Raw genomic sequence first — 1,153,433 nt, forward strand, 5'->3', positions numbered from 1 at the left:
CGTATAATACCAATTCAAAAAAATATATAAATTGTTTTGTTTGTTAAATGTATTGGAAATATTTAAGGCTTAGTTTCCAATGAGAAAAGGCAATAAACTTTAACTTTCAAATCAAGAATGTTCTGTGTGTCTGTCTTCAAAAACCTAAGATTATTTCCGTTATCTATCTAGCTTTCTATCTTCTGATGAGCATTCAACAACAGCTTTATCTTTTCAATTAGTGACACCGTCTTAAATCACAGCAGCTCTTAGAAACAAAACTGGCACAAATACCCTCGCCTCTCAATGGATTTACATACTATCTTGATGTTGAAAAAAGTTGTAGACATGGAAAACAGCACAGTACAAGGGTGATGCTTATTTTATCTGGGGTTTATTGCATGGGCAGAGGCTGTCATTTTCCCATAGTGTCTTCATTTATTATGCTAATTGAGTTTCCAAGCTCAGACTGGAGGGTGTCTGCCGAATGAACTATTCTCAGTTGGAGGGTTTTAAAAGCAAACCTGTTTTGTGCCTGAATGAAACCAAAAATCAATGTGTTTCTTTTCAAAGAGGGAGGGTCAATACCGTGGTTGTTTTTGTTCCCATCCAGTTATGTAACCGTGGGGACTTGTTTCTTTGCTTTCAGGATTTGTACAAAACACATTAAAGTTAAACAATAGCGGAGGCTTAGGAGTAACCCTCGAGCTGCGCCTTGGAGTGTGTGTCCCTGGGATTGGGAACCTCCTGTGAGTTCCATATCAAGTGCTGCTTTGTGTGTGTGTGTGTGTGTGTGTGTGTGTGTGTGAGCGCGTGTGTGTGTGTGATTAGCCAGTACGCAGCACTTCCCCAGGGTTGTGTTTCCTTTTTCCTGAGATTTGGCGAAGGGTAAAGGGTCGGAGTCACATGGATACAAAGCTTTTGATTAATGTCCAAGTCACTGCTGTGGCTGCCGAAGCCGCTTCCCCTCCAGCCCCGGCCGTGTGAGGCCAGAGCAGCGGGGCCGGGCGCGCAGGGCCTGGCCGGAGCCCCCACTCCCAGGAGTTTCCTCTGCAGAGCCCCGCGCCCCACGCGCCGGGATTTCAGCCCGATCCCCTCCTCTCCCGCGCCCAGCCTCTCCCCAGCATGTAAAGTCTTCTGTCTCTCCTCGGAGTTGGCGGAGGCGGCAACTTTCCATTCTCGCCGCCGGGGGCCGGGCAGCAGCGGGCGCGCGGGTCAGCGCTCAGCACGGCGGGCAGCGCCGCGCACCGCCGCCGACCATGAGCGAGGACAGCCGCGGAGACAGCCGCGCCGAGAGCGCCAAGGACCTGGAGAAGCAGCTTCGCCTGCGCGTGTGCGTGCTCAGCGAGCTCCAGAAGACCGAGCGGGACTATGTGGGCACGCTGGAGTTCCTGGTGTCGGTGAGTGTCCCCGGCAGACGCAGGGGGACGTCCGGGCGGCGCGGGGCGCGGGGCACGGGTCCCGGAGTGGCTGCGGGAAGCGCGCGCGGCATTGTCTGTGCGGGGACCCGGGACGGGCCGGGGCATCACAGGCGCGGGAATCCACGTGTGGACGCTGCGTTCGCGGGCGCGGTGACCCCCGCGGGGATTTGTTAGTGCCCCGAGACTCACTGAGTTGCGGGGGCCTTGGAGACCTCCAGGTCTGAAAAGTTAGCTCTAGAGAAGAGAGCTCCAGTCCAGGGAATCCCGGCTGCCCCATCTTCCCTCACTTTTCTTTTACCCGCCTCCCCAGTCTGCTCAAGTGCGCTGTGTAATTGATTTTCCTTCTTGTTCTTTCCTGGAGACTTTGTTTTAAAGCTTTGGTTTAGTGATTAAAGGTCCAGTCGGCTACATTCAGGTACAGTAAGTTAAAAAAAAATCCTTGAATGTGCTCGAGCTTGAGTTCGTTACTCAGATAACATGGCAGTGGCTACTTTAGTTATGATCTTTGAGACAGAGGATTCTGGTGTAGGGGTACAGAGAGAGCAGCGGGGTGATGATCTCTAGCAGCTGTTGGATATTAAAGCCACATGTGGCGCTCACCCCGTCCTAGTCTTACAATTCCCCCCCTCCCCCCCGGCTTAAATCTGCCTTCTGCTCAGTTTCTGGTCCCCTGTTTACATGGCCCATGAGAGTGCTGTAATCAAGCTTCGGGACTTCGTGGAAGTGGGGATGTACTTACATTCCACGTTTCTGCTTGACTCACTGCCATCTGCTTTGAAAACGTTTCATTCATTTTAGGGCCGAAGGGGCAAAACTGAGTGTAAGTAACTGCTGAGATAACACTCAAAAGTTGAATTTTTCCTATTCACTGCTGAAAAGACAAAGAATTTGAGCCTTGGCTTCTTTCCACCCAGATTCCTGGGAGAGCATCATTCAAAGAACCAGGAGCTTTAGTTTTTGTGATCTCATCCAAATCCTTCTGCTTCCAACAACCAATTCCATGCCCCCTTGGTCTGAAGGAAAATATTTCAGGTGCCAAACTTCCTGCTTAGTGTTCTGAAATCTGTCAACTTTCTGCTTATAATCATGACAGATAAAATTCACTTTTTGGCTGTGGCAAGAAGGAAAGAACAATGTCTCAAGTGATGTAAAATGTACAGGCTGGGTTATGGTTGACTTCTCAAAATCAATATACTTGACTTCCAGGGGCCACATTCTCTGCAAATATATAGGTATTTGAGAATATCCTGGTAACTGGTGGTTTATAGAATTATTATATACTTCCTTGTAACAAAGATTGCCAAAAAAGTATGTTTTTAAGATTTGATTTTTAATAGCTTTAAATTTGGCTTTCATGAAACTTTTTTGGTAACAAAGTTCTTCGTCTTTTGAAGAATCTGAGTCATTTCTTACATAATTACTCTTTAGATCTGTGAACAAAGTACTTTGCAGAATGCTAATTTGCAGAGACAGTTAATCTAATTATATTAAAAACCAATTTGTTGATCTTTATTTAAAATATCAGTTTTTCTTCTAATCTTAAACCTGATCATTACAACAGAAAACTTACTATCAGTATATAGAGTTAGGTAAGAAAGTATGGAATGTATAAAATAAATTTTCCCCTTTTATAAGGAGAACATAATTTCATGATTTCTTTTTATTTCTTTCAGAATTTATGGGCTCTTCCACTTTTCATTTTCTTTGTGCATCATTTGTGCCTGTTTATGTTTATATGCACAAATGTACTAATTAGTCTGAATGTCATCCTAAATAAAAGTTTACTCTGGCTTACAAAGCCTAAGATCTATTTATAATACATTATTAGATTTTCTTTTTAGGGTGTTATTTATAGCTACATTTACTCCCCATGGAGTTTTCTTTGTTACCTGAAGTTGATGTAGTCACTCTGGTTTTGATATTAGACTATGCTAATATGTACCAAGAGCTTTTAATCTATTCAAACCCTTTGGCCTGGTAATTCCTCTTCTAGGAACCTATGCTAAGGGAATGATCAGAGATGGAAACAAGCAATAGAAGTTATTTTTAAAAGTTACCATAGTATTAAATAAGTCGAGTGGTAAATTTGTTGCCAAAAATTGATAGTTTCCTCCTAAGTCAAATTAAATATTTGTTAGATTAGTCATTAATCATTTCTATTATTGCTTTAAGCCATTAACATGGATGAAGGTTGACTAATCTTTATTAGGAAGAGGAAGAAGAGGTAGAAAACATATTTTTAGTTTTACTAAGAACATATTTTTACTTAACCACCCTATAAATAAGCAAACAAAATGGTATTATTAGCTTCATAAAAAGATCATATGTCCCAGCACTTTTGGGGGCCGAGGCGGGTGGATCATCTGAGGTCAGGAGTTCAAGACCAGCCTGGCCAACATGGTGAAACCCGGTCTCTACTAAAAATACAAAAAATTAGCCAGGCATGGTGGTGGACACCTTTAATCCCAGTTACTCAGGAGGCTGAGGCAGGAGAATCACTTGAACCCAGGAGGTGGAGGTTGCAGTGAGCCGAGATAATGCCACTGCACTCCAGCCTGGGTGACAGAGCGAGACTCCATCTCAAAAAAAAAAAAAAAAAAAAAAAAAAAAAATCATATGGCTAGAGGGAAAAGCTTTTCTAAAATCTTTCCTATTTCTGAGCCCTCTCTCTCCTCAATTCCCACACTTTGGCCTTTAAGGAAAGAGCATCTTCCCCCACTGCCATCCCCAAGACAGCCCATGAGCATTGCCTCTCTTCTCTATGCCATGGTATGGGTCTATGTGCATCTTCTCTGTAGTTGCCCCCAGGCACACACTGCTGTTTGAACAAAGCTCTGTGCCTTCACCTGGCTACTCTTTTCTTGGTGGGCTGTGCTTCCTCAGGCCTCTGCCTTTGTTCTTCCTGGGGCCTTCCTTTTGTACCTGGTGGATTCCCACCAGGCTTTCAAGGCTCAGTTAGCCCCTTCTTCCCACGTGCTCCTTGCTTTGTATCCACTCAACCCTGCATTTCCTTCTTCTATAGTACCCAAAGTAGTTGATGTGTGCATTTGTTTACTTTGGTCTCATTCTGTTAGACCTCCTTGAGGACAGGGACATACCACCTTGTGTGCCTGTGCTTTCCGTAATTGTGTGCAGTGCTTGTGACATTGTAGGTCCTCAAGAAACGCTTGTTGAGTGCATGCATGAACCAATGAGTTGACCCATCCTCTATCCTCCCACTCCATTTTTAAGGATAGTGCCTCAATCATCCTGAACATTTTGATTTCCTGTTTTCTTCCATTTGGTCTAAATAAATAGTAGAATTTTCAGTTTTGCTCAGGCACATATGAATTTATGCGGCAAAAAATTTCAAATTAAACATGTGGTACCTGCCTTTAAAACAGAAACATGATTTAAATCAGGTATTGAGGTATTAAAGACTTTGTGTGCACTATTGTTCCATATATTTTAAATTTTTGTTTGAGATCATGGATAGGTTACACTATCTAGATTAATTATTTTCAGGTCACAGATAAAATGGTAGAGAGTGACCTAATTTGCTTGAATTTATGTTTTTGTTTTGCTTGGGAAATGAAATTTTGTGCTTTATTAAAAATATTTTCAAACATTTCTTCTAAATAAATGATTACATGAACTTAACATCCAGTATTTAACATCCAAAGTCTGGACAATAGTAAGTTACAACCTGTTTCCTGTTTGCAAACCTGTGACAGAGCCTGCCGAGAGGACAGACTCATGTGAGTGGACAGAGAAAAGGAAGACCCAGGTCTGGCTTCATGGATGCACATCCTGTGCAGTGGCCCACGGTTCTGAGCTGAGAAGGATGCCCAGCTTGTTTTAATGCTCTGCTATTGCCATCTTGAAATTCTTGCCAATTTTATCTTTGACCTTGTGTTTTGCAAATGAAGTCTGATGGGATGGTGGACGTGAGCAGAGCAGACACATGGAAGAAAAAAGCTTTATATTTCAGTACCTTTAATAGCATTCCCCCACAGCCCCCTGCTTTTTGAACAAGAAACCTCACATTTTTATTTTGCACTGGGCCTGGAAAATTGTGTAGGCCAGTTACATTGTGGGTCAGTGGCATTGAGGCAGGATGACCATATAATTTACTGTCTAAATTGGGACACTTCTGAGAGTGAAAGGGAGGGCTATTAATAATGACACTGGGAAACAGATGGAAACTGGGATTGTTCCTGGCAAACCAGAATGCATGGCTAGTCCACATTGTGGGCATATTAAAACAATGACTTCAAGCTATGCGTCTTGTGATAAACAAAATATTTTCAAGTTTGTTGCCTGTCCAGGCTTTGACCTTGGATACCTTAGTATTTGAGTCCCATCTCTAATTTGCTTTGTGATTTTAAACACATTCCTAACTTTTCATGCCCCTTTTTCTTCATTCGTAAAATGGAGAACAATAGCATTTCTCAGGGGTATTGTAAGGATGATAAGATATATGCATTAGGCTTGTCCCATCTGGCTCATAAGAGGGTCCTATAAGTAGTTACTGTTATTTTGCTGATGCTACAGTTGTTATAAAGAGCCATGCCTATGATCATCATTAGATAGAATTTTTGTTTCTGTTATATTCCTCTTCTACCCTTTCTATATGTCCCCAATTCTCTTGTTTCCTCCTTCTTTGTTTTCCTTCTGTCAGTATAGTCTTTTTAATGATATTCTTATAAATGCTTATTAGTTGATTTTAAGACAGTGAGAAAACTTTATATTCCAGGTAACAACAACCACAGTTAGTATGGCGCCTTGGAGTTTAAACAATTGCATCCTCACTCTATTATTCAGCTTAATATATGCGTGTCTCTTAGATCTTTCAAATTGTGCTCCCCGGAGCAAGGGCTGCTGGAGAGCTAGATTTTATGGCTTCAGGGATAGCCACCCTGGCTTCTCTGTGCATTGGCTCTACCTTTCTCAGATTTGTGCTTTCGTAAAAGCAGTTAGAAAAAACATTTGTCTAGATGGCAAATTCCCAGAGAAAAGGGGATTTGCATTTACTTCGTATGTATGCTTTTCTTGGCCTAAACACAGGGCTTTGTAAATAGCAGGTGCTCAAGAAAACAGACAAACAGGCAAACAAAGCAAAAGCAAACAAAGCAGAATTTGAATGCATCTGAAATCAAACTCTTTAAGTCATGACCTGACTCTTCCAGGCAAAGATGATTGATTCAGCACATTATGCTTAAGGTTTATGTTATGGACTGAATTGTGTCCCTCCTCAGGAGTCATATGTTGAAGTCCTAATCCCCAATACTTAAGAATAGGACTGTATTTGTAAATAGGGCCTTTAAATAGGTGATCGAGTTAAAATGAGGTCATAGGGTAGACCTTAATCCAGTTTGACTAGTGTCCTTCAAAGAAGAGGAGATTGGACACACAGAGAGATACTGGGGTGTACAGAGGAAAGGCCTTGGGAGGACATGGGGAAAAGGCAGCCCTCTGCAAACTAAGGACAGAAGCTTCAGGAGAAACCAAACCTACTGACACCTTGATCTTAGACTTCTAAGCTTTCAGAGTTGTGAGAAAATCAATTTCTGCTGAAGCCATCAATCTGTGGTATTTTATTATGGCAGCCTGTGCAGACAAATGCAGCTTATGTTAGGTGCTGGGTCATCACAATACTCTATGAGAGCTATGACACTAGAGCCATAAGCAAAGTCACATGGAGGCAATAGAGATTCTTTCAGTTGGGGAGTCAAGGGAAGTTTTGGAAAGAGTTGATGATAGAGCTGGCTTCTAAAGGATGAGGAGGAATGTGCTATACTGGGAGAATTATCCATCCCCAAAGTGCAGCATGTGCTATGTGACCTCAGTGTGGCAGATCTTGACATTTGGGGGTCTGAAACAGTCTTATAATTATATGCTATTATAATACCAATTACTTTAATATAAAAATAGTAGCTATTGCGATTAGATTTGTTTCTTAGCGAGAGAATTCTGTTGACAAGGTTGAGGAACAAAGATTGACGTCTAGTTACCCATTAAGAGTTTGTCATTGCATTAGTCCAGGTAAGAAATGTGGAAAGTCTGATCTGGGGTAGAAGCATTGGAAAATATAAAAGAACAATAACAACAAAAATCCCAAACCAAACCATAAACAGATCAAACGCCCAACTATGAGGGCTTTTTTTGGGTAGAAGCTTTAATATTTTATGTACTCTCAGAAGTGGAGGTTTAAGTAGAATGGAGAACATAGGATGGGGCTAGGTGTCTAGTTTTGAAGACTAGATGGGTAGTGTCATTGACTGAGAATTGGAATGCAGGGGACAGAACAGCACTAGCAGAAGGAAAATGAATTTGCTTTTGGACATGTTGAGCTGAGCCACAAATACTACTATGATTTTTGAAGATAAGAATGTGGAACTTGAGAAATAATTTGGGCCAAAAGTGAGAGATCTAAAAATTAACTAATCATGTATTTTGAAACCATCAATTGAGTGAGATGACACAAGGAGAGCAATTAGAGGAAGAAAATACACAAACAAAAGGTAGGATGTTGGAGAGTCAATATTTAAAGGATAGAGGAAGAGTAGAGTGTACAGGTGACTTTGAGCTATCAAAGGCTGAAACAAAGAACTAGGAGAAGGTGGTACTTTGAAAGCCAAGGAAGGATCTAGTTTTCAAAGAAAGGTCTCTTTAAGTGGCAGGACTTGAGGGAAGTGGGGTGTGTGAAGACTGAAGAGGTCGCTGGATCTGGCAGTTAGAATGTCATTGGGGTTTTAGCTTCAGTAGAGCGTGTGAGCAAAAGCCAGACTGTCAGAACCAGTTGAGACATGAGTGGCAGCTGAGGATGTGAAGGATGATGGATAAACTATTCAAGGAGTTTGGTGGTAACTGCAAGGAGAGAAGGGGATGATTTTGTCTAGGGATGGTAAGGTAGATGAGCCTAGCCAAGGGGAGAAAGACAATAAAAAGGGAACTAAAGCAGCGACAACAGAAAGTGGCAGAAGGCAAATGGCATCTTTGGGGCAAGCATAGCAAGCACCCCCATGGCACTGGGAGATAAGACAGGGCAAAATTTTCTGAAATTTTCTGAGCCATCTTGCTGTGTAACATACCCATAGTAAAACATAGTAAAACTAAGAATGGGCAAGCTGTCACTTGTGTATTTTAAAAATTCTGCTGCTTCTCCAGTGTACAGCTAGTGGACCTGCCTGGGATGGTCTTTGTGGCCCCTTGTGAACACATACCAGAGGCTCTCCCTCCCACACTGGGACAGTGAGGTGAACTGCATGGTACAGAATCTGATGAACTGGTTTAAAATCCTCGCACTGAAACTTACAAACTCTCTCTTTGGGCAAACAACACAGCCTCTGTATGTCTCAGTTTCATATTTGGAAAACACATTTGATAATACCTCACAGGGCTGGCCTGAAATTCAAATCAGCTTCTGTAGGTTAAGTCCTGAAAGGTAGGAAGTGTTTCTTCCTTTTCTTTTCTTTTATTTATTTATTTATTTATTTCGCTCTGTTGCCGAGGCTGGAGCGCAGTGGCGCAATCTTGGCTCACTGCAACCTTCCCTCTTCCAGGTTCAAGCGATTCTCCTGCCTCAGCCTCCTGAGTAGCTGGGACTACAGGCGCATGCCACAACGTTCGGCTAATTTTTTCTATTTTAGTAGAGACGAGGTTTCACCTTGTTGTCCAGGCTGGTCTCACACTCCTGAGCTACGGCAGTTCCCCCACCTCCGCCTCCCAAAGTGCTATGATTACAGGCGTGAGCCGTGGTGCCTGGCCAGAAGTGTTTTTTTTTTTTTTTCCTCCCTAAACTCCAAGCTTATATCCCTCTCCTCTGTCTTGTCTGTCCACAGACTGAGCTTGGCACGTGCTCAGACCAGCTTGAGAGTCACCAGCCTGGTCTGTCAGTCACCCTGTCTTTTCCAAGCCTGGAGGCATAAGGGCAAATTTAATAGAAGGTTCTGAGAACTCCAGCGGGGCCTAGGGAATGCAGGACAGGGAGTGTTCTGGGAGCCACCAGGGAGGGATGGCTTTCCTCCAGAAGGAACTTATGAGTATGGACAAGGGCCACTTTAGGGGAAAGGCAAGTATGGAGGTTGCTTGCTACCCGATGGTCGTTCTTCCTCTATGAAGTTGAACTCTGGTTCTCTGTCTGATGTTCTGTTTTGTTTTGTTCTTGTTTTGTTGTTTGTTCTTGCTGAGAGGGCAGTGCCCTGAAAAGAACAGTAATGATTTGGACACACACTTTCAGGAATAGAAAAGGGAATTGAGCTTGGACATCTGAGGGTGGATGTATGATACGCTTTGTTCAATTGTTCTTTTAAATGTGATTTTCTTAAACACAACATATAAATTTAGAAGCTCAAGTAGAGACGTAAGCACTTCTGGTTTATTACATCTAGTGTGAATAGGTTCAAGTCTCAGAAATAATGGCAACCATTTTTTAAACCATGGTGCAAATAGTATAAAACTTCTATTTTACATTTAATGCACATGTCAGTCATTAGCCATATAAAAAAAAGAAAATGATTTATCTGACATTTTAGTGTGATTATAGTTTCTTCAGCACTTGTTTTAAACAGCGTTTTCTTAAGTATTCTTTTAGTGTATACCTGGTATTATATTTTCATACCAAATGAAATTATTATATCTGTGTTTTCAGCACTATTAGTTTGACCTAAAAATAATTGTTTTAGTTTGCATTATTTCTTTAAACATTTTATTTATATTTACTTTTCATGAGATGGATTTTTGTTCTTCATTAAAAGTGTTATTAAATTTATTAAAATTATTCAAATGTGAATTTATTAGAATTATATTATTAGCTATGTTAAAATCAAGATCTTTGATTTAATTATAATTGTAAATTGAAGAATTTAAAATTTATTAAAATTGTATTAGCTATATTAAAATCATCTTTGATTTATAAAATTGTAGTTGCCTCAAACAATAAAAAATTCAGGAAAAGCATTCCGTAGTAAATGTTTCATTGATTAAAAGTGTGGCTGGGTCACTTTTTCCCTGGTATTGAACATAACTATTCACATGATGATACATCTAGTAATAACTGCTTAAAAAAATTTTTCCCCATTTTCATAAATGATTGCATTTTATCCAAGAGTTCAATGATTGCAATTTTAAGAAAATGATATGTTAATTTGAAGTTATGATTTTTAAGCACTTCTAGTTAGTATCAGTGATTTCAGACTTTGATTTATTGAATAAATTTGTTGTATAGCCTTACATATAACGGAGCATAGTGTACAAAAAGGGATCTATTTTGCTCGAGAATATCTTAGCCAAGGACATTGTGTTTTGTCATTAATGTGAAATGCATATTTTCCATTAAAAGGCAAGCCCTTCATTTGAAAGGTTAAATTGTATAGTACTTAAGAAATGACTCTATCTGATTAAATTTAGAATACCAATATAAAAATATTCTCTGGTTTTACAGCAAAAATATCACAATATAGAATATAGATGGATAAACATTTTTATTCATCTGAAAACTTTGTTTCTCGGAGCGAGTCAAATATGGATTGATATCTATGTTTGATTTTGCTTTGCCACTTTTGTTATTTTAATTATCTATTTAAGTTGTCTTCTTGCCAGTAGGAGAGGCTTTATAGATGGTGACACATTTTCAGAGATTGTGCAAGAAATGCTAATGTTTTCCCTTGGTGCCTTGTAATGCCTCAACTTGGCCTTGCTTTCATGCTTCCTAGGAGTTCCAGCCTTTTCTTATTTGAGACTGTTGCCCCAAAGAAAGAAATCTTAGGATTCCAGAAATAACATCTTCCATTCCAAAGCCTTATTTCTATCAGTAGCACTAGGAGAAAATCTATGGAAAGGCATTATTATACTCTATTAATTGACCTAAATAATTGTTCTGCACCCACATACTCCAAGATTATTTTAAGAATTCATTATTTTCCCAGAGGTATGTGGATGAAGGGGGCTTTCATTTTCTATACTGTATAACTATGTCAAATTTGGCTTTCTATAATTTTCTATATAAATATATTTGTATTTATATATTTTATTATTTTTTTAATTTTTTTTTGAGATAGAGTCTTGCTCTGTTGCCCAGGCTAGAGTGCAGTGGCATGATCTCGGCTCACTGCAATCCCTGCCTCCCATGTTCAAGCGATTCTCGTGCCTCAGCCTCCCAAATAGCTGGGATTATAGGCACCTGCCACCACGCCTGGATAATTTTTTGTATTTTTAATAGAGATGGGGTTTCACCATGTTGGCCAGGCTGCTCTCGAACTCCTGACCTCAGGTGATCTGCCTGTCTCGGCCTCCCAAAGTGCTGGGATTACAGGTGTGAACTACCATGCCTGGCCAATTTTATACATTTTATATATTCACAAAATGTATCTTGAATATTCTAGACATAACTTCATCTCAAGTTTTCTTGTACCACTTCATGATGAAACCTCTGGCAGAGACTTCTAAGTGTCCCCAATACCCAATGTTCTTTTCTTCTATAGTGATAAAAGTTTTAGGTCCAGCTTAAGACTACATTTCTCAGCCTCCCATGCAGATAAGTGTGGGCCTATGTAAAGGTTCTGGGTAGTGGGGTGTGAGCAGAAGTGGCCTGAGTAACTTCTGCAGTGTGCCCTTATTGTGAAGAGTATGCATTCTCTTTTCTCCTTTCCCTCTTCTCCCTGGCTGGTATGAGGATGTGATGGCAGGTGATGGGGCAGCCATTTTAGAACATGAAATGGAGGGTACATGTTCAGGGTGACAGAGTAACAAAATAGAAGGAGACTGTATCTTTATTCTTTCTTATTAAGACCATGTCTTAAAGCAGTCTAACCTATGTCCTGTCAAAAATGGGCCTATAAGAGAAATCAATGTTTATTTAACTCTGTCCTAAAATCATCACATTTTGATACCAAGGCCTCATTGACTTATGCAAATCATTAATGAATTGGCCAACTTTAGTATCTTTTTCCTGTCTTTGTCTAATAGTTTTAGTTTATTTTTTGTTTTTTCTTTAATAAATGTCTAGTTCAGCCATGATTTCCCTGGATTATGCTAAAACTGCACTTTTTTGTTTTCAATAGTTATACTTTAGTTTTTCCTTTAGAAAAAGAATAGTGTTTTTTCTTACCTGTACTTAACATATTCTTTTTTTCCTGAAGGCCAGAATTTTGTGTTTATTTGTAAGGATATTTGTTCAGCTGCTTTAACTGAGACCAAATAACAGTAGTTTGAACAATGCAGAAGGATTGTTTGTGGCTAGGAAAGCCATATGTAATGAACATGGCCTTTTTTGCATCCTCTCTTAGAACTCTGGTTATTTAATTTTTAAATTAAATATACCCCAGCAGTGTTCCAGTGGGGTTAGCAGCTCAGCCACATCAGGTCATTCAGAGACTCCTGCTGCTTTTATCTTATTGCTCTACCAGCCCCTAGGACCAATGAAATCTGAGTATGTGGGGGTGAGAGCCAGGCCTCAGTATTTATGTAGATTCTCTAGGTGTTTCCAATGGGTTAGAGAAGGTGGGAGAACCAGTATAGTAGGGTGTTGTCCTTTTCCCTATGGTTGAAGCTGACTTACCAGTACACTTTTCACATTCCAGCCCCAGGGGAACAGAGGGTGGGAGATAAAGTGGAGAGCAAGCACTCCCTTTAAGGATATGACCCAGAAATGACACACATCACTTTCACTCTCATCCCTACGGCCAGATCTTTGTAACATGGCTAATCCAGCTCTAAGGGAGACTGGGAAATATGCTGACTGGCTGGACAGCCACGTGCCCAGCTGAAACTTAGGGAGTTCTACACTGAAATAATGACATGGGAATAAATATTGAGGGGCAAAGGGTCATCTCTGCCACATTTTGAATCCACTGATACTTTAGTCTCCTATCCTCGGAAAATCATTTATATTAATTATTGGATTCCTTTACTGTAAGAACCTATTGTATTTAAAATATAATTTGGATTATTTCCTTCTAAAATAATATATTCTTTCCCACATAGCAATCCATCTAACATTTATCTCTTTCTTCATATATATTTGTAAGAGCTCCAGAGCTCTCAAGGTTGTTTTTTTTTTTTTTTTTTTTCCATTGGCTTTCACTACAGAAAGGCTTTGGGGTATTTGGTGATTTTATGTAATTTAAAAATTTTGTGGAAGTTTCCAGAAAAAAATATTCCAAGATAATATGGAAATTCTGTTTTTGTTATGTGTTTCTTATGTGTTAGGCACTGCATATTCATATTTAACTCACGACTTAGAACTACCTTCAAGGTTCGGATCGTTGTAAACTCACACCTGGGGACATTTTGGTCAGTTCCTAATTGGGAGAGTGGGGATTCTGAAAAGATCCACTGCAAAAGTTGTATAGCTCTTCCAAGATGTTCTGCTGATGAATCACAGGCCCGGACTCTTCTGGATTGTGGGAATGGTGTGATTAATCGGGACTAGGAAAACCAAGGCAGATGCTGGAGCAGGGACGCAGAACTTGTTGACTCCGGAAGTACACAGAAGCTAGAAATCAGGAAGGAACAGTAGTTCATTTCAGGCAAACCATCAAGCGCAAGAGAGCAACAGGAGCTTATGGTCAATCCAAGACAGAGTTAGAGCCAGGCAAGCACTCAGGAGCCAAAGATTACCCAGAAGTCAGGAGTTTCCCTCACAGAAATAAGGAAACACATGAACCTTTCAAAAATAGAAAACCTTAGTTCTCCCATTGGCATATCTGTTAATATATGTTGGTACTGATGCTATTTTCAGCTTAATTTAAGTCCTCTGGGATCATTTTGGATCTCTGTGTATTTACAGTGCTTCCTAACAGGTTTGAACCCTTGACTTTGTGTTTAAATATAGCTCATGTGTTTATCCTATACATGATCAAATCACAAGACATTTGAGGCAAAGATATAAAATTAGTTTGTGGGGGGAGGAGCCAAGATGGCCGAATAGGAACAGCTCCGGTCTACAGCTCCCAGCGCGAGCGACGCAGAAGACGGGTGATTTCTGCATTTCCATCTGAGGTACCGTGTTCATCTCACTAGGGAGTGCCAGACAGTGGGCGCAGGTCAGTGGGTGAGCGCACCGTGCGCCAGCCGAAGCAGGGGCGAGGCATTGCCTCACTCGGGAAGCGCAAGGGGTCAGGGAGTTCCCCTTCCAGGGGTGACAGACGGCACCTGGAAAATCGGGCCACTCCCACCCGAATACTGTGCTTTTCCGACGGGCTTAGGAAACGGTGCCCCAGGAGAGTATAGCCCCGCACTTGGCTCAGAGGGTCCTACGCCCACGGAGTCTCGCTGATTGCTAGCACAGCAGTCTGAGATCAAACAGCAAGTCGGCAGCGAGGCTGGGGGAGGGGCGCCCGCCATTGCCCAGGCTCGCTTAGGTAAACAAAGCAGCCTGGAAGCTTGAACTGGGTGGAGCCCACCACAGCTCAAGGAGGCCTGCCTGCCTCTGTAGGCTCCACCTCTGGGGGCAGGGTGCAGACAAACAAAAAGACAGCAGTAACCTCTGCAGACTTAAATGTCCCTGTCTGACAGCTGTGAGGAGAGCAGTGGTTCTCCCAGCACGCAGCTGGAGATCTGAGAACGGGCTGACTGCCTCCTCAAGTGGGTCCCTGACCCCTGACCCCCGAGCAGCCTAACTGGGAGGCACCCCCCAGCAGGGGCAGACTGACACCTCACACGGCCGGCCAGGTACTCCAACAGACCTGCAGCTGAGGGTCCTGTCTGTTAGAAGGAAAACTAACAGAAAGGACATCCACACCAAAAACCCATCTGTACATCACCATCATCAAAGACCAAAAGTAGATAAAACCACAAAGATGGGGAAAAAACAGAGCAGAAAAACTGGAAACTCTAAAAACCAGAGTACCTCTCCTCCTCCAAAGGAACGCAGTTCCTCACCAGCAACGGAACAAAGCTGGACGGAGAATGACTTTGACGAGCTGAGAGAAGAAGGCTTCAGACGATCAAATTACTCTGAGCTACGGGAGGATATTCAAACCAAAGGCAAAGAAGTTGAAAACTTTGAAAAAATTTTAGAAGAATGTATAACTAGAATAACCAATACAGAGAAGTGCTTAAAGGAGCTGATGGAGCTGAAAACCAAGGCTCGAGAACTACGTGAAGAATGCAGAAGCCTCAGGAGCCGATGCGATCAAATGGAAGAAAGGGTATCAGCCCTGGAAGATGAAATGAATGAAATGAAGCGAGAAGGGAAGTTTAGAGAAAAAAGAATGAAAAGAAATGAGCAAAGCCTCCAAGAAATGTGGGACTATGTGAAAAGACCAAATCTACGTCTGATTGGTGTACCTGAAAGTGACGGGGAGAATGGAAACAAGTTGGAAAACACTCTGCAGGATATTATCCAGGAGAACTTCCCCAATCTAGCAAGGCAGGCCAACATTCAGATTCAGGAAATACAGAGAACGCCACAAAGATACTCCTCGAGAAGAGCAACTCTAAGACACATAATTGTCAGATTCACCAAAGTTGAAATGAAGGAAAAAATGTTAAGGGCAGCCAGAGAGAAAGGTCGGGTTACCATCAAAGGGAAGCACATCAGACTAACAGCGGACCTCTCGGCAGAAACCCTACAAGCCAGAAGAGAGTGGGGGCCAATATTCAACGTTCTTAAAGAAAAGAATTTTCAACCCAGAATTTCATATCCTGCCAAACTAAGCTTCATAAGTGAAGGAGAAATAAAATACTTTACAGACAAGCAAATGCTGAGAGATTTTGTCACCACCAGGCCTGCCCTAAAAGAGCTCCTGAAGGAAGCGCTAAATATGAAAAGGCACAACCGGTACCAGCCACTGCAAAATCATACCGAAATGTAAAGACCATCGAGACTAGGAAGAGACTGCATCAACTAACGAGCAAAATATCCAGCTAACATCATAATGACAGGATCAAATTCACACATAACAATATTAACTTTAAATGTAAATGGACTAAATGCTCCAATTAAAAGACACAGACTGGCAAATTGGATAAAGACTCAACACCCATCAGTGTGCTGTATTCAGGAAACCCATCTCACGTGCAGAGACACACATAGGCTCAAAAGGATGGAGGAAGATCTAGCAAGCAAATGGAAAACAAAAAAAGGCAGGGGTTGCAATCCTAGTCTCTGATAAAACAGACTTTAAACCAACAAAGATCAAAAGAGACAAAGAAGGCCATTACATAATGGTAAAGGGATTAATTCAACAAGAAGAGCTAACTATCCTAAATATATATGCACCCAATACAGGAGCACCCAGATTCATAAAGCAAGTCCTGAGTGACCTACAAAGAGACTTAGACTCCCACACATTAATAATGGGAGACTTTAACACCCCACTGTCAACATTAGACAGATCAACGAGACAGAAAGTCAACAAGGATACCCAGGAATTGAACTCAGCTCTGCACCAAGCGGACCTAATAGACATCTACAGAACTCTCCACCCCAAATCAACAGAATATACATTTTTTTCAGCACCACACCACACCTATTCCAAAATTGACCATATACTTGGAAGTAAAGCTCTCCTCAATAAATGTAAAAGAACAGAAATTGTAACAAACTGTCTCTCAGATCACAGTGCAATCAAGCTAGAACTCAGGATTAAGAATCTCACTCAAAACCGCTCAACTACTTGGAAACTGAACAACCTGCTCCTGAATGACTACTGGGTACATAACGAAATGAAGGCAGAAATAAAGATGTTCTTTGAAACCAACGAGAACCAAGACACAACATACCAGAATCTCTGGGATGCATTCAAAGCAGTGTGTAGAGGGAAATTTATAGCACTAAATGCCCACAAGAGAAAGCAGGAAAGATCCAAAATTGACACCCTAACATCACAATTAAAAGAACTAGAAAAGCAAGAGCAAACACATTCGAAAGCTAGCAGAAGGCAAGAAATAACTAAAATCAGAGCAGAACTGAAGGAAATAGAGACACAAAAAACCCTTCAAAAAATAAATGAATCCAGGAGCTGGTTTTTTGAAAGGATCAACAAAATTGATAGACCGCTAGCAAGATTAATAAAGAAAAAAAGAAGAATCAAATAGATGCAATAAAAAATGATAAAGGGGATATCACCACCGATCCCACAGAAATACAAACTACCATCAGAGAATATTACAAACACCTCTATGCAAATAAACTAGAAAATCTAGAAGAAATGGATAAATTCCTCAACACATATACCCTCCCAAGACTAAACCAGGAAGAAGTTGAATCTCTGAATAGACCAATAACAGGAGCTGAAATTGTGGCAATAATCAATAGCTTACCAACCAAAAAAAGTCCAGGACCAGATGGGTTCACAGCCGAATTCTACCAGAGGTACAAGGAGGAGCTGGTACCATTCCTTCTGAAACTATTCCAATCAATAGAAAAAGAGGGAATCCTCCCTAACTCATTTTATGAGGCCAGCATCATCCTGATACCAAAGCCTGGCAGAGACACAACCAAAAAAGAGAATTTTAGACCAATATCCTTGATGAACATTGATGCAAAAATCCTCAATAAAATACTGGCAAACAGAATCCAGCAGCACATCCAAAAGCTTATCCACCATGATCAAGTGGGCTTCATCCCTGGGATGCAAGGCTGGTTCAATATACGCAAATCAATAAATGTAATCCAGCATATAAACAGAAGCAAAGACAAAAACCACATGATTATCTCAATAGATGCGGAAAAGGCCTTTGACAAAATTCAACAACCCTTCATGCTAAAAACTCTCAATAAATTAGGAATTGATGGGACGTATCTCAAAATAATAAGAGCTATTTATGACAAACCCACAGCCAATATCATACTGAATGGGCAAAAACTGGAAGCATTCCCTTTGAAAACTGGCACAAGACAGGGATGCCCTCTCTCACCACTTCTATTCAACATAGTGTTGGAAGTTCTGGCCAGGGCAATTAGACAGGAGAAGGAAATCCAGGGTATTCAATTAGGAAAAGAGGAAGTCAAATTGTCCCTGTTTGCAGATGACATGATAGTATATCTAGAAAACCCCATCGTCTCAGCCCAAAATCTCCTTAAGCTGATAAGCAACTTCAGCAAAGTCTCAGGATAGAAAATCAATGTGCAAAAATCACAAGCATTCTTATACATCAATAACAGACAAACAGAGAGCCAAATCATGAGTGAACCCCCATTCACAATTGCTTCAAAGAGAATAAAATACCTAGGAATCCAACTTACAAGGGATGTGAAAGACCTCTTCAAGGAGAACTACAAACCACTGCTCAAGGAAATAAAAGAGGATACAAACAAATGGAAGAACATTCCATGCTCATGGGTAGGAAGAGTCAATATCATGAAAATGGCCATCCTTCCCAAGGTAATTTACAGATTCAATGCCATCCCCATCAAGCTACCAATGACTTTCTTCACAGAATTGGAAAAAACTACTTTAAAGTTCATATGGAACCAAAAAAGAGCCCACATCACCAAGTCAATCCTAAGCCAAAAGAACAAAGCTGGAGGCATCACACTAACTGACTTCAAACTATACTACAAGGCTACAGTAACCAAAACAGCATGGTACTGGTACCAAAACAGAGATTTAGATCAATGGAACAGAACAGAGCCGTCAGAAATAATGCCACATATCTACAAGTATCTGATCTTTGACAAACCTGACAAAAACAAGAAATGGGGAAAGGATTCCCTATTTAATAAATGGTGCTGGGAAAACTGGCTAGCCATATGTAGAAAGCTGAAACTGGATCCCTTCCTTACACCTTATACAAAAATCAATTCAAGATGGATTAAAGACTTAAATGTTAGACCTAAAACCATAAAAACCCTAGAAGAAAACCTAGGCATTACCATTCAGGACATAGGCATGGGCAAGGACTTCATGTCTAAAACACCAAAAGCAATGGCAACAAAAGCCAAAATTGACAAATGGGATCTAATTAAACTAAAGAGCTTCTGCACAGCAAAAGAAACTACCATCAGAGTGAACAGGCAACCTACAAAATGGGAGAAAATTTTCGCAACCTACTCATCTGACAAAGGGCTAATATCCAGAATCTACAATGAACTCCAACAAATTTACAAGAAAAAAACAAACAACCCCATCAAAAAGTGGGCGAAGGACATGAACAGACACTTCTCAAAAGAAGACATTTATGCAGCCAAAAAACACATGAAAAAATGCTCACCATCACTGGCCATCAGAGAAATGCAAATCAAAACCACAATGAGATACCATCTCACACCAGTCAGAATGGCAATCATTAAAAAGTCAGGAAACAACAGGTGCTGGAGAGGATGTGGAGAAATAGGAACACTTTTACACTGTTGGTGGGACTGTAAACTAGTTCAACCATTGTGGAAGTCAGTGTGGCGATTCCTCAGGGATCTAGAACTAGAAATTCCATTCGACCCAGGCATCCCATTACTGGGTATATACCCAAAGGACTATAAATCATGCTGCTATAAAGACACATGCACACGTATGTTTATTGCCGCATTATTCACAATAGCAAAGACTTGGAACCAACCCAAATGTCCAACAATGATAGACTGGATTAAGAAAATGTGGCACATATACACCATGGAATACTATGCAGCCATAAAAAATGATGAGTTCATGTCCTTTGTAGGGACATGGATGAAATTGGAAATCATCATTCTCAGTAAACTATCGCAAGAACAAAAAACCAAACACTGCATATTCTCACTCATAGGTGGGAATTGAACAATGAGAACACATGGACACAGGAAGGGGAACATCACACTTCAGGGACTGTTGTGGGGTGGGGGGAGGGGGGAGGGATAGCATTGGGAGATATACCTAATGCTAGATGACGAGTTACTGGGTGCAGCGCACCAGCATGGCACATGTATACATATGTAACTTACCTGCACATTGCGCACATGTACCATAAAAGCTAAAGTTTAATAATAATAATAATAATAATAATAATAATAAAAGAAAAAAATTAGTTTGTATAATTAACATGTAATTATTATGTGTGTATATATATATGTGTGTATGTGTATATATATACACACACTGTCCAAAATGTGTGTATGTCTGCATTCAATGAATATTCTATTGATTGCTTAGGTGAAAAGCATTAATGTAGTTTAAACATACATTAAATCAATCCATTGTTAAAAATGATCATTATTCTTGAGAGTGTTCTGTTTGCCAGACCTACTTTGTTTGACAGGATAGAGGAGGGAGAGTAAACGGCCTTCTGGTAGTCATAGAATGAAGTTTGGTAAATGGGTCATGTTATATAGCTAGAGACATTTTCCTCAGTTTCTAGCAAGGACAATTAGCACAACCATATGATTTTAGGGTCCAAAAGGGAATCGTGTTATTGATGGAAGAGCATAGCTTTCAATTAAAATAGAAGTTGATGTTTCGCCTGTATAATTTTTAGTGCGCTAGTAATTCTCACATGTAAGTTGGGTCTTCTCTGTATCATTAAATGTTTTGAGGGTAGCAAATATTCTTTGGGATTTAAGATGTTTAAAAAATTTCTACTTATGGTTGACTTCATTGTGAGGAACATGATAAGTTGGATTGTCAGAAAATTTGAGAGCTTAGTACTTGACTGGATCTTCAATTTTAAATATATGTATTTCTATAGATGAGGATTTGGGTCAGATTCATCTTTGATGATGTTGTGAAAATATAAGCAAACCTTAATGAGAGATCTAGGTAGTCAGCTAGGATATTTGAATAAATTTTTTAAAAAGAAAATGTCTGCTACCATTTAAAGAAAATAAATTGCCTATGGTTTTACTATGTTATACTATATATCCTTCCTACAAATTATTTCTTTTCCAGTATGTCACAATTCAAGTTACAACTCCTCTATGATATTCTGTAATTTCCCTTAGTACTGAATATGTGTTAAGTAAAATCTATAGGTTTTTTTTTTTCAAATAATACAGAACTAAAAAATCTGTAAAAGAGAAAAAAGGAATTACCATAAAATGCATCAATCTGGGTGGAGCTTGGAAGGCTGAAGTGGGAAGATCTTTTAAGCTTAGGAGTTCAAATCTAGCCTGGGCAACATGGTGAGACCTCTGTCTCTAAAAAACAAACAAACAACAAACAACAACAACAACAACAACAAAAAGAAAATGCAACCAGAGCTATTTATAAATTAATGTGCAAAACCAACTTTATTAAGTGAAAAACCTTATTTTCAGCATTGTGTAATTTATGAATCAGGCAACCTAAAAAATAACCCCTAATATGCTAAGCATTGTGATTGATTCTCTCCAATGACTGCTTTCAAAATCCAGATATTTTTATTCTTCATGGTCCAAGGCATATTTATTGAGCACCTACTGTGTGCCAATCACTATTCTAGGTTCAGAGGATATAGCACTGGCAAGCATTACAAATTCCTGCTTTCATGGAGCTCCGACTCTAACCCAGGAGCTACAAGATAAATGAGTAAAATACATGATATATTAGCTAGTCTAAGTGCCTGGGAGAATAAGTGAAGCAGAGAAGAGGAATAAGTGTGCATGTGTTTTGACATTTTATGTAAGATGAAAAAGCAGGCATTCACTCTTTTCTGTCACTCTTCTTTTTTGTAAATCTCTAAAAATATTTGAAAGAATTTTTATTTTTTACTGTTAACCTTAACAGGCAATATCCAGGAGGAAAGTGCCAATTGATTTCTTGTTTAAATCTTCAGTGTAGTGATAATTCAGAGGTGAGATTAAACCCAGATGTACATTGCTAATAAATAAAGTTAATAGAACAGATTAGAAAAAGCATGGTGACACTAAGACTTAAGGCTTTAACTAGTGTCATTCTTTAGTTGTCATTTTTCAGTCTATTGACTTTAATATAATAGGCATATATTTTTAAAGGTGCAAACTTTAAAATCCACTGCCTTAGTCTGTTCTGTGTTTATACCATTGAGCAGCTTATTTTGTGGAGCGTTTTGTCAATAAGCTTTCATGCCCAGCAGCTCCGTGTCTAGTGGAACTGCAGCCAACATTCAAATTCATCATGGATGGGAACCCAGCACGCTGTGCAGTTGGGGCACCATTGGCTGAAAAGCTTCTCCTGGAAATGAAGTATCCTTTAGCAGCGAGGGGACGGAAGCATTGAACAAGTGGGGCAGGGGTGGGAATTGGAGATCGTGAATGTGCAGCAGGCTTTAAAAGCCATTTTATGACCATTGCCTTAGATAATCCCAGACGTGAGTTAAAAGCTAAGGTATGAGGTGCCTTCATACATTTTTCTTATTTAAGGCCTTTCCCTGAAAGGGGATAGGAAGGATCAAGAGTACCTTGCATTCTGAGCAAACTATTGCAAGGACAGAAAACCAAACACCACATGTTCTCACTCATAGATGGGAATTGAACAATGAGAACACTTGGACACAGGGTGGGGAACATTACACACCGGGGCCCGTGGTGGGGTGGAGGGAGGGATAGCATTAGGAGATATACCTAATGTAACTGACGAGTTAATGGATGCAGCACACCAACATGGCACATGTATGCATATGTAACAAACCTGCACGTTGTGCACATGTACCCTAGAACTTAAAGTATATATATATATATAAAAAAAAGAGTACCTTGCAAACCCTCCCTGGCTTTCTTCCTGTGGTATTGTCTCTCTGATTGCCCTATAGAAATGACTCCCTTGAGACTTGTGGACAGCTGGAAGAGGCCCCTATGTGGCCTGTAAAGTGCTATTGGAAGCCTCTGCCAGAGACTGTGGGGAGGGGAAAGGTCACTTGAGGACTGTGGAAAATATTCCCTTTCTCCTTAGCATCCTGGAGCCTCGGCTCTTGACTAAATTGTTAATAGAATCTGGGAGCTCAGATTCTGGTGCTGACATTTTTTTCAGGGTTAGTTCTAGAAATGATATTTCTTAAGCAGCCTTTTGCGGAGCTTCATTCCTTGGTTCACTGAATTCGCAGCACAAAGAAAAGGAAATAGGTTTATTACCATCATCATTACCAACTTCAGAATAGGAATGGGTGAATAATTATATTGGGCTTTTAAAAAGTATAACCAAAGGGAAGGAATTTAGCTGTCTGTATTTTTTTGATAAGGTTATGTGCTTTCTTCTTCCTGTTTCTCTTTAGGAGACCTTTCTGTGGCTCATACATCATAAAAGTTAAAAGGAAGTGCAAACACAATTACCACAGAAAGTTGAAATCTTTTGCATCCACTTCTCTTTTGTGCTATTTGTGACCTGTCTGCCTGATTGTTTCAAAGTAAGGAAAATCCTGGGTTTCTTATCTATGCTTTTCAGGGGAACTGGTTTTGACTGTGGTATGAATCTGACAAAATGGAGACAATCAGCCTTAACCTAATAGCCATTGTACCAAACTAACCCACAAGAATGCAAAGGATACGTGGGTGAACTTTAAAGGCAAGACTTGCCTAAGGAAATAATGCAAGATACAGTGCCTAGGAAGGAAATCAGATATGTAAAACTCCTTGAACTCTGTAACAGAATTTTCAATCCATCAGTAGCTCTTACTTGGAGGCTTTGAGATTTTCTGCCGCACTCTGCTCAGCGTCTTAATGCTCATGCCAGTCATCAGGTTGTTGTGTGGCTGGGGTCACCGTGCCAGAGCCTGACCTGGAGGCCCTGAGTGCTGACAGTGCTCATTTATCAAGAGCACAGTGTTTGGTTGGGGTTATCACTGGGGAGCGAGGCCACATTTAGAATTTGGTCTAAGACAATGTCTGAACATGGCAGGGGGTCATAAAGGAACCAGGGACAAGGGTTAACCCAGCTCAGTTCTCTCTCTGTGATCTATGAATGCCACAGCCAAAGCAGCAGCTTCAGAGATCTCTGCTACCTTTTAGAGAAATGTCGTTGCTGTTGCTGAGCCCACTCTCAGGTATTCTGGTCTCATCCCCCCCTGTATCTTTTCTCATGCAGGAGCCTCTGGCACTGACTGTGTAGCTTTGAGTGTGGCCTTTAGGCTTGTGGTGACGCTGAGGGATGGACCATCCCATAATAATAAAGATTAGGACCAAAATTATAACCCAAGGAGAGGTAGATTTTGATTGCTTTTAAACTTACTTCCTGAGATGATTAGAGTAACATTTGAGATGGTTGGTTTGTAGTTACTCCCTCAAGTCCATTTTTCACCTAGGAAGGTTTATTAATGTTTTATGATTATTGTATAATTTAGAAGAATACTTACCAGCTGCTGGGACCTTTCCTAATACATCAAGTCTGGTCTGTTCTGGAGATGGAACCCTCAGGAAAAACTTGAAATTCTTCCGGACGGCTTGTTCGAAGGTTGCTATTTATTTTGGTGAGTGGGTTCATTTTGCTACCACTGTGTAAAAATGGGAAGTCTCTTCCTTCAGCTTACATACACTCCCAGGTGAGCACAGGTGAAATGGGTTGCTACAAACAAAAGGAAGAGAGTTAGAGAATCTTATGCCCATCATCTGAGTCTCACTCCGGTCTGAAAATTTCTATAATTTCTAAAATTTCTATAGCCCAATTTGCTCTAATTCCCAGTACCTTCCATATTTTTTCCTCCTGGTTGTTTATGCTGTAGTTATAATCTGCTTAGAGATTCCATAAGTATAGGACATAGTAAGAGAGAAATCAGCTATCTCCTTTTTGGGAAGTCAAAGTGTGAAGTGGTTTTGTTTATTGACCTGATGGTGTATATTTGTGTAACAGTTGTTGAAGGTGAGTTAATCTCAATCTGTTAATCTAAACAGATCGAAATCTGTTCCTTGGAGTCATAGCCTCTAAATTTCATGTAAAGCAGTGTAAAGTTCAGATACAGTTTAATCATCAAACTACTGCCCCCACACTAAAAAATATAATAAATAAAAAGGCCCAAACCCCAAACCTGAAAGGAGAGCTATTCCTATTCATATGAAGAAATAGTGTAATGACCATCAGCCTTTCAACAACATGGTATTAATTATGCCAGCAAAAATAACAATACCCGTAATCTATTTTTATGGTCCTATGTCTCTGATGGAACTAATTTTCAAATAAATCCTAATAACTTACTTGGCAGTTCTTAGCTCCACCAGCCTCCTACAGAGATTCTGTTGGGCTGCTAGTTTGGGAAAATATACCAAACATAACTTGGAGTTAGAGTTCTCACACTAATAGCTACAGACTCATGTTTTCTTGATCAAGAGGTAATCCTCTTGCAACTTCAGAGTAAGAAATATGAAATAAATCAGGAGAAAATCATTTTCCTCTTCTGCGATTGTGAAACAACTGATTATCATACAGGAGCCTATTCCAAGTGCATGTCAGGAGGCTTGAGGGTCAGGACAGAGACTGGGGGTGCAGGGCTCACTTCACCCACCTGCTAACACAGCAGCAGAAAGGTGCTATGGGCAGCTATTTTGCAATTATTAATCTGATATTTATTTACCCAATGCAAACAGATTCCCTTTCATCTGTTGTTCTAGTAACAAAGAGTAAAGGCCTGTGGCTTTTGACTAGATTTTACTTTTCACAGGAACTGTTGAAAAGGCTGTCCCGTTTCTTGGTGTTGCTTTTGTGGAGCAGTGATTAAAATGGTCCCATTGAAGAGTAGGTGCAGGGGTGTAGAGTGGTATAGGGGGTGATAAAGGTAGCTTGGGGCCAGATGGTGGATGGCCTTGAATAACAGTAGAGGTAGTTTAGAACTAATTAGAAGACAGTGTGGGAGCTAGGGGAGATTTTTGAGTAAGGAAGTCAAACACTGGGCCTTGGTTCAGGAAGGGTCATCTGGGAGGCCCGCTTCTAGTCAGAGTGCAGGAATGGCTCTATTGGGCACAGGTGAGACCTGAGAGAGATCCATTCATTAAACTCAACAAAAGTCAGAAAGACTAAATCGGTGAGGAATATTGCTGATGCTTGGACCTCGGTCCAGACCAGCTTAATTAGAATCTCAGGGTGCTGGGAGAGAAGGTGGAAGTCAAGAGTTTCTATTTTTAAAAAGCTCTCCAGGTGATTCTACTGTGGAAGTACGGTTCAGAAATACAAGGAAATAAATACATGACATTAATATATATATTAATCAAGGATTGAGATACATGCTTTCCAAACTGCCCCTAAAAAATAGATAATATCATAATAGAATGAATGATGAGAAGAGATGCATTGACAAAATGCACTTATAAAACTAAGAAGTAACTCAACATTGAAGAGGAAACTAAAGAGAAATGAAATGAGCTAGGAGGCTGCATTTATTGGAGATACAGTTATCCAGTAATACTTTTCAATAGTAATGAGAAATACTGGTAGTGGAAAAGATATAGTTAAAGTTTTGATTTAACTTAGGTAGAAAGCAGTCAACAAATCATTTTCCATGTGTCTGAGCAAGGCAATAAGACAACAGCGATTAGTGGGAAGTACTCCTGACATGGGAAAGGAAGTATGCTACTTTGGGAAATAAGGATGTTGTAGAAATTAATATTTTAAAGTCTTTGGAGAATTTCCATGGAGGACTTATGTATTTTCCAAAGTTCTTTGTTGTGATGAGATATGGAGAATTATTTTCTAAGTGCCAATTTGTGAACATAAGCATATGCATGCTAAGGGAGATTTAAAGTGCAAGAAACTGATTTCTGTAAAGCCACTTGTTTGATGTGACGTCCTTAATGGTTTTGTTTTGTTTTCATATTTTCCCTTATGTCTAAAGATATAATTAAAGTTCACTGCTGTGAGGGGCTCAGGTGTCTTTACTTTTGGCTGAATGAGTAATTGCCCTTGATTTCTGATTGCAGTAATTTCTGTAATAAAGCCCATTGGTGATCTCCATAAAACTTATTACCTCTACATATGAGTAAGGAAAAAAAGTGTAACTTTGATTTCTTCCTGTTTATGCCATCAGATATAGTCAGGTATTCTGTGTTGAAAGTACGTGAAATCTCTTCTGAATCTCATTGCCTCTTGCAGCTCCTGTATAAATTTTGTCCCAAAGTTTCAGGTTCCCTGACTGCATCGTTGTGTTTACTGCTGGATTTACTGAATTCTCTTCCTCTTTAAACTGCTTCCCAACCTGGCTTTCAGACCCTTTTTTTAAGAAGCTAGGCCCCCGAAGGTTCCTCATGACTATCTTTTAACCATACCTCTTAATTCTGTCACCGGTTTTGAGCTCCCTTCACTTCCCCAGCATTGTTCATCAGTGTTAGTGGTTTGAAATTCCCTCCCTGTAGGGTCTCCCTTAGGTTCCCTGATGAAACTCTACAGTTACCCACTTTTCTTCTAACTTTCATTTCTTACCTTTGCATCCCTTTGTACCTACTTTAATCCCTTCCAATAAGCTTATCAACTGACCATGGCCTCTGCAATTACCTTTACATAAACCAAATTAAATTGTATTGCTCTAGTGAAGATTTTGAATCCCAAAGTCATGTCTTCTATGTAAGGACATTCCACTGTATGTCTCATTTTTGCCTCAAACTCAACATGTGCAAAACTAGATTCATCATTTTCCCTTAGAGGACATGTAACTCCTCTTTGTCCCTTCCCTATTTTTCTATAATTGGTCTTCTCTGGTCTCCCTGGACTGGAAGGCTCAGTGTCATCTTTGTCTCCATATCTTTCATCCCTTGTTCAGCCACTCTCAATGCCCTGTTGATTTCTGTTTCTAAGTGTCACTAGATATACCCCTTTCTCCAGGCCTCCCCTGCTTCTTCTCTGAAGTAGTCTCCTTTACTTTAGGGGTGATACGGCAATAAAAGTATGGGCAGACTGATATCCATTCAACAAACATGCTCAGATTAATCTTCCTAAAAATGTTTTCATCTTTTTATTTCATTTTATCATAAACTTTGTCTCCTTGATGCTCAAACATCCTAATTTATCAACTTGTCATTCTAGAGCCTTTTTATAAAAAAGGGCCCTTGGCATATCTGTCAAATTAACTTGCTGTAGCTACTCCTGAAGAATCTCTCCTATAGGGTTCTCAAGTAATCCATCAAACATCTTGCTGACCTGCATTTCTGCCTCTACTTATGTATGCTCTTCTTTCTTCTTGAATATCCATACTTGAATATCTTTTCTTCTTTCTTCTTGAATATCCATACTCAGGATCCCATTCAAACATCACCTTTCTGTAATGACGTCTCTTTCTAGTCTGTTTCATACCACTTTTATCTTCTTGTCACTTCCTATATAGGTTCTTGTCACTACTAACTATAGGTTTTATTGTTGGTAACACATATCTTAGCACTTCAGTGTTATTGGTCTTTCATTACTATGTATGTGGGTTTTGTAATAATTTTTTTGTGTTGTATATCACAGTTTATAAAACATTATCATATTTGGGCCTGATAGTAAAGCAAGTCAGGCATTTTACAGCTGGGAACAGTTGTATTAGTAGTAGCCCCAGAACACATGGATACCAAGAGTTAAATGTAAAATGTGAAAGTGGAACCTAAGAGTTAACATCAAGAACAGTGCTAGTTCAATTGTTCTAACTTTCAGGGTCCTTTCACTTATCGCAAAACTTAATGCACATATTTCTCCTTGATATATTCTATAGAACCTAGCATATGTCTATTACATATTAGGTGTTAAGTATCTTATTGGCTGAAGTAGAGTAGTATATGCTATAAATAATCAAGAAAATATTCTATGAATTATAAAAATGTGCCATATACCTTTCTTCACTTAGATTGAAAATTGGAGAAAGAGTGAATTATTACTAAAAATTGCTTTGATGTGTTCTGATAAACAGCTTTCTTAAGATAATGTGAATTATAGGAACCTTGTGTTTGAAAGCTTTTCTTTCAGTGGTGCCTTGGTGTACTACTTTGGACTTAGACTAACAAGATACAATTTGCCAGTATCTTGGTTGAGAAGAAACAACATGATTGCTATGAAAAAAAAAAGAGAGAAAGAAAAGTAAAAGAAAAATCTATAGAGTTTTTAAAAAGCATTCTCATAAACTTGATTTTAAAAATGAAAATTGATGAACATTCTTCATGTTCTGAAAATATATTTTAATAGGTATTATATATTATAACATGACATCAATTAGCTAAAATCCTACCTAGAAATATGCTAGTTCATTACATTTTGGAGCTAACTTTTCCATATAAGGGATAACAAAGGATGCATGAAAGGGAGTTGACATTTTTATTGTTTTTGGTAGATTAAAATAATTGGGTTGGCCAAGTATAAGGGTGAGAAAATTTTCCTACATTTATCATGCAAATTCTGAGAATTTATTTGGAACTGATTGTACAAAGCTAATAACTAAGAAAAAGTTACTTAACTTTTGCTGGAATGAATAGTTATGATGGTCCTTCTAACCTAGAGATGATGCAGTGATAGCATTTTAGAAATAATTTTGTTTCAAATTCATTTATTGCTTTGATCTCTTAAAGTTTTATTACCTTCTTCATGTAAGGATATAAACAATTGGATATTAAGTTAGTTGTAAAACCAGGTAGAAAAATAGACAGTTTTTGTGTGCACATCCAGTCTCTGCTGCATCCTGACTGTGGTGACTCAGAATTAGCTCCGGAATCCATCCTTGCTGTGTGTTCCTCATACCACTTCTCAGTGTGGGCTTGTGCACCTCTCTCTGGAGAGCTCTGGCTTCTGCCTTTATTATTCTTCTTCTCAAGCCTTCCTGCACTGCTAAGAAACTAGTTTTCCCAGCGAATGGATGATTTTTATTTTGTCCCTCACTTTCTCAAAACCGTAGCTCACCCTGACCTACTGAAAACCAACCAAAGTTCACGGTCTCCTCTAGTCGGGGCCTCTCAGTCTTTTGAAATTATAATGAACCAGTGGATCTGGCTGATGTTACCTGCACATGGCCTGTTTTTGTGTGTGTGTGTGTGTGTGTGTGTGTGTGTGTGTGTGTGTGTGTGTCCTATTCATTGTGTTGTTATATAAGTACCTGTAGGCAGGAACTGGGCCTTTTTCAGATTTGTATTCTCTATAACTAATTTCTAATGCAGTACCAGGCCTATAGTGAACCTAAAGAATGAATGAGTGAATACATGCTTTTAAAGTGAAACAAATGTTAGTATGTATCTTTTTTTATTGCCTACATTTCCAAGTATATAGTAATATCTTAATACACTGAACAAAGGAGAAAATGAGAGCAACAGAATTCAGCAAATATTACTGTGAACAGCTAGTGTGGCAGGGAAGCAGTGCCTAAGTATTCTATGTTAGCATGTCTTTTTCAGTTAATATACTTAATATTTATCAGGATAGTAACTGATTTTTCTTTCTTTTTTTTTTGTTTTGAGATGGAGTCTGGCTCTGTCGCCAAGACTGGAGTGCAGTGGCACAATCTCAGCTCACTGGAATCTCCGCTTCTCGGGTTCAAGTGATTCTCCTGCCTCAGCCTCCCGAGTAGCTGGGACTACAGGCATGTGCCACCATGCCAGGCTAATTTTTTTTTTTTTTTTTGTATTTTTGGTAGAGACGGGGTTTCACCATGATGGCCAGGCTGGTCTCGAACTCCTGACCTCAGGTGATCCGCCTTCTTTGGCCTCCCAAAGTGCTGGGATTACAGGCGTGAGTCACTGTGCCTGGCCAGGATAGTAACTGATTTTTGATTAAAAAAATGCATAGATTCTTCTATACTTTTAAGCTTTTGATGAAGTTATAACGCACTGTTGCAACTAGTCTCCAAAGTTGTCTTCCTAATGAACCAAACCCCCAGCAGTTGCCCCTCCTGTAGCAGCACCCTTTCTTTGATTCTGAGCTAGCTCTGAAATTTGCAATTGATTAATGTCTCCCAAGGGTAGGTCTTAAGGGCTCTCGAAATTTTATCCCTGGACCTCTTGGAAAATGTGCTTTTAGAATAGCTCTCTCTTGAAGATAGCTGCCATAGAAGCAGTGCCACTATTCTGAGACCAACTTGCTGTGAGATGCCTCAGCCATGTGGAGAGACCCTGGAATATGAAACACTGAGAGAAAGAGAGAGAGAGACAGAGATGGGAGAGAGACAGAGAGAGAGAGAGAGAGACAGAGACAGAGAGAGGGGAGAGAGAGGGAGAGAGTGAGACAGAGAGAGAGAAGCCAAGGTAACACCAGGACACTAGACATGTGAGGGATGAAGAGATGGAGCCATCTTAAAAATGGATCGTCCAGCCACCCCAGCTGGTACAACATGTAGCAGAATGTCTAGCTGAACACTTCCCAAATTCTTAATTCACAAAATTATGAGCAAAATAAATGGTTATTGTAAGCCACTAAGTGTGGCGTAGTTTGTTATGCAATATAATGGATTGAATGTTTGTGTCCCCCGCAAATGTATATGTTGAAATTCTAACCCCCCAATGTGATGGGATTAGGAGATGTGGCCTTGGGAAGCCATTGGGTCATGAGTGTAGGGCTTATGAATAGGATTAGTAAGCTTATAAAAAGAACTCCACAGCTCTCTCCCCCTCTTTCATTTACAGTAGGATATAAGGAGAAATCAGAAGAGGGTCCTCACCATAGCCTGTTGGCACCCCAGTCTTGGATTTTTCAGCTTGCATAACCATGAGAAATAAATTTCTGTTGTTTACAAGCCACTCAGTTGATGGTAATTTGTTTTAGCAGCCTGAACTATGACATGCAGTGACAGATAACTGAAACAACATACAGGAACATGTGTAAATTATTAATAAATTTCACCAGTTAAACCCACCTGTTGTGATACTGTGATTTTTTTTCTTATAATAACATAGATATATTTGGCCTTCATCCCCATTTCGTCACATACAGCTCCTACAGTTTTTGGAATCCCAGGAGTGACAGAGTGACCTTTGTATGCTGTTGGTTTGACTGATGGCTGGAATCCCCTAGGTAGAATGAGGAAAGGAAAGGCCAAAGCATGATTAGAGGGTTGGGACTTTTCAGCCCCACACTCAACCTCTGGGGAGGGGAGAGAAAGTGAAGGATAAGCTAATCACCAGTGGCCAATGATTTAATCAATTGTATCTACATAATGAAGCTTCCATAAAAACCCCAAAGTACTAGGTCTGGGGGGCTTCTGAATAGCTGAACATGTACAGTTTCCTGGAGGGTGGCATGCCTAGAAAAGGCATGGAAGCTCTGCATCCCCTCGCACAAACCTGCCCTATGCATCTCTTTCTGACTGTTTATCTGTATCTTTTGTAATATTCTTTATAAGAAATCAGTAAGCGTAGGTGTTTCCCTGAGTTCTGTTAGCTGCTCTCACAGACTAATCATACCCAAGGAAGGGTGAGGGGAACCCCGGTTTTTAGCTGGTTGATCAGAAACACAGGTCACAACCTGGGGCATGTGATTGGCATCTGAAGTGGGGGTTAGTCTTGTGGGACTGAGCCCTCAACCTGTGGAATCTGATGCTATTTGTCCACCTGGTGTCCACTGCAGAATTGATTGCTTACTTGGTGTGTGGGGAAAACTCCCCCCTCCTCTACCCCCGCACATACACATTTGGCTACAGAAGCCTTCTGTGTTGTGAGAGTACCATAGGAGAAACTGAGTTTTTTTTTCCCCATATCCTTACACCTGTGTAACTAACATCCAGAGCAAGGGACAGAATATTGCCAGCACCTCAAAAGCCATCCTTGTGTTCCCTTTCAGCAACAGCCTTCTCCAAGGGTAGCAACCACTTTGACTTCCAGCACCATAGATTGTTTTGTCTGGTTTTAAAATTTCATATGAATAGACTTATCCATTATATAATCCATTATATACTCTTTTCACTTATTATGTTTGTGGGATTATCTATATTATCGACTGGAGCTGTGGTTAAAACATTAGCATTGCTATGTAGTATCCCATTATATGAATGTAATACACTTCATCTATTCTACTCTTGATGGATATTTGGGTAGTTTCCAGTTGTCGACTATCGTGGATAGTTCTTCTAACAGTATTCTAAATGTCTTTGGTAAATGTATGCACACTTTTCTCTTGGGTGGTTTTTCAACGGTTTTATGATTGCTTTGAACTTGTTAGTTTTATATCTATAAGTAGCCTATAAGCCACTCTAGAGTATAATGGCTAGGTTTTATACATATATATATATTTATATATATATTTATTCTTATGATAATGCCCAGTAAACAGAGTTTATAGCTTAGAGTAGTTATTCAAGAAATATATGCTGATTGATCACTTAAAAGTTTTACAGCACATATGCTTGGTTCTCTAAAAAGAAGTTCTAAATTAATCATGCACTTTACAGTATGTATGTATAAAAAATAGGAAATGTCCTTTCAATTAGACATTCTTGTTGAATTAATAACAGCTTATTGGAAAATATTTCATCTGCTCAGAGCTATTGTTTTGCAAATAGCATGAGAAAGAAAATCACTTTGTTTCTTACAATGATAAAAGACAGGATACTAATAAACAGCTGAAGTTACTGTGTACTGTTATACTGAAGGGGTTTAAGCTTCAGTGAATCACTTGTTAGGATAGAAGTAATAAATTATGTTGGTGTGTACAACTGAAAAGCATCTTAGGGCACTATTCTTCTTTTGTTGAGTTATGTCCTTAGAGCTCTATCATATCATTTCTGTAAGGTAAATTAATGAGTACTAAAATTACATTTTCTTCACATCTAATCAACTTGAGGAATTTCCCTTTTCGTTGCTTTTTTGGTGTATCACTGGGGCTATTTACTTTAAAAATTGCAATGAAAAAACGGTTCCAAATAAGCCAGGTCTGATTATTTTCAATCCCAGCACACTTACTTAAATGCCAATATCATATGGAAAAGTTTGACTCCAAAATGCCAGACTCTTTTTTTCTCTTTTTTGATAAAGTGTAGCTCTTGGACAAAAATAAATGACATGGAAATTCAAATTAATGTCAGATGGTTTTATGGTTTGTGGTTTGTGTTTGTGGTTGTTAACTCTGAAGAATCAGGACATATAAAAGATTAAAGAGTCTTTCAGCTACTAAGCTTAAAATATGTACGTTTACAAACAAATGCCATACACTTTCTATCTTGATTTATCCTTACTTCTTTAGTTACTAGCATGCTTTTAAAAAAATACTATGATGTCTTTTACATCTTCCCATTCATTTATTTATGCAGTAAATATTTATTGAGTGTTTTCCGTGGAGCAGATACTACTCTGAGTACTTCAAGTTTCATAGACCTAACTCTTCCCTGGAGGAGATGATGGTCTACTGCAATACCAGACATGTAGACAGACACTTACAATATGCCATCTCATAGACAGACAAGCAAACTAGGTTCAGAGCAACTCCTTCTGCTTAGGGGAGTCCAGGAAGTTTTACAGCACAGATAAAACTTAAATTGAGACTTAAAAGAAGTATAGGAATTTGAGCAAAGAGGTGAAAAAGGTTTTCTATGCAAGAGAGTAGCGTGATACAAAGGCACGGAGCTGAGAAAGGTTTGGCATATTCAGAAATCAGTGGCAAGTTCCCTTTGCTTAGAACTTAGGGCATGTTGGGTAAAGAGGAGAGGGGAAGAGTGGGGATGAAGTAGGTTACCGTTTTCATTGTGAGAAACTAAGAGCCTAGCCTTCCCCCAGGATCTCCCCTCTACTTTTTAACTTGGAATATTGCAGTAATCTGGGACTGGTAACCCTTTGTGGAATTGATAGGAGTTGAAGAAAAGGTAGACTTTTGAGCAGCACAAAGAATAGGATTGGATGTTCCAAAAATAAACAAAAAGGATATGTAAAATGGAGGTGTGGGGGGCCGGCAACATGTTCTCAGAACAAAAAGTAGTTCAGTTGGCCATTCCTAAAGGAGAGAAGCTACAGTTTAAATGGGAACAGTGTTTGGAGGGAACCTCCATTAGAGTACTGCAGAACATTGCTGATATGGTTTGGCTGTGCCTCCACCCAAATATCATCTTGAATTGTCATAATCCCCATGTGTCCAGGGTGGGACCAAGTGGAGATAATTGAGTCATGGAGGTGGTTCCCCCATACTGTTCTCATGATAGTGAGTGAGCTCTCACTAGATCTGATGGTTTATAAGGGGCTTCCCCCTTCGTTTCAGTCTGAATTTCTTGCTGCTGCTATGTGAAGAAGGACCTGTTTGCTTTGCCTTCTGCCATGATCGTAAGTTTCCTGAGGCCTCCTCAGCCATGCTGAGCTGTGAGTCAGTTAAGCCTGTTTCCTTTATAAATTACCCAGTCTTGGGTATTTCTTCATAGCAGTGTGAGAATGGACTAATACAGCTGCGCGTGGCTCTCTTCATCACTTTGTTCATTCAACAACCTGGTGTAAGTAATCTAGAGGGCAATTGGATGGAATAGCAGCAAATGTGGTAAATAACAGGAGCAAACAACATAATTATTTTTGATAGGAAGTGTCATAGCCTGAAAATAGGAAAGTACAATTTAAAGCATAAATACAGTGTCCTATAGTTCACGGTTATTGGGGAAAAGATGTTGGGTGTTTCAAACAAATGCCTAATATAAGGGAACAGCCTTATGACATTGATAAAGGAAGTGAATGTCTTGTCAGGAAGACCTGGATAAAGGAGGGTGATAGCACTGCTCCACACTCTATCAAGGGATTGCAATTTGTTCTGGATGCCATCTTTTAAAGAGACAATTACACAGAAAAGAATGGCCAGAGGAAGGAAACCAATGTAGTGAAAGTCTGAGAACAATATTGCAGGCAAAATAGATAATGAAACAGGCTATTAACCCTCTAATTGAGTAAAGGAGACATCACAGTTGTTGAGAGCAAGAGGAGAGACAATAATCACTAGATAGAAGTCCAGGGAGGTAGGTTTAGCTCTGTGATGAGATGATCCTTCTAATGCTTTTCCTTGTGAACAGGAAACTAAACAAGACCAAATAGATATGTCTAAGTGACAAGTTCGCTGTGTAACTGGGAGTGTTTCAGCTAAGGGTGGTGCTACCTTGTTAGGGATACCGTGAGCTGTCAGTTTTACTTCGATGAACTTTAACACCACTAGAAGACATCTGAGTGTAAAATACAGATACTCTTGATATCCTTAAAATATGTATTAATCAGGCAGCCTGAGCTGCATGCACTTAGGAGCTCTGAAGCCAGCGAGCCCTCGGCATGAGGTAAGAACTATGTGCTGTGAGGTTTTCTTAGTGGTTTTACTACTGGGAAGTGACTTGGTTGCTCAATTGAGAGGCTTCCATAAGAATTGCAGCTACCAGGAATTGAGTGCTTGTTAGTGCCTGATGCTCAGCTGTGCACTCTATACACTCTATCTGGTTTAATCATCACAACAGACTTGGATAGTTGGATTGTTTTAATCCCCTGTCTCCTTTTACCAGTGAACAAGTAGAAGTTAAATAACTTGAGTCCAGCTGCAACATTTTGTAACTGTGTGACCTCAGGAAAGCTATGTAATAGCTTTGTCCCAATTTCCTGATTTAAAAGTGTGGATAGCCTCTGCATGCGGTGGCTCACACCTGTAATCCCAACACTTTGGGAGGCCGGAGGATCACTGAGGCCAGGAGTTTGAGAGCAGCTTGTGCAACATAGTGAGACCCTGTCTCTATAAAAATTAAAAAAAATAGCTGGTATAGTGGTGTGTGCCTATAGTCCCAGGTACTTGGGATGCTGAAGTGGGAGGATAGCTTGAGCCCAGGAGGTTGAGACTACAGTGAGCTATGATCCATGCCATTGCACTCCAGCCTGGGCAACAGAGCAAGACCCTGTCTCTAAAAAAATATTAAAAGTGTGGAAAATAATAATGCCTGCCATGCTGTTTGCAATTGTAATACCTGGACTCCCCCTCAGGTAGTAAGGGATGGGAGGGAATTTGACCACTAACAAAAGATACATTGACAAGTATTAGAATTGTCATTGTTTACGGGTAAAATATTTAAAAAATATATGTATTTCATTTGGAAATTTGGCAGAGAGCCTAATGAGAACTGCTGATCACTTGCGTAGACATATTTTTATGTATAAGAACAGCTGATAGTATTTTGTCTTTATATTTCCTTCTTTATGCATACAACCTCTCAAAGCCAATCTAAAATGCTGCCTACTTTATAAAACTTTTTCTGACCCTCATGATGGAATGGGGTTACGTTTCCTTTAAACCGTCATAGAATATTCTGACTTGTGTATGACATTAATGATTTCCCGCCTTAACATTATATTTGCTTGTTCAATTGTCTGACCCTCTCCAATAGACCTCATGCTCAGTTCTGGCATGGCCTTTAGCATCTTCTTTGTGGTATGTCTTGGAATACCTCAATTTCGGTATGCAGGTCCTCAAATCTTTATTTGATTGAGTTGAACCACATTGTTAAGCTTTAGTTTTTATCTCTTTTTCCTGATTCCTTTACACAATATTGAAAGACATTTGCAGAACATTTACTTTATAGGGGGCATAGTGGTGGTGGTATTTTTTTAAGCAGATATGCTAATTTCTAAAATTTTAAGTTTGTGTGCTTCCTCAAAAGCGAACATTACTGTGATGAAAACAGATTCTGAACCTTTGTTTGGTATCTGCATACTGATGATGGTGGATCAATGGTGAAAGAAACAAACTATGTTTTACCTTGGCCCTGCCCCGCAAGGCCTTCATGAAAAGAGATTAAATGCTCCCTCCAGCTGACCCACCTCCACCGACCTGCAGATGCAGATTCTTCCCTGCATTGCCCAGCTGTGCTGGCTGAGTGATGTTCGAATATGTAAGCACTTTTTCATTTCCTTCATCTCTGCATCCTCCTGTCACTTAGTTTGTATGCTAAGATTCTCACCTGAGTTATCAGAATAGCCTCCTAATTGAGGTTCCTGCCTCCATTCATTCTTGACTCAGATGAGTTCCCAACTCTGCCATGATAGTGAACTTCCTATATAGTTCAGTCACCCACAATGGCCACAGGGCAAGTTCCAAGCAGTTAAGCTGCCCATGAGGGCCTCCAGGATCCCAAATTTCTTGCAATATCCTCTTCCTGCCCTCTTCCTTCTGCCAGACTTCATGAAATTTTTGCTCCAGAATTGAGCATTTAGTTTTCTTCATTTATTTACCACTCTTTGATTCTCCATTAGCTATTGTTATTATTGAGTGCTTCCTTAGTAGTGATTAGGGTTGTGAGCTCTTTGTGAGCTCTGGGTCCACATGGCTGGGATCAAAGCTGTGTGATCCTAGAAGTTCTTAATCTCTGTCTCCTTCCATTTTCACATCTGTAAGATGGGGTGATATTGGTCCCAGCATCATAGGGTTGCTGTGAAGATTGAGGTGATACCTGTAAAGAGCATAGGACAGTGCCTGGCACATAGTAGTGCACATCAATCTAATGCCGTGCTTGGTACTGCTCTGGGAATTTGTATTCTCATGCCTCTGATCCTGCTATTCTCCCTATGTTGAGTGTTCCTCCCATTTCCTCCCCAACTTGAATTTCTGTCCATTCTTTAGAATCGTTCTAAGGTGTCAGCTTCTTAGTAAAGCTTTTCCATATCACCCTTTCCACCTTCAGAAAGAAGTGATCACTCCATCTTCTGTTCTACTTCTGAACCTTGAAAATAAATATTTGTGCAGCAGACTTTCATGCAAGTATTCATATACACATCCGTGTCTCCTACTGGATCATGAACTCATTAAGAACAAAGAGTATGATTTATTCAACATTGATTTCTTAGAAGCTAGCTCAGTGCCTGGCACATAGTATTCAATAAATAATTGTTGAACTGTGCTTTTTGAATTGAACAGGAAAGCACTTTATCACTTAATGTTTTAGGCATGAAATCCAGAGCATGTTATTGCAGTGTCATGGTGATGTGCATACATACATGCATGTGTATATATGTGTGTGTGGTTTGATTAGTACATGCCTGATTAAGGAAAATAATTACTGTGAGTTGTTCATTTATTTAACTACTTCTGGTAGTTTATAAGAAAGGAATTTCTTCAACTTCCTAGGTAGAAATGCAAGCCAGGACTTGTGGTGATTCCGTGCCAAAGATCTGTTACTGTTAGCCTGGAAGACTGCATGTCTGCCGGTTCCAGCTGTGCTTTAATAAACAGGAGCTCAAACACTTCATGATGGGAAGTACAGCTGAGGACTCTCGAATGCACAAGCTGATCATGCTGAATGCTTTTCTGGGTCATGTTCATTTCATAAAAACAGCCAATTCCCAGCCTTCCCAGAAGAGGAAATGCTGAAGGTCCTAGCTGCGATGTGGGGTGAGGAGGAAACCAGGACAGAGAGGGAGAGGGGGCCTCACCACCTCCCCTTTCCTTGGCAAGGAAGCCAGCCCAGGCACCCAGCCCAGTCGCACGGGTCCCTGTTAGGACTTTGGGCTGTGCTTAAGTGCACAAGTTTTTTTTTTTTTTTTCTTGCCTTTTGTAGCGACCACGTTGTTCCAGTGACCAGAGCAACATGACATAGAAGCAGAGAAAACATACCAAGTTCTTGCCAGTTGCTAGGCAGAGAAAAATGCTTTTGGATGTTTGAAGTATGCTTCCCATGTTGATTTCCTAACCATGACTTGTTTTCCAAGCCAAACACAATAGCATCGTGAATACTCATCAGCATTTGGTAGGCTTTGCTGCCAACCTAATTAACAGATTTCAATTTAGAGGGATGAGAATAAAGGGGATGCTTTTGGTAAAGAAGTAGCTTCGTGAGAAATGTGATTTTTCTCTAAGGATTGTTTCTTCGAATTTTTTTGATATAATGTAATATTTAATTTCAATGACCATATTTGTCTTAATTTTAACACAAGCAGTTTTTAGATTAGACTTAACGTTGATGCTAATATAGTTGCAGTGGATTTTACCCAAGTTTTCTTTTTAAAAACCTAATGAAATATGGAAAAGGTAGTTCTCTTTGGTCTAAATGTCAATATTAGAGCTGTGAGTGTGATGATTTACCATGCACTTAATTTTTCTTATTGTCAGAGATAGGAAAATGATCATTTGTTCTGGGACACCAAGCTCTCATTGTTAAGTAGGGCAGCTGGTGAATCCTGAACTCAGAGGCAGAGACTCCTCAGGAGAGCCGCAGAGTACAGTAGGCTGGAAGGGAACTAAGAAGGATACTCTTCCCTGCATGGCCAAACACAGTTGCAGAGGACAGTTTCAGGGTGATGTTGGGCAAGTCATTGGGCTTGGCTGGTCCTAGGGGCAACTGTTCCCCTGTGGGCGATGGGGCTGCTCCATCCATGCAAGCGACCTGTGTTCCCCACCAGAGCTATCCAGAGTGGTGTCCCTTTAATTCTATTATCAGACCATGTGGTTTCTAGCAGGGAACATAGATCTAGCTGAAGCTTTAAGGAAACTTTATGAATAGGAAGCCACACATAGTTGTAGAAAGATCTCAGGCCAGCTGTCACTTGGGAGATGGAAGTTCAAGGTTAATTTCACTTGATTGGCAAAAGCGTTTTGAGAGAAAAGTTGGTTTTTGTAATCTTTCTTTTGGTTGGAGACAGGAAAAATGGGGGAAAAATTAATATGCCTTTCTACTGTCTCTTTTGGGATAATCAGGTTATATTGATGAAAATGATTTTATGTACAAGGCACAGTATGTATATATAAATTCTTTTAATCTCCACCATAATCCCAGAGAGTGGGCACTCTTATAGATGGGGAACTCAGGTACAGAGAAATTAGAGAAATTCCCAGAATCACCCAGCTCGGAAGTAGCAGAGCTTGGTTTTGAACTGAAGAAGTCTTGTGATGGAGTTCCTGCTCTTGTCCAGTACACTACATTGCCTGGGCATGCCGGGAGCGTAGGGCTGCTCCATCCATGCAGGCATCCTGTCTACAGGCATCCTGTCTACCGGTGGCTTGACTACAGGTGGCTTGTCTATGTGCAAGTGACATGCTTGCTTGCTACATGTAGACATCTTAGCTGGATTGGCCTCTGAGCCCTCTGTAACACTTTCATGGAGATTTATCTCATTGGATTTAAGCCATAGATTTACATGTGTATCACTTCCATCATATAGTGAACTTCTAATGGCAGGGGCTTGATTATGAGTTGCTGGCACCCAGCATGGTACCTGTCTTTCAAGAACCTTATGGAGTTGAAGAACACAGTGCCAGCAACCTGGGGCAGAGAGTAACAGTAAGGTCAAGAGCTTCAAGTGATCTCTAGGACTCTTTGGCTCTTGTCAGTACTAATAGAGATAATGTCTTGTGTTGCAATTTAGAATTCACTAAAACCAAACTTAAAGATGTTTTAAAAAAGATCATCACTGGCCGGGCATGGTGGCTCACAGCTGTAATCCCAGCACTTTGGGAGGCCAAGGTGGGTGGATCACGAGGTCAGGAGATTGAGACCACGGTGAAACCCTGTCTCTACTAAAAATACAAAAAATTAGCCGAGCGCAGTGGCAGGCGCCTGTAGTCCCAGCTACTTGGAAGGCTGAGGCAGGAGAATGGCGTGAACCTGGGAGGCGGAGCTTGCAGTGAGCAGAGATCGCACCACTGCACTCCAGCCTGGGCAACAGAGCGAGACTCCATCTCAAAAACAAAAAAAACAAAAAAAACAAAAAAAAGAACACCACTAATTTCTGATGTATTTCTTTGCTCCTTTTTCAAATCATTGTTTTCATTTTTTTGGAGCTATGTAAAGCCAGTCAACTCTTTTTTAAAGTTAAGCTAGCAAGGAATTTGGCTATCAACGCTAAATAAATCAATTCAGAACCAGTATTAGCACCATAAGGCTTAATTCTTTTTCTTTGTACTGTCTGGGCACCTTTAGAATAACTCTTATTCCTCTTCAATCTGCTGGATTTCTGCACAGGTCCGGGGGTTGTCTTTCTGTGGGGAGAGTGATGTGCATTGGGGAAAAATTTCAGTTACCAAGTGTGTCTAGCATGAAGTTGCAGCTGGCATTGAAAGGCATCCACCATTCTTCTCCAGGTACATTTCAGATTCATCTCCTGCCTTGCTCCCCCATGTCCCCATCACGTGTGCTGGAATGATCATCTGTCCTCACACAGATCTGGTAGCTTCTGCCTCTGGATCTGGCCTCAAATGGTTCCCTTTGCTAGAAGTGCCTTTCCCCCTGCAACCTCGCCTGCCTGCTGAAGCCGTTCTTGGTCTGTAATGCTCACACTCCATCTTCTCTAAGTATCTGTCTAGGATACCCCCCAGTTCCATTTAATATCTCCCTTCTTTGTGCTCTGTTAATTCCCATTTCTAGACTGTCACTTGCTAAGACAAGCCCCACATCAGGTATTTGTGGATGTGTCTGTCTTCCTCAGGAATTCCAGAAGCCAGGGAGTATGTGTGTGTGTGTGTGCGTGTGTGTGAACACACGCACACATACACACAGTGTCTTTGCAGTCTCCATAGGTAGAATAGCAGGTATGCAAATATAGTTTTTCAGTGTGAATAACCCCTTTCATTTTTGTTCCCTCACAAAATGAATGCCTCATCCTTGTACCATAGAAAATATCTGAACACCTCTACCTTCTAGTCATAGACTTTTGGATTGCCTCTTTCCTATTCTTTTAATTTTTAAAATATGCCAGAGCCCACAGTTACCTTACTATCTGCCTTTCCTAAATTCTGGTCAGCCTCTTCCCTCACTCTGGCATGGAACCAGGCTTAGAACAGTAGAAATGATGTTGATAAGAAGTTGAGTTTGACTGCACGCCACGGCTGAAGCTCTGCTGAAACCTTTATGAACTGGACTTTGAAACCAATTTCTCTAACCAAAGTCCCTATTGCTCCCTGAGTCAGGTGAGCTCTGCTATGTGCCTGGCAGAATGCATCCATCACTTTACTTAGTCCTCCTCACAGTCCTCATCAGAGATGAATGAAAGTGCCATTGTTCACAGGGAAGCCAGGCATCCACTGAGGTCCTACAACTGAGAGTCCCATGGCTGAGCCCCTGATGGAAGCTCAGGTCTACCTGACTCTTCTCTTTCGTAATAGAACACTGGCTCCTGAATGCCTGAAATGGACACAGGAGACTTTTCCCATCTTCTCTGTTTCCCAAGGCTGGTGCCCACTGCTCACTTTCACCTTGCAGGCCCCCACCCTACCTGTGGAGTTTTAGGCGTAAGTTAGGGGCCTTCTCCTTGACCAGCTCAGCCTTTTGTGAGAAAGTTGGGAAGCTCCCAGAAGCTTGACAGGTCACGTGTACATGACAAGAAGGTGGTGGGGAAGGTGACAAGGTGGAGAAAGCCTGTGCCCTACCCCATGGACTGTGAGACTCAGCTCCAGCCAACTATCGCCAAGAGGCAGCGTGGCCCCAGTGATCCTAGAACACCTGATTTTCCAGAATAAGTTGGAATTATATATTTTCATCAGAGTTTTCTAAATGTTTTTAAAAGCAAACCAAGCACGTGTATTGGCCAGATTCACAGGCCACTGTTTTGTGACCTCTGCCTGGGGACATGAGCACCTGCTGTCACTTTGCTCATTGTGTCTGTCTGCCCTGGAGCCATTTGAGTGTGTGACCCCCCAGTTTAGGAGAAAGAGAGAAAAATTAATGAGGAATGGATGTGAAAAAAAAAAGATAGGAAAAGAAAGCTAATATTTAATAGAAAAGAGTGATGCTAAAATAAGTAGAAAAAGTTCCAAATTTACATTTAAATACAAAAGACATTATAATTTAGTGACTAGAAAGAATACTAGATTTCCTTATAATAGTTTTTTCAGATTAAATGGTTCTTTTTTTCTACCTAAATTTTGCTTAAGAATGGTTTTAAATGTATTTTTAAAACTTCTCAATCTTAACTATTCTAAGAATTTAAAATTTTCAGATCCGGTTAAATGAAATATTAGATTACTAAAGAATAATAATGCCATTTATCTTCTCAATATTGAATGAATAACTTGTGTTTTTGTTACTTTGTCATTCTTGATACATTACTATAATTTGATAAGATTTTGAACTGTTAGCCAAATTAGCACAGAGATTACATATATGTAGTGTTTTTTTAATAATGTTTCTCTATACTTATACAAAACTATTGATGATTTAGCCATTTTAAGTAGAAAGTTTATGACTTTACCTTAGCAATTTAAAGTTGTCTCAGTATTACGTGAAAATAGCTTTGTTATTCTTTAATTATTCAATGTGTTATTGCTAAATTCAGTGACCTTCCGAAGACTCAAAATTATCCTCTAGGCTGTGGAAGTGTATCTAAATAAGCATTTAAAATAACCTGTCTAGAGACACACTTGAAGAAATGTCACATTTCTGTAAACAATTGTCTCCATATGTTTCTAAATATGCAGCTGATAGATTCAAAATGCAGGCATGTTTACAAACAAAATATTTTCTGCTAGATGGACCAATAATTTCTGAGTTTTAAGGCTTTGTAAACTGCTCATCTGTAAAAATGTAAACCTCTGGAGTGAATCTTTTTTTTTTTCGAGACAGTCTCTCTTTGTTGCCCAGGCTGGAATGCAATGGCACCATCTTGGCTCACTGCACCCTCTGCCTCCTGGGTTAAAGTGAGTCTTGTGCCTCAGCCTCCCAAGTAGCTGGGATTACAGGCATGCGCCACCACACCCAGCTAATTTTTGTACTTTTAGTAGAAATGGGGTTTCACCATGTGGCCCAGGCTGGTCTTGAACTCCTGCCCTCAAGTGATCTGCCCATCTTGGCCTTCCAAAGTGCTGGGATTACAAGTGTGAGCCACTGCACCAGGCCTGGAGTGAATCTTAAGAGTCCTGGTGTTGCTGGGTATGGGTGATACTGTCTGTGCCATAGGTCAGTGGCTCTCAAGCCTGTCTGTGTATTAGAATCACCATGGGAGATTAAAAAAAAAAAAAGAACCTAGGTCAACTCCAGTGGATTCTGATTTACGTGGTCTTGGATAGGGCCTGGGAATTGTTTTGCCTTTTAAAAACGTGCTCCCAGGTGGTTTTATTTTTTAATTTTTTATTTTTTTTGAGTCTGATTCTCGCTCTGTCACTCAGGCTGGAATGCAGTGGCATGATCTCAGCTCACTGCAACCTCCGCTTCCCGGGTTCAAGCAATTCTCCTGCCTCAGCCTCCTGAGTAACTGAGATTACAGGTGCCCACCACCATGCCAGGTGGTATTTTATAGTATTTTTAGTAGAGATGGGGTTTCACCAAATTGGCCAGGCTGGTCTCAAACTCTTGACCTCAGGTTATCTGCCCACCTCAGTCTCCCAAAGTGCTGATTACAGACGTGAGCCATCGTGCCTGGCCTCCCAGGTGGTTTTAATGTGCCGCCAGGGATAAAACCCATAATTAGCCTTAAAGGAGAATGTTAGGCATTAGTGATAGGGTGTCAGTTTCAGCACTAAGCTCACCTCACCCAAGATCTCCAGCAGCCTACCTAGATTATGCTACTGGGCCCTTGGGCCATCCACTTTATTTGAGAGCTTCCCAGAGGTCACAGCTCTATACACACAATGCCACGGAGGGATTCTGAGCTAACCCAATTTGTGTGTGTCTGTGAGTTTTCATTAATCATAGTAATATTTATGGAGGCACTGGGCTATATGCTTGATTTTAAAATGATGTTTAATTCTTCCTGAAACCCCACAAACTAGTTATTATACTTTTATTAGGAGAAAACAAAAGAGCAGTAAGAAGAAGGAAAGAATACACCCAAGCTCATACAACTGTTAAGTAAGTGGTATAATTTAAACCCAAGCACTCAGACTTCAGAGTTCATATGCTTCATCTTCATACCTGGAGGTTCAAATAAAACACTCATGGGGCAAGGTAGAGAGCAAAAATGAGTGCATTAGTCCATACACACATTGCTATAAGGAAATACCCAAGACTGGGTAATTTATAAAGGAAAGAGGTTTAATTGACTCACAGTTCAGCATAGCTAGGGAGGCTCAGGAAACTTATAATCATGGCGGAAGGTAAAGGGGAAGCAAATGCCATCTTTACAAGATGGGAGGAAGGAGAAGTGCCCAGCGAAGTGGGAAGAGCCCCATATAAAATAATCAGATCTCATGAGAATTCACTAACTCTCATGAGAATAGCATGGGGGAAACCACCCCCATGATTCAATTACCTCCACCTGGTCTCTCCCTGGACACGTGGGGAGCATGGGGATTATGGGGATTAAAATTCAAGATGAGATTTGGGTGGTGACACAAAGTCTAACCATATCAATGAGCAGAGCTGTTCAGGGGTAAACATTAGGGAGTGGTGATGACTGAGGAACACAGATGACCACTGGCATTCAACTTTAGCCAATTGGTGCCAGCCGGGAATGTGGCCCCAGTACAGTCAGGATATTTGATGTTTCAAAAAATAACCTAATAAACCTATATTTTTAAACAGGAATCCTTCTCAATTTTTAAATCATAGAAGTCATTTAATCTTTATTAGAAATTATACTATCTTCACTGTTTTTCATCCTTGTTCATGTGAGCTCTAGTCAGGACAGAGGTACTGAAAAGATAGCCCAAGCAACACATTAAGTGCTGAAGAGGGAGCATGTAGATTCCCTCAGTGGAAGACTCTGGTCTTTCCCATGGACAGTCCTGTGTTGGCCTACACTTGCTCTTTGTCTGGTGTACACCGCTCTTCTGTGAAGCCAAAGCTAGGATATGAGTGCTGGAATGCCATATTGGTCTGAAGGTTCAATCAAGGACGTCTGCTCACTTTTCTTGCTATCTCTGGTTCTGCAAGGATATGGGTAGTATGATGTCATAGATGGACCATTTGTTAAGACACAACCCCCTAATCAACTTAACATTCCGGTTTTGCTCTATTTTCATGGATAAATGTCTAATTTGTATGTATTAATTAGTCTCAGCTGAGAAGTGTAATTAAGATTTCTTTAGTATTTACTCATTCAACAAGCATTTAGGCTGAGAGGCATTTAAGAACTTAGAGAAATAGAGCATTTTATAATTCTATGGGATATTACCTAAAATCTGACTTGATCAGGTATTGAACCTTTAAAAAAAAAGTGAGACTAAGGAATTATAAGTGATTTTTAAGACACAGATCTCTCCTTTAATGTTCTAGTACAGCATACAGTGGTTTAGGGGTTCTTAAAACAGTGCAGTGTGTTGCAAGAAACATCATTGTCAATGGCACTATGACTATAGGATCTGAATATTGGCACTGTGACTTAGAAGCAGCCAAAAGCTTAATTTCTATAGCCTCTGTAGCAATGGTGCAGATTCCTTTAGTTTGAGTTATTCATCTGAACATAATAGGAACTGTCTTCTTGTTAGAGGAACCAAGCTTTGTTCTTTCAGAGGGTGTAGGGGGTCATAACTAGTACCCAACAAAAACAGGGAAAACGTAGTTAGTAATTTTTAAGGAAAAACTTCAGCTGAACATAATTCAATGGGAAATTCTAAGATTATTAGAAATTGCAGTTTTTACTTAAAAAATAGATATTTGAAGATTATGAACTGCTTATTTTAGAACTTGAACCACTTGAAACTATCCTTGGTTTATGTTTGTAAGCGGATTTCAAAATGTTCTTATTTTTTAAATGATGAAGAAATGGTTATTTTAAATGGGTCTAGATTTAGGTGTATTTATAGGTGGTATTCTATTTTCTAAGCATTTGTGTCTGTTTCTTTTAAATATAAATAGTTTTCTCAAGTTAAAACCTTGCTTCAATTATATCATCTGACTATACTCACAGGATGTTTTATTAAATTGTGTCTCTTTTCCAGATAATAGCATCCATTTGGAAATCACAAGATGACTAAAGAAGAAATGTCAAATTTGTAGTTATAATTCTAGTTTCTTTGAAAGAATACTACATCTTGCAACTGCTTTTAAAAATCTTACAATATTACTTCAGTCTTTTTTTTTTCTTTTTTTTTTTTTTGAGACAGGGTCTCACTTTGTCACCCAGACTGGAGTGCAGTGGTGTGGTCTCAGCTCACCACAACCTCTACCTCCCAGGCTCAAGCAATTCTCCTGCCTCAGCCTCCTAAGTAGCAGGGATTATAGACGCCTGCTGCTACTGCCCAGCTAATTTTTGTATTATTGGTAGAGATGGGGTTTCACCATGTTGGCCAGGCTGGTATCGAACTCCTAACCTCAAATGATCTACCTGCCTTGGCCTCCCAAAATGCTGGGATTACAGGCGTGAGCCACAGCCCCTAGCTTTACAATATTACTTCAGTCCATTAACTATTTATTGAGTATTTTATCTAGGGCCAATCACCATGGGAATACCCACCACATATAAATATTAAATGTCAAGCATTCTATCCAATATGTTCTATTGGGAATCTAATTAGGAAAAAAATATATGAGCCAAAGGATTGGAAGAAATCTTCATAGAGAAAGTGGGCTTTGATCTAGGATTTGAAGGATAGGTTGAATGTTTGTAAACAGGCAGATGAGGTTCTCATCATTAATAACACTGATAATTGAAGAGAGAAGTGATTGGAGTCAATAACTGGAGCAACTATAGGAAGATAAATAGCTGAGAGATAATATTTTAAAAAGTAAATTTTGCAGGAATGATGCATAATAATTATATGTAACTTTAAAATGATTATTACCTGTCTACTGTTATCTGGTCCTAGGAGATTCCATTGGTTAAAGCATACGTCTAATGGAAGCCAGGCTATGTTTTATTCTGGTCCGAGGTCATAGGCTAAACTTAATTCTCAGAAACGTGTCCCATTGGTCATCAGCTGGTGGGCTGGCTGAGATCACAGCTAACACTTAAGAAGAGACAGCTTATATTAGTCCAGCCCAAGAGTCATCTTGTTTGCGTTTGACAGGCATTTCACACTGGCATGGACAGTATAACAAAACCTCAGTTGGAATCACCTTAATATTGTATTGTTACTGTGTATTCTAACTTTGGGGATAGAGAAGAGAAGACAGGGGGTTCTTTCAATGATTGCAGCCTTTTGATGTCAACTGTTTTGTTAAATCTTAAATAGATTCCTTGTACTTGAAGACAATGATATGCTGCTGATTTATTCTCCCATAATAGTAAACGATGGTTGGGAAAAAAAGAATTCATAAAAGAACAGTGGAGAAAAGAAAGTTATATCCTAAGAATTAAACATGCCTTGTTAAGCATCTATATAATATGTTATCAATCTGGTCCTTTGCTAGATTCCATGGGAGAATCAGAGAAACATATTTGACCTGGTCTTCAAGAATTTTATCAATAACCAGCTTTCCTGACTAAATTTTCAGAATGACTTCGCCATGAGGTCCAGGCAATGAGTTAACACATATTTATTGACCTAGTGCTGTATGCCAGGCAGTGTAAAATCCAGGGGAATATGAAATCCAAGAAATATACTTGGAGAGGAGGCAGGGGTTAGATTCTATAAGACATTTTATGCTAAGGAGTTCTACGTGGTTTTAGTATAATTCAGGACGTTTATATTTCTATTCTAAAACCAAAATTTTAAGCATTTTTAGGAGAGAAGTTCTATTTCCTTTCGTTCTTTTCTTTCCTATTTTCTTTTTCTCTCTTCCACAGTATTGTTCTCTACTTTCCTTTTCTTGTTTAAGACTACATGGTGTACCTTTATATTCACTGCCCTTCGTACATAATGGTAAATAATAACTGTTCTATTAATAATGAAAGTATACGTTTTAGAATTATTGTAAAGCCACAGAATTGAATCACTTGAGGTTTCATGATTACATTTTTTGTGATAATAGCAGTTTCTTATATCTTTTTATTTCTGGTTTTAATTGTTTATTTTCACTAGTATGTTATCACAAACAACATATGATATCAATCCCTGTTTTGAAGATAAGTGATGGGCGCTTGAACTTACTTTTAAATTATCATTTGTAGTCATAAATAAAGCCAGATATATGGACTTGATTATGTAATGCTGTAATTTGAAAATAGTTTTCTTTGCCCAACAGAGAGGCAGAATTAGTTCCTCCTTTTAGTGTACTTCATTAGTCAAGATACCACACCATGTGGAACTTATTTATTTTGAAAAAACTGTATTTACATTGAAAACTTTCATATTGTTAACGTGAGTGAAAAACTGTTGAGTTGTTTCATCAGCTATGTAAATATTTACTTCATCATTTTTAACTGAAAATACATCTTAATGGATGGTATTTATGGGAAGCATTGATATGCTCGTTGTGTTTATAGCTCCTAATGAAAACGTAATTTGTTTATCCATTCACTACTTGATAGTCATTTAGGTTGTTTCCAGTTTGTATCTATTATGAATGAAGTGGCCATGAATGTTCCAACATGAGTCTTTGGGTTGACATATGTTTCCATTTTTCTTGGTCAAATTCCAAGGTTTGGGATAGTTGGGTCATATGGCAAATGTATGTTTAACTTTATGAGAAACTATTTTTCAAAGTAGCTGTGCTTGCAATTTTACATTCTCTTCAGCAATGCATAAGGGTTCCAGCTGTTTCATAGCCTCACCAATACTTGGTATTGTCATTATAAATTATAAATTTATAATTTTAGTTCATGGTATTTAGTTAATAGTATTTTATTCTAATTTTAATTTTTATTTTCCTGATAACTAAAGATCTAAGTACCCTTTTATGTACTAATGGACATTTCTTTATCTCTGTTATGTCCAATTTTTTACCCATTTGAAAATATTGGGTAGTTTTTCTTTTTTCAGTATTAATTTTTTATTTATTTTTTTTGGAGACGGGGTCTTGCTCCGTCAGCCATACTGGAGCGCAGTGGTGTGATCACAGCTCACTGCAGCCTCGACCTCCCAGGTTGAAATGATCTTCCTACCTCTGCCTCCTGCGTAGCTGGGACTACAGTCATGCACCACCATGCCCGGCTAATTTTTTTTTTTTTTTTTAAATAAATGGAGCCTCACTATGTTGCCCAAGTTGGTCTCAAATTCCTGGCCTCAAGTGATCCTCCTGCCGTGGCCCCCCAAAGTGCTGCTATTATAGGCAAGAGCCACCACACCTGGCCTTTTAGTATTGATTTATAGTGTTCTTTATATATTCTGCATAAGGGCCCTTTGTCAGGTGTATGTATTGCAGATATGACTTCCCTGTCTTTGGCTCACCTATTAATTTCCTTAATTGTATTTTTGATGGGGACAAAAGTCTTCAATTTTGATAAAATCCATTTTACATTTTTTACTTTTATGGTTAGTATATCTTTTTGTCTTAAAAAATATTTGCCTCTCCCAAGATCATGATATAATTTTCTATCATTTCTTTCTGGAAGTTCTCTATTTCTACCTTATACATGTAGGTCTATTGATAAAACTAGGATTAATTTTTCTGTAAGGAGCGAAATAGGAGTTGAGGTTTGTTTTATTTTCTCCATAGGGATGGATGGTTCTGGCAACATAGTTAAAATATTTCCTTCTCTGTTGAATTCAACTGGCATCTTATTAGTTTGGTGCAAAAGTAATTATGGTTTTTGCCATTACTTTTGATGGCAAAAACTGCAGTCAACGTGAGTGAAAAACTATTGAGTTGTTTCATCAGATATGTAAATATTTACTTCGTCATTTTTAACTGAAAATACATCTTAATGGATGGTATTTATGGGAAGCATTGCTAAGCTCATTGTGTTTATAGCTCCTAATAAGCTCCTAATTGTGGTTTTTGCCGTTACTTTTGATGGCAAAAGCTGCAATTACTTTTGCACCAACCTAATAGTAATAATTCAGTTAACCCTCATGTTTGAGTCTGTTTCTCTCTTCTTTTTTTTTTAGCTCTACAGTAGTCCCGCCCCTTAACCATGGAGGAAATGTCCCAAGACCCCCAGCAGATTTCTGAAACTGCAGATAGTACTGAACCCTATATGCTGTTTATTCCCCCCATGCATACATACTATGATTGTTTAGTTTATAAATTAGGTACAGTAGGAGACTAATAACAATAACTAAGAAAATAGAACAATTATACTGGGGATAAAGGGGGACTACTGCATTTGACCATTTTATGCTCATTCTATTTGTTTTGATTACTGTACCTTTATAACAAGTCTTGAAATCAGGGAATATAAGTTTTCTAACTTTCCTTTTTTTCCCCCAAGATTGTTTTGCCCATTCTAAATCTTTTGTATTTCTCTATAAAATTTAGAACCAGCTTGTCAGATTCTTCAAAAGAATGTAATACTGATATTTGATTGGGCTTGTGGTGAATCTGTAGATCAATTTTGGAAAACTCAATATTTTTAAGATATCAGTTCTCAATATTTTAAGATATCTTAATTAATATCAGTTCTCAATATCTTAAAATATATATTATCATACAAAACATTTACTTCTCCCAAGATCATGATATATTTTTCTATCATTTCTTTCTTATATCTTAAAAATATTGAGCTCTTCAATCCATGAACGTGGTAGCTCTCCATTTAGATGCTATTATAAATGATAATATTATTATTTTAAGATCTTTATCATGGTATTTTTAAAAAGTTTTACCTTTTATTCATTTGTTCACCACTAGCTTCAAATGTTTGAATGGGGGAGCAGGACTTACCCTTCTTCTGCTGGGCTTGGGATTGGAGTACTGCTGAGGATCAGGAAATCTTTTTTATGTTTTATAGCCTAGTTGTCAAACTGTGAGAGATCTCATTGGCTCTGCAGCTGTGTTGTTAACTTTTTGCATTGCTGAGGAGTTTTCTTAGTGCCTTAGTCCCATCCTGGCTTTCTACACCTCAGAAGTTCTCTTTCTATCCTGCCACCCTGAACCCTGGAAGGTCTCAGAAGGATGCCTCTAAGCTCCTCTGCCTGGCCTCCAGTTTTTAGTGAGTCCTGCCTTATAGTGGGGAAAGTTCTGTGTGCCCCATGGGGGACCTTTCTTATTTCTCCTGCCCTGTCCCCAACCTTCAGCGTGCTTTAGCACTTGGTGAAGGCTTACTGGCTGGTACATGTAAGCTTGGCTTGTATCTAGGACTCCTTGGAATTCTAATTTCGTATGCAGCCTCTAAAAGTTCCTGAATCCAGGTATGTTGACTCATGCCTTGTAATCCCAACACTTCGGGAGGCCAAGGCAGGAGGATCACTTGAGGTGAGTTCAAGACCAGCCTGAGCAACATAGTGAGACACTGTCTCTAGAAAAAAAAAACAAAAAATTAGCTAGGCACGGTGGTGCATACCTATAGTACTAAGTACTCAGGTGGCGACGAGGTGGGAGGGTTGCTTGAGCCCAGGAGTTCGAGGCTGCAGTGAGCTATGACCATACCATTGTTCTCCAGCCTGGGTGACAGATTGAGACCCTGACTCTAAAACAAAAACAAACAAACAAAAATTTAAAGTTCCTGAAAACTTTAGCTGATTTCTCTGTGCTCTGATCTATAGTGAATTCACACTCCTGCTGCAGCTACTGCTGCAGGTTTGAGAAGAGCCATAGGTACTTTTTCACTTATGAAGGGCTTGACACTTTCTGGAATTTATTTCCTTTAGGTTTCTTTGCATCATTAGCTTTCTGAAAGAGAGCGATTTTGTAACTTATGTAGCTTGTTATGCTTGTCAGAGTGGGAGCAATGGTCTCTTGCAACTTTCCACATCTCAATTGAAATACATAAATTCTGGGTAAAGCTTTTAAAAATATTCACTTAAGATGCCTGGAGGAAAAATCAGAGCTAAACTGAAGGAGACTGAGATACAAAAACCATTCAAAAGATCAACAAACCCAGTAGTTGGGTTTTTGAAAAAATTAGTAGGATAGATAGGCTGCTGGGTAGTCTAATAAAGAAGAAAAGAGAGAAGATTCAAAGAAACAGAATTAGAAACAACAGGATGTTACCTCTGACCTAGAGAAATACAAACAACCATCAAAGACTACTGTGAATGTGAACTGGAAAAAACTAGAAGAGATGGATAAATTCTTGGACACACCCATTCTCCCAAGACTGAACCATGAAGAAATTGATTCCCTAAACAGACCAATAATGAGCTCCAAAATTGAATCAGTAATAAATAGCCAACCAACCAAAAAAAAAAAAAAGGCCCAGAACCAGACAGATTCATAGCCAAATTCTACTAGACATACAAAGAAGAGCTGGTAGCATTCTACTGAAACTATTCCAAAAAAATCGAGGAGGAGAGACTTTTACACAACTCATTCTGTGAGGCCAGCATCATCCTAACAAAACCTGGCAGAGAGACAACAAAAAAAGAAAACTTCAGGCCGATATTCTTGATGAACATTGATGTAAAAATCCTCAACAAAATACTTACAAACTGAATCCAGCAGTACATCAAAAAGCTTATCCACCATGATCAAGTAGGCTTTATCCCTGGGATGCAAGTTTGGTTCAACATATGCAAATCAATAAATGTGATTCATCACATAAAACAGAACTAAAGACCCAAACCACATGATTATCTCAATAGATGCAGAAAAGGCTTTTGATAAAATTCAAGACCCCTTCATGTTAAAAAAACTCTCAATAAACTAGGTATTGAAGGAACATGCCTCAAAATAATAAAACCACCTGTGACAAACCCACAGCCAACATTATACTGAATGGGCAAAAGCTGGAAGCATTTGCCTTGAAAACTGGTGCAAGACAAGGATGCCCTCTCTCACCACTCCTGTTCAACATAGTATTATCGGAAGTCCTGATCAGGGCAATTAGGCAAGAGAAATAGCAAGAGAGGAAGTCAAACTATCCCTATTTGCAGATGACATGATCCTATATCTATAAAACCGTATCGTCTTAGCCCCGAAGCTCCTTAAGCGGATAAACAATTTTAGCAAAGTAGCAGAATACAAAATTAATGTGCAAAAATTGTTAACATTCCTATATATCAACAACAGTTAGGTGAGAGAGAGCCAAATCAGGAAGCAATTCCATTCACAGTTGCCACAAAACAAACAAACGTAGGTACACACCTACCCAGGGAGGTGAAAGATCTCTACAATGGGAATTACAAACCACTGCTCAAAGAAATCAGAGATGACACAAACAAATGGAAAAACATTCCATGCTCATGGATAGGAAGAATCCATATCATTTAAATGTCCATACTGCCCAAAGCAATTTACAAATTCATTGTTATTCCTTTTAAACTACCAATGATACTGTTCACAAAACTAGAAAAAATGATTTTAAAATTTACAAGGAACCAAAAACAAGCTTGAATAGCGAAGGCAATACTAAGCAAAAAGAACAAAGCTGGATGCATCACAGTTCCCAACCTCAAACTATATTACAGGGTTACAGTAATCAAAACAGTATGGTACTGGTACAAAAACAGACACATAGACCAATGGAACAGAATAAAAAGCCCAGAAATAAGGCCACATACCTATAACCATGTGATCTTTGACAAAGATGGCAAAAACAAGCAATGGGAGAAAAAACTCTCTCTTCAATAAATGGTGCTAGGATAACTGGCTAGCCATCTGCAGAAGATTGAAACTAGACCCCTTCCTTACACCATATACAAAAATTAACTCAAGATAAATTAAAGGCTTAAATGTAAAATCCAAAACTATGGAAACCTTGGAAGACAACCTAGGCAATACCATTCTGGACATAGGAACTCACAAATATTTCATGATAAAGATGCCAAAGCAATCATAACAAAAGCAAAAATTGACAAATAGGATCTAATTAAACTTAAGAGCTTCTTCACAGCCAAAGAAATTATCAGCAAACAGACAACCTACCCAATAGGAGAAAATATTTGTAAACTATGCATCTGGCAAAGGTCTAATATCTAGCATCTATAAGGAACCTAAATTTACAATAAAAATGAACAAACCCATTAAAAACTGGGCAAAGGGCATGAAAATACTCTTTTCAAAAGAAGACATGCATGCAGTCAACCAGCATGTGAAAAAAAGCTCAACATCAGTGATCATTACAGAAATGCAAATCAAAACCACAATGGAGATACTATCTTACTCCAGTCAGAATAGCTCTTATTAAAAAGTCAAAAAATAACAGATGCTGTTGTGGTTGCAGAGAAGAGGGAATACTTACACATTGTTGGTGGGAGTGTGAATTAGTTCAACCCTTGTGAAAAGCAGTGTGGCAGTTCCTCAAAGAGCTAAAAACACAGCCATTGTTCAACCCAGCAATCTCATTACTGGGTATATATCCAAAGGAATATAAAGCATTCTACCATAAAGATACGTGCACATGTATGTTCGCTGCATCACTATTCACAATAACAAAGACATGGAATCAACCTAAATGTCCATCAAGGGTAGACTGGATAAAGAAAATGTAGTACATACATACCACCGAATACTATACAGCCATAAAGAATGAGATTATGTCCTTTTCAGGAACATGGATGGAGCTGAAGGCCATTGTCCTTAGCAAACTAATGCAGGAACAGAAAACCAAATACTGCATGTTCTCACTTACAAGTGGGAGCTAAATGATGAGAACACTTGGACACGAAGAGGGGAAGAACAGACACTGGGTTTTACCTGAGGGCGGAGGGCGGGAGGAGGGAGAGGGGCAGAAAAAATACTAGGCTTAGCACCTGGGTGATGAAATAATCTGTAAAACAAATCCTGTGACACAAGTTTCCCTACGTAACAAACCTGCATATGTACACTTGAATGTAAAATAAACTTAAAAAAAAAGAAAGTGCATGGAGAAGATACTAATTTTCTCTTTTTCTTTTTCTTTTTTTTTTTTTTGAGGTGGAGTCTCGCTGTGTCATCTAGGCTGGAACACAGTGGCATGATCTTGGTTCTCTACAACTTGCACCTCCTGGGTTCAAGTGATTCTTATGCCTTAGCCTCCCGAGTAGCTGGGATTATAGGTGTGTGCCACCACACCCAGCTAATTTTTGTATTTTAGTAGAGACGGTGTTTTGCCATGTTGGCCAGGCTGGTCTTTAACTCCTGACCTCAAGTGATACTCCTGCCTCGGTCTCCCAAAGTGCTGGGATTACCCCCACCTCCATCTCACAAAATGCTCTCCCAAAGGTATGAGCCACTGTGCCTGGCTGGAAGATACTAATTTTCTTAATATGATTGTCCCTGTAGTTCTTTGTCCTAATAGAAGCGTTCAGTGTACCCGTTGTAGTATGTGAACTTATTGGTAATTTTTTGTAATATGGGAACTTACGAAATTCAGATGATATTCTTAGGTTGATGTTTACATCATCCCAATTAATTTTATTTGCTTTTTAATTCATTTTTTTTTCAGAGCAGAATTTCCTTAAAAATGTGCTGCGAAATGTGTGTGGTTCTTCCTAAATTTAAGAGGTTTGGGAAACATCATTAATGCATTTAAAATTCTAATGCCTACTACATGGTGGAAAACAGAGTTTGTTGACCCAGGAGCCTCAGAAAAATATAGATATTGTAGTTTGCAGACTGGTTAAATCAAGTTATATGGCTGTTTGAATCTTGAACTTTGGAGCTGTGGTAGTAGGGAAGTTGTGCTGTTTGAGGAACTCGTATTTCAATATTGTACAGGGGACAGAAAGCTCTCTGGAGGATGAGTGCTTACTATAATAATTATAGTTAATTTTTATCATTAACTTCATTGGACAGTTTCAAAGGAGATTTTTATGCTACTTTGTATTGATTTGTACATTATTTTTAAAAGATTTCTGAAGACTGTTTCAGGGTTTGGGATTTATTCTAACTAAATCCTAAACTTTTACAAGTCCCTGTATTTCTCCATATAATAGTTTCTTTGTTTTTTTTAAGGTGGTGATGTATCTCTTTGTTGCCCAGGATGGACTCAAACTCCTGGGCTCAAGTGATCCTCCCACCTCAGCCTCCTGAGTAGCTGGGATTATAGGTGAATGCTGCTGAGCCTGGCTTGTATAATAGTTTCTTAGTATAGTATTTTCTGATTAAAACAATGTGACTCTCAGTATCTAAGTATCTCAGGCGGCAAAAGATTATTGGAGGTTAAGGGTCTGGGGTCACCTTTCTTGGGTGGAGCTAGTGAGTACTATAGACCAGGAAGACTTTAGCTGGGCCCTGGTAACACCTGGAACTTGTTAACTGAAAGTGGGTGCTCAATTGTATCCTGTTCTGTAATGTGGTCATCTTAAGTTACTTGCTGTAATTAGGATGAGAGGAAACGAGTTCTGGAGAGTTTTCTTCAAGGAGCAATATTCTGTTACAGAAATATAAGATTACTCAAATTCTGTGATTTTTATTCAGTTAGGAAAAAGTCAGTACCATTAGCCGAGTTAACGTTAAAGAGAAGAGAATTTCTTTGCTAAAAGATATGAAAGAATCCTTTTCCATTCTTTTCCAAGGCAGGAATGGAAACTTTGGAAATCAGATTTAGAAACTGACTGAGTATAATTTGGTTCCTATTTCAGCCTCCACAGGAGGTCTTCTGGCCTGACTTTTTTTTTTTTTTGAGACAGAGTCTCACCCTGTCTCCAGGCTGGAATGCAGTAGCGCAATCTCGGCTCACTGCAACCTCCGCCTCCCCCGTTCAAGCGATTCTCCTGCCTCAGCCTCCCAAGTAGCTGGGACTACAGGCGCATGCCACTACGCCTGGCTAATTTTTGTATTTTTAGTAGAGACAGGGCTTCACCATGTTTGGCCTGACTCTTTTAACTCACCTGTGGGGAAGTGTGGGCACAATATATGCAGCTTGGCAGTGAGAGAGCTGGAGCTGAGTCAAGTCAGGATTGAATCCAGGCTCCTTCATTTCCTGACTGTTCCACCTTGGAGAAGCTACTTAATCTCCTTCAGACTCAGTTTCTCCATTACTAAAATGAAGCTAAGATTACTCCCAGCCTCACAGGATTACTGAAGCATGAATTGAGTTAATTTGTATGGCTGGTGAAAAAATGAATACTGTATCAGCTTTGCTGTGACTATTTATGATAGAAAAAGTAAGTTCGAATGGTGACCTTCATTGTTCTCTCTCTGCCTTTCTTGATTTCACTGACCTTCTGGCAATGGGTAATTATTTCAAGTTCATTCTTTCTTGTGTGCTTTCATTTACTATTTAGTGAATGGGCATCACACCTGTGTGCATCTTTATTGACTTAGACTCTGTTGAAAAATCAAAACTGTTTGTATTTCTTGCCACTGATAAAAGGACCATGTCAACTGATATGAAACATTCTCCTTACTTTAGATAAGCTTAGTATTGATGCAAGTAATTTCTTGCTTAAAATACTTTTTAATATTTTTCTTAAACATTTGTAATCTCTAAAAATATATAATGCTTTTAATGTCTGAATCCATATTCTCTCAGGTATGGGCATTTGACATTGAGAGGTTTTCATTTATTTGTGTCACATTGGAATAAAAAAGAATTATAAACCAAGCATGGCCACATCTCATTTATTCTTAATTTATTAAATAGAACATAATAAGAAATCAATTGACATTATTTCCTGCTAATATTTTTTGATGGCTTTCCTAATTCAGCCCACAGAAAGGGAGATTTTAATGAAGTAACAGAAAATGGAAGAAATAGCCATGCAGCTGTCCCGTAAATGGTGTTTTAAATAATTTTGAGACATGGAAAATAATTCTTTCGATAAGAGGGGATTCCTTATTGATTGAAATTGCTTTTGTGTTGATTGAATCTGTCCTGTTGCTTTATGTATTGCTTTGATAAGGTCCATTGCTGTGTTTCTTTCAACCCTGTCCTCCCCAGGGTCTCTTCCATACCAGTAAATGCACTGGTGTTCATGCAGTTGCTTGGGCCCAAAACTTAGGCAGCAACCTTGATTTCTCTCTTCCGCTCACAATTCACAGTCAATCCATGAGCAAATCCTGCCAGCAATAACTTCATAACATAGGCAGATTCTGACTGCTCCTCACCACCTTACCCACAGCACCATCATCTTTCACTTGTCTTATTTCAGTGGAAACCTAGGTGGCCCCCTCCATAGCCAGTTCTCCACGAAGCAGCTGGAGTGAGCTTCACACCAATTCTGCTTGCAAACTTTCAATGGCTGCCCATCAGACTGAGAATAAAATGAACTCTCCACTGCCATCCCCCAGGCCATCCATGACCTGCCCTCACCTAACAACCACTTCTCAGATGTCTCTTTTCCTCCCTTTTGCCAACACAGTCTCTCCTTCCTTTGGGTCGTACATACCCCTCCTTCACTCCAATTGTTGGTGCGTTTGTCCACGGATCCTTCCTAGATATTCCCATGCATCGTACTCTCACTTCCTTAAAGTCTCTCCTGAAGTGATGTGTCTTCTAAGAAGCCTTTCCATTGATTTGTTTTATTTTTCTTCGTAGTACTTACCACCATCTGAACTTGCATTGTCTATTTAGTGGTTTATTCATCTTTGGCACATCCATTCCCTAGAATGCACACTCATTGAGGGCAAGGAACTGGCCTTTCCATTGTTATTTACCTAGTGCTGAGAACAGAGCCTGGCATAGAGTGGGTTCACAGTGACTGTCTCATGCAATAAGGATATTATTCCTTTTTGTCTGATGACAAGGGGTAAAAATATACAGATAATTTCAGGACATATGCATTAGTTTCCCAGTGGGACACTTGCCCTCAGCTGATTTTGGGATATATTGTTGAATATGCATTTTGAAATTCAATTCCTGCCATTATTCTTTGGCCAAAATGTACAATTTTACAGTTGACCTGCAGAGAGCAGCTCATTAGCAGTTTGCTGGTCCCCTAAGCTCCTGTATGCTCAACCTCCCCAACTGCCCTGGTGCAGCCCTGGCTGAGCCTGGAGGGTAAGAAGAGCCTCCTCTTCCCCAGCAGGCATGGTCTGGAATTAGTTTTGCTGTCCTAAATTAGGTATCCTGGGATGAAGGGAGGCACCAGTTTCCCCACTGAGATGCAGTATAACCTGTCTCAATAGTGTACATCCACTCTATACAATTAGATTCTATCCTCAGTCTTGATTTTTATTCCAGTTTTTTATCAGGCCTGCGGCTGAAACCTAAATCCCACTGCATTTGGAAGAAGTCAATTATATCCTATTAGATGCTAACCTTTCTTCACAACCATTTTTATTCCTACTCCACCTCAAGCAGCATCCCATCAGGGTCACCTTTACACCAGTGACCAGCTACTATATGCCATCTCCCTAGAGTGAATCCTGTCACTGTTGCCTGGAGTCTACTCACTGAGCCTCTTAGGGCCTCCAGACTACACCCCCCAATATTGGACCTAGTTCAGATTTCAGTTTACCGTGACCTTTTACATATTATGTGCACATTCAAGCTTTAAGCTCTGCAAATAATTGCCCTAAACCAGATTAATTATCACACCCAGCCTAGGACAGTTTCATTTACATCCCCAAAATGTTGGTTCTTGAGGACCTAAGGTGATTCAGATCCCGTGAAACAAGAAAACTATTGATGTTAGGGGGTATTTGGGATTTTGCAGTAGTTGAACAAATCTGCTGCATCTTTGTGGTTATGTAACAAAACTCATAGACAAAGCTATATAGACAGACACTATATTTTTTTGATGGTAATTTTCATAACCCAGGTCAGAAAAAAAGTGCTTAAAATATTTTTTAGTTATCATAGCTTTTCTTTTTCCTGTGGAAGGAAAGTTTCCTTGTTTATTTGCAGCTAATTTGCCTCATGAATATTCAGCTGTCAATGGAGCTGCAAGCCAATATCCATAGAAATGAACTCATTAGGAGCATTTTGTTGGCAGCTATTTGATTCGTGGAGTATGTAGAAGTATTTATGATATTTCATATTTTATTTTTTCTTGATTTTTGAAACATAAAAGGATTATTGATAATAATTGTTATCCCAGGTTTTCACAGTTGAGCTTATTTAGTTTTTCTCACATTTCTTGAATTTGTAAGAAAACGCTTTCAGATATTTGACCACTTACACAGATTTTTACAAAGTAGATTATGAATAAAAAGTCATGAATGACTTAAAAGCAGTTTAAAAATGTTTTACATATTTATACATGTACAATACTTGCTCCTCCTGTTGGTTATTGTCATTGATATAGCTTGCTATGTGGGTGATGTAAAAAAGAATCGTTCTCCTTTTTGAAGGTCTTCCTTCAGAAGTTTTGCTGTTATTTAATGAAAACAGCATTGAAGAATTATATTTGGTTATAAGAAATAGAAAAAAATAGTAATAACAGCAAACATAGACATTGACACTCGATGTACCAGTTACTTTTTTTTTTTTTGAGACGGAGTCTTGCTTTGTCACCCAGGCTGGAGTGCAGTGGCGCCATCTTGGCATGCTGCAAGCTCCGCCTCCTAGGTTCACACCATTCTCCTGCCTCAGCCTCCCGAGTAGCTGGGACTACAGGTGCCCGCCACCACGCCCGGCGAATTTTTTGTATTTTTAGTAGAGACGGGGTTTCACTGTGTTAGCCAAGATGGTCTCCATCTCCTGACCTCATGGTCTGCCCACCTCGGCCTCCCAAAGTGTTGGGATTACAGGCGTGAGCCACCGTGCCCAGCCCTCAGTTACTTCACGTATATTAATTTGTTTAATGCTTATAGCAAGTCTATAGGAGTAGATACCATATTACTCTTATCTTACAAATATGGAAGCTCTGCCTCAGAGAGGTAAAGTTACTCGTATGGTCACACATCTAGTAGCTGGCAGGGTTGGGATTCAAATCCAGGCAGAGTGGCTCCAGAAAGCTCTTCACCACTTCATGTTGCTGAATTCTGTCATATTTTGGTAAAGACTAGAAATTGGACTGCCTGTTGTCCCAAAACCTGGCATTCTTTCCCCACTGATTTGAAGTGCCACCTGTTTCAAATAGTAAATTCTAAATACTCAGGATATTTTCTGGACTGTTCCTGTGCCATCGATCTATTAATACTTGTCCGTATCAACCCAGCACTAACAGTTTGAGTTACTTTGTACTAATTCCCTTTAGGAATAGAGTATGAGTCAAATGGAAAAGGAGAGGAAAGAAATTGCAGACTAAGGAAGGGGTGATATGTTGAATGAAGTGGGTAAGGACAACATTTGGTCACGAGAGGAGAGAATATGGTGAGTCAGAAAGGGCCATAGGATACTGACATGTATTTTAAGTCATGTGTGTTTTAAGGATGATGGTGGGCAATTTGAGAAGTCAGTCTTAAAGAAAAGGTAAAGTAAGTGCCTAAGTTTCTGAGGTATAAAAGTTGGAGACAAGTTGATATGGTTTGGCTGTGTCCCCACCCAAACCTCATCTTGAATTGTAGCTCACATAATCCCCATGTGTCATGGGAGGGACCTGGTGGGAGGTGATAGAATCATGGGGGCATGTCTTTTCTGTACTGTTGTTGTGATAGTGAATAAATCTCATGAGATCTGATGGTTTTATAAAGGGGAATTCCCCTGCACACGCTGTCTTGCCTGCCACCATGTAAGACGTGTCTTTGCTTCTCCTTCGCCTTCTGCCATGATTGTGAGCCCTCCCCAGCCATGTGGAACTGTGAATCCATTAAACCTCTTTTTCTTTGTAAATTACGCTTTCTCGGGTATGTCTTTATAGCAGTATGAAAACGGACTGACACGCAAAATAAATGTGTTTAAAGAATAAAACAAATTCATGTTAATTGAAATAAATGTTATGAAACCAATTTATAAATCTTCCTTTTATACCTCATGGATTGCACAGTGAGTTAGATCAGAATGTGAGATGAAGGAGGGGAGTGGCTGTCGGGCAGCAACAGATCTTCAGGTTGGGATCCTCATTCATTTCTCTGGGTTTTCCAGCACTAAATACGTTTCCTTCTACACTGCTTACATTTCCTTTTCATGGGAACTGCATTCTTGAATAACGACTAAAACAGGAATAGTGTTCTGCACTTTAAATTCAGGAAATGACCAGTTTCCTGTGCCAGAGAAAAATATGCGCCTGAGAATATTATCTATACAACGTACTTTGTACTTCCCACTTACCCTTTTCTTTCATTGTGCTGTGTTGTTCAAGTGATCTGATATCAACGTAAATTCCTGACCAGCACAATATGAAGTATTATTATATAGGAGACATAATAGTTTACTGGCATCTCTATATAAATATTTGTATAATATTAAAAATAGGGCAATTTAATAGAGACATTAAGAAAAAAGTTGACAAATATGTTCATGTAAGCTTCTGAACTGCATTTAGAAATCCACTTTATTTCACGTTTTTCACCAGCTGACACCATGAAACATACTTTTATATGAAATGATACCAGAAAAATGGTGGAATATTTGAAATGTCTTTATTTCTTTATTATAATTCTGAACCTCATTAAAAGTTTATTTGCATCTAACATTAAGTTTCTTTACAAATATAATGACTTATGATACATAAATACATTTTAATTTAAATTTTATAAACCAGTCTTATGAATTATTTTTGTTTAAGTGTTCCATTGGTGCTGTAAAGAGTTGATAGCACCTAGAAGAAGGCAGCTTCCAGAGGAATAGTCTTCTTTTTCGAACCTGGCTTTTCTGTAGAGGTCTTGTCAGATCAGACTGTCATTTTACTTCCAGCCTGTGTGCTTCTGGCCCATGCCCTGATCTTGTGACATCTCATTGAAATTAAAGCTGTGGTTTGACCAAACTTCACTTGCATTGTTCCATTTTTATTAATACCTCGTGTTCTAAGTTCTTTCAAGGATTGAGGACATAGACAACAATCCCTATTAGCACTTTAGAGTTTGATCCTCAATAAACTTTTTCTGTCTTCTACTCTTTGTGAATCTCCAAATTTCTGCAATGGGTAGAAGATAAATGTATGATTAGAGAGATTGACATGTATACCAAGCAACTGGGAGCTAGCCTGGGATCCTGAGCAGAAAAGATCCACTACATTGTGGAAGATCCAATAGTTAAAAAATAAACAGAATTTTTGCCTCAATACCTTGAATTATAATACTTGTTCTGATATCAAGGACTTCTCCAGAAAGTAGAGTCTGTTGGATTGATTTACTGTTAATATAGGAGCAGAGAGGAGGAGAAAGGGCCCTTAACTTACCCTTTAGTTCTATTCTCTCTAGTGTTGGTAATACATAACCACAGTAGAAGTAATGGGACTAGGCTGTGGATGTAGTAATAGTGGATAGTGATAATAGGCGCAGTGGCAGAAATATCAGATAACATTTATTGGGCCCTATTTGTGTGCTAGCACTTTGCAAAGGGCTACCTATCATTACCTGCATGTAATCTTCTCCACCTCTCTGTGAGGCACGTATGATTATTAACCTGATTTAATGGGTGAGGAAACTGAGACTTAAAAGCAGCTGGCCTCTCATAAATGCTCACCACAGAGCTGAACTCCACCCTGAGGAGACATCCTGTATCTGTATGTGTTTGAGCGGGTATTTCTAAGTGTGTAGGGGAGGAAGGTGGTGGGTTAATTTTGAAGGCTTCCAAACAGCCCACTATAAACATCATACATTTCCTAACCTTCGTTCTTTTTGAAACTGATTTCTCTCTAGGGTTTGGTGTATCGCTGACCATTCAGGAAAGAGACATCAATCACCCAAAACAATACAAGGAACACAAGATCTTCATGAATCAAATGATACTTGGAATGAATACACCAATAAGAATTTATTGCCAAAAAGTTACTTTATTAAAACAAATTTTAAATAAAGAACATGGAGTTGTTTCAATCCTTGAGAAAACTAGCTGTATACATGCCTGCCAGAGCTATCTCTAACAAAAGATATCACTTCTAAGAGTAAATATCTCGCTTAATTTTAGATTCCTTGGGGAACTAAGAGTTAAGTAAAACATGCACCAATTTTCTTAGGTTTATTTTTAAGTATTTTTGTTTTAGCTTTTTTTTTCTTTGATCATGGGAGTACATTTTCACTCAAACACTTCAAGATCAAATGCTATTTTAAAACTTAGAACTCTGGAATGATCAGTATTAAAAAGTTGTGAGTCAAAAGGACCTTGACAAAACCTTAAGACTGTGGCTGGAAATGGAAATGGCTATGGCTACAAAGATTCCCAAGTCAAAAAAAAAATGAGTAAAATGGGCTTTGTATTAAAAAAAAAACAACATTACTATTAGAATACATGGCAATTAACATTCAGCTTTGGTGTACGTGATGATAGGGAGTAGTGGTGACTGTGGCAAAATGAAGGGAACATGTGGCTTCTTCAGCTCTAACTTACTATTATTCAGGTAGATAGGCCCTGTGTTAATTTTCTCCAAGTGTTTGAAGAGAGGCTGTAATTATTGAATTTTATATGAATACTCTTTTTTTTTAAATGTTAGCAATTGAATCAATGTTTTAACCACATAGTGCTGTGTTAAAACCTACCTCTACTGTTTTTGACCTCTGCTTTAGACCAACTCATTGCCTTAGGCCAATGGAAGCTAAATATCCTGTTAAAATAATAATTTTATAGGCTGAACTGTGAGATGAGTTTGTGGGAATCACGACTGCAGAAACAAACTAGAAGTTAAATGCAACAAAAAAATTAAACATTTAAGAAATTAACAAAAACCACACTTAAGAAAAGATGGCATTTATTATAGTATTTCACTGCAGTCATCTCAATAAATTTTGTAACTTTCACCTTCAATTTTAGTAATTTTATGCATAATTGTAATTCTTTCAGTAATGGTCCTGAGTTCTGTTTCATCCTCTGTCCAGTTTTACTGTTGACTTTCCTGTCACCCAAGTATTAAATATCTTCAAAACTCTGTGCCTTGTATGTAACGTACCAATCATATGCTGACAAATGGTGAATTCTTTCCCCTGAAAATTCCTGAAGAACGCAGTTCTTTCATATTTATTTTTTGTTATATTGAGGTCAAATAGAATACACTATACCAATGTGGTAATTATCTTCACATCTTGGTCAAGTTCCAGCCAAGGGAGGTTTTTATTTTTATTTTTTGATTTGGATGGTATAATGAAAAATTATCTTCGCCTAAGCTCTGAGATGATAGTGATGTTCATTTTGAATTAATAATTGGTCTGAAAAAGAGTAAAACAGCTTTTGGTGGGAAATTAGGCAGATATTAAAAGACTGTCAATAACTGACACAAAAAATCCTTTTGTTTCGAATCACAAGGAAACAGCAACAATCGAGGCTTTCACTGAGGATTTAGACATGCTGTTTGGGAATCACTGCAATCTCTTTAGGCATTTATTTGAGTAATCCAGGTGTGGGATATTTTAATGATTTGTAGAGTGATAAATGCCCACGAGGCTGAGTCTTAGATACTACTGGACTACTAACAAATGATTTATTATTCTGTCAGTTTTTGGAGTTTTGCGTGGATTGAATGTTGTCATGGAAGTTTAGGAACAAACCATGATCTATTTCAAAGATGAAAAGATGCTGCTCATATTCTGTAGGAACAAAGTAACATGATTTTATAATTATCGTTCATTGTATCTGAGTGGGAAAGAGATTACTAAACATCCTGTGAGCACAGGACAGTCCTTCACTACAAAGTTTTATTTTAAACAGAGGTTTAATCCAGCTTCAAATGTCAATAATGTCAAGACTGATAAACCATGTCATATGGTGATAGAAGAGGAAAAGAGTATGTGCTATCCTATATTCCAAGTTGCTAATGAATATTTGGGAAGCTAATACACTAGGGAAATTAATGCAGTGCAGTCTGGTGGTCTTCATAAATGAAAACCATTGAGTTAAGAACAAAAGTCGTCAGTCTTTGCAGAAGTTTATTGAGCACTTACCAAGTGCCAGATATTGCTGTAGGTGCTGGGGATTATCCCAGTGAAGAAAGCAGGTAGGCTCTGCATTCATGAAGCTCCCATCCAAATGTGGAAGACGGACAGTAAACAAATAGATAAAATGATTCTGTCCTCGTGTGTTTTGTCTTCCCCATCTCCACACTGTCTCCAATGGACTGGGGCTGGTCATTTTTTCTTTATGTATATGCTTTCCCTAAGTTACGTCTTTGTGCCAGTGACAATCAACTTTTTACTGTAAGCCCTGATCCCTCCCTTAGAACCTCAGATTGGAATGGCTAACTCCCTACTCATGATTTCCACACTGGTGCCCAATAGAAATCTGAGACCCAACAGGTCCAGAACAAACTGATTCTCCCACCCCAAAACCTTCTTCACTTTCAGTCTTCTCCATTCCAGTGATGCCACTACCAACCAGGTGTTCATGCAAACCCAAATGACAAACTTCTTTCATTTATTAGGACCAAACAAAGCCCTTATCTTCCAAAGAATTGTGATGTGATAATATTGTTTTAAGTTAAAGGGTAAAAGGAAAATATTTACCCTTATTGTTTTTTTCTCATTTATTTTCATGAAATTAGTACAGTCTTTTTTTCCTGCAACAGTGGAGTCCCTCTTAAATTTTTCCTATTTCGCCTTTATATATACAATTTACCTGTCTGTATCCGTATTAAATAGCCAAATCTTTAAGGTGACAGGGTGCTGCTAAATAGTCTACATTCAGAATTTTGAATGTAGAATATTTGTTGGAGTAATAAGGTTTAGTGCTGTATGATACGAAATTCAGATTGGCATCGGGTATCTAGAATTAAAAGTATAAATTGTTAAAATCTGCGGGACTTCTGAAAATGATCTACTGTGTGTGCCTGGACTGATGAAAAGAGTGGGAAGAGCAAAAATATGTTGAAAGAGATCATTTTGTAAGTTGAAATTATAAAATAAGAAAATGCGTTCTGAGAATGAAGCCCATGGTGAGCTTTGCTTTACTTTTGAACTAGCAACAGCACAAATGGGCAGACACGGATAAAGGAGATTGCTGTCATCTTCTTATTTCATCTTAATGAGTTTCTCCCTTTTGATTCTTGATAGCAAATTTGCGACATTTTTAGGTTTATTAAACTTTAATTAGTGGATAATATTTATCATATGCATTTACCAACAATACAAGATAATATGGAGCAAGTTAAAGAGAAAATAAAGAGTACTCTGGGAAAAAGCCCATAACTAGAGTGATATCTAGGAATATTTTTTGTGGAGCCATTGTTAGGGGAATGCTGGTGAGCGGAGCACATGCTCACACACATACAAGCTGAAAGGTCCTCAGGGGTTGGAGGGGGCAGCATCTGCGAGAGCCTCGCTTCCTCTGAACGCAACTCAGCCTGTCTTTGACTCACCTGTGTAGTGTCTGCATCTCCCTACCCTTCAGAGATTATTGTGACCTGTTATATGCAGTCTTGATTGTGATTTTCATGGGTGGGAGGCGCGTCCTCTGTGGGGTGCCAGCATCCCAAGTGGTTGGGTGAGAGGATGTTGTATAGAAACAACCACTGTTTGACATTGAATTGAAAGTCAAAGTGAAATAAGTAAACTCGATTTTCCTATTAAGACTCATTTATTTCTCAAAGTCTGCTTTTTGTTTCAGTCTTTGAAAGAATAAACATAGAGAATTGTTCATCAGAAGATGATCTCTGGACCAACTACATCAGAATCACCTAGAAGTCCTGCTCAAAATGCAGATTTCTGGGTCCTAAATTAATCTGCTGAGTCACACCTCTGGGGATAGGAATCTGCATTTGGAAGAAACTCTCCAAATCTTAAACACAAGAAAAAGTTTGAAATCCACTAGCATAAAAAAGCTATTTTCCACTGCTTGATTTCAAATATATGTATGTCAAGATGAAGATTATCTGATTCTGATGAAATTTTGGACAAGTGGGAATGAATGCAGAGATAAAACAATGTATAGAATCCTTCATGTATTTTTGTGACTAGGCTACTAATGCTTCCTTGATTGATATAAGAAGGATTAAATATGACAACAGAGTCTGAAAGGACACTATAGATGCTGGTTGTTAAAGGATGATTTTGAAATTACCTATTTATTCCTAGCTTTAGGAAGGAAGATTTAAACCTCTTATAAAAAATGTCAAAACGTTTTCATGATTTTGCGTTCTCAGCAAACATCTAAAATCTGCCTTCACTGTTGTATAAAATGAGGACCTTGGGAAAAAGAAATGCTTGGTCAGAAATGCTAACAAGTTCCAGATTTCCTTTCATATACAATTAAACAAAAAGTTCCATATTGTCACGGAGGATAAGAAGATAAAAAGTCAGATAAAGACATGGTTTACTTTCTTAGTTTGTATGTTCCATTCTAACTCATATTTTGATTCATTGTTACTACTTCCTCACTTTAATTTATCCATTTCAGAATGTGACTGAGTTCAGTTTATGAAGAAAAGGTTTATAAATGTAGAGGTGAAGTTTAAGCTTTGCTTGCACGAGAGGTTACCTGTTTACTATGTGGTCAATATGAAATGTAAACTATGTAAACTAGGGAAATAAACCACCATGTTGTTTTAAGAGTAAATGGAATGAGATAAAGAACATATTTGCGATGAGTATGTGGAAAATATTCAAGAAAAACAAAACTAAAGCAAAAAATTAAACAGAATAATACTAATAAACTGAGCACTTAAAGTTAGAAAATTCTAATTTTTTTCACCAATTATCCTTAACTTTAGATATGAGTTCAAAAATTATATCACTTGTTCCCAATAGACAAATTAGATTGACATCCAATACATGTTCATTTTATTTATTTCAGCTGATGTTGAAAAGTTGAGGCTAGTCCTTCTGATCTGACATTGTAGTTACAGAATCTGAAACATGAACTGGTTGAATCAGGAATAAATGTGGTTCTGAAGGTCATGCTAGGAGTGAGATCTTGTGGCTCATTAGTTTTAATTTAAATAGTCTTGTTCCTCTTTTGATATAAGTTATAACATGCTTATAGCTAAATATTACAAAAATTAGAAAGTGTACAAAGGTCAATTTCCTATTACCTAAAAGGAACTACCCATTGCGTTTTGGCAAATGCCACCTACTTTTTTCTCAACATTAGCACACACCGATATTATCCATTTGTATATATCTGTATATATTCTTATGCATCTGCATATATGTATGTATGTAGCAAGTATGCCACTTAATACATTTTTTCACCAGACAATATTTTATAGACATCTCGTATACACATGTATGTGTCTATGTAGTTTTCATCACATTCCATTTATGATTGCACTTTTGCTATAGTAGTCTATAATTTGAATATATCATAATATGTTTAATGATTCTTTTATTGATGGTCATTTAGATTGTTTCCAATTTTTCCATTTTGGTAATCAATACAATGAATCCCCTTGTTTGAATATTTTTCTTAGAATGAAGTCCTAGAAGTAGTATTTCTGGGTTCAAGAAAATGCCCATTTATTTTTATTTTTATCTTTTGAGATAGGATCTTACTCTGTCACCCAGACTGGAGTACAGTGGCGCGTGTGACTATGGCTCCCTGCAGCCTCAAACTTCGGGGCTCAAGTGATCCTCCTACCTCAGCCTCTTAAGTAACTAGGACTACAGGTGTGTGCCACCATGCCCAGCAAACTTTAAAAATCTTTGTAAAGACAAGGTCTTGCTGTGTTGCTGAGGCTGACCTCAAACTCCTGGCCTTAAGGGATCCTGCCTGGGACTCCCAAAGTGCTAGGATTATAGACATAAGCCACCATACTGGCTGGAAATACCCATTTAAAAATTTGAGCTATATTGTCAATTTGCCCTCTGAAATGTTGTACCATTTTATACTCTTATTAGCCATGTCCTGAGGGTGATAATGGATGGTGTCTTGAGGACATAAACCAAATTTGCTAGATGGAAATTCTCTTCTTTTTCTCCCCTAAACTTTCTTTTTCAAGGCTCAATATAATGAAATTATTCTACTCTTTTTTTTCTTTGTGAAAATAATAGCCTATTTAGCCATTGGTCAAAACTTAATGACCACTGAGAAGAGTCCAAATCTTTGAATTACTAAAGGGCTTATTTGCCTACCATAGAGATATGGAGAGCCCGGACCTGAACCCAGAAATTTAAATTCTGGCTTCTTAAAAGGCTGGGGGTGGGCGATAGAGGGGAAAGGAAATTCTTTCATTCCTTCTTGAAGTGTCTTCCTGGGAAATAGTGGCAGGGATATCTATCTATCTATCTATCTATCTATCTATCTATCTATCTATCTATCTGTCTATCTATCTATCTATCTATCATCTATTTTATCAATCAGTCAACCTACCTACCTATCTTCTATCTATTTATCTATCTCTAATTTCGAAGAGGATCACTTCAGAATCTCTGGCCCTTTTGTTGTTTTATTAGAAATGCCATTTTCCATTAAATTTTGGTCTTCTTGTGCTTTGCAAGTCTTAGAAGTTTAGGAAACATCTGACTCTAAATGCTTACTTCACAACTTTGAGATCCTGGTGGATAAATTTAATTTACATATACTTGATGATTTCTGGCCCTACCCCAACATTGTAATGGAAGTATAATTCCCAGAGAGGAACAGCAATGCACAAGGGTTTCTGTGTTACAACAAAACTATTATACTCAACAAATGGAATTTTACACTTTGGTTTGTTGTAAAAAAATTAGTTTAATTCTGCTCAACACCCAGTCATTTTATTAACCTAACGTTACCTTCATAATGTCTTCTTGTTTCATGCAGGCATTCTTACACCGAATGAACCAGTGTGCAGCATCAAAAGTTGACAAAAATGTGACAGAAGAAACAGTGAAGGTGAGGAAGTACAACTGGCCTTCAACCTGAGCATGAGTTTCCTATAGATAAATTTTGCTGGTGCCATGGTACTTCGCAGCCCTTCAGTTGATCAGCAGTTCAACTACAAGTTGCTGTGCCAGTCAGTTGTATTGGTAATAATTTTAAAAAGGAGAAATAGGGCTTAGGAAAAGAGATGGAAGATTAAGAGAATGGCAGAGAAGTCATAGAGTTTTTTTTTTTTTTTCAACCAAGGCCTTGGGAACATTTGAACAGAGGAAGAAAAATAAATTGGAGGCGGCCGGGTGTGTTGGCTTATGCCTGTAATCCCAGCACTTTGGGAGGCCGAGGTGGGAGGATCACCGAAGGTCAGGAGTTTGAGACCAGCCTGACCAACATGGAGAAACCCCGTCTTTACTAAAAATACAAAATTAGCCAGCTGTGGTGGCACATGCCTGTAATCCTAGCTACTCTGGAGGCTGAGGCAGGAGAATCGCTTGAACCCAGGAAGCGGAGGTGGTGGTGAGCTGAGATGGCGCCATTGCACTCTAGCCTGGGCAACAGGAGTGAGACTCTGTCTCAAAATAAATAAATATATAAATAAAATAAATTGGAGGCTAAGAACCTCAATGTCTTTGAGAAGGAGGGAGCTGAGCCATGTAAGAGGGTTGCTAGAGGTGGCTCAGGAAGGCAGGGTGTGGGCAAATGTGACTTCCAGTCTCTGTGATCACTGAAGAACAAAATATTTCAATGGTTCACTCCACATAATATCCTAAATTCAGAAACAGACGTATAATCGTTTCTTTTAAACGGCAAGGAAGGAAAATTGTGAACAGTCTTGAAAAAAAAGGATGGTGAATGAAAATTAATCATACTATAATGATTAGTCATTTAAATTATATGTACTATTCCTGATATTTATGATGCTAACTTACTGTTTTATTTTGCTGGAAATATAAAACATTCTAAGGATTTTTAAAGGTTCTTCTGACTCTATTTCCCCATGAGTAAAATACCTAACTTTAAAATTTTCCTCCCAGGAGAGTATTTTAGTTAGCTTGCTTTTGGTTGTAAGCTAAAGAATCCTCTTACTGAAATTGAATTGAAGACACTTTGGCTCACATATCAGGGACTCCAGACAGAGGAGAAGGTTTAGCACCTGTGACCCAGAGAGGCCGTCAAGGTCGCTACATCCTCTCCAGCTAATCACTGCCACCCAGGTTATCAGCTTTGTGCTCAAGCTGGCTCTTCCTGTAGCTGCAGAGCTGTCCCAGCTTTTACTTCTACATGGGGCACCTTCCAGAGGGAAAAGAGGACTGTCCATTCTGGTATGCCCTTCTTAGGAGCATAGATGCCCTTCCCAGAAAAGCCTGCCAGCAACTCTGCTGATTTCCATGCAGCCCAGCCTTGAGAAGGGAGTGGGATACCTGGCTTGGATTGGGCAACCGAGGCCTTGCCCTGAGAGCCAGCCGCGGGCTCCTCGTTCCCAGAGTTGTGTCGGCGGCGTGGAGGGGAAGTCCAGACAAAACTGAGGCTCTGCCGGCAAGGTAGAGGAAGGCATGGATGTGCGGTTTTCAGGTTGGAGAGAGAATACTATGCTATCATAGACTTAAAAAAATTGCTTCACTACTGAGCTTACTTACACATTTGTTTATTTACAGATGTTGTTCTCAAACATTGAAGACATCCTTGCAGTACATAAAGAATTCTTAAAAGTCGTGGAAGAATGCTTACACCCTGAACCTAATGCTCAACAAGAAGTGGGAACCTGCTTTCTTCACTTTGTAGGATAAATTTCTTTTTATTTTAAAAGTTCTTTTCCCCTGGATTTTGAGATTTAGCTCTTGGCATAGTGGTATGTGTGAATTCAATATTAGAAGTAAAATCTGACACCAAAAGTTTAGGGTCTTTTAAGGCCAATGAAATCTTCCACTTAGAGCTAGAAAAGGGGAGAGTGCCTCACATCATCCATTTTACTGAAGAATAAACAGCCTTTTCTTTTCCCCGACAAGTTAGTTCTTCGCGTCCTCTGTAGCTTTGAATTCTAATGAATATTCAGGCTGTTCATAATGAATGAATTTTTATGTTTCTCTCAAACATAGAGCATTTTTCTTTTGAGACAGAAAATCCTCATTCCTATAATGGCACGATGAGCCTTTTATTAGTCAGAATGTTCCCTTGTTAATCAACTTGTGACAAACCTGGAGTTAAATAAACCCAGTAGCAGGAATTTTCCCCAAGGATGTTTTCTCAGAAGGTTGTACTGAGCAGTGCAGACACAATAACCAGCCAGTACTCAGTTGTTTCAAATTACACATCCTGTGCCTATATGATCATTTTCATCTCTTTATAAATGATGCCTGAAATTATTTATGCAATTAATTTGCAAAATAAAAAGACAACTGTGTAGTGAAAATTGTTTTCAGAACTAAAGGGCATTCACACCAAAAAAAAAAAGAATGCTGCTATGTATACCGTTACGCTGATGCTAATTTTGAGAATACCAATATGAATCCATGTATTTATCAAAATGCTAGACAATTAATGTTTTGTTTAAAAATGTGCAAGCGTATTTAGTGATAGAAATCAAATTTTGTATATTTTTAATTTTCCATCTAGTCTTTTAGAAAGGTTTTGATAGTAGTTTCAAAATCTGTCTTTATGTAGTGAGCAGACTCTGTGTTCTTTTTATAGTCAGAAAATATTTCATAAAAATAATTGTATTAAAAGGAGAGTCTCATTGGGTATAGGAAGATCAAGCTGTGTTTTTCTTGGGCACAGCTGGAAGCCACGGGTGTTTGTGTCCACTCACTTAAGCCTGCTTTATTTCATGAAAGAATCAAAAGAATCAGAATCTTCTGCCAGCTGGAGTAGTTGCTATCTCAGTCCAGGGCTGTGCCTGGGAATCTTGCACCCTGACATCCATTTCCTTAGTAACACTTTATGAATCTGTCATCTCTGAATTTAGCTAAACTATTTCTGAAGTTTATTTTTTTTTCTGGCTCATGTCATTTCTTGAGATAAGTGATTCAATACATTTTCTGCTGGTTGTATAAAGTAGCACTTAATGTTTCTAAATGCATGCCTTTAAAATTTCAATGGGCACACTTTTGTTCTAACATTTGATCAATAAATTTTTTGTGTCTTTCTTTTATTGGTACTCTTTTGATGATAAGGCACTTTGAGAAAATCTTACAAATAGAAGGGAGCTTAGAGATCATGATGGTACAAATCTTGTTTTAAAAGAATATCTCCTATTTATCTATGAAGGCTGTTTATTTTGTTCCTACTTTAGTGACAGCTCTAACTGTTAGAAAATCTCTATGTTGATCCCAAATCTGCCCATCACTGCCCTTGCAACATCCACCTAAAGGTCCTAGTTTTATATTTGGAGCTACATAGGACCGTCAGTCCTTTACAACATAACGCTGTTTGAAAGTATTCATGATTTCCTGACTTTTCTATACCTACAAATATGACTCTGAAATAACCTCTCAGATGTGGTGTCTTCAGGGTCTGTCATTCTCTTAGTTGCTTGTTGCTAGATATTCTTCAGGCTGTCAGTGTCTCTCTTAAGCACAACTGTCTAGACTGGTGTATATGAACTGCAGGGTCCTGTGCTTCTCCATTTCTATATGATCTGGCACTTGCTTTTGCCTTCACCTAAATGACTTTATTCCGTCTCCCTGCCTAGGAATCATGGATTCATATACCTGGACCTTGCTCAGATTGATTGACCTTTCTTCTACATACATTCCTTATTCAGTTTTCATAAATAACAGCAAGAATATGTATGTAATTTCTTCCTCTTTTTAAGCTGTAACTGAATCCTCATGGCAAAGCTCAGCCCTCTCTTTTCTGTGCTTTGCCACCCTTTGGTTCCTTTGTCTACTTGAATTCATCACGATGGAGTATAACTGATATATGTCCATCTCCCTTTTTAGGCTATTCTTCATGGGCCAAGGAAAATAAATAAAATTTATATATAGCTGTATACACGCAGTATAGCTCTTAAAACATAGTAAACACTCAGTGAAGTTTCTTTACGCATATCACATAGGTTAAAATTGCAGAATGGTGAATAAAATGACTAATTTATTCTTACATGAATTCACAGAAAGACAAGTTTCGTATCTATGATGAGTATTGTAGTAACCATGAGAAGGCACAAAAATTACTTCTTGAACTCAACAAAATAAGAACAATCCGGACGTTTCTTTTGGTAAGTGTATATTTATGTGTTAGTGTATGTTGAAATGTGTTGCTAGATCCATTGAGAACCAAGGAATAGCATCAATATGGTGTAAAAATCTGTGGGATACCTCTGTTGGCATCCCCAGGCGAGGAAGCAAGAGTCCTTTGATGAAAATAAAAGTGAGAGCTGGGATCAGCTTGTATTTGGGGAAGTACTGCTAATGCCCCCTCGTGGTTGATTATGAATTATCTGTGATACCCCACAGGTTCTTAGCGAGAGAGGAGCTTCTGCCAGAGTTCAGCACTGCTTTATAGCTCCAGTTCCCTAGGGCGTCCTTTACTTCTGCTGAGGGAGCTGTAAGTAGGGCAGTAACAGGAAGGAAGCAAATCGTAGACATGGTAGAAAATAAGTGTAAAATTTAACCTTTCTCCTACATACATTTCTTATTTTGTTTTCATAAAAACAACAAGAATATGTGTTTAATTTATTTAGGTTAGCACAAATAAATTCATATTTTGGCTGTCACGGGCAAACTAATCGCTAGTGAGGAGCAGATTATAATTGTGCGATTCAGTGATATTTAGCAGAGGGTGGAGTTGCACAGCCATCCCCCAAATTCAGTTTTAGATCATTTTTGTCACCTCAGAAAGACCTCCATGTCCCTTTACAGCCTATCTCTGTACCCACCGTTAGCACCAGGCTCACACTGATTTGTTTTCATCCCTATAGATTGCCTTTTCTGGATATTTTATATAAGTGGAATCATACAATGCAATCTTTGGTGCCTGACTTCTTTAACTTAGTAAAATGTTTTCAAAATTCATTCTTGCTATAGAATGTATCCATTTTCTTTCATTTTAATTGCAAAATACTGTTCCATTGTATGGATATGCTGTATTTTGTTTATCTATTTGCCAGTTAATGAAAATTGGGTCTGGATCCAGTTTGGGCTCCTATAAATAATGCTGTTATCAGCATTTATGTTCAAGTCTTTGAGTGGACATAATGTTCTTATTCTTTTGGGTAGACATTAAACGTGGAATTGATGCCTGTGTTGTATGATAAGCTCGTGTTTAACTAATTAAGAAACTGCCAAACTATTTGTCACTGTGGCTGTGCCATATTTACTGGCAATGCATGAGGATTCCAGTTTCTCTATATCTTTGCCAACACTTGGCATTTTCAGTTTTTCTGATTATAGCCATGCTAGTGGGTGTGTAGTGCTGTCTCATGGTGGTTTACATTTGTATTTTGCCAGTGACTAATTACATTAAGCATGCTTTCAAGTGCTTGTTAACTCTTCATGTCTCCTTTAGTGAAATGTTTATTCAAATCTTTTACCCATTAAAAATTGGGATGTTTATTGTATATTGATCTATAAATGTTTGTTATTTCAGATATAAGTCCTATATCAGATATATAATATGCAAATATTTCCTCTCAGTGTTGTTTGTTTGTTTTTAAAATATCATCTTTTTAAAATCAGAAGTTTTAAATTTTGATGAAGTCTAATTTATTACATTTTTCTCTGTTATGACCATGCTTTTTTTGTCATATGTAAGAAATCTGTATTCAGGTCTTGTACTCACTTTTTTTTCCTTTGTTTTTCCACTTTTGATGCTATTGTGATTGAAATTATCTTATGTCGTTTTAAAATTGTTCATTGCTAATATATGGAATTTTAATTGAATTTGTTTATTGATCTTGTGTCCTGTGATCTAAATTTATGTATTTGGTAAGTAGTTCTTTTGTAGCTTGTTAGGGTATTTTGCATATAGGATCAATTATCTGATAATAAAGATGATTTTACTTCTTCTTTTCCATTGTGGATGACTTATTTTTTTTCTTGCCTTATTGCACTGGCTAGAACCTTCAGTATAGTGTTGAATAAAAGTGGTAAGAGCGGGCACCCCTGCCGTGTTTCTGATCTCAGTAGGAAAACATTTAGTCCTTCTGCATTAAGTATGATGTTTGCTATTGATTTTTTTGGTAGATGTTCTTTCGTATGTTGAATAACTTTTATTATATTTCTAGTTCATATGATATGATGTGAATAATATTCATATATATTGACAATGCTATGAATTGTATGCATTGACAATGCTATGAATTACTATTCATATTATTCATATTGTTTAATGATTCAATTATTGAGAATGAGATATTGAAATCTCCATGTATAATTAAATTATCTATTTTACCCTTTAACTCTGTCCATTTTTGTTTGCTGTATTTTGGGACTCTGTTAGATATGCACGCATTCATAATTGTTATATTCATATTTCTATTTATCATCATGAAATGGTCTTCTTTGTCCTTGTGGCATTTCTTCTGTTAAAGTCTATTTTTCCTAATAATATTATAGTTATGATAGCTCTCTTACTGTTTGTATATCTTTTTCTGTCATTTTACTTACAAGCTATTTATGATCTTTAAAATGTCTCTAGCAGATGGCATGTTGTTGGGTCTGCTTTTTATCCAGTCTGACAGTCTCTGGGGTCCTCAGTTTGTTTGTTTTTAATGTAATTATTGATATGATGGTATTTACATGTGCCATTTTATTATTTTTTCCTACATGTCTTTTTTGTTTGTTTCTCTGTTCCTGTTTTACCACCTACTTTTGTGTCAATCAAGCATTTTTTATGTACCATTTTGATTCCTCTCAATTTTTAAACTATATTATTAGGAGTGTTTTTGGTGATTGCTCTAGGAACTACAATATGCATCTTAACATATCAAATCCATATTAGGTTAATGCTGACCTAATTCCAGTTAAAAGCAGGAGAAATTTGGCTACAATATTTCCTGAGTAGAAATGGAAAATGTTCCATTTCATCTCTCCTCTACTGTGCTATTATTGCCATATATATTACATTATATATGTTATAAACTTCACAACACAGTGTTACAATTATTGCTTTCTATATTTTTCTACAGTCTTTTATAGTTATGTACACATTTACCATCTCTGGTGCTCTTATTTCTTCCTGTGTATTTGACTCTGATATTAGGCTTTTCAGCCCTTAGTACTTCTTCTTCTTGTAAGTCATTTCTACTAGCAATAACTTTGCTCAGTCTTTTTTTTATTTTTTTTAAATCTGCGAATGTCTTTATTTTGCCTTCATTTTTGAAGGATAGTTTTACTTGGACATAGAACTTTTTGACTGATCGATTTTTTTCTCAGTCAGCGCTTTGAATATGTCATTCTGCTACCTTATGGCTTCCGTTGTTTCTGATGATAAGGCATCTGCTATAATTGTATGGTTGGTATACTTCATATGATGGGTCATTTTTCTCTTTTTTGCTGCTTTCTAGATTTTCTCTTTGTGTTTTTCTTTCAGTAGTTCAATGATTTGTTTAGGTGTGGGGATGATTGTACATTTCTTATTTATAGTTGAGCTTTTTGAATCTATAGATTAATTTTTCATCAAATCTGGGAAGTTTTTAGCCATTATTTTAGAAATATTTATCTGACCCTTTGTTTTCTTCTTTAGTGACTCCAAGTTACACACATGTTGGTAAGCTTAATGTTTCCTCTTGGTTCCTGATGTGCTTTTCATTTTTCTACAATCTCCTGGGCTCAAGCGATCCTCTTACCTCAGCCTCCCAAAGTGCTGAGACTACAGGTGTGAGCCACTGTGCCTGGTCAGGAAACATATTCTTCATGTATGTATAAGGAGCTGGCTCTCATAAGCCAGTCTAAAGTGGTAGCTAACCTATGGTATTAGGAATTGAGTTCACAATCTATACAGTATTAATACACAAGGCAATAAAAGTGGGCTAGACAGCCCTGAGTGATTTTAGGGCACTTCAGTCCAGAGGTAGGTGAGGGGATGGCTGCTTTACAGGGATGCTAACATACTGGAACGGAAACATCACTGGAAATATAATGAGATGTGGATAGTTGTGTTTCATAGGATTCCTCTGGGGGAAAATACCATATATAGTTTGAAAGAATATTTTGATAACCCGATTGCAGTAGGGAGTGAAACCCCCAAAGAGCATGCTTGTGTAAGAGCATGTATTTACTGCTATGCCTTCTGAGGTGTCTGGGTGAAGTTACATTCAGAGTGCTGATTTTGCTGACTTGGACACACATATTGAGGCTGATATGCAGTTGCTCAGGACAGCAGAATATTGTTCTGCTACTATCAGTCTTCCTTTTGCATCCTTTCCTGATCAACACTCAGCCTCTCCTCTCAATGAACCTGAAACAGTATTTTAAAAATTGTAGTATGAAGGTTGCTAACTTAGTTTGATATTTGAGGGGCTCTCTCTTCCCTCTGTTAGATATTTATTAAATAGTTTGTCTGTTTCAAGTCTGTTTCATTGCATGTTGTTTATGAAGGTGAAGGCTTTTTTTTATCAGAGTCAGTTTTCTCTTGACCACCACTTTATCATCAGTGAAAGCTGCTTCAGTTTCACCCCACTCTGATTCCTGATTTTGAGATTTCCTCATTCATCTTGCCTCTGTGGAAATCCTATCTGACCTCCTTCTCTGACACTGGCTGCCCAGTGTCTTTGGTGCAGTGTGATAGCAAAAAAGCGACTCAGAGATCACTTGCTTAAAACCTGTCCTATTTATGGAGAGGAAAACTAGAATTCTGAAATCAGCCAAAGTTGTATCACTTGTCAGTTGTAGAGCCTGAGTTAGAACCCAACTGTCTTGATACTTGCCCTTCTACAACATAATATAGCTTTCTTTATAAGCAAAATCAATCTATCTATTTATGTGTCAACCATCTGTTTATCCACCACTTATCCATCCATTAATCCATCCATTCATTCATCTCTCTATCTCTTTCCCATCTCTTTTTCCTCAGACTTCATACTCAGGAGAATATAGGTGCATTAATTTTTAAGATGCAGATTCAAAACACAGTTCTGTAACTAGTATTTCTCTTTGTCTCTCTGTGAGTGTTTGTGACTGAATATGCTCTTCTTAGAGAAAGAAAGTATAGGAAGACATGTGCTTTCACTAGTTTTCAGCATTTTATGGTAGAAGAAAGTTTCACAGCATGAGATTTTTAAAAATGTAATTAATTTTGATTATTTTCACCCCAGAACTGCATGCTGCTTGGAGGACGGAAGAACACAGATGTTCCCTTGGAAGGATATTTAGTAACACCAATACAAAGAATATGCAAGTACCCTCTTATTTTGAAGGTATTTTATGTGCTACCTCATTGTAGCCATTTCCTTGTACCTACATATTTTGCTGATGATCTTTTTAAAAAATTATTTTAACAAGTCTGATATTCTAAAGGAAGGGTAGACCATAGGCATTGGAAAAAAGTGGCCATTTTGTCACAAATTTATATATAGTGTAGGAAACAGATGTTCAGTGGAAAAGCCACTGAAAGAGCTTTTGGTGCTCTTTGTATAAAACATACTTGTTTAAGTTTTATTTAGAGGAAATGCATTAGCTTCAAGATAGATCCCATTAAGTTCATTATGACTAGTTTATATAGCATTTTGCAGAGCCTTTTATTTTAAATAAATCCACTGCTGGTATATTTTTGATTTCCTTAAACTTTGATGACTTTGTGATGCTAATGGAATTAAGGTCAAAATTATATAATTGCATAACTAGGATTTAAAATTATTATTCAAGGGAATAGTGTGGGTCACATGAGACAATAAGTGATAGAATGTGGAATGAGATTGCTAAGAAAACATTGCCTTTAGAAGATGTAAAACATCCTACTAATGGTTGTAGGTTTGTTGCCTCATTATAGTAACCACAATTTTTATTATGAAAAATACACTGTAAGGTGCCAACTACTGCCCTTACTACAAGGGACCTATGAATAGGTCAAGATAGCAATTTTTGAAACTGCATTTTTTGGAACCATAACATCAGGATGGGCAGCCTGGGATAGTGGTTAAGCACATGAACTCTGAGTTTAAATCCCAAGTATTGTGCTTACTGGGCATGTAATCAAACCTCTTAATGCCTTGATTTTTCATTTATGAAATAGAGATGATGATTATGATGATGATGAAATTATAGCACAGACCTATGGGAATGTGTGTATGTATGTATGCATGTGTATTCTGAATACATATATATGCATATATGTAGGATTAGATAATGATAATGATTAATTTAACTATTTTATATAAATCAATTAGCATAGTCTGTGCTTTGTAAGTATTAGCCATTATTATTCATATCTATTTGATTCTGATTTATTTTAATATATAAATTACTACTTGGCATCTAAACTTCACAAAATACTCAGAAATACTAGAGGCATATTAACTAGTATTTTTATTGATTTGCTTTTTAAGAAATAAATGTTGAATTTGAACTAAAAATATAGTTTAATACAACTCTTGTCAATTCCATAGATTGGGTATCTGTGTAAATTTTATTTGAAAATATTTGTTCCTTATTAAAGAAATAAAAGTCTAGCATTGCTTGCTTAAGCCATAAAAAGCCACAGAGAGGCTGACACAGGAGTCCCCAGCTCTGTAGAGGGAGTATTGTTGCAAATGTATCTCCTTTCTTTCTGAGAATCCCTACAGACCTCTGACTTGACTCAGTTTGCATGTGTACTCATAACTGCAGTTATTCCTGACCCTGATTTTGGAATCCCAGGGGATTTAAGAAGGGATAGGGAGATTAAAAGGTTACATCACGACAAAGTGGTTATTCTAAACTACCATTTCTGATTAGGGATGAACTCAGGTATTTGAACTGACCTCCCAAAAGCAAGCATCCTGGATGCATCCTTTCTTAGCCAGAAGGTCAGTTTAGAGCCCCTTCAAGCAGTGGATGGATGACCTCCTTTCCCTTTTCTGGTAGATTATCTCCATAAAGCAACATGAAAAAACTGTTAACCCATGTAGTAGATACATTGGCATTGATATTTGTCTCTGTTGTACCATAGGCTGAAAAATTCTGCTGGAATTTTCTTTGATTTAGGGTGGTTTTATTTATTCAGAAAAGATATTATATGGATTAGGCTGTAGTGTTAGGAAAAGATACATTGATGTTATTTGTGGAGCTTGAAATTATTGAGTTGGTCAATCAACATTGAGTTCTTAGCAAGTAATGGCCAAGGGATTGTGAGTGATGGTTTTCTCTCACTATTTCACATTATGTAAATTCATATCCAACTCCTTAGATAATTGGACTCCAAATTATGGCCTGCAGACTGACTTGACCACTTGACATAGAGGCATCTGTGGTGCCTCTACTCTTTAGAGTTTCTGGAGAAGCCTGCATGTCTCACTTACGGATTTGTGATCCAGCATAACTTTTAAACCTTGTCTTGGGAGTGATATAATATGTATTCCTCTGGTGTTAGCTCTGCAGAACAAGGTGTGAACATAATGAATTTAGGGTCCAAGTTTGTGGCAGAGTTTTCAACAATAACAGAACTCAAAAGAATATAACAACTGCATATTTTCCTACTGTTTGTTGAGAATTTAGAAAATTCTTTTCAAGACTTGCCTCAGGATTTCTGTAATTGTGTTAGTTACGTGATGATGGTAACCATAGTAAGGAAACACATGACTAATTAAAAAGCAATGTGGTCCCAACTGTCTAGACAGTGGGTGAAGATGTTTAATTTTGTGCTTTTAAACAACTAACAAGGGCTTTCAATATGTTTAAGAGATTAAAGATTATTCTAGTTTTGATGAATGGGAAAAATATAAATAAAAAGACCCTCCAAATCCCCTAAATACCAAAAACAAAAAAGGAAGCTATTGAGGGGTATATGGCAGTTCATTTGTCACATAGAATAAGCCTGAGTAATTGGGGAAAACAGCATAAATAGCTCCTTTAATGATGGAGTATTGTAGAATTTTTAAATTACCTTGTTGTAGTATAAGACATTATTTTAAAATTTTACTTTGTTTATGACATAGTTTTATAGTTTCTCAAGAATATTAGAAAATAGGATTTCTAAATTATTTTTGAAATTATGACATACTTAAAGATTTGTTATTCTGTTAAAGACTAGAAAAATGAAATTAACTTATAAAGATGTGCTTCTGCTAGAACAAAAGTCAAATTATTAAAAACATAAAAATTTATGCTCCCAGTAAGATATTTGACCATTTGAAAGGAGGAACCTAACTTAATTTTTAAAAACAAAGTAAGTTTGAGGAAAAATTAAAGTGACTGCAAAAATGTGCATTTGGGTTACACTTACTCATTGATTCAAACTTTTGTTTTTGATCTTAATCTTAGAGGAATTTGTGCTGTCACTTATAGAAGTGGCTCTCATGATCTTTGCAGTTTTCATTTCCTGGTCAGTCTGAATCTGCTGTACCAGAAAGCTGAAGATCAAAGGGCGATTTGTTTTTTTGTGTATAAACAGGAGTTGCTGAAGCGGACTCCACGGAAACACAGTGACTATGCAGCAGTGATGGAAGCCCTCCAAGCCATGAAAGCTGTCTGTTCCAACATAAACGAGGCCAAGAGACAGATGGAGAAGTTAGAAGTTTTAGAGGAATGGCAGTCTCACATTGAAGGCTGGGAGGTACATTCACTTTGCTTGACAATCGAGCTTAAGATAGTTTTATGTTGCAGGCCTTGTGCAGAATTACTGGTGTTGGATGGAACCATAAATGGTCATTTTCTCAGATATTACTTGAGGACTATAGTCAATTCTGAAAAGTGCTCACTTTCATCATTATTTTAAAGTATCTTTAAGGTGGTGGTTAATTGACTTAACCTTGATCCAAGAAGTTTGTGATGGAGCCAATAGATACTATGTGGGCTATAAGCTTTAATATTTTAGCATTTATGCATCATGATGATCCTGTTCCTCTCTTAACTTTGGCCATAAGTACATAGCCTGAATCCTGGGAGAGTGAAGAAGGGAAGGAAAGTTCAGTAGGTGTGCTGTGATGTTACTTTCAGACTCTAAATTAGGTGTTCACTTAACCTCTTTGTTTTGATTTCTTCATTTATAAACTGAAGGAACTGGCTATGATCTTATTTTTAAGGTTTATTCAAAATGAAAATGTTATGGTTTCCTGAGTCATTAAGGAAATTTTTTTATGCCAAAAAAAGAGTATAGTTCAAAATCTGTAAAATGTTTTCAGCTAATGGTAACTTTGATTCCCAGTTATTTCATGCGGTTGGAGTCCTATGTTACTTTACTACTATACAAAGAATGAACTAAAATTCTGTCATTACATTGCCTTAATTTATATGAGTATAAGCTTTGGACTAGGTTAAATTTTTTCTTGTTATAAAGTAAGCAATTAAGATAATTTTTAAGTGTAGGAAAGATTGAAAATGCTCCTAGCCAAATACTGTATCACATAAAACCAAGTGGATTGCTTTTATCTTTAAGGCTTTAGATGAATTTGTTTCATACCTTTGATATGTTATTTTTCATTTGGACCTAAAATTATGTTCACCCAGATATGCAAAGAAACCTCAAACATTGACCTTAAGGAATTCTTCCGTTTGTCCCTTCTCTCCTATGAATCTTTTAAAATGCTAACTCGGGTTGACCTAGCTGCTTCTTTGTCCAACTCTTTCCATTTCAAGTGTCCGGAGTGCCCTCACATTCAGCATGAATGCTGCCTCTTTCAGGCGGCTAAAATGGTTGTGTGTTTTACAGTTGATTCATGATGATAATTTCTTTCCTGGGGAGCTGTTGTCCTGCTGTGATGAGAAAAATGGACTCAAGTTTGCTTTTTGAATTCTGTTGTCACTCAAACACTGGAAGAAAAACCGAACTTGCTTTAAATTGCAGAATTTGTCAGTGAAATGTGCCAGGCCTTTTACTAAAACAAAAACTTCAGAGATTTTTTTCGGCACTCTAAGGAAATGGAATCTGTCATAATTTTGTTTCATCCTGGTGTATATCCTAAAAATTGAGTGTACTGCAGAAATGAGAGATTCCTTAAAAGTTATTGATATTGTTTACACAGTATACACCAGTTACTCAAAGGAAGAATGAATGTACGTGGAACTGTATCATATGTAGCCCACAACCGAGGGTGCCTGACTTCATCAACTTTTGTGGTTTTACAACATTCTGAGTGCAAGAGAAAATGGGGCATTGAGACAGAGAAAACTGGATGGAGTTAAGGAATTCTGTTGTGTATTCAGAGAGATTAGAGAGAATTTTGCCACTTGTTAGGTATAAGAACTTGGGTAAGTTAAATAGCCCTTGTTTTTAAACTCTGTAGTCAGAGTTCCAGGAGGCACAGGAGAGATAATATGAAAGTTGGGTTCCAAGAAAGTGGTTCCAAGAAGAAGTGGCAACATAAATTCTGCTTGAGTAGGATTTGACAATGATTGCGAAAGACAGCCATACAGAGATTGGGAGTTTTGGGACTTTGAGGGAGTGCAGCTTGGAGCAGGGCCCAGTCAGTGGGTTTGGCAATTTGTGAGAAGAACTCCATTGCCTGTCCCAGTCCACCACCCCATCGAGGGGGGGATCTTGGTTTTAAGGCCTGGTCCCTTCTGGGGAGTTTAGGAGAAATTGCTAGTCTCATAGGACTCTCTGTAAGGACATAGAGTCACACAGGCTGAATTCAGGCCCTGGGAGGAAGCTGTAATGAGTTAAAGAGCTGTCTTTGACTTGCTAATGGGGATCCTTGCTCAGCCTGCAGAAGCTTTGTGTGTCTGTGGAGAGGCTACGTTAGGGTTAGGACAGGGAGAAGTTCAGATGTAGGGTGGCATGACAGTTACAGAATGCAGAGTTCCCTGACAAGTTTTTGAGGTTAGGAGCCTTGGGCTCATGCTAGGAAACAGCTCCCTCTCCAGCTCCTTCCACAGGCTCCTGCAGACCACCTTCAGGGCCTCCTTAGGGAGGACATTGTTCCTTCAGTAACTAAAATTCTATTTGATGGAATCCAAGTCTGATACACCGTGAATTTGCATTGTTTCTATTATAGGTGGATTATTCTCTCACTTAATTATCTGGGGACTTACTTCATTGTTAATCAAATGAGAACTTTTGTTTTAAACAATAAAATCTCTTAGGCACAATGTTCCTGTCTAGTATTTTGTTCTACTAAACTATTTACATTCCTGAATGTTGAATTTAGGTAAACAAGCAATTGAAATTTATTGTTTGCAAAACATATGACAGTGAGAAAAGCATATCTTTTGAGCAGAGTTGGTTTTTAGTCTGGACTCTAACCCTTTGTTTGGGGATGATATATAATACCTCCCCTACATAGAGTGTGGATTATTGCAGAAGTCAAATGAAATAAGTAAAAGTGCTTTGAATACTGTAAAATGCTATGCAAATATGAGGTGATATTTTAAAGCTTTAAAAAATTCCCCTCATTTGTCTAATATATGCATCTATCTACTGAAGGTATTATGGTACTTAGGGTTATATGGTTCTAAGCAACAGAGACTAAAAGAAAAATTAGTTTAAAAGATTGGGTAGCTTGCAGAGTCAATACAAAAGCTACAGTGTCAGACCTGAGAAGGGTGTCTAGGCAGCTGAAACTATTTGACAGTCTCATCCATGCCCTAGCTAAAATGAATAGGCTCTAATAATTTTTTCCGTCTTTATATGACTACACTCAAGACTGAAGATCAAAATCCAAGATTCAACTAATCTTGCTTGGGTAAATTTGCTAAGGGAAGGGCAGAGGATCTTGACTGCCGGTCCTCCAATTTCTTTTTGGGGAAATACTGATTCTCCATTGTATGCATTATAATCACATACAATGAGTTATAATCATCTCCACAGTTGGCTGAGATGCTATACTCTCCATTGAACAGATTTAAAATATGAAGGCTATTTAACGTACCTGAGTTCTTATAACTAACAAACAGGTGACAACATTCAGATCTGAAAACAGGCAGCTTGATTCTAAAGCTGATATTCCTTACTACGTGCTATTATATCCACTCAGATACAAATTTGGCAAATTCTTTGGATTAAGTTTGTTTTCCTGCTTGTCTTTTAAAAGTAAGTTGATTATCAAAATTAGGTTTTTGTCAGCATTTATGTAGTAACTGCCACCACAGAAAATCTATAGTGTATGTTTTATTTGTTCATTTTTGAAGTTATGCCTTTTATTAGCGTAATTTATCATATCTCAGTCATATAAGTTATGCAACATTCAGAACATTCTACAAGATAGTCTACTGAAGGTAATTGTGGGGCACTGATTAATATGCCTTGGAAAAGAAGTTTATTAGCTGTTTAATCACTGATTCATTTCATAGAACAGGATCATTCTCTGTCTGTGTGTTGGTTGATTGATTATGTTGTAATGATAACTGTAGCCTTTGGAGCTATACTGAAGTATTTTGAAAAGGGAGTATCAATAAACATTACGTTGTCATTAATTCAGCTTTAAGTCCTTGATATGCCTGTTTGGAATTGATCTCTCAAATACGGAAAACACTATTACGATAAAAGATAAGAGAAGGAATTATTAATATATGAAGGTGTTGGGATAAATGAGATTCAAGATAAATATTGTGTTTTAGAAAGTAAAGAGACACAGAAAGAAATTGGACATTTCTTTATTACCTTTTTACATGGAAAAATACAGTGCTACAGGACCATTTAAAAGTTACTTCTTGTTGGTTTTGGAATCTGTTTGCTGCTTCCATTTGATTGAGTTTGTGCCTGACAGTGTATTGATTTCAAGTCATGTTTCTTGTTATTTCATGGATGTGAGTCTTCCAGAGCTTAGTGCTGGGACTTGTTTCTTTTTGTCCTCTGTACAAGGTGATTTGGCAGATACAAATTCATCTTCTACCTTGAGATAGAATTGATTTATATATAGTCTTTGTTACTTGAGGATAAGTGGGTCTGGAAAAAGACCACTGAAAATGAATCCAGTTTAAAAGAGGCACAAAATTTCAATGAAGTGGAAGCGGGGACGGTTTGATGGGACTTTATCTTAGTAAAATGAAAATTTATATTATTTGTTTTGTATGTCACAGAAATCAGATTATAATTTTAGTTAATAGTTTTAACCTCAAAAAGAGCAAATCAAATGCTGAGTCTTTTTTGGGGAGGGTCAAACATTTTATGATAAGACAATATAATATTCTTTATTTTATGTTTGTTTTCTTTTTTTTTTTACTACAATAAGTAGAAAGTATTTTATGTTATAAGCAGCCAGTAAAATGGAAATTACAAACATAATAGGAAAATGCTTATATTATATGAGTAAAGCAAAATAGCAAATGTAAAATATAATATACATAGTATTTTTTAAAGATTTATCTTTGTAAGAATGTTCAAATGCTTCATCAATTTTTTAAGAGACTCCTTTGATATCAAAACTATTCTCTTTGAAGCACATTCCAGTTGTCAGTCTTGTCAATTTTCTTTTCTTCCACTGTGAATGGATCTAGCTCTGTTAGATCTTTGTCTGCTGATGCATTGTATACGAGTGGGGATGTTTCAAGGCCTCCTGTCATCTTTCATCTTTTCCAAGATTGTAATTTCTCTCTGCAGTCAGTTCATACGTATATGTGGTTAAACAGTTCTTAATGATTTTTGCCTGCCATTATCCTAGAGATAATGCACAGATTTAGATCATGGGAAATCAGAGGCATGGTGGGTGTTCTTTAGAGTTTAAAAGATAAATGCAGTATAAAGGAAAATGCTGTAAGCTGCTGTGTTAGGATAATATTTTTAGACCAATCTGCACATTTTGACTTAGAATCCTTTAGTACATTAACAATTCTTAGGGAATTATTTAATTACTCAAGGAAGATATTTCATGCCATGATGGTAGATTACTGTGGTAGAAGATGGTGAAAGGTGATATTGCACTAATTCTTGAAGCCTGCTTTAAGTGTTAAAGGTACATCATCTCAGTGACAGAAACGTCTCAGTCAGATTCAGTAAAACACAATCTGACTGAAATTATGTGTATGTTGTGAGATACAGTTTGCGGCATAACCGTGAATTCTAGAAGCTGTCAGTGGTTGTGCTTGTCCTTGTTTACTAAAAATTTGATTAATAATTGACTAAACTGATGATTTGGGTTGCTTATAAAAAGAAATGTTGACCTTGAAGAGGTCAGTCAATCGTACTCTGTTTTTTGATCAGGAGTGAGGAGCTGATGGGGACTTATAATAATGCCTTAGATAGAATAGGTCTGTATATTAGCAAGGGGCTTGAGAGTTTCTTGTATCAATTTGGACAGGTGATTCAAAAAGTCAAACTAATGAACAGGATGGAGGAAAAAGACCTAGTGGTTTGATTGATTGTAGCAGCACTTTCAATCAGTTGTAAGATAACGATGTCATAATAGTTAGCTCAATTTTATATAAAATACTCCTTGCATTTATTAAGAAAGATAATTATCAACAAGTCAGGAAATTTTTTGTTAAGAATGCATCTACTAATATCTGTATATGTTAATTTGAGGTACTCAGGAGATTTATTTAATGTGAAAATTAAGATGATATCTGCAGTAACCCTTTCATAATGTAACAACTTATCATCCAGGGTTGGCTTATATGGGTCATCATAAGAAATGGTCTAAGGGAGGGCTATTCTGTACATTTTGTGAAATTGCTATAAATTAAAACCACTTTGCTTAATGAACACATGATAAAGTACATGAAATTCTGTAATTTTTTTTTTTTTTTTTTGCCAAATCTTCATTTGTATATCCACTTTCAGGATAAAAAGAAATAATAAAGGAACAGCCGGGTGTGGTGGCTTATGCCTGTAATCCCAGCACTTTGGGAGGCCGAGGTGGGTGGATCACCTGAGGTTGGGAGTTTGAGACCTGCCTGACCAACATGGAGAAACCTCGTCTCTTCTAAAAATATAAAATTAGCTGGGCGTGGTGGCATGCCTGTAATCCTAGCTACTTGGGAGGCTGAGGCAGGAGAATCGCTTTCCAGGAGGCAGAGGTTGCGGTGAGCCAATATTGTGCCATGGCACTCCAGGCTGGGCAACAAGAGCGAAACTCCATTTCAAAAAAAAAGAAGAAATAATAAAGGAAAATGTCTAAAATTTGCAATATAAAGATAATCAAATTAATGTAAAAAAACTTTCTTAATTAATTCCCCATTTTGGAAGTTTGAGTTGTCATTATAGCTATTAGTTGTCATTTTAATTTAAATTTTTACAATTGACCAGAGAAACTATTATCAGTGATTATTGTGGAAATATGAAATTTAAAATTAATGTTCTAAATTTTAAATATGAAACATTAAAAGTAGAAACATTGAGTTAAACAAAAATTAGAATTTACTCCAGATTTAAAGAATCTTGATATAATTGAAATTGAAAGTCTCTTGCAGAGCACACATATAGATCTTTATGGAAAATGTCCTTTTTCTTTTTTTTCTTTTTTTGGTCCAATTCAGTGCATTAGTTATGATAGATTAGGTTGTAGAAACAAATAGACTATAATATTTATAATGGCTCAAAATAGACATTTCTGTGCATCTCCCACCACAATCCGATGCTCGTGTCCAACTCAGGGGGAAGCTTTCCTCTGCTGATGATTCAGGGCCCAGGCTCCCTCCATCTTGTGGCTCCTCTTCAGTTCTAGTGGCCAGGGCTTGTGTTAAGAATTGCTTTTGTCACTAGTCATGTAATCTTGATGGGCATGCTATAAACACTTATTTAATTAGCTAGTGTGCCTTTGCCAACTTCTAATAAATAGGGTGAAAGGCTCTGTGGAAAGTCGCTCCCTTTAAATAATTTTTCTCTTTTATTTCTTTTCTTTTCTTCATCCTAGGGGTGGATATATAAATTGAGACCTGCTAAAAATTTAGACAATTTCATGTACTTTGTGCCTGTGGAGCCCGTTTTTCCCACATACTGAGGAAAAAGAGAAAAAAGAAAGAGAAATTCTAATTGTTAACATTATGAATTAATTTGAAGTCATCTCCTTTCAACATGACATAGGTGACATGTATTCTATATGCTTACACAATACACCTGGAAGGAGACACAGAATCTCTTAACAGTGGTTCTGTCAGCTCAGACTGATCGGGGGAAGCTGGGGGGTTAGGGGCCCTCCAATCAGTGTATAACTATGTCTGCTGTTGGCACTTTAGCCTGTGCATAGATTGCTTCTTAAAATAAAAACAACCATAATTGTAAGTAGAAAAATAATTATATACAGAAGTGTCAACCAAGTAAGCAGACACTAATTGCATTTCTCCTGACTTAGGGGTCCAACATCACTGACACCTGCACTGAAATGCTAATGTGTGGAGTCTTACTGAAAATTTCTTCTGGAAATATTCAAGAACGGGTGTTTTTTCTTTTCGATAATCTTTTGGTGTACTGCAAAAGAAAACACAGGTAAGATCCTAAGCAGGTCAAACTTCAGAAGTGGTCACAGTTTCTACCTTTCCCTCTGTGCTTCCCAGAACTCATCTATCCAGCTCACAGTTTCTACCTTTCTCTCTGTGCTTCCCAGAACCCATCATCCATCAGTGCATTTCTTCACATATATTCAGTCTGCTCTCTGATTGTTCGCTTCACCTTCTTGTAAAACCTAAACTGAAATGTCACTGTCATCTGATGATGCTGGGTCCTCAGAGCCCTCTTGAGGAGAGGTGCAGTTTGTTCCTAACCCACATATCTCAGGCCCTGGAGGAGAGGCTGGTGTGTCTTCCTTGCTTCCTAATCTTGTTTCCCAATCATTTCCCCCTCTTCCTTCAAGAATCCCAGCACATGTGAAGTTCATGCCATGAGTCTTTCCTCTCCACTACCTTTCCCTCATCTCCCCTTTATAGAACACGTAATATCTCACTGTCACACATGAATTTAGTGATTTCTGTAGCTCTTGCATCATTTTCTTTCTACCCTACTCCTGTTGCCATTTTGGGGGTGTTCAAAACTCACATGGATGATCTATCCAGAATTTGGACCTGAAAGCCCACTGTCTCTTCACCTGCAATGAGTCTTTCTGCCATTACACCTGAGTCTCCTGTCCTAGGGCCATACTTTTACCTTGTCAATACCAACAGTCATAAAATTGAAATCTCCATTTCAGGCAGTCTACTCTGAATATCATCCTCCATCCTCCTAGCTCTCTTCCTCTGGTGTTGTCACTTCAGCTATTCTGACTCCAAACATTGTCGAAGATCTCCTATCTCAAATTTTAAAAGTCCTTTATCTTGTGTCACACTGTCACCCTTCATAGCAGACTTTCTTGCAGGAGTTTTATGTTGTCACTTTTTCTACTTTCTCACTTGCTGTTCTGGCATGAGCAACATTCAGCAAGGTCTTTGTTCACTCTCCTCCACTGAGCTACTCCCATCAGAATCTCTGTAAGAAGCACTACTGTGCTTCTTACTCCAGTGGTCACTTTTCTGCTCTTTAAGGTGTTGCTTGTTTTTGCAGCAGCCTGTAACTTAGCTGAGCAATCCTACCTTCCCAAAGCACTCTCTTCTCTTTAATGTTATTATACCCCACTCTCTTGGCTGGATATTGGAGTGCTGTGGGGCTCTGCATTTGACTCCTTTTCCCTCTTCATATTCATAGACTCTTCCCAGCTGATTTTATCCAGTCCCGTCACTCATGTCCCACATCTGTGTCAGTTGCTCTCAAATCTCTATCCTTAGCCCAACATTCTGGACTCCTACATCCTGCCTGTTGTGATGGCCATGAGGAGTCTCAACCACAGCATGGAAGAAATTGGATTCTGGGTTCCCCTTCCTAAAGTCACTCCTCTCCCAGCTTTCCCTTTCTATTGTTTTCTCAATTCCAAAAATTACGAGTTAACCTTGGTTCCTGTTTTTCCCTCAACATCCCACATCCAATCCATTAGAAAATCTTCCTGCATCTGCATCGAAAACTTACAAACATCTCTCCACATCTCTCCATCATCATTACTACTCTGCTCCAGGCCACCAGGATCCCCCCTTTGGTGACAACAGTTGTCTCCACCATATCTTTTCTTACGCCTCCATAATTTATGCTCTCCACAGAAACCAGAGCACCTTTCATAAAATCAGATCATGTTGTCACCTTGCTCAAAGACCTCATTGGCTTCCTAGACTAAAGTTGTTTTTTGTTTGTTTTGTTTTGAGACAGAGTCTTGCTCTGTTGACCAGGCAGGATAGAGTGCAATGGTATGATCATAGCTCTCTACAATCTTGAACTTCTGGGCTCAAGCAATTTTCCTGCCTCAGGCTCCCAAGTAATTGGCACTATAGGCGCATGCTGCCACACCCAGCTGATTTTGTTTTTCAGTACAGACAAGGTCTCACTGTGTTTCCCAGGCTGGTTTTGAACTCCTGGCCACAACAATCCTCCCATCTCAGCCTCCCAAAGTGCTGGGATTATAGGCATGAGCCACCGTGCTTGGCCCCACCTAGAATAAAATTCACACTCCTTACCCTAGTTTACAAAATTCTGCCTGGTCCAGCTCCTGCCTGCCTCTCACATCATCACATCCCATTTCTCCAAACACAATACCTCCCTCCTTCCTTTAGTCTTCTCTTTCTCCCATCCCTTGATTATGCCACATGTGCTCCCTTCTTAGGGCCTTTGTACTGGCTGTTTCCCTTCCCAGTGTGCCCTGTCCTTTGAGTTTTCCATGGCCAGATTCTCTGTGGCTTTCAGATCTCACTTAAAAATCACTCCCTCTGTAGTGTCTTCCCTGACCATCCCATCTAATGTGGCCTCCGAGTCACTGTCAATATCGGGAAAGCACTTGTCACTTGCTACTTCTTTCATTATTCGTTTGTTTACTTCCTGCCACCTTTACTAGATTAGACCACAAGGTTCATGAGAACAGGGGCCTTATTGCTCTTTCAATGCAATTTCTCTGGAAATTGGAGCAGACCTGTGATAAACAGCTAAGAAACACAGAATCAATGAATGAGTGAATGGAACACAAACTAGTCCCCTGTAGAGCTTAGCCATCATTAATGTAAATAATTTGTGTATTAATGTTATTGATATAATGCTATTTGTTTTAAAGCATGAATATACTTTTTTCTTGAGAATGTTCTTACTTTATGGGATGTTTTCTTAAACTCTTGGGAAAATTTTTTTGCATGTTGATTTTAAGCAAAATAGTAGAGTGACATTTAATTGAGAAGTTTCCTGAGCCTTTACGTACTTCACCCTAACCGTATATAGGACACATTTGTTTTAGTGAAATGGTACCAATGGGTTCATTCAATTTAAAGGTAAAGCAGTAGTTGAAAGTACAGGATTTTAAATGGCTATTTATTCCAGGTTCAGCATTTAGAAAACTATAGTCAAATATTTTCTGGTGGAGTGAGAATTAGAGACACAAAACAGACTGATTTATAAGACAGACTTAAGGGAGAGTTATTCTTCATCTCTTATAATGAGTCTTCTTAAATCAGTTATCAAGATGCCCAGAGCAAGTTAGCAAACATTTGGTAGCTATCATGATGATATATGGTAATTCTGCCATGTGGATTGTAGTATTAGAATTCCCTAGTAAGAGACATTAATTCAAAAATGCCATGATATAAGCTGAGAAAACATAGGAATACAACATGTATCTTCATGAGAGGGAACAGATTAGGATTAGAGCCAAAAAATAATTAAATTGTTGACATCTCTATTCTAATGAGTTTTTAAAAATTCCTTTTTACCACATGTGAAAATGAATCTTTTATTATGCTCTTCTAGGTTCTCTGTGTTTGATAGCAAGATTGAGATTAATAGAAATTGGCTTTTGGAAGATGTAGGAGAGGTTGTTATTTTACTTGTGTGTTACTCATTAAGAAACTGTAATGTGAATCAAGGTGTTTTAGTGCAATTATTAAAGGTCTCCATTTGAGAATGAAATCTTTTTTAATTAAAATTGATCCCATCTTTATCTATGCCTGCCATCAAGACCCAAATCTTTTGCAAAATTAACATTAGTGGACAAATCATGATATTATATGGTCTTATGACTGCTGTTGCACATTTAACACAGGAAAAGTTTAACAAAATTAAAATCCTGCTATTTAGCCAATGCCCTTAATGAATGTATTATGTGGACCAAATACAGAGTGGTTAGAAATGGGAATAACAAAATAGTTCAACATGTCCATTCCCTTCCAGGACTGGAGAAACTGCTTGAGCAAACCATCTGTTCCCTTCACTTAGAATACTTCACTCCTTTATGAACGTCACCTCAGCATATACTTTCTAAGATATAGAGATCTTTCAGAAAATATGAGTAAAGGGAGCCTTTTACAAACTTCCATAATGTTGTAATTATATGAACTAGAGACTTAATGAATTTAATTCTAGAATTACATTCTTTAAATAACAGAGTGCTAGATTAGGCATCCTTGCTCTGGATATTTCTAATATTATTAATCTCAGGAGAAACTAGTTTTTAAAAAAGTTATGATGTAGTATTTGATACGTATAACATGATATTGCTTAGTTTAGCTTGTTTATGAGTTTTAAAAAATAGTATCATAGTGTTTTTAGTTTCTTGCAATTTATAATTTGTATTCAACATAGTTTCTAAAAATATATATCCATTTTATGTGTAGCAAACATTTATTCATTTTACCTGCTGCATAATATTTCATTAGTTGAATGTATCACAATTTAATTATTCATCCTCTTATCAGTGGGCTTTAGGGTTGTCCCGAGTTTTTCTGCTATTGTATACATTCTTGTATATGTGTGCTGGTGACCATTACAACACATAATTAGGAATTAAATAATAGAATCAAGACATTTAAATTTGCAATATTGTAATATGCAGCATAATTATTTTCAAACTATAGGCTTTTCAGTCTTTAAGCTTCAGTAGAGCCATTTTCTGAAGAGATCAAAATCTATCTGAGCTAAGAATTATAGAATTGATCAAACACTTACTGGAATTTTGTGTTGAGTATTAGTGTCTGCAGCCTAAGAGAAATATACAAAACCCATACAGAGTTCACAGTAAGATCATAAAAATTGATATGTTGAAAATAGAACTAAGTGATGGATTCTTACATATAATCCATGATTATTTTGCCTATGGCTAAAACTGTTAAGGATATTAAGTCTTTTCAATATGATTGGTTTTAAGTTAGATGTACCAACTTACAAGAAATTCTATTTTTCAAAACACCGTGATATTATTTTCCAGCTGGAAATAATACCTGCATATTAGTTACCTGCATATTAGTCTGATCTGCATTCCTCTCTATAGTCAACCTCCTGTGAGGCCAATTTTCATAGCTACCTAGGATGAATTCCTAATTTATAGCATTGATTTATGCTTACTAATGAAGAACATTTAGATGTTGCTTTCAAAATGAACATGGGGAGTGCAAGGTGGTGAAGTTCTGGGGCTGACAAACAGACTAATGAATCGATTTGTTTAGTTTTCTTTAGCAGAGATGAAGGACTACTAAGTTTGGATGAGGCTTGAGGACAGCTAAGTCAGGAATATGCAATTTTTTTCCAAGGAAGGAGCCCAGAGAGTGTGATAGCATCTGGAGATATGTCCCTGGCCTACCCTATCCACACCAGGGCAGGTATCTAACTGCACGGGAGAGGAAGTGGGGGCATTGCAGTTTGTGTACAGCTACATCTTAACTTGCGCTAGGTGTGTCTACGTAACACAACACATTAATCATTATTCGACTATATTCAATTATTAGCCAGATTTTGTCACTGAGTCCCATTGAATAGTCTAGGTCAATGGAAATCTCTTGTGTGACTAGGTATTTTTTAATCCCCTTGAATCATTTCTTAGAATTTTTCCTGTTTAATTTAATGAAAGAAAAACATTGAAAAATATTTTTTCCTGTGTGCTTAATGATTCAAATACAAACATATACAACTTCCTAATTCATTGTTAGAAATGGTCATCTGTAAACCTGGATTTTTGACTTTGTGTTACATACTTTTTAAGATTGAAAGCTGGCACTACATGTAATATACACACAATTTTGAAATGTTTTGGGTATTTTAGAAATCAATAAGGCCTTTATGAAGGATTGCAAAGGTATTAAGAGACTTGTTCAACAAGTATACAGTGATTATATTATAAAAATATGATAGGAGAAATATTTTCATAGCGGGATATCACTGAGCTTAAGAACCTCCAGCACAGCCAATTCTTTGAAGAGGGATCATAAGTACTAACCGGAAATTACTAGCTAGTTACTGAAAAATGAGTCATGAAGGTGAAAGAAACTCAAATGAAATTTTAAAATGGCCAGTTGTTAGTGTCTGTCAGAGTCTGATTGGGCACCGCTAATGTCTTATATTGAGCAAAAGCACATACTCACTCTCCCACCTGTGTACTATCCTTAGCTTAAAACTTGAATTTATTTTTAAAAATTAGTATGCAAGTTGCATACTTCATTAAAGCAACCAGTGCTGTTATGAATGGGAGGACAAATGGAAAGATCTCCAGGAGTCTAATGTTTGATATTGTCGATTGAATTGGTGTCTTTTTTCAAAGAATTGCCTAAAATATATTGTTTTGACATTGTTTTACATTGTTTAGTAACAAAGTCTTTGTGATTTAATTCCATCTTAAGACGGTTGAAGAACAGCAAGGCATCTACAGATGGACATCGGTACCTTTTTCGTGGCCGGATCAACACGGAGGTGATGGAAGTGGAGAATGTGGATGATGGCACTGGTAAGTGATTTGTAGATTTTAAATGGGATGCCAATAGTAAATAGAAAACTCCTTTGTAAGACAGATTTCTCACTTGGATAATTCACCTGCCATGTATTAGAGCTTAGAAATACTTTGTTAGGTAAAGTGGTTGGGTAGAGGAAAGAGAAAGGTGAGATAAGGGAGGGGAGGACTACTGCGAAAGTGGAAAATTATGTATAGCCAAAACACACTAACATGAAACATAGATACAGAGAAATAGCCAAGTAGTGTCCCATGGCATTCATGGGACTGGAACAGAGAGCACTGTGCAGAAAATAGTTAATGAATGAATTTTCTTTAGTTATACTGTTTTATAAACATATCAATGATGTTTTGTTCCTATAATATATTCACTGTGGAATATAGCAAACTATAGATTTGTCTTAGCTATGTAGTTGTTTTTCATATAGACAGGTTGTCAATTTTCTTGTAAGCAAACTGTGGATGGAGGTGGTTTGTGTAATTTTAAGTTCTTGTTTTAAATATCTTATTACTCAAAGATAGTAACTTTTTGCTTCATAGATTTGAAAGTATGGGATTTAATAAGCTAATTTATGAAATCATGATTAGTCACAAACATTAAGTAAAATAAATTTAAAATAAATTGTACTTTCTATTTGAAAAAAAAAGTTGTCTCTAAAATAAATACTTAGTAAAGTGAATTCCATTTTTCCCCAATGATTTTAGTTAGAATTTAAAAAATATGCTCTACGAGAAAAGACAAGATGAAATGCAGTATACTAACTGTTGCCAAGTTTTGGTAATATTCATTATACATATGGGATTGGGACACAGATCAGCTCCCTCCACCTCTCACATACCTTCGTTGTCACTCTGGGGTCCCAGAGGGGAGAAGAGTTATTTATAATCTGTCAGAAGCACAGAATTTCAAATGCTCACCTGTAGGCAATTTCTCAATACCATTGTTAGCATCTGAATAAATTGTCAGGTACTCAAAATAATGAACTGTGATTGCTGTAGGTAAGGGAAAAAGGAATGCAATGAGCAAAACTCAGGTGTTGCCTGAGACTGAGCACTCAGCTTCGGAGCCATGCTATTGTGTTCATCCAGTAGAGAGGTTCCTCCGTGGCCAACTGTGGGGTGGTGTGGTGTTGCCAGACAGTTGGTACAGGTAGATATCTCATTTCAAATCCCTTTCTATGCTACAGACTGTAATGCAGTTGCAGATACTCCCATGCTAACATGTGGGACCTAGTCGGCTATCTTTCCATAGCAGGATGTACACATTATTTTTTACAAGGTAGCAGTAATTTATTCTGTGCTTTCTAAGAAGACTATATAGTGACATTTAGAAATGTTATCTAACATGCTAAGAGCTGTCTTGCCTCTGTAACCTGCATGTTCAAGAGACTACCCAAATGCCCAACTTTGAACCTGAGTTGGGAGGAAGTCAGATAGTAAAAGAAGAACACTAAAAACTTCTACTCTGTTCTTTATTGGACCTGATTACCCATAATGGGACCATCTCCCCACTGTTGCTTAGGCGCTTCCTTTATTTTCTTCCACTTTTAGGCTTTCCCATGGGCATAGAGTCCCTGGCCTTATTTCCTGAGAGATTGAATATCCACCCCTTATGTCCCACTTTCTCCCTTCACCCCCCGTGATGTGAGTGCCACTATTAGTGCGATCTGCATTGGTGGTCTGACTGAGTTGTGATAGTGATTACTATGATTACTGTGCTTTTGGGCAGCTGGAGAACTAGATAAAGAGATGTAAGAGCCCAGGACCTTTGGAGGCATGGCCATAAAATGCTGTCTTCCAGTGTATCTGCGCCAGATTGTAAGGGAATGAGATCCTATGAAGGGTGACTTGAATTACACAGATGGTTCTTGGATTCAATTCCACCTAGAAGTTTTGTTGATGCTAGTAAGATTCCAGCCTACAGGTCCCCAGTTCCTGAGGGCAAAAGCATTGTAGAAGGCAGGGCCTAAGACCTTGTATATGAATTAGAAGAAAGACATGAAATTGCAGGATATTTAGTTGTCATAAATTAGTTGTCCGATGGAACCTCTTGACACAAATTCGCAGGCTTGATTTTCTTTAAAGTAAGATGAAGACATTTATTAGACTTTGTATTATTCAACTGGGGCTTTCCCCCTCTTTACTTTCTCTTGAATATATATAAGCAGCATGTAGCAGGAATTTGGGTGTACCTGGTCGCTACAAAGTCACTTAAAGAATTTTCAGCCTGCAACTGGATACCATACCCTAGTTTCCTGCAAGGACAATTTAGTTTTTTCATGGCTATATCCACTAGGTTTCTGGGGGGTCTCAGACTTGGAAATTGAATAATAGAAATTTTGAAGATGGATAGGATCTTGGTGATCAATTAATGTAGCCCAATAGCATTTCAGATGATCGAAATGAGGCCAGGTTTAAGAACTAACTTGTCCATGTTTACCAAGCTGACTAGGACAGAGATGGAGCTAGAGTTAAGTTTGCTGGGCTTCCATGTGCGTGCTTTGTGACATAGAGAAGGACCAAGTGGAGAGCAGTGAAGGAACAAGGCATCAGTGTATGGAGGTTGGGTTGGTTGCACCCAGAAATGATCTGGGTGCTGCATGAACTTTCTCCCTTTGTTGTTTCCTTGGTCATTTCCAGCATAGCATCTTTATTTCTTTTTGATGAGCCCAGGTTTTAAGTCTGCTATATTTTCTACTTTACACATGAAGCCCTGATGCAGATGGATCTCAGCAGAGCTGATTAATGCCCTATGCTAAGTACTCCCCATACTTGGCCCCTGGATAAGTTAAATGACGGATAAACAGATACTATCTGGCTCGTCTGTCATTGCCAAAAGAAAAAACAAGCACTTATACCATATTTAGTTATAAATAATAAAATGGATGAATTTTTATATATATATATATATATTTTTTTTTTTTTTTAAGCATGCTTAGAACTTTTTCCTTTTTTCAAATTGAGATGGGGTGGTGGTGAGGAGTCTCATTATCTTGCCCAAGCTGGACTTGAACCCATGATTCTCTCAACTCAGCCTCAGTAGCTGGGACTACAGGCATGCAACACTGGGCCTGGCACTTAGAACTTGTGATGGAAAATGGAATGGAAAAGTTTTCTTCCATTTGAATTATACAAATACTGAGTATTTTTCTATACTCTATGTATAATAAAATACTTTTCTAAGGAAGAAGCTCTGTAAGGTGACTAATTGCATTGATATAGCTCAAAACTTGCAGAAAACATAATTGCACTTGGGATGAGACTAAAGTTTTCAGCCAACATGTAAACATCTCAAATATTTTGATAAATAATATTATTGTAATTTTATTCATAAGACTTAATGACTTGGTTTATATCATAGTTATATTTTAGTATAGAAAGAAATTTAAATGATGGTATGATGTGCAAAAGTGCAAAAATTTGTATATATATTTATTTAAGTCTGTCCATGTTATTAATTAATTCCTATATTCAAGGCAGATGTTGACCTTTGCATTTGTGGCCAAATTTCCATTCAACCATTCTTCAGATTTCAACTCTCAGTGAATCTAAGTTATTCTTCGAAGATTCTTTCTGGGACTACTAGTTTGATCATGATGCTATAAAGAAAATTCAGCTTAAAGGCAATAGTAGGAAAGCTATTGAACTTCCTAGAATTAATTTTCATGGTAATTTTTATAGTGCATGCCTGGAAAGCCATTCAGAAAGTAGTACCAGATCATTAGTATTCTCTCTTATGCACTAGTTTATTTCTGTGGTTGGACAGAGGGCAAGAATGTTGACCTTTAGAAAATGTGGTCTGTAGTTCAGTGTTGGGCATACCATAGATTTCAATATATTCGTCAAATTCGAATTGGATAAGATGAAAAATTTTTATTCTTAAGGTGTTCTTTAAAAGTAAGTCAATTAAAAAAAATTAGCTCTCCCTTTAGATATAAATATTTGAAACTGTTCTAATATGTTGAATACATTATTTTTATAAAATTAAATTGTGCTTATTAAAGAAACTTTGGACATTGCAGAAAAACAGAAAGGCAAAAAACAGTAGATAATAATGTCATGCAAAGACAAACACATAAGACTATATACAAAATATTTCCTGCAATTTTCCTTTTAATGCATAGATTTAAAAATGCTTGAAAATGTGAACTTTATAATTTTGTATCCTTTTTCACTTAAATCAAGTACCTGTATTATCTCAATGATCGTCATCTTTATCTTCATGCCTTATCACCAAAAATAGCATTTATTGTTGCATACCAGTCGACTGACTAGATAAACCAGTTGCTTTCACAACTGTAGTATTGTTGCATAAGCTGGATTGAATATGTTCTTAATTAAAAAGTAACAATGGCTTAACAATGTTGAAAAGAATATAAGAATGTAATAGTTTTTTTTTCTAATACATTTTCAATGTTATTAATTTAAGGGAGTATATTTGGGAGTTCAGAAAGGTCAAGGGATGAACTACTTTTTAGATTTTTAAAAGGAAAAGTCAATTAGAATCTTTTTCTTTTTTTTGCAAAAAATAATATCATATGCTATTTGGGATGCTGGAAATTTTTCTTCTATCATTTGATAAAAATCAAAGGTTTATTCAAAAAATTTTTCTCAATGTTAAATATTTATGAACAAATTATAAGTTTTAAAGTTTCCCTTAGAAATTTATGCATCTACAGTGTTGATCTCTAGGACAAGGATTGAATACATTATTTAGACATCAGTTTCTTGATGTTTTCAATAATATAGTCTGGCAATTTCTTCTGTTTCTTAGCCTGTTTATAATACTTGGATATTTTCCATCTTATTGAAATGCAAATTTATTGAAAGAATACTGGCACATCCACTGAGATTTACAGTGTATCGGTTTTGGAAAAATCCCATTTCATTATATGAAACTGTACTGAAATAAGAGCAAGGAGTTTGCAAACTGTATAGCTTCAAGTAATTAGTGACTTGTTCAGGTCTGTCCCTTAGATTTTTCTGTTTTTGGAAGAAATCAGTGACTAAAGACTGTTGAATTTGGATATTCCACATTTAAAGAATGGCAATTTAAAATCTATTCTTCCTATAAAATTAACATTTTAGATCCATTGATACTTGGAAATTCCTGCATTTGCCATTTAATAAATTATTTTTCCATTTAAATTTTTTAAACAAAATTCTGACTAAGCACAAAGCAATGTTGGACTTTTTAATGACTTTAGTGAGGGTATTCTTTAGGGATAAGTTTAATTTTTATTTTGATGTATGAAGATATTGAACAATGTGCTATGATTAAAATTGTGAAGCTATTATATGTCACTATCTTTTGAAAAAAATGAGAAGCAATTGCTTATTTTGTATAATATTTGGTAATTTTGATGCTATTATGAAGTATGTATACTACATTTTGAGGCCTGTTGTATGTATATTCAATTGTATATGTGTGTTTATGTATGTGTATATGTATATGTTTACAATTACTTATGATTTTTAAAATTGGTGTGATAGAAATTAACTAGCATATAAACTTTAAAAAGGAACATCATTTCTTCATTTAAAATTATTTGACACAAGCTGTTCTTTTAAAATATTAGTGCAGCAATTAAGCTGTTATTTGAGACAGTGGAGGTATTAGTCCATTCTTGCACTGCTATCACTACCTGAGACTTGGTAATTTATAAAGAAAAGAGGTTTAATTGGATGACGGTTCTGTGGGCTGTTTAGTTCATGTGGCTGGGGAGGCCCCAGGATACTTAAAATCATGGTAGAAGGTGAAGGGGAAGCTGGCATGTCTTCCTGGCCAGAGCATGAGAGAGGGGTGGGGGAGGTTCTATACACTTTTAAACAACCAGATCTCATGATAAGTCACTCACTGTCATGAGAACAGCACCAAAGGGGAAATTCTTCCCCGTTATCCAATCTCCTCCCACCAGGCTCCACCTCCAACTTTGGGGATTACAATTTGACATGAGATTTGCACAGGAACACAGACCCAAACCGTATTAGTAGATTTTACAGTCAGCTGATGATCTTGGTTTCTGTACATTGAAACAATAGCCACGTGTGATCAATCACATGCTCACTTATCTGATTCTGAGTTGAATTATGTGCTTTCCAAAAGAAATTTGTATGCACAGGCTCAATTGGTTAGGCCAGGCTTCATGGAGGAGATGGGTCCACTTTCAAGAGGAGTAAGAATCTGTGAGGCAGAGAGGAGAGTGGGGTAGCTTGATGAGAAACTCAGCCTGGGGAATATATAAGTATTCACAGGACAGCCAGGAAAGCAGCAGACAAGAAAAACATGGTGGGACATTAGAACATAATGGAAAATAGAACGAGTTAGAGTTGAGTTATTTTGGGAAGAATCTTTAAAGCAAAGTCTACATGTAGTTTTGACTTGATTCAGTGGTGAGACACCCAATGGGTGGCTTTTGAGCTAAGAAGTGGCCTGATGAAAAATATTTGAGGGAGGGCCAGCAGGTGTGAAGAGGCCAGTGACCAGACTCAATCCAGGAAAGAAAGGAAGGAAAACCCCCTGTTATAGAGATGACTGGCTCCGGGGTACACCTGTGCGGTGGCAGGAGCATGACCTGGATGATTTTGGCACATGAACTTGTGTTCCCTGTGCTCTGTGGGAGGGCTACACTGTGTTCATTTTAGAGTAAGTCCAGTGTTTATGACTGTAGGCTGCATTTGGCTACTGTGGTTTTCTTTATCCAGAGTAATGGTTAAAGGTATAATAACATGAGTGGCCACGTGGGATCTCTTAAGCTGCAGGTGCAAGGTTCACTTAGCTAATCATGGCCTGACTTGAACAGAGAGAAGACAGCCTGAAAAAAAGCTTGGGCTTGTATGTGATTCTGGTCTTGTTAGGTCACAAGTGATTAGGGTTGGGGGAAGAGTTCTAAATGTGTAGAATTTGAGAATTTCTGAATTTTTTCCCACCAGTTTATCATAATTTCTCAGTTGGTTATTTTTATAGATTTTAAGGAGGGATTGCAATGTAAGTATGAAGTAATATTCTTATTTTCCTACTAATGCCCATGAATACTTATCTGACATGAATTATGAAGTTCTTTTACTTTGTGTAGGATGGGAACATGAATTAAACACATAAAGGTAATAAAAGTACAAAAAATCTTTTTAAAAATTGCTTGTAATTTTTAGGGAGGGAAGTACCGGCCAGTTTAAATCTCTATAGTATCAGAAGTCATTTTTGATTATTCATGGATTATGGCACCTATATAAAATACAGACTAATGTCTAATGTCATTCTATTTTGACTCAAAAGTAATCTGGAAGCTTTAAAGACTCCACAACTGAACAGTTGATAATGGATAATCCATTTGATAATGGATTTGTGGTATTATTAGTCTGACCTCATATAAAGTGTAGTGATTTTGGAGCTAATGAAAAAGACTATGGGAACCAGATTTTGGGAGAATGAGTGCCAAGCACATCTGTTTCTACTCAAAAACTTAATAAAATAGATCAGAGAAAAAAAAGAACAAAACAAGCAAAGTGCCATAAAGTCATTTTCAAAACCACCTTTAACTTTCTTATGGCTTACCTCCTCAACACTGGCCTTTGCTGCTGAATGACTTTCAGGAGAGACACATGAAAAGGGTCACTGTAATTGGTGCAGGTGCTGACTCAGGCGTCTGTCATAGGTTTTTCCATCTCGGGATCTTTGCTTTGCAGGGACTGTCATGCCAGTAAAGGCCGTTTGCAAGTTATGTCACTACTCTCTACCTGCTGTTAGGCAGAGAGCTACTGTATAGGGTTTGCTGTTGACATTTTCAAACCCAGCATGACAGTTTACCTAAAATTATAGTGAGGTATCAAAAAAGACAATTAAATGTCAATTTATCTTCAAAATTTTTTTATAAGTTTCTATTTATGTGACTTAAATTGAATGAAGTGGCTTTAAAGAGTGTATGTCTTGACCACGTACGATGATAATGCTTTGGCGTTTGTATGTTTCCATTTATTGCAGTTTTTGGTAATTACACTCTTAGTGTGTTTCATTGGTCGATCCTTAGTGTGCAGTTCATTAAATAATAGAAAATTGTTCCATGGGACATAGACTGTCTCTGAAACCTAGAATGCTATTTCAAAGAAATATTAGAAAGATAAAATAAATAAGACATCTTGAATGTTTGAGAAGAAAATACCTTGCATGTTATTCTTTTATTGCTTTAGAAACTTTGACAATTTTTGAGCATAGAGCATATAAGTGTTAATTAGTTTGTAGTGTTTAGTTTCATGTAATGTATTCATGTAATGTATTAACACTCTGAGCTAGAAATGTCCATTATTGAGCAGTGACTGCATCCAATATAAAAGCATTCTTAAAGTTTTAAATGTTTATGTTTTTCAATATACATATGTAAAGCAAGGATATGTTGAACAATTCAGTGGTTTTGGAACTTTTGTGTATTGAATGATAGTGTTGATATAATAATATTGTGTATTACATTTTGTTCATTTGCCTTTACCCATTAATTTACAGCTGATTTCCATAGCAGTGGACACATTGTTGTTAATGGATGGAAGATACATAACACAGCAAAAAATAAATGGTTTGTTTGTATGGCAAAAACACCTGAAGAGAAGCATGAATGGTTTGAAGCTATTTTGAAAGAAAGAGAACGGCGGAAAGGTGGGTGTATGAATAGGGCACTGTTACACTTTGTGAAAATTCTGACTTAGCATAGGAGCAGATAATGGGAAAACATGAGAAAATGGAAAGGTATATGATAGTCGCTTGATTTATTAGGTTGGTGCAAAAGTTATTGCGGTTTTGACATTGAAAGCAATTACTTCTCCACCAACCTAATACTATGTGACGTGAGCCTCATACTAAAAGACTTATTAGATACTTACAAAATTGTTATGTAATACTTATATAGTTAGCAAAATAATTATGTTATGGCTGGTAGTGTCTTTTAAATAATTTTTTTAAATAGAAAATTTGTTCAATTTTCTTTGCATTTTGTTCTTGCTATTTCTAAAGCAGCATTACCAAATTTTTCTTTAAGTGACAAGCTTCAATAACATGCTGCAGTGTTGTAAAGCCTCCAATTGTTCTCTGTATACTTAGCAGAACACTAAAATTTCTTAGACCCAATATGTTAGCTTCCTAATTATAGATTAAAGCACTTTGGATTTATACAAACTTTTAAAAATTGTTAGGTCTTTGAATATAGTATAATGTAACCCAGTTAGTTGCTTGTTCATATGAGGAGGCCTAGTTCGAATTTGTTTTATGCTTTTAGAAAAATTTGCAAAAGGAATTTGGCCTGGCTATATTCACTTGTGTGAAGTTTATCTGCAAAAAGGCGTATTTCTATAATTCAGCTCAGAAATAGAAATGCTTGTATTTCTACTAATTAACAATTGATTTCTTAATTAAGAAGCGTGACATTGTTGATTACTTCTGGAGACCCAAGAATAAAACACCTCATTGGTAATGAAATTTCAGAACACAAAGAACTCTTTCTTCCATCTTCAGATGTTTTCCCCTGAAGAATATGCAACGTTGCTACCTTGATTGAAATATTCATGGTACATACTTGTAGAATTTCCAAAGCATTTTCAAATACTCCTTTGGTTGATCTTGGATGAAGAAACAGATAGAAAATTTTAAAACAAAGTTTATGAATATATGACTAAGTTTTGTTGAATGTAGCAGTCAATTCAAATAGCAAACAAATAGTTAAGAGGTGAATCAAGCTTTCAATCAAGTTGAACCTTTTTTTTTAAGCACCCAAGACAAAAAAAAAAAAAACAAAATAAAAACCCCCAAACAAAGAAAAAGCACATTCTCTAAAACTGCTTATGATCTTTATCTTTATATTTATCTTTATTAGACTCCATTCTTAAGGGATTATTTATGAATAAAGACAAATGATAATGGCTCCAGCATTGTAAAAAATAAAGGTCTGGTAGGAAATTTTGCAGCTAGACGACTAAAAATAATACAATATTTCTCCTTCTTCTGCAACAGTTCATCATCAGTCCTGATTAAGTGCCAGTGTTCGTAGGATTTTAGCTTGGCACTGTTTTTCTCTAACTAGATTCCTTGCCTGGGTTATCTATTCCATCAGATTAACTCCCACTCCTACACTGCCGATTTGTTCAACTTTATGTCCAGCCTTGCCCTCTCCCCTGAGCATGCTCATGTTTTCACCTGAGTCCTGGACTCCCACCTGAATGTCCACACTAGGCATACTCAGTGCCCACCGGACTCCTAGTTACTTGGATGCCTTTGCCCAATACGCCTCCCTACTTCTATTCAGTCACTCTCATCAGAAGCCCGGAAGGCACTGAGTTCTTCTCTTTCTTCCATGTCCACATTTAACCAATATCTTATCAATGGTGCCTCCTAACTATTTCTCAACTTCATCCTCTTTGCCCTATGGCCCTACCCTTATTTGCAGTGAGTTGAACTTGCTCGAACTTTTGAGGTTTCTCCTAACAGTGTCACTCTTTTAAAATCTTTCCCTCTTCAGTTTGTTCCCCCACACTGTCCTCTGAGCTTTGTTTCCAAAGCAACACAATTTTCTTTCCTGCACTACCCTTTCTCCTCCCACTAGGTAAAACACTTAGCTGCATGCCCAATACCTAAGGAATGAAATAAATTGAAACTGCAGGTTGAGCAAGGATCTTGGCTATCCTACCAGCTCATCTCCTATCTTTTCTCTTAAAACCCATGGCTCCGGGCCTCCAAGTTGCTTCAAATGAGTTAGCTCTGCTTTCTCTAGAAATCCCCATTCACACCTGTGCATTCAAGACAGGTCCCTTGTGTGAAACCTTTCTTAACATTTCTCAGGGAGAGGTGAGGTAGGCTGAGTATGCCTCTATTATATCGCATTATTTTTTTCTACCAGAACTGTCTCTAGGGCTACTCTGTCCAGTTCTGCTGATCTAACCCTGAGCAAGGGTGCCTGGTTCAGGGCTCAATGGAAGCTGAGACTCAGCTGCTCTTCGTACTCCCCTGGCTAAAGCTTTATGCCTTTGGGGGCACAATTTGCACAAAGGTGACATATACCCTGGGGATCTTGCCTTGCAGGTCTCCCTAGCCCCTGAGCTTCTTGAACACCAGGGCACTATTATACAGAGCTCTGTATCCACAACCCCCAGCACATGGTAGACCTGCAACAAATGCTTGCTTAATGAAGCTATAACTGAATGAATGAATGAAGAGAATTTTCAGTTACCTCTCCTTTCTCCCATTTTTGATAGGTTTAAAATTAGGAATGGAGCAAGATACCTGGGTCATGATCTCTGAACAGGGTGAGAAACTTTATAAAATGATGTGCAGACAAGGAAATCTGATCAAAGACAGAAAAAGAAAACTGACTACGTTCCCTAAATGCTTTCTTGGAAGGTAGGGTTGGGAGTTTGGGTGCATGACTTTCTTTTACATTCTCATTATCTCACCCGTTAACTTTCCTTCAATTAGTTTTCCTTTAAAAATATTCCCTTAGGCACTTTTGAAAACTTCTTTACAGTTGCCATTTCCTGGGCTGTAGCAGGATGAAGGAATGGACAGAGAGCCAGGATCATGACCAGGAAACTTAAGGCATCCGTCCATTCATTCCTGACTTCTGAGATTTCTGATATGTCATGATCCCGGGGGAAAGGGAGGTTGGGGCCCGGGAGGGAGTGGCAGGCAGGTAGGTTTGCCTGCAGGGTACAGGATGACTGGTTGGGCACAGACATGTATACACATGGGCTGGAAAGTCAGAATCAGAAAGACAGGGAAGATAAGAAACAGTCTGAACTACCAGTTAATTTAGAATTTAGGCAGCTGGGCTCAGGATGAAGGGTGTAGGTGAAGAGTCTGAAAATGTGGGTCATGTGAAGAGACAGGCAGCGAGCAATAGGCGGAGAGGTCACTTTGGTTTTTGGAGTAGAACAGAGTGACTGAGTGTTGTTTGGTTCCTTTGGACAACATTAAGTGGGATTCCCTGGCTGGTTTAATTAGTGCAGGGCCAGAAGGAAGGTTAGCTGCCTTCAGGTAGCTCTTTTTAGGCCAGACTCTGCTGGCTTCTTCCTATACATTATTTCTAATGCTGGAATACATACTTAGGTAGGAGTTAAATACCATTATACTTTTTTAAAGATACAGAAACTGTGGATCAGGGAGCTTAACAATTTCATATGGTTGGTGAATACCAATGCCCAAGTTTATAAAGTAGACTGGAGTCATAGTTTACAGTCTAGACTGCAGTCAAACTTATCTATTCACTTCTTAGTAGTACCACCAATTTGTTGTGTGATTTGGGATAGTTAAGTTTCCATTTGCTCTGAAAACATGGAGATGATGGTAGAGTTTACCTACAGTGCTCACTGGGATGCCTTTTTAACCAGCGATGGGAACACACAACATAATCATAGGCTACCTCTTCCTCCCTCATATGGTTTGGCTGTGTCCCCACCCAAATCTCATCTTGAGTTATAATCCAAATTGTAATCCCCACGTGTCAGGGGAGGCAACTAGTGGGAAGTAATGGGATCATGGGGTGGCTTCCACCATGCTGTTCTCATGATGGTGAGTGAGTTCTCATGACATCTGATGGTTTTATAAGGGGCTCTGCCTCCTTCACTCGCCTTCTCTCACCTGCTGCCATGTAAGGTGTGCCTGCATCCCCTTCTGCCATGATTGTAAGTCTCCTGGAGCTTTCCCAGCCATGCAGAACTGTGAATTAATTAAACTTCTTTTCTTTATAAATTACTCAGTCTTGGGTACTTATTTATAGTAGTGTGAGAATGGACTAATACACCCAGTCTCAGGGAAGTTCTTTACAGCAGTATGAAAAAGGGCTAATGTGCTCCCCAACCCCCAACTCAGAAATCTATAGGCCAGGAAACCCTCTGTCTGCAGAGCAGCATCTGGCTTTCTTCTTCACTAAGAGTGATCCTCCCACCAAGCTACCCATCTGCCAGTGAGCTATACTGTTGCTTGTAGGTACCTCTTAGGTGGTAGTAGCTCTTGTGCAAGGGAAAGAGAAGATGTGAGTTTATCTTGGCAAAGAAGCCCTGTGCAGCAAAACGACAGTATCTCTTGTACTCACCCCATGAGCATAACTTTCAGGGTCCTCACTGGGATATGCCCATTGGCAAGAGAGTGACTTCAAGTTATGGCTTCCCAGTAGGTTTTAATAGGTATGCAAATTAGCCACCAGGGGTCATTTTTACCATTGCAATGCTGCCTAGTTTAGTAGTTGACACCCTACCTTCTTCAGGTGTCTAGGGGAGCATAGCTATTATAGAAAGTTAGCTCAGGGTCAAATTTGTTCTTATTGAAGAAGAATAGGTTTTGCTAACCCTTCACTTACACTATGTCATATGGGAATAGTGCAAGTTCCTTGTGATGCTATATGAAGCTTCTCCCAGAGCACCTGATAGGTAGGAGAGACTCAGTAAATATTAGGTTACTGTGGCCTTTTCCATAACAGCACACTACTGCTGCTTACAGCGCAAGTTTGGGATCATTTCTGAGTGGATCCTTGTCCTTTAGCAGAGTGTTGATGGAATTTCCCCATTCCCTGAGTAGGCCCAATGATAAAGCCACTCATTGGGTTCCTTTATTCTTGACCTCTCACTCTTAAAAATATTTCCAATTTATAGCAATATTTAAATTGGCTCTTTCCCTCATTGTAATCTGACATTTTCAGGAATCTAGTGCCATCAGACTAGAGAATTATGCCTTAGTTAAATAACAACCATCTCAACTCACTTGTCAACCACTGAGTTAGTAAAGCTCACTATGTGCCAGGCCCTGTGCTGAGTTCCTGACATCTGTCATCTCATTTAATCCTTTGGCTGCACTATGACATTGACATTCTTTTTTTTTTTTTTTTTTTTGAGATGGACTCTCACTCTGTCTTCCAGGCTGGAGTGCAGTGGCACAATCTTAGCTCACTGCAAACTCTGCCTCCCGGGATCAAGTGATTCTCCTGCCTCAGCCTCCCGAGTAGCTGGGATTACAGGTGCATGCCGCCACACCTGGCTAATTTTTTTTTATTTTTAGTAGAGACAGGGTTTCACCATAATGGCCAGGCTAGTCCCCAACTGCTGACCTCAAATGATCCACCTGCCTCCGCCTCCCAAAATGCTGGGATTATAGGCATGAGCCACTTGCCCGGCCCGACATTCCTAATATTATCTCTGTGTTAATGATGAAGAAGCTGGGGTTTAAAGAGCTAAATTCATGAGCTCACGGTCATGCAAGTAGTGGAAACAGAAACAGGATTTCAGTCCCCATTGTCTTATGGCAAAGTGAATGATATTAACTGCTACACTTTGTTTCACCTTTTCTTATATTTTTCTTTTGAATTTGTTATGCAGCAATAGAAAACGAATGGTTTTTGAATGGTTCTTATTTAATAAAAGAATAAAAAAAAATTTAACAACTTTTTCTGCCTTAAAGTATTTTTGTAGTCTAGACAACCCATTTTTAGAATTGTGTGTCCCTCAATTATTTGACATTAGCCATTTTTCTTGCTTTTGTTTTTGAAATTAATGAAGAAATAATTTCCTGATGCAGTCCATAGCTTTGTTTTTCTAGCCAAAAAAAGAAAACCAGTCTACAACAAATTCAATAGTTTATATAAAAGTTCAAATGTTAGACTTTTAAAACATGAGCAACATAATATTTTTTATTTGTAAAATGTCTCTGTATTTAGTGTTCGCTTAATGATACCACGTGACTTTTTTTTTTTTTTTTTTTTTACATAGCTGAGGCTCTCCTAAGTGATACAAAACATCATCCTTATTATCTATGATGCCTGGGGCTGCCCTGCAATGGTGACAGATGTAACCTATAATCCACTGTGGCATTCACAGCCGCAGCAGTGTGTGGTAGACAGTTCTGATGGATGGTTCTGTGCTGGAGTATTCCTTGTGGATGACAGATGAGATACAATAATGAATTTACCAAGTAATTTAACATTTTCAAAACAATGTAGTAAAACTTTTCTATGTCTTTTGGTGTACTTTAGTTTCCTATTGCTGTATAACAAATGAACATATACTTAGCAGCTTAAAACAACACCAGCCAGAAGTCCAGGAGAGCTCAAGTGGGTTCTCTGCTTAGGGTTTCACGACCCCAAAATCAAGGTGCTGGCCAGACGGGGCTCTTATCTTGAGGCTCTGGGGAAAAGTTCACTTCCAAGCTTATTCAGGTGGTTGTCAGGAATCAGCTCCTCATTGAGGCTGCAAGAATGAAGTCCTTGTTTCCTTGCTGTCAGCCAAGGGTTGCTGTCAGCTTCTGCAGGCTGCATGTCTTGGTACCAGGTCCTCTCCATCTTCAGAGCTGGCAGTGGCACATTGAATCCTTCTAATGCTTTTAATTTCTCTGACTTCCTCTCATGCCACTAGCCTGAGAAAACTCTGCTTCAAAGGGTTCCACTCCCTGAATCAGGCCCACTGGGATAATTTACATATTTTAAAGTCTACTGACTTGGAGTTTTAATTACATATGCAAAAATCCCTTCAGAGCAATACCTAGATTAAAATTTAATTGAAAAACCAAGGGGAGGGAATCTTGGTGTGGTGGGAGGGCAGTGAGAAGATTTCTGTAGAATCCTACCTACCACATGGTACATGTGGTTTTCTTTTGTTCTTCCTTCCTGGATCTTTAAACTCACTGGTTCTCTGTGCCTGGGAACCACAATAAAGACCGTTTAGCTTTTTATATTAAGTTATTACTACTCTATTCAGTTCTGACTTTAGCTATCTATAGGATCTGTTGCAATCCTTTAGTCCCACATTTGCCTTTATGTTAATGGTAACCTTTTAATTAAAGCTACTCTAAAATTTTCACTTTGTGTTTATTAGAGGCCTCAACAAGTTGAATAGTTTCAAACTAAGTATAGTTTAGTAATGTCTGAATGTACAGACATGGGTTTTCTAGAATAGAGTTCAACTTAAATGGCTGTAGGCCTTACATATGTGAAAAAATAATCTGTTGAAATATGTTGCAAATATTCCTTTATATTTTGAGATTCCTTTCATCATTGCTTCATGACTGGATGGTATAGAAAGACTTGCTGGGGAAAAAATTAACCATTTAGCTTTTTCACCGGCTTTCTGTTGCAGCGAATTTGTGTCATGGCTGTTGGAAATTGGAGAGATTCACAGGCCTGAGGAAGGCGTGCACTTGGGACAAGCATTATTAGAAAATGGAATCATTCACCATGGTAATTACTTTATTAATTACTTATTTAATACATTTATTTGCCATATGTGTCTTAATCCCATTCATCAGTTTAGTTTACAGTTCCCCACATTATAGGATGCTTATTGTTTTTAACAACATTTTCAATACCTAATACGTGTAGAACAGTGTCTCAGGGAGTGTGGGTTTATAGGGCTATATTTGTTAACTGTAAAATGAAGAGCTTCAATATAGGCAAGTGTTAGAAAATAGAGAAGTGGGATTGTGGAGGAAGGGATGGTTAGTTCTATAGTAATTAGAGTATTTGGGAGTGCTTCATGGAGGATGGGACATGACAGTGATGCTGGGCATTGTAGAATGAATAGAACTCTGCCAGGGACCACACAGCAGAAGGGCATTCCACCTGGAGGAAATAACAGCACTCTGGCACCTTGGCGGATGAGTTTGTGGTGGTTTCTTTGGGCACCAGCACAGAGCCTTACGTGGGTCCATGGATGAACGTACTGGCAAGGGGAGGTGTGGCAAAAAGGCAGGCAGAGCCTGGATTCCAGAAGATCTGAAGTCTCCTGCTGTGGCATGTGGGCTTATTCCGAAGGGGGCCAGGAGCTGATGAATGCTTTTAAGCAGAGCCGTGATCAGAACTCAGGTCCACAGCTATGAGATGCAGCAGCATGGAGCCTGAAGTGGAGAGGTTCAAGACTGCGAGCACCAGGCCCCTCAGGGGGCCCTGCTGCACCCAGGAGTGGTGGGACAAGGGCTTTAGCAGGTCTGCGTCCATGGGCATGAAAAAACCCATGGGGAGATGTTGGCGAAGCTAAAATACCGTATTTTATAACTCTTTGGATGTGGATGATGAAGAATGAAGAGAGAGATTAGAGTATTCTGAGCCTTCTTCTCTGAATGACTGAGATAGCTAATTCAGGAGGAGGAGCAGGGTTGAAAGAGAAGATGCAGGCTTTGCTATGAACTGTGTCAGACAGCCAGTGGGGAGTGGCCAGCAAGCAGTTGAGAATTTGGGGTGAAGCTCAGGATAGAAATAAGGTGAGAAACACATTTGGAATCATTTCAAGGGAGTACTAGACTCCTGGGAACACTGACAATGAACAAACAGACCAAAACCAAGAAAGCAGTGTTAATGGGACTCAGGACAAAGGCTTAAATAATTTCTATGGTAAATTGTGGGGGAGGAGAAAAAGCCAGGGAATTATTAATAAATATGGATGTTTGGCTATGGTATTTTGATGTTCATTTCCTTTCTTAGATGCTGTGCAAACAAACCAGATATTTCTCATCTTTTCTTATCACACTGGGTGTTGCCTACATGATGGTACTACCATCCACCCAGCTAGGAATCATCTTTAATTCCTTTCTCTCCCTCATGCCGTCAAGCCGTATGAGCTCTACCACCAAAATAAGTCCCTAAACAATGACTTCTCTCCCTTTCAGCATCCTTACCTTTTTTCTAGTCACCGTCATCTCCTCCTTTGCTTCCACTTTTGTTCTCCACTCCTGTAGTACACTCTCTAGGTCACAGCTAAAGAGACCTTTTAAAACGGGGATATGATCAAAGCATCCTTCTTTTTATAACCATCTAATCTAATGCTTACAATCAAATGTAAAGAAAAGTTCAGACCTATTACATGCCCTAAACTTCTTACCATGACCTACAACATCCAATGAGATAGGGCCCCTGACTTCCTCTCGGAGCCTGACACCTCTCGTTATACCTAACTTGTTGCACTGTCGCCACCCTGACCATCTGTCTCTTTCTTCAACACTCCAAGATGATTTCCTATTTAGGACCTTAGCTTTTGCTCTTCTCATTCAACAGTTATTTATTAATCCCTAATATATGCCAGGAGCCTTTCTAAGTGGTAGAGACAGAGCTGTGAGTGAAAAGACAAAAATCCTTGTATTCATGACTCATGTCTTCCATGACCCTTTGACTTTTAGAAGCCCATCCTGTCCTGTGATTCCAATGTCCTATTTTTTTTTAACTTTGAAATCTTTCTTCATGTACTTATCACTCTGAAATTATTATATTGTTTAACTTGTGTCTTTGTTTATTACCTCTTTATCTCCCTATCCCTTCCCTGGCCTCCAATAAAAATATAAGCACCATCCGAACAAGAGCCTCGGTTGTTATTATATAGCAAATGCCTGGCATTCCCATCCCATACAGGTGCTCAATAAATATTTGCTGAACGAATGAATAATTATATTTTGAGTGAACAGATGATACTTATAAATTGTATATGATTTTGTGCTTGTTTCATTAGCATCATTAAAACATCTAAAAGCATTATATGGCTGCTTTTAGTATCTGGTAGGCTAAAAGCATCATTTAAAAACTTAAAAGTAAAAATAACATTATGACTATTATATACTAACACCATAAAATGCTAATAAACATATATGATAATTACCCTATCTTTAATAGGATTGCATAGATCTTATATTGACCTGGGAACTGTGCCTCAGTGGCAGAAATTGAGTAGTTGTTTACCAAATTGGTTTAGCTTTTGTTTTTTGTGGGTGTGCATACATTGCACTTCTTAGTTTTCCTTGCAATCAAGGGGAGGCTGTGAAATTGAGTTGCAGCCAAGGACATGTACACAAAAGTGATGCACAAGGGAAGTGTACAGGCTATTTAAAAAACACAAAACACAAGGTGACCCTGGGAGCCGTGCATTAAGGATGGCTGAGCCTCTGTCAGACCCTAGACCCTGCATGAGGAGAGCACCATCACTCATCCTCCGCCACCGATTGGATTTTACCTCAATGAAAAATTAGCTTCTACAACATAAGTCACTATATTAGGGAGGTTTGTTTGTTACAGTAGCTAGTGTTAACTAGTGGAAAACCAGCTAGTTTTCCTTCCCAATATTTCCTGCAAAAATGACTTATCCCATCCTATCCTAGCATATTTCTGCCTTTCTAGAAGGAAGTATGAGAGCAGCTGGGTTTCTTGATGGACAGAGTAAAAAGACAGACTTAAACTACTAAGAAATAAAGGTTGCTGGTTCATGTTGACATACAAACTAGGGGTGAGAGAACATATTATGCAATTTCACATTAATAGAATAATTCTATTAGAAGGAAGAGATATGAGCCAAGTGTGCTAGTATCATTAGTATGTGGTTCCAGCTGCATTTTGGTGAAAATAGAATTCCTAAAATAAAGTTGAATGAACCATCTGTTTTAAAGAGAGCAAGCAAAAAAGAAGTTGGCTATTATTGCTATTATTCACATTGCAAATATGATTGAGAACTTTGCCATCAGCAAAGCCTTGCTATAGCAGGAACTCTAGGGTTGAGGCAGTGTATGCTTTCTCTGTGCTATGCTGACAATATGCATCTTGTCTAGTGCTACTCTTTGTAGTAGGAATGCTTATGTGAGAATTCAGAGACCTCATATCTTATTAATATTTGTTATATCCCATGGTGTGCTGAAGTTGGCTCATACAAGCTCCCGAGAGCCGATAATTAAATACATTTAGTAGGCTTGTTAGTTTTTAAACACAATTATTATTAATTCAATTATATAAACATGTAAGTGCATAAATTATGTTGCAAAACAGGTAAAACACTCTTTTGGAGGGTTGGGGGGCAGGGTCTTGCTCTGTTGCCCAGGCTAGAGTACAGTGGTGCGATCATGGCTCACTGTAGCCTCAACCTCCTGGGCTCAAGCGATCCTCCTACCTTAGCCTTGTGAGTAGTTGGGACCACAGGTGCATGCCACCATGCCCAGCTAATTTGTTTTTTTTTTTTTAATTTGTAGAAATGAGGTCTTGTTATGTTGACCAGGTTGGTCTTGAACTCCTGGGCTCAAGCAGTCCTTCCACCTCAACCTCCCAAAGTGCTGGGATTACAGGCATGAGCCACCATGCCGGACCTGTAAAACATTCTTAAAATGTATCACCTTCTTATTATTTTACAATGTTTTACCATTATCTATGCTGTCAAGGTTATTTGTATCTATTGCTTGTGTATAGTGGAAATACTGTGTAATGAGTGCCACCACACCTTTAAATCCATGTTCAGTGACTTTAGATTGGAAACTTGAAATTGGCCACAGTGGGAATATTTACACAACAGAAATGGGCAAATGCTACAAATCAGAACTTCTCCTCTACTCCCCCCACCTTCACCATCTAGAGAGCCAGTTGTTAAACATTTGCACTACGTTCCTGGTTCTCTCACACAATTATTTAAAAGATTGCATTAAGCAACTTTCTCCACTAGAGGACCTGAACTGTAGTTTATACACCCATTTTCCATGCTAGATAAATTGGGAGAGCAAATTTGAATGCAGAACAGTTCAGCGTTTTTCTAAGGCAACAGCTGAGAGTTGCAGATTAACCCAAGGTTCATTATCAAAGGCAGAAGCATTTGCCTTACAGCTAAGCTCTCCCTGTCGAATAGGTTAGACTACACTTGTTTCATTGTGGCAAAAACATTTGGGCTCAACTTCTTGAGTTTTGGAATATCAAGCCAATCTATTTCAATGACTGTTAAGGGATAAAAATGGGAATAGGTAGATTGCATAGGAGGAAAAAATTCTGATCTTAAAACAAGTTGTAGAGTTTCACATTATTTCTCTTGATTTTATATTTCTTTCATATGGGCTTTTTAACGTATGACTTGGCTTGGGGAAAAGATACCAAAAAGCTGTATTGTCTATGTGTTTTCAAAAAACAATTTTTGGTCATAAGCCATGTAGAACGTTTGGATAGGCTTGGGTAAAAGAGCTGAAACTTCACATATGTGTGTGTGTGTTTATGTGTATTAACAAGTCTTTTGACTTTCTTCTGGATGCATCAAATGTAGTTAATGAAAATTCTGACAATTTTCTATCCTCTTTCAACATTTCTAGCAAAAAATAAAGGTCAGAGTCTTTCATCTAATCATAAAAATGTAGCTCTTTGCAGCAAATTATCTCTTCTGCAAATGTTGCATTCCCTGTAAAGAAAATATTTAAATATAAACTCTTTGACTTCTACTTTGAGGTTTTCACTTTCTAAAACAGACATTTTTTATTAGACTGTGTATAAAACAACTTAGCCTGAAAAAGAGAAAGCATAGAGATTTAGTAGGAGATTCCCTCCCCTTCCCTCCAGCTTTATGGAGGTATAATTGACAAATATTTATAGTGTACAACATGTTTTGAAATATGTGTAAATTGTGAAATGATCACCACAATCAAGCTAATTAGTGTATTAATCGCTTCACATAGTTATCACTTTTTTGTGGTGAGAACATTTAAGATCTACTCTCTTAGCAATTTTCAAGTATGGAATACATTATATCATATTTTCTGTATCTATCCATTCATCCATCCATGGAAACTTAGGCTGATTTCTTATCTTGCTATTGTGAGTAATGCTGCAGTGAACTTGGGGGTGCAGATATCTCTTTGACATATTGATTTTATTTCCTTTGAATTACACACCCAGAAGTAAAATTGCTGGATCATATGGTAGTTCTATTTTTAGCTTTTTGAGGAACTTTCATACTGTTTTCCAAAATGGCTATATGAATTTACATCTCCACCAACAGTGTACAAGGGTTTCCTTTTCTCCACATCCTCACCAACACTTCTGTCTTTTTGATAATAGCCATCCTAAGAGGTGTGAAGTTATATCTCATTATAGTTTTGATTTGCATTTCCCTCATGATTAGAGATGTTGAACAACTTTTCATATGCCTGTTGGCCGTCTTTATTTCTTTTTCTGAGAAGTATTTATTTAGGTTCTTCACCCATTTTTAATTGGGTTATTTTTATTTTTGGTATTGCATTGAATTAATTTCTTATATGTTTTGAATATTTGCCTCCTATTGAATATATGGTTTGTAAATATTTTTCCTATTCCATAGATTGTCCTTTAATTTTATTGATCCTTTCAGTTCCTGTGCATACACTTTTTAGTTTGATGCAATTGCATTTGTCTATTTTTATTTGTCTATTTTTGCTTTTGTTGCCTGTACTTTTGGGGTCTTCTCCAAAAAATTATTGCCAAGACAAATGTCAAGAAGCTGTTCCCTAATCTTTTCTTCCAGTAGTTTTATAGTGTTACATCATATGTTTAAATCTTTAGTCTATTTTGAGTTTATTTTTATATGTGGTGTGAGATAAAGGGTCCCATTTAATTATTTTGCGTGTAGATATCCAGTTTTCCCAACATCATTTATTGAAGAGACTGTCTTCCTCCATTGTGTGCTCTTGGCACCTTTGTGGAAGATCAATTGACCATAAATCTGTGAATTTATTTCTGGGATCTGATCTCTATTCTGTTCCATTGGTCTATATGTCTGCTTTTATCCAGTACCATGCTGTTTTTATTACTGTGGCTTTGTAGCAGAGTCTGAAGTCAGTAATATCATGCCTTCAGCTTTGTTCCTTTTGTTCAAGGTTGCTTTGGCTATTGTGGGTCTTTTGTGCTTCTACACAGATTTTAGGATTGTTTTTTCTATTTCTGTGAAAAATGCCTTTGGAATCTTGATAGAAATCACATTGAATCTGTAGATGGCTTTGAGTAGCAGGGACATTTTAACAATATTAATTCTTCCCTTCCGTGAACATGGGATTTCTTACCATTTATTTGTGTTTTCTTTAATTTCTTTCATAGTTTATAGTTTATTATGTCTTTCATGGTTTACAGGTTTCAGTGTACAGATCTTTCACCTTCTTATGTTATTCCTAAGTGTTACATCTTATTTTTTTGATTCTATTTTAAATGCGATCATTTTTAAAATTTCTTTTTTCCATAGTGCATTGTTAGTATATGGAGACACTACTGATTTTTTTAATGTTGACTTTGTATCCTGCAAGTTTACTGAATTAGTTTTTGGTGGAAGTTATATGGTTTTCTGTATATAAGATCATGCCATCTACAAATAGAGACAATTTTACTTGTTTCCAATTGAATGTCTTTTATTTCTTTTTCTCCCCTAATTGCTCTGGCTTGGACTTCTTGTACTATGTTGAACAGAAGTAGAGAAAGTAGGCATCTTTGTCTTATTCTAGAGAAAAAGCTTTCACCTTCTGACCATTGAGTATTATGTTAGCTGTGGGCTTGTCATATATAATCTTTATTATGTTGAGGTGCATTTTGTATATGCCAAATTTGTTGAGAGCTTTCATTATGAAAGCTTGTTGAATTTTGACTAATGCTTTTTCTGCTTCTATTGAGATCATCGTATGATTTTTATCTTTTATTCTGTTAATGTGATGCATCATAATTATTCATTTGCATATGTTGAACCACCCTTAGTTCTCAAGGATAAATCCCACTTGATCATGGTATATGATCATTTTATTGTGCTATTGAACTTGATTTGCTAGTATTTTGTTTAGGATTTTGGCATCCATGTTCATCAGTGATATTGGTCTGTAATTTTCTTTTCTTGTAGTATTCATATCTGGCCTTGTAAAATAAGTTTTGGAAGTGTTCCTTTATCTTTTATTTTTGGAAGAGTCTGAGAAGGATTGGCATTAATTCTTCTTTAAATGTTTGGTAGAATTCATCAGTGAAGGCATCAGGTCCTGGGAATAGGAGTCTTTACTGATATGAAAGTCTTATCTTGAGGATGGTAATAAAGAATGAACACTCTTGTTTTCCAATAAGAAAAAAAATTAACTGACATGTAAAAAGCAATTCTTAATGTAAGCACAGTTACAATTTTGGCATCAGTTAGATACTAAATTGATTTAAGCTACTCTGGAGGTCCAAACACAGGATAAATGGTCAAGATTGGTGTATGTGTGGTCTTGGCCTGATCACAGTGTGATAAAACAAATACGTGGTAAAATTCATTTGCAAGACCGAGAATCAAATCACAATGCACTAGTTTGAGTATCTGCTCTTTGAAGGGCACTTTTTGCTCAGCTTTGTAGCATTGTGAAGAAACAGAAAACACAAAATCATATATTTATATAAATGTACACATTGCGTATACCTTTATACATACTATATACTTATGTACATATATAAATACATATATTATGCTAGCTGAATGTTGCAAATGTCAATTTATTTCTCAAATTGTTATATGGAAATTGTAATATTTTAAATAAAATATTATCATGAATCTTGCTGTTAAAATACTCAATTGGTATTGCTGTGTTAGAAAAGCAAATACTTTTTGTAAAACTAAAAGTTTTAGTATTTGGGAATACATATTTAATAAATTTATTTGCTGTTTATCTGCCCCTTTTTAGAGTATCGTTATTTTAATATAGTGTTTCTATGTTCTTAGTTACTGATAAACATCAGTTCAAACCAGAACAGATGTTATATAGATTTCGCTATGATGATGGAACATTTTATCCAAGAAATGAGATGCAGGACGTGATTTCAAAGGTAACGACCTCTCCCACAACCTCTCCAATAGTAGAATGCATGTTGTCATTCTTCAGAAGATAAAAGATAGTTGAGAAACAAAAGATTTTTCTAGTTTAGAAAATTCTTCGACAATATATGCAAGCAAGCCTCTTTATTTATTTTTGGTATTTCAAGAATTCTAATGTTCAATTGTTTTTTCATTCTCTTACCTAATTCTAAATGGTAGTAGTACTGCTGCATCACTCACAAGGTTATATCCATGGAAAACCCTTTTACATGTGGCAACATGTCGTCAAAATACTTGAATTTAAAAAAATACAAATGTGTAAAATAAATGTAATGCCAGTTTTTTGTACAGTTGACAATACTTTGTTGATATATGATGAACAATTATTATAGATGTATTACTGTATTGGTATATTTTGTTTAATTTATGTGAGAAATTTTATATTTTAAGAAAGATAATTTAGAAAAATATTTGTGTATGTCATATATGAGGAATTTATAGCACAATTTTAATCCTATTCTTTAATGATTTAAATCATATTATTTTTATGATATATCATGATATTTGAATAATTTTTAAATTGGATTAGATTTTGTGATGATTCTAAAATATTGACAGTGAATTAATTTGTTACTTCAAAATTTCATTGAAATGTCCCTTGGGTGATCTCACTTGTTTTTGATATATCTCTATTTTACGTAGGGTGTAAGATTATATTGTCGTCTTCATAGCCTTTTTACTCCAGTGATAAGGTGAGTCTGGTTTTTAAGTTCTGGGAAACTTAAATGGAAATATTTGTACTATGTTTTAGGTAACTATTATTCGGCCAGAACTTGTTGGCTTATTTTGTTTTTTTTCACTTTACTTTAAAATATTATTTTAAGGAATAATTTATTGTAAAATATCCCTACATTTTCTTAAGATTCTAATTATACAGTGTTTTCCACTCTTTGTTATGATTTCTAAAATTATTTTGCCATTAGTTCATAGTAAATTATACACTTGAAATAATCCACTTTCAGTTAATATTTAATAAATTATAGTTGATTGATTGGGAGAGGATTTGGAAATACTGTTTACATATTTGCCATTATTATTACTTGTATATTAACTTTTTACGTTAAATTGTATAATCAAATATTGAATATGTATTTTATTTTATAATTTTCCTTCTCATAATCTTTTTTCCCAAGAAAATATTTTGTACTTGGAAATTAAGAATTATTTTGAAGTTAATAAGTATAATTTTATAATTTTATTCTTTATCATGTTTTTCCTTCTGAAGAGACACACTTGTTTTAAAAGAGGAATCAGGATTAATTTTTAGTTTATCTCTTTAGAAAGACAATAGAAAACTTTGAGGTTTGTATTATGATTACTAACAGAGTAGATCTTCAGGAAATTGTACTTTTGCAATATACACTGATATACCTTAACTGATAGAATGTTGAACTAATTTGAAATGGTCAAATATTATTTGGAATTTACTGACTAAATCATAGTCCACAACAAAATATGCCTGTACCATTTTCAGAATAAATAAAAATGCTTTTCAATCTTGGCTACAAAATCCAAATGTTTAGTGTTTCTATTTTTCACTTTGGTTTGTAATTCCAAGAAAATGCAAAGCTTAAAAAAATAAAGATTCCAGATGTTGCTAAGTATATTGGAATGCCCACTTATACTGCATAGAGAACACACTGTTTGCACGTCCTGGAGGAGAAAGCAGGATCTTACCCACATTCCTGAAAGTGCCCTATCTACTTTCATAAGTAGGCTTCACAAAGTGGAAAAAGGTGAAAAAGAATAAATATTTGTTGACTCTGCCATAATTCTTTCACGGATACCCATAAATATTTTGGATAACTTAGTATTAAGTACTTAATAGCAATTGGGTACTTAAAAATTCTTTTCTGCCAAACTAAGAGAAAACAATAATGTTTAGTGCACCATGTAACCTGTGTATATGTAGGTTTTATATGGGCAAAAATGTGTTCTGAAAATATATTTTAGCCATATGAGATTTCTTATCAAGAAAGCTGCATCTGTAAGAGCTGATAAGGAATTTTTCTTTGGCTAAAAATGACAATTGTTTTTGTGTTGTCAAGAGAAAAGTTATGGGAAAAAACCATAAAACAGAGGGAATGTTTGATAGTCATGCTTTTAATATGTGTGAACTCAGCTTACAAAAAGAAAAGTTACTTAGCATGAAGAGCCGCGTCTCACATGTGGTCTGTAATAGACTATGCTTTTTCTTCTTACGATGCTTATGGAAACCAAGATGAAATGAATGATGAGGTGTCAGAAACGTGGAGACAGATTTAAAGAACAATGAATATAGCTAGTAATTATTAGTCACTTCAAGTCTTTTGCGGTTTAGAATTTTTGACATTTTATAAAGACTGCCACTTTTTCATTTTAATGATCCAGGTCTGGAAAATAAATGAATTATAGATTTCTGCCCTTGGGTATTCAGTTCTGATCATGAAATTTGGTTGGTATCTGACGGAACTTTGAATGGTTTCTCAATTCTGGGAAATCTACTGAACGGAGAGTCTGAGGTGGAGAGCCAGTTGATCCTCTTGGTTCTCTGGGAATGTGGTATCACTATGTCCATGATCTGATCAGGCAAAAAGAATAACAGGTTCTCAGTGTGTCTACTTCAGGACAGACCTGCTTATTTTCCACTACAGCAGAGCTGTGTGAATAATACTGTAGAGCAAATCCAGCCTTCCTGGAGCATTCAGGAGCAGGAATAAAAGGCATTTCTTTACAGATTTTGAGATTTTTAGTATAATCTATTGTGATTTAAAGAGAAGAAATTCTATTTTATTATTTTATTAATACGATGTACAGTAAGTTCTCACTTAATGTCATCAATAGGTTCCTGGAACCTGCAACTTTAAGTGAAATGACGTATAATGAAACCAATTTTGCCATAGGCTGATTGATATAAATAAGAGTTAAGTTCCTACAGCATCCAGTATTTCATTTCACTTAAAGTCACAGTTTCCAAGAACCTACCCACAATGTTAAGTGTGGACTTACTATATTTCCAGCTAAATTATTTCCAGCTAATATAGCAGTAATAATCTATTTGGATATAAGAAAATGTGAAAGAAGAGGTGTCCTGTTTTGATAACATTGTGGGTCTCTTCCCTTGGTATAAGCTGGTGGAGGATTTTTCAGGTGTTCTACATGCATAATAAACTCTTATTTGCATGTAATTTGGGCAATTAACTCAGGTTACAATGGTAAACTTTTCTGTTGCATATTGATACTAAATGAAAATATTTTCTTGTGCTCACATATCCCCTTGCTTAATTTTTGCTGTTTGTTTTTATTTTTTCCTTTATAGAGATAAAGATTACCATTTAAGGACCTACAAATCTGTGGTCATGGCCAACAAACTGATAGACTGGTTAATTGCACAGGTAAATAGATAAATAGAAGTCGCTGAGTTTCACTTGCTGCTGCTTTAAACTTTGAGTATGTGAATTAAGACCTTTACTCTTTTTCATCTGTGTAGCAGGCATTTAAAAAGAGAAGTACATACAGCTAATAGGAAGCAGAATTAGGATTTGAACCTAGATAATCTGATTTTAGAGTCCCCAAACTTCACTTTTATGTTATCCTGTGTCTCAAAAGGAAGATGTTCCTATTTTTAAAATATCAGATGAGATCCATCAAGAAACACTAATTTGAGAATCTGAAGAATAGCTGTGCTCATTTACTAAAATTTTTTTTATGTTTTTTACACTTTGTTTTAAAGTATCTGTTTATTAATGCTAGCAAGTTATTCTAATCTCCTTGTACCTTTTTCCCTTTTAGAAAATAATTGTGTTTTGATAATGAGCTTTAATGTCTGCCTGTGTCCATTTTAAAAAAGAAAAGAATTTATTGTTGTTATTGTTGGCCTGCTTCTCAGGTTTTAGATGCTGACTGCTAGAATTGAGAAAATGTCATTCGCTTATAAGTAAAACAAATTAGGGCATCCAGTCTATCATAACAGACATTCAACTATAAATTATTCAAATATTCAAAAGTTTAAATATTGGTATTCAAATATTTAAATGTTTTATCATACTAGATCAACTAGTAAATGATAAAATGTGTTTCACTGATTAAAGAAAAGATGAAGAAAACTGATACCCACTTTAACTGAACTTACTATTTTGGGGGAGGGGATATTGCTTGGTTGAAATGCAAGTCATTATGTTTAGCTATGTGAGTCAATTTCATACACACCTTTACTTTTTCTTAAGGGTGGCTTGCTTTCTTTGTTTCAAGTAGATAATAGTTGATAGTTTGTCATAAAATGTTTATTTTTTGTTTCAGTTATTAATACTTAATCCACATTTGGTTCATCTGTACACATATATTTTGATAATTTATATTAGTTAATATTATTTCTTGAAAATAGTTCTTGAACACCTATTTTTATATTTCATAGCACTTACATTTATTACATTTAGAAGTTAAGATTTTAGATGAAACTAAACAATTACCTTTAGATAAAACATCAATTTATATTTTCAGTGGCTTTTCTAGCATCAGAGTCTTTCATAACACTGTGGTCAATGTGTGTCATTTGAATTGGTTTCTATATTCATTATTGGAGTTGGACTTTCACGTAGAAATTACACAGTTCTAGAATTCATGTGAACTTGTATGATGTGTTGATTATGTGAGAAACTTAAAGAAAATTTATTTGAAGCAAAAACTGATGCTGAGTAAACCTTTAAAGTTCTAGCTCAGGAAATCAGGTATCAACTTTTTTTTTGGCACTTTGACTTTCCAAGGTTTAACATTAGAAGAATATATTAAGGTGCTCAAAAACGACCAAGTTGCCTTTTTTTTTTAGACGAGTCTCACTTTGTTGCCTGGGCTGGAGGGCAGTGGCTCAATTTCGGCTCACTGCAACTTTCGCCTCTGGGGTTCAAGCAATTCTCCTGCCTCAGCTTCTCAAGTAGCTGGGATTACAGGTGCGCACCACTACGCCTGGCTAATTTTTGTATTTTCAGTAGAAACAGGGTTTCACTGTGTTGGCCAGGCGGCTCGAACTCCTGACCTCAAGTGATTCACCTGCCTCAGCCTCCCAAAGGGCTCGGATTGCAGGCGTGAGCTACCACGCCCAGCCACAATTTTTTTTTCTTCAGTTTTTCTTCGTGGTTTATTATGACAATGTCTGCAGAAATTGTACATAATAGAAATTGCATTGGCTGGGACTCACAACCTAGTGTCTGATGCCAGCTCCACTAGTAACTAGTTATATAAACTTAGACAAGTCACTCAATCTCTATAGATTTTAGTTTTTACAACTGTTTACTGCTTACTGCAATAGCTGTACATGCCATCTCTTTTCTATCACTGAAACTTTATGATTCTGATATTGTAAAACATCCTAATGTAAGTATCAATATAATCAACTCTGATTGCTTAACTTCCGATTAGGACCACATAGGCTGCCTTGGAAAAGGAAGAAATAGGAGGGATAGCTTTAGGAGATATACCTAATGCTAAATGACGAGTTAATGGGTGCAGCACACCAGCATGGCACATGTATACCTATGTAACTAACCTGCACATTGTGCACATGTACCCTAAAACTTAAAGTATAATAATAAAATTAAAAAAAATTAAAAAATGAAATAAAATAAAAATTAAAAAAAAGAGAACAAGTTAAAGTTCTTAATCTAACATGAAGAAGAGATTTTTGTTTGTTTGTTTGTTTTTTGTTTTTAAAGCAAGGATCTCTTTCTACCAAGACTCTGAAATGATAATACTGAATGTCCAATATGGACCGGGACACTGAATTGATTTGGACGGTTTTAGAACAGAGTAAAAAAACTGGCTCTACTATGATTGGAGTATATTCTAGAGCCTATAGTTTTTCTCTTATTCTGCAATATATTGTGTGATGTCATCTTGGAAAACAAAATGAGTGTTGTGTTCTTCTGAATACATTTTTCATTCACTGTTGTTGTGCAGCTTCTATTATAGTATAATGGTTTGTAATAAAATACCCTATTTCACAAAGTTAAATTCTTATTTGGCATGTCCAGTAATATACCTTTAAAACATCATTCAATTCCTGTACATTGTGATTTGGGTATGGATCACTCATAGTTCATAATTAAATAATGCCTTGCTTCTTCACATCCATGCGGTCTTACTGTGGTTTTTCTAAATGCTCATCAGGTGCATATGGCACAAGTAGGATTTTAAAAAAGCATAGGAAACCCAGAACATGTTAGGCTATGTTTTTTACACCATTATGTTCAATAATATTAGTCTGGCCAGTGTTTCATTTGAATAATTAATCAAATAAAGCAATCAAATGTCAGTGATTATTAAACAAGCTTTTCTTGTAAGCTTAATGTTCAAGCAAGTGCGTTGATGATAGAATACACAAACAAAGCAGGAAGCAGTCATGATTTCTGCCTTGAAGTGATGTTGGTCAATTGGGCTAATATTCATGTACCCTCTAAGGCTCTGCTGCAGCGTCATCGCCCCCAAGAAGCCTTGCCAGATTCTCTAGCCTAGGCTCAAGGTCACCTTCTGTGGTCCCAGATCCCCAGGTATATCTGCCTCATTGGGAATATGGATTAAATTGGTTATTAGTAAAGTACTTACCTTTTAATGACCAAATCCTACCCTAGATTTGAATTACCTCAGAGCAGGGAATTATTTTGTGCTTGAGTGGTTTAATATATTTTTTCTATCACTTGGCACAATGTGTAGAAAAAATAAGTATCTTTTGAATGAATGCGTAAAAATTACAAAACAGCTCGGTTTTTGAAGAGGGCCAGATGCAGAGCCTGAAGTTACAGATTATGTGTTTTGGTAGTTCTTAGGAGGATTAGTGAGGGTTGGATTTGTCACAGCATGAGGTAGGATCTTTATTTTTCTCCTTTATAGACAGGTAGAATGTGAGTGAGTGGAGGGTAAAGAGAAGGGCATTGCAGCTATGAACAATTACATGAGTGAAAGCAGGAGAAGAATGAGCACAGATTTCAGGCAACAGCAGGGAGGCCAAGTTGCCTACAGCAAGAGGTATGGTATTGAGCTTTGGAGAGTGAAGCTGGAGAGAGAGCATAAAACCAAGATATGGAAAGTTTTAAAAGCCCAACAGAGAATTTCGATACATTATGATTCTGAAAGAACAGTCTGTTGAAAGTTTTGGAACCGAGTTTCTGTGTAAGAAAGTTTAATTCTGGCCAGACACAGTGGTTCACGCCTGTAATCCCAGCACTTTGGGAGGCCGAGGTAGGTGGATCACCTGAGGTTAGGAGTTCGAGACCAGCCTGGCCAACATGATGAAAGCCCGTCTCTACTAAAAATACGAAAATTAGCCGGGTGTGGTGGCATGTGCCTGCAATCTCAGCTACCCAGGAGGCTGAGGTGGGAGAATTGCTTGAACTGGGGAGGTGAATGTTGCAGTGAGCTGAGATCAAGCCACTGCATTCCAGCCTGAGTGACAGAGTGAGACTCCATCTTAAAAAAAAAAAAAGTAGTTTAATTGTTAGAAAGAGTCCAGAAAAAATTATGGTAATTTAGAAGGGAGAAGAAGAAACACCATAGAAATGGAATAGAAGCCAGAGAGGAGAGAGTAGATTTGTTAACATACCTAAGTGCTAAAAGATAGGACTGGGGAAAAATGAGATAATATGTGAGAAAAAAGCTGCTTAAACTGTAACAATACAACTCTAAGGTCACACACAAACACACACACACACACATGTTCATATACATGGATCCATACTTAAAGGAATAAAATAGGTGTTTTCTAAATAAAAACCAAAAGATAAAGGTTGCTTTGGGATATTTTGTTGGATTCAGTTAAATGAATTGATTTTTTTTTGGCAAAATATGAAAGAGAAGCTTGTATTTGCTAGCTCAGCCAAACGATTTACTCGTAAGGTCTTACAAGTCATCGTAGATTAATAGGTTTCTTCAGGGGTCCTCACAGGGCAAGGCCATTTGGTGGAAGGGAATAGTTAGTGACTGAGGTCATACATAATGATTGTTTAATTAGAGTGTTGTCAATTTACAGGATATTTCCCTGTTGCATAATTGGAATATAAAATCTAAGAAATCTAATCTAAGAAATAACAGGCATCATTTATGGTAGCAATAAATTTTTGTTACTTACATAGTTTTGTGTATAATAAAGTATATTTATTTCTCAAGAAATATTAAATCTTTGTTTTACTTAATGCCAAAAGAGTTTTCATAATCAACTGAATGTTTTGTAACAATTAGATGCATTCTGTCTTATAAAGCAATGCATGCTTTATAAGCGAAGCTTTGTCTGAATTTGGTGCTGGGAATGTTAAATGGAGCAAAGCTGCCACAAAGACTTTAGTTGCTTATTAACTCCCACAGTGCTTTTTCGGTTAACAGGGAGATTGCCGCACCAGAGAAGAGGCAATGATATTTGGCGTTGGACTCTGTGACAATGGATTTATGCACCATGGTAGGGATTTTTTATCCTGGGAGCTTACAGATGTATTTCATCACGTTGGTTCTTAGGCTACTGCAACACCCGGTGCTGCAGTGAGGTTGTTTAGAGATGAGCCAGCAAGACTGTCTGGGTCTTGCCATGAGTTCAGGTTGGGTCACCACAACTGCATTCAGTTTTACTGCTGGTGCCATTCCTATGTCTAATTGCTGTTACCTACCAATTGCCATGACTACTATCCTATTTTTCTAGCCTATGCTGATTCTAGAAGAGCAATGGCTTAAGCTAGAAGTTTTTCTGTTTTGTTTTGTTTTTAAGCTCATAAACCTCTTTGAGACTATTTCAGATTAGACTTATGGTTTTGTTTTGAATGCCAGTATATATTAGAATGATTAAATGACAGCATATGTGGTTGACTATTTACTGTTATTTTTTAAGAAAAATGTTTTTAAAATTACCTCAGAGAACAAAATTATAGATCTCTAGGAAAAAAATTATTTTTGATCATTAAATGTTAATTTTTTTTCTTGTTTGATGATTTCAAGTAAGTCACCACAAAACCTCTTTCTACTATGCCCTGGGATGACTTCAAGTAAGTCATCAAACAAGAATTTTTAAATAAAGTTCTTAGATTTATCACGGTAATGAGAGTAAGCTTTTCCTCTTTGTAACATCATATAGAATCCATAAACCCAAACAGTCTTCTCTCTCTTTTTATTTATTTATTTATTTTTTGAGACAGGGTCTCACTCTGTCACCCAGGCTAGAGTGCAGTGGCATGATCTCAGCTCACCACAACCTTTGCCTCGTGGGTTGAAGTGATTCTCCCACCTCAGCCTCTGGAGTAGCTGGGACTACAGGTGCATGCCACCACGTCTAACTAACTTTTGCTTTTCTTGGTAGAGATGGAGTTTCACCAAGCCAGGCTGGTCTTGAACTCCTGATCTCAAGTAATTTGCCTGCCCCAGCCTCCCAAAGTGCTGGGATTATAGGCGTGAGCCACTATGCCTGGCCTCTTTTTAATTATTAATATAATATGCTTATAAACATGTATTTGATAGCACTTATACCTATTTGTCAGTTACTTTCAGAGTATCTTTACATTTTTATGAAGAAGGAAGTACAGCAAAGGTTACAGTGATTTTGAGAAGATCCTTGGTTATCATTTTTTTGGGGGAAATTCCATCCTGTTTCCCTATCTCCAGATCACTCTGTGAGTTGTCGTGGAGAAATATTGGTCCTTGAAGAACAAACTATGAATGGAAGAAATTACATCATGTTAGGGGATTAAACCTGTAATATCAAGCTGAAAACCTGCAAAAGTTTCAATTTTTTTTCTTTAAAGTAAAGCACCAACACACAGTAATTTTATCTAAGCGTTTATTACAAAATGTTGAGTTACATCAAAAGTTTTTCATACAAAAGTCTGACAGTAAAGCATGAACAGTGTGGCTCATGCCTGGCTTTATTGATGCCCTATCATGCTCCTTTTAAAAGACAATTTGGTGGAGGGAAACAGCTGTAGCAGAAACATTGTGTGAGCTTTGGGAAACTGCTTAGATCATTAAGTCAATCTAAAATAGGTTCTGAGCTAGGCGCAGTGGCTCACGCCTGTAATCCCAGCACTTCCAGAGGCCAAGGTGGGAGGTATTGCTTGAGCCTAGGAGTTCGAGACCAGCCTGGACAACATAGCAAGATCCCATCTCTACGAAAATTTAAAATAGTAACAATAAAATAGATTCTCACTTCTGTTGCTAATTATGGCTTCCGTTGTTTTTTAAATTTGTGGTTGATAGTTTTATTTGTTAACTCATGTTGCCATCCAGTCTTTCAACCAAAGATCAATAAAGCCATTCATCCAGTCAACAATTATTTGTTGGAACTCTGTAAAAATAATGAAACCAAATAGCTATCCCTTTTGACTGCTTACTATATTCCAAGTTATTTATGTTTATTACCTTATTTTGGTTTTATGCAACAATATGTAGAAGGTTTTATTGCCCCCACTTGACAGATGAGGAAACTGAAACTCAGAGGGATTAAGTAACTTTCTTATCTCACTTCCAGACCTGGAATTTAAACTCAGGTCTGTCTCATCACAAAACCTAACTTTTTCTGCTGTGCCCTGGGATCACTTTCTTTTAGTCTCTGGCTTAATGAATCAACCTTCAAGGTATTAAGGACAGACAAATAAGAAATAGAGAACTTTTCTTTTGTAAAGTATTTTGACAGCTGTCAGGATCTCACTGAATACAAATTCTTCATATCAATATTTAGCCTTATTTTTTAAAATACTAACAAAACATAAACTTTATTTCATCAGTGCATTCCAAGAATCTTAGGGGATTTGGGGGAAAATACTAATGTTCAGATAAGGGGGAAAAAACAGACCTTCCTAGAAATAAGGTTATTTGAGAATATTGCTTTTAAACAGAAAAGGAATTCGTGGAAACTAAAATCACATTTCACCCAGAAGACATATTTCTGGTTTTAAGTGTTGGAACAAAAGTGAACACAATGGGAGTTGTTCACACACAGAAGGCAACACTTAACCCATTTGAATTTTCCCATAATTGTGTTGGATATTAAAAACATGCTTAAAGTGTTTACTACAAATTGAAAACACCATAAATTTCTATGTTTTGGAGGCAAGCATTTTTGGATTCATTATAATCTTTTATTTAAATTTGGATTTTAATCTGGAAAGCGAAGGACTTGGTTAAATTTAAAAAAGTTAGCCTTAGAAGAAATACTATTTGTTTTAAAAAATTCAAAATCCTGTAGGTAAAAGTAATTGAAAGGAGACATTGGCTTGAAATTATAGAAAGAAAGAGAAAAAAAAAACAAAACCCGGGGCTACTTGTGAATATAACTAGTCCTAGGAGTATAAAGTTGAGGTTATGGGTGCAGGTATTAATTTATAAATGTCACTGCTATTGAAAATGAGTTTGATTTTTGAATTAGTGAAATAATTTGAATCTGTCTTTTTCTGTAGTCCTTGAAAAAAGCGAATTCAAAGATGAACCCCTACTTTTCCGTTTTTTTTCGGATGAGGAAATGGAAGGATCAAATATGAAACATCGACTTATGAAACATGACTTAAAAGTTGTGGAAAATGTTATAGCTAAGTCATTATTGGTAAGTTTATTGATATGTTATGAAAGTTTTCCTCTTGATTAGACATTAGCAGAAGACTGCGTTCAACATGTTTGACGGTGATGCACATTACTTCATTCTGTTTGACTTGTAATTTTTTTCATAGTTGCTTTATCAATAATGTTAATATTTTGCATTTCAGATTAAATCCAATGAAGGCAGCTATGGCTTTGGGCTAGAAGACAAAAATAAAGTTCCAATAATAAAGTTGGTAGAAAAGGGATCTAATGCTGAGGTAATGTAAATTAGCATTTTAATTTAAATTTGTTGTCATGACATAAAAATAGAGAAATTCTAAACAAATTGAAATCTGCCTTTAAAGATAATCAGCCTTGAAATTATCTTTATCGGACATAATGTCTCTGGATAATCTTACAAGTTCTACTGAATACCTTTGGGATTAGCAGCAGCTGAGTCCTGTCTGGCCACTCAGGGATAATAGGGGCCGGGAGGTGGTGGGTATTCTATAGCAGCCGTCCCCAACCTTCTTGGTACCAGGGACTGGTTTTGTGGAAGACAATTTTTCCATGGGTGGAGGGTGGGGGATGGTTTTGGGATGAAACTGTACCACCTCAGATCATCAGGCGTTAGAGCGTCATAAGGAGTGGTCAGCATAGATCCCCCGCATGCGCAGTTCACAATAGGGTTCGCGCTTCTATGAGAATCTAATGCTACTGCTGCTCTAACAGGAGGTGGAGCTCAGGGTTTGTGCTCACTCGCCCGCTGCTCACCTCCTGCTGTGCGTCTGGTTACTGTCAGGCCTTGGAACCATACTGGTCTGCAGCCTGAGGATTGGGGACCCCTGTTCTAGAGCTCTTCAACTGTGAACTTCTTGACCTTCTGGGAGGCCAAGTGGCTCATTCTTTGTCCCTGGAGCTTCACTAATCACAGACTCCAACCTGGAGCCCCATGGAGACTGCATAGGGTAGCACTGTATTATGCATGGCAGATGGTTCTTCCTTTCTGTCAAGAGCCATGTCTTCTGTTTTCCCATCACCGTTGAGTCTTTTATATGAGTATAACTTTTATCACTAAAGGACATGCTGTGACTCTTTTCTCATTGGATTAATGCTCCTGATGTTCTCTCACTTCATCAGCCTTTTTTTTTTTTTTGAGACAAAGTCTCCCTCTGTTACCCAGGCTAGAGTGCAGTGGCGTGATCTCGGCTCACTGCAACCTCTGCCTTCTGGGTTCAAGTGATTCTCCTGCCTCAGCCTCCCGAGTAGCTGGGATTACAGGCCTGTGCCACCAGGCCCAGCTGATTTTTTTTTTTTTTTAATAGAGACGGGTTTTACCATGTTGGCCAGGCTGGTCTCAAACTCCTGACCTCAAGTGATCTGCCCACCTCAGCCTCCCAAAGTTCTGGGATTACAGGCATGAGCCACAGCACCCAGTGACTTCACCAGCCTTTTAAACAGAAAAACTTTCAGTCATGCATTCATTCATTCATTCAGAAGTATTTATTTAGTGCCTGTTATATACTCGGCAGTGTTCTAGGCTCCGGGAATACAGCAACAAACAAGACACAAAATCCCCCACCCTCATAGACCCTACTTTTCAATGCTATAGCCCAAGTATATCTAGTTTAAAGTATCCTCACCTTGGTGCCCCTGGTTGGAAGACACTTAATCCTCAAGCAAACTTCTCAATATTTAGATCTTTAATGAATGTGAAAATTAACAAAGTATGGTGTTTACCTTTGAATCTGTTTAAGTTAGTGGTAAACTGTCACCCATCCCCCTCTCTGCTAATGCCCAAGGTCTCTGTTTTATAAAAACACAGGTTCATGTAAGACAAAGCTTTCTGTACAGCACACTAATTTCAAACAAAATAACTCTGATCAACGTATGCACTGTTAGTGGACCTGGCCAACGAATGACCATTTTTAGCAATTGTCTATGAGAAGGAAATAGTTTCTCCCAGGTATTTTCAGAGGATGTTCTTAGAGCACAGCTGCATCTGACTATGCCACTAATAAAATGCCCTCTCTCAGGCTTTCATCATTTAGCTGATAGTCAAAACAGCGGTAGTTTATAGGCAATAAGGCTGGTTGAGAAGTGCGTGCTGGTTGGCGTGGAGGAATAATATCTCCCTTGTCCTCTTTTCAGCAGCTTGCACTGTTGACAACTCTATGCTGGTTGGAGCTCTCTTCTTTGGATTCCAGGCTCCCTCTGTCTCCTGCACTGGAGCTGCTTGAGCTATGTCAGGCTAGAGATGCATATTTTGGTGTCATTGATGTAGATACAGAAGTTGACACTTTCTGAGTTAATTGGCTATAGGTGGAAAACACAGTAAAAAAAATTAACCTGGGATTTGATTATAGTTAAAAGGATGAAATAAGCTAAAGAACAGTGAAATATAACAGAATAGGGAAGTAGGATGTTAAGTCTGGGAGGGAAATGGGGATAATTTTGGTAAAGTTCTGTGTTCAAATTTAAAACTAGGCCAAAGAGAATGATAACCATGTTATCCACAGTTCTGCTTTGTGAATTTGTATAAAAACACTGCAGGTGTGTTAAAATGTCAATATCTATAAGCTCTGAAACTTTTCATATTCTAATTTTGTGAAAAACTCACATTTCTTATTAAAATATACTTTGACTTATTTTTTGTAATTTCTCTCTTAGATGGCTGGCATGGAAGTCGGGAAAAAGATTTTTGCTATTAATGGTGACCTAGTTTTTATGAGACCTTTCAATGAAGTGGATTGCTTCCTGAAATCGTGTTTAAACAGCAGAAAACCTCTAAGAGTTCTTGTGAGCACAAAGCCAAGAGAGTAAGTTGTATGATTTATGTGTGATTTTTTAAAAGTTATACATAGATAAGTAACACAGAAAAGATAACTAAGTAAATGCTTAGAATTAAGCATCTCATTGCTTGGAATGCTTGAACCTACCACTAATAATGGTTTACAGATGATGGGAGAAGCTACCTCGCTTACGATGCTAAAATACTTGTTACTTGAATCATGTAGTTTTAGTAGAAATAATGCTTTTCTTTTGCTGCCCAGATTTTCCTGGTCTGAGTTGAATTGGGTTTTACTATGAGTGAAGAAAACTAGTAGAACATTTGAGAATAAAGAACAGTGTTTCTCCATGTTCGGCTATAAGAATTTCTGGTGCTATCAGATGATTAGATACCATTTATAATTCAACACTCATAAGAGATGCAAAAAAGACTGAAAAATAATCCATGCTTGCATGTGCTTAGTAATTTGTCCATTTCTTTAAAAAATTCTATTATCTATCTACCTATGATTAGAAAAAAGTTATGTTTATTATAGAAAATGTAGAGAATACAAATGTTTCTAAAGGGAGACTTTTTTTCTTACAATATCACCCATAAATAGCCATTGTTGTTCCTTTGAAATTAAGTATTAACGAAAGTTTTTAAAGTATTGGTACACATATACACAATCAGGTACCCACAAAATGAGAGCATGCTCTGTATGCTACTTTTTAATAATATACCATGCATATACTTGCAAGACATGGGCTTTTCTTGTGCAAATCATTTCCATCAATGGTTTAGTATTTCCTTATCATATTTACCTTGAATTGTTTAACCAATTAATTAATTGAGATAATTTGTACAAACTAGCATAATATATCAAAATTATTGTTTAAATTTTACTTGTATCATTTGTCAATCATGAGAAAAAACTTCATTAGTTTTAAAGCAAATGAAGTTTAGCACTTCAAAAATAAGATTTTTTAAATTTTAACTACCTATTAAAATATAAGTATATGCAGTATTCTTCCCTGCCTTAAATATATTTTAATATGTAAAAATACATATTTATATGTAATATGTTTATATGTTATATATATTCAGGAATAGCTGGATGTACTTCTGCAGTGTTTATCTTAAGAGCCAAAGTGCAGTGCAGTGGGCTGGGTTCTCCCTAGTGAGTCTCTTCAAGGCAGTGTGAATTCATTAAAGCAGATGCTTTAGCTTCTACCAATAGTTTACCAAGAGGTCTGAAAGAGTGAGCATGACACTCACTTTTTACTAACATAGGAAGACTGGGCTAGAGGGCAGGAAAGAAGCACAGCAATGTCTTCCCTCTAAACCTAATTATGGTCTGTTCCTCTCCCTTTATTCAACTCTGTCTAGGAGAAGACTGTCCTGCTTGCCCATCTCCTGACACTTTGAGGGCATTTAAAAGGAAGAAGACAGATTGGAAAGGAATAAGGGAGCAGTATGCAAAGCAATCATTAGGTCCTCCCTAGGGCCCCCTGATTTAACCCTACAAATACTGATCTACTGATCAGAGACATTCCAACAATTAGAGACTTTGAGGTCATCAACTTCAAAACTGAATAAATAGGAGCAAATCCTCAGTCGTAGACTTAGTTGCTAGATGAGCAGAATAGCAATCTGTGTCTTCTGACTCTTCTTAGTGTTCGTTGCGCTGTGTCTAGAACTCTAGATTCCAGGTTCAAGCCTCTCTTCCACTACTTGCTAGCTAAGTGTATAACTTCACGTCCTCATCCATAAAATGGGGATAAGAGTACCTGTGCCATGGAACTGCAAGGAATGTTGAATAAAACTAGGTTTGTAAAGAACTTAATGAAGTGTCAAGTACATAGTAAGTACCCAGTGATGCTATATATGATGCTGTTGTCTTCTCATTTTATTATGTTTCATTGCTACTTTATTATATCGAGATCATATTTTACATTGTATAGCATACTCATTTTTTTGAAGATGGCATCCTCATTTTTAAAAAATTTGTTTGAAATAAATGACTTTTCCTTTATGTCCTTATTCTAATGTATGAGTTCTATAAATCACTGTCATATTTTCTTACAATAGCTTCTTGGAATTTAAGTAGTATCCCATTTTGAGGAAAAGGGAAAAATATGAGAGATAAATGCAAAAGAATTTTCTTTTGATTCTAGCTATATTTCATACTAGATAACATTAAGGGATTTTTCAAAATACTTTGTAGCAGATAATTTAGTACACTCATTTTCTGTAGGAAATAGAACATCCATCTTGTATAAATGTAATTCTTTTTTAATAGGGAATATAATGTTCTCACCAGGGAAACATGTTTTCTAAAGATCATTTTACTAAGGGGGTTCCAACAGTTGGACCAAAATGCACATCATGGTGTTTTGTACAATTTCGATTAAGGAAAAAATAATTCTCTTAAAGATTAGAGTCAACCTTCCATAGCAGTGTTAGAAGGATAGAAAAACCTTGCTCAGTAAGATTGAGAGGCCACTGTGAATTACTCAAAATCCAAAAGCAACAATAATTCACCGCGGCCTGAAAGTTCTATGTTGTTTCAGCAGAAGTGAACTCTCATTCATAATATATAGAAGCATGAACTGCTTCTGATTTTGTTTCAGGCTCACCAAAATATGTATTCATTCCCTTTTTCTTTCTTTGGTCAGTTATCTTTCATTTTCAAGTGAAACTTTGACAAACACTGATAACTATGTGTTATTCAAAGGAAATGAATACAGCCCTGTACCCCAAAAACTATTTAATTAAGGATAAAGGATTCATTAATTCTGTGACCTTGATCCCACATATGTACAGATAACTTCATAGTGTATAACCTAATTTATAATAATACTTTCAAGTTTTCCGAGAGCAGAAAATCTTCATTTCTATCCCTGAATGCCTGCTTAGATTATATTTGAGATTGCAGTGCCAGCCTCTCTGCCTTAAGCCTAAATGTAGCCTATGGCTTTCTGAAGTGTTTGAGCCCTTAGTTTTGTTCAAACTGTCTCCCACAGCGATTTCATAAGCTGCAGATAAGTCCTGCTGTATCTACCTTCAGATTCTGTTTAATATGCCTTTGAAGTGCTGCTGACATTTATTTTATGATTAACTCATCTTTTGGGAAACACTTTTGTTTCTTGGGCATCAAGGGCTATCTATCACAATTTATTGCGTTGTATTCATTTGTTTTTGTTCCCGGCTGCGATATCATACTCTTATTGTTATGATGTTCCCTCGCATCTTGCACTCTCTGCTATCTGATTCATTGTTGCTATCTGATTTCTGGCTTTCTTCTGTGGAGTATCTTATTTATGAGTGCCAAATTGGACATCCCTGACTGGTTTGCCATGACAGCTTGCTCAAGTTTCCCATCTCTTCATATTCTTTTTTTCTTTTTTTAACGTAGATTCATTGGAATGATTTCTTTTCTTATTCAGGTTTGCCTTCTGATGTATTATTCTTTTAAACCTTCATTGCATAAATACTACAGTGAATCATTTTCTTAAAATATTTTGATACCATGTTTGACAGATCTGTTCTTTATAACTAGCTCTTTGTTGTTCTTTGATAAAGCTCCCAATAGGTAGAAATGTATTAACTCTGTATTTCTGTTACATTAATTTTTATAAAGAATTTCATAGGTCCCTCATTTTTTTCTTTGTAACAGTAAACTCAGGAGAAAAGTTTCTGTTTTATTAAGTACCTGTATAGCTCATAGCACAGTACAGGGCAACTTACCAAGGTTATTTCTTTTTAATTGCCACAGATACCCTGCAGAGTAACTTTTAACAATGTTATCTTTCTGTGAAATTTTCTGTGTCAGAGTAGTTAAGGAGCTTATCCAAGTTATCCGGCTACAAACTGACTATGTGAAGATTCAAGGCTAGGTTTAAGCAGGTGTGGTGGCTCACACCTGTAATCCCAGCACTTTGGGAGGCTGAGGCAGGAGGATCACTTGAGTCCAGTAATTTAAGATGAGCTTAAGCAATGTAGGAGACCCCATGTTTGTGAAAAAAATAAGGTAAAGTAACCAAGCATGGTGTCACCTTGTGCCTGTGTTTGTCTCCAAGGATTTCTAGCCAAACATCTTTCACACTGTAGACCCTCAATATGTATTTATTGAGAGGTGTAAAGGTGTACACGATGATTATTTTAACCAGTTGTGATGCTTACGATTCATCTTACCTTATTTTCTGATCGATTTAGGACAGTGAAAATTCCAGATTCAGCTGATGGACTTGGCTTCCAGATCCGAGGATTTGGCCCTTCTGTTGTGCATGCTGTAGGAAGAGGTAGGAAATTCATCTTGCAGGGAAACAGCTTTCCAGCAGGTTTGGGATGTGCCCGACAGAACAGGAATGTGTTTAAAACAGGCAGAATCATGTTGTTATGGTTCTCAATTATATTTTCACTGTATTAACTCAATGGTAGCACATTCCAGAAACATTAAAAAAACGAAAAAATTCTAAGCCATATTTATCATTGTTAAAAAATTGATATAAGAATTATGCCTAAATCTCACTTTTCTGCATGCTTTAGTTTATCCAAAGAATGTAATAAATTTAAGATTTTCTATTTGTATTTTTCTTGATTTCAAGTAATTGTGTTTCTTTGTCAGTAATCCAAAGTTGTGAGTTTTTAGGTTTAAAGTTGATCTGTGGACTTTTTAACCTATTGCTATACACTTCCTTCAGGTACTTTTATAAATCGTGGTTAAATCTCATCATAAGATGCGTTTTAAATTCAATAATTTTAGTGACTAAAAAGTTATGTTTACACTTATTCTTTTTTCGTTTGATTATTGACATCTCTTGTTATCATATGTATTTTTTAAATTTTAAATTGACACTAGCAATAATTGAAGGAAATAACTGTCAGATCCCACATTGCTAAACATAGTAAGTAACTTGCGCCTATAGCAAGAAGTGTCACTATTAGCGTAAGAAGTCATGTGTTTATCTAACAAGAGACATACATGCTTTTTATTACTAAAGAATGTAAAGTATCTTGATGTGATCACCCAAAAATTTGGCAAGAAAATTTTAAGAGGGCATTTTTATCAGAATCAAATTTATCAAGGACATACTAGCTAGACCTTTATTATATTATAACATCACTTTCATTATTGTATGTATGATAAAAACATCTGATTTCAGAAAGCTGTCTTTTCTCTCAGATTTCTAAAACATATAGATGGATAGACAGTTAAAACCTTCCCAATAACTCATTAAATATTGTCAGACTAAAATGGGATATTGAGGCACCAAATATCTTCTGCATTTTCACAAAGCCAAAAAGTAATAATTCACATTAATGGTGCTATAAAATAGCTTAAAGCCTGAGTGAATCAAGCTGTACCTCTTCCCTTATTACAATGTCATTTAAAGAGCAAGGTTCTATCTTTGGAGCTTAGTAATGGGGTTGGCCTACGTCTGGTTTCTGTGCTTTTTGCTTCTGAAGGGTAAAAGACAGAAATGCTCCAGTGCTTTCTCTTTCAGATGTATATGAAATGAAAAGATATTTGGTTATTTTTTGGCACTGTAATTTTGCCACAAGAAAAAGATATTTCTCGTGTGGGTCACTGCAGTCATGCTTGCCAGCATCCCCAGGCTCCCCTGCCTCCCACCCTCAGCTGCATTCTAGCTACTGCACTTCAGCCTTGGATCAACCTAACCACTTCTTCTCTCTTTCTCCCTTGTAGCTAGAAAAAACTGTCATGGTTATTGAATTAGTGTCTCCCAATTCACTGTCTTCTACTGGGCCCGTATTACTACTCAGCATTTTTTAAAATGTGTCCTTGATTAGTTTTTTTTGCTCCTCAAAATTGCTTCCTATATCCCAAGATGAACTTGTTCCTGCTTTACAGACAAATTCAGCCTTTCAGACAGGAAGCCCTTGGAGTCTTCCATTTATAGCAAGTTTGAGACTCTTAGGCAAGGTGAGGACTTCACAGTCCGGCTCTATTCAACTCTCCAATCCTGTCTCTTCCAGCCACTCCCATTCTAAGCTCACACAAACAGAACAGCTTGGATGCTTCCAAGTGGCCAGGTGATTTCACGAAGCAAGGCCATTTTTCAGGCTGTTCTTTCTGCTGATAATTTTCCATTTTCCCCTAAGACTCAATTCAATGCAGAAAACCACTTAACATTTCTAGGAATGAATTTTATGGGGATTAAGAAGAAATGCAAAGATATATACTTGAATGTAAATTATTTTCTTAAAGATGTTTAATAATTTCTTTATGAGAGACATTGTTGTCACAAAAGAAGTCTCTTCTAACATATTTACAAGTTTATAATCATTTGTATTAATTATTTGCATTGTATTTGTTACATGTATTTATTAATGGTACTTTGTTAATATTGATTTGATCACACTATCAAATAACAATAATTGGAAGGTTCTGAGAAATCTTAGCTCACTGGTTAGGATATGTTACTTTCATATTTAAATCTATATCAATGCAAACAAAATGACTGGATGAGTGATATTATCTCATTAATTCTGTTCTCTACAAATTCCCCTGTTTCTGACTTTTTGTATATGTGTCAAACTCTTATTTTTCTTGGAAAAACCAGTCCGATCATAGTTGCTCTTGACTTGATTTTTCTCTTAAGGATTTTCTTTTTTATGTGCGTGTTAAATTGTTGTCATTTTAAAAAACAGAAGTGAATACTATTTGAATATTTAGAAATATTGTAGAATAAAGGAAGATAAGTAAGGCATATGTTTCTGGTCTTCTCATTTTGCCATTGTATATGCATATTTAGAAAGATTGACTGGACATTTGGAAGGAAAAAGAACTGATTAGTATTATAAAGGTCACTTTGCAACATCCCTTCAAACTAATTCTTAGGGAGGTGAGAAATATTCTATTGATCACAGTTTGAAGGTTAAGTTAAAAAGCAGAAAAGTGTTGAGAGGGCATTGCTCTCAGAACCAAGTTTATCGAGATTATACTAGCTAGACTTTGATCATATTTTAAAATTGCTTCCATAATTGTATATATCATACAAATGAATCTTATTCCTGAAATTAGTTTTTGGTTATTTTCCCATTTGTATTTATAGGAACTGTGGCTGCAGCAGCTGGCCTTCACCCTGGACAGTGTATTATCAAGGTGAATGGAATCAATGTCAGCAAAGAGACACATGCCAGTGTCATTGCACACGTTACAGCCTGCAGGAAGTACAGGCGGCCAATGAAGGTAAGTGGCCCTTCGGATAATCTGGATCTGAGTGACTACTTGCATAAAGACCTAAGGGGCGAGGTGGGATAGTGCCAGAGATGTTTGTGGTTTCCAATTTTAAGTTTAAAATTAAACACAGCATTATAAATCTCATAAAGATTGCTTTATCTGCATAATTAATTATAATTGATTGTGTTTAAATGGTTACATTTTATTATTACAGTACTGCCATCTGTTTAAAAAGTGATCTGGGGTATTTTCATTTTCATCGAGATACGAGTTTTATCAAATTGAAATCCAAAGGTTTGAAGTGTTTTCTTGGCCCTTGTGATTGCTTTAGAATATATAATCATTGTGTCTGTGTCTGTATGTATGAACTATAAATACGTATACTCTTTATTAGAAGACTTCTGTGAAAAAGCAAAAATTGTGGGTTTTATAAGCTCCGTGATTGATTTCGAGGTATATTTATTTAGGTAACCGGATTTAGCTTTTAAAGGAAAATACCAAAATGTATTTAGGTAACCGCATTTGGCTCTTAAAGGAAAATACCAAAATGTACTTGGCGTTATCTAAAATTGTAAAACACTATCCTTTGATCTACAAGTGCCACAAAAAACTAAAATTAGAATCATAATTCATAAGCAAAGCTATTATCTCATGAAGAAAATGTGAGTATTGGCATATAAGAGAAAACTCCTGCAATGTAATCAGCTAGATGCAGGCAGAACTTTACGGAAGTCTTGTATTTTCCTGTCATGCATAATGAAGTACTCATTTCTGGATTTGAGGATGTGACTATGTCCAAACCTGGAAGATGAATGGCCATTTTCTCATAAGCCAGGGCTGATGGCCTGCAAAATACTGAATCTACATGAAAATAACTGATCAGTTTTACTTAATGAGAAGGTCACATCTAGCATAGCAAATTGGAAGTTATGCATAGGCTCATAGGTTACTCTGGTTGATAGTAGCTTGATAAATATTTGTTGAACTGTATTATTGAATGAATGTTTAAAGTCTCCTCTGAAATGATCAAATCTTTTCTCTTCTACCAGAATGTTAATAAGCAGAGAAATCAATTTGAGTTTCATTTCTTTTTATTTTCCCTGCCTACCCTCTTATAGAGGTGTTGATCAGTGAAATAATTAAAGAAAAGCAATAAATGGGCAGAAAAATCCACTAACATGCTCTCCCAGATATCCATTGCCACAAAATAGACCACTGCAAAACTTAGTGGCTTAAAACAATGATAATTGACTATTTGTCTTGATTCTATGGGGCGGCCGTGGGGTGGTTCCTATGAGGTTACTGATGTGGCTGCCTTCTGCTGGGACCCGACTTTTGCTTCCCCTGTTCGTGGCCTCTGTTTCCATCTGGCAGGTCACCCTCCAGAGCACCTTTGCATGGCCTCTCTTTCCAGTCTCTAGCAGGGTTTTCTTTTCAGTGTGTGTCTGGATTTTAAGAGGGAACATTACAAGTGATAAACGTTCTACTTAGATTGTACTTGCTAGTATCCCTTTGGACAAATCAAATCACGTGGCCAAGCCCAGGGTCAATGTGGGAAACTAAGCGGTGTGGCTCATTGGTGGCCACAACAGGGCACCAAGATGTAATGGAATGATCAAATATTAGCATTTTAATGATTTGTAGCAATATATTAATTAGACACACTTGAGAAGCTAATACAAAAAATAGATAATACATATTGTATCACACTTCAATAATGCAGTTTAATTTGATTTAACATCTTATCTAGAAAATCTATAACCCTTAAAGTAATGTAACCCTTGAAGCATTTGTTTGGTAGTCATCTCATCTCCCTCATTTCTCTAAATAAGACTGGAACTGCTGTTAAAATATAAGATAATTTTTAAGGAAATCACCCTTAAAAATAGGATGTTTTTTATTTGGAGGGATTAAAAGATAGTTACGTTACTTGGGAGACCAATGAAATGAATGATGTCCTTCCAATTTTCATATTTGATTCTAAAATAGCAGTAAATGTATTAGAATATATCTGACTATTAGGAGAACATGTAATGATTTGTACAATTATAGATAATTGATTCATCAGACAACTGTCCCTCTCACAATTGTTTTATTTTGTTGTCTTATTAAGAAGAGATGGGGTCTCACTACGTTGCTCAGGTTGGTCTTGAACTTCTGGGCTCAAGCGATCCTCCCACCTCAGCCTCCCAAAGTGCTGAGATTATAAGTGTGAGTCACCATGCCCAGCCACATTTGATTATTTTAAAATGTGATTTATAACCTACTTACGATATACTTGAAGCATTTAAGTAAGACACTTGGGAATATATCCTATTTAAAAACATACATCTTTGGAACATATCTTGGAAGATAAAACTTGAAGCTTTAAAAAGTCAGTTTGTTAGGCCAGGCGCAGTAGCTCCCGCCTGTAATCCCAGCACTTTGGGAGGCCAAGGCAGGCGGATCGCCTGAGGTCAGGAGTTCGAGACCAGCCTGACCAACATGGAGAAACCCTGTCTCTACTAAAAATACAAAATTAGCCAGGCATGGTGGTACATGCCTGTAATCCCAGCTACTCGGTTGGCTGAGGCAGGAGAATCACTTGAACCAGGGAGGCAGAGGTTGTGGTGAGTCAAGATTGTACCATTGCACTCCAGCCTGGGCAACAAGAGGAAACTCCATCTCAAAAAAAATAAATAAATAAAAAAGAAAGAAAGTGTGTTTGTTAAACAATATAATTGTCCTTGAGTTTTTATTAGTTTCTGATGTTAATTGTATCTCTCTTTCAAACTTTACTATTTTTAAAGAAACTAGAGGAATAAATAAGGTCAAGTCTCCAAATGGGCATGCATTTTAGGAAGCACTAATACCTCTGAGGTTTCTTTCCCCCCTCATTTCCAGCAAGATTCCATACAATGGGTTTATAATAGCATTGAGAGTGCTCAAGAAGACCTTCAAAAATCTCACTCCAAGCCCCCTGGAGATGAAGCAGGGGATGCTTTTGACTGTAAAGTAGAAGGTAGGTTTCTTATTTTCCTCTTCATGTGCTTATAGTATTCTTTTCCACTGTGCATGTGCCTACTCCCAAATATTGAAGGTCCTGTAATGTTGAAGCCACATTCTTAAGTCGTTATCACCAAACAGATGTCTGTCAAATGCATAAGTAATAATAGCTAGTAGCTGGCAAATTCTATTTGTTAGGCATTTTATGAAGTGTTTTTTTGGACTATCTCACTTAGTCATCAAAAAAGAAAATCTTATAAAATGGAAATGAGTATCATCATTCTTTTTTGAGTGGAGAAAACACTAAAGCCTATATAGGTTAAGGGACTTGCTCAAACTAGTTAAGTAGTAGAGTGAGGATTCAAACCCAGGTTATAATGTGTTTCCTTGTTTGGAGTTTCAATGTTGTTTAGACCTGGCCTCCAGTGTGCCTCACAGAGCAGCATTATCAACATCACCTGGGAGCTAGACTGAAATGCAGAATCTCAGCTGTACCCCAGATCTACTGAGTCAGAATCCGCATTTTAACTAGATTTGATTTGTATGCATATTAAAATTCAAGAAGTCCTGCTCTAGAAGATGCTTTTTTACTTTTACTGTATTCTAACATTGACAGTAAAGAAAGGAGCAAACTAGTAGTGTGAAAATGAGAGAGAAAAAGAGAGAGAGGGAGAGAGAGATCTTTTGATAAGGACAGTTATCATTTCTGTTTCCTCAATGGAGTAAACCAGCAAATGGCTCTATTCAGCGGCTTCTTTGCCAAGGGTGACTGAGGCAATTACGTTTATGTCTGCAGTTGACAAATACCTTAAATTATTGTTTCAAAACTTTTTCACAGAAGCCCATGAATCACCTCTTATATTTTCTTGGTGTCTTTCCGCTCATATTATTGGTGAATGTCTCTGGATATTTTTATTACACTGTTAGGTTCCTCCCAACCAGCACAGCTGGAGAAGAATTCCCTATTCTGAGGTGTTTTCATTCAAAACCCTTCTGACACCCTATATGTGTGGGGTTTTCCCCCATACCAACCAATTCCCCAAATCTCCTAACGCCAACTGGGTGTCCTACAATTCAGTTTAGTTGTAAAGCCAGGTGTTAGCACAGACACACAGGTTAGGGGATCAGCCCCACAAGGTTGCCCCCATTTCAGGCGCCTGTCACATGTTCCAGGCTTTCACCTGTATTTCTGACCAACTGGCTATATATTTAGTGGGTTCCCACATCCCTTCCTCGGGTTCAGTTATTTGCTAGAACAGCTCAGGGAACCCAGAAACTTACAATCACTGGTTTATTATAAAGGATAAGAAGTGAAAAGCCTGATGAAGAGATAAATAGGGTGATGTCTGGAAGAGTACTGAGCACTGAACTGTGTAGTGGGAAGCTCTGTAAGGGGTTGGGGTGTACCACCCTCCAGACATGTGGGTGTGTTCACTCACTCAGAAGCTCTCCAATCCCTGTCGTTTAGGGATTTTTATGGAGGTTCCATTCCTTAGACATGATTCATTAAATCATCAGCCATTGGTGACTAAACTTGAACTCTAGCCTCTCTCCCCTCCCCAGAGGTCCAGGGGTGGGACTGAAAGCTCCTACCCCCTAATCGCATGGTTGGTTCCCCTGACAACCAGCCCCCATCCTGATGCTAGCTGTGGGCTCACCAAGTGCCACCTGATTCACATAAACTCAGTTATGTTCTAAAGGGCTTGTTATAAATAACAAAAGACATTCCTGTCACCTCGATCACTCAGTAAATCACAAGCATTTAAAAGCTTTATTTCAGGAACGGGGCCAAATACATACATACATACATACGTGTGTGTGTGTGTGTGTGTGTGTGTGTGTGTGTGTGTGTGTATCTTTCTTTCTTCCCTTCCTTTCCTTTCCTTTCCTTTCCATTTTTTGTTTTTCAGAGTCTTTCTTTGTCACCCAGGCTAGAGTGTGGTAGTGTGGTGGTACTATATTATAGTTTACTGCAGCCTCTAATTTCTGGGCTGAAGTGATCCGCTGTCAGTTCCCTACCCCTTCCAGTAGCTGGGACTACACGCGCGTGCCACCATACCCAGCTAATTTTTTAAATTTTTGATAGAGACAGGGTCTTGCCATGTTGCCCAGGCTGGTTTCAAACTCTTGAGCTTAAGTGATCCTCCCATTTGACCTCCCTGACTGTTGGGATTATAGGCATGAGCCATGGCGCCCGGCCTATATTTCTTACTGTATATTCCCTATAAACACTGATCATATGGGGGGTACTTAGGAAAAGCTATTTTCTCTGCACTCCTAGAAGGCCACTTGGTTGGATGCTACCCAAGTCACGGGTAATATCAGAAACATCTCAACTCACTGGAGCAATAAGATTGTTATGGTAATACATAATATTTATTCAAAACAGGACAAATCTCAGGACCTTATTCTGAGGTTTATATTCCTAATTTGGAATAAATCAACCTTGGTGCCACATTGAAAGGTAGATTGGTTGCTATAATGCTCTGGAAATTGATTTGTAGCTATTCTAGGACTTAGTTACTTTAAGATAAATCAATATTCTACTTTTGCCTATTTAATATTTACTGTTTATGCTATTTTCGGGCTTTGTCGTTCTAAGTAAACTAATATTCTAGTTTTGTTTATTTAATTACTATTAGGTTTCCCAGGAGTTTCTTACTTGAGATTTTAGGTATTTTTCACCAGCTGATGTACTGTATGTAGGCTAAAAAACTATAGGCAGACATTTTAGATGGAAATTTTATTATAGTGAACAATGAGAAATTTTCTCAATGAGCACTCTCTGTAAGTTGCTGTTTGGGAAACTGCAGGCACCCTGTCTGCCAAAATAAAATGATTCTTGCATCTCCTTTCTGCTTCTTCAGTATGGCTTGCTTTATGGATTTTTTTCCTGCTTTAAGAAAATATTCATACAACATTTGAGGCAGTTTTAGAAATCCTGACTTTAAGTCATACATGTCTTTAATAAAAAACTTTATGTATAGTATTTATATTGATATAAATAGGTAGACATATGGTCCACAGATTGAAGTAGATATACAAAGATAAGACTAGTCATGTTAGAGTGCTGAGGTTTGGATCACTCAAGCATATGCTTTTCTCGAAATGTTATTTTTTAAAATGTTAACAAGAATAGATGCTTCATTTAACACATCAGATTTAACTATCCCTTAAAGAACTCTTTAAAAATTATTTAAAGAGACACAAAATTATTTGAGGAGATTAACAAACCCTTCATGAATTTACTGAGTTACAATTGTCTTTATTCCAGAGGTTATTGACAAATTCAACACTATGGCCATCATTGATGGGAAGAAGGAGCATGTGAGTCTGACAGTGGACAATGTCCACCTGGAATATGGTGTCGTGTATGAGTACGACAGCACAGCTGGCATCAAGTGCAATGTGGTGGAAAAGATGATTGAGCCCAAAGGTTTCTTCAGCTTAACTGCCAAGGTAGGAGTGATGCTGAAGAAATAAGATTTTTTGTTCTAAATAAAGGAACTGAAATCCTCCCCCTCCTTCACTTAAAAAAATTAAAATAGCTATACATGTTGCAGCTGTCAGCTCATTCAAACTTCTTTTTTTTTTTTTTCTTGAGACAGAATATCATTCTGTCACCCAGGTGAGAGTGCAGTGGTATGATCTCGGCTCACTGCAACATCTGCCTCCCGGGTTCAAGCAATTCTCATGCCTCAGTCTCCCAAGTAGCTGGGATTACAGGCATGCACCACCATGCCCAGCTAATTTTTGTATTTTTAGTAGAGACGAGGTTTCACCATGTTGCCCAGGCTGGTCTCAAACTCCTGACCTCAAGTGATCCAGCCACTTTGGCGTTCCAAAGTGCTGGGATTACAGGCGTGAGCCACTGTGCCCAGCCTCATTCAATTTCTCATTTTTCTCCCCCTCCTCCACTATTTGGTATGCATACAACTTCCTTTTATTGATCCTTTTGGAGCACAGTATTAAGTTAGATGAAACCCTTGCTTAGGCAGGTGTTCATTGATATGGCAAAGACTTCACAGCATTTAAGTTTGCTGTGTCTGTGAATTCATTATTGTGAATGCAATTCAGATGGTTTTCATGACAGATGCTACTTTTTTTTAAATGTACATAATCCTCTGAAGAGTATTCAAAGTCGTGAAATACATTATAAGAAATTTAAAATTTGGCAAGTGCCATGTTTATTTCATAAAATTTCGGGAACTGTAGAGATAGTTTATGAATAGATCCTCTGATATTTATGTAATTCTCATTTGGAAAGGACATCACCTTTGCAAAGGTCCTTAGGCTGAAACAAGATGGAGAGGAAGGAAGGGAGCCTTTATCCAAGTTAATAAAATACATGGTAAAGAGGCAACTGCTGGCTTTTCATGGCCTGCCTACAGGGTAAATCCATCAGACTCCTACTGTATTCTCCACAGGTGTTAGATTTAGTGTTTCGTACTGCTCTATATTCTATGAGAATTCAGATATCACAAGTAAGAAAAATGAGATGTAGCTTTCCTACCTTTATGTCTCTGTTTGAATTGTTGTTTAAAATATGAATGGTTGAGATAGATGTAGCATTTCTAACATGTATTTTTAAAATTTTAGTGGGAGGAAGTAATATAGACATCTAAATGAACTATTTTAAAAGTAATTATCTTTTGGTTTTATATTCTGAAAGTTAACTTTTTAAAAATCTCATCATTCTGATGCTATTGTAGCTCTCTATATATCTACTGATATCTAAAACATATATTTTTAAAATGCAGTCTCTTTCCATCTACATTATAGTATTAATGGGATCCATGTAAAAGTTTGGAACCAGGTTATTATAATTATTTTCTCATTTTCCAGCTATTTCAAGTTTGCAGAATTACATGGATTATTCTATATATGACAGCATATGAACTAGTATTGCAAATATCACTTGGGTTTTACACATGAAGAAAAAACAGTCAAGAAAGAAATGTAGCCAAGGTCACCCTGCTAATGATAAAGTTAGCTCTAAGTTCTAGACTAGTGATTAAATAAAAACTCATACTCCATAGTCTGCATAAAAGGGAAGTGGAGGTGGTGAGGGAGCTCAAATAACCAGAACATATATACATTTTATGTTTCACAGAATATTATAAAATATTGATAATGGGTATAATCAATTCTTGCAATGTCTGATTAATCAGAAATACTACATATATATGTGTGTGTATATATATATATCTCACATAATTAATTCTCAGGTCACTGGAAATTCTTAGTGATTGATGGTACACCTTCCCCATCAACACGTATTATTACAATTGATTCAAATAGTCAAAAGAATTTACTAATTGAAAACATCACATAAATACTTTTATCTAATGCTTTTATCAGGAAGAGCTCAGATGCTGCAAGTAACATTAATTTCTACCTTACTGAAATAACTTTTCATTTATTCATTTCTTAAGCAAGCAGTTGTCAAATATATTCTTTCTGCACTTGCCAGACTCTAAGAAACAAGTAAGAATGATATTGGATTCCTTTATGTTTTTTTGTTCTACCAAATTGAGAAAAAAAATGTTCTGCGTGACTCTAACTAAAATATAGAAGTGTCCCACAGCAGAATGTACTGATGTATCCAGCAGGGAAGTCTTTGAAGTCCAGTTACCTCACCAAGCAGGCTCCTATAGTTAGCAGAAGGAAAACCTGAAATTTCAAACAGACAAGTCAGATCACTTCACTGACAGTGCCTCCTGACTGAAGGTAGAAATTCCCTGGCAGCTACCCAGAGAACAAAATAGGAAAGTTGCCCTGTATTGTTAACGAAGATTTGATGTGACTACTTTTGAAGTTTTTCTTCTTGTTTTGTTTTGTTTTTCTATGTGTGTGTCTGTATGTGTGTTTGTGTGTGTGGGTGTGCATGTGTGTTTGTCATTGCAGATTCTTGAAGCCCTGGCTAAAAGTGATGAGCATTTTGTACAAAACTGTACCAGCCTAAATTCTCTAAATGAAGTGATTCCTACTGACCTTCAGAGTAAATTCAGTGCCCTTTGCAGTGAAAGAATTGAACACATATGTCAGAGAATATCCAGTTATAAAAAGGTAAGGGTTCTATTGATTTTATGCACAATTATTGTTGAAATTATTATTTAAATGTCAAATTTAAATCAATTTTTGATATTTTCTTTGCATATTTGTTAGGTACCATTTTACTGAAATGATAACATTATATAACATTTTAGAGTTTTAAAATGGCTTAACATCCATTACCTCATTTGATCTTTGCAAACTTGTAAGTTATGTTACTGTCCCACATCTTCAAAATATAGTAACTGAGGCCTAAAGAATTAAATTATTTTCTAGTAAAAGATAGAGCTGGGTATTGAATGCAGACCACCTAATTCTGAAGTCAAAATTTAAAATTATACTATAGTTCTTCTTTTCTTTTCTCCCAACTAAGAGAATGAAAACTCTCAATCAGAAAGTACATGGACTGTAGGCTTTTAAAAATTAATTGATTAAGTCATTCATTTGACATATATTTATTAGGCACCCTCTATGTGCCAAGTACTGTTCTAGGTTCCAGGAATATAGCAGGGAAGGAGACAATTTCTCTCCTCTCATGGTGCTCACATTCAAGTGGGAGAGACAGCAAATAAGTAAATAAATCCCTACAAAGTGAGGGGAATCAAATATTGAGAAGAATTATGAGGAAATCAAAATAGGGAAGTATGGTTTAAGTGCCAGGTTGATCCTTTTGACTCTGTGGCTAGAGAAAGCCCCTTTGAGAAGGCGTGTATCTGCATGACAAGTGGAACTCTCCCTTTCAACTGGAGAGAGAAGCCTCCAGGGAGAAGGAACAGCTGGTACTGAGGCCCCAAAGCAGAAAGAAGGCCAGGGTGGCCAGAGGTTGGTGGCCGGGCTTAAGGTCAGAGGCTTAGGCAGGGCCAGTTGTGAAGAGCTGTGGCAGCTCCTGTACGTTTTGGAACTTGGGAAGGAGTTTGGATTTTATTCTTATATTAATGAAAACCAGTTGGAAGGTTTTAAGCAGAGGGGTGACTTCATCTGTTAGGCTTTTGAAAAATCATGCTTTTGTAGGAATGGATTGCAAGGGGGCAGAAATGGAGAAATAGAGACTGGTAGGAAGCTGTTGCAATGGCCCAGTTGAGTGATGTTGATGGCTTGGACTACATTGAAGATGAAGAAGACAAAAAACATTAGATGAATTTGGAGACATATTTTAAAGGTAGAATTAATGGGAATTCATCTCTAAAACACATGCTAAAACAAGTTTAAAAATTGTTTCTATTTATACCAATAAAAGACTAATTGATTAAATTATTTCCATCCAAATGAAGTTGGTTGCTTAAAATTCGGTGCAGCCATACTAGATAAAGTTCTTTATCTCAATGTATATGAATATGTGTTAAGTATATGTGTTTTATGTTCTTGATATGGTAATTAAAATAAGCCCATATATGTCTATATTTGGCTGCCTGAGAATAGGGATGTGCATAAATTAATACCCAAAGGACTCACAACATTGGTTACCTAAACTAAATGAGTCAAGAGAAAAGAGATCGTGATTTTTTCCTTTAAACAATTCCTGTAATGTTTGGGTTGTTGAGTTGAGATTGCATTACTATTGTATCTTTTAAAAAGTTATTCACATGAAGAAAACTAATGTTCTGAGTCGCTGCTTACCTGCCACATTTGTTAATCTGCTTTTTCATGACTGCTGAGTTCAGTTCACCTATTTGAGTTTCGGGAAGATTCCATGAATGTACCTTGTTGGAGTTGAAGGACAGAAGATTCTTTTCTTACTTCTCCTTTCTCTATAAAACGTGACAGTGCTTTGAAGTAAAATTGAAGTAAGAGGTCTAAACAAATGCAAACAAAAATGCTAAACAAATGCAAATCAGTATTCTCCTTTCAAAGAAATTTTGAAAAAGAGTGTTGTTCTACTTTAGAAATGGATCTGTACAAGAAGGTGTGATACAGGTTCAGGCAGATTCTGGGTGTCAAACTGGTCACTGTGCCTGGGACATTTCTCTTTTGCTTTCTTCCTGTTTTCCTCTCTTCATTCTTTCACGCAATAAAAAAGTAGAAGTAGCTTAAATAAGTATACATGGAAAATGGTAAACTATATAAACAAACATAATCTTAGGATCAGGGTATATTAGGTAGCAAATTGATGCAGCTGCTTTAAGAATAAGGACCAAGAGAACACAGGCTTAAATAAGTGTCGGAGATCCTCAATAGTCACCCTGGAAGGTGAGAAGTATGTTCCATTTAGTCATAGGTAACTGAGATCCTAGAAGCTTTTAAGGCACAGATGGGCAGGCTAATGGGCAATGATGTTAGATGATAAAAATAATGTCACCGAATTATAGAAAGCTCTTTTATGTACATTAGTGTTAGTTGAGTCTCAAAACAGCCATGTGTATGAACTCTTCTCTCATCCTGCCTCTTTCTTCGGGAGATTAAGAATTTGCTTAAGGTCACGTAGGTGCCAACTAACAGACTAGGTTCCTATGGAATGTAGTCTCACTTGTGTTTACATTTAATTTAGAAATAAAAAAGAGACGTGTAGTCACCTAGGGCCTATGTGCTTTAAAAGCTCTCCTTGTCATCATGCCATTTGGCCATAAACATATTTAAAATAACTGGTTTTCTCATTAGATAGAGAAGCAAGGTTAGCAAGAAAATATTGCAAGGATCTTTTCAATTTGAATAAGATTTAGGGGCCTAAGATGGTAGTCCTAATAGGTCATGTAAGATTAGCTCCATTTATGTATCAAATGCATGTCAACAGAACCCATAGCATTTGTGAATATAGATTTTTAATTTTCACACATGTACTTTAAAACTATTATTAGCAACATATTTTTCTTCCTGATGAAGGCTTCAACACTCTTCTTTATGTGAAATAAAATGTATCCATAGAAACTAAAATCTCAAAGATGCTGGCTTTAACTTATTTTGACTCTGAAAGTTTTAGGTTTTAAAAATAGAAACCAGTTGATTGCTATAGTTTCTGTAGTAAGACTGTTGCAATTATAATAGATTTCCTGACTGGTTGTACAGGCCACAGATGTTTTTTGGCACATGTGTGAAACCTGGTCAGACCTTACTGATGACCTGGATGAATCCTAAGTGAGATGTTTTTCTCTGTGAAGCAGGATTTGGGGGCAATTCAGAAGTAAAATTATGCCCTGTTGGGAGGAACACTTTCTCCCTAAATTGTCCTGGAAACGCTTCTTTGTTTTACATTCGTTCTTCTGCTTTAGAATAATTCCATAATTGGGCTTATTTTGGGTATTGGGAGTACTTCCTAGATAGAAATATTTAACATATATTCAAGAGATAGTTCCTGTTTACACAAAAATATTACATGCAGGAACTGGAAGTCTTCCTTTGAATGTCTGAAGTCCCTCCTTACTTATTAATGCCATGTAATTCTCACACTGATATATGGACTGGGAAAATTGCAAGAAAAAATCTTCCCCGTGTCCCCTTCCCTCAAAAGGGTGCAATACAAAACTTCTATAACCCCATGCCAAAAAGATTTTATGCTTAATTGAAATAGGAAGCTGTCTGCAAAATAATAGCTTACCATTGTATTATTTCATTTAGTTAAGTGACTATAGTTGGATTAAAATATGCTGCCATAGTCAATAATTCACGAATTAGCTACCAATGCATTAAAAACCTGAAGTTCCATCTTCAGAAATTGTTTATTCCTGTCAGTGTACAAATATGTTTTATATCACCTACATTAAAAAGAAATAGCCGAGAGGAGCCAAGATGGCCGAATAGGAACAGCTCCGGTCTACAGCTCCCAGCGCGAGCGACGCAGAAGACGGGTGATTTCTGCATTTCCATCTGAGGTACCGTGTTCATCTCACTAGGGAGTGCCAGACAGTGGGCGCAGGACAGTGGGTGAGCGCACCGTGCGCCAGCCGAAGCAGGGGCGAGGCATTGCCTCACTCAGGAAGCGCAAGGGGTCAGGGAGTTCCCCTTCCAGAGGTGACAGACGGCACTTGGAAAATCGGGCCACTCCCACCCGAATACTGTGCTTTTCCGACGGGCTTAGGAAACGGTGCCCCAGGAGAGTATAGCCCGCACCTGGCTCAGAGGGTCCTACGCCCACGGAGTCTCGCTGATTGCTAGCACAGCAGTCTGAGATCAAGCAGCAAGTCGGCAGAGAGGCTGGGGGAGGGGCGCCCGCCATTGCCCAGGCTCGCTTAGGTAAACAAAGCAGCCTGGAAGCTTGAACTGGGTGGAGCCCACCACAGCTCAAGGAGGCCTGCCTGCCTCTGTAGGCTCCACCTCTGGGGGCAGGGCACAGACAAACAAAAAGACAGCAGTAACCTCTACAGACTTAAATGTCCCTGTCTGACAGCTGTGAGGAGAGCAGTGGTTCTCCCAGCACGCAGCTGGAGATCTGAGAACGGGCTGACTGCCTCCTCAAGTGGGTCCCTGACCCCTGACCCCCGAGCAGCCTAACTGGGAGGCACCCCCCAGCAGGGGCAGACTGACACCTCACACGGCCGGCCAGGTACTCCAACAGACCTGCAGCTGAGGGTTCTGTCTGTTAGAAGGAAAACTAACAGAAAGGACATCCACACCAAAAACCCATCTGTACATCACCATCATCAAAGACCAAAAGTAGATAAAACCACAAAGATGGGGAAAAAACAGAGCAGAAAAACTGGAAACTCTAAAAACCAGAGTACCTCTCCTCCTCCAAAGGAACGCAGTTCCTCACCGGCAACGGAACAAAGCTGGACGGAGAATGACTTTGACGAGCTGAGAGAAGAAGGCTTCAGACGATCAAATTACTCCGAGCTACGGGAGGATATTCAATCCAAAGGCAAAGAAGTTGAAAACTTTGAAAAAAATTTAGAAGAATGTATAACTAGAATAACCAATACAGAGAAGTGCTTAAAGGAGCTGATGGAGCTGAAAACCAAGGCTCGAGAACTACGTGAAGAATGCAGAAGCCTCAGGAGCCGATGCGATCAAATGGAAGAAAGGGTATCAGCCCTGGAAGATGAAATGAATGAAATGAAGCGAGAAGGGAAGTTTAGAGAAAAAAGAATAAAAAGAAACGAGCAAAGCCTCCAAGAAATGTGGGACTATGTGAAAAGACCAAATCTACGTCTGATTGGTGTACCTGAAAGTGATGGGGAGAATGGAAACAAGTTGGAAAACACTCTGCAGGATATTATCCAGGAGAACTTCCCCAATCTAGCAAGGCAGGCCAACATTCAGATTCAGGAAATACAGAGAACGCCACAAAGATACTCTTCAAGAAGAGCAACTCCAAGACACATAATTGTCAGATTCACCAAAGTTGAAATGAAGGAAAAAATGTTAAGGGCAGCCAGAGAGAAAGGACGGGTTACCATCAAAGGGAAGCCCATCAGACTAACAGCGGATCTCTCGGCAGAAACCCTACAAGCCAGAAGAGAGTGGGGGCCAATATTCAACATTCTTAAAGAAAAGAATTTTCAACCCAGAATTTCATATCCTGCCAAACTAAGCTTCGTAAGTGAAGGAGAAATAAAATACTTTACAGACAAGCAAATGCTGAGAGATTTTGTCACCACCAGGCCTGCCCTAAAAGAGCTCTTGAAGGAAGCGCTAAACATGGAAAGGCACAACCGGTACCAGCCACTGCAAAATCATACCGAAATGTAAAGACCATTGAGACTAGGAAGAGACTGCATCAACTAACGAGCAAAACATCGAGCTAACATCATAATGACAGGATCAAATTCACACATAACAATATTAACTTTAAATGTAAATGGACTAAATGGTCCAATTAAAAGACACAGACTGGCAAATTGGATAAAGACTCAAGACCCATCAGTGTGCTGTATTCAGGAAACCCATCTCACGTGCAGAGACACACATAGGCTCAAAATAAAAGGATGGAGGAAGATCTACCAAGCAAATGGAAAACAAAAAAAGGCAGGGGTTGCAATCCTAGTCTCTGATAAAACAGACTTTAAACCAACAAAGATCAAAAGAGACAAAGAAGGCCATTACATAATGGTAAAGGGATTAATTCAACAAGAAGAGCTAACTATCCTAAATATATATGCACCCAATACAGGAGCACCCAGATTCATAAAGCAAGTCCTGAGTGACCTACAAAGAGACTTAGACTCCCACACATTAATAATGGGAGACTTTAACACCCCACTGTCAACATTAGACAGATCAACGAGACAGAAAGTCAACAAGGATACCCAGGAATTGAACTCAGCTCTGCACCAAGCAGACCTAATAGACATCTACAGAACTCTCCACCCCAAATCAACAGAATATACATTTTTTTCAGCACCACACCACACCTATTCCAAAATTGACCATATCCTTGGAAGTAAAGCTCTCCTCAATAAATGTAAAAGAACAGAAATTGTAACAAACTGTCTCTCAGATCACAGTGCAATCAAGCTAGAACTCAGGATTAAGAATCTCACTCAAAACCGCTCAACTACGTGGAAACTGAACAACCTGCTCCTGAATGACTACTGGGTACATAACGAAATGAAGGCAGAAATAAAGATGTTCTTTGAAACCAACGAGAACCAAGACACAACATACCAGAATCTCTGGGATGCATTCAAAGCAGTGTGTAGAGGGAAATTTATAGCACTAAATGCCCACAAGAGAAAGCAGGAAAGATCCAAAATTGACACCCTAACATCACAATTAAAAGAACTAGAAAAGCAAGAGCAAACACATTCAAAAGCTAGCAGAAGGCAAGAAATAACTAAAATCAGAGCAGAACTGAAGGAAAGAGAGACACAAAAAACCCTTCAAAAAATAAATGAATCCAGGAGCTGGTTTTTTGAAAGGATCAACAAAATTGATAGACCACTAGCAAGATTAATAAAGAAAAAAAGAGAGAAGAATCAAATAGATGCAATAAAAAATGATAAAGGGGATATCACCACCGATCCCACAGAAATACAAACTACCATCAGAGAATATTACAAACACCTCTATGCAAATAAACTAGAAAATCTAGAAGAAATGGATAAATTCCTCAACACATACACCCTCCCAAGACTAAACCAAGAAGAAGTTCAATCTCTGAATAGACCAATAACAGGAGCTGAAATTATGGCAATAATCAATAGCTTACCAACCAAAAAAAGTCCAGGACCAGATGGGTTCACAGCCGAATTCTACCAGAGGTACAAGGAGGAGCTGGTACCATTCCTTCTGAAACTATTCCAATCAATAGAAAAAGAGGGAATCCTCCCTAACTCATTTTATGAGGCCAGCATCATCCTGATACCAAAGCCTGGCAGAGACACAACAAAAAAAGAGAATTTTAGACCAATATCCTTGATGAACATTGATGCAAAAATCCTCAATAAAATACTGGCAAACAGAATCCAGCAGCACATCAAAAAGCTTATCCACCATGATCAAGTGGGCTTCATCCCTGGGATGCAAGGCTGGTTCAATATACGCAAATCAATAAATGTAATCCAGCATATAAACAGAACCAAAGACAAAAACCACATGATTATCTCAATAGATGCAGAAAAGGCCTTTGACAAAATTCAACAACCCTTCATGCTAAAAACTCTCAATAAATTAGGAATTGATGGGACGTATCTCAAAATAATAAGAGCTATTTATGACAAACCCACAGCCAATATCATACTGAATGGGCAAAAACTGAAAGCATTCCCTTTGAAAACTGGCACAAGACAGGGATGCCCTCTCTCGCCACTTCTATTCAACATAGTGTTGGAAGTTCTGGCCAGGGCAATTAGGCAGGAGAAGGAAATCAAGGGTATTCAATTAGGAAAAGAGGAAGTCAAATTGTCCCTGTTTGCAGATGACATGATAGTATATCTAGAAAACCCCATTGTCTCAGCCCAAAATCTCCTTAAGCTGATAAGCAACTTCAGCAAAGTCTCAGGATACAAAATCAATGTGCAAAAATCACAAGCATTCTTATACATCAATAACAGACAAACAGAGAGCCAAATCATGAGTGAACTCCCATTCACAATTGCTTCAAAGAGAATAAAATACCTAGGAATCCAACTTACAAGGGATGTGAAAGACCTCTTCAAGGAGAACTACAAACCACTGCTCAAGGAAATTAAAGAGGATACAAACAAATGGAAGAACATTCCATGCTCATGGGTAGGAAGAATCAATATCATGAAAATGGCCATCCTTCCCAAGGTAATTTACAGATTCAATGCCATCCCCATCAAGCTACCAATGACTTTCTTCACAGAATTGGAAAAAACTACTTTAAAGTTCATATGGAACCAAAAAAGAGCCCGCATCGCCAAGTCAATCCTAAGCCAAAAGAACAAAGCTGGAGGCATCACGCTACCTGACTTCAAACTATACTACAAGGCTACAGTAACCAAAACAGCATGGTACTGGTACCAAAACAGAGATATAGATCAATGGAACAGAACAGAGCCGTCAGAAATAATGCCACATATCTACAACCATCTGATCTTTGACAAACCTGAGAAAAACAAGAAATGGGGAAAGGATTCCCTATTTAATAAATGGTGCTGGGAAAACTGGCTAGCCATATGTAGAAAGCTGAAACTGGATCCCTTCCTTACACCTTATACAAAAATCAATTCAAGATGGATTAAAGACTTAAATGTTAGACCTAAAACCATAAAAACCCTAGAAGAAAACCTAGGCAATACCATTCAGGACATAGGCATGGGCAAGGACTTCATGTCTAAAACACCAAAAGCAATGGCAACAAAAGCCAAAATTGACAAATGGGATCTAATTAAACTAAAGAGCTTCTGCACAGCAAAGCAAACTACCATCAGAGTGAACAGGCAACCTACAAAATGGGAGAAAATTTTCGCAACCTACTCATCTGACAAAGGGCTAATATCCAGAATCTACAATGAACTCCAACAAATTTACAAGAAAAAAACAAACAACCCCATCAAAAAGTGGGCGAAGGACATGAACAGACACTTCTCAAAAGAAGACATTTATGCAGCCAAAAGACACATGAAAAAATGCTCACCATCACTGGCCATCAGAGAAATGCAAATCAAAACCACAATGAGATACCATCTCACACCAGTTAGAATGGCGATCATTAAAAAGTCAGGAAACAACAGGTGCTGGAGAGGATGTGGAGAAATAGGAACACTTTTACACTGTTGGTGGGACTGTAAACTAGTTCAACCCTTGTGGAAGTCAGTGTGGCGATTCCTCAGGGATCTAGAACTAGAAATTCCATTCGACCCAGCCATCCCATTACTGGGTATATACCCAAAGGACTATAAATCATGCTGCTATAAAGACACATGCACACGTATGTTTATTGCCGCATTATTCACAATAGCAAAGACTTGGAACCAACCCAAATGTCCAACAATGATAGACTGGATTAAGAAAATGTGGCACATCTACACCATGGAATACTATGCAGCCATAAAAAATGATGAGTTCATGTCCTTTGTAGGGACATGGATGAAATTGGAAATCATCATTCTCAGTAAACTATCGCAAGAACAAAAAACCAAACACCGCATATTCTCACTCATAGGTGGGAATTGAACAATGAGAACACATGGACACAGGAAGGGGAACATCACACTTCAGGGACTGTTGTGGGTTGGCGGGGGGGGGAGGGATAACATTGGGAAATATACCTAATGCTAGATGACGAGTTGGTGGGTGCAGTGCACCAGCATGGCACATGTATACATATGTAACTTACCTGCACATTGGGCACATGTACCATAAAACCTAAAGTATAATAATAATAATAATAATAATAATTACAATAAAAGAAAAAAGAAAAAAAAAAAAAGAAAAAAAAAAAAAAAAAAAAAATAAATAAATAAATAAATAAATAAAAAAAAAAAAAAAAAAAAAAAAAAAAAGAAATAGCCCTCCCCTACCCCACACTGTTCCCTTTCTTTGATCTTTCTCCTGGAAAAGGCTGTCTATACCTGCTGTCTCACCTTCATTACCCTCAACATACTCCAGTGGGCCTCTTCTTCCCTCTATGTAACTGAAATGGCTGTATTTTGCCAAAGTCTATTGACTGTCTTGATAGCATTCCTTGTCTTAGTGGGATCTGATGCAGTTGACCGTAAACCTCTACTTGGTGGTTCTCTGTGACCCCACATATGCCTGGTTTTTGTCCTTTCTTGTGGGGGCTCCTTTGTGGTATCCTATGCTGGCTCCGCCTTTTCTTCCCTCCCCTTTCCTTGGTAAAGCCCCAGGGCTCAGGACTCCGTCTTCTCCTTTTCTTTCTCCATTTTCAATCCCCTGGCGATCTCATTCAGCGTCCCGGCCTGTTTGACCTCTGCAACTGCGTTTAATCAATATCTCATGCTTCACGTGTTCCAAATCAGCTCTTGATCCTTTCCCTGCCCCACCCCAGTGCCCCTGCAGTTTGCCTTTTCTGCTGTCTTCTCTGTCTCGGGCTTATGCCCATCCTCCCCATTGCTCAGCCTAAAACCTCGAATACACTCTTCACTTCCCTTTCTCTCACACCATTCTTGTGGCTTTACCTTCAAACATGCAGCCTTTCCTCCCTACCTCTACTGCTGGTGGCCTTGGGTGAGCCACTGCCATCTCTCCTGTAGGTGGTCTCTTTGCTGCTCCCGACCAACCTACAGATGTCCTGAGTGGCTGTACACTTCACTCATGGTCAAAGCCAAATCCTTTCAATGGCCTTCAGGATCTGTGCCCTCCCTCCCTGCATTGCTTCTCCAATCCCGCCTCCTCTGCCTCCCTCTCACTGCCGCTCTGGTCACACTGGTTTTCTTGATGTTCCTTGGACACACCAGCCCTGTGGCTTTGCACTGGCTGTTCCTCTGCCAGAAATGACCCCTTTCCAAATGCTCACATTTCTAACTTTCCACTCCTTCCAGACTGCTTAAATGCCAGCTTCAGTGAGGCCTGTTCTGATCATCCTGGTTACAACTGGTAATCCATTCTTCAGTTCACCTCTGAAACTTCCAACCCTCTTACACTGCTCAATTTTGTTTTCAGTTACATTTACCATCTATCAACATTACATAATTGACTTACTGTATTCGCTGTTGACCTCTCCTCTCACTGGAATGTAACCTCCCGGAAGGCAGGAATCTTTGTTTTGTTTACTGACATTCCCCAACATGCTGAGGACAGTACCTGATGCACAGAGAGCCTTCCACAAGTCATTGTTGGGTAAATGAATAAAGGTGGCAGTAAGTTTCGGCTTGTAGTATCCATAGTAGATCTAAAGTCCCGTCCCTCCCAATACACCTCTCTCCACACCCACCCTGTGTATTTTTTTATTGCAAAATTGCAGTTTTTATTTGGGGAAAAGATCTTTTTGTTTTTTTAACCTTTCCCTGGGAGTTTCTCCAAAGCAGATTAATGAGTTCAGTGTTTCCTTTGATGTTGCTAAAATGATAGGCAGGTTGATGTTTACAGGGCCATTTACACAATCAGAATGTTCTCATGCATGGACCACCATCAGTTCAAGAACTGTACCTTCCATATTTTAGGTTCAAGCTTCAGAAAGGTCTTACAGTTTCACAGCACGGCATGCTGTCTGGGAGCACAGTTTTGATCTTCACAGTGTAAGCAGCACATTTCCAGTACCTGTGACTATGGGGTTCCTCCTGCTGCCTCCTCCTCTCTTAGGAATATCCCAGGATGGAAGACAGCACTGCATTCCTGAGGATCTTCCTTCTCAAGAAATGCTCTTAGCAGAGAGGGCCCCTGTCTGATTCTTACCCTTTGGGACAGTTCAGGCACCTTTAGACACAGTACACAGCCCTTCCTACCATATGGGCAGGGGGACATCCTGTATTCACAGGCATTTGTATTGAGCTACAAGTTGGAAAGTCAGTCCCCCTAGCAAGGGAATCTTCTGCCAGCTCTCCCCGATTACTCCATTAACACTTCTTGACATCAACCTATTCACTTCCTTTTCAGCTTGTACCAAAATTTCTAACTATCTGGCTTTTATGTGTATTATATAATTGTATATATACAATCATGCACTGCATAACATTTCAGTCAATGACAGACCGTATATATATGTATATATATACACACACATATATATACGTGTATACATATATACGTATATATACATATATATACACACACATATATATACACATATATATGTATATATATATAAAATGGTGGTCTCATAAGATTATACTACTATATTTTGACTCTACTTTTTCTATGTTCAGATAGATGCACCTACTGATGTATTTTTCAGAATACATCCCCGTTGTTAAGCAATGCATTACGGTATTATATATATGGCACAAGTATTATATATATGGCACATTGCCATTACTTTTAATGGCAAAAACCGCAATCACTTTTGCTCCAACCTAGTAATTGCAATAAACAATTGTATATAGCAATAGTATTGCATTGTTTTTCCTGTGGTGCCTACTAGACCATGAACTCCAGGAGGGCAAGGGCTATATCTCCAGCATTGAGCACAGAGTCTGGAATAGATGCCTCTCTTCTTGCTTTTGAATGGATGAATAATTATTTAAAATGGAAGAAGGCAAGAGAAGCATAACTTCCTATTATGGTGGATGCTGTTACCTAATAACATTGATTTCAGTGCCTTTATTTGTGCCATGGGTGCCTTGTGAGACCTTTATCCTGCAATAACAGTGGGAAAGAACTTTTGACTGAAAGTTTTTTGCATCTAGCCTTAAACTCTATGTCCCATATAAGCCTCCAAGTCACCGTTTCTTTGTTAGTAAAGTGATGGGATAGGTCAGGAGTTCTCTAAATTCCTTTCTTTAAAAAATGTTTAGGATAAATTTTCACTGTCCATTATTATTAAATTTGCTCATCATTTTGTTAATAATTTCCTGCATTTCAATTCAGTTCCATTTAGATTCCTACTGTGCGCTGGCACATGGCTGAGCTACACAGCTTCTGACACGTGAATTGAAGACATAGTTTAATACACACATTATACATGTGTATGTATATATATCACATATATATAATCTACACATATACATATAAGAGAGTCCCTGTTCTAATGGTGAGCTTATATTTATGCAATGTGAATTTTGATATTTATTCTTGAATTTAATCTAGAAAAGTTAGATAGTGACCAAAGTCTTAATTTTTATTCTTATTCATGCCAAAATTATTACTCTACTAGTAGAATAAATAGATAGGATCATGGTTATAGTTTTCAAGGGAGAAGAGAATATAGACGTTATTTAATCCATGTCCATTGTTTTACGAAGAATGCAGAAAAGACACTGACTTGCCTGACATCATATCAGTTATTGTGACAGCTGTGACTAAGACACAGGTAGCTAGTGACTCTGAATCCTTTGCTTTTGAGACTACAATTTGGTCTAACTCTACGAGACTCTTACTGATGGTACACAGAACACACCTACGTATTAGCCTCATGGGGTTTACCATCTGCCAGGGGAGCTAGAAATAAGACAATTATTTATACCTATATAATAGGAAGGTTACAGTGTGCTGGAACTTAGCGGTAGTCAGGGAAATTAAACCTAGACTAGGAGTCAGGGAAGGCCTCCTGATGATTTGATAGAAATTGAAGTTGCAAAGGAAACAGTTTGGCAATGAAGGAAGAAGAACATTCTAGGCCCACTGAACAGCCTGTAGAAAGGGTCATAGGGAGTAGATAGTGTGTGAGACGAACTAAGTGAGGGCCAGAAGGAGCTTAGGGAGCAAGGGGAAGAAAGCTTGCGATAGAGAAGCTAGGTGAGGATCTGACTTGGGCTGCTTTGGAGACCTTGATGAGGAGTAGATGGATTTGAATGGAAACCCATGGCAAGGTTTGAAGCAGTGGAGTGGCTACCTTGGAAGTCATATAAATCATGTGAGTATCACTTTATTCTCAAACCATAAAGGCAGAGTGCACACTAGTCTTCAGTTTGATCCTGACTCAGTGATTAGCAGGAGGCTTGGGAAACAGATTTGTCCTGCCATTCTGGGCCTCAGCCTCCACACCCTACTGTCTGACCTGTACACAGACTGGTGCTTTGGATTACCTTTATGCTTGTGTTTGGGACATCCCATCTTCCTCCACCCTTGACCTGGCAGCTACCCTGTTTTGCCATTTTGCCTTGTTTGGAAGATCTCCATTCTCTCCTGGTGTCCTGGGATGCCACTTGCCCTGTCAGGCTCTTTCAGCTGCTGGGAGCCTGTGGATTTGAGTCCAAGTGTATTGTGCTAGCCACAGAAATTCATTTCTTTTAACACCTAGGTTGCAATCACAGTTTCAAAGGAATCATATGCATTTGCTGCTTATATTGCTTGGCTTTATTAAGAATGCTTCAGTTTTGAAATCACAATGGAATTTCTAACAACATATAATTTATTTCACTCATTCCAGTTGACATGATTTAATTTGCCTTTGATTTTGTTGTCAATGATGCAAGTGAAAAAAAGATGCCTGAGTTATTACTGTGTGTTCAACTGCTTTTTATGTTTTCTTTAATTTGCAGTTTTCTCGTGTGCTGAAGAATAGAGCCTGGCCTACTTTTAAACAGGCCAAATCTAAAATCTCCCCACTGCACAGCAGTGATTTCTGCCCTACCAACTGCCATGTCAACGTGATGGAAGTTTCTTATCCCAAAACATCAACCTCTTTGGGAAGTGCATTTGGTGTTCAGTTGGATAGTAGGAAGCATAATTCTCATGATAAAGAAAACAAATCTTTGGAGCAAGGTATGCTAGCTTTTGCAACTTTATCAAATCATGAAAAGCAATTTAGGCAATCATAGCTATTCGTGCATCCCTGAAATTCAATAGATACCTGGTGTGCAAACAAGCATGAACTTTTATAAAGGAAGGATTTCTTGCTGTAATCATTTGGATAATTATGCCTAAGTGTATACTGAATGAAAATGGAGTTAGGCATTTTTGTTATTTTTCTTCTAAGAAGGATGATTGCTCTTGCTTTCCTTATGCATATGATAGGCACAGCTCATCTTGCTGTGAAAGCTGCTGATCTGAAATGGCCCTGAAACTTTGAGGACAATACCTGAGGAACAGCTGCAGCAATGCATAGTGCCATTCTGTACCATCACAGTAGGACAAGGGATCAAACTGTCCTCTAGTTTTTAATTACAACTCCCCACAGGCTCTAATTTCTGAATTAAATTCAGCATTGGATCAGCATTTTATTTTATGGAATCTCGAATTTAATTTGACTGGATAAAGAAAATGGGGTATATAAACACAATGGAATACCATTCAGCCATAAAAAGAAGTAAATCCTGTGATTTGTGACAACATAAATGAACTTGGAAGATATTATGTTAAAGTGAAATAAGCCAGACACAGAAAGACAAATACTATATGATCTCTTTTATATGAGGAATATAAAAAAGTTGATCTCATAGAAGTAGAGAGTAGAATGGTGAGTACCAGGGCCTGGGGTGGTTGGGTGGGGGATTGAGAAGATGTAGGTCAAAGGATATAAAATTTCAATCAGATAAGAGGAATAAGTTCAAGAGATCTATTGTATAACGTGGTGAGTATAGTTAACATATTGTATTCTTGATAAATCCTAAGAGAGTGGGTATAAAGTGCTCTCAGCACCCACATGATAACTATGTGAAGTAATACATATGTTAATTACCTAGATTTAGTCATTGCATAATGCATATATATGTCAAAACATCAGGTTGTACATGTAATACATTTAATTTTATCTGTCAATTAAAAAGTAAATAAAATTAATTGGACTGGATTGTTATCGTAAGTTAAAGGTGATACATATTACTAAGGAATGACTTTAATTCCTCAGGGAAACTGAGCCCTATGGTGTACATTCAGCATACCATCACAACCATGGCGGCCCCTTCAGGTCTGTCTCTGGGACAGCAGGATGGCCATGGTCTCAGGTATCTGCTAAAAGAAGAAGACTTAGAAACCCAAGACATCTATCAGAAACTGCTGGGCAAACTTCAGACTGCACTGAAAGAGGTGGAGATGTGTGTTTGTCAAATAGATGAGTAAGTGTTTTGTACTACACTTTTAAGTTTGCCAAATAAAATAGCCGTAAAAATGTGGCTTAGAAAAATTCAATCATTCTCTCTTTAGTTATTGGAAATTTAGGAGATTTGTGCTGATTATATAGATCCTCTTCATTCCAAAACCTTAAAAATGTTTTTTAATGGAAAAAATACATATAGGTATATATTTTAAGTAAGCATTTAATACTAGGGAAGAGAATGACAAAATTCTATCTTATACAAGGATGCTAAATGTGTCTCAGTGTAAAAATATTACCTTGAAAGATATATTTGAAAGAATACCAGTTTTGTATGAGGATTTCCTTGTATTCTTTGTAGTTCAGGGTGCAAATTTTGGTGAATATGCACTCGATAGATATTTATAAAAGACATAAAGTATAATAAATGCTTAACATACTTGTTAAATGAGTAAATGCAAAATTATGTATCTCTAGGACAAATGCTTTTTTCTGTTCTGATTGAATTCATGGCCTGCTAAGCAATAACCCAAATACCTGTGCCAGTATTTTTAACCAAGAGAAGGTGGAGGCAGTTAATGAGCACTTTTCCAAATAAATCAGTTCTAATTCTTATTTAAGAATCTGATGGTTGGAGAATTGCCTGAGCTTGGTAGGATGGTTTGTCACATCATGGTATAGGATGATGCTTCACATCTAGTCCAGACAGCTCTGTATAGTCAGAACAGCATGGGGTTTGAGGTAGCTCAGTTTCTCATCTACAGAAGTGAATGAGTAATAATAATGAATTACAAGTTTGTGGTCATGAAAATTATACAAATTAATATAGAAAGTAATCAGCACACTGCCTAATATAATGCTTGCTCATCCATTCAGGGAAATTATTGAATATATCCCAAATTGGCAGATTCTGAAAATAATAGAAATACCGTTATCTTCTTTTTATTGTACTCTCTTCATGAAGTTGTTGATTTAAATGGCTACAGATGTGACCTCTTAACTTCACACACACACCTATTATCCTGTACTTCATGGATAATTCAGTTTTGACACAAAATATTTAGAACTTATTCCAAGCCTTTGTTGTAATTAGACATTATATGGATGAAGTCATGATTGACATGATCTCTCATTTTACACATTTTTGAAATTTAGAGATCAAAATCATATTAGGTGCATCATATTTTAAAAATTATCCTCAATATTTAGTGTTTACTTTGCTAATTTTCTGAAGTTTTATGAGTGATTTAGAATTAAGATTTTGTTTTCCTATTTCTAATATACTAGTTTTGTATATTATACTGTGACTTTTCCCATTTGCAGATGAATTAAACAGTTCAAGATTGCTAAGAGAAAAGGAGAGTATTTTTTAAGCAATTGCATGACATTTTTGAATTGTGTTGGAATCCTTGTGACAGCAGTTTATATTTTAGGATATGATATTTTACTTCATTTAATAAATGAGATTTTATTGCATGATATACTTTAGAAACCAGTTATTGTCTCCCAGAGGTATTTATGAAGTATATAGAATTTTTATTAATAAGGCAATAAATAGTGTCATTGAATCATAGCTCCTAGGCCTCAAAGGGATTTTAAGAAAACATCTGGACCAATCCCATACTTTCAGTTCCAAGAGTTGTTATTGCCATTTTGGGATGAGTCTTGTCAATGGCAAGATTATTGATGTGCCTCAGCTGACACTGCTCAGGGACTAATCTTTAATGCATTGACGATCTAGCACTGCCTTGCAATCCTCCAGACTTTGTTTTTGTTAATTTATTGACTTTTTTTTTTTAAGGTTCAGGTAATGTAGAAATATTTTCAGGAAAAATATGTAAACCCAAGGAGCTCCTTTTACTTGGTTTAAAATATTTATATTTAAGGCACTAGTTGCAGACTATTTTTTTATTAACTAAAACTACTTAAAATGATTGTTTTTCACTGAAGATTTCCCCACCCTGTTATTCTAAAAACCTGTACCCAACTGAGTGTGTTTATTAGAAAAGTGGCACACAGTGAGCAAATGATTGGAGAAACCACCTTGGTCTCCTTTGGGTACACCACATAATTTAATTCTAAGTATAAATAGGTTCCACACAACTTAATGTGCAACATAATCCCTGTAAAACAGTACAATTATTTTAAGTGCCTGGATTCCCCCTTGCCTTTAATATTCAGAGATGCTGCCATGCAGTCGAGGTTAACCCATTATTTAAAAATCTAGTATCTGAACACTTTTCTCACCCTATAGTAATTGTTCCTGGACAGAGATGTCTTTGCAAGTGAAGAAGCAGATCTCGGATGTGTTGCCAAGTTTTAAGAGAAACTGCCTGATAACACCTCAGTGTTAGCTTTTCTAGAAGTTATTCATCCCTGTGAAAGGTCCTGGGGTTGAGCTTGTCTTATCATAAAGTCTGGTTGTTCTGTCACCTGGGAATACCTCTCTTAGAAATGAAGTTTCCTTTAACACAGAGGCATTTCACTAAATCCTCCTACTTAGCTTCAGAGCCAAAGATGGAATTAGAGGTGAATTAGCTGTCTAGTAACATGAGGTAAGATGATGTAATGAATTTAATCAAGGATTTGTGATTCCAGTTTCACTTTGGAAAGTTAAAGACTTTTGCCCTGCAATGGGCTGTTTACTGGGTAATGACACTTAAGTACAAGAAATAAGTAAAAGGAAAAATAATTAATGTCCAAAACCTTTGACAGGGTTTTCAAATAGAGGATTTGTGTATTCTCACAGGGAGGAAAGAGGACTGGTAAACATAGAGGATTTGAGAACAGACTTCATTTTGCAGGTGCCAGATGCCTCAGGATTGAGTGATGAACAAACCACACTTTAAGACAGTTAGTAACCCGGGGGTTACAGATAGGAATGGTGGTGGTGGTGGTGGTAGAGTAATCACTGAGGTTTCCCCAAGCATTTTGCTACTAAATGTACAAAAAGAGGGGTACACCATAAACAACTTTTTTATAGAGATGCTTATTTGCCAGGCAAGATTACACTATTATATACATTGGCTTATTTCATTCTCACAGTACTTCTGTGAGTTGAGTTATGAAACACCGGGATGCACCCTACTCCCTCCAGAGTGTGCAAGTTAGATGCAGGGAGAGGAAATCCTGCTTAATTTGCACAGGATATGTATGTAACGATATGTCTTGCCTACCCCCCCTCTAAAATGGGGAAAATAATAATACCTACTTCATAAGGTGGTTTTAGAGATTAAATGAATTGATACCTGTTAAGGACTTACCATGGTGACTGTCATGAAAGCTGAACAGATGTTAGCAATGATGATGATGTTTAAAAACACACAGGTCATTGCAACATACTGTGTACAAAAATCTTTCTTATCAATGGCACAAGGAAGAGATTCACCTGGAATTGCATGCTGCTGAAGGTTTTAATTAATGGATCTCTAATAGGTAACTTAATATTTTATACGAATGAAAGTGAAGGGATTTCTGCAAGCACAAATATTATGGTTTGATGCCTTGTTGCTTTTCAGAATCTAGAAATTTTATGCAAAACATGTTGTTAAAAATACAGTTTTTCTATCATTTGTTTATAAGCCTAACACTTGTTCCCACAGGGTCAATGCAAGCATGATTGCAGCTGTTTTAAATAAAAAGCAAATATCTGAATACAATTCATGTAACTTTGAAAAAAATTATGCTTAGCCCCATGACTTCTAATTGAAAAGATAACATAAGCACAGAGACCTCTTGGCCAAATGAGAACTCCCGCATTTTTTCCCTCTTTGGTATTCAGAGTTCATCTGTCTGTGCAGCATGGAGCTTGGATAATTGGAGTTAGTCTAAAGTTTTAATCTTTTGGGTGGAGAGGGTGAATAAATAGACAGTCTGCCTTACAAGACATAAAAGTATCTTTCCAAAGAGAAAAACTGTGTTTAAAATCATCCATAGCTTTTGGTTATTAAAAATGTTCACAGGGCCTCAAGCAATGTAACATAGCTCCTTCAATTTTTCACTGGTGTCTAAAAACTATAAAATGTCAAAATATTATTCAAATCTCACCTCACTGTGAGACCTGACCTGACTGCACCACTGTTTGAAATGGCAGCTTCACGCTTCCTTCCCTGCTTGCTTTTTCTCCTTACCATTTGCTGCCATTTGATATACTAGAAAGTTTACTTGTTTTTACTTGTCTTCTCTCAGTAGAATTTGAGCTCCAAGAAGGCAGGGGCTTTTGTATTTTGTTTTTGTTGTTGTTGTTTGTTTGGTTGGTTTTTGAGATGGAGTCTCACTCTGTTGCCCAGGCTGGAGTGCAGTGGTGTGATCTCTGCTCACTGCAACCTCCATCTCCAGGGTTCAAGCGATTCTCCTGCCTCAGTCTCCTGAGTAGCTGGGACTACGGGATTCCACCACCACATGCAGCTAATTTTTGTATTTTTAGTAGAGAAGGGGTTTCACCATGTTGGCCAGGCTGGTCTCGAACTCCTGACCTCACGTGATCCACCCGCCTCAGCCTCCCAAAGTGCTGGGATTACAGGCATGAGCCACCGCACCTGGCCCTTTTCTGTGTTTTATAAACTACTATATCCACAGCACCAAGAACAATGCATGGTATAATAAATGTGTTTAGTGAAATCACTTAACAGGTATTTATTCAATGCACAGCATTGGGTTTGACATTATGGAATACGCGTAAGAGGTATAAGATATCTTCACCATCTTGAAATAACAAACATTACATTGCTATGGAAAAATGAGAATCAAGATATGTGCTACTGGTTGGAACTGAAAATCACAGGTATTTAGTAAATGCGAAGATGGCTGTTGGCTTGAGAAGCCCTATATGAGTCCTTTGTTTAGACGGTTTAATTCATTTTGCAAGTTTTTTAGCATGCTGTTTGATAATAAAGTTCAATTTCATTTTTGCCTAATTTTGAGTTAGTTGTAACAGAAACATGCCACAGCCAAATGTTCAAGCCTAGAGTGTTGGAGTCAGCAGCTACTCAAAGTCCTCAGCAGGTTTCACACAGTTCAGTCTGACTGCGGCATTTTAGCCTGGAGCCAAGTGGAGGAGCTCTTTCTGTGGGCAGATTTGGGACATTTCATCCTGGCTGGCTTGCAGATGAGATTGTAATTATCCCATCCTCACATTGTATGTAACTCTGTTTAGTGTCTTGTAATCCCCAAGGCCAGGACTCCTGTTTGTACGAGCAGGGAGACGGATTGACAATCCAATATTCTCCCTGCCAAATAGGGAATGCCTGGGCAAAACCCAAGGCACAGATAGAGGGTAGGTGGGTTTTTAATACTGAATATGAGCCAGTGAGGACATTAAGGCCCATTTATAGTTTGGGTTTAATATTTGGCTAGCCCTTTAAAGATTACTGAGTATTTTCTTTTCTTTTTTTTTTTTTTTTTTGAGTTGGAGTTTCGCTCTTGTTGCCCAGGCTGGAGTACAATGGCACGATCTTGGCTCACCACAACCTCCGCCTCCTGGGTTCAAGCGATTCTCCTGCCTTAGCCTCGCGAGTAGTTGGGATTACAAGCATGCACCACCATGCCTGGCTAATTTTGTATTTTTTAGTAGAGACGGGGTTTCTCCATGTTGGTCAGGCTGGTCTTGAACTTCCGACCTCAGGTGATCTGCCTGCCTCGGCCTCCCAAAGTGCTGGGATTACAGGCGTGAGCCACAGCACCCGGCTGATTACTGAGTATTTTCATAAGGTGGTGATGGTTGTGCTAATGGCCAGGGGCTAGAGGTAACACCCATTATGCACCAGGAATATTCATTCTCACAGCAGTCATGGAAGCCAGTTATTCTCATTATCTCCATTTCACAAATGTCAAATAAAACTATCACAGCTTTGTTTTAGCTGTAGTCATACATGGCACAACCTGGATTTCAATGAAGTTTTCTGGTCTAAATTGTATGCTGTTTGTGTGACTTATTTTGTGAAGAACAAGTAAACTTTGACATGCTTTTTATGCAATAGAATATTTACTTGATATGAAACATTGAAGCACTCTAGAAATATTTGTAAGCCTATTGTATTCAACAAATAAGGTAGTTATATATAGCAGACAGTTTGAAAATGTGCATTTTTTTTTAATATTACATTGCAGCCTTCTGTCTTCAATAACATATTCTCCTAAATTAGAACGTAAGACATCAGAGGGCATAATACCAACAGACAGTGACAATGAGAAGGGAGAAAGAAACAGCAAACGGGTATGTTTTAATGTAGCAGGAGATGAACAGGAAGATTCTGGTCATGATACCATCAGCAACAGAGACTCTTACAGGTAATTCACTAATTCGTCAAACTCATTTTCTTAACAAAGTCAAATATGATGCTGGATTTTCCACAAAGATCTTGAAAAAAGTTTTTGATTGTTTTTCTTTTAATTGGTCTTTCACAATAATCACCTGTTATTACTGACCTCAGACAAAGCATAGTGGGACAGCGTAATATTTCAAATCCTTCCCTTTTCTAATATGAGTAGCTTGGAAAAAGCATTTTTTCTCTGGTTGTGTGAGCCTAATTTGGGAGAGTTGTTCTGTATATGGATTGTGAAACACAGATAGCAGGTAAGAAAATTGTGCCTATACAGGATTAACATTTTTTTCAATTATCTGTTTCTGTCACTGGGTTATTGGGTAGTGAATAGGAGTTCTTTTGGCCCTTTTTTCTCTCTTTTCTTTTCATTTTCTATGTTCCAACCTAATGGAACTAATGTTCCTTGCCTACCTCGGAGACAAGGCTTATGGTTTTTACTCTCTTGGATACCTTCTGTATTAGTTTTGTAGGGCTGCTGTAACAGATTACTACAAACCGGTCAGCTTCAACAACAGAAATTGTCACACAGTTCTGGAGGCCAAAAATCTGAAACCAAGGTGTGGGCTGTGTTGGCTCCTTCTGAAGGCTGTGGAGGAAGGATCTGTGCCAGGCCTGGCTCCTTGATGTGTAAACGGCCATCTTCTCCCTGTGTCTCTGCACGTCATCTTCCCTCCATGTGTGTCTTGTGTCCAAAGTTTCCCTTCTTATGAGGACATTTTATAGGGTGGCTTAAGGTCATGCCCTAATGACCTCATTTTAACTTGATTACCTTTGTAAAGACCCTATCTCCAAATAAGGTCACATTCTGAGGTACTAGGGATCACTTTTCAAACATATGAATTTTGTTGGGAGACCTAGTTCAACCCAAAATACTTTCCTTCCAAACTCTGTTATTGTTTTCCTACTAGACTTTCAAATGATGTCTCCTCACATGAACTTCCTTAATTCAAACTGCTTTTTGTTCCTTGAATCCATGTATCACCTGATACCTCACTGAGGACTGTCATAACCAGCCACATAAGCTGTGTATACAACTTCAACATATTTTTCATTTATATTAATTGAAAGCAAAAACTATCTTCTTCATTCATTTATTATGCAGCGTTTTGCAATGAAAAGATATTGATGAAATAGTAATCAAAGTTCTCATCAGAGTATAACTAGCTACAAACTAGGAGCTAACATTAAAAATATACTTTTATCAAACACATGGGGGAAGAGGAGGATTTTACATAATCCTCACCGCAAGCCTCGGTGGCAGGTTCTGATAGGAACTCCATTTTACATATCAGGAAGCTGAAGCCCAGAGGGCTGATACCATTTACCTATGAGACCAGGTGGTCTGGTTTCCCAGTTTGTCTCTTAACCACTCTACTATTCCAATTTCTGTGTTTCCAAAAAGGATCTTAATGAACACATAAGAGTTATTCTAGAGATTTAATAATAGATCAGACAGATTAACCACTTTTATCACTTCATTTACTTTTCACTTCTAAGCATCCCAACCTGCTCTTTAATAGGAATCTGTAGGGTTTTTCCCAGTGGGAAATTACATGTCTAAAAATACTTTCTTACCTCAAGTTCTAGTTATCAGATAATTAAAATTACCCTGACAGTTTCCCTCTAGGCTAAGATAGAAATTTTAAATGTAAATTTAAAGTTAAGGACGTCCTTTTTACTTATTCTGAGAGGAAAGAAAATATTTTATCTCCTGCACTATTTCTGAAATTTGTCCCTGTTCACACACAAACATATTGAACCTTTCTTTCCTTGGGCATTCATCGTTATCAAGCACTTCCCTGTGCTAAAAGCTCTGAGGTGGAGATAGACAAGGTTCCTATCCTCCCTAAGGAAGCTCAGAGTGTTACCAATAAGTTATGATTTAAGCTACCAGAAAGGGACAGAAATCACAGAACAGTATTTTGTCTCTATTAGCAAGTTATCTAATTACCGGCATGTATCATGAAACAGATTATAAAGAATTTTAAGTTTGGTGTGACTCCTAGTTTTATAACTAACTGCCCTTAAAAAATCATTTAGGATTAGATTATATGATACAAGAAAATTTGAAATATAATTGAATCAAAAATATGCCATCTTTGTCCGGGCCCGGTGGCTCACGCCTGTAATCCCAGCACTTTGGGAGGCTGAGGCGGGCAGATCACAAGGTCAGGAGATGGAGACCATCCTGGCCAACATGGTGAAACCCTGTCTCTACTAAAAATACAAAAAATTAGCCTGGTGTGGTGGCAGGCGCCTGTAGTCCCAGCTACTCGGGAGGCTGAGGCAGGAGAATGGCGTGAACCCTGCAGGCGGAGCTTGCAGTGGGCCGAGATCGTGCCACTGCACTCCAGTCTGGGCAACAGAGCAAAACTCCGTCTCCAAAAAAAAAAAAAAAAAAAAGACAGAAAATATGCCATCTTTAAAAAGTAAGATAGACTGAGTTGAACAAGTTTATCTTTCTCATAGTTTTCTCTAAAACATACTAATAAATATAACTGATAGAAGTTTATGTCATAAGAAATTGCAGGGACACCTGGGCAGATGCACTCTTACAGTAACATGAAACTTGTTGTTTTCAGTGACTGCAACAGCAATAGGAATTCCATCGCCTCCTTCACCAGCATCTGCAGCAGCCAGTGCAGCTCGTATTTCCACAGTGATGAAATGGACTCAGGTGTGTTCATTGGTGAAGGCCTGTGGGCTTTTTGATGTTAGTCTTATGGGAGATAACTTTAAGGTTTTAATTTCTTAGATCCATATGAATTTTTATTTTTACCTTTTATCAGTCACTCTCTGTGGCCACACATATTGCATTTCAGTTTTATGAGCTTGATAGTCTATTTCCCAATCCCATTTTAAAGGGAGTGAGTTAAAAAGCAATGACATAAGCAAACTAATTGTAATCTTCAGATATGCTCCATTATCTCTCTATGGTTCTATGAAAGATTATGGGTACACAGGAAATATACTGAAAGTATTAGGCATTGTTGATGGGGATGGGCAGGTGTGGAGTTTGAAGCATTTAAGACAGCAGGTTCACCTAAGCTAACTTTATATGTGGATGTTGAGGATTGAGGGTAATGAGAGAAACACATTGATATAATTATCTTATAAATATATTATCTTGTGTGTGTTAAGAACAAAGACCTTTCATTCCAATTAGGGAAAATCTTAATTTTTGATTATGCAGTTTATGTCAACTCTTCAACCATTGGAGGAACATCATTTGAAAGAATCTTTAACAAGTGTCCTTTCTGGGAGGCACTCTGCCTTCAGAAGAAATAGCAACATCCCAGGAGCTATTAAATCTTTTGGAACTCTTTCTCTGAACATGAGAACTGTGCATGGAATAAGAGCTTGTGTTTAATTTTTACATTTTATTTAATATTAAAATATTTTGGTACGTTAAACATAAGATGAGTGATTTTTGTTTTTGGTTTTGTTTTTGTTTTGATATCTAGGTGATGAACTTCCCCTAAGTGTTCGCATATCTCATGATAAACAGGACAAGATACATAGTTGCCTTGAGCATCTTTTCAGCCAGGTACAATCGGGCATTTGTGGGGCTTTTGTTCCACAACTAAACTGTGAGGAGTCCCTTTTTCAGATGCAGTAAAAGGAGTTCAGAGTTAGAACAGAAGGGCCTCAATCTGTCCTTCTACCTCCTTTACCTCAATTTCTGACATTTAAACTAGGAATAAACATTCCTTCAGCCAACTAACCTAAAGGATTTTTGTGAATATCAAGTATTTTACAGTTCTGGGGAAATTACTGTTATACACATAGGAGTTACCCTTTTTAGTATTTTTTTTGTTTGTTTTTGGTTTTCAGAAAGCTTTATGATATTTCTTGCTCAACATTATTTCTAATGTTAAAAAGCACAAGATATTGCCTTGGATGCTAATTTTGTTGTTTTACATTAACAAAATTTATAGCCATAACCAAAATTTGTAGTAGAAGATTTTACCACTTTGAAAAGGATTCCAATAACTTACATAGTAAATTTATATTTTGTATTAATATATGGTAAGATAGTAAGAAATGTCATTGCAAATGTTATCAGGTGCATTTATTTCAATATTTTATGTAAAGATCGATTTCACAAGCATCATGGGGTTTCAAAAATAATTGTTGCTTTAAGAAAAAATATTTTATAAGATTTACTTTTAGAAATATGTATCATGTACTATGAGAAATATGTAACTCAGAAATCTCTACTATTGATAGGTGGATTCAATTACCAATCTCCTAAAAGGGCAGGCTGTTGTGAGGGCCTTTGACCAAACCAAGTATCTCACTCCAGGCCGAGGATTGCAAGGTAAGCCTTGAAAAATTAACTAGTAGAAGCAATTGAGAAAAACAAGGTGGTAGACAATATAGTCGTGAAGCAAGCAGATTGCATAAGAGGAACAATTCCAGTTACTTATGTTTCATAATTCACCAAACACTACTTCTATTCTGATAATTTTTGAATATGTAAAAAAGTCAGCATAGGAATTTTTACATGTCTGTTTCTTTGAAAGTTTAAAATGTTTAATGCCTATAGGGGCCAGGCTGAGCAAAAATGAGTTAATTGAAGATACATAAACATGAAGTTGATTTTGCTGAAACCAAATGTAATGTCTTCTTGGCTGTTTACCAGTGGTGAGGAAAGGATGTGGGGAATGAGAGTTGATGAATGGAAAGGATGGAGCTGCCACTCTGACAAGTAACTAGTTTGGGATAATGAAAGTAGAGTTTTCATCTAAATTTGCTTTGTTTAAACATTTATAAGAAAATAACATTAAGGTTTGACTTTTTAGATTTAACGGATTTTCTGATGGTGTGGCAAAAGAAATGACCACCATATCAATAGTCTAGGACAACAGTGACAGAAGAAGGTTTTGAAGCCGAAAGGCTTCATTGTTTAGGAATTAGTTGAGACTTAAGAGAGATTTTCTGTGTTTATTTAGAATTTCAACAGGAAATGGAACCAAAGCTGAGTTGTCCAAAAAGGCTACGGCTTCATATCAAGCAAGATCCTTGGAATCTTCCCAGCAGCGTCCGGACTCTTGCTCAGAACATCAGGAAATTTGTTGAAGGTCAGCATGAAAATCAAAGAACGTTGCATGATATTAGCAGTAATCAATTTAAAACCCACTAAAACCAAAAGTGTGGTAATGCCTGATTACTTTTTGCAGTGTTTCCTGTTGTGAAGAAAATAAAAGTACTGAAAATGGTGAGGGAGGAAGAGGGCAAGAAGGAATAAGATTATAGGGTCTTGTGTCCCAAGGTTATAAACATCATGGAGAATATTCTCAGTGAATAAAATAAGGGCTCAAAGTTATGAAAACAAATAGAACATGAAGAGAATTTAAGACTCTTTAATAGGAGACAATATCATAAACAAATTCTGAAGGATTTACAAAAAGGCATGAAGCAAAAGTTTATCCACAAAAAAAAATCAATTGTGAAGCTGTATGAAAATCAAAATAATCACGTAGGTTGCATCATTAATTTTTAAGTTTTTATATCAGAAGTGTTTGTCTAAGTTGATTGCTATTAACTACCATAACATTATTTACATGACATTCTATAATTGGTAAAACCTGTAAATTGGAGATATATAACTTTGAGACGACTTCATTGAGATAGATTGCATGTTGTTTAGAATCAGTGTGATTAAGTGAAAATTCTGAGAGTTTCAAAAATGATTACGGTGAAAAAGATAAAATGAGAATTCATCTAGATATATAACTCAGCAATTTTCTTCCCAGTGATTAGACAAGTGGTTGGCAACATCTGGAGGTATTTTTGGTTGTCACAATTGTGGGTGTGCTACTGACCTCTAGATAGAGGCCAGGGATGATGCTGAACATTCTAGAATGTACGAGACAGTTCCTTACAAGGAAGAATTCTCTGATCCAAAATGTTAATAGTGCTAAGGTCGAGAAACCCACACAATAAATACTATTCCTGTGTTTATATATTTATTCCTCAGTCATTTGTATGTCAGTCGGATGTGGTCAATAGTATTCAATGGTATTTAGCAGAATTACAGTGTAACTGCAGTTATTACCTTAAGTGGGGCAAATTAAAGAGAGCTGTAAATTTTGCTGACAAAAGACAACCCCTTATATCAAATGGAGTCTGAGTTAGTCACTTAACTCTTTTAGGCTTCAACTTCCACATTTATTAAATGACAGAGATGGCTTAAATGTTCTGTGATTACTAAGTCTTCTGCATAGACTTATACTCAAATATAACAACTTATGTTTAGAGATTAGTAGAAAGGAAGTTTGTACAGATATGGACTACTTCCCCAAATAAATCATAGTGATTCTATCTTGTGATAAAATCTTGTATTTGACAGCTGGTTTTCTTGGCTATATTTTTATTTTATGGCCTAATGTAATGTTTATCTGTGATACTTCATAACATAATATTTAATGAAAAGTCTGAATTTAAAATTCCCCAAAATATGAATAGCATAAATGTTAAATGCATTTTTGAAAAACAATTATGTTTTAGAAATTTAAGTATATACTTTACTGAATAAAAGACATTTCTGCTGAATAGATGCCAGTATTATGACACTACTAGAAATTATAATTCTGCAGTTGTTATCATCTTTGAGATTTTATATTTGTTTTAAGGTAAATGCATATTAGCTAGGAATGGAGAAATCCTTAAATCATCTCCCCCACTTTTTTGTTTTGAACAATTTTGTCTTTCAGATAGAAATTTCTAATGCTCTCATCAGTTTCAAAGAACTTCTTGGCTTCTGCGTTAATTTTACTATTTATCCAAAAGTTATTCAAGGGCAGGTTATTCAATATCCATGTAATTGTATGGTTTTGAGTGAATTTCTTAACCTTTGTTTCTAATTTGATTGTGCTATGGTCTCAGAGAGTGATCGTTACGATTTCACTTGTTTTGCATTTGCTGAGAAGTGTTTTATGTCTGATTATGTCATCGATTTTAGTGTATGTCCCATGTGGTGATGGGAAGAATGTATATTCTGTTGTACTGGTATAGAGATATCTGTAGATGTCTATCAGGACCATTTGATCAGTGCTGAGTTCAGGTCCTGAATATCTTTGTTAATCTTCTGCCTTGATGATCTGTCTAATACTGACAGTGGGTTGCTGAAGTCTCCAACTATTATTGTGTGGGAGTCTAAGACTCTGAAGGTCTCTAAGAACTTGCTTTATAAATCTGGGAAATTAATGAGAGCAAAGGTAAAACATACCAGACTCTCTGGGACAGAGCTAAGGCAATGTTAAGAGGAAAATTTGTAAAACTAAATACCCATATCCAAAAGTTAGAAAGATCTCGATTTATAAACCTAACACCACAACCAAAAGAACTATAGAAGCAAGAGAAAATCAAACCCAAAGGTACCAGAGGACAAGAAATAACTAAAATCAGAGCTGAACTGAAAGAGATTGAGATACAAAAAACCGTTTAAAAGATCAATGAATCTAGGAGTTGATTTTTCAAAAAATTAATAAAAGTAGATAGACCACTAGCTGGGCTAGTAAAGAAGAAAAGAGAGAAGATCCAAACAAACACATTAGAAATGACAAAGGAGATATTACCACTGACCCCACAGAAATACATATAACTATCATGTTATGTGCATTTACACATAAATATCATAACTATGGACACCTCTATGCACATAAACTACAAAATCTAAAAGAAATGGATAAATTCCTGTACACATACACCCTCCCAAGACTGAACCAGAAGGAAATTGAATCCCTGAACAGACCTATAACAAGCTCCAAAGTTGAATCAGTAATAAATAGCCTGCCAACCAAAAAAAAGCCTGGGACCAGATGGATTAACAGCCAAATTCTACCAGATGTACACAGAAGAGCTGGTACAGTTTCTATCAAAACTATTTCAAAGAATTGAGGAGGAGGGACTCCTCCCTAACTTATTCTAGGAGGCCAGCACTATCCTGATACCAAAAACTGGCAGAGATACAACAACAAAAAGAAAACTTCAGGCCAATAGTCTTTATGAACATCAATGCAGAAATCTTCAACAAAATCCTGGCAAACCAAATCCAGCATCACATCAAAAAGCTTACCTACCATGATCAAGTAGTCTTTATCCTTGGGACACAAAGTTGGTTCAACATACTCAAATTAACAAATGAGGTTCATCATATAAACAAAGGAATATAAATCATTCTGTCATAAAGATATGTGCACATGTATGTTCATTGCAGGACTGCTCACAATACCAAAGACATGAAATCAGCTCAAATGCCCATCAGGGGTAGACTGGATAAAGAAAATGTGGTACATGTATTCCAGGGAATACTATGCAGCCATGAAAAAGAATGAGCTAATGTCCTTTGCAGAAACATGAATGGAGCTGGAGTCCATTATCCTTAGCAAACTAACACAGGAACAGAAAACCAAATACCACGTGTTCTCATTTGTAAGTGGAAGCTAAATGATGAGAACACATGGACACAAAGAGGAACAACACATACTGGGGCCTATCAGAAGGTGAAGGGTAGGAGGAGGGAGAGGATCAGAAAAAATACTTAATGGGTATTAGGCTTAATTCCTGGGTGATGAAATAATCTGTACAACAAACCCCCATGACACAAGTGTACCTATATAAGAAACCTGCACATGTACCCTTGAACTTAAAAGTTTAAAAATATATATTTCTAATGCAGGATAAAAAGTTTAATTTTTCAAAAAGTACTCATTTTAAGAATCTTACATTTTCATTTCAAGACCTGCTTTTGTATTCTCTGTAACTCATGTCACAATAAGAAGCTATAGGAATGATAACTATATACATACTGATTGGTGGATTGATTGATATGTGTTGTGAATTTGGGTGCCACTCTTGGTCATGGGAGTCCAGTGTTGAGTGTGGTTGGATGGGCTGAGAGTCTTATAGTCAATGGTGTGGGGAGGGCTCTCTGTAGAATTTAAGTTGCATCTCTGGTTGCAAATTTCAGTGAGTTTCAGTGAGCTGTTTGGGTAAGAGCTGTGATTGTCACCATGTTAAGTGAGTCTTTAAAAATGATTACATTTTGCTTCATCTCAATGGACTATGCAAGCGAGAGGGCATGCTATCATTTCCTGGTAATACGTGTGATGTCCGGTCCTGTTAGGAGTTAAAAAAGCTTCAGGATCATTGAAATCAGTTGCTTGTTATGTGGAGGCACTTTGAGTAATTTCACTAGTTCAGCATGAATTTATCCTATTCAACTTAAGTCATTTTCATTCTGCTTCCTAGACTGTCTTTATATAGTGAATGACTTAATGAAAGGTTAGATCTTGGGACTTAATTTAACCTGGCACTACCAGACCAGAATTTCTTGGTTTATATAAGTAGCTGGGATGACCCCATTTCTAGTGCTTTTCCTAGTCTCCAATTTCAAAATACCCCATCCGTTATATACCACATGTGATATCGAGGTGTCATAATTCTATGATCTTTATTTAGAACTGTTGCAGTGCTATTCAAAAATTGTATCATTATATACTCACCCATTCATAGCAGATTAAACTGTGTGTAGAAGAGAGCAGAGAAGATAGTGAATTAAGTGAGGACAGATTAATTGTATGGTGTCACTAAGACGATGCCTGTCTCCTGCTTAAACTCTGAGGTAAGTTATGGCCTCATATTATCAGCTGAATGAAGATATTTTTATTTGAGTAGCCCACCATCACCTTAAATTCAGATGTTTATTAGTGAACACATTTTCAACTTTCTGTTCCCTGAAAAGAAAAATGCTTTATTCTAAATCTCATATTTTTTTAGCAACCTATATTTTAAAAAATTTTTTCCCTGCATTTGTCCCAATATTCTAAAGAGTGTCTCTTCAGTTTTTCCCTTTTTCATCACACTTCAGTAACTGCAATGATTTTTCTGGCTAACCTCCCTCTCCCTATCTTTTTCTGATTCTTAAAACCATTACGAGATTTATCTTCCTAAAATATCGTGTTCATAATTTCACTACTGTGTCACAGAGTCTTGCAGTGATTTTCTGTTAGGTAAGACTAAACACATTGATCTGTTAGAAGCCATTTTTCAGTGGGGCTTTCTAATCATATCCCAATCTCAGTCTCTTAATGATATAATAAAATCTCTGTATGCTAGATTGTTAGATAATCGTTATTCATTCTCTACTATATTCCTTTGCTAGCAAAATCTTTCAATCTTAGAATATGTATCTCTTTTCTTGACAGTGATAATTTAAAGTTTTATGAAATATTTTCTAGTCTCATTTAGAATTCTATACCAACTTGGGCCAGATTCAGATTACAATAATAACAGTCTTCACTTGTATATAGGATTTTAAACAATTTTCAAAGACTTTTCATACATATTCTCACTTATATTTTACACAGACCTGTAAAATAGATAAGGCAGATGTTATCTTCATTTATGAATGAGTTAATTGAGACTCAAAGTAATTTAGCAATTTTCTAAAGCCACAAAGCTAGTATATAACAGCAGTCTTCTGACTCTTAGCTTATTGTACTTTGCTGCCTCTGAAATCCTTTTCTGCTTTCAGTCTCACTTGTGAAATGTGGTGCCCTTTCAAGTATTTCCTGCATTTCTTTTCAGTCAATTCTGTCTTTCTGACTCTACTGTGAATCTGTCTAGAATAGGATATAACTTAATCTTTTTTGTTTCCCATAATCTTGGGCATTTAGCAGGAACTTTGTAAGTTTTTAAATTTACCTATTGCACATAAACTATAATTATTTATTAGTTGGAAACAAATGGACATGTAACTCATTGGACACATAGCAATTAGTATGAAATTCATACACATTTATCAAACATCTGTGATTGACCCTGTGTGGGTTGGAGTTGGAAGAAGAGTGTATATATATATATATGTATATATATGTATACATATATGTATACATATATATGTATATATATACACACACACGTATATGTGCATATATGTATACATGTATGTGTGTGTATATATATACGTATGTGTGTATATGTATGTGTGTAATATATATATACATATATACGTGTGTGTGTGTATATATACACACATGTGTAAACTTTGAAAGTTTAAATAACAGTAGCAAAAATATTGTTTGACAGTTTATTGCTAGTGATTACAACAGTTGTAGCTTGCAGAACACCAAGCAGGCTAAAACAGCTAAGGATGACCTAAAAAGCTGCCAGGATTTGAATGGTGTTTCATTGACTGATATAATTCAGAGACATTTCAGGATCTTGAACACTGGTTAGAATTTGTGTAGGCAAACAGGCAAGAGTAACATGTCAAGTGAATGGATTTTTATTATCTAATATTAGGTTGGTGCAAAAGTAATTGCTGTTTTTACCATCCATTGAAAGTAATGGCAAAACCACAATTACTTTTGCATGAACCTAGTACAATAAGATCGTACTAATTTTGACTACACAGTTAAAATATGGTATTTGTGACAGAAAGAGTGAACAATTAACTGATGTGTTTTCTTTCTCTGCAGAGGTAAAGTGTAGGATACTCCTGGCTCTTCTTGAATATTCAGGTAACATTTTGCATTTTATTTTATTTTTTTGCTATTTAAGTGATTGTGGCCCAGGATAATAAAGCCTTGAAATTTGAGGACAATGCCTTCAACCATTTACAAAATAGAAATATGATCCCTACCTTCTCCAAACCTTTGGAAAGATTAGAAAAAGTACTCACATCATTTTAATAAAAATGCAAATATATATATATATACACACATATACATGTACACAGACACTTGTATTCTCTTATAAGCGAAACCATGAAAACATATATGCATATAGATTTAAACAAAATATTATTAAACAGGAGAAAGGGAGTAGGTTTTGCTAAAGTTAATTGTGTCTAAATTTTGTTTATGAACAAGAGTGAATGTATGTAAACATTTTACAAATCTTACATTAAAACACTTTTACCATGCACTTAGTGGGAGCTCAAAAAATATTGGTAATGGAAAATGACACCAAAGGAAATTAAATATTTGATGAGATTCTAAATTGCAGATGATAGACTGTAAATGTCATAAAGGCAGGCACTATGTCTATTTTGATCATCAGCAAATGCCTAAAATAGTGGCTGGCATATAGATATTCAACAAATATTTGTGGCAAAAATGAATGAAAAATTATATGAATGAAAAAAGGAAAAAATGTATGAAATATTTCAACAAGGTTTTCATTCAAAATGCATTTACAAGGAAATAGATCGTAAAGATTGGGAAAACTCAACTACATGCCATTTAATTACAGTGAACAGTTTGATGTTAGCCTGCTGTGCATCTCTTTCTGTAGATTCGGAGATATATAGATATGTTGAATGAGTTACTTTTATTATTTTAATCTATTTCCCATAAAGTATGTGTATGTGTATACACAGAAATTCTATTACATTAACTAGATGTTGATAGGGATTTGTTCCTAAAAAATATAACCTGAATGATTACTTGTGACAGCAGTTAGCTTTTGTTGTGTTAAAAAAAAAAATCCCCAAACTTTGTGGCATAAAACAATGACCATTTCTTACTGCTTACCTGTCTAGTGTCATCTGGGCATTTCTGCTGGTCTGTGCCAGGTTTTATTGATCTTGGCTGGGTTTGCCCATGTGTCTGCAGTCAGGTGGTGGGTTGGCTAGGCACAGGTGACCTAGGGTGGCCTTGCTCACATATGTAACATTTGGCTGGCTGTTAGCTGAGGTAACAGGGCTGCCTGGGCAGCCTGTCTCTCGTCATCTATGAGACTAGCCTGTTCTTGTTCACATGGTGGATTTGCAGGGTTCCAGGAAGACAGTGCGAATGTCTAAGAGCTTGCCACCTTCTACTGGCCCCAGCATGTAACTGGCAAGGCCAGACTTAAGGGGTAGAGACATAGATTCTACTTTTGAAGGAAAGGGTCTCAAAATTACATTACAAGAGTGTGGATACAGGGAGGGAAAGAATTTGTGACCACTTTTCCAAAGTACCACACTTGGAAATTTTAAATTATGAGTGAACCAAGTTAACCAACAGGGCTTTTTTATTTGTCCATTGGTTTTTTGCCCTAATGAAAAATGTTTTTGATTTGCTTTTTGACTGATTAATAATAATGACAAAAATATCTGACAGTTTCTGAGTTTTACTAATAACACAATTCATGGACCTCATTTTCTTGGATTTCGTTGGGTCCCCACAACCCACCATGTGAGAATATTATTGTTTCCACAGTTTTAAAGGTGAAGAAATTGACATTCTGGCAGATTAATAATAACCAGCACATAGTATACAGTCAACACTGGCATTGGAGCATCTAGAAGTTTAGGCATATTGATGCCTTATTGAATAAATGAATAAATAGTAGGTGGCAGTTTTGAAATTCAAACTTAGGTTTGCCAATTCCGGAGGTGATTCTGGGATGCTTCATTTTATTCATTAATGCTGAAATGGATGCTGTGGTAGATTTTTATTTTGATTTCAATTTTATTTTTCTATTCCTCTTACAATTCTTTATTTTCCTGCTTTATTTGCTCACTCTGTCTCCCCTCTTCTATATAGGATGACACCAAAACAGTAGCCAAAATACTTCATATTTTTGGCTATGAAATTGTTTATTTGAAAAGGGTAGACTGTGTCTTTTAAATATTCTTAACCTCCTTTTATTTCTACCTTTCTCTTTCTCTAATCTCCTTTTTTTGTTGTTTATTTTGCTTTATTTTCCCTGCAATCTCTGTGTTAGCATAATATCTGAGATTGCTTTTGTGTGTCTAGAAACCATCTCATTCTTTTTAGACCAGCTAGCTAATTACAGATCTTAAACTTCTAAACAGCCAAGATTAAATAGTGTAATTTAAAACATGTGTTAGAAGATGAGTTTAAATAGGTGCTTAAATACTGAAATGAAACTGAAGCCTTTGATAGGTACAAAAACCATTTCTTTTGAGTGTACTCTCACTATAAGAAAAATATTACTCTATGGTAAAAATAAATAATAAAAATCTTACTCTACAATAATAGTAAGCAAAAAAAAAACCCCTCAAAATCTCTGTTTTTCTTCTTTTGCTAGTAGCTGAAAGCAGATGTGATTTTTGCTGTACTTCTTTCATATTCATAAAAATAGGAAATGAAGGCAGTGTGTCCTGGTCCACGTTTATAATCCCAGCACTTTGGGAGGTTGAGGATGGAGGATTATTTCAGGTTAGGAGTTTGAGACCAGTCTAGATATCATAGTGAGGCCCTGCCTCTACAAAAAAAAAAAAATTGAAAATTAGCCAGATGTGATGGCACACACCTGCAGTCCCAGCTATTTGGGAGGCCAAGGTAGGAGGATCTCTTGAGCCTGGGAGTTTGAACCTGCAGTGAGCTATGATTGTGCCACTGTACTCCAGCCTGGGTGACAGAACAAGACGCACTCTCTTAAAAAACAAAACAAAACAAAACAAAAACACACACAAAAAACAAAAATACCTTTGGTAAAGGATGGATAGTTGTAAATTTTGAATGGTTGCATAATTGAAAGAAAAAGACCTGGATGTTTTTGCTGAGAGTTAGTAGATTTTGTTGTATTTATGTAACAAATTGTTCCTTCTCCATGAGAAATAAAGCTGAGCACCTACTCAGTGCCAGGCACGGTGCTAGATGCTACACAAATAAAGCTGAGCACCTACTCAGTGCCAGGCACGGTGCTAGATGCTAAACAAAAAGAAGAATCACAATGATAATGCTACACCACTTTACTTTGTTAAGTGCTTTAAATACTTTTTATCTCATTTATCTTTACTGTAGACCTAAGAAGGAGGAATGAACCCCATTTTCCACATGGGGATCTGATACCTAAAATATGACTTAGAATGGGTAGTTGAAAGCAGATGATATGCCTCTAAGGAGTGTGAGCCTAAGTCACATGCCACTTCTCTGGCCTTGATGTGCTGATGGTTCCTTGGGAACACAGACTCATAAATGAATGCCCACTGTGCTATATAATTAGCCCTCCAGTAGAAGGATACCCCCAAGTCTATGGTGACCAGAAGAAGAGCCCCAGTACTTTCTTGGGGAGAGGGGAATTTCAGAAGGGGAGATAATCTTTCAATGAGTTTCAATAGTTTGATGAGTTGACTCTTAAAGATTGATTTAAAGTTTCCTAGGCAGAAGAGAAGGACAAGGGCATGCAATGCATCTGGAAGAAAGGTATAGGCCCAGTGTAGGCCACAGGGCATTTGGTATTTGAGGACTGCTGAGCAGTACTGTGTGGCTCAAAGAAGACAGGTCTGTGTACCCCACACTTCTGACTGCTTTCAGATATGTTGTTTTAATGTGCTCTCCCAATAATTCTGTGAACATTGTTGCTGTAGTGTGGAATGAATGGAGGGAAGTGGTATGTTGAGAAGCTGTAAATATGTCGGGGATAGGTCACAAGGTCCCGCTTATGCCACTGTTTTCTAACTTTGTTATTCACTGTGAGATGATAGTTTGTAAAAAGTTAACTTGAAAAGCTGTTGATATAATATGTACATTTTGAATCTGTGCAAACAATTCATCTACTCTCTGTTGAAAATAGGAAGGTGGCAACAGAAAATCATCTCATGAAATATGAATTTTTATTCAATATGGCTGAGGCCCCAGCTTGGATCCTCTAGTAGTTGTTGCAGCTGTCAATTCCTATAGGGTATTCATTCAGTGTTAAACATTTGAATTGATGAATGAAAACAACTTCAAGTTATCAACAGGTTTTGCACATTGAAAAGTTGACTGTTAATTGCAATCAGTTCTGATTTGATAAAAAGGTTGAAAGAAAAATCTTATTTTAGCTTAAATGCAAATGGTATATAGTAGCAGAATATAGAATAAACATCTAAGTATTCTTTTTAGGATAAAAATAGAAAAGAACTTTTTCACAAAAGAAACTTGGAAATAATTATTTCTACCAGTGGCAAAGTTATTAATCCTGGTGATTTTTGTTAAAGCTTGCAGTGCAGATCCTTCTTTCTCTAGATTTTTGCTTTTCACTCAATATCCATAATTTCTTTCCAATTAGATTTTTATTAAATCATTTTCAAGGTATGGGTGGGAGTATTTCTGCCAAATCTACTGAAGTATTTTTAAAAATTCACCCAGATTTTCTGCTTCACTGTAGAACATCTGAAAAACAAAGTAATAATGTACAACAAAGACATAGGGCAATTTATTTTACTTATTTAGTTTCTGTTGTGAACCTCAGTACCCTAGCTGCACACTGGAGCTAACAAGCTATCTGAATTAGCCTCTTAAGTAAAATTAAATCCAGATATTTCAAGAAACCAGAGAATGAACTCATGTCTTCTCATTTCACTTTTTTATTTATTTTTAGTGCCACTGACTCTTTATTTTAATCATTGATTTAGTAAACATTTGTTCAATGTCTACTGTGATAGAAATTTTGCACAACAAAATAGGTGTTTAGTTTTTTTTCTTCAGGATTGGACAAAGTTCATTTCCAGTTTAAAGATTTTATAGTTACCTATAAATGTCCTTTCCTATCTAGTAGCATGGGGCACATGATATAGACGCTTAACACATGTTGTTGGTTAAATTAGTAAGTTGAGCCATATGGAATGGCCACATTCCGCCATTTTAACCTACCAAAGCAGCATGTTTCTATAGTTGAGCCTAATAAATGAAAATTCAGATACAAAATTAAATATTTTAAATATTTAATTATCTTTCTAATAAAATTTTCAAGAGTAGGTTTCACAGTGAAACCAAGTAACATAGAAACTAAATTACGTGTACACATGCCTTTGATGGTTATTAAAAACAGATGTTCAGTGTTCTTGGTAAATCTTAAAAATTATGGCTTTTTTGTCAGACTATAGAACGGGAGCTCACCACTGAATAAAGTCAGCATTTATCTCTGTGTTATACACTAATATTGAGAATGCTTCTTTATTCCAGAAGAGTCTACGAACCCTTGAAATATTTAGTACACATTTGAGAGGAGGTTATTTTTCCCTTTGTTGTTTCCACTTCTAGTGGAAGTGATTTTTCAATATGTGGAATGTGTAGCTTTGTGTTTCTGTAGTTTGTATATATCGAAGCACCTGAAGAAATGAACTCTGTGTGTTAGCTTCTTTCCATTTGAAAAATCTCTAGTTCAGAATTTCACAGTGGAAACATATCTTCAAAGTGGGTGTATTAGTCTGTTTTCTCACTGCTATAAAGAAATACCTGAGATTGTGGGTACTTTATAAAGGAAAGAAGTTTAATTGACTCACAGTTATGCATAGCCAGGAAGGCCTCAGAAAACTTAGAATGGGAGAAGGCAGAAGGGGAAGGAGGCATGTCTTACATGGTGGCAGGCAAGAGAGAGCAGAGAGCATGTGTGTCAGAATACAGGAAAAACTGCCATGTATAAAACCATCAGATCTCGTGAAAATTCACTCACTATCACAAGAACAGCATGGGAGAAACCACCCCCATAATCCAATCACTTTCCACCAGGTCTCTTCCTCAACACCTGGGGATTACAATTCAAGATGAGATTTGGGTGGGGACACAAAGCCTAACCATATCAGTGGGTTAACCAAAACTCCAGTCAATTGCAGTATAAGAACCCTGGTGAACATATACAAATCAATACATACTAAAACTATAAATATATTACTTATTTGAAAGAATTATAGGAATTCATATTCTTATATATTAGCACATACTTATAGCTCATGAAGTTTAATAACTCCATTCAGGAGAGACAGATTTGCTTATAACTGCAAACAATTGAACATCGTATACTCTTTTCCCCATGTGTATTTCACATTAATATTTGAGTAGGTTTAGTTGTTAATTTTAAAAATTGTATTAATACTATTGTATTTAATTTGCCAACAAAAACTGATGAATTGGACTTTGAGTTTTGTTTAGGAAAATGTGATTGCAGCAAATGCAAATTGTGTCCCATAAGGTATAGAAAATATAAATAAATGAAGCTTTATTTCTCTCCCTCAGATTTTATCAAACAATTTAATGATTCTAGAATAGAGTCACAATATTGATTAGGAAAAAATATTTTAATATTTCTAACATTTTTTGATATTTAGTGTTTTCTGTAAAGCATATTTGCTAAAATGTGTGTGGTCATTTATAGAGCTCAAATTCACATTTTTCACATGTGTGAGTTTAGTGAAAAGATGAAATGCTAGTGAATGTAGATGCTTAACGCATTGGTTTTCACCATCTGCAACATTTTTCAAAGCATTCTCTATGTTCTTTTTGATCACAGATAGTGAGACACAGCTCCGTAGAGACATGGTTTTCTGCCAGACTCTTGTGGCCACTGTCTGTGCCTTCTCTGAGCAGCTCATGGCGGCCTTGAACCAGATGTTTGACAACAGCAAGGAAAATGAGATGGAAACTTGGGAAGCCAGCAGGAGGTGGCTGGACCAGATAGCAAATGCAGGTGTTCTTTTTCACTTTCAGTCACTTCTGTCACCAAACTTGGTAAGGAAATCACATGACTCCCACTGTCTGTGTCAACTGTAACCTGCACTGTAACATGTTCTGAAATAAGAAGTAGTTATTTCTTTCCCCCTGGTTATCTCTATGAATGTGCATGCATTCAGCTACTTTAAAAATATACATTTTTCTGTGGTCCTTCAAATTTTAATAAGTATGTAGAATGTATTCCTTCTTTCCTGATTTGTATCTCTTCTCTGTGGCTGCTAAAAGCTGAGAAAGCCTCCATCTGTTACTAATTCTTGTATCCCTACACACTGACTGGAGAAGGTCATCAGAAGAAAAAGGGTCTTTCTGCTGCTGTTCCTTATTCCCAGTCCAAGGACACAGGCTGCTGTGAAACCAAAGCTCCTATTGAGATTGATGTCCTGGAGTAGACTTGAGAGCCAAGCTCAGAGAGCTCAAATACCATACTGCCTGACAATCTGTTTAAAATTTGCATATGTTAAATAATTTTAGTTCTTTTCTTTGTATGCATGTTTGTCCTGTTAAATCAAAGAGCATTGCCTTAATTACTGTAGAATATTCTATGTTTATGCATTGGGTTTCCACAGTGGATATGATGAAAGCATCTTGAAATATTTGAAAAATAAAACTGTGGTGAACTTAAGAGTTTTTTCACGTATACCTCCTGTGGTTTGGACAGTTATCATCATGTTTAAAAGCAAATGTGTTCACTTTAATATATAAATGTTAGGTGATCACTGAATAGAACTTGATTTTAAACATGAGAGCCTATTTCATCTGTTAAAGTACACATAGAAAATGTAGCTACCAAGTAACATGTTTGAGCTTAAAAACAAATACGCGTGTGTGTGTGTGTGTGAATTACATATGATAGGAAGCCTACTTTTTAACACATGGTAGGCATCAATTATCTGTTGAATGAATGTGTAAATGAGTAAGGCTTTATTTCTATTCTATTTTCCTTACTTTTAAACTGCCATTGTCTAATCAAGTGCCGGTGCTTTTACTTTAAACTTAATTTTATTGGAAATCTCAAAGAATATGAGAAAATATTTACAAATCATATATTTGATGAGTGACATATGCAGAATATATAAAGAACCCTTAAAATTCAACAGTGAAATGACAAATAACCAATTAAAAAGTAGACAAAGGATTTGAATAGGTATTTCTCCAAAGATATAAAAATGTCCAAAAAGCACATGAAGAGATGATCAATATCATTAGCCATTAGAGAAATGCAACTCAAAATCACAATGAAATACCACAATGCGTGTGATATGGATGACTATAATACAAAAGACAGTACCAAGTTTTGGGGAGGATGTGGAGAAATTTTGTCACCCTCCTAAGTTGCTCGTGGGAAGTGGCACAGCCATTCTGGAAACTGGTTTGGCAGTTCCTCAAAATATGAACCATAGAGTTTCCATATTACCTAGAAATCCTATTTCTAGGTAACATCTAAAATAGATGAAAACTTACATTCACACAAAATCTTGTATGCAAACATTCCTAGCAAGATTATTCATAGTAGCTAAAAAATGGAAACAACTTATATGTCCATCAACTGATGAATGGATAAACAAAATGTGATGTGTCCATATAATGGAATATTATTCAGCAATAAAAAGGAATGGAGTACTGATACATGCTACAACATGGATAAACACTGAAAGCATTATACTAAGTGAAATAAGCCAGTCACAAAAGACCTCATGTAGTTTGATTCCATTATGGTGAAATGTACTAACTAGGTACATTTTAGAGGCAGAAAGTAGACTAGTGGTTGCCTACAGCTGATGGTTGGGGGCAGGAAAATGAGGAGTGAATACTATTGGGTGTTGGGTTCTTTGGGGGATGATAAAAATATTCTAAAGACGATGGTGCTAGCTGGACAGCTCTGTGAATATACTAAAACCCCTGAGCTATACATTTTAAATGGGTGAATTTTACAGTATGTGAGTTATAGCTCAATGAAGCGGTGTGGTTTTTTTTTTCAGCTGGTCTTGTGAAACCCTTAAATTTATTTAAGGAATTGATTTTAAAAAGAAAATAGAGAGATTGCTAAGGAAAGAAAAATTCAAGAAACCCATAGTCTTTCTGCTTCTGTCACAAAGGCAGAAAGAAAACATCCACCCAGGAATGTGAATGGCTCTCTAGGAGCAGCGCTCTGGTGGTCTGTGTGTCCCTGAGTGCGAGGCACAGCCAGTGGTCACTTGGGCCTGGCTTTGGCAATGTTTGCTGGAACACCATGGCTTGTGCTGTAGCTCTCAGAGGCCACGCTGTCTGGAACATTTCTTGCTTTGTGAATTTCTGTCTACCAGAAAATACACTGATTCTTCAGTCCTGTCCTTTCTTTCTAGGGTCATGACATTTTTTTGCTGCTTCAAAAGGATATTTTTAAGATAATGGTTTAATAAACATTTATCCAGTACTTACTGTGTACTGTGCACTATATTAAACTACACCAAGGTACAAAGGTGACAGTTCTTCCAACCTCTTTGTGTCTCCATGCTGCCCTCCTTTGGGATCTGGGGCTACCTCCATGGATTCTTTTTCACAGAATGGAAATTCTTTACCACCTCCTTCATATTCTACTAATGCTGCCCCCAGATTTGGCTACGAGCTTACAGCAATTTTTTTTTTTTTTTTTGAGACAGAGTCTTGCTCTGTCACCCAGGCTGGAGTGCAGTGGTACAATCTCGGCTCACTGCGACCTCTGCCTCCCAGGTTCAAGTGATTCTCCTGTCTCAGCCTCCGGAGTAGCTGGGATTACACACGTGTGCCACCATGCTCAGCTAATTTTTGTATTTTTAGTAGATACAGGGTTTCACCATTTTTGTCAGGCTGATCTTGAACTCCTGACCTCAGGTGATCCACCCACCTCAGCCCCACAAACTATTGGGATTACAGGCGTCAGCCACCGTGCCTGGCCTACAGCAACTTTTAAAAATGCTGTATACAACATGTTAAACTAACTGTTTAAAAGGATCATTGACATTTTATTTTTTTAAGAGATGGGGTCTTGCTCTGTCGCCCAGGCTGGAGTGTAGCAGTGCAGTCTTGGCTCACTGCAGCCTCAACCTCCTGGGCTCAAACAATCTTCCCACCTCAGCCTCCCAAGTAACTGGGACCATAGGTGCATGCCACCATATCCAGATAATTTTTTTGATTTTTTGAGAGACAGTGTCTCACTATGTTGCCCAAGCTGGTCTTGAATTCCTGGGCTCAAGTGATCCTCCTGCCTCAGCCTCCCAAAGTGCTGGGGTTACAGGTGTGAGCCACTGTGCCTGGCCATTGACATTCTTAAGGAAACAAATATTACCTTTAGAAGATAAGCTATGTATGACAAAGTTAATTATATTTTCATGACAAAACTATTAAAAGACCCTGTAAATAATGCATTAAACTGCTAATAGGAAGGCCAGAATCTAGTACCAGAAAGATGACATCACTGAGACACACACTGACTTTGTTAGTGTCTGGGCCTTACTTGCCTTAGCTATAAAACTATATGCTATAAGAATGAGATGAGTGATTAAAACAAACCAGATCTGATACTCAAAAGATTCTAGACTAAGACTCCATAAAGACAAGTGAGGTGAAAATGATTCTTGCTCCGAAGCTCTTTGGAAGCCAAATAATCACACATTAAAATTGATTTTAATCACAGTTACTAAAAATAGCAAATTGAATATGAATAAGTTATCTTATTATAAAATAGGATGGCCATTATGTAGTTTGTCTTTTAAATAAAACAACATTTTTGCTTTTCAGATGTTATATTTATAAGATTTTAGAAGTTTAGAGGCAAATAGCATGCTTTTTGTGTTTTGTAAATAATAAAAGAAATCAATATGATTAGAATCCAGCTACAAAATAGACTGAAAAATGTGTGTATAACAACCATTTAAACAATAGAGAAAAGGGAAAATATAAAACCATAAACTTGCAACTTTGAGAGATTTGTTCATTTCATTTTGGGCAGTAAATTATTAGAGAAGTCTTTATAATTTTGTTTTGTACCTGTATATAAATAAAACACAGCAAAGTTATTTTGGTCTGAATTTACATTATGTCATGTTATGTTATATTGCTTTATATCATCTTATATTATATATTGTTTTTCTTTCTTTGTAGACAGATGAACAAGCCATGTTAGAAGATACACTGGTTGCACTATTTGATTTGGAAAAGGTTTCCTTTTACTTTAAACCATCAGAAGAGGAACCCCTGGTTGCAAGTAAGTTATTAGGTATTTAAAAAATTTATTTGGCATGAAATAATTATATGTGATATAACTCTGATATTAATATATTTGATAAGTATTTTATGAACTGAATGATTGAAATGTATCCTTTTGATTTAGCAATTTTCCATCATTAAATCTGACAAAGGCAGTATTTTAAAAGTTATATATTCAGAGAAGTAGCAATATGTATGGTTTAATGTCTGTATCTTTTACTTTCTGCAAGTTATCATTATCTACTATTTCCACATTCCCATAAATACCGTTAAAATATATCTGTCTAAGAAATCTTCAGTAGTTTATTATTTTTATATGTCTCTTGTTTTTTCAAAAGTATGAGTATCGTATATATTAGGCTAGAAGGTGTAAGCTTCTTCAGGTTTTATTTCTCACATTCCTAATGTCTAGTACAATAAATAAGGACTCCATACATTTTCATTTGATTAATGATCTGACTTAAGATGATAATCATTCATTTATTCATGTATTGAAAGCTCCTTAAATGCCTATTTCTTGCCAAGACTGTTCTTGGTGTTGGATTCAGTAGAGAACTAAACAGATAGATATCTCTAATGGGGATTAAGTTAAGGTGAGGACAGATAAATAATAGGCAAAATAATTTTATAATAAATTAGAAGGCAATTATGTGAAAGATATATAGGGAAACAAAAGAGAGCAAAGGATACCAATGAAGGGGCAGGTGAAAGGTTGCAGATAATGAATGGGGTAGGGAGGAATCTTTACCTAAAAGAGCAGAGCCCTGAAGAGGTTGAGGGAGGGAGTTGTGGAGGTATTGGAGGAGCCGTGTCCCAGGCTCACTGGACTCTGAGGCTGGGAGCAGACATAGCATGCTCTCAGGATAGCAAGTTGGACTGTATAGGTGGAGTGGAGCGAGTGAGGGGAACAGAAAAAGAGATGGAAACAGCAAGGAAGCCAGACTATGCAGGGCTTGCCAGCTGTTGAAAGAGCTTTGCTTCCTAACCATGCCATTGAACAGATGAATTATGGGGTGTGGCTTCCATATTAAAAGGCTGTCTCTGACTGCTGTGTTAAATAGACTATTCTGGGACCAAGGGCAGAAGCCCAGTTATCAGTTAGAAAGCTACTGAATGACCCAGGTGGGAGAGGATGGTGACTTGGCCTGGAGGGTAGCTGTGGAGATTATTTAAAAATAAAGCAATGTCAATGCTGTTTAATTTATGAAAATAGAGAGGACAGAATATTATTTAAGTTTCATTTTCTCTGATGAATGAGGAAGAGAACAAGCAGTACAAAGTTAGAAATTTAGGTTATATTTATTCAAGGACTTTTCTGGCAGAGGGTATTATTTGATAAGGATAATATTTGAACAAATTGTGTGGTTTTCTGTGGATATGTATATAATAGGATATATTTTCATTTACTTGAATAATGTGGGCATAGTTTTGCTGAAGGCAGAGAGAACTCTATTTTCATGATATAACCCAATATGTTGTTTAAAGCTTTGCCTGAGGAACTGTAAGTTCACAGGAATACTGTTTTCCATGGTTCTTCTATGACATTATTGGCAAATGGTCTGTTGAACAAGTAGGAGAAGAACCAATATCATAAGCTTGATAAAATACTTCCTTATTGCTTATCTACTGTGAAAGATTTAACTTTGGAACACATACTAAATATAAAAAATAATTGAGACCATGTAAGTAATAATAGTATGTAAATGTAGATGTCACTATAACAGACACAGGCATTCTGAATATATTTGGCAATACATTTTAATGTATCTCTTCAAAGTGTAACCTCAACTTCTGAAAATAGTTCTCTAGTGAGGGGCTGGTTCCAATGCTGCACTATTGAACACTGAAAACAGTGACAATAGGAATATAATTCTTATTTTAAGTTGGTGCAGGAAATAAGAAAATTATTCTCTATTCAAAGGTCATCACATCTTATTTAAGTGGTGTAAGAAAATGAAGCTTTATTATGCATTGCATGTAGTTTGATCTTTCTGTTACTTAGATGCAGAGAAGTCAGATTCACTAATTAATTCCGTATCACTGGGATGGAGACTAGTTGGCTGCATGCCTTTGAGGGAGGACTAAGTACAGAGAAGGGGGACGCATGAAGGTGTAAAGACCCCATTGGCTTTGAAGTCAAGAAATCCAAGTCCAAATCTTGGCTCCATGCTTATCTTTAAGCATGAGAACTGTAGCTTTCCCTAACTCACAGGGTTAAGGGACTTAAATAAGATAATATATTTGAAAGACTCTAGCATTACATATGGCTGTGCTAGTATTCAGTAAGTATTTGAATCCATCCTTCTTACTTTATTACTTTGCATTCTTCTCAAAAGCTATATGTATAGCATCACCTATAATCTCACTTTTGCATGAAAAGAATAATGAGATTCTGAAGAATTATGGCATGCCAAGCAAGTAGAACTCAAATGTCTTGATTAAAGACAGTTCATTTTCATTGAAGAAATAATTATTAAATATATGTAACACGCTAAGTACTGAACTATGTTCTAGGGATATCATGGTGTGCAAATGAAACAAGCCTTTTTTGGCATGGAGCTTAGACACTAATGTGAGATACAAAGAAGTAAATGGCCAATTTGACCACTTTGGTAATAAGGGAAATACGAGGTGCTTCCCATGTCTTATTACACAATCAGTGAAGGAGTAATAAACTAGCTAAATGGTAAGCTTGTCTATAATTAAATTTATTTTGTGGAAAATCTGCATCAGTTTAGGAGAATAATGTAATGACAGCAGGTCTTCTCCTTTTCAATGGTGATATAGGTCATTTTATAGTAGTTCATAATTAGGAGAATGAATATGTTTGAGTCCCCACTATCCTTATATGGGCCAGGCATTGTGCTTGGTGGTGTGGGTGCCATCATGGATGAGACAGGCATGGTTCCCGTCTTCATGGAGCTGACAGCCTAGTTGGGAATAAGGAATTAGGAATCAATAATGAATGAGGAATGAATAATCAACAATCAATAAGAAATCAACATAAAGATAAAACTGTGATAAATCCTATGAAGGAAATAAGCAGATACATAAAGAAAAAAGGTGAGGCAGCCCTTCAAGGAGTGACTGGTAGAGGATTCTCTGCAGAAGTAGCTTTTAAGCTGAGAACTGAAGCATAAGAAAGACCCCACCCTGCAGAAAGTCAGAGAAGAGCAACCCAGGCAGAGGGAACTGACAGCTTCTTAGTCAAAGACTTATTTTGAAACTCACGGGCCCATTCAATGATTGGAGGCTGTGTTTACAAGGATGGGTTGTTGAAACTCCTCTCTGGGATGAATCCCTCTATGGGATGCTACCAGAGACCTTTTCCTCTTGCAATATTGGTTTTGAAACTTTTAAATATTATACAGTCCTAATTATCAAGTTTGTTTTTTATAGCTAATACATTTCCACAAATAAAAGGCAACAATTTTCAACTCCACATTAGTATTATGCACTTTTTAAAAAGCCTTTATATTTTTAGAGTAGTTTTAGGTTCACAGCAAAATTGAGAGGAAGGTACAGAGATTTTCCATACCCCTGTCCCTACACATGCACAGCCTCCCCAACTATCAGTAGCCCTCACGATAGAGGTACATTTCTTAAAATCAGTGAACCTATATTAGCACATCAAAATCACTCAAAGTTCATAGTTTACATTAGGATTCACTCTTGGAGCTGTACGTTCTCTGGATCTGGACAAATGTGTAATGACATGTATCCACCATCATAGTATCATACAGAGTATTTTTACTGCCCTAAAATCCCATATGGATTGCCTGTTCATTCCTCCTCCCTCCCACTCTGCACCCAACCCCTGGCATCCACTGATTTTCTCTACCTTCTCCATAGTTTTGCCTTTTTCAGAACATCATGTAGTTGGGATCATACAGTAAGTAGCCTTTCAGATTGTCTTCTCTCACTTAGTAATATGCATTTAAGCTTCCTTCGTGTCTTTTCATGGCTTGATAGTTCATTTCTTTTTAGCACAGAAGAAAATTCCATTGGCTGGATGTACCACAGTTTATCCATTCAAAGGACATCTTGGCTGCTTTTAAGTTTTGGCAATTATGAAGAGTGGCTATAAACACACATGTGCAGGTTTTTATGTGGATATAAGTTTTCAGCTCTTTTGGGTAGATACCAAGGACCATGATTCCTGGATCGTATGTTAAGAGCTTCTTAGATTGGCAAGAAAGCGTCAAACTGTTTTCCAGAGTGGCTATGCATGTGGAGACTGGTGAGAAATACAAAGGCATAACTGGGCAATTTAACCACTTTAGTGATAAGGAAACTACAAGGTACTCCCATATCATATTATTTAATTAGTGAGAGAGGACTAAACTAGCCAAAGGGTTAAATTTTATATAATGAAATTTATTTTGTGGAAAATCTGCATTTTTCCCTCCAGTGATGAATGAGTGCTCCTATCACTCCACATCCTTGTCAGCATTTGGTGTTGTCAGTGTTCTGGATTTTGGCCCCTCTATGAGTGTATAGTGGTGGCTCAGTACTGTTTTAATTTGCATTTCCCTGATAACAAATGATAAGAGCATCATTTCATATGATTATTTGCCATCTCTATATCTTCTTGAAAGAGTTGTCTGTTGAGGTCTTTAGCCCATTTTTAAAATTGGTGATATAGTTTGGATGTGTGTCCTTACCCAAATCTCATGCTTAATTGTAATCCCCAATGTGGGAGGTGGGGCCTGGTGGAGGTGATTGGATTATGGGGGTGGATTTCTCATGAATGATGTTGTGCCTTCCCCTTGGTAATGTCTTCATGATAATGAGTTCTCATGAGATCTGGTTGTTTAAAAGTGTGTAGCACCTCCCCGCTTGCTCTCTTGCTCTTGCCATATGATGTGCCTGCTACCCCTTTCATCTTCTGCCATGTTTATAAGTTTCCTGAGGCCTCCTCAGAAGCTGAGCAGATGTGAGCATCTTGCTTCCTGTACAGCCTGCAGAACCATGAACCAATTAAACCTCTTTTCTTTATAAATTACTCACTCAGATATTTTTATGGATTAACACACTTGGATTGTTTGTTTTCTTATTGTTGAGTTTGAAGAGTTATCTGTGTATTTTGGATGACAGTTTTTATCAGATGTGTCTTTTGCAAATATTTTCTCCCAGTCTGTTGCTTGTTTTCTCATTCTCTTGACAATGTCTTTTGCATTTGATGGGATCTAGCTTATCTATTATTTCTTTCATGGATTGTGCCTTTGGTGTTCTTTCTAAAAGTCATCAGTATTTCCAAGGTCATCTAAGTTTTCTCTTACATAATCTGGCAGGAATCGTATGGTTTTTCATTTTATATTTAAGTCTATAATTCATTTTGGGTTAATTTTTGTGGAGGATATAAGGTGAGTGTCTAGATTTATGTTTTTGCATGTAGATGCCCAGTTCTTCCAGAAACATTTGTTGAAAAGACTTATCTTTGTTCCATTGTATTAATCTTTGCTCCTTTGTCAGAGATCAGTTGACTATATATATGTTGGACTGCTTCTGAGCTCTCTGTTCTATTTCGTTGATCTATTTGTCTGTTCTTTGGCCAATACCATGCTGTCTTCATTACTGTAGTTTTATAGTAAGTCTTAAATTAAAGGAGTATCAGTCTTCCAACTTTGTTCTTCTTTTTCTATGTTATGTTGGCTATTTTGGGTCTTCTGCCTTTTCATATAAACTTTAGAATTAGTTTGTCAATATCCAAGAAATAACCTGTTGGGATTTTACTTGGTGTTTCACTGACATTGTGGATCAAGCTGGGAAGAAATGACACCTTGACAATAGTGAGTCTTCCTATCCATGAACATAAAATGTCTTTCCATTTACTGAGTTCTTAAAAAATTTTTTTCATCAGTTTTTTAGTTTCCTTATATAGATCTTGTAATATTTTATTAGAGTTATACCTAAGTATTTTATTTTGGGGAGGTGCTAATATAAATGGTATTATGTTGTTAATTTCAAATTCCACTTGTTCACTGCTGGTATATAAGAAAGGAATTGACTTTTTTATATTAACCTGTATCCTGCAACCTGGCTATAGTTGCTTATTAGTTCCAGGAGCATTTTTTTGTTGATGTTTTCCTTTCCCAATTATTATAGTTTCTTTTTTCTTGTCTTGTTCTATTGCAATAGCTAGGACTTCCAGTATGATGTTGAGAGGAGTGGTAATGGGCTGCGTGTGGTGGCTTATGCCTGTAATCTCAATGCTTTGGGAGGCCAAGGCTGGAGGATCACTTGAGCCCAGGAGTTTTAGTGCTCTTAGTTTGAACTTCACTTTAAATTAATATACTTTATAATTTTCATTAAGTTTTAGTTCCTTGATTCCTAATATAACATCTTTATTTGTTCTATGTTAGTTCTGTAATATGAAACTCCAACTGTTGTATCATTATCACCATTTTTCTTTCAATAACATTATCCATTTGTTAGCATAGAGGTTGCCTATATTGATGCCAAAGATGAAGGGTATGGAATTTAACACAAATTAAAATATATATGTGAGACAGTGTGTGAAAAGGGGAACTAGAGGATACAGATATTTAGTAGGTATAAATCTGTATTTTCTTTAGTGTCCATAGTTCTTTTAGTCTTTATTTTAGAAATCAGAAAAAAAGGATTTTCCCAATTATTAAAATGCTATTAATTTTCAACCCTTTGGGTGAGAAACCTGTTCATTCTCTTTTCTAAATCAAATGCTTCATGTCTTCATTTAAAAAAATAGTAACAAAAATAAGATAAGTACTTTATATGGCATAAAGGAGATAAATAGATATTAATGACATGTTTCCCATATTGGTGTGCAGAATTAAATAGATAGATTTAATAAGGAGCCTGGAATCTGTGATCATAAATGCCATTTAACCTTGAACTCTACTTTTATATATAGTTTTATTTCAAGAAGCAGGTTAGAAGTTATAAATACTGAGTGAGGAACATGTATTAAATGCCGATTACATTTGTTTGTCCTTAATTTTTAAGTGGTTATTGTGACTGTTCAGCCTTTTAGGATGATTTTACATTCTTTTCTAGTGAGACTGAAATATTTGTCATGGATAAGTATCATAAAATGGGAGGATTTATGATAGCATTGTGAAATACTCCTACTGAAATTTAGTTTTCAAGTTGATTGGGTTTTTTTTAAGTAATTAAACTTAGGATCTTTGAAAATAGCTACAAGACTTGGGACAATTTTAATGACTGTGGGGCATCAACAAAGGATAATATATTTCTGATCTGGTGCTCGGGGAATAGAGCTTGCAGAACCCATGCTAATTTTGATAGTGGTTGCTATGTACTCAATTTCTTGCACACTACTTAAGAAGTATACCCCAAGGACTCATTCTGACTACAATGTGAATGAAGAAGCTGCCCTGGGAGATTCTGAATCCAAACCATGTGCAGCTAAACACCTCATTTAGTTAAGTGAGACATCTGATATGTCAAAGTGTAACAAAGTTTCCTATTATGGAATTTTTATAATATAGTAACACATGCATTGCTTTAACTAATGAGAACTGATTTAATACTCTTTCACTGAATAGCACTGTATGTCGAATCCCAACTTGATAAACATGATCACGTTTAATATATTGGTGTCGAGTAATTCTCAGGATTCTTTCTGAAGGTTAACAAAAGTACCATCTAGCATATCCTTATTTTAGGAAGTAATATACTATTAAATATCATTTTAGATGTTCCTCTTACATATCAAGCAGAAGGAAGTCGGCAAGCTCTGAAAGTTTACTTCTACATTGATAGTTATCATTTTGAACAACTTCCTCAACGGTTGAAAAATGGAGGAGGGTTTAAAATTCATCCTGTTCTTTTTGCACAAGGTAAACTGTTTTTCTTTTGATTGCTGCTATACTTAAATTATTTTATCTTTATTAATGCTTTTATAAATGTGATTTTAACAGTTGGGATTTTTAAATTAATTTGAAAATATTATTTAGCTAATATATTTGCTTCTGGGAATGTTTATTAAGGAAATAATGCAGGATTTAAATATTTACCAAATACAATTGCAGCATTATTTATAATGGAGAAATAAGACATCAGTGGTGTAAATAAAGATAAAATAATTTGGGTTAAATAAACTGCTTAAGTAAGTTAAATTATGGTAAAATCATTACAGTTTTATGGGTAAAATATTTTATGAGATAGAAAAAGTTAATATATGCATGCAGATTATTAAACAGAATTTATACTTTAGTCTCAATTATATCACACATTTATGTCTATACCTACATATATGTATGTTAAATGTTTTCAGTATCAATGCATGGTTAAATTGATGCTTTTAAAATTCTTTATGTCAACTTTTCTTTTTGGTCAGAAAATATATATTCCTTTGTCATTTTGTTTTTTCGAAGAGTGACTATCAACATCTGCAGTAGAATAAATTAAGGTTAGCATGAGCAAGAAAATTATTGTAGTGAACTCTGTTTCTGAGGGAAAGTCTTGAATCTTTCTTATTTTGGGGTCATAAAATGCTACCCAAAAAAGATCAGAAGTCTTGATTATTGTGGCGTGTCCTCTAGTCTATTATTTCCCTCCACATTCTAAAAAAAATGAGTGTCATGTCACAAGATTGTATCAGTTTCTCTGAATGATACCATAGGGAATTTTATTTTTTTCTTCTTTTGAGTTTTCAAGAACTACATTGGTTTTGCTGTGGAATTTCAATGCTCTAATAAAAAATGAGAAGAGTAGAGGGAATAAAATCCATCTATCTGTATAACTAAAGAATGGACAGGCATATGAAATCTAAATTCACTACTAAATGAAAATTTTGCATTATACCATGATATGGTTTGGCTGTGTCCCCACCCAAATCTCATCTTGAATTTCCATGTGTTGTGGGAGGGACCTGGCGAGAGGTAATTGAATAATGGGGGCAGGTCTTTCCCATGCTGTTCTTGTGATAGTGAATAAGTCTCACAAGATCTGATGGCTTTAAAAATGGAAGTTGCCATGCACAAGCCCTGTCCTCTTGTCTGCCACCATGTGAGACTTGCCTTTCACTTTCCACTATGATTGTGAGGCCTCCCTAGCCATGTGGAACTCTAGGTCCATTAGACCTCTTTCTTTTGTAAATTGCCCAGTCTTGGATATGTCTTTATCAGCAGTGTGAAAACAGACTAATACGTACCACGTGCATATTATTTTAAAACCCTGAATTCAATTACCATAGTTTAAAAACTGTGAGTACCTCAAACATACTTGGCAGGAATACATTTTAACAGATGAAGATTGCAGTGAAGAGATGATTTTAGGAGTTATTAGAAGGTATTTTCATTTCTCTTTGGAGGACTGTGATTTATAGACAGGGTCAGTATAGGTAATCCAGATTCTATGATAAAAAGGAAGAAGAAGAAGAAAAAAAAAGAAGCAATGGGCAAAAATGGACCTTTGGAGACAAGTTAGAAGAATAATTTAATCTAAAATATGTTGGGCTAGTTGCGGTGGATCACACATGTAATCCTAGCACTTTGGGAGGCTGAGGCAGGTGGATCACCTGAGGTCAGGAGTTAGAGACCAGCCCAGGCAACATGGTGGAAACCTGTGTCTACTAAAAATATAAAAATTAGCCAGGTGTGTTGGTATGCACCTGTAATCCCAGCTACTTGGAAGGCTGAGGCACAAGAATTGCTTGAACCTGGGAGGCAGAAGTTGCAGTGAGCTGAGATCATGCCACTGCACTCCAGCCTGGGCAACAGGGTGAGACTCTGCTTCAATAAATAAATAAATAAATAGCCATTACAGGGATAGATAGTTTGAGAAGATAGGGATGGACGTTAGTCTGGAATGTTAACTTTTACAGGGTTTAGCCAGGACTTAACAATTGTTAAAGACTCTTTTCCTTTATTTCTCTCTTCTTAAAAATTTTGTCTTTGAAATTATTACTGAGATGACAGATGGCACTAAGCATCTTTAAAAAAATTATTGCATCTGTGACACATCAGCCATAAATAGCTGAATAATCATATCCAACAGCAAATGTACATATAGGCAAAAAATTATTTTGCAAGCAACCTCTATTTTATAACTTTGGCAAAAGCCAATTTAAAAATAATCCCTAAATATGTATTATTTCAGTGAATATACTATAGCTTTTAAAATGTAATTTAAAGAAAAGCTATAGCAAACATTAGGTTTTGGTATGCTCACAGCAGCAAAATATGAAAAATGATTTGAATAAGTAACCGTAGAAATACTTCTGCAGTTGAGGTCACAGATAGGTAAACAAGATGGGAAACATTCTGTACCATTAAAAATCTGTCAGTGATAAGGTTGTTTATTTAAGGGGTATGCAGAAGTTCTTCTGCCTTTATAAAACTCCCACGAGGAATCATTAGTAGCTTAGTATTCATCAGATTGAGAGAAGTACAGGAAAATCAGACCTAGTTTGAGTAGAGATTACCATCTGGTAATTGAAGGCAGTGGTAAATGAAAGAGATTCCAAATGTCATCTCTTCCTGGAATGAAAGTTTATTTAAAGCATTTTAGTTTTGTATATACATGACTCTTTGCTAGCAAATAAAAAAATAGAAGAAATGGATGAATTTAAAATTTTCCTAGGAAATTTACCAAAGTCAGCCCTCCTAAAGTTGTCTGTGGTACCATATACTTAGAGTAGAACAGGAAGCAAATGTGTCACCCTTTTCTCATTTTCCTTGCCTCCATGGATCACTGGGAAAAGGAGGGCATAGTAGTTGATGGGGCATCCCGCAGAGATGGGACCAGCTATTAGATCAGGAATTTCAGGGTTGGAAGTGAGCAGGGTTGGCGGCCAATGTGTATTGCTGAAGGCAAGAACTGCAGAAGAACAGGAACCTAGGCAGACAAAAGTGATACAGATTTTCAAGGTAAGGAACACAGAAACAGCTGGACGGGAAAGTAAGTGCAAAGCATAACCAACCAAACTGCTAGAATGTGCCCATCACAATAAAACAGTCTTCTGGCTGGTATTCCTAAGTGCTTCCTACAGGACAGGGAATGCTGTTGGGATCCATCAGCTCTTGGTGAGATAAAGCAAGCAACAGTAAGTTGGCAGAAAATGAGAGTACAAAGAGGATAAATATTCAGGGCCACTTCTCTACACACTCCCCACTGACTAAATTTCCTGATCTGTCAGTGGTTTTTAGTACTTAGCTGCACATTATCGATCTTGGAAAGGTTTTAGAGAATACCCAGGCTCTGCCCCATGCAAAATCAATTAAGGCAGAATCTCTGAGAAGTGGAGCCCAAATACCAGGATATTTTAGAAGCTTTCCAGGTGATTCTGGAGTCCACCAAAGTGAGAAACCACTCTAGGCCTGTGTGGATTATGAAACACTGTGCAATTATCCAGCTAGTCTTTATTTAATTAGACTAATTCATCTTACAAATGTTCAGCATGTCTAGATTCTGGGGAGCTGAAGCAAGGGGTCCAGGAACAACGTAAAATATTTCTGCATTGTTAGGTCGTTAGGATGCGGGCTGTCCTTAGGAGGAGGTGTGATCCTAGTGGGATAGTTTTCTCCAGGAAAGGCTGGAGAGTGAACAGCTGAGAGATGTCTTCTGCAGCTATCACAGCAGCCGGGCAATGAGCCCATCATTTCTGAGAGAGGATCCGAGCCAGTGGCTCTTTGAGCATCCTCTGTAGTCCATGCTTTGCACCTGTCAGACCCATGTCTTTGTGTAGGGACTGGGAGAGGCTTTTCCAGGACTCCCCTGGGCTTCCTTTCTGGATGGGGGGGGGGGATAATTTAGGAGAGAAAAATTAAAAGGATTTGCTATAGCCCTTGCAGCCCCAGCTTGTCTACAGCTGCCACAGTCTCATTTTCCCTCTTCTGCTATCCATTGTAGATTAGCCTCACCCCCTGTCTGAACCTCTGCTGGTCTCTGTGGCTAATCTGTGGCATGACCAATACCTTCATCCCCTAAGGGGCTTGATCCTCTGATTACGCTACCCTTCTCAGACCAGGATTGCTGCAGTTGTCCATTTATCATCAAATTTGTGCAAGGAAGTACTAAGAGGGACCCCAGTAGATACCTGGGTGCCAAACATATTCCTTCTGGCTCCCATTGTGTAACAATAGCCCTACCTGCTTCTAATGATTAGGGTGGAGCAGCTTTGCTGAGGTGGCGATTGATCTTCTTGGCTGTGGGTGTCTTGGAAACCCACAGACCAAGTGTTTCAGGGATTGGAAGCTCACATTACCCAAGTGAGTCATTGGAAATGATGCGTTCATTTCCCAGTGCTGCCCTAGCAAGTTACCACAAGCTGGGTGGCTTAAAACAACAGAAATGTATTCTGCCACGGTTCTGAAGGTCAGAAGTTGGAAATCAGGATGTCTTCAGGCCATGCTTCCTCCTTCCTCTTTTGGCCTTTGGTGTCTGCCAGCAGTCCTTGGCATTACTTGGTTTGTGGCAGCATAACTACAATCTCTGCCCCTATTCACACACAGTCTTCTTCCCTCTGTGTGTGTCTGTCTCTGTGTTTCTACATACAAATTGCCCTCTTCTTATAGGGGCATCAATCATTGGATTTGGGCCTATCATAATTCAGTAGGACCTCATTTTAATTTGGCTACATCTGCAAAAACCCTATTTCAAAATAAGGTCAAGGCTGAATGTGATGGCTCACACTTGTAATCCCAGAACTTTCTGAGGCCAAGATGGAAGGATCATTTGAGCCCAGGAACTTGAGACCAGCCTGGGCAACATAGGGAGACCTCACCTCTAAAAAAAAAAAAAAATTAGCTGGTTCTGGTGGCACACACCTGTAGTCCTACCTATTCGGGAGACTGAGTTCCGGAAGGATCACTTGGATCTAGGATCACTTGAGTCTAAGAGGCCGAGGTTTAGTGAATTGTGATAGCACTACTGCACACCAACCTGTGCAACAGAGTGGGACCCTATCTCAAAACAAACAAAACCAAAAATAAGGACACATTTGTAGGCCCCAGGGGGTTAGGACCTTGTCATATCTTTTTGTGGGCACATACAACCCTCGACAGATGTTAAGCACGGTCATTTCTGCTTTCACCCTTGGTTCCTGGAACCGGGTATTCTACCTCTCAGGAATGTGGCATCATATACAGGTCTTTGAATATATATAGTGAATATAAAGCATCCTGAAGTATAGCATCCCTTTCTTGTAAAGTGTTGTTAAATACCTATTTCCTGGGTCTCCTGATGGTAGTTTTCCTTAAACCAAATAGGATATGTGATGCTGGTCTTGTCTCTGCCAGCACACTCTTGAGTATTCTCGTTTTTTTACCTCCTATGAAAAAAAAAAGCTGCCACCCAAACCAACCACCCCTAAGTCTTACCTCTTTACAAGGTATCTTTCTTTGCTCCGAGAATAATAAAAATCACATAGAAACTTGAGTGCTTTCTCTTTTAAATGAAAGGGAGCGTTTTGTTATAAACATTGTCATTTTCTAAGTGCCCTTTATTCAATTTTTTTTTCCTCCTAAACTCTTCTTAAGGCTCTTTAAAAGATAAATCTTGGCCAGGCACGGTGGCTCACGCCTGTAATCCCAGCACTTTGGGAGGCCCAGGTGGGTGGATCACGAGGTCAGGAAATCATAGCCATCCTGGCTAACACGGTGAAACCCCGTCTCTACTAAAAATACAAAAAATTAGCCAGGCGTGGTGGCAGGCGCCTATAGTCCCAGCTACTCAGGAGGCTGAGGCAGGAGAATGGCGTGAACCCGGGAGGCAGAGCTTGCAGTGAGTCGAGATCGTGCCACTGCACTCCAGCCGTGGCGACAGAGCGATACTCCCTCTCAAAAAAAAAAAAATAAAAAGATAAATCTTTTAGTTTTCCATTTGGGTTTTACACAATATTTATAATTGAAACAATATAGCTTTTTTACAAAAGAAGAAATCGTTTCTAGGATGGAGATTTCCAAAATGTTAGGAGTCTGTGTGAAGGTGTAAACCCACCTCTCTTCAGACAGCACGGTTCCAATCAGCTTAGTTGTGCCAACTCCTATTGGAGGAGGATGGGAGGTTTCATGATGACTCAATGGCCAATTAAATGCTGTCAAATTCATGGTTTATTGCAAGGCTTTCACACACCAACAATCATGCAAATATACTCAATGCACACAGGCAGACATAAAAGAGAGGGGAAACAAACCATGGTGAGTAGCTCAGGAGGCCCGCAGGCTGGCTGAGGCATAAGGAAGGCCTGGATTTCCCTGGAAACACTGGCCAGCAAAGGGATGGCGGTCCCTGCTCGTCTCCTGGCAGAGCTTCTAGCGGCCACTGCCAATGGTGAGGAGGCCTCAGAGTTCTCCTGGCAAAGCTTCTGCAGGCATCTCAACTATTGTCAGTTTCTTGCTGTTTTTATGGCCCTCCACAGGAGTGTGTCCGTAGTCATCATCTCAGCCCCTTTGGCTTCACTTTCCTGTGGTGTCTCAGAGGTGCCTGGCCACGGCAGGTGTCATCTTATCACCTCAGTCCACCATACATACGCTTATCACTTTGAAGGGTCAGCAGTTTCACTGTGGGCTGAGTGAGTTGTCATAAATGACTCCATTTCGAGACATTTAGAATCACAAAACATGATTATGTATCACACGGCCATTCTCACATGTCATAATGGGATCAACAAATCTTGCTTCTCTCCCAATAACTGGGACCAATTCTGAGGAATTAAGACCCATGGTGACCATTTCTGGGGAATTTAGCAGTGCATGTGCCGTGTCTTATTTAACCAAACAAGTGTGCTGTCAAAGGAAAGTGTTAGCAGACTCACACTATTCTTAAAATTATTCTTCAGAGATTCTATGTTTTTACTGATTAATCCCTTTCTTGGGAAAGCCTTGAAAGGTATTTTGAGTAAGTGGAAATGTAGCTCGCCTCAGTCTAAGAATAATTTAGTCTTTAATTTTCTCTAACATTCATTAGGTTTTCCTTTTTTGCTGACTACCTAAATTTAATGGAATGTTTTTCTTCCTCTACTTGAAAAGTAGTAGAAGTAAATAAACTAAATATTCAACCAAGTATGTTGATACTGCTTTTGAGAAATATTTTATGGATGAGAACTAAGGAAATTAGACAAGGAAATGCCAAATTTAACATGTTTGAAATTAACATGTTATTTAATTTGGTAGAATGTTGTTCTGGGTTTTTTATAACAATAAATAAACAAGTTGTTTAGCTAAAATAGGGAATGTTGTCATCTCTCCTCTTCTCTGTCATACAAATTTTAGTTTTTAAATATAAAACTCATCTTTTTTTTGTTCATTCCCCACAACCCTATACATGTGACACAGAATTCTTACTAAGACTCTTGGCAAAATCGTTAGGCACTTTTCCAATTTTTAAAAAATTTTATGTGATTGCGAATTTTAACTGCCTTGTTAATTTGGAATAATATTGTCAAAAATGTAATGAAAATGGAAATTTATGAGATTGTAGAAGTATTCATTAAAATTATATTAAATTATGTTTATATACTTGTTCTTATATAAAATTTGGGACAGGACTGGCCATTCTGGCCAAAGTTGAACCATCAAGATCTTTACAAAAATTAGTTGCCAGGTGGTTTCCCCCAAGCCCTCTCCCCTCACAGTTCCACTGCTGTGCCATCCCACTGTTCTCCTTCCTGTCTTTCTGGTTTTAAGTCACAAATCAAAGTGTTTTTGCATGGACCCTTCTCTTAGTCCTACAAACTTTGTGTTTGGCTAAGCACATTCTGCATAATCAGTATCTCATTGGAATTAAATTAGGTAATACCTGTACAGCATTTGGCATGTTGCCTAGTAAATAAAACTCATTCAATAAGTAAGAATACTCGTGAGCTGTCTTAATACTATTATTTAATTAAATTCTTTCTCATTAACCATAATTAGTAGGTACTTTTATGTTGCAAGTCAAAAATGCAGAACCTGAGAATCTCAGATATTAATTAACTTGACCAAAGTCACACAGCAGAAACTGGAATTTTACTCTAATACATCAGCTTTCCAGCTGGTAAGAGTAATTTATCTTGAAGTATGACTATTGACAGACTGAATTCTCCTCGGATATTTACCTTTCACAAATAGCAGCTTGTGAACATGGCACGTATTTAAGGATTATTTTATCAGGGAGAGTTTCTTTTATTTCCTGTGTGTATTCAGGACCATAATTTTGTTGAGCCAGTTACAACTATTCTAATTAACGAAGATGTAGGCTCTAAGAGAGAAAGCCTGTCCTTTTCTCTTTGAAGGTTTGCTGAAAATGAACTTGCAGTAGGCAGATTAATAAGGAAACAAAGCATACAAAATTTATTTAATGTGCATGGGGCAAAATCATGGGAGAGTGATTACCCAATACCTCAGTGAGGTCCAGATACTTATATACCCTTCTTCATAGGCGATGGGGGAGGTGGGGAATGTAGGAGGTAGTAAAATGTTTATTAGGGAGAATGAATGGGCCCAGGAGACAGAAATTAACTTGTAAATGATTGTCTTGGAATTTGAATGAGCTGGAGAAATAGATATTATCTTGTGGGAGAAGTCCTTCTAGGTGGGTTACATTCCACAGTCTTCTTTTCTAGGATAGATAATGAGATTTCCAGGGAGGGTAGGGAAAGCAATTGTGTTTTCTTTTGCAGGTCTAGTCTTAAGGTAGATAGGGCATATCAGAGAAAAGCCTCATCCGATATCTGTTGACTTGCAGAAGCCTTTAATTTAAAGTAATCAGTATACCAGAGTGTCATATTTTAAGGGTAAAGTTTCCTGGGCTCCTTCCCAGAAGCCATAAGAAATAAACAAATTAAAAATCTGTGAAACAAGCACACAAATTTCATTTTCTGTACTGAAGTAAATGTAGTATGTTTTCTCCCTAATCTTCCACAATTGCTTTTCTCAAGTATAAACCAATTTTTTAAATTTCCATTTAAAAAAAATCTGGAAATTTGACATGGATCTTTAAAATTTTATTGTTTTCTTCAGTGTTCTGGAATTCTGACTAGTTTAATAAAACTATAGCACAGATAAAATTAGCAGTCAGTTTCCTATTTTCCCCCCTCAAAATGGTGATAGTTTCTTTCACTTTAAAGAAATCTCGTGATTTAGTTTAGAAACTAGTGCATTTAGCAGTCTTGAAAGAAGATTGTTTTGAATTTTGAAATTGTTTATTAAAAATTGAGGCTCATAGGTAGTGATGCAGTTCAAGGGAAAATAATTTACATTTCCAACTTGGATCCACAGCCATTCCTGTTACTGGCAACCTTTCCACAGGAAATCTTGTATTTCTGGGCCCTTGTCCTGTGATTTATTTCCTCTCCAGAATTTTTTAAATGATACCTCATAAAGGTTAAAGGAAAAATACTGAATCAAAAATGTTACTAAAAAGGAAATTTATATGCTATTCAAAATACATTTAAAATTAATGAGATATTATAACTAAATTGACAATTTGAGTAGAGGTGATTTTCTAAGATTTCAATTTATACTTTTTATTACATTAATATTTCTTAATTAAGGTTATACAAGAATGTGAATATGCATGGGGAATGAAAATTTCCATTTTTTTACTCTGACATGTTTTTGTTGTTGTTACTGTTGTTTTAAAAGACAGAGTCTTACTCTGTCCCCCAGACTGGAGTCCAGTGGCACGATCCTAGCTTACTGCAGCTTCAAAGTCCTGGGCTCAAGTTATCTTACCACCTCAGCCTCCTGAGTAACTAGGACTACAGGTGCATGCCACCATGCCAGGCTAATTTTTTAACTTTGTTTTTTTAGAGACAGGGTCTCGCTATGTTGCCTAGGCTAGTTTTGAACTTCTGACCTCAAATGATCCACCTGCCTTGGCTCTCAAAGTGCTGGAATTATAGGCATGAGCCACTGTGCCAGGCCTCTGACATACATTAATGCACAGTTCTTCCTCTCATACATATGTTGCGAATATGTACATATATGTGTCATATGTAATAGACGTGTGTGTATAAATATCAAATACATCGGAAGTGTGAGTTTAGCTTCACAAAGAATGTTTAGAAGAGGAAAAATAATTTTCTCTCTACCTTTCATAGTTCTTAGTTGGGATGGTCCCCATAGCAAAAGACAAGTTAACAAGAGAAAAACAAACAGAGGTTTAATAACAGGTTTACCTCATGTATACATGGGAGATACCTAAGGAATAGTGACTAAATCTGAAAGAGGTAGCTTTGAACTTAGGCTTAAATATAACCATTTTCCACTGAAACAGAAGAAGGGTCTAGGGAAGACCTAGTTATGGGGAGGTGATCAGGAAAGCACTATAAAAAAAGGGTAAGATTTGTTGTGCAGATAAAACTATCTGTGATCATCTTCCTTCTCTTCCTAGTACAGAGGGGGAGACACTCTTACAAGTAGAGGTTTCCTTTATGGATGTAAATTTTCCTTATCAAAGGGAAACTTCTACTGGGTTTTCAGAGTTTCTCCTGTGTCTGTGCGCAGTTTCTCAAAATAACAAGATCAAAATAATCCTTATGCCAATGAGACATATTTTGGGGTGATATATTCTGGTCTCCTACAGTTATATTTTGGAGTGGCATATTTTGGGCTCCCACAACATATACAAAATGTTTTAAAAATAGAGGACAGTTAAACCAGAAATTTTCTTTGCCCATTGGACAGAAAAATCACCAAATGTTTGATATTTATTTTGAGAGCAGAAGAGTTTTCATTCATTTTTGGACCTAACATAGTTTTTTTGCATATATGTTGATAATTGGTCCTATTTGCTAAATTTACTAATAATCAATAAAATTATACTACATGTGGAGAAACTGAGTTATAAAATTGCTTGTAAAATAAGTTTACTTGTTTACACAGCACTGGAGAGCATGGAAGGATATTATTACAGAGACAATGTTTCTGTGGAAGAATTTCAAGCTCAGATAAATGCAGCCTCACTGGAAAAGGTCAAACAGTACAACCAGAAGCTCAGGTATGTAACAATCCAACTGAAAAATAATGTGTCTATATTTTGATAGAAATGTATTAATAGGACTTTTGATGTTATTTATCATATTAGATTATTAATGACATTTCTTTTGATATAAAGTCCTCATATTTAGGGTTTAATATTTTAAATATTCTAATTTGCTATACTTTTTCCAAGTAAAAAAATAATTAAGTAAAAGTGTGTTGAAATTTTTATGCAAATTTTAAAATTTCTGAAGAGATAAAAGAGAAGGGGTTAAATATATAGTAGACCATTTCCAAGAAAGAAAATCACTGACATATGTTATAGTGGTGTCCCCTGTGAGATTTATTGGATTAAGGGTAAAATAGGTTTCTCTATGTACCACTAAATAGCTGGCACCCCCACACAGAGAGAAGAATATATGTTCAGCATGGAAGATATGATTGATCACGTGCTTGGTATTGGAAAAATATTTACTTTCAAATGTGTCCCTTAATGCTTGCATTTTACTGTCTTTTTTCCCCCCCAAAATAGTGTTACTGGTACAATGATAAATGACAGGGAAAATTAACCACAGTAAGTGAAAGGAAATGTATTATAATTCAAAAGCTTTATTTGTCAACAAATTATTAGTGTATGTGTGTGTGTATATATATATACACACACATATATATATACACACACACACATATCTCCTTCTTATCTTATGAATTACCCTGTTCACAGATCACTTTTAAAAACTTAACAAATTAAGGCTTTTATTTTTAAAAGAAAAAATATTTTTGTTCTATCTTGAGCCTTAATAAATCAAAAATACTATTTTGACATTTTAAATTTTTTGTTCTGTCAACTTAAAAGGAAGAACCTGAGGCAAAATTAATATAAGTAGAGAGTTTATTTGGGCCAAGCTTGAGAATTGCAAGCCAGGATCATAGATTCAAATTGCTCTGAATCTTCACTCAAATTAGCAGCAATTACAAATAGATTTTTAAAGGAAAAAATGGGAGACAAGGAGTGAGCTGATACAAAGTTGTTTGTCAGGCATTCTCACTGATTTACAGAAATAACATTGACAAGTGGTTGGCTATGCATTGTTTAGCTCTAGGGTGTGGGTTATAGTGTCCAGTGTGGCATCTTTATGTTAAGTTACAGCTACTTATGGTGATAGCAAGCAGTTTCAAGAGATAAATACATAGCGCAAAGGGACTAGGAGGATGTAATTGCTGTTTCATTTTAATGTCTCTCTGGGCCTGTTAATTAAAATAGCTTGCATTCCTCAGATAAAAGTGATTTTCTTCTCTCATTTCCCCCTTTTGATCAAAAATCTTTCTTCTTAACAGCATTGATGATCAAAATTTGAGTATCAAGGTGTCCATCATCAGGAAGGCTCATTCCCAAGTAGTTCTGTCAGAGTCATTGATTTATGGCTGCTGTTGCTTGTTGAATCGTACCTAGACTTCAGAGTATCATCAATTTAGTTTCCTCAGAAGAAGGAAAACAACCAGAGATAGTGGAAATATAATCCATGTATGGATTATAACTAAAAATAAAATTGAAATGCCAGAACAACAACAAAGGCAAAACTATTCCATTAGGGAGTCAACTAAAAATATCATGAAGAAAATTAAATCCAGGTTCTTCTTTAGAGACTCGTAGCCAGGAAGTAATTCAAGATTTAATCCAAATTGTAGGCCAATAATAAAACTCAAAAACAATGGACAAGACTAGAATCTAATAACAGGCATACTATAGTTTTTTTCTGAAACATTTTTTCTTTATCCAGTTCTCCATTTTTACCAAAGACAAATCTTAGTTGAACCAATTTATTTGCAAAACAAGTTTTAGTGTTGTGATACTTTGCCTGCTTATTTGCCTGAAGTGCAAGAAGAACAGTGAATGGCCATATAGTCTCTTTTAAGTTGGCTTTACCGGGACTTCCACAGTAGCTTTAGATTCAGCTTTTAAAAGCCCCAAGGCCAGCCAATCCAGGATTTGCCATCAGACTGTCTGCAGTACTTGTAAAAAATGGCTGAACTCTGCTCTTCTTGAGATCCCAAAATAACCTGAGGTTCCTGGTCCTGTCAGAAAGTGACATTCTTTAGTTACCACAAGGACAGAAACCTTATAAAGGAACTGTGCAGACAAAGTACCAGACCAGTCTTTCCAAGGGTTTTTTTAATTGGCTCTATAAAGTCCACATCAATTCCTCAAAGCAGTCTGATTATATCTGAAACTATGCCATTCCAGTCAAAGTTTCAGTAAAAGAACCAGTATATCTAATTATGTATCTTAAAAAAGAATACAGATTTTTGTTGAATTTATATAAACAACTACATTGCTAGAAATTAAGAGTACTCACAGATAGTTCCCAAATTTTGGAGAAATGTGATAGAGAGAAAGTCGATTGTTTTGGCTTTACTCACAAAAGTATACTTCACCCAATTGCTAGAAGCTATAAATGGCTCACAAAGAAAAAAAATAGTTTTCTTGACTCTAGAAAATAAAACATAAAAAGCATCAGCAATGTCTCAAACAAAAAAATCATTAAAAATTATTTTAGTCCTCTATTAGTTTAGTCTCATGGAATTGATTCTTGTTCCACTTGATGTTAGGTTAGCAATTCTCATGAACATATCAGCTCTTCAGTTAGAATCCTGGAAGTTTTTTCTTAGTCCAATGGTATGATCTCCAAGTAATCAGAAACCTATATTCACGTCAGTCTTTTCCATCCTTGCATGAACTTCTTTGAAGACACAACACTTTAGAATTTTACTTGCTTGTAAAGAGCTTTTAGAAAATGCATCAGAATTAAGTAATTAACTGTGCAAATGACTTAAAATGATCATAGTTATATATACAATGGAAAAGTAAATTTGTTTATGTCTGTGGCCTATAATAATTTAACATAATAAGCATAATTATCACTGATAACATATATCAAGGCAAATCAGAATTTTAGAAAGCTCATAGAATTTTGGGACACATATTACTAACACATTTATATAAATATACCCAAAGAATGCTAAACACCATTTCTTATTTGACAGTACTTCCTGTATGAATATACTATACCAAATAAGCCTAATATGTCTGTCTTGGACTTACAGGGGTTATTTTGGAAAACACAGTTTTAGAATTTAACATGTGATTTGAGGAAGTATGTCAAATATTAAAGGTTTAAAACATTTGTTCAAAATAGGATTGTAAGTAACTATAAAATGAGATTCATTTAGCCAAAGTGATAATTCCAAGATTTCAAAAAGGCAAAAATCTTTATTCTTTGATAGAGAGAAGACTTAGTTTTTCAAAAAATCAAAATACCTAATAAAGACAGTATGAGACCAACAGAATCTTTCTCTTTTTTGACAGTTTACTCAAAAGGTAAACAAAAGATTTTTATTATCTCTTTAATATTATATAAAAATCCTATTCAAAAGAAAATACCAAGTTCTACCTTTGCATCAGTATATTATTAATGAAAAAGTTATTTTAATAAAACCTTGTAAACAAATCCATCCAATCTTAATCAGCTTTGACCACGCAAGATAAGATTTCCATAAACCTTTTATAACCTTTTAAAATTTTCTTTTCTTTTCTTTCTCTCTTTCTTTTTTTTTTTTTTTTGAGACAGTCTCCTTTTGTTGCCCAGGCTAGAGTGCAATGGCATAGTCTTCGCTCACTCCAGCCTCCACCTCCTGGATTCAAATGATTCTCCTGCCTCAGCCTACTGAGTAGCTGGAACTACAGGCACTTGCCACCACACCCAGATAATTTTTGTATTTTTAGTAGAGATGGGGTTTCACTGTGTTGTCCAGGCTGGTCTCGAACTCCTGACCTTGTGATCTGCCCACCTCGGCCTCCCAAAGTGCTGGGATTACAAGCGTGAGCCACCATGCCTGGCCTAAAATTTTCTATTAGAGAGCAGAACAATGCTCTAAGAAAACCCTGTTATTCTTATAGGACACCCCAGATCCTGACCCTGCATCAGTGTGCTTTTAATATTAATGATAAGTTTTTAGAGAAATTAAATAATCCCCTTTTAATTTCAGCCAACTTGATCACACACAAAATTTCTTTCACAAGATCCATCTTTCACAAACCTTCTACAGCTTGCTTAAAACATTAGCTGTATCTCACATTTTACCATAGGACAAAAATTTACTTTCCCTTCTCGCTTATTATGACCATACAAAGTTCTCTCTCAAGTAAAAAAAAAAAAAAAATTACTCTATCTTTTCAACTTTCTTTACATCGTATTTTCTTTATATGTTCTGTATATAGACATGTTTCTCTTATATCTGGTAGTTTTAGTTACACATACTGATTACAGTTTGCATTAGTTTGTTCTCACACTGCTAATAAAGACATACCCAGGACTGGGTAATTATAAAGGAATGAGATTTAATTGACTCACAGTTCCATATGGCTGGGGAAGCCTCACAATCATGGTGGAAGGCAGGGAGGAGCAAGTCACATCTTACATGGCAGCAGGCAAGTGAGAGAGCATGTGCGTGCAAGGGAACCCCCAATAAGAAAACCATCAGATCTCTTGAGACTTATTCAATATCATGAGGACAGCATGGGAAAGACTCACCCCCATAATTCAATTACCTCCCACTAGGTCCCTCCCACAACATGTGGGGATTATGGGAGCTAGAATTCCAGATTTGGGTTGGGACACAGCCAAACCATATCACAGTTTTAACCTAGTAACTAATTTTCAGTGAAAAACCTAAAAAGTAAGTAATTTTGAATTATTTTATACTAGTATTTTTTGATGAAAACCATTTTATAATTCCTTAGAAAGAGGTTTTCTCAATTTCTGTTTACTAACAGATCTAAATATATTTAGTTTTACTATGCCATATAAAAATATGATGTTAAAGTATATAAACGTTAATTTATGTTTACCTATTAATGTTTCAATATTTTAACTTACATAGCAATGACTCAGACATTTAATGATTTGCTATTACTTAATTTAACATAACACAATTTTTTTAATAATAAAGAGAATTTATTGCCTAAGATACCTGGAAAATTCTAGTTGTTATCACTGGAATTCAGGAATGGCTTGATCAAGGCTTCGACTCCATTTTGGAACTGTTCTTTCAACTCTGCCCTCCCACATGGGTTGGCTTCACACTTGGACTGGATTCTTTCTTTTTTTAAAATTTTTTTTATTAAAAAAAATTTATTTTATTTTATTATTGTTATACTTTAAGTTTTAGGGTACATGTGCACAATGTGCAGGTTAGTTACATATGTACACATGTGTGATGCTGGTGTGCTGCACCCATTAACTCATCATTTAGCATTAGATATATCTCCTAATGCTATCCCTCCCCCCTCCCCCCACCCCACAACAGTCCCCAGAGTGTGATATTCCCCTTCCTGTGTCCATGTGTTCTCATTGTTCAATTCCCATCTATGAGTGAGAAAAGTGGTGTTTGTTTTTTTGTCCTTGCGATAGTTTACTGAGAATGATGATTTCCAGTTTCATCCATGTCCCTACAAAGGACATGAACTCATCATTTTTTATGGCTGCATAGTATTCCATGGTGTATAAGTGCCACATTTTCTTAATCCAGTCTATCATTGTTGGACATTTGGGTTGGTTCGAAGTCTTTGCTATTCTGAATAGTGCCGCAATAAACATACGTGTGCATGTGTCTTTATAGCAGACTGATTTATAGTCCTTTGGGTATATACCCAGTAATGGGATGGCTGGGTCAAATGGTATTTCTAGTTCTAGATCCCTGAGGAATCGCCACACTGACTTCCAAAATGGTTGAACTAGTTTACAGTTCCACCAACAGTGTAGAAGCGTTCCTATTTCTCCACATCCTCTCCAGCACCTGTTGTTTCCTGACTTTTTAATGATTGCCATTCTAACTGGTGTGAGATGGTATCTCATTGTGGTTTTGATTTGCATTTCTCTGATGGCCAGTGATGGTGAGCATTTTTTCATGTGTTTTTTGGCTGCATAAATGTCTTCTTTTGAGAAGTGTCTGTTCATATCCTTCGCCCACTTTTTGATGGGGTTGTTTGTTTTTTTCTTGTAAATTTGTTGGAGTTCATTGTAGATTCTGGATATTAGCCCTTTGTCAGATGAGTAGGTTGCGAAAATTTTCTCCCATTGTGTAGGTTGCCTGTTCACTCTGATGGTAGTTTCTTTTGCTGTGCAGAAGCTCTTTGGTTGAATTAGATCCCATTTGTCAATTTTGGCTTTTGTTGCCATTGCTTTTGGTGTTTTACACATGAAGTCCTTGCCCATGCCTATGTCCTGAATGGTAATGCCTAGGTTTTCTTCTAGGGTTTTTATGGTTTTAGGTCTAACGTTTAAGTCTTTAATCCATCTTGAATTAATTCTTGTATAAAGTGTAAGGAAGGGATCCAGTTTCAGCTTTCTACATATGGCTAGCCAGTCTTCCCAGCACCATTTATTAAATAGGGAATCCTTTCCCCATTGCTTGTTTTTCCCAGGTTTGTCAAAGATCAGGTAGTTGTAGATATGCGGCGTTATTTCTGAGGGCTCTGTTCTGTTCCATTAATCTGTATTTCTGTTTTGGTACCAGTACCATGTTGTTTTGGTTACTGTAGCCTTGTAGTATAGTTTGAAGTCAGGTAGCGTGATGCCTCCAGCTTTGTTCTTCTGGCTTAGGATTGACTTGGCGATGCGGGCTCTTTTTTGGTTCCATATGAACTTTAAAGTAGTTTTTTCCAATTCTGTGAAGAAAGTCATTGGTAGCTTGATGGGGATGGCACTGAATCTGTAAATTACCTTGGGCAGTATGGCCATTTTCACGATATTGATTCTTCCTACCCATGAGCATGGAATGTTCTTCCATTTGTTTGTATCCTCTTTTATTTCCTTGAGCAGTGGTTTGTAGTTCTCCTTTAAGAGGTCCTTCACGTCCCTTGTAAGTTGAATTCGTAAGTATTTGATTCTCTTTGAAGCAATTGTGAATGAGAGTTCACTCATGATTTGGCTCTCTGTTTGTCTGTTATTGGTGTATAAGAATGCTTGTGATTTTTGTACATTGATTTTGTATCCTGAGACTTTGCTGAAGTTGCTTATCAGCTTAAGGAGATTTTGGGCTGAGACAGTGGGGTTTTCTAGATATACAATCATGTCATCTGCAAACAGGGACAATTTGACTTCCTCTTTTCCTAATTGAATGCCCTTTATTTACTTCTCCCGCCTAATTGCCCTGGCCAGAGCTTCCAACACTATGTTGAATAGGAGTGGTGAGAGAGGGCATCTCTGTCTTGTGCCAGTTTTCAAAGGGAATGCTTCCAGTTTTTGCCCATTCAGTATGATATTGGCTGTGGGTTTGTCATAGATAGCTCTTATTATTTTGAGATACGTCCCATCAATACCTAATTTATTGAGAGTTTTTAGCATGAAGGGTTGTTGAATTTTGTCAAAGGCCTTTTCTGCATCTATTGAGATAATCATGTGGTTTTTGTCTTTGCTTCTGTTTATATGCTGGATTACATTTATTGATTTGCGTATATTGAACCAGCCTTGCATCCCAGGGATGAAGCCCACTTGATCATGGTGGATAAGCTTTTGGATGTGCTGCGAGATTCGGTTTGCCAGTATTTTATTGAGGATTTTTGCATCAATGTTCATCAAGGATATTGGTCTAAAATTCTCTTTTTTGGTTGTGTCTCTGCCCGGCTTTGGTATCAGGATGATGCTGGCCTCATAAAATGAGTTAGGGAGGATTCCCTCTTTTTCTATTGATTGGAATAGTTTCAGAAGTAATGGTACCAGTTCCTCCTTGTACCTCTGGTAGAATTTGACTGTGAATCCATCTGGTCCTGGACTCTTTTTGGTTGGTAAGCTATTGATTATTGCCACAATTTCAGCTCCTGTTATTGATCTATTCAGAGATTCAACTTATTCCTGGTTTAGTCTTGGGAGGGTGTATGTGTCGAGGAATTTATCCATTTCTTCTAGATTTTCTGGTTTATTTGCGTAGAGGTGTTTGTAGTATTCTCTGATGGTAGTTTGTATTTCTGTGGGATTGGTGGTGATATCCCCTTTATCATTTTTTATTGTGTCTATTTGATTCTTCTCTCTTTTGTTCTTTATTAGTCTTGCTAGCAGTCTATCAATTTTGTTGATCCTTTCAAAAAACCAGCTCCTGGATTCATTAATTTTTTGAAGGGTTTTTTGTGTCTCTTATTTCCTTCAGTTCTGCTCTGATTTTAGTTATTTCTTGCCTTCTGCTAGCTTTTAAATGTGTTTGCTCTTACTTTTCTAGTTCTTTTAATTGTGATGTTAGGGTGTCAATTTTGGATCTTTCCTGCTTTCTCTTGTGGGCATTTAGTGCTATAAATTTCCCTCTACACACTGCTTTGAATGCGTCCCAGAGATTCTGGTACATTGTGTCTTTGTTCTCGTTGGTTTCAAAGAACATCTTTATTTCTGCCTTCATTTCGTTATGTACCCAGTAGTCATTCAGGAGCAGGTTGTTCAGTTTCCATGTAGTTGAGCGGTTTTGAGTGAGTTTCTTAATCCTGAGTTCTAGTTTGATTGCACTGTGGTCTGAGAGACAATTTGTTATAATTTCTGTTCTGTTACATTTGCTGAGGAGAGCTTTACTTCCAAGTATGTGGTCAATTTTGGAATAGGTGTGGTGTGGTGCTGAAAAAAATGTATATTCTGTTGATTTGGGGTGGAGAGTTCTGTAGATGTCTATTAGGTCCACTTGGTGCAGAGCTGAGTTCACTTCCTGGGTATCCTTGTTAACTTTCTGTCACGTGGATCTGTCTAATGTTGACAGTGGGGTGTTAAAGTCTCCCATTATTATTGTGTGGGAGTCTATGTCTCTTTGTAGGTCACTCAGGACTTGCTTTATGAATCTGGGTGCTCCTGTATTGGGTGCATATATATTTAGGATAGTTAGCTCTTCTTGTTGAATTGATCCCTTTACCATTATGTAATGGCCTTCTTTGTCTCTTTTGATCTTTGTTGGTTTAAAGTCTGTTTTATCAGAGAGTAAGATTGCAACAACTGCCTTTTTTTGTTTTCCATTTGCTTGGTAGATCTTCCTCCATCCTTTTATTTTGAGCCTATGTGTGTCTCTGCACGTGAGATGGGTTTCCTGAATATAGCACACTGATGGGTCTTGACTCTTTATCCAATTTGCCAGTCTGTGTCTTTTAATTGGAGCATTTAGTCCATTTACATTTAAAGTTAATATTGTTATATGTGAATTTGATCCTGTCATTATGATGTTAGCTGGTTATTTTTCTCGTTAGTTGATGCAGTTTCTTCTTAGCCTCAATGGTCTTTACAATTTGGCATGATTTTGCAGTGGCTGGTACCGGTTGTTCCTTTCCATGTTTAGTGCTTCATTCAGGAGCTCTTTTAGGGCAGGCCTGGTGGTGACAAAGTCTCTCAGCATTTGCTTGTCTGTAAGGATTTTATTTCTCCTTCACTTATGAAGCTTAGTTTGGTTGGATATGAAATTCTGGGTTGAAAATTCTTTTCTTTAAGAATGTTGAATATTGGCCCCCACTCTCTTCTGGCTTGTAGAGTTTCTGCCGAGAGATCAGCTGTTAGTCTGACGGGCTTCCCTTTGTGGGTAACCTGACCTTTCTCTCTGGCTGCCCTTAACATTTTTTCCTTGATTTCAACTTTGGTGAATCTGACAATTATGTGTCTTGGAGTTGCTCTTCTCGAGGAGTATCTTTGTGGCGTTCTCTGTATTTCCTGAATCTGAATGTTGGCCTGCCTTGCTAGATTGGGGAAGTTCTCCTGGATAATATCCCGCAGAGTGTTTTCCAACTTGGTTCCATTCTCCCCATCACTTTCAGGTACACCAGTCAGATGTAGATTTGGTCTTTTCACATAGTCCCATATTTCTTGGAGGCTTTGTTCATTTCTTTTTATTCTTTTTTCTCTAAACTTCCCTTCTCACTTCATTTCATTCATTTTATCTTCCATCACTGATACCCTTTCTTCCAGTTGGTTGCATCGGCTCCTGAGGCTTCTGCATTCTTCACGTAGTTCTCGAGCCTTGGCTTTCAGCTCCATCAGCTCCTTTAAGCACTTCTCTGTATTGGTTATTCTAGTTATACGTTCTTCTAAATTTTTTTCAAAGTTTTTAAGTTCTTTGCCTTTGGTTTGAATTTCCTCCTGTAGCTCGGAGTAGTTTGATCGTCTGAAGCCTTCTTCTTTCAACTCGTCAAAGTCATTCTCCGTCCAGCTTTGTTCCGTTGCTGTTGAGGAGCTGCGTTCCTTTGGAGGAGGAGAGGCGCTCTGCTTTTTAGAGTTTCCTGGTTTTCTGCTCTGTTTTTTCCCCATCTTTGTGGTTTTATCTACTTTTTGTCTTTGATGATGGTGATGTACAGATGGGTTTTTGGTGTGGATGTCCTTTTTGTTTGTTAGTTTTCCTTCTAACAGACAGGACCCTCAGCTGCAGGTCTGTTGGAGTTTGCTAGAAGTCCACTCCAGACGCTGTTTGCCTGGGTAACAGCAGCGGTGGCTGCAGAACAGTGGATTTTCGTGAACCGCGAATGCTGCTGTCTGATCATTCCTCTGGAAGTTTTGTCTCAGAGGAGTACCTGGCCGTGTGAGGTGTCAGTCTGCCCTTACTGGGGGGTGCCTCCCAGTTAGGCTGCTTGGGGGTCAGGGGTCAGGGACCCACTTGAGGAGGCAGTCTGCCCGTTCTCAGATCTCTAGCGGCATGCTGGGAGAACACTGCTCTCTTCAAAGCTGTCAGAGAGGGACATTTAAGTCTGCAGAGGTTATTGCTGTCTTTTTGTTTGTCTGTGCCCTGCCCCCAGAGGTGGAGCCTACGGAGGCAGGTAGGCTTCTTTGAGCTGTGGTGGGCTCCATCCAGTTCGAGCTTCCCAGCTGCTTTGTTTACCTAATCAAGCCTGGGCAATCACAGGCGCCCCTCCCCTAGCCTCACTGCCACCTTGCAGTTTGATCTCAGACTGCTGTGCTAGCAATCAGCGAGACTCCGTGGGCATAGGACCCTCCGAGCCAGGTGCAGGATATAATCTCCTGGTGCGCCGTTTTTTAAGCCCGTCGGAAAAGCGCAGTATTAGGGTGGGAGTGACCCGATTTTCCAGGTGCCGTCTGTCACCCCTTTCTTTGACTAGGAACGGGAACTCCCTGACCCCTTGCGCTTCCTGAGTGAGGCAATGCCTCGCCCTGCTTCAGCTCGCGCACGGTGAGTACACCCACTGTACTGCTCCCACTGTCTGGCACTCCCTAGTGAGATGAACCCGGTACCTCAGATGGAAATGCAGAAATCACCCGTCTTCTGCGTCGCTGACGCTGGGAGCTGTAGATGGGAGCTGTTCCTATTCGGCCATCTTGGCTACCACCACACTGGATTCTTTCTGGTAAGAAAAAGTAGGGCCTAGGTGTGCACAGTGGCTCACACCTGTAATCCCAGCCAACATAACACAATCTTAGGACTTTTAAATTACTGAAAAGAATTAGGGAATTATGAAACAGGTACCCTCTATAATGTCTTCCCCAGTTGTCCTAGGTCCCTAATATTTACATGGCATCCAAAGATGGCAATGAAGAGCATGGCCCACCTGGGTCCTGAATTTCCACGCCAAGTACAGAGCAGAACAGAGGAGAGAGCTGTGAAGAGTATGATTGGAGGATTGGACCGCTCCCAGCATGGACAGGAGGAAAAGCTGGGCAAGGGAGAAAGAGGACATGTTAAGCTTGATTCTGCTTTTTAGTTGGTGGGCTAGGCTCTGAGGACTTGTCCCCAGGCCTCACTGTGGCTATCTGTCTAGATCCCAGATCTACACGCTCAAATCCAAAGACATAAGGTCACAGACAAATTAAGCAAATATTTAAAAATATCATACAAGCTACAGTTTTGTGACCTTAAAACATCCAGCAGAGATAGTATAAACTTGTCTGACCAGCAAACACAGACAAAAATGTCCAAATTATGAAGCTCTTCCTATTTTATTTTACCAACAATTTTTAAACTATCTTTATTTACCAAAGATTTCTAAAATCGTGTGAATTTGAAAAGCATTTGGTCTAGTTATTTAATTTATGGGTACACTTATGTACAAGCCAATTTGGTGTTATAGAGAACATACAAAAAGATGTGTACACATGTATACACAAAAATACAGGCAGTCATAAAGATCTTATAGCTTTAGTTTTAAAACTTTAGCCATGAGTCAGATAAAACTCTCTAGTTTAAAAGGACAGTTGTATTCAAACTGTGTCTTTGTAAATGGAAAAGGTTAAAGTTTATCTGTTTCATGTGGCTGAAGCCCTTACCGAATTTTAGAGAAACAGGGTAGCAAATTTGCATCTCAAATCAAAGACAGAAAATGTAATATTTTTAAAGAATGAATTTGGGTATGTTAGAGGAAGGTTAAAAATGAATTTCAAGGTAACACAAAATCATAGGAATTTACCGTAGAATTTCATAAGGAGGCCAATTTCATTTAGATAGGTAGCTTTTAATTTAGTGTCTGTTTTCCAAATGGGCTCAAGGTGGAGCCCATTAAGGAACAGGGTCAACAAAGCATTTGCAGTTTTTAAAGCTGAATAATTTAAATACGTGAAAAGCAGGCACTGTTGGAAGGCAGAGCATTTAGATTTTTTAAAATCAAGCATTCTAATTTTGCACTGAATCCTGGATTCTCCCCTCACAAAAAAAGGGAAACACCATGGGACCGGCCAAGCAATGCTTCTACAGTGCACTGTGCTACAAAGACATTTCTCCAAGGTTTAAACCTCACCTGTCTCATCTAAACTCCTAAGGAAATGAGTAGTGTCCTGTAGCAATAACCATTTATTGTAAACAATAGCCCTCAGCCACCTCCAAAACTGCAGCTCTGCCAGTGATTCTCCAGTCATCACATACACCAAGGTCAAGTTCTCTCTCAGTACAAAGTAATCTCTGGTACTCCTGAAAGCCAACGAGATCAGGTAACACAGTACAAAACACGGCAGTAGGGTATGAGACCTCAGACGAATCTGTCCATGACTCTCTAGACTTTACAGGAAGACAGATAACCCAAAAAAGGGGTCAGTGGCACCTTTTTCTGTGTTTCTTAAACAGTCTGAGTCATTAGATATCTCTCCCAGATCATTTTATGTGGTACCTAAGATGGCAAAGAGGAAAAAGGAGTCAGGAAGAATAGAAGTAAACAATGGAACAATTTTTAAGAAAGAAAGTAAGCAGAGGGAACAAGCAGATAATTAATGAAGGATTTCCATCCACAGGAAGATAATAGTCCCCAAAACAGGATCCAAAGAGAAAAAGCAGAAAGGCCTTAATATGTATTTTTTATATATATATATATATATACACACACACAATATATATTAATATATGTATATAATGTGTTTGTGTGTGTGTACTTGAATATCAGCTTTTAGTCAAGCTCACTTCTGACCATGGCATCCTTTTAAAAAAATACATTTTAATAAATCTTTTATTATCAGATTATAGCCAAGAAAAACAGCTGGTAATCTGGCTTTTTTTTTCTTTCTTTTTTTCTTTTTCCTTTTTTTTTTTTTTAGACGGAGTTTTGCTCTTGTTGCCCAGGCTAGAGTGCAGTGGCACGATCTTGGCTCACCTCACCCTCCACCTTCTGGGTTCAAGTGATTCTCCTGCCTCAGCCTCCTGAGTAGCTGGGATTACAGGCATGTGCCACTATGCCAGGCTAATTTTGTATTTTTAGTAGGGGTGTGGTTTCTCCATGTTGGTCAGGCTGGTCTTGAACTCTCAGCCTCAGGTGATCTGCCCACCTTGGCCTCCCAAAATTCTGGGATTACAGGTGTGAGCTACTGAGCCCGGACAAATTTTTTTTTTTTTTTTTTTTTTTTTTTACCAAAGGCGCTCTCCTGAGTAGCAAAGTCAAAAGTCACAAAAATATTAAACCAAAAGGAGCTGATTCCCTAATCAGAAATAAAACCCAGGCCCTGGTGGTAAAAGCACAAAATCATAGCCACTAGAGCACAGAGTGCAAGGCTTTCTTACTTTTGCCTTTTTTTTTGGTTTTTAAGTCTTGCTGGGTATTCAAAGCAGCCTGTTTGAGCATTTAGAGGATTTTAACTTGATTCAGATCTAATCTCAGCAGGGGTGCTGCCTCAGCTCATTCCCTGGATGTTAGCATTTCAACATCAGCATCAATAATTAGTCTTGGTTTAAAGAAAATGGTCGGATCTACATGTTTATAATATCAGTAGTTTTATTTTCATCCAATTCTCCATTTTATACTATTAATCTTTTAATTACCTGTTATATCGACCAAAGCAATTGTCAGCTAGGCAACAAAGGTGTATTTTGGAGACCCATCTTGTTCATTGGGTGATGTTTTTATTCATTTATTTATTTACTTAAGTTTCTCTCTTTTATCCCCCATCCCTTCGGTGTTTTCATGGACGGGTTTTTTAGTTGAGCAAAGAATAGTTTGAGAACTAGGCATTCCCCAGAACCAGAAGTTGCTCACAGCGACTCCAGGACTGGAGTCACTATATCACAAGAGGAGTTTCAGGGAGGGAGTCAAACACCTAGGGAATTCCCTGTGGTGGTGGTGATGGGTATGTACTGTTTACCTCCTGAATGGAGGCAAGTGTCTCAGGATTTCTTTTAGAAGTTTTTTTTTCAGTGCCATTGGAAGTAGGTCTTTAATTATCTGGTTCCAAAACCAGCTTTTTCTTATTGTGCACAAAAATAAATTATTTTAGGTATTTCAAAAGATCCCCAATTTTCGCAAGGTTTGTTGTTTGACTATTCCATGTTAGGTGGGTCCACTTTCCTAGATATTTACAAGAAGATGTCCATAGTGTTATACATAAATTCAGCTGATGTTTAATAGGAGTTGGTCACAGATGAAAAATGAAGCCCAAATTTCAAAAATAGGAAAGTATCTGCAATGTTTTAAAGCATGCTGTGTAAAACCAGACCACTGGTGCCTAACTGGCAATCCTTACCCAAACCTCTGCTGTAGACAGCAGAAAAACTTTGACCTGAAGCCCTGGTCCTGAGACAGGCTGAAGGAAGCAGTTCCCTGCAGAACTCTTTGCCTGAATCATCTGTCTAAAGACAGAGACTGAAGCCCTCATTCGTAAAGGAAAGAGAGAGGGTTTGAAAAACAGCCCAAATAAAGTATAGACCTTCGACCAAAGACTGGGAGGTCTGAATTCAGGTGAACTCACCTGAAACACCCAATAGGACTTCTGAAGATGGAATGTTTGTGCTGGTACCAAGCCCTGCTCTCAGAGAAAAACACCAGGTGGTCCGGGGGAGTCACTCTGAAATCTGCCAAGTTATGCCAAATATGTCGACCTAAAAGGAAGAAACGAAAGCAAAATTAATATAAGTAGAGAGTTTATTTGGGCCAAGCTTGAGGATTGCAACCTAGGAGCATACATTCAAGTTGCGCTGAATACACACTTTGATTAGCAGCAGTTAGGAGTGGATTTTTAAAGGGAAGAAAGGGGGTTGGGGAGTTAATCTTGACTTCTTAAGAAGTATGTCCACTGACTAAGAAACATTGATTTAAGAAGTTTAAGTCCAATCTTGCAAAAATCTTTCAATTGTCAATTGTCATCACAGGAGAAATTTTGCCTTGATATCTGACAAAATATATTCTTCTGTGGCTGGATGCAGTGACTCATGCCTATAATCCCAGCACTTTGGGAGGCTGAGGTAGAAGGATCACTTCAGCCCAGGAGTTCAAGACCAGCTTGGGCAAATAGGGAGACCTTGTCGCTACAATTTTTTCTTTTTTTTAATAGCCAGGTGTGATGGCCCAGTTATTCCAGAGGCTGAGGTGGTTGGATGCCTTGAGCTGTGGAGGTCAAGGCTGCAGTGAACTGTGATCATACAGCGCTGCGCTCCAGCTTGGGTGACAGAGAAAAAAAATTAAAGTTAAAAATTTATTCTTATGTTAGTTTTAAACAAAATACAAAATTAAAGCATTTGTAGAGAACTTGTAGCTCTGAGAATATAACTCTCGACTCTAGTTTAAGAAAATGGGTCTACATCATTGCTGTAGCAATTTAATCTCCTTGTTGGGAAGAACCAGAGTTGTTTGAATTTACTGAGAATTTTGCTTCCAAATAATAATTTTAAGCCACGATTCGCACTGTGTCACTGTCCTGCTCAAAGCACTTTAGTGATGTCTTATTCCCATCCCCTAAAAAAGTCACAAACTCCTTAGCATGGCAGTTGGGATCTTTCATGACTTGGCCCAAGATGGCTTTTGTCTACTGTCTATGGATGCATCAGCAATGGTGTGTTCTCCTTTTTTTTTTTTTTTTTTTGGAGACAGAGTCTCACTCTGTCACCCAGGCTGGAGTGCAGTGCAGTGGTGCAATCTTGGCTCACTACAACCTCTGCCTCCCAGGTTCAAGCTATTCTCCTGTCCCAGCCTCCCCAGTAGCTGGGACTATAAGCACGCCACCATGCCCAGCTAATTTTTGTATTTTTTGGTAGAGACGGAGTTTCACCATGTTGGCCAGGTTGGTCTTGAACTCCTGACCTCAGGTGATCTGCCCACCTTGGCCTCCCAAAGTGCTAGGATTACAGGCATGAGACACCTTGCCCGACCCTCATTTCTAATCATGTGCTGTACTTGCCTTCTTCCATGACTTTTCACCTCTCACTTAGCATCTGCTTCCAACTGTTTATAAAACTACTCTTGGTGTAAATCAATGTCCAGTTCTAGTAAAGTTCCCTTTGTAAAATATTTTTCATTTAGTATTGGACTGGAATAAAACCTGGACACTAGAATTTTAGAAAGCTTCTTAGGAGATTCTACTCTGCACCCCAAATAGAAAACAAATCCCCTAAAGTAGTTCTTAAAATATGATCCCGAGACAAGCGTCATCTGTATCATCTGCAGACTTGCTAAAAGCTCTTGGATGGGCCCAGCAGCCTTTGTTTTAATAAACTTGATGGGTGATTCTTATGCACATTCAAATTTCAGAACCATTGCCCTTGGCCAAAATGAATATCAGATCATTCTACTAGTCTTTCAACGTACTTTCTTTATGGTTACTACAGAATTCAGTGTTCCTCGAAAATGATACAGCTACGTTTACAGATTTCTCATCTTTTTCTTCTAGTATAAGCTCTTTGATACATGTACTACGTTTATCTTGGTATCACCCATTGTGTTTATCAAAGTATTTTGCCTAAGAATCTCTCCACAAATGTATGTGTAGTGCATTAAAGCTTTTAGGTATAACTAGCAGGGAGAAATGGGAATGTGACATACCAGTCACACTCCTGTGGATCTTTTATTAAAAAACAGAAACGTAATATATACTCATATAAAACAGATAACTGACAAGAAGTTTTTAATAATGATACTTTATTAAGAAAATAGCATGAGCATTAATTACATGATACCCTGTTCTCCTAAGAAAACATTTTAATGTGTCTTTCTTGGAGAAAGCATTTTTAAATGTACAACCTCTAGTACAAATTAGGTGCCTTTGTCAGAATTACCTGCTGTATATCCTCCTTGTTGTGTATTAGATTTCCTTTGCACAGGAAGACAATTATCTTCCTTTTGACTTTCAATAATGCCTTCTCATTTTGCTTGCTTCTTGGGTAAGTTGTTGATTTCTTCCTTTATTTTTCCTGTTAATCTGTAACCACAAATACTCCTAAATTGCTTTTGGGCAATCTGCTCTTGGTTTTACAGGCCACAAGCCCACACTGACCAATTCTTTATAGGGGCTCTTACTGCCTGTGTTAAAAAGTCACCCTGAGGTGTCAGTCTTTCCTTAATAACCGAGTGCCTTTTTCACACTTTCACTTCATACCATTTCATTCTGGAAAGTAATTTGTTTTCTTACTAATTGGACCTCAGAAGATGACTTTTTTTTTTTTTAACTTACAACAAACTGTTTATCATTGTCTTAGAAAGCATTCTTTAGATTATAAGTTTCAGAAACCAAACTCAAACTGGCATAAGTAAAATAATGACTTGGCTCATCTAACAGAGATATCCAGGCTGTGGCCACTTCAGGCACAGCTCTATCCAGGGGGATTACAGGTCCTGAAGATACCATTTCTCTCTCCATCTGCTGGTGTTTCTTTCCTCTGTGTGGCCTTCCTTTTTGGGTAAAGATGGTTCCTACAAACCAGTGTTCTATTCTCAGAATAAGAAGAGAAGGTGAAACCACCATTCCTTTCTGAGAGCCCCAGTGAAGGACCTGCGGAGGCAATCAGCCAGACCCAGGCCATGCACCCATTCCTGGGTGGGCTTGGCACTAGATAACACCAAGGGACTGTGACCAAGAGTGAGGGTCAGACTGCTGGACAAGCAAAGTCAGTGAATTTCACTACAATTATGGAGTTTGCTCCAGAGATGTGGAACAATCTCCATAATTGGAGATGGAACAGACGTGGAACAGACATGCTGTTCCAGAACAGCAAAGAGGTGGAAGTCATTTTGTACTTAAAAGAAAAAGATAACCACAATACCTACCAAATTTTAAGAACATATTGAGGAGCCAAGATGGCCGAATAGGAACAGCTTCGGTCTACAGCTCCCAGCGTGAGGGATGCAGAAGACGGGTGATTTCTTCATTTCCATCTGAGGCACCGGGTTCATCTCACTAGGGAGTGCCAGCCAGTGGGTGCAGGTCAGTGGGTGCGCGCACCGTGCACGAGCCAAAGCAGGGTGAGGCATTGCCTCACTCGGGAAGCGCAAGGGGTCAGGGAGTTCCCTTTCCTGGTCAAAGAAAGGGGTGACAGACGGCACCTGGAAAATCGGGTCACTCCCACGCGAATACTGCGCTTTTCCGAAGGGCTTAAAAAACGGCGCACCAGGAGATTATATCCCGCACCTGGCTCAGAGGGTCCTATGCCCATGGAGTCTTGCTGATTGCTAGCACAGCAGTCTGAGATCAAACTGCAAGGCGGCAGCGAGGCTGGGGGAGGGGCGCCCGCCAGTGCCCAGGCTTGCTTATGTAAACAAAGCAGCCAGGAAGCTCCAACTGGGTGGAGCCCACCACAGCTCAAGGAGGCCTGCCTGCCTCTGTAGGCTCCACCTCTGGGGGCAGGGCACAGACAAACAAAAAGACAGCAGTAACCTCTGCAGACTTAAATGTCCCTGTCTGACAGCTTTGAGGAGAGCAGTGGTTCTCCCAGCACACAGCTGGAGATCTGAGAACGGGCAGACTGCCTCCTCAAGTGGGTCCCTGACCCCTGAACCCCGAGCAGCCTAACTGGGAGGCACCCCCTAGCAGGGGCAGACTGACACCTCACACGGCCGGCCAGGTACTCCAACAGACCTGCAGCTGAGGGTCCTGTCTGTTAGAAGGAAAACTAACAGAAAGGACATCCACACCAAAAACCCATCTGTACATCACCATCATCAAAGACCAAAAGTAGATAAAATCACAAAGATGGGGAAAAAACAGAGCAGAAAAACTGGAAACTCTAAAAAGCAGAGTACCTCTCCTCCTCCAAAGGAACGCAGTTCCTCACCATCAACGGAACAAAGCTGGACGGAGAATGACTTTGACGAGCTGAGAGAAGAAGGCTTCAGACGATCAAATTACTCCGAGCTACGGGAGGATATTCAAACCAAAGGCAAAGAAGTTGAAAACTTTGAAAAAAATTTAGAAGAATGTATAACTAGAATAACCAATACAGAGAAGTGCTTAAAGGAGCTGATGGAGCTGAAAACCAAGGCTCGAGAACTATGTGAAGAATGCAGAAGCCTCAGGAGCCGATGCGATCAAATGGAAGAAAGGGTATCAGCCCTGGAAGATGAAATGAATGAAATGAAGCGAGAAGGGAAGTTTAGAGAAAAAAGAATAAAAAGAAACGAGCAAAGCCTCCAAGAAATGTGGGACTATGTGAAAAGACCAAATCTACGTCTGATTGGTGTACCTGAAAGTGATGGGGAGAATGGAACCAAGTTGGAAAACACTCTGCAGGATATTATCCAGGAGAACTTCCCCAATCTAGCAAGGCAGGCCAACATTCAGATTCAGGAAATACAGAGAACGCCACAAAGATACTCCTCGAGAAGAGCAACTCCAAGACACATAATTGTCAGATTCACCAAAGTTGAAATGAAGGAAAAAGTGTTAAGGGCAGCCAGAGAGAAAGGTTGGGTTACCATCAAAGGGAAGCCCATCAGACTAACAGCGGATCTCTCGGCAGAAACCCTACAAGCCAGAAGAGAGTGGGGGCCAATATTCAACATTCTTAAAGAAAAGAATTTGCAACCCAGAATTTCATATCCAACCAAACTAAGCTTCATAAGTGAAGGAGAAATAAAATACTTTACAGACAAGCAAATGCTGAGAGATTTTGTCACCACCAGGCCTGCCCTAAAAGAGCTCCTGAAGGAAGCGCTAAACATGGAAAGGCACAACTGGTACCAGCCACTGCAAAATCATGCCAAAATGCAAAAACCATCGAAACTAGGAAGAGACTGCATCAACTAACGAGCAAAATAACCAGCTAACATCATAATGACAGGATCAAATTCACACATAACAATATTAACTTTAAATGTAAATGGACTAAATGCTCCAATTAAAAGACACAGACTGGCAAATTGGATAAAGAGTCAAGACCCATCAGTGTGCTATATTCAGGAAACACATCTCACGTGCAGAGACACACATAGCCTCAAAATAAAAGGATGGAGGAAGATCTATCAAGTAAATGGAAAGCAAAAAAAGGCAGGGGTTGCAATCCTAGTCTCTGATAAAATAGACTTTAAACCAACGAAGATCAAAAGAGACAAGGAAGGCCATTACATAATGGTAAAGGGATCAATTCAACAAGAAGAGCTAACTATCCTAAATATATATGCACCCAATACAGGAGCACCCAGATTCATAAAGCAAGTCCTGAGTGACCTACACAGAGACTTAGACTCCCACACATTAATAATGGGAGACTTCAACACCCCACTGTCAACATTAGACAGATCAACGAGACAGAAAGTCAACAAGGATACCCAGGAAGTGAACTCAGCTCTGCACCAAGTGGACCTAATAGACATCTACAGAACTCTCCACCCCAAATCAACAGAATATACATTTTTTTCAGCACCACACCACACCTATTCCAAAATTGACCACATACTTGGAAGTAAAGCTCTCCTCAGCAAATGTAAAAGAACAGAAATTATAACAAACTATCTGTCAGATCACAGTGCAATCAAGCTAGAACTCAGGATTAAGAATCTTACTCAAAACCACTCAACTACATGGAAACTGAACAACCTGCTCCTGAATGACTACTGGGTACATAACGAAATGAAGGCAGAAATAAAGTTGTTCTTTGAAACCAACGAGAACCAAGACACAACATACTAGAATCTCTGGGATGCATTCAAAGCAGTGTGTAGAGGGAAATTTATAGCACTAAATGCCCACAAGAGAAAGCAGGAAAGATCCAAAATTGACACCCTAACATCACAATTAAAAGAACTAGAAAAGCAAGAGCAAACACATTCAAAAGCTAGCAGAAGGCAAGAAATAACTAAAATCAGAGCAGAACTGAAGGAAATAGAGACACAAAAAACCCTTCAAAAAATTAATGAATCCAGGAGCTGGTTTTTTGAAAGGATCAACAAAATTGATAGACCGCTAGCAAGACTAATAAAGAAAAAAAGAGAGAAGAATCAAATAGTTGCAATAAAAAATGATAAAGGGGATATCACCACCAATCCCACAGAAATACAAACTACCATCAGAGAATATTACAAACACCTCTATGCAAATAAACTAGAAAATCTAGAAGAAATGGATAAATTCCTTGACACACATTCCGAAGACTAAACCAGGAAGAAGTTGAATCTCTGAATAGACCAATAACAGGCTCTGAAATTGTGGCAATAATCAATAGCTTACCATCCAAAAAGAGTCCAGGACCAGATGGATTCACAGCCGAATTCTACCAGAAGTACAAGGAGGAACCAGTACCATTCCTTCTGAAACTATTCCAATCAATAGAAAAAGAGGGAATCCTCCCTAACTCATTTTTTAAGGCCAGCATCATCCTGATACCAAAGCCGGGCAGAGACACAACCAAAAAAGAGAATTTTAGACCAATATTCTTGATGAACATTGATGCAAAAATCCTCAATAAAATACTGGCAAATCGAATCTCGCAGCATATCCAAAAGCTTATCCACCATGATCAAGTGGGCTTCATCCCTGGGATGCAAGGCTAGTTCAATATACACAAATCAATAAATGTAATCCAGCATATAAACAGAACCAAAGACAAAAACCACATGGTTATCTCAACAGATGCAGAAAAGGCCTTTGACAAAATTCAACAACTCTTCGTGCTAAAAACTCTCAATAAATTAGGTATTGATGGGACGTATCTCAAAATAATAAGAGCTATCTATGACAAACCCACAGACAATATCATACTGAATGGGCAAAAACTGGAAGCATTCCCTTTGAAAACTGGCACAAGACAGAGATGCCCTCTCTCACCACTCCTATTCAACATCGTGTTGGAAGTTCTGGCCAGGGCAATCAGGCAGGAGAAGGAAATAATGTGTATTCAATTAGGAAAAGAGGAAGTCAGATTGTCTCTGTTTGTAGATGACATGACTGTATATCTAGAAAACCCCATTGTCTCAGCCCAAAATCTCCTTAAGCTGATAAGCAACTTCAGCAAAGTCTCAGGATAGAAAATCAATGTACAAAAATCACAAGCATTCTTATACACCAACAACAGACAAACAGAGAGCGAAATCATGAGTGAACTCCCATTCACAATTGCTTCAAAGAGAATCAAATACCTAGGAATCCAACTTACAAGGGACGTGAAGGACCTCTTCAGGGAGAACTACAAACCATTGCTCAAGGAAATAAAAGAGGATACAAACCAATGGAAGAACATTCCATGCTCATGGGTAGGAAGAATCAATATCATGAAAATGGCCATACTGCCCAAGGTAATTTACAGATTCAATGCCATCCCCATCAAGCTACCAATGACTTTCTTCACAGAATTGGAAAAAACTACTTTAAAGTTCATATGGAACCAAAAAAGAGCCCACATCGCCAAGTCAATCCTAAGCCAAAAGAACAAAGCTGGAGGCATCACACTACCTGACTTCAAACTATACTACAAGGCTACAGTAACCAAAACAGCATGGTACTGGTACCAAAACAGAGATATGGATCAATGGAACAGAACAGAGCCCTCAGAAATAACGCCGCATATCTACGACTATCTGATCTTTGACAAAGCTGAGAAAAACAAGCAATGGGGAAAGGATTCCCTATTTAATAAATGGTGCTGGGAAAACTGGCTAGCCATATGTAGAAAGCTGAAACTGGATCCCTTCCTTACACCTTATACAAGAATTAATTCGAGATGGATTAAAGACTTAAACGTTAGACCTAAAACCATAAAAACCCTAGAAGAAAACCTAGGCAATACCATTCAGGACATAGGCATGGGCAAGGACTTCATGTGTAAAACACCAAAAGCAATGGCAACAAAAGCCAAAATTGACAAATGGGATCTCGTTAAGCTAAAGAGCTTCTGCACAGCAAAAGAAACTACCATCAGAGTGAACAGGCAACCTACAAAATGAGAGAAAATTTTCACAACCTACTCATCTGACAAAGGGCTAATATCCAGAATCTACAATGAACTCCAACAAATTTACAAGAAAAAAACAAACAACCCCATCAAAAAGTGGGCGAAGGATATGAACAGACACTTCTCAAAAGAAGATATTTATGCAGCCAAAAAACACATGAAAAAATGCTCACCATCACTGGCCATCAGAGAAATGCAAATCAAAACCACAATGAGATACCATCTCACACCAGTTAGAATGGCAATCATTAAAAAAATCAGGAAACAACAGGTGCTGGAGAGGATGTGGAGAAATAGGAACACTTTTACACTGTTGGTGGGACTGTAAACTAGTTCAACCCTTGTGGAAGTCAGTGTGGCGATTCCTCAGGGATCTAGAACTAGAAATACCATTTGACCCAGCCATCCCATTACTGGGTATATACCCCTAGGACTGTAAATCATGCTGCTGTAAAGACACATGCACATGTATGTTTATCGTGGCATTATTCACAATAGCAAAGACTTGAAACCAACCCAAATGTCCAACAATGATAGACTGGATTAAGAAAATGTGGCACATATACACCATGGAATACTATGCAGCCATAAAAAATGATGAGTTCATGTCCTTTGTAGGGACATGGATGAAATTGAAAATCATCATTCTCAGTAAATTATCGCAAGAACAAAAAACCAAACACCGCATATTCTCACTCATAGGTGGGAAGTGAACAATGAGAACACATGGACACAGGAAGGGAAACATCACACTCTGGGGACTGTTGTGGGGTGGGGGGAGGGGAGAGGGATAGCATTGAGAGATATACCTAAAGTATAATAATAATAATAATAATAATAATAATAAATAAAATAAAATAAAATAAAAAGAACATATTAAGAGTCAGTCACAATATTAGGTGAGTTGTGTGGACTGTTTGAAAACCCAGTGAATTCCATATTATTATTTCCATTTTAAGGGGAATTTAAGGTTACCCAGATAATCAGTGGGAAAATCAGGATTTAAATCAAAGACATTTTCTCTTTATTATCCATATTGTTTATACTATATTAGGCCATTTGAGTCAATGGAGTGAACAGTAGATGGTGAGAACAAATTATGTGTTCCTAACCTTTGGTGTCAGATATTATCAGTTGCCCCCAACTGCCCTGATTCCGTTCCATCAGGTATTTATTTATCCAGTCAATGTTCAAGAAGTCTTCATTCTTGTGAGAAGGAGAAAGACAGAAAATGAACAAGTAAACAAGTCCATAAACAAAGCCTTTTAGATGGTAGAAAATGCAGTGAAGAAAACATAAAACAAGCTGATCTACTAGGAGGTTAGTAATTCGGAGGAGGTAGTTAAGGATGACTTAAATACTAGGTGATATTTGAACATTAGCCTGAATCATAAGGAGACAGCTTTTCTAAAATCTTGGGTAAGATCTTTCCAGAGCCAGTGAATGGATGCACTCAAGTCATAGGAATAAGCTTGTCATGTTTGAGGAAGACAGAGAAGGCCAGTGGGAGTCCAGCACATTGAGTAGAAGGGTGTGTGTTGAGAGGGATGGACAGAGCCCCAGTCATGTAGGGCTGTATGTAGGCCATTGTAGGACGCTGCAATTTTATTGTAAACACAATGGAGAGGCCAATGAAAGGTTTTATTGAGTTATTGCTGTCCATTTGTATTTCATGCATCGATTATCAGCAGTCCTGAAAATAGTTAAAGTTCGCACAAAGCAGTAGTGAAGCCAGCCAAGGCCACATGGCTGGCCTGACCATTTTCCCCCAGTCTCCTGTGGAAACACGAACAGAGACAGGCACCTGGAGAGCCTTTGCCACATGCATTATAGCCTTAATCCTAGTTGCCTGGAGAAAATCTGGTTTACTTTTTGTCCCCAGTGAGTAAACTGAGCTAGCAGAAATGCTTAACAGCTGTTTCCACAATATAACCTCCTCCTGGGCCAAGTCAGTTGATTGATTTCTTTCTATTTATTAAAGAGTAACAGCATGTAAAGTGTTTAACTCTGGAATTCTGACAAAGAAATTCAGCGGATGGGGCATTTTTATCCCCTCCATTCACCATTCTCACCCTGTTTTGTTCTCTCTTTTCTCTCTTACCTAAGTCTTTCCTTTTTAGTCTCTCTGGCCATGAGCTATCATCCCTATCAGCCTCATTTTTCCCTGCCCCACTTAAAGGTAGTATATCTTTACCAAACCCATTCATTTTAATGTATTCTGCTTATTGGCAGGAAGCATCAGTGCATGGTAAAAGCACAACTGCACTTACATTTACAGATAAAATGTAAATGTGAACAGTGTTCTTTGTGTCAAAGTATTCCTTTCAAATTTGAAGGGTTTAGATTATTATGTTTATAATATTATTTTCAGTATAAAATAGTAAAATGAAATAAAAATCAGAAAGAGAGACAAGTTATATGTTAGCTACTGAGATTATTTTTGCATGAAGTGACAACTTTATACTGAATTTTGGGGGCTTATGATTTGGCATATCTGAATGTAAATTCATCGTCTTTACTGAAAGGAAAGAAGAAACTTTTTCAAAGCAAGTATTCTCTGATGGTGTGCCTTCATTGATAAAGAATGGCACATTTTCTTTAAAGAAAGTTTTAAAAGCCAAATATATTTTATGTAATAAGTAGAAGGAAGATAGATATTTTATTCATGTTAACAAGAAGTGCTACACAAATACTAATCTGAGAGCCATGTATTTTGGACAATTTTTTCAACTGAGAAATGTCTGGCCAGAAGTATGTTTTCACTGTTCTTATGATAGTCTATCTATGAAATGTGTCACTTCTCACTACTTCTGCAGGAAAAAAAAATCAGTAACTATGCTCTCCTGAAATGGGATGAATATGAAGAATGCCATGGACTTACTGCCATTTCATGTCTTTAAGTACAGCTGAGGAACAGCATGAGAAAGTGAAGGGACGGTGGGACTTCAGCTTCCATACCCTGTCTCTGAGTGTCGGCACATCTCCCCATCCCCTTCTCTTTCTTCCCTGAGCCCTCAGCTCTGTGTCACATTCCTTGTCTGACAACAAACAGTATATATAAATAGAAAATTTTGTGTTCTATTCATAAGGATCTTGGAAACTACCTGAAACCAACAAGAGTATAGCTTAAAATCTGAGAGCGAGAACAAGAGAGAGAAAGAGAGAGGGAGAAAGAGAATATTAATTAGCATGTAAAGAATGCCTTTGTCATTAAATTGTTTTTATTTATAGAGCTACAGCTTTTAGAGATATTACGTGATGTGATTTCTTTTTAAATTAACGAGAAACATTCCAGATGCATATTTATCTTCTCTATAGCAGTTTTATTTTTGTTCTCCTCTCTTTTAGCAGAATTTCATTTTTTAATATTTTAAGATGCATTCATATTTTGCTTTCTTTAGGACTAGCTGTAAATCAAATGTGTATATTCATATTCAATTCATTTCTGTGTGCAGACTTGGAAATCAGAGTTGTCATAGTTGTATGTTTTGTTTTATTTGAGAAGTGATTCTCCCCTGGCAGGAGAAAACAACTAAATCTACAAAGAATTTGAATTAGTTTATAATGCCTAAAAGTTTTGTGGATGTCTTTCCTACACATGAAATTTATGAAAGATCTACCATTTACAAAATATGTTATACTCAAATGCCAAATTCTTGCACAAAGTAAAACTAAAGAACTGCAGGTACTTGCATGTATTCAACAAATACTGTACTCCTATCAAGTACCAAGGACAGCACCTCGCACCCCAGAGCCTCACAAGAGTTAAATTGCTGCTTGCCAAGAACATTTTGTCTGTAGGTTATGATAAATATTAAACAAAATTTTAACTAATAATTTATAGCAATATGTGAGACAAATTATGTAGGGAAAGTGTAAAGTGCTATGCATGTGTACAAGAAGTTAATCAATCTTAAGCCATTGGGGATGTGGTGATGTTTGAAGGTTTCAGTAATGAATTAGAGGAACCGACCTTTAATCTGAGATCTGAAAGAGGAGTTAAGGTTATAGTATTTGGGGGAGAAGGGTATTTTCTAGCAGAGGGAACAGCATGGAGGGAAAATCCTAAAGGGTAAAGGAGAAATTGTAGTTATGGAAGCTGGAATTCAAGAGGAAGAGGGACCTGGAACATACTTGTGACCAGAATCAACATGTTTTCTTTTACCTCCTTTGCATGCACCTCTTCCTCAACTCCTTTTAACCCAGCCTTCACCCAGGACATGCTTCAGCTCCATTTCTATTTGCTCAAATAGTGTGATTATTTACGACCGATTTCACATGTATCTTCTTGCAGAATGCCTCTAGTTATAGCTTCAGCTGGAATTAATCAATCACTCTCTTCTTTAAAACCTAATAATCTCTTTGATTTCGTGTGTTTTAATTGGACTTGTTGGTTATTTGTCTGACTTCCTCGATACGTATTGAAGGCAACCATGTCCTAGTTCCTCACTGTGCTTGGTACAAAGTTATTACCATAAAAATAGTTGAATTGAATTGGAAACCAGATTAGTCATAACACATTGGCCATCTTTTCTGTGGTATTATCATTTTATTGAATTTATTCCAGTATCCAGCCTACTTTGTTTTATATCCAAAAAATTCCAGCCCATTTGAAAGGTGCAGATGCTGACTCTGTTGGAGACATATCAAGAAAATTCATCAGCATAGCCAAGGTTCATAAATTTCACATGAGGCAAGATCAGATAAAGTTGAAATCGTAGTGATACTTTGAAAGCAATATATATCTTCTTAATTTGAAAAATACTATAATTCTATGAAACCTTGCCGCCATTGCTTTACTGAGAATGTGATATAACTGCACGTACATTTATGCATGTAGTATTATGTAACTTACCTGGATTGGACTTATTCTTATTTTAATTCAGACTAATTCATTTGCCCTTAAGAAGTTGTAATTATAACTAATATCTATTTTACTTTCATGTTAGAAATTTTTAATGCAATTTTTAGGTAAGGGCAACAAATGAGATTAGAATTGTTTACCTATGGGTTTTTTATTTGTGTGATAAATCCTTCGTTGTGATAATATTTTTAAGGATGAATAGATATTCTGGCTGACAAGTAGAAGCAGATGAAATCATCTTCAAAAAGAATTCTTTGAAGAGAACCTCTTCTGTCTCAAAGCTAATACAAGCTATTGTTTTCACCAAAGCAAAGGGAAGATCAAAGTATTTGTGCTCTGAATTTCCTTTGGAAATAAATGAAAGTTGGAAGTGTCAAAGGAAAAATAAGCATACCCCAAAAAGATAGTTAGGGAAATATACTCAGTGAGGAAAAATTGTCAGTGCTTATGGAAGCAAGATTGGTTTTTATTTTTAACTCTGCTGACTTTTCTATCTGATCACAAGGACAATCCATCTTAAAAATATATTCAAGGCATCTTAGTCAAGCTCCTTCAGTGATTTTTTTTTTCCTATTGCTTTTGTTCAGCTCCTTTTTGCTGACATTTCAGACTTCTTTTGTTTTGTGGATGTACCATGCAGGTGAATGAGTGATTAAAAATTATACTTTCAAAGCTTTATCCCTGCACCAGTCAGGAAATTTAGCTTGCAGCCAGAGCTTTTGATAGAAAAGCCATGATTTTAACTTAGAAGAAATTAATATGGATTTACTGAAACTCATGATTTGTGTAAAGAATAGAGCTTTAGATTTATAAAATTAGCTGCCTGGTTAAATGCCGCCCCACCTCCCCCCTACACCAAACTTCAAGTTAGGGGCACAGTTCTATGTTATGTAGATTCAAGTTTCTGAAATTCTGTCAGTCATTTAGGAAAAGAGTCAACACATTTTGGCTTGGCTTTTCATAATTTTAGTTAGAATGACATCCATTTCAATTTCCTTGGCCAATTCCTACCCATCTTTTCTCACATGCCCCTAAATTTGCCACCACTTTCCCCACTGAGGTCTTCCTACTCCCCTATATCAGTCTTTTAAAAATGATCCTATTCCATGATTCTATTATAACACTTAACTCATTATGCTTTATAATACTTTTTGTGTCTGTTTCTCTTTTCACCTTGTCTTTTTTGTTGTTGTTGTTTGTTGCTTGTTGACAAAGCAGCTACTAATAGATGATGATTAATAAATGTTTGTATGTATGTAAATACTCAAAAGCCAGGGCAACCAAACCAGGACACAAGATATAAACAGAGGCGGGTTCTTGACTCACATCATGATGACTTAGCAGGTGGGGTCTTCCTAGCTCCTTCCATTCTGTTTTGTGAACTATTCTTTATGGCTTAACAATATTGTGCACCTGTATGCAAGCGCAGGAATGTGCACAGCACTGAGGATACAGAGATGAATCGGACAATTTGCTCTTGAGAATTTTAAAAGGAAGAGTCAATGAAACCAACAGGTTATTTTGAAATACTGTACCGAATGCCATGGCTGGTATAACAGGATGCCTGAGATGCCCGAGGAGCACAGAACAGGAGCATTTAGGAAACACTGAGGAGTCCGGGGACTGGGGGCAGTTCTGACAGATGACTACTGGTGGGCCAGGTGGAGAGAGGTGGAGAAGCTGTTTCAGAGAGAGAAAACAATACAATCCAAGGTGTTGTGGGACTATAATATGTGGGAAGGGGCTGAAAGTGAAGTTGGAGGATTGGGGGGCAGGAGCTGGCCACAGAGGACCTCAGATGCCAGCCGAGACACTTCAGCAGAAGCCTGTAAATGAGGCAACTGGCTTGTGACTTCTAAATGGGGCAGGCCGGGGTCGGAGAGGATGCATATTCAACTGTGCACCCTGTGGTACCATTGAGGACAAATTAGGGGTGAGGAGAAGATGAGCCAGAGATACTGGTTAGGAAACATAAAATATTTCAGGCAAGCGATAATAAGAACCGTAATTAGATACAAATGGAGATGGAGTGGAAGAAAAAGGCAGAAGGAACTGAAATAGTTGGAGTCTTATTGTTACTTGAAAAAAAATGAAAGTATTTCTGGTGTGAGACTGTGAATCAGGCCCACTAAAGTGTTCCTACTCTTGTAATGAATGTTCCTCATGCAATATTTCACATGGTCAGGGAAGAAGGATTCATCTGTATCAATTTTAAATGCCATTGAAATGCATTACCAGCCATATTCTTTGTATCAAATTCCAAAAAAAGTATCAAAATATATAGTACATAATATTATATATGGTAACATATAATTTTAACTGTATAATGATAAATATATATGTTTAAACATAAAATGTTTTAATAGAATAAAGCAGAACTTAGTATATTTTCTTTTGTCTATTTAAAATTAAGACATTTCAATCAAGCAGAATTGAAAGCCTATAGTTCTATTCCATTCATAATATATTTCATGTGATTGTAAAGGAAATCCCAGAACTTTGTGAGATTGTGTACACATTAATTCATAATCCCAGAACTTGGGAGATTGTGTACACATTAATATTTGAAAAAAGTCTGGGATGTGCTTCAGTTTCTGTAAACTTTGAACTTCATGTACTTGAGATATCAGTGAACTCAGATGTAAAATTAGATGCATTCAGAAAACACAATGAGAGATGACAGATGAACAAATCCCTTTCTAGTCTTAAGGAGAGGTATTTTCAGTAGATCTAATATGACTTTCATTGCATATCTTCTGAGCCAGGTAAGAAAAAATATAGAAATATGCTTAATAGACCAAATGACATTTAGGTTATGGGGAGAAAGTTTTCAATTTGTTTTGGGTAAATATGAAATTTCTGCAGTGGGGTGAGTGAGAAGACACAGAAAGTTAATGATGCGGAATTGCTGCATTAATATACTGGAAAATGGAGAGTTGGCCAAACTTGGATTCCAATCCCTACCCTTCCATTGACTAGCTTGAAAATATTAAGAAATTGCCCCGAACAGGCTTGATATTAGTATTTTCAAGCCTGTTTTCTAATCTGTCTATTCAGGCTAGTGATGCTTCACAGACTGTCACGAGCATTAGCTCAGAAGAGGTATGTATCATCCTCAGTATTTGCCTAACATATAGAATGGCTAACCACAGAGATTTGTATCTGAAGATGGGTTTCATGGAAGGTAGCTTTCGTGGGTTTTTCTGCGGAGCAACTTACTCAGAGAACAAAATTAACATCAAGAGTTTCTCCAGGGTGCTTGGTGTTGAGGCAACAGGCCCCACTGAGTAGAAAAGACATAGAAGTAACTTGCATGAAATAGCTATGCAAAATGGAACTGGAAGAGTCTTGTTTGCATGCAGAGATGTTCCTGAGAATAATGTAGATACTGCATTTGATTTCACACTAGTAAACATTAAAAAGATAGAGGCAATTGTTAAAAAAAAAAAAAAAAAAAAAACTATCCAGAGGAATGTACAGCTTTAGCTGTGCATCCAGTCCTGGATTTAGCCCAAAGACAGAAAAGATAGTTGCCCAGATCTGCTGACAACAATGATACAAAAGGCCTGCAAGTACCTCCAACGGGAGTATTTGAAGTAGGAACTTTTTATGCAATGTGTAATTGAAAGCTATTTGAAAAGCATCACAGTCAGGTCTGTTTTACTATGCCTTGAATGCTACCAGATTCTGTAGGCAGTTAATAAAGAATTGCTATTAAGTCATTTCTGTTATTTTGCAATCAAAAATAAAAGTTGTGGCCAGGTGCGGTGGCTCACACCTGTAATCCCAGAGCTTTGGGAGACTAAGACAATAGGATCACTTGAGGGCAGGAGTTTGAGACCTGCCTGGGCAACATAGAGAGACCTTCACCCCTCATCTCTACAAAATTTTTTAAAAATTAGCCCCATGGTGGCACATGCCTATAGTCCCAACTACTCAGGTAGGTGAGGTGGGAGGATCACCTGAGCCCAGGAGTTTGAGGTTATAGCGAGCTATGATTGCGTCACTGCACTCCAGCCTGAATGACACAGTAAGGCCCCATCTCTTAAAAAAAAGTAGTGAATGAAATAGTAATTCCCCAAACTCAACATCTTTCCATGTACTTTTTTTTTCTTCAACTTTTAAGTTCTGGGATACATGTGCAGGATATGCAGGTTTGTTACATAGGTAAATGTGTGCCATGGTGGTTTACTGTACAGATTATCCCATCACCTAGATATTAGGCCCAGGATCCATTAGCTATTCTTCCTGCTGTTCTCCCTCCCACAACACCATACAACAGGCTCCAATGTGTGTTGTTCCCCCCACCCCCTTGCTCTATGTGTTTTTAGCATTTAGCTTCCACTTATAAGTGAAAACATGCAGTGTTTGGTTTTCTGTTCTGGCATGAGTTTGCTGAGGCTAATGGCTTCCAGCGTCATCCATGTCCCTGCAAAGGACATGATCTCATTCCTCTTTATGGCTGCATAGTATTCCATGGTTTATATATACCACATTTTCTTTATCCAGTCTATCACTGATGGACATTTGAGTTGATTCCATGTCTTTGCTATTGTGAATAGTGCTGCAATGAACATATATGTGCATGTATCTTTATAATACCTTTGGGTATATACCCAGTAATAGGATTGCTGGGTCAAATGGTATTTCTGCCTCTAGGTCTATTAGGAATTGCCATACTATCTTCTGCAATGGTCGAACTAATTTACACTCTCACCAACAGTGTAAAAGCGTTTCCTTTTTCTCTGCAACCTCGTCAGAATCTGTTGTTTTTGACTTTTTAATTGCCATTTTGACTGGTATGAGATGGTATCTCATTGTGGTTTTGATTTGTATTTGTCTAATGATCAGTGATGTTGAGCTTTTTTTCATAGGCTTGTTGGCCATATGTATGTCTTCTTCTGAGAACTATCTGTTCATGTCCTTTGCCCATTTTTAAATGGGGTTGCTTGTTTTTTTTTTTCTTTTAAATTTGTAGAGTCTGGATATTAGACCTTTGGCAGTTGGATAGATTGCAAAATTTTTCTTCAATTCTGCGGGTTGTCTGTTTGCTCTGACGATCATTTCTTTTGCTTTGTGGAAGCTCTTTCCATGTATTTTAATAAACACTGCATATGCCAATATTTAAAGTTTTTAATAGAGAAACTAATAGCTAGTTTCTTGCTTGGTAATATATCTAATCCAGGTTGGAATGACAACATAGTTTACAGGGAAAAGTTGACATTTAAACTTTTATGTTTGCTTTAATAACGCTCTTGGTAGAAGAAAACAAATCTCATAGAGATATGTTTACAGTAAGGAAGGAAGAGATTTCAAAGCAATTTCTCCATAAAAACCCAGTGAAGTTGTATTGCAATCAATAAATTACATATAAAAACATCAATTTTATTTCTCTAATTTAGTTAATAATGTTAAACTATCATTTTTAAAAGTCTGATTAAAAATTAAAATATTGCAGAGATGACAGATTTTAAATAAAGATGGCTACTTAAGTTTTTTTTCAGTTTTTATACACTTTTGGTTTATAATTAACAAACATTACTTCTTGTGATGTGGCCCTACTGTGCATGATGATCGTGCAACCGCATGTGACTTGTTGCTCTAGTCTCTACTCTGGTGAATAAGACAAAGGCTTTTGAATGTTTGTATGTCAGGGCAGTATAAATTGTTATACAGTTTGCATTGACCAAATCTAGTTTTTAAATTCAATTTTAGACTTTTTTAGAAATCTAATTTGTAAATTCTCACTTACAATTTCTTTATTGAAGCCTGCAAGCTGTATTTTGAGTGACACTGAGCTAGGGGACATAGGTTGGGATTTTTTTTTAATGCTCCTGAGAGATGTAGCTTTGGCCTATTATGTATCTGTGTGTGTTCTTTAAACAGGGAAGGAAATTGGAAATTGAGCTGAGAGCAGATTCTGAAAGAGGGAGAACAAGTTTGCTTTATGCCCAGGTGAAAAAATGTCATTGAAAACAACACTGGGGAAGGGGTCACCCTATAGTAGAAAAGCAGGTGCAGAAAGAGCCAGTGTTAGCAGTTTCTGTTTTCCCATAAAGGAAAGGCTGCACAAGTTGGGTTCATCCAACACTTGCCAGGCAAAGAAGGACACGCCCCTGCCTCCTGAGTACTAGATGCATATTTCCTGCAGGAAGGAGCTTTGTCTCTTGTCTGCTGCTCTACAGAATATTGCTTTGTACCTTAATAGATGCTCAAAATATATTTGTTGAAATAATTGAATGAAAGTATTAAGAACACATCCTTATGTCCAGAATTCATAATGTGGGATTAGTATTTTTTGTTATTCTCATGTTTCTATTGTTGAATGCCACAGGGTTTCAGGAAGGTTAGACAGATTTTACAGTAGTTTATCAACAATAAGAACAAGTGAAAAAAAATCTCTTAAGTCTAACATCATTTACCTCCTCACTGGCAGAATCAATGATAAATAAGATTCTCTCTATTTCTCCTCTTCCCACCTTTTGTCTATTTTCTCCTCCTCTGTTTTCTTCTTTCATCAATCGTTTCTTTCATTCAACTACTATTCATATCTGCTGAGTAATCTCCCAACTGCTATTTCTATTGCTCATACCTCCCCCTCTTTTCAGGGAATTAAATACCTTTCCAGACTTAAATTCTATGATCAAAATGGGACATTCCTTTTCTCACCCTTAAGATTCTCCTTATGTCTTAAAGACTCTTCATTCACTTTGACTCTCTAATACGTCCTTGTCCTAGGGTGTTTTTCCAGCACTCTGCTAAACCTTTGTAGATCACTCACTACACTGGATTATATCTTTATTTTCCTCTTTTCTAAACCACACCATTTGTTCTTTACAGATGAATATTGTCTTATTTTTACCTTTTTATCCCTAGCACTTGGCACTGCCTGATTTACGAATTATTTGTTTATGAACAAATAAGTGAATACACAAATCTGGAGTTCAGACTTACGAGTTTACAGATTTGGGTCCCTGAGAGGAAAGCAAGATGGCCTGGGAAAAGTTTCAAAGTGTGAATAGTGAGGCAAGCAGAACCTAAGAAAACAGATGCTTATGGGATAGGCAGTGAAGAGGACACAGAGTAGGTAAAGCAGGGAAAGTAGGTGAGCACCAACAAGGCACCAGGGCAAAGTCAAAAGGGCAAGGGAATAGAGAATTTGAAGGAGTGGGTGCTACATTTAAGAAGAGATTCAGGACATAATATCTAGAAAGTGTCCACTGGATTGGGCCAATGCAGTCATTGGCGTCCTTAGAGGGAATGGTTCTCGTAGGATGACAGTCCGCTGAGGAGAGTGGGTTGAAGATTTGGAAGTGGGATTAGCAGATTGGACTTCTTCGGGAGAAATTTTGAATGGAAAAGGAGAGGAGTTATTGGACTATGTCTAGAAGGGGCAGGGAGTGAATGAATATTTATTTCTTCACTAGAATGAACTTGGTCAAGCTTACATTTCCTTGCAGGGAAGACTCAATATTGCATGAGATTGTCCCTTGTTATTCATTATTAATTTTCATTTTGTCTTTAAATTATTTACTTTTGATTCATTAACAATATTTACTGAGCAACTGCTCTCTGTGGGGTAGTTTCCTAGGTATTGAGCTTATGGCGATAAACATGACAAAGTCCCTGTCCTCATGCAGAGTATGTTCAATTCCAACTATTCCTTTAAGATTCACCTTTGATCGGTCTGTTCATCTGAGGAGTGAAGTTACCAAACAGGTATCAAGAGGAAGCTTCAATTATTTGATATATTTCTTTTGCTGTATTCACAATGTCTCTAAATACTGCTAGTGACATCTTTCTAATGTCTGTATATCTATAGTTCTAGCCATATTCCATTTTTCCTGGCTTTCCCTTTGTAGCAGATGTCTACAGTTATTTATAAGATGAGACTCATTCCTGAATCGTCTGCCTTAATATCTTAGAAGATGGTGACAATTCCCTACTGCTTCAGCTGGTTTGAATTAAGCACTTTGGAAGTTTAAAATAGGGTAGAGACCTGGTTTGTCTTTCTCAGTCAGCTATCTTTTTCCTATTATAGCTACAATTTATAAGAGAAATAGTGAAAAGGGATGTATGTTTTTTGATGGAGAAAATTTATTATGCTTGGCAGGTTTTTTTCTTGAGCAACAGCTACCATCCATGTGGATAATTTTCTGTATTTTTTGATATGAAATCTTACCTGAAAGAAGATACATTGTCCTTGGAAATCGTTTGGCGCTATTATTCATCAATAAATTTTGGAAATTAATTATGCATTTAATTTATTCAACCAAAATATGTTGACCACTTACTGTGTACCTGGTGCTGTGTGATGGGATAAAAGAGAAACTGTACATTGTCTCTGTTTTCAAGGTACTTATGGTTTAGTGGGGAAAGAAAAATGTAAACAAATCCTTAAGGCACAGCAGATACTGAAGCAGTAGATACTGAAGTTAAGGGATGTGCTGGGTGCTGGGGTATAGGGAAAAACTACTGACTTGAAAGATACAAAGTTTGAGTGAGGAGGTGATGTGGAAGATGAGTCTGGAAGAATGAATAATAATAATAAGCAATGTTGAGTGACTTACTGTACTTAAGGACCTTGAATTTTGCCAAATAAAGGAAAGCTCAGCCTCTTATTGATTCTAGTGCAAAAGTATATAAGCTAAGAGTTAAGCACTTAAAATCTCAGTATAATAGCATGCAACCATATTTAGTCTTTTCTTAGTTAGAACTGAACAAGAATTTTGCTGTGTCATTTCTTGCTAGAGTAATTTATAGGTAAAATGGTGCTATTGTCATCACACTTATTGTGTGACTTGCAAGGGACCCTGACAATATTTTTCTCTTGACTATAGTTGTCTCTCACTGAAGGAGAGATTGGTAAGCATACTCACTCTCTAATTTTAAGTTCTGACGATGGTTAAATACCTTCCTTTAAGTATTATGTTTCAATGTTAATGGAGTTGTAGCTAATATTTATAAGCTTAAGAATAATTCCTCCTGCATATAAAGGATCCTCTTAAAAATGTGCATAATGATTTAATCTGTCTTTAAAATTAAACTTTGTAATACATTTTCCTCTGTTAGATTTTATATATATATATATATATATAGTTTCATAGTGTAAGTATAGTAACTTCAACACTTTCTAGCTCTCATGAAATAAAGTTCGATTCAGTTCAATACTACATTAAGAAGTATTAGGTACATGCCATGTTTCAGGCACTCATTGCCTTGCATTATGGGATTACAAATTTAAAAAATGGGTCTCTGCCCACTGAGAGTGCATAATTTAGCACAAGGAACAGGATGAGTGCAACTCAGTATAATAGAGCTGGATAAATTTGTTTCAGTGGAGAAGTTCTCAAGATGTCACATTTGAGCTAAGTTTTGAAGAATCAGTAGAGTTTTGCCAAGCAGAAGGAGGTGAGAGGGAATTCCAGGCAGGAGAGAACCATAAGCAAAAAGGTGGGAAAACTTACATGTGGATGGTGTCATGGGGGAAATTGAGTAAGGACATGGCAGGGTATGGTGTTGAGAGACGGAATGGGAAGTTTGTTGGTAAATAATTAGGAAGGCCCTTGAATGCTTGGCTAAAATGTGAGGCTTTTGGCACTGGAGAAATTTAAATTATATTAAAGCAAGGTAATGAAATGATTATATTTATGCTTTACAAAGGTATTTTTAAAGATAGAGTCGAGTTAAATAGGGTATACAGAGAAAGGACGTGGTGGAAAAAGAGCCAACCCATGAACTTGCTATTCATAGTGTCATTGTAAGAATTTTATGATTTTAAACCTAAAAAGTTATTCTTTGGTATGAAAATGCAGAATTGTCTTGAAACACAGTTATCAAATTAAATAAAATTATTTTGAAATAATTGGCTTGACTTTAATGTTTTTGTATATGACTTGACTTTAATGTTTTTCCTAGGTATAATGAGATGTTTTGAAAGGATTTACTTCTTTTCCTGTCCATTTCCATGGAGATAATATTCCCTAATGGCAGGACATGGTGTTGCCATTGGAAAATATGTGTATATGCAGTATTTTAACAGTAGGTGACATCCACAGTGATATGTACATATCGCAGGAGCAGGAGAAGGAATGTCACCTTAGCAGAATCATAAAAGAGAGAGCAAAAATCAAAGTGGAGTGATGGAGCATTTGGAAAGCAGAGAATAGGATTTCACTAGTCAGGTCACTAATGGAGGCTTCTCAAAAAGGAGAAGAGTGAGAGTATTGACAGCAGTGAAGACTAGAGAGGTGTGTCTCCACTACCTCTCACAACATCATTACATTTTCAGGGTATAAAAGAAGTCAGGGAAATGCTTTTTTAAAAAATATGGTAAAGTCTTACTTTCTGTAGTCACATTTATTGTCTTGTGTTAATATTCTAGCAGGTTTTTTAAACACTCAAGTAGAAATGAAGCTGTTAATTGGTAATAGGCAGTTCATTGACAACTGTGACCTTAGGTGCTCCATTTTTGACAGGCCAAAAGACATCCAGGAAAATCAAAGATTATCTCATTATTCAGAATTTCTCTTCACGTAACTTTAAGTAAAATGCGTTCCAGAGAAGTCAATGCTGATGCTTATGGGCATGGGGAAGGTAGGTGGGATAGAGGTGCAAATTAATATTCTCCCACCTTCCCACTCATCATCGTGTATTCTTTAACCACATGTGGCCACAGGTTGAACCTGTCTGGTGATTTTCATTTATACAAGAGACCAGTGTCTCTTCATGAGAATTTTTTATAGATTTATATTTTCCTAATTTAGGTGCTGTAGTAGTCAAATTCAGTTTAACAGTGAAACTCATAGAGATACACAGTCACACCTGTAGTCAACTGCTGTACCATTATAATAATGACATATCTAATCATGTTTATAAATGATATCTGTAATTGATTAAACACTGTTACCATTCTTTTCTGAAATACAGAGTACTTGATCAAATCCAAAATACTTGTAAAATGCATAAAAGCAACCTAATACAGTTTAGAATATTTTGGGATAGGAAGCAATATCAGAAGTATATATCTGTCTGACCAAGTGAGAACTTTCTGTAAATGATTATAAATATGGAGAATATCTCATAAGCAATGATCTAGAGAAGAAGCAAGAGTATAGCAGAAATCTGGGCTGAATAGTATAGTTCCTCCTTATTTACAAAGCACGAGACTCTTAGGCCTTAATCATCTCTCTGAAGAATTGGATATTCTCCACCATGCCAAGAAAAGGGGGGAAAAGTTTGCCAGATGAGAAGAATGCCATTTTTGTCATTGATTTAACTTCTGTATATTTCCCATGACAAAATAAATTGGTTTAAATATTTTAAATAAGGCAAGTGCATTGTCTTTCCTTGTGTGAAAAAGTGAACATCCCTAGAACACCAGCTTAACCCTATTGAGCTAGGATTCTCATTACTTACCCATTTGATAAAGCACTTTCCTAATTCTTAAATTAGTATGTTAACTTACATAACTGTCTAAACCATTCTCAGCGTTCCTCAGACTCCTTTACTCTGTCTCATGGCAAACATCAATTCCCTATTTATATCACCACAGTCTTGTTTTGAATGCTGAATGATTCTTTCCTTTTTAGGGTCTCTTGCAGCATTCAGTTCTCTAAATTTTCATATTTGATGAGTCATGTATTTCCTCTCTTTCATCCTTTTGTTTTTCCTTTTTCTGCTGATAGCTAAGTGTTAATTTTGTAGTGCTTCTTCACTGCTTACCAAGTTAATTACAAATCTTTGGTTTGATATTTAATTTCCTTATAATGTGGATTCAGCCTACTTAGCCAGCCTTCTCTCTCTCTCTACCTTACATGAACCCAGTCTTCAGTCACATTGGCTCCACTCGTTCTGTACCTGCTCTGTTGTTTAGGGCATTGCTTCCACTTGAAATACAGCTTTCCCAGTTTGACCTGTCAGAATTCTACCCATGCATCAAAGTCTAACTCCTATGCCATATTCTTATGTGGCCTTCCTTCTATAGACCCAATGACTCTTTATACCTTTAATTTCACCTGTCACTTCCCTGCCTTGCATTATAAATACCTGTGTTTTTGTCTTCTTGATTAGATGGTATGCAATAAATGCCAAGATTTGTTTCATTGTAGTTTTTTGACCGGATATATTTATACCACTGCTTACTATAACTTACATTTTACCACCTCTCTCATTGGTATTTTATCCTATAGGGACTAAATGAAAGAAATAGTGTCATAATATATTTATTTTACATGGTAGAGTTAACCGACGAAGTTATGACAACGAGGCCTGCTGTATGCCAGCATGAAAGGAAATGTACTCTGCAGCCCATATAAAATAGTAGCCATACTTTCAAAATGTCTTAATAAGATTTTCTATACTCAAAGGACCATGATGTCATTCTTACTAACCTCAGAAGCATAATAAAATATGGTTAGTTTTGGCATTCATCAAATTTTGCCATTAACTTTTCCCATAAAATTTGATTAAGGGGCATTGCAAGACTTTTTTAATTAAGGAAAGTGCTTTGGAAATTTATGTCCTGTCCACAGTTTGTCAAATTCTGAAAGATACTGAAGTTCTACAGATACCTGTAAACATTATGATTGGTAAAATATCTGAACAATTTTTTCTGATGAGGAATACCTGAAATTAGTTGTAGCCTCAAGCATAAATTCTTATTTTAAAAAATAATTGAATTAAAAAATTATTGGCTATTTATATTACATAGGAATATCAAAGTGGCTTTATTTTCTGGTTATTTCTCTGGACTTCATCCGTGCATAGATATGCTTTATAATATTTTGTTGCTTTCCATTATCATGGATTAACAAATATTAACTACTAGCACAAGTCTGGATGAGCCAATATATCTAATTCTAAATTTTCAGTAAACATTTGTCTTTTAAGAGTATTTTAAATGTTTAAAAAAATGTGTAAAAAAAGCTTAATAAACATTGGATGTTTTTCTGTCTTAGTTCTGCTATATAGCAGGGTTTTTTTGTTTTGTTTTGTTTTTTTAGATGGAGTCTTGCTCTGTTGCCCAGGCTGGAGTGCAATGGCGCGATCTCAGCTCACTGCAACCTCTGCCTCCTGGGTTCAAGCAATTCTCCTGCCTCAGCCTCCTGAGTAGCTGGGATTACAGGCACTCACCACCACACCTAGCTAATTTTTGTATTTTTAGTAGAGACAGGGTTTCACCATGTTGGTCAGGTTGGTTTCGAACTCCTGACCTCGTGATCCACCCACCTTAGCCTCCCAAAGTGCTAGGATTACAGGTGTGAGCCACCGTGCCCAGCCTATAGCAGTTTTAAAAAGGCAGATTGTTGCTAAATAAAGTTTCACTTGATGTGGGCTACACTTTAAACCTTTAAAAGTTATTTCTGTAACTTATTTTTTCTTTAAACATTTGCACCATTGAATAGTTGAAGACTTGTATCAAGTCAATTTAAGTGAATGTAGCAGAATCAGATCAACATGATCTAAACAGCTCTTAACTGGCTGAATCAATGACAACCTTTTTTTTTTTTTTTTTTTTATAAGGAACATCTTTTTCAGAAAGAAGAGAGTGCTCCATGCAACCAGCTGTTTCTGTAGCAATGCTTCCCTTAGGTGGTACTGATGAGCTATGGGCTGCTTTTACAGAATAGTTTTCTTCCCAGATAATTCAAGGTTTAGAAGAGCTGCACCTAGTTAAGCCGTTTAAATGACAGTCTTCTTTCCTTTACCCTGAAAAACATTCTTTTCTTTTTAGGCCTAAATTCTACTTGCACACTGATCATGAAATTACATAGATTCCAAATATCTACCTTAATTTTTATTTCTTAACATGTGTCATAAAATATTTTAGATTACCCCCACAGAAAGCAGGAAGGCTTTGGCCTTAATGTTATGCCTTATCATGGCTAAAAATTGTCCAATGATGCTTCCCACTGTGTGTACTTGAGTTATAGTTATTATTGTCTATTGAATGAGTCCTATATGCTTATCACACTAATTTCATATGCATTAATTTAATCTTCAACATCATGCTATGTCAGACAATTCTAATATCCATTTTGAAAATAAGAAAACTGACAGTATGACAGGGTAAATAATTTGACTGTGACCTGTATACTATTTTTTACCACATTGCTTTTTCTACCAAGTTTACTTGAGAAAAGGCATGAGGACATCTGATCAAGGTACTTCTGTGGGTTCCAGCTTTGAGATGCTGCCTCTGTTCCAAGCATGTAACAAATGCTAGATAAAATATGAGGATAGAAAACGCAAGAATCACAGCTGGGCTCAAAAACAGTTTGTTATCTCTGTGGCCCAAGAATGGAAATGAAATGCAAGTGATGAGTTGTGGGCTACGCTGAGGCCTCTGGCCTGCTGGACTCTGGAGGTGGACAGAGGGGGCTGGGACAGTGTCTGCAGGGTAATGGGACATGAACGTTATTGTACACTAGGTGGAAAATCCAGAGCTAGCCTCACCATTTGAAACCAGGTAGTAGAGAACTCCACTTCTGAATGAAGTATGACAGTATGAAAAATCTGCTGATCACTGTTGCTTGAGACTAGCTTTTGTGATGCTTGGTGTTTAAGATGGGAAGAGGAAGTTGTTTTAGGCATGGCCCTAAACTACTGAACCAAACTCAACCAAATCATTCACTAGTTCAGGGACATGACTGGTGATAATCCAGATGTCAAAACAATGTCATAGATCAGATATACAACTGCTTACAAATGTGTGGTCCTGGGCAAACCATTTTTAAGAGAAGGATGATGAGAGAGAGAGAGGATGGAGCTATATCAAAAAAACTAAATAAAAATAATTAAAAACCATCCCACTTCAAATGAACTTACAAAACATAATTCGAAAGCACATGAGGAAACCTAGCAGTAAGAAAGATAGCCAACAAAATGGACCGTTAAAATGAATTTTCCCCAGAAGATTTAATAGATTGAAACAGCCTTGCAAAGTCTATTTTGGATGCCCAAAGGAATGCCATTGTATTAGTCTGTTCTTCTGTTGCTAATAAAGACATACTTGAGACTGGGTAATTTATAAAGGAAAAAGGTTTAATGGACCCTTAGTTCCATGTGGCTGGGGAGGCCTCACAATCATGGCTGAAGGCAAATGAAGAGCAAAGTCACATCTTACATGGAGGCAAGCAAGAGAGCTTGTGCAGGGGAACTCTCATATACAAAACCATCAGATCTTGTGAGACATACTCACTACCAGGAGAACAGTATGGGGGAAACAACCCCCATGATTCAATTATCTCCATCTAGCCGCACCCTTGACATGTAAGGATTATAACAATTCATAAGATTTGGGTGGGGACACAGCCAAACCATATCAGCCATCCATAAAGAAACAAAAATGTCAAATTATTATTTATTTACAAATATTTATTAAGATCATACTATGTTCCACATACTATTACAGGTGCTAGAGATGCAGAAATGAATAAAAATAAATAAAATCCGTAGCTACTAGAGGATTTGCATTCTAGTGGGGAGTTTACATTTTAGTGGCAGAAATGTAATAAGAATAGGTGAACAGGAGGCTTCCACTGTATCTGTAATATTTTATTTATTTAAAAGGTGAAGCAAAAGAGCATAATGCTCAGACTTGTTAAAGCATGGTGCATAAGTGGGTTTTCACAGTTTAATCCTACATAAGTACCCGTACAATTGAAATGAAAGGACACACAGACCTTTCAGTAGAACATGAATTGTTGGACATAGCAATAATATTTAAAACGTCCAGTCTTCTGGCAATGAGGCAAGTTCCATGGCCGTTTACCTCTATGGCTCCCAACTTGCTTCGGGTAAAACCTTATCAGGGCCTGTAAGGTCCTGGGGTCTACCTTTCTGGCCTAACTTGCTCTTTCACTCTGCCCCAGCTCCTGCCCCATTGCATGTACCTCACACAATTCAAGCTCATTTCCTTTTATGATGATATCACTCTTCTTGGATTATATCTCTTTCAGATATTGGGGAAAATCTTGAAAATTTTAAAATGATGTCTCAAATGAGACCTTTGATTTTCATCATGGAAATAATCCCTCAGTCTTTTATTTTGCTCTCGATCTAGTGCTTTTAATAGACACTAATTCACTCAGCTAGATAGAACTGTATTTCATGGCACTTGATGGATGTTCCACTTTGCAGTGGCTCATGTCACCGTGACCCAGTCTGGTGGGTTGCTGCCTGGGGTTGCTGTAGCCCCCACACTCCCATCAGTGTTGTGTGCTTAGGCTGAGGGAACTGCAGATGGTACCTGGAAATCTCTTAGGAATGCAAAGAGAGTTATAATGAGTAACAGCCAATCTTGGATGCTGAGTTGTTTACAAAACTTTTTGAGGAGGGTTCAATATGTATTTTAGACAAGAAGGAACTGCTTCTCAATAAGGATGAGCATAATTGGCATTTTGGAAGTTAGTCTTTAGAGCTAAAGCATTCGTAATTTAAAGTGTAAAGCTTGACTAATCCATGTTACTTTATTTTAAAAAGACAAAACACTATTGCTAGTAATGGGAATATCACTCTGTGTGGGTGTGAACACATATGTTCAGTGGGACTCAAAAAACCCACGCAGGGTATAGCATTGTCCCTCACTGATTTTGCCCAATTATACTGTGAATTTGATAATAATTTACCAACACTTTGAAGTCCTACAGATGCTCTGAAACAACAATATAATCAGCTTTTATTTGAATATCTAATATGACAACTCACTCTAATATCATGGGACTTATTTTGTTCCACCGACATTAAAATGTCACATTCTAGAAATGTGAAGTTTGTCACCTCATCAAAAATAGATACTAGATAGTCAATTTGAATGTATTTAATGCCATTGAACTGTATGTTTGAGAATGTTCAAAATGGCATAATATGCAGCTATAAAAAACAATGAGATTATGTCCCTTGTAGCAACATGGATGGAGCTGCAGGCATTATCCTAAGTGAAATAACTCAGAAACGGAAAATGTAATACCATATGTTCCCACTTACACAGAGATAGAAGCAATAGACACTGAGGGTTGAAAAGCAATAGACACTTTTCATAACCCCCTTCCCAACCTCTTCCCACTTGTGGAGAGGTTAGGAAGGAGATGAGGGTTGAAAACTTACCTATTAGGTACAATGGTCACTATTTGAGTGATGGGTACAGTAGAAGCCGAAATCCCACCATTATGTAATATATCCATGTAAAAAACATGTATGTATACCCTCTGAATCTAAAATAAACTAAATTAAAAGAATGGTTAAAATGCTAAATTTTGTATTATACTGTGTACATTTTACCATCACTAAAAAAAATAGATACTAGGTCAAGTAAAATGTAACTATTTTATCTCCATAGATGATTCCCTTAAAATTTCTGATTAGTATTGAGCTACAAGCAAAGCAAACACAGCGATAATTATTTGGAAATTGCTGTAATTATTGCAGGCCACTAGGATTCCACTTTGCATATTAAAATGGCTATTTTAATACACAAAATGGCATGGAATACTATACAGCCATAAAATAGAATGAGATCATATCCTTTGCAGTGTGTCCTTTGTTTTTTGCACAAAGTGTATTAGGCCACTAGCATTCCACTTTGTGTGTTGAAATAGTCATTACCATATTGTATCCTGGTAATAAAAAAGAGCCATTGAACCCTCAGAGAGAGTTTCACTTCTAATCGGAGCATAACTTGGTACTGGAAAGAATTGCCTCAGTGTTCTGTTTAAAATTAGGTTTTTATGAGCATTAGTTTCATAATCTTTCTCACAATAAATGAAAATTGGATAATGTTCTTCAATAGTCACAAAAATGTATTTCTTCAACTTTTTAATAATATTGATCATTATAAATATTAATAAGCACTTATTCTGTGCTATGCACTGTTCTACATATTTTATCTGCATTAACTCATTTAATCTTGGCAGTCTTATGAAGTAGAAGCTAATGCTTTCCTCAAATTACAAATGAGAAGACTAAGCATAGACAAGTGATCTCTCCAAGACCACACAATTTGTAATAGACCCAGTGGTAATTTTAACCATCTTTTTAAAACGGAAACCTATTGACATTTGTGCAGCCCCAACCTTCTAATGTTCAATGCTTTTGTTTATTCACTTGTTTTTAAAAGGAAGTCAGTGATTCTTGAACATCTTCATGCATATTATGTCTTTTCCTAACAACAAATGATAATTTATTTCTTGGATTCTTACAGGGCATTCTACTTGGACAAGTCAAATTCACCACCAAACTCCACATCCAAAGCTGCCTATGTAGATAAGGTAAAAACAGATGATTATATTTATTGGTGCTTTTTAATTTAAATATCTCCCTTATTTAATTTTCTGCTGTTGTTCTGCAGAAAAATTGATCTAAGTAGTTTTAATCTAAGTAGGGAGCTAGTCTGTCATGAGACAGTCTCTTCTTCTATTTATTTTATTTATTTATTTATTCATTTATTTATTTTTATACTTTAAGTTCTGGGGTACACACGCAGAACATGCAGTTTTGTTACATAGGTATACATGTTCCATGGTGGTTTGCTGCACCCATCAACCCGTCACCTACATTTAGATCAGTTTGATTTTGAGGATGATGTTTACTTATTTATTCAAGTTTACTTGGCACTGAATCCATGCAAAGGATTGCAGTTAGTGCTATTGGCTGTGTAATATCATAAAGTGTTCAGGTCAGAGACATATGAGTAATTAGAAATTTTTGTAGTCTCTAATTCCGTTACCACCAAAACAAAATGATATTTTAGACTATTCTTTAACAGCTATACCAACTGTGAATTTTAACCCATCTAACAGGATTTTACTAAACATGTTGAACTTGACGTTCATCACTTTTTTTCTGCAGCTAATGAGGCCTCTCAATGCTTTGGATGAACTTTACCGACTGGTAGCCTCGTTTATCAGATCCAAGCGCACAGCTGCCTGTGCAAACACAGCTTGCAGTGCCTCTGGGGTTGGACTGCTGTCAGTTTCCTCGGAACTGTGCAACAGGCTAGGCGCCTGCCACATCATCATGTGCAGCAGCGGTGTGCATCGGTATGTGACCCTCCCGCCTTGCTTGCCTCTTCGTTAGATCACACTTTATTTGATGGTTTTTGTTTACATTTTGGCTTCACAAAATTAAAACTGGAAACATTCGAAGACTCAGGTATATTTGGAATAAGATTTTGGACGTTTTCTGGTTTTAATTCTTGTATTTTCAGTGACTATTTAGTCATACACATGAAGGCAATCCCACGTTTATATCATTGTGGCCCAAAATCTTATCATAGTTGCATTTATATTAACATACTTGCATTTTAGGTAAAAATGTGCATTCATTTTATTCACTAGAGAAATTAGTAGGAGCTGACTCATCCAGCTCAACAAAACTGGTTTTCTCACTGCCTTTGATAGACATTCCACTCTTCAGTGGTTCCAATCCTTACACCCCAAGTGTTGTGAGCTAGATGCTGCTTGGAGTTGCAACTGCTTTCTAACTACTGGTAAAATTATGGTCCAGGAGCTCACACAATGTGCTGTTCCAGAAAATGTAAGGGGAAATACTTGATGGGTTCTTTTCAGGTGGTTTATCTTAGGCAACTGTGGTCTGTCTGGGGCAGCCAAGATAGGCATATAAATTCCTAAAGATACATCAGACTTAGACTCAAAGTGCGAGTGGGAATCCCTGAGTCAAGTCCCTCTTCATAATCATATGCTGTCGCCTCTCCATTGCCACAAGGAAATAGAATCAAGTAAATGGAAATAATAGGACAGAATTTTAGTCTTTGCTTTAATCTAAGTAGGGAGCTAGTCTGTCATGAGACAGTCTCTTCTTCTGTTTATTTATTTTTGTCATACTTTAAGTTCTGGGGTACATGCACAGAACATGCAGTTTTGTTACATAGGTATACATGTGCCATGGTGGTTTGCTGCACCCATCAACCCATCACCTACATTAGGTCGGTTTGATTTTGATGATGGTGTTTACTTATTTATTCAAATTTATTTGGCACTGAATCCATGCAAAGGATTGCAGTTAGTGCTATTGGCTGTGTAATATCATAAAGTGTTCATGTCAGAGACATAAAGCTTGAAGAGCAAGCAAAAAAATTTTCAAAAATATTAACAAAAATAACATAACGATAAAAGTACACACACATACAACACACACAACTCAAGAAAACATAAATGGCCTAGGGAAGCTACAGCTAAAGAGTAGGATTCAGAGGGAGAATAGATTTTGAGATGGTTAGATATGGGAACTCTTCATGCAGAAAGTGATATTTGAATTGGGTTTTCATGGATCAGGTTATAGAGGCAGAAAAGAAAGAAAGGTCATTGAAGGCAGCAGCCTCTCCATCTGGGAAACTCCATTTTGACTTGAGATGGCCACATTCTAGTTTTCAGGCCCTATGCAGCATGAATGTGCTTATGAAAAATGGCAAGAGTATTTCTCTTAAAAGAACGTTAATTTTTTGTGGTTGGCAAAATATGCAGAATTTTTCACTTTAATTTTCTTTTCTTTTATATTTATTTATTTATTTATTATTATTATTATACTTTAGGTTTTAGGGTACATGTGTGTAATGTGCAGGTTAGTTACGTATGTATACGTGTGACATGCTGGTGCGCTGCACCCACTAACTCGTCCTCTAGCATTAGGTATATCTCCCAATGCTGTCCCTCCCCCTCCGCAACAACAGTCCCCAGAGTGTGATGTTCCCCTTCCTGTGTCCATGTGTTCTCATTGTTCAATTCCCACCTATGAGTGAGAATATGCGGTGTTTGGTTTTTTGTCCTCGCGATAGTTTACTGAGAATGATGATTTCAATTTCATCCATGTTCCTACAAAGGACATGAACTCATCATTTTTTATGGCTGCATAGTATTCCATGGTGTATATGTGCCACATTTTCTTAATCCAGTCTATCATTGTTGGACATTTGGGTTGGTTCCAAGTCTTTGCTATTGTGAATAATGCAGCAATAAACATATGTGTGCATGTGTCTTTATAGCAGCATGATTCATAGTCCTTTGGGTATATACCCAGCAATGGGATGGCTGGGTTCACTTTAATTTTCATTGCTGTGTACTTTGCTCTCTATTGCAAGCTTATTAAAAGCTTAATTGAAAATATCATCTGTATCTGAGTGGATCAAAGCTTTGAAAGTTTTTTTGCTAGCAAAGAAATAATATCTTCCTTCTGATAAACTTATATTCATATGGTCTGTTCCTATTCATTCATTCATTATTCATTCATTCAATAAATATGCATTGAGCACCAATCATGTGCCAGCACTGTTCTAGTTGCTGGGGATACAGCATTGAGAAAATAAAGTCCCTACTTTCTTATAGTATGTACTGCATTGGGAAGAAATGGTTGATAAAGTAAACAAATAAATATGTAATGTGGCAGGTGGAATAAATCCAAAAAAGAACAGAATTTAAAGGAATAAAGGAAGATAGGGTAGCGAAAAGATAGGCAGATTGAATTAGCATTAATATCTAGATATTTTAATGGCAACCTGAATCAGATGGGGAGATTTGTGATGGGGGATTTCATAAGATACTGGTATAAAATGAAGGAGTGGCCAGGCACAGTGGTTCATGCCTATAATCCTGGCACTTTGGGAGGCTCAGGTGGGTGGATCACTTGAGGTCAGGAGTTCGAGAGCAAACTCATCAACATGGTGAAACCCCATCTCTACTAAAAAAAAATACAAAAATTAGCCAGGCATGGTGGCAAGTGCCTGTAGTCCCAGCTACTCGGGAGGCTGAGGCAGGAGAATCGCTTGAATCCAGGAGGCGGAGGTTGCAGTGAGTGGAGATCATGTCACTGCACTCCAGCCTGGGCAACAGAGCGAGACTGTGTCTCAAAAAAAAAAAAATATATGAAGGAGTGGGTCATGCAGATATCTCAGAGAAAGAGCATTGAGACCATAGAGACCAGCAGCTTGAGTGTCCTCAAGTGGGAAAGTGCCCAGTGTGTTCAAGCAACAACAAGGAGTCCATTGTGGCCTCAACAAAATGTCATTGCCTTGAGTATTTGTGCTCTTCTCTTACCCTGGTACAAGATCATAGTTATCAGAGGTCTGGATACACTGGAACCAAGGGGGTCCTTCAGACTTTGAAACTATAAGCACCTACTCTTAACTCCACATTAATTTACTGAAAGGTAATTCAGTTAAATCTGCCATTTAACCCTAGAGACCATGACTAAGTTGTTCAAATTGTTCTCTCAGATGTTTCATGAGCAGTTTTAGAATTAGACTGGTATTGTATAAGAGAAATAGATTGATGTTCCACAGCTATTACTTACTATATGCATTGATTAGTGTGTTAGAATCACAAGGGACATTGACATTTTTAAATACTTTTACTTTCTTGATTTCTACAATTCAAAATAAATATAGCTTTAGTTAATTCACTTCACGAGACATTTACCAAGCTATAGGCACCAATGCCCCATAACAGGGGCTGAATTTAAGATCAAAACTATTTGAAAATTGTATAGTTTTATTTTTCCATTATGCAGAATAAAATGGGGAATGTAAAACAGTCTTTAATTTTTCAGTGAAGGCTATGCTTAGATTTTTCATGATAAGATATGTGTTAATTTATATTAGGATCCAAAACCCCACAGAAGGCTGTTCCTAAAATAGTCCTTTAGTAATTCTAATTTAGACAGCTAGAGAGGAACCCAAGCCAGATCCACACCTGCACGCAACATTAAACACAGAGGTTTACCCTCAGGTTCTGACAGAGGGGAGAAATTCACAGCGTGAATCAGAATAAATATTACACAAGCCATTTTTATCATTTACTTTTTAAATCAAGATGAAAAAAGTCAGCAATATGGTATCTACATTAGATAGTCAATTTCCTGCCTTTTCTGATTTCACTGGACAGAAAGAGGATCTAAAATGTTTTTTAAAACTATTGAGTTGTATTGCATGTGTTTGATATTAAAGGGAAGAATGTGGTTTTTCAGAATGAAAAGGTAGATTTAATTAGCATTAATGTCTAGATGTTTTAATGCCAATCTGAATCAGATGGCAGACCTACATACAACGGTGAATATGAGGTTAGTAGGAATAGAATTCAGGATGAATTATTAAAATCTTCCCAAAGCATTTAGCCTGGTTTTGTTTTTAGTAAATTATCTTTTCTAGAGTACTGTTTTGTGTGAATGACAAGTCTCCTGATGGACTTCCTTGTCTGTACTCTGTTCAACCATTCGCTTACGTTTAATGTCATCATTGCTATTAAATAGTGGCAGAGGAGTAGGCTGGACTCTTTTGAGTTGATCAGATTTTTGCCTTTTAATTAATATAAATACGATTAAAAGGTAGTTAATTATATAGAAAAAAATTATATTCTGACATCCTTTTTCATTTTCATTTTGCATTATCTCTAGTAACTTCTATCAAACAACACACATCTGAACATAGCTTTATATATTATATTTTTATATATGTAATTAAACGAAGACACTCTCTCTCTATATATAGTGTCTTTGTTTATTTGTGCTGCTTTAAGAAAATACGTGATGCTGAGTGATAGGGTTTGGATCTGTGTACCCACCCAAATCTCATATTGAAACGTAAACCGTAATGTTGAAGGTGGGGCCTGGTGGGAGGTGATTGGATCGTGGGGGTGGATCCTTCATAAATGATTTAGCACCATCCCCAGTTTTAATGAGATCTGCTTGTTTAAAGATGTATGGCACCTCCCCCCCAACTCTCTCCTCCTCCTGCTCCAGCCATGTAAGAGGTGCTTGCTTCCCCTTCACCTTCCACCATGATTGTAACCTGAGGCCTCCTCAGAGGCAGAAACCATGTTTCCCATGCAGCCTACAGAACCATGTGCCAATTAAAGCTCTTTTCTTTATAAATTACCCAGTCTCAGGTATTTCTTTATAGCCATGCAAGAACGGACTAACACACTGAGTAATTTATAAAGAGCAGAAATGTATTTTCTCATAGTTCTGGAGACAGGGAAGTTCAAGATCAAAGTACTGGCAGATTCGGTGTCTGGTGAGAGTCCTGGTTTCTGCTTCCAAGATAGTACCTTGAACCCTATATTCTCACATTACAGAAGAGCAAAAGGGAGGGAAGAGCTCCCCAAACCTATTTTGTAAGGGTGTTAATCCATTCACAAGACCCCCACTCTTATGACTGAATCACCTCTGATATGGTTCGGCTCTGTGTCCCCACCCAAATCTCACCTCAGATTATAATCTCCATAAACCCCACGTGTCAAGGGCAGGACCAGGTGGAGGTAATCGGATTATGGGGGCAGTTTCCCCCATGCCGTTCTCATGATAGTGAGTGAGTTCTCATGAGATCTGATGGTTTTATAAGTATCTGGCATTTCCCCTGCTTGCACTGACTTTGTTCTGCTTCCCTATGCAAAATGTGCCTGCTTCTCTTTTGCCTCCTGCCATGATTGTAAGTTTTCTAAGCCCTCCCCAGCAATGTGGAACTGTGAGTCAATTAACCCTCTTTCTTTTATAAATCACCCAGTCTCAGGTATTTCCTCATAGCAGTGTGAGAAGGGACTAATACAACCTCCTAAAGGCCCCACCTCTTAATATTACCACATTGGTGATCGAGTTTCAACATGTGTATTTGGAAGGACACATTTGGACCAGAGCATATAGTTTAATAATCTGCCTTATACTTGTGGCAGATTTTATATATATAATATATCTATATAATCTATGCTATATATACAAATATATGCTATATATATGCTATATATGTGCTACATATATACATATGAAATGAGCACATAGACTTTCTTATTCTCATTTTTATTTGCTGCATAATATGTAAACCAGTTTTATACCACAGTTAACTAAACTATTAGTTTAGTGATTTATCTTCTTTCTCAATTGTATATAATAAACTACAGAGCGGCATCTTTCTATATGTTACTCTTCAAATTTCAGTTTTATTTTCCATTAATCTAAAAGAAAAAAGCCAAACGCTCAGATAAAATCACTGTGTCAAAGAGTTTAAACCTTTTTGGTTAATATATTGTTCAAGTTCCCAAAAGAGTTGTCCTCATGTACAATACACCAGTGGAATAGATAGTTGTGAGGCACTTTCACCCTTGCCGTGTCTGCAGAAGGTATTAGAATCCATTTATATATTGTACTTCTTTACTAGGTGTACAATTATATTTCCTTTGTTCTTTAATTTGTCCTTTTTTGATGAACAAATAAAAGTATTTGATATCTTTTGAATTTGTTTCTCTACTAAGACTTGTGCTATTTATATTTATATACCTGCTTTGTAGGCAGAGTTACTTTTTGCCAAATTGAATCTTTTTAAGATATTGAGTCAGCACTGTGGCTTTTCAAATTTGCTTTTGTACCCATGCCAGTTATTGTGGCAGGCAATCAAAAAGCTTGCTACTGGGATTTCTAAATTTCCTTTATTTCTTATTGCAGCATCCTTCCATTCAATGTTGTGTTTTAATTTGTTTTGGTTCTTTATTCCCACCTTGCTTAATAGCTGACTGTTTTTCTTTAACCAATATAAATCAGTATACAGCAAATGTTATAAAGCCCGAAGCATGCGTCTTACTGAGTCCAAAAACAAAAATGCCATTTTCCTCCCTCCACATTAATTTCTGCCTCCTTAGCCAGTAGGAACAAGTGAGTAGAAATTTGCAGAGTCTACCTGAAAGAATAAAGGATATGTGTGAGAAATTTCTAGTGAAGGTGAGAAATCTGGAATTACAGTTTTCACCTGTAATGACTTGATCCAGAGAGTTTTTGTCTTCATATTCTCTTCACTCTATATTTTTAAATAATAGGTTATCAGTGGTGTCAGAGTCTTGGTCTGGCCGTGTGGAAAGGTGGGTGACTTGAGTGCAGGCCTCATGCTCTGAATAGTGTGTGATGTCTTCAAATCAAAACACTGGAGGTCTGTATATATGAGTTACTTTTTATCTTCATGCTTTGTTATGAGGGTGAATCTCTTCCAGGAAACAGGGTCTTGGATTTTTAACTAGCATACCCTGTGGTCCATCATCTGGTGGGGGTTGTTAGTGGCACCATCAAGAAGGCCTTGCTGCATTGGCATGGGGGTCGTCACCAGCACCCAGTTCCAGGTGGCATCATAAATATCCTGTGTGCAGAGCCCCACACAGGTGTGAGAGAAAGTCTGGCAAGACCAGCCCGTTACCATTGGTAAAACACATAATAGTGATGACCATCAAGCTAGCTACTATCCATGTAATCCAGTGTTAGGCTACTTGAATATGTAGTAGAAGTTAGCTTTAACATATGTAAAGTTTTTTCCCCAAAATGCACTTATTAGTTGATGATTTGGAAATTGAGGTATATTTTCACATTTAACAATGCTGTAGACTGGGGTTGAATTACCAAGGCTCTACCGAGCCTTCTCCCACCAACAGAAACTAATGTAAACCATCTTCTAACTAGAACACAGGACCTAAAATATGATTGTAAGCCTTTGTTAAGAAAGTGAAATTTATAAGGGAAAATATAAAAACAACTAACAAGAAATTTATATTACCGATATGGTTAATGGAACAGTTTTTATTTCAAATGAAGATGAACAGTATAATGACTCTCACTTCATATAAGCAATGTAAAAAATCTTATTCAGGTAACTATCAATTAACAATTTAAAAACCCACTTTTGTTGGAACTTTTAAAGGACTCTTTCTTTGTAATACTTTATTCTGTCATTACCCTGACATCAAAGGACAAATTGACAAATAGGCCCAGATTAGGTAATGCAGAATCTTTTTAAAGTAGAGCATTCAAGGTAACCTGTCTTAGGTAATCAAAGAGTTCCCACAGGGCAGACGATGAAGCTGCATCTTTTCTCTACTGCACAATGAAGACGTATTAAGTAAAAGGAATAGGTTTACTCTGGGGATTTCTATATGTAGGTTAGATTCTATGTATGGGACAGAAAAAATAACTTCAATAAGCAAATAAAGCTTTCAAATATATTTATTTACTTTTGGTGCAAAAAAGTTTTGAAAGACCCAGTAACAAGATTAGAGGAGACACTTGAATTTTATATCACTAGAAAGATGGCTAAATAGATCAGAAGAAATATTTTTTCTAGCTTATGACCCAAGGATATTATATAGCCCCCAAAATAAGTAATAAAATATATGCTTTAATTTCCCTTTGGAAGGGAAAAAAGAAAATACTACAATAACAGGGGCCTGGCAGAAAGACAAAATATATCCTACTCATGATAAATTGGTACCACTATCTTTTCATAAAGATAAATCTTAATTACTCTCAGATGTTCCCTTCATTATAAATAAGTACAGAATTTGAAATTTTACTGAATTGTAAAATAGGCAAATAAACATTAAAATTTATTCTAATTTAGTCAACCAGATACATAATACAGGTAAATTGTTAAAATTATAGGAAGAAATTAGGTATTGTAAATATGAAAAGGTTTCATTGTATTACTTTTTTCCATTATCTGTAATAAAATTTCTTTGTCCTTAAAAAGGTGGTCATATTTGCAGGTGGTATCATTGTCTCTTTTTTTTGCTTGATTAATATGTATCCTAATAAATTAGTATATTGAATCATTTTATTTTAAAATGTACATTATTTTCTTAAAATTAGATGTACGGTGAGCAAGGAATAATAAAACAGTATATGAAAGGGTGACATCTTACTGCAGTGTTTTCTAGTTCTGACATCTAGGAATCATGTGATATTGGCCAAACAGGCCTTGCTTTTGGTGCATATAAAAGGAGAGGATGTGACTGCCTTTCATTATTAGAATAGGAAAAGCCTAGGTCCTAATATGTCAAACATATGAATACATAAATATTAGTTATATTTCATCTGTATCTGCCAAACCTAATTTTACTATTTGAGCATATTAATAAAATGTATTTACATTACTACATTTTATTTGCATCGATATAAGGATAAATACAGTATCTACTTTAAAAATGATTAAACAGAGCATGGTCCTTTGTTTCAAATAAACTGAAGTTATTATCTTTCCTAAATCTACCAAATTATATTATAAATAAAAATTCCAGTCATTTTCTGGAATATATTACTGAGATCTCCAAGGTTAGGGGTTTTTTTAACTACTGTAATAAGTGACGTAAGATAAATTTTCCATCTTCCAGAGGAGGGAAGAAATATGAGTATCTCACCGATGTAAATGATTCTCTTTTTTCTGCATGTTAAGAGAGCAGGAGAGCAGGTGGTATGGAGGGTGTTTGTATTAGGGTTCTCTAGAGGGACAGAACTAATAGGGTAGATATATATATAAAGGGGAGTTTATTAAGGAGTATTGACTCACAGGACTAGGTGAGGTCCCACAATAGGCCATCTGCCCGCTGAGGAGCAAGGAAGCCAGTTCAAGTCCCAAAGCTGAAGAACTTGGAGTCTAATGTTTGAAGGTAGGAAGCATCCAGCATGAGAGAAAGATGTAGGCTGGGAGGCTAAGCCACGTTCTTCTGCCTGCTTTTATTCTGGCTGTGCTGGCAGCTGATTGGATGGTGCCCACCCATATTGAGGGTGGATCTGCCTTTCCCAGTCCACTGCCTCAAATGTTAATCTTTTTTGGCAACACCCTCACAAACACACCCAGCCATAATACTTTGCATCCTTCAGTCCAATCAAGTTGACATTCAGTATTAACCATCATAGGGCTGAAGGAAGGAAGCAGCATTCCTGCCTTTGTGATGTTAATCGTAAACTGGCACCAGGTCTTCTAACATATTCAGGAAGAGTATGGGGGGGTGAGATTTAAATACCCAGGAAGGGAGTAAGGTAACACCTATTTTTTTTTTTTTTTTTTTTTTTTGAGATGGAGTCTCGCCCTGTCACCCAGACTGAAGTGCAGTGGCACGATCTCAGCTCACTGCAACCTCCACCTCCTGGGTTCAAGCAATTCTCTGCCTCAGCCTCCCGAGTAGCTGGGATTACAGGCACTCACTACCATGCCTATTTTTTGTATTTTTCGTAGAGACAGGGTTTCACCATCGTGGCCAGACTGGTCTTGAACTCCTGACTTCGTGATCCACCCACCTCGGCCTCCCAAAGTGCCGGGATTACAGGGGTGAGCCACTGCGCCCAGCCAGGTAGCACATATTTTTAAAGCATAACCAGCACTCACCAGGCAATGAAGGTGGAGAAGTAACTACGTGGCTGGAGGACACAGGAAATCCTGTGCTTTTGCTGGGTGGCCAAGTGAGGGAGAAGCAGCGCTGAGAGGAAAGGGTAGCGAATGGACAGGACTGGAGAGTGGAAGGCTCTGGCTGCTGGGTGAAGGATTTGTGACTCTCTCCTGGAGGACTTAGGAAGCCAGTGAAGGGTTTTCAGCTAAAGAATAACATGATTAGATATTTTTTTAAATATCAACAAAAATAAAGATTACTATCATGGTCTGTAATGGGACAAGGACGGAGGCAGGGAGACAGCAGGATTTTACAGTATTACAGCAAGAGAAGATGAGACCTAGCACCGAAGCATTGGCACAGAGGTTAGAAGGGAAAGGCTAGATGTGAAAGGTATTAAATGGCAGTCAACAAGACTTGGTGATTGGTGAAAAATAAAGAATAGGGGAGAGGGAGAATGTTCAGTCACAGTTCTGCAAAGGGACAGAACTGATAGGACAGAGAGAGACGAAGAAGGGACTTACTAGGGGATTTGGTTCACTGCACTGTGGAGGCTGAGAAGTCCCAGGTAGGGTGTCTGCAAGCTGGAGAACCAGGGAAGCCAGTAGTGTGGCTCAGTGCAAGTCAGAAGGTCTGAGAACCAAGGAGGCCAATGCTGTGAAACTCCTGGTCCAACTACCGGTCACACTCCTGGGGGCCCACTGGTGTGAGTCCTGGAGAACCAGGAGTTCTGATGTCTAAAGGCAGGAGAAGAGGGGCATCCCTGCTCTGGGAGATAAAGCATAAAATTTACCCTTCCTCTTCCTTTTTGTTCCATGTGGGTCCCCAGCCAACAGCACAGTGCCCACTCACATTGAGGGTGAATCTTCCCCACTCAGTCCATGGACCCATATGCCAGTCTCCTTCAGAAACACCCTCACAGACATCCCTGGGACAGCTCAATCATTCTAATCAAATGCCACACTACATAGTTTTCCCTCTCAGCAGAACGGGCTCAGTGCCTACTGAAGCACTGAAAGGAATTAGTGCTTTACCAGCTGTCTGGGTATCTCTGAATCCAGCAAAGTCGACACCCTGAGTCAACCATCGCAGAGGAGTATCGATGATTCCGACTCACCAGCTTGGAAATAAATCAGGATGGAGGGCCACCACAGGAAGAAAATATGCATTCATCTTTGAGGGGATTGTGGAGAGGGCGTTGAATTAATCTGTCACACTGTTCCATGTTGAATTTTAGATGTCCTTTGATGGGTTCACAGTTGACAAGGACAGCCATCAGGAGGCTATGGAAAAACAAATGTGGAGGTGATTAGTACAGAGAGAGAAAGGGGGATCATGGCAGAGAAGGCTTTACAGAGATATATTTGAGCTGGGTTTAAAACATGACTAAGAATTTTTAGGGAACACTTTGGGTTTTAGGAGCAGGTATTCCAGGAGCAGGCATGGAAATGTGAGAAAAGAATAATCAGCTGCCAACTATAGAAGCTGAGAAAAGAAGAAAGATCCCCAGGCAGCACATATAGAGTATTAATATTCCCTGGTGCCTCACATCCCCGTCCTCTGTGCACCCTGATGAGGAGCCTCAGGGTAAAACAGAAGGATCCACTCAAAGGTGTCAAATGCGCAAAGTTCTGTTCAGTGTCTCAGATAAACAGGCCAAAGAGAAAACAATTATGGTCCAGTGTCAAAGAACTGGAGATATGGATGAAAACCACATACTAGACACCTCTTTAAAGTATTTATGTCATCAGAGAACCTATGAGGAGTAAGGACAAAAGTCAAATTTGAGATCTAGAGAGCGAATGAGAATGTTGAGGAACTTCGGGTAGCGGGGATAGGTACCCAACCTATTCAGTTAAATTCCCCCCGCCCTACCCACCAAAATAGAAATGAAATAAATTGGTGAGTTAAATCCAGGCTGAAGAATCTAAAATGTGGAGAAGCAGATTCAAACCTGGTGGCTGCAGTATTTAAGGTCCTAACACACTGCTGTTTCATAGTCATATACATTCCTGGCAGAGCAAATACTTCTCCAAGTGCCTAAATGCTCATTACCCAACCCCAGAAGGTCCCCAATCACCTCTATGCTAACCTCCACAATGAAACTATGTCAAAGAAGAACATACCTTAATGGGCTTGCATAGAAAGTAATGAGGGATGTGGAATGTTTTTGCCTGGCAGTTGATTTTTAAGCTTAGTTTAAAGATAAATGCTGAAAACTTTCAGAGAATGTACTGAAAGTGGTAATAGAAAGTCCCATTATCTTTAATGAGAATTTCATGGCTAATTCCCTGTGCAGCACTGAAAATGCATCCCTTCAATTCGATTGCTTTTTTGCCCTAAGATAGATGGAGTGAGTGGAGTATTCAATCAAGTTCTGCGTCTGCGGCCAGGATCAGATCTTACCCAGCTGTTGCCCATCTCTGCTGCATTCTGTTCAGTTGTTTTCCACAGGGCTACTTTCTGCCTGCTTTCCCTCTGCTTTCTTTTCTTTTTACTTTTTTTTTTTTTGAGACGCAGTCTAGCTCTGTTGCCCAGGCTGGAGTGCAGTGGCGTGATCTCGGCTCACTGCAAGCTCCATCTCCCGGGTTCACACCATTCTGCCTCAGCCTCCCGAGTAGCTGGGACTACAGGCGCCCGCCACCACACCCGGCTAATTTTTTGTATTTTTAGTAGAGATGGGGTTTCACCGTGTTAGCCAGGATGGTCTTGATCTCCTGACCTCGTGATCTGCCCGCCTCGGCCTCCCAAAGTGCTGGGATTACAGGCATGAGCCACCACGCCCGGCCCCCTCTGCTTTCTTTTAAGCTACTCAGAAACCCTTGTCTTCCAGCTCTCGGGCTATGAATCATAGAAACCCAGTATGGTCGTAGGAAGATTTCACCAGGGCTGTCCTTTTGACGAGTCAAATGATCAATAATATTGAAAGTATCAATAAATATTGGGAGGTTATTTCTATAAATTTTACTAAAAACTTGCCTGAGTAACTACTGGCTTTCGAATTGCAGTTGTTATCCTGTCATTCAAAGTTTCCTAAAAAGAGAGTATCAATATTTAATAATTTATTTCATATATATGTGTATATATATGTATATATATATATATGGTGTGTGTGTGTAGGATAAGAGAACTCGTTGCTGAAACAAATAGTCTGTTTGTCCTTTTTTTCTGCACATAAAAGTATTTATGTGTTTCATTTAAAAGCTGCTTCCGTCCTACAGGAAAATAATAACTTAAGTGTTTGGGTTTTTCACATTCCCACTGACTTGTAGCAATTTTCTCAAGACTTTTGCTTGTCACCAAAGCCTTGCTCAGGATGAATAAGGTGGGAAGGTCAATAGGTCAGCTGCAGGCCTGTCCGTATTTATTTTGCAGAGACTCTGCCTATGTAGAACCGTACCAGCAATGTGGGGATTGATCAGTATTTAACAGACTGCATTAGTCCTCAGATGTACAATTCTTCCTCCATGGAAGGTAATGAAAGGGATCAGGGAAAATATAACTGCACAACCTTAGAAAATTAGTTTCTTCAATCAGGTGCTTCATTCTAGCTGTCAATAGACTTTCCACAGTGGTACTCTGTAAAAGTAATTAGAAGCCAGAATAAATGTGATCATTACAGGAATGAACACACTTTACACAGAACAGTGCATTTTATATAGAAAAATGCAAATCTTTAGTCAAGAAGGAACACATTCTCCCTTCAATTTATTTTTACTACTTGATCACTTTACAATCGATATACTTACTTAGCATGCTTCAAATCTAGTTTCTTTTTAATCATGAACTTATTTCAGTTTGATGAAGTCTACATTCACAGTGAAGTAATTTGGACTGCCTGAATTGATCTCTACCTAAACAATGCATTTAAAATATAAATGCTGAGACCAAGCTTGTGATTGTTGAATTATGGATGTTGGGAGCTGGAATTCTCTAAATATATTAATCTACGTGATTCGAATTTGGTAGAATAGAAAGAGTCCTAGATTTTGAATCCAAAAATGGGTTTTGAATCCTGTTGTTTACTCGCTGTGCAAGGGAGTGAGTGATTCTATCACCTTGTCTCTTGGGGACTTATTGGTGAAATGGGAATAATGATTTCTTTCTCACAAAGATGGCTTGAGGATTAAAAGAGCAGTGTATGTGAAAACAGCTAGTACAGTTCTAGCATTCCTGACTACTCAGAATGTTCAGTCTAAATCTGTGTTTTTGATAGCAAATCCATCTTCTCATTGCAGAGCTAGAAATATGAAGCACATCTGTTTTAAATGAGATTGTACCTACTAAAGACAGGATAACCCCTGTAAAAGCTATTAAAAATCACAGTAATGGGTCACCAGAGGATGATAGGGAGGACTATGAAAAACACAAAAGTTACCTCTTCTGATCTGTAAGAAATAGAATACACAAAGTGCTGGGTCCTATTAGAGCTTTGAAAAAGGCATTCAAGAGCAGCAGAAGAGCTACCCTTGAATTCAAGGATAGGGTTTTAGCTCCTAGTATCAAAACCCAAGAGCGTATGGCAGAAGACAAATGTTTAGGATTTAAAAAGAATTAGACATTTATTCATCTGTTTGTTCATCCATTTATTTGTTGAGCAAGAAAAAACTATGGTGCACTGCTATGTGTCAAGCACTTTGCTGCACCAGCCTGGAAGACCCCAGGATGCCTGCTCTCATTGCTCTTAGAGTCTGATGTCTTGACAGTGGAGCCACATTGGGAAGCCAGACAGCCATACTATGCAGCGTCAGTTCTTTTTAATAATGAAAATGAAAACAGGAAAATATAGTCCAAGGATTGGGTTTTAAGTGACCCAAAGGAGAGCATACATACTTTTCCAACTACAATGAAGAGGAAGAATATATACTTGTCATTTTGACAGTTCTCTTGAGGTTTCAAAAGTGTTCTTCTGACTTCGGGAACTATTGATAAATAAATGGACAATTTTGATGATATAACAATTAATAAGATAATTACTATAAGACTAATCAGTATGCTATAATATGTATATTTCAAGTATTACCATAATTCAAACAGAGTTGTTAACCAGCAGATGTGGTAGGAGCAATTGTTAAAATCCAGAGAAAGGGAAATGCAAGGCACTGGTTATGAAAGAAGAATCATATCCCATTTAGAAGTCATAGGAGAATCTGTGATTTCTTTTTGCTAATATTTGTTATCTCCATAATGCATTTATCACTTCCCAGAATATATTTAATTAGTGAACACTTCTTGAGCAAATACGTGGAAAGCACAGAGTATAAATAAATAAATCTAGTCTTTTAGGGACATGGATATAATATCATTGGCACACATTAGGAATTCATGTAATTTTTAAAATAAGTATGTATTGAATGCTTACTGAGTCCTAGGAAGTATGCTAGGGTCTAGAAAAGCTACAGTCAATATAGATACCAGTACAGCCTAGTGGTGGTGGTGGTGGTAATAGTAATGAAAATTTTGAACATTTACTGAGAATAAATGACACGCTACACTTCATACTAAGTATTAGACATGAATTATTTCATATAATCCTGAAAACAACACTGTGTGTTGTATATTATTATTAAATTCAATTTACAGAGGAGGAAACAGAGTTTGAGGAGCTTCAGTAACTTGCCCAAGGTCACACAGTTATTAACAAAGCCAGGGTCCAACTCAGGAAATTATCTCTCTTGCCCATGTTCTTAATCCCTACACCTTCCAGATGAGTATGAAACAGTGGGGTAAGAGACACTGTGTGTGACTTCAACCAGGGCATATGAGATCATACAAACATGGGAACTATAATAGTTGATGATTGCAGAAAACTACAAAATCATTTAAGTATGGAGTAGAAGTGAGGAAAACCAAGGGACCATATTGTGAAGATCTTGTATTTCATGTGAAGAAATGGGAAGCCATTCCTGTGTTTGTATTTATATCTGCATTTTAAAAAGGTCACCTTCACTGTGGAGGAAGACCAATGGGAAGGGGCCAGACAGGAAAGGTTAGAGTGAGGTTGCACCAATCTAGGCAGGAGATGATATTAGTGCAGCTAGAGAGGAGATATTTGAGAGATAGTATAAAATATGAAATTAATAGGCATGAAATGTGCTATAGTGGATACATTAACACACTGAACTGCACACATGCATTAATCTCTTGTAATGGATGAGTTTAATTTGATAACTTGGAGGTTTATAACATTCCTTACTCTAGACATGAAATAAGCCATAAATCACGAAGCAAAGATTTTCGGAAAGCAATAATTTTAATCCTGACCACACCCACTCTGGCAAGGTTTTAAAACATGGGAAGGTTGAGGCCACTGAAAAAAAAAAATCATGGTACAGAAATTTGTAAGAAATTAAATAACTTCTATGTCTCATTTCTTTTAACTTCTCTCTTATCAGGGTCGGTGAATTTCTAACACATATGTTTCATGCAGATGCTTGTTTTTTAATAGCTGAATAAAATGGGACCATGAGAAAAGCAGAGGAAGAGGTAAAAAGCATTTGGAAACTGAGCACAATCATTTACATTCTTCCAACATGTAGAAATGTATCTTTAGTTCAAAGATTGCTGAAACTAATCTGCCTCAGGCTTTCCAGGATGGGTGTTCAGATGTTGCTTTGGAGTGCATAAAATCACATGATCAGCAGTGTCTTGTATCCGTCAAAAGAAACTTCTGAGCTGGGCATAGTGGCTCACACCTGTAATCCCAGCACTTAGCGAGGCTAAGGTAGGAGGATCACTTGAGTCCAGTTGTTTGAGATCAGCCTGGACAACATAGCGAGACCCCATCTCTACAAAAAATTTAAAAAATTAATGGCAGTCACCTGTAGTCCCACATACTCAGGAGCCTAAGGCAGGAGGACCACTTAAGCTCAGGAGTTTGCTGCAGTGAGCCATGATCCTGCCACTGCACTCCAGCCGTAGTGACAGAGCAAGACCTGGAGTCATTAAACAAGAAAAAAGGAAGCTTCTGCTTATAAAAGAGTAGTGTGCAGATTGGAGGAGTAGCTGCTTTGTGCTATGTTCCAACTTATTGCATTTACTTAGTTCTCTTGGGGTTGAAATAGTCATTATTCCTCTCTAAAATTTGAATGCTGCCCAGGTAACTTCAGCTTAGTAAAGTATCACAGACAACCACATCTGATTAGATTACTAATAACTTGTTTGCTATAGTCATGTGAAAAAAGATAGTGACCTGGCTTTTAATTAAAGAAGGAAAAAGGAGAACTCTCATAAAGTGGGGGAAGTGATTTTATGTTCTAAGAACTAAATCTGTAAGATTCTAAATATAAATCTATAGCTATCCAAAGACATAATTCATGTGAAGAATATTATCACACTAGTAGGTTTCTCAGACTGTCCTTATATATATAAACTCTGAAGCATGCATTTTCCCCAGGGGAATTGAATCCCTCTTGTTTCCATGACTAAAAGTAGCCTCATAGTTATAAAGAACAGTGAAAATGAGGTAATGCACATGGAAGTCCAAACTAAAAAACAAAATCAGACTGTGATCATTGGATAGAATTCTACATTGGGGAAAAACTTAGTGATTTCAAATTTGTTAATAAATATTGATTTCCTTTTATATTTAGTACAACATCAAACTAACCTCCATATGAATGCAAGTGAATCAAAATGAGTTTCAAGGGGTTGTAGCTAGTACACGGTTTCTACAGTTGATCAAACTATTGTTTGGACCATGATCCCTTCAACTCAGAAAACCCTGACACATGCCTGTGGTGTGTTTGCCAAATATCATAGTTTACTAACAGGAAATTATTCTGCTAATTATAAAACTGCACTAACACCAAAAAAAATCATATTTATCCAAGTGATTCAGTTGTTGTTACTGTACAAAAGAGTTAAAAATTGCCGTTCAAGTAACTTTCAAAGTCTAAACATGTATCCCTAAATTCAGTGATTTCAGTATATTTTTCTTTCAGGGATAATTTTTAGTGGTACCTTTGCAGGTAACGTTATTGAGAACAATAGAAGTTTTCAAATTAATGTTTAATCCCACCCTTGATTTTAAAAATGTGGGGAAATAAAAAGTATCCCTTACTAAAGATTACATTTCCCATTTGTAATTACTTTAAAAAAATTTTTTACTGCAATATCTACATAATGTCAATTTATGGCAAATTGTTGTGACTACAAATTCAGAGATCATCATCCTAGATTTTCATGTGTTTTATTTAATGTGTTGGGGTCTGAGTAACCCTCCTCCACTAGTAATACAAACGTTTGGGGTTGCCCTTAGGAAATAGCAATATAATGATTGGCTACCAAGCAAAATATCAGTGTTCCTGACAGTGAGCATGCTGAGAGCTAGCAAATAAATCCACGGTAGGAAAACAGAGCTCAGAACCATAAACCTCGAATTGTTCTGGTTTCCCATGTCGTTTCATTGTGAGTTACTGAATCACCCTTGTGGCCCAAAAGAGGTGTTACAGCTCCCCAAGTGCTCAATAAAATGCATTTCAGTCCTTGAGAGATTGGCTTCCTTGCTCAGTACAGTTTGAATCAATATTAAATGAGGCAGTAGTAGGCTTCTGGAGGTTTTGAAATATAGAAGTGATTTTAGAATAAAACGGTTGTTTTTGTCTGCAATCATGGTAAATGACCAAATGTAGGAGGCCCGTAGTTTTCGAGAGACTCTTCCATCTAATTTATCATAGAAATGTTATGAGTCATCTTAAAGGGGAAGGTTAACATGTAAACAATATCCACTTTAGGTAAGAACTGATATCTTAAAAAGTGAACTAAATATAGTATAATGAACCTAAGTTAGAAATGGTTGAAATACAATATTTTGCATGTAAGCCAATTTAGGAAATGAAGCTTTGTCTCTCCTCTGAGACAGTTGAGGAGGGGACGGGAGACACACCTCTGGCATCTAGAAATAGGTTTGGGAAAGAGGAGACCAGTTCACATGCTTTTCCTGACCTTCCGTTAGTTCTGCAGTTTGCTGTATAAAATAAACTCAAGATCTGATGTCTAAGATAAACTGGGACAAACACCTGAAAAAAAAAATCACAAAGAATGTTATCAGCAAATGCCCAAATTACAGTCAGGTGGACTCTACTTTAACTAAACTCGGTTTATAAAAGAAATATTGGCATACATTTGTCTTTAGCTTCATGTAATTATTGTAATCTTATAACATCATCATTTACTCGAGGGTTACTTTAATGAGCGTCTCTTTAGAATAAAAAGGACTATGAAAGTATAAAGTAGAAACCTTTCAAATAGTGGAAATATGATGAGATTTGAGAAACTGGGATTTACTTGTGTTCCTTAAGTTTTTCCAAATAATGTACTGCCCATAAAGAGGAGGCTCCTCTACACAGACTTACCATGGGCAGGGATCACACTCATCACTTCAGGTCATTCTTGCTGCACTTTATGAGGTCAATACGCCTGCTTTCCTCAATTCACAGAGGAGATGCAGCCTGAGAGTCAAAGTAACCTGGGTACAGCTCCATAAGATTGTCTTCAAACCCTTCTGTTGTCAGCTGCCATTTTGCATTCAGAGAGAGGTTCCAAGATAGTTTGAAAGTAGTGAAAGACAGAGAAAAAATGGACACGGGATTGGGGGAGGGGTTTGTACAATGGTACTAAGATGCTGACTGAAAGTGGAAAGAAGTCGTGGGTTGTGGGGAGTAAGTAGGATACTGGGACAATGAGGTGGAAAGTGGGAGAGGATGAAGAGTTTGCCTTTGAAAATGTTGCCACTGGAAAGCAACTGAAGATGCTTTGAATACAGTGTTGATAAACTGTTATGGTTGGGTGTTTAGTAAATTACTTTGGTAATTTACTTAACAAATTGTTCTTTGATATCATGTAATGTAAATATAGAAATTTTTTCATGTCAACCAAAGAAGTATCTAAACCCACTGACTCCTAAACTCTGATGCCCAAGGCTCTGCAATGTTTGAGCCCAGGCTGTTTCCCCACCCTCATCTCCTTCTCCCTGTGTGCACCAGCATACTGAGCTCCACACTTGTTCATGAGCAGACTGAACCAGCATTAACCTCAGGGCCTTTGCACTTAACTCTCCTTGAAATGGTCTTCCCCAAAACAGTACTTCCTTCTGCCATTATACCCTTTGCTTCTAAGCAAGTACTAAGTGGAATTAGTACTATTCCACTTTCTAATCTGCCACAAAATTTATTTTTATTGGTAATTCATTCCCACCTGATATTATCCATTTGCTTCTTTATTTTCTTTGTCCTCTCACTAAAATTTGATCATCAAAAGAGATGGGACTTGGCTTTGTTCACTGTTGCAACTCCTACACACTGGAGTAATGGAGATTTGGGGGTCTGAAGTTAAGTAAAATAAAGTCAGAAAGAATTTGGAAAATTACAAAACAAAATAGGAATGAAAGTTAATATTCAGAATGTAAGAAAAATAAATTGCAGTGTTTAAAATCTGATAAGTAACACAAGCATTATAAAATCCACAAAACAATAATTTTTGTTACTTTATGAACTGACCCGCTTCGTATATTTTTTCTCCACAATTTTTGTAACATACTCTTTGCCTCTTCAAATTATAACAACTTTGCAATATAATTTTCTATAGAGAGAATAGAACAATTATTTTGTCTTTTCTCTAGCATGGATGATCAAATTTAAGTTATTAAGAGTTTATAAAAGCTTTCCAGCATCAAAATTAGTTATTACTAATGTCTTATGCATTTTTAAATTGTTGTCAAATGCAAATAAAGAAAAAACTTCTCTAAGTTTCTTTAGCATATGAACCATAAATTTGAGAGAATATGCCACAGAGTAGTTTCTGGCTGTATACAGTTCCAACCTTTTTGTCCTCCAAAACATATATATTTCCCATCCTGGGGGCCTCAGGATATGGATGTATTACATCATGACCTCTGGCCCTGCACCTCTTTTCCAGCATTGGATGACTGTCTACAATGGGCAGTAGGAATACTCTGGATGCCATTTCTACACAGGATACTACAATAACCCAGCCATAAATGAAAGTAATTATTGTCCAATAAATACATCCCAGCAAACCTAGCCTGACTGCATCCCAACTCAACTTTCTTTAGCTCAGTTTCAAAAATAACCAGTGAATTGAACACTACCCAACATGACAGAAGGAAGCTGGGATGTAAAGAAGACAGCAGCCATATCATTTGCAGTTAAAACATTTTGCTTTTGCACATTTGTAAAGGTATGTGACTATGTGAACACAGTGCTAAGGCCCCTCCCAGAACCTGGAAAGGGATCCGTACAAGTAAGGGGGCTTGAAACTCAAGCTTTTGTAGCTCCACAGTAAATCCACTCCTGCCAGAAACTTATGGTATTTGTAGGTACAAAGTAGACAGTCAAAAAATGTTTGGCAGATGAATAAATGAAAGAATCATGCAATAAAATATATTTTAATACATCTTCCTTAGCATTGCCAAATCAAAGTGTCCTTCAAATTAAATGGGACCCGTTAGCTGTAGGTTACATTTATCATATTAAAACTGTGCTAAATATCTGAGTGATTTGGGATCTATTCTCAGTACGAAATATGTCAAGGAGATTTATTAATTATAAGCACAGATATATTGACCTTTTCCTTTTTCTTCCTATGGGGAAATTAAACATTTCTGTATAACTTTGCTACCCTATCAAGTGTGCTTCCTCACATGTATACTCTAAGCAGAGCCATTACTTGGAATGTCATATTACTAAAATTAAGGACAAACTTTCTTCATTGCCTATGTTACAATTGCCTTTTTATGAAGGACAAATACTACTCTGTGACATTTATTTTGTTATTTTGTGGCTTCTGGGGAAAGAACTGTGTGAATATTTTTTAAGTGATGTTGTAGTAGAAGGAGCTGAAAAATTGAAGGCCTGTATTTTCCAGGTGGGGCAAAAATGTAGATTTTAATTTAATTGTAAAACAGAGTTCATGTTAGAAAGAAGATTGGGGCATCAGGTAAGAAACACCATATTAGGCTGGGCATGGTGGCTCACGCCTGTAATTCCAGTACTTTGGGAGGCTGAAGCAGGTGAATTGCTTGAGACAAGGAGTTCAAGACAAGCCTGGGCAAAATAGTGAGAACCCATCTCCACAAAAAATACAAAAATTGGCTGCATGTGGTGGTGTATTCCTGTAGTCCCAGCTACTTGGAAGGCTGAGGAGGTAGGATCACCTGAGCCCAGGAAGTCGAAGCTGCAGCGAGTTGAGATGGCGCCACCGCATTCCAGCCTGGGCAACAGAGTGAGACCCTATCTCCAAAAAAAGACAAACCTCCTATTGAATGAGGGTTCCTGGCCTTTAATATGCTCCTTTCTTTCTTTTGCCCATGGCTAGCATATCAGTCTCTCTGGTCATCAGAAAGTGCCTATAAAATCAAATCAGCTCTTGTAAACCTGACTCTGAGTATATATTTATGTACCACTGAAAAACTGTGTGCCACTTTCTGGACCTGGAGTCCATCAGAGAATGCCAGCATCAGAATGTTTCTTGCAGATGCTGATTTTTTCCACTTGACATTCAAATTGAGATAGTTGGGAGAAGATGAAAAGCTATGGGGCAAATAATGGTGTACTGACAGAAAAGTGGCAGCCTTCCTGAGAGGCTTTCTTTCGCATGCCTAGTTTAGGAAAACAGAATTCTGTGATACTGTGAGTGGAAATACAAGGCCTTGGTTGGACCCATCAACCATGAATCAAATTACAGGCAATATTTCCCACCTTTATGTGATTGCCTCTTTTTAACACTTTTTACTTTTTTAAAATTTGAAATTAATTTTGAGTCCTAATTGGAAGATACATAATGGTTAGCATGAAAAGACAAATAAAGGTGCAGCCATCTGTTTTTGAAATGCTGGGGAAAGAAAATACACATATCCATTTGAAGATAGATTTTTCTCTTAGGTATTGTGTGATTGGTTGCAAATCACACTTTGAGGTATCCTTTCAGAGAGCATGTTCCTGGACACATTCACTTCCTGATTGCAGTAAAATCTTTTAAAATCTCTGGCGGGTAATTTGCTGCTGTACTGCTGCTTACTACAACTTGAGGTAGGGAGAAAGAAATCTGTTTAAAAGGATTAAGAAAATGAATAATAATTGTAGGCTGTCTGTTAAAAACCCTTCACAGTGTGTAAGTCTTGTTTATAAGTGAGTACACGAGAGATAAAGCAAGTTCCGCTTTATCAGTAAAGCACAGACATATTTCAGCACGATTAGAAACAGATAAAGATTTTTTTTCCCTCCCCTTGGCTTCGTTCAGCTAGTGTAATGAACATTATTGATTAAAATGTTAGGATCAATAAAGATTTAAAATTGCAGTGGAGGAGACCTTAATGAGGAGAAAAAGGTTATGGTCTGTTGAGTAAGCTGTTAGTTAAATGCTTTGTAGAAAACTGATTTGTTTTTCTTTTTTTTGAGACAGAGTCTCACAGTCGCCCAGGCTTGAGTGCAGTGGCGCGATCTCTGCTCACTGCAAGCTCCGCCTCCTGAGTTCACGCCCTTCTCCTGCCTCAGCCTCCCAAGTAGCTGGGACTACAGGCGCCCACCACCACCACCTGGCTAATTTTTTTTATTTTTAGTAGAGAGGGGGTTTCACCGTATTAACCAGGATGGTCTCAATCTTCTGACCTTGTGATCTGCCTGCCTCGGCCTCCCGAAGTGCTGGGATTACAGTTGTGAGCCACCGTGCCCGGCCGAAAACTGATTTTTTAAACATGAACTGTTAGTTATTACTGCTTGGCCTTCATTGGCATCGGCTGTTCTGCAGCTTGCATGTACATGTAAAACAATATGCATTGTTATCGGACCCACACACTAAAAGTTTGTGAACATCATGTACAACTAGAACTTAATGATGAAACTTGAACATGTGTTAATAATAATAATGAATTCTCTGTAATGAGAAAGCTGCCTCTCAAGTCATTTAACAGCCAATGGAACTTACACATTTCTCCTTAGAATGCAGTAATGTGTAATCACACAGTTGCACTTTGTGAGGTTCTAATATTATAACAGGAATGTTTTAAATCCCTCTCTCCTCTTTTTCTTAATTATCAGTATCAAAACCTACCAAATGCATTGGACTTCTGTGTTAGAGCCTCATAACCAAGAACTTCTGTGTTAGAGCCTCATAACCAATGAGTTAGATTTTCCTCCCATAGAAACAATTGCATTGTAGAGCTTACTTTTATTTGCAGGGAAAAATACTAGACAGATCTGGGAAAATACACAAATAAAACAACAAACTACAGGGAGGTAAATGCAAAATAAGGAAAAGGCTAATTAAAATACAAATATGTTGGAAAAAACAAGTAAATTAAAATCCATTAATACAATTTTAGGAGAAGCATCTAAAATTGACAATTTTTATGAAATGTATGCAAAAGATACTTTTAAAAGAACAGTTCAGAGACCAGCACCTGAAAATGTTAACAAATAAACATAGGCTTTCAGGGGTACTGTAGAGATCAATGTGGAGGAACATAAAAGAATACCTTAAAGAAAAGGAAAAGAACAGCCGGGCACAGTGTAATCCCAGCACTTTGGGAGGCCAAGACTGGTGGATCACCAGGTCAGGAGATTGAGACCATCCTGGCCAACATGGTGAAACCCCGTATCTACTAAAAATACAAAAATTAGCTGGGTGTGGTGGCATGCACCTGTAATCCCAGCTACTGCTACTTGGGAGACTGAGGCAGGAGAATTGCTTGAACCTGGGAGGCAGAGGTTGCAGTGAGCTGAGGATGCGCCACCGCACTCCAGCCTTGCAACAAAGCAAGACTCCGTCTCAAAAAAAAAAAAAAAAAAGAGAGAGAAAAAGAGAGAGAGAGAAGGAAAAGAACAAAGGCTCACTAGTCACTAAACGCTGGTTAGAACACTTTTCTCAGGGCTACTCTGGGTATCACATTTCTATATAACTAGTTATGAGTTCCTTTTGGAACTTTTACAAATACTCTTTTAGATTGAGTCCAATAAACACATTTAAAAAAAATCAATTCTGACCTCAGTAAATAGTAATTTCACCATTTATTCTTCTACTATATTTGTGCATAAATCAGTATAAATCTATTAACTATCAATATGTAGAAGTTAATGATAAATATTCTTTAGTCATTTCTTCTAAATTACATGAAATATCATTAAAGAATAATATTTAGTAATAAAACTTGTTCTAATTCTGGTTATTTAATTTTCTGTAGATAAGTGCTCTTATAAACAGTTCATCATGAGTTTGTTTTAAATTTAAATACTTAATTTCTGACCCCTGTAATGTACCTTTATAATCTATTTTTAAACTGGTACTTTATGTAGAAAAATCAGTGGTTCATTGTGTAGCTGCTTTTATTTTGGCTGGTGCTGATTTTGTGATTAGTAATCCACATCATCTCAAAGGGTGTATCAGGAACCATGGGGTCTGACTTGCCCTTGCCTTGGCCCCCAGGTGCACCCTGAGCGTGACGCTGGAGCAAGCCATCATTCTGGCCAGAAGCCACGGACTGCCACCTCGTTACATCATGCAGGCTACAGATGTGATGCGGAAGCAGGTAGGTCTCATGCAGACTCGGGAAGAGTTGTTTTGTAGGCCCTGGACTTGAAGATTCCTTTGTTCATTTATCAGGGGTCTGACAGGTGCCTGGATGTGATGGACAGTTTACTAGGTTCAGAGGTAACTCATGAATGAGAAATGCTCCCAGGGAGAAGATGCTGCAGGCACCAGTCTGAGGTTCTGCAAGAATCTTAGACAACTCTGGAAAAAGGGAAGTCTATGCAGTAATCTGCAGGCAGAAAGGGACTTGACTAAGTGGAGTAAGGCAGCAGTGAATTTGGCGTTTATGTAAGGAACAAGTAAAAGGACATATGGCATTTTTTGGCAATTGTTAGCTGTAAAGCTTGGGGCGGATAGGGACAGCAGCAAGGAAGAAGAGGAAAGAATTGAGGGTCCTGCTGGCTCCTGGTGACTGCCAAGGGACTTTCATGCCATACTTAGTGTGTACATTTTTCTGAGGATAAAGCACTTACCTCAAATTTTCCCTTAGGGGATAAATAGCAGTCTTTGGACTGTCTTCGGGTCACTGGAGTACTTATAGGTGAGAATATACTGTCTTATAAATAGAATGAACTTTATTCTATACAGTAGCCCAATAGTATTCTAAGTGTGGCGGTTTAGTTTTTAACCCTTAAAGTTATTTTAAAAAATGCACTAAGCTCCAATTTACTAATTAAGAAAATGTGCTTAATCTAGCAGAAAATATACTTAACCTACAGAATGACAAAAGAAATCTAAAGACATAAATTTTATATTTTATTCTACCACCTTTTCTTTGGGCTACCACAAGAAATTGATTTAACAAATTTCTCTACTTGCTGACTTGGTTTGAGTTGCCCAGTGACAGTGAGTGATTTAATTTTTAGGATATGCTTTGTAATTATGACTACTTTGTTTATTGGAAGCTTAGTGTCTAACTCACAGGCAAACATATAAATCCCTCTGGGCTTGCTCCCAAGACTGCATTGCAGAATGCCAACAAAGCCCATGAAAAAGTCAACTGAAGAGGCAAACATCAAGCTGGTGTCTGCAATGTGAAGATCAGGCACAGAGAGAGCATATACATTGGTACTTCTGGTTAGGGCTCAGGAGCTGAAGATTGAAAACCAAGATCTTAGAAGGTCCAAAAGAGATTTGTTAAGTAAAGTTTAGAGCTAAGAAGCATGTGACATACTGTGGGCCAGCTGGAAAGGGTAAACACAGATGTGATTTGCCAGCAGGTTTAGGAAGGACTTTTTGGATGTATATACAAATTATGTTTTAAAAAGTAGATCCAGGTAAACTTATGATTATCCATATCAGAGTTGAGATTTAGGTTGCTAAGAAATACAGAAAGAAATTAATTGCCTTTCTGTTTGATTATGTTGCTTATTAGAGTAAGTTTGTAGGAAGACTTGGGAAGCGCCATCTCAAAATTATAGCTTATGACAAGCAAAAGAGACTGGAATTTACTTTCTTTTAGAATATTCCACTAAGGAGGTAGTTATGAGTTGGTGACATATCCATTTCTACTGTATAGATTTGAATAGTCATAATTATATCAAACACTTTAACTTCTTAAAACTAAAAGTGGGAATAGAGAAAATAGAGAAAAAGTAATATTGATATTATGCAGGCCCCGATGACTCACTTAACTGGTGTAAAGCTCTTTAAAATACAATGTAAATTATATTTATATAGTATTACTATATTGATGTGCATTATGGAAGTATAGTATAATTTTAAAACTCAAAAGCCATGAGTTCCTTATAAAATTTCTGTTGATACATAAACTGCACTATTTTGTCAGTATATATCACTTGTTCTTCCCCCGAATTTTTAAAAAAAATGAATACATTTGGAATAGGTAGCTTTCTTCCTTTGTTATTTGTTCCTCTGCCCCAAGTTGTGACATCCCAATGGCTATGAGAGGCAACGAAATAAGGTTTAACTTCTTTGTGAAAGATCATAGAGCCTGGGACCCTCTTTAAGGAAACTGGGCAGACTGGTGGCCCCAGAGATTTCTTCAACAGTCCCCTATCACGGATTCTCTTTCCAGTATTCAGCAGTAGCAGACAGTGAGATTTGCGACTGAGGTCCAATCCACAAGCCAACTCTTACCTACTTGTGATTTGAGCAGTTAGAATGCAAGTCTGAATCAAAGGTCTAGCTTGGATTTTCTCTCCTTTTTACCTTTCAGCCTCAGGGACAATTACTTAACCATTTAGGCTCAGCTTTTTAGAGACCAAGTGGTTAGATATTTGTCATCTTCAGTATATATTGAAGTATTTGCATTATTGCATTATCGAATTTGTATTATGATATATTAAAGAATAATATTTACTATCTATTAAAGTTTTACAATATATAAATGAATAATATAATGAAAAAAACTAAGATTTTTTAATTTTTTGGGGAATAAGAACCTTTTTGTCATGATTTATTGTTCTTATTTATAATTTCAGTATTGTTTTCCTCTACAGATTTTGTGTATATACTTTCTGTGGAGTTGTTATTTTAACTCACTGCTTGAGTTTGAAAGAAAGACAAAAGACAGGAGAGAAGGGTACTGTGTCTTTCACGATGCTTTGCTAATGATTATAACAACCTTAGGCAGCACTTTATGTAACCAGCTGATTTGATTAATAAAAGGCTTGCAGTAGAAACTGTCATTTACATTATAAATTTAAAGTTTTCTATTCCATAAATTATATATTCCTAGTGTTCTTTGATGGCAGCCTAGAAAAAAATGTCTTTTTAACCTTTGTAATAAAAACTGGGATTCCAAAGTATCCTGACCCCTTACCTTCAGTATCAAAGCATCACACTGGACACAGAGAACAAAGACATGAGGTCGATGTGGTCCTTGCCTTATCTCATGGTGGACACATCCAAAGGAAAATCACCATGCCATGGGCACAAGCAAGCAAGTTTCTCCAGGGTAACCAACCCCAGTGTATCAAGACTCAGAACAGGGAGCAAGTGAGTAGACTGAGCTCCTCCCTGGCTGGGATAAGTCTTACTCATTTTTGTATCACAGTTTCCCAAAATAGTACCTAGTACAAAGTAAATACCAAAAGATATTTGTTCAATGATTTCATTCTAACTAGGATAGCTGGCGAAGGGCTTCATGCAGAAGATGAATTTATGATAGCAATTAAAAGCACAGAACAAGTTTTTGTTTTTAGATTTAAGGGGTACATGTGCAGGTTTGTTACATGGATACGTTGCATAATGCTGGGGTTTGGGCTTCTATTGAACCCATCACCCAAACAGTAAACATAATACCCAATAGGTAATTTTTTAATCCTATCCCCCTTCCTTCCTCTCTCCTTTTGGAGTCCGCAGTGTCTGTCGTTTCCATCTTTATGTCCATGTGTACTCATTGTTTCGTCCCCACTTAAAAGCGAAAGCATGCAGTATTTGATTTTCTATTTAAGTGTTAATTCACTTAGGATACTGGCCTCCAGCTGCATTCAGGCAGCTGCAAGGAACATGATTTTATCCTTTTTATGGCATATAATATTCCATGGTGTATATGTACCACATGTTTTTTTATCCAACCCACTATTGATGGGCACTTAGGTTGATTCCACGACTTTGCTATTGTGAATAAAAGAGAACAGACTCTTGAGCCAAGCAGCTACAGTTTGAATTCCAACTCCAGTGCTGACTATCTGGGTGATTCAGGGGAATATTCTTAGCCTCTTTAATATTTAGTTTCCTCCGTATTAAAACAAGGATAATAATAGTACTTGTTTCATAGTGTTGTTGTGGATTAAATAAGTAAATATACTTAATGCATTTAAAACAGTACCTGATATGGTTGGTGAGTGACCAATCAATTATTAACTAAGATGATATTTGATTTGGAACTTGGAAGATAAATATGATGCAGACAGGAAGGGAAGGGGACAGGAAGAGTATTTAAGTAGAGGGAGCAATAGCAATATAAGCCAGAGTATAAAAATGCAAGTAGCTGGAGTGTTGAGTTTATTAACAATATAGATGAATTTAAAGTGAAATGTGCCAATAGATGTCTTCAGCATGACAAGCATCAGTTTTATTTGAAACCTTTTAAGAAAGCAAACATTTTTCTTAATGGAATTACTTAATGGAAATATTATAAGACTATAGACAAAAAGCATTGTACACAAATACTTCACACTAGTTAGTAAATCTATTTTTCACAGGGTATGATTTCGGAATTCTAAAACTAATTTATGTGTTACTAAGAATGAACAAATAAGATATTGTAAATAACGAGAAGCTGATTTCTCACTGTCTGAGAAAAAAGTTACAAATAAGGAAAGGAAGAAGGCTGGAATCTGGAATGAACCCTATGCTACTGGATTGAAATCACATGTATCAGTATGAACTGATAAATACACACACATACAAATATGGATAGATGTAGAAATGAATACAGATGTATGAGTATGTTTGTATTTGTAAATTAGCCCTGCCTGCTAGAAAGGCCTAGTTGCAGTTATTCTCCCAGTAGTAAAGAGCACACTCAGTGTCCAAATCTTGGCTTCTAAATACCATTCTCCAATAAAAATAGCCAGGGCCCCTTGGAGAAATGGTAAATTACCAGATGAGACAAGGAAGACAAGTCTGGAACATCTTGAGGTGCCAGAAAATAAAGGAGTACTAAACAATGATGGCAGCATATTAAAAAGGCACAAGAAACAACCAGAAAGAGCTCCCAGTGGCCAAAACTGAAACAATTTTAGCAAAAAAAAAAATACATATATAAGTATTAGATTATATCTCATGGAATAAAATAATTGTGAGTCTACTCTGATTTAAATATATACTTGAATAAATAAATAATTTGGGGAGAAGAGATTACTCTTTTTAACAGAATTCCAGTCCATAAACAAAACAATATTATTGTTGTAGACAAGATACACCAACAGAGGCTAAAATCAGTGAGTGAAAGTTTGAAGAGAAACAGGATATTGCGTAGTCTCATAGTATATCCCTAAATATATTTATTAACTACAAAAAAAAAAAAGCAGTGAGTAACTTTACAGTGCCAAAATCTGGCAGACACCAAAGTGATCAAAGTTAATGTCAGCAGTGATAAGATATGCCAGTATCTTGTATCCCCTGATAGGATGCACTGAGAAGGGCATGACATCACTTCTGTAATTTTCTTGCCCAAAATGCATTTCTTGTATCTAATCTTGAGCAAACATCAGACACACCCAAACTGAGACATTCTGCAAAGTAATGACCAATACTTATCAAGAGTGTTAAGGTCATGAAAGTCAGGAAGGACCTCAGGAACTGTCACAGATTGGAGGGGAGTAAGGAGACAGGTAAGCGAAAGGCAATATGGGATCCTAGGTTGGATCTTGGAACAGAAAAGAAACCTTAGTGGGAGAAAATGGAGAAATTTGAATAAGATGTGCAGTTTAGTTACTAATATTGTACCGATGTTAATTCTTGGTTTTAGTGATCACACTGTGGTTAAGTGAAGGGTTAACGTTAGGGGAAGCCACATGGAGTATGTGAAGTCTCAGTTCTGTCTGCATTTTTCTCTAACTGTAAAATTACTTCAAAATAAAAAGTTTTCCTTGTTTTGTTTTTGTTTTTGTTTTTAAAGGCTGGTTAAGTGTAGTGGTGAAAAGTGGGGAACGAGCAGAACAATGAGTTCAATTGATCTGTAACTGCCTATGAACAGTCAACTGAGAAAACTGCTTTTGGATTAGCCAAAATAGTTTTTCTTAAGTCCTTAACTGCAATTCCTAAATTTCTTCCCACCTTTCTTTTTGATGCCACACCCCCTACCCTATTTGTTTTCCTATTTTATGTCCTTTTTGAGAGAATATGTTCTTTTTTTCCTTCTTTTTATCTTGTTTCTTTCCTTAGTTCAGAATGTAGTAGCTGGAGAGAGAATTTCAGAGTTTTTGAACAACTCTCCTTAACCTTTTCCAAACCCCAAACTCTGGTCTTTGGTCCTATGTAGTAAGTAATTTTCATGAGGAACTAAAGTGATTATAACTTCAATCATGAACTTGACAGACTGTGAAGAATTTTTCATTGCCAAAGTAGATTTTATTATAAAGTCTGAGGCAGAATTACTAGATTTCATAAATCCACATGGACATGGCTTTTCCAAAAATTGCTTTAGAAGTAGTTAAGAAAATTTTTTTTGCTAAATACTAGTAAACTTAATGATTCAGGTAAGAGAAAAACAAGTGCACAGGTGTGATAAAACTGTGATTTCTGTTCCAGAAAAGTGGTAACACAGTGCAGGTATTTATAGTCTGCTCATTTACTATTTTCAACATCTTTTTAAAATTTTTATTTATTTTTATTATTTTTCTTTTTTTGTGAGAGAGGGTCTCATTCTGTCTCCCAGGCTGGAGTGCAGTGGCACAAATATGGCTCACTGCAGCCTCAACCTCCTAGGCTCAAGCAATCCTCCCACTTTAGCCTTTCGAGTAGCTGGGACCACAGTTGCGTGCCACCATGCCAGGCTAATTTTTGTATTTTTTGTAGAGACAGTCTCACTATGTTTCCCAGGCTGGTCTTGAACTCCCAGGCTTTAGTAATCCTTCCACGTTGGCCCCTCAAAGTACTGGAATTACAGACATGAGCCACTGTGCCTGGCCTGTTTTCAACATCTGAAGTATTGATTGCTTCTAGGAATAAAGACAAAGCAACATAACAGCACATTTTTATTAAAAGCATTGATTTTGAAAATGCTCAGACAGCGATATCTGTCTTTCTCTTAGCTAATCTCCCTTGATGTTAAAGACGTTGTTTGAATAAGTTTCCTACACGCAGATGTTAATGGTATGTTAAATTATTACTAACACACTCTAGGGATAAAAGTGATTTTCCTGACTTTCAGGGAGCAAGAGTTCAGAACACAGCGAAGAATTTGGGAGTCAGAGACCGGACCCCACAGTCTGCACCAAGGTAAGTGCATCCCCTGCTCTGCCCTTGCTCAAAAGATTTGCCAGCATTTTCCCTGGCAGTGTCCCTCCGCTAATGCAACTGATCTAGGATGTGCCCCGTGTCGTACTGATTGTAATTACAGAGATTGCCCTTGAAACACCCAATGGCTAAGTGTGATTACACATAAATGCTCTCAGAAATAAATGGATATTATTCTATTTTGCAAGTTCTATCATGAATTCAAAAAGAAAAGCTCACTCAGGCACTACTAAAATTTGAAATCCAGCTGTGCCAAACAACCAAAATGCCATTTTCATTTATACTTCTGTGACTGTACATGCTGTTCCTTCTAGCATGATTGCCTTTCCCATATGTGTTTGTATGGGAAACTCCTATTTCACTGCAAAACCTAGCTTAGATGTCATTTTCTCCTTGGAGTCTTGCTTGAGTTTCCTTCCTCTCTGTACTCCCTTAGCATCTTGTCATATTGACCTATGATAAACTTTATCATATCTTGTTGCAATATATTGTCACATGTTCCTTTGCCAACCTGAATATGAGTTTTCTGGAGGCAGAGAATATTTTTTTGGATTTTATTTATTACTCATCATAGTAAACATCAAATATCTGAACAGATTTCAAGAATGTCTGAATGAAGAAATGAATGAATGAGATTTTTGTTTGTTATCTCAAATATTTACAGTTCACACAGCATCGTAAGAAAGGACTCCCATTGACTTTAAAATAAATGAACATAAATAATAGCCATCAGAGAAATGCTCTGGTTTTGATTTCCCTGGTGATGAGGGTAGGCAACCATCTATCTTGAAGTGGGGAAAAGCTAAATAATTTCTTTTACATTTGATTGCTTTTACACATTTGTATTTTAACAAAAAATAGGTTCTTCCAAACACTGCCACAGACAAAACACTATTTCTCTTTACAGAGCAGTTACCAGAGTGGGAATGATGGCTGCAGCATTTATGAAGTAATATTTCATTCTGAAAAACCATGCGGGTAGTGAAAGTGCTTTCAAAGGGAAAACATACCTTCCCCCTGAAAATGGATGGAGCACTCCTGTTCTAATTGCACTTATTTTTAGTGCTGACTCCTAATTCTATTTAATCCTCAAGTTTTGTTAATGTTGTCTTTCACAGTTGATTAGGTTAGAATCTAAGGCTTTCTATTGCTAGAGGATTATTTTTACATATGCATTCTCCATCCAGCACCTTGGGAGGCATGGTATATTTGGATAATAGACCCAGTGAAGTGTTAAAATTCCAATAAGAAAACAAGATCATGGCTCAGCAAGGTGTTCTTAGCTAGACCTGTAAACACTAATAAACAGTGGGGTGGGGATCAGACTTCAGCACGCTGATCAATAAACCAATATGCAAGCTGAACACAAGAAAAGAAACCAGTGAACTAGCTTTTTTTTTTTTTCTTTATTGGGTTATGTTAAAAACACTTGAAACGAAACGCAATAAAATGAGCCAGCCATAAAGTTGACATTATCTACAAGGGAGTGATAGGCCTGAGAGAGAAAGCAAGAGTAATTTTTAAAATTTATTTTATTTATTCTTTCATTCATTCTGCAAATATTTATTGAGGACCTCAGAAATGCAAAGCACTCTACTATGCCCTAAGGAGAGTATAAACCTGAATTAGAAATAGCCCTGGCCCTCACAGAGTTTTCAGTTAAAAAGATGAGGTGAAGAAGGCATAATTACAAGGAAAGGTAGAAAACAGAAATCACCCTGTGGAGGGTGCAGAGAGAATGCCAAGGAGCACAGAGGGGCTGGGATCTCTCCCAACTGAGAACCTGGACTCCAGCCCCAAAGAGTGAGTTGAAGAACACATTTGGCAGTCAAGGTAAGGCCATCCATGGGCAAAGCTGGGATAATATTTCTGGAAACATCTTCATGGAGCTGAAGTTTGCTATCTCTGTCTGAGATACTATTTGATTCAAATCCTCAACCCATCCCTATCAGAGTTTTCCTCTTACCATCCACTTGATGTTTTAAAAAATTTACTCAGAGCATATATATTGAATTTCTGCTATGTGTCTATAGGTGCCAGGCCCCTTGCTAAAAGCTAGAGGACTAAAGACATAGTGTTCTCCACCAGTTGTTGAAATGTAGTAGAGTAACAATGGAATAGAATGAAAATAGTACCCAGTGGGTGGTGGAAATAGGCATAGATTATCATGAGAACACAGAGAAGGGACATAATGCAGCCTAAGGACAGAGAGAAGAGGTCACAGAATACTCCTGGGCCTGTCAGCATTGTAATGCATGTCCCATACGGGGGATGCAATAGTACCAAGGACCACAGAAGAAATGATGTTTTGAGAACTATGCCTAGACCTCAATGACTGGTGGTTGAATGTGATTCAAGTATGATGTGAAGTGAGGCTGGAGATATAGGCCAGGGCCAGATCAGAGAGACTTGTAGGAGTACAGAAGAGTTCTGATTTTAACTTGAAGACAATAGGGAGGCATGCATAAGCAATCTTCTTATCTGGATGATTTGAATTTTAGAGTTTATCTCTGGCAACGTCAGGAGGGCCCATTTGAGGACAGCTAAGACTGAAGCAGGAGCTTAAAAAAAATTATTAGTATTGAGGCCAAGATGAGAGGATGGGTTAGAGAGATGTTTAGAAGACAGAATCAATAGTCTTTGGACACTAATTGGGTAAAAGAGTTTAGGGAAAAGGAAGATTCTAGGACGACCACCAAATCTTTGGCTTGGATAATGAGGTGCTGGTGGTTTTTTCCTCTGGGACAGTGGGTGCAGAAGGGAAGCACACGCACAGGGAGGAGATGGGGAGCTCAGCTTGGTAGTACTGAGATTGAGCATCAGTCATCATCCCTGGAGAAGACATTGTGGACAGTGGAATATACTGGTCGAAAGCCAAGGAGAAAAGAATAGTGGCGCTATAGTCCTATGAGTCTTTGATATTTAGGAGGTAGGTGAAGACACAGAAATCAATTTCGTTATGACAATCTATGGGTAAGAGAGATGAGAGAAGGTCAGGACACCCTCAGGGGATGTCAGCACTGAAGACAAAGCAGAGGAAGCGGGGCTACAGAATCTAAAGTGAGTCATGGACTGGAGATGGTTGTTCTGGAATTCAAAAAGGAGCAATCAGCCATAGTCACACTACTAGGAGAGTGAGTATAATAATTTAGGAAATCAGAAAGCTAGAAAGCAGAGTATCAGAGTTTAATAATTCTGAGGTAGGTAAAGCCTGCTCTGGGGAGGGATGTTTCTTGGACACCCTTGGCTCCAATGCATTTTGCATCCTCCCCTTTAGCAATCTGTGTCTAAAAGATGTGTCCAGAACTGCTTTTGGCATTGGGGTATTAAGATGGATGAGAAACACTTCATGCACTCAAAGAGTTTGCAGCCTAGTAGAATACAAACACAAAATAAATTTAGAGAATCAAGTGAATGGGTATTGTGATAGGATAGAATGGGTATGTGAGGAGGGAGTACAAAGGACCTTCCCCCTCCCAGCTTCATACATTGGCTCTTCAGGGCAATAAGCCCCTCTTCCTCAGGAACCAAATATTATATTCCAGATGGCGGATTGCACATCCAGCACACTGGCTTTATTCACAAAATAAAGTTTTTGTTATGTCACAAAATCTGGAACTCTTGTGCTACGAAAACCTGATTTTCTTTACTTGGTTAATCAGGAGGGGGCATTCTATAGTGGTTAAAAGTGAAAAAAATTGGCCGAGCATGGTGGCTCATATGTGTAATCCCTGCACTTTGGGAGGCTGAGGTGAGAGAATTGCTTGATACTGGGAGTTCAAGACCAGCCTGGGCAACAAAGCAAGACCCTGTCTTTACATAAAATAAAAAATAAAAAATGGCCGGGTGCAGTGGCTCACGCCTGCAATCCCAGCACTTTGGGAGGCCGAGGCAGGCGGATCATGAGGTCAGGAGATCAAGACCATCCTGGCTAACGTGGTGAAACCCCATCTCTACTAAAAATATAAAAAAAATTAGCTGGGCATGGTGTCATGCGCCTGTAGTCCCAGCTACTCGGGAGGCTGAGACAGGAGAATCTCCTGAACCCAGGAGGTGGAGGTTGCAGTGAGCCGAGATTGCGCCACTGCACTCCAGCCTGGACGACAGAGCAAGACTCCATCTCTAAATAAATAAATAAATAAATAAACAAGCCAGGCTGTCTGCCTGTGGTCCCACCTACTCAGGAGACTGAGATGGAAGGATAGCTTGAGCCTAGGAGGTTGAGGCTGCAGTGAGCTATGGTCTTACCTCTGCACTCCAGCCTGGGAGACAGAGTGAGACCTTGTCTCTTAAAAAAAAGAAAAAAAAAAAAAGAAAGAAAAAATGAAAAAAATGGCTATGCGACCTTATTTAGTCAGGAGTTTTTTTCTCTCTGAGACTCAGTTTTCTCATTTGTGAGATGGGGAGAATTGCCCTGGGACAGAGTATGATTGATGCTTTAACCTTGAAAGAGGCGTTTACTTTGTGGTCTCCTTTCACATAGCTTTTATTTTTGCTATGTAGAAAGTTGAAAGGCACCATCTATAGCATGAAGTTGGAAAGTTCTGCTCTTGGCAGATTTGCATTTGGGCTACCTGAGGTTAAACAAGAACAGCAGAAAGAAGGCCAAAACCAAACCTTTTTCGTGCAGGGCCACTGATGTGAGTGGAATGAGAATACAAAAGTGCCCCAAATGATGGGCAGACCAAGGCCTCACACTGCCCAACAATTTATCTGCCAAAAAATAAATGCTTCAGTGCAGGATGAGAGTCCAACTCTTACCTATTACATTTCACTTAGAAACTTCATCTGCCTGTTCTAAATTCCCAAAGCTCTGCAATTTCCATTACAAATGTGTCTGAACTCAAATAACCCTGAGTCACTTCCAAGAAGCCTCACAGAAGCTGAATCTGCCCAGTTCCACCATACCCAGAGCTATTATGTCATTAGGTGATCACAGGGAGTAGCCTTTTCTTCAATTTGCAAGGCAGACATTTCAAAGACTCGTCTACCCAGTGCTATTAGTTACATTACGTGGAAACATGCTGAGCAAGGTAATGGAATGTGATGGCTCAGCCCAGATCTCATGGGGTAGGACATTCGCCACCCATCTTCCCATTCCTGTCCTACGTGACTAAGCCCATTGTGCCTTTTCAATCATTAGGCAGCACTGTCAGGGAAATAAGAGGAAGGAAATTAAGAAGAAAAAGAACCTTCTTATCCTTTCATTATCCCAGCCCTGGCAACGCAATTTGAAGTCACACCATATTCTTCAGCTGCAAAAGAATCTTTGAAGTACATCGGGTCAATTGAATGTATTCTTTTCTCTGGGAAGGATGAAATAAGCTTTTTCTGATGTGAGATGTCTTTATTTCAGTATTCACCTCTTGCATGGAGATAACATGTAGCGCATAAACCACCTTCCGGACTTGAAATACATTTTGCAGACCTCCAAAGTCAATAGCTTCTTCTACATGTTCTCACACTAGGAAAGCTCATTTTGTTAACCAGGAGTTATAACTCAATATTAAGTCTTGCTCATTCTTCTCCTTTGATCTATAATTAGCATGGGATTAAATGTCAAAGGGAGAGGAAATTTATAATTTGCTAAACTGGTCAACAACATTGAAGCTGTTTTCAATTTAGTCGGTAAAAGGGATTGAATCACCACAGCTAGTCCTGGGTTGTAGTGCTTTTATGAAAAGATGCCAAGTGGAAATCTGCACCTTATATTTTGACATCATTAGTCCAAGCTCTGCAGTGGGACCAGTGTGGCCATGGGTGCTGTTTAGAGAACAGGCATAGTCCAATCCAGCATTTTAGTTCAGCCAATCAATCCCTCAGGATATGCTGTAAGTAATGTGCATGGCCTTGGATCACTAGGGCTATCAGGCAGCTATTATGTTCCCTTTTACTTTGGTTCTGCTGTTATCATTTAACCACTCAGGAGAACGTGGAGCACCAGAACTTGTGTGACCCTAGTTAAACCCCCTGAGTTTTCCTTGAATGCTGCATAGTCTTGAACAACTAGACCTGGGCTGCAATGGGAAGCATTTCCAGGCATCTCCATGGTTTAAGTGGATCCTTGACCCACTTGGAGAGCCCACAGTCGGGTGAGTGAGCCCTGGGCAGAGCTGGGTAATTCATCCTTAGGAAACTCTAGCCAATTGTGCCTTTGAGATTTAGGTCTCAGGAATCTTGCCATGTCAGCCTATCCACAGCCAACTGCCTGCACTCTGGGGATAGTACAAAATGAAGCACATTTCTAAAACAAGTCAGAAAATTAGTAGACCCCTATGAGACAGGTGCCATCTTGCTACAAAATAATCATGATAGACATAATGGTAATTATCATAATAATATCATTTCCTGGAATCTAGAGAGTAGGTTTTACCATGAGTGTGGTGAACAGCCTGGGTGGTTGGCATTGGAGAAAAAGCAGCAGGTTTAAAAAATTCAGGATTGCTTCATCCACAGCCATCAAGATGTGCAGAGGGGCACTGGTGTTTTCTAAATCATAGAATCTAATGTTTGGAGTTTGCTAATTCATATGTTATTTTTAGTGAGATAGACAATCTGATCATGACTCACGAAACAAGAAATTATCATCAATGTATTTGTTCTACCAATAAAGACACCTCATGTAATGGTAATACACTAAGTCACTGTCAAACTTTCCCATGCCTTTTCTAGGCTGTACAAGCTGTGTGAGCCCCCTCCCCCAGCTGGAGAAGAATGAAAAGAATTCCCAAGAAACCAGGCAGGCAGAAGCTCCTGAATGCTGGACTAGACAAACTACATACTGTCTAAACATTCTCCACTGAAGATAAATCAATGTTTTGTTTTGTTTTTCTGTAAATCTTTCTCCCTATTGCAAACAAGTAGTGTTCAGTTTATACTTGAATATTTATGCTGGAAATGGATAGAAGTTCAATCAGACAGTTCAGCTTCACAAACTGATGTCTCTCTGTATTGACATTAAGTATTCACTTTTAGAGTAAAATCCATCCCTGGAACATAAAGAAAAAAATATTAGAGATTTAAAAATTAACCACCATGCCTCCTCTCCCATTCATTAAAATTGTTTTATTATGTTTGTTTTCATCTTTTCCAAGTGGACACATGTAATAATGGAGAGTTCCTCTTGAAGAAGGCTATTATTGAAGAAACCTGGCGACATCTTGCAAATCATAATGAAAAATGTTAAGGACAATATAGACTGTGTAGTATACATTTTCAGTCCCCCATTTGCAAGAGAGAAAGTCATTAATGTGTAAAAGGTGGAAAAGCATGCTTTACTCTTTCTCCTAAGGGCTTATTTCTTGTTAGAGGAGAAGAAAGCTGACTAAGGCCTCCAGCAGGACTCACTTTCTTCTAGCTGCCTTTGGGCATCCTTTATTCTTGTGGACAGCTCTAGCAAATCAATGCTATTTTTGGTGTCTGCAACGGGCATGGCTTCCTTGGGCCATGAATACTGGGTGCTGTGCCATAATGGCCCTGGGGATCAGGGAAGTGCCCTGGGGATCACGGAGGGGAACCAGGATGAAGAAGGGTACTGTAAGCCTATTTTAAAACTAAACCTTTAAGTTAGATACCTAAAACTCTTAATTTTATGAAGGCTCTCATATGAGAGGTCAGACTCTTCAAAGAATACACCATCATGAGAATTTTTCTGTCAAGATATATGTATAAGATATGAAAATAAGGCTTTATTTGTACTTTAAAAGGACCATTAGGGGACTTGGTAATTTGTGGATGCACAAGGTGTATTCTATCCTTATTCTAAAGTATATGTAATGTTTATCATTTCTACATTGATGCAATAACATTGTTTTTAGCATAGTAAATACAGTAATATTTCTTTTAAATCCATAATTTTCAAACAAAACACTCATGATTGTGATAATTATATGAGTTTACGCTAATTTAGTATGTGAAATGCTTTTCATATCTAAAGTATGTGCAAACTATTATTAATTTTTTTTTTTTTTTTTTGAAACTGAGTCTCACTCTGTTACCCAGACTGGAGTGCAGTGGTGTAATCTTGACTCACTGCAACCTCCACCTCCCAGGTTCAAGCCATTCTCCGGCCTCAGCCTCCCAAGAGCTGGGACTACAAGCATGCACCACCATGCTCGGCTAATTTTTGTATTTTTAGTAGAGATGGGTTTTCACCATGTTGGCCAGGCTGGTCTTGAACTCCTGATGTCAAGTGATCCACCCACCTCAGCCTCCCAAAGTGCTAGGATTACAGGCGTGAGCCACTGCTCCCGGCCCATTATTAAATTTTAATTTATGAAATTTGATCATGGTTTTCAAACTATTATTAAAAACCTTTATCATTAGCCATTATGTATTGAATAACAAAAATACCATGTTACATGTGTAGGCAATATGTGTATACTACTAGGTAAGGTAATAATAATTGTTATTTGGCACAGAAGCTCTTGAGACTTTTGTGAGAAGTCCATATACAATGAAAAACAAGGAACCTAACATCAGAGTTTTCAAGAAAAAGTTGAACATTTTGAATTTAATAAAGATATCATTACATAAATAACCTTCAAGGATTTAACATTCGTAGGGCTAATGAGAGAACACAGCTGATTAGCTAGCAAGTCCTTTCATATTGTCATGACTGTTTTCTCATCACCATCCTGGAAGCAGTAATCCTCATTAGAGGCATGCAAGGGTTATTAAAATGATTTCAGTTGTACTTTGCCATATTTCATGGGGCAAATTATCAGCTATTGTGGTATTTATAAGCTAACATATTTTATATTTTTAAGGATCTACTTTCTTCATAATAGAATGTGCTTCATATTATTTTTAGGGTTAAACATAAGTGTATCGTCTATCATGCTTGGTACTTACTAAATGCTCAAAAATTAGTAATGATTTATATTAACATCAGTCGCTATAACTTCTGATTATAATAAAAATTGTAGCTAACACTTATTAAGGGATTACTATATGCCCAGTAATACCTCCAATTGCTTTGCCTGTATTCTGTTGTTATTGCTTCACTTCATCCTCATAATAATGACGTGACATGGTACTCTTTTTATCGCGCCCATTTTTAGAGTTGAGGAACCAAAGCAAAGAATAGCCCAGTGACTGGCACAAAGTCACATGATTGACAAGGGGTAGAACCAAAATTTGAACCCAGGAAGTCTGCCTTCTTAATGCATTATGCTACTTTTCCTTATCAGTATAAGAACTATTGTAATATTACAATGATTTGTAAGTAAATTTGGAGTTATGCGGCATGTGTTGTCATTAAATTATACACTTTGTATTAAAAAACGGTGAATGGAAATATGTAAAATGCTTTAATTATATGAAAATTATAGTATTTCCTGGACATTTTACAACTCTGGATGCACATTTTGAGGTAACTCAACACTGTTGCAATCTGAAAAACTATTTTGTATCATATTCCTCCTCATCAAAAATAACAGTTTTAGATAGTACACCGCATAAAACTTTATTATAATTCCAACACAGTGGTAACAGTAAAAAACATACCTAATGGATGAATGAATAATGACAATTTTTTCAATGCCATATGTACCTCCATGTGACATTGGGCATTAAGTGGCCTTGAGGTTTTAGGATATGTTTACCTTAATGCTACATGCTCCTCTATAACCAGTGCACCTTCAAATACTGCTAAAACCTGCTAACTTCTTCCAGGTTCTGAGCATGGACAACTCCCACTCCCCCTCAACCTAAAAGGGAAGGTCATGCATAGAAATTTTGGATCTAAACTTAGGGCCTGACTCAAAAATAATTGTGAACTAAAAATTCATAGTCAATACATCTTAAGCATTCTATTATTTCCTATAATTTTTTCTAATATTAATTCCAAATATTACAAAACTTAATGTGATATTAAAGTATGAAAAATTTGAGAAGATTAGAATTTTACATGTATTTCCATTCCCATTTAAAGAGAGAAAAGGGGGAGAGAATTTCTATGCTAGTTTTACTTACATTGGATATATAATATTGAATTTATAGTATAAGCTTTATTTTATCAATTCGCAAACCTGAAGTCTCATACTGTTTTCTATCTCTTTAAAACACATTCTTCTGGTGGCTTGGATTCACCGTGCATTCATTGGCCACTCTTCTTGCAGCAAATTTTAAATCAATTTAAAATTAGGTAAACTTTTTATGATACTAAAATATATATGACATTGAAATGACATTGGTTCTGAGTCTATTAATTTAAATTTTGGGATCATTACATTCAGAATGAAATGAAATTGACCTTGACACTAACTTTGAGAGCCAAGAAAATGAATGGGTAAACAAAGCCTAAGGGTCATGTTAATTTAACAAAACAAACTATTTTCAGTCCTTTGGGCTTGTACATTTTATAGACAAAATTAGTATTTATTGATTTGGAAGTGTTCAATTGAGAGTAAATGACTCTGTGTTTTGAAACTAATACCTTTGCATTTAAAATACTAAAGTATTATTTTGTTAGTTCAAGTAGATCTTTTCCTGTGTAGCATGATTTAATGCAGAGCAGTGGGTATATTTTTATTCACTTATACTTTTGAAAAGCCATAATATTGAAATTTAAAATGAGTAGTCTTACTTTAAGGTCATTTTTACTTTACATTTTACTTTAAAGGTCGTTTTTAGACTTTATGCGCTAGTGGTATTGAAACTAACCTTTAATACTTGACTAAATTGCTTGTGAATTTTTGGAAACTATGTTTAATTTTTAAAGACATTATTATGTGAATTATCTTACTAAATTATCGCTTAAGAACTCTCTCATAGCAGTAATTTCATTAACACGTATATATACTAACCAATTTGCTAAATGAATTGTCGGTTGTCCTGCTTAAGTACTAGGGCCAAGCTTTGAAATGACTTAAAGTGATCTGAATTTTGATTGAGAAAAATAATCTGTCTTCTATCGAATGTTTGAACTTTTAGTGATGAGCCTCAGCAAAGTTTCACCCTGCATGAAGCAGAACAGGTGGGGGAAAATTACAAGAGGGGTCTGTACCAAAAATGGCCCCAGGATATTCCATTGAACAAATATTGACTATTATCTTCCTAGGTGCTACAACTCCATATTAGTCATTACAGTTAGTCTTTGGTTTCACAAAAATGTTACTGCTTCAAAGGCTTGGCATTAACAGTGAAGTCAGCATTCATATTGCCAACCATCTGCTGGTCATACATGGAAGACTGTTAAAGTGTGGTCTGTGCATCATTGAGCAATTGTTATATAGACACAAGGCCTGCTTCACTCAGGATAGCTTGCTCCTCTCACTGAGAAGAGATACCTGAAGTCTACTAAGTCTACTAAATGAGATATATATGTGTATGTATATGCCTATATATATTATTATATTTACTAGTTTTTGTGATAATGTTATAAAAATTAATAAGATTGTTTTGTTTTGTATGAATGTACAACAAATTGAGTTGTTCGATGTATTGAATGAATGTCTTACCCTAGGCATTGGAGCTGTCCAACCATGGGTAAATAAATGTACCTGGTCTTTTGATCACTGACACTACTTTGCTATTCAATCTGGAATCAACTGACCTGGCTCTGCCATTGAGAAATAACTAATTAAGAACAAAATTGTTAAATTTTAAAATTATATTTCTACTAGAAATAGCTTTGGAGAGTTAATTTTAGGTGCAAATAACAGGATAAATGCTATCTGATCAAGCATTCATGTGACAAATGTTTTTGAGAATTCACTTAGTGCAAGGCACAGTCATTGGGGCTGGTATATGTGTGGATATGTTTGATTTGAAAACCTTCGTGGTGTCTCTGGGTGTTATTGATCATCTGTGTCTTTTGCTTAAAATGGCATTATTTGTAACACAAACCTAATATCATATATACAAATATACTGTATGTAGCCAAGAACACTAAATTGGTAAAATGCTTTAGAAAATATACATTTGAATTTGAATATCTAATGCCTCAAGCAAATTTATTAGAGTTTCAGATGAATATATATTTTTGTAACTGGCAAGTAAATGAGTAGAACAGAGCTTTTTGCCTAAAAATATTTTTATAAGTACTCATTTACATAGTATTCATTATTTTAAATGACGAAATATCAAATTTGTTCTATAAATAGTAATTGTTTTGAATATATCCATATTTAACATCATATGAAATCCAAAATTTAATGATAAATTTCATCTGGATGTGTTATTATAAAAGTCATCTTTTTTCCTTTGTAAAATATCCATGTAACATAGCTTCCATTACTCCATATTTTATGTATGGTTAAAATTATCAAAGTGCATTATGTATTTTATATCGTTTATTTTTGTCTGCATAAAAGATTGGAATAGTAACCATGTATGATAAATGTTAATAATAATAAAGTGAAATGTAGTATGGCCCATTCAGCTTCTTTCCATTTAAACTTAATTCCTATTATGTCCTTACCTATTTGGAGGACAAAAACCGTTAAACACAGATTTTCACCCTTCAAGAGTTCACAAGCTCGATAGAAGAAACTTGACACACGTATGAAACAAATACTACAAATATGAGCTGGAGGGACAGTAACTGCTAGGAAGGAATGAGAGAGAAGCTTAATATGGGCCACGGCATAGGAAAACTTCACGAGAGAAAAGAGACTTACGCTGTCCCCTGAATTAACTAGCCAACCTATCAAGGTTTATTTAGTACTTATTATATATCAGCCACTATCCTAGTTGCTAATGGTGTACAAATGCACATAATTCCCAAACTCTAGGGTTATAGAGGGTGGTATATTTAAGATGATTAATGCAGTACACAATCCAAAATGGCAACTACCAAGACAAAGCAGTGGACACTAATGCAAAATGAGAGAGAAGGCAATGAGAAACACAGACTATAGAATTCAAAGAATTTAGATTCAATCCAACATCTCTTCATGGAACATCTACAGATTACTTGTCATGTACTGAACTAAGATGGATATTTAGTATTTCGGAACACATGTGTAGTCATTACCCTTATGAAATTTACAGTCTAAAGAGGAAAACGTTGATTCAAAAAAAAACTACAAAAATAATGAGAGAAGCCTGGGTCAGGAAAGGTCATCAGCATTCAAGATGAGTAAGATTAAGCAACAGAAGAAGGGAACAGCAACCTTGTTAACAAAAACAGGATGAATACATGCACTGAGATGACAAAGCACGAGATATTTTGGTAGGATGGTGAGTGGCTCAGTCCGGACAGACGATAAAGATCTGTGGATGTGCTTAGAAAGAGACATGGATAGAAAATACAGCTGGATCTGGAATGCCAGGCTAAGAATTCGGGACACTGGACATTATGAGCATTTAAAAGATGAGATAAATAGTTGATAATAATGATAAAAATTATGAAATCCAAGTGGGGAGTTTGAAGAATGTATACGTTGTTGATTGTGCAGGGTACTTCAAAAAAGTCAAATCAAATAATAATTGGAGAAAACCAAAATCAATAACTGGTTTTACTTTTTGGAGATTGCTGGTATACGCTGAGATTGCAAATTTAATACAGTAATATGAGTGAGAAAATAGAATCAGCAGGTGTAGCTTATTTATTTCAGAACAGCATTCCAGACATTTATGGTCCAGAGATGTTATTCAGTGAGATACACACACACACATACACACACACACACATACCCCATGCAAGTATTTTGTGGTGAAAATGAGTTTAAGAAACAGGATCAAGCAGGTTTCTCTATTATAGGACTTTTCCAACCTGCTAATGTACTGTTAACCATGGTGACTTTGGAGGACAATGATGGTATGAAATGTTTCCCAAACGCACTAGAATATAGGACATGTTTTATGGAAGATTTGTTATCATTTCCTTGGAATACAAATATTCATCAAAGCACAATATGGGAAAACTATTCTAGAAACTGCATAACATGAAGAAAAAAATGGTAAGCACATTGATAGATGGTGGGGTCTTTACCTGATGGAGGTGCCATTTGGGCTTAAAGGAAGAAATGAACAGTAACAGTGAAATAGAATTAAAAGCAGATTGTGATACTGTAATTTTTATTCTCTCACCATTCATCTAGGTTCAGGGTATTAGAGGCCATAAAAAGCACATTCCATAGAAAAATGGAAATGTTTCCTCTCCTTTTTAATCACTTCAGCCTTCTAATATGATGACATATTGGATTAGAAGACACTTTATTATGTCAAAACTTGGCTCCAATTTACCATGATTTCTGGACTAAATTTGTAAGGCTTGATGGCCATGACCAGGGTGACATGAGTTAGACAACTTGAAGGTAAAAGACTGATTTTTCTTCACAAAAAGTATTAAAAAGATATATGCTAAGTGTGGAGTTTTGTAACCTGACACTGGTTGGGCATTTTAAGATGATCTGAATGCAGTGGTATAAACAGCTCATTGATTTCTGGAAGCCAATTGATGATATGGACCTCCAGGTCTGGAAAAGTATTTGTCTCACCTAGGGTCAGCCTCAAGATTCCTTGAGATCAGGACATTTCCAGATCGAAATGTGGACCCATTTGCTATTAATCAAAGTGAATATACGGGAGGAAGTTTCAGTACAAGACTCTCTAGATATTCATCAAGTCAGAGGCTTCTTAGACTTGCTGCCCTTGACTCACTATGTTGCTCTCATTCAGAAGAGGCCTGTAAACTCTTTGCCAGAAAGTGATAAAATAAATTATTCCAGAGCTGTGTGCTCTAAGAAAGAAGGCAGTGTTCATCACATGATATAAGAGAGTGTTCTGTTTAGGGCACTTTAATTCAGAGGGATGAAGACAAGTGAGGATATAAATAATGGTCAGAGAATGACTAAGGACATGCAGGAATTGATTGCCAGGAAATATTAGGTCTGCTAAAAACTGCTGCTGCTCTTAACTGCCCACATGTTGATTCACTTAAAAATGTTTACCCCAGAGATTAGACATTAGAATGTTACCTAACTTTAGCAATGAGGGATCTGGAAGCTGTAAGTGAATACAGAGGAAAAAATAGGCTGTATGATGATATAAAAAATGGCTGTATTAGTTTGCTTTCGCTCTGCTGATAAAGACATATCTGAGACTTGGCAATTTACAAAAGAAAGAGGTTTAATGAAAGGACTTACACTTCCACGTGGTTGGGGAGGCCTCACAATCATGGCGGAAGGCAAGGAGGAGCAAGTCACATCTTATGTGGATGGTAGCAGGCAAAGAGAGAGCTTGTGCAGGGAAACTCTTCCTTATAAAAACATCACATCTCATGAGACTTACTCACTATCACAAGAACAGCACAGAAAAGACCTGCCCCCATGATTACTTCCCACCACGTCCCTCCCACAACACGTGGGATTTCAAGATGAGATTTGGATGGGAGCACAGCCAAACTATATTAGAAGATTTTAGACATGATCTTTGAAAAACTTTTTTAAAAATAGATTTAGGGGCTACGGTGCAGTTTTATTACATGCAGTAGTGAAGTAGTGGTGAAGTTGGGGCTTTTAGTGTAACGATCACCTGAATAGTATACCTTGTGTCCATTAAGTAGTTTTTCATCCCTCATCTCCCTCCCACCCTCCCACTTTTCTGAGTCTCCAATGTGCATTATTTCCTGAAAAATTTATTTGAATTATATAAAACATCAATTGGAAAGTTAGGATAAGCTTTTCCACTTTTTTATTGAGATGAAATTCATATAACATAAAATTAACCATTTTAAAGTATACAATTCAGTGGCACTTAATAAACTCACAGTGTTTTGTGACCATCATCTTTATCAAATTCTGAGAAATTTTCATCACCCTCAGTTTTTTTTTAATTAAACTTTTATTTTGAGACAATTGTAGATTCCCGTTTTTGACAAAGGTACAAAAATAATTCAATGGGGGAAGGATAACATTTCAATAACTGGTGCTGATGCCACTGGACAGCCATAGGCCTAAAAATGATACTCAAACTAAAAATTGCTCCTTATACAAAAATTAACTCCAAATGGATCATGGGCTGGGCGCGGTGGCTCAAGCCTGTAATCCCAGCACTTTGGGAGGCCAAGGCAGGCAGATCAAGAGGTCAGGAGTTTGAGACCAGCCTGGCCAGCATGGTGAAACCCCGTCTCTACTAAAAATACAAAAATTAGCTGGGTGTGGTGGCGGGCGCCTGTAATCCCAACTGCTCGGGAGGCTGAGGCAGAAGAATCGCTTGAACCCAGGAGGGAGAGGTTGGAGTGAGCTGAGATCGTGCCACTGCACTCCAACCTGGGTGACAGAGTGAAACTCCGTCTCAAAAACAAACAAACAAAAAACAAAAAAAAAGGATCATGGACTTAGACATAAAACAAAACATACTATTACAAAACTTTTAGGAAAAAATATTTTAAAATTCTTCAGAAGCTAGGGCTAGGCAGAGTTCTTAGAATTTACACAAAGACCATGATCCATAAAAGGCAACGTTGATAAATTGGACTTTATTAAAAATTTAAAACTTTTTCCATTTTAAAGCCTATGTGAAGACAATGAAGGTAAGTTATAGACTGGGAGAAAATAGTTGAAACTATTTACCCCATAAATTATTAGCATCATAGAACATGTAAAGAACTCAGAAAAAAGTTGTAAAAGGTTTCATGCTGTCTGCTTCCTTTTGCATAACATTCTTGAAATTGCAAAATTGTAGAAATTGAGAACATATTAGGGAGAAGGAGACAGGAGAGAAGTGGGTGTGGCTACGTAAGAGAAACAGAAGTGATCCTTGTGGGGATGGAAATGTTCTGTATCTTGATGGTATTCATGTCAGTACTGCATTCTAGTTGTGAAACTGTCCTACAGTTTTGCAAGACGTTACCGTTTGGGGAAACTAGACAAAGGGTATACAGGATCTCTCTGTATTATTTCTTATATCTGCATGTGAATCTATAATTATGTCAATAAAGATCAATTGAAAATATAGAATGAGTTTTAAATGCCTTTCAAAGTGGAAGTTTTAAAGGTAGCTTTATTAATAAGGAAAATATCTTTCTGAAAATGAAATCACATTTAGTAATTTCTCATCCCTCATTAAGTAATTTCTAATCCCACATCTCCCTCCCACCCTCCCACTTTTCTGAGACTCCAGTGCGTATTATTTCCGAAAAACTTATTTGAATTATATAAAACGTTGATTGGAAATTTAGGATAACCATTAGTTATCCTAACCAAAGTTATCCTAACTAGCCAAAGTTAGTTAGACAACCACTGTATAGGCTTGATGTTGGACTTTAGTACCCTGCCTGACAGTTGGGCTCCTGAGGAGCTCATAGTTCAGAGGCAGTGGCAAGCCTGTAACAAGATGTCCATACTCTGATTTAAAGTCCACTCCAGCACTTAATAGCTGTGTGACCACAGACAAGTTATTGAGCCTCAGATCCTCTGAGCTGTAAAATTATAATAACAATGCTGCCTACTTCATATGGCTGTAGCATCAATTAAATAAGATAATATAGATAAGAATTTAATACTGAACTTGGCAGCTAGAAGGACTTTATAGTGTTCCTTAGATAATAATACATTGTGTTCTTATGAAGTTGAACTGAATTAAAGGTAGAAGAAAAGACCTATTCTCCAGAGACATTTTCTTCAGATTGCTTACTTAAGGCGTAGAGAGATGGGATTGGAGCTGCAGTTTGAAAGCATGGTATGCCATATTAAGGAGTTTGTAATTTATCTTTGTGGGCAGATGAACAAAGTTTCAAGCAGGTGAACAAATTATCAGAATAGTTAACATCCACAGCAGCACAGTTAGAAGGCTGTTGCATTAATCCAAATAGTGTTCTCAAAATGGGATTCTCAAACCAAATCTATCTCTCAGACCAAGTCCATCACAGTCTCTTGAAAAATTATAATTAGAGATTTTATTTTTAATAAACTTTCTAGGTGATTCTTTTTGCACACGGGTTTGGGAATTGCTGGTCTAGAAGAGAAGTAATAGAATTCTTAAAAGAGTATCAGAGAGAAAAAAGAGGAGGAGGAGTTTTAAGAAATATTTAGGAGGTAAATTAACAAAATTTGTTAATCCATAGGATGTGGAGAAGTGAATTATAGGAAAAAATCAGGATGTTGCCAAAGTTTTTAGCTTGGACAATTGGTTCAATTAAAAAGGGATGGCAGAGGAAGTTGTAGTCTAGGAAGAAAAGACAATAGATGCACTTTGGGGCATGTTGAATTTGAGCACACCCAGATGGAGGGAGCCAATAGGCCTATCCTATAGGAAAATCCTGTCTGAACTTTAGGTAAAAAATGGGGACTGGAGATCTAGGAAATGTACATGAATAATTAAGGCCACCCACAAAAAGCACATGGAGTTAAAAGACTAGAGTGCTGAGGATAATGTTCTGGAACACTAAAATTAAACAAAAGAAAAGAAGCTGTAAATGAAATCTGGAAGAAGTATTGGAAGTGGTTGGGAGGAGATCCATGAAATTGTGTGGTCATGGAAGTCAACAAAGTAGAGTTCAAAGTGGGAAACGGATAATGATGCAGTGATTGTTAGTAGACTGAGAAGTAAAAAGCACATTTGGCCCTTGTATTGCTTTTATTTTACTTTTTTTGTATTTTTTCTAATTTTTAGATGCAAAAGTCTTACATTTTGTAAGATTAAAAACTTAAAAAAATAATAGTTAACAATCCCACTAGAGTGTCTATTGCTCAACACTGTGATATCTCTGTTCATCCGGTTCTTTCAGTATAAATGATAGCTAGAAACCAAAGTCTGACTGGCTTTAACAACCAGAACAAAAGGTAAAAACGTATGTAACAAAGCTATTGAGATGCTGTAGGTGGATCTCCTGGGCAAGATCAGCTCCTTTGGTTAAAATGATATCATTAAACATTTCTCATCTCTTGACTTTCCTGCCTTCTGTTTTTGTAGCAAATTGATAACCTGCATCACTAAACTTACATTTCATACACCAACTGCAATGAAAGAGAATATCCCAAGAGTTGTGGCAAAATCTCTGCATTGCTTTAATTGGTCTAGCTTGAGTCATGTGATTTTTCCCTTAAGCAATCATCACTAGAGCCAAGCAATCATCACTAGAGCCAAACTGTATCTTATTGGCCAGACCTGGATTACACTATCTCCCAATTAACCATGGGGCTGTCAGAAGTTTCTAGAAGAAAATCAGGGTGGTATTACCAGAAGCAGGAATGGATTCTGAGCAGGCATAAACAACAGATGGCCAAGAGAGTAGCACCAGTGTATTTACGTGCCAATCTTAATTACCTCCTTTATCTTACATTGACATGCTAATCAGTGTATTTTCTCTTCTGCAAATTTCCTGATCTTTAAAAACTCAAACAGGAAAGTTATTATCTTTACACAAGATACTTGGTCCAGAGGCCAGGTTACCATAGGTTATAAATTGAGCTGGAGAAGAGGAAGACAAAGCAACTATAGATCACTTTTCTTATAAAGTTGCCTGAAAAGGAGAGAACTGGAGCTGTAGCCTGAGTAGAAGGCAGTGTAAACGATTTTTTTTTTTTAACCTTAAAGATAGGGATCAATAAAGATTGATTTCTTGGTTAAGAATGAAAAACGCTTAGATATTTTTTTCATGTAGCTATTTTACCTAAAATGCTTTTCATTATAAAGGTATGTAAATATTTATGTCTTAGATTTCTTTTCCTGCCCGGTTGTATTTGACTTTGATCCTTGGAGATGTGTTACACAACTGTAGATTTCCATGTAATGTTAACATTGGTAGAGGCCACTATTTTGTGGGAAAATGGGTTTAAGGGTTTCAATGCATATTTGGCAGTGACAATCCAAACATGAGTTTCATGTTTTATATGAGGCATCCTTCAAGAATAGAAAAGCAGGCCAGGCACGGTAGCTCTTGTCTATAATCCCAGCACTTTGGGAGACCGAGGTGGGTGGATCACCTGAGGTCAAGAGTTCAAGACCAGCCTGGCCAACATGACAAAATCTCATCTCTTCTAAAAATACAAAAAAAAAAAAAAAATTAGCTGGGCGTGGTGGCGCATGCCTGTTATCCCAGCTACTCAGGAGGCTGAGGAAGGAGAACTGCTTGAACCCAGGAGGCGGAGGTTGCAGTGAGCCAAGACTGTGCCATTGCATTCCATCCTGGACAACAGAGCAAGACTCTGTCTCAAAAATAAATAAATAAATAAATAAATAAATAAATAAATAAATAAATAGAAAAGAAAAGCAGATGATTGAAATGATGCAGGCTTTTATATTTAAATTGCACACACCATTGTACATATAATAAAAGTATTCTTAATAAGCAGAGTAAAAGTCTTTGGCATATTATTTTGAATTCATATTTAAGCAATGAATGGAGTGTGTAACTCTGAACTTATTTCCTGACCATTCCTTTTGGGATAAAGTTAAAATTCAGAGGTAGAAGAACTTGTTAACTAGATCATTATTAACAGGATAGTAATCGCTGCATAAATTAAAAAATAAATATCAATGGCTTTGAACTTCAGCTTTAAAGCTGAAATCTTGAAAGAGATGTCTTGTGCCATTCTGAGTAAAAGGAGATGATCAAAAGCCATTACTCAGTGTTTGCACATCTGACACTATAAATCAGCAAAGACAAGCAAGAGGCATTGCCTGCGGCTTTTCTGGAGCTTCTAGGATACATTTCAAGCATCTTTTGAAGCATACTTTTCAAGCATGATTTTAGCCCACTGTTATTTTAGTCCTCAACCAGAGGGGAAAAGGGAAAGGACTGTGATTAAGTTTCATTTTACTCAGGACAATTTCATCCAAGTTGGTGACATAAACCAGGCACTTATTGGATGCCCAAGTCCACGGCAGCAGATTGCCCTGGATCACATGTGAGGCCAACTTTGCCTTTAGAGAAGAGGCAGAGTGAAAAGTGATCTGAAATATCTGTTTAAATGAACATGTATATGGACATGCATCAGTGAGAATAGATTGGGAAAAGTCAGTTCTTTGAAAAAACTTAAAAAACAGAGCGTTGATTGTAACGCCTGCCAGTACTCATGGGAGTGGCATTTTCTGAAATGTCACAGTTGAATCACATCTCTCTTTACAAAATCATAATTATCATTATGTTAAATATGGACACAGTGGAAAACGGCATGCCAGTGAGGAAGGAGGTGGTATTAGCAAGCAGATGTATTTTCTTCATAAAAGGCAGTAGCTAGGAGATGTATTTTCTTCATAAAAGGCAGGACCAATCCTATGATTGGCAAAAGAAATGTTCCTGAATCTGGCAGAGTGTGGTGGCGCCTGGGGGAGTTGTATTAACCATGGCTTTTATTTTGTGTATTCTGATGCTTTGACATTTGGCCATTGCTGATCTTGGAGGGACTCCCAGGGCTACCTTATCCATAGAGATAGTAAACAGCTCACCCCCAAGTGTGATTTTCATATGGAAATCAATCAATCCAGAGCCCACACTACTGGCTACCTTCTCTGTTGGGCTTTCACACTCCAGGCCACTGTCCAGATGACCTACTCACTGCAGGGCCACTTACCAGGTGACAGGGAGCAGTCCCTCTGCTCCAGAGCCCACTGAAATTATTCAAACTGTCTAATTTTTTTAAAAAAATAATTAATTTATTTTTTATTTTAATAGTTTTGGGGGTATACAAAACTATTCAATGAGTTATTTCGTAGTGAATTCTGAGATTTTAGTGCACCTGTCACCTGAGCAGTGTACCCTGTACCCAATATGTTGTCTTTTATCCATCATCCCCTTCCCAATCACCCCCACCTCACACCCCACAGTCCATTATATCACTCAGTTTGTTGTTGCATCTTCATAGCTTAGCTCCCACTTAAAAGTGAGAAGGTACAGTATTTGGCTTTCCATTCCTGAGTTACTTAGAGTAATGGCCTCCGGTTTCATCCAAGTTGCTGCAAAAGACATTTTTTTTTCCTTTTTATGACTGAGTAGTATTCCATGGTGTATATATACCACATTTTCTTTATCCTCTCATTATTCAGTGGACTCTTAGGCTGTTTCCATATTCTTGCAATTGCAAATTGTGCTGCTATAAACGTGTGTGTGTGTGCCTTTTTCACATAATGACTCCTTTTCCTTTGGGTAGATACCCAGTAGTGGGATAGCTTAGATATTTTTAGTTCTTTAAGGAAACTCAATACTGTTTTGCATAGTGGTTGTACTAATTTAAATTCCCCCTAGCAGTGTAAAATGTTCCCTTTGCACCAGATCCACACCAACATCTATTGTTTTTTTGACTTTCTAATTATGGCCATTCTTGCAGGAGTAAGGTGATATCTTGATATCTCATTGTGGTTTTAATTTGCGTTTCCCTGATGATTAGTGATTTTGAACATTTTTTGATATGTTTACTAGCCATTTGTATATCTTCTTTTAAGAAATGATTATTCATGTCCTTTGCCCACTTTTTGATGGGATTTTTTTTTTCTTGCTGATTTGAGCTCCTTATAGATTCTGGCTACTAGTCCGTTGTCAGATGCATAGTTTGTGAATATTTTCTCTCACTCTGTGGGTTTTCTCTTTACTCTGCTAATTATTTCTTTTGCTGTGCAGAAGCTTTTTAGTTTAAGTAAGTCCCATTTATTTATTTTTGTTTTGGATGCATTTGCTTTTGGGGACTTAGTCATGATATGTTTGCCTAAGTCAATGTTCAGAAGAGTTTCCCCAGTGTTATCTTCTAGAATTTTTATGGTTTCAGGTCTTAGGTCTAAGTCTACAATCCATCTTGAGCTGATTTTTGTATAAAGTGAGAAAACGGTGTCCAGTTTCATTCTCCTACATGTGGCTTGCCAATTTTCCCAGCACCATTTATTGAATAGGGTGTCCTTTCCCCAATTCATGTTTTTGTATACTTTCTTGAAGATCAGTTGACTGTAAGTATTTAGCTTTTGTGGTATTTAGTATTTGTGGGTTCTCTATTCTGTTCCAATGGTCTAAGTGCATATTTTTATACCAGTATCATGCTGTTTTGGTTATTATAGCCTTAATTTGAAGTCCAGTAATGTGATGCTTCCAGATTTGTTCTTTTTTCTTAGAATTGCTTTGGATATGTGGGCCCTTTTTTGGTTCCATATGAATTTTAGGATTTTTGTCTCATTCTATGAAAAATGATGATGGTATTTTTATGGGAATTGCACTGAATCTATAGATTGCTTGGGTAGTATTGGTCATTTTCACAATATTGATTCTTCCCATCCATAAGCATGGGATGCATTTCCATTTTTTTGTGTCACTTATTATTTCTTTCAGTAGTGTTTTATAGTTTTCCTTGTAGATATCTTTTGTCTCCTTGGTTAAGTATATTACCAGGTATTTTATTTTATTTCCAGCTGGTGTAAAAGGGATTGAGTTCTTGATTTGATTCTCAGATTGGTCTTTGTTGGTGTATAACAGAGCTGCTGATTTGTGTACGTTGATTTTGTAACCTGAGACTTTACTAAATTTGTTCATCAAATCTAGGAGCCTTTTGGATGAGTCTTTAAGGTTTTCTAGCTATACAATCATATCATAGGTGAACAGTGATAGTTCGACTTCCTCTTTTCCAATTTGGATGCTCTTTATTTCTTTCTCTTGCCCGATTGCTCTAGAGAAACTGGCTAATCTTAAGCCTGCTTACCATGCCTCACCATTTCGCCTCCATGGAAACCACAATCAAGCTTCCCGTCCACATTTCCCACCTCTCACTTGGCCTTCTGCCTGACCTGGTGCTTACTTGTGGGGCCCTTTATGTGTGGCATGCCCCTTTCTCTTGGGATCTGCGAGTACATAACAAACATCTTTTCAATGGCAGTTGTTTCCTGATCTTTTGTCCCCACGATACCCGAATAATAATGAAACCTATTTTAAAACACAGATGGGTGGGCAAAAGGGGGCAGGAGTAAATTTCTTCTAAGAATATCTGAGAATATGACCATAAAGTTACATTGGATGGTCAGATCACCTCTGAAGCTATTTTGTGACCATTCTAGGGAAAGACTCTCATTTTCAACTGCTTGAAGAAACTTCCATAGGGGTCATCTGAGCTCATCATCTCTTGTACTTCAGAGTCCTTAACTCGGTGTGCTGGAATATACTCAACTCTCATATAATACTAACAGTAACAATAATAGAATTGATTTATTCAAATGGTATGTATTGGCATATTAGCACCTACTATGTGCCAGCACTGTTCTCAGCCCTGGGGCAATGGTGATAAATTAAAACACAAATTATTGCTATCATGAGGGAGATAGCAAATGAAATAATAAACTTTATGGTATATAAAATACTTCATAGAAGATTAGCACTTTATTTATTTATTTATTTTTAAGATGGAGCCTTGCTCTTGTTGCCCAGGCTGGAGTGCAATGGGTTTCAGCTCACTGCAACCTCCACCTTCTGGGTTCAAGTGATTCTCCTGCCTCAGCCTCCTGAGTAGCTGGGATTACAGGCATGCACCACCACGCCCAGTATTTTTAGTAGAGACAGGGTTTCACTATGTTGGCCAGGCTGGTCTTGAACTCTTGACCTCAGGTGATCCACCTGTCTCGGCCTCCCAAAGTGCTGGGATTACAGGCCTGAGGCACTGCACCCAGCTAATTAGCGCTTTAAACAATATAAAGCAGAGTAAAGAGATAGTGTTTGAGAGAACTGCTGATGAGTAGAGCAGCAAGAACAACAACAGCAACGGTGATAATAGAACAGCTACCTTGTGAGGAGCAGTGTTTACAAGCCATGTGGATACCTCTTACTTGGATGACCCTGTTCCTTCTTACAGTGAATCTATGATCTATTTACTATTGCTATCTTCATTCTACAGTGGAGAAACTGAGGCTTGCAGAGATTTAACAACTGTGTTTTTAAATATTTTACTTTTAGTTGTGGTAAAATATATATACCATAAAATTTACCATCTTAACCATTTTTAAGTGTACAGTTCAGTGATGTTAAGTACATTCACCCTATTGTGTAACCAATCTTCATAACTCTTTTCATCTCACAAAACTAACACTACATACTCATGAAACAACTCCCTATTCCTCCCTCCTCTCAGCCCCATCACTCAAATTACATCATATAAATGGAATCACACAGTACTTGACTTTTTGTGGTTGGCTTATTTCATTTAGCACAGTGACCTCAAGGTTCATCCATGTTGAGCATGGGTCAGCTTTTCTTTCCTTTTTAAGGCTGAATAATAGTCCACTGTAAGAATAACACCACATTTTGTGCATTCACTCATCTGTCGATGCACATTTGGGTTTCTTCCATATTTTGGCCGTTACAAATAATGTTGTTACGAACATGGGTGTTATAACTGGTCTTCTTGCCTACTGTCAAATGCACCAAACTCATCAAGGTCTTCCTTGTCCCAGGGCATTATTACTCTTTCCTCTTCCAGTTAGGTGCTTCCCCAGATATTTTCGTGGTTTAGTCTGACACTTTTCTCAAGTCTGCTCAAACATTACCACCTAGAAGAAGCCCTCCTTTTCAACTCCATCCCCAGCCATGGCTCTCTGTGCCCTTACCTTGTGATACCTGTGTGCCCCTTACCTTGTCAGTACCTGAAATTATATTATATACTGTATGTATTTATTGCCTGTCCCCTCCTTCTTTCAAATGTTACCTTTAAGAAGACAGACTTTGCCTGTTTCTGTAATGCTCTATTGTCAATGCCTAGAACAGTGCCTGGCAATAAGTAGATGTAAATACGTATGAATGAATGAATGAATGAAGTGGTAAAATTTTTATTTGAATCCAAGCCTTCTGCTTTCAAAACCCCTGCAACAATGCCACCCTATCTTATAGTTGGAGAAAAACTTGTGGTTGGGATGGGTGGTATCAGAGACGAAGTCCCAAAAGTATTAACCAAACTCTGAAGGTAAGTGGAACAAGTTCCAGGCATAAGAAATCACAACTGAAACAATATCCTTATAGTGGGTCGAACAGTAGCCCCCAAAAGATATGTCCTTGCACTAACACCTGAAGCTATGAATATTACCTTGGAAAAAGATCTTTGAAGATGTAATTAAGTTCAAGATTGAGATGAGACTGTCCTGGATTATCTGGATGGAACCTAAATCCAATGACAGATGCCCTTATAAGTAAAAGGCTAAAGGAGATTTGAGACATAGAGGAGGCCATGTGAAGACAGACAACATGAACGAACCTGGAAGACTTTACGCTAAGTGAAATAAATCAGTCACAGACAAATACTGCATGATCTCACTTGTATGTGGAATCTAAAGAAGTCAAATTCAGAAACAGAGAATAGAAGGGTGGTTGCCAGGGGCTGTGGGAAGGGGATGGGGAAAATGGGCTTTCGGTCAAAGGGTACAAAGTTTCAGTCATAAGATAAGTAAGTTCTGAAAATTTAATGTACAACATGGTAACTGTAGTTAATAACAGTGTATTGTATACATGAAATGTGCCAAGTGAGTAGATTTTAAGTGTTCTTACCATTTAAAAAAACAAGTATATGAGGTCATGAATATGTTAATTGGCTTGATTGTGGTAATCACTTCACAATGTATACAAGTATTAAAACATCATGCTTTCTACCTTAAATATATACAACTTTTGTCAACTACACCTCAACAAAGCTGGAAAGAATAAAGAGACGAAGCAGAGATCAGAGTTTTGCAACTGCTAGTCAAGGAAAGTCTGCAGCCACTGGAGACTGGAAGAGACAAAGAAAGATTCTCCCCTAGAGACTTCTGAGGAAGCAAGTCCCTGCTAGCACTTTGATTTTGGACTTCTGTCCTCCAGAACTGTGAGAGAATAAATTTCTGTTGTTTTAGGCCACCAAGTTTGTGATAATTTGTTACAGAGGTCATAGGAAACATACAATTCTAGACTTAGTGAACTGGAGCTGGGACCCAGATTAGCCAGCATGAGACACGTCTTGGGGCAATACACGATATTGTGGTCCCCTGCTCATCTGCAACCAGACTGGTTCTAGCACTGGGCCGAGGCAACATCGTCACTTCATGCTGCTGGGAGGGGTAGGGTGTATAGAGCCAGCAAAGGCCGACAGCACAATACACTGGGCTTAGCAAGCTCTCTGAGCTGCTGGGTTCTGCAATCTGTGTGGTTCTGCATGGTTTAGCCTCCAAATGGCAGAGGATTACAAAGTGCTAAAGATGCACAGCAAGTAATAAAATATTATGGGGATTGGAAACAGCCCCAAAAACTGAATTCTTGCCCAAATGATAGAAAATTTTCCATTTCTAAGTCTTTATCAAGTATATCAATGCTTTGCTAAGGAAACACGTCTTCCTTCCTTCTTTTCTTCCTTCCTTCCTTTCTTCTTTCCTCCCTTCCTTCCTTCCCTTCCTTCCTTCCTTCCTTCCCTCCCTCCCTTCCTTCCTTCCTTTTCTTCTTTCATTTTCTTTCTTTCTTTCCTTTCTTTCTTTTTTCTAGAGACTCTGAAGAACCCAGAGAAAAAGTTTATTGGGATACGTTTAAATAAGTTCTTCCCCCAAGCAAGAAGATGAATTTAATAACCTATTGAAGGCTCTGACATCCACATACTTCTAACATTTGCTCAGTGTCCATTTATCCGAAATCACTATTTCATATAAAATGTTCTGGGTTTTTGGAGTTATAATCACATCAAATAAAACTATGTGTTCTGCATAGCCTTACTTGGTATTTCATTTGATAGGTTTTAATTCCAGAACTTTATATTTACTATTAGAAATAAATTTTGATTTACTTTTATGCTTACACTGGCTTAATAATAGTGTTGGTATTATAAAGCAATACTAAAGGCTAGTTACTATTACTATCAATACTAAATGAAAAACTTGTGAAATTATTCCAACAATTCTTCTTCAGCAGGGTAACAATCTTGTGTTGTGACTGCTCTACTTGTTCAAATATATAGCAAAAGCCCTGCACATCACTCCAATTCCCACGTAGTCTCTGTTGGTTTTCTAGAAAAGTAGTGCATTTTGCATCTTCATGCAGCCAGTGGGGAGTAGTGGAAACAATAAACATACATATCTATAACAAAAGTAGTTGGTACAAATGACAGCTAGCTAGATACTCCAGCCAAGTCACCCTCTTTCACCTATGGTTGTATGAATGAAATAAAATGACATAAAGTACTTAACATAATTCCTTACACACAGTAGCATTTAATACATGCTAATTTTCTCTGATATATCTCCTTTCCCTTTTTCCATGACAATTTAATTTCTGTCAACTTCTGGGAAAATAACCCTCATCCTTGTGTTACTTTATCCTTGTGTTAGCCTGCTTGTGTATCCAGTGTTTTTACAAAATTTAGTTTTTACATTTTCTTAGCTCAAACTTTTACCTAATATCAGCTAGTTGCCAACTTCATAATTATTAGAAATTTCCAGATTATCAACCATTCTCATCTTGGAGTGCTGGTTATACAGCATTAGTAGATTTTCTTCTTTTTTTCCACTTACTATTTCAGCAAACTAGGTAGCAGCAAAAGCAGATTCCACCAGTCTCCAAATATTTATGTGTATTCATACTGCTCTTGATCCAAAGGTCTATCTGTCTCTAGGATCCAGCAGATGGAGTAATCACTGCTGACAGATTTAAGAACTCTCGAGCTGGCCATGAACTTGGCTGGGCCTTGAAAGATGAGTATGATTCTGCAAAATAGAGCTAGTAAGGAAGAACAGACAGGGTATGTGCTAAGATGGCCAGAAATTATATATTAAGAAAAAAAAAACCAGGGCTTTGCTAGAGCAATGCTACATTGACTATTGTTACTATGTTCTCTTTTATGAAAGGCTCCAAATCAGTCTTTACTAATAATGGGCATGGGGACCACAACACATGTTAATAGGTTAAACCAAAAGATCAGGCAGCAGGATGGCAATGGGAATGAGCAGAGCACTGTGGAGGTCATGGACAAAATCTACTGCAGCACAAGCGCCTCTTCAACCTTTGGTAAATGTTTCAACCATAAAAGCTGAAAGTTGCAGTTTAGTTTAGAAAATAATTGCAATTCTAGATTCTAGCTGAAGGGCTCATAAAAGCTTCTCTTTGGAGATTAATATCACCATGATGTATTTGGCTTTAAAGTGCTTTTTAAAAAAAGAAAATCTAGAATCTGGGTGAAAATATTCAGCTTGCATGAAGGTAAGAAATACTCTTCAAATGTTATACTCATTAATACGGATGGATTTTATTGTGAAAATTTCTGATATATGAAATGAGATGTTGACATATGAATATCTCAATTTACCAAAAACTTATATTGAGGGAGCATAAGTAATTGTTTCCTGAAAGTTGAAAAGCATTTTTTAAATTGTGAGAATCCTACTGTGATCACTTACACGTATTAGATACCCATGCATCCATCAGATGAATTAGAACTCTTGGCTAATAGTGGTAAGGTGGACCATCTACTTTAGGAAGGTGGTATTGTGCAGTGGAAAGAACACAGGAGGTGATTTCTAAGCTCAGGTCCTCAACTGAGTAGAATCAGCTTGGGGAGGGTCCTACATGTTGTAAGACTCTGTTTTTTCATATGTTGAATTAGAGTTGGACCAAATGAAATGCCAGGTTTCTTCCAGCTCAAAAAATACAACCAGGAAGTGACTAAATGTTCAGGAGTTCCAAATGGAAAAAGAAGATTAGGAACCGCCTCCTGGAGAGAGTAGAATCGGAAATGGACATTGGAGGATGTATCCTCAAAATGGGTATGTTGAGTTTGTGTTCCAGGAGAGCAGTTCAATCTACTGTAAGTCTACAACTATGAAAGCTGGGAAATGTGGAGCCTTTAGGGGAACAGCAAGCTACCTAGTTTGGCTAGAACAGGAAGAATATGTAGAGAACAGGTGAGGACTTGCAGGTTGGGAACACACCGTTCATTTACTCAGCAAATATTTGTGAAGCACTTGTTTGGTGCCACCACTCTCCTAAGCATAGGATACCATGGTGGGCATGACAGACAGGTCTCTTAGGGGAGTTTATAGTCTATTGGAGAAGAAAGGCTGTTTAACAGCTCTGATGGGAGCGTACAGCAAGAACATCTAATCAAGCCTGGAGGTGGGCAGCCGTTGAAGAAGTCCTGTTTAAACTGAAACCTAAAGGTTGAATACATGTCAGCAGGTAGTATTTAAAAAGCTATTCCAAGCAGTGAAGTAACTGCCTTACTTAACCCTTTATATCTAAATATTGTTAACCAAATTTTGCACCTTATGTCTAGCATTGATATAGTTTGGCTGTGTCCTCACCCAAATCTCATCTTGAATTGTAGCTCCCATAATTCCCATATGTTGTGGGAGGGACCTGGTGGGAATTCATTGACTCATGGGGGTAGTTTCCCCCATACTATTCTTGTGGTAGTGAATAAGTCTCATGAGATCTGTTGGTTTTATAAGGGAAAACCCCTTTCACTTGGTTCTCATTTTCTTCCTGGCCACTGCCATGTAAGAAGTGCCCTTCACCTTCTGCCATGATTGTGAGGCCTTACCAACCACGTGGGACTGTGAGTCCATCAAACCTTTTTTTCTTTAAAAATTACCCAGTCTCAGGTATGTCTTTTTCAGCGGCATGAAAATGGACTTATAGAAGTAGCCAGTAAAAATGAGTCTCTGGCCCTTCAAATAATTGAAATTGGCATGCAAAAGAATTGTATTTACCATTGTCTAGGAGATACTATGCCAGATACATCATGTTATCTCTTTATTTTTAAATACACAAAAACATATAATTATGCTTTTAAAAAGGCTCACCAACAGTACTTGTTAAAGTCAACAAATAGAATGCCAACAACAAATTGTTTAAGCTTAGCCAATTTTTAATAAAATGAGTTTGTTTTTTAAACTAATATATGGAACTTATGTGGTGAAGCAGCTTCTGATTATGTTTTCAGTGCATAATGAGAGCCCAGAGGTAGAAGGCTATCCATTTTACGTTGTGAGTTTCTTTAGCAAGATTTAAGAGCTGGGGTATCTAATGAGAAAAGTCTGATGGTTGGTTTCATCTAAGATTAAAGTTTTACAGGAAAAATTGAATTGATGGCAATTGCAAGAAGGGATCTAGGCTAAATAGAAAAGGATGAAAGGCAGAGAGAGAAATATCATGGGAGAAATAGGAGATATCCAGGAGCGAACAATTTCAACGAGAGAAGATTGAGTTGGAGAGAGAGCAAGAGGAATAAGAAACAAGCATAAACAGAGAAGGTGGCCGAGAAGTGGGATGTTAAGCTTTAAAGTGTCAGGAAGGGGATATTTCTTGGGGATGGCAAAGTTTAGGGTGAAGCCATGGGAGTGAGTGGCTGAAAACAACGGCAAACAGCAAGTAGCTTTGAGGATGTGATGTTACTGAATCCTTACATGGATAGATAGGTCATCCAAAATGATGGTGGAAATAGGGGTGGGGTCAAACCTTTAAGCCATATGTGAGAATTTTCAAAGGATGCTGGCAATTTTCTTCCAACTGGAAACCAAAAAGTAAGTAAGCAAATCCCAGCAACAGGGAGGATGCAAGAATCAGATGTGATAATCAGCCTAAAATCCCCTGAGGAAGGGAGAAGAAGATTGTCTAGAAATAAGAATAGAGAGTGTTAGAAATATAGGCACTTGTTTCCAGGATGAAGATGTGTAGAGGCGAAGAGGTAAGATGAGGCAGAGTCCTGAGGAAGAGGTGGGTTATACTTAAGGAAAGATCTTCTGAATATGGAGTGAAGGGCTTGAAAGGGTAAGGTGGGAACAATGGAAATAAATGACTAGAGACTCAAATCACAAAGATGGATTTGGGAACCCAGAGACTAGAATGGTAATGCAGAAATGGAAGAAAAACTGCAAAGTTTGAGCCAACAACAGTGGTGAAGGATGGCAGGGATAGAGGTCTTGGTGTTAATTAGCTGATTTTAAAACTCTTTTTAGAATTTGGAGGTAAAAATATTTCTCAGTTGATCCAGACAGGAACACTGAGTTATGGCTGAAGCTAGACAATGATCTCTGCCCTGTGGCCGACTTCCTGTCTTAAAAGATGAGCTGCCTCATGTGGTAAGGTGGACATGCTGGGCAAGAGTCACGGTGACTCAGAGGTCTATGGAGACACAAACAAGTTTGTGGATAAAGAAGTGGCACCTTATTTAAGAATTACTAAGTGGGGTCAGTTTGGCATTCACTGCATCAGCTGGAATGAAAGTGTTTATCTGGGCTCAGATTCAGGATCAGCTGCCATTCTCAGCATGCAGCTAGAGTGGAAGCCAAATGAACCAGGCGGTGGTGAAGGGAGAGCTGGGGGTGTGTGGGAAGAGAAGATAAATCTTCCTACAATTTGTTGCACACACAGGACACAAGAATTCTGTGTAGCCATGAAAAGCCATAATACTGGGACCAGACCCCTGTCACTTTTGGCGAGAATTCCTAAAACATTACCCAGTCCTTTGATTGCATAACTGGATATGATTAAGGCAGCAGGACAAAGAGTGGTATGAACTGATACAATCATGACTACATTCACTTTGAGAACTTAAGCCACTTAGGTGCATGTCCTTTAAAGATTAGTTATTAAACAGTGTATGAATGTCAGCAACAAACTATTATAACTACTCAAGAGAAGCAAATCCCCTTGACCGCAGCCAAACACAAAACCTACGGTGAACACATTCTACCTGTTTCTCCTCTCTCCTTAGAGCAGCAATCTGAAGAGGCTGGTGGTGAGTCGCTAAAGGGGAGAGCCATGTCCTGAATTGATGAAGACATGTATTTCCTTTTCTTTCTTTCTTTCTTTTTTGAGACAGAATCTCTCTCTGTCATCTAGGCTGGAGTGCAGTGGTGCGATCTCAGCTCACTGCAACCTGAACCTCCAGGGTTCAAGGGATTCTTATGCCTCAGCCTCCCGAGTAGCTGGAATTACAGGCGCAGACCACCACGCTGGGCTAATTTTTGTATTTTTAGTAGAGATGAGGTTTCAACATGTTGGCCAGGCTGGTCTTGAACTCCTGGCCTCAAGTGATCTGCCTGCCTCAGCCCCTCAAAGTGCTGGAATTACAGGTATGTGTCATGGCCCCTGGCCAAAGCACGTATTTTCAACATATAAAACAGCAAGCCAACAAGACATGTATCCTTGAAGCATCCTTAGTGTTCAGTTTTCCTCTCAGCATGGAATCTTTCAGACTACAGCAAACCAAACAAATGTCTCACTGAATTCAACAAAAGATAAGAAAAGGAAACCTGGAAAAACCTCAGATCACAATTGACCTTTTAAACTAAGAAAAGATGACTGTACTGTATAAAGGCTAAATAATAATAATGCAAATAGCAACCAAATGTTACCCTCTAGAGGACAATGGCATCATGACATTAATAATACACATAACAGACTGGGAACATAGGGCAGGTTTCCTTTGCAGGGAGTGATTTTTCCTTGGCTTTCATACTGCAAGAAGATGAGTACGTAATTCTGTTTCTCAATGGTAGCCTTTTCTCCCAAACCTATTCAGTTATTTAGTGTGGTAATCTATTCAGGTATTATTCAAACAGTGCAAATAAAGGTAGGCGAGAAAATGTGATGGTAAAGCTCCAAAATTAGATATCAGAATAAAGTTGTTGTCCCCATTTTGGGGTCTATTTATAGCTTTTTTTATTTCATTTCAAATTACAGCTGCATGAAGCTTGTTTTTTCAATGATAATAAAAATGTATTTAGTACTTTTTATTTTTCCTTTTAAAAATAATACCTGAAAGAGAAAGTGCTCAAAGAAAACCACTTAAAGGAGATGTCATATTTTCCAGGGCCTCTCATCTTGTAAGATAGATGGCACACATCCCCCGTCTGCCACCTTTAAGATGGGTTCTCACAAGAAAAAAGGAGAGGATTTTAGTAAAATGAAGTGAGAATCTGGGTCAAGAAACGTCCTTAGCCACCAAATTCAGTGAATGTCTAACTTCAAAATTTTCAATTTTATCTAAAGGAATCATGATTACCAAAATTATGACCTGTTTCAAAACATTTCCATGGAAATGTTTTAAATATACTATACATATATATAAAGTCAAATATATTTTATCTAATATGGAAATTTTTCCTTATATTTAATTTAATAGACTACTTTTCTCTTATTCTTGATCATTTTAACTTAATCCTTCCAGATGCAATTAAAGCCCATTTCTTCTACTTTGGTAATTAGTAAACAAAGGGAACACCCGACAATATTTCTTTCCTAGGTTGTGCAACTTTTTCTTATTAGTTATATGGTAATGTGAATGAAAACTCAAATGGGAAACTTAGCAAACATGAAATAATATTGCCTAAACCTTGATTTGTCTTTGATGCTTTACTCTGTCTCCATTTTTATACTGTCAATTAGGAACATAATAATGAAAATAAATTCTAATTTCTATCAGCTCTCAAGGTTGGTGTCTTAAGGTCCATTGAAGCTAGTATTGTGACTATCCATATTCAAAAGTAGTTGATTCTTATCAACCATTTTCATACTAGACACAAAACTTTATATAATACATTTTTGTTTTTCATCTGCCTTTTACAGCAGTAGTTATTTTGAAGTCATCGGAGATCTCAGACATCTGTTTTTCAGGCCTTGAAGCTAGGATTGCAAAAGCGTTGATTTTTGGAGAACAATTATTTTCTAAACCCTGGTTTTTATCCAAGAATTATTTTCTCCATGAAACAGTAATCATGAAATACTTTTCCCAATAAAAATTGTTCAATAATATATCAGGAACTTTATAACCATTTATTACTATAGAGGGGGGCAATTTAAAACAATGAAGCACCATCCTCACTTAACCTCTTTTCTAAAGATGATTCCACAATTATAAAACGTCTTTCCACATTTGGACTTAGAAAATAATTATACAAACAAATACAGATAAGGATTAGTTAAGAGCATGGGTTTTGCATTCAGAAGGTTTGAATCTTTTCTGTTTCCTTTACTAAGCTGCCTGATCTTAACTTCCTTCATCAGAGAAATGAAAGAATATTGGAAATCCAATCGTGCTGGCAAGGAAAAAAATACCATAAAGTGTATAAAACACTTAGCCCAGCAGCACAGTGAGCATTTAACAGATGGTAACTCTTTATGTCAATTGAGTTATATTGGTTCAGTTGTAATCATTACTTTTTTTTTCTTTTTTAGTTTCACTTATAAAACTAGCCCCATGCAGTAAGAACTTTAGAAATGAATACAGAATAGAAAAAGTGACTCTCTAAAATGACAAATCCAAAGAATAGAATATTTATAAGAGCTCTATTAGGAAATGCTGAGGGCGGAGCAAAGAAAAGCAGAATCTACAATCAAACCCAAAGGGTGAAATGCAAGCCAAAGAAGATGCAAAGTCTGATGAGGGTTAGCAATGGTGCACCAGGAATATGGCAATGAGCAAAGCTGGTTTGAGTCTAGCAAATTCAGTCTAGCAGGTTTATTTGCTACAAGCAGACTGGAAGGCATGTTGCTTTTTCATTTTTTCTTCCTTTTAAATAAAAATGTTTATTGGACATTAACTGCATTGTGTATAGGCATATTGGTCTATTTTAAAAGTAAACACTGAAGAATTTGAGTTTTATTCTGTCACAATTTAAATGCACACACAAAGTAAGTCTTGAGCAAGAGAACATGAGATCAGAACTTCAGAAACATTCATTTGGCAATAAGGTATAGGCGTAATGTAAGGCCACGCTTCATTAGTTAGAAGCAACAATTCAAGACAGAAGGCATGAAAGCCTGACTTGGGGAAGTAAATATAGAAATGAAAAAGAAGAAAAAATAAGGAAATTTATCTTGAAAGCAGAATTGGAATAGATTGGCAACTGGTTGGATATAGAGATTTCTGATTTATCTGATTACCTGATTTATCTGATTTATCTGATTTATTTTTTATAATTCTTAAAGACACATTCAATAACTGTGGAATATTTTGTCTTTTACATGCTTTGCCTAACTGCTGTCCTTCCTGGTTGCGGTTCAAAAGCCAAGATTTTGTGGTGTTACACTATGACCAGGTATTGCATATGCCCCATATACAAGTACCAATGCCATGAGCAGAGAAATCTAGAAAGAAAAATAATCAACACAATATACAATTTAATATTAACTCAGCAAAGTTTATATAGTGTTTTCTTTGTTCCTCCTTTTCCTTGAAGTAAGATTTTTGGTTTTGTGGTGCCCTGTCAATCATTTGGGGTTCCTGAAAATGAGGATCATCTTTCTATTAAACTTTTGCAGCCTTCCTGTTATCTACCTGTGCTGTAGTGGGCTCTGATCTCCAGGGCGCTGACCCCTGAGACACACAGCTATTCAGTTTCTAATCGATTTCAGCAGTATCCACCCAATACTTTAACATCCCTCAGAATGTTGTTGATTTCTATGTTGTGAGCACGAGGGGATCTTAGTTTCATTTTCTCATCATTACTGTATTTCCTCCCATCTCTCCCTATGGCTTTTTCCCTTTTGAAGACTTTTGCTCTCATTTAAACCTCCAAAGATTTCTCTGCCCCATAACTTCCATTCCCACTTCTTTCTAACCTCTATAGTCTTCTACCATACTCAGATGCAACCATTTCCCATGTCATTTACAAAAGTCTAGTAAAAATCATTTGGACTTGAAATCAAGTTTGGACTTGAAATGCTGATTTAAATCCATGCAAAACATGTTATGCTTCATAGGGAAATCCTCCAGCAAAGGGATCGAGTCCAGAGATCAGAGACAGCTGCCTGAAGTTGCATGGCCACTTCCCAGGATGGTCATGTTGCCTGCAGATGGTGCCTTGATAGATGCGTGCTTACTTTAGTGGAATAAATGTGGGCCCTGAACCACAGGCAAGTTTTGATTCCTCTCATTTCTGAAGTGACAAGAAAATGTTTTCTGTGTCTCAAAACAATGCTGCTGGTCCCCTGAGACTAGTTGGAGAGTGCAACTCTGGCCACTTTAGATTTTCATTCTTAAGAAGTGTAACTGCGGGGTTCAGAAGAGACCACTTTATGTATTTATTTATTCATGCCTTCCTTCATTTATGAAAGCCATCACCCAGTTCTGCCTAAATGTATTAGCCTGTTTGAACTGTGAAATAGTTCATGTTTACTGGCCGAATGGAAAAATGAGAACAAAAATAAGTAAATAAATAAAGATTTCATTAGTAGAAATGGGTTTGAATTGAACTGTGATTTATCTTGGCCATGAACAAGAGACAATTATTTTCTAAACCCTGGTTTTTAGTCACCTGTCTCAAACAAGTGACACCAAATTCTGTTCTAGCGGAACCTAGCTAGGGAAGCCTCAACAGGCAAGTTATGGCTTTAAAAACAGAGTGTGTTTGCTACCTTTGTTCCTTCTCTAGGGTAATGGCCTGGGATCGTATAAAGAGTGCTGCTAGGACAGTTTAGTTTCCTGGGTGACGGAGCCCAGGTCCCTTCCATTTAAAATACTTTGTGGATAATATTTCACACAAAATCTTCTGTTTCTCAGGATTCTCTGAAAAATACTCGACAGCAGCATAGCTAGGCGTTGTTTATTTTTATCTTCAGACACTTCAGTGCAGAGTGAAAAGGAGGGCCACAGCTTCAGATTTAGGCTCATTGTCTGTAGTAGTGATAGTTTTATTTGTTTATTTTGGAGAGTGTAGGCCAAGCTATTCCATAGGCTTTCCTGCATTTTCTTCCTTGTCTCCATAACAGAATATTCTGTTTCTGTGCCTGTATGCTTTTATTGCTTTATACACAAGTCACCTACAGCATCTATCACATCATGTTCTAGTTATCCACTTACACAATACAGAAAAGCCTTACTGCTGATTCATGTAGCATGGAATTTACAAATAAATGAATTCTCCATCCTAATTACAGTGTGCAAGATAATGATGACTAAAGAATATGTTTCTTCATGGTTCAAGACTAATAACTGGGGTCTGTGCATTCAAATTTAGCTGTAGAAAGATATTGTGTTTCTCTTTATTAAGATGTATTCGACTTCAGGTGCACATCTCTCCATTTTTCAAAGTAAAGAATGCAATATGAACTGATGTCTGCTCCATAATACAGATTGGAATTTCTCAAAAAATTTCTATCATAACAGTCATTCTCCCTGAAGAGCACTAGAGTTAATAGAAAAACTGAATCCAAATCTCAACTATTATATTTTGGAGCTTTGTAATCATGGATGAGTGTTTGAATCTTAGTTTTCTCATCTTTAGAAGAGATCTGCAACAGGAACTGGCATATAAGATTAATATAAGGGTCAAATAAGAGTTTACATGAAAGTGCTTAAAACCATAAGGCATTACATAAGTATCTGTTGTTAAAATAGTTGAGCAAGCATGGGTTTTTAGCATCATGCTCTGCAAAAAGTGTCTAGTTCTTGTATCTTCTGTGATATGCAAATAAAAGTTGATCTTTCAGGATACTACATTTCCAAAAACTATGTTTATTCAGAAAAAAATTTAGATAAGCATTCAGAAATTTTTAGGAAGGGAAAGGGAATGTCAACTTTATTAAAAATATTTAGTAATGCTGTGATTCAATGGTTTATATATTCTAGCTATTGTTATCTTCTCAATTTCATATCCAGAGTCAGACATTTAGCAAACTAGAAGGCCTGTTTGTTTCTTTTTGAATTTTTTAAAAGGTAATTTTTCTCTATTAAAGCATTAAAAATCTGATTTAATTGGTTCACAAAATGATTTCTTTAAAAAATAGAAAAAAAAACTGGGCTGGGTGTAGTGGCTAGCGCTTGTGATCCCAACAATTTGGGGGACAGGAGGATCACTTGAATCCAGGAGTTCAAGATCAGTCTGGGCAACACAGCGAGAACCTGTCTCTACAAAAAATTTAAAAAATTATCTGGGCATGGTTGTGTGTGCCTGCAGTCCCAGCTACTTGTGAGGCCGAAATGGAAGGATCACTTGAGCTCAGACGTCTGAGGCTGCAGTGAGTTATGAATGCATCACTGCACTTCGGCCTGGGCAACAGAGTGAGACCCTGTCTCAAAAAAAAAGCTGTGGTGATTATATTTCGTATATAATTCAAACACTGAATTTATGTTTGAAATTTTTGAGAATACATTTACCAAATTTAAAACCAAAAGGTATCATAACTAAGAATCTTTCCTTGGGCATCCATTGCTGGAAAATGGCTTTATTTATTGTATATATGCACATGTTAATTTGAATTTATTTTAAAATCATTGTTAAACTTGCATAGTATGTACTTACCTCTAAGTGGTGAACAAAAGAAATGGCACTTGGTTTTCACCGAAAGATATTGCGAAGTAGAACTTCTTCCATAAATACTTGGAACTATGTTTCGCTTTATTCATGGCATTTGGACTGAGCTCCTGCACTAGGCCTCAAAAGACCAAACTGAAGCAAAATGGAGTCACTCACGCTAAATGCCACATAATCAAATGGAAACTTTAAGGTATCAAATAGATCCCTAAACACATCAATTTTTTTCCGGAAACAGGAGACCCTAGTTTACCTGAATAGGTGTAATAAGGAAGTCCCCTCTGCTTAAACCCTTACCATAAAGTAACCTGAAGTAACTTGACATTTACCAATCAGCTTTTTTTCTTTTGTTCTATTTCTTTGTTCCCACCTTCCAAACTCACTGCTCTGAAATTGCCCAGTGGGAGTTTTCATTCTATTTTGTAGAATGGAGGCTACCCCAATGCATGAATTGCAAATAAAAGCCAGTTAGATTTATAACTAAATTTGTTGTAATTTTGTCTTCTGACAGTTCAGAGGGTGTTCCTTTTGTGAGTTCAGCCTGATGTTACTTTCCTTCAGCCTTGCTGCTTGGTGAAGAGGTGCTCTCTTTCTTATGCCTTCTCTTCTTAGCAAGAGAGTGAAGGGCAGCAACACTGATTACTGTTACTCAGTTTGTGAAATGCTCAGAGTTCCTCTGAGCTGGGAATCACATTGCAAAGAACACCATGACCTTCACAAAAGTCCCAGACACAGAGCATGGCACCACCGTGGAAACCAAATGAAGCCCAACCCAAGGTCCTCAGAGAGTGTCCCATGTTGCCATAGCAATCTGGTTTTCCCCATTCTGAGGTGACCCCCACTGTCCTGATCCCACTTCAGCCTTTGTCTTCATTGACCCTGATATTTATGGGATAGGACCCTGTGGAGTGGCTTCTTTTTTGAAATTACTTTGTCACCAATCTTTCCAGGTATTTAGCTTCAAATTTTGCCTAAGAGAAAACTTTCAAATCAATTTCCAAGATGATTCTTTCCTCATGTTCAGTGCAATTGCTTCCTTTACTTTTCTTTTTAACAAGTCAAACTCCACCTGTAAAAAAACAGATACAGATGTAGCTCCAAGTCTCAGCCATGTCTTTTCTATCTGTTGTCATGGTTCCATGTGTAATCTCTTCATGATTTCTGCCTAAGTTATTAACATTTCCAATTTGGAGTCATTTTCCTTTTTTAAACTTAAACATTGCTATCAAAAGGATTTTCCTAAAACACATAAGATCACTTGTTAGTCCTTATGTAAAAAATTTTCCATGGCTCTCTGTTTTGCTTTTTGAGTTAATTCAAGGCTTTCATTCTCTAATCCTTAACTGGCTTTACCTTGGTTAATCTCCTACTGCTCCTCTATAGAAATCCTATGCTGATACCAAAGTCGACTGTCTTTTGATGCACGTGCTCTATGCTTTCCCACCCTCATTCCCTTAGGCATTATGTGTTTCCCATGCTCTCTGCCTAATATTATACTACCATGTTGATGACACGATCTCCACAAAGCCTTCCTAATTCCCTTCAGTCATTCTCTCTTCTGAATTCCCATGGCTTTTTGTTTGAGACTCTTCATAGCACCACCATATGCTCTTCCCTTAAATGTATTGGTACATACATCCCATAACACTACTACATTGTAAGGCCTTGGAGGGTCAGAGTTGCTTTCCTCACTTGGCAGCTCCAGAAGCACCCATCACTATGTTGTGCTCTGGACACTGTATTAGTCCATTTTCATACTGCTATGAAGAAATACCCGAGATTGAGTAATTTATAAAGAAAAAGTGGTTTAATGGACTCACAGTTCCATATGGCTGGGGAGGCCTCATTATCATGGCAGAAGGTAAAGAAGGAAGAAATCACAGCTTACCTGGCATCAGGCGAGAGAGCTTGTGCAGGGAAACTGTCCTTTATCAAACCATCAGATCTTGTGAGACTTATTCACTATCATGAGAACAGCATGGGAAAACCCATCCCTGTGATTCAATTACTTCCCACCGGGTCCCTCTCAGGACACATGGGGATTATGGGAACTACAATTCAAGATGAGACTTGGGTGGGGACACAGCCAAACCATATCAGACCCTAATCCCACAAATGCAGCTTTTCCCAGGGCACTTGGAGCTGCTCTTTCAGATTATCAGCTGTGACAGTAAGGCCCTTCTTTTACTGCTGAATATTTGCTTTGGATGTTTTATTCGATTTCATTTATATATGTTAAGCAGTTCCTTATTTTTCAGTCCTAGGGAAAGGATTCTAGAGGTTCACTTCAGGAAGGAATGGGATCCCAAGGAGAAATGGAGGGAGACAGGGTGGATAGAGACAAAGAGTTGGAGTGGAGAGTTTAATATTTGGGGGCCAGAACTGATATAGACATTCCTAACACAATCTTTTAACAAATAAATCATTTACTTTTTAATGATTCTTTTCTATGTGCCAAGTTCTGATCTACACTTGGCATTTTAGATATGGTAATATATTTAATCTTTGCAATTTTCTGTGAAATCAGCATTACTTTTCCATTTCATAGATGATGAGACTGAATCTTAGGGAGAAAAATAATCAATGAGGCATAGCTATGAGGTTCTAGAAAACAAATTCAGGGAGATAATCTTAAACTGTAGAGTCAGAAAGTAGTGTACTATTACCATTTGTACTGTGTTCAGCACTGAGAAATGATAAAATAAAAAAGGTAGTCATTAAGTACATTAGCCACTCATCAGAAGACAGTCTTTATGTACAAATAGTGCTTATATCTGTTCTTTTAACTTTGCTGTCAAAAGCCATTTTCAAACACAAAAAGAAGCAACATTCTTAAATGCTCTGAAGTGAAGGAGTGTTTGGCATTTTCTTATGACAGAAAGCCTAGGTCAAGGTCAATTTTTGGTATTAGCCTAAGTTGAGCTGATGGTGAGTCAGGGTTTTCAGTAAATGGCACACAGAGAGTGTCTGACATAGAGATATTTTTCAGTATGTTCTCTTCGTTACTTCTCCATGTAAGATGTATCTGAAGCTCTTAGAAAAAATGATTTAGTTATCTAATTTCTCACTTCATTGGAGGAATGTAAAGCTTTTAGAAAATATAACAGTATTATTCCCTCCAACCAATACAAAAATCCATGTGACTATGATCATTTAATTAATATATGATATGTGGATAAATTCTAGCAACTTACATGTATAAACTATAAAATTTGTAATGTCTTTTAGCTGGAAGGTTTTAAAATGCAGTCAAGACTAAACTATTTTCTGAAATACAATTCAATTATATTTTATTGTTTACAAAATGAAGAACAGAAAACTGAATATAAATCCAGATAATGGTTTTATCTCTAGGAAAGTATAAATTTCTTATTATCAAGCAACTGCAAAACCCTTTTATGTGTTTAATGATGTGGCAGTTATAAAACTAGATTGAATAAACTGCTCATTGTTTTATGTTTTCTTGTGAAGACAGTTTCATTAAGAACAGTTGGGCTGGACGCAGTGGCTTACAGCCTGTAATCCCAGCACTTTATGAGGCTGAGGCAGGTGGATCATCTGAGGTCAGGAGTTCAAGACCAGCCTGGGCAATGGTGAGACCCTGACTCTACTAAAAATACAAAAATTAGCTGGGCTGGTGGCATGTGCCTGTAATCCCAGCTACTTGGGAGGCTGCAGCATGAGAATCACTCGAACCCAGGAGGCTGAGGTTGCAGTGAGCCGAGATCACACCATTGCACTCCAGCCTGGGTGACAAAATGAGACTCCACCTTCCCCCCCAAAAAAACACAAAAAACAAAAACAGTTAAGTTGCATTGTGTGAAGATGTGATCAGAAATGTTTCTGCATTTAAATCATAAAATATTTGAACAGCATTTTGGGATTGAGAGAATTTGGGAGAAGTTCTTCTATATTAGTTAGAAGCCTGAGTTTCCACTTTTAGATTTTTAGCAAAAATATGTTTGCTGTCTTAACTTTGCCTTTTCTTTCTTTCTTTCTCTTTCTTTCTTTTTTCTTTCTGTCTTTCTTTCTTTTCTTTCTTTCTCTCTCTCTCTTTCCCTTCCTTCCTTCCTTCTTACTTCTCTTTCTTTCTCTCTCTCGCTCTCTCTTTCTTTTTTTTGTTCAGAGTCATTCTGTTGCCCAGCCTGGAGTGCAGTGGCAGATCTCAGCTCACTGCAACCTTCGCCTCCTGGGTTCAAGCAACTCTGCCTCAGCCTCTCAAGTAACTGGAATTACAGGTGCACACCACTTACCTAGCTTATTTTTGAATTTTTAGTAGAGATGGGGTTTCACCATGTTGGCCAGGCTCTCCTCGAACTCCTGACCTCAGGTGATCTGCCCACCTTGGCCTCCCAAAGTGCTGGGATTACAGGCGTGAGCCACCGTGCCTGGCCACTTTTTCTTTATAATAATTTTTTTTCTACTGGGCTTATTATTAAAGACTTGAGTTCTGAAAATTTGTGAACTCCAAGTTCAAACTGGCCTTCAATTAAGTGGAAATCTTCTGTTTGTTTCTTGAAAATTCCCTTTCTTACTCCTTAAAACTGTTTTTTCTGAATATTACCATCTCCTTAAGTTCCCCTTCTTGCCCATCCTCGTGCCAGTGCTGTGTGATGTGTTTACTTTTAACCATCTGTGTCTTTGTATTTAAAATGCATAGTTGGATCTTGGTTTTTTGTTTTTTGTTTTTTTCTTTCCAGTGTGGTAATTTTCGTCTTTTGAGTGTTTAGTCTATTTACACTTAAATTAGTTACTGCTGCAGTAGGTTTAATTCTATTACCTTACTATTTGTTTTTTACTAGTTCCATCTGTTCTTTATGTGGTGTTCTTTTTTTCCCCTTTCCCGACTTCTTTTGTATTAGTCAAATATTTCTTATTATGGTATTTTTTTTCTCTTTTAAGTTTTTAGGTCTACACTGCATGCTTTTTAGTGGTTATCCTTGGATATGCATTTCAATATGCATCCTTGGAACACACATACACAAAACAAAATAGATTTCTAGTTCTAGGATTACTTAGGTAAAACACAATCACATCATTTCTGATATTACAGAATAATTTTAAAGATAGGGACATGTGCTCCAAATTTAACAGAAATTCACTTACTGATGGTAAGACTTTGAAACTGTTAGTTTCACATAGTCACTGGAAGAACATCTTGAAACACACGAGTTTTGATTCCTGCCATGGTCCTCCGTCACAGTGCCAATCCCTCTGTTATATGCAATAAGATTTAATGTAGGCTCAACAGAGTTTAGAGTTTTATGCCAGCATTTCATAGTGGTGATACTAATCATCAGTTTCATAAAATAATGATGTTGGAAACACAATAGTCAACAGAAGTGAATCCAATACTTTGCTCCATGTGCTAGTAGTCACCATATAGGAGTACCCTGAGAGAGTGGGGAGAGGCTTCACTGTTGAGCAATCGTTGGTGATTTTAGTCCACTGGTTTTCAAAATCTGTAATGTAGTTTACAGCTGCCCTCAAGTAAAGCCAGAGCAAAACAGGCCTTAAAATATGGAAAGAAAAGTAGAATACTCATTCAATAACCTCCAATAAAATAATTTATTTCTGATATATAGTGAGAGGAACCATGGCCATGTGAATTTGGAAAAATGTTACAAAACCATTAAGGCTTTTTGTTGATTTTCTTACAGTTGGGAAATTTGTGAGGTTAACCACCTAGTCTAGTTTTTTTTTCAGTAATCTTTTTGTTTTGTTTTATTTTTAAGTAACTATTACCTATTCTTTTTAATTAGAGATAATAGCTTAAATTAAACTGTTTTTTAAATAAATGTAGTTATTAAAACTTCTGAGTTTTTCAATGAGATTCTATTACATACAATTATTTAAAAAATATTTTCATCTGAAATTATGCGTGTGATTTTATTTGAGGCATCACCTGAAATAACATCTGTTTTTAAAATTCCCAGAGCAGTAAAAGATATTTGACAGAGCATGCATTCATTTTGATTCAATTCCAAAACCTTGCTATATGTTGAACCTTAAAGTAGGTGCTGTTGCGTTTACAAAAAAATTCCATTTTAGACTCAATAGGCAATACTACATAGTCTCTGAGCTTGAACAGTTAAGCTACTTGTTTAGAGACATGAACAAAAATATATGCCCTGATACTAGTTATGAATTTTTTAAAATTGGACTTGGGATATTAATAAAAAAACAGATCAGATTTTCCTGCTAAAAGAATATGAATGAACAGGATGAAGGAGCAGATTTCAAAAGACAGATCTGCTGGAATAATATGAGGAGACTGAGTAGAACACAATATCATCAAGAAGGCAGTTTTCCACCTGGGTATTCCGGAGAGGAATGTTAATGTTCCAGCAATAATCATATATGATAACTTTTTAAAAAGTAATCCAATGTAACAAATAGCAATGTTAAGGCAATTTCTAAAAAGCAGTTGTGTCAGAAACTACTCACTAAGCTAATTATAATTCTTAAACAAAAATTTAGGGATTGAATTTGTATACCTAAGGAAAATAAAAATATTTAATCTTTATGCAAATCCCTAAAGCTCAGTGCCGATTCATTTACAAGGAACCCATATGGTTCTGGCCTTTCATTGAGGTCCACAAGCCCCTGTTTCTATAAATGGACATGTAGGGTGGTTCCAGAAGGGGGCAGTCATTGTTAGGGGTATCTGGCAGTAGGTAGCAGGGCTCTAATTCCTAGAAAGACCTCAGTGAAAAAAGAAGTTGAAAGACCCTACACCTAGGGAAACTAGAATACCTGCCAGACACCAATGAATGAACAGATTCATGTGCTCAGGGGACAGAAATTAAGAACAAAGTTTGAAAAACAAATATTCCTGGGTTCCAATCCAGACATGAAGTTCTCTACATGAATTTGGGAAAGTCACTTTACCTCTACTGGCTTTGTTAGCTAATCAGCAAAATATTGAAAATTACAATACGTACTTTATCTGATTCTTTTGAGAATTAAATAAAATAAGTGAATGTGGTGCTTGGCACATAAACTGCAAAAAATGCAGTTCGTTTTTGTTAAAGTTGACCTAGTGTTGAGCTGGTAGAGCTAAGGAAAAGATTGAAGACAAAGCTTAGGGCAGAGGGCAGGAAGGTGAGTGGGTATTTATGAAGAAGGTGTGATTGAGATGAATAGATTAACTTTGGCATTTATAGAAAAAAGATTGAGATTCAAAATCTGTGGTTTCAATGGCAATGAAACCACTGAAACATTTATGAAACTTAAAATTGTTTTGCTCCATGAGTACATGAAGTACTCACGTAGCCAAGTAAAGCTACTTTAATTTGGTAAAGTCAGGCATGGACCCTATTTTATTACTCTGCTCAAATCTATTCAGTTCAAGAGGTTGAATGCCCCTTGAAAGGTGAAGATGTTAGTTGGACCTACTAGCTTCAGATGCCTCTGGAAGGAGCTGGGTGTCAGTAAGCAAAAATAAACATAGTTGCACTGACTTCTATTTTGTAGAATAGAAAGAAGTTTGGTTTTGATATGTTGAACTGCAGCTTCTAGTTTATGACACCACTCCTCAGTTTTAAGTCCACAGAAATTTTCTAATAAAGGAGACCGGCTTTTATCTTTTAGCTAATACATAGTTTACTAACATATTTCAAAGGTTTTAGAAATAGTATTTTTATACTTTTTATGCTATTGGATGTCAATAGGTGTGAATTCCATTCAAATGTGAAATAACTCAGATTATTGCTGATAGTGGTCATTTTCTTTTCAGTGCCACAATTCGAGTTTTGTTTCTCCAAAACTATGATATCTCTGCTAGCTAAAGCAATCAAGGGTGAAATCAAATCATGTCATCCGGCTCAGGGTTAAATTTAGATGACATTTGTTTGTAATATTTTGACTGAAAATTATACAGTATAACATCCTAATAGTGGTTAGTATAGTGAAAAGCTCATTACCCTTTATCAGAATGTATAACATCCAAAGAGGACTCACTGATTTTTGTGCATTTTTATTAAATTAGCACCTTTGACTCAAAGGTTCAAGTATACAAATGAACAAGAATAAGAATATTTTTGCACAGTCAGTCTGCATCCCTTCATACATAATTGGTCAGTAATGTTTCTTTCCTTTTCATTAAAAAATTGTTCATTCTTTTACAATAGTATGTTTTATTTGGGTAGCTTTTTCATATAAAGGTTTAAAGTTAGCAAAATCCTATTTATTCAAACTGGCAGGAAGCTCAAAGAAGTTTTACTTTAATTCTCTGTCTTATTGACAAAGGGAACATTGACATCAAAAAAGTGTCACTACAAATCCAAACTAAGTCTCTTACAGCCTCTCCATCTATAATATTATTCATGATGAGTAATGTGATTATTGATGAGCCTGGCACAATGTAAGATCTGAAAGTCTTTCTGAATCATCAAGAAGTGATTAAGTTATTGAGATACAGTGGATAGAATATGGAACCAGAAGAGTTGTTTTAGAGTACTGACTGGGCCACTCACTGACAATGCTGTGACAGTCCAGCCTTTTCATGTTTCTGTGCCTAAGTTTTCTCATCTATAAAACTGAATTAATAATAGCATTATCTCAAAGGGCCAATAAGAATCAGATGGTACAATGGATATGACTAAGCTGTATAAATTATATGAAGAGCTATTTAAAGTTATTTTGTTCATAATTTAGGGGTAAAGATTTCTCATATTCCAATATTTTGAAATTAGTATCCTCCTCCATCACTAATGTGTTCTACATTTCCAATTTTTGTCATCTCAAAAATGTTACATAAATAGAACCACACAATATGCAACATTTTAGGTTTGGCATTTTTCACTAGGATAATTCCCCAGAAATTCACCAAAGTTGTTTGTATCAGGAATTACTTTTTATTTCTGAGTAGTATTACCCATGAGATACTTAGAGTTCGCTTAACCATTCAAATGCTGAAGGACATTTGAGTTGATTCCAGCTTTTGGCTATTATGAATAAAGCTGTTATGAGCATTCATGTACAAGTATTTATTATTTATGAGAATATAAGTTTTCATTTCTGTGGGGTAGATGCCCAGAAGTGCAATTGCTGGATCATATTATAATTGTCAAGCTATTTGCCAGAGTGGCTGTGGCATTTTCCATTCTGATAAGCAATGTATGTGTGATCCAGTTCCTCTGCATCATCACCAGCGTTTGATGTTACCACCATTTTTAATTTTACCCATTCTTATAGGTATGTAGTGATATCTTATTGTGGTTTTAATTTGCAATTCCTTGATGGCTGTTGATATTGAACATCTTATTTACCATCTATACATCATTTGGGAGAATTGTTTTCTTTTCATGACTTTTGCCTATTTCTTAGTCAATTATTTTTTTACTGTTGAGTTTTGAGAATCTTTTCTATGTTCTATATACCGGTCTCTTGTAGAATATGTGGTTTACAAGTAGTTTCTTTCAGTCTGTGGTTTGTCTTTTCATCCTCTCAACAAGGTCTTTTGTCAAGCAAAAGCTTTACATTTTTATAAAGTCTAATTTATTATGTTTCCCTTTGTCTTTGAATTCTTTGTCTTGCTCTAGATTCTGAGGATTTTCTCCCTTTTTCCCAAGATACTTTTATATTTTATACTTAAATTCATGACCTATTTTGAGTTGATTTTTGTATAAAGTGTGAAGTTTTGGTCAAAGTTCTTTTTTAAATCCTTCCTCCATTGAACTGTTTGTGCAATTTTGCCAAAATTCAGTTGTGCATATTTGTATGGATTTATTTCTGGGTTCTCCTTTCTGTTCTATTGATCTATGTGTCTATTCCTTCAACAATATCACTCTGTCTTGTTTACTATAGCTATATAGTAAGACTTTATATCCAGGATAGTGACTTTGCCCATTTTATTATTTTTCAAGATTATCTTAGCGATTGTTGAGTCTATATTTTGCCATACAAATTTTCTCCTTTTTTTTTGCGATTGAGTCTTGTTATGTTGTCCAGGCTGCTCTCAAACTTTGAGGCTCCAATGATCCTCCCAGTTCAGCATCCTAAGAAACTGGGATTACAGGCTCATGCCGCCATGCATCACTAAATTTTATAATAACTTGTCCACGTCTACAAAAAACACTGCTGGAATTTTTATAGCAATTACATTAAACCTAGAAACTAATTTGGGGAGAATAGATGCCTTAACTACATTGAGTCTTCTATTCCATGAACATGATTTGTATCTCTGTTCATTTAGGTCTTTTATTTCTTTCATCAGGATTTTGTAATTTTCAGCATACAGATCTAATACATGTTTTCTTAAGTGTATACCTAAGTATCTCATTTTCTTTCGAGTGATTGTAAGTAATTTTATGTTTTTCATGATAGTTTCTGTATGTTCATTTTTACTATACAGAAAAGTGTTTAATGTTTGTGTGTTAATCTTGTATCATGCAGCATTACTGCACTCACTTATTAGCCCTATGTCTTTATTTGTAGATTTCTTAGAGTATTCTATATAGCCGATGATGTCATCTTCAAATAGGGACAATTTTCTTTCTTTCTTTCCAATTGGTATGCCTTTTATTTATTTTTCTTACTTTATTGCACTATCTAAAACTTAGAGCACTATGGTGAATAGAATCATCCATTTCTACTCAATTGCCAGATTTTGAAGTGAAAAGTTGTTTGTGGCAGTGCCATTTTATTCTTATAATAGCTTTAGGATCTTTCTGTGATACTCCTTGCTTGATTCCTGATGGTGATAACAAATATTTTTGTCTTGTTCCTGTTCTTAAGAGAAAAGCAATCAGTGCTTTACTATTAAGTCTGATGCTAGCTGTAGGGTTTTTGTGATGGTAGTTACTCTCTATACCTAGTTTGCTGAGAGTTTTTTGTCATGAAGGTTGACTTTTGTCAATGCTTTTCTACATCAACTGACAGTATCATAAAAATTTTCTTCTTGCGGTGGTTCCAAGATGGCTGAATAGGAATAGCTCCAGTCTACAGCTCCCAGCATGAGTGACGCAGAAGACGGGTGATTTCTGCATTTCCAACTGAGGTACTGAGTTCATCTCACTGGGGCTTGTAGGACAGTGGGGGCAGGACAGTGGGTGCAGCCCACTGAGCGAGAGCTGAAGCAGGGCAAGGCATTGCCTCACCTGGGAAGCGCAAAGAGTCAGGGAATTCCCTTTCCTAGCCAAGGGAAGCAGTGACGGATGGCACCTGGAAAATCAGGTCACTCCCACCTGAATACTGCACTTTTCCAACAGTCTTAGCAAACGGCACACCAGGAGATTATATCCTGTGCCTGGCTCAGAGGGTCCCACGCCCATGGAGCCTCGCTCATTGCTAGCACAGCAGTCTGCAATCAATCTGCAAGCTGGCAGCGAGGCTGGGGGAGGGGTGTCCTCCATTGCTGAAGCTTGAATAGGTAAACAAAGTAGCCAGGAAGCTCGAACTGAGTGGAGCCCACTGCAGCTCAAGGAGGCCTGCCTGCCTTTGTAGATTCGACCTCTAGGGGCAGGGCATAGCTGAACAAAAGGCAGCAGAAACCTCTGCAGACTTAAATGTCCTTGTCTGACAGCTTTGAAGTGAGTAGTGGTTCTCCCAGCATGGAGTTTGAGATCTGAGAACGGACAGATGGCCCCCTCAAGTGGGTCCCTGACCCCTGAGTAGCCTAACTGGGAGACACCGTCCAGTAGGCGCAGACAGACACCACACACGGCCAGGTACCCCTCTGAGACGAAGCTTCCAGAGGAATGATCAGGCAGCAACATTTGCTGTTCAGCAATATTCGCTGTTCTGCAGCCTCCACTACTGATACCCAGGAAAACAGGGTCTGGAGTGGACCTCCAGCAAACTCCAACAGACCTGCAGCTGAGAGTCCTGACCGTTAGAAGGAAAACTAACAAACAGAAAGGACATCCACACCAAAACCCCATCCGTACGTCACCATCATCAAAGACCAAAAGTAGATAAAACCACAAAGATGGGGAAAAAACAGAGCAGAAAAGCTGAAAATTCTAAAAATCAGAGCACCTCCCCCCCTCCAAAGGAACACAGCTCCTCGCCAGCAATGGAACAAAGATGGATAGAGAATGACTTTGATGAGTTGAGAGAGGAAGGCTTCAGAAGATCAAACTTCTCCAAGCTAAAGGAAGAAGGTTGAACCCATCTCAAAGAAGGTAAAAACCTTGAAAAAAGATTAGACAAATGGCCAACTAGAATAACCAATGTAGAGAAGTCCTTAAATGACCTGATGGAGCTGAAAAACATGGCATGAGAACTATGTGATGAATGCACAAGCTTCAGTGGCTGATTCGATCAACTGGAAGAAAGGGTATCAGTGATTGAAGATCAAATGAATGAAATGAAGTGAGAAGACAAGTTTAGAGAAAAAAGAGTAAAAAGAAACTACAAAGCCTCCAAGAAATATGGGACTATGTGAAAAGACCAAATCTACGTCTGATTGGTGTACCTGAAAGTGACGGGGAGAATGGAACCAAGATGGAAAACACTCTGCAGCATATTATCTAGCAGAACTTCCCCAACCTAGCAAGGCAGGCCAACATTCAAATTCAGGAAATACGGAGAACACCACAAAGATACTCCTCAAGAAGAGCAACTCCAAGACACATAATTGTCAGATTCACCAAAGTTGAAATGAAGGAAAAAATGTTAAGGGCAGCCAGAGAGAAAGGTCGGGTTACCCTCAAAGGGAAGCCCATCAGACTAACGGCGAATCTCTCGGCAGAAACTCTACAAGCCAGAAGAGAGTGGGGGCCAATATTCAACATTCTTAAAGAAAAGAATTTTCAACCCAGAATTTCATATCCAGCCAAATTAAGCTTCATAAGTGAAGGAGAAATAAAATCCTTTATAGACAAGCAAATGCTGAGAGATTTTGTCACCACCAGGCCTGCCCTAAAAGAGCTCCTGAAGAAAGCACTAAACATGGAAAGGAACAACCAGTACCAGCCTCTGCAAAAACATGCCAAATTGTAAAGACAATCAAGACTAGGAAGAAACTGCATCAACTAACGAGCAAAATAACCAGCTAACATCATAATGACAGGATCAAATTCACACATAACAATATTAACCCTAAATGTAAATGCGCTAAATGCTCCAATTAAAAGACACAGACTGGCAAATTGGATAAAGAGTCCAGACCCATCAGTGTGCTATATTCAGGAAACCCATCTCACGTGCAGAGACACACATAGGTTCAAAATAAAGGCATGGAGGAAGATCTACCAATCAAATGGAAAACAAAAAAAGGCAGGGGTTGCAATCCTAGTCTCTGATAAAACAGACTTTAAACCAACAAAGATCAAAAGAGACAAAGAAGGCCATTACATAATGGTAAAGGGATCAATTCAACAAGAAGTGCTAACTATCCTAAACATATATGCACCCAATACAGCAGCAATCCGATTCATAAAGCCAGTCCTTAGAGACCTACAAAGAGACTTAGACTCCCACACAATAATAATGGGAGACTTTAACACCCCACTGTCAACATTAGACAGATCAACGAGACAGAAAGTTAACAAGGATATCCAGGAATTGAACTCAGCTCTGCACCAAGTGGACCTAACAGACATCTACAGAACTCTGCACCCCAAATCAACAGAATATACATTCTTCTCAGCACCACATCATACTTTTTCCAAAATTGATCACATAGTTGGAAGTAAAGCACAGAAATTATAACAAACTGTCTCTAAGACCACAGTGCAATCAAACTACAACTCAGGATTAAGAAATGCACTCAAAACCGCTCAACTACATGGAAACTGAACAACCTGCTTCTGAATGACTACTGGGTACATAACAAAATGAAGGCAGAAATAAAGATGTTCTTTGAAACCAATGAGAACAGAGATACAACATACCAGAATCTCTGGGACACATTTAAAGCAGTGTGTAGAGGGAAATTTATAGCACTAAATGCCCACAAGAGAAAGCAGGAAAGATCTAAAATTGACACCCTAACATCACAATTAAAAGAACTAGAGAAGCAAGAGCAAACACATTCAAAAGCTAGAAGAAGGCAAGAAATAACTAAGATGAGAGCAGAACTGAAGGAAATAGAGACACAAAAAACCCTTCAAAAAATTAATGAATCCAGGAGCTGGGCTTTTGAAAAGATCAACAAAATTGATAGACCACTAGCAAGACTAATAAAGAAGAAAAGAGAGAAGAATCAAATAGATGCAATAAAAAATGATAAAGGGGATATCACCACCGATCCCACAGAAATACAAACTACCATCAGAGAATACTATAAACACCTCTATGCAAATAAACTAGAAAACCTAGAAGAAATGGATAAATTCCTGGACACATACACCCTCCCAAGACTAAACCAGGAAGAAGTTGAATTCCTGAATAGACCAATAACAGAATCTGAAATTGAGGCAATAATTAATAGCTTACCAACCAAAAAAAAGTCCAGGACCAGACAGATTCACAGCCAAATTCTACCAGAGGTACAAGGAGGAGCTGGTACCATTCCTTCTGAAACTATTCCAATCAATAGAAAAAGTGGGAATCCTCCCTAACTCATTTTTATGAGGCCAGCATCATCCTGATACCAAAGCCGGGCAGAGACACAACAAAAAAAGAGAATTTTAGACCAATATCCCTGATGAACATTGATGCAAAAATTCTCAATAAAATACTGGCAAACTGAAGCCAGCAGCACATCAAAAAGCTTATCCACCATGATCAAGTGGGCTTCATACCTGGGATGCAAGGCTGGTTCAACATATGCAAATCCATAAACGTAATCCAGCATATAAACAGAACCAAAGACAAAAACCACACCATTATCTCAATAGATGCAGAAAAATCCTTTGACAAAATTCAACAGCGCTTCATGCTGAAAATTCTCAATAAATTCGGTATTGATGGGACGTATCTCAAAATAATAAGAGCTATCTATGACAAACCCACAGCCAATATCATACTGAATGGGCAAAAACTGGAAGCATTCCCTTTGAAAACTGGCACAAGACAGGGATGCCCTCTCTCACCACTCCTATTCAACATCGTGTTGGAAGTTCTGGCCAGGGCAATCAGGTAGGAGAAAGAAATAAAGGGTATTCAATTAGGAAAAGAGGAAGTCAGATTGTCCCTGTTTGCAGATGACATGATTGTATATTTAGAAAACCCCATCTCCTCAGCCCAAAATCCCCTTAAGCTGATAAGCAACTTCAGCAAAGTCTCAGGATACAAAATCAATGTGCAAAAATCACAAGCATCCTTATACACCAATAGCAGACAAACAGCCAAATCATGAGTGAACTCCCATTCACAATTGGGGGGAGAGATAGCATTAGGAGATACACCTAATGTAAATGATGAGTTAATGGGTGCACCACACCAACACGGTGCATGTATACATTTGTAACAAAACTGCACATTGTGCACATGTGCCCTACAACTTAAAGTATAATAAAAATTTTAAAAAGGCACTATCCCAAAATAAATAAATAAATAAATAAAATGCAAATAAAATAATTTAATTATGCAACAGATATTACCTGCAAATAAAATGTGTAATTATCTACCAAATGGAATTAAGTATGGTATAAATCAAGTAGAACACCAATTCCCACATACACCAGCCAAGATGTCTGCCAAGATGCGTTATTCTCATGCATTATGACTAAATATAATTTATATAAATCTTAAGAAAACTCCAAAAAAAATTTTTTTCTTCTTTAGCCTATTGCTGTAGTGGATTACATGGATTGATCTTTCAATGTGGAGTTAACCTTGCACATGCAGAAAAAGTCCACTTCGTTATGTTATATTATTCTTTCAATACATTGCTGGATTTAGTTTGCTAAAATTTTGTTGAGGGTTTTGTGATTAAGTTCATGAGATATATTTATCTGTAGTTTTTTCTTTCATGATAGTTCTGTATTTTTTGGTGTCAAGGTAATACTAGTCTCATAAAATAAATTGGGAAGCATGTCTTCTTTTGTTCTTTGGAAGAGATTGTGTAAAACTGATGCTAATTCTTCATTACATCTTTGGTAGCATTCTCCATTGAAACCACCTGGGCCTGTGATTTTCTTTTTTGGGAGCTTTTAAATTATTATTTTAACTTATTTCATGGTTATGGGAATATACAGATTATTTCATTTTGGTTGAGATTTGGTAATGTTTTCATCACTTCCCATTTGCCCCATTGGTAAAGGAAGATTTCCCACCCCAGTGTTACGGGGATGGTCAACCACACAACACCCAACACTGGAAAGATGAGATTGACAACAGTTCATTAGTCACATATACTCACAGCCTGTGGGACAGGGATATCACATGCCACACAGAGGCTCAGGATAGAACTCAGGAACAGAGTGAACAACCAGGGGCCATGGAAGGCAGGCTTTATAATTTCAAGAGGATGAGGCACTTCTTGGTTCCCAGAAGAAGATGTGATTGACTCATTTGAACAATCTGTGGCCTGGCAGGAAACGGAAACCTGCAACTCAGGGATAAACAGCTACAATGCCTGGTCCCTTTAATAAAAAGCGTTGTTTGGTTAGAGGACCTTATCCACAGGATCAGAATGTAGAGAGGAAATTGCAGGTAGGTCATTCAGGGCCATCCCAATTTCAGCAGATGTTAAGGCCAACATATTAGGCCTTAGTTTTAGGACTACCACAAGCAGTTCATAGTTTTTGAGGAATGGTCTATTTCTACTAAATTGTCAGATTTGCAAGTGTAAAACTGTTTGTAATATTCCCTTACAATTAGTATAATAATTTTAGGATCTGCAGTGATACCCTCTGTTTATTCCTGATATTGATGATTTGTCTCTTCTCTCTTTATTTTTGTAAACCTTGCATGAGGTTTATAAATCTTGTTGATTTTTTTGAAGAACTTTTAAAACAGGTTTTTTCTTTTACTTTCAATTTTCAACATTAATTGTTATTCTTACCTTTATTATTCCCTAGCTTGTACTTGTTTTGGGCTTAGTTTGCTCTTTGTTTTTCTAGTTTCTTGAGGTACAAACTTAGATTATTGATTTGAGGTTTTTCTAATATCGAATGTACTGATTTCATGCCATAAATTTTCCCCTCAGGACTGTTTTAGCTGCATCCTCAATATTTTGATATGTTGTATTTTTATTTTTGATCAGGTCTACATTGTAAAATTTTCTTTGAGACTTACTCTTTGACCTATAGATTATTTAGAAGCATGTTGTTTAATTTTAGTGTTGATACGGTTTGGATCTGTGTCCGCTCCCAAATCTCATGCCAAATTGTAATCCTCTATGTTGGAGGGGGGGGCCTGGTGGGAGGTGATTGGATCATGGGGCAGATTTCGCTCTTGGTGCAGTTCTCATGATAGTGAGTGAATTCCTATGAGATCTGGTCATTTAAAAGTATGTGGCACCTCTCCTCACCTCTTGCTCCCACTCTAGCACCATGTAAGATGTGCCCACTTCCCCTGCCCTGATTGTAAGTTTCCTGAGGCCTCCCCAGAAGCAGAAGCTGAAGCTGGTTCTGCATATGCTTCCTGTATAACCTTCAGATCTGTGAGCCAATTAAACCTCTTTTCTTTATAAATTACCCAGACTCAGGTATTTCTTTGCAGCAATGTGAGAAAGGACTAATACAAGCTGTGTTCAGAGATTTTCCTATTGTGTCTTATTGATTTCTAGTTTGATTCCATTACGGCCAGAGAACACTGTTTGATTTCAATCTTGAATTCGTGGAGCTTTGCTTTATGGCCTAAGATAGGGTCTGTCTTGGCGAATGCTCTGTGGACACTTGAGAAAATCTATATTCTGTGTTTGTTGAATTGAGCCTTCTTCTATAAATATGAATTGAATTCTGTTGGTTGATTATGTTGTTCAGAACTCCTATAATTGTGCCTATATTCCACTTGGTAGTTTTATCAGTTGCCAAGATGGATAATTGGCCCCTAATTTTAATTGTGATTTTGTCTATTTCTCTTTTCTGCTTTGTCAATTTTGTTTCATGTATTTTGAAGCTCTGTTGTTGGATGTGTACACATTTAGGATTCTTATGTCTTCATGGTGAATTTATATTTTTATCATTATGTGATATTTTTCTTTATCTCTGGTAATTGTCTTTGTTCTAGTTTCTACTTAATATGCTATTGATATAGACACTTCTCATTTTGTTCAATTAATATTTGCATGGTATATTCTTTCCAGCCCTTTACTTTAAATCTACCCATGTCATTGAATTTAAAGTGAGTTTCTTGTAAAGTGCATATCCTTGGGTCACATTTTATCATATATCCTGCCAATTTCTGTCTTTTATTTGGTATATTTAGATCATTTACATTTAAGTTAATTATTAAGATGTTAGAGCTTAAGTCTGTCATTTTATTATTTGTTTTCTGTTTGTTCATTCTGGTTCTCACTTGTTTATCTTTTCTTGCCATTTTGTGAATTACTTAAACATTTTTTAGAATTCCACCTTTATTTATTTATAGTGTTTTTCAGAGCGTCTCTTTGTATAATTTTTCTAGTGGTTGCTTTGGGCATTACAATATGCATTTGTGACTTACCACAGACAATTTGGATGAACATTTGCCACTTTAAGTGCATGGAAACCTTACTTCTATTTCCCTTCCTCACTTTTAAATATCATTGTCTTGAGTATCAGATGCTGTTATAATTTTTGTTTCAATCATTAAACATGATTTCTATAACTCTTGAAAGGGATAGTATATAGTATGTACCCATGTTTCTGTTCTTTTCATTGTTCTTTCTTCTTTCCAGATTCTCCAGATTTCCTTTTTTATCATTTTCTTTCTGTTTGAAGAACTTCATTTAGGGCCCCTTTTTAAGGGTAGGTCTACAAGCAAAAGCTCTTTTAGTTTTCCTTTTTCTGAGAATGTCTTTGTTTCCCCTACATTCCTGAGAGACAATTTCATTGGATATAGATTTTGTGGTTTACAATTCTTCTTTTCCAGAACTTGAAAAATGTGCCACTTCCTTCTGTTTAATTTTTTCCAATGTATCTTTGTTTGAAATCTTTGGGTTTATCCTGATTAAGGTTCATTCACTCTCTGGGATCTGTAGTTTTGTTTATTTCACCAAATTTGGGAAAACTTCAGTCATTTTATTATCAAATACTCTTTTAGCCCCACTCCGTTTTTTCTCTCATTCTGAGACTTTGATGATACAGATGTGGGAAATTTCATTATTGTCCTACAGGTTGTAAGGTTCTGGTCGGTTGGTTCTTCAGTCTATTTTCTCACTGTTGTTCTTATGGAGTAAATTCTAGTGATCTGTCCTCAACTTTATTGGCTTTATCCTTTGTCATCTCTCCTCTACTATAGAACCCATCCAATAAGTTTTTTTATTAATTTTGTTTCTATAATTTCTATTTGTTTCTGTTTTTACTTCTTTTATTTCACTGAGATTTTATGATGGCTGCTTTGGTCAGGCCAGGCACCGTGGCTCATGCCTGTAATCCCAGCACTTTGAGAGGCCTAGGTGGGCTGATTAGTTGAGGTCAGGAGTTCAAGATCAGCCTGGCCGATATGGTGAAACCCTATCTCTACTAAAAATATAAAAATTAGCCCGATGTGGTGGCACATGCTTGTAATCTCTGCTACTTCGGAGGCTGAGGCAGAAGGATTGCTTGAACCCAGGAGGGAGAGGTTGCAGTGAGCCAAGATCGGCCACTGCACTCCAGCCTGGGTGACAGAGTGAGACTCCATCTCAAAATAAATAAATGAATAAAATCCTTGGTCAGATCATTCCAACATCTGACTCATCTCAATATTGACATCATTGACAGTTTTACTTATTCAAGTTGTGATTTTTTCATTGTATCTTTGAAATTTTGGTTATGTTAGAAGATTCTGGGTCCTATTTAAATATATATATACACATTTATATATTATATATACACATATATAATATATACATATATATATGTATATACTATATATATATATATGAAACTACCTGAGCTGTCTCTTCTATTGCTAGGTTGTGTGTCATATATATATATATATATATATATATATATATGTAAAACATATATACATATATAACATATATACATATATACACACACATTGTGTGTCATATATATAACATATATACATATATACACACACATATTGTGTGTCATATATATCACACACATATTGTGTGTCACATATATATACACACACATATTGTGTGTGTATATCTATATATAGATAGATATACACACTTTTTTTTTTTTTTGAGACGGAGTCTTGCTCTGTCGCCCAGGCTGGAGTGCAGTGGTGCTATCTCTGCTCACTGCAAGCTCCGCCTCCCAGGTTCATGCCATTCTTCTGCCTTAGCCTCCTGAGTAGCTGGGACTACAGGCACCCGCCACTATGCCCAGCTAATTTTTTTTATTTTTAGTAGAGACGGGGTTTCACCACGTTAGCCAGGATGGTCTTGATTTCCTGACCTTGTGATCTGCCCGCCTCGGCCTCCCAAAGTGCTGGGATTACAGGTGTGAGCCACCGTGCCCAGCCTTAAATATTTTATTCTAGCAGGCAGTCATCTTGTTTGGATTTAGCATGCAGGTCCTAGTCTAATTTTGTAGGCTGTGGTTCCAATGACAATTTAATTTTCAGAGCCTTTGTGGTGTTCTTTTGGTCTTTTGGTACCACTAGGGCCCTCACTTGCCCCTGCTGGTGTTGCCTGGTAGGACAAAATGAGTTGCCTCAGGCCAGATGCCTGGTGTCTTTTTATGGAAAAAGGAAGTGTTAGGCCCTTGATGATGAAGTTGTTTGCTGGGCCAGGTGTTTGTTGTGATAGATATCTTCTCTCAGGGCCTCCTACTGAGTCTGGATTGGGAATGGGAGTTTTGAGTCCCTTGGAACAAAGAGGCTTCTGGGGCTGGGACACTTCTTGTGGTGGGGTTCTTCTTGCAGGTGACACCCCACTGACCCAGAATGTCTCAGTGAGAGTGAGAGAGAATCAGGCCTGTCAGGGAATAAGAGTCCTCCCACTGGCCACTCTCATTCGCCAGGCTCCTAATGAATTTCATTTGCCAGTAACACAGGGCTTGACTAGTTTTCCCGGTTTTGTTGGAGAGACTCCCATTTGATTTAGGGGAGGAATGAAAGTACCTGAGCTGTCTCTTCTGTTGCTACGTTGTGTGTCAGAAAATACAGGTTACATTCTTCTGTTGGGGTGGGGTCAGGAGACGTAAATGCCTTGCAGCTCCATTGTTCCTCCATTCCTGGGTCACAATCCAGTTCTCCTTCCTCTTACTGCCTTTCAGAATCCTGCCTTTGGTTGCCTAGTGTATTATTTCTAGCATTTGTAGTCATACTTAGCTGGGAGGAGTAGAGAGAAATGAAGTCTATGACATCTTGCCTAGGCTAGAAATCCTAAACTAACTAAAAACATGATTTTTATAACTTAGAGGGTGGTATGCTTCAAAAATCAGATGACTTTACGTGTGTGCATGTGTTTCTGGCTTCTATTCTGTTTCAAGACTTTATGTTTTGATTAATCAAGTGTGTCTCTGATCTTCCTCAGTGTAAGCTATAACTCTGCTCACTGCACCGTAAGTTATAGTTGTTTAGGTATAGTTTTGCTGCTGCTGCTGCTGCTATTGCTTGTCTATATTCAGCTGATATTTCATGATATTTTATGGCTTATTTTTCCATGTGTAAAAATAGGGAGATTCATCAAAAATCTGTTTCTGAAATCTGTTACTAAATAAACCACCAATGACATGGAAAATATAAACTAGCAAATGAGGGAAATAGTTTGGCAAAGATTCTCATGAGATTTTGAACAGAGGTCTCTTCAAGTTCATCAAATCAATAAACACTTACTCAGAATATCTCACCCTGTGACTTTAGGCTTGACCCTTCGATCTTCTCCCTGTCAGTTTCCTACTTTATAATTCAACTATTTTTTCATGGTTCTCTAATTGTTCTTCCAGTTTTCTTTAACTCTGTGTTTTGTAAGTCCTATTCTGGGCATTATGTCTGATGCAAAAGTTGAGGTTGTAGTATAACTTCCTGAAATATAATTACAGACATAAGATCAACACATGTATAAATATAATTAGCCAAAGCATATTATTGGAATAGAATCATAGTCAAATGATGTGAACAAAAGCTTGCTAGACTATAAACTGTATGAGAGAAAAGACTGGATTGATTTTTATTTTTTTATTTTTTATATTTCTGAGACAGGGTCTCACTCTTTGGCCCAGGCTGGAGTGCAGTGACGTGATCACAGCTCACTGCAGTGTCGACCTCCTGGGCTTAGGTGATCCTCCCTCTTCAGCCTCCTGAGTAGCTGGGACTACAGGTGTGTGCCACCGTGCCTGGCTATTTTTTTTTAAATTTTTTTGTAGAGACAGGGTTTTGCTATGTTGCCCAGGCTGCTCTTGAACTGCTGGGCTCAAGCTATCTGCCCACCTTGGCCTCCCAAAGTGCTAGGATTACAGATATGAGCTATCATGCCCTACATCTGATTTTTTATTCCATTTTATCCTCAGTGTCCAGAGCAAAGGCTCAGTGAATATTCATTGAATTAAAAATGAATCACACAAGGAAAATGTTAAAAGTTACATTTGGTACAGTGTGAGAAAGTGTAGCTAACCAACAAGAAAGAAAAGTATAGCTAACCAATCAGAATGGGTACTGGCTGGGGTATTGCATTAGTGTGCACCATTGATTATGAGGCATGAGTGCAGAGGCAGGAGAGGGAGAGAGAGTTGTGTAGTTAGGGGAGGTGCCACTTGATCCAGGCTTGAAAGATTTGTGGACTTCAGGTTGGGGTGAGGGAGGAGGATGGTATTTAACTGGGGCAAATAATTTGAGTAAAAATACAGAGGTGAGAATTCTGGAGAATAGTAAGCAGAACAATCTGGTTTAATTGGAGATGAGAAGTTTTTACAAGTCGTTTAGAGTCCAGATATTGCAGGGTCTGATATTTGTACTCTCCTTTTGTGCTCCTCATTTTGTACTCTCATGTATCATTGCCGTGTGTGTGTGTGTCTCCAGAAGAATAAGGAAGCTGTCCTCACAGGGTTAACAAGAATTCTGGACAGAAATATAGCTATAATTGAGCATTAATCAGGGTGCACTTTGACCACAGAAGTCATGTAGCACTAGATATTTACCACTTGCATCCTCATTGTTCCTATAATAGATATGATTTCTGACATTAGAATCATAAGGCTTTTGTTTAAGAGTTGCTTAAGGTTTTTTTAAGATTCTGAATTCCAGTAAATATAGTTTCTTCAACTCCCTGTCCCATAACTTCACCTGCACTCTTTGATCAATCAAGGATCTTCACACTTCGGCCTACTCCAAAACCCTTAACAACTCTAGCCTCAAACTCTTGGGGGAGACAAATCTGAGGTTCTCTCCCATCTCCTCATTTGGCAGCTGTATGATTGAACCTCTTTCTCTGTTGCAACCCCATGTCTCAGCATATTGACTTGCCAAGTGCAGTCAACAAAGCTATTACAGTTACAATAATAACAATAAAACATTTCTGAATATTATTTTTCTGTCATCTCCCCTTTCATTGTTGTTTAATTAATTTAACTAAATTTTAGAAGTTTAGTTTTAGAAACCCAGTGAATCATCAACCTTTAACAAGTAGCATTAAAATTAAAAACGCTCAAAATGCACATTCTTTCATTTATTATAGCAATACTTACATGTTCTCATAAAATCAGATTGAAACTTATTATCAGTATTCAATGAATGAAAGAAAAAATAGTATATTTTGGCCATGTAATCCTTGGAGCTTGCCTCTTTGGCTCTCTCTTTTCTACAGGGGAAAATAAAAACAACCAGTAAATTTTTTATGTGGCGTGTATAATCACAAGAATGGCAGGGTCACACTACATGCTCTTAAATAAATCATTCTAAGGCTCCCTCATATGTATTACACTCTCCTCAACCTTGTTCTGATCTAGGAGGCACTGAAGAGAAAGTAAGGCAGAAGCATCATTTTGTTATAGAGAAAACAAGGCTAATAAATACTGAATCCACTACTTGGACTCTCTTTGGTCATTTTTTCCCAGCACTATTGACTGGGACACAGACTGTCTTCTATCAGAACCTGAAAAAGTAAGATAGATTTAATCATTGATTTAAAAAAAAGATCAGAAAGAATTATTGTCTTATTGTTATAGAAATAGACCAAAACACACGTTTTATTATTTGACTTGAACGTGGAATCTCATCGGATACACTGTATACACTGGAAAAGAATGCTCATAATAAGTGAGTTATCAGAATGTCATTCTGACTTAAGTAATATACGAAAAGAGATTTCAGTATTGTACTGTTGTGTATTCTCCTATCAAATAGCACAAATGCCTCTTTCTAGGAAAATAAAGAGATAATGGGATGAACACTTAGATAAAATTAAGGTTACTACAATAAAAATCTTAATACCATATTTGCATTTTCATGATATGAATTTGCATTTCATATGAGAAATAACATTTCATATAATGAAAATGCAAATATGGTATTAAGACTTTTATTGTAGTAACCTTAATTTCTTTCTTTCTCTTACATTAAAAAAATTGAACCCACCAATGTAAAACAAAGGATTCACCTTAAGAATTGGTTTTATGCCTTTAAAATATTAATTGATTATCTCTTAACTAATAAAACTTCTGAAGAGACTTTGCAATTTTTTTTTTTTTTTTTTTTTTGAGACCCGTCTCACTCTGTTGCCTAGGCTGGAGTGCAGTGTTGCGATCTTGGCTCACTGCCAGCTCCACCTCCCGGGTTCACGCCATTCTCCTGCCTCAGCCTCCCGAGTAGCTGGGACTACAGGCGCCCGCCACAATGCCTGGCAAATTTTTTTGTATTTTTATGGTAGAGATGGGGTTTCACCGTGTTAACCAGGATGTTTTCCATCTCCTGACCTCGTGATCTGCCCGCCTTAACCTCCCAAAGTGTTGGGATTACAGGCGTGAGCCACTGCACCCGGCCCCCTTGCAATTATTGAATGAGCATACAGAAACATTCAGATTACTCCCTTTCATTAGTTTTAAAAAGATGCTAATCTCAATGATCTGCACAGGCCAATTTGTTAAAAGAAAAAATGGTTTAATATTTGGTGAATACAACCTCAGAGCCTAATCAGTTCAGCACCAACTTCATCGTGGTGATTGACTAGTCAGAATCATCTTCACATTTAAATCCTTTTCTCGTCTCCTGTATTTGCCAAAGCTTTTCAGCATTCTGTGATTTCCATTATTATTCATTCTTCCTTGCATCTTTATATTTGCTACATTACAACTTACACTGTTCATGTCATTTTTTAAAATTTTAATATTTTAATTTTTCCAAATGAATGTAAACATTGTCATTTCAAAATATAATCCACATAAAAATGGTGAAAAAATATATTTTATACTCTTGCTTTAAACTGTCTTCAAAATTTAGTGTATAATTTTACACTTACAGTGCATCTCAATTTGAAAGTTAAATTTTATCAGATATACTTAGTCTGTATTTAGATTTTATAAGATGTACAGTTGAAAAAGATTTATATATCCAACTTGTTCCAAACATACCTTAAAATTTTTCCAATAATTAAATCAAATGTCAGTTTTTAAAGCTAAATTTACACTAATTAAAATTGTATTTTAAAATTCTCCATTTTTTAATTGCTGAATGGTATTCCACTGTATGGATGGACCACGGTTGGTTTATCCATTCACCCAATGAAGTGTGTTTGAGCTGTTTCTAGTTCCTGGTAATTGTAATAGAGCTGCTATGAATATTTCCGTGTAGGTTTTTATATGGACATAATGTTTCACTCCTCTAGTAAATGTCAAAGAGTGGGAATTCTGGGTCCTAAGGTAAGTCTATATTTAATATTATAAAAAAACTGTCAAACGGTTTTCTGGAGTGGTTGTACTATTTTGCATTCCCCTCTGCAATATATGAGAGTTGCAGTTGCTCTGTATTCTCACCAGCACTTGGTATGGTGAGTAACTTTTATTTTAGCCATTCTGTTGTGTGTGATATGGTTTATTTCTCTCATAGCTAGTGATGTTGAATTGTTTCAAGTGTGTAACTATCTTTAGTATATCTTTTTTTGGTGATATACCTGTTCAAGTATCTATACATGTTGTAGAATTGATAACCTGTATCTCTGTGGGAAATAACTTGATCAACTAGAGTACAATGCTTTCCTAGAGGTTCGTTTGCCTTTGGTCTGACACCCTGTTTCCAGCTACTTAGGTCAGAACCTTTTCCCTGTCTCTATCAGGGAAGTTGTTTCATATACATGTAATAAAGTTAGATTATTTTGTCATGTTCTGCATTTTATCCCGTGATCCCTAAACCTTCTAAAACATTTTATTAAAAATTGCATGTGGCTGGGCACGGTGGCTCACACCTGTAATCCCAGCACATTAGGAGGCTGAGGCTGGCAGATCATGAGGTCAGGAGTTCGAGATCAGCCTGGCCAACATGGTGAAACACTGTCTCTACTAAAAATACAAAAATTAGCTGGGTGCGGAGGTGGGCACCTGTAATCTCAGCTACTCGGGATGCTGAGGGAGAAGAATCACTTGAACCAGGGAGGCAGAGGTTGCAGTGAGCCGAGATCATACCACTGCACTCCAGTCTGGGTGACAGAGTAAGACTTTGTCTCGGGGGGGAAAAGAAGGAAAAAAAAGAAACTTTGAATGCATTAAGGTTCATTTTTTGAGCTAAGTTCTATGGGTTTTGGCAAATGCAGAGCATCATGTATTCACCACAATAAATAGTTTTACTGCCTTACACACATCCTGTTTTTCACCTATTCTACTCTGCCAACACTTAATCCAGCCCAACTACTGATCTATTAACTGTCTCTATATTTTTGTCTTTTCCAGCATATCATACAGTTGAAGTCACAAAGTATGTAAACTTTTCAGACTGGCTTCTTTTATTTAGTAAAATATATTTCAACTCATTCAAGTTTTTTTGTGGCTTGGTAGTGCATTTTTTTTTAAGGTAATTTTAGAACTTTAATTTGATGTATTTGAGGATCAGCGGTTAGTTCTCATCCACACTAACTGTAGATTTTTGAAAGTGGTTATCCGTGATGGAAGTGACCACTGCCATCATTCTGGCTGCAGGAGGGAGGCGGGGCTGGGGCTGCACACTCCATGGAGCCAGTGGGAGTCCCGCCCCTTCTGAGTTGGGATGAGAGCTCCCCAGATGACTCTGCAGCCACCCGAAACACAGCTGCAGACCCAGGTGTCCTGCTCTATGGAGCAGGCAGGAGCCCCATCCTCCTGGGCGGGGTTACAACCACCCAAACTGCAGCCATGGCTCTGAGCCTCCCTGTGTTCTTATGGGAGGGGCAGAAGCAGGCAGGATCTGCCCCGCTCCCGGTGCTGCTGCGGCCATCCTCCCGGGAGCCGGGCGTCTCTGCAGCCTGCACTCTCAATGGCCCCAGGAAGGATGCCCCGCCATCCCTGCAGGTTCAGGGGTGTCTGCTCCCACTGTCTGGCCTCTCTCCACTTCTGGTGCCTGCTCCAATCTCCTAGCAGGGCTTGGGATGAGCCACAGGGCCTTGACTGGCAGCGGGAGGCAGACAGAGTCCTGGGATGAAGGGGGCAGGTCCCCAGTAAAGCCCCACCTTCAGGCCAGGGAGGGCCTGCAGGCTGGGGGCTGGGCTGCCAGTCCCGTGGACCTGAGTGGGGACTCATGGTGCCTCTTCTGGGCTCCCTATGGCTGCCCAGGGACCAATTGGCAGGCACTTCCTCCCCTCTGAGGTCCAGGGCAGAGGACAATGGCCAGAGGAGAACACAGCAGAGAGATGACAGTAGAACCAGCTGCAAAGAGGAGTACCCTCTCGCTGAGAGCTACAGAGATGAGCTGATGGTGGAGAGGAGCTACCTTCCCTGCTGAGAGCTTCAGAGACCAGTAGAGAGGAGCTACTGTCTCTGCTGAGAACTTGAGGGACCTGCAGAGACAAGCTACTCTCTGCTGAGAGTTTCAGAGACCTGCAGAGATGTCTGAATGACTTACCTGTGGACAGGAGCCACCCTCTCCAGGGCCTCCTCTCTGCTGAGAACTGAACCTTGGACGAATGACCTGCCTACAGAGATGAGCTACCCACTGCATGTCTCCTCCGAGTTGTTGTAACACTTAATAAAGCTTATCTTCATCCTGTTTACCCTTCATTTGTCTGCATACCTCATTCTTCCTGAACACAAGACAAGAACTCAGGCAAGGGTGCCACCAGCCACAGAGGTTTCTGGGAAGAAAATCAACACCCCAAAGATCCCAGTACACAGGTACATAGGTAACGAAAGTATAGAGCTTATCTGATGAATCTTCATCCACATTACTTTTCCTGGACAACCACATATGGATACGATATGGGACATTCTTTATTCCTTTGGCCCAGACAGCTTTGTTGAGCCTGGTATTAATGCACACATCTGGAGTTCATGTCTTCTTCGTGGCAAATTTCCAGATCTCTTTGAGTGCTGGAGGGGCATGCTTCTTTAAGCCCACTCCATGGATGTGCTTGTGAATGTTGATGATATATTCTTGTCACCACCTCGTTGATGGGAGAACAGCCCTTTTTCTTCTGGCCACCCTTCTTTGTGGGAGTCATTCTGCTGGGCCCAAGTTGGAAAGGCCATAGTGCATTTCTTTTTATCATCAGATAGTATTCCTTTGTTTGGATATGTTACAATTTGTGTATCCTTTCATCTATTGAAGGATATCTTGGTTGGTTCCAGTTTTTGGCAGTTATAAGTTGCTATAAACATTTGTGTGCAGGTTTTTGTGTGGATATGTTTTCAAATCACTTGGGTAAATAACTAAGAGTGCAATTGGTGGCTCATATGATAAGACGATGTTTAACTTTGTAAAAAATACGCCAAATGGTCTTCAAAGTGGCTGTACTGTTTTGTATTTCCAGCAGTAATGAATGAAAGATCTGTTGCTCCGATCTTCTCTAGCTATTGGTATAGCCAGTTTTAATGAACTTTAGGGTAGGCACTTATCCAGTGTGACTGATGTTCTTATAAGAAAAGGAAGAGACATCAGAGATGAATGCACACTGAGAAAGGACCCTATGAGAATACAGCAAGAAGGCAGCCATGTACAAACCAAAGAGAGAGGCCTTAGGAGAAACCAAATCTGCTAACACCTCGATCTTGGACTTTCAGCCTCCAGAACTGTGCGAAAATAAATATCTATTATTTAAGCCACCAAGTTTGTGGCATTTTGTTATGCCAGCCTGAGCAAACTAATACACAAGGTTTCAAAGTTTTTCTTCTATGTTTTCTTCAAGAAGCTTTATAGTTTTTGCATATAGATGTGGAATTTTAGCAGTACCATTATTAAAAAGGCTGTCTTTTTCCGTTGAAGTACTTTTGCAATTTTATTAAAGATCAGTTGACTATATTTGTATAGCATTATTATTCTTTTATTATTTAGATGAGTGAATGTGAATTAATATTTAAAACAGTATTACTTCCAAATAAGGCAATGATTCATTTAGCTTAATATTAACTACAAGGCTATAAAGTGATCTGTATGACTCATTAAATCATTTGATTTTTTTTTTTCTAGATGAGGTCAGACAGATCTATTTCTTAGAAGAGAACATTTCAATTTGAGGAAAATGCCAATGATTTATTTTGGCATTTTGGGAGTCAGCCTCCAGGCCAAAATCTTATGTGTGATCATTCAGATCTAACCATGGGCAATGACAAAGGTTTTACCTGGCTGCCCCATTGGGGCAAGCTGCCCCTCTCACCCTAGGCTTTCTGCACAGCCAGTGCATTGCAGCCTCTGGAGAGAGTTGCAGTCAGAGACTCAGCTCCTGTTCAACTCCCCTCTCTCCTTTTAACACCCTTTCCCCTGCCTCCGGCTGACCATAACATTACCATATCTACATTCCTAGCCTAGGTGTCTCCATTTTAAGACATTACTTGGGGCAGCAGGGATACTCAACTGAAACTGATTAGGCACCTCTGTTGAGACCTACTTATGGGAAGGCCTTGAAGAAACTTTTCTCTATTCTAACTCAGTACTTTTGTACTCCTAGCCCTCCCTTCTCAGGATTTGTAAAATGGCAGGAGCCTTTTTTCCAGAACTTCCTGGGCAGTGAAAGGATCCTGCTGCCACTCCTCGCACCTGTGCCAATACATCTCTTCCTCTCTTGGTGCTGTTCCATGGGAGGAAAAATGGAAGACTGGGAAAGCCATCATCTACTTTCTCCTTTTGATCTAGTCCTTACACTGTCAGAGTAAGGGATTAAAGGCTTCATTGTTACCTATTTGACCATCCTGACACCTACAGCTCTCTACAGCATTTATTACAGTTCTTTCCTGACGCTTAGAGTCCTCAGTTCCTCCCAGTAATCTTTTATATATCTATCTATCTGTACATCCACCTATCACTCTATCTACAAGATATTTTAATTAGTTTTATGGATTATGGCTAGAAGATGAGACCACAGTCTGAGAGCTTCCAGGAGCACTGAAATCTAGGACCTTCCACATCTGAAAATAAATGACCACTTTCAACTTTTAAAGTCCAAAATGTCATTCTTGTGATAGTCATGAGACTATACTTACTAAATTGGCTTAAGAAAAGCAGATGATGGGCATCCACTAAATTTCATCTAGAATTATGGTGTATGTCACAACGTTTCTTAACTTCTCTAATGGTTAGGTTTTTATTTTCTTCACTTTTCAGGTGAGTAAATTTGTATCAGGATTACTAATTAAAATCAGATTCCTGGCTCTGGAGTAGGTAGCTAGTCACACATGAGCAGGGCAGGAGAGGGCTCCTCACCCAGGAATGTTAGGTGACCATTAGGTGATGGTCAGGCAGTTGTTAAACTGTGTCTCTGAAGTGATCATTGGTCATAGCCAGTGCCACGGAAAGGCAGTCTCCCAATAGATGGAAAACACTTGGAGGTGGTGATCAGCGGCTTCCTGATAAGATCTCAGGAGCTGGGCAAGTGGGCTCAAGCATTCACACTAAGAGGCAAAATAGTGGATGTATGACCTTCTTTGGGAGTGTTAGATCAGTAAAAGTGAATCACCCGTAGAGAGCATGTGCACAACCTCAGTAAATGCACTACACATACAGTCACCCTCCCAAATGCTGACCAACACTGTGCGAGTGGCAGTTAAGCAACAACCTGCCCCAAGGGAAGGCTCAAGGGAGGAGAAACACAAACCCTGGAACCATGCCAATATAAAACCCCAAGTCCAGGGCTGAACAGAGCACTTGGATCTCTCAAGTCGCCTGCTTGGTCCTCTTCCAAGTCCACTTTGATTCCTTTCGCTCCTGCTCTAAAACTTTTAAAATAAACTCTCACGCCTGCTATAAAACTTGCCTCAGTTTCTCCCTCTACCTTATACCCTACTTCTGCCCCTCAGCCGAGTTCTTTCCTCTAAGGAGGCAGGGATTGAGTTTGCCACAGACCAGTACTGATTCACTGCTGGTTACACTAGGGGCCACCAAGCCAACTAAAGTAAGGGTTTCCAGGGGAGTTATTATAGTTAAGTGCCTGGGCTCATTCTAGTCATCAAAGAAGTTTGGTAATCCTGGCCAGACTTGAAGGTGAAAAAAGGTTTACAGTAAGTATCCTTGTCTTCCTGCCTTCAATTTATTAAATTGTCATAAAATTTATTGTTTGCCAGCAAAACCTTTATCATACTAGCATTGTTTTGATTCTTCTTCACCCTTTATTCCTTATTCTTTGATTCTCCAGACTCCATTTGGTTTAAGGAAACATTCTCAAGGTTAAATTTTTATTTTCTTCACTTTTTGGGTGAGTAAATTTGTAAGAATTCTCTGGAAATTGGTGTCATCTAATTTTGGGAGATGTATTTTATTTGAGTGTGATTAAACTTACACTAGACACATTTAAAATAAAGACAGACACATATAATTACACTTGCATGTATTTTCAGTATCTCTGAAGTTGTTGCATAGGGCAATCTCATGATATCCATAAGAGCACTTGTTTATTCTGTTGTTTCTTATAGCTATGATTTATTGTATCTATTCGCAATCCCTAAAGAATTCTATAGAATTTTAAGTGAAATTTACATGGAGAATATTTTTTTTTCTAATGCTTCAGCAGATTCACACAACAGCTGCTGGATTTTCCTTCAAATAGTTCAGTAACATGAAGATCTGGAAGAGATTTGGGCTTACTCTATATAACAGGCCCAGAGTTTGTCACTTATAATTGAAGCATAAGCTTCCCCATATTACAGTACTCCTTCCGTCTCCATCATTAAGTAAAATCTATAATACTTAAAAAGCTGTTATATATGTTTATCCAGCTGACACCTGCACACATGAATACACTACTTTTCGAAATAGAAACACATATTTGCATATTCATTATAGAAACAAGCATCTCACTCATATTAAATTTCACAACAGAAATCACTGTAGCATAAAGGGTAACAGACTCTGTGTTACCTATAATGAATGCATTTGAGTTTACAGAATGAGGCTCTAAATTACCATAACTTAGAATTTTAAATACTTGAATATAAAATAACTTTAGTTACTACTTTCCCAAGATGTTGATAAGGAGCACCCCTCTACACACACACACACACACACACACACACACACATATAGATACACACTTTTCAACTAAATGCTATTCTATAATAATAAAAGTATAAGTTTCCAAATGGGGCAACCTGACTCTTGCCACAGATAGATTGAATGTGGAATGTGACTGGTATGGATCTTTTTGGTCATAAGTGAAGATTTTTTCAGTTGGTAAAGCAGTTTCATAAAATGTGTTAGCCCCTGCCTTTACAGAATTCACAAGCTAGTAAGGGAGACATATATATAAAATATTAGAAGGCAAAACAACAAGTAAATACTTGTTGGAGGTAAATGTACTATTTGAGGTAAGCAGAGAAGGGGTGAGTCAGCGTGAGTTTGTCTGAAAAAGTCAGAACCACTCACAGAAGAGGAGATGAGTGTAGGGAAAGTAAATAAATAGAGAAAGAAAGGGACGTTTTAGGAAGAAAGAATATTCTGTGTCATGTCATGAAAGTGTGAAAAACTAAGATCTATGTGACAAGGTAGATGTCACTGGTATGACTGTAACATTGAATATGTGTATAAGAAAGAAGCCTGTCTTACCAAGGATAAATAAAGTTCCAGTGAAAATAAAGGTGATTGGAGTATCATGCCATCATCTAAGACTTAAAACAACTTCTAAGGACTTGAAGGATTTATATTTAAACTGAAATATCTAATTTAGTCAACAGTAAGTATTCACAGAGAAAAACACATGTACTCAAAGCATATGTAATACATTTGAAGAAGGAACTTCATTAAAGATCTGTATCTATGTGATTGGCAATCACCTTAGTTAATATATTTTCAGTATAAGCATGGTAACAGGAAATATATGACCAGGTACTGACCAGCCGCCAAGGACTTCTAGGTATGCACATTTGAGGGCCTTTCATCAAAATAATCAGAAAATCTTAGCAGACCTGCATTTATTACTACTTAATAGGCTAGTCACCATGGCAGACCTTCTAATCTGCCTCTTAGTGCATTAATTTTGAAAATGAAAGGGTAACTCATGATCAAGTTTTTAATATGAAAGAGGGTCCAAAAGTAATAAATATGGTAAATTTTTCAAAGGAAAGAGAGAGAATGCAGAGTAGTGGAAAACTTTAAAAATAAATTACCAGAGATACCACTTCCAGTGTGGGCCCAAGGAATTTGCTACTAGGCTGAGCACATATAATATATAATTTATATGTGTTAATGTAGTTGATAGGTATCATATGATACCTATAATCCTTGGACAAAATATGGAAAACAACTACCTGAAAACAGTAGAGAGTGAACAGAAGTAGGTGGATTCCACAGGAGAAATGACATTTGGAAGAAGAGACTCTCCTCTCTACCTTTTTAAAAATGTTTTTTACTTAAGGGCAATCAGAAGTTGGCAACACACTGAGTGGCTAAAACATCAGAAAAAAAAATTTTTTCTGGCTTGAAGAAACAAAGAACAGAGTTCAGATATATGAGAGACACTGGAAAGTGAAGGAAAAATCCTGGAAATGTATGAGTAAAGGAGGGGATCCCCAAATTCTACATACATAAATTTTGAAAAAAAAATGATGGTCACCATATCCATGCATACGTAAAGAAAACTGTAAGCAGCATATGTTCAGTTTGAGACAAACCAAGTCAATTCCCTACAAATAAAAACTCAACACCTTTTGTAGAAATTTAGAAGAACCCAGAGTTTCTAAATTACAGAATTCATGATGTCCAGAATGCAATCCAGAATTACCGAAGCAAAACAGGAAAATATGACCCATTTTCAAAAGAAAAGGCAGTAAAAAGGATTGAACCCCAAAGTGACCAAGATGTTGGAAATGGTAGATAGGATTTTAGAATGAATGCACAACCACACTGAATGAAATGAAGGGAAATCCACTCACGATAAATGAAAAGATAGGAATCGTTAGAAGAGAGATAGAACCAAATGGAAATTCTAGAATTGAAAATATATTTGAAATTCAAATTTACTGGGCAAGTTTGGCAACAGAAAGGAGATGGCAGAATAAAGGGTAAGTAACCCCTGAAGATAAATCAGTATAATTTATATAATCAGAAGAAGGAAAAGGATAAAGATAGAAGAAAAAGAGGATCAGCATTTCAGGGACCTATGAAACAATAGCAAAAGGTCTTAGATATGTATATTGTTGTGTCTCAGAAGAAGAACGGAAAGAGAATCAGGGAAAAGAATATGTGGAAAATAATGGCTGTGACTGCTACTTCTGGTCAAGATGGGTAACAGAGACCAGATCTACCTCTTATCTAAAGCAACCCCCCCAAATTAGACAAAATATGCAAGACAACACTTTTTAAGACACTGAAAATCAGGCAATGATAACAGAAAAGAAATGAGGTCAGTACTATGATTGCTCCAGCTTACTGACTTGAGAGCACTTCCAGGCCACGGTGAAGGAGAAGTGACCCATTTGGGCCCAGTGGTCTTCCTAAGTTGCAGGGGAGAGGAGGACAGGGGGAGTTGTTCAATAAGTAAAGAGTTTCAGTTTTGCAAGATGAAAAAATTCTGGAGATTGGTTACACAACAATGTGAATATACTTAACACCGAATTTTATACTTAAAAATGGTTAATATGGTAAATACTGTGGTATGTGTATTTTACCATAATTTTTTAAGTGAAAACCCAGAAACAACCTAAATGTCTGACAATGGGAACCTGATATTATAAAATACAGCATTGCCATGTGACAGAAAACTCTACATCCTCTAAAGATAAGGCATAGTGGAATAATATTTCATGACCTCAAGAGTTCATGATTTAGTATTAAGAAAAAAGTAGGTTTATAAAACAGCGTGTGATCTAGACTCTACTTTTTAAAAGCATCTATATCTAAATAAAAAGTCTAGAATGTTCACAAGCATTATGACTAAGTGACACAATTACAGGTATTTTTTGCATCATTTGATATTTTTGAAATTTTCTATAATACATTATTTTGTGATCAAAATTTAAAGTTATTAAAAACAGTTTCAGGCTGGGCACAGTGGCTCACTCCTGTAACCCCAGCACTTGGGAGGCTGAGACAGGTGGATCACTTGAGTCTATGAGTTCAAGATTAACCTGGGCCACATGGCAAAGCCTTGTCTCTACAAAAAATACAAAAATGAGCCAAGCATGGTGTGCACACCTGTAGTCCCAGCTTCTCAGGAGGCTGAGGTGGGAGAATTGCTTGAGCCTGGGAGGCAGATGTTGCAGTGAGCCAAGATTACACCACTGCACTCCAGCCTTGGCAACAATATGAGACCCTGTCTCACAAAACAAAACAAAACAATTTTAATACATGAAACTACACTGGCGATAAAATCGTATAGAACTGTTAAGTACTATTAAGTTCATTTTTTCATTACCAAGGTGAAAATAAAGACTGCCCATACCAAATGCTTGTAAGGATATGAAATTACTGGAACTCGTAAACACTTTTCTTGGGAATGTAAAATGGTACAACCTGTTTAGAAGCAATTTGGTAATTTCTTAAACAGTTAAACATACTTCTACAATATGGCCCAGCCATTCCACTTGTAGGTATTTACCCAAGAAAAATAGAAAGAGTGTATACGAATGTTCATGGCAACTTTGTCTGTAGTGGTCTCAAAGTGGACACAACCTCAATGTCCATCAGCAGGTGGATAAACATATTGTAGTACATCCATACAACAGAATACTACTCAGCAATGAAAAGGAACGAACTATTGATACACACAATAATGTATGACTCTTGAAATAATTGAGTCTCAGTGAAAGTAGCTAGACAAAAAGTATACATAATTTATGAGTTCATTTCTATAAAATTCTAGGAAATGCAAATGTATAGTGTCAGAAAGGAGATAAGTGGGAGCCTGTGAATCAGATGGAATGTGGGAGGAATTACTAAAAGGCAGAAGGAAACATTCTAGGGTAATAGATATGTTCATTGCTTTCATTGTGGTGATGATCTCCTGAGTGTATATGTATCAAAATCATCCAAATATACATTTTGAATATGTGCTACTTATTGTATGTCAAATCTACCTCTCAATAGGCTTTTTAAAAAATTAGCAAACTTCAAGTTGAAAAATTAAAAATAAAACGAAATTTTGGCTCATCCTAATGAAAGCACTGAATACCAAAAAAAGAGGAAATCTTGAAAGCATCCAGAGAAAAACAACACATTCTATAAAGGTGAACAATATAGCAATACACCATAATTACAGTTCTGAAAGAACAGAAAAAAAAATCTAACAACCAATTCTCAACCAGCAAAGATGAAGAAGGCAAAATAAAGGCATTTTTAGAAAAAGAAAAGAGAATTCTTTACCAGTAGACTATCTCCTTGAGAAATGCTAATGGAAATTCTTCAGGTTTTAGGTAAACGATAACATATCACACTACTGATCTTCAGGAAGGAATTCACACTGGAAATAAAGACACACATTTCATAATGCCAAAAGGATCATCAGTTCATTTAGGAAGACAATATTCATAAATAGTATTTTTTGGTCTCTGAATAGCTTCAAAATTCATGAAACAACATTCATTAATCAAAGGGAGAAATAAATGATTCTAAAATCATAGTTGGCAATTTTTAACAAAATTCTTTTAGCAATTGATAGAGCCAGATAAATAAAAGTAATGAAGACATAGATGGATTTAAACAAACTATCAACCATCTTGACCTAAATGATTTTATAGAACACTACACTGAATAACTGCAGAATACACATCTTTTCAAGTAAATACAGTGTGATCACTGAGATAGATTATATGCTGGACCCTCCAACAAGTCTCAATAAATTTAAAAGTGTTGAAAGCATACAGAATATGTTTTATGAGCATAATATAATTAAATTAGAAATCAATAACAATGTGGCATCTAGAAAAATCCCTAACATTATAGCAAATCCCTCAAATTTCTTTAGTAAATAAATCAGCAAAAAAATTAGAGAATATTTTGAGATTAAAAATACATAAAACCATATAATTTTTGAAGGAAAACATAGGATAATGTTTGTGATTTGTGAGAAAGCAAAATTTGGGACCTGAAACATAAAGGAATAACCATAATAAAAAATGAATAAGTTACACTTCATCAAAATTAAAAACTGCTTAACAAAACACCACTAATGAATTGAACAGGCAAGCCACAGATTTTAAGACAATGTACATTGCAAAGCATGTATATAACAAAGGTCTAGTATGCAGTATATATAAAGAAATCCTACAACTCAATAATAAAAACACAGCTCCATAAAAATGGTCAAAGGAATTGAATAGACATATCAACAAGTACATGAAACAAGTACACGAAAATGTGTTTAACATCGTTAGTCATTAAAGAAATGCAAATTAGAACTACATAGAGATACCACTACACACCTATTAGAATAACTAAAATTAGAAAAACTAATCTTTGGTAAGGATGTGCAGCAACTGGAAATCTCATACATTATTGCTGCGAGTGTAAAACGGGACAACTATTTTGGAAAAAAGAGCTAGCATTTTCTTCTAAAACTAAACATATATTAACCTATGATCCAGTAACATAATTTCTGGGTATTTACTCAAGGAAAGCATATATATGCATAAAAAGCCTGTACAACAATACTCAAATCTATTTCATTTCTAATAGCCAAATGCGGAAAAAATCCCCCAGATACTTTAATGTGGGACAAGAATGAATAAACAAGCTTTGGCATTTTTATTCAATGAAATATGCAGCATTAAAAAGAACCAACTATTGACATGCAGCAATATGAATAAATCTCAAAAACATTATGTTGAGCAAAGGAAGCTAGTCGTAAAATTGTACATAATTTACTACAGTATTTTATTTTTATGAAGTTCTAAAACAGTCAAAGCCAATCAATGATGGAGAATAATTTGAACAGTAGTTTTCTTGGGGTGTGGTCAGGATTGGTGATTGAGAAGGGACACGAAAGATTTTGCTAGGGTGATGGTAATGTTCTATAATGATGGGCTTTGAGTTATAAAAGTATATATATTTTTCAGAACTAAGTAAACTGTGTGTGTAAATTAATTGTATATTAATTGTACATCAAAAGGAAAAAATTGAACATTGAACTCTAATTAATGGCAGAGCATGTGGAAAGATCTAGGAGAAGCATGCACTTGTTTGCAGTTTACTTTAAAAAGCATATAAAAAGTTAAATATTAATTCAGGAGTAAATACATGAAAAAGCAAGAATATAGGTGCTGGGTGTATATTAGCATTCATGCTAAAATTCTTTCATTTCAGGTATATGTTTCAAAAGTTTGATTAAAAAAATTTGGAAAAACTAAAATGCTACAATCAATAGCTTTACAGAGAAGAGAAAACATATCAAAAAGACAAGAGATAACCAGTGTTGGAGAGGATGTGGAGAAAAGCAAGCACTTATACATTGGCGGTGGGAATGTAAATTAGCACAGCTATTATGGAAAGTAATATGGAGTTTCCTCAAAATACTAAAAATAGAACTGCCTATATTCCAGCCCAATTCCACTTCTGGATACATATCCAAAGAAAATGAAATGAATATGTCAAAGCAGTATCTGCACTCCTATGTTCATTGCAGCTTATTCACAATAGCCAATATATGGAATCAACCTAAGTGTCCATCAACAGATGAATGGATAAAGAAAATGTGGTATATATACACAATGGAATACTATTCAGCCTTAAAAAAGAAAGAAATCTGGTCATTTGAGACAATATGGATGAATCTGGAGGAAATTATGTTACATGAAATAGGCCAGGCTTAGAAAGACAAATACCACATAGAAACAGAGGGTAGGCAGGGTTCAGTGGCTCGTGCCTGTAATCCCAGCACTTTGGAAGGCTGAGGCAGGAGGATTGCTTGAGTTCAGGAGTTCAGGTGTCATGGAGCATGCCTGTGGTCTCAGCTACTTGGGAATTTGAGGCAGGAAGATTGCTTGAGCATGGGAGCTTGAGGTTGCAGCAAGCTGTGATCAGGGCACTATACTCCAGCCTGGGCAACAAAGTGAGACCCTGTCTCAAAAAGAAACAAGAAATAGAGAGTAGAATTATGGTTACCAGGAGCTGAAGGAGGAAGGAGTTGAGGAGATGTTGGCCAACAGATCCAAAGTTTCAGTTAGCAGAAATAAGTAGAAGAGAGCTATTCTACAACACAGTGAGTAGAATTAATAAGAATGTATTGCATACTTGAAAATTGCTGAGAGTAGATTTTAAATGTTCTTTCACTACAAAAAATGGCAAGTATGTGTGGTAATAGATATGTTAATTCACTTGATTAGTCATTCCACAGTGTATACATATATCAAAATATCATGCTATATATCATAAATATGTACAATTTTTATTTGTCAATTTACAAAAGAAAAGGCAAAATAAATAAGGAAGCTTATGACAACAAAATGCTCTCAAATAGTAAATCCCATCTCCTAAATACACACAAAATCAACAGGAGGATGGGAAGTTTAGGTTGAAAAAATCTGCCCAAAAGACAAAGAGATGGCAAAATAGAAGAGTGAAGATAAGAAAATATAGCATTAGGCAAAAGGATTCAACATCATCTAAGTAGTAATCTAGACGAGGAGAATTGAAAAAATGTTTCTGAGGAAATTATCAAAGAAATAACAGAAGAAAATGTCCCACAACAGGTAGGAAAGAATGTGCTTTCCTAGATTGAAAGGACTATGTGTCTATTATTAGAGTGGACAGCCAGACAGACATGAGCAGGGCAGGAGAAGCCCCCCACCCCACCAGGAACGTCAGGTGACCATCAGGTGCTAGTCAGGTTGTTGTTAAACTGTTTCTCTAAAATAATACTGGCACCAGGGAAAGGCAGTCTCCCAATAGATAGAAAACACCTGAAGGTGGTGATCGGCAGTTTCCCAATACTATCTCAGGAGTTAGTTGAGTGTGCTCAAGCATGCACATTAAGAGGCATAATGGTGGAGTTTAACTGGCATATAACCTTCCTCCAGGAACACTTGGCTGATAAGGGGGAAAACACCTCAAGTGAGCATACACACAACTTCCAGTAAACATACTGCTCATGGGGCCCCTCCCAAGTGCTGGCACATACATGCAAACAGCCCATCCCAAGGAAGAATCAGGAAAGAAGAGATGCAAAGCCCTGCAAGCATGCCAACATATAAAAAGCCCACGTCAAGGACTAAATGGCACACTTGAACTCTGGAGTTGCCCAGTGGGCCCTCTTCCAAGTGTACTTTACTTCCTTTCATTCCTACTTTAAAACTTTTAAATAAACTTTCGCTTCTGCTCTAAAAATTGCCTTGATCTCTCACTCTGACTTATACTCTGTGGATGAATTCTTCCGACTAGGGAAGAATTGAGTTGCTGCAGACTCGTATGGATTCACCACTGCTAACATACTTTGGTGCTGTGATTTGGATAAAACTGTGTGGGATGGGTTTTGTGAGAGCACCAGCTATACTGAGGGAAACTTTGGAGGGAACCAGCTACTAGATGGTTCAATGCGTCTTTCATCCCTATATCCCGGTTGGACAATTGATTTGCCCATCAGGACCATTGCAGACCTCCACCAGTTTCCTCTGGCTTCATCTTGCCCAGGCATAGTTCACCATCTTTCATTTCCTAACATCTGTGCTCATGCTCCACCTCCCCAGCGTGGCAGGAGATACAGACCAGTGGTAGACTGGTGGTATTCCCTCAGTAGACTGGAGAGTCCTTGGGATCCCACCTTGGGTGATGAGTGCTCCAGTCTTCACCTTCATTGCACCATGGTCCATGGCAGTCCTGATGTGCAAATTAGGTGTCCAACCTGGGTATAGGAACAAAAGACTAATCAAACCATCTGGTAGCTGGTTCCCTCCAAAGTTTCCCTTAGGATACCTGGTGCTCTCACAAACCCATCCCATGCAGTATCCCAGTCATGGTGAACCTGACCCAATTGTCCCATAGACAGTTCTTGATAAACATAGGAATTGACACTTTTGGTCTTAAAACTTAAAACTTATATTTGTTTTATCTGAGTTCCTTCCTCAGGAAACAACTTTCAGGCCTTTCAAAAAAAAAAAAAAATCAAGGAACTAAAATTCACCAGATCACCACATCCAGATAATCAGATGCCAGGACCTGTCATTCATCGTTATTGCTTCCTTGCCCCTCCCTAGTTCCTGTTCTCTTACATTGTTACATTTCTTCCCTTCTATATAAACCCCTAGTTTTAGTGGGTCGGGAGATGGATTTAGACTGAGCTCCCATCACCTCAGCTGCAGCACCTGATTAAAGCCTTCTTCCTTGTCAATAGTTGTCATCTTAGGGCCTGGCTTTCTGTATGGCAAGTAGCAGGACCTAGATCGAACCCCTGGTGTTTTGGTAACAACAGCACCAAAGTATGTAAGCAGGGATGAATCCATATTTGTCTGCAGTAACTTGATTTTTGCCTTTTCAGAGGAAAGAATTCATCTGAGAACCATAAAGCAAAGTGAGAGACCAAGGCAAGTTTTAGAGCAGGAGTGAACGTTTATTAAAAAGTTTTAGAGCAGGAATGAAAGAAAGTTAAGTATACTTGGAAGAGGGCCATGTAGGTGACTTGAGCGATCCAAGTGTGCCATTTAGTCCTTGACCTGGGGTTTTATATGTTGGCATGCTTCCAGGGTTTTATGTCTCTCCTCTCCGATTCTTCCCTTGGGATGGGCTGTCTGCATGTGCAGTGGCCTGCCAGCACTTGGGAGGCACCACATGTGCAGTGTGTTTACTGAAGTTGTGCGCATGCTCACTTGAGGTGTTTTTCCCTTACCAGTCAAGTGTTCCTAGAGGAAGGTCATATACCGGTTAAACTCTACTACTGTGCCTCTTAGTGCGCATGCTTGAGCCCAATCACCCAACTCCTAAGATCTTACTGGGAAGCTGCTGAGCACCAGCTTCAGGTGTTTTCTATCTATTGGGAGCCAGCTCTTCCTTAGTGCTGGCTGCTACCACTTATTATTTTAGAGAGTTTAACAAACACCTGACTATCACCTGATAGTCACCTGACATTCCTGGTGAGGTGCGGGCCCTCTCCTGTCCTGCTCATGTCTGGCTAACTACCTACTCTAACACTATCACAGTGATTGAGGAAAGATATTACCCCTACCAAGGCATTTCAGAACCCGGGGACAGAGATTTTATTTGGAAAGCTCCCAGAACATGGAGTAGGGGATGGGAAGATGGAGTAGGGCAGAGTGGGGAGGGTGGGTGAGGAGGGGGTGGAAGCAAGTTGTCAACAAAAAACGGGATTGGAATGGTGTTATAGCACTATTGTCAAAAGATGATGGAATTATGCCTTTCAAATTCTGAATTATTTCCAATTTAGCATTGTATTATCAAATAGTCAAGTGGTGGGATTATAATAATAAAACATTTAAAAAGATGCAAAAGTCTCAAAAAATTGATCTTTCATGCACACTTTGTCAGTAATCTGCTGTGATGCTCACCTGAAGTAAACTTGTAAACCAATAAAGAAAGAAATATGAACTGTTTTCTGGGAAACAGGAAATCTGACTTTAGAGTGGAGTGAAGTGAATTCCTGAGATGATGGTGGAAGGAAATCCTAGTATAATGAAGAGGAGCTGGCCCAGGAAGCACATTTTCCCAATTAGAGCAAGGGTATTCAAGGACTCTAGAAGGATTGTTCTAAGAAACAAAACAATCACATTTGCTTGTTGTTTATGAACAGGTTGTGGGGAGTTTTATTTAGATGAATGGGTGGGAGTTTGGGCAAAAATCAGTGGAAGGTACATAAGAAAGGAATTAAACAAGTAATAAGACTTGATTAAAGTGAAGCAACAAAAGTGTTACACAAAAAGGCTTCCTTCATTAATGAGTGTGTGGTTCAGCTATGGATTATTATATGCAAATCATAATGTCAAATTGAATATTAATAAAAAAGATCAATAACTACAGTGGGTGACTATAGGAAAGGGTACATTATAGAACTCAATCCTCATCTTCCATAGTATGAAGTCAGTAGATACTAATATTGAAAAAACGAAGAAACAATATTCTCTATTATCATTGAGGAATTTGATAATAAATATCAGAAAAAAATGAGTTGAACATCATTTCCTCTGGAGATCACAGATCGGGCTGAAGAAGGAACTAGGGGATGGCTGCTTTCATCATGTCTTATAAAGCTGTTTGACTGTTTAATGAATACGAAAATAAAATTTAAGTGTAGTTATATTAAAGAATACCATCAAGCATGTTCTCTATTGTTGGGAAAGAACATTCATTCTTCTAGCTCAAATTGAAACTGTCTTTGCAAAATTATGATGGAAAGAGACATCTGACTCCATCTTGCTTCTAGCCTTAGAGCTTGGCCGTCTTTGTCCATTTCTGCATGTGGGCCAAGCTAACTTTGTGAGAAATTTAGTTTATAGTTTAAATGATAATAGCCCTTCCCAAAACTAAACTGTTCTTATAAAACAAATGAAAGACTACCAAGTTAGGAGGATAAGAGGGGCTTAAATTCTCAATAATTATCAGCCATTATTCTGGAGGTCATAAGATTTGCACTTTCTCCAGTAAATCCTGTGGATAACATCACTGTTGTAGAATCTAAGATTGGCCTTTTGAGATATCTTTTCAGATTTTTGCAATTCTGACAACTGGACGGCCCCACCTAGACCCACCAACCAGCCCTGTGGCCCCCACACAAGAACTGACTCAGCACAAGAGGACAGCTTTCATTCCTTTGATTTTATCTCCAACCCAACCAATCAGCATGCCCCCTATCCTAGCCCTCTGCCCGCCAGACTATCTTTGAAAAACCCCTAACCTCCAAGCCTTTGGGAAGATCAATTTGAGTAATAACTCCATCTCCCGTGTGGCATGGCTGGCCTTGCATCAATGAAACTCTTTTTCTTACCGCAATGCCATAGTCTCAGTGAGTTGATTTTGTGTGTGCAGTGGGGAGGAAGAACCCATTGGGCAGTTACAAAATTCATGTCATAAAATATAATAATCGTGATTTTTTTCCAATGGAAAAGTTAAGCCTACTAGTCATAAACTTGTAAGCATAAAGTTAAGTGAAGCAATGTATATTTTATAATAATTTTTTTCATGTAAGAAAACTCAGTGTATTTTCTAGATCTCTTTCTCCTCAAGGAATTGACTTGAGAGTAGTGAAAATATGAAAAGTACACAAGTAAGTATAGAATAAATTTTTATGGAGTACTGAATTTATTTAGAAGAAATGAAATGTAAATGTGCTATATTGTGTTGTGTATAGATCAAACAAAATATATCAGGGACATTAGGTGTTACGGGATTGATTTCCATAAAACTCAAGTCTGAGCAGGTCACCTTAAGCTGAAAAACATCACTCTGTTCCATTGCTTACAAAATAAAGCTTAAACTTCTTTTCTTGATGTATGATGCTATCTGTGCTCTACCCTGAACACATATTTCCTAAATAATTTATTGCCATTCTCCCTTGCTGTACCCTTCAATAGAGTCAAAGTGAGATTGCAGCAGTTCCTCATAATCAAAACTTTGTTTCTCTCCTCCAGGACTTTTCTTTTTTCCTATTATAATTTAAAAAATTCTTTTATCATAAAACATAACGTTGTATCTTAAAATTATTTTTTATTTAAAGTATTAAGTAAAATCAAATTTAAATATATTTTGTATTTGAAATTAGTCTTAAAATTATTATTTTATTTTAAAAATTAAAAAGATTTAAAAATCAACTGTCCTTTAACTTTACATCTCTTTTTAGCCATAATCTGATCTTTTATCTTTTAGAGATATTTTCTTGAAAGTGAAGTGGCATCGTTGTCTGGGGTAAATACCCAAGTTTCACTGTCTCACACCAAAGGAATCAAGGACACGAACACACAAGAAATGGTTTTAGGAGCAGAGGTTTAATAGGCAAAAGAAAGAATGGAGAATAGCTCTCTCTCCTGGGAAAGAGAGGGGCGCCCAAGTGAAACTTCAGTAATGGCAGAGTGCACTGGGTTTTACAGATTGGCTTGAGGAGGTGGTGTCTGATTTACACAGGGCCCAAAGATTGGTTGGACAAGGTGTGACGTTCTCTTTCTTTCTTTCTTTCTTTCCCTCCCTCCCTCCCTTCCTTCCTTCCTTTTCTTCCTTCCATTCTTCCCTCCCTCCCTCCCTCTTTTCCTTCCATTCTTCCCTCCCTCCCTCTTTACCTTCCTTCCTTCCATTCTTCCCCCCTCCCTCTTTTCCTTCCTTCCTTCCTTCCGTTCTTCCTTCTCTCTCTCTCCCTCCCTTCTTCTTTCCTTCCTTCATTATTTCCCTTCATCCTTCCCTGTCTCCCTCCCTTCTTCCCTCCTTCCTTCCTTTCTTTCTTTCTGGATTGTGGGGCATTCTATTTCTTTTGTAATAGCTCATGAAGAAGCTGGCCACCCTATCCTAATCTTTTATTATGGAAATGTGTTTTCTACCAGGCTGGCACCATGTTGTCTGCTCCTTACTGTACACATGGTTGGCAAGAAAAAGGGAAGATGGAGTCGCCATGTTGAACATACCTGGCCCCCAGGTTAGCCTTTTCCCATTGGCACAGCTGCCAGCATTCACCTGTGCAAGCTTCCAGCTTGCTAATCTATGTCTGCAGCTTGATTTTACATGCTGCTCTTTGTTAGAAAAGAAATTATTTTGGGGCTGCTTTTCATTAAAAGGAAAACATTACCGAGGACTTCTTTACCCTCACTATCTGCCTAAATAATTTCTTTCTAACTCCTATATCAAATGGACTGAAAGATGTTTATTAGGTTTAGTTAGGAGGTCTTAGGCCACCTTAGCAAAAGCAGTATCATTGGAGTTCTAGAAAGTTATACAGGTAACAAGATAAATAAGAAATTAGAGTAAACACATGGAGATATTTCCAGGCTAGCAGTCAGCACACTTCCGTAAAGGGCCAGATTTTAGCTAGGCTCCCTCCTTCCTTCCCTCTCTTCCTTTCTTTCCTTCCTTCCTTCCTTCTCCATCCCTCCCCTTCTTCCTTCTCTCTTTCCCTCCTTCCTTGTTTCCTTCCTTCCTTCTTTCCCTTCCTCCTTCCCTGTCTCCCTCCCTCCCTCCTTCCTTGCTTTCTTTCTTTCTGGCTTTGTGGGGAATTCTATTTCTTTCATAATTAGTCAACTCTGCCAGTGTACAGTGAAAACAGCCATGCACAATACAAAAATTAATAGCACGGCACAGTTGTGTACCAGTAAAACACAGATTTGGCTCAAAGGATACAGTCTGCTGACCTTTTTTCCTAATGTCACCACATAAGCCTCTTCCAGAAGTTACTTAATTGCAGCATAAGCATAAGGGGCACTATCTTCTCGCGGAAGAAAAGATTAGAAAAAAGGAGATCTGGAGCAGAGGTGACGTTGGAAAACACACTTGAGCCCAAGAAATAAGCCAAGTGAGCACAAAGTAATACTATAATAATGTTAAAATCACAAAATTAAAAATCCAGTCAAATTCTCTAATTCTATAGTTGCTAAAACCAAGGCCCAGAGACAAATGTGACAAAGACACACCTGGGACACAGTAGGTGCTCAACACATTTTCGATGAATTATTAACTTGCTCAAGGCTGTATCCGTAATAAGAAGCACACCTAAGAATATAATTCAGTTTTGAGATTCACATGTAGAGTATTATTTTCACTCTGACAGGTCAACATCACAGGGAAAGTATTTCCCACATGTATGAGCTAGCATGATTATTAACAGCATAGGCTAAGTTATACTGTGCTTAAAAAAACAGCCCCAAATAACCTTTTTCTTTTCTGTGTAATCTACATACCTACAGGGTGTGGGTGAGGACTCCCCCCATTTTAGTCTTTCAGGGATGCAGATGAAGGAGGTTCTATCTCCGCCGGTCCATCTACAATCACTACTGCAGATAAAGAGCACAATTCAAAGATCTTGCTCCCACAGTTAAATGTTCCACCCTGGAATCGACACATAACACATCCTCCCACAAACCACTGGCCAGAACTAGTCATATGCCCATACCTGATTTAAAAGGGCCAGGATCCCAGGCCAGGTGGCTCACGCCTGTAATCCCAGCTACTAGGGAGACTGCGGCAGGAGAATTGCTTGAACTCCGGAGGTTAAGGCGGAGGTTGCAGTGAGCCAAGATGGAGTCACTGTACTCCAGCCTGGGCAACAGAGTGAGACTCCATCTAAATAAATAAATAAATGAATAAATAATAAAAGGGCCAGGATTCACAATGTTCTTGTGTGCCTAGAATAATAGTGAAACCAAGTATTTCTGAATCCTGAATGCTGTGTGGTAGAAATGAAACTGGCTTTGCAAAAGTTACAACAGCAAGAAAATTATGGCAGTGGAGGAGATCTGATCTAGCCAACCCCCATCTTGCCTTTAGCATTCAAGCTGCCCTTAAATATTCCTGGGCGTGGGCCAAGCTAACTGTGGGAGATGTTTAGTTTATAACATCTCCTAAAATGTTATAGGGAAATGTATATGGGGAAATGTATATGGGGAAAGTGAAAATATGTACATGGAGATAAAATGTATATGGGGAAAGTGATAATAGCCTTTCCCCAAAATTCAGCCACCTTGTAAAGCTAATGAGAGACCACCGGGCTAGAAGGATTAGAGGGGCCTGAATTCTGCTAAGGTGTAGACATAAATGATTGCCAGCCATTCATTATTCAGGAGGTCACAAGATATGCAACGTCCCCAATTACTCCTGCAGATAACATCACTATTGTAGAACTTAAAATTGGCTTTTTGAGATGTCTTTTCAGGTTTTTGCACCTTTAATAACCAGCGGCTCCACTGAGACCCACCAATCAGTCCTGTGGCCTCACCCAGAAACCCACTCAGTGCAAGAGAATAGCTTTTACTCCCTATGATTTCATCTCTGATCCGACCAATCAACACTCATAGCCTAGCCTGCTGCCCACCAAACTATCTGTGAAAAACCCCTAACCTCCAAGCCTTTGAAGAGATTGATTTGAGTAATACACGTGGCATGGCCAGCCTCGTGTCAATTAAACTCTACCTTTATTGCAATGCCATGATCTCTGTGAAATGATTTTGTTTGTGCAGTGAGCAAGAAGAACCTTTGGGGCAGTTACAGAAAAACTATAGAAAAAGAGGTTGATAGGTCCACCATATAAATCAAAACAGGTTTCTGTTTTGTTTGGTAAGAATTTTCTTTTTTCTCTTCATAAAGAAATAGAGTAACACTCCCCACCCCTCTGTAAAACTATAAGTGAGGTCCAAAAGTTTAGTCAGGGAAAATGACTAACCATGTTTGCAAAAAAACATATTTTTTTCAAGGCAGAGTCTCACTCTGTTCCCCAGGCTGGAGTGCAACAGCATGATCTCAGCTCACTGCAACTTCCACCTGCAGGGCTCAAGAGTCTCCTGCCTCAGCCTCCTGAGTAGCTGGGATTACAGGTGTGCACCACCACACCTGGCTATTTTTTTTTTTTTTTTTGGATTTTTAGTAGAGAAGGGGTTTCACCATGTCGGCTAGGCTGGTCTCAAACTCCTGACCTCAAGTGATCTGCCACCTGGGCCTCCCAAAGTTCTGGGATTAGTGTTCAGCCACTACACCCAGCCCAGTTTGCAAATCATTTTTGCAAACAAAATTTTCTAGTCAGTTTTCCAGGTATGGTGTGAAAAAAGAAAGAAAATGATATTTATTAAATTTGCATATTATTAGAATAATGCCCATTTCTCTGTGTATGAGAAAGTCCAGAACAGTCATGAGGTAATCACTTCGTCCTCCACAGCCCCAGGAAGAAAACTGAACTTGGCCTTCCTGGTTTGAGAATGGGTGCTGGCTGAGGAGGGGGCTAATTGCTTATCATGTTACATCTAAATTCATATTATTGTGAGGCATTATCAAGTTTGCTGTATGGGCTGTGTGGTGAATCTTAATTAAGTTCATTTCAGTTTAAATAAAGTATATTGTACACCTGTGAAGTACAAAATATTAAGGTGTGTATGGCCTGAAAGGGTGGAAAGAGGATAATGACAATACATGACACAATAGCAGAATAAACAGTCATATGGATTATTTTCCAATATTTCATTCTTGTGTTGGGTCACATCCCTGAGGCATGGGTTTCTCACAGCCTGGACACCCTCAAATATGGAAATTGTCTACTCTAGGCAAAAAGAAAGCTTTTTGCAATATTTTGCCCCAATTGCCTCTTTGAACCTAGAGAAGCAGCGGGGCACATGTGGCGAGGGCAGAGTTGCTGTGACTGAAGCGCGGAGCTGCGAGGAGTAAGGGAGGGAAGGGGCTCCTTGGACAGCATCCTGCCACTGGCAACTGGATGCCACTGGGTTAGGAGGAAGAACAAGTCTGCATTTTGTCTTGTCCTTCTTCCTCATATTTATTCATTTCTCCCTCTTACATTCCTAATACCCTTGCTTCCAGGCTGTATAACAGCTTGGTTTGAGCAGGGAATTCTTTCCACGATGGAAAGAATTTTCTGCAATGGACACCAGCCATTTTGCTTATATTCAAGGACACAGAGATGCTTTTAGGTAAAAGTGATTTATCATTAGAATCATTAAACATGAAAAGTAGTGCTGTGATGTTACCAACCTTAGATCACTGATGCTAGGGATTGAAGGAAAAATCATTATTAAAATATTCACATAATATATAATACAGGTCATACAAAAATGTATGTCTAATACTCATTATTCGATTTTATTCATGCATCAATTGATTACATAGCATATGCTGTGTGTCAGATACAATTCTAAGCGTTTTTATCACTAGTAACTCATTGAGTCTTTACACCAACCCTACCTAATAGGTACTGTTGTCATCATCCTCATCTTGCATAAGAAGAAACTGAGGTCCAGAGAGATGAAGTATATTGCCCAAAGTCAAACAGAGTTGGGACTCAGATCCATACAACCTGACTGCAGAGTCCTTACCATTAATTGTTATGCCATGCTGCTGTAATAGTGACTAATGAATATTTGGGAAAAGAGTTTCATAGCTCATTGTAGCTGCTAATTTGATTCCACTTACTTCATGGTATCCAACATTTGGGGAGTGTTTAAAGAGTGGTCAGGTACTGAAAACACTGGTAGGGATTTAAAGGCCTGGTAGTACAGATAACTTGAAGACCCTCCAGCTACCAACACCAAGAATTGCTCAATAAGTTATAACTAACATCCTTATAAATACGGGGCTGAGCTGCTAAGAAAGGCAGAAAAATTGCCTTGGGCCAGAAATGAAGAAGAAACTAAAAATCAGGACAATAAACTGCAAGGCTGACACTGTGTCTGCTCCGGGATATTTATTGCTCTAAGTAACATAGGTGCTGAAACTTAATACTAGTGTACAGATGGGGAGAATTGGGACTGAGACTCGCATCTTCTAGAGTGTTCTTTCTTTGGTATGAGGATTTGAGCAACAGGAACCCTCCAAAGTTGTGGGAAAAATGATAAATTTATACAACTGCTTTGAAGAGCAATGTGACAATGCCTGATGAATTTGAACACGTCCATCCTTATGACCAAGCAATTCCTTTGGCAGATTAACACCCCAGATAAAATCTAGGCCATGCAAAAATTCAGACATGAACAAGAATTTTATTGCAGCATTGTTTGCTTAGTAAAAACTTGGAACAGGAGAATGGATAAATGAGTTGTGCTCTAATCACACAATGGAATATGCAGAGCAGTGAAAATCAATGTACCACAGGCATGTATCATCAGGGGTAATTCTCAAAGCTTCACTTTCATGGAAAAAGCAAGACAAGCTGCAGAATATTTGCAGCATTGAGCTGTAGAGGTAAAAAGCATATGATATCTTTCTTCACCCCTCATAAGGGTCCCAGCCAACACTGCTATAACAAAAGACAACTTAACAGGAGAAAAGCACACACAAAAATGACTTAAAGTTTTATGTGACATGGAAGCCTTTGGAATGAAGATCCAAAGGTACAGGAAAAGATATCCATTTTTATGCTTAGGTTGAATGAAGAATGAATAGCTGTATAAAAACTTCATTGGAAAAAAGGGTATGATCCAGTAGACTGAGATGAGAAAACCCAGTAAGGCGTGTCCAGATTCCTCTTGGCCTCTCAGTGGCATTCCCTCCACCTGAGTATGGAGCAAGAACCCTCTACAATAGGAGTCTTATGACCTATTATCAGACAAGGGTAGGTCAGAGAATTCCTTTATGGCCAGCTCCTAGACAGAAAGGTAGGAGGGGAGAAGGTTAGCCTTGTATTCCTTGTAGGTTATTCCTTGTATTCATGGCTGACTTGGGCAATAGGGGTTCTAGTTTCTATGACCTGCCTTGGTGAAGAGGAATTCTGGTTTCTGTGACTTGCTTCCAGGGAGACTCATGGATGAGAGGCAGGAGGGCAGGAGAAGGTCAGAGTGACCTTGGTCCTGAGACTGCTTCTGAGGCCCTTCAGATGTCCTTTAGATCAGTAGTTCCCCTCCTTTTGGGACCAGGGACTGGTTTTGTTGAAGACTATTTTTCCATGGACTTGGGAGGGGGTGGTTTCAGGATAATTCAAGCACATTACACTTACTGTGCACTTTATTTCTATGATTATTACATTATAATATATAATAAAATAAGTATACAACTCACCGTAATGTAGAATCAGTGGGATCCCTGAGCTTGTTTTCCTGCAACTAGACGGTCCCATCTAGGAGTGATGAGAGACAGTGACAGATCATCAGGCATTAGATTCTCATAAGAACCTTGCAACCTAGACCCTTCTGCATGTGCAGTTCATAACAGGGTTTATGCTCCTATGAGAATCTAATGCCGCCACTGATCTGACAGGAGGCAGAGCTCAAGTGGTAATGCAAGTGATGGGGAGTGGCTATAAATACAGATGAAGTTTTGCTTGCTCATTGCCACTCACCTCCTCCTGTGAGGCGTGATTACCAACAGGTCATGGACTGGTGCTGGTCTGTCGCCTGGGAATTGGGGGCCCCTGCTTTAGTTGGAAGTGCTCAGCAGGCCAAAGTGCTATACTTTGGATTATCGTTTTTTGAACCCCAACAAAGTCTAATGCGGAACTGTAGAGGATCAGAAAGAATTAAAAAAAAAATGTAATCCTTAACCTCAAGAAAGGAAGAAAGGACAAAACAAAAAGGACTTTTAATTACTCCTCTCAAAAATGAAAGCAACACCAGTGTTGCAGATGTAATTGGCTTCCCTTTGGCCCAGCTCCCACTCTGCACACAGGCAGACCCTCAACACAGAGCCCACGCATAGCAAGAAAGACAGAAGGAGTTCTTACTGAATATTTCCCAAGTACGGGGGGAAGTAAACTAAGGCAAAAATTACACAAAATTGTGTTTATATATCTTGTTTATTTCACCAAAATTCAAATCAACTCAACATAGCTCTCTTTCTCTTCACAGTGCATTTTTGCTTCTTTCTGGCCTCACCCAGTGTCTCATTTTCTGAAGCCACACAGATGCACATAGCTCCAAAATAATGCATAGTTATTAAACTCCCCTTTGCTTTTAAACTGCATTTTTGCTCCATTTTGTGGCTCACTAAATGAAAGCTCCTTTTTGAAATCTTTTTATAATTGTGTGTGTGTGTGTTTCATAACAACATATTTTTTTCACAGTTAAAAAAAAACTAGGATCCAAGAGGACCTTAGAATCAACAAAAATTAACAATTACTGTTAATACTTTTTTTTTTTTTGAGACAGGGTCTCACTCTGTCACCCAGGCTGAAGCGCAGTGGCACAATCATGGCTCACTGGAGCCTCAACCTCCTGGGTTCATGTGATCCTTCCATATAAGCCTCCTGAGTAGCTGGGACTGCAGGTGTGCGCCACTACAACTGGCTAAATTTTTCTTTTATGTGGAGACAAAATCTTGCTATGTTGCCCAGGCTGGTCTCAAACACCTGGGATCAAGTGATCCTCCCACCTCAGCCTCCCAAACTGCTGGGATTATAGGTATGAGCCATCAAGCCCATTTTGTTAATTCTTAAAATAACATCTTTATTGAGATATACTTCACATACCAGACAAGTCACCTATTCAAAGGGTACAATTGAATAGCTTTTAGTATATTCACAGAGCTGTGCAACCTTCAGAAAAATAAATTTTAGAACATTTTCATCACACCAAAAAGAAACCATAAGCCCATTAGTAGTCATTTCCATTCCCCCACCCTGTTACTGTCCTGCCCTCACACCTGTCACCCTGCAACACTTTCCTGCCTTCCTACCAGCCCTAGGCAACCACTAATCTACTTTCTGTCTCTACGGACTTGCCTATTGTGGTTATTTTATATCAATGGAATCATACAATACATGGTGTTTTGTGACTGGTTTCTTTCACTTGGTATAATGTTTTCAAGGTTCATCCATGGTGTAGCATGTATTGGTACTACATTCATTTTAATCACCAAATAATATTTCATTATATAGACATACCACATTTTATATAGCCTTTTATCAGGTGATAGATATTTGGGTATTTGGATTGTTTTCACTTTTTGGCTGTTATGAATATTGCTGCTACCAACACTCATGTATAAGTTTTCACGTGGTCATGCATTTTCATTTTTTTTGGGTATAAACCTAGGGGTGGAATTGCTGGATCACTCAATCAGTCTACATTTAACCTTTTGAGGAACTGCCAGACTTTTTCAAAGCAGTTCCACCAGCAGTTTATGAGAGTTCCAGTTTTTGGACACTTTGCCAGTGCTGTCTTTTGTATTATGTAGTGCTATCCTAGTGAGTGTGACGTGGTATAACACTGTGGTTTTGATCCGCATTTCCCTAATGGATAATGGTGTTAGGCATGCATTTATGTGTTTATTGGCCATGTGTATATCTTCTTTGGAGAAATAACTATTCAGCCACGTTGACATTTTTTAATTGGGCCATTTGTCATTTTTATTATTGAGTGATAAGAGTTATTTATATATTGGAGACACAAATTCCTTATCAGATACATGATTTGAAAATATTTTCTCCCATTTTTTTATTTTGTTTTCACTTTCTTGATGGTGTTCTTTGCATAAAAAGGTGTTTATTTTGATGATATCCAATTTATGTTTTTGTCATTTGTTCTTTTGGTATTATATCTAAGAAAACATTATTTAACCCAATGTCACCATTATGTATGCCTCTTTTTTCCTATAAAAGAGTTATAGCTTTAGCTCTTAGATTTAAGTCTTTGATCCATTTTGAATTAATTTTTGTATCTAGTGTGAGGTACAGGTTCAATTTCATTCTTTTACATGTAGATATCCAGTTGTCTGAGCACAATTTGATGAAAGTATTATTCTTTCTTTATTGAATTGTCTTGATACTCATATCTAAAATCATTTGACCACACATGTGAGACTTTATTTCTAGACTCTCAATTCTATTCCATCGATATATATGTCTGTCCCTATGCCAGTACCACACTGCTTTAATTGCTGTAGAACTTGGTAGTAAGTTTTGAAACTGGAAGTGTGAGTCTTCCAATTTTGTTCAAGATTGTTTTGGTTATTCTGGGTCTTTTGCATTTCCATATGATTTCAGGATTAGCTTGCCAATTTCTGCAAAACAATCCAGTTGGAATTTTTAAGAGAATTGTATTAAATATGTAGATCAACTCGGGGAGCGTTGCCATCTTAACAATAGTAAGTCTTCCAATTCATGAACACAGAATATCTTTCATTTTATCTTTTTTTTGAGACAGAGTCTTGCTCTGTCACCCAGGCTGGAGTGCAGTGGCACAATCTCGGCTCACTGCAGCCTCTGTCTCCCTGTTTAAGGGATTGCCTTGCCCCAGCCTCCCAAGTAGCTGGGACTACAGGCACCTGCCACTACACAGGGCTACATTTTATCTTTCATTTAGATCTTCTTTTATTTATTTCACCAATGTTTTGTAGTTTTTGGAGAATAAGTTTTATACCACTCTTTTTTTTTTTTTTTTTTTTTTTTGAGACAAGATGTTACTCTGTTGCCCAGGCCGGAGTGCGGTGGCACAAACATGGCTCACTGCAGCCTTGACCTTGCAGGCTCAGACGATACTCCCACCTCAGCACTGTGCCCTGTCCCCTTCACCTTTCCTCATCTCCCACCTCCCCACCCCTGCTCCCAGGTAGTTGGGACTCCAGGCATGCCCTACCACACCTGGCTAATTTTTTGTATTTTTTGTAGAGACAAGGTTTTGCCATATTGTCTGGTCTGGTCTTGAACTCCTGATCTCAAGCAATCCTCCTGCCTTGGCCTCCCAAATTGCTGGGATTACAGTCAAAAACCATCGCATCTGGTCCATGCTACTTTTGTTAAATATATTTCTAAGTTTTTCACTTGTTTTTGATGCTGTTGTAAATAGAATCATTTTGTTAATTTCATGGGATATTTTTGTTCATTGAAGATGTGTACAGATACAGTTGCTTTTTGCATGTTATCTTGTATCCTGCAACTTTCCTAAACTCCTTTATTGATTCCAACAGTTTGTTTTTTTTGATGGATTTTTTAGGATTATATATACACAAGATCATGTCATTTGCAAATAGAGATAGTTTAACTTCTTCCTTTGCAATCAGGATGATTTTTATTTCCTTTTCTTGCCTAATTGCCCTGGCTAGAACCTCTAATACAATGTTGAATAGAAGTGGTAAGATGTCATTTTAAGCCTGTGTTTCTCCCAGATTATTTTCTTGCTTATGATTTGTTGTAAGGTAGTAAAATAAAAGAGCTGTGTCTTCTTTTCTTAGGAGCAGTAAAAGAAGAATGAGTGTGGCAAACCACACACTGCTCTACAGCCACTGTCTGAGAAAAGTTAAAAGGGAGAAAGAGTAAATGGTCACCATGGGCAACAGGAAAGCAAGGAAAGCAAACGGGGGCTCTGGCTCCTCTTTCAGAAACCAAGAGGAGTGCAGAGACTGGTTGAGCCTGAAGCATGGTCTTGAGAATTAACAATATGAAAGTTTGTGTCAGTTCCTTTTTAAAGTGTCAAGCTGATTCTTTCTAGAATATGCACCAACTTATACAGGATTACCACACAACCAAGGGTGTTTAGATCACAGAAGTTTGGTCTGGAGAAAAAACATCATTAAAAACACTCAAACTTTTGTTGGTTGTTTTTATATAATCCACAGGCATTAAAAATCAAATTCATCAACATTGGGTATTAAATGATCTTAATTATAAGAATATATTTCTTTAAACTAGGCTTAGGAAGTTTGTGATATGTTAATGTCTTTTTCTTGAGTTTGGAAATAAATATGTATCATCACTTTTAAATGTATTAGGATGTCAACAATTACTTTCAAGCTAGTTTTTTTTTCTGTTTTTCTTCTCCTTTTTTTGATATTGGCATTTGAAGGCCATCAGCTTATTAAATAATAACCTTTTATTCAACTGGTCGTTTAAATCCCCAATTTTTCTTGAGTGGCAGAATGGTGAAATGGAAGCTATTTTAGACTAGAGATAAGACTAATGAGAGAGTCAGACCAACGTTTTTCTGGCCAGACTTTGCTTCCCTTTAAATTGGGGGAAAGGAAGAGGAGGAAATATGAATAACTTCTGAAACATCTTCCAATGTAGTCAACAATGACATAGGTAATATTTACTGAGCATTTACTCCTCAGTAGGCATCGAGCTACGTGTTGACATATTCTCAACAAACCTCACAACAACTCCTTGGTATAGGCCTATTAGTATTGTTTAATTTTCTGTCAGAGAGAAATGAAGCTTAGAGAGGAACCTGCCAAAATTCAAAGCTGGTATGTACTAGAACCAGGATTCAAACTCATGGAAGTCTATTCTGTGTTGTTTTATGTAATGGTTACTCATCGGTGGGCCCTAATTTATATGGGTAGGCTCTAGAAGCCTAGCATCTGACCCTGGGACGATTGAGGCAGAGGAATATTGTCTCCTGGAGTGTGCTGGTCAGACAGATGAGATGTGACCCTGGACTGGTTATTTTTTACATCAAAGACGATGCTTCCTGAGCTCTTTGTTGTCTCTAAGAATTGACTAGGCCAGGCACGGTGGCTCACACCTGTAATCCCAGCACTTTGGGAGGCCGAGGCGGGCAGATCACGAGGTCAGGAGATTGAGACCATCCTGGCTAACACGGTGAGACCCTGTCTCTACTGAAAATACAAAAAATTAGCCAGGCATGGTGGTGGGCGTCTGTTGTCCCAGCTACTCGGGAGGCTGAGACAGGAGAATGGCATGAACCTGGGAGGAAGAGGTTGCAGTGAGCCGAGATTGCGCCACTGCACTCCAGCCTGGGCGACAGAGCAAGACTCCATCTCAAAAAAAAAAAAAAAAAAAAAGAATTGACTAGCTCTGGAAGGGGCAGTCTCCATAGCCAGAAAGGTTTTAAGATGTTAAAACATTATATTCCAGAGTCTGTAAGTTTTAAGTATTCTCCAATATCACTTCTTGTATTCTAAAAAAAATTGTCAGGGAGAAATTAGTAACAAAAAGTATATTACAATGTGCAAACACCTTTTCATGTTGTTGGAATGTATGAGATTGATCAGTTGCATTACGAGTCCATTAAACAACATTATTAACTATGCTTCTAGATGCAAATAGCTTTGAATGTAAAAACATTACAACAATAATATAAAGAAATTGAAGTGTTACTGGATCCTGACAGAGTCTCTCCTTGACCATACTTTAGTCAGGCTCCTCTTAATACTCTTCCCAACTAGACCCCAACTTTTGGGCTGCTTTGTCCTTCTTTGCATTGCCCAGTTTTAACAAAAATTCTGCTAAATTGGTTTAGCCATAGTCCCCCGCTTATCCCTAATGTTTCCTCTTAATAATTTTTCATCCAATGACTTCTACTCTTCATTTTGGCTATGAAGTCTCACTTTTTCTTGTGTTTTGAGTTGAGCCCAATCTCTGTCCCTTACTGCAAAACCCCATAGCAGTAGTCTCCATACTTACTTCAATAGTCCTGAATAAAATCTACTTTACATTTTAACAAGCGTCATGAATAATGTTTTAAACAGTATTCAAAACAGTAACAATTGAAATTGGCCCTGTGTAATAAGATAACATATATTTTGGAATCAGACTGATTTATATTTGAATTTTGGCTTTTCCATCAACTAGTTTGATATGTTATTGAATGCTATTGACCTCAGTTTTCTCATCTGTAAAATGCAGAGTGAATTGTAGGCAATTGTGGGTCACACACTTGTCAGCAAGTAACTGACCCGTATTTCAATCTCAAGTTTCACACCAAAGCCATTTCAGATGTCTTAGAGAACATTACACTCCAAGCGAGATAAAAATGTCAAAGGGCACCTAAATATTAGCACAAGTTCTGAACAAATGTAAAGAAAGATAATTTGTTGTGGGGAGCAGAGAGAACACACTTTAGAAAACTTTTATCATATATTTCATCCATGGGATGCCATTCTATTGCTGCCTAATTTTAATTTATCATTGGAGGGAGACTATTTTGAAATTAAATATCAGTGAAATGTATAAGATTTACCATATTACCTTGTCCTGTTTGAATCCTGAAATATCCTTACTGTCATTGGTTTATTAAAGACATGTGTTTAATATGATGTTATTTTATTGAAGCTAATGATTGAAAAGGAGAAAAAATGATTTTCTTTTGATAATACTTTTGGCAAATCACATCATATGAGTCAATATATGTTGAGAGTGGAGAATACCCATCCTAAGATATATAAAATCTTGGGTTTGGTGACAATGATTTGATATAAAAATATGCCTAGAAATATGAAGGGTCAAGGGTAAGCTATTACAGACAAAAGAATGTTAGAATATGTTTTAGAAACTGAATGTAGCAGAAAACATTTTTCAACTTCAGTAGGAACCTTAGTTTGTCTTTAGACATCACAATTGTGCACAAATGTTTCAGGCTTAGGCTGCAAGGTAAGTGAAACTTCCTTTAAAAAAGACAGGAAGGAAGGAATAAAGGAAGAGAAGGAAAGAGAAAAGTGACAAATTGAAGAGGAGAGGCTGAGAGAAAGACATAAAGGCAAATCAATCCTGTTATCTTACTGAAACATTTACTATATTTAAGTACTTCAAAAATACTCAGGTTTTTTAAACAAAATTAATTATACTTCATTATGCACTTAAAAGGAACTTAAGTATAAATGACTGAGAACTTGATTATGCCTCTGAGTTACCTAATAAGTTACCTGCACTTTACTCATTCATTCTTTCTTTAATTCGTTTATTCTTCTATCTCTCCACTCATTCATCATTCATTCATTGAATATTTGGTTTCCTAATCCTCCCAGACAAAGCTAGTACGTTTAATTCCTGGTCTTTATGACCCCATCTTAAATCTTTTGTGGCAGATATATGATAAGTAAGTGTATTTCCCTGACCTTTGTGGAAACTTAGCATATCCTTAGACATCACAAAATTATCTCTCTCCCAGGACTGAGACCATCTGAGGGTTGAGGGGTGGGTCTTATCCATAGGTAATGGGCTAACGCCATCTGCTTTGGAAGAAGAGTTTTGCTGACTACATTAAGTATTATAGTTTCCAGGGTGTTTTTGCAGAAAGCTAAGTCATTCTTCTATTTTATTTTATTTTATTTTTAAAATTTAAATTTCCTCTAGGTAATGGTGGTTCCACTAATTCTGCTAAAAGTACCTTTAACCCTTAGTGAAGAGTTTGTTGTAATGTGCTTCATTATGAACAAGCATTAGCTGGCATTTACAGAGATCTGAGTTTGAGAAATAGGTCCCATGTTGCTTATTCCTTGATAGTGAGACTAGAGCAATAGTACATCCTGTCCTAAGCAGAGTGTCGGGCTCCCCAGGGTGCACACCAAGTAGAATTGTTTTGCCTCACGACATCATCTTTTGTTTGCTTAGTTGCTCTTATTTCCTCCTTCTTTCCAATAAATTCAGTATCATGTTACAGTATCCTATAACAGTTTTCATGGCTCAAGGTTTGTTTTTTTCCTTCCAACAAAGACTCTCGAAAAATCAAGACAATATGCTCTTGGAAATTACAAGCAAAAAGCATATCAGGTTTAACAGACTATGGGCAATTAATATCAAGGGTATCTGCATAGTCTGATATCTATAGATTTCCTTTAAATGATTCATAACAACAAAAATTAACATGTTATAAAATGCATTTACATAAAGTCTTTTAGATGGAGATTGCTTATATACAGTCCAAATATACAGTCCACATATTAAAAAATTAAAAAATAAATATTAAAACCTAATAAGTAAAGGTAGAAATTAAAGAGATAGAAATGTAATTTCAGAAGGCTGAATGGCAGGATTTCACAAGCTGGCACCATCATTTGAGTTGTCAATTTAGCAGACCCAGTAAGTTGATACTTTCCACACAGTTAGAATCAGGGCAAGGCTCATAGCCTCATGCCTGTAATCCTAGCACTTTGGGAGGCCGAGGCAGGAAGATCACTTGATCTTCCAGGGGTTCAAGACCAGCCTGGGCAATATGGTGAAATCCTGTATCTACAAAAAATACAAAAATTAGCTGGGTTTGGTGATATGCACCTATAGTCCCAGCTACTCAGGAGGCTGAGGTGGGAGGATTGCAAGAGCCTGGGATGTCGAGGCTGCAGGGAACTACAATCATGCCACTGCCCTCTAGCCTGGGGGACAGAGTGAGACCCTATCTAAAAAAAGAAAAAAAAAATCAGTTCCAAGGTGGTTGATTAGCTATTATTCAAACTCACAAGAGACAACATATTCATTTAGTATGGAGCCAGAAAGTTACCCTGCTATCTGCTACCCATACTACTTCCTTTCCCATACCCACACACTGGGGAAGTCGAACTAGACATCAAAACACAGCTTGGTCAGAACTAATCCAAAGCAAAGGGAATCAGACTGATTTGTATTTGAACTGGTACTCTTGCAACCTTGACAGTGGGGGTTTAATACATCATTGGGGTTCAAGATACTCTGCTACTTACTAGCTATGACCTTGGGCAAGTTACTTACCTGGTAAGTGTCTCAGTTTCCTCATCTAAAAAAATGAGAATAGTAGTACCTATTTCATGATGTTGTTTTGAGAATTAAATGAGTTGAGGGAGTGTATAAAGTGCTGTTATCAATACCTAGTACATAGGAAATGCTGTATGTGAGCTCATTTGCATTAGTTGTGGGAGGCATTTCGGGCAAAAATGAAGAAAACTAACTCTCTATGTACACTTCCCTTTTATGGCCGGATTATTCATATGCACTGGGTTCCTTGGAACGATATTTTTCCCTTTTTGTTACAAAGTGGCAAGGTGAAACAGAAACAGAAAGGATAAGCATGCTTCAGGGATAGAAGTCTAAATTCAAGAAATCCATATAGAACATCTCTGCTCTCTGACTTCAATATTTAATTAATTTCAGCAGATTACATTGCTAATACTTCCTAATTGGGTCAACTGGACTTCACCATTGTTCCCTCATCTCTCCGAAACCTATTTGTGTAAGGAACTGTGCAAGGTGTCTTACAAATGGAGTTGGACAATGGCTTTAGTGCATTCTATAAATTGGATTCTGTACATCTGTAAATTATGCTGACAGGCACTTCTATAACACAATGAGGTCAAAACAGTCTCACCGAAAATGGCCTTTTCATGCTGTATACAAGCCAAAAACAGGGAAAGGATCATAAAGGTACCATGGCATATGTGCAGAAAAAGTTGATAAATTCAATCCAAGACAATGGTTACCTTTCAGCCAATTTTAAAGGGACTACATAATACAAATCTTAAAACATATAGTAATAGTATCTTAATTAAAGATATTTTATGAAGAACCTACTATGTGAAAATATACTGTGTTACATGCTGTAAAGTATAATAAAATTATTAAGATACAATTCATGATTTTAGAGAGTTTGCAGTTTAAAAGAGGGACCAAAATATGCATGCAATTGACTAAAGGAAACAAAACAGAGTATAAATGCCATGAGTCAGAGGCAAAGTTTAGAATGAAAGAACATAGCTGGACTGAATTTATATTCTAAAATTCAATTCATTCATTTAATTGCTATTTCTGGAGTATCTATTATGTGTCAAGTCATGAGACATAGCTGTTCCCACAAAGGGGTGCTAATATCTATAAACTCAATTTTTGACTAGTTTCCAGGTTACAGGGTAGAGAGAAGAAATAGCTTCAGCTTTAGAGTTAGAAAAACCTGAACTAAAACCTTGCCCTACCAATGATACATTGGGTAACTTGGGTAAATAATTTGTCATCTCTTAGCTTCATGTCAGAAATCAGAGTGTCAACTTTGATTTCCTCCTCTAACCTCATCCTTCATTTAGTTAATCAACATTAGTCCTTCACTATGTCTGGAATCCATCCCATCCCCTTTAACCCTACATATTAAGTCCTAACAATAACCCCATCATTTGTTACAGATTCTGTAGCCTAACAAGTCACTTCTCATTATCCACAAGATGTAAGTCTGTTGTTCTTAACAAGGCATTTAAGACTTTCAATGAGCTGAACTCTGCTTACATTTTTAACCTCACATGAAAATAATACTCCTCCACATATACTTTACATATCTTTAACTACCAGCCTGTTGTGTGTCTCTGTGCCTCTGTACATGCTATCTTTTTTTAAAAAGAAATAGAATCTTGCTTTGTTTAGGCTGGAGTGCAGTGGTGCAATTACTGCAACCTCAAACTCCTGGGCTTAACAGATCCTCCTATCTCAGCCTCATGAGTAGCTGAGACTACTATTTTATTTTTAATAGAGACGAGGTCTCGCTATCCTGCCCAGGCTGGTCTCAAATTACTGGGCTCAGGTGATCCTCCTGTCTTGGTCTACCAAAGTGCTGGGATTACAGGTGTGAGCCACCAAGCCCAGCATCTGATGCCATTATTTATGTATATGCCGATTGCCTCAACAAGACGAAGCAACTGAGGACACAAAGCCTTTCACCTTGGAATTCCCAGTCTTAACATAATGTCTGCCATTGAGAAGCTATGCAATAAATATTTATTGTAGTAATGAACTCATGTTTAGAGATAAATAGAAAGAACCAAGAAGTGCTTTATGAAGGAGGTAATATTTAATGTTGGCCTTGGAAATAGTCCCTGAATTTTAAATGTGCAATTTTGGGATGCTCAGAGTTTTAACATACATAAATGGGTGTGCATATCCTCATGATGCTCTTCTTTCTTTGTCCCTCTCTCTCTCTTTCTTCCTTTCTTTCTCTTGACTGAGTCTTGTTGTATGGCCCAGCCAGACGCAGGGGCGCACTCATAGTTCACTGCAGCCTCGAAGTGCAGCTCAAGGGTCCTGCTGCCTCAGTTTTCCCAGTAGCTGGAACTATAAGTGTGCACCACTATGCCCAGCTAATTAAAAAAAAATTTTGTTTTAGAAAAGGGGTCTTTTTATGTTGCCCAGACTTGAATTGCTGGCCTCAAGTGATCCTTCCACATAATTGGGATTACAGACGTGAGCCTTTGTAGTTGGCTTCATTCTCTCTTTAAAACATACACATTTTGCCAGCTGAAGCTTTGTCTCTTCTATGCAAAGCCCTAAGTGCAATAGTCTGAGCATGGTGAAGACTTAATAAGTGTCTTTATTTCATTTAAAGAAGCATCCTCCTGATGCCTCTTAAAAGAGAAAGACTCTTGATTTCAGGAAGGGTACCATCTTGGTACCTTATGTGGTATCAAAAATAGCAGACTTTTTAGCTGGGTCATAGATGACCTTCTTTATGGCTCTACGCTATACCTTTTAGCAAATAGAAATGTTGGTATTCACTCTGTGTATTTAATTTCTCCTGGACACATTAAAAAATACATAAGTAAATATACCTTCGAACCACAATGGAAAGCACGAGGCAACTCTGGACACCTCACTGCTATTTAATTTAACTCTCCCTAGGCAGATCATATGAGTCCAATTGTAAAAGTATTAATGTGGACATCTTTCCACTCTGGATCATGTCCATTTCAGGTTATCAGGGATGGTTAAGCTCCTAGCTATTCTAGCAGATTTCTTATGTCTTAATGCATGAAATTAATAATAGTTCCTGGGATATTCCACACTTATCTATTACATGTTTCCACATATTTAAAATACAGATGGAAAACATGAACACCAATAAAGAAACTATGAGTAACAGAAATCCAGAACACAGTGAAGAAAGAAAGAAAAAAATATATACTGCTGCAGTCAGCTTTTAGGAAAACTGTTTCCAACATTCTGAAAATTTGTATTTATTAGAAATAAATCTAATTTTGGCAGCACATCATGGTTAGGAGCCAGGGAAATTGTCACTGGGACCTTAGTATTGTATTTCACAAGAGAGCTCTGTGAGGAAGCTTGGGCTATCTGCAAATCTTCGACTCGGAAATCCCTGCATAATAAGAAAGGTATTGGCTAAATTTGAGCAGCTCACGCAGTATCTAGAGGAAACATTGTGAGGTGGGATAGTGTGGTGTCTGAGATGCAGTTATAGGTATACAGACATGACTCAAGGCGTGGATTAGGAAGGCCAGCTTTGGAGGGGAGGGTTGGCTCGCTCATTTCTCTTCTCCCTGTCAAATGCTGAAAGGCTGGTTCCAGCCTTTGAGCTCCTGCACTTTGAGAGTTTTCAGCTGGGTTCTCAGGCTGCGTTCATCCGTCCACTTGCTCCAGGCCAAACCAGACTTTGAAAAGGAAGGCAACTTCTTTTTCGCGGCAAACCCTTAAACCCACGCACCTTCTCACAACTCTGCCCTTCTCAACCCCTACGCTAGAGTAGGCAGGGCAGAAGGTGCTGAGGAGAGGCTCAGAAGGGGCGGTGGGGATGATCCCCTTTCGAACTGCATTTGTAGCTGCCAAGGAGTAGCCAACAAGCACCAGATTTATGTGCACTTTGAAAGAAGCACCTTCACCATTGGCTTTTTAAGCGGCGCTGTCGCTAGGGAGCGGCTGGTAGGGCGAGCAGCCTCGGGGAGCAGTCCGGGCTGTTTGTTCCCGTCACCTGGGAAAGGAGGCACACACAGTCGCGCGCGCACGGACACACACGCACGCACACACGCCGGTGGCGAGTTCGAGCCCCGCGACCCCTGTCCGCCCGCGTGCGCCCCTCGACACAGCTCGCCTCCCGCCCCCCGATTCCTGCTGCTGCCGCCCAGAGGAGAAAGGAACCTCTGCCTCGAATTTCCCCACTGCGCCGGGCGCTGCGGAGAGCGGCGAGGGTGGGCGCGAGGCGGAGAACGCGATGAATGAGTTCTCCCCTCGCCTCGGAGTTGTCTGAGTTGGCGGCGCTGCGCCCAGGCTTCCGGCTCTCAGCGCCCCACGCGCGCGTGGCTCCCCGGGCTGCCACCCACGCCCGCGGCCGGGGCCAAGCCAGCCACGCAGGGCAGCCGAGGCTCCGGAGCTCCTGTCCCGGCCCCAGTCCGGGTAAAAGGAAGGTTGTCCCCAGCGGAGGCGCACAGCCGCGCGTTCTCCCTGCACTCTCTCCGCGGTCCCATCTGTTCCCCATGGCGTCTCATCCGCAAACCCGGATCCAGGCTTACCTGGAGAAGAACAAGATCGGTCCACTGTTTGAGGTAAGGCGCTGTGGAGGAGGGCAGTCCCCTTGTCTTTAGGGGAAGGGGTGCAGTAATGAAAACAGAACACTCCCAATCCCACCCCTCCCAGGGAAGGAGGGCTAGAGAACGAACGCGCGGGAGAGGGCGCCCTGGGATTCACTGGCATTCGCTCGGTCCCGGCCAGGTGTCCTGGAACGCGGCCGGGCGGGCACTTAGCCAGTTACCTGAACGCGGACAGGTGAGCTCGGGAGGGCCCAGCCTCAGCCTGGCAGGGGAAGTTTTAGCCCTCTGACTGTCCTGCACCTCTCAGCTACATGTTCAGGACCCGGACAGGCTGAGGCAGGCGACGCATACGGATGCACACACTCAGACTGTGTTGCACACGCACATTCTTTTTTGAATTCACGCTATCTTGCGTGTTCGTGTTGGATTTTCTTTTTCCTTTTCTTTTCTTTCTTTCTTTCTCTTCTTCTTCTTCTTTTTTTTTTTTTCAAATGAGGGCGGTAATAGAACCCGAAAAGGTGGAGGAGGTGCTTAGCAGTTAATACGATTAACTGGAAGAAAGCTGAACTGGTGAGGAGTAGGCTTCAGTCGGTGTGGGCGTGATGAATGAAATTGGCAAACTGAGAGACTGCCATTTGGTCGCTGGACGAAAGGAGAGTCCTTTGCACTGCAGACCCCACATGTGTTAGCAGGAGAAAGGTTCTGGAAAGCACACACGTATTTGTGGAAGAAGACTATAGCTCTGAGCTGGTTTTTTTTTTTTTTTTTTTTTTTTTTTTCTCTCTCGCCATTAAAGAATTGAAGACAAAAATACAGTAGAAGGAAGAGCGCGAGGACACGAGAAAATGAGAACAAGAGGTTGAAGCCTGGCACCAGCAAAGTGTCCCGCGGGTTGCCAGAGTACTGGGCAGGGGTGGGGCGTGCGGACCGTAGTCAGAAGTGGAGGCCTTTGCGGAGGGACTCCCTTGGTCCCATCCAGTTCAGGGGGCACTGACCGGCGGCGAGAGTTCGCGGGAGGGTCGAGGTGCTTCCGCCTTGCCCCCGCCCCCCACGTCTCCCAGAAGCAGTTGTAGCTGTTCTTAACAGCTTGGTTTGGGGTGAGGGCTTGGTATGGGGAGGAGGTTACGTGTCAGTGTCTGAGAGAGGCAGAATCGCGGCAAGTGGAAGGGGCTGCACTGGAGATCGCGGAAAACCTAGCAAAGACTGAAGAGAAGCAAGTGAGAACTGCGGAGAACAAAAAAATAATGCGAGTTAATGACCCTGCAAAAAAAGGGCGCGGAGAACAAAAAAATAATGCGAGTTAATGACCCTGCAAAAAAAGGGCGCGGAGGACAAAGGTGTGGTCCAATAGGTCTTTTGGGAGGACGTGTTTCACATAACAAGATTTGCAAGATCTCTTAAGTTTTTTCTGCCCAACTTTAACGATGATCTGTCTTGGACGATATGACCATTGTTTCAATTGAAGCTCGCATTGTGGGGTGCAGTGTCCTACAATTGCATTGATTGTTTTTTCTGCCAAACATGTTAACAAAGGCAATCCATGCAAGAGCGAAATAAAATTGATGAAGCTACCAGATTTCTTTTCTTTGCCTTTAGTTTAATGATTATTGATTATACATAATCCTATATAATTTTTTTAAAGGCAGAAGCATAAAACCTTCTGCAACGCAGTGTATTAATTATATCTAAAGAATCATAAAATAAATACATTTAGAGTGTGTGTTTTCTCGCTACTCTCCTAGAGTATAAAGTACAATTAGCCTGGGAGAATAAATGAATTGTTTTTAATAAATACTGTTTTAATTTATTATTTTAAATTCTCCAAGATTCTTTCCAAGTAATAATAATAAAATTAGGAATATATGTAAACTTTCTACAGAATTAGAAAATAAACTCAAATGGATATTTATCAAGTGCCCCCTAACCCCCACCTTTTAATGCTCACCAGCAAGTTCTGCGCTGAAGAATTTTAAGTGATAGCAACATGTCTCATAAAAGCTTTAGGTCCCCTCACCAAAAAACAAGTACCACCATGCTTCGTATTTTATTGAATACATATGACATACACTGGCATTAGCTTAGATTGCAGTGATGAGTAGTGCATTTTTAAGGTTTGATGTTCACTTTAAATATTTGAAGGGAGAAAAATGGATAACAAATTCTCTTTTAATGAAAGCTGGATGTAACACAATTCCTTATGCAACAATTTTGATCATGATAGAGCTTGACTTTGAGAGTACAATTATAGGTATTTCACAAAATTGGAAGATTTTACTAGCGTGTAGCCTGTTTCATGTTAGAAAACCAGTGCCACCTGTGAAATGGACATTGTTGACCTAGAGACCATCCATTCTCTTCTAGAACCTTACTCAATAGTTTTCACAGGAATTGATTTGGGTCAGAGGAGGTGCCCAGCAATCTGAACATATTAAGAAGCAGCACAAATGTTTGCTACAATTTTAATTTCTGGGCCACATTTTGAGAAAATGAGCTAAAATCTCCTTTTGCCACTCACAAATTGAAATTGGCAGCTCCATGTCTTGTCATCTATGCTTTGTTGTGTTGAGTCAGTGTAGCTGACACAGGCTTCTTTCAGTTTGGAAAATATGTAGTATCTGATAATATGTCCCCCTTGTGGATAGTTTAAGTTAGGAATGTTTTAAGAAAACTTAATTGGTATGAGATACTTTAAAGATAATCCATGAACGTTATTTAAAACAATAGCAAAAAGTAACCTATTCACTGATATTGAGAATACTTGTATCCTCTTCTTTACCTGTAGGGCTTATTTACCTAGTTTGTTCACTTGGTTTATTTCTTACTTAGTTTATTGCTAATATTTTATGATTTGAGATGTTTATGAAAGTGTTACATGCAGTATGGTGTTTCAAAATTTATTTTAAATTGAAATTAATTTTGTTTCCAGCTGACTCAGGTGAATAAATTTGTACTACTTTTAAATTTCATTGAAGATGTTTTGAAGCATTACAAAACTATGCCTAAAAATCATTGCATTAGAATTCTGGGCAATGATATTCTGATTAGATAATATGAAGGTGTAAGATGAAAAATACATTTCACAAACTTTCTAATTTTTGTAAGATGTAATGGTTTACATCTTACAAGATATATATTTGTAACATATATAAAATATTATATATAGTGGAATATATATATTCCATGTGTGTTTGTGTACACACACATTTTATATAAAGAAATAGAAACTTTTTAGTTTCTCCCAATATCATTGATTGGAAGAGTACTCAGGGCAGTTATATATCTTGGTTCAGGCCTGATCACACTCACAAGAGTGTGAAATCTTAAGTTATTAAGAAGCCAAATAGCGGGGATCTTCATAAAATCACCATAGAATTTTTAAATTTGTGTACTGAAGATGTGGCAAACCAAAGTCACTACATTTCTGTTAAGTGTGGTATGACCCACTCCAAATAGAATGGAATCACTCTATCACCTTCTCTGTTCCACTCAAAGTGCTTCTACTCACATGGTGTAAATTTGCATTAACTGATTTGGCATATATGTTATGAAATGGACTTATCAAACTTATGGTCAAAGCCTGCATCACTTATGTATTTTGCTGTTGCCCAGCTTGCTCTTCTCTGGTACCACACTGCACATCTTCCAGCCAAGTATGCAACCCTGAACTCCAATTTGCTGCCAACCCTCAGCAAGCCCATTATTTCACTTTATTGACCTCCCTGATCATATCTAAAAATTGCCCCTTGCTTTTATCAGAGAGCTGTAGTGTCTGCGGAGATCTCCTTTAGTTGTTCCCCCTCTCATAAGGATCACAGCCTTGGGCTACCTGTTGTTTAATACATGAAAAGAAATATTTTTGTCTAATTTAGGCAGGCTTATGATTGTTTAGGGCAGTGGTTTGGGGATAAGAAAGATACTAGTTACTCATGGCCAGAGGTAAAATTCCCCTCCAGAAAGATATTTTAATGTTTAAAAATAATTTGTCGTTAATAAAGGTAAAAGTGTCATTTTAATAAAAATGATTAGGAAAATGCTTTTATTAGGGAAGTAATAAAATATAAGCTTGGTAGTTATAATACATTCAACTTAAACATTGTAAATATATTTTTTGGAGTGATGATTGTCAGGTGATCTTCCCCAGTGCTCAAAGTTATGAAGACTTTTCCTATATCAAAATTTGCATTAATCTTTATAATCTCAGAGCATTTAGAGGAGGCAGAAGACAAAGAAAGCAGTTCCATTTCATAAAATTTTGCCTAGAGTCCAAGTTAAGTGTTGTCATTGATTTACTTGAAAATAGTTTTTTAAAATGTTATTTTAATTAACATGTTTCTATTACCAGCCCATTTATTTTTCATTTCTGCCTTAATGTATTTTATTTTCATGCAGCTTTTAAATAGCTTAATAGAGTGACCCAAAATTCAATTCAATAAATCACTATATAACCTTAGAAATAATAATATGTACATATACCAATATAGTATCAATAAATTTGAAAAAAGAAATAATATTTTGGGCAGGCATAGTGGCTCATGCCTGTAGTCCCAGCACATCAGGAGGCTGAGGCAGCTGGATCACTTGAGATCAGGAGTTCAAGACCTAAGACCAGCCTGGCCAACACAGTGAAACCACATCTCTACTGAAAATTCAAAAATCAGCCAGGCATGGCAGTGCTCACCTGTAATCCCAGCTCCTCAGGAGGCTGAGGCAGGAGAATCGCTTGAACCCACGAAGTAGAGGTTGCAGTGAGCCAAGACTGTGCCATTGCACTCCAGCCTGGGCAACAGAGTGACACCCCATCACAAAAAAAGAAAAAAATAGTATTTTAAAGTTTGTGGGTCTCTCTTAAGAGAATGTGATCAATGGAAATATGAGACTACAAAAATAACACAGGCTTTCCTCCCTTTTTTTTTCATAATTCAATTAAGAAGCCATGAACCATACAAAGAGAACAGCTAAGACCCATAAGACAAGGAGAGCTAAGTTGGGAGTTCACCTGGAAAGTATCAGAGCATGATTAAAGAAAGGGGCTGAATGGGCAGTGGCCTGGCAGGGTCAGAAGTTTTGTTACATACAAGGTGGGGGCAGGGTATTCAGAAAATAATTAAATATATTGAAAAATATATTCAAGTCAGCCTTCTTACTGATGGACATAGGAGTCACAGAGATAGTATAGGGAATGCTAGAATGAACCTTGTTGTGTTAGATTGAAATTGGAGGTGTTGGTGTGGTCTCATGACTTTCAATAATAGAAATAGGTATAGATGTAATAGAAACAAATATAGATTTGTATGTATTTACATATACTTAAGTGCATATACCTACATTTACTTCCCAACTCTGTCTACTGGAAGGGCCTGGGAATAGCAACATCCTGGTAGCAATGAGCACACCTAGCATCCACATTTTGGTTTCTAAATACCATTCTCCATTAAGTAGAACCAGGTGTCCTTGAAGAAATGGTTGATTCCAGGTTTGGGGCTAAGCAAGGTTTGGAGTATCATATGTCAAAAAGTAAGGAAGAGCTCAAAGAATAGTAGGTATGTATCAAAGTACACAGAGGATGTGCCTACCCCTAAGACAACTTGAGGGTCAAAATCAAGAATGATAGTAACAGATTATTTTACTGAATAAAATAGGAATATTTTACTTCACTGGGATCTAATGGAATGTGGAAAGTGCTCAATTCATGGGGAGAAGAGAAAGCTTTACCTTATAATAGAATGCCAACTAATAAAAGTAGAAGGATGATGGAATTAGAAAATTACTACTTGGCAACCATCTGAAAGATAATTCAGGCAAGAAACATGAATCGGTACTAAAATTAATGGGTAAAAGTTGGATAAACAACAAGATGTTACATAATCTCTAAGTATCTTTCTACAAAATACTTGTAAATTACAAAGGGAAAAAGTGACTTTACAGTAAAGAAACCGGGCAGACACTACTTCGTTCAAGTGATGGGATAAAGCAATATTGTATGCCCATAATAGGATGCATTTAAAACAACACAGCATTGTTTTGTGATTTTCCTGACAATTATGTATAACCTGAACTGAATAATGAGAAAATATCTCATAAAACTAATAGAGAAAATCTACAAAGTAACTTTTCTAGAGTTTGCAAAAATGTTAAAGTCATGAGGGTCAAGAGAGGCCTCAGACTGAAGGGACATGGCAACTAAGTGCAAAATATGGTTCTAGATATAATACTTCTGTTATAAAAGAGATTATTGGGAAAGTTGACAAAATTTGAATGTGGTCTCTATGTGAATGGAATAAGAAATTATTTGTATTGTTCCTATACTTTTTCTATAATTTAAAATTACCTTAAAAGAAAAATTACTAAAAATAATTTTAAAGGGCACCTAGGAAATCAGTATTTGCAAAATAGTTCACCTATTGGGTTTCTTTAAACAGTAAATTATGTGAACGTAGTTAAGAATTTCATCAATGTTTATACAAGGAAATGGCTTACACAATAAATAGCTAAAAATCTGAGTAAAGAAAATTTGCAATTCTGGTTAACTAAGCATATGCATTTTCCTCTTCTTCTCAAAATCATTTTGAAATATCTGAAAAAAATATTTAAACAATAAATGCATAAGAGTGCTGGAACATAAGAAAGAGTGCTGAGGGAGACACTTTCTCCTTTGTGTACAGAATTTCTTTATTACGAATGGTGGCATCTTCCTTGCACCTATATATAGTCAGTGACACAGAGTCAATGATGTGTTTTCTTAGTTTTTCTGCTGCTATTACACAATGCCTTTATTTCTCACAGATCGGGAGGCTGGGAAGTCCAAGATCATGGTGCTGGCATTTGGTCTGGTGAGGGCCCTCTTACTTTGTCCTCATATGGCAGAAGGCAGAAGGCAAGCTAGCCCAACACTGTATGAAGCCTCTTTTAAAAGGGCTCTAATCCCATTAATGAGGGAGCAGCTTTCTTGGTCTAATAATCACTTAAAGAGCTCACTTATAAACCCCTTCAGACTGGCAACATATGAATTCTGAAGGGGCCACATTCAAACCACAGCATGTGTAGTGAAAATATTGTTTGGAATTTCCTGGAAAGTACCTTAAAATGCATTGTCTCTGTTGGAACAGGCTCCTCATATGCCCTTCCTACTGTCTAGAAGCCTGTTTGTAATTCCTCTTCTTCTTACTCCTTCTGCATCTTCAGGCAATGACTGATCTCCTTTTTGTCACTATGGATTAGGTTTCATTTTTTAGAGTTTCATGTATATGAAATCACACACTATGCCAATTTTTTGGTATATCCTCTTTAACATCTTTAAGTTAATAATTATTAACCTAATTATTTTAATATCCATGTTGTAGCATGTTACCAATTTTTTATTTCCTTTTATTGCTGAGTTGCATTCCATATGGCTATGTGCTTTCATTTTTCTTGTGTAAGTACCTGGAGTGGATTGACTGAACTATATGGTAGGTATATGTTAAATTTTTAAATAAACTAGCTATTAAAGTGGATGTACAATTCTACATTTCTGTGAACAGTGTATAGGAGTTCCAGTTGTTCCATATCCTCACTTAAACTTGGTATTGTCAGTCATTTTAGCCAGAAACCCATTAGCCATTCTAATAGGTTTGTGATGCTATCTCATTGTTATTTTAATTTATACTTCTCTGATCTCTAATGCAATGAATTTTCTTTTCTTGTGATTATTTGCCTTCCATATATCTTTGGTGATGTGTCTGTCCAAATATGTTGCCCATTTTTATTTGGGTTGTTTTGGGGGTTTAAGAATTATATGTTCTAGATCTTTTTCATTTTCATATAAATTTTAGGATCATTTTGTTAATTTTCATATAAAAATGCCTGCTGGAATTTTGATTGGGATTGTGTTGAATTTATAGGTGCTGTTAGGCAGAATTGACATCTTAACAATTTTTAGTCTACGTAGAAAATTAGAGGGGATCTACAAAAAAGATACAAGAAATAATAAGTAAGTTTATTAAGGTTTTAGATGCAGGGTATCTTTTACAATTACCTATTTATGTAATAGGTAATCAATTACATATTTATGTTCAAGCAAACAACCATCAGAAGTTAAAATAGTAAAAGTACCATTTATAATGGTATTAAAATATGAAATACTTAGGAATTAAATTTAAAATGATATATAAGACCCCTATACTAAAAAATAAAAAGTCTTAAAAAAATTAAAGAATATCTAAATAAATGAAGAGTTGTGTTCTTATTTATGCATAGGAAAACTCAATACTATCAATATGTTGAATTATATATGCTATCTGACTTCAACAGTCATTAAATCAGTTATAAGTAAAAGAAAAGGCAGTGCAGCATTGGTGTAAATGGAAATGGATTATTACCTAAATGTAAAACCTTTTTTCTTCCCAAAGAGAGTGTAGGAGATAATTTTTGTGAACTTGGGTTTGGAAAATATTTCTTAAATATGACAGAAATATATAAACTGTAAAAAAATCAATAAAATGGACTTATTTAAAATTAAACATTTGTTCTTCAAAAGACATTGTTAAGAAAATGAAAAGACAAACCAAAGACAGACTATATATCTGAAAAAGGACTCCTGTCTATTATATATAAAGAATACTTTTCTTAAAACACTATAAGAAAAGAAAAAACAATTCAATAAATAAACAACATAATTGAATAGACACTTTTCATAAGAAGATCTACAGATGGCAAAGGGAATGAATAGCTGCTCAATATCATTAGGGAAACACAGCTAAACCCACTACCCATTTATTAGAATGTCTGAAGTTAAAAAGACTGACTTCAAAAAGTGTTGCTGAAGATTTGGAGCAATTAGAACTTTTATATACTGATAGTGGGAATGCAAAATTGTCCAACCACTTTGGAAAAAAGTTTGGCAAGTGAGGTTTATTTCTAGTAGCCCAAAATTGAAAATAGGTGGATTGATATGTTATTGGATAAAAAAATTGCATACATACATATAATATAATACTATTCTTAAATAAAAACATGAATTAATGATGCACGTAGTAACACAAATGAATCCTGAATTATGCTGAGTGAACAAAGCCAGAGGAAAATGAGATGAACTAAGCAGAAGTTTATTCACTGAAAGATTAATAAAATTGACCAAGCTTTAGCAAGACTCATAAAGGAGAAAGAGAGAAATCTCAATTCAAAAACAGGAATGAAATGGGAGATCACTATGGACTGCAGACCTCAAAAGAATAATAAGGGAATACTAGGGATGACTCTATACACAAAATTGACGACTTAATTGAAATAGACAAAGTCTTTGAAAATACAAATTGGGCAATTCATGGAACATGAAGTACATAATTGAATTGAATTTGCATTTTGAAAACTCCCCAAGAAAAGATCTTCTGGCCCAAACCAATTCAATGAAGATTATCACCAAATATTTTAAAAATAATCAATACTAATTCTGTACACTCTCTTCCAGAGAGGAGGAAATACTTTCCAGTTTATTTTATGAAGCTAGTTTTACCCTTTTGCCAAAACCAGACAAAAACTGTACAAAAAAGGAAAACTACAGGTAAAATTCATTGCATTATGAATATAGACACAAAAACCTTAACAAAATTAACAAACAGAATTCAGAAATTAAAAAAAAAAAACTTATGCACCATGACCAAGTCAGGATTCTTACAGAGATGCAAGGATAATCCAATTAGAAAATCAATGTAATCAACTGTCTTTGTACCTTCTGGCTGCTATAATGAAAATACCATAAATTAGGTGACTTATAAACCATAGAAATTTATTTCTCATTGTTCTGGAGGCTGGAAGTCCAAGATCAAGGTGCCTGGCAGATTTGGTGTCTGGTGAGGGCCCACTTTCTGATTCATAGATGGTGGCTTCTCTATGTGTCTTCACATGGAAAGAGCAAAGGAGCTCTCCTGGGCCTCTTCTAAGGGTGCCAATCCCATTCATGAGGGTTGTCAAAGTACAGAAGTAGTTCAATGGAGGGAGGATAGCTTTTTCAACTATCAATGCTGCTGGAGCATTTGGATATCCATTGGCAGAAAACCAAAGCTTGACCTCAGTCTCACACCTTGTACAAAAATTAACTTAAAGTATATCACAGATTTAATGATGTCACATATATGGGAAATCTAAAAAAATTGAACTCATTAAAGCAGATAATAGAATACTGGGTACCAGATAATATAGTGTGGATGTCCCCTGCATATCTCATGTTGAGGTGTAATCCCTAGTGTTGAAGGTGGGGCCTGGTGGGAAATGTTTGGGTTCTGATGGCAGATCCCACATGGCGTGGTGCTGGCCTCACGATAGGAGTGAGTTCTCATGAGATCTGTTTAAGTGGTGTGGCACCTACTCCTGTGTCCCTCTGCCCATCCTGCTTTTGCCATGAAACATGCCTGCTCCCACGTCACCTTCTGTCATGAGTGAAATCTCCCTGAGGCCATCCCAGAAGCTGAGCAGATGCCAGTGCCACGCTTCTTGTATAGCCTGCAGAACTATAAGCCAATTAAGCCTCTTTTCTCTATAAATTATCCAGTTTCAGGTATTTCTTTATAGCAATGCAAGAATGGCCTAACACATCAGGGGTTGAGGGTGGAGTGTGTGAGGAGAAAGATTGGGAGATGTTGGTCAAACGATATGAGGTTTCAGTTAGACAGAAGGAATAAATTCTGGGCTCTATTTTATAGCACAGTGGCTATAGTTAATAATAATGTATTGTATACTTGAAAATTCCTAACAGTAGATTTTAGATGTTTTTACCACAAACAAAAATGATAAGCATGTGAGGTAACAGATGTGTTAATCAGCACGATTTAGTCATTTCACAATGTATAATATATCAAAATATCCCATTGTACATCATAAATATAATATTTGTCAATAAAAGTTACAGATGTAAATTTTAAAAAACAAATTTTAAAAAACAAAACTTAAAAACAAGGAAATTCTAAGGAAAGTTCTTAGAGATCTAGAGTTACACTTAGACTTGACACTTAGACTGTGACACTTGGCACAGTCTATAGGAGGACATAGTGATAAATTGGACCTCAGCAAAATTAAAAACTTTTGCTCTGTGAAAGACTATATTAAAAAGATTAGAAGACAAGTTACTGGGTAGGAGAAAATATTTTCAGAGCACACATCTAACAAATGGGTAAGATCTATTTATAGAGCTCTCAAACTCAGCAGTGTAGTAGCCCCCTCTTATCTGTGGTTTCAGTTACTCATGGTCAACCATGGCCCAAAAATATTAAACAGAAAATTCCAGAAATAAACAATTCATAAGTTTTAAATTGCATACCGTTCTGAGTAGCATTATTAAGTCTAACACTGTCCCACTTGATTTGGGTGAGGTGTGAATCATTCCTTTGTCCAGCGTCCCAACACTGTCTATTCCACCCACCCACCTGTCAGTCAGTAGCAGTCTCAGTTATCTGATTGACTGTTGTGGTATCTCAGTGCTTGAGTTCAGGTAAACCTTATTTGATTTAATAATGGCCCCCAAATGCAAAAGTAGTGATTCTGGCAATTCAGATATTGAAGCCTTAACGTGCTTAAGTGAAAAGGTGAAAGTGCTCTCCTTAATAGGGAAAGAAAAAAGTCATAGGCTGAGGTTGCTAAAATATACAGTAAGAATGAAGCTTCATGAAATTGTGAAGAGGAAAAGAAGAAATTTGTGTATAAGTAGGGTTTGGTACTGTATATAGTTTCAGGCATCCATTGGGGGTCTTGGAATGAATACCTGCAAGATAAGGGGAGACTACTTGTGTAAACAAAACAAAACAAATTAACCAACACTCCCTCTAATAATCTAAATGCAATTGGAAAATGGGTAAAAGACAAGAAGAGACATTTCACATAGGGTGTATACTGATGGTAAATAAGCACATGAAAAGATGTTCAAAACCATTTGCCATTAGAGAAATACAAATTAAAACCACAATGAGAAATCACTACACACCTATCCAAATGGCTAAAATAAAACTGAGACCACCAAATGATGGTGAGGATGAAGAGAGACTGAATCACTCATGCATTGCAGGTGAGAATATAAAATGGTCCAATCACTCTGGAAAACACTTTGACAAATTATTCTATTTTATTTTTACTTTTATTTATTTATTTATTTATTTATGAGACAGGGTCTCACTCTGTGGCCCAAGTTGGAGTGCAGTGGCATGATCTTCACTCACTGCAGCTTCTACCTCCCTGGACTCAAGGGATCCTCCCAATTTAGCCTCCCAAGTAGCTGGGACTACAGGCACATGATGCTCTATGCCTGGCTAATTTTTTTTTTTTTTTTTTTTTTTTTTTTAATACAGAGTCTCGCTCTGCCGCCCAGGCTGGAGTGCAGTGGCACAATCTCAGCTCACTGCAAGCTCCGCCTCCCAGGTTCAAACGATCCTTCTGTCTCAGCCTCCCGAGTAGCTGGGATTACAGGCATGCACCACCATGCCCAGCTAATTTTTGTATTTTTGGTAGAGACGGGGTTTCACCATGTTGGTTAGGCTGGTCTCGGACTCCTGACCTCATGATCCGCCTGCCTCGGCCTCCCAAAGTGCTGGGATTACAGGCATGAGCCACCACACCAGCCCCATTTTTGTATTTTTTGTAGAGATGGGGTTTCACCACGTTGCCGAGGCTGGTCTCGAATTCCTGGGCTTAAGCAATCCACCTGTCTTGGCCTCCCAAAGTGCTGGGATTACAGGTGTGAGCCAACATTATTTGAAAGTAGATATGCAACTACCAAATATCAGTGTTCACACTCCTGAACATTTATCCCAGAGAAATGAAGATTTAGGTTAACACAAAAACTTGTACATGATGTTTCTAGCAGTATTATTTACAATAGTAAAAAAAACTAGGAACAACCCAGATATGGCTGAATCATTAAACAAATGTGGTACATCCATGACATGGAATACTATTCAACAGTTAAAAAAATAAGCTATTAATGCATGCAAAAATCTAGATGAATTTCCAGAGAAATATGCTGAGTGAAAAAAGCCAAATGAAAAGTTTACGTATTATATGATTGTGTGATTACATTTATAAAATAGTGACAAAACTTTTATTTGTGATTTCTGGGTGTCAGGGATGGAGTAGGGAAATGAGGAAAGTGAATGAAACAATATAACAACATCAGGGATTCTTATTGTAATCGAAATGTTCTATATCTTGATTTTGTCAATATAAATACCCTGGTTATGATATTCTTCTATAGTTTTGCAAAATATTACCAATGGGGGAACATGAATAAAATGTACATGGGATTTCTTTATATTATTTCTAACAACTGAATATGAGTCTACAGTTACTTCAAAATGTAAAGTTTAATGAAAAATGTTCCCAGCCCAAAATACAGTTTTTTAACTTTCAAGAAAGTAGACAGGGTTGCATAATAGAAAGAACAGAGCAAATTAGAGAATTAGTTAATTGGAAGGTAAAGTAATTTGAATATACAGATAGATTGGATAAAGATAAAGAAGTGAAAAATCTAAGAGCAAAATATGTGTTAAGCAAACTTTTTATAATTTTTATGGGGGGGAGTAACATGGGTAGTGGTCTGTGATATTGATGGAAAAGTATTAACATATATGTTGAAAATTTAAGAGTAATCTCTAGAATATAAGTGTGTTGCTTCCAAATAATTAGAAACATAGTACCAAAAGTAATATTTAGTTAAATTAACAAGTTAAGAATAGCACATTAAAGACATCACATGAGAGAGCATGAGAAATGGAAAACAAAAGGAGATACCAGAAGCAAGTCCAGACAGAGCAGGAATTTTAATAAATATTAATGTATTAAATTATTTTATCAAATCAAAGGTTCCTAGATTGGCTTAAAAATCTTTGCGTGATCTGTATAAAAGACACACCAGGAACAAGATGATACAGAATGGTGAACACAAAGAAAAATGGAAAAATATTTACTAATAAAATAATAATGAAACAATTGATATTGCATTGCTAGTATCTGAAACAATAGAATTTAAAGTGAGGTACATTGTATTTGTTACAGGGATTTTTAAATATTTATTATGTATAAGTACTCCATGATATACTTTAAAAACTTTTATGCCCATAAAGTAAAGCTTTGAAATATATATAGAAAAGCCAAAAAGTACAAGAAAGAATTCATAGTAGGCAGACTTAAAATATTTCTCTTAGGAGTACACATTAAATTGGTAAAATAAGGAGGAACTAAATAACCAATTTATAGGCCTGACAGTCAACTATATAAGCTTAAAAATACAAGGAAGAATCAATATTCATAGTAGGAAAATTTAAAATATTCCTTTCAGGAGTACACCTATCAAATTGGTAGAGCAAGTAATTAATGCAGAAAGGAATTGAATAACCAATTTAGAAGCTTGACTATACATACATACAGATATATACATACATACATGTGTGTATTTATACATATATACATATAAGTGGATATATATATTTTTTTTTGTGTGTGTATAATATATATATGTGTGTGGTGTATGTGTCAAGGTACAGAAACATTTTCATCAAGTAAATTTATACATTTAAAAAATACACACATAGCATTTAGAAAAAAATTTACCATGATTTAAGCCACAAAGAAAATACTAACAAATGTATTAACTTAGAAAACTGTACAGGCCACATTTTCTGACCACAATGCCCAGTTGTATTTAACAACCAAAGCACACCTTCCTGAATAACACATCTTGCTCCACCCTGTCCCCTGCATCTATGTTAACATTGTCCTACGTTAGTAATCAATTGTTTCAAAATTGTATTGAATGAAATAGGATATGTTATTTATTTCAATATGTATGTAGAACTGCCTCAATACCACTGATTGAATGTGTATTCTTTCTTAGCTGATTGGAAATATGATATATTTTACGTACTGATTTCCCGTATTAGAGACTTTCTGAGAATCCCAAATCTCTGCATTGAAATAAACATATTTTAATAATCTCCCTACTTTTTTTTTTTTTTTAGAAGGATCATATTATTAGAGAGGATTTAGGTTCACAGCAACATTGAGAGGAAGCTACAGAAGTGTCTCATATGCCACCTGCCCCATGCAGGCACCAACCTCCCCCATCACAACATCCTCCACCAGAGTGTAACATTTGTTACAATTGATGAACCTGTATTGATATATCCTTATTACACAAAGTCTATAGTTTACAGTAGGGTTCACTCTTGGTGTACATTCCATGGGTTTGGACAAATATATGATGATGTATATTCACCATTATAGTGTCATACAGAGTATTTTCACTGTCCTAAAATCTTCTGTGTTTTGGCCTATCCTTCTGTCTCTCCCCCGTAAATCCTGGCAACCCCTGATCTTTTTACTATCTTTGTATTTTTGCCTTTTCTCAAATGTTACATAGTTGGAATCATACAATCTGTAGCCTTTTCAGATTGGCTTCTTTCACTTAGTAACATGCAGTTAAGGTTCCTCCATGTCTTTTCATGGCTTGACAGCTCATTTCTTTTTTAGTTTTGAATAATATTTCATTGTTTGGATATACTATAGTTTATCCATTTCCCCACTGAATGAAAGAGATTTTAGTTCCTTCCACGTTTTGGCAATCATAAATAAAGCTGATATAAACATCCATATGCAGGTTTCCTTTTTTTTAAAAATTTTTAAATTTTTTTTTTGGTGTATAATTTTCTTTTGTTTTTATTATTATACTTTAAGTTTTAGGGTACATGTGCACAATGTGCAGGTTAGTTACATATGCATACATGTGCCATGCTGGTGTGCTGTACACATTAACTCGTCATTTAGCATTAGGTATATCTCCCAATGCTATCCCTCCCCACTCCCCCCACCCCACAACAGTCCGCAGAGTGTGATGTTCCCCTTCCTGTGTCCATGTGTTCTCATTGTTCAATTCCCACCAATGAGTGAGAACATGCGGTGTTTGGTTTTTTGTCCTTGCGATAGCTTACTGAGAATGATGATTTCCAATTTCATCCATGTCCCTACAAAGGACATGAACTCATCATTTTTTATGGCTGCATAGTATTCCATGGTGTATATATGCCACATTTTCTTAATCCAGTCTATCATTGTTGGACATTTGGGTTGGTTCCAAGTCTTTGCTATTGTGAATAGTGCCGCAATAAACATATGTGTGCATGTGTCTTTACAGCAGCATGATTTATTGTCCTTTGGGCATATACCCAGTAATGAGATGGCTGGGTCAAATGGTATTTCTAGTTCTAGATCCCTGAGGAATCGCCACACTGACTTCCACAATGGTTGAACTAGTTTACAGTCCCACCAACAGTGTAGAAGTGTTCCTATTTCTCCACATCCTCTCCAGCACCTGTTGTTTCCTGACATTTTCATGATCGCCATTCTGACTGGTGTGAGATGGTATCTCATTGTGGTTTTGATTTGCATTTCTCTGATGGCCAGTGATGATGAGCATTTTTTCATGTGTGTTTTGGCAGCATAAATGTCTTCTTTTGAGAAGTGTCTGTTCATGTCCTTTGCCCACTTTTTGATGGGGTTGTTTGTTTTTTTCTTGTAAGTTTGTTTGAGTTCATTGTAGATTCTGGATATTAGCCCTTTGTCAGATGAGTAGGTTGCGAAAATTTTCTCCCATTTTGTAGGTTGCCTGTTCATTCTGATGGTAGTTTCTTTTGCTGTGCAGAAGCTCTTTAGTTGAATTAGATCCCATTTGTCAATTTTGGCTTTTGTTGCCATTGCTTTTGGTGTTTTCGACATGAAGTCCTTGCCCATGCCAATGTCCTGAATGGTAATGCCTAGGTTTTCTTCTAGGGTTTTTATGGCTTTAGGTCTAACATGTAAGTCTTTAATCCATCTTGAATTGATTTTTGTATAAGGTGTAAGGAAGGGATCCAGTTTCAGCTTTCTACATATGGCTAGCCAGTTTTCCCAGCACCATTTATTAAATAGGGAATCCTTTCCCCATTGCTTTTTTTTCTCAGATTTGTCAAAGATCAGATAGTTGTAGATATGCAGCGTTATTTCTGAGGGCTCTGTTCTGTTCCATTGATCTATATTTCTGTTTTGGTACCAGTACCATGCTGTTTTGGTTACTGTAGCCTTGTAGTATAGTTTGAAGTCAGGTAGCGTGATGCCTCCAGCTTTGTTCTTTTGGCTTAGGATTGACTTGGTGATGCGGGCTCTTTTTTGGTTCCATATGAACTTTAAAGTAGTTTTTTCCAATTCTGTGAAGAAAGTCATTGGTACTTGATGGGGATGGCATTGAATCTATAAATTACCTTGGGCAGTATGGCCATTTTCACGATATTGATTCTTCCTACCCATGAGCATGGAATGTTCTTCCATTTGTTTGTATCCTCTTTTATTTCCTTGAGCAGTGGTTTATAGTTCTCCTTTAAGAGGTCCTTCACGTCCCTTGTAAGTTGGATTCCTAAGTATTTGATTCTCTTTGAAGCAATTGTGAATGGGAGTTCACTCATGATTTGGCTCTCTGTTTGTCTGTTATTGGTGTATAAGAATGCTTGCGATTTTTGTACATTGATTTTGTATCCTGAGACTTTGCTGAAGTTGCTTATCAGCTTAAGGAGATTTTGGGCTGAGACAGTGGGGTTTTCTAAATATACAATCATGTCATCTGCAAACAGGGACAATTTGACTTCCTCTTTTCCTAACTGAATACCCTTGATTTCCTTCTCCTGCCTAACTGCCCTGGGCAGAACTTCCAACACTATGTTGAATAGGAGTGGTGAGAGAGGGCATCCCTGCCTTGTGCCAGTTTTCAAAGGGAATGCTTCCAGTTTTTGCCTCATTCGGTATGATATTGACTGTGGGTTTGTCATAGAAAGCTCTTATTATTTTGAGATACGTCCCATCAATACCTAATTTATTGAGAGTTTTTAGCATGAAGTGTTGTTGAATTTTGTCAAAGGCCTTTTCTGCATCTGTTGGGATAATCATGTGGTTTTTGTCTTTGGTTCTGTTGATATGCTGGATTATGTTTATTGATTTGCGTGTATTGAACCAGCCTTGCATCCCAGGGATGAAGCCCACTTGATCATGGTGGATAAGCTTTTTGATGTGCTGCTGGATTCGGTTTGCCAGTATTTTATTGAGGATTTTTGCATCAATGTTCATCAAGGATATTGGTCTAAAATTCTCTTTTTTTGTTGTGTCTCTGCCCGGCTTTGGTATCAGGATGATGCTGGCCTCATAAAATGAGTTAGGGAGGAGTCCCTCTTTTTCTATTGATTGGAATAGTTTCAGAAGTAATGGTACCAGTTCCTCCTTGTACCTCTGGTAGAATTCGGCTGTGAATCCATCTGGTCCTGGACTCTATTTGGTTGGTAAGCTATTGATTATTGCCACAATTTCAGAGCCTGTTATTGGTCTATTCAGAGATTCAACTTCTTCCTGGTTTAGCCTTGGGAGAGTGTATGTGTCAAGGAATTATCCATTTTTTCTAGATTTTCTAGTTTATTTTCATAGAGGTGTTCGTAGTATTCTCTGATGGTAGTTTGTATTTCTGTGGGATCGGTGGTGATATCCCCTTTATCATTTTTTATTGCATCTATTTGATTCTTCTCTCTTTTTTTCTTTATTAGTCTTGCTAGCGGTCTATCAATTTTGTTGATCCTTTCAAAAAACTAGCTCCTGGATTCATTTATTTTTTGAAGGGTTTTTTGTGTCTCTATTTCCTTCAGTTCTGCTCTGATTTTAGTTATTTCTTGCCTTCTTCTAGCTTTTGAATGTGTTTGCTCTTGCTTTCCTAGTTCTTTTAATTGTGATGTTAGGGTGTCAATTTTGGATCTTTCCTGCTTTCTCCTGTGGGCATTTTAGTGCTATACATTTCGCTCTATAGACTTCTTTGAATGTGTCCCAGAGATTCTGATATGTTGTGTCTTTGTTCTCATTGGTTTCAAAGAACATCTTTATTTCTGCCTTCATTTTGTTATGTACTCAGTAGTCATTCAGGAGCAGGTTGTTCAGTTTCCATGTAGTTGAGCGGTTTTGAGTGAGTTTCTTAATCCTGAGTTCTAGTTTGATTGCACTGTGGTCTGAGAGACAGTTTGTTATAATTTCTGTTCTTTTACGTTTGCTGAGGAGAGCTTTACTTCCAACTATGTGGTCACTTTTGGAATAGGTGTGGTGTGGTGCTGAAAAAAATGTATATTCTGTTAATTTGGGGTGGAGAGTTCTATAGATGTCTATTAGGTCCACTTGGTGCAGAGCTGAGTTCAATTCCTGGGTATCTTTGTTAACTTTCTGTCTCGTTGATCTGTCTAGTGTTGACAGTGGGGTGTTAAAGTCTCCCATTATTATTGTGTGGGAGTCTAAGTCTCTTTGTAGGTCACTCAGGACTTGCTTTATGAATCTGGGTGCTCCTGTATTGGGTTAAGTTTAATTAGATTTCATTTGTCAGGTTTTACTTTTGTTCTGATTGCTTGTGGTGTCTTTGTCATGAAATCTTTGCCCATTCCTATGTCCAGGATGGTATTGCCTATGTTGTCTTCCAGGATTTTTATAATTTTGGGTTTTACATTTACGTCTTTAATCCATCTTGAGTTGATTTTTGTGTATGATGTAAGGCAGGAGTCCAGCTTCAATCTTCTGTATATGGCTAGCCAGTTATCCCAGCACCATTTGTTGAATAGGGAGTTTTTTTCCCCATTGCTTGCTTTTGTCAGCTTTGTCAAAGATAAAATGGTCATAGATGTGTAGCTTTATTTCTGGGCTTTCTATTCTGTTCCACTGGTCTGTGTGCCTGATTTTATACCAGTACCATGCTGTTTTGGTTACTGTACCCTTGCAGTATAGTTTGAAGTTGGGTTATGTGATGTCTCCAGCTTTGTTCTTTTTGCTTAGGATTGCCTTGATTATTCAGGCTTGTTTATAGTTCCATATGAATTTTAAAATAGTTTTTTCTAGTTCTATGAAGAACATTGTTGGCAGTTGGATAGGAATAGCATTGAATCTATAAATTGCTTTGGGGAGTCTAGTCATTTTAATTATATTGATTCTTCCCATCCGTGAGCATGGGATGTTTTTTCGTTTGTGTGTGTCTTCTCTGATTTCTTTGAGCAGTGTTTTGCAACGCTTGTTGCAGAGATCTTTCTCCTCCTTGGTTAGCTCTATTCCTAAGTATATTACTGCTTTTTTTTTGTGGCAATTGTGAATGGTGTTGCCTTTCTGATTTGATTATCAGTTTGGCTGTTGTTGTTACATAGGAATGCTAGCGACTTTAGTACATTGATTTTGTATCCTGCAACTTTGCTGAAGTTGTTTGTCAGTTGAAGGAGCTTTGGGGCTGAGGTTATGGCATTTTCTAGATACAGAATCATGTCATCTGCAAAGAGAGAGAGTGTGACTTCCCCTCTTCCTATTTGAATGCAATTTTATTTATTTCTCTTTCCTGATTGCCCTGGCCAGGGCTTCCAATATTCTGTTGAATAGAAGTGGCAAGAGAGGACATCCTTGTCATTTGACAGTTTTAAAGGTGGATGCTTCCAGATTTTGCCCATTCAGTATAATGTTGGCTGTGCATTTTTCATAGATGGCTCTTATTATTTTGAGGTATGTTTCTTTAATACCTGATTTACTGAGAGTTTTTAACATGAAGGAGTATTGAATTTTATCAAAAGCCTTTTCTGTGTCTATTGAGATAATCATGTGGTTTTTGTCTTTAGTTCTGTTTATGTGATGAATCACATTTATTGATTTGCATATGTTGAACAAACCTTGCATCCTAGGGATGAAGCCTACTTGTTCATGGTGGATTAGCTTTTTGATGTGCTGCTGGATTCAATTTGCAGTTATTTTGTTGAGAATTTTTGCATTGATATTCATCAAGGATATTGGCTTGAAGTTTTTCTTTTTTTATTGTGTCTCTGCCAGGTTTTAGTATCAAGATAATGCTAACCTCATATAATAGATTGGGGAGGAGTCTCTCCTCCTCAATTTTTGGGAACAGTTTCAGTGGGAATGGCACCAGCTTTCCTTTATACATCTGGTAGAATTTGGTTGTGTTTATATCAGGGTCCAGGCTTTTTTTTAGTTGGTAGGCTGTTTATTATGGATTCAATTTTGGAGCTTGTTATTGGTCTGTTCAGGGAATCGATTTCTTCCTGGGTCAGTCTTGTGAGGGTGTATGTGCCCAGAAATTTATCTATCTCTTTTAGGCTTTCAAGTTTATGTGTAATAGTTTCTGATGGTTGTTTTTATTTATATGGGGTCAGTAGTAACATTCCCTTCATCATTTCTAATTATGTTTGTTTGGATCTTCTCTCTTTTCTTCTTCATTAGTCTAGCTAGTGGCCTATCTATTTTATTAATTTTTTCAAAAAAAAAAACTCCTGGATTGGTTGATCTTTTGAAAGGTTTTTTTGTGACTCATTTTCCTTCAGTTCAGCTCTGAGTTTTGTTATTTCTCATCTCCTAGCTTTGGGGTTGACTTGTTCTTGCTTCTCTAATTCTTTCAGTTGTGAAGTTAGGTTGTTAATTTCAGATCTTTCCAACTTTTTGATGTGGGTATTTAGTGCTATGAACTTCGCTCTTAACACTGCCTTAGCTGTGTCCCAGAGATTCTGGTATGTTGTATGTTTGTTCTCATTATTTTCAAAGAACTTCTTGATTACTGCCTTAATTTCGTTACTTACCCATGTAACTGCATGATTTTGAGTGATTTTCATAGTCTTGCTTTTTTTTTATTGTGCTGTGGTCATAGAGTGTGTTTGGTATGATTTTGGTTATTTTGCATTTATTGAGGATTGTTTTATGTCCAATTATGTAGCTGATTTTAGAGTATGGGCCATGTGGTGATGAGAAAAATGTATATTCTGTTGTTTTTGGGTGAAAACTTCTATAAATGTCTATCAGATCCATTTGGTCCAATATTGAATTCAGGTTCTGAATATCTTTGTTAATATTCTGCCTTCATGATCTGTCTAATACTGTTAGTGGAGTGTTGAAATCTCCCACTATTATTGTGTGGGAGCCTGTGTCTCCTTGTAGGTCTCTAAGAACTTGCTTTATGAATCTAGGTACTCCTGTGTTGTGTGCATATATATTTAGGATAGTTAGGTTTTCTTGTTGAATTGAAGGTTTTCTTGTTGAATTGAACCCTTTACAATTATGTAATGCCCTTCTTTGTCTTTTTTGATCTTCATTGGTTTGAAATCTGTTTTGTCTGAAATTAGGATTGTAACTTCTGCTTTTCTTCTGTTTTCCATTTGCTTGGTAGGTTTTCCTCCATCCCTTTTTTTGAGCCTATGAGTGTCATTACATGTGAGATGGGTCTCTTGAAGACAGTACACCATTGGGTCTTGCTTTTTTATCCAGTTTGCCACTCTGTGCCTTTTAAGTGGGACATATAGTCTGTTTATGTTCAAGGTTAGTATTGATATGTGTGGATTTGATTCCGTCATTTTTCTGTTAGCTGGTTATTATGTTGGCTTTTTTGTGTGGTTGCTTTACAGTGCCACTGGTCTGTGTGTTTTTATATTAGCTGGTAGCAGTCTTTCCTTTCTATATTAAGTGCTCCTTTCAAGATCTCTTGTAAGGCAGGCCTGGTGGCAATGAATTACCCCAACTTTTGCTTACCTGAAAAGAATCTTTTTTTTCATTCACTTAAAAACCTTAGTTTGACTGGATATGGAATTCTTGGTTGAATAATTTTTTCTTTAAGAATGTCTAATATAGGCCTCCGATTTATTCTGGCTTGTAAGGTTTCAGCTGAGAGATCCAGTTAGCTTGATGAGGTTCCCTTTGTATGTGAACTGCCTTTTCTCTCTAGCTGCCTTTAACATTATTTTTTTCATTTTGACTTTGGAAAATCTGATGATGATGTGTCTTGGAGATGATCTTCTTGTGTAGAATCCAGCAAGAATTCGCTCTATTTCCTGAATTTGACTATTGACCTCACTAGCAAGGTTGAGGAAGTTTTCATGAACAATATCCTGAAATATGTTTTCAAAATTGCTTTCTCTACCTCCCTTTCAGGGATGCCAGTGATTCATAGATTTGGCCTCTTTAAATAATCCCGTACTTCTCAAAGGTTTTGTTCATTCCTTTTATTCTTTTTTCTTTATTTTTGTGGACATAAGTTTTCAATTCCTTTGGGTAAATACCAGATAGCATGACTGCTGGACTATATGGTAAGAATAGGTTTAATTTTGTAAGAAACTGCCAAATTGTCTTCCAAAGTAGCTCTACCATTTTGAATTTCCACCAGCAAAGAATGAGTTCTGTTGCTTCACATCCTTGCCAACATTTGGTGTTGTCAGTGTTCTGTATTTTGACCATTCTGATAGGTGTGTAGTGGAATCTCATTGTTTTAATTTATAATTCCCTAATGGCATATGATGTTGAACATCTTTTCATCTGATTATTTGCCATCTGTATATCTTCTTTGATGAGCTGTTTGTTAAGGTTTTTGGCTCATTTTTGAATCAGATTTTTTTTATTGTTGAATTTTAAGAGTTCTTTGTATGTTTTGAATAACATTCCTTTATCAGATACATTTTTTTGCAAATATTTTCTCCTACTCTGTGGCTTGGCTATTCATTCTCTTGAATATTCTACCAAACATTTAAGAATAATTTTTGGTATTCAAAATACTAGGAAATCTGAATTAACAGAGCTTGAAGAGGAAACATATATGTAACTCTTTATTCAATTCACTGAAAAAAGTTACTTTATTATATTAAAATGTGGGCCTACTGGGAGTTCAGAGACATGAAAACTATGTCTGATATGTCATTTTGAAAGCAAATCATGGAAACTGGAAACATGCACCCTTGCTAAGGCAAAGATGTTGTTTTGGTCATTTTTCTTTTTCTTTGTAGACATTCCTAAACAATAATTTTTATAGACATTATGCAAAGTTATCTTCAAATTTCAGTCAGAAACTGCTCCATTTACTTGCCCTGTTATGCAGCCTCCACTCCTGGCTGTCAAGTTGCTGGGGAAAAGTGATCCAGCTTTCATGAATGCACTCCTTTAATTACTCACATGATTGTCTCAGGGACCCTTCCTACACTTTTTTATTCTGGACTTTCATTCAAATTTGGTAATATTGCAAATTTAAAGAGGCTTTTGGGTTTGAAATGTGTTAAAATATATCAGAGTGAAAAAGAACTCTTTAAACCAGCAATTTCATTGTAGGAATGTATTTTAGAGAAATATTTGCACACATGCAAAACATTTACAAGGATATTAATTGCAAATTATACAAGATGGTCAGATGTTGTGAACAATAAGTCTCTACAGATAGTAAAGTAGCATCTTTTTGAACACATATAGCTGTTAAAAAGAATCAGATAAATATCCATATACTGAATGCCTATACTGACATGGAATGGTGTCTATATTTTTAAGGGACTGAATCTTGGAATGCTTATATCTCTTGCAATATAATGAAGTAGATAACTGACAATGATTCCTTATTAAATCACTTAGAAATTACCTCCTTTTAAATGTACAGAAGTTTAAAACACAGTAGGGAAACCCATGGGCTAGACATAGGTAGGAAATGGGTCGTGCGACTGGGAGTTTGACATTGAATCCACACCTGCTGAGCATGTGTGCTTCATCTCTTGAATTTTGAGCATAGGGTCTTAATGGCTATGTAAGAGACAGAAAATGTGGCCTTGGACCTAAACAATGAAGTATTAGAACTGCACTCCCCCACAAGGGACTCCCACATATATAACAAAAGTCTAAATAAATGGATGAGGACTATAATACAGCTAAAGAAAGTGGTAATGTTTTGGAGGGATTGGGGAAGATTAACTATTTTGGTAATATTTTCCAGTAGTTTTATGAGTGATTCATAGATGATTGTTACATTATTATTTATATATTTTTATGTCTCAACTATAATAAAAAGTTATGGATGTGTGGATGTATGTATTGTGTGTATATATATGTGTATTGTATGCATATAATAAGTATGTGTGTGTGTGTATATATATATATATATGTATATACAGTTGATCCATATTCTTGGGTTCTGCATCTGTGGATTCAACCAACTGTGGAATGAAAATATTGGAAAAAAATTGCATCTGTAATGAACATGTACAGACCTTTTTCTTTGTCATTATTCTCTAAACAATATAGTATAATATCTATGTATAGAGCATTTACATTCTATTAGATATTATAAGTAATCTAGAGGTGATTAAAAGCATACAGGAGGATGTGCATAGTTTATATGAAAATACTATGCCATTTTATATAAGGAACTTGAGATCTGTGGATTTTGGTATTCAAGGGAGGTCCTGGAACCAGTCCCCTTCTGCACTGAGGGACAACTGTATATATCAAAATAAGATGTCTATATGTGCTTGTATTTGTGTATGTGTTTGTTGTTTGGGGAATTAACATCAAGTTGTTTACAGTGTTTACTTATACGTAAGGAGAGACAGGAGTAGTCAGAGGGTGACTTTTAATTTGTGCCCTAAACTATTTCACTATTTAAAAATATTTATATATTATGTGTATATTTTTCAATAAAAACAAAAGTATGAGATTAGTTAGAATTGCAGATATTTTATTCATAATATTGTATAGTTCAATTCTGCAGAACTCACTGTTGTAGAAAACTTATACTCAATTTTATTTGAAAGATAACAGACCCAATAATCATAGTACTATTCTAGGCAATTTATTCTTACAGATTTTTTTTTGTTTTTAGAGACAAGGTCTCATTCTCTTGCCCAGACTGGGGTGCAGTGGTGTGATAATAGCTTACCGCAGACTAGAATTCCTGTGCTCAAGCAATTCTCTTGCCCCAGCCTCTCAAAGCACTGGGATTGCAGGTGTGACCCACAGCACCTAGCTGAGATATTTTTATTTTGAAATAAAATAATGCTAAAGGCACTTGGGCTTCAGAGTGATGGGGCTGCATCATCCTTCCCTGATTGACTGCCAGAGTTTAGTGGATGGATATGACTAGTCTAAGTAGGGCTTCTCTTTCTATGTCATTCCTCTGTGTCTCCCAGAGGTCACAGTCTTATTGAGATAGAGAGGGCTTACCTACCATCAGGGGTGTGTGATTACCAGATATCTGCAGACAAAAGATATTTGTTCATACATTATATCATGCCCTGTATCTCAAAGTAGATCGTAAAGTCTTGAGGGTGGAAAACAGGTGTTTTGCTTCGTGCTTCATTGTGCATATGTGCAATAGCCCTGTACAGATGCACAGTGTACAGATACTGTAGCGTCTAGGGGAGCATGGGCTGTAAAGCAGGAGCTCAGCAAATATCTGTTGAAGTAAACCAAGCATTGACTTGTGTATGCTTTCATCCTATTTGGAAAAAAAAAAAAAACATTGAAAATAGAACCAGTTAGCAAATAGCATCTTAATATTTATTCTTTTAAGATCTAGAGAAAAATAACCCCCATCCCATTAAGTTACCTTTATGTACAGTGGATATGTTTTAATTATATACTTAAATACACAATTAGCTTTCAGCCATCTTTTTCTCTTTTAATATTTGCTTTCAAGAGAGGGGCTGAGAAATAAATTCACACTGAACTGAATCTCAAAGTGTAATGTATAACCACCCTGCCCCACCACCAAACACACACACAACAAGTGCATTTGCCTTTAATAGGGAGGAAGTTGCACGACACAGCTATATCTGGGAGATAATCTTTGGGAACAACTCAGGTTTGGCAATCTGTGTGCTTGACCCTGAGCAAGTGATTTAATCTCTGTTAACATTGGAGTCTTCATCTGCAAAATAATACCTAACAGGGACACTGTGAGGAATTTATGAGGTGAAAACAGTTTGAAGAGCCTAATTCTGTGACTGGCATTTGGTGGACACCCAATACATTTTGGCTAGCAATAGAGTAGATGCTGTTGCTTCTCTTTTCTATTAATATTAATGGCCCAGTGACAGACCAGGTGGAGAGATCTTTTGAAGGCTGCCTTCTGGTATCCTGAGATTAGAACTCAGAGTGTGCATCTGCTCTTTTAGGTTGTAGCTCTGGTATCTATAGAAAAGATCTTGGTGATGGTGTAAAAGAGAGCAGTACTGGGCAGGGCAAAGTGTATGTGTCTGTGTTCGTCAGTGGGAGCAGAGGAAGCCTAGCTTGCTCCTGCATCTCCACAGTGACAATATGCTTTGGCAAACTTTGAAACATATCATATAATTAGAAAACAATCCAGAATATGTCCTATCATCTCAGAGAGGCAACTTGGATCACCCTTAAATAGCACACACAATTCCAACTCCCCTGTTGCTCTGTAGTATAATTGTCCTTGTTTTTCTTCACATCATCATCTAAAATCATCTTGTTGGATGTATTCCTTTGATTACAGTTTATATTCTGTTTATTCCTGCTTGAATATAAACTCCTTCAAGGTGAATATTTTGCCAGTCTTTTAAATTGCTTGTATCTTCATGACCAGAAAATGTCTGCTACACAGTAGATGTTCTTCTAAAGAGTTGTCAAATGCATTTGTGAATGAAAAAAATCAGGACAAGCCTATCAAATCTGAAATGTGTGGTTTATGTGTGAATATCATTTGTCACTACAAGTTTGAGAATATTCTTAGCAGTTTATGGGAGACTTTATTTTCTGGAAAATTCATTCAGACTTGGATATCTTTTCAATAGCTATTAAGTTCTTTGGTGCATGGTATTGGAGACTTCATTTACACCAATTGGTACATATTTATTGGGTACTATATTATCTACTGAGAAAAATAAACACAAAGACTCATATGTATGTAGAAACTACTGGTATATTTGGGACATTCCCTACTATTATATCCTGACAATTTTACAAAAGCCTACCTTGATTTTCTGTTTATATGCCTGCTCAATTTTCATACTCATCAATACATTTCATCATTATATTAGAAGCAAGAAATTCATATTTAAATTATGATTTAGATTTGGAGATTAGTTTTCAGAGATTCAGAGATTAATTTTCAAGAAATTTGCCATGAAATTAAGTATGTAAACTGGATAAGGTAAAAGATTTATTAAATAATCCAGTTTCTGTTGTTTTGTTCCTGGAAGTTCTTAGCAACAATAAAAACATCTAAAGATAAATTACAAAAATTATGTAAATGAGCTCATTGGTATATGTAGTATTCTACATGAAATATACTGATAATTTTGGATTGAAAGTTTTCCCTTTAATATAAAAAAGAAAAGATTCCTTTTGAGGTATAGCCCAGCGAATATAGGAGCATATAACTCCTGCTGTTCCTTCACTGTTTGGAGATATTGATCTAAATTCATAGTGACAAGCTAGATTGCAGTGAAGACATTTTATTTGTCTGTACATTGAAACAATATATCTATTTGTATGAAGTGAATTTCATAAGATTTATCATAATTGTATGTTTTTGAGATATCTTTAATTTTCTTTTATTTCTAAGAATTCTCTCTAGAAAAGTTGGAATTGTTTTGGCCATTTTATTTTTTTCCTGTTGTATGTTTTGTTTAAAAAATATAATCATCTTAGTATTATATAAAATGGTAACTAAAATCAGCTACAGCTTATTAGGTATATAATATTCTATTCTGCTGAAAATATTTATTGAGACATTCTCTAGTATCTTTCCTCTTAGTTGTATAGTAACGATATAATATGCAATAATGTTAAGTAGGTGACAATGTTAAGTAGATGATAAATACTCTACTCTGAGGAAGCTCTCAGACTTTCCATAGCTTCATAAAAAGTTTCAGCTTTTGATTTTAATTATAACCTTTATGAAGTGTTTGGCTAAGACATTGAAGTTTGTGTGCAACTGGCAACATTCCACTCCTATAATCTTCAGATTAGTAGGGAACACAGAGATCAGCATTACTAGGTTCATCAGTAGTTCAGTTTTAAAAAATAATACTCAGGGAAGAATTTATGAGGTTCATTTACATCAACTTCTAAGTTATTAAAAAGTATATTTTTGGATAAAGTTTGTTAAACAATGAGCTGGATATCTATTCTGCATAAGGCTGGCCTGTTGAGGAATTACTTTCACTGAGTTGTACGGTGGAGTGATGGAAGAAGCCTCTCTAATGATTCTTTATTACAAGAACCACACTGATTAAAATGGCAGTTTTGTCTAAGGAAGAATGTTGAGGGACATGTTTATTAGATTTGGTAGCAAACACTTATGAGAACTACTGCATAATTTGATACTGTCAAAAATATTTACATAGATATTTTGAATTATGCAACTAATAGCCTCCTCCCCACTTTTTTTGCATGGGCTTCTGGAAAACTCATGGCCCCTGACATAGCCAGACGCTAGCCCATTATCATGGGCATTTATACCCCCATTCTTTTTCCCACATTGTCTTCACATTGTTTTACTTTATCTTTTTCACTCCTTTGTTTATTTATGCTATTTGAACATAATTTATGCTTCCTTGGAAAATGCCTTAAATTCTTTCTGAAATAAGGATAAATATAAATATTTTAAATAAATCATAAAGCAACACACTTTCGGCCCACATCATTTTGGTACATTATGAGCTATAATCTGTTTCCTGTTGATCCATGCTATAACTGGCTTTCTTACTAAAAATATTTGTTTGGCTCATTCTGGATTGCTTAGTGAGAATTTATTTGTACATGATGTCTCCCCGGATTAGTCTTATGAACAGCAAAGATGAAGCACCAAACAAGGCAAGATTTGAGCCTTAGAGACTTTGCACAGTCTGTTTTCTTCTCTTGAAAGTTTTCCCCATTGTGTGGCCAGCTCCAGCTTGCCATTTGGATCTCAGGTTAAATATATACTAGATAGACCCGCACAGATGACTCAATCCCAATAGCCTCCTTCATGCCACACTAGTTTATTTTCACCACATCACTCATCAGTCACTGACATTTCCATGTTTATTTGTTCAGTGTCTGGCTCTGCCTCCCTAAATAGAGCCTCCACTAAGAACAGGACTTTGCCAGCTTTGTCTCTGACACATCTTCGTCATGGACCATAGGCCAATTTCTACAATTGGCAATTTATTCTTTTTTTTTGGAGGGGGGATGTTTATTAACGGATTTATTTATTTATATATATATATATTTTTTTTTTTTTTGGAGACAGAGTCTCGCTTTGTCACTTGGGCTGGAGTGCAGTGGCATGATCTTAGCTCACTGCAGCCTCTGCCTCTCGGGTTCAAGTGATTCTTGTGCCTCAGCCTCCTGAGTGTTACAGGTGTGTGCCATCACACCCGGCTAATTTTTGTAGTTTTAGGAGAGGCACGGTTTCACCGTGTTGGTCACTCTGGTATCAAATACCTGGCCTCAAGTGATCCACCCACTTTGGCCTCCCAAAGTGCTGGGATTATAGGCGTGCACTCCCACGACTGGCCTATTTATTTATTTTTTTAAAAAATTGACAAGTAAAAATTATATTGCTATTCATTCTTATTTCTCTTACCAAACATTAAAAAGGAGTAAACTTTTCCCCAGATGAGCGATAATGAAGTCATTAAAAATGTGGACAGAGAGAGTGCAAAATTATATGCACAATATTATTATTGCTGTGTAAAGTATGCAAAAAAAAACAGAAAACAAGAATGATTTATAGCTTTTATGTGATATACTATGTTAACAAGCTATTTTTTATATAATGTACTATATAATGAGCTATTTTTGCTCCTGAGCAACCCATTCAATTTTCCAAGCTGCCTGTATTGCTGCACTATTGCTTTTAGTATTGTTAAGTCATTGTTTTAGATGATTTAGTCTTCGAGAGGCCCCTACTGACTCCTACATGGGTACTGTATTTGCATACTAATACTGAATCTCTTGTCAATTAAAACCTTAATGGGGATTTCTGGCAGAGGGTGAGAGAAGAACCCTAATTGAAGAGACCAACCCAGAAGTGCTGGTGATAAGAAGGCAGGAGTAAGTAGAATAGAAATGAGCATCAGGTGAGTTGAGACAGTGCCAGGTGGGGAGGTGGAACGAATGAGCCAACATTTTCAGATACAGTTCTCCTATCACTCTATACCCACCCCTCTCTCTTTGTAAGGCTCTCTTTTAAAGAGCTGAAAAAAACGTTGATAATTGTGGATAGTGCGTGCTACCTGGATTCACAAAGTTTTGCATTATTTCATCCTGCACCCTTGGTCTTTGTAGGAATGTAAAGGAATGAAATACCATAAGCACAAAGGGACATGAAAATTGAGGTGATCTCAAGAAGGTGACTGAAAGAATTGTGAAGGAACTATGTTGAATCTCATTCACACATGTCTAAAGCCAAGCTGGAATCTACTCTAATATCATTGTATCAGCAGCTGCTTTCACAGCATGCCTATTTCACAAATATTTTTGAGTGAATAGTATTTGAAGGACATTTCATGGAGGTGATCTCATAGGTACCCAAAACTCAAAATGACAAAAAGGAACCAAAATAACACAAGATGTTCCACTTCCCTTAGCTCTTTGTTTCAGCTGTGGCTTAATTCTTCCCAGGGCCCAATTACCGTTCTTTCTTTTCTCTCCTTAAACAAAAATTCTGTCTGGTAAATCATCAGATCCTTCTAAAGAGTTCTGTGAAATGTCTTTTGTGTCCTTCCCTTGCTTTTCTTGTCTTTGCCAAATTAGTCCTGACACTCAACCAACCCCATGAAATGGTCCCAACCCCATTCATTTTATATGTGGCTGATACATTGACCATTCCAAACAGTGATATTTATCATGTCATGTCTCTACTAAAAAAATAATCACACATTGTTTGGCCACATCCTGTGGCTATACTTTTTAAACAGGAGTATGCATACGTTATTTGACACATGCCGATACTTGTAGACAAAATGCAGAGTTCATGTAAATTTTAAAGATAATCAAACTTTAGAGAATTTTCATGCTTGCATTTTATCACTTTTAGTCCTGCCTCCAGACATCCGGAATTCACAGCCTTGGGCCACTGAGAATGCACTGAATTACGGGATTAATTCCAAACTAGGGCAGTATTCAAGGACCTTCAAAATCTGCTTAACTATACATTGCCCTCACACACTGCCTTTAGTGTCAGCCAGACCAGCTTGTCCAGTTCTCCCCAATACATATAATGTCACCTTTTTGCTTGGTAATGTCTCTACATGGAATATTTCCCTTTTCCTTTTCTTTCCTTTTTTTTTTTTTTTGTCTTGAGCCTCACTCTGTCACCCAGTCTGGAGTGCAGTGGTGTGATCCTGGCTCACTGCAACCTCTATCTCCCAGATTCGAGTGATTCTCATGCCTTAGTCTCCCGAGTAGCTGGCATTACAGGCGTGCACCACCCCACCCCCACCCCTGGCAAATTTTTGTATTTTTAGTAGAGACGGGGTTGCACCATGTTGGCCAGGCTGGTCTCAAACTCCTGACCTCAGGTCATCCACCCACCTCGGCCTCTGAAAGTGCTGGGATTACAGGCATGAGCCACCGCATCCGGCCTCCCCTTTTTTCTATAATGTCCTAGAACAAGTTTCTTGGGATACAGACTTTGAGATGGAGATTTGCAGGCAGAGGGTTAATTGTGGAGTGCCCATGAGAACAGCACCTTGAAAGGAGTGAGGGAAGAAGGTTTCGGTAGAAGATGTTGAACTATGAGGCAGTTGCAGTTGTATCCACAGCCAATTACATAGAGAGAGGCTCACCTAGGGAGCCCTGCAACTGGAAAGCACTGAAGGGTTGCTCCAACAGAAGATGGAGTAAGGCCTTTGGACGCTGCATGGACCAGTCTTTAGAAGCAGGCTTCCTCCAGAGAGAGACTGTAACCTCGGAGGAGGCAGCTTTTGTGGAAGGAGGATTCTAGAGGAGGCCTCTGAGAGTCTTCAACAGCCAATATTCCTGGCAGCTGGCACAATGAGCTCTGAAGGAAGGATCTGGACATGTGCCACTATATCTACCACATTACTCTATCCAACTCTCGCTCATTAGGGGAAAATTCATGTTTTGCCTGTTGAATTAAATATGTTCTGACTGCTCTAGCTTCCTTACATTTTCCATTTCTGTTGTGCTTGTGAGCTATTGCACCCATTTCTGTGGTTAACCACATTGTTACTTAACTACTTTCTGGGTTATGGATTGTCTTTCTAACTATATTGTTGGCTTTTTTCTACTACTTCTCTCAAATATTTAATTTATAGTAAATGTATGCATCATAAGGATTTAACTGAGTACTTGTTGGGTGAATAAAGGCATACAAAATAGCGTGGTCTACAGAACTGTGAAATAATTTTTGTTTTGTACACAAAGCAGGCTGAAACTTTCCATGATTTCTAAGCTTTACAAAAGAAAAATAGGCAAAGAACTCAAAGAAGGTTAAAGATCTACTAAAGTAAGTGGAACTACAATCTCTATAGTCAGTTATGTGAGTTGATGGATCCTCTTTTAGGTGTAAGCCAAACTGATTTGGATTTTTTATTTGTAACGTAAGAGTCCCAAGTTATCTGTGTAGTTGCAAATGTGATCTGTGTAAAATGAGCTCTTGAACTGTACAAATTTATGTGACTGCATTCAATTCATGCAAGAAGTAAGAAAGATGTAGTTAAAATGAATGGTATTTCCTTAATTGATTGCTTGCTTTCTTGTAAAGATTATAAATTTGAGGTTCGTGAATGAAGGGATCTTTTTCATGTTGGCTACTATTGACTAAGTAATGAAGATTATTTATTAAAATCATAGAGTTTATACACATTCTCAATTTGATGTTTTCATCATTAAAACCAAGATCACATTTGCTTAATATTTAGCAGAGTCCACTGTCAATGAAAAAAGTGCATCACTGGGCTGAAGAAAGATAAATTGGTAATTTCCACTCTACTCTGCACTAGTGAAGGTGCTGTAGAATCTATTAACTATATCTATTAGTTTGCTTTCTTCTGTATTTTAAAGTATTTAAAAGCATGATGTTGGAGAATCTTTCAGCTCAGCAAAGTCATTATGCCAGCCTCCTAAGTGAATTTAGTTTGTAGGGAAGTTTTACCACAGATTATCCTCTGAAATTGCACCAGAAAGTAGATTTAATTATGATGCAGGAAAGTTTTTCACTGATTTTAAGTGTGCATCTAGAAACATGCTATATTCCCTTATTTATTCTTCCTTAGATTGACATTATTTTGAATTTTCAGTGTAAAGAGGCACATTGTTTGTAGAAATGGCAGTTTTGTTTCTTTCTGTCTAGTTGCTATAGCTTTTATTTCCTTTTTGGCTCTGTATTATGGCTATTATTCATGAAAAATATGAAAAATGACAGTTTTTGTTTCTTTTCACTCTATACAGATTTTATTTATTTATGTTCCAGTCTTACTTTGCTAGTTAAGACCTTTAATATGATGCTGAAGAGAGTGGTAAACTTCATAATTTTTGTGTGGGTCCTGATTTTAAGAAGAATGATCATTGCAATATTAGCTTTTTTGTGTTAGGTACCTTTATAAAGTTAGGAAAGTTTTGTTCTCTCAATAGTTGGCTAAAACCTTTAATTAAAAGTTGAGTCCAGTAATATTTAAAGGTTTTTCTTTATGTATTGAGATTACCATATGATTTTTTTCCCTTTATTCTGCTAATGGGAAAGATTACATTACTGGAGTTATTAAATGTTAAACCAACTTTGCATTTCTGGAAGAAATTGATTCAGGTTAAGATGTATAATCTAGTTTTTGCATTGCTAGATTTGGATTGCTATTATTTTGTGTAAGATTTTTTTCCCTCTACTTTTGGAGGGTTCAAACTCAATTTCTTTCTTTTGTTGTTGTCCCAGAAATAGTAAGATGTATATGTAACTTAAAATCTGAAGTTGAGCATTATCTTCACCTTTCTCCTGGATAATGCAAGGATTTTAGAGTGCTTTGCCTCTAGCTAACACTTATTCTAGTTTATATGCTGTTGTTCATTATTTTCAATTCTATCTTCTTTTGGTTCAGATTCAAAAGCAGACAAGTAATAAATATTTTCATCCTTTATGCACATTTTAAGCAGTGCTTCCACATCACTATTCCTAGACATCCTTGAAACCAATCTTCCAGTTCTGTTCTTTTCAAATCTCTGAGCCATTCCATTATTCACTGCCCATAAATCACTGTATTCCTGCATTTGGCAACAGGCCAGTCAAGTGGACAACCAAATATGCTTACAGGTTTGCTTCTTGGGAGCCTTTCTACATGCCTTTTTAGCAGATGCCTGAGTGGAACTGTAATGCTGTGATAGTCCACCTCTATTTTATGCCAGAATGCCATGCCGGACTAGGTCTAAACCAGTCCCACATTTGCTGTTTGCCTCTTCTTTCTTTTTAGTCACTGGTCATAATCAATTTTCCATGAAGGACATAGGTATGGATTGAGGGAAAGAATATCATGTATCAGAAGTTGGTACTGAAGGAGTTTGAGCTACCTGACATGTAACTTACCTGTGCATTCTGGATTGCCGCTCTGCATATCCAGTCTTACGGTTTGGTGAGCCACTTCAGTCTCATGAGCAACTGATGTCCCATAGTAAGGCATTGTACCAGGGCCCAGTAGCAAACCAGCTGTGTCTCAGAAGAAAACTGGTCATCTGGAGGAGCAGACAGGACTTTACTAAAAGCCCCCAGGGGTCTGCACTGTAATTCTCTGCACACTTGCCAGCCACTCAATGTAGCATCCCCCTTGGCACAGGCACTTTGAGTGTCGTTGGATCTACTGGAGCATAAGGGTTGAGCACTAGAGCAGCATGTGCTGAGCTGTACTGCCTGCAGAGTCTTCTCTTGCTTTGGATCCCCCTCATGCAGGGAAGCTTTATGGGTTGTCCAAGACATTATGATATAGAATGCCTCCAAAATCCAAAGAGGGCATGCTCCTTTGTGGTGTTAGGTGGCATAGGTGCAGCAACTTTGGGAAAGATATCCTGATTAATGGGCCCTTGGAAACTTTACCAACTTGGCTGACCCCTAAATTTTCCCTGGGGCAGACTCTCCATTTGTGGTAATTCAATTCAGGTTTTAGCCTACCAGACCTAGATTTTTCCTGTGATATGGATTAAGTTATATTTCTGTAGGCTGCCCATCTATTCCCCTTCTACAGACACCCTGATTGATTATCAGGCAATATTAAATACTCCTGTCGGTCAAAACATTTTGCTTATTATTTTGTCTCTGTTGCCCATTATGGTAAATATGTCCATTTTGGCTATGGAAGTTAAGCACTGCCACCCGGACTTTGCTTCTCTGAAATCCATCATCCCAGCTGAAAGAAGAGCCAATCCCAGTGGCAACATCTCTCACTGCCCTCCCTGGGCTTCAGAAGGCAGCCAGTATGGAGCCTATCAAGGAGACTGTCTTGCTCTCCTCACTAATGTATTTTTAAATTCTTTCATGAGGGGAATGTGCTCTGGGCCTTTCTAGAGTGGGCAGTGGGTGAATGTCCAGTGTGCACATGATAAATTCACTCCACTATGCTTATCTTTCCAAGTCTTTGGATTCTTTCCTTTATATCATGATTTACTGTGGCATGTCAGCCTCATTGTTTGCAGGACTCTGCTGAGGCCAGGTTTCAGTCCTCCAACACAGCAAACTGTTAGTACCTGAGAGCTAACACTTTACATGAAGAATCTCTAGCTTCGCTCACATTAATATCCAGCTCAATGTTATATTCCATTCACTTTGGTCTAACACCCTTAGAATCCGTTTCTGCACATATTTCCCAGATTTAAGTCAAAATAAAATTGGAGGAATTTTACGGAGTATAAGCTATCTCCTACAGGGTCACATTTTTTACCCGTCTTCCAGGAGCAAGCTGGTATCTGACTCTTAAAAAAAGTGGTGGTTGGGGGTGGGTCTTAAGGGAAAGAGGTATCCCATTGCAAACAATGGCCCAGATGAGGTTACTCAGGGCCCTTGATCAAGGGAAGGTGATTCTCCTCCAACACAGGAGAGTAAGCTGCTTCTCCTGGCAAGAGAAGCCCAAAGAGGCTTGTGGTCCAAGATTTTCAGTTTCTTTTACTTCCATTCGGCTGTCCTCATTCAAATAACAGGTTCCCATTCTTTCTCACTCAATGCCATAACTTTTATATTTGGGAAGCCTGTGAATTCAAATTTCATTGTAATGGTACAATATTGCAATGTAATTTATGAATTCAAATTATGTTAAAATTCTATAATTTGACGATTTTTGATAATTCCATAGTTTTGGCAAATTATAGAATTGCAACATAATTTGAATTCACAAACTCACAAATTGAAAATTTAAGTTAGATATTTTATGACATCCTATATGACATCTTATAAGAAACAAAAGATTATTTTATTTATGACATCCTATATGACAAGTATAAGAAACAAAAGATTATTTGATGACTAGTGTTGAAGTTTTGTGATTCTCTGACTATGACTTGGGCTGAGAGTTTAAGGCTCTGAGCTTGCCACTTCTTTCTTTTTTTTTTTTTTTTGATATGGAGTCTCGCTCTGTTGCCCTGGCTGCGTGCAATGGCACGATCTCAGCCAATCAATGGCACTGCAACCTCTGCCTCCTGGGTTCAAGCGATTCTCCTGCTTCAGCCTCCTGAGTAGCTGGGATTACAGGCGTGCACTACCACACCCAGCTAATTTTGTATTTTTAGTAGAGACGTGATTTCACCATGTTGGTCAGGCTTGTCTCGAACTCCTGACCTCATGATCAGCCTGCCTCAGCCTCCCAAAGTGCTGGGATTACTGGCACCACTTATTTCTATAAGCTACCCTACCTCACAGTCCTTATGGTCACCAATGCTACAGTAATGGTCAAATGTAACAGCCACTTGGTTCCCCAAAATACTGGCTTCTGTAAGAACCTCATCACAATCAAACACAGGCTATAATATTTTTAATCAAGATGCCTCTGCATGTCACATAATTGTTAGTATTATAATTTCCACTGGCAAAGAGTTTCACATTGTGGTTCAAGGCCAAACATGACCAAGCTAATCATAAAGTTCCATCTCTGAGGTTCTTGATCCTAAATACTTTATCAATCAGGAGTCAGTTAGAAAACAGAAACCACATTTGGTAGTTTAAAAGAGATAATTAATTACAGAGAATTGATGGCATAGGAGTTGGAAGACTGAAAAAGCAAACAGGGAAAAAGTGGGATAACATAAGGTTATTAATAACTTCAGGAAGCAGCTACCCCTAGAGCCCAGGGAAACACAGGAAAGAAACTGAGGTTGTCAGAACTTAAATCTCAGAGACCCGGTCCCTCCTGCTGAGAAGAAAGCTTAGCCTAGATGTTGCTGGTCCCTCCGAGGACTTGTAATGAGAATGGTTCTCCAATGCCAAAGAAGCTAGAGATGGTTCTGTGGTGGGCCAAGGAGTTATATTAATAGGAATAGCAAGCAATCAAGAGGGAGTAAGTCCCTCCTCTCCTCTTCCTGTTTTCCTATTTTCTCAACTCTCCCTATGAGCATAACTTACTATTATTATATCTTAAGTTCTGGGATACATGTGCAGAATGTGCAGATTTGATACATAGGTATACGTGCTGTGGTGGTTTGCTGCACCCATCAACCCGTCATCTACATTAAGTATTTCTCCTAATGCTGTGCCTCCCCTAGTCTTTCACCCTCCGACAGGCCCCAGTGTGTGATGTTCCCCTCCCTGTGTCCATGTGTTCTCATTGTTCAACTCCCACTGATGAGTGAGAACATGCGATGTTTGGTTTTCTGAGCATAACTTTAACAGGAAGTCAGCTGACAAAGGAAATGAGTGTGCAGAGTACCAGCCCCTTCCTTACAAAGCACAGCATAGAAGTATGGGTTTGTTAAGAAATGATCATTTCTTTTTACTTTTTTGTTTTTGTTTTTGTTTTGTTTTTGAGACAGAGTTTTGCTCTTGTTGCCCAGCCTGGAGTGCAATGGCACAATCTCAGCTCACTGCAACCTCTACCTCCTGCATTCAATCAATTCTCCTGCCTCAGCCTCCCGAGCAGCTGGGATTCAGGTGTGCGTCACCATGCCTGGCTAATTTTTGTATTTTTAATAGAGACAGGGTTTCACTATGTTGATCAGGCTCTTCTCGGACTCCTGACCTCAGGTGATCTGCCTGCCTCAGCCTCCCAAAGTGCTGGAATTACAGGTATGAGCCATTGCTCCTGGCCAGAAATGGTAATTTCATAACTGTCAAAAAGACATTCATCTTAACTTACAGATGACCACAGATAGGGGAAAAGGGAAGAGATGAAACAATCCAGCTCTCTCTACTCATAGGAATTCTCTCCAAAGCATTTTCCTCTCTTTCTCTTATATTGGCTACTGTGGAAATGATAATTGAACTGGTTTGTCCCCCTCAACAAACAAGCCCTGTGCAGATGTATGTAGAGCCTCATATTTAATGGGGTTTATTTCTCATCCTCTGTTCTCAGCTTTAATGCTTTAGCCAAGAGTTCTGAGACAGCCAGAACTGTCTCATTCTATTTCCCATTACTATGGTTAAGTTAATGGTAAAATTTATTTCTTTAAGTTACTATATAATTTATTTATAGCAGCATATGGCCAAAAAAATAAAGCATGTTTTCTCTATGTTGATTTTGAAATAAGTGAATACTTTGGAGTTTATTATCAAATTAGACTCTTGGTACATCACATACTAAGACTTGATATATCATATACCAAGACTTGGTAACTACGTATCACATGTGGTTAAAATAAATATAACCACAAGGCATCCTGATTATTTTCAAAAACAAAAGGTTATATTCTAATTCTTTCCTTTTTTATGTTTTTTTGTTTGTTTGTTTCTCAGATAGGGTCTTATCTGTTGCCCAAGCTAAAGCGCAGTGGCATGATTATAGCTCACTGTAACTTTGAACTCCTGGGCTCAAGCCATCCTCCTGCCTTAGCCTCTTGAATAGCTAGTACTACAGGTGTGCACCACCATGCCCACCCCATCTTTTAATTTTTGTAGAGATGCAGTCTCGCCATTTTGCCCGGATGGTCTTGAACTACTGGCCTCAAGTAATTCTTCCACCTCGACCTCCCAAAGTGCTAGGATTACAGGCACGAGCCACGACACCTGGCCTATAATTCTTCCTTACAATGATTGTACTTTAGAATTTTTTTTAATGTGAAGCTTATATTAAAATATGTTTGTATCTCTTATGGTGTGTTTTGGATACATCTACAGCTAAGGTGAGATGGGAGCTTTTAATCCTTCATATTCAGCTTCTCCTCTCATTAAATCCAGTTTAAAGTTTTCCCCAATGCTGACTAGGGCACAGTAGGTGCAAATGAATTTTATTATTTACATTTGACAGGATTCATTGTAGTTCAAACTTACCAGACACAGATATTGTTTGAGGTTTCAGCTGTCCACCAAACACAAATGAAAATATTTGAACTTCATTGTAATTATTCAACGCAAGCTTTGGAATTAGGAGAGTGAACCCTTGTGGATACCATATAGATCCTAAAACATCAATGTATTTCTCCCAGTGCTACAGAGTCTCTAAGTAAAATACACTAACCAACCAGAAAGTAGTTATTATTATCATTTTCTTTCAAAAAATAAAAAAAAGTAAAGAGTTTAAATAATTGGCCCAAGGTTGTATCCAAGTACTAAAATTATTATTTTGTCTTGGGGGAAAATGCTTGGAATATGCAATTAAAAATTATTCAAATACCAGTTTCTCTTTTTATTAGAAGTGTAACATTAGGGAATTCTATAACTCTCTGAACTTTGATTTACTCAATGATAAAGTAAGGTAAATATTCTCTACCTTAATGTGTTGTTGTGAAGATTAAATAGGGATTTATGTTTTGACATAGTGACTACTGCAAAATAAGATGGCAATAAATAGTAGTTTTTACTTCTTTCTTCATGTAGGAAAAGATGTGATAGAATCAACATTAATAAGATTTTCTGAGATGTTTTCCTAATTCTTTAGCAGAGATGGATCTGTGATTACTTATCCACATCCTCTTATTGGACTAGCTCAATTTTATGCCCTATATAAGAGGCATCTAATTTATGTGCAATAAAGTGACATAGAAAGTTGACTTTTTGACATGGGCTTTGCTGTATCATGTTCTAGCTCAGTAGTTTCCAAATGTTTTGATTGTGCAGTCCTATTTATAAAACATATTTTGTTATTCACAATATTTAGGTGCATGTATAAATTATATGCATGCATAAATCTATTAATAAATTTTACACATAATAAAACACATGTAAACAAGGGCATGTTCAAAAGCTGAAACAAAAATTAATCTAAGTAAAAGTTTTGATAATCCCTAACGAATAGTCATGTACACCCCATTGAGAAACCACAGCCGCAACCATTAAATGGACATGCAGAAGCATCGTTGCAATAGAAACTCGTTGTATAGGATGTTCAAGTATTTCTGCTTTTATTGATATACTGGCACCTTTCACAATTTTTTCAAACCTCAGGAAAAAACAATGGCATGAGCCAAGACAAGACAATCTTTCAGTCATGACAGACCAATTCATGAAGTATTCGTTAGAGAATGGGTCCTTGGGAATATTATCTTGTTTAGAAAAACAAAACACAAATTACTTAAAATATGTGCGTGTCTTACCTTGACCGATTGTACTCTAGCAATTAGTCAGCATTTATTTAGGGAGTACTTATATGCCTAGAACTGGGCTAGATGTTGTGTGGTACCAAAAGTATGATTAGACTTGAAGACATAGATGCATATTGCAGTGAAGCCAAAATCATTAAAATAATAGGCTTTAGACTCAGGCATGTATATAGGTTTGAGTCAAGTCAAGAAACGGAACCTGTATCTCTACTTCCTTCCATCAACCCAACCGTTTGTCTATTCTTCAAATTTTATGGAGTGACTACAATATACCATGACTGGGTTAGGTACTGAGATGCTAAGGACACATGATGCTGAGGGAGGTAAGTTCAGTGTCCCTGTCCTTTTCCTGTTCTTTCATATTTGTATCTCCATGGCCTAGAACAATGTATATATTTGTTGTATGAGTGAAGGAAGGAATAATCATATGGCCTGTCAGAAAAGGCAGACATAAAATAAAATAAAATAAAATAAAATAAAAGTCGATAAATAATGTTGATTGTATTGAGAAGAGAAAGAAAAAGTGCAGCTCTTCTGAAAGCTTATAAATGCGGGGTCTCATGAAACCCACATAGACTAGGAAAGCAGTCCAACAGAGCATGGATACAAATAGGTTTAGAATGATGGAAGCTGAGCACAGGATTTGGGCAAAGGAATAACATAAGAAGAATTCCCTAATATGGGGAGATGTTTGGCCTAATTGAAATGGGAATAAGATTAGTGTTCTTTGAAAGTAGAGAATGAAGGGAGAAATGATATAGGATGTGGCTGGACTGTAGTCAGGACCCAGATAATCCGAAACCTGTAGGGTCATTATACTCCTTCCTTTTGGGCCTGCCTGCCTCCCTTTTATTTTATGTTCTGTGCATCTTTCTCCTTTTTTTCTCAATCATTTTACTTCTCTTTCTCCAGGCCCGTTTATTCAACTATATTCAAACTTAATAGATCAAAACAAAACAAAGTTTTGTTTTATGTCCAGTATGTTGTATGCCTTTTGAAGGAAACCCATACTGATTTCTTTGTTACTTCTTGTATCCACTGACATTGAGTAGTCAGTGGATAACTACCCTTCATCTAGAATCTGATCAACCTGGCTCATGACATTTTATACAGAGTCCTCTGTTTCCAGTTTCTAGTGAGAAAATATCAACAGAAGGGCCATTGCCTTAGGGACAGAGACCTAGTGGAAAAGTTGTCTGTAATCTAGGGATTTGGATCTCAGAATTCCAAATTTCCCAATGGAGCAATGGATGCAAGAAATACACTGTTCAGTTTTGTTTTGTTTTTGTTTAAAATGTCAGCATTAAGTGCTGAGAGGAGGAACCTTCATGGGGGCCTGAATGTGAGAAGAGCAGAAGCAAGAAGCAAGAAGGGGCTGGGCATGGTGGCCCACAACTGTAATCCTAGCTCTTTGGAAGGCTGAGATATGAAGATCACTTGAACTCAGGAGTTCAAGACTAGCCTGGGCAACATGGCAAAACCTGGTCTCTGCAAAAAGAAATAAAAAAAAATTAGCTGGACGTGGTGGCATGCACCTGTAGTGTCTCAGCTATTCAGGGGGCTGAGGAGGGAGGATCGCTTGAGCCCAGGATGTTGAGGCTGCAGTGAGCCATATTCATGCCACTGCACTCCAGCCTGGTGACAAAGGGAGACCCTGTCTCAAATTAAGAAGAAGGAGAAGGAGAAGAAGGAAGAGAAAAGAAGGAAGAAGAGGAGGAGGGGGAGGAGGAAGAAAAGGGAATTGTGGTAAGCCTACTGTTAGGAGTTAAGGTAGAGGTAGAGGTTTCAGTTATAATCTTAGTAAGAATTTTGTAGGATTCTGCTACTCTCAGTAATATCAAATGTTTTGAGCATCATTGGACAATATCCTGTATTAAATGTGAATCATTAGGAAACAATTCACATGACCATTTTTTTGGGTAAAGCAATTTAACAAAAGTTTTTTTTCTAAGGCTTGGCAATCTCATTTTTTTTTCTAGGTCCTATGTGTGAGTATGCTAAAGCAGTTTATTAGTTCGTTCTCTCACTGCTATGAAGACATATCCAAGACTGAGTAATTAATAAAGGAAAAAGGTTTAATTGACTCACAGTTCAGCATGGCTGGGGAGGCCTCAGGAAACTTACAATCATGGTGGAAGGCAAAGGGAGAAGCAGGCGCCTTCTTCACAGGGTGGCAGGACAGAATAAGTGCAAGCAGGGGAAATGCCAGATGCTTATGAAACCATCAGAAACCATCAACCATCAGATCTCATGAGACTTACTCACTATCACAAGAATAGTGTGGGGAAACTGCCCCATGATCCAAATACCTCTACCTGGTCCCACCCTCAATACAGGGGGATTATGGAGATAATTCAAGATGAAAGTTTGGATGGGGACATAGCCAAACCATATCAGGCAGAGACCTGACAAAACTCGCTTGGAATCATGTTAATTTATTTCTTCATTAATTTGTTCAACAAATGTATATTGAAAACCCCATTTTCCATGTTCTAGGCTTGAATGATGATCTTCAGAAAAAATTCCTTGCCCATGCCTTGATTTGTTGGCCGGGTTAAATTTAAGTTTCTCCTACAAGAATGTAAGGAACTTATTTTATTTTATTTCTTTCTTATTTTTGAGACAGGGTCTCACTCCAGATTAGAGTGTAGTGGTGCAATCTAGGCTCATTGCAGCCTTGGCCTCCTGGGCTCAACCTTCCAAGTAGCTGGAACTATAGGCACATGCTACCATGCCCAGCTAATTTTTGTAGACATGGGGTGTCGACATGTTGCCCAGGCTTGTCTCGAACTCCTAGGCTCAACTGATTCTCCTGCCTCAGCCTCCCAAAGTGCTGGGATTACATGCATGAGCCACTGTGTGTGGCCCAGAGCTTATTTTAGGATGAGATCCAAAGCATGAATAACAGAGCAGAAATAACCAAGTCCTTGGTGATGTTCCTGAGCAATTTAACCAGTCAACTGGAAGTCTGTCCAAGCTGAGAAATTTCTAGCTAAATAAGCCATTAATTCTTTTTTATTTAAGCTAGTTAGAATTGAGTTTCTTGTTACTTGTAAGCCTGAGCATCTTGAAACAATACACATATGAGATACATAAATTTAAGGATAAATGATAGAAGGGTTGAATGCCTCTATTGTAACTTTATTTTTAAAGTATGAAATTTGAATCAATATATAAAGGCTGACCCTAAAAACGTCCAGTTAAGAAGAAAGGCCTAATATTATAAATTCCAGAAAGTGAAGGAATATCTTTGAAATGAAAAGGGAAAATGAAACATCAAACATTTATATGAATTATTTGTATATTATTAAGTGCTTTTCAAAGCTCATCCTTTAGGATCTCGAAGAGGGAAGACTTACTATATGAACAAAATGAACATTTACATGCATATTACTTATATTAATAAACTACATATAGAAATCAATTAATTACAATTGGACATGGCATTTATTTGTAAACAACCTATAACTGGTCATTGTTTGAAGAGAGAAAAGATGATGGAATGCTTTAGCAACTGGTAGATATTTGAGAGTTGAAGATTTTTGCACCTTTAAGAAATTCCAATGTCACTTCAGTTGTTAATTTCAGGTCCACTTCCTTCCTGGTGGCAAGAATCAGGCCGTCTTCTGAACAAATTCCATGAAGGATCTGTTTCCTTTCCCACAAAGAAAGAATGTCTAATGTAGTTTCACATTCCTACAGGTACATTAACCAAGCATGAAGTTTATCTATCTTCATGGCCCACTCCACAGCAGCACTAACTGAGATGACATTTAGATGATCTGAAATACCGTTTTATTTATTGTTGCTACTCTTGTTTTTCTTTCTGACTTGGTTCCTCTCTTGCTGTTCTTACGACTTCATCTCTCATTCCTTTCATTGCTTCCGTGGCTTTAACTTTCCTTTTGTTTCTCTTTGCAATATTATCTCATTCCTACAACAAGTCACTGATTCCTATTCAAACAAGCAAACATGTACAAAAAGCTCAACTAAAATAAACCCTGTCCAGTGTAGGCCACTTTGTAGAAAAGAAAAAAGTCAGGATCATGTCATTGTCTCAGATAAAGACGTGCCAGGACATCCTCTGGTCACATGTGTATACATCTCCACACTTCTTGTTGCATGGTTTTTGTTTATTTGTTTGTTTTTTGAGACAGAGTCTCACTCTGTTACCCAAGCTGGAGTGCAGTGGCACAATTATGGCTCACTGTAGGGTCAACCTCCCAGGCTCAAGTGATTCTCCCAACTGGAACCTCCCAAGTAGCTGAGACTACAGGAGTGCGTCACTACACCCTGGCTAATTTTATTTTTTAATTTTTTTGTAGAGATAGGATCTCTCCATGTTGCCCAGGTGTATCTCAAACTCTTGGGCTCAAGTAATCTTCCTGCCTTCACCTCCCAAAGTGCTGGAATTATAGGCGTGAGCCACCACACCCAGCCTTCTTGTTGCATGTTAATCCCAGGCTCTGCTTATGGTTAGAGAAAATGTCTTTGAAGCCATTAAGACTCTAAATATGGCTGAATATGCCTTTAAATTAAATTCAGTTGATAAGTTAAAAAGAAATGGTAGCTCCATTTAGCCATGACAGGAACAAGATGTACTTGAAAGAGAAACTGAGTTCAGCCAGAAAAAATAATTGGAGGGAATAAAAGAGGCTTGAAGAGAAACCTAGCATTTAATTATGCTTAATTGTCACTGTGGAAATTACTGTTTACAGTATTGTCATTTTTAAAAAAGATATTTTTAGAGGTGATATTTTGATTAGGAATAATTTCCTGCTTCCAATGTAATACATTTTTATCAGTATTTGGCTCCATGGCTGTCAAGCCAGCAAAACTGTTGACAGGATTTTTTAGATTGGATGAATGCAGGCCCAAGATGTCTTGGTTCTTAGCTGGAGTTTATTGAATGCATCAATATTGCACTGACATTAAAAAACTCTTAATGCTACGCTAACTGAATTCAGTTATACAACTTGGTAGACATACATAAGACAATGATGAGCTCAGCAAATATTTCATGTGTGCAGACAATTTGGAAACAAATTCAGGATTGAAACTCAGGCTTAGAAGAGCTAATATATATATTACATTCAACTCAAGGCAATCAAATTTACCACACATTCATGTAGATTGTTTTGGGAAAACATTAACTCCTTTCTATGTGTTCAATTATGCCCTGAGGCTATATTCTAATTGATAGTCCATATTAATAAGTTAGATGATAAGATATAAGCAAAAAAATGACAGTGAGATAAGTTGTCCTAGAGAAAAGAAGCTTTGAGGTGACAGAATTTACAATTCAAAATACTGGAGGAAATCATCAGAAAGCACAGCTTGAAGGATTTCAATTATTTTTTACAAAATAAGGTTAATGAAGGAATACTTCAGTATTTTTTCCTGAATATTTTAAGAAGTACAAGAAGCTTGACTATAGTATTATCTGAAGCAAGAAGACTAGATTATTTTTCTTTAAAAAGGGAAACCAGCAAACTTCATTGATCTGCATTCAAGTGCTCTACTCTAAGTTTATTCCAAAGAACCTGTAGAGGTTAACTCGAGCATGTTCTAGTTAATCCACTAAATGCTCCATCTCATATATGGCTAGTATTGTATTTTTGGGTTTGCAAATGTTGCTTTTGGAGTACTCTGTTATCATTACAAGATTCCCACCACTTGTATCTAATGTTTAAAACACACAGCATTTAAAATAGGTATATTAAATGGGTTACAAATTGAGCATGATGTGTGTGCATTCCATTTATTTTTTCTTTTAAAATGACTTAAATACCTATAGATTAAAAACAGAAAGTAAAAATAATCAACAAAAATATAAAAGTTCTCCAGTGCTCCTTCATAGAAATAACTTTTGTTAACATTTTGATACATATTTTCCAGTCTTTTAATGCACATACATATTTGGTATTCAACAAAATTGAATCATATGCAAATAGTGTTGCAACCTGCAATTTTCAATTAGAAACATAGCTCACATAAGAAATTTCATTGATAAGTTTGGTGGTTTTCCATTCATGATGTATTCCATAAATACATGATAACATATTTTATCCATTTCCTATTGTATTGAATATTTATATTTTACATCTTTGCAGTTATAACCATTGTAGTGGTGGATAAATACGTAGATCTGATTACTTCCTAGTAATTCTTGTTGATAGATTTGCCATATAAAATGATGTGCACAGTTTAAGACATTTCACATATATTGCCAAAATGCTTTCCAGAGAGATTTTTACAGTTTACAATCTTGACAGTGTTATAGGTTGCTTTTTTCTCTGTATTTTTGCCTCTGTTTCCTCATCTGTGACACATAAATAATTATACAGTGAACTAAAGTAAATTAAATTAGAAATTCAGTCTTCATTCTCACTAGCCAGATTTCAAGAGTTCAAAAGTAACGTGTACCTACTGTGTTGAACACAGCAGACCTAGAGTACTGCTCTCATTGCAGATTATTTTTGCTGGACCAATGGGCCTTAGGTTCAGAAGCATTTCTATTTCCCATCATTCCTGGCCTCTCATCTATTCCACACAGTAAGATGCTGCCATCCCTTGGCCCCTGTGACACCATGCTCCCTTAGTTTTCTTCCAGCCTTTTCAGGCCATTTCTTCTCAGTCTCCCTTAGGAACTCCTCCACCTCCACCTGCTCTTTAAAAGTTGAACATTCTCAGGACTCAGTACTAGATCTCCTCTTTTTTTATTTTATACTTTCTTTTAGAAAGATTCTATGGATTCCAACACTTTCTATTTGGTGGCAATTCTGAATTTTATATTTATATTTATATCATATCTTCTGATAGGTCTACTTTGCATCCATGCACTGGCATCCATGCCAGTTTCATCCTCCTGGGAGAAAGGGGGTTCCTCAGACAGGAGCTAGAAAATGAAAGCTCCACTCTCATGATCAGAAGAGTGCTTTCTTTTGGCCTAGACATTGAGTCTGCATATCTAGGAGGTTATATATTGTAGCAGAGGTTAAAGATAGTGTCAGACCAAGAATTAGGAAATCTGAAAGTCAGGAAGATGTGACCATCATCCTAGGTCCAGTACACACTTGAGAGTGAAGTTATCTGGGGCCATTATCATGGCCATGTTTATATTCTTTATTTACATCCTAGTTTCTAGTAAAATTTTATTGAAAATTCCGAATTTATTTCAACTGTAATATGTAGAGCACATTAAGAAGGGAAACGTTTGCCTAAATTTGGGCCAGGATGTTAACCATAAAACTGTGTCCTCTAGCCCCATTTCCCCGTTTCCTACTTGACACCCCTGTGATGGTGACTGGTAACGTATGAGCTGTTCCACAGGTCTGTCTTGCTTGTTCAGACAATTTCCCTATCATGAAATTTTTCTTCCAGCGTTAATGTTTAAAGTTTCTAGTTTTCATGTGATTAAAATACATATTCCCTTCAAGGTCCCTGCTGGGAGAAAATATACTTGGGTCTAGAATGTTTCTCTAAGGTTTCAGGTCCAGTATATACATCTGCATCTACAATGTAAGAATGATGAATAAGCTTCTAAGTTATCACATCCTGATTTGTGCTTCTAGCTGTACAGTGTGCAATAGTGCACCCTTCTGGAAAAATATTAGAAAAAAAACTCCATCCTCCACTGCAGCCCACCCTGATGCTTTATTTTGACTTCTGCTGAGAGTTGCTCATTTCCTCTCTGCAGTCACTGGCATCTCCATGACTGTCTTGTGCCAGTGTGTCCAGGAGAATAGCCTGGCACTGGCCAGATGCTGAAAAAATACTCCTTAAGCTAAGGAACCCATGTTTGTATCATTAAGCAGTCTAAATGAGACAATGTAACCTCCCTAATAGGGTGAGGGGAGGAGGATTTCTGTTCTGCCAAAAGAAACATCAAAATTTTGGGATAGATACTGGTGAATTTCAAGCTGTCTGCCATTCAGATGTGTGTCCTATTTAGGAGATACTTAACCATACTACCCTTTCTCAGAAGACATGATAGGAAGGAAAGTTTTACCCTTTTAACAAAATGAACTAAAATGAAATGCTTTAGAGGTGAAAATTTGGCTCTTTCCAATTCTATTTTCTAAAACTATTATTTTTAAATTTTGTTTACATCTAAAGTCAATGTCAATATAGAGTTCTCAACCCTCTCTTTTGAAGTTTCAATAGGTTCCTTCGAGAGTAAAATGACAGCAATAGCAAAAACAGTAGGTCAAAAGAACATGTATCAAAGGCTTTTGCCAGTTTAGTGTTGAAAGTACTAGTATCTTGCTCTTTGCATCACTTCTTGATTTGCTGTCTGGCCCAACAATATGTTTGGAATGCAAGGCAGTCTGTTTAATATATATGGCGCTGGCCTCTGCTTCTGGGTCTGTGCTTTTGTTGCCAAGATATTGCTTTACTTGTTAAATAAAAGAAGACAAGATTAATTGGTTAATAGTAAAACTCTAGGCTGTATGATTAAATATTGTACAACAACAAACATTGTGTTTTTAAGAAGTGAGGAGATATATAGTAAAAGCCAGGGTGAGTTTATTCCATAAGGGCACGGTTTGCCCTCTGCTGTTGCTGATTGCTCTCAGATTAATCAGGCTAAAACTGGTTGTTTAAATACATAAAATGCTTTGACAAGAAAAGTGATCCAGTTGATACGTGCAGACTTAACTGTTATCTCCACTCAGCCAAAGGTTTTGTTCTCTCTTGCACTCTGCATATATTTTGAAAGATTGGAAATGTAGGTTCTAATAATAACATGATGGAACCAAGCTCATGGTGGGAGCAGATGGTGAAATTTTAACAGATGACATGAGAGTGTAGAGTGATTCAACCTTTATTTTGCTGATAGATTTTCTATCAAAGAGGATTAACTTTAAACACCAGAAAACAGGGTGTTCTTGATTAAGAAGAAGCTGAAAATGAAGGAATGAAAAAAATATGCAATATGCTTTTAATGAGTTTAAAGTCTCTTGGCTCAGTGCAGTTATATTCTTGTGAATGTAAACAACTTGAATTGAGGTCACAGAACCATGGTGTGTCCTCTTTAATTAATAAGCCAATACCTCACCACAATTACTATGTGACAGTCATGGTCTAAGCACTGGGTATTATTTGATCCTTACCACAACCTTATGTGGTAATTTTGTCAGCCTCATTTTAGTGATAAGGACATGGAGGCACAGAGAGGTTAAGAAACTTGTCTAAGGTCACACATCAAACAAATGGAGGAACAAAGTAGCAAACCCACATATTTTGATACCAGTATTCACGCTCTCAATCCCCACACTATACTTGCTAAGCTGACAGAGGTGCCTAAACACTGGAAACAGGAATAGCATTTTTAGTTTTCAACATAGTAAACTAGATATATTCTGGAATCAACAGAAGATAAGATTAATTGGCCTATAGTAAAATTATAGAATTTGTGATTAAATGTTGAATAATAAAAAACAGTGAGTGAGATGTATGCTCCATTGAATCCAGTGTGAGTTTAATGAGAACAAATCATTCCACACTAGCTTAATTTTTGTTTCTGATAAGATAACCAGGCTCACAGATAACATCCATGTATGAGACATAGCTTATCTGAGATTTTTTTTCCAGACAATTGGAAAAGACTTTCATATACACAACACAGATTTGTATAAGATGGAGAAATGTGGAATTAGTGATAGTGCAGCCATTTGGATCTTATTGAATCCTCCTGCCCATGAGGATGGATTGATGATTGGTATGAGCCTGGAGGACTGTCCCTAGTCGTTTGCTAGTGCCAGAACATGGCCTGTTCAGTATTTTTACCAAAAACCTAGATGATGAAAAATCAGCTTTATTTTACTTATTTACTTATTTTTGAGACAGGATTTCTTTCTGTTGCCCAGACTGGAGTGTAGTGGTGTGGTAATAGCTCTTTGTGGTCTCAACCTCTTGGACCCAAGTGACCCTCCCACTTTACCTCCAGAGTAGCTGGGACCACAGGCATGGCCCACTAGTCTACCACACCTGGTTAAGGTTTTGACTTTCTATAGAGATGAGGTCTCATTATGTTGCCCAGGCTGATCTTGAACTCCTGGGCTTAAGCATTCCTCAAACCTCGGCCTCCCAAAGTTCTGGGATTACAGGTGTGAGCCCCCAATACCTGGCCTATTTATTTTGAAATACATTAAAACAAAACAAAACAGAGCCTGAACTTGGCATGAATAATATGAAGCTTTATAGGGATAAATCTGAAGTTCAGCATTTAATTTAGAATATTCCAAATGCAATGGTCATTTCAACAATGACCAGCATAATAAAAAAGCTTTGAAATATTTAGCAATATTAACCTTAAGAAGGAAGACTTAAGGGGAATAGCACATATATTTCAAATATATGAAAGACTGTTACATAAAACATATATTTATTCTGTATCTGTTCAGGAGATACAGAATATGGTGGAAACAACATAACACCATTCTGATGATATTAACTGTTTAAACATTGAATGGGTTGTCTTTTCTTCTATAACCTCCTAAGTGTCTATGACATAAGAAGCTGTCCTTAGGTAACTGCTAGTTCTGCTTAGATCTGTGTTATGATTTGAGAAATATTAAGGGATTTTCTTCTTCTCCTTTCAAAACACCTTTTACCACTAGGACTTCTGCAGACCTTTAGACGCCCACACTGTGTACAGCATTAGAGCAGGGTTGCTCAACCTCAGCTCTGCTGACATTTTGGACCAGATCATTCTTTGCTGTGGGGGCTGTCCTGGGCACTGTAGGATGTTTGGCAGCATTGCTGGCTTTTACCCACTAGATGCCAGAAATAGCCCTCCCCCAGCCGTGACAATGAAGGAAGTCTCCAGACATTGCCAAAAGTGCCCTGAAGGACAAAATCACCACAAATTAATAACTACTGCTTTAGGGAAAGGCATTAAGTTTCTTGCTAAAATGCAAATGTATTTTAACTGAGGTATTCCAAGCTGAAGGATGGCATGATACAAAGATGGGCATGATGGAGACCCACATGAAGTGTTTTCTTGGAGAAGTAGTTTGGTGTATCTGGCTCATGGTGCATGTGTGCGAGGAAGGTGAAAGGTGGTGATGGGCAGTAGCCTTATTCTGCACATGGACAAACTTCAGTGTCAGGCAGGAAGTGGGTACTAACTTTGGTAGGCAAGTGAGTATCACTAATGACATTTGGGTAGGAGAGTGCATGTCAAATTGCCACTTTCGGAAGATACATCTTATGGTGGTGGGTGGGGTGACTGGGATGTGTAAGGTATTAGTTAGCATTTATTACTAGCAGAGAAATGATGACCTAACCTAGGGTGATGGTTAAGTGGACCTGGGAAAGGAGGCAGCAGGTAAGGACTATTAAATAGGAAGTATAATTGAATAGTTATAGAGTGTGAGCTATGGGCAAGGGTGATCCTGAAGTTTCAAATACGGATTAAAAAGATGAAGTTAATTTCCTTACAAATAGAGAAAGAAGGAGCAGCCATGCTGGTGGAGAGGATGACAGAGTCATGAATAGACACCGAGTTCCTAGGGAAGAAGAAACAGAAATGGATGGAGATTTACCATTGGCAAATAGAGTTTCCTTCATAGCACTGTGTGTCTGAAAAAAAGAAAAAAACCTTGTAGAAAGCCATTATTAATGTTTGTGCAGAGCCAAAAGTAGTCAAAATAGCTCATTCTTTGATCTACCTATCTCATCATTTATTGAAATCTAAAACAATACAAAATAGGTAATAGAGCATGAATGTGACAACTCTACAGTGTTTTTTTTTTATTTAGCATATATGTAAATTGTGATAAATAATGTCATTTCCCTTCATCCAATGTTTGGACATTTAGCCTGAGTTAGTAAAAGGTATTTACTTGCTTTCAAACTTGAGCTATCTTTTCTTGTTGCAGGACTTCACTGCTGCTTAGGGAGCTACTTACTGATTAGCACTGAGTGTGCATTTCATGGTAGTTGTGTTACAGTGGTTCTTGATTGCCTTCTATTGTTGGTGGTAATTTTCCACTGATCTTTTCCAATTACGAATTCCATGAAGATTCCTTCCGGTTTTTGTTCCCAAGACCAATTTTGGTCTTATTCCAGATAAAACAGACATTCAGTTTACTGTTTACCCACTCTTCACTCACTATTTTCTATGGAAATATTCTTCACAAAGCCTATATGAATATTTTTGGGATAAAGTGCAATTACTAATATTTTGTATTTGGCAAACTCAGTCCTTAAGCTGTTTAGTCTCTGTGTATTTCTGCAGAGCCCCAGTGGAGTCTGACATAGTTTTCTTTCTCTAGAGTTCATGAAAATTCTTGCCTGATCACCTCAGCTAGCTGAGAATCACCCCTTTTCTGATGTGTAAAGTACATGTAACCGCTTTCTATGTCATTATGGTACGCATTTTGATACAAAAATTTCTCTTCTATTAAAAAATCTTCTATTAATCTTAAGCTCCTTGGGAATACAGATTTTTATCTCCCCTCCTCCTCCACTCTTCCCCCACCCCTTCAACTCACACGCATAGTTTAGCCAGCCTGAGGCAATATGGCATCATGATACTACTCTGATGAGAAATGAACAAGTGGATATTCATCAAGTTACTTTTTTAAGTTGATCTTTCTTGATACAGATCAGTTGCCCAGTGCCAAAACACAAAGTAGTCAAAGCCATGTTATAGAGGGGTAAAATAACAGACTGTGTTTAAGACTATTTACAGTAGTAAAAGTAATTTGGTAGATGTAAAGTGGTACCCCCAAATTTGCATTTCTGTTTCCCAACATGCTGATGCTGCTGGTCCAGGGATCACATTTTGAGAACCACTGCCCTAAGCTGAGTTTTACATGAGTGATGTAAGTTTCTCATTAGCCTTTTCTGTCACATAACTGTACTGCAACTCTTTCGTATTGTCAGTTGATGAAGAATGTGTGCAAAAATATGGATTACAAGGTATGCTACCCAGGAGGTATTCAGTGAATTGAAGCTTTATCATTGCTAGTAGGGTCTGGCATTAGTATTTTTGTATGCATTCCTTTTGCAGAGATTCATTAAATCTGCTGTCTGTGCTAGAAAATGGAGATAGAATAGTGAGCAAAATATTGTCCTCATGGAGCCTGTTATATATTGAATAAAAAGCACAGCAAGTGGGCAATTATAAAGTTCAAAGACCTGGTTTCCATGTCAGTTTTGCTTCATGATCTATGTTCTTGGACAGGTTCTCACTTTCCACATCTGTGATGTGGTGGTGAGAATAATACTTGCATAGTTGCCAAGAGTTAAATGGAGCGTCATATATATAAGTGCTATGTATGCTATTAAGTGCTACTCAAATGTGAGGTACAAAAAAATAAGAATCTTCCCAGTGCTTGTAGGAGAAATCATGGTAGCTGGAATGAAATAGATGATTGGAAGGCCTTGCGATGATTACTTATGGGCACATTTTAAGCACCTACAACACCTAAGTATACTTACTATCCACATGGTACATTAGCCTCCCTTGTTAAGAGGCAGGGGTTTAATTTGTAATTATCATATTGTAAAGGGCATGGGTGACTATCTTTTTAAATTGTTGCTTAGGAACTCAGAATTTATTAGACACTTGGACACTTCTTCAGCCAAGAGGTTATATATTAAAAGCATGAAGGTGCGACCAAATAAAAGAAGGTGATTTTTTGATATATATGAGATGATTTGACAATTTCTTTTCTATTTACTTTCTGAAAGCCTTAGTGAACTTATCTGGGGAGAAATATATTTGCTTTTCACAGAAAGCAAAATCTAGTTCAAGGACGATTTCTTTAGATGAAAATTATGTTTAGGCTTACATAATCCTAACGATGACCACTTTTCTTTTGACCTCTTTTCTAAGGTGTTATGTATTAAGGCATGTGAGTAAGCATTTTGGTGAGCTGCAGTTACTCTTGAAGGGATCACCACCACCATCACTATCGGCAGAAAGGTGACTTCCATTACCCTGGATTTATGAATCGTATTTCAAATTTGAATGTTTTGCTTTTCCCCTCACTGTTGTATCTTGTGGTGTGGGATGTTTTGCCATGGAAAGAACGAGAAACAAGCAGGATGCAGTGGGCATACACTTAATAGGGGCTGAAGGATGTGAGGGCCCCTGTCCAGCCCACCATTCTGTGCCCTGGACAGCCCTTTAATGTGTTAGCGCCTTGGGTTGCATGTCTGAGTTGAATACCATGAAGTGAGTTTCTTTTCCTGAGAAAAGAAAAGTTTGAGAGAGAATCAATTTAACTGTTTAAATTCATGAAATCTTTTGAACGAAAGGGTAGTGGCCACTTGCTTTCTAAATATACCCTAAAGGGGTCAAGAGGAAGTAGCTAGCAATAAGATAATATATGTAATGACAAATGCCTCGGTAGTGGAAGTTAGTACATATCAGGACAGACTATGAATGGTTTATGTATCACATACAATTCATTAAAACTAGAACAGACTCTTTCTTTCCATCTCTGTTACTTCTATCCTTTTTTCTTTGGCTATGGGAATTTTATCAAGTTTAGATGGTGCAGGCTGTGTACGTACCCCAGGCATGGGTTTTGGAACACGGGGGATCTGACTTTGGAATCAAGTTCCATCTCTTAGAAGCTCAGATTTTTATCTGTAAAATGGAGATGAAGGTTACCTTTGAGGGTAGTCACAGTCTGCATCAGTCAGGGTTCTCCAGAGAAACAGAGCCAATAGAGAGTTATTTTAAGGAATTGGCTCATGTGATTTTGGAGGCTGGCAAGTCTGAAATCTGCAGGGCAGGTTGGCGACTGCTCAGGAAGGAGTTGGTGTTACTGTCTGGAGATGGCATTTCTTCTTCAGGAAAGCTCAGTTTTTGCTTTTAAGGCCTTCAACTAATAGAATGAGGCCTACCTGCAGTATTAAGGGAAATATACTTTTCTTAAAGTCAGCTGATTGTAGTTGTTAACCATAGCTACAAAATGTCTTCAGCAATAACTAGATTAGTGTTTGATTAAATAACTGGGTACTATGGTGTAGCCAAATTGACACATAAAACTAACCATCAGATAGTCATCATATTAATCATAGCTAGTATTTACTTACTACATGAGTAGTAAGTAGATGCTCACATGGATTCTTTCATTTAACATTAATAAAACCATAGGAGGTGATATTATAATCCTAAAAAGAATGATACTTGCCAATGTCCCACAGTAACTTACACAAGCCCAAGAGCCAAGCCATGTCTGGGACAACCAGAGTTCTGTCACAAAAGTTTACAAATTCAAATTGGAAGGAGATTGTCCTTTTTTTTTACCAGCTCAGATCCCAAGGCTATACTGACATGTTGGTGGCCATGTCCCCCACCCCATGAAGGAGGCAGGTTTAGGACCATGAAGCCAACATGCTCAGAGAAGCTATAATGAAAGTTGGATAGAGGTAACCATGAATGGTCCAGAGATCTTTCCTCTTCTGCGATTTGTTCTTGTTATATTTATCTTCTTTCCTTAAGCGATTTTGTGTTGAGTTTCTGTCACTGCTATCAGAGTCCAGCAAGATACTGTCACATTGCTGTCAAGTGACAGACAGCAAACAACCCATAAAATCTCAATAGCTTAAAACACAAGGTTTATTTCTCACTCACACTCCATGTCCATCTGAGTCAGTGGTAAGTTCTGGTCTTATCAGAACATACCTAAAATATGGCCAGCCACCACAGCAGAGGGACCGGAATATGACAGATCATTCTCTGGCTCTTAAAGACTCCTGCCAACTGTGACATAAATCACTTTTGCAACATTTCATCAGCCAAAGAAATCACATGGTCACCCAAACACTTAAGGAACTGGGAAAGTGCAATTCCACCACATGCCCAGAAAGAGGACCACTAGGAAAACCAATGAACATTGCTAATGAATGCTGAATTGTTCATATAACTTTCCACTCCTGGGAAATACTTTCGATGCCTTTGTTGGTAAAAGGTAGCTGACTTTATGAGAATATAAATTCTGATTTTGAAATTACTTTTCATTTTTTGCCATGATTTTTATTCTTATCTACAAAATATTTTGTTTCCCTGAGGTCAAAAATATTTTCTCCTATATATTCTTTTTATAATTTATTTTTCATTTAGGCCTTTAATAAATCTGGAGTTTACTTTCCAATGGGTTTGAATTAAGAACCTAATTTTATTTTATTTCTATCTATAGAGAAAATCATCCAAATGCCCTTTATAAAATAGTCTACTCTTCTCCTTTGATATATAAAGCTGTTGCTAATATATATCAAGTTCCCATATTTACTGGGAGCATAGAGGATTTCTATTTTCTTAGCAATGTCCTATTTATTTTATAATTTAAAAACTCTGGAAGCAAAATAATATATTACCCTTGAGTTGCACGTACAAGAATGTTTGCTGGATTATTCTTAGTAACTTTTTGTATATTTTCTCAGAATATAAAAAAAAAGTTCTGCCTAGACTATTATTTTTTTCTTAAAGTTTTTGTAGGTACTACAGATAAAATTCTATTATAAAATAATTTTGCTTTCCAAATAAGTTTTATACCCACATATGCTTTACTTTAACCAATAGTAATAAAAGAATATTCAGATTAAATATATAAAAAATGGATAGCCTCCAAGAATTTACTTGAAACAAGAGTGACCCCAGTTCATTCTCAATCTATTCTTGGTTTGAAGAATATGCTTATGGTAGGGACTGGAGTCCTATTTTCTTCTTTCATAAGTTATTATGATTTTGAAAAGTGATAATATCATGTTCTTGGCTTCAGGTAATAAAGGCTATGTTTTGGAAAAAGCCCAAGGATTGAATGCTGACCTTGGAAATGTTTCCTAAGGGAATGTATTAGAAAAACACATTATCTTTTTAATTTTGTTTAATCTATTAGCCAAAATTTTCTTTCATTTGTAAAACAGTGCTGTAGTTCTCACTCATACTTTAAATGAATTATTTGGGGCTGGTGAAGGAAGGAAATGCTGAAGACTGAAATGGATGTATAGCTTGTATTTGGTGAATTTCATAAAACTGAATAGGCTTTTTGTGAATAACGTGAATTCAGGTGTAAGCAGGATTGGTCAAGTCTAGATGGTCTGAAACCAGGGGAGAGTTTTAATCTATGACACTCTCTTAAAGTCTTAATCTTTTTCTAATATTTTCCACACATTACAAAAAATGTTGGCTATATTCATATGATTTGATTAAATATAAAAATGTAGAGAATCAACACATTCTTCTTGGCAAAGTTGTTCACTGTTGGAGGAAATGGATGGAGGACATTGTGAAGCAAAATAAAATAGATGGACATTCCATAATTTTGGTAGAACAAAGCACAGGAATGTGAACAGATTAGTGAATAATGAGGAATTTGACAGTGAACCTTCCTAGCAGCGTAGTGCAACAGCACTAGGCTGCAGTGACAAATGGGGAAGCTCTGTCACCAGGTCAGGCTTTAGCATTGCTTTTTCTGCACTGGGCTTCCTAAGAATGGCATGGGGAAAGAAAATGACACCATGGCAAAAAAAAAAATAAAAAAGAGAAAAAGGAAGCTTTAGAAGAAGATTTACTAAAGGAAACATAGAACTTGAGAAAAGAGAACTGACAAGTGATGAAATTAGAGAATTCAGCAACATCAGTTCATGCAGGTCCATATAGTCATCTTTAGGAGTTTGGACTTGATTCTGAAGGTGATAGCGAATCATTGAAGGGTTTTGAACAGGGGAGTGAAATAAGTTGTGAGAGCTTCACAAATACACTCTTGCTTCAGTTTGAAAAATGGATTGGAGAGAAACAAGGTTGAAGATAGTAACACCTGTTAGCAGGGCATTACAGTAATCTAGGGGAGAGATGATGGTGGCCAAGACCAGGGAGTGAAAACTGAAGAGAGGACTGGCTAGATTCAAAACTAAGTAATGAAATGTTGCCAGTAAGACTTAGTAATCAAATACCTTTGGGGGCTTCGAGTGGAGGAGAATTCAAGAATAATGCCACAGGCAGCAAAATTGAGTGGGTAGGCATGCCATTTTTAAGGGAGGAAACATACATCCTTTGGCAATTATTGACTTGTTTTTGATTGCCAAATATTTTACAAAGTAATTTGTTTCTAAACTTATACTATTTTCTGTGATTTTAATGATGAATTTCATCTTGATTTGGAGTCATATAGTTTATAATAAGCACATAATTTCTTAAGTGAAGGAAGCTAGCTCCATAATTTAGTGCTAAAAATAGTGACATTTCTGCTGTTGCCATCTAGTGGCCACCATTAGTGATGGTGTGTTTCATTTAATTTTGTGCTCAAGATTTCACTCCAAAAGACTATACTATAGTAAATACTAAGGAATAAAACCACTTTCTTTGAAAATGTAGTAATTCTAGAGATAGTTCTAACTTAATGAATCATACATTGTAGAGTGCTAGTGATGAGAAGATACTGTTCAATGTTTGCAGTTTAAATTCTACAGTTTTCCTAGAGTATGACTTTAAGTAGTTTATTTTGGCAGCTTTGGAAGGAATTTAGCAAGAAATTTATCAGTAATATGAATTTCTCCACAACATGTCAAGTAACAGAACATTTCTAAATGTCAAATATGTGGAAAAAGTACAAAAAGTATTTTTTTAAAACTACTATCAGTATGTAAATCCCTAGTGAGCAACTTTTATGTGCCTAGGGATTAATATTGTCACATTCTGGGAGACACAAATAAAGAATAGAACAAGGGTTTTTTTTCCTGGACATGTAACTATTGGGGAAAGGTCACAAAATATATTATGTTTGTTTCCACCTCTCTCTGAATGCAAGCTACACACACATGCACTCTCTCTCTCTCTGTCTGTGACACACACACACACACACACACACACACACACACACACACATATTCTGGCTGTCATTAGTCCAAGATTCCAAACATCTGGAATGGGACCCCCTGTTTCTATTGAGAATCACTGGTCAGTACTAATTGTGAAATCCTTGATGTCAAGGGACATGTTCTGTTTTATACTTCTTATTTCTGCCTCACCATGTCAAATAACAATGAAAAATAAAATTGAAAATATACTGACTTCATCAATAGATATCATTAATATGGGCAATAAAAAGTTTAGAATGTATAAAAGCTAAGATCCTTGTGGTTTAGGAGTTCATAGTCTATGAAGAAAGTGGCACGTAGACAACTGTTACATTAGGACTATATTATAAGAACAGCTAGAAGGCAGTCAAGGTTGATGGGAGATGGGTACTGGGGAGGGCCAAGTAGGAAACGAAATCAACTTCAGGTGTCTATGCTGGAGTTGTGATGTTGTGGGGTAGAAGACTAACGTCTATATTCTATCTGAAGTGTTCAATGATAAGAAAACCTACAGAACCTGAAGGCAGGGAGAGGAAGTAAGTGTGCCTAGTAATAGCACTTTACATGTGATAAAATCAAATACTTTTTTTCTAAACTTATTTCTAAGGAGGCAGTAGATATAGAAGTTTGGCAACTCTTACATCAAATGGCATATTATTATACCCCACACTTTGGAATATTTTACAGTTATTAAAGAAAATAAAGTCATTTATTTATAGCACTTCAAGCATATTTTGGCATATTTTTTTCTCAACCCCATACCCTGTGACCCCACCTCCAAACAATAGAAGACATATTTTATTCATCCTAGTATCTCCTAGGCCCTAGCATTGAGTTTGACATACGATTTTAAAAAAATGGCTAAATGCTTGTTTATTGAACTGACCAGCATGTTTTAAAATTTATAATATTTCCTAAAATTTTAATGAGGAATTAATTATTAATGATCATTATAATAAATTATAAATCCCATCTTGTACCATATATAGCACAACTCTTAAGGCTTTGTAAACTTGGGCAAGTCAGTTTATTCCTATGGTCTTCAGCCCCCTCACCTGTAAAGCAAGAAAGCTCTACCACATCATTTTGAAGGCCCTTCCAGTTCTAGCAGTCTTAGACTGTCACTCTTGTTCCCCACACCTGTACCCCTGGTTATAGTTTTGATATCTGTCCCCTTCCAACCTCATGTTACAATTTGACCCCCAATATTGGAGGTGGAGCTTACTGGGAGGTGTTTGGGCAATAGAGGTGGATCCCTCATAAAGGGCTTCATGCTATCCTTCCAGTAATGAGTGAATTCTCATTCTATTAGTTCCTGCAAAAGCTGCTTGTCAAAAACAAAACAAAACAAAACAAAACAAAAACCTGTGCCTCCTCCCTCTCTCTTGCTTCCTCTCCTGCCATGTGATCTCTGCACAGCCAGCTCCCCTTCACCTTCTGCCATGAGGGGAAGCAGCTTGAGGCCTTCATGAGAAGCAGATGCTAACACCATGCATCTTATACAGCCTGCAGAACTGTGAGCCAACTAAACCCTTACAAACACCCAGCTTCAAGTATTCCTTTATAGCAACACAAATGGACTAAGACTCCCCTTCATTGCTTTTGTTTTAAAAAAATTTTTATTTTATTTATTTTCTTTTTTTGAGGTAGAGTCTCACTCTGTTGCCCAAGCTGGAGTGCAGTGGCACGATCTTGGCTCACGGCATCCTCCATCTCCCAAGTTCAAGCGATTCTCTGCCTCAGCCTCTTGAGTAGCTGGGATTACAGGACTGACTAACTTTTGTATTTTTAGTAGAGACAAGGTTTCCATGTTGGCCAGGCTGGTCTCAAACTCCTGACCTCAGGTGATCCAGCCCTCTCAGCTTCCCAAAGTGCTGGTATTACAGGCATTCATTGTTTTTACATTGAAGCAATCTTTCTTCTCCTAGTCTCCAAAATATTTCTCCATTCTTTCAATTCCCATGTTTTCCTAAATGCTATCCTAACTAGGCTCCCAACTTCCACTTTAGTGAACAATTACCTTAAAAATCATAAACTAATAAATTAACTATTTAAGTATATTTTTACATTTAGCAATTTAATGTGGAGAGAAATCTATATGAGTATATATAAAGTTCTTTATTTTGTTTAATAATTGTAAAATATTCCAAAGTGTATGGTATAATAATTTATTTAGCCGAAATATTATCAATGAACTTTTAGGTGGTTACCAATCTTGGTTATTATAAATAGCACTTGACAATATCCTTGTGCATTTATCATTTTAGAGTGGCTAGATTGGGATGTACATTTTTACATTTGAAACAATCTGTTGAATAGTGCTGCACTGCATGAAAGCCATTCCTTTTGTCCTGTGAACTGACCCTATTTTTTTAATTTTTATTTTTTGAGACGAAGTTTCACTCTGTTTCCCAGTCTTAAGTGCAATGGCATTATCTCAGCTCACTGCAACCTCCGCCTCCTGGGTTCAAATGATTCTCTTACCTCAGCCTCCTAAGTACCTGGGATTACAGGTGTGCACCATCACACCCAGCCAATTTTTGTCTTTTCAGTAGAGATGGGGTTTTACCATGTTGGCCAGGCTGGTCTCGAACTCCTGGCCTTAAGAGATCCACCTGCCTTGGGCTCCCAAAGTGCTGGGATTACAAGCGTGAGCCACTGCAGCTGGCCTGTCTCTATTTTATTTTCTATTGATTTGTTATAGTCTATTTTTTCCTTTCATTCATGACATATCTTCTCAGGACTGGCAAAATACACATAACACAAGTAAAGCAATGTAACAACCCTGAGGCATAGATTATAGAAACACAAACATACTAAAATATATCCTATGGCTTTTATTTAGTCCTTTAGCCAACAGAAGTCTTCAGGGCCTCTTAATTTAAATGCCTACTAAATATGCTAAAATAAAGCTAATTAAATTTCTCTTACACTTGAACCTGTGATTAATATCTGTGAAGACTATCCCACTTATATTAAATATATGCTCATAGGTTGATTTACATAAGCCTGAAAGGAATTTGTAATGGAACAGTTATCAGGGACAAAATACAGTTTACTAACATAATATTTTGAAAACTCAGTAGTGTTATAAAATAAAGTGTTTTTTTTGGTGTGGTAAAAAACACACACACAAAAGGTAGCTATTTGAAATGATAGATATGTTAATTTGAGTGACAATAGTAACCATTTCACTACGTATTAATATAAGTATATCAAAGTATTATGTTGTACACTTTAACTTATACACTAAAAAACTAATTATTTGGACATAGAAGAATTCACATATATAACTCAGCCTCCTTATCTAAGACATGATTTTATAGCAGTTTGAAAAAGTTTCAAGTACTCTTGAGATATTCATGCTATATTTGGATTGTTTTGCTAAATATGCAATTTTAACATTGGAGAAATTTACTGAAAAAGCAGGTGACAGCACAGCAGTGTCTGACTCAGCAACTCTTCACATTCCTTTTGTCAGGGCTGTCTCATGGGTGTGTGACCTGTGCTGTCCCTCAGGCCACTATTCTCAGAGGGTATCCTTCTTGATTTAACACTCTGCTGTGATTGTCTTGAAATTCCTAATCAGTTTTGAACAAGGGACCTCCCATCTTCATTTTGTACTGAACCCAGAAAATTATGTCACCCATCCTATCTTTAATATTTTTCAGGATGAAACTGTATTTATTAGAATGCCTTAAGTCAGTGCCAATTAGTCCTAATAATAGTGAAAATTTATTTATTTATATGAGTTTATATTTCTCTAAGTTTATGGGGGTACAACTGTAATTTTGTTACATGAATAGTGTGTGCTGTGTTGAAGTCAGGGCTTTTATATATCTATCACCAGAATAGCATACATTGCATCCACTAGTTTCTCATCATCAACCCCCCTGTTCTACCCTCCAACCGTTCCAAGCCTCTGTTGTCTATCATTCCACACTTTATGTCCATGTGTACAGATTATTTAACTCCCACTTAAAAGTAAGAACATACAATATTTCTCTTTCTGTTTCTGAGTTGTTTCACTGAAGATAATGGCCCCCAGTTCCATCCATGTTGCTGCAAAAGACATGGCTTCATTCTTTTATGGCCAAATAGTATTCCACTGTGTATACATATCATGTTTTCTTTATTCAATCATCCGTTGATGGACATTGAGGTTGATTTTATATTTTTGCTATTGTGAATTGTGCTACAATAAACATATGAGAGCAGGTACCTTCTTGATATAATAATTTCTTTTCCTTTGGGTAGATTCCCAGTAGTGGGATTGCTGGATCAATGGTAATTCTATTTTTAGTTCTTTCAGAAATCTGCATACTCTTTTCCATAGAAGTTGTAGTAATTACATCCCCACCAACAGTGTATAAGCATTCCCTTTTCTCTGCATGCTCACCAACATCTGTTATTTATTTTTTTTACTTCATTTAATAATAACCATTCTTAGTGGTGTAAGATGATATCTTATTGTAGTTTTAATTTACATTTCCCTGATGATTAATGATGATGAGCATTTTTTCATATGCTTCTTGGCCACTTGTATGTCTTCTTTTGAAAAATATATGTTCATGTCCTTTGCCACTTTTTACTGGAATTATTTGGGGCTTTTGTTGTTGCGGTTGAGTTGTTTGAGTTCCATGTAAACTCTAGGTATTAGTTTCCTGTCAGATGCGTGGTTTGCAAATATTTTCTCCTATTTGGCAAGCTGTCTATTCACTCTGTTGATTCTTTCTTTTGCTATGCAGAAGTTTTTTAGTTTAATGAAGTCCCATTTGCCTATTTTTGTTTTTGTTGCCTGTGCTTTTGAGGTCTTAGTCATAAATTCTTTGCCAAGACCAATGTGCAAAAGAGTTTTCCCTAGGCTTTCTTTTAATATTTTATAGTTTCAGGTCTCAAATTTAAGTTTCAGTCCATCTAGAGTTGATTTTTGTATATGGTAGGAGATAAGAATCCAGTTTCATTCTTCTGCATATGGCTATCCAATTTCCCCAGCACTATTTATTGCAAAGTTCCCCAGCACTATTTATTGAAAAGGATATCCTTTCCCTAATGTATGTTCTTCTCAGCTTTGTCAAAGATCAGTTGGTTGTATGTGGCTTCATTTCTGGAATCCTCTTTTCAGTTCTGTTGATCTATGTGTCTGTTTGTCTGTCTGTTTATTTTTATTTTTTAGAGGCAGAATCTTGCTCTGTCATCTAGGCTATGGTGCAATGGTGCGATCTTAGCTTACAGCAGCCTCCAACTCCTGGGCTCAGGTGATCCTCCTGCCTCAGTTTTCTGAGTAGCTAGGACTACATGTGTGCACCACCATGCCCAGCTTGTGTGTCTATTTTTGTGTCAGTAACATGCTGGTTTGGTTACTATACCCTTGCAACATAATTTGAAGTGAAGCAATGTGATGCCTTCAGCTTTGTTCTTCTTGCTTAGGATTGCTTTGGCTATTTGGCCTCCTTTTTGATTCTATATGAATTTTAGGATAGTTTTGTCTAATTCTATTAAAAAGTGAAAATGATGTTGGTGTTTTCATAGAGTTTGCATTGACTCTGTAGATTGCTTGGGCAGTGTGGTTATTTCAATGATATTGATTCCTTTGGTCCATGAGCGTAGGTTGTTTTTCCATTTCTTCATGTCATTTTCAGTTTCTTTCATCAGTGTTTTGTAGTTTTCCTTACAGAGATCTTTCACCTCCTTGGTTAAACATATTCCTAGATTTTTTTTTTGTAGCTGTTGTAAATGTGAATGCCTTCTTGATTTGGTTCTCAGCTGAATTATTATTGATGTATAGGAACACCACTAATTTTTGTAGGTTGATTTTATATCATGAAACTGTACTGAATGTATTCATCAAAACTAAGAGTTTTTTTGTGGAGTCTTTAGGATCTTCTAAAAATAAGAGTATATCCTCAGCCAACAGGAATAATTTGACTTCCTCTTTTCCAATTTGGATGCCTTTTATTCCTGTCTCTTGCCTAATTGCTTTGGCTAGGACTTCCAGTAAAATGTTGAATAGGAGTGGTTAGAATGGGCATCCTCGTCTTATTCTAATTTATAGAGAGAATACTTTCGCCTTTTCCCCATTCACTATAATGTTGGCTGTGGGTTTCTCATATATGGCCTTGATTATTTGGATGTATGTTCCTTCTATTCCCAGTTCGTTGAGAGTTTTTGTCATAAGGGGATGCTGAATTTTTATCTTTTCTTCAGCTCTTGAAATGAAGCCTTTACTTCATCTCTTGAAATGGCCATTTGTTTTTCTTCTTAATTCTGTTTATGTGATGTTTAACATGTATTGATTCATGTATGTGGAACCATCTTGGCACCCCTAATATAAAACCCACTTGATCATGGTGTGTTATCTTTTTAACATTCTGTTGGGATTCAGTTTGCTAATGTTTTATTGAGGACTTTTTGCATCTATGTTCATCAGGGATATTGGTCTATAGTTTTCTTTTGTGTGTGTGTGTGTGTGTGTGTGTGTTCATATCTGGTTTTGGTACTAGGGTGATACTGGTATCATAGAATGAGTTAGAGAGAATTCCCTTCTCCTTGATTTTTGGAACAGTTTCAGGATGACTCGTATTAGCTATTTGTAGGTTTGGTAAAATTTGGCTACAAATTCACCTGGTTTTGGGCTTTTATGTTGTTGTGGGAGATTTTTATTACTTCAATTTTGTTACTTGTTATTAGACTATTCAGGATTTCTGTTTCTTGTTGCTTCAATCCTGGGATGTATGTTTCTAGGAATTTATTTCTTTCCTGTGGGTTCTCTAATTTGTGAGCATATAGTTGTTTCATATCAATCTCTGATGATCTTTTGTATTTCCAAGGTATCAGTTGTAATGTCTCATTTTTCATTTCTGATTTTGTATATTTGAATCATCGCTCTTCTTTTCTTGGTTAGTCTGGCTAGCAGTTTGTCAATTTTGTTTATCTTTTTGAAGAACTAATTTTTTCTTTCATTGATCCTTTGTATTTTTTTTTGTCTCAATTTCATTTAGTTCTGCTCTGATCATTGTTATTTGTTTTCTTCTGCTAACTTTGGGTTTGATCTGTTGTTTTTCTAGTTCCTTGAAGTGCAACATTAGGTTGTTAATTTGTGATCTTCCTACTTTTTTTGATGTAGGCATTTAATGCGATGAACTTCCCTCTTAGCACTGCTTTTACTGTATTGCACGGCTTTTGCTATGTTGTATTTCTATTTTCATTTGTTTCAAAATTTTAAACATTTATATCTTTGTTTACCTGAAGATTATTCAGGAGCATGTTGTTTAATTTCCATTTATTAATTTCCAATATTTGTATGGTTTCCAAAGTTCCTCTTGATATTGAGTTCCAATTTTATTCTGTTGCAGTCTGGGAAGATATTTGATATGATTTTGATTTTTAAAAATGTATTGTGACTTATTTCAAGATCTTGGAGAATGTTTCATGTGCTGGTGAGAACTCCATATGAATAAGTCTTTTCCATTTGATAACAATGGCCAATGAATATGATTGCAAATAAAATCTTCATTACCGCAGGGGCTGTGAGAGGAAGCCCCATGCATCCCAGTGACTGTACCTCTCCTCAGTCACTGGGAAGCAGCAGGCAGGGAAACTCCTTGTTGATGTTTCCTGCTGTTACTGGAGTTTCAAATTCATGCAGTGCCGTGCTTCCAAATATCAAATTACTTCTTAAGGATTCCAACTTGACCTAGAACAGGCATCAGTAGGAGCTTTATGATGTTAAGTTGATAGCAGTGGATATGACAACTCTTCCATAATGTACACTTATGCCCATAGGGGAGGCCACCGGGAGGCAGGAGTGCCTGAGGACTGGCAGTGATTCCTGTGTCATGCTCCATCCCTTACTGTCTTGCTCATTCTTTCCATTTGCTGCTCTTCTTCTTAACCTTCTGTGCTTTCTTCCCCCATCTCTTGGAAACCTCTGAGTTACTACACATGAGTGATTCAGTTTATCTTTTGTCTCTGTACATTCTTTTTTTATTATTGTAGTTTAAGTTCTGGGGTACATGTGCAAAACGTGCAGGTTTGTTACATAGGTATACACGTGCCATGGTGGTTTGCTGCACCCATCAACCCATCATCTACATTAGGTATTTCTCCTAATGCTATCCCTCCCCTAGCCCCCCACCCCCTGACAGACCTTGGTGTGTGGTGTTCCCTTCCCTGTGTCCATGTATTCTCATTGTTCAACTCCCACTTATGAGTGAGAACATGCGGTGTTTGGTTTTCTGTTCCTGTGTTAGTTTGCTGAGAATGATGGTTTCCAGCTTCATCCATATCCCTGCAAAGGACATGAACTCATATTTTTTATGGCTGCATAGTATTCCATGGTGTATATGTGCCACAATTTCTTTATCCCATCTATCATTAATGGGCATTTGGGTTGGTTCCAAGTCTTTACTATTGTGAACAGTGCTACAGTAAACATATATATGCATGTGTCTTTATGGCAGAATGATTTATAATCCTCTGGGTATATACCCAGTAATGGGATTACTGGGTCAAATGGTATTTCTGGTTCTAGATCCTTGAGGAATGGCCACACTGTCTTCCACAATGGTTTAACACTCCCACCAACAGTGTAAAAGTGTTCCTATTTCTCCACATCCTCTCCAACATCTGTTGTTTCCTGACTTTTTAATGATCGCCATTCTTACTGGCGTGAGATGGTATCGCATTGTGGTTTTGACTTGCATTTCTCTAATGACCAGGGATGATGAGCTTTTTTTCCTATGTTTGTTGGCTCTATAAATATCTTCTTTTGAGAAGTGTCTGTTCATATCCTTTGCCCACTTTTTGATAGGGTTGTTTGTTTTTTCTTGTAAATTTGTTTAATTTCCTCATAGATTCTGAGGAAATGTCAGATGGATAGATTGCAAAAAGTTTCTCCCATTCTGTAAGTTGCCTGTTCACTCTGATGATAGGTTCTTTTGCTGTACAGAAGCTCTTTAGTTTAATTAGATCTCCTTTGTCAATCTTGGCTTTTGTTGCCATTGCTTTTGGTATTTTAGTCATGAAGTCCTTGCCCATGCCTATGTCCTGAATGGTATTGCCTCGGTTTTCTTCTAGGGTTTTTATGGTTTTAGGTCTTATGTTTAAGTCTTTAATCCACCTTGAGTTAATTTTTGTATAAGGTGTAAGGAAGGGGCTCAGTTTCAGTTTTCTGCATATGGCTCGCCAGTTTTCCCAACACCATTTATTAGATAGGGAATCCTTTCCCCATTGCTTGTTTTTGTCAGATTTGTCAAAGATCAGATGGTTGTAGATGTGTGGCATTATTTCTGAGGTCTCTGTTCTTTTCCATTGGTCTAGAAATCTGTTTTGGTACCAGGATCTGCTGTTTTGGTTACTGTAGGCTTGTAGTATAGTTTGGAGTCAGGTAGCGTGATGCCTCCAGCTTTGTTCTTTTTGGTTAGGATTGTCTTGGCTATGCGGGCTCTTTTTTTGAGATTTAAAGTAGTTTTTTTCTAATTCTGTGAAGAAAGTCAATGGTAGCTTGATGGGGATAGCATTGAATCTATAAATTACTTTGGGCACTATAGCCATTTTCACAATATTGATTCTTCCTATGCATGAGCGTGTAATGTTTTTCCATTTGTTTGTGTCCTCTCTTATTTCCTTGAGCAGTGGTTTGTAGCTCTCCTTGAGGAGGTCCTTCACATCCCTTGTATGTTGTATTCCTAGGTATTTTATTCTCTTTGTAGCAAGTGTGAATGGGAGTACATTCTTAAGGTGGTTTTATGATCATTTGTTGATTGGAGCCTGATATCAATGTTAGCTTAGATTTAGCATTTTTGGCATAGGGCTCTTAACGTTGGATCTTTACAGACAGTAAAGGAATTCTAGGCCTTTTAGGGTACTTGAATCCTTAGATACTAGAAGCCACCTCAAACCCTAAGAATTTGGTTTATTCTCAGATCACTGGACTCACCTAAGTCCTAAAATAAAATATTGTTATATCTGTTACCCAGCCAGATCTCCCTAGGATATTGTAATTTCATAGGTGTGGACCAGGCTGACCATTGCATATTAAGACAGTTCTCATGGACTCCCCACCAGAAATGGTGGATTCAGCTGGACTGGCAGACAGCTCATAGCTGTGGGATAGGTTACAGTTACTGTGTCACCTAAGATTTTGTCCAGAGAGTATCCACTTATGTCTTATATCGGACAGTATCCATTTTATCACCATTTCACATGGTTGTGAATTATTTTCCTCTTCCTGGTAAACAGTGCCTGTGCAAACATACAGAAGAACAGGTAAAACACACAAGACAAAATCTATTTACCACTATTAAAAAACTAACTCAGAAGAAAATACACCCTTAATTTTTGTTTCTAATCTACCTCCCTCCCATAATTCTGTGAGGAACTAAAGACGAACAAACTACTTAAAAGGCTCTGTCCTGTTTTCCTTCTATAATGAAACTGTTAGTGCTTTTATTGTTGAATCTCAACTTTTAGATTTCCTGAATTTTTCTGGTGTCTTAGGCCATGAAAAAGTATCACAAAGCACACAAAAAGAGTTTGCTATTAGAGGAAGAAAACAAAGGTATGGGAACATTCAAAAACCATGTCGCCAAATAAAAGGCACAGATTAAGATTTTCACAAGGAATTTTCATTTATAGGGTGGAGAGTTGAGTGTCAGGAGGAGGGTTGTGTGGTCCTGAAATGCAAAGCAGGATTGGTTCTGGGGACCTGACATGGGGCTAAGAGCCTGCAGGGAAACAGAGAGGAAACAAATGGAAGGGCTTACGGTAGACAGACAGTCGATCTGCTGGTCCTCTGGGGGCTTTGGTTTCAGTAAACATACAAGTAGTTTTGGTCTTTCTTATATGAATGAAGGGTTTGGAATTATCAAGAGTTGAAGATAGATTGGATTTGTGAACTGTGGGCTTGACGGTCTGAGTGGTGTACTAGAAGGCTTTTGTTTCTGTTGATGACCCAGTTGGGAGAGATAAGAGGCATTCTGGGAGCCTTCTAAGAGTGCGTTAGGTGAAGGGAGCTGATCAGCTCACCCTGGACTGGTAGTTTTTTATCTTTTTTTAAATTTTTATTGATTTTAATTAATTAATTATTATTATTATTGAGAGAGAGAGAGAGAGTCTTGCTCTGTCACCCAGGCTAGAGTGCAGTGGCGTGATCTCAGCTCACTGCAATCTCTGCCTCCAAGTTCTAGTGATTCTCGGGCCCCAGCCTCTCAAGTAGCTGGGACTATAGGCACCGGCCACCACACCTGGGTAATTTTTATATTTTTAGTAGAGACGGGGTTTTGCCATGTTGCCAGGCTGGTCTCAAGCTCCTGACCTCAAGTGATCCACTCACCTTGGCCTCCCAAATTGCTGGGATTACAGGCATGAGCCACCACGTCTGACCTAGACCAGTAGCTTCTAAGGCAGCATTATTCTCCCCACAGATCCTAAATGGATTACAAAGGACTGCTATCTTGAGTAAACTGAAGCACAGGGTGATGCTGTGAGAGCCTCTTATTTCTGGTAGGGCTGTGCTCTGGGTGGCTCACAGAGAGGAGAGTAAACCAGGAGCATGAAGCCAGGAGCTGTCTCAGAAGCAGGATGCTGAGGAGGTTGGAGCATGAGTTACGTGCATATGATCTGCCTCAGCTTTGCAACTATCGATCTACATAGAGCAATCATACCCATAGAACTGGATAAGTAATAACATTTTATTAAAGTATTATCACTTGAAGGACTTACAAAATGTCAGGTTCTATATTACAATTTTTTTTCTAGCATTTCACTACATTTTCATATACCTGGCTACTTTTTCTTAGGTTCCTTTTTTTTTTTTTTTAATCGTTATAGAGTAACTCTTCTAAATATTTTTTCTTTTTTTTTTTTTTCAGGAACAATAATTGTAGTCTTTACTTGATTTCTCATTTTGCTAGTTTCTCTCAAGATTAAATGTGAAAAATGCATCTAACATATATTTACTTATTTATTTATTTTATTTTTCTATTTTTTTTAAATTTTATTATTATTATACTTTAAGTTTTAGGGTACATGTGCACAATGTGCAGGTTAGTTACATATGTATACATGTGCCATGGTGGTGTGCGGCACTCATTAACTCGTCAATTAGCATTAGGTATATCTCCTAATGCTATCCCTCCCCACTACCCCCACTCCACAACAGTCCCCAGAGTGTGATGTTCCCCTTCCTGTGTCCATGTGTTCTCATTGTTCAATTCCCACCAATGTGTGAGAACATGCGGTGTTTGGTTTTTTGTCCTTGCGATAGTTTACTGAGAATGATGATTTCCAATTTCATCCATATCCCTACAAAGGACATGAACTCATCATTTTTTATGGCTGCATAGTATTCCATGGTGTATATGTGCCACATTTTCTTAATCCAGTCTATCATTGTTGGACATTTGGGTTGGTTCCAAGTCTTTGCTATTGTGAATAGTGCCGCAATAAACATACGTGTGCATGTGTCTTTATAGCAGCAGGATTCATAGTCCTTTGGGTATATACCCAGTAATGGGATGGCTGGGTCGAATGGTATTTCTAGTTCTAGATCCCTGAGGAATCGCCACACTGACTTCCACAAGGGTTGAACTAGTTTACAGTCCCAACAACAGTGTAAAAGTGTTCCTATTTCTCCACATCCTCTCCAGCACCTGTTGTTTCCTGACTTTTTAATGATTGCCATTGTAACTGGTGTGAGATGGTATCTCATTGTGGTTTTGATTTGCATTTCTCTGATGGCCAGTGATGATGAGCATTTTTTCATGTGTCTTTTGGCTGCATAAATGTCTTCTTTTGAGAAGTGTCTGTTCATGTCCTTCGCCCACTTTTTGATGGGGTTGTTTGTTTTTTTCTTGTAAATTTGTTGGAGTTCATTGTAGATTCTGGATATTAGCCCTTTGTCAGATGAGTAGGTTGTGAAAATTTTCTCCCATTTTGTAGGTTGCCTGTTCACTCTGATGGTAGTTTCTTTTGCTGTGCAGAAGCTCTTTAGTTGAATTAGATCCCATTTGTCAATCTTGGCTTTTGTTGCCATTGCTTTTGGTGTTTTAGACATGAAGTCCTTGCCCATGCCTATGTCCTGAATGGTAATGCCTATGTTTTCTTTTAGGGTTTTTATGGTTTTAGGTCTAACGTTTAAGTCTTTAATCCATCTTGAATTGATTTTTGTATAAGGTGTAAGGAAGGGATCCAGTTTCAGCTTTCTACATATGGCTAGCCAGTTTTCCCAACACTATTTATTAAATAGGGAATCGTTTCCCCATTGCTTGTTTTTCTCAGGTTTGTCAAAGACCAGATAGTTGTAGATATGCGGTGTTATCTCTGAGGGCTCTGTTCTGTTCCATTGATCTGTATCTCTGTTTTGGTACCAGTACCATGCTGTTTTGGTTACTGTAGCCTTGTAGTATAGTTTGAAGTCAGGTAGTGTGATGCCTCCAGCTTTGTTCTTTTGACTTAGGATTGACTTGGTGATGCGGGCTCTTTTTTCATTCCATATGAACTTTAAAGTAGTTTCTTCCAATTCTGTGAAGAAAGTCATTGGTAGCTTGGTGGGGATGGCATTGAATCTATAAATTACCTTGGGCAGTATGGCCATTTTCACGATATTGATTCTTCCTACCCATGAGCATGGAATGTTCTTCCATTTGTTTGTATCCTCTTTTATTTCATTGAGCAGTGGTTTGTAGTTGTCCTTGAAGAGGTCCTTCACGTCCTTTGTAAGTTGGATTCCTAGGTATTTGATTCTCTTTGAAGCAATTGTGAATGGGAGTTCACTCATGATTTGGCTCTCTGTTTGTTATTGATGTATAAGAATGCTTGGATTTTTGTACATTGACTTTGTATCCTGAGACTTTGCTGAAGTTGCTTATCAGCTTAAGGAGATTTTGGGCTGAGACAATGGGGTTTTCTAGATATACTATCATGTCATCTGCAAACAGGGACAATTTGACTTCCTCTTTTCCTAATTGAATACCCTTGATTTCCTTCTCCTGCCTAATTGCCCTGGCCAGAACTTCCAACACTATGTTGAATAGGAGTGGTGAGAGAGGGCATCCCTGTCTTGTGCCAGTTTTCAAAGGGAGTGCTTCCAGTTTTTGCCCATTCAGTATGATATTGGCTGTGGGTTTGTCATAAATAGCTCTTATTATTTTGAGATACATCCCATCAATACCTAATTTATTGAGAGTTTTTAGCATGAAGTATTGTTGAATTTTGTCAAATGCCTTTTCTGCATCTATTGAGATAATCATGTGGTTTTTGTCTTTGGTTCTGTTTATATGCTGGATTACATTTATTGATTTGCATATATTGAACCAGCCTTGTATCCCAGGGATGAAGCCCACTTGATCATGGTGGATAAGCTTTTTGATGTGCTGCTGGATTCTGTTTGCCAGTATTTTATTGAGGATTTTTGCATCAATGTTCATCAAGGATGTTGGTCTAAAATTCTCTTTTTTGGTTGTGTCTCTGCCCGGCTTTGGTATAAGGATGATGCTGGCCTCATAAAAATGAGTTAGGGAGGATTCCCTCTTTTTCTATTGATTGGAATAGTTTCAGAAGGAATGGTACCGGTTCCTCCTTGTACTTCTTGTAGAATTCGGCTGTGAATCCATCTGGTCCTGGACTCTTTTTGGTTGGTAAGCTATTGATTATTGCCACAATTTCAGATTCTGTTATTCGTCTATTCAGAGATTCAACTTCTTCCTGGTTTAGTCTTGGGAGGGTGTATGTGTCGAGGAATTTACCCATTTCTTCTAGATTTTCTAGTTTATTTGCATAGAGGTGTTTATAGTATTCTCTGATGGTAGTTTGTATTTCTGTGGGATCGGTGGTGATATCCCCTTTATCATTTTTTATTGCGTCTATTTGATTCTTCTCTCTTTTTTTCTTTATTAGTCTTGCTAGCGGTCTATCAATTTTGTTGATCCTTTCAAAAAACCAGCTCCTGGATTCATTAATTTTTTGAAGGTTTTTTTGTGTCTCTATTTCCTTCAGTTCTGCTCTGATTTTAGTTATTTCTTGCCTTCTGCTAGCTTTTGAATGTGTTTGCTCTTGCTTCTCTAGTTCTTTTAATTGCAATGTTAGGGTGTCAATTTTGGATCTTTCTGCTTTCTCTTGTGGGCATTTAGTGCTATAAATTTCCCCCTACACACTGCTTTAAATGTGTCCCACAGATTCTGGTATGTTGTGTCTTGGTTCTCGTTGGTTTCAAAGAACATCTTTATTTCTGCCTTCATTTTGTTATGTACCCAGTAGTCATTCAGGAGCAGGTTGTTCAGTTTCCATGTAGTTGAGCGGTTTTGAGTGAGTTTCTTAATCCTGAGTTCTAGTTTGATTGCACTGTGGTCTGAGAGACTGTTTGTTATAATTTCTGTTCTTTTACATTTGCTGAGGAGAGCTTTACTTCCAACTATGTGGTCACTTTTGGAATAGGTGTGGTGTGGTGCTGAAAAAAATGTATATTCTGTTGATTTGGGGTGGAGAATTCTGTAGATGTCTATTAGGTCCGCTTGGTGCAGAGCTGAGTTCAATTCCTGGCTATCCGTGTTAACCTTCTGTCTCGTTGATCTGTGTAATGTTGACAGTGGGGTGTTAAAGTCTCCCATTATTATTGCATGGGAGTCTAAGTCTCTTTGTAGGTCACTCAGGACTTGCTTTATGAATCTGGGTGCTCCTGTATTGGGTGCATATATATTTAGGATAGTTAGCTCTTCTTGTTGAATTGATCCCTTTACCATTATGTAATGGCCTTCTTTGTCTCTTTTAATCTTTGTTGGTTTAAAGTCTGTTTTATCAGAGACTAGGATTGCAACCCCTGCCTTTTTTTGTTTTCCATTTGATTGGTAGATCTTCCTCCATCCTTTTATTTTGCGCCTATGTGTGTCTCTGCACGTGAGATGGGTTTCCTGAATACAGCACACTGATGGGTCTTGAGTCTTTATCCAATTTGCCAGTCTGTGTCTTTTAATTGGAGCATTTAGTCCATTTACATTTAAAGTTAATATTGTTATGTGTGAATTTGATCCTGTCATTATGATGTTAGCTGGCTATTTTGCTCATTAGTTGATGCAGTTTCTTCCTAGCCTCGATGGTCTTTACAATTTGGCATGATTTTGCAGTGGCTGGTACCGGTTGTTCCTTTCCATGTTTAGTGCTTCCTTCAGGAGCTCTTTTAGGGCAGGCCTGGTGGTGACAAAATCTCTCAGCATTTGCTTGTCTGTAAAGTATTTTATTTCTCCTTCACTTATGAAGCTTAGTTTGGCTGGATGTGAAATTCTGGGTTGAAAATTCTTTTCTTTAAGAATGTTGAATATTGGCCCCTACTCTCTTCTGGCTTGTAGAGTTTCTGCCGAGAGATCTGCTGTTAGTCTGATGGGCTTCCCTTTGAGGGTAACCCAACCTTTCTCTCTGGCTGCCCTTAACATTTTTTCCTTGATTTCAACTTTGGTGAATCTGACAATTATGTGTCTTGGAGTTGCTCTTCTCGAGGAGTATCTTTGTGGCGTTCTCTTTATTTCCTGAATCTGAATGTTGGCCTGCCTTGCTAGATTGGGGAAGTTCTCCTGGATAATATCCTGCAGAGTGTCTTCCAACTTGGCTCCATTCTCCGCTTCACTTTCAGGTACACCAATCAGACGTAGATTTGGTCTTTTCACATAGTCCCATATTTCTTGGAGGCTTTGTTGGTTTCTTTTTATTCTTTTTTCTCTAAACTTCCCTTCTCACTTCATTTCATTCATTTCATCTTCCATCACTGATACCCTTTCTTCCAGTTGATCGCATCGGCTCCTGAGGGCTTCTGCATTCTTCATGTAGTTCTCAAGTCTTGGCTTTCAGCTCCATGAGCTCCTTTAAGCACTTCTCTGTATTGGTTATTCTAGTTATACATTCGTCTAAATTTTTTTCAAAGTTTTTAACTTCTTTGCCTTTGGTTTGAATTTCCTCCTGTAGCTCGGAGTAGTTTGATTGTCTGAAGCCTTCTTCTCTCAACTCGTCAAAGTCATTCTCTGTCCAGCTTTGTTCTGTTGCTCGTGAGGAGCTGCATTCCTTTGGAGGAGGAGAGGCACTCTGCTTTTTAGAGTTCGTTTTTCTGCTCTGTTTTTTCCCTATCTGTGTGGTTTTATCTACTTTTGGTCTTTGATGATGGTGACGTACAGATGGGGTTTTGGTGTGGATGTCCTTTCTGTTTGTTAGTTTTCCTTCTAACAGACAGGACCCTCAGCTGCAGGTCTGTTGGCGTTTGCTAGAGGTCCACTCCAGACACTGTTTGCCTGGGTAACAGCAGCGGTGGCTGCAGAACAGCGGATTTTTGTGAACCGCGAATGCTGCTGTCTGATTGTTCCTCTGGAATTTTTGTCTCAGAAGAGTACCCGGCCGTGTGAGATGTCAGTCTGCCCCTACAGGGGGGTGCCTCCCAGTTAGGCTGCTTGGGGGTCAGGGGTCAGGGACCCACTTGAGGAGGCAGTCTGCCTATTCTCAGATCTCCAGCTTGGTGCTGGGAGAACCACTGCTCTCTTCAAAGCTGTCAGACAGGGATATTTAAGTCTGCAGAGGTTACTGCTGTCTTTTTGTTTGTCTGTGCCCTGCCCCCAGAGGTGGAGCCTACAGAGGCAGGCAGGCCTCCTTAAGCTGTGGTGGGCTCCACCCAGTTTGAGCTTCCTGGCTGCTTTGTTTACCTAAGCAAGCCTGGGCAATGGCGGGCGCCCCTCCCCCAGCCTCACTGCCACCTTCTAGTTTGATCTGAGACTGCTGTGCTAGCAATCAGCCAGACTCCGTGGGTGTAGGACCCTCCGAGCCAGGTGCGGGATATAATCTCCTGGTGCGCCGTTTTTTAAGCCTGTCGGAAAAGCGCAGTATTAAGGTGGGAGTGACCCGATTTTCCAGGTGCCGTCTGTCACCCCAACCCCTTGCGCTTCCCGAGTGAGGCAATGCCTCGCCCTGCTTCAGCTCGTGCCCAGCGCACTGCACCCGCCGTCCTGCACCCACTGTCTGGCACTCCCTAGTGAGATGAACCCGGTACCTCAGATGGAAATGCAGAAATCGCCCGTCTTCTGTGTCACTCACACTGGGAGCTGTGGACCGGAGCTTTTCCTATTCGGCCATCTTGGCTGCCCTCCTAAATATTTTTTTCAAGTAGAATGTAAGGGAGATAAAGTGTTTGAAGTTCATGTATGAAAATATCCTAATTCCCTGGCCCCCCATTTGATTTACAATGGGACATATTCATAAAACTGTAAGATAATTTTCCCTGCTCCCTACAGGCTAAGATCTATAGTAAAGGTCCTGCTGTTTGTTTTTTTAATATCCAGTTTTACTGATGAGAAATTTGATATATCAGATTCTTTTTACTCTGTAGGTAGCATTTTTCCCCTCTGAAATCTTTTATTATATTATTTTGTCTTTGAACTCACAACATTTCGTCAGGATGTTTACTCATGGGTCTGTTCGTGAATTCTGAGCTCTTTCAGTCTGTTGCTGTGGGTCTATCTCTTCAGCTTAGGGAAGTATTATTACTTTTTATTTTCTCATCTGCGTTGGCCACTGAATTTATCTCAAATCCTTCTTAAAAATGTTAGGCCTTTTGTATCTTGCTAACATTTCTGTTAATTTATACTTTCCCATTTTTTTTGTTATTTTGTTTCATTTGTCAACAGATTTATTCAGCTTAAATTTTTAAGATCCTTTGAATTTATTACTCAGTCCTTCCACTTATATCTTGATTTTGGCAATATATTTTAAACCTCATGGATTACTTATTTTCCTAAGATTTCTTATTTTTCATGACAGCAAGTTCCTGTTTTATAAAAGGAACATTCATTCCCATCCCACTGAGCTGCTGTCCCCATCCCCAGGCTGTGGACTGATACAGGTCCATGACCTGTTAGGAACCGGGCCACACAGCAGGAGGTGAGTGGTAGGCAAATGAGCAAAGCTTCATCTGTATTTACAGTTGGTCCCCATTGCTCTCATTACCTCCTGAGCTCTGCCTCCTGTCAGGTCAGCAGCAGCATTAGATTCTCACAGGAGCAGGAACCCTATTGTGAACTGTGCATGTGAGGGATCTAGGTTACATGCTCCTCATGAGAATCTAATGCCTGATGATCTGTCACTGTCTCCCATCACCCCCAGATGGGACCATCTAGTTGCAGGAAAACAAGTTCAGCTATATTATGATGGGTTGTATAATTGTTGTATTATGTATTATAATGTAATAATAATATAAATAAAGTACACAATAAATGTAATGCTCTTGAATCATCCTGAAACCATCCCCGCCACACACCCGCAGTCCTTGGAAAAATTGTCTTCTGCAAAACTGCTGCCTGGTGCCAAAAATGTTGGGGACTGCTGCCACTGAGGATCCCAATTTTCATAGTTTTCATTACTTTCCTGAAATAGCTCTATGTTTTTCTTGGCTCAGGTCTTCTCTTTGTTTATACACTCATACAACTTTTCCTCAGATTTCTGGTTGTCCATTCATAAATTGTCATGCACCACATAGTGATGTTTCAGTCATGATGAACTGCACATATGACGGTAGTCCCATAAGATTATAATGGAGCTCAGAAATTCCTGTTGCCTAGTGACATAGCCCTCATAACATCAATTATGCATGTGTTTGTGGTGATGCTGGTGTGAACAAACCTACTGAGCTGCCAGTCTTTTGTTTGTTTTTTGTTTTGTTTTGTTTTTTGAGATGGAGTCTTGCTCTGTCACCCAGGCTGGAGTGCAGTGGCGCAATCTCGGCTCACTGCAACTTCTGCCTCCTGGGTACAAGCGATTCTCCTGCCTCAGTCTCCCCAGTAGCTAGGATTACAGTCACACGCCACCATACCTGGCTAATTTTTGTATTTTTAGTAGAGACGTGGTTTCACCATGTTGGCCAGCCTGATCTTGAACTCCTGACCTTGTGATACACCCACCTTGGCCTCCCAAAGTGCTGGGATTACAGGCATGAGCCACTGCACCCGGCCTGAGCTGCCAGTCCTATAAAAATATAGCACATACAATTCTGTATGGTGCATAATACTTGATAATGATCATAAATGGCTATGTTACTAGTTTATGTATTTTCTATATTTGAATAATTATTTTAGAGTGTACTTCTACTTATTTTAAAAAAGTTAACTGGAAAACACTCTCAGGCAGGTCCTTCAGGACGTATTCCAGAAGAAAGCATTGTTGTCATAGGAGATGACAGCCCCATGTATGTTATTGCCCCTGAAGACCTTCCAGTGGGACAAGATGTGGAGTTGGAAGACAGTGATATTGATGATCCTGACCCTGTGTAGGCCTAGGCTAATGTGTGTGTTTGTGCCTTAGTTCTTTAACAAAATTTTAAAACATGAGAAATTAAAAATTTTAAAAATAGAAGCTTATAGAATAAGGGTATAAAGAAAATATTTTTGTACAGCTGTACAATCTGTTTCTAAGCTAAGTGTTATGAGAAAAGAGTCAAAAAGTTAAAAAATCCTTAAAGGTTTATAAAGTAAAAATGTTACAGTAAGCTAAGGTTCCTTAATTATTGAAGAAAGGAATGCCTTTTTGTCAGTTTAGCATAGCCTAAATGTACAGTGTTGATGAAGTCTACAGCAGTGCACAGTCATGTCCTAGGCCTTCACATTCACTCACCACTCACTCACTGACTCACCCAGAGCAACTTCCAGTCCTGCAGGCTCCATTCATGGTGTGTGCCCTATATAAGAGAACATTTGAAAAATCTTTTATATCATATTTTTACTGTACCTTTTTGATGTTTAGATAGATTTAGATACACAAATACTTACCACTGTGTTACAATTGCCTGAAGTATTCAGTACAGTAACATGCTGTGCAGGTTTGTAACCTAGGAGCAGTAGGCCATGCCATACAGCCTAGGTGTGTAGTAGGCTAGACCACGTAGGTTTGTGTAAGTGCACACTGTGATGTTCCCACAATGACAAAATTGCCCAACAACACATTTCTCAGAATGTATCCCTATTACTAAGTGAGACGTGACTGCATAGAAATACAATATAAGGTTGCATATATTCATAGGTAGCTTGTTTAGGTTTCTCTCTACTTGAATAGATACCCTCATTTGAACTCTTCCTTGACTGGGAAAGCTGGGTGAGTTGGGTAGAGAGGTTAGCAATCAGGCTTCCTTGTACAGTACAGTTGGCCCTCTGTATCTGTGGGCTCTGCATCAGCAGACCAAAAGTATTTAGAAGAAAACCCAAAACAATAAAAAATAACAGTACAACAATAAAAATAATACAAATGAAAACAGTATTATACCTATTTACAGAGAATTTACATTGTATTAGGCATTATAATTAATCTAGAGATCATTTAAAGTATATGGGAGGATATGCATAAGTTATATAAAAATACTACAATGTTTTATATCAAGGACTTGAGCATCCTCAGACTGTGGTATTCAGGAAGCAGCAGGAGTCCTGGAACCAATGCCATGTGGATACTGGGGGATAGCTGTACACAGGTAGAAAGTCTAAGTGCCAAAGTAAGGAAGGCCTTCCTCTGGAGGTAGAGCGCTTTACCGTAGTTAAGTCATAGGCACCTGTCCTCATCTTCCAGGAGATGTGGTGTCCAGCATTACAACTTTGCTTTACTGCTTCTTGGAGTTCAATACCATTCCAGAAGAATTATCAGGCAGATGGCATTGGAGAAGGGTTCTTTGACTTTCTCCTGTGGGTAAAAGCCGCAAATGCCAACAGCACCCCTTCCTAGAGGGAGATAGGATATCAACTAGTCCAGCTGCTCAGAATGCAGTTCTTCAATGAATAACACTGATGGCTTCCCCTCGGTTCTGCTCCTTAGCCTGAATGTTCTCTCTGACCCTTGTAGTAAGAATAGAACTAATTTTGGTGTCTTAGGCTGTAGCAGCTCTTCTGCTCTGTTGTAACTGTCAGTCTTACCTCACATGCTTCATTCTTCATACTTCCAGAATTTGTGAGAATTTCTTGTTTTCCCATGCTATTGTGTTTTCATTCTTTAAGTAATACACGTTCTGTTATTTTAGTAGAAGTTTGGAGCATGAAGGAAGGGCTATTCAGTGTATATATGTGTAAGCTCATTCCACTATATTGCATAAGAAGCCAATATCTATTCAGCTTGTTGCACAAATGTTAAAGAATCATGAACTGCATGGTTTCTAAGTAGTATTTCTGGTCTTTATTTAGTGTTGAAGAAAATTATTTTTGGTCACATAACAAATATAAGCATATATAATATATTTCATATGTAAAACTAGTCATGAAAACAAGCAGGTAGGATTGTCCATTGCCTCAGCAGAAATTAGATTTTATTGAATGACTGTGAATCTTTCTAAATCATCTTGTGGTTTACTAGCTGCAGTGAACTCATTTGGACTCAGCAAAGGTTTGTAGAAAGTGATTCCTATTTGTTGTCCATCAAAGAATTAAAGTGATTGCTGTGTATTGTCCATTGAATAATTTTGGTACTAAGCAGATACTGTGTTTTTATCAAACATATATAAATCTTCAGAACCTTATGTACAGTGTATACGAACAGAGTTCAGCATATAGCTTCTGCAAATAGGAGGTATTCATTGTCTGAATTAGAACTGTATTACCAGCAATTACATCAATATGTTCTTTTACTTTCATAAACCACTGGGAGTATGTGAGGTCAGCATGCTGCTAAATTATACAGATTTTTTTCTATGCCTAATGCTATGGCTTTTATTTTCATGTGTGTTTAGGGCTTGCTGTTGACTGAATGTTTGTATCCCTCCAAAATTCGTATGTTGAAAGCTAGTCACCAAGGTGATGGTATTAGAATGTGGAGCCTTTGGGAGGTGATTAAGTCATCAGGACAGTGCCCAAATGAACGGGATTAGTGAGTCCCCTTAAAAAGGACCTGAAGTAGCTTTAACCCCTTTGTCCTGCCATGTGAGGACAGATAGAAGGTGCCGTCTATGAGGAATAGGTCCTTACCAGACACTGAGCTTGCTGATGCCTTGATCTTGAATTTCTCAGCCTCCAGAACTGCGAACAATAAATTCTGTGTTTATAAATTACCTAGTCTGTTATTTTTTATAGTAGCCAGAACAGACTAAGACAGGACTAGATACCTTATCAGTTAACCATTTATGCACACTGACTTGGTGCTCTGCACATTTGGGATAATTTCTCTTTGAAAAGGAATATGCAAATTTAAATATTAATGTAATGTTTTATAATTTTTTATTTTAGTAATAGTAGTATAGTTTTCCTAGCTCAGAAATAGTTCTAATATAGAGGAAAGGTTACTTCTTAAACATTTTAGACTTGCTAGATATAAGAGATATTTTAAAAATAGACCTGTCTTTGAACTCCATGCCATCAGATTACATTTCCCACCACTCCTCATTGTTACTTTTCTCTACAGGCTCCTGGGTCATTCTCCAAAATTCCTCAATAGTTTCAACTCTGAATTATTGCCCTCTTTACCTACTAATACTACACCTATATTCATTCTTGGCAGTTTTTGCATACAGGTAGATGACCTTTCCAACATCCTGTCCTCTTTATTGAACTCCTCTTATCTAGCGATTTTTACCTTATTTCCTGTCTCTGCCATTCCTGTTGCTGTTACCAATAACTCTCTCAATTTTCTCATCCTCTGTAGCCTCACTTTCAGCCATCCTTCTCTCTGACCATCTTGGCCTATCTCTAGCTCTCTGCCTCGAATATCCCAACCCCGACTTTTTGACCCTACCTGGACATCCCACCCATTGATCCTACCACTTCTTTGTTGTCCCTTATCACCTTAGTGTCCTCACTCTGTGTCCTATCAAGCTTAAATTCTGTGGTCAGTGACCAGTCATTATAATAGCTTTCTTGCCCCTCTATCAGTTCATCCTACTCAATTAGCTAATCCATAACCCTACCTAAGTACACATTTCTACCTTTTTCATTCCTACACCTGTGCAGCTGAACACAGTTGGGAGGAAAATACACTACCTACTATACCGACTTGTCTTGCTTTAAAATTGTGACCACAAATCTCAAGTGGCCAGACAATCATCAGATTCTTAGTTCAATTGCTCTTGCAGACCCCTGGATCACTATTTCACGTTTCCCTTTTCTCAAAACCCCCAGTCCTCATGTCTCATCTCCTATTTCTGCTGTTGCCATTGTTTCCTACTTTACTGAGATAATCAAAGCAATCTGAAGAGGAAATCTACAGACAAACACTACCAACTGCAGAGCAGAAGTATCTTTCTATTTTGTTCACTGACTATCTGCAGCAAAGTGCTTGAGTTATATAATGTGAGTGTTCAGTACATATCTACTGAACAAATAAAAGCACCAGTTATTCTAAAGGAAGCATTAAAACACATTAATTTAATAATTACTGTAGGGCACTTTATCTCTCATCTATCTGGCTACTTTACAGCTTTTCTTATCATGCCCAAATTGGAGCTCTTGGTACCCATCCCTAAACAATCCCTTGCTCATTGTCCCATGCTATGGTGAATGGCATCAACATCAGCCCAGTCATTCAAGCCTGACACCTAGGTGGTGTCATTCTTTAGCTTGCTTTTATTGACTCTTTCCCCAGTCAAGTTTACTTGTGTAATTTTTATAAAGTCAGGCCGCTGCTTTCCACCCTCACTTACACCATCACTATAGTTCACTAGTTTCTGAAGAGTTCTTCCTTCTTCCTCTCTTGACCTTTATATAGTAGCCTGGTCACATCTTTAAAAGGGAAAATGTATGTCACTAGCTCTTCCTTCACACCATTCATTGGCTTTGCACTCCATTTAATTCAAAAATTGGACTCTACACCTTTGCTCTGCAAGGTTAGACATCCTCCTACCTCTTTAGCTCACATGCTATTTCATCCCTGTGAGCACTTTAACAATTCTTTTTAATGTATCAACCTCTCCAATGCCCTGGAGCCTTTGCATGGACTATTCTCTCTGTCTGGGCTGCCAAATTTTTGAATGTCTGATTCTAGTTTTTACCTTCAGGCCTCAGATTAAATATCACCCCCTCAGAGATGCTATCTTGATCACCCTATGTAATATATTCCATCCACATTTTTCTCTAATTTTTACTCTGCCTTCTTTCCCATAGTGCTTTCCAGAATATGTATTTATTTTACTGATTGATTTGATTATGTATTTATTGTCTGCTTCCTCCCAAGAATGTGAGCTTCTTAAACTCTAGACCATGCCAGCCTTGTTTATTATGAGATGAGAGACTACTATAAATATGTTGTATGAAAGTGAAAGATGTATCAAGGGAACCTTTGCTATCTGTAGAGTGTACAGCATATTATCATAAGAAATGAAACTGCAGGTTGAGAACAATTTTTAGTTAGTTTCAAATGCCATGATAGGAGGAATTTTTTTCAGGTAATATACATCTATAAAAAGCTTTTAGTAACACTATTGACATAATTTATTCATTCTTTCTTTTAGCAAATGTGCCAGGAATTGTTCTTTGATCTTGGGAAACAGAGATGTCTAAGACATGTTTCCTGACCTCAAGAACTCCTCAGAGAACGGAATGGGTAAAATAAACTGATTTCATACAGTAGGATGAGGGTTGTCTAGAATTATTCATGATGTTATTCAAACACTTATTATGCCTAACTAACTCTGCTTGGGAATATTGAAGATGATCAGAGTTATGTTTTATTAGGTGTGTTTCCTATTGTGATGATCTCTTTTGTGAAGCTCTATATAGTTGGCACCTGTGATATCAACTTGTCCACCATTCCCTCTTCTTCTAATAAACTGCCACTTCCAGCATTCATATGGCTCTTGAGAAGCTGTGATGTTCCTCACGGCATCACTGCCTGAGTTACAGCCAATGGCTCCAGCTGGGCACCTGATCAGTATGTCCACTATGTCTTCTCCCTGGGAAATTTAAAATTTGAGACCCACAGTGTCAAAGTTCATTTCTGCCTGTTGACCTGAGGTGTGGGAGCTAAGTAGGTCAGCCATGTGTGGTCAGACAGCAATGTGGCCCTGGAGACTAGTTTGTTCAGAAGCTACAGGAATCGTGTTTTCCATCGTGTGGAGAAAACTGGGTATAAAGAAAGATAAAAGTGTATGGAGAGGCTGGGCACAGTGGGTCATGCCTATAATCCCAGCACTTTGGGAGGCCAGGCGGGTGGATCACCTGAGGTCAGGAGTTTGAGACAAGCCTGGCCAACATGTCGAAACCCTGTCTCTACTAAAAGTACAAAAATTAGCTGGGTGTGGTGGTACATGCCTGTAATCCCAGCTACTTGGGGGGCTGAGGCAGGAGAATCATTTGAACCCAGAAGGCAGAAGTTGCAGTGAGCCAAGATTGTGCCATTGCACTCCAGCCTGGGCAACAAGAGTGAAATTCCGTCTCAGGAAAAAAAAAAGAAAAAAAGTGTATGGAGAGATAAAAGACAGACATGGGGTTCAGGAGCTTGCATGCAGTAGTTTCTGAAATCCAGCCTCATTCCTCCACTGTGTGTAGATTAGTTATTTAACCCACTCTGGAATCCAGAAGCCAATAGTGCCATTTTTGCCTAAGCTAAAGATTTGACTTAGCCATTCATATTAAAATATTAGCTACTGAAAATTCTCCACCTGTCTAGTTTGTACTTCACACAGAGTGATGCTCAAATCCGAGACTTGATCTGTCTTCCTTTCAGCGATAGTAAGAAGACTTGTTCAGCAAATGCTGTCTACAGCCACCAAGTCTGCCCCAAATGGCTTCTCTATTTATGCTGTTATATACGTAGGGAGTCCTGGATTATGTTTAAGAAGACTTGCTTTTTTAAAATTTAAAATCTTATGGAAGGAACTTGGCAATTTTGTGGATCTTGGGAAAGTTACTTAAAATTTATTTACCCCAATTTCCTTATTCTAAAATGAGCAAAAGAATACCTGCTTCACAGATTGTTGTTGTGAGCATGAAAAAAATATATTGAAAGCACCTAGGACTGTGCATTGTAGATTAATTATTTTACTTTCTTCTCTTAACTAAACTATGTGAGCAGAAGGTGGTGTTTTATAGACTTTGAGTTCTACTAGGAGGAAGAACAATGTTAGGTTTACAAGTAATCTTTAAACAACTCCCAGCTGGTTAAAAATTAATTAATTTCCAGTGTTTTCAATGCTTAACAATCCTCACTCATGGCAGCATGTGATCCCCTTCCCTGATTTATTTCTCTCCATAGGACTCATCATTTATCAATATGTTCTATAATTTGCATATTATTTTATGTATTTTTGCTGCCACTAGAATACAACCTTTCTAGAGCAGAGATTTTTAAAAATTCTATTTTGTTCTCATTCATATTCCAAGATCCTGGAACAGAAACTGGCACATAGTAGATGCTCAGCAAACATTTATTGAATAAACATATGAATTAGTATTTTATTTTATGTATTTACATATATTTATTTATTTATTTATTTATTTATTTATTTTGAGACGAAGTCTCTCTCTGTTGCTCAGGCTGGAGTGCAGTGGCACGATCTTGGCTCACTGCAACCTCTTCCTACCAGGTTTGCGTGATTCTTCTGCTTCAGCCTCTGAGTAGCTGGGATTACAGGTAGATGTCACCATGCCTGGCTAACTTCTATTTTTAGTAGAGGTGGGGTTTCACCATGTTGGCCAGGCTTGTCTCAAACTCCTGACCTCAAGTGACCCGCCCACCTCAGCCTCCCAAAATGCTGCGATTACACGCATGATGCATCGTGCCTGGCCTGAATTAGTATCTTTAAATATTATGTCTATTATCTGTATGTATTTATTCACATAAACTTCTAAAACAATTATTTATAAATGTTCCTCCTATGTATTTAAGTATTACACCATTACTTTCCTCTAAGTAAACATCCTAGCACCTCTTAAAACCCAGAAAGAGAAAAGGTTGGAGTGAAGATTTAGGTATTATATGGGTTGAGCTTCTCTGTTGATAAAAATGACCCATGGTTCTCAGCAACTGCTATTAAAACTATTGTATAGAGTTTTAATATACCTGGCAATTCATAACATCATTTTAGAGATACCAAAATACTTTAATTGAAATATTTCTAAATAAAGTTATTTTTAAGAAGTTAATGGGCTTTATTTCTTAGAGCATTTTTAGGTTTCTAAAAATATTTAAAATTACAGAGAATTCTCATATACTCTTTTTAAATTAAATTTTAAGTTTACTTTTAAGTCTCCTGGGAACTTATTCTACAAATATATTGGCACATATGCAAAATGGACCATATATTGCAGTTTGTAATAGCAAATTAGTGCCTACTGATAGACACTAATTTTAGTGTCTATCAGTGAGACTGATTAAATAAACTTGTACAGCACCCAGGAGAATATTGAATATTATACTGCTGGTTTTCACTGTATGTCCTGATATAAAAATATCTAAAGGATATGTTATTAAATGAACAAGTAAAGTATATAAAATTGTTACTTTTATGAAAACGAGAGGAGAAAATAAGAACCTATATTGTTCTTGAACACATTTTTATAAATAATACTGGAAGAGCTTAGTATTGGTAGACTGGAAACTTTGGACCAAGAATGAAACTAAGAAAAACTAGAATACCTGGTCAAAATAAAGAAAATATCTGAGAGCTTCAAAGAGCTAACAGATTAGTGAAGGATGACTGGCCTGAGATCCAGGAGAAGATAGAAATTCAGGAAAGTGAGCATTGCATTTGGGGCTACTTTTTCCTTGAGATAATTAACCCTTTTTAAAGAGACTGCCGAGAGGCAAAGTGGTGCTTTTTATAGCTTCCCAGCGAGAGGGGCAACAGTTGGAGACTAGGGACTGCCAGGAGTAAGGATACCAGCAACTGCCCTTCTCTTTGGACTGGGACCCAGAAGAATGTCACACTAATAATAAAGATACAGTAAGTTAATTCTCACAAAAGCTACATTCTATATTTGGGTCATCTGGAATTCCAGAAAAAAAATATAAATTTTGAAATTGATTCAAAATGATTGTGGATTTTGTGGATTGTTAGCATCCACAGGTACCAGGCACTACTTTCTACTTTCTGGAGGAAGGTAACATCCTCCTAGGCCACAAATCATTCCCCAAAACTAATGAAATGCAACATGTGACACACACACACACACACACACACACACACACACACACACAAAACCAGGTACAACATCAAGAGAAGCCAGTAGAAATAATAAACAATAGAATTAAACAAGGACAGTCTAGGGATATAAGAATTATCAGACACAGACATTAAAATAAGTCAGCTTACTATGTTCAGGGGATAAGAGGCAATATTAAAACTTCAACAGATAATTTCTATATAAAAATCTAAAATAAAAAATACATTAACAGAAATCAAGAACTCAAAATACAGGCTTAATAGCAGGATTAAACATAGCTGAAGACAAAACATGGAAACTGCATCATAGACCAGAAAAAAATATTCAGAATGAAGCAGATAGAAACAAAATCATGGAAAAAAAAGAATAGAAATGGAAGCAGAGTTGATGCAGTGAGAAAGTCTAATGCAGTAAGAAAATTTAACTGAGGTCCCAGAAGTAGAAGACAAAGAGAAAGGAGCAGAATAATGATTTGAAGAGATACTAGCTGAGGATATCCCAAAATTGTGAAAGGCATTAATCCATAGATTTAAAAGCCTAATAAGCCATAAGTAAGGAGCTTAAAAAAACCACATGTAAACATATGGTAAAATTGCAAGTTACAAAAACAAGACAAAGCTGTGTTTCAGGTTCTGAACAAGATGGCATAGACTCGCTTTCCCTGTTCCTCTATCTAAATAAAATGAAAGACCTTGGGCATTATTCAACAGGAAATGACAAAGAGCTCTGAAATCTAGAAAGAAGAAGGTAGACTGACTAAAAAGAATAACTATGTGACGAATTTCCTGAATTTTCTTTTTATATCTCTTATACCTCAAATTGGGAGCCAAAGAGGCTTACAACCTGGAACTACCAACAGGTATAGATAAACAAAACAAAACAAAATGAAACAAGAACAAAAGCTTGCTTTCTCTTGCCAAAGGACCAGGAAACCCTAGAAAAAACCTAGTGGCAAGCCCCAACTCCTACTTTACATCCAGAGAACATGTGAGCCATTTGATATGTCAGTAGTATCATCATCATGAGCCATTTGATATGTCGGTAGTATCATCATCAAAACCCTAGGCTACTCAGCCCCTTCTATACAATTGGGGAACTGGTGGGTCGTCTGATGTTTCCACAGTGGCAACAGCAAGGCCTGTGGCTGAACAAACCCTGGCTCTACAAATAGGGCACCAGCAGGCAGTCATCAACAGTGTCTGCAGTGGCAATAGAAGCAAAGACCTGTTGTATTGGTCTGTTCTCATACTGCTATGAAGAAATACCTGAGACTGGGTAATTTATAAAGAAAAGAGGCTTAATTGACTTACAGTCTGCATGGATGGGGAGTCCTCAGGTAACTTACATTCATGGCAGAAGGCACCTCTTCACAAGGTGGGAGGAGAGAGAATAAATGCAAACAGGGGAAATGCCAGATGCTTATAAAACCATCAGATCTTTTGAGACTCACTCACTATCATGAAAACAGAATGCAGGAAACCACCCCCATGACCTGATTACCTCCACCTGGTCCCACCCTTGACACATGGGGATTGTAGGGATTGCAATTCAAGGTGAGATTTGGGTGGGAACACAGAGCCAAACCATGTCATTCTGCTGCTGGCCCCTCCCAAATCTCATGTCCTCACATTTCAAAACACAATCATGTGTGTCCAACAGTTCTGTGAAGTTTTAACTTATTTCAGCATTAACCCAAGAGTCCAAGTCTAAAGTCTCATGTGAGACAAGGCAAGTCCCTCCCATCTATCAGCCTGGAAAATCAAAAGCAAGTTAGTTACTTCCTAGATGCAATGGAGATACAGGTATTGGGTAAATACACCCATTCCAAATGGGAGAAATTGGCCAAAACAAAGGGGCTACAGGCCTCATGCAAGTCCGAAATCCAATAGGGCAGTCATTAAAACTTAAAGTTCCAAAATAGTCTCCTTTGACTCCATGTCTCACATCAAGGTCATGCTGATCCAAGAGGTAGACTCCCACGACCTTGGGCAGCTCTACTCCTGTGGTTTTGTGGGGTACAGCCCACCTCCCAGCTGCTTTCACAGGCTGGTGTTGAGTTCCTGCAGCTTTGCCAGGAGCACAGTGCTAACTGTTGGTGGATCTACCATTCTGGGGTCTGGAGGATGGTGGCCCTCTTCTCACAGCTCCACTAGGCAGTGCCCCAATGGGGACTTTGCGTGGAGGCTCCGACCCCACATTTCCCTTCCACACTGCCCTAGCAGAGGTTCCCCATGAGGCCTCTGCTACTGCAGCAAACTTCTGCCTGGACATCCAGGCCCTTCCATACCTCCTCTGAAATCTGGGCAGAGGTTCCCAAACCTCAGTTCTTGTCTTCTGTGAACCTACAGGCTCAACACTACATGGAAAGTGCCAAGGCTTGGGGCTTACACCCTCTGAAACAATGCCCTGAGCTATACTTTGGCCCCTTTTAGCCATGGCTGGAGCTGAAGCAGCTGGGATTCAGGGCACCATGTCCCGAGGCAGCACAGAGCAGGCGGACCCTGAGCCTGGCCAAGGAAAACATTTTTCCTCCCCATAGGAGTGGCTGCCATGAAGGTCTCTGACATGCGCAGAGATATTTTTTCCTATTGTCTTGGAGATTAACATTCAGCTTCTCACTACTTAGGCAAATTTCTGCAGCGGGCTTGAATTTTTCCCCAGAAAATGAGTTTTTCCCTTCTATCACGTTGTCAGTCTGCAAATTTTCTAAGCTTTTATGTTGTTTCCTCTTGAATGCTTTGCTGCTTAAAAATTTCTTCTGCCAGATACCCTAAATCATCTTTCTCAAGTTCAGAGTTTCACAGACCTCTAATGCAGGGACAAAATGCTGCCAGACTCTTTGCCAAAGCATAGCAAGATGGGAACTTTACTCCAGTTTCCAACAAGTTCCTCACCTCCACCTGAGACCATCTCAGCCTGGACTTCAGTGTCCATATCACTATCAGCATTTTGGTCAAAGCCATTCAACAAGAATCTAGGAAGTTCCAAATTTTCCCACATCTTCCTGTCTTCTGAGCCACCAAGTCTCTAGGAAGTTCCAAACGTTCCCACATTTTCCTGTCTTCTTATGAGTCCTCCAAACTGTTCCAACCTCTGCCTGTTACCCAGTTCCAAAGTTGCTTCCACATTTTTGGGTATCTTTACAGCAGCACCCAACTATCTTGGTATGAATTTACTGTATTAGGCTGCTCTAACGCTGCTATGAAGAAATACCCAAGACTGGGTAATTTATAAAGAAAGGAGGTTTAATGGACTCACAATTCCACACGACTGGGGAGGCCTCAGGAAATGTACAATCATGGCAGAAGTAATCTCTTCACAGGGCGGCAGGAAACAGAATGAGTGGAAGCAGGGGCAATGCCAGATGCTTTTAAAACCATCAGATCATGTGAAACTCATTCAGTATCACAAGAATAGCATGGAGCAAACTGCCCCCATGATCTGATTACCTCCACCTAGTCCTGCCTTTGACACATGGGGATTATAATTCAAGGTGAGATTTGGGTGGGGACACAGAGCCAAACCATATCACCTGTGCCCCTGCCTTCCATGAAATGACATAAGAAGACCAAGGGCCAGAGGCTTCTTGCCTCCCCACTGCCCAAGTTCACCCACTGATACCAGTTGCCCAGGAATGGACTTTAAGTTCCAGTGATTCCAACAGCAGATATTGAGTGGGAGTTCCAGCAGTACTAGAAAAGTGAAGCAGACCAGAATAGCATTGCAAGGGCTTTAAAAACCGAGCTGTCATTGAAACTAAAGCCCACAAAAGTAGGCCAGAACCTACATGCTCAACCTAAATGGGGCAACTGACTACTAAAATAAATGATAGGATATCATTAAATAGGATTTTGAGTCTACTAACATATTAACCAGAATGCCCAGGATATTTAAAAATATCACTTATCATACCAAGAAATAGGAAAACCACAATTTGGATGAGAAAAGGACAATCAACAAAAACCAGTATCAAGAAGAATTGGATGTTGAAATTATCAGGCAAGGATTTTAAAGCAGCTGTCATAAAAGTGGTTAAACAATCAATTACAAATATTCTTGAGATAAATACAAAATAGAAAATCTTAGCTAAGAAATAGAGATTGTATAAAAGAACCACCTGTAATCCCAGCACTTTGGGAGGCCAAGCCGGGTGGATCACGAGGTTCAGGAGATCGGCACCGTCCTGGCTAACACGGTGTAACCCTGTCTCTACTAAAAATACAAAAAATTAGCTGGGCATGGTGGCGGGCACATGTAATCCCAGCTACTTGGGAGGCTGAGGCAGGAGAATGGCGTGAACCTGGGAGGCGGCGCTTGCAGTGAGCTGAGATCGTGCCACTGCACTCCAGCCTGGGTGACAGAGCGAGACTCCGTCCCAAAAATAATAATAATAATCATCATCATCATACACCATGATTGAGTGAGATTTATTTCAGACATGTAAGACTGGTTCAATATTTGAAAATCATTTAATATAATTCAACATATCAATAGGCTAAGGCAGAGAAGTCATATCATATTAACTGATGCAAAAATAAAATCATTGGACAGTACCCAATAGCCATTAATGATAAAAACTATCAGTACATTCAAAATAGAGGGGAACTTCCTTAACCTCATCAATGCATCTACAGAAATCCTACAGCTAATATTATACTTAATTGTGAAAAACTGAATGCTTTTCCTCTAAGGTTGGGTTCTAGACAAGGATGTTCACTCTAACCATTGCTATTCAACATATTTCTGGGAGTTCTTGCCATTATGGTAAGGCAATAAAAAGTAATAGAAGGCATACAGATTGGAATGGGATAAATACAACTATTTCTATTTGCAAATGACATGATTGTCTACAGAGATGATCCCAAGTAACTCCTACAACTAAGTGAGTTCAATAAGGTTGTAGGATACATGATCGATACATAAAATCAATTGAATTTCTATATACTGACAAAAAGTGAAAGCCAGACTAGAAATATAATATAATTTACAATTGTTTCAAACAAAATAAAATCATTATAAAACTAAAGAAAAATCATGTACCAGATCTCTACGATGAAAAGTACAAAATGCTGGTTAAAACATTTAGCATCTCCATAAATTGATGTGTATAAAGCATTCCTATCATAATTTCATCAAGGCTTTTTTAGACATAGTCAAACTTACTCTGTACTTTATGTGAAAAGAGCCTAGAATAGCCAAAACAGTTTTGGAAGGAAAAAAAAAAAAGGAAGTAGGAGAAATCACTCTTCCTGATTTCAAAGGATAAGATATGCCTACAGAAATCAAGACATGGTGGTGCTGGTAGATGGATAAATACATAGGTCAATGGAACAAAATAGAGGACCCAGAAATAGATATACATACCCGATATGTGAATTAATTTTTGACAAAGGCACAAAAGTAATTCAATGGAGAAAGGATACTCTTCTCAATAAATGATACTGGATAAAGAGCATTCATAGGGAAAAATTGAACCTTGACATTAAACCTTGCATCTTATGCAAAAATTAACTCAAAATGGGTCATTGACTTTAATGTAAAGTATAAAATTATACAACTTTGAAAGATAACTAGAAAGAAAATTTTCAGGACCTCGGACTTCCCGAAGATGACATATCTTCATATCTCTTGTATATCTTCATATCTCTTGCTACCAAATTATGACTAATAAATAAAATTGATAAATAAGACCACATCAAAATTTAAAACTTGAGCTTTATGAAAAATCCTGTTAAGGGGGCAAAAAATGGCCTGGAGCCTTGGCTCACACCTGTAATCCCACCACTTTGGGAGCCCGATGCTGGTGGATCACTTGAGGTCAGGAGTTCAAGACCAGCCTGGCCAACATGGTGAAAGCCCATCTCTACCAAAAAATTCAAAAATTACCTGGGCACGGTGGTGCACTCCTGTAGTCCCAACTACTCACGGGACCAAGGTGGGAGAATCGCTTCAATCTGGGAGGTGGAGGTTGTAGTGAGCCGAGATCTTGCTGCTGCGCTCCAGTCTGAGTGACAGAATAAAACCCTGTCTCAAAAAAAAAAAAGAAAAAAGAAAAAAAAGGCAAAAAATAAAACTACAAAATGAGGAAAAATATTTCCAAATTACATATCCAACAAAGCAGTAGTATAATGCAAATGAACTCTCAAAACATATTAAAAAAAAAAAAGCAATTCCAGGCTGACTAAAATGGTGAAACCCTATCTCTACTAAAAATACAAAAAATTAGCCAGGTGTGGTGGCAGGCACCTGTAATCCCAGCCACTTGGGAGGTTGAGGCAGGAGAATCCCTTGAACCCAGGAGGCAGACATTGCAGTGAGCCGAGGTCGCGCCATTGCACTCCAGCGTGGGCAACAGGAGTGAAACTACATCTAAAAAAAACAAACAAAACAAAACAAAATCCTATTTGAAAATAGACAAAGTAAGTACAGACATTTTACTGAAGAAGATTTATAGATGGCAGATAAGCACATCAGGGGGCATTCAACATCATTCTTCATTAGAGAAATGGAATTAAAATTACAACAAGATATCACTGTAAATACATAAGAATGGGCAAAATTACATATATATTGCAGATGTGAATGTAAAATTGTATAGTGACTCTGAAAATAGTTTGGTGGTTTCTTTGAAAACTAAAAATGGCCCTAACATGTAATGCAATAATTGTACTCTTAGGTACTTATCCTAAAGAAATGAAAACTTATGTACACAAAAAAGCCTATACAGGAATGTTTATAGCAATATTATTCATAACATTAAAAACAGAGAAACTAACCAAAGGCCTTTTAAGGGTTATTAATGAATGGTTAAACACACTGTGGTACACCTATATCATGAATAATACTCAGCAATAAAAAGGAATAAACCATTTATATGCATAACAATGTGGACAAACCTCAAGGAAATTATTCTTAATATTAAAAGCAAATATCAAAAGGATATATACTTCAATATATAAGATATGACATAACTATATGTTATATAGCTATAGAGATGGAGAATAGAGTACCAGTTGCTAGGGGTTAGATATAGAGGGAAGAATGGGCGGATGTGACTATAGAGTGATAGCATGAGAGTCTTTGGATTATAGTACAATTAATCATCTTGATTGTGGCAGTGGTTACATGTAGTCACACTACAATAAAATTGCATGGAACTACACACACACACACACACACATGAATGCATATAAACTGGGAAATCTGAATAAGCTCTACAGATTGTACCAATGTCAGTTTCTTAATTTTCATATCGTATTATAATTTTTCAAGATATTAACATTCAAAGAAGATGGCTGAAATGTATATGGAACCCCTTTGTGCATTTCTTTGCAACTTCTTGTGATTGTATAGTTATTTCAAAATTAAAATGTTTTAAAAATTTCTGTTTTTTATTTATGCAAAGAAAATAAGAAAGATTATTATTTCATCCTTATTATATAATAAGTAATATGTAAAATGTATTTATATAAGTATGTTCTATTATTAAAAAATGAGATTTTAGAAAATAAAAATCATAATATTCCCTAGAAAAAGTCAGATGTTCTTTAAAGAAATATAGCTGATTACTCAAAAAAAGGAAACAAAAGAAAATGGAGAGAATGTAATCTCGGTGTATAATTAGATACAATGAAAATATCTTCAAGTTTAAAAAACAAATAAAGATATTTCTGTGCAAACTGAAACACAGAGAATTTGTCACCACTAAAATAAAAGGTTTTCCTTATGCTGCTGAAAATGATCCCAGATGGATGGTTGGAGATCAAGGAAAAAATGAGAGCAGTAAAAATGGCAAATACGTGGGTACATCTAAATGCATGCTAATGGTATAAGATAAAAATTAAAAATATTTTGCGGGGTTTAAAATATATAGAGAAAGAGTTATAAGACACAACAATAAAAATATAAGCCATGCGTGATAACTGGAATCAAAGTATTCTAAAGTCCTTATAAAATCTGAGATGGTGGTAAAGTAGTAATAAACACTTAATGTAGGTAAATGAAGTGTTAGTCTATAATCTCTGGATAACCATTAAAAGAATATTAAAAAGTCTGTCTGACTTAAAACTAATGAGAGAAAATAGAAAAAAATTCAGTCAAAAAAGATAAGAGAAAAATGAACATAATCTTGGCAGAATAAATAGGAAGACGATAGAAACAAGATTAGGATGATTTTTTTCCTCAAGATACCAGAATTCATTGTATAGCTGTGGTCATGAAGATGTTGTAATGATGGCATAAGACTGACAAATAGATTAATGAAACAGGCTATAAGGTCTAAAAATAGGCCTGTGAATATATGGCCACTTGATTTATGACAAAGGCAGTCCTTGTAGCTATATGTTAATGCTTTTAAATGAATGAGTATGGGATGATTGGAAATTCATATGAAGAAAAATTAAATAACACCTACCTCGCCCCGTAATATATGCTAACTGTAGATGCTTTGCAGACCTACCTGTGCAAGGCAAAAACAGTGAAACTTTAGAAAATAATGTAGGATAATATTTGCATGAACATGAGATAGAGGATTTTAAAAAATAGGACACAAAAGCACAAAGCATAAAATGAAGAATTAAGTTTGGCTTCATTAAAATAAAGAACTTTTGTTTATCAAAAGAAACTATTAAGTGAATACAAAGGCAATCCCCCCATACAGATCTTATATCCAAAATACACAAAGAACTTCAACAGACCATTATGAAAAAGAAAGGCATTAAGTAGAAAAATGGCAAATAAATTTAGACAGGTGCTTTCAAAACAGAGGGTATCTGAAGGACCATTGAATATATGAAAAGGTGCTAAATTCCATTGGTAATCATGGACATGCAAATTAAAATCATAGGGATTCTTTTACACCACCAGAATAGTTAAAAAATTAAAATGACAACATGTTGGTGAAGATGTAGAGAAATGGGAATGCAGGCGGGAGATAATTGTTTACAATCATGTTTATAAAACTATCTGAAATTATTTAATAAAGTTGAAGACAAACATGTTATTACTCATGAATCCCTCTGCTAGGGATAAGTCCAACAGAAATTTGTGCACATGTGCATACAAGACTGATCATAGCAGCCCTATTCATAATTACCAACAAATGGAAATACTCAAATACCTTTAATAATAGAGTGGATGAATAAAGTGTGGTATATTCATACAGTGAAAACTAAACAGCAATGAAAATGAATCAGACTAGAGCTATATGCAGTATATGCATACATCATGGGCAAATATGGAGTAATGAGTAAATCTCACAAACATAAGAATGAGCAAAACAAGTAAGACTTAGGTAATAGATATTGTATGTGCCTGTTTATTTTAACACTGACAACAGGCAAAACTGAACTGTGGTGCTTAGTGGTATGGTATCATAGAAAGATAGTTGGCCTTTGTCCCTAGTTCCTGACACATAGAACCTAAAACCCTTGGAATTTCCTTGTGATAAGGGTGAAAGGAGCTTCTTTTGTTCAAATGAGGTGACTTGTCAGGCTTCTAGATAGCCTCAGATTGAGGGCTGCTTACCAGACAGACCAAACCTTGATTAGAAGCTGGGAACTTTCAGTCCCACCCCAAAACCTCCTAAGACGGGAGAGAGGCTGGAGATTGAGCCAATCACCAAAGGCCAATGATTTAATCAATCACGCCTGTGTAATGAAATCTCCATTAAAAAATAAAAAAAAAAAATAAAACCTAAATGATAGGATTCAGAGAGCTTCTTAGTTGAGGAACACATTTCACATGCTGGGAGGGTGGTGCACCCGGACCCCACAGGGACAGAAGCTCCTGCACTTGGGATCCTTCCAGACCTCACCCTATGTATGTCTTTATCTGGCTGTTCACTTGTATCCTTTATAATAAACCTGTAATAGAAAGTAAAGTGTTTTCTGGAGTACTGTGAGCTGTTCTAGCAAATTATCAAACCTGAGGAGATCATAGGGACTGCTTATTTATAGCAATTGGTCAGAAGTATGGGTGGCCTAGGACTTTTTAGTGGCATCTGAATCTTGTGAGACTGAGTCTTTAATTTGCAGGATTTGATGCCAATGCATACATAGTGTCAGAATTGAATTGAACTGTAGGACATATGATTGGTATCCGGAAAACCAGAGAATTGGTTTTTGATGCTGGATGAAAAGCAAAACAGGTGACTACCATAACTGGAGAGTGATGAATTTTAGAAGACTAAAACGGTCCTTGTGAATGAGGAAGGGCATACTATTTCCAGCTTAGCAGCTCTAAAGATTTGATCATGCAATTGCCTGGAGATGAATACTCTCTTGGAGGATGACTTGCAAGACAATGTGACAAGTTGTTTCCTTATCTTGAGAAATATAACATTGAGAGAGAACAAACAGGCAACCCCTCTTCTCTAAACATTTTTTTCTTATACGAAACAAAATGGGAAGGCACATTGCTATGAAATCTAGTTCATATACCCCATGTGATAAGTTATATGCAGTTTTTCTACTCTTACAACAAACTGATAATGGAGATATTGTCCTACCGACTTTAGGGATGAGAAAATGGAGGTTCAGAGAACTAAGTGAGTAGCTTAAACTCATATGGACAGTGAGGGATAGAGCCAGGCTATAAATCCAGGTCAGACACCAAAATCTGTACCTTCCTATTAAACCACACTATCATCCCAAATTCTCTTTTAAGGTGCATGGAATTAAAGTAAGGTCTGTGTATGTATTAGTGTTCAGGTATGATGGTACAGTGTATCCATCACCAGTTTCTCATTATTCTGTCATTCTGAGTACCTCATTTTAGGTACACATTCTTTATAAATGATAAAAGGCTAAAATAAAGTAATTTTTATCGAACTGAGGGACATTTTCTTTTTTATGGGAACTTCTATATATATCTGCTACTTGCATCACAAATTTATTTAATGTATTTGAGTTTTTTGAACTGCTTTGCTCTTTCCACTGTCACCTATATTGTAGTCCTACAGAGGTATTTTCAAGTAAGACTGTGTGAAGTCCTACCTAACACTAAATCAGTTGCTTCGATAGACTATTAGTTGAGGAGTGTAATCCTTAACTGAAAGTATTTCCATAGGATATGCTAATTTCTCACTGGAAACCTTGGTGTTTGCCTGGAAATGTAACTACAAGCTTGTGCGTTTATATGAAGACTGTTTAAAACTGCATACTAAATGTTCAATTATTAACCTGAGAAGACATCTCTGTATTAGTAGGCATCAGACAAAATATTGCATCATTTGTCATAATTGGATAGTTCTGCTAGTTAGATTTATTACTTGCCTATATTATTAAAAGTAGAGAGAATTCAGTGTCTATGATTCAGCTTTACAATTTAGAATGTTTAGTTTTTAGTTGTGGTATTTTCATCATTCCTAATCTTCATTATTCAAGCAATTTATTCTTTTATTTTTCCTACCTTTATCTCTGGATTTTATTCCATAGTATACAACAAGGCTAATTATGCTTTTAAAATTTATGACAAATGGATATGATAAACCTAATTTTACATTAAATCATGTTTAAGAAAGTCAAGAGCCTTACAAATCAGGGATGCAAAAGATCTTACTCCTGAGGCCTATAGAGTTGTGGATGTGTGGCTATGACTGTGTGCATTGCTGGGTTGTTGGTGAGGGTCAGATGTGATCTGGAATAAGCAAGGAGTTAAGAAACAACTTTTAACAAGCACCGTTGTAAAAGTGCATATATGTTGTCTGAATTATGCATCTTGTATGCAATTCTTAAATGTATAGTGAATTATTAAATCTATGTAAAATACCTGATACTTGTGCCTATCAGACTCAATAAATGACTGATATTTTATTTTATTTGTTTTTTGAAACAGAGTATCTCTCTGTTGCCCAGGCTGGAGTGCAGAGGCACGATCTCGGCTCACTGCAACCTTTGCCTCCTGGGTTCAAGTGATCTTCCTGCCTCAGCTTCCCACGTAGCTGGGGTTACAGATGCACACCACCATGACCAGCTAATTTTGTATTTTTAGTAGACAGGGTTTTACCATGTTGGTCAGGCTGGTGTTGAATTCCTGAACTCAAGCGATCCACCTATCTCGGCCTCCAATAGTGCTCAATAAAAGACTGATATTTTAAATCATTACTATTCACATTGCTTTCCTACCTTCCATTGAAATCACAGTTTTGACTGGGAATAAGATAAGTAGATTTAGGGCAGGTGTGGACTTGGATCTGAGGTGGAGGAAGGTTGAACCACTAGGGGACAGTCTGAGATCTCTGAATGTCAGGGAAGAATCTGACAGAAAGAGATCAGAGAGATGTCTGTCCCGTTCTCACTGTGCATGGAAACCTAGATACTGCATTAGAACCTATTTCTTACCAAAGCCAAAACTTGTAACAGAGCTTAGGGGTGTAATGAGGCAGAAAAAACATGCTTACCATTCTATTGCCATTCAAAAAAAATAGAATGAGAGAAAGGGCATGCATAGGCTATGAGTGCGGGTGGAAACCAAGTAGAATTTCATCCACTGGGAATGGTGACATCAATTTTAAATGGGGGCGATTTGAGAATAAAATACATTTTTGGAGGCAACCAAATATCAAGTGGATATTTTCTCATGTATTTATTGTCAATTCCACGCTCATTACCTGCCTATTTATGAAATACTGTTGGGAAGTGGTGGTGGGGGTGAATGTTTGGAAGGCCATGATCTCAAATGCAAATTTTTAATAGAGACCTAATTAAAAACAGAAAATTGAAACAGATGCAGATTTAGAGTAAATAAATTCAGTCATCAGATTTTAATCCTAGTTGTGAACTAAATAACATTCTACAGCTGATAACATGCCATATGCTATTAATATTTGAGATAATTTATGAGTGCTGAATAAAAAACATATCTGATTGGTACCACCTCCATCATTAATAGAGTACAATGCCCTGCATATGTATTGATTTAACAAAAAAGGCCATGTAGTAAAAAATTCCTGGGATTTTGGAAATGGTTTTAACTTTGTTTCCTAATAACTTTCTCCTGAAGTTAAAAGGGATACAAGCATTACTTTCCTGTTAGGGAAATGAAGCAAAAAGTAAGTTAGTCCCAAGTCACAAATTTTTAGGCAGAGTGCCATGCTGGCTGTGTGCTGTGGTACCCAGAGCCAGGGTTTTTAACCTGAAGTCACTGAAACCTTAGAGGCTCAGTACATGAATGGGTAAACACCAGGAATATTGTGTACAAATTGAAGTTTCTGTGCGCCCAAGTGCTCTTTTGTTTTATAATCAAGGGATCTTACAGGTTCTATCAAATGAAATGGATCTTTTACTAATAATTTCTACTGTTGCTTAATGACTCATTCCAGTTTTAATAATAAGTGAGTCTATGATAAGTTACCAACTTACTTACGGCTTTGCTTTTATCTAATGAAAATTAACATTAAAATGCATTTTGAGAAAATCATCGTTACTAGTTAGTATTCATTCTCCAGCTCAATCATGCTAATTTTCTAAATAGTAGCACAAGTTTATCTGTTACTGGTTATTAGAACCTTAAATTCCGGTAGCCCTTACATGTTGCATAATAAACATTTTCACTCAATAATTACATAATGATTTATGTTCTCTAAGTTGCTTTTCAAAATTTGTAAAAAGGAATTTTGTCTTCGTATGCATTTCTTTCCTTTTTTTCTTTTACTTTAAGTTCTGGGGTACATGTACAGAACGTGCAGGTTTGTTACATAGGTATACATGTGCCATGGTGATTTGCTGTACCTATCAACCCATCAAGTAGGTTTTAAGTCCCGCATACATTAGGTATTTGTCCTAATGCTCTCCCTCCCCTTACCCTCAGGTGTGTGATGTGAGGTCCCAGTGTGTGGTGTTCCCCTCCCTGTGTCCATGTGTTCTCATTGTTCAACTCCCACTTATGAGTGAGAACGTGTGGTATTTGATTTTCTGTTCCCGTGTTAGTTTGCTGACAATTATGGCTTCCAGCTTCATCCATGTCACTGCAAAGGACATGAACTCATACTTTTTTATGGCTGCATAGTATTCCATGGTATGTGCCACATTTTCTTTATCCAGTCTATCGCTGATGGGCATTTGCATTGGTTCCGAGTCTTTGCTACTGTAAATAGTGCTGTAATTGTATGTATTTATAATTTTAAAATAAAAGTATTTGTTCCAGCAACAAAATTATAATTAACAGTAAAGGAAACAGGTATTAGTGCAGGGAGTTGTCTCACTATGTAGTATAGTCATGAAGTTAAAGATTCTAGTTGATAAAAAACAATATTAAGAGAACATTGAGGCCGGACGCAGTGGCTCATGCCTGTAATCCCAGCACTCTGGGAGGCCGAGGTGGACGGATCACAAGGTCAGGAGTTCAAGACCAGCCTGACCAACATGGTGAAACCCCATCTCTACTAAAAATACAAAAAAAAATTAGCTGGGCATGGAGGCACGTGCCTGTAATCCCAGCTACTCAGGAGGCTGAGGAAGGAGAATCACTTGAACCCAGGAGGCAGAGGTTTGCAGTGAGCTGAGATAGCACCATTGCACTCCAGCCTGGGTGACAGAGCGAGACTCCATCTCAAAAAGAAAAAAAAGAGAACATTGATTCATTTTATTATCAGAAAATATAAGTCCAATAAAATATGTATTATTCATATGTAATATTACAAGTGTATATTGATAAATATTGTAATAATAGTAGTAATAATAAACATAAATATATAATATAAATATATAAAATATATGATAAATAAATGTAGAAAAACAATAGTAAAAATAAAAATATTGGCTAAGACTTTTTGGGAGTATATCACTAAGAGTTAAGTCAGGAAAACGGAAACTACTCTATGTACCTGTGCTAAATAGGGTTTATTAAAAATGGGTTTATGATAGAGAGTTAGAAGGCTGGGCCACAGAGGACGTGGAAATGCTGCTGAAGTTTGAGGGGGTATCACCAAAGGTCATAGGAGCTGACCCTGAATATACCAGCCTGCAGCAGGGAAGCATGTGGTTCTCAGATGCTTGCCTGGAAGCTGCGGCAATTCTTCAGTGTCTTTGTGGAACTCTCATAGCTACCTCAGTCAGCAGTGGAGGTTTCCACAAGCTTGCTAGGAAGCTGCTGTGAATCTCTCATCTGTTCTCACATCTGCCTGCATTCAACTCCGAAGATTAATATTTTTGTGCTTCACTCTGCTTTCTGAATCTTCTACACATTTCTTTCACTGGGAAACTCTAACTCAGATCATATGGAGATTCTGAGAATTCATTCCCAGCCTTAGAAAGAGGTGTTAGTCCATCACAGTAGGCTACATATAGCTCAAGCACTTAATGAGTGCTTTGCAGTTGTTATCTTATTTAATCTCCATGGCAACTGTATGATGTAGCTACTATTGTTTTTCACATCTAATAGATGGAATATGAATGTTAAAGTAGGAGATGAAGGATTCAAATAGTGGATATTAGGCTGGGCACGGTGGCTCACGTCTATAATCACAGCATTTTGGTAGGCCAAGGCAGGTGGATAACTTGAGGTTAGAAGTTTGAGACCAGCTTGGCCAACATGGAAAACCCTATCTCTACCAGAAAATACAAAAATTAGTCGTGTGTGGTGGTGCACACCTGTAGTCCCAGGTACTTGGGAGGCTGAGGTGGAAGAATTGCTTGAACCCAGGAGGCGGAAATTGCAGTGAGCTGAGACTGTGCCACTGCACTGTATCCACAGCCTGGGTGACAGAGTGAGACTCCCTCTCAAAAAAAAGAAAAGAAAAGAAAAATAGTGGCTATCAGATTTCAAAGCCTGAGTGTCTAATCACTAGTTTCCTGTATCTTCAACTGCGTGTTGTTTGTATTAATTTTATTGATATAAGTGTGAACTAAATCTCCTGTTGGTGACAGCTGCTAATATATTTTGTTTGCAACTTGTATGTCCCAGTTTAACTAGCCTGTGAGTGCACAGAGTATCATATTAAAATGAAAACCTACATTTTATCAATCCCTGAGTACTTAGTCTAAAATGTCCACAAACATTTTGTTTCAGGGCAGGAGTGCTCTTACCACTTTGTTGTTCTATTAATTTATATACACCCACAGCCTGAAAAATTCCTTTTCTCCCAGGGAATCTCATGTCACAACTCTTGCACTGATGGTAAGAATTGAAGGTGAGGCTCTTCTCTCTCCCTGGAAGTGCCGTTTCCTACTGGTGTTCAGCTTATGTACCTGAAACTGGCTTGATGCTCTAGAATACTTTTTTCCTATGGTGAATGATTCCTGTAAAACTTTCTGCAATTGACTTCTACTCCAAATTAACATACTAGCTGTGCAACTTGATTCTCACCTTTCCAAATCTATCGGTCCCTCAGGTCTACCTCTGTGGCTCTAATTTCTAGTGGTGGAAAGAAATCAATCTTTTTATTGCCATGATTGGCAAATCTAAGGATTTAAATTTTCATGTCTGGAAAAGGGGTTTCTGTCAAGTTCAAGTCCTCAGAATCATTCAAGTCCAGCAGATAGATGGATTAAGTGAGAAGCAGGGTAATTACTCTTGTAAATACAATCATTTAAAACTAGACTCTTGTCCAATCAAGATACCCAACATACCCTATTGCAAACATCAACTATGATCATTTCGCTCATGACTGAACTTGTCCTATGTGTTTAATCTCATATATTCCTTAATACAATACAAATGTATCCAAAATAGTTAATAGACTGATACTATTTTTAAAACTTAATAGTGATTACTTGGTTTATTATGACTGTATAATCCATCTTCTAAAGAAAAATGTAGGAACACTTCAGTTTATTAAAAAAAGAAATCTAGAAACTTTCCATCTACTTTGAAAGGTAAATTCAAAAACAAAACAAAAACCATGAGATTTTCAGAGGTGTCAGGATAGAAATGGCTGTGGCTTTAAAGTTCCATTACCTGATTTAGTTTTGCTTTATCTGAGTGTCCAGACATTCTGTGACAATAGCAATCCAGTTGTACCTTCTATTTATTTTTCTTTTTATTTTCTGGAACCCTTTATAATGTAAAATTAGTTCAAATAAAGCATAATACATAATAGAGGTAAAATCCAAAATGTTTTAGATTGCATTCCACAGATGTATAATTAGGATTTAACTGAACTCTGCATTACTTTACAATTACCTTCACAACAGTAGCAGATGGCCTTTTTAATTTATAACTATAATTGAAATATTAAATAGCATAAATGAATAATACCCGAGACAACTGATTGTTTGCTTACTTGTTTTTCAGAATATAAAAAGTATTACACTTGTCTAATAAATATCTTGCATCATAATGTATTTATGGTAAAAATCCTTTGCTGTTTTTACTTCTAACTCTGTGTTCAATCTATGCATTTTTTAAATATGCAGAAATATTTAATCCATGACTCTATGATCAACTTGGGATCTTGTTATCTGCAAAATCCATTTAGCCTCTGCCCAGGTAAAGCCATGTTTTCCTAGATTTAAAAATGTAGATAAATATCCCTTAGATAATCTGGACAGCAGTTTCTTATATAGCATGTCTGAGCACTATATTTTGCTGGACTATAAAAGGTTTAATTGTTGTTTATTGGTACAATAAGGGATTCTAGTTACTAATATCTACCTGTAGTCAATAAAGCAAACATTGATTGGTTGATTGATTCATTGATTCATTCATTCAATAGGTATTGATTCAGCACCAGCTATGAGCTAGGCAGAGTTCTAGGCCCTACAGAGAAAATTGATATCAAACTAAGCAAGTGTTTTTCCAAGTGCTACAGTAGGGGTGGCGGAGGAGAGAGATAACAAACAGGTGAGCAAATATTAAACAAAATAATTCTAGAGAGTGCTAAATACAGTGAGGAAGATAAAATGATAAAATAATAAAGACTTCTGAAGATTAGTTAGGGTAACCTCTTATAGAAGTATCATTGGAGACTGAAGGATGACAAACTAGCCATCTGACCATAAGAGAACATCATTCAAGGCAAAGGAAACAGACCACCACCAACAAAAAAGGATGCACTGGGGAATTTCCAGTAACACTTTTGTTAGCTCTCTTAGTATCTGATTTTTTGAGCACTAGAACACTGCCTCTCACAGAATCCTAGCTTAAAACAGCAATGAACAGACTAGAATTATAGGCTAAAACCAACAAGATGAAATGTGACTGATATGAATGTAAATGGTACACATAAGTTCACAAACCCAATTACACGGCACAAAATGATATCCACGTGGCTTGACAGCTGTTCATATTCAAAAAATCTAGGGATTCTAATGGACTACATATTGGAGATTGCTCTTTGCTGCTCCTGACTGGAAAAAAAAATATGTAGATATTACCCTTGGGCAGATTTCAGCCCAATTTAAAGTATCATTAGAGCTGTCCAAAATGGAACAGCCTGCTTTGCACGTAGAGAACTCACATTGCTCAACTCAAAAAAGAGCAGAAGGAAGGAAGAAGGAAGGACACATAACAGGGATTTTTACAAAAAGAGAATTCTGTATTTCTTGGAGACTACTTTAAGACAGTTTTTGGTTTCTGTAAGCCTTTGACTTATTACTTGTTTCTTTAATTCCAATAAAATTTTCTTCATTTTTGTTACTTTTATAACATTGAGAACAAAAAAATGACATTGATATAAGGTAGATGGTGAAGTTTAGCAAGTTTAGTTGATAATGATATCTCTCAAAATAGCAAACTGAAGTTTAAAATTCTTAAGCTATAATTTTAAAGGAATTTAAACTTTTAGTATGTTGTTGGCTAAGTATAATACAAAATAAAAACTAAAAATACCTTGATTTTGCCACATATTAGCTGTGTAATATAGACGATTTACTTCTCTGTTATTGTTTCCTCAGAATGAGGGCAGTAACTTGTAGCTGTCTGAAAAGATTGTTATAAGCATGAAGTTAGTTGCTGTATATAAAGCAGTTAGACCAGTGCCGGACAATATTACATGCTAAGTAAGTGCTTGCTATTACTGTTGCTGTTATTATTAATTATAATTGTGCGCTCTATTCTGCCTTCAGGAATTAATGACCAAGTTAATAACTGAGACACCTGACCAGCCAATCCCATTTCTCATTGACCATCTTCAGTCTAAACAAGGGAACCGTGGACAGCTTCAAAGAACTTTGTCTGGATCTGCAGCTCTATGGGCAGAAAGCGAAAAATCAGGTAAATGAAGAATGTCTATGCAGTTAATTTGGGATTCATTTAATGTCAAAATTTCAAAACTCTTTTTGATACTAATAAGATAAATCTAGATAGATAGCTACCAAAAGTTTCATGTGTTCATCTCTGACCTTACCTAGATGCTAAAATTTCTCATAAATTATTAAATTTGAATATATCGTAATGTATTATGTCTCAAAATACAAGAATCAGCATTTTGCATTTTAATACAGATAAGATTCAGATTTGCATCAAAAGATTTTATCCTGTATAAATTCAAACTAGTTGTCCTAAACTTATTTTTTAATGAATAATTTGAATTAAATGCTTATAGCTTATCTATATAGAAAGACAATAGTGGAGTTCTACAGGATTACTTTTCTTGTTGCCCAAACTGATGATTGTTCTTTATTTCTCCATGCCCGAATTTTATCCTTTGTAGTAAACCTTAGGAAGATTCACTGACTCTTTACATCAGGGAACTAGTTTTCCGAGTGTATCATAGCCTCCTCTCCCCAGTAAACACTGGTGAAAGAATTAGGTAGACTTGACCTCAATCTTTGCTCATAAAATGTGTTTACACATTGGTCTGTTAGTTTGACATTTACTTTCAAATCCAAATCCCCTCATGGCCATTGCTTGGATAACCAACTTCTTGTCTGATTCCCGTAGAAATCCGACTGTACTCCAAATGACTTTACTTGGATGGCATTATCACTTCTCTCCACCTCTTCATGCTTTATGGGATCCCGTGAAAGGATTTTGGTCTTCTTTGGCTGTATCTTATATGAATGCCTTCTTGATACCAGGTCCCAAAGCTACACTAAAGTGTGTAGAGAGTAGGGTGTCCTCTGAAGAATGTAGACATCTATGATGTCATTTATCCACACAAAAGTTATTTGCATCATACAGGAAGTTAGAATATGAACTTTTGGCATAAAAAAGAAGAAACTCTTACTTTTTCTTGGCCTTAACTTTCTGGGGTTTAGATTCTAAGTAGAATGGTTAGGTAGGCAGGGGCTTTGGTTTGTAGGTACTAAGACGTTACCTACCACATAAACGCAGATCAGATGAGCATCTGTGAATTTACTGTAGCTCATGTGAGTCCATATTTTATAAGTCAGTATCTGGAGAGATAGGAGTATATTAAACTTTGCATTTTTTTTTTTTTTTTTGAGATGAAGTCTTGCTCTGTCACCCAGGCTGGAGTGCAGTGGCCTGATCTCTGCTCACTGCAAGCTCTGCCTCCCGGGTTCACGCCATTCTCCTGCTTCAGCCTCCCGAGTAGCTGGGACTACAGGTGCCCGCCACCACACCCAGCTAGTTTTTTGTATTTTTAGTAGAGACGGGGTTTCACTGTGTTAGCCAGGATGGTCTCGATCTCCTGATCTCGTGATCCGCCCGCCTTGGCCTCCCAAAGTGCTGGGATTACAGGCATGAGCCACCATGCCCGGCCACCTCTGCATTTTAAATCGCACACGTTAAGTACCTCAGTGTTTATGTGTCAGAAGTCTGTGCACGGTTTAGCTGAGTCTTCTGCTCAGTCTCACAAGGCTGCAAATCAAGGTATTGGCTGGGTTACATTCTCATCTGGAGGCTGGACTAGGAAAGAATCTGCTTCCAAGCTCATTTGGGTTGTTGGCAGAACTAATTTTCTGCAGCTATATGGCTGAAGTCCCTATTTTCTGACTGACTTTCAGCCAGGACCTACTGTCATCTCCTAGGTGCAACCCAGAGTCCCTGCCACATGTCTCTCGCATAGCGGCAGCTTACTAATTCTTCCTCCTGTTCTTTTTCCTCTTCTTATTCTCCTCTTCCTCCTCCTCCTTCTTCATCTTCCTTCTTCCTTCTTTCTTCTTCTTTAAAATGGAGTTGGGGTCTTGCTCTATTGTCCAGGCTTTAGTGCAGTGGCATGATCATAGTTCACTATAACCGTGAACTCCTGGGTTCAAGTGATCCTCCTGCTTCAGCCTCCCAAAGTGCTGGGATTACAGTTGTGAATCACCATGCCCTGCTGGCAACTCACTTCTTTAAAGTCAACAAGGGCATTTCTCTCATTCCAATCTACTAAGATGGATCTTATATACTAGAATGTAATCATAACATTGACACCTCATCACCTTTGCTATATTCTACTGTTTCAAAGCAAGTTAAAAGTCCTGTCTGCATTTGAGGAGTAGGGATAATGTGGGAGGAAACACCATGGAAAAGAGATCATGATTAAGAACTACCATGTTATTCTATCAGTTCTCTTAGTACCTACTGGTGAATTTTAATTTCTTGTGGCACACTTTAGTAGATAATTACAGCAGGCTATTGGATGTGAGTCTAAAGCTTTGGGGATGGGTCAAAGCAGGAGTCCCAGATGTTACCTTCAATATCATACAGATAATAATAAGAGTGAAAGAATAAAGGAAGATGTGGGTAAAATTTTTAGTTAGAGTATGGGATGGACTGGGAGAAGGCAAGTATGAGATGACTTCAGGTGCCCTAAATTTTGTCTGTTTATTCTGTGGTGAGGATATTTGCCAAGACAAGTGGTTGGGGGGTCAGATAGGGAAGATTGAAGTAAGGGCACCAATTATGGAAAGTCACCAAGAGAAAGGAAAAAAGAGTTGGCAAAGGAAAATTTAAAAAAAGATTGTCATGCAGTTCTGGGGCCTAACAGAAGTCAAGGACATGAATTAATTATTATTAATTAATCATGGAAACTATGAATAAGATTGTTAATTTACTCTAGCAGTGCCCAGAAGTTCTGGGAAGGAAGAGAGAAAAAAGTTTGAGGGACTTCGAGAATTGTGGTTGTGTTACTACAGCAAGGGTGAGAGAACAGTTTTGCCGAAGGAGTTGAGGGTATTTGTGAGCAAACTCCAGGTGATCAAGCTGTCTAAGAAGTAGAGAGCAAGTGGATGGAGAGGTTCAGACAGAGAAAGCCAATCAAAACTTTCAGGAGATCAATATAGCGAAAATATGAGCAATGCAGAAGGATACAAGCTGTGCTGAGAGATTGTGATATTTGAGATCAAGATGTTTGATGTGGAATGATTCCATATAATGAGAAAATTCTGTGGGCAGCTTTAGTTTGCAGGTAGCAGAAATATCAGGGAAGTGAAGCTCTTCAGAGTTGAGCAGGGCAAGGAAGTATGAAGCTTAATGCATGGTTTGTCTAAGAATAAAGAGGTCACTATAGTTTCTTTCAAGTTGTTGAAAGGACAAGAGACAGGAAAAGACTATGCCACTGTCTGAAGTAAGGCTGTGAGATTAATCAGAGGCGAAAAGATGGTGATAATGAGTGATAATGAAGAGAAATGAGTAGTATAGCTAAGTGACATTTCCCATAAGAGAACAGACACTTTTACTTTACTGTTGAGGCTTCTATCATAGAAGCATCACTGAACCAGGAGATCCAGCCCTGCTTCCACAGCCTGTGGTTGGTGGAACATGGGACATGGGGCAAGAGCATCCACCATCCCAGGAAGCTGTAGAGGAGGGAAGGCTATTGTGGGAAGAATGGGGGCTGTGCTAAGACATGAAACGGGATATTTGAGGATGGAAGAGTGTTTATGTGGAAGGAAATGGCCCAGAGGAAGAGGAAAAAATTTAGAGGGAAAGTATGGCAGGAAGGAAGAGAAAAGCATAGATGAATTTTTGGATACTAATGAAACTGAAGAGGTTATAATTGAATGATGGTAAATAATACCAGTTTAAAACCTGACTGTATTTTTGAATTATTGATTTTGGTGAATCTTTTCTTTGTTTTTGTTTTTGAGATGGACTCTCACTCTGTCACCAGGCTGGAGTGCAGTGGCATGATCTCGGCTCACTGCAACCTCTGCCTCCTGGGTTCAAGCAATTCTCCTGCCTCAGCCACCCAAGTAGCTGGGACTACAGGCACACGCCACCATGCCCAGCTAACTTTGTTTTTTTTGTATTTTTAGTAGAGATGGGGTTTCACCATGTTGGTCAGGATGGTCTCGATCTCTTGACCTCGTGATCTGCCCACCTCGGCCTGCCAAAGTGCTGGGATTACAGGCGTGAGCCTCCACACCCAGCCTGGTGCATCTTTTAATTAGCCAGAAAACGTCTCAATATTCAAAGTACATGGGTATCATACTTTTCAGAAATATCTGAAGATATCCTCTTGTTGCCTTTAAATATATTTAGCAACATGGGACACAACATTTTCTCCTTAAAAGTCTATCATTTAATATTGTGGAGGAGAATCTTGAAAACAGCCTTGTTTTCATTCCTTTGTGGGAATAAAAGACAAATTATTTTTCTTGAATACTTATGAATTTTTTTTTTACTTCTGATATTCCAAATTTTACTGGAATGTCAACTATGATTTTTCAGGAAAATCTATTATGTGTAAGTTGAGTCTTATTTACTGTTCTCTGTTTTTCTCATTTCATTTGGCATTGTGTTTGCTTTTCTTTGTTGACTCTCTTTTAGAGAGGTGTATCAAGCAAAGTGTTTTCTCTGTGTCACTGATTCAATTTTCTACGCTATCTGTTTTCTCTTTCTGGCTTTGAATGCAAATTTAAATATTGGTATTGCATTTTAGTTTCCTGTTGCTACTTCTTTATCTCATCTTCTTTTTATTATTTCCGTACACAGTTATATTTTTATTCGTAGGTTGGTTAGCCTATCTCCTCTCTAATTTCTTTTTGCTTCATTGAGTCCACTTTCTTTTATTTTTGTTGAGAAGACAAAATAGTCACAGTCACATTCCAACATTTAATAGCTTTCCATTATAAATATTTTTTAAAACTATGATTACCTCTCCATTGTGAATACTGTATTCTTGTTTTTTATTAAATGATTCTTAAAATAATATTTTCTCTTTTTATTCAAACTTCAATGAGGAATGTTCTATCTAGTTCTAGATTTATCAACAAATAGTGTAGGTGGACTCTTCTTTGTTCTCTCTCCATATAGCTTGGAACTATTTGGATTCTTTTCAAAATTTTAAAGAGGTGAAATCATGGTTACTATTAAAATTTTCAATATTAGTTGAATCCTTTAAGTTTCTGCAAAATTGATGCATGACTTACTATCTTATCTCTTTTCAATGAACTGGATAAAAATATCATTGCTAAATTATTTGAATTAATATGGATTTTTTTCTTCCTAGAAGCAGAGAATAAAGAAAGTCACAATATTCATTTCATTCCTCTCTGGCTCCTTTTAATATTCCTTTATATAAAGAGATGCTATATTTTATGACCAAGATTTTTTTCTCCCATTACCTATGTTGCATTAGAAGAATTTATAGTCCAAGAATGGATATAGAAAGACAAATTCTGAAAGACTGTGAAACAACATAAGGAGATGACTCCAAGGTTGGGGTGGACACCTAGAAATCTTCCATTCTCTTTTTGACTGGCCTATATCCTCTCTTAACCTTATCTATGGAAATAATTCCTGGGTTCTAGCAGACCATGGACAAATATTTATGTTCCTAATGCTTTAGAATTTTCATGCCTTTTTGGTATTTAATGGGATTTTGGAGGTGAACAAATTGGGTAACAGCTAGTTAAGTACAACCTTAACATGAAAGTTTGAGGAATCCATTAATGTGTAATGGTGTATGTTAGTTATTTATAAGTGAGTGGCCAGAGAAAAGACTTATGAGTCCTCCATAAAGCTAGGGTGGTTTTTAAATTTGTAAATTAAGACAAGAAGGCATAAAGAAACCCTAAAGAATGCCACATAGATTAGAGGAATGGAAGATGAAGAAGGAATAAATGAGTTGAAGAAAGAGTTATCAGGTGATATGGGGATGAGGAAAAAGATTGTTCTGTGTAAAAACATGAAATTCTTGTAAAAGAAGTCAAGAGGGATGAACTCTTGAAAGACCCTTTAATTGTGGAATGGGCAAGACAGTGACCACCTTCTAAGGGGAATTTTAAAGTAACAATGTTGGTTGATTTAAATTTATCTTTCTTGCAATAGAGGATAAATTGATTTAGGTGAATATCAATGATTTTACATGTCATAATAGATAAGGTGGCATCAAGTGAGTGAAATTTACTGAAATGTTTGTTTTTATTTACAACAGAATACAATGCTTTATTCCATGACATTCACAGAATGTTATTTTAAGTGATCGGAACCCCTGCCTGAAAAACATTTCAAATTAATTTCCTGGTTTTTTTTGTTTTGTTTTGTTTTTTGTTTTTGACAGAGTCTCTATCACTCAGGCTGGAGTGCAGTGGCACAATCTCGGCTCACTGCAACTTCTGCCTTCCAAGTTCAAGTAATTCTCCTGTCTCAGCCTCCTGAGTAGCTGTGATTACAGACGCCCCCGCCACCATGCCCGGCTAATTTTTGTATTTTTAGTGGAGACAATGGGGTTTCACCATACTGGTGAGGTTGGTCTCGAACTCCTGACCTCAGGTGATCCACCCACCTCGGCCTCCCAAAGTGCTGGGATTACAGGCATGAGCCACCACGCCCAGCCAATTTCATAGTTTTATATGATATAATCTTAATCATATGCATATATAAACTGATTCATATCAGATTTAAAAGTCTAATTTACAGATGAAATTAAACAAGAAATACTTTTGCGTGTGTACATTATTTTTGATATGAGGTGACCTATATGTTTTGCCAAGTATGTTTAATGACTTCATGGACTTGGTTTTTGCTCAATCTTGAAATCACTTTGTTGCAGTTTTATATATATTTTGTTTTAACAGAATCCAAAGGAACAAGAAGGGATTTCAGAAGCTATGATAAACCTTGGCAATTAAATGCAAAGAAGCCTAAAAAATCAAAAAGTGACCTTGCTGTGTCTAATATTTCTCCACCATCACCGGACTCCAAATCATGTAAGGAAGTCTCTTATTCAAATGCTATTCAAAGCATGTAAGTTTATGTTGTTAAGAAAATGTATTGTTGTTAAGAAAAGGTATTAATTGAAGCTCAACTTTTCATCTGATATTTCTGGCCTTTAATCTTAGTGAATTTCACTTTTACTCCACATTTACATTGATCTTTATTCATATGTATGCATTTGCTTGCTTATATTCTCAAACATGTGTAATTCACTTGGACCTTTTTGAGTATAATATTCCTTGAAGAATATAAACTGCATGGAGCAGGTCTCTTGCCTCTCATAGACAGTTGCAGCATTACATCATATTGAAAGCAGTAGTTACCTATATTTAATGAAGTATGTAAAAGCAAATTAAATCTCTTAGGATAGAAGCAAAGAAGATTTCTATTCAAAACATTTAATAAAATTTTTAAAAAAATATTTCATCTGGGATTTTCCTGAAGTCCTACTCATTAATTTGTGATTGAAGTCCCTATATTCTCTTCACTACTACTTTAATGTCTTTGTTTTTATGTTACTACAAAGGAATAACTGAGGCTGGGTATTTTATAAAGAAAAAAGGTTTATTTGGCTTACGGTTCTGCAGACTGTACAAGAAGCATGACACTAGCATCTGCTTCTTGTGAGAGCCGCAGGAAGCTTCCACTCATGGCAGAAGGTGAAGGGGTGCACGCATCATATGGCAAGAAGAAGGAGAAAGAGATAGGGGAGGGAGATGTCAGGCTCTTTTTAACAGTCAGATCTTGTAAGAACCAATAGAGTGAGAAGTCACTCCTTACCATGAGGGCAGCACCAAGCCACTCATGAGGGATTAACCCCCATAACCCAAATACCTTCCACCAGGCCCCACCTCCAATATTGGTGATCAAATTTACCATGTGATTTGGAGAGGACAAATATCCAAGCTATACCACCTGAGTATCCCTTCTCTCTCAATGGCCCACTGCTTTGGTAGCTACTGGGATTCTCCAGTGCTCTGCTATCCCCACATATGTATAAACATGTCAAAAATCTCAGGAGCCTCTAGTAAATCACAGCTATTCTTGGAAGAAAAGAGAACTTGCAAGCTGTTCTTCTTATACATCAATTCCTTGTGCTTGTTACAGGGTGAGATGTTTGATTTTAGTTTCAACAGAGAAAGGAGTAGGCAGAAAATATTTATCTTTGTTTGAAAATGTTTGAAAAACCACTATGTGCTAACTGGAATCTGCATCTGGGTCATTTGTGAAAGCAACTAAATTTAACTTTGTGAGCAGCTTCATTTACATAGTGGTACTCATAAAAAGTATTGCATTAACCACACCAAGTTCTTGTGAGAATTATATGAAGTGTTAACAACTTAAAATGTTCTTCAGAAATTGTGATTGTAACCAAATTGTCCTGCTTCATCAGTTTGGTATATAGAATTAGGTCCCAACATCTTTAAAAATATACAAGTTTAAAATTTGCATGTCTTTTTTACAACAGTATAGCCAGTAATATCCAACACAGTGCCTGTTTCAATTAATAAATGCTAAATGATAAAAATGAATAAAGGAAGAAATAAAAAATGAAATGAATAAAGTCTCAGTATCCCTTTTCATCATGGATCCCTACCTCTCTCTCTTTTTACTCTTGCTTTCTTCCAATGATAAGTTCAAAACCTTAGGAGATTAGTAAATTATAGAATCAGTTCTGAATTTGACCACTTCATCAATAAGGGGAGAATGCCTAAAGGTCCACTCACTGTGCAGGTCCTGTGTTCTTTGTAGGATGCTATCTAGCCACAGGGTGCTGCTGGTGGTCTGGCATCTGAATATATTCCTTTTTACTCAGGTAACCTACTCCCAACCTCTGGTTTCACTAGACTGTTACCAAGCTTTTTAAAGCAAAAATAATAATAAAATAGCATGATTTTTTAAAAAATAGCATATGTAGAATTAATATATATGACAATAATACAGCAGATTTAGGGTTATTCTTTGGAAATACTTGTTAAAACAAATTATTTCTGAAGTAGTAAAATATCTCTACATAGATTGTGATGAGTTAAAGATGCATTTTTCATCTCTAAAGCGTCACTAAGAACTAGCACAAAATGCTTAAATTAAAAATTAGTAGACACATTAGAATAGGATGTGAAAAAAGTATTTATCCTCACAAAACAAAGGCAGGAGAAAAGTAACAGAGAAACAAAGAACAGATTGGAAAAATAGAAATTGGACACCAATATTGTAAGTTGAAGTACAGATGTGCCCACAATTATAATAAATATAAATGTGCTAAACATTCCAATTAGAGCAAATATTGTCAGACTGAATAAAGAGTATAGATTTTTTTAAATACAAGAAACGTACTTAAAATATGCAGATACAAACAGTTTGAAACGCTAACAAAAAGAAGCTTATATGGCTAAAGTAATATCAAACCAAATAAAAATTTAAGATAAAGGATATTACCAGAGATAAAGAGACCATATCATAATCATAAAAGGTTATTTAATTAAGAAGACATCATAATACTAAAGGGTTATGCACCCAATAACAAAAGTTCTCAATACATGATGCAAAAATTTATAGAACTAAAGGAAGGTATAAACAGAATAAATTGACTGAAAAAATTTAGTAAGAATATAGACAATTTGAACAAGACTATCAACTGCATTGACTTAATTAATATTTATAAACACTATGCTCAACAAAGTCACATGGAAAAACAAACAAACAAACAAACACAACTTTGATCCTTACCTTAAATCATACCTGAAGAGAGGCAAAAACTTTTTAGAGATGTTCCAGTTACTATGGTTTATAACAAATCACGCCAAGACTTTTTTTTACATAAAATTAACATAAGATTAACCATCCTAAAATGTACAATTCAGTGGCATTCAGTACATTCACAATATTATGCTACCTAGCCCCTATCTAGTTTGAAAACATTTTCATCATCCCAAAAGGAAATCATGTACCCAGTAAGTAGTGACTCAACATTCCCACCTCCTACCAGCCCCTGGCAACCTGCTTTTTGTCTCTATGGATGTATCTATTCTGGGTACTGGCATAACTTGGAGATATTGTGGGTTCAGTTCCAGGCCACTGCAATAAAGTGAATATTACAATGTCAGTTGCACAATTTTTTTGTTTCCCAGCACATAAAAAAGTTATATTTATACTCTACTGTAGTCTATTTAGTGTGCAACAACATTATGTATAAGAAAACAATGTACATATTTTAAATAAAATACTTTATTGCCAAAGATTCTAACAATCATCTGAGCTTTCAATGAGTCATAATCATTTTGCTGGTGAAGAACCTTGCCTTGACGTTGATGGCTGTGGATAGATCAGGGTGGTGGCTACTGAAGGTTGAGGTGTCTGTGGCAATTTCCTAAAATGAGACAACAATGAAGTTTGCCAATGGACTCATGGAGCCAATAGACTTCTTTTCATGAAAAAGTTATTCATAATATGTGATGCTATTTGGTAGCATTGTACACAGAGTAGAACTTCTTTCAAAATTGGAGTCAATCCTCTTAAACCCTGTCACTGCTTTATCAACTAAGTTGATGCAATATTTTAAGTTGATGCAATATTTTAAGTTGATGCAGTATTTTAAGTCACTGCTTTATCAACTAAGCTGATGTAACATTTTAACAATGTTCACAACATCTTCACCTAGAGTAGATTCTGTTTCAAGAAACCACTTTTTTCCACTCATCCATAAGAAGCAACTCCTCATCCATTCAAGTTCTATCATGAGATTGTGGCAATTCAGTCACATCTTCAGATGCCACTTCTATTTCTAGTTCTCTTGCTATTTCCACCATATATTCAGTTACTTCCTTCACTGAAGTCTTGGACATTTCAAAGTCATCCATGAGGGTTGAAATTAACTTCTTCCAAACTCCTGTTAATATAAATATTTTGATTCCTCCCATGAATCACAAATGTTCTTAATGGCATCTAGAATGGTAAATCTTTTTAATGGAGTTTTTCAAGTTATTTGCCCCCAGATCCGTCAGAGGAATTACTATCTATGACAGATATACCCGTATAAAATGTATTTCTTAAGTAATAAGACTTGAAAGTCCAGATAACTTCTTGATTCATGGACTGCAGAATAGATATTGTGTTAACAGACACAAAAATATTAATCTCCTTGTACATTGCCATCAGTACTTTGGAGTGACTGGGTGCATTTTCAATGAGCAGTAACATTTCGAAAGGAAGATTTTCTTCTTAGCAGTAGGTCTCAAGAGCGGGCTTACAATGATCAGTAAACCATGCTGGAAACAGATGTGCTGTCATCCAGGCCTTGTTGTTTTATTTATAGAGCACAGACAGAGTAGATATAGCATAATTCTTAAGGTCCCCAGGATTTTTGGAATGGTGAATAAGCATTGACTTCAACTTAAAATCACCAGCTGCATTAGCCCCTGATAAGAGAGTCAGCCTATCCTTTGAAGCTTGAAGCCAGGCATTGACTTCTTCTCTCTAGCTATGAAAGTCCTAAATGGCATCTTGTTCCAGCATGAGACTGTTTTGTCTACATTGACAATCTGTTTTTTAGTGTAGCCACCTTCATCAACTATCTTAGCTAGTTAAGATCTTCTGGATTGGTGTGGCTTTTCCGTCAGCACTTGCTACTTCATCTTACACGTTTGTGTTTTGGAGATGGCTTATTTCCTTAAACCTCATGAACCAACATCTGCTAGCTTTCAAATTTTCTTCTGCAGCTTCCTCAGCTTTCATGGAATTGAGGAGAGTTAGGACCTTGCTTTGGATTAGACCTTGGCTTAATGGAATGTTGTGGCTGATTTGATCTTCTATCCAGACCACTCAGACTTTCTCCATATCAGCAATAAGCTTCTTTCACTTTCTGATCATTCGTGTGTTTACTGGAATAGCACTTCTAATTTTCTTCAAGAACTTTTCATTTGCATTCACACTTGGCTAAATGTTTGGCACCAGAGGCCCAGCTTTCAGCCTACCATGTCTTTCAACATGCCTTCCTCACTAAGCTTAATCATTTCTATCTTTTGCAGAGACCTGCAACTCTTCCTTTCACTTGAACACTTAGAGGCCATTGTACGGTTTTGGATTGGCCTAATTTCAAAATTGTTGTGTTTCAGGGAATAGGGAAGCCCAAGGTGAAGGAGAGAGGTGAGGGAATGGCTGGTCAGTGGAGTAGAGAGAACACACACATTTATTGGTTAAGTTCACCATCTTACATGGGTGTGGTTTGTGGCACCTGAAAACAATTACAATAGTAATATCAAAGATCACTGATCACTGGTCACCATCACAGATATAATAATAATGGAAAAAATTTAAAATATTGTGAGACATACCAAAATATTACACAGAGGCACAAAATGAGCACATGCTGTTGGAAAAATTAAGCTGATAGACTTGTTCAATGCAGGGTCTCCACAAATGTTTAATTTGTAAAAATACAACAAAAAAATTATCTGCAAAGCATTATAAAGTCAAGCGCAGTAAAGCAAGGTATTCCTGTATATCATACGAGTGAAATCACAATGTATGACCTTTTGTCTCTGACTTACTTTACTTGGCATGTTTTTGTGGTTTATCTACATTGTGGTGGTATGTACACTACTTCAGTCCTTTTCGTGGCTGAATAATATTCCATTGTGTGGTTAAACCACATTTTGTTTATCCATTCATCTGCTGATGGGTATTTTGTTTGCTTCTATCTTTTAGCTATCTTGAATCATATTGCCATGAGCATTCATATACAAGCATTTTTATTACCTTTTTCATTATTTGGATAATAATTGATATTATATAATATAAATAATATAATAATTTATATTACTGTGTACTTGATTTGCTGGGTTATATGATAATTCTATGTGTAACTTCGAGGAGCTGCCAACTTTTTTTCAAAGAAGCTGCACCATTTCACATGCTTACTAGCAATATACAAGGGTTCCAATTCTTCATGTATTTACCAAATCTTGTTATTTTCCTTCCTTTCCTTTCCTTTTTTAAAAAAATTTACAGCCATCCAGTTGGATGTAAAGTGGTATCTCATTGTTGTCTTGATTTGCATTTCCCTAAAGGCTAATAGTTTTGAGCATCTTTTCAAGTGTTTCTTGGCCATTTGAATATCTTCTTTGGAAAAATGTCTATTCATACACTTAGCTCATTTTTTAAGTGGGTTGTTACTCTTTATTCTTGGGTTATGAGAGTTTTTGTATTCTGGCTACTAGATCCTTATCAGAGATATGATTTATGAATATTTTTTCCATTTGGGGGATTATATTTTTACTTCATTAATAGTGTTATTTTATGTACATCAGTTTTTAATTTTGATGAAGCTCAATTGATCTATTTTCCTTTTTTTTGGCTTGTGTTTTTGGTGTCATATCTAAGAAAGTCTTGCCAAATCCAAGGTCATAATGACTTATCTCTATAATTTCTTCTAAGAGTTATAGTTTATGCTCTTACATGTGGGTAGTTGTTCCATTTTGAGTTAATTTTTGTATATAGTAGATGATGGGTGTCCAACTCCATTTTTTGCCATGTGGATAATCAGTTGTCTCAGTACCAATTTTTTGAAAATACTATTCCTTCCTCATTGAATAATCTTGTCACCCCATTGAAAATCAATTAACCATGAATATGAGGGTTTATTTTTAGACTCTCAATTCCATTCCATTAAGCTACATGTTTATCCTTTTGTGAGTACCACACACCTGTTTTGATAACTGTAGTTTTGTAATAAGTTTTGAAATTGGGAAGTATGAGTCCTCCGACTTTATTTTTCTCTTTTTCTCTCTCAGGGTTGTTTAGGCTACTCTGAGTGCCCTGAAGTTCTATATGAATTTTAGAGTCAGTTGTTTAAAATATTTCTGCATAAAGGCCATTTGGATTTTCTTAGGAAATGCGTTGAATCTGTGGATCACTTTAGAGAGTATTGGGAACATAACAAGGTTTGCAATTCATGAGCATGTAATGTCTTCATTTATTTAGATCCGCTTTAATTTCGTTAAACAATGTTTTGTAGTTTTTAGTGTACAAGACTAGCATGTCCTTGATTAAATTTATTCCAGAAGATCTTATTCCTTCAGATGCTGTCATAAATGGAATTGTTTCTAATTTTCATTTTTAGATTGTCATTGCCAGGGTGTAGAAATAAAACTGATTTTTGTGTTTTGATCTTATTTCCCAAAATTTTGCTGAACAAGTTTATTAGTTCTAACACTTTATTGTGAATTCTTTAGGACTCTCGAAAGATCAAATTATGCCATCTGAATATAGAGATAGTTTAACTTCTTCCTTTCCAATTTGGTTGCCTTTTATTATTCTTTTCTTGCCTAATTGCTCCAGCTATAAATTCCAATACAAGGTTGAACAGAAGTGATGAAAGCAGGAAGGTATCCTTTTCTCATTACTCATCTTAAGGGAAAGACTTTTGGTCTTGTATCATGGAGTGTGGTGTTAGCTGTGAGTTTTTCCAAAATGCCTTTTATCATGTTGAGAAAGTTCTCTTCTATTTCTAGTTTGTTGGATATTTTTATGATGGAAGTGTGTCACATATTTTTCCAGTGCTTTTTCTCAATCAATTGAGATAATCATGCAGTTTTTCTTATCACTCCATTAATATGATGTGTTACATTTTATAATTTTCTTAAGTAACCCTTGAATTCCTAGGATAAATACTTGGTCGTGATGTACAATCCTTTTAATATGCTGCTGGATTTAGTTGTTAGTCTTTTATTGAGGATTTTACATCTACATTCATAAAATATATTGGTCTATAATCTTCTTTTCTTGTAATGTCTTTATCTTTGGTACTGGGGCAATGGTGGCCTCTTAGAATAAATCAGAATGTGTTCCCTGTTCTTAAGTTTTTTTGGAAGAATTGATAAAACTTGGTGTTAATTCTTCTTTAAATGCTGGGTTGAATTTACCAGTGAAGCCACTTTATTCTGGCCTTGTCCTTGTTGGGAGATTTATTTATTACTGAGTCAAAGTCTTTACTTGTTATAAGTCTATTCTGATATTCTATTTCCTCTTGAGTCAGTATTGGTAGTTTACATGTTTCTAGAAATTTTCTAAGTCATCCAGTTTGTTGGCATACAATTGTTTATAGTATTCTCTTATAATACTTTTTAATTTTCTTAAAGTTTGTAGTAATGTCTCACTTTTATTTCTTTTATTTCTAATTTTAATAATTGGAGTTTTCTTTTTCAATCAATCTAGCTAAAGATTTGTTAACTTTTTCATCTTTCTAAAGAACCAACTTTTGGTTTTGCTTATTTTCTCTATTGTTTTTCTATATTCTATTTCATTGATCTCTGCTTTAACCTTTACTATTTTCATCCTTTTGGTAGTTTTGATTTATTATGCTCTTCTTTTTCTACTTCCTTAAGGTGTAAAGTTAGGTTATTGATTTGATGTCTTTCTTCTTTATTAATGGGGACATTTACTGCTATAAATTTCTATCTGAGCACTGCTTCCACTGCATACCGTAAGGTTTGGTATGTTGTTTTCATATTTTTTTGTCACAAAGTATTTTCTAATTTATCTTGTGATTTCTTCTTTGTCTCATTCATTATAAATGAGTATATTGTTTAATTTTCTCATATTTGTGAATTTCCCATTTTTCTTTTTCTTTTGACTTCTAGTTTTATTCTTTTGTTGTCAGAGAAGATACTTGGTATGATTTCAATACTTTAAAATTTTTGAGATTATTTTGTTGCCTAACATAAGATCTCTCCTAGAGAATGTTCCATGCACACTTGAGAAGAATGTGTATTCTTGTTAAGTGGAATGTTCTGTATACATCTGTTAGGTCTTATCGGTTTATAGTGTTGTTCAAGTCCTTCATGTCCTTATTGGTCTTCCTTCTATTTTCTCCATTATCGAAAGTGGGGATTTTAAAGTCCACTACTATTATTATAGGGCCCTCTAACTCCTTAAATTATGTCCATATTTCCTTCCTATATTTTAAGGCTCTGCAGCTAGGTGTTTATATGTTTATAATTATTATATCTTCTTGATGGATTATCCTTTTTATCACTATATAATGCCCTTCTTTGCCTCCTATAATGATTTTTGTCCTAAAATCTATTTTGTTTGATATTAGGGCAGCCACCCAGCTCTCTTTTCATTAATATTTGCATGGAATATCTTTTGATCATTATTCCTTTATTATTCTTTCTCTTCTGTTCTTTTAGTATTACCATTATATGTCAGCACATCATACATGTTGATCAAGTAAAAAAACTATTGACTCAATCAATAACTGAATGCTATTCGATACAAATTTACATCTATTTCTTATTGTAAATATAATGAGGTTAAAACTCTTTAGGAATAGAAGGATATTTTCTTAACTAAAATATTACCTGGAATAAATATTTATAGGATAAAACCAAAAAGTTTTATGAGTATTATTCATATGTTTTAAAGAAAAAAGGAAAAAGACATAAATATTTTAATAGTAATTAACTTCTGTGGGTAGAAAAAAACAGTTATCAATTCATTAAAAAAAAATTTCTGTCTAGCCAGGCGTGGTGGCTCATGCCTGTAATTCCGGCACTTTGGGAGGCAGAGGCAGGCGGATCATGAGGTCAGGAGATCGAGACCATCCTGGCTAACACAGTGAGACACAGTCTCTACTAAAAATACAAAAAAAAAAAAAATAGCAGGGCGTGGTTGTGGGTGCCTGTAGTGCCACCTACTCGGGAGGCTGAGGCAGGAGAATCACTTGAACCCGGGAGGCGGAACTTGCAGTGAGCCGAGACCGCGCCACTGCACTCCAGCCTGGGTGACAGAGCGGGACTCTGTCTGAAAAAAAAAAAAAATTCTGTCTAAAATTTACTTAAAATAGCTACTACATATTAATCAGAAGAACTTTCTGAAGAAAAAAGCAACTTCTTAGCCCATTCAAAAGATTGTGAGCTTGGTAGAATGTAGTATCTTCACTGCAGAGTGTTTTGTTACCTTAATCCCCATGTATATAGAACAGTGACAAACACATAATTTATGCTGTGTGAATGAGTGCATAAATGATTGAATGAATAAATGAATAAATGAGGATAATGTAAAGATGGATTTTTACTAAAATGCATTCTAGCCTTTATGTAATATTAGTTTAGAAATTGTGCATTTTCAAATGCACTTATACAAACCAAAAAATAGCACTTATACAATTCAAACTGGCATAGGGACAAAGATCTGCAAGATAACATTATATTATCAATCTTCAATAGTTATGTGTCATAGATAAGATAAGTAGGTTTTGATGAAGGTTTCGCCTTGTAATGTTTTGGCATTTTCAAATAACCAGAAAATAGCACTTATACAATGCAAGCTGGCATAGGAACAACGATCTGCAAGGTAGCGTTATAGTATCAATCTTCAATAGTTATGTGTCATAGATAAGACAAGTATGATTCGGTGAAGGTTTTGCCTTGTAATATTAACTATTTCCACTGGTTACCTATTGTATGGAATGGTTGCAGATCATGAGCAGAATTTTGGCAGAAATGACAAGCAAGACATTTTCTATCAATATTCTGTGCATGATAGTGAATGCTGATCCTTTATAACCATTTCAAATTTATAATCCAGACGAGAAAATTGAGGTAAATATGTTGGTTTAGGTTAAAACCAAAAATTGATATCAACTCTCAGTTGTTTTGTTTATGCTTCTGCATTTAAGGGAGGCTTTCTTAGGATATTTCTTTAAATGATGCATTTAGCACAGAATATACAAAGACAAATAGCTGCATATTTATAGGCTGTCATTATAATTTTAGGGAAAAAAGAGAGTATATATGTACATATATGTATAGAAAGTACAAACTACATAAATATAAAAAAGTAAAGACAGAAGAACAATAGCTGAAAAATCATGATATGGAAATACAAAAGGCAGGAGACATGAAGTAATTACCTCATTATAATCAGTTTTCAGTATAATTGTAGTACTTGGGATATTTCCTGGCATATTTAAAATGAAAGTAGAGTACTTGGGGAGGACTTTCAGATAAGAACATTAGCATTTATTAAATTTTAGAAAACAGGGTTGAAAGTTATTTTGGTTCAAAAGAAATATATAGACAGTATCTCAAATGTTATGTGGAGGAAACAGTAAATTTATTTTAAACTTATAAAAATGATTGATGGAGGTCATATTGAATTAGAATTTGATGACTATAATAAAGAATTGTTCAAAAATTAGCACTCCTTAATATACAATAGGCTGCTTTGTAGCATAGTGTCCTCAGGGAAGACTGAGGAAAAGCCATTTGCAAGGTGCTGTGGGTGGCCTCCTGCACTAGAGTGAACTCTGCGTCAGCGACCCCAAAGACTTTCTAATCTCAGATTCTGTCATCTTCTATAGGTTTTATTAGGTAGTTGACACTGTTCTTCTGTTTTTCATTTTCCCTGTGGATATTTTTTAAAACATTTTTAAATGTTAACCCTTTACTTTTTAGTGTAGTATGACTTAAGGTTTTCAATCTATCAGAAAATTTTAGATACTCATCCAAAGGCGGTATACCGGACAAATGACTTCCCAAATTTCTTTCCATTACTTATCAAAACAGCTTTTGAAATCACCCAGCATGGCTGATTAGATCCTGATTATACCATGGCTTTGGTTGTCCTACTTTGATTCCTATGATAAGTTATGCAAGATTTATTATATGTATCAAATTGTCACAAGCTACAAAAATATCAAAAGAAATTGGTCTCAGTTCCTCTCAAAAGTCGCCAAGGAAATGTTCTTGGGTATGGTATTAATTAGTTCTCTATTGTGCAGCATATAATTTTCCCAAAACTCAGTGGCTGAAAACAGCAACAGTTTGTCGTTTCTCATGATTCTGTACGTAGACTGGCCAGTTCTTCTGCTGGCCTCACCTGACGTGCCCATGTGGTGCATTCAGTGTAGGTCTGCAGGGCTGGGCTCAGCTGGGATGATGGGAACCTGGGCTGTGTCTGGTAGATATCCAGGGATATTGACTACAATTTTTTAAAAAAACCTGAGTTCTTATTTTGTAAATTAAAAAGAAAATATAAAGAGAGACCTTGATAACTTATAATGATTAGCAGAAAATCAGATAATGTAGTGATACAGATTGCAGATTAAAGAAATTATTCAAAGAGAGTTAACAAAATTGCCAAAGTTTTGAAGAATCTGATACAAATATTGTTTTTTCCACTCCCTCATCTGAACTTCTCTCTCTCTTAAACCTGGGTTCCTCCGTAGGCTTCCCCTGGGGAATGGTCTGTGTGGTAGCAGTCTTGGGCCTCGAAGTGTTTTCTGGATTGATCATGGTTACTGTGTCTACTCTCTGCTGGTAGCACGCTGGCGTGTTAATAATTTTAGCTGATATACCTGTCCCAGGATCCCTTAAACCAAGAAGCTCAGATAAGGCAGCTGCATTCATTTTTTATTTTTAATTTCTAGATTTATTTAAATTACAGAAGTAACATTTATTTATTTTGACAATGTAAAATATACAGACCTGTAGAAAGAGAAATAGTCTCCTTCACTTGTCTCCCCTCAAATTCTACTCCCCTAGAAATAGTTTGTGTCTTTGTATATTCTTTCCTTTGTACACATTAGCAGATATGATATGGATGGGTTGGTTTGCTGTATAAAAGTGACCTTAAACTGTACCTATTCTTAGGCAATGTGTTTTTATTATTTTTAAATGCATTGTCTGGCTATTATTAAAAAGAAAAATAATAGATGTTAGGAAGGATGCAGATAACAGAGAACTCAGGGAACTCTTGTTTTTTTTTTTTGTTTTTTTTTTTCTTTTGAGACAGAGTCTCACTCTGTCACCCAGGCTGGAGTGCAGTGGCGCAGTCTCAGTTCACTGCAACCTCTGCCTCCCGGGTTCAAGTGATTCTCCTGCCTCAGCCTCCCGAGTAGCTGGGACTACAGGCGCCCGCCACCACGTCCAGCTAATTTTTGTATTTTTTTTAGTAGAGACGGGGTTTCTCCATGTTGGCCAGGCTGGTCTCGAACTCCTGACCTCGTGATCCACCCTCCTCGGCCTCCCAAACTGTTGAGATTACAGGTGTGAGCCACCGTGCCCGGCTGAAAAGGGAACTCTTATACACTGTTAGTAGGAAGGTAAACTAGTACAGCAACTACGGAGAACAGTATGGAGATTTCTCAAAAAACTTAAAATAGAACCACTATTCAATCCAGCAATCCCACTACTGAGTATCTATCCAAAGAAAAGCAAACAATATATCCAAAAGATACCTGCATTCACATATCTATTGCAGCACTATTCACAATACAAAAGATATGGAATCAACCTAAGTGTCCATCAGCAGATAAATGGGTAAAGAAAATTTGGTACGTATACACAATAAAATACTGTTTGGTCATAAAAAAAAAAAGAATGAAATCATGTCATTCTCAGCAACATGGTGAAACTGGAGGTTATCTTAAGTGAAATAAGCCAGGCACAAAAAGACTAATATTGCATGCCCTCACTTATATGTGGGAGCCAATAGAGCTGATCACATGGAGGTAAGGGATTGAAAGATAGATAACAGAGACTGGGAACGGTGATTGGGGTGTGGGGGAAAATGAGAGAAGTGGGCTAAAAGGTAGTATAAGCATACAGTAAGATAGAAGGAATAAATTCAATGTTTGATAGAAGAGTAGGGTGACTATAGTTAACACAAGTGTACTGTACTCAGTCGATGCACACCCTAAGTGTTGGTTAAATATGTACTCTATGTTGATATTATTATAATTAATTAATTAACGTTGTTCACAATTAAGCCATGCAGTGACTTGATCACTACGTGTTATATACATGTAACAAAATTTCATGTATACTTTATATATTTGTACAAATAAAAATAAAAATAAAATGCACTGTGGAAACATCTTTATGGTAATATACTTAGATTTAACTTGCCCTTTTAAATAATTGTATACAATGTGAATGTGAGATAATTTATTCAGCAATTCCTTTGTTGAAGGACATTTAGATTACTAACAGGGTTTTGCGGCCATGAAATATTTGCTAAAATAAGCAAAGTCTTGCACTTTCTGTGAAAATAAACAACCTTGTACATATATATATATATATAGATGCTTTCATTTCTTTATGATGAATTTACCAGACATAAGATTGCTGAGTCACAGGGTCGGTGCATTTTTCATCATAATAGATATTGCCAGATTACTTTTTAAAAAGGTGACAGAATGATATATTTTGTTAGTTGGAGACTATTTCCTATGTCCTTACCATATAAATATTTTTAAATTTATTTTATTTTTATCAAAACATAATGGTACATGGTTTAAAAAAGTTTAAGTAGTACTATGAGATAGTGGTGTCCTTTTTTTCTACCCAACTCGGCTCCTAACCTGCAATCACTTTCACCTCTTTTAGATGTTGCTTCTGGTTCCTAAATCTACACAATCAAACATAAGGTTCTCTTCCTTTTTAAATCTGAGGCATTATCTCTTGACATCCTTCATACTTTGTGCTCCAAACTCTAACCCCCATCTCATCCTGGCTGTATAGTAATGCGGTTATTTCAAATGTTGATTAAATATGTACTCTACATTGGTATTACTATGACTAATTAATTAATATTGTTCACGGTTGAGCCATACGATGTCCAACTATTCTAGAATTGACAGTTCTCTTGCTTGCTTTTCTGTTTGCTTTGTTTACTATGTACCCATCACTAATGCTTTGCCAAACTGTGCCCAAAGAATTAAACCTTCTCAATATGATCAGAGACAAGTAAACTTAACTTCTATTTTATAGTTATCCTTTATTTTAAAAATTTTTAGAGACTTCTCTTCTGTAGCTCTCTGTCCTCTTGCTCCCTGCTTGACTCATTGATTTCTAGACTTTTTCTCAACTGCCTTTTGAGAGTGTCTTTCACTATCTTCCTGAGAATTCCTTGTTCCTTTTCCGTATTGGGAGAGTGGGAGGTCACCTGTTTCCTGAAATCCAAGTCTTGCCATTTTTTGATTTACTTGGTCATTTTGGTAGAGCACCTCCAGTAGGAGCTTTCTGAAAAACAATGCTTTTGCAAGATAAATTTTTCAGTCCTTCAAAGCATCCTAATTGGTTCCCTAGTTGGGTATACAGTTCTAAGAAGTACTCTATAGTTGGAATTTAGAAGGAATTGCTTCTTGTCTTCTTAGGCCAAGTGTTGCCTTTGAGAAGTCTGGTGTCAATTTGATTTGCTATTTTTGCCCCTGAAAAGTTTTACAATGTTTTCTTTATTGCCACTATTAAAACATTTAAAAAAAATATGCCTTGACTTGTGCTGGACATTTAATGGGCCCTTTAAATCTGAAAAGCAATTAAGTTCTTATATTATTATTACTTTGAAATTGTTCTCCTGGATTGAAGCTTTAATATTTAAATAGTGTGACATGTTGATTTTCTTGGCATTCCTCTGTTCAGAGACTTAGGTTTCAGTTTTCTTTGCCTTGCAAAATCCAGTTACCACTCATCCATCTATTTTGCATCTTCTCTCAAAATATATTGCTATTTCTTGCCTAATAATGTCTTCTATGCTTGTTCAACTAATTCTTTGAGGAAAAAAATCCCTTCACTGTAATGTCATTTTAGTGGGAATTTGAGGAGGACATGAAGATAAATACATATATTTAGCCTTCTATGAATGTCCTAAAAATATTTACTCAATAATTAACAGTTGCTGTTGAGGGAGTTAGTGCTTTTTTTAGGCTAATGACATAATACAAAATACACTTCGCCTTTGTGTTTATCCCTGTGTTATAGAAATGATTAGTTTTAAGTTAATACCTGAATTTTCTTTTTTCTATAAACTCCACCACACTTCCCTTTACTTTTTCAGTTAAAATATTTTCTTTAAGCCTGGCTTCATATCTTCCCCTCTTTTTTCTCACAAGAAAACCATCTTCAAGATAAACACTTTTTATTCTGTACATTGATCTTGGTACAATCTTTCACGTGATGATGAATAGTCAGTTTGTGTCATTATGTAGCATGCTTATGAAATTACCATTTTTTTAAACATAGTGCCAAGGTCAGTAGAGCATCCAAAGTGGAACTGGAGGACTAAACCACAAAGCCGTGATTTTGATGAATTGAATCACATCCTTCAAGAGAGCAAGAAGCTGGGGAAAGCCCTTGAGAATCTCTCTCGAAGTAAGTTCATTTACTTGATTATAATTGAAACTCCTAACCAATATTAAAGCCGAAGCATTCATTACTTGTGCCAATAACCCATTTCTAACATCCTCATTCTAATTCTGCAAGAGGCTGAGTAGTTCTAAGGGCATGAGATTGGAAAGGAACTTGATTTTGCATATTATACAGATTCTTGGGTAGACTGATCACATGGAGTAGAAAGAGCTGTAGAACCCCTCATAGCTGTTTGGCTCCAACATTTCTACACGGTTTCTGTTATCCAGTTTAAATGTGCACCTAATAGTAGCTTCTTCATTCTTTTCTTTGGAAACATACTGTTTTGCATCTTTCTAATTAATAAACATACCCATTGCCTCTGTGAGTTTTTGATGTCTCTAAACTTCTTAAGGATGGTAACTGGACCAAATTCTTCTTAGAATCTTTTCAGAGCCTAGCACAATGCCTAGTGATTTTTTTTTTTTTTAATGAAAGCAACATCTCTGTAATCTCAGGGCCTAGGTTATGGTTTTTCTCTGCCATCTATGACATAAATCATAATAAATCAGTTAAATCATTTACCCTCCGTGTGCCTTGGTTCGCTCATCTCCAAAGCAGAAAGACATGATTATGCCTCCTTCTTCTGCTAGGTGTGAAGGTTTAAAAATGATACATTTCAAGTAAAACCTTTTAAATAACTGTTATTGTTGTAAGAGTAGGCAATTAAATGATTATTTTGATTTAATAAATTCATTTATATATGCAGCCATACATATACACTACATGGTTTTAGTAGTGAGTTAAAAGTATTCCTACATTTCTTTGGTTCCCTTAAGTTTTTCTCAATTTTTAAAATTAGACTCCTTTAGAAGCACATTAATGCCATGGCCTCACCAAAATTTTCTTCTATTGCCATGGAATACTACAGATTTTTCAGTGGAAAGTAGTTAGAACACTAGCAAATTCTAGTGGATTGTATTTTAGGATCTCTATTTTTATTTAAGATTGCAGAATTTTACTAATTTCATGATTTTTATCAAAGGCAAACATTGCCTTGGTATATTTTGAAAGAAGTTTATATATATATATATGCTTATATACGTAATTATAATTATACATATTTACATTTGGTATTTTGTGTGTGTGTGTGTGTGTGTGTGTGTGTACAGCTTTAGTTTTTTCACACCTCTTCTTTAGACCCTTCTATATTTTTGTGCAGTGGACCCCTTTCAGAAATTAAGCTGCCTTATCACAGGATCTTATGCTTTGCCATTAGTAAAAACCCTCTGAATGGGATTCAAGAAATCTTCACGTTTGGTTAAATTTCCTTCTGTAGAAAATAAGAGTAAAGTGAGTTTTTGGCTTATGATTATATTATGTTTATGAAAAGAGCCTGATCCTCTTCATATGGCAAAGGCACATATTCATATTTATGCATCTTATCATTTGGGGCAGAGCTTCAGGGCTCTTTATAGTCTCTCAATTTACCTAATAACATGAACTAAAAGAAGGATGATTGAAGAATGTGCCTGATCATTGTAAAGACTTTCAAATACACGGTCAATCAACTTTTGTCCTTTAAAATGTGACACCTGCCTTTCACTTGTTATACTGTTGTTAATTTGTAAAATGGTATTTGCTCTGTTCCCCCAAATTTGTAATATAGGGATTTGACTGCATTTCAATTATGTAGTTGCCCACTTTTGTAGCAGAAGTGTCAGAGTTCAAGCTGTGGACACAGAAAACCTGGCTGTGGCCTTCCAGGTTGTCTTACCCCGTTTGGGCTGCTATAGCAAAATACTGTAGCCTGAGTGACTTATTAACAACAGAAATTTGTTTCTTATAATTCTGGAGGGTGGATGGTCTAAAATCCAGGTGCTGACACCTTTGGTATCTGATGAGGACCTGTTTCTTGGTTCCACAGATTGTATATCCTAGCTGTGTCCTCACATGGTGGAAGGGGCAAGGGAGCGCTCAGAGGCCTCTTTTATAAGGGCAGTAATCCCAATCATGAGAAAGGAGTCCACATGTCCTAATCACCTCCCAGGCTCCACCTCCTAACACCATCACATTGCGGATTAGAGTTTAGCTTATGAGTTTTGGGAGGACACCAACATTCAGATCATAACACAGGTGGAGCCTCACAACTGAGTCCAATGATCAGAAGCTAGTGGGGGCCATGTTTAATACTTGCAGGCCAGCCTGGTAAAACAATAAAGACAGTCCTTGGTCATCAGAGTAGAAGAGATGCAGGTATAGGAAATTACTCTTGGGATAAAATAAGGGCCAGAAAAGCTATCAGGTGACTCCATAGTGAGGCCAGAATGAAGTGTCATAGTCAACTCCTATAGATATAGTAGAAGGTTGCTTTTGGCTTCACTTAATGGTTTTAAGGGACTCTACCATTTTAGGGTATTCTGGTGGGATTTATGTGAGTTAAGAGGATGGTTGGTTACATAGGGAAGAGTTGTTCTTTTCTTTGACTATTTTTCTGAGCAAAATTATACTTTCTTGGAATGACTTGAGTTTCTATGATTTTCTGTATCTAAGCTTTATTATTGAATTATCTTAGGCACAACATGTTTACTACCAAGTTATCAACATGCCTGCCCTGGTCAGTATACATGAATACAAATGCAGCTTTACTGTTTGCTGATGATTGTTTATCAGTCTAGTTGCCCAGAGTTTAGCTATGTAATGGCATTCCTACGTCCTCCAACTTGAACCAGGATGTAATTCATTTTTATTTGACTCATAATAGTTTCAACTTGTTAACTCTTTTTCTATGATAGCAACTTTATTACCCATTGTTTTAATTACTAGGAAGACATAGGGGATGGGATTTTCCTCCAGGTACCTTCGTAAGGAATATTCCATGTTTTGATATTGTGGACCTTTCTTTCCAGTGGCATAATCATTGATGCAAAAGGCTGAAAGTTTTTAGTGATCTAATTTTAATGTAGTCACTGACGAGAATTCACTTTATCTTAGTTGTACGGTCTGAAAAAATCCTACATATTTTAGAAGTATTATTTTTTTAGTTGAGATTGACAGCAAATAATCATTTATATCTCTCAAAATGATAGTTATTTCAGCTCATCTACTGCCAGCTTTTAGAGACTTAAATGAACACACATATACATGCACACACACACACACACACACACACACACACACGACTCAAATAATACCAGGAAAGACTAGATAGTCTCTTCAGTTTGCAAACATGATTTCTGTTTCAGTAACAACTGTACCATGCTCTTTTTCTGGCTTTTTTTCAAACCTTTCAGTGTAACATTTTATCTTAAAGTCAGTCATAAACGGTGGCAATCTGCATGATATTGGTCTCTTGGAAAGGCAGATGTGTTAAAATGACTCCAACAGCAGCTTGTATTGCCACATAGTCATGACGAAGTAGGCATAGTGGGTTTTTGGTGCCTTGATCCCTCACTTTGTAGCATTTCTGTACTTTCCTCAAACATTACTTTTTTCTTCCCAGGAGCCTGGGCTTTTACCCATTCCTTCAAGTGTTTGCCCTCATCTCAATAGTCATTTACTGCTTCTTCTTTGAGGCCATGATGGAGTAGCTGTCTGATTCTTTACCTTCCTTTAAAGGGCACGCCTGATTAGGTCAGAGCCATACAGAGTAATCCCCATTCTGATTTACTCCAAGTCTCCTGGTTAGTATTCTATTTGAGGGTGTGATAACCCTTCATGCTCAGGAGGTCCACTCACACTCAAAGAGGAAAAGATGCCACAAAAGTGAATCCTGAGGGCTATCTTAGAATTCTGCCTGACATAGATATTATTATTGCTATTACTATTTATTCACCTATAGCATGCTCCAGCTAAGCATTTTCCAGTAGAAATGTAATGTTTGCCAGGTATGCGTTTTGTATTTTCAAACAGGCACATTTAAAAAAGGCAAAAAGAAACATGTGAAAACAATTGGAATAAAATGTTGTATTTAACCCAATATATCCAATTATTATATTTCATTGTATTCCATATACAAAATTTTTGAGATATTTTATGTTCTTTTTTTCTCATTCTAAGTCTTCAAACTCTAGTGTAAATTTTAATTCATGGCACCTCTCGTTTTGGAACTAGCCACATTTCAACTGGTCAGTAGCCACAGGACAAGTGGCTACCACACTGGATATCACTGCTCTAACTAATGTTAACAAAAAACCCCACAAAATCTCTTCTCTTGAGATTAACTCCAGACATCACTGGTTTTCCTTCTTCCTCCTTCATACAATGTTTGAAAGAGTAGTTATGAAGCGGCATTGTTGTCTGGGGTAAATACCTGAGGTTCATTATCTCACACCAAGGGCACTGAGGGCACAGACACAACAAGAAGTCGGTTTAGGAGTGGAGGTTTAACAGGCAAAAGAAAGAAAAGGGAGAACAGTTCTCTCTCTTGTGAGAGAGAGGGATGCCCAAATGGGACTTCTGGCCCACTGCAGAGTGCATCGGATTTTATAGACAGGCTTGAGGAGGTGGTATCTGATTTTCATAGGGCCTAAAGACTGGTTGGACCAGGTGTGATGTTTACATAACATGCCAGGAAGCTGGCTGCCCCACCCTAATCTTATTATGCAAATAGACTTTCCACTTGGCTGGCGCCATGTTGTCTGCTCCCTACCGCACATGTGGTTGGAAAGGAAAAGGGAAGAGAGAGCCACCATTTTGAACATCCCTAGTCCCAGATAGCCTTTTCCTATTGGCACAACTGCCAGCATTCACCCATGCAAGCTTCCAGCTTGCTTGTCTATGTCTGCAACTCGATTTTACAGTCTGCTCTTTTGCTAGAAAAGAAAATGATTTTGGGGCCGCTTTTCATTAAAAGGAAAACCTTACTGAGGGCTTCCTTACCCTCACTACCTGCCTAAATTATTTCTTTTTAACTCGTTTATCAGTTAGTGCTCACTGTCTCTACTTGCTCATCTTCCTTCTACTCCTCAAAGCAATTATATAATCGCACCTATACTTCTGAAACTTATCTCACACTGGTCACCAAGTGATTTCCAAATTGCCAAATGGAATGAGCAGTTTTCCAGTCTTCATGTTACAAAATTTCTCTGGTAGTTGTAACCCCGTTGATTATGCTGTCATTCTTCTGACTCCCTGTTCACCTCCTTTCTGGGTGCTGGCCCTCCATCCTCTTTGGATGCCCTTTGCATCACTTCCTGTAGGCCTCATTCAGGAGTTTATCTTTCTTCCTTGCCACACTAAATGCTGTTCCTATGGTTCGTGATTCATCCTTTGCCTTTGTTCTTTCAAGTGCTCTCTCCGTTCAGCCTCATTCACCCTCCTCATTTATCACCCCTACACAGCTAACTCAAATGAGTGTATTTCCATCCACACCTTTTATGTGTTTTTACAACATGCCAAAAGCGTATCTCCACTTGGCTATCCCAATGGCATGTTAAACTCAATGTATCTAAGTGGACCACACCTCCCTCTTCAAATGTGACCTTTCGGCTGCATGCTGTGTGTTAGGTGGTGGTACCATAACTTGCCTATTCTTCCAAACTGGAACCCTTCTAGAGTCCTCTTTCTTCCTTACTGTTCATAACTGATTAGTTATCAAATCTTGCTAATTTTTCCTCTAAGGTATGTTTTGAGTCTGGTTTATATCTCCACTCCTATCAATATCTTCTAGTTCACCCTCTCAACATCTCTGACCAGATTATTGGTTTATCCATTTAAGGTATTTCATTCCTGCCCTGTGTCAGAAAAAAAAAAAAAAAAAAAAAAGGACAGCCTCTGCCCTTATTGAGCTTATGGCTGGCTAGACTGTCATAAATTTATGTTTAGGAGAGTTTCATGGCCAAAATCTCTGTGGCTTGATACAATGTAAATATTTACTCACTCAGAGAATAGTTTCACGTGATGTTCTGGGAATGCAGACTCCTTCCATCCTGTCATTCTACCATGTTCAACACATGACTTTTCAGTTTGCTGCAGAAGCAGAAAGAGCCTGTGGAAGATCATGGGGCAGGTTTCTAATGCAAATCATGGAAGTGACATACATTATCTTCCTACATTCTACAGCTAACTACAAGGGAGCTGGATAAAGTAGGCTAGCTTGGTGCCCAGGAGAAGCAAGGAACACACACTATTGATTTGCTTCTCCATTCTGCCAATCGGCCTTCACTATAAGTGTAGTGGCTCTAAAGTGAAAGCCTGACATTCACTTGTTTCGGGTATTCAGTGCCTCCATAGAACTTCAGAGAAAGTGCTCCAGGATCTGGCCCTTTATTGGGTCTCCAGTACCATTGCTTATGACTTTCTTTATGCACCACAATCCCTCGAGGTTCCTCCTTTCCATGCTTTTACTTATGTTGTCCCCATGCCCTGAAGTCTCACCGTCAGCTCCTTCCACTGCTTCCCTCTTCAGCAAGCCACATTTACTTTTCTCTTCAGCTTCAGCTCAAATACCACCTCTTCCAAGATTATTTCTCTGTTGCTGTCCTCTTCTGGGGTGGATTTGCATCCCCTCTCTTTGTGCTTCTATACTTTTCTCTGAACACACTTACCTGCTATGATCTGTTTTTATTTATCTCCTTTGGACCTTGAGTTTCCTGAGGGCAGAGCCACTTTGCTCTTGCACTCCCTAGGACTTGGCACAAAGATTAGCACATAACTTGGTTACGGTTTGCTTGAAGAGGGCTACTTCTGGTTCCATTTCATCCTGATCCCTCTTTTCTGAGACCTCCCCCTACTCTGGCTTTCTTCACTCAAACAAGGCTTCTGCTTTCTAAAATGTGAGCCTTTGGGATAAGATGACATGGGTTTGGCTGTTAGTAGATTTGACTTTTTTGCTGGGATCTTTGGCTTTGACTATGATGCTTAAAAATAAATAGATAGCTAAGTAAGCACGTAAACAAATAAATAAACAACCCAAAAGCTAAAGAGCAGCAGTTTTTTATTTCATGCAATTGGCCAACAAAACCTTCTACTTTGTGAGGCACTATTCCCAGGGTGGCAGGGTTTCCAGTGTTCTCTGGGTCTAATGCTTTTGCTGCTTCTGACAGCTCCCTGTGATGTGAGGCAGTGGTGGGATGAGTATCTTTAGGCCATCCAGACATTGGTTCACGGATTTCAGTTCATATGAAAACACTGGCTGGAGCCTTTCCAAGGAAAAGAGGCCAGCTGCTGGGGGAACAGAGGACAGATATTTATGCTCTGTGACTGCTAATAGCAACCTGCACTCAGCCAAGAGAAAAAAATAGCAAAGGACTTTTTTAGTGAGTCAGTCAGGAATGTACCCAAGAAGTCTTTTCTGACAAACAGACTAAGGAGTGATAGAATAACTATGCATGAGAGAAAATAGAGATGGATAATGTGGCAATTACTTGTTCATTCATTCCCACATTCATTGAATGTATGCAGGAATGCAAAGATGACTAACATGTGGAACTAGACTTCAAGCTTACATTTTAGTAGTGGAGACAGGTTTGGAAATCATAGTTTCAAAGTCTTGTACAAAGTACTTTAAAAGAGCTGAGGAGGCATAGAAGAATCTCCAAAGGGGTTTAGGGACAACTTGATAGAAAAGTTACCCGCATCAAATTTGGAAGTATCCAAAGGTCAAGGTACAGTAGGAGGAGAGTAAAGATGTGTCGTGGAGACAGATATTCCTGGAAGAGAGAAGCATGTGTGTAAGGATGTATTTCAAAGAAAGAGGAAGTTTTATCATTGAAAAGTCCACAAGGATGACTGAATAGTAAAAAGGAGAGTTTTATTGCTGATACCAGTTTGCAAACCAGTAAGAGATAGTCTGGTATGAACTAAAAGTGCTCTTTTTGAAGAGGGAAAGGGAGAGTTGGGTTTTATGCCTTACAGGGCCTGTATTACAAAGATATCATGCTTATTCAGTAGATTTTGGAGAAAACCATACATGTTTATGTGGGCAGTTGAGTGCATGCACAATGGGCAAAGATATATGTAACATACATCCTATGTTCACTTTGGGGTGTGGTTTTAGCATTAAAATGAAGTGGAATATCACTATGTCAAAAGGTGAATCATAGGATATAAAGATAGTTTATGCACAGTCTCCGTAAGTTGGCTGAAACTGGCTTAAAGTCTGCAGTTGCTTATCATGAAAGAATGTTTGTAAGGCTGGTCCTGTTACTTTAGTGGTCTGGGTTGTAATTCAGAGTTAGGGAGGGGGTATGATAATTTTCCTGATAGCTCTTATTGCTAGAGAGTTTAGCAAGTGTACGGATTTTCTTGTAGCCATAGGAATTTAGGAAGTTGCCATGTCAGCTGGGCCTTGAAATCTGAACCCCTAGGTAACCTTTGTTTCCTTAACCTTGAGGTCCATCCTAGTTGATAAAGGGGTGTCTATTTTGATCTCTCAGATGACATGTCATATTGTTGGTGCATGAAGGGTGAAGCAAATAATAAAGGGAATGAAGCTAGAAATCTGGGTTACAGAGAAGTCAGGAATCAGGGGTAGGGACTTCTATGCTACAAGAATCTTGTCAGTAGATTATGATCCTAAGCAAGTTTGCATTCTTATTTTACCAATCACTCTTGGAGGCAACATGGGGACAGAGTTGATATGGCCCATGCCTGGAGGCAAGGACAGAAATGAATAGAGCCTGAAACAAAGCAGAGACTCCTCATGGAGAACCTCTGTGAGGGCAGTGCAAAAGGGAAATGTAGGGTTGGAGCCTCCACACACAGTTCCCACTGGAGCACTGCCTAGTGGCACTATGAGAAGAAGGCCACCATCCTTCTGATCCCAGAATGGTAGATCTACTGACAGCTTGAACTGTGCTCCAGGAAAAGCCACAGACACTCAATGCCACCCATGAAGGAGGGATACTTGAGGCTGTGGGAGCCAACCCTGCATTTCCCCTTTGCACTGCCCTAGCAAAGGCTCTCCATGAGGGCTCCACCCATGTAGCAGACTTCTGCCTGGACATTCAGGCATTTCTGTACATCCTCTGAAATCTAGGTGGAGTTTCCCAAACTTCAATTCTTGACTTCTGTGCACCCACAGGCCCAAAACCACACGGAAGCCACCAGGATTTGGGGCTTGCACCCTCTGAAGCAACAGCCTTTGGTCCCTTGTAGCCACCACTGGAGCTGAAGTGGCTGGGATGCAGGACGCCATGTCCTGAGGCTGCACAGAAGCAGCAGGGACCATGAGCCTGGCCCAGGAAACCATTTTCCTCCTAGGTCTCTGGGACTTTGATGGGAGGGGCTGCCATGAATACCTCTGACATGCCCTGGAGACATTTTCCCCATTGTCTTGGTGAATAACATTCAGCTCCTTGTTACTTATGCAAATTTCTGCAGCTGGTTTGAATTTCTTCCCAGAAAATGGGTTTTTCTTTTCTACCACATAGTCAGCCTGCAAAATTTTCAAGCTTTTATGCTCTGCTTCCCTTTTAAACATAAGTTTCAATTTTAGATCATCTCTCTCAAGCTCAAAGATCCACAGATCTGCCCTACAGATGCCACCAGTCTCTTTACTAAAGCATAGCAAGAGTGACCTTTGCTCCAGTTCCCAGTTGCTCAAGTTTCTCATCTCCATCTGAGACCACCTCAGCCTGGACTTCATTGTCCATATCATTATCAGCATTTTAGTCAAAACCATTCAACAAGTCTCTAGGAATTTCCAAACTTTCCCACATCTTCCTGTCTTCTTCTGAGCCCTCCAAACTGTTCCAACCTCTGCTTGTTACCCAGTTTCAAAGTCACTTCCACATTTTCAAGTATCTTTATAGCAGTGCCCCAAACTCCCAGTATTAATTTGCTGTTAGTCTGTTTTCACACTGCTATAAAGAAATGCCTGAGACTGAGTAATTTATAAAGGAAAGTGTTTTAATTGATTCACAGTCCCACATGGCTGAGGAGACCTCAGGAAACTTACAATTATGGCAGAAGGAGAAGCAGTCACCTTCTTCACAAGATGGCAGGAGAGAGAATGAAAGTGAAGGGGGATGAGCCTCTTATAAAACCATCAGATTTTGTGAGAACTCACTATCATGAGAACAGCATGTGGAACACTGCCCCCATGATCCAATCACCTCCCTTTGCCAACATGTAAGGATTACAGGTTTCTCCCTCAACAAGTGGAAATTACAATTTGAGATGAGATTTGGTTGGGGACACAGAGCCAAGCCATATCATATGCATACAATATTATTTGAAAGAACACTGAATAAGCTATTGTCATTAGTTGTCTGTAAGTGGGGGCTTATTTTATTTTTCCCTATTTTTTTAATGCTAAACATGTCTTGATTTGATAAAATGAGATATAAAGGGTGTATATTTGCAATAGAAGAGAAAAGATGCAATTTGACTTGATAATCAGGATGTGTATAGTTACTTTATAGAGAATAATTTTAAGAATAATTAAAGAATAATTTTTAGAGACTACTGGAAGCAGAAGCTGGTATGCAGTAGATGGAAGAAGGAATGGACAGCAATGAAGAGAGATGAGGAGTAGAGAAAGGAGGAGTACATCCTGCAAAAAGTTATGATGGAAGAGGAGATGTGAAAGGAGGCAGCAATTAGTGGGGAAATTTGGAATTTTTTGGTCATTTTGGTCTGATTTCCTTTAGTTTCTTCTGTGCATGTATGAGAGAGAAATAGAGAGAGAGAGAGAGAAAGCGACAAAGAGAGAGAGAATATTTATGTGTCTGTGTGTACATTTAATGGTTTTTAGGGTGTTAGCGGAAACCAAGATAAAGAACTTGCAGATTCAGGAGAGGGAGAGAAGATAATAGATGGAGCAAATACCAGAGATGGAGGTTGGGGATGGAGCCAAGAAAACAAATGGGTATAAGTGCACTTTGACCTCTGAGACTGAAGAGAACAGCATCCATGGCTTTTTGAGGGGGAGGAAGGGTCAGGAAGTCCAGGAAGTTCAAATCTTATAGTTTTCAAGTTTTCAGGATATTAAACTTTGAGGTCCTATACAGTAAGAAGGAGGAAGAGATGGGTAGAGGGGCCTGATGAAAACCAACACCATTTGAAACTATTCTTGGAGAAATGAATGCACTGAACCCTGCTCAGCAAACTCTCGTCCATGGGCCAAATCTAACCTGTGGCCTGTTTTAGTGGCTCATGTTCTAAGCATGATTTTTACATTTTAAAAGAGTTATTTATAAAGCAAGAACAAGAATGTGTGAGTATGATATGATCTATATCTAGAATATTTACTATTTAGCCCATAACAGAAGATGTTTTCAACTTTTGTTCTAGGATAACCAATTAATATGGTTTGGCTATGTCCTCACCAAAATCTCAACTTGAATTGTATCTCCCAGAATTCCCACGTGTTGTGGGAGGGACCCAGGGGGAGGTAATGGAATCACAGGGGCCGGCTTTTCCTGTGCTATTCTCATGCTAGTGAATAAGTCTCACAAGATCTTATGGGTTAATCAGGGGGTTCTGCTTTTGGTTCTTCCTCATTTTCTCTTGCCTCTGCCATATAAGAAGTGTCTTTCACCTCCTGCCATGGTTCTGAGGCCTCCCCAGCCATGTGGAGCTGTAAGTCCAATTAAACCTCTTTTTGTTCCCAGTTTTGGGTATGTCTTTATCAGCAGCGTGAAAACTAATACAGTAAATTGTTACTGAGAGTGGGGTGTTGCTGAAAAGATACCTGAAAATGTGGAAGCAACTTTGGAACTGGGTAACACGTAGAGGTTGGAACAATTTGGAGGCCTCGGAAGAAGACAGGAAAATGTGTGAAAGTTTGAAACTTCCTAGAAACCTGTTGAATGGCTTTGACAAAAATACCGACAGTGATATGAACAATAAGGTCCAGACTGAGGTGGTCTCAGATGGAGATGAGGAACTTGTTGGGAACTGGAGCAGAGGTGACTCTTGTTATATTTTACCAAAGAGACTGGCAGCATTTTATCCCTGCCCTAGAGATTTGTGGAACTTTGAACTTGAGAAAGATGATTTAGTGTATCTGGCAGAAGAAATTTCTAAGCAGCAAAGCATTCAAGAGGTGACTTGGGTACTGTTAAAGGCATTCTGTTTTATAAGGGGAGCAGAGCATAAAAGTTTGGAAAATTTGCAGCCTGACTTTGCAATAGAAAAGAAAAACCCATTTTCTGGGGAGACATTCAAGCCGGCTGTAGAAATTTGCATAAGTAGCCAGGAGCCTAATGTTAATCCCCAAGACCATGGGCAAACTGTCTCCAGGCCATGTCGGAGACTTTCATGACAGCCCCTCCCATCACAGGCCCAGAGGTCCAGGAGGAAAATGTAATTTCGTGGGCCAGGTCCAGGGTCCCTGTGTTGTGTGCACAGGGTGCCCTGTGTCCCAGCCGTAGCTGAAAGGGGCCAATGTACAATGTGGGCTGTGGCTTCAGAGGGTATAAGCCCCAAGCCTTGGCAGCTTTCATGTGGTGTTGAGCCTGCAAGTGTACAGAAGTCAAGAACTGAGGTTTGGGAACCTCTGCCTAGATTTTAGAGGATGCATGGAAATGCCTGGATGCCCAGACAAAGATTGCTTCGGTGGCGGGGCCCTCATGGAGAACCTCTGCTAGGGCAATGTGGAAGGCAAATGTGGGGTCAGAGCCCCCACACTGAGTCCCTACTGGGGCACCACCTAGTGGAGCTGTGAGAAGAGGGCCACCATCCTCCAGACCCCAGAATGGTAGATCCACCAACAGCTTGCACCGTGTGCCTGGAAAAGCCACAGACACTCAAAGCCAGCCCATGGCAGCAGCCAGGAGAGAGGCATACCCTGCAAAGCCACAAGGGCAGGGCTGCCTAAGACTGTGTGCACCCACCTCTTGCATCAGCGTGAACTGGATATGAGACCTGGAGTTAAAGGAGATCATTTTGGAGCTTTAAAATTTGACTGCCCTGCTGGATTTTGGACTTGCATGGACCTTGTAAGCCCTTTGTTTTGGCCAATTTCTCCCTTTTGGAATGGCTGTATTTAACCAATACCTATACCCCAATACCTGTACCCCCATTGTGTCTAAGAAGTAACTAGCTTGCTTTTGATTTTACAAGCTCATATGTAGAAGGGACTTGCCTTGTCTCAGATAAGACTTTGGACTGTGGACTTTTGGGTTAATGCTGAAATGAGTTAAGATTTTGGGGTACTGTTGGGAAGGCATGATTTGTTTTGAAATGTGAGGACATGAGATTTGGAGGGGCCAGGGAAGGAATGATATGTATTGGCTGTATCCTCACCCAAATCTCAACTTGAATTGTATCTTCCAGAATTCCCACGTGTTGTGGGAGGAACCCAGGGGAAGGTAATTGAATCATGGGGACCAGATTATCCTGTGCTATTCTCATGCTAGTGAATAAGTCTCATGAGATCTAATAGGTTTATCAGGGGTTTCTGTTTTTGCTTCTTTCTCATTTCCTCTTGCCTCTGCCTTCTAAGAAGTGCCTTTTGTCTCCCACCATGATTCTGGGGCCTCCCCAGGCATGTGGAACTGTAAGTCCAATTAAACCTCTTTTTGTTCCCAGTTTCAGGTATGTCTTTATCAGCCATATGAAAACAAACTAATACACCAATTGAGGATTGAATTCCTCAACTTCTAGCAGGAATGCTCTTTGCTCTAAAAGCAATTAGCAGTCTATATAAAGGGTGTTTTTTAAAATTTATTTTAAAATATAAGTAGAAACAAGGTCTCACTATGTTGCCTAGGCTGGTCTCAAACTCCTGAGTTCAAGTGATCCTCCCACCTCAGCTTCCCAAAGTGTTAAGATTACAGGTATGAGCCACTGTGCCCAGTCTAAAGGGTGTTTTAGTTGACTAACTGTCAGAGGTTGTTGATCACCCATTTATTGATAAAAGTTTTACTTACACAGGTATTTGCTTTAACATTACTCTTTATACTCCATGGCATGCCAGTAAGCTAACTCTGAAAATAAGCCCTGATTTTCAGCATTTGTCAATTTCCATGGTGTAAATATTCCCACTATGGCTAATTTCAAGCTACCTATGTGACATTACTGAATGAAGTGTTGGGAAGGAATGTGGGAAGTTGGTTTTCACAAGCCAGTATGGGCCAGCTCTAGCATAAAACTAATATGTCCAAGTTATATGCTCTATTTTTGTATTGAATTTTATTTCACAGTTGAAAAAAGGCTTAAAAAAAGAAAGAATTGGGGAGTCTAATTTTCTACATTATAATACAATTGGCATTTTTTTCCAATAGGGAAGTAGATTTTGGAGAAATAGTACTATTTTATATTATATGAATCGAACCTACTTTTGTGAAATGAATTACACTAAGGTGTAGAGAATTTTGAAAAGTTGCTACTTCCATTTCCTATAACTACAACCTAATTCTAACTCTGTGGCTGAGCAGATGCCTAGAAAGATGGAAGTCTGGAAGGAACCTATTGCTCTTATTTCCCTTATAGAAGGCAACTCACATATGAGAATATGAGAACTGTGTTTTCAAATAAGTTTCCGATACTAATGTGTTTTGTGCTGTGCTAGTTTATGCAAATGTACCCCCAAAAGTCTGAGGAAGCTGAAAGGCTGAAGAAAGAGACTGCAAGTTGAATTTAGAAAGAAACATTTAATAGGGACTAATGAACAGAAGCCGTGTGTGTCCGGGGAGGTTGCAAGTCAAGGTGACTCCCTGCACCATTATCTTCCAGACCCAGGGCTTATATATCATAGGGAAAGGGCGTACATGATTTAGAAGGGATATGTAGGATAACTGACGTATGATAGCATCAAGGTTGTTTTGACCTAATGGCAGGATTTATGGTAAGTACCTGCTCTTAAATAAGGAATAATAGATAAATGAGAAATCTTAGAGGCATTCCCAGAACTGGGTTGATCAGAAGTCAACATGGCAGATTAGCATCAAAGATGGAGTTGCTTTAGCCTGTGCACAGTGAGACCTCTTTGGAGTTGAGAATAAATGGAAAGGCCTATAAATTAAATGATGCAAATGGAGGCCATCTAGATAGGTTTGCTCCACAGTGAATCAGAAAGTTCTACCTGATTCATGTCTACCTCTGACATGCCTGTGGGAGCCACTGCTTCTTTATCCAGAAGAGAAGCTCAGTTTCTGAAAGAACTAATTTTTCCCTTCACTTCCAGGCAGCTCACTCCTACAGCTGGACATTATTGCTACACTAAGCAATGGTTACTTTGTGTATTGGGCCATTCTTGCATTGCTATGAAGAAATACCTGAGTCTGAGTAATTTATAAGAAAGGAGGTTTAATTGGCTCATGGTTTTGCAGGCTGTACAGGAAGCATAACACCGGCATCTGCCTTTGGGGAAGCCTCTGGAGGCTTAAAATCATGGTGCAAGGCCAAGCAGGAACTAGCAGTCAAATGGCGAAAGCAAAAGCAAGAGCAAGGTTGGGGAAGGTGCTACACATTTTCTATACATTTTCTATACATTTTCAAAGGACCACATCATTTGAGAACTCACTCACTATTGTGAGAGCAGCAGCAAAGACATGGTGCTGGACCATTCATGAGAAATCCACCCCCATGATCCAGTCACCTCCCACCAGCCCTCACCTCTAACATTGGGGATTACAATTCAACATGAGATTTGGGCAGGACACAAATCCAAACTATATCACCCTGATAAGATATTTCCTTTAAGCTCTAGTTTGACTTTTACGAGGACCATGTGTTCCAGTGCTCATTAAGAGTTCTACCCTCAAGTCCTGGGCTTTTCTTTCTTACAACATATCTTAGCAACCCACTTCATTTTCTCTTGCATATTTTCTGTTTTCTGAAGATCCCCAGTCTTCATAAACTTAAAAAAGAATCTCAATTTAAAATATGATACCTTTTAAAAGTTAATAAAATGCCTAAAAGTTGTTAATCTCTTCTCAGGGAATAGCTGTGGATGTTCTGCTAGACACTGGGAGAGATATCCTGGCTATTCAGTATAAATGGTTCCCATTAGAGCTTCATGCCTCTGTGAAGCATTTCATCAAAATTCTTTCATCTGCTTTTAATCTGTTTAAGCTTTGATTAAAAATGAAATAACAAGAAGTTTAAAAAAATGCCCTAGGCAATTTGACATTGATAATAGAAAGCTGAAAGAATTATGGATAATAGAGTGGAGATTTATTTGGATAATTTCTCAGGCAAATCATCAAAATATGTAAATTTTAAGAAAATATGATAATAAGTGTTTGAACAAAATATGGTCAGACCAGAGAGTTGGCATAATTAAAGGCATAATTCTTTCTCCAAACCAAGTTTTCCATTTAGCTAGTTTGAGTTTTATTCTGGGGTCCATTACTTCTTAGTACTGAAATACATCTTCAAAGCAATGTTTCTCTTCATCTCTATTTTCAACTGCTAAAATTTTACAGCCCTGAAAAACAGCTCATATGTTTGCTGAAATTGAGAGGAGGTAGCCCATGAGTAATGTGCCAGTTCTGTGTGACACACATTTTGACTATTCACAGGGCTTTTTTACTTACTTGCCAGTTCTTTCTTCTTTCTGGAAAAGTGATATATTGCTGCTATCTTTATGAATAATGGACTCATAAATATGAGGCATAAAAGAAACTTAAAGATCAACTGGTAGCTTTCCAAAAGTTAAATGAGAAAACTCTTTTTGTAGGCCTGAGAGCATGATGCAGGAAGTTAAAAAAAAATCAAGAGATCGGGCCGGGTGCAGTGATTCACCCCTATAATCCCAGCACTTTGGGAGGCTGAGGCAGGCGGATCACGAGGTCAGAAGTTTGAGACCAGCCTAGTCAACATGGTGAAACCCCGTCTCTACTAAAAATACAAAAATTAGCTGGGCGTGGTGGCGGGTGCCTGTAATCCCAGCTACTCGGGAGGCTGAGGCAGGAGAATCGTTTGAACCCGGGAGGTGGGGGTTGCAGTGAGCCAAGATCCAGCCATTGCACTCCAGCCTAGGAGACAAGGCAAGACTCTGTCTCTAAATAAATAAATAAATAAATAAATATAAAAATAAATCAAGAAGTTAAGAGAGTTTAAAAAATCCCAAATAATTGAATTATGGATTATTGAATTTCAGATATCTAAGCTTTATGACTTTGGGTGAGAAACAATTTTGTTTCGTATTATCTATGCTCTCTCTTTTAAAATAGACTAAGCCCTTTAAAATTTTATATTTAAGATATTCAGTCTTAATCTTGAATTCATATTGGAAAGGAACTTTTTTTGTAGAATTATATTACATGTAAATATAAGCATTTAAAAGACATGTTTGGATTTTTATAAATTGTAATAATGTATTTTAAATCTATAGACTGTGACATAAGCCATTTAGTATCCCATAAATGTCCTATCTTTTCTTAAAATCTGAGTTATTCTAAATGACCATTTGTAATTCTCTACATTTTTTAAGCCCAAAAATTCCACAAATGTATGATTTATGTTAGGTCTTCACAAATGTTTATAATTGCGCTCTGAGAACTCTTAGTCTCACGTCTTCCCCTTGACTGTGGTGCCATCATATCTGAGTTCTCCATCACGCTTCACTCAGCAGTGATACAGCCCAGCTCCAATGCTAGCCCTCCTTAAAGCTTTTTGTCCTTTAACTGTTTGAAGGCACTACCTTCATAATACAGCAAGTCCTTGAATAATTGTTAAGCTTTGGTCACCCCAAATCCCTGAAATGGTAGTTAGACTGTCTTTTAATGTGTGACACATAAAAATTCTTAGTTACCAATGACTTCTACCAAAAAAAAAAAGAATTTTATAAAATATTGAAGAATAAGCCCCAAATGTACCTGTGTTTCTAGTGTCATCTACAAGGGGATCTACAATGGTGCCATTTACTGAGATGAAGTTGTGCGTACTTTTTCAGCTTTGTGTATAATTGATTCATTAGGTTAGTGGTGTGGGAGATGATATAAGAACTAATGAAATATCATTTACACCCTCCACATCTATACCCGAGGCAGGCAGGGGATCTGAACCCTGTAACACGCTCTTTCTACTCAGGTTCATTATCCTGAGGCTGTTTTCAGGTTCTTTTTTCCAACCCAGCTCATTCTTTCTTGTTCTTTGTAGCCTGCTGAACTTCAGCTTCAATTCCTGTTCTTATTTTCTCCAAGTTCTCCTGGGCTTCAAACTTTAGACCTTTCCTTATCTCTTGGCTCATTCTCTACTGGGGTTTGACACCAACCCCCCTTTGCTCTGTGCCCTGAATCTGAGAGCTGGCCACACCTGCTCCAGCGCCCTGCCACAGTGCTGAAGTTCAGCCCCATTGTTCAAAAGAATAAAATGCAGTGTGAGTTGGGGAGGATGATGTCTTTAGTCTGACAAGTTGAGAATGGAATGCCCACAAGAATTCAACAATTAGCTCAGGAAGAAAGTCTGTGCAGGCAGTAAAGTTGTGCAATATAGAGAAATAAAAATATCAAAGGTATGGGGTAGATTATCAAGAGAAGCATATCAAATGAGAAGAAAAGACAGCTCAGCAAAGAGCCCTTGCCATTTCAGGAAAGCACCCCTATCCCTGCAAAAAAGGGAATTCCTGTGAAGGAGACAAAGGAGAACAGAAAAGAGAGGATAGCATTTCAATAAAGTGGAATTGATAGTGTATCATCACAGAGAAATAAATTAAGGACTAAACTTTTTACATTGCTGACTTAGAATAGTTTTGGAGAAAGGATAAAGACAGAAATTATACTGATGTGCAGTGAGAAATATGTGGATGGTGGGGAAGGAACTTGTGAGGAGGAATCATTTATGCATTGGCTCAAGGAGCTGTCAATCTGAGGGACTGTGGGAAAATTCCTTAAACTTTCTCATCTATTTCCTCATCCACGAACTAAAGACATTAGAATAAGTCATCTTGGACCACCATTCTGCCTTAATATCTAATTATTCTGGGAATCTAAATTCTTAACAAGGAGCAAAATAGTAACAGGCTAAGTTATACTTTATTGTCATCATAACATAAAAATGATATCTCTACAATCACATTCGCAAGTTTGTTCTACCTTTAACCACCTACAAGGAATATGGCGCTGCTTTGTTTTTGTTGCATCATTTGCATTGCTTCAGCAGTTCATGGCTGTCATAATTGACTTAAATTCCTAATTTGTTTTCATTGGTAAAAAGGATGTGTCACATTATTTTGAAGCACTAATAAAAAGAAAACAAATAGAATAGGAAATGCACTACTTTTACAAATAGAAAGTTTGTTTTGAACATTAGGTTACTGAAGATTGCTTCTAAAACTTTTTTTTATAAATCTCTTTTAAATCCCAGGTATTGCAATTTCAGATGAACTCGATAAGGTAAGTTGAACTATACATCCGGTGAAAGGAAAATGTAGAACTTACCTTTTATTCCACTATCTCAATATAAATAAATTTTCTGAAACATATAAAATGTTCAAATATAATTTATTTGGTGCTAACATTTTAAAACTTTGAAAGTTATATGCATATTGTTTTATGAAAGCTATTCCATTAAATATATCATTAAATATATATCACCTACTCTTTTGAGTCAAGGCCTTTAGAATTTGGTTAGAGAAAATGGAATCACTATAATCACTGAATCACTATATTGCAAAATAAAAACTCATAACACTATATATTATGTAAATTATTTTATTCCACTTGTATCTAAATGATAATGATATGGAAAACATTGTATTTTTTGATAGCTCCTCTTTGGAAACCTTACCAATAAAGCTTTTTGTTTGTTTATTTTAATTTTCCAAGATGCCAAGAGACTGTGATGGTGCTTTGAAGTGGGGTAGTAGTTATGATGGTGGTGAGAAGTGGTGTGATTAGGAAAATATTTCTATAGTTGTGTCACTGGAACTTGCTAATGGATTGGATGTGGGGAATTGCAGAACAAATCAGTCAATGATGGATTGCTAGGTTTGGGAGATGAGCAACTAGGTCAATTGTGGTACTACTTACTAAAATTAGAAAGACTAGGAAAAAATCAAATTTGTCAGGTTTGGATACATCAAGAGTTCTCATTTAGATTATTTATTTTGAATTGCCTTTTAAACATGTTTATGTGAGTTGTTGCTTATGAGAGAGATTTGATTTATGACTAAACATATTCTCATTTTTCTAGTCTCAAAAGCCCTTTACATTGTTAAAAATTGGAGAGGACCCCAAAGAGCCTTGATTTATATAGATTATGTCTATCAATATTAGATTCTTGTGTTGTTAATATATTGATATTAGATATCTAAACGTTAAAAATTTGAACTGATAACAAATTTATGTTTTTTTTTAAATAGCAGTGATTAAACCATTACCTTAACACAAATAACAGTTTTAGGAAAAATACTTTTATTTTCTAAAACAAGGTATTAGTAAGAAAGTTGCATTGTTTACATTTTGAAAATCTCTTTAATGTATGGCTTAATTAAAAACTGCTACATTTTTATATCTGCTTCTGCATTCAATCTGTTGTGATATGTTGTTTTGCCTGAAAAATCTCTAACATCAGATGTGTAGCTGGAAAGAGAGGAGCACGTAGAAATAGCCATCATCAATATTTGGTGAACACTGCTCTAGATATCTTTTGAGACAGAAAATATATTGAAATTTGGCTTGGGGGCTAGATACATAAATAAAAAATGATAGAAAGTATTGTACAGGTTGCATACACCTTATCCAAAATACTTGGGGCAAGAAGTGTTTTGAATTTCAGGTGGTTTTTTGGATTTTGGAACACTCATATATACCCAAAGAGATATCATGGGGCTGGGACCAAAGTCTAAAACAAAATACATTTGTGTTTCATATACATCTTATACACATCACCTGGAGATAGTGTTATTCAATATTCTTAGTAATTTTGTGCATGAAACAAAGTCTTGACTGGGTTTTCACTGTGACTCATCACACGAGGTCAAATATAAAATGCTCTACTTGTGACATCATGTCGATGCTCAAAAAGTTTCAGATTTTGGAGCATTTCAGATTTTCAAATTAGGGATGCTCAACCTCTACAAAAAATGGTATCATAAATCCTGACATTTTAAAACAATAGGCTACTCTGTAATAATTGTATTATTTTTACAAAAACCATAAAGCTAGTATTCTAGTCCGAATATAATACAACACCTTTTGGACTTTGTACCAGAAGAATGTATTTCTGACTCACTAAAAAAATATATAATTTATGAATATATTCTTAAATGTCTATTTCCTTTAATAAACAAACCATCACAATATTTTAGAATTAGTTTCATCGTCATGTGTACCGACTCCAGGCAGAACTCCGTGTTACTCAGTGGCAAGTGCATAAGTGGTAGGCATGGCTTTCCGGCCTTGTTCTGCTTTTCTAGTCCCCCTCTGTGTGCCTGTCATTGTCTCACCCCAGCTGGTCTCCTTCTTATGCCATGAGTTTCCTTACAGTTTGCAGAAATGTAATAATTCCTCCTCTTGCAGTTATGGTGTATGTTCATTTTAAGTACAAAGATATAACCATCACCATTTCTAGGTTCATTTGCTCCTTCTAATACATTCTGCAAAACCTTGGCTGCCTGAGCCATAAATTAGCTTGTATGCGGTTGTTACTGTGCTTGGCTCTTGTCCTTCTCTTTTTTTCGGAGCTCTGACTTGCAGCGGCTTTGGTGTCCACACCTTTGTTGATGAGCTAAAGAATTTTAACTGTTCTTGGAACTGAAACAGATACAACCCTCACAGGATAAATTATGGATGCCCTGACACCCAGTTAAGTGTTAGCCTCAGGACATGGCCTTCTCCTTCACACCCTCTCTCTTCCCAGCACTAGCTCAGGGGAATATCCATTTAACTAAATTGTATGACACTGCTGATTTTCATTTACTTACCTCATATTCCTATTTTTTGAAGACTTTGTGGAAACTGCTGAATTTTATTGCACATTTATTATTTTTCATTTTTATTGAGGAAGATGCCAAAAGTTGTCATAAATAACTTTTCATTTAAAAAAAAAACATTTCAGTGCAAAAAAAAAAAAAATCGACCCCACTTTCGCATCTGATTTTTGGAGTGCCAGATAACAGAAAGGAGTCACAGGCTTCCAGAGCCATTGCCACCATTCTTTGCCTGTCTGGCAGTCACCCTTGGAGGAGCGGGAGAGCCTGTCCCATAGCACCCTCTGGTGACCATGAAGCTCACAGTCCTGAATTTTCCTGAATAAGAAAAAGTTAATCTTAGGGAGGCAGCCACTGAAAAACAGCCAATTGGAATGGTTTGCAGTTAGTATTCACCTGGTACCTATGTCTTTAATGTAATAGTAAATACAGCTTCTTCCTTTTACTCTTCCCTTAACAATTTTGGGAATTCACTAAATATATGTTTTTCCCAACCTTTATAAAATATGGAATTTTTTAACCATCATTTTCTAATTCAGTTATAATTTCATTGAAATCATTTTTTTCATGGCCTTTTACATTACTTTGTGAACTCTGAGAAAGGTAAAAAGAATCATTCATTCTATATAAAATAAATAAATAAAGTGAAACAGAGGTTGTTATTTTTTAAGCTTTTTTTTTTAAGTTGTGGGAATTCTATCAATTCCTTAGTCACTAACCTTTTTCTTTCTCTTCTATGACTACTGTATTGGCTTTCTATTGCTGCTGTGACACCTCAAAACAACACAAATTTATTATCTTACAGCTCCGTAGTCTCAAAGTTGAACATGAGTTTCCCTGAGCTAAACAAAGTCAAGGTGTGATCAGGGCTGCCTTCCTTCCATTCCAGGGGAAATCTGTTTCCTCATCTTTTCCAGCTTCTAGGGCTGCCTGTATTCCTTTAGTGCATGGCCCCCTTGTTATGCCTTTAAAACCAGCAACATCTCTTCTGTCTCTAACTTCAGCCAGGAACAACTCTCCCTATTTATGGAATCATGTTAGGTTGAGGCCACCTGGCTAATGCAGATAATCTCTTCATCTCAAGATCTTTAATCTTAATCACGCAAAGTCCCTTTGCATATTTATACAAATGTAATTATGTAACTAATTACATATAGAAATGTAAATATTCATTCATTTGTAATGGAACATATTCACAGGTTTCGGGTATCAGGACATGAACGTCTCTGGGAAGTCATCATTCTGCCCACACTGCCACTATCCAAATTCAAATGGTAGTACCTTTATATCTGTATGTGGTTCTTCAAGCTCCCATGATTCCAATTCACCCTTCAAAATGCCACATAGTAGACATGATTGGTGCCTGCCCAGTTTCCCTCCAGTAGGGCGGTGTGACCTATCCTTCAGCTGCTATGAATGTTGGGTGTTTACACGCTTCTTTCCTCGTCTTCTCCTGGCTCGCTCATCCTTTTATAGGTTTCACTTGAGAGAACTCCTCAATAAATCACTTTCTCAGCATCTCATTCCAGGGAAACCTACCTAAGACATGCCACAAGAAGATTCTTCCTAAAGCAAAATCTTGTTGAAATTTTTTTCTTGACTCTCTGGTATCTACCAAATTAAGCCCAAATTTCTTTTTTTAGCCATTTTTCTTTTATATATTTTATTTTTAATAGAGACAGGGTCTCGCTTCATCACCCAGGCTGGTGTGCAGTGCTGCGATCATAGCTCACTGCAATCTCGATCTCCTGGGCTCAAATGACCCTCCCACCTCAGCCTCTTGAGTAGCTGGGACTACAAACGTGTGCCACCATGCCTGGCTAATTTTTTAATTTTTTTAGAGACAGGGTTTTACTATGTTGCTCAAGCTTGTCTCAAACTCCTGGCCTTATGTAATCCTTCCTTCTCAGCCTCCCAAGGGATTTTGTGCATGAGCCACCATGCCAGGCTCAAGTCCAAATTTCTAAAACTAGAATTAACAGTCTCCATGTTGTGGCTCACATCTATCTCTTATGCTTGATTTCCTTCTTTTTTCCATCCAAATTGTATTGCACTCAACAAGAAATAGGGTGAAGTAGCCAGAAGACAGTACTTCTAGGTCATAGTTTTATTTACTTTCGCATTTTTGTTCACGTCATTCCCTTTTCTTTCTCTGGCTGTGATCCCTCCTTCAAGTTCCAGCCTCCCTAGTCAGCCCCGCAGAAAGTGAGCTCACCCGCCGAGATCCTTTAGCGAGCACAGTGACTGCATCACAAATGACACAGTTTGTGTTCACTGCTTCAAGAAGTAGCCTAGTATTCTGAAAAAATCCACAGAAAGGCTTTGGATTGAATCTTGGCACCTGCCATTTACTAACCACATGGCCTTCAGGAGGTTACTTCCAGATGCTGAAATTTAGTTACCTTCCCTGTAAATTGTAGATGGTTTTAGTGACTATTAAAACTAACATTAATTTCCCATGGAAAGTAATTTAAACTAAAATATCCACAATATAAAATATTTCCAAGAAGTATATGGGGAAGCATTTCAAAGGGAAGAGAATGGAGGATCACTATAACCTCCTGCTGAAAAAGATGCTGTGTAATGTAGGCATTGATGCCCTCAAAATATCATTACACTTCCGTGCATCAAAGGACACAACACTCACAAATTACACATCTGATAAGAAGTGAATATCCAGAATATATGAATAACTCCTATAACTCAACAACAAAAACTAATTACTCAATTAAAAATGGACAAAGGACTTGAGTAGACATTTCTCCAAAGAAGATGTACAGATGACCAACAAGCATCTGAAAAGATACTCCACATCACTAATCACCAGAGGGAAAAAAACACGATGAGATACCCTCTGAGACCCATTAGGATGGCCACTATCAGAAAACAAACAAACAAAATGAAAAAATAGCAAGTGTTTGTGAGGATATGGAGAAAGTGGGACTTTGTGCACTGTTTGTGGGAATGTAAAATGGTGCAGCTACTATGGAAAATAGTATAGCAGTTCCTTAAAAAATTAAAAATAAAATACCATCTGTTATGGTTTGAATGTTTGTATCTTTCCAAAATTCATATTGACATGTAATCCCCAGTGCAACAGCATTAAGAAGCAGGGTCATTAGGAGGCGATTAGGCCATGAGGGATCCACTCTCATAAATGAGATTAGTGCCTTTATGAAAGGGCTTGAGGAAACCTGTTTGGTTTTTCTGCTTCCTCTCCACCATGTGAGCGTGCAGCAAGATGGCACCAACTCAGAGACAAAGAGCATGCTCTTACCTTCAGATTCAGACACTGAATCTGCTAGCATCTTGATCTGGACTTCCCAGTTTCCAAAATTGTAACAAATAAATTTATGTTATTTATACATGACCTAGTTCAAGTTATTTTGTTATAGCAGCAGGAATGAACTAAGATACCATATTATGAAGCCATCCCACTTCTAAGTATATATCCAAAAGAATTAAGAGCAAGATCTATAGGAAATAATTGGACACCCATGTTCATAGCAGCGTTATTCACAATGACCAAGAGGTGAAAGCAACCCAATGTTCACTGACAGATGAATGGATAAACAAAATGCAGTATATACATACAACAGAATAGTGTTCAGCCTTCAAAAAGAAGGTAATTGTGTCCCATACTACAACATGGATGAACCTTGAGGAACTTATGCTAAGTGAAATAAGCCAGTCATAAAAAGACAAATACTGCATGATTCTACTTATATGAAGTATTTAGAGTAATCCAATTTACAGAAACAGTGTAACAGTGGTTGTCATGAGCTGAGGGGAAGGGGAAATGGGAAGTTATTGTTTAATGAGTGTAGAGTTTCATTTTGCAAGGTGAAAGATGTCTGCCCAACATTGGTTCGCACAGAGATTGGCTGCACAACAACATAAATAAACTTAACATAGTTGAACTGTACACTAAAAATGGTTAAGATGGTGAATTTTATGTTATGATTTTTCTGTAACTAAAAAATATAGTCTTTTGGGCTGGGTGCAGTGACTCACGCCTGTAATCCCAGCACTTTGGGAGGCCGAGGAGGTGGATCACTTGAGGTCAGGAGTTCGAGACCAGCTTGGCCAACATGGTGAAACCCTGTATCTACTAAAAATACAAAAAATGAGTCGGGCATGGTGGCGGGCACTTGTAATCCCAGCTACTTGGGAGGCTGAGGCAGGAGAACCCCTTGAACACAGGAGGCAGAGGTTGCAGTGAGCCGAGGTCACGCTACTGCACTCCAGCCTGGGTGACAGAGTGAGACTCCATCTCAAAATATATATATATTATATGTATCTCAAAATATATATATATATATCTCAAAATTTATATATATCTCTCAATATATATATCTCAAAAAATATATATATGTATATTTGTGTGCATGTATATGTATATATTCTTTATAACATCAGTACATTCACAGGAGCTCTTAGAATAATGTCTACTGACCTAGGCAGATGTCATAAAGCAAAAGTAAACTTCAGTTAGAACAATTCCACTGGAGGTCTCAATAGTGAAGTACAGGATAGTCCTCCCTGATGTTCTGGCTTTAGTGTGGGGTATATTTTAGAGTATTTAGAGCAATAGGCAGTCTGTATATCTTTTAGATAACTCATCAGAAATACTGCTATCTTTAGCTCTTATTACATGTTGAGTGGTAGTGAGTCTGTTTCTAGTCCTTGAAACTTTAAATAGACATGTAACAATAATATATATATGTATATATATATATATAATAACAATGTACTATTTAGTGCATACTAAATTCTAGACCTTGGACTAAGCATTTTATATAGATTATGCCATTTTATCTTAATAAACATAGTTAATATTTATTGAGAACTTACTATATGCCAGATAGCATTCTACATTATTTGCTTGCATTATCTCATTTAGTATTTACTAGTATCTTGGGAAATAGGGAGTATTATCCACATTTGACAGGTGAGGAAATTGGGATCCAGAGGTTAATAAACTTAGCAGAAGTCACATAAAAAGAAAATAGAAGTGGAGCACAAATCAAAGCCAGTTAGCTCCAGAGCCTATGGCTCTTAACAATTATATCATATTTATGAGACAGGTGCTATTATTCACCAGTTTAACAGATGGAATAACAGAAGCACTTGGAGTTTTATAAACTTCTCTTTGTCACATAGTAAGTGGAGGAGCTAGAACTGAAACCCAGACAGTTTAACAGACCAGAGTCTACACTCTCAATCTTTGCAATTGGTTCTGTCATTACATTTCCTATCTTTGTGCCTAGTGCAGAGTAATTATTCAATTAATAATTGCTATGTTTATTACTAGAAACTTTTTGTCCACAATGGGTACTATTGTATAGCCTACGCTGAGCTTTTGGTAAATAATTACTGGGTAAATAACTAGCCAGAAATTACTAAAAGTTTATTTTTCTGTTTATATTGTTCTGCCTTTTGTGGCCTTTTGCTGGTTTTCCTACCACAAGACATTTTCTTTGTTATTCTATTACATTAAGAGCTCTGGTTGTTTTTATAAAGTAGTTGAGAGAGTTAAGACAGAATAATGTCTTAAAAAGAAGACATTTTTCCTCTTAAGAAATAGACTTCAGATAGTATAATGTTCATGCTCACAAAAATTGCTTTACCACGCAAGATAAATATATATGAGACCATGTAATAGACTCAATAGGCAGTTCATGAAGACTGTATTTATCAAGCACGTAGTGTGACAGGCAGTGTGCTAAGTGCTTTGAGGACACATTCTCACTTATACTCACAACAACCCCGTGAGAAAGCTCTCGTGATCTCCATTTTACACATAAGAAAATGAAAAGCCCAGAGAGTTTGGTGAGTTGAGCAAATTTAAGAGAGAGGTAATACAATGCACAATTCAAATTTGAGCATAAATTTACCTTCAAAACCCATTTACTTAATTGCTATGTAATCTTGCCTTCCTAAAAAGTTAGGAAGCTCAAGGAGGGCCTCTTTTAAGTTGCTTCACACTGGCTGTATGTGTACCATTGACATCAGCTGTAGACAGTGTGCCATGGGCTGTCAGGCCGCTTGACGCTTGCCTCACTAAGTACACCCATGGAAGGGGCAAAATCTTAACTCCTTCCAAGTGAGAATGTCTTTTCACCAGATAGCTTTGTTTTGCTATTCACTTTCTATTTCTGTTTATTTCTCCCCAGGCAGACAAATCTGAGTTTTATTGCTTTTTTTGGTCAGTAATTGGAGAATGTTCTGGGGATTTCCTGTAACAAGCAGAACATACTGAAATTGCCGTGATCCTGTTGTCTTGCTTCTGTGTTCCAGAATCTCTTGCCTACTCACATGTGACCTACATGTGCATTATATGATATTTTGGGCAGTAGGAAAATATCTGTAGAGCTGCTTTATATGCTATGTTGGTCGTATGTTTGATGTTTATCAGGTAAAATTTCTAATACTAAGAAAGATAGCCATGTAAACTTCGCTCTAAGTTCTCTCAGCATGGTTGTGGTCCATGTTTGTCTTAAAAATGTGGTCCATGTTTGTCTCTCAAAAATAAAACTTGGAAAGTGACAACCCAAGAAAAATATTTGCAGTTTATATCACAGACAGAAGTTAATATTTCTAATTGTAGGGAGCTTCTAAAAACAGAGAATAAAAGACCTAAATTCCGTATAAGCCATATAAATTCCAAATGAGCCATATAAGGAGGTTATTTATAGAAAAAAAATCCTCTTAACTATATAAAAAGATGCTCAGCTTTGCTCAAAATGAGATAAATGCAAATTAAACATTACTGCTTACCTGGCAGATTAACAAAAATCCCCATTTGTCAGATACTCTGTTGGTGAGGCACTGGAAACACAGACAATTTCACACATTGCTAGTGGGAATGCAAAATGCTACAAACACTATGCAGGGAAATTTTACAATATCTAGTACATTGTATGTGCAATTATTCTTTGATGAAATGATCCTATTTCTATGAATCTACTCCAAAGACACACTGGCAAAAATACAAAAAGACCTATATGTGTGGCTGTACCTTGTCATACTATTTTAATAACAAAAGAGTAGAAAAACCAAAATGTCTATTAAAATAAAAATACTGGATAATTACAGTATATCCACACAAGACAGTACTATACAGCTATACAAATGAAAGGATATCTCTGTGTATTAAGGAATGACCCCTGGGATAATATATTGCTAAATGAAAAAAGGAAGGGAGAGAAATGTGTTCTTAGTATGCTACCATTCATCTAAGTAAGTGTAATGAAAATATAGATACATATTTGCTTCTATTTTTGGGGGGGTGTGGGGGGAAGGGAGTTTCGCTCTTGTTGCCCAGGCTGGAGTGGAATGGCGCGATCTTGGATCACTGCAACCTCCGCCTCCCGGGTTCAAGCGATTTTCCTGCCTCGGCCTCCCGTGTAACTGGGATTACAGGCATGCACCACCATGCCCAGCTAATTTTGTATTTTTAATAGAGATGGGGTGTCTCCATGTTGGTCAGGCTGCTCTCGACCTCCCGACCTCAGGTGATCCACCCGCCTCAGCCTCCCAAAGTGCTGGGATTACAGGCATGAGCCACGGTGCCCAGCCCACATTTGCTTCTGTGAAAACTAAAACAACAATAGCAAAACCTGCCCTCCTGTAAAATACACACACCTACATGCATATGCACACACATCAAATTGTTTTTAAAAGTTGCCTATGGCAGAAGAGATGGTATGGGGGTAGAAATAAAGAAAGGTAAAGATAGGAGAAGATAGGGATAGAAGCTTGCCCTTTTAGAATTTTGAATATTTGACTTTGGAACAACTTAAATATTAAATCTTAAAACAGTAATTTATTATTATCCAAAACAAAATGAAACAAGTGAGCACAACTGCATTTCAATTTTTTGTCATGAACATGCTGAGATGAATTACTCTAAGCCATTATCAACAGTGATTTGATTGTCTCTAGTGGGAGGTACTCTAAGGACAGGGAGAACAGCACCACAGTCTGAAAGTGTTTTTAGTAATCGTGTTGTTAATGATAGTGCTGATATAATTATAATGAGACTGTTGTGTGTACTTTGCGTGATATACAGAAGAAGTAATTATGTTGGTATCTTTAAGAACTAGAATTTTTGGCATGGGGAAAAGAAATATATATATATATATATACACATATATTATACATATATATACATATATATATACACATATATATATACATATATATATATATGTAAGGTCAATAAATTTAAGTAAAAATATTATAATCCTGATTTCAAATCAGAAATATAATTAAGAACCCACTATTTTTTCTTTTAAAAAATGAAATGCACATTCTAGTGGCTGTCAGCACAACTACAGCCCAGAGATTGTTTTCTAAATAGCATTTGCTTTTAAAAGGAACCAAGTCTCCTTGGAGAAATGGCTGAATCTGGGACTGTACTAAGAAAGTACAAGTTGAGTCTGGAATATCTTTTTTTAAAAATAACTTCGGGGGTACATGTGCAGGTTTGCTGTATGAGTGTATTGCGTGAAACTGAGGTTTGGGGTATGAAAGATCCCATCACCCAGGTAGTGAACATAGTATCCAATGAGTAGTTTTTCAGCCCTTGCCTCTCTCTCTCCCCACAATAATAGTCCCCAGTGTCTATTGTTCCCATCTTTATGACCATGTGGGCCATAGCTAAGCTAATGCTTAGCTCCCACTTATAAGTGAGAACATGTGGTATTTGGTTATCTGTTCCTGCATTAATTCGCTTAGGATAATGGCCTCCAGCTGCATCCATGTTGTTGCAAAGGACAAGATTTTGTTCTTTTATATGGCTGCATAGTTGGAATATTTTTTAGTGCCAGAAAGCAAAGATACATTCAAATAATGATGGGACTTGTCAAAAGGACACAGGAGCCAGATTATCCGGGCTTCTCCTGGCAAAATCTGGGAAAATTCAATCATAAAAATAAATAATAATGGAAATGTGTTATAGCCCATTAAATAAAATAATAATCCATATGTCCATACTGATATACATACAGCCATACATCCATACATTAGGTGAAGGAGGATGCATAGTACACTACCAACAAATAAATTTAGAAGGAATGATGGAATTAGAAAGCCACAAATTGGCAACCGTCATAGTAGTTGATGCAGTCAGGTGTCAGCAAAGGATGTTAAAATTTGTAGGTAAAATTTTGGTGAATTCCAAGATATTCCCCAGAACATACTTATTAATTAACAAAAAGAGCAACTTTTCACTGGAGAAACCTGGAAGATACCACCTGAACCAGGTGATCAAGGTTAATACCTTCAGTGAGAGGAAAAATCAACATCATGTGTCTTTTGATATGAAAAGAATATTGATATAGGATGTTTGTCTCCTCCAAATCTCATGTTGAAATGTAATCCCCAATGTTGGAGGTGGGGCCTGGTGGGAGGTGATTGGATTGGGGGCGGATCCCTCATGAACGGTTTAGCACCATTCCGTTGGTGATGTTAATTCTTGTTCAGTTAGTTCATGTGAGATCTGGTTGTTTAAAAGTATGTGCGACCTTCCTCCTCACTCTCTTGCTCCCGCTCTGGCCATGTGAAATGGTGGCTCTGCATAGCCTTCAGCCATGACTCCTGAAGACTTCACCAGAAGCAGATGCCAGCACCATGGTTCCTATACAGCCTGCAGAACCATGAGCCAATTAAACCTCTTCTTAAAATAAATTACCTAGACTCAGGTATACCTTTATAGTAACAAAAATGGCCTAACAGAAATATATCACTTCTGTGTTATTCTTTCCAAAGTGCATACTTGAATATAATCATAAGGAAACATTGGAAAACACCAGTTGAGGGACTTCTAAAAAATAACTGGCCCATACTTTTCAAAAACATGAAGGTCATAGATCAAAGAAAGCCTGAAAACTTTCGGGTTAAAGGAGATTTTTAAAAATGACAGTTGAATGCCACGTGGGATCCAGGATATTCTTTTACTATGAACAACAGTATTCCGATAATTGGGGAAATTTAAACAAGGTAGGTGCATTAGTATTGTATTATTATACTTTGACCATATAAGAAAATGTCCTATACGCTAAAGTGTTTAGGGACAAAGGAGCATCATATCTGCAACTTACTTTCCAGTGGTTCTGAGGAAGTTTTATATGTAAAGAAGAGAACACTCACCCACACACATCCACACACACACACACCCACCCCTCAACACACACACAGATGAGACAGAAAAAAATGGTAAGGCAAAGTGTCAACCAAAATAGTAATGCAAAATACGAACCAACAGTGTTGACATTACTACATTAACCATTAACATTTGGGCAAATCAGGGGAAGGGTATACAGAATTTTTTTTTTCTTTTTGCAACTTTTCTGTAAGTCTGAATTATATTAAAAAATTTTTTTAAATAGATACTTCTCGATCTAAGCTGTCTGCACAAACCACTGTGGACAGGGAGGCAGGGGGAGAAGCTTGGGAATAAGAGACATTTGCCATGGCTGAACACTTCAAAGAAATAATTAGATGTCCCATCTGTCCAAATGATCTTGAAGAACCTGTGCAACTGAAATGTGGATATGCCTGCTGCCTCCAATGCATCAGTTCATTGTAGAAGGAGCCCCATGGGGAAGGTTTACTGTGCTCCTTCTGCTCTGTGGTCTCTCCTAAGAATAACATCAAGCTCAAGTTCAAGCTGAGGGCGCTGGTTTCCATGATCAAGGAACTAGAGCTCAAGCTGAAATCTATTCTAACAATGAACCCAAGGATGAAGAAGTTTCAAGTGGATATGACCTTGGATGTGGACACAGCCAACAACCATCTCACCATTTCTGAAGACCTAAGTAGTGTCCATTTGGGAATTTCAGCCAGAATAGGAAGGAGCAAGCTGAGAGGTTCAACTCTGCACTGTGTGTCCTGGGTGCCCTGGCTTCACTTCCAGCCGCCGTTACTGGGAGGTGGATGTGGGCACCAGCAAAGTATGGGATGTGGGCATTTGTAAGGAATCTGTGAATCAACAGGGGGACATTGTACTTTCTTCAGAACAAGGCTTCTGGACTGTAGGTTCCAGAAAAGGAAAGATCTTTGCTGCCAGCACTATGCCTTTGCCTGTTCTCTAGAGGTGAGTCCCCAGTTGCACAGAGTGGGAATTTTCCTGGATATAGGTATGAGTTTCATTGTTTTTTAATAATGTTAGTGATAGGTGCCATATCTACACACTCAACAAAATTTCTTTTAGCCACTGTGTCCATTTTCTGCTCATAAACGTGAAACTCAAGATGGAGCTTTGTGAGTATCTGTCCTGTGATCAATCCAGACAATGCCAGTCCCCCAATTTATTCTGGGGAAAGTAAATAAACATTTGAATATAATCATCAATAGGAAGTTTCTGTATGCTCATAGTCAGAGCTAAGAATTTTCTGCTAGATACACATAGGTACAAAGGGTAGAAGGGAAAGATCAGTCAATTTTGTTGTCATATTGCTTTCTTCAATAAGTAAATATTTTGACATTTCAAAAAAAAAGATATTTCTTAGTTTATCCACTTATTACCAACCCAACAGAATTAGTACTCCGTGTGTGTGTGTCCAGATTCTCGTCTTTAAGGATGTTTTTTGTTTGTTTGATTGTTTGTTTGTTTTTTGACAGAGTCTCGCTCTGTTCCCAGGCTGGAGTGCAGTGACATGATCTCAGCTCACTGTAACCTCCGCCTCCCAGGTTCAAGTAATTCTCCTGCTTCAGCCTCCTGAATAGCTGGGATTACAGGCGCATGCCACCATGCCCGGCTAATTTTTGTATTTTTAGTAGAGATGGGGTTTCACCATTTCACGTTGAGAGGAATCAGGTCCCTTAGAATAATGGTTGATTCCAGGTCTGGAGCAAGGAATATATAAAAAGTGCCTGAAATAGCTCTATCTTGTACCAGAAGGCAAAAACACTACCAAAGGTCACTAAGATTTTGTCAAAAGAGCTCGGAGTTAGCATAAGTAATCTTCCACTGGGAAGAGTTGAGGATTTAAAGATGAGTAAGAATAATAACCCCAATATAGCGAGTTATAGCAAATATTTTAAAATCCACGTGTTCATTTAAAAAAAAGCCATCGTTAATCATTTTCAGGGGATGTTAGGGGACCAAGTTCTTATTTTAAAAAATTAGTAAAAGTAGAGGGAAAAAATCAAACATTTGATCTGCTTTTCCTATACAAATTACACTTAAAGGTAGCCAAATATTTGAGGACAGGAAATTTCTCTTTACAGAAGTATTCCAGTATATAAATGAATGTAGAATTATGAAATTAGACAATTACCATTTGGCAATGGTAGTACATTAATGGATCTAGCAATAATTATCAATGCTGCCAACATCACTGAAGAATCAGTGGGACATTATGTGCCTCCAGATGAAACGATAACCATTCTCTCTCAAGTAGTATTGGCAAAAACAAAAACAACAGAAAACTTTAATCCAGATCTAACTACCAGTTTATGGAAATTACAAGGAGCAGAGGAACGTTTCAAACCACATCACAAGAATGTGAAGGGGAAAATACAGACTGTGGAAAACTTACAAGATAAAAAGCTCAAAAGGCCCAGGTTTTCTGAACAACAAAAAGCATAAGAGAAAAATGGAAGCAGAGGAACAGAAGCTATAGATTAAGGAGAAATGTAATAATTAAGAGAAATGTAAAAGACTGTCCATCAGTTGCAGTGTATGGAGTCTTGCTTAGCCTGACTTGTCCAGAGATAATTTTCCTAGATAAACAGGGATATTGGAAAACTAATTAAATATTTGTTTATATTAGAGTATTATTGTTATCTATGTTAATACTATTACATTTGTTTACCAAAAAATGTACTTTTTAAATAAGTACATACCAGAATATTTACAAATGATATGATGAATGAGATTTGCTTTGACATAATCTGGGCAAGGAAGGGGGAATGTAGAAGGGATGTGCCAGGTGGGGTGGGGGTTGCGGATAAAAACGAAGTGAGTTTACCCTTGAATTGATGGTTGATGAAAATGTGTGTGGGTACAAAGGCATTCATTTATCTTTCCACTTTTGTATTTGTATGAACATTTTCATAATAAAGAGTAAAAAGTTTTAGATCATAGGTAGGATGCAGAAGATAGGAAAGAAAGGGAGAAGAGAGAATATTGGGCACCTGTTGGGAAACATATGAGGTGCTTTTTTGATGTGCTATTAAATTTAGTTCTCAAAACGGTCCAATGGAGTAGTTATGCTCTTTTATTTCTTTTTTTTTTCCAAATAAGGAAACTGGGGCTAAAGTGACTCAGTGATTTGCTCAAGATCTCAAAACCAGTACTTGATAGATGTGGAATAAATATACACCTCCTGGGTTCTGATCCTTCATTTGTGTCACTTCAAGTCCATACTATAGTGTTAGACCCAGTTAGATCTGGATTTAATTAATTAGTCTACTGTAAAAGGGAAAATGAATTTCATGTATTATTTTAACAGCTTTATTGAAATATAATTCACATATCATAAAATACATCCTTTTAAAGTATATGGTTTGGTAGTTTTTAGGATATTCACAGAGTTGTGCAATCATCACCACAACCTAAATTTAGAACAATTTCATCATCCCCAAAAGAAACTCTATCCATTGCAGTTACTCTCACTCCCCAGTCCCTCCAACTCCTCAGCCCTAGACAACCACTAATTTATTTTCTGTTTCTATGAATTTTTCTATTCTGGAAATTTCATATAAATGCAATCATATAGTACGTGACCTTTTGTGACTGTTTTCTTTTACTTAGAATAATGTTTTCAAGGTTTGTCTATGTTGTTGTGTCTCAGTACTTCACTTCTTTTTATTGATGAATAATATTCCATTGTATGGGTATGCCACATTTTCTTATTCATCAGTTGACGGATCTTTGAGTTGTTTCTACTTTTCAGCCATTATAAATAATGTTTCTATGAATATCTGTGTACAGGTTTTTGTATGGACATGTCATTTCATTTCTTTGAGTTATATACAGAGGATAGGAAATGCTAGGTCATATGGTAACTCTGTGTTTAAAATTTTGAGGAACTGCCAAACTGATTTTCTTTGTTTTCTTTTTTCTTTCTTTTGAGACAGAGTCTTGCTCTGTCACCCAGGCTGGAGTGCAATGGCACGATCTTGGCTCACTGCAACCTCCACCTTCTGGGTTCCAGCTATTCTCCTGCCTCAGCCTCCCGAGTAGCTGGCATTACATGCATGTGCCACCATGCCTGGCTAATTTTTTTTTTTTTTTTTTGAGACAGTCTTGCTCTGTCGCCGAGGCTGGAGTGGAGTGGTGTGATCTCAGCTCACTGCAACCTCCACCTTCTGCATTCAAGTGATTCTCATGCCTCAGCCTCCCAAGTAGCTGAGATTACAGGTGACCGCCACCATCCCCGGCTAATTTTTGTATTTTAGTAGAGATGGCGTTTCACCATGCTGGCCAGGCTGGTCTCAAAGTCCTGACCTCAGGTGATCCACCTGCCTCAGCCTCCCAAAGTGCTGGGATTACAGGTGTGAGCCATCGTGCCTGGCCTAATTTTTGTATTTTTAGTAGAGACGGGGTTTCACCATGTTGGTCAGGCTAGTCTCGAACTCTTGACCTTAGGTGATCTGCCTGCCTTGGCCTCCCAAAGTGCATGGTGAGCCACCATGCCTAGCCCAAAATTGATTTTCACAGGGGCTGTGCCACTTTACATTCCCACCAGCAAGTATGGAGGGTTCCAATTTCTTCACATCTTGGCCATCATTTGTTATGGTTTGTCTTTGAAATTATAGCCATCTTCATGAGAGTGAAGTAGTATTTCATTGTAGTTTTTATTTACATTTTTAAATGACTATTTATGTCGATAATGTATTATTGAATATTAGATCGTTATTACTTGAATTTTGTATCATTCTTTCATTCACTCAAAGAATGCCAGTAGGTAGTGGGTTTGGTGGTGAGAAGTTGAACAAATTCTCTTCTGTTTGCTTTCATTTTCTCACTGAAAGAATGAGCAACATGACTGGCTGAGAATCAGGCAAGGGAGAGGTATTGAAGTTAACTGAGGAATAAAAATATATCTGAACCAAAACTGAAAAACTGAACTAGTTGGAATTCAGTTAATCTAGCAAATTTTTTTTTTTACTTTCAAAAGTTGTTATGACTGTATCATGCATCAAAATATATAAAGAATAATATAATGATCACCTAGATAACTACCACGTAGCTAAAAATAACTCGTCAGTGAAACCAACCTCTATTGGATGGTAGCCAACTCCATCTCTATTCTGAATTTTAACTTTATCCCCTTGGAGTTTTTCTTTTTTTTTGGTTTTGTTATGTTACTACACACACACACACACACACACGTGTGCATGCACACACACACACTCAGATACAAAATTAGAAGATGACTTTCTCAGCAATATGGCATTTACATCATGTACATTTTATTATTAGATAATGCAAGATTTCTCTCTAAAGAGATTATATCAATGTATACTCCCACCAACAGTTCATAATTTTTTTAACTCCTGATCCTAGCCAACATTGTCTGTTATCCAACATTTTAATGAAAATTGCTTCTCATAGATTTAATTAGTAATTTTATAATTATTTTATGAGATGGGGTCTCACTATATTACCCAAGTTGGACTTGAACTCCTGAGTTTAAGCAATCATGCTGCCCCAGCCTCCTGAGTAGCTGGGACTACAGTCATGTGCCACTGCATCTGGCTATGCAGTTTCATAATTTTTAACAACAAAGTTAAATGCCTGATTATTTTTTTGCCCATTTTTATTGCTCATTTTTTTCTTTTGAGTTTGTGTGAGTTTGTTATATATCCTGGATGCCAACCTTCGTTAGTATACATGTCTCAATTATTTCCTAATTTGGAGGATTGTCATCACTTTTTAAATAGTGCCTTCTGTTAACATAAATGTTTAACATTAACTTGTGGTATTGATGCTTTGTTTTAGAAATCCTTTCCTACTTGGAGTCATAAAAATACTGTTTTTTCTTTTCTTCTAGAAGTTTTGTTTTTCACATTTTGGTCTTTAATCTACCACATCTGTTTTTTAATATGGTGAAAAGTTGGAATATATTTTTCCTCACATGGATGATAAGTTTTCTAGAGCCATTTTTGAAGTTTGTCATTTGTCCATTGATATGCATGCTTTTTCTGCCACTTACATTGTTTCTGAGCCCTCTGTTTTCTTCCATTGGCCTAATTGCTTATTTCTGTTATTCTATTGAGTTTGGAGTTACATTGTGTTTTAGACTGTTATGGGAGGATTGACATCTTCACCTTTCTGAGTCATCCTACCTATGAATACAGCATAATTCCATTTAATTAAATTTTACAAAATTTTACAATAAAGTCATGCAAATTTTTATTGAATTGATTCCTTGGCATCTTGTATTTTTGGCTATTATTATAAATTTGCTATCTGTTTCATAAGTTACATTTATTGGCAAATAGGAATAAAAATGGTTTTTGTAATTTTATCTTAAATCCAGTAAACTTGCTGAACCCATTGATTTATTACTTGTCTCTGAATTCTCTTAATTTTTCTATATTAAAAAAGACAGTTTTTTGTTTGTTTGTTTGTTTCCATTAGATGATGAGACTGACATGAGATAATCAGATTAAACACTACCATTAGAAAAGGGGAGGTTCATACAAACCACTGTCTCATAGAAATTCTGAAATCTTGCTGGGCAAATGTCATCAGATCTTTTTACCCAGGAGTGTGGGGGTATTCCTTAATTGCACCCAGAGAGTGGGAACTGGATTCCCTGAGAGTCTCCATTTATTCTTCTCCACAGCTCTTGGCTTTACCCTCTGGAAGTTTCTTTCCTTTTTGTTAACCTCTTTGGCCACTTCTAAGAGGGCATTGGAAAAGATGCCTTTGAGCAACTTCCTCAGCTTACTTACTTACTGTAGAAAACTGGGGGCCCAGAGGGCTTTTTATATCTGAAACAGTTTCAGCCGCTTTAACTCCAGGCTGATGCTTTTGTCAATGAAATTGTCCCAAATAATTTATGGATTTCCTTTATATAGTTTGATTCCTCTCCTCTTCTTATGTGAAAAACTATATCCACAATTATTTTTAAGACAAGCCTGTTTTTCTAGATTTAATTACTGGTAATTTAGGTGTTGTGAAACACCTTGAATAGGCACCATTTCAGTTTTTTTCAGAGGTCTTAACAAAGGGTCTTATAGTTACATCCTTGATCTCTTCTTTACCCGAAGGCCGTATCTTTCTGGCAAGGCCGTGAATTTAATATTTTCACAAAGATATATATCAATCTTAAACTATTTGTCTAGAAAGACCAGAGATAAGAAACTCAGCCAGACTCTTCATGTTTTTTTCTGAGTTGTGCTTGCAAATTGACCAGTTATTTTCTAAGCTCATCTATTTATTAAAGACACTCATCATATGTAGCTAAAATCAAGTGGATAATATTTGCAATACTTTTCCTTCTTGCCCAATTTTGAAAATTTATTAGGTTCTCTTTCTATCTTCCAAGTTATCATAGATGATAGTTTTACCAAACACTTTAATGGCGCATAACACTGGTCTCCATTTTTCCAAACTTTCATAATAATTTTCTTACATTTTTATAGCCTCCCTTGCAACTATATCCCAAAATCAATGGCATATATTTTGGGCTTTTATTAGTCAACACTCTACTTCTAGGATAAATTTCTACCTCATTTAGCCATAGCTACATACTAATTTACTCCAAAACTCAGTGGCTGAATACAATAAATATTTCTCCTACTTTCCTGGGGTTTGGCTGATTTAGGCTGGTTCTTGGCTGGATGGGCTCAACAGGTCTCAGTTGGGCCCTCTCATGTGTCTAGAGGTTGGCTGGCTGTCGGTTGATATAATCTGGGCTTGTCCAGAGTGACTTCAGTCTGTTCCAAATATTTTGCATCTGCCTTTTGAGACTGGCGGACAAGCATAGGTGTGTCTTTCTCAAGAGGATGACAGAAATGCAAGAGAGCAAGTAAAAAAATGCACGGCATCTGGAAGCCATGGCAACAAAAATTCAGACTTGCAGACAATTTGAATGGTGAATAAGACAGGGTTTTATTGGGTGAAAAAGGAAGAAAAGGGGGAAACAGGGACTCTCGCTAGGCCAGAGTCCCTGCTAGAGTGCTTCCTGCCTCTCAGTTCGAATTGCAGTTTCCACACAGGAAGAGGAGGGGCCAGGTTCCTCCCTGCTGCAAATGTTGTGAACTTCTGGGTCTCCACCCCAGTGCTCAGGCCAGATGGAGTTTTTCTGGGGACCTCTCTCCCACCTGGCTGTCTTCCCCCCTCTAAAGAAGTACATCTAACTGCTGTTAAAATAAGGATAAGGATAAAGACCAATCTTAACTGCTTCCTGCTGACAGGGGGCACTGTGTTGCGGGAAAACGGCAGTCAGAGCTCCCTCAGAGGCCAATCTAAGGGTTCCAGCAGAAGGGGCCATTGTCAAAGGCTCTGGCTGCATGACTGCTTGGAGTTTGATTGCCTGAAGGCAAGAGCAGACAAACTGGGTTATTAGAAAGCATGTATCAAAGCAAAACAAGGGGAGCTAAGGACAGCTCAAAAATCCCAAGGCCTTTTAGCAGTGTGCACAGGGAGAAGGAAGACAAAAGCCTTCTGGCAAAAAAAAACTTTATCCTTTTGCTGGCATGTTGGGCTTCTGGGTTCCCTTCCCCTGAGCTCAATCCTAAGCCAACCCATTTAAGACTTGGGAAATTAAGTTCTCCCAGTTTGGAGGATGCACTGAAGTGTGTGTCTCATAGTACAGAGACACAATTACCTGCTTGTGAAGAGAGAACCATGGAGGAGAAAGAAAAATGAAGGCATTTTTTAAAGGAGTCCCAGGGATTTGGGATGCATTTGAAGGGGGTACAGACTGAAGATGAATGGCTAACCCATCTAGAAAGAGGGGAGCAGGCATCCCTGGTTCCCTTCTCTTCCTAGCAGATACCTGGGGTAAGTGAGGGAGAGAAGGAAGAGCATCTTCTTTCCCTCTTTCATCCTTGCGTGCCTGAATCCTGGAGACCATGGCAGATGCTGTCATGGGTGTCAAAGTGACTTGCACCCATGAAGCAGGGGGCCAAGGGGGTGGAATCATCTGCTTTTATCCACATACATCCTATCTCCCCTGCTGTCAGTAGCCTCAAATTTCCTAGGACTCATTTATGCCATAGATACTAACGTGGCCTTTATCCATGGAACAGGAAGCTTGGGCTTGGCTTAATTGGCAGGAATCAGCCATGCTCACCTGTGCTGTGCCTTTTAACATCTGTCGTTGTCTGCCTCTGGATCCTGTAAATCCAGTTTTTTTCTTAGGGCTTTGACCCAAAGCTTGGAATTGAGTCTGGGACAAAATGTGCCTTGAGGAGTTGCATGCACTCCCTATTGTAAGCCAAATACCAAGGTGAAATTGCAGAACTGAGTCCTCCTCCCCCAAGGGAGAGGAAAGGATGTCTTATGATAGACCCAGAAAACTGGTAACTATAGTTATGCTTGTAGGATTTGGGTGGATGGTGCTTGGCTTTGGTTAGCTCCCTTGGTCTTACTTTCCCAAAAGGAAACCTCTGAGGGATGGGCATCCTATTTATCCCATCACCTGGCAGGATTTGCAGGATAATTGCTCAGAACTAGAATATTAACCCAGGTTTTTACATTAGCTATTCCTCTTATTCTTTTGGAGCTGCCATCAGAGATTGCTGGTTGGTTCACAGGAACAAGCAGGGTTAGTCTAAAATGTAGGTAAAAACTGAAAAACAACTAGTGAGTTTAGAACTTAATGACAAATGTATGATAAGTTTTGAAACATGATTTCTGTCTTTCCTGTCCTCATTTATATTGAGAAAAAAATCATAATAGAACCGAGTTGTTTGCAAAATAGACTTTAATCTTATACTTGGCCTGATTATTTGCATAAAGTGCAGCAAGAATAATTATTTCTACATAGGCCTTTTGGATTGGCTTTGAGGGAACTCTGTTCCCCCCAAGGAATCTCAGATAAGGCCTTTAAAGCCCATCCAAGCCATGGGTTGGGTATTCTCCAATACCTGTGAGTTGTGTGATCCTCTTCCCTTAAGGTCTGAAGATAAACTTGGATCTCCTCGGCCTGTTAGAAAGTAACATTCTTCACTGACAATATGTCAGGAACCCTGTACAGGGACTGCATAGATGAGGGTATGAGGCCAGTCTCCCCAATGGGCTTATATTGGCTCTGCAAGTTGAGATTGACTCCTTAAAGGGAAGCATACTTTTCCAGTCAAAGCCTTGGTAAAATAACCACTTTCTCCAATTGTGTCCTGTTGCAAAAGAAAAATGGATTCTTATGGCACTGATGCAAACAACTATATTGCTGTTATAAATAATTTTTGGTGCTGCCAAAGAAATAGCACTCAAACATAAATTTGATTTTCTCAGCAAGGCAATTTTTACTTCTATAGAATGGTGCACCTCATGGATGGAGCAATGGTGAGAGCACACCTGAACAAGGGAGGAGAATGGGTTTTTATTCCTGATGCAAGTAGCTCCTACTGCTGTGTCATTCCCCTATTGACTAGGGTTGGGCTGCACAGTCTAAGCTAATTTCGAATGGCTATTTTAAAGAGAGCAGGGGTGCTAGTTGGAGTGGGGGCAGTGAGTAGTTTGGCGGGAAGGACAGTTACAGAACAGGTGACTAAGGATGAGTCAGGATGGAGCAGGTGAGCAGCGGTGACTCAGGTCAAAGCAGATGACCAGGGGAACAGATATGAATTACTGATTAGAACTGGCAGGAAAGTTTTTTACTGAAACTAGAGGCAAGGGGTGAAGAGAACCAGGAAGTTAAATTTTAAAATGGAGAACAGAAAATAAGAGGGCTGAACATACTGACATGCTGATTCTTTGAAGAGAAACTTGGGGTTCACTATATTCAACAATGCCATAAGTTAAGAATACTCATGGATAGTTTCCAAATTCTAGAAGAACCAGGCAGAGAGAAACAAACATGCTCCAAATTTTGTTTGTAAGAGTATAACTTACTCAATTATTAAAGGCTGTAAATAGTTCAAAATAAGCTTCCTTGACTCTGAAAAACAAAATATGGATCAGCAATATTCGAAGCAAAAGTCAAAAAGGTTGCTTCAGCTTTCTGATTTTAGTCCATTTAGTTAACTCTGGTTTTGCTTGATATTTGTGAACACTTCATCTCTTTATGAAGTGTTTTTTTTCTTTATTCAAATGTCACAATCTTCAAAGTTATCAGAAGCCTGTATTTGGGAGCACCTGTTAAATTTCTATAGCTTATTCTCAACCATCTTTTGAAAAGGATTAAAACAAGACAATAATTGTCTGTGAATAGCAAAATGTCCAGGATAGTTACAGTTAGAAACACAACTGACAAAGAAGTTTGGTTATCTTTGTGGTTTACCATAACTTAACATAACAATGTTAATTATGATTGATAGCATATACTTAGACATTAGAATTTTAGAAATCCCATACAATTTTGGAACATACATTAGCATTATTCACAAAAATATAACCTAAAGAAGATTGAACATCATTTTGGCAATCCCGTGTACCTAAACATGTTAAATAATCCTGTTTACCTTTCTTTCTGGATGTTTCAGGGGCCCTTTGAACCATTCAAAAAGCCAGGTGTCAGGGAAAACAATTCTGAAAATGAAGTTTGATTTGGGGAAGGCTGTCAAATATGTTCGAGATTTAAAACACCTGATATTATGAAATAGAATTCCACATTATCATAAATTATTTTGCCAAAATGATGAATCAGAAATTTTAAATAAGTAAAAACCTTTTCTAACCTTTTATAACTAAATATAACATATTTAGTCAATATGTTCACACAGAGAACCTCTTCTGCAAGATTAATTTTCAGAGTTCTTCCACCACTTGTTTGAACTTTTAGCTTTTCCTATCTAATTTAAAGCAGTCCTTTAACCCTAGGCAAACATTTACGTTTCCATACCTTCTTATAACCTTTTACCAAAAAAAAAACCACCACCAACAAATTTTACTGTTCTTACACACCTTGCATGTATATCTGTTTCCAGTAGTCTCAATTACATGTTATCATTGTAACTCCTAGCAATATTTCACTTTAAGGTAAAACTTGGTAAGTTGCTTTAATTGTGTGCTAAGTGCAGCCACGGTTTGACTCCAGCATAATTAAGGGAGTGATTAGTTCCGTATGTCCCCAGGCCTTACCAATTGTGAAGCCGGCACATCAAATAGTTTCAAAACCAAAAAAGCAGTTTGTAACCTCAAAACACTTAGCAAACCTTTCCTCTGACCTGCATATTTTAGTTCACCTCCATTACATTTTAATGATCCCTGCATTTTACCAATAACCTTTAAGGCTGTTTTTATTTCTGAAAGATTAAAGTCACATGAACTGAAAGGTACCGCAGCTTTTAGCTTCCCTTGAAAAAATACTTGATCCAAGCACTTGTCTTTCTTTAGGCCAAATTAATTAGGAGCTCTTATTACAGACATCATACACAGTACAAAGACATGAAGAAGAAAAACTAGTTGCTGGGTGGGATCCTTGAAGAGACAGGGCTAGGAGTACCTGCAGATGTCAAACCAGAAAGGAACTTATTCTCAAAAGTAGGGTTGCTAAACAAAGCCTTGCCACCGGAGTTACAAGCCATGCCCTCAGGATGTAAAACAAGACAGAGGCTTGATTTCACAATCAAAACTTTGCAGAGAATATAAACAGTGATACTTGTGGGGCCTGGCCTAGTAAAAACGTCTTCTAAAAGGAATAAAAAATAAAAGTTAACTGCTGATGGGGTAGAGAAGGAGAAGAAAAAAACAAACAGCTTAAATATGCCTGGTGAAGAACCTCTTATTCTTATGCAAGTGGTTCCTCCACCAGGAGAAATGCTTAATTACTGTCCCATGAAGCTGAACCCCTTGTTCAGGGAAGGGGAACGCAGTGGCAGCACATGGCTGGGAACCAGCCAGCTGGCTGTGTGGGACCTTTGGGCCATGTGATCCCAGCCCTAGCAGGGAGCAGGGAGTGGCAGGGAGCTGCTGCTTGCCGGTCTGTCCCAGAAAAGGAAGGAAAAGGCCATGAAAAAGCCCGGGAGTGATGAGGGGTGGGGGTATGGTTTCCGCTACCCTCAGAAGTCTGAGGATGAAAAGGCTTAGAAGCAACAGGAAGAGATTTTGAGTCCCCATTTTACTCACCATTTCTCAAGCCCCATGATGGGCATCAAAAATGTTGCAGGACTTTTCCTTAGTTCAGTTAAAGATGAGGTTCTTTGTCCCACAGCCATGAAAATTCAGGCTCGCAGACAATTTGAATGGTGAGTAAGACATTGTTTTATTGGGTGAAAAAGGAATAGAAGGTGGAAACAGCGACTCTCGCTAGGCCAGAGTCCCTGCTAGAGTGCTTCCCACCTCACAGTTCAGATCCCAGGTTCCACACAGGATGAGGAGGGGACAGGCTCCTCCCTGCTGCAAATGTTGTGAACCTCTGCGTCTCCACCCCAGTGCTCAGGCTGGTTGGGGTTTCTCTGAGGATACCCTCCCATCTGGCTGTCTCAGATGCAGGAAGGTGAAGAATCAGGGCCATTAAGTCTATCATTCTGCCACCCACTAATGGTATTATCATGCAAGGCAAAGGCTCCAGGCAACCAGGGATCTGTCAACGTGTACAGGGCAGCTGCTTGCATCAGCTCCCTCTTATTTTTAGTCTGGACTTGGATTTCCCTTCTGATGGTTTCCCTTCTTTTCCCACAAGTTCTTTTCTCCTAAGCTTTGCATTCAAATGATGTCTTGTTCCATTTCAGCTAGAAGTATTAAATATTTTGAAGAGTGAGTGCTTTCAGAATATCCAGCCCATAATATGAGGAGAAATAGCAGTGCAAAAATTATTAAAATTATTTATTAAGATAGCGTATAATTTGCTTTTCTAGCCTATAGGACATGGCGACCTGGCTTTTGTGACTGGGCTTTTGTAGTCCATAAAATTTTTTCTATAATGGGTCTTATTTTCATTCAACAGTGTTAACAGTTATCCAAATAGTTGGAGTTGGGGTATTTGTGGACCAGGCAGAAACACAATAAGAGAAATATGAGAAAATAGAAGTTCATCAAGGAGGGGAGTGCAATTTTATAGTAGGAGATAATTTTAAGGATTATGGGAATCAGCAAACAAAATGAACAGACGGGAATGGAACAGAAATGAGTCAGAATGAGAAAGCCAGCATTGAAACAATTGAATAGTGTATACATGTTCAATATACTAAGTGCACATGATAAAAAGTAGTTTAATTCTTTTAATTAGCTAGATTATTATAATCATTTCATGCTATATATGTACATTAAAAAATCACATTGTACACCTTAAATACATACAATTTTTGTCAGTCATACGATTTTCAAAAAGTAGTTTAATTATTTGGGAAGCCTTTCTAAGTAATGTAGGAATAGAACCTGAGTTCTGAGATCTGACCTCACTTATTTAGTTTTTTTTTTTGTCTTTTTCCTGTAATGCCTACAGCCTTCCCTTTTTTCCTTCTTTCTCCAGCTGCTCTATGTAAATTATATGCTATGAGATATAGAAGATAATTTCTCATCTTCACCACTTAAGTGTGGGTAGATACAAATCAGCAAGATTGGCCTGTGTTTCATAAACTTTCCAACATTAACCATCTTAAAGCAGTGTAAACCCAAATGATCTTATGTCCTTGCACTCCATTTATAATTGATATTGTGAAAAGTATATGCAAACAAAGTTGAAACTTAGTAACAAAACTCGAGAGCCACAATCATCTCATTAATATGTTCTGAGTAAAATAAAAGCAATTTTATCCTTTTACATTATTCATATTACAGTTTTAACATATTGACTGGTAAGACACAGATGGTTCCAGGTTTTTCACTGAATGTAATATAAAGTTTTTGGGAAGAATGTATGCTGTTAAGTAAATATCATTAAAGATTAAAAATTCTTTGAATACTCTTTTTAACAGCTGATGTGATGTACTGGCCTTCAGCCAGTACACACAAATTGTACTATGTGTGAATCAGTTCACACTAATTATTACAAAGAATAAGAGCTAGTGGGAAACGAGCTAACAGTCTGCTTACATTACCATCTTTAATCCCTAACTTGAATTCAATGTGTATATTATTTTAAGGATGTTTATTATCTATTCCAAACATCTAATATGTTTGTGTAACAGAATTGTGTTCCAAAAACTTCCTTTTTTGAAATAGCAGGATCAAAATAATTTATCAAACCTTAAGAGTTTATAAGAAATATTTCATTTAAAAAAAATGACCATCTTGTAGACATTCTTCTGATATGGCTTAAAAATTACATTAATCAGTGTTGTCTGGGAATCATTTACATGATTTTGGTTAGATGTAGAAATACTTCGTAATTCACTGCATATGCACTGTTTTTCATTCTTGAGGATTTTAAAAATTCATTCGACACATCTTTTTGTGTTTATTTTCATGAAATCAGAATTATGCTATTTATTATGAGGGGAGCAAAGGAGTTTAAGACATGATCTCAGCCTTCCATAAACATCCAGTTTTATTAACAAGAGGAAATAGAGTCACATAACTTGGAGTATAATCAAGTGCTGTGCTGAGAACCAGTGGTCATAGTAGTTGAACTCTTGGAATAACCACTGAAAGCTGACTTCTTGGAGAGAGAGCCTAGGACAAGGTAACTACTTCCTGGATAGGTGAGCTTCTTGCTGATAAGCCATACTGCAGAAATTTGTAAGCTTTGAGAGAATTTTTGACTTGGAATGCTATTTATTTATTTATTTGAGATGGAGTCTCACTCTGTCACCCAGGCTGGAGTGCAGTGCCATGATCTTGGCTCATTGCAACCTCCTCCTCCCAGGTTCAAGTGATTCTCCTGCATCTGCCTCCTGAGTAGCTGAGATTATAGGCATGTGCCACCACGCCCAGCTAATTTTTTTTAATTTTTAGTAGAGATGGGGTTTCACAATGTTGGTCAGGCTGGTCTCGAACTCCTGACCTTGTTGATCTGCCCACTTTGGCCTTCCAAGGTGCTGGGATTACAGGTGTGAGCCACCACGCCCTGCCTGCTTTTCTTATTAAAGTTATGCTGACTTCCTTAAGAACCTCAAAACCTAGGGACCTCTATACTTGAAAGGGCAAAGGAACATGTATTTTTACATTACTAAAGAATAATTAGGATTTTAAAAGTTTATCTCTGAAATTTTAAATGTTTTTAACCCATGTATTTAAAATATTTTCAAAATAATTTTTAATTCATTTACATTTTTAAATTACTTTTGCCCTGGATTGCTGTCTGTGATGTGTTATATGAAGTGTTTAGAACTGCTTTCTTCACTAAAACCCTTTCATAAAGATCTATGGAAGGAGGTTTACTTAGCTTGATCAAATATAAATAATATAACCAAAACTCTGCTACTTTGATCTACTATGTGTAAGAAGACTATATTCAAAATTTTTCAGAGATATATACATTTTTAAAAGGAGAAAGTGCTCTTTGCTTCCATTTTTTCATCAGCACTAGAATGGGAGGAATATAAAGAGCTTTGTGAATTTAGAAAAATAAAAATAGTAGAGCCCCATTTTTCACCTGTAAAATAGTCACTTCCTAACTCCTCTGACTCCATTTGCAGCTCTTAGTATTGCTTTGCTTGTCAGCTATTTCTCACTAAATTTCTACACCAGGTGGAGTTAAACATCCCGAATATCACACCGTTTATTCTCTCTCTGTGCTCTACTTTTCAATAGCAATACATCTACCATTGCATTTGATTTCCTAGTAAGCAACCAGGAAGTTAGTTCTGATTCTCTACTGCTCTCAACTTTCTGATCATAACCAACTCTAAAACCTTTTTCACTCTTTGGCTTACAGTGCCTAAACTCATCTATTTCTGTTGTTCCCGTGGTCAATTTCTTTGTTCATTTCTTTGTTTCAAGTCCCATCTACTTTGAGCCTATAGCTAGACAAATCTCCAAGCCCAATTCTGCCCCATATGTAAATGAGATTAATAACATTGAATTAGTAATTCAACCTTTTAAATATAACATCTATAAAATAAAACTTTATAGGATGAAAATCTGCACTGTCAATTCCCTGTTCTGTTACTCTGCCCTTATTGACTACCATGTATCTATTCTTACTCAATTTGTCCATTCCACAGGGATACATCAAATATATAGAAATGACTTGAATACAGTCCACACTCTTAAATAATTGTATCTGGCTTATACACAGAATTTTATGGTTTATCTGTATCCCAAACCTCAGCATTACCCAATATACCCATGAAACAACCCTACATGTGCACCTCCTGAATCTAAAATTAAAAAAGGAAGAAGGCACAATTTATAGTGAAGTTTGGTCATGTCCCTTGGTGAAACTACCACTGCTGTATCCGGTCCATGTTGAGCTTCAGCTTCCTCTTCTCTGAACTGGTATATTTAATTACAAAACACACATGTGGGGCCATTTATATATATATAAATTTATATATAATCTTATTTTGTACTTACATGTTTGTATCTCTTCCCTCAAAATAAACAGAATAGCAATGAAAAACCTTTAGAATATGGATCATAGACTTAATACATTTAATGTGCTTCCTCTGACCCTCCCTTTAGGGCCCTAAATAACAGACAGCCTCTAGTATATCAAGCCAGAAAAAGATGCCAACTCTCCATACTCACAGTCCAAGGTAGATTTTATGAACATTCTGTTGTTGGCTTTTGATTTAGCATTAAAATTTGTGGCCGGGTGCGGTGGTTCATGAATGTAATCCCAGCACTTTGGGAGGCCAAGGTGCGTGGATCACAGGGTCAAGAGATCGAGACCATCCTGGCCAACATGGTGAAAGCCCATCTCTACTAAAACTACAAAAATTAGCTGGGCATGGTGGTGTGCACCTGTAGTCCCAGCTATTCGGGAGGCTGAGGCAGGGGAATCGCTTGAACCTGGGAGGTGGAGGTTGCAGTGAGCCGAGATTGTGCCACTGCACTCCAGCCTGGCAATAGAGCAAGACTCAAAAAAAAAAAGGCAAGTTTGCAAAAAAAAGTGGTAGATACAGGGGAACATGTTACATAAATTGTGATCGAAAGAACAGTGGGAATCAAGGGTCTGGTTTTATTCTTTTCTCATACATTGTATGAGGATAAAATGTGCTTCAAAATGAAAAATTTATTGTAAAACTATGATGAAGCATATTAAAGTAAGAATTAAAAGACACAGATCTAAGGCTTAGCTTTCCCATTTAATGGAAGTGACTGTTCGAAACATCAGATTCTTTAGCTTCCTTTGGTCTTTATGTATGATACCTTGACATTTAAAGTAATAGTACTCATTGTCGACTTAATTGTAAACATAAACACAAACTTGGGCACTTACATCATGCAACTCTACTTTCTGGTCAGTCAGGAGATGCAGAACACACCTGTATTACTTTTGGAAAGTTATGAAAATTAAAATACAAATTTTGTATACATATGTGTGTATATATAATAGTTTTTTCTCAGAGACCTCATCACTCACTGAGAATACATCCACACACAACATTTAATATACAGTGACACACAGCAATTCTATTTTAAAAGCCTGCAAAGCAGAGCCAGTTAAATTGTTTTTGTTATTCTCCAATAAAATAAGTATAGAAATTGAGAGTATTTAGTGAATTTTATAGCAATCTGATATTTGTTGAATGAAAACAGATTTAAAACCCTTGGCTTATATTTTATATGATTTTGTTTTGTAAAGATTGTTGTTTATGATTATTGATTTTCATGGTATTTTATGAAAATATTAGTCCTGAGGGTTTGAAAATTAAAGCAAAACAAATTTTTAAAAAAATGATCTTTCACCTGGGGGTGGGGGGGAAGAATTTTATGGTTTAACTATGTTATTTACTAATTCATTTGATACAATAGGCTTTATAATTCTTATCATCCCCATTTTATAGTTGGAGAAAATGAAATTCAAGGAATAAGTAACATTGTAAAGTCTCACAGATGGAAAAGTATTCTGAAGTTGTAAACATGTTTATAGATTTTTAAATTCAAAAACGTGTTCACAATCATCTGCTTTTAAAAGTAAATACAGATTTAAAATTGAACAGTATTGTTAATTTTAATTTCTGTTCTTCAAATAATATTAAATTGTGGCAGATGCATATGCCCTTCTGATTATTTGAAAACATTCATTTGATTGCATTATTTTACAGCTGAAATCCATTGTAGTGCTTTAATTTTCTGATGTGAGGAATATAAGTATAGAAAGAGTTCAGATTACTTGCTAAGTTTTACAAACACTGGTTCTAAAATGTATCTGCCAAATTTTCATGTAGGCTGGATCAATATTAAGATATCTAGTTCCTTTCTGTCACTTGCTATTACTTGGAGAAATGCTCATCAAATATGTTCTAAATCATATTTCATGTGTTGCTTTTGGTATTATATTTGTATGTTGATTATATATTATGTTGTATGTATTGTAAGATTATATTGCATTATATTCTGTACTGAAATGTAGAATATGTTGTGAAGTCTGAAGACTCAGAACACCATCTGAATTTTTATTGTTTTTATTTTATTTTATTTTTATTTTTAAGACGGAATCTCGCTCTGTCGCCCAGGCTGGAGTGCAGTGGCGTGATCTCAGCTCACTGCAAGCTCCACCTCCTGGGTTCACACCATTCTCCTGTCTCAGCGTCCCTACTAGCTGGGACTACAGGCGCCCGCCACCAAGCCCGGCTAATTTTTTTTTTTGTATTTTTAGTAGAGATGGGGTTTCACCATGTTAGCCAGGATGGTCTCCATCTCCTGACCTCTATCCACCCGCCTTGGCCTCCCAAAGTGCTGGGATTACAGGTGTGAGCCACCGCGCCCAGCCTACCTTCTGAATTTTTAAAGAATTGTTCAAGACTATTGTAATAGTAAAATTTATCACTAAACATATTTAAGCAAGGCCTATATTTTTCAGCTGAAGAGGCATTAAAAATATATTTTTCTCATTACATATTTACTGTAGAATATAGAAATGATGTTGCAATGCAAAAAGAAGAAACTAAAATTACCTGTAGTTCCTTCATTCAGATAAAGGCACTATTAAATGTTGATCTTATTTTACCATTGTTTTCCTCAGCATATCAAGCAGTTCTTTGCCCTTAGCAAGTCTTAATAAATATTAGAGAATGAAGAAATGAATGAATTAGTGAACAAGAAATGGATATACACTCATATGAATTTTTTAAACAAAAACTAGATTATACTATAAGTATTGCTTTTTAACTTGCCCTTTTTTTCCACATAATAAAAAATCCCTGGCAATACATGTATTCAGTGTTCTACTACAATAGCATTTTAATAGCTGTATCATATCCGAGTCTATGAAAACAGATTACTAACATTTGTTGAATTAGCATAACATATCTGCCATTGATATTGCCCTGTTTCGAATTTCTACTGGATCCTGAAATGTCTAAAATGCTTTGCAGTTGGAGGCAATACACCCTTTGAGTCCTATCTCTTCTTGTCCTTATCCCCTGACCCCAACTCAGTTTCCACCTGGGCAATTATTTACTATTTCCCAGCAGTGACACCAAACTCTCTCCCTGTGTGGGCCACCCTGTTTAAACACACTTTTCCTTCCGCCTTGAATGCTCATCCCACGCCTCTTTCCTGAGAGCACACATGCAGCCTTCCAAATTCAAAGCAAAGATTTCACTCCCGGGTCCTTTATCACGGTGACCTTAGGAATTAGCATAAATCACTAGAACAACCTGTCTAGTAGAGTTGGAGGAAACTGAAGTTTTTTTTATCAATTCAGAAAGACAAAAAGCATTTCACAGTCAAATCTCTAGGCAACTTTATTTCCCTGTTGTCCTGTTAATAAGAAAAAGCCATCTAAGACAGCATATTGTTTTCTTCTCTTCAGGAAACAGTGACATTTAATTCTTCTGTTCTGAGGCCCCGTGTGATTGGAGAATGGATTGGTAGAGAAGAAAATGATGCTGATCCCCTAGCTGCTGAAATGCTACAGCCTCCAATTCCAAGAAGCAAAAATGACCAGTGGGAAAGTGAAGATAGTGGCTCTAGCCCTGCAGGAAGGTGAGATGAGCTGTCTGCTGAGATTCTATATTACTAGTCATTAAAAGGTAAAGGGAAAATAAACCCAAGTTCATGGTTTTTATGAAATCCTTTTTAGTAATTTTTTATAGAAAATTATGTTAGTCTATACATAGGATAAAAACATCAATTGCTGTCTCTTAAAATGAGAGTTTCAGACCTGCTTTGGGGTTTTGGTGTTGATTTCTTTTTTTCAAATCTAGATCACCATATCTTTGATACTGAAACCAAATAGAGAATTAATTTCAAGATATGCTGCCAGTCAAGAGCTACTATAATATTGGACAGAGAGTGGCTGGCTGTTAAGAATTGGAGAGGAGGGACTTCTGATGTACCAGAAAGATATTGTTAATCATCAGGGATAATAAAATTATTAAATGTATAGTAGACCATAGGAGGCAAAGTTAATATTGACCATAAAGAGAGAGAAACCTTAGTTAGAACCATTTAAGTTTAGAGTTGATAACTATGATTGAATATATTTATTAACATTTTGTTTGTTTAATTTTTGAAACTGCTATTATTTGTAAATGTCAAAGTCCATACTTTCATTTTACTCAGACCCCTGATGCTCAAAATGGTGGCAGGAGATTTACCTTACGTGCCCATGTGCTGGTAATAGTGAATTAATGTTGAAATGTCCAGATCTTATTTATTGGAAAAACTATATTCAGAGTAATTTTTTTGGTAATACCAGTTGCAATGAGTAAAACTCAAAACAAAAATGAAAACTTCTGCAAAGTATCTGGGGTAAAAAATATCATGGGAGGCATGGCTTAGACAAGATTGCAAAAACAAATACTCATGAATGGAAATGTGACAGGAGCTTAAGCTTTCTGTGAGTGTTACCAGCTGCCCGTCACAGAAGAGTTTTTCCTATGCATAGCATAGCCACAGTAACTTGGCATTTTCTATGTTAAATTTAGCAGCAACCAATAACTATTCTTTCTCAAGGAGAAAATTGCATTTTCTACAATGTAATAGCTTTCAGGGGTTCTTTGCGGTGACTTATCACTTGGCTGGAGGGAAGGAAATTCAGAATACTCATTAATGTGCTTCAGGCCTATAGAAAATTGATTCTATTTCCATGAGAAATAACTTTTAAATTATTTAAATAGTTGAAGTGTCCTGTGTGAGGAGAAGAAAACCATTTGTAAAGATCCATTTGCCTTCTTTGTGAGATGCCAGATCAATTTCATCTGTCAATGAGGGTAATTTTTTTAACAGCAGGCTTATAAAACCTACTAGACCTTTATATTTATTCATTGGTAGATCTTTAGTTCTTAAATGTAAAATAGAGAAATGTCAACTTTCATTTTACTTTCATTTAGTCATAATAATAATCAGAACTATTTATCGCAAGTGTTAGTGCTTCTATTTTCTTCCTAGCTTCAGTGAGCTCTTATTCCCGCTTGAATACTCAATAAGGGAGAACTTTTTCTCTGATCCTAGTGGACTCCCTTACCTAGAAAACTCAGTCCATGAACATGTCTCTTAAATGTTTGTCTTAATTTTTTTCAGCTTTATGTTGCTCTGTCTTTAAATTATAAATTGAGGTATTACACTATGACAGGAAAGAGCTGGTGAAATTCTGCCCAGATGCCCCCATTAGAGTAGAAAGAATACATGCATATCTGAATTAAATTTCAAGAACAGCAGTAAACTATGGGCTAGAAACTATATTTTCTCCATCTTCTAATACAAAACAGGATTTTTGAATTTATACCAGCAACTCACACAGCATTAGATTTGATTTGGATCAAGCAGAAAGGGTTGGAGAAAAACTTTTAATGGCTTCAGAGTCTGTAACTATAGTATTAGCTTTTACCCTTAAATAGAAATGAACCTGAACTACACTTTAATGACCAACTGACAAAATCATATCCTAGACTCCTGAAAGAGAAAACTTAATTTTCAAGCATGACTCCATCCGTTTTTCACCCCACCCTCTCCACTGGGGCTGGCATATTTTTGTTGTCGTTTGACATCTGTTACATGAGTGACAAAGGCACAGGCTGACGCTAGGCATCTGCTAAATAAAGCTTATTCACAAGAGGAACGGTTTATAGTCTTATCTTTATTTCTTGCAGCCTTTCCTATCTCAATTTTTCTCTATTGTGTATTAAGTCTTACTCAAATGGCTGCTACAACGCTCCATCTTTGCTACATAGCCAGCTTTCCTTTTCATGCAGAATAATAGATACATGATAGGCTAGAGTTTCACCATTAGATTAGAGGGAATTAAATAAATGGCATAATAAACCTTGAGAGTCTTATGGGTAGAAGCTTACCCCCTTTTTTTAATGATGTACTGTATGTGAACTTCTTTCCATAAGTCCCCCAAATATGACATTGTATGAAGAGGTCAACAAGTATGTTACAAATAGCTTGATACAAATGACACCTGAAGCATTAAGTGCTGGTTAGAAAAGAAATTGTGAGGGTGGTAAAGGGAAACTAACAGACTAAGACAAGAGATACTAACATGGAGTCCTGCCACATCTCTCTTAGATTCTCAAAGCAGTTCAGAATTACGAGTACTTAAGAAAGAAATTAAAGCATTTGAGCAAGAAAAGTGAGAGGAATTCACCGGAGAGGTGAATGTGTTGGGAAATGATTGAAGGCTTTCTGTGATCGTCAAATCCTACCAATTGGTATCAATTGCTATGACTTGCCTAGCTATTTAGTGGGAAAACATATACATTCATTGCACATTTAGAGTTATTAAAAATAATCCCACATTTATAATATAAATGTAAACAAAAATTGAATTTAATAAGCCTATATAATCTTATTTTAAGCCATCTTAATTAAACTTTGCAATAGCTGAGTAATGGATTTTCTAAAATTACTTATTAAATTGTAATGTGAATTTATAAATACGTTCATCAAGCCTTGAAGCCTAATGAAGTTCCTCTAAAGCCCATCACCTTATTAAAACAAAAATAATATCCATAAATACTGTAGATCTGGTGAATTGGCTTTATTTCTTAAGTGAACACCGTTGTTAGATTGAAAATAGGTCATAAAATAAAGAGAAAATTTTATAATTTAGAAATGTGTATGAAATATTAAAATAAAAGCTAAATTCACTTCCCATTAAGAAGTTTTCTTTCCATTAAAGCTCATAATTACTTCTAACATACCTGTGAATAAAACCTGGAAATGGTGCCCTTCCTCTTAGAATTTTTTCTATTGGCAGAAAGAGACAAGCAGTAAACAAGTGAATATACAAATATATGCCATAAACTCAAGTAGTGATAGTTATGATGGAAAATATATCAAATTTAGTAATTTAGAAATAATCTAACATGGAAATTTTAAGCATAAATAATTTTGATTGACTAATATGTAATCTGCCCAAGAAACCAAAGAACAGAAGCCTTGAAATATCTAAAACACACAAAAATTATACCTCATAACTTATAAATTTCTCAATTTCTTTTTTCGTACAAGTTTAATCCAAAACAAATTTCTTTTTGGTTTCCCTCTGAGGCATTTTATTTATAAGCATGTATTACATCCCTAGAAAAAGAATCCCGGGATTTTCCCTCCTGTGTGTCTTCGTCTTACTTCTTTGTGGTCCACGATGCCAGCTGAGGTTGTCAGTACAATGAAACCGAACTGGTCAGATGGGAACAGATTATGCTGCCATTTTTCTAGATCTTTGAGTTGCACATGAAACCCGGGGCTGATCACTCCACACTTGTTTAGCCTGCCTGTGAGGTTCACAACAATCTTCCCAGCTCTGTGATCATCAATGATTTCAGATTTACCAGTGTAACCATGCTTAATCATCACAGTGAGAAACCGGATGACGACTCTGGAGCATGGCTTGATAAGAACCTAGTGTTTGTCTCTCTTTTTAGCATTGTGGATGCTCCTGAGAATATCAGCCAAGACATTCATGTGCACCATTGTGGCAGCATGGAAAGATGGCAGCTGAAAGAGACAAATTTCTTTCTTTCTTTTTTTTGAGACAGAGTCTCACTCTGTCACCCAGGCTGGAGTGCAGTGGTGTTATCTTGGCTCACTGCAACCTCTCCCTCCCACCTTAGCCTCCTGAGAAGCTGGGACTACAGGTGTGCCCCACCATGCCCAGCTAATTTCTTTTAAATTTTTTGCAGAGATGGGGTTTCACTATGTTGCCCAGGCAGGTCTTGTATTCCTGGATTCAAGCAATCCACCCATCTTGGCCCCCAAAGTGCTGGGATTACAGGTATGAGCCACCAGGCCTGTTTAAGACAAATTTCTTTTTAAAGCCAAAAGAGCATTTAATTTCAGATCATTGATGAAGTCATTTGGACAGGTTGAAAGTTTTCTTTTTATTTATTTAGTATTCATTTGCTTATGTTAATACCAGGTAATGTGCTAGATATTGGATAAGACTGACATGACAAAAAATCCTAGACTCAAAGGAGTTGCTTAAAAGTGGAGGAGAATGATTTTTAAAAAGTTTTATTTCTGCTCAGTTCACACAATGCTAGGTATATGACAATCACTTAAGTGTCTGCTAAACTGATTCTAAAACATCATATTTATATATTCTTAAAAATAGCTCTTATGCATAAAAATCTATATGCAACAATTGAGTGTGAAACTTTTCATGACCTCTTCAACTTCCAAGGCCTTAGTGCAAAGGGCACCCTTTAATTAATGACTGGAGTCAAAAAAAAAAAAAAGGACACAGGTTCAGCCTACAAGATTGTGAGGGTGAACTCAACAAGCTTAGGAGATAGTTCAAGAAATCATCCAATTTTTCACCAAAAAGAACACATGGAATCAGATCAAACTAATGTTTACCAACCTATGCTTACCAACCTATGCTCAGAAAGTGTGAAACTAAACGGAGCAAGCTCAGGCCCATGAGTGAGACAGGAGTCAAGAGGAGGAGGGCCAGTGGTCAGAATGAAGGCTCAGGAGGCTCCACCTGCTCAGGCAGGCCCACAGCGGAGGGTCTGTGGGGTGACCTCTTTAAACTGTTCCTTTCCATTTGATCCTGGTTTAGAAATCACTCTTTTAAACCAAAGAAAAATGGATTCCTTAAGTATATGAACACCAAATTGAAATATTAACTGCTAGTCTTTCTCATCAGGCCTCTTTTTGTACACTTTCTCTTGATGTGGGATATTATGGCTCAAGAAGAGGCGTTCACATATCCAGGATGCCCCCCTTGTGTTCTTTGAACACATAATGATATTAATTACCACTTAGAGGCTGCTCTATGTGCTTTGCGTATCTTAACCCATTTCATCCTTATGAAAACACTATTATTCAGAAATGACAGGCCCGGTGCGGTGGTTCATGCCTGTAAGCACTTTGGGAGGCCGAGGCGGGCGGATCACAAGGTCAGGAGATTGAAACCATCCTGGCTAACACGGTGAAACCCCGTCTCTACTAAAAATACAAAAAATTAGCCGGGCGTGGTGGTGGGCACCTGTAGTCCAAGCTACTTGGGAGGCTGAGGCAGGAGAATGGCGTGAACCCGGGAGGTGGAGCTTGCAGTGAGCCGAGATTGTGTCACTGCACTCCAGGCTGGGTGACAGAGCGAGACTCCGTCTCAAAAAAAAACAAAAAAAAAGAAATGAGAAAACTAAGTCCTGGAGTGGCTACATCCCCATCCCAAGACTGATAGCCATTAGGTCACTGAGCTAGGCTGCCTTGCTTCAAATTCTGTGCATTTAAATCCTTTGCTCTACAGTCTCTCTTCAGAAAGCTGTTCTAAGAACCCTGTTATTAAGCTTTAGGTTCAAATCTGGGAAAGAGGGGCCTCAGAACCCTAAGTGCTCTTAGAAACACCCCTCTTGTTCTGATCTCACTCAACACTGTCTGTATGAACACTCCTGCGTCCCTGCAGCAGGCTGCTATTTTTTCTTAATGGCTGTAGGATCCACAGGCTGTGGGGCTGGAGAAGAGGGTGGTGTCATCCTTTATCGTCTGCTGCTTCCAGATCTTGCTGTCTCCTCCGTAAAACAATCCCCAGTTCTGCATCTTGTTCTGAATTTCCCAGTGTGTTAATTTCCCATATCATCTTCTAGCAATAATTTGCTAACTGCCAGCCATTCCCCTTTCTCTGAATATTCAAATATCTGGCTCCTGTAACTCTCCCCAGTAGCTTTGCTGCATTGGTTAAGTCAGCGTCAACATCATCGGTGATCCTTCCCCAAACCTGGCCTTTCACTTCCTTTGCCTACTCTTTGCCACTTATCTTGAATTCCACCCTACTTCCCCATCACTCCCTCTGTCATATCCCAGACCTTCTCATTCTCATCATCTGCAAATCTATGATGTCAATTTCAGGCATCTCACTTTCTGACTACCACCTCTCGTCTTTCTAGTTTATTGCCTCTGACACTCAGCTTTAACTGGGACCCCCAAATCACTGAGACTGCCAAAGTTTTATTGTTCCTCACCCACCTTGTTCTTAATTTTTCTCCTTAGTCAGGTTTATCTATGCCCCATCATGGTAATTGGTCCCTTGGATATGCCCTCAAGTCTTCTGCTCCTCTTTTCCTGTTTTACTCTCCCGGAAAAACTCTACCATGTTTAAATCTAATTGTTTCCCTATTCTGTGGCTGAACCAACCTAGGCTAGAGAAGGACACATGGCCACACTGGCCAGTGTCAGTGAATTCACGACCACCAAACTCCAGGGGCACACTGGTGCTACCCGGTGATGCAGCTGCACCTGCCTCTGCCATTCACATATTCACTCTCCTCAATGATGACTTCACATTTTTCCTGCTCTCCCCCAATCTCCAACACTTTTCCCCCATCCTTATTCTTAACTAATGACTCTGTTTCCTGTTTCAAAGAGAAAATAGCTGCAGTTGTAAAGAAAACCTCCATAAGCTTCCTCCAGCAGACTCTCTGTGCACCTGGCTTATCTGTGCTCAGGTTTTCTGCTCTTCCCTATGGCTATGGGTGAGTCACTCATGCTCCGCCTAGGGCAAGCTCCTCCACTCAGTGCTAGATCCTTACTCTAACTCACCCATGTAAGCTCATCACTTCTCTTCATTCCCTGCACCATTCCTTTCTCCTAGCTCATTCCCCTCAGCATGAAAGTATGATGGAACTTCTCTCTAAAAAGTGAAGCCTCCCTGGCCCCAGAGATTAATTGTTCTGTGTCTTTCAATTTATAAAGAAACTCCTCAAAGTAGTTTACTTGTGTGCACTGACCCCTCATTTTGCAATCTTTTCCAAATAGAATGTTATTCCCACCACCTATTGAAAGCAACCTTGTCAATGTCACAGGACGACCTCTTGTCCAAGTTACCCAGTGTCAGTCAAATGACCTCTGCCTTCTGAAATTCCAACCTCAAGTCTCAGCCCCCATCTTACTTGACCTAACAGCAGTGTTTGAGATTTCATCTCTCAGTTATTTATTCAAATATTTTCCTCACAATCCTTATCTGTAATTGTGAAATTCAAAATGCTCTGACAACCAAAGTTGTTTTCATAATTCATTATAGCGAAACCTGATCTGAACCCCGCAGATTCTTTATTTATCCCACTCAATGGGAATGCTGATACATAATGATGTGGAAATACTGAAGTATTGGATAACAGGATGAGGCCACAGACCCTCTGGAATGTATTATATAATATAGAGTTTATGCAACAGAACACATCCAGCCCCAAGGATTCTAGAAAAACAGTTATGGACCTGGAATAAAATTCTAAGTTTATATTTGGTTATATATACTCTTTTTCTGTAAGAAGGCATGTTTTGATGATATGTTTGCCTTTTAGAAATGATTATATTATGTTTTATAAACAGACAAATGATTTATGCTTATTCATATAACATAACATTTCAAGATACAGTATATATTAATTTTGCATAAAATATTTAATATCTAACCATCCTATATGTATATTTAGGTACACAGTAAGCAGAAGCAGTAGTCAGAATGTACATATAACATCTGCTTCAAACAGTTATACTTTGTGAATTATTATTTAACTCCTAAGGGGGAAAATCGCCTTAAAGCCGTAACTGTCTTTTTACATGAAAACATAAAATATATTTGGTAAGCATAGAATATTATAAAGTATCATATTCTATTACCTTTTGTTAAATTTTTTTTTATTATTATTATTATACTTTAGGTTTTAGGATACATGTGCGCAATGTACAGGTTAGTTACATATGTATACATGTGCCATGCTGGTGCGCTGCACCCACTAACTCGTCATCTAGCATTAGGTATATCTCCCAATGCTATCCCTCCCCCCTCCCCCCACCCCACAACAGTCCCCAGAGTCTGATGTTCCCCTTCCTGTGTCCATGTGTTCTCATTGTTCAATTCCCACCAATGAGTGAGAATATGCGGTGTTTGGTTTTTTGTTCTTGCGATAGTTTACTGAGAATGATGATTTCCAATTTCATCCATGTCCCTACAAAGGACATGAACTCATCATTTTTTATGGCTGCATAGTATTCCATGGTGTATATGTGCCACATTTTCTTAATCCAGTCTATCATTGTTGGACATTTGGGTTGGTTCCAAATCTTTGCTATTGTGAATAATGCTGCAATAAACATATGTGTGCATGTGTCTTTATAGCAGCATGATTTATAGTCCTTTGGGTATATACCCAGTAATGGGATGGCTGGGTCGAATGGAATTTCTAGTTCTAGATCCCTGAGGAATCGCCACACTGACTTCCACAAGGGTTGAACTAGTTTACAGTCCCACCAACAGTGTAAAAGTGTTCCTATTTCTCCACATCCTCTCCAGCACCTGTTGTTTCCTGACTTTTTAATGATTGCCATTCTAACTGGTGTGAGATGGTATCTCATTGTGGTTTTGATTTGCATTTCTCTGATGGCCAGTGATGGTGAGCATTTTTTCATGTGTTTTTTGGCTGCATAAATGTCTTCTTTTGAGAAGTGTCTGTTCATGTCCTTCGTCCACTTTTTGATGGGGTTGTTTTTTTCTTGTAAATTTGTTTAAGTTCATTGTAGATTCTGGATATTAGCCCTTTGTCAGATGAGTAGGTTGCAAAAATTTTCTCCCATTTTGTAGGTTGCCTGTTCACTCTGATGGTAGTTTCTTTTGCTGTGCAGAAGCTCTTTAGTTTAATTAGATCCATTTGTCAATTTTGGCTTTTGTTGCCATTGCTTTTGGTGTTTTAGACATGAAGTCCTTGCCCATGCCTATGTCCTGAATGGTAATGCCTATGTTTTCTTCTAGGGTTTTTATGGTTTTAGGTCTAACGTTTAAGTCTTTAATCCATCTTGAATTGATTTTTGTATAAGGTGTAAGGAAGGGATCCAGTTTCAGCTTTCTACATATGGCTAGCCAGTTTTCCCAGCACCATTTATTAAATAGGGAATCGTTTCCCATTGCTTGTTTTTCTCAGGTTTGTCAAAGATCAGATAGTTGTAGATATGCGGCGTTATTTCTGAGGGCTCTGTTCTGTTCCATTGATCTATATTTCTGTTTTGGTACCAGTACCATGCTGTTTTGGTTACTGTAACCTTGTAGTATAGTTTGAAGTCAGTTAGTGTGATGCCCCCAGCTTTGTTCTTTTGGCTTAGGATTGACTTGGCGATGTGGGCTCTTTTTTGGTTCCATATGAACTTTAAAGTAGTTTTTTCCAATTCTGTGAAGAAAGTCATTGGTAGCTTGATGGGGATGGCATTGAATCTGTAAATTACCTTGGGCAGTATGGCCATTTTCACGATATTGATTCTTCCAACCCATGAGCATGGAATGTTCCTCCATTTGTTTGTATCCTCTTTTATTTCCTTGAGCAGTGGTTTGTAGTTCTCCTTGAAGAGGTCCTTCACATCCCTTGTAAGTTGGATTCCTAGGTATTTGATTCTCTTTGAAGCAATTGTGAATGGGAGTTCACTCATGATTTGGCTCTCTGTTTGTCTGTTATTGGTGTATAAGAATGCTTGTGATTTTTGTACATTGATTTTGTAACCTGAGACTTTGCTGAAGTTGCTTATCAGCTTAAGGAGATTTTGGGCTGAGACGATGGGGTTTTCTAGATATACAATCATGTCGTCTGCAAACAGGGACAATTTGACTTCCTCTTTTCCTAATTGAATACCCTTGATTTCCTTCTCCTGCCTAATTGCCCTGGCCAGAACTTCCAACACTATGTTGAATAAGAGTGGTGAGAGAGGGCATCCCTGTCTTGTGCCAGTTTTCAAAGGGAATGCTTCCAGTTTTTGCCTCATTCAGTATGATATTGGCTGTGGGTTTGTCATAGATAGCTCTTATTATTTTGAGATACATCCCATCAATACCTAATTTATTGAGAGTTTTTAGCATGAAGTGTTGTTGAATTTTGTCAAAGGCCTTTTCTGCATCTATTGAGATAATCATGTGGTTTTTGTCTTTGGTTCTGTTTATATGCTGGATTATAATTATTGATTTGTGTATATTGAACCAGCCTTGCATCCCAGGGATGAAGGCCACTAATTGGAGCATTTAGTCCATTTACATTTAAACTTAAGATTGTTATGTGTGAATTTGATCCTGTCATTATGATGTTAGCTGGCTATTTTGCTCGTTAGTTGATGCAGTCTCTTCCTAGTCTCGATGGTCTTTACATTTTGGTATGATTTTGTAGCGGCTGGTACCAGTTGTGCCTTTCCATGTTTAGTGCTTCCTTCAGGAGCTCTTTTAGGGCAGGCCTGGTGGTGACAAAATCTCTCAGCATTTGCTTGTCTGTAAAGTATTTTATTTCTCCTTCACTTATGAAGCTTAGTTTGGCTGGATATGAAATTCTGGGTTGAAAATTCTTTTCTTTAAGAATGTTGAATATTGGCCCCCACTCTCTTCTGGCTTGTAGAGTTTCTGCCGAGAGATCCGCTGTTAGTCTGATGGGTTTCCCTTTGAGGGTAACCCGACCTTTCTCTCTGGCTGCCCTTAACATTTTTTCCTTCATTTCAACTTTGGTGAATCTGGGAATTATGTGTCTTGGAGTTGCTCTTCTCGAGGAGTATCTTTGTGGTGTTCTCTGTATTTCCTGAATCTGAATGTTGGCCTGCCTTGCTAGATTGGGGAAGTTCTCCTGGATAATATCCTGCAGAGTGTTTTCCAACTTGGTTCCATTCTCCCCGTCACTTTCAGGTACACCAATCAGACGTAGATTTGGTCTTTTCACATAGTCCCTTATTTCTTGGAGGCTTTGCTCATTTCTTTTTATTCTTTTTTCTCTAAACTTCCCTTCTTGCTTCATTTCATTCATTTCATCTTCCATTGCTGATACTCTTTCTTCCATTTGATCGCATCGGCTCCTGAGGCTTCTGCATTCTTCACGTAGTTCTCGAGCCTTGGTTTTCAGCTCCATCAGCTCCTTTAAGCACTTCTCTGTATTGGTTATTCTAGTTATACATTCTTCTAAATTTTTTTCAAAGTTTTCAACTTCTTTGCCTTTGGTTTGAATATCCTCCCGTAGCTGGGAGTAATTTGATCGTCTGAAGCCTTCTTCTCTCAGCTCGTCAAAGTCATTCTCCGTCCAGCTTTGTTCCGTTGCTGGTGAGGAACTGTGTTCCTTTGGAGGAGGAGAGGCGCTCTGCTTTTTAGAGTTTCCAGTTTTTCTGCTCTATTTTTTCCCCATCTTTGTGGTTTTATCTACTTTTGGTCTTTGATGATGTACAGATGGGTTTTTGGTGTGGATGTCTTTTCTGTTTGTTAGTTTTCCTTCTAACAGACAGGACCCTCAGCTGCAGGTCTGTTGGAGTACCCGGCCGGCCGTGTGAGGTGTCACTCTGCCCCTGCTGGGGGATGCCTCCCAGTTAGGCTGCTCGGGGGTCAGGGGTCAGGGACCCACTTGAGGAGGCAGTCTGCCCATTTTCAGATCTCCAGCTTGGTGCTGGGAGAACCACTGCTCTCCTCAAAGGTGTCAGACAGGGACATTTAAGTCTGCAGAGGTTACTGCTGTCTTTTTGTTTGTCTGTGCCCTGCCCCCAGAGGTGGAGCCTACAGAGGCAGGCAGGCCTCCTTGAGCTGTGGTGGGCTCCACCCAGTTGGAGCTTCCCGGCTGCTTTGTTTACCTAAGCAAGCCTAGGCAATGGCGGGCGCCCCTCCCCAAGCCTGGCTGCCGCCTTGCAGTTTGATCTCAGACTACTGTGCTAGCAATCAGCAAGACTCCGTGGGCGTAGGACCCTCTGAGCCAGGTGCGGGATATTAATCTCCTGGTGCGCCGTTTTTTAAGCCCGTCGGAAAAGCGCAGTATTTGGGTGGGAGTGACCCGATTTTCCAGGTGCCGTCTGTCACCCCTTTCTTTGACTAGGAAAGGGAACTCCCTGACCCCTTGCGCTTCCCGAGTGAGGCAATGCCTCGCCCTTCGTCGGCTCGCTCAGGGTGCGCGCACCCACTGACCTGCACCCACTGTCTGGCACTCCCTAGTGAGATGAACCCGGTACCTCAGATGGAAATGCAGAAATCACCAGTCTTCTGCTTCGCTCACGCTGGGAGCTGTGGACCGGAGCTGTTCCTATTCGGCCATCTTGGCTCCTCTCCCACCTTTTGTTAAATTTACAATATAAAATTTAAGTTATGAAGGAAAATTTAATTGATTTATTAAACAGACCTAAATAGAGCTATTTGCCAGGCACTGTTCTACATTTATTAACCCTTTTTAATATTCCAACCACTGGATTATTAAATATATTGGAAGTACTACAGTAAGCTGCATTATGGATAACGAAACTGAGGAAAAGAAAGTAACTTGCCCCAAATTATTCATCTTGTAAGTAAACTATGTTCAATTGTCATTCAAAGCAGTATCTATATCCCTTCTAGTAATCAAAAGCGAATGGGGCTAAAATAATACATGAATATTGTTATTTTAAATGAATTTAATTTAGATAAAATAATTTAGGTGTTAATTCAGCTTAACCTGTTAGATCTATCAGCTAAGAAATCCAAATTAAAATTTTGTTTTGATTGGTTTTGTTTACTTCTCAATGAATAAAGTTGGTCAACGAAGACTTTAACATTGTTACATTGTTTCTCAGTTTAGAAGGCACATAATTCAATGATGCAGAGGACAGATGCCATGGCAAGAGACTGGAGCTAAATAAACTTCTTCCTTCCATTTTCAAGTGAATATTTATGTTTTATTTCCACTACTAAAGAGTATACATGATTTTCTTTAATTATTTGGAATGATATCGAGGGTTAGTCAAATTAAAAAATTGCTTAAAAAGGGGTGCATTTTTACGACATCTTAGCAACAATCCTATTTCTGTTGGGACCCTAAGTTGGGATAGAAGATAAAATTAAAATAAATATTGCCAACATGTGTATGTTTTCATATATTTGTTCTTATTTTTTCCCTCCCTTTTTACTTTTAAAAGTTTCAAACCACAGAATATTTAAAAGTAGTAATATCAAGATCCACATACCCTCCACCTGTATTCACCAATGAACATTTTACCGTCTTTATCTACGACCTATTATCTATATATCTATCGTATATCATATTCTATTTTTTGCTGAACCATCCGAAAATAAATTATAGATTTTATAAAATGTTAATTCTGTTATTCTTCAGCATGTATTTCTTAGGAATAAAGATATTTTCTTATGTACCCATAATATAATCATCATATCAAACCAATCCCACCATAAAGTTATCTAATGTAGAGTCCATTTTCAAATTTCTTCCATTTTTCCAGTAAAGTCCTTTATGGATATTTGTATACTTGTTTATTTCTTTTTTATCTAGCATCTAATAAAGGATCATGTGTGGAATCTAGTTGTCAAATCTTTTTAGTCTTCTATAATCTACAACAGTCCTCTGCCTTTTGTTTCTTTTTTATGACATTTACATTCTTGAAGACTATGGGCCAGTTATCTTGAAAAATTTCCCCAAATCTGCATTTGTCTGATTGTTCTCTGATTAAATTCAGATTAGACATTTTTGGAAAAAAATTCTGCATAGTTGATGGGATGTACTTTCTTATTATATCATATTAGGAAGTACATAATGTCAATTTGCCCAGTATTATTGGTGATGCTAAGTTTGATCACTTGGTTAAGGTGATGTCCACCAGATTTTTCCAGTGTAAAGGTATCAGTTGCCCTTTATAATTAACAAGTCATGTCACTTCTGCTTGGACAAGTTGGCACAGACTAATTACTTTCTGCTGTCCCTCACTACATATCCCTATAAACCCTGAAATAAAGCAAGAGCCACCAAAAAAGAACTGTGGCAAGGGTAAAGAGGAAGGTGGAATGGTTAGGAACCTGAGGGCTGGAGGAACAGCTTAGCAGCAGGGCTCCTTGCAATTCCCCGCTCAACAGAATAAGGGGCATTTCTTCGCTCCCAAAGTAGCAAGAGAAGGTGGCCCATATAGGTTAGTTCTTCCCCTGATGAACAGTAGCTACACCAACAACACCAAGAGAAGCCAGAGACACAGGCCAAGGGAATTGACGATTCTCACTGGCAATACATGGTTAGGGGACATGCTTTCCTTCCCTGCCAGACTTGAGACTCCGTATCTCCACTAAAGATGCTAGGAGAGCTGAGTGGCAACAATGAATCTACCTCAGTGGCAAGAAAGAATCTACTTCAAAACATCAGGAAGGAACACAGAAAAACAGAAAGAGCAGAAATATGGGTATATACAATGGACTAGCCTCACGAGTTTTAGAAATGATATTTAACTATTGAAACAAAAATTATAACACCATCTGATGCTCAATAATATTTAAAAGTAGGGAGACTCTTAAGGTATCTATACTTCACTCCAAGTGGTAAATGTTGATATTAATAAAACAGTCTGCTGAATGTGTTACAATATACATATACATATTGTAACAGGAAGAGCAGTCACTAATAAAACTATACAAAGAGATAGACTCAAAAGTACTATAGATAAAAGCAAGACAATTCAATGAGGGAGAGAATAGTCTTTTTAACAAATGGTGTTCAGACAACTACATACACATATGCAAAAGAAATTAAAGTTGAGTATTTTTAAACATCTTAATATAATATTTTAAACTATTTATTCCATTGAATGTGTTTTCCTTAATATGCATTTGCTTTGTAAATCGGGGACTAATAATCTGGACTTTCTAGCTCTTCTTTAAAAATCAGAAAATTCATCGAGTAGACTTTAATTTCCACTGGGCAACAATAGGTAGGAGTAAATTAGCACCCTCCCTCTTAAGTGAGCCAAATTTCAGTTTCCCCATACTCACTTGGGGATTCCTTAGCGAGCTACAGATGGGTGTCCAAGAAAGATGATATTTCTATTATCCTTGGGGAAAACTTTAGTAACATGTCCATATATGTGTGTAATGAAATAACCAAATGGAAATTTATTTGTAGATTTTCTTTACTTATCACAGCTAATTAGCATTTAAATATTTCTTCAGCTTAAAGATGGAGCCTAAGAACAAAGGATTAAAACAGCAGCAACAGCAACATAAGAAACTCCTGGCTGCAATGCTCTCTCAAGATTCTTTTGAGTCCATCCACAGCCCTACCCCAACTGTAACAGAAGAAGATATTGATAATGAAGATGATGCAATGGAATTGCTGGGTAATTTTAAAAATTAATAATTTCTCATTTTCTTCTTTGACATTGTAAAAAAATGTGTAGTGATTAAGAGATTTTAAAAGTTTTGAATAGCCTTGTCTTAGGGAAAAGAAACCATTTAGTGCATATTTTATTTACATTAGACTCCCATAAAGCTGCATGTAAGAACTAAATTGAAATACCCTAAGCATATGAATATTTATTAGACTGTATTTTGTGCTTTGTGTACGCTGCACTTTACCTTCTGACTACGTAATGAAGCGTTATTCTGTGTGCAACTGTGATCAAAATTCAAGTCTGTCTGCTTTATTCTCTGATAATAATTGCCTTGTTTACATCTATTGTCTATAAAATATACCCAAAGTACATGTTTCAGCTCTCACTCCAAAATGTCTCCCTGTTATTTTGAGGATGCTTTAGAAAAATAGAATAAAGTTGAAAGGGGCAGATAGTAAATTCATGTTTTATGTTTTCCATAAATGATGGGAAAGTTTGCAGAGATTTCAAAGTTTCTTCAGGCCTGTTACTTTCATGAAAACCTTATTAATCTTGTATATGTAGGATATCTTTTTATATTTTTTAATGTAGTATATGTATGTTTTTGCTTCATCAGAAATCTCTTCATATAAATTTTTAAACTGAACTTCTCTTTGGAACATCATTTTTCGGAAGAAAGAGAATGAAATGTTATTTCAGAGTGATCCACATATAAAACAACAAGTTTTAAAGTCAGTGGTATCAATTATTCTGTTAAAAATAAAGAGTATAATTTTCAAATACTTTGTGACAATATGCTGTTGTATTTGATTTAGAAAGAGAATAAATCATATAATTATTTGAAAGCCTTAAACATGTTTTACATATAGAATATGGAATCTCAGAAAAATATAGGCCATTTTCTGAAGTTTTTGTTAAAAATGAGATTCCTTGGTTTTAAGTGTTTATGGCAGTAAAATACTATCATTATAAAAAATGATATATTGCATATCATTTTTGCATAGGCCTACAAAGGTGTTATTTAGTCAATGGTGACAGGTTTGAAAGATGTTTTCTGATGCTGTAAAAACTGCATTCATGCTAGCATTAAGGAGATTGTATCATGGCGTTTTCATTACATGCTCTTGGTCTCTTCCAACTGGGTCTTTTCCTCACCTCCAAATCATTAACATGGCAGACGTGCCCTATGTGGCAGTGGTAGCTTAATTCAACAAACATTACTATATGCTTACTATATGCTAAGCACTTGGCTGGGGCCTGGGAGCATAAACATGAAATGTGATCTGTGTTTGAAGGAATTTTACATTGTAATGTTCAAGATACAAACGTAAATACGTCACTACCTGCGCTACCTGCGCTAATTGGATGAAGCACACAGTTGTATATAGGGGTAACACCTAAAGCAGAGGTAAGGGACAGTGACCCAGGAATGTTTCCTAGGGAAGCCGATTCCTCTGGCTAGTCCCGAAAAGCAAATAGATGCAAGCTCAGCAGGTGAGGTGTGGTCATTGTAGGTTTGCTCATGTAGGTATGGGCTGTTTTGTGATTGTGCTCCATAACTACACCTGTAAATGGTTCCTCTGCTTTGGACAGTAACAGGGAAGGGGCAAGTGAGATCCAGGGTTTCTTTCAGGAGACACAGTTGTCCACTCCATGCTGGTACTCCCTAGATCTCAGCTGCCCTGACTGAAGGTTCTAGTCTCCCAAGCTGAAGACTGAGGATTGAGTCTTGGAGACTATGTAATGATGAGCAATTAATAACTAGTCCTCATTAATTCTTTTTTTCGACATTTTAGCCTGTGGTCTGAGCAAGTTTAATAATAAGAGATAGTTGAAGGTTTGGACTTTCTTCATGTAATTCCACATGTCTCAGCACAGGTGGCAAGCAGTGTAATAATGTTGGTCTCTAGGTTATGAGATTATCCTCTTATAGCTTGGAATGTTACAAGTCCACTGGACTTTCCCTTAAAATAATGTCATATTCAATTTCCTGTTTTTGAAATGGATTCCAGCAAAATGTATGTGATTGTGTCTATTTCAGAAAAATACAAATGCTAAGTTCTTGGAAATTTATGTGAAATCCAATTTTATAGAGTTTATATAGAATCATTGTAAGATGCAATAGAGACATCTGGTATTTAAAATCTTTTTGAATCTACAACATTTTGTAGATGAGTGTGCTATAGCTTATGTGTTTGTAAATGTTTAACTTGTCTTTGTTATCTATACCAAGATATAACTGGCTGAAAAATATTTATTATGCATGGAAAGCACTCTGTAAACCTTGTGAAGTGATAAATAAGTGAAAGGTATAATTGTTAGTTGACATTAATATAAAAAAGGATTATTCTTCAATAAAATTGGTTGATTTGAAGGGAAACAATCCTTTTAGTTGAACTAGTAGAAGTTAGTAATAACTATTGACTCTTGTTTTGTTTATTAAGGAAACTAGCATTGTTAATATATACTGATTAATATTTAATTATTCACAGTTGTTTATATATTTGTGGATTTCTTTTCTAAATGTTTTAGGCATATGAAAATATTATAGTACAACACCTGTAATTTTTAAGTAGATCAAATATTTTCTGTAAGATTGCTTTAAATGCTCCTTATAAATTCACATTGCAAAAGTAACTTAGTAGGGAATTAACACTTGTCAGATAATAAAACAGCCAAACTCGTGAATTTTTAAGATATAATCATTTTAAGCACCTCTGAAATTGGTGCTGTAATTATAGAAGATATTGAGTAAAGTATCTGCCAAGTCATCTTATGCTCAAATATAAGATATTTTCAAATATTTTAGTACAAATATTTTAGTCATTGTTCTGGCAATTAATGACCACTATGAATAAAATGTTATAGAAAATCTTCACATATTTTTTAAAATTAATAAAATAAGTAATTTTCAAAAATGGAATGACAAGTTACAATGGTAGAATGAGAGATTTATTGCTGGGCATAGTGGCTTAAGCCTGTAATACCAGCACTTTGGGAGGCTGAGGTGGGTAGATTACTTGAGCCCAGGAATTTGAGACCAGCCTGGGAAACATGACGAAAGCTCATCTCTACAAAAAATACTAATATTAGTTGAGTGTGGTCATATGCACCTATAGTCCCAGCTACTGGACTGAGTCTGGAAGGTTGAGTCTGCAGTGAGCTGTGGTCATGCCACTGTAGTCCAGCCTGGGTGACAGAGGGAGACCCTATCTCAAAAAAAAAAAAAAAAAAAAGAAGAAGAAAAAGAAAAGATCTATAAAAATCCCTGTATATTTTACTACATTAATTATCAGAGAACATTTGAGGAACTTCATTAGTTTAAAACGTATTTCACCTTGGAAACATGTGCCCATTTTTCTTACATTAGATGCATTTTCATCTTATTCTTGTTGAAAGGCGAGTTTCAGTCATGTTTTTGATTATTCTCTTTATGATTGATATTCATTTAAAAATATCAGTATTATTTGAAAGATATAACTACTTTTCTTATACATTTTAATATGGGTATTACTATCCCATACAATTTGTAAAAATTTTTAAAAAATTTATTAAACTTTCTCAGAATTGATGATGAGGCAAGTATCTAAAAATCAAATTCCAAAGATGCTAAAAAGGAAAACAATATTAATTATGTTTTATACTTTTTGGTCTTAGCCTATAATTATATAAAATCCAAAATCAAAAGTAAAATTACATTGCAACAAGGTGATTGCAAATACATTTTATCTATTTTAAAATGAATAATCAAGAACAAGTATAATTATACTGGGATTCTTTGCTGAATACAGTCATTGAGTTTCTATTACCTCAATATGTTACCAAATTTTGTAAAATAAAAACAATTTACTAGAAGGAGTTAATACATTAAGGTGATCATTTGACACTTTTTTTCTTACATTCTGATCAACCTTTATAAAGTAAATATTCACTCTTTGTTCTGTTTTTTAAATTGGAGGCTTCTTAAAGAAGAATGCGCCCACACTGGCAAAATAAGAACATACATTTTGCCTAATGAGAAATGAATGCTGTCACTGAATGATGTAAAATTTCTTTAAAAAGGAGAGAGAGGGAGCACTAAATGTTCAAAGAAAAATCTACCTACCTATCCATGTACCTATATTTTAATAAAGTATGTAAAATAATCTAAAACACAAGGGACTATACATAGAAACTCTTTTTATCTCTTTGTTTCTTTTGATCTTTTGAATATTGCTCGTTGGAAGTAATCAGGATAACAGAAAAGTTATCACCTTAAAATGAATGTTCTTCATAAAAAAGATTATTCATAAGAAATCTAAGGACTTTCTTTTTATTTTCTTTTTTTTTTTTAAGAGATGAAGTCTTGCTTTGGCTAATGCAGTTTGTATCACTTTCTTATGTCCTCCTTCCTGGTATATTTTATGGGAGCACTTGAAAAATGAACTGCATAGAGTAGAAAAAATCACATAAATTATAAAGCAATTCGAGCATAGACTTAAGAAAATGGTTTCTTTATGATTCATTTTCATCATATTGTCATGTTAAAAAGCTTTATTTAGGATTCTTTCTTTGTTTTTGCTAAATGTGACTCAGTCCCTTTTATTACCTTCTAGATTTACTTGTTTTGTGTTTAGAATTGTTTTGTTTTTCATACCCTTCATTCTTCACTTTTGTTTCTTTTCAGCAAAATATCAAAACATTTGCAAATGATAGAGATTATCCTTTAAATAAATACAAATCTGCATGCCCCCAAAATATATACATCATCCTATGTGATTTACTTTTATGGTGTTTAGTAAGAAATATTACTTTATTTTCTTGTAAAAAATTTCCAATGGTAAAAATAAATCAACATAGTAGAATAAATGTCAATAGTTTGAAAATGATACCTAAACTCATAAACAAATTATTGACAAATGCCTTTTGTCTCAATTATACACCTATTGGAAAATTTCTTTAAGACACAGCCGTTTCCAATATATTTGTGAAAAGAGTTGTTTAAAACCTATTTATCACTTCGAATAAGTTCCACGTTTTTTGACACATACCAATAATATAGAATAATATATTTTTTCATGTTTATGTTATAGCTTTTCACTGAGTACCTTGCAAAGGCATGAGACACAGTGTGATTGGCATATGTGGTGGTGTTAGTGGTATATGGCCAAAGCACCGGCTTATACTCTAATGACCCAGGTCCAGACCTCATGCTACCTCTTGCTAATATTGTCAACTCAGGTACAAGTAATTAATTGTAAAGTGCTGGTGACTACATATGACCTTCCTACTCCACAGAGATGTTGAGAAGATTAAAAAAAATGAGATATTTCTCTAAAGTGCTTTTACTTTTTTTCTTTTTGTCATGGCGAACAGGAATATTTGACAAAAGACACTAGAATTTCTATACAAAACTTTTCTTCCAGATCAATTTATATCCTCGAACCCAAATACATTTTGTATGCTACAGACAAAGGAAAAAAAAAGCTCTCTTTAGCTTTGGGAAGTTGCCTACAAACAGCAAAAATGTATGTTTCCCACAACACAATAAAATTAAAGGCTTGAAAAGATGAGAGGTAAAGCTATATATGTTTTTGCAAGCCAAAATGTTGGCTATATGAATACAAACCACTAAATTTTTCATTTTTAACATGGATATTAAAGCAAGGATAGATGATTTGGTTAAGGATGTATAGAAAATTATTCTACTGTGTTTCATTTTCCTCTGTGTAAGTATATAATTCCTAGGAGGAAAAGAAAAATGTTTTCTGCCTACATATGTATCTCTAGTAGCAAAAGCTGGGCTTAGGGTAGGAATAAGGTGGAGAGACAAGGAGATATAGAGAAATTAGAAATTTGTACTATATGTTTACATGCTTTATGTAAATAAAATTATAAAAGTGTTGAAAATCTGTAAGCTTAAAAACTTCTTGAATTATATTTATAAATACGAAAATGTTTGAAGCAGCACAATTTGATGGTTTCACATTAATTCACTGTGTAAAGAAACCTCTACTAAATTGAAAAGCAGTGTTACATATTATTAAGGTATTGTTGCTTTTGAAATAAACTTGCCCACTTCAAATGCTTTATAAAATGGTGATGCTATATTTCAAGATCATTTGTTTAGCCATAGTAATAATTTTCATCTAACTTGACTGAGTTTAAATTTTGTACTCTATTTAAAAGTCATTTGAAAACAGTGCAAAATCATAACTTTATTGTAGTTTTATTCTTGGTTGAAAATGTGCAAAGAAGTGTAATTAATTCAGCAATTAGTTGCATTTTAACATCAAAACCAACAGATATTAAAGAAGCATTAAAACTCTTGACGAACTTAATAAAAATCGAATGTATAACTATAGGAATCCATTTAAATTTTCATATATCACAATATTCCCAACAACTTATTAAAATATCTCTAAATAGAAACCTTAAAATTATTGTAGTTGGCCGAGCACGGTGGCTCACGCCTGTAATCCTAGCACTTTGGGAGGCCAAGGCAGGTGGATCACCTGAGGTCAGGAGTTTGAGACCAGCCTGGCCAACATGGCAAAACCCCATCTCTACTAAAAATACAAAAAATTAGCCAGGCGTGGTGGCACATGCCCATAATCCCAGCTACTCGGGACACTGAGGCAGGAGAATCACTTGAACCTGGGAGGCAGAGGTTGCAGTGAGCCGAGATTATGCCATTGCACTCCACCTTGGGCAACAGAGTGAAACTCCGTCTAAAAAAAAAAAAAATAATTATTGAAGTTTAATACTAAATACATGTTAACAGAAGAGTGGACACAAAACTTGTCAATTATTTTCAACATCTGAAAAATGGCAGCTTTTATGAGGTTTTATTCAAGTGTTTTTAAAAAGAATATTATAAACACATTTTCAAAATCCCAAATGGTAAACTAGTCCTATGTGTGAATTATTTTTGAAATGAAAATCCTATGATTTTTCTTTTAAAAATGTCTTATGTTCAACAATTTCAGAGAGAAAATAATCATAACAATATTACATATTTTTTTAAATTGCTCTGAAACTATTAAATAGAGGAGCACTAAAGAGCAAAATGGAAAAAATATAAGTGCTCTAATTAAGGTAAATCAAAATCTAGTGATTTTATTTTACTTTTCAATTTTTTGGTTTATTTCTGCAAAAGATAGTTGAATGTCTTATTTTAATAAATGATGTATTTCTTATATCTAGTATGAACTTAAAATTTCATGTACAATTTTATGTATTTATTTTTTATCTCTGGCACTTAATGACAGAAAAAATTTCATATATAGTTTTAATTTCTTTAAAACTTTTTCAAGAATTGTCAAAAGAGGATTTGTTGGACTAGCGCTTTTTCACTTCTTAAGTGCTCTCATATGCTGTCATAGTTACTTTTTGATTACTGACATTTTGAGAGGACTCTGTATTTAAAGAATTTAAAATAGAGGCCAGGCGCGGTGGCTCACTCCTGTAATCCCAGCACTTTGGGAGGCCAAGGCAGGCAGATCACAAGGTCAGAGTTTCAGACGAGCCTGGCCAATATGGTGAAACCCTGTCTCTACTATAAATACAAAAAAATTAGCCGGGCGTGGTGGTGTATGCCTGTAATCCCAGCTACTCAGGAAGCTGAAGCAGGAGAATTGCTTGAACCCAGGAGGCGGAGGTTGCAGTGAGCCAAGATCGCGCCACTGCACTCCAGCCTGGGCGACAGAGCGAAACTGGGTCTCAAACAAAAAAAAGAAAGAAAAGAAAGAAAGAATTTAAAATAGAGTATTATTAATATGGTAAAACAAAGTTTAAATTTATTGCAGGAAATTAATTATATGGAAGAGAAAATAGCATGGTATTAGAAGTAATAATAGCGTGACCTTTGTATTCAGATAGCCCTTGTTTAAAGCTTCACCACTGACCCTAATTATATGATTTAGGGAAAGTAACTTTCTTCCTTCAAGTATCAGTCCATTATCAGAAAAATGGAAGTAACAACAATACTCTTATCTTAGGGTTTTGTGAAGATGGAGTAAAATAATGCATGGAAGGTACTCAGTATATCTGATAAAGAATTAGAGCTAGTTCCAGGCATGGTGGCTCACACCTGTAATCCTAACACTTTAGGAGGCATAGATGGGATGATTGCTTGAGTTCAGGAGTTCAGGACCAGCCTGGGCAGCATAGAGAGGCTTCATATTTACTAAAAATTAAAAAAAAATTACTTAGGTGTGGTGGTGTACATCTATCGTCCCAGCTACTTGGGAAGCTGAGGGGAGAGGATCACTTGAGCCCAGGAGGTTGAGGCTGCGATGAGCTATGATGGCACCGCTGCACTCCAGCTTGGGCAATAGAGTGAGACTGTCTCAGAAAGAAAAAAAAAAAAAATTAGAGATAGAGAAATGATATAATTCATATCATTTTAATACCAACTCCTCTCCTGTCTTTAGCATGTAAGTTTCATGCATGTTATACAGTAAGACCATAGAAGTTTGGCCTTAGGGGTTTAAATGCTTAGTCTTATCCTAAATATCTCAGTTAGAAATGCTCCACGTAGTTAGAAATTATTTCAACAAGTACCATCTTCTTGATAGTTAAGTCTTACTTCTAATTTCTTCCCTTCTTTTAAAGATCACGGACAACTTTCTGAAAAGATCATGGCATAGAACTTGAATTTTCCCTAGTGTGTTAGAATGAATCTTGGCCTATTCGCTTATTTAAAGACAGTACACTCATTATAAAAGAACATTATCATGTTCAAATTTTTCATATAGTTTGAACCAATTATTTTAAACAATTTGAAATATTCAAGCTTTTTATTTAAAAAGTATCAAAAGGTAAAATGATATATCTGATTTTCTATTATATGTATATGCATTTGTTTTTGTTATTAGGTGGGTACAAAAGAAATTGCAGTTTTGCCACTACTTTTAATGGCAATTACTTTTGCACCAACCTAATACAAGGTTACTTGTCTCCCTAATTTATAGTCATAGACACTCTGGGGTTTTCCTGTAGCGTGGAAAAGATGGTATTGGGCTTGTAGAAACATACAACTTTACTGGCCCCCGTGAATTCCAACTTATAGTGGGAATGGAATGTGCAGAATTCCAAGCCTGCCTCAAAGAAATAAACATTTTCCAAAGCTTATACAGGCTGTACACTACCTGTGTATTACAGTGCATTCTCTTATCTTCTCACAATACAGAGAATCCACATCTAATAATATAAGAAATATATCAAGAGATGTCAGGGAAAAGGGACAAAACTTTTCCTTTCTTTTCTTTTTTTCTCCCAGATTACATCTGATTTGCTTATCTTTTATTTACGGACTTTTTGGCATTTATGATCTGAAACTTTCACAGTTAGCATTGGTAATATTTTGATACCATCTGAGTTCTACATCTTGGTGGCTGAGTTAAGGGCATCTTTTATAGAAAGTAGTTTAAGATACGAAAGATATCTTTATTCATATATATAGTCTAAACACAAAAGGGCCAAGCAAGTTCTGTGCAACTCTATTTTGATAAGGAAAATTGAGACTGTGAGTGGAATTATTTTCCAACATAAAGCTTTCAACTGAGAGATAGAAAGTCTTGAAAACATACATTTTATTTATTTATTTTTATAATCAGTCTCTGCTTATCCAAAAACATACATTTTTTTAAAACCCAGCAAAATCACAAAAGCATATTTCTTTTACAATAAGGTTTAGATTATTTGCTCATGGAGCTATTTCTTTTTCTGCCAAGTAGCAAACCTGATTGTTCCTTTAGAAAATGCCATTTTGTTTAAAATATACTTTCTAATCATAAAGAGTAATACCATCATACTATACATATTTAAAAACTTATTATTTATTTTGCAAGTTGTATTATTGCTTTCTCTAGTAAGCAGCAGTTTAAGTAATTTTTCCATAAACAAAGAAAACCAAGTGAGAAAAGCCATATATGGTCATTACTGATCTTAAAATTGTTTCAGGATCTTAATATTCTTAGTTCTTTCTGCCACTTCGATATTCAAATATGCATACTATTAACACGCTTTCATGGTTTAATACCTTCCTAATAAGCAAAAAATTTTAGACATTTGAACAAAGAATGATGCTTTCTGAAAAAACTATTGGCATTTGTAATTCAATATAGGCTAATTTCAGGGCCTTTTAATGTCAAATCATCTGAGATTCAAATTTCCTTTTAAATAATATTAATTTCGATTATGAAAAGATATTTAATGTAGAAAGCACAGAAATACAGAAGTCAAATGAATAAATATTACCTTGGAATAATTACTGTTGATGTTTTAGTGATGTGCTTTCTAGATGCTTTTGCATATAGTGCATGTAGAAGAACATTAACATTTATGTACATTTATAATATACAATGTACTGTGCTAAATGATTTCTGTATATTACTTAATCACAAAAATACAGTGGGTCAGGCAATATTATTCTCACCACAGAAAAGGACACAGATTCTTGATAAACAAAATTTACCCAGATTACATAGTTGGTACTCAGGAGTCAGATTCCAAAACCTGCAATTAAACACTAACTATGCAACACGTAAACATTAAAATACAAATTCATATTAATATTTTATATTTACATAAGTATATATGTAGTTTTCTTCTGATAAACAAAGTTTTTGAATTTAATATAGGGGGCTCTCTTTCCAGTCATGACAGAATAACTGGTCATAACTGGCTGTAACCCTCCACATTGAACAGTCATAAAACTGGACAAAATATCTGAACTTGACTCTTTAGTCTCCGAACAAAAGGCAGCACAGGTGTTTAGTTCTTGAGAGTAGGGAAATAAACAAGGCGAGCTCTGTGTTTCACCCCGCCTTTCCTCATGGTGACACTCCCCTGGCTAACTTGTTTGAAGGTGGAACTCAGGTGTAGAATGAAGAGTGGTGATCCCACAGATCTAAGGAGCAAGAGACTGGCATTTGAGATTGCCAAGGTGACTGGTGTTTGTTGAACCCCAAAAGAAGAAAGCTGAGAAGAGGGTGTGGACATAGTCTACAGAGGTGCTCCTCTTGGGTTCTTAGCTCAATACTGGGATGCTCTTACAAGAGCAGGACCACTCAAGACCTGAGAGAATGGTTATTGTGTCTGAGAAGTGAATAGAGAAACAGAAACCAAACTGAGCTGGGACACATCAGAGCTTTTACCCAGCAAGAGAGAATAAATCTCCCTGAATTTCTTGGTCACTCAGAGGAAACCTTGGAAAAGTCAAACATTAGGGACACACACTGAATTGACAGCCATGCCTAAGAATGGGAAAAACGTTTAAATAGACCCAACTAAACCCATGAGTACAAAGGTGAAGTGGATCTGTCAATAATTTAATTCCTGACAGAACAAAACTCAAAACTCAACATCCTTTAGAGAAGACCACATAAGCCAGCATCCTTAAAAAGAATCAACGAAAAGTAAACAATAGAAACAGACCTCAATATATGCAACTGTTGTAATTAGCTAACAAAGACTTGTAAAAAGGAATTATTGTACATATTGTATGCATTTAAAGGAAAAGAACACAAGGAGTAAACACATGGAAAATCTCAACAGAGAATTTGAAACTAGAAACAGAACCAAAGAAGAGTCTAGAACTGAGAAGTTTAGTATCTGAAATTTTAAAAACCATTTTGTAAGATTAATAGCTTATCAAATAATGCAGAAAAAAAAATCAGCAAATTTGAGATAGGTCAACAGAAATAATTGAAATTGAAGAGCAAAGATTAAAGAAAAAATAAAACAAGCTTCACTGGTCAGTGGAACATACAAAATAATAAGAAATTTTACCAGAATTATGCAGATAATGAAAGAAAAATAATGGAAAAAAACATTTTAAGAAATAATGTCCATTTTATCCCCAAATTTGGTTACGAGCATGAATCCATAAGAAGTTCTGGATAAAACAGGATCAGAAAAATACACCTAGCCATATTGATATGGTTTGGCTGTGTCCCCAGCCAAATCCCAACTTGAATTGTAGCTCCCATAATTCCCACCTGTTGTGCAAGGGACCCAGTGGGAGATAATTGAATCCTGGGGGCGGTTTCCCTCATACTGTTCCCATGGTAGTGAATAAGTCTCATGAGATCTGATTATTTTATAAGGGGTTTCCCCTTTCACTTGGCTCTCATTCTGTCTGTGTGCCACCATGTAAGACATGTCTTTCGCCTTCCTCCATGATTGTGAGGCCTCCCAAGCCAGGTGACACTGTGAGTCATTAAACTTCTTTTTTTCTTTTTATAAATTACGTAGTCACAGATGTGTCTTTATTAGCAGCATGAAAACAGACTAATACACATATTATAGTCAAACTGCTAAAATTCAGTTATAGGTAGAAAAACTCAATAGCATTCAGAGAAAAAAAAGATAGTACGGTAGTGGAACAATGATGAAATATCAGCTGATACCATATCAGGAATAACTACGACCAAAACACAATGGGATAATAACTTCGAAGTGCTCAAAAAAATGCCTTCCAAAATTTTACATCCAGTAAAAATATTGTTCAAAATGATGGCAAAATAAAGATAGTTAAGCAAAAGCTGAGAGAATATGTTATCAGCAGACCTGCATTGAAAGAACTGTTAAAGCATCCCTCAGGTTAGAAGGAAATGATACCAGAGGGAAAATCAGATCTATAGAAAAGAATGAAGATTACCTGAAATGGTGAATATGTAAGACTATCTTACTTTTCATTAATTTTCAAAGACAACTGCTTAAAGCAAAAATACAAACAATGTAGTATAGAGTTTATAATAAACACAGCATTAAAATTATGTGATAAAACAGCACAAAGAATGAGAGTAAACGAAATTACAGTGCCAAAGCTTCTACATTATTATATATAGAAGATATAATATATATCATATTATACATTATTATAAGAGGTGATCTAATATTTTTTGTAAGTAGAACATAATAAATAGGGAATGCATTTCTTTAATCCCAAGAGCAGTCACTTAAAAATGTTAAAAAAAATACGAAGAGTTTTCCCTAAAAAGCTAACATAAAACATCACATAGAATACTAAAATATATTTGACTAAGGAGGAACTAATGCACACAAAACAGTTGGGGCAAATAGAAAATAGCAGAATGGTAAACTTAAACCTGAACATATTAATAATTACATTAAGTATAAATGAATTACACACACCAATTAAAAGGCAGAGGTTGTCAGACTGGATAAACAAGCAAAATTTGTAAGCTCACTATAAGATTCACACTCTGAAGGCCAGAGAGGTTCAAAGTCTAAAGTTAGCAAAAGAATTATATGCAAAAAGTAGGCAAAAGAGAGTTATAGCTTAATGATAGAAAGTATATTCAATAGGAAGACAAAACAATCCTAAATGTATATGCATTTAAAACAGTTTCAAAATACATAAAGTAAAAACTGACAAAACTAAAAAAAAAAAGACAAATGGGATATCATAGGTGGATATTTAAACACACTTCTCTAAATAATTGATAGAAAAGTAGAGAAAAATCAGTAGAGATATAGAAGATTGGAATAACAGTATCAACATTTACTGTAGATTGAAATTTATAGTACAATACGCCAAACAGCTGCAGAATACAAATTATTTTCAAGTGCAGATGAAATGTTTATAGAAATAGTCCATATACAGGGTCAACTTTCTATACTTTTATAACAACATGATTAAATTAGAAATCCATAATGGACATTTAAGAAAATGTCAAAATATTTGGAAATCAGACACTTTTAGTAACAAATGGGTCAAAGAAAACTTAGAAAATAATTCAAACTAAATGTAAAAATACAATGCATAAAATCTGTGGAGATATAGCCAAAACAGTGGTTAATGAGAAACCCAGAGCTTTAAACAAGAAAGTTTTAAAATCATTGATATAAGTTCCTATCTTAAAAAGCTAGAAAATAAATTCAAATTGTATCCAAATAAGTAGAAAAAATGAAAAATACAGATAAGATGAATCAATGAAATCAAAATGTGTGAACATACAGAATATTAGCAATGCCAACACTGAAAAATTCTTAGTAGTACTGACAAAGAAAAAAGTAGAGAACCACAAATTACCAATACTGGAAATGAAAGACAGAAACTGATTTTACTACAGATCTTACAGACCCAAAGGATAATAAAAGACTGTTACAAACAAACGTATGCCAGCAAATGTGCCAAGTTAGATATAAGGAAAAATATTCTGGCAAAACACATCACACCAGATGTAAAACAAGAAGAAAAGTATGTCTAAATAGTCCTATGTAGGTTAAAGAAGTTAAATTTGTAAGCAAAATGCTTCCCAAAAAGAAGACTTCCAGTTCACATGATTTCATTGGTGAATTCAATCACATATTTAGAGAAGAAATAATGCCAAATGTAACAAATTCTTTCAGAAAATAGAACAAGGGAACACTTCTCAGATTGTTTGAAAACCACCATAGCTGATAACAAAACCTGGCAAAGACAATAAAAAGAAAAAAGAAAATTACAGATGAATACCCCTTATACACATAGGTATATACACTTAAAAAATATTGTTAAATTAAATCTCTATGACACAGTACAGTCTCAAATGAATTTCTAATAGGCTTAGAAAGTTGACATTCAAATTCTAAAGTTTATTTGGAAATAATGACGTTGAATGGCCAAAATCATCTGAAGAAAGAACAATATCATCAGTGGAATTACAGGATCTGATTGCAAGACTTACCCTAAGGCTATAATAATCAAGACAATGTGGTATTGACATAAGACTAGAATAACAGATTAGTGGAATGGATTACAGTCCAGAAATAGATCCACACATATGTGGTCAATTAGTTTTTAACAAAGCCACCAAGGCAATTTGATACAGAAAGGAAAATATTTTCAACCATTGGTGCTGGAACAATTGAATAAATGTAAAGAAAGAGAATGAACTTTGACCCTCTACTTTATGCTACAACAAACATTACTTTGAGATGAATTATAGCCCAAACTTAAAAGCAGAGACTATGAAACTTCCAGAGAAAATGTATAATATATTCAAAACATTGGCCTGGCAAAAATTGTTTAGAGATAACAAAAATCACTAAAGATGAAAGAAAAAATGGATAAATTAAACTTCATTAAATGACAGATTGCTCCTCAAAAAATAAAAAGAAAAATTGTAAATGCATGCCACTCACTGACTTAGATAAAATATATACAACATATTAAAATCTGACAAATGTGTATCTAAAATATATACGGAACTCCTACAAATCAGTTTTTTAAAAAGACAAATAACCTAATTAAAATAGGCAAGAAAGTGTAATAGGCAATTCTCAAAAGAGATAAACAAATGGGAAATAAGCACTTGAAGAATGTTTAACATAATTAACCATCAGGGAAATAAAAATTAAAACAACATTGAGATACCACTTCCTACCAACTAGAATCAGTAAAATGAAAGATTCTCAACATGAAATGTTGCTAAGTATGTGGAGCAGCTGGAATTCTCAAACATTGCTAATGGGAATGCAAAATTTTACAATCACTTTGTATGAAGTGTTTAGCAGTGTCTCATAAAGTTTAATATCTACTTGCTGTATGTCATAGTCGTTCCTAGATATTTTCCCAAAGGGTGATAAAATATATTTTCACAAAAATATTTGCATAAGAAAACAATTTTATTCAAAATAACCCGAACAGAACACAATCCAAATGTCAATCATCAGGAGAATATGTAAACAAATTGTTGTATATTCATACAATAGAATACTGTTTAACAATAAAAATCAATTAAATACTGATACGTGTAACAATATGGATGAATCCTATTGCTATTGACTAAATTTTGTCCTCCCACAATTCATGTTGATGCCCTAACCCCAGTGGGATTGTATTTGGAGACAGGGCTTTTAGGAGGTAATTAAGGTTAAATAAGGTTATAAGAGTGGGGACCTAATCTGATAGAGTTGTTAGCCTTTAAAAGAAGAGCAAGAGAGAGAAATTCTCTTCATGCACACATAGAGATAAAAGGAGTGAGGAAACAGTTAGAAGGCAGCCATCAACAACCCAAGGAGAGAGTCCTCATTAGAAACTGACCCTTTTGGCACCTTGATTTTGAAACTTCCAGCCTCCAGAACTGTGAGAAAATAAGTTTCTCATTTAAGCCACCCAATCTACGGCAATCTACAGTATTTTATTTTGTCACCTTTAGCTAACTAAGACACTCATAAATATGTTTGTTCACAAAGGAAACCAGACACAAATTGTTATATCCTATATTAATTTAATCATAAGAAATTTAAGAACAGGCCAAAATAATCTATAGTGATAGAAATCAGAACAGGTGGGGAGTGAGGGATTGACTTGATATTAGCATAAGGAAACGTTCTGTGGTGATGGAAATATTTTATATTGATACATACATTTACCAAAACTCATAATATTATACACTTAGTATCTGTGCATTTCGCTGCACATTTTACTTCTAAAAAATAAAATAGTGATTTTTATATATAAAAATCATGTCTGCATGATGTTACATCATGAGAATATATGAGAAGTCAAAATTAAACTTGAAATTTGGTCTTGCTTCTGAAGTGAAATGATAATGATGATATTGAGATCTCTAATTATAATAGTAGATTTATCTATATTTCCTCACAGTTCTGTCAGTTCTCATCTTGTGTATTTTGATGCTTTGTTGTTAGGCACATAAATATTAAGGATTGTGATGTATTCTTGACTAATCAGCTCCTTTATTGTTCTAAGCCCCTCTTTTATCCCCGATAGTTTTTGTTGCTCTGAAGTTTGCTCTGTCTGAAAATAATATAGCTACTTCATCTCTCTTGCTTAGTGTTAGCATGGTATATCTTTCTCTAACCATTTAATTTTGTCTTTACACATGTTTATATTTAAAGAGAGTTTCTTGTAGACAGTACGTATTTTGGCTTTGATCACTTTGGCAAACTCTTTTAATAAGCATATTTAAACCATTAACATTTAAAGTAATTATTGATGTAACTGGATTAATATCTACCATTTTTTTCTTGTTTTCTATGTATTATTCTTGTTCTTTGTTCCTACTGTTGTCTTCCACTCTGTTTCTGCCTTTGTGGTTTTTACTGAGCATTTTATATAATTCAACTTTCTCTCCCTTCTCAGTATATCCGTCATACTTCTTACTTTTTTTAGTGGTTGCTATGGAGTTTGGAATATATATATTTATAGCTATTCCAAGTCCACGTTTAAATTATACTATATTGCTTCATGGATAGTTCAAATACCTTATAATATCAAAATACTCCTAATTCTTCCATAATATTCCTTGTATTATTGCCATCATTTACTTCATATATACATATGCATACACACACGTGTAATTTAATACATTGTTGCTATTATTTTGAACAGCTATCTGTTAGATCACTTAAGATTAAGAAAAACAAAAGTTTTTATTTCACCTTCACTTATTTATTTTCTAATGCTCATTTTTTCTTTATACAGATCCAAGTTTCTGACCTACATCATTTTCTCTCTCTCTGAAGAACTTCTTTTAACATTTGCTGAAAGAGAGGTCTACTGGCAACAAATTTCCTCAATTTTAATTGGTCTAAGAAAGTCTTTTTTTCTCCTTCAGTTTTAAAGGAGATTTGATATTTTCATATGGTACAGGAATCTAAGTTGGTGTTTTTGTGTGTTTTTTCCCCCTCAATGCTTTAACTATTTCACCCTACTATCTTCTTGCTTGCATCATTTCTGAGGAGAAGTCAAATGTAATTCTTATGTTTCCTCCCTAATGGTAAGGTTTTTTGTTTTGTTTTGTTTTTTTCTGTTTATTCCCCCCCTCTGGTTTCTTTCAAAGTTTCTTCATCTTCAATTTTCTTCAGTTTGCACATAATATGCCTAGGTATAGGTTTATTGACATTTTCCTACTTAGTGTTCTCAGAGCTTCTTGGATCTGTGGCTTTGTGTCTGACATTAACTTAGGGGAAATTCTCAGTCAAAATTTCTTGAAATATTACTTCTGCTCTTTTCTCTCTTTCCTCTCTTCCTGGTATTTTCATTATGCATATGTTACATTTTATACAATTGCCCCACAGTTCTTGAATATGCTGATGTGGTTTTTTTACTTCTTTTTTTTTCTCTTTGCTTTTTTGTTTTGAAAGTTTTATTGACATAATCTGAAGCTCCGAGATTCTTTTTTCAGCCATGTCCAGTCTACTAATGAGCTATCAAAGGTATGCTTCATTTTTCTTACCATGTTTTTTATCTGTAACATTTCTTTTTTAATTCTTTCTTAGAATTTTGCTCTCTATGCTTTCATTGCTCATCTTTTCTTTCATGCTATCTACTTTATCCATTAGAGACTTCAGTGTATTAATCATAGTTTAAAAAAAAATTCAGACTGATCATTTCAACATCCACACTACATCTGAATCTGGTTAATTCTTGTTTCCTCTCTCTTCAGGCTATAGGAGGTTTTTTGTTTGTTTTGTTTGTTTGGGGCTTTTTTGTGCCTTTTATTATGTCTCATAGTTCTTTCCTGATAGGCAGACATGATGGACTGGTTAAGAGAAACTGCTGTAAATATGCCTTTAGCAATGTGTAAGATGGGGATGGGAGAAGAAGTGTTCTATAGTCTCATGATTGCATCTCTGTCTTTTAGTGAGTCTGTGCTTCTAGACTTTGAACTTCACATGTACTCTCCACTCCCCTCTGCCTCACCTTAGCTAAGTCAGAATGTCTAAAAATAAACTCATGTTTTCTTCTAAAGGTTTTAAAGTTTTAACTCTTACATTTATGCCCATGATTTCTGTTGAGTTCATTTTTATTTATGGTGTGAAGTATGAATCCAATTTCATTGTTTTGCATGTGGATATTCAGGAGTCCCACATGCAAAACACCAATTTGCCAAAAGATGAATTTTTTCCATTGAATTTGTTTGGCATTCTTGTTGAAAATCAATTGACCATACATGTTTGAGTTTATTTCTGGACTCTCAATTTTATTCCAATGACTTACATGTCTGTCTTTATGACAATACCACACTATCCTAATTACTCTAGCTATGTGATATGTTTTGAAATGAGTAAATCTTCCAACTCTGTGCTTTTTCAAATTTATTTCCCTTGCATTTCTATCTAAATTTTAGAGTCAACTTAACTTCCTCAAAAACATCACCTCAAATTTTAATACAAATTTCATTAAATCTGTAAATCAATTTGGGAAGTATTACCTATATTAACTATTCTAATTCATTAACATGGAATATCTTTCCAATTATTTAGATCTTTAATTTTTTAAGAATATTTTTTAGTTTGTCAGAGTACAAATTTTATACTTCCTTTGTTAAATTTAGTCCTAAGTGTTTTTTCCATGCTATTGTCAATGAAGTTGTTTCTTAATTTCCTTTTTGGATTCTTCATTGATAGTGTATAGAACATAATTCATTTTGTACACAAATTTTTTTATTTTGCAGTCTTACTTAATGTTTGTCAGTCGTCATAGGTTTTTTAGTGGTTCTTTAGGAATTTCTATATACAAGACCAAAATAGAAGTGAACAGAGTGGGCATCCTTATACTGTTCTTTAATTTAAGGGGAAGCATTGAGTCTTTCAACATTAAGTATATGTTGGCTGTAGATTTTTTGTAGATTCTCTGTTAGCTTAAGAAAGTTCTCTTTTATTTCTAGTTTGTTAAGTTGTTGTTGAATCATAAAGATGTTGGATTTTTGTCAAGATTTTGGCATCTACGAAATGATCATGTGGTTTTTATTCTTTATTCTACTAATATGGTATATTGTATTAATATTTTAGTTATATGTTACCTCAACCTTGTATTTCGGGGATAAATCCTTATTTGTTGTGTCTATAATTCCTTTTATATGTTGCTGAATTCAGTTTACTAGTGTTTTGTTGAGGACTTTTGTATCTACATCTATAAGAGATATTGTTGTTTTGTTTTATTTTCTTTTAATGTCTTTATCTGGTTTTGGAATTATGTAAAACTGGTCTCATAGCATGAGCCTGAAAACACATCCTCCACTGGGGCCAGGCATGGTGGCTCACACCTGTAATCCCAGCACTTTGGGAGGCTGAGTCAGGCAGATCACGAGGTCAGAGGATGGAGACCATCCTGGCTAATGCCGTGAAACCGTATCTCTACTAAAAATACAAACAATTAGCCAGGCATGGTGGCATGTGCCTGTAGTCCCAGCTACTTGGGAGGCTGAGGCAGGAGAATGGCGTGAACCCGGGAGGCGGAGCTTGCAGTGAGCCGAGATGGCGCCACTGCACTCCAGCCTGGGCGACAGAGCGAGACTCCATCACAAAAAAAAAAAAAAAGCAAAAACATATCCTCCACTCATTTTTTGGAAGAGTTTATGAAACACCAGTACAAATTATTTAAATGTTTGGCAGAATTCTCCAGTGAAGCCATCTGTATCTGGAGTTTTAAATTCCGATTCAATCCCTTTACTTGTCAAAGGCCTATTCAGATTTTATATTTTTTAATTGGGTTAGTTTTGATAATTTGTTTGTTCCTAGGAATCTGTCCATTTCATCTGTTATTTAATTTGTTGACGTACACTTGTTCAGAGCATTCCTTTTTTATATCCATATGGTCAGTAGCCCCGTTTTTTATTTCTGATTTTAGTAATTTAAGCCTTCTCTCTCTCTTTTTCTTGGTCAGACTAGCTAAAGATTTGTAACTTTTGTCAATATTTCAAAGAACTAACTTTTGGGTATATTGATTTTTCTCTTCTCACATTCTTGACTATGAAGTAATAAATATGTTTATTATATGCCACAACAAAAGTTTTATGAAAAAAAATGAGAAGTTTAAAGTTGTAGAAAACTCTTCTGAGTTTAATAAGTTGAAATAATGGGGGGAATTCAAATTCAATGAAAGTCAAAAAATGAGATAGTATAATTAGTAACACATCATATTTCAAGAAACTTTTAAATGTGCTCTTTTCTATGTGTGCCTCAAGACAAATTGGTTAGCAAATTGAAAAAATCCAATAAAAATATCTACAGGTTTGTCACCTGAAATTTAACATTTTAAAGGTTTTATAGTCTAGTTATATAAAGTTTACATTCATATAGCAAAAGTTTGAGATGTATGATGTACTTACAACTCTAGTTTATATTTTTCAGTAAGTTCTTCATTGAAGTTCCTACCTTTATTGACAATATGAGGTAAAGCAGCATATTTATTAATGCATAGGTGGTCTTCCGTGAGAAATTTTGCTTTGAATTAAGTTTAGTGGATGACCCTGGCTTTATTTGATTTCTAACAGTTTCTTTAATTCTTTTAGGTATTATGGAATTAACCTGTATCTAAACAGAGAATCATATTTAATTAAATTTAGCCAAAAGAAAGAAACTTGTTAAATGTGATTAAGTGACTTTTTTATATATGAGGTACAGTCACTCTTTTTTTCCTATCTCAGCTGCTATTCATGGTCCTTAATATAATCATACAATAGTTTAAAAGAATAACTTTGAGATTTTAATTTTCTTAATAGTTTATTAAGCATTGCTACAGGTTAAGCCACCATACTAAGTGTTTTATCTGCATTATCACATTTAATTTTCATAATAACCCTATAGTGTGATTGGTATCACTCCCATTTTACAGACAAGGGAAATGAGGCTTAAAGACATTTAATGACTTGGACTAGGGCAAATGTCTAGTCATTGGCAGATCTAAAATTCAAATGCGGTGTAACAAAACATGGCATAGAATTGTGTGTACACACCCACATATCTTTTTTAAAAAAATTATTTTATGTGCCATTATATTTTAGTTTTGTCCCTTGTTAAACAACCTTAGATTGCTCTTCTATTTTTCAAAATTAACCTCAGAGACATGTTCTCTATTTGGTAGCTTTACTCTGTTTACATTTATTGTGGATCTGAAAATACTTGGCTTTATTTTGCCATTTTTTTGTGTTTACACTTTTAATACTTTTTTATGTTTTAAAAAGTTTCTGTTTGTTTTCTTACCCTATTTCCTTTCCTTTACTGATTTCTATTGTTTTGCAAGTTTTATTGAATAAGCCCAAAGGGATAGTGTGGTATAATAAAGAGAACAAGCATTGGAGACAGAAAGCCATTGTTTCAGCCTCTCAAGTTCATTACTAATTGTACAACCTTGAGCCAATTATTTTAGCTTCTCTCTTAGTTTCCTCATCTGCAAAATTGGGATACTATTCAGAGGACTGTTGTGAGGATTAAGAGAGTAAATATATGTATAATAGTGCTTGATGCATAGCAATAAGAAGCATTTTATGAGTGTTGGCTATTTTCCACCTCTCTTTTGTTCTTTTTTCTTTTACCCTGGTGAGATTCATGCATTCTACTTACATTCTTTAACTTTTTTAACATACGTATCTTGCAGCTTTAGGCTTCTCCTTAGCAAGACTAAGATTTTAGAACACTCTTATACTATTAATTTTCTGCCTTTCCCTAATTTCAGTCTTCTATCTCCATCATTTCAGTTCCCTCCCTTCTCCAGAGGTAATTATTATACTGATGTTGGTTTTGGTTTTTATTCTATTATTTCACAGTTTTACATGCTCAGGGATGTACCAATAATAATGTATATATTTTTTAAATTTACATCTATGATATTGTACTATGCATACAATTCAGTTTCTTTTTCAATTAATTTTGTGTTTTAGAAATTTATTCATGTAGGTATATGTAGGTATAGTTCATTTACTTTACCTGCTACTTAGCATTCTCTTGTATCCATATGCCAAAATGCATTTATCCATTTCTCTATTTACCAATTTCCAGATTTACACTATTACCCTAGGTACCAGTATGAATATCCCTGTCCTATTTTCTTGGACAACTTTGTTTGAGTTTCTTTTGGGTACACACCTGAGAGTGTCTAGCACTTTTGTATTTGAAATGGCAGAAAGCATTTTGTGACAGTCAGCCACATTAGTAGCAACTTACATTGTGTAAATTAATCAAATCCACATACTAGTACATGAAATACATCCAAATTATTAGCTTTGAAAAACAAGTAGCAAACATTATGTATGTCATCTTGTTTTTGAAAAAACATTATGGCCAAAAAGTATATAAATTTTATTAGCTATAGATATATAAATATTTATATTTATCTCAATCTCTATCTAGTAAACCAAGCTACTATCTATAGTTAAATTTGGGGAACAGTATTAAGGAAGGAGGGAATCTTTTTTTTTTTTCTTTATATACTTCCTTATTGTTTGATTTTGTACACAGCCATTTTAAACAAGAAGAAGATACTAAAACTACTATGAATTTTAGGATGAAATTATTTATTCTAAATAATTTTCTGTGATTATTCTGTCATTTCCCTGATTAGTATCTTGATAATTTTGCTAACAGTGCAAACTCTGTAGGCTTGAAATGCAGATTGTGAGCTTGTTTTGAAGACTGTATGTAGTGCACAAGTCAGGAGGCATAGCCTGACTCAGCAAACCTCAGGATCCGGGCACAGGAGCAGGCGTGGAAGTGATAAAGAGCTGAGGGCACGTCTGAGGGCTGCTGGAGAGGACGACCCTGCGAATCAGACCATTACCCAGGGATCCTCGGCTGATGTACTCCCTGGTGTCAACCTTATGGCATTTTAAGTTTGTTAGAAAGAACTGGAAAGTTCTTGTGGATTTTAAAACATTGGTAGTAATGTAGGTTGTAGGTATGATAGATTTCATCCACAAATGGCAGTTAATGGTGATTGAATTTCCCTTTCACAGCTAACACAAATGTTGATTCTAGTAGCCATATATACTCCCTTTTTAAATTTTTCATTCTTTCGCAAGCCATATTTGCTTTCTCATAAAATAAGAAATAAGAATGCTTATAATAAATTTTTTAAGCCTAAGTTTTCTTAACCTATTTCTGAGTCTACTTACAGACCATCATTTCTACCATACATACAACCTAAGTTATTCACATTGCCAGTGAAAATATATGTATTTTATTGAATTTTGGTATATTAAAAGAACAGCAGAAAAAATTCTTGCTGGATCTACATAGCGATTGAGTATTGCTTCAGACTACATTATTTTCCTGGAGGGTAAAATAAAGTTTGTTAGCTCCTGTGTTTTGTAATTAACTTCTTACCTATTTATATTTGGCATTTTAGTTGGCACTTAGTCCTAGGCAAATAATTTTACACTGAAAAATCCATTAACCTTCCCTGTGGGGGAATAATTTCTTGTAAATTAAATTGCCTAATTAGCTAATCCTTTGGAAAACTGATTCTAAACTTGAGCCCCAAAATCTTAACAAAACTGTTTCTACTTTTAAAATAAACTACTTACAAATTGCTTCCTAAAGATACCAGATTCAAATTACTATTTATTAGACAATAATAAGGCTACTTATCCCAGAAATTAAGTGACTCATCAAACAAAACCGTTATTATATTTCATTGCTATTTATTTGCTGTATGCCCACCCAGATCTTGCAGGTAAGTAGCAAAACCTCCACCTTGCATGTAAGCTATCAGAATGTGCTTTGGTTTCCCTACAAATTGCCTGCCATAGAACAACCTTGTAACAAAAAATGTGCCTTTATCAAATCAGCTCCCTACACCAATGGGGAATAAACATCCTTCCCAAAGAGTAGTTGAGATGTTTTGGTATTCTGAGAATATGGTGATTGTCACTGTGGTTTCTACTTAACATTCACTCTGTAATAACAAAGATGTTTTCCTATATGCTGTTTAATTATAAGGGATATGACTGATGGAATCTTTCCAGACCAAGTGCCCACAGCGTAAACATCAGAATAATGGACAGCCACGACTATTGGCAGTCAGAGATAAGAGGCTAAGAATTAGAACAGATGTGAGTTAGTAATGAAATAGTTTAGAACATTCTCTACCTTGATTTTTGGCCAAAAATGCCCTTATAACTGGAGAAAGAAAACGTGGAAATGTTCCACCTAAAATATGAACAGATGCTCAAACGCCTGTGGTTCAGGAGGTACTTCATCTGGCTCTCATCTGCTGATCCTCATTTATTAGTTCTGAACCTTTTATAGATAAAAGATATAGGATAATAGGTGAAAACTATTATATTAACCCTCAGCATTTTTATTCTGAGTCAACACGGACCATAATAAAATGGTCTATTAGGCAGTGAAGCTAGCTTGTGTGAACACCATTTTAAGAATAGCATTGGGGAATGAACTATTCTTCACCTCATTTTAGGTTTTGAATCTAACTTTGATTACTAATCTTAAATAGAAATAATATTAAATTTTTCCATTAAAAAATGTTGGAAAGTAAAAGTATGTTGATTTTTTAAATTAATGAAATATAACTCTCTTACAATAAGTTAAATTGTTTTTACCAAACAGAAAAGAAAATCTCTAACTATATAGTTTCTTTTTTTCTCACAAACTGTACCAATATGGAGGATTTAATTAATTGAGAAATGTCTATAATTGTTAGTAATATGCTAATAGGAAAAGGATGAAAGAGAGAAAGAGATAGGGAGAGTGGGAGAGAGAAAGAGAGAGAGATCACAAGCACAGGAAGAAATTTCTGGTCTTCTAGCAAAAAATATGTTTAGATATAAAAATGGGATAATTATTTTTGTGATTGGAGTAGGATATCAGTGCTAGTGGAGGCTTACGATTCCATTTCTGATTAGCTGTTGAGGTCATTGATTATGCTATCCCTGTGCTAGGAAAATACCGAGCCAAATGAGGTACAGTCACTACCCAAATAGTAGAGAAAAAGACAAGAAACAAAGAAGAAAAAAACCGAATACAAATCCATGTTGTATAAACAACTTGAAAAGTATGTACAAAGTAAGACATGCAGGGGAGAGAATAGGTGATTAATTCTATTACTGAGAGAATCAGAGAAGGCATCACAGAAGACATGATTAACAAGATCTTGAGTGAGAAAGGTGGGTTTTCTTGTGAGATGCTTTAGTGGGATGCAGGACACCAATGAGAGTGAACATGAAGATAAAACAAGGTAAGATCATATTTGCATTTTAAAAAGTGATTCTGCTGGTTGTAGGAATGATGAAAGGGAGTTATCCCTAGATTTGGAGACCAGAGGTCACTGATTGCAGGAATACAGGTGGAAGATGATGATTATGCTATGGAAGTGAGAGATGGAGGAGCCTAAAGTAATTTCTGTGTCCAGCCTGGGTGAAGGCTGGTATCATCAACATAAACAAGGAATTCAGGAAAAATAATTTTCAGCTTTGGGATAAGAAATGACTATATTAGTATAGTTTTTAAAATGTGAGTGTTTTTTTACATGTCCTTTAAATGATAAGACGTGTGAGTAGGTCTGTAAGTTGAGAGTGGAGTTTCTGAAGAAGGCAGGACAGGAATTTTAGTTTTGCAAATTAAAACTGATTAAAGAGAACTTTAAAATAAGATCAGAAGGGATACAGATGGAAACTTGAGAAATGGCACATGAGCCTATGGCAAAAAACCATTTTCTTTTGTTGTCATAAGAATACGTGTGACCTGTCTTAATACAGAAGATTCATCTACATGGAGAAATTACCTGGATTTGCTTTTGTTTATAGATGTCTAAAAACACCTCAGCCTAAAAAATTAAATCTGAACATGATGTAGGTATGAAATTAGCATGTAGCCAGGAACTTCAAAATTTCAGAAGGGAGTGGGTTAGATGAACAGTTAAAATATACTCAGTGATACATGCTATGATGTAGCAAGAATGTGACTCCTAGGGACATGTGGGTGGGCTCCACCTGAATGGAGAAGGGTGGGCTGTGAATAGAAGATGCATGGAGTTGATGGAACACAGTCCTTGAAAGTCAAGTAGGTACAGAGAAGAACATTGGGTTTCAGATGGGGACAACAGACAGCATGGAAGCATTCCTACTAGGTGGTTCACCAGACAGAGGTGGAATACTGAGGGTGATGAAGCTGGGAAGATCTGCTGACGTCAGAAGGGGACTTTGCATTCCACATTAAATGGTTTGGAAATCAGTGGAAAACTATGGAAGAGGATAAGCAAGGGAGTCACCTGATTCTGTTTTTTTTTTTTTGAATGAAACAGTGTCCGAGTGGCAGACTGGAAGATGTATTGGAGAGCATTATGCACCTACAGAGGTGTCGAGAAACAGTTCACACACATGCAGTAGGGGAAGAAGGAGGAGCTTTCATTTCTGTTCATTTTTTATTGTTGTTCACTTAGTTTCATATAAAAAATATACTATCTTATAGTCACACATCCTGAACACACATCTGAACACACATCCTGAACACACATCTAAGTATTTGCCTTCCATTATCTTGTGCTGTTTCCTAGTTTGCTCTAAAACCAGGACTTAAATTAGTGACAACAGATTTACCTTCATTTGGTTACAGTCATGCGTCACTTAATGATGGAGACACTTTCTAAGAAATGCGTCCTTACCAGATTTGGTCTTTGTGTGAACATCATAGAGTGTACTTACACAAACCTAGATGGTACAGCCTACTACAAACCTAGGTTAGATGGCAGAGCCTATTGCTCCTATAAACCTGTACAACATGTTATTATACTGAATACTGTAGGCAATTGTAATGCAATGGTAAGTATTTGTGCATCTAAACTTATCTAAACATAGAAAAGTACAGTAAAAAATGGTATGCAAGATAAAAAATGGTACTCCTGTAGAGGGCACTTACCATAGATGGAGCTTGCAGGACTGAGAGTTGCTCTGGGTGAGTCAGGTGAGTGGTGTGTGAATGTGAAGGCCTAGGACATCACTGTACGCTACTGTAGACTCTGTAAACACTCTACATTTTGGCTACATTAGATTTATCTTAAAATTTTTCTTTCTTCATTAATAAATTAACCTTCGCTTACTATAACTATTTTTTTTAACTTCACACACTTTTAATTTAATTTTTGTTTTTTTTTTTTTGAGACAGGGTCTCACTCTGTCTCCCAGGCTGGGTGCAGTGGTGTGATCACGGCTCACTGCAGCTTCCACCTCCAGGGTTCAGGTGATCCTTCCAGTGTAGTCTCCTGAGTAGCTGGGATTACAGGTGCATGCCACCACACTGGGCTAATTTTTGTATTTTTTGTGGAGGCAGGGTTTCCCCATGTTGCCCAGACTGGTCTTGAACTCCTGGGATCAAGGAATCTGCCAGCTTCAGCCTTCCAAAGTGCTAGGATTACAGGCATGAGCCACCACACCCAACCCAACTTTTAATTTTTTTTTTTAACTCTTTGACTCTTTTTTAATAGCACTGAACTTAAAACACAAACACATTATACAGCTATACAAAAAAATCTTTCCTTTTTATATTCTTATTCTATAAGCTTTTTCCTATTTACAAAATTTTTAACTTTTTAAAAAGTTTTAAAACTTTTCTGTTAAAAACTAAGGCACAAGTCCGGGCACAGTGGCTCACGCCTGTAATCCCAGCACTTTGGGAGGCCAACGTGGGTGGATCGCCTGAGGTCAGTAGATCAAGATCAGCCTGGCCAACATGGTGGAATCCTGTCTCTACTAAAAATACAAAAAATTAGCTGGACGTGGTGGCGGACACCTGTATTCCCAGCTACTTGGGAGGCTGAGGCAGGAGAATCACTTGAACCTGGGAGGCGGAGGTTGCAGTGAGCCAAGATTGCACCACTGCATTCCAGCCTGGACGACAGGGCAAGAATTCATCTCAAAAAAAAAAAAAAAAAACCAAAACCAAAACCAAAAAAACAAACCAAAAAATGAAGGCACGAACACACACGTTAGCCTAGGCCTACACAGGGTCAGCATCATCAATGTCACTTTCTTCCACCTCCACATCTTGTCCCACTGGAAGGTGGGTAAATGGAGCTGCCATCTCCTATGATAACAATGCCTTCTTTTGGAATAAATCCCAGCCTGAGGCTATTTTACAGTAAAATTTTTTAGCTAGTAGAAGGAGTATACTCTATAATAAAAAGTATAGTATGGTAGATACATAACCCAGTAATATTTATTCTTATTATCTAATATTATGTACTATACATGACTGTATGTGCTAAACTTTTATACAATTGGCAATACAGTAGGTTTGTTCGCACCAGCATCACCACAAACACGTGAGTACTGTGTTGTGGCACAATGTCAGGACAGCTATGACGTCACTAGGCAATAGGAATTTTTCATCTTCATTATAATCTTATGAGACCACTGTTGTATATGTGGTCCCTCATTGACCAAAGCATCTGTATTTGGTAGGGTGAGATCATGAGCCTAAAATGAGTCTGATACTTGGGAAACTCATTATCTTGTATGACTTTTCATCTGTTTCAGCTGCTCTCTAAGTCTAAGAAGGGATGTATTTTCATTCAACATTGAGCAAATCATTTCTGCAGTTTGACTCTACAGCTGGCATTGTGTTAGACACCATTTATCAACCTCTGAGATTATTTGGAAGTTGGAAAGAAAGTGTTCCAACAGTTCCAACACACACAGTTACTTAGAACAGTGTTGGAGGGGTAATGGGAGGAAAATACAGCCTGATTTATCCTAAAGACACATTATCATAGAGATACATTGTAAGCAATTTTGTTGTTGTTGTTGTTTGTAAAAGGACTTATTGCATGAAGGCAAAGAAGAAGAAGAGAAAAGCATTTTGGGCAAAATCCCTTGATGCATAACTATATTGCATAACTTACTGGTTCACATGTACAGGCACTTGTCTGTCATCAGATTGGGTGATCCTTAAGTGGTACGACTTGTTCTTTGCTATTTTTATACCCAGTAATTTAACATGACATTTAAAACATTGCTGATGTTCCTAATATCTATCAAATGTTGAAACATTAATATTTCCTGAAGAAATTAGAATTTCTACTCATACCCTAACCTTGGTAGTTGTCCATAATTCCTGGATCTGTATCCAAAGCTATATTTTGTGGCACAGCACTACAATTTTTTAAAACACACACCTAAATGGCACAGTTTACTACATAGAATGTGAATGCACCATCTCAGGCTACAGTGGCTCTTTTCCTCATCCTACCACCGTTAACCTCCTAATACTACTAACACTGTCACATCCTTGATACTTTCATTAATTAACAAAGTTTCAGAGAAATCACCTAACCTGGTTAGATAGCCAGGAAAATGCTTACAATTTTTTTTTAAAACAGTAATTAAAATATTGATTTCTTATTCAAAGTAAGGATGTATGCAAAGATACATGAAGCATGCCCTGGGGCCATAACTCTCTGTATTTTGAAAAGCTATCCTTTCAGATTTTACAGTTGTGATAGCTCTAAATATATCTAGCTCTGTTTAGCAAAGAGAGGTTCAGACTGAGTCAGGAAAATAAAGCATTAACGGAAAGCCATGTGCATTGGAATCGTCATAAGAAATGGTGAGTGGCCTTAACAAAAGCCAGTGGAAGTTTAAAATAAAAACACAACTTTTAAAGGGTTTTTAAAAGGTGTTTTCTTTTTTCTCAAATGGAATGGCCCACAGATCTCAGTGCTACAAAGGGAGAAGGAGAGCTCAAATAAAAGCTAGCTAGCAGATTTTGGAGGGCTCATGTTTCAAGTTTGGGATTATCTGCTTGAAAGAGTTAAGATTAAAAAAAAAAAGACGTGAACTCCATCAACACTCAGTTTGTCCCTGATGTTATATTATATTGCAGTGGTACTTAGATAAATAAAGCAAGGTTTTTGTCCTCAAAATTTTCATAGATTAGTGAGGAAAGAGATATATAATTGAAAAGTGACATTTTTAGTGAGTGACATAACAGAAGCATGTGCAAATTTCTAGGGAGAATAAAGAAAGGAGCAAATAACATTGAAACAAAATCAGATAGGCAAAAGAAAAGGAATTACTGAACACAATTTAGCTTCAGAAAATCACTAGGAGCTTTTGCACAATATTCAGTATGACTAGATAAGACAAAAGCATGTCTGAAAAAGAAATATCTGTACTTTATTTAAATTTCAAAATAAGAAATGGTATGTTGTATAACTACAGAGTCTGCATATCCTTAACTACATTAGTTTGCTGTCAATAGTTTCTTAGTAAGGAGATATCTTTATGCCCTACATTTGCTAAGATGATAAAAATGCCATATACCTCTTTATTTCTGAAATTTTTAACATTTACAATTGAACAAAACCTCCAGTTTCTGTAAATCTTGCAAAATGGCATTTGCAAACAACATATTTCTCCAAAAAGAGTGACCATATTATTTTAAAAGAACAAAAATGAAACAAAATATAGTTGATGATTGTAACTTCAGCTTATTGAAACAGATAAGATGGGAAAGAAACTCTGAAAGGAATTTTCTAGTCAGGCCAACTTGGATAGTTAGTCATATCATTGGCAAATAATTTTAAGTTGTTTATTTCTCTATTCAAGCCTGAAATGGGTGGCCTTATATAATGAAGAGTTGGATAGTGCACCCTTTTTGCATAAACTTCTTTGCTCCTGGTCATATGTGGGTAGGACACAGGAGGCTCACCCTGGACTAGGTTGCTGCTTTTTGGAAGAGTTGGATAGTGCACCCTTTTTGCATAAACTTCTTTGCTCCTGGTCCTATGTGGGTAGGACACAGGAGGCTCACCCTGGACTAGGTTGCTGCTTTTTGGAAGAGTTGGATAGTGCACCCTTTTTGCATAAACTTCTTTGCTCCTGGTCCTATGTGGGTAGGACACAGGAGGCTCACCCTGGACTAGGTTGCTGCTTTTTGGAAGAGTTGGATAGTGCACCCTTTTTGCATAAACTTCTTTGCTCCTGGTCCTATGTGGGTAGGACACAGGAGGCTCACCCTGGACTAGGTTGCTGCTTTTTGGAAGATTTCTACCCAAGCACAGCACAGATCCGGGGTGGCAGCAACTTTCAACCGCTTCACTTGTCTTTCCTCCTGGTTTGTGATCTGCAGGCACCAGGGCAAAGGCAGAGAGCAAAAGGGAGCCAATGTCAGGGGACGGGAAAGAAAACAGAGAGGTTTGTCAATTTCCCAGATGTCAATTTCATGGATGCTATAAAATATAAGCCAAATGTTTGGATTTAATGGAATCTATAGGGTTGGATTGTTCTTCTGAAGAGAGAGAGAGAGTTAAATTTTAGCAGGAACATCGAACGACAAAAGTGCCAAGGAACAAATGAGGGTATCCTCCCTGTGCCCACTACTGGAGGAGGAAGCTGACTCTGCTGTGCATATACTCTTGGAGCTGGATTGAGAATAGGGTGCCTGGCATTTCCAGGCATCAGAATTATTCCCCTAAAAATATCTGAAGTGTCTTCGTTCTTCCATTTGGCCCCATAGGAGCAGGTAGAAACAATTGCAGTGAATTGCTCTTTTTTTTCTCCTTAATTTCTTTTCTTTGAGTTTTCAGACATCTTTTTCTCTGCTTTATATCATGTCTAACCCCTTTCTACTTTGTTCTTTTTTGCCCAGATTGGCATCATTGCTCCTGTCTTTTTGGGTTTGTCTCTAGCACAGTAGTAGTGATGTTTTTGGAATTGGATCGTTGTTCCCCTGAAGGATGGGCTTTTGTCAGTTGTAGGCCTTAGATCCCACTTGGTTAACTTATTCTCACTACATGTTAAGAAGCATTTCAATCCCTCCTGAAGATAAAGCTGCTTGTCCAATGGTTACAGGTCAGCGTAAAGCTAAAATGAGTCAGTGCTCTTATTCCCCAACTATCTCTGAGGATATGCAAAGTAGGCCTTTTTTCACCCCTGTTTCCAAGGAAGAGAGGGAAGGAAAAAGCAAAGAGGAGTGCTGGAAGAGAAGAGAGAAAGGGAATGAGCATTTAAAAGACAACGTAGGAGTGCAGTGTGCACTTTAGAAGCTAAAATAATGGTGACAGCAGAATGAGTCCATCTTTTGTGTCGCGATGCTGAGAGTTTTCTAACCTCAGTGAAAAGCAGTGATGGAGTGTGCAAAATTCATCATAACGTTGCTTAAGCTATTACGTTATGTGATCTGGCAGTGTGTCTAAGATTTATTATTTTATTTCACCTCTAAATAGAATGTTTGAAATGAGATTTAGAGAGTTTGCCTAATTCTAGTCTAGTCTAATTCTAGACTTCCTGGAAATTTTTCTAAATGGAATATAGCTATGTAGCTACAGGGTTTATTTTAATAGAGGTGTAGATGTATCCAAAATGAGTAATCATTTAAGAAACAGGAATCGCTTGAAGGAAGATACAAATTATACATAAATATGGTAAGAATGAAGTTGGCTAAATAAGAGTTTTACTCAAGATGCTGTTATTAAACATCACAGCATTGTTTTTGTAAAGTCTGGCTTTTGATTATATTTTTGTTTCCTATGTTAAGCATTTCAGATATTTACAATTATACATCCATGGTTAATTAGTTGTAAAGTTGTGTTTTTAATTTTGGATATAATTGTATCAAACACTTTTTAAAAACTTATATTTTAGGTTTGGGGGTACATGTGAAGGTTTGTTACATAGGTTAAGTCATGTCACAGGGCCTTGTTGTACAGATTATTTCATCACCCAGGTATTAAGCCCAGTACCCAGTAGTTATCTTTTCTGCTCTTCTCCCTTCTCCCAGCCTCCACTCTCAAGTAGACCCCAGTGTCTGTTTTTCCCTTCTTTGTGTTCATAGGTTCTCATCATTTAGCTCCAACTTATAAGAGAGAACATGTGGTACTTGGTTTTCTGTTGTTCAGTGTAGCCACCTTCTTCAATGATCTTAGCTAGATCTTCTGGATAACTTGCTGCAGCTTCTACATAAACACTTGCTGCTTCACCTTGCACTTTTCTATTATGGAGATGGCTTCTTTCCTTAAACCTCATGAACCAACCCCTGCTAGCTTCCAGCTTTTCTTTTGCTGCTTCCTCATAGAATTGAAGACAGTTAGGCCTTTATAGAATTGAAGAGAATTAGACCCTTGCTCTGAACTAGGCATTGGCTTCAGGGAATGTTGTGACTGCTTTGATCTTCTTTCCAGGCCATTCAAATTTTCTTCATATCAGCAATAAGGCATTGTGCTTTCTTATCATTCATGTGTTCACTGGAGTAGGACTTTAAATTTCCTTCAAGAACTTTTTCTTTGCCGAGAGTTTTCATCATAAAGGGATGCTGGATTTTGTTGAAGGCTTTTTCTGCATCTATTGAGATGCTCATGTGATTTTTGTTTTAATTCTGTTTATGTGGTGTATCACACTTATTGACTTGCGTATGTTAAACCATCCCTGCATCCCTGGTATGAAGCTCACTTGATCATGGTGAATTATCTTTTTCATATGTTGTTGGATTCAGTTAGCTAGTTTTTGTTAATGATTTTAGCATCTATGTTCATCTATGTTGGTCTGTAGTTTTCTTTTTTGGTTGTGTCCTTTTCTGGTTTTGGTATAGAGTGATACTGGCTTCATACAATGATTTAGGGAGGGTTCCCTCTTTCTCTGTCTTGTGGAATAGTGTCAATAGGATTGGTACCAATTCTTCTTCGAATGTCTTGTACAATTCTGCTGTGAATCTATCTGGGGCTGGACTTTTTCTTGTTGGTAATTTTTAAATTACCATTTCAATCTCACTGCTTGTTATTGGTCTGTTCAGAGTATCTAATTCTTCCAAGCTAGGAGGGTTGTATCTTTCCAGGGATTTGTCCATCTTTTCTGGCTTTTCTAGTTTATGTGTGCAAAGGAATTCATGGTAGCCTTGAATGATTTTGTATTTCTGTGTTGTCAGTTGTAATATCTCCCATTTTGTTTCTTATTGAGCTTATTTGAATTTTCTCCCTTCTTTTTGTGGTTAATCTTGCTAATGATTTATCAGTTTTATCTTTTCAAATTTTGTTTCATTTATCTTTTGTATTTTTTTTTTTTTTTTTTGAGACGGAATCTTGCTCTGTCTCCCAGGTGGGAGTGCAGTGGCACGATCTTGGCTCACTGCAAACTCCGCCTCCTGGGTTCACACCATTCTCCTGCCTCAGCCTCCTGAGTCTTTTGTATTTTTTTTGGTTTCAATTTCATTTAGTTCTGCTCTGATTTTGGTTATTTGCTTTCTTCTGCTGGGTTTGGGTTTGGTTTGTTCTTGCATTCGCAACTTGGCTAACTGGTGAAGAGGCCTAGTTTTCAGCCTGTCTTGGCTTTCTACGTGCCTTCCTCACTAAGCTAAATCATTTCTAGCTTTTGAAAGTGAGAGACATGCAACTCTTCCTTTCACTTGAACACCTAGAGGCCATTGGAGGATTATTAATTGGCCTAATTTCAATATTGTTGTGTCTCAGGGAATAGGGAGGACTGAGAAGAAGCAGAGAGATTGGGGGATGGCTAGTTTGGGGGAGAAGTTGGAACACATAAACATTTATTGGTTAAGTTCACCATCTTATATGGACAGAGTTCATGGTGCCCCAAACCAATTACAATAGGAACACCACACATCACTGATCACAGATCAGCAATAAGGCTGTGGTGCTTTCTTATCACTCATGTGTTCGCTAGAGTAGGACTTAAAATTTCCTTCAGGAACTTTTTCTTTGTATTCACAACTTGGCTAACTGGTGAAGAGGCCTAATTTTCTGCCTGTCTTGGCTTTCCCTGTGTCTCTCTCACTAAGCTTAATCATTTCCAGCTTTTGCAAGTGAGAGACTTGCAACATCCTTTCACTTGAACACTTCAGTATTTTTCAACACTGAAAAAGTTTGAAATGTGAGAATTACCAAAATGAGACACAGACACGAAGTGAGCCCATGCTGTTGGAAAAATGCTGCTGATAGACTTGCTGGATGCAGGGCTGCCACAAAGCTTCAATTAGAAAAAAAAAAATCTGTGAAGTGCAATAAAATAAAGCACAATAAAGTAAACTGTACCTATAGATGACTAATATATGGTAAGTGACATTATAACTAGATCAGATTTTATGAAGGCCCATAGTTTTCATAACCCTTTGTTGAAACATATTTATATAAGAAATTCTAATGATATAAGGCTTCTTAAAATAGAAATCGATAAATTTTAAAACTGAGCCACTAAAAAGCATCCTGTCTTTAAGTTCTAGAATAGGATAAGCAAAATTGTTTCTGGCAAGAGCGAGATAATAAATATTTTAGACTTTGTGGGCCATACCGTCTCTCTTGCACTACACAACTCTGCCATCATAACTTGAAATTAGTCATAGATAATAAGGAAACAAGTACGCATGGCTTTGTTCCAATAAAACTTTATTTCAAAAACAGACATTGGATCGAACTTAGCAATTTGGCTTTTGTTTGTCAATTCCTGTTGTAGACTGTTTTCTCTTCTTTTCACCCACGTGTCTTTCCAAATAAATAACGTCCTGATTTATTGACTCTTATAGAAGTAAGGTACGGGTTTCTATGATAAAATCTTGAATCTTCACACACTTTCCCTTACTAAGAAAAGAAAACTTAAAATTAAGCCAGCATCGCTAAAAATTTGCCTAAAGAAACAAAATATTGTGTGATACAGAATAAAGGATTTATTATAGGAATTCACCACGCACATGGTGGGAGCTAATTAAATAATTTGAGTGAGGCTGTCGCTTCTACATCTGGTGTTAGGCTCAAGTCCACAGAGCAGGAAGTGAAGAAGCAAAGAGGACCAAGAAGTAGGAGACAGCAAAGACAAACCGGAACCCACGGAGACCAAGGGAATGCTTGTCGGCCCCTCCCCACCTCCAGGCCTCCACCTTCATTGATGCCCGGGACTCCCAGAAGCTGGGACACTGCCCTATGCCTGGGTTGCAGATCTCATGGCAGACATCTGCAGTAGCTGTGTGGATCCCAGACAACCAAAACCATACCCGTGACTGCCTGACCTCCCAGCCTAAACATGACTACTGCTTCATATCCTCTTCCCAAATCACCTGCAAAATTCCCTTGTGGTCATCCTTAACCCTGAGCTCTACAGGAAAGGGAATTCAGGGAAATATTTTAGTTTAGCTAAGTTGTCAGAGTACTACAAACTCTGTGCTGAATTAGAGTATCATCTGTCAAGGAATTCACAGGACAATGTCACTGTCATTAAAGTTTAAACATACTACCTTTACCTCAGCTTCTAAAATTGCCTTGAGGACAAATACTACTGACTAATATTTTAGAAGCTGTCTCTGTAGAGCACCTACATTATTCCCATACTTACAACCTATCTGAAGGATTGAATGAACTGCTAGAAAAGAAAAAGTGAAGTGATCGATGAAGTCCCAGCACCAAAGTCTCTGTTCAGGTTGCTTTTTGACTTCAGCCTTCCCCAGACTGAGTCTCTTCTCATTGCTCACTGCTCTCTTTTTCACGCTCTTATATTCCCTAGTAGCCTCAAAATAATTGGCTGGAAGCCCATGCTTTTCTGTACTGAAGACAGTTTTCTCTCTTCAGAGTATCAAAACCATTCCTACAGGGCACACCTGAACATGACCTGAACATTGAGTTACCAGCCACTGCATATAGATCTGAAGCTGAATCTGGACTAAGAAAATTTAAGTTTGGGGATGATCTTCATTGTTTATCTTTGTTTCCATATCTATATATATATATTTATATATATTATATAATTTATATATATTTATATATTATATATATTATATATATATATTTGCAATTACTCTTTCCTACTCATCCTGAGAAAGCTTCCTCACTTGTTCTTATGAATCTAGCTAATGTGCAAACACAGTCAACCATGGGAACAATCACAGGAAACTTGTGTTCAACCTAGATAGAGTAATGCAGTGATTGTGATTGTCAGTATTCAACAACATAGACTTGGTGCTCTCCTGTGGTTAGAAAGGCATTCCTTATGCTAATAAAACATTGTAAACCAATCTCATTGTGAATATGATGTATCAAATATCATAATAGTCACAGTTCCCCTATCTAATTTCTACAAACTTGAAATGTACTTGGCCTAGTATCGGTGGCACAGATTTCAAAACTAGTACATTGGTTCTGATATTCCCCCTGCTAAGTAAAAGCCCTGTGAAATAAGTCATTAACCTCCTGCTACTCAAAGGGTGTTCCAAAACCAGCAGCACAGCCATCATCCGGGAGCTTGCAAGCAATGTGGAATCTCAGTGCCAACCCCAGAGCTGCTGAATTGTAATCTAAATTTTAACAAGATCCCATTGTCATAAGTGTGCACATTAAGATATGAGAAGCACCAACTTTATTCCTGGAGTCTTCTAATTAAATTGGAAATCATAGTGTAATACTTATACAAATGGTCTAAAGTACAAATGAGATGGTGCATGTTAAGTGTCTGGTACAGACACTTGGAGTAAGAGGAGTGTACTCTATTAAAGAAAATGGAATAGGCAGTTTTGTTCCTCTCTTATCATGAAGCTGATGGAAGGAGCTTTGACCACTGAAAGAAATCACTGGGAAATGGCACTATTCCTCCATGGAGGAGAGGAGAGTAGGACCCTGGAGGAAGGAGTTTGTCTATTCTTGGAAATAAAACATCTAGAACACGCATACAGCCAACCTCAGCAATCTCAAGAAAGCCATGCCAGTGAGCCTTTCCCTCCATGGAAAGGGAATGCTCTTTGCCTGTAGCTACTCCTAGGCCATTTAGTTACAGTGTCAAATTCATTTGCTGGCCTGTCTCTTTCCTGCATAGTAAGGCACTTTTTAAAATCTCTGCTTAATTTGTTTATAAGTAAATCCCCAGAAGGAAATTACCCATTGAGAACTTTGTAGTCCAGGCAGATTCCATTTCAATCTTCTTGCTCCAAAGTTGAAGATGACTCGGAGCAAGACAACTTCAGAGAGGATACAAAGTCAAGTCTAGCAGGAACTATCATTCCTTTCATCCAAAAATAGGTATTGAGAACCCACAGTCTGTAAGATACTTTTAAAGTTGTTCTTAAGCCTGCTGTGCTTATTGTGTTGTTGGTGGGTGAGTTCAGTGTAGGTGGGTGCCTGTGAATAAGTATAAAAAAGAGGAGGAAAAATTCTTTGGTGTGCAAGCTTATATATTATGGTTTATAAACAAGTGGCATTTACAGAAAAGTAGGAAGAAGCATAGAGAAATTGCAAATGGCCTTCTTTTTATATTTTAATGCCAAAGATAAATAGGAGTTTAGTTACATTGCTCTCACTGATTTCAGAATATGAACACAGTGACTTAGCCTTCTATTTGATATGAAAACCAAATGTGAATTTTTGAAGACTAACAATAATGACACATGTAAAATAATGTATATAGTCATGTGTTGCTTAACAATGGGGATGCATTCTGAGAAATGTGTCATTAGGTGATCTGATCATTATGCAAGTATCATAGAGTGTACTTACACAAACCTACATGTTATAGTCTACTACTGTGTATGTAGGCTACATGGTGTAGCTTATTGCCTCTAGGCTACAGACTTGCATAGCATGTTACTGTGCTGAATACCATAGACAATTGTAACATAATGGCAAGTATAAGATTTGTGTATCTAAACATACCTAAACATAGAAAAGCTGCAGTAAAAATATATTATTATAATCTTATGGGACCACTGTCTATATATGGTCTATTGCTGACTGAAATGTTATGTGGATGTGGTACATGACTGTATAGACACACACACACAGACACACACACACACACACACACATAGTATTTCAAGCAAAAAATTTGTCAAACTATGCTTTCAATAATTGGTCTTCTTAAATGAGATTACTTGTCACTTTAATGTTTTCTATTGAAGACATTATTAACACTACATACTAGCTAGGCATATTACACTCTCCATATGACATTCCCACTCCATGAATACATAAGCATTTTTGGAACTGTGTTGCAGTTTTATTGTAATTATTATTTCCAGAATATATATATTTTAATATAATTTATAATATAATTATCAGAATATATATAATACTCAAGTATTTATAATCTTGATACTGATGATCCAGAAATAAAATTCCCTATCATTTCGATCAGTGTGTATGGTATTTTTGTTTCTTATAAGGTTTCAGAAGTATTGCACTGCTTGAAGTTATACCTAGGGGGACTCTTAAATGTATTTTACTCCTATTTGCTGAGATATGATTACTGTGCTTTAGTGTCCCATAAACAGTATGTTTAGATTTTACGCCTGGTTTCTGGTTCTTGAAAGTGCTAAGTTCAGCAGGATTGGAGTGTGATGGTCATTGCTTTGAATTTGATGGATTTTATGTGTTTCAAATCATTATGGATAATGATAAGGCACGTCTTATTTTTGTGTTAGAGCTGGAATTTGCCTTTCCATTATTTCAGTGTCCTGAGGCATCTCTCAATAATTCTGAGCTCTCTTTCACACTCAGCTCTTCAAATACTTGAGTAGAGAATCATGGTTCTCCCATCTTCATTCCTCCTGCTAAACATCCTCATTTTCTTCAACTACTCCACAATGCCCTGGTTTTTCAGGCTCTGTCTATCCCTGGCCTCTCTTCATGACCGACTCTAGTTAAACATTGTATTCTATTGAACATTGATTTTGGGTCTTTACCCTCTGCTGTATCCATACCCTTAGCTGTGTTATTGTATAGTGCCTCCTACTGAACAGAGTATACGGCTCCCCCAACACTTGAATTTAAGTTGTGCCTTGTTACTTGCTTCAGTTGATGAAATGTGGGTGGAAATGACAGGGTTCTGAGATGAGGCCTTTGAAGTCACCATGTTTCTACTTCTCTTGTGCATCTCTGTCATTCCCATAAGCAGAATGTGCACCAGCTAGACTGCTGGTCCAAGGAGGAGTGAGAAATATACGGAACCAACCCAGATCTAGTCTGCAGCTTAGAGCCAGGCTCCCAGCTATGCCCAACTGAGATCAGCAGAGTTGTCCCAATTGACCTGCAGATGCATGAGAAAGATTTATTCATTGTACAAATAAGATTTTGCAGTTGTTTGTTATGACAATAGATGACTGGTACAGGCCTGCTCTAGTTAAAAATGGCGTCCAGGAAAAAATGTGATGGCCTGACCAATATAATGCATTTACTTCTATTCTTTGAACACATAGGGCTGGTATTGCATAACCACATTTTTACAATATCTAAGGGCATGCTTCCACATAGAATACAACAATGTGAATTCCCCTGGAATTGTTCAATGCAGCAGGATTGTGGAGTTCATATCTTGGATGTTGTTTAGTGTTGCATTTAGCTTTTTCTTTGTTCAAGTTTAGTCATTTGGCATTTGTATTAGACTATCAAAAGTACATCTCATGAAATATTAGTCCTATGTGATGTTCCTTAAAAAATATCTATGGTGAAATAAATTTGTGAAAGTATTTATACATATTCTTGTCTTGCACATTTTCAATGAGCATTAAATGATCAAAAGTTTTGCGAAGTTCTACAGTTAAGAAACTGATTTAAACTTTACCCATTTCCCAAATTTATTTGACTACCAAATTATTTTTCAAGTAATACTAGTGACACACCATAAAACTATCATATGTTATGAATTGTTAACTTAGTCTATCAGATCTTTTTGATTTTGACTCAAATTTTTAATAATATTAGCTGCTATTTCAACATCTGTATACATACGTAAGTATTAATATTTGATAGGCGAAATAATTATCTTAATTCAAATACTGAGAAAAAATGAGAAAAATATTAACTTTTGTGAGTATTATCATACTACAAGAGATTTTACCTTAGCTTATTGTCTATCTCATGACTATGTGATGTTCTCTGAACATCATTGTTCAATCAGAAATTATTCACCTACCTGACATATTATCTATTCTACCTTATTTCACTTTGCTCGCAAAATTAGCATAAGATTAGTGTCTTGAAACCAGTGTATATTCCCATTTTTAAAAATTTAGCATATAGCAAAGTCATCTCTGCTGTACTTCACTGTGCTTTAAAATTTTTGGAACTGCAGAAGAGACAATACTTCTTATAGATTATATAGAATTAGTTAAGAGTTATCTTACCCATCATGGAAACCAGCATAATAGAACACTAGTTGCTGTTTTTGTCTTACATGTAGTAGTAACTTAATGCATATATTTGTCTTCCATTTCATAGAAACTCGAAACACATGCATAAGAGGTTACTATTCTACTTATGGAAGATCTTATTTGAAGTTCTACTAGATTTTATAGCTTTATTTGTCAAAAATCTAATAGCAATGTAGTTTCTTCAAAAGTAGAAAATAATCCAAATTAGTCCACATTGGGAGATTTTCTGTGCTTCCTAGGGCTTTCTCAGTAAACATGTGTTCTTTAAAAAAAAGCAAATAGGGAATGTCTATAAAATCATTCATTTATAGACACTCCCTATTCCTTTCTTTCATATGTATAGAAATCAATTCCTTTTTTTATATGTACAGAAATTTTAATAAATATTAATGCCATGGCTAGAAACTATTTTAAAGTAAAATAATAAGTTTATGTAAAATATAAACTCAAAAATGACATATCTATATTAATTATCCTATGTCTGCAGAGGAAGAAATACAAACCATTAAAAGTTGGAAATGTCATTAGGAGAAAGGCACAAAGATGTCATAAATTTATAATTTTTGCTTATATGTATGCCTTGTACTTAGCTAATGTGATGCATTCATATTCTGGGTGAATTATATTAAAACTCCAATAAAATTGTTGTATACCTAAGTCGGTGTAAAAATAAATATCTAAAGCTAAAAGTAATTTATACCAGCTATTTCCTAATCATTCTTTTTGTCAGGCTGTTATTCTTCAGTTTATATTGCAACATTTAGCTCTATAAACCGTCTAGTTTTCTAATCCTTCATACTGTCACTTCCTGACGTATTTGTGTTACATTACTGCCTACTCATGTTTTCAAACTCATATGTGCTACAGATTGCAGTGGTACATTGGGTAAGAAGTTGAGTTTGCCATTAGAGATGGATACCTGATTTTCATCTTCTAAAATAATTGAAGTAAAAATAAATATATTTTGTCAGTATAAAGGTGTATAATCTCTACAGCTCATACACAGTGATAACTCATCCTAAACCTGTTTTGAGGCTGACATCCCCAGCCCTTACTATGGACCCTGCTTTTAATGGAGTCCTGTGTTGAGAGCGAACAGGGCCAGTATTCTGTTTGATCTAAGGGGCTTACCTGCATTAAAGAGCTGTGGTTCCTGGTCTTCAGTAGCATATCATTTTTGTTGAGATTTAATCAAGTATTATCATTGGCTCCTAGTGACAAAGTAAATTATTTACCTGTTTAAACTTTGATTGATTTCCTAATTTGGACAAGTTGAATGATAATATATGCTTACTTTTTGGTATGATGAGCTGACATAATGCTAGTAGATGGTTGGCTTTTGTTTTTTTTTTTGCCTTTGCTACTTACCTTTTTTTAATACAATTGTGTTATTTGGACGTCAGAAATGGCTGCCAATCACAAAGATTTTTAGGACCTGTACAATAGTCTTGCTTTTATTCCTATCCCAATAGTCAAGATGCTAGATCATTTACTTACCACCAATTAAATGTTCTTTTTACACACACACACACACACACACAAACACATCATCATCATTCTGTATGTTATCCATCTGCTTATCTAGAAATAATGATTATTAGACTAACATTGTAATTATGTAGATGTATTTAAAAAAACTAGCAACCTTTCCTTGAGGATTTGGGACTTCAAATACTCTGTGGTAAGGAATAAAACACAAACAATAAATGTATTCAGCTAACATTCAGACAGCTTTTTCCTTCAACTATGGTGCAAAATTAGGAATGGAAAGTTATCAAAACCAAGAGTCTGTTTAATGTCACAGATAATAGGCAGAGTGCCCCCTTTGCAGAAGGAAGCGCCACTTCTTAGTTACTTTTTCTCAGCTACAATTCTTTCAATATTATTGTCTATAAAATCATTAATAAATTTATTATAGGCAAAGGCTTTCTTTGAGTTTGTATTTGATGGAATGATAACTTAATGGCAAAAATTTATAGTTCTTATTGTGTGCCAAGCACAGTGCTAAATGCATTGCTCCTTGGAATTTGGTGCTGATGAAAGTTCTGTGGTCAAAATTCATTCTTCTAATTGATTTTTAACACAGCAAAGATTTCTGTGAAAATCTGTCAGATAAGAAATATTTAAATTTAAAATATATATAACAATAACTTTTTCTTTCCACATTTGTAAATCAAAAGGGAATAAAAGAAACAGATTAAATTTAAGAGTGAGTTTATTAATATAAAATAGCATATTAAAATGCACACAAACCAATTAATTTACTAACATATTTCTCTTCTTAAAGAGAAATTATTTCCCAAACGTTTATATCCTTATATTTATTACTTAGCTGATTATGTATAATATTTGTAAATATTGGAAAATGCTTTAAACAATAAATTTAAATACCTCTCCACCTAACTACTACTCCTCAAAGTGTGCTTTTTTCGATCAGTAATATCAATATCTTCAGGACATTTATTAGAAATACAGACTCTCTTAGCTTTGTGCCGTGGCAGTAACCTAGTCAATGAGGTTTCTCCAAGGCGCAATTATTGCTAATTGAGAAAAAATAAGAAATACAGACTCTTGAGCCCCACCCAAACGTATTGAACCAAAATTAGCATTTTATCAAAACCCCAGCTGATTCATACACATATTCAGTGAGTTCTATATGCTTCTTAAAGTTTAAGTGATTTAAACGTAGACTGTTATCATCATAAGGGAGAGAGAGGAATTATCATATAGGTGCTGATATTTAAAATATGTAACAAAAGTTTAAAGTTCTCTTTAAATCTGTATATTTCTTTTACCATTTTTTAATTGCCTTATGTTACCAATTTGCACTTGGAAATTGCCAGAATGTATTTGAAGTTACATGTTACAAGTAGGATATTTAAAATTATTATATGCATTATTAAAAAGAGAATAAATGAAAGTAAAATTGACCCAAATGTAGATAGCACTCATTTGTGCTTAAAATTTGTTATACCACTAGGGGGTGCTAATGCCTTTGATTTGCAATTTCAAAAAATTAAATCTAGATACGATTAAGTTTTTGAAAAGAAATGAATATGTGTAACATATAAGTAAACCCCACACAAGAAAAAAATGATGTAAGCTATTAAAATGAAAACTTGGATTGTAAACTAAACGTGGTATACAATATGTTTTTATGTAAAGACAATAATTCTAAAAGCCTTACTCTGTATTTCTACTTAAAAAAAAACTTTCTGTGAAATATAAAGAAAATATTTAGCATACAAACGTGGAAAAAAAACATGCTGAAATGTGAACAGTGGCTCTCTCATGAGACTTACATTATAAGAGATTGTTGTCCTCTTCTGTGTACTTATGTGTATTTTCCATTTCATTTTCCACCGTAGTCTTGGGGGATTTCATTTATAATAAGTTAAAAAAAAACTTTAAAAAAGAAGGAGGGAAGAAGTAGGTAAAAAAATAAAGGAAGGAAGAAAGAAAGGAACGGAGCGAGAGAAGGAAGGAATAGGCACTCACTTGCCAAGATTTTTTGGGGCTAATACATTTTACTATAGACTTAAAAATAATTTTAAAATATTAGGGTACAAGAAACATGGAATTTGATGTCTTGTGAATAGGATTAAATAGTATTTATGATGCCAAGATACACTCTAAACCTCCTTTCTTCATGTAGTTCATAATGAGGCTATAAGGAAAGTAACATGACTTCATTTCCGTTTCCTGCTTAAATCAGTCTAACATTAGACATTATTTCAGTAGGAACATCTTATTGATTTCAACTGAGCCTAAACTACTGCAAATGTGTTCCTCTGGCAAAATACACAAATTTTTTTAGATCAGGAGGGTACCATTGATGGGGTTGCCTTGTTATATATAGAACAGCCTTGGTGACCCATAGAGATGGGTTTCTTAAGAAGCTTCATTAATATGCTTATAAGCAATTGAGGCCAGGGAGATAAAAACCAATTACAGCAAAATATTTAGTGAAAGATATCTATAGTTCATTGCAGATGAAATTCTATATAGATATATATTTCAATATTGATCTATATTCTGAGGAAATTAACTGATAGTTAGCAGGTTTTCTCTTCATTTGCCATTATTTTGCCACTAGTACATAACACATACTTGAATGCAACTAGCATATGTGAATTTCAAACAGTTCCATTTCTAATCAAAATGTGGTCTATTATACTTGCAATTATGGCAAAAATTTTGCTGAAAAGGAAAAAATGCTACATTGTTTAAGAGTTAAAAGTAAACAATGACAATTCCTAGCCATACTCCTTTTGCTTTCCAATTTGGAGAATTTACAAGTATCAGTCCTCAGTGATTTAACATGCAAAATAAATAAGGCTCAACACAGCACAATTTATCCAAAATTGAGTAGAAAATAATTTTTCATATTTTCCACATAAGAATTAGGGATTGACACCTACTTAAATGGTTGCTGTTTTAGACTCTGTCCTTCTGAGTTCTTGTCCTTGTAAAGTTTTGAAAAAATTTTTTTAATGGCCACAATTGTGCACAATGCCCTGATACTCCCAGGTAAAGAAACTGCTTTTCCTCGGTTCATCTTGACATAAGTGAGAGAAGTCGATATTTCTAAAAGACCTTTATCAAATTCTATAGAAGCACAAAATGAAAATAATTGATGGAGCAGAATTTAAAAATTTGCTTTTCTAAAGCACTTTCATTGTTTAAAATGCAGATAGAAACACCAAACAGGTACTTTTAGACCTAACTTAATTTTTCTTATTGTAATATAAAGAAACATTAATTCCAAAGGATTTCATCCTCTTTTAAATTTGGCCCTCTTGGCTTTGCTGCTCCCTAGACAATACCTGTCTCTTGGCCAACTAAACCTTGACTACTATTTTGTCCTTTATTGCCTTAAGGAACTAGTCTGATGGTTTATCTTACACCTGTAGAGAAAACTTGCAAAGTAAACTTTCTATTTCTTTTTATTTAAGTGTTCCCTACCTTCCTATTCCAAGTGTGCTCTGCAGATCAGCACTTGGGAGCTTGCTAAAGCTGCACACTTTCATCTCATCACCATTTGTGGTCCAAAGGCTATGCCTAGCTGCAAGTGCCGTCTAAGGGAGGGTAACAGAATACATGAATTTTAGACTAAGGATGCCAAATGTATGGCATATGTGCGGCTACTTTCTTATACTGCAAACTATAGTTTTAACAGTCATCGTTAAATGAGAATGTCACTTTTCTTTCTTGATCTCAGACTGCCTGAAACACATTCTCAACCTAGCACTCCGAGTAATCTCTACTCTAGATTCAGATTAAATCTATTCATTATACCTTATCTAAGCCATCCAGGCTCAGGTTATCAATTTTGTTCACTCTTAAAGAAACCTAAGACAAATGAATTACTTTATAAAAGCCTGCTCATAGGGGTATTACAATGCAAATTCATAGTAAGGACAGAAACAGAATAAACATATAAAGAGTAATAAAGTATACATATATATAGTAAATGAGAGAGAATTATTCATTCGCAGAACCATAAAGATGATTTTGGACAAAATCTCTGCAGAACAAGAGCATGTCTCTTCTTCAATAGAGGAACAGAATGTCAGAGCTTTAAGGGGTATACATTTTTAAAGCCCTGTCTTTTAAATATATAAAAAGAAAAGAAGATTAAGTGAAAGGGTCAGGGGTGAAGGAGATGGGGAGGAAGAGGGGAGTAAAAGAAGATGAACAGGAAAGGAGACCTGAAGTGCTTATTTAATTTATTAATAGTTATAGTTGTTTACATTATACTAATCTTTAATCATTAGATTTGGGTTTTTTAATTTAATTGGAAGTCATTTAAAAACCCAGGAAACTTTATAGTGAATGCTCTCAGTACAATGATAACATTATACTTATGGCCCCTATCAGGTTGATCCAAGTTCAAAGTGTGTTCTAGCTGTAACAAGTAGATTGCACTAGAGGATGGAGGTCCTAAGACTGTTAAGTGGTAGAAAATTCTAGTTGTTAGCTTCTGTCTACAAGTATGATCAATGCCTATTACTAATCATAAGGAGATAGGAGATAAGCTCAATTACTTCCAAGAAAATGAGAAAGTGAAGAATTTGTACCAAAGTTATTAACTTAGTATGAAATATAATATTCTCCAGAGAGATAGCTTTTCTTGTGAACAGTGAAAAGATGCTGATTTTCTCATGATGGCAGTTCCCTATTCCCTAGGATTTGACATTGTTGAGATCAGAAAGGAAGTCTTTTTCTACTTTAATTCCCAGTGTCTAGAACATGCCTGGAACCCATCATGGTAGATTACTCAAGGTTCAGTGTGGAAAATCCCCTAGCTATTTCAAGTACGGGGTGATTTAATACAGGAATTAAGTGTGTGCTGGAGGAAAAAGTCTTCCTCAAACCTCTTAGGGGTGCTGGCTACGTCTGAAAGGAAAACTGACAAAGACAGATTAACAAGAGAAATGCATATACATTTATTTAATAAGTGTTATGGGACACGAGGGCCTTCATAAGGAAATGAAGACCCAAAGAAACTGGTAAACTTGTGTATTTCTTATACAAGTTTTGAAGAAATGGCGAAGTGGATGTAGTTGTGGAGAAGTATGATTGGATAAAAAAGTATAATCTAATGGTCATAAATTTGGGAGAACTTAGCAAGGCCTATTTGTTTAGATTTGTCTCTGTGTCCATGTGTCTTTAGAAATAAAGATGTTCCTTTCTTCTGGGTACTGGGAGGGCACCTCTTGAATGAGAGTCTTATGACCTGCTTCAGGGGAAGGTCAGAAAAATGTTGTTTAGGTTTTATGGCCTGCTTAAGGGGAGAAGAGTGAGTGAAAGGTGAGCGTATCCTTCTGAATCTGCTGTTTTCTCCAATGACAAGGGACCATATTTTGGGGTAGTACATCTTGAACTCCATTGAGTGCTAACAAAATTATTGGAAAAGATGGAAAAACAAAAGTCAGGGTTTCAAGGTCTATTTGTATTTTTATTTTTGCGCATACTGCTGTGGTGCAGAGTTCTTGAAGCTTCTGCTATGATCAGGAAGCATCATGAAACTACTGCCAAGTTAGAGCTGTCCTGCAGCCCCAAAGCTGGTCGCAGGCAGTGGAGGACAGCCACTGCCACAGTTCACATTCCTGAAACAGGCTGTCTGGCATTTCTGTTGCAGGGGCAAGAATCCTTTATCATTGTCCCACCTTCCAAATTTCTTGCCAGTACACCTCATTGGCAGAACCAAATTTCATCCAGAATTGTAGATGCAAGAGAGTCTCAGTAAAGTATTTCTAAGTCTTCCAACTCCTGTGATATTTGGGAAAGCACACACACACAAAAGGATAGGAATTGGCACTGAGCAGTGTAGAGGAGGTAAAAACAAAATCATTTTCCTCTGTAGGGGTGGAAAGGATGTGATACCTTCCATCAGTCATAAGAGTTACAGGTGACACTCCTATGACAAAAGTCAGGGTAACTGGAGAAAGTCATATCTTACTTAATCAGAGTTTTATGTGACACAGGAACCTTCAGAATGAAGACCCAAAGACCCAAGGGAAAACTTCATTTGTATGGTTAGGCTCAATGAAGAATGGAGAGCTATGTAGAAATATGATCAGACAAAGAGGGAATGACCTAATGCAACAGACTGAAGTGGGGGAACCCAGCAAGGCCCATCTGTTCAGATTCTTCTTGGCCTCTCAGTGTGGCCTTCCTTCCCTCCAGGTATAGGATACGACCCCTCTGGAAAAGAGTCTTATAATCTACTATAGGACAAGGGTAGGTTAGAGAATTTCTTTATGGCCAGCTCCTAGACAGAAAGGTGGGGAAGGTTAGAGGAATAATTCTAGTTTTTATGATGGGCTTTGGGGAAAAGGCGTTCCAGTTTCTATGACCCACCTTGGAGAAGTGGAATTCTGGTTTTTATGACTTGCTTTAGGGAAGATTGAGGGGTGAGAGGCAGAAAGGCAGGAAAAGGTCAGAGTGACCTTGGTTCTGAGGCTGCTTCCAAGGCCCTTCCAATGTCCTTTAGTTCAAAGTACTCAGTACACCAAAGCACCATATTTTCGGTATTACTCGTTTTCTGAGCTCCAATACTCTCAACCTTTCTAAACACTCTGCTGGGGCCCCTGTAAAAAAAGACAGACTAACAAGAGAAAAACAAACAGAAGTTGATTAACATGCATGTCACATACATCCATGGGAGACACCCAACTTGGACTTACATAGCATCTTCAACTAAAACAAGGAAAGGGTGTGAGGAGGCAGATGATGGAAAGATAACTGGGAAAATCAGGGTAGATAAGAGTAAGGTTTTGTATAAAGGTTTTGGCACCTCCTCCATTGATAAGAGCCTTTTGTGATTTCATCCTTCTTTTCTTCTTTGTACAGAGTGGGAGATACTCTTACAAATGGAGATTTTCATTATAAATGTAAGCTTCCTTTACAAAAGGGTAATGTATACTGTTTTTAGAGCTTTTCCTGTGTCTGCTGTTTCTCAAAATAATCACCTCAAAATAATCCTTATGCAAAAGAGCCATATTTAGGGTGGTATATTTTGGTCTTTTACAGTTATATTTTGGGGTACCATATTCTTATCTCCTACAGCAGAAATAGATAATAGCCAAACATATGGAGAGAAAAGAAATGATTTGCAGGAAGATAAATAGTACATATATTAGATGACTACCATGCATGAAAAACTTCACTGGGCTCTACTTATTTAATTTAATGTTTCTAACAACTAATTAATATCTCCACTTATACTGAAGCTTAGAGAATTTAAGTAACTTGTTCAACTTCACATAACTACTGTATGACAGAGCAAATATTTAATATTTGAATCCAATTCTCTCTGAATCTAAAACATATTCCCTATTCACTCTATGGTGCTAATCTCAACAAATTCTTCAGGTAAGTAATGACCCAGATACCTACTTAAATTATTACCCATTTTCAAATCCCCAGACTGATATATTTCAATGTATTAATCCACCTCCATTTCTTTAAAAGTCAATAGGTCATGTAGATAAATTGTTCTCACCAAGGGCATAAATCTACACTCATGTCGTCAACAGCTGTGAAGACTTGTAATTTTCAACTACAAATATTTAAATGGCGAAAGAGTATAAACAATGATTTTTTTTTCAAATTAGAGCAAATTTGAAGTTTTCCTAAAATAATATCATGATCTCATTTTCATTTCAATTTATATTCTTGTGAGGGAGAATTAAAATAGACGTCATGGGACTGCTGCATGAACACTGTCACCTATTGAACCAATCCGTACTCCTTGTGAGTGGATTTTACTGATGGTTATGAATCTTAAAGCATGCTATGTAATCACAAAAATTTTCAAAAAATTCTGGTTATATCTATATATGTTATCTGCCATGTGAAAAATTACATTTTTATCATGGAAGAAAAATGTTTGAAAATTGTTAATGTAGGGTATTGAGGACAATTTCTCTCTAGCTGTGGGTTCACAGGTTATGGAGGCATTAATTCTCTTTATTCTTCAACACATATTTACTTTTATGTGCCTACTGTTCATAACGCATTGCATAGGTAGTATTAGAATATCTGTCCCTAATTTTGAAATGGTACCTTCAGACTGATCCACTCCATTTTGCCCCCAAACTCAACTGAGATTTTTGCAAAAAGCCCTCCATCCTGATAGCGTTCTCTGAGAAAAAAAAGTTGGATGGAACCTGATCAAAGAATGACTATAAACAAGGAGAAATGAATAAAACAGTATTCCATATGGATATCCACTCTCCTCAGTAGGTGAGTGTTTTGTCCCACCATCTGAGATACATAGCTTTCTATGGAAATGCGTCTTGTATGCATATAAATATCCATTTTGATATGTATATTTGAAATATATTCATATATACATGTCCATACCTTCAATGTTTTATCTCTTAGGCCCCAAATGCACATAAAGAGCAAATGCACCACAAAGGGAACAGCTGGGAATCATTAGTCATAATCATAGCCAGGATCAAGGGAAAACCCGGCAGGTGGAGTGTTCTCGTTAACAAAATTGTCCAGAAATCTGGAAAGAGAAACATTGTTTAAAACATGGCTCTTAAAATAAATCATGACTGTAACTTCCTCTGGTCTTGGTTTTCTTTATTTTCTTTTTCTAAAACCTGGTTCTTATTGCATAAAAATGGAATATTTGGCATGATAAAAATAATAAACATGAATTGAGTTTTGATGAGACTTAAAGGATTCCATAAAGAACATGGACTTAGATACAGCCCTTTTCCCTCTGGCTCCACAGCCTATTAACTGTTGCACCAATATCATGTGTTGTTTTACCATGGAAATGTAGTGATATGACTACGTGAAGAACTAGAATTCCTGGACTCTAAGGCAGGCTGGTCACTGTGTGGGCTTGGAGAAATTGCTTACTCTCTCTGAACCTCAAATATTAGGACTTGTAAACTAAGGGTCTTTTTAGTTATAACATTCTGTCACTGAATGCTGATGCTCAGCACTGGGCAGCCTGAGAAGTGAACTTTGATTGCCCCTAGGATGCTTACATTTCAATCCACTGAGCAAAATGTTAAAAAATTAGAAGTATGATGAGTACATCTGTAGAACAGAGAGAAAGAAAACCACAAACATAGCTTCTTGGAAGTGATAGAGTGATGAAACAGTAAAAAGAAAAAAAAAAGCTTTGAAAGGTAGGAAGGAATTTTATGGGATAATCTACAAATTTAGTTTGGTGAAGAATGGGATAAAAGACATTTTCAGTATATAGTTAAATAAAAGACTAGATTCTCATGTTGGATAAGAGGCATATATTTGGTAAAATATTGAGATAGTTATGCAATAGTTTGTAGTTTATTTTGCTGTCAGTTATGATATTAGTTATCTATGCTGCATAACAAATTCTAAAGCCTAGTGGCTTAAAATAATAAACATTATTTCACAGCTTGGGTGGGTCAGGAATTTGGGAGCAGCTTATCTGGGCGGCTTTGGTTTAGGGTCTCATGTGAGTTTGCAGTCAGTGTGTCAGCCAGGCGTGGCAGGGCTTGAGAGTCTATTTCCAAGAAGGGTTACTCACATGGCTGCTAACAGGAGGCCTTAGTTCCTCACTGCATGGGCCTCTCCCTAAAGCTGCAGAAGTGTCCTCATGACATGGCAGCTAACTACTCCCAGAACAAGCAATCAAGGAGGAGAGAGACAGAAAGAGAAAGAGAGGCAGACAGACCCAAGCGGAGGCCACAATGTATTTTATGAGTTAGCCTCAGAAGTAACATACCATCACTTCTGCCATATTCTGTCAGTCACCCAATTCAGCCCTGGGACAATGCAGGTGGGGATTACATGGGAGTGTGAATACCAAGATGTGGACCTTTGGGACCATCTTGGAGGCTTGTTACCACCTATTAATACAAAGTATAATATTAAGAACTGAGGAAGGATGAGATTTTGATTCTAAGTATATATATATGTAAAAATGAACAGAAAACAGAGGAAGATATAGTCTAAATCTGGCTTTGATTACACACCTTTCTACATTAGAGGGGGAGAAAAAACCTCAATACATGTATATTTATTTAGTATGCATTAACAAATTGTCTACATCTTCCATCATCAATATTTCAAAGAAAATATGCACTTACATAAAAAATCTGCATTTATTGTTCTATGTGATTTCTATTCTTTCTTTACTGCTTAATGGTTGACAAAGATCTTGTATATATGAAGAAGGGCTAGTTTGGCCACTTCCTTGTTGTTTGCTTATGATTTCATTATTAGTATTATCTTTAATCTGTAACTTCTATTCAGAAATCTCTTAAGCCATCTCTCTACTTTGTGAGGGCTAGTTAGTTAAAACTGGAGAATCAAATCTATTAATCCATTTAATCAGTCCAGATAAACTGTAACGCAGTGCGGCTCACTGAGAACAGACGAACAAAGACACACTGCTCTGTTTCCTGGAAATCCTACTCAACCCTTCAGGCACCTCACATTCTTTCCCTGTAAAGTGACCATAAGATACAGAGATAAATTGAGGGCACCAATGTTGGTTTGTAACTGAAATAAAGATTGATTTCTTTCCTTTTTTAAAACAAATAGCAAGCTTCATATTTTCTTCTATTTTATGGCTAAGGAGCTTCTCAAAACTTCTTTTGCTTTGATGAGCAAAGAGATAGGAACATGCCACCTAAATCAGGAGTCAGTAAACTATAGCCCAAGGGCCAAATTTAGTACTTTGTCTGTTTTTATAAATAAGGTTTTATTCAACTAAGCCACAGACATTTGTTAACAAATTTTCTATGGCTACCTCCATGCTATGACTAATTGTAATACTCTCTATGGTCTGCTAAGTAGAAATATTTACTACATAACCCTACAGAAAAAGTTTACAGCCCCTGTTTTAGGGGCTTTAAATTAATGCTGAGACTCAGGTAAATTTGTTGACAGGGAAGTCTAGTGATTAAAGGCACAGACTTTGGTTAGTCACATCTCTTTTTCTCATCATCTCTGGCGTGATGACCTTGGGACAATTACTAATTTCTTGGGGTCACACTTCTCCAGTAATCTATCATAGGATTTCTCTTTTGAGGATGAAATGTCATGTGTCAAACTGCCAAATTCAGTGCCATATTTAGGCACTAAATAATGGCAAAGCTTTAAGACATATTATTGAACAGACAATCTATAAGTAATAGAAATAAATAAATAAATTCAATGCAAATACCTTTGAGCATTAGCATTGAACTTGCTTTTTCATCTTGTTATGTTATTAGTTTATAGAATCTGTGTTGGTTAATAGATTTCAATCTAGACCTCAAGTGGAGCTCTCAGGGATTGGCTCTGGCCCTTTTTGAATATTTTGCCAAAATTTGAATGACAGATGACAAGTTTAGTATCTTTTTGAGTGACACAAAGATAGGAAAGATAGATAAGCATTGTATAAAAAATATAGATTCAAGAAAACTTAATAGAATAAAACTAAGAAAATGAAATTAACAGATATAAATTAAAGAGTATATTTAATAACAGGATTTGTGTTGAAAATATTAATATTTTAATGCATATTCCTTTATTCTTCAACAAGATTTATTTAATAACAACAACATTTAACTGCTGCTTGTGTGACAAAGAATAACTAACTGAATAACATGGCTACATGGAAAAAGTACTATCAAAATAGCATGGCTGTTTAAATAGGAGAAAGAGAGAAGAATGTGAGAAAGGTCATGAGACAGAGAGAGAGAATGTGAATACAGATGTGAATGCAATCTCAGGCTGCATTCAAAGCATAAAGTATATGTACAGATCAAAGGATGCAAATCTGGCCAGTTCATATTTTAGGCATTTCTGTTTAATTTTAGATGCCATATTTTTAAAGAGACAATACAAGACCTACAATAAAGACCTACAATAGGAAAAGTCAAATTATATTTATTCAGATCACTTTTATGCTTATAGCTATACCTACATATGCCAGTAATTGTACTAATAGCCTTTACATGTGATGACTACAATAGCTGCCCTTCCCCATCCAAAATTTTGAGTGCACTTAAGGGAAATCTAGTTGTCTTTTAGCTCAAACCTGTGTATATATCTGAAGTAACTATTATTATTTTTCTTTTACATGTTAAGACACTGAATTTCATGTGGAAAGATAATTATGGTGTAAAGATGGATACATTGCAGCAAAAATCATGATAAAAAGCAAATAGTATAAAGCATATAGTATATAGTGTGGTGTTGATGCATGATAAAAGAATAAAGGAATATGCATGAAAATATTAACATTTTCAACACAAATCTTCTTGTATTCATTTAATCAATAATACATATTGCACTTGCATCAGACACTATTTAAGGTCATAGAGATGTAGTGGTAAACAAATATTCTGTGAATGTTGGGGAAAAGAAATTTACAGTAAAATGAAAGGAGAACAGGACACTGAAAAGTCTAGCAACCCAGTCGAATGAGGAAAGACCAAAAGAACTGTAGGTATTAAGTTCATGTGACAAAAGTTCAATGTGTGGTCATTAGATAGATCTTCATGCATTTGAAGTGGAAAATTGGATAGTTTCATTTTACATGGCACTCATAATTAACACTGATGACAGAAAATTGATAAAATATTGATCCCATCTCCTCACTAAGAATGATTCAGCAAGACTAAAAGTTAGTCCTCTCTAAAAATAGGCTAGGTCAGAAGTCAGTAAATTTTTTCTGTAAAGGATCAGTTAAATATTTTCTCCTTAGCAGGCCATATGGTTTCTGTTGCAGACTCCTCAACCCGGTTACTATAGTTCAGAGCAGCCACAGACAGTATGTAAATGAGCGGGTGTGAACGTGTTCCCAAAATATTTTATTGGTGAAAACAGGCAACAGGTTAATTTTAAACTGCAAGCCACAATTTGCTCACCCTTGGACTAGGCTAATTCCCAAGGCTATGAACAGCAAATGGACAGGCACAAATAAATCAGCTACCAATCAATCACATTGACTAGGAATTTTGAGGATAAACTAGAGAATATGACATAAAATTCCTTCAAAATCAAGGACGAAGTAACAACAGTTTATTTAATATTATCTTTCTATCTATCCATCTATCCATCTGTTCATTCAGCTATTCCTTTCTTTCATATTTCATTGTGTTTGACTTCTATTTAGCCAGAAATATTTGTTTATATTAAGGATGCTAAGATTAATATAGTAAGAATACAGAGAAAGAAAGAACGGGAGAAAAAGAAAGAGGGGAAGGAAGGAAGAGAGAAAATAAGAGGTGGGAGAGAAAATAAAAGAAAGAAGGGGGAAAGAATGAAAGAGAAAGAAAGAAGAAAGAGGAAAAGAAAGAAAGAAAAGAAAGAAAGAGAGAGAATGAGAGAGAGAAAGGGAGAGAGGGAGAAAGAAAAGAAAGGATGAAAGGAGTGAAGGAAGGGAGAGAGAAAGGTGGGGGAAGGAAGGATGAAGGAAGGAAGGAAGGAAAGAAGGAGAGAAGGAGAAAGAAGGAAAGAAGAGAGGAGGAAGGAAAGGAGGAAAGGAGAAGGGAGGAAAGAAGAAGAAAGAACAAGGGAAAGAGAAAGGAGGAAAGGAAGGAAGGGAGAGAGAAGGGAGAGAAGAGAAAAGGAAGAAAGGAGAGAGAGAAATAAGGAAGATGGAGGGAGAAGGGAATCAGGAAGGAGGGAGGGAAGGGGAAGGAATGAAGGAAGTAAAAAGAAAAAAGAGAGAGAAATGAGTGAGGGAGGGAGAGAGGAAAGGAAGGAAGAAGAAGGAAAGGAAGTAAGAAAAAGATGGGGGAGGGAGGGAAAGAAGGAAGGAAGGAGGAAAGGAAGAAAGAAAAAAAGGAGGAGAATAGCAGCGTCCATGGTATAAAAAAATAAGAAAAATTTTTAAAAAATGAAGAGAGAGGGAGAAGGGAAGGAGGGAGAAAATAAGAAAAGAAAGAAAGGAAAGAAAGAATGAAAGAAAGAAGAAAAAGAAAAGAGGAAGGAAAGAAAAGGAAAGGAAAGGAAGGAGGAAAGACAGGAAGAAAGAAAGGAAAGAAAGAAAAGGAAAGGAAAGGAAGGAGGAAAGACAGGAAAAAAGAAAGGAAGAGAGAGAAAGGGGGAGGGAGGGCAGGAAGGAAGGAGGGAGACAAAAGGAGGGAGAGAGGGAAAAGCAAAAGACGGAGGAAGGAAAGAAAGGAGGAAAGGAAAACCGTTAAAAATCTATAGTACAACTTTTCAATTTTTCAGAAACAATTATATTAAGAAAGAGATATTTCTTAGTCCCTTTTATTTTCATTAACCTAACAAATCTGACCTTTGAAGCAGGTCATAGGGTTTTACTTTAAGCCCAAAGTACAGAGAACTCAGGATATTAACTAGTGATAATTCCTGTTGTACTGGAACAGGAGGAAAATTTAAACATGTTTGGCAGAGGAGGATGGTGGAAAGGAGAAGAGAGTGGGTAGACGAAAGAGTCCTAATTTTTATCCCCTGTCGAAACCAACTGCAAGATATTAAAATCATTAAACTTTTAAAAATGAAATCGTTTAAGTTCTTAAAATATCTAACTACATGTGGAAGTCCCCCAAGATTTGAGTCTGAGTCTATCTAATCAGTATGAAGCTTGAGGCCTCTACGAGACGCACAGCGTTTAGCTCAGCGCTTTATCAATGTGATGTGAGAGAAGCAGAGCTACTCTGGCAGAGGCAAGTGTCTAGTGAGAACTGAGACAGCTCTGAGGCTTCCCCTGGCCGGCGATATCAGGGATGGGCCTTGGACCAGCTGAGACCACACATGGACTAGCAAAGACCCGGAGTTAGAAGAAGACGCTATATTGTGGAGGAACTCTCCTTGGAGGCCATGGGCGCCATTATGGCATTCTGAAAAACCCAAATGAGACCATCTCACCACCAAGGAGGCCAGAATCAGGCCAGCCACACTGCATGAGAAACCCATGTCGATTTGAGGCCCTTCCTCTATTGCTGCCACAAGGTCGTCAGGTCTTGTGAACTCCTCTGCATACCCTGCCACCATCTTGGAAGGGAGGAAAATCTGATAAGCTGAGATAGGGCATGAAAGGGTCTAAGTCATTCAGAAGAAAATCGCCAAACTAAAGGTCCTAACTCTTTTACTTGGCAAAATAATGTTATTGATAGCTTCATTGCTTCTTCCATTAGTAGGGTAGAGACCATAAGAGGAAGATTAGATTTAAGAGAATATTCATAAGCTACATTTTCTTTGCATATTTGGGCGGTATCAGGTCAAATTTTAATCATTTAATAGGAGTCTGAAAAGATCTCTTATTGCTGCTTTAAAGGTAACTGAGCCCCACCTCATTAATGTTATTCATGGAATTAGTTTCACCTTCATAGTGAGACAAAGAAGACAAGGAAAAAGGAATGTTTAAGCGTGCTTAATATTTCATAAACAGTAGGTCCTGTAAAATTGGTAGGGAGGGAGAAGAAGAAGCTAAACTACAGGCTAATGTAACATAGTTTCTCTACACATTATAATGTATTCTCAGAGATAATAGAGTTGGCTAAAACTCTATCTCATTCGACGTTATGAATGATTCTATTGTCTATGAGAAAATACTATTTCCCAAACACATGTCATGTGACAGGCACAACTTTAACTGCTCTTACATGACATGTATATGCTTGTGATATTCTCACTAACTTTAAAAATACATGCTATATTTTGCATTTCTCAGATAAATAAAACGTGATTTAGAGAATATAAGACTTAAAATGAATTGCCCGTGATCAGACTGTTACTAACGGCTGGCCTCAGATGCTGTATAATTTCATGAACTCCGCTGTCTTTCATGAGTAAAATATTTTGTTTGTTCTTAAATTGAAATTATATATATGCACTGGGTGACATTACTATTAAAAGAAACCCCCCAAATAAGATAATCTTTTTATGAGTAAAATCACAGCTATTTGCGCTTTAAAAAAAATTTATAAACTTACAAGTGTATAAACTTACAAGTCGACCTTTGGCTTCAGTTTATAACACACTCATACATAGGTCCCTGCAGTGTCTCCATTTATTTTATAGAGATATTTTTTCTTTCATCCTCTATTCACATTTTCTTTCTCCATACTCTCCATATACACATCTATGGTAATATATTTAATTTTTTAAATTATAATTTTTTAGATTCACAAAAATTTCCTTATGGCATTTTGATTGGAATTATATTTAATCTGTAAATCAGTTTAGCATATCTATTTATTCAACTTCATGCATAACTTGTAATGACTTCTTACATGTTTCTTCATAAAGATCTTGGGCTTTTTCATTAGGTTAATTCCTGGATATTGTATTGTTTGGGCTTTTATTGTGATTGTATCTTATTTTCAAAAATCTGGTTGGTTATTGCCAGCATAGAGGGATGGTTTTGAGTTTTATAAGTTAATATTTTATCTTATAAGCTTTCTGAATTCTATTATTTATTCTAATTTTGTGTTACTTCTGTTAGTTTTTTTCTGTAGCATATCAGCTGAATAACTGCAGTTTATCAGTTTATCTCTTCTTTTTTTCTTTTGAGGTGGAGTCTCGCTCTGTCGCCCAGGCTGGAGTGCAGTGGCATGCGGCGTGATCTCGGTTCACTGCAACCTCTGCCTCCCAGGTTCAAGCGATTCTCCTGCCTCAGCCTCCTGAGTAGCTAGGATTACAGTCATGCGCCACCACATCTGGCTAAATTTTGTATTTTCAGTAGAGATGGGGTTTCACCATGTTGGTCAGGCTGGTCTCGAACTTCTGACCTTGTGATTTGCCCACTTTGGCCTTCCAACGTGCTAAGTATCTCTTCTTTTTTAATCCTTCCATCTTTTGTTCTTTTTCTTCTTTTATTCGATGTGTTGAGCAGTGGCTTTTGTGGTGGGTTTCATTGTCTTGTTCCTAGTCACAAAGGGAATGCATCTCAAGTTATCTCTGTTAAATGTGAAGCTTGCTGTAAGTTTTTGGTGTTTAACCTTTATCAAGACATGAAGTCCTCATCTATCGTTATATTTTCCTGCGATTCATCAATTGGAAATATTTTCTAAATGTTATCAAATGCTTTTACTATGTCTGCTTTGTTTATGATGTGATCTTCTCTTATTAGTCTATTAATGAAATCAATTGCACTAATAGATTTTTGTGTTGTAAGAGTATTGAAATTAAACCTTATTTGATCATGTATTTATGGTTGTCTTAGTATAGTGTTATAATCAATTAACTCATTGAGTATTTTTATATCTATATGTGAAATTTAGATTGTACATTTGACACTGTTTTTAAGTATTGGTCTTAAAATGAAATGAAAATTTTTTCTCCTATTTTTGGAGACAGTTTTTTAATACAGAGGCTATTTAATGTTCCATCAAAATATGCCGGGTCCATCTTTAAAACTTAGTCTAGGGGTTTTTGTTCTCATTTGCATGTAGGACTTTATTATTATTATATTTTTCAATCTTTTAGCACTTACTGGTCTAGCAAAAATTTTTTCTACTAATTTTAAAAAATGTTTTCACTGGTGGTGTATATTTTCTAATAAATCCTCTGGTATTTTTATATTTTCCTGTTTACATTTTGTATTTTGTTCATTTACAGCTTTTCTCTTATTTTTCTTTTTCTGTCTTGCCAAAGATTTAGCTATCTATTAATCTTTTCAAAAAAGTATCTTTTAGTTTTATTAATCATTTGTTTTTTATTGTTTGCTGTTTTTATTCAGTTATTTCTGATCTAGCCTTTGTCATTTTATTTCTTTAGTATTCTTGGCTATATTACCTTAAAGTTCTTATTTTTTAATAAGCATGTTCAGCTCTCTAATATTCCTTCAGTGTTGATTTAGTTGTGTCCCACAAATTTTGATATATGTTTTTCATTTTAATTTAGTCCTAGCTATTATTTAAATTTCCCCAAATGTTCTTTTTAAGGTAAGAGATTATTTAATACTGACTCATTTTGTGTACAGACAGAAGTTTTTTTAAAAATAATTTTTTAGTTATACTTTTATGGGGGCCATAGAGTATTCATTGGTATTTAATGAAAGTCTTGTGGTCTTGGGATACTTTTTAGAATGTTTAAACTGTGCCTGTCTCTGACTGGTGATCTAAAGTTCTATATAGCTGGAACTTGGGTATAGTAAAGGTGTTCTCAAATGTGCTCTGTTTATTTTTTGTCCCCTTGGACCATGGATATCTGCATTTATCTAACTCTTCCTATAATTGTCTGGTGTTGCTTTATATTTTTAAAGACAAGGTTAGATCCATATATGGGAATGATGGTTATAGCTGCTTGATTTAGTGTTCCCTTTATTTAAATATGATTCCTCCTTTCATCTTATGATGTTTTTCTATATTAAATTGCCTTTTATCTAAAACATATGTATTTTTACTCCAACATTTTTTTGATTCAGCAGATAGATGTCCAGATTTGTTACATGCATATATTATGTGATACTGAGGTTTAGGGTACAGATGATCCCATCACCCAGGTAGTGAGCATAGCACCCAATAGGTAGTTTTTCAACCCTCCCTAAAAATATTAAAACAACTGTTCTAGAATTCATTGTTTATATCTTCATGGTTCATCAGTTTTATATTTCTATGTTCTACTATTCTACATTTTTCTGTTTTGTATTTATTGCTTTTAGACATTATAATTCTGGGTATTTTAAAAATTAAACCTGAGAGTGTTGGACTTTTGAACAGTGACCTTAGCCCATGTAACTTTATGGAAATTACTCTCCCATAAGGGACTGTTTCTGCTATTCTGTTTCAAATGTTCTGTTCTTTGCTGCTTTATTTTTTTCTGCTTTCATACCTTTAATAGGATAGATCAATTTTAATCCTGCTGGCTTTCTGGTTTAAAATTTACAGATTTATTTTTACTTTATGGTATTTTCTCCTACTTTTTTAAGATCAGTGCATATTTTTATCTTTTCCTATCACTTTTGAGCTAAGGCAAGTGTTTTTGCTTGCTCTCACTCCCCTTTGGGCGCCCAACAGCATTCATTGGCTGACTTCATCTAGAGTTTTAGTTCTGGGGTTTTACAGTTAAAAATGGTAAAAAAAAAAAAAAAGAAAAACTTGTTTACAATAATAGACTTTTCTAAGTAATATACTCATACTTACCCCCCAAATACTTTTAGCATCCTCTTTGATTCATTTTTGTCTTTATGGGCTATTTTCTCTAATAGTTCTTTCAAAGTTGTTGATCTTTAAACAATTGTCAATTGATCTTTGATACAAGTGTAAGGGCTTATTTATATGTCTAAAAATATCATTTTAAAATTTTCCCCTTGCATTAAGGCAGTGATGGATAAAATTCTAGTTTGAAATATTTTTCTTCAAAAATATGTAAATATTGTTGCTATTGAAAAGTCTGATGTTGTTTTGGTTTTTTTTATAGATAATCTATTTTTTGTCTCTGTATGCTTTTAGAATTTTCTTTGCTCTCAGGATTCTTATATTTCCCTATAATGTTTCTTCTGGGATGTGGGAGGAATTTCTTTCTTTTAATCCATTCTTTAGATATTCCCCTGATAAATCATTTGAATCTGAGGACTTTTATGTTTAAGGGATATTTCAAGCATTATTTTTTCAAATATTGGCTCCATTTTTTATTCTTTTCTCTTCACCTGAGACATCTATCATACAGAAATTAATACTTTTGTGTATATTATCTGTATATCTTTCTCTTAATTTTTAAAAATTATTTTCATCTCTTCATTCCTCCCTGCTATGTTCAGGCAGAAATGCTTAAAATTATTTTCCAGAATGTGAGTTGATTTTTTTTGCTTGTATCTATGCTTGTATTTAACAATTTCAGTTATTTATTTCAAATAATGCCTGTTTTGTTTTCTTATCCAGTATCTTCAAGTGGTCTTTTTTCTTCTAATTACTCATTTTTGCTATATGTTTCCAATATCACCCTTTATGTCTCTGAAGACATCCATTATGATTATTGTTCTATTGGTCTTTTAAGCCTATGTCCTTTGGTACAGACTATTCTGTTTGTGTGTTTCTTTTTATTGTACTTTTGCCCCTCGAGTGCCTTAGGATTTCTTTCTCTATCAGTGTATATTCCCTTTGGTGAGTTTGATTGATCCCTGGGCAAATGGAGAAAGCCTAGTTCTCATCTCCAGGTAAGTTTAGGAACTTGGAGATGGAGGTGAGACAGAGAACCTCTGGGGGAGTAGTGTGAGCTCAACTGCTACCCTTTCTCTCCCGTCTCCACTGGATAGTCATATTCCTCACACTTCATTTCCTAGGGCCTCTTTCACATGGTGGTTAAATAGTATAATGCTTACGCTCAACACGCTTACCTTTAGAAATTAATATATTATTCTAAAATGCATACATGGGTGTCAAGGACTATGAACAGTATGAGATTTTTACTCTACTTGCAAGCCAGTAAGATAGTCTGCTACAATTTTGCGGGTTCTGGCAGAACACATGAGACTCCTGTATTAGAGACAAAGGCCAATTCTTTATTCACAGCAACAGCCATAGCCAGAGTATCAGCTTTTTCTTAGGCAGGTTACTCATACCTCCATTCCAATAGGTACACGATGGGGCCAGGTGACACCTGCATATCTGTGGGTTAGTGCAGTATATTAACCACAAACCTAGGAAACCTCAGTCTTTCATAAGGGGCTGGAAGTAAACCTGCACAACTTTTGTCGTGAAGGTTGACGTTATCTGCGAACAATCCTGCCCTCTGCACCTTAGCGAGATACTCTAAGTTCCAAAGCTATCCACTCTGCAAACATTCATATAGAGATAGTCCAGAACAAAAGGCTGACAAGGCATGCAGAAACACAAGAGACCTACAGAGAACTGTTTCCTGTTATGGGAAGATAAACTATTTTAATAATTTAAAGAACTTCTCGAAGTATATGTAGTATGGATCTTCCATGTACATGCAGTTTCTTTGAATCATTAAAGACTTTTAAAATTTTCTACTTTTTAGCTGAGTGTTGAAACTTGATTTCTTTATTTTTAATTAAAGTAATGTTATGCAGTCACATTGCTCCTGGGAAATATTTGCATGTTCGAAGCCACACTTCACATGGTGGTGGGAAGTTTCTGGTTTTTGACAGGGTGTCAGATGAATCTCCTCTCATGCTCCTGAGCATGCTCCTGAAGGCAGGATACCCCCTTGGAACAAGCAGCGCAGATGGGACCAAGAGACACCTGTGTCTCACGTGTGAGGGTGGGTCACATGTACATTCTCATGTGTCCTACGGATTGGTGTCCAGACTATTCTTATGGCTGGGATTTTTAAAATATGTATGAAGTAAGGTGTTACTTATTTTTTAAAATGATTTTGTAGGGAATATCTTCATCTTCTAAACAAAGGACCTCATCTGTGTTTTTTTAGAAAAGTGCTTAAATTAGAAAGCATGAACTTTACATTGAAAACTCATCTATTTTTCTAAAAGCAAATCCTAGAAAATTAGAGGAACTTAAATGCATTCATCCTGCAGTTCAGGTAATACATCTGCCAAATTGTGGTGGGGTGTGTGTGTGTGTGCACTGACGAAGGAAATTTAAGGGGATTATTTCCCTCATTATTTTGGTGACCAAGGAAGAACCTCAAAGGGACTATCTTTACCAGAAAATTGATACTGTAAGAGCCATTTTTCTCATGTTTCACATAATACTTTTAAACCCATGTTAAGCCTTAAAGTAATATAACTACTAGGAAAGAGTAACTTTATTCCTGCTTCTTGTCATGATCTGACAGCCAGTAGCACATATGTCTTAGTTGTAACTTTGTTTATACTGATAAAAAAAATGAAGGTGGTGAATAGTTTATTTTAAAACTAGAAAGTTTTTTCCTTCTTACAACTTGCTAGATTTAAAGTACTTTTGAATTGTGACCTTCTTTTTGTTACTACATTCAAGAATATTAATATTTTGATGAAACTATGATAATTTACAAATTCAAAACAATGTTGATCATTGTTTTTAAAAATTAAAAAGTAATGTTAAGCTAAGGTGACTGCTTGGACATATTTGGTTAACTTCCTCCTTCCTCACTCCTACCCATATCAACGAAAAATAAACAATGCCTTACTAGTGACAATCAAGGAAGACAGGCCAATTTTCATAATTCTTGATGCATTTCTGCTAGAAATAATGCAGCACAGATCAAAATGAAGACAGTACAGATGGGCTTCCACTGTCCTTTGTAGTCAGCAATACATTACCCTATTCATATCCCCCAAATGTCTAAGGGAACTGTGAGATATATGATATTCTAGACATAACATTTGAGACTACTTTTGCTTCTGGAGATCAAAAGCTATGGGTACCAAGGGTTCTTGGGGACCCAAGGTTTATATGTTATGCCTGGTGTGGCAAGTCCAGTTTTTAAAAATTATTTTCAGTTATTATATTTTTAACTTTTATAATTTGTGCTTGAGTCTCTTTTGACTACTATTTCTCTGCTGAGATTCATTTTATCCTTTTCATTTGATTCAGTTAAATTCTTGATTTCTTACTGAGTCACTTCTAGGATGGCTACTTTAAAATCTTTGTCAGATAACTGCAATATCCATCCAATTCATCTTGGTATTGGCATCTCTTGGGTGTCTTTTCTCATTCAAGTTGTGATTTTCCTGATTCTTGGTATGAAGACTGATTTTCTATTGTGTACTGCACATTTTGTATATTATATGAAAATATTTGAGGTGGAATTTTATCTTCTTTCTCTGGTAGGCAGTCTCTCTGTTTAGGAATAGCACATGATCCAGGTGGATGTGGAAGTTCTGTTTCCCACTGGGCCTTGGTGAAAACTAGAGCGCCCTCTCACACGGCCTCACGGATGGAAGTTCAGCTCCCTCCCCCACCATCAGGTCACCTCATTGCCTCCAATGAGGAGAGCCAGCTCACTGCCTCGTGGGGCCTACTGACACCAGGGAGGGGAGAAGCAGAATGCTGACTTTAAAAGCCTTGTTGCCACACGATGGAAGCAGCGAGTTAATCCACTGCCATGTGTTGCTAACACCAGGGGAGGGAAGGGTGGAAGTGGAGTGCCAACTAATCCCACCTCCCACCACCTCCTTCTAATCATATGGACGGGGATGGAGGTTCAGTTTCCTCCCAGCCCCTGCTGACACCATTGGTGGGGAGTATATTAGTCCATTCTCATATGGCTGTAAAGAGAATGGGGTAATTTGTAAATGAAAAAGGTTTAATTGATTCACAGTTTTACATGGCCTCAGGAAACTTACAATCATGGTGGAAAGGGAAGCAAACACATCCATCTTCACGTGGTGGCAGGAGAGAGAAATGAGAACTGAGTGAAGGGGGAAGCCCCTTATAAAACATCAGATCTCGTGAGAACTTACTCACTATCACGAGAATAGCATGAGGGTAAACACCCCCATGATTAAATTACCTCCCATCAGGTCCCTCCCACAACACATGGGGATTATGGGAACTACAATTCAAGATGAGATTTGGGTGGGGAAACAGCCAAACCATATGAGGAAGTAAAGCAGAGTGGTGACTAGCCTTGTCTCACACCACCTTATTAAGTCTCATTGCTGCTAGATGTGTGGGGTGGAGGCTCAGCTTGTACTAGATCATTGACCTCACTCTGGTGCTGAATGGGAAATGGAAGACCATTTCCCCGCTGGCCCCACTGAAACCATGGAGAGAGGGGAAGTTATTCTGTTGGCTTTTTGCTGAGGTAGGGCAGGTATTGCCCCCGACTTTTTCTGTTCATGAGACCACCCTTTTCCTGTACCTTTTGCTAGAGCAAGCAAGATTTTCTTGGAACTTATTTTCTTTCCACCTGTTGGCAGTTCTGGGTTCAAGGCTTCTGCAACACCCTATTCAGCATGTATAGCAGGCAATAAGAAAACCCAGGGAAATCACAGCCTTGTCATCCTTAATTCTTCGGGTTCCTAATCAGTCCATTCTCTTCTGTTCATCTTTCAAATCTTCCTAAGTTTGTTCGTGGGATTATGTCCAGGGTTCGTTGTTGTTGTTGTTGCTAGAAGAAGCACCTGGGAGGAAGGCAGCTACTCCCCCTTGGCTGGGCCCAAAACTCTCATTGCTGCTGAAGGTGTACAAGGGTGCAACTACTTTGGAAAAAAGCTTAATAGTTTCTCATAAAGTTAAATATATACTTACCCTATCACCCTGGCAACTAAACATGCACTTGGCATAGCTATTCCTCTCCCAGGTATATGCCCAAAAGAAATAAATGAGATGCTCCTGACTATATTCACAATATCTTCATTTATAACTGTCCCAAACTGAAATAATCCAGATGTTCATCTGGAATATACCTAGACCATGGTATATTTATAAGTGGAATACTACTCAGTGTGTATGTGTGTGTGTGTGTGTGTATATATATATATATATATATACACACATATATATATATCTTTAAATGATCTACTTACTGGTACGTACAACATTATGGCTGAATCTCAGAATATTAAGTAAAATAAGCCAGATACAAAAGAAATCATACTGTATGGTTTCATTTACATGAATTTCAAGAAGAGACAAAACTAATCTATGGATGAAAAAAACCACAGTGGGGATATGGGAATAGGTATTGGCTGAAGGAACTTTCTTAGGGGATAGAAAAGTTGTATACTTTCATTGAACTGTTGACTAGAGAATAAATTGCCGAACTTTTCAAATTACACTAAAGATCTGTGCATTTCACTGTGTACAACCTCAATAAAAGAAGTCACAACACAGTGATATCCATGGTCTAAAATTTACGGAAAAATATTTCTGCATCCTTCTGACTGATAATCAAATTAGAAGGCAGAAAGTGAAAGAAGATTAAGATATAATTTAAGAGAGTTAACAAGTAAACCTACAGAATTAAAGTTTGCCTTGGAAATAGATAAAGATAAAAACACCATGGAAATTCAAATTATTATATGGAAAGCACTATTTTGAAGCTTTTCACAAGATAAAGAGGAAATGAGAAAAGAACTGAACATAATGAAAGAGCTGATGTCATGTATGAAGTAAAGATAGAGGATATATGACATGAAGAAGAGACCAGAAACAAATGGAAGAGAAGAATCAAAGATCCAGGGGTGCTGGGATAAACTTTAGACTGGATAGACTGTCTATGTACCATTCAACATTGAGTTTTTTTTTTTTAAGCCAACAGCCAAATTTTAATAACATTTTAAAATAAAATTCAGGAATAAAAGATTTAAATGGCAAAAGATAAACAATGTTTACTTTATCAGCAAAAGATAGACAGCAAATCATTCTGTAAGAAAGCGTAAGTAAAATAAAGTACAAACAAGTTCTAGGTGAACAACAAATTAGTTATTGCAATAAGTGTAGATATTTTTAATGACAACAATTTTCATGTGCTTAAAAATATGGAATTTACCCACATAATCAACTGATCTTTGATAAAGGTGTGAAGGCACTATAATGGAACAATGATATAGTTTCACTGAAATATGCTGGAACAACTGGGCATCCTCATTTAAAAATAATAAATCTAGGTACACATCTTACACCCTTCATAACAATTAATTCAAAATGGATCAGAGACCTAAATGTAAAAGGCAAAACTGTAAAACAAGAAGATAACAGAGTAGAAAATCTAGATCACCTTGAGTTTGGTGATAACGTTTTGATACAATACCAAAGGCACAATCTATGAAAGGAAGAAAAATAAGCTAAAGTTAATGAAAATTAAAAACTTCTGCTCTGCAAAAGACACTGTCAAGAGAACATAAAGACAAGGCACTGACTGGGTGAAAGTATTTGCAAAAGGCATATCTGATTAAAGACTATCATCCAAAATATATAAAGAACTCTTAAAATTCAACAATAAGGAAACAAAGGATCTAATTAAAAATTGGACCAAAGATCTTAACAGATACCTCACCAAGGAAGACATACAGATAGAAAATAAGCACTTGAAAATGTGCTGCACATCATTTGTCATCAGAAAATTGCAAATTAAAACAGCGATGAGATGTTACTACACACCTATTAGAAGGGCCAAAATCCAGAACACTGACAGCACCAAATGTTGACAAGGATTTGGAGCAACAGCAGCTCTCATTCATTGCTGGTAGGAATGCAAAATAGTACAGTCACTTTGGAAAACAGTTTGGCAGTTTCTTATAAAACTAAATATACTTTTACCATATAATTCGGCAATTGCACTCCTTGGTATTTACCCAAATGAACTGAAAATTTATGTCTACACAAAAACCTGCACATGGATGTTTATAGCAGCTTTATTCATAATTTTCAAACCTTAGAAGAAACTAAGATGCTCTTCAGTAGGTTAATGGATAAATAAATTATGGTGCAGCCATGAAACTGAATATTTTTTAGCACTATAAAAAATGAACTAGCAAGCCATGAAAAGATGAGAGGCAGCAAAGAGGAGGAGATACCTTAAGTGCACATTACTAAGTGAAATAAACCAATCTGAAAAGAATAGGTACTGTATGACTCTAACTACATGACATACTAGAAAAGGCAAAACTGCAAAGAGTGTGAAAGAATCAGCATTTGCCAGGGCTTGAGGAGGGAGGAATCAATCCCTGGAGCGCAGAGGATTGTTAGGACAGTGAAACAATTCTGTTCAATATTGTAATAGTGGATATATGTCATTAGACATTTGTCCAAATTCTTAGAGTGTAAAAGACAAAGAATGTGCCCTAATGCAAACTAAGGACTTTGGGTGATTATGATGTGTTAATGTAGGTTCATCAATTGTAACAGATGATCCCCTGGGGGATGTTGATAATGGCAGAGGTGGTACATGTGTGGGGCAGGAGGTACACAGGGAATCTCTGTACTTTCTGCTCAGTTTCGCTATGAACATAATACTGCTCTAAAAAACAAATTCTATGAAAAATATGTGAAATTCCTCATAAAGTCAGGGATAAAGCAAAATTGTTATACTTTCTGCAACTTTCAACCAATGCAACCTGAAGCATAACTGATGGATTGAGGAAAACCAAACCATGATTATTTGTAATTAATTCTCTTATACATTAAGAAAAATCTAGGAAGCAAACTATTATAATTAATAAGTATTTGGTAACATGGCTTATATTAATATCGTGAGGAAAAATAGCCTTACTAACTGGGTGCAGGAATTGTGTCTTACTTTATTTTACATCCCAGTGCCTGGAATAATGTATCCAACAAATATTTGTTGGTGGAACAGATATTCCCTCATATATCCTGACTGAATATTAAGAAAATAATAAATGAACAAAATATTTATGGATAAAAGTTGGGCCATAAATTACAGAGACAGGTAATGGAATAAAGGATATTATAATCTACTAATTGGCTTTCTAATAATCAGAGGTTGCTGTATTTTAAGAGATTTGATGTCACATACTGTATTACCTCAGAAGCTAAATTGTATTTGTTGGTATGAGGTTTGGATCCAGTGAGATTAATGTCATCCAATAAATTTGTAGCTAAATCAACACAGGCAACATGATACCCTGCCTCCTAATCTTTACTATTTTTTGGGAAAATGCTGTGATGGAAAGACAATGATCCCTGGATTTTTTTGTGGAATGGGTGGGAGGGCAGAAAGGGAGTGAAGGAGGGCATAGTTGAAGTCATGCATAAAATCTATTAAACTAAAAATTCTCTGGTACCATAACACTTAGTTAATCCTTGGCATTAAGATATATTTTTGGTTGGATTTTACTTGTTTATTGGATATTTTGACATGCAAATAAACTAGTGAAAGTAATTTAAAATCTCCGTGTGTCTATCCTCAAAGCACTCTGGCCACAGGAGTAAAATGTTGCACCGTGATATCTCTCAGGAAACATTCACCCACATACTACATATCTCCAGATGTTTACATTTGTGAGTGTTTTAAAAATGAAAACTCCCATCTATGTTTCTTATCCACAATCAGAGTGTATCACCAACAGCTGAAGGTATCCCAAGGCTAGTCTCCTAAGGCTTTGTTCATCAAAAAAGACAAAGAAGAAAAGCGATTATTATTTTTTTCTTCTTTGCTTCATTGGCAGCAAGTTTTATGTTTCCCTGCAATGAATAATAAAATATTCAAGACTAACATTATTATCTACTATATATGTTCACTAAGGCTGCCATAACAACGTACTGTAGAGTGGGTGGTTTAAACAACATTTCTGGAGGATAAACATCCAAGATCAAGATGTCGGCAGGGTTGGTTTCTCCTGGAGCCTGTCTCACAGATGGCCACAGATGGCCGCCTTTTCACTGTATCTTTACATGGTGTTCTCTCTGCAGATGTCTGTGTCCACATTTCTTCTTCTAGGGACACCAGTGACACTGGGTTAGGGCCTACTCTAATGGACCTAATTTTAACTTTACTTTCTCAAAGACCCTATCTCCAAATACAGTCACATTCTAAGGTACTGGGAATTAGGACTTCAACATATGAAATTTGGGGAAAAACTTTTCAGCCCATGACACCTACTTGACATTCACTTTGAGGCCTGAAGAAATCCAGATTTATTGTAAAGTTAAATCATTTCTTGTACCTTGTAAATGAACCTACAAGACTGTTGAATATCAAAATCTGGAATCTGGAGAATCTGTCCTATTATTTCTTACCCGCTGCTTTTGTTATCAACAAGAGCAATGATTAATGTCATTTAGAAGGTAGCATATGTGTGTAGTCTTGATCATATGACCTTTGGCAAAGGTCATAGCTAAGATACGTTCAAAAGGATGTGGTTGAGATGTTCAACAAGACTCTAATGAAGATGAATTATAGAGCAACTTTGGAAGTCTGTGTGGTCAGAGAGGCCAGTGAAGTTCCTAAAAGTGAGGTAAACAGAACTTTCTGGTCAAAAAATGAACAGATAGTAGGAAACAATATAGTAGCTTTTTATTAACTTATTCACTCTCTCATTCATTCAACAAGCCTTTACTGTGTGCTGGGCAGAGAAGTAGACACCAAATGCAGAAAAAATAAAACTTGGACACTGTCTTCAAGTTCTGTACTCTGTATGTGGGAAAGAAAGATGTGTCAAGCAAAAATTATAATACCATGTGAAAGAAATGGGTATAATAGAAACATTGAGAAAATTGAGCCAAACCACTCTAGAGCTATGTAGAGATGAAAGCTGTGGTAATAAAAGCGACCTTCTAGGAGAGAACAGAGGGTAAAAAGAGAAAACTAAGCATGTAAACTTGAGGAATCTCAAGTGAGCCAAACCACTCTAGAGCTATGGGGAGAGGGTTAAAGAGCCTTGAATTTTGGATAGAATTTCTCTGATGGCAAAGATGCAGATGATGAGAGGATGGAGAGAGAATTCTTAAGAGGAGGGAACAGTGTGAGCAAAGGCATAATTCTAAGGAACAGCATGATGTATGGACGGAAATTGGAAGTAGCCACTCCATGATGCTAGATCATAGTCAGAAGCAGGAAAAGAAATTGAGAATCAGGCAGGGTATGACACATGCGCGCCTCCTATGACATTTAAAGGAGTTAAGATGTGTTCTGTAGGCGAGGAAGGTCTGGGTATGACATGGTCAGATGCACATATACCTTGGATCATGTGGCAGCTGTCTCAAAGATAGGTCTGATGGGGGGGGATGAGATAAGAAATAAGGAGAAGAATTGAAGGCATTTGCAGCAATCCAACAGAGGAAGGATGAATGTTTCAACCCAAAATGTTAATAGTATGGATGAAGTGAAACAAGTGACTATAAGAAATACTTGGAGCTGAGCACAGCGGCTCACACTTGTAATCCCAGCATTTTGGGAGGCCAAGGGAGGATGATCACTTGAGTCCAGGACTTCAAAACTGCCTGGGCAACATAGTGAGATTCCCACCTTGACAAAATTATAAAAGTAAAACATTAGCTGGGTGCAGTGGTACTGGCCTGTAGTCTTAACTATTCTGGAGTCTGAGGCAGGAGGATTGCTTGAGCCCAGGAGTTTGAGGTTGCAGTGAACTTTGATTGCACCACTGAACTCCAGCCTGGCTGACAGAGAGAGATCCCATCTCAAACAAACAAACAAAAACTTTGGAAGTATATGTTGGAAGTAAGGGCGAGGAGAGTTGAGAGTGGAATAGGAGTCAAAACAATCCCTAACTTCTGTGTTATATATTCAAGTGCCCAGTGACTGTATGGGGCTAAGCTCCCTGGAGGTGTATCTAGGAGTTACTAGTATGCATGTGATAGTTGAAACCCTTGGTAATGAAAATGATCTTCCAGGAGAGAACAGAGAATAAGAAAACTAAGAATGTAAACTTGGAGAATCTCAAAATGAACTTCATGAAAGAAAATTCACAAAGAGCTACGAGGAAATCAAGAAATTGGTGTGGTCACAGAAGCCAAGGGTATAAAGAGTTTTAAGAGAAGTTGGTAATCATTGGTGTCAAACTAAGATGGAGTCTGAGTAGTCTCACTGGGTTTGGCATTTGGAAAATTACTAGCTCTATTGAGAACACAGTGTGGTGAAGGCAGTATTCAGTTTTCAGTAGATAGAAAAATTGATAGTGGGTAACAAAATGGAGAAAACTCCATTGGATAGCCTGGATGACTTTTCCAGGGAAAATGCTGAAGTTCTCCTTGTACCATTAATATCCTTCCTTAGTTTTGGAGGCCTGTGGGCCTCAAGGGAGAAACAAGTCAGATAAGTACCAGTTATGGTCCAGCCACTAGTTTCCAGGAAGGTGGGAGGTGATGAGTTCAAACACAACAAAGCCAGGCAAGTGGAGCCAGGTGGAGATAAAGAACGATGCAAAAGGGGTGGAACAGAAGGGAGTTTCTGCCAATTCCAGGATTCACCCAGATGCAATTAGGGATAGATAAGGGCTGAGGCTGAGCATGGATCAAGTGCATCGTTATCTCTCACATTCACTCAGGAAAAACTAATGAATATAGAACTGAAGACCAATCTCACATGTGAATTTCTGATGTCTGCATGCAGTATACTTATGTAATTTTGAGATATATGCAATACAGAATTTTTTACTTAACAGAAATAAGCCTCAACATAAATTTTTGCAAGAGTTTTTAGTATGCAGTTCAGTTATTTCTAGAAGTTCTGGAAGAGTGGATGCATGAGAAATGGAGGTGGGCAGGAAAAGAGTAATTCATAAAGCTAATTATGTGGAGCAGTGCACTGGAGAATGTACTGTTTGTGGCTACATGCACCAAGAGTTAGTGTTGACCCTTCTATATAAACAGTGGTTATATTATTTATGTAGTGATTCTCTCAAATGAGGTACTACCTGGCTCTCTAATTCATTCCTAGGGGATAATCGAATGCATGTTAGAATAGTAAACCTATATTAAGACCTTAGAAATCTGCGTGATATTAAAATCTAATGTAATCATATTTGAACTTAGATAATTAAAGATAGGCAAACTTTCATAAATTCTTGGCTTCATTTGCATACTCAGCAACAAGTCTTGGGTATCTACTAAGTTTTAGGAAGGGCAGCCACTAAGCCAGAGCCATAGAAGGAGGCAGAAGATATTATTATGCCTTTCTCAGTTTTTAAGTTAGTTGGGAACACCTGAAAACTATAAGAAAACAGTCAGGGACTAAGTAAAAATAACTGATGAGGGAATGTTAGTGTCATGTACATTTTATTTATGTATTCCAATGATGAAAAACAAGGATTAACTAGAAAAAAAATTGGATTAATTCATGTTTTCTGGTTACAGTGAATCTTTGTTTTATTTTTTTGAGACAGAGTTTTACTCTTGTTGCCCAGGCTGGAGTGCAATGGTGCTATCTTGGTTCACTGCAACCTCCGCCTACCGGGTTCAAGCTATTCTCCTGCCTCAGCCTCTCAAGTAGCTGGTAATACAGGCATGTGCCATCACCACGCCCAGCTAATTTTGTATTTTTAGTAGAGACAGGGTTTCTCCATGTTGGTCAGGCTGGTCTCGAACTCCCTACCTCAGGTGATCCCGCCTTAGCCTCCCAAAGTGCTGGGATTACAGGCGTGAGCCACTGTGCGTGGCCTGCAGTGAATCTTAAGATGAGTTTTCAAGGGGATGACTATTCAGATAGACATTAGGGAAATCGTATGAGCAAAGGTGTAGAGATGGAAACAAGAAATGTTTAGGCAGAAATATGAAAACTGATGAGCTTTTTACATGAAACATAGGACTGACTGCTGTATTTGTTCTCCTTGGTTGTCAATTCAGTTCAACTGCATTTCTTTTGGAAAAAGGGAAATCAGAGAACTCCTTAGTCTTGGGTAAAATACTTTGATTTCAAGAGGTCCTCTCTAGGATTGTTAGCCCACAAGAAATGGATGCATTTCATAAGTAAATACTTGTATACCTTTAGAGTCAATTAATATTGTAACCATAAAGCATTCGTGTCATAGAAATTAATACACAGCATTATTTAAGTCAGATAGGAAGAAAAACCACTCCTTGTAGTTGCTAGTCTTCAAAATTAAGCTGAAAGATTGTGCTCGTTTCCCTCAAGTTTTATAAGCTTTTATTTTGTAGTGACATGAACCTACGTCAGTATCAACTAGTTTATAGAAACCTTCGCTTCTGAGATAGATTGTCATATAGTTGGTAACTACTGTTTATAGAGTTTAAATCTGCTAACAATTTTGATTAAGGGGTAAAGTGAAAATGCATGTTAGTTAAGTCTCCAGCTTCAATTGTCCATGTACTTAAAAACAACAAGCAGCGAGCAGAGGCCCCAAGAGGGAAAACACCTACAGTGAAATCTTGTACTTCAGTGAGTCAGAAGAGAAAAGCTTTGTTTTTCACATTAACTTCAGATTAATGTGGCTTTGTTTTCAAATACCATATGCCAAGTTTAATGTCTGTTGCCTTTTCCTGGAAATTTCAGAAAATCAAACTTGTGAAAGATCACTTGGGACATGAAGCATGCTGGGTAGGGTACCTGTGAAATGAACATGCAGGGTGATGGAACGCTCTTCCCATAGCTTTAGGGAGGTTGGACAGTCATCTCGTATCATTATCTGCAACTGCCTCCACCTCTCATTCATTATCACTTCCCAAACTAATATCACTAACATTTATGGGCTGCTATCTATGTGCCAGACACTACTTCACACCTCTTATGCACTGGCTCACTTAACCAACATAACAATCTTGAGTTAGCCAGTTCTTTTCCACATTTTGTTTGTGGGCAAGTTGAGACTCTGAGATGTTAAACAACTTGCCCCAAATCACACAGCTAACAAGAAGCGTAAACAGAATTTGAATCTCAGTAGTCTGGCTCCAGAGTTGACACTCCGAACCACTAGACCATATCACCTTTCCAGTATTCTGACATAATATAGAAATAATATCATGCCCCAGCTCAAGAAAAACCCTTTGATTGATTATTTCAAACTGTATTGCCATTTAAGATTGTTTATAGTTAAATATCACTTTACTCATCCAATTGTATTTCTCATCAGGACCTTTTACATATTTATACATTCAATGAACATTTATTAAACATCTATCATATGCCAAGACTTATAATATGGCACTAGGGATACAAATATGCTATAGTTACTGATTTTTAGAAAATAAAATATCAATGAAAACATGGACATATAGATCAATTATTATGTTAGTCCTTTCCTTACCTCATTACCTCATTACTTACGTATTTTTTCTCTGTGTGTGTCTGAACTGTTTGCTGACATGGTTCTTTTTGAGAATCTTATAGATCTGTTTGAATTAATAAATTTAAATAATAACAGTGATAAATGATAAATCAATATCCAGGTTAAAATTCCCATGCTTAGAAAAATGTAATTTCTAATTACCTTATAAGGTGCTGACCAGTTGACAATTGGCTGACTTTGTTTCTAGCACTGTTTAATGCTCCATCCACTTGAATATATATTGGTAGTTTTGCAATGTACAAAGTGTGGCTATTTTCTCATATGGGAACATTGAGAATATGTATTTTTCTTCTAGAAAGATGCAGTATTACTGAAGGCACATAGCTGGTGGGTTTCAGTGAGATTAAAGGAAAGTAGGAATAACATACGTTGTTGAAATTAAACTTGACGGTACAAGAGGAGGCAGTAATGGGAATTCTTGCCCTGTGGTCTGAATTTATCTTGTGGAGAAGACTTTTATAATTTCTTTTATTTTATGCCTTTTTCTATGCTTTTTTTTTATTTGGACCATCTATACCCTTCCTATTTACCAATTTAAAATTAGTCTTCAAATCTTACTATCATCTTGTCTTGAATGTCTCAAATGGATATCAATTTTTTAAAAATAATTTTAAGGGATGTTTAAACTCATGGTCTCTCTCTTTTTTCTTAATAAAATTGGAAGAGTAATGACTAAAGTTATGCCACCGACATAAATACTTAAGGCCCTTCATTCCATGGTAAGAATAACATTAGTTTATTCTTTAGATTTTTTACTCCCCCATTTTCTTCTTTCCCATTTCTTTATCTAAATATAGTTCTTTACTTTTGCCACAGGTTGAACATCTTATTTTTTTTTAAGACAGGGCCTTTCCCTGTCACCCAGGCTGGAGTGCAGTGGTGCGATCTTGGCTCACTGAAACCTGCTTCCCAGGCTCAATGGATCCTCCCACCTCAGCTTCCCAAGTAGCTGGAACCACAGGTGCACAACACAATGCTCTACTAATTTTTAAATTTTCTATAGAGACAGGGCCTCTCTATGTTGCTCAAGTGGTCTGAAACTCCTGGGCTCAAGTAATCCTCTTGCCTCAGCCTCCCAAAGTGCTGGGATTATAAGCATGCACCACTGTACCTGGCCTTTTATCTAGTACTTTATTTTTAAAAATCAAAATAATGTGAATGAATCTAAGAACTATAAAATCAGCAAATAGCTTAAAAGCTTTTTCTCAAACTAGTGAGAGTTCAAGTGGATCTAGAGGGGAGCAGACAAAAGGCAGATGGTCCTCACATGTGTGTCAGCCTTCAATAACGGATGTTTGAGTAAACGAATAATAGAGAAACATTTAAAATGAAATATTTTAATATATAGTTAAAGATATAATATCTAATTAAGTTTTAAATACCATGGATAATGTGTCACTGAAGACCAATGGAAAGAAAGAATTACTGAGAGCTAGAGGGAAGGAAAAGTCTTCATGGAGGGCTGATGTTTGAGCTGAACTTTAAAGGAAAGGTTGGGCTGGGCACTGTGGCTCCACCTGTAATCCCAGCACTTTGGGAGGCCTGGGGATCGCTTGAGCTCAGGAGTTTGAGACCAGCCTGGGCAACATGGTGAAATCTCATTTACTACAAATACAGAAATTAGCTGGGCCTTGTGGCATGTGCCTGTAGTCCCAGCTACTTGAAAAGCTGAGGTGGGAGCATCACTTGAGCCTGGGAGACAGAGGTTTCAGTGAGCCAAGATCACGCCACTGCACTCCAGCCTGAGTGAGAGACAGACCTTATATCAAATAAATAAAAATAAATACATAAATAAAGGAGAGGTTGAATTTTTATTGGCAGATAAATCATGAGAGGCTTTTGCTGATGAGAAGGAAACCTGATCGTGGACAGGCAGGCTGTAATAAACAAGGCATGCAGGGAACCTGGTTATTGTGAACCGCAGGGATCATATTTTGCCCTTGAACCAATGTATTTTTCTAAATTTTAAATCATGTTTTAATTTTATATTATGTTTCCCTGCTGATTTTGACCACAATGAAGCTATCACCTCCAGGAAGAAAAAGTACCATCTAAAATAAAGAAGTTACTACTGGTCAGTTTTATGTTTCGAAGCTAACTTCTTTGAGGGCACAGGTACATAGTCATCTTAAAGAAAGACCTGTGGAGAGAGAATTTTGGAATTTTCCTAATTCCACATGTTCTGTCTTTGTATCTCTAATGCAAAGCTCCTCAGAAGTTTGATTATAAATCATAGTCACAATTTAGCAAAATACAGATATAAGGAAGGTACCCAGCTGATACAGTGAAAGAGAAAAGCCCTTATAATTTCTGGCCAGTAGGAAAAAAGGTAAAAAGACAAAATTAGGTCACAGATAAATGTTCTCATTTACTCCTCAGAGTAGAAAACCTGGGTGTGTAGGGTGTAGAAATGGTCAGAGTGAAGAGGATTAGAAGTGAAGAGAAAGGTGACAGAATCTTTACTCAAAAACCTCAGACTGATTGATGGAAAATATGGGAGCTCTTGGGCCATTGATTTCCATTCTGTATTCACATAGCACAGAAGTGCAGGGTGAAATGGGGTGAAGAGCAGGAGACTAGCCAGGTGGGGTAGGGATAGCACTTTCAACATTTCCTGAGCTCCTATGTGACAGGGAGGAGCCCCCAGTTCCTGTGTGCCCTGAGCGGGACCTGGAGGATAATTGGGAATTGAGAATAATGGGACTGACTTAATGAGGGGCAAAGGGACCTCACACCAGAGGGTGTGGCATCCTAGCCTAGGCCAGAGTCCAGGAAGAGGTTGGGGTTGGCATTCAGAGGGTCTGGGAGTGAAGGTGGAGCTGAGTCAGTGGTAGAGGGATGCGTACCAGGCTCCTGGCCATGCTGAGGACAGGCCGGGTCTAGTCACCAGGGAGAAGAGCTGTATTACCAGAGTGAGCAAGGAACACAAAAGATGGAATCAGGTCCTGCACGGAGAGGAGCTCCCTTGCTGTCCACTGCCTTGAGGACACATAGCTTCCCCTTACAGCCAGATGCCACCTAGAGTGGCAAGAAGGAAAAATGAAACTTGAAAACAGAAAAGGAGTCTTTTTAGGGATTTTGAACCTAAATTCAACTATATCTGTGTCAAAAAAGAGACTAAGTTTACCGGGGGAAAAAAAAGAAAAAGAAAATGTTTAAGCCAGAGGAAAAAGAAGATAACTGTAGATGGCAGATATGAGTGTCCATTAATTTAGTTTTAGCTTTTTCTTTTCCCCATTACCCAATAAGATGGAGGTTTGAGAGCAAGGTCAGATTATTTCTAGAAAATAAATACTAGATTTTTTATCCATCCTAATTGTAGTTTGTTTTGGGGCACTCTGAAAGTATTTTAGAGATTGTAAATAAATCAAGCCTCCTGGAATGGAGGGAGTTGTTTATAGGCGGAAATAGTGATCCATAGAGTTAGAAATATATAAATATTTGCCTGGATGTGGGAACACCAATATATTGAAATTGGATCTGGAAATCTATTTAATATGTTTTATATGAAAAGTGTTCTTTTTAATTTCAAAATTTCTAGGAGATGAACCCAGAAGAAGTACAGGATGTGTACTCCTCTGGCTGTGGCTTTATCTAAGCCATGGATGGAGTCCATCCAGAAATGTTGAGCTGGGACAGTGGGGACAAAGTGGGGCACATGGTGCTTTGGTGCTCCAGCACTCTTTGTGTGTGTGTGTGTGTCTTCTATGAAAAGCTGCTACAAGCTGACTCCACTTTTTGTCAGAATATGTTTGTAAAAACCACATGTTGGATCAGAGACTCATAAACTGGATCATATTTTTCCTACCCAAACGATGTTATAATTGTGGTTTGAATTTAAGACACAGCATCAATACATCATAGCTGTAATAAACACTACAACACAAAAGAGAAAATTTCAGCCTTTATAAATAATTGAGACTTATAAATAATTTAAAATAGCAAAACTGTAAACTCTATATAAAATATTCTATGGTCAACTTGATTATGTCATAAATTTGGCCAAATATTAACATCTGATAGCTATCAGTGTTTAATTCATAATTTTGCTTGCCATTTTATAATTAGGAAAAATATTTTAGGGAATAATTTGAATGCCCAGGTGTCTTAAGATGGTTTGGAATCTTTACTGTTTTTCTTCTATATGTAAGTCTCACCTGATCTTCAACTTGGGTTAGTCAAGGAAAAACTGTTCACTGAAGTAATTCTTCGAGACTTCACTAATATTTTTATTCTAAGTAATCTGGGGAAAAGAAAAATTGCTTGAGTGTTGCATTCATTATTTATAGCTGTGTAATAAATGATCATATACTTAGCAGCTTAAAACAACACCCATTTATTATCCCATAGTGTCTGTGGGTCGGGACTCTAGGCACAGCTTAACTGGGTCTTCTACTTCAGGCCGTCTCACATAGTTGTGATCAAGACGCCAGCCAGGGCTCGTGGGGTCTCTTTTGAAACTCAACTGGGGAAGGATCTGTCTCCAAGGTCACACAGTTGTTGACAGAATTCAGTTCATTAAGTGCTGTTGAACTGTGGGTGTCAGTTCCTAGCTGATCATTGGCCAGAGGCCACCTTCAGTTCCTTGTGGTGTGGCCTCCCCAGTATTGCAACTTGTTTCACACAAGTGTGCAAGCCAAGAAAGCAATAAAGTGTGCCAGCAGAAATGGAAGTCAGTCTCTTGTAACTGAATCACAGAAGTGAAGTCTAATCAACTTGACAGCATTCTTCAGTTAAAAGCAAGTCACTACATCCAGATGACTTTCAATGAGGGAGGAAAGCAGGGATCATGGGGCCATCTTAAAGTCATCCTGACACAAGTGTGTTCAGCATATTAATATCTACTAACCTCTTCCTCTTGTTTTCTTTCTGACATATGACGCTCTTAAAGGAAAAAAAAATAAAAGTTGTAAGTGAGAAAGGGACTAGAACATATGTGCTTTTTGTGTTGCTTATATAGCAGTGTTGTAGGTCAATGGTATGGCAATGAGCTTGAGACTTTCATAATAGCAAAGTCATTGCAGTAAGTGGGCATAGCAGACAATATTTCATAAGGAAGATAAATCTCAAGACAGCATCTTTGTTTTATTAATCATGGTATTTGTGGCTGTGTAAACAGAGTGAGATCAATTGTAGTTCAAAAGGACTGGAGATGAAACTGAAGTTAGGAAAGTTGAGAGAATAAAAAAATAAAAAAGATGAGATGCAAAATATGGAGTAGCCACAGGGAACAAAAATTGGTGAAAGAGCAAAGATGTTTAAAGATGATTTGGGGGAAGTTTTGCTATGCAAAATTCAATTTAACTGTCTCTTTCGTAGTGTCATGACATTTTCCATAAAATGGTCATAGATATCATTTGTGATGGGGTATCTGATGAAATACTGGACTGGTGTTATGGTAAAAGCAGAGACCCTTATGGAGCAAGTCTTCTTTGTGTGAGGTAGAGTGAATCAGAAACGTAGTGTGAACAGGTTATTGTGTTATGGTTGGAAGAACATTGCCTTTGTGTTCAAATCCAGACTGTACCACATACTAGCTGTGTAACTTGATCAAACTAAACTCTATTAACCAAATGTCATATTGCTTAGCTGAACCTGGCCTACACAGTTGTTTGGCCCATACATTAAACACTTTCAAAAGAGTTGCCCAGCCCTCAGCTTACACTCTTTATTGTCTTATACCTACGCATTTTATTTGTATATAGTACCTGCCTGTAATGCAATAAATAGGGCATTTGACAATCCTTACAGCAGTGGTTCTCAACCTAGCACTGTTCACATTTTAGGCTGGATAATTCTTACTTGTGGGGGGCTGGCCTCTACCAACTAGATCACAGTAGCACTCCCCACCCCACCCTCAGTTATGACAATAGAAAATGTCTTCAGACATTGTCCCAGTGTTTCCTTGTTTTAAGGGGAGGGAAAAATCACCCATGGTTGACAACCACTGCCTTAGATGTTGTTTTATGGGAGAAAATAAGGTGTAACATTTGAAAGCATTTAGTCCATTTGGCTGAACAAAGTACCATGGACTGGGTGGCTTATCAACAGGAGAAATTTATTTCTTACAGTTGTGGAGGCTGGAAGTCTGAGATCAGGGTGCTAGCATGGTTGGAGTCTGATGAAGGCCTCTTCTGGGCTGTGGACCACCGTCTTTTTTTTAATCCTTGGGTGGCAGAAAGAAGGTGAGAGAGCTCGCTGGGGTCCCTCCTATAAGGACACTAATCCTATTCATGAGTGCTCCACTCTCATGACCTAATTATTCCCAAAGGCCCCACCTCCTAATACCTTCACATCAGGGCTTAGGATTTCAACCTCTGAATTTTGGTAGGGACAGAAATGTTCAGTCCATTGCAGCACCTAAGAGAGTGATTGAAACACAGTAGACACTCAACAAATGATATTTTTTCCTCTAAAAATGTGAAACTGGGCTGTGCGTGGCAGCTCACGCCTGTAATCCCAGCACTTTGGGAGGCTGAGGCAGGTGGATCACAAGGTCAGGAGTTCGAGACTAGCCTGGTCAACATGGTGAAACCCGGTCTCTACTAAAGATGCAAAAAATTAGCTGGGCGTGGTGGTGCATGCCTGTAATCCCAGCTAATCGGGAGGCTGAGGCAGGAGAATCACTTGAATCCAGGAGGCGGAGCTTGCAATGAGCCGAGATCACGCCATTGCACTCCAGCCTGGGTGACAGAGGGAGACTCTGTCTCAAAAAAAAAAAAAAATTGAAATTGGAGAGTAGTTTCTCACACACAGAGTTAACTAGATATAACTTGGTATGAATTGAAACACAGAAAAATAATATTATGTTAACATAATACATAAACACTAGTTTGAGAAATCATTTGTAGAAGGTGCATGTATAACACCTCAGTGGTATGTACATAAAACCTGACCCTCAGCTCTAAATTTAGACAGATCAAACTTCAATTCTTGTCTCTTCCAGTTAATACTTGGGTGCCTTAGGCAAACCCTTTAGACTTTCTAAGGGATCTTATCTATAATATGCCTTATCTATAAAATGGAGACAATAATGACATGTATATCATGGTGTTGTGATCATTCACTCATTCATTCAATATATAACTAGTGTGCTTTGATGTTTCAAGGACAATTCTAGGAAATAGCGATACAGCAGCGAATACAGACAGTTCCTGCCCTCCTGGGAATTTATTTATTTATTTATCATTTTTTGAAACAGGGTTTCACTCTGTCACAAAAAATGCAATGGCACCATCACAGCTCACTGCAGCCTTGACCTCTGGGAATCAAATGGTCCTTCTGCCTCAGCCTCCCGAGTAGTGGGGACCACAGGCATGTGCCACCATGCTCAGCTAATTTCTTTCTTTTCTTTTCTTTTTTTTTGTATGGATGGTATTTACTACATTGCCCAGGCTGCCTCCTGATAACTTATTAGTAAATAGACGATGAACAATAAATTTATAATGTAATTTCAGGAGATAATAAATGCTATGGGGATAAAGAAGTATAACAGAGTAAAGAATGATAGAGGATGCTCTCTTACATAAAATAGTCAAGGAGATCTCTCAGAAGGTGAACTTTGAGCAGACATGAATGTAGGGAGAGAACACAGTATGGGTTAGCTAGGTAAAGGCTTCCCGGGTTGAGAAGGGAGCAAGTACAAGAGACCTCAGGGCAGTAACATTCTTGGCATGCTCCCAGTATAGAAAGAGGCTAGGGCTGCTGGATAAAAGGAATATATTACGTAGCTAATTGATACCTTTTTATATTTTTAATTTTTAATTTTTCTCTTATCACCAAATACTCACTTTTAGGAAACTCAAAATATGTATCTAATGTGGGAAGTGAGATGAGGTTGTGAGGTGACAGAATGCTGCATGAGATGTTATTAAGGAAGAGCTCACAGAGGCAACTCTCCAAAAAAATGAAACAGAATTGAAAATGGTCTTGTAAAATTCCACTTGGGGTGGCAATATTTTGTGGCTTGAAGTGTAAGAGATGAGAACAGCATGTGAATTCCAAGAAAGCAGCACAGAATGGAAAATGGATTTACAATGTGTCAGACAGGGAGGCAACATCTTGTGGCATGTGGCTCGCATCTCAGCAATGGGAAAGGTATGTCATGTGCCTGCTCCTCCCTGTGGCACACCACAAGGGAGGGTGAGTTGGCAACTATGGCCAATATACATTAACAGCAATTTTAGTACATGGCCAGCAAGGGTCTTCTTTTCAATTTGTCTCCAAATTTGATTCTTTTTTTATTTCTTCCAAAGTGCTGAGCATGAGGCAGAAATAAAGGAAGTTTGGAGGGGAGATGGTGAGGATAGCTATGAAACTTAATGTCATTTCAGATTAACCATATTGGATTTAGAACCTTGACAAATGTGACTGGTGTAATGATATATTTTTTACTTTATGAGCATTAGTTGGTTAAAATTTGCTTCATTAAGAATGTTGCATGATGCATTGAAAATCTCAATATTAATAACACAAAGTTCAACTATACCTTTTATAAATATTAGTTTGATTTTTTTGCAAGAGAGCAATGTTTAAAATCCATGTGGAGATGAGAGAGAGGAAGGGAAGTGAAGTAGAAAGGACATCAAATGGAGGAAAACTGAAGCAAAAGAGGTATGCAAAATTAAGGGTTTAGTGAAGGAACAGTAGTATCAGAGCTTAGGACTTAAGCAAAGACAGAATACAAGGAAAGAAAGGAATGGGAGAGTGGGAGATGTTCACCATCCAAATCTTGTTCCATTTGAAATCAAAGACAAAATAAACTAAAATTAAATCCTGAACTTAAATCCACTAATATGTCCATTTAGTTTTGTGCATTTGTGTTGTATATAAAGTAAACTGACTTCAGACAGAGTCAACTTTACTAATGACAAATTTAGAGCATGGATGCAGAAAAGTTAACTGCTAAAATAGGGACTCTTGCAATTAGTACATAATACATTTGTCTCTCCAAATGGCTTTTTTGAGTTAGCATATTATGTAACCCAATGTAGAAGCACTTATCAAAATGAGCTCAATTAATATTTGTAGTTTGGATCAAGAATCAAAATATCATCAACTATGATACAAGGTTCGAATATTAGGTTTATGGCCAAAATGCATGAGCAGTCAACACATTGATAAAGTACACATAGGAAGTTCTCAACACAGGATCTTATTTATTGACACAGGGGCTGTAGAAGTATAAAAATTCTATTAAATAGGGTCAGCAATTAGTTTAGAAACTAAAAAGAATAAATATGTTTGATGTATCATTTATAGTGACTGAAATAATGCTTTCTGTAATATAATGGTACCTAACAGGGCCAGCAAAAATTCCATAAATAAAATGCTGGGGTGAGAAAAGCTTTTCAAAAAGACTGACTTAACTCTCAAGAAATATTAAATATATAAGGTTTTTTATCCAGAGAAGTGTACTGGGAGAATTCTAATTGAATAAATATAGTTTAAAATGGTAATTAAAATGATGAGCTTTTGCAAGATTTTGCAGTGTTTTTCATATTTGAAAAAAATACACATTTTTACCCATCATCTTACAATAATCAATAATTTACATAATCCTAGTCTTTTAGGTTAACCAACCTCTCCTGATGACTACCTAGGTACCATCCTTGCCTTCTCCAGGTTGACACTCTGAACGTTCTGCCTGACTTTCCTCACTCTGATTTCCAGTTGTATTCCTGAACCCTTCTACCCTCTGTGCTGGTCTCCTTTCCATAGCCTTCTCCTACTGCCCCTCAAATCTGGTCCCTGAGACAACAACTCCTCCTCTGACATTGTCTCTAGATTTTTGTGTTGCTTACAATGTGTTGCATTTCAATTAAAGCTATTACTGGGCTTTCAGTTACACCAGGCGAGGTATAACCCTCCCCTGACATGAGTTCCCATGCCAGGAATTTCTGTGATTTTTATGAAAGAGAGTTGTTCACAATCTCTAACCTCTGTCTGTCAAACCTTCACAGGGTGACAAAAGTTACAGGAAACAAAGTGTATACAATATAATCTTTTGTATTTGTGGTGTGTGAAAACTGAGAATAATAAAGATGCACTCTGATGCAGAAACCCAGTTTTGGGGAGTGTTCGGATTTGAATTTGCTTGAACTGGTATTTTCTTCCAGATTGGAAGAAGAAAACCACTCCCAGATGTCTTTATTTTTCTGACTAACAGAAGAGCCTTCACAATTTAAATAATGAGGGGTTCAATTAGCAGAAGTCTTGTGATTCATTTGCAATCTAAGCAAACAAATTCTAGTCTACAAATTTTTACAAAAGTCTGTGGTCATCCTGTGTTTGGCTATTGAGTTTGGCTATTGATGGTTATATTCAAAGAAATTAAAAAGGAACTGGTAAGTAACAAAGAAAATCTCAGAAAGTTTTTTACTCTTTTCAGTTAACAAGAGAAGACATGGAATATATGTAAATTTAAATGTATATAAACATTTTCCCTAACTTAATTGGTCTAAACACTTTCTTTCTTTATTGATCTCATGTGGTCAAGAAGAGTAAATATTCTGTAACCTACTCACTCTTGTGTTATTAAAATGGAAAATTTCAACGCAGCACTTAAATTCCACCAGACCCTCTTTTTCCGAATGCAATTCTAACTTAAATTGTTTTTAAACTAAGGTTAACCTAAAAAGTTAAAACCTATAATTTCTGACATGTATTTTGTTCTTATTATTTATAAGCTTGATTATTTATGAGCTTGAAGTTGTACTATTCTGAGGTACTAAAGAAGAATGCTGAATTCATATTTAGGGTATGATTGTAAAAATAGAGAACCAACAGAAACATGGCCTGAACATCTTTCCTTCATCTTTCAACCAGAATATGTCCCAACAAAGTGAATTATGTTTCGTTCTCCTTTTTTTCTTTTCCCCTTTTTAGGAACTATAGCTGTCTCACATAACAAAAATATTTTCATACACGTTTTATTTAAACTTGTCTAAGTCCTGATCTGTTTTCTTAACATTTGCTTTATTTTTAATAATTCACTCAGAATATATAACATCTGCTTAAAACATTTGACCAAATCAGCTTTATCAATATAAATCAACAAACCAATTGCAATGCAGGGAAAAACTGCCATAAAATTCTTGTGTAACCCATCGCTGAATCACTGTGAAAGGACTAATGTTTGGAAAGCTTTTAATTTTAGTTAAAAAGTTCCTTGAAACAGATGTGAAAATTCACTCATCTCCCACATTGTCTAGTTCAAGCAGCTGCAAATTATTTCATGGATTACATTTGAATGAATGTCCTGGGATTATTTCATCTAGGCAGCTGTTATTTCCTTAAATTAAATCAAAACACTTTTTTTGTTTGATTAATTCTTGGTTATTTGCTATTGTGTAAAGATGAAAAGCTCACATGTGTTTGGTCATAAATTAGTTCATTTTCCTCGATAGTATTGCAGTAACTCAGAAGATACAACACAGTTTTACAGGGTATGTTTAAAAACAAATTACTACTTTGAGCTTCCTAGTACAAAAAGAAAAAAAAAGTAGTACTCTCTTCTTTATAAGTTCTTAAATATAACATTCATATAATGCACACATTTTACTTGTAAAAATAGTTGCAAGGAGTGTCACTACTCAACTTTAACTACTGGGATGATAATTATACCAGGTTTTCTCAGCCAGATGGTCTATAGCTCCATTCCAAACTCCTTCACTAGATCCAGACTTGTCCCTCTGAGTGTCTACCAGACGTCCATATGTATGTCTTGAAGATAGCTCTATCTCAGCATGAGTGAAACCAAAAGCACCGTCTCTTCCTGTATTCCCTAAAAGTGGTAAGATGGAGAAACCTGTTCAGATGGCACATTCAGTTGTTCACTACATCCTACTGAATCTTCCTCTGAAATTACGTTTCAATACATTTCTTTCTCTTCTTGCTCCTGGTCCCTGCTTCCTGCCACATCTCCCTTTTCCAGTTTTTAAAATTTTTCCAGTGGCTGTTAAGTGCATCAAATGTATTCCTCCAAAAACTAACATTCCAAAAGTCAATCCTATGTAAAGATTAATTTATCAGATGATCAATTAATTAATTATCAAATTATACAAAATCTTATAGTCAACAAATATCAATGAATGCCTACTCTGTGCTAGACATACTTCTAAGAAACTGAGATTATAATAATAAATGAGAAAGATCAAGTTTCTATTCTAAGGTGTCAGAAAAGAAAAAGATATTTTAAAATAAATGTAATAGGTGTGTGTGTATATATGTGTCTGTATGTAAATGTGTGTTTATGTTTAAGTGCGTGCGTATGTGTGTATGTGTGTACAAAGTGAAGTAATGATAAGGGCTTTAGAAAGAAAACAGAGCCAGGTAAGAGTATAGCAAATAATTTTAAAATATTCTTTTGAATAGAATCAATGAATATGATTGCATTTACCTCATGAATATTATTCTTAAATATTGTCAATGAATGTATTCTTCTTTGTATCAATTTAAGGAATATTTATTTAGTATAAAGCAATAGAACATAGAGTTTATTTAAAAATATAATTTCTATTAATATATTCATGACATATATTATAAAATAGCACTGTCCAATAGAAAAATAATGAGTTATGAATTGAAATATAATTGAAACAATGTAGTAATTTTAAATTTTCTAGTACTCACATAAAAAAAGAAAAAGAAACAGGTAAAATTAATTTTAATAGCACATTTTATTTAAACTGGTGTATCCACAATATTATCATTTCAACATGTAGTCCACAGAAAAGTTATAAATTAGATATTTTGCATTATTTTATTTGTATTATTTCTTTGAAATTCTGTGTATATTTAACTCTTGCAGCATAACTCAGTTCAGACTAGCCGCATTTCAAGCACTCAATAATAACATGTAACTAGTGACTCATGAATTCAACAGTATAGTTCTACAGTTCTACAGTATATTGAATATATTCACTATATACACTATATCCATGATATTTAGTTGAAAATATAATTGTATAGTCTTAAGTACAAATATCTTAATAAGAAATGCACTTATAGGTAATACATTTATTAATTCATTCACTGAATATTTTAGTTGAATATATTTATGTCATTGAGGAATATTTTATAGTGGTTATATTATTGATAATATGGACTATATTCCAAAAAAGTCCTACAATTAATTTTTATAAATTTAGCAAATTATTTATTTATTTAATTGGTTTTTAATAAATATACCTACAATTATCTTTTGGGTTTTTTTTGCAGACAGGGTCTCACTCTGTCTCAGGCTGGAGTGCAGTGGCACAATCAGAGCTCACTGCAGCCTCAACCTCATGGGCTCAAGTAATCATCCCACCTCAGCCTCCTGAGTAGCTGGGACCACAGGCATGCCCCAACATGCCCAGCTATTTTTATTATTTTTTTTAAAGACAGGGCCCCAGCCAGGGTTCATGGCTCATGCCTGTAATCCCAGAACTTTGAGAGGCTGAAGCGGGCAGATCACTTGAGGTCAGGAGTTGGAGACCAGGCAGGCCAACATAGGGAAACCCCATCTCTACTAAAAATACAAACATTAGCCAGGCATGGTGGTGGCATGCACCTGCAGCTACGCAGGAGGCTGAGGCAGGAGAATCACTTGAACCTGGGAGGTGGAGGTTGCAGTGAGCCGAGATCATGCCACTGCACTCCAGCATGGGCAAGAGAGCAAGACTCTATCTCAAAAATAAAAATAAATAAATAAGTAAATAAAGACAAGTCCCCACTATGTTGCCAGGCTTGTCTCAAACTTCTGGGCTCAAGTGATCCTCCCACATTGACCTCCGTCCAAAAGTGTTGGGATTACAAGCATGAGCCACTGTGCCCAGCCAGTTATCTTTCTGAAACACAGAATTGATATCTTCCTTCATGATTATTATAATAATATCATAATTATTATAATCATTGATTATCTCCCTTTATCATCTGAGACTAAACTCAGTTTTAATATTCCATTCTGCTATCCCTATACATCTCAGGCTACAGTCATATTAGATGCATAATATTTCAGAAAATACTATTGATATTGTTTGGCTCTGTGTCCCCACCCAAATCTCATCTTGAATTGTAATCCCCATGTGTGGAAGGAAGGACCTGGTGGGAGGTGATTAAATCATGGGAGTGGTTTACGCCATGCTGTTCTCCTGATAGTGAGGGAGTTCTCTTGAGATCTGATGGTTTAAAGGTGTTTGGAATTTCCCTCCTTGCTCTCTCTCTCCTGCCACATGTAAGATGTGTCTTGCTTCCCCTTCACCATCTGCCATGATTGTAAGTTTCTTGAGACCTCCTCAGCTATGTGGAACTGTGAGTCAGTTAGACCTCTTTCCTTTATAAATTGCCTAGTCTCGGGAAGTTTTTTATGCAATGTGAAAAAGGGCTAATACATAAAATTGGTACCAGGAGTGAGGTACTGCCTAAAGATACCTAAAAATATGGAAGCAATTTTGGAACTGGGTAATGGGCAGTGGCTGGAACAGTTTGGAGGGCTCAGAAGAAAATAGGAAGATGTGGGAAAGTTTGGAACTTCCTAGAGACTTGTTGAATAGTTTTGACCAAAATTCTGAGAGTGATATGGACAATGAAGTCTAGGCTGAGGTGGTGTCAGATGGAGATGAAGAACTTTTTGGGAACTGGAGCAGAGGTCACTCTTGTTATATCTTAGCAAAGAGACTGGTGGCATTTTGCCCCCGCCCTAGAGATCTGTGGAACTTTGAACATGAGAAAGATGATTTAGGGTATCTGGCAGAAGAAATTTCTAAGCAGCAAAGCATTCAAGAAGTGACCTGGCTTTTGGTAAAAGTGTACGCCCATATTCGTTCACAAAGAAAAGATCAGAAATTGGAAGTTACATTTAAAAGGGAAGCAGACTGTAGAGGTTTGAAAAATTTGCAGCCCGACCATGCAGTAAGAAAGAAAAACCGATCTTCTGGCAATAAATTCAAGCTGGCTGCAGATATTTGCATAAGTAATGAGGAGCCCAATGTTAATGGCAAAGACAACGAGGAAAGTACCTCCAGGGCATGTCAGAGGTCTTCACAGTAGCCTCTCCCATCACAAGCCTGGCAGCCTAGTAAGGAAAAACGGTTTTGTGGGTCAGGCCAGGGCCCTGCTCCTCTGTTCAGCCTTGGGACATTGTGCCCTGCATCCCAGCCACTCCAGCTCCAGCTGTGGCTAAAAGGGGCCAAGCTACAGCTCAGACCATGGCTTAAGAGGATGCAATCCCCAAGTCTTGCAGCTTCCACGTGGTGTTGGGCCTGCTGCTGTACAAAAGATGAGAGTTCAGCTTTGGGAGCCTCCACCTAGATTTCAGAGAATGTATGGAGATGTCTGAATGTCCAGGCAGAAGTCTGCTGCAGGTCAGAGCCCTCAAGGAGAACCTCTGCTACAGCGGTGCAGTATTGGCTATTGCTACCCAGAAGTTAGAAAACTGCAGGAAATTGCTTCAGATTTCATAAATCTTCTGTAATATGAATAGAAGTATAGAGAGTTTTAAAAAATAATCAACCAACAGCCCTTGTACCTACAAAGTCCACCCAATTGGAGTTGCAGCTAGAGGAAAATGTGTGGTTCTACCTCTCTTCTACCTGTTAAATCTTCTAGTTACTGCGGCTGCTTGACAAATCCTAAAACTTATGTGGCGAATTAGATAGTAAAAGAATATAAGCAATGCAATTCTTAGTTTTCTAGCCTCTCCAATACAGGGGAGCACGGAAGCTAGTAAGAATAGGGCCAAGTGCCAAAAGACAATATCTGGCATTTTCCCCCCAACCTCAGTTGCTTTCTTATGTATTTCTTATAACAGTTAAAACATTTATTTTTCTTCTGGGATGGGGTTGATCACATAATATTTTGTTATCTATCTTCTTAACATTCTTCTCCCACTTACTAGACAGTTCAATTTCAAAGCATCAAAATAGGGCAAGTATATTTTTTAAAATTCCCATCGGTTGATTTTTATATTATCCTTCTTTACCACTGTTATCTTAAGAATCACAAATTTCTTTGTTGTGGAAACTATTCCTAATTACTTCTAAGAAATTTCCAGCTTACCAAATTTCTTCTTAACAAACTAAATTTTATCTACTTGCAACCAAAGATGGTATATCTCCCATATCCATGGCACTGGGCTGGATATTGTAGATAATATTTTGGAGAATATCTTAGGAAAGATGTCCCCAAATAGGAAGGAAGAAAGAAAGAGTCGAAAAAAGAGAGGAAGAAAGAAAAAAGAAGGAAGAAAAGACAGAAAGTTTCTGATACTATAGGATAGGCAGTACTTTACTTTTTCCCTTGTAGGAGTTTTTGTTTTTTGTTTTTTGTTTTGTTTTGTTTTTTGTTTTTTGGCTGAGCCTGAGAATTAAATTGACACAATAGAAATTAACAGAAGAAAATCCTATGAATTTATTTAATACTTAATACAGTTTTACATGGCATGGGAGCCCTCAAAAGGAAATGAAGATCCAAAAAACAGAGGCAATCACTCGTATACTGAATCAGACAAAGAATAGTAAATTGTGAAGAATCTAATAAATAATATGGGAAGGCTTACAGGTTGAGATATTTTTAAAGATCTGTACAGAATTCTTTTCGTGTCAATTTTTTTGTCCTTAATGATAAGAATGTTGCTTTTCTTGTAGTATAAGTGGGCCTCTTTCACATAGAAATTTCATTTTTTGTGTTTTTAAGAAATAGAATGAAGGTCAGAGTAATTTTCTTGCACCTGCTATATTTCAAATGCCTTTAACTCAAAATAGTCAACATGCCAGAATGGCATATTTTTACCTCCTTCAATACCATTGGTATTCAAAGATTCTCAGTTTTCTACATCTAGGATATGTTCCTGGTATTTCCTCCCTCGACTTATGCAGTATTAAAAAGTCCTCACGCAGAATCTTACTTAAATTGCTTAATTTGTTTTTCTCCCTTTCCATTTTCATAAACTTCCCAAATTTTCCTCAGTTTAGGCATTTTTGGGGTTTTACTTCTCTTAATTACTTAATCCTAGACACATGCTCCCTTAAATAATGTTGTCAAGGAAATGGAACTAGTGAGACCTAGATTTGTATTTTATTTTATATTTGTTCTTTGTAAATTTAGCATAGATTATTAGTATCCTTCCATGACCAAACCAAATTTTTTATGGTTCTGTCACCTTTTAGAGCTTGGTAAGTAGTCAGTAGTTATTAGGAGCTCATTGATCTTCCTTAAAATAATGAGTATTTGTAAAGAAAGAAAAAATGAATGGATACTTTTCAGAGTGAGCCCTCTTCTAAGACTGCAGGAGCCAATTTCACTGCCATCGCCACAGTCACATCTGACACTACAAGAACCATAGCAGTTGTTGAAGCAGTTTCAGCTTACAGCACTCTGAAGTCTCCAGTGAACCAGCAAATGAATTCCAGAAGGCTTCTGACTCTAGGGTTCTCTGTTCTCCCACACTGTGATAGTTATTCTGAACTGGAAAAAAGAGGTGCTATCCAGATGGGGTGTGAGGAGCTGCTAGGAAATCTTCAAAAATTCTCATTGAATACACTCAAATTTGCACATGAAAGGAGAGTTCTGGCAGGGAGTTTTTACTGTTCATCAAAATGCAGTCATAAAATTCATGTCTTATTACCTTCTCTACATATGTCAAACAATCTAAAAATGCTTAGATAATTGCCATGGCGCTCCATACCAGGATTCTGTGTCTTATTAGTAGAAAAATGGTACAGAAGCAAGTAGATAGTTGATGATTTTGGCCTTTGAACATATCCTCAAAAGTAATGAAGGGCCAGCATATCTGGGCTCCCTACCCAGAATTAACCACACAATTTCTTCATATCAGTATGAAAGACATTAATAAGTCAGTGTGGTGTGCTTTGTGGCTCCAAGACAAAAAAAGAGAAAACAACTTTTAGTTCTAATTCATAACAAAATGGCCCCCAAAAGGTGATTGCTTCATTTAAACAAACATTAGTCTTTTACATAATCAACATATTCTTTTTAACAGATGTACCCTAAATCATAGAAGTATGATGAGAATGTACGGGAAACTTAGATTTGGATTAAGCCATTTAGTACAATGCTTCTGCAAAACTCTAATTTGCCCTCTATAAACAATTATTTAGCCTCTGCTTTTAACATTTCCAGGAATGGGGCAATCACATCTCCTACACAGCACTGTACGGTATGCCTTTGAGCAACTATGAATGTTAAAAGGTTGTTATATTGATGAGAAACACACTCTCCTCTTATACACATGTCTTCTCTGCAGCCACAGGGGGAACTCTAATCTCTTCTCTATGACAAACCTTTAGATATTTGAAGGTTGCCATTTTGGAAATAAATGAAGACTACACAAATGAAAACAAGCAGAGAACATTTATCTATTTATTCAGAGCTAGTTATAGAACAGGAGTTAGCCACTATTACTTGCATTTACCAGAGACCCAAAGGCATGTGGGGGGAGTAGGAAAACTTTATAATAATAATTTTTAAAGGGAAGGCTTTGAATATGTTCTGATTGGAAGTTGTTGGCATGGGAAAACAGAAGGGCTGACTAGAAACAGACTATCTTATGCAATTGGTTTTGGGAGCACATTTGGCTTTCTCCAGTTGGTTCTGAGTTGGAAATAGGAGTGAAACGAGGGAAACTGATCTTTACTGATGAAGTCCTGAATGTTTTGAGGCAATGGCTGCAGAGATTGTGTGTTAACGTTCTAATGCTGCATATGATCTGGCCAGGGGCAGTGGCTCACGCCTATAATCCCAGAACTTTGTGAGGGCAAGGCAGGCAGATCACAAGGTCAGGAGATCGAGACCATCACAAGGTCAGGAGATTGAGACTATCCCAGCTAACACAGTGAAACCCTGCCTCTACTAAAAAAAAAAAATACAAAAAATTAGCCGGGCATCGTGGTATGTGCTTGTAATCCCAGCTACTTAGAAGGCTGAGGCATTAGAATTGCTTGAACCTGGGAGGAGGAGGTTGCAGTGAGCCGAGATCGCACCACTGCACTCTTACCTGGGTGACAGAGTGAGACTCTGTCTCAGTAAAAAATAAAAATAAAAATAAAAATAAATGATCCACCTATTGTCTGCATGTATATTCAATCTCCCTTCCTTTGGTCACTCTCTTTTTTGCCAAAAGGATGTTAGTCAAAAGGTAAGGTGAGAGATCCCGAGCTTCACTACTTGATGATTGTTCAGTTGTATCCTTAGTCAATCGTATCACAAGATCTTTTTAATCTTTTTTGTTGCATCATCATTGCGATCATCTGCTGAGAGAGTGGCCACATACAAGCATTTAAGCCTCCACATGGAATTCAATGTGCCAGCATCATGGACACTATGATAAAAACAAAAACAATGTAAGTCAATTTAATATTGACCTGGTTCTTCAGAGCCAATGGGGTGACTGACTTGGTTCTTCAGAACCAAGAACTTGAATTGTCCAACCCAGGCTAGAAGAACAAATCTCACAGGTCATGAGGACCAAACTTAGAGAACCAAGTAGCCTTTTGTCAAGCTGACATGTAGACTTTTCTACCTTACCTGTTTCACTGATCCAAGTATAGCAAGAAGTATCAGCAATGGTACATATACCACCATGACTAGTGAAAAAAAAAAAATCCAGAAGAATGCGATTGTTCAGCTCTCTTGCCAACAGTTGAGATGGATCTGTATTCTATCTAGGGTAGAGGTAGTATCACTTATAGTTTCTGTCAGCATTAGTGATACATGTCTTATAGTCTTCTGTTTGCATGGTTCCTATTGCTGGAAACTGCTTTGGTTGTTTGTATAAACAATGAATCAGTAACTCCTCCAAGTAGAGTGCTTGACTATTAAAGGGAGGCCTCATTTAGGAGCTTGCATCAGAGTTAAAATTTCCAGGCTTGATGATCTATAGAATTAGGGTGTCTGTGTACCAGTAAGATTTGTAATGCTATTTTTGAAGTGCGTGATGTATGTGTGCATGAAGCAAGCAGGACTAGCTATCTAGATGCAAGGAAAGTAGTATCTGGTAGGAACACACAGGGATCCAGAAAAAAAAAATTGTTCATGACCTGAGGTTGGATCAAGGCTGTTCATTAGTTGGGTTACACATGTGAATCTCTATTAGTTTCTTCCAGGTGACAAGTAATTGGCTCATCCTCCTATGAAGGCTGGTGAATTCAAATTTAGAATTATATAGATTCTAATTAATGGATTATAATAATAGGGGTTTTTTTGTGAGAAAGGGACACTAGCAAAATCACAGGTTGATTTATCCATGTAAGTTCAAGTGGAAATGCTTTGGCTTTAATTCCCTGTGGTCTCATTTGATGAGACTGAAATTTTCCAAGGGTTTTTGATTATGGTAGTCTCATGAGGGATAGCATATCCAGCAATCAATGAGCTTGAAGATTACTATTTAGGATAATCCAAGATTAGTGTTAGAAAGTGATTATGCTCTGATCCAAAATTTTAATAAGAATAAAATGAAAGAGAAAAAGAGTCATTGTGGGTGGGTAACTACCAGGGGTCTTTAGAAAATGAGAAGAATGGCTGTAATTAGTAGATAAAAAACAAAATAGCAGTTACACCAGAGATCTTGATCCAATATGGTGGGCAGAAGCTGTCTAGTCTCTGAGGTCATTATTTCCCTCTGAAAGTCTCGAGTCAGCTGTCTACTCTGAAGATTTAAGATTGTAACCAGTTTATCTGTACCATGATGAGTCATTTCATGGAGGAATTTAATTAGTATTCATTTGAAGCCATCTGGTGCCACCAAAAATGCCAGAGATGATCTGAGTAAAGCTAGAACTTTTTTTTTTTTTTTTTTTTTTTTTTTTCAGAATCAGGGGCTAAATGTTGATGTTTTATAATGGTGTCTTATAAGTACTCTAGAGATTAATTCTCTAAAATTTTAGATAGGTTCATAACCTTGATTAAGACTGCTTCTTTAGCAAAATATTCTATTAGAACATTTCTTTTAGCTTCTGTATTGTTTATATTTTCATTAGCTTCAATCTTTATAATAAACTACCTCTGTATGGAGCAGGAGTATCTCTAAAAGTGTTTTAAACATCTTCTCTATGTTCGATGGAGGTTCTAGCAGAGTTAGGAAACCCTTTGTTTCCAGAGCACCCCAAAGTCATGTATTTTTTTTTAATTGTACTTGTATATGTATTTATTCTGAGGTCGTTGTCCGGTTAACAAACTCAAGTACGTACAATATTTCTGCCATCTGGACTAATTTTACCTCCGATAGAGGACTATATTTCATAGTCACACAAATTAGTGGTAGCATACTCTGCTTGATAACCTCTAGTTTCAAGTTCTGAAATATGATCCAGCAACAAATAATATTGGGTCAGGGTTTTCAATGGCAGTTCTTAAAAATACTGAAGTGCAGAAAGTTTCCTAACTGAAGTAGGAAAATCACGGGTTCACTTCTTCTGGTAGGGGCAGGAGAGTAGCAAAAATAGGGTGTTCTAGTGGTGAACAGTAATGTGAGAGGAAGAGAGTAACAGACTCTCATGAGTGTTTAATGCTGGCTGAAAAGTGTGGGTTCAGAGGGAGTAGTAATGTCTGTATTGCGTGAGGAATCATGAGATCAAGAGGGGAGCCTGTAATTAGCTCTGCAGAAGCACCAGGTTTTGAATTGGCACCTAGGCTCTTAAACAAGGGGAATAAGCCTTGGTAACCAGGTAAAGGTGGTAAGTTTTTGATGACTCCCATGAAGCTGAGTTAAAACCCTAAGTGTTTTTCCAGTTTGCTTATGCACAAGTAGACAACAAGGCTTTCACTTGGGATGCCTATGGAAGAAGTCTGTTGACAAGCCTTCTTCAGATTCCAGAAGGCCGGTTCATGATTTAGACTGAGTTGTCACCATCTCAGGAACAATTTATTTGACACTCATTTGTAATATCCAATTAAAACATGCAATCCTTCTGATTGTTTTTTGAGGTATCTAGGATGTTTTTATGATCTTTAGTCATCAGAAGACAGTGATTTTCCTGCTTACATACATTATGCCTTCAATAATGAATTAGATTTTTGTAAAAATTATGATTTATCCTTTGAAACTTTATATATCTTTAGTGCTAAAGTTGAGAGCAAGTAATTGGAATCCTTTTTACAAGCTTCCTTGTTCTCTGAAAAAGTAGGAGATCATATACATATTGTAACAGAGCTGAATCTCAAGAGAAAATTTAGGTCTTTTCATTCTTGATTAAGGACCTGGGAAAAATAGAAGTGGGCTTCAGTAAACCTTTGGAGCATGACTATTCAGGTTTACTGTTGTCCTCCCCAGGTGAAGGTAGAAAGCAAACATTGAGAGTGAAAAAAGAGAAGACATCAGTTATGTTTTGATTGGAGGTTATTGATAGGGAAGCTGGAAGCAGACTCATTAGAAGCGGAGGATTTATGCAATTGGTTTTGAAACATATGTGGTTTTGTGTGGTTGGTTCTGAGTCGAGAACAAAGGAAAAAAATAGGAGAGCTGGCAGTCATTGACCAAGTTCTGACCATTTAGGGCTGATTGCTGCAGAGGTTACAGTTTGGCTTCCCCAGTGGGTATAGCAGAGTTTGTGTGTCAGTGGTCTGTGGTCATAAGTGCTCTGCCCACTCTCCATATATTCAGTCTCTCACCGTTTTGTCTCTTGTAAATCTTCACACATAATTTGTCTCCAACTACGTCTAGAAATAATTTGAAAAATAATTGATATATGTAGTTAGCTTTTTGCAAAGGGGATATGTATTGTTTTGCTTAACAAACTAATAGCAGATGCCTGAAAATATGAATTTTTCTCCTTAATTCCACTAGAGTTAATTTTTTTCTCTGTAATTGTTTGTGTTGTTACAGAGGATCTTAATGATTTAAGAATGGAGGGAGTAACAACCCTGGTACCTTCTGGGAGCAAATTTAACCAAGGCCGTCCTACTTACCCTGCTGAGCCTCAGGCCAAGGTCACACTGAACATCTGTTCAAGGTGTGCCAGGTAAAAGACATAATAGGTATAGTATATATAAACATGATCTTGATTTTTAAAATCTAAGATTTTGATGCAAAGATTGTACTCTTCTGTGTTAAGAACATCTTTTCCTTCCAGTGATCTTTTGTGCTAATATTGGCAAGGGAGTTAGTTATGCAGTTTATCCTGTGCCCAATGCCACTCAGACCAACAATGAATCAAAGAGTTTAGATTGTCTTCACTTCACAGCTTGAGACTATTTTATGTCTTCTGTCTCTGAATTTCATTCACTGTCCACCATTCCGTTCTCTTTCAAGAAAATTTAATGGCTCTGAACATTCAAAGCCACTTTTAAAGCACCTGCACAGAGGAAGAGTTTGGCCAGGTACAGTTTAAGATCTGATATTATTGACCTCTTAACCTGCCCCTTATCCCGTTCACCTCCTGGAAAGAATTTAATCAGCTTGACGCTTTTCAGTGTTGGCAGCTGGAAGCAATCTTTGCATATACTGTATGTGGCCAAAGAAGTAGCTTGTAGTTACTGCCAAGTCAGCTCCCAGTGCTGGTCTAGCAGAAACTCACCAAATAGCTAGAATTCATTCTTTTGTAGGAACTAAATCTCATTTGCAAAGAGGCTTTTAAGCCTGTTTAAATGATGAAACAAGCCTTCTAACCCTTATGTAAATGGTCCAGATTAGCAAGAACAATGTAGTGGCTGGCCAATTTTATCTCCTTTTCTTTATGTCTAGCTGCTCTATTGTACTGTTTGAGAGGAGATTAGCTGCTTGGATATAGGGAGGGAGGAAAGTGTAGGAAAATCAAACCAGATTTTTGTAGCTTTTTCTCTTTTGCTTTACCCCTTTGGAAGTTTTATTTTAATTTTCACAGGCTTAGAAAAATAGAAAGGACCGCTCTTAGAAAATCAGGGGATGTTATTTGAGGCCATTAAGAGAAATGGCATAGCATAGTGAAAACAGCAATGGAAACATTGCTTCAGACAAGTAATATTTGGTGGATTGACTTTTTTTAGTAGGGCTGTGAAGAGAACTTCTAATATTTATGTGATAATATTTAAGCATCCTGAGTGAACACAGTCATCAGTGGAAGAGTTATATGATACTTTGTTTTAAACTTTGTAGTATAGTTGTACATTTACATTTTGACTGGAGAGGGGTCGATGCTTGGTTCATGTCATTTGTAGAAGACTAGGATACGAGGTGTTTGTTTTTTCAAAACAGAAAGTTTATAAAAAATGTTTTTCTAATCTATTGAGGATTTGAACTGTGAAAGGACTAAGCACATTTGTAGCCCTAAATTATCATTCAGCTTCCTAATAGATAGACTGTAAATCACAAACAACCTGCATTTAAAGCCAGAACTTAACGGAGTTTTTCAAAAAATATTCAACGGAATAATCATTGGTGGCACATATTACATTCTTGCTATAAACCACATACTAGTCTAAAGACATGAAATGTATAAACTGATTTAATTTGCAGATCATTCTCGGAGTTAATTACTAATACTGTCCCCATTTTATAGATAAGAAAACTGAGGCATGTATTGATTGAATAACTTGTCCAGAGTAATACAACCAATAGGTAGAAAAACACAGTTTGAAACTCAGGCAGCATAGGTTGACAGTCTACCTACTAGTCATTCTGCTTTAGTGGTAAGCACCAAGCTATTGTCTGAAGGTGAAGATGGAGGCCTATAATAGATAAAAACAATGAGATAGAAAGAGATTTAGGTGTTTGAAATGATGAAAGTTCATGACTGTTTTGATGGAGAATAAGGCATTGTTGTAATTTCAAAAGCAAAGGAGAAATATATTGATTCAGATAAATGTGGTAAACAGTATGGAAGAAGATTCTAGGCTGTTCATTTTAGAGCAGCTACTATAGCTAGAATTTAAAGAAAAAAGAAGTACCAGTTGTCGAGAACTATAGAGAATCTGAGATTTTATTGCATTTGGAGCTTTATATGTTGGTCTACCACTGTTTTATGCATACTAGGAAAACTCATGAAACACCTGGGTTAGAGACCAAGGACTTTACTACTTACAGCAGTAACAATAACCAGGGTATTAGCATCTTCACTGGTTTCCTGAGCCACAGTTCTCAGAGTAACACAAATAGTGCAAAAGGTTATATTATGTAAGAGGAAACTGAACTTAGAAAATGTGACTATTCTGTAACAGACCATTAGCACTCCTGTGTGTTGCTCCAGGGAGGGCCTCCATCTGTGTCCTCCAAGGCTGTGTGTTAGATCAGCAGTCTTCAACCATTTTGGCACCAGGGACTGGTTTCATGGAAGACAATTTTTTCATGGATGGTTGATAGGGTGGATTTTGAGATAGAACTGTTCCACTTCAGATCATCAGGCATTAGGTTCTCATAAGGAGCATGCAACCTAGATCCCTTCATGCATGGCTCACAATAGGGTTCATGCCCCTGTGAGAATCTATGGCTCATCTGACAGGAGGCAGAGCTCAGGTGGTAATGCTCCCTTGCCTGCCTCTAACCTCCCGCTGTGCCAGGAGGTTCCTAACAGGCCACAGACCAGTACCGGTTCATGGCCTGGGGGTTGGGGACCCCCATGCTATACAAATATTCTTGAACAGATGATCTGAAAAAAAGGCTGTTAATGTCTTTAAATATGAGAGACACATGGAGAACTGTCTCCCATTGCTACTTTGGGTAGATTACTTTTGTCATACGTTGATGTGATTATCAAAGCTTTCCATCATTAATTCTCCAACACCAATCCATGTCATTGTCTCACCTCTTTTTTTGCAAGTAAGGCATTTAAAATTGTGAGAATTATACTTTCTAAGCAGGGCTGAGCAATTATCAGAGACAGAAGTCAAACTGAATCACGGTGGGGAATGTCTGGTTGTATTATGTGTCCACATAACGCTTTGAAATACCACTTGATTAGTGTCTTAGTCTATTTGGGATGCTATAAAATAACATACAGAAATACCATAAACTGTGTCTTGTAAATGACAAGTATTTATGTCTCCCACTTCAGGAGACTGAGAAGTCCAAGATCAAGGTGCTGGCTGATTCAGTGTCTGGCGAGGACCTGCTTCCTCATAGACGGCTGTCTTCTCATGGTGTCCTCCCATGGTGGGAGGGTGAGCTAGCTTTCTGGGGTCTTTTTTATAAGGGCACTCATTCCATTCATGAGGGTTCCACCCTTGTGACCTAATCACCTCCCAAAATCCCTACCTCCTTATACTACCACACAGGGAGTTATGTTTCAACATATGAATTTGGGAGGGGCACAAACATTCAGACCATACCAATTAGTTACCAATTTCACATAAAAAAAATCAGGATATCTACCTTCTCTTAAAAATCAGTGCAGCTGATAACACTGGATCTATATTCTAGAAATACTTCACAGTAGTAGCTTCTTCCTGCTCTAGACCCTGAGGCCAGCAGTCATGCTCCAGTGCACTTTGGTCTGTCTGCTTAGCTTCATTCATTTATACTATCTGTCTAAAGTCTAGAGGCCTTTGTTTGTAACCTCTGAATTGTAGAAACACCATGTAAAGGAGTAAAGACTCTCCCTTTACCTTCTAAACATTTGGTAAGTGAATCTATGAAATAAACTCACAACAGGCAGGTTAACAGGAGAAAAGGTCTACAAATTAATTATGAACTAAGTGGCATCACAGGAAAGAAAAGTGAATACTCAAAAACCTAGTGAGATTTAGGAGCTTATATACCCTCTTCATAGGGGAGAGGGTAAGGGGAATGGAGGCAACTTAGGGGACAGGGAAAGATTTTGGGAAAAGAAGAATGGGTCTTTAGGATAATCACTGATAGTTTGTGAGAAAGTTTACCTGGGCATGGTGTCAATTCCTAGTCTCCCTCTCCTGTGATAAAAGTTCATCTTCCTTGGTTAATGAAACTTCCAGGGAGGTGACTGATGGTAATGATGAAGTTCCTTTTGGAGAATCTGTCTTTAGGCGGATGAGGGAAGTTCAAAGAAAGCCTCTTGTTGCATTTGCTGTTTTCTAAGTGCCTTCAGCTCAAAGTAATCAGTATACCAAAACGGCATATTTTGGGGTGGCATGTTCTAAACTCCTTCAGCTAGAACAAGGATAAGCAATGAATCAGATCTGGAAGGATGCAGGTGAAAAAGCCTGGCCAGGCCAGTGGGAGAAAGATCCAGTGCCAAGAAGATACAGACAGCATTCTAATGTCTCCGAGTGTTAGGTTATGGGCATGAGTTTAAGGCAAGCAGCCTGCAGTCTTTAGAGCCAGGTAATCCCTCAGAATCAAGAGAGAGTGAGCCAGTCAGAAATTCAGTGCTGTAGATCAGACCAACATGTAGAAAAATGACTGCTTCATTTAGAGAACTGTGCCCATCCCCATTGCTTTCTTTTTGGGCATCTGTATTTTGTGGGGAAGAGACAGATGAGAGGAGAATGCAGAATTCATAGAGCAAAACCATCCATTGGATTTTAGCCTTGGAATCAGGATTTAATTCCAAATATTGCCAGATTGGAGACAGTGCGGTGCAGATGAGTAATAAAGTTTAGGGTAATTAATGTTAAATTATGTCACTTTACTTACCAATACCTTTCAAGAGTTTACACAAAGGTAGAATAGAAAGACAATCTGCTTTGGAGTGTGACAAAAGGGATCTGACACCCACACTCTAAATTACCTGGTATGTCATTTTAGGGAAAACTCTTAAAAGCTGGGTTTTTAGCTGTGAAACGGAGTTCATATAGCCTTGGAGATAATTTCCAAGGGCAAGTGGGAAGGCTGCATACAGTAACTAGAAACAACACCGTTTTCTCTTTTTCTCGCATGCTGGGATAACTACTGTGTAAATACTTGAGCATTTTAAAATGCTTTGAGTTTTTTCCTCATTTTTTTGAGAGACTCACATTAAAATGCTAAGATATTTAGGAAAAAAGAGCCTCATTTTCCTGACATCGAGTGTTTTCTCTCTGCCTAAGACTTCTGACTGGCCAGGAGAGAAATCTCTGGTCCATCTTTTAGGATTTCTGTGTTCAATGAAACTTGTGAAGTGGCAATGTTTTTGTTTGTTTTTTTTTTTGTTGTTGTTGTTATTGTTGTTGTTTCTTAGAGTTTCCAGGTCAATAAATCATTTTCTCATAGAACTTAATAAGTGAGCTTAATGGATGTGTTGTGAAATTGAAATAATATGATAATGCTAAGATATTATCAACCATCTTGATATAGAATCAGTAAGACTCAAGTGATGTTGAGGGTTTCTCCAAAGAGCCCATCAATGACCTAGTTAATGTAAAAAGTGGAGTCCACTCTTCAGATTTTTATTTTCCTTAATCTTTTTTTCAAATACTCCACTGGTTGTAAACTACTCATAGGGTTATAGGGGCTCAGATCATGCTACCCCAAATATGGTGCTTTGGCATGTTGGATACTTTGAACTGAAGGAGACTGGTAGAACCTCAGAAGTGATGTCTCTCTGATCTTCTCTCCTCCTCCTGTCTTCTGCCATTCTTTCTCTCTTGAAGCAAGACACAGAAACCAGAATTCCTCTTTCTGGGTCTTTAGGCCTTTATTCTTGGAGGCTCCTGTGTCACTTAAAATTTTAGTTGAATACATTTGTTATGCTTTTCTCTTGTTACCTTGTCTTTTGTTATAGGAGTGACATCTGTGACTCTTATGATGGGTGAGGAAAGGTAGCACATCTTTTGACCCCTACTGTCACAGTGTCTGAAAGTGAGTTTGCATATAGTATATCCAGAACCTTATTGCTCTTATCAAGCAATAAGAGCAACAATTTTAATTTAAATTAATTTTAAATATAATTTAATTTTTAAAATTTAATTTAATTTAAAAAATGTTTTAAATAACAATAATTGTATATATTGTATATTTATGGGGTACAATGTGATGTTTTGATATATTTTTATTTTATGGAATGATTAAATCAAGCGAGTTAACAAATCCATCACCAATCATACTTTTTTTGTGGTAAAAACACTTAAAATCTACTTTTTTAGTTATTGAAATATACAATGCATTATTGTTTATTATAGTCACTGTTTTGTGCAATAGATCACTGAAACATATGTATTCCTTCTGTCTAACTGAAATTTTGTACATTTTGACCAACATATTCCCTTTCTTCATTGGTCTCCCTTCCCCCAGCCTCTGGTAACCACCATTCTATTCTTTACTTCTATGAGTTTGACTTTTTTAGATTTCAAATATAGGTGAAATTGTGCACTATTTGTCTTTCTGTGCCTGCTTATTTATTTCAGCATAATATCCTCCAGGTTCATTGTTGCAAATGACAGAATTTTCTTCTTTTTAAATGCTGAATAGTGTTCCATTGTGTATATATACCACATTTTGTTTATGCATTGATCCAATGACGGACACCAGCAGTGGTTCCATAGCTTAGCTATTATGAATAATGCCACAATGAACTTGGAAATGCAGATATCACTGTGACATGCTGTTTTTAATTCTAAAGTTTCTGCACAGCAAAGGCAACACTGAAGACAGCCAACCCACAGACTGGGAGAATATATTTGTAACCATACTCTGATAAGGGGCTAATATCCAAAATATATAAGGAACTCAAACAACACAATAACTAGAAAACAAAGAACCCAATTTAAAAATGGGCAAAGGATTGAAATAAAAGTATCTCAGAAAAAGACACACACATGGCCAACAGATAACATGAAAAAATGCTAGTCATCACTAATCATCAGGGAAATGCAATTTAAAACCACAAAGAGGTATTGCCTAACACCTGATAGAATGGCTGTCATCAAAAAGATGAAAGAGGAAAGATAACAAGTACCCGTGAGGATGTAGAGAAAAGGGAACAATTGTACACTGTTGGAGGAAAAATAATATAGCCATTACTGAAAAGTGTAGAGTTTCTGTAGAAAAGTCAAAATAGAATTACTATATGTTCCAGCAATCCCACTTCTGGGTATATATTTAAAGGAACTGAAATCATTATGCCAAAGAGATATCTGCAAAGAATTCTTCTCATTCAGAGCCTGACTGGAAGATGTGATCAGTAATGGGACTGACACATTGTACTGGGAATGACTGAGGGATTTGAGAGATGCACAACCACTGGAGGAACTTCTACTTTCCCAGGCATCAGGGAAAGAGAAATTAGGGCTACGTTAAATAGCTCTGTAGAGTGTTTTGTGCCAAAAAGTGATTAAAGGATCGAGAATATAACACAAGATTTGTTGTTTAGCATAGTTATAAGAAATAAAGAAAAATAGAAGTTTTTTTTTTCATAAATATTTCACATGACAGAGAAGTGCAAAATAGCTTGTGTTTTTAAGCTGGAAATTGTCCTGTTACTTTCATATCACTTGACATCCTTAGTCTGGTGTGAACGTTGCTGCAATTTGTATGATTTAAACAGAGAAATGACATTGTTTGGCAAGTGGGAAAATGCATGACTAATAGATAACTCACCATCAAAATTTATAAAGAATCTAATCCAGAACATCTTATTTTCCCTCTTAGATCATGAGTAAAATAAGCCTTTATAAAACAGCAATTTTGAGTAAACAGAGCATTGACTATGTAGGATATAGTAGTGGTTCTTATAATTGGTGAGTTTATTTGTTATCAGGTAGATGTTTAAAATAGTCAATGAGTGTCTTGGCTGGACTTATAGAAGATTCCACAAATACAGTTAGATATCCTCGAATGATATGGGCCAAACAAGCTGCATTTCTTGCCTAGGAGTCACACTACAAAGTAAGCCATATCAAAAAAGTAAAGTGTTGGTAGGTCAGTAATGCAAATCATCAGTAATTATCAAAATTTTCCTGGCTTAAAAAAATTATAATTTGAAAAATTGTGAGCATTACATTAAAATTCTCTATTTAATGTCTTGAATTTTGTTTTAATATAACAGTTAAGATACCAATAACTGGCAGACAGCTGCTGATACCAAGGCACTAAATTACTATTTCAATAAAGTTTATAAGCCATTTTTCTGGAAAGACCACCCACTAATTCTGTCTACCCACTGCCATTCTCAAGAGTGAAATCTTGTTGGTGTGGACTCATGCCAGGGCATTCCGGGTGGTAGGATGCTATTTGCTTTTGATGGTGCAAGTGTTTGCATTCCTTCATGCTTAACATCAATAGTGCACAAAAAAGAGAGCCGAAAGCCATTTTAAAAGAAATTGGATTATAGAGAACATACAGTGATACTGGCTCAGAAACTACAGCATGAGAATCCCAGGAGAAATTTTTTCCTAAATAGCTTGTTGTTTTTTAACTGATTTGTCTCATGTAATTCAACCAAAGATCGTTCTTCATTTCTCCTAAATATCATGGGATTAATATGTTGAGTCTAGTTATATGTGGACTTGATGAAGCACAAGTAGATCACTGTTGGTGACAGCTGGAAAAAAAGATGAATGTCAAGTCTTATCAACGTGAACTCATTTCAAATTGTCTATATTATTTATTAGTTGACTTGAGAAAACCCATGTAAATAACCATACATTATATTTGGTTTCATTTTGTTTATGATTTTTTTCTTAACTATTTTACACGTTTATAGTCAGCAACTTCCCATGGGAAGGAATGGTGAGCAAAACAAACGTGAAGGAAAATGGATAAGGACAAAAAAGGATTACTATCACTTGTTTAAATTTTGAAGTTTTTCATAAAGCTGACCTCCCAGGCCTAGAGGTGTAAAAGATTCCATTTGAGTCATGTATACAATGCACCATCTACTGTCATGTTTCAAGAGATAGAAGCATTTAATTTGAATCCAAATGCATTTATCTAGCACTACTCTGTGTCAGATACTGTGATATGCTCTAGAAATACAAATGAACACCTCTGATTTGTAGGAACTTACTTGTGTACCAGCTAGAATAAGACATGCAAACAAGTGCAACCCAAAATGTCAGATGACAATAGTGCCGTGGGAGAAAATAAAACATGTTAGAATGGCTACGTCATCCCAGATGTGATTGGTTGCAATTTCATGAGGGCTGTTGCTGTGGAAAAAAGCCTCACCTTCAGAAATGTTGGTATACTGCCCTCATTGTTCATTCAAGATCTGCATGAAGGAAGACATGAGAATAACAAACGCCAGCCAGAAACTGGGGGCCACATCAATTTCATGGTTTTTCTTTTGCTTGTAAGTCAATGCAAGAGTCTCCTTAACCCCACTCCTCTGGTAGCTGTTTTGTGATTCATAGGGGAGGGAGGGCCTTGTATGCACATATGTGCACACTCACACACACCATCTCAAAGCCTTTCTTGTTACATAACAAAGAGCTGGTGCTTCAGAGCAAGTGATATCAGGGTTGAAATCTCAGCTTGGCCACTGTACAACGTATGGGAAAAAAAAACCTCTGCAGACTTCAATTTTCTATATGAACCTGGGGATAATTTTTGCCTATGGTGTTGTAGTGGAATGGAGTGGTTACCTCAGTTTTTAGCAGAGAATCTACTCTGAAAAAAAGTCTATTTCAAGAGAAAAAACTGGCCATATACATCTCAAAAGAAGTCAAATATACATTTAAATCCAGAGAAGTCACAGTATATTTTAGAAAAAGAAAGAAAAGAAATATTAAATTGAAGGTCTGTGAAACAGTCATAAGGGTTGTTCGAGTAAAATATTAAGAATAATTCTGATTGGCTTTTCACTAAATAAACAGAAGTACTTTTGAAGCAGCATCATTTGTCTGAGGTGATACCCGAGGTTTGTCGTCCCATGGCCATGGAAAACTAGGATGCCGACACACCAGAGTGAGGATCAGAGCAGAAGTTTGTTTAATAGGCAAAAGAAAGAGAAGAGAGGGGTCCAGAGAGGGGTCCCAGAGAAAATGCATTACCAGTTTCTTGGTGAAATGCAGAGGTTTTATAAATGAGTTTGAGGGGGCGGTGTCTGATTTACATAGGGCACAAAAGATTGGTCAGACCAGGTGTGTCATTTGCCTAGAGCGGGAAAAGGCTAGCCACCCCACCCTAATCTTTTATTATGCAGGTAGGTTCCCTACCTGGCTGGCATCATGTTGCCTGGTTCTTCACTATATATGTGGTGACAAAAGGGAGCCTCCATGTTGAACATGCCTGGCTTCCAGGTAGCCCTGTTCTATTGGCACAGCTGCCAGCATTTACCAGGGCGAGCTTCCAGCTTGCTTATCTATGTTTGCAGCTCAATTTTACAGGCTGCTCTTTGTTAGAAAAGAAATGGTTTGGAGGCTGCTTTTTGTTAAAAGGAAGCCTTGGTGAGGACTCCTTTTACCATCACTATCTGCCTAAATTTCTTTCTAGCTCCTCTATCACTTTGATTATCAAGAGGTGGATTTCCTTATCATTCTCCCTATGGATGTACAAATCTATATGTTTACTTTATCTACCTATTCATCCGTCCATCTATTCCATAAAACCCTTTCCCAAGACTGTGATGTGAAGGAAATGGATGACGTGAGAGGCAGGGAAAGGTGATCTTCCTAGTCACAGCAGCTGGCTCAAACAACACCAAGAAAGCCTGTTTATGAATCCTGCAGTCTGTACTAGTCCACTGGGTTTCCAGTTCATACCAGCAGACCTGAGGATGTATTTTCACTTCTCCATTTAGTTCCTCAAGACTTTGCTGTGGCCTTCATTCAAGGTAAACTCCTTTTCTCTTCCAGGATTTTTGGACTTTCGAGAATATCTGTGATATGTGGAAGAGAAATTCAAGGAAAGCCTAAAGCCACCCAGAGAATAAGCATCCTACAATTAGGGAATGAAAATAGTATACTGGCTGCTATGAAAAAGAACAAAATCCTTTTCGTCCTTTGCAGCAGCATGGACGAGCTGGAGGCTATTATTTTAAGTGAAATAACTAAGAAACAGAAAATAAAATACCACATGTTCTTGCTTATAAGTGGGAGCTAAACACTGGGTACTCATGGACATAAGGATGGAAACAATAGATCCTGGGGACTCCAAAAGTGGGGAGGTTTAGCGGGGGTGAGGGATGAAAAATTACCTATTGGGTACAATAGTCACCATCTGAGTGATAAGTACACTAGAAGCCGAAACCCCACTGTTATGCAATATACCTATGTAACAAACGTGTACATGTACCCCTGAATCTAAAATAAAATAAGATAAAATAGTATATTGTCTGGAGAAAGTCTATGCACTCAATTTTCAGGTAGGGGAAGAGTCTTAACCTTCCAGTGGGTGCTAAGTGATATCTATGGACTGACTTCTGTGCATTATAATAGACAGAATCACACACAAAATGAGAAATAACCATATTGGAAAATCAAGGAACCAATGAGGTTGTTGATCCCCCACACCTCCTTCACAAAATACATCCTTGAGAGAGATGCATCACAGAGGAGAGGGAGGTGAGCCAGTACTCCATGCCTATTCCTTTGTTAGTTAATTGACATTTGGCCATGTTGATACCTTCTTTGGAGAAGTATCTATTTCAATTCCTTATTCATTTTTAATTTGGGCTATTGTCTTTTAATTGTTGAGTTGTAAGAATTATTTATACATTATGTATCTAGACCCTTATCAGATACATGGTTTGCAAATATTTTCTCCCATTCTGAGGGTTTTCACTTTTTTGATGGTGCCTTTTGAAGCACAAAGCTTTTTCATTTAAGTCCCATTTATCTGTGTTTTCTGCTGTCACTTAGGCATGTGGTGTCATATCTAAGAAACTATTACTTCATTCAAGTTCCCAAAGATTTATTCCTATGTGATCTAAGAGTTTTATAAATTTACCACTTATATTCAATTCTATGATCTATTTTGACTTCATTTTTGTCTATGATGTGAGACAGGGATCCATTTTCTTTTGCATGATATCCAGTTGTTCTAGCACCATTTGTTGAAAAGATTATTCCTTCTACCTTGAATTGTCTTGGTACCCTTTTTTGAAATTAGGTTTATCTTAAGTGCTTTCTAATATAATAAATTTCTGCTTATCTTATGCCTTACAGTGCCAAACTTGGGATTAGACATTTCTCCAAGGATTCCTGGTTCCTGTTAGCAAAAATGTACAGTAGAGAATAAAATCTGCTTATTAGGGTGCATTGTGGGAATGGCATTGCTTTTCGTCTACTTTAGTGAAAAAGATCAGGGCAAAAATACACTTTATTAGATAAATATGTATGTAAGGCATGGCTTTATATTGATATTTCCACTCATATCATAACAGTGTTGTGTTCCTACTTAACTTCTTGGTTCTGTAATAGAAAATTCTTTTTCTACTAAAGATCTTTATTTCTGACAAAATACAATTATTTATTTGTTTTCAAGTCAAGAAAATATGTAATAAGTGAAACATAAGAGGTCCCAAGATTCTTAGTGCAGTTTAAGGTTACTAAAATTTAAAACCGCAGTAAGACTTTTGGGATACCTTATAGAAAATTATGCAAACAATAAAACTCCTGAATTAATTTTTTAAAATCCTATGTGGTTCCTTTTGTTTTTAGATTACATTGATTTCACCAATGATTTGTAGCCAGGTTACTCGTTTCAGAGTTTATAGGGTCATTTGCAGTATCTTACTCTGTATAGCAATATAATTTCTACACTTGTCTGGTAAATAATCGGTTCCTGTATTTTAGTTTACCTTCAATTTGAGACCAATGCTAATTTACATTCTAATATCCTGAAAAGCTCCTGTTTTTAGCTACTGTCTTAATCTGTTTGCCTGCTATTAAAAAAGTACTATAGACTGGTGGCTTATAAATGAGGGAAATTTATTTCTCATAGCTCTAGAGGCTGGAAGTCTGAGATCAGGGTGCCAGCATGGTTCCGGTGAGGACTTTCTTCCAGGGTGCAGAATGCAAACTTCTTGGTGTATGCTCACATGGTGGAAAGACAGCTGGCTAGCTCTCTAACCTCTTCTTGTAGGAGTACTAATTGCGTTCATGAGGGATCTTCCCTCATGGCCTACATACCTCCCAAAGGCCCCACCTCCAAATAGCATCACATTATAGATTAGATTTCAACATATGAATTCAGGGGGGACACACACATAATGGGCTGACACATACATTTAGTCTATAATAGCTACTAATTTTCTCTTGGTGCATATTGCCAACTATGGAGAGAAGGGCCTGATTTTAAACAGAAATGATCAAAAAATACTTCAAAATTATATATTATGGTTTTATTTCAGCACCATCTGGTCCAACCACAATGTTTTAATACATATTTATATGACAAGAACATATATATAATTTTGTTTGGGTTAAAACAATTCTGCTTTATATTATTATTCATACTATTAATTTATAATAATTTTGAACAAAGATACCTGCATTCATTCAGTACAGATGAAATTAGTGCCCTTATAAAAGAGGCCTAAGGAAGCTTGCTTGCCCACCTTTCCATGTGAGGACATACAGAAGGCACTCTCTATAAGGAACAGACCCTCCTCACTGGACACCAAATCTGCCACCACCTTGATTTAGACTTCCCAGCCTACAGAACTGTGAGCAATAAATTTCTGTTGTTGATAAATTACCCACTCCAAGGTATTTTGTTATAGGGCAGCCTGAACAGACTAAGACAGTTTTCTCAGTACTTTCAAATGAAAAGCGATTGCTTTTATTTTTCAGGTTCATTTTTTATCTTTTTCTGCTTTCTGCCCTTGTTCACTTTCTCACTGTTATTTACTTTCCTCCTCTATATAAAAGGGTAACAACATATGTATTGATTCATTTGTATCTAGTTCAGGGCCTCAACATTGCTAAATCCAGGTATAATCTTCAAAATTTATAATTTTATTGCTTCTTTTGATCTACAAATACATCATATATTATATTCAAATATATTGATCTACATACATAGTATTTAATCTAATTTATTTTCAATTTTATTTGAGCCCTGCATATGAAAGCTTCCTATTTTTCCATGGGGATATAAAAAGGAAATACCTCAACTTCTAAATGATTTCTACATTTTAATATAAATAACAAAGAACAAAACAAAATATGTTGAAGCACTTGAAGTTTTGCCTGAAAAATTCTTTTGACTGCTAGGTCAAAATTCATACTTTATTTTATAAAGCAAATATAAATTCAAGTATCTTTGTGTCAAGAATATTTTGAAACTAGTATATATAAACTAGAATAAAATTACATTTTTGAAAGATAATGGGGAAATGCGTCATCTATAATACCTTTAGTGTGTATCCAAAAAATTTACATGGAAAATCTTCCAAGTATCTAATTTCTAGATTGTCTGGATTTTCTAGAGGCTTTAATAAAAATCACTGGTGTTTATTTACATTTAGTACCCATTTTGTTGCAATACATGTCATTCAAAACTCAGGTTTTATATCATATTTATAGAATATGTAGATAGTTTTAGATGTAATTGAGTATTTACATATTCTATAAATTAGCTTTGGATTTAATTTTGGTGCAGAAATCTAAACTCTTACAATAATCATATTACGTGCCCGCATTCTCAGTATTACATTCGGTAATAGCTGTACCAGCTACTAAAAGGTAAAACACACAACTATTTTTTAAAATTAAAATAAGGCAATACATCTCTCAGTTTTAGTATAAAATATTAATTTTTTCGTGTTGTGAATTAGCAAGCATGTAATACAAAATCTTTGACTGTGAGTAAAGAAGTTCCCTAACTTACGATGGTTCAACTTACCATTTTTCAACTTTAGAATGGTGTGAAAGCCACACACATTCAGTAGAAACTGTACTTTGAATTTTGAATTCTGATTCTTTTCCTAGGCTAGAGATTTATGATACAATGATGCTTTCTCGCAATGCTGGGCAGTGGCAGCAAGCTTCAGCTCCCTGTCAGCCACACTAAGTGTTCTGAGTACAGTTAAGATAGGTGAGGCTAAGCTTGTTCGAGCAGTTAGGTGTATTAAATGCATTTTTGACTTACAATATTTTCCATTTACGATGGGTTAATAGATATGTAACTCCATCCATAAGTCGAGGAGCATCTGTATAGGGGATAGGGGGAAACCCACAACAACAATAGCAAGATTTAAAACTCTGTGTTTATCAATTATAAGGAGGATGGTAGTCATCCTATTTCCGTCTTTCTAGAATGTAGGCACTGGTAGTCATGCTGAATATCTAGCCTTAGGCCCCTAAACTTTAGGTGGAAACTGCTTTTCAATTCCTTGGCCTGTGACTTTTTCTTATTAACCCAAAGTTAAATTGTTCTTTTGGACCTTAAAAATTCTAGCAGTAAAATATAATTATTGGTTTGAGAAATTATATTCAGACAGAACCATGTTGAAGGGCCCTGTGCTTGGTGATTCCAGCCTAGCTGCCAGGTCCCAGGTGCTGCAGGCACAGCCCAGGAAACCACAGTACTACATCTACCGCAGGTGCTAAAGATTTCCCCACTCTCCCAATGCATCTGCTCTGACTGGTGGTTTCTTTAAACCGGCAGAGATTGACTTATTGGTGAGGGCAGCTGCAAAACTCTGAAAATGACTTACAAAAATTGATCTTAGGCATACTTGGTAAAGGAGCTCCTTCTCCGGAAATAGCACCCAAGTGTACATGAGGTATTCTTTAAGTACTTGGATGAATGAAAGATTAGAGGATTATCAACAGGAAGCTCTCCCTTTTTCTTCCTCTCTCTCCTTTTCCCTGTTTCCTTACCTCTATCTCCATCTCCATCTTTGTCTCCAGATTCTACTTTCTGATGGACTGCTCCAAGTGGTGGGAAAGATGGCCCTTGGCACCTGGACACTCCAGTTTATAATGATATCCTTAGAACTTAGGCCTTTTCGCTCCCAAAGTTTGCATAATAATCTTTAAAGAGATGCTGCTGTCCTCTCCCAGGTTATGTGCCTACCAGAAATAAGGTACTGCATATGAGAGATGAGATCTCTGACTAATCTTTGGTCATGGACTCAACCATATGCTAGCAAAAGAGACACCCTTAATTGATAATTTTAACAGAATCCTAAGAAGTTGGTGAAGATCGTTTAAGAGATTCAACACAGAAAATAATAATGGCACGACCACCACAATACAAATATAATGTTTTATTTACAGAATAAATTAGACAAAGTACTTTCACAGACATTAATTCATGTAATTCCAGTCCTTGTAATTTTCACATCAACTGTATGTATGAAGAAATATGATCCAGTTAAATAATGTCTACATACAGGTAATAAATGGCTGAGGTAGGCATGAACCCAGTGCTTCTGATAAAAATTCAGTGTTCTTTCAGCCGTAGCACACTGCATCCGTAACTCATTCTGAAACTTACTAGTCATAATCTTCAATTGTCTAGTTCAGAATTAAAAGTCCTTTATGATTTTCTTTCCATTAATATTGCATTATCGATAAGCATAGGTCCTTTCTTATAGGTTCCAGTTGTGCATCCAACAAACACTGAAGTTGCAGCCCCACAGCTGCCTTGGTGACACCTTTCCTCCTCCTCTCACAATGCCTATCCTCTTTATTCCAACCCAGTCCCTGGAGACCCTGGATCCCTCTGCCTTCCTGGATCCAATCTTCACCCCAAGCAGGTTTCTCCCTTTCCAATGTAAGTATTCAAGTGTGATTCTAGATTCTTTCAGTCCTGATATTTTCTATAATTTACCCAGTCAGCATAATAAAGAGATAGAAGCTAAGTCCTGAAAAGTTGAAATTCTTTCAGATTTTGGTAGTAGGAGTAAAAGGTCATTTGGGAGAACAGCTTGAGAATACACATATAGTGATAATTTTGTCCTGATGTATTTTTATTTTTTATCTTCTGCCCTTAACCCTAGGTAAATTGAGCTTCTCCCTTTTCCCTACAAAGTTCCTATGAATGTTCCCTCATATGCCCTGTTGTTTCCTTTCTGAAATGAGCTTACCTCATTCTCCCTGGAAGGACTTCTTCCTTACTTATAACTCCACAAACATATCCAAATACTCACTGTTTAAGCACAGTTCATATTCGCTTCCTTTCCTGTAAAGTTCTTGCAATAGTCTGAATGTTTGTATTCTTCCAAAATTCACGTTGAAATCTATTTCCCAGTATATATTAAGAGGTGGGGCCTTTGGGAGGTAATTAGGTCATAAGGGTGGAGCTCTCATGCATGGAATTAGTGTCCTTATAAAAGAGGCCTAAGGAAGCTTGCTTGCCCACCTTTCCATGTGAGGACATACAGAAGGCACTCTCTATAAGAAACAGATCCTCACTGGACACCAAATCTGCCGCCACCTTGATTTAGACTTCCCAGCCTACAGAACTGTGAGCAATAAATTTCTGTTGTTGATAAATTACCCAGTCTAAGGTATTTTGTTATAGGGCAGCCTGAATGGACTAAGACAATTTTCTCAGTGCTTTTAAATGAAAAGCGATTGCTTCTTTTACTTTTCAGGTTCATTTTTTATCTTTTTCTGCTTTCTACCCTTGTTCACTTTCTCACTGTTATTTACTTTCCTCTTCTAGATAAAAAGGCAACAACATATCTGTTGATTCCTTTGTATCTAATTCAAGGCCTTGACACTTTACAGGATATTTTGAAATCATTCCTGCCTCATTCCCTGCCTGGTTAATAAAGGTGAGAATAGGGAAGTTATTGCCAAGGTTAAGGGCAGGAAAAAATAAAAATTGGTTATGAAGTCAGAAAGCTGAGCAGTTTTCCCAGCTCGATGGCCTAGTGATTACAAATTTCTACTCTGATGGTTTAAAATTTTTTTTATTATGGTCTCAAATATTTACCATTTTTATTTATCTGCTTTCAGCAGTTTTTTCTTTATGAGCAAGAAGGGCATTTTGATCATGTTATCCAGCCAACACAATCTCTCTCCTCTTCCCCACATATACTTTTTCCATATCAACAATATCAAATCACTTTTCTTTGGACCTCAATGAGTTAAGAGGTTTTATCATTTTTTAAAAAATTGCTTCTTAAGACCTATATTATTATTACAATTTACTTTTTTTTTTCTGTAATACACCATTCAGTAGATTCTTAAATACTCCATGGGTAGTAAACTTTTAGACCTTGTGTGTCTAAAAATGTCTTGAAATTTCCCTCCCCTTTGAATAATGACTGAGCTATCCATTACTGTTCCATTCAATTTGAAGAGGTTACTCCTTTGTTTTTTGGCCATCATTGTTGCTGGTGGATTCCCAATGTCTTTGTTATTAATTTGTAATGTTTCCTTTATTTCTGAAAACTCTTAAGTTCTTTTATTTTTGCTTGATATTCAGCTCTTAAATTCCCACTTAATGTAAGCACAGCAAAATGACTATTGTCCACCAGAGACTCATAGCTATTCTATTTTTAGTAAGGTGTCCTGCCACTTTCTCTTTGAAAATTTATTCCCTTCTCTTTCTTCTTTTCTCTACATATTCATTCTTTTCTCTTAGATGAATATGTGAGCTTCTCAATCTATTTTCCACGTCTCCTAAAGTCTCTTTGATAGTTTTGAATCTTTTTTTTCTAAGTTCTGTTTTAAATTCTGGACCTTACTTTCAAGTAACCAAATTATCCCTTTATGTCCAATTTTGATTAAATATCTCTATGTTCTTAAATTATGTAAAATCTTGTTTTCCCCATGCGATACCTTTTTTTTGTTAAAAAAGTCATTTTCTCTTTCCTTAAAGTTTTAAAATATATTGCTTTAAAGTCATTTTTAAGCTAGCTCACCCATCATAACCTCCTTATAGGTGTAATCTTACCATTTTACTTTCAGTTGGTTAGCTATCTTTCGTGGCATGTATTTTCTTCATGTACTTTACAATTTTTGTAAAATCATCAGGAAGGGAGGTATTTCCCTCTATTCCCTCCCTCCCTTCCTTCCTCAACCCCTTCTGTCTCCTGGCTTTTCAGTTTATTTCACCCAGGACACTTTGCAATGTCCAGTATAATACTAGATTTTATATTGGAGACCTGAGAGTCCCAGCCAGCAGATAGCTTGCTTGGGTTTCTGGTTGATGATTGTTTCTGTGTCATTGAGCTACTCCTGGGTTTTATAGATATACAGTGTTTTTTCCTCTTTTCCATCCTTGATTTAACATTGGAGCACTTAATTTCGGCTCATCTCACACAGTGAGCCTGGTTTCAAGAATAGGGTATTTCCTACTCTGTCCAGCCTCTCTTGCCTCCTTCTGGTGCTGGGAACTTAATAGGCTGTGGTGTTTTTAATCTCCTGTTTTTCAATCCATTTTGAGTCTATTTCAGTTCATAAGACTGTTTTTTCTTGAATTGATCATAGTTATGTCTTTTAAAGTACATTTTAAAGTGTATTTTATATCATACCACTGTGTGTGTGTGTATGTGTGTGTTTGTGTGTGTGAGGTACAGCAGATTTCTACAAGACTTTAATGTCTTGACTTGAAGTTGCCTCATTGATTAACTACTTCAGTATCCATACACACATGCATTCATGAAAATAGATGAATGGGGTTATCAGATAAATATGATGAGAATCAAATGTAAGATATTCCAGGAAGAAAGAGACAAAGGGATAGGAGGGAAACAGCTCAGAATATCTTTAATATGACCACATATACAATTACTTTATGATTGTTTAGCTGTGCTAATCATAGACCTTCATGTCATAGGAATCAGAAACATTCGTGGAATTTACTTTAGCTAATAGAAGTTTAACTTGAGAACGTTTGAGGAGAAATAACAGAATAATTCAGTTTCACTGGGACCTGGAATACTGCTTATGACTATCTTGGATACACCAGCTTTTCAGGTAGCCCAACAACAGCTTTGGGACCCACCGGGCTCCCATGCTCCTCTCCTGGCTCTTCCAAATATGATTTTATCTCAAGGCCCTCTGTCAACAAATAGTCACTTTCAACATCATTGCATTCTGTATACTCTTGGATTTTAATGCCTATGGTATCTCTTTATTGTCTTTTCCCTATACCTCTCTATTTCTACCTGTACAATCATGTTGATGTAGGGTTTTTACTCCTTAGCTCAGCTAGTTCCAATTTTTTTGTCTCATGACCAGGAAGAATTAAGTGTGCAGACACTCAAAGAGTGAGTGGAGTAGAAGTTATAAAGTAAACGGGAAACTTTCAGCAAAGAGAGGGGTCCTGAAAGCAGGTTGCCAGTTGTCCCCTTCCCCATTGACTACCAGGCCTTTTATATATAAGCTGATGGGACTGGGTTCCCCATTTGTATAAGGTGCAAATTCCTGGTGGTTCCAGCTCATTCTCCCATTGTGCATGAAAGCCCTTAGTCTGCTGTGGGCATGTTTAGGCAAGCCCCCTGTGTAAGTTCCCTTATCTGTACAAAACATCTGGGGTAAGCACCTGTGGGAGGTTCGGAGGTTTTCTGGGTACCCTTCCCTTACTGTCTGCCTAAAACGAGCTGGCTAACTCCTACCCCAACTGCTGTTGGGGAAAATGGATGACAACTGCTCTTAACTGCTTCCTGCTTACAGGGGGTGCAGTTTTTGGGAAAGTGACAATTAGGGCTCCTCTTGAGGTTGATTTAAGGGACCCTGGAAGAATGTGGCACACTCATGCATGGTTCCAATTGCATCAACATTTGAAATTTAATGGCCTGTACGTGAGAAGAAACAATTTGGGTTATTAGAAGACATATATCAAAACAAAACAAGGGGTTAAGTGCAGCTCAAGATATCCAAGGCTCCTGACATGCTCAGATAACTGGTGGCTATAGGTAGGCCTGCTAAGATTTAGGTGCATGGGGCTTGGTTTTGGTTCGCTCCCTTGGTCTTATTTTCCCAAAGAAACCTCTGGGTTATGGGCACCCTATTCACTCCCGTCACCTGGCAGGATTTGCAGGATAATTGCTCAGAATTAAAATATTGATCCAGGTTTTCACATTACCCATCCCTTTTGTTCCTTCTGAGCTGTAGTCAGAGATTACTGGTTGGTTCACAGGAATTAGCAGGGTTAGTATAAAATGTAGGCAAAAACTTAAAAGCAACTGGTGAGATTAGAATTTAATGACAAGTGCATGATAAGTTTTGAAACATAATTTTTCTCTCTCCAGTCCTCATTTTCGTTAAAAAAAAAATCATGCTAAGATCTCAGTTGTTTGCAAAATAAACTTGAGTCTTATACTTGGCCTGATTATTTGCATAAAGTACAGCAAGAATGATCATTTTTCACATAGACTTTTAAATTGGCTTTGATGGAATTCTGTTCCATGAGGAATCTCAGAGAAGACCTTTTAAAGCTGAGCCCAGTCATGGATTTATACCCTCAAATACCTATGAATTGGGTAAAATCCTTTCTTCTTGAGGTACCAAAAACATGGGGCTCCTGGGCCTGTTAGAAAGTGACATTCTTTACTCACCACAGGTTAGAAACCCTGTGCAGGAATGTGTAGACAAAGTATGAGGCCAGTTTTCTCAAGGGGCTTTTATTGGCTCTGCAAGTCAAGCTTGATTCCTTAAAGAGAAGTACATTCTTCCAACCAAAGCCTTGGTAAAATAACCAGTTTCTCCAATTGTGTCCTGTTGCAAAATAAAATGGATTCTTATTGCACAGATGCAAATAATTATATTGCTATAAGTTGATTTTACTCACAAATAGTTTCCAAATTCTGGAGAAGCCAGGCAGAGAGAAACAAATATGCTCCAAATTTTGTTCACAGGAGTATACCTTACGCCACTGCTAAAGAGTGTAAATAGCTCAAAATAAGTTTTCTTGACTCTGAAAAACAGAACAAGGATCAGCAACATTTTAAGCAAAAGGTTTAAAAGATTACTTCAGTTTTCTATTAGTTCAGTCCATTCCATTAACTCTGGTTCTGCTTGATATTCATGAACATTTCAGCTCTTCATGAGTCCGGTACGTTTTTCCTCTATTCCAATGTTGCGATCATCAAAGATATCAGAAACCTACATTTAAGAACACCTGTAAAAGTCCGATAGCTGATTATAAACCATCCTTTGAAAAGGATCTAAGACAATTGCAAATGACAAAATATCCAATGTAGTTACAGTCAAAAACACAATTGACAAATAAATTTTGTTATTCTTGTAGTTTACAGCAGCTTAACATAATAACCTTCCCCCAAGCTCAATTTTAAGCCATGCAGTTTAAGGTTTGGGGAAATTAACTTTTCCCAGTTTGGCGATTCATCCAAGGGGAGTGTCTGTGGTACAGGGACACAGTTACCCATCGGTGAAGAGACGACAGAGGAGGAAAAAGGAGAAAGAAGCCATTTTTTCCCTCAAAGGAATCCCAGTGATTCAGGAGGCATTCAAGAGAAATACAGACTGAAGATTATTGTTACCCATCTAGAAAGAGGGGAACAAGCTGTCCCTAGTTACTTTATCTTCCCAGTGAATACCAGGGGTATGTGGGGGAGAGAAAGAAGAAGTGTCCACCTTCCTTTCTTTCATTCTTATATCCCTGAGTCCCAGCGACCTCAGCAGAGTACTGCCCATGGGTGCCAATGCAGCTTTTCACTCATGTTAACAGGGGGTCTAAAGAGTGAGAATTATCCACATTTACCCACACACTCTTTCTCCTGCTGTTGGTAACTTTTGAGTTCCTTAGACCTTGTCTATGCCATGGATACTAGCATGACCTCTACCCACGTAATGGGGGGAGGGCTAATTGGCAGAAATTAGTCATGCTCACCTGTGCTGTGCCCCTTTTCTTCCATTGTTGCCTGCCTCTGGATCCCTCAGGTCTAATTTTTCTTTCTAGGGCTTCAAGCCAAAGGTAGGAGTTGTGATTGGGACAAAAATGTGCTTCAGGAGGGTTCATGTACTCATTAAGTCCCAAGTGGCCCTCCTCAAACAATGGAGAGAAAAGGGAGTCCTATGAACTGGGGTCCTGGCCTTGCAAGACACCTTCCAAAAGGAAAAGAAAAATCTCTCACATAGAAAAATTCCCTGTATTCACAGGGCTATGTGTTAACTCCTGACATAGTGACAAAAAGTGGGGGGAAAAAAACAACAGCTACAGTGCAGGGTGGGGAAGCTGCCTGGGGGAAAAAACTTATAGCATTATGCAAATAGGTTCCTCCAACAGGGAGATAAACTCTTAATTGTTGTACCCTCCTTTTGGCTTGGCTGGGGGAGGAAAGACTCTGGGCATGTGGTGGGAGGAGACAGTGACGGAAATTGCTAGCCAGCTGGCCACGCTGGGGCCTTGACCCCTGAGACTGCCCTGGGGCATGGGCAGCTACCAGGGTGCATTCCCACCCAGCATGGCCGTTGGACGCAGCATACACATGCAGCAGACATGGGGAGCAGATGGCAGCCTCTGCAGCTGTACCATTCATTCCTAATTGGCTAACAGAGACCTGGTGCTCCATTTGTTTTCAGAAAAAGTCTGAGGAGAAGAAGGCTCGGAAATGAAAAAGTGAAAGAGGTTTCTTCTTGGGTCTGCATTTTACTCACCTTTCCTTAGGTCCCCATATGGGCCACCAAAATGTTACAAGATTTTTCTCCTTAGCTCATCTAGATCCGGGTTCTTGTCTCACAACCAGGAAGAATTAGGCATGCAGACACTCGAAGAGTGAATGGAATAGAATTTATTAAGTGAAACGAAAGATCTTAGCAAAGAAAGGAGTCCTAAAAGTAGGCTGCCGGTTGCCCCCTTCCCAGTTGAATACCAGGGCTTTTATATATAAGCTGATGGGACTGGGTTCCCTATTTGTATAAGGTTTGAATTCCTGGTGACTCTACCCCATTCCCCTAGGGCTCATGCAAGCCCTTAGTCTGCTGCAGGCATGTTTAGGTAAGCCCCTTGTGCAAAAACCCTTATCTGCAAAAAATATCTGATGTAAGCCCTTGTGGGGTGGTTGGAGGTTCTCCGGGGACCCTTTCCTTACTGTCTGCCTAAAGCAAACTGGCTAATTCCTTTCAATGTGAGGGGCTCAGGACATACCAACCAAAAATATGACTGTAGGAGAACAAAAACTATTACAGGAGAGAAGGAAGACTTTCTCTCTACCCTCTGAAGGCTTAATAATTGAGTCTATAAAATAAATTGACAGTGAAAGATTAACAGGATAAAAACCATGTTAATTATATGCAAATGCCTATATTTGCATATCTGTGGGAGTCCCACAAAATATGAAACTCAAAAAGAGCCATATGATTGAAGTTTTTACAACATGCTGAGCTGCAGAAAGGAATAAGGCTTGGGGCTTTGGCGGGAAAGGGGCAATGGTTTATGGGAGGGTGCTGGGAGGAAATGCACAGCAAACAAAGGTTGTTTTGTTATGTAGATAAAAAATCTCTCAGGTAATAAAAGTTGTCTGGATGCAGCCCTCAGAAGAACAGGTGATGCTGTTGACAATCTGTGTGTCAACCTTTAGTCTCTTCTCCTATGATACAGTTAGTCTTTCCTAGTTGATGAGAGTCCTAGAAAGGGGGTACAAGACATTGAATTCCTTTAGGAAGTGATATGGTTTGGCTGTGTCCTCACCCAAATCTCACCTTGAATTATAATAATCCCCACATGTCAAGGGCAGGGCCAGGTGGAGGTAATTGAATCATGGGGGAAGTTTCCCCCATACTGTTCTCATTGTGGTGAATAAGTCTCAGAGGATCTGATGGTTTTACAAATGGGAGTTCCCCTGCACAAGCTCTCTTGCCTGCTGCCATGTAAGATGTGTCTTGCTTCTCCTTTACCTTTAACCATGATTGTGCAGCCTCTCCAGCCATGTGGAACCGTGAGTAAATTTAACCTCTTTTCTTTATAAATTACCCAATCTCAGGTATGTCTTTATTAGCAGCATGAGAACAGATGATACAGGAGGAAGTCTATCTTTAGACAGATAAGAGAACTTCATAGGAATCCCCTTTTTTTCACTTTTGGGTAGAAAGAGGAGCAAGAGTCAATAGCATAAGAGGTCAGAGGACCTTGGTTCATTTTTAGTTCAAAGCACTCATCATGTCAAATCACCATACTTTGGAGTACCATTTTCTGAGTCTTAACAGTATGCTACCTGAATATGCCTCTTTGGCACAGAGATTATTTTGAGCTGATTGTTTTGACAAAGTGTAAACATAGGAGTTCTGAAAACAATAGAAGTTACCCTTTTTGACTGAAATTTTCATTTATAAAGAAAATCTCCATTTGTGAGGGTCTCTCTCTCTCTTTTTCTCTCTCTCCATACCAGGAAGAGAGGGATATGACTAAATCATAGAAACTCTTAATAGAGATGGAATTTACATCAATCTGCATAACAAAGCTTATTCTTGTTTGTCCAGACCATCTCATCATAAATGGGCTTTTCCTTACATCCTTATTTTTTTTTTGTTTTGTTTCAGAGAAGAATATTGTTTAATCCTGAAGTCTAAGACAACTCTCTGAGATCTGCTCAAGTGATTTGCTCATTTATCTGGGTTAGCTCCCATTTATACAGAAGATACACATGTTATTAAACTTCTGTTTGTTTTTCTCTTGTTAATTTGTTTTCTTACAGATTAGCAAAAGACTCAGAACTCATGAAAAGTAGAAGAGATTATTTTTCCTCCTCTATACATCTTGGTATGTCACTAAATCTTATCTAAAAATTCCCAGAGAAAAAATCCAATGGAGTCCACCAGTTACATTCAATAATCATGTCTGAACTTGAGCAAAGTTCTTATTTTCTATCACCTTGACATCAGTGCCTTGAATTTGAGTCACGCATCATCCCTGGTACAATCTTCTGGAGCCAGAGGACCCCTGCTATGTTGTATGAAATCAGGATACTTAGGTGTCAGGAGCCTCACTAGTGCCTTGTGAGAGCAGATAATTGAAATTTTATAACTAGGACCATAGGGTTTTTAGATTTTTTTGTTCAGCATAAATGAAAGATTGCATTACTGTTTGATAGATGGTCCCTGACTTAAGATGGTTCAGCTTATGAGTTTTTGACTTTATGATAGTAACCAAGTCCAAAATTCATACTGCTCACTGCAAAATAGACAATAAGTTTAGAGACAAAGTGGGGCAAAGAAAGTGACTTTTACTCAGATAGCCCGCAAATAGAGAAGATGTGGACCAGTTTCCTAAAAAAACATTGTAATGGGAATTTTAGGCTTCTTTTATGTCACTGGAAGGGGAAAAAGGAGTGGGGTTGAATTTTAGGCCTCTTTTGTTACCGGAAGGGGAAAGAGGAATGGGGTTGAGGTCAAGAGACAGCCAATGACCACAGACATTTGGGTGGCAATGAGGGTCTATGGAGTTTATGAAAATTCCTTTTCGTTGGTCAGGTCACAGAGCTCCTATAAATCTTTAACATAACATTGTCACTCCTTATCTCCTCAGGGGTTAGTTTTGGGAAGATACTATTATCATCCTTGCCTTAAAGTTAAACTATAGGCTGAATTCCTCCAATAGTTAGCTAGGCCTATATGCAGAGATCAGCAAAAGCAGTTAACCTAAATGGCATAAGGGGTGAGGGGGTTAAGAGCAAAATGGAGTTAGTCATGCTAGGCCTCCTTTTCACTGCCACGTGATGGTGCAAAAGCAATACAAATTTAGTAAAAACCATACTTCAAGTACCCATACATCCATTCTATTTTTCACTTTCAGTATAGTATTCAATAAATTAGGTGAGCTATTCAACACTTTATTATAAAGTAGGCCTTGTGATAGATGATTTTGTCAAACTGTAGATTAATGTAAGTGTTCTGAATATGTTTAAGGTAGGCGAAGCTAAATTATCAGGATGTCACTCCACTGAACACTGAGGAACATCTGTAATCTGCTCTTCATTTGTAACAAGTTTAATCAGATGCCCCTTCCTTAGTGTGCCCTAGTCCAGCCACAGAGAGAACACCAGGGAAGCCACAGCACAGCAAGTCTGGCTGCATTCATGAGGGGGATGGGCTGGTGACAGAGTAGCTGCTGCCCTGAGAGATTCATATTTCACTACAGTTCACAATTCCCATCTGCTACAAAAATATTGTATGATGAGAGACAATTCATATTTTAGATGGTTTAGATAAAGTTAGAATTAGAGACTTTCTAATATAGATTTTAGATTATTCCATGTTTTAGAGTGGAAAGAATACCTAGAACTTAGAAAGATTTATAAAAGAATTATCCAACTACATGATACTCAAGAAACAGGTTATGTTGCAAATGCTAATTCTCTTCTCCCATGGAGTTAGCTAGAAAAATCTGGGTTCAATTTATTGATGTCAGAAGGTTGGGAAAAAAATCATCAAAATGATATTCACATTTGTGTAATGAATAGTCCATTTATTTGAGTGAGTCAATATAAAAATATTTACAGTATGTCTTCGTAGATCAATTTTGATTCAAAATACAGGTGGAAATATTGGCAACTTTAAATTGTTATACAGGCAGTAGGCAGCAGTGAGAATTATCTGAATATTTTAGAGAAGTAGCTGTTGTGTATGTAAGGGGGTACAATTTTCCTCTAGATGCTGTCACTCCATTTTATTACGTTACCTAAAGGAATTTATGAGATATGCAACATTCCTTTCCCAACAACTACCTCACCTCCAGCTGCAGCTTTCCTGTATTGTTGCATATGGTTGGTTGGGTGTGATTTTTGCAGCCAAGATCCCATCCCACATTTACCAAGAGCACTGAATCCTGCTTAACTGACTGTAGGTGCTGATGCTGCCCCTTTTCTTCTCTTATATCATTTCGTACCATTCTCCTCGTGGTCCTGACCAGCAATCACAGTGACCTTCAAGCTCTTCCTCTAACATGTCAACTAGATTCCAGTCTTGCTTTTCTTCATCACTTGCTGTTTCTCCTGACTGATGTGGGCTCCACACAGACCTATTTTTTTTCATGTCCTGTTCCTTCATTTCAAATGTCACCTCATCAGAGAGACCTTTCATGACCCCAACCCTGTCACGCTCCTTCTCTTTACCACACTTTTTTCTCAAAGTATCATTACTTATTACTGATTTCACTCCATGCTCCTGGATCTCCTCCCTGCTAGAATACTACCTCCATGAGGTCAAGGATCTTGTCTGTTTTGTTCACTGCTATAATTCCAGCACTGAGGACAGTGCCCGGAACACATATAATTACCAAATCATTGAACAAATTAATGGCAAGTGTATGAGGCACATTAGGAAAATTAAAAATTTAAAAATTAGGAATAATAGCTAATTTTTATTGAGTGTATCCCATGGCAGGTATTTTTGTAAACACTTTATATGTATTAACTCATTTAATCCTGACAGCATCAGAGAGGTTGGGTACTCAGTGCCACACAAGCTGTAAGTAGCAGAGGGAGGAGTTTAACCAGGAAGTCTTGCTCCAGAACAGGTGCTCTTTTCTTCTGTGCTGCTAACAACAATGTTAGGGGAAGGTAGGGATGGGGAGGAGGCCAAGAAGGTGGCTGTGTGATATCTGGCTATTATATTAGCATAATGAGCTGAATTTTCCATAAGAAAGTATCCCATGTCTTTGTTATCATTGTCATTAACAAGCAGTGAGAATAAATTTGTGGCTATATCTGCCCTTTTGGAGTGGACAATCGAAGTAGATATTGCTGTTTAAAGGAAAATGAAAGGATTTTCAGAGTTATTAAAAAGGCAGAAATTCTTCCAACCAAGTAACTACTTCACTGTGATTGCTTTAGCGAATGATGTGTATATGAAAAACAAACAAAGCACATTTTGATCTGCAAATTCAATATGCTAGACATTGTTTTGGTGGCCACACAACATAAGGAAGTGGCCTGCCATTCATGAACTGAGTAGGAAATCATAACAAATCAACCCTCCTGCAGAATTGTTTTTGTCTCATTTAGATTTGCAATAAAATTTGCTTGCGTATGTTTTTCTTGTGTAGGTGTACTCCAAATTATATTTTTGTTTACATACAAAAAGAAACAATTTAGAAAAAATGAATTGATTTTTCCTTCTTTTGCATTTAAAAGGATTGATGCCCTTTTAAAGTTTTTCAAATGATGTGGCTTAAATTTGGTCAGGAAAGTGCCATTTTTATCCTCATTAATATTTTCTTATCATCTTGCATATAAAAATGCATCTATTTTTTATGAAATGGATTACTATATCACTATAATATATAAACATTGCTATTTTTTAGAGGTTTGCTTTTACATGCAGAACAAAATTATTCTAATCACTAAAGGAGAGAACTCACAGAACTTACCCTGATAGTTATCACAAAATATGAAAAACCTTCTAGAGCCAAAATTTGATTAATTTTTTTTGCAAATAAAGAAAATTAAAGGACACTCCCTATTTATTTAAAGCCTTGTTGGTTTTGAAACAATGAAGTCAAAGAGTTTATATTCCCTTGGTCCATCAAAATGTGTATATTACTTAATGTTTATCAAATGCCTGTATGCTAGAAAAGTAAAAGCTTCATGGAGATATTTTTTACCTTTTCTTTTTAAAATGAATCAAATCAAACAAGAATCAAAGGTTCTCAAATTAGATATCTTCTCTGATTTCCAAACCCTTAATTTAAGTTTTAGGAAGTGACATGTTAAACCAAAGATTAATGTCAACAGTTTAATTATTATCTCAGTGGCTATAGATTGTTTTTCACTTCTGTACCACATTTTCCTGTTAAGTCCAGCAGCAGCTGTTATGGAAACTTGATGAAATTCAATCAATATTTTTTGAATTCCTACCCTGTGCAAGGAGCTGTGGTACTAACTCAGGGCAAAAAAAGAAATAAGACCTCATCTAAGCTGCATTCCCAGAGGCTAGATGTTATGAATACCCCAATGACTATGATTCCAAAACTAGCCTAAGATTCTGTATTCTAGATCTATTTTAACTCATTTTAGTTATTACTACAAGGCATTTTACACCAATATTTTAGTCAATTATCCTAACAAGTGAATAGATGCTTGTACTTAAGCCAATTTCTAGTCACTAGAGGGTTAAGCGAGTGACTAAAAATAAAACAGTTCAGGGTAAATGTTTCTGCTTAGGATGAAGGAAACTGAATTGTCTGTCACAACTGATCAGCACACTTTGAAAGAGTTTTCATAAAAATATGAAATTGAATCATTTTCCAACAGCTTTAATTCAGAAAAATAAAATCAGAGGAGAAAATAAAATTCTGCCATGAAACATCCAACAATGCAAAGCAGAAAATCTTGGGAGACAGATATCTAATAATTTAGAAATAATTGAGAGCTCAGAAATTCTAGAAAATAAAATAGATATTAAATAATCAAGAAAAATCCTTTTGAAAGTATAAATTTATATAAAAATCTATTTCTTCTATAAGTGTCAATATGTAGCTACTACATTTAGCCTTAAAAATGTATTATTATATTTTTATTTTGAACCTCCATTCAAAATTGCCTTTGAGTCTAAGTACCAAGTTGTATAACACAGGAGAAATACAAAATTTTCCTTAGCTCAATGATTTAGGAAAATAGGAGGATTTAGGGGAGTTTATATTGGAAAAGAATAAATAGAGTTAAGCATATTTGAAGGGCAATTCCATGGAAGAAAAAATATACTTATTTTTGTTGCTCAAAAAAGCAGGACTGGCACTAAAGTAGAGAATACACAGGCTTTCCTTCAACTTCAGAAGGGACACTGGGACCACTGACATGGTAGAAAAATGGAAAGGCTGATTCCTAGCAAAAGTGATGCTCTGTTGTTTGAAATATTCAAGCAGATGCCAAGTAACTATCTGGTGGAGAGTTGGTGTTGAGTAAAAGACTGGACAAGATGACCTGGTAGGCAGAATTTCTAAAAGTGCTCTCCCAAAATGTGTTGTGTTATATGACAGAGCTGACATTAAGATGGAAAGAGTATCCTAATGAGCCAGACTGAATCTGTGAGCCTTTACAAATGGAGAGCATTCTCCTGTTGATGGGCAGAGAGGAAGGCAGAGAAGGGCTCAAGGTGTCATTACTGGCTTTGAAGATGGAGGGGGCCTGCAGGAAGGAAAGGAGGCAGCCTCTGTGACCTGTGAGCAGTTCTTGGATGACTGCCAGCAAGGAGAGGAGTCCTTAGGAGGAACTGGATTCAACCAATACCTCCAATGAGCTTGAAAGCAGATTCTTCCTTAGAGTCTCCAGATAAGACCCCAGCCCAGCCAATGACTTGATTTTGGGCTTGTTAGATGCTAAGCAGAGAATCTAGCCAAGTTCACCAGGACTCCTGACTTACAGAACTGTGAGATAAAAAATGAGTATTCTTTTAAGCCATTAAATTTGTGGTAATTTGTTACATAGGAATAAAAAATTAATAACTTACCTTAAATATCCATTTCAACTCTGAAATTTTAAAAATTCATCCTGCTTTCGATGATGATAATGCCACTGTAGTTTCATCGATTGTAACAAGTGTGCTACTTTGGTGGGGGATGTTGATAATGGGAGAGGCTGTGCATGTATGTTGGAGGGGAGAGCAGGAGTATATGGGAAATCTCTGTACCTCCTTTTCAATTTTGCTGTGAACTCAAAGCTGCTCTAAAAATACTAGAATCTTAAAAAAATGATCCCTTAGCAAGAACAAAAATGGTTAAGCAGGAATGAGCTCTCACTTGATATTAGTAACAACATATTCATATGTTTTTATGTACCCATTTACTTATTTGTATTCTACTCTATTTCAAAAGGAGAGTAGGATGGCTCACAAGAATGTTATTGTGTTGCAGTATAAAAATCCCATGAGGTGAACAAATGGGAAATTATCAGGAAAACAATAATATTGGGCATGTTGCTAGCAGCTTTTGCGAGTAAGCCATTGTAATGTTCATATTGATATTTCATCCATCTTTCTGAGCTATGAATCAAGTTCTGAGCTCACAGATGGATTCACACACCTACCACTTGCCAAGCTGATTCTTCCAGTCCAATCAGTTGGGCTTTGTAGTATATCAGTGGAGTTTTTCAGAGTTCCAAGGAAAAGCTACAAACAGAAAATTGGAATGATGGAGTTTTACATCAAGGTGAATTTTCATCTCAGGCCTCTGTCATTTCAGGCCCCCTTTGTCTAACTCTGGGATGAATTTCTGATTTCCCAAATAATTGATCAAGTTTTTTGTTGTTGTTGAAGACAGTAACATGAATGGCTGAATAACCTATTCACTCAGCAATTATGCCTCCCAGACACAAGATTTGATCTTTCTTCTTTGGCTCATTCACGATGATGGAGTTTCTATATGAACAGCATGCTGCTAGCCTCCCTGGTCAGCAGCTCTGCATTCTGCATTTTCATCTTAGTATACTGATAGGTTAGATCCCTAGATATATTAGGTGACTTGGCACTGTTTGGGCCTCATAAAATGATATCCCAAATTTTGGCATTTTGGTATTCTGACCACTTTGAACTCAAACAAGAAGGCCTCAGAAGTGGCTTCAGAATGAAAGACTTTCTAATCTTCTCTTGTCCCCAATCCTCAGTAAATGCAGGGAAGGACTCCCTCTGGAATTTCCTTAACTGACCAAGGAAACTTATTTCCAAAAGAAACGAATTTTCTTAAATCCCTTCCCTAGGAATTTCATCAAATAACCAAGAAAGTTTAACAACCAGAGAAGATAAGAAACGAAAAATCTGCCACCATACCCAGATAACCTTTCCATCTATTCTTTTGAGGGCAACTTTGAGAGATTACCTGGAAGGCCTTCTCTGTGTAATAAGGCAACCTTTATTCACAGTGAAGTTCTACTCCTCACCTTCCTGCCATTTCCTGCAAAGCTCAGAGGAAACTTGTCCCAGACCATTGTTCTTTGCGTTCATTTAATTTCTCTAAAAATCATTTACTATCCCCTCACAATTGCCTACACCCCCCATTTCCCTCCCCCTTATGAAGAAGGCATTCATTCCTCAACCATCTGGCCCTTCTTTGAATCTCATATTTGCAGGACTCCAATATACATATGCACATTAATTTGTTATGGCTTCTTTCTCTATTTATCTGTCTATTGTCATTTATTTCAGTAAACCTTCAGTGAGTAGAAAGGAAGCTTTCACCCTGCCCCTACGGCACTCATACTTCTTATAGCACTTATGAAAATTATTATAAATTGTGTGATTTAATTATCTGATTTTTCTCCTCTTTTAGACAACAGGTCCATGTAACAAATAGACTGAGCTTCTTGTAATCTCTGCCTTATCCTCCCTATCTAGCACAACTTAATGTGAATATTATGCACTCAATATAGTTTTGAATAGTTAATTAGATAATTACACTGACTCTTTTCAAAGTTGAATTGCTGTGTCTGGGCTCACTGCTGGCTCCATCTCTAAAATAATGAGTGATAATGAGTTAAGGGGGAAAATATGATAGCCGTTAAGTTTCAGGGACTAATCCAGCATTTTTCAAACTCAATTTGACCTTTTGAATCCACATATTTTTATTAATAATTGTTTTACAAAATCTGTATTTTCACATTAAAGATGAACTGAAAAATATGAGCGTATTCTGGATTGTATGAACAACCATCTGATCACTGAGAACGATCATGTGATTTTAGTGCCCACAGATGTTTAAAATTGTGCTGGTGCCACTTAGTTGCAAGTTACTGAGACGAGAAACAGCTGTATCTAATACTTTAATGGCATGTTAGAGCTAAGTAAATAGTAAAGGCCAACAGAAGTCTTGGTTCACTCTGAGAACTAAGTTGTCTCAATAGTTCTAATGGAGAGAAGTAGAGGGACATTTTAGAATACAATATTAGCATGGGCATGCTGAATTCAGAAGAGCCCACATTGCAATTGTCAGCACCACATTTACCTTAGCAATTGGTTTCAATTTGTAGTTGTGTTAAATTGTTGCTAAAAAATTAAGTTTTCTTATTTTATAATTTTGCTTTTGTTTAATTTATAATTTAAAGTTTTATAATCGGGTAAGAGTTGTCTGAGGAATTTATGTATAAAATTGTGGTTTATTTCTTATTAAATTAACACTAAAACGAATATAAGTCAATATGGGGCTTCTACAGAACTATTTTCCTTTAACGAAAAGGGTTTCCTGAGGTTTGCAATTTAGGTAGATTAGTGCATTTAGTAAACAGAATCTTTGTGCTAGATACAGTATAAGTCATTATAGGGGAGGAAAAATAATGTTCACTCTATCCTTTCCGAGTTCTCAGCTGGGAATCCTGTAACAGAAGACAGATTAACAAGAGGAAAAAGCCAAAAGTTTATTAACAAGTAAACCATATATATATAAAATATATGAGAAATACCCAGAGAAAGGAGTAGATCTCAAAGATATTACTTTGAATTCCACCTTAAATGCTATGACTGCTGAAACAAAGAAAGAGGAGTATAGGGAAGTCTGGTTATGGAGGCAAGGGGGAAAGATTTAGAGTTTAGGAGACAGTGCAAGATGGTTGAATATAAGCCTCCACTGATTATCCTCCTCATAGGGACACCAAATTTGACAACTATCCACACACAAAAGAACACCTTCATGAGAACTAAAAATCAGGTGAGCAATCACAGTACCTGGTTTTAACTTCATATCACTGAAAGGGGCACTGAAGAGGGTAGGAAAGAGTCTTCAATTGCCAAGGCCACCCTCCACCCATCCCTTGGCAGTAGCCATGTGGCACAAAGAGAGAATCTGTGGGCTTATGGAGGGAGAACTCAAGAGATTTTGGGACTTTGCATCGAAACTCAATGCTGCCCAGTTACAGTGGAAAGCAACACCAGGTAGAACTCAGCCTGCACCCGCAGACGGAGTATTTAGACCAGCCCTAGCCAGAGGGGGATCACTCATGCCAGTTGTCAGAACCTGAGTTCCAGCAAGCCTTGCCTCCATGGGCTAAATTTCTCGAGGGTCATAAATAAAGTTGAAAGGCAGTCTAGGCTACAAGAATGACAATTCCTGGGCAAGTCCTTGTGCTGTGCTGGGTTCAGAGGCAGTGGACTTGAGGGGCATGCAATCTAATGAGACACCAGTACAGGTGGCTAAAGGAGTGCTTGCACTATTCCTTTCCCAACCTCAAGCAGTGCAGCTTGCAGCTCTTGGAGAGACACCTCCCCTCCACTTGAGGAGAGAAGAGGGAAGAATAAAGAATAATTTGTCTTGTATCTTGGATACCAGCTTAGTCACAGTAGGATAGGGCATTGGGCAGGGTTTTGAGGCCCACATTCCAGGCCCTAGCTCTCAGATGACATTTCTAGAAATACCCTGGGCCAGAAGAGAACTCACTGCCTTGAAGGTAAGTACTTACTTCTGGTAGGATTAATCATCTGCTGACTAAAGAACTCTTGGGCCCTGCATAACCAGCAGTGGTACCCAAGCAGTACTCTCTGTGGGCTTTAGATGAGACTCAGATATGTGTGGGCCTCAGCTGTGAACCAGCATATTGCCAGCTATGGTGCTATGGGAGGGACTTCTACTTAAGAAAAGGAGAGGGAAGAGTAAAGGGGACTTTGTTTTGCAGCTTAAGTACCAGCTCAGCTGGACCTAATTGTGGACCCCAAGTAGACCCCTAAGTGGATTCTTGGGGTCCACAATTCCAGGCCTGTGCTCTTGGATGGCATTTATGGACCTGCCTGGGGTCAGAGGAGAGCCCACTGTCCTTAAAGAAGGGTCCAGGCCTGACACCATTCACCACAAGCTGATGGAAGAGACCTTGGGCCTTGAATGAACATCAGCAGTAGCCAGGCAGTATTTGCTATGAGCCTGGAGCAATGGCGGCCACAGGGAGAGACTCCTCTGCTTGTGAGAAGAGAAGATTGGGAAGGACTTTGTCTTATGACTTGGGTGCTAGCTCATCCACAGTAGAATAGAGCACCAAGTAGATTCCTGTTCAACCCTAGGTTCTGGCTCCTAGAAAACATCTGTGGAACCTCATGGGACTGGCAGTAACTCATCACCCTAAAGGGAAGGACACAAACCTGGCTGGCTTCACCACCTGTTGATTATAGAGCCCCACAGCTCTGAATGAACATAGGTGGTAGCCAGACAGTGGTAACCCTGGGCCTTGGGCAAGACCTAGTGCTGTAGTGGCTTCGTCTGACTCGGCACAGTCCCAGTTGTGGTGACCACAGGGGTACTTGTGTTACTCCTTCCCCAGCTCCAGGCAGCTCAACACACAGCAAGCGACTTTGTTTGGGAGAAATTAAGGGAAGAGAACAAGAGTCTGCCTGGTAATCCTGAGAATTCTTCTAGATCTTATCCAAAACCATTAAGGTGGTACCTCTATGAGTCTGCAAGAGCCGCAGTGTTACTGGGATTGGGGTGCCCCTAAATGCAAATATGGCTGCAGTGACCAAAAATGTAGATGACAACACCCAAGTCCCCTCAAATACCTGGAAACCCTTCCCAAGAAGGACATGTACAAACAAGCCCAGACCGTAAAGATTACAACAAATATCTAACTCTTCAATGCCCAGACACTGATGAATGTCCACAAGCATCAAGACCATCCAGAAAAGAAAAATGACCTCACCAGATGAACTAAATAAGTCACCAATGAGCAATCTTGGAGAGAGAGAGAGAGAGATGATCTTTCAGACAAAGAATTTAAAATGGCCATTTTGAGAAAACTCAGTGAAATTCAAGATAACACAGAGGGAATTTAGAACCCTATCAAATAAATTTAACAAAGAGATTGAAATAAAATGAATCAAGAAAAAATTCTGGGGTTGAAAAATGCAATTGACATACTGAAACATACATCAGAGTCTCTTAACAGCAGAATTCATCAAGCAGAAAAAAGAATTAGTGAGCTTGAAGGCAGGCTATTTGAAAATACCCAGTTAGGGGAGATGAAAGAAAAAAAAAGAATGAAGTATGCCTACAAGATCTAGAAAATAGGTCTAAAATGGCAAATCCAAGAGTTATTGAACTTAAAGAAAGAGGAGGTAGAGAGAGGTAGAAAGTTTATTCAAAGGGATAATAACAGAGAACTTTTCAAACCTAGAGAAAGATATCAATGTCCATGTACAAGAAGGTTATAGAATCCCAAGCAGGTTTAACCCAAAGTAAAGTATCTCAAGACATTTAATAGTCAAACTCCCAAAGGTCCCAAACTCCCAAAGGATAAAGAAAGGATCCCAAAAGCAGCAAGAGAAAAGGAACAAATAACATGCAATGGAACTCCAATACCCCTGGCTGTGGACTTTTCAGTGGGAACCTTACAGGCCAGGAGAGAGTGGCATGATATATTTAAAGTGCTGAAGTAAAAACTTTTACCCTAGAATAATATATCTGGCAAATATATCATTCAAACATGAAGGAGAAATAAGTACTTTCATAGACAAAGAAAAGTTGAAAGATTTCATCAACACCAGACCTGTTCCACAAGAAATGCTACAGGGAGTTCTTCAATCTGAAAGAAAAAGATGTTAATAAGCAAAACAAACAAACAAACAAACAAAAAATCTGAAGGTACAAAACTTCGCTGGTAATAGTAAGTACACAGAAAAACACATAGTATTATAATACTGTAATGGTGGTTTGTAAACTATTCATATCTTGAGTAGAAAAACTAAAAAGTGAACTGATCAAAAATAATTACAACAACTTTTCAAGACAGAGACAGTATAAAAAGATATAAATAGAAACAACAAAAAGTTAAAAAGTGGAGAGACAAAGTAAAAGTGTAGAGCTTTTATTAGTTTTTGCTTCGCTTGTTTGTTAGGTTGTTTCTTTTCTTCTGCAATCAGTGTCAAATTGTCAAAAGTTTAAAATAATGGGTTCTAAGTTAGAATTTGCAAGCCTCATAGTAATCTCAAATAAAAAAAATAAACACACAAAATATAAAAAGCAAGAAATAAAACATACCACCAGAGAAAATCACCTTCACTGAAAGGAAGACATAGGAATGAAAGAAAGAAGAAAGGAACACACAGAATACCCACAAAATAACCAGAAAACAAATAACAAATAATGTAATAAAAAAATTACATTCATAATAGCATTGAATGTAAATGGACTAAACTCTTCAACCAAAAGATATCCAATTGCTGAATGGATAAAATGTAAATGGACTAATTTACATTTACTAATTGTAATTACATTACAATTGCTGAATGGATAAGATGTAAATGGACTAAACTCTTCAATCAAAAGATATCCAATTGCTGAATGGATAAAAATACAAACTCAGTGATGTATTGCTTACAACACATTTCACCTGTAAAGACACACAGACTGAAAATAAATGAATGGAAAAAGATATTCCATGCAAATGGAGACCAAAAAAGAGCAGGAGTAGCTATACTTAGACAAAATAGATCTCAGGACAAGGCCTATAAAAAGAGACAAAGATGATTATATAATGATAATGGGGTCAGTTCAGCTAGAGGATATAACAATTGTAAATAAATACGCACCCACCTGGCATGGCAGAGCATGTATATAATCCTGGAACTTTGGGAGGCTGAGGCTACCTGCTTGCTTGAGCTCAGGAGTTTAAGACCAGGTGGGCAACACGGTGAAACCCCATCTCTACAAAAAACAGAAAAATTATCCAGATGTGGAGGCATACACCTGTAGTCCCAGCTACTTGGAAGGCTGGGGTGGGAGAATGGCTTCAGCCAGGGAGGTTGAGTCTGCACTAAGCTGTGGTCTTGCCACTGCATTTCAGTTTGGGTGACAGAGTGAGACCCTCTCCAAAAAGAAAAAAAATGCACCTAACTCTAGAGCACCAGATATATAAAGCAAAATTATTAGAGCTAAATAAAGAGATAGACTCCAATACAATAATAACTGGAGATTTCAGCACCCTACTTTCAGCATTGCGCAGATTGTTCAGACAGAAAATCAACAAAGAAACATCAGACTTAATCTGCATTATAAACCAAGTGGACCTAATATAGATATTTATAGAACATTTCATCCAACAACAGCCCAATACATATTCTTTTCCTTAGCACATGGAGAAGACATATGTTAGGCCAAATATCCTTCCTCAGTTCAAGGATAGACATATGTTAAGCCACAAAAACATCTTAAAATTTTTAAAATATTGAAGTAATATCAAGTATCTTCTCTGACTTTGTATTAGTTCGTTTTCATGCTGCTGATACAGACATACCTGAGACTAGGCAATTTACAAAAGAAAGAGATTTAACTGGACAGTTCCACGTGGCTGAGAGGCCTCATAATCATGACAGAAGGCAAGAAGGAGCAAGTCACATCTTATGTGGATGGTGGCAGGCAAAGAGAGAGTTTGTGCAGAGAAACTCCCATTTTTAAAACCATCAGCTGTCTTGAGACCCTTTCACTATCATGAGAAGAGCACGGGAAAGACCCACCCCCATGATTCAGTCATTTCCCACTGGGTCCCTCCCACAACACCTGAGAATCATGGGAGCTACAAGATGAGATTTGGGTGGGGACACAGAGCCAAACTATATCAGATTTCAATGGAATAAAATGGGAAATCAATAACAAGACGAATTTTGGAACCTATACAAACACATGAAAATTAAACAATATGCTCCTGACTGACCAGTGGGTCAATAAAGGAATTAAGAAGAAAATTAAAAAATGTCTTGAAATAAATGATAATGGAAAAACACATACCAGAACCTATGGGATAAAGTGAAAGTGGTACTAAGAGGGAAGTTTATAGCTATAAGCACCTATATCAAAAAAGTAGAAAAACTTCAAATAAACAACCTAATGATGCATCTTTTTTTTTCTTTTTTTAAGGCAGAGTCTCACTGCGTCACTCAGTGTGGAGTGCAGTGGTGTGATATTGGCTCATTGCAACCTCTGCCTCCAAAACTCAAGCAATCCTCCCACCTCAGCTTTCCAAGTAACTGAGACCACAAGCATGGGCCACCACACACAGCTAAGTCTTATTTTTTTTGTAGACAAGTTTTCATCATTTTTCCTAGGTTGGTCTCAAACTCCTGGGCTCAAGAGTTCCACCTGCCTTGGCCTAACAAAATGCTGGGATTGCAGGCATGAGCCACCATGCCTGGCCCTAACAATGCATCTTAAAGAACTAGAAAGGCAAGAGCAAACCAAACCCAAAAATAGCAGAAGGAAAGAAATAATAATTATCAAAGTACAAATAAATGAAATTGAAATGAAGAAAATAATACAAAAGATCAACAAAACAAAAAATTGGTAGTTTGAAAACATAAATGAAATTGACAGACCTTTAGCTAGACTAAGAAAAAAAGGAGTGACAACCCAAATAAATGAAATCAGAGATGAAAAAGGAGACATTACAACCAATATTGAAGAAATTCAAAGGATTATTAGAGGCTACTATGAGAAACTGTATGCCTTAAACTGGAAAACCTAAAAGAAATGGATAAACTCCTAGACACATACAACATACCAAGATTGAACCATGCAGAAATTCAGAACCTAAACAGACCAATAGTTAGTAATGAGACTGAAGCTGTAATAAAAAGTCTCATAGCCTGGCACCCGATGGCTTCACTGCTAAATTTTGCCAAACATTTGAAGAAGAACTAATCCCTACTCAAACTGTTCTAAGAAATAGAGGATGGAATACTTCCAAACTCATTCTATGGTCCAGTATTACCCTGAAACCCAAATCAGACAAAGACACATCAGGAAAACAGCAACAACTACAAAAAACAATGACAACAACTATACACCAATATCTCTGATGAACATTGATGCAAAAATTCTCAACAATATGCTAGCAAAACTTCAACAACACATTAAAAAGATCATTCATCACAATCAAATGGGAATTATATCAGGGATGCAAGGATGGTTCAACATATGCAAATCAATCAGTTTGATACACTGTATCAAGATAATGAAGGTCAGAAAACATATGATCGTTACAATTCATGATAAAAAAGCATTTCATAAAATTCAACATCTTTCTTCGTGATAAAAACCCTGAAAAAATTAATTGAGTATAGAAAGAACATACCTCAACTAAACAAAGGCCATATTTGATGGACCCACAGCTAGTAGTATACTGAATGGGGAAAAACTGAAAGGCTTTTCTCTAAGATCTGGAGCACAGCAAGGATGCCCACTTTCACCACTGTTATTCAACGTTGTACTGGAAGTCCTAGCTAGAGCAATCAGATAAGAAAAAGACACAAAGGGAATCTGAATTGGAAAGGAAAAAGTTAAATTATCCTTGTTTGCTGATGATATGATCTTATATTTGGAAAAACCTAAAGACCACAACTGAAAAAAAAAAACAAAAAACTGTTAGAACTGATTAACAAAGTCAGTAAAATTGCAGGATACAAAATCAACAAACAAAAATCAGTTGCATTTCTATGGGCCTGCGGTGAACAATCTGAAAAAGAAATCAAGAAAGTTATCCCATTTACAATAGCTACTAATAGGCCAGGCACGGTGGTTCCTGCCTGTAATCTCAGCACTTTGGGAGGCCGAGGTGGGCTGATCACAAGGTCAGGAGATTGAAACACAATGAAACCCTGTCTCTACTAAAAATACAAAAAATTAGCCAGGCACGGTGGCACACACCTATAGTCCCAGCTACTGAGGAGGCTGAGGCAGGAGAATCGCTTGTATCTGGGAGGCAGAGGTTGCAGTGAGCCAAGATCACGCCACTGCACTCTAGCCTGGGTGATGGAACGAGACTCTGTCTAAAAACAAAACAAAACAAAACAAAAACAAAGAACAAAAAACAAAAGCTATTAATAAAATAAAATAAAATACCCAGGAATTAACTTAACCAAAGAAGTGAAAGGTCTCTACAATAAAAACTATAAAATACTAATGAAAAAAATTTAAGAGGACACAAAAATGCAAAGGTATTCCATATTCATGGATTAGAAGAATCAAATTGGCAAAATGTCCATTCTACCCAAGGCAATCTATAGATTCAATGCAATCTCTATCATAATACCAATGATATTCTTCACAGATATAGAAAAAAACCACTATCTTTTATATGGAACCACAAAAGACCCAGAATAGCCAAATGTATCCTGAGCAAAAAGAATAAAAGTGGAAGAATCATATTACCTGACTCCAAATTATACTACAGGGCTATCATAAATAAAACAACATGGTACTGGCATAAAAACAGACACATAGACCAATGGAGCAGAATAGAGAACCCAGAAAGAAATTCATACATTTAAAGTGAATTCATTTTCAACAAAGTTGCCAAGAACATGCATAGGGGAAAGAACAATCTTTTCAATAAATGGTGCTGGGAAAACTGGATATCTACATTCAGAAGAATGAAACTAGACCCCTATTTCTTGCTATATACAAAAATCAAATCAAAATGAATTATGATTCAAATCTAAGGCCTCAATCTATAAAACTACTAAACATTAGGGAAGTTCTCCAGGACATTGGACTAGGCAAAGATTTCTTGAGTTATCTCTACAAGCACAAGCTACCAAAGCAAAAATGGACAAATGAGATCACATCAAGTTAAAAACCTTCTGCACAGCAAAGGAAACAATCAACAAAGTGAAGAGAAAACCCACAGAACAGGAGGCCATATGTGAAAACTATCCACTTGACAAATGATTAATAAACAGAATGTATAAGGAGCTCATATGACTCTATAGGAAACAAATCTAATAAAGGGGCAAAAGATCTGAATAGATATTTCTCAAAAGAAGACATACAAATGGCAAACAAGCATATGAAAAAGTACTTAACAACACTGATTATCAGGGGAACCTGCCCCCAATATTTCAGTGTAGGTTCTTTCTATTTTCTATAAGTGTCAGCCAGCTGAGAAATAAAGAGAAAGAGTGCAAAGAGAGGAATTTTACAGCTGGGCCACTGGGGGTGACATCGTATATCGGTAGGACTGTGATGCCCCCCTGAGCCTCAAACCAGCAAGTTTTTTATTAAGGGTTTCAAAAGGGGAGGGGGTGTAAAACAGGGAGTAGGTACAAAGATCACATGCTTCAAAAGGGAAAAAGCAGAACTACTAATAAGGGTCTAACAAAGATCACATACTTCTGAGGGAACAGGACAAAGCGAAAAAGCAAAACCACTGATAAGGGTTCAACAAAGATCACAAGGCAAAGGGCAAAAGCAGAACTACTGATAAGGGTCTATGTTCAGCGGTGCACCTATTGTCTTGATAAACATCTTAAACAAAAGAAAACAGGGTTCGAGAGCAGAGAACCGGTCTGACCACAAATTTACCAGGGTGGAGTTTTTCCCCACCCCACTAAGCCTGAGAGTACTGCAGGAGACCAGGGCGTATCTCAGTCCTTATCTCAATGGCATAAGACAGACACTCCCAGAGTGGCCGTGTATAGACCTCCCCCCAGGAATGCATTCCTTTCCCAGGGTATTAATATTAATATTCCTTGCTAGGAAAAGAATTTAGTGATATCTTCCCTACTTGCATGTCCATTTATAGGCTCTCTGCAAGAAGAAAAATATGGCTGTTTTTGCTTGACCCCGCAGGCAGTCAGACCTTATGGTTGTCTTCCCTTGTTCCCTAAAAATCACTGTTGTTCTGTTCTTTTTCAAGGTGCACTGATTTCATATTGTTCAAACACACGTTTTACCATCAATTTGTATAGTTAACACAATTATCACTGTGGTCCTGAGGTGATGTATATCCTCAGCTTATGACGATAACAGGATTAAGAGATTGAAGTAAAACAGGCATAAGAAATTATAAAAGTATTATTTGGGAACTGATAAATGTCCATATTAAAATGAAATCTTCACAATTTATGTTCCTCTGCCGTGGCTCCAGCCGGTCCCTCCATTCGGGGTCCCTGACTTCCTGCAACAATTGATCACCAGAGAAATGTGAGTCAATCTACAATGAGATGTTATCTTACCCCAGTTAAAATGACTTCTATCCCAAAGATACCAGCAATAGATGCTGGTGAGAATGTGGAGAAAAGGGAGCATTTGCACACTGTTGGTGGAATGTAAATTGGTACAACCACTATGGAGAACAGTTTGGAAGTTCCTCAAAAAACTAAAAATAAAACTACCAAGAGATTCAGTAATTTTACTGCTAGGCATATACCGCCCCCCAAAAAAAGGAAATCAGTATGTCAAAGAGAAATCTGCATTCTCATGTTTATTGCAGCACTGTTCACAAGAACCAAGATTTGGAAGCAACCTAGGTGTCCATCAACAGATGAATGGATAAAGAAAATGCACATGTACACAATGCATTATTATTAAGCTATAAAAAAGAATGAGAGCCAATCATCTGCAACAATATGGATGGAACTGGAGGTCACTATGTTAAGTGAGATAAGCCAGGCATAGAAAGACAAACTTCACATAGTCTCACTTATTTGTGGGAGCTAAAAATTAAAATAATTGAATTCATGAAGAGATAGAAAGTAGAAGGATGGTTGCCAGAGACTAAAGGGTAAATGGGTGGGGGAAGTGGGGATGGCTAATAGGTATAAAAATATAATTAGATAGAACAAACAGGATTTAGCTTTCAACAGCATAACAGGGTGACTAGTGCTGTAGTCTGTAGTACTGTAGTACTGCTGTAGACTGTAGTACAACAATGATTTATTGTACATTTAAAAATAGCTAAAATAGTATAATTGGATTTTTTGGTAACACAAAGAAAGGATAAATGCTTGAGGTGATGGGTACTCCATTTACCCTGATGTAATTATTATGCATTTTATGCTTGTATCAAAATATCTCATGTACCCCATAAATATATACACCTGCTATGTGCCCACAAAAGTTAAAAAGATATTTTTTAGGGGTAAGATTTGTTATGCAGATTTAGATTGGTGCCTTCTCCATTGATGAGTCTCTTGTAATTTAGTCATCCTTCTCTTCCTGGTGCAGACAGGGAGACTCCCTTACATTTCTTTATAAGTGTAAATTTTCCTCATAAAAGGGCAACTTATACTTTGTTTTCAGAATTCTCCTGTGTCTACAATTACTAAAATAATCAGCTTAAAATAATACTATGTCAAAGAGGCACATTTTCAGATGCCATATTCTGACCTCTTACAATCTTATTTTGTGGTGGCGTATTCTCGTCTCCTAAAGTTATATTTCAGAGTGACATATTTTGGTTCCTCTTCAACAGTAGTTGTTGTTGAATTCAATCAATGTGCACCAAAGTGTTATTTCCAAATTTAAAAATTAACTGTTAGAACATAGAAATAGTCACATTATTTTCTGGCTAAAGGAATTTTACAATAACTTTATTGAATTCTTTTCAAATTTTGTTTACTTTTTTCCAAATTAGGAAGCAAACTATTACATTTCAACTGAGTTTTTAGGAGGAAAAAAATGTTTTGTGCGGCTGTACTTGGAAGGATACTCCTAGAGATTCCACATCTCACAGACTCATTGTTGCCAAGTGACAGCAAGGCAGATTGACTGCCAAGTGTGGCTGTTGAGATTTATCACTGATTTTGGACCCAAGTAAGCTTTTGAGTTTAGTCATATTGAACAGAAGGAAATGAGATGATTTACAGTTGAATTTGAGAATCATGAGAACAGTGAGAAATCTGGACACCCCAGACTCCTGTACTGCAGGCTCATTTAGTTGACTGGTGTCAAATAATTTCAATTAAGTCATATAGAATATTGTTTTGGGAACTCAGATTTTATTTAAAAAGATATTTATACGATTCTAACAAAATTATGGCTTAGAACTCATATAAGACTATCAGTCCTGCTCACTGTTAAAGTTTTAGAAACAGAATCAATAGTCAGCCTATACTAGATGGTGAGGAACTTAAAATTGATTCCTGTGAAGAGGAACAAAGATTTCATCTTGACCTAATGGGGAGTACTGATCTGTTTCTGTACCAATTACCTATGTCTCAAGTGCTTGCAGAAGAACTAACACGAAGGGTTGGTGGAGGTGTAACTCTATTTTGCTTTACTCCTCTTGATTCCAAACAGAAAAAGAAACAAATAACTGTGATATATACACATTTGAAACATGGATAGAAGTGAAAATGACAAATTTGATGTCTGGAAAAGGGTATAAGTTTCAGAAAGAAAAAACGTATCTCAACAACTTTTAAATATTTATGAGAGTAAAATATCAGAACCTGTACATAGTCTTTCCAAAAATCACGTGAAAAAAAAGTGGTAGCTAGACAACAATAAAAAATGTCACATTTATTATTTTTTGGTACCTGGACTTTAGAGATATTTTTCACATACAAATCTGAAAAATAGTCCATGTCCATAAGGGTTGGAAGAGGCAGACCCCATGTATAGAAGTCAGCATCTGGCTGACTGTGTTCCTAGTGAGTGTAACTCCCAGATGGTAATGGCCAAGAAGGAGCTACATTGTGCTCACCCACAAAACTCTTCTCAAGATAGGCTCATGTTTTTAAACAGACTTTCAAAACAAAAAACCTATAAAAATAGTAAGCATTATGTGTAACATCCAAAAGAGGTTAAGTTTGCTTATTTCTCCTTCTGTTTCTTTTACTTCCTCTATTTTATTTGCTCTACTTTCTTTTTCTTTCATCATCTGAATGAAGCCTCATGACACCAACTGGACCCTGTTTATTTAAAAATGTTTAATGAACTCATAAAAATACAGAGTGCGATGGGGCTTCCTTCTGAGAACCAGCATGCATCACCGTGGGCCTGGGATGTCTGCTTCAAGACAAACATGAAGCACAGGATCCCCAGTTCAGAAAAGGAAGAAAACAAGACAGGACCTAAATACCTTCTATGGAAAAGGTTTCACCTCACAGAAAGAAAATCTTAAACAGGCATAAAGTATTAGGATTTAGGAGACAGTTTGGATTGACATTGGATCACAACAAATTCTAGTTGTAAGAAATATTTATAAATTCTGTAGAGTACAAAGTACTGCAAACAAGAGACAAGTCATTTAGATAGCTAGCCATTCTCCTTTTATCACTAATTGTCATTACATCTTTCTAAACTTGTCTAACAATGGCTTGGCAATGAATAATTTGTGCCAGATTAATTGTCTGACTTTAATCTCTGACATTATGTATGATTTCTGAGAATAATTTTAAAATTAGCATAATATTTAGCCTTTAATATTCTATAAGAATCCTGCTATAAGCATGTAAATCGAGCTCATTTCTTTAAGATACTCATCTAATTTCACATAGCTTTCTGGAAGAATTTTAGAAAAAAACATTATAGGCTGCTTTTTAAAAAAATATTATTTTTTTTTTAAATTTCCCTTTTTGGTTTTATTTGAGACCGGGTCTTACTCCGTTACCCAGGCTGGAGTGCAAAAAATTTTTGTGTGGTAAAAGGAAAATTATGTTGGAGTTAAATTTGGTGAAATAAGTGATAAGAATTTAGAATAATTACTGTTTTAGTTTATTATAAATTATATTTTATTAATATACAACAGGTAAAATTAGAACATAATCTTTACATAGGTAATATTAGTAAATCTCAAGGAAATAAAAAATTTATACCAGTTGTTTTAACTGTTATACTTTCATACTAAGGTAACGTATATGTACTTAATGCTTGAACTTGTTATTTCAAACTTTCCTCTTTCTCTATCATTTATTACTTTTCGATAACTAGAGCTCCTCTTCATTATCTCTTTAGACAAGACTTCACCATAGCATTCAGAGGCATAGCAAGTAGGTTAAATTCAATAACCTTTCAACTTCTCAAAGTGAAATGATTAAAAACAAATAAATAAGGTGAGGAGAAGTAGATAAAGGACGTAGAAATTCACAGCCCAAATTAATATTAACTGAACAACTAAGACTCAAAATAATATGTCTTCAAAATGCTAAAACATAATCAATTCAGTTAAGATTTTCAGTGTATAAATTATGCCAAATTGATCAACCCAATGGCCTTACATGTAATACTCAGACAATTTCCAAGTTGAGGTATGGGTTTGGAAATTGCTTTAAAAAGGATGCTGATCCAGGGTTTGGATGTCGTGGCTCACGCCTGTAATTCCAGCACTTGGGGAGGCCAAGGCAGGTGGATTGCTTGAGCCCAGGAGTTTGAGACCAGCCTGGGCAACATGATGAAACCCCATCTCTACCAAAAATACAAAAAGAAACCCCAAAAAACAAAAATTTGCCAGGCGTGGTCACATGTGCCTGTAGTTCCAGCTACTCAGGAGGCTAAAGTGAAAGGATCAACTGAACCTGGGGAGGCTCATGCAGTGAGCCATGATCATGCCACTACACTCCAGCCTGGGTGACAGAGTGAGACCCTATCTCAGTAAATAAATAATAAATAAATAAATAAAGGCTGATCAATTAGAAATAAAACTAGAGACATTATAACCAATACCACAGAAATGCAAAAGATCATTCGAGACTACTATGAACACATTTATGTGCACAAACTAGAAAATCCAGGGGAAATGGGTAAATTCCTGGCAACATACAACCCTCCTAGATTAAATCAGGAAGAAATAGACAGACAAATAACAAGCAATAAGATTGAATCAGTAATAAAAAAAAGATTACCACCACCACCACCAACAAAAAAGCCCAGGACCAGATGGATTCACAGCTGAATTCTACCAGATATTCAAATAAGAATTGATACCAATCCTACTGAAACTTCCAGATGATTGAGAGAGAATCCTCCTTAAATCATTCTATGAAGCCAGTATCACCCTAATACTGAAACCAGGCAAGGACTTTACAAAAAAAGAAAACTATTAACCAATACCCTTGATGAACATAGATGCAAAAATCATCAACAAAATACCAACTAACCAAATCCAAGAGCACGTAAAAAAGATAATATATCATGATGAAGCGGGTTCATGCAGACATTCAGGAATGGCTTAACATATGAGAGTCAATAAATGTGATACATTACAGAAACAGAATTAAAGAACCATATGATCATCTCAATAGATGCAGAAAAAGCATTTGATAAAATCCAGCATCCTTTTATGATCAAAAGCCCTCAATAAACTAGGCATAGAAGGGACTTACCTCAAAATAATACAATTTATATATGAAAAACTCAGTCAACATCATACTAAATGGGGAAATGCTGAAATTGTTTTCCTTGAGAACTGGAACAAGACAAGGATGTCCACTTTCACCACTTCTATTCAACCTAGTACTGGAAGTTCTAGCCAAGGCAATCAGGCAAGAGAAAGAAATAAAAGGCATTCAAATTGGAAAAGAGGAAGTAAAACTAGTGCTGTTCACCAATGATATGATCCTATACCTAGAAAACCCTAAAGACTCATCCAAAACACTCTTAGATCTGATAAACAAATTCAGTACTCTCAGGTTACAAAATCAATGTACACAAGTCAGTAGCACTCAACAACGACCAAGCTAAGAGTCAAATCGAGGACTCAACCCCCTTTACCAACAGCCTCAAGAAAAATAAAATACCTAGGAATATACTTACCCAAGGAGGTGAAAGATCTCTACAAACAAAACTACAAAACACTGCCAAAAAGAAAATATAGATGACACAAATAAATGGAAACACATCCCATGCTAATAGATAGATAGAATCAATACTGTGAAAATGACAATATGTCCCAAAGTGGTTTACAGATTCAATGCAATTCCTACCAAAATATATTAGTTTTCATAGAATTAGAATAAAAAATCCTAAAATTTATATGGGACCAAAAAAAGAGCCTGAATAGCCAAAGCTATCCTAAGCAAAAAGAACAAATTTGGAGGCATCACATTACTGGACTTCAAATTTTACTACAAGGCAATAGCTACCAAAATAGCATGATACTGGTATAAAAATAGGCTCTTAGACCAATGGAACAGAACAAAGAACCCAGAAATAAAGCCAAATACTTAAAACCAACTGATCTTTGACAAAGCATACAAAACCATAAATTAGAGAAAGGACACCCTATTCAATAAATGGTGCTGGGAAAACTGGCAAGCCACATGTAGAAGAATGAAACTTGATCCCCATCTCTCACCTTATGTAAAAATCAACTCAAGATGCATAAAAGGCTTAAATCTAAGACCTAAAACCATAAAAATTCTAGAAGATAACATTGAAAAAACTCTTCGCGTTATTGGCCTAGGCAAAGAATTCATGACTAAGACCCTAAAAGCAAATGCAAAGAAAACAAAAATAAATAAATAGGACCTAATTAAGCTAAAAAGCTTCTGTACACCAAAAGAAATAATCAACAAATAGACAGCCCACAGAATGGAGAAAATATTCACAAACTATGTATCTGACAAAGGACTAGTATCCAGAATCTACAAGGGACTCAAACAAATCAGCAAAAACAAAACAAAGCAAAACAAAAAAATAATAATTCCATCAAAAAGTGGGCAAAGAACAGGAATAGACATTTATCAAAAGAAGATACACACATGGGCAACAAACATGAAAAAATGGTCAACATCACTAATCATCAGGGAAATGCAAATTAAAGCTATGATGAGACACCACATTACTCCTGCAAGAATGGCCATATTTAAAAAGTCAAAAAACAATAGATGTTGGCATGGATGTGGTGAAAAGGGAACACTTACACTGCTGGCAGGAATGTAAATTACTATGGAAAATAGTACGGAGATTCCTTAAATAAGTAAAAGTAGATCCCAGCAATCTCACTACTGGGTATCTATTCAAAGGAAAATAAGTAATTATATGAAAAAGACACATACACTCAAGTTTATTGCAGCACAATTCGCAATTGCAAAGATATGGAACCAACCTAAATGCCCGTCTACCAATGAATGGATAAAGAAAATGTGGTATTGTGGAAGACAGTATGGCGATTCCTCAAGGATCTAGAACCAGAAATACCACTTGACTGAGCAATCCCATTACTGGGTATATACCCAAAGGAATATAAATCAGTATGTTATAAAGATACATGCACACTTATGTTTATTGAAGCAATATTTACAATTGCAATTTACAATTGCAAAGACATGGAACCAACCCAAATGCCCATTAATGATAGCCTGGATTAAGAAAATGTGGTACATATACACCATGGAATACTATGCAGCCATAAAAAGGAATGAGATCATGTCCTTTGCACGGACATAGATGAAGCTGGAAGCCATCATACTCAGCAAACTAACACAGGAGCAGAAAACCAAACACTGCATGTTCTCACTCATAAGTGGAAGCTGAACAACGAGAACATGGACACAGAAAGGGGAACAACACACACTGGGGCCTGTTGGGGGATGAGGAGAAGGAAAGCATCAAGACAAATAGCTAATGCAGGTGGGGCTTAATACCTATGTGACGGGTTGATAGGTGCAGCAAACCACCATGGCACACATTTACCTATGTAACGAACCTGCAAGTTCTGCACATATATCCTGGAACTTAAAGTAAAATACAAAACGAAACAAAACAAACAACAAAAAAGAAAATGTGGTATAAATACACCATGAAATACTACTCAGCCATAAAAAGGAATGGAATAACATCTTTTGCAGCAACTCAGATGGAGCTGGAGGTCATTGTTTTAAGTGAAATAACTCAGGAATGGAAAACCAAATACTCTATGTTCCCAATGTATGTGGAAGTTAAGCTATGAGGATTCAAAGACATACAGAGAGATATAATGGACTTTGTGGACTCGATGGAGGGGGAGTGTTGGGGAAGAATGCAGGTGAGTGAAGGATAAAAGACAACATATTGGATACAGTGTACACTGCTTGGGTGATGGGGGAAACTAAAATCTCAGAAATCACCACTCTAGAGTTACTCCATGTAACCAAAAACTACTTGTACTCCAAAAGCAATTGAAATAAAAAAATTGAAAAATAACACTCAAAAAAATATTAAGTAGCAGAGCCAGCATTTAACCCAGGTAATGTGGCCTCACAGCCCATGCTCTGAACTTCTCTGCAATATCGCCTTTGTGCAAGAAGGTCCCTGAAGTATGGTATATCATTCAACACATCAGAAATAACTTAAATGTTCATCATCAGTATAAATGAACTTACTTAATATAGAATACTATGCAATTTTTAAAAGGTGGGCCTCATCTAGTTGTGGTCCTGCCTCCCAAGAGGCATTTGGCAATAAATACATGAAAGAGAGAGAAAATAAGAACAAAGCTGGAGGCATTATGTTACCCGACTGGTCTGTTTTGGGATCTATCTGCTTCCTTGAAGTTTCAGTTATCTCTAATCCTTACAAAAAACTCTTCCAAGTGGGTGCCTTCCCTAGTCTTATTTTGCAAATGAGAAATGAGGTTCAGAGAGGCTAAGTAAGCTGCTTAAGGTCAAAAGCCTATCAGGTGCCACCGGTGGAAATTTAAACCCTGGCTTAGACTGACTTCAAAGCCCCAATTGCTACTGTGCAATGCTGCCTCCTAGTTTTAAAGCAGTCAAATTGCTGGTCTTATTTTGGAATTTGACACATTTTCCAAATTTATCATATTGCCTCATCCATTTTTTGGAATAAAGGACTGATATGGTGGGGTCAGGCCTGTTACAAGAAATTAAAAACATGCGTTAGGCTATAAAAGTTCAAATGAAGCAAACAGATACATTTTTGCCTATATTATTGGAATGAAATAATTATCCCGTTTTTATAGTTTTTTTTAATATAAGTGTTAGTGTTCAGATAATACAATGGACATTTGAAAACTGTTGTAGGGGAGGCAACATTTCACCTCTACCTTCCTAGAATTTTTCAGCTGGACCTCAGAATTAAACTGCCATAAGAAAAATTAGCAGGAGAAAAGCATACAAATTTACTTAATATAAGTTTGACATATGTCTTAGCCTGTTTGGGCTGCTGTAACAAAATATCTTAGACTGGGTAATTTGTAAATAACAGAAATTTATTTCTTACTGTTCTGGAGGTTGGAGAGTCCAAAATCAAGGCGCCAGGAGATTCAATGTCTAGGGAGGGCCCATTTGTCATAGACAGCTTCTAGCAGAGTATTCACATGATGAATGGGGTCAACAATTCCCTTCCACCTCTTCTATGAGGTCACTAAACTCATGTACGAGAACTCTGCCCTCATGACATAATCACCTCATAAAGGCCCCATTTCTTATCACTATCAAGTAGAGACTAAATTTCAACATATAAATTTTGGTAGGGGGACACATTCAGACAACAGCAACGTGAAATGGTAACCCTCATTAGGAAATGAAGACTCAACGAAGTATCAAAACCTAAATGCTTTTAAATTAGCTTGAACAAAGAGAGGCAATTGTGAAAATATAACTTAACTATGTGGGGAGGCTAAAGAAAGATGAGTTAACTTAACAAGTCCTGTTTGTATAGAACTCTCTCAGTCTCAAATTCCCAACCTTGATAAGAATGCTACTTTTCCTTCTGGTCTAGGGAGAACATCTTCCATATGGAAGTTTTAACTCCCGCTTTCAGGAAGAAAGGGGGCCGGGTCAGTGTATCCTTTTTGCACCTGCTGGTTTCTTTTAAGTACTTTTAGCTCAAATTAATCTTTATACTAAAGTGACATATTTTGGAGTAGCACATTCTGCTACCCTTCTCAATGTAGTTCAGGCGTACTTTGTTTTATTGACTTTATTGAGCTGTGAAGATACTGCATTGTTTGCAAATTGAAGGTTTGTGTCAGCCCTGCTTGGAGCAAGTCTGTCTGTGCCATTTTTCCAACAGCATGTGCTCACGTCATGTCTCTGTGCCAGCATTTTTTAGTAATAAAGTATTTGAATTAAGGTATGTACATTATGGGGACATAATGCTATCGCACACTTAATAGACTACAGCATAGTATAAACATAACTTTTATATGCACTGGAAAACAATACAATTTGTGTGACTACCTTTATTGTGATTTTCATTTTGTGATGGTCTGGAACAGAACCCACAATATCTACAAAATATTCCTATTAAACACATGACTTCAAACTGATAAGTGAATTATTTAAATATCTTTTTTCTAACTATGTTTAAAGATAAAATTGTTTAGTTGTTTTTGTGGAGTTCAAAGCATTATGAATTTTCAAAAATACATTGATTTTAGTTATCACTGTGGTACATGTTAGGGAAAATAATCCTTGCTCATAATTTTTACTGAATTTATTTAAAGTCCAAATTCTATTTAGGTTTGTCCTCATAAGCATTAGCTTATCAAAAGAATATTTAGTTGAAAGGTAAAGTTGAGTCCTCCTTTTCTTTTTAATGGTAAATGTGTGCCTTTTTCTTATCCTTCCTAAACCAACATCAATGTCAAATAACTGTGTATTTTCTGAGCGTACTTTGTTTTAGCAAAAATAATGGTAACAATATTTTGGGTTATAAGTTTGTGTTAAGAATTATATGGGACAAAGCTGAGCAACTCGGAATAAAATGTGAGGGGAAACTCTTTCTGTGAGTGGAGATTCAGAGAACAACTAATGTGACAAATATTAAATATTTGAGAGGAGGGTTATGTAGCAAAAAGGGCAAGAAACACTCATGTTTGGAATATGAGAAAGCCCGGGGATGATCCAGGTTTGTTGAAATTAGATCAGAGGGTAGGATAAGCTTGCAGATGATGAGTGGACTGTCCATCTGGAATGGCTGAATGGACGAAGAACAGAAGAGAAGGAACTACAAGGAGGCAGAGAAGATTTTCTTGGACACGTATACCATCTTGTGTGAATGAATAGGAGATAGGTTCAGGATGATAGCTGAGTACAAAAATCAAACATGAGAAATAACTAGACTGTGGTATAGGAGAAAATTCATAATTTTTTCTTCAATAATAAGTTTTTTGTAACAATACAAAACCCTTGTATCACAAGACAGATTAATAGGAGAAAAACAGTCACAGTCATTTATGAACATGTATATTTCATATGTACATGGGAGACACCCAGGGAATGAGTAGTTTGCAAAGAAGTGGCTTTGAATTCCAGCTTATATAGTGTCTTCAACAAAGAACGGTACATTTATTAGAAAAGTTATAACAAAAAAAGACTTCGAGTTTCTAACGGAAAAAAAACTTATGGAAAGGCAAATAAATGGCAGGTAAAGGCTCATTAGTAAAACTTGTTAATATAGATTCCTCTGCATCATCTCCAGAAAATAAGGATCTAAAGTCTTCAGTGTTACCTTTGTTCTCTCTAGTAGAAGGAAGGCAGGGTACATTTTGTCTTTGTATATCTGTCTTGCTTCTAGGCAAATAGAAGGAAGTCAGAGAGCTTTTCTGTATCTGCTGCTTCTTAACTGCCTTCAGTATACAATCTTATATTTTGGGTGGCATATTCTGGTCCCCTACAGTGGGTTTTAGGGAGAAATTTTTACTTAGACTATAAAACTATCAGCATATGATTTAAAGATAAAAAGCTAACTAATTGAGCCAGACACCTAGAAAGAGATAAGGCAGAGACCTAGAGAAAGACTTTTTACCTAAAAACTTTACCTGAATAAATAAGCTAAATTTCTCCAAGTCAAAAAGAATAATGACATGGTTTGTGATTATTTCTTCATTTCCTGTAGTCTTAGATTTCCCCAAAATTTCTGAATTGTCCTTCCTAAATTTCTTATCAAGGAATCTTGCTGTCTTAATGATTAAGTACTTGCTGTTTTGAAGACACATCAGTCTGTAAAGGAAGGCTGTGGGTCTCAGCATTAAAAGTACTGTTGGTAATGACTTGGGTAGGCATAGTGGAAAGTGACTAAGGGAGAATGCCTGGAAGACTTCTGTTGGTAGGGCGCAGTGGAAGTGATGCCATAGAAGGATTTAGTAGCCCTAAAGTCAAAACATATATATGTGGTTGCATTCTGATTTTACTACTTACTAGGTTTATAGTTTGGGGACAATTTCTTAACCTTCCTTAATCTCAGCTTTTTTAAAATCTGAAAATTGTTCTTGTGAAAAGTAAGTGAAATAGATTTGAAAGTTTGTTGTGCATGAGAGGAATATCAGGTAGAATAAAAGCAAGAGACTTTCCTGGAGTAGGAAAAGGCAAGCAGTGTTTTGCACAGAGAATTTAACTATGCTGAAGACTAAAAATAAATGCATAGGTACTGGTTTGATACCCGAAACATATTTTCATACTGAATTGCTTTGTTTTGATAAATGACCCAATAAAATGACATTTCCATCTAACCAGTTGAGCCTGTGAAAACAAGTACAGCACAATGGTTAAGAATGTTGAGTTTCAGCATCTAACAGTGACCCAGTTCTGCCGCTTCCTAGCTTAGGGTCCTTGGACAGGTTGTTCAATCCTGCAGTGTCTGGTACAAAGTAAGCCCTGGATGTGTTGCAGCTCCCATCTGTTGTGGATGGCTTTTAATAATAAATTAAGAATGAGGTGCAAACAGGAAAGGGGTACCATAGAAACGGTGGAGGAATATTGCAATGTGCCAGTTGCTATTTTCTTTTCAAATGAATAATCTTCCTCAATATAAGCAGTATCCCCAAATACCTACTTATTTGCTACTTGGATGCTCCGAAAAATTTAATTTTTATAAGGCCCTTTCTCTAAGCTCCTCTTATTAGGATTTTTATGGAATGTTTTCTAAGGGCTATACTTTTAAAAATAGGAGGGCGATTGATCCAGGAAATTAATTATCCAGGAAAACAAGCTGCCTTCAAAAATCCTAGGAAAATGAAACAAATAGGCCTTAAGTGCATCTGGCTTCCCTATGCCCCCCTTGGGAATATTTTTTAAAAAGTGTTTGACAGAATGATACACTATAAGAACACATTATTTAGTGATTTGGGAAATGATGACAATTTGGTTGAAAAAGAGTGTTTGCTTTATATGCTACTTCTATAGATAAAATAATCATAGAAATTGCCATGACAGAAAAGTCTAAGTTTCTCAGTTTTGTGTGTTTTTCTATAAATATCAATAATATAAATTATGAAGTAAAAAAAAATACTATTTTTGAAAATGTCCTAATATCTATTCTTGCTTAAAAACCTTTCTAACAATTTAACAGCAATAGCACTATTAGAGTTTATTTTGTTGTCACAATAAGAAAACATTGCTTTAAATACTTTTCCTATTTGTTTTCTCTTTTTTATTTCCCTATTGTCATAAATGAGATATATTATGTAATAAATAGGAACGAATAGTGAAAGCTTATATTTCACTTTTTTATCCACATCTGGAGGCTTCTTAGTTATTCATTTGTTTAACATTCTGGATCTCCCTGGTTCACTTTTTAGTAAAATTGGAATTTCCATTACTTTTAATTACTTGCTATGGTAATTACCCTTATAATTTGATCACAGTGCCTAAATGGCATGCATAAGCCCTAGCAAACATAAGATTTTATTCATTTTATTTTTATTTATTTCTTCTATTACCCATATCTATAATTAGTGAACAGTTAATTAGCCTTACTAATATAAAAGAAATATTTTAGAATGAAACAAGACTGGAGATATTATTGCTATTAAAGAATACTAATTGTCATTAAGTTTTGATTCTTCTCATAATGTTTCAGGATAAGAACCAGAATTTTCAGAGTATGTATTTATTTTCAATCACAAAAGTTAGTGTGAAATACCTTTGATATCAATGCCATCATGAATTATGTTTCAGTAAGTCTGTATTTTCAGGGGAGATCATTGAAGCTTATCATCCATTAATAATTTCGTGCAGAATTTTAAATATAATCATCATTTTCTCATGTAAAATCAGAAATTCTTTAACATCTAAATCATGCCATATGTAAGTTAGAAAAATGGATAAAATCTGGGAAAGAATAACTTTTACTTGAAATATGATCATTCTGCAAAAAATAAATACAATTTAGAAATATTTAAGACTCTTTGGAAAACTTTTATAGGCTATATTTGGTTACCAATGCAAAACATTTTTAGTTTCCCAAAGTGGAAGGCAGAGAGAAAAATGTTTCACCATAAACAAATTTGTGATCATTTCAAGAGACCAACTGATGTGCACATCATAAAAAATAAATTCTAGAATAAGGTAGTTAAAATTTAACAAAGCAGTATTTATGTTCCCTGTAAGTCACTGAATGTATTTCTTCTTCTAGAATATTATGCCAAAAGATGAACCATCTTAATATCTTATGTCTGATTGACTTTCTAATTATGCAGACATTTGTATTCAGTGTTAGTTCTTCTTAAGAATTTTTAAAGCATTATCAATAGATAAAATAAAGCCTTTATTTTTTCCATTGTAACCTCCTTCAGGATTCTACATACTTAACATTTTCTAAACCCATCTTTTTTCCAGATCCTCAACTCGCTTATTAACAAATTTCAGTATGATGTCCAAATACCAATAGCGGAAGCAATTTAATATTGGGTCATTCAAAAAATGATTTACTATCTAAATTTATATTTATTTCGCAGGATTACATTAAACACAAAGTTAAACAAGCCAAGTTTCCTGCCATACAACAAACTTAATATCTAGAAAATATATTAAGCTCACAGGCAGGTAATGCTAAAGTAAGAATTACTCAATTAGCAACTGTTTATTCCCCATTTTTTTTTTTTTTTTTTTTTTTTTTGAGATGGAGTTTCTCTCTTGTTGCCCAAGCTGGAGTGCAATGGCGTGATCTCAACTCACTGCAACCTCTGCCTCCCGGGTTCAACTGATTCTCCTGCCTCAACCACCCGAGTAGCTGGGATTACAGGAACCCACCACCACGCCTGGCTAATTTTTTGTGTTTTTAGTAGAGACAGGGTTTCACCTTGTTGGCCAGGCTGGTCTTGAACTTCTGACCTCAAGTGATCCACCCACCTTGGCATCCCAAAGTGCTGGGATTATAGGCATGGGCCACCCCACCCAGCCTGTTTATTCCTTTTTATAAGTACATCAGTGCTGCATTAAAACACAGGGGAAAAGGAGAACAAATTAACTTTGTATGCTTAAATTTCTGACATTCTACTCTGGGCTACTGAAATACAGAGAGTGTTACATAGAACCATGCATTTGGAAAATAGGTACAGATTTCGTGGTAATATTGTTGCTCTGTATTCTGAAATCAGAATTATCACACTTTTAACACACCCAATCTCATCTTGGAAGCTAAGCAAGGTTGAGCCTGTTTAGTACTTGGATGGGAGAATTATCATATGTCTCATGAGCTTGGGAGAGACACTTTGCACTGAATCCAGTGTAATTTCCTTTGTATTTTTTTCTGTCATCTATATAATCTATCTGTCTATCTATCTATCATCTATCCATCCATTTATTCATTAATCTATCATGTGTTTTGATTGTTTTCCAAAAGTAAAATAAAAATATATGTTGTTTTGCTGCTTGCTCTTTCAGTTAATTTGTTGTGACTCATCTGGCACATCAATAGATATTTACCTGCCTTGTCTTTTCTCATTGTTTAAGACACTATTATAGGCTGGGCCTGGTGGCTCACGCCTGTATTCCCAGCTATCAAAAGTCTGAGGTTGGGGGATCACCTGATCCCAAGAGGTCAAGACTTCAATGAGCAGTGATCGCGCAACTGTACTTGAGCCTGCGTGACAGTGAGATCCTGTCTCAAGGGGAGAAAAAAAAAGACACTAATATGTATATATAATTTATAATATGTTATATATAGTAAAATATATAATAAATATATAATAAAATACTGTTCATATAATAAATATGAACAGTAAAGTACTGGTAATAAAAAATAGGGACTATATATCACACAATGAAAACACATAATGGATTAATCTATATTATATATAGATTATATATAGATTATATATAGATTATATATTATATATAGATTATATATAGATAGATATATAGATTATATATAGATAGATTTTATATATATATATATAGTCCCTATTTTTTATTACCAGTCCTTTGCTGTTCGTATTTAGTTTGTTCCTTAACAACACAGCACTGAGCATTTTTCTGACACTGCTTAATTTTCTACTTCAGATAAATTCCTCAAAAGGAATTGATGATTCAGAAAAGATACAAAATCTAATGAATTAATATCTATATATAAGTTTACATCTACAATGATAGCCAAATTACGCTTTTAAAGTGTGGTACATTTTCTCTTCCATCACCATTTCACAAGCACTCATCTGTCCCCAAATCATGTTTTTAAATGTTTACCAAGCTGCTACATAAAAAAGTTCTACATCATTTACTTTTTCTCAAAATTTTCTTAGCTGTGATTGCTTTGCTTCACTTTTTACTAAAATTAGTTATAATTTCCTTTAGCTATAATTGATTTGCTTTATATAATTTAGTGCTATATAATTTAGCTAATAGAAATCCATTACAATTAATGACCTCACTGCTATTTAATCCCTTTTCCCCTCTAATTTTGATTTTGCTAATATTAATATTAACTATGGCTAAACTTTACTTTGCATTGTCTTTTGTTTCAACTCTACTCCTATGACAGATTAATTACGTTGCATTTTCATGCGTATTTTTCTCCATCCTTTAACTTTTAACTTTTTTTATAACTCTGTGCCAGATATCTCTTTTAGTCAATATATGGTAGATTTTTGTCCCACACTGCGTATTAAATAAATAAATGACCTAATTTATTTTATATTGGGTATATTTTGTAAATTGCTAGTCATTTTTAGTACTTTAATATTTCTTGATATTTCCTTTTATTTGCTGTATTTCTTCTCTTACAATTTGTAAACTATATAGCTTATTTTCACAGATAGTTATTTTTAAGCTATTGAGAATATATTTAAGTTTATATTTATTGAATTATCAGAAGCAGTATCTCTTACTTCTGTAAGATACAGGAATTCGTATACCTAGACTCCTTGCAGCTTCCTCCCATTACTTGCAGGATTTTTGCAGTTTAGCATTGCTAAATGACTATTGCATTTTTTCCCCCTCATGTGTCTTCTCTGCCTAGAATCTTAGTGTGAGCTTTCTGATCTTTAACCATAGTTGTTAGAATGATAGACTTAGTCTTATTTCTATTACTCAAATGACCTCAATACTTGCTAGTCATCCCTAATGTTATGCTTGCTTGTGAATGATTTTTACATTTTGATTCTTTCTCTTTGGACCACCACAGGGAAGGTTTTAGTAAGGGCAGATGGAGGATGTAGAATTTTGAACTAATTTTCTGAGTATGGTATTGGAGCTACTGATTTCCTGATTCTTGGCAGAGTGAGTATCTCCTAGTGAAGCAGTTCCCAGCCCATGGACTACTCTCACTGCTCCAGATTAGGGGAACTTTCCTCCAATTCAGCAAAGTGATCCCTGCATGGCATGATCCTAAACCTTTATAGAGAAATGAGTTATAAAATTCCCCCTCGGGGGGGCCTTTCTGTTTGTTGGTGTTGCACGACAGCTCACTTTCGTTAGGCTGCATCCTCAGGACACAGTTGTTTTAGAACTCTACGGGAATCTCATCCTGTCTTCTATCCCCCATCCTTCCTAGTTAGAAACAACTCAGTGGGGTTTTCCGAAGTTCCTTTATTTACTCTCCAAAACAATGTACAACTTTCTAAAGAAGGTTGCTATGAGGCTACCCCTGATTCATTTCTTCTTGCTGGTTCCATGTCTAGTAGCAATTGCTCAGTGTTTGTGATACTGTATATCACTGGTGACATCCCAATTGCTATTTGCGGACAGATAGAACCCTACTAAAATGTCGTCTTTCTCTGGTACAAAGTAATATTACTTTGGAATGTTCAGTATACTTCAACATTTCAGTATACCTTCTAATTTTACTAGTTATCACAATTTATTTTTAAGTGTTCTAAATCTTATCAAAAGGAAAAAGCAAAGAAGGGAACTTAAACCGTCTTACCAAGACAGCAAAACCTACTGTCACTTTCAATGTTATAGCATAGAAAAGCCTGGAAGTGCTGAGTTTGCTTTTAGCCACCAGAGAGAAGGAGAGAGACTGGCTATATACAAAAGAAGTCAGCTATCTAACAGATGCTTCCAAGGAATATACAGAAGAGGGGCTGGTTTTTCACCACGTACATATGTGAGGCAGCCTTCAGTTTCAGTGCCATAAAGGGATCTATGATTAAAAGAAGAAATAAGGTTTTGGCGATTTTTCAAAAGGATGTTTTAGCTTCCCACACAATCCCATTTTTCAACCTGCTAGAAATCAGTGCTTTAAAAAGATTCCTTACAGCTGCTGAACTTGATGTCTGCTGACCAAGCAATTCTCTGTTAGGCTAAGTATGCAGGATCCTGGGCTCAAGTGGAGTCACACTCAGATTTTGAGCCTCATATTTGGGAAGAAAATTTAGTGTTCAGCAAAAATTCAATACCCAGTAAGTTAGAGAAAGAAAAACACCAACATCCCCTGGTAGAGTCTTCCCCATTTTTAAAATTCTGGGCATGTTGCAATACAACTACCACAATGAGGATGGATGGAAAGGGAAAAGCCTCCTTCATAAGTATAAAGCTGTAAAGACGAGGCACTACAGAAGGCAGTATACCCTGTCGGCAATATCAGCATCATCTGGAAACTTACTAGAAACGCAAATTCTTGGGCTCTACTTTAGACCTTCTGAATCAGAAAGTCTATGATGGAGCCCAGCAATCTGTGTTCTAGAAGTCCTTTTGGAGATTTCAAGGTGTCCTAAAATTTGAGAACCACCTAGAGTCCACAGAGGCCTTAACTGCCTATGTCCATTTAGATTGGTTTTTTAAAAGGTTGGCTCTAGGAATAAAGGCAGGCTGAAAGCACACTCACACTTCACCAGATCCTTTTATAGACATGAAACCCTGTTAAAAATGAACATGAACAATTGTTCTGAAGGAAGTGTGCTGATTCCAATGCCCAGGGCTGCCTCTATCTCAGATATTCTGTGTTTGGCTGCTTTCTCCTGGAGTTTCCTTAGCTCCAGAGCATGCTGGCCATATGAACATAAACCTTTCTTTTGGCTGCCTCAGGTTTCAGGGAGATTGGAATGTCCCCAGGGTTGTCCTTTGTGCACATAATAATCTGGCCAAGGTATGTGAGTCAGAGGCCCACATTCTGGTCATATCTGCCTGGAAAATCTGGTTTTGTCGTGAATCAATCCTGCTCCAGACTTCATCTTCTCTACCTTATTTAGTGTTGACATTTTTACATTTGAGTTGAGGTAAAGCAGAAGAGACCAAACACAAAACATATCTATTCTCCAAGTGTTCTTTCTCTAGATTTGTTTTTAAAATTCTTAAGTCTCTGCCAGGAAAGTAATTAGCAGTCCAGATAAGAGAGCACCTATGCCAACTACATGTCTGCCACCATGCATATATAAAAGGAACTATAAATTTGATTAGAAAGTTACAGATAGTTTGCAGGCCCATATCTCACTTTCAGGAGATAGGAAGTTAAAAGGAAAATTTAACAGGAAAGGAGATGGTTTCTATCTCTATGTCACCATTAATCATTATACTTTAGAGGTAAATGTTCAGAGGTTCTTGCGAATGAGAGAGAATTGAAGAAGCAGAATATAAGGGCAGTCCTCTGCTATTCTACTTCATTCTACTATCATCTTCATGCACTCCTACTTATCCTCCTGTGTGACATCAATAGCAAGAATCAAGCCACAGCAAGAGTGCCTACAGACAAATACCAAAAACCCAAAAACAAACAAACTAGAAAAGAATATACTAAAATAAGGAAGGAAATCTAGGTAGTGTTGGAAATTTTTCTTGGCAAAGAAGATTTGGGGAGGTAGAGCTGTGTCTGGGATGCAGGGATATCCGGGAGGGATCTGAGAGATGGTGTGAAAGGGCCAGAATCAAGGTAAGCAGATTGCTCATCAAGGTGTCAAGTTGGAATGATCAAGGATCAAAGCGAAGAGCGAGATGGAGTTAAATGGGTTTGGAAAAGAGAATGGGAGGAAGAACATGCTGAAGAACTGGGACTTGGGGAGGATGGAGGCAAGGTTTTGTAGGGCAGCAGTGACATTTTTTGGGGGGTAAAAAGGAACCATTCAAATGCTGAGGGAATTCAGATAGACAGCATTTGAATTAGACAGTTATTCTGGGGACCACAAGTGTAAATTAATATGCAAGGCCCTGATGTTGTGGACAGTATCAGACCTTGGTGTCTGGCTTCAGGAAGCCTGCAAAGTAATTGGGAGGTCATGCAAATGCAAGTGGTCTCATGCCAAATTACAGGCTGAGGGCTTGAGGCAGAGCATTGCCTTTGAAAGTCCCCCATAAATTTTAGATGTTGGTGACAGTTTTGACTTTTTTAAGACTTCAAAATTGAGTGAGTGACAATAAGTTGTTAAAAATTTCCCTCAAAAAAATAAATCTGGAGAAACATACTGGAATTCTAAAAATGGAAATTTAACATTTTGAAAGAGACTTAGAAGTAACTTGATGAATGTTGTTATGAAAGAGGTTTGTGAATTAAAAGCAGACTTCAGACGAGAAAGATAGGTTAATTTTCTAACCCTTTGAAGCAAATGGCTCAAAATCTCTTAAAACCAAAACTGTTTAATGTGGTTCCCCTGATCTAATTGACATTTATCAGGATCTACTATTTATTTTGCAGTGAAATATAATATCATAATATTCTAAGTAGCTGGATTAAATAGTAGTATATCATATTCTAAAGTTCTTTGTAGAAATTTTGGAATCGGAAGGCAAAACGCTCCCCACCACTTCAAACAGCCTGTTCCATATCTTCACACAGATTTCCACCTACCTTTCTACACCTCTACTTACCTGTCTAAGATGCATTTTATTTATTTATTTATTTATTTTTAGCTTAAAGAGATCTCAATTATCTTCATTGCGATTCTAGAATCAGATAATACTTTATTCCATAAAGTAAAATAAATGTTCCTTGACATGCATTTTAAACTTACCATATCCCAAACAAAATTCAACTTAATCCCTACCAAATTTCTCTGTTTTCCTTATTTTGCTAAATGACAACAGGATGAGTTCTGTTGCTCAGGTCAGAAATATTTACATTTTTTTCCTGCTCTTTCACCCCTGAAGTCTAATTAAGCCAGTCCACTTCTGAGCACCTCCAGCCCTGCACCTTTTGTTGACCACACTCATCTTTCACTACGATTGGTGCAAGAGCCTCCTCAAGTGTCTCCTGTCTCCTATGCTTGCTCCTGCAGTCTATGATCAACACAGCAGGTTAAAGCAAAAGTCCCATCATGTCACTTCTATGTTTCAAAACTCTCCAGTGGCTTCCCATTGTCATCAGAAGACTAGGTTACTCATCATCAAATGTTGCAACTACCACTCTGATGGCATATTCTCCCATTCCTGCCCTCATTCAAGCCACTCTGGTCATTGGCCTCCATATATTTTTCTTTGCTATTCCCACTTCCTGTAATGCTCTTTCCCAGAGGTCTAAGTCACTTAATCCTTCACTTCTTCAAGTTTAGGCTCACAGATCACCTTCAAGGAAGGCCTTCCACAGACACATACTATGAAGTTGTACACTGCCCCTCCCCCAGACCCTCCTTATATGCCTTCTATGCTTTACATTTCTTTCCTTTAATTTTAACTAGATTTCTTATCAACGTCTGATTCTGTATATTTTACTTGTTTATTTATCATCTCCAGTCGGCATAATGTAATCTCCATGAGAATGGAAGCTGGCCAGCTTTACCTATTACTCTCTCTTTAGCACCTGAAACAGCTCCGGCCACCATGGGCACTCTCCATAGACACTCCTTACTCCATGCTTCTGCTCTTCTCTTGCTGGATTATCGCAAAAGCTCCCCAAATACCCTCCTAGATTTCACCAATCCAAAGATGAATATTATGTTTTTAGTACTGCATTTACCGTATGAGGCATATAAATGAAAACTTTCAAAGCTTCCTGCTACATGAAGTTTAGTTCCTCTTGTTTGGTTTGCAAGACTGCATCTGAATTTATCTTACCTATCTAGATATATTGTTTGTTACTCGCAGCGTATTCAATTTGTATTCAATTCAAAAAAACATTTGACAAATGTCTACTCTTTAGTTAGATACTGTTTTCTTCCAGAAAGTATTCAGGGAAGATTAAAAATATTTTTTGTATGTGTATGAGTGTGTGTGCTTTTCCATGATAATATATGGAAGGATGACTGCTCATGAACCTGAAATCTCAATGCCATTCCAGTCCAACATGAAAAAACTGTTAATTTGCTTATTTAAATCTTCTCTCATCCATTACACGGTTTAACTGAATGGACATTCGACATCAGGGAATTTTTTTTAAGGGAATTATATCACCTTATTAGGTGTTTTGGTTTTTTAAAGTATAAAAAAAAATAGCACAAATCACCATCCATTCTCTTACTGTTTATATTATTTAAAACTCCCTCCTCATTATGGATTCGGCTGTTGCGAGTGTGCCTTTATTGATCCTTTTAGCCCAGTAATTGGCTGCTACTTGGTCCTATTTTCAGTCTCCTTGCTTTTTCTTACAGAGTGAAACATCAGGATCAGTTGGATCTCATAACATCACCAAGCAAGCAAAATTGTAACTACTGCTATCGCAACCAATCCCCTTAATGAACTCTGACCTCTTTTCTCTTGACTAGTCCATCTTCCTTAAGTCTGTTTTGTAGAAGCCAGAGACTTTTCAGCAACATTTATTTAACAAATATTTATTGATCATGCACATGTACTAGGTACTATCATAGGCTCTATGATAGGTACAATAATCTCTGTGGATACAAACTTTCATTGCCTCATTCACTGTTAAGACTAAGTCAGTAGAAGGTGATTAATGACACAAACCTTGGAATAGAATTTACTAGTATTTATAACAGCATTTCCTCTAGCAAGATCTCACTGGCCAGTATAAAATCAAATCTCGTCAGTTATTTTAAATTCAATCACATTTACTATCTTTATCAGCCCCACTTGTATCCCACTTCAAATACTCTCTGCCTCACCTCTTCTTGACAACTATTTCTTCCCATGCTTCAAGCTGGGACAAGCAACTTTGTGCAAATGCAAAGTTCAGCATTTTGCCTCATCCTGTTTTCTTTCAGATCTTATTTCCTGCCCCAGGATGGCCAATGGGAATCATTCAATACAAATGTATGTGCAACTCAAATGCTCAGGGATTTTAGTGCCCAAGGCCCACCCTTCACCAGGAGCCTATGAATAAATGCTTTGTGCTTTCATCCTTCAAGTGGACACACCTCATTAGGCACCTCAAAAATTCTTGTGGGGTTGAACAACAGCCACCTGTCCAGGGTTGGCTCAATGACTCATGCTGTGTTCCCTTTCCTCCTTTCATGTTTTACACTCATGTCCCTCACTCCTGCCTCCCGGGTCAAACAACCACTCACACATAAGCCTCTGCCTCACACCCTGCATTAGGGAGGGCCAGGCTAAGAGCTACTTAACCTTAAATATATGCAGCATGATTTTTGCCACTTTTCAAGGGAATATAATTATAAGTATACTATAGTATTCTATACAAAATCCCCAATATAGGGCTGGGCCACATTTTCTTTTCTTTATCTCCAAGATGAAATAATCACTAAGAAGTACCTTAAGAAACATCTTTTAGAGTTTACAATGTACCAAGCTCTATCTAAGCTAGACTTTAATTACATAAAAATGGAAAAAACAAAATCCTTTCCTTTAAGACACTTGCAGTGTTTTGGCAAACACAGACATCTACATAAATAATTCAATCACAGTTGAAGTAAGAGCTATGGTAAAGATTTGCACAGGTGCTAAGACTTTTGGAAGAAAACCTTCAGAAAAGAGGAGAATCTAGAAGGAAAAGCTAGAAATAAGCCAAATAGTAAAATGCAGAGGGATGGTGTGATGGGGAGGGGTAGATATATTCTGCCAGAGGTAATAGTATAATGACACAGAGGCTTAATAACAAAATACCTGAAAAGAGCAAAAGCGGTTTGGAATTTATGGAGTATTAAAATCCATGGTGGAGGATCCAAGAGGATGAATTTGCAGACACAGGTAGGGATTATGCAATATAGAAACTCAAATGACTTACGAAGGAAGCCGTAACTCATTTTGTAGGTAATGAGAAGCCAATAAAAATGGTAGTTCTAAAATCCTTGTGAGTCAAGGATTACTTTGAGAAGCTGGCTAAAATTACTGTCTCTCTCTCCAAAAAAGATCACATCCACCCACAACTCTTCATTCCACTCACTGTGAATTATTGTGATTATATACTCATGTTAAGACTGCTTGCTCACAAATCTAGCCATATTATTCTCATACTTTATTTTAGAGCAAGAGGTCTTGACATTATACTCATAAAATATTGAGAGCAACATGAGTATACTTATGTCTTAACATGAGTATAATGTTAACACGAATATAATGTTAAGACCTCTTGCTCTAAAATATTTAAAGCATGAGAAAAATATGGCTGGATTTGTGTTTTGAACATTCTGATAGCCTTATGGAAAAGGGGTTTCTAAGTATGGCTGTCTGTAAGGAAACTACACAATAATCCAGACAAATCAAGATGAGAAATCACACTATGGTGGTACTATAAAGAAGTGATGGATTCAAGACATTTCTTTAAGAAGTAGAATCAACAAGACAGATTGCTTAGCCATGTGCAATGAGAGGCAGAGTGATTCGGAAGATGAGTTTGCTTTTGGACATGTTGCCTTTGAGGTGCTTATCTTGCATACAAGTAATATGTCCTATAAGAATTTGGGTACGCCAATCTTGAGCTGATGGTTTAAGATTAAGATTTAAAATATCTCAACCTATATGAACTTAATAAAACTATCAAAGTGGATGAGATGATTCAGGTGGATGATTAGAATGGGAAAAGGAGGGCTTTGGATAGTGCTGAGGGAAAATATAATATTTATGGGTTTACAAAGAGAGAAAGCCTTTAAAAGAGACTGAGAAATGGTAGTCAGATATGCAGGAGAGAGAAGGGCCACAGAAGAAAAGCCATGACAGCCTTAAGAAAAAATAGATGTTAACACAAGTTCAAATAAAGACAACAGCTGCAAATTTCCCATTGTGCAAGGCAATTAGGAGGTCAGGCAGTCAGCATAAGCTGTTTTCTCAGTGGTGGAGGCACAAACCAAATTAAAACAGGTTGAGGAGTGAATAAAAACTGTGGACGTAAAGGCATTGAATGAAGAATATGGGAGTTTGGCTCAGAGAAGATTGAACATGAAAAGGAAACAGCTAGTTATTTTATATAATTAAGGGAGGTATTTTATTTTTGTGAGTTTTTTTTTTTTTTTAAAGACTGAAGTGAGCTTTTTCATATGCTGTGGGAAATGATAGTGGAAAAAAAAACAGAAAAAATACTGGTGGTGGGGTGATAGTAGATAAAATAGGTTGATGAGACATTAAGATCCAAATCTTTCCAGCATAATGGATAGTCTCAGCCTTACACAGGAGATAGGGCCTCTTGCGCTCTGTGCATTGGAAAGGTAGTGGATACAGATCAGGGTGAAGATAATTCTGGAGGTGGTGTGTGAGGGCAAGATGAGGTTTGTACTCCTGATGACATAATTGTTTTGGGTGACACAGAAAGTATTTTGAAAATACTTTGAAAGGAATGGAAAAAAGAAAGACAATCAAGAAGTTCAAGTTTAAAGTTAGAGACCACTGATTTATAGTCACCAATCCTAGAATGATGATTTTCTCGATTATTGTTCAGTGGCACATGTGCGGGAAAATGGTGGGTTAATATAGGTTTGGAGTCTGCCTTTGCAGGAGTGACAGAGGACAGGGGTGCAGAGGAGCTGAGACAATGAGTCCCAACTGAGCAGGGAAGGCAAGGAAGCAGGAGGGGACACTCCCTGATACCCAGGAGAAAGAAGAGGGAAATGGAGATTTGTTAATATTTGGTTGAGTAGAAAGTGTTAATGAGAGTGACACTGTGAAAGAGTCTGAAGGAGGTGAATTTGTTTTTGGAAACCAGAACACTGGACTTACAGATTTCTGCCATGGAGCAATTCCAAGTTGTCTGTCCTTGGGTCAAGGAAGGTGAAGTGGAAGGGAAGATCTCCAAATGTGAGGAGGTCAAGGGACTTTAAGATTAGCAGGTAGATACACATGAATATCAAAATCACTCAGGATAAAAATAACACTTGAGTTGAAGAAGAAAATTCTGAGCCTGACCCAAGTTGTTGCAGGCAGAGAGAAGAAAGTTATATATAATCCTGTGCTATCTCGGTTTGGTGGGTCAGGCAGCCTCCCTGGGAGAGGAGGTACTGGAAGACCCTTAGAGAAAAGGGATGTGATATTCTTAGGGGAGACTTTCCAATATGAAAAGGAGAAGCAGCCAACATTCTGTTTAGGGGCTGAAAATATAAGGGAGTTTGTTCAATATGGAAAAGGGGTTTTAGAAAGCAAAGCAAAAAGCTTTGGGAGTATGAGTAAAACTCTTATGGTAAACAAAAAACAATTTAACTTTTATTTAGACTGTATTTCCCGGACTTGCCCACACACCCCTTGTTTGCACAGCACCCATTAACCTCTTACAGAAGTGGTGCTGTGTGGATTACAGCTTGGGAAACATTGGCAGAGTACTCGAGGATGGCAGGGCTGTGAAGCATTCCGCAATGGAATTGGTGCCAAGTCACGGTAAACTCAGCTCTTAAGGTATCTGGAGAGCACTGTGTGGACAAGGATGAGCCAGCTGCAAGGCCACCCAATTTGTTGAGTTTTTAATCCATAGCCATTGGTCTCTTCAACTGAGCTATATTAAAGCCCATCAGAGACAGTTATAATTTCTTTGCATCTCTATGACATTTGGCTTATGCTTGAGCATATTAATAAGTGCTAAATAAATATTTTGTTTTATTGATGCATACAACAAGCAAACAAACATTACAGCACTATTTTTAGACCTTGCTTCTTTCTGTCTTTGTTGCAGATTTATTTTCTTTTTAGGATTAAAAAAATTTACTTTTTTTTAGAGACGGGCTCACTCTGTCACCCCAGTTGGAGTGCAGTGGCGTGATCATGGCTCACTGCAGACTCGAACTCCTGGCCTCAAGTGATCCACCTGCCTTAGCCTCCCAAAGTGCTGAGATTACAGGAGTGAGCCACCACACCTGGCCTAGGGTTTTAACTTAATGTTAAATATCCCAATGTGTTGGAGCTCATTGTGAATTTTCAATAATAATTTTTACTTATACCTTTAAATATTTAATGCACCTCTGTACCTTCTCTCTTTGATATGATTTTGTTAGAATGGTCTTGGAAAAAGAGAGCTCAAAACAGAATATTTGATATTGCTGAATATTAAAATTGTTTATCCAAAGTGAATACAATAAAAAGGAAATAGCAGAGAATATTTGAAAAATATGTAGCTAATTTATTTATTTAAAAGTGGTCTTTTTCCAAAGAAAAATTTTAAAAAATTAATTAAAAGTACACAACCATACAAAGCTTGGCAAAAAATGCTACAACTTTCAGGAAATTCCCCTTGAGAATTCTTTAATTTTCTTATACAATACAGTAAATGTGACTTCATATACAGAAGGTAATAAGTAAGTATAAATGTATAATAGAGGGATGTGCAGAATTTAATATTATAAAAATTATGGTGCACATATAATTTACATTGTAAGTATACAAAAGATCAAGAGATATGCATATATGTTTGAATTTGTAAAAGTCAAAAAGCAAATTATATGAGATTCTGCTGTGGTATATAAAAGCAAAGATATAAAATGGCTGAGAATTATGACATTTATAAAAATTACAACTTATATAACAGTATAACATTTGAAGCCAGTATAGTTATAAATTATGCCTGTATTTATTGTTCTCTCCTGAGGAAGGCTCAGTGTCTATGAGAAGTCTGGGCAGTCACATATTAGGAAACTTTACCTCCACTGCTGAGATATATCTCGACCCACAGGCCTTGAAGCTTAGGTTGGTTGTTTTGGAAGATTGTGTTTGATAAACCTCAGTGGAATCAAGAAAACCCTTTTATGACGCCCAGACCCTGATGTTAGGTGAGCACACTGTGTTGGCCTCTTGTTTTCCTTCCACTCAAATCCCCATTGGTATTTAAGTGAAAATACATGCTTCTAAACCTTTCTATGGTCAGGCTGAGAAGAAAAGCAGATTCTACCTAGATAAATCCTGGCATGTATGTAATAGGAAATATATAAGACTTTTCCTTAATGGTTAGAACAGCAAAAATCCTATATTAAAATGGCTTTAGTGAACTTGTATTTCTATTTTGAACATGCATATCTGAGTTTAGAATCTAGAAGTTCACAGCCATGTCCCCCATGGTGCATAGTTCACATTTCACAATTTAACATTATGAGATGTTTCAATGATCATTCTTAATTATTTAGGCTTCAAGGAGACAACCTGGAAGAAAGGACAGAAGAGTCACTACCAATACTCCATTCTCCAGATGAAAAAATCCCAGATTCATTTGGTAAGTTTTAAGTCCAACAATATTTATTGCAGCTCTAGTGGCACTTAAAGATTAAAGAAGTAAAGGAAAAAAACTAAACCAAACATCTTACCTTGCATGAATTCACTGCAGCTGCAGGTCAGATATCTACCACTGGCACACTCCTTGGGGCTGTTTTTGTCAGGATAAGAGCAAAAGAGAGAAGGAATTGAGAAGTGTGGATTCTGAGGAGTAATCCCTTTAGGCTTGTTCTGTTTAAGGTCCAAACAGATCAACTATAAGTTGGCTACTCCCTAAACTATGTCACTAATTCAAACTTGTCTTTAGAAATCCACATCGTCAGCTGCATTTCTAGAAAATGGAACTGTTCTCTGCCCCTTGTCACTTGCTATACCTGCTGCTCCCATTCTCATGTCATTGATCCAGTCATTCTTCTTGGGCAGAAATGTCAATATCATACTTGACAATATCATACTCCCTCTCTCCCAGCCCTGTATTAAATTGGTCTCCAATTATGTTAATGTCACTTCAGAATTTCCTCCCTGAGTCAGCCTCCTTTGTATTTGCCCTAATACTGCCTGGTCTATGTGTTTTCCCTCTTTCTCCATCAACTCCCTGCTTGGCCCACCTCGGACTATCTCACCCCTCTTTGGTTCATTGTTTTTCTGAAAATAAAGCTGCTTATTTCATTTCCATTTTCTATAATACAAAATGGAAATTCCTTAACTTAGCAAACAAACTTAATATCAGAGCAACTCAAAATGTTTGTTGTATATGTAAATAAGTACAGATAATGCCACTCCAATGCCATCTAAGGTACATCACGTCTTCATCAGTCAGCATAATAGCAAAACACAGTCCATACATTCAACCTGAATAGTTAGAAGATAAACTTTAGGAAAGTATTTTTCTTACACCTGGATTGAGAAGGACATCTTCAACAGGACAAAAACATCTCCAGCCATAAAAGAAATCATTGAAACATTCAGTTGTAGAAAATTAAAAACTCCTGTTTATCAAAAGATGCCCAAAGAAGCTCAGGATTAAGATGGTGGACAGGATGCAGGACTAGATTGCAGCTCCCACTCGGACAGACAGAGCAGCATGTGGAAACTCACATCATGAACTTTTGCGCCAAGAAGCACTGCAGGAACAGCTGCGAATCTCCAGGAAAGCTGAGAGAATCCACAGACTATTTGAAGGAAATGGATCACCACTGCAGGCTCCCTGAGATGCGAAAATTTGTTAGTCTTTTTGCTTTCTAGATGAGGAGGCTCATGGTCTGGGGCAAGTTCTCAGTCCTGGTCACTTGCTGCCTGGAAATAAACTCATTGCTGTTGAGGGGGCATGGTGGGTGTGAGACCAGCCTTTAGGACTATGGGCTGCCTTGGAGCTGGGTGAAGCCTGTGACTGCTGGCTTTCCCCGACTTATTTGGCGACCTGCATGACTCAGCAGAGGCAGCCATAATCTCCCTGGGAATATAACTCCATTGGACTGAGAACCACACCCCCATCCACCACAGCAGAAACAGTAAGCCCCACACAAGAAAAGGCTGAGCTCAGACGCACCTATCTCTGCTCCCACCTGGTGGTCTTTCTTTACCTGCTGTGGTAGCCAAAGACAAAGGGCATAATTTCTTGGGAGCTCTATGGCCCTGCCCACCACCTGAGAAACCTGAATACTTAACCAGGTGTTCCTAGGACAAGTTTGCATCCTCCTCATAGGGCCAACGCGCTCTTGAAAGCACTACTTCCTGGCTGGAGGCCAACGAACACAAAACCAGCACACTAAACAAAAACATAACCAAAGTCCCTTACAGAGTCCACTTCATTCCCCTGCTGCTTCCTCCGGGGAAGGTACTGGTATCCACAGCTGCAAGACCTGAAAACTGATCACATCACAGGACTCTTTGCAGACACTCCCCAGTACCAGCCCAGAGCCCAGTAGCTCCACTGGATGGCTAGACCCAGAAGAGTAAAAACAATCACTACAGTTCAGCTCTCAGGAAGCCTCATTCCTAGGGGAAGGGGGAGAACACAACATCAAGGGAACACACTAAGGGACAAAAGAATCTGAACAGCAGTTCTTGAATCCTACACCTTCCTTCTAACATAGTCTGCACAAATTAGAAGGAACCAGTAAAACAATTCTGGTAATATGAGAAAATGAGGTTCTTTAACACCCCAAAAGATCATACGAGCTCACAAGCAATGGATCCAAGTCAAGAGGAAATCTGAATTGCCAGAAAAAGAATTCAGAAAGTTGAATATTAAGCTAATCAAGCAGGCATCACAGAAAGGTGAGTCCAACTTACATAAATCAAAAACATAATTCAGGATATGAAAGGAAAATTCCTCAGTGAAATAAGTAGCATAAATAAAAAATAATCAGAACTTCTGGCAATCTAGGACACACTTAGAGAAATGCAAAATACACTGGAAAGTATCAGCAATCAAATTAAACAAGCAGAAGAAAGAACTCCAGAGCTCAAAGACAAGGCTTTTCAATTAACCCAATCTATCAAAGACAAAGAAAAAATAATTTTAAAAACATGAACAAAGCCTCCAATGAACAAAGCCTCCAAGAAGTTTGGGACTGTGTTACATGTCCAAACCTAAGAATAGTTGGTGTTCCTGAAGAAGAAGAGAAATCTAAAAGCTTAGAAAACATATTTGAGGGGATAATTGAGGAAAACTTCCCTGGCCTTGCTAGAGATCTAGAACTCCAAATACAAGAAGCTGAAAGAACACCTGGGAAATTCATTGCAAAAAGATCATTACCTGCACACATAGTCATCAGGTTATCTAAGTCAAGACGAAGGAAAAAATCTTAAGAGTTGTGAGGCAAAAGCATCAGGTAACCTAAAAAGGAAAACCTATCAGATTAACAGCAGATTTCTCAGCAGAAACCCTACAAGGCAGAAAGGATTGGGGACCCATTTTTAGCCTCCTTAAACAAAACAATTATTACCCAAGAATGTTATATTCAGAGAAACTAAGCTTCATAAATGAAGGAAAGATACAGTATTTTCGAGACAAATAAATGCTGAAAGAATGTGTCACTCCCAAGTCAGCACTGCAAGAATTTCTAAAAGGAGCTCTAAATCCTGAAGTACACCAAAGTAGAACCTCCTTAAAGCATAAATCTCACAGGACCTATATAACAATAACACAATGAAAAAAAACTTGGGTATTCAGGCAACAAATAGCACAATGAATAGAATACTACCTCACATCTCTATACTAACATTGAATGTAAATGTCTTAAATGCTCCACTTAAAATATACAGAATGGCAAAATGGATAAGAATTCACCAACCAAGTTTCTGCTGTCTTCAGGAGACTCACCCAACACACAAGGACTCATGTAAACTTAAGGTAAAGGGGTAGAAAAAGGTATTCCATGCAAATGGAGACCAAAAGCGAGCAGGAGTAGGTATTTTTGTATCAGACAAAACAAACTTTAAAGCAACAGCAGTTAAAAATAAACAAAGTGGAACATTATATAATGTTAAAAGGACTAGTTCAACAGGAAAATATCACAATCCTAAATATATATGTGCCAAATACTGGAGCTCCCAAATTTATAAAACAGTTACCACTAGATCTAAGAAATGAGATAGCTAGCAAAACAGTAATAGTGGGGGACTTTAATACCCCACTGACAGCACTAGACAGGTCATCAAGACAGAAAGTCAACAAAGAAACAATAGACCTAAACTTGACAGATATTTACAAAACAGTCTACCCAACAACTGCAGAATATACATTCTATTCATCAGCACATGAAATATTCCCCAAAATAGACCATATGATAGGCCACACAACAAGTATCAGTAAATTTAAGAAAATCAAAATTATATCAAGTACTCTTTCAGACCACACTGGAATAAAATTGGAAATCAACTCCAAAAGGAAGCCACAAAACCATGCAAATACATGGAAATTAAATAACCTGCTCCTCAATGATCACTGGGTCAACAAGGAAATCAAGATGGAAATTAAAAAGTTCTTTGAACTGAACGATAATAGTAACACAACCTATCGAAACCTCTGGGATACAGTAAAAGTAGCACTAAGAGGAAAGTTCATAGCACTAAATGCCTATATCAAGAAGTCTGAAAGAGCACAAATAGATAATCTAAGGTCATACCTCCTACCTCCTGGAACTGGAGAAACAAGAACTATCCATCCCAGAAGAAGAAAAGAGATAACGAAGATCAGAGGAGAACTAAAAGAAATTGAAAGAACAAAAAAAAATACAAAAGACAGATGAAACAAAGAACTGGTTTTTGAAAAGATAAATATAGCAAGATTAACCAAGAAAAGAAGAGAGACGATGCAAACAAGCTAAATTAGAAATGAAACAGGAGATATTACTGCTGATACCACAGAAACACAAAAGATTATTCAAGGCTACTATGAACACCTTTACACACATAAACTGGAAAACCTAGAGGAGATGGATAAATTCCTGGAAATATACAACCCTCCTAGATTAAACCAGGAAGATACAGAATCTCTGAACAGACCCATAACAAGCAGTGAGATTGAAATGGTAATAAAAAAAATTGCCAACAAAAATAAGTTAGGGACCAGATGAATCCACAGCTGAATTCTATCAGACAATTCAAATTGGCACTATTTCAAAAGATAGAGAAAAGGGTAATCCTTTCTAAATCATTTCATGAAGCCAATATTACCCTAATGCCAAAACCAGGGAAGGACATAACACAAAAAGAAAACTACAGACTAGTATCCTTGATGAACATACATGCAAACATCCTCACAAAATACTAGTAAACCAAATCCAGCAGAATATCAAAAAGATAATCCACCATGATCAAGTGGGTTTCATACCAGGGATTCAGGGATGGTTTAACATATGCAAGTCAATAAATATAGCATACCACATAAACAGAATTAACAACAAATTCACATAATCATCTCAGTAAAGGCAGAAAAAGCATCTGACAAAATCCAGCATCCTTTTAAGATTAAAACCCTCAGCAAAATTGATATAGAAGGTTCATACCTTAAGGTAAAAAAAGCCATCTATGACAAACCCACGGCCAACATTATACTGAACAGGGAAAAATTTAAAGCATTCTCCCTGAGACTGGAAGAAGACAAAGATGCCTACTTTCACCACTTCTATTCACATAGTACTGGAAGTCCTAGCCAGAGCAGTCAGACAAGAGAAGGAATAAAGGGCATCCAGAGGAAGTCAAACTGTCACTGTTTGCTGATGATGTGACTGTATACCTGGAAAACTCTAAAGACTCATCCAAAAAGCTCCTAGAACTAGTAAATGAATTCAGCAAAGTTTCAGGATACAAAATTAATGTACGCATATCAGCAACTCTGCTGTACACCAACAGAGACCAAGCTGGAGAATCAAATCAAGAACTCAACCCTTTTCATAATAGCTGTAAAAAAAAAATACTTAGGAATATAACTAAACAAGGACGTGAAAGACCTCTACAAGGAAAACCACAAAACACTGCTGAAAGAAATTATAGACAACACAAACAAATGGAAACACTTTCCATACTCATGGATGGGTAGAATCAATATTGTGAGAATGACCACACTGCCAAGATCAATCTAAAAATTCAGTGAAATTCCCATCAAAATATCACCATCATTCTTCACAGAACTAGAAAAGACAATCCTAAAATTCATATGGAACCAAAAAAGAGCCTGCATAGCCAAAGCTATCCTAGGTGAAAAGAACAAATCTGGAGACATCACACTACCTGAGTTCAAACTATACTATAAGGCCACAGTTACCAAAACAGCATAGTACTATTATAAAAATAGGCACATAGACCACTGGGACAGAATAGAGAACCCAGAAATAAACCCAAATACTTACAGCCAACTGATCTTTGACAAAGCAAAGAAAAACATAAAGTGGAGAAGGGACACCCTATTCAATAAATGGTGCTGGGATAATTGGCAAGCCACATGTAGAAGAACGAAACTGGATCCTCATCTCTCATCTTATACAAAAATCAACTCAAAATGGATCAAGGACTTAAATCTAAGACCTGAAACCATAAAAGTTCTAGAAGATAATATCAGAAAAACCCTTCCAGACATTAGCTTAAAGACATCATAACCAAGAACCCAAAAGCAAGTGAAACATAAACAAAGATAAATAGATGGGACTTCATTGAACTAAAAAGCTTCTGCACAGCCAAAGAAATAATCAACAGAGTAAACAGAAAACACACAGAGTGGGAGAAATTCTTCGTGATCTATACTTCTGACAAAGGACTAATATCCAGAATCTATAATACAAAGAACTCAAATCAGCAAGAAAAAAACTAACAATCCTATCAAAAAGTAGGCTAAGGACACGAATAGACATTTCTCAAAAGAGGATACATGAGTGGCCAAAAAGCATATGGAAAAATGCTCAACATCACTAATGATCAGGGAAATGCAAATAGAAACCACAATGTGATACCACCTCACTCCTGCAAGAATGGCCTACTATGGCCATTTTTATTTTTTTACTATAAAAAATAAAAAAAAATAGATGTTAGTGTGGATGTGGTGAAAAAGGAACACTTTTACACTGTTGGTGGGGACGTAAACCAGTACAACCACTCTGGAAAACAGTGTGGAGATTCCTTAAAGAACTAAAAGAAGATCTGCTGTTTGATCCAGCAATCCTGTTACTAGGTATCTATCCAGATGAAAAGAAGTCATTATACGAAAAAGATATTTGCACATAAATGTTTATAGCAGCATAATTTGCAATTGCAAAAATATGGAACCAGCCCAAATGCTCATCAATCAATGAGTAGATAAAGAAAATGTGATATATATACACCATGGAATACTACTCAACTTTAAAAAAGGAACAAAATAATGGCATTTACAGCAACCTGGACAGAATTGGAGACTATTATTCTAAGGGGAGTGACTCAGGAATGGAAAACCAAATATCATATGTTCTCACCCATATGTGGGATCTAAGCTATGAGGACGAAAAGGCACAAGAATGATATATTGGAATTTGGGGACTTGGGGGAAAAGGTGGGGGTGGCGAAGGATAAAAGACTACACATTGGGTACAGTGTACACTGCTCCAGTGATGGGTGCACCAAAATCTCAGAAATCACCATTAAATAACTTATTCATGTAACCAAACACCACCTTTTCCCCAAAAACCTATTAAAAAATGAAAAATTAAAAAAAAGATGTCCAAAGAAAAGCGACAAATAGGGAAACATATTTGCAATGTAATTGCCACTGATCAAAGATTAATATTCAGAATATGATGAACACCTACAATTTAATAAATAAAAAATCAACACATCAACAGAAAAATAAGTAACAAGTATGAATATACATTTTACAGAGAGGAAACACAAAAGGCCAACAAGCAGATGAAAAATACTTAAATCACCTTAGTGATCAGGGGAAAGCAAATTAAGACCATGGAGAGATATGATCCTTTTTCTTTTACAACCTTTTGATTGGCATTGACTAAGAAAGCTGACAAAACTAAGTGCTGGTGAAGTCATAGACGAAAAGAAACTCGTATACTGCAGGTATATGAGTTTTGAAAAAGTTTTCCATTATCTTAAAATCTTGAGCATTTATATAATATAAAACCTAGAAACTCCATTTCTAGGTAAATGCCTTAGAGGAATAAGTTTCATACAGCATGAAATATGAACAACCCTTTTTAGTATGTTCATGGACAGGGAAATGGATAAATTGTGAAATTATTTTATGCGGTAGAAACCTGAATGCCTTTCAACTACATACAGGTGATGGATAACATCAGTGACTTACAAATAGATCCCCTGTATGTAGTTGAACGGCATTCAGATTTCTACCGTGTAAATGTACAACAATTGTTTTCCTGAAAAAAGGAAGCCCTGATTTGTAGAGATTGAAGATTTCTACAATGCTCCCACCATGGCTGATTTCAAGCAGCCAAACTGAAATGGCAGTTGGTTCTCCCACTCTGGTATAGCAGCTCACCATTAAATGAGTCTTAAAAGCCTAATGCTTCTTGAACAAAAGCAAGTCACAGAATGCCATTTTTATAAAGCTCCAAAAAGCAAATCTAAATATGTTCTTTAGGAAAACATAAGTGAGAAAACCATATTTAAAGACAGGAGTCGTCTCCCACATGGTCTAGCGGTTAGGATTCCTGGTTTTCACCCAGGTGGCCCGGGTTCGACTCCAGGTGTGGGAATGCAAAGATTTCTGCCAGGTGCGGTGAAACCCCATCTCTACTAAAAATACAAAATATTAGCTGGGTGCAGTGGCGGGCACCTGTAGTCCCAGCTACTTGCGAGGCTGAAGCAGGAGAATGGCGTGAACCCAGAAGGCGGAGCTTGCAGTGAGCCAAGATCGTGCCACTGCACTACAGCCTGGGTGACAGGGCAAGACTCTGTCTCAAAAAAAAAAAAAAAAAGAAATGACAAACACAAAATATTGGTTATTCTCTTTTTTTTAACATTTATTTATTTTTTATTTTTTATTATTATTATACTTTAAGTTTTAGGGTACATGTGCACAATGTGCAGGTTTGTTACATATGTATACATGTGCCATGTTGGTGTGCTGCACCCATTAACTCGTCATTTAGCATTAGGTACATCTCCTAATGCTATCCCTCCCCTCTCCCCCCAACCCACAACAGTCCCCGGTCTGTGATGTTCCCCTTCCTGTGTCCATGTGTTCTCATTGTTCAATTCCCACCTATGAGTGAGAACATGCGGTGTTTGGTTTTTTGCCCTTGCGATAGTTTGCTGAGAATGATGGTTTCCAGCTTCATCCATGTCCCTACAAAGGACATGAACTGATCATTTTTTATGGCTGCATAGTATTCCATGGTGTATATGTGCCACATTTTCTTAATCCAGTCTATCATTGTTGGACATTTGGGTTGGAAATATTGGTTATTCTCAAGGGTAAGAGGAGCCTGGGTGATGGGATAAGGAAAGAGCCCACAGATATATGAAGGTTATTGAAAATGCCCTAATTATTAAGTGGTAGGTTTGGGGTGTTTGTAATTTGTAATTTAAATAGATCATATATACTAATAGATGTGATATATTTTACATGTTATATTTATATAAATGTTCTACAGATGTTGTATTTTTATAAGTCAAATATTAGGTAATAAATATTAAAAAAAACTGCCAAGGGAACGTAAACCAATGTTAATGTAGCATAATAGAAAGAAATGACCATAGTTAATGCATACTCAAATCTATTATAATGGTGATGACATGGCATGTTCTTATGATAGACCTTTAACCCTGACAATGAACATTGAGTAATGTGTCACTAGCAACATGGAAACCCCAGGCTGGCCATTCGTCAACACTCGCGTAGCTTCTGGAGTCAGCCTGGTTTCTGCTCATAGATATTCTTGCATGTGTACCTTCACTTACGCCATCCTTCCCTGACTAGCAATAAGGCCTTTTTCCTCCCTTCTCTGCCTATTTAGATCACCTGCTCTAAGATCATGTAAAATCTCTCTGATGTTTTCTTTCTCTCATTTCCAAATTGTCTTTGAATTGCTTCTTCTGTGTTTGTTTCTCCTACTTCCATTGGATTATATGCTTCTTGAAGTTTTCTTACGTTACCCATCATGCCCAGTACAAAACCAGGCACAAGACAGATACTATTTAATTAGTTGCCATTAATTTTTAAAATTTTATCAAAATAACTCCAACCTACCAATCTTTACCTGTATATATCCTTCAAAATCTCATTTACATAATTACTGAGTATTACAAGGACTCAAATTTCCTGGGAAATTAAATAATATATCAATAATGTGTTGCAGATTATACTTTAAGCTCCTTTCTTGAAATGCCTAATCCTGCATTCTTCACATTCAGTTATTAGTATACCTAATCTGCAAATTCCAGAATATGAGTTTCTGATTTAGTACATTCTTTTCTACTTAAGTTAGTCAAATGACTAGATTCAATAATTGAATAGTATCCAAAAGTGCTATTGTGAGTTTATGTCAACTGTGCATCCACATTGAACTTGGCTCAGGAAGGGTAAATATTTCTATAAATTGGTATAACTGTGCATAAAAAAGTCTGTTGTGACACAAGCAGCAAAAGTAAAAATAATGACTGAAAAAAGTTGAATGTAGCTAAGCACTGCAATAAACTACAGATTTTGAGGTTCCCACCAATGTGTCCAATCAACCACACAGGCTGAATTTCTAGTCCTACTCCTGCCACAGATTATTAGGTTTCTGGTAAAATTACTTTATCTTTCCATGCTTCAGTTTCTTCTTCTCTAAAATGAGGATATAAGATAAACTGTAATATTTGACAAATTTAGGGACTCATTTCCCACCCACCCATAGGTGATTTTAAATAGCTAAAAAAAATTACTCACATTTGAAAATCATATATAAAAGAAATTGCTCTGGAATAGACAGAGCAAAATAGCTTGCACATATATACTCACCTGTTACTGTTAATGAGTGATGCACTCAGAACACATAAACAACGGCATTTACTGCTCTAAGCATTAAACACTAGGGTTTTACTTTCATGGTGTCTCTGGTCCCTACTAGCTTGTTAGCTTGGTACCCTATTATTAGATTTGGGCTATTTGGCAGTATCCATTTGACTTCATAACTTTTAAAAATGGTAGTTATGTAAACTCTCAAATGTTCTGGCAGTACTTATAGTTGTCCCTTCATCCTAAGCTCAATGGGCATTACTGTATTATAGATATTTCTGGATATGGTACCAATGACCAGGGAGAATTCAACAAAAATGAAACCAAACAAAACGTAAATCATACAAAGTTACTAATACTTTCACTTTATAAATGTTCATCTTTGTTAAAAAGTTAATACTGCCCTGTAAATGTGTTCAAGTAAATTTCATGAAAGAAAGTGTCATAGAAAATATTCAACTTCTTTAAAAGCACCTAATGCAGTGCTTGCCATATAGTATTTGTTGAATAAATGGATACACAAATATACAAATACAATAAATGTATGAATGAAAGAATAAATACATAAATAATCAAGCAGAATGACATCTCTTAAAAACCATTAACTACTCGTGGAGAAGAGCTTGAGAACTTATTTATAGTATTTCTAACTTTAAAAAAATTAGCAAATCCATGAGAAGGTGGATTTTACTGTCCTATATATGAAAATAATTTGCTGTGCAATGTAGAATAGAACATTTTAATGTTATTTATTTATTAAGTCAATAGATTACTGAAATAAGAACTTCAATACACAAACAAAACGAGAAACATACTGAGTGAATACTAAAATTATAGTAGCATTTGCTCACAGTTCTGCAGAATATAATTCAGTTTTGGAGGACTTAAATTATGCTTAATTTACATCCTAATTTAACAAATTTATTGTCACCTTTACAATTGGGTTTTGGGAGCTAGAGCTTCAAGTATTCTTTACAAGTGGATTAATAGTTTTGCATTTGGTATAATTCTCCTGATTTTATCCACTAAAACTTGCTTATTTTTAATATCTATGCTCTGTTAGGAAAGGTAGTAAGTAAAATCTTTAAATTCACCTATAACTTGAGAATGATGTGTCTCTCCCAAAGTCAGTTCTATGGTGGAAGGTATTCTGTGTTCTAAAACAAAATCCACATTTACATCTACATAAACTGTGTGCCCCAGAATTTAGAAACTTGTCTTCTTGAATGTAAAATTCTGAGTTATCAGAGATAGAGAAAGCTCCATGATTCAAAAGCTATGATTTATTACGGATTTGTGCTAAGCTTTCCATTGTCTCCCTGTTGTTCAGTGACCATTAAGGGTTTGAAAGATTTCATGCTCTAATTCTCTTTACAGAGTATACATTTTATGCAACAGAAAAATCTGTCTCCATATGTACATAAAGCTAAAGGAAAATATTTAGGGCTTTATATGACTCCCTCAAGTATTAATAAATATAAGAAATTAATTTTTAAATCCAGTGGTTTAAAATACCTTTCTCTTAACTGATTTTTTTTTTAAATTTGAAAAGAAGGAGTTCAAACTCAACTAAGGAAGTTGACAGTCTTCAGGATAGATTATTTCTAGTTGCTCCATTTACCTATCCCTATCACAGAATTCTTTATAACCCATAGAAATCCTTGCTGTTCTGGTGGTTGTTATAATGTCAGAAGACATATGAAGAAGGTTGCATCATTGTTTTCACATATTTGAAAGCCACTACTCACCCACCGCTCAATATATTCAATTTAGGCTGATTGCAACTTCTTTCTTCATACGTTGAAATGGAAAACCGATCACCATTTAGTAATATGCACCTTTCTCTGAACTTTTTTCAGAATGTTCCATTCCATCTAAAAGAGAGAGCACAAAATATTACTCAAATTGTGTAACCCCCAAAAGGAGACAATTGATAGATAAAACAAATAATTATAAAATTATAAAACAGAAAAAGGGCTTTAAATATAATTATGTTCCAACAATTAGCTAGATAATATGCCAAAATATCTTGCTTTATTCGTATAACTAAGATAACTGTGGCTCTTGCACATTCCTGACATTATTGTGCCCTTCTAAATAAAAAATACTTATCATTTTTCATAAGTTGTTTTTAAGCTAAATATTATTTCACGTTCTATTTTAACTCACAAACACTATGATTTTTTCAACAACCAATTCCGTCATTTTATTCTTCTCATAACAGGTTTATATATCAGAGAATTAATAAGCAATATGTGAGTATAATTTATTCATTTTTTAAAAATAAAAATAGATTCCTTGCCTGGGACTGAAGAAGCACTAATGGAGGAGGGTGATGAATTTGAGAAAGCATCTAAACTAACAGGACCTGTAAGTATATTCATTGACTTATTTTTTTTAATTGCTAAAACTAATTTAAATTACTAGTAGGAAAATCTAAATAAAATATAATAAAGCCAGCTTTCTTACTGGTTAATTAGGCTGTTCTAAATTGTTTCAACAGTTGGGGAAGAAGACTTGAACTAGATGGGAAAAGTGAAGTTCTGGTGTTATTAACTCCTTGCTTGTCCATGTGAGCACGCTAAAAGGTTATGAGCTGCCATGTTAAACTTCAATAAGTTTATACTTACCTTGGTAGTAAAACAAATATTTTGCATATCCTGAAAGTTTATATGTGACTTGTGCTATTTTTAGTAGTGAAATGCTTGTAATATGTTTGTTAAACTATATATCTTCAATACAGTATTTTGGGAGAGAACCATTAGGTTTAAGATTTTTAATGCAATTTAAGGTTAAAAGAATAAATAGAAAAAACCTGAAATTCTATATAAATTCTAAATAAAAATAAAATTTTTATAAATTCTGAAGTTCATAAAATATTTTTAGTTTCTATAAAAATAATTAATGTAATCGCATTATCTTAAACGTAGTATTTGGACTGGGTTTGTATGTGTCTATATTCTCTGTATTAATTTTCTAGGGCTGCCGTAACAAAGTAGCAAAGACTGGGTAACTTAAATAACAAAAAGTTATTTTCTCAAAGTTCTGGAGGCAGAAATCAAAGATCAAAGTGTTGGCAGGGCTGCTTGCTTCTGAGGTCTCCCTTTTTACCTTGTAGATGAATGTCTTCTCCCTGCGTCTTCACAGCTTCTTCCCTTTGTACATGTCTGTGTCCTAATCACTTAACACCAGTGATACATCACAAATATCACCAGTGATATTGGATGAGGGCCTCCCTAATAACCTCCTTTAACTTAATTACCTCCTTAAAGACCTTATCTCCAAATACATTCTGAGGTAATTGGGCTAGGAATTCGATATATGAAATTTTAGGAGGACACAGTTCAACCCATAACACTCTCTGATGAGATTACATGATTTAAAACATTATTCAGATCATAGGACTTGGTAAAAGGCACAAAGTTTTCCAATGAACTTCATAATAAAATTAATTTTTAAAATTACTGATGAAATTAATGTATCTTTGCTCAGATGTTATTTTACCCGACCCTATTTAAAATTTTGCATTTCTCTTCTTTATTTTTTTATACAGTACTTATGATTTCTACTGTGTGATTTAATTTACTTATTTGTTTTACTGTCCATTTCTTTCTGCTATAATATAAGGTCTACCAGGGCAAGAATTTTTGTACATTTTTTTCACTTCCACATCCCTAGAAGAGTACCTACACACAGTATGCCCATAATATGAAACACACACATACATATATATGTATGTTGGATGCATAGTTTAGCAATAATTCCTCACCATAAGATGAAAACTATTATATTTTCCTTTACTGTAAAATGGTAAAATCTTAGAAATAAAAAAAAAACATGGTAACTATCCAGTTCAGCATTTCCCATCTCTTACCTTGGCATTTTCAACTGTGGTATTTTCACTCCTCTATTCAATGCAGGGATATCTAACATATAGATAAGAAAACAGAAACTCAGAGAAGCTAAGGAACTAAACCAAGGTCTGAAAGTTAAAAAACAGTGATATCAGGAGTTGGGGAATAGTCAATTTTCCTTCTACTGTACATCCTTAATATTTTTAGTGCTTTTTTGTTTCTTTTAGAAACAGTTTATTCCTGTTTATTAGATATTGTCTTCTGTTCCTCACAAACATTGGTCCTAGTTCTACTCGTGGAGTGATAGCTTAAACCTAATCCTTTTTACAATTAACGGATGTTCAGATTTTAGAAGCTACCAGCATGTCCCAAATGAGACTTAAAACACAGTCCACTCTTTTAACCAATGCTCACATTGTGTAGTTTCAAAAAGTTTCAGTACCTTGATGCTTCCTCTGAACATATCCTTGTTTGCCAAGTCCCCCATAACATGTGAATTATGCCACAACCAAATCTAGGAACGGTTCCAAATAATGTTCTCACATAGAGTACAATGAGGTATGTTGTTGGAACAAATATTATTTGGGGATTATAACCTACTGTTGCACTAATTTCATTTTTTAAGAAATGTTCTGCCACTTATGAACTTTAGTATTTCTCCGTAACCTCATGATGTTATGTTGTCCTTCAGGTTGTGATAATCTGTCGTTCATCACTTTTTGCAAAGGTTTATCAGCTGTGAATTCTACAAAGTCTATATTTCTCCCTCAAGCCTAAACATATACCATTAGATTCTTCTTCTAATCATTCTTGCCAATCAAGATATATCCTGTCTATAGTATTTGGCTTCCTTAATAATACATAAAAATGCAAAGAAAAAAGAAATTAGCTTTATTTGAGCAAACTTTTCATGAGTGATTTCAAATGGACTCTTAGAGATCTTTGCTTTTTTTCCACTGTGCTCACATAATGCTTCCCCAGTGCAAAAGTTTGTTATAGGTCAACTTTGTTGGTTTTTATTTACATTCATTAGATTTTGCATTAAAAATTATCCGATTCCAGTTAATATCATATTACACATTTAAATCTTTTTGGAATTAAGTGGAATAAAACAATACATGAATAAATGAATGAATGTCAGGACCCTGAAGCAGACAATTTCTAGATGGTAGCTGCTTTTATTATGAGGAAAGCGTGGGTTAAAATAAAAGTTAATTTTGTTAAAATGATGATATTTTAGATGTAGATTTCCTAAAAAATACTTCTGTAGTATTTCTTGGGATAGTATTTTTAGTAAATCAAGAAGAAAATTGTGACTTTATCTAAATATTACGAAGAATTGGAACAAAGCAACTCTTTTTCTTTATTACCGTAAGAAATACAAAATACTTCAAAGCAAATTTTGAGTCATATCCTGTACAAATATAAATATGCCACAAATGTTGAAAACCATTTAAGGTAGTTTCAACACAGGCTGTCTCTATTTGCTAACTTTCCATGTTGAATATTGTATATTAATAAGTGGGGAACAGACTCTTGGAAACTGTTTTTTCCTAGTGGCTTACCATGTGCTTGGAATATTTCTTGAATATTTTGTGAATATTTAAGTGACATGGAGGCAACATTTATATTTGAAGTTTTATCCTCCTCCAAATAAGCAAGTCGTTCTTCTGGAATTTCCCTCTCCCTCTCTGCTCTCTCTTTTCTGGACTGCCTCATGGTATATATACAGCCTATGCAGGTTAAAACTGTATTTGTCAGGTAAAGCCATTTAGTAAACCAACAAAAAGACAACCGTGAAAAGAAAATACCAAACAGGCAGGTATTGATTATGACCTTTTAGCTTCATAAATATATTACATTATTTTAGATCAATGATTGATGAACACTTAATATCAATGATTTTGGATTGCATAATTTTTATGGCTTTCTTATTTTTTTTTCTTTTTTGAGACAGAGTCTAGCTCTGTTGCCCAGGCTGAATTCAGTGGTGCTATCACAGCTCACTGCAGCCTTGACCTTCTGGGCTCCAGCATTCCTCCCACCACAGCACCTCAGCCTCCTGGGTAACTGGGACTACAGGAGTGCACCACCACACCTGGCAAAATTTTATTTTTTTGTAGAGACAGAATCTAGCTATGTTGCCCAGGCTGCTCTTGAACTCCTGGATTCAGGCAATCCTCCTTCCTTGGCCAACTAAAGTGCTGGGATTACAGGAATGAGCTTCCTTTATCTTAAAAAATCTATTTTGCTGTAAAAGTATTAAATAAACATATGGGAGTAAAGGGAAGATGAAGATAATTAAGAAAGACCATTGACAGTAAATATCTTACTGATTTTTTTCTTTTTTCCTTGTAAATTTTTTAAGTTATTGTATTCATTAGTCAACAATGACTAGCTCATTATAATCTGACTCTCATAAGATTTTATGTAACTGGTCATCATTTCTTACTTAAAGTAGAAAAGACAATTAAAAAGACTTCTGTAAAAAAGGTTTCCTAAAATGCCCAGGGTTTACTAAAAGTTATGCTTTTGGTATATTCTCCTCCTGGAGAGTTTTATCTACTTGGGGAAATACATAAAATTGACTAGGATGATATCACATATTTGTACAGCACTTTTTAATTATTAAGTGCTTCACATATTTTATACCAATGGTGTCTGAATTTTGTCATTTCCGTGGCTTATCACTTTGTCCTGACCACTTTGCTATGAAGTAGTGCTTACTCAGCTTCAGATGAGCATACTGAGCTTCCAGAAGATCTTGTGATTTGTCCCAGGTCACATAGACAGGGCAGGACAAAAACTCATGGTTCCCAGTGCCCAAACTGTCTTTCATAGAACTTGTTGGGATCCATACAATTGGTACTTATTTGCAAATTTGTATTTAGGCACTGAGTCACTGTTAATGCCTGTAATGAAAAGGGGATAAGTATTAGGCTATTATCAGTAGCCAATATCTTTATTTTTTATTTTATTTTATTATTTTTTTAAGTTGGAGACTCACTCTGTCACCCAAGCTGGAGTGCAGTGGTGTGATCTCAGCTCACTGCAACCTCCGCCTCCTGGGTTCAAGCAATGCTTGTGGCTCTGGCTCCCTAGTATCTGGGATTACAGGCGCATGCCACCACACCCAGCTAATTTTTGTATTTTTAGTAGAGATGAGGTTTCACCATGCTGTTCAGGCTGGCCTTAAACTCCTAGCCTCAAGTGATCTGCCCGCCTCGGCCTCCCAAAGTGCTGAGATTACAGGCATGAGCCACCATGCCTGGCCACCAATATCAAAGGTAGAATTATTCGCTGGATTAAGTAGATAGTGAAAAGCAACAGTTTGAGGGGACTGGATCAGAACAGGTAGTTTTTCATGAGAGAAAGGGATCCGTATATTTCAGCATAAGAGATAAGCCTTGCTAAGGTTTTTCAGAATTGGAGGACTCTGAGAAACCAGAGCAGTATGAAAAGAGGTCCTGGGATGGGGAAACTACTGAGAAAGAAAGCAAAAGGGAAAAATGTATATGTCTAAGAAAAAAATATCTGTGACAAGCTTAATCCAAAAGTTAGAGACTCTGGTAATTCTGGAATTATCTTGATAAAGTGTCTGCTGAGCTAGATTGGAGGTAAATTTGATTATTTTTAATCTTGCCAGATGTTTTGTGTATTAGTTCATTTTCACGCTGCTGATAAAACATACCCAAGGCTGGGAAGAAAAAGAGGTTTAATAGGACTTACAGCTCCACATGGGTGGGGAGAGCTCAGAATCATGGCAGGAGGTGAAAGACACTTCTTACATGGCAGCAGAGAGAAAATGAGGAAGAAGCAAAAGCGGAAACCCCTGATAAACCCATCAGATCTCATGAGACTTGTTCACTGTCATGAGAATAGCACAGTAAAGATTGGCCCCCATGATTCAGTAACCTCCCCCTGGGTCCCTCCCACAACACACGGAAATTCTGAGATTTACAATTCAAGTTGGGATTTGGGTGAGGACACAGCCAAACCATATCATTCCACCCCTGGCCCCTCCAAATCTCATGTCCTCACATTTCAAAACCAATCATCACACCTTCCCAGCAGTCCCCCAAAGTCTTAACTAATTTCAGCAATAATCCAATGGTCCACAGTCCAAAGTCTCATCTGAGACAAAGCAAGTTCTTTCTGACTATGAGCCTGTAAAATCAAAAGCAAGCTAGTTACTTCCTAGATACAATGGGGGTACAGATATTGGGTAAATACAGCTATTCCAAATGGGAGAAATTGGTCAAAACAAAGGGGTTACAGGTGCCGTGGAAGTCCAAAATCCAGCGGGGCAGTCAAATTTTAAAGTTCCAAAATGATCTCCTTTGACTCCAGGTCTCACATCCAAGTCACACTGATGTAAGAGGTGGGTTCCCATGGTCTTGGGCAGTTCCACCCCTATGGCTTTGCAGGGTACACCCTCTCTCCTGGCTGCTTTCATGGGCTGGTGTTGAGTGGCTGTGGCTTTTCCAGGAGCATGGTGCAAGCTGTCAGTGGATCTACCATTCTGGGATCTGGAGGACCGTGGCCCTCTTCTCACAGCTCCACTATGTGGTGCCCCAGTAGGGACTCTGTGTGGGGGCTCCACCCCTACATTTCCCTTCTGCACTGCCCTAGAAGAGGTTCTCCATGCAGGCCCTGCTCCTGCAGCAAACTTTTGCCTAGGCATCCAGGCGTTTCCACATATCTTCTGAAATCTAGGCAGAAGTTCCCAAACCTCAGTTCTTGACTTCTGTGCACCCACATGCTCAACATCACAAAGCTGCAAAGGCTTGGGGCTTCCACCCTCTGAAGCCTCAGCCTGAGCTGTGCATCAGCCCCTTTCAGCCATGGCTGGAGCAGGTGGGACACAGGGCACCAAGTCCCTAAGCTGCACGCAGCATAGAGACCCTGGGCCCAGCCCATCCTCCTGGGCCTGTGGGGCCTGTGATGGGAGGGACTGCCGGGAAGTTCTCTGACATGGCCTGGAGACATTTTGTCTTGAGGATTAACATTAGGATCCTTGCTACTTATGCAAATTTCTGCAGCCAACTTGAATTTCTTCCCAGAAAATGGGTTTTTATTTTCTATCACATAGTCAGGCTGCAAAATTTTCCAAACTTTTATGCTCTGCTTCTCTTATAAAACTTAATGCCTTTAACAGCACCCAGGTTACATCTTGAATGCTTTGCTGCTTTGAAATTTCCTCCTCCAGATACCCTAAATAATCTCTCTCAAGTTCAAAGTACCACAAATCTCTAGGGCAGGGGCAAAATGCTGCCAGTCTCTTAGCTAAAGCATAACAAGAGTCACATTTGCTCCAGTTCCCAACAAGTTCCTCTTCTCCATCTGAGACCATCTCACACTGAATTTTATTTCCCATGTTGCTATCAGCATTTTGGGCAAAGCCATTCAACAAGTGTCTAGGAAGTTCCAAACTTTCCCACATTTTCCTGTCTTCTTCTGAGCCCTTCAAACTGTTCCAACCTCTGCCTGCTACCCAGTTCCAAAGTTGCTTCCACATTTTCAGGTATCTTTTCAGCAATGCCCCACTCTACTGGTACCAATTTACTGTATTAATCCATTTTCACGCTGCTGATAAAAACATAACCAAGGCTGGGAACAGAATGATAGCAGGTGGTGAAATGCACTTCTTACGTGGCAGTGGCAAGAGAAAATAAGGAAGAAGCAAAAGTGGAAACCTCTGATAAACCCATCAGATCTCAAGAGACTTATTCACTATCACAAGGATAGCATGGGAAAGACCAGCCCCCATGTTTCAATAACCACCCCCTGGATCCCTCCAACAACATGTGGGAACTCTGAGAGATACAATTCAAGTTGAGATTTCAGTGGGGACACTGCCAAACCATATCATTGTGTTTTGTTGATTAGTATATGCAGCATTCTGTTTATTGTTGCTGTAGGAACAAATGAATGGCTTTTACCCTTTTCACTCTTCCTGATTCTTTCTACTTCTACTCACAAGTAGTGAAGTTTGGATCTGATTGTGTGACATTGAAATTTCTCACATATGCTATATTTCCCAAGGTCCCATGGATAGAAACTTAAAAAATAATGAATTTGGATAAGATACAAATATACTCTTTTCACAACTATAATTGGAAAACATGAAGATGAAGCATCTATGCATATATCTTCTCTAACACATACAACTGATGTATAATTTCAGAAAGATTGGACAGCAAGAGCATTGCTCCTAAATGAATTTCTTTTTACAAGAAAGAATTAGATGAATTACTTTTTGTTAATTTTTAATTTTTTTATTTGGCCAATGCAGTACCTAAGTCAGCAGAGTCCCTCCTGTATTTCTATTCACTGACTGAATGTTAATTAGCAGAGTGGAATCCTCTTATAATAAGTCCTGGATGCTTTTGGGAATTATGTTAAAAGAGGAATTCAATTATACACAATGAACATTGCCTGCTAAGACTTAAAGAAACTTTGGCAATCTGCTGAAGTCATATGACATTTCTCAATATGCAAGTTGCACAAATGCCTTTTATTTCTTTTCTCCAGAAACATACATACTGCTTTCAGACCAAATACTGTGTCTTCTTGGAGATTCATTCCTCTATTGCATTTCTTCTTTCCCAGATCTTTACCTCTTCTGTTGTAAGGCATGCATAAAAAGATCTATACATTTGATTCCAGGTAAGATTTGTCAAAAATAATTTTTAAAAATCTATACATTTGAAAGAAATAAAATTATAAAATCATCACTTAGGCTTGACAGGAAGCATAAAAAATTGTACTCATATAATTCCTGTATAAAATATGGGTGAGGAATAGTTCTTTAGTGGACCTTTACATTATGTATTTAACTATACATACTCCTGCTTTATATCTCCTTTCTTATTAATATTGCTACACTGTACACACAACCCTGCCCAAAGAAACATTTTGTCTGTTTCATCATACTCACAACTTAACATTTTAAATGTTCCCAATAAAACATGTTCCAGATTATTTTTCATAATCAAGTATAATTTTATGGTACATAAATTGTTGCACATATTTTAGAGGGTTTGTGATTTTATGTAAATTGATTTAAATAGTTGAGCAATAGAAGCAAAGTTGAGTGAATGAATTATGAACAACTTGCAATTTTTCTTGCATTGTCCATCTATAATGGAAAACTAGGCACACAGCTAGCATTTATGGAATTAAGATTAAACATATTTCAACTTGTACTCTTGCAAAATGAAAAAGAAATGAATGTTCATTATAATCTCACCAAATAGAAGTAATAAATTATGACGAATTTTGTGCCTTGAAAGATAGTGTTGGCAAATTGCTGGCGGCTAATCGTAGCAATTAAATTTATGTTAAAGAACAGTGACTAGTACATATTTTGCTCAGTCCTAAAGGTTTTTGCTATTTCTTTTTCCTTCTGGCCTGTGGAATTTCACTTGGCTTTTATGACTCATCGGCTAAGATGCCAATAAAGCTGCTCAAAATTAAGTGCTATAGTAGGCAAGTTATCTAACTAAATTTTGGGATCTGGTGGGATTTTTCCTTTTGACATTTCAGGTCTGTTGATTTCTGACATGTTAAGGATGAAAATATTTGTCCAGACCTATGCAAATATTATTTTTTAAAACATCTATGAGTTTGAAAATGTAACTTCTAAATGTTACATTTGCATAGGGAAAAAATGGCCTGAGATGATAAAGTGTGACATAATAAATGTTTAAACATTGATTATGGTTTTGGTAATTAATTCAATCCCTTTACATAATTTTACTGTTTCTCCGTTAATAAAAGTATGACATTATTTTGTGGTATCAGTTAAATTCTGCCTTTAATTTTTAAAATAATGGGAAGGTAGTGTGGCCTAATATACATTGATGCAGCATAAGTATAATTAATTTCTAGGCAAATAATACCCAAGGAAATGTATGACAGCATGAGATCCCAGTCATGAGTCTATTAGTTCCGAACGTGGTGAGCAAAAAGGAAACTACATTTTTACATTTTCGGTATTTTGAAGTTATTGCTAATTCTTTATTAAGGTGATTGTCACCTCCTGCAAATTTCATTAGATTGCAGTAGAAATGGGCTGAAGAGAAAAAAAGTAATATAGATTATGTTTGTGTTTCGAGGTAAAGCCTTATAGCTCTGACTATGACTTGTGCAGGATGTGTGCTGGGAAACACATTAATATCCAATCTCTTGTGGAAATGGAAAAACATTAAATTACCCACAAGGGCTTTTCCTTTACATATTCCTCTCCTTCTTCAGCTATGAAAACTACATAGATTACATAAAATGGTGGATTTTGAGTGCTTCCCTACAGAAGCTTACACATTTGCAGGGTTCTTTTTTACCTTTTAACCACATTCATCTAATCAAGATCATATTTCTGCTTATTGTAAAAAGTGACCATATTAGTGTTCTGAATCTGAAAAGTGTGCTGACTCAAACAAAGCGAAAAAATATTTTATATTCCTGATATTATGATGACCTAATATGTATATTAAAAGAACATTTGGAAAATGATTATGTTTATATATTTATATTGAAAGGATGTTGACTGTTAGGTTATATCGAATGAAAATTCCGTTTTCAGAAATTAAACTTTTTAAAATTGAATATAAAAAGCCTTACATTCTGCTTTTCTTTACTTTACATTACATCATAAGCATATTCTTTTTTCCCACTATGGTTTTGTTATTCTGAAAGTTAAAAAAAAATTACATCTATCTTACAAGCTAAACACAATAAGCATATTCTTACATAAAACTTCTCTATTAGTCTAATTCTAATGGCTGTGCATTATTGCAGCCTTATCTGTTTTAGTACCAATTAGACCAAGTAGCCTCTTATTCACCTTTTAAAAGTTTAAGACTTTAATTTTGGTGTTAAATCATAACATAGAGTTGCCATACGTGATTTAATGTTAGGCTTTTAGGTTGGATATTCCCAAATAGTTTGCCCCAGGCTACTGATCATTGGGATTGGTGACAGATATGCTGGGACCTCTGCGTTCCAGTCCTTCTGGTAACTGGTTGAACTTTCATTCCGTGCAAGCAGCCTATTCTGGGTTCACTGTGTACTGTACAAATATTATTATTTCCTTTATTTGTTTTGATGTGAAGGTGCTAGGACACACTGGTTAAGATTGTGTCTGAGATTTGAGGCTTGAAAGTAAAGCTTTGGAGAACAAAAATCACAGTCAGTGTCTCAATGTTTTCCTCAGGCTAAAGTCCTTAAAGGGTTAAAGTATACGAACTATTTCAAAGTTCTTAATACATTCCAGATGAAGGCCATTCGGCATATTTACCAGGAATCTCCTAAACTCTTGCCAGAATTAAGTATTCTCTTAAAATCTATAAATGAAAAGCAAAAATCCCACAAAATTTTTCCATCATGTTGATAAATATAAAATGAAACTTTTTGTCCTCGAAGTTGGATTTCCTGGTTTATCAGTGAATTTCTTTAATCACTAATAAATAATTTTTACACATATTTATTAGACTTTTTAATGATTTTTTTGTGTTCCTGGCCATATTTCTTTTGGAGAGTTTATTTTCCTATTGACTTGTTGGTATTTATTATGTATTAAAAATAATGACATATCATTTCATATTGTGGCAAATAATTTTTAGCAATTTTTCTCTTGTCTTTTAATGTTATAATAGCTTTTTTATTACAGAGAAACTATATTTTTCTCTTTCCAATTTCTTCCATTCATTTTATACAGTTTTTTCTCTCCAATATTAGACAAATATTACCTAAAAGTTCTTCACATTTTCCTCTTGGAATTCTTCAATCAATTTTGAGTTTATTTTGGTGGTTATTGTGAGGCAAGGGTTTAACAATGTATTTCCAAATAAAATTTGTTAGAGGCTGGGCGTGTAATCCCAGCACTTTGGGATGCCGAGGCAGACGGATCACCTGAGGTCAGGAGTTTGCGACCAGCCTGGCCAATATGGCAAAACCCCATCTCTACTAAAAATACAAAAAATTAGCTGGGCATGGTGGCAGGCACCTGTAACCCCGGTTACTCAAGAGGCTGAGACAGGAGAACTGTTTGAACCTTGGAGGCGGAGGTTGCAGTGAGCTGAGATCATGCCACTGTGCTCCAGCCTGGGCAACAGAGTGAGACTCTGTCTCAAAAAAAAAAAAAAGAAACAATTTGTTAGTGTCATTTGTTTTTGATAATTCATCCCTTCTTTATTAATTTGAACTTTTTCTTTTCATCTTAATTACTATGTATAATATTGTCACAGCTAATATTTATTAAATCTTTAATTTTTACCAGGCATTGTACAAACATTATCCCATTTTGTTTGTGAGCAGATTGTAATTATTAACCAACTTATACATGAGAAAACTAAGATTGAGGGAGATGTAATAGATTGCTTTAAATCCCTCAGTTTATAAGCCTGGGGAGCCAGGATTGTACCTACTCCACGTCCACCAAATGTAGGCTGCACTAAGTTAACCATTATCATCTAGGCAATGGAGAGTTAGCCTCCATTAACTTATATGTTATTTCTGTTTTAGTTATTGTAGTTTTACACGTCTAAAGTAGATAAAGTCCTTCCTTTTGTTCTTCTTTTGCAAAATCAAAGAGTTTAACCATCATACAATAACTAGCTGTTCTAAAGCATGCCTTCTTCTATGATTTTTTTTTTTTAAGAACAGGTTTAGCGTTTCAATATTTCAAGAAAAGCTTGGGAGACCTTTTCCCAGAATACAAAAAAACTATTCATCAGCTTCTAGAGTTTATTTAGTTTGCTTATACATAAAGTATTTCATCTAGTGATTTTTATAGAGTTTCTTAAATAAAGCTTAAATCATATTCACAAGAATCTTATAAATTGGAGGACAGAATTGAAATCTTAACTTTCAGTTATTTTGTTCAGAATATTGGGACATCTAGATTCAGAAATAACACAAACTTCTTGGGAAAAAAGGAAGCTGAGTAATTTGTAAGTAAGTAAGTAAATATCACTCCACGATGTCACAACTACAAGAAAAAGTATTTGTATTTCTCAAGAATTGTGAATCAGAAGTCTGTATTTATTTTACTTAAATCTGAATTTCTGAAACTTGTCATTTCCTTTTTAAGTTTCACTAATGGTTTTTTATGTTTATCAATAAAGTATTTGCATTCCAGTAGTAAGAATACAAGCATACTTTAAAAAAGAAATTTCTGGAAAGATCACCTAATCGAAGAAGAAATATAAAGGGTTTATTAGCTAAGGAGACAAACTTCAAATAATATCAAGAAAAGGTAATCAAGAACTCGTAGACATCTGTATTTCGAGATCACAAAAGTTGAGAAATGGCCATGTAGAGTCTGTTGTTCCAGGAGAAAGTGACAAGAATATCTCAGCCTGAAGAACCTGCAGCCTAAGGACAGTCAAATGCAAGCAGACAGTAGGGAGACCTTGGAAGTGGAAGTCATCAACCTCTGCCAGGGGTGCATTTCCTGTGTGTTCCTGTGGCCCCACCACTTGAGGCCAAGTCAGTGATCAACGTGGGGAAATCAATAATACTTTGGTGGATTTGCCTCACTAGACTACATTCCTGGGAGATGGCAATATGAATGAACATGCTCGATTCAAATTTTGCTTGTAGTCTTTTCTATTCCCAACACAACTTCCACCTCCAGATCCCTTTCAGTTTCCATTCCTGTCTTCTAGCCAGTGCCCCACCTCATTGCCATTATTGTAGAAACTTCTTCCTACAGGATATCACCACTGTTTCTCCTAGTTAATAACCTAGGAAGCTGCACACCATCCTTCATCCCTCCTTCAGCTCCCAGCCTGGGTTAAGGTGGTCACATTTATCATGTTAACATCTCTGCTGCACTCTTATTTGTCCACATGACTGTCCAACCCAGGAGTTCCCATCTGGTGGGTAGTGGGACACATGCCACTCTGGGCGGTCAGACCTTTCTTGAGATTTACTGCTGTAGATATTGATAGAGATACAGGTGGGGAAACTAATTGTGAATGGCCCACAGCTCTCCTAGACTATATACTTCCCCTGAAAGAGCAGGAACTCTGCTATAATCACATGAAATAATTGAAATTAAGGCCTTACTTACATTAACTTATTTAAAATTACACAACCTCTTTGTGAGGTAAGTTTATCTTAATTTTTAGATGGAAAAACTAAGTTTTAGAGAAGGTAAGTAACTACAGTTAATGGTGTAGGTATGATTGGAACCTATCTGTCACACTCCAAAGCCCTGGTGGCCCACCTTGGGGCACTAATGGGATTCAAATAATCACTTTCCCACTAGTTTCTGGAGGCCAGGGAGTATGTACCTGGACTTCAGGGAGCAGTTTCAATGGTATCTGTCTTATACACAAGATTTATGTGTAACGTTTGCTTTGAACATAAGAATTGCCCTGCTGTAAACAAACTTTGAAATTACACATGCAAACTGTTCTGAAATTTCAATGTTTACCCTATTTTCTTATGGAGCATTAACAATAACATGTAGCTGTCTGTTCTTTTTGCATCACGTGAATGTTTTGTCTTTTTTAGTAAGCATTTTTGGGGCTTAATGATATAGAGAATTATAAAAGTATTTTCTTTGCAAAGACATTTGTATTGGAAATGTTGAATGCATTTAAGGGCCTAAAAATCATGTTTCCTTTGGTCAAGTAACAAAACATTTACTTATGTTAAATAATGTCATTAAACTTTTTCAAGACTCATAAAATTAGATGGAGGAGGCCACAGTTATAATTTTTTATACTTTGAATGATTTGCAAGTGTGTCTAACTTGAGAGAGAAAAGAAAAAAACATAAATCCAATGTCATTAATAAATAAAAATTGTCAGAAATTTATGAGAAAGTGTTTCATATTCAGGAGTGAACCCTAGCCAATTCTATCACTTATTCTTTTAATGAACATTAAATCTTAACCATATTAGTCCTAATCCAAGTTTGTAAAACACCAAATTTCCTCTTTCCCTCTTTTTGTGAAATGGCCCAATTTAAATTCTGTCTTTGAAGGCTGATTCTAAAGAATGTAGTTAGCTCGTGACTTTAGGTTCAACAACACCCCAGTGACATTTCAGAAAGCCTCCTTATTCCACTGTTGACTGGTTTCCTGCTAGACAACAGAAAGCTGATGTTCTACATTTCTTAGACCAATGGCTTTTTCATACAGCTGTTGACATAAAAGGAAAGCAAAGAAACTTAATAAATCATCTTTTGTATATTACAAGTTAAAGCATAACATAGTCATTTTATCTGTGGTTTTAAGCCTTTGCTCAGCCATGATGTGCAAATGTCAAATAGTCGACTTTTGATGTGTTTTCATACTGTCAGTAAAATAGACTGTAGCAAGGCAAACTGTCCAGGTCTGTGGCTGGTTTTCAAAAATCGATAACTAACATTTGTAAGTGCATTGCTAAAATGCTTTTTATTATTTCAACAAACCTAGAAGTTAGTATTATTATCATCTCCATTTTAAAGATGTGAAATGAAGCACAGAGAGAATGGCACCCCCAATCATATAGAACTAGAGTTCCTTTAGGTTTATTCTGAATGTTCTTTAGAATTTTAGCAAATAGGTGGCAGTGTAGCTTGCAAAATCTTCAATCAAATTACTTTACCCTTGTTTGATATGAGTTCAGAGAGTTCCATGATGTAGATTCTGTGATTATCAACACTAGAATATATTTATAATAAATCAATATAATACAATAAAATGAAACATAATTTTTATCATAACAAGTCATGTTCATCTCAAGATATTCAGTACCTAGCCCAGTGTCAAGAAGAAGAGATACTCAATAAATGCTTGGTAGATTGAACCGAAGGAGGAAAAATCACCCTGAGAACTTTTAGGTGTCCTTTTATTCATTGGCCACTTTTTCCAAATGGTTAGTGTCATAAGTAGAATATAATGGTATACTTCAAACGTCACATTATAGTTCTTTTAACTGCACTTAAAGAGGGAGGTCCTGTGTCTTAGGTACCTCCCATGAGTCCAATTATTAGGCTGAGGTTATTGGATAATGTGGATCTGAGTAATTTTCATTTTTTGACCTTTAATCTCTTTAGAAATTTAACTTTTTATCTAACTAAATAAGAGTAGCTCCAAATTAAATGTTTGAGTATGCCATAATATTATTATCATCATTGTGGCCATAGTGTCAGTACAACTATAAGTAATAGGATTTACTTTAACTCAGGATGGCTTTGGAAACTATAAGGTCTTAGTATCTCCAAGGCATGTCTAAAACATGCTTCTAGAACAGGGTTGGAAAGCTCTGCCTAAGGCAGTATGCCCTTAAAACTCTTAGTTTAAATTCTTATTTGAAGGAAAATAAATTGCTCCATATCTTCAACTTCTTTGTCCATTGCTGCTTCCATTTTCTGTCCTTAATAGAAATATTTTTCCCAGGCATTTATCACTTGTTCTTTTATGCAAATATTCATTACTTTTTCATGCCACAGTTATGAGAGGCAGTATTGTTTATCATAGCTCTCCACTGCAACTTCCTGATCATTCATTTTCATCTCTAAATAAAAATCCTTTGGTAACAGGCTAAATGCCTCAATTAAAAGGCACAGAATGGTCAGCTGAATAAAGAACAAAGGCCCATTGGTATACTGTCTTGAAGAGACCCATCTCATGCAATACCACCCATACACTCAAAATAAAGGCATGGAGAAAAATCTACCAACCAAATGGAAAACATAAAAAAGCAGGGGTAGCAATCTTACTTTCAGACAAAACAAACTTTAAATCAACAAAGATTAAAAAAAAAAAAAGACAAAGAAAGGCATTACATAATGGTAAAGAGTTCAATTCAAGAAGACTTAAATATCCTAAATATACATGCACCTAACATAGGAGCAGCCACATTCATAAAGCAAGTTCTGAGAGACCTTCAAAGCAACTTAGACTTCCACACAATAATAGTGGGAGACCTAAACATTGCACTGACAGTTGTAAACAGATCATCAAAGCAGAAAATTAACAAAGATATTTAGGACCTGAACTCAGCACTGGATCAAATGGACCTGACAGACACTTAAAATATTCTCCATCCCAAAACAACAGAATATGCATTCTTCTTATTGCCACATGGCACATAATTTAACACTGATCACATAATCAGAAATAAAACACTGCTCAGCAAATGCAAAAGAGCAGAAATCATAAAAACCAGTTTCTTGGACCATAGCACAACCAATTTAGAAATCCAAACTAAGAAATTCAATCAAAACCGTACAATTACTTGGAAATTGAATAACCTGCTTAAGAATGACTTTTGGGTAAATAATAAAATTAAGGCAGAAATCAAGAAGTTTTTAGAAACTAATGAGAACAAAGATAAAATGTTCCAGAATTTCTGGGACACAGCTAAGGCAGTGTTAAGAGGGAAATCATACCACTAAATGCCCACATTGAAAAGTTAGAAAGATCTCAATTTAGCAACCTAACCTTGCAAATAGAAGAACTAGAGAACCAAGAGAAAACTAACCCCAAAGCTAGCAGAAGACAAGAAATAACAAAAATCAGAGGAAGGAAGGAAACAGAGGCATGAAAAACCATTCAAAAGATCAGTGAATTCAGGAGTTGGTTTTTTGAAAAAATTAATAAATTACATAGATGGCTAGCTAGACTAATGAAGAAAAGAGACCCAAATAAACACAATCAGAAACAACAAAGGGGATATTATCACTTACCCCACAGAAATACAAATAACCATCAGATAATAATATAAACACATCTATGCAGATAAACTAGAAAATCTAGAGGAAATGGATAAATTCCTGTATACATACATCCTCCCAAGAATGAACCAAGAAGAAATTGAGTCTCTGTATGGACCAATAACAAGCTCTGATATTGAATCAGTAATAAATAACCTACCAATGAAAAAAAGCCCAGAATCAGATGGATTCACAGCTGAATTCTACCAGATGTACAAAGAAAATCTCATACCATTCCTGCTGAAACTATTCTAAAAAATTAATGAGGAGGGGCTCCTCCCTAACATTCTATGAGGCCAGCATCATCCTGATAGCAAAACCTTGCAGAGACACAACAAAAAAAGAAAACGTTAGGCCAATATTCTTAATGAATGTTGATGCAACAATCCTCAACAAAATACTGGCAAACTGAAACCAGCAGCACATCAAAAAGCTTACCACAATCAAGTGTGGTTTATCCCTGGGATGCAAGGTTGATTCAACATATGCAAATCAATAAATATGATTCATCACATAAACAGGGCTAAACAAGAAACTCCATGATTATCTCAATAGATGCAGAAAAGGCTTTCAATAAAATTCAACACACTTTTATGTTAAAAACTCTCAATAACCTAGGTTTGGAAGTAACATACCTCAAAATAATAAGAGCCATATCTGACAAACCCACAGCCAACATCACACCAAATGGGCAAAAGCTGGAAGAGCTCCTTCAGCTGAAAAACAATTTCAGCAAAGTCTCAGGATACAGAATCAATGTACAAAAGTCAGTAGCACTCCTAAACCAACAACAGTCAAGACAAGAGCCCAATCAGCAACACAATCCCATTCACAGTTGCCACATAAAGAATAAAATACCTAAGAATACAGCTAACTAGGGAGGTGAAAGATCTTTACAATGAGAATTACAAAACACTGCTCAAAGAAATCAGAGATGACACAAACAAATGAAACAACATCCCAAGCTCATAGGAAGAATCAACGTCATTAAAATAGCTCTACTGCCCAAAGCAATTTGTAGATCCAATGCTGTTCCTATTAAACAACCAATGACATTATTCACAGAACTAGAAAATAATACTTTAAAATTCACATGGAACCAAGAAAGAGCCCAAATAGCCAAGGCAATCCTAAGAAACAAACAAACAAACAAACAAAACCCCCCACAAAGCTGGAGGCATCATGCGACCTGACTTCAAACTATACTATAGGGCTACAGTAACCAAGACAGCATGGTACTGGTACAAAAACAGACACATAGACCAGACTAGAGAGCCCAGAAATAAGGCTGCACACCTACAACTATCTGATCTTCAACAAAGCTGACAAAAACAAACAATGGGGAAAAGACTTCCTATTCAGTAAATGATGCTAAGATAACTGGATAGCCATATGCAGAAGATTGAAACTGGATCCTTTCCTTATACCATCTGCAAAAATTAACTCAAGATGAATTAAAGACTTAAATGTGACACTCAAAACTATAAAAATTCTGGAAGACAACCTAGGCAATACCATTCTTGACATAGAAACAGGCAAAAATTTCACGATAAAGATGCCAAAAGCAAGTGCAACAAAAGCAAAAATTGATAAATGGGATCTAATTAAAGCAAAGAGCTTCTGCATAGCAAAAGAAACTATCAGCAGAGTAAACAGACAACTTACAGAATGGGAGAAAGTTTTTTGCAAACTATGTATCTGACAAAGGTCTAATATTCAGCATCTATAGGGAACTTAAACAAATTTACAAGAAAAAAAAAACATTATCAAGTGGGCATGAATGGACACTTTTCAAAAGAAAACCTACATGCAGCCAACCAGCATACAAAAAAAAAGCTCAATATCACTGATCATTAGAGAAATGCAAATCAAAATCACAATGAGATACCAGCTCACACCAGTCAGAATGGCTATGATTAAAAAGTCAAAAATTAACAGATACTGGTGGGGTTGCAGAGAAAAAGGAATGCTTACATGTTGTCGGTGGGAGTGTAAATTAGTTCAACTATTGTGGAAAACAGCATGGCAGTTACTCAGAGACCTAGTAACAGAAATATCATTTGACCCAGCAATCCCATTACTGGGTATATTCTCAATGGAATATAAATTGTTCTGTCATAAAAACACGTATGTTCATTACAGCAATATTTACAATAGCAAAGACATGGAATCAATCTAAATGCCCACCAATGGTAGACTGGATAAAGCAAATGTGGTACATATACACTATGGAATACTATGCAGTCCTAAAGAAGAATGAGATCATGTCCTTTGTGGGAACATGGATGGAGCTGGAGGCTATTATCCTTAGCATACTAATACAGGAACAGAAAACCAAATACTGTGTGTTCTCACTTAAAAATGGGAGCTAAATGATGAGAATACATGGACACATAGAGGGGAACAACACACACTGGGACCTATCAGAAGGTGAAGGGAGGGAGGGGGGAGAGGATCAGTAAAAACGGGTACTGGGCTGAATAGCTGGGTGACGAAATAACATGTTCGACAAACCCCTGTGACACAAGTTTACTTATATAACAAACCTGCACATGTACCCCTGAACTTAAAATAAGTTAAATAAAAAAATTCTTCCTCTGACATTAATATTACCTGGTATAATTTTTTTCCAATAAAAATAAACAATTTTATTTCATTTTTAATTTTTTAAGTTGTTTATGTTTTTGTGGGTACATAGGTGGATATATTTATGGGATACATAAGATATTTTCATATGGGTGTGCACTGCATCATAATACCATCAGGGTAAATGGGGTATTCATAACCTCAAGCATTTATTCTTCATGTTACAAATAATTCAATTATACTCTTTTAGTTGTTTTTAAATGTACAGTTAAATTATTTGACTGTAGTCACCCTGTTGTGCTAGCAAATACTAGGTCTTATTCTTTTGAACTATATTTTTGTACCCTTTAAATTATCTTTAGTTCCCTCCACCCCACCCCATACTACCCTTCCTAGCCTCTGGCAACCATCCTTCAACTCTTTTATCTCTATGGGTTCAATTGTTTTAATTTTTAGCTCCCACAAATAAGTGAGAACATGCCAAGTTTGTCTTTCGGTGCCTGGCTTACTTTACTCAACATTAGCTCCTCTGGATCCATCCATGTTGTTGTAAATGACTGGATCTCATTCTTTTGTATAGATGAATAGTACTCCATTGTTTGTATGTACCACGTTTTCTTTATCCATTCATCTGTTGATTGACATTTAGGTTTATAGAATTTCAATCTAGCACTCACACTTCTCAGTCACTGAGGATTTTGACACGACATAACCAATCTATCCAACATTCTATCTCCAAAATTTTTCACATTTTATTCTTCCATACCTTCCACCCAATACTTCATGCCTGTGGCCACACCTGTAACCTTATCATAACCTAGCTTTGTTCTTCTTCTAGACTTGAACTCCAGTGTGTCAGTGGTAATACCCTCCTTTTCATTTTCTAACTCCAACAGTCCCACTCTTCCTCTTCTTTGACTTCCCTAAGAGCTCCAGGCCCTAAGCCATTGCCTCCTTATGGCTGCCTTATCCAGCCAGTCCCTGAACAGTGCATTTCATCAATGACTCTCCATTTAGCCTTCCTTTGCTGCTAATGACCAGTTTTAATCTGCCCTCAATATCTATCTTATTCTCCCTACCAATTATTCCAAACCTGATCCTAGCCTCCTACTTCTCAAGAAAAAATAAAACTAGCAAGCAAGTAAAACCAAACAAACAAAACTTGGGTCCCTCAGGTGTAAAGTCCTTTAACATCCATAAGCCTGTATTCATCTGTGTAAGCAGCCCCTCTCATTTGTTTTCATCCAATCTCAGAAGAGGTTTAAATTATCATGTTCCAGGATTGCTCTTGATAGAATCCTTTCTCCCTATTTCTAAAAATGTACTTCTCTGTCTTTTGCTGTATTTTTAACACTTCTCTTTCCACTTTCCTGCAGGCTATGGACATTCTCAAGCATTTTTCAATGGCAAACAAATGTACAAATGACTTCATTTTCCACCTTTAGCTACTATTGCCCTTACCTGTCTTCTGCCGTTTCACCAACATCTTAGAAAAGAGAGACACAGCTTCTTTCTCACTAATGAGTTCTTTAATTCATTGCAAAAGTGAAAATATGTTTCTACATATCAAAATCCAATGAACTCCTTTCAGCCTTCATTTTATTTCATCCTTATGTGGAAATTGATAAAGTTAATTACCACTTTTTCTTCCTGAAGGTCCTGCTTCTTTTGTCTTCTTAGACCCCATTCCCTTCTGATCATCTGGCTTCCTGAACATCCATCTTTGCTAGACATCTTCCTGCCTTCCCCTAAAATTTTGACGTTAAGCAATACTTCTGGTCCCTATTTTATTCTCATCTTGCACACTCTCTCTGAGTAATTCTATCCACATCCATGATTTCTATTGACTTTAAGTCCAGCTCTCCTATTATTAGGAGGAGTAATCTGGTGGTGACTTGATGTAGTTAAATTTGAGTGGAGAACAATTCGATAGATGACATGGACACCTGTTAGAAACCTGTTTTTCTTGAGTATGATGATGAATTTATGGACTTAGAGTAGCAATGGATAACAAGGAGGAATAGCATGTTTTTTTACTTTTTATTTTCTCCTATGTAATTGCTTTTACAACTGTGTTGAGGCATAATTTAGGTATTATAAAATTTACCCATGTTAAGTATATAATAAACACTTGAAAATTTCTGAGTTGTGAAACCATCATCATAATGCAGTTTGAAGACACTGTCATCACCCCAGCAAGATTCCTCATGCCTATTTACAGTTATTAATAATATCCATGTCCGCTCTTACACCCAGGAAGCCACTGATTTACTTTCTGTTCCTATACATTTGCCTATTCTAGAAATTTCATATAAATGGAATAATACTGTATATGTTATTTTAGGTCTGGCCTCTTTCACTTAAATAATGTTTTTGTGGTTCATCCATGTTGCAGCCATGTTGCAGTATGACCATGTTACATAGGAAAAAGTAGTTTATTGCTTTTTATTGCTGAATACTAGTACTCCATGTTTGGATTCACTATGTTTTGTACGTCTGTTCATGAGTTGGTGGACATTTGGATTGTTTTTAATACTGGGCTAGTATTAATAGTGTGGCTATGAAGATTTTTATGCTAATCTTTCTGTGGACATGTTTTTGTTTCTCATGAGAGATTCTTAAGAGTGGAATTGCTGGGTCATATGACAGATTTATATTTAACTTAAGATTTCTAGTTTGCAATTCTTAAGGGAACAAAATTAATGTTGTGAAACATAGAATTACCAAATAGTCTACCAAGTCCACTCTTAGGAATATATCCAAACAAATTGAAAACAGATATTTGAGGAAAAACCTTTACAACACTGTTCATAGCAACACTATTCACAATAACCAAGAGCTGTAAATAACCCAACATACATGAACTAATGAATGGATAAACTATATGACAGAACATTATTCAGTCATAAGAAATAGAGTTCTGTTGCATGCTACAACATGGAAGAACATTGAAAACATTGAACTAAGTAAAAGAGGCCAGACATAAAAGCTTACATATTCTATGATTTCATTTACATGAAATATCCAGAATGGGCTAATTCATAGAGATGGAAAGTAGATTAGGGTTTTCTAGGGGCCAGGGAGGAAAGAAAAAAGAGAAGTGAGTATTTAATGGGTTTGAGGTTTTCTTTTGGGGTGATGAAAAATTTCTATAGTTAGATAGTTGTGATGGTTGCACAGCATTGTGAATGTACTTAATGTCATTCAATCTTAACTTTAAAATATAAAACGGTAAATGTTATGTTATGTGTATTTTACCACAATAAAAAAAGCTGTGTGTGATCCACAAACAGAAAGTCTAAAATCCACATGAACAGAGATTAATTTGCTTTGGTACACTGCTTTTGGAGAATCAGAATGCTCAGGGAAATGATGCTTTCTTAGAATCAATTAGTCATCCTCATAGTTCCTGAATTCAGTGTCTACCGTGTCCATGCATTGTTCTAGGAGCTTTACAGACATTATTTCTAATTTTTATAGTACTCCAACTAGGCAGGTGTTGTTAATTCCATTCTTAAGACTAGGAAACACAAGCTCTAAAAGATTAACATATTCATAGTCACAGAGCTCATAAATGCTGAAACTGGGAGTTAAGAGATATTCTCTTTTACTCTAAAGCCTGTGGATTTTACAATGTATTTTGTTGTTCCAAAATTGTTTGAGCATATTCTAGCTGGAAGGCACCGTGCACAAAAGAATAGCAAAACAAAGCATTATTATCGAAGAAGGCAGAAGGACCTGGAAAGGGACTCTATTATTGAATATCTCAGAGTTTTAGGAAATTCACATTGTGTTTAACGCTAGTGGACCCCTGGGTAAACTGGAACAATGACCATAATGAATCCCATATTGTAACATGACAGTTCTTAGCTCAATATATGCTTATTATAAGCTGATTTCAAATATTTTGGCTTACTGCCAGGAAGAACGCAGAGCTTGTAATTTCAATTACATGGTATTTCAAGTAGAACCTTGTCTTAATATTGAAGGGGGGCATTAGAGTTGACTGCCAGGACAGCAACGAGTTTCAGAGAAGGATTGTTATTTTTAAATTACTTTAAGGACCAAGTGGACCAGCTCACCCCTGTACTTGAAAACACTGCAAAGGCTAAAGGACTTAATACTTGGTGAGTCTTAATAGAAAAATGTAGGTTGTGTGAAGTGGTTTTTTATAGAATCTCAATAGTAAGTTAAAACTCCTATATACCACACAGTATTGAGGGATAAGAGGCTTAAATTACAGTCAGCCTCATATGCTATGGGTTAGGATTTATTTGAAATATAGATTTACCAATAGTTGTTAGAAAAACATGAAATTACTTTGAGAAGTATTTGGCCATACTAACTGAAGTAAACAAAAAATTTAACAAACAAACTAATGAAAACCACTTCTAAGCCTGAAGATAGACTATAGGGGTTATAAGAAATATATGAATTATTTTATTATGACTTTTGGGAAATTAATAGTAAAATTTATATTTATAAAATATAAAATACTTATATATTTGAATTTTTAAAAATTATTATATTACAAATAAACTCAAAATCTCTTGTATAAATTCATCTATATATACATACCCACAATGCATGAAATTTCTTCAGATCAGAAGATGAAAGCATTAAGATTTTTATGTTTTAGTTTAATTGCAGTTTCAGCCTCATAGGCTCAAAGAATGTGGAGAACTCTAACAGCAGTTGAATTCTCAACCATCTAATATTAAGAAGTTTTCCAATGTTTCCTTAACTTCTCTAGGTTAAAAGAAACTAAGACTTCCTCTAAGAGAGGGAATGTGTCTCTGTTAAACTTGTAAGAAAGTTCTTCCAGTTCTTCTTTATTTAGAGTGATCAACATTTGACTCCTTTTACCTTCCACAGATTGTTTGTGCTGATGTCTCATTAAATTAAATTTCCCTGCCTTCAAATTCCATGAGCCAACAACTCCTTAAACTTTTCTAATTAGTCCCCTGGCATGACTTATACTTGTAAGTTCATTGCTCATCCTGTGGGATCTTCCCTTTGACCTGGTTCTACTGTGCTGGAACCAGGTGGTATGCCTCCCTGGCTGGGTAGGGCCCTCTTTCCCCAACTTTATACAATGACATCACATTGGTACCTTGAAATCAGCCCTATGGGAGGATTTATTCCACAGAAATCAACAAATGCTTTAAGAGCCTTAATTTTCTTCTGGAGAACTGGTTGTTAAACTTTTACCATGTCCCACTGATATTAAGAATCCAGATGGGAAATACAGAGAATGGTGCTATAAAAACTGACAAGTGACTTCTTTTAGGGCCTCACCAGCAAACTTTGTTGTGGATGCGCAGTGGAAGTACTGGGAATTTGTATCCTTCAAGAGTTTTCCACAGGGTTGTGTATAAAATGGGTGATTGATATTTTCTGACTTTAATTAATGTGGGGAATTTCTCTCCCATTCTTATATAAAATAGCAGTGGAATTCTATACTTCATAGATCAGAGACGAACTGGTTGAGTTGGAAAAATGTTTCTTAATTTTAACTTTATTTTTTATGTTTAGGCCAGGATTTCTCTCTAGTTACCTCTTGAATTGTGGTTTTTTGAATATCAAGAAACCATCCATATATTTGTAGATAGGTCTTTTTGAGAATTGTGTGGATCTGATTTCCTCCCAATCCACCAGAAAATGTTGTTGATTTTTAAAAATGACAAGCAGTATCTTGTGAAGCTCTGTATTGCCACACATTATTTTGTTCTTGAAGGAAAGCTTAAAAGAAAAAGACAGCATATTTTATGGTCATAACACAGCAATATTGAAAACATGTTCTTGTAGATAAAGGAAATGATCACTGTTTTGTAAATAATGAGCACTCTTGGATCATATAAATGTGATTGTGAGTGCTGAATATTAAATTTAATACACAACTTGACCCTGCTTTTTTAATCAACTGAGATAATAAATATTAAGTTGTTAACATGGCCCCTCTCACTAAACCGATTGCATGAAGCCTTGTAGAAAAAAAGTGGAAATTGAAATGGTTTTAGCCTTAAAAACATAATGGTTCTCTTAGGAAAATTATCTAAATGCACTAAGATGAAAACCATTAAGTAAATTGTGTGATGTAGACTGTATACATAATGTCAGTTTAGAGATAGGAGAGCTTTCCATAGATTGGAAGAGTTAGATAAGATTTCAAGGGAGGATTGAACTTGATCTTTGTTATCACAGAAATTGTTTTTAGCATTTGCTTCACTAGTTAACGTAGTACAGTATCTCTTTCTAGATTTACAGAGTAACAGCATAAGGAAAACAGAAAACTAGGAGTCCAGCCTCAGTTACATTTTATTTGACCCTCTTTTAGAATTTAATGTAGTTTACTGAGATAGGCCCTGTCCTACAAATTATGTTTTGAAAACCGTTTTTCATTGAGGAATGTGGTTTCAAACATGATAAAGAGGATTCTGATGTGTGAATAACATCCTCCATATTGTTGAAATTGACTAATCACTTTGATCTGTCATGCATGGCCCCTGCATGACATTTCTTGGTGTGTGTTCTGCTCCTGGCCAGGAATAGAGTCACAGTCATTGGTGCCAAGCCCTTTCAGTGGCTGCTGGAGAGGTCAAGTCATGCTCTAGTCAAGAGCAAGAAGCTCTGAGAATGAACCTCCCCCATTCTGTGCAAGTACCAGTATCTGTAGTTGATGTCTAGCATTTGGTTACCATGTTCTTTCAAGCAATTTTGTGAATGGATTAACTGGAAAAAAAAAATCACTTAAAAAATAAAAAATGGCTGGGAGCAATTTGGTTCAACAAACTGATTAAAAAATACAGAGTTACATGGATCACATTATGGTATGAGAAAAACCAAACTAATAAGTCAGACTGTAAACTAATAAAACATACTGTTGACCTTAGAAAAAGTGAAATCCTAAGAAAGTGTATCCTGAAAGCGTTACTTTTGTATTTCTTCTAAAGCTATGTCAAATTGCTACCTTAGTTCAAAGTGGAGAAAAGAAGCCAAAATCTGCTACCAGGAATGAAGTTGACAAGTATGTTCTTTCATGATTACTTTGTATTGAGGCATAACATTCCTTTTTGATGTAAACAGGGTTTTTAAGAATCTGGAAAGGAATGTTAAACAGCAGGTGAAGGTTGGAAGCTTGAGGCCAAAGAAGACATTAAGTAAGCTGAACCCACCCAAATTTCCCTGGGCCTTGAATAAATCTAGAGCTTGGAAAGAATACCCAAGGCTGTCCCAGCCACAGGGAATTAACATCTGAGCTAAATGAAGCTGCACTATTTGCACGAATAACTTCTGGGATTTTTAAGAAGACAGAAATACGATGACCACTCTAAAAGTCTCTACCTCTGAAATTGTACTTTACAAAACTTTGAAGGTGACATGGGTATCATAGTCTATTACCAGTCATGAAAAAAGTACACTTAGAATTGTTTATATAAAATGTCTACCTGTATATGAAAAGCTGAGGCAGAACAAATTTTTCAGGGCAACTGTACTCTATATATCTATTAACTTTGGTTAAACATAGGATAGACACATTGGAATTTTTTTTAGTGGCCATGTAACCTTTGATTAGTAAATAGTATATGTACATATTTTTCTGTATTCAAAAGCTTAGAAATATTTAGCCTTGTAGGAAATTCCTGGACACTACAAAACTGGAAATTTTATAGCACAACTAGGACACATTTTTTTGGTTGCTTATTCTGATGAAATAATGTGTCCTATGTCATTATAAATATTCACACTATTTCAAATTTCTTCCTTTCGACTTGCAGTAAATATTTTGTACTAAGCATGTATAAGATCTTTCTAGAAGACAACAGGGCCATTGCATTCAAACTAAAGCCCAAGTTCAACCTTAGAAGAACTGTCAAGATTCAGTGACAAGGGAAAGTTGTATTCCGGATTATGTGTCTTCCTGACACTGAAAATTTTGAGTCTGCTGTAATTCCCTGTGGACTCCAACAGAAGAAACTGGCATAATGGCAGTTTCAGTAATAATAGTAATAGAGTAACAAGCCAGCATTATAAAAGTGTTGCCTTTTACATATGGAAAATTTATTATTTGCTCATGACTATGCTATGTTCTTCACAGATGTTTTGTAACATCTTCATACCAATCCTACGTAGTAGATATCTGATACCAATTTTACAGTTGTAGAAACTGCTGCCAGGAGGCTCAGTAATCTTTGAAGATTACACAGCCAGGGAAGAGCAGAGCCAGGTTTTGACACCAGGTCACATGGTGCTATAACTTCCACTCTTAGTTCTAATACCTTGCCTTCTCTTGTGTAGACGTCCAACCTCCTATGGTTGTCCAAGCCACCTAGGTAACTAGGGAGAAATGTATCCTTCACATTCTAAGAAGTCACTTCATGTACAAATATATTTGTGGCTTAAAACTAAGAGTAACTGGCCGGGCGCGGTGGCTCATGCCTGTAATCCCAGCACTTTGGGAAGCCGAGGTGGGTGGATCACGAGGTCAGGAGGTCGAGACCATCCTGGCTAACACGGTGAAACCCCGTCTCTACTAAAAATACAAAAAAAAAATATTAGCCGGGCGTGATGGCGGGCGCCTGTAGTCCCAGCTACTCAGGAAGCTGAGGCAGGAGAATAGCGTGAACCCGGGAGGCGGAGCTTGCAGTGAGCCGAGATCGCGCCACTGCACTCCAGCCTGGGCAAAAGAGCGAGACTCCATCTAAAAAAAAAAGAAAAGAAACCTAAGAGTGACTGTCCCAAATGTAGATGGACAGTGCATATTAGAGCCCCCAGTGGCCTTGCTCTTTAAATTATGTCTGATGGCCCCTGTGCTGAATACAGTACCCTGGCACAGAATGTGTGCTTGAATGAAGAAACAGGGTTCAGGGACTTTATTTTTCCTACATTTGCAGCCTCAAAGAGATATAAATGCTCTGATGCTATAGATCACTTACACAGAATTAATTCCATTAGGTACTAATTCATTCTATTTTGAAAAGTGTAACTCTACTGAACTTCCGGCCTATGATTCTAGAAAATGCACTGTGACACTAACTCATTCATTCATTTTTCATCCAACCAACATTTGCTAAGCACCTCTGCTGGGCATTCTGTTGATCGGAAGTGTATACTTCTGAAGTAACGGGTAGAGGGTGGGAGGACAATTTTAATTAATGGAAACTTTAAGGATGAAAAGTAGGTACTCAAAGAAAAGAAAGAAAAAAGTATGAAAGCTTAAATAATATCTTACTTAAGTACTCTGAGTTTGTTTAGTTTTTCTTTTTATATTCACTGATTTATAAATTGGAAAAATGTTAAAGTATGTTCATCAAAACAAGACTGGTAAAGGAGTAAATCTGTACACCAAAACATGCCAAAAACTGTATCAGTAAATAAATATCCTCATCAATATTTTCAATAACTTAGAAGGTGTTGATTGATACGATTTTAAACAGGACTAGCTTGTTTCTCTGTGAAAATCTAGAGGCTTCCCATATGGATATTTCTTCTTAAAGATGAAAGAGAACTCTTATTTAGTTAAACACAGTTGACAGATGGGTTAATAAATGATTTACACATAGGGTGATCAGATGCCTACCAAGTATACTATTCACGAATTAAAACAATTCCTCCTTCACAAGATAAAGGTATCTTAGCACACTTGCATTTCATAGTTGAATGGCATTGTTAGAGTGAAAATAAATTTGATTCCGTTTTAAAGTCTTGCTGTGCAACTGAGAAAAGACACAACTTTAAAAATTATTTATTTCATTTTTATGACCAGGATCCTTCAAGCCAACTTTCAAAATGAAGATTAAACCATGTGCTATCAACAAGAGAGCTCTGCAGGTCCTCTGTCCCTCCAGATTATCTAATGGAGGGCTCTGGAGGCAGTAGGTCAGGGACGGATGTTAACCAGCTCACTTTAACAAGTGTGAAAGGTTAAAAACAAAAATGTTAGCTGGGCGCAGTGGCTCACGCCTGTAATCCCAGCACTTTGAGAGGCTGAGGAGGGCAGATCACCTGAGGTCAGGAGTTCAAGACCAGCCTGGCCAACATGGTGAAACCCCATCTCTACTAAAAATACAAAAATTAGCCGGGTATGGTGGCGGGCACCTGTAGTCCCAGCTACTGAGGCAGGAGAATCGCTTGAACCGGGGAGGCGGAAGCTGCAGTGAGCCGAGATAACGCCACTGCACTCCAGCCTGGGCAACAGAGTGAGACTCTGTCTCAAATAAATAAATAAATAAATAAAGCACAAAAATGTTGCTTATAGGGAATATTGTGGTGAACATGTAAAGAGTTGGTGCAAAATTTACATTTAGGCCAAGCTGAATTTTGATTCTCTTCTGAGAAGTAAACATAACGTACAATGGATAGAATGTGGACTGTGGAGTTCCAGAGACCCAAAGTCAAATCTGGCTTGGTTTTTTAGCTCCAAGATGTTGGGCAAGTAATACAGTCTCTCTGAGCTTACTATTTTTACTCATAAAACATATAACATCAACTTTATATGGTTCTAGGAAGGATTAAGTGAGATATGTAAAGTGCTTAAAATGGCAGGTATGTAACTCATTCACAATTGTTCCAGATTCTCCTGGATTCTTGGATTGGAATAGCCCAACAAAGTACACGTTCAGTCAGTCAGCAAATATTTACAGCGTGCCTGCTGTGTGCCAGGTACACTGATGGCATCGGGGATGCAATTACAATGAGACTCGGCCTTTGTCCATAAGGAGTTTCCACCCTGTTTGAGGAAATAATGACATAAACATGAAATTTGGCCAGCCTAGGATGCGCACTGCTAGGACAGTAGCAAAGAAGGCAAAACAAATGGCTCATATATTTTTAAAAATTTTCTCTGCTTTATACAAACAGTAAAATTGAGTAACTTCTCCTCATCCCATGTGGAATTGTTTATTTTGTTTCTGTGGATCAGTAGATTTTGGTAGTCCACCCCATCACAGTATAACAGCAAATTCTCAAGCTAAGCCGGAATCAGGTCAGTAGCACAGGACGGTTCTTTTATGAAGTTAAGGTCAAGCCATACTCCTTAGTCTGCAGTGGCCTTGGCTGGGAACATCAGGCCAAAATATCCTCTCTAGAAACAAGTGATATATGAACATATTTACATTTGTTCTGAGAAATCAGGGAGTATAGTCCCATCATTAAGGACTATCTATCTCTAACTAAGCTTTTCAAGTTGGCTAACTTTAGTGCAAACTCTGGCAGGAAGAGTTATAAGGGATTGTGGCGGCTTGCTTTCTGTGTGGGAACCTGGGGGCTTTGCAGAACTGCACTTTTTACATCTCAAGCAGAGATAATATAGAGACTGTACATAATTCCCTTGGACTTTGTTTTTTTTTTTATTATTCTTATAGGTGTATCCATTTAAATAGTGTATTATATCTAATATGTAGACTTCCTTACTAAATGGTCTGGACTTTCCTCAATGGATAAAAGTTGTTCTAAACTCAGCAGTAAAAGCAATTGGATTTATACTTATTTTTCCCATAATCATTCTTAGCAACTGGCACAGCTGTGATCTTACTGTCATTTCTTACAATTATGATAAAAATAAGAACTAGTTAGTTTAGCTTTAACTATTTGCATTTCCAAAAAGAGCACCTGAACTTTTAAAGGAAACATTAAAAAATTATACATACACACATACATACATATACACAAACACACACACATATAAAATGTATACACACAGACCATATTCCTCTTAATCATTCTAACCAAATCTTTGCACATGTATATCCACGTCACATTTTTTACCCATTATATAGACATTCATTTTACTTCAGGAAGAAAAAAATATTAGATTATCAACTTAATTTAAAGTTAACATCTACCAATTTAATTTAAAGTTAACATCTATTAACTAGAAGTTATTCCATCCTCATTCAAATAAAAACAACAGTGGAGGATCTAGTCTTTCTCTATGCTGAAGGATCAGAAATTAGAAAAATGCAGTTTTGAGTTTTCTTGTTTCTTCACACACCCACCCCATTCATCCTCATTGTTTCAGTTTCTCCTGGTGTGGGTCTTATATTTCCAGCCTGCCAAAAGTGAGAGCTTTCTCAACAGTGAACTCTCAAAAGATTTCTTAGCTGTGAAAGAATTACAGAATGCCAAGAAGTACCTTGTCGGGGTCTACTGAATATACATATACATGTGGGAATGAATAAGTGGTGTGTTTGTTTGAATATTAGTCGAAAATGTAAAGAAAGTTATCCTTGATTTTTCTGACCACCTTTCAGATTATCTTGCAGGATGCATGTTTGTTTAAAATTCATTGAATTCTTAAGTAGGATTTTGAATGGATTGATGGATAAAACTATTTTCAAAAAATGATTTAGTATAGCATTGAAAGAACATGCTATATTCACTTTCTAGGCTTAGTGCATCCATTCATTCAACAAACATCTATTAAGCATTTTCTATGGTGAAATCCTGTGAGGTACTGGGAATCTGGAAATGAAAGATATACTCATTGCCATTAAAGCACTTACAGTATGACAGGAAGGGCAGCTGAATGAACAGATGTTTGTGAGAGCACGGAAGTGCTGTGACAGAGGTATGCATGGCATGCCTAGGAGAGGCAGAGGCACACAAAGTAGCCTGCAGGGTGGAACGTGATCAGAGACAGCTTCCTGGAGAAGTTGGCCTGTGGCTTGATACTGAAGGGAGTTGCTGGGAAGAGTCATTACAACACAGGCGGAGGACAGCCAGCGGAGGCCACCCACAGGTCAGCACAGCTGGAGAATTAGGTGATAGGGGGTCCATGATGTTGGAGTGGCAGGTCATAATGAAAATGAGAATCATTTCTCCAGCGCCTAGCTCTGTGATTTATAGGTATTGCCTCTAATTCTTTCAATCGAAAGCATTCTTAGTTGTAGTGTCTTTACCACTGAAGAAAGAGAGACTTGGAAAATTGAAGTGACTTGCCTCAGAGGCCACACATACCTAATAAATGAGTGTCAGAAAAAAAGGATTCAGACCCAATCTCATGTCCAAATCCAATTTGGAGCTTGATTTCCAGGGAGTGTTGAATAATGTGTTTATATTCTGGAAGCTTGGAGGAGACACTGAATGATTCAAACCCTTGTGCCTGCTTCTTCCTCCTGGCAGAAATGAACTAATTTATCTGAGCATGAGACTCTTTGCAATATTATTTATTAAATTCTTATAAGAGCCTAACAAAAGATTTCATAACTCACAGTAGGTTTTTTTTCCTTTAAATGACTTTATGTACATTTTCAAGGAGTTCATTTGTCCATAATAATTTACACTGAGGTTTAATGTAAATAATTTGTTGGGTTGACCCTGGAGTAGCAAAACTAAGAAGTGGAAAATATCTACCTGAGATAATGGAAAGAGAACTGGATTAGGAGTCCAGGTGTGAGTTTAAATCAGCCTCTATCACTGTTTAAATATTTAATTTGACTAATACAATGGTTGGTTTCATTTCCTGTCTTCTAGAAGACCATAGGCTATGGATTCCTAGCTCTACCTTGGAATCTTCTTAGTCTCAGCTTCTACAGCTGTAAAATAGAAGTATTTCCTTTGCAGGAATATTTAGAGCAGCAGTACATATGCCTGGTCTATAGCAGGTACTGGATAAAGGCCAATTTCCTTATTCGGATGATGACACAGTCAAAAGCAAGGCTATCTGAAGACTTTTCCACCTTCTTCTCCCAAATTAAATGCAACAATGTTATAATTATGAGAAACAAGGGCCAATCTAATTCTATCCCCTCACTACCAATCTGCCTCAATGTGGTGGCCCAGCTTTGGAAATTTAGGAAGAGACCACAACAGAAATTTGGTATCAGAATATGGAGCCACTTCTCCCCCAGTGAGGAACCCCTTCTGTAGCTCACTACTTTACCTTGCCCTCAGGATTTCAGGCAACAGTTCTTTCCTGAAACTTCCTGCTCCCACTCATATTTTATTACCCCTCTAGAGCAGTGCTCCCTTATTTTGAGAGAAAAAAAAACTGTCTCCCTGAAACTTTCATCTATAAGCCCCAATTTGACTCTCTGAAACAAACAAAAAACCATCTAATTTCCTTTCCATCTTTTAAATCTTCAGTTAAACACAATACTCTTTCTTTAGGTCTTCTGTCCTTCTGATGAAAAATGAATAACTTCTTCAACCATTCTTTATGTGACCTTATTTCTAGACCCCTCTCTATTTGCCACCAACACACCAAATGGAACCACAGTGCTCTAACCTGATCAACAAAGTCCAATTCACTCATTAACAGCCTGGAGGAATTTGCTGTACCTTTACTAATGATGTCTACTTTTGAAATAGCTTTTTTAGTAGCTTCCACTGCATTTCTGGTGCACACCAAAGTTGTAGTCAACTAAAATTCTCCCCTGCCCCGTTTTTTCTTTAACACTAACTACAGTGTGGCTGTGTTTTTATAATCCTGTGTCTATATGATTTAAAAAAAAATAAAAAGCATAGTAGAGTATTTTGCAATTAATTTCACTGGGCTAGTTTCAGCTTCTTGATAACTTTGAAAATGTGTTGTTGTACACTTTTTAAATCTCACCATCACTGTTGGAGCTCTTATAAAAGTAGCCAACACTGCTCTCACTCACCCCCTTGGCTGTGGCACACTGCATAATTGCATGTGGTGGCCAGTGATAAGTCCGGTGCTTGGCCAAGTCAGTGATTAAAGATTCTCTTAATTTTCTAAAGTAACATTAAGTATGGAAGGGGCCTTCATTAGCTTGATTTGTGTCATCTTGGAGCTTCAAAGAGTATCCTACCAGAGTAAAGAAAACTCCCAACAGACTTGTGATCTTTAAGAATATTGAGGTTGCCGTTTCATAACTTGACTTTATTAAATTGATATATTTAACTAACTGGCAGTGACTGTAAGATGATTTACATTTAACTTTCAACCTGCAATATTGGTATGGGTTTCAGACGGGGCTAAATAGTTTGGCTCTGAAGTTTATTGTCAAAAAGTACCCAAGATTTTAAGTGTTTATCTCAATTAACATTGAAAGTCCATAAAATTATGCTACACATGTTACAAGAATTTTTCTGTTCTCTTGAAATTTCTGGCTTTTAGATTCCCAGACTTGGCAGGAAATCTTTTTGGCTCCTCTGTTTCTGATTTTAGCTGTTTTCAGAAAATGCAAACACATGCAAAAACATTGTAATAAACCTCAGTGTTCAGTCATGTTCAGTAAGACCTCAAAAGATGTTTGCTTTGAACTGGGTTCTAAAGATGGGCATACCTTCGTGAGAATAGAAGATATCCTCTTACTCTCTATGATGTGGTTTGGCCTTTTCAGGGTCTCAAAGTAAGCTTTGTTCTGTAAGGCACATTATGTTCACTTTTTGGACTAAGAATTAACAGAGAAATTTCTTCCTATAGAACATCTTGGGGCTCTTCTAGTCCCCAAAGGGGCAAGGGTTTTAGACCATGAAGGAAAGACTGTATTGCATCAAAGAGACTAGGAACATCATTGCAGGGCCCACACTCTGTGCCCTGTCTTAGATTTAATGAAGCATTGGAATTGTGGTTCATTAAGTTGCTGGGTCTGGTATCACTTTGTGGTTTTGCCCTAACTGATTGGTCTATAAAGTCTGTCCTGGGCATCAGTGAAACAGATTCCTACTGGATAAATTCCCCTTGGAGTAAGAGGGACTTATTTTTTTTTCAGTTCATGCTACAATAGTCTTGGACTAAACTCCCAACGAATGAATTTGTAAACGAAAATTTAAGACAAGGCTGAAGGGGTTTAGACAATGGTATACTCTTTTGAAGGTGGAATGTGATTGCAGTGATATCTTCTGCAAGCAGCTAATTTCACATCCTTCCCTAACTTTGTTTCCTTTCTAAGTTTTATCCATTTTCCCTGATAATGACACTGCCTTCCCTAGAGAGAGCTTTTGACTTTTATTTCTTCTCAAATAGACCATTTAATCTGATGGGTCTGACAGTGTCTTTGTGGTAGGCAATTCAACTGGATCTTACTCCCTTTTTCTTCTTCTTCTATTCTACCTTCAGTTTATTTTTGTTCACCTGTGTTTTTGGGTCATTCTCCAACTCAAAACAAACGTAGTCAATTTTGAAAATGTCTTTCTCTACTTCATATTCATACTCAATTTTCTGTTGATCCTATATAGATCTAAAATATGACTTTTCCCCCATCTCTTGCTACTAGAATATCCCCGATCCTGTCATTTTGAAATATTCAACATTGTTACAAAAAGTCTTTGTCTTTATGTCTTCTGATCACATCTTCTATCTTTTGTATATTAAATTAGAAATTTGTGCTTCTTGTAACAATCCTCATTCATTCAAGAACTGTTTTGGAGAGATTCAGGTACCAAGCCCTGCACTAAGTGCTATTAATGGTAAAGAGATAGATATGTCCACCATAAAAGAGCTTCACTGGTTGCCTTAGACTAGCCCAAGGCTGTATCCCTCCCCATGGATGAGGAGTCCATGGGATCAAGGAGATGTATCTGTCTGAAGCCTGAATATGTGCTAGGCACTAGAATCCTAGAATCCCTTTCACTAGAGATCCCAAGCCTGCTCTCTGGACCTGCTTGGGCCTCTTACCTCAGTCCATCATTCCCTACAGCTAACTCTAGGTCTGAGGAGTGGGCAAGAGGCAGCTGTTTTGGGGATATGTGGACGAGCTTGGACATACAGGTACAGATATCCACATAATGTCCTCACAGAGCCCCTTGTGGTACAGCATAGGGTGTGACGAGAGGGGACAGGGAGATAGAGTTAGAGGTTAGCACCTACCTGCTGCTTTCCTTTTTCTACCAAATTCTGGTGCAGAACTTGAAGGAATACAAGAATTCTAAATTTGAAACTGGCCTTCTAAGTCTGATGGAAAGTCAAAATACAGCTTATTTGATAGTTTGTTGGCAGTGCAGACCTCTGTTTGCCCTCTTGGCCCAGGCCTTGCAAATATTAAGGTTGGGTCTGTGGAGTCAACAATGTACGAGAGATCACTTCTACCGGTGCAGTCAGTGGGCAGGTTTTCTAATAGTGGGGAGTCAAGACAGCACATAGCAGAGTGGGGTGAAGACCACACAAACATGTGGGCCGGGGGAGTCTTCCTCGAACAAGTAGCATTGGAGCTGAGATCTGCCAAGTGTAAAATCTTACCAGTTAACATCGGGAAGAGGACATGGAATGTGGAAAAGAATGTCTGGAAGAGGAAAGGAATGCCAAAGGTTGGGGGGAAGGAGACAAAGAGACAGAAGAGACACTGCCTTTGGGGGCCTCAGGGTTATTCAGTATGACTAGAGCACTGGGAGCTTCCTGAGATGGAGATGAATAGATGGTCGGGAACAAGGGCTTGCTAAGGATGCTGTCTTACTCCCTTGTCTCAACAATTTCTCAAAGTGTTCCTTTATTAATCAATCTTCCATTCATCCATGAATTTTCTCCTGAAAACTTATTTGTATATGAAGCCATTTGATAATTTCCTATCACTGAAAGTACAAGATTCTTCTAATGAAAGTAACACAAAAATAAGAAGAGATAAATGAAGAAGTAGCATCTGATTTCCTTCCCACCTACATTATTAAAGTCTTAAGCATAAACCTCATTTTTGTACCTTTCACAATATTGGGTTGTTTTTTCCTGTCTTTCATTCATTATAAACTAAATACTAGTACTAACGTTTATCACAATGATTTATAATAATGACAGCCAGGAATTTGTCCTTGTCTTCATTGCTTTATAGACAGTATTTCATTTAATTCTCATAATAACCCCTGAGGAAAATGGTGTTATCACCATTTACAGATGAGAAAATGGAAATCAGGGAAGTTATGTAAACTTGCCCAATGTGCATAAGCATAAATGGCAAAACTGGAGTTTGAACACCTTTGTTTGACTCCAAAGCCTGTCTTCTTACTTTTCTAGGTAACACCTTTGCACCTTCTGACAGTACATAGAGTCTAGGCCAAGTCTTAGTCTAATGACCAGCCCACATTAAGCAAAAGAAATAATGTACATAAACATAGGTGGTGAGTTTGGACCCACCAATGGAAATTACCTTTCAAAGTGTCCTAGAGACTGTAGGTAAAACTCCAGAGTTAGTAATTATAATAATTTGAATAAATTAAAACCCCCTCTATTTTCTGATTCCAAGTCACTTCTCTTCTATATTTGGAGGTCACTTCTTTTTCTTAGACAATTGATTATGCTTCTACACATTTACTACCAGCAAGACACAACTTTACTAGTGACGCTGTTAATGGTATCAGCTGCCAAGTTCATGACAGACTAGATGATGTTCATTCATGCATTTTGCTAATTTGGTTGGAACCTTAATTCTGCAGATAGCATTTTCTCTAAATCACTTGTGTAATTAATTAAAAAATAGAAATTTAGGCCCCTTCAATTAAATATGTTAAGGATTAAAAATATAATTTTGAATTTAAATGCACTTCTCTATTATATGACCTGAATTTGTTTACAAGTCAGGGAAAAATAATTTTTCTCATGAAGTTTACATTGTTCTATAACCTTTTAATGTGTATTAAATATTGCAAAGGTGTCTGAAATGTGAAACTGGTTTTTTAGTTGTTGAATGAAAAAAAAATTAGAGACACATGTTAACAGAAACAAACACGTAATTACTCGTGTCCATGCATCGGTTAGAGAAATGTTTCCCTAAATATAGAGAAATTCCTAGTAATACCGCTTATCTGAAAAATCAATCACTTTTTTAAGTTAAGGAAACATGAGCCAAAAACATGAGAGACGTAAAGCCCTTGGTATTGCATGAGCATTGGGTATCAGTTTTTTTTCCATGCTCCTATCTGAGTCACAGTTCAGGAAGTTGGTCACCTTAGCCGTTTAGTCATTTTGCAAAGACACAGGTTGATTTAATTTTAAAAGAATACATTACATGTTTGGTTTAAATTATGTGACTTGTATTCATATTTCACGGACCTTAGAGAATTTATACAGGTACTTTACAGATTTCAAAGTGAAATCTATTGATTTTTTTAAAGAGCTTAATGGAGGAGAATTTTAAGTCTTATTTCAAAAAGTAAAAATCAAAATTGCTAACTGATTTTTATGAGGTCAGTGTTATAATTAGATTAGTTTAAGATTAAATCAAAACAATAAGAATGTCATTTAACTACTTCTGCTGATATGTAACCAACAAAGAATACCACTTTATCTAGACCAAAAGCTTTGGCTCAAAGGGAACAGGCACATATCTTGAAGATATAGCCAACAACAAATGGAGGTTTGTAAAATTTCACTCTAATTTTTTAAAGTTTCACTTGGACTTTACAACTATGCTGGTAAAAGTGTAGTTTAATATTAGAAATAGTTGTCTGTTTATATTTAAATATCTTTTATTGCAAGATTAAACACAAATAGTGAAAATCACTCAAATAAAATGTATGGGTTAATTACTTAATATAATGAGAACACCACTGAAGCCAAGAAATGGTATTTTGAGGCTGGGCACAGTGGCTCATGTCTGTAATCCTGGCACTTTGGAAGGCTGAGGTGGGCGGATCACCTGAGGTCGGGAGTTCGAGACCAGCCTGGTCAACATGGAGAAATCCTGTCTCTACTAATTAGCCAAATTTTAGTCTCTACTAAAAATTAGCCAGGTGTGATGGCATTGATGGCATGTGCCTATAATCCCAGCTACTCGGGAGGCTGAGGCAGGAGAATCAATTGAACCTGGGAAGCAGAGGTTACAGTGAGATGAGATCTCGTGCCACTGCACTCCAGCCTTGGCAACAGAGCAAGACTCTGTCTCCAAATAAATAAATAAATAAATAAATAAATAGCACTTTGCCAGACAACTAAGAAAACCCATCAGTATTCCAGTCACAACCTCTACTTCTCACTGCAAATAAAAACTATTCTTTTACAGAAATAAACTATTTGCATTTAAAAAATAGTTTTATCACCTAAATATGCGTTCATTGACTCCCGAAGTTAACCTTGCCAACTTTAAAAAATCTGGCACATCCTTTAAGTTTTTTCAGTCTACAGATGCCTCCTCCATCCCTTGCATTTGCTTTCAGTTTATCTGTTAAAGAATGCAGGACATTTGACCTGTAATATTTTCCACAGTCTGGATTTTACTAACATCATATTCTTGGTGCAATTCAACATGCTCCTTCGGTTCTCTATATTTTTCTGAAAATTATCCAGAAATAAGATAATCTCCTCTTTGGTATGACCATTCATTCATTCATTCATTCATTCATGCATGCATTCATTCATAGAAATGGGATCTCACTGTTATTCAGGCTGGAGTGCAAGGGCACAATCATAACTCACTGTAACTTTGAACCCTAAGTCCTGGGCTCAAGTGATTCTCCCACCTCAGTCTCCCAAGTAGCTGGGACTACAGGTATGTGCCACCACACCTAGCTGGCGTGGCTATTTAATATCTGATTGTTTCTCATTTTATCATCTTAGCAGCCAGTGATACTAAATACTGAAATCTATTTATTTGATGATATTCTATTCTATCATTTATTTTTTATTTATTAGGTGGAATACTTTTGTTAAGAAATCCTTTTTTCCCTCACTTACTATTTGGTGAGCCAGTAATACAGTTCTGATAGAAAGTAGGGTACTTGCTTGATTTCTCTTTGTTATTTATGTGTGTTCAAGACAACGAATCATTTCTCTATTAGCTTCTGAAGATAACCCTTACTTTTGTTAAACTTATTTGATACATAGCAACACATGACAATTATGATCATTGCTAAGCTCAAATTGTCCCATCTTTGGCTCTTGAGAGCTCCTTCAAGTTTGTTTATGAGTCATTTTGCAATGCTCTGGTAGTCTCCGATAGCTTCCTTGCTATTGGGTGGTACAGGATGTGCCAAGCTTATATTGTATATTTCCTGCCCTACACATGGAATCAGCCATTTTCAAAAAATGGCTGATTTTTTTAAAAGTCTTAGCTTATTTTAGTGAGAAGTGATATTTCAAGGCGACAGTCTGGTCCCCAGGGCTGCTCATTGCCCCTGAGTTTGTCATTATTTCTATCTCTTTTCAGTGGACAGTTAGTTCTCATCAACACTTTTAATTCAAATTAGAAAATACTAAGACTTTCATTTAACCTCGTTTCTTGTATCTTTATCTCCTCTTTTTTCCATATCAACAATTCTGCTTCTCAATGATAAAGTGACTCTAGAATTAGAATATCTCATAATAACTCATTTGTTTTATTCCATATTACATGTATAGTAGTCTCAGAACAAAAATACTGATACATCTAACAATATGGATACTGAAAACAAATTATTTGCACATGCTTTCACCATTCTCTTGCAATTTGTAAGAGTTGTATGAAATCCACAATGTCATAGGATATAGCCTCTGCATACTACATTCTCTTCAGCTGTCATGTGGTCTTTGTGCAGGCAACTGCATGTTAATACCACCAGTTCCCATACCTGGGCATTTTGGCTTTCTAGAGGTTTCTCTACTAGATCACTAGGTTCACACTTTTTTTTTTTAGTATCTTAAGTATATTACTTCATTCTTCTTCTAGCATAAAGCACTGCTATAAAAGTCTGATGGTAATATAAATATTTCCTCTTTAAAAATCATGTGGTCTTTTTTGTCTAGATCCTTAAAAGATATTTTTCTTATTTAAAAAATATAATCAATTTGCTAGAATATATCATGTGGTAGTCATTTTGATTCATTATTGTCAGGCATGCAGTGCAATATGTAATTTCTTTTTTTTAATTTCAGGAAAGTTTTCTTGAATTAGAACTTTTTGCATAATTCTTTTCCCTTGCTTTTTATTTTCTTCCTTAAGATCTGCTATTATCCTTATATTTGATCTCCTCTGCCTATCTTCAATGTTTGTCACTTTCCTTAAGATTTTTTCTAAGGAAAAATCTCTTAATTTTTTTTTATTTTTAAACTTTCCCTCTTTTTCACTTTCTAGTTATTTTAAGGCATTATTTTGGTTTGTTTCTCCTTATGGTTTTTGCTTTTAGTCTATATTTTATTATTTTTTTAAAAGGCCATTTTGAATCTTTCAAAGGTAACACTCATTCATAGCACTAAATTTCCAAAAAATAATAAAAATACACTTATTCATATATATTTTTCTCAGCTCAAGGTGAAAGTTATAATCAATAATTATTTACAAACTTGAAGTAATCAGCAGTTTCTTCAGTGAGTTTATTGCACATTCAGCAACAATATCTATTCACCAATTTTAAAAGTGACTTAGTTCTTTTTTCCTACTGTTTACAAACTTTATGATTTGTATAGATTCTGTGTACATCCAGAGTCAGCTAAGATCTAGAATTTGTTTTCCTTCATTTATTTATTTTTCAGACGTTTATTTTTATCTATATTGCCAGACCCTGTTCCAGGATTTGGAAAACAAATATTAATTAAAAACAATTTTTGCCCTCCAACAACTCACAGTTAAGTAGAAAAGATGTAGAAAGTAACCAATGAACGCGATACGTGCTTTGGTAAGGATAGGCGTAGTCTCAAGGAAGCACATGAAGATTTGAGTGAGGGGAGCTGGGGATGGCTTTCTGACTTGAAAGACAAGGTAGAAGTACAAGGAAGAAGTTCACAAGTAGATGGGGGACAAGAGAGAAATCTGGCAAGTTTGCAGAGCTGTACATAGTTTGCCAAGGCAGGAGACAGAAAAACCAGTGATGAGTAGGTCAATAGAGATACACATATTTACCAAATAATAATATCATACTTTCCAGTTGCCAAAATCTTTCAAGTTTTTAATACTCTTTTTAATTCATTATCTCATATAAAATACAACCCTCTGGTTCTATTGTCAATACCTCATAGCTAAAGAAACTCAGCTTCAGAAGAAAAGTTGTAACTCTCTAAGACATCATGGCTAATAATTTGCTGTGTTGACACATTAAAGTGTTTTAGAAAGAATGAATGAATACTATTTTTTGTACAAAATAGTGAAATAATATTATTTATTGACATAATCAACAAATATTAGGGAACATACATGTTGGCACAATGACTAGTTCAATGGTAAATGGATCTTTCTAAAGTCAATTGACCAATAATACACGCTTTAGTCTATTTCTAAGTCCATGCAATTACAAGTAATCAATACTAGCCATTCATTCTTACAGTTATGTTCTCTCCTTCTGTCCCTTTTCTTGTCCAACATCCACAGATAAAAGTCACCACTCTTCCAAATATGGAGCCCCTTTTTCCTGGCTTTGCCCTCTCACTTTTTCACATAGGAGTGAAGGAAAGAGAAAAATAAAAATGGCTTTTTTTTTTTTTCAGCTAATAGTCAGTTTTCAGAAAATAGGAAAGAACACTAAAATGTCTTAAGTCATTTAAAATTTAACATTCTTAGTGTTAAATTTTAGTCATTAGTCACATAATTGCTCCTTCTCATTTTCATCCTTTTAAGCCAAAGGCATTAACCTCTAAAGGAACTATTTATCTTAACATAAAAATCTTGGAAAATTTGATACTGCAGAGTGAATCATAACATTTTATCTTAAAATGCCACTGTGTTTTTGTCCTTAGCAATGCTAAATTTATCAAGTATTTTCTCTACCAGTAAAAGGGGTCATTTCCAGAGAAATGTGGTCTGCATTGATGCTATATTTATTTGGAAGATTGTGGGCAAATTTTCAAAAATATTATAAACAATATGAAAAAACATTGGAGGTAACTAAACAGAAATAGCATCTGGCATATAGGTAGGTCTGAAAACAAACAAAACAATTTATTGGATACATCAATAATTTCAAAGACTTGAGCTTTCTAAAAATTTTTGAGTTTCTAAACCACTGTACTTAGTTTTTCATTAATTGGAAATAAATCACTGCCTGTTCTTTTGGACATGAATAGTAGTTGCTGCCTATAGAGGTTGTCGAGTTCAGAAAGCTGAATTTCGATCTCTTCATCATCTATCATAAATGTGGTAACTCTGTGTAATAATGCAGTGAGAAAACACAACATGTAACCATCATATTAGCAGCTGCATTACAGGAAATTATAGTATGAAATTAGGAAGTGATGTATGATGTTGGTATCTCTGTATCTGAAGATACGGCACCCATTTCAGTGCGTGGTATAATTGGTGCTCTTCATTGCAATGCTTGTGGTTTCACATATTTCCTCTGTTGTGTCTGGGCCCTTATCCCAAATTTTCCTTCTTCCTAATATGAGTCTTCCTCCTTAAGCAGCTCCTTTATCTGGACCAATGACTAAGACTTCAGGACTAAACAAATTTTTTTTTTTTTTTTTTTTTTTTTTTTTTTTTTGCTCAAGCACTATTCTCTCCACTTTGTCTCCTTCATCACAGGTATGCAGAGGCTACAACAGTTCCCAGGACATGGGTGCTCAATACATGTTTGTTTAAAAAAAAATGAAAGACTAGATGCCTTTCCTCTGACTTTTTCCCATAGCATCTTGATCTTACGTGTGGCAAATAACTTTTGCTTTGTATTCTAATCACTTGTATATGTTTCTTCAAGGTAAACTTTTTTATAGTAGTAATTAACTCTTGTTTAGCTCTTTGTCCCAACACCTAACACAGTATATGGCACATGACAAGTGCTTAATAAATACCTGTGGAAAAAATGATGGGTGAAGTTTTATGGGCCCCTTGGGTTAGAAATGCCCCAGCCATTCATACTGAGCTCCCATTCTTCCATGGGTTCCAAATACCTCAGGTAGTTCTTAAGAGAGTGCTCTGTAGGTTAGAATTATTGTTTAGCTTCCTTTGAAAAAGATGAGAAGAAAAATTATTCTGGTAGAAGTAGGTTTCTCATGGAATTTTTTTAAAGAAAATTAACATCAGAGGTCTTAGACACATAACGTTTGTGAATAAATGTACCCTACACGCAAGTGCCAGTCTTTTTGCATTGTGTCTAAGGATTAGTGAAAGATGAATATAAAATACTTAATTGAAACAAGAGAAGCATGGTATAATAAAAATGGCAATGGATTGAGGACAGTGTGGTTCTAGTCCTGCCTCACTCTCTATGATTTTCCATCTCACTGAGAATGTTTCCTTAACTATAAAATAACCAGGGGAATGACAAAAGCCTTCATCTCTGACAGCCATAGTCCCATGCCATACGTTAAGCAGTAATCACATCAGCCTCTTTGTGCCCCTTTCCCTGAGTTTATAATATATTAAATTTTCTAATTTACATTTAAACACTTATCTCAACTGTGGTTATATTAAAAACTCACAATAAGTGAAACCACATTTCAGAAAGACCTTTTCTTTCTTTCTTCCTTCTTTCTTTCTTTCCCTCCCTCCCTCCTTTCTTTCCTTCTTCCTTCCTTCCTTCCTTCCTTTCTTTCATTCTTTCGTTCTTCCTTTCTTTTTCTTTCTCTCCTTCCTTCCTTTCTTCCTTCTTTCCTTCCTTCCTTTCTTCCTTCCTTCTTTCTTTCTTCTTTTTTTTCTAAGACACAATTTCCATGTTTTCTTTCCTTTTCCTCCTTCACATGCCCCTGTCTGCCTCTCCTTGTATCCTCTCCCCCTCTTTGTTTTTCAAGGGAAATTACATTATGGCATTTTTTATTCATTCCCAGGTAATTACCAAAATATTATGTTGCTAGAATGACTTGATATTTAAAATGCCAATTCTTTAAAATTAAGAAAAGGACATCTGAAACTGATAGCTTTGTGCTTTGAAGGAGATTTTATTTCATTAGCGATCCCAGTGAGAGGGAGGAGGGAATGCTGGCATTTCACTGGTCTGGTGTTGGAAATGGGGAACCTGAGATAGATGTATTGGATCAAGCCTCTTGACTGGGGCCATCTCTTCTGACCCATCAGAATCAGAGATCCTGATACTTTATTCTTCGTTGTGTCCACTTGGCCTTGTACCACACTTGCATTCTTCAAAATGTTAGTTTCCTTTGTATTTTCCTCAAAGAATCTTTTTATTTTTATTTTACTTTTTCTTCTGGGACGGAGTCTTGCTCTGTTGCCCAGGTTGCAGTGCAGTGGCATGATCGCAGCTCACTGCAACCTCCACCTCCCAGGTTCAAGTGATTCTCCTGCCTCAGCCTCCCGAGTAGCTAGGATTACAGGTACACCACCAAGCCTGGCTAATTGTTGGATTTCTTGGTAAAGACGGGGTTTCACCATGTTGGCCAGGCTGACCTCAAGTAATCTACCTGCCTCAGCATCCCAAAGTGCTGGGATTACAGGTGTGAGCCACCACACCAGACCCTCCGAGAGTCTTTTGCTTTATGCTCTTCATTCACTGGTGTCACCCATTTCAGTGACTTACGAATGGCAGTTACAACAAAACTCCGGTTGTATGGGCCTTGAAACAAATGGTGTTGTGTAGGTTTCTCCTTTCCTGTGGTGTAGATATGACACTGACACTAACGAAAGAAGCAAGGCTGTCAAGAAGCTTGTTTTATTTATATTCGATCATTAAGAAAACCCACGGTCATCACCAGGTCTTAGCAGAAGACTGCAAATGTCCAGACAAACGGGAAAAACCACACACTCCAGCTCCAAGGAAACACATCGCCCTCTTCAGTGAGCTCCTAGAAACTGCTCTCCAGCACCTCTCACTGTTAACCCTCAAATGTACAGAGGCCAACCAGGCAAGCCTCCCATGCTGGCTGCTCCAGAAAGCACATTTGTAACTCCGAGCAATTTGCCACATTGTTCTCTTACTCCTAGCCATCCAGGCAAAGGAGAAAGGATGATTAGCACATAAAGGACTGACTGGTTCTGTCATGAAAGAGCCACATTGGAACAGCCCATAGTACTCCCAGGTTAGTGTCCGAATGAGGGTAAGATAGTGTGGGAAGTTCACCTCTAAGAAACAGTTTATCTATGTGTATATATATATATATATATCTATATATAAAATAAATAAAATAAAAAAATAAACAGTTCATCTGAAATAAGTTATCGGCTTTCTCCGTGTGCTTTGAGTTAAATTCCTCACAGCTTGAGAGATTTATATGAACTTAATTTTTCCCAATAGTTTATGCTTTAAGCAAATAGAACTACCTTATCTCTTTCACTATCTTATCCATCGAAAATCCAACAAGTTTGGAAGCATTTGGAAACATTTAAACTATGGCATATTAATGTTTTGCCAGTGGAAATATGATTTAGGAAGAAATATTACCACCTTTGTGATTTAACCGGTGATTTCTAAGTTTTGGGGAATACCAGCATTTTATTTCTAGCTCAATTTTTGTTTTGACATGAGCATGCCTCCTGTTTTCCCCAAGTGCTTGCAAGAATACATCACAATTTTTTTAAAAAAAAGCTAAAACGAATTTAATTTTGTATGTTTTAAATTATTGTATCTCAGTGACAGAAGAGTGTCAGCCTGGGCCGGGAGTGGTGGCTGAAGCCTGTAATTCCGGCAGGCACTTTGGGAGGCTAAGGCAGGCAGATTACCTGAAGTCAGGAGTTCGACACCACCCTTTCCAACATGATGAAACCCTGTCTCCACTAACAAAAAAAAAAAAAAAAAAATTAGCTGGACGTGGTGGCACATGTCTGTAGTCCCAGCTACTTGGGAGGCTGAGGCAGGAGAATCACTTGAACCCGGGAGGCGGAAGTTGCAGTGAGCCCAGAAAAAAAAAAAAAGAAGAGTGTTAGGCTAGAATCCAGTCCAAGCAATGCTTCCCCTTGCTCCTTGACATAGGGCACTTCACTCTACCCCTCTTGGCTTCAGTTTCCCCAAGTATTAAATTGGCCTGAGGTTGTCTTGCCCTCAATGAGATAATATATGTGTTGGTCATTGGAAAGTTAAAAAGATTCTGTAGAAACAAATGTAAGCTTTTAGCACACTTATTTAATTATCTTTTAAACACATAGGGTGTCATAGGATTTATAATTTCGTGATATTTCAGAATTTATTTCCAAATGTCTCTTGTCATGGAATATAAAAGCATAACTTATCCAAAGCATCAAGTTGTTTGACAATTTTGACCACCAATGTTTAGATGAGTTTGGGATATATGTTTAATTTGATTTTATAAATTTCAACAATTTGAATCTGTGATTACTAGTGTTCAGTGAAGTGCTAGTAAAGACACAGATGATGGAGAATTTACTAATTACGTACTAATAGGTTAAGAATGACTTAATATAAAGTCTGGATATAAAGATTAACGGTCTGTCCTCTATCTAAAAAATATTTTAAGTCCATGTTTTAGATCGTCACACAAATTTATAGAATATAGAATTTGTGACTTCTTTCCTTAATCTAATTATGAGACTATATTTATAACATTAACAACAGAAAATGTTACACAATTTGTTTAGCATTCTGTTCCAAGATTTAGTTAGTTACTCTAGCTGCTCATTTGTTAACATGAATTAAGATCTATACGAGATCATGTCCTTTGCAGGGACATGGATGGAGCTGGAAGCCATTATCCTCAGCAAACTAACACAGGAACAGAAAACCAAACACGGCATATTCTCACTCATAAGTGGGAGCTGAACAATGAGAATACATGGACACAGGGAGGGGAATAACACACTGGGACCTGCTGTGGTGGCGGAGGGAGAGCAAGCATCAGGATAAATAGCTAATGCATGCGGGGCTTAATACCTAGGTGTTGGGTTGATAGGTGCAGCAAACCACCATGGCACATGTTTACCTATGTAACAAACCTGCACATCCTGCACATGTATTCCAGAACTTAAAATAAAATGAAATATATTTTAAAAATCCACTTGAAAGCTATATTGTTGTTTTGCAAAAATTCTTATCTTTTTCAAAGAGTAAGAAGTTGGCAAGCTAACAATCCCACAAGTATCAACTGAAAAGATGGGAGAATAGCAAATATTTTTTGTTGCTCTCAGATCTCACTCTCCACGATTCTTTCATTCTTTTTCTCTCCTTCTCCTGACCTTTTCAACCTCTCTTCCTCTTTACTTCTAGGGAGAAGCCTCCAGTGGAGTAGGACACTCACTGAAAAACTACATGGAAGAAGTGAGTTTTAAGGTTGCTTTATAATGTATTCTGAAATCAGTCTATGATACAGGATGAAGCACTCACTTGGGCTTTCTCCATCTACCTGTAGGGTTTCTAGTCTGTATGTGTTCAATGGTCATGTCCACAAAAACAAGACAATAAATAATAGGTTAGCAAAACAGTTTTTGGTCCACATTGGGAGAAAGATACTGTATATCAGTTCAGTGATCCTGAACATGAAAGTAAAACTGCATAAACCTGCTACTAATATATATTTTTATACAAAATATTTGTTGATATTCAAATAAATGAGAATAATATGGTTTACACTGGAGTGTGCACAAAAAAAGACACAACTGCTGTTCTTACTGAAAGAACAATCTATACTAGGTCTGGGTCCATTCATGGGACAAATGGTCATCAGGGATGATATTCATACATGCCATTATGCAGAGTGCTATCCCAACAATTAAATATATGGTAGATTTCACTTGGAAACTTTATAGACTTCTGGATTTATTATTTTCGGAGATATCCAAGGGTGTTCTGTGTCATGGAATTTTGGACTGATGGCAAACTATTTCAGAACTCTCAGATAAACCAGTGGGCAGAGCCCATAAAACTTGGCCTGGAGCCAGACCACCATGGCCACTAAATTAGCTGTCTAAATCCACTGCAGGTGGAGGGAACTGGGAAAAAGTTTGGTGATGTTAAGAACCACCTAAAAGGATTTTGTGGTTGCCCAAGCTCTTGGTTCAGCATTCCCCACTTAACAGTGGATCTGTGGGTGATAGGCCACCTCCACAAGAGGGATGGCTGATGCCTTTTGTAATATGTCCTGTCTAGGTCTAACCCCATGTTCCCAGCTGGAGAGCACTGAGGTGCTGGGCCAAGACATGGGCTGCCTACTGATGATAGAACTTAAGAATAAGTCTTCTAATTTTGTAGTTCTCTTCCCAGAAAAACAGGCGTATTTTCTTCATAATTACTAACGTGCAATGTAAATGTACTTGTTGTACACAAGTGTAAATGCTCAATGAGGCAAGAAGGTTGAGAATTTGTGCCTTTTCACTTAAAGTACCTAAAGGCTATTGTTCCTCACACTGTGGTCCTCTGACTACAACACTGCCATCATCAGGGGGCTTGTAAAAAATACAAAATCTTGGGGCTCAGCCCAGATCCAAATAATCAAAATCAACATCCTAACATTATCTCCATTTGATTCATATGCATCCAAAAAGTGCCAAGATGCTCTGCCATAAAGTGTCTTTTCCAACGTTCTTTCTAGGAAGTAACTGTGTGCCTCATGAAAAATCCCAATTTTGTTTAAAAATCTCCAATTTTATATAAAATAGGTAAAGAGCAAACCTTTTTTTATAAATTTATATCTTGCTTATTCGCCTACTCTCAATAATAATTTTTTGTCTGAAATAAAATATATAAAATCTCTCCAGTTTATGAGATCCATTACTGACTTTCAGTTTGAATTTTGCAAAACATGTGAACTGCCTTTCTTTAGTTTAGTATTACTCAGTATTTGCATTTATTATTGACTTATAGTGAGATTTTAGCTCTTTCTTAAGCCAACAGATGACCATTCTTTACAATAAAACTAAGATCTTAATTAGTAAACTATTAACGTACAGCTAGTTGGCTTTTCTCACAGACAATCCATTTATGTATTAGAAAAGATATATGTACTTAAACTCTTCTCCATTGAGAACATGTTTAGAATGTGAGCCATAAAATCATAGTCTTTTGTCTTTTCTCACTTAGGCTTTTATTTCACTTTTTCTTTTTTCTTCATGTTAGTAGAATCTATAAACAATAAAAAACAGTATTTATAAATGTTAGAAGCATTGAGACTAAAACTGAGCTAGCAAACATTTGCTTTTAGTTAGTACACAATAAAACTCAAACCATAGTGTTTACATTTTTAATATATTTAACATTTCTTACTAAAGTTTGAACAGCTCTTTGCAGATCAAACGCTCTTTTTTCATCTAGTTTTGTAATGAGACAGAATCATAACCACATGAAATTAGACAATTTTGTTTAGATCTGAATCAAAACTACAGAGATGATATGGTCTTCTCTAAAAGTAAAGCTAAAATGGAGATTTTATTCAACATCTTCTATTTTTTAATGTATTACTTGACTAAGATTTGTGGTTTTGACCAAATAAAAAATGAAATATTTTATAATTGCCTACATTTCTTTGTCCTCAAAATAGCTGTGATAGTTAAATTTTTAAAAATATTACGTGCTTTTTACATCTAAGACACTTGATAACTCAAGGTGGGAATAATTTTACATCACAGAAATCTTAGTTTTTGGATTATATTAACGTTCATTTAAAAAGTGTATAATTTAAAATAACATCAAATTCAATCAGTTCCAAATCTGGATTATCATAATTTTTGTAGCAAAGTTAACCCATTTAAAATATCACATTACCAAGACCAAGCTGGTGGCTCATGCCTGTAATCCTAGAACTTTAGGAGGCTGAGGCAGGAGAATTGCTAGAGGCCAGAAATTCAAAACCAGCCTGGGCAACATAGTGAGACCCTGTCTCTACAAAAAATCAAAAAATTAGCCAGGCATAGTGGTACACACCTATAGTCTCAGCTCTTCAGGAAGCTGAGGCAGGAGGATTGCTTGAGCCCAGGAGTTTGTGTCTGCATTGAGCTGTGATCTCGCCACTGCACTCCAGCCTGGGTGACAGCGTAAGATCCTGTCTCTGAAACACATACACACACACACACACATACACACACACACACACTACCCAGATGAATAACTGGGAAGCAGTGTAGTATACTGCTTAAAAATCCCGTAATCATTAGTGAAATGTAGTAATTTAAATACATGTGTATCAGGTAAGTATTGTCAATTCAAATGATTGAGAAGCCGTAAAGAACTAGACTGAAGTCAGTGATTTCATTTGAGGTTCCTCACACCCTTAGGAAGTTAGTTGGTGAGGGCCAGAGGCAACATACATGGGAATGCGAACTTACTGGCAGTGTGGCAGCTTCACAGTCTCTTAGGGTGTCAAACAGAATTAAGAGCACGAGACAGGTCTTTTCAAATCTGTTGAGGCTGGCTTTGCCAGATGTGCCATCTGAACCAGAAAGGGGATCATTTCTATGCAACAAAACATCCTGGAATCACTTTGGATGCCAGTTTTGGCCTGTTGTCTTGTTTCTCCTGTGTAGTATTCTGCTCTCTGTGGTGTAAAGAGGTTTCAATTCTACTTCTGATGGAGAGTGTATGACATTATTCCCTATAATCAATAAGAGAAAGTTTACTTTTTATCATTCACGAAGGTTTACTTTCTAAAAATTTAAATAATTATCAATTATTATCGTTTTATTTCACTTAGAAAACTAGGAAATGAAGATGTTTTTTCAAGAAAATCCTATTTTATCATTAACATTCATTAAGAACAGAGACATGCTAAATCATAATTTTTAAAAAAGTTGTAATCATGACACTCAGACAGATGTAAAATGAACACATGCGAAAGATTTATTTAACTGATAAATTAATGAGGGAACAAATAAAGCATTCCAATGATTTCAAAGAATTAAACCCTCACTTAACATAGTCATAAAGGAATGCTGAAACGACATTATAAATCGACGGAAAAATTGGCAAATTTAATCACTATCCATAGGATAGTGATTGCATTCTATTGCATTCTAATGGACACGATTTACACTTATATGGACAAGAGGCATTTGCACTGCTACCATTTTCTACAAATTCCATAGTTGTGAAATAGCTAAAGTCAATGAAGTCCCAGAGCTTCTGTAAAATCAGGCATGCTCGAAAAATGACTTGTTTTTCATAGATAAACCCAATCATCTTTTGTTTTTTTTCCTAAGTCTTTTACAAATTCATACCACAATTGCCTTGGAAATAAAAGCCACCAAGTGGAATCAGTTGGAAAAGAAGATGAAGTACAATCCCAAAGTATAGTGTAGGATGGCAAAATAGTCATGTAAATTTATTTAAGTATTTTGCATTTACTTTGTAATGTTTTTCACAACCTACTGTACTTTTCTAACTTTGTTATTGCTCTCTCTCTTTCATTTCCCCAGATTCTATTAATTTATACTAATAGCTCCTAATCTTAAGTAACTTTTACAATTCCCAAAATAAATGGGCTTCATAAGTATAATTCACTTAAAAATTGTGGATTTCGGCCCAGCTCATGCCTGTAATCCCAGCACTTTGGGAGGCGGAGGTGGGCAGATTGCAGTCCAGGAGTTAGAAAACAGACTGGGCAACATGGTGAAACCCCATCTCTCAACACACACACACACACACACACACACACACACACACACACACACACACCCCACATGGATAATATGAACCATTTCATTAACAAATGCGACAAGTTATTTACAAGCTTTACAAATTTAGCTGTGTACATTATATAAAGGGAATTTCATTTTAATGGAAGTGATTTTTAACGGAAGGATTAATTCTTTGTCAGTGGAAGCAGTCCATTACATGTATCCAGAGTGGAGTGTGACTTTGTTTGTTTTATATGTACTATGCTTCAGGGAACCTTATTTTATAGGGATTCCATGGTTGTAGAAGTAAAATTAAAGTGATTAAACCATTTTGAAAGATAGAAACTGATGCTTTGTGCGTTAGTGACATATTAATACCAAATGAAAAGAAGTACTTAGTTGATTCAGAATTAAAGCAGCCAATGGTAAGTTTGAGCAAAGAAGTAATTTTTTTTCCTGAAATACACTGAACTTTCAGAGCCACATATGATAAATCACTGATTGGTTGCATTTAAAGAATCCAAAAATAAGCTCTTCAGGTGGATCAACAATGCTGCTGAAGTTTGTAAAGCACTTATTCTGTTAGCAGATAGAATAATGTGTTGATTCAGAGCTATCAACCATTTTCCATGTGATAAATATCACTATTTCCCACCACTCCTAGTCCCTGGACATTTGCTATAATTATGGTGAAAGTGTTTTAGAAAAAGAATGAATAGGATTTCTTCTAAAAGTAACACAAAGAAGTTGCTCTTGGGAATGTGAAAAGTTTGTACTACACTCAGATACAGTTTAATATTCTTGTGGAAAATGTATATTTGAATAAGTTGGCAAAGAGGGACACGTCAGCTTTTGTATTTTAAAATGTTCAAGATTTTAGCTCTTTGACCCCATCAAAAAGAATTATATGTAGCCTTATGGGTTGAGATTTATACATACATAGCGATGCCTCTTGGCACTGATAAAGTGAACAGGTGCATTATATTACTAGCTCTATTCCAGGGAAAACCAAAGTAAAACATTTAAATTATCTATTAACAGTAATATTTGTACTATCTTTATGATTCCAATAATTCAACATTTTAAAGTTCTTCCCAAACTACATATTTTACCAAGCTAATGTTCCATTTGTACTTTAGGCAATTTGCATTAAATGGAGAATAGTTGAATGCTGCTTATCTGTTCAGGAATAAAGCCATTAAAACTGAAAAACAATCAGTAGTATTGCTTAATATGCTGAACTATTATGGGAAAATAATAACACAATTGACTTATTACTCATATCTTTTTCATGAAAACAAATTTCGGTATTTCAATCAAAAAGCTAAATAACCAAAATATTTTTAAATTAAAAACACTTTTTCATGACCACTTTAAATTTTTCTGTTTTAAAGGAATCACTTCAGCATTTCATTTTCCCTTACGTATCCAAAATGTCTGTTTTTCATATTTCTTCTTCGAACATCAGAGACTGTGTTCCATTTTTTAAAAACTGCAGCAGTGTGATTTCCCTCTCTGTTAAACAAACATTTCTGAAATTTTACTTCTGTTATCTTCTACATAGTTAATGGAATTTTAAATCTACAATTTTTTACATTTATGCTATTTTTTGGTATAGCTCAGCAAGACCAAATTTAATAATTAATAAATTTTTAAAAAATCAAGTTAAAGTCCTTACAATAAACACTGGTTTATACCTAAATGGTATATTCCAAGATTGAGTGTCCTTTTTTTTTTTTTTTGCTGACTTTCCCTGCAATAGGCCATCTAGTGCCTCTCACATTTTACTATCTAAAGGAATCTAGACCTAGATAGATACTACTTATGAAGTACAAGAGATCATCTAATCCAGTAACTATCCCATTCTATCCCAAAAGAGAATTTAGCATGCCTTGGATTCACCAGGATAAAAAGCTGTGCCTTCTGACCCCTGGGGCAATTAGTTTCCTCTGTGGAGCCCATCTCTCATATGATAGGAGTTTAACTTTTAATCCAATTAGCAGACCATTTTCAAGAGCTGCTTGTGCTAAAAATCTTGTGCTTTTATTTTTAAAATGAAAATCACTTTTGAGGCTGGGCATGGTGGCTCACGCCTGTGATCCCAGCACTTTGGGAGGCAGAGGTGGGAGGATGGCTTAAGCCCAGGAGTTGAAGACCAGTCTGGGCAACCAAGAGAGACCCTGTCTCCACAAGGAGTTAAGGAAAAAAAAAAAAGAAGTTATTGAGGCATGGTTGCACGTGCCTGTAGTTCCAGCTACTCCTGAGGCTGAGAGGAGAGAATGGCTTGAGTCCAGGAGGTCGAGGCTGCGGTGTGCCATGTTTGTGTCACTGCACTCCAGCCTGGGCAATAGAGAACATGTCTCAAAACAAAACAAAGCAAAACACAAAAGAAAAGAGAAGAAAAGAAAAAAATAAGAAAGAAAAGAAAATTATTTTGAAATTTGGTTTTGCTTTGTTTTGTAAAAGGAAAATTTGGGGTCCCCAAAATTACTAACCTAAAGGGAAAAGTCAAGCTGGGAACCGCTCAAGGCAAACCTGCCTCCTACTCTGTTCAAAGCCATACCGCTGCTCACTGAAATAGAGGCGCACGCCTGTAATCCCAGCACTTTGGGAGGCTGAGGCGGGTGGATCACAAGGTCAGGAGATCAAGACCAGCCTGGCCAACATGGTGAAACCCCGTCTCTACTAAAAGTACAATAATTATCTGAGCATGGAGGCGTGCACCTGTAATCCCAGCTACTACTTGGGTGGCTGAGGCAGGAGAATTGCTTGAACTCGGGAGGCAGAGGTTGCAGTGAGCCAAGATCATGCCATTGCACTCCAGCCTGGGCAACAGGGCTAGACTCCATCTCAAAAAAAAAAAAAAAAAAAAAAAAAAGCACCATATCTGACAGCCTCCTTTAGAAAGCCTTATCAGAAACTCAAAAGAATGTAACCTTTTGTCTCTCACCTACCTGAGACCTGGAAGCCCCTCCCTGCTTCAAGCTGGAGCTGTCCCCACTTTTCTGGACAGAACCAATGTAATTCTTACATATATTGATTGATGTCTCATGTCTCTCTGAAATGTAGAAAACCAAGCTGTGCCCCTACCACCTTGGACACATGTCATCAGGACTTCCTGAGGCTGTGTCACGGGCGTGCATCCTCAATCTTGGCAAAATAAACTTTCTAAATTAACCGAAACCATCTCAGATATTTGGGGTTCACACTTTCAATTTTAAAAACCAACTTTTTTGGAACAGTTTTTGATGTACAGAATTATTAGATAGATAATACAGAGAGTTGCTATGCCTCTTATTCAGTTTTAACTACTACTGGTACTTTATGTTAGTATGGGGTACTGGTCACAGTTAACAGGCCAGTATTGATACATTATTAGTAACCATATCTGTACTATGTGCAGCTTTCCACCGGTTTTCCCTGTCATTTTCTCTTCCATGATCGCATCCAAGATCCACATTACATTTAGTCATTGTGTCTCCTTAGGCTTTTCTTGGTTGTGACCCTTTCTCACAATTAACCTTTCCCTATGTTTAAAGACCACAATGGCTTTCAGGAGTACAGCTCAGATATCTTGCAGATTGTTCCTCCGTTGATATTTGTGTGATATTTTCATCATAATTAGATTGGGTTAATGTGTTTTTAGGAGGAAGACCACGGAGGTAAAATTTAATTTTCATCACATCCTGTCAAGGGTACATCCTATCAATATGCCGTATTGCTATTGATGTTGACCTTGGTCACCTGGCTGGAGATAGAGTTTGTCAGGTTTCTTCACTGTAAAGTTACTTTTATCCTTTCCCTATCCTTATCCCCACAAATAGTTTAGTGACTACTTGAAAGAAAGTCACTAAACACAGCCCACACTTAAAAAGTGGGAAGTTATTCTCCACATCCTTAAGGGTGGAGAATCTACATAAATTATTTGAAATGCTCCTGTATACATATTTGTCTATTCTCATCCATTCATTTATTTGAACATTTCTTTTTATCTATATGGACTTACAGATATTTATTGCATATTTTGGATAATGACCCAATACTGGCTTATTTATTTTGTTGCTCAAATTGTTCTAGCTTTGGCTACTGACAGCTTTTTCAGTTAGTCCCTTAACTTTTTGACTTACTTCCATCATTGTGTGTGTGTGTGTGTGTGTGTGTGTGTGTGTGTTTGAGTACTTTCTTGCTTTTCGGCACTACCAGATGCTCCAGCTTTTCTTGTACATTTCTTCCCTCAGTCCTAGGGAGTCCAATCATTTATCCCGAAACCCTGGTTATTTCAATGGAGAATGATTTTAGAAACCAAGATTGGGGTGGTAGATGTGTTAATTGCTACTGAGTGTCATTGCTTCTAAGTCTTCTCAGCTGCCAGAGTAGAGAAACATATGCATATATATATGAATATGGGCCAGGCATGTTTGCTCACACCTGTAATCTCAGCTACTTGGGAGGCTGAGGCAGGAGGATCTCTTGGGCCCTGGAGGTTGAGTTGAGTCATTATCTCACCAATACACTCCAGCCTGGGCAACAAAGTGAGAATCTGTCTCAGAAAAAAAAAAAAGCAAATAAATAAATAAAAAGAAATATATATCAACATTTCTGTGTGTAGCCATCTGTATATATAGTAAGTTAAACATGAGCTCATACCGACGTCTTCAACTCTAATACATTATGCATGGATCATTCTAGCCTCTTTCTCCTGCTTATCTGTAAACTGCCACACCAGCAGTGAGAAACCTGGCTCCCATCATCCATTTACTTTACTATTCATTTCCAGAGTACATATACAGTGGTTTCAGAATTGTTAACCTGTACGCCCACAGAAAGCAAGTTTATCACTAGAGTGCAGTGCACATGTATAATTCCTTTTGGCTTTGGTATTGCAAACTCCATTCATTTTCAAAGTTAGTTAGGTTAGAACCTTATTTCCTCCCCCTTCAGTGAGGTTGTTTCATACATCTGTAACACATTTATGTTCTTTCTTTTTTGGTATATTGCCTTTCATTCTGGGATTCCCCAACTTCCTAATTGATTTTTTTTCATTTGCATACATTCAAGTTTATGCTGTGGCATAAAATTCTATGGGTTTTGACAAATGCTTAATGTCTTGCATTTGCCATGATAATATCACACAGAATAGTTTTACTGCCCTAAAATATATCCTGTGCATCACACAACCAACCCACCACTCCACTTCCAAACTTCTGGAAAATTGTGCTGTTTTGAAACTCTAGACTGGGGCTGAACTTCTCCAGAATTTGACATCAAAATGAAAGCTGTGGCAGATAGAATATTTATCTCATAAAGTAAATGTTTTAAGCAAAGTGGACATTTAATGACTGGTGGTGTCATATTTCTTAAATATCAAGAGTTGTGGAACTTTATTTTTACCTTGTTAGTATTTGTCTGAATAAAAATAAAGCACAATATCTCATATTGGAGAAAAATATAATTGAAAGAGGGTAGAGATGATGAGCGAATTTGAGAAATAAAGAGTGAACTGACAGATCATATTGATTTTATGTTTTTAATTTTCCAAATATGTTTGAAAACACGTTCTTGAGTCATGGCTCAATAAATTTAAAGTCGTTATTTTGTGCTAGAGGAGAACCATCTTTCCCCTCTCCTTCTTTTTACCCTTCATCCTCTCCTTTCTTTTCTTCTTTACTTCCTCCTATATGAATATTTACCCAGTAAGTCCCTATTTTGTGCAAGGGATATAATAGATGCTAGGAATGCTTAGGTGAAAAAAGTTATTTATGACCTCAAGGACCTTTTTTATTATTTTTAAGGGCGGAAGAGATGAAAGTATAATTATTACATGGTATGATTCTACTGGTATAATAGGCACATAAAGGAATAGAGGAGTAACTCTGCCTTGCAGGATCAGGGAAGACTTCCAGTAGAAGTGACTCCCGAGCCTTGGAGGAGGAGTGTTAATGTTTAAGACAGATAAGGAAATGCAGCGTAGAGCTACCAGTTAATTATAGCTGGAGTGGTCGAGGTGGGATTGAGAGAATAGTGTGATAGAACATGTTAGACAAGTATGGATCATGCAGGGCTTTGAGTTTAAATCTTACCCAGAGAATAACGAATAGAGCCACTGAAAAATTATAAGCAAGGTAGTGATTACATCATATGGCAACTTAAAAAGCGTGCTCTGGCAGGTGACTGGTGGGAGAATTAGACGGGATATGATACATGATCCTGGAAAGCTTCCCAGATGGCTATTACTACAGTCAGGGTGGGAGATAATGAGGGTCTGCTTTAGTTCAATGACAGAAGGGAAGGAGCAGCAAGGAAGTATATGAGAAATATGTTAACAAACTTTAGAAAGTGAGAAGAGGAAGGAGGCAGTGAAGTAATACTAGGAGAGTAAAATCGAAGATGTTCTCTAAATCCCATTCATCTTCATTCTCATTAAAGGGAATTTGAAACCTTGATGGCAAAGAGGCACATTTTATGCCATTTTATATTGAATATTTCATAATTATGTTTCCAAGAATGAGGGTCAACATTTCCATAAAAATATTAATTCATAAGGAATACAGTTCAGGTATTTCTTGATTCTAAATGTTATTAAAAGAAGAATGTAAAAAATGAGTTCAGAGTTTGTAGAACGTCTATGACATGAAAATGAATTTAAACTTAGAGCTCTCCTTTTTTTAATGAGGAAATTATTCTGATGGTTTTTGAAGATGCAGTTCATAAAGATTGGAGTGATTATCCACATTAATGTTCACGATATCAAAACAGAGTTTAATCTAAAATAAATGTGTTCTTTGGCAGGATGAATCCTTAAAGCAACTGCAGGTAGTTCATCAACCATGGATCTTGCCAAGTGACACAGAAAGTGAAGGAGTGGAAGCAGAACAAGAGAAACGTGAGTAGACGCTATTGTTTATTGACAAATTTCTTTTACCAGAAGGAAATCCACAATAAAGCTATTTCACTTTCATAGCAATAAACAACTTCTGTAAAAAAAAAAAAAAAAAAAAATCCAGACTCTGTTAGGAAAAACATGTAAAGACAAGCTATCCTTCAGGTCTATGTCTTCATTCAGTAACATCTTAATTATGGTACAGAGACTCATAAACTAACTTTCTGGAAAAAAAAGCAATTATTCTTTCTAAAGACCAACATAGACTGTCTAGTTGGAATATGAATCTTCTATGAATAGTCTACAATTATATCAGTGATAATTTTTAATTATTTTCAAAATTTCAAAGTATGTCAGGATCAGCTGATTATTATATATGAAATTATACTCATTCGTTAAAAGAAGATATTTACATATGTAGACGCTGTTCTAAGTTCACAAAACAAGTTAATATTATAAGATAACTGAAGACAAATAGACTAATGGCTCTTGGTTTAAGTCACCATGTTCTAATAATAATGAGGAATGAATCACTATACTAATGACATAGCTCAGAGCATGCTCTCCAGGGTTTATTGAAATTGTAAGACACATGGGCCCAGAAATCTGGTTGAGAAGTTAGTAGCAAATTTTATTTATTTATTTTTCTAGTGGTAGCCCTCAGAGAAAAATAACAATTGTATGTGATAATGTATACCTCGTGATAATTGGTGTGATATGATGAATAAATAATTCTCCTGAGCCATAACCATGAGAAATACTTATATGTTACATGGGTAGCATTATAATCATGAATCTGGAGAATCCAGGAAATTACACTTCCAGGTTAAAAGCCATTTAAAAATGTTCTTATCCCACTTCTCCACTTCCATACTGTGGGTTTATGTGGTCAGAGGGAGCACAGGCATGAGAGTGAGTGCTCAGGTTAGAGGAGGAGGATGGAGGCCAAGGTTCACTCAGCTGTCACATTCAGAAATAGAGTAAAAATCACAGTGGTACTTTATAGATTCTATTGAAGGAAAACAGCACCCATCTTCTATAGAAAACAACTGATAGGCTGGGCGTGGTGGCTCATCCCTGTAATCCCAGCACTTTGGGAGGCTGAGGTGGGCAGATCACCAGGTCAAGAGATGGAGACCATCCTGGCCAACATGGTGAAACCCCGTCACTACTAAAAATACAAAAATTAGCTGACCATGGTGGTGCTCACCTGTAGTCCCAGCTACTTGGGAGGCTGAGGCAGGAGAATTGCTTGAACCTGGGAGGCGGAGCTTGCAGTAAGCCGAGATCGCGCCACCGCACTCCAGCCTGGCAACAGAGCGAGACTCCGTCTAAAAAAAGAAAAAAAGAAAACAACTGATAAAGATGGAGAAAGTAGAATGTACTTCAAGCAAGTACAAAAGCAAAGAGTATTTTGGAAGTCCCTTAATGCAAGGAATCCTAAGTAAAATGGTTTAGAAAATATAATACTGTGGGATACAGAGAAAAGAATCTCCAAATCTGAAAGTATTAATAGTGCTCCAAAAGTTTTATGAAAAAATGCAAACTCATTCACATCCCCCCATCTTCCCACATATTTAAATATACATAAGCTCTCATTCTAGATTTTGGCTGTAGTGATTTTTCACCAAATTCTTTTGAGGCCTTCGAAAATTTCATGTTAAAAAAAACCTTCAAGCACTGTGGGTGTGTATTGTATAAACACAATATGGGAAAGTGTGCTAGTTTTACTGTTAGATCCTACAAGAGGTGCCCAAAGTGGGCAAAACTGGTAAACAACATCCTTATAGAATGCAGAGCATGTTAATTATATGAGTGTGCTATATTTTATAATGAACTAAAACTTAGACAAGAAAATAATCCATCAAAATAGTATGTTATATCCAGTTCCAAATTTAGTCTTTTTTTCTTTTCCTTAAATCCATATATCTCCAATCAATATTAAGAGTAGAAAACATAGCCTAATCATGTAAAGGATATGCAAATCCCCAGAACTTTCTTCAACCCTTGTCACCTAATACGCATTGCCTTTCTGCTTATATTTTTACAATATTTTGGCAATAAGTTTTAATTTTCTTCTCTTCTACTAGGGTGCAAGTTATTTGAGGGAAAGTGTCCATTCCCTTTTTCATCTTATTGAGACACAAAATAAGCCTTCAATAAATATCAGAAGAATTAGTAAATGAATGAGAAAATGAATGAATAGATTTATTTTTTTCCAACTTGTTTATCAGGACACTTAGAAATTAAAAAAAAAACAAAATAAATAACTATTGTAACTATGAATAACTGTTATAAAAGTTATTTATACTTTTATTAAAATTTTAATATTGGATTTATAGTTTATCCATGGGTTTTGCTAAATGGTCCATCAATCAATCTAAGAAAGTCCATTCCTGAACTCTTGTAACCGTAAAACTAGAACCAAAAATATTTGATCTTAGCAATGTTGTACTGGGAGATGACCCTTAACAATGGTAAATTGCTTGAAATAAAATCAGGGTTTAAAGTAATTGGGTGGTAATGGGAGCCATCTGGAAATGGAATGCTAGTTAGCATTGTAGCCAAGCTCCTAGCACAGAGATGCAAATAAGAGTAGCTTCCATCAACCAGGTGCTGGGACATGTATACATTGGAGCCACTGAAGCATTGGTATCTCCACTGATACTTTCAGTCAATGCATGTGGTTTGTAGAACAGCTGGCTAGATATGCATAGATCATCTACCTCTGTCTCAGGAAAAGGAAATAAATGACATAAATCTTTGTGAGCCCAGTATCTGATTTAGAATTTACAGGCTCGTATCCTAGAAACTTACGAGTGAGGAAGATGACAAGTTTATCATTTCAACAACACCTGTTTCTTGACTCAGCTTTCTATAAATTATGCCTAGGTAATTTTATGGAATTGTCTAATTTCTCTTGAGACAAGATTTCTTGGCGGAAAGCTTCCAAATAATGTCAGGGATAATGCATATTTCTTATTGCATCATTTAAAAATAAGACTTAGCTCAAATAAATTTTTATAAATGAGCACCTTTAGGAAAAGATATTGTGAACAATTAAATAGGGAGCTTTATAAACTTTTTATAAGCAAGATAAGCAAAACCCTTGATTAAATAGATTTTTTTTCTTTACTCTGCTTTTAATTAAAAAGTATAAATTCAAGTGTGAAAAAACTTGTGTCAGGGGTGTGTTTGTTTCTAATCTCCCAGATTATGGTCTGAAGTCACTAAACAAATCAAATTCCAAATATTTGAATCTACTGGGGTACTTGTTTAATACTCATATTCTGGGACTCTACTTCAGACCTACTAAATCAGAATCTCTGTGGCTGGGACTCTGAATTCTGCGTTTTTCATATTTTGGTAATATTTGCTTATTCTAAAAGTTGAGAACTAGAAGAAAAAGTTCAACGAATCAGAGGGTTATGTTTTCCGAATCAGCTTCATAGTATTGTTAAACTTTGGGTCTTCTTTTTCTAGGCTTCTTTCTTCATCTATAAATAAGTTTGAGTATAAAATGTGAGGTTGGAGAAAAAGGAAGGCTAAAATTTGAAGAAATATACATGGAGAAGACATGAAAGACAGTGTATTAATCTGTTTTCACACTGCTGTAAAGAACTGCCTGAGACTGGGTAATTGTAAAGAAAAAAGGTTTAATTGACTCACAGTTCCCCATGTCTGGGGAGGCCTCAGGAAACTTACGGTTATGGCAGAAGGAGAAGGAGAAGCAAGCACTTTCTTCTAAGGAGAGAGAGACAGCAGTAAAAGCCACACATTTTTAAACCATCAGATCTCGTGAGAACTCACTATCACGAGAACAACAAGGGGGATATCTGCCCCCAAGATCCAACTACCTCCAACCAGGCCCCTCTTCTGATACATGGGGATTACAATTTGACATGAGATTTGGGTGGGGACACTGAGCCAAACAATATCAGAAAGGTCCTCCATACTGTGGGTTCAATGCTTACAAAATCAAAACATAAAACATCTAGAATCAATTTAGCCAGTACTCTCTAATTACATTTTAGATTTTTAAAAACACAAATAAACATGCTAAAAACACACAAGCAACCAAACAAAAAACCAAACCAAACCAACAAAACAACACAAATGTCCCAAATAAAGAAATAATAGCCATAGTCAGAGATGAAAGCTAATCCTGTCATAAAACATTAAGACTTCCCCACTTAGGATTGGGTCCTAGTTCTTCCTGAGATCTTAATATCTGTAACAATAGGTAATTTGGCCCTGGGTCTCCTGAGGCAGGGAGATTGAGATGATGACACTGTATAGAGCCTGTCACCTGCAAGGACTGACTCAGGTATAAAAAGGGAAATAAAATACCTGTACTCTCTAACTGTGGAACAAGCCATGAAATTTGCTATTGGTACTAGACTTTGAATGAAAAATATAAAGATACACATAGGGAATCAAACTCTCAGCTCTGTACTTTGGTTATTGGGTTCAAACTTAAACTATCTGTATTGTTAGAAACCCCACGTTATAATAACAATTGGCCAGCTTCATTAAAATTCACAGTGTCCTCTCATATGTAAATGTAAGAACTGGGCCATTTAGAACTCCCAAAGATTTAAATATCAACTCCTGCTGAAGATGAGCTCTCAATCAAATTACAAGCTGCCTGAAAAGTTATAGCAAAACGACAGAGTCAGCAAATGCTAAAAACACTAAAATTAGCATGATGAGAAAGGAAAGGAATAAGACAATCAGAAAGAGATCATATTAAAAGTACACTTAAGATATTTAAAGATATAGGTCGGGCGCGGTGGCTCATGTCTGTAATCCCAGCACTTTGGGAGGCCAAGGCGGGCAGATCACGAGGTCAGGAGATCGAGACCATCCTGGCTAACACGGTGAAACCCTGTCTCTACTAAAAATACAAAAAATTAGTCGGGCGTGGTGGCACGCACCTGTAATCCCAGCTACTCGGGAGGCTGAGGCAGGAGAATCGTTTGAACCCGGGAGGTGGAGGTTGCAGTGAGCCGAGATCACACCACTGCACTCCAGCCTGGGCGACAGAGTGAGACTCCATCTCAAAAAAAAAAAAAAAAAAAAAAAAAATTTAAAGATATGAAAGGAAAAGGAACCATACTGAAAGAATTCTAAAGTAAGGGAAAAGACAAAGAGATATTTAGAAGATTATCAAGAACTTCTCCAAGTAAAAAAATAGTTACTGAAATTAAAAACTTAATCAATGTTTTAAATATCTCATTAAAAAATTCTGAAGTTAGAATTAGATGAATGAAAAATGAAAAATTTGCCAGAAAGCAATAAAAAATATAAAGAGATGGAAAATTCAAATTTCAGGTTAAGTGGCATGTGATATGTGTGTGTATGAGTGTGTGTGTGTATGTGTGTATGTATGCATATTTAAAAATACATACATGTGCTTACAAACATAGATACAGCTTTTAATATATATGTGTATATGTATACATACACAAACATACATATATATTATAAGCTGTATATAATACAATCTCCACAAGAGAAAATAGAAGAAAGGCAATAGTGAAAGATACAGTGACTAAAAACTTTCCAGAATTAATGGAAAGTTTTAATTCTCAAACTGGAAAGCATAAGAAACACTATTTATTTTGATATTCACATTTTAAAAATACAGAATATCACAATGAAAGAAAATCTAAAAAACAACAAGAAAAAGCACATAGATTGCATAAAAATAGTAAAGTTAGACAGTGGCATTTTCTTCAATTAAAACTACATACTTCCAAAAGGCTGAGAGTAAATCTTGTGCCCAGAGAAACTACTGTGTATGAGTGATCACCACTCACAGATCTTTACTGAGGAAAGTGTTCTAGGTTATATTTCAGTGGAAAAATAACTGATTCCAGAAGGGTTTTCAAGTATTAAAAAAGCAAATATTAGAAGAAAAATTGGTAAACATGTTGTCAAGCTTTCAGAATTACTGGCAAACATAAAAAGGAACAAGATCATATTCTTTGCAGGGACATGGATGAAGGTGGAGGCCATTATCCTCAGCAAACCGACACAAAAACAGAAGACCAAACACCAAGTGTTCTCACTTATAAGTGGGAGCTGAATGATGAGAACACATGGACACATGCAGGGGAACAATACTGGGGCCTGTCTGAACTAGGGTAGGGGGAGGGAGAGCATCAGGAAGAATAGCTAACGGGTGCTGGGCTTAATACCTACAGGTGGTGGGATAATCTATGCAGCAAACCACCATGGCACACATTTACCTATGTAACAAACCTGCACGTCCTACCCATGCACCCTGAACTTGAAATAAAATAAAAGTTGAAGATTAAAGAAATTACTGGCAAAAATTAAAAAAAGTATTAATTTCCAATAGAAAACAGGAAATGGGGGGAAGGAAAATACGGTACATATAAAAATGTGTTGGTATAAATAAGTCTAAATCGTTCATAATTACAAAAACCTGGTATAATAAATAAATGGTGATGTGAAAGTGCTGCTTAATCTAGTTTCATTTATTATTAACATAATAAATGTTATATTCATAAGCTATGAGGGTCTTTAAACTCATATGTGCATGCAGGTTGAGTATCTCTTATCTGAAATTATTGGAACCAGAAGTGTTTCCGATTTTTGATATTTTTGATTTTGGAATTTTTTTTCTCTTTTTAAAAATTTCTTTGAGACAGTGTGACAGGGTCTCACTCTGTCACCCAGACTGGAGTGCAGGGGGTAATCACAGCTCACTGAAACCTCTGCCTCCAGGGCTCAAGCAATCCTCCCACTTCAGCCTCCCGAGTAGCTGGGACTACAGATGTGCACCACCACACTTGGCTATTCTTTTTATTTTTGTAGAAACAAGGTCTCACTATATTGCCCAGGCTGGTCTCGAACTCCTGGGCTCAAGCAATCCTCCCTCCCTGCCCTCCCAAAGTGCTGGGATTACTGGCATGAACCATTGTGCCCAGTATATAAATATATATATATATATTTTTTTAGACAGGCTCTTCCTCTGTCACCCAGGCTGGGCTGCAGTGGCACAATCATAGCTCACTGCAGCCTCAACCTTCTGGGGCCAAGTGATTCTCCCACTGGGACTACAGGTTAACACCACCACACCTGGCTAGTTTTTGTACTTTTTATAGTGACAATATTTCACCATGTTGCCCAGGTTGGTCTTGAACCCCTTGGCTCAAGTGATCTGTCTGCCTCAGCTTCCCAAAGTGCTAGGATTACAGACATGAGCCACATGCCTAGCCAGATTTTGGAATGTTTGTATTATACATACCAGTTGAGGACCCATAAACATCCTAACTCTAAAATCTGAAATGCTGCAATCAGCATTTCCTTTGAATGTCATGTCAATGCTCAAAATGTTTTAGATTTTGGAACATTTTGGAGTTTGGATTTTCAGATTTTTGGATAAGGGATACTCTGTATATGTATATTCATATACTCTATAGGTAACTGTTAATTTTTATTTATTCTATTTTTATTCTGTTCCTCAGACTGCATAATGTACATTGACCTATCTTCAAGTTATTTTTTCCATTATGACTGTTAAAATCTGCTGTTGAGCCCTTCTAGTGGATTTTTATTTCCATTTCAGAATTTCTAGTTTGTTCCCTTTATAATTTGTATCTCTTTATTGCTGTTCTCCATTTTGTGACCCAGCATTCTCATACTGTAATTTATTTGACATAATTTCCTTTAGTTATTTGAATATATTATAGTAACCCCGATTAAAAGTCTTTGTCTGGTAAGTTAATCATCTGGGCTTCCTCATGGACAGTTTTTATTGACTGCTTTTTTTTTTTTTTCCTATTTATGGGCCACACTTTCTTGTTTCTTGGCATGTCATTTATTATTTTTGTTTTGTTGTTGAAAACTGGACATGTAATATAACATAGTGTGGAAACTCTGGACTTCAGACCCTTTCTCCTAGGGTTTGTTATTGCTGCTGTTTGTTTTGCTGTTGCTGCTGCTGCTGCTGTTTCTTCATCTAGCAGCTTCTGTGAAGTAATGCAGGTCAAGTCTATGTTATCTATTGTACTCAGCCATTGAAGTCTCTGCTAAGTAGCTTAGTGGTCAGCTAATGACTGGACAGGTGTCAAGGCATTTTATGAACACTCAAGCAGTTTTTAACTCTGCTTCCACAGAGCCTCTATGTCAACCAGAGGTAAGATATAGAGCTTTATGTGGAGCTTTATGGAGTCTTTCCTAATAGGTGCACAGCACTACACATCTCTGTGGCCTTCCATGGAAGTCTCATTTACCAGATTTTCTTCTAAATTTTTTTGGTAAGCTTCTTGTTTAGCCCAGCTGGTATCACTCTCTTAGACAGCTGTGATGTAACCCTACTGTCCCTGATTGTTTTTGACAAACATCCCAAGGGCAGAGGTTCTCACTGAGTGATCTTTAATTCAAGTGAAATAAAGAACAGCCCTTAAAGGCAGCTTCCATATAAGTCAAGAAGTGACAATTTTCTGAGGGTGCCGCATTTGGGAAAACGTCAAATACATCCTTCCCTCTCTAGCAGTTGCTAGGCTGCCTGGTTCACAGCCACTGTCATTGTGAGTCTACTGACTTTTAAGGCTACTGCAGAGCTAGAGAGAAGTGTATTGACATAGGGCAAGTTAAAACCCCACATAACTCACTTGTTCTTATTGAGATTCAGCTGTTTTTCTTGAGTTAATGTTCTATGGGTTGCTGTAAGCCTCTGGTTTATTGCCAGAGTTCTGAAAAAAGTTAATTTTGATGATTATTGTTGCCATTGTTATTATTGCTTTTCAGGAGCCCCTGATTTTTGGAGATTCCTATACCACCTTTCTGGAAGTGTTTCTCTACTCCCATAGTCCTTGATTTCATCAGCTTGGTTTTCTCTTTGAGGAATGGAAGTATGATATTTTCAAAATCGGGTATAGAACCAGATTAAATCTGCTTCTTTGGGCCCTAGTTTCATGAGAAGCTATTAAAAACAATTCTGTGGAAAAATAAGTTTTGGTAAAGTCTACATATTACAATATTTGAGAAATTCATAATTGTAAGACTATATCATTGATATAATAACAGCTTTTCAAGAGGAGCAAAGCAACTCTATAATTTTAAATGAACAGATCAAATATAATAAGCATCCTGGTTTAAAATGGGGGAAATGTTGTCTATTATTGGATTTGAGGAAATGGCATAGAGACTCTTCTAAAATATTTACATAATCCAATCACTGGGTAGTCCTGTGGCAATGAGACCTGCATGACTTTGATTAGTTCAGCTTTTGAAAAATATATCTGAGTTCTTCTTTTTTTTTTTTTTTTTGAGACAGTGTCTTGCTCTGTCGCTGAGGCTGGAGTGCAGTGGCGCGAACTCGGCTCACTGCAACCTCCGCCTCCTGCATTCAAGCAATTCTCTTGCCTCGGCCTCCCGAGTAGCTGGGATTACAGGCACGTGCCACCACGCCTGGCTAATTTTTGTATTTTTAGTAGAGATGGGGTTTCACCATGTTGGTCAGGCTGGTCTCAAACTCCTGATCTCAGGTGATCCATCCACCTTGGCCTCCCAAAGTGCTGGGATTACTGGCGTGAGCCACCGTACCCAGCCTGTTTGAGTTCTTGTAGAATGCCTATGCACGTCTATTTTCAGAATGCCTGTAATTTGCAGAATCTATTAATTTTTGGAAGAAGTGCTCTAAGCGCTTAGGAGAGGCTAATCTAATCTAATCATCTCAGTCTTAATTCTCCCAATTTAGTGATGAGGAAATTGAAGTTCCAAGAGATTGTGGACCTGTTCATGTCACTTAGTTAGTGGCAGAGGCAGGACTAGAATGAAGGTCTCCTGATTGGGCTCAGTGCTATTCATTTTCATTGACCCATGCTTCACTCATGACTTCCCCTCTCATTACTAGGAGTGACACGGTTAATGCTACAACTCTTGAGAGCAGAAGAGCTTAGTACAATAAGTGGAGCTACCATATTCCATTGGCCACCCAGAATGTGGCCAGGTTTTTCACCTTTTAGAAAAAAAAAAACGTTTCTTCTCCTTCCCCTAACCTCAGGTTACTTCTTTCCAGGCAGTCTCCTAAGATTTGTATTTGAGCAATATTTGAGATAGTGGTACTGGGGTGTTAGAATTGATTATGTCACCAGGCTCAAGATAAGGTACTAACAGATTGATCTATCTAACGAAGACACGAAAGGGATGGGTCAGAAAGTGTACACTGTATGGAATATAAAGGCTAAAATGAGTTAATAGCCAGTTAGATCAGATAAGTGTCAGGGCTTCATGAGGATTGTGGCATCAGAAATAGGCACTAGAAATTTGGGTATACATTTCTCAGGAAAAAAGTGAGACAGGACTTTGGTGCTTTGTTAGTATTTAAAGGTCAGCTAGGGTATCTCACACAACACAAATATTTGTAGAGAAAAGACATAACACTCACTGGAAACAACTAAGAATGAAACAACAATAGTAATACAATAAAAACACATGAAGATAGCTAGAAAAATGAGCTCTTAAAGAAAAAAAGACAAAACTTTCTAGTAGTCTGTAGTAGGTTCTTTCAGAAGATCAAAAGAAATCTTGATACTTTTTTCCTTTTTACACTGTTTCCTTTTTACACTGTTGGTGGGACTGTAAACTAGTTCAACCCTTGTGGAAGTCAGTGTGGCGATTCCTCAGGGATCTAGAACTAGAAATTCCATTTGACCCAGCCATCCCATTACTGGGTATATACCCAAAGGACTATAAATCATGCTGCTATAAAGACACATGCACACGTATGTTTATTGCCGCATTATTCACAATAGCAAAGACTTGGAACCAACCCAAATGTCCAACAATGATAGACTGGATTAAGAAAATGTGGCACATATACACCATGGAATACTATGCAGCCATAAAAAATGATGAGTTCACGTCCTTTGTAGGGACATGGATGAAATTGGAAATCATCATTCTCAGTAAACTATCGCAAGAACAAAAAACCAAACACCGCATATTCTCACATATAGGTGGGAATTGAACAATGAGAACACATGGACACAGGAAGGGGAACATCACACTCTGGGGACTGTTGTGGGGTGGGGGGAGGGGGGAGGGATATCATTGGGAGATATACCTAATGCTAGATGACCAGTTGGTGGGTGCAGCGCACCAGCATGGCACATGTATACATATGTAACTTACCTGCACATTGCGCACATGTACCATAAAACCTAAAGTATAATAATAATAATAATAATAATAAAAGAAAAAAAAAATTTTATTTCTTTATTTAGCTTTAAAATAGAGACAAGGTCTTGCTATGTTGCCCAAGCTGGTCTCAAACTCCTTGAGCTCAAGTGATCCTCCTGCCTTGGCCTCCCAAAGTGTTAGGATTACAGGTGTGAAGCATCATGTCTGGCTTTTTTTTTTTTTTTTTTAAACAAAGTCTCACTCTGTCACCCAGGCTGGAGTGCAGTGTGCAGTGGCGTGATCACAACTCACTGCAGCCTGGACCTTCCCAGGCTTGATAATTTTTGAATCCCACGTCTTCATTTTCAACATATTATGAGCTTCAGAAAGTTCTAAGGCTTCTAAAAAGTTCAGGGCATCTAAACTCTTATCAGATGATAAATCTCTGAATTAGGTATATCAGATATCTGCATATTTGTTATGCTACTATCATATTTTAGGATTGATCTTTAACCCATAAATATAAAAATAAGGTAAAAACAATTACTGTTAATTATTTGTTAAAAGCAAAACATTCCAAGGCCAAATTGCAATTTTTCATTATAATACTGGTTGTAGAGAATTATTTGGATCTGAATAACTTCTTTACAGTTTCTAGAGGGCAAATGCCTCTGAATCATTTGTGTGCTATTCTTATTTTGAAATGTTCCCCATGTTTGTGGTAAAACTGTGATATTATGAAAGGTCCAATTGATTCCTAAGGCCCTAGAAAAAAATTTAAAGGGTAACATTTAATAACATATAAAACTTAATCTCACCACATAAACTATTATTAAGTGTAATGGAAAAATGTGTCAAGTTGCTCAACAATATATAAGGTTACGTGCTTCGGACTACCTGCTTTGTTTATTAACATGTCTTTGTCATGTGCAATACTCACCAGAAAATGTCATAACAAGCATCAGAGAAGGCTGTATTTAAACAATGAGATGATAAAACTATTCTTTTACAATGCATAATTATTTGGATTGGAGCAATGCATGGAGCTGAAGTCTTTAAAAGTTAGAATAGGGGATACACGGCCCAAATTTTTGTTATTTTTAAAAATCAGAGTTATAAAGGAGCGGCACATGTTTTTAATTATTTTATTAAACAATTTTTATTTGTCTTGGAATATTCTTATATTTGCTCCAGGTGTGGCCTAAAACTACAAAATAAAAGAAAAACTACTTCATTCTTTAACCTTGATGGATGTAGGTTATAGGTCAGCCTTATCAGATGGAGCATATCTTTCACAAGTAAGAATGTATTGGCTGGCTGCAAGCAAAGCCTATTGTCTTTCTCTATGGATTGTTTTGTATATTTTTTGTCACTGCAAGAACTTGAGCATATTCATACCAGCTAAGGTGTTTCATGATTTTCTTTGGCTCTTTTTGAAGCATTGACCTGCTTCACCTCCTCAAATTAAACAGATCTGGGATTTTTGTCCCAAACCAGGAATTTAGTTAAGATTTTCCAATAAGTCTCATAAGCCCTATGGGCCAGATTACCCCCTTAAAGCAATCATATTTGTGGATCTTGAAAAGTCAACATACATATACTGAGAAGCTACCATATGTTGGGCTTTCTTGTGTGTTTCCCCTATCAAGTTATAGAGAAGTCCATAAGCATCTGAAGCATTAGGCACACTGTTTCTTAAGAGAAATAAAATGTTAAAGAAACCATAGGAAGGAAATATCACAGAGTTGACAGTAGAAACACGAGATTAGAGAGATCTCCATGAGGCAAATGGTGTTTGAACTGAGGGATGCATAAGATTTTGAAGGGCAGGGATGGACAAGAAGGTCATACAGGCAAGAACCACAGCATGGGCAAAGACACAAAGACAGGAAGAACACTGGTTACACTTGATGGCCCAGGAAACATAGCAATTAATACTGTTTAGGGAGACACATTAGACACAGGGGGTGAGAGAGAAATATGCCTGGAAAACTAAGTCATGAGAAGAGCAGAGAGGGTCCAGGTTGTAAGGATAAGAAGTGTGAATTGATTAAGTAGATAGCGGGAAAATCTTTGCATAGGGAAGAACTCTAATGAGAGCATTTATATCTGTAGCTTTGGATTCAAATAATTCAAAACTTGAGGAGGCCCGGGTGTCTGGCTGTTTGCATATGTCATGAATTGATGAGAAGAAAACTGGGTTCTAAACTACCTCTGCACTAGTCCTGTCTCAAAGAGTAAGCACCTCTCTGAGACACACTTTTTGTACACAAGACTATAGAGTAATCTGGGTTTTTTCAAGAAAGCTATCTATCTTCTTTATTAGGCAGAGAGTAAAGATAGACCAATAGTGCAGCCTAGCTCATAGGAGGATGAAACAAACAATTTAAGAAGTGCTTTTTAAAACTTTGCTTTCACTGAGTATAGTTATTAATCTATCAGCTAAAAAACATTAAATATATGTAGCTCTGGGTTATATTTTTAATTCTGTAAAACTTGATTAATTTTCAGAGTAAGCCCTTACCTGAAGTTCCAAAGTACACATGACTACTTCCTATAAATGGATTGCAAATTTTATGTGGCTGTTTTCTCACTGTATAGGTAGTCTCATTGACTCATAAAATTTTAAAGATAGGAAATATCCACCCAACCTCTTAATTTTACAAGGAGGAAACTGAAGCCCAAAAAAATGACAGTGACTTTTCAGGGCTCTTTAGCTACTTTGTTGATAAGAGGTCAGAAATAAAGAAAATTCTACAGAAGTTAGCACACTCTGCTTTCTACGTTCATTGGCTTTTCTTTTGCTTCAGTGTTGGTGTTCTGAATCCAAGATAAAGAATTCAGATTAGTCCTCTTTAAATGAAAAATAAATGCATATGCAAAGGAGGGATATTCAGGGAATTTATTGTCTATGAGGCTATGTTTACATATTTTCTCTTCTAATTGAGATTTCTTTCTTAATTTTAGATATAACTTTTGAGAAAAACTGCTATTTTGGAATGGCTTACTGCTTTTGTTAAAAGCCTCTCCCGGGGATCAAGCTGATAGCTAAGGCTGGGGTTTCAAAAGGCACTAAGTGATTGTTTATCTTTGTATTGTAATGTTTAAGAACAAGAGACTATGAATTACCAGCCTATGGGCCGGGTGTGTTTGTAGATGTGCTTTGTTTGGCCAGAACAATCTTTTAACAAAAATAAATTTAACATTTAAAAATTAGGAGATCTCAAAAAGTTCAGATACTCTCTTTGAAAAACAGAAGATACGGCAATACTAGGCTTGCTTTCCCTCATAGTAAGAATTAGCTTGAGCTGAACATACTGTCCAGTTTGCCATGGTTTCTCCCACTTCAGAATGTTCTCCAACCAATTTGTTTCACTCATTTACCTTCCATTCCTACCTTGGTCAGAATTTAAGGTGGCTATCTCTACCCTCTGATAAAGTAATAAGTTTTCCTTGTTAGCCAAAATCGTTTCCCTCTAGCTGCCCAAGGGATTTTAATTCATACTGTCATACTGCATTTAAAAAATGTTAACAGTGTCTGAATCCCTTCTGCTAACCAGCAGCTTCTTTCACAAATATACTCTATAGTGTTGATAGGATTAAGTCCACAAAGATTCACATTCAGAACTTAAGGTCAATTAGTTTTGTCTGATGGCATTTAGGTAATTCTCAGAATCTATCTAATGGAAAGAGGAAATACGATGCTTTAATTTGAAGGGGATATGTTTAATAAGGAAAAATAATAAATAGTAAAATTAAAATCACCTATAATCTCACCATCCCAAAATACCCTCTGTGATTACTTTGTTGTTTTTAATGCAGTAACTAAAAAAAAAAATGATTCTCATGTGCATTCTCTCTCACACAGGCATGTGCATACATACATATCCACACCTGAGATCATCTATACAATCATTCATACAATAATATATGATAATATACGTTCTATATACAGCTTTATAAAGTGGCTTTAGCATTATATTATAAATATTTTCCATATTGTCAAATAGTCCTCTGTAAGATAATTTCTTTATTTTTTATTTTTTTTTTGAGATGGAGTTTTGCTCTTGTTGCCCAGGCTGAAATGCAATGGCGCAATTTTGGCACACCACAACCTCTCCCTCCCAGGTTCAAGTGATTCTCCTGCCTCAGCCTCCTGAGTAGCTGGGATTACAGGCATGCACCACCATGCCTGGCTAATTTTGTATTTTTAGTAGAGAAGGGGTTTCTCCATGTTGGTCAGGCTGGTCTTGAACTCCCGACCTCAGGTGATCCGCCTGCCTCGGCCTCCCAAAGTGCTGGGATTACAGGCGTGAGCCACCGTTCCTGGCTGGTGTAAGATGATTTTTAAAATAAGTACATAGCACTTTATTATCTGGAGGTACTATAACTTATTTAATCACTCTTCTACAGTTCATATGCCATTTAAAACTTATTACTATTATTATTTGAGACAAGTTCTGTCTCTTGCTGAGGCTGGAGAGCTGTGGTGTGATCTCAGCTCATTGCAACCTCTGCCTCCCGGGCTCACACCATCCTCTCACCTCAGCCTCCCAAGTAGCTGGGACTACAGGGGTATGCCACCATGCCAGATAATTTCTGTAGTTTTTGTGGAGACAAGGTTTCCCCATGTTGCCCAGGCTGGTCTCAAACTCATGAGCTCAAGCAATCTGCCTCTTTGGGAGGCAATGGGCCTCCCAAAGTTTTGGGGTTACAGGCATGCACCACCATGTCCAGCCTAAAATTATTTTAAATAATACCATGAAGAATATATTTGTGCATTCAGTTTTACATATATTAATGATACATATTTTCAAAGTTTGTTAGACAAACCTGAAAATTCAAATGTAACACAGAAATCTCTGGAAAATACAATTTACCAAAGCTGACACACAGGAAATAGAAAATCTGAGTAGTCGTATATCTATTAAAAATTAAATTAATAATTTAAAAACCTCATATTAAAATATTTTCAGGCCCATATGGGGCCTGAATTCTTTTAAACTTTTAAGAAATAATTCTAATATTATTCACACTTCCACAGAATCCAAGAGGAAACACTTCCCAATCCATTTTATGAGACTAGCTAACCTCGATTCCAATACATAACAGAGGAATTATAAGAAAGAAAAACTTTTTGCCAAATAAGCCAATTGACTTATGAACATAGATAAAAAAATTCTAAACAAATTGGTACTAAACCAATTCCTATCATGTATAAAGGGTAATACATCCCTGCTACATTGATTTTATTGCAGAAATGTATTACCAGATTAATTTTTGAAAATTAATCAGCCACACTAACATAATAAATGAGAAAAATAATGTCAATAATGCATAAACAGTGTTTAATAAATTTTGACATCTAATCATGACAAAAAATTCAGTGGCTTTGAAACGTAAGAAAAATTTCTTAATCTAAAAAAAAGTGTATTTCCAAAAATCCTACAGTAAACATCATACTTGATGAATTACTGAAGCATTTCTCTTTTAGGTCAGGGATGACCTAAAAGACCAAAATTTCTACAATAATCAAATGAGACCAAAATTTCTACGATAATCAGGAAAAATCTAAACAATTGTTTTTAAATATGCTTTGATACATTGTTAAAATATACAGAAAAGCAAGTAAATGCTTACATGTAAGATAATAGATAGTTTTGTGCAGGTAATGATTGAGCTTCAGGGCTGTCAGAATTATATTTCTTAACTTAGATGGTGGTCAGTGGGTCATTTTTTTTTTAACTGAATTATACTTTTTGTAGTACTTTTTTGTGTATTACATTTCACAGATTAAAAAATAGGCAGTGTTGAAAGTGTTCTTGATTTTCTAATAGCTTATAATGTTTTTGTGTTGCTTATGAACATTTATTACAAACATTTCTATGTAGAGAATTTAGTTTGGTAGTTCATGAAAGGTTCACTGTCAACTGACAATTTTTTTTAAAAAATCATCAATAACATCTTCAATGTATCTGCAGTAGTAATGAATCTAGTTTCAGAATAATTGCAGTCTAACAAAGCATCCTTACTGATGCCACTGCAAATCAATTTTCCTCAACTTTGTTGTCATTTTCTCATTTAATGCCTTATGTATTGAAACTTAACAATTAAGAGCCAAATCTGCCATCTTCAAACTTTTGCAATTGTTTTATAATGCTCATGTTTTCCCCTCAATTAAAATAAAATACCCCTGAGGATAGATAGCAGATGTTACTTATTCTGTACTTTTCAGAGCATCTTGGCTAGAGATTTAATACCTAAGTGCTAAATAACATGCTTTTATGAATCAAATCAGATGCAAGAATTTTATAAATACCCTTGAAGAAATATAATATTATTTTCATCAGTCAGTATGGTAAAGCTAAGTATCCCCTTTATTAATTGCATATAGAATTTCAGAAAAACAACTGGGTTTAATTCATCTAATTAACTTTAACTATAACCTTCAATTGAGAGGCCAAGGCAGGCAGATTGCTTGAGCCCAGGAGTTTGAGACCAGCCTGGGCAACCTGGCAAAACCTCAGCTCTACTAAAAATACTTTTAAAATTAGATGCATATCTGTACTCCCAGCTACTTGCTACTTGGGAGGCTGAGGCAAGAGGATCACCTGAGCAGGGGAGGTCGAGGCTGCAGTGAGCTGTGATTGCACCAGGGCACTCCAGCCTGGATGACAAGAGTAAGATCCTGCCTCAAAATAAATAAATAAATAAACAAACAAATAAATAAATATTGAAAGACAAACTAGATTAAGATGAGGAAGGATTCAGGCAGAATAAATACCCTCAATTTGTACTCTCTTCCTTTCCTTCCTTCTTAGTTGAGGCTCCTTATGGCAAAACCTACATATAAGGAGAGGGTTTGGGAATTCTGTTGATACAGACCACCAACTTCAGTCTCCTGAAGCGAAGAGCTTGGTATTAAAGACAGAAATTATATCTGGCAGAAAAACAGAAGATATGTGGCACAAGGCAGATGCCTGCCTCATTGAATTTCAGGCTTGCAGTTTTTTCTGATATGTAGGTTTAAGTTTTAAATGTTTCCTCTAAGTCCAGCTTTATTTTCATCCAGCATTTATTTTATTGAAAGAACAAGCTCTGTATGGATGGTTTAAATCATTTGAAATGTGTTGAGACTTCCTTAATGATCCAGTAAATGACCAGCTTTGGGCAAATGTTTAGAAGCACCAAGTTCTAGGAAAACAATGGTAAAATGTATTTTGCTGTTGTTGGGTGGAGTTTTCTTTACGTGTCCATTAGGTAGAAGTGGCTGATTGTGTTGTTCAAATATTCCGTCTTCTTACTGTATGTTTTGGGGGGCGTTGTTTTATCAGTTACCAAGAGATGTGTGTCAATACCTCCTGCTATGATTACGGATTTAACTGTTTTTCTTTGTATCAATTCCTGCTTTATAAATTTTGGTGCTATATTATTAGTTTTATATAAATTTAGAAGTGTATCTTCCTGGTGAATTGAACTTTTTATTATTAGGAGATATTTCCTTGTATCCCTAGCAATTAATTCTGCATTAAATTCTACATTCTATGACATTGGTAGCCCAGCTTTTTAAAAATTGGTTTGTGTTGTATATGATTTTTATTCTCTAACTTTTCATTATTTCTGTAATCACATATATCAGACAATTCTCTTCAAAAACAACATGTAGTTAGGCTATTTGTTTAATCAACTCTAGCAGTCCTTTCTGTTTAACTCATTTAGTCTACTTGTGCGTAGTATAATTATTATTATACTTATTTTTGAATTTACTATATTACCAACTTACTTTATACTTTATATTTTATTTTCCCTACTATATTATGTTTTCATTTTCCCTCTTTCTTGCCTTTTTTGGGATAATTTTTTTGTTATTGCTCTTTTATTCTATTTTAGCTTGAAGGTTATATACTCTTTTAAGATTCTTTCGATAGTTGTTCTTGAGATTGTAACAATGTATTGTTTAATGTAGAAAAGTTTCATGTCAATTGGTCCTTTTATATTTTAGCTTTGTAAAACTTAAAAAATTTTTAGCTTTGTATGTCTTCATCCTGAATTTTATGGGAGTGTTGGCATGTATTTAAATCCCCTGTATATTTTAAAACACCATAAGGCTTTATTATTATTTTTAAATATTGCCAATATCCATTTATATTTTCCCAGTTTTATTCTGTTTGTCACTATTCCTTTTTTTCAATATCTCTGAAATTCCATATTGGATCACCTTTCTTCTGCCTAAATAAAAAAAAAAACAATATTTGTTTTAGTTTGTAATTACTGGTGGTGAATTATCTTTGCCTGAAATTTCTCAGTTTCTCCTTTTAAAGGATATTTTCACTGAGTATAAAAATCAAGAAAGTTTTTTTTTCTTTCAGCACTTCAAAGATATCATTTTTTCTTTGTGTTGAGAAGATAAAATGATATCTGTCATTTTATTTTCACCAGTAGATTATTACTACTAATAATATTTTTAATCACCTGTTAGATTATTACGTCTTCAAATGTTAAGATTTTCCATTTGTCTTTTATTTTTGCAGCAGTTTTATCATGGTGTGCCTACATGTGATTAAGCTCAGTTTAATCCTAGGTTCTTTGTATTAGACTTGGATGAACAAAGTGCTTCTAAATGTATCATTTTTATATGTTTGGTAGCTGTGGATTGTGCCTTGTTCTCTTTTGAGTCTTGTTTTGGTTCCTTTTCCATTCAGCTATTGCTGCCTAACAAATCACCCCAAACCTTAGTTGTCTAAAACAATAATCACTCATTTAGTACGTATATCTGCAATTTGGGCGGGGCTCAACAAAGAGGCTCATGCCTTTTCCGTGATGTGTCAGCTGCAGTGATTTACCTAGGGCTGGAGATACACTTGCAAGATGGTTAACTCTCATGTCTAGTGAATTGGTGGTTACTGTTGGCTGAGAGTTTATTCAAGGCTGCAGGCCAAAGGCCTTGATTTCTCTCCTATAGACATTTCCTCATGCACCTCTCTATGAAATATTTGGACTTTTTGACATTATTGTAGCTAGATTAAAGAATAAAGACAGGAAGTGGAAAAGTCCTATTCCTTAAGTCCTGAGCTTGGAAACTCACATCACCTCTTCTGCCATCTTTGTTTGGTCAAGCAGTTGTAGGTAATACAGTCAAGGTCAATGGACATGGTTCTACCACTTGGGAAAACAAAAGAATTTGAAGACTATGTTTTAAAATCACCAAAGCCTTCAATTACACATATGCTAGACGTTCTAACTATATGCAAAATAATTCCCCTTACTTCCTGCTCACATATTTTCATCCATTTAACTCTGAGTATAATTCTGAATAAATGTAGTTTGTTTCTCTCTTTAAATGCTATCAAATCTGCTGTTTAACATATACATTGACTTGTAGTTTTTTTATATTTTGGCATTTTTATTTGGTTCATTTGTAGTTTCTACTTCTTTCTAAAATTCTAGATATTATCTTTAATTTTCTTATTAAGCATATTTATTTTAAAATCCATGTTTGATAACTTCATTATGTGATTCCTGTGGGTGTTTCTATTCTTTGTTGTTTTTTCTTGGCTTTAGAGCACATGGCCTTGTCACCATGTGTGTCTGCTTATTTTTGATTAAGTGTTGAGCATTATATATGATATGTTGCAAAGATAATTTGAGGCCTAGGATGATGTTATCTTCTTCTAGAGAGTATTTTATCTTGCTTCTAGCAGAGGTACAGGGAACCTAACAATCTGAGATTATTTGAATTAAATAAAAAATCAAAAAGATTTTAAGTTGGGCTTTATTCCTTGAGAGGGTTGGTATATTTCCATTTTACCCTTACTCCTCCAGTGTGGCCTTCAGCCTAGAAGCTTAAAACCTAGGGAATTTATTTGGGTCACATTTCTCAGTAAGATTACAACTCCACTTTTTTTTTTTCCCTTTAGCCTGGGAGAATTTTATAACCCTTCTTTAGGGTCTCAGCCTCTCAGGAGTCTCTTCTGGAATTGGCAAGATACCTTTAGAGGAAGCATGTCTCCAAATTCTATGCTCATTTCTCTTTATTTCTTCATTATCTGGGATATTGGCCATTTAATACTTTACTGCTTTGATAGATGTTTGGTGCCTTCACACAGGTTTTTAAAAAATATTTTATCCAGTTATTCTATGCACTTTCAGTGGAATGCTTTATCCGAATAATTTATCCTGCTGTTACTGGATAGGGATTTTTACACTCTAATATAGTTCAATAAATTTGGGCAGAACAAGTAAATATTCAGATTATTGCATTTTGTTTTCATGGGGTAAGAAAATATTTACTTTCTAATGGTTTTTATTTTTGCCAAACATAGTATGTGCTTGATAAATATTAGTTCTAAGTTTTTACTTTTAAGTATGTAGCATATAAAATGGTTTCTATTTATGAAAAGAGCAGCAATGCAGTCAGCCTGCTGAATCTACTGGGTTTCACATCTGCAGATTCAACCAACTGTAGATCAAAAAAAAAATATATATATATATATAAAAAGAAATAATAAAAAAGCATAAAAACATTTGTATAACATTTATACTGTATTAGTTATTATAAGTAATGTAGAGATTATTTAAAATATATGAGAGAATATGCATAGGTTATTTGCAAATACTGTGCCATTTTTTATAAGGGACTGTGCCATTTTTTATAAGGGACTTGGATTTTAATATCCACAGGGGTCTTGGAACCCATAGGACAACTGTATTTAGCTTATCTGCTCTCCTACAAGGACTTCAGTCTTTTGCTTATTATTAGGTTTCTATTTACTTTTACTGATGTAATTATTGACATAATATTCTTACTCCTTTATATAGTTTTGTTGACAGCCACTTAAGTGTTCACTGTAATTTACTAATGATTCACCCTTTTTTGTGAGCATACACATCTGCCACTTAACTTTCTCAGTGGAAGGCTCATTTCCTTTTTCTGGAGGCTATCATGAAGTGGAAGAAAACCTGGGAGTCAGAAGACTCAGCTAAGGTCTTGCTTCTTCCCGGTGGTCCCAGACTAGTAAATTGCAGAGAAAGGGCTTGCACTCAAGTGCATCTACAGTTGCCCAATTGTCAGATTTTAACTATCAGGGCTATACTAACTACATGATAGTAAAGGCAAATGCTCTCCTCTAGGGAGATCTGCTAAATACTTTCTGCCTGTTACTTACTAACTAGAAATGATTTCTCTGTTCACCTGTAAAACTAGAGCTCATTTTTCTGTGTCTCTTAATTATTCTATGGCTTCTACATTCAATTTATGCCTGTGATACAATTTAGCACTACAGGGGAAAGGTTTTATAGTCCTAATTTGGGGCAAAAAGAGTGACCTCTCTATTAGATGAGTTCATAGGTGATATATTTGTCTTATGCAATGCTCTTAGGTGCTCTCCCAAGCTGGAGGAAAGGGTTTTGGAGTCAGCCATGGTGGTGCATGCCTGTGGTCCCAGCTACTGAGAGGCTGAGGCAAGAGCCCAGGAGTTGGAGTCCAGCTTGAGCAATTTAGCAAGTGAGACTCCAAAACAAAAAAGAACCCATTACTCAGGATTTTCATCATGTAAATATTTCGTGCTCCTAAATGGGGGACCCAGTGCTATACCATCATTGATCCCAACCTACCTCCTTTTCCCTCCACTTCAGACTTAAGTGAAGAAAACCAATGCATAAACTATTCCCTCCAGCAGATGTTATACTGTATTTCCATTGTTTGAGCTAGTATAGAAGTTGACTGGCATGGTCTCATAGGAGGTAATCTGAGGACAGATATGGTGGCTAAAGAAACTACTTGTGTAGGCATAATAAAGATGGCATGTGAAGATTAAAAAGAAGAGCTCTAAGCACAGAGCTCCAAATGTGTGACATAATACTTTTTTCTTACTGAGATAGCATATATTTTAATGGAGAGCGAATTGAATAATAAATTGAGAAAAGTGACACTAGCCTAATGTCAGTCTTTGGGGATCTTTGGGGTGTTGCTTCACCAGCTGGAAACCTCTGTGGCCAGTGGCATCTTTGCCTAGTTTTGCTTGAGCCTGCTGGTCTCATCCCGCCTGCTTGGCCTGGCAGGCTGTGCTTGGCTCATGCTACCCTCCCAGATCCCATGCCTGCCAAGGGCAAGCCAGGCACAGAGTAGTAAGGGGCGCATGAGTGAGCGGGCACAGGGTCTGGCTGCTACACATAGCCAGGCATGCTGGCTGTGGCAAGGCAGGCAGCTCCAGGCGCCAGCACAGACGTCGTCTCCTGTGAGGCTGCGGCTGGACTAGGCATACCACAAGCAGCTTCCACTGCTGGCAATGAAGAATGTGGTGGTGCCTATAATCTTGGAGATGCCAGGAACCATAGAGCCCCAAAGAGGGTGTCAAAGCCCTGGCTCGGGGAGCTCCTACGTCTGAGGTCCCTGAAGGGCCACAGCTCTTCTCTCCTTCTCTCTTCTCTCCTTGTAGCCCACAAGGTGGTGAGTGAGGGGCATGTTTCAACCCTGTTTATGTTAAAGCTCTTTCAGTCCCGCTATTTGGGGGGTTGCAAGTTCTTGTCCTGCATCCAGGAAGAATGAGGTACGCATACAACTGGAGGGTGAGTAAGGTCAAGAAGTGCTTTATGGAGTGACAGGACAGCTCTCCAGAGACTCCAGCTGGGTAGTTCCTTTCTGCAGGCAGGTCATCCTGACATCTGCTCAGCTCTCACCTGAGAGGAGACCTATAGGTCTCCTCTCCACAGGTAGCTCCTCTCCACAGACAGGTGGTCCTGACATTTGACCAAGTCTGGCTGAGTCCAGGTTTTTATGGGCTTCAGAAGGGAGGAAGTGTGTACTGACTGGTCCATGAGTGCACCCAGGAGAAGCATCATAAGTTCTCACTCTGGTCTGCAGAACTGGCAGCCCAGCCCCCAGGCTTCAGTCCATCCACAGCCTGAAGGTAGGACTTTACTGGGGACTCGCCCCTTTCTGCCCTGGAGCCTGTCTACCTCCTGCCACCATCAACCTGCCATTCATGGTGCCCACGGCGCCCAGGTTGTTTGTGCCATAGGGCGCCTGTAGGCCTGCTCTGAGCTGCCCTCAGCACCCCTTCAACCCCTCTCCCGTGCTTGCCGGTGCTCAAAGTCTGGAGGGGGCTGAGGCAGCAGGGGGCTGGCATGTCAGCTCTGCCCCAAGTGCATGCACACCCAGCTGGGTTGTGACAGTGCCTGAACTGAGCCACAACTTTGCTCCGAGATCGGAGTGGGCATCAGGAGTGGGGTGGAGGCCAGGCAGCGGGAGCAGTCACTTCCGAGCCTGCAGGGGCAGGTGATCTTCCTGGGCCCCCAAGAGCACAGGGATGCCTGGGTCCAAAGCCGTGACTGAGCAGCTGCACCTGTGCCCTTTGGGCGGGGCTCCCACCCTGCCAACTCAGACACAGGCAGCTTCCACCTTTTCCCAGCTCCCACTGGCTCCATGGAGTGCACATCCCTGGCCACGCCTCCCCTGCTACAGCTGGTGTCTTCGCAGCAGCCGCTCCAGATGGTCCGCTGCTGCAATCACTAACATTAAATAGATCCGCCAAATCTCTTTTGGAGAGATATTTACAATCATAGCATTCCATTTCTCCTTAAAGCCTATTATGAGCCATTGACATTTTAAAGCTTATACAGAAACAAATGCATTTCTGAAGGAGGAGGAAATGGGACAGAAGTAACATTTATTAAATTTTGATTGTTATGTGCCATGTAGTGGTATCTTATTTAATCCCTGTGACAATGTATTGTATGGGTATTATTAATATGATTTTACAAACTCAGATTTGTTAAATATTTTTTCCCAAGAATACAGAATTAGTAAGTGCAATTTAAATTCGAATCTAACCCAAGACCAGATCCTCCACTCCGAAATTTCACTGTGTCCCTAAAAGCTAAATAAACCTTTCAGGGTGGGAGGAATGTGTGTAAAGATAACATCAAGAGAGGAATGATCTCACTCTGCACTGAAAGAGTTTTAACATAAAGAAAACACTGTAAAATAAGAAAATAAGGGAAAACAACATGTAAAGAAACTGAAGCAGTAATACATTTGAGTAGAAAATCTGCTTTTAATAGAAACTTCAACTTGATTTAGTTATATTTACAGTGTTCCAAATTATTATCTACAAGTAAAGTCATCCAGAAAATTAAGGGAGCCATATATGATAAACATAAAAATTAGAATTTTGACAGAATAAAATAAATAGCATTTAGTAATTACATTAAGTATGTTTTCAATCCCATGGTAAGCTATTAAAAGTACAACAACTGTTCAAAGCATGCTGCCAAATTTCTTCAAAATGACTTGTTTTGAAATGTTGACTAAGTATCTCAAAACTGTATATCATCTTTAGTATAATTAAACATTCTTCAGACCAAAAACATAGCTTTTTCTTGTGTTCTTAGACATAAATTGTATGTGACTTTCTCTTCCATATTAGGACACATAGGATTATCCATTTTAAAACTGTAAATTTTTTTTTAAAGTTTCTACCACTTATATAAGGCTTTATAGTTTATACATTGCTTCTACCTAATTATAAAAAATTAGCCTATTAAGAAAAGTTTAATCTTAAAATCCCTATTTTTCATTGTAAATATTCAACAAATACTTAACAGATATTTATGCATTCATAATTTTTAACAAATATTTATTGAACCAACTTCATGAATGAATAAATGAATACATTTAGTTCAAATTGGTTATGTAACTTTTAAAGATCACTTGAGAAGTGGCCACACCTAAGTCTCTATCTTTGTCTTCTCTTTATTCAGGGAGGTCATAACCTCTAGAAACACAGACACATGCATGTAATAAGTGGTTTGTTGATATCTGATAGAAAACAGGGTGTGTTCAATGACATATCATATGTTCAATGTGCTGTTCTTCTATAGTTATCATAGTTCGTCAGAGTTGCAATGAACATGGTGCATCAACATAGAATTCACCTTAATACCAACACGTGCTTTGTCATGCATTGCCTTAGGTGATTTGTTTTGCTGTTTCTCTCTGAAAAAACTTGTAGCATATGGCACTTATCCTCAAGAAGAAATAGTGTTCTAATCCATAATATTATGTTTATTTTCAGAGTTGATGGCCACTGTCTTATTTGTTGTTTTCCCCATCAAAGCTGCTTCATTTTTTACATTCCCACAAGTATAGGAAATAATGGGCTATCCCTACTATAGGGGTAGTCCTACTTCAAAAAAGAAGGAAGCAGTACCAGGCTGAGTGCCTAAGTGATTTCCATGCAAGAAAAGCATTATGTCAAAGGTTATTTCAGAAACTTGAAATCAGATATTTCTGGGTTTTTTTTTATTCTCTGTTATCCTTGGCCACCCTCCCTTGCCCCATACTCTAATCAAAATAAAGTCTTCTCCTGCACTTGTATTGTTGAATATTTTCCAGATCTTTGCACCATGCTCTATGGGACTGGAACTTGGTTGGCAAATTGATTGTTCTTCGGTGGTATTAAAATAATACTTTATATGCTTTTTTTTTGGTCTTATTTGAAATGGTTTCCTCCTAGAAAACACTGGTTTCCTGTTAGCCTCCTCCAGAGGAATCTGTTGCTTCTTTCCATTGCCCTGTGCCAAACACCATGGGATAGCATCAACATTCTACCTGAAATTCCTTTTTTAAGGCTCCTAATATTCGTTGTTGTTCTGTTCTCGTCCTGGTCACTATAGTCTTACCAATCACTTTTCTTCATTCCTGTGAGATGCTTCCATCTGGCTCACTGTTTTCCTCTCTACCACAACTATTTTCATCAGAAAATTTTAACTGCTACTTGGGTGACTTTCCCAATATCTGCCATTATAATTCCTTCCTTCTCAAATCTAGTTATACTCGTAGGCTATATATACTTTTTTCTTGTCAAATGTGAAAAAACATCCAACTCTAAAGTCTTACATTACTTTAGTCTGCTATTTGTCACAAACCTCTTTCCCTTACAATTCCTCATTTTCTACTAAACCTGCACTTCAGTCTTGTTTTGGTACCCAGACACTTGATTACTTATCTATCTCCAAGTATGTAAGACCACAGCTAGCTTCATCCTTCACTCTAAGGTCTGTGCTACACTGAACAGTGATGCTCAAAGTGAAGTTCTCAAACAAGCAGTATCAGCATCAGTATCTCTTGGGAATTACTAGAAGCACAGTTTCTTTGGGCTCCATCCCAGATCTACTGAATCAGAAACTCTGATGTTGGAGCCCAGCAACCTGTGTTTTAAAAAGTCCTGTGGCTGATTCTTAAACACTCTAAAATTTAAGAACTACTAATACAGAGCATGAATTCAGCCACTCCCTTGCCAGCACCTTTAATGTCTTTGGGTGGCAAAGAACACTCAAACAAAAATACATCATTACTTTATTTCAAACCCTTCCATGTATAAGATTTCTAACAATTCACCAAGTTCTCCAGCTGTATCCGGCATCTACCTTCCATATACAACCTCCACCTTCAATCCAAATTTTTTTTGTAGTTCCTATTCATCTAAATTTTAATATTGAAAAATGTTAAATGCCCATTACTTGATACTTCCAAAAGTGTTTTGCTTAGAACCATCCTCTGTGAAGGATGCTGAGCAATGCTAACTTACTCAAAGTGACATATATAGGAAAGGGTGAAGGTAAGATTTAAACTCAGTTCTAGCTTAATATAAAATCCATGCTTTTTTCCCATTTTGCTGCAGAATGTATGAAATGACAACCAAATCAATAAGCCATTTCATTCTAGTTGAAGTAGCACTTAACCAATGAATGCTTTACAGGATTTTTAAAAGTGATTGTTCTATAAAAATCTACTATAAAATAACTTTGCTAAATATCAGGTTAAATCATTTTCCTTAGTGTAGGACTTCTAAGAATCTTAAATGTGCTATTGTATATTTTGATCCTTCAAAAACCAGATATAGTATGATGTTGTCCAAAATTATTTGACCAATGAACCATTTGTTTGTGAATCATCTAGATTAACATCTTGTAGGGCTAGTGTTCCAAGAGATGCTGTGGAAAATTTGGACTTAATCAATTTCCATTCTTTTCAAGACATGTGGAATGGCTTACCTTTCTTATTTCATCTGCTTTCACCCTCTGTTTTATTTTGCCACTCTTTTGAACTAGAATAGTCATGCCCCATTTCCCCACTAGGTACTACTTTTCCTTTCCTTCAAAGATAGTCTTACATTCTTCTGCCTCAGGGCTGGGTTTAGAGGAATCACATTTAGCCTGTAATGCTATGAACCAGACAATATAGTGTGTGTGCATATATATGGGTACACACACATATATATACACATATACACATACACAGACACACACATATATATACTACCTCATGAAATCATATTTCTTGATAATATGGTACTAATTTATAATTTTGTAGCATCACAATAAGTAGCGTGTACCTGTCCAGGGCTGAATAAGCTGTGTTAGGGCAGCAGTCTGCAGAGCAGACCATGGCTTTCCTGCCTAATCCACCTTGGGCATCAAAATTATGACTGCAGTTCATATGGGATCTTCACACAGACTACATACATATCCAGAACACTATCTGGAGGGGCATTTTGCCTTAGATTTTATTGGAAAAATTACCAGATATTTAAGTGGAAAATGACTGAATAATGGAATGAGGATATACACACTACTAAGCAGTTAAAATACAGAATTGCAGCACAGTACATACTATAAATGTAGTTTTGATATTAATTTCAATTAATCTTCACTAGAAATTGGTTAAAGTGCTAGGGAATGGTATTTAATTGATGATTTTTCCTGCCCTGGCATATTATCTCTGTTTCTTTTGTTGTGCAGGTTCCGCTGATCTTCTTCTTTGCGTTCCATGCTCTTCTTGTCCTACACTGGTCTACTCTGGTATGTTTGCTCAGGGCACTTAATATCAATGTCGGGTAATGGCGGGTACCTTCTAAAACTGCTCATGATTTGTATTTAAAAAGTACATAGTCCTCATGACCTCTAATGAGAATAGGTTTTTCTCCAAGTATCCTGCATAAGATTATAAGATTTCCTGAGTGTGTGTGTGTGTGTGTCTGTGTGTGTTTCTCTCTCTGTGTGTGTGTGTGTGTGTGTGTGTGTTCTATAGGTTTTGGAGTTCTCATTTAGTCTGCACTCTCCCTTGCTAAGGTGGGAGGATGGGGATTTTAAACCCTTTCTCCTTGGCAGGAAAAATAATATCTTCAGGATAGATATGAGCTGAAAAACATATTCTCCCACATGCAGGCCATGGACTCTATGACGCTATTATATATCCCCTGCAGTTATAGGATCTTAGAACAATTTCATGTCCATGAATATGAGGCTACTTTATGAACTGGATACACAAAGATAAAAAATAAATCACTTTGTCATCTCTTAAGTATGTTCCAGAGAAAAGCAAAGGTGTTGAGCTTGTCCTTGTCACTTATAGAATGACAGAATATCAAACTGGAAAGAACTTAGAACCAGCTACTCCTTCCCTAATCTAATGGTAGCCTTTTCTCTGCAATACCCCTAACAAATGGTCACCCAGACTCTACATAAACACCTTGAGTAATGGGGAGTTTACTGTTACCCTTGTCAGCTCATTTAATTTTGCTCTGCTGTAATTGCTCTTGACTCAATAATTCTGCATTAGGACATTATCTAAATAAATAATTTCTTCAATGTACTATGATATAGCTATGAGAATATTATGTTCATTGCCATATGTTTTATAATAAACATGAAAAATGTTTTACAAGAAAACACGGAAAGCATGTAGAAAATAGAAACAAACTAATAACCAAAAAAGAGATTGATTAGAAAAATTATAGCAATCTGTATATTAGAAAGCTATGAATCCATTATGAAGGATGAGATATATATTAAGGATATAGGTACACAACTATCACGTGGTTCTCTTCCTCAGCCCGTCAAGTGTGCTTTGTATGACATACAGGCATACTGCTATTCAGTTCAAGAGCTCTAACCAAGTAAATCACTCATGTGATTCATATTTAAAACCTATAATGGATCAGGAACTACTGTCAGAATAGCACATGTCATTATCATGGGTGACACAGCACCTATCACAGGTTTTCTCTTCATGGAACTTACTAAATTGTGGAGAAGACACACAGTGAACAGCTATTTACAGAAAATGCTGCTGATGGTGATTATAGAAGCATGAGGATAAGTATGCACATCAGGAGAGTTCTATCTTGACTAGTAGTCAAAGGGTCAAGAGAAAGTAATGTCTAAGGGTAAGGCCTAAAGGAATGAAAGATGCAGTTGGTAAAAGAGTTAGCTGGGGTTAGTTGGAGTAAGTAAAGCACTCCAGATAAATAAAAAGTGTGTGCAAAAACAACCAGACTCTCCCTCTCTTTCTTTTCCTCTCTAACTTTTCTCCCTCTCTTTCATCAAATAAATATTTACTGAGCAAATGCCACACACAAAGCATTACTTCAGGTCCTGTGAGTAAGATGGAGATTGAAGGTCTTCCTTCAAAATGTTTATGGTCTAATTGGCGAATCAAAAATATTAAATATAACTATGATACAAAGCAGAAAAAACATGTAAAATATTCTAGAAACATGAATATTTTCCCTTGCCATCTGTATTAGTCCATTTTCACAGTGCTATAAAGACATACCTGAGACTGGGTAATTTATAAAGAAAAGAGGTTTAAGTGCCTCACAGTTCTGCATGGCTGGGGAGGCCTCAGGAAACTTACAATCATGGCAGAAGGCAAAAGGGAGGCAAGACACATTCTTCACAAGGCAGCAGGAAGGAGAAATGCCAAGTGAAGGGGGAGGAACCCCTTATAAAACCATCAGATCTTGTGAGACCTCACTATCCTAAGAACAGCATGGGGGAAATCATACCCATGATTCAATTACCTCCACCTGGTATCTCCCTTGAGATTATGGGGATTGTAATTCAACATGAGATTCGGGTGAGGACACAAAGCCTAACCATATCACCATCTAATGTGACTAGAATTTTATACAGATATCAGAAATTGATATATTGGCTGCAAATATGATGAACAGAGGTAGTATTCAAATATCAATGTCCTTGCAAAAGTTCATTAGAATATAGGAAAGCATTAAAATCACAATTTTTCTTTTTAATATGCTATAATGTAAACATGTTATTAAGCACATTTTCTTCTATTTCATTTCTCCTCTGCAGGTTTGTGAAACAGACAGAAGAAGTTGCAAGTGGTCCTTAAAGAAATGCAGTTATTCAAATCCTTATGTATAGTTCTAATTTTATTTACTATGTGTAATCATTTAGAGAATGGTTATTTTTATAATCCCAATAATAAACAAGTACTATTGTAACCAGGGGGTGCCCAAATATGTAATCAGAGAACACTAATCCTGGCAAAGGATTGTGGGGTGGTCAGGAGGCTGGCTGCCTTTTGGCATGGTTAGTGTCCTGGGTTTAGATTACTTTATAAATAGTTATTAAGATTAATATTTGATATATTAAATATTGCCTGATTCAAATAACTTTGCTTAAAATTTTTCTGTATTTTAACTTGTCTAGGGTTTTCTACTTCTTCTATTTTTATAATATTTTCTCATTTTTTAGATTACTAAACATTATACTTATCCACATGTGCCAATATGTGCCATTTAGGTCTCTGCAGAAGTTAGCTGTTTGGTATCATCACCTGCCATACATGTTGTGCACAGCAGTGAGAAGTATATTCTCCACCACTGCTCTTTCTCATGATTATTTTCTCTATTCCTATTAAGATGAATAATTGATATGTTAATTCAATAAAGCAAATCAATAAGGAATGAAATGCATGGCCCAAAACATAGAAAACGAAAATTGTTTGACCATTTATCCAATTATTGAACACAATTAAGATGATCCATCTTAAATTTAATATATGCTCGCTTTTGGAATGTGTTATGCATTGATGTTAAGTGAATGGATCTAAGTAAATCTATTGATATCTCTACTGTCTGTTTTATTTGTCTTAATCTAAGTTTGCTTTCTGGACCTTTAAGACATAAAGTTAAATTACAAAACTATATAACAAGGAACTATATCAAGGAAACAAATGTTGTTAAAGGCCAGAACATGGATAAAGAATAAAAAAATTCAGATTGTATAAATTAAGTCAATTCCCTAAATAAAATAACATAACAATTTTTCTTACATTAACATTTTCTTGTGTATAGAAACTCATGTGACTCATTTTTATAACATTTTTATGTTTTATAGGTAGAAAAAAAGAAGGTTTAGAAACAGTAAATTTTTTAATCAGAAAGGAGAGAAGGCAAGAGAGTAAGTTTAGGGGACCAGAACATTCTTCTATTTAAAACTCCTTGCCATGAGGAATATTTCTTCGAAATTGTTTAACTGAGGATCCAAATGCTTTTTCTATTAGAAATATTCTTTCTTTAAAATATGTCACTCCTAATGCTTTCATCTGGGCTGCACTTTCCTCCAACCATTGCCTAGTTGGTTTTCATCCTCCTCTTGCTCACTGAGCTTTTCCTGGAAATAGTCACCCTACTAAGTGCCTCATCAGCCTCAAAAATCAGATCCCCCAGGATATCAGAATGTGTATTGCTGAAGGTGCTGTCAAAGATAAAGAAAACCAGACACCAAGGGAAGTGGTAAAGACAAATTTTCATTAGTCATAAATTATTGCAATAGAGAAGTAGGTCCAGTGTGAACTGAACTGAACTATGATTTGTGCAGAGGTGGCTAGGCCTCATAGAGGAAGGATGAGGAGCTGGGGAAGTGGAACAGCAGGGGCTTGAGCAGAATCAGGGAAGTGGACATTTACAAAATGTGAGAAAGTGGGGTTGGTCCACGTGGAGCTACCTGGGTTTGCAAACTGGCGTTTATCAAAGTTAGATTCCTACTCTCCCTCCAAGACTGGGAGACAGGGACCCTATTCAGGTGTTGGCTGGAACAAAACAGTAAATTGTTTTGCAGCCCTGAGCTTTCTCAGTCAGGAACTTATGGCGCTGGAGTCATCATCCTAAGGATATGCCCTTGAGCTGTTAGAAACTATGTTAGTATTTGTTCACATCTTTTAATGTGGGGGACGGGGGTGGATGAAGTTGTTTACGCTGACATTTTGTGGTTTTAGGCCAAGGTTGAGGGTTAGTTGAGAAGAGGACTTAGAGGAGCTTGGCTGGTGTTTAGTCAAGGAGAAAATCTTCATCAACGGCTATGAGGCGGGACACACACACACACACACACACACACAAACACACACACACCATTCTCTGCTCTCTTTTCTTTGTCAATGACTTTAACCATTTCCTCATGGCCAAGGCCAGAGGTCAAGGCCAGTGAACAGCTAAATACCAAATCAGGAAATTTCTCCAGGTTGCTTCCCAATCTTTTGTATCAAATGTCACACATGAAACCTGAATCTCTTGGCACCCCTCTTGGCTCCCATTACTCTTTTTGCCTCTTTTGGGTTTCTTAACATAGCTCCAGAGTTACTGCAATGATGAGGCTTGAAAAACGTGCACTAGAAGGCTTCTCAAAATGCTCCTCAGATTCCATACTTCAGTATCACTGCTGTGAGCAGATGGCTTTGGGCCCCATGTTATGCTATGGCCTCTGTGTGTCCCTGGAGCAGACTGAGGTAACTTCTGACTTTCTGGACATGGAGGCCATCACAGTCTAGTAGGGGAAACACACATATGAGCATATGATTTAAATAACATGTTGTAGTGTGCAATGACAAAGACATTTACAGGCCAGACTACTGCGGGAGCATAAAAGAACAGTTGTGAATATATCTGAGACCTGGAGTTGGAAGTGAGTAAGTTGTGGGGTGTGTAGGAAGTCAAAGAAGTCTTCCTGGAAGAGATGATGCCTCAGCAAGTCCTTTAAAGATGAGACAGAGTCAATGGAGCAATGAAGGTAGGTAGGAAGGTCTTAGTGGGAGCAACAGAATAAACCCAGTATGGATGTCTGAGTAGGCAGAGTGTGCATGGCAATGAGTGCAATAAATGCATAATATTTATTACTAGTGCGGATAGAGTGTGATATGATGTGGTAACTGATGGGTAGAGAAATGGGCAGGGATTGGGATGAGAAAATTCTCATATGCCAACCTGTAGTCTTCAACACTTGCTGTTCAGCAGAATCCCAGGTGCTCAGGCCCCACACTCTGGGATTGAGAATTCAGTTGGACTGAGAGGGATGCCAATCATCTGTATTTATGAAAAAGCTTTTCACTTGATTCTAATGAATAGGCAAGGATGAGAGCCATAGCTGAAGAGAGCTACTGAAGATTTTCAGCAGGGGAGAGGAGAGTGACACTATTGGATAAACAGTTAGATGAGCTCACCTTGGTAGCTGCAAGTAAAAATGCAGGAGTAGGTGCCACAGGAAGTGGGCAAGCCTAGAAATAGGCAAGCCTGGAAATGGGAAACTGGTTAGGAGGCTACTGCAAGAGTTATCATAAAATGATGAAGGTCTATCTAGGTTTTTATTAGGGCAAATGATAGTAAAGGTCTAATGGTTGTTGGAATATTCCAGAAACAGGGAGCAGATAGAACCAAAACCTATTTAAGGGTGGTTCTTGTGGAATTGTTGCACATAGAAGGGAAGGGTAAGGTAGTTTTCAAGAGTGTCTCTTGGGTCTATGGCTTGGGACTGGGAATGGTGGTAGGACAACACGAAAAAAAAAAGAAGGGAGATTTGGTGCCGGAGATGTTAACTTCCATGTAGGGATGTTGAGATGGAGCTACCTATAGGACATTTGATCTAAAATGTTCAGCAAATATGGGGGGCCAAAGTGCAATGCTGAAGATACAGACATGTCATTCATATGCATATATGGGTTTGTGAAAATGATGAAATTATGCACATTGCCTGAGGAAAGCCTATGGCTTGAATAGATCTAGCCTCTCTAAGGAATACCTAGGTTTAGAGGTCAGGCAAAAAGAAATGTCAGAAAAGAGCCAATAAAAACATCTCCAGAAAAATAGAGAAAAGAGAGAGGATGTCACAGCTGGTAAGACAATAGAAAATCATGATTTTATGCTGCTTTCATAGAAATTTTCCCAGTTAGATTCAAATCTCCATCTGACACTATATGCACTATATTCTTCCTAGAATATACTCCCATAAAAAAGTGGCTTGTTCTTCCTTCAGCTGGAAGGCCAAGAAAATGTTCACCTTGGATGGAGCCTCTAGGAATGAGACAGGCAGGAACCATGACTATCCTTGTATGATTTCACCACCAGGGTACACCCAGACAGAGAAAAGAGAAAGGTCTCATGAACTGACTATTGCCCTTCATTTCCTTAGAATAAGGGAATATCTCATCCACAGAATGTCAGATCCTCCACCCTGCTTCATATAACACTTATTCAACAAATACTTACTGAACAGCCACTATATGTCTACTATTGTATTAGATTCTGGGGACCCAGCAGTAGTAGGACATACACAGTCCTTGCATTCATGGAGCTAGGTGGCTAGTGTGGGAACAACACTGACAGTCAGTTACAATAAATCTTAAGAACAAAATACAGGATGCTGAGGACCCACACCTGAGGACCATCTAGTCTGCATTGCAGATAAAGAATCTTGGGCTTTGGTTACCCTGTTGAATCTAAAGAATGAGGTTTATTCAGGTGAAATTCAGGAAGATTGAGGAGAGTTGAGAATAGGTTTGAAGAAAGGAGATGAAGAATATTTTGAGAGAGCAGACTATATCAAGATTCAGTTACATAGATGAGCATGGCATATCAGCTGAAATGAGCATTTGAATATGTTTGGAACACAGGGAGATGCACGCTGTTGCCAAATGATGCAGTGAGAAGTTAGTAGCAGCCAAACCATAAAGGCTGTTAAAAGATATATTACATTCAGAGGGTAAGAGAAACACATGGAAGTTTTAAGCAAATAAATGGCAAGAATTGCATTTTAGAAAGACAATTCTTGGCTCCACGGTGGAAAATGAATCGTAAAGGAACAAAACCAGAGGCAGGGTGAATGGCTAGGACACTCCTGCAGTAATCAATGTTGGAGACACAGAACTGCATAGATAGAGAAATTTAGGCAGTGAATTGATTAAAGATAGAAGGAAGAAGTCACAGATAATGGTCAGATTTCTGGCCAGGACACCTGGCAGTGAAATCTGTTTAGAATGAGGGGAAAATGTTGAGTTCATTTGGGACATTTCAAATTTAAAGAGACTGGAGCCATATCCAAGATTCTGAATATCATCAACATAAAGACAGTCAAACAGTGCATGATAGAAATCAAGGCAATAGTTAACATCACCCAATGAGAGTCTGCAGTGAAGAGATGTCTCAGGAACATACCAGCACTTAAGAGACCAAAAAAGTGATTTCAAGAGTAAAGATTTTATGTACACTTGATAGAGTGGGTGGCCCACACACTGTTTCTAGTAAGCAGAAGGTCAAAATCCTTGCACTTTGAGGTCCCCGGTTCCTGTAAGCACAGCTGGGTTTCAGGGGAAAGACAGGCATGTTCGTTTGTTCAACAACCTTTAGTAGTCTGGTTTAATGAGGCTGTAGAAATTTCCTGTGGGTGGATGAAATTAAAAAAACAACCATACATGAGTAGGAGAGGGGGCTGTAAAGAACTTAGAACTTCCCTTATTTAGAAAGTAAAGCTAAGGAATTGCCAATTTGGGGTCTTTTCAGTCAGTGTGTGGAAGCATCTGCTTGGGAATTCCCTTTTCTTTAGTTAATAGTGATTAAGGGACAACTAACACATTTAGGATCAAGCTTACAAATGACTCCTGCTAGTTTATCTCAGTGTAGTTTTAATTTGCAACATTTTTATCTATCTTCCCTTTTGTCTACAATTAATCAAACATGTTTTTATTTGGTTGTAAAGACAATAACTATTATCAGCTGCTGAACTCAGAGTCCTGTAAGACACTACTTTTCAGGAGAGGAAGGAGCATCGAGCATCCCCTTGGTCCTAGGCACAGAGCTCTTCTTATGCTGCAAATTGTGGCTTGCCCACACTATAAATATGTGTTAGCTTTTCAACTTGCATTTGGCCCTCTTACCACTGCTCTTGCCGATTCTTTGTTTTTTTAAAATTTCTATGGTGGCTTTTTATCCATTTGTGTCTTTGATGTTTACAGAGTCTGTCTCTGGAGAGCTAACATAAGTGGATTTGGGTATTGGTGGAAGTTATGATTTGGCAACTCTTCTCACTGTTATAGTTATTTAAAATATGCCTGAAAAACTCCAAGTGCTACATGCAAAGCTACAATAGTAATGTGACCCCATGTCTGAAAACTGTAATTATTACAGAGACATTTGCTCTAAAAAATTGCCTAGCAAATGGTAGCAGGAGCACATGGCTTTGAGGCTGTGCAGTGTACCAGGCTTCTTGTGGGGAAACAGCCAACCTATGGCTTAAACATGGAAGCTCTAAAAGAGCTTGCATCTCGTCTGGTAAACTTGCAGTTTTCCAACATTATAACCATATCTGAAGGGCCCTTTATAAACAGTAGGTATTTGATGTAAGGACTAGCCCAAAGTTTACCTCACCATCTGGATTCTTAGAAAAAGAGGAAAATTGTGCTTGTGGAAATTGTTTTACTAGATATTGCAAAATATTTTAGGCTATAGGTAATTAGCATATATAGGAAAATTTCCTTAGAGCATAATCAGGATCACATTATCAATAGATTACACTGAGCCACAAAAATGTGTGCTTCAGTGTGGAAAATATACATCTTGTATAGTTATCTTGTATAGCTTGAGTAGGTTATAAGCCAAGGTTTTAACATCTTTTATATATTTGTTGTTTGAATTCACTGTGAAATATTTTGTGCTGAAGATCAGTATTGTTCACTCTATCTCATTCTCCTCTTCTTCCTGGATACATGAAAGATTTCTCAGTCTGCTGCAACTATACATTACTAGTTCTGTCAAATAGCCATCGGTGGAAGTCATATATATCACTTCCAGTCCAAGGCATTTAGGAGAAGTGTGAGTTCTCTATATCTCTTTTCTTATATTGCAGTGATCTGGATGTTACCAATTGAGACGGCAATATCTAAAGATGTTTGGGTTCATGGTTGTGTAGAATAGAGCTCTGCTGACCTGTATTAAACTGGTAATATGAGTGAGAAATAAACCTTTATTCCACCTCTAAGGTTAAGGGTTTATTTGTTACTGCAGCATAGTATGGCTTATTTTGAGTAATATTGGATCAAATTCTCTCCTTGATTTAAATGATGGATCCAAAAAACGGCAATTCTAGGTCATGTAATTTAGGCTTTGTAGACACTCTTGAGTTTAGAGAAAACATAACTGATCATGATCCTTTTTAAAAAACTGTCCATTGTACATTGAGAAAACTAGTATGCAATTAGATACATTTGTTAGGTAGATTAAAATGTTCATCTAAAATAAGTCTCACCTTGACTTTATTATACCTAAAGTTTTTATTTATGATCTCAAGGAATTTAGCACTTGCGTACTTAACATCTAGGCAAGATAGTCCAATTATTTTATTTAGGATTATATTTCATAATCTATCTGTAAGTTTGGGTTTGAATGATGCTAGAGCCTCAAGATAGAAGAAAGTTTCAGGTGGAAAATAAGGGAGTTAGCTTCTCAAGGCTGTGAAGTTTATCAAGTGGAATAAAGAGGATATTATATCTCCATAGGTTTTATGGAACAAATTATATAATTTCATACGCATTACTGATATGTTTTTAACTTATTTTCTATCTTTGGTTTATTTGTGTTCCAAAAACAGAACTGTACATCTCAGGAAACTCTTTTGGTACTGACAGTTGTAAAAATCATTGGAAAATGAAGTCTACATAGGAAATCTTTCCCAATTATAGCCAGATTTAAACATATAGCCTTCATATTAGAAGGAATGTCATTGTGCCAAGACACAGATCAGTTGAAGGGGAAAAGCAGAGGTAGTGTGTTATAGCAATAAGACCATGTAGTTTGTTGCCACAGATGTATGTTTGAGCAGTTGCTTCATTCCTTTGATGCTCTGAAGCCAGCCATTGACTTCTCCTCTCTCGCTATGAAAGTTCTAGATGGCGTCTTCTTCCAATAGAAGTCTGTCTCATCTACATGGAAAATCTGTCATTTAGTGTAGCAACCATCATCAATTATTTTAGCTTGATCTTCTGGATAACTTGCTGCACCGTCTCCATCAGCACTTGCTATTTCACTTTGTACTTTTATGTTATAAAGACAGCTCCTTCCTTTAACCTCATAAACCAACCTCAGCTAGCATCCAACTTTTTTTCCTGCAGCTTCCTTACCTTTCTCAGCCTTCACAGAATTGAAACATTAGGGCTGTTTTCTGGGTCGAGTTCTGGCTTAAGGAAATGTTGTAGTTGGTTTGATCAACTATCCAGACCATTAGTACTTTCTCTATGTCAGCAATGAGGCTGTTTCTCTTTCTTATTATTCATGTGTTCACTGGAGTAGCACTTTTAATTTCCTTCAAGATTTTTTCCCTTGCATGAACATCTTGGTTGTTTGGTGCAGGAGGCCTAGCTGTTGTCCTGTCTTGTCTTCCGACATGCCTTCCTCACTGAGCTTAATCATTCCTAGCTTTTGATTTAAACTGAGAGACTTGTGACTCTACCTTTCACTTGAACACTTAGGGGCCATTGTAGGGTCATTAGTTGACCTATTTTCAATACTGCCGTGTCTCAGGGAATAGAGAAGTCCTAGGAGAGAGAGAGAGAGAGAGAGAGAGAGACAGAGAGATGGGGAAACAGCTGCTCAGCAGAGCAGTCAGAACACACACAGCATTTATTAAGTTCACTGTCTTATATGAGTGTGGTCCATGGTGCCCTAAAACAATTACAATAGTAATGTCAAGGATCACAGATCATCAAAACAGATAATAATGAAAAAGTTTGAAATATTGCTAGAATTACTAAAATGTGATACTGAGATAGGACATGAGCACATGCTGTTAGAAAAATGGTGACAACAGACTTGCTTTGAAGTAGGGTTGCCATAGATCTTCAATTCGTAAAAACACACAATATCTGCAAAGCGCAATAAAACGAAGCATGTTTGTACCTAATACTCTTAAGAAATGACTGTAGAAATGCAGATATCTAGAAACTTGGGTCTTCAGCATTCTCTGAGGGTCTAACAATTAGACACGACCATTTTAACCAGAAAATTGGAATTCGGTTTAAGTGGCACATTTTCCAAAATACCATACTTGACTGTGACTTCCTACTATCCTCCATAGCAGCTAAACTACAAAAGCAACATAACACTGGAGCATGCAGGTTCAACTTAACAAGAATCACCTTCTACTTGTCATTCTTCTAATTCAGGTTGTTCTAGAAACTAGCTGTACCATGTAATCACTTGGGGAGATTTTTTTAAACATTTCCAAAGCTGGGATCTGATCCCAGAGTAATCAACCAGAATATCTAGGGGTGAAGCCTAGGCATGGGTACTTGTAAATTCCTCTCAGGAGGTTCTTATATGCAACCAAGGATGAGAAACACCACAACTTGAAGTCCTGTTAATGGTGATAGAGTGAGTTAAAGAGTTTCAAAGACTCCATTTGCTTTGTATGCAAAAGTTAAACATACCTATAATTTTCTTTGTGAAACAAATTTGCAATTGCACATTGTTAAATAACCTTTAGTGAAATTACTATTTCTTTGCTAGTAATATGTATTAAGGGTTTTTCAAATATCAGCAACTTCCCTAAGTACTCTATATGCATTATTTCATCTAATTTTTATGGTGGCCCTTGGAGGTAGCACTATGATTATCTCCATTATAGAGATGAGACAAGTCAGTCAAAAAGAAATGTGAATTAACTTATCTGGGATGGTGCAGTAGTTTTCAGAGTAGATCCATGAACCTAGAGACCGAAAGGCCTTTTGTACTCTGTCTTAACCTGACAGGTGTGTGTCTTCCAGAGTGAGCTGACTTTATTATAACTTCATGATGTGTAGTCATGGAGGGATTTATGACCTGATGATTCAGGACATGAACTTGGAGAGTATGTTGTGCTGCCCTTATCATACTAGTTATGTTTCTAGCTCCTTGTCCCTTCCCTTGGGTAACATACAATGATAAGCTGATAGTCTCAGCCACTTGGCTCTGAGAAACCTCTTCCGTGATGGAGCCTAACTCATTTTTGTATCCTTAGGGGTAGGTCTGTGTTTTCACATAGTAGGCTCTCAATAAATAAACAAATATGTAGGAAAGAGAACCAGCTACTTTGGGTGAATATCTTAAGCCTGGCTCTTTCCTGGGGAAGCAATCAAGAAAGAGTTTCTCCTTCTTGGAAGAGAGGTTACCTCAACCTCCCACCTTGAAAATCCAGCAACCGGTTCCAGGGAATTCCCTGACCTCTGATGTTAAAAAGACTGGAGACAACCAGAACAAACAAAAGGATATTAATAACAATCATAATACTCTGGGCATTAATTAAAAACAAATAGCATTAAACCAAAGGGTTAGAGTTGCAAAGTGGTGCTGGGGGATGCTGCTCTTTGTCAGTTGGGCAGCACAGCAAACAGAGCAGCAAGAAAAGGAACAGGTTGTGATGCTAAGAAAGCTGCTCTGATGTCCATAAACAGAGGAGTCCAGCCAGGCAACCTGAAACCAGGGCCTCTACTGACTTGTACCCTCCATTGTAGCCTGGGGGCATTTTGTTTTATAAAATAAGTTGGGAGAGGCTTAATTTGATGCGCTTAGTAATAATAAAAGCTACCCATATATTTAGTGCTTACTGTGAGACAAGGCTTCTACTGGGTGTTTTATATGCACTGACTCACTTATTTCCTTGCAGAAAATAAATCTGTTATAATTGTCCTTATTTGATGAATGAAGGGCATGAGACTTAACCTACTCAGTAATGCCCAAGCCAGGAAGTGATGGAGCCAGAATTTGAATCCCAATTGTATGATGTGTGAAGCCAGGGATGTGGCCACTAAAGTCCAGCCCCCTTCATTAGTGCATGTAAGTGCCTTGGCTTGGCCAGAAGGAGTAAGTGAATCTGATGTATAGCAAACAAAGGTCTGGTCCCAGTTTTTCCACCCTTCTGTAAGAGCCTACTACACCATTTTTCCCTTTTATCAGTCCGGAGCTGGGTAGTAGAGGATTCAAAATAAATATTTATGTTTGTTCTCTGATCTTTAGAGAGAGAATTCCTGGTCTTTTTAAATTCCTTAATTCAGACTTTTCAACAGACTTTAAATATATGTACAATTCCAGGGAGGCCAAAGTTGCACAGGTATTCAAAGGCCAGCCATGGATAAAGGTGTGGCAGGTGCCTTCCTGGAAGCCAACAGGCCAAACTCATTGCTGGGCAGGGGGGGTCCCACATGGAGCCATAGCAGGCAGCTTTGAACATTGATGGGTCTAAGGAAAGAGAGACCATGGCTAATCCTGGCACCCCTCCCAATGTAGTACCTCATTCCTTGACATTCCTGGCTTTCTCTATTCAGTCACACCTCATTTTTTTTTTTTGAAAATTGTAGTAAAATCCTCCTGTGCTTCTGTTTCCATGTGGAAGTTAATGCTGCATTAGAAAGAACCTTTAACTGAGAAGAGGGAAAGGCATTCTGCTTTGTTGGATGGGCTTCTGCTCTGGAATGAATATCTTTGGCAAAGACAGGATAATCAAGTTGTCCCTTTAATTTTTTTAGCTTCATTTCAACAGAGCAGACAATCTTCAGAGAACAAATAAAATGCTGTGTATGTTCTGATACAAGGCATGGGAAACACACCAACTTTGCTTTCACGACAAGTTGAAGATCTTCATCTGCCAAGTTGATTGGTGCCAAAAGCAGGTTTCTGGTTTCTTGCCAGAGATCCTCATAAGAGCTGGCACAAGCCAAAGCAATAAATTCATGGCATCGGCTCTGTATCTCTGCATTGAAATCTTGCTGAGTGGAATGTGAGGGGATGAGAAGGCGCAGGGGAGCTCAAGTTGGTCTGAACTACACAAGAGCCTTTGCCATAAAAATCAAACCAGATCCTTGCTGAGAGTTGAAGTCACTGGTCAAATTCCCTTCCTGTTTTCCTTTTCATGTACTTTGTTTTGTTTGCCTGATCCTTTCACTTCATGGTTCTTGTGGAATAGGAAGTAAAGCAATACCACAGAAGAAAGTGAACCCAGCCTGTGGCGTCCCTGATTGAGCCAAACCCAAGAAACATTGGAAATCTCCCTCGCCAGCTCAAGTTTGTGAGATTTCCAGCCTGATATCCAGACCAAAGAGGTTTCGAGTGACGTGTGCGCCTTCTCAGCATGAAGCTTTGCAGAGTTTGTGTTTATTATTTCACTCATCTGTCAGCGACATTGATTTTTTGGGTTAACCTTTCTTTTTTTTTCAGAGCTGTTAAGTAAATATACTTCCAATAATCCAAGAGCTATAGCATTACAAAGTGTGGAATATTATATTAGTTCTTTTCCCTCTAATAGATATCAAAGTTCAATCATAATCAGTCTATATTTGAGATTCCATGTCTGTTAAATATCCTTAGACTGATAAAAGTACCAGGGGGTAAGGATGTGTTAAGGTCAGTTTTAGTGGTTTGTTAGTAAATATTTAGCAACCTTGTCTCCCCTTTATATTAAAGCCCTGATTTGTAGTATATGCCCATTCTCATGGTGTAAGTAATCTTAACTATCGCTGATTCCAAGCTACCAAGAGGTTATCACTGACCACACAATTGGCAAGAGATGTGCATAATGGGCTCTTACCAGGTACTTTGAGCTGGCTTCAGCACACTGTTCACATTGCCCCTGGCTTTGTGTGGCTGATACACAGAGACACTAGGTTCCTTTCCCCTCTCACCAGATAAATGGGGAGAACTCAAAAAGGGAGGAGAACATCATGACTCTATGCAACCTACATTTTATCTGTGGGATCACTTACAAACACAGTGGTCTCTTGGTTAACAGTTGCAGCTTATAGAAAATTAAAGGAAAATCAAAATATATGCCTTTACTCCTTTCTTTGGATGACTATTAAAAAGCTGGTTCACCATTTCCAGTTGAGAGCAGTGAAAGTGAACCATGTAAAGTTAAAACAGGGCTAATTTATGGTTTGTTCCCTAGTCCAGAGGGTAGGAGAAATAATAACTCTTAGATGTAAGTAACTCCTATGGCCTCACATGTGCTATACACCCCAAATGTAGGCCAAACCATGTCCTGAGTGGCAACTGTCTTTACTACTATGTAAAATAAATTTATTAAATCCTGACCTAATAATATTTCAGTCCTATTAGCCACAAGCCTGCAACATTTCTTCTTGCCATCTGAGGTTTCTCGAAGTGGAAAAAAAGAATTTTATGACCCATCTCTTAGTAATAGTCCTGTATTACCAACCTGCTATGCCAGATAATATTCCAGCCTCTTAATGTATTATCTCTAATCCTAGTTCAAGCATGTAAGGTAAAGATTATCTTCATTTTATAAATAAAACTGAACCCAGAAATATTAAGTTGCAAAAGTTCACACTAATAATTAGAATAGGGCTGGAGTTTACAGGCAGATTTCTCCAAATGCAAAGCCTCTTAGTGTCTTTGCAAAAAGGTGCTGTCTGTTGTGAACAGAAAAGTTAAAGTATGTTTATTTGTATAAAGTGCTCCTTTAGGCCAAACTCTGGGTCAAGAACAAAGATGCCAGTCCTTGCCATGGATCTGGCAGCCTTTTACAAAATAATCAAGTCCAGAGAGGAGGAATTCAAGAGTTCTGAGTCAGTGGAGGTTGCCCATTGAGGGGCTCAAGCCCACTGATACACTGAGCAATTACAGCCTCTCTACCCCAACAGCTTCTGGAAGGCAGGGCCTGCTACTGATATACTGAGGCCCATTGTCAGAGTAATATGAGAAGGAATTAGTGCCATTAATCTGGAGCCAGATTTGGTCTGAAAAGTAAAGTATTGCATACCTCAGAGTCAATGACTCATCACATACTAAGGGGAGGGGAGGCTGTGTATTTTCAGCTCTGGGGGAAGCACACAGGCTTGTGGAGTGGCTGTGAGTCTCTATGAACATTCCAAGTGCTAACTACATTGAGTGATGACTCAGTGACACTAAATAAAGGCAAATGATTATGACTTCTGCTGTCTAATTTTTTTCAATTAGCATTTATTAGAGGTCAGTCTACCTGATGTGAGAGGAAGAGCTTATTTTTGTGGATGTCCTCTTTGAGTGACAGCTAAAGAAACTCTTGTTCTACTGAACACAATTTAGTAAATGTGGGTAGAAAGAAATCCGAACAAGGACTCATCCTTAGAACTTAGATGTAGTGTTACTGCTAATGTATTATTTTGGACAAGTGACATAGTTTGTCTGAGTTTTTATTTCATCTTTAAAATAGAATTAGTATTACCTATCATGGTATTCTAATAAGACATAAATTAGTTACTATATATTCAAGTACTTTAAAATTACTGATAGCTATGAAACAAAATTGACATATGTTAATTGAATATGTGCTAGGTTCTTATACATTATGAAGAGATATGTCATAATCTCTGACACCAAGGACCTTACAATTTTGTTAAAAAGAAAGAATCCAAATATTTTAAACGTTAAATAACACAAGTGATAAATAATATCCAATTACTAGAAATGTCAGGTGGTAGTGTATAATTAATTTCCAGATGAAATTAATTGCCTCTGACAATTCTCATAGAAGTTCAGAGGAAGACAAAAGAAATCAATGAATTATAAACCATTTTTAAAACAGGAAGAATTTGAGTAGGTTATAAGAAAAGAGAAAAACACTGATAACTGAAGGGCAATCCAAAATGTGTGAGACAGGTGCTAGGGACTGAATTATGTTCCACTGGAATTTATTTGTTGAAGCCTTAACTCCCCTCATCTCCACACGACTATATTGGAGATAGGGCCTGTATTGGAACTAGGAGGTGATTACAGTTAAATGGGGGCCCTGATCTGTTAGAATTGTCCGTATGGAAGAGGAAGAGACACTAGAGGTCCTATTTTCATGTGAGGACACAGTAAGAAGGCAGCCATTTGTAAGTCAGGAAGAGAGCCCTCACCAGAAATCAAATTCTGCCAGAACCTTAATCTTGAACTTCCCAGCCTCCAGAACTGTGAGAAAATAAATGTTTGTTGTTCAAGTCACCCAGTCTGTGGTATTTTGTTAGGGCAGCCCTACCTGACTAAGACAATGGGAACCTTGCAAATAAAAGAGAGGATGAAGGGATGTGCAAAACTTACAAATATTTTTATTGAAATTTTGACCAGTAAAAGTAGATAACCTTTGAGTTGAACATTTAGAAAACTATAGAGAGTGAAAAAGACAGAGAATAAATCGAGGCCAACTTGATAATGATGTTGAACGCAACTAAGAAGTTAATACTTTATTCTATAGAAAATGTGAATGCACCTTAAGTTTGTGAACAGAAGAATTACGAAGTATGAAGCAGCACTCCAGCAAGAATGTTTCTATAGGAGTAGGAGAGATAAATTTTTAAGTGCAGAGAGACAAATTAGAAGGCTGTTGCAATAATTCTTTGACAGTTTAATGCTAGGTAAAAGATCATTTTCAATTTATATCAAAAGTGAGCTTTGTAGCTTGTAACATTTTTGCCTTTCTGCCAAGAAACTCAACAAATGCAGCAATTAGCTCCAGTTTTTCATTTGTTTCTCACAGCTTATCTCTTTTTTAATAGTTCTATTAATTAATTCAATGAATGTGTATTAAAACTTTCTACATGTCAACCTCTATTCTAGGTAAACAAAGCAGCCTGCTTCTACGAGCTTATATTCCAACAAAGAGAGACAACAAACACAATAAAAAGTAAGCTATATCATATATTAGAAGTATATAAAATTATACACCATATAATAGACTCCCTATAACATGACATATATCATATAACTATAATATGCCTCTAATATATATTTCAGAGCTTTTTCATAATTTCTATGAAAAAAATGAAAAAGTAGAGCAAGATAAAGAGAGTTAGGTAGTGCCAGGAGAGAGTAGATTACAATTTAAAACATTTTAATATGGTAGTCAGGGTAGGTCTTACTGAAAAGGTAACATCTAAGCCAAGATTTATACCTTCATCTCATATTGTAAGTCGAAATGAACATTCTTTTTAAAGATGAAGTTTTTAAATAATACATAAAAGGAAGATTTCTGTAGGTGAGCATACAATGATAAAGGTCTGCACTAGTGTTTAGTGGCAGTGAAAAGAGATCAATGTAAGAAAAACTGTTAAAAGTTATTGGCAGCTAAATGACTAACTTATCCTTCTTTTTTTTTTTGCTCTCCATATTTAGAAAGGTGGCTGAGGTTTCAGACTTTGATGAATGAGAGATGTATAGCTTCATTAGCAGGGCTTGTAGTGAATGATGGTAGTGTAATGGTGAAATCTATGACCCTTGCTGAAACCAACTCAAAAGAACAACAACAACAACAACAACAACAAGAAATACATAAAAAGAAAAATCTATTTGCAGTGAACATGGGAAATAGCTACTTCTCCAAACCACAGTCTCTAAAGAGTATGCCAAATACTCTGTAATTCAGATGAATTGAGAAAGGTTGCTAAAAGCCAAAATAAACAAATAGCTTCACATCTTCAGTCAGGTATAGAATTCTCTAAAAGTGAGAGTCCTAAGGGAGTGTGGGTGGCCTGAAGTAATAAACATCTCTGTGGGATGTAGATTTCTTTTAAATCCTTGCTTCCAAATGGGAGAAATCATCTGAATGTGAAGTCAAGTTAACCAGAAACAGAAAATGCTAGCTCCTGAGCAACATCAATGAAGCATAAATTAAATCAATTCAATAGCCTAGTAGAAATAAAACACAGTGCTTAATTTTGAACTATGCAACCTGTCTGGATAATCTGTTCACCTCAGTAGAAATGTGCCCTCTAGGCACAGGATGAAAAGGATATGATGATGAAGAGTTTGTGGAAACACATCTCATTTAAAATTGCCTGCAGCCCCAGATTACTTCTGCTACTCTGTAAATTATTCTTGAGCAAATAGCAGAAATAGAACTACAACAATCTAAAAATGAGTAATAAGACTTTCACTTCTGGCCAATGTTGAGCTCATATACATTGCCCATTGTTTTAATTTTTTAGGTGGGAGGACAAAACATGGACAAAGTATATAACAAAATGGTTTTCAAGCTATTAGACATTAGGCAATGAAACATACTGATCACTGACGGTCAGAAACAAACAGGGGGAGCCCTACAATTGTCTCAGTCTGTTGTCTAAAAAAGTTTCCGGTTTTTAGACAGTGGCCTAGGAAAAGAGAACCTAGGCAGAATTTTCTCATTTCTCTGGACTGAGGAGACAGAGCTGAGAGTCTAGCAAGGTCAAGGAAGCTAGAGTTTACAGGGCAAAGGACAACAGACAGAAGAATTTGAAAGAGAGAACTCCAGATATTTTCAGAATACTTCTCTCAAGTCATCAGCTGAGTACTTATCTGCACATTCAATGTAAAGAAACTACCTAAGACCAAGAAAAGAGCCATCCAAAAGGATTAAGAGGACGTTATTTGGAGCTCCCATATGGCTTTGAATATTTCCTGTTCCCACCAGTCAGAGTGCCAAATTTCATAATTCACTGCATTAATAAAGCACTCAGAAGGGTTTTACCTCTTTAGAGGGGAAAAATTAAGGTAAGACTACTGCTATTATCCTTTTTGCTAAAGCTTAAAATCAAGACATGAAAAGATCAATTATTTGGAAATAACTATGTCCCAGAACAAAGTTTAATAATATTTAAAGGGTACAAATATATCAGGTCTTAGTAAGGTACAATTTACAATATTTATTATCCAGTTAAAAATCATCAGAATGTCTGAGAAGCAGGGAAATGTGACCCACAATGAGAAGTAAAATCAATCAATAGAAACTGAGTTAAGAATTATAGATTTAATAGACAAAGATATAAAAACCATTATTATAACTATCTCATATGTCATATTAGATTGATGCAAAAGCACTTGGGGTTTTTGCCATTACTTGCAATGTCAAGAATCAAAATTACTTTTGCACCAACCTAATAGAAGCTAGAGGGAAGATAGAAATGTTAAATAGAGGCTTAGAAAATACAGAAACTGACCAAAATCAAACTTCTGGATGAGAAAATGACAATGTCTGAGATTAAAAAGTACATAATAGGATTAATAGCTGTTTGAAAACTCACAGAAATTAAGATTCATAAACTTGAATACATAGCAATAGGAACAATTTCAAATGAAACACAAAGAGTAAAAAACAATTAACAAAGAAAAAGGAAAGGAAGAGAAAAAAGGAAAACAGAAATAAGAAAAAGAAGGAGAAAGAAGTATTGAGTTATGGGACAATTTTAACAGCTTTTATATGCATAATTGCAGTCCCTAAGAGAAAAGAGAGAGGAAAAAGTGGAAGGAAAAGTATTTAAATAATACTAGTTGAAAAATTTCCAAGTTGGATAAAAACTGTAAACCCACAGATCTAAAAAAAAAAACTACACCAAGGCATGTCAAATTGATGAAAACGAGTGGTAAAGGAAAACTCTTAAAGGAAGCCACAGGGAAAAAAGACATATACATAGAAGAACAAAGATAAGGAAGACAGCAGACTTCTTGTGAGAAATAATGCAAGCCAGAAGAATGTGGATCAATACGATTTACTGAAAAATCAAACCAAATAAAATGAACAACAACAAAAAAGAAATATGAAACCCCAAACCAATCTGTCAACCTATAATTTTATAACCAACAAAAATATCTTTCAAAAATAAGGTCAAAACGAAAATATTTTCAGACATAAAAAAGCTGAAATTACTCAATGCCCGCAAACTTTTACTAAAACAAATATTAAAGGAAGTCCTTTAAGCAGAAAAAAAAAATGCTTGCAGATATAAATCTTGATTTATGCAAATGAAAAATCCGTCAAAATGGGTAACTATTAAGGGTAATATATATATATTTTTCTTACTTAGATCTCTTTAACAGTTAATCAACTGTTAAAACCAAAATAAAAACAAAGTATCACGGTGTTTATACCATTTGTAGAATTAAATATATGGAAATAATGGCACAAATTTCAAATTAAAACAAGCGGATGCCACTATACACCTATTAGAATGGGTAAAATGCAAAAAGCTGGCAATACTAAAAATGTTAGCGAGGAAGCACAGCAGATGGAAATCTATTCATTGCTGGAGGAATGCAAAGTGCTACAACCACACTGGAAGACAATTTCATAGCCTATTAAAAAACTAAACATTAAAAAACCCAGTTGATTTGGAAACCTAGGATCACACAAAAACCTGCATGTAAATGTTGATAACAGCTTTATTTATAATCAACAAAACTGGGAGCAACCAAGATGTCCTTCAATTAGTGAATGGATAAAGTGTGATATTTCCACACAATGGAATATTATTCAGAAATCAAAAAAGATAAGCTATCCAGCCAAAAGATATATGGAGAAAACTTAGTGCATATTGCTAAGTGAAAGAAGCCAGTATGAAAAAGCGACATATTGTATAATTCCAATTATGTGATGCATATAATAACATACAATATTATAGAAAACTCAAAGCTATAGAGAAAGAAAAATGATCATTGGTTGCCAGGAGTTAGGGGAGAGGAGGAAGGGAAGAATACGTGAAGCTCCGGAGATTTGGGGTGCAGTAAAATTATTCTGTATGGTACTACAATTATAAATATAAATCATTATATATTTTTCTAATCCTATACAATTTATAATGAACCTTAATGTATACACACTTAAAAGTTTCTTTTAGGAGTTTAGGGGATTCAGGAAGGAATTCAGATGGTGCCAACAAAATCTGTTTTACAAATGTATGAAACAACCTCACTTAGGGAATGAGGGGAAAAGATGCTAATCTAAGTATCTGTGGAAATGAGTACAGTCTGTAGGACTAAAGTCAAAAGGAACTGCTCATGAGTATTCTACTTGATAAAGATGTTTCCCATAAGAGTATGGGTTGACAATCCTTATACTGCTATACACGTATAATGAAATGGGACAATTAAGTAAATAAATGGCAAATGGTGAGATCCAGGTTTCTCACTGCAGAGTGGGAAGTTACAGGTAAGCAATGGAAGAGGCTGAATGATGTCTATGGCAGTGGATTCAAGTTGGAGACATCAGTGTGAACTCATGTTTAGCTTACTGTGTTAGTCCATTTTTGCACTACTGTAAAGATATATCTGAGACTAGGTAATTTATACAGAAAAGAGGTTTAATTGACTCACAGTTCTGCATGGCTGGGGAGGCCTCAGCAAACTTACAATCATGGCAAAAGGGGAAGAGGCATGTCTTACATAGCACCAAGTGAGAGAAAGTGAGCCAGAGCAGAGAAAACTGTCTTATAAAGCCATCAGATCCCATGAGACCTCACTCACTATCATGAGAACAGCATGAGAGAAACTACATGGGTATTATGGACATTACAATTCAAGATGAGATTTGTGTGAAGATACAAAGCCTAACCATGTCACTTACTATAGATGTATACATAGGGTTACACACAGAAATATTTGTAGATATGTGTATATACACATATTTGCATAAACACATTTTTTTTTGCTCTGTCAGCTGAGAAGACCTAAAAGAAGTGACATCCCAATAGCAAAGAGTACACTTATTACCTGATCTTAGTCTGTAATACTATTTTCTCACAAAAGAAATGAGGGCTTTATGAAGAAATGGCTGATTCTATTATAAAGCTGACTACATGCAAGATGAAACCGGAGCGTTGTGTAATGTCAGAGAGTAAGGACATGCTAAAAAAAAAATCACACACACTGATGGGGTATGTCAAGAAACTCAGAAGACAGCTGAAAGAGTTTGCACTGGCCAAAGAACTTGAAGAACAAAATACATAAGAAGAAGAACTCGACCAACAAGTACTGGATTATTGCCAAAAGTATAAAATAAGTATCCATGAGTCCATACTAATACAAGTGAATACAATGACAAATGGAAGAGAAGAGGCAAAGCTCCCATGCAGATGAGTTCCAGATAATTTACTGACCAACTAACATAGCTCCCCACTCCTTAGGTGTGGGCTCACAGAGTGACTTTCTTTCAAAGTGTACAGTATGGAAAGGAGGAAAAATAGAGTAACTTTACAGTAAATAAACTTCACAATCATCAATATCCTAGATTCATATGAAATATTTTCTATAACTAATGAATCAATATCGATATATTATTAATAAAGTCTATAGTTTATATATCTGTAGTTTTTAAACTCACACACTATCCAGGATTCCAGGTGATCAAGGCCAATGTCAATACTCATAAATCATATTGATAATATGTTGATATAATATAATGAAAATGGCACTATACCTGTGTGGTCCTTGTCCTAATAACCTGTAACTCTAGTTTCATCATGTGAAGAACATTAGACAAACTGCAATAGACTACCCTCCCATATAGAAAACATTCTACAAAATATCTTCCCATTCTACAAGACATCTGGCCAGCAGTCCACAAAACTGTCAAGATCATCAAAAACAAGAAAAATTTAAGAAACTATAACAGCCAAGAGAAGCCTAAGGAAGCATGACAACTAAATGTGATGTGAAATTCTGGGTAGGGCATTAGTTAAAAACTAAATAAACACAAGTTATAGACCTTAGTTAATAGTAATGTGTGAATATTGGTTCATTAATTATAGAAAATGTCTCATATGAATGTAAGATGTTAATGATAGGGGAAACTGGATGCAGGGTATTAAAAGTCTATACTCTCTTTTTAATTTTCTGTAAATCTAAAATGGTTCTTTACAAGTCTACTAAAAAAGGAAAACAATTAATAGCACAAAGCATGGAAAAAGAGAAGGAACGCATATAATTGTAAGGTTCTTATATGTGAGTGATATAAAATAACTTGAATATATGCAGTGGTCAGTTACAGATGTATACTATAAATCCAAAATGACCCACTAAAATAAAAGACTTCCAATTAATCAATCAATCAAGGAGATCAAATGTAATCATTAAAAGAAAAAGTCAAACGCTAATAAGGCACAACGAGAGGAATACATGCACAACACATTGACAATAGGTCACAAAATAGCAAGATGATACATTTGAAATAAACCATATTGAAATTACATTAAATGTAACTGTCTCAACAACTGATTTGAAAGGGCTAGATTGCAGATTAGGCAAAAAGCCAAGCTCTGAGTACATGCTCCTTACAAGAGAACCTCTAAAATACAAAGATGATAAGTTACAAGTAAAGGTTGGAAAAAGGTATGCTATGCTGACCCTAAATTAAACAAATGCCAGGATGGTAATATTCATATCAGATAAAGTAGCTTCCAGAAGAAAGAAAATTACCAGTGGTAAAAAGGATCCTTTCATAATGACAAAGCAGTCAGTTCATCAAGAGGATATAACAATGCTAAAATGTTTGTGGACTTAGTAACAGAGCTTCAAAACATATTAAGAAAAAAGAAGAAAACTTTCAGTCAATAATTTTTGGCTACTTTTTCAGCCTTGTCCATTTTCTCCTCTCCTTTTGAATTCTGATGGTATGAACGTAAAAATTTTCATTATAGTACTATATGTCCTGGAGGTGCTGTTCAATATTTTTTCCATTTTCTCTCTTTGTTTAGAGTGGGTAATTTCTATTCTATTTTCCAGTTCACTGATTCTTTTTCTTTGGTTCCCTCCATTCCACTTTTGAGCCCATTCACTGAGCTTTTAAATTTGGTTATTGTGTTTTCTGATCCTAAAATTTCTATTTTACTGAGCCTTATAGAGAAAAAATTACACTATTCTCATTTCAAATTCACACACAATACTTGACAAGACTTATGGAGTCAGCAACTTTGAGGTTGGATCCTAGTGATCCAACCCAGGTGATTCTGATGTATGCTAAGGTTTGAATCCATTCTTCTGCAAAAATTGATACAAATACCTTCTTCCATGCTTCTTCCTACTCCTCCCAATACACACATAAACACACACACACACACACACACACACACACACAGAGACAGAGAGAAAAAGAGAGAGACTTGTCATGGCTTCTACTAAACCTTAAGTAAGTCCATTTAATTGCCAACCAGCAGAGACCTTACAGGAACTAGGACACAGGATACAGCTAGAGGAAGCTTCCTATGGAACCAAAAGCTGGTCTGACTCATATATAATATGATCAAATATTATATTGACAAATAGGAAAGCTTAATTCTTTGCTCACTGCATTATTAGTAGTGCTACAATATTATTAACAATATTTGCATTTTGAAAGGTTGAATAAAAATCACCTCTTCCCTTGGCTGCTTCCTGCTCCCAGGTTCTGTCTAATGTGAGAAATATGACAACAGCATGAGAACATGGAGCACCAAAATCAACTATAAAAGAGACCTAGCCCAGTGTGAGAGTGAAAGTGAAAATATGCTTGTACCTCCCCTCCCCTCCCATATAGACCTTGGAACTGTCCACCCGAGTGAAAATTCCAGTACAGAGAGCAGACCCACTTACCTAGGTCTCCGCCTCCCACTGGTCTTTGTGAGAAAGAAGAAAAAGATCCAATCCCTGTGTTGGGGATCATTGCTGGATCAGCCCCTCCCAGGTGAAGAACATAAAGCAGTGGCTATTGCTCGCTAAGTAGGGAATAGCACTTCACACTATGGGCAGGGGAAAAGGGCGTGGCAAAGGACTCAGAGTGATTAGGGAACATGAGCCTTACGGAAACCAAAGGACCCTGGAAAGCAGTAACAGTCATTGCTGACATTCATTAATAGCTTACTATGAGTAAGTTACTCTTTTTTGTTCTTTACATATATTTACTTTTTAATTTTTTTTAATTTTAATTTTTTTTAGATACAGTCTCACTCTGTCATCCAGGCTGGAGTACAGTGGCACGATCTCAGCAACCTCCCCATCTCGGGTTCAAGCTATTCTCCGACCTCAGGCTCCTGAGTAGCTGGGATTACAGGCATGCGTCACCACGCCAGCCTAATTTTCATATTTTTAGTAGAGATAGGTTTCGCCACGTTGCCTGGGCTGGTCTCAAACTCCTGGCTTCAAATCATCTGCCTGCCTGAGCCTCCCAAAGTGCTGGGATTATAGGCATGAGCTGTCACACCCAGCCCTATATTTACTTTTTAAATACTTATTTAAAAATCTATTGGGTGAATGTATCGTTAAATCCATTTTGCAGATGGGGAGACTGAAAATAGGAAGTTAGAAATAGTTCCTGCACAAGGCTGGAAGTGGAACTACTGAAGAAATTCCAACAGTCTCAACTTTTACAGCAAGTTGAATGATATAAATTACCTTATATAAATCATGGAAACAAACAAAGTAAAAGTTTCTTATTAACGGCAAGTGCCAATTTGAAAAATCTGCAGAAAATGAAATTAATACTTTGATTCAATGTGGAATAAACTTTTACTTTATTGAGAATATTTTATGAATTTTTGGATGTTCTTTTGTCTTCCTTCTTCATGGCAAAAGTTAATTTATTAATTATAGGTATAAATATTCTCAAGTATTATTTCTGTCATCAAACCCATATGGAATTTGTGAAAAGACTAGAAAATCTTTGAGGAAAGGGTCTTCTACTCACTTTCATATTCCCAGTGTCCAGAATATACTTCATAATGTTTGTTGAAATGATAAGAAAGATTTTCTAAAAATTAGAGCTTTTTAGGGAGTTCATCTTCACAGGTAGCCCCAAAAATCATTGTTGTCTCTGATGAGGCTAATCTAGCTGCTACCTACTTAAGATTTCAGCTGGAATCAATGCAGGTCCTTCTGTTATAATTGATTGAACACAGTGTCTGAGGCCTCAGACTTGCCTAACCTTCAATTCCCCTTATTGCCCTAGTTTTATTGCTTCTAGAACAACTCTCTCTATGTGTCCCCCCACTGGGAGTGCTCTCACATAATTTAGCTCTCCGTTCCCAGAACTATGAGTGCTGAAAACTGGAAATAATCTTGTCTGGGGCATGTGAATATATGTGGCTCATGAGAAATCAACTGAGCTGGGAATATCCACTCAGGCTGTAACTTTAAATCCACTGTGTGCTAAGAAAAACAAGCCTTCTTGGTAGGGTGAAGGCTGCATTTGCTAACACAGCCATTATTTCCCCAAATTTCTGACTCCTATCCAAGTAAACCCACTCTCTTCTGATATATGATATTGTCCTAAGAAATGTGCAACATGACAATCTGGTACATCTCTAAGTGTCTTTAGGGTGTTCTTTGTTTCTCTGTCTATTTCTTGGCTTTTTCCTAGAAGTCAGACGGCTATAAATACTCAAGGCAGAACTCCTTGGGAAATCTTTCCATGACCGGACTTGTGGGAAAGTTTAGGACCAAGCACTATTAAAGAAATGATAATTGTCCTCATACGCCCTTTGAAGGATGCAATCCCAAAGGAATAGGATTTGTATCCTAGCCCTCCTAAACCAGGTTTCTAGCTCTAGTTCTAGAAAAAGCAGAATCAATCTCTCTCTCTCTCTTTCTCTGTGTGTGTGTGTGTGTGTTGCACACACACACTCATAGTAAGCTATTAATGAATGTCAGCAATGACTATTACTGCTTTCCAGGGTCCTTTGGTTTCCATAAGGCTCCTGTTCCCTAATCACTCTGAGCCCTTTGCCACGCCCTTGTCCCCTGCCTGTGTGTGTGTGTGTGTGTGTGTGTGTGTGTGTGTGTGTGTGTGTGTGTGTGCGCGCGCGCGCGCGCGCGCGCGCGCGCTTCTGGTCCTCCAGTAAGCAAAATTCCTTCAGCATAGAACCTCTCTGCATAGGTTTTACTCACTGCTATCCAAAGAAACCTTATATAGGTACAGCCTTGTGACTATGTAGCTATAGAGGAGGAAAAACATCTTTTCCTTCTACTCCTCTTAACGTGCATTGGCTGGTACTCCTGTAACAAAAGAGGGATTAACAAGAGAAAAGCACATACATTTATTTAAGTTTTATGTGACATGGGAGTTTTCTTAAGGAAATGAAGACGCAAAGAAACAGTTTAACCTGACAGTTTTTATTCTAGGTTTAATGAAAAGTGGAAAGTTATGGGAAAATGTGATAGCACAAAGGGTATGAGTAAACTGGGGAAAACTTAGCAAAATCCCTTCATTCAGTTCCTCTCTGTGTCCCTGTGTCTTCAAAGAGAAGGCTGCTCCTTTCCTCTGGGTATAGGGAGGGCACCTTTCACATGAGGTTGTTATGATCTGCTTCATGGGAAGGTCAGAAGACACTTCCCACTCATGATATTTCTCAAATTCCTTCCACCTAAAATATTACATATGCCACTGTGTCATATTTTGGGGGTAGTGTGTCGTGAACTCATCATAGCTTATCTCTGAAATATCCTGTGTTGTGTTTCTAAAAGTTAAGCTGTGTGGGAATCTGGAAGAAAATTTCACATGAGATTCACTGGCCATCATGCCAGATTAAAGATTTCTTCTTAGATTGGTAAATTTAAATATTGCTTGGCTTTGCATCCTCACATTCACTCTTCTAACTACACTATTAATATCATGATGAATTTACTTTAATCCCAAGTAGGAAAATGAAAATTTTTTCCCAAGAACTTAATCATGGAAGACTTACTCACAGATGCACACTCTAAATATGCATTTTGATCATACAAATAATTTCATCTCATCTCCTTTAGTGTCTTAAAAAGATAACCTGTCTGCTTCCTGCTCAAGCACGAAACTTACAGATGAAAAGGCAAAAGAAATGCTAAAGCTGGTCTGGTTTCTTACAGGTCTGCTTTAAAAGTCTAGAGAAAAAGAGCAATGGGTAATACAAGAAACCTGGGATTTAGAAATTGTCAGGTGGCTGCAACCGTTAACTTTACACCAACTTTCCAAAAATTCTAAGGAGAATTTTTGCTCCTTAGTTCAGCTAAATCCGGGTTCTTATATCAAGAACCGGAAAATTTAGGCACGTGGACACATTGAAGGGTGTGGGGAACAGAATTTATCGGGCAAAAAGGAAAAAAAGAAAAAACTCTCAAGAAAGCCAGAGGGGATCCTGCCAATAGGCCCCCACCTCACAGATTGATTCCAGGCCACGCACAGGAAAACTGGAGACCAGGCTCCTCCCCATTGAACAAGGCGCAACTTTCTGTGGCTCCACCCCGTTTTCCCGGTGCGCATGTGGGCCTTATTCAGAAAGAATCGTCTGGGAAAGGGCGGGCAAACAGGGGCAGTTCTCCCTCTAGTTTGTGGGTTTCATCCAGGACCAGCAGCCGGTTTTTCAGCCTGCAGGGCGTTTTAGGCTTGAAGGCAGGGTTTCTCCGGGGACCCTTGGCTGTCTCCTGTTTCTATCAGTGGCATAGTAGCTAACTCCAGTTCTACCAGCAAACTGTCTGCAGGAATACAACCAGAAATCTTATTACCTGACCCTTCTCTTTTCTCGCCTGTAGATAATTGGTCAGAACATTTTAATTACCTCTGTAAGATAGCGTTTTTCTTCCCATTCACACCTTCAGTCCAAGCCTGTTTCTGCAGCCCATTTTCTGATCACTGCTTCCCACTGGTGCTGGGTCAAATCTTCTTTCATGGAATCGGCAGTAATTTTCCCCAAACATAATAAAACTAACCATGTGACTTCACTGACCAATAAAATCTTTTAGTAACCTCTAGTCAATGCATGTTTTGCACCTTAATTTGAGGAGCTTACATATCGCCGAAGACAAAGTGAGTGTACCCAGAGAGTCTGGCTAACAGCCTGGGATGACTTTGCAGAATGTCAGTTCAGCCAAAATTCAAAACCAATATATACTTCTTTCCTTTCATGTACTAAGCACAATAAATTTTACTCAGTAAGTTGTAATCTCATAGATTATATTAAAAACCAAGCGAAATTTTAAGATAAAACATGATTGCAGATAAATTTGACATTTTTCATTGAAGCTGCAGGCTACACTCTCAAGACTCCCAAAGCCATCAAGCACTGATGTATACTTCTCCTCTAGGAGGCGTACTTTGTGAAATCATAAACTCGAATTCCACCACTGGGACCTCAGTTCTTCCAAACACGACTCTAAATTGGCATTCAATTGTCATCCAACAGCTTTGCTCTGTTTTTTCAGATGCCCCAGAACCTTTCAAACGTTAAGTCCCCATAGATATTCTTTACTTAATGCACATTCATTCAACATTCATTTAAATACCACTTCTGTGGGGACTACCTTTGACCCCCTCAGTCAAATTGGATGCTTGCCTTTTGTCTGACAGAAAAAAAATTCATCACAATTTCTCTGCAAATGCATGTCAGAAAAATTGTGACAGATTTGAAATGAGGGAGGGGGAGATCGCTGGCAACCTTTATAGTGTATCCATCCGTAATCTCTGTGCTTGTCATTTTTTTTGAACAATTTAAAACTCATAATAATGTGAATGATTCTTTTCAATTGAAATACAAACAAATTGGGTCCTTGTGGAATGCAGTTGGTTATTGTCCTGTAGATAGATCACTTTTGTCTCTATTTAAAATTTTGTTTTAGCATTCCTTATTCCCTACATTTGTGTCATTAAAAAGAACTACTCTGAACTGATTGTAACATTTGATTCCATTATTAATTAATGAATTTAATAGAATCTTCATGTGTTTTATATTTTTTGAGAAGAATGCTTTTACCCTTAAAAAATGTTATCTTTTAACACACTTATAACCTTAGTATCATTACTATCTATTCTGCTCAATTGCAGTTTCCTGGAGGGGTTGACATAATAATATTGGGCTCAGAAATTGTTACCCCAAAATATGATGTTTTGACATGCTAAGCTGAAGAAGCTTTAAGGTCTCTCTGACCTAACCTCCACATGATCTCATCCAAAGAAGCTGAAGTTCCTTTATCTGCCTAAAATCCAGACCCACCAAGGAGAATAATATGTCTTTTTCTTTCCCTCCTCGTTATCTCATTATCTACTGCAGAAAAGAAGATGTGACCATACCTGCACAGACCTTTTTATGAGGATAATGACTGTCTCTATGGATCAGTTAATCTCTGTTCCCCAATCCAGTCATTCTCCCTTGCACTCATTTATTGCCCATCAGTAAAATGCCTCTTCCCCCATTCCCATAACCTGTTTTACCAGGATGCGAGCCCCCATTCTTTTGTAACCTCAAGTTTCTGTAACTCATGAAGAAGTTGGGTCTTCATTCTGAAGGCTCCTGTGTATACATGCTAAATAGATTTACGTGCCTTTTCCCCTATTAATTTATCTGCTTCATGTCAGTGGTTTTTTTTTCAGTGAAACTTTAAGGGGCCAAGAGCCTATGGCCACCACAGTATAGTGCAGTGAGCAGGGTAATCAAAGCTGCTCTTCTCTTCTATAAGCTGAAGTAAAGAGAACCCAGGAATCTGACCTGCCAGCAAAGAGATAAGAATTTCTTACCAGCCAGTCTCCTGACCTCTCTCTCTCTTTGCATTCCAATTGAGTGGATGGGAAAAAAATCATTGTTTGTCTCATCTGCAATGGTTTTATTAATGAGAAAAAAGGATTTGTGTGATGAGTCTTGGGTTATAGTGACTCCAACGTACTTTCGGTACTGTGAGGTATGAATATTCACATTCTTCGACCCCTTTCCTCTCAGACATAGGTGATTTTTTGTTGTTGTTGTTGTTGTTGTTGCCATTTTCCTTTGTCTTTGTCTTTCTGTGTTGTTCTGTCATGAAGATGGGTACTATAGTGTAGAACATGGGCCTAGAACCCCTATAAGCCCATTGTTTCAGCCAGCCCTGAAGATTGGCTGGTTTGGTGGTTCTGGCTAGATGGGTGTCTATTAAAATAAACTTTGCTATGGGTCCCTGTAATACGGATGAGGCTTTCCTTTTATCCTGTCTTATGTCCTTGAGAGTATGACTGACTAAGTGGGGGTCCTCTCTTAGTCTCCATCATCCGGAGGGTGTGATTTTTCAGGTTCACATTAGGCAGCCAGTCTGAAAGATTGCAAGACCGAGGCATGTAATATTTTAAGCAGCACACTCTTCATTCTGAATGTATGAAGCTTTTAGGTGAGTTTTGTCTTAAAAAGTCCCAACCCTATGGGGTTTTTGTCATCTTTGCTATGTTGAGTCTATTTCTGAGAATGAATTTGTGGAGATCATGGGGATTGCCTCCTCTACACCCTCTCCGGGAACAACTGTTGCTTACATGGTAAACACCTGGAAAATTACCACCTGGGCTTTACATGAAGAAGCTTTTGGATAAAATTACTATTGGAATTAAGTATGTCATTGAAAATTCTAATTGTCAGTGGCCAAAAAATAAATTTAAAAAGATTTTAGAGATTTTTTTTAATTAGAAAGAATTAATGGGAAAATACATTTTACAAGGACACATAATGGTGTCACAGCTAGCCTTGAGAATTATCTGACTAAATTAAAGAGAAAAAAAAAAATCTGACCTAAAACAAAGTTAAAATCCTTTGCAAATTCAAACTGTCTGCTCTGGATTTCTTCTGGGAAGAACAATAAAGACCACCCCATGTTGTAACCTAGTAGCCAAGGTCTGCCCTTTTACCACAGCAGCCTGGATTAAACTTCTGGCAAGGGACTGAGTGCTTTCTGGATCGACGTTTGTGTTACTTTCCCAAAATTTATTGATTATTTTCCCTTCCATGGACAGATTTTGATTTCCTGTCTTTCATCTGTGGGGGCATATGAGGCGTTTTGGCTTCTGTATGTAGAAAATCAGGTGAGCAGCTGAGACTCCAGAGACTGGCCAAACAGAAATATGAGTCACACTCCATTTATGGCTACCAAAATTTTCCTTTCTTTGAGCTATCTTTGGGGTAATTTTGGATCTTGTAAAAAGTGTTTGCCACCTCTTTGAAGACACCTTATGCTTAAGTTATAACCTTGATTATGGTACTTGCGAGGATGTCATTGGTTAAAAAAAAAAAAGTTTAAAAGCCAGAAATATCAGCTGTTTATCCTCACTAAAATCTGGTAATAAAAAATTCAAAAGGATTTTTCTTACTTGGACTCAATGAAATTGCTACTACCTTTTTCCTGACGCCCTATAAGCTAAAGCTTAAACTTTTTGAAACAGGCAAAAAAAATCTTGTCAGATTGCCACTGTTGGCTTCCTCTTTAACTGGGCTTTGAGTCTAACATCTGGACACCTCAACTGACTGCCCTGCAGACTGTAAGGAAACTGGTTTATAGACTGTTTCCAACATTAACCTGTTTTTCTTCTGTTTGAAAGCCCATCTGCAATACCATCTCCTAAAATGAAAGAGGTGTTTAATTGACTTATTCACAGATTGGTTAAATAGAATTATTTGCCATTCAGATTTTAGCTTAACTTTTCTCTTCCACAGCCACTAACTCAGCTTTTAGTTTGTGAAACTCCTAGGGAAGTTTCAGATGGGGATGTTGGGGCTCAGAAATTCATATACCAAAATATGGCGTTTTGACATGCTAAGCTGAAGAAGCCTGAAGATCTCTTTGGCCTCTCACCACCACTGTCTCTCCCAAATAAACTGAAGTTCCTTTATCTGCTTAGGATCCAGACCTACCAATGAGAACTATTGTGTTTTCTTCCCTTCTCTGTTATCTCATTATCTATTGCAGAAAAGAAGGCCAAGATGTGACCAATACCTGAACAGACCTTTTAATAAGAACAATGATTGTCTCCAAGGATGATTTAAATTTCAAAGAAAACTATTTACAAGTTAATCTCTGTTCCCTGATCCAATCATTCTCCTTCACAGTCATTTATTGCCCCTCAATAGAATTTCTCTTCTCCTTCTTCCTATATCCTGTCTTACCAGGATGCAAGCCCCCATTCTTTCTGCAATCTCAAGATGGTATATAAGTTTTTGTAACTCATGGAGAAGTTGGGTCTTCATTTTGAATGCTCCTGTGTATACATGTTAAATACGTTTATATGCCTTTTCTCCTCTTAATTAATCTGCCTCATGTCAATGATTTTTCAGCAAACCTTTAGCAGGCCCAGGGCCTATGGCTCCCATGGTAAGTATTGAAAAAAATGTGAAATACAAAATGTAAATGTGCTGTTTTGTACTTTTGGATGTGGCCTGAAATAAGGAAAGTCAGTAAACTAAGTGATTTCTTACACTTTCAAAAGTATAGACCTCTTTTGAAAATTTGTTATGTAAAACTTCTTACCAGAAAAGTGCACGTATGTGCAGACGAACACAATGTGATGCATATGATTTTAGCAATTGAATGGCATTTCCAAGTTCACGCAAGCCCTATCCCCATACTCCTGTTAAAAACTGCTTTAAATGCTGTGAGTTTTGCAAGCTCTATAAAGTAAATCACATTTTGAACCCCTCATCCTCACTTTTATCTCTTTAGCTAAGAAAAACAATTTAACAAAAATAAAACAGCAGCTTTTGTCTCACTGAAAATCATTGTGTTGTAGGAGTTATTAAGAAATTATTTTAGGCAGATAGAAAGGAAAAGGGATCCTTGGGAAGTTTTCATTTTTAAAATAGCTCCAGAATTGGAAAGCCCTGGCTCTTAGAGCCCGCTGGCAACATTTGATATGCAAATGCAAGCCATTAGAAACTGGGTCTACCCAAACATGGTGATTCCCGCGGCCTTCTTGCCCTTGCCCCACATGTTCCTGGCAACATGGCCGCCCCCACATACACCCACGTTTGTAGGACATCGTGGCGCCCTGCATTTGCATATTAAATGCTAGTGAGAGGTGACACAGTGCTGGCAGTCCTCACAGCCCTCGCTCGCTCTCAGCACCTCCTCTGCCTGGGCTACCATTTTGGCGGCACTTGAGGAGGTCTTCAGCCCACCGCTGCACTGTGGGAGCCCCTTTCTGGGCTGGCCAAGGCCAGAGCCCACTCCCTCAGCTTGCAGGGAGGTGTGGAGGGAGAGGCGGGAGCGGGAACCGGGGTTGTGTGCAGCGCTTGCGGGCCAGCTGGAGTTCCGGGTGGGCGTGAGCTTGGCGGGCCCTGCACTTGGAGCAGCCGGCCGGCCCTGCCGGCCCGGGGCAATGAGGGACTTAGCACCCGGGCCAGCGGCTGTGGAGGGTGTACTGGGTCCCCCAGCAGTGCCAGCCCACTGGCGCTGCGCTTATTTCTCGCTGGGCCTTAGCTGCCTTCCCTCCGGGCAGGCCTCGGGACTGCAGCCTGCCATGCCTGAGCCTTCCCCTGCCTCCATGGGTTCCTGTGCAGCCCGAGGCTCCCTGATGAGCACCACCCCCTGCTCCATGGCGCCCAGTCCCATTGACCACCCAAGGGCTGAGGAGTGCAAGCACACTGCACGGGACTGGTAGGCAGCTCCACCTGCAGACCCCGTGCGGGATCTACTAGGTGAAGCCAGCTGGGCTCCTGAGTCTGGTGAGGACGTGGAGAGTCTTTATATCTAGCTCAGGGATTGTAAACACACCAATCGGCACTCTGTATCTAGCTCAAGGTTTGTAAACACACCAATCAGCACCCTGTGTTTAGCTCAAGGTTTGTGAATGCACCAATCGACACTCTGTAGCTAGCTGCTCTGGTGGGGCCTTGGAGAACCTTTATGTCTAGCTCAGGGATTGTAAACACACCAATCGGCACTCTGTATCTAGCTCAAGGTTTGTAAACACACCAATCAGCACCCTGTGTTTAGCTCAAGGTTTGTGAATGCACCAATTGACACTCTGTAGCTAGCTGCTCTGATGGGGCCTTGGAGAACCTTTATGTCTAGCTCAGGGATTGTAAATACACCAATGGGCACTCTGTGTCTAGCTCAAGGTTTGTAAACACACCAATCAGCCCCCTGTGTTTAGCTCAAGGTTTGTGAGTGCACCAACTGACACTCTGTATCTAGCTGCTCTGGTGGGGCCTTGGAGAACCTGTGTGTCGAAACTCTGTATCTAACTAATCTGATGGGGACATGGAGAACCTTTGTAGCTAGCTCAGAGATTGTAAACCCACCAATCAGCACCCTGTCAAAACAGGCCACTCGGCTCTACCAATCAGCAGGATGTGGGTGGGGCCAGATAAGAGAATAAAAGCAGGCTGCCCGAGCCAGCATTGGCAACCCGCTTGGGTCCCCTTCCACACTGTGGAAGCTTTGTTCTTTCGCTCTTTGCAATAAATCTTGCTACTGCTCACTCTTTGGGTCCACGCTGCTTTTATGAGCTGTAACACTCACCGCGAAGATCTGCAGCTTCACTCCTGAACCCAGCGAGACCACGAGCCCACCGGGAGGAACAAACAACTCCAGATGCGCTGCCTTAAGAGCTGTAACACACACCGCAAAGGTCTGCAGCTTCACTTCTGAGCCAGCGAGACTACGAACCCACCAGAAGGAAGAAACTCCGAACACATCCAAACACCAGAAGGAACAAACTCCAGACGCGCCACCTTAAGAGCTGTAACACTCACCGCGAGGGTCTGCGGCTTCATTCTTGAAGTCAGTGAGACCAAGAACCCACCAATTCCGGACACACTAGGGTGGGAGAGCCAGCTTTTTCAGGCCCCGTGAATTACAGGCCTGGTCAAACCAATCCCCTGAGCCCTGTGCAAATCAGACACCACCTCCTCCAGCCTCTACATATACCTGGCTGGTATCCACTGCACTTGGGATTTCCTCTTTTGGCTTTGGAGGCCCCCCTCCCTCTGTCTCTGTATCGGGGAGCCTTTTCCTTCTGCCTTCTCTTTTCTTCTTGCCTATTAAACTGTCTGCTCCCTAAAACCACTCCATGTATGTCTGTGTCGTTTTATCTAAACTGGCATGAAGAGCAAGAACCCTGGTGTTCCTCCACTCATGGGAGCCATATCACTGGGGTTATAGTAGGAATGGTAACAAACATAATTTTCTGTTTTTAGCAGAGAAACTTTTTAATATTCTTATTTTCAGTCAGTTCTTTTACCATTGCTTAACACCAAAAGAACAATTACGGCCAGGTGCAGTGGCTCATGCCTGTAATCCCAGCACTTTGGGAGGCCGAGGCGGGCAGGTCACGAGGTCAGGAAATCGAGACCATCGTGGCTAACACAGTGAAACCCCATCTCTACTAAAAATACAAAAAAAATTAGCCGGGCATGGTGGTGGGCTCCTGTAGTCCCAGCTACTTGGGAGGCTGAGGCAGGAGAATGGCGTGAACCCGGGAGGTGGAGCTTGCAGTGAGCCAAGATCGCGCCACTGCACAGCAGCCTGGGTGATGGAGCAAGACTGTCTCAAAAAAAAAAAAAAGAAAAGAATAAATACAAATCAAGTACATGGATAAACACAGCACATGACAGATGACAGATTATGGATATAAAACGATACAAAGTGCTACAGCTTTTGGCAAAGAATAAAATGCTCCAGCTAGAAGGGACTAGAGACATTTTTCTAAAGAAGTATCTTTCTTTTTAATTTAATTAATTAATTAATTTTTTTTTTTTTTTTGAGACAGGATTTCACTGTCACCCAGGCTGGAGTGCAGTGGCTCAATCATGGTTCACTGCAGCTTCAACCTCGCAGACTCAAGTGATCCTCCCACCTCAGCCACCCGAGTACCTGGAACCACAGGCTTGCACCACCATGCCTAGCTAATTTTGTATTTTACTTTGGTAGAAACAGAATATCCCTATGTTTCCCAGGCTGGGCAAACTCCCAGGCTCAAGAAATTCTCCCACCTTGGGATTACAGGCAAAATATTGGGATTACAGGCATGAGCCTGCATCCAGCCAAAAAGTCTCATTTTTATAAGTAGTAACATATTAGGGTTTCTATGTACACTGCTGTGGAAAATTATATAATCTATCAAAGAAGAAAATAGAAGTCTAATCTCCTAGCTAACTTAGAATACAGGCTCTCTTCGATGTCTTTACCTCATCGTGATATTCTTGCCTATAGAAATGAATATGTAGTGTTCTAGCAATAGTCTTAACCAACACAATTGAATAGTAACTGAGAGTCTTGATTATTTTCCTTATTTTCAAAGAGAACACTAGGTATTTTGGTAGAGTACAATAAGCAACGTCCATTCTTTTTAGTTGTGAAGAAATTCTATAGTGTTAATACATTATTTATTTGGTGGTGTTACCTGATATTTCTTCTGATTGCCAATATTGGATGCTATCCTGACTGCGGCATCATTCTCTGCTCTAGAGTTAACTTTTATGGAATCTGTGGAACTGACTAGAAACACTTAAAGGTAGGGTGAATACAACAGTTCTTCTTGAGGAAAATCATGTCCAGGACACAAACATCATTAAAATATTTTAGAAGTCATTTATTGAATTTACTGCTATGACCCAATTATAAGAACTTCAGCAAAATCTGTAGACTTAGAGTTTATTAAATCATATATTTTAGTAAAGCCTACTTTAGATTTTGTTGCATTTCCGTAATTAAGTTCAAATCTACTACTCACTGAGTTCTGATTAAGTTGCTATGGTCATTACGTGTCCAGAATTTGTGGGTTCTCGGTCTTGCTGACTTCAAGAATGAAGCCACGGACCCTCAAACTGAGTGTTACAGTTCTTAAAGGCAGTGTGTCTGGAGTTGTTCATTCCCTCCGGTGGGTTCATGGTCTCACTGGCCTCAGGAGTGAAGCTGCAGACCTTTGTGGTGAGTGTTACAACTCACAGCTCATAAAGGCAGCCCCACCCACAGAATGACCTGCAGCAAGATTTATTGCAAAGAGCAAAAGAACAAAACTTCCACAGCGAGGAAGTGGACCTGAGAGGGTTACCCGTGCTGGGTCACTCCTGCTGGCTCACGCAGCATGCTTTTATTCCCTTATCTGACCCCACCCACATCCTGCTGATTGGTCCATTTTACAGAGAGCTGGTTGGTCCATTTTACAGAGCGCTGATTGGTCCGTTTTACAGAGAGCTGATTGGTCCGTTTACAATCCTTTACCTAGCCACAAAAGTTCTCCAAGTCCCTACTAGATTAGCTAGACACAGAGCACTGATTGGTGCGTTTACAAACCTTGAGCTAGACACAGGGTGCTGATTGGTGCGTTTACAAACCTTGAGCTAGACACAGAGTGCTGATCGGTGCATTTACAAATCTTGAGCTTGACACAAAGTGCTGATTGGTACAATTACAATTGCTATATTCAATGACAGAGTATGGAATTAAACCCTGTTGATGCCTCAGTGTCTTCTAACATCTAGGGAGTAAATGAAAGAATCATTTCTTCCTAGATTGTTTGCTATATATATTATAACTAAAATATTAAAAAGTCAGTAGTACTTCTATTAATTTATATAACTGATTAACCTATTAGAAATTTCATTTTTATCCTCCTTTGCAATGTTGTTGCATTCAGGCAAAATTAGTGAGATTTTTTTCCCAGTCTTGGAGGAAGGGGAGGAAGATTTTGCATTTTTTTTTTTTTACATGCCTAGGATATCAGAGATAATCAGAGAGGAAATCAGCTTATCTTCCAAGTATGGATCAGAGGTCAGTTTTTAATAAAAGGCTTCGTGACACAGATATTCTGCTGGTAATTTATTCTTTTTTCTTTTTCTGCCCACATTCATTATTCCTTTTACCTGTCCTCATCCACTTGTTTTGGAGATTGCCTTCCAGGTTCTCCTCTTCCCCCAGTTAATTAATTGTTGCAGTAGCCACAGTGATATAGTCCTATTAGTTGAGTAATCAGCAAACTAATTGCATTGGCTACTTGTGGCATTGTAATAGTTGAATGATTTGTCATCATTCTTTCCACTTTGATCTTTAAGTATTTTAGATTTCTAACTGTTGACTTTCTATAATTTTGTTATGTGCTATTCCCAAGTACTTTGTTATTAGCTCTTATCTATATTCTCTTTATACTCATTCCCTTAGCAATTTCCTCCACTACCATGTTTTTGACTGATACCTTATAGTTAGATGAGTCCAAATACTACATGTTTTGGGCAGAATTGTCTCTCCAATATGTGAACCCCTAACACCCAGAATCTCAGAATATAATTGTATTTGAAGATAAGTTCCTTAAAAAGGTGATTAAACTAAAATGAGATTCTTAGGATTGGATCCTCATCCAATATAACTGGTGTCTTTATAAGAAAATGAAGAAATAGGGTGCATACACACAGAAAAAAGTCCACGTGAGGCCCAGCAAGAAGGAGGCTATCTAGAGGCGAAGGAGAAAGGCTTCAGGAAGAAACAAAACCTGCTGACATCCTAATCTTGCACTTCCAGTCTTCAGAACCGTGAAAAAATAAATTCCTGTTGTTTAAGCTACCCAGTCTGTGGTATTTTGTTTCAGAAGCTCTACAAACTAATACAGTGTTTTATTTCAGGAAATCTTCTGAGTATTTCAAATACCTCCTAGTGCAATTCCAGATAATTTCTATAGTTTTGGTATTGGTTTTATCATTATCTTCTCCCCAGTTGAGCTTGAACTTTCTGAGCAAGTCTTCTGATACCAACTGGTATACTGTAATACAATTCTAATATTAATCACCTGGAGTCAGCACCAGACCCACAGGTTAAAGGGAATGGACCCTCAACAAGGCTTACTGCAAACACCAGCACACTTCAGGGCCCACATACCACCCACATGTCTTTCCAGCTGGCTGCAAATTAAGAGGTTCCCATGACCTTATGAGGTTGATAACTAACTAAAATGACTGAGAGAACATAGGAAAATGCTACACTTAGCTACAATTTTATTATAAATGACATAAATCAAAATTGCCAAATGAAAAGACACATATCCAAAGACTTTGGGAAAAGTGTCTATTGTTCATGGTTAGTTTCCAGGAAGAATAGACAGACATGTAGAAATGTGATCAGACAAAAAGGGAATAATCTAATAGTAATAAACTGAGGGGAGAAGCTCACCAAAGCCTGTCTGTTCAGATTCATCTTGGCTTCTCTGTGTAGCATTTCTTCCTCCCGGGTATAGGACAGGACCCGACCCCTCCTGGAATGAGGGAAGGTAGGTGAAAAGATGTCTTGATGGCCAGATCTTACACAGAAAAGCAGGGGAAAGATACAGATGCATTTTTTAGGTTGAGAAAGGGGAATTCTAGTCTTTATGGCTTGCTTTGTGAGGAAATGAGGGGTGGGAGATAGGAAGGCAGGAATAGATCAGAGAGATACTGCTTCTGAGGCTGCTTTTCAGGCCTTCGAATCTCCTTTAGTTCAAAGTACTCAGCATGCCAAAATGCCAGACTTTGGAGTATTGTTTTCTGAGCCTCAATAAGTGCCAGGCTCTTGTAGTGTGTCCTGAGTTTCTCATGGCACTTAGCACAGTCCTCACACTTCCTGGATGGTTGTTGTTAGATTAAGTTATCTGTAAATGAAAACTGGTAGAAGATTTTTTATATGAAACATATTAATTTAAACATTAGAACTAAAAAAACTCAAGGATATCTTATTTTCTTAGGGTAATATTTCTTTTTTTTCTTTTCTTTGATAGTAGAGATAAGAAGTCACATATTTTCCTGTGAATCCTTTCTTTTAAATACATTACATACCCATGAGCTATTTACTTTTAAAAAATCTGTTAGATACATGGCTTTATTTCTAATTTTCAAAATAATTATGCAATTTGGAGTGAAGTATGCATTCTTACAGATGAAAAAATAAGATTTTCAGACGTTAAGTAAACTTTCCCAGGTTGCTCAATAAGTGAGTGACAGTGCCAGATCTCAAGTGCAGGTCCATCTGACCCCAAAACCTGTCCCATTTCCAACACTCATTATATTGCCTCTTGGCGAAATTCCTACATACTTCTGTATAACACATGTAAAGGAAATAGCCTTTAGGCTAAAGGCTCAGTTAAGCCTCTAAAAACAAACCAGTCAGGGGAGTGAGTGACAAAATAAAAACAGCAATGTGGTAATGCTTCCCAGGGCTTGCGGTGATATTGTGTAGACATGGAGTGATTAAATACCTGAATCCTATAAGAAAGGCTGAATTCACTCAGGGAACACAGAACTAATGTCTTGGGCATAGTCTTGGCTGAAGGCCAAGTCGCATTTACTCTCACACAATGGATATATTGATTGAAAACCATCTCTGAGTTGGAAGCACTGAGTTTAGTTACAAATGTGTAGGAGGGAGGCTCGCTGTCTTACGATGATGATTATGATTGGGGTAAATAGTATTAGTATTGGTAACATTTCAAGCAAGGAGGCTGAGGTTTGTCAAAGCTATGAAAGTTAATGCAACTATGTCTATCTCTCTGATGATAGGTATGTTCAGTCTATCTATCTACTAAGACATCTAACATTCTTTTTGAGCAGTGTTAGAGAAGCAGTACGATATAGCCTGTCTACTTCACAATAAAGGTCAGTTGTAAATCTTATTTACAGTTATACATGTATGAATGAACAATAGAGAAATGACTTAAAGATGCAGTTTGTGATTGGCACACTCAAAATGTGTGGAAGATAACACTTGTCAATGGACTTTGTGTACTCTAGGGGGCAGTATAAGGTAGACGCAACTGATTAAGGGCATATAAAAAAGTCCATGTGAAGACTGCCCATATGTGACTTCCTAAACAACTAAGACCGAACTTCTTCTGAGATAGCAACAGTCACCCTGTAGACAAGTAGGCTTTTCCTGACACAGCAAATAAAACTCAGATCCAATTCTAGTAGTCCTAATTCCTCTAAGTAACCCCAGTGGTATTTTCTCCTGGGGTTACACGAGATGTAAAGAGGTTCTCAGGCAAAAGACAAACACATTGGAAACTGCCTCTTCTACTTAACTCAAAATGAAAAGTTTGCATAGTTAGACAAGTAGTACAGTCTGTACCTCTTGACTGTATGTCAAGCTGTCCTGAGAATGTATATTCAACTAATTCTTTCTAGTGAGCAAACAGCACTGTGTTTATATAAGGCACCATGCAGGTGAAGCTAAGACAAAGCATTTTTATTTCACTTCACAAATATTATCTTTGTCTTGCAATATTTTATTGCAACATTATTACATGCAAAATAGTACTATAGTGATGTGATTTAAATTTATGTACTTAAAATATTCAGTAACAAACTGTTGAGTTATACTACTCTTGTGCCATTGGATTTATTCTTTTCTATGCTGTATATGCCTTTGTCCTATCTAAATTTCTTCTTAAAATTGCCAGTTAACTCTCAGTTGACTACAGGAAAAAATCTTTGCTTTTAAAATTATATTTATTTTTAGAGAGACATAAAAATCTTATTGGATTTCCAATGTTAAGAATGTGATGTATAGATAGTTCTACCATTTGAATATATACCCACAACAGAGACACAAATTATTAAAGAAATTTGTAGTATAAATAAAACTGACTTTTCACTTTATAGACAAGTTAATTTATTAATTTAAAAGCTGATAAACCAGATAATTAAAGTTTGTCTTCTTAATGTCAGAAAGGCGAAGACTACAAGAACCACGGAAATGATATAATCAAGTATTATACTGGCAATGCTGAGAAGAAAGGAAAGAAAGAACTGAAAGGCTGTGGAATATGTTAATTTCTTGTGTCTTCATATTAAGAGTTAGTTGATAATATTCATAGACATAGAAAATTAAATATGTTATAGTAAGTTCTAGTTATATTAATAGAAGTAAGTGTTAACATTTCTAAAAGCAGAAAGCAAACCTCCTGAATAATAATAAGGTCATCGTACAAATTCACAAAGCATAAATAAGGAACACATCTAAAACAAAGTGACTAAAAAGAGCGGAAAATTGTTTTTAAAAGGAAAAAACATTTCAAGAATTGAAGAGGAAAGAAACTAGTAGTCATAATATTTAATATTAGATAAGTAGAATTCAGAGTAAAAAGATTTAACAAGACAAGTAAGATTTTTTTTATAATAATAATGGGCACAATTTATGCAGATCGTCCAAATTTCATTAGTATCTAAGATATAAATTATCTAAAATATAAATATGTAAAACAAACACAGAGAGAGAGAGAGACAGAGATAGGGAGGTAGAGGCAGAGAGACAGAGAAATAGACTGAACATATTAAGAGCAGAAGACTTTTGCTTCTTAATTTTGACAAGTCAAGTGAAGAACAAATGAAGATAGAGAAGACCTAAGTAATATGTTAGATTTTAAAATTAAACATAATTACATATATATCATTTTATAATTTAGAATGTACCTTCTTCTCAAATTTTCAAGGACTATTAACACATATCAAAAAATATTAGGCCACCAAGGAGATCTCAGTAAATTCCAAAGATTTATGGTGCTGTAAATATCATCTGATAATAATTCAAATATCTGCATACTAATAAAAAAGCAAGAAAAAACCTCTAATAAATAAAGAACTCATAACAAAGATATAAAGAAGATAGAAATGGCATAAAAATAAATCAGAGCTGTGGTTGCACTATAAGTAGTGTTGAGAGAAAAGCCCTAAGTAATTATATTAATAAATAAGATTAAAAATTAACAGATCATGCATACAACTAAAAACATTTGAAAGAAGATGAAAAATAAAAACAAGAGAAAATAAAGAAGTTAAAAAAGTAAAAACAGACATTAATAAATAAGAAAACTGAAAAATGGTAGAACTAATGCAACTGAGTCATCTTTTTGAAAAATAATTATCCATATAGTAAAAAAATTATTAGCAAATATAATTATGAAAAGCGGGAGATATAAAAGTAAAAAATGAGGATGGGAAAATAGCCACAGACGCAGAAGAATAAAAGGAATTATGAATGAAAACTTTGCTCAACTCAAGAAAATAAATTTGAAAATCATAAAATAGATGATTTTCTAGGAAAAAGTAACAAATTGAAATTGACACAAAAGGACCAATTTCCAAACAGGAAATAATGTTACAAGGTACCTACTCGCCTCCTCTAAGGCATTAGAACCAGAGAGTTAGCTCAGAAAATTACATAAAATTTTTAAAAAACAGAAAAAAGACAGCTTTATAAACTGTGGTAGAACATGGACAAAAAAAGACAATTTCTGGTTCTTGTTTTTGAAACCAGTGCAATGTTGATCCCCAAATTTTTAAAAAGTAGCACATGGAAAATATTTGTCAATATTAAGTTAAAATTTTAAAATATAAGCAAAGAGAATAGCACCCGACCAAGAGAAAGCCATAAAAAGATTTTATGGCCGGGTGCAGTGGCTCATGCCTGTAATCCCAGCATTTTGGGAGGCCGAGGTGGGCAGATCACCTGAGGTCGGGAGTTCAAGACCAGCCTGACCAACATGGAGAAACCCCGTCTCTGCTAAAAATACAAAATTACCCGGGCGTGGTGGAGCCTGCCTGTAATCCCAGCTACTTGCTACCCAGGAGGCTGAGGCAGGAGAATTGCTTGAACCTGGGAGGCAGAGGTTGCGGTGAGCTGAGATAGCGCCATTGCACTCCAGCCCAGGCAACAAGAGTGAAACTCCACCTCAAAAAAAAAAAAAAAAAAAGATTTTTACTACGACTCAATATTAGAAAATCTATTAATATGATGATCTCCAAAGATATTGAAAGGTATTTTTTCCATTAAAAAATGTATATATATTTTTAAATGTCTCTAAGTAAAATAGGAATAGAAGCAAACTAATATGACAAAATATATGCTTTACACATAACTACTTTAAAATAATGAAATATATACTTTAACTCAACCCGAAGACATTGGAAGCCTTTCCATGATAACCAAAAATCAAACAAGAGTTTCATTATCATTACTATTATGTAACGTTGTTTTGGAAATAGTAAGTGATATAGCTGACAAGAGAGAAAGGGAGGAAAACCCCAAGAGAAAGTAAGAAATATCACTGCCAATAATATGATGCAATACCTAGAAAACATCAAATCTTAAATCCCATTAAAATCAGAGAATTCAATAAGGTTTTTGAACTTGATTGAATTAAAATTAACATATAAATCAATAGTTTTTATATGTCTTAATAACATCCAGTAGCAAAGACAATGGAAGAAAAATCTCATTCTTAATAGCAACTTAGTGTATAAATTATCTGGAAATATGCTCAAGAAGAAATAAGCAATATCTACATCATTTTTAAACCTTTCCAAATCCTTTAAATGCACCCAATTTACACAAAAGAAGATTAAATGTATAGCGCATGTTGTCACTTATATGCGGGAGCTAAGAAAGTGTATCTCATGAAGACAGAGTAGATTGGTGGTTACCAGGTTATTAGTCCGTTTTCATGCTGCTGATAAAGACATACCTGAGACTGAGAAGAAAAAGAGGTTTAATTGGACTTACAGTTCCACTTGGCTGGGGAGGTCTCAAAATCATGGTGGGAGGTGAAAGGTGCTTCTTACATAGCAGAGGCAAGAGAAAATGAGGAAGAAGCAAAAGCAGAAACCCCTGATAAACCCATCAGATCTCGTGAGACTTACTCACTATCAGGAGAATAGCACGGGGAAGACCAGCACCCATGATTCAATTACCTCCCCCTGGGTGCCTCCCATAACATGTGGGAATTCTGAGAGATACAATTCAAGTTGATATTTGAATGGGGACACAACCAAACCGTATCACCAGGGTAGGGGGAGAAGGTTGATTTATGAGTATAAAAATATAGTTTGATAAATATATTTTTCAATGTATTTTTAAAATTTAAAAAATTTTTAAAACAGTGAAGCATACCCTGTTTTAAAACAGTAAGAATCAAAATTACAAAGAAGTAGGTTTTCTCTAAATCTATAAATATCAATGAAAATAAAAGCTGCTATATCAATAAGAATGAAGGGTGTTATATATTTGTAGTGTGTGTTTTAAACCCTCCAAGGTGGTGCTAAAGGTCACGTAGAAAAATATACATATAAAAGTGGCATAGAAGTTTTTGAGTTGAATGCTCAGATATTAAAACATATTATAAATTTACAGTAATTTAATAGTGGGTAGAATCACATGATAGATATACAGAATAACAGAGCATAATAGAAAACCCAGAAATAGAGATATACAGGGACTTACCATTTGGTAAAGGTGGCACTGCATATCAGTAGATGAGAGTTGTATTTTTAAATTTATGGTAACCATTTAGGAAAAAAAGATAATTTCCTATCTTAATTCTTACACAAACATAAATTCCATGAGGAGAAAACATTTGAACATACCAGCATTAGAGGCGATATTATATATGTAAGTCTGTATGCATTATATATACACATATACATACATCCTTACATAGGCATATGTACTATATGCACATTTATGCACCAGTGTGTGTGCGTGTGTGTCTGTGTATGTGTGGGAAGATCTCTTAAAATATGACTTAAAAAACAGAAGCCATGAGATCAATAAATTTGGTCCTAAATTGAGAAAGAAACCAAAAGATAACTACATTAAAAAATGAGAATCCAAGTGACTAATTCAGAAAAAAATCTGATATACGTTTGACAATCAAATGATACTGTTCATTATAAAAATGCTCTATAAATCAATATGCAAATAAGTAACAATTTGATCAAGAAAAATAATAAAGAACGGGAAGATAGTAGAGAGGTAAGGAGGAGAAATTCACTACTTGTTAAGTAGTAAATTATATAGCATATGGTGATATTACTATTAAGTAATATACGGTACTATGAGTAGAAGGAAAAGCTTGTTGAGCGGAATCGACAAATGAGGATGCCAAAGGGAAGTCATTGACAATTAATGACCCAAAGATATTGATTGCAACCATGTGTCAAAAATGTTGGCATAGTTCAGAAGTCCCTAATATGTATTATATGTAAAAATACCGACAATAGGATATTATATAGCTTTAAGAACTTGTAATTACTGATACATTTGGACTTACTTATACCAGTTTTTTTTCCACACTTGTCCCTTGCTTCTTTTTTCCCCTTCTTCATTTCTCTATTGGGTTATTCTAGATGTATTATTATTATTACTTCTCCCCTCCTCCATGAGTTTGGAAGTTATCCATTCTATTTCTGTCCTTTGAAGTTTTCCTTAAAATCTCAGTTGGTCTAGAATTATCTCTACACTTTTCCCCACATACAAGTATTTTAGTACACATGACAGCAATCATTACAGCTTCCTCATCTTCCTTTTCAACTGTCAATGTTCTAAAGATAGTTATGGTATAAATTAAACTGTTCTTATGGCCAGACGTTGGGGCATTAATTCTCTTGTAGCACATTTTCATTTGACCTCATGTTTTCTTCTGCGGTTGTGAATTTAGGTTGGGAACTAACCTGCTGCAGGAGCTGCTTGTGTCCCTTGGATTCTGACTGTGTTCTCATAAGGCAGTTTTGCTTTTGATTCTACTAGGGCCTCTGGGTTTCACTTGGCTCAGGCAAGTCTCAGGTGGATGGCAAGATTCTTTGCTGCTGTCCTGAGCTGATGTATGGATTTTTTCTAATTCCTCTTAAATAAAACCAAGGAAATCTTCTGAGGCCCCACCTCTATGCAGAGTTTCCTGCATAAGTTTCCTTTCTAAGATTGGTCTGTCAGCCTTAATAAAACTCTAACCCCAAACCATAAAATGTATCTCCTTCCAGTATTACTCCAGTCTACATCAGAATCACACATATATACACACATGCACACATACACTCAGTACACACACACACACACACACGCATATTGACATGGACTTTGGATATTAGTCCTTTGTCTATGATATTTAACAACTTCAATGTGATGATATTTTGTCAAAAATTATTTTTTAAACAATTATATATCAGTTGCTCTAGCATTTTTTCTTGACTTTGGGTTTTAAATTTTCTTATTGGTTGCATATGTTGTCTCTCCCTGATGATGGTACATTTTCTTCTATGGCTAATAATTTTTTTAACTGTGAGTTTAACTTTGGTGGAGTTTACTTATTGTAGAACTCCCATAATTCTGAGATGTTAAAGCAGTCCTCTATGCTTTTTTTTTTTTTAAGTTTTGCATTTACTTCTTGGGCCCTAAAATCCAAATCAGTTATTTTCTCTGTCTGTTATAGGTCCCCATACCATGAAGGTAGTATAAATTCACATTGCACTCCTGCACGTGTTATTGACTTGGGTTTTTAATTTCTCTTTGTGCTTCTTTCTACTCTCTTCAGTCCCCCAAAATATCCAGTTCTTTAGACAGGAAGTAGAATTTTCCAGCTCCACATTATGGAAAGTGTGTTCCCTGAGGCCTGCCGGCTTGATTCTGGTCTCTCTGTGATTTGTCCTATCCCTCTTCACACAACCGTGAGACCTCCTCTATCTCAGCTTAGGCCATAAGCTGCTCTTCTGAGGACTTTATCCAGATCCCATTCCTCTGCAGCTATAGCTTTAGGTTTGCAAACACTCTTTATTTGTGTATTAATGAGATTTCTCTTTTCTTTTTAAAAATTGACAATGTATTTAAAATTACTTTCTTATTATATTTTATCCAACATTTCTATGAGTGTGGAGGGGATGCTAAACTATGTGTTCCTACCTTCCACAGTGCCTGGAAATAAATTAAGAGATGAAGCTCCTCTGAGATCTGGAAATGGTAGCACCACCAATTTTCCTTAAGACAGAAGTTTGAGTATGTTTTTCTGAAATCTAATTTGTAATCATAAAAGCCAGAAGAAAAAAAAAAAAGAGCCGAGAAATAAATATCTTATAAACTGAGGCAGCCAATGAATGTTTGTCTAGATTATAGAGCAAGGGACAATAGAAAATTCGTACTCTGCATCATTTGTGAATATAGACTAGGAACACGTGTTTTGCTTCTGCTATGTGCCAGGCCCTGTATTAACCTCACTGGGCACAGAATATTTAAGTAAGTTGTTCAATATCATATACCTGATAAGTATTTGTGCTGAGATTCAATACCAGGTGTATTTAAGTTGCATCTTTTCCATTGTAATGTTAATTCTCAACCCTGGGAGACACAGACATATTCTGAAACTCCAACAACATGTAAGTTATAAATACCAACTACAATAACAACTCACAATCGAAAGCTGTTTCCATTGAATATCTTTTTATTAATTTCATTTAATTTAGACAGAGTCTCACAATGTTGTCCAGGCTGGTCTTGAACTCTAGGGCTCAAGCAATCCTCCCACCTCTGCCTCCCAAAGTGTTGAGATTACAGGCTTGAACCACCACTCCCTGCCGGATATGTCTTTTCGTAAGTCACTGTTTTGTAACTGGGGTCTGAGAAGTGCTGATGGGAGAAGAAAGGGTCCTAAAACACCATCAGGGATCAGAAAGAATTATATTTTCCCTTGAAATAAGCCTGGACTTGATTCAAGTTTTAGAAACACCCCACTGTCTCTCCTACTTGCTTCCTTTCAGGAAAGGTCGGTTCGACAAGATTTTATGGGCTTTTTGTTTTGTTTCTCTTTAGAACTTTTTTTTACTGCAATTTCATGGCTACTGTGGGTTGAAAATAGATTTTCTCACAACGTCTTCGGGGTGGGGAGGGAGATCAGTGTCCCTGGCTGTGACTGGCTGGCCTATTTACAGGCAGTCTCAGGAAGGTCCTGAGCTGGGGAAAACAGTCCAACATCGATGTGGGAACCAGGGAGGACCAGACAGGCAGAGCCTTTCCTGCCTGGGCCACTTCCTCAGAGCCAGATGTTCTTGCTTTGCAAAAAGTTCAAGCCTTGCACGGCCTTCTGTTGCTCCCTAAGATCCAGCATATAAATTTTTCAAGACCCATAAACAGGGCCAAGTTTGTCAATACTTAAGTATTTAATCTTATCTTGCATCTAAACTAAATTTTTCCCTTTGCAGTCTTTCTTTCTGTGTCTGGTTTCCTTTTCATGTTGTTGCCATAATTGCAATATCTTGTCCTTCCCTCCTCACCCCCACCTGCTTCTTCTTCTTCTTCTTCTTCTTCTTTTTTTGTTGTTACCGTAAAGATAATGGTAAGATTAGGGGAGATGTTTAAGAAGAAATAAGAAAGACAACTGAGGGGGTGGACTTATTTATGTGAGAAAATGGAGATTGAAGGAGTCCTGTCATTTAATACTCCCCCATAGCTCTCTAATCTCAGGGGAAATTTAAGAAATTAAAAAACACACATACAATTTTATTGTATTTTTTAGACAGAGATTAAATATCTTTGATTTTCAGCCGTGCTTCTAACTTCTGTTTGTAATCCTTTTGTTTCTTTCTCCATTAACTGTTTTTTTTAAAACACAGCTTTACTAATATATGCAAGAAATGGGCCACTTTGTGATTCATTTATGCATACCAGTAAGTTTATGATAATGAGAATTTCTGTGGACACACATAGATTTGAAGATCACTTGGTCCACAATTTTAGTCTATGGACCAGCTGTGAACTCTGCAGCCTCCCTAACTCTTTTGAAGAATAGAGAGTCCGTACCATAGATTCATTCAAAAGATAACAAAACTGGCTCTGTCACATAAAACTTATACCTTATAAAACATCAAAATGTTATTCTCTTTAATTACCACAAGGATTATGTCATGTACACTTTCATCTGTGACATAAAGCCTCATGTAAGAAGAGGAAACTGAAACTTTGAGAGGTATTTGCCCTAGATTGCTATCTAAGTAAGGAGCAATACTGAAACACAAATTCAGGTCTTCTACCTCCAAATTTAAGCTCAACTTTTGACTGCAAAGACAACAAAGAATGCTGAATTTACTCCTCTCTAGAAATCCACACTGCTGAATCCAGATGGGTGGTATGTACCCTGCACAAAAGCTCCCAACTAGGGAGATGAGTTAAGCTGAAAGGCACTGCATCCTCCCCTTTCTAAGCTTTGTGCCAGAGGATTGTTTCTACAGGAGACAAATATGACTATTTTGTCTCAAAATGCACCCAGCCACAATCCCAGAGGCTGCTTTTTCCCAGAGGGGTTGCGTTTTTTCTCATCACAAGGACTGAACAGATTAGCAAAATTCCTGCTCTCCATAGAAAAGTCCCGCATGAGTAGGAAGTTTAAGGGTGAGTGTGGCAATTTCAGTCTATGAAATAATCATTCTACAAGCTGGACTCAATAGAACAAATTCAGTGGATTTCACAATTTTGTTTTAATTACAGGTATTTCCTAATACCTCTTGAGGGTGGGGCTGCTTCCAGACAAAGGATCCCAGAAAGTGACATTCCTACCACCCCATTTTGCCCTTCTCTTTTCTTTCCCAGATATTGCCACTGAGTTTTGGTGGTAATGTGCAATGCAGCAATAGTTAGCTAAATATAGTGGATAAATAGGGAATATTTGAAGAAAGAGTTTTTCTGACATCCTATCATTTAGAAAGGTGCTACCTGGGGAATAATGAAATTCTCATTTCAAATTAGCAACTTTCAGGTAGTTCTTCTGAGGCATATTTGAGATTGGAACTTCAATTAAGGCATATTCTCAGTAATGATCTCCTGATCATAATCAAGATTTGTTGAAATATGAAGACTCTTACTTCATAACTGCATGTGAGGGGTCAGATTATTGCTCATGGAAAGAAGACAACTTTGTAGAAAAAACAAAGAACTCGGGCTGGGCATGGTTTCTCATGCCTGTAATCCTAGCCCTTTTGGGAGGCTGATGATGGAGGATTGCTTGACCCCAGGAGTTTGAAACCAACCTAGGCAACACAGTGAGAGCTGGTCTTTTTTAAAAAGAAAAAAAAAAAGAACTAATCATGTGTTCGTGTGAAAATCACATAACCTTTAGACTCTTCAATTTTTCTACCTACAAACTGGTGGCAATCAGACGAAAATATCGCTATTCTCTAATCTTCTGGCCTTAATTCTATGGATGAATCTTAGCTGCTTCTAGAGTTACAAAAAGAAAGAAAGAAAGAAAAAACAAAAGAAGAAAGAGAGCAAGAAAAGCAAGAAAGCAAGAAAGAGAAGGAAGAAAAGGAAGGAGAGAAAGAAAGAGAGAAAGAAAAAGAGAAAGAAAATGAAAAAAATGGCTGTACCCCAAAACCTGATTATCTGTTCAGCATTACTCTATGGACCATTTATTCGGTTTGGGAATGCTGAGGATCCCTCACATTACCGATACACATATCAAAATTTGTAAACTGAATAAATGAGGTATTAGATGCTCAAAACTATATTATTCTAGAAGGGATTTACTTTGAATAAGACTAGAAGAAAAAAAACCACACACACAAGAAAATCTCTGCAAGTTTGGAGAGGGTCAAGAATGCTTAGACAGAGCATAATAGATACGAATCATAAAACAATAAACAATTCATAAATTAGACTATGAAAATAATAAAGTTTGGTCTTTTAAAGACAGAAATAGGAAATGAAATGTTTAGCTACAAATGGGAAATAATATTTACAATGCATATCTCTGACAAAGGAATGACATCCAGAATATATGGAGAACTCTCACAACTCAATCATAAGGAGGCTTACACCCCGTGAAAAATGAATAGAAGATTTGAACAGACTTCTCAAAAGAAGATATATTAATGGCCAAAAAGCACATGAAAAGATGCTCAACATCAAGTACTCATGGGGAAATGCAAATTAAAACCACATAAAATGTCACTTCCTACCCATTAGAATGTCTAAAACTAAAAAGACTAAAAATGGTAATGCCAAGTGTGAATAAAGAATTGGAGCAACTGACACTCACAAATCCTGGTGAGAATGTGAAATTGTACAGCCACTTTGGAAATCTCTGTGGCAGATTTTCAAAAAGTAAAACATGTACTTACCTTATGACCCAGAATCCCACCTCTAGGTATTTAACCAAGAAAAATAAAAACATGTCCACACAAACCTTTATTTACTATACTCAAAAGCAAGAAATAACTCTAACACACATCAACAGTTGAATAAATAAACAAAATGTGGTATATCTATAGAATAGAATTCCACTCACCCATAAAACAGAGCAAACTATGAATATATGCAAAAATATGGCTGAATCTAAAATCTTTAAGCTGAGTGAAAGAAGTCAGAAACAAAAATGTACATACTGCATAACTCCATTAATATAAAATACTAAAAATACAAACTATTCTGCGAAGCAAAAAGCAAACCAGTGGTGGCCCACAGTGCTAGGGACAGCAAAAGGAATAGATAATAAGGTGCATGAGAAAACTTTTTGGGGTGATGGATATAAATATTTTGTATTTTGATTGTGGTGTATGCATCTGTGAAAACTTATTGAATTACACACTTTATATGGATGTCATTTATTGTATGTCAATTATACTTCAATAAAGTTGATTTTTAAAACTGACCTAGGACAAGAAGGAAAAAATATCACAATTTCTTCCTACAAAAGCAGACAATTCAGCAACTGAGAGGGATTTCAAATGAAAGAGTTTAACAAGCAGTGAAATTGAAATAGGTTTGGTTTTGAGCTTTGGAAAATCTTACTCAACATTTCAATTTAAGCCAGAGGTTTTTCTTCAGCTCTCAAATGTCTTTATGTGTAACTATATTCCATAGTCCTCGTTCCTACACCTAAACAAAACAAACTGAGGTTGCATATTCTTTGTTCACTGGTTTACTTTCTACATAAATGCCTCCTCTTGAAGAACTTCCAGCCTATTCTAGATCAGTGGATGACTGTAGTCTTAGACTTAACCGTTTCCAGTATTAATAGGGAGAGGCATAATAAATCCACTAGGAAAGACAAGTAATTTTCCAAGTATTATAATCTGGGTGTTTGAGAGAAGGAAGATGAACAGCCAACATGTGATAAAGAGGGGACTAAGAGAATCAAGATATAAATATCATCTCAGAGAGGAAGTCTGTTGAAACTTCTCCAGAGGATTGGATTGATAATTGTTGGCCAAGCAGGATATTGGGCTCTGGGGACCTGGAAATGCTCCAGATTTAGTCCATGCACTAAAAGAAAAGCCTTGTTTGCTTCCTTATTATTCTTATAGGAAAGCACTGGTTTGCCTTTCAAGAATTAAACTCATATGAAGCACCACATTGGACAGCCTCTAAACCTTAGTGTGTGTGTGTGTGTGTGTGTGTGTGTGTGTGTTGGGGTGAGGGAGAAGCATTGTGGATATTTTAATACCAGTTTCTACTTCATCACTTCACTACCGTTCTCCCATCTAACAGGTCTGGCTTCTTGGAAAGTCTGCCTGATTTAAAACCTAGTTCTATGTGAATGGTATTTAGAAAGGATAGCCAATTTCAAAATAACAGCTTTAGTTCAAATAGAGCAATAGGGACAGGTAATATTTTATCATTGCTTCTAGTTCACACTCAGTTCATAAAATTACTTGCTGTGGGAGCCAGCCTCTTAAGTCATCCGGACTCAATAGTGCTACTCACTGGGAAATCTTGAAAGAGTAAGGTTGAATTAATTAGGCAATGGAAAACCTTGCTGGGAATAATGGGGTTCCTGTGTGCATTTGGTTAGCTTTGATAGGCAGCCTTTACAAGAGAACAGGAGATCCAATGTAAGCTAAAGGAGCCTGAGAGTTCTGGCTGTATAAAGCAAGAATGATCATTGCTTTTCTAACCTGGGACTTTGTAACTTTTAATCAGTTAGTGGTTTCATGAGTTCTGAGTACCTTTCTAGCACTGAGTTAGATGTTGATGCAGGTTACGAAAGAATTATAAGATATGGTTCTTGGTATTAATAATCTTATGTCGTTAGAACAAAATACAAGAAATATAAGCATTTTAAACCATAAATATAAATATAAGGTCCTTCATTGATGCCAAATGAGTGTTTAAAGTGTGTGATGGATTCTGATTGCTGAGTAAAAGTTGCTAACATTGAGATCTTCTTCCTAAGCTAGGAATATAATTGACCTCACTCTACTAAAGGTTTGGGGGCCACTAGGAGGCACTTATTTTACTCTGTCCTCTTCAGACAAAAAAGTTCTCCCCAGACTGATAGCATGTTTATTGCTGGGTCATAATGACCTATGGCTAGTTGTTAAAAGTGCTGCCAAATAGATTGTTCCTTAAAGTAAGAAAAGTAAAATATGGACTAGTTTGCACACACAGGCATAATGTGAAGTTGTCTCTCAAGAAAGACAACACTTAGTCAGTAGTTGGTGGGTTTGTTAGAAGAGTTCTTGTTATCTATAAATAATTTTGACACATGTGATACCTGGAATTTGAAATTTTCAGGAATTTATGTTAATTTTTTTAATACTCTTGCCATTATGTTATCCTCTGGTTGTATCTTGGAAAATTTAGATTTTGAAAACGTGAGAAGCATTTTATTCTTTGGAAACCCAGTATCACATGTAGTCCTTTTAGGTGAAGACTCTCCAGAAGCAGAGCATAGTATGTGTTGCTCATACTCTTCCTTACTCTTTTTCTCACTTCCAGAGCCCAAGTGGCCAAGCTTATTAAATGAAAAAACTCCTCAATTGGCCTTTTTAGGGTCTTCAAACACCACCCACGGTGTTACTTCACACCCGTTTCATCCTCATTCCCCCTATGTGGAATTGATACTGAAGACAGAAAGAAACTATTTAGGCAGATAGTACAGACAACAGAGTCCTCGGTGGAATTTCCCTCTTAAAAAAAAAGCAGCCCAAGAAATTATTCTTTTCTAACAAAGAGTAGCCTGAAATATTGAGCTGCAAACATAGATAAACAAGCTGGAAGCTTGCTTGGGAGAATGCTGGCAACTGTGCCAATAGAAAAAGACTACCGGAGAAATAGGAACACTTTTACACTGTTGGTGGGACTGTAAACTAGTTCAACCATTGTGGAAGTCAGTGTGGCGATTCCTCAGGGATCTAGAACTAGAAATACCATTTGACCCAGCCATCCCATTACTGGGTATATACCCAAAGGACTGTAAATCATGCTGCTATAAAGACACATGCACACATATGTTTATTGTGGCATTATTCACAACAGCAAAGGCTTGGAACCAACCCAAACGTCCAACAATGATAGACTGGATTAAGAAAATGTGGCACATATACACCATGGAATACTATGCAGCCATAAAAAATGATGAGTTCATGTCCTTTGTAGGGACATGGATGAAATTGGAAATCATCATTCTCAGTAAACTATCACAAGAACAAAAAACCAAACACCGCATCTTCTCACTCATAGGTGGGAATTGAACAATGAGAACACATGGACACAGGAAGGGGAACAACACACTCTGGGGACTGTTGTGGGGTGGGGGGAGGGGGGAGGGATAGCATTGGGAGATATACCTAAAGTATAATAATAATAAAAAAAAATGCAAAAAAAAAAGAAAAAGACTACCTTGGAGCCAGGCATGTCCAGCATGGAGGCTCTATCTTCTTCCCTTTCCTTTGTTACCACGTGTACAGTGAAGAAACAGGCAACATGGCGCCAACCAGGTGGAGAATCCATCTGCATCATAAACGACTGGGGGGTGGCCAGCTTTTCACGCTCTATGCAAATGGTACACTTAGCCTTAACCAGTTTTTCATGCCTTAGGCAAATGGCACCCCTGGTCTGACCAATCTTTCCTGCCCTATGTAAATCAGACACTGCCTCCTCAAGCTCATCTATAAAACCCCCCTGCATTTTGCCACAGACCAGAAACCTGTTTAGGAGCCCTCTGTCTGCAGGAGAGAGCTCTTCTCTTTCTTTTGTATATTAAACCTCTGCTCTTAACCTCACTGCTTGTGTGTCTGCATTCTTAATTTCCTCAGTGTGAGACAGCAAACCTCAGGTATCATCCCAGATGAGCAACACCATTTCACAATGAAATTCCATGTCATATTTCTTTAAACAATATACTTTTATTACTGTATCCTCTTTCGAAAACCCTTTTCCTTTGAAGCTCAACAAGTCATTCGACTATATTCTCACTCTCCTTTTCCAATTTTCTCCCTTATTTGCAGTGTCTTTGTTACCACTCACATGCTTCCATCACCATGTGTGACTTCAGTTTCCATATGCATGACCCACCTATGATCCCCAGTTCTGCACACTGTACAGATCAGTTCTGCCAAACAGTCCTACAGTCACACCAGGCCTGTAACTGCTCCACAGTGAAACTTTACTTATGGTTTCTTTATTTGCCCCCTTAACTAACTTTCTTTGAGAATATTGAGATCTCCATCTAAAAAGTTCTTATTTCTTCTGAATCCTTTTAGCCCTTCCCTTTCTCTGCTTCTTTCTTTTCCGGCTTAGAATCCAATAAGAATCCTTACTTAGCAAATCCTTTTCAAAACTTGAATTTTCTTGACTTTGTGGCTTTTGGTCACTCAAGTCTAATTGACAGTTGTACTTTTTGTGAATATAACTTTACAATTTCAGTCTACTGTGCATGATGGAAATTACTGAATTATAAGGCTTTGATTTAAATTCGTTGACATTATTCCACTTATGGATGCAAAAAATCAGTCAATATAATATTTCAAAATACTCTCTAGGTAAACTAAAGCATGTTGAACTGAAGAGATCATCAGACAAAAGTAACACTGAATTTAAAATGCAGATGCATGTCCTGTTCACTTATTTACTCAAAAATATTTATTCAGACAGAGCTATGCTGTAGACATTTTGCTTCGTATAGGGATTCAGTGATGAATAAAAACACCATTCCTGCCTATATGAAGCTTGCAATATGATAAGGATGGGTGTTTGCAGAGTAAACTTCCAAATAAATGTATTTCATATGAAGATAAAGTAACTATCACTAGGAGAATATAGTTCACAAGGATAATCTTATCAAAGATTTCCTGTGAGGAAATTATATTTAAGCTTAGATCTGAAGGTCAAGTGAAAGGTCCATGAATGGGAAGGGTTATTGAGGAAAACTGCCATTTGTCACATACTTCCAATATCTCACTGATGGAGTCATACGATACTTCAACTTTTAGTTTAATAGAATTGTGAAAATATTATTTATGTCAGAAGACTATTATGAATAAAAGTTAGAGATGCATTGAGTATAAAATTAAAGGTTGTGTAATCACCTGATGGGTTCGTCTCACCTTCTGCACAGACATAACCAATTTACTGAGAATGTGGTATTGCAGTAGAGAAAGAGTTTAATTAATGTAAGGCTAGTCATGCAGAAGTGAAATTTATTACTCAAATCAGCCTTCCTAACTCAGAGGCTAGGGTTTTCATGAATAATTTGGTGGGTGAGGGCTGGGGAATGGGTGCTGCTGATTGGTTGGGGATGAAATCATAGGGGTGTGGAAAATGATCTTCATGTGCTGAGTTCACCTCTGAGGGTGGGAGGCCACAGGACTGGTTGAGTCATGAGTCTAGGGTCTGGTTGGGGTCAGTCAGATTCCAGAATGCAAAAATCTCAAAAACATCTCAAAATACCAATCTTAGGTTCTAGTATAGTGATAGTATCTATAGGAACAACTGGGGAAGTCACAAATCTTGTGACTTCTGGCCATATGACTTCTGGGCAGTAGAGGATTATAGAAGAGTAACCTAAGGAACAATGGCTGGTTATCATTTCATTACACCTACACCTTAATAGAATTCAGACCCCTCCTATAATCCTAATCTTGTGGCTTTTCATTAGTTTTACAAAAGGGGTTTTTGGTCCCTGAGCCAAGGAGGTTAGATTTAGGCAGAGACTACTATCATGCTTACTTCATAGTTAAATTCCTCTCCTGATTATCTTGGCCTAGGCCCAGGAATGAGTGAGGACAGCCAGCCTGTGAGGCTGGAAGCCAGATGAAGTCAGCCATGCTAGACTTCTTTCCCTGTCATAATCTTCACAAAGGCAGGTTCAGTTGTATTTGCTAAAATGTGTAGAAAAATAAAATTTTGCCCCATCTAAGTAAACTTTCACAATAGGCAAGAGCTTTTTGTACAGGAGAACTCTGACAATCTGTGTATTAGAATCTAAGATGATCCCATAGTTTCTATGATGCGGGCTGATGAGGCTTTTACTTTGAGGCAAATGCCTGGAAACTGGGCTGAGAGCCAGCTGTCAGGATCCCTTTAGCTCAGCTCAGGTGTCACCACAAATAGACAGCATTCCAGGGTAAATCCTTAAAATAATGGCTAGGAAGTAGAAGAAGTATTTAGGATGGGCCTGTAAAAGGATAGCCATAGGTGTGGTTCCCAAACTAAGTCTAGGACACTGCCCCCTGTTTCCTGGCTATTTCAGTCAGCTTCCCTCAGGGGTGGTTTTCTCACCATTGTCACCACGATTGGTGGCTGCATTCCTTCTCCAGCTTTCCTCTCTCCATAGCTGTTAGCATCAGGGGTGGGATGGGTGCTAAACACTATTTTTCATTCCCTACCTCCATCTTTGTATTCTGTTTGCTTACAACCTAAAAGGGGGTAGTGTCTTAATCCATTAAGTAGAAAAATCTAAGGTGGCAGCATACAAACTTCTCTTCTCTGAAAGATAATTTATTTCATGACTGGGTACAGGGAGGAGAGTTTGAGCCAGAGGAAATAATCTATGCAACAGCCCTGAGGCAGAATGTATCATAGAATATTCCTGAAATCGAAAGAATCAGAGAACAAAAAGAAAAGTTCCAGAATAGACTTGACAGATAAGCAGGGAATATATTATGCAAGACTGATTAACAATGGTAAAATCTGGGTTGTATTCCTGACAGCCATGGGCAGCCACAGGCAAAGGTGTGACGATATAAGCAAATATCAGAATCAAACTAAGCATCAACCCTGTTTGAGGATCTCCATTTAGTGTGGCTTTTGTCCTGCCCTTATGCTGCCCTTCTGTGTAAAACATAGAAGACATATCACCAGCAGAAAACTAGACCTACACTGGCTTCTCTCCTGCAGGAGGCAGGAAGTTTCATGCAGTACAACCTGTGGTGGGTAGAATTCTTTTTCTTTTTCTTTTTCTTTTGTTTTTATGTCACCCAGGCTGGAGTGGAGTGGCGCAGTCTCAGCTCACTCCAACCTGGACCTCCACAATACAAGTCATCCTTCTGCCTCAGCCCCTGAAGTAGCTGTGACTACATTTGCCCACGCCTGGCTAACTTTTTTCATTATTATTTTTATTTTTTAACATTTTTAGTAAAGATGAGCTCTCACTGTGTTGCCTAGGCTAGGCTTGAACTCCAGGGCTCAAGTAATCCTCCTGCCTCAGCTTCCCAAAGTGCTGGAATTACAGATGTGAGCTACCTTGCCCAGTCCTGAAATACTAAGAAGGACCCCTGATTTCCAACCCCTAGTTATTGAATCAAACACTAATCTAGGTACTGCTGTGGATGGATTTTTCAAATGTCATTAAAATCTCAAAGACCTAAAGATATAGATATAATCAAGGTGGGCCTGACCTAATCACCCGAGGTCTTTAAAAGCAGAGAGTTTTCTCCTGATGGTCAAAGAAAGGGAAGTGAGAGAAATTCAAAGTATGATGCAGATGTGACATGAAAATTTTTCTGTTGCTGAGATGGCAGGGCCACCTGGCAGGACCTGAGAGTGGCCTCTAAAAGCTGGAAATGGTGCCTGGTTGATAGCTAGCAAGACCACAGAGGCCTCAGCCCTACAACCCCAGAGAAATGAATTCTGCTAGTAACCAGTGATCTTGGGAGCAATTCTGTTCTCAGAGCCTCCAGATAGGAACATAATCTCACCAACACCCTAGGGCAGCCTGTGAGTCCCTCAGCAGAGAACTCAGCCTAGCCACACGGAACTGTGATCTGATAAAAGGATGTTGTTTAAATCAGTAAGTTTTTCATAATTTGTTTACATAGCAATATCACACATCCTCAGCTGAAGTCTCTTGCTGGATGTATGACCTTAGGAAACTTACTCTCCTCCTCTGAGTCACATTCTTGTTCTGTAAAATGGAGATAATAATACCTGTTCTCATAGGGCTGTAGTGAAGATTGGATGAGTTAATCTGTTCTTGGTATAGTAACAGATGTGGTAAGCACTCAATTGTATTATAAGCAGCAAATTTGTCCATGGTCCAGAAATGCAATATAAGCAACTGAAATCTATTTCTTCATTTGGAACAAATATATTTATGACTATTATATGAAGATACTCAGTAGATATATGACATACCTGTACTATAATTAAGTAGATGATCTTTGCTTTTGTCAGTTGCTATTAGGGCCCTTATTCAGTGAATACTTTGAAGCAAAGGATGTCACTGAATACTTAAGACTCAAATTTTAATTTCATAATCATGGTTTACTTTCCTTCAGAAATACAATTACAGTGACCAAGTGCCCTTGTAGTATTTTGCATACCACACTTCAATTTTTGTTTTATTTGTTGCTATTGTTTTTCAGGGAAAAGAGCACCAAATGTGCAGAGGGGAAAAGAGACACTGGCAGGAGAGAGCTTTCAGATGCCATCGCAAGGGCTGGAACTCTTAGACAGTCTTGCAGAAGGACCAATTTGCTATCAATATAGTAGGATTATGGGTGCATCTGTATTCTGTTAAGGCCTTCAGCTGTATATAAGTTTGTGTAAATTGATACACGATCTTGGATCTTAACACACACCCTGTATGTATCCTGATGTGACTACACAATGAATTAGTTTTTAATGTCCTCCAAATATTCTAGCCTGGAAAGCAGAAATACTACTCTTTGAGAGTAGTTTGATATTCCCACAAAGCCAAGCATAGTGCTTTGCTCATTAAACATTTGTTGAATGAAATGGGCCACCACCAGCAAACAGAAATCTGCATCAGTCTCTTCCCAGAATTCTTCTTCTAAATGACTAACTCAGGAGGTTTTACACTTTGATGCCATGAACCCCTTTGGCACTTTGGTGAAAACTACAAGCCCCTTTTCAAAATAGGTTCCTAAATTGACAAAGTAAAATACCCAAGACTACAAAAGAAAACCAATTACATTGAAATACAGTTATCAAAATAATAAAAAAACTCATTTGTAATGTGGTAAAATATGTGCTTTCATCAACATTAAATAAAAAAGTCAGGGATGGGTTAAATAATTTCTAACTATATTGCAATAGATCTACAACACTGTAATGATATAATAATAATAATTCCAATAATAACAAACTATAGCTTATAATATCGTTGTTTGTTGCCTACATTCAAGTTCATGAAATTTCTAAATCCTCTCCACGGACTTGTCGGATCTCCAAGTGAGAAACACTTCAGACCCAGGTTAAGAGCCACTGCCCTTAAGTTTGACACTCCAGACCTGTATCAGATCATAATGACCACAGTCCAGAAATAGAGGAAGAGAAGCACAGGTTTGGAAAATCAGCTCATGAAGAGTCACAAAGTACCCGTGTCTACTGGACTGATGTTGAGAAGTTAATCTACACTTTTTTCCCACACAGGAAACACATGGTAAGTGAGCAGTGGGAGGGAATAGATGTTGCTCATATGCTCTGTAAGGAGTTCAGAAATCAAACCTGGAAGACTTAGTAAAGTTGGTAGCCCAGAAAAAAATCTTCTGCTCTGAAAATACTCTTTTGAAATTAATATGCTCTGTGCTTCAGATAATGAGCCTACTACCTGGAACTTAATGACAGCTTGACAAATGTTTATAAAATGTCAGGAAGCTAACAATGAAACATCAATAGGATAACTGAAGAAGAAAATTAATAAACAAGTAGCCTTATAGGAAAGAGAATGAAAACTGACTTCGTTTGATTCAACCCAGCCATCTCATTTTTCAATAGCTTGAAAATAATATACATAGAAAGTATAGATAACCAGTAGACTACAAAATTTTCTACTATTATAATCTCAGGGATTTTTAAAGCAGTTCTCTGGTGACAGTTATATTTTCAAGACACAAGAAACAAGTTTAAAAAGTATGTGCTTGCATGTAGAATGTTTCATATGAGGACTATTTCAAAGTTGTATTAAAAACTGGTTGTGATATTTCAAATAACTGGACACTATCCAGGGAACCTTTTAGTTCGTCTTTCAGCCCATGAAAAGTTTTTTGAAGTAAACATATGTTATGAAGTTATTCAGCTGATTGGCAAACAGGTAAAGTACTTTTGCATTTACTTCTATCTCAAGGGGAATAAAAGAAATATTTCAAAGTCTAGATATTTTCATGAAATTTGAAGACTGTATACAATATCTTAATTCCAAAATCTTCTGCTTCTAATATTTTATACTGAAATCTTCTGCTTCTGATATTTTATGCTGAAGTCATTTGTAATTGCTTCAAAGACAGATAACATAAACATGTTTAATTTCTACATTACGGATACTGCTTTAATGGGAATAAAATGGGTTGACTTATTAACAGCCATTTCCCTTTTAGTAACAGGACACCAAGTACCACTCCTGAGTTTTCAAGTCCAAATTCCTGCTTGAGCAATACGTGCCTTTGGTCAAAGAAAACAAAAAGTTGCCAGTTATTTTCCATATCATAACTGCATCTATTCATTTATTAAATAACATTTTTTAACCAACTCCAAATGAAAAATATTCATGATTACAGCTATTTCTCTCACATATTTCTCCCCAGTAATCAATATTATGAGACACACTTTCCCTTTGCTGGCATAGATCTTAATCAAGAACACCACCAAGTGGGTGTAAATAAAAGATAAAACAGTAGACTAATATTTCATTTGTAAAACATGTTCTATATTAGTCACAGGTAAAAGTCAAATGATAGATTTCCCAGTAGGTAAGAAAAATGCACAAATTTGTATATGTGGGGTAAGTTGTCATTGTTTTACAAAATAATCATTTTCTAATGTAATAAATGCTCTATGTCTTCCCAAAGCTCCTCTGTGAAGGAAGGCATTGTCTACCTGTCAACCTGATGTGAATTCACAACTTAGAAAATCAAATGGCTTATTTTATTGATTAAATGTCCCTAAATTTAATCCATTTTCTTTTGGAAGATTTAGTTGGAAAGCAATGTGACCTATACCCAACACACGAATGTTCTCGTTAGTCTCTGAGCACAGTTTGTGTCATTTGTTGTGTATCATTCCGGATGCTTTCAGAGCAGCATGACACATGGCCCCTCAGTTCTTGTCTCTACGTGGTACATTTTCTCAAGTTCTGCAGTACAATTTGGAGCATTAAAACAGACTGGCAATTCTGAATGGTTTGTATTTATTTTTTTTTTTGAGTCAGAGTCTCTCTCTGTCACCCACGCTGGAGTACAGTGGGGCGATCTCGGCTCAATGCAACCTCCGCCTCCTGGGTCCAAGCAATTCTCCTCCCTCGGCCTCCCGAGTACCTGGGACTACAGGCATGTGCCAGCACGTCTGGCTAATTTTTGTACTTTTAGTAGAGACGGGGTTTCACCGTGTTGGCCAGGCTGATCACGAACTCCTGACCTCAAATGATCCATCCGCCTCGGCCTTCCAAAGCGCTGGGATTACAGGTGTGAACCACCGCACCCAGTCTCTTTTTGAAAATATATGAAGTATTACAAAGAAATAGATATGTACAAACTATACATACACATGGAAATATACGTACACTGTGTTTTCAGTGACTGTGCTTATTATAAAACTTTGTTAAAAATGTTTTCTAGAAAACAAAAAGGAAAAACAATGGAATTTTAGTTTGTAGGCTGTCTACAAATGCTATAAAGAAATGCCTATTTTACTTATGTATTTATTTTTCTTTGAAAATATGGTGCATGCAAAAGTATCTGGATTGGCTTATGCAGAATGGAAAACAAATGAAACAAGAAAAGTAACATGTGGTGGTAAATGTTGCCAAGTGTAAATTAATTTTCTAAACACATAATTTAGTGGGTTTCTTCTTTTTCAACAAGCAAGCTTACAAGGATTAAGCTTAATTCCTGTGGAAACTCGGCACATTCAGCAGTTGGTTCATTGTACTTTGCCTTCCAATGTTTGAGTAGATATGAACTCTTGGACTCAGATTTCTATTATATGAATGTCCACTCAAAGGTAATGGAAGCTAATGGCCATTGCTGATGAAACCTGGGTGCAGACAAGAAAGTGTTGGGTTTTCATTATTTTTTAAGAAAGCCATCATTTGGAGTTCCTGTTAACAATTTGTTCTCATTTTCTTTTGTACATAACTATGCCTCTTAGTTTACTTCATAGAGACATCCAACACATCTAGTTTTTGTTTTGTGGATCATATTTTGAATTAATAGCTCTCTATGCATTAGGGATACAATGGAATAATTCAGGCTGACATTTTTCTTGGTGGACAATGGCACTCTGTATTGATTTATTTAATAGGCAAGCATGATTCCAAGTCTAATATAAATACAAATCATCAAAGGGCAAGATGACCTACTGAATAACTTTACTCATGAAACTTCTTTGATATGAATTCTTAAGGACTTGAAAGTTTGCAGCTTCAAGTGCTGTGCAACAAGAAGGAAAATGTAACTTTTCTATTAATAGTTCTTCAAAATTTAGGTTAAGGGATTTTATCAGAAATTTGTAAATGTCTATTAGCTATGTTATCTATGCCACTTTTGTTTTATTTGGAGAAAATAAAGTATGCAAAACCTAGACTCTCCCACAGGAAATAAACTACAGTCCCCCCAACAGTGTCCCTGGGGAAATTAGGTCCAGGAACCTTCTCAGATACCAAAATCTGTGAATGCTCAAATCCCTTATATAAAATGGTAGTAAGCCAGGCAAAAATGGCTTACCGTAGTTCCACAGTGGGACTATTTGTAGTCCCATTATTCTGGAGGCTGGGGCAGGAAGGATCACTTGAGCCCAGGAGTTAGGGGCCAGCCTGGGTAACAGCAAAACTGCCTCTTAAAAAAAAAAAAAAAAAAAAAAAGTGAAAAGTGGTGTAATATTTGCATATCACCTATACATGCCCTCCCGTGTACTTTAAATCATCTCTAAGTTACTTATAGTACCTAATTCGATGTAAATGCCGTGTAAATAGTTGTCATTGTATTGCTTTTTTATTTGTATATTTTTAAATTGTTGTATTGCTGTTTTTTTTTCAAGTATTTTTCATCTGTGGTTGGTTGAATCTATGAATCTTTCACCTGCAGATATGGAGGGCCAACTGTACTCTCTTTGTTGTCTGAAAAAAAGTCCCAGAGCCCCATTCTATTGATGTGGTGAAAACAGTCAATTGGACCGCTGGATAGAAGATTCTGTGTTTATAAGTTTTATCACTCATAGACTCTTATGATTCCTTCATTCTGTTCTGTGGTTTCAGACTGTCCCATAACTCAGGCAACTTGTATAACAGATATGTCAGAAGAGCAGGCTAAACATTTTAGATCTTTCAGTTGGATTGTATCACCATGACCAGAAGAAATAAATGGAGTAGCCAGTGAATGATAGTTCAGTAAATAACTTTTGCTTCACTTACATAGGCTGGTATGAAGCACTTTGTACTAAAGTCACAGATATAATAAACTTCAATATATAAAAGGACAAAGGTTAATTAATCTTTCCTTCTTCTCATTAACAGAAAAAATTATGTTGAGTAAACTATTGCCATTATTTACAAAATTTAATTGTAAACTTCCTCCAATTAAGACAAAACATGAATCACATAATATTGCATGAATTTCATTACATAACAAAGGTAAGAATGAATTTAATTAATGTTTCTTTATTTGGTATCATGAACTCATTCAAAGTTTGAAGAAATTTTAGGCAGAAAAGCTTACTATATATAAAAGTATGTCCATAAATGAAATAATATTTCTCATTTTGGTGGTTTTTTTTTTTCATAATTAAAAAACTTCACTCTATAAAGTCATCCCAAAAGATGTTGTGCAAAGGAGCACAGATCTTTCTTAGGAGTATCTACTTTGGTATATAATCTTAGAATAATCTTGCAATCTACTGACAAAACTCTTTTACAAGAGCTGTGTTAAATTCAGAGGTGATAAATAAATTAATTGACTGGTCATAATGGCATAAGAAATTTTTTTATTTTATTTTGAGATGGAGTCACTCTGTTGCCCAGGCTGGAGTACAGTGGCACGATCTGGGCTCACTGCAACCTCCGCCTCCCGGATTCAAGCAATTCTCCTGCCTCAGCCTCCTGAGTAGCTGGGATTACATTCTCCCGCCACCACGCCCAGGTAATTTTTGTATTTTTAGTAGAGACGGGATTTTACCATATTGGCCAGGCTGGTCTCAAACTCCTGAACTTGAGCTCTGCCCATCTTGGCCTCTCAAAGTGGTGGGATTACAGGTGTGAGCCACCGCACCTGGCAACTATAAGAAATTTTTGTACCATGTGACTTGAATGCTTCACTTGTTTCCACACTGTCTTTCAAAAAGCATAGATTGCTATAATAAATAAGTAGTTATGCTTGTATATGTATACATATATGTATATGTGTATATTTTATATACAGATTTCATAATATCTGACAAACCTGACTTTTTGTATACGTGACATATTTTATATAGAATATTGGAATAACTGTTGCTACTTAAAATATTGTGTATTTTGATTGTTAAAAAAAGTTTCTTGAAAAGGAGTTGCTAAAAAATAAATATTGCATAGTTCAAAAATATAATGCATTGCTGATTATAAACAAAATAAACGATAATTTTAATAAAAATGAAAGCAGATACAATAATATTTATACTTTATAAAGATAATTATATAATAATTCTTATAATAAGATAATAATTGTACTTTAGTGTAACTAATGATATATCAGTCATATATTTACTGATTCAATCCTCACAATCATGCTATGCAGTATTACTATTTTTTTAAATTTTGTATTTATTTTTAATTTTTTAATAGGTATAATAACCAAAGTTCAGAATAACTAGATCATTTATTCTGGGTCACATACTATTGGATCGAGAATTTGAACTCAATTTTATTTGATACTAAAACCTAGGTACTTCCCGCTATGCATTTCTATCCCTCACTATTCTTTCAGTGCAGTAGATCGAAAATAATGCAACAACACTTTCACACATGACTGCTTAACCTGTGTTGAAAGCTTGCCTGGCATTAATCATTTTTTCTTACCTATTAATGCATTTGATTCAAATCTATAAGCTGCCTATCTGTCTAACTTCCTCAGCTCTTTCTGATTTTGTTATAAAAGGAAACTAATGGGGCATCATGTTCCCTGAAGAAGAGTTGCCATCACCCGAGAAATATAATTTTAATAAACTTTCTGAAGTGGAAGATTCCAAGATGCTTTAACTTTTACTAAAATAATTTATTTATTTATTGGCCTGAAAATGTGGCTCCAACCCAGTGACTGAATAGGGAAGTAAAGGAGAACATAGGCGACCTCATGAACAATAGATTATTTCCAGACACTCCCCAATAAATGTGCAGGCAAAAAGCACGTATCCCCTGAGAGTTAGACCAGGCACTCTTGTGATGACATTGATAAGACGTGTGGCACCGCTTCTCAGAAAGCCTTCTTCTATAACTGCTTTCAGGCTAGATGGAGTGCCAACAACCAACTATGTCTTGCCTAATTCTTACTCTTTGAGATGCACTTTCTGGCCGAATACAGTCATACTTTGATATCTGTGTGGAATTGTTTCCAGGAATCCCTATGGATATAAAAATCCATCGATGCTCAAGTTCTTGATATAAAATGGTGTAGTATTTGCATATAATTCACGCACATCCTCCCATACATATACTTTAATCATCTCTAAACTATTTCCAATGCATAACACCATGTAAATGCTATGTACACAGTTGTTATGCTGTATTGTTTAGAGAATAAAGACAAGAAAAGAAGTCTGTACATGTTCGGTACAGACACAATATCTTTCCACATATTTTTCATTGCCATTTAGTTGAATCCACAGATGCAGAACCCATAAATACAGAGAGGGTCAACTGTGATGTCCTTGCTATATGTCTTTAATATTTAGATATCTTAATTTTCTGTGAGGTTTCTCAAAGTCCAGCCCAAATCAACTAGGAGGAACTTAAATAGGCATCACAGAATCACTGCTTTAATTATTCTGCATCTGTTGCTCCATTCAATGTCACAGTGGGTGACTCACAGACCCCTTAGTTGTCCATGTACTCTAGACATGCTATAGTTTTTATCACAGGCACAAGTGGTCAACACTACACCCAAAATCAAACTCAGCCGTGAAATTTCACAGTATTTATTGAATTGTGATGAAATTCAACATATTAGTTTTTGTTTACTTTATTTTAGTATAGTGATTCTGTCTAACTACAAATGATACTTGAGCTAATATGTTAAGAAAAAATAGTGTGATGTTTAACAGAAACTTGTTAATAGTTATTAATATTTTTTCCATTAAACTATAATAGATTATAATACAATGGTTGATTATTATTAATTATGGAGTCATCTTTTTGGTCTTGACATTTCTAAATCTTTTCTAATATCTCTTGAAATAATGTCCAAGTCCACCTTTATCAGCCATGGAAGCTAGGCAAGATTCCAATTATCTTTATGATCTTTCTTATTAAAAAAAAATCAAAAGTAGATTTTAACAACTAACTTGAAGAGGATTATCTACAGTCCCGAGAAGATCGAGAATATAGAAATCTCATTAAATGGTTCTGTTTCTACTTAGTCTACATTATATATGAATGCAGTTTAATAGAGCAGTCAGTCTTTCCTTGTGGAATATAGACTTTGTTCTGTGTATTAGGGCTGAAGTGTTACAAACATAAACCAGCATTCTACTGGACTGCTTTTGCTCAATTGTGACATTATTCTAAGATTTGCCAAAGAAAAAAACTTTAGTAATCATAGTAAAATTGAGAATGTTTGTCTGGTTTCCAGCTATCTAGGTTAAATCTCAGGATGTCTGTGAGACTGCATCTGTATCAAAACATGTTTCTGCCTGGGCAGCCCGTAACATCCAATAGGGAGGAGAGACCCAATTAACTTGTATGTCCAAATGGCTATATTTGGGATTGGTTCCTGCCTCAAAGGTGTTTTTCCAGCCTATAAGACTGTTTTGGGGAAACCTTAAACTCATTTTCAGAATCGTAATGTAATTTGAATGGGACATTGCTCTTACCTGTGCCTAGATCAGGCACCTTATGATGGCAGGAACACCATCTTCATCTCGGTAGCCCCAACACTTCACACAAAATTTTTCATTTCTGTGAAGTTGGTAAACTATGTGTTGCATAAATATGAAAGGTTATTTTGAATGGAGAAAGAGTCCAGTCAGCCCAATCAATCTTTCACTTAAAATCATTTGTTGCCTGCTTACTGTGGGACAGGCTCCATGCCAGGCACAGGGCACACGATGGATAAAACAGATGTCATGGTGTCTCACATGTTGCTTGCAGTGCCCAGCACTTTCACAAAAGGATCCTGAAAAGTCGTGTCCAAAATCAAGAGGTCCCTCTGATTTTCAAGGCTGGCTCTCAATATGGCTGTGGGTTGCTCCCTACTCATTGCTCAGATTGAAATATAAACCAGACATGATGTTGGGCTGTGAATTTTGAAAGGGAAAGAAATATTAGCAGAGCCTCCAGGGCCATTAGTGCCATAGGATAGAATGCTCAGGAAGAGCTATGCTGTCAAATGAAGACCTTTGAAAGATGCTGTTTAGATGCTGCTTTGGCTTACCTCCAGCACCAAGGGCAGGGCATGGTAGTTTCGCATACTTTCAAGCAAGTGTTCACGGAGCCTATTTTTCAGGCACCCTAGCTATGAGCAATCACTCCTTTGCATTTAGTATTTGTCTCTGACCTATTGACTTCTGAATATCCTCCCCTGATTCAATTGTTCCATTTGGCTTATGAACTAAAAATCAAAAAGGCTATCAGAAATTTGTTAACATTTCTCTCTTTCTTTTACTTTCTGTCTCTATTTTTTTTTTTTTTATTTTGCAACTGGAGAATGCTGTAAGTACTGTTGGCATGTGATCAGTTAGAAGAGTCTGCTGATTTGGTTAAGTGAGTTAGGCTGCTGCAATTTCGCCTTTGTTCCTTCTCTTCAGCTTCATTTGCTCTAACTGTGGCTTTACCATGAGCATGTGCAACCTGAACAGACGTTGCCAATTTCCTGACACCACTTTAATATAAATGAATCCTATACTGTTACACGGTGTTAAATGCTCAGCTTAGGCCAAATAAAAAATACAAAATCATAGGGGTAAATAAATTCCTATGGTACATTTTAGAATACTTAAAACTAATTACATAAATATAAAAATACAAATGATAACATTAGCAGGGTGCGGTAGCCCACGCTTCTAGTCCTAGCTAGTTGTGAGGCTGAGGCAGGAAGATTGCTTGAGCCCAGGAGTTTGAGGCGCAGTGGGCTATTATCAAGCCACTGCACTCCAGCCTGGGTCACAGAGTGAGACAGTTTCTAAATAAAAATAGTTTCTAAATAAATAAATTATTTTTAAGTAAGTATTTTTATGTAAAAATTCTAAATTGACAGAAGGGAAAACTAAAAACCAATGATAATGAGAAAGTGACTGAGGCAGGTCTCAATTAGTAGAGGTTTATTTAGCCAGGGGAGAGAAGAAAAACACAAGTCACAGGATCATCTGCGACCTGTGCGTTTTTCAAAGGGGCTTTTGGGAACTTTGTTATTTAAAAGGGAAAGAGCAAGCAGGATGGAAAAAAAGGGAGGGAGGGTAGGTAGAGAGGAAAGTGGTTGCACTGTTGTGAGGTTCTGATGAGCCTCAGTAAATCTACATTTTACATGTGAAAAGAGGGAGTAGAAGAAAAAAATCTATTATGTATTTGTCTTAGGGTAGGTGGAGGGATGATTTCTGGTCTTGACTTTATCCTGTACCTGGGAAGATAAGCTGATAATTGACATTGTCAGGGTTCCATTGTCAATGGAACTCACTAGTTTATGGGGAGTGAAATATGTATCCTGAAAGATTTAGCCACAGTGTTGTGAAATTACAACTGTCTGTTGGGGAACAAAAGGGAGGCAGCATTGCATGACTCAGTTCCCAAGCTTAATTTTCCCTTTAGCATAGTGAGTTTGGGGTCTCAAGATTCTGTTTTCTTTTACACAAACTAGACCTTATAACTGAGAAATAATAAAGATTTATAGGTACAAAGATTCTTGAGAAAAGTTATTTTTTAAATGTGAACAAAAATAGCCTCCTGGGATACTACATTTTGGGATTGCTACAGGTGAAATACAATGAAGATTTTACATATTTCGAACAATCTTATAAGAAAATAACAAAGAATGTGGGGATTAAATTGAAAGCCAAAGTAATTGAGTCAAAATCTTATTTCCAGATGTGACAGTGTCTTTTCCTGTTGAGCAAAAAGCCTTAGGTCCCATGTTGGCATTAGTCATTTAAGAACACACAAATGGATCATGTAAAAGTGATGTTAGTCAGTGAAAATTTGCTAATAGTGAAGCAGGACATTTCCCTGACCCCTTCATGGGATGACGGGGTGCCTTGTTTACTCAGCCCGCAGTCTCAACTCCTTGTGGGAGAGAGTGCTCAAGCAAACAAGTATGGGAACTGGGGTGAAGGAGCGCTGGAACCAGCTGGCTGCTTTGGCAGAGCGGGATCAAGCTCCACTGACTTGGACCTGCTGCATTCTACCCCTCGTGGGAGAGAGAATGCAGGTGAGCAGGTGCAGGAACTGGCCAGATGCTTTAGCACTGGCAGGAGCGAACTCCATGCAGGCCCTGTGGCAGCGTCCTGGCAGGGGTGCCTGGGATTCCCGAAGCCCCAGAGGGTGTGTTACAGTGCTTTTTTAGCTCTGTCGTCTGAGGATAGCATAAGTGTTACCAGCTCAGTGAGCCCTTTGCCTTTTGCATGGGCAGCTGCCCTCCGCCAGTGAGGGCAAAGGGCCATGTGACAGCCTTTTGTATCTGCACTCTTGGCAACCAAGCTCTTATCAAGCATCCAGGAAAAATGAGGTCGCATGCACGAATTGAAGAATGGTAAATGCAGATTTTATTGCCAGTGAAACTGGCTCTCAGCAGGAAGGAGAGATGAAAAGGTGATGGGGCAGGTAGGCAATCTTCCCCTGAAGTACAGTCATCTCTGGTTGGATTCTACTCTGAAGCTATGCCCTCAAGCTGTCCTTCTGATGTCAAGCCACCTCTCTCTGATGTCCAGCCCTAGTCCCATCTACTGGCTGAGTCTGGGGTTTTTATATACACAGGATGGGGTAGGGCAGGGCCATGGGTGCTTTATGAAAAGGCAACATGCAAGCAGGTAAGCAGGGATATAAGTTCTCACTTCGGGCTGCAGTTTCAGACCTTTTGGCCTGAGAGTGGAGTTTCACCGGGAACCTGCCCTCTTCTGCCTAGAATTTCTCTGCCCCCTGTTTCTATCAATAAGGCAGGACTCTGAGGCAATGGTCTGTACTGTGAGGTTCCAGGCTATTTTGGAATCTAGATTTCTAAAGGCTCTTGGTTTTGCTGACTCACACCCTTCCTTTCTCTGAAAACTGATTTACTAGCTCACTCTTAACCTATTGCGATGTTTCTCAGCAACGAAGAATTGAGATTAAATAAAGTAGGTAGTTAAAAAACCAAAAGCAAAGTCGGTAGCAAAGTAGAAAAAAAAACCCAAAGGCATCTTAAGAGAAAAAGAAATTGGTGTGAGCAGAGGTAACATTGTAATTTGAAAACTGTCTATAATTTAGCGCCAATGACCAATTCACCATGTTTATGTGTCCCTTTCTCTCTGTACCAAATGCTTTGGAACTTTTCTTATTAAAAGTAGGTGGAAATAGAAAAATGTAGAAATAAGCCCTTACATTTACTGATTTTTTTTGACAAGGGCACATAGACAATTCCATAACAAAAGAGCAGTCTTTTAAATAAAGACTGCTGGGGCTATTGAATATCCATATATATAAAAAAAGTTGCCTAGACCCTTACCCTACACTGTACACAGATATTAATTCAAAATGGACTATAAACCTAAATGTAAGGGCTAAAACTGTAAAACTTCCTAGAAGAAAACATAAAAGAAAGTATTGTAACCATAGGTTGGGCAAAGATATTTTAGTTATAACACCCGAAACAAATTACTTAAAAGAAAACAATTGCTCAATTAGACTTTATCTAAATTAAAACTTTTGCTCTTCCAAAAATATAATTAAAAATTAAAAGGCAAAACGTACACTTGGATATCATATTTATAAATCATATATTTGAGGACTTATATTCAGAATATAAAAGAACTCTTACAATTCAATAACAAGAAAATAATTTAAAAATGATCAAAATATTTTCGTAGACATTTTATTAAAAAGATGTAGAAAAGGCCACCAAGGATATGAGATGTTTAATATTATTAGTCACTTAAAAATGCAAATTAAAATCACAAGATACCACTTCACACATCCACTAGAATGATTATAATCCAAAATATTGAAAACACCAAATTTTGGTAAGAATATGGAAAAATTTGAACCCTCAAACATTTCCTCTGTTGGGAATGGAAAACATTCTAATCACTTTGGAAAATACTTTTGACAGTTTCTTAAAAATTAAGCATGTACTTAATCATACGATGCAGACTGCCTACCCAAGAGAATTGAAAACATAAAACCACACAAAGACATGTATGTGGATGTTCCTAGAAACATAATTGATAATAGCACGAATCTGGAACCAATCCTGATGTCTATTAACTGGTGAATAAATACACAAAATATTATGTATCCATAAAATGCAATATTATTTAGCAATGAAGAGAAATGAACTACTGATTCATACAACAACATGGATGCACCTCAAGAACACTATGCTGAGTGAAAGAAGCCAGATCTAAAAGGAAACATATTGTGTGTATTTGTTTATATAAAATTTTTAGGAAAGATAAGTTTATAGAGACAGCAGATCAGCAATTACCTGAGGATGGCAGAGGGAGCAGGATTGACTTCCAATGAGCATGAGGGAACCCTTGGGGATGCTACAAATGTTCTAAAATTATATTGTGGTAGTGGTTGCACATTTGTATAAATTTCATAAAAATCACCAACTGTTATACTTACAATTGGTGAATTTTATGGTGCATAAATTATACCCTAATAAAAATATTAAATTTGTTTAAAGTATGTGGAAGGCAAGTCTATAATAACAGATTTTTTTTCATACTCTGAAGAATAAGCAAACATTGATGCCTGTTAGGAACATAATATTTATAGAGAAGGGTGTGTGATTTACTTCTGCCTGTAAAAATGATTTCAGTCTAATGTTGTCACTGTTTCCTAACAGACAGCAAGTGAACCTCAGGGAACTATTTTCACATAAGCTAATTCAAGGAACATTGTCCATACTCTGGTTTCTTGGTAAATTTCCACAGTAAATCAAGCAATTTATACAATTAATGAGGTCTTTTTTCTTCTTAGTGTCCTGTACCAATAATTATTTTTATCTTTCAAAAACTGTTATTGAAGTGCTATATGAAAATAACCTCCACATAAATTGCTGAAGAATTTTGAATGAATACTAGAAAGGATCAGTCAAAATCCCAGTTTTATAAAAAAGTATAAAGATCAAGCTCAGAAAGAAATAATGTTTTTTTCCTTATCAGATTCCACATTATCTATTCAACTCATTCTAGTAGAGGATATATCAACGCAGATGTCAGGAAAGGAAGAAGAGAGAGAAGGATAGTTTGCATAATAGTCAACAATAAGGAATGCAACTTATTTTGTTTTAGGATGTTTCATTATTGATTTATTGCCCTGTTGCTTTATTTAGCTATCTTAATTCAGTAAAACAAACTAGATCCATTTTCAAATATCAGGTTCTCATTTTGTCATGTCTTTTATCAAATGATCATTTCACTTTCTTTATTTGATTTTAATTAATCAAAGTTTCTTTAAATTCAGTTCAACTTAGTGTTCATGGAAATTCAAAGACACTGTAGCATAGGTTACTCTATGTTTATTTATATTATACTCTGGTTGAGAAAAACTGTACTAGTGCCAAGAAAGCTTTGGTCGGCGAAGAATCCATAGAAGAGAATGAAATAATTGTCTTATGAAAATGTTTCAGTTTTGGGGTATAACCTGGTGGAACTTCCAGGGATGGGAATATTGAGTTGAGGGAGCATGAGTTCCGAAGTCTGTGGCTGAAGTTCACAGTAGGGAATGCTCACCTCTGAACACTGTATTTTAAGGGAGCAAGGATGGCTGCAAAATAGGGGCCTTGCAACAGACTCAGTCTTCTGGAAGAAACTGGGTATTGTTTCAGTGGGAATGTCTGTAAATTGGGGATGAAGTCTAGTAAATACAATTTCATGGAATCTTAATGTTACTTTTGGTGTTTCCATAACCACGTTTCAAAATGTACAAAATTTCATTTGTAAAATGACTCTGTATTGCTTGAGAGAAATCTATTGAGGATAAATGATGAGTACATTTATGTAAATCATTTTGCTTTTGATTACCTTTTCAATAAATTTAAGAGTTACGTTGGGACATAATTTGTTGAAGTTGCCTGTTGGGAACAGGCCCCAAATCTGGCCATAAACTGGCCCCCAAACTCCATAAACAAAACCTCTGCAGCACTGTGACATGTTCATTGGCCATGATGCCCATGCTGAAGGTTGTGGGTTTACAGGAATGAGGGCAAGGAACACCTGGCCCATCCAGGGCAGAAAAACCGTTTAAGGCATTCTTAAATCACAAACAATAGCATGAGCGATCTGTGCCTTAAAGACATGTTCCTGCTGCAGATAACTAGCCAGACCCATCCCTTTATTTCACCCCATCCCTTTGTTTCCCGTAAGAAATACTTTTAATCTGTAATCTATAGAAACAATGGTAATCACTGGCTTGCTGTCAATAAATATGTGGGTGAATCTCTGTTCAAGGCTCTTGGCTCTGAAAGCTGTGAGACCCCTGATTTCCCACTCCACACCCTATATTTCTGTGTGTGTGTCTTTAATTCCTCTAGTGCTGCTGGGTTAGGGTCTCCACGACCCAGCAGAAGGCTAGAACCCAGGTTGAAGGACTTCTGGAGTGATGGTTCGAGAATGTGGAACTAAGCTGGAGGACACCCAAGTACTCTTAAGCAATCCCCGTGGTGAGTAAGAAGGGGAGCTTGGAAGCATCAGAGTAACAATGAGACAAGTGTGGGCTCTGGTTTGTTCCACCTTGGAACCTTTTCACACTGATGATGAGGAGGAAGGAAAGTATAATGAAGTAACAGAAGAGGTGACAGAGCAGTTTTGTTTGCCAGCTAAAGCTAAAGCAGAAAAGGAGGAAGAGGTTCATCCCTACTCTTCTGCACCCCCTCCTTATTTTGAAGAAAAAGAGTGGCCTGACCCTCCAGATCTTTCTTTTCCAGAGGACACTGGGTGAAAAGTAGTTGCACCAGTGACTGTTTGAACAGCACCTCGAGTGGCCACTCTCAGTTCTATTCAGGCAGGAATTCAGCAAGCTAGATGAGAGGGTGATTTAGAGGCTTGGCAGTTCTCTGTTAGAATACACCCCCCAGATCAACAGGGAAATATTATAGCTACATTTGAGCCTTTTCCTTTTAAATTACTTAAAGAGTTTAAATAGGCTATTAATCAATATGGATCAGGTTCTCCTTTTGTAATGGGAGTTAAAGAATGTTGCTGTCTCCAGTCGGATGATTCCTACTGACTGAGATGCTCTTACTCAAGCTTGTCTAACTCCTGCTTAGCTATTACAATTTAAAACTTGGTGGGCAGATGAAGCTTCCATTCAGGCTGCTTGCAATACCCAGGCCCAACCTCAAATTAATATAACTGCAGACCAACTTCTGGGGGTTGGCAGCTGGGCTGGTTTAGATGCACAAGTGGTCATGCAGGATGAAGCCATAGAACAGCTTAGAGGAGTGTGCATTAGAGCATGGGAAAAAATCACTTTGGGAGGACAGCAATACCCTTCTTTTAGTGCTGTAAGGCAGGGATCAAAAGAACCGTACGCAGATTTTATAGCTCGGTTACAGGAGTCCCTTAATAAGGTGATTGCAGATTCGGCTGCTCAGGATATCGTGTTGCCATTATTAGCTTTCAACAATGCTAATCCCAATTGCCAGGCTGCTCTGCAACCTATTAGAAGGAAAACACATTTAGTTGATTATATCAAGGCCTGTGACGGTATCAGAGGCAATCTGCATAAAGCTACTTTGTTGGCACAGGCTATGGCAGGACTGAAAGTGAGTAAGGGAAATATTCCGTTTCCTGGAGCTTGTTTTAACTATGGGAAGCATGGTCATTCTAAAAAAGAATGTAGAAAAAATCAGCGAGTCAGGCCACCAGATAGGGGAAAAAAGAAAACTGCTAAGCCTGAAATATGTCCAAAATGTAAAAAAGGAAAACATTGGGCTAATCAGTGTCACTCTAAGTTTGATAAAGATGGGAACCTGATTTCGGGAAACGCCATGAGGGGCCCGTACCAGGACCCATTCCAAACTGGGGCATTTCCACCTCAGGCCATTCCCTCACCCCTGTACAATGTCTGTCCCCCGCCATAGCTGGTAGTGCCACAGTAGATTTATGCTGCACAAATCTGTGAGCCTTCTGCCTGGGGAACCCCCACAAAAAATTCCAACAGGAGTCTGTGGACCCTTGCCAATGAGGACGACAGGACTACTTCTAGGCAGGTCTAGTTTAAATTTAAAAGGGGTACAAGTACAAACAGGAGTCATTGATTCAGATTACAATGGGGAAATTCAAATTGTTATATCTACTGTTCCCTGGAAAGCAGAGCCAGGAGAGTGTATAGCACAGCTCCTGATTGTGCTGTGTGTGGAAATGGGGAAAAGTGAAATTAAATGAACAGGAGGATTTGGAAGCACAAATAAACAAGGCAAATTAGCTTATTGGGTGAATCAAATTACTGATAAACTCCTACCTGTGAAATAACTATTCAGGGAAAGAAATTTAAAGGTTTGGTAGATATAGGAGTAGACATTCAATCATTTCTCTACAGCACTGGCCGTCCATGTGGCCAATTCAACCCACTCAATTTAACATAGTTGGAGTTGGTAAAGCCCCTGAAGTATATCAAAGTAGTTATATTTTGCATTGTGAAGGGCCTGATGGGCAATCTGGGACTAGTTAGCCGATTATGACTTCTGTACCTATAAATTTATGAGGAAGAGATTTATTACAACAATGGGGAGCACAAGTTCTAATTCCAGAGCAGTTATATAGCCCTCAAAGTCAACATATGATGCATGAAATTGGTATGTCCCTGGTATGAGACTAGGAAAACATTTGCAAGGTTTGAAGGAACAGCTTCAAGCAGAAAGACAAAGTTCCCACCAAGGTTTAGGATATTATTTTTGATGGCGGCCATTGTTAAGCTTCCAGAACCTGTACCTTTAAAATGGTTAGCAGATAAGCCAATTTGGATAGAACAATGGCTGCTGAGTAAAGAGAAACTGGAGGCTTTAGAGGAATTAGTACTGAACAATTAGAAAACGGACACATAGCTCCAACATTTCCCACTTGGAATTCTCCAGTTTTTGTAATTAAGAAAAAATCAGGTAAATGGAGAATGTTGATTGATTTAAGAGTCATTAATTCTGTTATACAACCTACGGGAGCATTACAGCCAGGATTGCCTTCTCCTGCTATGATTCTAAAAAACTGGCCTTTAATAGTCATAGATTTAAAAGACTGTTTCTTTACTATCCCCTTAGCTGAGCAAGACTGTGAAAGGTTTCCATTTACAATTCCTGCAGTAAATAACCTGCAGCCTGCTAAGTGCTTTCATTGGAAAGTGTTGCTACAGGGCATGTTAAATAGTCCAACAATTTGCCAGACATATGTAGGGCAAGCAATTGAACTTACTCATAAAAAATTTTCAGTGTTACATTATTAATTATATGGACAATATAATTTGTGCTGCCCCCACTCAAGAAATATTACTCCAATGTTATGATCACTTGCAAAATTTGATTTCTTGTGCTGGTTTAATTATAGCTTCTGACAAAATTCAGACTACTACTCTTTACTCCTACTTGGGGACCTTAGTAAATGACATTACCATTGTGCCACAGAAAGTAACCATATGTAAGGACCAATAGAAAACATTAAATGACTTTCAAAAATTACTAGGGGATATTAATTGGATAAGGCTTGCTCTAGGCATTTCTACCTATGCCATGAATAATCTACTTTCTATTCTTAGAGGAGATCCTAGTCTCACTAGCCCTGGGCAATTAACAAAAGAAGCTGAGACAAAGCTGCAGCTAATAGAAATGCAAGTCCATAAAGCTCAAATAAATAGAATAGATCCAGAGAAGACTCTAGATTTGCTAATTTTTCCAACTCAGCATTCACCTACTGGTGTTATTGTTCAAGAGCAAGATCTTGTAGAGTGGCTTTTTCTTCCACATACTAATTCACAAATTCTAACTCCTTATTTGGATCAAGTCGCTACTATGATAGGTAATGGGAGAACTCGGATTGTTAAATTACATGGATATGATCCTGGAAGAATTATTGTCCCTCTCACAAAAGCACAAATACAGCAAGCTTTTATAAATAGTCTTACTTAGCAAACCCATTTGGCTGACTTTGTGGGTATTCTTGATAATCATTTTCCTAAAATGAAACTGTTTCCATTTTTGAAATTAACTAATTGGATCCTCCCTAGAATAACTAAATTTAAACCAATTGAAGGTGCTGAAAATGTTTTTACAGATGGGTCTAGTAATGGTAAAGCTTCTTATTCTGGCTCAAAAAGTAAAGTTTTCCGGGCGCCCTATACTTCAGCTCAAAAAGCAGAGCTTGTAGCTGTAATTGAGGTATTGACTGCTTTTAACATGCCTGTTAATGTGATTTCTGATTCTTCATATGTGGTTCATTCCACGCAATTAATTGAAAATGCTCAGTTCATCACTCACATTAGGGCTCATACACATCTTCCAGGACCTTTAACTGCAGGGAATCAAATGGCTATTTGCCTAGTTGCTAATGCAATATCTAATGCCAGACACTTTGACAATTTAACCCATATTAATGCCTCTGGTCTCAAACGCAGATACAGCATTACCTGGAAAGAAGCTAAAGCTATTATCCAGTGATGCCCAACTTGCCAAATGGTGCATTCCTCATCTTTTACAGGAGGAGTTAATCCTCGAGGATTGGAACCTAATTCTCTTTGGCAAACGTATGTCACACATGTTCCCTTGTTTGGGAGACTAATTATGTACATGTACGTGTGGACATCTTTTCTCAATTTGTCTGGACTACATGCCAATCAGGAGAGTCTTCTGCTGTGTTAAACATCACCTTTTGCAGTGTTTTGTTGTGATGGGCATTCCAGCTTCTATTAAAGCAGACAATGCCCTGGGCTATACTAGTCAAGCTCTAGCTACATTTTTCTGTATATGGAATATTAAACACATTACTGGTATCCCATATAATTCTCAATGACAAGCCATAGTGGAAAGAATGAATCTCTCCCTGAAACAGCAGTTGCAAAAACAAAAAAGGGGGAGAAATAGGGACTATGGGGCACCCCATATGCAACTGAATCTAGCATTATTAACTTTAAATTTTTTGAGCCTGCCTAAAGGCCAGATGCTATCAGCAGCTGAACAGCATCTACAGAAACCAGCTGCAAAGACAGAAGCAGAACAACTGGTTTGATGGAGAGATCCGATAACAAAAAGTTGGAAAATAGGTAAAATAACTTGGGTTAGAGGTTATGTTTGTGTTTCTCCAGGACTGAATCAACAGCTGATTTGGATACCATCAAAACATCTGAAACCTTATCATGAGCCAGATGCTGAGGAAGAGATTCCAGGAAGATCCCGAGGACACCCCGGTTGCAGCCATGTCAAGACTGACACTGAGGAGGACCCCAACTGTCACAAGCAACACTTGTCAAAAAGAGCCACCAACCTGGGGACAGATCAAGAAGCTGTCACAGATGTTGGAAGAAAACCTGAAGAAAGTGGGACAACCAGTCATAATGAATAATTTAATGATAGCTATGATAGTGATGATCACCATTGCCATGTGTATTCCTTCAACAAGGGCTGACACAGAGAACAATTATACTTATTGGGCATATTTATCAATCTTGGCTGGCAATAATGCCTGGATGTAATCACTCTATGACACACTTACACATGCTTTCTGATCTCAGCATTTACCATAATGAATCTGCTCCTATAATTGAGGCATACTGCCCTCCAAAACCTATTTGTAAACAAAATTGAACCTGGCTAGAAAAAATGAATGTACTTGTTTAGAAGCTTACATTGCAGAACAGGCAGAGGTGCTGTGTACGATTCCTATGGAATCATTATTAATTGGTCCCCTAAGGAAATGTTTAGCTTGAGTTGCACCTCTCAGTCTGCATGCCATGGCCACACTACGTTCAGCTGGTCTGAACAAAATGGTCAGATGGTAGAAATTGTAAGAAGTATGGCAAGAGTTCCTATTATCTGGAACCATGGTGGTATAGTGGCACCTCAACCTCAAATGATATGGCCTGCTCTAGGAGCTAAATATATGGAAGCTATTAATAGTTCTTAATGAGATCAAAATTTAGGAAAGAATAAAAAGGCATCCAGAAGGACACTTTACAAACTTGTCTTTGGACATTGCAAAATTAAAAGAACAAATATTTAAAGCATCCCAGGCACACCTGACCTTCATGCCAGGAACTGGAGTGCTTGAAGGAGCTGCAGACAGATTAGCAGCTAGTAACCTATTAAAATGGATAAAAACACTTGGAGGCTCTGTGATTTCAATGATGATTGTGCTTTCAATCTGTGTTGTTTGTCTTTGTATAGTCTGTAGATGCGGATCCTGACTCCTGTGAGAAGTAGCTCACGTGACAAAGCTGCCTTTGGTTTTATTGCTTTGCAAAACAAAGAAGGGGGACATGCAGGGTACAGGCTCCAAATCTGGCCATAAACTGACCCCCAAACTGGCCATAAACAAAATCTCTGCAGCACTGTGACATGTTCATGATGGCCATGATGCCCACGCTGAAGGTTGTGAGTTTACTGGAATGAGGGCAAGGAACACCTCGCCCACCCAGGGTGGAAAACGGCTTAAGGCGTTCTTAAACCACAAACAGTAACTTGAGTGATCTGTGCCTTAAGGACATGTGCCTGCTACCGGTAACTAGCCAGACCCATCCCTTTATTTCAGCCCATCCCTTTGTTTCCCATAAGAAATACTTTTAGTTAATCTATAATCTATAGAAACTGCTTATCACTGGCTTGCTGTCAATAAATATGTGGGTAAATCTCTGTTCGAGGCTCTCAGCTCTGAAGGCTGTGAGACCCCTGATTTCCCACTCCACACCCTATACTTCTGTGTGTGTGTCTTTAATTCCTCTAGCGCTGCTGGATTAGGGTCTCCAAGACTGAGCTGGTCTCGGCAGTTGCCATCACAATTATGTTTTTATCATGTAGTTAGAAAAACATGCCTTACTAGACTCTTGAGTAATTAGATCGATTAACAGTTAATAACAACTTGAACATATCAGTTCCGTCTTTCTTATGGGCCTTTGCCAATTCCTCAGGTGACCTTCCTGTGACCTTAATTTCTATGTAGCTAAAAAGCAGAAAGCAGAAACCTATTGGTTTCCAAGTTTTCCAAGACTCATCTATGCCTCCCCTCTTCGTTTTTTACCAAGTCAAATAAATAGACTTTTACCCTCTTAATATACAAGGACTTATATTTAGCACACAAGTTGAGAAAAACTTTCCCTGGTATTCATAATCTTAATTAATTAATCTGTTTTGGATTTTTTCTATTGCATTATTCTATTTGATTTTATAAATCAGGCTTCAAGAGGAACATACTACAGTATTTACTTACTTGAACAGTAAGAAACTCAAAATTGCAAGTAGGGAAGTTCATGTTGCAGAGAAACAAGTTTTAATACAGTTAAAGAAAAACATTTTAATTCCTGACAGCACTGCTCCCAATCATCCAATCATTGGTTTCAAATGTGCCTTCTAGCCTTAGAAATGAATCTATTGGTGGTCAGGGTTCAAAATATCAAAAGAAGGTAAAAGAAGACTTGAGGAAACATGAATACAATTTCAGGATATTTATTTCTAGGAAAACATTGTTCCTTATATTTTCAAATTACATAGTGTGTATTGTATTTTCAAATCATGTAGTCTGTAGAGGATTCTGTGACTTATCTGTGACTAAAATGCAATCATTAGGATCAAAGCATACATTTTTATTGGAATTAATTAAATTCTTAAAGGTGGCTGATGAATAATAAACATTTTCTTACATGAAACACTGAAAGGATTCAGAAAAGTTCGAAACTTAATTTTACTTCACAGCATTTGGGAAGTCATTTGGTGAAAGACAAATGGTGAGGTAACATAGGATATTATATAGGTTTTTGGCTCCATCTAAGCTTTTTCTTAGGTCTTTAAAATGTTAACTAACAGAGCAGACTGTGGCTATGTTGGGTATTCTCCTTCAATGTTTTATTACTTTCTCCAAGTTTACAGCAAAATATTTTGGCAAGTTTAATCCACATTAGACTCTAGCTGTCTTAAGTCTAGGGGAAGTTAGTAATTGCTTTGCAAATACTGAAGATATAAATGACATTTTTAAAATCTAGGATTTATTCTTCTGGTTTGTTATATATTTTGTCCAGAGGTAGACTTTTTAAGAATTACAGGAGTTGAATTTTGCCAGGAATATATTCATGCACATAAATTGAATGAGATAGGATGATAAGACATTGTTTGTAAAGTATTTTAGAAGAGAATGAAATGAAAGTATATTGTATCTATTTTCTTCAGGGTACAATACTTCATCTAGTGAACTGTTTTTAAATATGTTTTGCGCTCTATCATTCTCATTCTCCTAGAAGATAATACTGGAGTTGGCTGTATCCTGATGATTCTTTAAATTCATAAATTCACAAAGGATATTATGTCTTCATGGATGTGACCTAGCAGATATTATTAATGAAAAGGAATTAGAATAAAAGAAAGGGAGGAATAGGTGCTAGAATTGAAAGGAGGATGCTCTATCTAGGTGGTGTATTAGTCAGAATGGATTAGATTATGCTGTCTTAAGAAAAAAAAACAACAAATTTTAGTGGATTAACACAACAAAAAGTTTGGTTCTCATGCACATTACCCATCCAACGTAGGTCTGTGAGGGATTCCACTCATCTTGGTTACTCAGTGACCCAGGATGACAAAGGCTTCATCCTGATATAACTATACTGCAACAGTGAGGAGGAAGGTGTGGCAAATTTCAACCGGGTTCTTAAGAACTTCTGCTTAGATTTCATTGGCCAAAGCAACTCTCTTGGCCATGCCTAACTTCAAAGAAGGTGGAGAAGTGTGGATCTACCCTGTGCCCAAAGTGAGAGAACCAGAAATAAATGGTAAAAGAGCCAGAAAAGAGTGAAGATAAACATCACCAATAACTTAAATAGCATTATAAATTATAGTCAAGGAATGATTTGTTGGAGAGCTAATTGATCACCTTTTAAAGAGACAATCAGTTTTACTTTCAATGATTTACTTCAGTTTCTTCAATGAGGCCGTTTATTAGAAAAGAAACACTGTTATGAATTGCAATGTCCTCTGTGGTATATATCATTTGTAGCTAGTCTTGTCATCAGGAGTTACTATGATTTCTAATTGAAAAGAAAAAAGTGGTTCTCAAAGCAATTGGTATTGCCCTAACAAATATTTTTATAAAATTTTCTGAAATTGCTTTGAAGCATGTATTTCAGTAGAGAGGAGAAAGCCCTTAGACATTTTCCCTTGCACAAATTACTCTTATAGAATATAAATTATTCTCATTGTGTTAGGAGTGATCATTGTAGCCAGGTCAAGGTGATTAAAACTAAACTAAATTACAACTAACATAACAACTATATAGTCATTTTCATTATCTTCAGGGGATTGGTTCCAGGACTCCCTGAGATACTGAAATCCACAGATGCTCGAATCTCTTACATAAAATGAAAATTATATATACCACAGTGGCTGCACCATTTTACATTCTCACTGGCAGTGTGTGAGATTTCCAATTTCTCCACATCCTCACCAACACCTACAGGCATCCATCAGTATCCACAAGAGATTGGTTCCAGGAGCCCTGCAGATACCAACATCCATGGATGCTCAAGTCCCTTATATAAAATGATGTAGTATTTGCATATAACCTACACACATCCTCCCTTATACTTTAAATCCTCTCTAGGTTTCTTATAGTACTTAACACAATGTAAATGCTATGTAAATAGTTGCTATATTGTAATGTTTAGGGAATAATGATGAGAAAAAAATTCTGTACATGTTAATACAGGCATAACCATCCATTTTTTACCCAATATTTTCCATCCAAGGTTGGTTAAATTCACAGAGGTGAAACCCACAGATAAGGAGGGCCAACAGCACTCTATTCATTGAGTCTGCTTATTAAATATCACATCATATTATTATCCCCATTATAAGCCATTGAACATTGCCTATAGGAAGTATTGCTCCACAGCCACACACTTACTCTGAGCCCAAAAATAGGGTCAAAACAGGTCCGGCTTGTAACAGAATGGATATTTAATATTAACTGAAGTTACCACATTTTCACCCCAATTGCTAAAATTCTTAGTATGACAGATGATTTTGTGCCACTACTATGGAAAAGAGGTGGTCTGCAATACATAGTGTGGATGCTAAGAACACAATAGGTCCTCAATGGAGATTTGAGAATGAACGAAAGAAGAGTCAATTTTCTGAAACATTTTCTTTCCTGGAGCAATGCAGTACTCAAAAGTATTATCCTTGAAAGTACATAACCAATACATGTTATATAAAATTAACCTGTTAACATTACTAGCAAAGGAAAATGTAAAGAGCACATTCTCTTACTAATATGTGAGCACCGCAAGAAAATTTGAGGTCATTTCTTCCATACCCTCTCATAACAGTGTTGTATCCTCAAGGTAGAAGAACACGCCAATTTACTGCTCTTACTTTTATGTAGAAAACAGTTTTTAAAAAGCCACAGAAATTGAAGAGAAAAAATGCATTCAAGTTTTTTAAAAAACTGTAGATCTGAACAAGAATGAATAGAACATCATCTAGTGATGTGGGATGGCAGGGTAATTCAATGTTTTTATAGGAGGTTTGTTATTTTTTAATCACAAGGCCTCATATATTGAAATGAAAACTGAACAGGAAACATATTTTCTTTTGACTTGGGTCAAAGGAGTCCTGAGGCAGAGATTTAAAACTCCCCAATACATGTTGCGTTTTATAGTGGTTGGCAAAGTTATTTGCATACAACCATTTAATTAATGGGTGTTTGACTTGAAAAATAGAGAAAAACAAATGTAATAAGAAGTATAAATCACTCATAGCCCTTTAAAATTTATGTGGGCTCTGAAGTAAAAGTCTCTTTGTCCTCTTTAATTCTAATGTTTTTTCTCTGTGCGTATGCAAACACACACAAATGTATATATCTTTTAAAAAAGGGAAGGGGCATGCCAAACACATTGATTTGCAAGTTTTTTTAATGTAATATATTATGTACACCTTTTAGGTCCACATATCTAAAGTTATATCACTGAGGTAACTACTTAGTATATTACTGTATTAATGTTCTCTAATTTACCTAGTAAATGTCCCCTATTGACAGACTTCTTTTGTTTCTAATTTTATATCATTATACATAAAGCTGGAGCTTTATTTATAAACCTGTAATCTCCTTTTAGATGTGAATACTTTAAAACTGTCTTAATTATAAGAATCAAAACATCTCAAGTGTAATAAAAGGCAATAATTATAAAATTTATGGGATCAATAGGAAGAAAACAGAGAGATGAGAGATACACAACAAGAAGAAACTTTGTCGATCAATAATCAGCCGAGAACTTGGTACACATTACTTCTCTATGGAGCTGTCAAAGTACTCTTCATGTGATATCATAGAGGCATATGATGAGACATTCAAGCCTCATGCCATGGGCCCTCTAAGATCCTAAACATGACATCTCATTCAGGTCTCAGGTCTTAGTGTACACTTCCTAGTATCACATGGCTTGGGAATGGTTATAACAGTGAGAGATGTTCATTAGGTACACTATACCTAATGCCAGATAGTTAAACCTACAAGTTCCCAAGACAAGATTTCTGTTTGGTTTTGAAAGCAATGAAGAAAAAGTTCTCATATCCCCTATACTACTCAGGGAAATATAAGCTTTAAATGTTAGTTTCCAAAATATAAAAATAGATGATATATGCTTTATTATCAATGGACCTAGGTTTATCTTGAAGATTCCAGTAACTAACATGGTGTAATGATTTTTCATATTTTTTTCTGTTTTATTGCTATCATTCCAACCTAGAATGTTTTCTATATTTTATATCACGTTTTTCTCCAGTAATTTGCAAAACAAAACAAAAGACCAAAACTCCAAATAGAAACTTACTGCAGAATAGAGATAACTCTTTATAAATTTAGATGGATTTCAGAAAAAAATCTGGAAAAGACAAATTTATTTTTTAAAAACTGCATGTGGAGTTAGGTTTTGCCAAAATTCACATTTGTTTTAAAAGAATTCTGGAACATTTTAAATCTACGTAAACTTCACCTAAACTTATTCATGGTGACTGTGATAGGTATGAGCCCTCCAACTTTTCAGCTGACTTTTTAGTTTTACATGTTTCTTCTACCATTGATTTTATTGTTTATGTCAGATTTCAGATGGTTGTGATTTTTCTCAAAAGACTTAGTAAATTTATATTACTAAGCATTTGTTTATTATTAGCCTGCTTTCAAGTTCATAGTTGAATTATCTGTATATTATCATCAGATAGAGACCATAGGATATAACAAGCATTTATTAGCATCTTATCCATTGGCTTCATAGACAAGGAAACACAGAAGAGCTGCACTTGAGAATATCAAATATTAGATTATGGAAACATCTGCATTATACTGATCTTTTAATTTTTATAATTTTGGTTTCAACTTTATGGCTAGAGAATGCCATATGCAAACTCATAGCCAACTTATAAATTTTCAATAACTCTATATTCTAGTTATATTTTTATTTCTTCCTGAGAGAATTCAAGTCCATAGAGGTCCATTCAGTGTAGGTCTTCCTAGTTCAGGGGCATAAATGAACGAATGCAAACAGCCACAATAAGTCATGTTGGCTGATATTTACAACCCTTCTATTTAATAGTGTATTAGTGTAGACATATTAATAAAAATTCAAATCCATAAGCCTCCACAAATTATGTCATTTAGTTCTTACACAGTACAGACTCATACTTCAAATTCTGTGTTTCAAAGAACTGATTCCCTCAGAAGAAATTACATAGCAATATGGTGCAAAATAATTTATACACTGGAGAAAGGTCACCCTTTTCAATAAATGGTGCTGGGAAAACTGAATTGCCACATGCAGAGGAATTAAAAACTGGACCTCTGTCTCTCACCATACACAAAAATCAATTCAAGATTGATTAAAGACATAAATGTAACACCTTAAATTACAACAATATTAGAAGAAAACCTAGGGAAAACTCTTCCAGACATTGTTCTAAGCAAGGAATTTATGACTAAGACCTCAAAAGCACAAGTAAAATAAAAAAATAGGCAAATAGGACTTAATTAAGCCAAAAAGCTTCTGTAAAGCAAAAGAAATAATCAACAGAGTGAATAGGCAACCTATAGAATGGGATAAAATACTTACAAACTTTGCATCTGACAAGGGACTGATACTCAGATACAAGGAACTCAAAAAACTCAACAACAACAAACAATCTCATTAAAAAGTGGGCAAAGAACATGGATAGATGAATAAACATTTTTTCAAAAGAAGAAATACAAATGGCCAATAAGCCTATGAAAAAATGCTTATTATCACTAATTGTCAGAAAAATGCAAATTAAAACCACAATGAGATATCATCTTACACCAGTCAGAATGGCTATTATTAAAAAGATGAAAAATAACAGATATTGGTGAGGATGTGGAGAAAAAAGAATGTTTTCACATTATTGGTGGGGGTTTAAATTAGTACAACCTCTATGGAAAACTTATGGCAATTACTCAAATAACTAAAAATAGAGCTACCATTTGATCCAGCAATCCCACTACTGGGTGTATACTTAAAAGAAAAGAAACCAGCATATAAAAAAGATACCTGTACCTGTATATTTATCACAACTCTATTCACAATGGCAAAGATATAGAATCAATCTAATTGTCCTTTGACAGATGACTGGATAAAGAAAATGTGGTATATATACACAGTGGAATACTATTCAACCATAAAAAAGGATGAAATCATGTCTTGCAGCAACATGGATGAAACTGGAGGCCTTTAAGTGAAACAACTCAGAAAGAGATAGACAAATACTGCATGTTTTCACTCATAAGAGGGAGCTACATAATATGTTCATGTGGACATCGAGTATAAACTGATATATATTGGAAACTCAGAAGGATGGGAGGGTGGATGATGAGAAATTACTTAATGGATACAATGTACATTATTTGGGTGATGGATGCCACTAAAAGCCCAGGCTTCACCTCTGTAAAATACATCCATATAGCAAAAATTGCACTTGTAGCCTTTACATTTATATAAGTTAAAAAAAAAAATTGCCACTAGTTGTCTTTAATCTGGTCTTAATTGTCTCCTGTTTGCCAGTGTCACTAGCACTCTCAATTTTAATTTTTAACCTGTTCTATCTCATTACTCTATCTTACCTGTCTGGCTCTTATAAATCTTTTGAGTCGTTACTCATTTTTAAAATAATTCTAATACAGTCCAAATGACCAAATCCTCACTTCAGAAAACTTGAATTCCTTTAAGCCAAATGGACAGTGGATAAATCACTTTATGTATCTATTTAAAATCAGAATTATTCTTTCAATGTGTTTATAAAATTCTATCATAGGACTAACTGTGAAATTCTTAAGTACCAAACCTCATAAAAGCCATTGTCTTAGATTGATGTTCACAGCATATAATCTGGAGAAGGCCAGCTCTCGCAAATAGAAGGACTAAGCAAATGAAAATAAACTCAGTGAAGAAAGAGAAGAAATGTTTTGAGTAAGTTAGTCAAGCTTGGAGACACAAAAATCAAAGTAGTTTCATGAAGAATATCTCATGGGGTCTGTCTACCTCAGGAACTCTAGACAAGATCCTTCTTTGAAGACCCAACAAGAATTTGCTCCAACTGAGATGGATATTTGGATGCTGTCCTTTTGGAACTCCTACGCAAGTTGCCTTGTGAAGGCACGAAATGTCCTAATTGTAAGATCCTTTCTTTCCAAAGTTGACCCATCTGTTTTCCTGCCAGATTTGCCCTGCATTTTCCCATTTTATTAATACACTATTTACTGATGACATTTGGCCAGAATTTTGTTAAAATTCAATCACTTTTGTTTTCCTGGTCCTTTTCTGCCCCTGACGTCAAACCTGTCATTTCTACAGAATTTTACTATTTTTACATTCCTTGAACCCATAATCTTGACTTTGTCCCTAATTCTTGCCCCTATATTAAATTATCTTAGTATTTTTAGTCTTTCTACCTCTCTCACATTTTGTTCACAATATCTGTTCATTGTTAGCCATCTAAGATTAGACTTCCATTGAGGTTATTTTGGTAAGTGTTTTTCAAAGACACCACTACATAAAATGTGGTAGACAAGTAAAATTATTCTTGGCTCTTTGCCATGAGAAAAATATACAGCATTTTCCACAAATACCAACTCAGACCTCATAATGTTTCTGGCAAATGAGGTGTGAAACAATCACAGATATACATCAACCAACAGATTGAGTATGGGTGTTTTATTTTACCAGAAACATGATAATACCTATGCTCTAAATCATGAAACTCTGAATGTTTGAGTCCATGGATTAATAAAGTATTTTTTTATAAATTCCAGGCAAAGTTTCCAGGGTATTAGTGGACCTGTGTTACTAATAAAGTATTAGCAACGTCATAATATTTTTATAATTGAAATATAATGCTTATAATTTTAGTGTTTCTGAAGACAGGGCTATTGAAACTTGTCCCAAAAAATACCCCAACAAAATAGGCTATTTTGAATTGGAAAATATTGTGTAATCTCTGAAGTGTATCATCAGATTTTTCAGATTGCTGCAGTACTCCTGTTTTCTCTTCCAAATGTTTCCACACTTAACTATAAAAGATTCTTTGTTAGCGTTATTTATAGGAATTTGTATTGAAATGTTTGCCCTTTTTAAAATCAGAGATTCTTCAATAGAAAAATTTGTGTTTACTCTGTGTTATCCCATCACACCTGGCCCTTTATCACAGGCATAATTCATTTGTAGTTACTATATCAACTTCTGGTATTTATAAAATATGGAATTGCTATGTAATACTTCTTAAATTGCTTATTTTTATCATCTGATGACACTAATTTTTAATGACACTCTGGGATGTCTACTGTGGATCAAGATATTTTTCTTGGATTAATTTAAGAAAAAATTGAGCATGAGGCCGTGTGTGGTGGCTCACGCCTATAATCCAAGCACTTTGGAAGGCCGAGGCGGGCAGATCTTCTGAGGCCAGGAGTTCAAGACCAACCTGGCCAACATGGTGAGACCCTGACTCTACTAAAAATGCAAAAATTAGCTGGGTGTGATGCCGCATGCTTGTAGTCCCAGCTACTCAGGTGGCTGAGGCAGGAGAATCACTTGAATCCGAGAGGCACAGGTTGCAGTGAGCTGAGATTGTGCCACTGTACTCCAGCCTGGGTGACAGAGCAAGACTCCATCTGAAAGAAAAAAAAAAGAAAGAACTGGGCATGAGGATTCTTAGAAGGGTCTTCGAGACTGGGCCAGTTATTGAAGGTTTTTTAACAGCCTCTACATAAAGGTCAGGTAGGTGGGACAAAGCGCACAGTCTCTAAGAAGCCAATGTAGTTCTTTCAGTTCTGAAGGAAGCCCACGTAGTATTATGCCAAACTAGGGAGTGAAGACTTTGAGGCCCCACTAGGAGTGCCCCGATGAGTCGTGGTGATAGCTAGATAATCAAAAACTCAGGGTAGTTTGCTCTATCTAGACTGCCCAGAAAACTGTTGTTCCTCATCTCAAATCTCTCAACTGCCTTCTACTTTTTTACAGAATTCTACTTTCAGATGATTTTAAAAGCCATTTTAAATGTCATTTTCCCAAGAAACATGAATAAAAGGGATTTATCCATATTGTCGAAGTTTTAGTTAATTTATACTTGAAGTTTACTACCCACAGTTTCAGAAGATCATATGTAGTGTTCTAATGAAATGGAATTAAATTAGAGAGCTCTATTTGAGATAAACAGGTGCAATGAATACAACTTTCCTTTGTAGCTTCTGATCCTACTTGACATATCTCACAATATCTGTCACATGTTGGCTTCTGTTTATATTTGTTGAATGAATAAAATGTAGATCGCTTAACTAAATAAAGCAATGCACAAGTTATTCAAATGTGATAGTAGGCAAAACTTTGACCTTTTTTTAATTTTAAAATTTTAAGTTAATTTTTTTTTCAGCTTTATTAAGGTATAATTGAAAAATTTTAAAGTCTACATATTTATGATGTACATGTTGTTTTGATACTTTTATACATTGTGAAATGATTAAATCAAACTAATTATAATATCTATCACCTCACATACTAAGCTTTTTGTGTCGAGAACATTTAAGATCTACTTGAAAATTGCTAAAAAGCAGAACTTTATTGTTTAAATGCAATTAATTTTATACTATATATAGGCAGCTGAAATTGTGAGCAATATATTTAAGACTTCATTGTTTCTGACATGTCACTGAGTCAGTGGCAAGAGTGACAATACCTGTCTCAGTCTCATGCACTAATGAAACGAAGAGAAATTTTAAAGTATTTTACTTTTTTTTTATCTAAGGATTCCTTCTTTCCAAAGGCAATATAGATTAAGATATTGAGGAACCCTTAAACCTAATACACCATACTGTTTTTCTTTCATTCCAAATGCCCAATAACAACAGTTTTAATTTTTTACTGCTTATTATTTATTAAATGATAGAGTTTATGTTATCAAAATTAAATCTGAACTCTGAGGAGCAATCCCAGGCAAATGTGAATTAGCAGGCAGCATCTCACCTAATGGAAATGTCGGCTGAATGTGAATAATTTCAGGTTCCTCTGAGTGCTACAAATGCGCAGCTATTTTAGGGCCAACATTCAACTAAGGTATTATCCCTATACTTCTGCTATGCTCTGAAAGAAGAAATACGTGGAACATAAATATCCAATTACAGAATCTACAGGGCAAATCTACTGAGCCCTGGGACTGCTAAAGTTGAATTCAGGCTACTGGCCTTGGGTAAATCAAAATTTAGCAAAGAGACTTAAAGTCTTTCTGGATATGAAACAAATGACCCTAAAAATTCACACATGAGCTAAGTTAAGTAAAGGTTTGTTTGTTTTGTGTTTAGAGGCAGGAATCTGAGAAGAGAGGAAATTTCAGGTCAAATGGTGGCAACACTTGGGAGTTTTGAAACTCCAGGATATTGACAAATACACAATGCTTCTCTGAGAGTTCTATTTGGGGCTCAGGAAGTGTAGGTAACCATTGATGTGGTAGTGATAACAAATGCACAAAGCAATCTGCTTTATTTTTTAAACTTGAGATGTATGGTTAGAAAGAAATGCAAGCTAAATGTTGAACTCTAAATTTTACCCATTGGGTATGATTGTTGAATGACGTCTAAAGGTGTTTCAAGAATTATCATTATTTTTCTTGAGTGAATTACATTTTTGCAATGAATTTTAGTTTGGGGATAGACTAATACTATTTCCTAGTAGAAATGTTGGATACAAAATGCATTAAATTAATTGCAAATGAAGTTAAACACAATCTGCAGTGTTGTATACTTATGTGCACTGAGGCAGATGAGGATATACTTTAACAGGTGGTAAAACAAAGATGCATTTGGTCTGAGGTTTTGAGAATTCCTGAAAGTTATAGCTCTGAGTTCTCCACCTCTCTGCCATACTGAGAGTTGAGGTTGAGTTGGGGTTGAGTTGGGGTTGAGTATGGGGCGCTGAGTGTCCTGACTGCCCACACTTGGACCACTTCAGTAATTTCTGCAGAACTCAAATGCTTCTACTGCTAGGATTTGGAAGAGAAAGAAAAAAAACGCTTTTAATCCTGGAAATGGAGTCCTTGGCTTTCTTCTTGTTCCTCTTACCAACTCATTTAAAGCTAAGAAAAATTCTCTTAATATATATATTATGTGATGGAAGGTAAAGATGACACCCCTAAAAAATCAGAAAAAAAGGAATAAGTGCTGTGTAAGAAAGAAATCACCAATAATCACCCAACTTAGAGAAAATAGTCTCACTTCAGCCTCAAAATGTAATGGTACCCTGGAACCTAATGAATAGACAATAAGAAAATGAAGAAAATCAAGTAGAAATTGATGTTTTGTGGGTTTGTTATCTTTAGTATATAATTCACTTTATATAATGAATAAGTAATTCATTTTACTTTTAGTAAATAATTTATAGTATATAATTCATTTACTTTTTAGTATATGATTCATTTACTTTTATGTTTTTAAAATTCAAATTTTGAAATGGCTGTCTTTAAGAGCCAGCTTGCAAAATTTCTGTAGATTGAGCAATTAGCTCTCTCTTCAGCAATCTGGAATAGATCATTTACACATATACCACCCCCAGCCCCGGTCTCCACCCAACCCCAAGTGCAGATAAGGAAGGATACAAAGCTGGAGAGATACAGCTCCCAGATTGTGTGGAAAGAACCAATATGTTGTCTGGAGAGAAAGAAAATCTCCAAAGGGAGAAATAAGGTGTTTAGCCATGCGAGCCTCAACTTTGAGGTGGAACAAAACATCTTCTTTGCTTCTGATTATTATGACTTCTCCCAGAACCACAAGTGAGAGGCCATTCATGAACCATCTTGAAGGAGTCATGTTTTATAAGGTTATGTGAATTGTGAAAACAATATCCATGGCTCTCTAAGTTGATTTGAATTCACTAGAACAAATTTTGAAATGGATAAAAAGGGCTTTAATTTGTGGTAGAAATTATATTTTAAAATGACGAGTCCCTGACTGCTACCAGACCCCACTCTTCAGCCTGAAAATGAGCTCTTATAAATAACTGAATTCTGAGAGAATAGAATCAATTCCAGAGTGTTTGTGTATCTGCCATACTTATCTTTGTATGTTTCCTTAAAATCTTTCAGTGTCTAGACATATTTATTTCAGTAAATTAGAATATGAGTTGACTTCTATTTGTGAAACATATGAAATGATGTGAATTGGATGAAAAATGTGTTATCAATTAAAATTTCATTCATGAAATTCTATACAACATGTTCATAACATAAATAGCTGCTTGTTTTAATTTTCTCAAGTTAACCTAAATTAAAATGAATTCCAGTAAAACTGAGGCTGTAAAATATTTTATCATGTATTTTATGCTGATAGTAAATGCAACAAAATATGTGTAGAATAGCACACCAGGTTCGGACTCTAAATATTTCTCAAGCAGCATCTGTTACGCAGACATTTATAAAGATTCTGTGTCAATGTTGTGTACAGTCTAACTTAGGAGGAAGTTCCCTGATGTTGTCGTTGTTGATTATTGTAATCCCAATTATCCTTCTCTGGCCTTGTTTATTTCTAGTTAATAGTGTTCCCTCTTCTTTTTTTGTTTAGTTTACTTGCTGAATTTTTCATAATATCCCGTACATTCAGAGTTAAAAAAAATCAGCAAAAATGTCAGATTTCTTTTTTAGTATTATATGTGATTTCTTTTCCTTTTTGCAATAAACTTAAAATGTATTTACTTTTAGAAATAATTGTGGTTAATAATGAGTGATTCTTTGGCACAAATTGTTAGAAGTGTAAAGACTCTTTGTCTGTACAGGAAGTGCTAGCTTTATGAGGCAGGTTATGTTTGCCTTTGAGCTAATATCCCACTTCAAGCTGAGAATTCCCAGAAGTCATTCACATCTAAAGGGGGAGACTACTTCTAAGACGAATACATCTTGAAGCTCCAAAAGAATCAGCTTTAATGGTGGAATGATAGGCCATGGGGCTGCTATTTTGATAATGGGGCCCTAGTGATAGCCACTTAATTGAACAACGTTGATAGTTCCCTATTACAAGTGAGATCTCACTTGTCTGAGACCCGATTCTGTGACCACCAAGCTGAACTGGCTAGAATCCAATGAGTAGCGAGGTGGGGAAAGGTGTAAGAGCACACTAGGAGAGGTTAGCCTGTTCATCCTTCTGCATAATCACATTGAATTGCACTTTCCAGGTCATAAAATGAGTATTTCCTAATTATTTTTTTGGTTATCAATATACTTTTTAAATGATCTATGTTGCAGTGACTATGGCTACAGCTGATTGCTATTATGTTCCCATGGCTGGCTTAAAATAGAGCTCTGGGTTCAAGACCAGCCTGGCCAACATAGTGAGACCCCATCTCTACTGAAGTGGAAAAAGAAAAAAAAAAGCCCCAGCCACTCAGGAGGCTGAGACAGGAGTACTGCTTGAGCCCTGGAGTTCAAGGCTGCAGTAAGCTACTATGGTCTGATGGCACTGCATTCCAGCCTGGGTGACAGAGCAAGAGCTTGTCTCCTAAAAAAAATACGACTCTGGGAGGCCAACTGAAGAAAGCAATTGCTGATTTGTTGAATACGTATGTGGTTCCCTTTTTCTAGACAATAACAGCAGTACTCATGCACAAGAATGTAGTTTGTGATGACTGCTCTTGCAATAAAGTATTTTGTGTGTGTATATAAAGTATTTTATATAGCACGTAAGCGTTTATTTGTTCTAGGCAATTATCTGAGGCTGTCAAGTTCAAAGAATTGTGCAGATGTATCCCAAAATAGCATCTTCCCACAAAGACCAAATGGTGATGATGAAGGATCCTCTTAGTGTGCAACAGTTAACTATTTCTTATTCTCCCATGTAGCCGGGGAGGGTTTTTACAGACATTAATGCATAAATGAAAGACAGTTATGATGCCATGTGGTGCAAAGCTAATTGCTCTTCCGAAATAAGTGAAGTTGAGATGTTTGATCCAATCCCAGAGCAGAAGTTCTCAAAGTGCCATCCCTTAACCAGGGGCATCATAATTACCTAATAGCTTGTTAGAAATATAAATTCTCTGGGCCCCACTCCAGACCTGCTAAATCAAAGGCTCTGGGGCCAAGCCCCTGCCATCTGTATTTTCTTAATAACAAGACTTACATGGTAAGGTTTGAGAGCCACTGCTCTAGAGCACTCCTTGCCATCAGGAAAAGGATAGAAGTTAGTTAATTGGCAGCCAAAGTATGTTAGGTATGAAAATAATCAGAGAGCATTGACCTAAGACAGGCTCAGACATTTAGCTTTTCAGGCCACCTTATCTTGGATAGCTCAGACCTGGTGTTCTTTCTCTTTCCCTGTGGTTGTCTCCTATTTGAGAATTCACTCTGGCTTAAGCCTCATCCTGGCCTTGAGGAGTCCAAACCTTGATTTGATCCCCAGTTCCTGTCATCTTATCCAGCTCTGATTCTGATTTACAGACATTCTGGCCTTATATCAGCTTTGCCCAAATCCCAGAGAGCAAAATTTTAGACTCAGTCTCTCTGTAGTTTCTTCCTGCTGTATTGCCACAAATTCACCACTGTCTCTGAATACACTCTTTGCAAAGTTAAAGAGGCAACACCTGGCCGTAGGATGGAAGAAGGCAGAAACCTTTTTCACTCACCTCTCTAACCAGTGAGATGCTAATAAATGTTTAACAACTGACTATTTTAAAAAACCCTGATTTGTAGTAGTTGATTACTGTGGTGTAAATACTCCCAACATAGCTGATTCAGGTTACCAATCGATGACCCTGGTAGCTGCGATGACACCGAACACAGCTAGAGTTGGGAAGAGATGTGCACAGTTGGCTCTGCAAGCCTGTGGGAGCTGGCTCCAGGACAGCACAGCCTCCATCCCCACCCTCTACCCAAATCCCTGGAAAGAGAGGGTGCCGGCAAATAAATATTTAGTAAATGAATAAAAATGGAGAGATCAGTGCAAACCTTTAACCACCACTGGAAAAGCAACTCAAGGTGTATGTGTCATTGGTGAGGAAACATGGCATCTATATATGGCATCAATATATATATATTGGTGAGGAAACATGGCATCTATATATATTTTGCTTTACATTCTTATCCAGGCTTGAAGAATAAACAGTTGACATCAAATTGCATAAACATTTGTCACATAATAAAAAACAGCTATGCTCTTGTAAATAGCATTCTAACTCATCCCAAAATGATTCAGTACATGTAATGTAATAGTTGTATATCATTTCAAAGCAGACATGGTCTATATTTTAACTTGTGTAAGTGTTTGAACTTGTAATTGAAGTGAGATAATTAAATTGGTGAGGCTGGCATTTGTAGACATAATTTTCCCTCTTTTTGGCTCTTCCTAAGGACGTGCAATGTGATACAGAACTCACTATTTAATAGAGGCCGAGTCCATTTCATTTAAAATTAGCAAGTGCTCATGTGCAAAGAGTCATATTTAAAAATTTTTAAATATTTATCAATAAAGATTTCTCCCTGAACTGCAAAGGCAAATAGTATTTATTTGCCAAATGTTTTCAGAATAAATGCTTATTCTTTAATATAATTTTAAAACATGATCTGAGAAGAAAGTTATACTTTTTTTTCCCTCTTAAGAGTAGGAGCTGATTTTTTATGACTTCAAAACATGTATTTTGACTAGGAAACTTTTGTTAACTTCTCTGCAATTAGATAATAGAAATCACCGCTGTTCCTCATTCCTCTGCTCAGTGCTTCCACTATTTAAATGCTCCCCGTAGGTGTTCATGTTCACTGGTATTTTCTTTCAACAATTCCTGTAAGTTACCCTTTCTTTGTGGATAAGTAAGAGTTTGCAAAACTTTACACCCTTATTCTTCAATTAAATACCGACATGGAATGCTGGTGTCGAGCATGCTAATCAGCAGGACCTCCCTGTGGGAATCTGTGCTAGAAGACTGGTTCACATTGAAGGCAGACAGTACTGTTGACACTGGCTGTCAAAAAGGTTTCACGTCTTTGAAAGGAAATCTTAATCTTCTTTATTCATGTGTGAACAGGTCCAGGCCCCCATCCCGGGACTCATATGCATTGGCTGTTTAAACTACAGGTTGCTAGGCTTTGGGCGAGAGTCTGTTTGCCTGTGTCTAGTTCCCCCAAATGGATGAGGACTGAAAATTAAAATCTGTCTGACACAGACCACGGCTTTTCTGTCTCTGTTTGAAGAGACATGGCAACCTAGGGCGAAATGAAAAGGAATTTTATTGAGCGCAAAACCACTCGATGTTTAAATGTTGGAGGCAGGAACTGAATGGTGATTTGGGGTAACTCGTAGATTGTTTATAGACAGTGGGATGGCTGTCAATCAAGGCACAAAGGCAAAATTTGTGTCAGAAAAAAAAAGTGCTTTTCTAGTGGCTGAACTCTTGTTTCCTGTTAACAGTCTCAACCCCAGAAATAAAAAGCTTTTTTTTTTTTCCTTGAAGTTTCGAAGCACACAAATTTCAGAATAACAGAGATGCCTTACTGATCTGGGTGGCACAGTTTAAGGCTAAGTTATGCCCAAAAGACCTCCTATGGAGTTTCTCTGCTGCATTTGAAATTTCTTCGTTTTGGTTATAACTTGTTTCTGCATTTTTCACAAATAGAAACAGAAGAAGCAAAGATGTAATCACCAATTGGAAATCATCAAAGATATTTGGGACAATATATACTGTACCACTTTAATAACCTAATTCAAAAAGATCTTAGGCATACATTTGATTTTATTTTCAGAACCCATTTCTTCCTAGAAATTAGGCATTTTCTTCAGTGCTCTTTTATATCATTAAATAAACATTTTCATTGTTAACACTGGTAGTGTTAACAAAATATATATATCTTTTGAAAAATTAACAATGCAAATTAGAATTTTCAAAATAAGTTTTTACTTTATGCTCCTAGAGAAATTTCAGGGCATGCAAGTAATATATATTACATTAACCTGGTGGGTAGTTAAATGTGTTTCTTCATCTAATGTAAAAAACATCTAGATTTGAGATTTTATTCAATAATGATAGATTCCAATGGAATCTTGAATTCTGTTAGTATTTCTTAGATTTCTGTGCATCTATAGCAAGCTTTTCCTACATATATAAAGGTAAAAGGGCTGGCTCACCAGTACAGAAAGACATGTCTGTTGGTGCTGTTTTAAGGTGGTGGTAGATTTGCTCTGTTGGGTACACGCTTCAACCCAACTCCGTTTTCAATTGACACCATGCATTAGTCAAAGGACTGTTCACGGATTTCATCCGTGGCAAGAGGAGCACAAGAGAAAAGAACATTAGCAAAAATCTTCTCTTGTTATTTTTGGTTTTAAGGAGTGCTCATTAATCATATTTGTTGTTTCCTACCAACTCTGACCAATTTGAGAAATAGTCAAAGGATCAGGTTGGAATAAAAAGTTAGGCAAAGCCAGATTGGAGAACAAAGTTTATTTCCCAGAAAGCTGAATCAAGTTTATGACTACTTCCCTTGACAGAATTTTCTTCTCTAGTACTTCCCTGAGTAAATCAAAGTGTTGGTGAAATTTCTTGCTTTATGGCTGTGAGTAGGTTTGCCAGATGGGTAAAATAAGAGGTCTCTGATAACTGGAGAAATTTCATAGAAAGAGGCCTGGCATGGGGCTGGGGTAAGGAGACAGAGGAGATATATCAAATATCCTAGAGGTACTTTGGTTGGCTTGAGCAACCATCCGAATTACTGGAAAATTGAATGGATATTTAATCCATTCCATCCTTTTTATCCAGTTTGGTCATTTTCACCCATAATAAGAATGACAGGGGAAGAATTGGAATCAAATGGCTGGGAGTCTTCTCCTAGCCCCCACATGGACAGGACTAACACCCAGATTCCCTGACTCCTGTCTGTTTTCTTCCCACAGGCAAAGTCTTTTTCCTTAACCAAACTTTAGTCAGCTCCTCTGAGCCCTGTTCTCAACTAGGCCTGGACCTTGGGCTTCATTGTCAATCCCATTGGGCCTGTTGGGCCTACATCACTCAGTTTTAGCAAGAATCCTGCTAAGTCAGTTTAGAGAGTATCTCCTACCCTTGATATCTGCTACCCCCTCAATATCAAATTCTTCATTTCTCACCATCCTCCAATGATATCTGATCACTCTGACCTGCCTTCAGCAAAAATTCTGTTAACTAAGTTTAGCAAGAATTCCCTCTGCCCTTGATGTCACCTCTTAGTAATTTTCTTATTCACTGAACATCCTCCCCTCACAACCTGTTCTTTGGTTATAAATCTCCAGTGGTCCTTGTTATCTTTGTAATATTGAGCCTAGTTTTATACTACGGTCTATTTTCCTCTATTGCAGTTGTTCCTGAATGAAATCTATTTTTATCATTTTAACTACCGACCAGCTCTAGTTTTCTATAACACCAGCACCTCAAGCATCTCTATCAGCTATCCAGTGGGAAGAGATAAGAACATTCCTCGTCTATCCATGAACCAGAGAATTACTGGCTTCATTCCTCTGAGGAAGTCTCTAAGACTCTGGAAGTGAAGATAGGTTTCTATGCAAAGTCTCAATGCTGATTAAAAAAACTGCAGGATGGGGACTACAGATATTGCTAGAACCAGAACTGTAAAGAATTGCAAAATCCTTGCAATTTTCCATAGCCCCTTCAAACCTCCAGAGTAAAGGAAATTTAATGGCCCATGCATATATATTTCCTCAGGAACTTGGAACAGCAGAGTTACCATGTCTTCATGTTGGCATTTTGTATTATTAGTTTTGGCTAATTTAAGGTTATTAAATCCCCTTGAGCTTCAAGGAGGACAAAAAAAAAAAAAATCATGAATGTAAACAATGTTAATACAGTAATAATAATGTGGACTCCCTGGGGATTAGGAGGAAATATTTCAAATTCCAGAAACAAAAGGTTTCTTGAAACAGATTCTTCTTTATGGCATGTGTGTATATGGTGGGGGAGTGTTGTAACAAAACTGTCTGCTGCCATTCAATTTTCTTGTTCCAATGCTATTACTGCACTCTTCAGGAGTTTTCTGTGCTACCACTCATTCATTGCTCCCTAAAAACCATAATTTACTATGTTATTACAAAAGACTGGGAGAGGTTTGCGTCCTTGGACAGGAAAACCACTCTTGTCTCATTTCTTGTCTCATTACATCTGCTGTCTCTGGACCCACACATACCATCTTTCCCCATTCTTAAGAAAATGGAAAATGTTTAAGTGATGTAAAGACCCTGATTTCCTAGGCTTCTCTAGATTTTTTTTCTGGTTATAAATCAACCTTAAAAAATTAATCCAGCATTTGAAATTATCTATGTCATTACTATTGATTCCATCCCATTTTATAAAGGTCACTTTTTCCCCAGTCTAGACATCCTAAAGACCTTCTGAGTAGCTACAATGGGGACAGAAATTAAAATCAAAGTAAACTATTCTAAACTACAAATGCTAGAAAGGAAAAAAATTATATTAGGTTTTTCATGTTTCAAATCAAAGGCAAGTTTTTTTTCTTAAAAACAAAACTGAATATGAACTTCTGTATATTTCAAATTTATAGACTGTAATAGATATTTTTTGAACTAAAATGATAATATCACTGAATATGCATCTATGGAAAATGATCCTGACCCCTCCCCACATATTTCCCCATATCCACCCCTGGCCCCATCCCCAGCCAGAATCCTCTGAACAACAGGAAAGGGGACCAGAGCACAAGCATCTTGTCTTTGGCCAACCATCACATTTATTCCCTTAGTTGGCTACATTTTTAGAATTTTTGACCCTCAGTATCTGTTTCTTATCATGGCTTCCATCAGTACTTTCCCCAGTGCCTTGGGCTTCTTTTGTTTTCCACTGTCTCTACTCTCACTCAGGAATTTCCTTAAAGTTTTGTTAAATAATACACTGGGCTAAACATCAGGACCTAATATGGTTGGGTTTTCCTTGCTTTGTGAGACAATAGCATCATTTCTCAGATTCTACAGCTATCTAGTTGATCCTTACAGAAGTCCTGTTGAATACTGAAATGAGAACAACCATTCTTCCTCTATGTGCAATGGAAAAAGGCGTGAATAAATAACTCTGGTCTAAGACCTAACAACTGAATGATCCAACTCTCCCATAGATGAAACTTCAGACATGGCCTTGACCTTTCTGGTTCCTTTCAGTCACAAGAACAGACTCATTTAAATGATTAAGAAGTCTGATCATAATATTATCATTTAAGTTTTTATCCAACGGAATACTCCTTCATTTCCCCAGCTTGGGGTCACTGTAGGCTTAAAATCTTTGCCCACTCTAGTCCCTGAAGCTGGTATTGATTTGGAGTTTGTGTGGATGGGTGAGTGAGGGGTTAGTTGAAATTTGGGGTGTTGGCTCTTACTTCATGTGTCAGTTCATAGGTGCACTGGAGATCCAAGTGGAAAACTCTAACCACAGTTCCCTTAGTGCGGCAGCACTTCGTCAGGCTGGCCATCCAAAATCCTTTAGTATCTGGACTTCCAGATGTTCACACCTATCAGACCCAAGAGTTCAGAACCTCTAGAGGTATTGCATGGACTTGGATGTATTTTATAAGCTCCTAAGTGATTCTAATTGAGACAGAACAGGAACCCCTCTTAGGGACCTGTGGGATCCCCCCAAGCATGGAAATAAAGGAAAATCTTGGGTTCTTCGAAGTGAAATTTCAGGCAGCTAGCTAGACCTGAGAAGTAAATTAGCAACTTGATAAGCAAGAAGGTAATAATGGCTTAAAACAATAGCCAACGAAGTTAAGGTCACAAGATGTTTGGTTCTCCTGTAGAAACTAAAGGTAACATCTTAACATATGTCCCTGAATTGTCTTTGAAAACCTGGATTACCCACTCAAGAGACCCACTGGCACATAGACCTCAGATGCGGGGGAAACTGAGGACTGAACTGTGACTGCCGTTCTTGGCTCTAAATTTCTTTCTAAGGGGCCTGGAGGAGGTCATGCTCACCAGCCATAGCTAACATTCTTTTCTGTTGACCCCTCAATTTTTAGACAATGCTTCACTTCCTTATTCAATTGCAAATCAGAAAGTCTTTGAAGCTACTTCTGGCCTGTGGGCCCCTGCTTCGAGAGGTCAAATCAACGTACAGCCTCCATGTGTTGATGTATGATTTTGCTTGTAACCTCTACCTCCACTCCCTTTAAAAACCCTTACCTGTAAGCCATTGAGGAGATCAGGTCTTAAGAATGAACTGCCTAATTCTCCTTGCTTGGTGCCCTGCAATAAATGCCTCGCCTTCTCTCATGGCAGTCCTGATGTCAGGGTTTAGCTTTGCTGTGCCAGGCAGGCTGACCCCAGTTCACTTTGGTAACACAGTCTGCAGTCATACCTGAGATCTATGGATTTAAACCCAACTCAGGAAACATTTTTTATCCCCATCCTTTACCCTCCACCCTTGTACTTCAAAAAGCAAAATCACTTCTATGTTCTATGAAATGGTGGTCTCTAAACCGCCTAATATATATATATACATATATATATATATATATATTTTTTTTTTTTTTTTTTTTTTTTCTGAGACAGGGTCTTGCTCTGTCTTCCAGGCTGGAATGCAGTGGTGCAATCGTAGCTCACTACAGCTTTGAACTCCTGGGCTCAAGGGATCCTTCTCCCTCAGTCTCCTGAGTAGCTGGGACTGTGGGTGCATGCCACCATGTCCAGTTAATTTTTTCTTTTCTTTTCTTTTTTCTTTCCTTTTCTTCTTCTTCTTTTTTTTTTTTTTTTTGTAGATACCACGTCTCGCCGTGTTTCCCAAGCTTACCTACAAAAATAATTTTTATTACTAAAGAGAGCACCAAACGTCTCATTCTAAAATGTCTGCATTCAGGTTAATAATGATCTCTCCACATTCCCATAAACAGGTACATGTTTGAAATCTGTGTTTGAATATTTAAAGTGCTGGTTTGTGTAGCTTTTTCAAAATCAAATGAGCAGTCATGTTTAGAGGAAGTAAATTGCTTGCAACTTTGAACGCCCCACCCTTACTCTGACTTTCATTGCTTCAATTCCCCTTAACTTAGTAATATTTTTTAAAAGTTATGAGACCTGGCATCAGTGAAGGTACTCCAAAACCAATAACTTTATCTCTGGGTGCAGCAAAAACAGTGTAGTCTTCTGTCCATTAAGGAGAAGTGAAGCTGCATTATTTTGGCTCCTATAAAGCAAAGGAAGACAAAGAGAAATCATCAGTTTAATTGTAAGTCATACGGACACCATATTTGACCAAGAAGCAATATCTACATCTCTTACCCGATAAAAATGAACACCAGAGGAGCTGTGACTCATTTAAATAAACTGTCCTTACAGATGATCTTCTTAACTGGTAAAGGTAATTAACATTAATTGTCTAGGAATACCAAGGGAACTTCACATGCTATAATAGCCTTTCTGCAAATGTCAAATGAGTGTAAGCCTTGTTTCGTTTAATAGAGTGTCCTCTAAAAGATATTTTGAATGTGGGAGTAAGTGCTCTGTCAAAGGCAGCATCTGTGCTGTTTATTTTCCCAAATGTGGGTTTACACAGAGCATTTAAAGTACCTCAAATAAAGGTAAAGGATAAAATATTCTCATATACAGACAGACATGGTTCTTTCCATATGGTACTAGGCTACATATGATTTCAAAAAGCATATAAATTGCTGGCAAGTTTGAAAATTGATCATAACTTTGTAGACAGATGAACTGAAATGTTCAAACACTCTTTTTGGTAAAAATCTCAAATGAGAATTCATGATTTGTCATATTGGGATAGTCCTAGAAAAGAAAATACACTAAGAGATCCACTGAGTTCAAAAACAAAATGGAAACACTGTGGTTCCTGGCATAAACAACTCAAGCCGGATGCATTTTATAGAGCAAATCAAGATCTGGCTTCTGGTTAAGATGACATCAACATAAAAAGAATGAATCTAGGTCATGGGATGTCTGAGCAGGCCTTGTCAAAGGAATGCAGGCCACAGAACACCCGGCCATTTATTGCATTAAGACAGCTCATAATATGTCATCTCTTTCCCAAGCTTTCTTTCCTTTCTGTCTTCCTATTATAACCCCTCTTTTGCCTATAGACATTTGCTTTTTTGCAAGAATAAAATTTGATGTTTTTGGAGATGGTTGGGTTTAAGCCTAAAGTCATGCCAAACCCAACCCAGAATGCACTTCCTCATCACGAAGTGGTGCTTTTTTTCTGTGCGAGCGGGACTACTCATTGATCCACAAAGAAACCACCCAAGTATTTCATAACATTTTTGAAAAATGCTGTACATTACCAGGTGCTTTTATGACAACAAGAGACCTAAACAATGAACTAATCTTTCTGAATCCATGAGCTTGTAGAGCCAACTCAATCTGCAGTGGCAGCCTGTAGATTTCAGACAAAGGCTAATTGTTCTTCTTTTGTGATCATTGTGCATCTTGCTATTTAATATGGAGATATTATTTGACAGCTGTCTTTTATTTCTCTAACTGTACAATGGAACAGCATATTTCTGAAAATGAGGAGAGTTGAATGGTCTCAGATGGCCCACCTCAATTTCAAGAATGAGGAAGGATTGGATGAATTCCTCTGTAAAGGCTCAAGGTGACCATGCCTTCCAGGCCCTCCTTTTCAGGTTGTTGTATGGTTGAGCATAATTCTTTTTGTTTTTCCTGATCTAGTCAATGCTGAGAGTGTAATTCTTTGTGGTTTTTCACAAGTATAGTATTCAGCCCTTCCAGCCACACACAAGGCATTGATGAGTAAGGAATCCTCTCCTGGCTAAGTAATCAAAAAGGGGAAAAAACTACCATAAGGAAAAATGGAAAGTTGTTTTCAGTTGGGAAAATGTGGATATTAAATAGAGAGTAATTCCACGTATTGGCATTTACTTTGTGCCCTTGCCAGGAACAGACTTTTAAGTGTTTTATATGCATTATTTATTTTAGTTCATAAAACACTGATGAGGTATGCACTTTCTTTCCATATTTTATAGATGAGAAAAATGAAGTATAGAGGATTATGCTCTCTAGCATGACATTCAAGGTCATGCTAGTGAGGAAAGGAGCCAAAAATTTTCTTTTAAGAGACAAGATCTCGCTTTGTCACCCAGGCTGGAGTGTAGTGGCATGACCATAGCTCACTGCAGCCTTGAACTCTTGGGCTAAAGCGATCTTCCCAACTCAGCCTCTTGAGTAGCTAGGACTACAGGTGCATGCCTTCATGGCTGGCTAACATTTTACTTTTTGTAGAGATGGGGTCTCTCTATGTTGCCCAGGCTGGTCTCAAACTCGCAGCCTCGAGTGATCCTGCCACAGCCTCCCAAAGCACTGGAATACAGGAATGATCCACTGTGCCTGGCCAATTATTACTTGAATCCAGATGTGAAGCTTTTAAAAATGATGCCCAATCTGATTATTAATTATAGAATATCTAATTCAGAGAGTTCTATAATTGGTAGCTTTGGTTTATTAGTAAAATTTTCAAAATATTACATCTGTCACATAGGTTGGTTGTGAGGACAAAATAAGATAAAGCAAAATTTCTGGCTTAATAAAAAGTAGCTATCAACATTTTAGAAGAAAGAACACAATTGTCTCTGAAAGGGAAAGAGTGACAGTATCATTGTCGAGATTATCGTTACTGAAAACTTAGATTCTTCATTCATTCCTTTAAAGACACATGACTCCGGCTGGGCGCAGTGGCTCACACCTGTAATCCTAGCACTTTGGGAGGCCAAGGTGGATGGATCATGAGGTCAGGAGATCAAGACCATCCTGGCCAACATGGCGAAGCACCATCTCTACTAAAAATACAAAAATAAGCTGGGCATGGTGGCATGTGCCTGTAGTCCCAGCCACTCAGGAGGCTGAGGCAGGATAATCACTTGAAACTGGGAGGTGGAGGTTGCAGTAAGCTGAGATTGCACTACTGCACTCCTGCCTGGTGACAGAGTGAGACTTTGTCTTAAAAAAAAAAAAAAAGAAACAAACAAAAATCAGACACATGACTCCATAGAGAGTATTACCTTTGCAAAGATGAGTGAAACACCACTATAAGCAGAGGGACAGATAAGGAAAAACTAACAAAAGTGTGCTTTTAATTACAAATTACAAAGTGCTAGGAAAGACAAGAATTGAATGATGCAAGCATCCTAGTGCTTCTGTGAAAGAGAGTGCAGGGCATCTTCTACAGGCCCAGCAAGTGTAACCTGGCACTGTTTATCTTCATGGACCCTACTTGTGTACTTGCTCTGTAGAAGTGATTGGATCTGTTTGCCTTCATAACAAAAGACCAATCATATTATATTTTCCTTGTTGCTTAGAATGGTTAGGGTCCTCGTCATTTGATCTTTCTGTGCAAACTAGAGTAAACTTATGAACCTGAGTTAATCTTCTCCTTTTGACAGTTATACACTTTAGCTTCTTTTTCTCCCTTTAATTGTCATTGACAGCTCAGAGATCTTAATCTCTATCAGAATTTGGAAACTGATATTTTGAAGCAAGGGGGTGTTCCTGCTGTCCATTAAAATGTAAAGGTTTTGAAACCATTTATTCTGCTGATGATTTGTACAGGGTTTCTTTTAGGTTTTCTGATGAATCCTGCCTGAACTGGAAAATTATGTGTAGTAATATATACACTGATACTCTAGGCTCTTATATTATTCTTATTATAAAACAAAGAAATGAAATGCAATAATAGATGATTCACAGATTCTAATAAATATAACAGCATGTAAGCCCCTGCACCAGACTTCCTATTGAAAGAAAAAGAAATGGTGCACCTATGGTTTGAATATAGTCGCTTCAAAATTCAGGTGTTGCCAAAATAATATTATTAGAAGGTGAAGCATTTCAGAGGTAATTAAGCCAAGAGGTCTGCCTCCTCATTTGGGGATTAAGGCCCTTTTAAAAGAGGCTTCACACAACATTTGGCTAGATTGCCCTTCTGCCTTCTTCCATGTGAGGAGGTAGCAAGAAGGCCCTCACTAGACCAAATTCTGGTGCCTTGATTTTGGACTTTCCAACTTCCAGAACGGTGAGAAATCCATTTCTGTTCTTTGTAAATTACCCAGTCTCAGGTACTTTTGTTGTAGTAGCACAAAATAGACTAAGACAGATGTCTTCTGAAAAATTATTTCTCTGTTATTTTTATCTAAATGCCCATCCTTGAGTATGAACAAGAAGTTGATCCGATGCTATAGTAATAAGTTTTAAAATAGCCAATATCGGTATTCACTAGAAGATCCAATTTTGTCTTGTAGCAGAATGTCTTACTCCCTAAATACAGGCTCAGTACCACATCGAGGACCAATGGATATTCAGAAATTCTATGATGGCTGAAAGGGGCTGCTTAGGAACTACAATTGGATGGCAGGGGATCTTGAGACTTTTCTTGAAGCCGTGTTCATAATCACACCTTTTTATTTAACTATATGTTTGTTGGGATAGACGGGGTGGCAGAGACTATGATTACTGAATTTACTGCCCAGCGTAAATGACTTCGTAATAACATAACTCTCAGGCATTCAATGTGTGGCAGAAGCTATAAATGAGAGGTTGCAAAGAATGCTATCACATCACTCTGAAACTGATATTCTCAGGTGATATATGCTTTCATGTGGAATAGCACCAGAGTTATAAGAAGAAAAGTGCTGCAAACTGTAACAAGTTTGTGCAGACAGAATAAGGAAATTGGGACGGAGTTGAAGGCTTGCCAGAAGCATATGATCTGATTTTCCTTGGCTTTGCTGGGCCCTGCCAAGCATAATGTATCAAGAATGTTCAGCAATATATTTTTATTTCTTTTTTGAGATAAGTTATTGTGAGTTCTTCTTTTCTTTTCTTTTTTTTTCTTTTCCTTTTTCTTTTTTTTTTTTGAGATGGAGTCTCACTCTATCACCCAGACTGCAGTGTAATGGCACGATCGTGGCTCACTGCAACCTCTGCCTCCTGGGTTCAAGTGATTCTCCTGCCTTAGCCTTCTGAGTAGCTGGGATTACAGGTGCCTGCCACCATGCCCGGCTAATTTTTGTATTTTAAGTAGAGACGGGGTTTCACGCATGTTGATGAGGCTGGTCCCAAACACCTGACCTTGTCATCCACCCGCCTCGGCCTCCCAAAGTGCTGAGTTTACAGGCATGAGGCACTGCGCCTGGCCGAGATAAGTTCTTGTGACTGTTTCTATATATTTATTAGATAGAAAAGCAAAACGTACTGTGCCCATGATGATACAACTGTGTTTGTGGTGAAAACGATGCTGCTGACAATAAGACTGCACAGACACCCCACACAAACTTTCATGGTTGTCACAGGCTCTGGGTGAATCTGGGATCTCACAGTATCTCTACGGTCAGTTGTTTTAGTTTTTCACTGGGCTGTCACCTTTGACACTGATGCTCTTGGGCAAGTTATTTAATCATGACAAATTTAGTTTACTTATCAATAGATAAAGTTAATACTATCCTGTGGTATGATGGAGGCAGTTTACACTGACCAATGAGAATATGTGTTAAATTTGTGGGGAATTTTATGAGCTACTTGATATCACTAAGGCCGTGCTCAACATGTCATATTGGGGAGCAGTTACACCACAGAAACTAGCAAATGCTCAACTAGGGATCCCCCTGAGCCCTCCAAAGTGTCCATTGTTAAAGTTTACCTGCGCACCCCTTGTAATATCAGTCCACTGAACTGTTGGGCAAATTGAAGGGTATAATGTATGAAAGCAGTTCCTGATCATACAATGACAACTGGAGTGTCCTCCAACAATGAAAGTTATTTTATTGCCAGGCGCGATGGCTCATGCCTGTAATTCCAGCACTTTGGGAGGCTGAGGCGGGCAGTTCATGAGGTAACGAGTTCGAGATCAGCCTGGTCAGCATGGTGAAACTCCGTCTCTACTAAAAATACAAAAAATTAGCTAGGCATGGTGGTGTGCGCCTGTAATCGCAACTACTCGGGAGGCTGAGGCAAGCAAATTGCTTGAACCTGGGAGGTGCAAGTTGCAGTGAGCTGAGATCACGCCACTGCACTCCGGCCTGGGTGACAAGAGTGAGACTCCATCTCAAAAAGAAAAAAAAAAGAGAGAGAGAGAAAGTTATTTTATTAGTATTAACGTTGTTATTAAATACAAGGCTGGGTGCGGTAGCTCATGACTGTAATCCCAGCACTTCGGGAGGCTGAGGCGGATGAATCACTTGAGGCCAGGAGTTTGAGACCATCCTGGCCAACATGGTGAGACCTGGTCTCTACTAAAGATACAAAAATTAGCCGGACGTGATGGTGTGTGCCTGTAGTCCCAGCTACTCAGGAGGCTGAGGCGGGAGAATGGCTTGAACCCGGGAGGCAGAAGTTGCAGTGAGCTGAGATCACACCACTGCACTCCAGCCTGGGCAACAGAGAGCAAGACTCCATCTCAAAAATAAATACGTAAAGTAAAAAATAAAAAAATTATATATATATATATACACACACAAACACACACACACATATATATATAATCTGTATTACATACTATTTTTGTTTTTCTACTCTCTTTTGTTTTCCTAATTACCCATCCCTCCTGGATGACTTTCCTTGGGCTGCCATAACAAAGTACCACAAACTGAGTGGCCCCAAATAACCGAAATATATTGTCTCATATTCTGGAGACTAGAAGTGTAAAATGAAGGTACTGGCAGGGCAGGCTCCTTGGGTTTCTTCCTTGCCTCTTCCTAGCTTCTACTGGTTTGCTGGAAATTTTCAACATTCCCGTACTTTCAGTTGTATAACCCCCACCTGTGCCTTTGTCATCACATGGCATGGCATTCTCCTTATGTGTCTGTCCTCACATCGCCATCTTTTCACAGGGATGCCGTCACATTGGATTAAGGACATGCCCTACGCCCATCAGACCTCATCTTAACTATATCTGTAATGAACTTGTTTCCAAATAAGGTCACATTCTGAGGTACTGGAGACTGGAACTTCAACATACTTCTCTTGAGGGGAGACAATTCAAAACCTGTAACATGCACCTACCATCTTTTGAAATTGTCTTTCAGCCTGCCTTTATAGCATTGCTCAGCCCATCTCTGCTTGCAGTCAATCTGTTTCAATTTCCTTTGAGTGTTTATCTGCAACCTGATAAGATTAACTTGTTATAAGACATTTTCTCATGCTGAAAAAATAACATTGTTTCAGGTCAGTACTGGGTGGGTTGACAATGAAGAAAAGAACAACACACTTATAGAGCTAAATGTTTACATGACAGCCCAGTCTAGTCCACAGGATTTCTGTCACACCTAGCCAATGCTGCTGTTGGAGCAAGAAAGCAGCCATAGAAAATATGTAAATAGAACTTGTCTGTGTTCTGCAAAAACTTTATGTGCACTGAAATTTGAATATTTTTATGTATCATGAAATATTGTCTTTTTTCAATTATTTAAAAATGAGAAAATTTTCTTACCCATCATTTACCAAGCAAAGACCTATATCATCATGGAACTACCCTGGGATCTACAGATGCCATGTTTGTATTATCAGGCACGATCATGGCTACTTACTCTGGGGTTTGTGTATCATATTCCTGGAGTATTCCCCATGTTCTCGATCCTGTGATAATACCTAATACCCACATTATGTCATTTAGCTTTCCCAAGAACACTAGGAAGTAGACATTCCTTCCTCTCAGCTAATGAATAAAGTAAGGTTGTAATGGCAAAATAAATATTTATTCTATGCTTATTATATTGCAGGAAATTCTCTCTAGGGTGGAAGAGTTGGCTGTATAAACAAGGTTACATTCCTCAAAGAACTTCCATTCTAGGGAGGAGAGATATATAATAAACAAATGAAAAATCAAGCCCACAGGATTTTAACAAGTTGTGACAAATGCTATGAAGAAAATAGGAAGGTAGATATAACAGAGACAAAGAAACCATCCAGATTAATAATTTGGATAGAGTGTTCAAGGAAGGCCTCTGAAGTGGTAATGTTGGAGCAGAGATTCAAAGACTAAATGAACCAGCTAAGGGTAGAGTCAGGGCTTGTCTATTGTGAGCTTACAAACAAGACAGTCTGGGTGTGGTGGCTCACACCTGTAATCCTAGCACTTTGGGAGGCCGAGGTGGGTGGATCACCTGAGGTCAGGAGTTTAAGACCAACCTGGCCAACATGGTGAAACCCCATCTCTACTAAAAAAAAACAAAAATTAGCTGGGCACGGTTGCAGGCACCTATAATCACAGCTGCTTGGTAGGCTGAGGCAGGAGAATTGCTTGAACCTGGGAGGTGGGTTTGTGGTTAGCCGAGATTACGACATTGCACTCCAGCCTGGGAGAGAGAGCAAGACTCCATCTAAAACAAAACAAAACAAAACAAAACCAGGTCAATACAACTAGAATGAGATACAGAAAGTGAGTAGGGAGAGTTAAAGGGGGAGAGCTATACAGGACAATTTATGTGGAACCAATGAGCCAAACCAATTGATTTACTTTGTATCATAAATGCAACGGGAAGCCATTGAAGTGATTTTAGAAAGGGAGTGGCCACTGAGTGGTGAATCATTTGCACATGGTCAAATTCTGGAATCAGGAGCCCAGTGAGAAGGCTATTGTAGTAGTCCAGGAGGGAAAAATGACAGCTGGGACAAAGTGGTAACGGTGAAAGGAATGAGGAGCAGAAGGATTTAAGGTAGAACTTGGACATAGAATTGATAGAATTTGCTGATGGTGAATTTTGGGAAATGACGAAAGGAAGGAATCAAGAATGAGCTGCTGGCTTCCGGTTTATAGGGGTTGTATAATAGCATGATATACTGATGTGTTGAGAGGGTGCAAATTTGGGATGGAAAATTATGACTTTTATTTTGATAGTGGCATAAAACTGAGAATTATATATTCATGTGGATATTCCAAGACAGCAGTTGATTATATGATTCTAGAATTAATGGCGAGGTTAAAATTAGAGATATAAATTTGGAATTCCTCAGCTGATGGATGACAGGTAAAGCCTTGGAACCATAAGATATCACTTAGGGAAAATTAGGGAAAATCTAAATACAGATTTTCCCTAAGTGATATCACGTGGAAAAAGCCTCTTGACATTTCAAACTAAGTGTTTGAGTTGCGTGACAAGAACTGAGGATTAGCCAATGTGGTAAAAGCACCTGGTGTCCCAGAATCCACATACAGAAAGAGGTTCAAAGAGAAACAACATGTGAGTGAGTGAGTGAATGAGTTCTGAATAGAAATACACCCATTGCATGTAGTTGTGAGTGGAAAAAGTAGGGCTTAAAATCATGCTCTCTCCTCTACATCTTAAAAATCTTTCTACAATGTCATGTTTCTGGAGTCCCTCATGGATTTCCCAACTCACTGTATGTTCGGTTTCTTTAATTCAAATTCTGATGCTTCTCTTAATGTCCACAGTGGCCTCTCAATGGATATTGATGATGTTTTATTTTAAGTAAAGATTCTAAGTTAATCATGCTGATGTTAATGTTAGGTCATTTTTTGCATTTTCATTTGGAGCTGATTTATTCATGCTAAAATATTAATGGATTATCTAAAATCATTTACACTTAACTACTTCTCTTTTTAAAAAATATTTTATGTGCCTTTTTCAACTTAATAGTTTTATTCTACTTGGATGCTTAAAACAAGAAATGTGGAATTATTTACTTTTTGTTCTTTTGCTATAAAGGAATAAAATCAAAATTAATTATAATTACTCTAGGAGCATGAGAAGAACAAAAAACTGAGGCATTGTATTGAAGAACAAAAGGTATATTTTACAGTACTTGCCCATAATTAAGAATTGTGTATCTTGTTTTTTTATGAATTTAATTGGCACTATAAAATATCACTTGTTATTATGTGAGTTAAATACTACCATATAAAGGTTATACACTCATAAAATAGATTCACAGTTAGAAAGTAAGAGTAATTGTATATAAGATGACTGGGAGAGAAGAAAATTATGAGACAGTGTAATAATGACTTCATGGGCTATTGTAAATTTAGATGGATAACAATGTACCACAATGCTGCAGACTTCAATGACATTAAAGGATTCTAGTGATCTAATACGTGAGCAACATAGATTTAAATGATCAGTAAATTACTATTTAGTTTAAAATTAACTAGAATATTTATTACAATATTAACAGTTAAGAATTTAGAAACTTCACAATAAATGCATGATACAACTCAACTGGGTTAAAATATAGTTTTTTTAAAAAGGATGTGTAAAAATTATTCATACATGCATACGTGCATGTTTATACAACTATATGCACTTCACACTCCAAAGTCCTCTAATACAAGTTTATTATTTGTTTAAATCACTGAAACTGACAAATTAGGGGAAAAAATATGAACTCTTACCTACCAGTGTGTGCATGTGTGTGTGTGTGTTGTGTATCTTTGCATATCATTTATGAAGATGTTTATTTCATTATACATTTAAATTGTCCTTCAAAAAAGCTTTCTAGTTAATTATTTATACCTTTATTGTTTATACCTCAGTTGTTTGTGCCTCTATTTTCTATTTCTGTATTTGATCTTTTATATAAGGTTTACCTTTTAAATATTTATCAAGCTGTTAAAGCTTTATGACTTCCAAAAACATTTTTTTCCAAACTATGATTTTTCTTTCAGCCTTTCAAAATAATCTGAGAGAATAGTAGGGCTTTATAGCACTAAATTCCAGTAGTAAATAGAATTCACATCATGTAATTTCTGTACTTTAAATACATTTGCAAAAAAGGTAAACTTGAGCCTGCTGAAATTTATTTAAGGTCAGCCAACATTTATTGATTCTCAGCTGTGTATGTAGATGTTTTATTGTTGGCACCAAGTTTACACAATCCTGACATATCTCTGAGAAACGTGAAACAGCCAAAGGGCATATATTCTGAGCAATAAATTGAAAATGTAAGCTAATATTGTAGCTGAGAAACTGAGCCCGTATGTGCTGAGGATCATACAGCAGAAAAATGATGAGACAGCTAATGAAGTCACCTTTGAAATGTTTGATGAAGGTAATGAATGCACCTTTGAAATTTTTTTGGATCATATTTCTCTGTACATGAAATTAATAAACAGTGGGAATTTTCTCTTTATCGAGTACGTTTAACATCAGGATAATATGTAATTGTTGTTAAGGGCAGATTTACTATAAAATTTGTTACATCTTAATTTATATAAAACAAAGATTTATTATTAATCTGTTTAGCTTTACCCCTAAATGTAGGTGGAAAGTTTAAAAAGTTTCATCAGAAAGTTTGTTTTTAAGGTGAATTTTTCATATGTTTTAAGTACTTTTTATTTTTAAAATTTTTTTTCATTTTTTCTTTTTTTTTTTTTGAGACAGAGCTTTGCTCTGTCATCCAGGCAGGGTGCAGTGGTGCAATCTTGGTTCACTGCAACCTCTATCTCCCATGCTCAAGCGATCCTCCCACCTCAGCCTCTCGAGTAACTGGGACTACGAGCACGCACCACCACACCTGGCTAATTTTTGTAGTTTTTTTGGATACAGGGGTCTCACCATGTTGCACAGGATGGTCTTGAACTCCTGGACTCAAGTGAATCTCCCACCTCAGCCTCCCAAAGTGTTGGGATTATAGGTGTGAGCCACCATGCCCACCAAGCAGTTTTTATTTTTAAAAAATTAAGAGAAATTGTTTGGGGTATTTGTGGATGAATTCTTGATAGATATAAAGTAATACCTAAGAAATATACTGCTGAAAAGACACTTCTCAAAAGAAGACATTTATGCAGCCAAAAAACACATGAAAAAATGCTCATCATCACTGGCCATCAGAGAAATGCAAATCAAAACCACAATGAGATACCATCTCACACCAGTTAGAATGGTGATCATTAAAAAGTCATGAAACAACAGGTGCTGGAGAGGATGTGGGGAAATAGGAACATTTTTACACTGTTGGTGGGACTGTAAACTAGTTCAACCATTGTGGAAGTCAGTGTGGCGATTCCTCAGGGATCTAGAACTAGAAATACCATTTGACCCAGCAATCCCATTACTGGGTATATACCCAAAGGATTATAAATCATGCTGCTATAAAGGCACATGCACATGTATGTTTATTGCAGCACTATTCACAATAGCAAAGACTTGGAACCAACCCAAATGTCCAACAATGATAGACTGGATTCAGAAAATGTGGCACATATACACCATGGAATACTATGCAGCCATAAAAAATGATGAGTTCATGTCCTTTGTAGGGACATGGATGAAGCTGGAAACCATCATTCTCAGCAAACTGTCGCAAGGCCAAAAAACCAAACACCGCATGTTCTCACTCATAGGTGGGAATTGAACAATGAGAACACATGGGCACAGGAAGGGGAACATCACACACCAGGGGCTGTTGTGGGGTGGGGGGAGGGGGGAGGGATAGCATTAGGAGATATACCTAATGCTAAATGACGAGTTAATGGGTGCAACACACCAACATGGCACATGTATATGTATGTAACAAACCTGCATGTTGTGCACATGTACCCTAAAACTTAAAGTATAATAATAATAAAATTTAAAAAAAGAAAACAACAACAACAACAAAAAAACCAGAAAAAGGAATATACTGCAGTAAGGAGTCCTAGAGAAAAGAGCTGAGCAGATGTTGATTTTTCTTTTTTTTTTTTGAGACGGAGTCTTGCTCTGTCACCCAGGCTGGAGTGCAGTGGCGCGATCTCCCTCACTGCAAGCTCCGCCTCCTGGGTTCATGCCATTCTCCTGCCTCAGCCTCATTAGTAGCTGGGACTACAGGCACCCGCCACCATGCCTGGCTAATTTTTTGTATTTTTAGTAGAGACAGGGTTTCACCGTGTTAGCCAGGATGGTCTCGATATCCTGACCTCGTGATCCACCCGCCTCCGCCTCCCAAAGTGCTGGGATTACAGGCATGAGGATATTTTAAGGTAGTACAGAATCACAGGGTTCGGAAGAATCTTAGAGATTGTAAAGTGTGACTTTTTTTACTTGAAAAGTAAAACAACTTCAACAACAACAAAAACAAAAAACAAAACAAAACAAAAAAACCCCGAGGCACCCAGAAGTAAGTTGTATTTCAGAAAGGGGATAAAAACTGAGACCTCCTGACTTTCAGTTGGAAGTTATGTTTTAGTTACCTTTTTTTCACCACATTATGTGATCAACAATAAATCTCTGGTGAAAGTTATTAATCAAAATAATGAATGTTTATATAGTTTTTCATTCCCTAAAGGTTGTAATTGAAAGATGAAGAATGGCCGACTGTGCTATCCCAAAATACATCACTTGGCATAAGGATTATTTTGAGCTAAAAGCACTTGAAAAACAGCAAGTGCAAGAGAAAGACAGGAGATGAAATACTCGTGGGAAAGAATTCCTCCTCATTCCAGGAGAAAAGAAACATTCTTATGATCAGAGATGGGGAGTTGAGGCCAAGAGAAATCCACACAGACTTTGGTAAAAAACAAACAACAACCACAAAAAACCACAACAACCTCTTATTTTCCTGCAGACTCCAATAGATTTTAATTATTATTATTATTATTATTTTTACAATTGCCTCTGTTTGCTCAACCTAGTATATGAACGCTGTATTTTGCCACTTCTTTGGGTCTTCATTTTCCTATGGGAGCTTCCATGTACATGTAAAAATCTGCGTGTTTTTCTCCTGTTAATCTGTCTTACATCAATTGAATTCTCAGGCCCAGCTGGAGACTCTTCAGGGGTAGAGGTAAAATTTTGCCTCCATTCCAGAGATTTTTTTTCATTTCATATTATTTTACCAAGTTCACAAAGTGCACTTCTATTCTAAAATGCACATCGATGTTCCCTTAAATTCTCTATATATGAGACAAAATTTTGTGACTCTTAATCATTTAACTTGCCGTTCTACTTTATGAAGAGCCTCATCAGCTTGGATAAATAGGGCATAATCACAAAGTTTGAAGTCATTTTCTCAAAATATTTCACTATGTTTGTAAAAAACACTTTTCAGAGTTCTGGTATGATTTGATGTCATAATTTTGTATTTTTGGTTTCCTTATGCTTGCCAGAGAGATTTAGAAGCGTACATCCAAAGTAATTTTGCAACGCCAACAAATTACCATATTTTACTGAAAACCCTGCACTCTTCACTTTTTAATGTCTATGGACGCAACACTTCTGGAGCTGAAGATGCATTCTCCTTTAAACAAATGACAAAATGTCAAGAAGTAAATTCACTCTTGTATGTCCACGAGGAAGAATTGATAATGACTTCTTATCCAATTTCCACTGAGGTATTTTAGGGTGATACACTTTCTCCATGTTTAAAAGACAAGACCAAAAATAATTAAAGGGATTCTATTCAGAAAAATGATTTACATCTAATGTTTTTTAGAGGAGAGGGCTCTAAAACCACAATAGCATCTCTGTTTCTCCTGCCACATTCTGAAACTTCTGGTGCCGAGCTTGCCATCATTTTGTTATCTAAAGACTTAAGTTCTCTTGACAAGAGCACTTTGATGTATCTCAGAGCTGCTCTAAGGTATCATGGCCTTTATTTTAAGTGTGCTTAGATAACATTTTGCAAGATCCTTTGTGTAGGGGAGACTATTTTTACATTTTAGTTGAAAAAAAAGTAGACATTTTTAAAAGACCAAGAAATTATCATAGGAAATAAGACTGCATTTGTAAACATTTTAGAATTTTCAAGAAGCAGTTGCTAATATAAATGCTGTCTATAATATGCAAGTACTAGTCCATAGAGTCAATAGGACATATCCTAGGCATTCACTTCATTAGACACCAGGGAAATAGTAAGATACAGTGCTTAGAGCTTAGGCTCTGGGCTAGATAGTCAATAGCAATATAATCTCAAGTTGTATCTCTAACTCTTTAAGCTTCTATTTATTCAGTTGTAGAATGGGAATATTACTTATTACTTACTTAAAGTATTGTGAGGTTTAGAATATATTTTTTAATTGGTTAGCACAATGCCTGAAACTAAATACTCAATAAAAGTTTGTGTTTTATTATTATCAATTTGTAGATACAAATTATATGTGTCCAGATTCAAGAATGGTTATTATAGATTAAGCAGAAAAAAAATTATTTAAAAAAGAATTTTAAAAAATCTGAGTTTGGAAATGATTTTATCATTTAGCATTAGGTAATCTAGTTTACTGCTATAAATTCCAGACTTGCATAGTGTCCAGAAAGCTCAGGACAAGCTACCTATTTTTGGAATATTGCATTCTAGGCAAGAGGACTTAAAGAAAGTTTGAAATACAAGAAAGTTTTAAATATAGGGTGGAATGATTATTACATAACACTCATCAGCATATATGCCTCTGATAATTTCTCAAGTGTGGAGGCCATGACACATTCTTCCAGATTATAAGGAAAATTTAGTTCATGCTGCCTCATCCCAGTGTTAACTTGCCAGACACTCATGCATATGTCAATGAACTTCCTAAGTGACTGCTGGAAGGAAGCATCTCTAAAATTGAATTTCCTGGTTGGTTTTCTAACGCACAAAGCAGGGAAGGTCATATTCTATCTGGGACACATCTACTGCCTGAGATTTCTCCAGCATTTAATGTGGTAGTTTGAAGACGTCATACTCACCACAACCTGGGTCTCAGGTTAAGAGAATCCAGCTGTGGTTAGAGGGAGAAAAGAGACAGCACAGGAGGTAAATGTCAGCAAGAGAAAGATTTGCTGTCCTTCATTCTGATGAGGGACCTGGAGGGTCAGCATATTTTCATCCCACCCACATGAGATCGAAAGCCACACTTCTCTCCCTCATCCTGCCGCTTTCCTAAGGCCTACTCTCCTACGAGTTGCCTCAGGCAAAAGCTGGTTGGACTTTATTAACTGACAGCCTGAGCAGGAGACCTAAAGAAGAAGGAAGCAAAGAGGACTCCTAGGGAAGGTTAAGCAGTAGAAAGATAGGCAGAACTTTTGGGGAAGAAAAAGAAAATGGCAGATGGTGGGTGTCAGGTTCACGACTATGCCAATTGCCATGTTGAGGTCTGAAGGAAGTGGGTGGATGAGCAGAAAGAACACTCGGGGGCCGTAGGCCAGTGAAAGATTATTTTATTCAGCAGCTGCTCTCATCAACAGCTTTCTCACACTGTCTGCCCTGTCTTGGCTGCTTAATCCACTGGCTCCCACACACAGCTGCATGTCCAGCTCTCTCTTGCCTTCAGGGTCAGCAGCTTAACTCTTTCCCTCTCTGGGCATGAGTAAGCTGAGCCGTGTCCTGGCTCTTATCTTGCATATGCAAAGATGGACAGCTCTGACTCTGTCTCTCCTTCTCTGGGTGCAAGCATGCCTCCACAGTCAACAGGGCAATTATACCTTTTACAGAAAATAGTGGCTTAGGGACAAGGGATGGCCTTCCCATGTTATGGCTACATAGCTGTGTTTACATTAGACATGGAATTGTGCATCTGCATTCCAAACTCGCTGAGTCACTCTGGCCTGGATGTCTGCCTCAGCCTATTCCTTGACCAAAGCACAGCCATGTTCCTTACAATAGGAGAGCAGAGGGGAAGGACTTTTTGGTATGAGGCTGAGACAGATACAATATGGGCTGAGAGGTAAGTTGAGGGAAAACATAATTTTTTTTACCTTATTGGGATCACTTGCATATACTTAGTTGTTTTGTGTGTGTGTATGTGTGTATTTTTAATGGACATAAGTTGTACTTTCTTGTTGAATGATTAAGAACATAACTAAGTCAATTAGCTTAATTCAAACATTTCACATTTTATATATATGCTATAACATCATTTCATGCCCCATAAATATACGCAATTATAATTTGTCAATATTCAATTAAAAATACTGAATAAGCAATTAAAAAAAAACATAACTAATGATTTTACCTCCATAAATAGCCCAGAAAACTGAGAGCTGAAGGGAGGAGGCCTGGTATGACACCAGGGTGTTGTAGATCAGTGTTCGGAGGGTTGACTTTTTTACTCCCCATCTTTGGTTTCCAGCTATTTTACTGTTTTTCTGTAGTGATGTCATGTAGTGCATAGAGAGGACTACTTTATGAACGTCTCATCTTTTTTTCCTGTTTTTCATATACAACATACTAATTGTGTTGTCACATTTTCAAAGATCATTAATATACCTTTTTCTTTCCATTTCAGAAACAGTCACCTCAGAAGCATAGTGTAGGCTGGGTGATGGAGTTTTCAAGAGTGTAGACACATCCAGGTTTAAATCACAGGTCTGTCTCTTACTAGTTGATTTGACCTCAGGCAGGTTAAATAAATTTTCTCTGCATCATTTTTTTCTCATTTGTAAAATTAGGGTAATTACAGAAGCAAAAAAATTAGGAGAATTTAGCACAGAGCTTGGTGCATATATGTGTGAATTAAATAGAAGCCAATAAATTCTTACTGATAGTTATGTTAGTACTTTTGATTTCCTTATATCTGAAAACATCTGGTAAATAAAGATTATGTCATTGTAATAACAGCCCAAACCATGTATTTGCTGCACTGAGATTAAAGTAGCTTAAGTTGAAAAATTTATGACCTCATATACTTTGAAACCTTCTCTTTAAATCATCATGTATTTATAAACAATAGATGTTTCCATACAGACACTATAATGATGATTTTGGGGAAAAAAGAAGCTTAAAAAGCACACAAATACATATCAAAACATGGGAACACAGCAACCGTGACTTCTAAGTGTAAAGCCTACTCCTGCACGGTTGAGATGCTTTTGCTCCATTCTGTGAAGTCCACTTCTGAATTCTTTCTTATCTTGTTGAATGTTGCTATATTTTCTGGAATCATCTCCTCTTCCTCTCTTTCCCTTACCCTTTCACAGCAAGTCATCAAGATCTTTTAATTCCATCCTCCAATTATGTTGGGAACCTATGCTCCTTTCTCTATACCCACTGCCATTGTTTCATTTCTTGTCTGGGTTACTGCAATAGCCTCTTAACCAGTTTTTCTCCCTACTTGCCACTCTCTAATCCATCCTTTGCAGCTCAATAAATCTTATTGTTCTACTCCTGCTGTGCCCACCCCTCCTCCTTTTTTTTTGAGACAGAGTCTCACTTTGTCATCCAAGCTGGAGTGCAGTGGCACAATCTCGGCTCACTGCAACCTCTGCTTCCCGAGTTCAAGCGATTCTCCCTGCCTCAGCCTCCTGAGTAGCTGGGATTACAGGTGCCCACCACCACACTCGGCTAATTTTTGTATCTTTAGTAGAGATGGGGTTTCACCATGCTGGCCAGGTTACCCCCTCTTAAAGCCTGCAGTGGTTCTCTATGCCTTATGAGATTTATTATAAGAGTCCTAGGAAGGCCTTCCAGGGACTGCTAGTTTACCTCTAATATCCATTTTCCCTTTTTCTTTCATAATAGGACCACTTGCCTGCTGCCATCTTTAGAAGACACATAGCTTATCACAGTGAAGGTTAAATTCCCAGCTTCTCTTTAGCTCATTGTGAATATATTCCTCAGTTCTGGTCAATAGCATGTAAGCAAGAGTGCCATGTAGCACTTCTGCTAAGTGTCCTTAAAGACAGTGCTATAGATTAAATGTCTGTGTCCCCCTAAAGTTCTTATGTTAAAATCCTAAGCCCCAATATGAGGATATTATGAAGTTGGGCCGTTGGTAAGTGATTTGGTAGGCAGAGCCCTCATGAATGGGATTCAGGACCTGTAAAAGAGACCTCAAAGAGCTTTTTTACTCTTTCTACCACCTGAAGACACACACAGCAAGAAGATGGCTGTCTATAAACAAGGAAGCAGGCCTCACCGGATACTGGGATATACGGATACCTTGATTTTGGACTTCCCAGCCTCTGGAACTAACAGAAATAAATTTTCGTTATTTACAAGCTACCCAGTCTACGATATTTTATGTAGCAGCCAGAACAGACTGACAGAGAGGTAGCATGTCTTTCTTCATCCTTTTCTCTTTCCTAATAACTGAATTGTAGATATGAGGGTTAGGGTTAGAACAGCTCTTTGAACTTGTGAGGTGAGATACAAAAGATGGTGGAGTAGCAAGCAAAAGAGAACCTGAATTTATTAGCATCACCGAGCTTCCAAACTTGTCATAGACCGGCTTCCTCCAGCAATAACATGGGTGGGAGAAATAAACTGCTGTCTTCTATGAGCCAATATTATTTTGAATTTCTGACACCTTTAGTCAAACTAAATCCTAATATGTATGCAATCCACCATCTTCCAAAGTCTTGTCCTTCTGTTAAATTTCATATTACATTTCTTTTCCATTGGACTTTTCTCTACAACAATCCTGAACTACATGTTGGCCCAAGACCATAGAATGATGTCAAATCTTACTGCTTTGGTTCAGGTTGTTCCCTTTGCCTAACATCACATACCCCACAGCTCTAATAGTCTTCATTTGAATTTTAGAATTATTACTTATTTTTCAATACCCTGCTCAAACATCATCTCCCATAAGAAGCAATCACTGACAATTCACTTCATGCCTCCCAAAGGTGATTTTGCCCTCCCTCTCACAACCTCTGGAGCTGTACAGGTTTAAAATTTCACCACTCACATACACTGACAGTTACTTATTTGTGTGTGTTCTTTTCCTATTAATCCTTGAGGGTAGTGATTCTGTCCTATATATTTGCCATGTCTAGCAGTCTCTGGCAATTTGTAGGTGATCGGTCAAAATACAGTTTTGATTTCATAGGACATAATCATATTTCTGGAGTTTTTCAATAAAAGTAATATTTCATATATACTATTTCTCAATTCAAAGGAAGAAAATGACATTCACTCATTGCATTTCAGACTGATCAAAAACTTAAATTTTAAGTTGCGTGTTATTCAAAAGATTGAGTGATTTTATTTGAGAGATTACATTCTATTCTGAAATGCTTCATAATAAAAGTTGTTGCCTCAGAAAAATGTTAGAACATTAAAATGGCATTTAGTTTAAATGTAATACAATTTACGAAAAATTGTAAAAGCATACTTTTAGATATCTCTATTATCTTTTAAAAATATGGCTTCCTTTCTAATACCAGTTTTTCCTTCCAAAATAGATATACCCTTTTTTTTCTCCCTAAATGTTTTCTGAGCATTTTCCTATGTCTTTAACTTGTCTTCAAAACAAATATTAAAAAAAAATTTTTAGACACATCTCACTTTGTCACCCAGGCTGGAGTGCAGTGACACCTACATACAGCACACTGCAGCCTCTATCTCCCAGGCTCAGGTGATTCTCTCACCTCAGCCTCCCAAGTAGCTGGGATTACAGGTGCATGTCATCATACCCAGATAATTTTTTGTAGAGACAGGGTCTTGCCACATTGCCAAGGCTGGTTTCAAACTTCTGGGTTCAAGTGATCTGCCTGCCTCAGCATCCCAAAGTGCTGGGATTACTGCATAATATTCCACTTTAGGTTACTATATTAAACTAATCTGCTTTCTGTCCTTATGTATTTGCCTTTGTTGGATGCTTTATATAAATGGAATCATACAATATGTGGTCTTTTGTGACTGGCTTCTTTCACTAAGCATAACGTTTTTGAGATTGTTGTAGCATGTATCAGTATCTCATTCCTTTTTATTGCCTAATAATATTCCTTTGTGTGGCTATGTCTCGCTGTGCTTGTCAATTTATCAGTTGATGGATATTTGGATTATTTCTACTTTTTGGATATTATGAATAATAATGGTATAAATATTAATGTATAGGTTTTTGTGTAGACATATGCTTTCATTTTTCTTAAGAATATACATAGCTTACCTCCCACATATCAGTGAGAACATGTGATGTTTGGTTTTCCATTCCTCAGTTATTTCACTTAGAATAATAGTCTCCAATCTCATCCAGGTTGCTGCAAATGCTGTTAATTCATTCCTTTTTATGACTGGGTAGTATTCTATCCTATATCTATATACCACAATTTCTTTATTCACTTGTTGATTGATGGGCATTTGGGTTGGTTCCACAATTTTGCAATTGCAAATTGCAAAGCACAGTTTTGATAAGTTTAAAACTTATCACGAGAGGAAAGACATCTAGTGCATCCCTTGCTGGATTAGGATCAGGGTATTAAATTCTTGGATTCCTGATTCACTGGACTGGTCATCTTTTAGCTAAACTCTCATGCTGCACTCTCTACCTGGGCCTTCCCAGGGAACAGAGCTGTCTGCAGTCCCTGATACAATTACTTTGGGAGTTGCTCATTTCTAGAAAAATCATACTCAGGAAATGTTAAAAGAATAAAAATTTGGCAGGCTTCGTATAGTATGCTGTCTGCATAAAGTTGTACAGACTATACAGAATCTTGAGATACAAATCTTTAGAGTTTTTCCCTGTCTTTTCATTTCCCAAATGTTATTATTCATGAATTTCTAAACATAAGACACCCCCGAGGTGCACTGATGAGCAATGGGACGTATGGTATTGGGTTTATCAAAGCCATTTTACAGCAAAGAGACATGGAGTCAGATAGTGAAGTAACACAACAAAAATATAAATAGTTTTCTTAATTACAAAAATTGAACATAAGTTACATTTATCGAAGGGGGCTAGATTTTACTTTAATGGAAAAAACAACTGTAAAGATGGTAACACATGTCATGTTTGGTTCTTCATTAATGTTGCCATTCAAATATAGCAGTTGTGTAATAAAAAATTCAATTAGTTAAAATAAGTAACTTTTGTTCAGAGGAACTGAAGCTAATGTGGTTAAAAATGCATTTTTTTTTCCAACAAAACACTTTTTGTTCCTTTTGGTGCTGCAGAGTTGTAGAATAAACCCATAAACACTTGTTTCTTTCTTCCTCTTTCCCACCACAAAATGAAAGCACATGGTTATTGCTACCATACATTCGGTCTTGCTTCTTATGCTAGAAGAAAAATTAAATGTAGGGATCCAGTTATTCAAAAGAGTAGGTCTAAAAATTGGAAATACGACACTTATTTTTGAAATATCAATGAAAATGTGCCTAGCTGAGATAGTGTTCAAAATGAATTCATTCAGACAGTATCTGTGAAAGCTTCTATTCCTCTCAGAGATTCCCTAGCAAGCTTTGCAAAAGGATGTTGTATTTCACCGTTTCCTAAAAAATGAGTACAAACAGGGCAGGACCATGCCTTCATGAGGCAGACATTTCCCCCAGTAAACACAAAGCTGAGTTTGGGATGCTATAAACAATTCTGTGGATTTTTACAGTAAGATCAGATTGGAGCATGGATTACATTATTTTGTATGCTTGCCTTTCATAGTCTTAATGGATTTTCGAAAATGTGCAGTGATGCTTTGTGTAGTACAAGCCTGGAGAGATAACACAACACTCCAGCACAGCCTGTGATCTGCCCAGCTATACAAGCAAATGATGACTTCTATTTCCAGTGCTGAAATTATTTGTCTGATAGAGAGAACATGCAGGATGAACACTTTTGAATACAATTTTGCAACAATGAACTCTCGACAGCTAGACCAAAGATGCAGGCTAATTGTTTCTATTCTACACCACGGGCAGTTCCATGTCTTTCATAGAAGTCTTATGCTTCCCTCTGTCATTCTGTTTCCTGGTCAGTAAATTACAAACTATACTTTTAGTTTTCTATATAGAGATTTATACTAAAAACTTAAGAAGTTATGATGGAGAAGAAAAGAGTAGAGAAAAAAGAGGTCCCTGTCCTTTCTCAAATACGTGAAAACATGTTTTTAGAAACCTGCTTTGTAGTTTTAACCTAAGCTTTATTTCAAATCAGTCACATAGAGCAGTAATAATCATGTTTCCTCTTAGATCTGATGATCATGCTATGAATTATTTTCCTACATAAATTCACTTAATAGTAATTAATTTAATGTATTTTAGATGCAACTAAATGAGACAATCCAATTTCTCAAATGTACACATGTTGTACTGTGTAAATTTGTAGCACATATTTGATAATGTTACATATGGCATTAGTGGGGAAATATTAACTCTTTGAATATACTACTATCTGTTTTCTCTGACCACTTTGAAGAAAAACTGTGGTGTCCTTAGAAGATGTATTAGTGGAAAATCTCTAGTCTGTCACATTTGCACCATTATATACGGAAGAGAAAACAAAAACAATTGATGTGACTTCAGAGAGATTATTCTCAGTACTTTAACTTTCTTATTTCTAAAATGAGGGGCTTCAACAGACGAACATTTGGATTCTTGTGGCTTTAATATCTGTTGGTTCAGTGAGTGAAACTGGCTTGGGATTCTTGTCATTATTCATCAGAAGAGCACTTAGGAACTACATGCTTTAATAAGTAAAGTAACCAGGGATTATTGTCTTTGATTCATGATAGCTAGTAATGGAGAAAATGTCTCAGTAATTATACTTGATGTTAGAAAACTACAACATTTTCAATATTTGCATTTGTTCTATAATCTAGAGATCAAGCATAAAATATTAGATCACAGTGAATATCAATTTTTTAGGGAAGTAAAGTTCATGATTTAATTATATTATTGCACCATTTTCTTGGGAGGTAATATTTTCTGTATTTTTAAATTATTAATAGTTTATCTTTTTATTTTTCTCAACAGAATCATTTGAATATCAAAGCATAGGACTCTAATTGTCAAAGACATTTGAACAATTTTATTTTTCTTTGAAATTTTTTAACTATTATCTTATTTGTGGATCTTTCATATTATTCAAATTAAACTAGTCATACCAGAAATTCTTCTAAATAAACACCTTTTAAAATCTCTCTTAATTTGGTTCTGCTTGTAGGCCTGCTTTCTCCTGTGTGTGTTGTGAAAATGTGTAAGGGATCTCTACTCCATACTCTGTGTTTTCCCTTATGAACATTTTAAATCTTAAAATCCTTGAAATTCAGAAATTAGAGTTTTTAATTTTTTTAATATTCTGAATCTAACACTAATAAGTAGAAAAAAAATCCCAAGCTTACATCTACTATTCAGAGTAACAAGTGAAATACAGTTCCCAATATTATTATGCATGAAATCTGTTATAATCGAAAGCCACTCTTAAGATTTTACCTTAGGTAGTAACTGACAGCCTCTTACAGGCCTTGCAAAATCCAGCTTTTCTTTCTCAAGGAAAAATTCTATTACAAATTTCTTTATACCTGAAACTAAATTATAAACATTTTTAAATATTTAAGGGTTTATATCTCATAATTTTTTTGACTCTTATCTTGTTTCTTTCCATACTTAATTTTACTTAGGTATATTGAAAGACAATACCAGTTTAAGCTTTTTTGTTTGTTCAGTTTTTATTCTTCCATCTATTCAGCAAATATTTATTGGCCATTTACAATAAGCAATCTGTGACAGACAGAATTAAATAACAAATCGACCCTGCTTACAATCTAGTACAGTAACTAACTCACATATCAGTTGAGTAAAAGGAAAAGAAATGTTTTTATTTTTCTTTTACCCGTCATCTGTGGGCCTTGAAATAGGCAAATTATAAATGAGAAAGATATTGTTGTTAGCTAAAATGAGAACTAAAATTAATCTATTTTCATGATAAATTCTATATTATGTCTTGAGACAGAGTCTTACTCTGTCGCCCAGACTGGAGTGCTGTGGCGCAATCTTGGCTCACTGCAACATCCACCTCCCAAGTTCAAGCGATTCTCCTGCCTCAGCCTCTGAGTAGCTGGGATTACAGGCACACACCACCATGCCCGGCTATTTTTTGTATTTTTAGTAGAGATGGGATTTCACCATGTTGGCCAGGCTGGTCTCAAACTCCTGACCTCAGGTAATCCTCCCGCCTCGGCCTCCCAAAGTGTTGGGATTACAGGCATGAGCCACCACACCCAGCCAGTCCTTCTTTTAAGTGTTTGCAGTCCTGTTGAGGAGTCAGGTCAATAAACAACTGTTTGCTACACAATTTGACAAGTATAATAATAGTGAAAAATCCAGAGTAATCAAAGAACAAACAGGAGGGACATTGTAGTGGCTTGGAAGTGTAGAGCAGAGGAAAGGATGATAAGAGTGGTTCTGAGGTTCAACAGAGCTATCCAGCAGACAGAGAATGGGCTGAGGGTAAGAAGAACAAGTGAGAAGGGGAACAGTCATGGTAGGTTTACACCCCTATTTGGATTGAGATGACTCTAAAACTCATAAAAAATGTAAAATCACTAATTTTTGTTGTTTCTAGAAATCGCATAACAGACATCCTATCCTTTTTTCTTTTTCTTCTTCTTTATTTTATTTTATTTATTTTTTGGGGAAAAGGGTCTCAGTCTGTCACCCAGGCTAGAGTGCAGTGGTGCAATCTTGGCTCACTGCAGCCTCCACCTCCCCAGATTCAGGTGATCCTCTCACCTCAGCTTCCTGAGTAGCTGGGACTACAGGCTCTCAACATCATGCACAGCTAATTTTTGTATTTTTTGTAGAAATGGGGTTTTACCAGGTTGCCCAGGCTGGTCTCAAACTCCTGGGCTCAAGTGATCTTCTCACCTGAGGCTCCCAAAGTGCTAGGATTACAGGCATGTGCCACTTTGCCCGGCTGACATCCTAACGTCAACCCTTGTATTAGTGTTCTTTTATTCATATATTGTGTAAAGTTTTATACGTATTTTTTCTTTATATTAAGGTAACAGTTTTGTTTTTTCCTCCCCTAATTTGTTAGGACTTTGTTACCTCTAAAGCAAGGGTGTCCAATCTTTTGGCTTCCCTGGGCCATGTTGGAAGAAGACTTGTCTTGGGCCACACTTAAAATACACTAATACTAATGATAGCTGATGAGCTTAAAAAAATGCAGAAGAGTCTCATAATGTTTTAAGAAAGTTTGCAAACTTGTGTTGGGCCTCATTCAAAGTTGTCCTGTGGGCTGCGGGCTGGACAAATTTGCCCTAAAGGAATATCATCTCCTAACAGAGGAGTTCTACTATTAAACTAAACCAATGAATGCTTCTGGGAGAACTGTAGAAAACTGAGAATTGTCATAGGTCTAGACTAAGAAGAAAGGAACATATGGTGATAAAAATACTTTATCTGATACATGCCTAATCAAATAAAGTTGCAAAATAAAGAAGCCTGCAAACAGTAGGAGTGTTTGTAAAGCACCCACCCTCATTTTATTAAGTAAAAATAAATGACTATGACCATAAAACTATAAGAGTTAGCCTTCTTCTTTCAACTGAAATAGCTGGTATAGAACTTGTCCTCTAACTATAAATAGCAAAAGAACCAGAATATATATATTTTACCATTGTTTTCAGGAACTGGAGAATAGACAGATTAGAATTATGATCCCTGAAAGAATGGTGGCTAAGGAGGTAGGTCATAAAATTGTCAAGCTTTCATTTTGGAGGCAATTTTTAGACTATAATTCAGGGAAAGAATCCAAAATAGAGCAGGATGGTATAAATTGATGAAAGGAGAATGAAATTTGGGGAGGCTGAGGCTGCTAGAATTTTCAGGGCAGAGTACTGGGAGGTGTGACCTACACAGAGAAAGAATTTCAGAATCTTTAATTCATTGGTTAAATACTAATTTAGGCATGCTTACGGTAAAATTTCATAAGGCCAGCAAAAGAACAACTACCAGAGAGCTTTCAGCTGAAAAAAAAAATCCCAGAGGCCAATGCTGGGAGGTGTTTGAATTCTAACCGGGCAGTAAAAAGTGTCATCGAACATTGAGGGTATTCAATAGAGATCACAGAAAGTCATGTCTTAGCAGTAAGGCTAAACTAGGATTACAGAAAGACTACTCTAGACCCATCTTAACAATATTTCTAAACAATTATGAAAAATATTATGCAAAGGTAGAAGTAATGTATCTGCTTGCCAAAATAAACTTCAACACTAAAGGAAGAAAACAAAATGCAAGTGCTCAACAATGTAACATATGCTGTGTCTAGCATCCACTCACAAATTGCAAAACAAAATGGAAGTACTCAACAATGTAACATATGCTGTGTCTAGCACCCACTCACAAATTGCTAACTACGCAAAAAGCATCAATTTATGATCCATACCTAGGATAAAATTTATCAATAAGAAAATTGTTTATCAATAAGATGAAATTAGAAAAAAGAACCTTAAAGTAGCTATTTAAAAATCAAAAATAGGGCAAAGGATTTACAAGAAAATATGAACATCTTGAGAACAGAAACAGAAGACAAAAAAGTAAACAAGTGGAACTACTAGGACTAAAATATACAATAAAATGAAAAAAATCACTGTCAGACTTAAAGCAGATTAGTAGATGTGGAAGAAAAGAACTATGAACTTGAAAACAAACCAATAAGTGGCTCACACCTGTAGTAATCTCAGCACTTTGGGAGGCCAAGGTGGGCGAGTCACTTGAGGCCAGGAGTTCTAGACCAGCCTGGGCAATATGGTGAAACCCCATCTCTACTAGAAATACAAAAATTAGCCACGCGTGATGGTGCATGCCTGTGGTCCCAGCTACTTGCGAGGCTAAGGTGGGAGGATCACCTGAGCCTCAGGAGGCTGAGGCTGCAATGAGCCAAGATCACATCACTGCACTCCTGCCTGGGCAACAGAGAAAGGGCCTGTCTCAAAAACAAAAACAAACAAACAAACAAAAAACAAACAAAAAAATAAAAACTATTCAAACTCTATTCAAACTGAAGGTTAGGTAAAATAAAACCTAAAGAAACAAAAATGAACAGAGTGTCTGTGACCTATGAAAAGATACCAAGCATTGTAACAGATATATAACTGGAGTCTCAGAAAGAGAAAAAAGAGATAGGGATGGGAAAAAAAAGCATTTTGGAAAAGAACGGACAAAACTTTTTCATTGACTCTTACTCCACATCATTCATGAAAATTAACTCGAAATTAAGTATAGACTTGTATGTATGTGCAAATCTGTACAACTTTTGGAAACAAACATAGGAAAAAATGTTTTTGTCTATTTACAGCCAAATATTTTGACAGAAGAAGCACAAGCCATGAAATAAAAAAAAGTATATATAAAATTAGACTTTAGAAACAACTAAAAACATGTGCCCTTTAAAGAAAACTGTTAAAGAAAAGTCAAACCACTAAGTATAAGGAAATACTTTTGATATATATAAATCTGTTAAAAGACTTATGTCCAGGAAAGACAGACACTTCACAAAAGAAGATACAAAATGGCCAATAATGACATAAAAGATGTTCAACATCTGTAGCCATCAAGGAAATTCAAATTAAAACTACAATGATATCTTACTACACACCAGGGATGTCTAATTTTTTGGCTTTCTTGGGCCACATTGGAAGAAGAAGAATTGTCTTGGGCCACACATAAAATACACTAACGCTAATGATAGCTGATGAGCTAAAGAAATTTGCAAAGAAATCTCATAATATTTTAAGAAAGTGTATGAATTTGTGTTGGGCTGCATTCAAATGCATCCTGGGTTGCAGGTTGGACAAGCTTGGTATAAACTGTCAGAATGGCTAAAATTAACAAGTCTAATGGTACCAAAAGTTAGTTAAGATATGGATGAACTGGAATGCCCTCATATTGCCAGTGGGAACAAAATGCTACAACCATTTTGGAAAACAATTTGCTGTTTTTGTTATGTTTTGTTTTATAGTTACACACACTTACCATGTGATCCAACAATTTCCCTCCTAGGTATTTACCCAAGATAAACTGAAACACACACCCACACAAGAATTTGTATATGAATGTTCACAGCAGCTTTATTCATAATTGCCAAAAACTGAGAACAATCAAAATGTCCATCAACAGGTGAATTAATAAAGAAATGATGGTTTATTCATATAATGGGATACTGTTTAGTTAAAAGGAACAAACCACTGATACAGGTAACAATGTGGATGAATCTCAAAATCATACTAAAGGGAAAAAAGACAAAGACACAAAAGAGTGTCTGTCTGATTTCCTTTAAGATCAATGGTTGCCTGGGACAAGACTGCAAAGAAGCAGGAGAAAACATTTTGGCATGATGGAGATATTTTATTTCATGATTGAGGGGGTGGTTACATGAGTCTATACATATGTAAAAACTCATTGAACTGTACACTTAAAATGCATGCACTTGCTGTACCGTTCTGTGTTGTTTAATGAACGGTATGGATTCTGAGAAATGCATCAGTACGCAATTTAGTGACTGTACCAAGAACATAGAGTGTACTCACACCAACCTAGATGGTCAGCCTACTACACACACACCTAGGCTATATGGCATAGCTTATCGCTCTTAGGCTATAAACCTGCACAGCATGTTACCGTACTGAATACTGTAGGCAATAGTAACACAGTAGTGTTTGCGTACCAAAACACAGAAAAAACAGCTAAACAACAGGAAAGGTATACTAAAAATGCAGTATAATCTTATGGAACTACCTTCGAATATGCAGTCCATCCTTGACTGAAACGTCACTATGGGGCAAGTGACTGTATATAAAATAAGCCTCAGTAAAGTTGTTTTAAAATAAGATTGAAAAGTTCATAACAGAGGAAACCTATAACCAAGATCTAGAACTTTCATGATAGAACATGAATTCTCATTAAATGAGCAGACACTGTTTTGAAGAATTGATGCTCAACGATCCACAAGCAAGTGTGGTATTTAACTCAAGGTTATATGTATGATTTGTCTGTCTGATGATGTTAAATCTTACCTCACTCTTCAATCCAAACCTTATCTTTATTTCCCTGTCTTAGATTGTCCAGTACACTAGGGGAAGACAGCATCAATATTAGGCATACAGATGGTTTGTTAACGGCTGTGTGAAAATAAGAAAAATTATAATGTTCTTCATTATGCAGATTATTATAAAGAGACAATTTGCATATTGATTTAAGTATATTTTGTTCCTAGGGATGTCAGACTCATAATTATTCCTACATGTTTTTAATACTCAGGTTGTAAGGCTTTATTTCCAAACATTTAGCATTTATATCCCACTCAAATATAAAATTACAATTCTAGCCAAGTTCTAGGAAACAGCATAAAAATGGTAATAGAATATATTTTAAGTGATTCAGGTGGAGTGTATTGATTATAGAAGATATTATACATAAAGAAAAGCTTTTAAAGGTTAATGCTTTCCGTGTCTGTTTGGTAATTCCAAACACCCTCTCCACTCCCACTATTAACCTAGCACATTTATATGTGGTATTTAAAAATTGCTCACCATAGTGCCCTTAGTAGATAAAAAGAACCCTGAATAATGAAATTGAGACAGCCAAGTGTAAAGGGGTCCCCAGAAAAACTCCAAGTGGCCTGTGCATTGGGAGGAGTGCTCACTGGGTTGGAGCCTCAAGAAGTTTGTGCCGTTTGCATGGAGGGAGAAGTCTGGCCTCTCCTGTTCCAGGGTGGAACCTGAAATTCAATCTGCTAGGTGGGAAGCCTATCCTAGCAGTACTCTCGCTCTGCTGAGAGTCGCTGTTTCCCTGTTTTTCCTTTTTGCCCAATAAATTCCATTTTTCTCACCCTTCAAAGTGTGTGTGAGCCCAATCTCTCATGGCCGTGTGACAAGAACCTGGCTTTCAGCTGAACTAAGGAGAAAGTCCTACAACAAAATGTTGATAATAAATAAGGGATGCATACCTAAATTCTTCCTTTTGGTTGTATGGTTACCACTCTTATCACTTACCAGGACTATTCAATTATATAAAAAATGTTCAGTAAAGATGATGGTAATAAATAATTGCACAAATTATTAGGAGATTAAATATGGTGGACAAAGCAGTTTTTTATTGATACTAGTATTTGTACACATTTATGGAGTATATGTATATTTTGTTATATGTATACACTGTATAATGATCAAGTTAGGGTATTTGGGGTGTATTGGGAACATTTCAAGTCCTCTCTTCTAGCAACTTTGAAATATACAATATGCTGTTAACTATGATCATGCTACTCTGCTATTGAACATTAGAACATATTCCTTCTCACTAACTGTATGTTTGTACCCATTAACCAACCCCTCCCACCCACAGGCAAACCCTTCCCAGCTGCCAGTATCTATTATTATTCTACTCTCTATCTCCATGAGATTAACTTTTTTAGTTCCTTCATATGAGTAAGAACATGCAACGTTTGTCTTTCTGTATCTGGCTTCACTTAGCACTTTCACTTAACACAATGGCCTCCAGTTCCATTTATGTTGCTGTAAATGACACTCTCAGTTTAAAAAAATATTAAAATTAGCGGAAACGTCATGAGTTAATTGAAAAATCAACTAATATGTATTTCCAGAAAAGAGAAGAAAACCATTATTATACAGATATTCAGAATTTATTTAGTTTGTAAAGCTACCTCCTGTTTACCTTAATCTGAAAGAAGTTACATAACATGTAATAATTATGATAGGGTAGCATAAAGGCCATTATCTCCATTTTGTAGTATCTATTAATTTCTCCAAGGAAGTACTGAACAAAGTGTACTTAAATTAAAACCATGTATGGGCTCAACGCGGTGGCTCATGCCTGTAATCCCAGTACTTTGGGAGGCCAAGGCAGGCGAATCACCTGATGTCAGAAGTTCAAGACCAGCCTGGCCAACATGGAAAAACCCTGTCTCTACCAAAAATACAAAAATTGGCTGGGCGTGGAGGCACATACTTGTAGTCCCAGCTATTCAGGAGGCTGAGGCAGGAGAATCACTTGAATCTGGGAAGTTTGGGCAACAGACAGAGACTCCATCTTAACAAAATAAAACAAAACAAAACAAAACATATATGTACATAATTTTGATACTTCATTAACCTTCTGGGCTTTCATAACTAAGTCATGAATCAGATATGATAATTCAGATGTTTTAGGTTCAATAAGCTCCATATTAGAACTGGATTTCGATGGAAATATTTATAAGACACTTTTGTTTATAGAATGGAATATGTGACTTTGGTTACCACTGAGATCTTCTTTTCTTCAAACAAGAACATTCATCCACACTGTCATGGTAAACACCAGTTGTTGGCATTAAAATTGCTTATACAATACTGGAGCAAATATACAACCTTAGAATACATGAAGACCATCCAAAGATGTTTATATTAAGAAACCATGGCTTATAAAAAAGAGTATAACTCTGTAATATTAAAAAACATTCTTCAGAAGTAAAAAGCATTCCCAGATAGCCAAAGAAGCAATGCACAAAGTGTATGAAGAAGAAGCTATTTACTCTTCTGAGTCACTCAAACACCGTTTTATTCATCAAAAAAAGAGTTTCACTGGGAAACGCAATTTTTTCTTCTTTTTTTTGAGACAGATTCTCGTTCTGTCACCCAGGCTGGAGTGCAGTGACATGATCTTGGCTCACTGCAACCTCTGCCTCCCAGGTTTGGCCTTCCAATCCCAAGTAGCTGGGATTATAGGTGTGTGCCACCACACCTGGCTAATTTTTTGTATTTTTAGAAAAGATGAGGTTTTACCATGTTGGCCAGGCTGGTCTCAAATTCCTGACCTCAGGTGGTTCACCCCCCTCGGCCTCCCAAGGGCTGGGATTACAGGCATTGGTTTTTTATTTTTTATTTTTTGGAGACAGAGTCTTGCTCTATCGCCCAGGCTGGAGTGCAGTGGCATGATCACAGCTCTCTGCAACCTCCGCCTCCCAGGTTCAAGCAATTCTCTGCCTCAGCCTCCTGGGTAGCTGGGATTACAGGTGCCCACCACCATACCTGGCCAATTTTTTTTGTATTTTTAGTGGAGACGGGTTTTCACCATCTTGGCCAGGCTGGTCTTGAACTCCTGACCTGGTGATCCACCCGTACAAGCGTTGCTTTACATATTGTTTCATCACCCAGATATTAAGCCCAGTACCCAATAGTTATCTTTTCTGCTCCTCTCCCTCCTCTCACCCTCCATCCTCAAGTAGGCCCCAGCATCTGTTGTTCCTCCTCTGTGTGTCCATGTGTTCTTATCATTTAGCTTCCACTTATAAGTGAGAACATGTGATCTAGTTTTCTGTTCCTGCATTAGTTTGCTAAGGATAATAGCCTCCAATTCCATCCATGTTCCTACAAAAGACATGAGCATGTGTTTTTTTATGACTGCATAATATTCCAAAGTGTATATGTACCACATTTTCTTCATCCGACCTGTCATTGATAGGCATTTAGGTTGATTCCATGTCTTTGCTATTGTGAATAGTGCTGCAATGAACATTCGCATCATGTGTCTTTATGGTAGAATGATTTATATTCCTCTGGGTATATACCAAGTAATGGAATTGCTGAGTCAAATGATAGTTCTGCTTTTAGCTCTCTGAGGAATTGCCTTACTGCTTTCCATATGGTTAAGCTAAATTACACTCCCACCAACAGTGTATAAGTGTTTTTATTCCTTCGCAACCTCACCAGCGTCTGTTATTTTTTGACTTTTTAATAATCATTCTGACTGGTGTGAGATGGTATCTCATTGTAGTTTTTATTTGCATTTCTCTAATGATCAGTGATATTGAACTCTTTTTTCATATTCTAGTTAGCTGCATGTATGTCTTCTTTTGAGAAGTGTCCATGTTCTTTGCCTACTTTTTAATGGGGTTGTTTGTTTTTCTCTCCTAAATTTGTTTAAGTTCCTCATAGATACTTTGTCAGGTGCATACTTTGCAAAAATTTTCTCCCATTCTAAATATTGTCTGTTTACTCTGTTGATAGTTTCATTTGCTGTGCAAAGCTCTTAGGTTTAATTAGATCTCACATGTCAATTTTGGCTTTTGTTGTGATTGCTTTTGGCGTCTTTGTCATGAAACTCCATTTGTTCCCATATCCAGGATGGTATTGCCTAGGTTGTCTTCCAGGGTTTTTAGAATTTTGGGTTTTACATTTAAATCTTTAATCCATCTTGGGTTGATTTTTGTGCATGGTTTAAGAAAGGAGTCTAGCTTCAATCTTCTGCATATGGCTAGCCAGTTATCTCAGCATCATTTATTAAACAGGGAGTTATTTACCCATTGCTCATTTTTGTCAGATTTGTTGAAGATTAGGTGGTCATAGATGTGTGGCCTTATTTCTGGGTTTTCTATTCTGTTCCATTGATCTCCAGCTGATAAACAACTTCAGCAAAGTTGCAGGATACAAAATCAATGAACAAAAATCATTAACATTCCTATACACCAACAACAGCCAAACCAAGAGCCAAATCTACAAAGGCAATCCCATTGACAATTGTCACAAAAAGAATAAAAAAACCTAAGAAAACACCTAACCAGGGGAGAGGTGAAAGATCTCTACAACGAGAATTACAAAACACTGCTCAAAGAAATCAGAGAATAGACAAACAAATGTAAAAACATTCAATGCTCATGGATAGGAAGAATCAATATCATTAAAATGGCCATACTGCTCAAAGCAATTTACAGATTCAGTGCTATTTCTATCAAACTACCAATGGCATTTTTCACAGAACTAGAAAAAAAAACTATTTTAAAATTAATATGAAACAAAAAAAAAAAGCCCAAATAGTCAAGGCAACCTAAGCAAAAGGAATAAAACTGGAGGCATCACTTTTCCTGACTTCAAACTGTACTACAAGGCAACAGTAACCTAACCAGCATGGTGCTGGTACAAACACAGGCAGAGAAACGGACCATTTTTAAGAGACTTTGACAACATCTACAAACAGTAAACTTCAGCTAATAATCATAATTTGTACTTTTATCATTAAGGAATGCACTGAATCAATTGTATTAGTTTTGTGAAACAAGGAGCTCAGAGCTAAGCTGCTTAGAACTGGTGTCCGGGACTCTGTAATACCATCAGTGATGCAGGCAGACTCCCTCCAACTTTCTGTTCAGAGGTCCGTGGTGCAGCACTCATATGCATTGCTGTTGCCTTATGGTCACAAGTTGGATTCTCTAAAATCAGCATATTAAGTAGGAAGAAGTAGAAGAACAAAAGTTGTTTACCAATGGAATCGAGTCTCTTTTAAAGAGTTTTCCTTGAAGTCTCTCCCAGAAACTTCCACTTTTGTTTCATTGGCCAGAATGATCACATGGCCACTTCTACCTGCAAAGGAGGTTAGGAAATGCAATTTGCAGCTGGCTACGTACAGCCTTACTGAAAATCAGGTTATATTACAAAAATTGAATGGGAAATAGACATTGAGTAGGTAAGCAGAAACGTCTGCCATGGTGATCAGAAATTTGTGTGAACAATAGAAATGCTGCATCTGTTGAGCATGATGGGATTATTTTAACTTTCTCTAAGAAACAAAAGTCTTTTATACTGAAATTTTAATCTGAATTATTTGCTGTGAGGGCCAATGCTGTGCTTCACTGTTTAGCTTTATTAATCAAATGAATGTGTTTGGAAACAGTTTGTAATACTAGATTTTAAATAAAAATGCTTTCTTTTGGCAACAAGTATACCTGGACAAAACCTATTTGTAATATAAATTAGCACTTTTGCCAAATTATCTCACAGTATATTATGTACTTAGTGGGTATTTTTTCAAAAATTAGATTTCTATATCATATTCCATATGGTTTGTGTTCATTTTAAAAAAAAAAGGAAGGGTAAGTGGCTCTGGTGCCCTGCTAGTATGAGGTATTTCCAAAAGTCCTTGTAACTAAAATATGGCACTTATAACTAATCCCTTTAAAATGAATTGTACATATGTGAGCATTTGCATTAAACATAATTAGCTAACCACAGCCTATGCTTATGTCTATATGGTATGTGTAATCTGTTTATAGAACAGGGCAGATGACATAATGTAGATCTTGGCAAATAATCACATTCTCCTTCCACAAATAACATTTGAAATGATAAAAACAACATACAGATGAATAGCTCCCAATAGGTAAAATCATTATAACCCACATTTGCCAACATAGTTTTAATCCCATTTGTTGGTCACATATTTTGAGAGGGAGATGTACAATTTCAGTTTATGGCTCAATATTTCACTTTGACAGAAAGCCACTCTCGGGCATCAAGGATTTGAGACCAGGAAACACTGCAGTTGGAAAGGATGAGGAGTGCATGAGAAAGCTGAGGTCTGGGCTGAGCCACATGCTCCAGGTTAGCCTTGCTAAAAATGCCAACACCAGGATCCAGTGCACAGTCTCAACCTCATTGTGCCCACCTCCAAATCCTTTGAAACAGATTCCAATGACGATCCCCTCTCCTTTCTCCCCAAAATAGAATGTCATCTTCCTCCTTTCTCTGCTTCCTGCCACACAACAGTGTGGAAGCTCCTAGCACATCCCTAATGTGGAAGGACATGTCTCCTCCCTAGTTTTATTCAAACTGATGGATTGCCATTATCACTAATTGGTGTTGCCATTAATCACTGATTTTCTTCAATATATCCTCCTAGGATCCCAACTACTGCTAACTGAATTCCCAGTTACTTTCTCATAAATAGTTTCCCATTCCTTGAAGAGATTCTTTAAATGAACACACATGTCTTCCTGATTATGAAATATTTCCTATTCATTCTAAGTAATTGTGAATATTTAGAAAGGTAAAGAGAAAGATATTTTAAATTATCTAAAATTTAGAGATAACAGTTGTTGGCATTTTTTAATGTATTTTTTTCTATGTATATACATTTAAAAATTCAGGCTCATACTTATGGACAATTGGCAATTGAGATACAGATAATATTATAACTTGTTTTCCAATGCCACTAAATATTCTTTGTAATATTCTAGGCATCTTTAGGGTCCTTGTCATGCCAGAATTGTGCTAATTGGATTGCTATTGTTTTCGTTGTTGATATTATAATTAATAGCAATCTTTATACAAAAATAGTATCTGTGTTTTTGATGATTTCCTTAAGCTTGATATATCATTTGTCATGTTTTCAATGCCTAGTAAAAGATGAGCAAACTCTGTATGTTGTTTAAAAAGATATTTAGTAACTTACTTAACAAAAACTCTTACTATTATGGGGTAGCATATAAAAAATTGATTTAAATTCTGACTTCAGGCAATTTCTTTTTCCGAAAAGAATGTACAGTGACAGATACTCTTAACTTTGGCCAGTGGATCGGATTCCAGTTCTCCTCAATCGTTTCTTGCAACCACTCCAGAGAATGGTTATAATGCCAGGAAGTCCACTTCTTGCAGGTGTCTGCAGGTTTCCATGCTCTAGCACTTCTAATGCCTGTCAAAAAGATGTTGAGATCCTACTGTGAACAAGATTTGGGTAGAAGGGAAACATTATGTAAGCAGTTTGCTTGTGCAACCTATTTGATTGGATGAGATTGCCCTTTTGTTTAAAAAGGAGATTTTTGTCAAACTACCTTACAGAATTGTTGAGGTTTTAGCTATAAAATCATCTGGTACACAGTGAAAATTCAAATCACATTAAATGTTTTAACCTTAAAGATCCTGAAAGATGGCCTGAGAAACACAAAAAATCATTCCTTTATATTCAAGAGGCCATGGGATGCTTAGGAAACTTAAAGTAATTAGAATAGTGAATACAACATAATTAACTAACTGCAAAATGTACTTTCATAAGAGGATGAAAGAATCAAAGACTATAGTGAGGATACTAACAACATATTCTCCAACAAATTCATTTCCAGAACATACACTCCAGCATATTCTCCACTGTTGTCCAGGTTGGTTAAGACACTTGTCCAGGTGTCATATTTAGTTTGTGGTGAAAACCAGATAAGAATTCAATTTTCCTCATTCTCTATGTGGTTTTCTTCCCCTACACCAGGTTGCCATTGCAATGTCACCATGTGCTAACATTTTGTGCTTTTATTTTCGTGAGGCTTCAGCAGATTTGGGGTGGTGGCCCAGAAATATGTAGTTTTAACAACCTCTTAAATGATTCCTTCCTGTGGACCACCCTTTAAGGAACACTATTTTGAATGATGTGGCTACTTTATTTCTGGCAGTTTTTATTTCCATGTGCTAGCAAAATAGATATAAATGGAGCAAAATCTTTTTAAAAGCATGTTGATATCTTCAGTTTACAAATTGGTCTATTCCTAATTCCAGAGCTACAGAGAGAATTAATGTTTCTTCTTTGGTTCAGATCAGGTCTGTTTCTTATCTTGCATGAGATTGTGAGAATTAAGTTATTATCAATATGAAAGAAAGGTGATAAACACAAATGGACATGTATGCCCAATTGGAAAATACATTTAAAGACTTTCCTTTGTATCTATCACCTGTATCGATTTCTACTTGACACAACACCGGTGGAGATGATACTTCCCAGAATACAGTTCACCACCAGACTCCTCCATGACTCTTCCTACCTGGAACATTTTCTGGGGTTGGAGTCTCTGAATTGATGCTGAGAGAAAAGCTTAAGGAAGTAATCATCAGCACTCTGGCGACCTCCAAAATCAGCTCTGTTGCAAAAGCAAAATAACTGCCTGATTTTCTACAAAGTCTGAGGCCTTGAGGTGGAGGAAAGATGGGGGAAAGAAGAGAAGTTTTCAGGATCAAGACAGTTTTCTGGACCCATGGCTGTGCTGGGCCTTTGAACAATATCAAAAAACAAGTTAAGAGCCTTCCTGGGCACTAAAAATACAGAGTTAAATTAAATATTTTCTTTGTCTCTAAGGACTGACAGGCAACCAAATGAACAATGACAGTCCAGAATAATGAGGACTGTCATAGATAATGCATGGTACTAAGGAGACACAGAAGAGAAGTAAATAACCCCATTGCTTAGATAGTATATGCTTTGGGGAAAAAAACAAAAAGGAAAACATGGGTCACTGGGAGGTGACTGGCATGACAACATGGCATTCATGCAAGATGTAAGCCACATCCATAGGCACGGATATGATCCAAAGGAAATAGACACTATGATACCCGGGCATAAAATCCTTTGTGGAGAGCTAAAGAAGGATGACCTTGGGCAATTCATGCAGAAGGGAAATGGGAAAGTAAATTTTAACTGAAGCACATAAAAATGTGAACATACAGTTGTAAGGAAAATGATTTGAAATCATGTCCTGGTTCACTCACTACTGAGCTGTGTATGTCAAGCTATATTCCGTCTCTGGATCTCATTCCTCAGGCATAAGGCAAGATGAGTGGACAGGATGGATTCTGAAGTCCACTCCAGCTCTAATATTCTCTAGTTCTGTCTTAGTCATCGGAAGCAGAAACAATACACAGCTTCAGTTAAACAGTCTCTATCAAAGAAGGTGGAACAGCTCTCACCTCTATAGTGAGGGAAGAAAGGAAGCAGCCACTGAACAATGGCAGGTCCCCAAGGGAAGCATAGTTGGTGGGTATATTACAGATGTTGGAAATTTAAAAATAATATATGCCATGTATATTAAGATGTGAAGTTTCAGGCTAACATAATAGCAAAAATGAATAAAGTTAATTTTTCGTGATTTAAAAAATGGTAATAATAAGGAAAAATTCTTTTCCAGAAAGGAAAAGAATGCATTTACAAGTAAAATGAAGCTAAAAGGAATAAAATGAACAGGGCTCATGGTTCTTAGCAGTCACATGTTTGCAAGTCAGCTGTTTTTAATAAACTTAGACTTTAAATTGATTAATTATTTTATTGAGCTGGCTTTTCTTTTGAAAACAGTTACATCAAATAGTGTGAAAATAGATCCAGATGTAGTTTCTTCTTTGAGATTATTGGGACTATATGAGCAAATGGAATTTGATTATAAAAATAATTAAGGATTCATTTTATGTTTGGAAATATCTGAAACAGTTTTAGCACTAAAGGCACAATATGTAAATTTAAAAAGACAATTAGCTTATTTGTAATATTGGATTGGTATTATCACTAACATTGGTATTATGATTAATTATTGAAGATTCATGTATTCATGTGGTAATTCATTTTTCAGAGTTAATTAGTATTTCTTCCCTCTAAAATATAGTAAAAAATGTGTGGCTTTATCATCAGTAGCTAAGCTTCATAAGGATGTTAAAATAGGCCTTTGTTTACAGAGGCAAAAAGATTATAAGACTTTTCAGTAACTGAAGAGAGCATTTATTTAATTATAGATATTTTCACTATAATTTTAGAGGAAATACACAATTACATAAACACTGAATATAATATCTTTTTAATTTGCATAGTGTGGGCTTAAACGTATACTCTAAAGTAAACCAGAGCCATAATTATACAGACTTTTGAAGTTAATACCTAATCTTTTCACCAAATATAATAATCTATTATTTTGTTTGTAAATATGTTAGCATATCAACACTTTTAGCCACTAATGTATGTTGAATTCTTGAGAATAACTATTTATACTTTCCTATCCTTTTGAAATATCTACATAATTTCACCTGGTTAATATTTTGGAAGAACATAATTGGCAACTTAAAAAAAAAATCCTTATTAGTAAATTGTATTTGAAGTTCTACATAGAATACACTGCTTAGTTTGGAATTTATAAGGCTGTATTTCAAGAATCCGTCTTTTTACTTTGAACCATAATTGATATGTGTATGCTATTTAACAATTCTATGCACACTGAAGTGGTTTGTTCAGTACATATTGCTAACATTTTGTACAGTTTTCTATAATCCATACATTCATAACTACTGAATAAAATAATTGATTTACTTATTTGAATTTTCTATAATATACAGTGGATCTTCAAGTGTATGAGGATTTTAAAATCTTAAAAGAGTTTCTGGGGATTATTGTGCATTTCATTTTTTAAAGACTTGATTCTCTTAATAAGTCTTCAACGTCTACTATGATTAAGGCATGAGAATTCACACCCAAACTTGTATGAACTCTGCCTTCAGAGAACTTACAAATTAAGGGGAAATAGAACACATGCACCATCAAATAAGATGGAAAGACAATAGAAAGTCATATGTTTTATAACAGAGGAATAAACAAATTCAGAAAAGATGAAACTGCAAAAATGATGAGAGCCAGATAAGAAATAAAGGGGCTTGAGTCTCTTCCACTTCCTCCTTAATCCTCACTCTCAGCAAAGTGCTACCTTGCTTCCTCCTTCACTGTGAAAACAAAAGTGATCATTAAGAGAACTTCTGTTAAATACCACCGCTTCTACTCACCTCCTTGTTCCTGTACTATCAACTTCACATCATCACCAGTTACTATGGATGACCTCTCCATATCCCTATCCAAGGTCAATCCCTTCATTTGCTCTCAAAATTCCATTCCCTCCAGGGACATTTCTCCAGCAATTATCCCCTCTGTGTCCTGCATCATTAAGTTTTCTCTCTCTTTGAATTATACTGAGCAGCATACAAACACTGTTATTTCTCCCATGTATTTTATTTAAAAAAGTGTCTTTTAACCTCATTTTCATCTCCAGCTGACACTATATTCCTTGTCTTCACTGTATAAAGCCTCTTGTAAGAATTTTCTCAACTCGCTATTTCTAAAAGAATTTGGAACATATTCTGGGTGAAGATCCCTCATTCATCTACCAAAAATTCTTTTGTCAAAACTCACTATGGATATCTTCTTTGACAGTTCCCTTCTTAGTTCTCATCTTCATTATATGTCACCTATTTTCAGCATTGGACGCCATCGATGGCTTCCACTTGAAACCCTTTCTCCACTTGGCTTTTGGGATGGCACACACAAGTGATTTTCCTCTAACTTCCCATCCTCTCCTTCTTAGTATCCTTTACTGTTTCTCCTCATTATCTAACCTCTTCATTGAATCCCAGGACTCAATCCTTAGGTCACTTTACATTACTGTCCATTCTCACTCCTGTGATGCTCTCACCCAGTCTCCTCGCTTTAAAGATCATCGTTACGTTGATGGCTCCAGCCTGCAACCCCATCCCATTATCCTACAGCCTAGCTGATAAAGTTGCCAGATTTAACAAATAAAAAGACAAGATACCTAGTAAAATGGGAATTTTGGACAACCAATGAATAATTTTTAGTGTAAGTATGTACCATTATATATCTAGGATATACTTACATTAAACAGTTTTTAAATATGAAATTTTAACTCCACTGCTCATCCTGTATTTTATCTGATAAGACTACCTGACATCTCCAATTTGATGTCCCAAAAATGTCTCAAATGTAAAATGTCCTAAATTGTGCTCCACACATTCCAACAAACGCCATTTTATCTTGTAGTCTTCCTTGTCTCAGTTAAAGGCAACTCCTTTCTCCCAACTTCTCAGACCCAAATCAGTTATCTTGACTTCTGTCTTATACTCACATACACAGTGGATCCATCATCACATCTCATTATGTCTAACCTCAAATACCACATGTTCAGAATTTGGCCTTTTCTCATGGCCCCTCTGCAGCTACCTTGGCCCCAGCTGTCACAATCTCATCTCCTAATTGTCTCTCTACTTCAGCCTCTGGCTCCTTTCATTGTGTGTTTTCAAAACAGCAACTAAAATACATAAATGGATTGGTAAGGATAGGTGCCAATATAAAGGATGCAACTGCTTCAAAAGATAGCGCCAACCTTAGATACAAAACTTTAGAAATAAAAACATGTGGATTTGAATCTTGTCCAGGTTGTTTTCAATAATTTTTTTAACAAGTAAAACTTTGCCACCCATTAAAGGTTTTTCTTTCAAGGTCGATGCTAGGAAGATAAGCCATCATTACACAGCCCTCATTTGCAACCCTGAAGTCATGTCATGCTGCAGGAAATGTTTCCAAAAGTCCTGGCTGCATAATGTAAGCTGAACTCTTTCAAAGTTTGAGAAATTTAAAAAGGTCAACAATTAAAGTAGCTATTAAATAGCGACTTTTCTGCTGTTTTCCTGTGTAATAACAATAGATAACACTTATTTAGAATATATGGTGTGCCAGACTCTGCTTTAAGAATTTTATGTAGATTTTGTACTACTGTATCACTATTTGCCAGTGAGGAACAGAAAGATAAAGTGACTGGTCCAGGTAACACAGCTAGGGCCAGGGATCCAGATCAGCAGTATAACCTTGGAGACCACACTCTTAACCATCACACCACACACACGTAGCTCCAGCAGGTAAGGGGCTCCTTCACCTGAGCTGTTTAGAGTCTTCTGGTTTGTTTGTTTTTTTTCCTTTTAGTTATTTGGAATTGTTATTTCCTTGAGATTCCCATAGCAATAGTTTTCCCTGTCATCAGAAAAAAAAAAAGATGTAAATAAACTTGAAAATATAAATTGACTATTGAAATTCATACACCCAAGCACACACACATACACGTTCCCAGAATATGAAAAGGCTATTATGTTGACATCTACAGCCCAACCTGCAGAAATATGTTTGGAAGATTAGAACTTAGTAATTATGCTTTTCTGAGACTCCTTGAAATTGTGTTGGTTAAACAATGTAAGTGTATTCTGAAGCCCAACGGTTATTACTGATGAGTTAAATATCATGGCTTAGTATTATAAGGGAGTCTCTCCTGTGACACTTAAGAGGATTACGCAGCTGTTCTGTGGCTCTTTCTGAATCCCACAACCCCAAGAAGGCTGACAAAGCCCCCTGATGGAAGCCATCCACAGAAGAATATTGCATTTCTCACAGCCTTTATTAGTCATGCAGGAGAGACTTTTCCAACATGAACAGGCAAAGTGAAAATTCTCATCAGCAAAGATGAGTCAGAAATTCTGGAGTTTAATTCTGACTGTGCTCATCATCTGGCCATAGGAAAGTTAATCATCACTTAAGGCCCCGAGATTTCTCAGCAAGATTAGCTTAAGCATTATTCATAGATCTGTTACACAGTGACAACACAGTACCGTGGAAGTGGCTGTGTGGGTATGTGGCCTCACTTTCAGATAGGCTTAGTGCAATCAAATTAGAACTCAGGATTAAAAAACTCACTCAAAACTGCACAACTACATGGAAACTGAACAACCTGCTCCTAAATAACTACTGGGTAAATAACAAAATTAAGGCAGAAATAAACAAGTTCTTTAAAATCAATGAGAACAAAGACACAATGTACCAGAATCTCTGAGACACATTCAAAGCAGTGTTTAGATGGAAATGTATAGCACTAAATGCCTACAGGAGAAAGTGGGAAAGATCTAAAATCGAAACCCTAATATCACAATTAAAAGAACTAGAGAAGCAAGAGCAAACAAATTCAAAAGCTAGCAGAAGACAAGAAATAACTAAGATCAGAGGAGAACTGAAGGAGACAGAGACACAAAAAACCCTTCAAAAAAGAGCTGGATTTTTGAAAAGATTAACAAAATAGATAGACGGCTAGCCTGAATAATAAAGAAGACAAGCGAGAAGAATCAAATAGACACAAAAAATGATAAACGGGATATCACCATTGATCCCAGAGAAATACAAACTACTATCAGAGAATACTATAAAAATCTAGAAGAAATGGATAAATTTCTAGAGACATACACCCTCTCAAGTCTAAACCAGGAAGAACTCGAATCCCTGAATAAACCAATAACAAGTTCTGAAATTGAGGCAGTAATTAATACCAACCAAAAAAAGCCCAGGACCAGATGGATTCACAGCCCAATTCTACCAGAGGTACAAAGAAGAGCTGGTACCATTCCTTCTGAAACTATTCCAAACAATAGAAAAAGAGGGAATCCTCCCTAACTCATTATATGAGGCCAGCATCATCCTGATACCAAAACCTGGCAGAGACACAACAAAAAAGAGAAAATTTTAGACCAATATCCCTGATGAACATCGATGTGAAAATCCTCAATAAAATACTGACAAACCGAATCCAGCAGCACATCAAAAAGCTTATCTATCACGATCAAGTCGGCTTTATCCTGGGATACAAGACTGATTCAACATACGCAAATAATAAACGTAATCCATCACATAAACAGAACCAATGACAAAAACCACATGATTATCTCAATAGATGCAGAAAAAGCTTTTGATAAAATTCTACACCCCTTCATGCTAAAAATTCTCAACAAACTAGGTGCTGATGGAATGTGTCTCGAAATAATAAGAGCTAGTTATGACAAACACACAGCCAATATCATACTGAATGGGCAACAGCTGGAAGCATTCCCTTTGAAAACCGGCACAAAACAAGGATGCCCTCTCTCACCACTCCTATTCAACATAATATTGGAAGTTCTGGTCAGGGCAATCAGGCAAGAGAAACACAGGGTATTCAAATAGGAAGAGAGGAAGTCAAATTGTCTCTGTTTGTAGATGACATGATTGTATATTTAGAAAACTCCATTGTCTCAGCCCAAAATCTCCTTAAGCTGATAAGCAACTTCAGCAAAGTCTCAGGATACAAAATCAATGTGCAAAAATTACGAACATTCCTATACACCAATAACGGAACTAGATTTGAAAAATCCAGTTCTTTTAGATGTAATTTCATCCCAGAGGGCTAAGAGAGAAAATGTTTTATATTTCATGTCAAAACATCGAGTTAATTCACTTAAAAAACAGAAATAGTCAAGTTAATATTTTGGGGGCTTAATAATAGCAGAACAACTAATTAGTAGACTGGTTTTTATTCACTTTTCAATTCATTTAGTAATATATACTCTTCTGGAAAATAAAGGGATGATGATTATCACATTGGATAGACTGAAATAGTTGTCTTTGATTTTTTTAATTAAACTGAACACATACCCTAATTTTATTTTTTACCTTAAAGCAAAATCAGGAGTTGATAAATGAAATCATTAAAGAATTGTGAAAGTTGTCTCGAACATTTGTTTCCAACACAGGAAGCTTTGTCAACATCCAAGAGAAGATTAAAAATCAAAACAAATACTAAACAAATAAGCAAAATTAGAAAAACATCATTGCCACATACAACATGACCTATGGTTACTGCACTAGACATTTGCTTATCACTCAACATTGTTGATATTTAGTGAGAAATGTTTGCTGCCCTGACAAAACTCTCTAAAGAATGCATAAAGCAAAGTCTTTGCAAAGAGTGTACGCAATATTTATTGAATGTCACCTACAGCAAAATGAACCCCACTTTCGACCAAAGCAAATTATCTATTCAATTCAGTATTTACATTGATAGCTATTGCTATGTGTTTATGCTCAGTTGTAAAAAAAAAAAAACTGTTTCTATGTAATGAGATGAAAAACGCATCTTAGCATGAGAATTTATTTTAAGTGTGATTGTATTAAAATACATTTACAAGTTCTTTGATACTTCTTTCTTTAAGCAGTGGAAGTCAATTTCCTTCCTTTTGAGATTGGGCTATATAGAGACTTGCTTCTAATAAGTAGAATACAGCAGAAATAATGGTGTGAAGCATCCAAGAGTAAGGTCTAGAGGGCACTGTGGCTTCCTCCTTGGTTTTTCTGTATTACACACAAGGGAGGAATCAGTTGCCATGCTGTGAGAACACTCACCCAACCCTATGTAGATATTTCTATTGGAAGAACTGAAATCTCATTCCAAAGCCAACAAAGAAGTGAGGGCTTCTGAAAACGGCTACATGAGGGCACCATCTGGAAAGTGAATAGTTCAGCCCCCACCAAGCTATTGGATGAGCATAGCCTTAGATACCATCTGTGGGCAGCCTCATGACCTATCTGAACCAGACTACCCTGCTACACTGCACTGAATTCCTGCCCACAGAAAATGTCAGCTAATAAGTGCTTATTGTTTTAAGCTGCTAGTTTTGGGGATACTAGATAGCTAATATAAGTAGCTATCTAGTAGGTAGGATAGTACCTACTAGATATCTAGTAAGTAGCTATCTAGTAAGTAGGATAGTCTTTTAAAAAGATCCTAAAAAGCTACTCACAATAGAAGATGAAATCCTGAAGGCATGAATATTAGTCAGGGCCCAGGAAGCCAATAGTGACTGCTTGCTAATTTATTCTGCATGAAAAAAGGAAAAGAATTTGCTTTTGCTTCCAAGAGAAGCATGAGAGAGGAGAAAGGAAGAAATAAAAAGGGGATAGCCAGTAAAATAACTACAAAGCATTCAATCTATATAGAAGGAATGGGAAACCTCAGGATCTTATGAGAATTCACTCATTACCATGAGAACAGCAAGTGGGAAGTCCACCCCATGATCTCATTGCCTCCTATTAGGCCCCTCCTCCAACACTGGGGATTACAATTTGACATGAGATTTGGGCAGGGACACAGATCCAAATCATGTCAGTGTTTTTAATGTCTTTCAGCCTCAGTTTTATTTCATGTAGTATGAGGTTAATAATATTTATCTCCTATTGTATCTATAAGATTAAGTGAATAATATGCCTAAAACCTTAGCTCAGGGCTTAGTCACATTGGCAACATATATTGGTGAAAATAGTTATACTTGTTATTATAATTTAAATCTTCCTCTTGACCATCTGCCCCTCCTAAAATGTGAGCTGATAAAAGTGTAAGGTATTAACTTTTTACATTATACTTGAGGAGAGACAAGTAGGATTGCCTGCTGAATTACCCTAAGAATCTCAGGCTGTCTGGCAGTAAACCCCACAGAATTTGGGGCTTTGTCTCCCTAAGTGAAGGGAGAGTGGTTTCCATTCCACTCCCTTAGTGGGAGAGGCTGCCCCTGAACTCAACCAGTGAACTCAACTTTCCATAGGAAATATAGAATAAGGCCTCCCTCCCTCTTCAGCCTGAAGGCCTCTTCCCATAAGACTGCCTAGTGCTATTGGAGAGTTCCCTATACTGAGGCTGCTGGTGCTGTAGCCCTGACCGTTGACTAATATACACATACAAAACTGTTCCTGGGCTTGCACTTAAAAGACAATGTCAAATGACCAAACATCTCACCATAGAGGATATTCAGATAAAAACGTGCTCAACATCATTAATTATTTTTTAAAATGCAAATGAAAACTATGAGATACAACTAACCACTAGATACCTATTAGAATGTCTAAAATTAAAAGGACTGACCATAACAAGTATTAGCAAGAATATGGAGAAACTGGAACTCTCATACAAGGTAAAATTGTACAACCACTTTAAGAAAAAGAGGCAGTATGACAAGGAACCAAAGTCAGTCCTCTGGAGCTAGTGCCACATTGTGTAGAGCAGGGTCTTGAATGCCTTTCTGTGAAGGGATGAGAGAACTGGGCATTGTATGATTCCTCTTGCTGATGCTGGGCTTTTATATTTTCCCAGTAAAATCTGTCTTTTCTATCCAGGCTGCATGATGCTATCATGTTTGCCATCATCCATCATGCCTCGCATTGAACAAAATGGACAAAAAGTCCTTGCCTCTAGAGTGCACATTGCATTGAGGAAAAAAAAATAAGGTAAACATATAAAATATCATATATGCAAAATATGAACATGTAAAAGAGATATTAATGTGTGAAAAATGTAAGATGAAGATAAATGCTGTGAAGAAAAATTAAGCAAACAACAGGGAGTGCCAGGAAGATGTACATATTTGATGAGTCAATAATTTACTTATAGGTGTGTATAGCCTGCATAAAACTCTCAGCATGTGCTCAAGACGACATACACAGCATGCTTGTTCAGTAATATTTGAAGTAGCAAAAATACAAATAAAATGGAAAGATTTAAATGTCCATCAGAGAGGTCACCTGGCCGTTATCCTTCTGTAGAGATTACCATAGTCAATTACAGGTGATGGATGGATGAAGAATAAGACTGGCACCAGGGAGTCTTAATACAAGATCATTGAGGTAGCTTAGACAAAAATAATATGACAGCTAACATTTCTGGGTGCTTACCAGAAGCACTGGGTGATGTTCTAAAAAGTTAACATAACTCATTCAATCCCCTCAACAACTCTATGTAGTAGATGTTATTGTCGCCTTTACAGATGAAACAACAGAGAAAGAAAGAGGTTAAGTGATGTCCCCAAGATCACACCTCAGTAGCAAGGACAGGCACCAAACCAGAAAATCTGAGTTCAGAATCACTGTTTTAACTATGATTAGCTATGTTCTGAGAACATCCATGTATTCTCAGTAACCATAAGAATGGAGAAAGCATGAAGAATTTCTAGGAAAATTCTACTTCCTTCTACCTAGTTACCATCATCTTTGTTCTATGATTCCTGTGGAGAATGATTTACATAAAAGAAATTTCAATAATTATGTCTCAGAAATCAGGATTTTACTCCCACACATTCAGTTGACAGAACAAAGTTCCATCTTTATCAATAACTGCCTAGAGCAATTTGTCTCATCTTCTAATTAGATTCAGAACAATTTGAAGAAAGAGAACAGGAGTTTTATATATTTTATACAAATATAATTGTCTTTCATCTGTTCTACAAGAGAAGTTTCATTAAGTGCTAAATTACAAAGCCTAAAGTTATACAGTGACATTTTTTTCTTTTGTGTTTTCTCATGCGTATTTTTTCATGTTACTGTTATTTGCTTTTGATTTAATGTCAAATTATAATACTGTTTTAGTTATTCCATTATCATTTCAGGTGTGCATCCCAAATTTAACATTTTAATGAGGTGGCAATGACTTAAAATCAAGCACTAAATGTTACCAATTGTAATGGTCCTGGATTTTTTAATTGCAATCATCCTTTCCTCCTCAATTGTAAAATTAAGTGTGTGCTAGCTAGCAGGATTCTCAGTTCCAGGACTTAAAAAAATTCCACCCTTACACCAAAAATAACAAACTATTTTGTAAATGTCTACGGAAAGACCATTGAGACTTATGAACGTGATGAACGTTTTTTAGTTTCTTTTTAAAAATGCTGTTATCTCCTTTTAACATATTTATTTTTAGATAGATATTATTTTATTGCTTAGGTGTAAGGGGAAAATTAAAGAGCCTTTTAGATAGATTATTGGATTTATTAGGCTAAGCAAATCCACTTTGGAATAATAAAAACCTTATTAGGTCATTAAAGACTGAAATATGGTAGATTTGTTTTTACACTTTTACCTCATGTGCTTTTGTGTTACACTGAAATTTTTAGAACTTCATAAACTTTTTTTAACCTGGTAATAATTAAGCTGTTAGGCTATAAAATAGTTTGATTCTTTCCAGAGTGTCTCAGGCATGTCCATAACCTTAAAATTCTGTGACTTTGCACTTTTTGTAGGCAGGAAATAATCATAATTCAAATGTATTCACCATCAAACCCAGTCATTGAGAACATTGAGAAACTTACTCTGTCTATGTAAAATCAATGTCAAATTCCTCAGAAACTGTGGGAAACTATTATGACTCATTTCTTTTGCTTCAGTGTAATCACTTGGAAGGAAAGACAGACCTTGGTGACAGAAAGACCTGGGTTCAAGGCTTACCTCGGCACCTTATTCTGTGACCTTGGAAAAGTTTTGTTTTTCTCCTTAAAACTTTTTAAGCTCTTCTTTCTAAACTCTCTTTAGGCTCAATTTTCTGGTCTGCGTTTGTAAATGTGGCATAAAAGTTGTACCACCTGAGAATCGTATTAAGGATTAAATAAAGTATTTAGTGTGCTGCCTAGAATATACTAAAAGCTCCATCAATGGCAGACATTATCATTATTTCCCCTTTATTATTTCATCTCATTCTTCATGATATCCTGGGGTTCAGTCTTTCATGCATCTGTGATGAGATAAAGAGAAATATTGTTTTACTCCATGGAAACACTTTACTTAAATGTCCCAGGAAACCAGAGGCTAAGCAAAAAATGCGTAAGCTCTTGATTATCAGGCACTCCCATTCTGAGGTAGGATTTCCAATATATCAGTATAACACATTATTCTATATGCAGTCATTGCACACAGTGGATTTCAATATAATTCACTTCATAAATTAAGCCTGCTTGCAGAAATAAAGACTATTTTAAGGGTATATGAGTAAAATTTGCATGACAATCAGATAACCTAAATGAAGTGGGAAAATTTCTAGAGGAACAAAATTACCAAAACTGACTCAAGAAGAAATAGAAAATCTAAAGATAACAAGTAATAAGATCAAATCAGTAATAAAAAAAAAAAAAAACCATCCTACCAAAAAAACAATCCAGAGACAGATGGCTTCACTGGTGAATTACACCAAACATTTAAAGAATTAATACCAACCTGTCTCAAGTACTTCCGAAAAGAAGAGAATGGAATCATTCTTAACTTATTCGATGAGGCCAGACTCAGTAATAGAATCAGTCATATATTCAGTAATATAATAATTCTATTCAGTATTACCCTAATACCAACTCAGAGAAAGAACAAGAAAAAAAATCCAAAACTACAGGCCAATATCTCTTATAAATATAGATGAAAAATTCTTAAGGACATAATAGTAAATCAAATTCAACAGCATATTAAAAGGATTATACAACATGACCAAGTGAGATTTATTCTGTAAATTCAAGATGGGGTTGAAAAATACCAAAATTAATCAATGTAATATACCATATTGTAATACATCAATAGAATAAGGGGGAAAAGTACATACTTATCTCCATTGATGCAGAATTGCATTTGATAAAGTTCAATGATAAAATCACTCAGCAAACCTGAGAATGGAAGGGAACTTTGTCAACATGATAAAGGACATTAATAAACATCCCACAGCTAATATTATACTTGTTATAGACTAAATTGTGTCCCTCCAAAATTCATATATGGAAGCCCTAAACTCCAGTTTCCTAGAATGTTACTTTATTAGAGATAGGGCCTTTAATGAGGCAATTAAGGTAAAATGAGGCAGTAAGTGTGGGGCCCTAATCTCATAGAACTGGTGTCTGTGTAGGAAGAGGAAGAGAGAGCAGAGATGCACACCCACAGGGAAAATGCCACGTGAAGACAGAAAGAAGATGCCATCTCTGTGCCAAGGACAGAAACCTCAAGAGATACCAAACCTGCTGATAACTTGATCTTGGATTTTCAACCTCCAGAATTGTGAGAAAATAAGTTTTGGTTGCTTAAGCCACCTGGTCTGTTGTATTTTATTATGACAGCCCTAATGAACTAATACAATACTCAGTTATGAAAGGCAGGAAGCTTTCTTTCTAATATTATGAAAAACAGAAGTAGGCTACTTTGAGCACTGATATTCAACAGTGTACTGAAAGTTCTAGCCGAAGATATTAGGCAAGAAAATAATTTGAAAAGAGGAAGTAAAACTATTTGAAGATAACATGATCCTATATATAGCAAATCCCCAAAAATTCACCAAAAAAACTGCTAGAGCTAATAAGACAATTCATCAAAGTTGCAGAGTCCAAAATCAACACAAAATTCAGTTGTGTTTCTACACACCAGCAATGAACAATTTGAAAAAGAAAATTAAGAAAATAATTTCATTTATAATACCATATGTATTAGTTCATTCTCACACTACTGTAAGGAATGACCTGAAAGTGGGTAATTTATAAAGAAAGGAGGTTTAATTGACTCACAGTTTCACCAGCTGTACAGAAGGCATGGCTAGGGAGGCCTCAGGAAACTTACAATCATGGCAGAAGGGCGAAGCAGAAGCAAGCATATCTTCACATGGCAGCAGGAGAGAGAGAGAGAAGGTGCAAGCTCTACACACTTTCAAACAATCAGATCACATGAGATCTCATTCACTATCACAAGAACAGCAAAGGGGAAGTCCACCCCCATGATTCAATCACCTCCCACCAGGCTCCTCCTCCAACACTGGGGGATTAAAATTCAACACAAGATTTGAGTGGGGACACAGAGCCAAACTATATCACTATTCAAAAGAATAAAATACCTAGGAATAAATTTAACCAGGGAGGTAAAATGTTTGTCTGTTATAAACTATAAAACATTGCAGAAAGAAATTGAAGAGGACCAAAATAATGGAAAGATATTCCACATTCATGAATTGTAAGATTTAATATTGTTAAGATGGCAATACTGCCTAAAGCTATTTACACATTTAATGCAATCCCTATGAAAATTCCAAGAACCTTATTTGCAGAATTGGAAAGGCTGATCCTTAAATTCATAGAGAATTGTAAGGGAGGGACTCCAAACATTCAATATATATACAAATGGAAGAAGGGGAATGAAGTTGGAAGACTCATGCTTCCGAATTTCAAAACTTACTACCAAGCTGCAGTAATCAAATCTTTGTGGTACTAGACCAAACAAAAACTTGTACCCAAATGTTCACAGCAGCACTATTCTCAATAGCTAAAATAGGGAAACCCTCCGAATATCCATCTGTGGATGAATGAATAAACAAATTATTACATACACATACAATGAAATATGAATATCAGTCACAAAAAAAGAATAAAGTACTGATATATACTATATATGCATGAATCTTGAAAACATTATGTTAAATAAAAGAAGCCAGACCCAAAAGGTCACATGTTATACGATTCCATTTATATTGAATATTCAGAGTAGGCAGATTCATAGAGATAGGAAACAGATTGGTGATTGCCAGGGAGAGGGGTATGAGGAATCCACAGTGACTGCATAATGGGTATGGAGTTTTCTTTGGGGGTAATAAAAATGTTTTGGGATTAGATGGAAGTAGTGACTGTAGAACATTGTGAATGCACTATGTGTCACCAAACTATACCCTTTAAAATATTTAATTTTATATTATATAAATTTTGCCTTAATTTTTTTAAGTTAGAACAATTTTACTCTTGTCCCTGGAATATCACATGATGTGATGGCAGTTTGTATAAGCAGAAAACCTGTAAGAATCAGTACCCTCTCTATATTCAAAGGCAAACTCTAGTCACTACAGCCAGGTACAGGATTACTTCTAGACTTGTCCTTGAGTTTTCTGGGCTCTTGAATGAGACAGAATAGCCCTAAACTACCTTGAGATAACTCTCCCAGACTCCCAGTTTTGTTCCCTTGCACAGGTTTTCCTGATCCTGAGCCACCAACAGTCTCTACCACAAAAAAGTGCAGTGATCTATCTAACTACACCATTCTGGCTTCTCAATCTAAGCCTCCTGTCTCAAAACAGAAGTCCAAATGAAAATCAGCCTTTCTAGGTCACCTTCACAAACATCCATTACAGGTCCCCTACTGCCCAGGATTCCTCCACTGTCTCACCAGGACAAGATTGGATATCCTTTTATTCCTAGAGCCAAACTTACTCAACTAGATTATGTGGCTTTCCAGCTCTGCTCCCGAACGTTAATTCTTTTTGAGACTAAATACATTTATTAGTATTATTTAAAGCCTGCTTGGCTTAAGTTAATTTCTGATACTTTTCTATATGTTTCTAAGTCTTGGGATTTCATTAATCTATGCTGAGGATACTTAACCCCATCCTTGCCATTCTTCCTTTCATGGCAGTTTTTAATAAGCTTAAAACTGCTAACACACATTCAGCCAGTTCAAACCATAGCATTATGTCTGTCTAAATATTTGGTTTGTAAAAAAGTATAGGAGAAAGGAAGGGAGTGAGTTTTGAATTTCATTAAGGAAATTACTCAAATATAACACTGGGAGTTGCTCTAAAGATGTCAAATTTTTGATCCAGAAATATCGGACCAATATTCTGCAAAATGAGTGAGCAGAAAGGTCTAAGCATCCTTCAGTCACCAATTAGTAAACATCATCACCCTTTCAGAGGCCTTTGATTTGAATACATTTGGCAGGAATGAAAAATGGGCAGAGTCTCATCATTTAATAGATCCGTTTTACCTTTCCATTTTTAATTTTAAGGACTTTGTTTACTATTAAGGCCCATTACGTGTTCAACTTTAGGATTCATAAACTTCCAAAAATCAGTTACTTTTATAGTGATAACTAGAATTCATGTGGTTGCAGAGCAATTTATATACATTGTCACATTGTCTCATTTGATAGAGAATATATATATATATATGTTATCATGTTCATTTTAGAGACAAGAAGCCTTAAAGTCAAAGAGTTTAAATGACAAACTGATAAGCCATAGATCTAGAAGCCAAACCCAGATCCTCTGATTCTCTTGCTCTTCAAACTCACTATGCTCCTTCTCAAATGTTATGCCCAACTATCTAGAATATGTTTGTTTTTATTATTCATGTCTATTTTGTCTATTTTTTGTTGTATAATTTTAAATATATACAAAATGGATATTCAATATATGATAATTTTGAATTTGAGCAGACATTTTTTGTTATCTAATGCATGAAAAACATTGCTCATGACATGTTGGAAAATTAAAAACCAAATAAATGAATGAGATTGAAATAATTCTTTTTTTCTTTTGAGATAGAGTTTTGCTCTTTAGCCTAGGCTGGAGTGAAGTGGTGTGATCTTGGCTCACTGCAACCTCTGCTCTCTGGGTTCAATCGATTCTCCTGCCTCAGCCTCCCGAGTAGCTGGAATTACAGGCACCCACCACCACACCCGGCTAATTTTTGTATTTTTAGTAGAGACAGCTTTGCCATGTTGGCCGGGCTGGTCTCAAACTACTGAGCTCAGGTGATGAACCTGCCTTGGCCACCTAAAGTGCTACGATTACAGCGTGAACCACCACACATGGCCGAGATTGAAATGATTCTGAGTGATAAACTTTATGAAAATGGCTAAATTACACATTAGCAGTGTTTTTCAAATGTTCCCTACCATAAAACTCACCTGAGAATGTCTCAAAGAGTTTATCTCCAGCTGCAGAAACCAAGAAAGACTACTTGGAAGAAGTGATATTTTATTTAAGTCTTTCAGGAATTCTATAGCAGAATAATGTCAAGAGCAGAGACAAAATATTCTCAGTACATATATAGTATATTTCAGAACAGAAATTATTTTAGCTTAATGCCTACAATATGGGTAAGGAAAAAATAGGCCATGACTGGGCGCAGTGGCTCACACCTGCAATGCTAGCACTTTGGGAGGCCGAGGTGGGCAGATGGCCTGAGCTCAGGAGTTTGAGACCAGCCTGGGCAACATAGTGAGACCCTGTCTGTACTGAAAATACAAAAAATTACCCGGGTATGGTGACACATGCCTGTAATCCCAGTTACTTGGGAGGCTGAGGCACAAGAATCACTCGAACCCAGGAGGCAGAGGTTGCTGTGAGCCGAAATTGCACCACTGTACTCCAGTCAGTCTGGGTGACAGAGTGAGACTCTTTCTCCAAAAATAAAATAAAAATAAAAATAATTTTTAAAAATGGGCCATATTGGAGGGTGTCTTTGGAGACTCACGCTAGAGAATTAAGAGTTAATTCAACGTGTAATGGGGAAAAATGATAAGCCTTTTTTTTAAGAAGCTGAACCAATTAAGTTTAGTTTTTCTTTGTACTGATTCCCAATTGAGTTAAAAATCATCATTAATTTTCATCACCTTTAAAGCCAAAACAATGAATTTTTTTTTAAAGAAAATAGTTTATGTACTTTGTTAGGCATGTGAACAAATCATTTGTATAAATGCAAGGTTTGTGTATAGATATAAAATAGATAATTATGATACATTATATATGTATATTTATATAAATTTACAGATATCTATAAGTTTTCCCTGGCCAACTTAAGTTAAATTTATCACATGCATCTTTGTATACCACTTTATTTATTATGTATCTATTTTATTGCACTTTAATGTTCTAGTGCAGTTATTTCTTTAGCATCCATCTGAGAAGTCTTATTAAAGTATTTTAATTAAGTCAAATATTTAGGATTTCATGTTTATTTTTCCCATATGATTGGTTCAAAGGAGACCTAGTAGTGCAGAAAGAAATCCTAACATGCAAATTAGTTTAGTTATCCAAATATGTCTATTTATTGCCTGTTCTAGAGTACGTACTAAGTTTAGCAAGGCACAGATCCTACCAGTGAGGAACTTGCCTTTCAATAGAGGGAGACATAAATACTAATAAAAGAAACCAGTGACTTGCTTCAGTGCTACTACAGAGGAAGGGATAGCAAAGAGATAAAGAAGATGTGTTCGGTTCTACATAATGTGGGAGTTTGGAAATGAAAATAAATGAGTAGAGTGAACAGACTAGAAATAAGAAAAGCTTCAAGAAGCAAAGTGATACTTGAGCTGACTTTCCTTATTACTCAACCTTAACTGAAACTTCAACTTTTGTTTTCCTCTATCATGGAGAGTCTGTGGCCCCAAGTTTCCTGCTCAGTAAACAATATCCGAAACATCAAAAGTAATGATGGGTTGATATCAAGACAGATCATACTGAAGAAGATAAATTCTATGTTAAAAACTCTCAGAACTGTTCCTTCCTTCCATGTTTCATTCTTTCATTAATTTATTTATCTGAAATTATTTTTGAACATATAGTATGCAAATCACCAAAGGCATAAAACAACAGGACAGACCCTACCTGTGTCCTCACAGAGCTTTCTGTTTAGTCAGGGAGGAAGACAAGAAAAGAGAAAATCTTACTCATGTGTTTGTGAGATTTATCTGTGTCAAAATATGTAACACCAACTTTATTCATTTTACCTGCTGTATTTCTTTAAAAAGAGAGACAAATAACTAAGATGTGAAAATAGCTAATGGGTATTATTTTGTGTAGGTTTCAGTATACTTGGAATATTTCATAATTTCAATAAAGAGGCAACTATAATATTACAGCCTGACAAAGATAATAACAAGGAAAGTGGAAGATAACATAAAATAACCAAATACCCAGAAGTTTTACTTGAGACTTGAATGATCAGGAAAAAGTTGGGTAGATGAAAGCTGATGTTGAAATGGGAGTGGTGGTGGGGACGATTTCTTAATCAGAGAGACTGGAAGGAATTCAGTATGCTAAAGTGGCAAGTAGCCATAGATAATGCTGGAGAGATAAGATAGGCTCAGACCCCAGACCCCATGGCTTCAGGTAGTATCTTCTAAGAAGGCTGGACCTTGACCTCAGAGCAATGTTCATGGAAGGCATAGAAGCTGGGGATTATTAATAGGATGATAAAAGTCATCTGGCAACTTGGGCTTTTCAACTTCCCAGAGAAGAAAAATCAGCGATAGAGAACCGTGGGAGCCAAGTCTTTTCCTAGCCCTTCACTTTACTCTCCACGTAGACGCCAGGTAGCGGAGTGTAGAAATTAACTTTGTACTGGCAGAGGTTCTCTTGGAGAAGCTGTTACCTATCTGTGATCTGTCTCCAAATAGTTCCGCCACTGACTCCGATGGAGCATCAGAGGAGGGCTCCGCTCAGTTAAGTGACACAATCAGATATGTAGTTTAGAAAGACCATTATGGCTGCAGTGTAGAGAAGGAATTGGAATGGGACAAAACTGAAAGAAGGAAGTCAGAAGGTTCAGAAAATCTTACCTGAATGGGGTAGCAAAGTGTTAATAAGCTTCAAGAAAAGCTAGGAAATTAAATAATATTTGAAAAAAGTACTAGGAGTGAAACCCAGTTTTCTGGCCCAGGAAAATGTTGACATATATATATATATATAATGTTAACTAAATACTAATGCTGACAAGGCAAACAAGAAGAGGAAGGTCTGGGGGGATGTGTGATTCATAGGGAAATAATGTGCTGTGACACAGACACAAAGGACTTTAAGTCGTCAATGGAACTTCCAAATTGGGGAGTTAGTGACTGGAGTTGCAGCCATGGGAGTGGATAAAGGCAAAAAAGAACCTGCAGGAGGCATGCAAGTGGCTGAGAGGCACACTTACTGCCCCTTCATGATTCACCTCTGCACTCATGTCATGGGCACGCTCTTGAGGGCTGCTGGTGCCCCACAACTGACCAGGGTTGTGTACTGGAGCCAGGCCCTTTCTGCCTAAGCAGGACACTCAAACAGGCAGTCTTTGCCCTGCATCCCTCCACTGGCCCAGCCAGCACTATCTCAGAGCTTAGACATCTGCTTCTCAGAGCACCCAAACTGACAGGGTGTATCCAGTATATTTGATTTTGAAGCTAGAGAGACCCAGCTGGCCATACACATTTGGGAATCATTGACAGATGGCAGCTGAGATCTGAGAGCGGTTGACCTCACTTCACAAGGTTGAGTGGAATTAGGAGGGACAAACTTCTGTGACAAGAGCCTGAGGAGCACCAAACAGTAAGTGGAGGAAGAAGAACTCCACGTGGAAATTGATGTGTGGGTGGAGAGGTCAAAAGAAAACTTGGAGGCTCAGCATTATGTAAGCCAATGGGAAAGCACATTTTAAGAACTGTCTATTGGATTCAGCAGGAAGGAGATCACATATGCATTTGGCAAGAGCAGATTTATTGGCATAATGACCAGGGAAGCTAAATTTCAAGGAGTTGAGGGAGTAAATTGGAGGATAAAATGGAGACGATAAGTGAGGAAAATGATTTCCATTTGGTTGTGAATGGAAAAAGAAAGAGATTCAGGGAAGTAGTTGAAGGATGACTTTGGTTGAGGAAGAGGGAGAGAGTGTGTGTATGTGCATGTAAGACGGGAAATCTGAACATGTCATATCACCATGTCCATTTGCCTAAGTTATTAGAATATCCTGTTTAATACTGTTTTGCTCTGATTCTTTCCCCTCATTTAATTTTATTTCAGACAAATCTTCCTGAAGCACAGGCAGCCTCTCTCTCTTCAAATCCCTCGGATGCTTCCCTTTTTTAATAGAACCAACTCTAAGCTTCTTAGCATGGCATTTGAGACCTTCCTTCTTTGCTTTCAAATGAGCTTACTCTTTTTCATTTATCATGAAACCTCTGTTTGCATCAAATCAGCTGCCTCCCAAGCTTTTCACAGGCCTCGAATGTTTCTTGCCCCAGCTGTGCAATCTACCTGAAATCCCATTTTCTGACTGCTGCCTCTTTCAGGAATTGCATCTCAAATAAATCTGAAGTGACACCTGTCCTCAATGACCCATCTGGAAGCGTCCCTCTCTCCACTCTGTTCCCCCTCATACATTGAGTCTCTATTACAAGTACAAATGACCATTCTTTATTCTGCATTTGTTCTGTAGATGTCTTACCTCTCTTATTAGATTCTAAGCTCTGGGGGAAAAGAACAATCTCTTAAGCTTTGAATGATCCACCACACTCTGTATCATGTCTCATCTATAGCAAGTATTTAATAAGTGTTCATTGAATGGAATTGAATTAAAACTAAAAGTCAGTAAGTATTTAGTGAATCTGCTTATGATCTAAAAGGCATTAGGTTAGGCTTGGATGAATAAACATATGTGAAATGGTCTTAAGATGTACTGAGAACAAAAGAAAAAAAGAAAAAATACCAATCATAGGCATTATAAAGGAAGTGATTTCTTTCCATTATGAATTTATTTCCAATGGGTCCAAGCCCTAAATTTTTAAGCATTCAAAGACCGACTTAATAATATTACAGAAACAGACAAAGCAATCACTGAGAAAAATTATATAAAAGCATCATAATTTTACATAGCACAATAACTAGTGAATTTAATTTTTCTTTTTTTAATCTATAACAATATATTTTTAGGTCTATTTAACAAATGTTTAAGGATTGTTTTAAAGGTCTAATCTGGGAAAAGATATATTTGAAGAATCCCTGAAATCTGCTGTTTTTTGGAACAAGTCTATACATATATTAAAATAAGGAATTCATTGCAGGACTCAGTTTTTTTTCTTTTGTCATGACAATGTGCTGTTGAAAATCCATGTTTTCCTATTTGCTCCATTCATAACTATGATTTATATCTCATTCACAGGAATGTTGGAATATTAAAGGGCTTAAAATGAAAGGCATGCAATGTTGAAAAGCCCTTTTAGTCATTGCCTGTGCGGCCTCTGTCAACACTGTTAAGCATGTCTAGAATGTTTGTGTGTGTGGCCTAGACTTTCTGACTCTGTTGTGATGTTTCTGTAGAAAACAAAGCATCACCAAAATGCCATAACCCACAACAAGAACTAAAGAATGCAAGGCATGTTCCGGGTATTACCCTTCGAAGAGTTAATTCTCAAATGGATCATCACATTTGCACTTAGCACAAAACAAGTGGGTACAAAATGCTTGGGAGAAATGCTATAGCTTTTTCTGGTTGCTTCATGGATGCCGCTTCTGTGCTAATGAGGTCTGAAAGCAGTGGTCTTATATTTTAGATTATCAAAAATATAAACCCTTTCAGGGTCACACTAAGCTGATGCTTAATCTGTTGGAAATAGGTCCAGGAAAACATCAGATTGTTTCATGAAAAATTAGAAAACAACTTAAATATTGAAATAGTTAAAATTAAGGATTCTACAAAAGGAACTCTTACTCTTAGAGTAAGTAAAAATGAAATACACTTCCTCTTCACAGGAATGCAAATCCACTCTGTAGAAATGCTGTAAAGACTAAGAGTTGATGCTTATTTAAAAAGAAGTGATAGCATTTTCAACAAAGGATAGTCTGAACCATGGAAAGAAATGAGAGTATATCTTTTTGTAGGGTGTGGAAGTAGCTCATAGATATTCTAATCCTATGACTTGTCTCTGACACTCAGAATAGCAGCTTCTTGGTCAGCCACATTGCATTTATATGTATAAAAATGTGTTGTCTTCTTATTCCAAGTTTCCAAACAGTGGACTGAATCACACATTGAAATGTTTCCCCTCTCACCAAACATACTGAAGAAATCTTAATAGGTTCCCAATGAAGAAGTCAAAGAGAAGGTTTTTGTGGTAAGAGAACAAGGTAGTTATTTTAAAGAATTACAAAATAGGGCACAAAAAGTTCTCAGTGATTTTTGGATGCAAAATTCTGTTCCACCCATTCTGTCACATAAAAATATCTTTACCACAGTATTATAATACACTGAGGAGGAGAAAATCATGCATATCCTTTTAGAACACATTCATGTGCTCTTAGGATATAATTTTCCACTTTTCTTGAAGTCAAATAAGGGAAAATAGACTATTGCTAACTTCTTTATTTTTTAGTGTTGGCCAGTTACTGAGCTTGACAAGAACTGGGATTATCAATATAATCTTTCTTTATTATTCTGAATTGGATCTTACATATTAAAATGAAACTTTTCCTGATAATGTCTTTCTTTTTCCCTTTAAAGCCCAGGAGACTTTTCCCCCGATTTTTACATGTCTTATTTCAACATAAGCAAATGTCTATTAAAATTTGTTTTTTGGGATCCATATTCTGAAATGGTATTCACAGGACCATCTTATCCTGATATTTTTAATTTCACAAGTCGTCTTTGCATTTACCTTTAAAATGAAACCAAAATGATGACCATTGTTGAGATATAATAGTATGAGAAGTTTGGTACTTTATAAACTGAAGACAGAAGGCAGAAAACAGCCTAGATTACAGATTTTTCTTTAAATGAATGCATAAGAGAAATCGAAAGTACTTTATAAACCAAAGGCAAAGTTTACTTTTTGGTTCTCGCATTTTGTTTTAGTAATGGGATAAACATGGAATGTCATTGCCAGCAGTGCAAAAGATTTTTTCTTGTTTCACTGGAATTAAAAAAAAGATAGAAAGATTTCTCCAAGTTACAAAGCTCTCTTCTAAAGTCTAGAACTCCTTATGGATAGCCTTTTATTTTTGGATGAGAAAAACATGGAGGAGAAAGTGGGGATGTCAAGCATGAATTATTAATATTAAACACGTTTATTAAAAATCTGTGGGAATTTTAGAAGAATCTGGTAAAAGAAATGTCCTAGAAATTCAGCTTCATGAGAAATTGAATATACATGTTGAAATTTTTCTGAAAGTTCAGTTTTTGAGTGATATAAAGGAGGAATGACTGGAAAATTTTGTTTATGGACTGTTTCTTATTTTGAGAACAACTGTGTTGTTTCTGTCTCTGGAGTTCTACTGTGAAATGTCGCTCACCCTTCTCAGCTTTAGCGACTTAAAAGCTCTTTTCGTAGTCAATTCCAAGAATTTCTGATCAGGTTCCAGAAAGACTTACAGCTCTTTCACGAAATGAAATTGTATGGACCAGTAAGAATCCACAAAATTGACAGCATTTAAAAAGTTATCCAATGTTAACTAATAACCAGTCATCACCTAACTCTGAAAATAAAACTTTTTTTTTTCTTTAAGAGAAACACGAAATGAAGATGCCGGGATAATAAACTGTTATGATTTATCAACCCACTACACTGCTGCATTCCTAGCTTTGAACTGTGGTCCTTCCTTTCTTCATTCCTTTCTTTCTTCCCCCTTTCTTTTCTTTCTTTCTCTTTCCTTTAAAAATTTCATTACCAATGGACTAGTTTTTTTCTTAAAAGCATTCCAATATGGAAGATGTAAAACAATGATTAGCTTGGAATGAAGTCCAGGTACAGGCCCAGAGTCCAGGCTTCCATCTCCCCTTCTGCATCCCTTCAAACAACTGCCAGTTAAAAAAAAAGTCTCAAAGTTCCAGCCCTCAGAGCCATACAATTTAGTCGAAGAAGTAAAACTAACTCATACGAAGCAATTAAATTTAACCAACATACGAAGCACTACATTAGATTATGCAGGCCGTGCCATTTGTAAAATGCTGCACTGCTGCTTCTTGCCTATATTTGTATTTTGCCTCATTCTCTGTGATAAATTTGTTTAATGTCTTGCCTTCTATTGGGACAGGAAATATGTTTTTTAAAATTTAAGGGGGCAAATTCATAGTAGCTTTTGAAATATTAGAGAACTAAGATAAGGTAGAAATAAGACCATCCTGGTGATCAAAGAGACAAACCATTAATTTCACTGGGCAGATAAATAATCAACTGAACATTCTAGCCAAAGAGAAATCTCTGCAGCCTGGAGTTCCCAGGGATAAACTGGGATGAAAGATATTTTACATTTTGAAAGTTATTTGGTGCACATTAATTTATCTTTTGCTTTATTTCTAAGAATGTTCGATTCCACATGACTTGTTCAACAAAAGAAAATGCATTTCACTTACATGATTACTTAAATCATTCTTAGATTTCTGGGCACTGATCAATTCATTAGGACTTTTTAATCTACTATGAGCATAAATATTTATATGTTTTTAGAGAGCCAAAGAATAAAAATTATTTCTGTTTTGTGTTATTTCACTTTATAAGAATGTACTCTTTCTAATATGTACATATGTGCCATCACTGGCTTTGACCACATGACTAGAAAAACAGATATAGAAGTAGAAATTTCATGAAGCTAATAGAAACAGTTCTTCATATACCTTTATGTTGAGTTTGATCGTATTCCATTAATATGATAAATAGTCCATTTCTTCAGTAATTTGTTCTTAGGTTGAACATGAAATTATTTAGGGGAGCTGCATAGTACCCCTAGGTACTGTGCATAGGCATCAGTACTATAGATACAGATAGTTATTTTTCCCCATTCTTTAATTACAATAAAAAATAATGAAGGCACTTCTTCCCCTTCTCCTGCCAAGACAGCAAACATAAACTTAAAAAATTTTAGTACTAACTTGAAACTAATTGGCAGCATTTTGGAGTTTGGTATTCTAGTACAGTTTAAAAAAATCCTGGCCGGGCACAGTGACTCATGCCTGTAATCCCAGCACTTTGGGAGGCCGAGGCGGTCAGATCACAAGGTCAGGAGTTCGAGACCAGCCTGGCCAATACGGTGAAACCCTGTCTCTGCTAAAAATACAAAAATTAGCCCGGTGTGTGGTGGTGGCTGCCTGCAGTCCCAGCTACTCAGGAGGCTGAGGCAGAGAAGTGCTTGAACTCGGGAGGCAGAGGTTGCAGTGAGCCAGGATTGCACCACTGCATTCCAGCCTGGGTGACAGAGCAAGACTCTGTCTCAAAAAATAAAATAAATAAATAAATAAATAAATAAATAAATAAATAAATAAATTCCCAGATTTCTATGTGAGAATACTTAACACAGTGATGTTAACTAGCTATCTCACTGCAGCATTGAAAACATTCTACCTTCAAGGGGGAACCTTATATCAACATAAAGTTTTCTTCTGTTCTAAACAGATTACCATTGTACAGAAACAAATGAAATATTTTTGAATCCTATAAAACACCTATTCAAATGGCTAACCCCCCCCCCAAAAAAAAACTGCTAAAGTAATCTTATCCAAAGTAATCAAACCAAAACACTTGCAATATCCCAGAGACGCCATATTCTTTTCTTAGTACTTTGTAATTCTTTTCATTCTCTCATACTCTTTTATACTTTACCATATTTATAATTCTTTTCCCTCTACTCTTCTACTTCTTTGTCAGGATGTCTACTACTCAATTTTAAAGATAGTAGCAAGGCAAACACACTCCTAGGGAGACTTCTTTTGCTCCAACCCCATCATCTGCATTTCAATTTAATGAATCTGTATATTTTCATAAAACTTTGATTTACTTCCATGTAAACCCTTACCAACTTGCTCTGCAATTCTATGTATATTTGTCTGTATTCCTAACATGATACGAGGTTCTAGAAGGCAGAACCATACTTTCTTCTGTGTTTAATCAATATTTAATACAGTGGCTGCAGTATTACACACTATCTACAAATAGAATTCCAAACAAAAGTCATTAAATGAGACAGTGAGTATCACATACTTTTTAAGGATAATGAAAATAGAATAAGCATGACTTTTTGTTGAATAATATTATTCAAGCATACAGAGTAAACCTGTTAGAAACATACAGGAGATTGCCAGAAATATAAATGTAGGGGAGGCTTTGAAATGTCACTCTTAGTCTTTGAAAGATTGATGACAACGAAGATGTTATAAATAATATCTGACATTAATTGCCCAACACAGTGCTAAGCTCTTTCCATGATTATCTTATTTAAGCCTTAAAACAACCTGGGAGGGGATGTGATTATTAACCTCATTTTTCAAATGAGAGATCTGAGATTTAGCGAGGTTAAATAAGGTGCCCAAACAGCTAATAAATGGTGGAGCTGGAATTCAAGCACCTGCAAAATGACTCCATAACTAGCACATAATTCAAACCTTCTAAATCCAAGGGAATGGGTCATTTTTGTAAACTGGTTTTGTTCTTCTGACTTCTTGTTTCAGATTGAGAAATTATACGTTTTAGAAATATATTTTACCTAAATTTTCAAAATGACTATCATGAAATTATTCACAATCTCCATTTAGATCCTTTAAAGGTCTATAGCATTTCTGGTCATATTTTCTTTGCCTTTCTCATATTCGTTAATTGTGCTTTCTCTTTTGTTCAATTGTCTCACCATGGATTTGTCACTTTAGTTTGTCTTTTGAAGGAAACCACTGTTGGCTTTGTTCATTCTCTTCATTCTTTACTCCATGAATGTCTTTTCTACCCTTTATTATTTTCTTCCGTGTATATTCTTTCAGTATATTTTACTATTCTTTATTAGCTTCTTAAGGTGGATGCATACCTTACTGAGTTTGAGTCTTTCATGTTTTCTAATATGTGCATTTAAGGCTGGCCTTTTTTCTCCCTGACTGCTTTAGTTGTTCCTATAAGTTTTAATCTGTCATTGTTAAATACCATCGTGTTAAAAATATTTTTTCTTTTCATTGTGATTTCTTAATAGATGATATGTTATTAAAAAGTATTTCTGGCCAGATGTGATGGCTCAGGCCTGTAATCCCAGCATTTTGGAAGGCCATGGCGGATGGACTGCATTAGCCCAGGAGTTTGAGACCAGCCTGGGCAACATGGTGACACCCCACCTCTACAAAAAAATACAAAGAATCAGCTGGGTGTGGTGGCACATGACTGTAGCGCCAGCTACCTGGGAGGCTGAGTTGGGAGGATTGCTTGAGTCAAGGAGGAACGCTCGAGCCCAGGAGGATGAGGCTGTAGTGAGCCAAGATTACCACTGTACTTTGTCCTGGGTAATAGAGTGAGAGCCTGTCTCAAAAAAGAAAAAAAAGTGTTGACAAGTTTTAAAATATTTTTTTTATGTAGTTCATAATTCTTGGCTTAATTGCAGTATAATTTGAGGATATGCTCTATTGTTTTCATTCTTTTAACATTTGTTGCAGTTTATTTTTGAGACAAAGTATGTAATTTTTTAGCAATATTATGATTTGCTTAGAAAGAAAGTTAATTAATATAACCACCTATGTTCATCAGATCTAGGATGTTGATCACATTGTTCAAATCTTCCTAGCTGATGCTAAGTCTTTTTTAAAAAAGGGTACTGAGAGATATATTAAAATTCCCCAGTTTGATTATAGGTTTGCCTATTCCCCCAAGTAGTTCCGTCATTTTTTCCGTGATATACTTGGAAACTATGTTACCAAAGCCATAAAATATAAAATAATTTTTACTTGTATATATAAGTCTTATGAAGTGATTTTTTTCTTTAGTAATGATTTCACCTTAATGCTTTCTTAGTTTAATACTAATATTGCTCCACTAATACCCTTCCAATTTGTATTTACGTGGTATATTTTTCCAACATTTTTTTAGCCTCTGTATATGGCTCTGAATAAGATGCATCTCCTGTTAACAGGATATGGTTAGACTTTTAAAGAATATTTAATCTTTGCATTGTTTTATATTTATTAACTGTACCATTTGTATGTATTTTATAATAATCTTCAGTGAAATCTAACTGTTATATTATTTTACATATTTTTCCCACTGAGGCAGTCATTCATTAAAGTTTCCCAGTAAACAAAATTAATGCAATTTTCAGAAGTAAAAAGTGTTTTGCTTGTTTAGACTTACATGATGATGAGTAAATATGGTTTCTTCCCTGCTCCTAGGCTGTAGGTATGAAAGTGAGTAACACAGAACTGATTAAATTCAATGTAATAATGCAATAGAGCAATGTAACCATTTCACAGTTGCTTAAAGGGATAGTTTTTCTGTTTTCTATTTCATTGACTTCTGCTTTCTTATTATTTAATTTTATTTTTTTCTTTTTGAGACAAAGTCTCACTCTTTCACCCAGGGCTGGAGTGCATTGTTCCTATAAGCAATCCTATAAGCAATCTTGGCTCACTGCAACCTCTACCTTCCTGGGTTCAAGAGATTCTCCTGCCTCAACCTCCCAAGTAGCTGGGATTACAGGTACCCACCACCAGGCCCGGCTAATTTTTGTATTTGTTGTAGAGATGGGGTTTTGCCATGTTGGCCCAGCTAGTCTTGAACCCCTGACCTCAAGTGATCTGCTTGCCTCGGCCTCCCAAAGTGCTAGGATTACAGGTGTGAACCACCATGCCCAGCCTGCTTTATTATTATTATTTCATTCATTCTGCTTCTTTTGGGTTTGTTATGCTCTTCATTTGCAAAGTTCTTGAGGTGGAAACTTTGCTTATTGATTTTGACTGTTTTCTAGTATATATATTTAGTGCTATAAATCTGTCTGTTAGCACTGCCCTATCTGCACCCTATACATTTTGAAATGTGTATTCATTTCTTTTAGCACAATGTATTTTCCAATTTTTTTTTGATACTTTATTTTTGATAATGCTCTTTTTTAGAATCTTTTTCTTGGTCTGCATTTTTTGGTATTTTAGGGTTGCCCGTTTCATCAGCATAAAGTCTGAGATATTTCAGGCACAAAGAAAACCCAGGGCCAGGTGTGGTGGCTCATGCCTGTAATCTCAACATTTTGGGAGCCCTAGGTGGAAGGATCACTTGAAGCCAGGAGTTCAAGACCAACCTGGGCAACAAAGTAAGACCCTCCCTCTACAAAAATAAAAATAAAAAAGAAGCCAGGAGTTGTGCGTGAACCTATAATCTCAGCTACTTGGGCTGCTGAGGAATGATCATCACCTGAGCCTGGGAGCTCAAGGCTGCAGTGAGCGGCATTCATGCCACTGCACTCCAACCTGGATGACAGAACAAGACACTGACACTGTCTCAAAAAAAAAAAATTCCATGAAACTCATCAGCATGTCATTTCTTGAGTCTTAGGGCTGTTAGCTGGACTGCCTTCTTCTCTCTACCTTTCAGACTTTTCTTATCTTTGGTTTATATACAATGTGCATAGTTTTTTATTTTTTATTTTTATTTTTTGAGACAGAGTCTCGCTCTGTTGCCCAGGCTAGTGTGCAGTGGTGTGATCTCAGCTCACTGCAAGCTCCATCTCCTGGGTTCACGCCATTCTCCTGCCTCAGCCTCCTGAGTAACTGGGACTACAGGTGCCCGCCACCAAGCCTGGCTAATTTTTTGTATTTTTAGTAGAGACGGGGTTTCACCATGTAAGCTAGGATGGTTTCGATCTCCTGACCTCATGATCCGCCCGCCTTGGCCTCGCAAAGTGCTGGGATTACAGGTGTGAAAGAACGAACAACTCCAGACTTGCTGCCTTTAAGAGCTGTAACACTCACTGCGAAGGTCTGCAGCTTCACTCCTGAAGCCAGCGAGACCACGAATCCACCAGAAGGAAGAAACTCTGGACAAGCCTGAACATTAGAAGGAATAAACTCCTGACACACCATCTTTAAGAACTGTAACACTCACCGTGAGGGTCCGCGGCTTCATTCTTGAAGTCAGCGAGACCAAGAACCCACCAATTCCGGACACACTAGGAATACATACAACAAGAATTATATGAGACCTCTGTAATAGAAACAGTAAAATTTGGCTGGGCATGGTGGCTCATGCCTGTAATCTCAGCACTTTGGGAAGGCGAGGTGAAGGGATCACAAGGTAAAGAGATCGAGACAATTGTGGCCAACATGGTGAAACCCTGTCTTTACTAAAAATGTAAAAATTTTTAGTAAATTTTTCCTAAAGTGCCAGGCTGGGTGTGGTGGTGCGTGCCTGTAGTCCCAGCTACTTGGGAGGCTGAGGCAGGAGAATGGCTTGAACCCGTGAGGCGGAAGTTGCAGTGAGCCGAGATTGTGCTACTGCACTCCATCCTGGTGACAGAGTGAGACGCCGTCTCAAACAAAAAAAAAAAGAAAAGAAACAGTAAAATTTTACTAAAGAATGTGAAGAAGGTGTGAATAATATGGAAGACATACCATGTTTCCAAATGGGAAGACTTAAAATGGTGAAGGTAACATTACTCTTCTAACGACATATGTATTTAGTTGAATCAAAAAAAAAAAAAAAAAAATCCCATGGTAGTTACTGTAAGATCATGATCATATGATTAAATTTTCATCTGAAAAAATTTAATTGTAAAAGTAGAATAATTTTGGAAAAAACAAGGTGTATGAGCATGGCAGTGGCCACTGGAAAGGACTCCATTCCCTCCCTTGGCGTCATAATATTCTATGATATTTCAAGGATCAGAAGAATATGATTGTGATGCTAACATCGATACAGGTCAATGGACACAAAGTTACCAAAGTATGAAAAATACAATATGTAAGAAATTAGCACTTTGCATTGGTAACAAGATTAATCATTTAATCATGTTGGAATAATTAATGAACTTTTAGCAAAAAAATACAATCTGTTTTTACCGTGTATCATACAGCAAAATAAATTATACATGCGGAAAGATTTAAGTCTAACTTAAATTTAAATGTTCAAGATAAAATCACAATAGCACTAAAAAACAATGAATATTGATACTATCTCGGAACTTGAGAAAACTTTCTAAGCATAAATCCAAAGGTAAAGACCTTGAAGAAAAACATTAATAGATTTGATTACTTTAAAAGTTTGAAGAAATTATCATAACAAAATTGAAATACCATGAGTAAGCTAGAAAAAAATGGATTGCAATACAGTAATGGATAATATATTAGTTACTCTATTAGTCTGTTAGAGCTAGACACATAACACTGCAGTCTATGTGTCTTAAACAACAGAAAAAAAGAATAGAAATGTATTTTCTCACAGTTCTGGAGGCTGGATGTCCAAGATCATAGTGTCAATAGGGCTGGGTTCTTCCGAGGCCTGTCTTTTGCGCTTGCAGATGGCCACTTTCTTGCTGTGTCCTCACGTGGCCTTTTCTTTATGCACTCACATCCCTAGTGTCTCTTCCTCTTCTTTAAAGGACATGAGTCCTATTGGATTAGGGACTCACCATTATGACCTCACTTAACCCTAATAAACTCTTTACAGGCTTATCCCAAATACAGTCACATTAGGGGTTAAGGCTTCCATAAAGGAATTTGGGGGGAACACATGTAATCCATAACAGTTATATCTGTATAAATGATAAGATTCTTCCCATCAATAAAGAAAATATGAACACCACAATAAATAAGTGGACAAATGGAGAAATAAAAAAATTCACTGAAAGAAGTATAGATGCCCAATTAAATGAGGAAAATGATTCAGCTCACCTGTAATCAAAGCATGGCTTACTCAACTGGCAGAGATATAACATGTTTTTGCTTATCAGGCAGGTAAAAATCAAAATTAAAATATTAATAATTAGTAAAATTAGAGAAAAAATTATTTCTTGCATTTCATAACTGACCTTAACTCTCTTTTATTAGCTCAGAGGTAAAACTCTATTTACATTTTGGAAAAAAAAAAAGTCTAAATGTTTTGTCTGAGGCATTTGAATCAGAGGGACTCCATCTTGAATAGGGGCTGGGTAAAATGAGACTGAGACCTACTGGGCTGCATTCCCAAGAGGTTAGGCATTCTAAGTCACAGGGTAAGATAGGAGGTTGGCACAAGGTCACAAAGACCTTGCTGATAAAACAGCATGTGGTAAAGAAGCCAGCTAAGTCCCACCAAAACCAACATGGCAATGAAAGTGACCTCTGATCGTCCTCACTGCTCATTTTATGCTAAGTATAGTGCATTAGCATGCTAAAACAGACTCCCACCAGTGCTATGACAGTTTACAAATGCCATGACAACATCAGGAAGTTAACCTATATGGTTTAAAAATGGGAGGAACCTTCAGTTCTGGGAATTGCCCACCCCTTTTTGAGAAAACTCATGAATAATCCATCCCTTGTTTAGCATAAAATCAAGAAGTAACAATAAGTATAAGCAGCTGAGCAGCCCATGCTCTTGCTCTGCCTATGGAGTAACCATTCTTTATTCCTTTGCTTTCTTAATTAACTTGCTTTCACTTTATGGATTCACCTCAAATTCTTTCTTGTGCAAGATCCAAGAACCCTCTCTTGGGGCCTGGATCAGGACCACTTTCTGATAATAGTTTGACAGAAATTTTTACTTTGTAGCTAATCATTAAGTGTTAAATAGATTAGTACATTATCTAGGTGGTAAGCAAATTTGGAATTTAAAATATCAAGGTTTGTATTAGAGCTTAGAAAAATCTATGAATTGAATATTAAAATTCTGACTAAAAAGAAAGCCAAGAAAATTGCTTTTTAAAAGAATCTGCTTAGAAGGTTATGATTGCCACTTGCACTAATAGGGACAACATATTTAGTTAAAGAACAGGACACAGAAATTTAGAAGTGCCATCATAACGTGGTATGCAGGAATTTTATTAAGCATATCTGTAGTGGAAAAAACAAAATATTACAACAAACAAGCTTATAATTCTGATAGTGGTAAAATGGTGGAACATTTAAAATAGCATATTTTAAGATGTGTAAACACTTAAAGTGTACACTTGACAGACCTTTTCTCAGAAAGCTACCTAAGGATGTGTAATAGTCAGTGGAAAAGTGAATCAACATAGAGGAATGAAGAAGGCAGAGAACATATAACAAACAGTGGTGATCACATAAACCTGTAAAATAAATAGCAAGTTTAAAACCCATAATGAAAGAGCCTATTACACTTGTAATTTAAAGACCACAGTGAAGCATGAAATACTATGTTGAGTTAAAAGCTGTTTAGTTGAGTGTCAGTGGAACTACAAAAGATATGTGGCTCCATGGGAGCCCGAAACATCCATGAGAAGGAAGACTCCCTGGACATGAGGTTGTTCAATGAGGTTAGAGACCTACATTCTCTTGGGAAGCTGCTGATCTAACCCTAGATAACGTTTGATCCACTCTGATATTTAATTGCTAGAAAACCATGTAATAATTTCCAATTGCAAATATTTACATGGAAAACATCATGAAGTGATCATTCTAGTTCTTACCATATTTTGAGATTAGTTTATTCAAAGTCCACACTGTGAATGATACATTCATATTTTTGTCATAAAAACCATAGCAGTTGCAAATTTAAGATAAATTTACTTTAAAAGATAAGCTATTGAGGTTAAATATTTGATTTATAATTTTGTCATCATTTGTCTTATAAAATCATAACCCAGGTAATTTAGAGTAATCTTTAAGAAATGCTCACCCAAAGTGAAATGGTATATAGCAACTGGCAGAATTTTTTTAAAAAAGCCAGTTGGAAATATTGAAATTAGAATATAATAAGTTAGACCATCAACTGACTGTACCCAAGAAAACTTCCTGGGATTCTCAAAGACTAACATCTACATTTTAAAGGTTTTTTCTGGAATAATGTTTCTTTTGATATCAACATTTGTTACATGGTTAATTTATTCAGAAGTATATCTGTGATATTTCATATGAGCCTATTACATATTCAAATACTTAAACTCTCAACATGGATTAATGTCCAGGAAAGTAATTGTCCTTAATCAATTCCTTAATGGAGATAATACCACTTGTCAGTATAAATAATGTTTTAAGCTCAAGAAGCAGGCTCCTTAGTTTATGATAATCATTTTATGTAGGAGATAATTACCCAGAATTTCACAAACATGTTCAAAATTCACATAGTTTTATTCTCCAGCAGGAATCTGCCTTAGTTAGTAGTTTTAAGGAAACAGAATTCTGAAGCAGACAGAGTATTTAATTTGAGGTAATAAGTGATAAATTTCACAATAGAACTACAACTAGAACCCAGTCGATGAATTTGATAATGACTCGCTCTTTGCTATTGAGGACATGAGCAGCCACATTGATAAAATAGCTGATTAACAGAGAGCTATCAGTTAAGGACAGAGGAGAGCCACTAACATACATTCATCAGGATGTCATTTACAGTCTTTTTATACAGGAAAGTTAGTGGTTGGCTTCAGATCCTCTGTCTTAATTCAAACTGTCATTATGTAAATCAGTGTGTGAAGCCGGGTCTCTGCCAAAAAATATATCTTGTGAAATCTGCACATCCTTATAGAAATTCAAGTGAATTTGCCTAACTTACAAATGTGTGTAATTGGACAAACTAAAGTTTACTAGTTCAAAGGAAAACAAAATGTTTATAGTGGACACTAGACTTATTATATAAATTAGTTATTTTTTTCTCAAAGTGCTTTAAGTATATGTATTTGTATTATACCCACTATTGGGTTTGTCTTACAGACTTTACTAGTGTCTGCATAAATGGCCTGAATAGAGATGATGATCAGGCCCTCAGCCTAAAGAACATTCCATTCACCCTCACCATTAGGTATTCATTACTTTGAATTGAAGTTGTAGTCCCTATTGAAATGCAAACATGTCTGAAGGGGGTTACATATATATGATGCAAATCTCAGTAACATTTCATTATTCATCCTTTATTAGAGTGCATCAAGTTCACTGAAAATAGGTTTTGGTGTGTCTGAGAGGGGAAGAAAAGGTCTGGAATCTGAGACAGTCTAAGATGAGTCTTGGTTGGAGAGGCTTATATAGCAGGAAGACTTCAAAAGATCAAAAAAGGGAAGAGAAAAAGAACGTCAAGGCAGAACAAAATAGGATGATATTGAATTCCAGTAAAAAACCATGTCTAATTCATATTCTTAGCTTTTCTCACGGTGAGTTCTACCTGCCAGAATCAAGTGTTCAGTAAGTCCTGGGCAAATTTTGATATAGATTGTGCCAAACCTACAAATAAATGATCCAAAACTGATTTATATGCTAGTTATTTAGAATTTAGAAAACATATTCACAGAGAAACAATGCTTTATCACAGAGATAGGATTCTGATCCACCCCTGAAATTTTGTGTAAATGATGATAGACAAATAATGATTCACTAGTTGTCTGTTCCTACATAACAAGCCACCACAAAATTTAAAGAGTTAGAACAATGTTTTTATTATTTCTCACAATTCTCTGAGTGACTGGTTTTTCAGCTTCATGTGACGCTGTCTTGGGTTGCAGTGATCTGGGAGCTGGACGGCCGAGAATGTCCAAAATGGCACACTCACATGGTTGGCAGTTGTAGCCGGCTCTTGGCTGGGAGCTCAGCTGGCTAACAACCAAAGCACTTACACATGGCTTCTCATTAGAATTGGCTTCTTAGAGCATGGCTGTTGCTTCCAAGAGAGAGCATCCCAAAAGCAGGAGTGCCAAGAGGCAGAAAAAAGAAGCTGTTTAGCCGTTAAGAGTTACACTCAGAACTGGCAAGGCATCACTTCAGCCATATTCTGTCAGTCAAAGCAGTCACAGAGCCCACTAAGATTTAAGGGAATGGAGATATAAACTCTATCACTGGATGGAAGAATAGCGAAGTCACATTTCATAAGAAGATGTGAGATTGGAGGCACCTGTCTGACTGTCTTTGGAAAATACAATCTGTAACTGTTACCATCTACTACTACAATGTAAATGAGTTTGCCATTATGTAAGGAGATAGTTGGGATGCATTGTACTAAGATAGAGAAATTTTAGGCCTCACAGTCAGGTCTACTTAACCTCTGAATTTTAGTAACCTCCTCTAAAACATGGAATGTTATAACGATAATTATTTAAACCTCTTGTTCTGTGCCTATACAATATACCAGATTATTTTTAAATGATTTATGCATATTTAATCCTAATAAGAGTTCTGTGAAGTAAATTATATCATCATTCCTCTTTTAGAGACAGGTAACTGAAATAAAAAGGAGTAGAAACTCTCCCAAAGTTACATAAACAACAAATGACAAAACTGAAATTTCTCATAAGGATTAGATCAGGTAATACATCCAAATGTAAAATGAATGGCCATATCATCATCATGATATTTAACTATCTAATTCATAATGTTTTAAAATTAAATGCAGTTTAATTATAGATATTTCAAACATACAGAGGAGTTTAGAGAATAATATAGGAAAGATACATAATGAACTAATACATATTATTCAGTAATTATCTGACAAATATCAGGCAGGCACTCAGGCTCTAGCTGTCATTGTTATTATTAGAGCCAGTCTCCTGTTTATATAAAAATATAGTCCTTAATACACTACACAGCCTGAAGAAATCATGGTGGAATTACAAATGAAAATTCCCTCACAATGTTAGTATCCTTCCCTAATTCATTCCCTGCCAATTCATAGCCCAGGAGCATGTAGAGTGTAGTGAACTGTCCAATTTTAACCTTAACTGAGAGCTGTACTTTTCCCATAATTATACAGATGTCTACCTTGTAAATGTTCAGTGTTAGGGCTAATTTGAGGAGTAAGGTAAAGAAAACAATTTTTTGGTAGCCCCAAGAAACAAGGAACTTAAGAGGAATCCAGACCTAAGTAGGATATGTGGGGCAGAGAAGGAAATTAAGCTGAAGAAATAAAATATCCTCAATTCGAGAACACCAGGTGTTTTTAAATGCGCTGCCTTGCCAAGTGAAAGTAAGCAGACTTTTATACAACAATAGGGCTTGTTCTAGTATCTCTATATTTAGGAGAAGCCAGAACATGCATTCCATTTTGACAGAAATAGTCCTTAAATAACAGAAATCCTTAAATAATTTTAATAGCTTTTTACTGAAAAGTGCCCCAATTTGGACAATAAATTATATGGTCATCCTACCTAGCTTCAGTCAATAAAATTACTATTCCTCTGGCCACCCAACAGAAACTTGAGTTTTATCTTATGTTTTCTTGGCTTTTTTTTCTTATTGACTTAATTACTTAGTTATTTATTTATTCAGCAAGCATCTACTCACCATCTTGGATGTGCAATTCATTGTGTTTGAGAGTAAAGATTCAAAGACAAATAGAAGGTAGTTTGTGTTCCCAAGGAGTTTATAGACTTGCAGGAGAGACAGTCATATGAATATTACTAAAAAATTTATCATAAGTGAAATGATAAAATACACATATTGTAGGACAAGAGGTGGGAATACATCAAGGATATTTTGGAGGAAGTAGATCTAAAGTCTTAATGGAAAATTGAGATAGGTGAGTAGAGGAGGTGACAGGGATATCAGTGGAGGTGATATTCATTTTCTATTGTTTCCTAACAAACTACCACACACACCTAGTGGCTTTAAACAACACACATTAATTGCCTCTCAGTGTCTGTAAGTCAGAAGTCTGGGCATAGCACTGTTGGATTCTCTTCTCAGGGGCTGAAATCAAGGTGTTGTCAGGGCCCCAGTTCTATGTGAGGTTTGGGGGTCTTCCTCCAAGAGCACTGGTTGTTAGCAGAATTCATGTCTTTGCAGCTGGAAAACTGAGATCTCCATTTTCCTTCTAGCTGTTGGCCAGGAATCACTCTCAGCAACTAGAGGCTACCCTCAGTTTTTTGCCAAATGGAGGTTCACAGCACAGATGGTTGCTTTCTTCCAGGCTAGACAAGTGAGTCTTTGTGAGAATTAATTCTTTGTGATTTCTCCTACAAACATGTCGTGCTGCTTATCACCTCCGTGGTAGCCGAATTCTAACTCTCCTGCTCCCCACCTGATTCCTGGTCTCTGATGTTCGAAAACCTTCTTCTAGGTGTTCAATCAAAGACTGATCTAGCTCCTGCTATGAAGGGATTTTGTGCATGTAATTAAATTTCCACATTTTTTGGCCTTAAAATAGGGAGCTTATCTAGGGAGTCTGACCAAATCCATACCCAAAGAGCTCATCATCATGGGGCCTAGCATTTCAGACTTCATCCTACAGTTCAGTGTTTGCCAAAGGGTGACCTGTAGCCGTCTTGTTTGTGAATCATTGTTGTGCTTACTAAAAATACAGGCTAAAAGTTTTAACGTAGTTATGTATGTAATAGAGATCTCAGGTTCACAGAAATAAGTTGATTATAATCCTCAGTTCATGGCATGCAATCATTATTTGTCACTTACAAGGTCTCTCTTCTGTTTTACATTAGTTTTTCCTCCTCACCCCCATTTTCATTTCTACTCCCAATTCTTACATACACAGCCACTCTAGTATACCTAACATTGTCCTGCTAATCCACCTTCTATGTGTTAATGAAATATATGCACATCTTTGAATAATATATGTTATTTTGTTTGTATGTATTTTATTAGTTTTTTCATATATGACATTGTGCTATAAATCTAATGTGGTTTTGTTTGTCTGTTTCTTTCTTTCTTTCTTTTTAATCCACTGGTCGCTTTTACTGAGTGACTGCCGTAAAGTATTTTGTCCTACACAGAATCACATTTTGCTCATTGACTCCTCTGGGGATGGAAATCTGAATTGTTTCCAACTTCTTGTAATCACATCTTGTGTTCCCTTATGTGTGAGAGTTTCTCAGGGCTACATGTCCAGGAATGGAACTGCTGTGATACAGAGTACATACGTACTTAATTTCATTAAGTGCTATCATGTTTGTCTCCAGAAATCTTGCACAGGTTTTTTTTTTAAATTAACATTTAAGTTCAGGGATACATGTGCAGGTTTGTTATATAGGTAAACTTGTGACTCAGAGGTGTGCTGTAGATTATTTTGACACCCAGGTATTCAGCATAGTACCAAATAGTTTTTTTTTCTTTTCTTCTTTTTCTTCTGAACTTCTCCCTCCTCCAACCTCTACCCCCAAGTAAGCCCCAGTGTCTTTTGTTCCCCTCTATCGGTCCATGTGTTTCCATTATTTAGCTCCCACTTGTAGGTGAGACCATATGGTATTTGATTTTCTGTTCCTGCATTGGTTTGCTAAGGATAATGGCCTCCAGTTCCACCCATGTTCCTGCAAAGGATATGATTTCATTCTTTTTTATGGCTGCATAGTATTCCATGGTGTATATGTACCACATTTTCTTAATCCAGTCTACTGTTTATGGGAATGTGGGTCTTTGCTATTGTGAATAGTGCTGCCATACACATACATGTGCATGTGTCTTTATGGTAGAACAATCTATATTCCTTTGGATATATATCCAGTAGTGGGACTGCTGGATCACATAGTAGTTCTGTTTTTATTTTTTTGAGGAATCACCACACTGCTTTCCATAATGGTTGAACTAATTTACAATATACTTCCACCAGAAGTATATAAGCATTCCCTTTTCTCTGCAACCTTGCCAACATCTGTAATTTTTTGACTTTTTATAATAGCCATTCTGACTGGTGTGAGATGGAATCTCATTGTGATTTTGATTTGCATTTCTCCAGTGATTAGTGATAATGAGATCTTTTTCATATGCTTGTTGGCCACATATATGTCTTCTTTTGAAAAGTGCCTGTTCATGTCTATGCCCACATTTAAATGGGGTTGTTTGTTTTTTGCTTGTACATTTGTTTAAGTCCCTCATACATTCTGGATATTAGACCTTTGTCAGATGTATAGTTTACAAATATTTTCTCCCATTTTGTAGGTTGCCTGTTTACTCTGTGGATAGTATCTTTTGCTGTGCAGAAGCTCTTTAGTTTAATTAGGTCCCATTTGTCAATTCTTGCTTTTGTTGCAATTGCTTTTGGCATTTTCATCATAAAATATTTTCCATTTCCTATATTCAAAATTGTATTTTCTAGATTATCATTCAGTGTTTTTATAGTTTTAGGTTTTACATTTAGGTCTTAATCCATCTTGAGTTAATTTTTGTATATGGTATAGGGAAGGGGTCCAATTTCAGTCTTCTGCATATAGCTAGCCAGTTATCCCAGCACCATTTATTGAATAGGGAGTCTTTTTCCCATTGCTTGTTCTTGTCACCTTTGTTAAAGATCAGATGGTTGTAAGTATGTGACTTTATTTCTGGGCTCTCTGTTGTGTTCCATTGGTCTATGTTTCTGTTTCTGTCCCAGTACCATGCTGTTTTGGTTATGGTAGTCTTGTATTACAGTTTGAAGTCAGGTGATGTGACTCCCTCAGCTTTGTTCTTTTTGCTTAGGATTGCCTTGACTATTCAAATGGGCTAAATGCCCCAATTAAAAGGCACAGGGTGATATACTGGATAATGAAGCAAGACCCAATGGTATGCTGTCTCAAAAGACCCATCTCATATGCAATGACACTCATAGGCTCAAAATAAAGGGATAGAGAAAAATCTACTAAGCAAATGGAAAACATAAAAAATCAGGGGTTGCAATCCTAATTTCAGATAAAATAGACTTTAAATCAACAAAGATCAGAAAAGACAAAGAAGGGCATTACATAATGGTGAAGAGTTCAATTCAACAAGAAGACCTAACTATCCTAAATCTATATGCACCCAACAAAGGTGCATCCAGATTCATGAAGCAAGTTCTTAGAGACCTACAATGAGACTTAGATTCACACACAATAATTGTGGGAGACTTCAACACCCCTGGAAGTATTAGATAGATCATCAAAGCAGAAAAATAAAAAATGCATTCAGGGTCTGAAGTCAACAGTTGACCAAATGGACCTAGCAGACATCTGCAGAACTCTCTACCTAAAGAGAACACAATGTAAATTTTTTTGATCACCACATGGCCCATACTCTAAAATTGGCCATGCAATTCAACATAAGACAACCCTCAGCAAACTCAAAAAAAATAAAAATAAAAAACTTGAAATCAAACCAATCACAATCTCAGACCACAGCACAATAAAAATAGAAATCAAGATGAAGAATTGCTGAAAACTATACAATCACATGGAAATTAAACCCTGCTCCTGAATGACTCTTGGCTAAATAATAAAATTAAGGCAGAAATTAACAAGTTCTTTGAAACTGGTGAGAACAAAGACATAACATATCAGAATTTCTGGAACACAGATAAGGGAGCATTAAGTGGGAAAATATAGCACTAAAAACCCAAATCAAAAAATTAAAAAGATCTCAAATTAACAACCTAACATCACAACTGGAAGAACTAGAGAAGCACGAGCAAACGAACCCCAAAGCTAGGAGAAAACAAGAAATAACTGAAATCAGAGCTGAATTGAAGAAGATGGGCACACACAAAAAAAAAAACCACATAAAAGATCAACAAATCCAGACGGTGGTTTTTTGAAAAAATGAATAAGATAGATAGACAACTGGCTAGATTAATAAAGAAGAAAAGAGAAAAGATTCAAATAAACACAATCGAAATGACAAAGAGGACATTATCCCTGAGTCCACAGAAATACAAATAACCATCGGAAACTACTACGAACACTTCTGTGCACTCAAAGTGGAAAATCTAGAAGAAATGAATAAATTCCTGGGCACATACATCCTCCCAAAAATGAACCAGGAAGAAATTGAATGTCTGAACAGACCAATAACAAGCTCTGAAATTGAATCAGTAATAGTCTACCAACCAAAAAAAGCCCAGGACCAGATGGATTCACAGTTGAATTCTACCAGATGTACAAAGAAGAGTTGTACCATTCGTACTGAAACTATTCCACAAAGTTGAGGAGGAGAAACACCTCCCTAACTCATTCTATGAGGCCAGCATCATCCTGATGCCAAAACCTGGCAGAGATACAACAAAGGAAAAAACCTTCAGGCCAATATCCTTGATGAACATCAATGTAAAAATCCTCAACAAAATATAGCAAATAAAACCCAGCAACACATCAAAAATTAATTTACCAAGATCAAGTAGGCTTTATCCTTGGGATGCAAGGTTGGTTCAACATACACAAATCAATAAATGTGATTCATCTCATAAACAGAACTAAAGACAAAAACCACATGATCATCTCAATAGACACAGAAAAGGTTTTCAAAAAAATTCAACATCCTTTCATGTTAAAAACCCACAATAGGCCCAGCATAGTGGCTCACGCTTGTAATCTCAGCACTTTGGGAGGCTGAGGTGGGCAAATTGCCTGAGCTCAGGAGTTTGAAACCAGCCTGGGCCACATGGCAAAACCCCGTCTGTACTAAAAATACATAAAATTAGCCAGACATGGTGGTGGGCTCCTGTACTCCCAGATACTCAGGAGGCTGAGGGAGGAGAATCACTTGAACCCAGGAGGCAGAGGCTGCAGTGAGCTGAGATCGTGCCATTGCACTCCAGCCTGGGCAACAGAGGGACACTCCATCTCAGAAAAACAAAAAACAAAAAACAAAAAACAAAACAACCCACAATAAACTGGGCATTGAAGGATCATTCTTAAGAGCCATCTATAATGAATGGACAGCCAACAGCATACTGAGTGGGCAAAAGCTGGAAGCGTGCCTGTTGAAAACTGGAACAAGACAAGGATGCCTACTCTTACTACTCCTATTCAACATCGTATTGAAAGTCTGTTCAGAGCAATCAGATAAGAGAAACAAAGAAAAGGCACCCAAATAGGAAGAGAGGAAGTCAAACTATCCCTGTTTACAGGTGACATGATTCTATATCTAGGAAACCCTAGGTCTCTACCCAAAAGCTCCTTGAGCTGATAAGCAACTTCAGCACAGTCTCAGGATACAAAGTCAATGTACAAAAATCAGTAGCATTCCTATACACTAACAGCACCCAACCCGAGAGCCAAAACAGGAACCTGAACCCATTCATAATTGCCACAAAGAGAATAAAATACCTAGGAATACAGCTAACCAGGAAGGTGAAAGATCTCTACAGTGAGAATTACAAAACACTCCTCAAAGAAATCAGAGATGACACAAACAAATGGAATAACATTCCATGATCTTGGAGAGGAAGAATCAATATTGTTAAAATGGCATACTGCCCAAAGCAATTTGCAGGTTCAAAGCTGTTCCAATGAAACTACCAACTATTCTGAAGTTCATATGGAATTGTACTAGTTTTAACCTACAATCAGAAGTGTTTGAGGACTTTTATTTCCCTATATATTTTCCTATAGTAGGTGTTTAAAAAACTTTCTAGCATCCTTTCACCTCTGGTGCATTTAAATAGGTATCTTGTAAGTTGAAGTTCATTTTTTACTTCTAGTGAGGTTGACTAGTTCATGCTTTTTGCACCATAGTCCTTTGGATACTTTGCCTTTTTCTTGCTGATTTATAGGAAGTTGTATATTCTAGTTTTTGAATCATCACCAGTTTTAGAGATGGCAAATATCTTATTCTGACACCTATTCATTAATTTTGCCTTTTATATCCGTAGTTGAATAGAATCCACAATTGTGGTATTATCAAATTCCTAAATGTTTACATCATATTTATGTATGGTCACAAAGTTTTTACACATTTTATTTTCTGCTCTTACCTTTACAGATGCACCTTTCACATTGAGATCTACAATTTATACGACGTTAGATCTGGACTGAGATAGAGAACTAACTTTAGATTTTCTCCATATGGTGAGCCTATAATCCCACATCCTTTACTGAATCATTTCTTATTCCCAATACTTGTATAAGGTTATTTGTACTAAGTTATCATATATTTTTTAAAAGGTCTAATTCTGAGTTATCTATTCCATTCAATGGGCCTATTTGACAGCCCTAGCCTTGCTGGGCCAGGACCATAGTATTTTAATTACTATGGCTTTGTATCACGTCAATATCTAAAAAGGAAAGCCCCCACTTCTTTGCCTTTTTTTCCCCAGATTGCCTTGGAACTTTATTTATATACAATTTAAAATTATTTTGCAAATTTCAAAAATGAAAAAAAAATCCCTGCTGGGATTTAATTGTTTGGTACATGTGAAGTAATTTCAGGGAAACTGGCTTTGTTAATGCTTTATTGGAGATTTTAAATATTTTTAATAGAAGTCTTATGAAATTTTTAGACTTATCCCTAGACATTTTTTGTTGTTCTTTTAAGTTTTAATTTCTTGCTCTTGTGACTTGCATCTTGTTTTCCACTATGCCTTCCACTGCTTGTTTCTGAAGTCAATAAATGCCATTGCTTTTTCTTTGGTAATCTAGTAACACTGTTGATGTCCCATATTTTTATTGTAACAATTCATGTGTTCAGCAGGTCTATTTGGGACAATTCCAGAAAATAAACATGTAAGGAAAGTGGTTACACAATGACCCAAATAAGATATGCCTTTGATAGGAACAAGTCTGGTCAAACTTGCTACACAAATATCATTTTTTCAATATAATTATTTTAGATAACATGATAAAATAAATATAATGCATTGCTATAACACAAGATTCTATAACTTTTATTTTACTTTTATACAATTACTTTTTACAAATTGGGTACTATCATACATATTGCTGCTTTTTCAATTATGAACATTTTCACTTTATTGACTTTTTAATAAAAATATGATTTATACATATTTAAACATTTTCTTTTTACTTTTGCACTTTATAGCATATAATATACAGGTAGAACAGTGAACAAGTCATTGTTCTACAGTTTGATAAATGTTCATGAAGAAAAAACATTGGTATTAATTTGAATATGAAGTTGTTTCCAACTTCCCAATGCATAAAACTTTATTTACAATTCTGATTTTATTTTCCTTGGAAAGATTCCTAGAAATTGAGTTACTAGTTAAATAACATAAGAATTTTAAAAATACTTTATATATATTAGCAAATACCTTTTGGGAAAGATTGAATCATTTCATAGATTCAATAAAAGAGCCTATGGGAGAGCATTTGTACCATTCATTGGAGAGTACTAGTGCTCTGTTATTATTTTCTAATTTGATAGGTAAAAAAAAAAATCTCATTATTGTTTCAATTTTTATTACTAAAAAAGATTGTGCTTTTTGACATCTGTTACCCTGTAAATTATCTCTCCTCTGGTCATTTTTTTTCCCTACTGGAGGGTTAGTGATTTTAAAAATTAATTTTAAAAATAGTTTTTATATTAAAGATATTGGCCTTGAGTAATACTTGTTACAAGTTGTTATCCACTTCTATTGCTTTACAATTTCTAGACATTTTAAATATAGTTTTAATTTTTTCAAATATATTGATACAAATAATACAAGGTTAAAAAATTCTAGAAAGTTTATTCTATTTATATATATATCATCTATCTGTATCTTTTTATCTCTTTATCTCAGTCTCTCATGACAAATGTCTTCTTTAAGAGAGACATTTTTATTAGCTCTTTTAGCATTTATATTCATATCTCTAAGTAGTATATTATGCTATTTATTGACTTTTTAATATCTTTATTAGAAAAATCTTTATCAAATCTCAATAAAAATATATCAAAAAGTATCTATTTTTTTGGCTCCCTATGATGAAGATTTAGCTTTTGTTTTGCTGCCCCACCACCCTCCACTCCCATCCTCATACTACTCAGCCACCCATATAAATAACAATAATAATATTGCTCAGGTAAATATTTAGTGCCTATATTATCAAGACTGTGCAACGGTATTCATAGCTGAACTGTATAGAGAGTCTATCATTACTTTTATCCTTCATTACAACTTTTTGTTTCTCCTGGAGAAACAAATCTCTTGCTTTTTGTTTGCTTACATTTCTATATTTTATGTCTTTCCCTGAATTGTGTAAATTGCTTCCTAATATCTTAAAAAATAATAGATATTCTATTAATTTAATCTGCCAACAGATATCTCTCCCAGAGCCTCTGAGCAGCTGTAGTCTGTGCATCTGCTCCCTAGGCCTGCTGTAAAGATACTGTCCTCATAGACCTTTCTTTTGCCGTCTTCTGGAGGAGTTCCCCACCTTCAGTGTGTATCTGAACCATGGTTTTCTGGAATCTGTGCTTTAACTTTTCTTTGTTTAATCCCTTGCTTTGATTGAAAACTGCCTTAAAATGATGCATATCTGAGATGATCCTTATTATTCCCTCACACTTAATCAATAGTCTGGCTATATGAAGGTATTTCAGGACTGAATGGTGAGATATCTCTTACACACTCATTTCCTGGACTCAGTTCACAGAATTCTGGCTACCAGGAAATACCCTCCAGGCAGGAGACTGGAAAATTATTTTCTGTGGAATCTTGACCAGCCCAAGAGTAAAACTAAAGATGATACTAACATCCTGAGGTCCCTAATGTGATGAAATAAACTGCCCAGACCACTATCCTGCAGGTGACAAATTCCATTTATGATTTTCCTCAGAATTTTGAAGGCATTGTTTTCTTTTCTTCTAGCTGCAGTGGTTACTGTTGATAGCTTCTCTTCATTACAATTATTTTATATTTTGAATATAATCTGAATTTCCCCCCTTTTTTTGGAAGCCTGTAGGATTTTCTTTTAGTCCACAGTGCTTGAAATTTAATAATGTTGTACCTTGATGTGTTTTCATATTTATCCATTTGTAATAAACACTCAATATGCTTTTTCAATATGGAAACCCTTGTCCTAGAAAAAAAAATACTGAAATATTTTGTTTATTTTTCTCCTCTTCTTTTTCCTTGTTGTGTCTTTTTTCTCTCTTTAATATCTATTTTTTTCGGTATCAAGCATCCCAGAATAATACTCTGACTTTCTTATATTTTCCCTCTTATGTTTCATCTCCTTATCTTTCTTGTCTACATTCTGGAAGATTTTTATCATCTTTATTGTTCTTTTTTTAAAATTTTTGCTATTTTATTTACATTTTTTTTTCTTGGTGTAGTCCTGTTTCCCAAGTAGAATTTAAAAATACAATCCCATTGACATTTTTTGGAAACCATACTTCTTTTATTCCTCTGAGAACTATATAATTGTTTAAGTTTATATGTCCTTGTATATCCTTTCTGTTGTCTGTGAGTAGCTTTTTTCTTTTTCTGTTTCATGTTGCAGCTTTCTCTGGATATCTAGTTTTCTTTGGTTGCCTGTTAAAATGTTGGAAGTGCAAAAGCACTGATGGAAGTTTTTCTGTGCATATGGTGGTCGATTGTAGTCTTCTCAGTAGAGTGATGGACTGAGCTAATTTTGTTGCTGCTGATGGTGTTGCTGTATTGAGGAGCCCATGACGTAAGTACTTTTAGCTTTTCTCTTCAGTTGTTCAATGTTCCACTGAAAAGAATCTTCTACTGTCCTGCCTGCCAAAATTCTGTGAGTTGATTCCAAGCAAGAGGTGAAGGAGAAGTTTCTTAGCATTCAACGTGTATATTTTCCTTAATCTGCCTCTTTTCCATGTGATAATTCTGCCTACAATTGTGCCTGGTGTCCTCCAATCTGGAAAACATCTTTTCTTGCTCTCCAGAGAATATACCCCAAGCTTTCTGCCAGATAGAAAAGGAATGGTTTCTCAGATCTTTTCCAGTGGCAGTGGTTGGGAGTAAAGACAACTACTTATTAAGCACAGTTTCAACCCATCCCTTTCTTTTTAGCTTTAACCTCAGTCCCACTTTCAGGGGTACCTGGTACCATCAATTACTGAACTTTGGGGGTCTGTAGTACAAATCAAGTTGCCTCTCAGCTTTCTCTACTGCTGAGAGAATTCTATTTTCTCAGTTTTCTAAAGCAGTTATTCATAATCCTTTTGCATCCAAATTTTGTTATTGTCATCTTCACTCCTCTTTGTCCTTGTGGGTTTGCAGTTTCTTTACCTTTAGCAATCTGTCGTTTTAGTGGATCTTGGCAAGAAACAGAGGCAAACATTTCCATTCAATCTCTCATTCTTACAATTTAATGTTAGCTTTTGATATAGAAATATTTCATTTTGATAAAGTTGCATTTAGTAATATTTTCCTAGAAAATTCTTTTCTTTGTTTTCAATACTTCTTATGTCTATCTGTGCTCTGAAATCAATTACATATTCACTCCCACTTTCTTCTACATTTTATGATTTCATTTATAATCAATTTTTAAATCCACCTGGACGTTTTGTATGTATATATTCTTTAAATGTTTACTCAATGTTCCTGCATCGTTTGTTGAATAATTCATTATTCTCCTATTATTTCATAATACTTTATTTATTATCATTCAATTTTCATAAATTCTGGAATCTGTTTTAGGAATGCTTTTTCTAACTTATGGAAACATTGATTTATTATCATGACTGTGTCATAGTGCCACATCACACAGTGATTTGAGGGTTCTCATTAAAAAAGAACAAAACAAAACCTCATTAAAAAGGAACAAAAAGAAAACTTCCTGATTATTTTTCCTTGGAGATGAGTAAGATAATCAGGTGCCAAGTGTGCATAGATTCTTTGTTTAGAACACAAAAGAAATCTTTTAGTTTTTAATCTAGCTAATCTGGAATTAGCTAAATTTGAAAGTGCAATTTTTAAATTTAAATTCAATGAATACATTTGCAGATATTTTACTGAGCGGAAGAACAATGAGTTTAAGAAAATCAAAAGTAACCTTGGTGTTTAATTCTCTTAAAATTTATTAAATCTGCAATTGTTACATTTTATTTAGTTAATTCAGGTTCATTGGTTTTAATTCAACTCACGGTTTTTGTTTAATTTCTTCCTATACTAACCCAGAGACAAATGTTTTTCTGTTCTGTGGCAGAGACACTTGGGGTGCTGGCATTTACTCTAAAAGCTATGTGTGTGTGTGTTGGCGGGGGGGGGGGGGCAGTGCGTGTTAGGTGAGAACAGGTAGGGTGGTATGAGGGACTGAATTGTGTCCCTCTCCCCAGATTCACATGTTGAAGCCCTAATCCCCAGTGTAACTGTCTTTGGAGATACCCCCCTTTAAGAAGTAGTTAAGGTGAAAAGAGTTGGTAACTGTGAGGCTCTAATCCAACATAACTGGTATTTTTCTAAGAAGAGCAAGAGACATCGGGGATGCCCACACACAGAGGAAAGGTCATGTGAGCAAATGGCTAGAAGGTGAACAGCTACAAGCCAAGGAGAGACGCCGCATGAAAAAATAAACCTCTTGACATCATGATCTTAAACCTCCATCCTCCAGAACTGTAAGAAAAGAAATCTGTGTTGTTTAAGCCACCCAGTCTGTGAGATTTTGTTATGGCAGCTGTAGCTAATACAGATAAATAGATTTAGAAGATCTGCTTGTTTGTCCCTTCCCATTCACTGGGCACAATTAGGAAAATTGACATCATTATATTTTTCTTCTTAAAAAAAAATCCTTACTGCAATCTACTAAACTGACATCATGACCCACTAATGGATCATAACACAAAGTGTTTTGTTCGATTTGGTTTGGTTTGAGACACGGTCTTGCTCTGTCACCCAGGCTAGAATGAAATGGTGCAATCATAGCTCACTGCAACCTTAACCTCCTGGGCTCAAAAAATCCTCCCCCCTCAGCCTCCCCAGTAGCTGGGACTACCAGTGTGCACCTAATTTTTAGAATTTTTGTGGAGGCAGGGTCTTGCTATGTTGCCTAGGCTGGTCTCAAACTCCTGGCCTCAAGCATCCTCCCACTTCAGACTCCCAAAGTGCTGGGATTATAGGCATGAGCCACCATTCCTGGCACAACACACAGTTTTTAAAATTCAAATTTATTCTACCATATTAACACCAGGGGTCCATGGGGCAGGCAGAAGGAATGAAAAACCACTCATGTGTGGCCATGGAGCACACTTCCAGAGACTACAGGATCCTTAGCTAGGTCACCAGCCCAGACAGAAGAGGCTGCTTGGGCAGAACTTCCTACTGCTCAGGACACCAGCCACTTCAGCACTCTGCCAACACTTGTGTCTGGTCATACTACTAAATGAAGTAAGTCACTCAATTGTTACCTATCTCAGTTGTAAAAGAGAAACAGCCCTCAGCTTAGTATCAGACATTGATTACAGTGACTTGTGTGTAACAGTTCCCTGAAAAATAAAATTAAAAATATGTGCCAAATTATAATATTTAATTGCTTATAATGTATCTTCCCTTAGTATTTTCTCTTCTCAAAATCTCTACAAGGAAGAGTCATAAATAAGATCATATTGGTTGTAAAATAAAACAAACAAATGAGTTGGGTAAATTTGGGAAATTCCTACCAATTAAGCATTCTACTCTTTGATATTAAATCTTTTAACAAACACAGATCAGTTGGATGCATCATGTGATTTTTGAAAAACAGAACCTCATTTGGTTATGGCCTATGAAGTCAGTTGAATCCAATTAATTTCATTTTTTTGAGTTGGATGCCTTACTCTTTTGATTTTTTATTATAAAATAATATGCACAGTATAAAAACTTAAAGAGCATAGTAAATTACTTTTTAGAAAGCTTTAGAAATCATTACAATGTCACCTCTCAGAATAAAGACTGCGAAAATTAGTTTTGGCCCTAAGAGGGAGAGAAAGATGAAGGAAAGAAAGAGATGGGAGAAGGCTTCAATTCTGTGCCTTGGCCCCTAAACTACAACTCTTCAGATCTATAGTGAAACTCCTGAACTGATGTCCTAGCAGCAATGCATGGATGTTTGTGGATGCTAGTGGATAGGTTGTGTTTCTCACAGGCACTGGGACAGGAGTTGGAGAGCATAGGGGTTGATAGGCTACAAGGCTGTTTCTCTCTTATATGCTATGAATATTGTCCCGTGTTTTCACTGGACTCACATCATATCTATATATCTATATCTGTATCTATCTATCTATCTATCTATCTATCTATCTATATATATATATATATATTTTCTTTTTTGAGACGAATTCTTGCTCTGTCGCCCAGGCTGGAGTGCAGTGGCATGATCTTCGCTCACTGCAACCTCCACCTCCCAGGTTCAGGCGATTCTCTTGCCTCAGCCTCCAAGTAGCTGGAATTACAGGCGCCTGCCACCATGACCGCCTAATTTTTGTATTTTTAGTAGAGACAAGGTTTCACCATGTTGGCCAGGCTGGTCTCGAATTCCTGACCTCAGGTGATCCACCCACCTTGGCCTCCCAAAGTGCTGGGTTTACAGGTGTCAGCCACCAAGCCCAGCCCATCTTATGTATTTTTAAAATCTAAATCAGTTGATTTGCATTTGCCCCTGATGTGACTTCACTTGCCCCTTGTGTCCCTTCCTTTGGAGGCCAGGGTGACCATCAGTCTTGCCATCGTGGCCAGGTCTAGGCAAGTCATCTCCCCTTGGGCTTATGCTTTCTCAATTGTGAAATGAAGAGTTTGGACAAGAGAATCTCTAAGATTACCCTGTCTAGGAACCTCTGATTTCTGTGTGTAGTATCTCTAAACATACGTTTAATTCCTTGACGGTAGACTTTTACTTAATTTCTTCATCATCTCCATAGTGCTTAATACTTCAGTTCAGTTCCACAGACATTTACTAATCTTAAGTGTCTGCTATGAGCTCAACACAAAGTATAAGCTGAATAATGTTGCTGAAAAATGAAAGAGTCCGATTCTTCTGATCAAATAATAACTTTAACTTTTAGAGTCTACATGTTGTAGTTGATTTAACTAGGTTTCAGCTTGTGTGTTCATTCATTTTTGTTTGCATAACAAAAATGTTACAAGTTTAAATCTTCCCAGGGATAGAATAAATCATATCATAAATAACTTATGAATTGTAATTTTATTAGAATATAGTTGATTTGGTTATTGTAGCAAATAATCTTAGCCAAAAAGCTTTATACAAAGCTATTTCTACACATATTTAACCTATTTTTCAGCAAAATCAGTATCGTTGCTTAAAATAACATAATGTCATACATAATGACCAATGTAAACTGAGTACACCTGTGCTTGGGGCCTATATAAAGGGCAAACTTAACTAACACTTAAGCATGTGTTAAACTTTGACTATATTTTTTCAGAATTAATGAAAATGCAAACTTCACATGGAGCCAAATCTGTGGGTGTGACTTTGCCAAGAAAAATAGGTCTTTGAAGGGTAAAAGCAGGTGGGAAACAAATGTCTTTCTAAAAATCATTCAATCATAACCTACTCATTGAAAGTAGTAGTGAAATTCACTTGCTCAGACTCAGCAATCAAGTTTTTATACTAAGCATACAGCCTAGTCCAACAAGTGAAATTTTATCTCTGATATTCCCATAATATTCCACCTTACTTTATTGACCTGCATTTCAGTCATCTCGCAAATGTTTATATGATAAATGCTTTGCTGTAAGTGCTAAGTCGGTGGTAGCTTCAAAGAAGGTTGATTTTTCACTTGGGTCTTGAAGGTTATGTAGAAGTTTTCTGGTCAAGGCATCAGAAGGAGGTCATTCTAGCCAGAGAATAGGGTCTGTATTGACGGGCTGTCCTCATAGAGCCAGGCTTTTTGTGATTTGGCTTTACTCTCTTGTCTATCTTGAGCTGCCTCTTCCTTTTCTCAATTTGTATCATATAATCTGATCATACTCATCTATTAGTTCTTTATCTCCATGATTTGCACATGCAACTTACTCTGCTGTTTGCTTGAAAACCACACTCAACTTTTAAAAATGAATTCAAGTAGCATTGCTTCATTGATTCTTTTCTTGTTTCTTTGTCTCAACTCCAGTATAAGACCTTTCTCTTCTTTGTGTCTTTAAATACTGTATGGCATATACATGTGTACATGTGAGTTCCCCCTTTCATACCCTCTTATACAGGACTTCTCTTTTCAATTGTCATGGATCCTTGAAGCATAAAACAGTGACTGGCACAGCAGAAAATCAATAAATACGTATCTAATGAATAGAATTATTTATTTATGGAAAAACTATGGAAAGTGCTGGAAGGATCCTGATCCTTCCCTACAATTAAATATTAAATCACCTCTTTCAAGCTGGACTAGGAGAAAAAGATTTTAGTGGCCAGTAATATGGTTCCAGGGCCTCTTCTTTGCATAATTAACTTAAATAAATGTTTAAGTCTATCCTTTCAGATTCAAAAAGAATGGAACTTGGATTTTAAGTGACACTGGGGAGCCCACTGTCTATTCTTTGTTCCAAACTAAAACTAAAGGCAGCATCTATTAAAGCAAGTGAAGATGGTATGATTTTGTTTTTTACTGCCTTGGGAATGTTTGAAAGACTTTGGACGGTAAGACAGTTATATAAAGCCAGATATCTCGATCATATCATATCATCTCACATCATATTATATTTGGTGGTCAGGAATAATTCGACTTTACCTCCAAGTCTGTATCTAAAGTTATATAATTCCACTTTGAGAGATTCTTAAAGAATTACTGCTTTTTCTAAGAAGATTTTATTAAATTAAGGATTATGTTTTCTGTAAAATCAAACTCAAGTGATATCCAGGAAAGTACAAAGAAGAAAGTGACAATTTTTCAAAATACCTCCTGACACATATCAGAAATAATCTATCAGTGTGTCACTGGACATCCTCTCTGATCTCTTGATTCATTCTCTCATTTTCTATATCTGTGTGAATATATATATATATATACACACACACGTAAAAGTACACACACATAGTTTAACAATATAGTAGAAAATAAGATAATATTTAAAATGGTAATCATAAAGGCATATCTTTTGAGTTACTATTTTAAACACCATCTTCTTCCTGTCTACATTGTTTACCACTGCCAGTGTAATGAGTGGGGGTTTCTAGTTTTATCCCTGTCTTTAGCAGGAATGCAGCTAATGTTTCCACATTATGTATAAATGCTAGCTTGGGGGACTGAGGTATAAATACTATAATATTAAAAATGGAGTATCCTAGAATGCTTTCTCATTACCTGTAGATTTGATATGTAGTTTTTCTTCATAGAACTATTAATATGATGAATCAAACTGATAGATTTATTAATACTGAACCAAACTTGCATTTTTTTTTCTTTGTAGAGACAGAGTGTTATTATGTCACTGAGGCTGGAGTGCAGTGGCACGGTCATAGCTCACTGCAGCCTTGAACGCCTGGGCTCAAGTGATCCTCCTGCCTGAGTCTCCCAAGTAGCTGCGACTACAGGCATGCACCATCATGCCTGGCTAATTTTTTTTGTTTAGTTTTTTTTTTCTTGGTAGAGACAGGGTTTCCCTATGTTGCCCAGGCTGGTCTCAAACTCCCGGCCTCAAATGATCTTCCCACCTCCATCTTCCAAAGTGCTGGGATTATGAGATTGAATCACCACACCCCACCTGGCCCATACTTGCAATCTTGAAATAAACACAACTTGTGATGATATACTCCTTTTCAGTGTGCTGTTGGATTCCATTTGCTACTTTTTTTACCTTAGAATTTTTGCATTGCTATTCAGAAGTAAGGATATTATAGAGTAGTTCATTATGTGTACTTTTAAACCAATTTTAGTGCCAATAAATAAAAACTTAGTGGTTTAAATGGAAAATTGCCTGATATATGAATATAAATCAGAATGGCCAAGAATAATAATATTCAATACTTGCAGAGATGACTGAATGAAATTGAGAGTACTTTTCTGAGTTTTCTTCAAAAGTAAGATATTCATCTGTCAAAAATAACATATCTAGTCTGTTTCACAAAGATTGAACTTTCATTGAGAATTCTTTCCATGGATTTCTTTATTTGATGTAAACTTCGACCTTTTGCATATGACATGTTTTATTTCCATCATCTCTTAAGTTGTGTCCTGGATTACTTAAAGTAAGAAAATAAAGCTAAATCCAGTGAAGGTATAAGCACATTCAGAGGCCACAAAATTAGTAAAACAACCAAACAATTAAACACCTTATGATTCTGTTTGTTACTCATAAAGCTCAACCTAAAAGTTGAGTTCTCATTTCACTTGGCTCTAATATTAACACTACCATTGTATTGAATTCCATTGTGTGTTGCAAAGCTGAACCTCAAGATGTAGGATTATATGGCCATAAATTAGAATTATTTGACATGAGTCAATAAAATAACATTGCCAAGTCCTAAAACACTTTGGCTGCATGTCAAGTCTGAGGTCAGGATTTGTAAGAATGACATAGTCCTTTTTCTTGCCTGCTTATTGCTGTGGCCCTGAGGCCGTAGCAACCAGATGTCTGGCACTTTACATTTAAAGGTCTCACAGTTTCAGCGGATAAAACCCCAATGTTTCCTTCTTTGACTCAAAATTATGCTGTTTCCAGTAAATTATTTACTCCTTTTTATTAATTTGGTTTTTTCTTTTTCAATAATCTATAATTACCAAGTGAAAAAATTTAAAATTGTAGCTTATTATTAATTTGAATTACTCTTCTTGAAGGGTCAAAAGAATAAATATACTTAATTTTCCTTCAGTTGCTTAGATTATGTTGTGTAAATCTTGGACACTGTTTGACACTTAATTTCTCCATGTAGCATAAGCAGTTTGAGGGTAGGTTCCTTATCTTATTCATCTTAGAATCTCCAGTGTCCTATACATACAAGAAGTATGCAGTAATTATGTTAAAATAATAAATAAACGAAAGACTCTAGAACTAACATCATTTGAAACCAAGGTTCTCTTAAAACTACCTAGGTATTGTGATTAAAAACAAACAAACACAACTGGCCTGTTCTAGTTTGTTGGAAGATTGTTGGTTGACTCCCTGTATGGGAGTTTACAGTTGGACCTACTGTCATAGCTTAAAAAAATGGAAATTCCTAGGTTTTCAGCTGTACCTTTAGTGGTGTGTATGGAGAAACGAGGATCTAATCGGTTGCCGCAGGGAACATAGCAACTTTATCATTCAGTTCTCTTTATTATATTTTAGAATTAAATTTTACTGTGGTTCTTGTGACCAACTATCTGGGTTTTAGCTGATCAACTCAAAGACAATAAGTGCTCTGCCACATCTGTAGTAATTCAAGAAAAAAAGTAATTCAAGGGAAAAAAATACATTTTTAGTATTTCAAGAGAAAAAATGTCCTTCATAAAATATGAGAGAGGTTGAAAACACTATCTAATGGGCAGTTGAGTCCCAGCACAGTCCCATAAAAATGCAGTCAAAGGACAGGGGCCATAAAGGGACAAGGGCTTCTTAGAGATGTGGCTGATTCCAGGCCCAGCACGACAGATACCCAGGATGAACCTAGGGCATTTTTGGGGCCAGAAATCAAGAAATCTATTCACCTGTGGGTCTATCAAAAGGACTCAGGAATCAAGTTTAAGAGGCATTTTATGGATGCTTAGATTGTCCCATCTTTGGGGCAAAAAAAATATTGTCCCATCTTCGGAAGAATCTGAGCTTCCATAAGATGTTCAGTGTATTGAAACAATTAATATAATTAAATTTACGAGCTCATCTCAGACATACCCCCTCACTGCCTTCACTGGTCACCTTTTAAGAAATTAGATTACCTCAGTATGTGAAAACTGGTAAAAAGAGAAATAAATATTTATCTTGACTTTCATATATTAACTGTACCTCAAAGTCGTACAATAGTTGATGAAAAGAAGTCGCTCATTGTGGAATCATTCCCAGTTAATGGATAAAGAAGAAATGATAAAATTAGACTTTCATTATTTTCCATCACGTATAAATGAATAAATCTAAGAAATAATAATGAAATGGCAGCTAACACCACAAAAAGTGAGATAACCAGACATCCATTGCCTACTGGTGGAAGTATACATCACCTAGGAAGTCTTGCCAAAAAATTAATTCTGAATCTGATCAAGGCATTGGATGGACTACCAGTATACAGGAAATATAGGACACAAGGACTATGATAAATAACATTGTGGAGACACGGTAAGCAACACCCAGACAGTGCTTTTCAAAGTAGGGTCCCTGGAGCAAAAGGTTTGGAAACCACTATTAAGCGGTTCATGATGAGCTTGTGTCAGAGGGTAAGTCAACTACATCACTAAGCACTCACTTTAGTTCAGCTGTGTGTAAGTGTTATTCTGGGGCAACCTCCTTCTCTCACAAAGACTAGCATATTCACAGCTAGAACAGTGACATCTATATGAGAGGAAATGAAACCTACAGTTAAAAGAGATCATAGAACTATTAATTAATTATGTTATATTAACTATTTTTTATGAAAATTTCAACAAATTGTGATTAAAATGTATAAGAAAATCATGGAAATTTGAACACTAGATATTTAATAATATTAATGGATTGTTAGATTTGTAGGTGGAATAAGGGGGTTGTGGCTATATTTAATACTACAGCTAAATAATATTAAGTATTTAGAGGTACATTTTGAAATATTATGGGTAAAATGGTATAATGCCTAGGACTTGCTTCAAAGTAACAGGGAGGGGTGGAGGAAGTGGGTAAGGGCTGTAAAATTAGCAAGATGAGACGTGTTGCTCTTACTTGAATTGGGTGATAAATACATGCACCTTTGTTATCTTATTTTCTATGCTTTTGTGTATATTCAAATCTTTCAACTAAAAATGTAAAGATGAAAATAAAAAAAACTCAATAAATGAATGTCGCCTCTGTAAAAAAGGAAAAAAAAATGAAGAAGGCGTTCATCAAAAGTGGGAATTAGAATTAGAACTGAAATACCACTGGGTACTTTTTAAACAGGCAGAAATAGTTTGTACACACATTACATATATGGTGCATGCAACTGTACTTAGTTTGCTTTGCCAGAAAATAAGTTTCTCTAACAATGAAATTTAACTGTTGTGTAAGGACATATACAAAATGTTCCTATAACCAACTGTTATTGGTTGAATTGTGTCCCCCGCAAAACATATGCTACAGCCCTAATCTGGTACCTGTGAATATGATCTAATTTGAAAATAGTCTTCACAAATGTATTCAAGTTAAGATGAGGTTGGACAGGTGCAGTGGCTCACGCCTGTAATCTCAGCACTTTGGAAGATTAAGGCGGGGGAATCACCTGAGGTCAGGAGTTTGAGACCAGCCTGGCCAACATGATAAAACCTTGGCTCTATTAAAAATACAAAATTAGTCAGGAGTGGTGTTGGGCGCCTGTAATCCCAGCTACTTGGGAGGCTGAGGCAGGAGAATTGCTTGAACCCAGGAGGCAGAGGTTGCAGTTAGCCGAGATCGTGCCATTGCACTCCAGCCTGGGCGACAAGAGCAAAACTCTGTCTTAAAAAAAAAAAAAAAAAAAAAAATCGGGGAGGGGCATTAGGGTGGGCTGTAATTTAATCTGGCTGAAGTCCTTATAAGAAGAGGGGAATCTGCATACAGAAACACGCGGGGAGCATCCCCGGAGACTGGAGTGCTGCCAAGGAGCACCAAGGATGCTGTCAGTTACCATGAAGTAGGAAAGAGTCATGGAACTAACTCTCAGAGCCTCTGAAGGAACCAACCCTACTGCCATCTTGATTTCAGACTTCTCATCTCCGACACTGTGAGACATTACATTTCTGTTGTTTTTTTGTTTCTTGCTTTTTAGACGGAGTTGTTTCGCTCTTGTTGCCCAGGCTGCTGGAGTGCAATGGTGCGATCTTGGCCCACCACATCTGCCTCCTGGGCTCAAGAGATTCTCCTGCCTCAGCCTCCCGAGTAGCTGGGATTACAGGCAGGTGCCACCACGCACAGCTAATTTTGTATTTTTAGTAGAGACAGGGTTTTTCCATGTTGGTCAGGCTCATCTCGAACTCCTGACCTCAGGTAATCGACCTGCCTCGGCTTCCCAAAGTGCTGGGATTACAGGCATGAGCCACCTTGCCAGGCCATTTCTGTTGTTTTAAGCCATCCAGTTTGTGGTTCTTTGTTACAGCAGCCCCAGGAAGCTAACACACTCACTGAGCTTAGTACAATGGGTGCCTCTGTGTCTGCATGCTGGGGGCAGCCAGGCAGAAAGAGGGTGAGCCTTCGTGTTTTTACATAGTTCTTTTGAGCAAAAATAGTGTCGCCTGACTGAGTTGTTGACTTTTTTCCATTTTCAGACTTGCAACTTATGTTTCCCTTTTAATCACAAAGCTGAAGAATAGACAACTACACGACCTATCATGAAGCAGGAAGAAAAAAGTCATCAACATTTTCGACCATGCAAATGAGCATTTTTTTTCTGCAGAATAAACTGAGGCTAACCAAAAACACAAAAACAACTGACCATTTGTATGAAAACCTAATTATTTGGTGGATTTTTCAAAAGGTGGTCAGCTAATTATGTGGTATCATTTGGACCAATGTTTTCTAGGCAAGTCTAGATGGTCAACTTTTTAAAGAGTTTATAATAAAGTTTGATTTGTTTATGCATACAAATTCATTCAGTGAACAGGACTTTTTTTAAAAAAAAAAGTTATAATCTTTATTACAAATGTGAGAATAAAAAGAAAAAGAGGAAAAGGTGAAAAAGGGGAACCCAAAACAGGAAAAATTAAAAGAGAAAGATTTAAAATGGGTGGTGCACACATGACCCTTTTCTTCTTCTTGGCCACATCTACGGTTAATACTATTTTTCTTTTTGGTGAATAGATTTGACATCTTACATCTGCAGTGCTTCTCTGGAGTGAGTTACTTCTGTGATCCAGTTAGGACCTACGTAAAACAGATACTGTTTCTTTACAAAATGATAGAATGAGAAGAGGAGAATGAGATATCATCGGTCCTGAGGAAATGAGACCCAAGTTTTCCGAGAAGAGGATCCCAGGAAATTAAACTCAACTCAAAATAAGTTTATCTGCTGTTCACAGTCACAATTTTTGTTGGCAGTTCTTAACTCTTGGCACCATTCAAAGTTTTGTCAATGGTGAGACAACTCATTGTTAACCTCTCAGTGCCTTCTACGAGTGCAACGTATGGTACTGTCCTGCTGCCTTCTAGCAGCTGCTGCCATGCTCCCAGGAAGTCTTCCAAGTTCCTCAGAGTTACACTAGGGAAATAAACCTAGGATTAGAAAAACACTGTGACCCTCCAGATGCCTGTGAGCTCTTTAATGCCAGAGGCCTGATATTTAATCCAATAGTATTCTGAAATATTCTAAGGATATAGGGAGTGAGAATGGAGAGTAAGAGGTGTGTATTTTTAAGAAAGCATCTGAAAAAGCATCTTAATTTAGAAAACGGAGAGTCTTGAAGAAATGTAAAATATCTCAGCTCTAATTTCCAAAATAAGATCAGAGATGGTATAATTTGACTCAAAAATATGATAGATGTGTATAATTTCAGTTTCATATTTTCAAGTTAGGGTCAGGAAATAGTTTTTTTTTGTTTTTTTTCACAGTAATCAATATAATATTTTAATGCCATTTTTGAAAAAATAAAAATTTACTCACTGTCAAAACACGATTAATAAAATATCAAAATTTGAGATAAAGACAGGCTATCAGTTAAGCTATGTTAGAACCAGAGGATAGATTTGATGGCATGGAAAGGAAAAAAAAAAAAAAGAATTGAGTGACCAAGAAAGAAGTAGTGGAATAGAGAGAAAGAAAGGAGGAGGGGATATATTAAAAGAGAGAAATGAAGAACAGAGGAGAAAAGCATCAGCTCAGTATGTTTTGAGGTGAACGTTTATTGACTTATTTGGGTTGCATTGAGTTATCTGATCTTGACTATGTTAATTAGTTGATTAGTCATTGCCCACAACTTTTACTTCTTAAAATTAAACCTATGGCTCTCAGCCCTAAGTACACATTGCAACCATATGCAAGTTTAAAAAATACTGATGTTTGAATCTCACCCCAGAGATTCTCTTTTATTTGATCTGGGTACAGTCTGCAATTGTGGTTTTTAAAAGCTTCCCAGATGAATCTAATGTGTAGCCAAGGCTGAAGTCACTGCCATGAGGCTCCCATGATTAACAAAACCAGGGCACTTTCCTCCACTATAAGGAATGGACATCACCCCCAGAACATGATACCCACACGTATATTAGACCTGTGGTTCTCAAAACAAGATGTGCATTGGTACCACCTATGGACCTTTTCAAAAATACCAATTTCGGATCCCCATATCAGTGATTCTGATTCAATAGGTTTTAAGGTTTTGCCTAGTATTTGTATTTTGAAAACTCTTCATGGATGACTCTGATGTAAAACAAAGGTATAAAATCATCGAGTTAGATGTTTAATCTTCAGTTCACTCATGAATTGGGAGTCAGGAAAGTATCAGAAAAACAGACTCGGAAAAGTATCCAAAAAATATATATTAGCTTGCTAAGGCAGCCATAACAAAATAAGGATACCACAGCATACACAATCGAGATTTATTGTCAAACAGTTCTGGAGGGTAGAAGTCCAAGAGCAAGGTGGATTTTTTGAGGATGATGAGAGACCATCTGTTCCATTCCTATCCCTAGTTTCTGGTGGTTTTCTAGCAATCTTTCGCATTCCTTGGTTTGTAGATCTCCGCCTTCATCTTCTGCTGGTGGTCTCCCTATGTGCACGTGCGTGTCCAAATTCCCCTTTTTATAAGAACAGCCTAACTGGGTTAGAACCTCAGCATAAATTTTAGGAGGACACAATTCCATAAGGCATCAGATGTCTTCTTTTTTTTTTCAAAAAATATAATGGTATTGGTAGTAGCTGCATTGTAAATTTCCAAAGAATTAGAATTCGATATAAAGTAAGTAATGCATTGTCCTGAGTTGTCCTGAATCTAATATAATTCTTATTTGAAATCTTAAATACTTTGACAGCAGAAATTGGATGGTATAGTTCATCTATTGACCATTCTGATCAGATAAAATGACATTTATGACACTTTGCAATTGCTTCTCTATTTGCCAAACATCAATGAGGATTTCATAACACTGGCTTCGAGATACTTTCAAACGAAGATGGATGATGATAGAAAGTGTTATGCTAAAAAAAATCAATCTTTGCCTAATAAAAAGTTTCTACTGCCCTTGAGTTCTTTTCCAGACTTGTGATAAATTTTGTAGAAAAATCCCTAACTCTGAGAGTAACAGATATTCTTTGTGATTTCTTCAGTTATCAAGCTCATTTTGGCTCATATTTTCTTTATTGACCTAATTATTTTTAACAGCTTCTTAGCTGTAAGTCTCAGGTCATACACAGTTATCTGATATAGTGAGACTTGGCCTTAATAGTCTGCAAACCACCTAGCTAATTAAAATAAAATATGGAACATTCTTTTTTCTACCCTACAATTTCTGACTACAAATGTATTTTTTTTCTTTTGCAAAAGTTGAGAGGCCATCAACTTGTCTAGCTAGCATAAAGTCTGAAAAAACTCATTCAAAACAATTTCAGGGTATCAACATTTCACGACTTTTCTGGTGTAAAATAGGAAAACAACATCACCTATTCAGCACAGAAGAGAATCTAATTCTAGCATGTTCAAATGTAAACAAATCAATTAAATTTGAAACAAATGAGGAAGCATTGAAAGTGCTTCTGATTTCTTTGGGTCTGGGAGACAGGGAGAGCTAAGGGAGAAATCATGTGTGAAACTGAGCTATTTTCATGACAGTTTCACTAAAAACTGTCATCATTTGTTCACATGAACAAGGATATTATAGTATGAGGCCTTAGAAATTGAAGAAATAAAGAGGCTTGAGCCAAAACACTGAACAGTGAGATTTGAATTTGTTCTGTTTTTTCACAATTTCTCTTTGGGGACCTTGCTTTAATGTGGAATTCTATCTTAAATTCTAAGCATTCTAGCTCCGTGAAGTGATTCCATATTTTGTAAGATATGGAACAAGGGCTATGTGTGTATGAGAGGATGTGTGTGTGTATGTCCAGAATTTTTGGATTGTGTGAACATTGCCTTTCCTCTCTCCAATATATAAAAGCAGCGTAGTTTATATGCAATATTTTCCATCTAGAGAGAAATAAACCCAAAATTGAGGGGACATTTTGGCTGAGAGCCTCAGTTGGGATGTGGAAAGCAAACAGAATAAGGTTAGTTGAAGGTTAAGCTGTGTTGTATTGATGTAGTAATGTTGTCTTTAGAACAAATTAGCTCACTGGGACTTGGTGACACAGTGCAGTATTAAACCCTTCGTTACAAAAAGAACATGTGCAGATTTTTTTCCAGCTTGAAAAATGCCAGTGAAAAATTACACAAAGATCAAGCTTTAAAAATGTTTACTTTGCAGAAAATCATTTAAAAATGAAATCTCAACTTTGTTGGCAGCTCAGTTTTTTAAAAGGGCTATTTATTCTAGACTCCTGAAGCATATGGTTTATTGCAGTTTATATGGTGTATTGGAACTGCATGAACTTGGGCACCTTAGGGAATGTTTGTTTTCATTTTTTTTAAAGATGGTTGGACTGAAATCCGGTATGAATCGTATAAGGGAGATTTAGAAGCACGTGAAGATAAATGTTTCCCATGTGACACAGAGCAGCACATCTGGAAGGTGATCCTATATAAATAAATAACCTGAAAAGACCATAGTTTTCAAAGATATCAATAAAGAATAGCATTGTGGGTTTCTTTTTTAATTTGGGAGGGAAATGCAGTTCTTATATTAAAAAAGATAGTATCTTTTCTCTTGCAAATTTCTGCAAGCTGTTTGGTTGTAGAAATGGGCACTGCTATTCTGCTAGGTTCTTTATATTTAAAAAATGAGTAAGACGCACTTCTTGTCCTAAATATTTCTTAGGTTAATCCTTGATAAGTTTATTTTTTAAGCATATGATTTTCATGCATGTCAACTGATGACTTCAACATAATTATATCTATTAAGATAGTACTGATAGAAAGATTTCTTTTGAATCTCTACCCAATCTTGTAAAGCATTTATCTTTTTAATCTTTTTGTATAGTTTAAAAAATTTTACATTCCCTTTCCCTCCCTTTTACCAAGAACATTTCTGTATCACTTGGTAATCTTTAAAATACAGTTTTAACTCTTATTAAAAATAGTATCGGGTGAGTAAAATAGTTCAGCTAAGGTTTGAAAAAAAAAACAACTCTCGGTTCCCTTCTTAATTTTTAAAGAATATGCATACATTTCATTGTCCTTTCAGTTCAGACAGACACCCAGTATTGTTGTTACTGTTGTTGTCATTGTTGTTTTATTTTAAAAATCAACTAAATTTGGGGCTTTCCGTCCAGTGAAAAATCATACCTGTATTTTTAAAAGGATGAAATTTAATGATTTCCAAAGCACAATTTTCCCAATCTGGCAACGAATTTTTGAAGCACACAGCACCTTCAGAATGTGTGCAAACAAGGAACTGACATTGAAGAAACTGGATAGTAGCCTTCTTTCCCTGGAACGAAATGATATTGGATACATTTGCTATATTGCCAGGTAATCGAACTACAGCTGTATTCACAATCATTGAATACTAATAGTCTATCTCTCAACACCTCCTTGACCCCTTATTTCACAATACCTAGTACATAGCAGTACGTACTAGATAATACTTTTTGAATAGATGAATGAATAGGTAATGGATGAATAAATGATTAACACTTATGCAATTGTCAATTCTTCAATATTTTTGCAATTGTCAATTCTTCAATATTTATTACTGACATACTTTATGAAAATGAAAACTTACTCTTTTTAAAGTGTTTAACACAATACATTTATTGATACAGGGCTTACAGAAGATAAATATTTAGAAAAAATGTGTAAAGATAATTAATTAGAAGAGATGATTTTCCATGAAAGCTTCATTTTTTTTTCATAGCATATTGGTTAGCAACCTCATTCTCTCATTTATCTGGAACTCTATCAAAGTTATTTAAGAAGCTTCCAGAATTCAAAGCAGTGATCTGTCTCCTCCCCATGGGCTCCTTTCTATTTCCTTACTTTTTCATTAAATAATTGCAGGAAAAGAAAGAGAAAAAAAACCTCTTTAACCATCCTCCAAAAATATCAATATAATTAATTAATACAAAATATTTCTTCTAAATAAGCGAAATCTACATGAAAGCCTATTATAGGTTCTTTGCCAGTGGTCCTATGTTTGAGAATATCGTAGAGTGAAAACTTTCATGGTGGATTATTGTTTTCTATTATTTTGTTTTGAAAAGTTAAAATTAGTAGATTTGGGTCGACTATTCTAGAAACTTGATAAAAGAGCTCGTCAAAGGGAAGTTTCTTCTCTTATAAGCAGTATAATTCCTTAAATCACAGTGCCTCATAGTTCTAAGAAATTTCTTGTGGCAAATAACTCAAATTTTACAACTATATTAGTTAGCAGAATCTAAGATGACCCCTAAAAGAGTATATGTTGCTGATTTCAAAATGGACTTTCTTTTTTATTATTATTATTATACTTTAAGTTCTAGGGTACATGTGCACAACGTGCAGGTTTGTTACATATGTATACATGTGCCATGTTGGTGTGCTGCACCCATTAACTCGTCATTTAGCATCAGGTATATCTCCTAATCCTTTCCCTCCCCACTCCCCCAACCCCACAACAGGCCCCAGTGTGTGATGTTCCCCTTCTTGTGTCCAAGTGTTCTCATTGTTCAATTCCCACCTACGAGTGAGAACATGTGGTGTTTGGTTTTTTATCCTTGCGATAGTTTGCTGAGAATAATGGTTTCCAGCTTCATCCATGTCCCTACAAAGGACATGAACTCATCCATTTTTATGGCTGCATAGTATTCCATGGTGTATAGGTGCCACAGTTTCTTAATCCAGTCCATCATTGATGGACATTTGGGTTGGTACCAAGTCTTTGCTATTGTGAATAGTGCCGCAATAAACATAAGTGTGCATGTGTCTTTATAGCAGCATGATTTATAGTCCTTTGGGTATGTACCCAGTAATGGGATGGCTGGGTCAAATGGTACTTCTAGTTCTAGATCCCTGAGGAATTGCCACACTGACTTCCACAAGGGTTGAACTAGTTTACAGTCCCACCAACAGTGTAAAAGTGTTCCTATTTCTCCACATCCTCTCCAGCACCTGTTGTTTCCTGACTTTTTAATGATTGACATTCTAACTGGTGTGAGATGGTATCTCATTGTGGTTTTGATTTGCATTTCTCTGATGGCCAGTGATGGCGAGCATTTTTTCATGTGTTTTTTGGCTGCATAAATGTCTTCTTTTGAGAAGTGTCTATTCATATCCTTTGCCCACTTTTTGATGGGGTTGTTTGTTTTTTTCTTGTAAATTTGTTTGAGTTCTTTGTAGATTCTGGATATTAACCCTTTGTCAGATGAATAGATTGCAGAAATTTTCTCCCATTCTGTAGGTTGCCTGTTCACTCTGATGGTAGTTTCTTTTGCCGTGCAGAAGCTCTTGTGTTTAATTAGATCCCATTTGTCAATTTGGCTTTTGTTGCCATTGCTTTTGGTGTTTTAGACATGAAGTCCTTGCCCATGCCTATGTCCTGAATGGTATTGCCTAGGTTTTCTTCTAGGGTTTTTATGGTTTTAGGTCTAACATTTAAGTCTTTAATCCATCTTGAATTAATTTTTGTATAAGGTGTAAGGAAGGGATCCAGTTTCAGCTTTCTACATATGGCTAGCCAGTTTTCCCAGCACCATTTATTAAATAGGGAGTCCTTTCCCCATTTCTTGTTTTGTCAGGTTTGTCAAAGATCAGATGGTTGTAGATGTGTGGTATTATTTCTGAGGTCTCTGTTCTGTTCCATTGGTCTCTATCTCTGTTTTGGTACCACTACCATGCTGTTTTTGTTACTGTAGCCTTGTAGTATAGTTTGAAGTCAGGTAGTGTGATGCCTCCAGCTTTGTTCTTTTGGCTTAGGATTGTCTTGGCAATGCAGGCTCTTTTTTGGTTCCACATGAACTTTAAAGTCGTTTTTTTTCAATTCTGTGAGGAAAGTCATTGGTAGCTTGATGGGGATGGCATTGAATCTATAAATTACCTTGGGCAGTATGGCCATTTTCACGATATTGATTCTTCCTATCCATGAGCATGGAATGTTCTTCTATTTGTTTGTATCCTCTTTTATTTCATTGAGCAGTGGTTTATAGTTCTCCTTGAAGAGGTCCTTCACATCCCTTGTAAGTTGGATTCCTAGGTATTTTATTCTTTTTGAAGCAATTGTGAATGGGAGTTCACTCATGATTTGGCTCTCTGTTTGTCTGTTATTGGTGTATAAGAATGCTTGTAATTTTTGCACATTGATTTTGTATCCTGAGACTTTGCTGAAGTTCCTTATCAGCTTAAGGAGATTTTGGGCTGAGATGATGGGGTTTTCTAAATATACAATCATGTCATCTGCAAACAGGAACAATTTGACTTTCTCTTTTTCTAATTGAATACCCTTTATTTATTTCTCCTGCCTGATCAAAATGGACTTTCTACTAAAAAAAACTCTCCCAGGAGTTTGAATATAATTTAATTACTTAACATACAGAATTTAACTTTATACATTTCTATTTTATGTATTTGCATTTGTTGGCATGATACTTTGTAATTTTACCAAAAGTTTGTTCATGAAATGATCTTCTTTTTTTATTGTAATTATATCTGAGAAGCTGATTTTTTATAACTTTTAGGTCTAAAAACTGAATTTAGTTGAATACTTTCGACAAAGTATTTCTTTAGTTGATTGGGGAAATTTATACTTTTCTAGTAAGCTATAGCCATTCTTGATTTGTCTGCAATGGCCTTTAATTTAATGACTATTGCCCCTATTATTACTTATCTTATATACTCCAGTTTCTTCATCAATAAGGAGACAATATAATTATCTTTTATCATTTTTTTTTGACAGAGTCTTGCTCTGTCACCCAGGCTGCAGTGCCATGGCAGATCTCAGCTCACTGCAACCTCTGTCCCCTGGGTTCAAAGAATTTTAGTGCCTCAGCTTCCAGAGTAGCTGGGATTATGGGCATTTGCCACCACACCTGGCTAATTATTGTATTTTTTCAGTAGCGATGGAATTTTGTCATGTTGGCCCGGCTGGTCTCGAACTCCTGGCTTCAAGTGATCCGCCAGCCTCAGAATCCCAAAGTGCTGGGATTACAGTAGTGAGCCACTGAGTCCAGCCCAATTATCATTTCATAGTGTTAGTGCAGTAAACACATTCATTCATGCTTGGCACAGTGTCTGGACACATTGTTTACATAAAGTAAATAGTGCTATTTAATATTAAAAATAAAAGTTGCACAATATGCTTCTACTTGAGAGGTGTTTTCATTAAGACACACAAAGGTAAAAGGGAGTTTTAAAAATATAGTATTTAGGCCAGGCATGGTGGCTCATGCCTGTAATCCCAGCACTTTGGGAAGCCAAGGCGGGCAGATTACCTGAGGTCAGGAGGTTCCAGACCAGCCTGGCCAACATAGTGAAACCCCATCCCTACCAAAAATACAAAAAATTAGCCAGGCATGGTGGTGGGTGCCTGTAATCCCAGCTACTTGGGAGGCTGAGGCAGGAGAATTGCTTGAACCCGGAAGGCAGAGGCTGCAATGAGCCGAGATCCCGCCACTGCACTCCAGCCTAGGCAACAAGAGCAAAACTCCATCTCAAAAAAAAAATAAATAAATAAAGATAAAACTATAGTATTTATAGTATATGCACTTCTAGGCTGGTGCATTCAATATTACCTTTATTTAATCTTAACCTCAACCCTTTGAGGTAGGTGTATTAGCCAGGATAGGCTAGCAGAAATACCTAGCTCATCACAGTGTCTCAGTGACTCAACATAACGCGTTTCCTTCTCATTAACCTCACAGTCCGATGCAGATCAGCAGGGAGACCATTTCACTTAGGGGACCAGGCTCTTGCTGTACAGTGGCTCTGTCATCTTCTAGGGCTTCACAGTCCTCAAATTATCTTTGTTATTTCCAGGGAGTAGACAGACAAGAGAGGGCCAGAGTAGAAGACAGTGTGGGATTCAAACCCAGGGTCAAAATCAAAACTATTCTGCATGACACTATAATTTTGCTGTCTTTTAAACTCTACTATCTATTCCTCTCTGTAGCTCTACCATTTCACATTAAGAATTTGTTCATTGAATTATTCATTCAACAAATATTTACAGCAAAATCTCTACCCTTGGTTCAAAGAGTACATGTGAGCTGAATGAAAGATATGTTAAATTTACTAACATAGGCAGTTTCTGCTTGCTTATAGATATTATACAGACAAATAAAACCCCCAAACAGATACTATATGTTGGCAGCTTCCTTTTTTGAGGAAATAGAAAAGATTTAAATGGTAAGATTTCTGATGCTTAATGGTAGTTATTAAATCAAAAAATGTTTTCTCTTATAATGAGTGGACCTGCTAGAGTAGAGTGTTGGATAGAAAGTACAGGAGAGAGATTGATTGGACTAGAGATGTACATTTGGGATTATACATTTATAGATTATTGATAAAACCAAAAAACCAGGTTCTGTCTGCCTACAAGAAGGTTTCAAAGAAGAAGAGTGATCAGAACTCCAGAGAATATCAAAATTTATGGTGCAGATAAATAGCTTCTGAATTAACCCTACCTTAAGTGAATGTCAATGTTTTATGAATATTTAGATTCCCCAGTTCTATTCTCCATAGAGCCTAATGCCCTTAATTTTCTATTGCAAAATGTTTACTTAGATCCTAATTCTGTGCCTCTTTTTTTTTTTTTTTTTGTTATGAGACAGGGTCTTGCTGTGTTGCCCAGGCTGGTCTTGAACTCCTGGGCTCAAGCAATTGTCCTGCTTTGGCCTCCCAGAGTGCTGGGATTATAAGTGTGAGCCCCCACTCTTGGCCTGTGTGACATTTTTTAATAATCAAAGTAAAGTTGTGTGATTACCAAAGTTTCACTCTTACTCTTTCATTTATATCACTTGTTAGAAAACCACAAGTAATTTTGTTATCACATTAGTAATAATGTTATTTTTGAACTATTGATAATTTATTAATTTTTAATTGTAGGTCCAACTCTGCATTTGAAAATACATCCCCACACAGAATGTGTTTCACTCATTCAAATAACAAAGCAGAAGATTATAAAGGTAACAGATGAGAGAGTTTAATTATTAACTTTAACATAAAAACTATAAAATCACTGAGATGAAGCAGAGAACAATATGCAAAATAGCAAATTTTGCATAAACAGTCTCTTTTGTATAGACATTCAGTTTTTGGTTACAGTTGGTCATATACATTTCAAATTATATACTCAAATATATATATTTATTGGACATTTATTTATTTGTTTGTTTATTCATTTATTTATTTTGAGACGAGTCTCACTCTGTCTCACCCAGGCTGGAGTGCAGTGGCACGATCTCAGCTTACTGCAGCCTCTGCCTCCCAGATTCAAGTGATTCTCCTGTCTCAGTCTCCGAGTAGTTGGGACTACGGGCATGTGCCACCACACCCAGCTAATTTTGTATTTTTGGTAGAGACAGGGTTTCACCATGTTGGCCAGGCTGGTCTTGAACTCCTAGTGATCCACCCACCACAGCCTCCCAAAGTGCTGGGATTACAGGCATGAGCCACCATGCCTGGCCTGCACATTTAATATCTCTATTTTTATATAATTTTTGAAAAACATAAAGGACATTCACAAAGGACTTAGCAGAGTATTTGGGAAGGAAGAAGAGCAGATAAATAGCCTATGAGCAGATGCTTCTGTTGCTGCTATTTTACAGAGGGTGAAATGAAAGATAAGAAAAGCTTAACAGTTTTCTCTTGTTCATACAGCTCTTACTCGTTGTGCTGGGAATTGCTTTCAAGTCCTGTGACTCCAAGTGATCCTTCTTTAGCCTATCTCTAACGACCATAATCTTTCAAGTGACTCTCTCTTTTCATACATAGACACGGTCCATTTGGGGGCAAAATTTTTTCCTGGACAAAAGATAAAATTTAAAGAACAGTTATGCCTGTTTATAGGCCATACACTGTTTATGTATGTATTTCAGATGTGATTTTGTCTTCATAGGAAATTAGAAAATGTCTGAGTAATGTTGGAAATAATTAAAGTATAAGGTTTAATTAGCATCCAATAAATAAAAGGTTTAAACTGCAAATAGGGGTTGCATGGATTCTAATGAACCAATTTTTTAGAAATAATATGTCCCAGGTTTTAATGATCTTTCAGATTAAATTTAGACCTTCTTATAATCTTATTTCAACTAATGATTTATGAGATCACTTCCTGTTACAGCAGCCATTTCCATAAATGGCAATATTTATGTTTCCAGTATTAAAATCACAACTCTTTTAGTCTAAAGGTACTCAAATTTAACACCAGGTTGCCAGATGAAACCCTGAAATAGCACCTGGCCACCTACCTTCATTTGTAGACCAATAAAATATAGAGCCTTAAAAATGCCATCACCTTGTATGACTGCACTGAACTGTGAAAACTGGAAGAATATAGAAACCAGAACAGACTGCTAAAATGAAGTCATCTTGCTAAAGGGACAATTTGTAATACAGCGTTGTGCTGAAAGATCTGCAAGCCTATAGTCTAAAGTCAGTGGGTATATTTGGGCCAAAAAAGATCCTGTGTGTGACAAAAACAGCATTATTCCCAACAGTTCAGGCAACTTGATGGATGTTGCTTCTCCCAACTCTGGAAAATTAAAATTGAGGCCCTGTGGAAAGGTCTATTCATGCAGCATGTTCTGTTTTTTTAAGGAATATAATGTATATAGAAAGAATGACCAACACATGCTTGCTGAGCATGAAGAGCTATCTCTGACTTTATTTTCCAAATTAAAAAAAAAAGTAGTCTAACAGTTTATGTTCCCCTGATCATTGAAAGAACTTTATCTCAGTTTAAACTCCAAACCGTATTTGACAATATGTTGCTTTTGGTGCAAAGATTACAATTGGATTAAATAGTATTACCCAGAAAATCTGGGTGGAATTGTTTATCTAGAACTGGATACTATGTTGACAGATATAATAGTACATCAAGCATTTTCAGGAGGTATAAAGGTTTCTCCTTTTTGAATATGTACTTTATGTTCTTATGTGTAATCTATATGATCAAAGTACGGTGGATTTTCACATTTGATTTCTTAAAATTGTCAAGCAGAAAGATGCATGTGCAAAAAAAAAATCTCATTCTCAAACATTTGTCTATTCTAGATTTCCAGATGCCTAAAATCTGGAAAAATGTCAGACATGTTTCACGTTTTTAGATTAAATAATTTTTCCTTTTTGGTAACACAGAATTCATTTTCCTGAGTGAGAAGTATTTGCTCTGACAGTCTTCAGCTGCCCTCTTAGGTAAACTAACAATAGAAAAATGAGAACTGTGGTCCCAGCTCTTCCAAATTGGGTTATTCCTCTGGATCAGCCTCTCAGTCTGCAGAAGGAAGGGCTTGAACTGCATAGTAATAGTTAATACTTACTGAGCACTTGCTATGTGTCAGGCAGCACAGCTCCACAAACGTACTCCTTAGTCTCATTTTGTTTTATTTTTTCCACAAAATTGATATCCCATTTTATTGATGAGATGCAAAAAGATTAAATAACTTGTCTAAAACTCTCACAGATAATGAGGAATGAAGCCTGAATTGGAAACAAGGCAACTAGTCCCACAGCCCGTGCAAACCCACAACTTACTCTGCCTGCCCAAAATGCTTTCTAGTTCCAAATAAAAAAAGATTTTACAATTTGTTTTTACCATAGTTTATTGTTTAAATCTTTGTGCTTGAATTAAGATTATGTCTTCCCCTATCCTCCTGTAGCAAACTATCTATTTAAAAATGAGCTTGTAAAGTAAGATCACATTAAAACATTAAGCACTTGTAATGTTAAGTTAAAGACAGTTTCCTTTTCTTTTCTTTAGCTCTTCTGAAAACAAGAACTGACCTGCTTCCTAAACTTACAACTAAGCAAAGAGAAAGAATCTAATGGTTTTAAGAAAAAAAAATAGTTTCTGGAAAAAATTTGTAGGAATAAAATAGCCTGTTTCCACATCTAAGCAGCAGGTTAATCAGTGAATTAATCCCTTTCTTGCAAATTGCCTAGTCCAGCATGAGGAGCTACAGAAGTCAAACATTCTGATCATTTTCAGAGCTATATCTCAGTGAAAATTCTAGCTGAATATATGCGTGTTTGCATGTGTAATTAATTTTATAGAATAAATTCATGTGAGGTAGATTAATAGTAATTTAGATGGCTCTAAGAGCTTTGAAGTACCCCAGATCACACACTCAATTAAAAACACTAGTTCAGTTGAAATAGAGATACTGGCTGGACCTAGTTTTACCCTAAAAAAAACAAATGATTATCCTGAACGCTGGTCCTCAAGGGCAACATCATCAGCTATTATCTGTTGTAAAGAAAAGTTTCAAATTTGACCAAACTAACACATATATCATATTTTTCTGCCACTTGCCACCTCTTAAGGGAGAACTCTGCCCATTTCACAGGATGTTTAATTTGTGCTCACAGATAGATTCCATCAGTTCTCCTATGGTACCCAGGTATGTCTTCCCATTCTGCTTTACATCCTCTGATCATAGCACTTTGCAAACATGCTTATCACTTCCACTTGTCACTGCTGCCTCTGCCAGGAGACTCCCCAGGCCATACAGGGTGCAAAGCACACTGCCCTCAGTGCTAGTGTGACAAGCAATGCCTTCCTACCATTGTTTTATGATAGCATGTTGACTCCAGGTAGTCTCATTTGAGGGTACAAATCCCTTTTTCTTCATTTTCAGATGCAAGCCATGTTAAACCAGTATCCTTGAATAGCATAGTCCCTATTCCTTTCCAAAATAGCCTCTCTTCTGATTTTCAGGCTATACATCCTTGACTGTCTTTTTTTTTTTCAGTCTATTGACCTTTTCCCAAGAATTCTCCTCAGTTTTCTTTAGCTAAATAGATGACTTATGGGTACATTAGCACACCAGAAATACACAGACAAAGACAAATGTTAGCAGTTGACACTTAATGCTTTACATATATTTGCAAAAGTGAAATTAAATCAGCAGAGGAAGCTCTGGTTTAGTTTGTTAAAACTGCCCTTGGCTCATGCCCGTAATCCCAGCCCTTTGGGAGGCCAAGGCAGGTAGATCACGAGGTCAAGAGATTGAGACCATCCTGGCCAACATAGTAAAACCCCATCTCTACTAAAAATACAAAAATTAGGTAGGTGTGGTGGTGCACGCGCCTGTCGTCCCAACAACTTGGGAGGCTGAGGCAGGAGAATCACATCACTTGAACCCAGGAGGTGGAGGTTGCAGTGAGCCAAGATCATGCCACTGTACTCCAGCCTGGGGACAGAGTGAGACTCTGTCAAAAAATAAAACAAAACAAAACAAAACTGCCCTTAATTCTGCAACATTTCTGATTAGACCAAGTAGCATGGAGTTTAAGAATGAGAGATCTGGAGTTGGCATCTGGCAGACCTTGGATTTGCATGCGAGTCCTCCCATGTACAAGTTATGTAAGTCTACATTAGAGAGTTCACCTCTCGGTGCCCTAATTTGCTTTTCTGCGAAATGGTATTTAAAATAGTTCCTAGTTCATGCACAGAGATGTCATAAAAATATTGAAAAAAAATTGCAATCTATCTGGCATATAGTAATTGCTCAACAAATTATATGGATTTAAAACATCATTACATAATCCAAATTTTAATTTTTCAGAAAAGACATTAAAAGGCAATTCAATAACTATTAATCACTCAGTATGTGGCAAGGTTCCATGATTGATATATTCACCTAAATGGTCATTTTAAAAATTTATTCCTCATAACAAAACTATGAAGTAAGCATTATTATTCCAATATATCCCTTTGGACATGCAACTTCCACATGGCAAATACCAGTTAGCTTCAATATCAGAATTGTTTGATTCCAAAGACGATTACTCTTCAGGGAAATAATTGAAAATTTATAGTTACTGTATTTAATATCAAATTTAGTTAAGAGACAAGTAAAATGAAATAAGGTTTCAGAATTCATATTTTGATGAATTAGAAAGGACCATTCTTAACTCCCTTCTGTTTCAGAACTCATATTCCTTCCACCATTTTATCTTCTGTATTCTCCACCATGGGCACAATATACATCTCCAGAATAATGGTAAATGCCATTCTTAAAGGAAGAAAAATAAATAGTTGTCTTTCCTTTTTTATCCCCAGGAGGTCAGCTGCCCCATGAAGGAAGCAAGATTTGTGTGCATTAGAAATAAGTGAACTGTTGGAGATAGGATCTTCTTTGTTGACAAAACAAGTCTTGAAGATAAGAGATAAGGCTTCTAGTTCAATGGAGCAGTGACCTTATCAGAAATCCCAAAGCAGAAAACTCTGTCAGAAAAACAGCATCAGATCAAGGAAACCAAGTACATGGAGCTAATTTTTGACTCTAAAGAAAGGCAAGATTATTTAATAATAATGATAATGGCACACTTTGTTAACTATGTGAAGAAAATCAAATATAGCTTTATCTCCATTATACAACCAAATATATTCTGCATGGATTAAAGAATTAAATGTAAAAGTTAATCAAACCAACAAGTCAAAAAAAAATGGAAAAAATATCCATAAAAATTTATTGAATTACAAAATGGTCATAAAATATATTAGTTCAAAACAATGGAATAATTCATAAAGGATAACTATTATGGAGATTTTCCCGTAGAGAGTTCTAAAATTTATGTGACTCAAAAAAATGCCATAAATAAAACTAATAGTCAAATAAAAATTCTCAGAAAATATTTGCTCACATAGGGCAAAAGAGCTAATAACCTTAATGTATAAAAGTTCCATCAAACTAAGTACCATCTCAGAAGAAAAAAATATCAAAGTGATAATCAAATAATAAAAATTGTAATACCTGGTCTCGATGACTTAGCTAGGCGTGCTGGTGCATGCGCCTGTCATCCCAGATACTCAGGAGGCTGAGGCAGGAGAATCACTTGAACCCAGGAGGTGGAGGTTGCAGTGAGCCAAGATCACGCCACTGCACTCCAGCCTGGGGACAGAGCGAGACTCTGTCAAAAAACAAAGCAAAACAAACAAAACAAAACAAAACAAAACTGCCCTCAATTCTGCAACATTTCTGATTAGACCAAGTAGCATCAGGAAAGATAAGGAAGAACTTTCCCTCCTCCAACAGCTAAGTTCAACTAAATTTCTGGACACTATATATATTTTAACCTCCCCCACCTAAAATAAAAGAAAAAAAAAGGAATACTTTGCAGTATGGAGAAAAGGTAGACAAGCCAGGGACCTTGGTCTTAAAGAACAACATGGTGGTGGGTTTCCTGGGTTTTCTTTTCCATCATATATCTCAGACTAGGAGATGAAAAATCAGCAATCCACAAACAACACTGGATGGAGAAAAAGCTCCAATGAAAGACTGCCATCTTTAGCAAAGGAGCAGAAAAGGGGCAGACTATCAAGGCAGAAAACTTTCAGACTGTAACTGCTCTACTCCAACCACATCCAGAAAACAAAACTAAACAAACAAACAAAAAAAACCTTGTGGCCTCATCTCCACTCATGCTAACAAAGCCCAAGTGCGGAGTCTAAACTGCCACCCTCACAAAGTTGTAAATAGGTGCCTGCAATACCCCTACAGGAGTGGTGTCAGAGGACACGGAAAAGGGAGCCAAAACTTTCATTTCCGTTAGCCAGTAACAAGAGTCTACTGCAGTGTAAATGGAGACCATATGGGGAACTTGGATTTTCATGCTACCTGGCAGTGACAAGGCAGCCCTTCTTTCCCCAATGGAAGGGCATCAGAGGATCCTAGTGGGAAGTGAGGACATTCACTACCACTAATTAATAACAAGGCCACCACCACTATGGTGTCAGTAGAGATCATGTGGAGAGGCAGCACAAATATCTATGCCCAGTAGTTATTAAGACCTGCTTCTCTCAGCAGAGTCAGGTATCAATGGAGGAGAAGTGAAGAATCTGGAAGTGAATTCTACCTTCCAGTAGAAAGCTGTATTGAGCCACTTTTCCCCCTTTCAAAGCAGTGCCTAACAAAGCAGCTGGAGGATGAAGTTTGAATAAGATCCAAAGACTCTTAACATAATATGAATGTGACCAGGTTTCAATCAAAAATTTCTTGTCATACAAATAACAAGGAAAATGTCAAAGAGGATAAAAAGTAAATTCATTATATGCCAATAGTGAGAAGGCAGAGCTATTAAAATAATCTGACAGAGATTTTAGAGCAACTGTGGTAAAAATACTTCAACAATCAAAACATGCTTGAAACAAATTTAAAAAACAAAGTTTCAGCACAGATATATAAGATACAAAGAAGAACCATTGGACATTTTAGAACAGAAAAATGTAATAACAAGTAAAAGTTTAATGGATGATATCAACAGCAGAATAGAAGAGACAGAAGAAGAAAACAGGTAGCTATAAGATAGAAGAAGAAAAATCACATAATTAAACAACAGAGAGGATAAAGGAAAAGAAAATGAACAGAGCCTCCAAGATCTGTGGACTATAACAAAATATCTAACAAAGACCTGGAAGAAGAGAAATAGGGTGGGTCTAAAAATGTGCTCCAAGTACACATGGTCACAAAGATGAGAACAATAGACACTGGGGACTACCTAGAGGGGAGACTGGGAGGAGAGTGAGGATCATAAAACTACCTATTGGGTATCATGCTCACTGCCTGGATGATGGAATCATTTGTACACCAAACCCCAGTAATACACTACCCATGTAACAAACCTGCACATATACACCCTGAATCTAAAATAAAAGTTGAATAAATATATAAATATATAAAAAATAAAAATGTACACCAAAAAATAACATCTAAAATCTACCAATTTCATAAGAGACATAAACCTACAGAATATGAATAAATATGAATGAACCCTAAACAGGGTAATCACAAAGATATTCACACCAAGTTACCTTGTAATTAAACATCTGAGAACTAGAAACAAAGGAAAAATTTTGAAAGCAATCAGAGAAAAGGCACTTGACCAATAGGAGAAGAGCAATTAAAATGACAGATTTCTCATCAGAAACCACAGAGGAGAGATGGAAGTGGCACGATATTTTTCAGGTGTCAAAAGAAAAGAGCTCTCAACCTAGGCTGACAATCCTGTACCCAGAATGAAATCCTAGTTTCACAATTGCATTAGTCCATTTTCACTCACATTGCTATAAAGAACTACCTGAGACTGGGTACTTTATGAAGAAAAGAGCTTTAATTGGCTCATAGTTCTGCAGGCTGTACAGGAGGTGTGACTTGGGAGGCCTCAGTAAACTTAGGATCAATGCAGAAGGCGAAGGGGAAGCAGACACATCTTCATATGGCAGAACAGGAGAGAAAGAGAGTGAAGGGGAAGGTGCCACACACTTTTAAACAACCAGATCTTGTTAGAACTCTATCGCAAGACAGCACTAGGGGGATGGTGCGAAACCATTGGAAACCACCCCCATGATTCAATCACCTCCCACCAGGGCCCTCCTCCAACACTGGGGATTACAATTCAACATGAGATATGGGTAGGTAGACAGAACCAAACCATATCAACAATCCTATACCCCGAATATTCAATCCTATAACCAAAGTGAAAGGGAAATCATAATATTCTTAAGCTGAAGAAAAATTAAGATAATTTACTATCCTATCCAAAAAGTATAGCTAAAGAAAGTTCTGTAAACAGAAAGAAAACAAAAGAAAGACACCAGGAAAGGGAGAAAACAGAAAAAAGTAAGGTAAATAAAATGGGATTTCCTTCTCCTTTGGGGTTTTCTAAATTATGTTTGATCATTAAATCAAAATTATAACACTGATTTTATTCTAAATTTATGTAGAGATAATATTTAGGACTATTATTATATAAACATGGGACAGTAAAGGGGCATAGAAAAGAGATAAGGATTATATATTTCACTTAACTTGAAAAAAAAATTATATCAGCACCTTGTAATAAGTTTATGAATAAAAAATGGTATATTCAGGCATACCCATTTTACTGCACTTCACTTTATGGTGCTTTGCAGATACAATTTTTTTTACAAATTGGAGGTTTGTGGCAACTCTGCATTAAGCACATCTACGGGTGCTGTTTTCTTAACAGCATGTGCTCACTTAGTGTCTTTGTATCAGCATTTTTTAGCAATAAAGTGTTTTTTAACTGAGGTATGTAAATGTTTTTAGAAATATGCTATTGCACACTTCATAGTATGGTATAAATATAACTTTTACATGTGCTGGGAAATCAGAAATTTGTGTAACTCACTTTATTGCCATATTTGCTTTATTGTGGTGGTCTGGAACTCAACCTGCACTATCTCTGAGATATGTTTGTATAATGTGATACCTACAGTGAAACAAGTTATATGAAAGATACATTCAAAACACTATAGGTAAATCAAAATGAAATTATAGTGACAAGCCTGGGCAGCATGGTGAAACTCTGTCTCTACTAAAAATACGGAAATTAGCTGGGCATGGTGGCATATGCCTGTAATCCCAGCTGCTAGGGAGACTGAGGCATAATTACTTGAATCCCGGAGGCAGAGGTTGCAATGAGCCGAGATCGCACCACTGCACTCTAACCTGGGTGACAGAGCAAGATTCTATCTCCAAAAAAAAAAAAAAAAAAAATTATAAAAAATGTTCAATTAACCCACAGCAGGATAGGAAAAAAGAAGATATTGAAAGGAAAAGTAGGGAGCAGAAATAAAGCCTAAAATAAAATGCAGACTTAAATACTAGCACATCGATAACTAACTAAATGCAGATGTTCTAAAATCACTAATTAAAAGGGAGTGGCAAATGGATTTTAAAACCATGACAATTATAGAATATTAAAAACTCTTCAAATATAATGATACAGGCAGGCTGAAATTAAAAGAGTAGTACAAAAATATAAAATTCAGTCATGAATCAGACAAAAATAGAAATGACTAAATTAATTCCAGTAGATTTTGTAGCAAAGAAATTACCAGAGAGAGAGGAATAGTGTATAATGACAAAAGTGTCAGTCCACCACAAAGACATAGCAATGGTAGATGGAGCATGCACCAAGTAATGTAATTGAAAACATGTGAAGCAAAAACTGAGCTAAAAAGAGACACAGACATATCCACAATGATGGATAAAGACTTCATACTTCTCTCAACAATTGACAGAAAAACTAGACATAAAATCAACATGGAGATAAGAACCCAACAATACCATCAGCCAACAGAATCTAAATAACATTTATAAAAATTCCACTCAACATCAGCAGAATACACATTATTTTCAAATGTCCATGGAACATGTACCAAAATCAGCCATATTCTGAGCCATAAGACAGACTTCAACAAATAGAAAAGATTTGAGATCATGCAGAGAATGTCTTCCAAACATAATGGTAGCAAATTAGAAATCACTAACAGAAATAAAACAAAAAATATCTCTTCACAGTTGGCAACCAGACAACCTGTTACTAAATAATCCATGAGTCAAAAAGGAATTATCAAGAGAAAGAAAAAAATACATCAAATTGAATGAAAGTTAAAACATGTCAAAATGTGTAGAACACAGTGAAAGCCGTGCTGAGAGGAAAAATTATAGCACTAAGTGCATACATTAGAAAAGACTTTGAAAAGACTCAAAACAATGTGAGCTTTCACCTCAAAAACCTAGTAAGTGACTAAAAAATAAACCCAAAACATTATAAGTCGTTAGGGAATTGCAAATTAAAACAACAATGAAATACCATTACGCAAGCATTAGAATGAATAAAAGTCCAAAAACTGACAATACTAAATTCTGTTAAGGATGTGGAACAATAGGAACTCTCCTTCATTGCTAGCAGTAATACAAAATTGTACAGCTAATTTAGGAGACCATTTGGCAGTTTCATATGAAACTAAACATAGTCTTACCACACAACCCAGCAATTGCCTACTTAGATATTTATCCTGATGAGTTGAAAACTTATGTCCACATAAAAACTTGTGTATGAATGTTTACATCAGTTTTATTCTTAATCACCAGAATCTGAAAGCTAACCAAAATATTTTTTAGTAGATGAATAAACTCAAGTACATCCATACAATGGAATATAATTGTAGATAATATTAATGAACTATATAATAAAAATTATATAATAAGTAATGAATTATAAAGCCATGCAAAGACATGAAGGAATATTATGTACATATTGCTAAGTTTAAAAAGCCAGTATGAAATGAAAAGGCTACATATTATATAATTCCAACTGCATGACAATCTTGAATAAAGCAAAACTATGGAGACCTTAAAAAGATCTGTGGTTTCCAGAAGTTGAGGTAGGGTAGCAGGGAGGACAGGAGGGATAAATAGATGGAACATATGAGATTTTTAGGATGATGAAACTGTGCTGTGTGGTGGATATAAGGCATGCATTAGTCAAAACCTATAGAAGTATACCACACAAAAAAAGTAAACCTTAATGTAAACTACCAACTTCACTTAATAATAATGTAGTAATACTGGCTCATTAATTGTAACAAATGCATCATTCTATACTATGCAAAATGTTAATAGAGGAAATTATGTGGGAGTGGGGGAGTATTATCCGCACAATATTTTTGCTCTAAAATGTTGAGGTAGCAAACCTAATTTGTTGAGAGGTTTTATCATGAAGGGATGTCAAATTTTGTCAAATGCTTCTTCTGGTTTATTGAGATGGTCATATGATTTTTACTCTTTATTCTATTAATACGTTACATTTATGATTTACATACATTAAACCATTCTTGCATCCTTGGGATCGATCTTACTTGTTCATGGTGAATAATCTTTTTAATGTGCTATTGACTTTTGTTTGTTAGTATTTTGTTGAGTATTTTTGCATCTATGTTCATTAGCAATATTAGCCTGTTTTTTTCTTTTTTATTGAAAGCTTTCCCTCTAAGATTTGGAAGAAGACAAGGATGCCCATTTTCACAACTCCTTGACATAGTAGTGAAAGTCCTTTCTACAGCAATTAGGCAAAAGAAAGAAATAAAAGACATCCAAATAGGAAAGGAGGAAGTCAAATTGTCCCTATTTGCAGATGACATAATCTTACACATAGAATACTCTAAAGACTCTGCCAAAAACCTGTTAGAACTAATAAACAAATACAGTAAAGATGCAGGATATAAGATTAATATAAAAAATCGGTGGTGTTTTTATACACCAATGGTGAACTATCTGAGAAAGAAAAGAAGAAAGTAATTCCATTTACAGTTGCTACAAATAAATAAATACCTATGAATAAATCTAACCAGGGAGGTAAAATACCTCTACAATGAAAACTATAAAACTGATTAAATGAGTTAAAGGGGATAAAAATTAATGGAAAGATATTTCATGCTCATGAATTGGAAGGATTAATATTATTAAATGTTCATACTGCTTAAGACAATCTACAGATTCAATACAGTCCTTATCAAAAATTCCAATGTCATTCTTCACAGAAATAAAAAAGAACAATCCTAAAATTTGTATGAAATAACAAAAGACCCCAAATAGCCAAATCAATCTTGAGCAAAAAGAACAAAGCTGTAGGCATCACACTACCCAATTTCAAAATCAAATCTCTAGTAACCAAAACAGCATGGTATTGGCATAAAAATACATACACAGATCAATGGTACAAAATAGAAAGCTCAGAAACAAATCCATGCATTTACAACCAATTGATTTTCAATAAAGTTGCCAAGAACACAATGGGAAAATAAATGGTGCTGGAAAAACTGGATATCCACATGCAAAAGAATGAAACTTGACCCTATCTCTCATCATATACAAAAATCTACTTGAAATAATCTACTCTTAAATGTAAGACTCAAACTATAAAATTAATACAAAAAAGGGGGGGAACACTACATGATATCAGTCTGGACATGGATTTTTTAGACAAGACCTCAAAAGAAGGAACAACAAAAACAAAAATAAACAAACAGGACAACATCAAACTAAAAAAGTTCTGCACAGCAAAGGAAAAAATCAACAGCATGAAGAAACAACCATAGAATGAGAGAAAACATTTCCATGTTGTATACCTTACAAAGAGTTAATACCCAGAACTTATAAGAACTCAACTCAATGGCAAAAACAACTAATTCAATTTAAAAGTAGACAGAGTGAGACTCCGTCTCAAAATAAATAAATAAATAAATAAATAAATAAATAAATAAATGTAGACAAAAGACCTGTTTAGACATTTCTTCAAAGAAGACGTACAAATGGCCAACACATTTCTGAAAAAATGCTCAACATCAGTAACCATCAGGAAAATGCAAATCAAAACCACAATGTGATATCACCTCACTGCAGTTAAAATAACTATTATGAAAAAAACAAAAAATATCAATGCTGTTGAGGATGTGGAAAAATGGGAACCCTTATAGATTGTTACTGGGAATGTAAATTAATACAGCCTTTATGGAAAACAGTAGGACATTCCTCAAAAAATTAAAAACAGATCTACTGTTTCACCAAGCAATCCCATCACTGGGTATGTATCCAAAAGAAATACAATCAGTATGTCAAAAAGAGATCTCATGTTTATTGCAGTACTATTCACAATATCCAAGATGTGGAATCAAACTAAAGACCCACCAGTGAATAAATGAATAAGGAAAATGTGGTATATATATATATATACACAATGGAATATTATTCAGCCATGCACAAGAATAAAATTGTGTCATTGTGCAACATAGATAAGCCTGAAGGACATTATGTTAAGTAAATTAAGCCAGGCACAGAAAGACAAATACCACATGATCCCACTCATATGTAATACCTAAAAAAATTGATCTCAAAAAAGTTCAGAGTAGAATAGTTGTTACCAGAGAGTTAGGAGAACACAAGAAAAAGGGAGATGGGGAGGGGCTGGTCATTGGGTACAATGTTACAGCTGGATAAGAATAAGAAGTTCCATTACTTTATAGCACGACAGGGTGACTATAGCTAACAATAATGCATTGTATATTTCAAATAGCGAGAAGAGAGGTTTTTGAATGTTCTTATAACAGTGAAATGGGCCAGGTGCAGTATGAGAGGCTTGAGGGTTGCTTAAGGCAGAGTTCAAGATCAGTCTGGGCAACATAGAAAGCCCCCATCTTGGGTTTGTTGGTATGCACCTGCAGTCCCAGCCACTCAGGAGGCTGAGGTGGGAGGATCACTTGAGCCAGGAAGGTTGAGGCTGCAATGAGCTATGATCATGCTGCTGCACCCCAGCCTGGGCAACAGAACTAGATCCTATCTCACAAACAAACAAACAAACAAAGATACAATACATGATTAAAGTGATGGATATGCTAATTACCACAATTTTATCATTACACAATGTATATATACGGCAACATTACATTGTACTACATGTAAATATGTGCAATTATTTTTTGTCAAAAAAGAATAAAGATGTGTTGTCAAAAACATGTAAAAGTAAATAAAAAATATAATCTACTAAGTAAAAAGAATTAAAATTCAACATACATTCATAATTAAAAGCTCAAATAATGAAATAGAGGATAATTTTCTCACCTTGATACAAAGCTTCAACTGAAAAGCTGCAACTAACATTATACTGAGTGGGGAGAATTGATACTTTCTCTCCAAGATCAGGTACAGAAAGAGGATGTTAATTCTCACCACTTTTAGTCAACTTAGTGCTGGAAGTTCTGGTAAGTGCAATAGGGCAAGATAAAGAAAGTCAAAAGACTACAGATCAGGATGTAATATATAAAATCATCCCATTTGCGGATGGCACAATTGTCTTCTACATAGAAAATTCCGATGAATCTACAAAAATCTTGTACAAACTAACAACTAATAACTAATCAGCAAGGTCATAGGACAAAAAATACTCAAAAATTAATTTTAATTCTACATATTTGCAATAAACACATGGACCCCAAAACTTAAAATACAATACAATTATAATCCCTCAAAAATAAATAAAAATGTAGGTATAAATCTAACAAAACATTTACAGAAATTATATATTAAAATTATACAATGCTAATGTATTAATTTCCTTTTGCTGCTGTAACAAATGACCACAAACATAGTGGCTTAAACCAATGCAAGTTTATCAGAACCTTAGAGATCATATGTCTTAAATATGTTTCATGAGACCAAAATCAATGCATTGGCAGGCATGGATTCCTCCTGGAAGCTATTTGGGAGACTGCATTTCTTCTTTTCCAGCTTCTAGAGGCTGCTTCCATTCCTTGGCACGTGGCTCCAGCTAGCATTTTCATCACTCTGATCTCTGCTTCCATAGTCACATCTACTTCTCTGTATCCTCTGCCTCCCTCTTTCACTTAAAGAACCTTTACAAGTACATTGGATCTGCAAGCATAATACAGGATAATCTCACTATTTCTTTCTTTCTCTTCCTTCCTTTCTTTCTTTCTTTTCTTTCTTTCTTTTTCTTTTTCTTTCTTTCTGTCTTTCTTTTTCTTTCTTTCTTTCTTTCTTTCTTTCTTTCTTTCTTTCTTTCTTTCTTTCTTTCTTTCTTTCTTTCTTTTCTTTCTCTTTCTTTCTTTCTTCTCTCTCTCTTTCTCTCTTTCTTTTTTTTTTGACGGAGTCTTGCTCTGTTGCCCAGGCTGGAGTGCAGTGGCAGGATCTTGGCTCACTGCAAGCTCTGCCTCCCAGGGTTCATGCCATTCTCCTGCCTCAGCCTCCCGAGTAGCTGGGACTACAGGCGCCCACCACCACGCCCGGCTATTTTTTTTTTTTTTTTGTATTTTTAGTAGAGACAGGGTTTCACCGTGTTAGCCAGGAAGATCTTGATCTCCTGACCTCATGATCCGCCCGCCTCGGCCTCCCAAAGTGCTGGGATTACAGGTGCAAGCCATAATCTCACTATTTCAACATCCTGACTTAATCAGATCTGCAAAGTCCTTTTTGCAATGTAGTTAATTTTTATTCACAGGTTTCAGGGATCAGCTCATGAACATCTCGGAGTGGCCATCATTCTGTCTACTAAAGCTAATGAAAAGTAAGAGCAGTTTTACATAAATGAAGAGCTATACCATGTTCATGGTTTGACAGGCTCAGCATGATAAAAATGTCAATCTCCTCCAAATTTGATACACAGTTTTAACACAATTTCAATCAAAATCCCAGGAAGAATTTTTGCAGATACAGAAAGATTCTTCTAAAATTTATATGGCAAGACAGAGAAACAAGTATAGTTAAAACAATTTTGGAAAAGAAGAATTTATCTACCTAATTTCAAGGTTTATTATATAAGTACACTAATCAAGACAACATGGTTTTGGAAGAAGAACACACACATAGATAAATTTACCAGAATAGAGAAACCAAAACTAAATCCATCCAAATTTGCCCACCTGATTTTTGACTAAGATTCATGAGCAATTCAGTGGAGGACAGATAGCCTTTTAAACAAATACTGGAGCAATTGAAGATTTATAAGCAAAACTACAGCTCACATGTTACACAAAAAGCAACTCAAAATTGAATTACAAACTTAAATGTAAAACAAACAAAAAAAAAACTGTGAAACTTTCAGAAAGAAAGGAGAAAATCTTTAGAACCAAGGGACAAAAAGAGTTCTTACACTGGCATAAAAATATCATCCATAAAAATTAATAAATTGAACCTCAAGATGATTAAAAACTTTTGCTCTGTGAAAATGGCTATGAGGTTATGAGGGTAAAAATATAAGTACAGATGGGTAAAAAATATTTGCAAACCACAAAGAGAGTAAGTTTTTGTTATTTTAAGCCATTAAATTTGTGGCAATTTGTTATGGCAGCAATAAAATACTGATACAGTCTCTTTGAGAAATAGTACCATATCAGGGGCTTCGTTTTGTTCTCTCCTGACTCCTTGGACATTCAGAGGCAGCAGTAGCCACTGGCCTTGGAGAATGCTAGCTAGAGGGAAACTAGGGGCATCCATTCAGATGCTCCTCTTATATTTTAGGATTCCAGGTTTTTCCATCGAGGATCTTGATGATGGCAGAACAGACCTGCCTTGGCTGAGTATTTAAAAAAATCTCTCTGTAGATCTATGAATCTATCAGACCTACAATATGGTGCTATAAATAATGGCGTATTTATCAGCTACTAAAGAGGACCTGTGTCTCTCAATACTTAGCCTTTAATGATTGTGCTGTGCAGAGCATCAGCACAACTTAGCAACAGTCAGTTAACTCTGCTGTGTTTGTAGTTGTCGCTCTCTCCTCCCTCTATCTCTTTCGTATTCCTGGTTCCTTACACCTGCCACAGTATTCTTTTCCATAGAGGCATTTTTCCTGGTCACCATTGGTGCAATATTTAGTACTTTGTGCCAGGGACTCTGTGCGCCACACCCACTACTTAGGGTGGTATCTTTACCCAGCAGACTGTGATGGGCCAGTCCCAAATCCCCATTTTAACACTTATTTTCTCAGACCTCTCCTGGTACCACTTGTGCTACTCAAGATCTGCTGAGAAGTGCAAGATATTTATTAGGAGAGGGAGAAGAAGAAAGAAGGAAAAGTCTTCAGACCATGAGGTAGATCTGATACCCGAGGAAGAAGAAAGGGAAAGAAAGATTAAAGAAGAGGAGCTTGGACTGAAACACCAGTCTAAGCAAGGGTTGGCCTGGCTAGTGAGGGATCCTCAGACGAATGCCTGCAGGAGTCCTCCATCTCGTTGGAATGACCCTGTCTTACCTATCCCACCGTGTTCAGTCATTAGCCGCCAGCAGGCCCCTAGGTGAAACATAGCTTCGGTGCAAATGCAGTGGTAGATCCAGAGGGACTGCAGCTGGGGCCATCAGTCATTTATGGTCCCAGCAGGAGATGTGAGAGGTGCATTTTCATGGTCCCCATAGGCAACTGTCCTGAGAAGTTTTTCTCCAAGTGGTGATTCAGAGATCCAGATTCCTTCTACCAAATCCCCACTACCTCTTCAGAGTCTCCCCTTCAGAGACGTGGCTAACCCAACTGATCCATCAGGTATTCTGTGTTAGGCCACCAAAGAGCAAAGGGAAAAGTAGATTTCACGGGAGACTTTTTAGGGACCAAGACCGGAGTGGTAAACATAAATTCTACACACATTTTATGGCCCAAACCTGCCAAATATCCCCTTCTAAGCACTTTTGGTGAAGACATAATGGTATCTCTGCCACATGGGAGATCCTAAATGTTATTGAGATGTATGATAGCTCAGCTATGTTGTTGCCATTCATGCTGTGTTGTCTAGCCTATATTTGTTCTTATGCGTGGAACTGATTGAATCCAGTGTGTCTCTGAAGTTTTAAAACCAGTTTGAATCTCAAGACTAGTACCATAGAACAGAGTATTTTAGTTTTCTTTATCTCAGTCCTAACCCATCCTCTCTATCTTTCATGAGGGCCATCCTCCAACATTAAGACCATCCATCCTCATGTTTTACAAGAAAGTGTGTTCTTTCCCTAGGAGCAATTCTATTTCTAGTCATTAAGCTAGAATTTTGGCTTTCTTTCCAGTATATGTACAGATTTTTAATGGAAATATTCTGGAGAAGTATACTAAAATATGTTAACATAAGACTTTTGTGGGTGTCAAGAGTCTCTTAACTCTTTATTTAACTTTTTATTTTCATATTTATATTTTACATTATATTATACATCTTTCTATAATACATTTTAATTATATATTTATAAGAAAAAATAATTATAAGAATTAAAGCCTAAATGATGGTGTTTCTTTTAAAAATCTGAAATTAAAAATTTCAGGCATTTATAAATGCTTCAATTTTCAAATATATGTTATATACATCATCCTTTAGGAGTCCACCTGAGATAATCATTTTTCTAAAATTTATAATCTCTGCTTTAAATCAAATCAGTAAAAACTACAAAATTCAGTTCTCCAGCAATTTTTTAAATTTCAGCGATTAATTCATTTATTTGTTTAACTAGTACTTATTGATCTCTTGACCATGTATTTGAAACTCTTTTAGACACTGGGCACACACACAGTAATGACTATTGTACTCGTGACCACATACAATAGTCATGGGCCACCATAGAATGGTGTAGATACACAATAGTATCAGATAATGATAAGAGCTATAAAAATAAGGGATGCAGCTGGGTGCGGTGGCTCACGCCTGAAATCCCAGCACTTTGGGAGCCCAAGGCAGGTGGATCATGAAATCAGGAGTTTGAGACCAGCTTGGCCAATGTGGTGAAACCCTATGTCTACTAAAGATACAAAAAATTAGCTGGGCATGGTGGCATGCGCCTATAATCCCTGCTACTGAGGAGGCTGAGGCAGGAGAATCGCTTGAACCTGGGAGGTGGAGGTTGCAGTGACCCAAGATCGTGCCACTGCACTCCAGTCTGGACAACAGGGTGAGACCCCATCTCAAAAATAAATAAATAAATAAATAAATAAAAATAAGGGATGCATCAACATTTTAATACTATGTTTATTGTGTCCTTTTTTCAAACAATAATTTCAACTTTTATTTTAGATTCAGGGGATACGTGTGCAGGTTTGTTACATGGTTATATCGTGTGATGCTGAGGCTTGAGGTACAAATGATCCCATCACCCAAGTAGAGAGCATAATACCCAACAGGTAGTTTTTTCAGCTGTTGCCCTTCTCCCTCTTTCCTCTCTCTAATAGTCACCAGTGTCTATTTTTCCCATCTTTATATCCATGTATACCCAATGCTCAGCTCCCACTTATATGTGAGATGTGGTATCTGGTTTTCTGCTCCTGCAAATTTGCTCGGGATAATGGCCTCCAGCTACATCCATGTTGCTGCAAAGGACATGATTTCCTTCTTGTTATGGTTGCATAGTACTCCATAGTGTATATGAGCACATTTTCTTTAAAATGGTGGTATTTCTTCAATTTCTGGTTAAATTACATAACAGTCAAGAGGACAGAAATTTGTAGTAATTTAGGTATGGAAGCAAAGCCATGCTTGACCAGATTCTAAAAGCAGTCAATTTATTTTACCATCAATTACAATAAATAAATAACATTTGTGATCTGAAATAATAAAAATCACCCAGTTAAGTAAAAATTAGTAAGAAATATTGAAGCATCTGAGTATCTGCTTATAGCACTCTAAAAATCAGGAACTACACCAAATATAAAAACCATTCAAATCAAGCTTCTCTTTGCCTCCCTGCACATACACTTCAAGAAATTTTTCAAGATGGCAACAAACCTACTGTCTCCATCCACTTTTCTGGATTAGTACCTTTCTGTCTTTCATCCATTTTAAAACTAAAATGGAGAACTAAGACTTGAGGTAGACTGAAACAGGTTGTAGATCATGGTATTCTAGAAGACAGGGATCCTAGTGAGATGTGTTAAAAACAAGAAAGCATTATCTGCTGAGGAATAGTTTATAATGAACCACACAGTTTTACCGAGTATCTAATATTGCACCCCTAGATTCTCCAGCAAAGGAAAGGTGAACTCTTGCAGTGCTCCCAAGTATAATGAAGAAAGCTATGTGTCTGCAAACATTATATCTGGCTAGTTATGTTTATTTTTTTGTGGGCCAGTATCAGTCAGAGTTTAATTGGAGAATCAGGACTAGGAGATAATGATAGGTAGAGAGAGACAGATATATAGTTGATAGGTAGGTAGATACATAATAGACAAGTTGCAAGGATTTACATGATTGTGGGAGGTGATCACACCATCTGTGAGAAAGTTTTCTGCACAACTATTGCTGGAGCTTGATGTCCACAGGGCAGGTAGAAGAGAAGGGAAGATGAATACAAAGTGGAGCAGACCAAGCACAACCTGGACCTACATCAGTATGGACTGAGACCCGTGTTAGTTCTTGTTGCCACCGACCAGGGTGATGTTAGATAATGCAGAAGCCAAAACCCTTTGTCACGGAGCTAACTAAGCACGCACACCTGGCCAGACATTGCCTCACACCAGTGAAGTGAGTTAGCAAGTATCATTGGTGAGCTCCTACCTTTTCCTAGTTACTCATTTATTATATTAAATGTTCCCTGTTGAAGTTACCAATGTGGTCTCTGTCTCCTAATTGGACCCTGACTGATTTATACCATCTGTTTATTTCAAGGTTAGATAAAAATAAAAAATTCTTTCTGCAGATAGTTAAATAAGTGTGTGTATGAATTTCTACAACATAAGCCAAAATTCTGCAACATAAAAGAACAACAGAAATTCACTGAACGATAGAGAAAGGGGGTGCTCATTTGTGTTATTGATGTAATCTAGTAAACAGAAAAATAAATTTAAAAATAAGAGAATAGAGAAACACATTATTCATATGAAAAAAGATCATGGTATAAAAATGAACATAAAAAGAGGGTAGGTCCCAAAATAAGTAGGTAGAAATAAAAAGGCTGTAGGTTTAAAAGAAAATGTAGCAAACTGAATATAAGTAGAAACAGGCAGAAAAATAAGAGGAATTTGGGCATTTTTTTAAATGCCAAGGTTTATAAATAAAAGGAGCAGAAGTAAAATGTGTTATATACAGGCTAAACTGATTCTGAAAAAAACTTATTCATTGATATAATTGAGAAGTTCTTGCCAAATGCAGGAAAAAGAACAATAACGTGTATAATAATAAAGATCACAGAAGATCAAAGATTAAATATAAAGAAACTGCTATTTTTAATGAAAACAAATAATCAGAAATGTTAAAATTTTTTTGCGCTAAAAACTATAAAGTCTATAGTGTTCTAGCAAAGAATAATTATGAGAGAGTAAAAAATAGACTTGTCCTGGAGCTAGATGCCAGATGAATACAAAATGATGTTGTCAGATATTTGAAGAGAAACATTTTATAATCCAAGAATCCTGAATTCAGAGGAGTTATTACTCATGTGGAAAAATCTTAGCAACACAAGTGCTTAGAAATATTAAACACATTTACCCTTTCTTATAAAAAAGCACTCAAAGATATACTCTAGCGAACTGAAAGATTAATTATAATTAAAACTCAGAAATAGGGAATACGAAATAACTGATTATTACAATTGAGAACAAAAAACATAGTTTCTGGAATAGTTAAAAGTTTTAATATAAATTTGAAAATAAACTACCCACAAGAAATTAATTTCGGAAAATGTTATTCTTATCACTTTCTTCCTCCTCATCAGTGTTTAATGAGCATATTTAGGAAAATGGAAATATAAGAGGATAAAGAAAGTAAAGCAAGCTAAGCTCAATAATTTTTCATACGTAGAGCAGATTTAAAACACAGATATATTCACTTTGATAATTAGATAAATATAAGTCCAAGTGTGTTTTTGAAAATGTAGTGGTAAAAATCTAAAAGTTAAAAATAAGATGTCTTATATTCAAATCATCACCAATGGTAAAATCAAACTAAACACAGTTATAGCAATAGAGAGAAAACAAAATAAATTAGCAAAGAACACGGTAAAATAACAAATAAAAAAGCAAGTACATCTGCTACAACATTAAATGTCATCTGATGTTATAACATTAAATTGTTAAAATGCCTCCATAAAAGACAAAGAAAGTTAGATTTGTTTTTTTAAAGTCTAGTGTATGCATCTTAGGAAAGACACGTAAAGTAAAATAACAAAAATGGTTAAAAGAAAAATATAGAGAACTACATACCTTACAAGTTTTTAAAAATTGGTAATATCTCACAATAAAATAATTTGAGAAGAATGAAATTAATAAATAGATATAATTCTTAATGCTTTTGAAAAAATTGGACTGTAGAGTAAAATTAAGAAAAAAGCAAAATTAAAAATAATAAGTAAATTTAAAATGTTTAGTACTTCTAAGTAAAAATGCTTAAAGCTAAAAGGATGCTAATAATTTTAAAGATACAAATAATGTAAAAAGTGTCAAAAATATAATTTGTTTGAATAGAATAAAAAGCAAAGGGAAAATCTGAATGATTTGAAATATAATTTTTAAAAATTTAAAATAACATGTGAAGACTAGGATATTTAATTGGTATTTCTTTTAAATTCTCACACTAGAAATATACATTATTTTTAAAAATTCATAATATAAAAATGTTTTAAAATGTCCCTTAACAGAAAACTATATGCCCTTCTCATGTGTAAATCTGAATTTAAAAAAAAGTTTGGTAATCTGTTTTAAAATTTATATAAATGAGTAAATCATGTAAAATAACCAGTTTTTCTTTACAAATACAGTGTCAATGTGATGTTAGAAGACCATTATTATACTAAATCATTTCAATGGAAATTTCAGTAAGAGCTAAGTTTAAATATTGATCTGCCAAATTTAATTGCTGTATACTTCAGCAATTACTTAGCCACTGTGATTTTCTTATTGACATTTGTAAAATGGGAATGATATTTTGTATCTTTTTTTATGGTAAAATTAAGAAATATTAGTATGCAACATATGTATTAAATAGTACAGGGTAAGGGCTCATGAAAGAGTTGCTGTTGTTATATATTAGACAAAAATCAACACAATGTGTTATAAGAATTAGCCAACAATATGAAAAAAAAATGCCCTCCAACCAACTTAAGAAACTCAAGATTTATATCAAAAGAATATTTTATTAATATAAAAATATGTAATTTACACTAACAGTTATCATCAGCAAATTTAGGGCACTAGACTCCAATCTTCAAAATTCAGATAAAAATTTAGATGGACACAGAATCATTGTTACTAACTTTATTTTAAAGATAGACACAATTTTCAGAGATGCATTTACTGGTTTTTATGGACTAAATCTATATATATATATATTTATATTTAATTTTATTCATTTTTCTCACTGTTTGGGATAGATGTATATTACAATTACTAAGTCTGCAGGCAGTACCAGAAAAACACTGAGGTCAGAGAATAGGGTTGTCTTGTATTTATTTCTATATAAAAAGAACATGATTTCTAGAATACATATTTATTTAGATATTCAAGTAATATCTAATATGCAAATAATAATGATAATGTAAATGTTAAATAAATTAAACATTTATATAAATAATGCACAAATATTATTAAAATGAAAACTATGTATGAGTATTTAGAGTAAGAAAATGGAAATACCTCTTGACTTACCAACTCTATACAGAAAGAAGAATTTCAGCAGAAAATACAAACAATTGAAAACAATCACATGAATATCTTAACTTGAAAAATGTAATAACTGAATTTAGAATTCACTGAAATTGATTAGCAGTTGTTTAGACATAACTAAAAAGAGTATGAATAAACTGAAAAAAATGATTAAATAAATAATCCAGACAAGCTTGTAATGGAAAATTTAAAAAGGATAGCAGACAAAAGTGCATAAGAAACAAAGAGGGTATTATAAAAGGCCTAAAAATATGTGCAGCTGTAGTCCTAGAAAGAGGGCAAGAATGGAATAGAAGAAATATTTAGTGATGAGGAAATCAAACTCCAGATTCAAAAAGCACTATGTATTCCAATGAGGATTTTTCTAACATGGCGGGGGGAAAGCACACCAAGTCATAATGAAGTAAACAAAAGACAAAGAAAAATCCTAAAAGTTGCCTGAGAAAAATAGTATAATCTCTTCAAAGGAGGAAATAGTGTAGTCTCTTCAAAGCAGGAACAAAGACAGCTGAAAATAGAAAAAAACAGAAATCAGGAGATAACAGTATAATCAAAGTCCTAAAAGAAAATAACTTCTAACTGAGAATTTTATAGCCAATGAAACTGTATTTCATAAATGAAGTTAAAATAAAAATATTTTTAGGCAAACCAAAACAGAAAATTCATTACCATAAGCTTACTCTAAAGGAAATATTGAAGCATGTTCTTTAGTCAAAAGAAGTGATTCCATCTGGATTTATCGCTAATGCAGGAGTCATTAGAGCTATATTATAAACCACTTTATTGGTGGTATTATGAATTTCTTCTTACATTTAACACTTTTTGCTTTATATACTTTAATGCCATATTATTCAGAGCATAAAGACACATGGCTGTTTTATGCTCTTGCTAAATTTCATCTTCTAACACTGAGTTAGATGCTTAATCCAATTAAATGCTTTTTCACTTATTTGATCAGTTATTGCCATAACCACTCCTAATATTTATATAGATTATTTTGGTTCATTCTTTTAGGGGTGGTTTGTGATGTGTCTCTAGTAAAAAAAAAAATGTTGCTGATTTTTTAAATTACATCTTAAAAATTATGCCTTTTAATGCATTTAACCCATTCAATTTCTCGTGCTTTCTGATACGTTTGACTTGTCTGTTATCTTACTGCATGTTTTCTAGTTATTATATACCTTTTTCATTTTTCCATTGGTAGTTGATTAGTCAATTTATTTTTTTACATTTATAATCTTATAGGTTGGAAGCTATATATACTTTTTTTTAAGATTCTACCCACACTTTTTTACAAATACACTTATCTTTTCATATCAAGGATTAAACTATATCTACATTCTTCTCTATTGAAACAAGACATTCAGCATCTTATTTCCTACCTTCCCTAACATACTTTATTGAAATCATGTTGACATTTAGCACCAGGTTGGTTTCATTTGCTTGTATTTTTGTAATATTTCTACCTTTTGGAGAATCTTTTTTTACACTGTATTAAATTTCAGAGTTACAATGGCAGAAATTATTTTTCTATCTCTAATTTTTTTTACTGTCCACATTTTTTATGTTACATATCCCTCTTTCTTTTGTTCAGAGATAGTGAATATGTATTTTTTAAAATGCCAGAATGTTTGAAATAGTATTTTACACATATGTATTGCTTTCCATTAGCACTTCAGGACATATTTTCTTTCTCTGTCTGTATGGTGAGTTTCCTGTAAGAAGTCTGACGAGACTAGTAAGGAGCTGGCTGTTTGGTTATTCCCAAGCTAATTCTCATAGCTTAGAAATTTCTGGAGGTCTGCTTAGCATTCTATGTGAAGGTGTGAGTTTTTGTAATATCAATGCAATATTTTATATCTTGCCTTAATTATTTCTTTCGTCTAATCTCTTTCTAACCTTGTTCTGAAGTCCCTACTAGGTGGATAATAGATATGGCTTTCTCATTACCAGTATGTAGTAATCTTGCTTTTTTCTGATACTTTACCTCTGATGTTTTGCTCTACCTTCTGGGAGACATCCTTTTTCATTAATTTCTAACTCAGTCTTCAACCGTAGCCTATTATTCTTCAGCCTTCTTATTACATTTTTAATTCTGATCATCATATTTTAATTTCTAATACATATTTTGTAGTCACTGATTACTCTTTTTAATAGCAGTCAGTTCATATTTTGTGGATGTAAAATCCTTCAGTTTTTCCTTGAAGTGTAAATTAGATGTTTTCATTCTTTATTTTCTATTTTTGTTTTTTTCTGTTACTACTATCTCTATTTCTTCTTGGGTCATTGCTCCGATTTCAACTTTATTCTCGTTCATATTTTGGCCAGAAGCATCTCTGGCTGTTTTACTTCCTTGCTTTCCAGGGTAGGCCCCCTTTTCTTGGACCTTCTGACAATTACCCCATACTTAATTCCTTTGCTAGAGACCTCTGTGAAATTGCTGTCTCCAAGGTCAGCACTTTTCTGGAGCTTTGATTGAAAGCACTGCTCTCACCTCTGTAATGGGTCCCTCCTCCCTCTCTCTCTCTCTCTCTCTCTGTCTCCTCGAAGTTTGTTCACTGCCTTCTATCTCCCAGGAATATCTCAATGTTTCTGACCCACTGATGATATAATTTTCCCACTCTGCCGCTGTTATGAATAAATTTCTTAATAACTAATTTCTATCTTGACTTTTAAATGGGATTTTGGTAGTGAGTCATGAGAAGTAAAAACACAAGAATTTCATTAGCCAAACTGAACCAAAATATTTTGATTGCTTCTTTTTCCAGAAAAATCTTATTTACATATCACCTTCAGAATAATATATGTAAAACTGAAGTATAGTTGCTGCATTTTCTGGAAGAGAAAGCATTTTTTCTTCTGGTTAGTCTTGAGGGCATAAGAAAGAAATCTAGGGATATAGGATGTACATACTCAAGTTTATCTTCAGGGTAGAGACGACTTTTACAAGAAAACATTGGAAGCTTAGATAACTGGATATCTTTGAGTTTGAGGGAATCGAAAGTTATTTTTACTTGCTTATTTCCTTTGTGTGGCCAGAACTTAGTTGAATATAAATTGATGTAGCTTTTTGGAAAAAAAAATTTACAATCAATATATTTTACTTTGGAAAATAATCTGGAACATGAATAGAAAAATATTCCTACTAAAATAAATCAAAATATGTAGTTGTTAAGGTTTTCTCTTTGGTTTTACTCTATTTTGGACTATTTTTGGTGCAATAAGCTCCATTTTAAAAGGTTCAGCTTTCTGAAATACAAAGTGAAATTAACAGTGATATACATCGCTGGTGGAGACCCTGAGTATCAGTGCCACAAATTTCATTGTCATTCACGTGGTAATCTTGTGCACTGAGGATCATCAATACGGGTACAATGATTTGGAAGCCTGGGCAAATTATTTAGCAGGTGAGATTTTGTGCAGCAATCAATGAGTGACAAGAAACCTAGACTTAATAGAAAGTACCAGCAAGGAATCACTGTTACCGATATGCATCTCGTGACTACATCATGCACGCCCTTGTTAAGTCACTTAATAGGCATTACCTCTGTGAGAAGAATTAAGTGACAGAATGATGCTGCCACAAGCCCAGGCTGGTTCAAGCAGGCAACGTTGTTCACATTTTCAATTTGCAGCCTTAGTTGAAGGAAGCACTGGGATAGAGTTTCAAGCACCAGCACACCGGAACCAATTACCAACTATACCTCAGTTTTTTCTCACTGGAGTCTGTAGCATTTCAGTTCTTTGCTGTTTGCTCCTTGTTATAATTTTCACATTGTATATAATGTGAATTATATGATTCACATGAATAATGATTGTATAAAAGATATACAATCATTATTTTTCTTAAGGAAATATGATGCTGTATTCCTTGTTAAAAACACTATAAGATTATTAGTTATACACTAGTATTTTAAAATCAGAATTCAGTAGTCTCCATGCTCCTGCTGTGATATCTAACTATATGTGCCACTTCCACCTGAGTGTTAGCTATTTGTTGTGAGATATCCCACAACATTCTCTATGAACTTCCATTTATGTTATGCCCTTCTAGTTGTTTAGTTTCTTGTCTTTTCCCCTAGTATTTTGCAAAAGGAAATTTCTCACAATAGAAAATAAGAATCGTAGCTTTGGAAAATATCTGTACCTAGTACATGTGTGCTAAATACCTAAATGGTTATTCGCAGAGGTTTTTTTTGGTCTCAACAAAGTGAGAACATGCTTTAAGGATTTATATTTGGGAAGTACAACTGGAAATTTGCATTAAACCAGCAACTATCAAAAATCTAGAAAATTTGTCTTCACTATTTCAGTGTTTCAAAATATTTCAATGTTTCACCATATTTCACTGTTTCTCTATTTAAAGAGAACAAATAAAATATTTGCCTCTGCATTACTTGCTTTTAGCATCTCTTTGAGCTTTGCCAAGAAGCATAAGGTTTATTATATTCACCACTGGTCTTTTTATGCTGGGAAACATATAGACTGCATTAGAAGAACAAATTTAGGTTGAGTGAAAAATAGCCATAGCCATAAAAGGCTCTAATAATTATTCAGTGTCAGTGTTGGAAGTGATTCAAAAGAGAGGAAGAGAGATGTATTGATTCATGGCCTTCATCTTTCTTTTTCCCAAGAAGTCCACGAAACTTCATCATTTTCATCCAAATATTGTTCTCAGGATTTATGTCCCTGTGTTTAATGCTTTTCTTCTTCGTGCTGTCTGAATAGGTTTTGTAGGTTATGTTCTTTGACTTTGGAAACTCTTTTCTGTGCAAGTTTTTTGTGCTCTTCACTTCCATTCGCTCAAAAGAACTCTCCAAGGAAATAGCAGTGAAAAACACAAAACAGCACTTGTGTGCTACAAAAACCCAAAAGTGCATCAAATTTCGTATTGATCTAACTCTAAAGAGCTCGTCTTGATCTACTGTGTCTCCAGTTAAATGAATGAATATTTGGATTCAAAACAGATAAATATATAATGATCTGCTTTCAGTTTTCCTGCCCTACAGATGACTTTTAAAATTGTTGACAATGACGCTTTATTCAGTGCAACAAGCAAGAGAGTTTGGCTCTGAACAAGGAGAACTTTGTAAAAATCAGTGCTTTACAATAATGAGATGGACTGCCTCCGTGATTCATAAATTCTATATCTCCAGAGGAGTTCAACAGCCTCTTACTGGGAAAATTGTCGAGTCAAAAGAAGATGATCATTAAGTGCCCTCTAAATCATTTCCAGAATACATTAACCATGTGTTCAATGGGAGATGGAGAAGTTAAGGACATGAAAGTTACATTCAACAGTCTCACTTCATGAATTCAGGGAATTTACCTCTAGCCCAGGAAAGACAAATAGAAGAATAAGTTCAATGCTAATATCATTGGTACTGAACAGTGTTCTAAGGATTTGAGAGGCAGGCAATATTAATAAAAAGTGAAGCAATCAGATTAGGCTTTAAATAGAAGCTAGAACATTAACACATGCAATGAAAAATAGTATGGATTAGTTGGGCAGAATAGATGAAACCATATTCCATGTAGACCAACACCAAGGACCAGGAAAAGAGAAGTAAGTGAGCACTGTGTTCAAAAAACTTGTTGGGGTGCATGGAAAGACAGATTCCGTGACTTATATTTACTCTTATTATGTCATTTTGTTATTCTGGTTTTTTGTTTGTTTGTTTTTGTTTTGAGACAGGGTCACATTATGTTGTCCAGGCTGGTCTCAAACTACTGGGCTCAAGTAAGTGATCCTCCTGCTTTGGTCACCCAAAACAGGTGTGAACCACTACTCCTGACCTCATATGATTCTAATGTCAGCAAACATAAAATTGACACCATTTTGAAACATTCAAACTTAGGGGCTTTCCCAAAGCATTGTATTTAGGGCTAACATCCTTCTGTATTCTACTCTTTAAGTCTCACCTCCCAGGTCTCATTTTGTAAAGGATGGAACTACTGCTGTTCATGAAAGTTAGTTAATATCTAAGCAGAAGTTGCTAAGAAGATTCCTATGTCGGTTTGTCTGTCATTTTTATTGCATAGTTATGTATAAAATAGTTGACAACATGATTGAGCACAAGCCAGGCAAAAAGAAAAATATTTGTTGAATGGGTGAATAAATGATGTGATTTTACAGTGTTTACATAAGGAAGTATTTGCTCCTAAAGCTTCAAATCCCCCTAAATAAATATGATCAAAACACGATAGCAATTATCTACTATCATTCCTTGTTTATTTGAAGGATTAATTAGCTACAAAATGCTACACTGATATTTCAAAAACAGGAAAAATACTGTGCATCCGATTATGGTTTGCAGTGCTCTTTTCCAGCTTAAAAAATAGTATTTTTAACTGGCCTTTGAAATAATATTTTGCAGGCCACAAATTGGTGTTAGTTTACACATAAGCCAGACATCCAATGCTGACTTCAGAGGTTAACTATTGAAGGGTGAGTCAATAGAAGCCTGCATGTAAGAACATTATAATAAAAAGCAAGTCACAGAGATCATATTCTCATTAGGAAAACTTCCATCACTTTAAAATTTCTGTGAAACATTGTTTGGAGTAACCTGTGAAATCACAATGGGGAAAAACAAACCAGGCTTTGGCTGACATTTACAGCAAAATCGAATTCTTCATCACAACTGGAGGGTGTATAATGAGTGGGTGTTTTAGGGTAGACAATGGAGGGAGTTCTTCAAGTCTGTTTTACATGAGTTAATGTTGGCAGGTAATGTCCTTATTGCTGCCACTGTTTTGTTAAGAAGGAAGAATGTGTTGTAAATCCCCTTAAAATTAAAAATAAGGCACCAACCCTCCCACCGCCCAACATGAGTTCATTCCACTAAAATGACTTCTTTTAGAATAGTTAAAGAAGGTCTAAGACCCATACCTTTCTCCACCCAATTACTGGAAGTCTCACTTTTTTTCCTCTGCGGGCTTCATGGTGACAGCCCTAGAGTGGAATGTGGATGACTTTGCTATAACCTAGGTAATGAATCATACCAACTTTGTGAATAATGCCTGCACTTAATATGAGGCAGAGGCAAACAAGTCCAGAAAACCAGTGTAAAGACAATTTTGACTAAATCAGACAAGGTTATTTACCATCAATATTTGAAATCAAATGCATCTCAGAATCCACGGTGAAAAGTGTGTGCTGTCTCTAGATCTGCAGTTAGACTTGGAATCCAAAACAAGTCCTTTTATTTCTAAATCAATGCAGTTGTTATGTTATGTACTTCATTTTAGCAAGTGTCATGTTAGTTCCAATTAGGAGATCATAAGCTGGTACTGAAAACATGAGAGACCATGATCAATGGTTTTTGGAGTGAAAAACAAAATCCTTTATACCGCAAGCTGCCATTTGAAAGCCACCCCTGAAGAAGCAGCCAAAGGACACAGTAAAGAAAAGCAACTGCCTTTCAAAACAAATGCAATAAATCTCATCCAGTGCATTTCAAAGAGCTAAAAAAGCTTAATAATGATCTCTGCAGTAATTCAAATTTTACCAATTTTAGGCAAAAATATTTTGATGCTAAAGTAAATAGTGTATTACATTTACCAAACGTATGTAACAAAACCAGCGATATGTGCATCCTGGCCTTCATCTGAAATGTAGTCTCTAGGGACAACTCTGGCTTTAAATACTTAGCCCACTCTACTTTCAATAATGATTATAAAAATACAAAGTAAATGTCTGGAGATGAACAGTAATTTATTTCTGGTTTCTAGTTTTCATCTTTTTCAGACTTGGATGGGTTTATTGATTCTTGAGCTCTTATAATTCTAGAAACTATAAAGAACATGAAAAAGTGGTTAAGAAGCCAAAGGAGAGAACGTAAGCTATTCCCTCTGTGCGTATTCTCTGTTTCACTCTCTCCTTGTGGGCATTTTTATCAACCTGAAGCGGGTATTTGCATGTTAGGTTGTCTTAGGGAGCCTTAGACCATCTCATTTAATAGGTTCAGAAGTCCTCTAGAACAGCAGTCCCCAACCTTTTAGGCACCAGAGACTGGTTTTGTGGAAGACAATTTTTTCATGGATGCTGGGTTGGGGATGGTTTCAGGATGAAACTGTTCCACCTCTGATCATCAGGAATTAGAATCTCATAAAGAGTGTGCAACCTAGATCCCTCGCATGCACAGTTCACAACAGGGTTTGCCCTCCTGTGAGCATCTAATGTCACCGCTGATCTGACCAGCGGCAGAGCTCAGGTGGTAATGCTCGGCTGCCACTTACTTCCTGCTGTGTGGCCTGGTTCCTAACAGGCTACCTAACCTGTACCAGTCTGTGGCCTGGGATTTGGCAACCCCTGCTCTACAACAACCATCACTAACAATGATTATCATTTATTGAGCCCTTAATCTGTTCCAAGAAACATCTAAGCAGTATATATGCATTGTTGCATTTATTTTCGTAAGAACTCTAAGAAGTGGATCTTATTATTATCCTCAGTTGATGATAAGAAAATAGTACTAGAAATCCTGGCCGGGCGTGGTGGCTCACGCCTGTAATCCCAGCACTTTGGGAGGCCGAGGCAGGTGGATCACGAGGTCAGGAGATCCTAGACCATCCCAGCTAACACGGTGAAACCCCGTCTCTACTAAAAATACAAAAAATTAGCCAGGCGTGGTGGCAGGCACCTGTAGTCCCAGCTACTCGGGAGGCTGAGCCAGGAGAATGGCGTGAACCCAGGAGGCGGAGCTTGCAGTGAGCCGAGATCCTGCCACTGCACTCCAGCCTAGGTGAAAGAGCGAGACTCTGTCAAAAAAAAAAAAAAAAAAAAATCCTAAGTAAATTATCCAAGTAAATAACCTAGGTGATGAACTCAAACCCATGTCCATCTGATTTGAGAGTCCACAGCTTTAACTACGACAAGATATTGTCTATATGCTGCTACAGTATTTGATTGCTAAAGGTAAACACAAAAATGATACATGAGAAAAGTTTACTTTTAAACCCAAGGCTGTATTTGGGAAGATAAAGATAATCAAGCTTGACTCGGGTGAAAGTGGTATGTAGTAATATCTAGAAGAAAGAGCAAAAGGAAAAAGAAAAGCGTTGGTATCTAAGATAGAAAATGATTAATTTAACATGTAGGACTGTAAAAACTGATCATAATTTGCACTGGAAGTCACCACAAGAGACATAATGAGGAACCTAATGAAGTTACTCCCTGATCTACTAGCCCCAGGCTCCAGAGGATAAAGGCTGATACCCCAATCCCCCCAGGGAGAAACCACTTCTAAATGTGAAGTGGGATGCAGGTAGCCTCCACCAAAAGGATATTAGGTTAGAAAAAAGAAACTAAAAGCAAAGATAATCAGTACAAACAGGACTAGATGAATTCAAGCGTGAATGGAATTGGGAACTAGAGCAAGTTGCTGGAGAGAGAGCAGCTTAAAGTGGAAATCACTGTGAAATAGTCAAATCCCGGGACTCTGAGAAATGCTAGAAAAATGTGTTACAGATTGTCATTCAGCCACTTCTATTAAAGCTGAAGAGTAGCTCTAGGGATTAGAACAGTCATTTCTATGCTGTTTAAACTAATTTATTCTTTATATGAACCAGAATAAGTGAGAAAGTCGATTGGAAAGAATTGGTTCAAGAAACTTCCTGAGTGAGCACATTTCTGAGCACTGTGGGCTATGATAAAATGAATGAGTCATAGTCTATCTTAAAGAGGTTCCCACTCCAGTAAGGAAGATATGGCCAGATACACAAATCACTCTTCAGGACATAATGGAGAAAGGCACAGAGTGGTAAAAAATGTAACAGATGCTCAGAATTCCTTGCCAAGGTGGCAGGAAGGTGACATTAAAGGACTGATATTTTAGGTGTGCTTGAAAGAGAGTGAAGGATTCAGGTGATGGAGATAACAAGAGAACTTTCAGGAAGAAGAAATCAATAAAGGCTGGAACACCAGAAAGTGCAGTTATCTTGAGGGAATTGGAGACTGTGTGTGTGTGTTGGGGGTGACAGCGGAGCGGGGAGGTTAGACAGGGTCTCACTCTGTCACCCAGGCTGCAATGTGATGGCAGAATCTTGACTCACTGCAGCCTCAACCTCCCTGAGCACAGGTGATTCTCCCACTTCAGCGTCCCGGGTAGTCGGGACTACAGGCACGCACCACCACACCTGGTAATTTTTGTATTTTTTTTGTAGAGACAGGATTTTGCCACATTACCCAGGCTGGTCTGAAACTCCTGGGCTCAAACAATGCACCTGCCTTGGCCTCCCAAAGTGCTGGGATTACAGGCATGAGCCACTGTGCCCAGCCAGGAATGGAGATTCTAAGAACATAAAATACATGTGGGAAAAAGCAATTAAGATTGAAAGAGCAGATTAGGAATTATCTGAAGGGGTCTTAAATGTTAACTTAAGGAATTTGGACTTCCTCTGGCAAATAGTAGTCTTAAATCTTTCCATAGAAGAAACAAGTTTTGCAGAGAACAGCAGAATGCAAATCATACTTGCAGCTAAAGTAACAAAGACTTGTACTTTCCAAACAAAAAACACAATGTTGGATATTTTGATCTGCATGAGTGTGAGAAATTTAAACAGATCTCAGTGTATGAAAAGTAGGGAATACTGAGCAGCAACCAGGTTAGGTTTTTTAGAAATTTAAGTTGAAAAATACATCAATGAAACCTGAAGTACGTTACATAATATGTAAAATTCAATGTCATGTAAAGTGTAGGTTTAGAGTATGATGAAAAATATTTGGTAATTAATGGACCCGCCCTCCCAAAAAAGTGAAGGAAATTTTTTTTCATCTAATTACAGGAAACTAGGATATATTATTGAATAGCAAGAATGTCAAAGTAAACACAAGTAAAGTTGTAGCCCAAATTGGATCTTCACTGTGTATGTGAAAAAAAAAAAAAAAAACAAGCAGCTCTATTTTAGAAGTGTCTATGAGTGTATGGGGGTGTTCATATGTGTATGTAAATATACACACCCACAAAGCACATTTCTCCATATGCCGGGATTGCTTTATTATGTAATAATCATCTTTCTGCAGACAAACAGCATGCAGGAAATGGAAGCCAGATGTTTAAATTAAGTGCAGCCAAGGAAAGACTTCCATAAGCAATTATTTTGACCAATTATACATGAGACAATATCGTCACCTACAAGATAAGACCTGAAGTTCAGTAGTTTAAAAATTATATACTCATACAAGTCAAGAAACTAACTTGAGAGTTTTCTTTATCATTGCCCTAAGGAAACTATCATCAGTGTTGTCATTTAAAATTTTATGTAGTAACAACTGTAAATAAACATTTTTTATTTATATTCCAGATGTAATGTGAGCTTTGCAATAACCACTTTATAGTTTAAAACCAGGGACCTATAACTGAATTTAAACCTAAACTAACATTCTTCAAATTGAAGTTCAAATATTGCAAATGCTTAATTCAGAAATAGCTCAATTTTCTTCTTCAGATTTGTTAGGAATGCAAAAGATGAGAGTACATATAAATTCCCATCAGTAGTACCTTATTTTTCTGTAGCAATATTATACTGTCCTCATGTATCCTCAAGAACTGTAACTTAAGCTGATGCAACTCTGTCTTTAGCCAAGCAACTTGAGATGTGAAAGATACATTGGTTTCATGTATAACTCATTGTCTCCATATGTTAGGGGACACTTTTCTGTCCTAGTCCATATAGAGAGAAAGTAGACAGACCGAAGCCCAGGCATGTCAAACCACTAGAAAGTGTCAAGGTCAACTAGCAAAAAAAGCTGTGGTTGAGCAGTCAGGGTACCTATCTTATGAGAAGGAAAACCAGTATCATACAGTGAAAGACAATGTGACTCTGATCTAGGGTTAGGGTGAGTACCTGTTCTGGTTTACTCAAGACAGTCTCAGTTTTAACCCTAAGTACCCATGCCCCTGAAAAAAAAGGCTTCCCTGGATTTCAGCAATAGGTGTGGAAGTTTGGGAGAAAAACATAATACATATACAAAGGTACAAATGAAGGGGCTGCAGGATAACAGTTTATAGAATCAGATGGACAAAAACATACGCAGAAAAGAATCTGGGCATAAGCATAGTGAAAAAGGGATGTGAAAGCACATGTGGAGACTGAATTGTGAAAGCACAAAATGAGTTAGGCAAATACTTTTAAATTAACATTTTTTTGTCTCCCCCAAAGATACGATACTAAGTCAAAAATGGCTTGGGCATAACACCCCGATGAACAGAGATTGTCATTGTTTTCCCTTGATTGCTCTATGAAACTGCTTAAAGTTATGTTTACTGATTCAGAGATTGCAATGAAAATATCTTATGAGCAAGCCTGGGCGCGATGACTCATGCCTGTAATCCCAGTGCTTTGGGAGGCAGAGGCAGAGGGATCGTTCGAGTCCAGGAGTTCAAAACCAGCCTAATCGACATAGCAAGACCCCCATCTCTACAAAAATTAAAAAATTAGCTAAGTGCGGTGGCACATACCTGCAGTCTTAGCTACTAGAGGAGCTGCAGCAGGAGGATGACTTGAGCCCTGGGTTTCGAGGCTGCAGTGAGCTATACTCACGCCACTGCACTCCAGCCTGTTGTGAGAGGGCAAGACCTTATTGCAAAATAAATACATAAATAAAATAAAAATCTTATGGGCAAACTGAAGGGAATATTTTAACAATGGATGTGTTGGCCCCTTACAGCACAGCTCAGATTGTGTCATACCAACAATCGTCTTACCAACAATCAGGTTTTCTGCAGTTACACCAAGTAATATGTTAGATTACAGCAATAAACAACAAGAAAAAATGTTTCTTTTAGTTATTTTACTTTGATTTGAACAATGGAGTTTCAAATCATCTTGATTTCTGTAAAGATTTTAGTGAAGTAGCAGAAAAGCTAAAACAACTGATAGTTCATCCAAATACAAACTAAACTTTGCTCATCTATCTGCATATTTGACAGATACTGCAAACACAAATTTTGGTAGTTTCCATGTAGTTTATAAACTTTTCTTGTGAAAGAAAATTAAATCTTAATTAATTACAAAATTTAATCTAGTTAAGTGTTGTATGCAAGATACACAGAACGTTGCAGGTAAGAGCTGCAGTGTTAATACAACACGTTAAAAGGGTTGTGATTTGCTTACCTGTGATATTAAAGTTTACATAATGAAAGTTTTCCATCATTTCTTTAAACTGCATAGAAACAATACAATTTTGACTCAACAGAAATGGAAGGAGATAGGCTTGCTGTTCATGGGCCTACAGGAAGGCTTGTGGCTAGACATAGAGAAGTGTTAAAATGTGGACGTGCTGTAAAATTATATTTTCAAAATATGAGCAAGAATAATGTCATTCTCTAATTTAGAAACACATTGAGAGTGAGAATGCAGAAAAAGATTGTAGTGAAAAGTCAATTTATATGCTATATCTTCAAAACCGTGTGTTGATATCTGAAGACAGCATAAGGAGCTTAAAGCAGACTTCACCTGTGTTATTCAATATTGCCTGTAGGTTGCTAAAGTCATGCAGCAAAGCATTGCTTGTTCTGAGGAAAAATAGACTGCTTCAGAACACATACAAAAAATATCTATCCCTAGCAAAGGGCAGCCAAAATAAATAGAACTCTCTTAATTTCTTTGCTAAAACTCCAACTTCAATTTTACAAGTTCAAATTATCGATATAATTTTAAACCATTTTCCCTGAGAAAAAAAAGTCTAACTTAGGATGACATTCAGTGTGCCTCCTAGTGTTTAAAAATAACGAACATTTTAGAAAAGGAGAGCCTATGTGATGAGTTTGTAGATGCAAAGGACCAACAAAAGCTGATCCCAAAACGAGATGGAGATACAAAGTGAAAGGACATTTTTGGAGATCTGGAAACTAATTTTAGGCAAGTCTAAATACCTGTTGATGCTATTAGGTCAGCTCCTAAGTATTTCATGCTCAAATACTTTTTTTGAGAGGCTATTTAACTTGACGTCATCACACTGGAAGCACAACGGGAATCAGTGTAATCAGGGCTTGATAAGAACAGAGCTGCAAGTCAAAGGGCATTTTATTTTTTACTGGATTCAATTTTACCATTACATGAAAGATAATAAAAATGTCCTGGGCTGCAAGCAGTTCAAAGAGGCAATATTAAGAGAGAAAACTGAAATAGAAATATCCTATTGCATCATGAGTTTAAAAAGTTATTAAATATTATTATACTTTTCTCATACATATTATTTAGTAGTAAATCCTACTACTAATTACTACCCATTGCCACTGTTTACTGCTATAATTGTTGCTTTGTTTAAATCATAGCATTAATGTAATAGAAAAGAAAATAATAAGACATAATATATAATTTCAAATAAATATCCATTTTAATAACACACATGGGCATAATTCCTTATTATATGTTATATTGTTATGTTCTTTCTGTTTGGTATGGCCAGGTCTCAGACCAGCTCTCTAACAAGTTAGTCACCCTATACCTATGTCTGAATTCTGGTTCTGCCAAGCACTGTAGCCTTGGGTACGTCACTTAACATTCTTCAGTCCAATATGCCTCATCTTACAAAACAATTATAAACAGTAATAAGCTTTGAGACATTGTCATGATGGAAATGATCAGTGCATGTTAGCTCTTTCACTATGCTTGTCCCACCTGAAACTGTCAATCCAGTTTCAGGTCAGGTCTTCGAATGGATTTTATTTTCCTTTATAAGGTCTTATTTTTGTTGGTTCTGTGGCCTCAGGATCCTGTTACTTGGACCTATTCAAGCCCTTCTTTCTCAAGGCCTTATAAGGCCCTGGGTGCAGGATGTTAAGTGTAAGCTAAGTCATTTCTGATTCCTTCTCTGGTCAATTCTTGGGTCCATTTGCACAGTTAAATTGCCTAATTCAAGAGATTCTTTATTTAAAAAAAAAACAAAAAACATTTCAGAGTACTTTTCATTCATATCTGTTGCTTTCAGGGAAATCCCTATAATCTACTTCTGATTCTAGCACTGCTGGTACTTGCTGATTCCACCAAAGCCAGGTACAAGGGCTACCTACACATCACAAGAGAGAGAGCACTAAGGCCTGGGAATTGCTGAATGTCTTCACTTCAGGAAAAGCAGTGATTTGAAGGAAGACTTTTTGAAATATGGCCTTTTGTTTCTTGCCCTAAGTCAGCTAGCAAGAAATATTTCTAAGAGGAGAAACAGGAAAATACCAAATAGAGAGCTTGTCAGTTTGTTTCCTAAAGGGATAATTTTCTAGTGGCATCATGCCAGGAAGCTGGTTGTTCCCATAGTCCTTTCCCACCCCCCTAAACATAGTTACAGACTATGTGTAGGGTCAGTACAAACTGTGTGATCAGACACAGAAGCCAAACTGGAGAGAATGTGATGTTCGGTTTGTGGTCCGTGTGACCATGAGGCCAGACTGATTGGTGGTGCCAGGAGGCTCAGTGTGGTGTAATCAGAGGGAGACAAGGATGTGACCAAGATAATCATCTGCTTTATGAGCTTGATGACTCTCAGGCCAACATGGGGTCTGTAGAGGATGAGGTGGCCTGAAACCTCTCTGCAGGGAGGATGTGGACAGAAAAAAACAACCAAACTTTGGACATCAGAGTGCACTGCACAATAATAGCATCCACAGAAAAAATAACTGGAACAAAAAAATATAATGCAAAAACTGGCTAGAAAGAAAAGAGTACCTTATACATTACCAACCCATGCACTCCTCCAAATTTAGACATGAACACGTAAATGGAAAATCCTGGGATGCAGGGAGGTAGGGAAATCCTTAGAATGTAAGTCACCCTTCAGTAAGAAAAGGCACTTTCCTCCAGAAGCCTTGGCACAAGGTTTTATGGGACCAATAGTTACAAGGTTCACTGGCCAGGAAATGAACATATGTTAAATTATGTATCTTTGATGACTTAAATCCTGAGGCCTTAGGATGTGAAGTTTTGAGATGGGAAATAAGGATGTAGAGTCTCAGTCTATGACAGACCAGATGATTACTCTTGGCTCCTGGCGCAAGCTGCTGCCTTAAGTATTCTGTTGGTGGTGGGGAGGGTAGGGGACAAGGATGGGGAGGTATGTAGGAGATTTTAAAAAGTTAAACATCAGGAGTTGGGGGTTAAGGAATCCAAGCATGGAACACCTTTGTTTGAATTTAGTCATGAGAAAGAAGAATTATGTTTGAATAAAATCTTGTAATGGAGTTTCAAACTCTAGAGGACTAACATTGTCAGATAGTGTAGGTTGAGTGATATGGTTTGGCTCTGTGTCCCCAACCAAATCTAATCTTGTAGCTCCCACAATTCCCACATGTTGTGGGAGGGACCTGGTGGGAGATGATGGAATCATGGGGGTGGGTCTTTCCTGTGCTGTTCTCATGATACTGAATCAGTCTCACGAGATCTGATGGTTTTAAAAATGGGGGTTTCCCTGCACAAACTTTCTCTTTGCCTGCTGTCATGTATGTAAGATGTGACTTGCTACTCTTTGCCTTCCACCATGATTGTGAGGCCTCCCTAGCCATGTGGGACTGTAAGTCCAATAAATCTTCTTCCTGCATAAATTACCCAATCTCAGGTATGTCTTTATCAGCAGCATGAAAATGGACTAATACAGTGAGTTTCTGAAAGTGACAACATGTGGCAGCAGCAAGAGGCAGGTGCAGTAATAGGCTAATAAACAACCACAATACTAGCCTGAACTGAGTGTGGAAGGCAGTTGACTACTTCATTTTTCAATTTGGGACTGTATAAGACTTTAGGCTTCATGAAAACTCCAGGGAGACAGGGAGAGACTGGAATTCTTGCCATCAAGGTTAGGTATTGAATCAATGAATTAAACTGAAAATTAGTAGAGGCAAGACTATACTTTCACCCCATGTTATAGAGTATACATTCAGCTTGCAACAAGAGTTACTTATTTATAGAAGAATGTACATTTCTAACAAGCTAGGTTTTAGATATTCCTAGAACCTCCTAGTACATTCCACTAGAATATAAGTTCCAGGAGGGTAAAGAATTCAGTGCCATATTCTCAAAACTGGGGAATATAGCAGGCTGTTAATGAGTATTTATTGTATAGGTGAATAAAAGGTGTATTGATTATAATATTTTGAGCTTCTTAAATACTAATTAAATAGATGGATCATTACAAGGTAGAAGAAAAATACAAACACATGATTTATTTTGTTTTCATAGCAGAAATAATTAAATATTTTAGATGCATCTAGGTGTAACTTAGAAAATTAAACATAATTGAATTGAATTTATATAAACATTCCTTGGGTGCTTATATTATGTGAGATACTGGGCTAAAAATTTAATTGAATGAGCAAGTTCCTGTTCTTAAGCAATCTAGTGAAGAAATACAACCTAAGGAGACATTACTGTTCACTTTAACAGAGAGTTATCCGGACAGTGTTCTGGAAGACTGCAGAGACTGATGTAAAACAAATGTAAATGAAGGAGCCTAGGACACGCTCCACAGGAATATGACCTGGCTGACTTTTTTTTTTTTTTTTTTTTGAGACAGAGTCTCTCTCTGTCCCCCAAGCTGGAGTGCACTGGCGCAATCTAGGCTCACTGCAACCTCCACCTCCCAGGTTCATGCCATTCTCCTGCCTCAGCCTCCTGAGTAGCTGGGACTACAGGTGCCCACCACCACGCCTGACTTAGCTGACTTTTAAACCATGTGACAAAAAATAGTCAGCAAAGAACAGAAAAAGATTTAAGCACGGGCAAAATATATTCAAATCATAGATAGACCGAGCACCTAGTGTTTTAGTTTGATGTGGCTAGAGAAAAGTGTGCAAGAAGGGCATCAGTCAGAAGAGAACCCTTGGAGATTCCATGTCTGTATAATCATATATATATGTTTACATATAAGTTGTACATCATGTAGATGTTGTACATCATATATAATACATCATTACATCATATATATATATATGTTGCATACCATTACATCATACATATATATCAGTCGTTCCTCAGTACCTATGGGGGATCTGTTTTAGAACCACCACCACCACCCCACCTTGGATATCAAAATCCTCAGATGCTCAAGTCCCTTATATAAAAGGGCATAGTATTTGCATATAACCAACACATCCTGTTGTATACTTCATTATCTCTACATTACCTATAATACCTAATACAATGTAAATGCTACATAAATAGTAGTTGTACGGTATTGTTTAGGGAGTAATGACAAGGAAAAAGGTATATACGTGTTCAGTACAGATGCAACCATCCATTTTTTTCTCAATATTTTCAATTCATGGTTGTTTGAATTCACAGATATAGAGGACTGGTGTGTGTGTGAGCACAATTTATTATAGATATTTGACCTTATGCATGTGTGGAAAATAATGAAGTCATGTCTGCAGTGCTGCTGTCTTTACTGACAGAGGGTTTTTTATCTTTTGTGTCACTGGAGCCCCACTGTTCCATCCTGCGTGTTGGCCTTAGTCTGCAGCTGGATTCTGCCTCATTCAGCCACCCCATCTTTTTCCTCTCTCTTAGTTGCTCGTTGATTTGCCCCAGTTTTACTCTCCCCTGTCCCTGCTCCTGCTCCTCCAGTTTTCCAGCCCATGATGCCACTACTTTGAGTCTGCTGCTATTGGGAGGGGTTCTCATCATTCTCAGTTCTTTATGAACAGCCACAGTTGTTCCTAAGAAACTTGGAATATATTCTGCCTAGAACAAAATTTGAAGGAAGACATCTGAGTCACTCAAACGCATTTATTCCCACTAATAATCATTAGTGTATTCAGATAGGTATATGTGTTCCAGGTTTGTGATATAGTAGGAAGAAGAATACCCTTCTTTGTTAAGGTGCTTGTCTCTACACCCAGCACCAAATCCCTCCCAGGATCCTGCCAGCCCCACTGAGTCTTAGTTCCAATACTAACGGTCTATTATTTACTCCCAAACTCCCTTACATCTCTTCAATCAGTCCTTCAGGGAGTCCTTGGTTCCCGAAGCAAGCAGATACGGAGCTTAATCCAGGTCCCACAATGACTCACCATCTGCCACTATCAGACATTCAATAGACATGTGTTTCCATTTCCATTGGCCCCCTAAGCCTTTATTCCACTAACCAGAGTCCCACTATGAAAGTCAAAAGCATACTATATTTTATATATGAACTCTAAATTTCAAAACGTGTATACTTTTAGAGTTCCTTTCTTGAATTTTGGTAAAATAGCTTTATTTACCTCCTTCTTCCATTTACTTTTGAAATACCAGCCATTTAAGATTAACTTTAAACAAGTTAATTTCCCTGTTATTACTTTTGTTGCTGTTTTTCCTTCTTTTTATATTTCTATATTGTGTTCTTTTAGTTAATATCATCTTCCAGTATTTTTGTGGCAAATGTAATCTAGCTAGGAAACATGGGTAGAGGAAATCTGTGGAAAAATGTGTCTCATATTCTCGCAAGCTTTCATTCCAACTTTCTTATAATGACATTCATTCCTATAATCTTTTTGAAGATATATAAACCAATAGGGGAAAAACTAAAATGCTAATGCAGATTTAAATTTTGTTACTAACAGAGGGTGGTATTTTGAGAATGGAGCCAAAATCTGAGGACAGATTAAAACAAACATAAGAAGTTTCATAACAAAAAAAAAAGAGTAATGTCATGAAATTTTGGAATTGAAGGAAATTTCACTTTAGTGCAACCATTCACTGTATGAAGAATTCTCTCTTCAGCATATAAGAGACTTAATGACAAATCAATATTTTAAATGAAAGACCTATACTGAAGATGACCTGAATTAATTGATTTATTAACCCCAGTTATTTTTCCCATAAAGTCCATTTTATTTATTTTCTGAATAATTTTTCTGGACCTTACAACGAGATAAGTCAGTATGACAAAATATGTGCACACACATATATATATACCCACACCCACTCTCTACTAGATCTACCTGTAGTCAATAAAATGTGCTTTGTTAAACCAAAAAGTCATCTGTTTAAAGATAAATTTCTTAACTTTCTCTAACTAAGGTTAAGTATAACCTAAATTGATTTTGCATAAAGGTAAATATAAGGCCCGATCGTATAAATAGTTTAGATGATAGGAATAAAAGATTCGTAATTAAGAAAAAAACTAGAGCCTTTTAATCTGTTTGAACAAAGCATTTCAACTGGATAAGATCCAGGATTTTACTATCAAGAAAAGGTATCGAATGTCTAAAACAAATTTTTTTTAATAAACTCATAGCCATTTTAACAATTTTTACTTCAACTTTTTAATATGCCAATTTTCTGAAGTAGGTAGTCAGAAACTTTAAGCCATTTTGATGTAGATCTAGGAGGTACTGTATATTCTAGGTTAAAGTAGAGCCAAAACTCTTTAATATATGGTCAAAGTATTTCAGAATCTTATATCTCTTCTGAACATTTATTTCAAACTTAAAACTGTGAAAATAGCCCTCTTTTTCTCAGCATAACCTGAAAGTCAACTGCTAAGAGACATGTACAGTAAAAAAATTTTGGAAAATAATTTCAGATTTTATATTTGAATTTACATCATTTCTATTTAACTTTCCTAAGTGTAGTCCTCATATTTCTACCAGACATCAGTTTCAGCTAATTGTTTTATAAGAGCCATGAGAAACTTGAGAAATTAATTTCAACAACTTATCATTCTCGATAATTAATAAGATCTTAGGTATGCCAGTTTCTCAGAAATATCTTAAATTACAGGCTTAATTTACCTATTTCCTACTTTTTGACCACCAGAGTCAAAAATGTTGGATGATTTTCTTCAGCTGCTTTTTAAATTGTATAAGCAGAGAAAAGGAAAATTAGGGAGGCTGAACCCCATCAACAGTTTCCATTCTGACCTGCTCTTTTACATTTGCTTGGCAAATACATACATAGAGTTCAAACCAGCTGGCCTTCAAGGTTGTGTAATTTATTTTATAAATGCCAGCTTATTTTTTGGACATTTCAACTTCTGGTCCTGGCAGGACATATCATGCCAATTGTTTACAAAAGGAAGTTTGGATTCTAGTATATTGCCAGACAACGTTTTTGGACAATTTAGTTTAATTTCTTTTCTTTGGAGCAAATATTATTATAGTCAGAATGCAAGTGATGTTTGATTATGTATTAGATTGTAATATGACCCAGATCTAAGCTTTTCTTAATTTTACTCACCTGCAAGGAGCAAAGTAAATAAAACATTATGTTCTTTAAAATGTTCTTATTTTACACAATAATTTCACTTCTAATAATTTATCTTAAGAAAAAGAATAAGAATATGAATAAGGACTTTTCAAGCTATGTTTAGAATAATATTATTAAATATAAAGAATACTCTTAGTAATCTAAACATCTAGCAAGAGAGAAATAACTAAATAATTTGTAGTAATTTCATAATATGAAATAGAATGTATCTATTAAAAATACTGTTTTGAAACACATTTGATGTTATTAAAATTATATAATTTTAACTGCAATAATTGAGCTATGAAAGTATTCTATGTACATAGTCCCTGAAGGTTATCTGGAATTTGATCAATAGTGTTTTGAATAATTCAAACATTTTTATCTCAAACAACCTCTCCCCTGCACACACACAGACATAATAAAATATTACAACACAATCAGCAGAAACAGTATGGAGCTCTATGAGATGGAACAGTGATTGGTAAATGTGGGAAGTTGTAAACGTTGGGGTTGAAAAGTTTTGGGGGGGTTGAACCATGTTTTTGTTTTTCTCTATAAGAACTGTTTCATTTTTCAATTGGGTTGTTATGGTTTTCCTTAAAACTTGAAAAACTTTATGAGGAGAATATGTCTTTTGGCATATTTATTGTAGATGATTCCTCAATTTAGAATATATTTACTGACATAATCAACATGTAATTTTTCCATGCCTAAAGTTGAACTTTGATGTAGTCAATTTTATCAATAATTTTCTGGATGATTTTGGTTTAGAGTGATTCTTAGAGCACATTCTCCATTTAGTAATAACAGCTAACATTACCAACCTTGACTATAGGCCAGGAGGAACTGTGCAAAGGGCTTTACCTGTGTGTAGGAGTGCACAAGTGACCTTGTACGTGCCCACCCAGGCCACATGCACTGAGGCTTGCACCACAGCTTATGTGAGGCTTTGCAGGAATCCCTGTATCCTGAAAACAAGAGGATAAGAGGCTTGTGAGGAGCTGTTCTCTGGCCCTCTCCCCATCACTGCCATTTCTTCCCTGGGAGGCTGTCATGAAATGCTTTCTCATCACCTCTGGTGTCCTGAAGGTATGCACCATTCTTTTTCACCTTCTCAGGATATAGCTGCACACCACGCAACAACTCAGCTGTAGCCAAGAATTGGCTCCTCCATGAGGAATTATGCCACAACTTTGTGTGGCACTCATTGGCTCTTTTTGTTTTGGTGTCATCCTTTTCTGTATGTAGGACAAGGACCAGGGAGCTGGCACCTTTGGCTAATCTTATTTTGCTATGTATGTAAGTAGCAAACAATCCAAATCTGAAAATGCCTTCTTGTATCTTTACTAGCCAAATCAATCAGCTCATATTAACTCATTTAATCCTAAAAATTAAATAGTGCTTTTTATACACGTGAGTAAACTGAGATACAAATGTTGCATAGGTCATCCTGCTGAGTGATAGAACCCCAGTTTAAACCAAGATAGTCTTACCATGGAGCCTGCACTCAACCGCTGCACTAAGCTGCCTTTTATGGTTATGCAAATATTATAAAAAAGAAAGGAAATCCACAAGGCTATAATCAAAGACACAGATAATAACAAGCATTGACAAGGATGTGGAGAAGCTGGAATCTTCATACACTGTTGGGAGGAAGTTAAAATGGTGCAGCCACTTTGTAAAAGAGCTAGGCGATTCCTTAAAAGAACGTGACAATTCCACTCCTAGGTACGTACCCAAAGGAAATGAAAATGTATGCTCACATGAAAATTTGTATGTGAATATTTATAGCAGCATTATTCATAACAGCCTAAAAAGTGGACAGCCTAAATGTCCATCAGCTAATAAATGGATAAATAAAATATGGTATATCCATGTAACAAAATATTATTCAGCAATAAAAAGAATAAAGTACTGACACCTGCTACAATAGGGATGGACGTTGAAAACACTGTCCTTAAGTGAGAAAAGCCAGTGAAAAAAGACCCCATATTGTGTAACGCCATTAATATAAAATGTTCAAAACAGGCAAATTTACAGAAACAGAATAAGTAAGAGTTTGTCTAGGGCTTGGGAGAAGAGCTGTTAGGGGAAATGGAGGTTGACTGCTACGGGGTGTGGGAGTTTTTCTTAGAAAGATGAAAATGAAAGTGTGAAGTTGATTGTGGTGATGGTTGTACACTCTGTGAATATACTAAAAATAGATTGTAAATTTTCAATGAATGAATTGTATGGTATGTGAATTATGTCTCATAAAGCTGTTACAAAAAAGTCTACGTGAGATTAATACCTTAACATTTTTACTTTTTATATTTAAATATTATATCCATTTGGAATTTATTTTGATGTAAAATGTGATATAAGGAGTTTGGCTTTGTCTAGCCAGTTTTTCTTACATCATTTATTGAATAATACAATTTTATCATGCAGATTTGAAATTCCACTTTTATTGTTTTGTAAACTACCAGACCTGTATATTGACTCAATGTTGTAGCTTGATGTGTTTGTCTATTCCTGTATCAGTACCATATGTTTCAATAACGACCATTTTCTGATATATTTAAACTTCTCTCTCTTTACTCTTTTTTCAGATTTATTGACTTTTTAAATATTTTCTCTTTAACATTTTCAAATTTTAAGAATAATATTTAGTTTGCATCAAAAATACAGTTAGCATTTGTATTAGGTTCACACTGAATTAAGAGAATTAATAAACTATAAAATCTGCATTTATGCTCATTTTATTTATTCCAGTTTTCATTTCCATCCCTTAGTAGAATCTTTTAATACTAAATAATCTATCTTTGTTATTTCTGAGGCTTTGATGTATGACATCTTTTCTTCCATTAGTCTGATTCCATTTGTGTACAAAACAATGCTTCCTAATTTGGGTATTTTAATTTGATAAACAACCACTCTACTGAATTATCTTATTTCTTTTTTTTTTGAGACGCAGTCTCGCTCTGTCGCCCAGGCTGGAGTGCAGTGGCGCCATCTCGGCTCACTGCAAGCTCCTCCTCCTGGGTTCACGCCATTCTCCTGCCTCAGCTTCCCGAGTAGCTGGGACTACAGGTGCCCGCCACCACGCCTGGCTAATTTTTTGTATTTTTAGTAGAGACAGGGTTTCACCGTATTAGTCAGGATGGTCTCGATCTCCTGACCTCGTGATCCGCCCGCCTCGGCCTCCCAAAGTACTAGGATTACAGGCCTGAGCCATCGCGCCCGGCCTATCTTATTTCTTAATGTTTCTAGTTGTTCATTTGTAATTATAGTCAAACCATCTGCAAAAAATGGTACTTTGATTATTCCTTTCCAATATTTGTGCTCTTATTTCTTCTCTTATTTATTTCCATTGGCTGGCAGTTTTATTTTTGTAATGTGGTATCCTTGTCTTATCCCTCCCATTAATAAAAGTCTTTGTAGTATCATTGTATTCTCACTTCAGTTTTTGGGATGAGATATACAAGTTTTTAGTTACATCAAGGAAACATATTCCTATTTTTCTCTATCACTATTGTGGGTGTAAAGAGGCACAAAGGTACTTTTAACGTATTGTTGAATTGTATCTGTATTTATTTGTGTTGATACTTACAGTGATATTTGCCTATAATTTTCCACTGTTGTGGAATCTTTTTTAATGTCTTTGTATTGGCCAACCCTTAGAAAATGATTTGAGCTTATTTATTCCTTTATTCTTTCATCAGAAATGATTTTACCCCTTAGCATAAAGTTTAGCATAAAGTATGCCAAATTTTTTTGTAGGTGCTAAGGATATGGACAGGAGTTAACAAAACAGTCATGCCCTCTCTGTGGTTGAAATAGACAATTCACAATCAAATGTGCGCATATATATTTACATGTATATAGCCATGTGTCTCTTAACGACAGGGATGTGTTCTGAGAAATGCATCATTAAGTGATTTTGTCATTATGCGAACATCATAGAGTGTACTTACACACAAACCTAGATGGTCTGGGCTACTGTACACACCTAGGCTATATGGCATGGCCTATTGCTCCTAGGTTAAAACCTGCACAGCGTCTTGCTGCACTGAATACTGTAGGCAATTGTAACACAATGGTAAGTATTTGTGTAACTAAATTTATCGAAACATAGAAAAGAAACAGTAAAAATACAGTATAAAATATTAAAAGGTACACCTGTATAGAGAGAGCTGTTACTATGAATGGAGCTTGCAGGACTGGAAGTTGCTCTGGGTGAGTGAGTGAGTGGTGAGTGAATGTGAAGGCCTAGGACATGACTGTGCACTGCCGTAGTCTTCACAAACACTGTACACTTAGGCTATGCTAAATTTATAAAATATTTTTCTTTCTTTAATAAGAAATTAACCTTAGCTTATTGTAACTTTTTAACTTTATAAGCATATTAATTTTTTCAACTTTTGACTCTTGTAATAACTTAAAACACAAACACATTGTACAGCTACACAAAAATATCTCCTTTCTTTATATCCTTATTTCATAAGCAGTTTATTTTTTAATTTTTTTTTTTTTTTTTTACCTTTTAAACATTGTTGTTAAAAACTAAGATGCAAACACACCCATTAGCCTAGGCCTACCCAGGGCCAGGATCATCAATGTCACTGTCTTCCACCTCCACATCCTGTCTCACTGGAAGGTCTCCAGGAGCAATAACACGGATGGAGCTGTCATCTCCTAGGCTAACAATGTCTTCTTCTGGAACACCTTCTGAAGGACCTGACTGAGGCTGTTTTTTAGTTAATTTTTTTAAAAGAAAATCTTTTGAGATTTTGTGATTTTCCCCACAAAATTCCCTCTGTGATTTCCCCACTCTATCAGGGCTCCTTGAGACCCTTTTACCTGGCCCTCTGCTAAAAAGCTGAGGTTCTGACTTCTCCATGCTTTTGGAGTCTGCCAAACTGGGTCTACCTTGGGAGTAGAGAGGCTAGAGAATGGGGAGCAAGAAAAATAATGAGGATTGTTTTCTTCACTCTTTGGAATATAGGGTCCTCTGGTCAGAGGAAAGGGTTTTTTTCTCAGAGTTGTAGGTGACTGTATGGTGACAATGGTGTAAGAGTGCCCCTGATCATGACTGGGGTTTGCCTGGAGCCAGACAAGAGAGTTTTTATTGAAAATTTTAAAAAGTTTCCCTGCACACACCCTGCCATCTTTGTCCCACAGAGCTCCTTCTTTCTGACGTATGGCCAAAACAAGGAGGGTGGGGTTCTCTTGAATTTTGTCTGCTCATTACTACTGTGCACTTCAGAGGTTTGAGCTGCTCAGCCAGAAGATAACAGCGAAAATAAATAACTGAAACAGGAAATTCACCACTGTATAGGTAATTCTTCTAGTGTTTATTTTGGTCCCCAATTTACTTGTTATTATTGTCAGGGCCCTCAGATAGTTGCTCTGTGTATTCTACCTTAGGTTTTTATTTGTAATTAGTGGCATAGGTAGAAGCAGTATGCTTAGCCCATTTTAGCCAGAACTAGAGCTGCACTGAGACGGAGCCCACACTCATCCCCAGCCAATAACTTTTTATTGAAGAGGGTTTTTTTTTTATTATTATTATACTTTAAGTTCTTGGGTACATGTGCACAATGTGCAGGTTTGTTACATAGGTATACATGTGCCATGTTGGTTTGCTACACCCATCAACTCGTCATTTACATTAGGTATTTCTCCTAATGCTATCCCTCCTCCAGCACCCCCACCCATGACAGGCCCCAGTGTGTGATGTTCCCCTCCTTGTGTCCATGTGTTCTCATTGTTCAACTCTCACTTATGAGTGAAAACATGCGGTGTTTGGTTTTCTCTTCTTGTGTTACTTTGCTGAGAATGATGGTTTCCAGTTTCATCCATGTCCCTGCAAAGGACGTGAACTCATCCTTTTTTTTACGGCTGCATAGTATTCCATGGTATACATGTGCCACATTTTCTTAATCTAGTCTATCATTGATGGGCATTTGGGTTGGTTCCAAGACTTTGCTATTGTGAACAGTGCTGCAATAAGCATACGTGTGCATGTGTCTTTATAGTAGAATGATTTATAATCCTTTGGGTATATACTCAGTAATGGGATTGGTGGGTCAAATGGTATTTCTAGTTCTAGATCCCAAGGAACCGCTGCACTGTCTTCCACAATGGTTGAAATAATTTACACTCCCACCAACAGGGTAAAAGCATTCCTATTTCTCCACATCCTCTCCAACATCTGTTGTTTCCTGACTTTTTAATGATCACCATTCTAACTGGCGTGAGATGGTATCCCATTGTGGTTTTGATTTGCATTTCTAAAGAGGTTATTTTGTAACAAGAGGGCAGAATCATAGTGCCTTTTCAGGTCTGTTTCTGTTATACTTCATAGATGGTGTTGCTTGCTGGGCTATAACCTCCAGCAAGCAAGTACTCGTAGAGTGCCACACACAAAAATGCCATTTGGTAACTGCATTTTAATAAGAATCACATAATGGTCCTCTGTCAAGAGAGACATATCACTAGTTTGAGCCTACTTCCGTTTTTGTGTGGCCATGCATAAACTGCTTTCTAGTCTTCTATTTTCTCTATAGGTAACAAAGAAATGGTTGTGTGGAAGAAGATGAGTAACTTCAAATAAAAAAGAAAAAATACCATTAACCCAATTTTTACACTATTTTTATTCGGTATGCTAATATGTTACCTGTAGATAAGTTGGAAATTTTTAATGGTAACCAAATTTTCAAAGGCAAAACTAAAATATGTAGCACCATAAAAGATAGTAAGAAATTACTTCCATTGTAATTCATCCATGAAACTTTTGTAAACAGAATATCATTTTTGTATATGTCTGTTCTGAATGGATGTGTGCATACACTCATTAATGCTAGGGTTGCAGCTTGTGAGCCTGAGGGCAAGAAAAAAATCTCAGATAAACAATAGAAATGAACAACCATATCTTTGGTGTGGAAAGTAGAGAATAAGAAGTTAATCAGAGAGGAGACAGAGAGTGAAGAAGAGGACTCAATTTTCTTTAGAAGCTGAAACAAATATGAAGACTTTGGGAAAATTAGGTAAAAATAGCAGCATATGAGAACAAGAGATCGCAAATAAAAAATCAGCCTTAGCAACAACTTTCTTGAGATCAAGAGGAACTCAATCAAAACTTGCCATTATACCTGAGGTGGAATAAGAGTGGCATTAGGTGACAAAGCTTTCTTAGAGATCTTTGGAGAGAAGGACCAATGGTAGGGAAAACATAGAATCGTGAAAATATGCTGGCAATCTGAACCAGGTAAGCACTTCAATGTTCCTCTAGGCTCTGACTATGTAGAGTACAATAATGTTTTCTGCATGAGGCAAGTGGCCTACGATGATGTTTCAACCCCAGACGTATTACATATGGTATAGGGGTAGTGGGGTGGAAAGGATGGAGGAGGGAGCTGGGCTATAATCTCCAGCAAGCGAGTACTCAAAGGGTGGTGGCTGCAGAGGGGCAGGAAAAACAGGGGCCCTGGATTCCTTGTACCTGCACATCTTCCTTTAAAATGTTTATGAATAACAGAACAGTAGTGGGAGATTATAAACACGTTCTACTTTCATCTTGCTTTTAAGTGTTACTTCTTGTTTCAAATTTAAAACTATAGCATTAACTGGGAGAGGATGGTCAGAGAACTCTGTGTAATTTTGGTTATATCTATAACACTATGTTTTTCAAATTATACACATTTTACAAGAAGATAAATGACTGAAAATAGGCTATAGGTAGTCTTCCACATATAACACTTAATTAACTATTACAGGAATGCTTTCCACTTTGATAATGGAATATTAAATAATGTAATTGTTAGTAATTATTAGTAACAATAGCTGTTAGTATTTAGAATTTGAGGTCTTATTAAAAGATTTTCTAAAAATGGAGGCTCTAAGAGATGAATCTGTAGCCATAAGCTAAAGCAAAAAGAGTATGATGGGATGGCCATATATTGGGAAATTCATGGTAAATTACTGCCACGCAAAATAGTGCAACTAGGAAGATGCATTATTTTTTTCTATCAAAAATATGCTTTGTTCTGCATTGCGACATGGAATATCTCATTGTCAAGAAAACAAAGGCCACTGGGTTTGTCCCAGCTGTGTACTTAACAAAGCCCCACAGCCGCTTTTTAAAAGATCTTTTGTGGTAAACCATTTAGAAGGGAGTGAAGGAGAGAGAGAAAGAGAGAGATATTTTTACAAAACATTCTGATTCATGCTCTCCCCAATCCTTTCTCCACCTCAGACAATCTTAGTCCATTATCAGAAGGTAAAGAAACCACAGTTTTGCAACTAGAATTTTAATAAAGGTTGTGGACTTTTGAGTCCATCAGTAAAGCAAAGATAGAGCCAGAAGGGAGGGAACAGAAGTGAAGCACCTGAGCAGTTCTTCTCCTGGACTTCCTCCACATCCCTCCTCCCACAAGTCAGAAACTTGGCTTGGCAGCACTGATAACTGTTAGAGCAGCCACTGTGACCCAGCCTGGTGGTGGAGGGGGGTGAGGTGGGGTCAAAGAGCCCACTCATGAGTCAGTGGGAATTGACCCAGTGACCGCTGCCTCATTCCTATGATCTTGTTTACCAGAGATATCCCAGAATTGTTGGGCTATTCAAGATTGTTGACCACACAACATCCAAAGAGTAATAAAACAAAAAAAACATAAATACCCTAAGAGTTTCAAAATGTTGATGAGAAGATCCATAGAAATGTTAGACAATTACCTTGTCACTAACACTGGCATCGCTATATAGCTTTTAATATAAACCAAAAGCAAGTAATATTCCAGAATATTCCAAATGGCCCTGACAGCTTGGTCCCCCACCCCACACCCCCCAAAAGAACCCCTTGAAGCAGGTTTCCTGTTGCTGCTCCTTTCGCTCCTTAACTAAACTGTGAAATATGAGCTCAGTGATTTCTGGTCCATGCTGTTTATTTCATGCTTTCACATTGAAAACAATAATTTCCTGACCCTCTCCTCTTTCATTCTTATGTGAGGGTTAATAAAATAAAGACTTTGACAATCTTGGATCTCAGTCTACCTCCAGAAGACCAAGAGTACTAGATTTTATAAAATATGCAGGAGCTTTACCTCTGCTTTTTGCAAACAGCTTTGCTTGTTATCAATCTGTCCTATTGAAAAATGTGGCTGACATCATCTTTTGCCTTATATTTATGCTAGGCAGTACTTTCTCTGAAGGACCTAGAAACTTAAATAGTCAGAACCTGGGGATTTCAAATAAACCTGATTGTTTCCCCCACATACTGGTAGCTCCTTCTGGCCTGTATAGCACCCTACTGCACCTCCAGTAGAAGGTGGTCAAAATCTTGAAGACAGGTGCAACAAATCACAGAACCTCTCTCTTTTTGCTATGTAGGCAACTCTGTTTGGCAAATGGCAATGGCAGAAGAGTAAAAGTGGGAGAAAAATGAAAGTAATGGCTGAAGTACGTCAAAAAAAATTGTTCGTGTCCTTCTGCTCCTCACTTTCCTTGACAATCAAAATGTGGGCTCATGTAACTTCTTTTTAATCTCAATAGCAATTGTATAATGTCTCAAGACAGAGTTTAAAATTCCTTTTTACATGAAGTAACATAAATTAATTAACAGATATCCTACTCTCAGAGGAATCAAAAATATTACTACCATTCCAAATATTTTGTATGTTTATATTAGAACCTTATCCATAAAGTAATATGAGAGCAAAATTCACAGAAAAATTACTTACAAATTTATGACTGAATTTATTTTAAAATGAGGCTTGTAAAAAATGGAATATTACTTATTTACTGAATTAGTTTGATTTCTTTCTAGATGGAGAAAGTTGGAATGTGTTTCCTGCTTATGTTTAAAATTGTGGAAGCTAAATAGAATTTTCTAAATTACTTACCGATGTGAGTTATCCATTTTTTATCATCAAAAACACTTTTGTTTTGCACAGTTTTTGTCTTGCATGATATAACTACCTAAGCTTTACATAGACTTTAAATTGGAAAGGTGACAACAATGACTTATAAGATTGATTGAGCCATTATTTTACTCACAATTTATGTAACATTATGTATCCAGAATTTCAGGAAACTGCAGAGGAATCGGGCATACATCCTTTCTTCAACAAACTAAGAGACTAGTAAAGGAGAAGACATTTACATAAATAACTTTGGTAGAAAATGAAAGAATGCATGACTAGAAAAATGGTACACACACTGTTATATTTGTGAAGGGCTCATAAGCAAATGGTTTCTTTTAAATGGTTTTCACATGTGATTTATTGAGGAAAGGCCACTTTAAAATAGAATTATATAATTGGAAAAGAAGAGTTCGTCATGCTCACTCTGTAGGGAGGTAATTTGAAAGACTAAATCTTTTAAACCATATATAGAACCTCAATAACATATGTGCCCATCTAAAGTTTTATATGAAACCCATATCTATATTTTATAAACAACTGTAAAACTTACAAATAAAATTCCTCAAAGAAGAGTTTCGACAAACTATATCTTTAGATATCTATAAGAAAGAAATTGTATTAATTTGAATAGATATATATTATAGGAGAGAAGGTTTTTTTAATTGCAAAACACTTAGGATAAAGAAAGACTCCAAATGGGAGCAATAGTTTCAGTGAGTGGTAAAATTGTGTACAATCTAAGCATAAAAAGATAGAGAAAGGTAGTCCTGAAGAACGTAAACAGCAAAGACATGGTGCAAGGAAGTATGGGCATGTGTGGAAATGCTGTATACGTGTGTTTGTACCTGAAGGAGAATATAATAGATTCAGTACGAAGGTTGAGATCACATTGTAGAAGGGGTATGCTATTCCTGGGATGGCAGTGGTAAACCATTAAAGTGTTTGCACAGATGAGTACATGATATTGGAGTTGTTCCTTAGGGAATAGTAAACTAACTGCAGTATTTTAAATGCAGAAGAGTGTGGGGACTTATGAAAACGTTACTATACTAGTCCATGTGAAGACTGATGATTAAACATTCAGTGACTAAATAAAAGTCATAGCAGTAGGAAGAGAAAGAAATGGATGATTACATGACTGTATCCTAGTGACAAAAGTACATGAGACCATGGGAAAAACTTTACCTCCTCCACTTATTTTCCCTAGAAATATAAAAACGATCCATGTTTTGGAAGACTTTTGAACAAATACTGAGCCATCTTGAATGATGGACCAAGTGAATCTTGAAAACAGCTCTCATTATCATACCACATTGATCTGAGTTTCTTCTTGTTCTTGCAGAAAAAGTTCAAAGTCATGTACTCAGAGTACTTTCAACAGTATTGTGCAAGTGTCAAGTTGACTAAATGCACATATTTCCATCTGATGCCAAACATGCTGCCAAACCTTAATTTTACAATGAGACTACAGTTTGCCAAACGGAAAATCAGAGCACCACAGCTCCTCTGAATTCCAGGGTGCCAGTTGACCTGTGGACACATACTTGTCCTAGTGCTGGTATTAAGGAGCGCTCCACTAGGGCCCATTTGGTTCACAGGATGAATAAGCCTGTGTATGTGACCTGATATTTTTATGTCAGTGATTTACTTCACTGTCTCTTCAAATTAAGTTTCAGGGAACCTACTTTTCTTTATGTCAGTTGTTCTTGCTGAAGTCTAAATAAAGGAAATTTAACCTAATCAAACTATAGACTGAAAATAAACAAGAAAGGGAAAAAGCAAGCAGCCTATGTTACTGGAATTCCAAGGGCTCTTTTAGTTTGGCCAACACTACTTCTATTAGGGAGCCTCCAGTGGGATCATTGGTAAATGTATAAACAAAAGCCAAGTACTATCAAGTAATTGTCTGGCAATATCAGAATATTTCCATCTTATTTAAGAAGAAAGCACTCACTGGTGTCAGTGAGCATAACAGAACAGTGAGGAAATTCACATTGGCATGGAATGGCTTTTCCCCATTAAGCCATAAAGAGCAGGCTGAGTTATGTTCATGCCTTGCCAAACACGTTTCAGCTGAAGTCAAGAAAGTGGAAAGTGCTTGGGTATTTCATTGTTTAATGAAGAACACCAGATATATAGAGAGACATGCAAAAGGCAGGAATTTATTGACTGACAAACATGCTCAAATGGAAATAGGGAATCAGAGGACTGGCCAGAGAATAGATTTTCCTGTGATAGTTTGCAACTGAAAGTTCCTGGAAAAGACCACCCTCCCAGAGAATGGAGAGCTACCCATGTGTGCATGGCAGAGGTAGTCTGAATAGCCCAAATTTTCAAACCAGACAATTCAGGAAATTATGTGACCGGAATTTTAAAGCCTGTGATTCTACTCCTTATATCACAAAGCAGTGTATTTCTTATCCTGTAATCTTTTATGTATGAAGTTCCACAAAAAAATGTTTAATGAAAATTGTTCTTTTTTTAACTTTTGAGATCTTCTCATTAATTTGAAGTAACTGGGAGGTTCGTGAATTATCAAACTGACTGCATCATAGAATGTTTCTAAACCACTTATCATATAGAAAGAAAGAGAGACAGAGAGAGAATCCCTCACTTGAGGGAAGAAAAAAGAGAACGAATTTAGCAGTATTTTTCAAATATAATTAATTTACATCTCAGAGTAGTCCATTGTGGTTGACATTTTTTCACCCCATTTTGTATATGGGAAATAGAAACTGAGAGGGTTAAATAAACCATCCAAGGTCACACAGATAGAGGAAGCTCAAAAGTGAGCTATTTTTCACTTAGAGATCTCTGACTCTTCTGGACCCCTAGTGTTTCCCACCACAAGGTCAGCATGCCAAAAGCTGATAAGAAAAGCTTATCAATTCAAATTAGCCTAATGATTGGATGCGATTTATTTCTCGCTGTTGTTCCAATGGTTATATGCAAGTGGACAGCATGTTTCACAATTTATGTTATTCTGTGTTTGAAGATATCTTTTCCAGTCCTGTCACAGCTTAGCTTTGTGACCTTAGTCAAGTTACTTAATCTGTCTGAGATTCACTTTCTGCATGTGTGAAATGGAGGCAATAAAATCAACCTCATGGATGATTATATTCAGTGAGCTAATCTACGTAAACACTAAGCATGGTGTCTGTCATATAGTGAAGATCAGCCAAGGCTAGTGATTATAACCAGCTAGGTTATACGACCTTAACAAACAGCCACCAAAATATCAGAGTTTAATTTATCATTGACTTTGATATCAATCATTGGTCAGCTAAGCTCTAAATTCAGCTCACTCAAGGTCCCAAGATGAAGGAAACTTCATTTCAATATGACACATGCTTCCTTGGTCAGTAAGGGAAATAAAAATAATGATACACTGGTTCTTAAAACTTTCACCTGAAAATGAAACTTGATACTTCTGCTCACATTTCACTAGTTAAAGAAGGTTATATGACTCTACCAAATTCATAGGGGTTCGATGTGCCCAGAGCCAGTCACAATAATGATTTAAAATAATTTATACCATTGGCTTGCAAAAAGGAATGCAAACCTAAATCCTCTTTAGTAAGCATTATTTAGTCAAATCATTATTAATGAAATCCTATCATCTTAGCAAATGCAAAATCTCTTACTATCCAGATTTATTCATTTCCAAGTTCAATTACCAAAGGATTAGAACTGAAACATCAGTACTGGAAATCAAAAGAGACACTGCCCTAAACTGAAAACATTGTTTCTCCTACATACTCTTCATGCAGATATCCCAGGTACAAGAATTTTTCTATATTTCCCTCTCTCTCTCTCTCTCTCTACATCTTCCATTGCTATCTCTTCCCTCTTCTTCTCTCCCCTTGCATACATTATACATACATATGTGTGTGCATATATATATACATTTTTTCATTTTTTAATTGTTCAAAAGTTGGAGATATAATGCCCCATTACCTCTAAGTATTTTAGTATACATTTTTACACACACAAAAGCATGCTGTTTTATAATTAAAGTATAATCATAAACATGAGGAAATCAACACCAATAAAATAATACCATCCAATTCATAGGCCCCATTCAGATTGTGTGGATTGCATCAATAATATTTATAAGCTCTTTCCCTTCTGGTTCAGGATCCAATCATTTAGTTGTCACATCCCTTTAACCTTGTAAATTGTAACAGTTCCTCAGGATTTTATTTTTTCCCTGAATTTCATGTTCTGAACATTTTTTGAGGCATATAGATGAGTTACTTTGTAGAACATTCCTCATTTGGGGTTTGTTTGATATTTCCTAGATGCAGGTTATGCATTTTTTGGCACGAGCACCCCAGAAAATCCTGTATTCTTCTCATTATATTATTTCAATAGATGCATGTGATGTTGGTTTTACCACTTGGTTAGCCAAGTGTCTGCCAGATTTCTACAATTTAAGAATACTTAATGATGTTTTTGCATTTCAAATATTTTAATAAGTACTTAATGAAAAGATACTTTATAACTATTTAATTATTCTACTACCTATCAAACATTCACAAGAGGGTTTGAGTATGTTTTGATAATTTTTGTCTGAATCAGTTGTTATCATGAGGTAGCCAAAGCCAGTCATTTTTAAAATCAATCATTTCTTATTAGTTGGCATACTACCTTCAGATAGAGCTTTTTCCTTCATTTATTCATTCATCCACTCAGATCAGCATGTACTTACAGATTCCAGTTTTCCAATTGGTTATAATCCTTTACTATCATACTTTTTTCAATGCTAATTTATTTCTAGATTTGGCTAATAAAAGCACCCCTAAGCTGGTTTCTTGGTATTTCCCCATCATTCTTTAAGCAATTCCTATTTTTTCACACAAAAAGGTGTTCAAGGTTCTTGTACATTTTTTTTTGCTCTGAATCTGAGATCAGTTGTTTCTCCAGGAGTCCCTGGTTCCTTTTGTGGGGAAATAATATTTAGAAAACAACATCTGGCTTCTCAGTGTGCTCATTGCTACTGTGGTGTCATTGCTTTCTAGTCTGTCTCAGAGAATAGAGGATAGAACCAGGAAACACACTCCACACACACACATATACACACACATATATCCACGTACACACTTACAAATTTACTCACCTGTGCATCTTTTTCTATATCCACTTATCTATCTATATATATATATATAAAATAAAAATTGTGAATTCACACCAATACCATCAATTCCAGCTGAACTTCAAAGAGTCTATCCTGTTTCCTTCACCTCACTTCTTCTTATATATTGTACACCAGTGCCCATTGTTCCTGCCCCAGGTCCCTGAGGTGCCTGAAGACTCTGTTTCTATCATAAAACAATTTGCAAATTATAGTAAGAATTGAAATATTTCGTCCATGGTATGGTCTAACTTTGTTCGCAACAAAAACAAGTAATATATTTACGGAATAACCACTGAGCTGGAGATGGCAGAAGACTTTCAGGTATAAATAATGATTTGTGTGCCCACAAATTTACAAAATAGCACAGGAAATAGTTTCTTAGTAAAATTTTTGGTCCTTTTGTTCCAGAATTACACATAATAAGGTCTACATTAAAATGTGGAGAATACATGAAGTTTCCTTATTAGCACTGAATTGATTTCACTAATTTTTTATATATGTATATATGTAAAAAAAAATCTACAATGGGAATTTTGATTCCAGCCAAGATGGAGTAGACTTCACTCCTCCCAGGTTCTCTCTTGAAAAATTATAAAAACTCCAGATATACTACAACAAACAAGTATAGAAAGACATTGAAAAGTAAAAAGACAATAGACTGCCTAGGGACCTCAGGACTTGAGGAGCAACACAGCGGTGAGTGACCTCAGTTTTCGTAATTGCCTCCTATATATCCTAGACGGAACACTGAAGAAGGCTTCAACTGCAAACTGCCAACAGACACTCAAAACAACACACAAGATTTCTAGAGTGTTCTGTTCCCTCTCGCCAAGGTGTAAGGAAAAGGTGACCTATCAACAGAAAACATTTTTGGCCCAACTGCA

The 1,153,433-nt window shown here is 36.9% G+C and overlaps 2 protein-coding genes, 1 long non-coding RNA gene, 1 other non-coding gene and 2 pseudogenes across 12 annotated transcripts; 4 read left to right on the top strand and 2 right to left on the bottom strand.

Annotated features, from left to right (window-relative positions):
• Positions 1–788: 788 nt before the first annotated feature.
• On the top strand, positions 789–310,634 carry PREX2 (phosphatidylinositol-3,4,5-trisphosphate dependent Rac exchange factor 2). 2 transcript variants are annotated; one of them, XM_063668842.1, is made up of 40 exons: positions 789–1,379; positions 72,460–72,531; positions 74,172–74,294; positions 76,628–76,732; positions 81,770–81,871; positions 85,042–85,203; positions 92,816–92,949; positions 99,126–99,229; positions 107,730–107,879; positions 110,465–110,609; positions 115,328–115,428; positions 123,665–123,768; positions 124,460–124,509; positions 127,116–127,191; positions 132,164–132,236; positions 135,217–135,359; positions 135,520–135,612; positions 138,005–138,153; positions 142,323–142,408; positions 145,187–145,323; positions 148,198–148,315; positions 151,574–151,758; positions 154,207–154,368; positions 168,789–169,011; positions 170,096–170,303; positions 176,390–176,569; positions 179,187–179,281; positions 180,069–180,151; positions 180,835–180,925; positions 181,560–181,688; positions 188,094–188,135; positions 194,842–195,059; positions 199,182–199,284; positions 206,987–207,130; positions 218,102–218,216; positions 264,847–264,913; positions 265,494–265,684; positions 291,227–291,329; positions 298,179–298,246; positions 299,172–304,924. In XM_063668842.1, the coding sequence occupies exons 1-40, from the start codon at positions 1,239–1,241 to the stop codon at positions 299,215–299,217; spliced, it is 4,821 nt and encodes a 1,606-aa protein (XP_063524912.1). In that variant the 5' UTR covers positions 789–1,238; the 3' UTR covers positions 299,218–304,924. The 2 variants fall into 2 exon arrangements, with proteins under 2 accessions (XP_063524912.1, XP_054354977.2); XM_054499002.2 differs by lacking the exon at positions 299,172–304,924 and adding an exon at positions 304,937–310,634 and having other exon boundaries at positions 790–1,379.
• A 64,947-nt stretch (positions 310,635–375,581) lies between these two features.
• On the bottom strand, positions 375,582–403,527 carry LOC129043045 (uncharacterized). The gene is made up of 3 exons (XR_008504276.2): positions 403,343–403,527; positions 378,615–378,695; positions 375,582–376,915 (listed from the first exon to the last, which is right to left on the bottom strand). It is a non-coding gene; the product is annotated as an uncharacterized LOC129043045 (long non-coding RNA).
• On the top strand, positions 402,418–944,562 carry C7H8orf34 (chromosome 7 C8orf34 homolog). 8 transcript variants are annotated; one of them, XM_063668844.1, is made up of 14 exons: positions 402,418–403,375; positions 511,758–511,905; positions 518,607–518,738; positions 534,774–534,902; positions 554,082–554,110; positions 587,592–587,764; positions 603,141–603,307; positions 703,018–703,144; positions 774,959–775,044; positions 787,787–787,863; positions 836,556–836,606; positions 847,682–847,775; positions 876,735–876,794; positions 879,093–879,877. In XM_063668844.1, the coding sequence occupies exons 1-14, from the start codon at positions 403,049–403,051 to the stop codon at positions 879,098–879,100; spliced, it is 1,608 nt and encodes a 535-aa protein (XP_063524914.1). In that variant the 5' UTR covers positions 402,418–403,048; the 3' UTR covers positions 879,101–879,877. The 8 variants fall into 8 exon arrangements, with proteins under 8 accessions (XP_063524914.1, XP_054355517.2, XP_054355518.2 ...); XM_054499541.2 differs by having other exon boundaries at positions 402,759–403,375; positions 703,018–703,153; XM_054499542.2 differs by lacking the exon at positions 836,556–836,606 and having other exon boundaries at positions 703,018–703,153.
• On the top strand, positions 567,125–567,984 carry LOC129043044 (ret finger protein-like 4A; annotated as a pseudogene).
• On the bottom strand, positions 591,308–591,703 carry LOC129043046 (small ribosomal subunit protein uS8-like; annotated as a pseudogene).
• TRNAE-UUC (transfer RNA glutamic acid (anticodon UUC)) lies at positions 783,176–783,247 on the top strand. The gene has a single exon. It is a non-coding gene; the product is annotated as a tRNA-Glu (tRNA).
• Positions 944,563–1,153,433: the final 208,871 nt, after the last annotated feature.

This window comes from Pongo pygmaeus, chromosome 7 (assembly GCF_028885625.2).
Source record: "Pongo pygmaeus isolate AG05252 chromosome 7, NHGRI_mPonPyg2-v2.0_pri, whole genome shotgun sequence".
Classification (NCBI taxonomy): Eukaryota; Metazoa; Chordata; class Mammalia; order Primates; family Hominidae; genus Pongo; species Pongo pygmaeus.

Excerpts from the sequence above, each read along its gene's own strand:
- C7H8orf34 (XM_063668843.1), top strand. The coding sequence starts at position 403,049 with ATGAGTTCTCCCCTCGCCTCGGAGTTGTCTGAGTTGGCGGCGCTGCGC. Across the intron at positions 403,376-511,757 it reads AGATCGGTCCACTGTTTGAG|GAATTAATGACCAAGTTAAT; the intron begins GTAAGGCGCTGT and ends TTCTGCCTTCAG. Across the intron at positions 775,045-787,786 it reads AAAAATCCCAGATTCATTTG|ATTCCTTGCCTGGGACTGAA; the intron begins GTAAGTTTTAAG and ends AAATAAAAATAG.
- PREX2 (XM_063668842.1), top strand. The coding sequence starts at position 1,239 with ATGAGCGAGGACAGCCGCGGAGACAGCCGCGCCGAGAGCGCCAAGGAC. Across the intron at positions 135,613-138,004 it reads AAAAGGGATCTAATGCTGAG|ATGGCTGGCATGGAAGTCGG; the intron begins GTAATGTAAATT and ends TTTCTCTCTTAG. Across the intron at positions 298,247-299,171 it reads ACCCCACAGTCTGCACCAAG|AGCAGTTACCAGAGTGGGAA; the intron begins GTAAGTGCATCC and ends TTCTCTTTACAG.